Source organism: Lissotriton vulgaris, chromosome 1_1 (genome assembly GCF_964263255.1).
Source record: "Lissotriton vulgaris chromosome 1_1, aLisVul1.2, whole genome shotgun sequence".
Taxonomy (NCBI): domain Eukaryota; kingdom Metazoa; phylum Chordata; class Amphibia; order Caudata; family Salamandridae; genus Lissotriton; species Lissotriton vulgaris.
In genome coordinates this window covers 1,890,442,263-1,891,595,695 of record NC_141685.1, presented here as the reverse complement: position 1 = coordinate 1,891,595,695, position 1,153,433 = coordinate 1,890,442,263, and the positions used below count along the sequence as shown (strand labels likewise).

The following is a 1,153,433-nucleotide window of genomic DNA, read 5'->3' as shown; positions in this document are numbered from 1 at the left end:
GATATTCCCATCTCAGTGGAGGAGAAAATAGTAGAGGAAGAGATATCCTCTATGCTCCAAAAAGGAGCGATATTAGAAATTCCCATGGATTCCCTAACCTTTGTAAGTTCTTTGTTTCTTTCGAGAAAAAAGGAAAAGGTTGGAGACCGGTTATGAATTTGAAGGGCCTGAACAAATTTCTCGTTTACAGGCATTTCAAAATGGAAGGAATACATCTTCTAAGAGACCTTCTTCAAAAAGATGATTGGCTAGTCAAACTAGATTTGAAGGACGCCTACTTCACTATCCCGATGGCGGAAATACATCAACCTTAGCTACAATTTCTTTGGAAAATCATCTTTATCAGTTCAAGGCTCTCCCCTTCGGGCTTTCGTCCGCCCCTTGGTGTTTTACCAAGGTAATGAGAGCACTAGCTTCCTTCCTAAGAGAACGGGGTGTTCGTCTTATTATTTACCTCGATGACATCTTAATAATGTCCCAGGACCTTCCTCAGATTCTCATCGATCTGGAAATGGTTACGAATCTGCTGGAGAAGTCTATTCTAACCCCCTCCAAATCTCTGGAGTTTCTGGGTTTCACTCTAGACACTTCCAAGTGCCTTCTTTTACCTCCTTCAAAAATCGCGAAGATCAAGAAAGAGATTCATCATGTCGTAAGACAGGAAGACATCACTTTAAGGGAACTGGCAAGACTTCTAGGTCTTTTATCCTCTTCCATTCAGGCGATCTTCCCAGGCCCTCTGAATTACTGGGCCTTACAAAGGATAAAAGGAAGAGCGTTGAGGTCCGGTCTTTGGTATGAAGACCGAATCACCCTAGATTTGGAGGCCAAAACAGAACTGAACTGGTGGTTAAAAAACCTGGAAGCTTGGAATGGGAAAGCAATTTTCGGGTCAGAACCAGATTTTGTGCTGGAATCAGACGCTTCCCTTCATGGTTGGGGTGCTTGTTTTCTAGACCAGAATACGGGTGGTGTCTGGTCTCAGGAGGAGTCATCTCACCACATCAATTTCCTAGAACTTATTGCTGGCCTATACACCCTTATGAGTTTCAAGCACTCAATTCAAGGGAGATCGGTTGTCCTGAAAATTGACAATGTTTCAGCAGTGGCCTACATCAATCGGTAGGGAGGTACGAAGTCTGCCGACCTTTCGAACCTAGCAAGGAAACTCTGGATGTTCTATTTAGAACACAAAATTGCCCTCAAAGCGGAATACTACCCAGGGAAGTCGATTGGAATTCCAGATTCCTCTTGGACTACAGCGATTGGAAACTGAACGTCGCTGTTTTCGACTCACTAAATTCTTATTGGGGTCCATTAGAGATAGACCTATTTGCGAGCCGTCTCACCTTTCAACTAGAGCGTTACTTCAGCTGGATGCCGGATCCCGGCGCACAGGAAGTAAATGCATTTCTCCAAACCTGGTCAGGGATCAATGCTTATGCCTTTCCCCATTTGCAAAGATACAGAGAGTCCTGCAGAAAGTGCAGCAGGATCGATGTTCTCTAGTTTTAATAACTCCCTTCTGGCCATCACAAGCGTGGTTCCCCACTGTTCTGGAACTGACCTTCGAAATTCCATTTCTGATACCTTCCCTAAAAGATCTACTTACAGATGTAAACGGAGATCCTCACCTAATGACCCTATCAGGGAGTTTGAACCTTCTTGCCTGGAGAGTGTCAGGCGATCTAACGAAGTCTCAGGACTTTCGTCATCAGCTTCAACTCTCCTCAGAGAGTCATGAGCACCAGGAACTCACTACAGATACAACAATATCTGGAAATGCTGGCTTCGTTGGTGCATGGAGAGGGATTTGGATCCCACTCAAGCACCTATCGTTGATATAGTGAATTTCCTCGCTGAACTGTTCAACAAGGGATTGAGTTATAGATCAATCAACTGTTATAGATCAGCGATCTCCGCTGGTTATGTCCTCTTTAACGGCAAGTCAATCGGTAAGAATGTCATTGTTTGTAGGGTAATGAAGAGCATCCGTTTAAAGAGGCCCCCAAGGCCGAAGTATAATACTTTCTGGGATGTGAATTTGATTCTAGATCTCTTCACTTCCTGGACAGATAATTCATTCTTGAGCAGAAAGTTTCTTTCTTTTAAACTCGCAACTCTTCTTTGCCTTATCTCCTGTCATAGAGTTTCTGATGTTAAAGCTCTGGAGATATCTAATAGATCATATAATTTATTTGGAGTTAAATTTGAAGTCTATAGAAGAACCAAGACCATGTCTGATTCAATCTTCTATCCTCGTTTCGATCCTTCTCCGAAACTTTGTGTGGTTGATTGTCTGAAAGCGTATGATATGACAATGTCTAATCAGAACCAACTTCTCATTTCCTTCGTTAAGCCTCATAAGGCTATTTCCTCCACTTCCATTGCCAGATGGGTTAAGTCTGCTATGTCTCTAGCTGGTATTGATATTTCCAAATTTCAAGCTCATTCTCTTAGAGGTGCCATGGCAAGTAAATCTCTTTGGTCCGGAGGTAAGTTGGAAGATATCCTTAAAGCTGCAGACTGGTCTAATGCAAGTACCTTCGCAAGACATTATTTCAAACCAATTGAACACATGTCTAATGTAGTTTTACATGGCTACCAACATGCATAATGTAGCCTCCGCTCTTGTAATGAAATTGCGATTCTCCTATTAACATGCCTAGAGAATCTAGATTTCATTAAAGACACGGAGGCTCACATTATCCCTCCCAACCCATCCCTGTTTGGTATTGGGTTTAATTTAACATGATGTTATTCATAATCTTAATGTTATGTATTTTGAATTGTTTATAATTTATTGTTCAATTGTTCACCTGGTTTTGAAATTGCTTAGATAGCTTTTTAGGATACAATTTTCATTGTCCTCTTTCTTTCAGATAACCCTTCTGCTTAATCTACTTTTGACGTTTCATCATCAGGAGGTCGTTCATTTGTCTTCTTCTTCTTCAATTTTGCTTCTATTTACTTGGAATCTCCTGGAATCTACTGGATCTACTTTCGCCTGATTTAAAAGAGGCTGATGGTTGCTATGTGTAATGTCTTACTGTATCTCAGTGTTCTTTTTGGAACCTTTATATTGTGATGCGACTGGCTTGGATCTGCAATTAAAAGTCATTGCATAATGTGAGTCTCCGTGTATTTAATGAAATCTAGATTCTCTAGGCATGTTAATAGGAGAATCGCAATTTAAAGCTCAATTGGTTCATAAACCTCTAAAAGTGTAACGCCACGTGTTGCTGTGCAGTGGAAGGACCTTTGCAAAACTGGCGATCTTTCCTTTGCTTATTGCTATATTTGGATGTTAAATTGGTACTAACATAATGCAGCCAAGGTTCAGAGTGTTACCAAGTTTAGAAATTACGAGACAATGAAGTAATACTATTACAAAATGTGCCGCATTATGCTGTATAATTTACCTTTTCTTGCAGCATAAATTACTCAACCCATCTGCATAATTTGGCCCTCTTCTTCCACATAGTTCCAGTGACCCTGATAATAGGGCTAGGGCTACAATAGGGGAGGGTGTAGCTTTATGGCCAGATCTGACGACTTTGGAACTGGGAACCAGGTTTAAGTCCTTTACCCATGCTTAAAGAAGTAAATGTGGCTTTGTGTAATGTAACTGGTACTCATGTAAAGCACTCCAATGACCTTGGGCTGAGTTTGCGCCATAAAATGAAAAAAAATTAAATACATCATGCTAGATATTGATTAAGTTGTATTGCAAGTGTAATGCAAAGTGTTCTGTTTCTCACTCAAGAAAGAATGGGAGAGAGCGATGTACATACAGGGGGAAGAACAACGCCAAAAAGAAAGTAAGGAGAATGTGCTTTCACAACAAAGTCAGAAAAACAAAGGAATTGAAATGCAGGATGCAAGATCTTGTTGAACCATAGAAATGGTGAACCGCTGGGTCCCTTGTGCTCTTAAAAACACACCCTCTGAAGGGCCGTGTTTTTAATGATTTTCCCATATGCTATAATTATAAATCAGTTTAATATGACTGGTGGTGTGTACAACACAATACAACAACCTGCAGAAGGACTAGCTGAGCCCATGGAGTGGTTACTAACCTGTACAAGTCCCATCTGACCGTGACATACACTTTGCTCTGAAAATATGCACATAGAATGCAACACTGGTATTTGCAAACATTTATGAGAAATTATGCATCGCTGCGTGAAAGCAGCGATCAATCAATCAATCAAGGCATTTGTATAGCGCGCTACTCACCCGGAGGGTCTCAAGGTGCTTGGGAGGAGTGGGGAGGGGTGCGCTACTGCTCGAACAGCCAGGTCTTGAGTTGCTTCCTGAAGGAGAGGTGGTCTTGGGTCAGGCGGAGGTGGATGGGGAGGGAGTTCCACGTCTTGGCCACCAAGTAGGAGAAGGATCTTCCTCCCGTTTTGGCTCTTCGGATGCAGGGAACGGCGGTGAGGGTGTGGCCTGGTCGATCGTAGCTGGCGGGTTGGAGTGTAGAAGGTCAGGCGGTCGTTGAGGTATCTAGGGCCTTGGTTGTGTAGAGATTTGTGTGCGTGGGTGAGGAGTTGGAACGTGATTCTCTTGCTGACGGGGAGCCAGTGCAGGTCTCTCAGGTGTCCGGCGATGTGGCTGTGTCGGGGGATGTCCAGAATGAGTCGTACTGAGGCGTTCTGAATGCGCTGGAGTCTTTTCTGAAGTTTGGCTGTGGTTCCAGCATAGAGGGAGTTCCCGTAGTCCAGTCGGCTGGTGACGAGCGCCTGGGTGGCCGTCTTCCTGGTTTCGGTGGGGATCCACCAGAAGATCTTCCGTAGCATGCGTAGGATGTTGAAGCAAGACGAGGAGACAGCGTTGACTTGTCTGGTCATCGAGAGGGAGGAGTCCAAGATGATGCCCAGGTTGCGTGCGTGGTCCGTTGGTTTATGTGCGCTGCCCAGGGCAGGGGGCCACCAGGAGTCGTCCCAGGCAGAGGGTGATGATCCCAGTATGAGGACTTCCGTCTTATCTGAGTTCAGTTTCAGCCGGCTGTTCATCATCCACTCGGCTACGTCTTTCATCCCTTCGTGTAGGTTGGTTCTGGCGGTTGCTGGGTCGTTGGTGAGGGAGAGGATCAGCTGGGTGTCGGCGTTGTAGGAGATGATGTTGAGGTTGTGTTGGCGTGCGATGGTCGCGAGGGGGCTCATGTAGATGTTGAACAGCGTGGGGCTGAGCGATGATCCTTGTGGTACGCCGCAGAGGACTTCCGTGGCCTCTGATCTGAACGGGTGGAGGCGGACTCTCTGGGTTCTTCCGGCGAGGAAGGAGATGATGCTATCCAGTGCCTTCTCCTGGATTCCGATATTGCTGAGGCGCTGCACTAGGGTGCGGTGGCAGACCGTGTTGAACGCCGCGGAGAGGTTCAGGAGGATGAGTGCCACTGTTTCCCCATTGTCGAGCAGAGCTCAGATGTCGTCTGTGGCTGCGATGAGGGCAGTCTCGGTGCTGTGGTTGGCTCTGAAACCGGACTGCGAGTGGTTGAGGGATCCATTCGTCTCGAGGAAGGCGGCCAGCTGTCTGTTGACGGTCTTCTCAATGACTGTGGCAGGAAAAGGAAGGAGTGAGATGGAGCGGTAGTTTTTGAGGTCGGTGGGGTCCGCTGATGGTTTCTTCAGTGGGGCACTGAGTTCGGCTTGTTTCCAGCTCTCTGGGAAGGTGGCGGTGTCGAAGGAGGTGTTGATGATGTCCCGGAGATGGGGTGCGATGATGGAGTCGGCCTTGTTGAAGACGTGGTGAGGGCGGTCGTCGGTTGGTGATCCGGCGTGGATGGAGTTCATTGTGCGGATGGTGTCTTCGGTGTTGATCGGGGTCCAGGCGCGGAGGGTGGTCTTGGGGGGGTAGCGGTGGTCGTAGGGTGCATCGGCTGCGTGCTGAAACTGTTGTGTATATCTGCGATCTTGCTGTGGAAGAACGAGGCGAGCGAGTTGCAGAGGTCTTGCGATGGGGTGATGTTGTTGTTTCCGGCGATAGGGTTTGAGAGCTCTTTGACGATGTTGAAGAGTTCCTTGCTGTTGTGGGCGTTGTTGTCTAGTCGTTCCTTGAATGCGGTTTTCTTGGTGGTGTGGATCAGCTGGTGGTGTTTTCGAGTGGCGAGCTTGAGGGTGGTCATGTTGTCTGGTGTCGGGTCTCTGCGCCAGACTTTCTCGAGGGCTCGGCAGTTCTTCTTAGAGCTCTTGAGTTCGTCGGTGAACCAGGATGCTTTCTTGGTGCCGGGTCTGGCGGGGGGGGGGGGGGTCTTCAATGGAGCGAGGTCGTCTGCCCAGTTGCTGATCCACCTTGTGAGGTTGTTGGCGGCTTGGTTGGGATTCGCTGAGCTGGAGGGAGGGTTCTGGCTCAGGGATGTGGCGAGCTGGTTGGCTGTGATCTTGTTCCAGCTTCTGCGGGGAACCTGTTGCGGGTGGTGGTGGAGCGTGGTCCTTCTGAAGCTGAAGTGGACGCAGCTGTGGTCTGTCCAGTGGAGTCCGGTGGCGTGGCTGAAGGAGATGTCCTTGCTGGAGGAGAAGACGGGGTCAAGCGTGTGGCCGGTGTAGTGGGTGGGGGTGGTCACCAGTTGCTTGAGTCCGAGGTTGGCGAGGTTGTCCATCAAGGTGGTTGTGTTGCGGTCATTGTTGTTCTCCAGGTGGAAGTTGAGGTCCCGTAGGAAGATGTAGTCAGCGGAGGGGAGGGCGTGCAGGCTGATGAAGTCAGCAATGACTTCGCTGAATAGTGTGCGTGGTCCCGGGGGTCTGTAGATTAGGGTACCTCTGAGGGTGGTCTTGGGGTCGGTGTGTATCCGGAAGTGCAGGTGTTCGGCGGCAGCGAAGGTGTCGTCGGAGCTGGTCGTAATACGGATTGTGTTCTTGTGGACGATGGCGATGCCTCCTCCTGTCTGGTTGACGCGGTACCTCCGGGTGATCTTGTATCCGTCCGGGATGGCGATGGCGATGTCGGGCGCTGAGGAGGCGGTCATCCAGGTTTCCGTGAACAAGGCGACGTCAGGGGATGTGGAGTCGGGGAGGTTCCAGAGTTCGACGGCGTGTCTGTGGACGGAGCGGGTGTTGAGCAGGATGCACTTCAGGTGGTTGCTGCTGGTGCTTGGCTTGGCGGGTGCGGTGCAGGTCCGGATGCAGGAGAACTTGCAGGATTGGCAGGTAAAGGGTCCGTGGGTGCGTCCTGGGGTGGCTCGGTGGCAGCCGGGGGTCCGGCCGGTGTTGAGTGCGTTGAGGGTGACTGCGTCGTAGATCCAGCGGGTGGGCTGGCATCTGCGGGGGACAGGGGTTTAAGCGCTGGGCGCGGTCCAGGCACTGACGGGCTTACCTTTGGCGCGCCTTGGGCGCACAATCAGCACGCCCACTGCGCGTCAACGCTACGCGTACGCATGCACTCTGCCATAAGGAAAGTGGGGGGGTCGGGGTGAGGGAGGAGCAGCTGGGAGGCGGGATCGGGGTGGCGAGTGGGGGGGAGCGTGCGGAGATGCTGGAGGGAGCGGGGGTGGGGCCGCGGGGTAGCAGCGGCAGGGAGCGGGGTGGGGCAGGGAACAATGAGGACAATGGGACAAAACTTACAGGGCAACACTAGAAAAACGAGAAAATGGCAGCAAAATAGGCAGCTGACACGAGAAAACAAGCAGGCACAGGGACAGTCAGGTACAGGGGCCAAACCAAGACAGGGGCAGTCTTGACTCGGCAGCGGGAGGGGATCGGGCACACTCGGGGTGGCCACGCAGCAAGAGGAGCAACCTGACTGACCAGGTCAGGTCAGGTCACAACTCCTTGCCCCGTGAGCCACTCTTTATGTACCTTAGTGGGAGGGAGGAGCAGCTGGGAGGCGGGAGCGGGGTGGCGAGTGGGGGGGGAGCTTGCGGAGATGCTGGAGGGAGCGGGGGTGGGGCCGCGGGGGAGCAGCGGCAGGGAGCGGGGTGGGGCAGGGAACAACGAGGACAATGGGACAAAACTTACAGGGCAACACTAGAAAAACGAGAAAACTGCAGCAAAATAAGCAGCTGACATGAGAAAACAAGCAGGCACAGGGACAGTCAGGTACAGGGGCCAAACCAAGACAGGGGCAGTCTTGACTCGGCAGCGGGAGGGGATCCGGCACACTCGGGGTGGCCACGCAGCAAGAGGAGCGACCGGACTGACCAGGTCAGGTCAGGTCACAACTCCTTGCCCCCTGAGCCACTCTTTATGTACCGGAGGTAAGTTGGAAGATATCCTTAGAGCTGCAGACTGGTCTAATGCAAGTACCTTCGCAACACATTATTTCAAACCAATTGAACACATGTCTAATGTAGTTTTACAGGGCTACCAACATGCATAATGTAGCCTCCGTTCTTGTAATGAAATTGCGATTCTCCTATTAACATGCCTAGAGAATCTAGATTTCATTAAAGACACAGAGGCTCACATTATCCCTCCCAACCCATCCCTGTTTGGTATTGGGTTTAATTTAACATGATGTTATTCATAATCTTAATGTTATGTATTTTGAATTGTTTATAATTTATTGTTCAATTGTTCACCTGGTTTTGAAATTGCTTAGATAGCTTTTTAGGATACAATTTTCATTGTCCTCTTTCTTTCAGATAACCCTTCTACTTAATCTACTTTTGACGTTTCATCATCAGGAGGTCGTTCATTTGTCTTCTTCTTCTACAATTTTGCTTCTATTTACTTGGAATCTCCTGGAATCTACTGGATCTACTTTCGCCTGATTTAAAAGAGGCTGATGGTTGCTATGTGTAATGTCTTACTGTATCTCAGTGTTCTTTTTGGAACCTTTATATTGTGATGTGACTGGCTTTGATCTGCAATTAAAATTCATTGCATAATGTGAGCCTCTGTGTCTTTAATGAAATCTAGATTCTCTAGGCATGTTAATAGGAGAATCGCAATTTAAAGCTCAATTGGTTCATAAGCCTCTAAAAGTGTAACGCCACGTGTTGCTGTGCAGTGGAAGGACCTTTGCAAAAATGGCGATCTTTCCTTTGCTTATTGCTATATTTAGATGTTAAATTGGTACTAACAAAATGCAGCCAAGGTTCAGAGTGTTACCAAGTTTAGAAATTACGAGACAATGAAGTAATACTATTACAAAATGTGCCGCATTATGCTGCATAATTTACCTTTTCTTGCAGCATAAATTACTCAACCCATCTGCATAATTTGGCCCTCTTCTTCCACATAGTTCCAGTGACCCTGATAATAGGGCTAGGGCTACAATAGGGGAGGGTGTAGCGTTATGGCCAGAGCTGACGACTTTGGAACTGGGAACCAGGTTTAAGTCCTTTACCCATGCTTAAAGAAGTAAATGTGGCTTTGTGTAATGTAACTGGTACTCATGTAAAGCACTCCAATGACCTTGGGCTGAGTTTGCGCCATAAAATGAAAAAAAATTAAATACATCATGCTAGATATTGATTAAGTTGTATTGCAAGTGTAATGCAAAGTGTTCTGTTTCTCACTCAAGAAAGAATGGGAGAGAGCGATGTACATACAGAGGGAAGAAGAACGCCAAAAAGAAAGTAAGGAGAATGTGCTTTCACAACAAAGTCAGAAAAACAAATGAATTGAAATGCAGGATGCAAGATCTTGTTGAACCATAGAAATGGTGAACCGCTGGGTCCCTTGTGCTCTTAAAAACACACCCTCTGAAGGGCCGTGTTTTTAATGATTTTCCCATATGTTATAATTATAAATCAGTTTAATATGACTGGTGGTGTGTACAACACAATACAACAACCTGCAGAAGGACTAGCTGCGCCCATGGAGTGGTTACTAACCTGTACAAGTCCCATCGGACCGTGACATACACTTTGCTCTGAAAATATGCACATAGAATGCAACACTGGTATTTGCAAACATTTATGAGAAATTATGCATCGCTGCGTGAAAGCAGCGATCAATCAATCAATCAAGGCATTTGTATAGCGCGCTACTCACCTGGAGGGTCTCAAGGTGCTTGGGAGGGGTGGGGAGGGGTGCGCTACTGCTCGAACAGCCAGGTCTTGAGTTGCTTCCTGAAGGAGAGGTGGTCTTGGGTCAGGCGGAGGTGGATGGGGAGGGAGTTCCACGTCTTGGCCACCAAGTAGGATAAGGATCTTCCTCCCGTTTTGGCTCTTCGGATGCAGGGAACGGCGGTGAGGGTGTGGCCTGGTTGATCGTAGCTGGCGGGTTGGAGTGTAGAAGGTCAGGCGGTCGTTGAGGTATCTGGGGCCTTGGTTGTGTAGAGATTTGTGTGCGTGGGTGAGGAGTTGGAACGGGATTCTCTTGCTGACGGGGAGCCAGTGCAGGTCTCTCAGGTGTCCGGCGATGTGGCTGTGTCGGGGGATGTCCAGAATGAGTCGTGCTGAGGCGTTCTGAATGCGCTGGAGTCTTTTCTGAAGTTTGGCTGTGGTTCCGGCATAGAGGGAGTTCCCGTAGTCCAGTCGGCTGGTGAAGAGCGCCTGGGTGACCGTCTTCCTGGTTTCGGTGGGGATCCACCCGAAGATCTTCCGTAGCATGCGTAGGATGTTGAAGCAAGACGAGGAGACAGCGTTGACTTGTCTGGTCATTGAGAGGGAGGAGTCCAAGATGATGCCCAGGTTGCGTGCGTGGTCCGTTGGTTTATGTGCGCTGCCCAGGGCAGGGGGCCACCAGGAGTCGTCCCAGGCAGAGGGTGATGATCCCAGTATGAGGACTTCCATCTTATCTGAGTTCAGTTTCAGCCGGCTGTTCATCATCCACTCGGCTACGTCTTTCATCCCTTCGTGTAGGTTGGTTCTGGCGGTTGCTGGGTCGTTGGTGAGGGAGAGGATCAGCTGGGTGTCGGCGTTGTAGGAGATGATGTTGAGGTTGTGTTGGCGTGCGATGGTCGCGAGGGGGCTCATGTAGATGTTGAACAGCGTGGGGCTGAGCGATGATCCTTGTGGTACGCCGCAGAGGACTTCAGTGGCCTCTGATCTGAACGGGTGGAGGCGGACTCTCAGGGTTCTTCCGGCGAGGAAGGAGATGATCCTATCCAGTGCCTTCTCCTGGATTCCGATATTGCTGAGGCGCTGCATTAGGTTGTGGTGGCAGACCGTGTCGAACGCCGCGGAGAGGTTCAGGAGGATGAGTGCCGCTGTTTCCCCATTGTCGAGCAGAGCTCAGATGTCGTCTGTGGCTGCGATGAGGGCAGTCTCGGTGCTGTGGTTGGCTCTGAAACCGGACTGCGAGTGGTTGAGGGATCCATTCGTCTCGAGGAAGGCGGCCAGCTGTCTGTTGACGGTCTTCTCAATGACTTTGGCAGGAAAAGAAAGGAGTGAGATGGGGCGGTAGTTTTTGAGGTCGGTGGGGTCCGCTGATGGTTTCTTCAGTAGGGCACTGAGTTCTGCGTGTTTCCAGCTCTCTGGGAAGGTGGCGGTGTCGAAGGAGGTGTTGATGATGTCCCGGAGATGGGGTGCGATGATGGAGTCGGCCTTGTTGAAGACGTGGTGAGGGCGGTCGTCGGTTGGTGATCCGGCATGGTTGGAGTTCATTGTGCGGATGGTGTCTTCGGTGTTGATCGGGGTCCAGGCGCGGAGGGTGGTCTTGGGGGGGGTAGCGGTGGTCGTAGGGTGCATCGGCTGCGTGCTGAAACTGTTGTGTATATCTGCGATCTTGCTGTGGAAGAACGAGGCAAGCGAGTTGCAGAGGTCTTGCGATGGGGTGATGTTGTTGTTTCCGGCGATAGGGTTTGAGAGCTCTTTGATGATGTTGAAGAGTTCCTTGCTGTTGTGGGCGTTGTTGTCTAGTCGTTCCTTGAATGCGGTTTTCTTGGTGGTGTGGATCAGCTGGTGGTGTTTTCGAGTGGCGAGCTTGAGGGTGGTCATGTTGTCTGGTGTCGGGTCTCTGCGCCAGACTTTCTCGAGGGCTCGGCAGTTCTTCTTAGAGCTCTTGAGTTTGTCGGTGAACCAGGATGCTTTCTTGGTGCCGGGTCTGGCGGGGGGGGGTCTTCAATGGAGCGAGGTCGTCTGCGCAGTTGCTGATCCACCTTGTGAGGTTGTTGGCGGCTTGGTTGGGATTCGCTGAGCTGGCGGGAGGGTTCTGGCTCAGGGATGTGGCGAGCTGGTCGGCTGTGATCTTGTTCCAGCTTCTGCGGGGAACCTGTTGCGGGTGGTGGTGGAGCGTGGTCCTTCTGAAGCTGAAGTGGACGCAGCTGTGGTCTGTCCAGTGGAGTCCGGTGGCGTGGCTGAAGGAGATGTCCTTGCTGGAGGAGAAGACGGGGTCAAGCGTGTGGCCGGTGTAGTGGGTGGGGGTGGTCACCAGTTGCTTGAGTCCGAGGTTGGCGAGGTTGTCCATCAAGGTGGTTGTGTTGCGGTCATTGTTGTTGTCCAGGTGGAAGTTGAGGTCCCGTATGAAGATGTAGTCAGTGGAGGGGAGGGCGTGCAGGCTGATGAAGTCGGCGATGACATCACTGAATAGTGTGCGTGGTCCCGGGGGTCTGTAGATTAGGGTACCTCTGAGGGTGGTCTTGGGGTCGGTGTGTATCCGGAAGTGCAGGTGTTCGGCGGCAGCGAAGGTGTCGTCGGAGCTGGTCGTAATACGGATTGTGTTCTTGTGGACGATGGCGATGCCTCCTCCTGTCTGGTTGACGCGGTCCCTCCGGGTGATCTTGTATCCGTCCGGGATGGCGATGGCGATGTCGGGCGCTGAGGAGGCGGTCATCCAGGTTTCCGTGAACAAGGCGACGTCAGGGGATGTGGAGTCGGGGAGGTTCCAGAGTTCGACGGCGTGTCTGTGGACGGAGCGGGTGTTGAGCAGGATGCACTTCAGGTGGTTGCTGCTGGTGCTTGGCTTGGCGGGTGCGGTGCAGGTCCGGATGCAGGAGAACTTGCAGGATTGGCAGGTAAAGGGTCCGTGGGTGCGTCCTGGGGTGGCTCGGTGGCAGCCGGGGGTCCGGCCGGTGTTGAGTGCGTTGAGGGTGACTGCGTCGTAGATCCAGCGGGTGGGCTGGCATCTGCGGGGGACAGGGGTTTAAGCGCTGGGCGCGGTCCAGGCACGGACGGGCACAGACGGGCTTACCTTTGGCGCGCCTTGGGCGCACAATCAGCACGCCCACTGCGCGTCAACGCTACGCGTACGCATGCACTCTGCCATAAGGAGAGTGGGGGGGTCGGGGTGAGGGAGGAGCAGCTGGGAGGCGGGATCGGGGTGGCGAGTGGGGGGGAGCGTGCGGAGATGCTGGAGGGAGCGGGGGTGGGGCCGCGGGGTAGCAGCGGCAGGGAGCGGGGTGGGGCAGGGAACAATGAGGACAATGGGACAAAACTTACAGGGCAACACTAGAAAAACGAGAAAATGGCAGCAAAATAAGCAGCTGACACGAGAAAACAAGCAGGCACAGGGACAGTCAGGTACAGGGGCCAAACCAAGACAGGGGCAGTCTTGACTCGGCAGCGGGAGGGGATCGGGCACACTCGGGGTGGCCACGCAGCAAGAGGAGCAACCTGACTGACCAGGTCAGGTCAGGTCACAACTCCTTGCCCCGTGAGCCACTCTTTATGTACCTTAGTGGGAGGGAGGAGCAGCTGGGAGGCGGGAGCGGGGTGGCGAGTGGGGGGGGAGCTTGCGGAGATGCTGGAGGGAGCGGGGGTGGGGCCGCGGGGGAGCAGCGGCAGGGAGCGGGGTGGGGCAGGGAACAACGAGGACAATGGGACAAAACTTACAGGGCAACACTAGAAAAACGAGAAAACTGCAGCAAAATAAGCAGCTGACATGAGAAAACAAGCAGGCACAGGGACAGTCAGGTACAGGGGCCAAACCAAGACAGGGGCAGTCTTGACTCGGCAGCGGGAGGGGATCCGGCACACTCGGGGTGGCCACGCAGCAAGAGGAGCGACCGGACTGACCAGGTCAGGTCAGGTCACAACTCCTTGCCCCCTGAGCCACTCTTTATGTACCGGAGGTAAGTTGGAAGATATCCTTAGAGCTGCAGACTGGTCTAATGCAAGTACCTTCGCAACACATTATTTCAAACCAATTGAACACATGTCTAATGTAGTTTTACAGGGCTACCAACATGCATAATGTAGCCTCCGTTCTTGTAATGAAATTGCGATTCTCCTATTAACATGCCTAGAGAATCTAGATTTCATTAAAGACACAGAGGCTCACATTATCCCTCCCAACCCATCCCTGTTTGGTATTGGGTTTAATTTAACATGATGTTATTCATAATCTTAATGTTATGTATTTTGAATTGTTTATAATTTATTGTTCAATTGTTCACCTGGTTTTGAAATTGCTTAGATAGCTTTTTAGGATACAATTTTCATTGTCCTCTTTCTTTCAGATAACCCTTCTACTTAATCTACTTTTGACGTTTCATCATCAGGAGGTCGTTCATTTGTCTTCTTCTTCTACAATTTTGCTTCTATTTACTTGGAATCTCCTGGAATCTACTGGATCTACTTTCGCCTGATTTAAAAGAGGCTGATGGTTGCTATGTGTAATGTCTTACTGTATCTCAGTGTTCTTTTTGGAACCTTTATATTGTGATGTGACTGGCTTTGATCTGCAATTAAAAGTCATTGCATAATGTGAGCCTCTGTGTCTTTAATGAAATCTAGATTCTCTAGGCATGTTAATAGGAGAATCGCAATTTAAAGCTCAATTGGTTCATAAGCCTCTAAAAGTGTAACGCCACGTGTTGCTGTGCAGTGGAAGGACCTTTGCAAAAATGGCGATCTTTCCTTTGCTTATTGCTATATTTAGATGTTAAATTGGTACTAACAAAATGCAGCCAAGGTTCAGAGTGTTACCAAGTTTAGAAATTACGAGACAATGAAGTAATACTATTACAAAATGTGCCGCATTATGCTGCATAATTTACCTTTTCTTGCAGCATAAATTACTCAACCCATCTGCATAATTTGGCCCTCTTCTTCCACATAGTTCCAGTGACCCTGATAATAGGGCTAGGGCTACAATAGGGGAGGGTGTAGCGTTATGGCCAGAGCTGACGACTTTGGAACTGGGAACCAGGTTTAAGTCCTTTACCCATGCTTAAAGAAGTAAATGTGGCTTTGTGTAATGTAACTGGTACTCATGTAAAGCACTCCAATGACCTTGGGCTGAGTTTGCGCCATAAAATGAAAAAAAATTAAATACATCATGCTAGATATTGATTAAGTTGTATTGCAAGTGTAATGCAAAGTGTTCTGTTTCTCACTCAAGAAAGAATGGGAGAGAGCGATGTACATACAGAGGGAAGAAGAACGCCAAAAAGAAAGTAAGGAGAATGTGCTTTCACAACAAAGTCAGAAAAACAAATGAATTGAAATGCAGGATGCAAGATCTTGTTGAACCATAGAAATGGTGAACCGCTGGGTCCCTTGTGCTCTTAAAAACACACCCTCTGAAGGGCCGTGTTTTTAATGATTTTCCCATATGTTATAATTATAAATCAGTTTAATATGACTGGTGGTGTGTACAACACAATACAACAACCTGCAGAAGGACTAGCTGCGCCCATGGAGTGGTTACTAACCTGTACAAGTCCCATCGGACCGTGACATACACTTTGCTCTGAAAATATGCACATAGAATGCAACACTGGTATTTGCAAACATTTATGAGAAATTATGCATCGCTGCGTGAAAGCAGCGATCAATCAATCAATCAAGGCATTTGTATAGCGCGCTACTCACCTGGAGGGTCTCAAGGTGCTTGGGAGGGGTGGGGAGGGGTGCGCTACTGCTCGAACAGCCAGGCCTTGAGTTGCTTCCTGAAGGAGAGGTGGTCTTGGGTCAGGCGGAGGTGGATGGGGAGGGAGTTCCACGTCTTGGCCACCAAGTAGGAGAAGGATCTTCCTCCCGTTTTGGCTCTTCGGATGCAGGGAACGGCGGTGAGGGTGTGGCCTGGTTGATCGTAGCTGGCGGGTTGGAGTGTAGAAGGTCAGGCGGTCGTTGAGGTATCTGGGGCCTTGGTTGTGTAGAGATTTGTGTGCGTGGGTGAGGAGTTGGAACGGGATTCTCTTGCTGACGGGGAGCCAGTGCAGGTCTCTCAGGTGTCCAGCGATGTGGCTGTGTCGGGGGATGTCCAGAATGAGTCGTGCTGAGGCGTTCTGAATGCGCTGGAGTCTTTTCTGAAGTTTGGCTGTGGTTCCGGCATAGAGGGAGTTCCCGTAGTCCAGTCGGCTGGTGAAGAGCGCCTGGGTGACCGTCTTCCTGGTTTCGGTGGGGATCCACCCGAAGATCGTCCGTAGCATGCGTAGGATGTTGAAGCAAGACGAGGAGACAGCGTTGACTTGTCTGGTCATTGAGAGGGAGGAGTCCAAGATGATGCCCAGGTTGCGTGCGTGGTCCGTTGGTTTATGTGCGCTGCCCAGGGCAGGGGGCCACCAGGAGTCGTCCCAGGCAGAGGGTGATGATCCCAGTATGAGGACTTCCATCTTATCTGAGTTCAGTTTCAGCCGGCTGTTCATCATCCACTCGGCTACGTCTTTCATCCCTTCGTGTAGGTTGGTTCTGGCGGTTGCTGGGTCGTTGGTGAGGGAGAGGATCAGCTGGGTGTCGGCGTTGTAGGAGATGATGTTGAGGTTGTGTTGGCGTGCGATGGTCGCGAGGGGGCTCATGTAGATGTTGAACAGCGTGGGGCTGAGCGATGATCCTTGTGGTACGCCGCAGAGGACTTCAGTGGCCTCTGATCTGAACGGGTGGAGGCGGACTCTCAGGGTTCTTCCGGCGAGGAAGGAGATGATCCTATCCAGTGCCTTCTCCTGGATTCCGATATTGCTGAGGCGCTGCATTAGGTTGTGGTGGCAGACCGTGTCGAACGCCGCGGAGAGGTTCAGGAGGATGAGTGCCGCTGTTTCCCCATTGTCGAGCAGAGCTCAGATGTCGTCTGTGGCTGCGATGAGGGCAGTCTCGGTGCTGTGGTTGGCTCTGAAACCGGACTGCGAGTGGTTGAGGGATCCATTCGTCTCGAGGAAGGCGGCCAGCTGTCTGTTGACGGTCTTCTCAATGACTTTGGCAGGAAAAGAAAGGAGTGAGATGGGGCGGTAGTTTTTGAGGTCGGTGGGGTCCGCTGATGGTTTCTTCAGTAGGGCACTGAGTTCTGCGTGTTTCCAGCTCTCTGGGAAGGTGGCGGTGTCGAAGGAGGTGTTGATGATGTCCCGGAGATGGGGTGCGATGATGGAGTCGGCCTTGTTGAAGACGTGGTGAGGGCGGTCGTCGGTTGGTGATCCGGCGTGGTTGGAGTTCATTGTGCGGATGGTGTCTTCGGTGTTGATCGGGGTCCAGGCGCGGAGGGTGGTCTTGGGGGGGGTAGCGGTGGTCGTAGGGTGCATCGGCTGCGTGCTGAAACTGTTGTGTATATCTGCGATCTTGCTGTGGAAGAACGAGGCGAGCGAGTTGCAGAGGTCTTGCGATGGGGTGATGTTGTTGTTTCCGGCGATAGGGTTTGAGAGCTCTTTGACGATGTTGAAGAGTTCCTTGCTGTTGTGGGCGTTGTTGTCTAGTCGTTCCTTGAATGCGGTTTTCTTGGTGGTGTGGATCAGCTGGTGGTGTTTTCGAGTGGCGAGCTTGAGGGTGGTCATGTTGTCTGGTGTCGGGTCTCTGCGCCAGACTTTCTCGAGGGCTCGGCAGTTCTTCTTAGAGCTCTTGAGTTTGTCGGTGAACCAGGATGCTTTCTTGGTGCCGGGTCTGGCGGGGGGGGGGTCTTCAATGGAGCGAGGTCGTCTGCGCAGTTGCTGATCCACCTTGTGAGGTTGTTGGCGGCTTGGTTGGGATTCGCTGAGCTGGCGGGAGGGTTCTGGCTCAGGGATGTGGCGAGCTGGTCGGCTGTGATCTTGTTCCAGCTTCTGCGGGGAACCTGTTGCGGGTGGTGGTGGAGCGTGTTCCTTCTGAAGCTGAAGTGGACGCAGCTGTGGTCTGTCCAGTGGAGTCCGGTGGCGTGGCTGAAGGAGATGTCCTTGCTGGAGGAGAAGACGGGGTCAAGCGTGTGGCCGGTGTAGTGGGTGGGGGTGGTCACCAGTTGCTTGAGTCCGAGGTTGGCGAGGTTGTCCATCAAGGTGGTTGTGTTGCGGTCATTGTTGTTGTCCAGGTGGAAGTTGAGGTCCCGTATGAAGATGTAGTCAGTGGAGGGGAGGGCGTGCAGGCTGATGAAGTCGGCGATGACATCACTGAATAGTGTGCGTGGTCCCGGGGGTCTGTAGATTAGGGTACCTCTGAGGGTGGTCTTGGGGTCGGTGTGTATCCGGAAGTGCAGGTGTTCGGCGGCAGCGAAGGTGTCGTCGGAGCTGGTCGTGATACGGATGGTGTTCTTGTGGACGATGGCGATGCCTCCTCCTGTCTGGTTGACGCGGTCCCTCCGGGTGATCTTGTATCCGTCCGGGATGGCGATGGCGATGTCGGGCGCTGAGGAGGCGGTCATCCAGGTTTCCGTGAACAAGGCGACGTCTGGGGATGTGGAGTCGGGGAGGTTCCAGAGTTCGACGGCATGTCTGTGGACGGAGCGGGTGTTGATCAGGATGCACTTCAGGTGGTTGCTGCTGGTGCTTGGCTTGGCGGGTGCGGTGCAGGTCCGGATGCAGGAGAACTTGCAGGATTGGCAGGTAAAGGGTCCGTGGGTGCGTCCTGGGGTGGCTCGGTGGCAGCCGGGGGTCTGGCCGGTGTTGAGTGCGTTGAGGGTGGCTGCGTCGTAGATCCAGCGGGTGGGCTGGCATCTGCAGGGGACAGGGGTTTAAGCGCTTGGCGCGGTCCAGGCACGGACGGGCACAGACGGGCTTACCTTTGGCGCGCCTTGGGCGCACAATCAGCATGCCCGCTGCGTGTCAACGCTACGCGTACGCAAGCACTCTGCCATAAGGAGAGTGGGGGGGTCGGGGTGACGGAGGAGCAGCTGGGAGGCGGGAGCGGGGTGGCGAGTGGGGGGGAGCGTGCGGAGATGCTGGAGGGAGCGGGGGTGGGGCCGCGGGGGAGCAGCGGCAGGGAGCGGGGTGGGGCAGGGAACAATGAGGACAATGGGACAAAACTTACAGGGCAACACTAGAAAAACGAGAAAATGGCAGCAAAATAAGCAGCTGACACGAGAAAACAAGCAGGCACAGGGACAGTCAGGTACAGGGGCCAAACCAAGACAGGGGCAGTCTTGACTCGGCAGCGGGAGGGGATCGGGCACACTCGGGGTGGCCACGCAGCAAGAGGAGCAACCGGACTGACCAGGTCAGGTCAGGTCACAACTCCTTGCCCCGTGAGCCACTCTTTATGTACCTTAGTGGGAGGGAGGAGCAGCTGGGAGGCGGGAGCGGGGTGGCGAGTGGGGGGGGAGCGTGCGGAGATGCTGGAGGGAGCGGGGGTGGGGCCGCGGGGGAGCAGCGGCAGGGAGCGGGGTGGGGCAGGGAACAATGAGGACAATGGGACAAAACTTACAGGGCAACACTAGAAAAACGAGAAAATGGCAGCAAAATAAGCAGCTGACACGAGAAAACAAGCAGGCACAGGGACAGTCAGGGACAGGGGCCAAACCAAGACAGGGGCAGTTTGACTCGGCAGCGGCGGCGGCAGCGGGAGGGGATCGGGTACACTCGGGGTGGCCACGAGGCAAGGGGAGCGACCGGACTCACCAGGTCAGGTCAGGTCCCAGCTCCTTGCCCCGTGAGCCACTCTTTATGTACCTTAGTGGGAGAGAGGAGCAGCTGGGAGGCGGGAGCAGGGTGGCGAGTGGGGGGGAGCGTGCGGAGATGCTGGAGGGAGCGGGGGTGGGGCCGCGGGGGAGCAGCGGCAGGGAGCGGGGTGGGGCAGGGAACAACGAGGACAATGGGACAAAACTTACAGGGCAACACTAGAAAAACGAGAAAACAGCAGCAAAATAAGCAGCTGGCACGAGAAAACAAGCAGGCACAGGGACAGTCAGGGACCGGGGCCAAACCAAGACATGGGCAGTCTTGACTCGGCAGCGGCGGCGGCAGCGGGAGGGGATCGGGCACACTCGGGTTGGCCACGCGGCAAGAGGAGCGACCGGACTGACCAGCAATGTGTCACTTCTCAGTGCGCACTCCTTGCGACCTACCTGATGCGTCATATTTAATGTATGACGCATCATATCGCAAGGAGTTACAGTAACGCATTGCTGGAGTGTGTCACCAAAATGACGCAACTCCAGCAATGCGTCCTTTCACATGGGGCCTGTATTGGTCTTACGCCTGCTGTGAGGCAGGCGCGAGATTTTGACGCAATGGCGTCCTCGAAGAGATGCCGTGAAATGTCTTAGATTTCACTGCGTCACTTTACGAAGCATTTTGCCGGGGGAACGCCCCCTGCATACATTACACCTGACGCAGGTATAATGTAGCTCAGGAGTTTACAAAGTGACACATCTGCTTAGATGCGTCACTTTGTAAATAGTGCGCAACAGGAGGCATGTTTATGCCGTCTATGCGTCACAAAAAGTGAGGCATCGGAAGCGCAAAACTGACGCAAGGCCTCATAAATGAGGCCCCTGATCTTTTTCTAAAGACGGCACAAATTGGTATTGGGCTCATCAATTCAAACAAAAAAAACAGATATGGCATTCAGAAATGTACACACAGTAAACTGAGATGACATACAACTATTTTCTATCAGTAACCTCAGACTGAATGTTCAAGAATTATTATATTTAGTATTTCCTTGATGAATATCCCTGTTGAATGCACACATATTAGCATACGCACTGATTATGCATCTGTTTCTAATGTGAAACGTACATTAATCCTCACAGTTTCTTGACATAGTTGCTCATTTTTCTTCCCAGACGCATCTTTTTAAAAGTTATAGATCCCAGAAGAGAGAAATCCTCGAGAAGATGTATTAGAATCGAACATATACAGTAATTGCTCTTCTGAGTTTGCAGTAAAACAAAGGGACAGCTAACTGTTGTCATGGCGCTCTGCAAGAGGAGAACAAAGGAAGCATAAAATGCTGCCCAGCGAGCACAGCGTGTTTGTTTTGATCAAAGAAAGCACTTTTCAGTTAACTCTAACTTCCACGGTTCTGTTTATGTCCATTAGAAGTTTGATTTCAGGTTAACTGAAGGCAACTTGACGAATGCGCGGGCCGCATCCAGCTGTAATGGCGCTGGGGGTGGGACGGATTTCATTTCTGGTATTAATATAACTGGCCATGCTGCAGCCATCGGCCGCCGTGAAATGTGGCTTTTTAAAGCAGAATGGCTTGGCGATTACATTTTTTTGCATATAATGATAGTGTCTTCCGTAGCTTTGCTGCCTGGGCAGGCACTGTATTTCATGCTAATATTAGTTAATCTGTTATTCATTGCCCCGGGCTCCAGGTTCCAACAGTGAATTAGGAGGCGGCCATGAATACCTGTCACTGTTCATCAAGTGACATTGCTCGTCTCTTTCCGCTGCCCCTTCCGCGGGACGCCCCCCGCACATTCGCTTGTTTATCAGGATACAACTGACAGGCGCCATTGCTAGGTAACTAAAGCGAGCGTGTATCAGCGAAAGAAACAATAAAGATGATATGGATGCAAATTCTGCAGATTGCTAAAGTAATGCACACAGCAGGTCAGCAGCACACGAAGCTCCGCATGATTCATTGTTTTGTAGAAAAATATAGAAAAAGCGTTGACATGTGGGGCATTCTGTGGTTGATGGAATGCTGTTGCTATCTATGTAATATTCCCTATACGTCTGTAGGGACTATGCATATATCATTCTTATGGCAATACTTTCTAGTACAGCTGTATGGGAGTTGTTAAGAAATATACTAGCCTGTGATCTCACACCTTGACAGTCCCATACTTATAGAGGTTGTTATACATTTGAATGGACGGCCCACCCCGGTGGCAGAGGGCATGGGCATGGCCTCTGCACCTTGGCGCAGGGAAGAGTGCTCTGTTGAAAGCTTCCTGCCTGGCGGAGATCTCTGTGTTGCGAAACAAGCCTAGATAGCAGGGGCCACATTCACAGCATGAAAGTATTGCTGGATGTCCATCACCTTAAAGCACCCAGTCAACAAATGTTTCTGTTTTGAGAATGGAAACTTGCAAAGCAGGAAATTGCTTTGTCAATACAAAAATAAATGCCCTTGGTACCCAGAGAATGTTCTCCCCCCTCACGTGGGGCCATTTTACATGTTTCCTGCCAATGTCTGTCATTCGTCGCATGGTGAACATGGTCATGGAAATTGAGTGATGGCGCCCTGCCCTCAACAGGGCGAGATGACCCTCACTGCGACCCAACGCCCATCCAAAACATTAAAAAATCATTTTTCATGGACACTTTCTCGAATGTGTCCCATCTCCTTCTCCAATGCTGTTTCTTTTTTTGTGATCAACAAAGGTTTGTAATCGTTTCTAAAATTCTTAAAGTGGAGTGATGCTGAAGCAATTTCTAAGGTCTCTAGCATTTTTATCTTTTTCCCAGCTCATTCCAATTGTAACTCGACAAAATATCGAAAAAAATATATAGAATAGACAGAGGGGCCGACTCCGATTCGGGAAAAACTGCGCCGAATAGCCGTTCGGAGCGTTTTTCCCATACGAATCGTACCCTGCAATGTCCCCCGTACGTACGACGAAGTACGATTCGTACCAGGAGCCGTACTCCGTACGAGTTGTACAGAGACCGTACGATTCTAATCTCCGTATGATTCTCCCTCGGAACCCTCTGTACGCGACATCTGTACAAGTCGTGGCTGGTTTTTACGACCTAGCAAGTACGATACCTGTCGGGTACGCCCCGTACGACCCTTTTTCTATGGGAGCTGAAAACAGCCGTAAAAGCGGAGTTCGCGCTGAAACAAGTACGGTGCGTACCCCCATGATCGCAGGGGTATGCACCGTACCCCTGCGATCATGGGGTGTACGAGCCGTACCCCATGTATGATGGGTGTATGAGCCGTACCCCATGTACGATGGGTGTATGAGCCGTACCCCATGTACGATGGGTGTACCCATCGTACATGGGGTACAGCTCGTACACCCATCGTACATGGGGTATGCCTCGTACACCCATCGTACATGGGGTACGGCTCGAACACCCATCGTACATGGGGTACGGCTCGTACACCCATCGTACATGGGGTACGGCTCGTACACCCCATGATCGCTGGGGTACGGTGCGTACCCCTGCGATCATGGGGTGTACGGACCGTACGGTGTGCATGTGTTTGTGTGCTTTTCCGTACGACTCGCCCTTACCTGACATGGACCGTACAAATCGCATCCTCATACCCCGGTCCGGATCGTACGCATCGGGTCCTACGGCATGTGCACGAGTCATACGGTTCACGGTTTCAGCCTTGCAATACGTACGGATCACGACGATTCGGACGGATTCACGGAATACGGATCGTACTACGCGACTCGGATACAAATCATACGGATGTTTTTTTTCCCGAATCGGAATCGACCCCAGAATGTCGAAGTCAAAATATAGAATGGACATAATATCGAATGGACATAATATAGTGGTTAAAAATATCGAAATGCAGGTAAGTAATAGCGACTGTCAAAATATCGAAGTACATAATATAGGCATTAAAATATATCTAATTTTTAATAATATCGATTTTTTAAAATGTTTTGTATGTTAGTATATGTGTTAAAAGTGTATATTATATGTGTAATGTATGTTTAATTTTTTTTAATTAATGATTTTTATGTTATTTAATGTTTGCATATTTAATTCCGTAGCAGGTTGTGGGTTTATTGGGGAATAGTTTGGGAAGTAATTTAATTATATTAAATTAAATATTAATTTATTTATTTTTAATTTAATTTTGCGTTTTAGTTCTGTAGCGGGTTGTGGGATTATAGGGGGAAAGGGTGGGAAGTAATTTAAGTGTAATTAAGTAAATATTTATTTAAATTTATTTGTATTGATAATTAATGCATTGTTAAATAATTATTAATTGTTAATTCATGTTTATTAATTGGTAATTAATTTTTATTAATTGATAATTATGTAAATTGTCTTAATGTATTATTCGGAGCGGGTTGTAGGTTTATAGGAGAATAGGGTAGGAAGTAATTTAATTGTAATGAAGTAATTATTGAACATATTTTTGTATATTGATAATTAATTTATTGTTAATTCATTATTACTTGGTGACTTTTTTATGACTTGTTACATTTTTGGTAACGAAAATTAATTGGCCGTTAATTAATTATTAATAGGCAATTCATTTTTTATAAATAATATTGTTTGGTATTTATATTTAATTCATTATGAAATATTTTGTGATTGGTAAATAATTTTAATGAATTTCTGAAGGGTATTGATAATTTATTTTTATTTAATTCATTACTTTTCCTACTGTTGCACTCACTGGAGTGGGAATAGTAATTTTTACCCCATCGCTATTCAACGCTTTTCCTACTGTTGCACTCACTGGAGTGGGAATAGTAATTTTTACCCCTACGCTATCCAATACTTTCCCTGCAGTTGCACTCACTGGAGTGGGAATGGCAATTTTTACCCCTACGCTATCCAACGCTTTCCCTACTGTTGCACTCCCTGGAGTGGGAATAGTCCTTTTTTACCCATGCGGCTATCCAATGTTTTCCCTACTGTTGCACTCTCTGGAGTGCGAATAGTAATTTGTACCTCTCCGCTATCCAACGCTTTCCCTGCTGTTGCACTCTCTGGAGTGGGAATAGTAATTTTTACCCCTATGTTATCCAATGCTTTCCCTACTGTTGCACTTACTGGAGTGGGACTAGTAATTTTTACCCTCCCGCTATCCAATGCTGTCCCTAGTGTTGCACTCACTGGAGTGGGAATAGTAAATTTTTACCCTCCCGCTATCCAATGCTGTCCCTAGTGTTGCACTCACTGGAGTGCGAATAGTAATTTGTACCCCTCCGCTATCCAACGCTTTCCCTACTGTTGCACTCTCTGGAGTGGGAATAGTAATTTTTACCCCTATGTTATCCAATGCTTTCCCTACTGTTGCACTTACTGGAGTGGCACTAGTAATTTTTACCCTCCCGCAATCCAATGCTGTCCCTAGTGTTGCACTCACTATAGTGGGAATAGTAATTTTTACCCTCCCGCTTTCTAATGCTTTCCCTACTGTTGCACTCACTGGAGTGGGAATAGTCATTTTTACCCTTCCGCTATCCAACGCTTTCCCAACCGTTGCACTCTCTGGGGTGGGAAAAGTAATTTTTACCCCAACGCTATCCAACTCTTTCCCTACTGTTGCACTCACTGGAGTGGGAATAGGAATTTTTACCTCTACGCTCTCCAACGCTTTCCTTACTGTTGCACTCTCTGGAGTGGGAATAGTCATTTTTACCCTACCGCTATTCTACACTAAAAATATTGAATATTTTTTATTAATATTAAGTTAATATACATGTGTATTAAAAAAGAAAAATGTATGTTTCTTTTTTCATAACTTACATTAATTATTTATTAAGTTTAAGGTTATTTAAGTATTTTTAAATATGTTTCTGTTAATTATATTTATTAGTTCATTAGTTTTACATTACTTTTAATACATTTAAAAAATCCGATATTTTAACAAACTATATTATTTACAACAATATTGTCTTTCTATATTTTGTCCACGATATTTTGGCAGGTCGATATGTTGGCATTCTATATTCTTGGTATGGTAACAGATGACTGCTGTGTGTGCTTTGAAGGCTCCTGCCCTGGCCGCAGCCAACTTCTTCAACATCAGTTCCTGTTTGAAATAAGTGTATAATTTATGAATGTCCTTATTTGCTTCACTCTCTTTGTAATATTCTAAGTAATGAGATGTTGCTTCCTGGTGCTGTTTACTCAGCTTTGGAGTTTCAGTCACACAGTGGGCTACTTGTGTGTGAAGATTTGGAATAAAAACAAGAAAGAAAACTCCATGGCTTATTGATATCATTAATTTTATTAATATTGTTACTATATACTGTATGGTGTGCTGAACCATTGTGTTGAATTGTATAAAGTGCCTTTGGGCATTGACTTTGGAGGCCTAGGGGTATGTGGCCTCAGGTTTCTGGCACCCACAAACACAACTAGACCAAGACATAGTGAATAGAGTGCAGTCACGTGTCTTACTCTGTACCCCTGTCTTAGTATTACAAATTTTCTATGATTCATTAATTCCCATCTCACTTTTAGCAAAAAACAATTAGAATAGTGTTAGAATCCTGATAAAAATTAACATGCCATAGGCAGGTGTTGGGACGGAAAAGGCCTCTGCATGCTAAGAGATATGTACCCCTGCTCTGAGTGCCCTACTGTACTGTTGTCTGCATCCCTAATGCTGATTTTGTTATCATAAATAAGCAAACACAGATTATGCGTGTGCACCATAACATAGGTATATCTCACATATTGTGATTTTGTTGGACCAGGAGGCGCACCCAAAACATTACCCTTGTAGAAGCGGAAGATTAGTACCTTCAACAGGAGTTAAGCAGCATTATTGAGATGGTGGCAGCATTATGTGTAATGATCACTAGGAATGAAAAGGTCCTTTTTAACTTGTGTCACGGGAGTGAGGCCTATGGGTGGACAGTCAAAATATCGATTCCAAGTTATCAAACAACATTAATATCGAGTAAAAAATATCGAAGGTGAAGAATATCGAGGTCAAGAATATCGTTGGACAGAATATCGACCCTAAGGTAAGTATTATCGATTTTTTTATATCGATGTAAATAATATCGAAGTTAGTAATATCTATAGCAATTATATCGATGTTACTAATTTCAATGTTACTAATATCGATATTTGTTTGGTAGTTATGTATTTTATATGTATGTGTTATATGTTTTTTGTTAAGTTTTTTTATTTGTTTTAAATTATATGTGTACTATTTTTTATATATTAAAAATGATATATTTAATTTAATTTTATGTTTTAGTACTGGAGCGGGTTGTGGGTTTATAGGGGAATAGGGTGGGAAGTAATTTAATTATAGTAAATTAATTATTAATTTTTAGTAATTGTAAATTAATTTTAATTCATTTTTGCATTTAAGTTCTGTAGCGGGTTGTGGTTGTATAGGGGAATTGGGTGGGGAGTAATTTAATTGTAATTAAGTAATTATTTGTTTTTAATTGATATTGATAATTATTTTATTTATAATTAAATATTAATTGGTAATTATTTTTTTAATTTCTAATTAATTTTTTTAATTGGTAATTAAGGTTTGTTATTGGTAATGCCATTTTTTAATTGGCAATTAATTTTTTAATTGGTAATTAAGGTTTTTTATTGGTAATTACATTTTTTAATTGGTAAATAATATTTTTAATTGGTAATTAAGTTTTGTAATTGGTAATTACATTTTTGAATTGGTAATTATTTTTTTTAAATTGGTAATTGATATTTTTAATTGTTAGTTACTTTCTATTAATTGAAAATTCATTTTATTATTTGGTAAAAAATTTTTCATTAAAAAATATTTTTTTAATTATTTGTTTACCATTTCTCAATTGTTAATCAATTTTTAATTATTAATATGTTTTTTGTTTTGAAAAATATTTTTGGGTTCAATATTTATTATTTGGTAACAGCCGCGGCCCGTGGAGGGAGTTGTGGTGGGGTGGAAGGCGGGGCGGGGGAGGGGCAGGGTGGGGGTTGCTAAAAACCGGAGTATGGATAATTGACGTTAAATAAACAATTTCATTGATAAAACCAATTTCGTAGGGTGCCCTGTATCCCCTCTCATCTCCTGCCCTTAGCCTAAGCCTAACTGCAATGACGTTGCCAACTTCTTCCTTGAAAAGGCGAGTAAGATTGAATCAGATCTAAAGTCTGCCCTGATTGATCTCTCACCCTCTCTTGACTCATCCTTACACTCGTCCCCTCGTATTCCACCCTTTCACTCCACTAAAAACAGTGCGTCTTGGAGTCAATTCACACCCATTAACCACGCTGCCATCTTCAGCATCCTCTCAACCCTGAAACCGTCAAATCACTTCAATGATCCCCTCCCCTCCAACTTCTTTAAAGAAATGATAGGTTCACTGGTCCCACTCTGGTCCAAGATCATCAATGCATCTATCCTGCAAGGTGTGATCCCTGACTGCCCAAAGGAGGGCCTCGTTCTCCCCATTTTCCAAAAACCCACAGCAGACCCTGAAGACTTTAATAACTATCGGCCAATCACAAGCATGTCTACACTGGCAAAACTACTTGAGAAATGTGTACACAAACAACTGTGCAAACACATTGATTAATTTCAACTGCTCTACCAATTCCAATCGGGCTTCCATCCCGGCCACAGCACGGAAACGGCCATCACTCATATAGTAGACGAAGCGCTCATCCTGCTTGACAAGAATGAGTCTTGACCACTCATACTACTTGATATCTCATTAGCATTTTACACTGTCAAACATGACAATCTACTGAGCCTATTGGAATGGTGGATGGGTCTCTCAGGCACTGTTATAAAATGGTTTGCCTCTTTTCTCAACAATAGAACTCAGAGAATCATATCCAATCAAGCACTATCCAACTCCAGTCCCTGATTGCTGGGTGATCCCCCAGGGATCCTCGCTCTCCCCCACACTCTTCAACCTCTTCATGGAACCACTCACTGTAATCCTCAAAGAATCAAACATCCAATATTACAGGTACGCGGATGACACCCAACTGTACATGAAAATCGCCTCCCCAGAAGATATCAAGTCACTCACCGGAATCCTGCTCAAAACTCCTAATTGGCTAACATCCAGCCACCTCAAACTAAACACCCTTAAAACAGAATTTCTCCTTATTTCTCCTGCTAAGCAAGCCACGAATGTTGAGAAATATCTTAAAAACCTCTCAGCTCAGAACTGCACACCTCACATCATTGATTCCACTAAATCACTAGGAATTGTGCTCGATAAGAACCTAAACATGCAGTATGACATCAGAGCATCTACCAAAGGAGCTAACTACCTTCCATAAGATGACTTCAAATCTGCGGTGCAAACATTAGTCATCTCCAGACTAGAATATGGCAGTGTTACTCTATGCGGGCTTCCGAAACTCAGCTTAGCCCCCATTAGAGCACCGCTAAATGCTGTGACTACACTCATCACTGGCTCTAGGAAAACCAACCACATCTCTCGGGACCTGAAATCGCTCAACTGGCTTCCGTTTGACTCAAGGATCCAGTTAAAAATTGCATGTATGACCCATAGGGCGATACACTACAACGCTCCCCTTTACCTGACAAATAAGCTCCAACTATCGGGAGCCTCCCAGCCCTCTAGGAGCACCAGCACACTTCTGCTCAAGCCGAAGAAATTTTAAAAAATGAAAACCTACAATCGTACATTCTCTGGAATTGCCCCGAGAATATGGAACTCTGTACCTGTGGAAACAAGAATGATTCCCTCAACATTTGCCTTCAAAAGAGAAGTGAAAGCCTTACTTTTGAACTCTGCGCTGAACTAGAAGTTTTGCTCCTCTTGGCTCCCATCTTGTTTTGCTGCTTAACACGCTACGTGACATATGCTTGACCTCAGTGTGCCTGCCAATATACTATTGTTTTCATGATATATATTTTAATGCCTTTTCTCCCACAGCTATTTACCTTGTCCTCATCTCGTTTGTAAAGCGCCCTGATACCCGCTTGGGTCATGCTTGCGCTATACAAAACTTTAAAAATTAAAATAAATAAAATAAAAAAATGAGAGCTAAAAATAAAAATACTTCTTTTTGTTATAAAATTAAGTATTTGGCTGGGTATTGCTTTGCTGCTGCTGTTGCATGCTCTTTTGCTTATGAGCCGTATTTACTAATCTGATTCCATATCTCCCTCCGAAGGAACTTTATACCACTCAGTCAGGTCTTCCATTGAGAGTTAGAGCAGAAGGGGTACTTGGCCTAGTTACTAAGGATCCATGGTAGGCCAGGCCCCAGGGCATCAGAATTCTGAAAGCACCACAGTTGGGCCCAGTAGTCTCTGCATACCCCGTGGCCCTCTGAAAGGGGTTCCGACAGCAGGCCTACCTCACTTGGCTCATGATTGTTAACCTCTGTAAAATAGATATTTTTCCTTTTGTTATTTACCTTAGAGTATATTGGAATTGTATGCATTGTTATACTCTAAAAGGCTGATATTCTCCTGTGACTTCACAAGCCTTCCAGGGTCAATCTCAGTTTTCCTGGTCAGCACTCCCAGGAACGAAGGTGAGACCTCTGTCTTTGGGATTTACTCAGAAGTTACCATCACCAAAGCGGTTATTGAATTGGGACCCTTCAATTGAGAAAAGTCCCTAGTGCAGAACATTAAGACTATGGGGTTCTTTTAGACTCGTTTACAGCATGCACCAACTAAAGATTTTAGTAACTTGAATCATTTAAATCGCCTTCTTAATTTTAAGAGCATAGTTGAATTACAGTCTTTCATGTGATTTAAGAAACACTTCATGGAGCCTGCCATCACAGTTAGACATGATAAACCATTTAGAAATGAATGCTGTACTACGATGTCCTAAATTTGAGGCCAGTTCTACTCTGTGCACAGACACAATTTTTTCGTGGCTTTCACATTCAGGATCAGAAAAGAGACAGTCTTGCCATACCTTTTCTGTTTTCAATAGATTTGCCATGTGTATATGTTTGATTTGGGGGTCTCTAATTGGCACAGGTAGGTACTTGTGACAAATAGGGACCTTTGCCTCTAGTCAGGATAAGGGGATTACACTCCTAAATACCCCCTCCTCACCCCTTTGGTAGCTTGGCACGAGCAGACAGGCTTATCTCAGAGGCAGTGTGTAAAGCATTTGTGACCACATACAGTAAACCAGTGACAACACTACAAATGAACACCCCACAAGGTTTATATCAAATATAAGTATTCTGTATAGAGATTTAACACAAGACCATTAAACAACAAAAATCCACAATACTATACTTAAAAATGGTAGTTTTAGTTCAGTTCAGTTCTTAAGCTGCAACACTTTGCGTCAATGTACTTTATGATGCATTGCGCTTCCACAACAAGTAATGCTGCAGTAATGGAAATGCGGCAAAGTTCCGGTGCAAAGAAATAAAGACGTGAAGATCTTCCAGATGTGGCACGCTTCTCTGGGGATGCAAGAAGTTCTCTGTTTGAGGTGTGGACTGCAGCTGCGACACCCTTGTTCAGAAGTGTGACGGCACAGCTTCAGCTGCGACACTCTTCTCCCACGCTTGCGTGAAGCTTCAGCACAATGCGACAACTACAGCAGCGACATCCTTGTTCAGAAATGCGACTGCAGCAGCTCCGACGGCGGCGCGCTTCTCGGGGATGCGAGGCGCTTTCCTCGATGCGGTGCAATGCGATAGTTCCAGCGGCGGCATCCTTGTTCAGAAGTGCGACGGCAGCAACAGCGACAGTGACACGCTTCTTCTTTGTTGCGAGACTCTTCTCACGATGAGGTGCAGTGCAACACTTCCAGCGGCGACACCCTTGTTCAGAAGTTCGACGGCAGCAGCAGCGACGGCGACTCGCTTCTCCTGCGTTGAGTCACGCTTCCAGCTCCTTAGGACACGCATACCCTCAGAAGGCCCAAAACAGCAGCAGGAACTTCCAAAGAACTCTGGGGAGCTGGGGGTTGAAGTCTGTTGTCCCTGAGACTTCAGGAGAAGGCAAGCTCTTTTCCAAGCGTTGGAGATCCTTCACAAGTTGAAAGCAAAGTACACAAAGTTCCTTTCTCCTCTCTTTGGCAGTAAGGTAACCACTGAAAGTCAATCCCCTATGCAGCACTTCAGCTTAGGAATAGTCTCTCCTCAGTTTCTTCAGGTTCCTCTCGTCAGCAGAGGTTTCTTCTTTTTTGTCCAAAAGTGATCTAATTTCTTGGGATCAGGGTCCCAATATTTATATCCCAAAATCCTTTGCCCAGTCCAAACCAGTTTTGGAGCATTCAGGTTTACACAACTCCTTCTTTACTTTCACAGTGCAGGGCAGAAACATCAGACGCCCCACAGGAGGGGGAGCCAGCATTGTGGAGAAAAAGCACAGCCCTAGAGCACTGTGTTCACATGATTCCTTCTCTTCTTTCACAGTGCAGGGCAGAGATATCAGACGCACCACAGGGGGTGGAGCGAGCACTGTGGGGGGCAGGCACATTCCTATCCAGGTCCCAGGTGCAACTCCTCCCTCCCATCTAGATGAAGATCTCTCTATTCACCACTGGGTTGACTCATTCTGTCTCCTGGAATCCCCCAGCCCTGTCACTCAAACTCCAGACAAGGAATACACAATCTAGCAGAGTCAGACCTGGATAGTTAGACAAGAAAATACCTGCTTTCTAAAAGTAGTATTTTCAAATACAGAATGTTAAAACTAACTTCGCTGAAAGATGTATTTTATAATTCTGAGTTCAGGCACACTAAACTCGGATTTCTACCATGTTCCCTGAGTCAGTTAGGATTATAAAATAAAATATTCTAACTGCCCCTTCTGCCCTACGGAGAACAGGTAGCCTTGCAATAGTGAAAAACCAAAATGGCTGTAATTCACTATTAGGACATGCCACACACATCAGGGCTTGTCTTACCTTATCTTTACAATGCACCCTGCCCATGGGCCTACCATAGGGGTGACTAATATGCAGAAAAGGGAAGGTTTAGGGTCTGGCAAGTGGGTGCACTTGCCCAGTCATCATGGCAGCACCAGACTGCAGGCTCTGTAATGGCAGACCTTAGACACACTTTTACAGGCTCCTTCTGTGGGTGGCACAACCAGTGCTGCAAGCCCACTAGCAGCATTTGGTTTACAAGCCCTGGGCCCTTCTGGTGCACTGTACTACTCTCTGAGTCCATGGCGACTCGAGTGTTGGATGTGACGTCGACTGGCACAACTATATTGCTGCCTCATTTCTATACTTTTTGTTTTTCTTTTTGGTGTGTTTCTTCTTTTCTCCACATCGTCCCATTTGACAAAATGGCCGTTTGTTCTTGGCAAAATTGAGGAGGCCATCCCCAGCAACAGGTCTTCCCATTCAGGGATAATTAATTTACAACCTAATGAAACATGACCTCAATCCCACAATCTCTCATTGTTTCATGTCTACAGAAACAGGACTAATCGTTTTTTTTATATGTCTTATGCCCTATGGTAATAGAAAGAGGACTACATGATCAACCTTCTTCCCAATGCGATGCAAGTGAAGTAGGATCACAATCCCACAATCCCTCATTGTTTCATGCTCATAGAAACAGTACTACTATGGGGTTTTCATGGTCTATGGATATAGAAAGAGGACTGCATTAACAACCTTCTTGAAACAGGATTACTCTGTATCTCACATGTTCTATGGAAATTGTAAAAGGACTGTATATATTATGACCTCCATCCCTCATTGATCCTTGATCATAGAACCAGGACTTCTCTGTGTCTCACATGTTTTATGGAAATAATAAGAGGACTACATATAGGCCTTTGTGCATTCTTGACTTAGGAATCGGCCATATTTAACTAGGTACCATTTCTTCTTTATTTATCACTTCTCTTACCTATGACCTATAATCCAGAAAATCTGATATAGGCCTCGTCTCCTCCTTCTCCTGACCTCTGACCTATTCATTCTAACTAATCAGGTCTTTTCCCCTCAGTCCTAGGATCACTGTTCACAACATGGAACCTACAGGCACCAACACCTACAAAATCATCTACCCCTCCAAACTCACTAAAAAATCGGCCAAACGCTTTAAACACAACTTTTTTAAATCTCACCCAGAAACAGCCTTTGCTGACCCATACTTCTCACCACATAATGGAATCATGACCACTGACATCATTTTCTTTACTGGACGTAGAGCCCAATGGAGGAAATCCTTCCTAGCCTTATTTTCGATTTCCTCGACGAGGAAATCCCCACACGGTCTTATGATCTACACTGCTCCGTCACAATTCTTCCACGCCACAGGCACCATCACCATTCAATTCTCATTCAATCCACGGACCGCAGTCTACATTTATTTGAAAATATCTTCCCCATTATAAAAGAGCATTTATCTAATCTTCCTACCTCCTCCCAATTAACCCTCACACCTAGCACTCCGGATACCTCAACTCCTACCCTCCTTGCCACCCTCCTACCCCCTACCCCCCTGCCATCCAGGAGCTCTGGTCCTCACTCCTCCCTCAAACTTTCTTTCCCACCCTCCAACAACCCTCCTTTCTCTTCTCCTAACCCTCTCATTCCTCCAACCTGCTCGACCGTATCTACTAACTCACCTCTTACACAATCTCTTAGGTTCCCCACAATGCTCACAGCCCCTTACACCTCTTGTCCCTCCTCCTCCACCATCATCCCTCCCCCTACCTCCTCCCTATCCCACAACAACACCTTCTTCCTCCCTCAACCCAGTATTGAATCCCCTCACGCACCCTGTATAGAAGCCGTTCCCCACTGGAATGAATGAATGAATGAATGAATGAATGAATGAATGAATGAATGAATGAATGAATGAAAAGCAACTTATAATGTGCAACTAAAACCCGAAGGCATCAAGGCGCCTAACAAACAAAAGTCATCAAAAAAGGCAGAGACAAAAACTACAAGTAGGCTTTGACAAAAAGACGAGTCTTAAGAGCCTTTCTAAAGGCTTGCAAAGTGGGCAGAGACTTAATTTCATCCGGTAGGATGTTCCACCATTTAGGCGCAAGACTCGAAAAAGCTCTGCCCCCCCACCTTAGCTCTCCGAATGCGGGGCGCACATAGCAGAGACTTCTTGGCAGAGCGTACATTTCTGCAAGGGCTATAAGGGACCAAAAGGTCAGCAATTCCTCCCGACCTATTTCTCGCCAAGGCTCCATATGTCAGGCAGAGAATTTTGAAAAGAATCCTATCCTCCATCGGAAGCCAATGAAGGAGTTTCCTGGTAGCAGTGGCTGATGAACGTCTGGACAAGTCTAAAACAAACCTCGCTGCGGCGTTCTGAACCATCTGTAACCGCTGCAGCAGGCCCTTGTTGATCCCTGCATACAACGCATTACAATAGTCCAGTCTCGACCCTATCAGGGCTACCACGACTTGCTTTCTCGCTTGCGGGGACAGGTAGTGTTTGATCTTCCTTAGAATGTGTATAACAACCCAGCAGGTGGCAATTGTTCTGTTAACCTGCTGCGTCATACTTAGCAAGGGGTCAATCAGGACTTCCAAATTCTTAGCTAGGCCCGTGGGTGCTGGGCAGGCTCCCAACGAAGTGGGCCACCATTCCGCCGACCATATCTCCTCCTTTCCTCCGAACACCAGAATCTCCGTCTTCTCGCCGTTAAGCCTCAATGAATTGTTAATCATCCATTGGGCGACTGCCTCCATACATGATCTAAAATTGGAGGCAGTCAGAGTGACAGACTGGGCGAGAGACACCAGAATCTGCGTGTCGTCGGCATAGGAGACTACCTCCATCACAAAAGATCTAATAAGCCTGGCCAGTGGGGTTACATAGATGTTGAATGGGGTCGGACTTAATGCCGACCCCTGAGGAACCCCACAGTGCACAGGAAGGGATGGAGATAGAAACTCTCCCAGCTTAACTCTCTGTTCTCTCCGATCAAGAAAGGAGGTCAGTAGGCTCAGTGCAGACCCCTCCACCCCTATCTCCCTCATTCGAGATGTTAATACCGAGGGAGAGAGGGTGTCAAACGCAGCTGTAAGATCCAGGAGGAAGAGCAAGGTAGTCTGACCCCTGTCCACCCTAGTGCGGATGTTGTCGAGCACAATGGTGAGGGCAGACTCCGCACTGTGCCCCCTCCTGAAACCATGCTGCGAATGATCAAAAAGATCGGAGTTTTCCAGGAAGGCTGAGAGATGCTGGTTCAGATGTATTTCTAGCATCTTTGCAGGGGCTGGGAGCAGGGAAATGGGGTGGAAATTTTTTAGCACTCCAGGATCCAGCGTGGGTTTTTTCAGCAGTGGTTTCACTACTGCCCTCTTCCACTGCGATGGAAAGATACCGTCCCTCATGGCCCTATTCATGATCTCCAAAAGTGGCGGCAGCAGAGTCTCCTTACACTGTTTTAAGAGCTTAAGGGGGCAGGGGTCTAGCGGGGAGCCCGACTTAATTCTGCTGAGCAGACTCTCAAGGTCAGATAGAGAAAGGGGAGGAAAACTACACAGACTAGCCTGTGAAGAAACCTCAGCCACAATACAGGGGGAGAGATGGATAATGAGGTCTTCTGCAGCTCTAACGCAGTATGGATGTCTCCTATTTGTGATTGAAAAAATTGGGCAATGTCGTTGCAGAGCTGTTGAGACCCAATGACGGGGTCGGGCATCTGCAGGGAGGTGAGAGAATCCACGATTTTAAAAAGCTCTTTCGGGGAGGACATGGAGGTGGTACGAATTGTAAAATACTCCTGCTTAGTTCTGATAACCTCAGCCTTATACCTCCTCAATAATGTTTTATGAGCTGCTTTATCCTTAAGGTCCCAGGAAACCCGCCAGAGGCGTTCCTGTCTCCTGACTCTCTGCCTAAGAAGCCTTAACGACTCAGAAAACCAAGGGGCCGACGGCTTTTTCCTAGCGCAGTAACGCAGGGAGGCCGGGGCCAGCTCTTCTATTGCTATTATGACAGCGGTATCGAGTTGATGTACTGCCATGCCTACATCATCCTCCCGTGAAATGGCCTCACTAGGGATCCTCGGGCAAGTGAATCATTAGAAATATTTTTAAAATTTCTCCGAGGTACCATTTTACTCCCAACCTTTGCCTTACTATTCATGGGAGTAAAGGCCAGTTCTATCAGAACAGCAAAATGATCGGAACACGAGAGAGGAAACGGGTCTTTGACAGTCAGCCTCCCGTCATTCGAAAAGATCCCATCAAGCGTATGACCCGCCTGGTGAGTAGCCCCCTTTACTCGCTGTTGTAGCCCACAAGCAGATAAGGCCTCCAGGAGGGAGAGGGTTTCCGTGGACTCCAGATTCTCCAAATGGAAGTTCAGATCCCCCAGAATCGTGAGATGCTCACAGCCAAAATAGGGTTCTAAAATGCCGAGCAGATTTTGTCGAAAGTCTTTTCTGGACCCCGGAGGTCTATAGATGAGGATGCCCGTAAATGGAATCACATAGGGACCATTTAAAGAGAAATGAAGGGCATGAAAGGCATCCTGAGGGTCAGTTAGAGTGATGGTGTGACATACAAGACCCTCCTTAAACAGAATGCCTAACCCTCCCCCTATCCGTCCTACTCTATCCTGCCTAACCAGTGTGTAACCTTCTGGGACAGCTTCCACCAGATCAGGGCCCGAGGAATCTTTGGCCCAGGTTTCGGTGACAAAAACTCAAGACGGTTTTCTATCTAAGACGAAATCCTTGAAAGCAATATTATGTTTTATGATTGATCGTGCGTTTAAGAGGAACCCCTGTTCCCTCAAGGCGCAACTACCCTTGGTATCACCTTTCACGGCCAGAATAGGGCCAGAGAAAGAAACAGAGCCAACGGGGTCTGTCTGAAAGCAGACGCACAGGGGTGAACTAAGAAAATCCTCTGGCCTTAATTTATGATGGCAAGACATCCTGGTCGGATGAAGAGAAAGCAAATCATGCCAGGAGTACCTGATAGGAGGGAACTCCCCAGCAACTTCCCCAGTCGACTGCCCGACCAGCCCGTCCTCAGCGCGGACGGGCGCAGACGGGCTGGACTCTGGCATGACTCCGGCGATGCTTCGGCACACACGCAGCATGCACACGCTGCGCGCCATCATACTAGGATTTTATAGGGCTCTAGCTAGTCAGCCTGACTGCTAGAGCGCTCGTCCAATGTCTAAAGCGTCCCCTCACAACCCCCAAGATGGCACTCCTACTTGCCCTAAACGCGATGGACAGCCCGCTGAAGCCGCGGTGGAGGGCACAAATTATGGTGTGAGCAGTGCGGCAGGTGAGCTAAAAACAAGGCGTACTACAAATTAACTTCAAACTAAAAATATAAAAACAGGGACATTTTAAAATAAAGCGGCGCCTGATTTGCAAAGCGCAGCGCGCAGTAATGTATGCCTTAACAGGCAGACCCACCTTTGCTGGTGATCTAAATAGTCCACACCTGATTGCCTCTAGCCAGTCAGCCTGACTGCTAGAGTGCTCGTCCAATGTCTAAAGCGTCCCCTCACAACCCCCAAGATGATGCTCCTACTTGCCCTAAACGCGATGGACAGCCCGTTGAAGCCGCGGTGGAGGGCACAAATTATGGTGTGAGCAGAGCGGCAGGTGAGCTAAAAACAAGGCGAACTACAAATTAACTTCAAACTAAAAAGATAAAAACGGGGAGATTTTAAAATAAAGCGGCGCCTGATTTGCAAAGTGCAGCGCGTAGTAATGTATGCCTTAACAGCCAATCAGAGACCATTCCCTTCCCAATAACATTCCAACCCTCATATCTCTTCTCCCATCATTAGCCATTTGCACTTCCCTTACATCTATGCCATCGATTTGCCCTACACTCTACGCATCACCCCTCCTTCCCCTGCCTTGCCTTCACCTGATTTCACACCTAACTGAGCCAACCCCCCTAACTCATTTCTCGTTCTAACACCAACACCACTACCATTCCAATCAACACCTTGGACAAGATTATGGCAACTCTTCTTCAAATTAAAGACGAACTTCATTCTTTCAAAGAGTTGCTCTTGAAACAACCCAGGCACCCCTCACTCCCCAAAACCTTCTTACCCAACAAGCCCACCACCCACCCTCTACTTCCGTGCAAACAGAATCCTCCTGACTGGACATCCATCCCCTCCCGTAATTCTACCACCCGTCCTCTTCGAAGCTTCAACCCCCTTTCGGCGTATGACATGCGCTACCTCCTGCACTCATATGACCTTGCACACTTGACCCACACAGCCACCACACACCTTCCCATCCCTACTATTCCTCTCAATCCCCACAGGTCCTCCAAACAGAACAATAGAGGTATTGCTGCCAATAATCTAAAAAAAGGCACACTCACTCCGGACCCCTCTTCCTCCCCTATCACTCCTCGGCTTAAATGCTCACTTCTGAACTGTAGATTGGCCCCTAGACATGCTTCAGACATTGCAGACCTCATTATCGCACATGACCTAGACTTGATCATACTCACCGAAACCTGGTTAACAGACTCTTCCTCGCCACTCATTGACATTCTAGTTCCCCCTAATTACCACATCATTAGATTGGATAGGGTTGGCAAAATAGGGGGTGGAATTGCATGTATTCACCGGAGAAACCTCTCTGTAAGTAGAGCCAGTTCCCCTATATTCTCCTCCTGTGAACACCTCTGCCTTGATATCAACAGCGAAGGTAACCCTGTATGCTCCCTACATATTATCTACCACCCTCCAGGAGACAACCTCACCTTTATTGAACACCTCATGGACCTGGTCACAACGAACTCTGGGCGACAACATACACAAATTTTCCTTGGGGATTTCAACCTTCATTGGAACGATCACAATGACTCTGTGGTCAATAGTCTCAAAAACGTACTCATCGACCTAGACCTCACCCAAATTTGCAACAGCCCCACCCATGATAAAGGCTCTATCTTGGATCTTATCATCTCCAAAGCTGACTCTATCCAACTCGAGTCAATCCAACCCTGTGACTGGTCTGACCACTTCATTATTACATTCTTCATCACCGAAAAAATGAAACTTATTCTGGTTCAATTCACCAGATTTAAGGCCTGGAAGAAAGATCTGAAGAAACTCAATCCCAACTCACTACCCTCCCCCAGCCACAATCTTCTCCTACCCCCCCATTGGTGCTATAGATGTACAGGTTCTTACCGACCACTACCTCAATTCGATGACCTCAATTATCAACGTAGCTGTCCCTCTTCAGTTAAAGAATGTTTCTTCTAAAATCTCTAAACCATGGTACGACGGGATTCTTAATGAGGATAGACGAGCGATGAGATAGGCGGAACGTAACTGGAGTTCTGTTCCGTCAGCTTTGCACCTCAAAACACTTAAGAAAAAAAGAAACGCTTACTTCAGAAAAATCAAACGGTCGAAAACTGCTTTCTTTAGCCTCCAGCTTGATCAAGCAAGAAACCAACCCAAAAACTGTTCGAGTTAATCAAAACTCAATCCAGAGATAGCCCTCAAACTCTCTTAAACACCTCTAGTGCACTACCGTCCTGTGAAGAATTCTCTAATTTCTTTAACTTAAAGACAGACAACATCAGGAATGATCTCCTCACTGATCTAAGTCTTTACTCTAACCCCCACAGTAAAACGCCCATTGATTTAAAAAACAATGCTTCGTGGTCGTCCTTTGAAACGTACTCGAAGAAAATATTGCCAAGGTTCTTAGCACACTGAAGCCTTCCAATCACCTCACTGACCCTCTACACGAAAACGTCGTAAAGGACTTTATCCCATTACTTCTCCCCCTATGGACCAAAATCATTAATAGCTCACTTCAACAAGGATGCATCCCAGACTCCCTCAAAGTGGGACAGGTCTGACCCATATTAAACAAACCCACAGCGGACCGCTCCGAGCTTAACAACTATCGCCCTATCACCAATATCCCTACCCTGGCCAAACTCCTAGAAAAATGTGCACACCTTCAACTGACAAAACACATCGAGCACTTTCACCTCCTCAATGCATACCAATCAGGTTTCCAAGCAGGCCACGGCACGGAATCAGCCATGGCCCACATAATTGATGATGCGCTTCAAATTCTTAATCAGAATGGCTCTTGCCTCCTCATACTACTCAATCTCTCTTCAGCCTTTGATACGGTCAAACATGAGAACTTACTTGATCTGCTGAATCTCAGAATGGGTATTTCAGAGACAGTTCTCAAGTGGTTCCCCTCCTTTCTGCATAACAGGACCCATAAATTCAAGATTAACAAAACTATGTACACACTAGTTCCTGTAACACTTGGTGTCCCTCAAGGATCCTCCCTCTTCCTTACTCTATTCAATCTAGTCATGGAACCACTTACCGCACTACTCCAAGCATCTAATGTTCAATTTCACATGTACGCAGATGATACCCAACTCTACCTCAAAATACACACCCTTGATGACATCAAAATACTCAACACATTGCTCAGGAACACACAGACTTGGCTAGCAGAGAATCACCTCAAACTTAACCTACTAAAAATGGAATTTCTCCTAATAGCGCCTCCCACTAAAGTCCCCATCACTTAGGCCTGGCTTAATCATCTCACTGCTCTCAACGTTCACCTACTATTGTGGACTCAGCGAAATCTTTAGGCATAACCCTCAACGGCAATCTCAACATGCATCATCACAACAGCAATGCAACGAAGGGAGCTAATTTCAATATCAACACATTGCGTAAGTTGAAACCTTTCCTTCCTCCCAATGACTTCAGAACTGCACTCCAAGCCTTAGTCATCCCTCGAGTGGATTATGGAAGTGTTGCCCTCTGTGGTCTCCCCTTATCGACAATCGCACCATTAAAAGCCTCTATTAATGCTGCAGCCAGACTTATCACGGGCTCGAAAAAACACTCACGCATTTCTCCTGATCTAAAAGCTTTGAACTGGCTGCCCTACGAAGCCAGAATACACCTGAAAAACGCCTGCATGACCCACAAAGCTTTACACCACAATTCCCCCAGCTATTTCGCTCAGAAACTGACAATCTCGGGTGGCTCAAGAGCGACAAGAAGCGCAGACAATCTTCTTTTGAAACCTCAGAGATTTCTCAAGAAAAAACGTATAAACGCTCCTTCTCAGGGATGGCGCCCAAGATATGGAATGCCCTCCCCCCAGTAATCAGGCTTATCTCATCCACGGCATCCTTCAAAAAATAAGTAAAAGCTCTCCTCTGAGCTAAATGTTCCTGAACTTTGACTATTGTAATCTCGGAACTCAGTACTCTTCCTCCTATGACTATGTATATTGACCTCCTATGCACTGTTGGTACCTTACCTTTTTTTCTTTTTGTAACCATTTGCACTTCTTTGCTCAAATGTTTTGTTTAATTATTACTCATTTGCCTTTTATATCCCACTCTGTTTGTAAAGCGCTCTGATATCCGTAAGGATCCTGTTCGCGCTCTATAAAACTTTCAAAATAAATAAAATAAATAAACCAAATCAGCCAATCATGCAATCACTAATTCATACATTAATTTATAATAGGGAGAGCATATATACTTTAGCACTGATCAGCAGTAGTAAAGTGCCCAGAGTCAAACAACAAGCAGGTCAGACAAAACAAAACAGGTCAGACAAAATACAGGAGGAAGGCAAAAAGCTCAGGGATGACCCTGCAAAAAGGGCCACGTCCTACACAACCCCTTTCCAGCCAAAAAGCAGGGTAGATTCATCACTACCTTGATGGGCTTCCCTGCTTTGGGCGATAGAACATGGACCTGGCCTGCAATAGCAGAGGCATATTCCAGTTCTACACCAAACTGAACCCATTTCAATTCCTCTGTCCATACTCTCAGGGCCCACCATGCTAATCCATGGGGAACCCTTCTCTTCACCTGTAGACACCACCTGTGCAGCAGCTAACCTTAACTTGCTCACAGGTGTGCCCCAACAGACAGACAGCAAGTCACAGTGGCCACTGACAGTAGTCAGGGGTGATACCCAGGCCTTATGCCTCTCAGGGCTCTCAAACCTCGGTGGTGTCAGAGAGCAGGGGGCAGTAGCCCAAGTTGCTTGCCACCCTTTGCCCACTCTCCCTCCTGTCAGGTCCGGTATGACATCCTGACGCTTACCCACCAGCCGTAGGCCTGTACCTGGCGGCTGGACAAGAGACTGAGGTGGGCTCTCTCACATCCGGTCCTCCTCCTTGGGGCTCTGTATCCTCCCACCTGGAGCAGTACCCCCTCCCAGAATTCTCAGGGTGCCTGTAGCAGGTGTTCTACACAATTCGCCCACCAGTTCAGGGGTTCTATCCTGCAACTGGGCTTCCAGGTCAGGGGGGACACCCTGAATCTGGCTCTCCAACTCAAGGTCTAAACCCTTAAGTTGAACCGGGGTCAGAGGCGAGGACTCCTTCCCTCTAGACCCCCTTCAGAGTGCTGTACCCCCCCTGGAGCGGTACCCCTACAAGCTATGTCGGTCAGGACACTGATTACAGTTGCTCCTTCCTCCAGGTCAGACAACACCTGAACCTGGCTTCCTAACCCAGGGACCAACCCCTGCTGTTGAACACTTGCCGGCGCACCAGGACTTCCTTGGGAGCATGCATGCCCCCCCACTCATGTGTTGTGTGATAGTCTGCCTGGAGCAGATCTCGCGACCCCTGTCCATCTGACAGTGCGCGAAGATCCCCCAGGACAGAAGAGGTGTCACCATGGTCATTTACTGGTGACTCAGCCCTTCTGGCTGGCCCCTGACCCACTGGTCCTTCCACTGAAGACCTCTTCTGGTGATTTGTTGCGCTATACAAAAGCTTTTGACATTTGACTGACGACTCTTTCCCCCTCTCACCCCTCAGCCTGGACCTCTGTACCCTCCCAACCGGAGCAGCACTGCCAGACACCAAAACTGATGGAGATCTGATTACAGACACACCCAGCTCACCAGACACTAGGGGATCCCCCTCAACAGGCAGCCCATCAGAACAGCCTAGGCTCCCTACCTGGTGGTCCCTTAAAGAACCATCCAGGCTCTGAGACTGGGTTTCGGGCGGCTGGGGATATGCAGCCTCACACTCACTCCTTCCCCACTGAGACAAGACATGAGCCCCTACACCCCCCACCGACCCACTACAATGGTAACTAGCTGGGCTACTCTGCACCACTTCCACCACTTTGGGTTGGAAGATACCTGAACCACTCCCCACAGGGTCACTCCCCATGCCTCTCCAGACCCTCTGGAATCCACTACAATGTCTGCCTCCCATGTAAGCTCCCTGGGGTCAGAGAACTCACTCTCCGTCAGGTGTTGGCATTGCTCTGGAAAACAGGGACTTACAATATGCTCTCCCACAATTGGATCACACAGAACCCTACGGGGGTTAACCAAACCATTCTTCACCTCACCATCCAGTGCCTCGCACACGTACTCCACACCACTCTCCTGGGATTGGCAAGACAGTATCTGACTGTCTCTGTCATTCAAACCACACTCTTCTGGGTGGTCTTCACACTCACATACCAGGACTTCAACCTTGGGGGAACCCCTCCCCCTGCACCTCTCATCTAGAGTCAGTAGAGTGTCCCTCCCACCACTAGGATCATGAACGCCCGCGCCAGTTACCCTATTCCCCTCAGGGATGCTGCGCACTGCTGGAGCTACCCATGTCCTGGTATCTCCTGGTGTATGTTAACCCCTTCCAAGTCAGGTGCCACATCTCTGGGTGTGTGTACTACTCCCTCAGCACTACAACATTCAATTTTGCTGCCACCATCTGAGCTGGACTCCACCTCCAACTCAGCAAAGCTCAATCTCTAAGATACACACATTTCTTGTTGCTGGGCTGAGACACTCATGGCTCCAAGCCTCTCGAGCTCTATAACAAGCTTCCTCATTATCAAGTCATGCTTAAACTGCTTTTTCTTTTCTTCCAGGGCAAATTTCCTATTCTCTATATCCAGTTGCCCACTCCACTTGAGCTTGGCCAGCTCCATTTCATGTATCCTACATCTCTCTCTGTCCTCCCAATAAAAGTCAACAGATGCTATGGATGCTGCTTTACTCATGGTGGTTAAACTTGGCAGTTCTTGGCAAAAATAGAAAATCCCAAAAAGAAATCTACCAAAATGTTTGTGGTTGCGTTTTGGTCTGCACTCACTAGTAGTTTTCACCAATCGCTGTACATGAGTCACAAATGCAAGTCCAGAATCCTCACTTCTGACCACCAATGTTAGATTTGGGGGTCTCTAGTTGGCACAGGTAGGTACTTGTGACAAATAGGGACCCTTGCCTCTAGTCAGGATAAGGGGATCACACTCCTTAATAGCCCCTGCTCACCCCCTTGGTAGCTTGACACGAGCAGACAGGCTTATCTCAGAGGCAGTGTGTGAAGCGTTTATGACCACATACAGTAACCAAGTGACAACACTACAAATGGACACCACACAAGGTTTATATCAAAAATAATTATTAGTTATAGAGATTCAACACAATACCATTAAACAACAAAAATCCACAATACTATACTTAAAAATTGTAGTTTTAGCTTAGTTCAGTTCAGTTCTTAAGTTCTTAAGTAGCGACACTTTGCGTCAATGTACCTTACAATGCGTTGCGCTTCCACAACAAGTAATGTCGCAGAGATGGTAATGCAGCAAAGTTCCGGTGCAAAGAAATTAAGACGTGAAGATCTTCCAGATGCGGCACTCTTCTCCGGGGATGAGAGAAGTTCTCGGTTGAGGCGTGGACTGCAGCGGCAACACCCTTGTTCAGAAGTGCGACGGCAACAGCTTCAACTGTGACACTCTTCTCCCACGTTTGTGTGAAGCTTCGGCACAATGCGACAACTACAGCAGTGTCATCCTTGTTCATAAAAGTGATGGCAGCAGTTCCGACGGTGGCACGCTTCTCGGGGATGCGAGGCGCTTTCCTCGATGAGGTGCAATGTGACAGTTCTAGCGGCAACACCCTTGTTCAGAAGTGCAACGGCAGCAACATCGACAGTGACACGCTTCTCCTTCGTTGAGTCGCTCTTCCAGCTCCTTGTGACACGCAGACCCTCTGAAGGCCCAAAACAGCAGCAGGCACTTCCAAAGAACTCTAGGGAGCTGGGGGTTGAAGTCTGTTGTCCCTGAGACTTCAGCAGGAGGCAAGCTCTTTTTCAAGCCCTTGGAGATCCTTCACAAGTTGAAAGCAAAGTACACCACGTTCCTTTCTACTCTCTTTGGCAGTAAGGCAACCACTGCAGGCCAATCCCTTAAGCAGCACTTTAGCTTAGGAATAGTCTCTCCTTCAGGTTCCTCTCCTCAGCAGAGGTTTCTTCTTGTTTGTCTAAAAGTGATCTAATTTCTTGGGATCAGTGTCCCAATATTTATACTAAGGGTGGGCGGGCAGCTACGCTCCGTGCACGGAGTGTGCGTAGTGCCGGCTTCTACGCATTTTGCGTAGCAGGCATAGAATTCGGCACTACGCACGCTCCGCAGACGATGCATAGCTGGCCGCCACCCGCCTCCCTCCCGCCCTCCCTAAATACTTTAATTTAAATGTTAGCAAGAATTAAAAGGCACTTACCTTGCCCGCCGCTGCCCACCACATCCCCGGGGCTCCTTCTCTTCATCGCTGCCGTCTTGGGTACTAATGCGCATGCGCGGGCGGCCGCGCATGCGCATTTCTCACGAGAAATGCGCATGCGCGGCCGACCGCGCATGCGCATTAGTACCCAAGACGGCGGCGATGAAGAGAGGGAGCCCCGGAGACGCTGCGGGCAGCGGCGGGCAAGGTAAGTGCCTTTTAATTCTTCCTAACATTTAAATTAAAGTATTTAGGGAGGGCGCGAGGGAGGGAGGCCTGCGGTGCGTAGTGGGACTACACAGAGTGCGGAGGTGGGCGTAGTTTCTCGCCCACTTCACGTAGCTCCACGAAGCCCCACTACGCCCACTACGCCCAGGGTTAATTTATACCACAAATGTCCTCTGAGGGCAGAGGGGCCTTTGCCCAGTCCAAACCAGTTCTGGAGCACTCTGTTTACATGACTCCTTCTTTCCTTTCACAGTGCAGGGCAGATACATCAGACGTCTCACAGGAGGTGGAGCCAGCATTGTGGAGGGAAAGCACAGCCCTGGAGCACTTTGTTGACATATTTCCTTCCCTTCTTTCACAGTGCAGGGCAGAAACATCAGATGCACCACAGGGGGTAGAGCCAGCACTGTGGGGGGCGGGCCCAGGTCCCAGGTGCAATTCCTCCCTCCCATCTAGATGCAGATCTCTCTATTCACCACTGGGCTGACTCATTCTGTCTCCTGGAATCCCCCTACCCTGTCACTCAAACACCAAACAAGGAATACACAACCCAGCAGAGGCAGGCCTGAATAGTTAGACAAGAAAATTCCTACTTTCTAAAAGTGATATTTTCAAACACAGAATGTTAAAACCAACTTCACTAAAATATGTATTTTATCATTCTGAGTTCAGGCATACTAAACTTGGATTTCTACCATGTTCCCTGAGTTAGGATTATAAAATGTAAAAATCTAACTGCCATTCAGGCCTATGGAGAACAGGTAGCCTTGCAATAGTGAAAACTAAAATGGCTGTAATTCACTGTTAGGACATGCCACACACATCAGTGCTTGTCCTACCCTATCCTTACAATGCACCCTGCCCTTAGGCCTACCATTGGGGTGACTAATATGCAGAAAAGTGAAGGTTTAGGGACTGGCAAGTGGGTGCACTTGCCCAGTCAGCATGGCAGTACCAAACTGCACACAGGTTCTGCAATGGCAGGCCTTGAACACACTTTTACAGGCTGCTTCTGGGGTGGCACAACCAGTGCTGCAAGCTCACTAGCAGCATTTTGTTTACAAGCCCTGGGCCCTCCTGGTGCACTGTACTAGCGTCTGACAGGTAAACCAAACCAGCCATTCATACATTAATTTATAATAGGGAGAGCATATGCACTTTAGCACTGATCAGCAGTGGTAAAGTGCCCAGAGTCATAAAACCAACAAAAACAGGTCAGACAAAATACAGGAGGATGGCAAAAATTTCAGGGATCACCCTGCAGAAAGGACCAAGTCCAACAGTATATATAAGGACTTTGAGGCAGACAACCATCCCCCTGCTAAAAACATATATTTTAATAGATCCTGCATCGTTGAGCCTCCAATCACAATCAAGAAGACATATCAAAACTCATGGGTATAAAAATGTATTAGTATATTTTAGCTCTCAGCAAAACACTCAAACTAAGCCCCAAGCCCTACCTTACAATTGCAACCACAAAAAGGCGATGGGTGGAATACTTGAATTAATCTCAGCCACTGGCAATCAATCTGGGTGACATTCCAGTCCATCGTTTTTCACCCCATGCCACTATAGACAGTGGCCTGACTTATACAAATCAGTACCGGCCCTGCTCCTCATTGCAACAGTCATTCCTTAACTGCCTGACAAGGTGTACTACAGAATGGACTTCAAGCAACCTCAGACTGATTTTGACCTACCTAGGTCTCGTCAGTGAGGCATAGCTTGAGTCCAATGGCACAGTAAGCACAGGACCCACATCTGGACATACCCATCACACTTAGGGCATAAAATGTTACTACAACAAAGTGATGCCTTGAATTCATGAATTAATCTCAGCTACTGGCAATCACGTGGAGTCTTATTCCAGCCAATTGTTTTTCATCCACCATGCCATTCAAGATAATCTGTATAAAGTGGGTCTCTGTCCAGGATTTCACAGTGTGTGAGAAACGGTGATCTAGAATTCAGCCCAGAGGGATAACCAGCGCCTGAGATTATTTCAAGCATTCCTTCCACCACCTTTATGTTTTTGCAGTAGATGGCCTAAGTGTGATAGGTATGCTCTGATGTGTGTCCCGTGCTCACAGTGCCATAGGTCTCAAGCTAAACTTCGCAGATGAGACCAAAATAGGTCAAATCGATTGGGTTGAAATTCTTTCCCAATGAGCTCTTCGGCATAGTGGGTGACAAATTCAACTTTTTTTTTTTAGATATTGTGAACAATATAATTATACACATTTATAAAAATATAAAACAGATTTGAGGTTCTTCACCAAGGACTCTTTTTCAAAATGTGTGGCATATTTAAGTACATTTAATCAAAATCGTCAATGAAAAAGTAATTGGGCTGAAAGGCAGTACTAAGAACAAGGGACCACATGTAAGGGCGCTCTGCAACATGTGCACCTCTCATACCCACAGTTAGGCACGATGTAATGGCTGTACTTGACTCCTTTGGAGAGGTTCTGCTGAGACAATCTATTTCACGAGGGGCTAACCTAACTGTATATACACCATCAGCTGATCCGCGCCACCAAGAAGACGGCACTCAAAGAACGACTGAACAACAACGCCCACGACAGCAAGGAACTCTTCAGCATCGTCAAAGAGTTCTCCAACCCCAGCGCTGGAATCAACGACATCACTCCCTCGCAAGACCTCTGCGACTCACTCGCCTCGTTCTTCCACCGCAAGATCGCTGACATACACAGCAGCTTCGACGCACAGACCATGCACCCTACCACCGAACCAACGCCCGCCACCACCACCCTCTGCAACTGGACCCCGATCAGCACCAAAGACACCACCCGCACGATGAACTCCGTCCACTCAGGATCACCAACCTACCCGTGCCCACACCACGTCTTCAACAAAGCCGACGCCATCATCGCACCTCATCTCCGAGACACCATCAACTCCTCCTTCCACACCGCCACCTTCCCGGAGAGCTGGAAGCATGCCGAGCTGACCGCCCTCCTGAAGAAACCAACGGCGGACCCCACCGACCTCAAGAACTACCGTCCCATCTCGCTCCTTCCTTTTTCGGCCAAAGTCATCGAGAAGACCGTCAACAAACAGCTTGCCGCCTTCCTCGAGACAAACGGATCCCTCGACCCCTCGCAGTCCGGATTTCGGGCCAACCACAGCACCGAGACCGCCCTGATCGCTGCCACCGACGACATCAGAACCCTGATCGACAACGGGGAAACAGCGGCCCTCATCCTCCTGGACCTCTCTGCAGCGTTCGACATGGTCTGCCACCGCACCCTAGTGAAGCGCCTCAGCAACATCGGAATCCGAGAGAAAGCACTGGAATGGATCATCTCGTTCCTCACCGGAAGAACCCAGAGAGTCCGCCTCCCTCCATTCAGATCCGAGGCCACCGAAGTCATCTGTGGCGTACCACAAGGATCTTCTCTCAGCCCGACCCTCTTCAACGTCTACATGAGCCCCCTCGCAGCCATCGCACGCCAACACAACCTCAACATCATCTCCTACGCCGACGACACCCAGCTGATCCTCTCCCTCACCAACGACCCCACCACCACCAGAGCCAACCTCCATGAAGGAATGCAAGACGTCGCGAACTGGATGAGGAACAGCCGCCTTAAACTGAACTCAGACAAGACGGAAGTCCTCATCCTGGGATCATCACCCTCCGCCTGGGACGACTCCTGGTGGCCCCCGGCCCTGGGCACCGCTCCCAAACCAACGGACCACGCACGCAACCTGGGCTTCATCCTGGACTCCTCCCTGTCAATGACCAGACAAGTCAACGCCGTCTCTTCCTCGTGCTTCAACACCCTGCGCATGCTCCGCAAGATCTTTAGATGGATCCCCACTGAAACTAGGAAGACCGTCACCCAGGCACTCGTCACCAGTCGACTGGACTACGGGAACGCCCTCTACGCCGGAATCACAACCAAACTCCAGAGAATACTGCAACGCATCCAGAACGCCTCCGCACGACTCATCCTGGACATCCCCCGACACAGCCACATCACCGGACACCTGAGAGACCTACACTGGCTCCCCGTCAGCAAGAGAATCATGTTCAGACTCCTCACCCACGCACACAAGGCTCTCCACGACCTGGGCCCCAAGTACCTCAACGACCGCATGACCTTCTACACGCCCACCCTCCACCTACGATCGACCAGCCACGCACTCGCCACCGTACCACGCATCCGCAGAGCCACCGCCGGAGGAAGATCCTTCTCCTACCTGGCAGCCAAGTCTTGGAACTCCCTCCCCACCCACCTTTGGTGAACCAAAGACCATCTCTCCTTCAGGAAGCAGCTCAAGACCTGGCTGTTCGAGCAGTAACATACCCCTCTTCCCCCAGGGCCTTGAGCCCCTCCCGGGTCAGTAGCGTGCTTTATAAATGCCGTGATTGATTGATTGATTGAAGCTCTATGAGGCGTATTGGTTTGATTCACGTGAGGCATGTAGCCTTGTTGACAAAAACGGTATTCATACACCATCTGCATACTATGTCTCCGTAGAGAGATCCGGCATAGACGGACGTTTCCGGTGCTCAACACCCTCCGTAAGGTCTACCCCGAACACGCCAGTTACCATTCTACGGATGAGGCTCCTCTGCACGGGCCGCGGGGCGAATTGGACGTGAACGCCGTCTCCAGCAAGGCTGCCGACGTTTTTCTCCCTAGCGGTGCAGGTCGCAGCAAGCACCGCACTCGCCACCGTACCCCACATAAGGATGTGTGCCAGCGGGGATATTATCTATTGTCCTTCCTAAAACCCTCCGGAGATTGCATAGGGGGATTTACAAGACACCAACTCATACACAGTTCAAAGAAGGGCAATCTCCATTATGGTTCTGTATCTTTCGATGCTAAAGATACCAAAAATACATCGCTACCTCATCAAGGCTCAGCCGAAATGCGCGTAGATAGAATATCTCATTTTAGCCGTGACATTTTGTGATGATTTAAATGTTTGGTGTTAATTGATTGTATTAGTTGTATTTCATTGTCTTTTTCATAATAGAATGATGTTTTGAAATATGTAAGTGTACCATTGTACATTTGGCAATCCATGAATTTACTGAATTAAGATCCCAAATAGAAACTGACTAAAAATATATGATACTGATTGCAGTTTAATGATTGTACAGACATATCTATATTTATATGGTGCCACTGTCTCACACTTCTATATTTATAAAAATAAAAAGACAAGAAAATAATGTTTTTGTATTAATAAATTATGAATTTATTTTTTAATGTCCATTTGGGTTTGTACTTTTTTGTTTAATGTATTATTGGTCCACATGCTAAATTGTTTCCTATAGATTTATTTAAATGTACACCATCTGCAGTGACATTCAGGGAAACAGACGAGGCAAACATTATGTCTTTGACCCAGATCTAGGAACCAAGAGGCTCTTTCACAGACAGGCAGTTTGTTCTGGAGTCTGGAGAAATACTGAACTTTCTGCCTCGGTAGCTGCCTGGTGTACTCATGTGAGTGGGTGGGAACAGCAGAAAGCAAATCTAACTGCAAAGAAGGCACAACCTTCCAAGAAAAACATCAGCCCTCTTTGTTTTCAGGAAGCCCGCTGCCTGGCTTCATTCATGATGTTGCGCTCTTTATTTACTGCTGCCTGTCTTTCCCTGGCCCTCCCGATTTGAGCACACTATTCTCTGTAACAATGCAGGAATCTCAAATATATATATATATATTATTTTTTTCATTGAAAAACACAGCTAATATAGAATAATATTATGTATATGTGAGGCCCAAACATGAAAAACCACTGTAATTTGCCAGTTAAGTTTAAAAACGTACAGAGCACACGTGGACATGGTGCACTGCACTGAACAAAAGACCTAACTGGATTACAAAATGGCAGACAATAGCAAATTATATTGTGTGCTGCGTGCATCATTAAACATAGCAGGCATATTTCAATGGTCTTATTCCCTTAGCAGCCCAAAACATAACTTCTTTTTTTACTGTGTTTCTTTCAGTAAAGTTCATGTTTTTAAATGATTTGCTTAATTTTGACCCCCAGGCCTTCCTGCTGCGCTTCCCTACGGCAAAAGAAAAGGGCAGGAATGCGCCGTATCTATAAGATACGGCGCATTCCTGTCCTTTTCCCCTGCGCCGGGTTTCAGTGGGCTGCCGAGCGCCAGCGCAGGCACCTTTGCACGATGGTACAAGGGAGCCTGCGTTGCGGGGATGATTATTTTTGTAACTCTGTCTCTGTACAAAAAAAAACACCAGAGGTTTTTCCTCTTTCTACATGTGCTGCAGAATGCAGCACACATAGAAAGGAGGAAAATAAAGATATTTCTCCCCATTGCGCCTCCCTTACGCCTCATCTGGGGAGGCGTAAGCTTTTGGCACTGCCTCAGATTTACGATTTCTCATAAATCTAGAGCAGTGTCAAAAGGCCATGGATGTTGCTGAGAACACCCCCAGCAACACCCATTGCACGCCCCTTTAACGCAGAACACTGCGTTAAAGGGACTGAAATTTATCAGGCAGCATTAAACCAAAGAAAGTGGCTTAGTGCTGCTGCAGAATTCTGCCATTACGATACTGTGCATAATTATGCATCATTCACTGTAAAACTTTCCACACGCAAACAGCAAAGCATGAGCTGCTGCTCTTCATGGTGCTTTTGTTTAAATGTGTCCTTGCACCAAAAATTGACATAAGGATGCATTTCACACTAAAATATAACTCAACTGACAAGTTTAAATTTTACTTTATTACAGAAAATATGGTGTAATTTTGCTGTAATTTCCCATAATTGTGTGAAAGCAAATTATGCAAATTTGGCACAGTAGCTTATTATGGATGATCCTTGTTGATAGCCCATGGTGGATTTAGCCATGTAATCCACCTCCCATTGGATTACATGGCTAAGTCTGAAAATTAGCAGACGTAAAAAAGCAGCATTAACCGTGGTTAGCGCTGCTTTTTTGTCTCTAACAGGGTTAGCGTGAAGCTTGATAATAGGAGAGTTGTCGCTTAGCGACATTTCTCCTATTAATTTGCTCTGTAATGCCCACTTTGCATCTCATTAGAGATGCAAAGGAAAGCGTAGTGAAAAAGGGTGCTAACATGCGATTTTGCATGTTAGCACCCTGCTGTTGATGGGGCGATATGTTTATCTCCACTCCTTTGGCTTTTAAAGCCAAAAAAAGCGGAGATAAAGTCCTTGTTAATATGCCCCTATATCCCATGCCCTAAGGCAACTATAACTTGCACACCCACTATTCACAGTTTTCTCATCGATAATTTTATTGCAAATGCTACAGTGATATTATCAATAATGTTGTAGAAAATGTCATGACTGATGCAATATGTGGAGTCATTAGCAGTGCATGGCGAGGGCACAATTTATTGTTACCTTAGGGCATGAGTTACAAATTCTTGAGATAACTATAACTGTCACTGCTGAATTTCTATGTTTTTATGTGTGTAAAATCTGAACATAACTGTAATGTCCCTGTAACGTGTTTTTTTGTGAATTTATAAGGTTGTTTTGTATTCTATTTCTGAACTATAATGTCCCTGTAACCTTAATCTTTGCATTTCTGTGTGTTAATGCTATTTCCTAACTATAACCTGTGTGAGTGCCTGTATGGATCTGTGAGTGTGTATATCAATGTGTAAGTTGCTATGTGAATGGTTGTGTGAGTGGCTTTATAGGAGTCTGACTGGCTGTCTGAGTGGCTGAAAGAATATGTGAGTGGGTGCATGAGCGGCTGTGGGGTCTGTGAGTGGGTGTGTGACTGGTTTTCTGGGTCTGAGTGGGACCCATAAATGGCTGTATGGGTATGTGAGTGATTGTGTGGGTCTGTGAGTGGGTGTGTCAGTGGTTTTGTGAGTGTGTGAGTGGGGTACAAGTGGCTAGATGGGCGTGTGAGGGGGTATGTGAGAGCCTGGATGGGTGTGTGAGTGCTTGTGTGGTTGTGTAAAAGGGCATGTGAGTGAGTGTCTTGGTATGTGAATGATTGTGTGGATGGCAGGGGAGGTGGGTGACATTTGAAAGTGGTGAGGCGCAAAATTGTTAGCATACTGCACCGTAGCGAGCGAGCGCAGCGAGCGAGCCCGAACCCCAAAAGGGGGGTTTGGGTTGGATTAGCCCCCCCAAGAAAATTTTGAAAAAAAAGAAGAAAAATCGTGCATTTTCAAGCAAATTTGAGAAAGCAGGAAGGTTAATAAAGCAATTGTGAAAGTGCGGTTATTACATTAATAGCTTACTCAGTATAACCACAGAGCTTCATACATTCCGTCCTATTACGCTCAGGTGCTGAATTCAGAATATAAGACTTTCATGAAATTAGCATAAACCACATATACCTTCCCTTATACACCCATCCATTTCAGCCAGTCCTTCACACCAGCATTTTGTCCTGGGCCCTTTGAGGCCTGGAGGAAGGGCGACTCTCTTATAGTGAGTGACCTATATAGTAATGGGAAATGTCAAGATGTGTAATAATTGCAAACAGAACTTTACCTTGCAGACACAGAAAGGTTCCACTATGCACAGTTTAGGCTTGGGTATTGCCCTCAACTATCAAGGACGCGGTCTCCAGAGACCTGACATCTAGAGAAATGTATTAGGCAAGCTAAAGACATAAAGGGATTATCTCCAAACTATACCAGTTACTACTAGTGGAGACACTATCAAACTAATACCCATACACAAATAGATTGAATGCATTGTTAGCGGAGGCTCCTACAGATCAACAATAATCACACCTAAGGTGGGACCAAACAAGGCACTGCACACTTTTCAGGCAAAGAAGCACATTTTAAATGACTGTAGGACTGGTATATACATCTGGCGAAACTCCACAAATTATACCCTAGTGCTAGTGCACATCGCTGCGCTGGTGAGATTGTGATAACATAGGTGATAGCCACAATCTCACCTCTCACAGAGAGCTGCACTCACACGCACAGTGCTATCGTGCACTCATCCCACAAACAGCGTGGACTCACTTGCTCACAATATCCCTGCACTGACCTCCTGCAGGAACATGCTCCGTCCTCCTTCAGTGAGCGCGCACTCACTCACCTGCAATGTTCCTGCAGGTTCCTCTCACACTAACCAGGTTTTCATTCTCAGAGTATGCTGCTATAGTGTGACCACGCACTCACATTACACAGAGAGCGTGCACTCATTCACCGGCACTGTTAACCATGAAAGTGTTTATGTTTCCCTAAACCATTATTCATTTTCAAAGAAAAAGTAGTAACTGGGCACTTATCTTTATTGTATGTAATAACTAACCGTTAAATAAGGTATCTGACCTAACATTAACACCACCTCCCATGAACTGGGCCTCGACTAATCTACACGGAGAGTCAAGTAGGTTTTGTAAACTCAAAGTTTCCATCAAGTACCAAACACCCAGATCAGATGGGAGTACATGCAGCCTCACGTTTGACACTGGGTGATGGTCCCCAAAGTTTCAAAACATAGAAAAGAAGCAGAACGCCTCTCACCTCCAATTACAGTCTTGGACATGGTCTGTGCAAATCAGTAGTGGCAGAAAATGGCTCACAAAAAGTAGCAAATTAGTAGTTGCTACTTGCCGCTCGAGGTTCTGTTGGCATCATGTCTCCAAAGGGCAAAGAATATGTGCTGGAGATGAGGAAACCACCTCAAGTGTCGTAATTTAATACATGTACATGATCACTGGAGTGCCAATATTACAATTTTGAAAGGAACAACAAAACCTATGTGGACAGCATCAGGTGCACTACTAAAATTCTGTACTTTGGGCGGGAAAGGTTGACTCATCAATGATTTAATACAAGATGCATGGCTGCCCTCGACAAGTACCTCGCAGATAAGAAAACATGCTGTTAAACTGTTTAAACATACGGTACCGTCAACTTTTAATGACTGTGTCGAACAATAATGACATCATGCTGGGCAGCTGAGTGTGATCAACGCACTGGCAACAATAACATGGGAATGCAATAAAAGAAAGAGTAACTGGGCGCCATAAATGTACCTCTGCCTCTGTTCCTCTCTCCTCCATGTCCAATCCTTCATCCCCTGTCAGTGTGCAGCGGGGTACCTCTCTGTGTAGAGAACCGGTCTCGGGTCTTCTCGGGTGGTTACAGTATCACACCTTGGGGAGGTTGAGGTCACGCTGTGTTCTGAAAGGCACAGAGTCAGTCCTGGGGTGGACCCCGGTCGTTTCTCTACAATGTCTGTGCCTATACCTGGAGAGGGCTTCGGCCACCCAATGTTCGGATACAAACAAGGATCGGTTTCAGAACAGATCTCCCATCTTTAATGATTGGAAATCCCTCTTTGGAGCAGGCATGGGTTTCTTATGTAAGGTCACAGGAGACTATTTATATCAGGCTCTGACCACCAGAACCCACTGTTCTGAACACTATGTCTATGTGTCTCATTCAGAGCGGTTCCGGACCCAGACTCAGCCCCAGCGATTCTTGCCCTTGAGACTCGTCTTGACCTCATTCTGCTGCCACCTCCTTCCCAGCAGAGCTCTGTGTACCACGCCCTGAACTTCCGCGGGGGTTGGGACTGTGTTCCGTTCGACTCCTGGCCCACACGAGCTGGACACCAAGAACCGCCCTTCCTCTCTCCCCGTGCACCAGCAGTTGTCTGAAACGTCCGTACGGCATAGTGTGCTCCGCCTCTCTCCTGCCCCCTCATCAGGGCCTCTTCCCTTGGCAACCAGTCATCATGATCTTTGGCCTCACCTCAGTGGTGCGTCTGTCTCTCCCAAGGCTCCTAGTTTCCTTAGACTGCCTCTTACAGTCCCTGCTGGAGGTGGCTTGTCTCTGGCTGACCCGAGGCTCTCTCACTCACTCTAGCATGCTGGTCACAGACCCCTCTCTTGGGACTCCAGGACTCTACTTTCTGTGCCTCCCCTATCTGGCCATTCCTCGGGGACACAGCTCCTCTCCCCTGCAGATGAGCTGAGCTCCACATCACACCACGCATCCCGGTGAAATGGCCAATCACTGCATGGCTTCACTGTGTGAAGCCATGCAGTGATTGGTCAATAAGTTGTGCTGAGGCAGTGTGTGCCAACCCCACGCGCGGCATCCAATGATGGATGCTGCGCGGTGGACCAGCCAATCCTGGCGCTGCATGCTGCGCCAGGATTGGCTAGGGGGGCACATTTGCTGCTCGCCCTGTCGCCCCCTGGAAAACCCGGGCTGCGGCAGGCTGAGAAGTACCCCTGGGTCCCGCTGGGGAACTGTAGTGCGCATGCTTGGGAAAGTTGGAACCCAACTTGCACTTGCGCACTACAGTCTGTCTGCTGCAGCCTGAGTGTACTGTCGCTCAAGCTGCAGCAGGACACCCCCCCTCGCTCCGCCTCCGAAATCGCCCGGCGGCTGACTTGTAATACACTTGTGTACAGACTAGAGTAATTTTGGTAAAGGATGCCGTCTGATTGCGGCCGGCCGCGATGCGGGTCCATGTGGCTGGTGGGGCTACGCCCATCCGCCCCAATGGACGCACCGCACCTGGTGGATGGGTGAGTTGGTGTATGAGAGGTTGTATGGGGTTTGAGTAGTTCTGTGGAAAATATAATCATCATATGACCATGTGGTGAGTGATGTGAGGTCATAATCAGTGCATTGTGGGGGCATAAGTTACATTTAGCTGAGGTAACTATAAAAGCTGAAGTTCACTGGTTTTGTATGAGTAAAATCTGAGCCTAACTATAACGTCTCTCTAACCTTTGTTTTTTCAAAGAATTTTCAATGTTTTTAAAATTTTAGTTCCTAACTATAATGTCCCTGCAATCCTTGGTTTCTTCAGTGAATTTCAACAGTTTTAAAATTTTTATTTTCTAATGTAACCTAGGAGGGTCGTGGTTGTGTGAGTAGCTGTATCGATCTTTGAGTGGGTGTGTGAGTGGGTTTGTGCATGTGTGAGTGTATGGGTATATATATGGCTGTGTAAGTGTGTTTAGGAGTGCCTGTGTAGATCTGTGAGTGGGTGCATGAGTGTCTGATTGGGTCTGTGAGTCTCTTACTGGGTCTATGGATAGATACATGAATGTCTCTGAAAGTCAGTGAGTGGATGGATGGGCCACTGAGTGAGTGAGTGTGTGGGTGCCTGAGTGTCTGAGTAGGTCTGTGTCTGGTTGTAAGAGTCTGTGAGTGGGTCTGTGAGTGGGTGAGTGAGTGTCTGAGTGGGTCAGTCAGTGGGTGCCTGAGTATCTGGGTAGATCTGTGAGTGGATGTATGAGTCTATGAGTGGGTCTGTGACTGGGTGCATTAGTTGCTGAGTGGGTATGTGAGTGTAACAGTGGGTGTGTGAGTGGGTGCATAGGTTTCTGAGTATGTCTGTGAGTAGATATGAACGTCTCTGAATGAGACTGTGAGTGGGTTTATGAATCTCAGAGTGGGACTGTGACTGGGTGCATGAGTGTCTGCATGGGTCTATAAGTGGGAGTATGGCTCTCTGCGTACATCTGTGAGAAGGTACAGGAGTCTTTGGGTAGATCTGTGAGTGGATGTATGAGTCTATGAGTGGGTCTATGACTGGGTTCATTAGTTGCTGAGTGGGTATGTGAGTGTAACAGTGGGTGTGTGAGTGGGTGCATAGGTTTCTGAGTATGTCTGTGAGTAGATATGAGCGTCTCTGAATGGGACTGTGAGTGGGCATATGAATCTCAGAGTGGGACTGTGACTGGGTGCATGAGTGTCTGCATGGGTCTATAAGTGGGAGTATGGCTCTCTGAGTACATCTGTGAGAGGGTACAGGAGTCTCTGGGTAGGTCTGTGAGTAAATGTATGGTTCTTTGAGTTGTACTTCGAGTGGGTGCATGAGTGACTGAGTGGGTCTATGAGTGGGTGAGTGAGTCTCTAAGTGGATCACTGACTAAGTGAATGAGTCTCTAGGTCAGTCTGTGAGTGAGTGTCTGAGTGGGACTGTGAGTGAGTGCATGAGTTTCTGAGTGGGTCTGGGAGTAGGCGTGTGAGTCTGTGAGTGGATCAGTGAGTGGCTGCATAAATCTCAGAGTGGGTTTGTGAATGAGAACAAGAATGTCTGAGTGGGTCTATTAGTGGGAAGATGAGTGTCTGAGTGTGTCTGTGAGAGCATGTGAAAGTCTCTAGGTGGGTCGGTGAGTGGGTGCCAGAGTGTCAGAGTAGATCATGTGAGTGGGTGTGCGAGTGCCTGAGAGGGTCTGTGAGTTGGTATTTGAGTCTCTGAGTAGGTGCATGAGTTTTCACTGGTACATCACTATCACACCTCTATGATCCTGGGTCATGAAAAAACATTGAGGTACCCAGATTTAAGCTAGCTCACTGGCGTGGTAAAAGCTTTGTGACCTGTACTGCAAAATTGTGGAATGCTCTTCCCTTTGATATAACAAATCTCTGAACCTTCTGCGTTTCAGGAAAGCATTAAAACATGGTTCTTTAGCAAATATTAGGGTCCTACTGAACCTACCCTCCCAGTCAGATCACCCTTACTCAAGGCAGCGCCAAGACACCTTAAGGTATATGGGTGCTATACAAAAATCAATAAAACAACATAAAATGAGTGTGTAAGTCTCTGAAAGGTCTGTGAGTTTGTGAATGAGTCTTTGAGTTGGTCTGTGAGAGGATACATGAGTGGGTTAGTGAGTGGGTGAATGAATAGTTCTGCCAGTAGATGGGTGTTAAAACAAAGTTAGAGGGCAAACTGGAGTAGGTCCTCGTGTCAGCTCTCCATGTGATGTCCTCTTGTCTAACTTGCCTGCAGTCCGCTACCCTCTGCTGCCTTTGGTTCTGTGCCTTCTCTGCTAATATTCTGCTAATTTTTCTGCCTCTTCTCTGCTTGCTCATGCCCTCTATGTTGCCCCATGCTACTCATTCTTTCCGTTGCTTCTTTCTGCTTGCTCCTGACCTTTAATCTGCCTCTCACTGCTCATTTCTGACCTCTATTTTTACTCTTTCTGCCCGTTTCTCACCTCTATTTTGCCTCTTTCTACTCACTCCTGATAATTTTTTGCCTCTTTCTGCTCGATTCTCACATTTATTTTGTCTCTTTCTGCTAGTTTCTGATATTTATTCTGGCTCTTTCTGTTCATTTCAGACCTTTATTCTGCCTCTTTCGCCTCATTTCTGACCTTTATTTTGCCTCTTTCTAGTTAGTTTCTGACCTTTATTCTGCCTATTTTCTGCTCATTTCTCATCTATATTTTGCCTCTTTCTGCTCATTTTTAATCTCTATTCTGCCTTTCTGCTCATTCTGCTCATTTCTGACCTCTATTTTGCCTCTTTCTGCTCTATGCAAACCTTTAATCTGCCTTTTTCTGCTAGTTCCTGACCTTTATTCTGCTTCTTTTTACTAGTTTCACACCTTTAAAGTGCCTCTTTAAGCTTGTTTCTAACCTTTATTCTTCTCCTTGCTGCTCATATCTGACCTCTATTTAGCATCTTCCTGTCCATTTCTGACATCCATTCTGCCTCTTTCCGCTAATTTCTGACTAGTTTGCCTCTTTCTCTGTCATTTATGACCGTTATTCTGCCACTTGCCGCTCATTTTTCACCTTTATTTTGCCTCTTGCTGCTCGTCTCTCACCACTATTTGCCCCCTTTTTTGGGATCACAGGAGGTAATTGAGGTTAAAAGAAGATTTATTGGTAAGTCTCCACAACGACCCCCAGAGCCAACCTCAAAGCTCCACAGCCAAGCTTCTCTGCTGGACTCCACAAACCGGATTCCAACAGAAGAACCTTGTTGCTAGGAGCTTATTAAAAACAAACATGTAATGAAAACATAACACATCTCCCTTACTAAATAATGGAAACAATTAAGAACAAACGTAATCTTCAAATTTCTTGGGTCTCTAGGAGCTCTTATGTACTTGTCCACAGAATTTTCACTGCTTTGAGAATTTTCCTTTAACCAGAATCTTAACTCAGCATCATTACATTTGACAACTTTGTAACTATTCCACCATTTTCCATCTAGAGTTTTAATTAGATTACCCTTAACCTTTATAACTTTCCTAGGATTAGACAACTTAGAATGGCCTTTTTTTACATAAATATCTGGACACACTCTAACAAAATCTCCTTCGGTTATGACTCTCTTGAATTTACTAATTTTATCACTATGTCTTGTTTGATAATTCTTTTGATATGTGACAACTTTGTCACATATTTCCTCATCTTTTACAATCTTTCTCCCAGTCCTTTCCATCCATGCGGGTACAGCTGCAGTACAAGGGATTCTGTTCGTGAGAAGACAACATGGAGTTTCCCCAGTTACAGAATTTGGAGTTGTCCTATAATTCCACAACATTTTTTTAATTTGAGTTCTCCAACATTTGTTCATAGAAGTGGCCAATTGAATATTTTCACCTAACACACGGTTGAATTGCTCAACCAAACCATTACCCCATGGATAATATACACGTGTTTTCAAATGTTTGACACCCCACGTGTTCAAGAACTGGCTGAATTCGTAGGAAATACATTGTGGACCGTTGTCTGATAAAAATCTCCGCTGGACATCCCTCTCTACTAAAGCTTCTTCACAAAAAGTAATGATGCTACTTGTCTTATTATCTGTCACAAAAGCCACTTCAGGTCATTTAGAGTAATAGTCCAACATCACAATGGCATACTTATCCACTGAACCCAAGCCCTCAATTGGCCCACAGATATCGATGGCAAGTCTTTTCCCATGCTTTTTCAGGCAAACTCAAAGGCGTAATCGGAGAATCTCTTAAAACATGAGACTTGTCACTGCACGTGCAAGACATAAACTCCCTCACAAACCTTTCTATGTCTCTATCCATATTTGGCCACCAAAAGACCATCCTGGCCTTTCTTTTGACAGCAGACATTCCATCATAATCCTCATGTAATGAACTCATCAGCTTTTATTACCTTAACCAAAGACTTATCAGAAGCAATAGCTTCTTTCCATTCATGTTTGCTAATCGCTTGATGACATTCCTCAACACTGGCAATTAGTAAATCATCATCATCATTGTTTCCATCATCTTTACCGTTCACAGGTAAACGTGACAAACAGTCAGCATTCACGTTTCTTACCCCTGGTACATATTTCAATTCAAATGAATATTCTTGCAATCTATATAGCCATTTCGCTATACGCGGGGTAGCTCTACTTGCACCTGTGGTAGTGAATAGATCTAACAATGGTCGGTGATCTGTGCGAAGCTCAAATTTTGTACCCCATACATACACCCGAAAATGTTGCACTCCCCACCAGCAAGCTAACACTTCTTTTTCTATGGTAGAGTATGATGGCTCAGCATCTTTCAAAGTACGTGATGCAAATGCAATTACATTTTCCGTGCCGTCATGTTCTAGCATTAATACAGCCCCTAAACCATAACCACTGGCATCAGTTACAATGATGGATTTATATTATGGATTGAAAGATTTCAAGGTTGTCGGTTTGGCTACTGCTTTTTTTACCATGTTAAAAGCATTTTGGCAATCTTCCGACCATTCAAAGTTAACACCTTTCTTCATTATATAACGCAAAGGTTGAACTATATCTGAAAAATGGTGCACACATTTTGCATACTATTCAGCTAAACCCAAGAACGATCTTAACTGATCTTTATCCACTGGTGATGGGGCCTTCTCTACGTCTTCTACTAAATTTAATTTCGGTTTTATTCCTTTCTGAGATAACATGTGTCCTAGGAATTCTACTTCTTGTTGACAAAATTTGCATTTGCTCAAACTTATAGTGAGACCAGCAGTTTCAAGGTTTGTCAAAACATTTCTTAAAACCTTATCATGTTGACTTTTGTCCTTACCCCAAATTAGTACATCATCTTGGAATACTAAAGCATTTTTAACATCCTTCGAAACCTTCTGCATTATTATATGAAAAACGGCAGATGCCGTGGCCAAACCGAATGGCATTCTGATAAATTGAAATGCGTCTTCGGGTGTAATGAAGGATGTTACATATTTTGAATCTGCTTGTAAATGTGCCTGGTGATAAGCACTCGATAAATCTAAGATAGTAAAAAAATTTCCTCCTTCAACACATGATAACATTTTGTTTATACGGGGCAACAGGCATCTGTCAACCCATATACAATTGTTTAAATCTCTCAAATCCACACACATGCGGAACTTGCTGTTGGGTTTGTGTGCGATCACAATTGGACTTAACCAATCCGATGCTTCCATTGGTTCAATGATTTTCTCCTTACAAACTCTTTGCAACTTCTCTCTCAACTTTTCCCTCAACGCCATGGGCACATTGCGCACCTTGTGCACCTTAGGCTTGGGATCCTTTTTAACTATTATCTGATGTTCAAACCCTTTTAGACATCCCAATTCATCCTTGAACAAATTAGGGAATTCTTCCACCCATTTGTTCTTCTTACCAACATCCGTTAACAATACTTGTTGATGATGGTTGGGATTTAAAATTATGCCTAATACTTTCTGCTGTCTCCTACCCAATAAGCTTCTACCAGATTCTACAACATAAACCTTGGCTATGGTGGAACGATCCTTGAATTGTAATTTAGCATTAAAATACCCTAACACCTCCGAATTTAACTCCCCAATATCCAAGTGGTTGCACATCAGTGGGAATTAATAATATGGATCCTAAATTCATCACAATTATTCCTATCTATCAAGGTAAAAGGAGAGCATGAATCTGCCCACAATTGCACTTCAGAATTGTTAATGTATACTATACATTTAGGAGGTGAGTAAATATCTCTTGAATTATTTTGTAAAGAGTTTACATCTTCTACCACCATTACTTCTATATCACTGTCAATCTCATCATCCATTTCATCTCTATCATTACTTGTTTTAAAATCATCTATATTATTTACAGTTTTTCTCACAACAGACACATCTTTGGTTTTGCACACCCGAGAAAAATTACCAATTGTTTGTACTTGTAGCAGCGACTCTTTGCTGCAGGACATTGTACAGCATCTGCATTATGTCTGTTACTACCACATCTGTAACAATTTTTTTTATAATTTCCTTCTATTCTTTTCCCAACATTAATGTTTTCATCAATTTTGGTCTTAATTATTTTTTTATTTAATGCACATACTTTGTTTGGTTCTGCTTCGCCTTTTGAACTATTTTCAGCTAATTCTTTTACATATAGAGAGGTGTTTTCTGAACGTCTTGCAATTTCGATAGATTTATCAGAGGATGGATCTTTCAGATCCAACAATTTTTCTTGAATTCTCTTATTATTAGTTCTGTTAATAAGTTGATCTCTGATGATATCACCTCTCAAATCCTTGAATTTACATGTAATAGATAATTTTCTCAAAGCTGCCTCATACTGCTCAACTTTCTCTCCTTGTGTTTGAGAACGAGAAAAAAAAATGATGCCTCTCAACAACTACACTCAATTTTTTACAAAAATTATTGGCTAGTGCTGCTAAAGCCATTTCATAAACACCTTCTTCCTCTTCATCAGAAGAATTATCAGCATTCTTAATATTTGGATGGAAGTTTGGTAAAGTGTTCAAAATATTTCTACCTTCAGCACCTGAACACACTTTTAATATCGCTAATTTCCTCTTTGAAATGAACGCATCAACACCCATTGCTTCAAGATACATTGTGAAAGCTTCCTTCCAATCCTCCCAATCCATACAAGGAGAACCAGGTTCGGGAAGAAACGTTGGCAGAGTAGGAATTGAAGATTGTGTGGCCATAGTTGAATGATGTTTAAACGTTAACAATAAATATTTTATAGTATGAGTATCGTGTATACTTTAAAAATTGAATGGATGTTTACTTAAACAAAAACATAAAATGTGTCACTTTGATGTCATATTACACATGTTTGTACAAATTAGAATGAAAAATCCACTACTTATGTGTTCTTTGTTCAGATGCTTAGATAATGGTGGCTTAGAAATGCTGTTCTATTCCTCCCAGTTCACTCGTTAACAGTACTATACTTTTGGCACATCAAGGTCTCACCAGTTAATAATGATGACTTTCCTCACAAAATTCCCAGAGATCTTAATAAATCTTGTTGACTCGCTTAATCGTTATTACTTTTAAGAATTGTTATTCTTTACATGCCCTTCCCATTTCTCCATTGCGCAATGCAGAGAATTCAGGGGCATATTACCAAGCAATAGCGATAATTATCGCTATTGCTTGGTTAGAGACAAAAATTTACCGCTGAGCTGCGGCGATTTTTACCGCAAATAAACCTTGGTATTACCAAGGTTTATCGCAAATGCGATAAAAATCGCCGCAATGCATGAATATCGCTGAAAAGTCAGCGATATTCATGCATTACCGAGCTAATGCCCTTAGCCATGTTATCCACCTCCCATTGGATAACATGGCTAAGAACTGCTCAGGGCAGGTGTTAGCTTTTGGAGATATTCGCGCTTAGCGGTAATATCTTCAAAAGTTGGTAATAGGAGATAGCGATGTTAGCGACTGTTTTCAGTCGCTAATATCTTGGCACACCCACTTTGCATGTCATTAGTGATAAATATCACTGACATGCTAAGTGGGGCCCAAGATGGTCGCTATCTCCTACTAGCTGTCGCTAACTGGTGTTAGCAACAGCTAGGTAATAGGGAGATAATTATATCTCCGCTCTCTTGGCTTTTAAAGCCAAAAAAGCGGAGATAAACCCCCTTGATAATATGCCCCTCAATTAGTTGCTAGGATACTCGTGACGCTTCACTTGACTCACAAGTATGCGTGAGACGTCACATCGATTTAGGCCAATGTGATAATTTTTCCTTGAAATAGAAACGACGCCTCACTGCGTGGGGCCAATGACGTTGCTTTCTTGGATACAATTGTTTGCTTGACAGCCAATCTTATGCAGTGCGTCCTTCGTCATACACATGCGCAGTCCTCTTGTGAATCTCAGCATTTCCTAAAACAAGACCACACACGAGGACACGGAACGAATATTCCTCGAGGGAACAGGCAGACCTGGCACGCTTCCTTCAGCAGATCCAATGCGCTACCTTCACCACACGTAGGCTCAGCACACGATCAACATTACTCGCAGCGTTACCAAGGTAAAGTCTCAGCACGCAATCCACATTGCTCGCAGCGTTACCAAGGTAAAGTCAATTTCAAACAACAACACGCTATCGTTCTCTTCAGACGATTGCTATTTCACTCGATTTATTTTAAAAGAAACACTTCCTCAAATGTCAGGACATCCACGCACTGACCTTATAATTGTAGTTAGGTTAGATGGTTGTTGATTAATCTGGCTGTTGTTGATTAATCTGGGGGTCTTCATGAAATTTTCTGGTAAATCCAATAAAGTTGGAAAATTCGCTCAAAGTACTTGTCCAAATCTTCAAATGATATTCTTCTTCAATTCCTGCATCCCATCCTCGTCGCCATTTTTTGTGATCACAGGAGGCAATTGAAGTTAAAATAAGATTTATTGGTAAGTATCCACAACGACCCCCAGAGCCAACCTCTCAGCTCCACAGCCAAGCTTCTCTGCTGGACTCCACAAACCGGATTCCAACAGAAGAACCTTGTTGCTAGAGGCTCATTAAAAACAAACATGTAATGAAAACATAACACTTTCTGCTAATTTCTGACCTTTATTTTGCCTCTTTTTTCTCATTTCTCACCTTTTATATGCCTCTTTCTGCTCATTTCTGACCTTTATTCTGCCTTTGTCTATTTGTTTTTGCCCTTTATTCTGCTTCTTTCAACTTGTTACTCACCTTTATCTTGCCTATTCCTGCTTATTGCAGATCTTTATTCTGCCTATTTCTTCTTGTTTCTCATCTTTATCTTGCCTCTTTCTGCTCTTTGGTGACCTTTATTCTGCTTGTTTCTGTTAGGTTCTCACCTTTATCATGCCTCTTTCTGCTTGTTTCTGACTTTAATTCTGCATCTTTCTGCTCCCTTCTGTCTGTTCTTTGGGACTGCGGGGGAGCCTCAAGGACCTCGCAGTCCCAGATGGCTCCCTGCCTCCTGCCGGAGGCGGCATTGCTGCTGCACTCAGGGAGCTGCTTGAAATGGAGCTCTTTGCATGCAGGAGCAGTACTTTCATCTCTTTCCCTGTCCGCATGTCTGTGGTTAGGGAAATAAAAGAAACCTCCACTTCCACCTGGTGGGAGTATTTTGGCAGCTCCCACCTGCTGGGACCAATGTGCTTGCTTTTGCTTGGCGGGAGAAGCCAAAGTAAATAGCAATATAGAGGGGGTGGCAAACAAGGACATAGCAGGGACATAGCAGGAGCCTGTCCTGTGGAGAATCAGTACCCAGGGGCTTTAATATCTCTTGGTATTTGGCCCGGGGTGATGGTGGTTCCCTGGGTTGAGGGCCTGTGCCAGCCCCTTCTTTAACATTAAATGTAGTCCTGGGGAGGTGGTGTTCCCCAGGGCTCATAGGGTTTGCTAAGCCCTCCTATTCATTTTATTTAATGCCCTGGGAGGTGGTGGTCCTGAAGGCCTGAAGGAGTCTGGGCAGCCCCCGCATTAAATTAAACTTAAGCCCTGGGAAGGTGGTGGGCCTCAAACACTACTGAACAGATTTACAACAAATGACAAAAAGAGTAATCTGAGAACCAAAATCTACCTTCCTGCCAAATGTTGTGTAATTCTGCCCAACAGTTCGGGCTGTAGTCGGGCTGTAGACCCTTAGAGACGAACGGGTGAGGGTTTTCAACTATGCTGATGATTTACAGCTACTCTTCACTATCGACAATACTGAAAACCCCATCCTGCATTTCCAGTCAACCATGAGGTTCATCAAATCGTGGATGGACCAAAATCAACTGAAACTGAACCCAGGAAAAACCGAGTTGGTCCTTACTGGGGACAGCGCCAAGCACTGGGGCCCCCACTATTGACCATCGGATCTAGGTCAAGCCCCACCACCTTCACCATCCGCTAAAACACTTGGGGTCACTGTGGACTGCGATCTCTCATTAAAAGCACAAGTGTGCCAGGTGGTCTCCAAATGCTTTTTCCAGTTAAAAAAAATTCGGAAGGTCCGGCGTCTACTGACGTCGGAGGCAATCACCCAGGTCGTGATCGCCACTGTTCTGTCCCATCTGGACTACGCAAATTCCATTTATCTAGGTCTCCCCAACTACCTATCCAAACGTCTCCAGATGGTACAGAACTATGCCGCGAGGTTGATTTTGAATCAACCGAGGGGGCATGCAGCTACTCCCCTATTCAGGAAACTGCACTGGCTTCCTGTCACCCAACGCTGTGCCTTCAAAACAGGATGTATGATCTTTAAATCCTTGTACTGCAAAAGCCCTAAATTCATTGACCAACTACTCACCAGATACGTACCATCTCGCAACCTCCGCTCACTCCACCAGGGCCTCCTCCAGATGCTCCCTTTCAAACTCAAGCGCTCTGGAGGTCGTAGGTTGCAACACTTGCCCCCTGCTTGTGGAACACCATCCCTCTTGAGATCCGGAATTGCCAAGACCTCCTTTCTTTCCGGAAAGCCTTGAAGACCTGGCTCTACAGACAAGCATTTCAATAATTCTTCACCCCTCATCCACGTTCATGATACTGTTGACCTCAGCGCCAAGAAACTAATCGGTGATAGTGCGCTTAACAAATGCCTTATTAACATAACATAACATAACATAACTTACACACCCATAGAACCACTGACTGACCCACTCACACTCCCATACAGCTACTCACACACAATCTAGCCACTCACATATGCTACTCACACACCCATGCAACAACTCATTTACCCATGCAACTATTGTCACACCCAGGAGGCGCTAGGGGGCGCACAGAGGAATGGCTAGGTGAAACCGCAGCTTCGCCGGATGACTGACATCGTACTGAATGAAACCCATATAACAGCGCTCAAAACCACCAACAAATGGCGGAATCTGTTGTCGAAATGTAGCGCGCAACTTTTTGACTGTGCATTGACGGGCTGCGAGTGCACGATGCGGGGCGATGGACAAGATGGCGGCTACTGCCGTGCTCTGCGGCCTTCCGCCCCGAGACTACCAGTGAGTGGAGATCATCATTTGTCACGAACTCTGTGATGCCAGTGGGATTCGATGGCAATCGGAATGCCCTGACGATTGCAAACGGCGACCCCATGAAACTTTAAACGCCGCTATCTCACTTCGCCATCCAAAACCCGGCTGGGTCAAGATGGCGGCGCCCAGTGCCGAGAGGCTCATCCAGTGTGCACGGAGCTCATGAATTGCAGGTGGATGAAGCGCTATAGTGCGAAACAATAGCGATGTCCACAACAGTGAGACAAGATGTGCAAGGCACACTTACAGGAACGGCTGAGAGAGGTGACATGTCCGGCGCGTTCACACGTGGCGCCGCTATCGCCTGACTGCGTGACCGAGACTGAGCCCGCTGCGATTTAGATCCCTGGGAGGAAATATAACGCTACCACCGTCGTTGAGCCGATGAGACGGCGTAACGGAGACCCCTGACCGTGTATGTTTCTGCTGTTTGTGGCTCATGGTCAATGCCTCCTGTCGAGCGCGCACGGCGTGGGTGGCGCCTTAACAGCGATTTGGGCGTGAACTGAGTTCTAGGTGGTCCGGCCGATATGGGACAGAGAGTGGCTGACACCGCCTCGCTGTTGCCGCGACATACCCATCAAGCAATGGTCCAGGGCTGGGACTCGTGCTGACATTAAAACATACTTACTATCTGCGTAGTAGTGCTCCATTGACCCAGCTCGAAACCACCTCACTAGCGTTTCCAGAGCCTCACAGTAGAGAGCATCTACTACAAGCAGTCAGTGGAGGACAGCGGACGACCCGTGTGAGTGAGAGCTCACTGATAGCCGGGTGACCATAAACCAGCTCTAACCGTCCGTCGCTCTGGATATCAAAACAGCGACATCCACTAGATCAACAAAGTCCTCTCTACAGACAGCTGAAACGCAAAACACTCCGTAGAGGATGATGATAAGGCCGGACAAGCAACAACAAAAGATACATTTTGAAGCTAAGAATAACCCTTAAAAAAAACTCGAAACAAATGGCAGAGGGTGGTGGATCGCCCGAGATGGTGCCCAACAACAACATGGAGAAAATACTTCAAGCCATTCAATCCAATATACAGGACATCAATGGGAAGCTAGACCACCTAACGTGTAGAATGGATGGCATGTCGGACAAAATTGAGAAACATGGCGAAAGACTTGAAACAGATGAGACCAGAATCTCAGAAGTAGAGGACGAGGCACGAACCACCGCTACTAAGTGCAGTGGCATGGAATGGGTTATGGAAGTTATCCGTGCGAAGGAGGAAGAATTGGAAGCGCGTTCAAGACTCAATAATGTGCGCATCACGGGCGTTCCGGAATCGACAAACACGGGGCGCATGGAACTATATGTAGAACAATTGTGCACTGAACTGTTTGGTGCGGAGGCCCTGTCCTCCGTCTTTATAGTTGAGAGAGCGCACAGATCCCTGGCGCCACATCCTCCGCCTGGGGCCACGCCAAGACCCATCGTGGCGAGGATATTAAATTATCGGGACAGAGACACCATCCTCAGAGTTGCGCGGGAAAAAGGGCCCATCACTCATCAAGGTAACAAGCTGGAATTTTATCCGGACCACACAGTCGCTGTTCAACAGGCAAGGAGGGAGTTTGCGGCTGCGAAAGCCAAGCTCAGGGAGCTCCATCTGGAATATTCTATGCTGTATCCGGCTCGGCTCCGTGTGGAGTGGGAAGGTAAAGAAATCATTCTGTTGAGTCCAAAGGCAGCTATTAAAAAGATAGCGAAACAGGCTAAGTCTAAAGCACTGGAAGAACAGCACATAGATTCAGACTGAGAGTCACTGATGGTTGACGACCGAACGAACGATGATGAATAGCGGTAAGACTTTTTTTTATCACTTTGTGAGGTGCACTCTTGTTCTCAACTCGTGGCCTGGGGCGAGGGGGTATGCGGCTCTTGCCTACCAGGCGATATAATTTGCTGAGGGACAATGGCGGTTATACTGACATTCAGAGGCGGGTGCCGCTACTCATGCAGTGTATAGGATGGCACGAACAATGAGAGACACGAGGGATATGCTGAACTGGAATGAACATTCATGGTCAATGCATAACATGCTCAATTTCAGCCGAACAGGTTCCCCGATGCCGTCTTCAATAAGCAAGGGAGCTGGGGCGAGCAGTGGCATGGGGGCACCCCTAAAATGTTGGATGATACTCACAAGTTTGGGAACTGTTGCGCTGAACAATTCAGGATAGCGCCTGTTGCTTGCTTTTTACACTATGTTGGGCTCATGGGGGAGCTGCCAGACCCTACCTATGTGTACTGCACGACTGCGGGGGCCATTACAGTTGCTTAACAATCAAGGTTATGGCCTTGTCAATGGTGGGGGTCCATATTGTGCGGCTGTTTGCGCTGGCTGAAACACGGGGTTCCTACAACACGTAAGGGGGACTGACACGATGTCCCGCCTACCCTCACGTACTAATGGTCCCAATTAGAAAGTGAATGCGTTGACAGATGGGAGGGACCGGATGCACGATGCCCACAGCCACAAGTCACACCTGGATGAAATGGGACATTCAGTCACTTCACTCTTGTACACCCCTAGCGGTATTAGAGCGGTCCACATCCATTTGGTTGGATGTTGAGTTGTGCCCCAAGGGGACCTCCACAAGGGTGTTCCCCAAATCAGTTGGTACCAATGGAAGGAGCCACAGTTCTTTCTAGGTTCAAAGGGAAATGTTGCAAGGGTATATGGCTTCGGCTGGGTTGGGTTGCTGGAGTGGGTGGGGGTGGGAAGGGGCGGGGTTTTGTTACTGTTATGAGACCATCTCATCCAAAATGTGCTGAATATATGAATGCTGGGTTGCTCAGTTGAAACCGAATCTTGTAGACCATGTCATTTCTGTGTTTGTATTGCGGCAGATAATAACCTGGACACATATGAGTTACTACATTGAAATACACACCGTTCCTATACATGAATGTACGGTGTCACATGATTTGATACTCCTGCCTCACCAATGACACAGAGGGTAAATGCTACATGAAGTAATCACATGAATCTCCTCACATGGAATGTCAGGGGCCTAGCACAACCCAAGAAAATCAGACAAGTATTCGCCTACCTAACTAGATGTAACATAGACATCGCTTTATTGCAGGAGACGCACATTGCACCCAACACACATCAATCCATAGGTAAACGTTGGGCTGAACCAGTATACACTGCTACATATTCTTCCTACTCTAGAGGGGTGATGACGTTGATATGTAAGGGTCTGAATTTCACTACACAAAAGGTAACTCAAGACCCGCATGGTAGATACGCTATTGTAACGGGTCTTCTGCGTGGGCGAAAACTGACAATTCTTAATGTATATGGCCCAAATGTAGACACACCAGAATTTTTCCAGGAAATGTGGGGACACCTACAGCAGTTAACAGACACACACATCATATGTGGAGGGGACTGGAATGTGACATTGGCTGACGATATAGATCGTTCCACACAATCTATCGAGCCACACAAACAGCTAGAGCCAAACTTCTTCACATGCTACAGGACTTGTCATTACCGGACCTTTGGAGACACAAACACCCCAACTCGCCAGGTGCAACACATATATCCGCTATTCACAATAGTTGGTCACGCCTGGACTACTGGCTAGGCACGGATAACATCACACTATGGGCACAGGACCCCGTTTTATGTAAACTCGCCATACCAGATTACGCACCACACCCTTTCCAATGGCGATTTAATTCACGCGCCCTAACAGATATAATCTACGCTGACACCATCAACACGGCGATTAAAGACTACTTTCAAATAAATGAGCCAGTGGTCGAGGACCCATGTCTCCTGTGGGAAGCCTTCAAGGCGACGCTACGGGGTGTATGTATGAGCACTACGATGGGCATACTACGTAATATACGACAACAAATACATAATTGTGAAAAACGCATGAGAGAAATGGAACAGGCTTATGAGATCACACGGGATGTTAAACTTTTGGGCAGGCTGAGACAAGTACAAACGGAGCATCAAACATTGGTCGATGACGAGATAAAATACTTAGATAAGAAACACTTAGCTAGGGCCTATGGTGAGGGGGGTCGACCGGGAGGAGTACTAGCAGCTAAAATATGTGAAGGTAGAAGTCACACAGCCATTCTACCCATTAAATCGGAAGATGGGATGCTCCAAACACAAGCCACTGACATGCTGAACTGTTTTGTAGACACTTACGGGGCACTATATAGATCACATCCAATTGCGTCGACTGAGGAAATTGACAGCTATTTAGGAGATGTAGCAATAGCTTGGTTATCGGATGGTTAGAGGGAATATTTAGCTGCACCCATAACGGTAGAGGAAGTCATGGAGGTGATCAAATCAATGCCGAATGGGAAAGCACCAGGCCCAGATGGGTACACGAACGAATTTTATAAACATTACATTGACACTCTGGCCCCTTACATGGTGGAAATGTACGGGGCTGCATTCGATCAGGCAGAGCTACCTCCAACACTCAGGGAAGCAGTAATAATTGCCCTTCTGAAACCATCTAAAGACCCAGACCTCTGCGACTCCTACAGCCCACTATCGATGATCAATGTAGACTCCAAGATACTTGCCAAAATTTTGGCGGTGCGGCTCACACCTCTGATGACCAATCTGGTGTTACCCGACCAGGCGGGGTTTATTCCTACCAGATCCATGTCCCACAACACCAGGACACTATTTGCCTTGTCTCACTACCTTCAGCCCAATACGAAGGCTATAGCGGTGATGCTAGATGCCGCCAAGGCATTCGATTCTATCGAATGGAGCTACTTGATTGCTATTCTACACCGTATGGGATTCCCCGAAAGATTTGTCCAATGGATATCTTTAATTTACACCAAACCATGTGCAAGGGTCCGAGTCAACAGGTACCTGTCTGAGAGCTTTGTCACAGAGCGAGGCACTAGGCAGGGATGCCCACTATCGCCCCTCCTATTCGCCATAGCCCTTGAACCTTAAGCCTGCCTGATCCACCAAAATCACAAATCGTCCGCTCTGCAATTCCCTTCCAGACCACTACACATAACTCAGATGATATGCTGCTCTATGTGCGTGACCCTGCGGTTCATTTAAATCAGCTTCTGAGGGAATATATCAAATTCGGGGGTCACTCAGGTCTAGCCATAAACTGGTCCAAATCCTACATTATCCCTCTAACTGACACAACGTCTCCCCTGGACACCGAGTATCCATTAGAATAGCAATCCGATCCGATTCGATATTTAGGAGTGATGTATCATAGAGACCCAGAGGTAGTTATCCAAGCGAATTATGGATCCACCATATCCAAATTGGAAGACAAAGTGAAACGCTGGATACAGCTGCCGTTGTCCTTAGCTGATCGCATCGCGATAGTAAAAATGAATATACTACCCACATTTTTATACCTTTTTAATAATATTCCAATCACCCCCCCAGGCAAAGTATTCCGCCGAATAAAATCGCTCGTTCTACAACTCATTTGGGCGGGCAAACAAGCTCGGATAGATCTCCAAACGTTGACACTTCCGTGTGCCCGGGAAGGACTAGGAGTGCCGGATTTTAAACTATACTACTTATGCGCACAGGCTCAGTACGCTGCCTATTGGTTTCACGATGTACCATACGTCACACACACAGCGATTGAAGAAGGGGATGTGAGACCCATCCCGTTATCAGCCATTATATCACCCTACATGCTCAAGACATTAACACAATAGACACCACAGTAAAGGCATGGCGAGCACTTGGACAATTAGCGCATAAGACCCCCCTATATTCACCATACATGCATTTGCATGTTCATCATGCTCTGTCAGTCACGGGAGAAAAAGTGGGATTGTCACTGTTGCAACAGGTGGGCTTGATACGTATGGGAGATTTGTTTAAGGATGGCAAGTTTATAGAACTTGCCGACCTGGCATATATCCAAAATAAATCACTTCTGTTCAGTTTTACACACTATAGGCTGAAACGAGCCCTGATGGAACTGTATCCTACCTTTTCTGATGAACCAGAAAGTCTTAACACACTACAGTTGATAATCACAACTCAAGATTTGTCGCACTTTGTATCGAGGGTATACACCGCTGCACAGGCAGAAATACCTCACACCACCGAGAGGGCCAAATCCTGATGGGACTCAGTACTACTTGAGCCATTAACAGAACAAGAATGGCAACAGACCTGCGCATTGACTCAAATTCTCACTCCCAATGGTAATCTCAGGCTCATACATTACAAGTTCCTCCATCAGGCATACTACACATCTACACGAATGCATAAATATGGTATGCAGGACGACGACAGGTGTAAACGTTGTGGCATGGAAGGTGCAGACTTTGCACATTTAGCCTGGGCCTGTACTAGAGTCCATGAATACTGGATCAATGTCACTACCAAAATATCTGCCATGATTGGAGTTGATATAACCTGCACGATCAATATATGTTTATTGGGCATTGTACCACAACTTAAATCCACCAGACGTAAGTTTTGTGCGGTTTCATTATTACTTGCCAAGAGACAAATATCACAATACTGGCACAGTACCAAAGTACCTACTATAAACAAGTGGCTGCAAGACATGTCCAGCTGTAGGGATAAACTCCTGACATATGAGGAAGAGTTACCGATGAGATCCAGGCCAAAAGATTTCTGGGGATACTTTACTGAATATATGCGTAAACTAGAAGCGGCCACAAACGATTGAAATGTGATGGTGTTCCAAACTTGTTAAGGTGTGTGTCACTGTGGTTGAGTACCGATTGACTCTGTCTGCACAAACATACTGAAATGCATTCGATATTTATGGAATTGACTGATAGTAAATGATGGTCTCATACACTGGTTTGTTAATTGTTAATCTATGTTACTTTTTGTACTTCGGCAAAAACTGAAAAACAAGACCTAATTTATATGCGTAACGCCGCCGGACCTTGTGTTGTCGGCTACAAGTCTGTGTACAATCACTTCTGCATTGCAATATTTGAATCACCGCAGCCGGCCTCCGGGTTGTAGACTCTTGGCTGTGTAAACATCTTTTGTCATAATAAAGGTCTTACAAAAAAATTGACTGATAGTAAATGATGGTCTCATACACTGGTTTGTTAATTGTTAATCTATGTTACTTTTGTACTTCGACAAAAACTGAAAAACAAGACCTATTTTATATGCGTAACGCCGCCGGACCTTGTGTTGTCGGCTACAAGGCTGTGTACAATCACTTCTGCATTGCAATATTTGAATCACAGCAGCCGGCCTCCGGGTTGTAGGCTCTTGGCTGTGTAAACATCTTTTGTCATAATAAAGGTCGTACAAAAAAAAAAAAAAAAACCTATTGTCACACCCATACAGCCACTCACGTAGACACTCACACACCCAGAAAACCACTCACAAACTCATTCACAGACCCATACAGCCACTTACATACCTACATACCTACTAACAAACCTCTACAGACACCCACTGATAGTTCCAGGCTGCCACTCACATACCATACAGCCCCTCAGACACACACTGACACAATCACACATCCACTGCAGATGACATATGCTAGAAATAGTATCACTGATTAATAGTACAGACAGAATGGACATTTAAATTAGACAGTAGCTTAGTATATATCTTTAAGTCTCAGAAATATTTACAAAACACACTCGTTGAATGAAGTCACCAGTGATGTAATTTGAGATGTTATCAGTAAGGTCACTGGCCATGTTATGAATTATATAATATGTGAGTTTATAAGCAGTGCATTGCGCTGGCATAGGTTACAGTTAGCTTAGGTAACTACAAGCTGATGAATTTCCATGGCTTTGAGAGTGTGAAATCGGAGCCGAGCTATAAAGTCCTTGTAACCTTAGTTTTTTTCAGTGGATGCACACACACACACACACACACACATATATATATATATTCACTGAAAAAAACACAGGTTTCAGACATGTTATAGTTAGGAATTAGCATTTAAAAAAACCTTAGAAATTCAGTGAAAAAAACAGTCATCAGTGATGTCATCAGTGATGTCATTGACTATGTCATGAATGATGTAATATATGACATCATTAGCAGTGCATTGCGAGCGCGCAAGTTATACTTAGCAGAAGTAACTATAACAGAGGAATTTTCAATGGATTTGTATGAGTGAAATATCCAGCTAATTATAACAGCCCTGAATCCTATGGTTTTTTTCAGTGAATTTCTAAGGTTTTTTAAATGCTAATTCCTAACTATAACATGTCTGAAACCTATGGTTTTTTCAGTGAATTTCAAAGGTTTTTTGAATGATAATTTTTAAATGTAATAATAGATAGATGTCTTTTTTATATACTGATTTTCTACAGTTCTTAACTGTTTACTTTGACATATTTTATGTATTAAATAATATTGTATATTTCTAATATAAATGGAGATTTTTTTAAAATATTGAAACTCAAATATTGTTTATTGTTTTTGTTTTATTTTTTTATTTTAATATATTTATATTATTATCTTTACTTTCATTTTTGTTTCCAATTTTTTGGGGAGTTGTGCACCCAAAGCGCACCCTTCACGACCGGTGCATGGATTTTAGACGCCATTTTAGAAATGTTGTGAAGGATCCGCGTACGGTGTGTGACGGGTGCGTATTTTCAGAGATGTGTGCGATTGCTAAGTGACCAGTCCGAGACTCCAGCTCCCGCATAATCGCGGCACATGCGCATGGAAAGGGGCGACCACTCGGTCCCCCCGAACGTATGGCGGAGTACCACGATCCTCCCGGGAAGCCATCTTGGGCGGGAGGCGAGTCTCGGCTGGTATGCCCGAAGCGGCGTAGCCGGGGCGCGCCTTTTTCCCGCCCTAGAGTGGGTTGGCCTAGACACTGACGCGGCCGGCCACGCCCTTGGGGCAGGCAGGGGCGGGTTTACGCCCGCCCTGAAGACGGATAAAAGGAGCAGCAAGCCAAGAAAGCATCCTCTTGTTCCTGTGCTCTGAAGCTGCACCTCCTCGCTGCACGTGAGCTCGAGACGGAACGAAGAGCCATTTTTGAGCGTTATAATCGTTCTTGTTTGTCTTTCAGATACTCTGTTGGAGAATGCCGAAGAAGGCGGGAAAGCGCATGACTACCGACCAGATGCTGCGCGTTCTCATGAAAGAGGTGACCGACCTAAAGAGGCGAATGGATAAAGACGAGGAAGGGGGGCCGAAACGTCCTTTGGCGGGAGCAGCCCCGGGAGGGAAAAGCAAGAGGCCCAGGAGGGGAGCAGCTGGGGGAGACATCCCGGGTCCCAGTACCCCGCTCGAAGCACCCACTCCCGTGCCGGAAGAAGGGAATCCGATTCCCGTTGTGGTCACCCCCGTGTCCGGGGAAGATATGCCGCCCGAGCTGGCAGCACAATTAGCAGCGTGGTTGGGTAAAGGTAGCGAGGGCGCCACGGCTGTCGACGCGCAGGTGCTGATGAAGCAACTGCGTGAGACACGGGAAGCAGCGAAGGTGTCCACGCCGGCTGCAGCAGTAGAGAAGCCACAGGGGACGGGTTCAGTCGCAGAGACAGCGTCCGGTTCAGGTAAGCGGCCATTGCCGATTGCGAGGGATGAGTCAGCACCCTCTCGTAGGGAAAAGTTGGGTCAGCATGTCCCTTTAGCTATTAAAGAGAAGATATGGGCGGGGGAGTATGTAAACATCTTCTCGTTGCTTACTGATCATTACGAGATGGAGCATGTTAAGGGCCAGAAGGACCTAATGCATCCGAGTGTTTGGCGCGCAAAGATGGCCGCCTTTAAGGTAAATGAAAACATTGGCAATTGGGGCAAAGCGTGGGGGGTTTTTACATCGATCTTGGGGGAACGAAGGCCCGAATTGCTGCCCGAATTGCCGATTTATCAGTCACGGATCATGGGGTACTCGGTATCACACGAGGGTAATCAGTGGTTCTGCTATGATAATATTTTCAGAAAGGCTAAAGAACATGATAAAAACTTAACTTGGGATTGTTATGATTCTGTGTCATGGTCCAAAATGGAGGATACTGGTATGTTGAAATTGCCTTTAGTAGGGAGTAACGTTGGCGAATCCTCCCGCCAGTATGCGTGGACGCCCTTTCGATCAGGTACGGGTACTGACAATCACTCGAGGCCTACCGGCAATACAGGTAAAAGGGGGGTTTGTTGGAACTTCAACAGGGGTAAATGTACTAGGCCCCAGGGGTCGTGCAAATTTAGACACGAATGTAGTGGGTGTGGGCAATCATCCCATCCTGAGTCCACGTGCAGAGCCAAAACGGGTGATAACGGGGGTAGAGGAGGCGCCAAACAGGTCTAACATAGTCCGAGGGGCGCCTTTACCTACCCCGATTGATACCTTGGCAATGATTCCCTGGCTCAGCGAATACCCGGATCGTGCTTCCGCTGGGGTGTTGCGGAACGGGTTTTCATATGGTTTCCGCATCCCAGTGGGGGACTTTCAAGGTGTAGAGAAATGTAAGAATCAGATATCGGTCTTGCAGCATACGACCGTGGTACAGGAAAAGATCCGGAAGGAGGTTACTCGAGGTCGAGTCGCCGGTCCGTTTAGTGTACCCCCGGTTGCTAACTTTGTTTGTTCTCCTTTAGGGGTGGTCCCCAAGAAGGACCCGGGTGAGTTTCGGCTGATACATAATTTATCAGCCCCACGTGGTCTTTCCGTAAACGAAGCGATAGACCCAGAAGTGTGTTCGGTGCGGTACGCATCCTTCGATGAGGCCGTAGCCATTTTGAATCGCCTGGGGCCCGGTGCGCTGATGGCAAAATCTGATATCGAGTCAGCGTTCCGGTTGCTCCCGGTACATCCGGACGATCAGCGTCTCCTAGGTTTCATGTTTCAGGGCCATTATTACATGGATAGGTGTATGCCGATGGGGTGCTCTATATCTTGTGCCTATTTCGAAAAATTCAGTAGTTTCCTACAATGGGTCTTCACAAAAAAGACGGGTTTTCAACACGTGATGCATTATCTCGATGATTTTTTGTTCCTGGGGGCAGCCGGGGATCCGGAATGTGGGCAGGCTTTGGCTGCTTTTTGTGTCTTAATGAATCAGTTTGGCGTGCCATTGGCACCAGGTAAGACTGTGGGTCCTTCCACTTGCCTCGAGTTTCTGGGGATCGAGTTAGACTCCGGAGAAGGTTGTTTTCGTTTACCAGGCGACAAAGTGTCAAAGTTCAGGGCATCCCTGCAAATGTGTATAAGTGGATCTAAGGTTAAGCTGCATCAATTACAGCAGTTAGTGGGTCAGTTGAATTTTGCCCTGAGAGTTATACCAATGGCCCGCCCCTTTTCCCGTTCGATTGCTCAAGCCATGGTCGGCCTGAAGGAGGGCCATCATCGCACAAGGCTCTCGGCAGAGGTCCACCAGGACATGCGCATTTGGTTGGCATTTCTGGCGGATTTCGAGTCGTCTGGAACAAACCGGCCGTGTCCTCTGAGGAGCTGGGGCGGTGGACAGATTCGGCAGGGAGCATAGGTTTTGGTGCCATTTTCGGCACGAGATGGTCTGCACAAAAGTGGCCGGCATGGTGGCATGACAGTGGACTGACAAGTAACATTGCTTTCCTGGAACTTTTCCCCATTTTGGTGGCCCTGAGAACGTGGCCCGAAGGGTTCAGAGATCACTCTGTGGTATTCTGGTCTGACAATATGACCGTGGTCGAGTGTATCAATAGCCAGGCAGCACGATGCAAATGGATTTTGAGACTACTCAAGGAAATCGTTTTACTGTGTATGCAATTGAATGTGCTATTCAAAGCAAGACATGTCCCGGGGGTAATGAACCAGGCGGCTGATGCCCTGTCTCGTTTTCGTATGCAGGCTTTCTGGGGTTTTCTTCCCACAGCGGACCCGGAGCCGGCGCCCTTTCCCGAAGCTCTCTGGTCTCTCGGTGCCCCGAACTTCGTAACCTCGTGGGAGAGAGTTTAGCACCCAGGACAAGGAAGGCATATGAAGGGGCGTTCCGGTCCTATTTAGCCTTTTTGGGGACTGCTAGAGGGGAGCTTTGGGGTCAGGAGGAATGGGTAGTGAACTTTCTGATGTCTTTACATCTGGCAGGGAAATCGGTGGCCACAGCCCAGAGGCATCGGGCTGCCATTTCCTTTGTTGCTAGGGCTCATGGGATCCAGGACCCGACAGCGTCTTTCGTTGTACAAAAAGCGCTACGTGGGTGGCAACGCCTTGAGGGTCGCAGAGTAGACGAGAGGCGCCCGATAGGTTTGGATAGGTTGGCCCAGTTATTATCCAGACTCCCTGCAACATGTTCATCTCAGTTTGAGACGGTGTTATTCCGAGCCGCTTTTACGCTGGCATTTCATGGGGCTATGTGGGTAAGCGAACTAGTGGCAAGGAACAAGCAGGATGTGACAGGAGGACTGTGCCAGGAGCACGTTCAGATCAGAGGGGAGACAATGACTGTCTCATTTGTCAGGTCCAAGACCGACCAAAGTGGGATGGGTGACTGCATAATCATACGCAGGATTCCCGGGTCCTCCATGTGCCCGGTAAAGTGTTTAGAGGATTATTTAGCACGAAGGGTGGCATCATGGGGGGGGACCTTGTTGAGACAAGCTGACGCCACCCCACTGACAAGGTTTCAGTTTCAGCGGGTGCTTGCGATGTCGATTACCGCTGCGGGCTTGAACCCGGGCGAGTTTGGGACCCATTCCTTTCGGATAGGGGCTGCTACAGAGGCTACAGCCAGGGGTCTGAATGTGGAACAAGTTAAACGGGTGGGGCGTTGGTCCTCCAATTGTTATAAAAGGTATGTGCGGTTGCACATGTTGTGAAGCTGTAATGATGTACTCACGCTTCTTGTTTTTGTTTGGTTTTTCAGTTGCGCAAGCCTACGAGGCGGGGCGGACTATGCAGTCGACCCAACACCGGGCCAGCGGTCAGACATCACCGGCTGTGAAAAAGGAGGTGTGGGTCGTGGGCCACTCATACGTGAGGCGTGCCGCGGACGTATTCAAGGCAGGTGATATGATTCACGTGGCTGGGGAATACGGGTACAGTGTGTCCTTCTACGGAAGAGGCGGTCTCTGTATTGACCAGTTTCAATCATTTTTCGAGGGTTTGCTAGGGCGGACGAGGTCACCGCCGTCTGTAGTCATAGTACATCTTGGGGGCAATGATTTGGTCACCACTGGTAGACGACTTCTTCTTGAGGCGATGCTTTCCACTGTAAGTTGGTTAGCGAGGAGAGTTCCAGGGTGCACAATTGCGTGGTCCCATATGATCCCACGAAAAGTGTGGCGGGGGGCCGTTTCTGTTTCTGCTTTGAATCATTCTGTTAGAAAGATTATTAACAAAGTGAGTAGGTTGTTCCGTTCCAAGACACTGCATTCTATTCCGCATGGGTGTATTAATGATGACAGTATGTATTTGAGGGATGGTGTGCATTTGTCTCGGGTGGGGAATGAGTTACTCATAGGAGACTTCTTAGCATGGCTAAAGACGTTATAACATGACCTTTAGGTAGGAGTTTTGTGGGGGGTCCGGATAGCCGGTCAACTATCCGGCCTGTGGCGGTAAGGTCATGATCGGTGAGCACTAATTGGAAGATCCCTATGAGTGGGCGTCACCCAGCACGGATGGGAGCGCTCGGGGGAGGTGGCCATTGGCCCCTCAACGGGGAGGCGGTCCCTTCTAAGGATGGGTCGCCGAAAGGAAAGGAAAGGCGGTCAAGGCCCCTTCCTGGGTAGGAGGGGTTACAGCCCCCTCCTGGGGAATTTCCCGGGGCCAGGACGTCTGCGACGGCAGATGTGGTAAGTTGTGTGGGGTTTGGGGGGGGGTCTACGCTACCTTCTAGATACCTCACACGAGTCCTCGCACGACCTCTAAGTGGCGTCAAGTTTTATTGGGGCCCCCGTCAAGTCAAGGGAAATTGGTAGTTGCACTTGAGGTACGCCTCTGTGCGGTCGCCCTTCACAAGTGAGGGGATATTTCGGGGTTAGGGATCTTGACACCGGTGACGACCTTGCCGTTGGCCCTTAAACGTTAGGATGTACAATTTCAAAATTTCAAGTAATGTTTTGTAGGATGTTAGTTCGGCTAGGAGAACCTTTGTATTAGAGAATATGTTAAGGTTAGCCAAACATCGCAATGTGGTAATGAAATTGTACATATTATGAAACTGTTTATTTTATGTTTTAATTTTGTTTCATATTTTAATAAATACGGCCGGGAGGGTCACTCCCTCCCGTTTTCCAAAAACTTCATCACCGTTTCCAGTTTCCCATCCTTGGGGATTGTGTTGAGAGGGGGTGGCGGGTATCTCAGCCATATGGAAAGGGGCGACCACTCGGTCCCCCCGAACGTATGGCGGAGTACCACGATCCTCCCGGGAAGCCATCTTGGGCGGGAGGCGAGTCTCGGCTGGTATGCCCGAAGCGGCGTAGCCGGGGCGCGCCTTTTTCCCGCCCTAGAGTGGGTTGGCCTAGACACTGACGCGGCCGGCCACGCCCTTGGGGCAGGCAGGGGCGGGTTTACGCCCGCCCTGAAGACGGATAAAAGGAGCAGCAAGCCAAGAAAGCATCCTCTTGTTCCTGTGCTCTGAAGCTGCACCTCCTCGCTGCACGTGAGCTCGAGACGGAACGAAGAGCCATTTTTGACCCACCCACCAGCCCCTGAGGACAGCACGTGGTTTTGAATAAAGTCTGATGGATAACTCTGATTTTGTTTACAGGTTGTGGTTTATTATCGTGATGACTTTTGAGTATGCAATAAAGAATGGTCAATTTGTGTTATGTTTTGCATAATAAAGTAATTCTGCTTTAGTGTTATCAGTGAGCATGCTTTTAATAAAATTGTGGTGCTACTGTCTTTTCTGATTTAGTCATTTAGTAATTTAGTTAGCATTGTCGTATTTATTTTGGTCGGGCGGTAAGGTCATGATCGGTGAGCACTAATTGGAAGATCCCTATGAGTGGGCGTCACCTAGCACGGATGGGAGCGCTCGGGGGAGGTGGCCATTGGCCCCTCAACGGGGAGGCGGTCCCTTCTAAGGATGGGTCGCCGAAAGGAAAGGAAAGGCGGTCAAGGCCCCTTCCTGGGTAGGAGGGGTTACAGCCCCCTCCTGGGGAATTTCCCGGGGCCAGGACGTCTGCGACGGCAGATGTGGTAAGTTGTGTGGGGTTTGGGGGGGGGTCTACGCTACCTTCTAGATACCTCACACGAGTCCTCGCACGACCTCTAAGTGGCGTCGAGTTTTATTGGGGCCCCCGTCAAGTCAAGGGAAATTGGTAGTTGCACTTGAGGTACGCCTCTGTGCGGTCGCCCTTCACAAGTGAGGGGATATTTCGGGGTTAGGGATCTTGACACCGGTGACGACCTTGCCGTTGGCCCTTAAACGTTAGGATGTACAATTTCAAAATTTCAAGTAATGTTTTGTAGGATGTTAGTTCGGCTAGGAGAACCTTTGTATTAGAGAATATGTTAAGGTTAGCCAAACATCGCAATGTGGTAATGAAATTGTACATATTATGAAACTGTTTATTTTATGTTTTAATTTTGTTTCATATTTTAATAAATACGGCCGGGAGGGTCACTCCCTCCCGTTTTCCAAAAACTTCATCACCGTTTCCAGTTTCCCATCCTTGGGGATTGTGTTGAGAGGGGGTGGCGGGTATCTCAGCCATATTACTGTACGTGACGCTTGCGCGATGACGGGTTCCGTGTGACATCATATTACATGTTGGGCGCGGTGGGTGCGCGACTCCAGCAAATTATTTTTTATGTCTAAAATGATATTTATGTCTTTAATATACATATTAGGGCAAGACATTATATAAGGTATTCATAAAAATAATATATTTTAAATGCACTTTCACGAAGTCACGTAGGGTGCGTGCTGCGTGTGCACACGGTCTGTGGATCCCATGTGACCTGAAAAAAAAAGATTTGATTGGTTCATAACATTTCCAATTGTAACTATTGAAGGACTCCACCCATTTCAGTCATTCTTCTTTGAGCATCTTTGGATAGTCATCTCTGTGCTTTGAAGAACCCTAAAGAACGTGGCTTCAGGACAGCAGCAACAGGAGGAGGAACATTCTTCGGAAGAAGAATTTTTGCCAGAAGCTCCACGTCCTCAAAGTCCAGAGTCAGTGGTATGGAAATTCTTCACCTTTCCAGCAGGACAGAAGAAAGTAAATGCCACGAAGGTCTCCTGCTGCATTTGTGATTGAGTTTCATCTAGAGGCAGTGCTGAAAAGAAGTATTCCTGTGGTACTGCTTCGATGTATGAACAACTAAAGACCATCCATCTGGTGAATCTGGCTCGGGAGGAGTGTAGAAGAGCTGAAAGGAACCCTCCACCTGCAGTTCCTAGTACTTCTGGAACATCAACTGCTGCATCTGCACCCCTTTCCATGAGTTTGCTTTTGTTGAGCAGCCCTGCGTCAAGTGCAGGAAACGTATTTGTTTTGGGGAGCTGTCTATAGAAGGAGTTTGTGCTGCGCAACGGAACCATAGTTGCTAGTTTTTTGTTTGCCTTGTTTTTTTGGAATGCAACATAATTCCTGAGTTTCCTATTTTTTTCATTCTTTTTTTTGAAAACACCAAAAAAATACAAAATTGTTCAGAAAAATAAAAAAATATAAAAGACAAAAGGAGAAAAAAAAGTTATTCTCTGAACTAACTTCTCTGGTTAAAGACAGAACTATATTTTATGATAATGTGTGAAAGTTTGGTTGAATATATGTGTAGAGTATATTTGACTGAAAGAATGCATTAGTAGTGTATGGTGAATGTATAAGTGCAGAACTATAAGGAAGTGCTGCAGTGTGACACTGTAAGCTCTTTAGCTGCACTGTGCTGTGGCACTTCTGAAGCACAGGGATGCTTCAAATGTACATAAATATGTTGCAACTCTATGCTTCACTCTGCACTGCTGTACACACTGCAGACATACAGTGACATAGGCATCCTTGCACCATGGTGCAAGGATGTTTGTTTTGTGCAGGAAGGGAGACCTTCCTGCACAAAAACAATCAGTAATGGCATGTTCCTGTTTCAATGTATGCTGTGCAATAGCATACATTGAAAGAGGAAAAAATGAGGAGAAATGAAAACAATTCTCCTTGTTGTGCCTTGCTACATTACCTGGAGGATGGTGCAGCATTCACACATGTTTCCTGATTTCTGATAAATCTGGAGATGTGTCTTGTTCTATGAGTGTTGCGCGGGAGCACCCATAGCAACACCTATGGAACGCCCTTTCAATGCAAAGTGCTGTGTATAAAGAGGTTGTATTTACAAAGAGAAGAAAAGCTATGCAGGGTGCCTTTTCCTCTCCTTGTAAATATGAAGGAGTGTCCGGCACCATCAGTATGTTACAAAAAGTGACGTATTGTTGGCACAGGGTGCTTCTAAATCTGCCCCATAAGTGCTTAGGTATTGGCAGACTGATGAAATAAGAAGATTGCTGGTTGGTTGATTGAAGAATTGCATGAGAGTGACAAGAGGGAAGCACAGAAATATCTCTCCAAAGATGCTCCAACAAGAATGATTGAAATGGTTGCGGTCCTTCAATAGTTACAATGGGAAATGTTATGAACCAATCAAATCTTTTTTTTTTAGGTCACATGGGATCCTATAACAGAGGGATTCCAACACTACATGGGTATTAACTGGGTATTTAGAAGAGTGTAATAATACTTTGTAGCTTGTTGCTGGTCTGCATGCATAGTATATAAAGAAATTGACTTGTACTAGGGTCAGTGGCCAGGCCAATCCTTAAGTATAAAAGTAATAACTAGAGTCATTTCAGTACTGCAAAGAGAGTGCAAGATACATTTAGAAATGCTTAGGTTTTGGCAAAGTGATATGATACATACATAGTGCTAAATGGGTGAATGGACACGTGTTTGGGAGAGACAGATGGTTTCCTAGACGGCTTAGTTACTAACTGAGTATTTAAAAGAGTGTACCAATTCTATGTAGGTGATTAGAAGTCTGTATACATACTGCACAGAATATTGTAGCTGTACTAGTTTTTCTGTTTAGGCCATTCCTTTGATACTTGACTAGTTAATAAAATAATGTCACTGTTCTATAGAGAATGCATGCTTCCAGTAAGCACCACTGTGCTGCGTTGCAGAGAGGTGGTCAAGGTCGTGCCCCTTTTACATCTCTCTGCAACGCAGTTCTGTGGCACTTACTGGACATATGTAGTGGGCTAGTTGGACTCTGGGGACCCTCAGTCTTCAAGTTGACTTAATCTCCCAACATAAAAAGGCTATAGAGCGTGTTTATACAGTGGTGAAGGGAGGGGAAAGGGCCTGATGTGACATGTGAAAACACACCCTGTGGCGTGTTTTAAGTTGAGGAATTAAGCCCTTTCATCCTGGAAGTCCCTGGGTCTTACTAGCCTCCCATGCCCCTCCATTAAACACCATAGAGCTACGTTGCAGAGAGGTGGTCTGAGGCCATGCCCCATTTTACACCTCTCTGCAATGCAACTCTGTGGCATCTACTGGACATACCTGGTGGGTTATTTGGCTCCCAGGGACCCTCAGGATTCAAGGGGACTTTATCCCCTAACTTAAAACACCCACAGAGCGTGTTTGCACAAATGTCACCTCAGGCCCCCCTCTCTTCACCAGTGTGCAAACGCAGCCCATTGCACATTTTAATAGTTTTAAACCCCCTGCCCTATTATGTATTATGAGCTTACAGAGGAAGTCATGCTAATTACAGGGGTGCCCCAACACATAGTGCTCCCTAGTGTATGTAGGTGTTTTTACTGTATTGTAAGTGTCTTTTGGCGTACCACTGGCTCTAGGCCTGGTTAGTCAGAGTGGAATATAAAGAAGGGGGCATATTATCAAGGGGGTTTATCTCCGCTTTTTTGGCTTTAAAAGCCAAGAAAGCGGAGATAAAATTATCTCCCTATTACCTAGCTGCCGCTAACACCAGTTAGCGACAGCTAGTAGGAGATAGCGACCATCTTGGGCCCCACTTTGCATGTCAGTGATATTTATCACTAATGAGATGCAAAGTGGGCGTGCCAAGATGTTAGAGACTGAAAACAGTCGCTAACATTGCTATCTCCTATTACCAACATTTGGAGATATTCGCGCTAAGCGGTAATATCTCCAAAAGCTAATACCTGCCCTGAGCAGTTCTTAGCCATATTATCCAATGGGAGGTGGATAACATGGCTAAAAGCATTAGCTCGCTAATGCATGAATATCGCTGATTTTTCAGCGATATTCATGCTTTGCGGCGATTTTTACCGCATTTGCGTTAAACCTTGGTGATACCAAGGTTTATTTGCGGTAAAAATCGACGCAGTGCTGCGGTAAATTTTTGTCTCTAACCAAGCAATAGCGATAATTATCGCTATTGCTTGGTAAAATGCCCCAAGGATTTCTAGACTGTATAGGAACTGAGTATTTAAAAGACTGTTTCAATACTTTGTAGCTGAATAGAGGTCTGTATACACAGTGCAGAGAATATTGTAGCTTTACTAGTTTTTTTGATTAGATCATTCCTTAGGTACTTGACTAGTTACAACAATAATGTCACTGTTGTAAAGAGAATACAGGGTGAATGTATAATTGCTTAGGTTTTGGCAGACTGATAGGATACATAGATAGTGCTGGTTGGGTTGGGTAATTGAAGAAATGCATAGGATAGACAGGAGGATTCCTAGATTGCATAGGTACTACTTAGTAGTGAGTTAGAAGTTTATGTACATAGTGCAGAGCTGGATGTAGTAGTGCATTGATAGTGTTTGCATTACTTAATCTTACCTTGATAGTAGTACATACAAAAAAATGCTTAACAATTTTTTACTTGTTTTTTTATCATTTGCATTTCTGAAAATGTTGTACTTTACAGTTAGAATCTGTAAAAGAGATGAAAAATACATTTGTAATATATATTAATATACTTTTTATAACACAAAATAATTTTAACATTATATTAATCATTTTGTTTGCCTTTTTTGCAGTTCTGAGAATATATTGAATTTCACTACAAACAGTGATTTCAATGTTGCCCATCACATAACAGTGGGCAAAAAAACAATCAATAAGATTGTTAAAAAAAACAAATCTGTGTCAAAAATATTTTCAATATACTCAACTATTTCTTAACATTCCATAAAACAACGTCCTCAATAACATACCATATCACACATATATAAATCAATTACACATATCTAAAATGCTTCTTTCTAAGAGAGTTTTCTTACTTCAATATAAAAGAACTGAAAAAATAATTCAATGAACAATTCTTTATAACTTCCATATACTTTAAATGATGTTCTTTAAAAATATATGCTGTGAGAAAGTCCAAGAAAAAGTTCTTAATTTAAATTATAACTTTCCTCTAGGCCAAATAGTATTCCTGAAATCCTTTATACTGAAATTATCCAATAGTAATCGTATTAATACATTTTAACATATTCCTAATAGGCCGAATTTGTTCTTAAAACTTTGGTTTTAAAAATATTAGGTAGGAATTTGGTAATTTGTTAGGCAAACATTTAAAAACCAATTGAGCATCATTACAATATTTCCATCCTTTATTGCACTTTAAATAGACAGTGTAATGTCCAGATGTTGTAGAAGGACAATCATGGAAAATAATTGCCACTGCTACAAAAGTTCTTCCTGATATTGATAGTTGACTTGCTACAAAATGTTTAATTAAAGTTTCCAATATTCTTCCATCAGCTGTACAACGTTGTATCATTAAAATTATATATTGTCCAAATCTTTGTATAAATAATGTTGATACCATTTCTCATTTGCATTGGCTACACTCCATGTTTTGATTTGTTGCTTTAACTATTTTTTTGAAAGACACTGTTTTACAGTCTGGTAATGTCAAATATTTAAATCTTTAAGTATCTATGTTAGTGCTACATGTAGATATACAATTTTCACATTCATGTTCCCATTTATAATGAAGGCCAAAAAGATTTTCAATTTCTATTCCTTCATTTTCCAATACTGCAAGCATATACATTAGAAATTTCTGAGCATCTTGTTGAATATTCTGCGTACATTGTGTAGAACCAGAACATATATCCAAAAGATTACGAATATCAGAAACACTTTGTATTTTCGTATTATCAGTTCTCAATTTTTCATAAATACAATGCAACAAGGAACAAAATCTTTTTTCACGATTCTCCATAATTTGCTGTTGCAAACTTTCTAGAGAAAAACAACATTGATCACTACATTAGCATAGCAGTTGATACCTGAACTATTTTCTAACTGATACCCAACAATCTCTTCAATAGTGTCCTTTTTCTTTTCGCTTGCAATCTCAACATTATCTTGATTTTTTTTCTTCTCTATAACTTCACTACAGATATTCTCATATCTTCTTTTTCAACCTACTACACGCTTTTCAACTATAGGATATTCACCTAAATTGGGAGCATATGCTCTTCTTAAACGATTATACTCTTTTACACAGTTTGCATCTACACTAATCTTTCTCTCATCAAAATCAATCAAATACAATCCAGATAAAGTTCTGACTCGGGATAAAGCAACATATGCCATACCCTCTTTAAATACAGCATTTCTAATGTTTACCAAAGCATTATCTACACTTTAACCTTGAGATTTATGAATAGTCACTGCATATGCCATAGAAAGAGGAAACCGTTTTCTACGAACATATAAATCTTTTACAAGCAAAAAATGAACTGAACATTGACCAATTTGTTTTACTTTTTTAATCTAATCAAATTTGATTTTAGAAATTCAATTCCATCTCTATTTTGATAACTAACAAAATCAACAACTTTACCCATTTACTAAACCTTTTTCCACATCCAAATTATGCCGTAAAATTACCCAACAGTTTACACATACATTTAAATTCCTTTCTAAACCAGCAGTTTTAGATATACATTTTTCTAAAGAATCCAATTCTGTTTTTAATTTTTCTGTCAAAATAATACTGAATCCTTCATGCTCTGTTTTATCAATAGCTTCCATTTTTTTTTTTTTTTGGTGCAAGACTTTATTGAAATTTCTAACACAGTACATAAGTGCGCTTACAACCCTGGTGCCGGCTTTTACTTTTGCTTATGAACTTCGCACATGTAGGCGTCTGATCCATTTCCCGCTTCTCGGCATTTACGGATATGCTAACTTGTTGGGTGCTGAAACCATTCTATACACGGATATGATACGATCTTGCTTTTGTATTTTATGTGAACACAACTCAAATTGTGACTCAATGGTAAAACATACGACATTTCTTTAGCACACCGTTTTCAAATCTATCCTGCTAAACGTCTTACTTTCAAGCAGTATGTGGGTCCAATCCCCCTCCCGACACGGCCCACTCCAGCACTCCTCTTGTACCTTATACGGCCCTTATTCACCATAAATGTATCAGTCGGCACCCCCAAGCAATTAGTTAGCGTCCGCCTCATCCTCAGAGCTATCTACATCTTCCTCCAGTAGTGGTTCACAAATGTCCCCCCGTAAGTGTTCCATGGCTGCAATATCCCATTCCACTTGCGCGGGTTAGCTCTCACTTTATATACCGCCCGCTCTGTCACCATAAGTGTATCCATATTCCTGCACCACTGCGTCAAGGTAGGGAGCTCCGCCGCCCCCCATTTCTGTGCAATGTCACGTTTGGCTGTCATTAGTCCTATTGTAGTCCACAACCGACCATAGTACGATAAATCATTAGGTCCCCACACATTTAACAGGCACATACGGTGGTCTAGTGTTAGTGAGGTCTCTAATGTCTGTGAGATGGTGCGGAGCACCCGTTGCCCGTAACCCACAAGGCCCAGGCATCCCCAAATTGTATGTATGAACGTGCCCTCCTCTCCGCACCCCCTAAGACAGTGTGGATGATCTGCTCTCTGTAATTTGTGCAGTGTAGTTCTTGTGTAATATATCCTATGTAGGATTTTCAGTTGTACCAGACGGAACCTAGCTGATATGCCCGCCTCACGCGGAGATGCTATAGCTGCATTCCAGTCGGATTTGTCCATATCACCGACGTCCTCCACCCATCTCTCCCTTAGCTTTCCCAGTGGAATAGCTTCCATTTTTATTATTTGTTCATTTTCTAGCTTCACAAGTTGTTCATTGAATATAGAACACTCGCGCAATGTTGGCATTAAGCAGATTATAGATTTCTTTTATGCAATTTTCATATATCATTTTTCAGGAACTATATTTTCTTTGGGAAACAAGTTTGTAAGTAGTCAACTTTGCAAAGCTTATTTGCCATGTTCTGTCAGTACTCCAATTCTTATATTTTGAAGAATAGTTCCATAATCAACATAATTTGTCTGTAACATATTTGTAATGAGTTCTTTGTATTAAAAATATGACCAAATGTTAATGTTTCCAACACTTCCCAAAGACTTTTTGGTGTCTTCATGCACAAGTGTTTTAAATACTGGTTGTCCTTTTACGGGAGTAAGCAGCAGTAGAGCTCCAAAAACTATCACATGTTTTCCTCCAAATAAGACATCGTATTCTGTTTCAAGAACTTGCTGCATTCTTAAATGCACAAAAGCAAGCATTAAGTTTGAGACCATGCTTACCTCATCAATAATCAGAAGTTTCATTTTCGTTAGCGCTCTTGAAACTTCATAGCAAGCTTCTCCAGATAGTTGTTATATTCCAATGTATTGTCATGCTCTACAGGTAGCATAAGTAAACGATGTAATGTAATTCCTTTAATGTTGTGTGCTGCCAACCCAGTTGGAGCAGTTACAACACAAGACAAAAGTCAGTTGGTTTCTGTAGATAGCTGGTAAATACTTTATTAAGAAACTTGTTTTTTTCCTGTTCCAGCTTGACCACTGACATACATTCGGATAGGTTGAAATGATGTACATGTGCATTCTTTCTTTTCATCAAGAAATCCATGGTCAAGATGTTGTCTCACTTGCTGATATATTTCTTTCTGTTCAACATTTAGTTGTTCTTCCAAGTTTCCTAAGTCCATAATATCTTTTTCAGCTTGATGCATTGCTGTTTCCACTTCATTCATTGCGATTGCTGCCTCATTTTCAAGAATTGGTTGTCCTAGTGGATCTTGACTCAGTGGAGAAGAACTTTTACTGTCTTGACAACTGTCTCTAGCAATCTCAGCTGCAATAGTAGCTTCTTGATCAATTTCATCGTTCAACATTTTGAGATAATTTGGAAAAACAATACATTCTATGGTATCTTTACAAGCATTGAAGGAATCTTCATAGCTCTGAAAATCTCCAAGTAATTCCAATTCTGTACACCAGGGTTTGAAGTGTTGCAAAAGGGCTAAATAGTAAATTTCCCTTTTATCAGGATTATCACAACTCAGTTTTCTGTGATTAATCAAATTTCCTTTCCTTTGTTTCACCAAACATCCTTCAGAAGCAATCACTGCATATTTTCCTTCATTTATGTTTTCTGTAGTATTCCGTTTAAAAGTGTAACAGTGCATCACTTCATAAAGACATATGTTCTCAAGATGATGACTTCTATTTGGATAATATGTGTCCAACATATGTGTTTTGAACATATCTGTACTTTCCGGTTCTTTTCTGCCAAATATCCGATTTCTTGTACAGATTTAAGTACTTGATTTCGTGTTGCAGCAAGACTACGACTCACCCAAATGATTCTTCTAGGTTTTGAGTATAAACTTGCAGATGATAACTGATCTGAACATTCATACACTCCAATTTCTCGATGGGATAACATCTTCAAACTGAAACTGTACAATTTCTTACTAAGACTCTTCTTGTGAGAAATTTCTTCCCACATTTCTTTCTACTCCGTCTTTTCTGATTTTGCAATATAAGATGTCACATACCGGGCAACAGCAATGTAATTATACACAACATATTGGATATCCATATTAGCATTCCACATTGAGAGAATAACTGGATTATAATCATTGATATATTTTGATTCTTCACTTCTTCTCAAATTGTATGTATTTTTGGGAGATTTTCTAGTAATGGTATGCCTCACAGCTGACGTAAAACTGTTTACTCTTCCTTTAGATATTACAGGACATGGAAATCCAACACAACATTTGGTATAAAACTTTTCCTTAGACTTGTACTTTCGTTGACAGTATTTTCCACATCGATGAATTTGGAATCATAAGACTTGTTGCCTTAAGGTGTTTGCTTCTGTTCTTTTTGGTATAGCACATGTGGCACATTCTTCAATAAAAGACAAAACAGTGTCATCTGAATCAGTTCCGAATTTGGGTGCATCCTTGATCCATAACAGCATATGTATATGAGGAGCACCTCTAGCTTGATACTCCTTTCTCCCAAAAAATAAACAACTTCTCCAAGAGGAAGATTCTTTTATTGCAGATAAAAGACAACATAGCTTCAAACCCATGATCGAAATATCTGTATACATTAACAGGATCCAAAGAGCACAATTATCCAGGTGTCTTGTATTCAATATTTTTTATATTTAAATTTGCTTCTCGAAGAAATTCAAGTAAATCATCCCAAGTGTATTTAGCACAGCTTCGGGTAAGAAACCATGTAGGAGTTCCTAAGTTCCTTAGCATACATTTAAGTTTTCCATGACACCGGCACCAATACTCGTTAGTAACACGCTGACATGCCATCAAATTAATCAGCTGAAAACTGAAGATGAAATATATATGAGATACATTGTCGAAATCATGGATCTTCTGCATACAATCTTGTTGTTCGATATTCAGATGCAAGAATCTGCACTGATCGTTCATCATATTGTCCACCTTTTCCAGTTGGGAACAGCTGCGGAAAACAATGAGCTTCTAAACTTTTTTCCTTACCCTCATGGGAGTCCCCTTTGCTTTTTTCATTAGGAATAATTCTATTGTATTCCCCATCACTTCTTTCGAATGAAGTGGATGTACACTATAATGTTCATAGATTTCTTTACTTTTGGACATGAGCACTTTTTCTATTTGACCACTTGACATTTCACTGTCATCTGCTAAGAGGATTTCTTCTTCTTCCACATACACATTTTTGTAGTAATCATTGTTTTTCATCAGCTATAATGTTGCCTTTTGCACTTTCCTAACATCCACTAAGTCTTGCCAGATTTTCTTACTTTTAGTAGGAACACCATTAACTAAAATACCTAGTGGTTCACTTTCTACATTCTCAACACCAATAGTTTCAATATTTTTCTTTAAATCTAGAGATAAACATACAACTCTTCCTTTTAATCCTCTCTGTAAATCTGTAGGAGGCAATTTACCTGTTTTAGGCTCCATACAAACAATAGCCTGAAATGGGTGCACACATTTAATCAGAATTGACTCATACATATTTAAATCTATCAGTTTTTGAGGAATAGTTACCAACTCTATATTATTATGGACAGCTCGAGCGGGCATTTTATTCTCATCTAATTTGTTATAACAATATTTACAAATACGATGATTAGAACCCACATCAATTCTATTCTCTACCAACAATTAAGTTGCAAATTCCTTCCACTTATCATTATTTTCTCTTTCACTTTTTAAATACAGATCAACAGTCCTAGTCTGATTTTTATAGTGAGTTCGCCGGCAACAAATACAAGAATAATTTGGCCTTTCACCTGAAATCACCTTAAACTTTGTAATTTGTTCTTCCATATTTTTTGTAGTAGTATGTTGCACATTCTCTTCCATATTTTCTTCAATTAATATGTCAGTTTCTGCACTCTATTGTTCAGGACCAAAGCAACAAAACTCGATTTCATCACAAACCTTTCTTTACATCTGATACTGACCCATGCAAAAGAGCACTGTTCAACTCATTTAACATTAGTGCTGGACTTTTTGCGTAAGACAATCTTCTGACTAACTTCCGCAATTGAGAATGTTGTACTGATAACATTCTGAAATGATGAAAAACACTTTGACATACTTTCCTAGAAAGACAAGCCAGAGAATTACCGTACAGATCAGTATTTTTTCTCACTCTGCAAGGATCTAGTCCTTGCAAGATCTTAATCTTTTGTTTAACACTTTTTTTAGTATATTCTAGTAAGAAATTGCGTAAAATATCAATATATTCCTGTCGTATACTACAAATGCTACTGTAGTTCCAAGTATATACTGGGGCTTTAGGACGTCTCCCTAGAACTTCATCAGCTATTAGTTCTTCTACATTTCTAGAAACCATTTTTAACCTAATAAGCTCGACCACTGGTACCAACTGCATGCAATAACTTATTGGTCAGAAAATAACTCTCTTCATTAAAGAAAGGCTCTGAACCTGAACTGTGTTTCCATTCACCCCCAAACAAATCACAAACATTAGTTCTGTTAATTACGCTTTTGTTTTAACTTTTGGCCTTCATAAAATGGATTGGTTTATCTAGTGTTTGAATTATGTTTAAAACTAAAATGTATTGAGTAGAGTCCACAGTCATCTGATACATCAGACCAACTGAAAACCTCCATGTCATGTGGGAGAGTTGAGTAGCATTCGAACAAGTGAACAGTTAGCACACAAAGGAAAAGTTCCAGAACAGGCGTTGGGTTCCTGAGGGATGTGCAGGGCCATCTTTGTCTCAGTTGCCTTTCTTCGGACAACCCCTCTTCTTCCTGGGGGGACCCTCAAGTGCATGCTTCTCCGCCAGAGTCATCCTCCGTCCCTGTGGCAGTTGCAGATGTTGCAGCACCAGATGTTGAGGGCACACAGGGAGGTTTGGACATATTGGTGCTGATCTGGCGGAGGCATTTCAATATGTCTCTATGCACCCCTGTCAGTTCTTCCAATGTGTCCCACTTGGACTCCATGAGAGACATGTGTGTCTCCAAGTGGGCATGATGGGCTGCCTGCTGCTGTTGTATGTCCTTGAGGGTCCCCACAACCGGGCTGACCTCTCTGGTGGTAACCTGGAATGCATCTATGATGAGTACCAGTTGAGGGTCATCATGCAGTCCAGACCCCTCTGCAAGGCGTGACCTCTACCTACCACCCCTAGCCAAATGGTCCGGACCAGTGGAGGCATGCACAGATGACACTGGGTCCCCCTGGGAGTCGGTCTGGTTCTTGGTGTCCGTTGCCTCCCTTGTGAGCTGGGTCCCTGTGCTGGTGGAATCCTGTGTCCTTAGTCATTGTCACCGGTGGTGGTGTGACTGTTGCCAGTTCTTGGAGGACTAGGTGCAGGGGGTGGTGATGATAGTACTGCTGGTGCTGCATGACTTCTCACACCGGAGGTGCCCGGTCCTTTCATCATCCATAGAAGACATAGACTTCCACACCAGAGAGCTGATGTTGCACCGGAGCCTGGGACTGGGACTCTTCTTCGTTAGCTGATATGTCCTCAGCATCACCTGTGTGGGGAAGAGACACACAATGTATGAAATGTTTCTACAGGCATCTATGGTTCATACACATGACAGTTGTGACTGTACATCAGGGTGCATTCCTGTGCATTGCATTGTCCTATGTTGTCACAGACAGAGGTTGATGTAGTCATAGCGCATTGTCCTGCCAACATGGAACTTTTGAATTTGCATGGGGAGGTGGGTGCACGCCTAGCTCATGTATTGATTGACTGTACATGGCCATTGCTACTCAGGAGCCATCACGTGCCATCCAGAGGTGTGTCATCCCTGTCAGTGTTTGTCCTTTAACGGTGACATGCGTGCAATTCCACTTCAGATATGATCCTGTTTTGGGGCATGTGTGTTGTCAGGGGAAACAACCTTTACAACGCAACTTTTACAATGCACTACCATTACAACAAAATGTTTACAACGCAACATCTATTACATCGCATGCCATTACAACGCACCTTTACAATGCATGACACTACAACGCATACCACTACAACGCATGTCATTACCACGCATACCATTACAACGCATAACATTACAACGCATAGTACCCTTACACTATCCAACACTGTTAGAATAGTAATTTTTACCCCTACACTATCCAACACTTACCCTACTGTTGCACCCCCCTGGAGTTAGAATTGTAATTTTTACCCCTACACTATCCAACACTTACCCTACTGTTGCCGCCCCCTGGAGTTAGACTAGTAATTTTTACCCCTACACTATCCAATAATTTCCATACATGCAATGTAATGGTATGCATTGTAATGGTATGCGTTGTAAAGGTAGTATGCGTTGTAATGGAATGCGTTGTAAAGGTAGATTTTAAAAATTCGTTGCAATGGCATGCGTTGTAATGGAATGCGTTGTAATGGATGTTGCGTTGTAAAAAATGCGTTGTAAAGGTATGCATTGTAAAAGTATGCGTTGTAATGTCATACATCCGTTGTCAGCGTTAGCAAGTCCTTGTGCGTCACATAGGTGTGTGTGTACAACATGGTCAGAGTCCAGTATGCCTGAGATCTCTTTTGCAGATCTGTGTTGTGGTCTGCGTTACTAGTTCAACTCTCATTTGAAATGGGTTGTGATGTTTCTGTAGCGAATGATGTGGTTGCTGAGTTTAGTACGTGCAAGCCGGATTTATCCAGTCACTGTCCTCCATGGGGATTGAGATTGGGCACAGAAGCTCTCTGACTTTTCCATGTACATTGAAGTGTGGGCCGTAGTGTGTGTGTAGCAATTTTGCTGCTATGAGGAGCATGTCTCCTCCAATGCAGTCCAAATTGGTCCTTGTGTCTACAGTGTCTATGACAGTGAGTGGTGTGTTGAATACAGTATGTATACGGCGCAGAACAATGTAGGGGTGGAATTCTGCTCAGTACAGCACCTCGTGTGAACGATACCATGCTACAGTGTCAGCTATTTTGTTGTTCCCATTCCATTCCCTGTCAGGTGTCCCCTGCCAAAGATGTCTGTGAGTTCCAGTGTGTTTACGTTCAATGTAGTCTGTCTCATTGTCCACAGTTGTCTTGTGCATGACACACCTTCACAGGCAGGCCAGGAGGCCCCCCAGGACACTGCATCCCCAGACTGTGTTTGTTGAAATACAGTTGCACTGGCTGTGAGTGTGTACGTGTTTGGATTGGCCGTTGCATGTTGGTGATTTGCAGTCACATCTTTACTCATGGCCATGTGTCAGCAATCTTACCAGCCCATTACGTTTGTGAGTGAATGGTCCCACGTGTGCAATGGGTGTTTAGCTGAGACGTTGTGTGAAAATACAGGTTTTTTTACCTCTTCCTCCACCCAGGCCAGTTCTCACACCATGAGGTATGCCAACCTTGCAGTGTGTATGTTGACTTTCAGGATATCAGTCAGTGGTGTCCTTTAGTTTATTTGTACCCTGTTCCCAACAGTGCCTTGTGTTCCCCACAGCAGAGCATGGTGTGAGACATCATGTAAGTGGCTTTCCACTCCCTGTGAGGTGTGCATGGTTCAGGGTGGGCTTGCTGGCCCATGTGGGTGGGGGATTTTGAGTTGTGACTCCAACTTCCATCATGCTCATGGCTACACCCCCTTCCCAGCATACCCACCCTTCCTTCCTGTTGACTATGCTTCCCTGTGAGTGAGTGTGCCTGTGCAGACAAGATGGCTGACAGTGGTGTCCTGGTGTTTGTTTGGATACAAGTCACAAAAACAGTCCATGTGCTCCCCACGGCAGAGACCAGTGCAGTCGATCTTTGTGGCCTATTTCAATGGAGTGTGAGGCAATGCATTATTCCAGGTGAGTTGTGTGGAGTTTGTGTGAAGAGGGTATGTGAGTGACAAAACCTGCTGGGAAGTATGGACTGAGCTTCCAGTCCTCCTTTCCACCCAGACAGATATCTCACCATGAAAAAATGCTTCCATTGCAAGGAGGGCAAGTTGTCTATCAGGATGTCAGGCATTGGTGCAGTGCTGTTTGTTTGACCAGAACTCCCAGCAGGGGCTGGTCCTTCCCACACCAGTCCCCAGTGTCAGCCATCTTGTTAGTTCTTATCCACACCCTGTGATGTAAGCATGGTTTTGAGTGTTGATGATGGGGCAATTGGGTGGGGATGCATTTTCTGTGACTACAACTCGCATCGTGTTTTTGGCTACACTCACTTCCCCTGCATTCCCACATTTCCTTATTGGCAGTCAGCTTCCATGTGGTGTGGTGTGTTGGTGGTTGCAAATTGCCTGACAGTGTTTGCTAGTTGGATTAGTGCCACTGCCTTGCTCTATTTGTAGGTAGGTTGGTACATGTCCTGACACAGTAATATGTCACTATATGCTGGCAGGTTTTATGTTTGCCTAACTGGCATACACATCTAGGATTGATTCGCTAGTGGTTAGTGTGGGTTTGCTAATGGTACATGGTTTGGCTGTCCCCTTGTCAGTGATGTGTGTGTATTGTCCGACAAATTTGAGTATATAGGATGTGTACTCACCAGGCTCTGGGATGTCTGATAGTCCATGTACGGTCTCTGGTGGTAGGATGGCCCGCACCTTCTCCTCTCAGGACCAGAAGTATACTGGTTTGGCAGGAGGGCCACTGCCGGTGCGATTCGCCAACTCGTGGTCTTTGCGGGTGAGGTTCTTGACCCTCTTGCGCACATCATACCACCTGTTCTGGATGTCGTCCTTTGTGCGCAACATTGGTGCTTGTGCATTCACCTTGTCAACGATCCTCTCCCACATATTTTTTTTCTGGGACATGGGGGTCTGTTGTACCAATGTACCAAATAACTGTTGCGCTATACTGATGATTTCATCTACCAGAACTTCCAACTCACTGTCTGTGAACTTTGGATTCTTCCTTGTGGGTATGGTGATGGGTGGTGGTGGGGATTGATGTGTGTGTGTTTGTGCAAGTGAGGGTGAGTGTGTGTTAGTTTTTGTGTGATTGTGAGTTCTTTTGGAGAGATGCGAATGGTGTGAGGCTTGTGTGATGGATGAGTTGTGGGTGTGTCTGTGCTTGGTGTCTGCTGTTCTGTGCTGGCCAGTCTGTGTGAATTGCAGAGGCTCATGGTAGGGAATTAGTGGGCTTTATATGGGTGGAGTTGTGGGTGTGTATTTGTTCCACACTTTTTTTTTGTTGGCTTTGGAATTGCTGTTTTGGTCCTTTTTTGTTTTTTACATTTGTGTTTGGAAGTCATGAAGGAGACGTTTTTGCATCTGTGACGGATGCTTCTGTTGGCTCGTGCGGGCTTCTCCGGGTCATTCAGGCCGACTTTCCTGATACTTTTCATATGTGGCGTACATTTCCGTCGCGGGGGACTTGCTTGCTTTGGCTCCCCGTTTTTTGAGCGTGTTGGTCATACGGTTTGTACTCCGTGTGAATCGGTCACATTTCACGCGGGTTACATCATACTGCGCATCTCGTACTTCGTGTGTACATTACGGTCTTGTTTCCCCAAGGTACCTGTCGGTATGTTCGAATCTCATAATTTTTCTGCCCGGATCGCTGGTTTATGTACGGAGCGGTCGTACGGCTTACCTCGGTCCGGCTCGGTCGTAAATTTCTGACTCTGTATCGTACTACCGGTGTCGTACGGCACCGGACAGTGTCGGTCGGTCTGGATTCCCGGTCCAAATCGAAAGGAACGTTTTCGGGCCGGAATCGGAATCGCCCCCTTATTCTTTTTCCACACATGTTGTTGGTCATCCAATACTTGCTGTTGGATTTTCTTCAAATAATAGTCCTTTTTTCTGTTCTTTTCTCTTTTCTATTACTAAACAAACACATAGTATATAAAAACCATTTAAACACTTCCTTTTGTAATCACAATTAATTTACTAATTGAATAATTATTACAAAGAATTGGGGGCATATTATCAAGAACAGCGTTAAAAATTAATGCTGGTTTAGCAGCAGAACACCGCCGCAAAGTGGCGATAATGGGCTTGGTAATATGCCCTTAAGAGTTCCAATAGAAGTCCATGTTTTGGTGTGAACATGGAATTCAATTGGAATTCTCCAGGGCATATTATCAAGCCCATTATCGCCACTTTAGCAGCATTTTTCTGCCGCTAAACCGGCGATAATTTTAAAGCTGTTCTTGATAATATGCCCCTAAGTTTTTTACAAATGTATACACAGTAAATAAGTACCTAGAGTAGTACTAGTTCACAGCAAAGTATGCCATTGCTTCTGTGAATGCCTGACTCATTCTTCACGAGCATAGATATTGACTGGGTTCTCAGGCTGCTACTAATTGAGTCTTTTACGTTTATAAGTGCTTAAGTTTCAGTAGAGAAATTAGATAGTAAGAGTACACACAGACTCACAGTGTGTTTCATGAAAACCATGACTATTCCTTGTACTTTTCCAAGACTGACTCAATAGTCTGCAAGGGATTAGGTGACCGTATACATTGTGCACATCTGACTGTGCCACTGCTTGTCTAAAAGCATAAATCATTCTCCCAATACATACACAGTGACTGGGTTCTCAGACTGCTAGTAGTTGATAGCAAGATAAGTTGTCAGCAAATTAAATAGGGACATACTTCTGTCAGGATGATTCTAAGACTGGACACAGACTCACAGTGTGTTTCATGAAAGCCATGACTATTCCTTGTACTTTTCCAAGACTGACTCAATAGTCTGCAAGGGATTAGGTGACCACAAACATTGTGTTCATTTGACTGCCCCACTGCTTCTCTAAATGCTTGGCTCATTCTCGAATTGGGTTCTGATACTACTAATAGTTGACAACAGAATAGGTTTTTTAGAAGTTATGTGTAAACAAAGAGATTAAGTAACCACATGCTTCTGTCAGAATGGTTTTACAAGTAGACACAGACTCACAGTGTGATTCTAGACGAGCAAGACTACTCTCTGGACTTTAGCAGGAGAGACTCACTAGTCTGGAAGGGAACACAGACTCACAGTGTGATTCTAGACAAGCAAGACTACTCCCTGCACTTTAGCAGAAGAGATGCAGTAGTCTGGAAGGGGTTAGGTGACCGCATACATTCTACACATTTGACTACAACACTGCTTGTGTGAATGCCTGAATCATTCTGCAATTGCATAAGCAGTGACTGGGTTCTGATACTACTAATAGTTGGCAACAGGATAGGTTTTTAAGTAGTTATATGTCAGCAAAGAGATTAAATAACCACATGATTCTGTCAGAATGGTTGTACAATTGGATACAGACTCACAGTGTGATTCCAGACAAGAAAGACTATTCCCTGAACTTTAGTAGGAGAGACTCAGTAGTCTGGAAGGGGTTAGGTGACCGCATACATTCTACACATTTGACAACAGAACTGCTTGTGTGAATGCCTGAACCATTCTGCAAATGCATAAGCAGTGACCGGGTTCTGATACTACAAATAGTTGACTACAGAATAGGTTTTTAAGCAGTTATGTGTCAGCTAAGAGATTAAGTAACCACATGCTTCTGTCAGAATGGTTGTACAAGGAGACACAGACTCACAGTGTGATTCTAGACATGCAAGACTACTCCCTGGACGTTAGCAGGAGAGACTCAGTAGTCTGGAAGGGGCTAGGTGACCGCATACATTCTATACATTTGACTACAGCACTGCTTGTGTGAATGCCCAAATCAATCTGCAAATGCATAAGCAGTAACTGGGTTCTGATACTACTAATAGTTGACAACAGGATAGGTTTTTAAGCAGTTATGTGTCAGCAAAAAGATTATAATCAACCACATGCTTCTGTCATAATGGTTGTACAAGTGGACACAGACTCACAGTGTGATTCCAGACAAGCAAGACTATTCCGTGCAAAAATTGTGTCACAGTTGTAAACTATACCTCTGTAGACACTTATAAAAACTAACTATCATTAATTTATATTCTCCCTGGGGACCCATATCCCAGGACCTATACACAATGGTTGAGGCCGTGGGTGGAGCACCAATGACCCCACCTTCCCGCTGGTTCCCCGCGTTCTTCGGGAGTCGGCATTGCTTTTCCCCATGGGGAGCTTTTAACATGCAGCTCCCTGTGTGGAAAAGCAATCTGGTTTGCATTTTGGAAGAGAGAGCAGGTTTGCTATGGCAGTGCGGGAGTCACAAGGCTCCAGCCCTGCCATAGCAAAGAGCAGTGTCTAGGGGTGGGCACCCCGAGACACTGCAGGAGCCAGCCCTGTGGGGTGGTGATCCACCGTGCCATTAAGGGCTCCAGGAGGAGGGCCCTAAAGCTCCCCTTTTAACATTTAAAAAGCCCCGGGGGGGGGTATCGGTCCTGGGGGCTTGAGGTTCATTGACCCCCCCATTTGTAATAGTTAGAGCCCCAGGTAAGTGGCGGTCCCTGTGGCATGTGAGGGAGCTCCAGCCCCCCCACATAGGATTTTTTTTAAATAAAATCCCAGGGGGTGGCGATCTCCGGAGCACCAGGGGGACAGTGTGCCCCCCAAAAATATATAAATAAAAGCCCCGGGGGTGGCGGTCCCCGGGGCCCGGGAGGGGGCCCCCCTCAATGTTAAAATACAAAACCAAAGGGTGGCGGTCCCCGGGACAGTGTGGAGGGATTGGGCCCCCCCACACTTTTTCTTTTCTGCCCCCTGGACCTGGCCCACCCCGGGGCTTTATTTAAACGTAGCGCGGGAGCCCACGCTTTGTTTTTTTCATTTTCGCGGCTGGATCCGCGCACCCAGCGCACATCTCGGTGTTTTAAAAAAAATGCTTTTTTTAGCCCTGGAAGTCCTTGTAGGACCCCATAATCAGGCCTACCACTCTTCTTGTTTTCCACCTTCATTTTACTCTACCGAGGCACAAGATAGCTGCCAACAGTTCCTGGTTTACAGTTTTCACAGCCAATTAGAATGCAGCTAGTGATCGGCAGTGATCGGCAGGGTGCGCGGATCCTAATCTGCAGGGTGGGCGGATCCTAATCTCTAAAATGCATAGATCCTCTGCAGCCATAGATATCGAAACTTTTTTATTTGGATTTTCTCAGCAACTACTGAACAGATTTACACCATTTAACAAAAAGGGATCTTTGTGAACTAAGGGCTACCTTTTTACCAGTTCGGGCTCTAGCCATGTCTAAAGTTTCCAATGGAAAATTGCAGGGGGAAAACACGGTTTGGGACCCCCCTTTTTCTCAGCCCCTGCTTGCCAAATCACCCTGAAACTTTCAAGGTAGGAGCGGACCGGAGTGCCCCACGAGTTTTGAAAATTTTGCGAAAATTGGGAAAAGAATGTTGCGATTTTCCTATGGAAAGTAGGTCATAACTATTGTTGTATGGCGTTTTAGGCTCCAATTGAATTTTTCCGATGTATGCCCTTTTATAGGTACAATTCACGTTGTCCTTATATAGGCATAGAAATCAAGCCCTTATTTAGGCATAGCCCATGCTACCCAAATACAGGCATGGCTACTTCCATCCGTTCACCAAACGTCACAGTGATTTCTTGGAAAACCAGCTTAAGCCGTTGGTGACTTCCCCTAACTTGAATATTGATTTCTCCAAGAACTCAGTTAGTTTTACAATGAACAATTATTCCCCAGGGGTTCATTCATGACGTTCATATGCCCGACTTAACGTCAACTATGGCATTCCTAAACACCTTCAAGGTATAAATATACCTTCACTTGCTATAGGAAGATACGGTGGTTCGGAGCCGTTCGAAAACCTATTTGCCCGACGCAGCTCGCTACAGCAAGTGCCAAAGGAAGCCGACTCTCCAGCTGATGCACTGACCAGGAAGCTGCTCTTCTCTGCTGAGAATCCAGCTCCAGTGTTTCCGGCTCCCCTTGCGGGGTGTTAGGAAGTCGAGTCCCAAGATAGAGATACCTTACCTCCTTCATTCTAAGGTATGGAGCTGATTAGAACCTAGAGAAACCTTTGGTAGATTCTTGACAAAAACAAAACCTATGCTAAACAACACTTACTTCTTCCCTCGTACTAGACCTAAGTTAGGTACATTGGGGTAGGTGTATTTTAGAATCACCAGTTGAGTATTTTAGTCTATTTTATTTATGTATGTATTTTTATATGGCTTAGAAACCATACAATGCTCTTACAGTATTATTTCATATTACTGTTTACGCTGTACTCATTATACTTTGCATTCTGCCTAATGATTGTAGCAGTTCACCTCTCTTGCATGAGAAAGAAGACTGTTCAATAAACCTTTTATTGAAAACGCCTGTCTCACTATTTCTCTGCAACTCTGTAGAAACGAAGCATGCTCGATTGACTAAGTAAAATAGTTATCTATTGTTTCTACGACTCTGAGAGATATATTCTTATTCTTGGGAAACAAAGTTGTCATGTTTATGCGGTTGTCAGAAACTAATCCCTGCTTGTTTATTCGAGAAAGTTTCTAGTGACCTCTGAGCTAGTTGGCACTCACTATTAAGTTTAGTATATACGATAGAGAACTATTGACTTAAGTCCTACGTCAAATCTATAGGATATATTATTCCAATACACAGAGCCTATTGGGAATATAGGAACTACACTACATGGCACCCAACGTTTGGTAAGGCACTAATTTAACGCTAGATACTAAAGTAACTCAGTCGTGCTTTTCTCAGAGACCCCTTTTTCCGTAATAATCCAATAGACGTCTGGAGTGGGTAAAGGGATAATATCCGCCATAGCTGTGTAGGACGAAAATTCTATGTATTAGCTTTTGGTTTATTCAACGTTGAAGGATACAGTGTTCCAAAATATTGTGCACCTTATCTTTGTTTCCTTGAAACTTGCTTTGCAAGCTTTCAGTCAACAAAAATAGCCCTAAATGGGGATAGCAAAACCGAAACCGGTGGAGTTGCGGCTGATCCAGCCGATCCAGCTTTTAACATTTCAAGTTTCCAAGAAACCGACGAGGATGCTATAAGCACACCTCTAAATTTAAGGAAAGCCATCACTATACAACTTATAAAAAATGGCCTATCAGTAAGCGGTGGTAGGGCAGTTTTTGTGATAGAGGCACATGAATAACACCAGACAGAGGTATTCTATTCAGGGATAATCTTCCCCGAAGCAGATCCGAGAATACATGTGTTTCACTTCTATAAAAAGAAGATGAACCACTAGCGGAATACATTCCTTTCGAGGCTATTGAAATTCCACTAACTTACCAAGAGCATGCCCTCTGGTTTAAAGGCACCCTAAACATATACATCACATTACCAGGCTTGGTCCACTAAGTAGACAAGGAGCAACATGGCTGGTTTTAGCCAGGTATACTCCACATGCTGAAATTAATGAAATGACAGATGCGGAACTACGAGCTCAACTCAAAGAGCTAATCAAAATCTATAGACAATTGGTTCAATATGTCATGCGGACTTTTACAGTCCAACCATCAATACTGATTCCACAACAAACCCCCCCCAGGGGAACACATATAAAATTACACCACAGACTTTATATTCGGTTGTTGGTAAATTACCCGCAAAACAGGAACAAATTCCATTCTGGATAGCTCAAAAAATGACTCAAATTGAGGCAGTATTTCCTAATACTACTTCTCGTGAGACACACAGAATTTTAACAATCTGTTTACCAATGGGGATCGCACCACACCTGGAGGACTGCGACAGTTGGGGTACAGACTTTGCTGCAATTTACACTAAAACACATGGTGTTCCGTCTATGGCGGTAATACCAGATGTCCTGAAACAGATTCAAAATTAATACGGGGCAGAGCCTGCTTTAAATCTAGGTATGAAATTACTGAAAGATTTCAAACAGGTCTCAAGAATAATATCAGCCAATGTTAAAGGTGAAGTAGCATCCGTGGCGATCCGCCAAAAGTTAAGGGAATTTGATGTAACTGAGCAACCACAAGAACTGGGCAGAATAATTGAAAAATCCTATGAAGAATTAGGCAGAGACAGTTTGGGTGGGAAACCCGTTAACCCCTTCGCTGCGGGGGTTATTCCCCCGCTGTGCTCGGGGGCAGGGGGGTGCGCACAGCGCCCGCATGCTGAGCTATAGTGCTCCTGTGCTCATGACGAGCTCAGCTCGTCACAGGTGCATTGGCTCTGTGGAACATTCAGCACAGTGGGGGAATTCTCCCCGCACCTGAGCGTTCCACGGGCCATGACGAGCTGAGCTCGTCACGAGCACCGGAGCACCGTGGCTCATGACGAGCTCAGCTAGTCATGACCATGGAAGGAGTTAAACCCCAACTGTCTGAAAGTCCTGAAAAGGTCTTTTCTAAAAACACTCCTACTTCTATTAAAAAGAAGTGGGAGAACACTAAACAAACTTCTAAAGAGAAGTGTTCTCAATCCAGAGGTAGGTCTCCTTAAAAGGAGCCCTTTGAAAGGAGGCATAACCTCAGGAATAGGGATAATTTGAGAAATCCTGGTAGATATCAAGATACTGATACATGTTCCTCTCGTACCTTTCGGGCTTCGTCACAGAAATCCGAAAGAAGAGTATGGCCAGAACACAAGGAAGAACGCATGAAGTCCAAAGACGATCAGCACGCTCAGAAAAACAAGAAACCTCAATTCACCAAAAGGAAAGTAGCAGGTCTAAAAATCAGGCATGCCGAGGATCTTGAGGACACAACTCAAGAATGGGGAATGGGCTCAGACAATGTTGGACAGCGCAGCAGAAGTCACTATAGCTCGCAAGAACTTGAAGGATCATCTGGAGACAGTGGACTTGAATGAATTCATTAAGCATGGGCGTAAAATCCATTCCGCTCGCGGAATTTGCGGATTTTCGGCAAATTCGCAATCCGCGCAGCGGATTTTTTTGCTTGGTGATACAATATTGCGGGGCGCGGCGTTCACTTACCGTCATTCAGCGTTTGCAGAGTTGTTTTTCTCAATATTTTGCGTGTGCTGCTCCATTTTGGATCTTGCTGCGGGATCCCGCGGGAGTTTGGCGACCGCGATTATGTCATCGTGGCTTGTCACCTTGCACAGCACGCATCGCGAGAGCTCGCAATTGCGAACACGTAGATGCAGCGGGCAGCAACAATCTTGCACTCGCAAAATTGCGAAATTTGCAATTCTGTGCAAGAAATCCACCAGCAAGCAGCATAAACCGTCTGAAAATGATGATTTTCATCAGAATAACTCCTCAGGTTGACATTTGCCTGCACTTTTTTTTGCAAGGAGTCCATTTTGGGGGGGGGGGTGGGAGGAAGTGCTCCACAGTCTCCAACTTCCTGTTCCTGTCCAGCAGGCTCCTCCCAGTGCTTTCATCATGTGCTGGTCACTTTGATTTGGATCTTGACCTGGAAGGATTACTTTTTGTGGATGCTGCTGGATATTTGGATTTGAGGCCTTTTTGACTTTCTTTGGATCACTTTTGCATTAGAAATTTCACAAGTAAGTTTGTTTGGGGCATTACAGTTGCTGCAACTACAATTTTGGAATTTTAGATTTTTGGGCTGTTGTTGGGGCCTTTTGCCCAGGGGTAATCAGTGGTGGATGGACTGAGTCTTTCTGTGGGGTCTCTTTAATGTAAACCTCATGGAGGGCATGGATGGCATGGGATTTTGCTGATTTTTCTGTGTTTTTCGATTTTTGTGGCTGCTGTTGGGGCCTTTTGCCCAGGGCTAGTGAGTGCTGCATGGACTGAGTCTTTCTGTGGGGTCTCTTTAATGTAAACATCATGGAGGGCATGGATGGCATTGGATTGGGGTGATTTTTGTGTGTTTTTCGATTTTTTGGGGTGTAGATGGGGACTGGCCATGTGGATGGGGGCCATTTTGAGTGCTGGTACAGGCAGGCCCTGGCCATGTGCTCAGGGGCAAGGGGCCATTTTGAATGCAGGCAGTGTTCTCAGGCCTGCACCCATTTTGCCTAGCTTTCATCCATTATGCCCAGGGGTAATGAGTGGTGCATGGGCCTAGTCTTTCTGTGGGGTGTCTTGAATTTAAACATCATTGAGGGCATGGATGGCATGGGATTGTGCTGATTTTTGTGTGTTTTTCGATTTTTCTGGCTGCTGTTGGGGCCTTTTTCCCAGGGCTAGTGGTTGGTGCATGGACTGAGTCTTTCTGTGGGGTCTCTTTAATGTAAACATCATGGAGGCCATGGATGGCATTGGATTGTGGTGATTTTTGTGTGTTTTTCTATTTTTTGGGGTGTTGATGGGGACTGGCCATGTGGGTGGGGGCCAATGAGTGCTGGTACTGGCAGGCCCTGGCCATGTGCTGGGGGGCAAGGGGCCATTTTGAATGCAGGCAGTGTTCTCAGGCCTGCACCCATTTTGCCTCGCTTTCATCCATTATGCCCAGGGGTAGTGAGTGGTGCATGGGCCTAGTCTTTCTGTGGGGTGTCTTGAATTTAAACATCATTGAGGGCATAGATGGCATGGGATTGTGCTGGTTTTTGTGTGTTTTTTGACTTTTTGGGGTGTGTAAATGATGTTCCTCTGTCTTCCAATGCTTTTAGGTGCACAAGAGAATCACCAGTGCCAGGAAGACGTCCTGCAGTGGTGTGTGCAGCATAGCGTCACGTGACGTCACGTGTGGCCACAGGCAAGACAACTCTGCAACTCATGCAACTGCGGCCTGCTGTTCTGACATCTGAAGAAGATGGCCCCAAAAAAAGTTCCCCGTAGCTCCTCTAGCAAGAAAGTTGCCAGTAAGGAGCAGAAGAAGCAAGTGGCGCCACTTACCAAGGAGACTGGTGTGCCACCAGCCACATTTTCTGGGATTAAAAAAAAAAGTACACCTGCACCAGCAGCGGGATCTGCTGGGGACCAAGCTGGGAGCAGCAACCCCGCTCCATTGGGCTCAGTGCCACCACCACCACGCCAACTTAAGTCCAAGCCCTTGAGTGCTTTAGAGGCAGCCAGTCTAGTTGTTCAATCACCATCGACCAGTGATGTTGGCTCATCGCAAGAAAGTAGCAGCATCCCTCATTCAACACAGGTTGCTGTAACTCATCTGACGAGTGTTCAACAACCACAGCCGCAACAACAACCATATGTGCAAGTACAAGCCCAAGTACATGTGGAAGGAGAGGCAGCGCAAGGAGATGCGCAAGCAGAGGTGCATGGAGCGGCACAAGTGCCCGCAATAGTTGTTCCTCCCGAAGTATGGGCACATCAGGAAATCGACATTCAAGCCGAGGTATCATTTGAGGAAGCCACTCCTCCCGATCATTCATTGTCTTCCAGATCCCTAGCAAGTGAAAGATCAAGGATGGTGTCTACATCTTCTTCAAGCCCCCTTCCTTCTGATGATATGGATCTAAATTGGGAACCACCACAGCCGTCTGAGAGAGAGGCACACCATGATCTGACAAAGGTAGCTAAGCGTAAAAGGAAGGTCCCTGAAACTCTCGTACTTATGGGGTGTGATGATGACGCTGAAGAAGAAGTGGCGTATACTACTCCTGCTGATGAAGACTCTCACGACGACGACGCAGTCATCATAAACGCCACTACAGACTCAGCGGGCATGCAGCAAACAGACATTTTTATCCTAGCCTGAAAAGCTGCTGAGCGTGATGTTGTCGACAAGGAGGAAATGGGACCACCACCATTGAAGTCAACTAGTACACCCCCACCTACCGCTTCCATATTTTCTCGCCAGAAGGGACCTCCATCCACCTCGACCTCCATTTCCTCAATTAGTGGTGCTGCAAGTGCACAACGTAGTAAAGTTCGGCAACACGCATCCTCCACTTCATCTGGCATTAGCAGCATGACCAGTATCACCTCCTCCACCCCCACAGACATTTGAAGTCCGCAGTTTGGGACTTCTTTAGTGTTTGCACAACAAGGGAAAACATAGCCATTTGTAGCATTTGTAAGATTGCAGTTAGTCGTGGTAAGCTTGGTACCAACTATGGTACCGGAGGCCAGAGAGGTCATCTTGAGAGACAGCACACTATCCAATGGCATGCGCACCTAAAGGAGATCAAGGAAGCCCGAATTGCAAGTCAACAAACTGTATCCATTGATGTTTCTTCTGATGATGACGGGGAGGAAGAAGCGTCAAAAACTGCACTTACACCCAGTACCCCTGTCAGCAGCACACCCCCTGTGAGCCATACTAAGAGTGTGGGAGAGAGTGAGACACCAATGCGAAAAAGTTCATTATCACCGAGCGTAACTGGGTCGAAGAAGTCATCATCATCATCATCCCGTAAAATCATGGTTCAGCCCACCATTAGAAGCATCTTGTTTTCAGATGCGCCATTTGAACACAACCACCCAACGGCGCATCTGTATAACACAAAGCTGGCTAAAATGCTAACGCTGGACCTTCTCCCTTTTTCTTTTCTGGAAGGGGTTGGTTTTCTTGAATTAGTGGCAACGCTCTGCCCTAAATGGAAGGTTCCTAGCCGGTTCTATTTTCCCAGAGTTGCGGTTCCAGCACTACATGAAGATGTGCTGGAGTTGATTGGGGCAGCATTGCAGAAGAGTGCTGTTCACACTATACATCTGACAGCAGACATGTGGTCCAGTTGTGCAGCCACTGATTACATGTGCATCACTGCACACTGGGTCTCTTTTTCAGGGGTTAAAGCAAAGCTAAACGCAGGTGTTGACCCGGACAACGTTTTTAAAGCTGCTCGGAAACATGCAACACTAGCCATGTTTGGCATGGAGACAAGTCATACAGGAGAAAACATTTTGCAGGAGTTTAACACAAAGGTCTTTCAATGGCTGTCCCCAAGAAAACGCAAGATTGGTTATGTTTCCACGGATAATGGTGCCAATGTAGTTAAGGCCATGGATATGGTTAACTATTTCAGAGTGCCGTGTTTGGCGCACTGCATAAACCTGGTTGTTAAAAAATTCTTGAGTGAAGAAAGTCCAGTGTGTGAGTTACTTACTGACCACCTGCCGAAGAATGTGCACACATTTCAGCCATTCTTTTAAGGCCCGGAAGCATCTGAGGGGACTGCTACATCACCATAAACTGCCAGTGAAAGCACTCATCCAGGAGGTGGCAACACGTTGGAACTCAAACTTCTACATGCTTGAGCGTCTGTATGAGCAGTGTGTGGTAGTCGATCAGTATTTCTTTAGACAGGGTGCAGCTATGAAGGACCTGAGGATACATGCGGAGCAATGGAAGCTAGTTCAAAGCCTGACAGACATGCTTCGTCCTTTTGAGGTCTTCACGCGTGCAGTCAGCAGGGAGGACTGTAATTTGGAAAAAGCTATCCCATTGTTGCGCATGCTAGAGCACCAACTGAAGGCGGTGTCTTCTACGTTTCAAAAAGATGAAGAAAAGCAAGAAGCTTTTGATTTGGCGGAGAAATTATTAGAGCGCCTACTTTGCGATGAACGTCTTCAAAAGATCCACACAGAACAGCATTACATTTGTGCTACTATTCTGGATCCACGCTACAAAAGGCACTGGCAGGCAGAGTATTCTTTCCTTTTGGTGACGCAGAAGTTTCAAAGTACAAACGTTGGCTAGCTATGTCAGCCATGAGGTTTGAAAGAGAATGGCAGGAAATTGAAGGAAAAGGCAGTACATCAGCATCAGCAGGCCATCCGGAGTCAAAAGAATCCACTTCTGCACCTGTGGATGTGGCAGGAATGAGTGATTTCCCCTCTCAGCCGTTAAAGACACCAGCAACCGGATCATCTGCACCAGACACAACAATAACATTGTGTGAAGAAGAGGATTGGCTAACTCAGCTTGGGTTTGCTTCTCAAAAGGTCCCAGCAAAAAGTAAGCAAAGTGGAGGAACCGTGGAGAACCTTGAGTCGATTGCGCAGGACTATCTGAATGACTCAACAGAGGTCTATGTTCATGATGACCCATTGGCGTATTGGCATTGGGAAAAAGAATTGCGGCCAGAGATCTCCAACCTGGCTATAAATTACTTGTCTTGCCCACTCGCAAGCGTGTCTTCTGAACATGTTTTCAGTGCTGCTGGTGGCATTGTAACTTGCAAAAGGACCCGACTCTCGCTCAAAAATGTGGAGAGGTTAACAATGATCAAGATGAATCAGCACCTCATACCACCAGATTACAAAATATGAGAATACACGCAGGAAGAAGACGAGGAGGACACCAACTTAGATGAGGGGAGTTCTTCTCTGTTAGGTGACCTACTCCCGCCTGAATTCGCAGAGTATGAGGACGAACTCTTCTTCCCTGACACCGAGCTCTTCAAATGAGCCAATGAATCAATAACTTTCTTTTTCGTCCTTATTCACTTTTATTCCTGTGTGTCTGTCTTTCTTTGTTTTGCAAAGTCTATATAAAAAAAATGTAATCACCTAATCACAAAAACAAGCCCATCAGCAGAACTGTCTTCACTTATTTGCTTATTGATTTGAAGGTGCCGCAGTCTGCATTCCTCAGGTTCACAAGTTCACAAGAACATGCTCCTCTATCCTCCTCCTCCAGACTCCTATTTCCCTCAAAGCAGATGGCTGGATTACGCCCAATGAAGAAAGACTATTGCACTTTTGGGGGTGTTCTACTTCTTTGCGGGTGAGTTGACGGCTCTGGGGCCATTGCTGGGAAGGTCTAATACCTGATAAAAGTGGTTTGGAGAAAATCCATGAGGAAAAAGTTTTCGCCTTTTTGCTCACTATCGTGTTTTCGGGGGTCTGTTTGGGTGGGTTCCTGGTGTTTGGGGTGAGGGTATGGATACTTTGAATTGCAAGTGGTTTGAAGCAAATCCATGGTGGCAAAGGGGAGTTAGGGCCTAGCTGCAGAGCGCGCGTGGAGTGATTTTGGAAATTTGCCTGAAAATTACTAAGTCCCCATTTTTGTAGTTTTGCTTTTTGGCTATTTGGGGGTCTTCTACTAGTTTTTGCCTGTGTTGACGGCTCTGGGGCCATTGCTGGGAAGGTCTAATACCGGATAAAAGTGGTTTGGAGAAAATCGGAGCAGAAAAAGATTTTGCGATTTTGATTACTTGCCTGTCTTTGGGGTGCTGTTTGGCGGGCTTTTAGGTTGTTGTGGGTGGGGTTTGGGGTCTGGGAGCACTGCTGGCACAGTCTAATGTGGATTGCATTTGTTTTTCAGGACATCCATGGTGGAAAAGTGGAGTTATGACCTAGCTGCACAGCGCGTTTGGACATAATTGAAAGAAGGCCGAAAATATTAAAAGTATGAGATTTTCCATTTTATTCTTTTTCCCTGTATGGGGGTGTTCTGATTTTTTGTGGGTGGGTTGGCAGGTCTTGGGGCATTGCTGGGAAGGTCTAATACTGGATAAAAGTGGTTTGGAGAAAATCCATGCTGAAAAGCGTTTTGGCACATTAACTTAGGGCTCGTTAGGGTTAGCACTAGCAGCAGGATTGCATGTATTTCGGGGTGTTCTAGATTTTTGCTACTGAGTTCCGGGGTCTTAGAGCACTCGTGGGAATGTGTAATTCTGGTTGCAAGTGGTTGGAAGAAAATCCATGGTGGGAAAAGGGGGAATTTGGCCTAGTTAAAGAAAGCGTTTGCCACTATTCTTAACTTAGGGCTCGTTAGGGTTAGCAGTATTGTATTGCATGTGTTTGGGCGGGGGCTGTTTGTGGGGGGGGTTGCGAGTCTTGGAGCGATGCTGGGTATGGATACTTTTGCTTGCTTGCAAGTGGTTTGAATACAATCCGCGGTGGGTAAGGGGGGATTTGGGCTTACTTTACTTTCAAAGTACGTTTTGTCACCATTATTCTAGGCCTCGTTTTTTGAGATATGATTGGGGGTCTTCTACATTTTTGCGACTGGGTTTAGTAAGGGTCTGGGAGCACTGCTGGGAAGGTCTAATTTTGTTCTAAAACACAGTTTACGGTACACCTAGCTTGAGAGGAAAGATCCGCTAAATTAATTCGCCCATACTTATTTATCCTTCAAAAGGAGACTCAGACAGAGTACGCACTTTCAAAAATATTGTACTGTCTATTAGGAAACTCAAAGTGTGACTTTTTGCACTACACAGCATACTTACCTTATATTTATTTGTCAGTGGTGTTCTAATATCACTTCCTGTTTTTCCATCAATAATTACAGGCCGGTCTGTGCAATGGGAAAAAAGGATGAAGTCAGGCTTCACATTAGCGAGCCGCAATTCAGCATCCGCCAGGCAGGCAGTGGACAGGGTGTCTGTTGGTCACCAACATTGATGGACGGAGCGTCAGCTGGAATGGAGGAGTCCCGCTAATAAGAGGAATGGTTTGATGCATGCAACTTACCAAATTCAACCGGACAACTACAACAACATACAGATACAGTATCCGTTCTTTTCTAATTATCTTTTAAGTAATGTTATTGCTGTGAACGTCTATGAGTGTGACTCTGCATTTCTTTGGTCTCTGCTTCTAAATTCATCCCTACAGCCATTCCATAGGTTTTACTTGTGCTATTTTTTAAACCTAATTTAATGTAAGAAGTGTTTCTCTGAGTGCAGAGATAGGCAAGTGAAAATGCATAATAATTACTGCAGCCCTGTACTGTCTCATTCTTTCATTCACGGTTGTCGAAAGTACTACTTACTTTTCAGTAACCATGCATGCAATAGTGCATGCACTTCCTTTATGTCACTTAAAAGATTTATGGTTAGCTTTGTACCCAAAGATTTCTTTATCTTCAATTATTGTTTGTCCATGCTATGCTTTTTTTTTCTTCTCTCAACAAAACTTTCCCAAAATCCCCCATTCCCATCCATTTTCCAAACCCTAACCCTCTTCCCCCGGGCTGTGTGCTTTTGATTGTGTGACTAAATGACAGCAATAATTCCAAACACTTGCTGGGGAGGATAAGGTCATATCAACAGGCTGGTGAAGGAATCCGAGGATATATTCTATTCTTTCTCAGCTTGACACTCAGTCACTATTGGCAAATGAAAGCAGATTTTCATGTGCGCCATCAACTTGATTGGTCATCAAGAGCATCCTCCTCCTAGACGTGGCAAATTATTACGCTGCTGTGTCCTTCACCTTCGGTACTATTTCTTGTAGTAGTAGCCAATGTCAAAGAAATTCAACGCAAGTACTAGTTATACTTTCAATACTTTACCATTTGTTAGGCTACATTGTGGCACTGTTCTAGTGTACTGTCACCTGCTATATTCTCTATCGTACAGTTCTAATGCTACTGTAAGGACAAACAAGGTTTCATTTTCTTTTTTTTCAGATGCTGCAACTGCCACTGTGTAACACCACAAGTGCCACCGCAATGATGACATTTCATCCACCCAGGATTGCCAACCTAAATCGCCATTTCGCGTGCAGCCAGCCCTATTTCCAAACACAAATTACAGGTAAGATAAGCGTTTGGGGGGAGGTAGTATAATGGAGTATTAGGACTCGGAGAGATGAGAGACTGACGGTCCTAGGACTATTGAATTCACGTACTCTGTTAGAGGCACTTACTTTTGAAAACATTTGGGCCATTAGTACTTACACAACTTGAATCAAGATGCCACTTAAGTTTCTGGACTGTTAAACCCCCACCCACCAGCCTCAAAAGCAGTAAACAACGCGTATGCTAAGATAAAGTTTAAAGTATATTTATATATCCCTAACATAAATAATCTCCCGCAAGACCCAACCCCCCCCTCCCGAACGCCAACGGATGTCCCTGAAAACAAAGTCCAAAAAAGTAGAAAACTCAACTCCCATTTTCCCACTCCCCAGAAGTGTTTAAAAAAGGGGCAAGGGACAGTCTCCTCCTTCTGCTGGCTGCTGTTGACTTTTCGGGCCAGGTCGGCATGCTCCTTGCGGAGGGTCTCGAGCAGGGTTTTGGTGTTGAGGAGATCCTGCTCGAGGTAGGAAACCCTCAGGGAAAGGTGGTGCATCCTTTTTTTGGAACTGCTGTGGGGGGCAGCTGATTTCTTTGCTGCTCGGCGGTGGCGGGTGGCTGCGGTACCCCGGCTCCGTACCGCTGGAGACCTGCTGCGCTGACTGGCTGACCCAGGGAGCGCGGAGGAGGATGCAGGTGTCGCCGTGGATGTTGTTGACGTACTAGTCTGCGTGGCCTCCTCCTCCTGGGCCACCAGCCGCCGATATTCGGTGACAGTGGCCTCCAGCCTCCGTTGCCGGGCCCTTTTAGCCAGCTCCTTCTGGGCTGGTTTGGAAGGAGCATCTATATGTAGAAAGAAAGACATAGTCTGTAACCAATAATCTTTAAGATTAACACAAAATGATTCAGCAGAAAGTTGTGTGAGAGTAGAACTAGCAACTTGCAAGAGCAGTACATAACTTTTGTGGCCAGTATCTATCTAACCTCCCACTTCTTCATCCTTGCTCTAACATTAGTGGGAGTTTAAGGAATCAGTTCTACGAGCACTATGGACTCACTCCATTAGAGTCGTCTATGATAGTACACCACTTTTATTCTTCTTCTTCCCTCTTGTTTAGCAAAATTGGTACGTTAACTTCTGCAAGCCGGCATAATGCCAGCGCAGTCAACTTCCACCAGAGAAAAACAGACGCCCGCCATGATGAGTGAGACAGACTTGCGTTACTGTACCAGTCCAGTACATGCAGATGGTGATGCTCCTACTTTTCTATTATGGGTGGCATTGAGAATACTCTGTTACAAGGGCTACTGCATAATTAATTTAACTTTCACCCTACAGTGCCAATGAATACTAGAAAAGGAAAATGAAGAAGATAAATAATCTGATTATCTATCACTGCACATGGTATGCATTTGCTTACATATTGGATGACTTTAGGTGCTTTGGTTTTTATTGAGTGAACAGTGATACATCCACACATGAATGACCGAGTTCTACTAAACTTATCAACAGAGGTAGTGAAAGAGTGGCCATCGTAATAGCCGGATATATGCTGTGCTTGCAATACAAACTACTGCTACTATTCATGGTAGTATTCGGACAAAATTACAACTTCTTTTCCTTGCCTTTCCTACACTGAGACGGACGTGCGGGTGCGGTGTTACATGCTCTTCAAAGTAACACTTAGTTCATCCAGTGATCGTCTACTCTCTCTAGATACACATATGCTATCTAAGAGTCAGATAGTACCATGATCCAGGCATCCATCCATTCAAACTATATGTCAATCATTCTTCTTCATGTCTCTCATCTGGACAAACCTTACGTTTTCTCACGGGGAGCACACTATGCAATCTGCAATCTCAATAAGTAAGGATTATAAGAGCTCACCACTGCCCGCCACTAACGTGGCAACCCGCACAGCAGTTTGGTCCGGCACTTGCACCGCCTCCTCCCCAGAGCTTTCCTCCTCCACCTCCACACTGGGCCCAGCACCAGATGTTCCACCTACAAAGTACATTTAAGAATGTTAGATTTCATAGACATACACCACTCACTAGTATTTTGTCTAGGAATGAAGAAATGTGAATACAGAAACAAATCTAATAATTTGTGACTGTCTACTCTAAATTAAAAATGTCCCTTTTTCCAGGGAAGGGTGTTGTCTTGCTGCACTTTTTGGCACAACTGATGAATGCTTGCTTTTTAACACGCACCATTTTTCTCATAACAGACAGAAGCTTCACTTCTAAGAACAACTCATCATCATCACCACTAGGACAGAGGGACCAACGATTCAGCACCATAAAGACAAATTAAAGTTCAAACCAGGTGAGGGCTCGGCCCGCCCACAATAAATGTGTGAAGTAAATCACTATAAGCACTTTTCCATTTTCAATCAACCGTTTATGTTTTATGACAAGCTTGATTTTATTAACTATTTTTACTTTTAATAAAGCTTTAAAACTTAAATAGACTCTGTGGTTTTTGGTCAAGAGTGAATGAGCTCTTCTGGACTCTGACTCCGTACTCTTGTCCTGCCTTGGATAATCATCATTGGGGATCAATCATCGATGAATTCGGGAGCTAAATGACTCTGCCACACTATCTAGTCAGTAAGGAGATTGGGGGTTCTTCAAAGACTGATATCACTGAGGTATGTGGTAAGTCTACCTGCGCCTATTATAATTGATAAACAATGCACTATTTAGTGTCCATAGTTCTGTTTGTGCAGATTTGTCCCTGCAACAGAAGTAGTATGGATTGTCCTCCTATCCAAACCAAAAGTAAAGTAGTATCTTATTCTTTCTTGGTGGTCATTCACCTTTTTATTGTTGGTAATTGTCAAAGCATAAACATTTAGAAGACTTGAAAAGACATTATGGACAATCCCAGAGGACTGCACTCAGTGCATAGATAAGGATGTACGACGTTACGATGCATGGTTTTCCCATGCGTACCTTTACAACACATTTTTTACAACGCAAGTCATTACTACGACTTGCAATGGAGGGGTGCGGACTTAGAAATGTTTTAATTTACTATTCCAACACCAGCCTACATACAGTAGGGAAGGTGTTGGATAGTAAATTAAATGATTCCATGTCCTGTAGCACCCTCCAGCGCAAGTCGTGGTTACGACTTGAGTTGTAAAAGACGCGTTGTAAGAGTACTGCGGAGTAAAATCCGCATCGTAAAGGATGTTCCCCATAGAGAGCTATTGCTGACTAGAATGGGAGTTTCGTTTAACACCTTTTGTCAAATGTGAAATCTTAGTTAGCTACACAGACAGACTAATAAGAATAATCTAGTAATACCACAGGGAGTCATAGTTGAGGCAGGATAAGAATTTAGATACAGTCTACAAGAAGATAAAAGACGATTTAGAAAAAAAGGAATGAGGAACGCTAGGAAAAAATAGGTACTCTATATTAAAATTAAAACTTACCGGGGCCAGCAAAGGAGCGCTCGCCTGACCGATCCCGGCCTTGTTCAACAGCAGCAGCCTCCTCCAATGTCCTCTTGCCCCTGGGGGGAGCTGATGTACAACATGAAAGAAAGAAAGACCCGAAAACATGGATGATTGTGGTCAACCAAATCAAACATTACAAAAGAACAATAACAAAATATTTTGGCGAAATAGCAAATAGACAACTATTCCACGGGATATATTGACCTATCTCATGTGGTCTACTACGATATTAGTATTGCTTGAATTGCGGACCGTCAACTTGGAAAGTTATATAACTCACTAAAATAACTACTAAAAAGGTTCGCCTAGTACTGGCAGGCAGCAGTCCACAGCACGCGAAGTGACAGACAAACTCCATCGTGATTGCAGATCAGCGACAACACTAAAAAGTTTCCTACTACATTAACCAGTCATTAAAATACTCAAACAATCAATCCACCACCACTATTTCTTCTTATTGCCAGGTGTACACAGGAAGGACTGGACTTGAGTCTGTAGGGACAGATTTACAAGCCCCTTGCGGCTCTTTTGCTCTGTTGTTGCGTGACTTTTGTGACGCAGCGGCAGAACAAAAGAGGCGCCATGGCGCGGCGTATATTAACAACGTGACGCATATGGGAGATGCATCATGTTGTAAAGCGCTGCGCCATCAGGGGTCGTTCCGGCGCAAGGGAGAGCGTTCCTGCGCAGGAACGCATCCTAAAAGTGGCTGAGGGAAATCTACAAGATTTCAATCAGTCACTTTTAGTAAAATGATGCGTGACTCAAACCCTGCACCTGCTTGAAGCAGACGTACGGCTTCATGCAGCATTGGGGAGATAGGGCACCCCAGAGCATTGCTGGAGCTGCGCCATCGTTGCGACGCAACTCCAGCAATGCGCCGCCTTTACGGCACAGATGCTTAATGCTTCGGTGACGTTTTGGGCCCATGGTGCGCCGCATTGTAAATACGGCGCACCATGGGTGGTGGTGGCGTGGCGCACAATTACTGGCGCATCCCTGCTACTTTGCAGGGATGCGCCGGTAATTAAAAATCTGACCCTCAGTGTCTAGCATTATGCAGTTCTTTAAACTACACTCATACATAATTTCTCAGGCCAATGAAATGAACACAAAATCGAGACCCTTCCCCTTCTCAGGCTGCTTCCCGGCTCCCTTTACCATGGTCTGGGCAGAAAGGAAGGTAAATAATAAAGAAGAAATAGAATAGGGAAGAAGAAAAGAAAAGAGTTTAAAAAAGTAGTTTAAAATTAACCAAAAGTAGCAGAAAACACAAAAATATAGAGCTAGAAAAATAGAGGGATAGATAATAAGTAAAATAGATTAAAAAAACTTCAAACAAGCAAAGGATGACAGAGATTGACATAGGATACAGAAAGCATGCCCAGAACCAAAGCAATGAATGAAAAACAAGATGGGCGCGCCCGTTCACGACCGCGTGGGTAAGTTCGCGAAAGATTTTCCTCGCGATCACCCGCGAACTTGTACTAGCGAGCCGCACACTTTGCGAGATTACACATAGCGCCCAGAAACGGAAATACGTCATGCAAACAAAATGGCCGCGGCCGTGAACGACCGTGAGGGTAGCTTTGCGCCATTGCGCTACAAATGGCTCGCTAAAACGCAAAAAACCTTGCGAACTAACACGCCGCAAAAAAACAAAACGCATATTCGCACAAATTCGCGGCTTCTGAATTCGATCTCGCGCAAATTCGCGCCCTGCGAATCCCGCGAAATTGCAGAAAAGCGATTTTGCAAAACTATTCCACGGGACATATTGACCTATCTCATGTGGTCTACTACGATATTAGTATTGCTTGAATTGCGGACCGTCAACTTGGAAAGTTATATAACTCACTAAAATAACTACTAAAAAGGTTCGCCTAGTACTGGCAGGCAGCAGTCCACAGCACGCGAAGTGACAGACAAACTCCATCGTGATTGCAGATCAGCGACAACACTAAAAAGTTTCCTACTACATTAACCAGTCATTAAAATACTCAAACAATCAATCCACCACCACTATTTCTTCTTATTGCCAGGTGTACACAGGAAGGACTGGACTTGAGTCTGTAGGGACAGATTTACAAGCCCCTTGCGGCTCTTTTGCTCTGTTGTTGCGTGACTTTTGTGACGCAGCGGCAGAACAAAAGAGGCGCCATGGCGCGGCGTATATTAACAACGTGACGCATATGGGAGATGCATCATGTTGTAAAGCGCTGCGCCATCAGGGGTCGTTCCGGTGCAAGGGAGAGCGTTCCTGCGCAGGAACGCATCCTAAAAGTGGCTGAGGGAAATCTACAAGATTTCAATCAGTCACTTTTAGTAAAATGATGCGTGACTCAAACCCTGCGCCTGCTTGAAGCAGACGTACGGCTTCATGCAGCATTGGGGAGATAGGGCACCCCAGAGCATTGCTTGAGCTGCGCCATCGTTGCGACGCAACTCCAGCAATGCGCCGCCTTTACGGCACAGATGCTTAACGCTTCGGTGACGTTTTGGGCCCATGGTGCGCCGCATTGTAAATACGGCGCACCATGGGTGGTGGTGGCGTGGCACACAATTACTGGCGCATCCCTGCTACTTTGCAGGGATGCGCTGGTAATTAAAAATCTGACCCTCAGTGTCTAGCATTACGCAGTTCTTTAAACTACACTCATACATAATTTCTCAGGCCAATGAAATGAACACAAAATCGAGACCCTTCCCCTTCTCAGGCTGCTTCCCGGCTCCCTTTACCATGGTCTGGGCAGAAAGGAAGGTAAATAATAAAGAAGAAATAGAATAGGGAAGAAGAAAAGAAAAGAGTTTAAAAAAGTAGTTTAAAATTAACCAAAAGTAGCAGAAAACACAAAAATATAGAGCTAGAAAAATAGAGGGATAGATAATAAGTAAAATAGATCAAAAAAAACTTCAAACAAGCAAAGGATGACAAAGATTGACATAGGATACAGAAAGCATGCCCAGAACCATAGCAATGAATGAAAAACAAGATGGGCGCGCCCGTTCACGACCGCGTGGGTAAGTTCGCGAAAGATTTTCCTCGCGATCACCTGCGAACTTGTACTAGCGAGCCGCACACTTTGCGAGATTACACATAGCGCCCAGAAACGGAAATACGTCACGCAAACAAAATGGCCGCGGCCGTGAACGACCGTGAGGGTAACTTTGCGCCATTGCGCTACAAACGGCTCGCTAAAACGCAAAAAACCTTGCGAACTAACACGCCGCAAAAAAACAAAACGCATATTCGCACGAATTCGCGGCTTATGAATTCGATCTCGCGCAAATTCGCGCCCTGCGAATCCCGCGAAATTGCAGAAAAGCGATTTTTGTAAAACTGAAAGCACTCAGCAGGTGCAAAAGTTCAACCTCATCATTAGTAACCATTCCCTGTAGTGCTTCCTAAGGGCCCTATCAAGAGTTCAGTTGCTTACTTGCAACTATTCTATGACCCTGCTCTGACCCTCACAGCAGGCTCAGAGAATAGCTACAAGTAGACCACAAAGGTCCTGTGAAAAAAAATTGCACTGCAACAGAAAGCAATTACCGATAAGGAAGCAGGTGCCAGACTCAGTGACACATTAATCAACCCCAAATTAATTCATGTCAGTTGAAGAAGGGCAGGTGTGCTGCATTTCCCCCCATATTCTACAGTGATGAACCAGAGGGTGGCAGTGATGTACCAGAAGGTGGCAGTGATGTACCAGAGGGTGGCATGGGTGAACCAGAGGGTGGCAGTGTTGAAACAGAGGGTGCTGTGATGAACCAGATGTAGAAACAACATAGTCGCGACCGTTGCGACCCGACAAGTTCGCAAATTCGCAAAATTCGCCCATGCTTATAATTCATTCAAGTTGAAACTGCAGATACCAGGGTTAGTTGTCCACATAAATTATATGAAATAACACTCCGGATGGAGTGGGACAGACTGTGAAAAGTGAGAGGACTCTTTTGGGAGCGACTCTCTCAGGGTTATGACATTCTTCTAGCTGAACAAGACTGGCCACCAGAATTTGTCAGGGAGTGCCCACATGGCGAAGACATCATTATGCCTGCTTTCTCCAACCACATTCCAATTCCTTTAAAATACACTTATGCCGGGAAATGTGCAGGGGCCCAAGCTCCTGCATTATATAAACATGATGTAGGATGGGATGAGGATTCTCCTCACAATAAAAATAAGTAAGAAAATCAACCAACTGCACAAAGGCAGTACCCAGTTAAGCAAGAAGCTAAAAAACTGGGCAGGAAGATATTAGATCAACTTGCATACCAAGGGGTGATTGAAACATGCACCTTGTCAATGAACAATCCTTTGTTTCCTGTCTCCAAAACCAGACAATACATATTGTCTAGTATTGGATTATAGACATCTAAACTTTTGTTGCAATACTTTTGCAGTACAAAATGCACACAGTGTAGCACTAATGAATAACATTGTGCGTAAAAAATATAAACCCACATTAGATATTTCTAAAGTTTTTTTCTGTCAAAACATTGCACAGAAAGTACGTATTTGACCGCTTTCTCAATTATGGGGACAAAGTTTCAATTCTGTCGTCTCCCACAGGGATTCAAGAATAGTCCTGGGTTATTTTCAGCCAGAGTAACAGAGTTACTACAATCTTATGATAATGTAGCATTATCATATGTCGATGACATTGATCTGACAGATGATGACTTGGATAGGCACTTGAATAGGGTGAATACAATCACACTTGGATTTGCCTCAGAAGGGTATAAATTCAATTAAAAAAATATGCGCTGCTCCAACCTCCAAAAACGCTGAAAAACTTACAGTCGATTCTAGGTTTCCTAAATTTTGGAAGAATTTACATTCTAAATTACGCAGAAAGGGTTAAACCTCTCTACGAATTAATCAAACCAGATTTCAAAACAGCTAATTTGACACAACAAAACACAGAAATTTTGCGTTCATTGCAAACAGACATGTTAGCAACAAAATATTTGCAAACACGTGTAAACGTAGTCAACTTAGTGATTCAAATCATTCCAGGACAATGCGGATTCACGTACTTCAATTTTAACAAAGTTGAAAAAGTACCAATAGCATACAAGGCACACTTGTACACACATGCAGAAATTAAATTCACTTCAACAGAAAAAAATCTAACAGCGGTTCAAACTGCAGTAGCAAAAGATAGAGCCCTCGCACTGTGTAAACGCATTATGGTCGTTACACCTATACCTGCCTTAAAGGCAGTGACAAAAGCGAGCATTCCAAATGCTAAAGCTTTACATCCGAGATGGATACAATAAGTTAATTCTCTTGCTGCAACAGACGTTGAATACGTTTTTGACCCATATTTAAAAACACAAGCATTTCTACAATATGAACAAGAATGTCCTCTGCCTAATGAAATTCTGCCTCTAGAGCAGTATGAATGTATAATTTATACTGACGGATCAGCTCACCCCGCTACGAGGGGTAAACAAGCTTATAGTGCTGCGTGCGCGATCGTTAAAGGTCGTTGGCTCGATGGCAAGTTCAGACCAATAGTCACTAACACAATCTCTAGGAGATTGTGCAGCGCAGTGAGCTGATCTACAAATATTAAAGATGGCACTTGAGAACATGGACAGCGAGTTCCCCACACTCATAGTGTGCGATTCGTATTATTGTGTTCAATCTTACAATGAATACTTGCAAAACTGGATTCCAAACGGTTACAAAGATGAAAAAGGTGGCACAATCAAGCATAAACTGCTTTGGGAAAAAGTAGTTCAGTTACGACAAGAACTACAAAAAGCTCACGTGATACATATGCTGAGTCATCAACGTGATGGAGTTCATGTTGCAGGGAATTCATTGGTTTATGAAGCCGCGAAGGCAGCTATGCAAATGGCTTCCGTAGCTGCAATCACTCGTTCATAAACAAAAATAGATGGCAAAATAATGCTAGCGGTCAATGCCACAAGCAAAGGCAGCGGTGCAGCATTACCTAATAAGTTTCCACTCAAATACTGATATATAATTGATGCAAACTCCGTTCTTTTTGCTAGAATCCCTGGAGTGGGGAATAGGGTAATTCCACACTGGAAACGTAGAGCTTTGATACACAAATCACATTTGGGAAAGGATATGATACATCAGGGGATCTCTAAGACTATACTAGAATTAAAAGAGATGTACTGGTGGCCACGGATAAATGCTCACATTCACACATTTGCAATTATCTGCCATGACTGCAATAAAGATCGCAGCAGAGAAAGCCGCCAGATTCCTGACTACAGTATAGCCAGTCCAGTACAGACACCATTGTTAGACAGCACTAGACTTTCTACACACAGACGTCCCTATTGACGAATGCGGTCCCACAAATATTAAGACAAGATTAATTTGGATGTGACCTCAGTGCTCGGCTGATGCTCGAACTGTTATAAAAGATTTGCGAGTCTTTATCGGCACATACGCACGCTACATTCTGACCAGGGTCCTGCATTTAGCTCTTGAACTTACAAGGAGGCAATGGCCAAATTGGGCATTGTATTGCAGTACTCTAGTCCATTCCATCCAGAGGGAAATTCAGAAGTGGAGAGAAAAAAACGGGACATAAAGGAATCTATAACAGCGACGGTATTAGGCCCGGCGTACGGGTGGCTTAAAGTTAAACATCTAATAAGTGTCCAATGTAGTCGTAATAATCTGCCAAGAAGTTCTCTAGGGGGAATCACTCCATGTGAAGTCCTCTTTGGGACCAGAATGATAATATTGGACCTCAATTGTCAGACTTCAGTGGTAGACCAAAAACCTTTTGATATCAAAGATCATTTGGCTGTTTTGCAGGACTTAAACGAAATAAGAACTAATGTGTTCCTGAAGCCAACCACCACTGAAGAGAAACTGACCATCCCAGCAAGGCCTGTTTGGATTCCAAAGATTTTGGATCTAGTCAGAGAAAAGATAGCGGACAAGAAGGAATTTGGGCCTTCTTACATACAACCAGTACCTGTCCTAGCAATCCACGGATCAGGAAGAGTATTACTGCTGCCCCTTGCTGGTAAAAAGGAGAACAGGTTTGTGTTCATCGACCTGGTCAAACACATCATGTGACCGATCATAAGCAGTAGGCCAAGTGGACTCCGCGAATGTAGCAGATGCTCTAATCTGGCTGCTATCCAAGAGGTTCAAACTGAGAGACTAATCACCTTTGAAGAATCTGCAGTGCGAAATGAAGGACTAAGCAACAACGCTATGGAACTTGTACCTCTTGAAACCCAAATAACAGTGCGTCAAGAAATCCCTGTCTACAATGAAATAGCATCTGACTATGCAAATGTAACAAGTGAGCAAGTGTTTCCAGTGATTTCTTCAAATCCTGAGGCAAACCCAGCCATTGACAGAACTGCCTCTGGCTATTTCATTAACTTTGATACGTTTTTCTGAAGATCTCAGTGAGCCTGAAACGACGCCAGTAAAAAGAACTTTCAAAGAACAAGCAACAGACCTTTTCATCACCTGGAAAAGACTTATCTGGTTTTACCATGGATTGAATTTTGGATTATGTTGGGTGTACTTTTTCTCCTACTTTGTTTGACTCTGGTAAGAACTTTGAGAATGCTGATACATGGAAGATATGTTAAAAAGTACACAGCAAGTAAGAACATTAACTTACAACTCAAGCCACACAAATCATCCCATCGTGAACAAAGAGACTTGTCCTCAGTGAACATCACAGCCGTTCCTATACCTGGTGGTATAGTCTGGGACAGAACTGACGTTGACATTTTTGGCCCGGCAGAACTGTTGAAGATTCCACACCAGTTCAAGATTTCCTCGAATGACTTTGTTTCTGATGATTGGGACTTTGAGACTGTTAATAATATGATGTCAGACTTAGAAATGTCTTCAAAGTTTACTAATCATGAATACTTAGAAGGTTCATCAGATTATGAACAAACGACAGGTAGGCACTTTGCCAAAAAGGGCCAGTTTTCACTGATAAATTGAGGTGCGACCACGTTGTGTTTTTACACCGTTTCCTGTGGCAGGCACTTGGCAGACCCAGGTAAGTGAGGTACCATTTTTCTCATAAGACTTTGGGGAACTCGGTGGGTGGAAATTTGTTGATCCACACAGATTCCAGAACTTTCCACCACAGAATTGTGAGTAAAATGCATTTTTTGTCCCAGTTTTTTTAGGTTTGCAAGGGATTCTGGGTAACAGAACCTGGTGGGAGGCAGTCGAGTCACCCCATCCTGAATTTCCCTGGGTGTCTAGTTTTAAAAAATGTATAGGTTTGCTAGGTTTCCCTAGGTGCCGGCAGAGCTAGGGTTCAAAAACGACCGGTAGGCACTTTGCCAAAAAAGGGCCAGTTTTCACTGCGAAATTGAGGTGCGACCACGTTGTGTTTTGCACCGTTTCCTGTCGCAGGCACTAGGCAGACCCAGGCAAGTGAGGTACTATTTTTCTCATAAGACTTTGGGGAACACAGGGTGGGTGGAAATTTGTTGATCTACACAGATTCCAGAACTTTCAACCACAGAAATGTGAGGAAAATGCGGTTTGTTTTCTAATTTTTTGCGCTTGCAAGGGATTCTGGGTAACAGAAACTGGTGGGAGGCAGTCAAGTTATCCCATCCTGATTTTCCCTGGGTGTCTAGTTTTCAAAAATGTATAGGTTTGCCAGGTTTCCCTAGGTGCCGGCAGAGCTAGGGTTCAAAAACTACAGGTAGGCACTTTGCCAAAAAAGGGCCAGTTTTCACCGCGAAATTGAGGTGCGACCACGTTGCGTTTTGTGCCGTTTCCTGTCGCAGGCACTAGGCATACCCAGGCAAGTGAGGTAGCATTTTTCTCATAAGACTTTGGGGAATGCGGGGTGGGTGGAAACTTGTTGATCCACGCAGATTCCAGAACTTTCCACCACAGAAATATGAGGAAAATGCATTTTTTCCCAATTTATTAAGTTTGCAAGGGATTCTGGGTAACAGAACCTGGTAAGAGGTAGTCGCATCACCCCATGCTGAATTCCCCTGAGTGTCTAGTTTTCAAAAATGTATAGGTTTGCTTGGTTTCCCTAGGTGCCGGCAGAGCTAGGGTTAAAAAACGACAGGTAGGCACTTTGCCAAAAAAGGGCCAGTTTTCACTGCGAAATTGAGGTGCGACCACGTTGCGTTTTGTGCCGCTTCCTGTCGCAGGCACAAGGCAGACCCAGGCAAGTGAGGTACCATTTTTCTCATAAGACTTTGGGGAACGCGAGGTGGGTGGAAATTTGTTGATCCACACAGATTCCAGAACTATCCACCACAGAATTGTGAGGAAAATGTGTTTTTTTTCCATGTTGTTTAGGTTTGCAAGAGATTCTGGGTAACAGAACCTGGTGGGAGGCAGTCGAGTCTCCCCATCCTGATTTCCCCTGGTTGTCTAGTTTTCAAAAATGTATAGGTTTGCTAGGTTTCCCTAGATGCCAGCAGAGCTAGGGTTAAAAAACGACAGGTAGGCACTTTGCCAAAAAAGGGCCAGTTTTCACTGCTAAATTGAGGTGCGACCACGGTGCGTTTTTACACCGTTTCTTGTGGCAGGCACAAGGCAGACCCAGGCAAGAGAGGTACCATTTTTCTCATAAGACTTTGGGGAATGCGGGAGGGTGGAAATTTGTTGATCCACAAAGATTCCAGAACTTTTCACCACAGAATTGTGAGGAAAGTGTGTTTTTTGTCCCAGTTTTTTTAGGTTTGCAAGGGATTCTGGGTAACAGAACCTGGAGGGAGGCAGTTGAGTCACCCCATCCTGAATTTCCCTGGGTGTCTAGTTTTCAAAAATGTATAGGTTTGCTAGGTTTCCCTAGGTGCCGGCACAGCTAGGGTAAAAAAACTACAGATAAGCACTTTGCCAAAAAAGGGCCAGTTTTCACTGCAAAATTGAGGTGCGACCACATTGCGTTTTGCGCCGTTTCCTGTCGCAGGAACTAGGCAGACCCAGGCAAGTGAGGTACCATTTTTCTCATAAGACTTTAAAGGAATGTGGGGTGGGTGGAATTTTGTTGATCCACTCAGATTCCAGAACTTTCCACCACAGAAATGTGAGGAAAATGCATATTTTTTTCTCAAATGTTTTAGGTTTGCAATGGATTCTGGGTAACAGAACCTGGTGGGAGGCAGTTGAGTCACCCCATCCTGAATTTCCCTGGGTGTCTAGTTTTAAAAAATGTATAGGTTTGCCAGGTCTCCCTAGGTGCCGGCAGAGCTAGGGTTCAAAAACTAAAGGTAGGCACTTTGCCAAAAAAGGGCCAGTTTTCACTACGAAATTGAGGTGTGACCCTGTTGCGATTTGTGCCATTTCCTGTCGCAGGCACTAGGCAGACCCAGGCAAGTGAGGTACCATTTTTCTTATAAGACTTTGGGGAATGCGGGGTGGGTGGAAATTTGTTGATCCACGCAGATTCCAGAACTTTCCACCACAGAAATGTGAGGAAAATGCAATTTTTTCCCCCCAATTTTTTAAGTTTGCAAGGGATTCTGGGTAACAGAACCTGGTGGGAGGCAGTCACATCACCCCATCCTGAATTCCCCAGGGAGTCTAGTTTTTAAAAATGTATAGGTTTGCTAGGTTTCCCTAGGTGCCGGCAGTGCTAAGGTGCAAGAACTACAGCTAGGCACTTTGCCAAAAAAGGGTCAATTTTAACTGCAAAATTGAGGTGTGACCACTTTGCATTTTGCGCCGTTTCCTGTCGCAGGCACAAGGCCGAGCCACACAAGTGAGGTACCGTTTTTATCCGGAGACTTAGGGTAATTCAGATTTGTAAATCAACTTACCTATTGAGTTTTCATGCATTTCTGCCTTCCCAATGAAAGACATTGTGTGAAAAAAAATCATTTTGAAAAAGGACCAATAATTCTCATGCTAGTATGAGTATTCCCAATTTTGATAATATGCAAATATATACTGTTTCTACACTCTATAATTTGTACCCAATTGAGAAATACATAGGTGTCTTTCATATCGATTTTTCCATGTATACATTTTCCAAGAATAGGTGCTCTATACCCAGTACATAATAAAATACCATTGCAAGTTGCTGCTCAGTTTTTGACTCTGGGTCCCTCGAGTTCTTGGTGAAACTACAAGTCCTATATATCCCCACAACCAGGAAGGTCCGACGGATGTAACGGATGATTGCTTTCAAAGAGCTGTCAAAATTACAAGAAGTTAAAGGTGAAAACGTTGAGGCAAAAGGCTGTTTTTTTCAACTAATGTTTAATTATTTCAATATTTTAACTGTTAGTTTCTATAAAGAAATCTACATGGATTTAGACAAATGACTTCTTTCTGAATTCAGAATGTGTTCTACGTTTCGAAAATGTATAGCTTTCCAGGATCCATTATTGCTTTCAAACTCATTTCTACCATTAACTGGAAGGAGGTTGAAAGCACTAAAAATAGCAAAAATAGGCTGTCCAAAACAAATGCCAAAACTGTGTGAAAAATGTTAGTTCTCTGACAAAAGACTGTCATTCCCTACACGCTGAGAAAATGGTGATTTCAGCCCCAGAAACCCTTTTTTGATAACATTTGCAGGGAAAACCCAGAGGCATTCATTTGCAACCCGTTTTCCATATTTTTCTGAAAAAAACAAACATTTTACTGTATTTTTCTTAATTTCTGGAACCCCTCTAAGGGAATCCACAAATCCTGGGTTTCTTTAGAATCCCCATGATGTTGGAAGAAAAGGACGCAAATTTGGCGTGGATACCTTATGTGGTCCAAATGTTACAGGGGCCTAAGCGCACACTGACCCAAATCGCCAAAAAATGGCTTAGCACAGGAGGGGAAAAGGCCTAGCAGCAAAGGGGTTAATCTCCCATAAACCCAATATCCCGCTCCTCAAATTTAATTTAAAATTCAAAATTTAATAAATTAATTTCCTAATTACATTTGAAATGTTTTATTACTTTATTATACATATTTTAAAACACTCCCCACCCTTATATATAAACCCAACATCCCACTCCTAATATTTAGGGGCCCATTAGGATGATGGGCGGACTTTGTCCACCAGTCATCCTACCGGTGTAAGGGACCACCCGCCATAAGGGTGGGGGTCCCTTGTCCAGGAGCAGGATGCGCCCACCACAGTGGCGGGCGTATCCAGCATTCCTACCATTGTGGCAGGCGGTGCACTCAGCACGGTGCCTGCCTTGCTGTGCATGGAGCTGGTGGGGGGTACCATAGGCACCCCCATGTGCACCCCCCACCCCCCGGAGTTCATGGGGGCCTGCATCGGGCCCCCAAAACAGACTCTGCATGCCTTTCTGTGGCGGCATTGCCACCAGGGAAAGGCATCTGTCAAAGCCCATTGTAATATGGTTGGCGGTGTCTGATAATAAGGAGAGTATTTTTTGGTGCTGTTTGATGAATCTTCATGAAACTATCCAAAAAAGTTCATCTACCACAGCTCTTTCTTGGATAGTTTCAGGGGAATCCATCAAGCAGAAAAAAAGGGGGGCCAAGACCCAATTTCCCCATGCATTTTCTATAGACTTTTTTGGGCAGCGCTACTGCAAAATGGAATTTGGCTGGAATCTAAATCTTGATCTAGAAAGCTTGCTTTTTGTGATTTGGTGGAAATCCATTCAGTATTTTTTGAAATAATATGGTAAAAAATATTTCTATATCTGGACGGTTGGGTTAGAGGTACTTCTCCAGGGCCCAACGTTTTTAAAGGCGCGGAACATGTGCCCCCCTCCCCGAGCCACAAGTTGGCCCCTGACAGCACATCCCCTGGGGACAAATTTATAAAGAAGGAGAAGAGGATCTCCTCTCAGAGCATCTGTTAGGTCCCCTAGGGCCCAAAAAATAGGGCAGGGTGGTTTCTGACTTGGGTTCCCCAATCCTGTAACTTGATAGAACACAGTGTACCAGGTGACGTGTAAAAATGTGGACATACCCTACCCTACATGCACTCCTAGCAAAAGTTGCAAAAAGCAGGAGCCTCTCCATGTTCTCCTATGCAGATGATACCCAGTGTATATCTCTCCCTCGAAAATTTCAGATCAACACATAGCCAAGTTTCAGAACCACATGAAGGCCATTGCTGATTGGATGGCAGCTAGTTGTCTACAGTTGAATGCCTTAGATTCTTCTTATGGGAAGAGACACACATCTATGGTGGATTGACCGTTGGTGGCCTTCTGCGCTGGGGGCCCCCCTAAGGAAATCGTAAAAAAACCTGGGTGTCTGGGTTGACTGTGCTTTAACTTTTCAGGCACAGATAAAATCTGTGTCTGGCAGTTGTTTCGGTCATCTATGCGGACTTAAGCCATTATTCAGGTGTTTTAATGCTCAAACTCGTCAGACCATTATCCAGTCTACTATACTATCTAGAATGGATCACTGTAATTCTCTCTACCTTAGGGCCAACAAAAGCTGGTATTAATCATCTTCAGAGGGTACAGAATGCTGCAGCCCGGACTCGCATCTTCTTCTCAAAATGTTGCTTTACTTCTAAATCCATACGTAAGCTGCACTGACTTCCGGTTGTGCATTTTTCATAGAATTCTCTATGCCCAAGCCCCTTCTATCTTAGCCAATCTTCTTACCCCTTATGTACCAGAACGTCCTTTGCACTCATCGAACCAACACCTGGCTAGTGTTCCTGGTGTTAGAAGAGCACAGGTCAGAGGTTGTTCGCTCCGTGTTCTAGCTTCCTCTCTCTGGAAAGCTCTTCCATGTACTATCTGAAGCATACAAAATCATGGGGCATTCTGGAAGGCTGTAAGACCTGGCTCTTCCCTGCCTAGCTCTCTTCCTCATTCCTCCTCTTCTGTCTGGTTATCTGTGTAATCAACGCTGAGATGCCCCGTTGCAGAGGCAGCCATGCGCTTTACAAATCTGAAAACATAACACTCTCCCATGCAGACCATCCTTCCCTGACCTTGCTGCTGCAGGCAGTGAAGGCATGTTTACTCCCACCCAGCCGGGTGGAAGAAAACATGTTTTCCTGCCCACAATGGTGTTCCCAGGGCCTATAAAGTCTTTGTGACAGGGTTGTGCATTCACCTCCCCTTATCATAAAAAAGTCCCCCACTGATGGGGTCCTTTGAGTCACTAGTGGCTTGGGAAGGGGGGCATATGCCCCTCTCCACTTATTAAAAAGGAGATCTGGAGATGGGGTTCTGGTGGCCTTGGTGGCTCATAGAGGGGGGTCGCGTGCCCACCCCTTCTTATTTTAAAAATAAGGTCTTGGAATGGGGTCCCTGGGGCCTCTAATGGCTGCTTGCCCTCCTCACCCTTTTAAAACATTATATGGGTGGCCTGGGTGGGCACCCACAGTAATTTTTATTTATTCAAACTGAATAATAAATGAGCAGCAGGTGTCACTAATTTATTATTGTCTACCCCTTGAAGGAGTGCCTTACAATGCCCTGCAAAGGCTTTATTTTTGCATGTTATTGAGTTTGGTGATGCCCCTAGAATACAAAGGGTGTCCATCACACCTTTCTTATGTTAGTGGGGGCTGCAGCTAGTCCAGCAGCCCGAAGCGACAGTAGAAATATTAACAGTGTGTCTTCTGGGTCCTTAATTCCAGGACCCCAGAAGAACGTACAATGTTTTTAAAGCACTCCCAGCTAGAGCTGTATGCGCTTCAGCTGGAGTGCTAGGCCCTATTGTTTTTTTAATGATTACATTTGCTGGGCTTCAAAAATTGTAAAAAAAAAAATCACAGACATGTTGGTTTTATTTATGTATTGATTAAACATGCCCCAGACAATTTATTTTGGCATTTATCACCGATAAAATGTAATAGTCAGGGCTATGCAAAAGGGCTCACATAACCTTTTTGAAATTAAAAATGTATTAAACATTTTTATAATAATCAATATTAATGAACATTGGGGGGCATGACCAGTGCCGACCGCGATGGAAGCTTAGCTTTGTCCGGGCCTGTGGTGAAGCCCGCTATATCCGTCCCTTCACCAACAACTGAGGGTAGAATCTCAGCGGCGCTGATCCCTGGAGGTGCCCTGAGGCAAGAGAGCTGTAAGTGAGAATTGGCAGCGACGATAGGTAGACATTGTGAGACGGGCCTGGTTTGGTAGCTGAGCCCGCTCTCTGGAGTTCAGGGGCAGAGTCGCGGGACGTCGCCAGCCCATACAGTGATCCAGCGGCCAGGACCTTCTCTCAAGCATTACCCAAGGCACAAGGTCAATCAGTCAATCAATCAATGACACTTATAAAGCGCGCTACATACCCGTAGGGTCTCAAGGCGCTGGGGGGGGGGGGGGGGGCTGGGGGTTCCGCTACTGCTCGAACAGCCAGGTCTTCAGCTTCTTCCTGAAGGAGAGGTGGTCTTGGGTCAGGCGCAGGTCGGGAGGGAGGGAGTTCCAGGTCTTGGCGGCCAGGTAGGTCTTGATCATCGGGGCCCCTGGGGCACTAACCGGTGCGGAGTGGGTGCGCCCGCGGCCCCCTCAGGACAAGAGGTTGCTGAGGAGGACCCCCGTTTTTCCCCTTCAGCACCACAATTGTGAGTCTTACCTGTGATCACTCCGGAGGCAGAAGGGAGAAAAGTTCAGCCGCTGCAGTCGACCAGATTGCTGACTGCTGCTGTGGACGCCTGCCTGTCTCCACGAAGCAGCTGAGGCTGGAACGTGAGGAGCGGCCTCCCAAACGGAAGACTGCCAGTGGCCACTACAGCACAGCCTGGATTTGGGCCCCTGAGCTGAGGTCTCTGACGGTCGCTGTGGATGAGTGCTGTGGAGCAGCAGAGAGACATTGATCAGAGAAGACAAACCTACTGGGGAGCACCGGAGTGGAATGACTGCATCCCCTGGCCTCCCTCCCTGTGGAAAGCATGCTGCTCGCACTGACATGGCTTGTGAAGCAGCAACTCGCTTTCTGGGTGACAGCCTGCACTATATCCGTACTTAGCCTAGTCGTTCCACAGTTCCGGGAGTTTGAGGCCCATTGAACTGGAGTGGACGCTGGAGTGTGTGCGGAGGGGATTTCCAAACACCTCCCGACAACTGTACCCAGAGATGAGTCACACCATGACAAAATCGAAAGAAGCCAGAGCCTCTGTCCAGGTTAATAAAATGTATAAATATGCGGTTCCACAACAGCTGCCCTCAGAGGAGGGGGCGTGAGAAGGAGACTTGGCCAGAAAAAAACTGCCACTTAGCTCAATCATGGTCGTGATACAGGCAGTGGGGACAAATATAGAAACTAAAATCAACAAGGTTACAATTAAGATGAACCTCATGTGAGCCGACATACGGAAAACGTCACAGCGACAGAGGAATACATAGGGGAGCTGCAGTCCACGATGTGTAAATTGGAGGAGAGGGTACAAAAATTGGTCCACCAACACAAGGCAATTGTGTTGCACCTGGACGATCAGGAAGGGAGGGCATGCCCCAACAACATTTGGGTGGTGTAGGTGCCTGAAGGGGCGGGTGACTATGGACTTCTGAGTGTAGTAATAACCCTCAATGGTGAATAGGCAGAGCGGCGGGCCCGGAGGGAGGATGCTGCTGGGTGGTGGTACCGGGCAACTCTACATTTGGTATTTAGTTTTTGGAACGACAGGGGCTCTGATGTTGGGGATGTGGGTAGTTTTAGACCTACAAAGCAGGGCTGCAGGGTGGGGGAGCTGTTGTTACTGGGGTTGGAGGGTTGTTTTGTTGTGCTTTTGGGTGTTTTGGCTTTAGAGCAATTTGTTGTAGTTCGGGCTGGACTGTTCCCAATGGGCACAGGGTCAAGACTGATTTGCATTTGGCTGGGTTCAAACTGGAATGGCATGGTGAGCAAAAAATAATGGATTTAGGCCAAGATCTCTGTACTGGGGTGAATGTATGACATTGTTCTACATTCTGTCCATCAACTGTTGTTTTTGCATTTGTCACCCCGAGTGGGACGGGTATGCACAGACGTGAGTCCCGTGCTCTCCATGCCACTGGAATCAAGCGATCCAGGCTGATGCGGGCTGAAAGCCAGAACCCGGTACTTGGATGCTTGTTTCCAGTCCAGGGAGGACCTGGCTTGGCAGTTCGGACTGGACTGTTACCACTGGGCACAGGGTCAAGACTGATTTGCATTTGGCTGGGTTTAAACTGGAATGGCATGGTGAGCAGAAAAACGATGGATTTAGGCCCAGATCTCTGTACTGGGGTGAATGTATGACATTGTTCTGCATTCTGTCCATCAACTGTTGTTTTTGCATTTGTCACCCCGAGTGGGACGGGTATGTTCAGACGTGAGTCCCGTGCTCTCCATGGCACTGGAATCAAGCTAACCAGGCTGATGAGGGCTAAAAGGCCGAAACCGGTCCTTGGATGCTTGTTTCCAGTCCAGGGAGGACCTGGCTTGGCAGTTCGGGCTGGACTGTTCCCACAGGGCACAGGGTCAAGACTGATTTGCATTTGGCTGAGTTCAAACTGGAATGGCATGGTGAGCGAAAAAACAATGGATTTAGGCCCAGATCTCTGTACTGCGGTGAATGTATGACATTGTTCTAGATTCTGTCCATCAACTGTTGTTTTTGCAATTTGTTTGCCCCAACAGGGTTGGGAGATACACTTCTATGCTCACATTGCTGATTCGTGCAGACGGGGACTGGGGGTAGGATATTCTGGAAGGGATATCACACATTTGGGATATGAAGTTTCTTTTATTGTTATGATGATTGAAAATCTGCAAACACTAAGACACCGTCACGACGGGAGCATTTGTACACTTGACCTCAGATATCCGGTCTGTGACAGAGACCCACACTCTGTATGACCTCGCCTGACCCAATGACACAATGCACTTCAACACCAACGCTTTTGCTCCTCTCGTGGAATGTCAATGGTCTGCGGGACAAGATAAAGTGAAGGTTAGTGCTGCGATATCTGAAACGCAAGGCCCCAGCAGTCACACTGTAAAGCACTGGACCTATGGGGTTCCAGTTCTAGTACATTCGGAATGTACCTCTAGGTCCCGAGGGGTGGGAATCCTAGTTAGAAAGTAATTCCCTCTCATTGTACACCTCACTTTTAAAAATGATCATGGCCGATTTGCCCCAACTTCGATCCAATGGGAAGGTCGTTTACTTAATCTATGGACTGTCTTTATCCCACCCTCCCCACACTCATCGGCCTTCAGGCCTTTGGCAAGTTCCTACTCGCGCTGCTGGAGGGGGACTAAATATTAGGGGGTGACTGAAATATGACGATAAATTACGCAGTAGGTCGTACACATGCCTGACCTCAACACCATCTCCGATCACCCCTGGCTGAATTCCTTGGTTTACTGGATATTTGGCGGATTCAAAATCTACACCAGATACAATATACTTTTCACTCAGGGGCTCACAATAGCCTTTCATGCATAGACTACATTCTTATAGCAACGGACAATATGGGAAAGATTGGGGCTGTCTCACATCTGCCCAGGGGGATCTCTGATCACTCCCCGGTGCTGGCGGAGTTTCAATCACACAGCCCCACTCAGCGTTGTATATAACCCATATATCCTGGGTTCCTACGTAATCCTAAGATTAAGAAAGGTTTACTAACTACAACAATGCATTACTTCCAAGAAAATGAGATCTTGATCTCTTCGCCACTAATTTTGTGGGAGGCGTACAAACCAGTCATACGTGAGCAGGGCATCTCCCTCATTGAAGGTCATAAAAAAGATAAGAAAAAGGAGATAGAAGCCTTAGAACAGGAGGTACATCATTTGATCATTTGGAGTCTCAACATGCTAGGGATCCCTCAGACACCAACCCACATGGGTTGCGCGTGAAACAATAGGAATATAAGGAATACCTTTGGGCAGATGCCAAAACCTGCATAACAACAGCTCAGCATAGGGTATATGATTCAGGGGACAAAGCCGGCAAATTTCATGCCTGGTTAGATAGGAGGGAGCGAGCGAATAGATGGATAGCGCAGCTCAGGATGGAGAACGGTGAAATAACGTCAGACCAACAGGGGATAGTGACTGCGCTAACAGCACACTATGAATGGGTGTACACATCCACAAACACAACCACAGTCTAGGAAGCGCTTGAATTCCTTAGAGACATATGTAAGCCAGTGCTCACGCCAGTGGAGGCTGAAGGGCTTGAGGCGGATATTACAGTGGATGTGCTCAAGGTGGCCATCTACAAGATACATTCGGGTTAAGCCAGCGGCCCCTATGGCATCCCAATAGAATTATATAAACGAATGGCGGATAAGGTTGCCCCTTATATGTTAAACATGTATGAGGCAAGCAGGGCCTAAGGCGCACTCCATAGAGATCAACGGTTGTCTACCATAGTGGTAATCCATAAACCTGGCAAACCCACTGTGGAGTGGGCATCGTACCGACCGATCTAATTGATTAACGCAGAGGCCAAGATTCTGCCCAAAATGTTGGTGCTCAGATTGGCACCTCATCTCACCAAACTGGTCCACCAAGACCAATCGGGATTCATGCCTGGCAGAAATACTGCTTTGAATCTCAGGCACCTACAAAGCGTCCTGGGAAGAAAACATACAATACGGGAGGACGCATTGGTCGTATCACTTGACGCAAAAATGGCCTTTGATTCGGTGAAATGGCCGTTTCTGTTTGTGGTCCTCCAACACTTGGGGTTTACCGAAATTCAGTTCCTTGATACGCCTACTGTATGCTAACCCTGTTGGGCATGTTGTTGCCAATAGACATATATCACGGGAGATTGCTCAGAGACGAGTAACGCAGCCAGGTTGCCCGCTGTTGCCACTTCTGTTTGCACTGGTCCTGGAGCCGTTGGCTGCCTGGATTAGGTGGGACCCAGTCTAAAATGGAGAGAGGGATGGGAAAATCATATCTCCCTCTATGCCGATGACATCCTTATAAACATAACCTCGAGCACGTGGTCCCTTCACACATTACTTAACATCTGTGAGGTGTTCGGTCTGTATTGGGGTACACAATTAATTGGGACAAGTCTGTACTATATATTCTATATTAGTTGCCTCCAAGACTGCCTAGGGAACGTACGGTCCAGATAGTAACTGATATGTTATGTTATGATAACTTATATAGCGCACGATTACCTGGAGGTGTCCTGGCGCTTGTTACCTTTCCAATACACAGATCCCAACAGAAGGCGTAAGGAAAAAGAGGGTGTATGAGGGTTTACACCAAGCTATTTGTCAAACAGCCATGTTTTCAGGCTCTTCCTGAAAGATGTTAAATCAGTAGACTGTCTGAGATAAACGGGAAGGTCATTCCAAGCCTTCACTGCCCCTAGTATGAAGCTTTTACCTCCCCAAGTGGCCTTTTTGATGGTTTTAAATACCTTGGGATCCATGTAATTTCCAACCCAGACGAATTCCTAGCACTTAATTTGCAAGCACCGTTGCAAAGGCTGAAGTGAGATATTAAGCACTGGAGAGCGTTGCCGCTCACCCTACTGGGCAGAGCAGCACTTTTTAAAGTGATGGCCTTACCCAGATTCTTATATGCCCTGCACAACATGCCCTGCCGAGTTCCTGATTTGTACTTTGGAGCAATAAACTCGGAGGTTACTACTCTCCTTTGGGATAGCAAACCGGCAAGAGTGGCTGTGTGCAAATTGATTAGAAGCTGGTACAATGGGGGGATTGCTCTACCCGACGTCCGGGAATGCTACAGGGCCTCACAATTGACAGTTATCAATCAATGGATTCACACACCTGACACTGACCCTGCATACCGCCTGGACAGAGTGGCTCTGGGGGAGGGGGAGTTAATAGGGCACTCTATAACAAATGGAAAGCACCTGGCCTCATCGGACCGACGGCACACACGATTCATGTTTAGCATGTGGTAACACGCAGCTTGGATGGGCGGACAGGCTAACGCAACACACTCCACTGTAGGACACAGACAGATGGGGCACCCTGGGAAATAGCAAGGGGGTTCCAAAAATGTGACTTGTTAGGGATCCCCCGGCTGGGATATCTCTGAAAACATGGAAAAGTCGTCAGCTGTGCCAACCTGCAGGAACACTACGAAATAGCTCCTGGTGAACAGTTTCGATATGTGCAAATTAAACATGCAATCGACGCAGCCCTTCAGGCAGAGGAGATACTCCCTGAATCATCCACTTTAGAGGACAGACTGTTAACTGACTACTTAGACAAGAAAGCAACTTCTCTTACCTACAGGAAAATTATTAATAATCAAACGGACCCCCTCGTACGACTCTGGGTGGTCTGGCAGACAGAGTTTGGGGATATGGATGACACTGACTGGCAGGACGTGACTGCATCGCCTAGAGAGGTAGCAGTCTCTTCTAGACTGCAGTTAGCTAAAAATACTACATAGGACCTATTATACTCGGGCGACATTGCTTAAGATAGGAAAAATCATTGACACGCACTGTCTGCGCCAATGTGGTGAACTAGGTACATTTTATCATACTCTGTGGCAGTGCCCGCTGAATACAATATACTGGAAGGTAGTGATGAATACTATTACAGAGGTCAGCGAAAAACAAGTACCGCTTGATCCTAGGTGTTTCCTATTGAACACATGGGAGCCAACAGTTCTTAACCACGCCTATCGTCAGTGGGCAGGGACAGGCATGATGATTGCTAAGTGGAATCTAGCACAGTAATGGGGGGGCAGCACAAGCCCCAATCTTGGTCGAGTGGCGTAGGGATATGGACATGGTCATGGCGGCTGAGAAAGCTATATACATTCATAAAGGGTGCCCAAAGAAATGGGGAAGAGTGTGGGGCAAATGGAATGCTTACAGAGGGAATATATGTACCCCTCCTGTAATGGATGATGAGGTGTAACACTACTGTTGTTGATGAAATTATTCTATCACTGTGCAAAATGTTCACAGATGGACTGTGTACAACTGTCATATCATTTTTAAGGAATGTACCTGCAGATTTTATTTGCTATATAATAAAAAACTTCATTAGAAAAAAATACACACACAAAATTTTTGAACATTGCATTGTGTGAATTGTTGAAAAGTATATTTGAATAAAAACATTAGTAAAATGTATGGAGAAAGATGGTAGATATGCTGAATATATATTGTTATGCCCATCCCTTGACAAAACCAATACACTCACTCGTTATATTTTGGTGTTGCAGCAATCTGTGTGTGGCTTAGGTTTGGCCGCACACAGGCCAGGCAATGCAACCAACCCTAATTCACGCCCCAGGGTTGTGGTTCCTGCAAGGGGATTGCAAATAAATATTTATTTATTGTTTGATTAATTAAAATTATCAACAATACAGATTAGTGAGTACATATAATAAGCTAAGACACAATTCATTGATACAGTTCATGGTTGTTAAAAATTCATTGCAATGCACCATTGGAATTCACCAAAAATTGACGGAAACTTTGAAAAAAAAATGTGAACTACCAAAATCTAAGAAATGAAAGGGGAAAAAGAAATTCATCAAAAAGAAAAGAGCAATAGTATTTTTCAAAATATACCATAAGTAGAAAAAAATCATCATAAAATGATCAACAGCAATAAACATAAAATATGTCCAAATTATATCCATGACGTGTTTAAAAACAAAAATATTAAAAACAATGGGACAGAAAACACATAATACTGCACTAGCAAAGAGATAGCTAATCAAGGAGAAAGACTAGCTACAGACACATCAAATTCATGTACAAAAGTGAGCGGATTAAACTGACGGGGGGCAAGATTAACTTATGAACTCCATGTTAAAGGCCATGTGCTGGGGTTGAGTGCCCATGGAGGGTTGGCCGCAGGGTCTGGCCAAAGTTCAGGCCCTACGGCCAACCCCCCCACCGCACACGTCCAAAGACTCCGCACAGCTGGGGGTTGGATTACGCATGGTAATAAAATATTGCTTAAAGTTTTTTAAAAACTCAAAATTCACTGAAACACAATGGTTAAAGTGACGTTATAAGTAGGTGAACATTTCAGAGACAACATAAGATTTGAAACAAAAAAAGACTGAAATTCACCAGTTATAGTTATCTCCGGAAACTGTAACTTGTGCCCTAAGGTAACTATAACTTGCGCTGTCACCATGCACAGCTAAATATCCCACATATTGCATTGCTCGTGGTATTCTCTATAAAACCATTGATAACATCACTTCAAAAGTTGATATGACATTATTAATGTCAAGACTGTATAGGGGCATGAGAATACATTAAGAAAGCACTGCTTGACCACTTCACCTGGTGCCTTGACCCTATTGCCATGCCCGGCCCTTCCGTACCTCACTTTTGCCTACTACTCCGGATTGTGGTCCACAGCCTTCTCTTTCTGCTCTTGCCCTCCTGCGTCCTTTGCTCTTTTTCCTGTTTCTGACCTAGTGCTTGTTTGTGTCTATATTTCCTTCGCCTCTTTTTCTCTGCACCTTTTTGTCTCTTTCTGCTCTTGTTTTCTTTTGCCTCTTTTCTGGCACCTTTTTGCCACTTTGTGCATCTCTGTTTCTCTCACCATTTCGAAGTACTCTCACTCAGCTCACTCTTGCACTACCTCTTTTTGCCCCACTTTAAATTCTTGCACTCTGCCTCTTTATGACACTTTCTTCTCATTTTGCCTCCTTATGACTCTTGTTTCCTCTTTTCTCCTCAGCCACTTTATTGCCTTTTTCAACCATTTGCAACATTTTCGCCTATCATTTTTTTGCCTCTTTCTCATCTTTTGGCCTTCTTTCCTCCTTTGCTGCCTTTCTCTCCCAGAACTGAGCACACACATGCTCCTTCCCATCAGCTGCTTCCCACCTCTCACGCTCCACTCACAGCCAGCTCCTGGCATGCCCAGCCCCACCCGCTACCTCCGGAATCTCCTCTACTTTCCCCTCCTGGACATTTTAATGGCACGCACAGTGAGCATGATGCTGGCTATTCAAATGCAAGCCGGTCTGTATGATTTTTTTTTTTTTTCGTTTAATGAAAGCTTTATTTAAATGTAACACACATGTAGATAATTAGCTTTTAACAGGAAATAGCATTTAACTAAAGAAGAGATAAATTGTGCAGTGACCTTACTGAGATAGTATCATAATTCTGCACTTATGAAATAGCATTTTTATATTTTGCAGTGAAAGAAAAAGAAAGAAAAGGGAAGAAAAATTCAAGAAGATAGAGAAGAGAAGAAAAGGGGGGTAGAAGGGAAAGAGGGAACAATAAGATAATATGTAGTACATATCTATATATGCATCACATAATAAACTTTATATCATATAATGACCTATATCATATAGCAACTTCATGTCTTATAACAGTGTATCTCATATAAAGGGATCACTGAAATAATATCGACCTCACAAATATCGAGGTGACAAAATATCGTTGACAAAATATCGATGGACAAAATATCGACTGGCTATCTTTAAACAGGTAAGTACAAAAATATCGACTCTAAAATATCGAGTTACTAAAATATAGACTGTAAAAAATAACGTTTTTTTTAAATGTCTTTAAATTAAGTTAATACTAATGTAGTAATAAATATGTTTAGTCTGAACTTACTTTAAATTATTAAAATAATGTTATATTAATAATTATTTATTTTAAAATAAAAATAAATCTAAAAAAATAATACATATATATTTATATATATTTTTTTATATTAAATAAACATATATAATAATTTTACCGTAGCATAACAAAATAGTTAGCAATTATTGTAACAACTGTAGTGAATTCTACAATAGCTAAAGCGTAGGGGTGAAATTTACTATTCCCACTCCAGTGGGTGCAACAGTAGGGAAAGCGTTGGATAGCGTAGGGGTTAAAATTACTATTCCCACTCCAGTGGGTGCAACATTAGGGAAACCGTTGGATAGCGTAGGGGTGAAATTTACTATTCCCACTCCAGTGGGTGCAACAGTAGGGAAAGCGTTGGATAGCGTAGGGGTTAAAATTACTATTCCCACTCCAGTGGGTGCAACATTAGGGAAACCGTTGGATAGCGTAGGGGTTCAAATTACTATTCCCACTCCAGTGGGTGCAGCATTAGGGAAAGCGTTGGATAGCGTAGGGGTTAAAATTACTATTCCAACTCCATTGGATGCAACAGTAAGGAAAGTGTTGGAAAGCGTAGTTGTAAAAATTACAATTCACACTCCAGAGAATACAAAATTAGGGAAAGTAAATCTTTCATATATAAATCAAAAATCTAACAAGAAATAACTAATAATAATTATTAAAAAGCAAATTAAAATTTTATGTAATAGAATAAATAATAATTGACATTTACTAATTAACAATAATTCTTTTAATTATTCACCTATTAATACAAATTAATTAAACATAAACAATACATTTTTTAATAATTAAAAATTATTTCACTATTATTTCCAAATAAATAACATGTATTTTATTTTATTATTTTATTAATTATTAATATATTACTTTCCACCTTATGCCCCTATAAACTCACAACCCGCTACAGAAATTAAATTAGTAAAAATCACATAATAACCAATTAATCAATTAATATAAAATAATTAACAATTATTATTAAATTAATTAAAACATATAAATTAATTATCAATTAATTACTAATTACTATCATTACATATATTTACATATTTGATTATTATTATTAAATTACTTCCCACCCTATTCCCCTATAATCCCACAACCCGCTACTGCATTAAATTAGTAAAATGTACATATTTACCAATTAATCAATTATTAATAATTATTTTGCAATTACTATTAAATTAATTAGCACATATAAATTAATTAACAATTAATTACAAATTAATATCAATTATTAAATTTACATATTTAATTAATTATAATTAAATTACTTCCCACCCTATTCCCCTATAAACCCACAACCCGCTACAGAATTACATTACGCAATAATTATAAAAATAAAAATCATTTAATACAATTATTTATAACATAAATACACACTTTTCACACATATTATTACATAAAAATACACTATAAAATATTATATATTATAAAAAAATCGATATTTTTGCTATCTATATTTTATACAGTCGATATTACTTCACTTACCTTAAAAACGATATTTTTGTAGTCGATATTCTGTCCAGTCGATATTTTGTCCAGTCTATATTATTTACTCGATATTATGTCCAAACGATATTTTGGACTCGATATTATGTCTGTGCACCCATATAAAGGCAATAGTACAAACTATATATGATAATAAACAGGAAAGGGAAAAATCGTCATGGGGGCTGAAAATCAATTATAGAATCTGTGTAGGGTGTATGCTTCATGTTTAATTAACAATTGAGTGGTGACGAGAAGAGGTCCTTATTAATCATCTGTATTATAGATGTGGCTAATGCCGTATCAAGTCTATGGTGAAAACAAAGAGATTCCACCAGCTAGTAACATTTACATTTGTGGCGTTCTTCCAGTTAAATGTAATAACGTTAAACTCAATACCAAGTGATAGTTCTAAAAATGTACCTAGTTTGGAGTGAGTGGGCCAAGAGCATGAGGAAATTCCCAGAAAGAATATTGAATATCAAAAGAGAAGTTAATGGAACAATTATTAGAGATAGTTCTACATATCTGCAGCCAAAAGGTTGTAATCCGCAGACATTGAAAAAACATATATAGGTAGGTGCCAGAGAAGGTGTTACAAGACCAACACATTGTTGGAAGAGTTGTGTTGTATTTATGCAAAGAAGGTGGGGTAATATATAATCTATTATAAAAATAAAAAAGAGTTTCTGTAGTGCTGGGAATGCATGAGATATGGTGTATCTTGCTCCGAATAAAGCTCCAAACCTTTAAAAAAAGGAATGCTGAAGGTCAGTCTCCCACATTAGTTCAATTTTGGATTCAGAACAGGAAGATGCAGGTGTAAATGCTTATATATATATATATTGCTTTACGTGATGATGAAAGCATAATTGGGTCAGGAGGTGAAGAACAAGTAGGAGATTGTGACTGATTAATCATGGAAATATTATGTAGAAGAACACCTTTGAGAGACTCAGATTTGAAGGCATAAGCAGAAGAAAGACCAATTTATTTTAGATTTTCCAAAAAAGAAAGGGGAATCAAATCACTCAACAAGTGTTTGACTTGAATTATGCCGTTAAGCACCCATTGCTTCCAAAAAATAGTGCAATTTGCAATCTTGATAGATTTATTATGCCATATAGAGGATTCCAAAACCAGACCTAAGATGGGCAACAGGCCAGGATCAAACAAAATTGGACAACAATGGCCATCGAGAATATAAAAAAAAGACAGCAGTTAAATACATGATTGAAGCTGACAAGTCAATAATACAAATAAATCAACAAATAGAAATGCATAATACATAGATGTAACCCTGGGCAAAGCACTACGCTGTACATGCGTAGTTTGCAAAGTTTGAGCTAATTCACACTACACGAATTGCAAACATGCATAGCGTAGCGTTGCGTAGTGCAGCGGTCATTTTTTGCTTGCTCGCATTCCTCAACATCAAGTTGGCGATCACGAGCAAGCAAAATGACATCCCGGGAAGACTTTTTCCTCGTTCGCGATCAGCAACATCAAGTTGCCGATCCCAAGCTTGGAAAATAAACCTCCCGGCGAGCTTCTCAATGCAGGGAGGTCAGGTTCTCATTGCGATTGGTCGCGTGTGCTCGCGACCGCTCGCGATGAGAAACTATCAGTCCGCGTTGAGAAAGCTGCCGCTCAAGTAAAAATCTACTTGAGCGGCAGTAATAGACATCTCACACTGTGCCGTTTTCAATGATTGCACAGTGCGAACAAGCATCTGGCACTGTGCAATCATCGCGAACAGGGTACTACGCAGTTCGCGTAGTGCTACACCTAACTCGCATAGTGCGAAGTGCCCTTTGCATAGATTTGTGGTGCTCTACTTCGGGAACTACGCCAGGGTTACATAGATGACCAATAAACATCACTTACCAAGACATGAGGATAATATGTAAACAGTAGGTCTGGGAAGGGAGGTACTGGGGAGACAACACACCAAAGAAGGGAATCCGGATTAGATAACAAAAAGCTGCAAAGAAGAACAAATAAATAGCCAAGTTAAATAAGTAGAAAGAAACATGAACCAAAAATATCAAGAAGACCATGATCACCATTAACAATGTCCAATTGCCATTAATAATGCTAAAGCTAACTCTCTGAAAAAATAGACATAGTCATTTTAAAGAAGAGGATCCAAAGTACACGCATATGACGGATTAAGAAACACTGAATAAATAGTTTGGATCTTTCCCAGATACATTGCATCACTCTTGTGTTGAGAGATAAATTTCCTCAGGTCTTCAAGACAGTCAAATGTAAAAGTTTGATCTTTAAATGTGACTTTAAAGAAACAGGGGTGCACCTGACCATATCTTGTATTCATGGATCCAAGTGTAGGGTGGAAGGATAAGAATAAGAGCGGCAGTTGCACATGTGACATTTGGGAGATAAAGACTCTCTGACCAGACCATAGCATTTGTTTTCTTTGTATGGCCGTCGATAAAACCATAAGCAACTCAGTGTATTCCAAGAAAATAATAATTATTCCTCTGGGATGGCCAGCACTTGAGGTACTAACAGGTTTAGGGCCAATTCGGTGAGCACGTTGTAGGTTGAGATGTGTTCCTTCTTTGAGGCCTACCAAATTTGGACTGTGAACTCCAAGAAAGGCAATCATGTCTGACCCCTCTGTTCCCTCTGGAATACCATAAATTCAGAGATTGCTGCGCCTATTTTGAATTTCTAAGTCTTCTGTTTGCTGCTTCAAGAGCGATACCTCCTTGGTCATGTTGTCGATTTTGGTGGCCACATCCTGCGCTTCACTGATCCATTGCTCAACCTTAGACACTCTGGACTCCAAAGTAGACAGTTTTTGTTCAATACATTGAAGAGTGACATTAGTCTCCATTACAAAAGGTTTCAGATGCTTAATTTCTTCCATAAGGTCCTCCAAATTCAAAGGTAAAGGAGAATTTGTGGGGGATCCAGGATCTTGTTTTTGTCGCTTGGTAGAAGCATTTGAGTGCTTACATACAGAGGGCATGATTGTGGATGAGGTGACAGACTTCTCATAAGAGGATGAAGAGGACTCCATTTGCAAAAGTAGATTGCTGTAGAAGACACATTAGAAAAGTCTCAATGTTACACTGAAAGATGCCTGAAGGATATGCGTTGCTATGTGATGTCAAAAGTGGCACCATAAAGTAGGAAACTGCGCAGTACAGATTATTTTAAAAAGAGTGAAAAAATAACAAAATTGGCCCAAACTTTAAGCACACTGCTAAAAAAAGAAAGAGTTCATATAAATTGAATATCATTAGCATACTGCTATTGTGTAAATCCACAGCTTACCAGGGATGTCAGGGTAAGATTTTCAAGTCTTGTGTTTTTTTTTTACATCTTAATATTCAGTGTTCCCCGCTGCAAGCACCTTTAACTAGCATAAAAAACGAGGAAGAAAGCAATGAAAATAAGCTTTTAAGCCTCTGATCCAGCGCTCATCAATTAATATGGAATCAATACTCAATAACATCACATACAAATGGCCCATACACATTCACCCAAATCACTGATGTGCTTGGGGTCAAGTTTAAATGACGTTAGAAATTTATTTTATTCACAGGTTAATGTTTTAACACTTCTAAATACATAACTAAACCTGTGTATCAACTCTCTTTCCTTTGGTTGAGGGACCAATTGGCTGAGAAGTTGATGGTAATAATAGTCCTATCTATCTAACTACTTAGTCAGCTAAAAAATCACAGACTCTCAGTAAGATTAATAAAGTATATCTCAATTAATTGTGTATAAGAAATGCTCATTGCATAAGGTCACAAATGCAAACAATGAAATTCACAAGAGGGAGAGAAAACATTATCAATGCAAACAGTGTAGAACTCATCGGTGATATACATTATGCACATGAAGGAGTGGAAAGATTAAGAGACATCAGTTTCAGCAAAAATAATGTGAATCAATATACTTATGAGGGAGTTCATAGATAAAGAGACATAAGTTCAGAGACACAAAAAAATACATTTGCAAATTATTATATAAAGTACAAGTCAGCAGGATAATACTAACCCAAAGACCAGTTAAATACCACCCCCCTAGCCAAGGAGATGGTGACGGTCCCCCGAAATAGAGTCAGGGAACAAAGACTTCAGAACCCAGGAGCAGGACAGGAACAGGAACTGCTAGACCTATCTGCAAACCGGCGGATAGTGACGCATCACTCCTCTCTCCTCTCCATCCGGCCTAATTCTAAACCACAACCCCCCCAAAGGCACCCCAGTTATACCCTTAAACCTCCGTGACTGTCCCACATTAGTTGAAACAATTCATGGATTTCTACAGCTCATTGGTGGATTTAGGAGGTGGTCTGTCACACCACTAGGTTCTCATTCGCATTTTGTATAACCTATTGTCTATTCGCTGCTCCCATAACGTAATTTCTGACTTGTTTATTCACTTTCATTACTAGATACTTCCACATTCTTTCTCATGTATTTTTCAGCTACGTCCGCGGAAGAAGTCTTGTATCCCACGGCCAGTCCTATCTTTTGCCAGGAGAACAATGCACTTCGAGCTGAAAATCCTTGAACTTTTATTCTTCCTCTGCAGCGCTCAGCACCTCTGTCAGTTTTGTCATGTCATCCCTTCTCACTCTCAAGCCCGAAATCTTTCTGGCCAATTTAAGAAGATTGCAGACCTTTTCAGCTCACTATGACAAATAAGCATAAACATTCATTAATTACATGATAATGTACTTTTTACAGTTTACCACCCACCTTTAGCAAAGTGTTAGGTAAAAGCAGCATTATTTATTATTTTAAAGCAAGATGCAAGATGCGGCCTAGTAATGCATTATTTCTCATTTCTTTTCAAAGCACAATGTAAATGTAGTTCTTTTATCCATTTATTCACATTAGTGCACATGTGCACAAGGCAGTTTCCCTCATCTTCATGTGATTTGTAGGATAGTTTTCACTTCACACTGTTAGTATGTATTACTGGGGTGTTAATCTGAGCAGGTTTCTCTTGGCAAACACCCTACTCCATCACCTCTGTCAAGCTCGTGAGGTCATAAGCAGCTAGCACGACCGAGCGGGAAAAGCTGGCTCAGTCGCGCACATTAAAGAATACAATGGCGGCCGTAACCGGTGAGGCGCGAAATGCATGAGAGGAAAAGCAGGGTAAAATGGCTTAGATTCAGCCAAAAAGGGAAAATATGTGCTCTCTCTGTGTTCGCGACCCAGATTCCTCCCAGCATGCTTTGTTTATCGGCGAACCGCTGCCCGTAACGAGTGAAAGTCTCCGGCGGAAAACGGAGCTTCACATACCTGCAGCCATCTCAAGGGCGGCTCCACCTCTCCCTCAAGAAAAATATATATTGAACAATTTGTTAATGTATTATACCAAGATATACAAAAGTGGGTTAGCCAAGATGGTCATTTGACCAGTGGTGGTTGGTGGAAACTGGCAAATCACATTGGGTGGAAGGCACAAAAAATATGCACAGAACAAATACACATAACATATACATATACACATATATACATATACACACACAAATACAAATATCACATACACCTAATACACATATCAAATACACAATAATTTACACATAAACAGAAATATAAACATAGAAAAATCACTTACCTTACACTGCCAATCAATGTTCTGAAATACGTCCTCTTTGGTCCTCAGCACATCCTCTGAGCGCAAAGTCCACGGCCAGTTCTCTCATCCAATCAAGATGCTGTTCTAAAGTGTGTTGATTGGCTGGAATGGGCAGGCTCCATGCTCCAAAAGGCACGGTAGGTCAGTGCTTGCTCTCCCACCCAGCTGTCCAAGACAGCTGGGTTGGAGCGGTTTGAAGTGTGCATGTCGATTTGGCCGTAGCAAGGTAGCCGGCCAAACCAACATGCGCAAAGCAGATTTAAGTGGGCACTCCTTACTGCTGCCAATCATTGGCATCAGTGATGCACTGGCCCCACCCTGCCCTCACACTCTGTTTCCTGGCAGAAAGTGTCTAAAATGAACTGGTAATAAAATAATATTATTACTATTTCATTTTTTGACGCTTTCTGTCCAGCAGTGTGGAGGAACCATCACTTCATTTGACTTACATACTTGCATTGGGATGGCTAGCCTTTCTATTGTGCTAACGAGTTCCAAAACAAGGAAGCTGATTTCTGATGGAATAAGGGGATACTACCTTCTCAGCAAAATAAACCCAGTCCCAGCCTCAAAACCGATTCAACACACACTGTACCTGTCTGCACACAAAAGAAACCTCTCAGCCCTTCTCAGGTGGGACAGAAAAGTTTTGACTGTGGTAACTGGGGCCACATCACCTGTTTCTATCCACGTCAGAAAAGAACCGATGAATAGCCACTAGATGTAACCTTCGGCACTCAAAAAATGAGTTGTGCAGGCCCAACCAGCACACAATTTTACCTACCCATGGAAACTAATGGAGATTCTGTGCAAGCTGTTCTTGGTATGGGTTATCACCAATCCACAATTAATCACTTTCATTTTTCCTCAAAGCAGATCTCCTGCTAGGAAAAATAAAATGTGTAAATGGGGACATATGACAGTCACCAAAGACAACTAGCGATCTTGCCCAACCATCTGGACCCTCCAGTATTCAGACCCTAATGGGTGTAGTATTCAGGTTAAATAAAGAAATGATCATTGGAACAGACATATCACAAACCCAGATCCACTTGAGACCCAGCTTAGCACCGAAAACTCACAATGGCAACCTCCATTTGCGGAAGAAGGAAAAGTAGATACCCCTGTAAAAAAATAATTAGCAAAACCAGCTGTGAAATGAAAATGGAAAAAAAGAGAAAAGAGAGACCCCCACCTCTCATTTTTATAGGTTTAACCTCGGAACACTTGAAGGAGGAGAATAATTTCAGGGCAGGTCAGACTAATAGTCCTTTGTTGTAACTTGGGATAGTGTCAGACTGTAGAGCTAGCCCCAGAGGTACATTCTTATCTCTTTAGTAAGGAAGGGACTCCTATGCAAAAAAAGCTAACATTACTGCTGACCTACAATCACTGGAGCAGATTTTCTTTTTTACCCATTCCCTCTTAGGAGGTGGTTATTTTAGGATGGTAAAAACAGAAACAAACACATTTCAAGTATTTCTATTAGACTGGAATATTTGCAGGAATCAAAAATTGTTGTATAGAGAGCCCTCCCTAACAACAAGTGAGTCTAGGTACGGCTCCTAGAGTGCCTTTGCACAAAATGCCCATAATCGAGTTTGCATTTCAATGAATGGTAATGGATAGGGTAGGGCCTCCCTTCCTTTCCGAAAGGGTTGCAAATACATCCTGTCCCTACTGGATTATGCAACACAGTACAATGAGGCTCGCCCTTAGGCAAACAACTACAATGCACCGAACTAGGACAGATTGGCAAAAAAAATCCTTACTGAATACCGAGGCTGGAAGGAAGGCGTCAATGAGACGGTGGACAAAATGTTAGCACTAAAATTAATAGGGATCTTGGTTAGAAATTGGAACTCACCATTTGTGTTGGTTCTGAAATCTGATGATTAATCATATTTTGTCTCGATTTTAGAAAAATCAACCACATGTCCAAGTTTGATACATTTCTACTTTCATGGGTTGACAAGCTGATGGAGCTGCTGGGAAGAGCCAGATGCAATACCACCCTTGAGGTAATTAGGGTTTTTTGGCTGATCCCCGTTGAATGAGAATGATAGCAATTAAAGAGCTTTTTTCTACTCCTAGAGCCTTATATCAGTTTACTGTACTCCCCTTTGTGTTTCATGAAGCTCCCACGACATTTCAGAGGGTAATGAACATATTGTTTGCCAAGCATCAGGGGTATGCCACAGCCTATTTTGATAATATCAGTACCCATGGCAAGTAATTGGGGAGGGTTGCACGAATGTGCATGATGGGGGACATTGCTTTTTTAGAGATCACACTGTGCTCTCTCAAAAATCCTGTATGATCCTTGCGAGGCAGCCCAGTTGGTTGCCTGCCCTTGGATCGTCCATAAGATAACCCACCTATTACCTAACGGTGTATGTAATAAACCTGCAGCCACTTTACCCAAACCAAAAATGTGTTGTGTGTTTATTTATGGGAAATGTATATTATGTTGGGGGGGGGGGGGAGGATGCCAGTGGCGATACTATGCTCTCTCAAAAATCCTGCATGATCCTTGCGGCAACCCAACAAACACATGCTGAAGATATGGCCCTGTCGGCTGGTGGAGCAGGGCCCGAACTGTGAAGTGCTCAGGTGTAGGAGTTAGAGTGAAGCAGCGACCAAGGCGGGCCTGCAGGCAGAGTAAAGCCATGGAAAGGCAACCTGCCATGCACAGACACAATTGGCAACGCCGGGAAGAAACTGTCTCTGGGTGGTGCCTTTAGACTGCGCGCAGATGGTGTGCCGCGGCCTAAGTCTGAGGAGCTGATGCTGCCCTGCTGGGGCTCTGTGGAGGAGCAGTAGATCAGCGGTGACTGGCTATGCTCATGTTGCAGCCTAGGAGAAGCACTGTAGCCCGATATAGCAATTGAGACACTTAATCCTGTGATTCAGGTTCTTTCTTAGAAGGATGTTGCAGTTGGAGTTGTGCAGTGAATACGATTGGAGGCTGGTGGTGCTCCCTGTGGCTGCAAGGGAGTCCTAGTGGGGGTTGATACTGTGACTGACAGCGGGGCACGTGTAGCCAGGACTGCGTGGAGGCCTGCATTGGGGAAGCACTGTGGCTGATTGAACCAAATCTCTCTCATTCCCCCCTGTTTGTGACTGGGATTGATACTGGTGGAGGTCAGGCCGATTGCCTCTGTATCCTGGGTCCAGAACCCAGTGGCAACTCCTCGAGGGAGTGCTGTGGGGAAGTGGGGCGGGGGAGGGGCAGGGTGGGGTGGGGTGTAGTAAATTCCGGAATACGGCCGAACCGAGTTCCGTACATAAATAAATAAAACTAATTACATTGCGCGCTGCATCACCGCCGATTGGGTTACAGCGTGTGCAATGTAAGTTATTTTATTTATTTATTCAAGTACAGGGCCGGACTGGCATTTGCGGGCACCGGGCATTTCCCCGGTGGGCTGGAGGGGTGGGGGCCGCTTTTGTGGCCGCAGGGGGCCGCTTTTCTTACAGAGTGCCGGTTTTGTAGCAGCGCTGCAAAATCGGCCCTCTGTAAGAAAAGCGTTAGCAGTGCTTTTTGGGTAACAACCCCCTCCCCTCCTGTTACCAGGGCAGGTGGAGAAGCAACCTGCCAGGGCTGGTTGCTGGTCTCAGTCCGGCCCTGTTCAAGTACTTAACTCGGTTTGGCCTTATGCCGGATTTTACTAACCCACCACCCTGTCCCCCCCTCCCGCCCACAGCACTCACTAGGGAAGCCACCCTTGCCCTATCTCCATCGTCCACTGACCCCAGGGTGGTCTTATTACAGCTGAGATGATTTTGGTTTGGCCACAATAGAGACAGATAGGATCTTCCTTCACCATCAGAATGTGGTCGATCATTCAACCCAATAAAGCAAAAAGTGCATGCCTTGGGGCTTTGTTTTAATCAATTTCCAAACAAAACTGAAAGTACTTTTTGAACATAAATTTTTTTTTTTTTAAATCTCCGGAGCAGGCCTGTACTTGGATTCAGGAACAACCTATCTTTCCCTGAAGAGTGAATGCAGGAAGAGAGTCTCCCAAAAGGAATAAAGGAGAGTGATTGTGTGTGCTCTGTCAGGTCATCGATGCAGATCCAGAGTTCATAGACTGGTCCTCTGCTAGCCGTTATAAGGCTGGTGCTGGCAGTTCTTGGGTGTTGGCGGGCAGGGACTTGCTGACAGCCGCGGCCGGCCGGTAGTGGGAGTACCGGCCGGGTGGTGACGTGGGGAGGAGGGAGGGGCAGTGTGGGGGATAGTAATGTATGGATTACGGACTTTAACAGGTAAGTAAAAATAAAAATTAAAAAAACGAATTTCGCACTACATCGCGTTTGGTGATGCAGTGCAAGCAACTAAATTCGTTTTATTTATTTTTATGTTTACTTACCTGTTAAAGTCCGTAATCCATACATTACTACCCCCCACCATGACCCTCCCCACGTCACCGCCGGGCCGGTACTCCCACCACCGGCCGCGGCTGCTTGCTGACTCACTGGTGCTCAGGTGAGTGACCAGGGTAGTAGACAGTGAAGCTGGGATGAAAGGGGTCTTGAACTCCTTCCAGGATTTTTGGCATGATTAGCTGGAAGGGGTTTGTAATAATGAAGAGAGCCAGCTCACTCCTCTTAGCATCTGGATTTTGCACTCATCACATTCTATGATCTGGAAACTGACGTCAAACCTTTGAGGGAGGGGGAAGAATCGCTTGCGCCTTTCTGCCAAATATGTTAAATATGGAGCCTGAAAATATGGAAATTGCTTAAATAAGGTTCCTGAAGAATGTCTTGCACAGGTTTGGGAGAGAGATTGTTGTACTAGGTACTTCATGTTGCCTCCTTAGAGACGAGGGGGAGCTTCCTGACCGCGAGAACAGCTTGTGGTGGAACGTTTTGCTTTATTTATTTCAAACAATGATTCTAGAAAAACAAGAAATTATTTTCTTTGGAAGACGTTCCCCAGAAACCCACTTTGAAATCTTCTCTCAAGCCAATTCTCCTTTGGGGGGCCCTTGTATTTAAGAATGCAACATATCACAAATATATTGTTTTTTTTTCTAAAGGAAGTACTTTATTTCAAGTGCTTTATTTTGTTTTCAGTAAGTTACAGAAAAGTACATACAATATAGTATCAGTCTTGCTTTACCCAGCTTGTCCCTTTTCAATGAATGACAACATTTTTGTGGCAGGCTTTTTCAGATGACATGTGAATGCTACATCAAAATCAGGACTAATTATACTGCAAACATGGGCACACTAATCAGACTCAGACTCTTTAGAGGATGCATGTGAAAGCATAAGGCCCAGAAAACGAATGCTTTAAATGGTGATATAAGCTAACAGATGGTACACGATATTCCTATTATTTTATAAGCAGGCTGGCATTAATTGTTCTACAAGAAATTACAGAAATGCAGTCTAGAGCAAAACTACATTCTAATTTTCAGAGGGATACATGCAGTGGGCAATATTACAAAGTTGTCCAGCCTGGTACAGGGCTAATACGGAAGGAATAATATTTTGATATAACTGAGGTATTGCTCATGCAGTGACACAGATTCAAGAGACTGCACAGCAACACTCACTCCCTTCTCCGTAGAGAATCATTGGGAAGAAAGGTGTAAAGAGACCCAAGACTGTGGGATGGGCAGGCTCAAAGGGGCATATTCTCAAGGACACATCGCCGATTTAGCAGTACTTTTCTGCCTTGAAAGTGGCAATAGATTTATCGCCCTATTCACAAGCCTGCACTTACAGCCAACATCGTCAGTTTACCTGAGATAGCTGCTACTAAAAACATTGCCAAGGCTGACACTGGCAACTAATGCTAATCATATGCAGAGTAGACATTCTTGTCCAAAAACTCATGATAACACCACTTTGCGATATTCTCAACGACTAGCCAGATCGGCGATGCGGTCCAAAAACAGCCGATAAGGCATGTTAGTAGCAGGGACTTAGGACCTGCTTATTTCAGGTCTTAAGTAGGATGAAAACCTGCAGTATATAGGAACCCCAGATCAGAGCCACATCTGAAGACCAACAGATGCCATGGAGCCACTAATTATGCAGCTGGGAGACCCAAGAGGGCCACAACACCCACCGCCACCACCCCCAGGACCACTCCTACCCCCAGGACCACCCCCCCGGACTGCCACAGAGGCAGCACAGAACAAGACAGCGGACCTTCTGAAAGCACACCAGCCTCAGAGGCTTAACACCAAAGGATGTCATTGCCCACTATAGGCTCAAAAGGACAACCACCCTCCGCATCCTGACCCTCATTGCCCACAAGCTGACCGTAACAGCACAGTGGACAACCAACATCCCCCCACAGACAAAGCTGCTGGCTGTGCTGCACTTGTTGGCCTCTGGTACCTTCCAACCAACAACTGCCAGAGTCGGAGGAGTCTCACAGCCAGCCCTGTCAAAGTTCCTCACACTTGTCTTGTATGCCATCATCAGCTTCATACCCCAGCTGGAGACCAAGCAAAGCTTCTACACCATAGTTGGCTTCCTGCACGTGTTGGGGGCAATTGACTGCACACATGTCCTACTTGTGCCCCTTGCTGACACTGCACACAATTACCGCAACAGAACGGACAGTCCATCATCAACCAGCGCTTTCAGGATGGCGCCTATGGAAATGCACAGCTCGTTAGTAAATAGCAATGGAAAACACCACACACCTCAACTCCACAATCCTACAACTAACAACTGTGGGAATGCACATGAAACAAAATCACATACAGAATGTCAACCAACATGCCCACCTACCAGACACAACAACACAAGTAACTGTGGTAACAGGGGCCAGAAATATAGGCAAACAACCCACCAAGGCATAGCCCCTCAGCCACACAATTGCAGAATGTGGGGAGAGGTGGGTACCAAGAATGTGCGAAGGTGGCATTGGACCCTGAAAAAGAATGTACACAATGCCAAGTGTGGTGGTGATTTGCTGGACAGTTTTGAGTATGCAGAGCACAGACATGTCCATGTGGACATATACTGCTGGGGTTTGTAGTGTTGTGGACAGTGGACGCAACAATGTTACCTCAGGCAGTGGGGATGACCTTGGGCATGTAGCTATGTCGCCCCCCCTGTAAGCGTAAGCATAGTGGGCTGGGCCACTGTACGCCAGTCCAGCGTAGGAGTGTGAATAGATAGCCCGGGGCAAAGGCCATGGTTCACTGCCAGATGTCCACCAAAGTAACTACTGCGTATGTCTCTGTGTCCGCCATATCCTGACCATAGGCCTACACACATGTAGCCGATCACCTTCAATGGCCAAATTAACACCGGCGATGAGGTGGTAAAGTCATGCGCCACCCGGTGCACATCTCAACATTGCCTTCAGGGGCGTGTCTACCACGGCAGCACCCCTCACCCTGCCACAAGGCCGCCACCATGACCGGTGGTGCCTGTGAGATCCTGTGTGCCTGCTGCACCCCAGCCCGCTGGTCCCCAGACCCATCCGGCACCCAGCGGTGATTGCCTGCCCCTGCGCACCCAGGCCTCACTGCTCACCTGCCGCCACCGGCTTGTCTCCAAGAGGGTCCACCACGTGCCGGTGCAATCTTCAAGCCCGAGGCCCACAAGCTTGACAGCCTCCTCAGCCGATCACTGGCTTCTGTGCAACAGGCCCCCAGTGCACCCTGTGGCACAGCACCGGGGAGTTCTGTGTGTGCTGACTGCTCCCTCCGGCCTACACTGCGGTCCAGCAGGTCCCAGACAAATCCTTTCTAGTCCGGCCCCTAGGCCCACTGCATCATCACAGTCTGCACACTTGCTCAGTTCATTATGTGGGCCTACCTCAGTGCACCGCAAGTCATCGCCACGTGGCGGGCGGCCTGTGCAGACGCAGTCCCTCAGGTGCCACTACCACTGTGCATCACAAGTCACCATCCAGCCTCCAGACTTACTGCATCATCGCAGGCTGCAAACCCACTCAGCTCTTCAGCTGGGCCTACCTCAGTGCACCACAAGTCATCGTCCTGTGGGGCTACCCCACAAGTCTGCCTCCAGAAGCCAACAGCGTGTCCTTGGTAACGCCACAGGAACCCTTCACAGTTATGGGGCTACCCCGGACCCAGGCAGGCCACTGGAAAGCCTGGGTGGAAAGTCTGGAGACGTACTCCGAAGCGTACGACATCCCAGCACCGCGGTGGCGGCCCACGCGTAGGCATTTGAGGAGTGTGAAGAAAAGGCCCGGGGCTCTGAGTGTGGTTCAGTTCTGGTCTCTGGGCGTGGTTCAGTACTGGGCTGGCCACAAAAGTAACTATGGAATGTGTCTCTGTTGTAGTGTCGGCGCCACCCAGACCTTAATCGACAATGTTGCAATGTGGCATGCACCCGTAGGGCGGGCTCGCCCAATTGGATAAATAAAGGAGAGCAAGACCTCTTGGGGTTACATGCCAGCTTTTGTGTGTGTATCTTCATTGCCACAGCATAAACCAAAGGCCTAGCCTCAATCACATACTTTCAAGATCATAGACATGACACATCTGTGAGAATTAGAATGTTTTAATCACATACAGTGAAGTATTAAAGCTAGACCAGTACATGGCCATGCAAACCCCACTTTACATTGTTGTCCGGTGGCGGGCCAGCCAGAGTCCTTTAGGGATTGGCAAGTTCATCGGAAGAGGAAGAGTTCAGTTCGCAGTCTGATTGTTGTGTCATTGGTAACCAAACCTAATATGGCAGTCCATGTCGAGGGCCAAAGTAAGTGTAACTGAGTGTATTGGGGGACAGTGGAAGGTGTTATTCCAGGGCACGATACAGAGGGCAGAACCAAGCTGAAACAGGCCATATGGCGGGGATGAATGCTACTGCTTCCTTCTTATCACAAAGGCAGAATCATCCACATCATCCTCCTCTGATGTGTGATGTGCCTAACATGTGGGTGGAGGTGTTTTGTCTGGAGCACTGTGTGGCACTGACACATCAGGGGCCGGAGCTGGAATGTCTGCCACACTGTGTGGCACTATTAATTTTATATTACAAAGGTCCTAGGTTTATAATGATATCTAAAGGATTAGTTTTCACAGGCTAAAAATAAAGACAGTGTTTTTTCTCTTTTAGTGTCCAGCCGGACCTAGAAGTATTTATTTTCAAAATAATGAAGATAAACAGCATAAAGCGAAAACATTTCGCACATTAATAACTGGGCACAAGCCTGTACCAAGTCAAGGGGAGACAATACAGAAAGAAAAGACAAAGAATTCACAGGCAAACAAGGAGAACAGGGTGGCTTATAATACAATGCAAGAAATTCTTGAATAAGCACAAACCCACAGAAACTGCCGGGAAATTAAAAATTAAATAACGGGCAGTACTGCAAAACAGTCGACGAACGTTTTATGCTGTTTATCTTCATTATTTTGAAAATAAATACTTCTAGGTCCGGCTGGACACTAAAAGAGAAAAAACACAGTCTTTATTTTTAGCCTGTGAAAACTAATCCTTTAGATATCATTATAAACCTAGGACCTTTGTAATATAAAATTAATAGCTTAACCCATGGTCCTTGGCCATTATTTATATACCAAACCTACACTGTGTGGCACTGACACATCAGGGGGCGGATATGTGCATGGAGTAGTAGCAGCAGCATTCTTCTGCACCAGGCCTTGTGGCTGCAGTGCCATGATGAGGATCTTCAGGGCATGGAAAGTCCCAGCTACATCTCGCTGGTGAGCAGCTGGGCAGCCTTTCTTTCTGTCTGCTTACAGAGAAAGAGAAAGGGGCAAATGGCAGACCAAGGTCAAGCACATCCAGTCCACATGTACAATAAATTAGAAAGTGGTGCAAACACTTCCCGTCGTCCGGAGGTGTCAGTAGTAGCCAAGTTTTCAAGAAAAAATGGAAGGTGCACTCGTTGTGAAGTCAATACACACGAATAAGGATCTGTTCCAAAATTGCTTCTTTTTATTCAATCAATCTTTTGAAACTGGCACATAGCCAATGTGTTTCGTTCCCAATTTTTGCCAGTGGGAACTTCGTCAGGACTCCTCTATATACAGCTGGTCGGTAGCAGTAAGAAGTATTTAAGATGGAATTGGACCTCAAAGGGCAAAGTTAGCCTCAGTAGCAGTATGATTTGTGGAATCTGAGACAAAGAGAAAGGAATCACGGAGATGAGCTGGTGGTAAATCCAGAGAATTTCCTTGTGCCTTAGAGTTGTAGGCTTACAAAAATCCTGTGTAATAAAATTGAATGAAGACAAGGTCCAGTCATCACTATTCCATCAAGGGGCTTTATTGATGTATGGTCATGCTGTATATACTAATAAAACAGGGTCTTCTTATACTGCGGCATAATAACCGGCAGTTCTTTTTGCCTGCATACACTCCATGTTCTCTATGATCCTCCGCAAGTGTCCCAACTCCTGTGTGACATCGCTGGAGCCACTCTGAGTAGACAGTTGTTCTTGTCTCAGAGTCATGAGGCCAGTAATGGCAGCCATGGCTTGTTGGAGAAGATGGAGTGGACTGTGGGTATCTATTAGGGACAGTAAGTGGCCCCTGATGAGACTTAGACACCCACGTATGACATCTAGTTTGGCTGCCATAAGGTCGAACCCCACCGCACCTGATCAGCCATTTTCTGCTGGCCCTCTAACACACAGTATTGGGATGCCATGTGTTGGTCATGGGGGTCCTGGGAGACAGCCGTGGTGGTGGGTGCTTCCTGCTGTGTGATCTGTGCAGGGGTGGGGGCTCCTCGATGCAGCTGGGCTGCCCTGCTCCTGCTCCTGCTCTATGTCAATGGTGTGGAGGTCCTCTTCATCATCAGTGAAGAGATGTACGGTCTGCTCTGCAGGAGGAGTTGATTGTCACTCTGCAATATAAAGGAGAGAGCAGTTTAACAGTGTGTTCCATGTATGTTCACGCATTGGACAAGTTTACAAACAGACTGCATGACAATGTACATTGTGACTGTTTGGACGGAGATGCCTATTTGATGCAGGACAGTGGACATTTCTACACCATCAGGGATGTGAAGTTGCACTTGTACATTATCATCTCACAGTTTCCTGCTATGCCAAATGTGATTGGCCAGTTTCTACACACAAGCAGCAGCAGTTGTGTCTTCTGTTCTGTTGTGAAAGTGTTGCAGTTTGTACCACATTGTTGTCAATGTTGATGTGCTCTGATTCTTATGGTTGTGTGCTGCATTGTGGGAGAGTAGCCCCTGCAGTTCTGATTTTGCTGGCCCTTATCCCTTTCAGGTGGTGTGCCTTTCACGTCTGTTCTCATACAGTGCTGAGATGTTGCAGACTTGGGTAAATTGGGCTCTTGGTGGGAATTGGGACTATTGATCATGGTTTGTCCTCAGATGTCTTCTTGTTGATGTCAGGGGTTGTTTGGGCATGTGGATGTTTAAGGGTGTGACCTGCGCCTTTAAGGATGTGGTCCACACTCACCCACCTCAGTGTTGTGGCATTCACCATGTCATGATATTTGGACTGCAGTCATGCTAATCGTCATGCAGTGAACCTTGCATTGTCAGTGTTGCTCATGGAGCCGCAGATTTCCTGGGTTCAGCACATGTGCATGGGTTTGTTGTGAGATTAGTAATGTGTGGGGAGGGCCCCTTCTGGGCACATTGTCGACAGGGGCCTACTTGCAGTTTCTATGTGTGCTACTGTATGCCAAGGAGACCAGGGACATGATCCAGAGTCATTGTGGGTGTGCACGGTGATATACTTAATTGTGCATGTGTGCCATTGTGCCTATCTCCCCCCGTCCACCAAGTCCTTGGTCGTTACTCACCCTGTTGCTGTTGGGTCAGGTCATGTTGAGTAGTGTTCGGTCCCCCACCTCCTGCCACCATCTCCCCACTAATGACTGTGGACACCATTTCCTCCATCTCATCCATCTCCTGCTGTGGCGCTGGACTCCCACCTCCAGTCTCCATTGCGGCTTTCCGGTTGTTAGCGAGTTTCACCTTGGTTTTACACTTCACCTCATTTCAGAGCTTTTTGCAGTCGTCCACTTCCCTTTTCTTCACTCCTAATGCATTTACCTTGGCCAAGATGGACTGCCATATTGCATTTTTAGTTGCCAATGACACAGTGGAGGTGATGAACAGTTGTTGGCGGTGTTCTATCACCTCTGTAAACAGGATCTTGTATTCCTGCGGACTGAATTGCGGGTTCTTCTTCTTCTTCTCTTTGCCCTGCTCCTTCCCCAAGGTCCCTGGCTCGTCCTTCAGGGGGTTTGTGGGGTTCTGGTTGGCCTGTGTAGTTGCTCCAGCTTTCTCCATGGTGCTTCTCAGTAGGTATTTGTTTTATGCAGCCTTTATGGTGATTTTTCCCGCCTCAAGTGGGAATTGCAAGAATGACGCCGCTTATCGCTGATGTTTTTATCACTGTTAGGCCCATCGCAACTTTTTTCACGTTCAGGTGTCTTTTATCGGCATCCTGGTAATTTTAACACGGTCATTTGATGCATTTTCGGGAAACTATCGCCTGTTGCCGGCGTGTTGAGAATACACTGTTAACTCTGCATTAGTTTCCAACGATAGACGGTGTTATGAATAAATTGAGTTAACCTAGGTTGGCGATAATTAACGCCCGTTCTTGAGAATATCCCCCAAAGAGTCTGATTCGCAAAGGTAAACGTACACTCTTGTACCAGTTTCCGATTTTTTCTATTCGCAAAGATATTTTACTAGTAGTCTCTTTACAACAGCGGAGTCTCCACAAATAAAAAGATAGGGTCTGCAGATAAAAAGATAGGGTCTGCAGATAAAAAGATAGGACTGTCCTATCTTTTTTATGTCCAGAGACTTTGCTGTTGTAAAGGGACTACTAGTAAAATATATTTGTGAATATCAAACAATTGTAAGCTTAGAAAAGAGTGAAAGTTTACTTTTGTGAATCAGGCCCAAAGATTGTTTGCTTAGGGAAAATGTCAGAGAGCCGATATTTGACTGTAGTCCTAAAGGTATTCTTAAAGGTATTCGAAAATAGTATATGGGTTGGCACTAGGTCATAAGGGAAAATACTGATCATTCAGCCAATTCCATAACTACGAGGGTGATAATAATATAGACGTAGACATTAGATAGAGTTTAGACCAATTTATACAGATAGTAGAGAAGCGTGATATAAAATGCTTCGCGCTATTCTAATTTTCATCTTATTCTACATTATGGCGCAGAGATTACAATAATAGTTTTCCTCATTCTGATACAAATTGTTAGTGTGCTAATTGCACATAACAAACAATTATAATAAAACTTCGACTGCTGTGCGTGCTGCTGCTTTCCGAGAATTGACATTGCAGAGAGAAGACTATTAAAACTGTGTTGATAAAGATTAAAAAAATATTTTTAGAAGAAAATGAAAAATGGAACACGGTATGTGAAATATATGTATTTGTTGAATATAGTTGTAAAATGTTAATAGTTAAATGTGAAAGCAAGGGTAAAAAAAATAATTTTCTAAATGAATGCAATGAATGTAATTTTCAAGTTAATGTGTGACTCATTAGATAATTCAAATATCCAGTAATTAATTAATTGCTGCTTGCCTTCCTCACGTTTTATCATTAGCTTTGAGGCGGGGCTGACTGATGAAAGTCAGCAGGGGATGAACGTGTCTGCTAGAAAGTGTAAAAGATGTGAACTCGAAAACGGCAAAGATTCCTCGGGAGATTGGTACAATAACAAAAGCAACTCATTTTATTCCTACTTAAAGAATTAAGCATCTATTTGACCTCCCAATTAACAAAATAGCTCTTTTCTAAAATGCTCCCATCCGCCACTGTTGTGCTCAAGGGCATGTCTCTCCCTAGGCGCAACGAATTTCTTGTAAATTGATCATGGCATTAGCTTTCTCCTAACTACATCACTCTAGTAAGTGAACCGCCTTATTGACAGCCTCATCCTGAGCAATGGTCACAGTTTTTATGAGTTCGAGTAGGACATTGAATGTAACACACCGTTTCCAGAAAATACATTAGAAAATATTGAAAATTCCCATGTATATTTCATCGATTTCGCCACATTGTTCCGTTCAAAACACCTTAAGTCCCAATTCTATGCCCGAAGCGTAATAACTTACGAATGTACAATTGCTTATGAAATAAAAAAAAACATTTCACACTTCTTTGTGGACCGTAAAACGATTTTAATAACGTTAATCACATCATCAGCATTCAAGTGCACATAAATTTGAATTGTTTCCCCATTATAAAGTGCTTGTCTGTAAATTATTGCCGGCAAAGTCATTTTCAAGTTAATGTGCGAGTCATTAGAAAAAACAAAGGGCATTTTCATTAATTAGGTGCAGCTCGCCTTCTGCACATTTTATCATTACCTTTGTGACCAGGAATCCGTTTACTGTTGAAATTTATTGGCGAGTAGGATTCAGCAGCACTGTTTGTTCAGAGTGCGTCCCGTACCTGGTGGAATAAATTAATTAACTTCGAATGAATAGAAATGCAGCCACCGTCTAAGATTAGTCATTGTGGCTCTCTGAACTCATTATGCATAGCCCGCTTGAAAGCCCTAGTGAAGATCATAGCATATTGCCCTGCGCCCCACTGCATGCTTAGTTTAGGATTAGAGAGTTTAGCTTTAGGTCTAGTAGTCAAAAGTGAGTGAACATGGTTCCAGCAAGACACAGCCTGAATGCAGAGAACATGGGGGCATATTATCTAGCGGGTTTATCTCCGCTTTTTTGGCTTTAAAAGCCAAGCAAGCGGAGATAAAATTATCTCCCTATTACCTAGCTGTCGCTAACACCAGTTAGCGACAGCTAGTAGGAGATAGCGACCATCTTGGGCCCCACTTTGCATGTCAGTGATGTTTGGCTAAGAGCATTAGCTTGGTAATGCATGACTATCGCTGACATTTCAGCGATATTCATGCATTGCGGACGATTTTTATTGCATTTGCGATAAACCTTGGTAATACCAAGGTTTATCTGCGATAAAAATCGCCGCAGCTCAGTGGTAATTTATTGTCTCTAACCAAGCAATAGTGATAATTATCGCTATTGCTTGGTAATATGCCCCATGGTGTTTTCCAGTTTCTGTTGTTTGTAACACAGCAGGTAAGGCTTCTCATTTTTAATTATTTTTTTTAATGCACATTTATTCCAAAACTTTTTTCTTTACTATTGTATTAAATTACTATTGCAGAACAGGCCCCATTTTTATCTGGTTTGATGTAATTCTGTGGTACAAACATTTTATACATGGGAATATGAACCCCTGCCATACATCATAAGGATATTGCAATTCACTGAGGAGTTCCAAGACAATATAAAGGAATGAGGTCGAAGGCGGAGTTCCTTTTTAAGTTTATAGAACTTTAAGGTGACTTACAATATCCTTATCTTGTACAGCAGGGGGCACTTTATTCCTTACAATACTTGGTCACGCCATCACCTTTCCCACAAACCACTAAAATCCTTGGTATGTAGCTTTCTCATATGAAAGAGTGAGTATGTTTGTTAACATGAAGAATACAAATAGAATGTAGTGCAAATCATAAACATCAAAAAAGCTGTTACATATTTGTTGAAAAGCATATTAGAATCATGTAATACAAGTAAGTTTAAAAAGAATAAAAGGTGCAGTAGCTTGGAATGCCTAGAAACATAGAGAAAGCCAACCCTCTTTTTTAAAAATCAAAAATGGCCAGGCCCCGGGGGATGGGGTCCCCGGGCCCGACATCGGGTAATGGAAATAGGGGGGCATACATTATTTTTTTCTCTCATGATAGGAGTCGCCACCCCATTGCAGCTCTCAGCACAGCACCCCAGTGTACCTTTGCAGTGGATTCGTGGATCCATCTCAAATGAATAATTTTATAGTATATAATTCAGAAGGTAGTGTGGCATTTGTGAACTTTTTTATAGAGTAAGTGAGATTGAAGTTAACAATCACATTACATTTGATTGAGTTAGTAATAATATAAAAAAATGTAAATTAAAAGTTAAACTAGAAAAGTGTATTGTGTTGTGGTACATTGAATTTATGCTTTTGTTTTGTGGATTCGCAACAGGTTCACAAATCCTCAAAATGTTTAGAAAAAGTATGTATGTTAAAAAAAAGAAAGACCCCGCCCCAATCGAGTTCGTCTGGGATGCATATAAGGCCTATATCAGAGGTCAAATTCATAGCCTTACTAGTGCTAGTAATAAGAAGGAGGCTCTTAAACTCAAAAATCTGGAAAATAAAATCGCATTGTTAGAAACTAAAAGCCACGGTGTCCACCCAGACAATTTATCAGAGGTTATAGCCGACCTAGAACATCACCGGCTGGAATATCGTGGGCTGTTGGACTTAAAAGTCAAAGCACAATGGACAGCCCATGCCATGGAGAACTATGAATACGGAGAGAAGGCGGGGGCTATTCTGGCTAGTAAAATAAGAGCAGACAGGGTCAGAAATAACATAAATAGCCTAATTATTGACAACCAGGGAACCATATCATCCCAGCAGGCGGATATGGAAGAACATTTACTCTCCATGTTCTCTAAATTATATGAAGAAGAAGAAATGGCACCGGATTCAGACAGCACCCTACGGTGGCTGGAGAGTAAGGTCCTGCCAACATTAACGAACCAAGGTCGAGAACTTCTTAATAGTCCCTTTACGCTGGAGAAAATTGGAGTATTTATCAAGAAAATAAAAAAAAATAAAGCGGCTGGCCCGGATGCCCTTCCCAGTGAGTTGTATAAAGTGCTACAGGACATCTGAACGTCACAGCTGTGTGATTTATTTAACTACGTTTACAGCCCAGAGGGAAGGGCACCCCCCTCATGGAAGGAGTCTACAAGCGTGTTAATATTAAAACCTGGGAAGGATCCCCTCAGGGCTGACTCTTATAGACCTATCTCCCTGCTAAACGCGGACTCTAAGATCTTTACTAGTGTTTGGCAGGGAGATTGGCAAAGTTAATCCCACAATTTATAAATCCAGACCAAAAGGGATTTGTTCCTGGGAGATATATACACGATTTAACCCTCCAGCTGATCGGAAGTATAGACTTAGCAGAGGCACGGTCGGAACCCTTGGCAATTGCGGCCTATGACGCGGCCAAGGCTTTCGACCGAGTCAATTGGGGCTTTTTGTGGGTTGTATTAACTTCAATGGGTTTTGGGGCAACATTTATTAAGACAGAGAGGGACTGCTATGAGGGTGCATCCGTGGTAATTCTATTAAATGGTATATTAACTTCACGTTTCAGTGTAAGGAGAGGAACGAGGCAGGGTTGCCCTATCTCGCCCCTCCTATTCGATCTTTACAACGAGCCATTGGCACAAGCACTTCGATTGGACGACCGGGTCACACCCTTTAGGGCAGGAAATTTTAGCTGTAAGTTGGCATTATATGCTGACGACCTGTTAATTTTTGGGGTTCCCCCTTACCACCTGAGCATACTTATAAGATTGCATGAAGGCAATTTTGCCCTAGGTCAGGTGTGGAAAAGGAGGTGACTTGACCCCTCATTTGACAGAGGAGTAAGACGCGGGTGTGTGCTCACACCCACCCTGTTTTGCCTCTTTGTCAATGGGCTGGTGGTCCAACTCATTGAGATCCAGGATAATGACGGCCCTAAACTGGCAGGCACCAAGGTTCCAGCAATGATGTTTGCGGATGATACCCTTCTTAAGTCAAATTCTCCTATGGGTATCCAGAGGGCACTAGATGGCTTAGCCATCTTCTGTTACACTAGGGGATTGGAGGTCAATACCCAGAAGACAACGTTCATGGTCTTAAATTCACCCAAGACATCCTGCACTTTAGATGGCATCATGCTGGAAAGGGTGTCAGTTTTTGAATATTTAGGGATGACCCTGACAGAAAATATGGAGTGGGACCCACACAGTGCTAAAGCTAAGCTCAAGTATGCCCAGATCACTGGATGAATTACCATATTGCTGAGAAACTCATCCTCCAAACCTGCTTGACCTCTAGTGGAGATTTACAAGGCGCAAGCCAGGGGTGCGACAAGGTACGGGGCTAAATTATGGGAGCATTGTTCTTGTGGAGATGTGAGCAAAGTAGAAAATAGCTTTATGAGACAGATTGTGGGTCTCCTTCCAGTACCCCTCTTATTCCATTACGGCTGGATCTAGGAATTAGACCTATTGGGGAGGAGATAGGTCTTAGACCACTAACTTTCTGGTGTAGACTATGGCCTCCCGGGAGCAGGAAAAATCCCCTGGTTTACTCACATGAAAGTAGAATGTAGCAGGTTGTGAAAACCAAGCTTGTGGAATAATCCAAAGGAAGCATGTGCTGCAATCTCGCGCTCTGATATGATAAAAGCCTACTAGATGAGTAAGCTCGCTGTTGTTCAAGGGAGTTCCCCCATGGGACATTTTACGGCTCCATTTTTTTTCTTGAAAGACGAGTATAAGCTAGAGCCCTTTTTAGATGACATCCACCCATTTATGGCAAGAAAACTATATGTTTAATTTAGACTGGGCATCTTGCCGCTTAGTGTTTTTACCTGTAAATGGTCAAACTCTGCTCAGCGTGACTGCCCAGCATGTAATCAGGAGGAGGAGTGGGAGCTCCATGACTTCTTTTTTTGCCCTGGCTATAAACTAGTAAGGAAGTGTTGGCTTGTTCATTTGTGTAGAAATCTTGGGTTTACACATTGTATGGAGGCATTCAGAGTTGTGAAGTCTGATACCCGTAAGCCTATTGTTTTTGCTGTTTCTTGATTCCTGACCTCTATGTGGCATAGGCACTGTTTTTTCTAAATTTGACAGCACAGCCACCACCAGCACATTATCCCTAATATTTTAGGGCCTTTAACTTTATAATTTAAACATTTTCAGTGTTTTTAATTTCAAAATGAATTAAGCTTGTTTTATGTGTATGCCACTATTGCTGGGTCTAACCTGGTGCTTGCTTTTTCTAGCTACTATCTCCTGTAATGTTCTTACTTCACACATGCACTTTAATGAGCCTATTGGATTTGGTTATGTACCATTGATGCAATTGCATTTTTGGAAGAGGGCTGGATAATATTTTAATATTTTATACTGGATGGAATTGTAATGTATTGTGTATTCTTTCTATACTTTTATGGTATTTCGAACAAAATAACGTTTTTTGACATGAACTGATATTTCATATTCTGTAAAAAAAAATTATTCTGCAATACTATTTGAAAGGTGAGTTACAAATTTGTAAGAAGTGTTATATAATATGTAGTAGTGCTTTACTCTATGGAGTGATAGATTTGAAAAGCATTATTTTCAAAGTTTTGCAATTATTAGAGAAGTGTGATGTTTGAAATATGTTATGAAATGTACAGATCTGTATTGTAATTTGTTTTATTGTACTGAAATGATTATTGAAATAGTTTGTGCATACTAATATGTATACATTGGTAGATGAATTAGTGATTGTGGTAGTTTGTCTGAGTCTGTGGAAAGGTACAGTTAAAGTACCCCGCATCATTTTTGGTGTCTCTTTGCAATGGGAAGTTCAGTCAGTCAAATTTTAAGGTCTGCATGGTCTTGTAACTGAGGTATGTCTCTACTTGCACATGTAATCCCACATGTGTTATGGATCTGAAGATATTAAATGTATAAAACACATGTATACTTCTATTTGTATGTTTCTTTTATTATGATACCACTAGAAAAAGGTACAGACAGATCAATCAAGACATTTGCATGCATGTTTTCAGGAATATGGTGAGACTTACAACAGAGACATGTAAAGGGTTGCTGGGTATATTTGGATAGGCCCAACACCCTGAGTAGTCACAGAATAGTGAAGCTACAGTACAAAAGTGAGGTTTAAGACATGTTGGCAGAGGGATTAGTGATTAGACTACTTTGTATGAGTCTGTTGAAAGGTACATTTGAAATAGGCTGCATAATTTTAGGTGTGTGCTTGAAATGAGAAGTGCAGTCTGTGAAGCTTTAAGGTCTGCATGGTTTTGTGTAATTCCTAATTGGCCTGGGTAACACCACCTCCCCAGGGCATGAAAACACTGCAAAGGGAGTATGGCCAAATTCAAAGTGAGAGGGGGTTGGAATGCCCTCTCCACCTACCCAGGGCCAGCCCTGTGCAAACCAAAGGAGGGGGGCCATGAAGCACTCCCTTCTGGAGCCACTAATGGTCCTGAGGGCCACCACCCCCTAGGGCCGGCTCTATATCTTTCAAGGTTCCCACCCTCAGGAGATAACAGTTTGCTTTTGCTTAGCTGGAGCTTTAACAGCTCTGGCCAAACGAAAGCAAACTGTAAGTCAGTTCCCCGTGAGTAGGAGCAGGAAAACTGCCACTGCTCACTGGGAGCAGACTTTTCATCTGATTTCAGGTAAACAAATAAAAGGCTTGCTCCTACTTTCAGGGAACTGCATTTTTTGCAGCTGCCTGTGTGCGGGAGCAATGCCGGCTCAGCAGGAGGTAGGGAGCTAGCAGTGACCGCAGGGGCATTTAGCCCCCACAATTGCACTCTGGGTGCCCTGGGTGGGGACCCAGCATGAAAAGGCCGGAGATGGGGCCTTCATGGCTGAAATCGGCCTGGAGAGGGAGGGTGCATGCCCTACTTCCCCTAGTTAGATAGACATTTTCAGCAAAACTGTGGATACTGCTTGGAAAAAATTAGGTGCCATTCTAGCCCTGATGCTGATTTCACAAAAAGTAAACCTCAATGGGAAACACTTACTAATATAAACAAAGCAGGTGCCCCAGTTGAAGCTCCACTTCAGTAAAGCAAAAACAATCCTAACTTCTTGGAATTTGCGAAGGCAAAGCAAGTGTGTTTCCTCTTGTGTCCCACGTTGAAAAATGATATGAACTCCTTAATGAAGGTGAATGCATAGTTGATCTAGTTGAGCACGATCTGATCTGTAGTGACTTGATGAGTGCTTTCTTTCTTGTTGTCTCCTGGTGAGAGCTGAGCCCATGCTTCTCCCTTTTAAGTATGCAAATGCCCAAACTCCATAGTACCACTCACACATGCACTCAAAGGCACACACATGCACTCACAGACCCATTCCCAGATTACCTCAGGCACTCACAGATCCATTCACAAAGCAGCACAGTCACTCACATACACCCTTGCAGTCACTCACACACCCACAGACAAATCCACCTAACCCCTCACAGACCCACTCACAGATCCATATAGCCACTCACACACCCATTCAGTGCATCTAGAACTCTGCTCACACACCCACTTGCACACCGAAACAGCCACTCGCACACCCACTTATAGATCCGTACAGCCTCCCACACACCCATTCATGCGTCCAGAACTTTACTCACACACCAACGTGTGGACCTAATCTCCCCTTATGTTATCTCATCCAAAAAATGTCTGCTTCTCTAAATGTTCATAGTGAAAACCCTAACGATCCTGATGCCGTCCCCCTTCCACCAGAGCTATCTGCACCTGAGTTGAATAAAACCCAACAATGATCCGTCCCATATAGCAGGACACACACTAGATTTAGTCATCTCAAACTCACCCAACATTGTTTATGGAACAATCAGCCCCCTCACATGGTCAGACCACTCCAAAATTGAATTCAATATTACAAGATCTTTAGAGCACAAAGGCCCCAAAACACATACGATTAGGAGCTACAGACAATGGCACAGATTGACTCCCACTCTCTTCAACGATACATTTATACCACCACAATACTCTGACACAGTAGAAAAACGTCTAACTGCCTTCCAGACAAGCATAAAGACAACAATAGATACATTGGTACCCCTGAAAACAACCCCAGTGGTTTCCAAACATCCTCAGACCCCTTGGTACACCACTGATCTTCGGACTGAGAAAAGCCAGTGTAAGAAATTAGAGTGACAATGGTGTCGCACACATGATTTCCACGACAGAGAATGATTTAAATCTGCTAAGACCAAATAACATAGCAGCCTTAAAATCGCTCGGAAAATGTATATTATAGGTCTATTAGGCCAAGCAGATGACACTCCCAAAGCTTTATTCCAGGTCCTCAAAACATTCACTAATCCCAAAGCCTACAACACAGAAGAAGGCCATCTCAGATTTTATGTGACAATATTGCAGGATATCTTACAACCAAAATAGATCAAATCTATAAGAAGATAACTGCTAACAATGGCCCCCATTCAAATCGCTATTCAGAACCCCCCTTATATCATCAAACACAAGTAACACATACAAATTGGAGGAATTTCCTATGCTTTCCCATAAGGAGACTGAATCCTTATTAAAAATGACTCAATCCGTCTCCCCATCTGACCTGATGCCAGCCAAGGTCTCTGGTTTGCTCGCCAATCAGCTCGCTGCCCCCATTTGCTCCATCTTAAATAGCTCTCTAAAAGAAGGCAGGCTTCCCATAGAATGGAAAGCGGCTCAGATCCTGCCCATCAGGAAAAACGCCAAGCTACCCCCTGATTTTATAACCAATTACCACCCCATCTCACTACTCCCCTTGCAAAGCAAGCTAATAGAGAAGCACATTAACACCCACCTGTCAGGATTCATCGAATCCTCCAACAGCCTCGACCACTCGAAATCAGGATTCCGACCTAGACACAGTACGAAATCATCACTGGTAACAGTCACACACAACATCCGAATGCTTGCAAACAATGGTCAAGCAGTGTGTCATGATTATGTGTGAAGCCTTTATATTTGTTAGGCTTCACTTATTTCTTGGCATCACCTGCCTTATAAAAACCCGCCCCTTTCCTGTGCACCAGCACTCCTTATGTGAAGTAATGTGAGGATATGTGTTTTGTACTAATGTGACTGGTGATGTTTTCATTTAGGAGACATGAGCCTCTGATTGCCGTTTTTGTGATATTTTCATGTAGGAGACATAAGCCTCTGATTGCCGTTTTTGTGAAGCCTCTAATTCTCATGTAATGCGACAGTCTCATGCCATTATGCCTTTTTCCCTTTGAAAAATAACCTGCAGGCTTCTTTCAGGATGTTTGCATCTGTATGCATTCCTTCGCATGTGCCCAGCTTCAATCTGGCCGAGCGCACGAATACGTAAGGTGCGGCTGGGTGCGGTCGGGTATTTAAACCGCACCCAGCCTTCTGGAAGGCGCTTTGCCTTCTGCCAGCGCGAGAGAAAGGACGTGTGGACTCCCGGTGAAAGGAAATCGGCAGATTACCTGATTTACGACCTTGAGGCCTTCCGTCTTCACCGAAGCTAAAGCCTGGCATCTTCTTTCACAGAGAAGGACCTGCAAAGACAAAAGATAAGTTTAATAATTTCCTAGTTTAAGGCGCCCTTCGCAAGAAAGGATACCAGAACAATTTTTGTAACTCTTCTTTCAAGAGACAATCTACAGAACTTCAGAGACTAACAATTTTAGAAACTTGATTTGGATATTTAGTTATTTAGGGTTTGTTGAAAAAGGAATCAAAGGTCAGAAAGTGATTTGGAAAGGCAATATTTCCAAATGTTATGTCTATGGGTTTCTTGTGTTTTGTGCTTGTTTCTTCTTGCCCTAAAAGCCTGATATTTCAGATCTGGAGAATATAAAGACAAAGAACACACTTTAAGTAAGTCAAAGGAGATAGGCCTTAGTTCTTAAGGTAAAAAGGGGGTTTCTACATAAAAGAAAGGAGAACAAATGTTTTAATATTTTTATTTGTTTATTACAGAAAAATAAGGTTTGAATTCACAACAAGACAAGACAGGACAACAGAATCCCTCCAGACAAGACTGACCAACAAGACAAGAAAGACATACTGGACGGACGATTGACCACAGCTGTTCGCAGGTATGCGAGAGGTAGAACTTCAGCAAGGAAATTAGAGGACATTGATAAAGAGCTTATAAGAAGGTAGAAACAAGCAGAGTAATCAGGTTGTTCAAGTTGTTTCGCAGGTCGACAGCAAGAACAACTACGTCCAGTACCGGCCCTCCTCCCCTTAGTCTAGCTCATATCTTGTAGTGTTTTATACTTCCTCCAGGAAGGGATTAGTCTCTAGGGAGGTTGGTCCCTTGCGTCCCTGCGAATTCACAACGCGTCCCACATCAAGACAAGGTAAGGGACGACGTTATTTGACCTTGACAGAAGGCAAAGCCCAAGCAGATTAATTCGCCTGGACGCAATGGACCAAGTTACTCTTCAAGATATAGCTGCTATGCTATCTGAGTTAAAACAGGAAAACGTAGAGTTACGTAGGGACATGGCTTCTCTCCAAAACACAGTTCATCAACAAAAGCCAATTTTAAAGCCAGCCACCTTTTCGGGGGGAGCTTCTTCATCATCTGAAGCTCAAACACAAATCCAAGTAGTCACACCAGTTCCAACACCTTTAGCTCAACCTGAGAGATTTTATGGAGATCCAAATAAATTCTCCATCTTCCTTAATCAGTGTCATTTACACTTTTTGGCCAAAGTCACAGCTTTTCCCTACGATTCCTCCAAGGTGGCTTTTATGTTGTCTTATTTAGGAGGAGATGCTGCTTTATGGTCAGTCCCTCTGGTAGAAAGAAACGATCCGGTTTTGTATCATTTTAGAGCCTTTGAAAGGTTACTAAGAAAGATTTTTGCAAAACATGTCTTTGTTCAATCCGCGGATAGTGAGCTCCTGAACCTAAAACAGGGTTCGTCTGATTTACTACACTATATATCAGTATTTAACCGTTTGGTTCTAGAAGCTGATTGGCCAGATCAAAAACGGGTATCTTTATTCTATAGGGGCCTGAAGGACGAGCTCAAGGACATGGTAACTCAAATCTTAGAACCACCCGAAGAGATTAGTGAGTTCATAGATCTAGTTGTAAAACTGAATCATAGGATTTCAGAAAGGAAAGGAGAAAAAGGTAAATTGGATCGTAAAGTAATGTTTCAGAGAGATAGAGTTTTTACTCCTCGAGAAAGTACCCAAAAATCGGAATCTGTAGAACCCATGCAAATTGGCTCCATTCGTTGGCCTTTAACTAAAGAAGAGAAAGAAAAGAGACGAAAGTTAAATCAGTGTCTTTATTGTGGCAAAACAGGACATTTTGTAAAAGAATGTCATTTAAAACCAAACAAGGGAAAACCTAAGTCCATGAGTTTAGCTCTTACATCTGAGGAAACGGAAAACTAGAGCACTCGGTAAAAGGGGAGGTCAGTTTATCGAGTGTGTTCTCCAGCGTGGCCTCAACAGTCCCACCCAAGGGGTGTCGACACTTTTGTATAATTGTTGAATTGAAAAGTCTGGCCAATTCTGGGACCTCAAGGAAGGTAGAAGTAATTATAGATTCTGGAGCTACTGGGAATTTCATTGACACACAATTTTTAAAACACCTAGGATTTAGCTCTCTTCTTAAAACTCACCCAGAAACAGTCAGAGCAGTAGACGGCAAGGAATTGACTTCAGGACTTATTAAAAGACAAACTGAGATCTTAATTATGGATAGTTCCCCTATCCACAGAGAAAGGATAGTTTTTGATGTTATTGATGCCCCACAATTTAAACTGATTTTAGGACTTCCCTGGCTAGTTTTACATAACCCAATTATCGATTGGCAGGCAAGAACAGTGACTTTTAGATCTCAACATTGCTTGAATCAATGCTTTCTGTTAAACAGGACAACTGGAGAAACAATTCAAGGTTTTTAATTACACATAGAATCTTCAAGTATTCTACTCCTAGAAGGAGTGCCTACGGCATACTCAGACTTACAAGATGTATTTGATAAAAAAAGGCTAATACCCTTCCCCCCCATAGGGATTTTGATTGCGGGATTGACCTAGAGCCAGGGGCTACATTGCCATGCAGCCGAATCTATGCCCTGACAGAGAAGGAAAATGAGCACTTACGGGGATATCTGGATGAGTACCTTGCTAACGGTTTCATCAGACACTCCCAATCTCCTGTGTCATCTTCGCTTTTTTTCATTCCAAAACGTGGGGGGGAATTAAGAGCGTGCATAGATTATAGAGCCTTAAACAATGTCACAATAAAGAACAGATACCCTTTGCCTCTCATTCCAACCCTTTTAGATCAGGTAAAGAATGCAACCATTTATACAAAATTGGATTTGCGCGGAGCTTACCATCTTGTTAGAGTCCGGAAAGGTGATGAATGGAAAACAGCATTCCGTACCAAATTTGGCCTGTATGAATACCAAGTCATGCCTTTCGGACTCTGTAACGCTCCTGCAGCTTTTCAATTTTTTATAAATGAAGTTTTGCATGAGTTTATAGACATTTGTTGTGTGGTCTATATTGACGATATTTTAATTTACTCTCAATCTGAAGACGAACATGTACAACAAGTGCGCGCCATTCTTCAAAAACTGCTTTCCAATTCATTATATGTGAAGTTGGAGAAAAGTCTATTTCATGTGTCCAAAGTAGATTTTTTGGGGTACATCATTAGTCCCTCTGGCATTGAAATGGACCCTAAGAAAGTTGAAGCAGTAACTTCTTGGCCTCAACCCTCATCTGTGAAACAAATACAAAGTTTTCTAGGGTTCGCAAATTTCTATCGACAATTCATTCAAAATTTCTCACAAACTATAACTCCCATTACCAAATTGCTGCGAAAAGGAGCAAAATTTGACTGGACTGAATCAGCTGATACGGCGTTTCATGACTTAAAATAAAAGTTTACTACAGCTCCCATTTTGAGTCACCCCGATTCTAATAACCCATTCATTGTCGAGGCTGATGCTTCTCAGTTCGCTTTAGGCGGGATCCTGTCTCAACGAAACTTAGAAACTTGTCAAATGCATCCCATTGCCTATTATTCTAGGAAATTGTCCCCTGCTGAAATAAATTACGCAATAGCTGATAAGGAATTATTAGCTATAAAAGCAGTTTTCGAGGAGTGGCGACATTCTTGTTAGGGGCTCGTCACCCTATCACTATCTATACTGACCATACGAACCTGCAAGCCTTGCAAAAAGTGAAAGCTTTATCAGCTAGACAGTTAAGATGGTCTTTGTTCTTCAATGATTACAATTTTGTGATTACATATCGCCCTGGGAAAGAAAATGTAAAAGCTGACGCTTTGTCTCGTTTGAGAGAAACTAGTGTGAATCAAGAAACTGTAGTTCTTCCTGTTCTACCCACTACTTGTTTTCAAGCTTGCTTATCAATCAAGAGTGTATCAGATGAAATACAGAAAGAGTTAAAAACTAAGAGTCTTGAAGAATGGAGAAATGAGTATCCATTTCTTCAAGAAAAAGATGAGTTTCTTTATGTACATGATTTAATACTGGTTCCTACTAAAGTCCTTCAGGAATCAATTATGCAAATTTTTCATGACAAACCTCTTTCAGCTCATCCAGGAATAGCCAAAACATACGAATTAATCAAAAGACAATTTTGGTGGCCAACAATGTTCAAGGATGTCCAACTTTATGTAACCACATGTAGTGTTTGTATCCAAAATAAGCCCTCTCATCAGTCCCCTAGTGGTTTACTAACACCTCTACCTATACCTCCTCAACCATGGCATTCCATTTCTTTAGACTTCATTGTGGAACTTCCTTTGACACAAAAAGGATTTACTACTATTCTAACTGTGGTAGATCAGTTTTCGCGTATGGCACATTTCATTCCTCTGAAAAAACTTCCCACAACTATGGAACTAGCCAAAACATTGATTACACATGTCATTCGTTTACATGGAATTCCATCTGTGGTAATTTCTGACAGGGGGTCTCAATTCATATCGCATGTTTGGAAGAATTTAAGTTCTCTTCTTCAAATGGAAATTCGTTTGTCATCCAGTTATCACCCCCAAATTGATGGTTTAACTGAACGCACAAATCAAACCATAGAACAGTATTTATATTGCATGTTAACCACCATGTCTGGTGATTGGTCTGATCTCCTAAGCACTCTGGAGTTTGCATATAATAATGCTGAACATACTTCCACCAATATGTCTCCTTTTTTCTGTAATTATGGCTTCCATCCTAAAAGTTTTCCAGAAGACATTAAGATTCATAATACAGTTCCAGCAATTCATGACTATATTTCTGGGTTGTCTTCCATTCATAAGGAAGCCCGATATAATTTGGCTAAAGCAAAAGAATCTCAAAAAAGGGCAGCTGATAAACACAGAAGTGAACAACCCCAGTACAGCCCTGGAGATAAGGTTTGGTTAAGTACAAGAAATCTGACCATAAAAGGAACTAAGAAATTCAATCCCAGATTTATAGGACCTTTTCCCATTGATAAAATCATTAATCCGGTTTGTGTCAAATTGCTCCTTCCTCAGAAATATCGGATTCATCCAGTGTTTCATGTGTCCTTGATCAAACCTTTTGACCCCCAAACTAGGTTAATTCGACCTCCCACTTCTGTCTTAATTGATGGTCATTCAGAATTTGAAGTCAAGAAAGTTCTCGATTCCAAATGAATTCATGGCAAATTATTCTATTTGGTGGATTGGAAGGGGTATGGCCCTGAGGAGAGATCTTGGGAACCAATTGCTCATCTGCAAAATGCACCAAGGGTTCTGAGGAAATTCCATATGCAGAATCCCTCAAAACCAAGACCTATAGCAACAGTCTTAGGGGGGATCTTGAGGAGGGAGTACTGTCATGATTATGAGTGAAGCCTTTATATTTGTTAGGCTTCACTTATTTCTTGGCATCACCTGCATTATAAAAACCCGCCCCTTTCCCGTGCACCAGCACTCCTTATAATAATAATAATAATAATAAAAACATTTATAGAGCGCCTGGCTGCACAAAACTGTGTGTCCCCGCGCTAACTGCTTACAATTCATAAACTGAGGAGGATGAGACCTCAGGGAGTAAAAACAGCAATTATTTGGGGAATAGAAGAGTTTTCAATTTGGCCCTGAATAGTGTTTCGGAGGGTTCCATCCGAAGAGGAAGTGGAAGGGCGTTCCAATATTTAGTGGCCAAAAAACGGAAGGATTTACCTCCCATTTTGGCTCTCGTAATGCGAGGGAGTTTGAATTGCATCGTTCCTGAAGATCTTAAGTCTCTTAACGGACAATGGATGGTCAGAAGACTTCTAAGGTAGGTAGGGCCTTTATTATGAGCTATACGATGGGCATAGCAGAGGCTTTTGAATCTAATTCTTTCCTTTACAGGAAGCCAATGTAGCTTGGTTAAGGCTGCTTTGGTAGATGTTCTTCTCGAGAGGCCTAGCACCATTCGAGCCGCTGCATTTTGAATGCATTGTAGCTGGTGTAGGCCTTTTTGATTGAGACCTATCAGGAGAGCATTTCCGTAGTCCAGGTGGGGAGTTATGAGAGCATGGACTAATGCTTTTCTAGCTTTGGTGGGAATAAGGTCGATAATTTTTCGAAGAACCTTTAGTGTGCCGAAGCATATTCCTGTAGTTTTATTGACTTGGGATTTGCCAGATAGATCCGAGTCTAGCATGATCCCTAGGTTTCTTACCGATTTAACAGGACTGGGTAATTCTCCCAGTTCACTGGGCCACCATGCGTGAGACCATATGGAGGTTTCCTTCCCTACCACCAATACCTCTGTCTTGTCGCCATTTACTTATGTGAAGTAATGTGAGGATAAGTGTTTTGTACTAATGTGACTGGTGATGTTTTCATTTAGGAGACATGAGCCTCTGATTGCCGTTTTTGTGATATTTTCATGTAGGAGACATAAGCCTCTGATTGCCATTTTTGTGAAGCCTCGAATTCTCATGTAATTCGACAGTCTCATGCCATTATGCCTTTTTTCCCTTTGAAAAATAACCTGCAGGCTTCTTTCAGGATGTTTGCATCTGTATGCATTCCTTCGCGTGTGCCCAGCTTCAATCTGGCCGAGCGCACGGATACGTAAGGTGCGGCTGGGTGCGGTCGGGTATTTAAACCGCACCCAGCCTTCTGGAAGGCGCTTTGCCTTCTTCCAGCGCGAGAGAAAGGACGTGTGGACTCCCGGTGAAAGGAAATCGGCAGATTACCTGATTTACGACCTTGAGGCCTTCCGTCTTCACTGAAGCTAAAGCCTGGCATCTTCTTTCACAGAGAAGGACCTGCAAAGACAAAAGATAAGTTTAATAATTTCCTAGTTTAAGGCGCCCTTCGCAAGAAAGGATACCAGAACAATTTTTGTAACTCTTCTTTCAAGAGACGATCTACAGAACTTCAGAGACTAACAATTTTAGAAACTTGATTTGGATATTTAGTTATTTAGGGTTTGTTGAAAAAGGAATCAAAGGTCAGAAAGTGATTTGGAAAGGCGATATTTCCAAATGTTATGTCTATGGGTTTCTTGTGTTTTGTGCTTGTTTCTTCTTGCCCTAAAAGCCTGATATTTTAGATCTGGAGAATATAAAGACAAAGAACACACTTTAAGTAAGTCAAAGGAGATAGGCCTTAGTTCTTAAGGTAAAAAGGGGGTTTCTACATACAAGAAAGGAGAACAAATGTTTTAATATTTTTATTTGTTTATTACAGAAAAATAAGGTTTGAATTCACAACAAGACAAGACAAGACGACAGAATCCCTCCAGACAAGACTGACCAACAAGACAAGAAAGACATACTGGACGGACGATTGACCACAGCTGTTCGCAGGTAGGCGAGAGGTAGAACTTCAGCAAGGAAATTAGAGGACATTGATAAAGAGCTTATAAGAAGGTAGAAACAAGCAGAGTAATCAGGTTGTTCATGTTGTTTCGCAGGTCGACAGCAAGAACAACTACGTCCAGTACCGGCCCTCCTCCCCTTTGTCTAGCTCATATCTTGTAGTGTTTTATACTTCCTCTAGGAAGGGGTTAGTCTCTAGGGAGGTTGGTCCCTTGCGTCCCTGTAAATTCACAACGCGTCCCACATCAAGACAAGGTAAGGGACGACGTTATTTGACCTTGACAGAGTGCTTGTTATACTGCTGGACCTGTCTGCAGCATTCAATACCATCTCCCACCATATATTGCTGGAGAGTCTTAGAGCTATAGGCATCCAGGGTAATGCACTAAAATGGTTGATGGATTTCCTGACGGGGAGAACTAAAACCATCAACCTTGGTCCTTTCAGATCACAGACCATCAATGTCACCAAGGGAGTACCCCAGGGCTCATGTTTGAGCCCTACCTTATTTAACATTTATGTTACACCTCTCGCATCATTACTGAGAAGCTTAGGGTTCATACCTATTTCTTACGCCGACGACACACAGCTCCTTTACTTTGACAAGAATAACACAAACATTCAGGCTACCTGTTCGAAGTGCATGAAAACCATCATTGAATGGATGAGTAACAACTTCCTTCAGCTGAATGTGGATAAAACAGAGATCATGGTTTTTAATGAAACAGTAACAAGGTGGTCACCTAACTGGTGGCCAGAAGATCTGGGCCCGTCCCCGTCCCCAAAACAAGTGGTTAAGAACTTAGGGGTCCAAATTGACCAGAAGCTTGTCAGGAATACGCTCCACAGGATCCGGTTGTTGCTCATAGGGGTCCACCTCTTAATGTTACCAACACCCTGATAAGAATATACAGGGAGTTCGAACCATTAAGCGAGGGAAAAAAGGGAAGGGGAAGAAACTGCTGGGAGAAGGGTTCTGAAAGACATAAACCTAAGACACGATTATGTCAAGCCTGTAACAAACAACTACTCTCATTAATTCTCGCTAAACGAAGAGTTACTGTAGTCTCCCAAAAACATACCTTCAACATAGAACCAGTACACACTCAGAAAACTGTTAAAAACCTCACTGTTCTGATCTTCCCTTTTTGGCTGTCCAAGGCTGTCCACCACGGAGATAGCCCGGTCGGGGTGATTCACGCACTTTATAAATGATATAAATAAATAAATAAATACATTCACAGACCCATACAGCCACTCATACCTACTCATGATCTATACAGCCACTCACACACTCACTCTCAAATGGTACAGGTTACAGTTAAGAAACATAATTAAATATAACTTTAAAAACCTTAAAAATTAACTAAAAGCACCAATGGTTACAGTGACATTATAGTTAGGAAATAACATTTAAAAAAATAGCATTTTACAGAGGTGAGGGCCTGATTCCTTCTGGGTAGGTGATCATTCCATGTGGATTGTTTAGTTAGATCATCCAGTCGTCCTAATAAGTCTGAGAGGTATGTTTTTTTTGCAGCAATAATTTCAGGTTTCTCTTGAAGAAGTTAACATCTATCCAATTGTGTGATGCAATGAATAACCAGAAGTTACAAAGTATACCAGTCTTGTACTCTGATGGATATGCACCCATACATTCTTTCATTGATGCAGTGTATAGGTCCAAAGCACACTGAAGTGTGTGGCCAGTTTCTTGGGATATTCTGACTCTGTACCACAGTTGGTCTTGACCATTAAACAGAAGGGGGTTGAAGATGTTTCTCTAAGATTCATCTCAGATTTCAGGACAAGGGTCACCTCTTTTTTCAGAGTTAGGAAGGGGCTGTCCATCTGATTTGAATCATCAGCCATTTCTAAACTTCATCTTTAAAGTCATTTGTAGCAACTGTCAGAGACATACAGGTGGGACAGCATGAAGACACTTCTGATTCCTATGTTTCGTTTTGTGAGTGCACTCATGAGCATCATCAGAGGATATTTAGTGTTCATAACTACAGTTTAGATCTATGGAGTCCAATAGATATAATCCAGCTGTTAGATCCTTCAAAAATACAAAAGAGAAAGAATGTTGTTATATCATGCACCCTAGAACATATCTTCGTAAGTGCTGTTCAGAGTCATAAGGTATTGATATTTCCATTAGCCCAGTCAATTAAATAATAATAATAGTTTGTAGCCTGTGCTATGATTAGATGTATAGATATTGTGATACCAGGTACTCAAAAGAAATAGGAATCTCACGTACCTAAAACCATACATCCAATTCTTTATTTGGCAAGAAGGAAGTCTTGCCTGTCCACTTTCTTTGTTTGGCACAGTCACATGATCAACAACCTAAGGAGAAAAACAAAGAAGTAAACAGAGATAAAGGACCACAAGAGAAAAAAGAATAAAGAATCCCTTCAGGATTTAAACCTGGAAGATAAAGAAATGCAGGGAGGACTTTGAGGACATGAAAATGCACAAGAAGGCAGAGAGAGGGGGTGAGGGTCGTAGGTATCCAAATGCCAAGGAGGAGCTGGTAGGACTGGGATGAGAGGACCTCAGAAACCACTGAAGAATCCACCAATTAAGGGCGGCCCAGCTATCAGCTGCAGCACCTCCCCCAACTCCAATGACCAGAGGGGCACCAAGCTCCGGCCACATTCCTGGAGGAGATGGCTCAGCCAGGTGGGCCCAGGGACAGCCATCCAGTTACGCTTCTCACCTAAAACCCTGGGTGAGAAACTGAAACATAGGGTGTATTTATTTTATTTTGGCCTTGTATTGTTTGATCACTGGCTCCCACTTTGATGACCACATTTGGGGTGCGACTCGCGGCTTGAGGTGGGTCGGGACTTTGACCCTCTGGGAGATCCGAGGAGCCGTTCTTCTTCCCACTGGGGACTGCTTGCTGCTGTTTGCCACTGGTGTCTTTCTGACTACGGGGATTCGACGGGTGCGGCGGCCGGGGACTGCGAGTACCAGCATTCCCTGACCACCCACAGCTGGTACTCTTCCCCTGCCGGCCCCGCCTCCTGCCTGCCTGCTGTGAAATACCTCTTGCCGCCCCAGCTCCGCGGGTGCGACTCGCGGCTTGAGGTGGGTCGGGACTTTGACCCTCTGGGAGATCCGAGGAGCCGTTCTTCTTCCCACTGGGGACTGCGTGCTGCTGTTTGCCACTGGTGTCTTTCTGACTACGGGGATTCGACGGGTGCGGCGGCCGGGGACTGCGAGTACCAGCATTCCCTGACCACCCACAGCTGGTACTCTTCCCCTGCCGGCCCCGCCTCCTGCCTGCCTGCTGTGAAATACCTCTTGCCGCCCCAGCTCCGCGGGTGCGACTCGCGGCTTGAGGTGGGTCGGGACTTAGACCCTCTGGGAGATCCGAGGAGCCGTTCTTCCCCCTGGGGACTGCTTGCTGCTGTTTGCCACTGGTGTCTTTCTGACTACGGGGATTCGACGGGTGCGGCGGCCGGGGACTGCGAGTACCAGCATTCCCTGACCACCCACAGCTGGTACTCTTCCCCTGCCGGCCCCGCCTCCTGCCTGCCTGCTGTGAAATACCTCTTGCCGCCCCAGCTCCGCGGGTGCGACTCGCGGCTTGAGGTGGGTCGGGACTTTGACCCTCTGGGAGATCCGAGGAGCCGTTCTTCTTCCCCCTGGGGACTGCTTGCTGCTGTTTGCCACTGGTGTCTTTCTGACTACGGGGATTCGACGGGTGCGGCGGCCGGGGACTGCGAGTACCAGCATTCCCTGACCACCCACAGCTGGTACTCTTCCCCTGCCGGCCCCGCCTACCTGCCTAATACATTCACTCCCTGTTTCCGTCCCGCGGGACGCGCGCGGGACAAAGCGCGGGGCTAAGCCCGGGCAAAGGGCGGGCCCTCTGTGGCCCTCAGAGGCACTAGGAGGACGGGACGGGCCACTACTCTTGGCTCCAGCTTTGGAGAAGGTACTGTCAAGCTCCTTTTCTTTCATCCCTATTGCCTTGAACTGCTTTAGCTGTCACCAGGATAACTGGTCTCAGTCACCCAACTTCAATGTCCATCTGGGAAGAGCTGAATGCCCTCTGTGGCACACACTATATCCCGGATGCTCTATCCCCCCCCATAGTGTCTCGTGACACTGCTCAAGCTATCTGCTCCCCCCAGGCCTCCCCCGTTACAACCCTCCCTCCATCGAATAAATGCAGCCCCTCTGTACCCGGACCTAGTACAGCCTCATCACCAGTGGATAAGGCTGAGTCTCGATCCCCCCTACAATCGACTCTTCTGGCCCAAATCGAGCGACTGCTTGATACTGCTCTCTCTCCACTGGTTGCTAAAATAAATGATTTGGGAGATAGACTGTGCAGGATTGAAAAAACAATAGCACAGTCATACCCACCGACTAGAATCACTGTAACTCCCATATGCTCTTCCCCCACTAATACCCACAAAAGGCCTGCGGTCAATGCACCCAGGATATTGCAAACATGTGACTCCCCTGTTACACCACCTATCCAAAGTGATTATAATATCACCCGTATTCACGACCATGCCCCACAGAGAGCTCCTGTGATCGCACTAGATAGAAGACATTGCATTGATTTACCCCCCGTAGCAGCCCCATATGTCACCATTCTCTCTGGGGTCCCTGCTCTCAGACCAGGAAAACATGAACTGCATCGGGACCTACTGAACAAAGCCATTTTTTGGCTACAAAACAATAGACCATTACCTTCCTTGCTAGACGGTGGGATACAGAGCGTCAGAAGGGTGTGGTGGCTTGGTCATCTGCCCAAAAATGTTCCGGGGGACCTGATTCTGGTTAGGTTTAAGGACAGGAACACTGCCCCCTACTTGCGATCTATCCAGCCAAAACTTGGAGATGGCTCCATTCGTATTTGGGACCTCCGAATCACAATAACAGCGGGTGAAAAAGGGGGATTCTGTGTATTTTGGAGTTTTTACTTAGAACTGCTTACATGCTAAACTATTTTTAGTTGGGTCTTAACTCATTTTTCTTTTAACTAGGCAATGTTATGTTGAGTTATTTTTTACTTGTATGTATTTTATTGTGTTGCTTTTATGGCCAAACGCCGAATAAAGCTTATTTGATGATGATGATGACCACATTTGCAACCTGGGAAGACCGACCCATATCAACTTTCTAGAGATTACAAGGTACTAAGGAGACTTACCACCCTTTTTACTAAAGTACAGAGTCCCAAAAAGGTAAAGTCAACCAGAATAGGGAGAAAAGCAGGGGATGGGACGATTTCTGTGTGAAAGGAAACATAGTATAGGAAAGATTAGCAGAAGGAAAATACTTATAAACAGAATCACATACCTGTGCACACAGGGTAGTGATGAAAATGAAAAATGGACAAAAATATGCAAACAGCCTGCAGATAGATGCGAAGTCTACCTAGAAACACTACATTTCCTGGACTTTTGGAGTTTGCCGTTTTTGTTTCGATCTAACCACAAAGTTCCCCCTAACAAGATGGAGATCCGGAGGGTTTCCAATAAAAGAAATAAAATAACCAATTTGAGTTCTCCTTTATTTTGAGAAATTCATGAACCTCAATCTCAAAACCTTGTTATAAGTAGCACTTACAAGATATAAACATTTTAAAGCATTTTTTTCATCTATTAAAATACACTTTTAAAGTCCTCACTGCAGCACACAACTCTGTACAGTTGGAGAAGTAAGAAGAGATGATAAAGTGCACAAATACCTATTCATCGAAATAATATGCTGTCGTATAAGAGAACACATAGGAGAAACAATACACATATGAAATACAAGAATCAAAGATAGTTGGTTGCCTTAATAAAACGAGAATATCAAATGTTTTACATGACAACACATTAACCCCTTCACTGCGGCGGCTATTCTGCCGCAGTGCTAAAGGGGCGGGCGGAAATGCGGCGGGCACATGCTGGTGACGGAACCGCTCCATCACCAGCGTCGGTTGCGCTGTGCTTATGACGGAGCAGTTCCGTCATGGCCCCGCCCGCTCAATAGAATGCTCAGCGCAGGCGCGGAATTCGCGCCGTGCAGGAGCGTCGGGCGGGCCATGACGGAACCGCTCCGTCATCAGCAAAGCGCCACCGCAGCTGATGACGGAGCGGTTCCGTCATCAGCAGGGGAGGGGTTAAAATCTTGGTATCAGTCATAATGCTGTTGCAATATGATCTATATTGTAGCTCAGCAAGCGTGATAATGTTAATGGATTCCACCAGTTCAGTGGTCCATTTCTATATCATGAATAATTCACCTGTTTGGATGTAAAAACCTTTATGAACTCCCTCAAGAACTGCAAGTTGTTTAAGTTGTTATGTCTTCAGTTCCATCCAGCAGCAGTCCCTCCGATACAGGTGACTACAGTAATTGTTCTATGGTGTCTTCTGTTAACCAGTGTTCTAGAAAATGGTCACCCCTTTCATCTCAACTTTATCATTATCATTCTTTGCTACCTGAGAGGGTGACCGGAACCCTATGAGTGTTGCCAGACCCTTAGAAAGGGGCCACCCTCTCCAGAATCCTCAGTGCCCGGAGGCGCTGCATTGGAATTAAAGGGGGTGAACTGCCCTTCTCCAATGCATTCAAAACATGCCCCAGCCTTCCCACAGCATGCAACGCATGCAGGACATGCCTGAGGCAAGGGCAGGCCCATCTTTGCTCGTCTGTGGCAAGACGAGACTGGCCTGTACCACCCCTCTTTGCTCCTGGACAATAATAATAATAATAATACGACATTTTATATAGCGCGAACAGCTACCTCACGAGGAGGTGTCCCGGCGCTAGGAAGAACACAATTAAAGTACTGTTTTGACTTATGTGATCATACAAACAAGCCTGATTAATCAACTGCGGTTTACCCTTCTGTTGATCACTGGCTAGTGCACCTTAATGGTTGCTGGGCTGCCCTCTACTCCATTTGTAATTGTGAGGCCCAGGCAACTAGGACACCTAAATTGTAACAGTTAATTCAATGTTGTCTTGTTGATTTTCCTCTTTCAAACCACATTTACATTTTAAAATTCCTATTTATTAACCCAGTTAGTAATCCAGGTAGGCACCACAGGCAAGCAACCAGGAACTGCATTTTAAGCGAGAATGACCTCTTGATAGAAGAAGCTGAATACATCATAGGCAACAAGAATCCGCCCAAGGGCCCTCGGTGAGAATGTTAAAAAAAAACAAGTTTACTACGCACACCCTCCCTTATATGTTTATAAAGAAACCGCTGCAGCAGCACCCAACAGACAGGGAAACCCATGTGCCAAAGGCTGCACCCTTGTATTCTAATAGTCAAGCACCCAACCAACTAGCTCCATCACACACTCCCCTTCAAAGCATGCAATAATGTGAAGCATATGCTTTCAGCCCCTGGAAGCTTTCTTACCTACCCTAGGAAACTTAGATCTGCCTGGAACTCCCTCTGAATTGATCGCCCAGAGGGTGACTACAGTGCCGGTAGATTAAACTTACAACCACTTGCAAGACCCCCTCAAGGAGATGAGAGAGAAGATAGGGGGATTACAAATTATGATAGCACACCTCACTGACATCATGAATGAATGAATAAATGGATGAATGAAGGATTTATAGAGTACAGGATTCACACACAAAGGGAGATCTCAGTGCTGAGGCGGAAAGACAGAGGTGGGAGCAGGCAATTATTGTTAAAAAGTTCAATTTTCAGAAGTTTCCTGAACTTGAGAAAATGCAGGCACTTGCCTAAGTAGACAGGATGCGAGTTCCAGTATATTGGGTCCAAGAAGGAGAAGGTCTTTCCACTGGAGCATAGTTTGTTAAACCGGGGGGCCAACCAGCAGAGCCTTCTCTCCAGAGTGCAGAGATCTGCTTGGTGGGTAATGAACCAGTTTTTTCCGCCAGGTACCTAGGACCCTTAGCATTGATTGTTTTATATACCAATCAGCAGATTTTAAACTTGATTCTTTCATGGATGAGCATCCAATGAAGGCATCTCAGTAGTGATGGAGACGCAGTTCTAAAGGCATGTTGAGGGCCAGGCGTGCTGCCGTGTTCTGGACCACTTGCAACCTATTTAGCACAGTATCGTTTGTAGCTGCCGAAAGTGCTTTATAGTAGTCAAGACGACTGACTATCAGAGCTTGAATCAGGGTCTTACGTACTGATAAGGGGAGAAGATGGAACACTCTCTGTAGGAGCTTCAGCATATAAAAGCAGATGCCTGAAGTGGTCGCTACTTGATCTTTCATAGATAAGGAGTCATCTAGATAAACTCCCAGTTTTTTTACCGTAGTTGTAGGGGTGGGGGGTGCTAATTCTGATAGCCACCAATCAGGGGACCACAGAATTTGAGCTTTGCCGAATAATAGTATTTCCGTTTTATTGGAACTCACTGGAGGACATTTTTTGGCATCCAGTCAGAGATAGCTCGCATACCTTTAGCAAAGAGATGTTTTCTCGCAACCAAATTATTGTCAAACGAAAGAAGGGGTTGGGTATCGCCTGTATAGGAAAAAGGAACAAATCCATGACCTCTACTAATATTTGCAAGGGGGCACAAGCCCTGTGGTAACCCCTTCGTAAGGAATCTATCACAGAAGTGGAAGGGACCCAAATTAAACGTTCTGGGTGCACTGCTCTAAAAAGCTTGAAAGACATTGAAAGGTCGGCCCCTCCATAACTATTTCAATAAATCTTTGCAGTAGCTTATGGTAGGCTACAGTATCAAAGGCTGCAGACAAGTCCAGCAGCACTAATGATACTGCCTTGTTATTATCTAGAGAGAGTTTAATAAAGTCTGATTCAGTAGAGTATTTTGGTCTAAAACCAGACTGTGAGGGGGCCAGGCATACTTGAGCATCAGTATGTTCCATGAGCTTCGAATTGATATATCCTTCAAAGAGTTTGTTCATGAGAGGAAGCAGTGAAATGGGGGGATAGTTAGAAAGCTCTGTTGAAGGTGCATTGACATTTTTACGAATTGGAAGTACTTGAGCTGCTTTCCATACATGGGGCACTATCCCCTCTCTCAAGGAATGGAGCACATGATAGTGGTAGTTACCAAACCTAAAAAGGGTGGGACATGTAACTGTGGAACAAGAGTTCATGAGACCACCCAAAACACAACCACCTACTCAAATGAAACAAAAAGACACAATGACTTATCTCTAGGACCAGACTCCAGGCCCGCCCAGGGTCGTAGGAATACTGCAGCCAACAGGGATATGTTATCATCAGGCCAGGCTCAGACTTTTCTCGGCTTTTGGCCCCACTCTAACCCACAAGAATCTAGAGGAAACCTGTATAGAGGATCGGCTCAGTCCTCTCCAGACACTTGTCCTCTAAATAATGGTTGCAAGATCCCTGAAATTTGCCCCAACAAGCCAGAAGCCAACTTACTCTTGCCAAGTCAGATTCACTTGATCAATGTCCCTAAACTCTCTTTCACACCAGGGCCGGGTATACCAACCACTAGATCCCGGCTAAAACTAAACATTGGGGTAGGCCATATCGAAATCTTGTATAATGGCTTAGAACCTCATTAAACTGCTCGACAAATAAGCAGGCAATTGGCTCCCAGTCTAGGGAGAATAAATCAGACAACAGAACATATATTATTACATATAACAAGCCCAACCATGAGAGGTGCATTGATTATTCAATGGTTGATTTAAGACATTGGCACAAGTTGACTGACATGATAGTTATCTCAAGGCTTCAGAGGAACCATAATGCCCTCTTTCTCCAAATTTCTGGGATATTACGCCACCGCTCTCTCTGTCACATACTCCAACTTGGGACTTCCATCAAACAAACAACAGGCAAAAACTCAAACAGCACCAAGTGGCAGTCGAACACGATAACCTGTCTATTATAATCCCAGACCTTACAACTGCCACCCTAAACATCGACTCCATACTGATAGATGACACAAATTAGCATACACACATGCTTCTTCGATCGACTCACGCTTCTCTTCCTAGCTCCACCACCCCAGGCCCATAGGAATTTCAGAAAGAGCAACAAAGCCAATAGCTGGTACAACAAGGCCTGCAGGCAGACAAATAGGCAGCTCAAGTTAGCTATTAGATCTAAAACACCAGAGTTTAAAAAAGAAACTTGGAAGATCTACAAGGATACTCAGCAAAAGGCAAAAAGAAAGTGGGATAGTAACAGATGGCGGGACATAATCAAATCTTGTGCAGTCTGAGATTATTGTAAGTTTTTGGCCCTTGAGGCTTGGGGGTCTGAGGGGTCTCTTATCACCCCCCTAACCATTCCCATTTGGCTGGTTTGACCATTTCTCGGCCCTGCAAAAAGAACAATTGATAGACTTAATGCAGAACAATGTCATACATTCACCCCAGTACAGAGATCTTGGCCTAAATCCATTGTTTTTTTGCTCACCATGCCATTCTAGTATGGACCCAGCAATAAACAAATCAGTCTTGACCCTTCACCCGATGGGAACAGTCGAGCCTGAACGGCCAGGTCCTCGGTGGACTGGAAACAAGCATCATAGGACCAGTTTTGGGCTTCCAGCCCTCATCAGCCAGGATAGCTTCCCTCCAGTGGCATGGAGAGCACGGGACCCACGTCTGGGTATACCCGTCCCACTCGGGATGACAAATGGAAAAAGAACAATTGATTGACAGAATGCAGAACAATGTCAGGCGTTCACACCAGTACAGAGATCTGGGCCTAAATCCATCATTTTTTTCCCACCGTACCATTCCAGTTTGGACCCAGCCATATGCAAATCAGTCTTGACCCTGCACGCAATGGAAACAGTCCAGCCCGAACTGCCAGGCCAGGTCCTGCCTGGACTGGAAACAAGCATCCTAGGACCGGCTTACGGCTTACGGCTTTCAGCCCTCATCAGCCAGTATAGCTTGACTCCAGTGGCATGGAGAGCATACGACCCACGTCTGGGCATACCTGTCCCACTCAGGGTGACTAATGCAAAAAGAACAATTGATGGACATAATGCAGAACAATGTGCTACCTTTACCCCAGTACAGAGATCTGGTCCTAAATCCATTGTTTGTTTGCTCACCATGCCATTCCAGCTTGGACCCAGCCATATGCAACTCAGTCTTGACCCTGCACCCGATGGAAACAACAAGCCCAAACTGCAAGGCCAGGTCCTCCCTGAACTGGAAAAAAGCATCATAGGACTGGTTTTGGGCTTTCAGCCCTCATCCGCCAGGATAGCTTGACTCCAGTGGCATGGAGAAGCCATTTCCAGGGCCTATACACTGGTAGATCACAGAACCCGACTGTAGCCCAGACCTAACAGAACACAACACCCTCGCATTCAACTTAAGTTGTGTTAGATCTGCCCTTGGTGCCATCATACGTGGTAAAGCCACCGGACCAGATGGCATATAAGGCAACATTTTTATCAGCAACAGGGTCAACTGGTCTAAATTTATACTAGTGCTATCGGCTGCATTACGAGGGGTGCACCAATTCAAAACTCTTGGAAAGGAGTCGAGGTAGTGCCCATATAGTAAAAGGGAGACAGAAGCCTGCCCTCAAATTACAGGCCTATGAGCCTAATAGGCACCGCCCAAAGGGTGTTTTGCCGGGTTGTCCTGGCACCAATGCACGATTGGATTGACAAAAATAACATACTTTCCATGTTGCAGCTTGGCATTAGAATAAAAATGAGCATCATAAATCAGGTCTTCAGGTTTCTGACCATGTTCAGGAATACTGTGGAAATCTCTGTTGATCTAGTCCCTCAAAACAAGCTGCGGCTGGTGCTGAAGGGCATGCACATACCAATGAACATCCTTACCATACCTGTCTGGCTACATAAGAACAATCATCCTTGAGTACGGTGAGGGGATCAGACCCATCCCGATCAGGAAGGGTGTCGGTTTCTATCACCAATGCCATATGGAGCCTCTAGCATTGCGGCACTCAGAACACCTACACTACTCTTTGTTGACGATACCTTGTAAGTCTCTCAGTCCCCGAGTGGTCTCCAGTGTTTATTAAATCGATTTGATTAATTCTAATAATTACGGGGTCTGGCAGTAAACACCACCAAAACAAAGTTCATGACTATCAACCAACACAAGTCCTTTAGAGAGAAGATGTTTCTAGAAGTCTGTGAAATCAAGAGTAGAGGCCATTGCCTACCCGTGTGTCAGTCGGTCCCAGGACCGAGTCGTGTCGGTGGGAAGGAATTCCACCTGATACCGAAATCAGGCTCCAAGTATATTAAACAGTAATTTGAAAAAAGTAAAAAATATTTAGGGGCTGATTATCATGTCGTTCGGAAGGGCTCCGAGTGGAATTTGGTTTTGCAGAATCAGATTCGGAACCCTTGTTTATAAACAAATCTTATACATTTACACACTTCCCAACAACCGATTAAGATGCTCGGAAACCGGTCAGGCAGTCCGAATCAGTTCCGAAAAGCATTCGGACACCCCAAGTCTTTCAGAGCCGAATCGTAGAGCTCTATGGACACGGTTTCTGGACGAGCGATTATGATGACAGATTCAGCCAGCCGTTCTGATTCGGTTTGCCAACACAAAACGGTTGTCCACGGAAAGGCAGGCGGTCTTCACTTCGAGGTCCCCCTGCGGGCAACCCAGAGTGAAGGCGAGGTGAGGGGTGCACACAGTGGGTACCTGTGGTACCCCCAGCACTGGCATAGCGGCGGGCACCGCGCAGTGCCTGCTGCTTTGTGTATGCAAATGCATACATGCATTTTTAGCATTGTGGCGGGCGGTTTTGGGAGCACCGCCTGCCACAATGTTAAAAATGCTGGATGCGCCCACCACTGTGACAGGCGCATCCTTATATCCCCTAAGGGACCCCCGCCCTTATGGCAGGCGGTCCCATTGTCCAATAGGATGGCGGGCGGACTTCCTAATGACCCCCAAAGTAAATTAAGAAATAGAAATATGTTGAAAAATAAAATTTTAATATATTTAATATTCAAGAAAGTAAAAACTAGTAACATATTATAATGTTAAATACATATAAAAAATATCTACAAATATTGTTATATATAAAATACTAAAATAATTTTTGTACAAATAAATATTTTTATTTAGAAATTATTTATTAACAAAAACATATATTATTTTATACCTGCACCTACATTTTTTTTTACGAAACAATGAACATAATTAATCATCAATTAATTCATTAATATCAATTATCAATTAATTATTAATTAATTTTAAGAAAATCACGTTCCACCCTTTATCCTTATAAACCCTACAACCCGCACCTAAACAAATATGTATTACAAAAAAAACACAAATAATTATCAACAAATTGATTAATATTACATAACTAATTATTAATTAATTGAAAATAAATTTTCCACTCTTTACCGCTATAACCCCACAAGCACACCTGAAAAAATTGCACAATTATCATAATTATTTAGCAATTAGATACATTGATATTAATTAACAACAAATTATTAATTAATTACAAATAAACTGCTTCCCACTCTATACACCTATAAACCCCACAATCCACACATAAAATGTACTAAAAACAATTAAAAGCACAATTAACACAACAAACCTCAATTAAATAGTTATTATGAAATAAAAAAATAATCATTAATTTATTATAATTAAAATATTCCCACCCTATTCCCCTATAAACCCACTTGAAGCAAACCTTGGCAAAACCAACTTAACTAAAACTGCTACTTACTTACTCCCTCCCAAGTATTAGGCTTAGGTCAGGTACACTGGGGTAGGCATAGTTAGAAGCTCCAGTTGAGACGTTAGCTAAATGTATATATGAATGTGTATATGTTTTATTCATTTTAAACCATTGTATGGCTAAGAAACCATATCAATGCTTTTACAGTATTATTTCACAATCCTCATTTTACTGTACGCACTTTTTAAAATAACTAGTCTTGCAATTGTGGCAATTCATTTCTCTTGCATGAGAAGAAAGACTGTTCAATAAATAATACCTTTTTATTGAAAACGCACGTCTCTCTATTTCTCTGCATCTTGGTGAAAGTAATCTGCACAACTGATTGAGTAAAATAACTGTCTATTGTTTCACACGACTCTAGAGATTGACTCTTATTCTAAGGAGCAAAGTTGTCATGTTTATGCGGTTGTTGGAAATCTGAATCCCTTCTTGTCTGTACCAGGGAAGCTGATCACTTCCTATTCAGTCAAGAAAGTTTCCAGTGACCTCTGAGCTAGTTGCGAACAAACCCAATTAGGTTTAGCATAGTCAGTGGAGACCTGGAAGATCCGCACTTCTACGTCCATACTACTGTTTATGTTATTCCAATGCGCAGGACCTATTGGGAAAATAGGAACTACACTACATGGCGCCCAACGTTTGGTAAGGCGATAAAACTAACGCAAGACGTTAGAGTAACTCAGTCGTGCATTTTTCACACAGACCCCTTTCTACCGTAAATACTCCAATGGAAGTCTGGACTGGGTGAAAGGTTAAAATCCGCCCGCATTTAGTAGGAAGAGATTCCTATGTAAAGCTCTGGTTTATTCAACGTTGAAGGATACAGTGTTCCAAAATATTGTGCACCTAATCTTTGTCTCCTTGGAGACCTGCTCTGCAAAACCTTCCTGACAATAAAATGTCAGACGATGATGCCGCAGTAAAAGCGACTCAGCAGGGTCCCGACGGGACTACTGAACCGGGTGCAATAATCATCCCAGCAAATTTAAGAAAATCTATAACGTCAAAACTTATAGAAAATGGACTGACCACACAAGGTGGCACAGTCGTCTTCGTGATAGAGGCACACGAATATCGGCAGACAGAGGTATTCTATTCTTAGATAAAATTTCCAGCGGCAAACACTGCAACACACGAGTTCCACTATTACAAAATAGGGGATCTACCGGAAGAGTACGCTCCTTTCGAGGAGACTGAAATCCCATTAATATTCCAAGAGCACCCTAAAACACAATGATCATATTACCAGGCTCGGTCCACTAGGTAGACCAGGAGCAACGTGGCCGGTTCTAGCCAGCTACACAACACATCCGGACATTGATAAAATGTCAAGTGAAGAACTCTTAGTTAAAATAAGAGAATTAACAAAGGCATACAGAGAGTTAGTAAAATTATTTATTAAAAATATTTCAAACACTCCTAAAAAGAGCTGGGATGGAAATAAACAATCCACTCCCAAAGAAAACGTTTTCCAGTCCAGAGGAAGGTCTCCTCGACGGAGGGAAAGAACTCCAACTCGAGAACACCAGTCTCCCCAGAGAAAGCCCTCTGAGAAAAGAAATTAACCTTAGAAATAGGGATAATTTGAAGAAGCCTGATAGATATCAAAGTATTGATAAACGTCCCTCTTGATCTTTTTCGCAGAAATCGGAAAGAAGAGGACGGTCAGACCCAGGAGAGCACACCAAGTCCAAAGACAAGGAACCTGCTCAAAGTAAAAAATCTCAATTTCCAAAAAAGAAGGTAGCCTGTATTAGAGTAATCGAACATGCCGAGAATACTGAGGACACCGTTGAAAAACGGGGAGTGGGCACAGACAATGCTAGACAGTGCAGCAGAAATCAGTATAGCTCGCAAGAGCCTGATGAGTCATCTGGAGACAGTGGACACGAATAAATACATTCAGGTTGAAACTGCCGACAGCAGAGTTAGCGAGTCCCATAAGATATACGAAATAACACTGTGTATAGAGGGTAATAAGACTAGGAAAATAAGGGGTCTATTTTGGGATAAACTCTCAAAAGGCTATGATATTCTGTTAGCTGAAAAAGATTGGCCCCCAGAGTTTGTCAGGGAGTGCCCTCGTGGCGAAGAAATGATTATGCCTGCCTTCTCGTATCACATTCTGATTCACAAAAAATATACTTATGCAAGGAAATAGGCAGTGGCCCAGGCACCGGCATTATATAAAAATCATGTAGGATGGGATGAGGACTCTCCTTCTCACAAAATCCAGTTAAAAAGTCAACCGACTGAAGGACTGGGTTTTTCTAAGACCCAGCGGTGCCAGGGATAACACCTGAAACCTTCGTGGGTTACCTGTTCCGGCGTACAAATGACAGAGACACGGGACACTTCCCTCGGCGTCAAAGATTCGAGGTATATTTACTGCAGGGAACACAGAAGTCACGAGAAGTACATAGCATGTAGGTTCACGGAGCCTGCTTCTAATTGTATCTGTGGATCGCTCCTTTTATACAGTTTTTCGTCATAAGATAACATGGCAAACAAAAGATTACAACCCGGTTCCCACAGTACATTTCATAGGGGGTCGCTTTTATGTATTCAGGGCCCGGAACATAATTACAGTAGCATTTGTTGGTTCCCAACTGTAAAAGTACATCTTCCCACCATTAGTGCATTCCGTTCGGCTGTAAACGAATCAAGGAAGAGACAGAAACAGGTGCAGAGGAAGACGAGGATAGCGAACAGATCGAAGAGAGTGTAAAAGGGGTGGTATCAGGAAACACAATTGCAGGGATCAAAGGAGACGTGCCTAATGAATGCACAACTGAGACAATAGACCGGCACGGCAAGATGAGCCTCGAGCGGGGCCATCTGCCTTACAGTGTCATCCCCCTCATCATAAAGACACCCTCAAAGGAACACGTGTCTTCCGCAAGAGTTTGGGAATCCCAGGGTCACGAAGCGGACAGTGTCCGTTCGCTGGCTACTTGAGGGCAAGAAACAAAATGGATGCCGCATCTAAAATGGAACCCGTGGGTTCAGATGAAGAAACCCACGAAACAAACGAACGGTTTAGGCTAGCACAGCGAAAACGCGTACACCCACTAAACTCATCATTTGCGGTTCATAGATACCAGACTCGACCATATTCGGCCGAGTCGAAAACACCACTTACAATTGTCACGGAACCTCACGACTGCACAAAGGCAGTATCCAATTAAGCAAGAAGCTAAAAAACAAGTCAGGGAGATTTTAGATCAACTTGAATACCAGGGGGTGATTGAAACATGCACCTCCCAAATGAACAATCCTTTGTTTCCTGTCTCCAAACCAGACAATTCATATCGTCTAGTTTTGGACTACAGACACCTTAACGCATGTTGCAAAACATTTGCAGTACAAAATTTGCATAGTGCTGCACTAATGAATAACATAGTTAGGAAAAAATATAAAACGACTATTGAATAACATAGTTAGGAAAAAATATAAAACGACATTAGACATATCTAATGGTTTCTTTTGTCAAAATATTGCACCAGAAAGCAGATACTTGACCGCTTTCTCAGTAATGGGGTCACAGAAAAATTTCTGTAGGCTCCCACAGGGATTCAAGAACAGCCCAGGACTATTTTCAGCCAGAGTAACAGAGTTACTACAAATGTATGATGATGAGGCATTATCTTATGTAGATGATATCGATCTCACAGACGACGACTTGGAGACTCACTTGAAAAGAGTGAACACCATTATACGTGGGTTCGCAGCAGAGGGTTACAAACTCAACTTTAAAAAGTCCCGAATTGCCCATCTGACAGTATTATTTTTAGGATACGAATTATCAAGTGAAGGAAAAAGCCTAGCGGACAACTTCTTAGAGAAGTGCGCTGTACTCCAAGCTCCAAAAACGCGGAAAAACTTGCAATCGATTCTAGGCTTTCTGAATTTCGGTAGAACTTACATTCTAAATTACGCGGAGAGGGTTAAACCTCTCTACGAACTAATTAAACCTGATTTTAAACCAATCACTTGGACTCAAAAACACACAGAAATTTTGAGATCACTGCAAACAGACATGTTAGCAAAAACAAAATTAGATACACGTGATAGCACACGCGATCTTGTAATCAAAGTAATCCCAGGAAGATGCGGATTCACGTACCTGACCTCTAATGAGGGAGAAAAGGTACCAATTTCAATTAAATCTCACTTGTACACACAAGCGGAAAAAACATTCAGTCCCACAGAAAAAAATGTGAAAGCAGTAGAAACTGCATTAGCGAATGAACGAGAACGAGCACATGGTAGAAGGATCAACATCCTCACAGCAGAATCCGCCTTCGAGGCGCTATTCAGCCCAGTAAACCTGCCTACAGTGTCACTGGATCCGAAATGGATACAGTATGTAGATTCTCTAGGAACGGAAGATGTGAAATACTATTTCGCCCCGCAATTCGAAAAACTGAATGATTTGACTTATGAAGAAGAATATCCTCTGCCAATTGAACTTCTGCCTCTCCCACAGTACGCCTGTATAATCTATACAGATAGATTCGTACAGCATTTCAACATAGAGAACAAATCCTACGATGCAGCCTGTGCGATTGTTAAAGGTCGTTGGCTGTGCGGTAAATTCAGACTGAAAATAACAAAAACTGAATCAGTTAGATACTGTTCGGCTCAGCGAGCTGAAATCAGATGTTTAAAGATGGCGCTTGAAAATGCAGAACGTTGATTCCCGACACTAATCGTGTGCGATTCGCATTTATGCGTCAACTCTTACAATAATAAGTTGCAGAGCTGGATTGAAAATGATTACAAAGATGACACAGGTGCCACAATCAAGCATAAAATGCTTTGGAAACAAGTAGTTCTTTTACAGAAACAACTACAAAAGACTCACGTGATACACACTCTGAGTCATCAACGTGATGGCGTTCACGTTGCAGGGAATTCATTGGCTATTACAGCCACAGCGGAAGCAACTAAACCGGCTTCCATAGCCACAAAAAAGCGTTCAGAAAAATATATAGACGGGGAAACCATGCTGGCAGTAAAAACGTCCGTAAAAGGCGACTGTGCAGCACTACCCATGAACAATCCACTCAATTATGCATGCATAATTGATGCAAACTCCGTTCCTTTTGCTCGAATCCCTGGAGTGGGGGGTAGGGTAATTCCAAACATGAACAGGAGAGGTTTCCTATTACAGGAAGCACATATGGGATTGGGTCTGAGACACCAAACAATCAGGGACTCTCTGAGAGAATTGCAATCAGAGTACTGGTGGCCGGAAATGAGTGAAGGTATTCCTGAATTTGCAAAAAACTGTGAAGACTGCAATAGAGATCGCAGTGGAGAACCGGCCAGTGTAGTGTCAGAAGCCCTAATAGAAAGCATAAGGCGATCTATCCGCGCAATCAAACAAGAGAAACGCGTCCCATTGTATATCATCAAGGCTAAATCCACTTACAAAAATGTGGCCCCAGCGCTCGGCTGACGCCAGAACGGTTATAAAAGATCTGCGAGTCTTTATCGGCACATACGCAATTGCCATGTTCCATTCTGACCAGGGTCCTGCTTTCAGCTCTCGAGCTTATAAGGAGGCCATGGCCAGCATGGGCGTTGGCTTGCGGTATTCTTGTCCGTCACACCCCGAAGGGAACAGTGTGGTAGAATGAAAAAACCGGGACATAAAGCAATCTATAACAGCGAAGGTATTAGGTTCGGGTGCTGAGTGGGTCAAACATTTAATAAGTGTCCAATTAAGCCTAAACAACTTGCCAAGAAATTCTCTAAAAGGTTTCAGCCCATACGAACTATTGTTCGGAACTAGAATGCGAATTCAGGACTTAGATAGTCAGGTATCAGTGGTAGAAGATAAGAAAACAGACTTTGACATCAAATATCGTTTGGCTGGTTTACAGGACTTGAATGAAACAAGAAAATCCTTAAGCAACATAAACTTAAAGCAACAGCCAGCTACCACTGACGAGGCACCACCAGCCCCAGCAAGGCCTGTCTGGATTCCAAAGATTGGGGATCTAGTCAGAGAAAAAATAGCAGTGAAGAAGGAATTTGGGCCTTCTTACAGAAAAGCAGTACCTGTCTTAGCAATCAATGGAACAAGATCAGTAGTACTACCGCCCCTTGCTGGTAAAAAGGAGAACAGAGTTGTATCAATCGACCTTGTAAAACCACAAGCATGTGGCCTATAATCAACAGTAGGCCCAGTGGACTCCCGAGAAACAACAGAATACCCAAACTTGCAACAATCCAAGAGGTTCAAACTGAAAGACTAACCACATTCGATAAGCCTGCAGTGCACAGAGAGGGACTATGCAATAATGCCATGGAACTCGTGCCTCTTGAGACACAGATTGAAACAGTTCGTCAAGAAACACCAGTCTACAATGATGTGGCATCAGAATGTGCTACCCGAAGACAAATTAAAAGAACAATTCCAACAATTGACAGAACTGCCTCTGGCTACTTCATCAACTTCGATAACTTTTCTGAGGATCAAAGCAACCCCGAAGTGATGCCAGAAACAAAAAAGACTTTTAAAGAAAAAGCAACTGAACTCTTTCATCACCTCAAAGAAATTTACCTTATCTCTCCATGGTTAGAGTTCTGGTTTGGATTAGGTGTATTTTTCCTCATGCTTTGGCTCATCATGGTACTTTGTTTGGGAAAATTCATTGAGGGAAAATATAGTACAATGGACACAGCAAGTCAGAACATCAACTTAGTCGATTCGATTCGATTAGCTTTATTCGATTTTTAGGTATAAAATCATAAAAGCACATTTCGTTTCATATCACAGTAAGTAACAATTATAGCATAAAATCTTTAAAAGAGATCAGGTACCAAATAGATCATTGCGGAGTATATCAGGTCAGAGTCTGGATATTAATACCCCTCACCCCGGAGCCGTTTCAGCCCAACCAGAAGTTACTCTCTTCATTAATCTTGTATGGGGGTGGAGTGATTCTCTGGGATAAAAGTCAGATAGTCCCCAGGTGTGTATAGGTCCATCTCCTATCTGCGGTTTCCAGGACTGGAGGTATGGGACAACATTGCTATTTCTAAACTTTATCAACGCCAGATCACCAGATCTCTCTTTTTGAAGCGGACCTAGCCATCCCACCCTTCTAACACATTGTATTCTACCGTCGATGTCAGGGGGCAGGGGTCTATTCTTTGTTAACCAAAACAGTGCCTTATTTCTTAGCTCCTGTTGACTTTCAGTTTTTCCATTTGCAAGTTCAGGTACTCCAGAAAGGACACACACAAACGGGGCAGCCTCCGGTGGTAATTGGATGTGATTTGATTTTCGTGGCATGTTCCCTGGATTGGGAAGTGACCCTTTGGGTGGTATAGTTACTTTGTTCAGCCCAGTTTCAAGGGAACAACTATGTGCTGTTATTAGTTTGGCGGGCACTTTCTGGGTGGGTGGAGTTAGCATACCTGGGACTGCCTGTCGAGGTTGATTAATATTACTTTGGGGAGTTGTTAAAGGCACTACAGTGTTGCATAAGGGCTGTAAGTGATTGGGGCCTGCCATACTTTTTAGGAGTAGCGAGTTTGTCTTGGTCATTTCCTCTATTGCCACGATCCTATCCCCAAGATTGTTCATTCTTTCTATCAGAGGGTGTATCACAGAGTTGATCATAGTTTGTAACTGGGCCAACAAGGTTGGTGAGGTAGGGGGTGCAGGAACTAACAGTTTCACAGGATCCTTGCATGTTTCTGGTGTAAGGGTGATAAGCAGTGGAGGGCTCAAAGACAATTTTTGCTGCTTTGCTTGGCTGCCTGTGTGTTTATCCACAGGTCGTTTTCTTTTACCAGAAAGGTCCGGAAGGGAAATTATGGGGTTCGTGTTACCTGTAGCAGGTGGACAGAGGGAAGGACCCAGGAGATTTCCATATGGTGGGGATAATGTACTGGACTGAGGGCTTGTGATGACTGTAGGGCAGATAGATGCGTTAATTTGCTAAGATGTCGACTCGACAGCAACATACGTGGATTTGCATAAACTATTAAGTTCCTCCAGGAGTGATAGATTTTGTAGTGCGGCGACTGACTGTGGGGGGGTGAAATCACTGCTGGGACAGTCAGTAGACAGTCATTTTCGTTCTGTTATTACAGTTTGTTGGACAGTAGGTGGTGTTGTCTTGGTTAGGTAGTGGACCAACGTCCCCTTAGCCATGTCCCTTGTCAAAGTAGAATTTTTTCGGCCCCCCTTAGATGACATGGTGTAAGTAGCAGCAGACACCTACAGGGACAGGGAATGTCTCAAAACAAGTTCTTTTACCTCTTTTCGTTGCACGGCCAGGGGGGGGTGGCCCGTCCCAGCCTCTTCTGGCCTATGATGGCCTTAGATGGTCCCGCTCTTGTCCCGGGCTTCTCCCGGCGTCACCCGCACGCGTCCCGTGACGCAGAAGGGTTTCCGTCTTTTTCAGCGCCTTCCGGAAGCGTCAGTGACCATGAGGGGGCGGAGCAAAGAAAGCAAGGGTTTGTGGGTGTTGTGGTTCCCCCGCTCGGCGGCCGCGTGAAGTTCCGGTCGTGGCGGCGGGGGGAACCAGCTGCCTGCAGATATGGTTGCGCCGACTGCGCCCTGCACACCAAATCCCCCCGGTGAGTCCGCTTTTAGGAATGACCGCCCGCTCCCCAGATGGGTTTCCGTCTTTTTCAGCGCCTTCCGGGCGCGTCAGTGGCCGTGAGGGGGTGGAGCAAAGAAAGCAAGGGTTTGTGGGTGTTGTGGTTCCCCCACTCGGCGGCCGCATGAAGTTCCGGTCACGGCGGCGGGGGGAACCAGCTGCCTGCAGATATGGTTGTGCCGACTGCGCCCTGCACACAAAACCCCCCCGGAGAGTGCGCTTTTAGGAATGACCGCCCGCTACCCAGATGGGTTTCCGTCTTTTTCAGCGCCTTCCGGGCTCGTCAGTGGCCGTGAGGGGGTGGAGCAAAGAAAGCAAGGGTTTGTGGGTGTTGTGGTTTCCCCGCTCGGCGGCCGCGTGAAGTTCCGGTCACGGCGGCGGGGGGAACCAGCTGCCTGCAGATATGGTTGCGCCGACTGCGCCTTGCACACCAAATCCCCCCGGTGAGTCCGCTTTTAGGAATGACCGCCTGCTCCCCAGATGGGTTTCCGTCTTTTTCAGCGCCTTCCGGGCGCGTCAATGGCCGTGAGGGGGCGGAGCAAACAAAGCAAGGGTTTGTGGGTGTTGTGGTTCCCCCGCTCGGCGGCGGTGTGAAGTTCCGGTTGCGGCGGCGGGGGGAACCAGCTGCCTGCAGATATGGTTGCGCCGACTGCGCCCTGCACACCAAATCCCCCCGGTGAGTCCGCTTTTAGGAATGACCGCCCGCTCCCCAGATGGGTTTCCATCTTTATCAGCGCCTTCCGGGCGCGTCAGTGGCCGGGAGGGGGTTGAGCAAAGAAAGCAAGGGTTTGTGGGTGTTGTGGTTCCCCCGCTCGGCGGCCGCGTGAAGTTCTGGTCGCGGCGGCGGGGGTCAACCAGCTGCCTGCAGATATGGTTTGCGCCGACTGCGCCCTGCACACCAAATCCCCCCGGTGAGTCCGCTTTTAGGAATGACCGCCCGCTCCTCAGATGGGTTTCCGTCTTTTTCAGCACCTTCTGGGTGCGTCAGTGGCCGTGAGGGGGCGTAGCAAAAAAAGCAAGGGTTTGTGGGTGTTGTGGTTCCCCCGCTCGGCAGCCGCGTGAAGTTCCGGTCGCGGCGGCGGGGGGAACCAGCTGCCTGCAGATATGGTTGCGCCGACTGCGCCCTGCACACCAAATCCCCCCGGTGAGTCCGCTTTTAGGAATGACCGCCCGCTCCCAACTTAGTCCTCAAACCACACAGATCATCCCACGTGGAGAAAAGAGAACTGTCAACAGTAAATGTCACAGCCATTCCAATACCCGGCGGGGTAGTATGGGACAAAACTGACTATGAAATATTTGGCCCGGTCGAAATCCAGAAGTATCCTCATCAATTCAAGGTTTTATTAAGTGACTTTGTAAAACCTAGTACATTCTCTGATGATTGGGACTTTGAAAGTATTAATAATAAGATGTCTGATTTAGTAATGTCAGCAAGATTCACAGAACATGATTATTTGCAAGGTTCGTCTAGTTATGAACAGATGTTCTGCTACACACACTATGGTGATCATTACTTGCATAAATCTGCACAGCCTAGAAATGTTTTTAGGTATAACCAATGGGAACATTGTACTACTCCACCTAAAAGCAGTTCTAAAACATTCTATGAGAAATTTCAGTACTTCTCAGGGTTTAACACCAGTATTGCAGAAACGTTTTATTATAAACTGTTAGATAAAACAGGGTTAAAAAACTATGCTGACAAATACTAAATTGATATATTCAGAAGCATTTTATGAAAAAATGATGACATTTGGTTTTGATTATTGGAAAAATAACATTGAAACAAAAACAATCTGGGGTACAAAAGATTGGCAGCTACAAGGTCTAGAAGCACGATTTCGAGCCTGCATGATCCCAGAACAATTAATGTTTTTAAATGAAACAATTCAACAAACAACCTGTCTTGGCCTAGCTAAGATCAAAGACCTTAACAAACCATCTATTCCAAAGCCAATACCTGATAATGCAACAACAGATATTGAGATAGACGTATCCAAAATTTTACATTTAAACAGAACACATCCTGATTGGAAAAAGTGGTTAATCTGGCCTACTGACACAAACAACTGTCAAGATAGATTCCTGAATAAAACACAGGGGTTAACAATGTCCAGACCAGACCCTAGATACTCCCAGAGACAACATCCAGGGATAGTAACAACATACAGTGTAGGGAAGCTGTGCCTTGATTGGCTGGAATCATCCACACTGGCTGAAATTAAGCAACACTTATCTTTACTTAAAGATGGTGCTGATTTGCGCGATTTTATTATGGGACCACGCAAACAGTGTCAAAAACACTTCATAGCGGCCAGCATCTATGCTGCATATAACAAGGCTTGGAAAGTCACGCAAATTGAAACAGCTGAAAAAATACGAGAAATTGATCGTATTAATTTGGAAAAATCACTTTCTGTAGTGGACAATGGGTTAATGACTCTGTCCTCCAGATTATATTCACTGGACAGTATTGTATCATCTGCCATAGATATAATAGACAAAGACTTGCTAATGTTACAGCATGGCCAGTCACAATTGCGTTCTATTGTACAGTTAGGCTGGACGCTGCAAAATCTTCGTTCAGGCTATGTGCCTTGGCGTTTAATCAACACAACGTCATTGTTTTCCATCTTTAACCTTACTGATAAACAAATCAGCTTGGCACAAAAAGGAGCAGACTATACAATCCTGAGCATCGAAAAACTTGAGAGATTACCTTTGACAATGTCAGAAAGTCCTGTCATTGAATGGATAATACAAAGGATTATCACAATTCCGATAACAACTTTCCAATTTAAAAATTGCCTTGAATACATACCTACTGGCCAGTATGAACGATTGGGTAAAGGATACATTAAGTCAACATTGAAATTACCGTACACACACACATGCTATAGTGACAGCAACAAAAATGTATTTCTTAGTGGTGAAAACTGTAAACATTCACTAAGCGGTATACTTCTGTGCCAGGGTATTAATTTACACGGAGCCTGTGAAGGAAATTCTAACAACCTTTCATGCCACCAATATGTCACACCTGCAACACAGATAGAGCCTTTCTTTAAGCAGCTCTTGAATGGGAGTTACATTCTAAGAACGGATCGCAGCTGTTGTGGCCTTTTGCCAGGGAAAGCATATCTCGTACACGTAACTTCCATGGTCAAATGCTGTATGCAAGCATTGTTTCCAAATGGCCCTGGAGACACTGAGACTCCCGTATGGCCTCGTTTGAATTTCTCTTCTATACGAATTGATACTTTAAGCAGAATGAAGTCTGTGCTTTTGCAGACAACAGTGCCCATCACGTCATCAAAAGAGACGTATGAACTCCAAGTTGCAAGGACAACATCTGAGATTCATGACCTTTTATCAACAAATTGCCCTGTGCATTTCACAGAAATGCTTAGCCAACTCCTTAACATGTCTAGTGCCACAGGCATCCCAGGCATATTTAAGACGATTTTTTCAGGACTGCTAACACCATTTCAAGCAATTCTGGGAATCATTCCTAATTTTGTCCATTCAGTCTTTGGCGGCATACCCCTATTTTTGTGACTTGTAGCAGGCATTTTATTTTTGACCCTCCTGCTCCGATATGGCAAGCCAAAACTCAGACATGACTCCTACAAGGATGGAAGAAACGATCCTAGCAATACGCTACCGGGACAGAATAACTAGAGTCCTTGGATTGGCCAGGCTGAGAGATCTGAACATGACCTGGTTTCTTTCATTCAGACCGATATGGCAGACCTGCATCTTACCTGTGCTTCGATGTATGCTATGTGGAGATGAGTGTGTGTTGGACATCTGTCTTGCACTTCCATCAGCAGTACCAATGGATATCGATACTTTGCTAAGTCTGGTAATGGCTCACGCATTGTGTTGTCCCCAGCGACTACCAATCCTGATGACGGCATTCGTTGAGACTCCTGTGCTACGACTAGGTGGTAACAGTGGAGCGAAAAATAAAAGCAACATCAACCAGGTACGACCTTCTGTGAGCATTGCCGATCCAGACTTTGATGACAGCAATCATTCTCACACCTGCCAAGTTACAGCGGTATCGAACTTGGTCGAACTGTCACCTGATTTTGTAGACCAATTTTTTGAGAGCCTGTCTGATATGATGTTCTCACCCGAACAGAAACAATAATTTAGAAAAGCATTCCGACACACAGCGTTCCCATGAACTCTGAATTCGGCCTTCAGTTTTGATCAACAAAAACTGCTGAAAAGCGTTGGAATTCTATTCCCCCGTTCACAATTTTTTTTTTTTTAATTGAACACTTTTTTCAAAATATTTACCTTTTTCCGGCACAAAAATTCTTTGCTTAAAGTAGACCTATTCATAAAGAACAGAAGCTTCTATTTTTAGGTAAATCTAGAGACATAATAACTTTACATGAGCCTCTAGCACATTTTACAGCAATGCATTTATATGTGATGAAATTATCTCGCCCTTCTTTTCTGTATTAAGAGATATTTCATGTGTAATTTTTTTGCAAAATCGTTCATTGATTACATATGCTATAATTTTGAATGATTTCTATGCTTAAAGACGTACAGTACATTCCATGTATTTCAAATACGCCATTTTCAAATGCATATATGTATTTTGGGGTGGGTAATGTTACACATGCATCTTTTGCTATAGTTTTTAGTAAATTGATGGACATAAATTCGTGGAGTGGGTGTCGCGTTCTAATCTAGGACCCTGATCAATACTGTGACCTTATGCCCCTATACGGCTATAATCCATTTATTCCCCTATAATGGCATAAACGATCAAGAGTAATATTTCAGAAACTCGTCTCTGGCCTAACACGAACAGAGCCACATTTCAGAATCACTTCCTCTGCAGCTCATTAGAGCAAATGACACAGCAGAAGCCACTATCTAAGATTCCTAGATTACACTCCGAGTTCTTCAACAAGATAAAACTCAGCAACCTGGGAAAACCCCGCTTGCTATGTTTTGATTAGTAATAGAACTCTAATGAGCACTGAGAGACGATCACTTCCTAGTGACATCTTTATTGACGTCTTATGTCCAAAAACTTACGTCAAACCAGGCACCTTTCAGGTATAAATATTACCAACGTTGCCTTAAGCAAACGCTGATGTTACTACTGCCGCTACGCTGTCTCAACGACATCGATGATAGCGATGGTGTGGTGCACATAGGAGCAGAACAGCTGTCCCCTTCAGAGCCCAGCAGATGCAAGCTGCCCACGGACGCTGCCCCTCCTCTTCCTCGACGCGCTGAGAGAAACGCTGTCTTTTCTCCTGCCGAGAAATCCAGCTTCAGCGTTTCCAGCCTACTCTTGCGAGTGACTGGGATATCGAGTCCTGGAAGGAGATACCAGACCTCCAACATTCTATTCCAGAGGTATGGTGTTGACTAAACCCTTAGAGAGAATTCTTGAAGCAAACCTTGGCAAAACCAACTTAACTAAAACTGCTACTTACTTACTCCCTCCCAAGTATTAGGCTTAGGTCAGGTACACTGGGGTAGGTGCAGTTAGAAGCACCAGTTAAGTATGTTAGCTAAATGTATATATGAATGTATATATATGTTTTATTCATTTTAAACCATTGTATGGCTAAGAAACCATATCAATGCTTTTACAGTATTATTTCGCAATCCTCATTTTACTGTACGCACTTTTTATAATAACTAGTTTTGCAATTGTGGCAATTCATTTCTCTTGCATGAGAAGAAAGACTGTTCAATAAATAATACCTTTTTATTGAAAACGCCCGTCTCTCTATTTCTCTGCATCTTGGTGAAAGTAATCTGCACAACTGACTGAGTAAAATAACTGTCTATTGTTTCACACGACTCTAGAGATTGACTCTTATTCTAAGGAGCAAAGTTGTCATGTTTATGCGGTTGTTGGAAAACTGAATCCCTTCTTGTCTGTACAAGGGAAGCTGATCATTTCCTATTCAGTCAAGAAAGTTTCCAGTGACCTCTGAGCTAGTTGGTAACAAACCCAATTAAGTTTAGCATAGTCAGTGGAGACCTGGAAGACCCGCACTTCTACGTCCATACGACTGTTTATGTTATTCCAATGCGCAGGGCCTATTGGGAAAATAGGAACTACACTACAATATGATTATATCATTATATCTGAACTCCCATCCAATACTACCTACACTAGCGTGAGCACAGTGGAAGTACCCTCTGCCAGATCTCTTTGGAAAACCCAACCTCAACAAACCTTTGTATAATGTATCAGGAAACAGATCTGCTGTATAGCAGGCTATCATCCTTTGCTGGATCATGGTTAGAGTTAACAGGGCTGAGTTTCAGTAACAGTGTTCTAGGATAATCCAAGCCGAAGTGCTCCTCTGCAAAATTTGGCTTAGAGGTGGTTTAGATAATAAAAGCATGTTCCAATCGCACTGTGTCAAAGATTCAGCACTGATGAGATTGCTTGTCTTGAGATTCAACCAAATTCAAGGGCATTGCATTTAATGTTCTTAGCCTTTGACAAAGTGTATGGGCAAAATGACAAAATGCTTACCAAGAAATGTCTTGCATGCACAATAATTTCTAGGTATATTATCATGCAATTGTAAGGTATGTAAAAAGTCACCATTAGAAAAAGATGTAAATAATGCTCCCATAGCGAAATGTGGGGAGGGGGTGTAAAACCCTGCACCCTGTGTCCCCGTGGTGCCTGCCACACAGTGTAGGGTCTAACAGATGGCTAGGGGGCCCTGCTAGGGTCACCCAAAGTCACTCTATGGCAGCCTTTCCGTGTTGGAAGGCCAGCACAGAAAGGCTGTGGGACACCGACCTCATAATCCCAACGGCTATACCATTGGGGATTATGGTGTGGTTCTGACCAGCCGAAAGACTCCGAGAGCAGGTCGGAACCGTGTCGAAAAGACCAGCCAGTTTATGTTCAGAACGCCAACATGGTAATCAGCCCCACTGTCCATACATTAAGCTTGACTGCTTTGTGCCAAGCTAGCAGAGTGTTAGGCATAGGTTTAATTAGTGACTTTTGTGGTTTGCCCTACCTCTCACCCCTCTCAACTAAGATTCCAATTTCTTACAAACCTGGTTTGTAATATATATTTTAAGCATAAAAGTATTGTTTGTGATCAATAGGCAGGAGGCAGTCATGTCTCCCAAGATGGGACATGTTTGCCAAAAGACCACACAGGCTACATACTCCGTGTGGAAAACTGCAGTGCGACCACCCCTGTTTCTTTCTCTGTCCCAATAGATAATTTTATCCCCTTTTAGGAGAATTTAAATGAAACTTGTGGAAGATTTTCCAGTGACCCAGATATATATATTCCTGATCCACAAGATCAAGCACCTTCAATTAGTGTTTTTTGCTTCTGTGTTGACAAAGGTGTCCTTGGTTTGATTCAGTGTGTTCTTGAAGTTGATTTTAAGCCAAGTCTGTACCCACTACACACCAAATTCTTTGTGTACGAATCAACCTAGTATTACTTCATTTTACTCCTTCTCTCTTTTTCTTTCTCTATTTATCTTTCTTGAATTACTACAAGCCAAAAGATTGATTGTCAAATGCTTTGTACAAACAGACAGACATGGCAGGGCATTCATATGCCGGGAGTGAATCACAAGAAGTATTTGTGCAACCAACTTTGAGCATGTGCCAGCATGAATGTGCTAATTGCCTTGTAAAATGTGTACTTTTATCTCATGTTCACCCAGAACAGTATTTGGCACTGAAATAACAGTTGTGTAGTGCTACCAAACTCAATGAAACTCATTTTAAATTGTATTAACCTCTGAAGGATTAAAAGGTGAAGTGGACCCAGGAGGAATCACAAGGCAGATAAATGTTACCGCAACAGACTGGGATTTTTGAGTGTTCATGATCCATATTTAGAACAACACTAGATAAGGTTGTATTACATTGCACACTGTACAATACAATACAATGCAGCCTCAAACTGACAGTTGCATGTAAAAGTGTATTCTGGCTGTGGGTAAAGTTGTGTGGCGGTCTCACATTTAGTTTCTGATACTGAAAAAATACATTTAATGTCAATATTTATCAGGGATTAAGACATTATTTAGAGTTTGGTGGAGCAAGGGCTCCTACCCCATAAACCTTGTGGTTGTCCTGCTCTTCTTAAACCCTCCCTGGTTGCAGAGTTTCACCCAGAGGGATAACTATGGTTACGATTGTGACACCCACAATTACAAGTGTTTTTTGCAGTTTTATATGTCACAAACTGGAAATGTATTGGAGCAAAAGGGTCAGTCACGTTAATGTTTTTTAGGCATGGGGAGAGTAAGTGTTCAAAGTGGACAGCTCTGGCATAAACGACACATTCTCTCCCATCAGGGTTCCAAGCTCAGAATTATTTGGTATACAAACTCTAGGCCAGATCATTCCAGGCCCTGAGATACCGGAACTGTCTTTGCAGCTGCAGGTGCTACAAGTTAAAGCTTAACCTGAACCCCGGTCCCCACGCCACGCCTCCACCAACACGCCCTTTTCCAAACACTAGCACAAAGCTTATGGAAAATATCTGCTGTTTCCTCCGTGGAATCAGAAAAAAACATACTGAAAAAAATCTGCTATTTCCAGGTCCATCTGAACATTCTCCCATTCCAGGGTGAAATCTGTGGATTTTAGTTGGGGAAAGTGGCTGGAATCAAGCATTCCAGACCTCAGATATCTGCGCACCAAATTACAGCAAACTTGGAATGAAGGCCTTAGATATTGGGGAGGTTCAAGATTTACTCTGCGGGTCCACTGTTGGCTCTGGCAGTGTAAACCACATGACAACCCATCACCAAAAAGCTGCCACATCACAGTGATGTCAACGGTGAGATGATCACGGCTGATTTCCATGAAGGCCAGAAATTGGCCCAGAAACTGAAGTGTGGCACCCTCTTACAGATGGAAAACTCTGCCCATGTTCAAGGCAACTAGTTTTTTGTTTAAACAAAAACTCCATCTTTGTGTGTTTTTTCTTTAAAAAAAGTGTAGTGAGTGGGTGCTTTAAACATGCTGCTTGCTCTGCAAACCAGATGTGCTGTGAAGGGATCTACTGCAGTGGCAGCTCTCTTGGATGTGTTGGTAGAGATGGGACTGGTACTCAGACTGGTTTGCAAGTTTAGAGGACTCTAAAACAGACATGAATACACAGCATCTGAGAGTGCAGCAGCAATGACTGGTAGCTACAAATGAGACAAATGGGAACCAATAAGTAATGAGTAGAGGACTAGCATCATGTACGGTACAGTAGTGGTTTTGAGAATTTATAAGGACGAGGTGGTCAAAGACTAACATTGCAAAAAGGCCTGGGATTTACCGGGACACCTGTTGTAGTAAACACCAAAATCTGCATGTTATTCAACAAAAACTTGGACTGTGCAATAATGATACCATCTGATATATTTTGAGCACTGGGGAGATGGATTTTTAGTGATGCAAGGGGTATTGAATCCGAAAAGACCAACTCATAATTAGGCATCACATGTTGAATTTATGAATGAAAAGGTTTATAGGTGTGTTGGAAGGGTAAATAATAATTCATCTTTTGCACTAGTGCCGTCCCGACTTTGGAGAACCCTGTCCTAGAGGATTGGGTAAAAGGCTTGCGTGACTAGCATGTATGCATAAGAGAGCTCACACCCCTTTCAGTTGTGTGTATTTATAAAGTTTTATATAGCGCGCCCGAGCTCATGATGGCAGGTGGCCATGGCTATAAATATAATGCTCACCAAAATTCAGTGATGATTATTTTCGATGACGGACTGAAAACATCCACACAACCTCAAAGACTTTCGCCTAAAGCAACTGGAGCTCCAACATGACTAGGCTGATGTGCTGTAATTTCAATTAGACGATGCTCAGAAAGGGGCATATTTAAAACTCCCCAAAAATTGAGTGGCGGCGAGGTAGATGCCTCAAGATTTGTTTTTACTGGAGTCTGGCGATGCTCAAACACCACTGAATGAAGAACTCTATTCAGCAAATAGCAACTTCCGTGTTTGAGATGGTACAGTGCCGTGTGTGAAAACCGACAATGGGCCGGAACAAAGACGAGCACTGAGACATCCATTTTAAAATCTGCACCGAAATGATATATGGAAATGAATTCTCACACCCACAGCTGTGGTTCAGTTTGACCCCAAGAGCCAGTGGGAGTTTGTTATATAGCACCAAGGTTACCGATCGATAACAGCTATATCTACTGTAGCCTGAATAAAGGTTACGAGGAGACGATAAAGAACGCGAGCCTCCCAGTCGTATTGTTAAGCTAAAATTTCGCCAATAAAAAATGCAGCCTGTCGCTATTCTCAAGACCTCGAGGCAGTAACAGAGAACGCATTTCTATGCTGCAATATTTCATGAAAACGAATGATTACTTCAAAACCTCGCTTGCTTTCTCTCAAAGAAAATAAATTACATTTAAGTGGGTGATGCTTACTTTTGGGGCGATTTCTCAGTTGATGAAACAGCATGTCCACCTTTCTATAAAGAAGTGAAGCACTTTTGTATGCGGAATGATAGCGCACATTTTTATTTCTCTAGCGTTTCTTCAAAATAAAAAAGTGAAAAGAGCATTCTAAGAGCGAGCGATTTCCAAAATTAATATTCGTTCACCTCTTGAATTATCCCTGACACAGCAAGTACGGAAAACGTGTTGCAAAGTCTGCCTCAACATTTTCTTGCAAATGTGTACAGATATGCTTCGTTCAAATTAATCCTCCATTTCATTATAAGAAAGGAATTAGGTCGGTGGTCAAAGGGTTGGTGTACAGTTAATCTGATTTAACTCTGCATGTGAGAAATTAATTGAAAAGCAGCTCTCCATAGTGTTCCACACAAAGTAATTTCACACCAGCTCAGGATCAGCGCGGCAACAGTTGACAATACGTCATTACTATGTTAATTCAAAATACACCATGCTATTGTAAAAAAAGAAAATAGAAATAGCCACTCTAGTCCAATACTTTGAAAGTCCTGTGGCAAAAGTATATTAAAAACAGGTTTTCACGCATCGATTTGAATGTCTCTTTAAAAAACAACTGAGCTACGACTATGATTCGGCCCGAATATTGGCTCCCTCCTCTGTCCGCCTGACCCAAAAGCTTTAAGAGGCTGAAATATGTCAGAAGGTTATTAGGGGCGAAGGATGCTAAATATATGGGCCTTATTTATGAAGGCCTTGCGCCACCGGTGCGTCACTTTTTCCCATGTTAAAAGTGACGCACCGGCGGCGCAAGTCCTTCATAAATAAGGCCCATGGAACAAGCTCAGCGCGAGCCGGAGATGCTGCTCTTCAGTTTAGGAAACTGCTGCATGTCAAACTCTCCAACCTTGACCTGGAAACAATCAAAGACTGCACATCCAGGCTCTGCCTGCTCATCTGACTGGTCTCTGGCGTCCCTGTTTACAGGTGCTCTCCATCGTGTTCTTGGAAGAAGATCAGGAAAGATGGGACACGACATCTGTCATTGCAGTCTTTGATGGGAAGTTCCACAAAAGGCAGGACGATTATATATCTGTTGGCCGGGGCCACCGTCGATCTAAAACAAACCAGACTGAATCAGTTTCAGAATTTACCGTCCTTCATCCTGACCACATATACCGACTCATGCAGCATTTGCTCCTCCTACACAACACTGGACAATGTGTTAAGTAAGAGGTTTTAGATCAGCCAAAAATATGCTAAGTCATTGGGTGCTCTGGATGCAGTTTGTTCATAATAATATAACAAGCGTGGCATCTCTTTCAAGAACACGATTCACAGTGCTCACAGTACACTTTTGCTGCAGAAAGCTGCTATTTCTCTTATCACCTGTTGACTACACAGCACTCCACTGTTTTTGGTTAGGTTAACCATTTACAATACCACTTGCACACATCTTGTTAACTGGAGGGTGAGAGCTATTTGCTGCCAATCAATCATGAGGTTGTTTGTATTCAAACATGGCATCTCAGGAAATGTGGAGCATGAATAACAACAAATAACTTGTCGCTTGGGCCCTCGGCAGAGCATAAGCAGTTATTGGATCTGTTTGCCTATGGGTGCAGAAGGTGATTTGGAACCACTATCTGGCAGGAAATTTTCAGGGTGGTCTTTGCTATTAACGGGCACATGATGGTGAGCAGCAAAGTGGACATTAGTGGAATTCCACATGGCAGCATGTCCACAAAAACTTTTACCCATAATAGGGAAATCCAGGGTGGCAAATTGAAATCATGATATTAAAATGAAGAAGAGAGGATCTTTAGATAACACTACAATAATAATGCTATGGATCTGCCATATCCCTACCCATCCAGTTTTACTGGTGGGCTGGTTAATATTGGAATTAAATTCCTTCCTAGGCAGATATTTGGATCATGGTCCACTCCTCACAATAGAAACAAAAGTGTTTCCCTCTTATACACTCTCATTCTTTAAGGTAGAGCGGGCCTCTCACACTGCCTCGCTATATGGGTTCTATTTCACTATGTATGGTTTGAATATCACTTCCACGAGAGACTTCTCTCTTAACCTCATAGCTGCTATTAAACATTCCTCCCCAGTGCTGCGCTGTCCATTGGAACTGGTGCTGAATGGACGTCCAATGGTCGTGCGCAGCACTGGGGAGGTAGTGCTGCCGTCGGCCAATGCACCGAGGCAGCACTTAAGGGGTTAAAGCAAGATACTATTTATTCTCTCCCTTTTTAGCCCCAAGTCTCTGTTTTTATGATAGTGTCAGGGTAAAGTGACCTGTAATGTTCTGAGGGGAGGAACAGCTTGATTAGGAGAACTTGCCAACTACTATCATTTCATCCATTTCATAATCTTTATTTCGGTACATTAGAACCATAAAAGATACATAAAAACATAAACTGATATTATTACAGAGTCCAAGTAAAGATACAAGCGAGTTGTTTTTACAAAGAAACACCGGTAGGGGTATCTAATCATTACGTTTAAAACCTTAATTTAAATAGGTTAAAAAGGCATCAAGAATAAAAATACATATGGGATTTAAGGTTTAAATCCATAGGTAGTCAAAATGTTCCAGTATTATTAAAACATTCAACAATTAATGTATATAGACTTCATAATTCATGAGCAATACGATTAACAGTATCGGTTCATTAAGGGTTGCTCTAATATTTTAATCAGTTACATAACAATAAAAAGATTTCTCTAGAGTTTCAGGCCCACTTTTACTCGTACAAAATTTATTGCTAGTAAAAATCTACTAATACCAAAAATAATAAACTGATTAGTATCGGTTTTTAGGATCCTTTCCACCTCTTTATATGATTGCACTCCTAAATTTAAACAGAGTGGTTTGATCCATCTTTTTCTAGCTGCAACATAAGCTAGGCAAAAGAACAAGATGTGTGACGCATCTTCTCTGACTTTATCTGGGCATAGGGTGCATATATCATTTATCTTTTCAATGTGATTATTTGACCACCTAGTTGTGTTTGTATTCAGTACACCATATCTATATTTCATGTATAATGTTTTAGCCAGTGGTGGATGTACCTCGTCCAAAAACTGCTCAAAGTAAGCACTATCTTTGAACAAAAGGAACTTGCTTGTTAAAGTTCCACCCACTCGTTCATTTAACACACTGTGTTCAATATATGCCCAGAATGAAGATTTCAATACCCTCTTTGAGTTTTGGGTCAATGTTGATGGATCATCCCAAAACTGCAATAGACCAATCCTTTTCAACCATGTACAAACATGTTTTAACCATATGATACTGTTATTCTGATCCAATTCCATTATTTCTTTTAGACCATCCTCATAGTCTAGAACCTCCGGTGTCGACCAAAGTCTTAACCAAAGTGTCAATGGTCTCAGGATCGTGTAATGATCTGTACATTTCATATTCAGATAAAGCATAATTGATCTTATTGGTGTACGTATGGGCAGTCATAATTTGGCTCTGGAAAATGTATTTTCGCCAATCTCGAAGACCTTTTTGCACGAGGTTCCCCATATTTCTGCTCCGTATAACGCTGCAGATTGGGCTTTAAACTTGAATACCTCGAGTGTTGGGGAAACAGCCTTACTATGACTGTTCCCATGTCTATTCATAATTGGTAGAGTATTTTGTGTTAGAGTCATTTTGCTTTTTTCTATTTCGGTTTTCCATGATAATTTAGAATCCAGGGAAACATCCAAATAGCTAAAATTCTGTACGTGTTCCAACTTTTGGCCATTTAAAAACAAGTTTCCCCTTAAAGTTTTATGAGGATTTATGGCCATGTGTTTGGTCTTGTTGGTATTGATCTCAAGGCCCTTTTCGTTACAGTATGTTTGGAACGAATTTAATAAACATTGTAGTCCCTTGGGCGTTTGGAATATTAGTAGAGTATCATCAGCGAAAAGGAGGGCTGGTAACCTTCTCCCCTTAGTTTCGGTGCATCCTTTTCGCAGACCTCCAAGAAAGATGGAATGTCGTTGACGAATAATGAAAATAATGTGGATGCAAATACGCAGCCTAGGCGAACCCCCCTCTTTATAGGGATTGGAATTGTCAGTTCACCCCTTGGGCCCCACCTAACCTTGGCATAGTTGATTTCATGCAGTCTCATAATCTGTTTTAAAAGATTAACTGGCAGCCCTTGACAACTCACTGACTCCCATAACAAATCACGGGGAATAAGATCGAACGCGGCCCTGAGATCTACAAAGGCTATGTGCCCCTTTCTTATATTTGCATACTATCAACATAATCAACAACATCTAAAGACCTAGTCTATAGTACTTATTTTGGGTCTAAACCCTGCCTGCAACTTTGTGAGGACTGTGCTTTCCTCGATCCATATGTCCATATGTTCATACGATTTAAAATATGCCTTGCATAAATCTTTTGTAAGATATCAATTAAACTGATTGGGCGATAGTTTGCTGGATCGCTCCTATTGCACTTTTTTAAAATTGTAACGATTTCTGCCCTCCTCCATGTTTCCAGGAAATCTACGCCCGCTGCTACAGCATTGCAAAAATAGTTAATATAGGGGCGCCAGATGCTAAATGTGTGCTTATATAAATCTCCTGGAATTTTGTCCAGCCCGGGTGCTTTCCCATTTTTAACGGTATTAAAAGCCAATATTGTTTCCTCTAGGTCAAAATCTAATTTGACTTTGCTTGGGCTTAATATTAACCCATCCTTTGTTAGAACCCTGCCATTCTCTGGTGCTCCATATAACTTGGTAAAGTTCTCAACCCAAGTAATCTCATCAAGATAAACATCCTTTGTTTCTCTTCCTGTTTTATTTCCTTTGGCCACTAGTCTCCAGAAGCCCATTTGGTCCTTATTCTTAACAGCAGTGAGCAATTCTGACCAATTCTCTTTGTCCCATGATGTTTTGGCCTTCTCTTGTATTTTCCTATATTTAAGCCTAGCATCTTTTATTTTGAGCATATTATTATTTTTTATAGCTTGTAGTAGTTCGGCCTTGCCATTGCGACAGTCCTTGTTATACCAGGATTTCCCTCCCGGCATGGATTTTGCATCTCCACCAGACTTTTTTGGCATTTTGGTTACCAACTAGACTAGTGATTTAAAAAAAACCCTTATGTAAGTCTAAGAATGTATTTTCCTCAAGCGGTATAGTCAGGTATCTGTAAAAAATATTGGCAAATGTGTTATAAATACTTGTCAATACTTCGCCATGCTCCAACATATAAGCCCATTTTAGTGAGAGACGATTATTACTGACTAAAACATCACCAGAACTTACATGGGCTGCCTCATTGCTCTTAATTGCACTAGGGAGTAATCTATTGTAAAATGACAACTGAAGCAGACGGTGATCGCTCTCTATCCTGGGCATGATCCCTAAATCTACTACGTAAGGCCAAATATCAAGAGAAACCATTATATAATCAATTTTACTCTGGGAATTACGTCTGCAAAAAGTGGGGGCCTTTAGTGTGTCTGATGGTAAGCGGCCATTGCATGCTCTCAAACCATGCCAACTACTATCAAATGTCTAGGTAAAAGTGACTTGCGCTTTGTTATCTCATTTACTAACTGCTAGTGGATACTTGAAATAGGTTGTACAGCTTAAGCCATCTCATTTCCCATGTTTGATGTCTATTAGTTCATTCCAGATCGATTGTTTGAAGTATCTGCACTTGAACTTGGTGTTGAATCATACTGCAAATTGGTCAGAATCCTCTAACAAGGCACCTGACATTAAACATATGTGACAGCACAAGATAAAATTCTACGATCAAGGTTCATCTGCAGAAAATCAACTTTGGCTTTACTGGCAGCATATTACTGAGGTCATTCATATAAGAAATCTAGTACTGTACTATGAATTTTGACAATTTCTGAGGTTTTACTATTCACCTCTTTGGCAGGTATGGAGAGGGCAACTGAACACCTACTCTAGAGTACATCACACTTGAAGATAAGCTACTGGGACAAAAAGCCAGACTCTCTCTGTGGCTCCCAAGGGATTGCCTATACTGACTCTGCTAGGACTGGTGGACATGTGATCCTTGGATCCAGCGCTACCACGCAGGGTGTAAGTTGGCTCTCTATTGACGAGACACTGCAACCTCTACCTGCATGGCTTCAAAGGCCCTCTTCGTTACCTCATAGTAGGGTTTGTGAAGACTCAGCAGTCTGTCCTGTCTGAAGTGCTGAAGAGGTAAACCACCAGGAGTAGTCATGAATACTTCCATCAGGGCAGAACTATGCACTAAGGCTCAATAAATGGAGTGCAGATGGCTCACCAAAGGTAGAGAAAGAGACCTCTGCAATACCAAGGGTGCTAAAAGGAAACAAGGATGGTCACAGTAGGGGTTCCTGGGTTGTTGTATTGATGTTACCTTGTTATGCCTTTCCAGGTCTGTTTTATTCTACAGTTTATACCTGAACAAGTGTATACAGATGTTGATAATCCGTTTTTCTCTGCAAGAACTTCACCAGAACATAAATTAAAACCATGAATCAGAGATGGGGGAACTGGGGAGGGTTTGGACTCCCAGAGTGAATATAGCCAGTTAGAGGACAACTGCTTAGCACAGAAAAATTGAGACTGATCCACAACAGGTGGCTCAAGTAGAAGAGAGAGACTATAGCATTTTTTATTTAGAAAAAGAAGTTGCTGAGAGAGTGACTAGACAATAATATGACCTTTAATTAGCCCACCCATAGTGTCTCCACCTTTCTGCTTGATACCTTGGTTGCTCATTTGTTTTATGTATCATGCTTGCCTCTGAGCCAAGTTGGGTGTCCAATCTGCCAAACTTCCTGGTCATGGGTGCTTCTAATGGCTCATCTCGTGGGGGTGGGGCAGGTATGGCAGACCCTGCCTCTGACTGGCTTCCAGCAATGGCAGTGCCAGAAACAAATGAGTGTGGTGCTTAGAGACAGTCAACGTCCCTACTCCTCAAGGTGGCAACAGCATCCATCACGGCGCCCAACATACAGTGCTCTAGCACTCACCACAGCTTTGCTTTTGGCCCTTGTAGAGACTTGCTGCCTAGGAGCACTGGTGTCAGGAGGAAATAGGACCACACAATAGTGTGAAGCCATAATCTGAGGGGATTGCCCTCTTACTCTATAGAATCCCGTGAAACTGTGGGAGTCTTGTCAGGTAGGATGATGAAATGTCAATGTCACGAGTCAGTGGCCCTCTTAGATGCATGCGCATAGCCAGTGAAAGCATGCATGGATGGCAAGCGGTGAATCTGGCAGAAGCCAGACAGTTAACAAAGGATCGGATGTTGAAACAATGAGGATGTCTCGGTTGGGATCAAGACTGTGCATATCATTGCTCAGTTTGGCATCTGGCTGCTGTGAAACTTGAGTGCTTACAGGTGCTATGGATAATCTCAGACAAAAGCTAATCCCCTGATAAATGCTATTGTATGCAGTACTCCAATGGGAGGGTCAAAAACTGAAGAACACTTTAATGAAGCATTCCTTGAAGAAACTCACCATAAGCAACCAATGGCTGAAGGTGGCTAACTCAAAGCATCCCTACATGTGAATGGGTTTAATGTGTTGTCAGAAAAAGGAGAATCATTCATTCACCAGTGAAAGTCAAAACAAAATATCACAATCAAATTTGACTCCAAACAACTATTTGAAAGAGTCATGGTGCGTCATCCCTGGATAATCTGTAAATCACAGCCTGCAAGACTAAATTCAAGATAAGAAGGTGTGTCATGCACTTATCAAAGGACAGAGAGAGAGAGAGAGAGAGGGAGAAAGAGAGGGAGAGAGAGACGGTGAGAGAAATAGAGAGAGAAAGAGAGAGAGAGAGATTGTTCAAGGAGCACAAGGTCAATCGAGCTCTTGGCTCATACATGCCAATCGTTGTGTGTGTATCGCTATTGGTGCACCATATGTCTAAGGCCTGGCATCAATTGCAGTGCGAAGGCCACATCACATTTCAAAAATGCAAGCTGTAGTCAGACTTACATTAGGTATGAAAGCTCCTTTCTCTCAATACACAAGGTGGAAGGACATCTGAACCTCCGACCTTGGTCTTGAATGCGGCTGGCATCCCCTGAGAGAGATACCATACCAGATTTTGACGACTGCCACACCACGAACTCCGCTAATGAAAGTGCCCACACCTCACACACAGTTGTCCCTGCTTGAGGTACACCTGCATGGGATGCCTTCGACACATAAGTAAAAAATAACCCATACGTCCAAACGTTGCACGCACATATGACTCATTGCTCCAAACTGTGGCATATCATCCACGTAACTGCCACAAGTCAGAAAAGTGCCGGTTCTATGAGACCAACAGATGCAATGGCAGGCCATCCCGGGCACATGCACAACCCCTGTCATGTGGAACTGTACCGTGCATGTATGCTGCATCTGTTGGGATCACTGCCACTGGCAGTGTTGGGCATCAGTTACCATCTGAGCTTCCGTCTTGCGTATGTCACCTGCATCCAGCCCTGGTTCCACTGTCGATCATGCGCATTCGAGTGGCCCATGGATGTCTGCCTATCCAACACAACGGTAGCTGAACTGGATTATGACTTGTGTGTGCGCCCACTGTAGGCCCATGACCAGGAGTGCTACCGGGATACCTGTGCATGTGATGCCCTGATATTTTGCGTATGTGCTGGCAGTTGGGGATCGAAGATTGCGCACATCATCGTGTGCAGTGACCACATTGAGGCGCTCCCCTATTGAGATGTGTTGCGGATTGGTGAAACGGCGTGGATGGAGCATATCTGTCCAGACCAGTTAATGGATTGGCTCTCCCTTGTGTTTGTTGAACTCGACAACAACGTACTCTTGGAACTGATTGCCCATGAAGCTGTGGCCGCATTGATGGATGAGTAACTACGTTCCTGCAGCCACAACTGATTGTAACCCAGAGCACAGGTCCCAACACCTTGTTGTATCTCGGAGGAATGGTTACATGTCCCACCACAACAGTGGACATGTCTGCATTCGCCTGGACTCAGAATGCATGTGCGTGCACTTATGCATGTCAATACACACCTGTGCAAGGTGATGCAGTCCCCTGGGTGGAGCTGCACAGCGTTGTTTGGCCACATTCCAAAATCTGACATACTGCTGGAGGGAGAGTACACACATGGCAATGTAGTATGACATGTGACCTTGTTGGACACTTTCACCTGCCCACTGTCAGCAGAGCAGACAGTCAGCGCAGTCCGGTGGTACAGCACTATGCAGATCCCATGGGCTTTGAGTCGTGTCCCCTGACACGGGGCAATGAGAAGACACCAAACATCACATGACTCGTCCAGCAAGGCAAGGTGTGCTGAGCATGTTGCCATCCGTAATGAATTGTGTTCTATTTTGCCATCCCATTACTTGCACCTCGACATGTTCCTATGCTGCCTGTAAGTGTCTTAAGCATTGGTCTGCATGTTGAGGCCCTTGACTTGCTTGTACTGACACACACATGCTAATAAAGTCCACACAACTTCAATAGTGTTCAATAGTGTACAACTGTGATGAGTGTTGATTAGAATGACAAATGTTGTGCCTCTATGAGCATTGTCCATACACTGGGAGGGGCTAACTGATGCATTTCCATTGGGGGTGAGTCCCTATTGACAGCCCCACCTCTGTGAGGACGACATTGTGGTTGGGATAGTTGCTGGTAGACCTGTGCTCTTACGTGTCTTCAGCAATGTGAGTATGGTGTCCAACTTCTTGCCATGTGGATCAATGTGATCCATTAAAACAGGCTGTGTCCACACAGATGTGTGTGAGTAGGTATACGAAGAGAAGGGCTGCTACCAAATTCGACATTTTTAAACACAGCCCCATTTAAGACATGGACCTGGGGGTACGTTTGGGGGTTGCGTTATTGTTGTTCATGTGCAATGAGGCCACAGCTAGTTCACAACTTCACAGTCATATAATTGGCCAGGGTAAAACATGCGCATTGTTGTTATTTCACAGGGTGTACCTTTTAGTGCAATCTCTATCCCTACATCCATCTATACTTTTATACTTGATTGAACATAGACATGACACATCTATGTGATTTGGAATGTTTTATTCACATTCTGGTGAATGTCGGAGCTGGAGCAGTACATGACCATGCCAACCCCACATTACATGGTTGCCCAGTAGGAGGGCCAACTAGAGTCTATGGGGGAATGACAAGTCAATCGGAAGAGGAAGAGTTCACTCCGCAGCCAGTTTGCTGTGTCATTGATACCCAGAGCAGATATGGCAGTCCATGTCGGGGTCCAAGTGAATGTCACAGAGTGTTTTGAGGGACAGTGGGTGGTGTTGTTCCAGGGCATGATGCATAGGGCTGCACCAGGCAGGGACAGGCCATATGGTGGGGATTGATGCTACTACCTCCTTCATCACACAGTCATTACCATCCACATCTTACTACTCTGATATGTCTTCTGTGTCCGGTCTGTCAGGTGTGTGTGGTGGTGTTATGGCTGGATCACTGTTTGCCACTGACACATCAGGGGTGAAGGTGCTAGGGCTGCATCACTGTGTGCCACTGACACATCAGGGGTGAAGGTGGTAGGGCTGCATCACTGTGTGCCAATGACACATCAGGGGGACGAGATATGTGTGTCAAAGTTCCAGCAGCAGTCATCTGAGACAGGCTCTGTGACAGCAATGATTCCACAAAAGAAGACTGCCCCTAGATTGTGTTCCTAAAGCTATCTACGGAGTTAGGGGGAGATGCGTTGCCAATGGGGGCATCTCATAAATAATTACGGACTGGCCTCACACAACAACCGGTGTCATGCTTCATCATCGGCTGTCCTCGCCCTCTAAAAACTTGGTTTGATAGAGTGCGAGCATATACCTGGAGACAAGGATGTACTTCTAAATCTAAGTGATGTCCGTGGGGGGAGTAAAAAAGTGTATTAAAAACCATTACCCTTGCCCATATCCTAAGTTTATTCAGGGATCAAAGGAATGGTAGTTAAAAGAAGTGATCAGTAATATGGGACATTAATCTCCCTTCACCGTGTTATAAAGGGTCGACATGTTTCTGCTAAAGTGTCCCCGAAGGGTATGCAGCATTCTTCAGGACCAAAGGCGAGGTTATTACCTAGAGGTCCACTTCCCGGCACCGTGTGTCAGAAAAATGGACCTGCTACTAATGTGTGAAGGGGCTGTGAATTACAAGTACCCCTCTAGGTGTAGTAACCTAATGAGTGACTCTGTAGAAAAAGGAAACAAAAAAGAAAAGAAGCATACACACCAAAGTATAAGTATGAATACAAGTACACTGTACCATTCATGCAGCGCCATACCTATTGCGCATGTGGTTCAGTCTATATGAGACACGTCACGTGTATCCTTGCAAACCAAAGAAAAGACTGTTTTTTTGACCTTACCCTATATTCTAAACTACTTGCTCCATAGGAGGGCAGAGGTGGAAGGACCTTCTGAAAACAAGTAGTAAAAACACAATCATGTGTGGTAAAGGTTCCAACATCCTGATTTAAAACAGGTTGGTTTGTTAAAAAGGACTCACATAGTAGAACTACAAATATTGTGGCCTCCCAGTAGAGTGAAGCACCCATACACACATATGGCAAATACAGCATCATGCATACTCTTACTGTCTTTTTTCAGTGCTTCCAGCAGCTTTCCCTTAGGCGTTCTCTCGGTCTCCCCATCGATGGAAACTGAAGGAAGGCTGGGGTTATATGTATTGAGCTCAATTGGTTAATTGGTTCAGGTAGAGAGTGGTAATTGGAGAGCACAGGTGTGTTTCCTGTGTCCTCCTAGAAGGTACCTGGCCGCCTGGGGGAGGGCGTATCCTAATAGCTGCATTTCCATTGGTCTGTGTGCAAAAGAGGTAATGAGTGGTAATTGGAAAGCACAGGTGTGTTTCCTGTGTCCTCTTAGAAGGTGCCTGGCTGCCTGGGGGAGGGCGTATCCTCATGGCTGCGTTTTGATTGGTCCGTTTGCAAAAGAGGGGTAAAGGCTCTGTTCCGTGCATTCGCGGTCTGTTTTATGCTCGGTCGAAACTTCTCTGCCTTTTAAAAGAGATCAGAAGAGTGGGAAACACACTGACCTTATCTGCTGGTGCTGGCCAATGTACATTCAGTACAGTTATTGTGCTAGCAATTGCTCGGAAATATATGGGACATCATCTCGCGAGAAGTGTGGTAGCTTTGCACATGCGCGCTGATGTGTGCGGGTATCGGTAGCCTAACAGGATTTTAGCGCAGGCGCACTGTGTGAAAACTGGCAGACTTGGACTATCACGCTGTAAAACTGAGCGAGGATGCGCTCGGATTCAACAAATTCATTTTAATTTTTTTAGATGGAGAACAAAAACCTCTAGGTATTAGTGATGTTATGACAAAGTATCATATATGTTTGAGCACCTAAGTAATAAGCTAGGTTTGACGGATTATAATACCATGTTGTACTGTTGTATATCATTTTAGGACCCTAGTGTAATTTTCCTGATTCATGCCCTTGTATAGGTATAAATTAACTTGTCCTTATATAGGCATAGAAATCATAACCATATTTAGACATAACCGATCCAGTCCAAATACAGTTGGCTACTTCCACTAGTTCCAAAAAGCCACAATGTTTTGGAAAACTCAGCTTCAGCAGTTAGGGACTTTCCCTTGCTTGAATATTGATTTGTCCAAGAACTCATGGAGTTTTCAAAGAACTATGACTCTTTGATGACGTTATCATGTCCACCTTTACGTCAAACTCAGCACCTTCATGGTATAAATATGCCCACACTTGTCATAGCAAACACACACTGGTTTGGAGCAGTTCAACTATCTACTTTCCCGACGCATCTCGCTACAGCAAGTGCCCGAAGGAAGCTGACCCTCCAGCAGACGCACTGAGGGAGACGCTGTCTTTTCTCCTGCTGAGAAATCCAGCTCCATTGTTTCCAAGCTCCACTTGCGGGGTGTTGGGAAATCGAGTCCTGAGACAGAGTGATACCAGACCTCCTTCATTCTAAACCAAGGTATGGAGCTGATTAGACCCTAAGAGAAATCTTGGATAGATTCTTGGCAAAAGAATACTAAACTTATGCTACACCTCACTTACTTCTTCACTGGTACTAGACTTAGGTTAGGTACATCGGGGTAGGCTTTTTTTAGACGCACCAGTTGTATTCTTTTAGTCTTTATTTATTTATGTATGTATTTTATGGCTTAGAAACCATACCATGCTTTTACAGTATTATTTTATAATACTCTTCTTGCTGTAGGCATTATGCTTTACAGCCAGTATTACGATTGTAGCAGTTCAATTCTTATGCATGAGAAAGAAGACTGTTCAATAAATACTTTTATTGAAAACGCCCGTCTCTCTATTTCTCTGCACCTCTGGTGAAACGAAGCATGCACAAATGACTGAGTAAAATATCTATCTATTGTTTCCATGACTCGGAAGATACGTTTTATCTTGAGAAAAGAAAGTTGTCATGTTTATGCGGTTGTCAGAAACGAATCCCTTCTTGTTTATTCGAGAAAGATTCTAGTGACCTCTGAGTTAGCTGGCACTCACAATTAAGTTTAATATATTCAATAGAGACCTAGTAGATATCAGTCCTACGTCACATCTATAGGATATATTATTCCAATGCCCAGAGGCTATTCGGAATATAGAAACTACGCCACAGTACATTGTGGTCTTACATGATGCAGAGTTTAGTGTGGACAGTTCAAAATGTCCCATTAATTCATGGTATTCTTAGGGGCCCAGCTCGGATTTGGGAGGGGGGGGTTTGTGTAAGTATGTGTCTTCCTTCCAAAATTGGTCAGGTATAAGGGGTATATGAGCAATTTAGCGCTCCTTGGTATGATGTTATGCTGTTCAGGTAGCCATTTGCAGCCAAGGGATCTTGTCGTTCAGGCTCTTCGCCCAGCTGTGAAGTCTGTTCACCCACTGTTGTTCTCGGAGGTATAACTGACTTGCGGTGTCGGTCCTCTGTTTGTTCATAACCTTCAGTACCACCCATTTAAGGTCCATGTCATTGTGACCTTTGTCGTTAAAATGTGTTGTGAGCCTTGTGTTTGTCTTTCTGCACCTTATTGTGCTGCGGTGTTCACTCACACGCACCTTTACTTTCCTGATGGTCATGCCGGCAGCAATGGCAAGATGAGGATCTGAAGGACATGGAAGATACCAGCTACATCTTGCTGGTGTTCAGCCGTGGCACCCTGCTGGAAGTATTTCCAGCCAGCATAAGCTCCATTGTCTCCATTGTCCTCCGCATCTGTGCTGTCATCGCTGGAGCCTGTCTGACTAGACAGTTCTTGTATCCGAGTAATGGCCCCAGCGATGTCAGCCAAGGTTTGTCGGAGAGCATGGTGCGGACAGTGGGTGTCTGTTAGGGACTGTAAGTGGTCCCTGATGGGACTTAAACACCCAGGTTTGGCATCTAGTTTAGCTGCCATGAGGTCAAACCCCACCTGCAGATGATAAGCCATCTTCTCCTGGCACCCTAACCAACGGCGTTGGAATGCCATCTGTTGGTCCGGGTTCCTGTGAGCCAACCGTGGTGGTGTGTGATTCCTGCTGTGCGGTTTGTGCAGGGGGTGGGGTCACCTCGATGCAGGTGGGGTGTAGAGGCTATCTACGACCCGTTGGGGGGTATCGGAACAGATGGCCAGGAGGTACTCTTCATCATCATTGAAGGGATGTCTGGTTTGCTCTACAGGAGGTGTTGATTGTCTGTCTGCAATGTAAAGGGGAGATGCAGGTTAACAGTGTGTTCCATGTTTGTTAACTCGTTGTACATGTTTCGAGAAAAGTGGAGAGGTGCTCTCCCAGATTTATCAGTTTCAATAATAACAAAAGATCAGTTCCTTTGTGAAAAATTGATTCTTTATTTCATATTACAACAAATGGTGCAAAGAGCCTCAGGTGATACCAGCAAGGAGCTCTCAACTTTCACTGCTCCAGGTTATTTATTGGGCCCTTATCCAGGAGGCTCTCACTGTACGTGGAGTCACTGATTGACACGTGATCTTGAGCCTTACGTGGCGATTTGACCATTTCCACACCTGATTATCCAAAGACCATAATTAGCTCATCTTTCGCTGTGCCCTGACAAAGTTCAATAATTTGAACGAAACGCGTTGGCTGAGGCTCTTTTTTTTTAACAAACTTTATTGATTGCTACTTAATAACGACCATGCGTTCTGTCAAGGACATTGTGGCATTTTAATTTTTTTTTCCACTCGTGTCTAAATCTCCATTTGGTACAAAGTAAGTAGCATACAGCCTGATTCATCAAGCCGAAATCGGCTCGCAAAGGGTCAGATTCTGAGAATCTGGCCCTTTGCGAGCGCTATTTTTGCATTTGGGATTCATCATCCCAAATGCAAAAATCGGTAATTGCTAATTCGCTAAATTGCGAGGAATTACATTTAAGGAATCTCTATTTGAGATTCCTTAAATGCAATTCATCAACCATTTTTAAATTGCTAATTCACAATTTCGGGCCGCTATTTACCGAGAGGTCAGACCTCTCGGTAAATAGCAAAAACTTAGAAAAATGCTTTTAAAAGCATTTTTCTAAGTTGCATGTTGCACACACACATGTCCTTTGGACATGTGTGTGCGCAACACCTGTTTCAATTTGCATTTAAGGGGTGCTACAGGGTGTCCTTTGGACACCCCTGGCACCCTTTAAATCGCTATCTTATTTGCGGGTAGCAAATTGCTAATCGCAAATAAGGAATACTCCCCATTCATTCCTGTGGGCCTTTTGGCCCATAGGAATGAATGGGGAGTTATTCCTTATTCGCGATTAGCAATTTGCTACTCGCAAATAAGGATTGTGTAGGAATCGCTATTTATTTAGCAATTCCTACATGAATCCCGTTTTGCAAGTCCTTAATAGCGATTCCTTATGAATCGCTATTAGGGGCTCGCAAAACGGGAGATTGATGAATCAGGCTGATAGTGCATAAATCAGAACATCATACTGTAGCCAGAACAAATACCATACAATTGGTCTATACTTAGAACTATGTCATTATATCTCTAGAAAGAATTACATTTCACAATTTTTAAAACAATTCCAATACCGTGAACCCTTCCTCCCTCCCCCCACCCACCCTCCTTGTCTGTCCTTTTTTGAATGAATACCTCCCACTCTGTTACCTCTGTGAAGTGACAGAGTCTTTCCACCATTGCTGACGTGCTGTTAGAGTACTTGTGTGGTCTATGCAGCACCTGCCGCTCTTGACCCTTGCATGTGTCTAGGTACGTCATGAAGTGGTGGTGATGCGTGTAGGTAGGAGGTCCTCCTCCCTAAGTTCTTCTAACATAATGTTCCAGTCCATAGAAATGGGATGTTTCCGCAGTCCTCGTGCCTCCTCTTATCTAATTGCTGCGCTTTCAGCACTACCCCAGCTAATCATATCATCCTGCAGCACAGATAATGGGGGGCATCTGGGTGATTTCCATCTCATGGTGAGTGTCCTTATAGCCAATACAAGAGCCAGGTCTAGAAAACGTAACTGGACCTTCCAGGCGCTAGTTCATCTGCGTAGACCCAATAGGCACCCTAGTGGGTTGTCCTGAATTGTGAGGTGAGTAATCTCCCCAAGAATGGCGCAAACCATTCCCCAATAATTCCTGAGGTGAGGGCAAGCCCAGAGCATATGAAGAAAGCCAGCCTTGTCTGTTTTGCATCGTGGGCAGCAGTGTTCGGCCTCCGGAAACATGTGCTGGATTGACTGAGGTTCTTTGCACCATTTGTTGGAATATGAAATAAAGAATCAATTTTTTACAAAGGAACAGATCTTTCATTATTATTGAAACCGGTAAATCTGGGAGTGCACCTCTCCACTTTTCTCAAAGTCTTGTACATCTGCCCAGCAGTTTGCATCTCTCAACGGCAGGTGCAGGAGCTGATTGTGCACACCACCTCTTATTATACTGTTACAAACTAACAAACTAGCCAACTGGACTAGACTGATGTCTATGGGTGCTCTGATGGTATAGAGCTGACCCCGTTATAGTGCTCCACAAAAGGGCTAAGAGGAATACCTCTCATGTCAGTACTCGTTCATGCCCCTGCATTGACTCAATCCCGGGGAGCACAGTTCTTATTACAGCATGGTGGCAGTTTTCAACCGTCCATGAGGAACTTATAAAAGATCGATACTAGATGGCTATTGCCCATGACGGTATTGTAAGATTATGATTTACCGCCGCAATTGCCATCTAGCCTGGTATCAGGACCATACCATGGTCAGCTCTATACCATCAGAGCGCCCATAGACATCAGTGTAGTCCAGTTGGCTGGATCTCATGAGTAGATGACCATCATAATATCACCAACCTATGGTTATCTCTGAGTAACCAGACGTTAAATATACTTGAGGACTAGTCATTATAGGTGCACTGGCAGTAAGTGTGGATGTGTAGTCTGTGACTACTAGTGCAATTGCCTAACTCTCTCTTTTAATATATGTCTCTATTAGAGCAGTGCTCCATTTACCTGCGACATAGCCAGGTGAGGTGGAGTTGTTCTCTCCTGCCAAATAGGTAAGCGAGAGGCCATTACTTGTATGACACATTGGTGTACAATTAATTAGCACCCTGGGTGAAACAGTAATTGGGTTATAATCACCCCTATTTTGTAAAGAGCTGGCAAATAGTTGCCATTCAAACGCTAATGATTATGTGTTTGTATTCTGTCTGTCTTTTTATGTATCTGACTTCGCTCATCCTGTACATTCGGATGAAACAACATTAGGAAGGAGAATGGAAACATATGAAATACCCAGGTGATATTAATTTTAATTCCTTTTTTCACCTTTTTTGAGCAGTAGCGATCTATTTGGTACTGAAGAATGCAGCGGACACCGACTTGGGTCCTTTTAATTGCAGAAACATGTTGACCTCACATTGGACATAGTAGATATTTGTTTAAACTACTAGATTATTGCACTGGTTTTATTATCTTGGAAGCAGAGAGGTACCAATTAAACATATTTTCCTCTTTCCTCTCCAATTTTAGCTTTGTTCACAATTTCTCTGATTTTCACATTTTTTCACGCGCTGCTGTATAGTTACTTCCACTAGCCCATATACTTTAAATTCACTGGGATACCCATTATTACAACCGAAATCATTGTTTGAACGGGCACGAGCTATTACCCTTCCTGGTGGGAAGGATCCCAGATGATGATAAAGGCGGTATCGGTCGTAAACTGATGGGTATTTTTCACACATGGAAAACATCCAGTTGATCTAGTGTCATCATTCTCCATTAGTTAGTTACTTGTTTAGTCGATAGAGTGTGCTTGTTTGACCCACAGTTACTTTGTGTGTCAGAGTGTGACCTGCTACTTTGAGGATGGGATCCACACTGGGCCACCTCAGTGTCATGTCGTGCACCATGTCATGTATTTTGGCTGCAGCCATGCTATTGGTCATGCATTGTCACTTGCATTGTCTGTGTGGCTCACAGAGCCGCTGCTTTGCTGGACTCAGAACATGTGCATGGGTAGGTTATGGGATTGGTGATAGGGAGGGGGGCCCCTTTGTCTGCATAGTGGATGGGGGCCTACTTGGTGTTCCTATGTGTGCTGTAGTGTGCCAAGGGTATCAGGGACATGTTCCACAATCATTGTGGGTGTGCAATGTGCTATACATGATTGTGCATGTGCGCCATTGTGCCCATTTCCCTCCGTCCCCCCAGTCCCTGATGGTTACTCATCCTGCTGCTGTTGGGTCAGGTCATATTGAGCTGTGTCTGAGCTCCGAACTCCTTACACCATCTCCACACTGATGACTGCGGCCACCATTTCCTCCAGCTCATCCAGCTCCTCCTGTGGCGCAGGACTCCCACCTCCAGTCGCATTTGCTGCCTACCTGTTGGCAGCGAGTTTCTGTTTGTTTTGGCTTTGTACATCATGCCAGCACCTCTTGACCTCCTCCATTGACCTCCTCAACACTCCGACTGCTTTCATGTTGCTCACGATGGACTGCCATATTTCTGTTTGTGTGGCAAATAATGCAGTGGAGCTGACGAACAGTTGTTGGTAGTGTTCTGTCACCTCCTTGACGATGATCCAGTCTTCCTGCGGACTGAACCCCGTCTTCCTCTTCCTCTTCTCCTTGCCCTTCCCTGAACACTGGGTTCCTGGCTGGTCCTTCTTTGGGGCTTGTGGGGTTCGGCTTGTCCTCTGCACTCGTTCCGGGTGCATCCATGCTGCTATGCAGTTTGATTTGGCTTTGGCGTGTTTTTTTGTTGCTTTTATAGTGCATTTTCCCACACGATCTGTGGAAATTGCAGGCCTGTCGCTGGTTGTCGCTGATATTTGTATCGCGATTTGGGGCATCGCAACTTTTTTCGTGTTGGTGTTTCACATTTTTTGGACGTCAGTTTGATTTTTGCATGGTCATTTGGAGCGTTCTTCGGATACTATTGTACGTGCCGCCGGGCTGGGAATACAACGTTAACATCGTGTTATTTTGATGCGATAGATTGCAATGTGCAGAGTTGGTTAAGCTAATTTTGCGATAATTATCTCAGGTTCTTGGGAATATCCCCCAAAGCACCTACGGAATGAGCAGGTATATGTTAAAATATTACACCTGTGTTTTTTAACACAAATGAGGTCATCCGCACCTCCATAATCTCAAAAAATCGTAACTTGTCTTTAAAATCGCTATGAAATTTTACAATTGTACCACTTGAGAATTTTTCACCTATGGCAATTGCCCCAAAACTCACTTTCCATATTTTTTCACAAACTCCTGATTGCACATAAAACAGAATAGAATCAGAAGTGTTTCTGTTACACAAGAAAATAATAACTACTTGATTTCCTTCAAAACGTGGAAAGCTGAGTTGTTCATATCTTCATTAGCTTTATGCACTTGCATCTCTTTAATACACCCGTCCCTGTGTGTCAGTTTCTGTTTGCAAATTCGCTTTTCCATGTAATTTCTAACTCTGCTATTACCTTTCTGGAAAACATACAGTACTGACATCATGCACATCTGATGGGTGTTAATAACTTCAAACTTTTCTTTTTGGACTGTTCTTCGTGCTTCATAATGCTGAATATTTGAAGGAAGGTTTGTTTTTCTGTGTCTTTGCCCAAAGGTGAGATGTTAAATGATTTTTATCTGAAGATTATCTTGAGAGTATCTTCAGACGACATAACAAAGTCTTGTGAGAAACATCTTATTCCAGGAGTGCAGTGTCCTAACAGGAGTTTGCAATGTAACCAAGATTGCAAATAGTGTGTGAATTTCAGATTTATTCAACATTATAGTTAATTAACACCTGGTAGGAATTCTGTTGGGAGAAAACTCAATAACGTGAGCTTCACAGCTCAACAGCAGAAAACGTTGAGTTATTCTGTTATACTCCATTCCAAGGTGCAGCACTCAGAAAGGTTGGAGGGTATGGCCCCTGATCTATACTGTTCACTGTGGTACTAATGCTTAGTGCTGGTGGTATTGCTTTTGTGTGAAAAATTAAGTTCTTTGATGGATGGGAGGGATAATAATAATAATAATACTGGGTTTTATAGAGCGCGAACAGCTACCTCACGAGGAGGTGTCCCGGCGCTAGAAGACCACAGAAGTCCTGGGGCAGAAACAAGCTAAATGCAAAAACAACAGTTGATGGACAGAATGCAGAACAATGTCATACATTCACCCCAGTACAGAGATCTGGGCCTAAATCCATCGTTTTTTTGCACTCCATACCACCCCAGTTCAGACATGGCCATATGCAAATCAGCCTTGACCCTGCGCCTCATGGGAACAGTCCTGCCCGAACTGTCATGCAATGCCTTTCCTGGACCGCAATCAAGCATCCTAGGACCGGTTTCTGGCTATCAGCCGTCTTCAGCCGGGATAGCTTGACTCCAGTGGTGTGGAGAGCATGGGACTCACATCTGGCAATACCCATCCCACTCGGGGTGACAAATGCAAAAACAACAGTTGATGGACCGAATGCAAAACAATGTCATACATTCACCCCAGTACAGAGATCTGGGCCTAAATCCATAGTGTTTTTGCACTCCACACCACCCCAGTTCAGACACAGCCATATGCAAATCACCCTTGACCCTGTGCCTCATGGGAACAGTCCAGCCTGAACTGCCAAGCCATGTCTTTCCTAGACCGGAAAGAAGCTTCCGAGGACCGGTTTCTGGCATTTCAGCCGTCTTCAGCCCGGTTTGCTTGAATCCAGTGGCAAAGTGAGCAAGGGACTCACGTCTGAGCATACTCTGCCAACTTATGGCGAACAAAGCGGTACAAAAGGGGGGGGTGATGGACGGAGCATCTGAACCAATCAAACACTCACACCCAGTCAAGAGATCTGGGATTAATCCATCAGTTTCTTTAGCCCACTCAGTCACCCCAGTTCAGACATAGCCATATGGAAATCAGTCTGACCCGGTGCCTCATGGGAACAGCCCAGCTCAAACTGCCAAGACATGCCTTCCCTGGACCGGAAACAAGCTTCCGAGGACTGGTTTCTAGCATTTCAGCCGTCTTCAGCCCGGCTTGCTTCAATCCAGTGGCAAAGTGAGCAAGGAGCTCTCATCTGAGCATACCCTGCCAACTTATGGCGAACAAAGCGGTACAAAAGGGGGTGGTGATGGATGGAGCATCTGAACCAATCAAACACTCACACCCAGTCAAGAGATCTGGGATTAATCCATCACCGTTCTTTAGCCCACTCTGCCACCCCAGTTCAGACATGGCCATGTGCAAATCAGTCTGACCCTGTGCCTCATGGGAACAGTCAAGCCCGAACTGCTAAGCCATGCCTTCCCTGGACCGGGAAACAAGCTTTCGAGGACCGGTTTCTGGCATTTAAGCCGTCTTCAGCCCGGCTTGCTTGAATCTAGTGGCAAAGTGGGCAAGGGACTCATGTCTGAGCATACCCTGCCAACTTATGGCGAACAAAGCGGTACAAAAGGGGGTGGTGATGGACAGAGCATCGGAACCAATCAAACACTCACACCCAGTCAAAAGATCTGGGTTTAATCCATCACCGTTCTTTAGCCCACTCTGCCACCCCAGTTCCGACATTGCTATATGCAAATCAGTCTCACCCTGTGCCTCATGGGAACAGTCCAGCCCGAACCGCCAAGCCATGTCTTCCCTGGACCGGAAACAAGCTTCCGAGGACCGGTTTCTGGCATTTCAGCCGTCTTCAGCCCGGCTTGCTTGAATCCAGTGGCAAAGTGAGCAAGGGACTCACGTCTGAGCCTGCCGTGCCACACTTATGGTGGCCAAAAGCGGTACAAAAGGGGGTGGTGGTGCTCACTTTGCCACTGGATTCAAGCAAGCCGGGCTGAATACGGCTGGAATGCCAGAAACCGGTCCTCGGAAGCTTGTTTCCGGTCCAGGGAAGACGTGGCTTGGCAGTTCGGGCTGGACTGTTCCCATGAGGCACAGGGTCAGACTGATTTGCATATAGCCATGTCTGAACTGGGGTGGCAGAGTGGGCTAAAGAACGGTGATGGATTAAACCCAGATCTTTTGACTGGGTGTGAGTGTTTGATTGTTTCAGATGCTCCGTCCATCACCACCCCCCTTTTGTACCGCTTTTGGCCACCATAAGTGTGGCAGGGTATGCTCAGACGTGAGTCCCTTGCTCACTTTGCCATTGGATTCAAGCAAGCTGGGCTGAAGACGGTTGGAATGCAAGAAACTGGTCCTCAGAAGCTTGTTTCCGGTCCAGGGAAGACGTGGCTTGGCAGTTCGGGCTGGACTGCTCCCATGAGGCACAGGGTCAGACTGATTTGCATATAGCAATGTCTGAACTGGGGTGGCAGAGTGGGCTAAAGAACAGTGATGGATTAAACCCAGATCTTTTGACTGGGTGTGAGTATTTGATTGATTCAGATGCTCCGTCCATCACCAACACCGTTTTGTGCCGCTTTTGGCCGCCATAAGTCTGGCAGGGTATGATCAGACAAATTCCCTTGCTCACTTTGCCACTGGATTCAAGCAAGCCGGGCTGAAGACGGCTGGAATGCCAGAAACTGGACCTCGGAAGCTTTTTTCCGGTCCAGGGAAGACGTGGCTTGGCAGTTCGGGCTGGGCTGTTCCCATGAGGCACAGTCTGATTTGAATATATTTATTTATTTATTTTGCATCTTGTACCGCACAAACTAAAACCCGAAGGTGTCAAGGCGCCTAACAAAAAAGATCAGAAAGCAGGCACTCATGCACTTACATGTACGCTTGAACAAAGAGGCGTGTTTTAAGGGCAGCTCTGAAGGTTTGGAGGGAAGGGAGGGACCTAATTTCTAATGGAAGATCGTTCCACCATTTAGGGGCCAAGAGGGAAAATGCCTTACCACCCCATCTGGCTTTCCGAATGCGAGGGATGTGGAGGAAAGAGTGATTGGAGGAGCGGAGGCTCCTGCCAGGGTTGTAATAGGTCAAGATGGCTCTAATCCCTGTGGGGCTGCTTTTAGCCAAGGCCTTATAGACCATACACATGGATTTGAAATCAATCCGCTCCTTTATCGGAAGCCAATGCAGATGCTTCCTGGCCAGCGTGGCCGAAGAGCGACGGGGAAGATCGAGGACAAATCTAGCTGCCGCATTCTGGACTACCTGCAAGCGCTGCATCTGACTCTTATTCAGTCCAGCATACAGCGCATTACAGTAGTCCAGACGCGATCCCAAAAGGGCGACAGCAAGTTGCCTTCTTGCCGGCTGGGAAAGGTAGTTCCTAATTTTCCTAAGAACATGAATTATGCCCCAACAGGTCAATACCGTCCTATTGACTTGCTGGCGCATGTCCAGGGTAGGGTCAATCATTACCCCAAGATTTTTAGCCGAAGAAGTAGGTTTAGGGCAAAGACCGAGCGAGTCAGGCCACAACTCCATGGACCAAATATCTTCCCTTCCGCCGAACACCATCACCTCGGTCTTCTCCCCATTCAATTTGAGTGAATTGTAAATCATCCACTGGCCGACGGCCTCCATACAGGATCTAAATCTGGAGGCGGTCAGCTCAATTGACTGGGAGAGAGACACGAGGATCTGAGTGTCGTCCGCGTAGGAAACTACCTCCATCCCAAAAGATCTGATAAGTCTGGCAAGGGGGGTCACATAGATGTTAAAAAGGGTGGGACTAAGCGCCGACCCTTGAGGGACCCCACATTGCACAGACAGGGATGGAGATAGAAATTTTCCCAGCATTACCCTCTGCTCCCTATGGTCGAGAAAGGAAGAGAGGAAACCCAAGGCTGCCCCCCGGACCCCAATCTCACCCAGTCGAGATGTTAAGACCTGGGGAGATAGGGTATCGAAGGCAGCTGTGAGATCCAGAAGGATCAGGAGGGATGTCCGGCCCTCATCCACACTCATGCGGATGGAGTCGAGAACCAGGGTGAGGGCGGACTCGGTGCTATGTTCCCTCCTGAAACCATGCTGGGAAAGGTCAAGGCAGCCTGAATTCTCCACAAAGGCAGCTAGATGCTCGTTAAGATGGGACTCGAGCATCTTTGCAGGGGCCGGAAGCAGTGAGATGGGGCGAAAGTTTTTTAAAACCCCAGGATCTAGGGAGGGTTTCTTAAGAAGAGGTTTGACCACAGCATTTTTCCACTGCTGTGGGAAGACACCCTCCCTCATGGCCCCATTCATGATCTCAAGTAGGGGGGGTAGAAGAGATCCCCTACACTGCTTCAAGATCTTAAGAGGGCAAGCATCTAGTGGAGACCCTGACTTGGTTTTATCAAGCCGCGTGTCGAGATCTTGTAGGGAGAGCGGGGGGAAAGATTCCAGATAGCCGGCCAAGGGAGGCTCTGCCGAGGGAACATCCGGGACTACAGTAACTGATGGCTCAACCGTAGAAAGCCTCTGAGACTCCAGAGCAGTGTAAATGTCCGCTATTTTGGACTGAAAGAAGCGAGCAATGTCATTACAGAGCTCCTGAGATGGAACAACTGGATCAGGGACCTGAAGAGATGTGAGAGAGTCCACGATCCTGAAGAGCTCTTTGGGAGATGAAAGAGAGGAAGTCAGGGCCACAAAGTAGTCTTGTTTGGTCCTGATAATTTCCGACTTATATCTCTTGAGCAGGGTTTTATGAGCTTCCCTGTCTTTGAGATCCCAACTGGCATGCCATCGATGCTCCTGTCTCCTTACTTCCTGCCTAAGGAGTCTGAGTTGTTCGGAGAACCAAGGGGCTGATGGTCTTTTCCTTGCTGAATAGCAGGACCGAGCTGGCGCCAGTTCGTCCAGGGCCTCTTTAAGAATGTTATCATAATGCGGCACCGCTGAAGAGGGATCCATCTCCCGAATAGAAGACAGACTGGAAGTCCATGGGTCAAAAGAGTGTTCACCGATGTTTTTAAAATTCCTGCATACTTCAAAGGTACTCGGGACTTTCCTGACACTTTCCTGACTAGGGAAGGCCACTTTGAAAGGGACAGCCAAGTGGTCTGACCAGGAGAGGGAGAAAGGAACCGTAACTGAGAGTCTCTGGTCATTAGAGAAAATCCCATCGAGCGTATGACCAGCTCGGTGGGTGGGTCCTTTCACCAGTTGAGTGAATCCACATGCTGTCAGTGCTTCCAGCAACACGGAGCCATGTCTGAACTGGGGTGGCAGAGTGGGCTAAAGAACGGTGATGGATTAAACCCAGATCTTTTGACTGGGTGTGAGTGTTTGATTGATTCAGATGCTCCATCCATCACCACCCCCCTTTTGTACCACTTTTGGCCGCCATAAGTGTGGCAGGGTATGCTCAGACGTGAGTCCCTTGCTCCTTTTGCCACTGTATTCAAGCAAGCCGGGCTGAAGACAGCAGGAATGCCAGAAACAAGGTCCTCGGAAGTTTGTTTCCGGTCCAGGAAAGACGAGGCTTGGCAGTTCCAGCTGGACTGTTCCCATGAGGCACAGGGTCAGACTGATTTGCATATAGCCATGTCTGAACTGTGGTGGCAGAGTGGGCTAAAGAACGGTGATGGATTAAACCCAGATCTTTTGACTGGGTGTGAGTGTTTGATTGATTCAGATGCTCCGTCCATCACCACCCCCCTTTTGTACCACTTTTGGCTGCCATAAGTGTGGCAGGGTATGCTCAGACATGACTCCCTTGCTCACTTTGCCACTGGATTCAAGCAAGCCGGGCTGAAGACGGCTGGAATGCCAGAAACCGGTCCTCGGAAGGTTGTTTCCGGTCCAGGGAAGATGTGGCTTGGCAGTTCGGGCTAGACTGTTCCCATGAGGCACAAGGTCAGACTGATTTGCATATAGCCATGCCTGAACTGGGGTAGCAGAGTGGGCTAAAGAACGGTGATGGATTAAACCCAGATCTTTTGACTGGGTGTGAGTGTTTGATTGATTCAGATGCTCCGTCCATCACCACCCCCCTTTTGTACCGCTTTTGGCCGCCATAAGTGTGGCAGGGTATGCTCAGACGTGAGTCCCTTGCTCACTTTGCCACTGGATTCAAGCAAGCCAGGCTGAAGACGGCTGGAATGCCAGAAACCGGTCCTCGGAAGCTTGTTTCCGGTCCAGGGTAGAGGTGGCTCGGCAGTTCAGGCTGGACTGTTCCCATGAGGCACAGGGTCAGACTGATTTGCATATATCCATGTCTGAACTGGGGTGGCAGAGTGGGCTAAAGAACGGTGATGGATTAAACCCAGATCTTTTGACTGGGTGTGAGTGATTTTTTTTTTTATTCAGATGCTCCGTCCATCACCACCCCCCTTTTGTACCACACTGTGAATAGGCAGAGGGGCTGAGAAAAACAAAGTGCTCAGGAACCAGTTGCATCTGGTTCGCCCCTTGCCTGTACCTTTGGAGACAAAGGATTCCTGTGTATAAAAAGAGGCTGTGACCTCATGTTAAGTGTTCTTGTTTCCTGACTTGAATCTACCAGGGGCGTGCTGCTGCTGGGGCCCAGGGGAAGGCTTGCCTCCCTGGGCCCTGCCCAGCCCCTGGATTACTGGAGGACTTCTTCCTGTGGACCCTTCTGCCTGACCTGAGGATGGTTGGGAGATTCTTCCTTACCCCAGGAGCTTTGTCCTGTGTTACTGGGACCCTTCTTGTTGTAGGGGTCATCTCTGGGGCCTTTTTTGTGATGACTGTGCCCCCAGCGCCTTGAGAGAGCTTTATTCTGCTTTTCTGGGCAGAGCGCTGTCATTTTCCCTCCGAGGGAAGCGCTCCTGCCCTTCGTTTGCCCCAGAGTGCTCAGGTGCCCACCCTGCCTCTTTTGTTGTAATTTAAAATTCCCTACGGGTGCCACCCCATTTATGGCGCCCTTAGCGGGTGCCCACCCCGCTTCCTGGATTTATTTTTAAATTCGAGGGAGCCTACCCCTCCGTTGTCACCACAGAAATCAGAGTCCGCGGCCCGCCTGGAGGTGGGCAGGGGCCGCCGGATGGAAAAGGAAGTGACACCACTGTGTGACTTCGCAGGCCTCCCAAGCCGAAGGGAGAGCCCGCGGTGGCGGCCGGAGAGGTGAGAGTCATGGGAAATCCTGCTGTGTCCAGCGGGGCTCCCATGTGCGAGGGAGAGCCCCGCCTGTTGCCCGCAGGTACCGGAAGGCTGGCGCAACGCGAACTGGGGCTCTCGTGAGGAGAGAGAGCCCCGTGTGTAAGGCACCGCCCCAGAGCCCCTGGAGACAGAGTGCTGCCCTCGCCCCCAGCCGGTGAGTGTCCAAGGGAGCTGGGGGGGAGAGAGACGGAATCTGAGCGGCCCCCTATGCTCAGAGGGCTGCTCCAACGTGGACGTAGTTTAGAAGGTCCTCCGTGGGGGCCCCAAGGCCTCATGAGCACTTTCCTCTGGTGTTGGGGGCCCGTATTCTTCCCACACTCTTGGGGGCAAAGGATTCCTTGCAGAGCCCGTGCGGGGCTCCAAAGACTGGCCATGAAAATGTTTATGGTCCCGGGTGGTCCTACGTTTGGGGGGCATGTTTGCTTCAGGAGCCAAGATGGCTCCCCCGCGCCCCCACTAATTTATTCAGAGCCTAGAGGGCTCCAGCGATAGGGCATATTTTTACTCAGAGCCAGAGGGCTCCAAAGATGAACGTGTTTTGTCCCAGAGCCTAGAGGGCTCCCCATGTTTGGAGCAGTTTTGTCTCCAAAGGGCTAGTGAAGGCCCATGTTGCAGTTTTGTTCCCCAGCTGCCCAGCAAGTAGCGGGCAGCTGCACCGTTTATGCTTTTTCTTTCAGGGGACCTGTTCTTGGTGAACTTAGGAGTGAGTCGCACTCACTTCGCCCCTGCCTTGGCCTCCCACAGCTGCGCAGCACTTAGTGCCAGCTGCAATGTTTAGGCCCTGTTCTTGTTCCCAGCTGCCCAGCAAGTAGTGGGCAGCTGCAATGTTTAGGCTTGCGCAGATGGCGCCCCCCTGACTGGCACTGCATTGGCAACGCGCCCTGACATTCTGGACACAGGGCATTTGAGCCCCTTCTTGAGATGGCCAGTTGGCCAGGGTGGCTGGTTTGTGGATAGGGCGCAAGGCACCAAATGTGATTTATGTGCCAGAGTGATGTGGTGCTAAGTAATGTGATGCATTTAGTGGGGCAGATTTATGTTAACTGGCGCATCCCCAGGGATGCGCCAGTTAACATGCGCCACAGTGCGCCACAGCTCCGCCAGCCATGGTGCGCCGCATTTATGATGCGGCGCACCATGGGGCAAAAACGGCACAGATGCGTGACGCATCTGTGCCGGAAATGAGTCGCATTGCTGGAGTTGCGTCGCAAGCGCGACGCAGCTCCAGCAAGGCTCGGGGTGCCCCATTTTAACAATGCTGCGTCAAGACCTACGCCTGCTTCAAGCAGGCGCAGGCTTTTGACGCAGCATTGGCTTAAAAGTGACTGAGTGAAATCTCATAGATTTCACTCAGCCACTTTTGCGAGGCGCACTTGCCCCGGAACGCCCACCCTGCGCCGGAACGCCCACAAGCGGCGCAGGGCTTTACAACGTGACGCATTTGCCTAGATGCGTCACGTTGTAAATCGTTCATAGGGATGCGCCACGTTTACGCCGCCTTGCGTGACGCAACAGCGGCGTAAACGTGGCGCAAGGGCCTCATAAATCTGCCCGAGTATGTTTTGCGCACCCTGTGTTTTATACCTCTAAAACTGTGGTTTATGATTATGAGGTTGTGTAGCATATTATGGTTTATGCTAGTGAGATGATACTTCACTCTGTGCTTCACGCCCCTAAATGTGATTTATTCTTAGGAGGCAGGGTCTGATGTGTTTAGACTAGTGAGAGATTGCATAATGTGTTTATGCTGGTGAGTTTGGCGCAGAATGTAATTTGCGCCTGAGGTAACCGTACATAATGTAGTTTTTGTTTCAGGTTGAGATGGAGTACAGTGATTACCAGTAGTTACTGGTTGTAGGTTTAAGATCTATTTTTACTTGTACCAAATTCCGCTAAGTGTTGATCCTGACAGTGGCCCACGTGGCCCTGTCCTGTGTAAATAATCCCTTGTGAATATTGCCCATGCCAGTTGGCACACTGTACATTGTGTGATTACTATCTGATGTGTTTTGAGAATACAAAAGTTATTTTTATATAACCTTGTGTGGAGTTCCTTTTGTGGTGTGCCTGGGATGTTGTTGCTGTGTGCGTGTGCAAATGCTTTACACATTGCCTCCGTGATAAGCCTGACTGCTCGTGCCAAGCTACCAAGGGGGTGAGCAGGGGTTATCTTGGCGTATGACTCCCTTTCCCTGACTAGAGTGGTGGTTTCTGCCTGGCTTTGGCGCAAGCCTTAGCCAACCAGAAATCCCAGTTCCAACAGGGACCAAGGAATAAACACACTATGCTTGTGATGTTCTCTATTCAGGCAAGCCAACGGCTCCACCATAACATCACAGAGCCCGGGGCACCACGCCTGGTCCCTCTCGCTATCATGATAGGTGATGACGTGCTCCCATTCATGCCGACAATGGGCCTCTGGTATTAAATACAACAGGGATATCCACATTAATAGATCGTCACCGAGATGCAAAGTGTGGTGTCGCGGATGCGTTGCACAGTTGGGGCGATGCTTTGGTTCCTGTGGCGGCCCCTGATACGGCGATAGGCTGCAATGCTTGTCATGGCAATGGTTCCAATCCACGCAGTGGTAGCAATGTGTTAGTTCTGCTTGGGGTTGCCAGAAGTGGAGATGTGTAGGTTCTGCTGGATCAACAAAGGCTGCAAGAGCACCTTAGCTCCACTTGCAAAGGTACAGCACTTGCATGGTACCACTTGGCAGGGTAAACTTACGGGTGGTAGAGTCAAGATGCTGGCTCAAGGTTGCTAGAGTCTTCTGTTCCTAAGCGCCAAGTCAGAAGGCCAGCCAACTAGCCCTTGGATTCACTCTGGGTTCTGTATTCAAGAGATGCAGGTTCAGTCCTTCTCACCCAGCAAAAGGGCAGCAGGTCAACACAGCAAGGCAGCAGCACAGCAAGGCAATAATCCAGCAGGGCAGCAGTCGAGGAGAGTGACAGTCCATCAGCATCACTGCAGAACTTCTTCCTTTCAAAGTATTCACAGGCGTATACGTATGCTGAAGTGATGGTGTCTGAGGTCCACTATTTATAACCAGGTGTGCCTTCAAAGTGGAGGAGAAGCTTCTGGAGGTTTCCCTTTGCTGTCTTGGCTCCAGCCTCACTAATGGGGTATTTAGCCCTTTGTGTGTAGGCAGGACACAGCCTATTCAAGTGCAAGTGGAGCTAAACCCAACTCCTCCCTCCCATACTACCAGTGATCGCCCACCCAGGCACACCTAAGCCATCTATTGTGTGTGGCTGTCTAGGAGGAATACACACAGCTCAATTGTTAGCTACACCCAATCATGTGATCTAGGTACAGATTACAGGCACTAAATGGCTAAGGCAGGAAAATGCCAGCTTTCTGAAGTGACATTTTCAAAACTGTAATTTAAAATTAGATTTCACCATAAGTTAGGATCTTTCCTTACAATTCCAAAGACACCAAAATTAACTGGTAACCTGACTCATTTAGAAATTACATGCTATGAAATGTAAAAAGGTAACTCCAATGTCAGTCCATGGGAGAGGTAGGCATTGGAGGAGTGAAAAACAAATTTAGGAGTTTTTCACTACCAGTACGTATAAAAATTGAAATTACATGTTCTACATTTTAAATACACCGCACCCTGCCAGGGTCTATCCTATGGGTGACTTATACGTAATAAAATGGAAGCTTTGGGCCTAGTAAACTGAGATTTTTTCCCAGCTAAAAATGACAGTTAAACACTGAAGAGACAGGCTCCAATGTTAGGCCTGATACATGTCTAGAGGGCCAAGTACGTGGGTGGTACAATCAGCGCTGGAGGCCCACTAGTAGCATTGAATTATCAGGTCCTGAGCTCATGTAGTGCCACATTACTAGGGACTTGTAAGTAAAGTAAATATGTGAATTGGGGATGAGCCAATATTGCTATGTTTTAAGGAGTGAACACATACACTTTAGGGGTTGTTAGCAGTCTTCTGGTGGGACACGCTCTCTACCCCTCCTGATCAGCCCTGTAGGATGTTTAACCCATTACCACTGGAGAGTGGTCAAAAAGTGTTCTGGGCAATATATCCAGCTTTGATACCCAGGCACATACAGACTTGACCAGTAACCAATAGTCAAATAGCAAGTGATCATCATACACAGATGAGCAAAATGTCTTTGCTGTTTATTGAGGATCTTCATTCTCCAGATACCTATTAGACTATGTTGCTGTATTGAATTAATTTGTGCCTCGTTGTGAGAAAGTGCCTCTTTTTTGTAGTCAACTCTATGTTTTTCTAGACTGATGTGCACTGGTTCATGGCTAACCAGACCCCACAGCATTTGTTACTTAAAACTTGCTAAATGTGATAACTCCTATTTAATTTTCCTGTAAGTGCTTAGTAATTGGTTTCCAAAGTACACTTATGGCATTGAAAGTTAAATGCCATCTATAGAGTATAGCACTAATGTGTCATCTACGAGTGTGACCAGAAAACACGACTCCAGGCCTATCACAGCAGTCTGGCAGCTGTAGTTTACAATTGCAACCCAACCTCTCAGAATGAACCATTTTGGTCAGGGAAAAAAATGTATTTTAATTATGAATAGTCACCCCATGTAGGCCTTGTAGCACACAAGGGAGGGTGCATGGTATTTAAAAGTAAGATATGTAAACATTTAAAATTAGCATGTCCATACAGTAACTAGCCCCTAAAGGTTATTGTCACTGTAGCAAGGCTGGCTGTACCCATAGAGAAACATTGGGATGCACTACTTATTTATTAATGCTGTCTGTGCTTTGGAGACACCCAGAAATTGAATTGTTGAACTCTTTGTTATCTTTATTAAAAGTCCATTTCACTGGCGAAGAGTTTTAATTAATACTAGCTTACCCATCGTGCATTGCTGCGATCTCAGAAAATAGGAAATTTAAGGAAACTTGTTATGATAACATTTAATTTACATTGTGTCATTTTTATTGAAACTTATTCATTTTAATATGGAAAACATCTTAAAGTGCTGTTTTAATTCTGTTTATTTATTCGAGTGCTTGTGGATACACAGTATTTTTTGTTTTTCCGTCTGGTGCGTACACAAATAAATCAGAGGGTTGGCCACATACAGTTGACCATGTGAGAAGCACGGATTCTCCAAATCTAGTCCACACACTTGCAGTGATTGTCCTTGTGCTTTGTTGATGGTCATTGCAAAATCAAGTCGCACCGGAAACTGTAAACGTTCAGTATTGGAAAGATTATGAGGGCCTCGGTGGGCCGATATTTAACAAATTATTATAATTTGTTTGCCAGAAACTTTCGAGGGAGTGTACTCAACAACTTCCCAAAGTTTCATGCCTATCAGATGAATGGTGTAGTAATGCATAAAGAACAAACAGACAGACATACATTCGTTTTTATATATATAGATTAAGGAAATATATACTTTTCTCTGCAGAAAGCCTCTACAGCGCTCTGAGTGCTCAAGCCCCAAATGAGATGTGAAAATTGCTCCCAGGGCCTTGGTGGGGGCACATGTTTCTGTTCCTCTGGCAGGGTTGCCATTTCATTTAGGCAGTGCACAGGAACCCCCCTGCATAGGGCCCTTCTATATTCCCCCGAGTCAGACAGGTTCCAATCCCAGTAAGGACAGATCAGCCTCCAGAACTCATTCGAAATGATCACAGACAAGGGATTGCTCATTTCTTTGGCCAAACCTCTTGGGTGGGCACACAGGTCCTGCACAAGGAGTGAATGGTCTCACATCTTGGATTTATGAAGAGAGGGGCACGTTGGGATTGTTTAAACTAGGCTGCACTGGAACTGCTGCAAAAGTGGGTAGGTTTACCCCTGAAACGTATTCCCTATTGGTAAGGGAGTGGCCAGGAGTCACCTCCACCCATAAGCTAGTGGCAGGCATATTATGTGGCAACACCTGGCACCATTCTCAGAATACTCTGGACCCATGGAAGAACAGAAGAAGGACAACACCTGCTGTTTGAGACCTGTGAAGAGACATGAAGTTGCTTGACCTGCTCCCACTTAGACCCTGGATAAAGAAGTGCTATCCATTGTACAGTAGGCTGGCCTCTTATGTAAGCTAAAGGGCCTCAACAAGTTGAAAAAAACTTTTCTTAAAGAGGCCAGATGACCAGTAATGGACCTAGCCTGGACCCTGATGGTGGCCTCAGCTGGAGTTAGTCTGAAGTTTCTGAAACCTTTAGTTGTGCCAAAGTGTACTCCTACTAATATCCGTGAAAATATTTGGGGCTTAGAGACATTTTTGTGACTAAAGACTTATAGAAGACTGGGACAAAATTGCCAAGCTCATCCGATCAAGTTGCATTGCCACTGGGCTGAAGATTCAGGTTTCCCCTGCTCAGAGCTTTTTCTCATCACCAAATTAGATTCAGCAGGATCTTGCCGAGATGGTACTCAGCTTTGTGGAGCCCCCTTTCGATATAGCCTGCTGCATTGCCAGGCTGAAGGATTTTGGCATTCTGAAAAAAAGACTAAATTCCAAGGTACATCCTCAGACCCTGGCAAACCAGATTGGTTTATCTCACTTGCACTCCATCTCAGTTGGCCTGAAATCATGCCTAGATCCCAGTCTCACATGACCATTGGCTATCATTCAGATGGTGCGCAGCTTGGCACAATGTTTGTAATTTTGTTCATTTATTCCACATTTGTCTTTTATTTTTACCGTTTGGTATTTCTAAATGCTTTACACATTTTCTTGAGGTAAGCCTGTCTGCCCTGTGCTGTAGCTATGTGAGTCATTTCTTTGGACTTGCACCCATTTGCAGCTTCTCTGTTCCCTGTTTGTCTCCAAGAGGCACATATGTCACCTCTGAGTGGAAGTGGGAGCTAGTGGTGAGTTTATTGTGTTCTGAAACACTGGATTGTTGGTACGTCGCCTATTCACCAAGCACAATATCTTGCATTTTGCATTCATGCTGGGACTCTGGCCTCCAGGAAAGCAGCATCATTCTTGGAATCTGAGAAGCATTTAAATAAGTAATAAAATATAGGTTGGCAGCAAATGCCAAAGTATAGTCTATTGGAACTATATTTTAGAAGTTGAAGTAGCTAAAAATCCCAGATCAATTAGTTCTATGATAAGTAGGAAGGCATTGGTGTCATTGAAGTTACTCTGTGCTTGCCACATCTCCTGGGGTGTTTAGTGGAAGATGACATGCCATGTCAAATGGGGGTTAGGTGATTTGTCATTCAGCCTTGAAGAAGATGGTTATGAGACTGTTTGAAAGCATAAACCTTGTATTCCAGATTCAACAGGAGCAAAGTTTGTTTCCTCACCTCTCTGAAACTACTGCCATAAATACACAGAATATTATGTAGGGGCAAGCGGATTGGCGGAATGTGATTCTGTGGAGTTCCTTTAAAATTCTGCAAGATTCCCTGGAGGGAAACAACCTTTACAACGCAAATTTTACAACGCACTACCATTACCACAAAACTTTTACAACGCAACATCCATTACAACGCATGCATTTACAACGCAACCATTACAACGCACACCACTACAACGCATGTCATTACAACGCAGTCATTACAACGCATACCATTACAACGCATAGCATTACAACACATAGTACCCTTACACTATCCAACACTTACCCTACTGTTGCACCCCCTGGAGTTAGAATAGTAATTTGTACCCCTACACTATCCAACACTTATCCTACTGTTGCACCCCCTGGAGTTAGAATAGTAATTGTTACCCCTACACTATCCAATACTTACCTTACATGCAATGTAATGTTATGCGTTGTAATGGTATGTGTTGTAAATGTAGTATGCGTTGTAGTGGAATGCGTTGTAAAGGTAGTTTCAAATAATTTGTTGTAATGGCATGCGTTGTAATGGTATGCGTTGTAATGGATGTTGCGGTGTAAAAAATGCATTGGAAAGGTAGGCGTTGTAAAAGTATGCGTTGTAAATTCATACATCCTTCCCTGAAATTCCGTGGCAGAGCAAAGTGAGCATCTTGTGCTATTTTCTTATTACAAAATGCAACCTCGTGCCCTAAAATGTCAGCTTTTTGCGCTAACAAAATAGCTCAGCCAAATACCCCTATTTGTCCTTACAGTGTATGAAAGGGCACCGCTGAGTGGTATGCCCTGATATCCGAACTTTAGAAACCACTACATATCACTCTGCAGTGCATACCCCTCGATACCCTTACATAATCTGCAGTAATCACTGCATCAGTGGAGTAACAAAGGCCCCCGCTGCTTCCGCACTGTGGGAAAGGTGAGATCCAGTGGGCCCCCTTAGTGCAGGACCCCGGCCTAAGAGAGCCAGAGAAAGTCAGGAAGGAGGCCGCCCCTTAAGTTTCCATACGCCACTAGCTGCGGGCTGCCCCTGAATGTAGCTTCAGTTCGTGACTAATATTAATGGACTTTGCATAGGGCCAGAGGAATTTGGGAGTACCGCTGTCACTAATACAAATTCTACAGCTTTCAGGTAAATATATTGTAACACACAAAAGAGGAACTCATAGTAATAATGAGGAGTGTGAAAAATTGTGCAATTTCAGTGCAACATTTCATGAAATTAAATCATTACATTAGTGAAACTACACTTTAAAAAAAATTGGTTTGCAGGTATCACACAAGATTTGTGTTTCACACGAGAGTGCACTTTGCAAAAAAGTCTTAAAACGTATCGGCATGAGGTTGGTGTAATCAGAACATGTCCACTGATGAGGCAGTTCTTGCTCAAATAATCCTCCTGTGTGCAAAAAAGTACACAAAATTGTATACTGACAACCTTTGAGAAATGTTGCACAACAATCAATTTGGAAATTGTATGAATATGGCAGCCATAATTAAACTTTCACCCAGGCATAATAGTACATATACCAGACAACTCTGCTGTAACCAGAGTGAAATTAGTAAAGGGACGTGCTCCTGATGGGGACTCTCCAAGTCGATTCAAGTTTCTCCAAACAGAACAGGGTCGAGGTGGGAGAGCCACTGAATGCTTGAGCCTGGCTATGGAAAAGCTCGAGGTCCTCTTGGAACCACACGCCCAAAACAAGCCAAGCTTTCATGTGGCTTCTGCCAGCCACCCATGCTATAAACGAATCCACCAAGAATTAAGGAAAAAACATTAACATTTGAAACATGTGAGGGAAAAAATACCCATTTGGAGGTTGAATGTCACAATGTAAATCAGAAAGCTCAGGATTTTTCCCGGCTCCCTTCTTGACCAAAATGTGTGCTCTTTGGCAAATATTTTATGTAACCGCTGTGATTCCTTTTTGAGATTGAACACTTCTAAAAATGCAATTTTGAGATGTACGCTTACAACCACCTTTCTTCTGTCTGATTCAAATAGTCTATAAGGTTGCTCCGAGTGAAAATCTATGAAACATACAAGGTGCACATGACAAATGACTTGCCTTTTAATTCACTAAAGGCATTGTTGTCATGGCGAGTGGTGGGAGAAAATGAATGTTTTTAAGTTCATGTTTAAAACTGTTACTTTTTTTAATTCAGTGATATGATCTGATGTACTAAATTGAAATGCTTCTGCAATGCACGGTGTTACACGTATTTTTTGTACATTTCACATGACAAACATTTTGAGGGATGGCTCATGCATGGGCTCTTAGAGCCGAGCAAGACCCTCGGCTCGAATCTGGCTTGCCTCTCCTTGGTAATTTGTTTTCTTACCCACCTCCACCACACAGCACCCAGCAGGTCATGATGTTTTTAATTGTTTCCTAGAATTCTGCTCCTTCTGTCTTCAGTTAGTGAGTCAGAAGTCCTAAAGTGGCCACTTGGTATAAACTGGAAAAGACCTCCCCTCAGTCCCTAGGTCTCCCACTCTCGACTAGTAGGATGGATGTTTCAGAGGCGTAAGGCTGTCTGTCGGCGAGGTCCAACATAGCTCATTCGCAGGGGCAGTAGGCACGGCTCGTGGGTGGGGGGCACAGACTGCTTTTAAAAAAATACAATAAAAAAAACTTATCTTGCCGCCGCATCAGGGCCGGCTCTAGGCTCATGGTGGCCCTGGGCAGGGAGCGTAGGTGGGGGCCCGGAAGAGGGGGTCCGGGTGGGGCGGAGCGCGCAGGCCAGTAAAGAGGGGAGGGGGTCAGGGAGTTTAGAAGTGGAACAGAGCCGGAGGCCGCCAAATCCCTGCCAGGGGCCGCCATGCAAATATGTATCCATCCTCAGATGATTAATATATTAAGGATATATATTGGCGTGGTGGCCCCTGGGGTTTGGTGGCCCTGTGCAGGTGCACAGCTTGAACATGCCTAGAGCCGGCCCTGGCCGCATCCTGAGTCTTCTCTCCTGCTTTCCTTTGTCCAGCTCCAGTTCGGAATAGGAAGCAGGCAGCCATGCTCCCACCCCTAAGCCAATCACAATGCTGCAATGCAGCATTGTGATTAGTCTGAGTGCCGTGACACGTCACTCAGCCAGTGGCTGTAGAGGTGTGCTTGTTCTGATTGCAGGCTATAATACAGCCTGCCTGGAGAACAGGGGTGGGCGCATGACTGTTTTGGGCGGCCCGAGAGGGCCAACTAAAACAGTCATTTTGCACAGGATTTTTCTAACACTCTTGCCCTAAAGCTCCACCCCACGCACTGCTGAAGCAGTTGGAAAAAATGATAATAACATTCCTTTATTGTCATTTAATTATTTCGACACGTATCGAAAGACCCGATCCTGCTCCTTCGTGTGTTTTAATGAAAATCTCTCCAACCCTCTCACTGCACTGACGGTTCCCACACAAGACTAAATTGAAGTAACTACCCATACTTAATGACCATTGGTGGTTCCCAGCAGTGGCGTAACAAAAGCCCTTGCAGTCTCTGCGGTGTGGAGGGCTCCCGGGCCTCCCTCAAACAAAGTGATAGGTGGTGGGTCGGGGAGGGCCCCCTCTATGTATTTTACAGGGAGACCCCCCTCAAGTTCTGTTATGCCACTGCACTACATCATATATAAGGGTGCCGAAGGGAATGCACTGCTGTGCAGTGATTTTTAAACAGGGCTGGAAGAGGGAGCAGCCCCTATTTGTTCAGAAATCACTGCAGTTTAAAGTTTAATCTGCAGTGGTTTTTAAATATAGAGGGGCTGCTCCCTCTTCTTGCCGTGTTCAAAAATCACTGTATTGCGTAGTCCTCAGCTCCCGTACATACTCTGCAGTAATCACAGCAGTGTATGTAAGGGCACAGAGGGCTATGCAGGGCACATCCCCTCAGCACCCTTACATACTCTGCAGGAACTATTGCAGAGTGTGTAAGGGCACCGACATGTATGCACTGCAGTGGTTTCTGGATCTCAGACGCTTTAGATCTTGTTCTTCCTTTGTCCCAAAGCAGAGCCCTTAGGTCCCAGTCCTCAGCACCGTGGTAATGCCCAGAGCCAAACGACATTGTAAAAAACTCGAAAGGAGTTGGAGAATGAATTACCTCTAAAAGGACAAAGTTGTATGAAAATCTGACATGAAAGACAAGGCTTAAGTACAGAAGGCTGCACCTGAATTATTTTCCGCCAAACTCACCTTTACCCAAAAATCGAGGGAACTATTTAAAATAGTCAATTCTCATGCTCAATCTGGGTGTATATCCACTGCAATTCCACTTTCTCAGGTTCTCTGTAATGATAAATCTAATTTTTTTCATTGTAGAATTCAAACTATCTGTCAAAATGTTTCTAATGACCATTCGCATTGAGATCCCATATATCCTGCTGTTGCACCCTCTGCTCCTGTTCGATCTGAATACTTGACCTTCTCTTCTTGCCTTTCTCCATGTTTGTAAATCCACTCTTTAGGGGTCTCCTCTTGGTCCCAGCTCACAATTTCTCTTTAGCGGACACCCCAGATGAGACATCTATTTCACCTCTGCAATTCCTCGATCCTATCTGCCACAGTCCCAGATATCTGTCAACATGCGCTGGTCATTCTGCACTCGGGATCTTGAGATTTTCAACAGCCTCTGCCCCCATACGACCTCTTGCCTTGCCTATTAAAATATTAGAAAAAGTGGTGAATTTCCAACGGTCAAACTTCCTGCAGGTGCACAACTTATTGGACCCCGTTCAGTCTGATGTATGTTCACAGCACAGAAATGAATCGGTGATGGCCCCAGTTGACCTTAGCATGCTGATGGACTAGGGTAAGGTTTCTGTGATGGTTCTCCTGGACCTGTCTACTTCATTCTATTACATCTTGCACATGGTGCTCCTTGACCACTTAACTGAGACGGGTACTCAAGGTGCCGTCCTTTCATGGATCAGTAGCTACTTGGGCCACAGTGCTCAAGCAGTGTACCTTTCCCTTTTCTAATCTGAATTGAAACATTTGTGCAAGATTTTCCCCACAGATTGGCCTCAGCCCACAACATTTAATATCGATATGTGCCCTTTGCCTCAAATGATCCATTCATTAGATCTATGAGAACTGAGCTGCATCAATGATACACAAATTATTTTCACTTGTGACGGTGTGGACCAGGACTGCTTTCAAGATTGTATGTCACCGGTTGATCAGTGTGTGGGTTGGAATTCTCTGAAACTAAACAAAGACCAAATTGAGATTTTGATTTTTGCAGGGGTCATGTCCCTACAGGGGATCCCCCCTCCTGCTGGTCACCTGGATCTTGGTCCTACTCCAACCCAGACTGTTGTTGTTCAAAATCTGGTCTTCAATCCGGATAACAAGCTGTAACAGCTGCTGTCTTCCTCAGAATCTGCATGACGAGATAAAGGCCCACCTTTAGGCAGCTCCTACTCACTAAGCTAATACAGATCTGAGGTGCAGAAAGGAGATCTGCAAAGTAAGAAGTCAGTAGACAAATGTAAAGTGTAAGCAACAAGCATATATAGCCTTCAAGGTCTTGCTTCTCCACTTATGCTGTCACTGCTAAAGTACTGTCATCAGACATGATATTTCCCATATCTTTAGATACCGTTCTGCAATAACTGCTTGCAGATTCAATTGTGCATAAACATACCAGTAAACATACAACATACTAGTAGACATGCACCACAGAATATCTGCAATAGGAGCTTGCTGGTTCAGTAATAATCCTTCACTCTCACCAAACCAAAATGCAAGCCCCATGGGACTGCTTATTCAAGCAAGGTCAAGGTATTTCACATAAAAATGAACCTCAAGCATGAATACTTCAATGACCAGCTTAATGGCCAAATATGAAACGTGGCTAGCAATATAATGACAATGCACGCTGCTTGTATGGTAGTAAACAAACAATGAAGGGTGTCGCCCCTCAAGGAAAGTGATAATGAGCGCTTCCTCAAACAGGCTTACTGCACAAAGAATGGCCTGCTCTGTTTACCATTGGCCTGCCCGCTACATGGGTAGCCGGAATCAGAATATAACGGGAGCCGGCTTCAATTTCATACTGTGGAAGTGCATCAGACAAATGATGAGAGTCAGCTTCAATGTGGTCGCGCAGAGGCACGATGTCAGGAGCCAGGAGCCAGTTTCTGTGCAGGAACCCGAGCGTGCACCAAGCGTGATGGAGAACTCCCCTGAGGTTGCTCTTTAAACTGCTCTCACTCGTGGGAGAATTCGGGCCCCCGGCTCCGTCAGGAAACCAGGATTGGTGAGAGGTTCCTCCAGGGCAGTGCTGCTTATATTACTGTGGGCTACATCCAAGATGGCTGCCCTCCGGGGCAGCTGGGAAAGCTAGTACTGTATAGAAACTAATGAGGGAAACAATGAGCACAGGAGCAACACCCTTGTACAAATGTGTGACTGAACAGTATTTGAAGCCTCCCAAAATGCATGTGGCAAATGAGAATAAGACCCCTGTGTCCACAACAGGGCGGGGCATCACAAACATTAGCGTGCTGAATGGGTCAAATGCCTTTTCCCACAACATGCCAAACCTCTTCAATTACAGAAGGCAACCCATTGCACCACACACTGTTTAGTTGAAGCCGGCATAGGAGGTATAGGAGATCACTCACTGTGCTGGTATCAAGTTCTAAAGAGTAGTGTTGTGCCAGAACCTTAACCCTTTCGCTGCTAGGCCTCCCCCCACCCCTGGTGCTCAGCCTTTTTTTGGCTATTTGGGGTAGTTCCCACTTACAGCCCTGTAACATTTTGTCCACATAAGGTATCCATGCCAAATTTGCGTCTCTTTCTTCCAACACCCGGAGGATTCTAAAAGTACCCAGGGTTTGTGTATTACCCTGGAGGGGACAAGGAAATTAGCCAAAATATAGCTTAATTTTGTTTTAAAAATGGGTTAAACGTGCTGCAGAAGAAAGCTTCTGGTTTCTTCCCTGCAAATGGTATCAAAGGGATTGTAGTGCTGAAATCCCCATCTTTCCAGCTTTCAGGGACAGGCATACTTTTGTCAGAAAACCAACATTTTTTACACTGTTTTGGCCTTTTACTGGGACATAGCCTATTGTTGCTACTTTTTGTGCTTTCAACCTCCTTCCAATTAGTGGTAAAAATGGGTTTTAAAGCCATAATGGATCCCAAAAAGATACACTTTTTTGAAAAGTAGACACAATTCTGAATTCAGCAAGGGGTCATGTGTGTAGATCATGCAATTTTTTTTATAAAAACTAGCAGTTGAAAATAAGTAAAAATTGAGAATGAGTTGAAAAAAACAGCCGTTTATGCCATCGTTTTCACCTGTAACAACTTCCAAGTATGACAAATGTGTGAAAGCAATATACTGCTACATCCGCTGGATCCTTTTGGTTGTGGAAATATATAGGACTTGTAGGTTCACCAAGAATGTTTTTTCCTCGTGTACCTGGTATATAGCAATTAATTTGGTAGAATACAAAGAGTGAAAAATAGATATACAGGACACCTATGTATTTCCAAAATGGCAACAAAATATAGAGTTAGGCGCAGTAGCTATATGTGAATTATAGGACATTTTTCAAAGTGACTTCTTTTTACACATTGTCTTACATTTGGAAGGCCGAAATGCATAAAAAGACAATAGGTAATAACATCTGCTCCACAATTCTGTGTTCCCCTAAATCTCCCGAGACAAGTGGTACCTCACTTGTGTGGGTAGGCATAGTGCCCACAACAAGAAATGGCCCAAAATGCAACGTGGACACACCACATTTTTACAGCGAAAACAGACCCGTTTTTTGCAAAGTGCATAGCTGTGGATTTTGAATCCTAGGTCGGACGGCACCTAGGGAAAGCCGGCAAACCTATATTTTTCTGAAAGCTAGACACCCAGAGGAATCCAGGATGGGGTGACTTGAGTGGCTCTCACCAGGTTTTGTTGCCCAGAACCCTTGCAAACCTCAAAACTTTGTAAAACAAAACACATTTTCCTCACATTTCTGTGATGGAAAGTTCTGCAATCAGTGTGGATCCACACAATTCCACCCACCCCACATTCCCCAAAGTCTTCCAATATAAATGGTTCCTCGCTTGTGTGGATAGGCCTAGTGTCCTCAACAGGAAATGGGCCAAAATGCAACGTAGTCACACCACAGTTTTATAGTGAAAACTGACAGGTTTTTTTCAAAGTGTCTAGCTGTGGATTTTGAACCCTAGCTCTGCCGGCACCTAGGGAAACCTCGAAAACCTAGACATTGTTTAAAACTAAAACCCTGAGGAATCCAGGATGGGGTGACTTGAGTAGCTTTCACCAAGTTCTGTTACCCAGAATGCCTTGCAAACCTCAACCTTTGTAAAAAAAACACATTTCTGTGATGGAAACTTCTGGAATCTATGTGGATCCAAACAATTCTACCCACCCACATTCCCCAAAGCCTTCTGATAAAAATGGTACCTCACTTGTGAGGGTGGGCCAAGTACCTGCGACAGGTAAGCACCCAAAATGTATTGTGGAGACATCAAATTACATATCACAAAACAACCTGGTTTTCCAAAGGGGCTCACCTGGGTTTTTGGCCCTGGGCTTGGCTGCCATCTAGGGGAAGATTACCGCTTGGCTGGCGGTAAACGTGGACTGGGGCTTGGCTGGCTGTGTGCATGGATGGTGCTTGGTTGCAGGTCTGGACCTGCTGTAGGGGGCACCAGACATTTACCCGGTGGGTCAGAGAGTGGGGGCTCGTATTCTGGCCGTGGGCAGCACTTTTGTCATTGGGGTCGGTTTTGCAGCAGTGCTGCCATATCAGGCCCCAGTAACAAAAGCAGGAGCTGTGCTTTTCACTAGCACGCCCCCCTCCCAGGGCCGGTGGAGCAGCAATCTGTCAGGGCTGGTTGCTGTTCCCAGTCCGGCCCTGCTTGGCTAGCGGTGTGTGGGGCCAAATTTACTACTACCCAGGATTCCCCTTGGTCTCCTGAGAAAAATTATACCTCACTTGTGTGAATGCCCAAAGTAGCATCAGCCTAAAATCGTAAAAACAAAATGCCCTTTTGGATCCCACTTTGGGCCCACCTCAATTTCTACAATGTTTTGGCCCTTCCATGCAATAGGCACTTGCCAATCTACACAAGGAAGGTATCATTTTTATCAGGAGCTGAGTAGTAGCAATTTGTACTGTGCGGTGATCCCACAACTTTCCCACACAGATATTAGAGGAAAATGCGACTTTAAGCTAAATTTAAGGTTTGCTGCAATTTTTTGGAAGGAAAATGTTGGGGATCAACACAAGCCACATCTCCCTGGACTTCCACAGGTGTCTAGTTTTCAGAAATGTCTGGGTTTTTAGGTTTCCCCAGATGTCTGCAAACCCAGGACCAAAAACACAGGTGCCTACCTATCTATCACAAACCTACCTGGTTTTTGAAGGTGGACACCTATGTTTTTGTCCCCAGGCTTGGTAGCCATCTAGGAAAACCTACAAAACCCACACATTTCTAGACTCCCTGGGGAGCATGGTGAAGTGTGGCTTGCCTGGTTCTCCAACATTTGCCTACCCAGAATCCCCTGCAAACCTCAAATTTAGCTGAAAAAATTCACATTTTTCTCAACTTTCTGTATGGGAAAGTTGTGGGATCACCGGGCTTTCTACTACCCAGCTTTCCCCCAGGTCTCCTGATAAAGAAAGTCCCTCAAACGTGTGGGTGGGCCAAGTAGCCGCAACAGGCAACAGCCCAAATTGTATTGTAGAGACATCAAAATTACCTATCACAAAACGACCTGGCTTTGCAAGTGGGGGCACCTGGGTTTTTAGTCCTGGGCTCGGCAGCCATTTACGGAAACCTACCAAACCTATACATTTCTTGAAACTAGACTCTCTGGGGAGTCCAGGGAGGTAATACTTGCGTGGATCCTCCAACGTTTTCCCCAACAGAATCACCAGCAAACCTCAAATTTAGCTGGAAAAAAATCTAATTGTTCTCAAATTTCTGTGTGGGAAAGTTGGGGGATCACTGGACTGACACAAATGTCCTACCACCCAGCATTCCCCCAGGTCTTAGGGTAAAAATGGTACCTCACTTGTGTGGGTGGGCCGTGACAGGTAAGGGTCTAAAACATAGTGTGGAGACATCAAAATTACCTATCACAAATGACCTGGTTTTTCAAGGGGGGCACCTGGGGTTTTGGCCTCGGGCTTAGCGGCCATCTAGGGAAACCTATTAAACCCACACATTTCTGAAAACTAGGTACCCTGGGGAGTCCAGGGAGGTGTATGGCTTGCTTGGACCCCCCAACATTTTCCTAGCCAGAGGAGGCGTAAGGCGGTGGCATTTTTTTGGGGGGCGGGGAGGGGGCATTGGCATGCCCATTTTGGGCTACCCCAACCTCTACATATAAAAAAAATCCATGGTGCCTAGTGGGCTTTCTGCCTCCCACGGGGGCAGATCAGGGGCTATTGCCCACATCTGCCTCTGGGTGGCTGGGGGGCAGAAATACTGTGGGATTTATTTGGGGGTGGGGCATTGGCATGGCCAATTTGGCAGCCCCCATCCCTAATAAAAAAACAATCTTCAGTGCCTAGTGGTCTTTCTGTCCCCCGGGGGCAGATCAGGGGCTTTTTCCCCATCTGCCTCCGGGGGGGCAGAAATACTGTGGAATTTTATTTTGGGGGCATACGCATGCCCATCTCAGGCAGCCCCCACCCCTAAATAAAATATGACAAATAATCCCTGGTATCTAGTGGGTTTTCTGCCCTCCCGGGGAGACAGATATGGGGCTACTGCCCCATCTGCCTCCTGAGGGGTCAGTAAGACTGTGGAAGTTTGCGGGGATGGGGGCATTGGCATGCCCTTCTCAGGCAGCCTTCACCCCTAAATCCAATTTTTAAAATAGTTCCTGGCATCTAGTGGGCTTTCTGCCCCCCCCCCGGGGGTGGATTGGGGGCTATTGCCCCATCTTCCCCAGGGGGGCAGAAAGCAGGAATCCACTAGGGAGGAGTACCATTACAGAGGGGAGATTCTGCCCTTTCAAATGATACCTCTCCTGACTATCTATGTGCTCAGGAGGTTGAGATAGCCATCGGAGCATGTAGAAAGTGAAACTGAAATGAGCATATCGGCTCATTTCAGTTTCGGTGTCTATGAAATGACGTCAGTACGACATGCGTGCTGATCGTCATTTCACAGAAACCAAAGCTACAGTACAGGAGCTTGGGAAGCTCTTCCCCAGCTCTTGAGGCTGTTTTTGGGGGGAAAGGAATCCCTCGGCACCAGAGGGACTCTGTGCCATGGCGTCTGATGCACAGGATCCGTCTGACGCACATGACCACTTACGCGTCGGACGACTCCTGCGCATCCGATGCATTGAAGGGGTGAATTTCTTGCATTTCATCCTCCTGACGTATTGCATAGATTGCATATCAGGTGCAACTGCATTTCAGAGTAGTTAAGGCCTTCCTGCTGCCTACGCACATCACCATAATCCGTGGTACACCACTTTGGCTCTGCATTTTGTATGAGTCAGGATTCGGACGATGGTATCACCGGATTTTGTAGCTGTTGCCTGTGTGTATCTGAAGGAGTAGCACATCTTCTGAACAGTTTTGCAATGCTGGTGATGTGGGAGGCGTCTTCAGTCATGATTGTACGTACCCCAATTCTCTCATGATTTGTATTATTTTGGTTATGTGTACCAGAGAATAAAGAAATATTTGGCTCTGCCACAGTTTCTTTGTAAACCAAAATGTGTGTGCATTAATGGAGATAGGAATATAAACATTATATTTATGTGTTTTTGCAGCTCTCTGTCTATTTGTAGTTGTGCAATTCTTGGCTTGGAGTATTTTGTGCAACTTTTTTGGCTTCTTTATTGCAGTATTAATTTCCTGGCCTCAACATTGTGAAGCAAATGCAACGGTAAAAACGGAATTTGCTGTCTCGTTTATTCTGATGAAGGTGGTGTAATTGTAAGCTGCTCGGTTCCGTGATCGACATGTACTTTGCTTTCATTAGGTCGAATAATTTGTGGCTAAGTGGCATCCCCATCTCTATTATTCAACACGCCCTAAATGTATGTTATATGGCTAACAACATGCATTGAGAAATTTTACAAGGTCTTACTTCAGGAACATCATTTTCAATGAAATAGAGTATTGATCCGCTCAAGTGTCTCGGTGGAAGGTTTAGAATAATCAGTCAAATAAATATTGAAAATTCAGTCGAAGTGAAAAGTGGCGAAAAACAATGCATTGCCTCTCAGTTTTATCATCTATTTTCAAGTATTCTTCATTGATTTTAGCAGGCTTTATGAAAACAATTATAAGCCATAGCACCCTAGAGTGAATGCCAAGCTCTACAATGTTCTTTTACTTTTTAACACGCCAGTTGCACGTGATTGTTGCGACCGACAGACACCCGCTGCCTTCATGACTCAGAACACCCACAAAGCGTGCATTTACAAGCATCATATCTATTGTCTGGCAATCAAACGAATGATTATTTTTTGTGCAGGCAAATTGCCTTGCTGAAGAACCACGCAATCAATCAGTCAATTAATCAAGATTTATAAAGCGCAGATAATCACCCGATAGGTTATCCAGACGCTTCACTGTGTATCATATGTTACATACTGCCTGCCTTCTCATTCCTTTTCACACGCTGCCAGGGATGGTTCCCTAGACTGTCTCTAGTCAAAGTAATACCTGACCAGGCACCTTTATTTTCACACTCTGCAAAGCTGTGCAATTGACAACATGATATGCTTATTTATGACTAATCTCGGATTCTGACGGTACATTTCATTTAAAGAATGGTGTCATCTTAGATCTGGCACATCTCAGTTTTGCTTCTTGCTTCTCTACAGAATCAGTCCATGGCTTCTTAATAATAAAGTTGAATCTTGAGCACCTTGCTTGTGCAGAGTTACACCACTCGTGTTTTGGAAAAATAACTTATTCTAGGTGCACAACAACATTTTACACACACAAATATACACACGAACACACACACACACACGCACATCCACCCACCCACACACACATGATGATTCAACCATTTCATTATATTTCAAAACATTAAAACTGATGCTGTCAGTTTATATTTTGAGTCCGTTTAATTAATATTTGTTATTGTATTTCGGACACAAAAAGTGTTTTCATTGTCAGAAATGGTGCTCTTAAAGTAAGAGCATTTGCCCTACCAACTTAATCAACCCATTATGGTTAGTTCAAAACACAGCTCTGAAAAGATCTCATCAACCCCTGGCAGTTATTGCACAGGCAGCAGGGAATCAAAGCATAGAAGCAGGAGCTAAGTTCAAGCAGTGCCAACAAATTTAAGGTAAGGAACGCAACACAATAGAAGTCCAAACCCTATCTAGAAATTAGATAAAATAGTATTGAGCAAAAATACACCAAAACCATCAAAATATGTTAAAGAGAAACTGAAATCAGACCTTTTAAAGTTTTAGTGCAAAATGTGCCAAGGAAAAGTAAAGTATCTACCAACGGTCAATGTTCACGCTTGGCTGGGGCCTATGTGCGATTTGAGGACAACTGCGAGGGAGTGGATTTTGGATGCACCTGTCAGGTCGTTTTGGTCAAATATTTTAGCTTCTGCTAAGCCTCTATAAGGAAGTCTAAATGGTCCACTTGGGCATGGTTCAAGCTCATGGATGTAGAGGATCCCTTGGAGTTGCAGACGTCAATATTGAGCCCCTAATTTAAGATGGCAAACCCCAGTTGTCACCAGGCCAACCAATCTTCAGCTCCTAAGCCATTCCACTATGCAGGTTAGCTCCCGTCCCACCTGACATGGTCAAAACTGTTTTTCCCTCCTACCTAGAGCCTGGATGTTTTCAAGGGTCCTGGGAGTTAACAGATGACAACCTCTCTGACACATCTATGTCAACAAGGCTGGTGCTAAAGCTGTCATTTGTCCTTTCAACAGTTCCCGTCCACTCCCAGAGAGCTAATTCCGGCGAAGTGATCAGCAGTTAAGACCAATGGACCTCTGTGCCAGGATTGTTAACTATCCCAGCCAAGGATCTATATTTCCTGCTCTGTAGGAGTGATGAGTGGCAACACTAGTTTTATGACAGTTCTGTATCAGACAGGTTAAAGTACATGTTTTAAAATTGAAACATACTTTTACTGTGAGGGCACACTAATCCCATTATGTAGTGTGTCCAATTTTTATAAATGTGTCCCCTGACTGGTGAGCTTACAATGCACACCTTAGAGATGATTTATGAATACACACACACACACACACACACACACATATATATATATATATATATATATATATATATATATATATATATATATATATATATATATATATATATATATATATATATATATATATGTATGTATGTATATATATATATATATGGGCCTATGTGTGATTTGAGAACAACTGCGTGTGAGTGGATTTTGGATTCACCAGTCAGGTCATTTTGGTCAAATATTTTATATATATATATATATATATATATATACTTTTTTTTTGTGGTAATCATTAAGAAGAAAAATGTGCATGTGAAATAACCCAATGTCTGTCTTAATTGTAAATAAAATTTAAATATGTAACTGGACTACATATCCCAGAATGCCCCCTAATGGCACATGGGATATAAAGTAAACATAGATGATCACTCACTTACCGTAAACAAAGCCGAGGTTGAGGCTGAAACGCGTTGGTTTGAGTTGCTGTTGAATAAACTAAGCTGAAACATAACCAAGTCTGCAGTGCTGCATCTTCTTTGAAGTAAAATTGTTGTTTGGGTCATGATCCGACCCCTATGCAGAGCACCAGTAGCCGAGCGCAAAACAAGGTCTGACGGGTCACATTGCATGCGCGATATATATATATATATATATATATATATATATATATATATATATATATATATATATATATATATATATTACCTACTGGCGGTCGCCAGTAGGTATATATAGTTAGGATTTTTTTGAATAGGGATTTCTGAAAACTCTATGTTGAATAACTTTGGCGTTGATGGACGGAATTGGCTGAAATTTTCAGGAAAATGGCACATTTTGTTTCTGAGCGTCCCCTGAAAGTTTGCGGGGGTTTCGTCAAGCGGGGGCCGAGAAAAAAGGGGGGTCCCAAAACGTGTTTTTAACATTGAGTTTTCCATAGGGCGGTTGGACTCACTTTTAGCTCGAACGGCTGAATGGATTTCCACAAAACTTGGCAAAATTGTAGGGACTGGTAGCCCGATGTGCCTTTGCTATGTCTCAAGATATATGCTCCAGTGGTTTTTACGAAAATTAACTTTGAAAAATATATATTGGGCTACATTGGGCTATATATATGTTAGAGCCCAAATGTAGCCCAATGTAGCCCAATGTAGCCCAAAGATGGCCACCAGAGACAAAGAAAAACAAATGTAGTCCAAATATCAGCCAGATGTAGCCCAACTATAGCCCAGTGACAGAATGTCCCAGAGTGTTCTAAAGAACAACTAGAGCGCTAACAGTCTTACTTATGACAAAAGTATGGCACACCTGAAGTCATCTTGATTGGAATAAAGTGTTAACACTTAAAACATTTAATTTTAATTTGCAAAGGAACAAAATGAGGGGTTTCATTTTGCCATAGAAAAGTTTTATATATATATATATATATATATATATATATATATATATTCACTGAAAAAACCATAGGTTATAGACCATATATAGTTACGAATTTGCATTTACAAAACCTTATTTTACTCACACAAAACCATTGAAATTCCATATATAGTTAGTTGCACTAACTATATATCGCGCACCCGCAATCCACTGCTGATGATGTCACATATTACATCATTCATGACATGGTCAGTGACATCACTGATGACATCACTGATGACATCTCAAATGACATCACTGATGACATCTCAAATGACATCACTGATGACATCACTGATGACATCTCATTTGACATTACTGATCACATCACTGATGATATCATTCATGTGATAATACGATGAACCTCTTCAGACTCTAATATAACCTTAGATACAATCAGTGTAAACAGACACTCACAGACTGTCACTCATCCATGGAGTTACTCACACACCTAGTCAGTCATGCAAAGAATCAATCACACCTCCATTTCCTCAACTATACAGTTATACAAACTTTACTTATTCAAACATATACTAACACATATTTACTCTCTTATACAATCCCTGATACAAGTTCACAATGATCCATACAGCCACTCACACATTCACTGGCTCTTATGCACAGTTATTTATATATGTCAACTCTCACATGTACTGTGTTTTACATATGTACTTACTTTGACATGTAGCACTGAGATATCCATTCACTCACCAATACACTCATGCACACAGTCAACCGCCCATACAGCTGTTTCCACATGCACTTTTGAAACCATACATCTAGTGAATCAACTGCTCACACATCTATGCACAGAGTCATACACCTCCCAGCCACCCACACACACACTCAGTCTCCCATACAAATACTTGGGCAACCAATCAATAACCCACATAGTTACTCATATAGCTACTTATCAACACATGCAACAGTTTACAGAACAACAGACATAATGATGGCCAAATTAAGACAGTTTAGTCACCAACCCATGCACTCAGTGAGACACATTTAATCACTCACTCATACAGTCAGTCATGCACCTACTAAATCCTTCATCCAGGCACTTATAGATCCACTCATTCTTCAATATGTAAGACATATTTTAACTTTACAGAAACATACAGTCACTGGATGTTGTCATCAGTGATGTCATCAGTGATGTCATTTGAGATGTCATCAGTGATGTCATCAGTGATGTCACTGACCATGTCATGAATGATGTAATATGTGACATCATCAGCAGTGGATTGCGGGTGCGCGATATATAGTTAGTGCAACTAACTATATATGGAATTTCAATGGTTTTGTGTGAGTAAAATAAGGTTTTGTAAATGCGAATTCCTAACTATATATGGTCTATAACCTATGGTTTTTTCAGTGAATTTTCAAGGTTTTGTAAATGCTAATTCCTAACTATATATGGTCTATAACCTATGGTTTTTTCAGTGAATTTTCAAGGTTTTGTAAATGCTAATTCCTAACTATATATGGTCTATAACCTATGGTTTTTTCAGTGAATATATATATATATACATACATACATATATAAACATATATCATCTGTATATCTATATAAATACAAACATAAATGCATGCATACATATACTTATATGCATACAGATGCATGTTATTTACATGAAAGTTGAAAAAACACTAATAAAAGCAAAGCTAAAAAGCCACCTCATTACAAACAGAATGGCTTTAACTTAAACGAGGGCGAGATCTATTGCATTTTCAATGCTTGTTTACTTTGGTTCCATCAAGAAGGCATTCAGATGTGTCACACATTTGCCATAAATTCTGAATGTTAGCACTCTAGTTGCACATTAGATCACTGTAGTAAAGCTACTGCTCACCAGGGACGTCTGCTGCTGGTATTCAAAGTGCATGTTTCAGTCTGCATGTCAGAATTTTTTTAATGAAATAGAAGAGGATTTGAGAAGTCACTCAAAATGATCCCTAATTTTTCTTTCTGAAGCACTAATCATACTTTCTATGGCAAAATTAACCCCCTCATGTTGTTCCTTTTTAAATTGAGTGTTTTCAGACTTACCACTTCATTCCAATCAAGATGGCTTCTGGTGTGCCATACTTTTGTCATAAGTAAGACTGTTAGCGCTCTAGTTGTTCTTTAGAACACTCTGGGACATTCTGTCATTGGGCTATACTTGGGGTACATCTGGGTGATATTTGGGCTACATTTAGGCTCTTTTGTCTCTGGTGGCCATCTTGGGAGACTGTATGTCAGAATTTTTTAATGAAATAGAAGAGGATTTGAAAAGTCACTCAAAATGTGCCCTAATTTTTCTTTCTGCAGCACTAATAATACCTTCTATTGCATAATATACCCCCTCATTTTGTTCCTTTTTAAATTAAATGTTTTAAGAGTTACCACTTTATTCCCATCACGATGGCTCCAGGTGTGCTATACCTTTGTAATAAGTAGGACTGTTAGCGCTCTAGTTGTTCTTTAGAACACTCTGGGACATTCTGTCATTGGGCTATACTTGGGCTACATCTGGGTGATATTTGGGCTACATTTGGGCTCTTTTGTCTCTGGTGGCCATTTTGGGAGACTGCATGTCAGAATGTTTTAATGAAATAGAAAAGGATTTGAGAAGTCACTCAAAATGTGCCCTAATTTTTCATTCTGCAGCACTAATCATACTTTCTATGGCAAAATATACCCCCTCATGTTGTTTCTTTTTAAATTAAATGTTTTAAGAGTTACCACTTTATTCCAATCAAGATGGCTTCAGGTGTGCCATACCTTTGTAATAAGTAGGACTGTTAGCGCTCTAGTTGTTCTTTAGAACACTCTGGGACATTCTGTCATTGGGCTATACTTGGGCTACATCTGGGTGATATTTGGGCTACATTTGGGCTCTTTTGTCTCTGGTGGCCATTTTGGGAGACCGCATGTCAGAATGTTTTAATGAAATAGAAAAGGATTTGAGAAGTCACTCAAAATGTGCCCTAATTTTTCATTCTGCAGCACTAATCATACTTTCTATGGCAAAATATACCCCCTCATGTTGTTTCTTTTTAAATTAAATGTTTTAAGAGTTACCACTTTATTCCAATCAAGATGGCTTCAGGTGTGCCATACCTTTGTAATAAGTAGGACTGTTAGCGCTCTAGTTGTTCTTTAGAACACTCTAGGAGGCTGCAGTAGAACACAAAGGAATCAACTGACAGTCTCTGTCCTTGTTGGATGTACATGTTTTACTGAGAATGTCAGACTTCATTTTCACATGACTGAGAAAGATAATGTGAATTTACAGAAAATATGCTTTCAGTTTAGCTTATAGATCCCCTTCCAAACCACTGTGGGAAAATCATGAGATATTAGTTTTCTTTCAAACAATATTCATGATATCACAGCAGAAGGTTTTTTCACATGGTAAAATAACCTTAGAACCCACCACAATTCCTAAAACGAGTATGATACCATCAACAAATGATTTATAATGTAACTAAAGTCCTAAAACCCTCTATTAACTACAAGGCTTTTTAATGAGGTGCTATCATGTATATTGGTCCCAAGATGGCTGCCAACACTTCTTGGATGAAGTGCTGACAGCCAATCAGATCAGATGTGTGGTTAGGCTCCGCCCAGATATATATCTTTTTTTGAACCTAAATTACTCAAAATCCACTGGAGAACATATATTGAGACCTAGCAAAGGCACATCGGGCTAACAGTCCCTACAATTTTGCCAAGTTTCGTGCAAATCCATTCAGCCGTTCGAGCTAAAAGTGAGGCCAACCGCCCTATGGAAATGAACATGGGAAAAACGCGTTTTGGGACCCCCCTTTTTTCTCGGCCCCCCCTTGATGAAACCCCCCCAAATTGTCAGGGGCTGCTCAGAAACAAAATGTTCCATTTTCCTGAAAATTTCAGCCAATTCCGTCCACAAACGCCAAAGTTATTAGACATAGAATTTTCAAAAATCCCATAGAGAAAAAATCCTAACTATATATACCTACTGGCGACCGCCAGTAGGTAATATATATATATATATATATATATATATAAATATGTATATATTACCTACTGGCGGTCGCCAGTAGGTATATATAGTTAGGATTTTTTTGAATAGGGATTTCTGAAAATTCTATGTTGAATAACTTTGGCGTTGATGGACGGAATTGGCTGAAATGTTCAGGAAAATGGCACATTTTGTTTCTGAGCGTCCCCTGAAAGTTTGGGGGGCTTTCGTCAAGCGGGGGCCGAGAAAAAAGGGGGGTCCCAAAACGTGTTTTTAACATTGAGTTTTCCATAGGGCGGTTGGACTCACTTTTAGCTCGAACGGCTGAATGGATTTCTATGAAACTTGGCAAATTTGTAAAGACTGTTTGCCCGATGTGCCTTTCTAGGTCTCAAGATATGTGCTCCAGTGGATTTTGAGAAATTAACGTTCAAAAAAATATATATATCTGTGACAGCGTCCCGGTTAGCGCCCCGGTTCGCGTACCAGACGCGTAACGGAACTTCGCGAGGAGAAGCGGATTGGCTCTCCGGTGACTCTCAACATTCTAAACAGTCCGGAGCGGCCGCCATCTTGTCTCTCGGTAGGATCGAGAGACAAGAGGTGGAAATAAACGAAGGGGGAAATGAATGAAAGGGGCAAGGTAGACCCCTCCTGAACCCCTAGGATTAATGTGGGGGCTATTAAAGGGCCCCGCGGGGCAAAAAAATAAAATAATTTTTTTTCGATTTTTCGCGGTGGAAGCGCTACCCGGTAAGCGAACCGGGTAGCTCACCGGTAGCGTAACGGGAGTCCGCCATCTTGTGTTTCTGATGAATTTAGTCACAAGATGGAGGATAAACAATGTTGGGAATGGGTATAAGGGGGCACGGGAGACATATCCTGACCCCCTAGGTTTTCTGAGGGGGGCTGAGGAGGCCCATATATGTAAAAGAAAACAGCGCACCGGGTAGCGTTCCGGAAAGCGTAACAAGGGAAATAGTAAAATAATATTTTAGAGTGCTTTGAGGTAGGGTAGCTCTGAATAGAGCTGTTGTGTTGTGTGGGTGATGTAAGTACCAACATGAGGTACCAATGAAGAGTCTAAAATTCAATGTACACCGTCTCCTCTGTAGATATTTTGTATGTTCTAATATGGGTTATTTAAATGTAAATGTGTGGAAAAGCACTTCATGCTTTAAAGCAATTGTATGTTTGAACTGATTGTTCTTTCCTCTTAGTCCTCCTCTTTGGTTTTTTTTCCCCACACTCCAAATTATATTAAATACATATAAAATATATTTTTCCTTTAAAAAGAAGAATACATTTTACAGCTTTTGATATTTGCTATTAAAAAACCATTGAAATCCACTGAAAAAACCATAGGTTATAGACCATATATAGTTAGGAATTAGCATTTACAAAACCTTGAAAATTCACTGAAAAAAACATAGGTTATAGACCATATATAGTTAGGAATTAGCATTTACAAAACCTTATTTTACTCACACAAAACCATTGAAATTCGCATATATAGTTAGTTGCACTAACTATATATCGCTCACCCGCAATCCACTGCTGATCATGTCACATATTACATCATTCATGACATGGTCAGTGACATCACTGATGACATCACTGATGACATCTCAAAAGACATCACTGATGACATCACTGATGACATCTCAAATGACATCACTGATGATATCACTGATGACATCTCAAATGACATCACTGATGACATCACTGATGACATCTCATTTGACATTACTGATCACATCACTGATGACATCATTCATGTGATAATACGATGAACCTCTTCAGACTCTAATATAACCTTAGATACACTCAGTGTAAACAGACACTCACAGACTTTCACTCATCCATGGAGTTACTCACACACCTAGTCAGTCATGGAAAGAATCAATCACACCTCCATTTCCTCAACTATACAGTTATACACACCTTACTTATTCAAACATATACTAACACATATTTACTCTCTTATACAATCCCTGATACAAGTTCACAATGATCCATACAGCCACTCACACATTCACTGGCTCTTATGCACAGTTATTTATATATGTCAACTCTCACATGTACTGTGTTTTACATATGTACTTACTTTGACATGTAGCAATGAGATATCCATTCACTCACCAATACACTCATGCACACAGTCAACCGCCCATACAGCTGTTTCCACATGCACTTTTGAACCCATACATCTAGTGAATCAACTGCTCACACATCTATGCACAGAGTCATACACCTCCCAGCCACCCACACACACACTCAGTCTCCCATACAAATACTTGGGCAACCAATCAATAACCCATATAGTTACTCATATAGCTACTGATCAACACATGCAGCAGTTTACAGAACAACAGACATAATGATGCACAAATTAAGACAGTTTAGTCACTAACCCATGCACTCAGTAGACACATTTATCACTCACTCATACAGTCAGTCATGCACCTACTAAATCCTTCATCCAGACACGTATACATCCACTCATTCTTCAATATGTAAGACATATTTTAACTTTACAGAAACATACAGTCACTGGAATATGTTGCGATTCCTTTTGCGGTAATCTTTTTTCCCTGTGTCCACCTCTTTCATTTGACAATATGGTTTTGATCCCATAAAATTTGAGAGTTTTCCAGTTTCCGTTATGATGGGTTTCCATATGTTTGGCCACAGTATTATTTCTATATTTGTGTTTTGTTGCACAAACCTGCTCTAGTATGCGTTTTTTTAAATCACAGATGGTGCTGCCAACATATTTTAACGTATATGGGCATTCGATGACATAGACTGTGTATTGACTCTTACACGTGATTAGATCCTTTATTTGCCAAACTTTATTATTTGCCATCTTGACTTCCGTTGTAGGTTTTGCAATTTTGCACACTTTACAGTTGTGGCATTTTATAAATCCCTTTGTCTTCAGCCATGTTGTTTTTTGTGTTTTCGTCTTGAAATGGCTATGGACCAGATGGTCTTTCAAATTCTTAGCTCTCTGATATGTTATTACTGGATGGGGCACCATTTTTTCGTCTATAGTTGTATCCAACTGTAGGATTTTCCAGTTTTTCCTAATTATGTTTGCAATTTCTTTTTGATTCTTGACTAAAGTCTAGAATTAGTCTTATTGGTTCATCCTTGGTCATATCTTCACTGCTTTTTGGAGCCAAGCATTCAATTATTGTTCTTTCCTGTGCTCTGTTGTAGTTCTGAAAATTCTGGACTTGTGCAACAAACTTTGTCGTAACATGACAATTTTGGTGTCAAAAGACCAATAATGGCTAGTACACTATGCACAAGCATTTTCGCCATAATCGAGTAACGATTTCACCTCGAAATCGCCATTTTCGTTTTTTAACCCTTGGCTTCCATTTTACGCTTGGCAGCCATTTTGTGAGTTGCCCTTCACATAGGCTTGTAACTACAGCTAAATTCGATATCAAAGGACACATACACCTTAATTGACTTTTCTGTGACCTGGGCAAGCTGGAATCATTGCCCCAAGCCAAACCTGTTTGGTCAGTTCATCTCCCAGTGGCCGAACGAGATAGCATCAAAGCACAACAGGCCATAAACTGTTCCCATCGCACACAACCCGCCTAAATCTTGCTCAAACCTGTCCCTGCTCTTTTCTCTTCTTTTGCTTTATAATGAGGAGGAGCCCGGTTTTATTGAGGGTACACCGATATCTGATGGAAATGTTGGGCCTTGCCGGGTAATTGATCATGAACTGGACACACTAAATGTGTACTTGTCATCATGACTCTGCTTTTTCTTTTGTAATGAAAATATGTGAATAGCTCACTGTAAATCCAAGAATGTTTGCACTGTAAATCTAAGAATGCTTGCCTGAAGCTTAAAAATCTGTATAAAAGGAGAAGCCAGGCTTTGTAAATTTGAGCAGTCTCCTGAGAACATACATGCTGTTGTACTTCTAGGACGCTTGTTACTTGGTTGCAGCCAATAAATTCGATCTTTGACTTCACCTAGAAGACTCGTGTTTCTGTGGTCGAAACAGGAAAGTACTCGAGGTCTTTGGGTGTTGCCCTGACACCGCTGGGTTACCGGATCAGTACCGGTTCTGAAAAACCCAGTACCTCAGTTGGCGCCCAACGTGGGGCGGTATCAGCGGTACCGGTCCAAGCCAGAGGTTCGTTAGGAGCTTCGTGTGAAAATTCCGGAGGACGGCCAGCCACTTCAGTGACCTGTGTATGTTGACGTGGTTCCAAAGGTCTTTGCTGCGAGGTTCCCCGCTTCCCGACGGCTACGAAGGACTGCTGCCCTGACTATCGCCCTGATTTGGACCCTTGATGTTTGGTAGAGCAAAATGATAGACGAGTCTTCTGGTGACGTCATCAATACCTCAGTTAAGTATAAGTGGAGTGTCTCCCAGTCCTTAGTTTGTTTGGTGTCCCCTTTTGGGACCGCTTTGATTTGGAACTTGCAAGCGCCAAAGCCGAAGGACTCGTGTATTCACGAGATATATCGTAATCGATAATCCTTTGAAGTTTGAAGCTAGACTAGAGAGCGAGATGCCTGGTCTTAGCAGACTTGGAAATTTGTTTTGTCTTGGTTGTAATAATAGGGACTCCCGACTGGAGGACTCGTGTCCGGTTCCTCCGATTGGAACTCCAACCTATGAATTATATGTAAAACATGGAGTAGGCCCCATCACATACAATGAAGTGTGGATAAAATACACCAGAAAAGATGGTGTTTTAAAATGGCCCCAATATGGTAGGTTTGATACGGAAATCCTGGATAACCTCGAAGTTAAACTTTTTAGGAAGAAAGCCCAGCCGGCAATGTTTGACTCTTTCCGCTTATGGCGTAAGGAGGCCAAACAAAAGGAAATTAAATTAGAGAAGAAAAATAAGAGAGAAAAGGGTATCTCGATTATGCAAGCTGCTAGGCAGTATAAAGACAATGAAGAAGAACAGATGAGTGAGCAGTTGCACAGGCAACGTAAAATGGTAATAGATAAATGTTATCCAGTCTTGCAGCCTCTTCAGCAAGAAGCAGCAAAAGAGCTTGAAAAAGATCCCCTAATGTCGCATTTGTTAAGCTCACCATCCCCTATGCGCAAAATGCTACAGCACCTCCACAACCTTTAGTTATGCAACCCCTGGTTGTTATGCCTCCTGTATCTCCACAGCACCCACCAGCTGCTCTTCCGCTGGCTCCTGTTCCTCCGGTGCAGCCTTCCCAAGGGTCACCGGCCTTTACACCTGCTCTCCCTATATTTCCTACAACTTTACCTACTGTATCGACTACCACTCCTGGTACTCCTCCTGACACTGTCTCTGCATCTGCCTCATCTCACCCTGCCTTCCCACTTGTCTTTTCCTCGACTTCTCCATCTGTCCGCCAGAGAGTGGCAAGCACTGTTTCTAGTATTCTATATCCGTTGTTTGGAGCGGCAAGTCCGGCTCCTGCCTCTGGGCACAAACAGTTGCGCAGCCAACAGCCTGATTCTAGGGAGAAAGAAGTATTGGATCGTTTGGCACTTAGATGGGTGACTAACCCGACTATATATGATTTAGAATGTGTTATGGATGTTTTCCATCAGTGGGAAGCATCAAAGCAGAGGTACGTTTTCGAGAAAATGTGTGTTTTTCTATTCGAAGACTTAGAGGAGAATGATTTAGACTCTAGTCCGCCCGAGTTGAGCCATGTACGGTTTCAATTTTCAAAAGGTACAATTGTGGGTTAGGATGTTAGGAAAGCCGTTGTGACGTTGTTATCCCTTAGGACTGAAGGTGTTTCCAAATCGTTGTTTGATCAGGATTCCTCTGTCAAGAGAAAAGGAAGACAATATCCCATGAGAGAGGTTCCCCCAGTATGGAGAGAGGGAGACGCAGCAGCTAACCCACCTATTCTGCCTCATTTTCAGCGTGTGTGGGTACATGTCCCATGGAAAAGAGCTGAAGTATTAGCCCTTAAGCAGACATTGCCCGATCCCCGCAAAAATCCTGAAGGATATTACAAAGAATTATCACAGACTTCAGGCTCCTGTATCATGAATTTAGCTGATTTCGATATGTTATTTGGGAATGTTGTTCCACAGCCTTTATGGGGAAAAATTAGTCATACAGATCATGATCAAGAGCTAGGCGACACATGGACGAATATTACTGCTGCTGATACTAGACAAGTTGGTGGTGCTAAACCTGAGCCTTTAATAGCAGAACTCCCTGGTAGAATTATTACATATATGAAGACTTTGATGCCCTAATTACGTGTAAATTGGGATAAGTTATCTGCATGTAAGCAGAAGAAAGATGAAACGGTGTCTGATTTCTTTACCAGGTTTGAAGAAACGTTTGTCGACCACAGTGGTCAAGATATGAGCACAGAAGGTGGTCAGCGACTGTTCGTCGATAAATTCGTGCACAATCTGCTTCCAGAGTTGTGTAAAAAGTTGAAGGATTCAGAGAGTTCATGGGCAGTTTCCTCTTCAGCACAGATACTGGCTACTGCGCAATATTATGAAAATAGAGACAAAGATGAGAAAGACAGAGTAGAAAAGAAAACTAAAGAGTTGAAAACGAAGGTCCTGTTACAGCAAGCATACCCGCCACGTGGTGGTAGTGGACAGAATAGTGGCGGTCAGAATAACTATCAGAATAATTATCAGCAACCTCCACAGTTTCAAAAGCCAAGAGTAGAGTATACTCAGCCACGCGTTCCTGTGGGTCCCAATCAGTGTTCGTATTGCAAGGAAGAGGGTCATTTTAAGTATAGTTGCCCTATCCTGTTACAGCGCGCAAATGGTGTGTCAAACACAAGAGGTAGAGGTGTTCAGCAAACACCTAGAGGTAGAGGACGTGGAAACGTCCATCAGGATGCACGCTCCTTTCCGCCTCAGGATTCTATGAATAAGTTTGATCAACAGAATAACGCATCTGGTAGGACAGCTCAGTACTATGCTGATGATTACTATGCAGAAGATGAGTATATGGAAGGTAATGATTGCTAGGACAGCCATGGACAAAGAGAGGGAGTTGTTTCAGTTCCAGTAGATCAGAGTGGACCATACGTTGAGGTGATTACATCAGGTGTGTCAGAACCTTTTCTGTTGGATACTGGTGCTACAAAGAGTTCTATGATGCACTCAAAACTCCCTGGCGCACCTTTGTCTGGCGAAATGAATGTTTCTGTAGGTTTTTCTGACGCCCCGGTTAAGAACCAGATTTCATGTCCTATGTCCCTGTCTGTTGGTCCTTGTGAATTCGAAGCACCCCTTATTTTAACAACAGGTTGTGGTGAAAACTTGTTGGGATTGGACCTGTAAAAAGATTGTATGCAACTTTGTACTGTTCTCCTTCAGGAGTACAACTTACACTAGGTAAGAAAATGGTTTCTCCAATGTATTTGTCGAGAGATAAAATTCCGACAGAATTGCTGTCTCTACCTGATATTCTTTGGGCTACTGGTCCTAACGATGTGGGTCTCTTGGAAATACTACCATATGTTGTGACATTGAAAGCCAATGTTAGAATGCCGCGCATTCCCCAATACAAGATTTCTAGTGAAGGTGAAAAAGCGTTGTTAGCGATCATTTATGATTTGATTGAAAAAGATGTGATTGAAGAGACAAGAGGCAACGTTTGCAATAGTCCAGTTCTGCCTGTTTTGAAACGAACTGACCCGTCCCAGCCACCTGTGTACAGATTTGTGATTGACCTTAGAGAGGTGAATAAAATAGTAGTGCCACAATTTCCAGTTGTTCCTGACATTACTGCCCTGTTGACTATGATCCCAGCCTCTGCAACCTGGTTTTCGGTGATTGACTTGAAGAATGCTTTCTTCAGCATCCCTATTGCTGAGGAAAGCAGGGATATTTTTGGCTTCAGTTTAGGAGGACGAAGCTTCCGCTTTAAACGCGCTCCCCAGGGCTACTGTGAAAGTCCATCAATATATAGTCAAGCTCTAAAAACGCAGCTTGATACAATTGTTTTACCTGAAGGCGCTACACTCATTCAGTATGTTGATGACTTGCTTATTGCTGCAGATTCTGAGGGAATCTGTAAAGAAGCCACGTTGTCATTGTTACGTCATTTGTGTGATCTGCATCACAAAGTGTCCCTGTCTAAATTACAATATTGTCGACAAGAAGTGACCTACTTAGGTCATCTCTTATCGAAGGAGGGAAGGAAACTGACCCCAGAAAGAATCCAGGCAATAGCAAAATTGAGTGTGCCAAAAACACAGAGAGAAGTGCGTGCTTTCTTGGGTATTACATCGTACTGTAGACAGTGGATTCCAAATTTTTCTTTACTGGCCAAACCATTGGTGGCATTAACATGTAAAGATACACCCAATCCTGTGCCTTGGTCCGAAGAGTGTCAGAAAAGTTTTTCTGAATTGCGCACAGCATTATGTTCGGCTCCTGTGTTGGGTACCCCCAACTACAGTAAGCCCTTTACATTATATGTCCATGAGCAAGAGGGTTGTGCATTATCAGTATTGACACAGTTGTTTGGAGACAAGCAGCGTCCATGTGCGTATTTTTTGTCGACTTTGGATCCAGTAGCTAAAGCATTGCCAAGTTGTTTAAGAGCAACAGCAGCAGCAGCTGTTTCTATTCGACAGTCCGCTGGGTTAGTGATGAATAACACGCTAGTGGTAATGGTTCCACATGCAGTGGACACGTTATTGAACAGAACCAAGACACAGCACTTAACTAGTGCTCGATTGTCTGGTTACGAACTAAATTTGTTAGCGAGCCATGTGCACATCAAAAGATGCAGCACATTAAACCCAGCCACGTTGTTACCAATTCCAGTTGAGACAGAGAGTGCTGAAGAACAGCACGATTGTTTTCTTAGAACAGAAGAAGAAACAAAAGGGAGAATAGACCTCCAAGATACCCCCCTTTCTGAATGTGATGGTACATTATGGGTGGATGGTTCATGCTTCAAGCTTCCGAATGGTGACACGACTGCAGCATATGCTGTCACCACTTTGCATACAGTCGTTGAAACTGCACGTATTCCACATAACTCCGCTCAAGCAGCAGAATTGATTGCACTTACAAGAGCGTGTGTGTTGTCAAAAGGAATGAAAGTAAATGTGTACACTGACAGTCAGTATGCGTTTGGTGTGGCTCATAGTTTTGGACGTTTGTGGCGTGAACGTGGTTTTTTAACTTCGCATGGAGCAAAGATTCAACATGGTCAGTTGGTGAATGAGCTTCTTGAATCACTGACTTTGCCTCTACAAGTTGCGATTGTAAAATGTAGTGCCCACAAGAAGGTGACTGATGATGTTGGTCGTGGGAATGCATTTGCTGATGAAGTTGCGAAAGAAACCGCCAGGAATGTAATGAGCCGAATGTATGTTGCAGGTCCTGCGAGATGGGTTGGTGATGTTGGAATGTGTGAGGACATGATAGAGAGTGTGAAATCGATTCAATCTGAGGCTACAGAGAAAGAGATGAGCATGTGGAGAGAAGGTACGGGCAGAATGGATGCAAATGGCTGTTGGGTCGAATTGTCAGAGCATCAGAGATGGTTGCTGCCCGATGCGTACGTGCTTGCAGTGGTAACAATGGCTCATGGAATGGCTCATATCAGTGTGAAAGGGATTTGCAAGTTGTTGGCCCCAGTATGGCAAAATGCTGGAATCCCTAAGTGTGCAGAGAACGTGGTTACAAATTGCATGGTATGTCTGAAACACAATCCTGGTAAGGGAAACCCAACTCCAGCTGGTCATTTTGCACCTCCTACGTATCCGTTTGAGGTTTTGCAGCTAGATTTCATACACATAGAGAGGTGCAACAATCTAAAATACGTACTCGTTGTTGTCTGCGCCTTCTCAAGATGGGTAGAAGCATATCCCCTTAAGGACAATACTGCCTTGTCCACAGCAAAAGCCCTTGTCAAAGAATTCTTCCCCAGGTTTGGAATGCCTAGAATGGTCTCGAGTGATAATGGGAGTGAATTTGTGGGATGAGTGATGAAAGAAGTGTGTGAAGGGCTAGGCATCAAACAAAAATTCCACGCTGCAAATCACCCCCAATCAGCTGGATTAGTAGAATGCTATAATGGCACCCTAAAGTTAAAACTAGCCAAGATCCAAGCAAGCACTGGTCTTAAATGGCCTGATGCTCTGCCTTTAGCACTCCTATCCACCAGAATGACAGTGCATTCCAGAGTAAAACTTAGTCCCTATGAAATTGTTTTCGGCCGTCCGGCCAACATATGGGGGGTGCCCAGACCCTCAAAGTTTAGTGAAATAGAGCACCCTGTTTTGCTGGACTATTTGTATGATTTGACGGCTAAATTGCGTGTTTTACACCAACAGGTCCATGACTCTCTGCCTCCGGTCTCTGAAGCTCCAGGCCATCAAATCGATCCTGGATCCTGGGTATTGGTGAAAAACTTCCAGCGAACAAAGAACGAACAGCCCAGGTGGACCGGCCCACACCTCGTCCTTCTTTCCACAAGATCAGCCGTTCGTGTGGAGGGAAAGAAAAACTGGATCCACGGGATCCATTGTAAACGGATCCCCCTGCCTCTGCCCTATGACCGGTGGGTCCAGGAGGGTGTCGCCGACTCAGAGACTGAATCTGTGCCAAGGTTCATCCCTTTCAGTGATGCTCGTGTGAAAGGAACAATTACAGAACAAGAGAGTGACAATATCCTGCAACCAGCCGTACCATCATCAGCCCAATTGGACACTACAGAACCTGAAGCCTTGTTTCAAGACCATACAATACCGGGAAAACAACGGTATAATCTGAGGCAGAGAAATACAAACTAATAAAATTGGACTAATTACATTTTTTTCCCCTCAGTACTATTTTTGAAAGCGCAGCTCTCCCACCTGAGAAACTTGCTCATTTTTGTTTTTTTCGAACCGCCATCCGGGTTCCGCTGCTAGGGCCGCGGTTGCCACAGTCTTTGGAGTGCAGCTGGACACGGTTAGGTCGACAGTTCTGGTTGGTCTAAGGAAGTTACCCTGGACTGAACAGAAGCACTCCTTAGCAGAATCAATCTCCCACCGCGGGCAGCGACATAGAGAGGATGGAGTTTTTCAAAATGGAGAGACCTGCCAAAGCTGTACATTTTAAAACAAGAATATGCGGATTGATGACAAAGAAACGTTTTTTATTATTATGCATTTTCCTGTTATTAAGTGCAATGATGTTTTTAATAGGATATGTACTGTTTTCTTTACAAGTGACCTTTGCACCAACTACATCGCCCATACCTCCTCCTACTGTCTCTGCACATTCTTTTCAACCCCTTCCTGAACATGAGTCAGCTAGGAGATTAAAGTTTATTAATAACTCCTTCATCCAGCTCTTGCACCAACACCAACTAGTAATGAACACGGCTAACTGCTGGGTGTGTGGTCTTATGCCTCACACAACGGATAAAGGCATCCCTTACCTTGTCCTGCCATTCAGTCACAATGGCTCTGTGTGGGCATACAGGACAATGTTCATTTATGCACACAAAGTTTACCCCCTGCGTTCTGTAACAGACAATCCTAACAATAGTGCTCTAGTTAAGGGTATAGTGGATATGATTAAGGAAGATATTTCCTATGAGACTATCCCGAGAGATGAGACGCTAGTATACATAGGATGGAACGTGACCGGATATGGAGCTACTCTGAGTGAGAAACAGCAAGCTAAGAGATCTTCCCCGATTTGGATTGTACCCCATCAGGGTCATCTGTGTCTGCAAGGTACTGGCAAGAATCCCAGACCTCAGTTAGGGAAGAGTGTCTGCACTGGAACGTATGTTTTTGCATCTCAGACTTCCCCTTCGTTTCTAGCAGCTAAGGGTACCTATTTCATCTGTGTAGCAAAGGAGGGGTCAAGGAATTGGATCAAATGTTTATCCAAAGGCTCAATTTACCATTCCAAAGAAATAGAATGGAAGGTCCAACCTGAGTCAGAGCCCCAAATAACAATGACTAACAAAAAAGGGGACTCAGTTGTTCCTTAGTGAAGAGTAATATAGTCAAGGAGGGAAGGAGGTTGATGAGAGGGTAGTGCTCAGTGGAGGGCTACCCTGGGCATCCCATTAGTTGGAATGAATGGCCTCACACACTCTTGCAAGTGTCATGCTTCATCATTGGCCGTTGCTCCTCGTTGGACAGGCGGTGCAATGTCCAAAAGCTCACCTCTAGGAGGGGCTCTTTATCGGAGATCTTTTTTCCAACAGCCTGTGGGTGAAGTGCAAGTGAGGGGCCAGGTAAAGGGTGGATAGTGTAGGTGGGTGCGTTAAAATATAGTATGGGGTACCGGAGATCAATTTATTCTGGTGGTTCCCATACTATAAGTAAAACCAGTGAGTAGCCTATGATCGCCAGAGGTTAGGTTCCGTATCACGACCTAGGACTACAAAGCGTTCTGTGAGGTCGACATGTTTCTCGCTTATGCAAATACGCTGCGATTCTTCAGGACCTAATATAATTGTACATCTATCACAAGGAAAGACCTAATAAAGTGTCAACCTATAAACATCATATTTACTGTTGTACTACCTGGTTATGACTGCTCTTGCCTAGAGGAGACAAAAGTAGGCATGGGCGGAAAATCCGTTCCGCTCGCGGATTTTGCGGATTTTCGGGAAATCCGCAATCCGCGAGATTTGCGAATTTCCTGCAAAATCCGCAAATCCGCGAGCAGCGGATTTTGCTCGCACTGCTCGCACTGTTCGCGTGAGTTCGCGCCCCGCGAATAAGTGCGAAATTGCAGAAATACGATCTAAGCAAAACTGAAAGTAACTACTTACCAGGTTCAAAAGTTCAGGCACATCATTAGTAGCCATTTCCTGTAGTGCTTCCTGAGGGGCCCCTCCAGAGTTCAGTTGCCAGTTGAAACTATTATGTGACCCTGCTCTGAACCTCAGAATAGTTACACATATGCCACAAAGGTCATGAATTACAGCTAAGGGAGACAAGCAGGAGCCAGGCTGGAAGTTAAAATCCATTAATCAGCCCCTAATTCATTATTGTCAGTTGGGGCAGGGCAGGTGTTGTAACTAATTTTGCAACAATGAAAGCACTTAGCAAGTGCAAAAGATCACTAATCAGGGCGCACTAAGGAAGCAGGTGCCAGCTAAAAAAATATTCTGTGACACATTAATCAGCCCCAAATTAATTCAGGTCACTTGAGGCAGGGAAGGTGTGCTTTGCTTTGCCGAAAATAATGTACACTGGACAACCAGAGGGTGTGGTGATGAAACAGAGGGTGGCATGGGTGGGCCAGAGGGTGGCATGAGTAGTCAGAGAGTGGCAGTGGTGACAGAGAGTGGCAGTGATGAAGAAGAGTGTCCCAAACAGGTTGGACACGTAGAAACAACAAGTTCGCAAAACTTGCGACCCAACAGGTAAGTTCGCAAATTGCAAAATTGTAAAAACCCTCGCGAACTGGCAGAAACACGGGCGAACACAAAAAAAAAAAAATTCGCGGGAATTCGCGGATTTTGCGGATTGCGAATCCGCAAATCCGCAAAATTCGCGAACGCGAGATCCGCAAAATTCGCTCATGCTTAGACAAAAGGAAGAGTTACCAAAGTACAAAGACAACAGTTTCCCATTCTTGACCGTGAACACACTGTGGTTTTGTGAAGAGAAGTGACTCTGTGGCTGTGACATTCTGTGAGCAGTGACCATTTAGTATCAACTTAATTCACGTGTACCACAAGTCACCTCTTACCATAATTAAAATTAAAATTGAGCTAAAAATTCAAATTAAAATCAAACATGATGGCAGCAGTTTCTTTAAGGTGTCTACTTAGTCAACCTACTGGGGTTCCTTAGATACTCACCTACAGGTCAAGGAGTACAGATGTCAACAGTACCCGGTAGGTGTGACTTCAAGGGAGAGAGCCAATAGGGGTTTAATGGCTATAGGGAAGACAAAGGCACGTAATTCCAATATTATCAAGGATCCTCAAATGCCTAAGTGACTCATTGTTCTATAATTGGAAATGGTTTCTCTTTGTGCTTAATATTTCACACTAATGTTATTGGATATACCATTTTGGGGACACTCTTATACATTCATCCTGCCTTTCGTTAATATGCAGTTGTATTAGTAAATGCATATTCTAATTTATGTAGAGGCCTCAATGTTGTTTTAGCCATATTCTTATTAGTGATTAGCTATGGTTGAGGGATGTAAGTAAATGCGTCCAAAGTGCAGCGTTCACATACTTAGTTCTGCCTGCATGTGCCACCGTCGCTGGTAGTGTTAAAGACACATCCGTTTGTTAAGAGTTATGTTGCAATATTTCGGCAACGCCGGGCAGGCACACTTTGATGCAGCCCTGGTTAGTTAACTGTGGACACGCTTGAATTTCACCTTCTAAGATGGCGACTATGTTAGCACCAGTTATCACATGATACACCACACACTCTGGTGACGCCCCAAACCATCGATAAAAAACAACAGTGTACCGGGAACCCGTCACTATCCGGATCCCGGTAGCGATGGGTAGGCATACTATCTAGGACCAAGGCTATGAGAAGTAAGTGAGCGGCGCGTGTTTTTTGACCGTACGCTGGGAGCGCAGCAAGATTGTTTTAATCACCCCAACACCAGGATCTTTGTGTGCCTGCCCGGCGTTGCCGAAATTAGTGCAGGCGCAGCTTTACCGACAAACGCATGGGCACTACTGCCTCTGAATCTTTAACTTAGCTAGAGAAGGTATTGGGCAATATTGCAACATAACTCTTAACAAACGGATGTGTCTTTAACACTACCAGCGACGGTGGCACATGCAGGCAGAACTAAGTATGTGAACGCTGCACTTTGGACGCATTTACTTACATCCCTCAACCATAGCTAATCACTAATAAGAATATGGCTAAAACAACATTGAGGCCTCTACATAAATTAGAATATGCATTTACTAATACAGCTGCATATTAACGAAAGGCAGGATGAATGTATAAGAGTGTCCCCAAAATGGTATATCCAATAACATTAGTGTGAAATATTAAGCACAAAGAGAAACCATTTCCAATTATAGAACAATGAGTCACTTAGGCATTTGAGGATCCTTGATAATATTGGAATTACGTGCCTTTGTCTTCCCTATAGCCATTAAACCCCTATTGGCTCTCTCCCTTGAAGTCACACCTACCGGGTACTGTTGACATCTGTACTCCTTGACCTGTAGGTGAGTATCTAAGGAACCCCAGTAGGTTGACTAAGTAGACACCTTAAAGAAACTGCTGCCATCATGTTTGATTTTAATTTGAATTTTTAGCTCAATTTTAATTTTAATTATGGTAAGAGGTGACTTGTGGTACACGTGAATTAAGTTGATACTAAATGGTCACTGCTCACAGAATGTCACAGCCACAGAGTCACTTCTCTTCACAAAACCACAGTGTGTTCACGGTCAAAAATGGGAAACTGTTGTCTTTGTACTTTGGTAACTCTTCCTTTTGTCTCCTCTAGGCAAGAGCAGTCATAACCAGGTAGTACAACAGTAAATATGATGTTTATAGGTTGACACTTTATTAGGTCTTTCCTTGTGATAGATGTACAATTATATTAGGTCCTGAAGAATCACAGCGTATTTGCATAAGCGAGAAACATGTCGACCTCACAGAACGCTTTGTAGTCCTAGGTCGTGATACGGAACCTAACCTCTGGCGATCATAGGCTACTCACTGGTTTTACTTATAGTATGGGAACCACCAGAATAAATTGATCTCCGGTACCCCATACTATATTTTAACGCACCCACCTACACTATCCACCCTTTACCTGGCCCCTCACTTGCACTTCACCCACAGGCTGTTGGAAAAAAGATCTCCGATAAAGAGCCCCTCCTAGAGGTGAGCCCGTTGGACATTGCACCGCCTGTCCAACGAGGAGCAACGGCCAATGATGAAGCATGACACTTGCAAGAGTGTGTGAGGCAATTCATTCCAACTAATGGGATGCCCAGGGTAGCCCTCCACTGAGCACTACCCTCTCATCAACCTCCTTCCCTCCTTGACTATATTACTCTTCACTAAGGAACAACTGAGTCCCCTTTTTTGTTAGTCATACCTATTTCATCTGCCATGATAGAGCCTATACATGGTTCCCCCCTGACTTTTCGGGCACATGTTTTGTTTCGTTCCTGTTGCCTCCCACCTACACGGCCGCGGCAGATTACCATCGGACAAGGACAGTTAGGGGTGTTGTGAGTAAAGAGGACACCGCGGAACAGGAGTTTGGGGATTTCGCAAAAGGTTTTCTGCCGTTTTGGGGGCCCATGGTTAACAGCAGAAACATAAGGCAATTAACAAGGGTGGTTGAATCCACCGTAATTGAAACTGCTGGTGCCCTTAGTAACTTGACTGCTGAGCTCCAATCGGACCATCGTATGACCCTTCAGAACAGGGTCGCATTAGATGTCATACTTGCAGACCGAGGTGGGGTATGCAAACTGATCCAATCGAGTTGTTGTGTATTCATTCCAGATAACGCTCCAACAGTGTACCAGGCCATCTCCAAACTGCATAAAATTTCCGAATCTATTCATGTGGATAAAGGAGATTGGTCTTTCATGGGATGGTTCTGGGAACTGATATCCGGCTGGGGATGGAAAATTCTGATGGTCATTGGGATGGTCTTAGCCATTTTCTTCCTGTTCTGTCTGTGCGTGCAGTGTACTCCTGCAATATGTAGCCTCTGTGCTACATCATGTGTAAGGAAGCCTGTGTCACAAGACGAACTAAGTACCAGAATGATGTTACAGCAACATCTCAATGACTTTAGGAATATAGACCTGGACTCAGACTAGCATGAGATTAGGTTAAATTGCCTATGTAAGGGCAAAAGGAGGGTTTGTAGTTCTGAAAATTCTGGACTTGTGCAACAAACCTTGTCGTAACATGACGATTTTGGTGTCAAAAGACCGATAATGGCTAGTACACTATGCACAAGCATTTTCGCCATAATCGAGTAACGATTTCACCTCGAAATCGCCATTTTCGTTTTTGAACCCTTGGCTTCCATTTTACGCTTGGCAGCCATTTTGTGAGTTGCCCTTCACATAGGCTTGTAACTACAGCTAAATTCGATATCAAAGGACACATACACCTTAATTGACTTTTCTGTGACCTGGGCAAGCTGGAACCATTGCCCCAAGCCACACCTGTTTGGTCAGTTCCTCTCCCAGTGGCCGAACGAGATAGCATCAAAGCACAACAGGCCATAAACTGTTCCCATCGCACACACCCCGCCTAAATCTTGCTCACACCTGTCCCTGCTCTTTTCTCTTCTTTTGCCGGGTAATTGATCACGAACTGGACACACTAAATGTGTACTTGTCATCATGACTCTGCTTTTTCTTTTGTAATGAAAATATGTGAATAGCTCACTGTAAAGCCAAGCATGTTTGCACTGTAAATCTAAGAATGCTTGCCTGAAGCTTAAAAATCTGTATAAAAGGAGAAGCCAGGCTTTGTAAATTTGAGCAGTCTCCTGAGAACATACATGCTGTTGTACTTCTAGGACGCTTGTTACTTGGTTGCAGCCAATAAATTCGATCTTTGACTTCACCTAGAAGACTCGTGTTTCTGTGGTCTGAATCAGGAAAGTACTCGAGGTCTTTGGGTGTTGCCCTGACACCGCTGGGTTACCGGATCAGTACCGGTTCTGAAAAACCCAGTACCTCATTGTTCCAACATTTATTGATAATGCTACTGCTGTATTTTCTTCCCTTGAATCGCTTTATTGATCCTGCGCTATGTTTTCTCCATTCTTGCTCTTCATTACAGATTATTCGCAGACGCAGGAATTCCCCGTAGGGGTTGCTTGATAACAAGGATGGCTGATGAAAACTTGTTGCCTCCAAAGTTGCATTGGTAGTAGTAGCTTTTCGATGCAGAGTTGTTTCCAAACAGTTTTCTTTCACATAGATTTCTTCGTCTGGTATCCCTAAAATAGGGTTTTCCTACATGATAAAGGCATTTTTACAGCCGTGTGCCAATTCAGTACATTCAAACTGCAGCCTAGCCAGAGCAAAATAGTGCTCTTGGAAGACGTACATTTTGACACCTATATGGGTCGTATAAATACACAGTACAGCTCACAAATTACATTTACATTTCAATGCCATAGGTGCACTTTAGGTACCTTTAACAATAGACTTCTAGGGAAGTTAAATAGGTGAAATAGTGACAGGGCCAGAGTGGCCATAGCAGGCATTTACCCGGGAGGCTGGAAGGGTGGGGGCTGGTTTTGCAGTAGTGGAGGCCAGTTTTGTTACTGGGAACCAGTTTTGCAGCAGTGCTGCAATATTGGCCCCCAGCAAGAAAAGGAGCACGCCGTGCTTTAAGGACAACCGGATGCTCTTCAAAAATAAAAATGAAAAGTTTTCTTTTCATTTTTCAAGAGTAGGCAGTAGTTCACACGAGGGGTCCCTTGGAGACTTCTTCCAATTTGCAAATGGGTTAACACCAACTCGGAGTTGGTGGTAACCTGCGAATGTTTTGCGACTGCATTTTGGAAGCAAAACATTCACACATACCACAGCGAGTCGTTATTACTAGGGGACACCCTGAACACGCCCCTTCCTAATACAGAATCACAAACCCAATGTACGATTCGGTAATGGGTTACCAAATCGCAAATTGGGCCTCTGTACATTTAAAAATGTTTTTTTGCGGTCGCAAAAGGCTTAATTCTGCAAATTGGGCCGTTTGTGACCTCAAAATAGCTTTGTACGTCAGGCGTTTATTTCCGACGAGTATCGAGTTATTCCACACTAGGTACTTTTACATTGTTGCTTACAATCACATGTTCTGAATTATGTCGGTAAACACATTATTACAGTATTGCTTTTCAACGGCAGTTACCGTTAAAGGGGAGCTGCTTTTTGTCATTGCCACTAAATATGTGGCTCACTCGTCTCTCTTGAACCTTTCCATTGAGCGAAAAGGAGGGCAACATCTGATATTACAAGTAATATCTAGAATTCTCTGAAGGCCATAATCCCCCATAAAATGATCTAATCTTACTATTCAGTATTGAAAATACCCTCCAGCTTCCCCTAATTGGTCCTTCCAGGAGCCTCGAGAAGGAAGAAAGCAGCAGCGGAGATGAAAACGAGGCATTCTTTACTGCGCAGAAGGCGAGCACCCATGAGCCGAAGCCCCTCAGAGGATAATGAAATTTCATGTGTAGTATTCGGTGCTCAGGGATTCGGAAAGGTTATCAGCCAGGCATTTATAATAAAAGTTCTTCATGGCGCTTCCTAGCAAGCAATGGGAAGATGGGAGTGCTATCAGTTTGACATTTCTGTCAGAACTGGTATTTGAACCAGTGGATGATTCTGACAAATGCCACTGCTGTCATGTGTTCGGTTTTAATTATACCTGACGGAAGCTTTCAATGGGCCGAGTGGGGAACTTAATTAGCTGGCGAAAAGCCGGAAATGTTCTGAGCTCGAAGAAGGTTGAACACCCAAACAGCCACTCTACTCTAGCTGGCTTTTCTTTCATCTGTATAACGCAGCTCGTATGAAATCAATTCATAAAAATGTTTTCTCCTACTGCATTTAAAACGAGCAACTTCGGCAAAAGGCCATTGTTTGTCCTTTTTACACAAACAATCACCAAGTGCGGAACGGCGCCTGCATTCGTGTTTGTTTTTGGTTGACAGACGGTTTCTAGTCTCAGTGATGAGGCAGGCATTATTCGGGTGAGAGCTGCTGTGTACCAACGGCGTGCTGTGTTTATAATATGTGCGCAGTGTGAATTATGCAGCAATGATCATAGTATTTGCGAAGTAGGAATTATATGAACCTTTATAACAAATGCAAAGTATGAATTATTCGTTTATGGACGGTGACTGCTATTATTCACTGATTTCCTGTTTATATATTTATAGCAGCATTCTTTAAAGCATACATTCATCTTCGGAGAAAGAGGGACCAGGCTGTATGATATTACAACGGTGCAGAGGACACGGGATTTTCTCCAGTATCCCACAGAACATATCTTGCGCTACAGAAAACATGTATTTAGTAAATATGACTTGATTTGCTTAATTTTTTTCTACATTACATAATAACAATCGGACAAGATGGTGCTCCAAAACAGACACTACACGACACCGTGAAGAACAAATGGCTGCTTTAATAGCACAGGTCTGGAATAAGAAACATACAAGTCCGTAGGCAAAATGCCTATCAAAACTAAAAACTTCAGTAAATAATGTTACTTGATCAACAAACCCACCCATGATAAGTGCCCCCTCCTTCTAACCTCCTATCCTTCAGACACCCACAACCGACCTGCAACAGACCTACAACTCCTGCACCCCTTGACGTCACACTCACTCCACTATGACTTTCGTGCAATCCATCCACCTTTCTCCCTGATGATGGCCCCGTCCTCACTGGGCTGTGCTCCTCCACCATTTGATTCCCTCCCCACATAACATGTTGACATCACTAATGAGGAAAACCCAAAGGTGATCTCCTACACACCCTGCCCAAAAATCCCTGCATCCTTTCAACCGATAACCATAATATAAACATGCCCATTATGTTATAAACTCTCACTTAACAACTCTGACAAACAGAGCTCCAACAATTAATATTCATTGCCTATTAACGACAAATGGACCTCCATCTAGTCGAAAGAGAATGGTATCCTTCTGGACAATCTCAATGTGTTGCAGAATGGATATTCCCAAATATGTACAAAAACCACACATTTCTCTGTTAACCTTCCTTCTCTGCTTCTATATTGCACCGGGCTTCCATGCCTCTCTCCAAATCGGCCTTTGAACCAACTCTGTCCACACCATATTTGTCTCCACCCAGATCTTCTTGATGAGTGACACATCTGCTTACATTGCTTTCAGCAACTCTATTCCAGAAAGTTTTATTAGTACTTTTTGCCCAAATGAACAACCAATAAGTCTGGACATGGTCTACCTGAAATGTACTTGGAAAAAGTCCCCAGTAGCTCACCCCGTAGCATGCTACTCTTCCCCCACCATGAGACAACTATTTGAGCCCCATCTAGACCTAACCGCCTTCCCAAAGTCCTGTTCTCTGCCTGTTTGAACGCCCACTGAACAAATGAATGACCAACAATCCAAGCAGCAGTAGTATACCTGAATGGACTGGCCACACAACCTAAAAACGGAAAAAGAAAATATTGACCAGAAACAATAATACTAAATATTTATTCATCCTAACATATACATTTAGTAAGTAGGTGCCCAAACTTTCAACCTATATTCTGAAAACCCTGACCTCCTCACCTCAATTGCTGCCTCTATCCTGAAGGATTGAATACCATACTCGTTAATAGCCAAACTCAAATCATCTGACGCAAACCTTAGCACTCCTAAACTTGGAAAATAAGCAAGTGTGCTCCAGTTGCATGAGTAAAAACTGGTCCAGCAAGCTCACCTGGTATCAGTATCAAATCAGACCATCTTAACAAAGGGCAACAAACAAAATTGTCTGACCTTAACAACAACACCTCCTGAATTCCATCCAATCGATCAGTCTTTCTCTTTTTTAATTAAATCTGCACTTCATCCTTGGATGCCAACATCTGTTCAATCCTCAAACATTTTATGTGCCCAAAAACTCAGAAATCCAAAACGTTTCAGCATAAAGTCACACCATGTAAAGAAAAAACAGAGCAACTTCCCAGTCTAATATACAAATCTCTGTTAACTTGGTGAGGATATCCCCAGCAACTTCCACCAAACAGGGCTCATTAGGTCCACTCTTTCTCATTCAGCCAAACTCCTCCTTCACATGGGTCCTGTTAGAACTGGGATTTCTGGTTGGCTAAGGCTTGCGCCAAAGCCAGGCAGAAACCACCACTCTAGTCAGGGCAAGGAAGTCACTCACCAAGATAACCCCTGCTCACCCCCTTGGTAGCTTGGCACAAGCAGTCAGGCTTATCCTGGAGGCAATGTGTAAAGCATTTGCGCAGGCACACAGCAACAACATCCCAGGCACACCACAAAAGGAACTCCACACAAGGTTATATAAAAATAGCCTTTGTATTCTCATAACACATCAGATAGTAATCACACAATATACATTGTTCCAACTGGCACAGGCAATATTCACAAGGGATTATTTACACAGGACAGGGCCATGTGGGCCACTGTCAGGATCAACAATTAGCAAAAATTGGTTAAAGTAAAAATAGATCATAAACCTACAACCAGTAGCCACTGGTAATCACTGTACTCCACCTCAACCTGTAACATAACTTTTCATTATGCCCAGTCACATCAGGAGCGAATTACATCCTGAGCCAACCTCACCAGCATAAACACATTATGCAATCTCTCACTAGTCTAAACACATTATACCCTACCTCCTAAGAATAACTCATATTAGGGGTGTAAATCACAGAGTACAATCTCACTAACACAAACCTCCATAGGTAAAACAACCTCATAAGCCCAAACCATATCTAGAGGTATCAATCACAGGGTGCGTAAACATACTAAATGCATTACATTTCCTAGTACCACAATCACTTCAGCACATAAATCACATTAGGGCCTTGCGCCCTATACATCTACCAGCCCCCCTGGCCAACTGGTCATACAAGAAGGGGCTCAAATGTCCTGTGTCCAGAATGTCAGGGCGCGCTGCTAAGGCTACGCCAGTCAGGGGTGCGCCATCTGCGCAAACCTAAACATTGCAGCTGCCCACTACTTGCTGGGCAGCTGAGAATCATAACAGGGCCTAAACGCTGCAGCTGGCACTAAGTGCTGCGCAGCTGGGGAAGGCCAAGGTAGGGCAATGGAGTGTGCCTCACTCCTAGATTCAAGAAGACATGTCCTCTGAAAAGAAATGCCTAAACGGTGCAGCTGCCCACTACTTGATGGGCAGTGGCGATCTGTAAACTGCGGCATGGGCTCTCACTTGCACTCAGGAACAACTGCGCTGCAGGGTGGAGCCCTCTAGGCTCTAGAACAAATACTGCGCACACTGGAGCCCTCTAGGCTCTGAAATAACTTAGGCCACTGTTGGAGCCTCCCAGGCTCTGAAAGTAATGGGGCTAAACGTTGGAGCCACCTGGACTCTGAAAGACACACATGGCCCCTGGAGCACTCTGGCTCCTTAACTAGTTATGCGCCCAAACATTAGCGCTTTAAATAAATGAGGTCAGGTTTAGAGCCACACCAGCTCTTTAAACAAATCATGCCCCCTGTCGCTGGGGGAGGCCCTCTCGCCAGCGGGGCCACCCCGGGTGCTGACAATGCACCTCAATATGACCCCAGACACGGGGGGCCTCTAGACCACTATTTCACGTTAGAGCTGCCCACTGCACAAACGGGGTCGCTCTGACTGGAGGCCTCTGCTCACCTGTTAAATGTGGCAGAACAAGGACAACATGACAAGGACGGCAGCCCCCCTTCACTCACCGGGGCTCGGGGCACTCGCAAGTCTCCTTTCTGTGGCAGGGCTCCTCTCGCTGGTGTCGGGCATCTGCGGGGCTCTCTTCTCACTAGGAGAGCCCCACACACCGGCAGAGGCACTTGCGGCGTGGGGCTTCCCTTCGCTCCTGGGAGCCCCGCGCTGCCGTTGGCGGACGCAGCAGCCTTTGTTTTTCACCCGGGCCCCCACCTGGGAGCCCTGGGACTCGGCCCTTGAGGATGGGTAGGCTCCCGACCTCCTCTCTCGAAGACTTTCTCTGGCTGCCGGGGCGTGCGCGGGACTTCCTCCATGAAACCGGAAGTCACGCCCACCGCCAGGCAGATTGCTGCCTGACTTCCTGTTTTCCCCGTGGACCACGGCGGTGAACTTTCGGGGCACAACGAGGGGTAGGCTCCCTTGATCCGCAAAACAAAGTTAGGAGCGGGGTGGGCACCCGCTCTGAATTAAAATATCAGAAAGACAGGCAAAAGCAGGGTAGGCACTTGCACGCCAAAAATAAGCGGAATCAGCAAGGTGGGCACCCGCAAATGCACAAAAGGAGGGGGGATCCCCAGGCAGGGGGAATCCTTCTCAAAAGGGGCTGCAGCCTCAGCGCTGTGCAGCCCACACGCTTTCCTGGGGGAGAAGTAGAAGAAAGGCAGCCCAGCGCTTCCAGGGCGCAAAAGGGGCTGCCAAAGTCTTTCCTGAGAATAGCAAACCAGGCAACAAGGGGTCCCAGAAAAAGAAGTCCTCCAAGCATCCAGGGGCAGGGCAGGGTCCAGGGAGGCAAACCTTCCCCTGAGCCCCAGCAGCAGCATGCCCCGGGTAGATTTGAGTTGGAAACAAGAACATTTTCATGGGGTCACAGCCCCTCTTTTATACACCATTTCCTTTGTTTCCAAAGGTGCAGGCAAGGGGCGAACCAGATGCAACTGGTTCTCAAGCACTTTGTTTTGCTCATCCCCGCTTCCTATTCACAGGGTGGGTCAGGGACATCAGACACACCACAGGGGGTGGAGCCAGCATTGTGGAGGGAAGGCCCAGCCCTATTCAGGTCCCAGGTGCACTCCTCCCTCCCATCAACATGCAGATCTCTCCATACACCACTGGGGCAGACCCATCCTGACTCCTGGATCCAGGCACACCAGCCAGCTCCAGCCAATCACAAGCCAGACAGTCAATTCACATTTACTGCACAGACATGCTAACTTCTAGAAGTGGCACTTCCATACTAGACACATTAAATCTGCACACATCATCATGCAGCATTTAATGTCACGAGTTCGCACATACCAAACTCTCCCCTGCACTCCCCACACATCAGGAACTAACATGAACACACATATCCCCATGCATTTCTATGGAAGGGCAGGCCACTCTCACCACACATACACAGAGAGTGCACGCACTTTACACTGGACCATAGTGAAAAAGTGCGTAGAGGCCTAAAATCACCAACACCAGGTTACAGAAACAGGCTAGGCAAATGCAAAATGTTTCGGGGTGAACCTGCCAAAAGGGCCAAATCCAACAGGTCCATAACCCCAGAACCCTTTCCCAAAAAATAAAATGCTTGTACGTATCCCAGAAATAGTGCCCGCTGCTACACCTTTGCTGATTTAGCCCATTATGAAATTCACTGAGTTCTCCATTCTACTCCCCATTTGATCAATGCCATCAGCCAGCGTTCTGGGCCTGCCCTTTATAAATTCCTGCCACACCATCTGATGAGCTCTTCCAGAGGATGCTGCCACTGTCTTTGTCATCAGAACAAGGATTCTCATTTCCCCAGGCTTCAAAGGAACTTCTGCCTTTATGAACAAAATAATACATCAGTGATGTTATTATCCACCCCATCTATATATCTTACTCTAAAAATATTGCTAAACTTCAGACATGCCAAAAGAAAAACCTGTAACAAATGTAAAACCCACTCTTCGTTTGCCTTATGAACATTCAATGTCAGTACTATCTGACTGTCCACATTAAGCAAGACTTTCTATTAGCAAGCAGCTTTTCCCACAAACACACTACCAAAAGGAGGAAAAATACCGAAAATGCAGTGCTCCTTTAGGCTCCCAACTGTTATACCTGGCAACTTTGATTTGGTTTCACCGGAATTTTTATCTCTACCTCCTGTATTTTTGATGCTGTGCTGGATTTCTTTTTTGCTGGTTTAGATGCTTTGGGCACTTTGCCACTGCTAATCAGTGTCAAAGTGCAAGCGCTCTCTGTGTAACTTGTTATTACAATTGGTTCTCCCTGATTGTCATAATTGATTTACTAGTAAGTCCCTAGTAAAGTGCGAAAAATGTGCCAGGGCCTGTAAATCAAATGCTACTAGTTGGCCTGCAGCAATGATTGTGCCACCCACATAAGTAGCCTCTGCAGTGTCTATGAGCAGTTTAAAACTGCCATGTCAACCTGGCAAATGCACCCACTTGCTAGGCCCCAACCTTCCTTTTTCTTACATATAAGAAACTCCTCAGGTAGGCCAAAAGTACCCCCTGGGCAGGGTGCACTTTATGTGAAAGGTAGGACATGTACTGGTGTGTCTGACATGTCATGATAGTGAAATAGCATGCCATTTGGAAAGGAGGTCTGTCCCATAGGATAGCGAGGGAGATATGTTGAAACATCTTACAAGTATAACTCCCCAGTGGGACAAGTTAAAGGAATAAAGTTTAGAATCTCTGAACTCAGAATTTAATAATACATCTTTTAGTAAAGATAGATTTTATATTGTGTGGCATTTTCTTGTTTAATCATCCTGCGTGCCCCTGGCTGATTGTGGATTGACTGTCTGATTTTGGAGTAACATGGGTTAGGGATGTGCATTCACTGTCAACATCTAATGGGGGGTTAAGGTGTGCCTGGCCCATCCTGGATGACTCAGAACTGAGCTGAATAGACCTTGGCTGCATTTAGAGTAGTGGGAGGAGTTTTCCTTGCACCTGAATAGGGCCTGTCTCCTGTGCACAATGCTGTCTCCACCCCCCCGTGGTCATACTGCACCAGTGAGGAAAGAAATGGTTTGTACTTGACTCACAGACCCTTGTACGAAGAGGAAAAAAGACAAAATGAGGTATAAGTAGTGCACTTTAAACCCCAGAATTTTAGATCACTTCTGCACTCAAGAGGAACTTTTGCCATGGAGAAGAGCTGGAGAGCTGTGAGGAGGAGTACTGCCCCTTTGCTGTGTGATGTGTAGGGTTGGTCTGCAGTTGCTGCTGCTGCCAAGGAAAAGACAAAGACTGGAACTTTGCTAAGAAACCAGCTTGAAGAAGAATCTCCAAGGGCTTGTGTGTGCTGGCCTCCTGTTCTAAAGTCTCAGGGACACACAGACTTCACCCCCAACTCCCCTGAACTCTACTGCTGAGAGGTCTGAACTGCCAGGAGGTGCTTGTTCTAGTTTTGGGTGTCTGGAGGTTGTTCCTGCTGTTGGGAGCTGGAAGAAACCTGAGAGAAGCAAGAAAAGCAATCTCCGATGCTGTCAGCAATGCCGCAACCTTTACCGAGGCCCAGGGCACAGCTCGTAAAAGTGCACGATGCACCGCCCGGCCTGCACTGCAGCTCTGGCGCCCTTCATGGCCTGCAGTTTTCGGGCTTCCTGAGGCGAGTGCTCGCACTGAATCTATCATCGCCAGTGCCTGAATCCTGTTCTTACGGAGCTGATAACTGCCTATGGTGACTCAAGGAACTCGCCGACTTTGGATCACCTCACCAGATCTGACAACTCACCGCTGACGCAACTGACTTCCCCTGTCCTGGAATTGACATGCCACCACCTCGCAGACACGACACCTCGCATCCTCTCATGGCAGCCAGGAAGCCGACCTCGGCACCAATGCCTCCCATACACGATGCCGTGCATTGTCATAGAGTTTGTTTTCCAAAGGTACTGTTTGGGGGTATGTGTGACTCCGTGCCCAACACCTTGCACCTCGTGGTTGGCACCGTACTTTGGATTTATTGCTGTCACGTTGTCATAATAGTCCGAAATGGAGCTATTTGTTTTCTAGAAGCTTTATTTTGGAAATAGCTGTTTTTTAGTCCTATTTTACTACATGTATGTTGGATTTTTTGTCATTTTGGTCTTGTTTGGTTTAGAGAAAGATGTTTTATTTTTCTAAACTGGCGTTGGGTCTATTTGTGGTGTTTCACTATATTGTTGTGTGTTTTGGGTACAAATACCTTACACATTGCCTTTGGGATAGGCCTCTCTGCTTGTGCCAAGCTACCCAGGGGATGAGCAGGGTTTATCTAAAGTATGTATCCCCTTACCCTGACTAGAAGCAAGGGTCCCTACCTGGACAAAGGTTCCTACCTCTGCCAACTAGAGACACCCAGTTTTAACACAAACCAACCCTTAGTCCATGGCTCTTTCACACAAAGCCAATCCCAAAAAGGCCCAAACCATAGGACCCTGTAGCATCAGGAAAATTCTTTACCCGCTACAACCACTCATCCTGAAGTGATAACATGATCACCCAATTTAACTCCTTCAAAAATGTGAGCCAAACATAAATCATCTCTGAAACCTTCACACAACCACACATTGTGGTGCAATAAAGTAGCACCAGACACAGAAACACCTAGTGTCCTACAAAAAGCCTGTCAGGCTGTAACCACCGAGAACAAAAATTTAATAGGCCCAAAAGACAATGCACCTTCCTCAGTTCCAGCTTTCTTGAAACAATCACTTACTCCAGTAACTGTACCAGAACCTGAACTACTTCCATCAGCAAACGGATCTACATGCACCCTAACTCAAACCCTGGCACCCAAGAACATCAAAGTAGCCAAAGCTTCCTCCATTTTTACCAACTCCAATCTCGGCCATGACCACCTGAGAAGCTGCCAGAACTTCACCACAGACTTCAGTCTGCCTTACACCACAAACAAAAAAATCATCTAAGTAGTGGGTTAGTCCTGTGAAACTGCTCATAAACTGGAAAAAGCAGTCCTCAAAGATGCTAAACATTCAAATAAAGATGAAGAAACTAATCAACCTATTGGCAACATCCTGTCAAAATAGGGTAATCAAACTGCAGTCACAACATAAAAAAGGCTCTGGCTGCACCGGAAAAGCTGAAAACCTAATTTTAAGTCTGAGTAGCCGATTCTGCACCTTTTTCAAGACTTCGTACCAAAGCAATGCCATCATCAAATGAGGCATATTTCATACCAGAATCCTCACCCACTATGCAGTCATTGATAGACTCACCCTGTGGCCCAAAAAAATGATGGATTAGGCAGAACTCACCTTGCTTCTCGAGAACTATGTTCAGTGGAGAAATGGTACGATTCTCCCATAAGCCATTCAGCAAAAGGACCCAATATTCTGCCTTGCTTCACTTCTTTCATCATTTTCCATCTCCACTTTTTTTGCACCACCATAAGTTAGTCAATTTCAATATATTGACCCACCTATTCAACCTTGGCCCTTGATAACACAACTTAAAATCTTCTTTGAAACCCCAAAAATTAGAGAGAGGGCCTACATATAACCTCTGTGGGTAAAAATGTAACCAATAACTCAGGGCTTCAAAACAAATTAATTGGAGTAGGCCTGTTTTCCCCCAACGTTCTGCTGACCTCTGCCCTTATACTGCCCCATCCCCGCCAAAATGTATGAGAATTTGCTTTGCATTACCTGAAGCCATCCTCCACAGTTGGAACAGTCACACCTACATTTAAATCACACTCTTGTGCAAGTCCCTCTGTAAAACAACCAGCAGGTGCAATGAGTGGGGAACCTTGATAGGGCTAACAAGGTATTGGTAACCTATTCTCGGTATGAACCAGGGGCACAGGGCTAGCAGGCATTATCAACTACATCCCCAGCTTGTTATCCACTACTTTCCATGTCTTGTCAGGATTTACAGCTAAGTGTGCTCAAAACTTCTCCTCAAACCGAATCATACAAAAACTACAGCAATTCAATAGCGCCTTGTGCAGCAGATCCAAAGACTTAAAAAGTATGACTCATCGCTCCAGATCGAATTCTCAATAAACCCTTGCATATATGAGAAATGCAGAGGTCCATTTTTCAATTATTGTGGGGACCCGGGTCTCTGCCAATTCCAACTCTTCTTACTTGGACTCTTCCTTCACATGAATTTCCCTGTGTAACAGCTTAAATACATCAATAAATTCTCTCTTTCAAATTTTTCTCTTTGTTGCATCAAAATTTGCCTCTAACAGCATTGAAATACCCGTATATGGCAAATTCCTTTTCTTTACACTTTCCCCCACCTTCTCTTTACTCAGGAAACCCTCCATCCCCTAGCCCTTAGGGCCTACATTGTGTCCTTGCCCTCACCTAAACTTTCCAACTGCTTAACAGACTCCCTGTCAATACTCTTCTTACCTGTGCCACCATCTAGTGCCTATTCTTTTTATGTACTGTTACTAACCCCACTGTCACCACCTGTAGTACCTTCAACTCTCCCATACTCTCCTCCTCACTTGTTCACTCCTTGCATCTCTCCGTAGCTGGCTGCAAGGTCTGTCTCGCAAAACTTCAGAATTACTTGTTATCTGCAACTCTTCTGGCTCTTGAATCTGCCTCTTGAAAACTGAAAAATACCAAAGCTCCACACTTTATAACTCCATGCCACACTGTTAGCACATGATGCAGTTTCACCATCACACTTTTCACTGTTTTGCCATTCATTATTTCACCTTCTTCCAGTCACTGATCCTCAAAATTCAGCTCTTCCTCACATTTTTTGCTCCATGCCCCCATAGGAACATGCATTCATGTACTCATACTCAACACATCCCCATCATCAACTCCCCCAGCTTGTCTTCCTGCTCAGGGAGGCTGCTCTGGACCACTTACTCCCTTCAGATTAGTGCCCACACACCGCTAAAGATGTGACCAGAGACAGGGCCCGTCCGCTAACTTCCTGTGCCAGCATTAATGATGTTCTTTTATCAGCTCGACCAATCTGAGTTGCACGTGACTCCTAGGATCCCCTGAAATTGCCCAAAGCTGGCCCTGACCTCTTGTATCTTCCTTGTCTGAAACCCTCTAGCACTTGCTTGACAAACCACACTGAACTGGCCTTTTTGCCCCAAGAATATGATTCTAGCATTACAACTGCCACGTAGTCCTGTTCATGTGGTATTACACGTACCATTTTTGTTGGTGTAGCTGCTCTTTTTTCCGCCTCCCATCTCTGTATTGTACACAGCATGGGGCTAACTGATAACCCAACCAAAGGCATGTGGTTGCCAGTAATTCCTGAAGGCATTTTATGTTGCACTTCAGCCATTCCTTTATGTTCTTGTAATATCCAGCATGTGTCTGTAGCCCTTGAACCTTTATCAACGTTCTGGCTTCACTTTTTGAGTCTGATATCACCACTGGCTCAAAAGACTCTTCCCTGGGGGCCACCATGATAGACTCTGCTAACGGTCTTTCATCTAGTGCATGATGTGCAATTGTAGCTGCTTGCAGCCCACATGCCCCTTCCTGGTCATAACTTCAAACCGCACCCTCCTGGTGTATCAGCAGCCTTGCCCACTGCCCCGTCTAACAACTTTCTCTTTCAGAGAGCCTCCCCTCCCCCTCTGCACAATGTGCCATGCCAAATAGGAACAGGAACAGCAACTGCAGCCTGCACCAGTAAGTCCTCAGCTTATAATAAAAACCCCTGAACAATTGGGTGTAGCCTTATTGTATACCCTACCCACTGATTCCTTGCCGCTCTCTTGGCCTTGCATTTGCCAGACTTCCTATATCGCAGTGAAAAAGGGTTCTCCGCCCCAGCCAACCCCTCCACAGACACTCATTTTGGGCGCTGCAAGTTGACCTAAGCCTCCTCCAAGATGCCTGCTTTTAATAATTACTCCCAAACACCATCTTACAAAACGTTTAATGTTACAACTATCTTACTGACAGCTCCCATATTGACCAATAAAGTCAATAAAGTGGTTCTCACCAAAACCTGCCCACTTCGCCTTAAATTTCCCCCATGGCCTTTTCTAGGGTTAGGTGCCTGACACTAACCTGCCCATAGGTGTGATGATGGCCAAAGAGGTCTTCTCCCATCAAAACCCTACCTAAAGCTACGACTACTAATCCTCCCCTTTGTCCTCCAGTTAATTAGGGCAGAGCATTCCAGGGAAATGTCCTTGGGGGGAAGACCTGGCATGCCCAACTCCGCTCGGGCCCCCAATGGAACATATACATGTTTCTAAACATTAAGATATAACTAAATAAGTTTTAGAGTTTTAGACAATTCTTGGAACTCAAATAATAATCAATGCGGCACACCTCCAGACAGCATAAAAGAGTTTTTTATGCATATAACTACGCGTTTCGACAGAAGACTTTTTAGAGTAATCCTAAAGTGCCCAATTGCCTTTAGAAATAGTCTCAACAACTTATAGACATGAAAAACATACTGCCATACTCTTGAAATGCTCCCAAATTTGAATCATAAATTTCATATTATGCTCACATAAATATAATGATTGTTCTTCCTGCTCCAAAAAGTGCATCATAAATAACATTCAATTATACTTGGACCAAATGTCGGGTATTCATTTTCAATATCCCAATTGTGTTCAATAAAGTTGTCTGATTCAAAAAAAAATCTCAATAGTTGTAAACACAATAATGTCCTATTGTACATTTTAATCAGTGTGCCATGCGTGCATTACAATCCTCTATATCTTGGCAGAAAATGCAATCTATTAGTACTGCAAACCTTATTTTAGCGGGGAACAATAAAGTTATAGACTCAAAATGGGCAATACAAAATGAATATGTATGTATTATGTCAATGAGTATTCTCTGCACATCTACTATGGCAAAGGTATTACCCCTTAAGTGCCTATGATGTGATCTCTAACCGACGAGAGTGTGACCAAACAGTTAATAATGAAAGATAAATGAAAATAAAATAAAACGTCGGGTTTTCTCACTGTGTAGCCCCTTCCCAGAATCAGAGTAGACGGTGCAAAATCCATCCAATTAAGTTATATCCTTTTCATTATCTATTTATACATAATATACAACTCAAATCTTGCTCGCAATAGTGATCCCACTATGTTTATGGGCTAAAACTGTATGTGGGTGATTAATTCATCTATAACCACAATTATACATTAATTAGTGTAGCAAAATTGTGACCATGTTAATATATCATGGTCACCACATACCCATATATATATTTTTTTAAATGTGAAATAGAGTGCAAAATGTGAATAATAATCAACCTCAGGTGGGTTAAAAAATAACATTTTAGAAAGCCATAATTCTCCGTTAGCAGTTACACTTAGTACAGCCCCTAATTGGATGTGTCTCGGCCGTTAAAGGGCATTCCCATGATCTCATCTCTATGTGAGCCACTCTATGCCAAGCAGTAATGGGTTTAGTCAGACATACTTAAGTTATGTGGCCAATTCCTCTCCTCCGTTTACACCATAAGGGATTTTGTTGTTAAGAACAACAATGTATCTTGATTCCAAGATGCGTAGATGTTTTGCTGTGTCTCTCCCTCGGGGGTGTGTCATGACTCTGTCTATCCCAAAGAAACTCAACAGAGAGCTGTTACTGTCATGTTATTCTGAAAAATGTCTGGCCACGAGATAATTGAAATCCCTGTTGGTTATGGCATGTTGATGTAAAATTCTAAGTTTTAGTTGTAACTTGGTACTCCCTATGTACCTGAGGTCACAGGGACATTCTAGGGCATATGCGACATAATCGCTAGTGCAGATAATACACTTATTGATAGACCTCATCCTGCCCTGTTCGTCTTTGTACATGCTGTTAGTTTTGCTGTTTTTGCCGGCTTTCCAAGAATGGCACTTGATAAAACCTTTCTGAGGGCTCAGCCAAGTACCTGTACTTATGTCCTGTTGGTAGCTGTGGACCAGCCGGTCCCTTAGAGACCTGGGTTTCCTATAGGTGATGAGTGGGCTTTAACCTACATGTTTCCCTATGACTGGATCAGTTTCCAGTAAACTCCAATGTCATTTCATCAACTTATTGATCTGAGTGGATCTCCTGTTATATGTGGTGATCATTCTAGGTGCATTCGTGTCTACCTTCTTTTCCTTCTTTTTGAATAGGAGCTCATTCAGTGTACTTTTTGTTAGTTTGTTTTTAGCTGCATCCAATATCTTAATACTGTAAACACATTGTTTAAATCTAGTATCCATAATGGTTTGCTCTTTAATGAAACCCTCATCTGTATTGCAGTTACGGGGTGCTCTTATCTATTCGCCGTATGGGATGCTTTTAACTAGTGGAGCAAGATGATTGCTGTGGACATGGAGAATTGTATTTCCTGATGTGTCTTTCCTAAACAAACTGATGATATTTCTTTTCTTTTCAATTGAGATGGCCACATCTAGGAATTCACAATAATTGGTACTGATTTTATGGGTAAAACTCAGCCTTAAATAATTTCTTCTCAATTTGTTAATAAATTCAACTGCTAGACTTTGTGGTCCATCCCAAATGAGGAAGAGATCATCAATGTACCTGATCCAGATGGGAATATGATCAGTTTACACCTCATTCTCAACTGACCATACCACCTGTTGCTCCCACCAGCCTAGAAATAAGTTTGCCAGGCTGGGGGTGAAACAGTTGCCCATGGCAGGCCCTGAGACCTGTCGGAACAGTGATTTTTTGAACAAGAATATATTTTGTTCCAAACAATATAACATCATTGTCTCCAACATTGCAGTATGCTCCCATGATGAAATGTTTTTTCATAGCAAATAATGCATGCATGCCTTGATCCCCTTCAATGATCGATACACATATACAATGAGCATACATCCAATGCTATCATGGAATAATTATCCTCCCATGTGACATCGTGCACACGTTTCAGAAAGTCTGTGCTGTCTTTGCAATAGGATCTAAGATCCAGTACAAAGGGGGATCAATAGAAGTATTTTCTAATAATCCCCCATTTGAAGAAACAATAAGTCTCCCTGGTGGCCTAATGGAATCCTTATGGATTTTCGGAAGACACAGGACACATGGATTCTCTGTCTTCAACAATTTGAGTTCTTCGACGTCCATGAGTACTGAGGACCACTATTCTTGAAAAAGCCGATGGTATTTTGTAATGGAGGATTTGTACTCTTGCCATCCAATTTCCTGATAATGTGTTGTATCAGATACCTGTCTAAGGACCTCCCTCCTATACATCTCCTTATCCATTATTGCGATGTTTCCGCCCTTATCAGAGGGCTTGATACCAATGTTCTAATGACTTTCCAGATTCTTTAGAGCTCGGCGTTCTTGAATGGTTAGCTTATCCCATTGTTGTTGACTTCGCTGCTTTCTAATTTTTTTTAATTCATGTGTCATGGCGGTACTGAAAGCCTCAATATTATCATGTGGGACATTGGGATTGTATCTAGACTTCAGCCTAAAACCACTATGACTTGCGCAGTTAGATGCGAAGCCCAATTCGGCCAATATCGACCCAATGCTTAATTAATTTCCTCCTTCTTTATTGGCATCCAACTCATACATATCCATGATAAAATCAATCTTGTCCATTTGAAACCCAAGAGTGCCCTCCATTTCTGAACACAAATTTGGTATGGATTTCTGGCCGACTGTCGCTTTGTACATCTTGAGTCATTTTTTAATTTTCTTATATAGAGAAATAGATCTATTTCAAGTATCCACGTAGTTCATCTCATTCATGGGGGCAGAAAGATAATCCTAATATTAGCACAGATTTTTCTTCCTTGGTGAGTTAGCTCAATGACAGATTGACGATGGACTTGTCAGTTATATCAGTGTGATTCTCCTCCATTTAAGTTTTGTTCCGCCTCCTCTGCGGTTAGTTACTCTGAATCTTTCTTAGTTTCTATTCCTCTTCCTCTTTTTGGACCCTTGCCTCTTCCTCTGCCCCTGGTTGACAGTTTTTCGGGTCTCCTTTGCTCCCTTTTCTGCTTTAACAGTTGAAACTCGCGCAAAAAGGTCAGGGGATATGTGCCTAAAGAGACAGTGGAGATAAGTCCTTCTGTGCAAATTGGTTATCTTCAATTAAGATATAAATATGAACGTTTGAGGCAACATTCTTAATTTCTTATTAAAAAGTAAGCATACGTATTACAAAAGAAAGCTTGTCTCATTTCATTAATCTGTTCTTCATGTATCATGCTTTTTGTTAACAACTGTCTTGCACATTTAAAATGATGTATAACCATGCATTACATGTTTTTGAGAATTCTATTACAAATACGTTACAGCCCCTCTGTGGAAAACAACCCAGTTACTAGCACCTATACCTTTAGCATTTGAAATTTCTTCTTTTTTGCCATATTGGAAAAAACAGTTCAAGAACATGAGCTGGGGAACACGCTGTTCAGCTGCCCATTACAGAAAAAGCAAAATTGGGGTACAGAAGTATTTGCTCCATTTTTGCACAACATCATAATGTATGTAATCTGGCCCAGTGAAACCTGCAGACCACACCTTTCATTTAAATAGCAGAGGCCATCAAAAAGAACAACAACTTAGAGAATACGTAGCCCCAAGGGTTTTATTTTTGCATCATCCATGCAGATTTAGAATTTCGGTTTTATTTCCTTTTTTCTTTCTTTGTTTGGCATATAGTTGTGTATTGTCGATAATCATATTTGTAAGTAGTGCAGACTGTTGTTTTGCTTGTCCAACGTGCCGCAAATGTGTGACTCTATGATCATGCTTCTCTCCGCCTCCCTTCTCTCCTTGGTTTCTGACCTTCTGTCTGTCCTGTCAGGCCTCCGTGTTCACATGTAACATTGATGCCTTGGTTTGCTTCGTATTCCCTGAAAGATACCGTTCCTGGACCTGGAACAGTCAGACATCTTTGAATGGTTTCCAGTTCTCAGGGAGTGAGTGTCAGGTATGAATCTGCAAGCTATCTGGCTAGGAACATTGTTGGGGCAAAACCCAAAATTGACCACACAATAGCCATGCAAATCAGTTGTACAATTCTGAATTTCTCTAGTTTTTCTCTTTATTCTTCCTTTCATTGTTCTTTTGAATGGCATGGAAAGTTGTGAGTCACTATATATTTTGCGAGCAGTCGTGCCTGCTCTTTACTTTGCTTGCCCTATGTTTCTATTTGATCCTCTTCCCATCAGTTTTCCTCCCTGCAGGCACAAGACCCCCTTTCAAACATCTGTCTGTGGTTATTGGCAGCAAGCCCAAATGTACGCAGACATACCCACACAAACATAAATTAACACAAAGTTCCATCTCCCAAAAAGACATTTGTATGCGCTTCTGTCTTGTCAAAGCATTGATCAATGCACTTGATCAATGTTAGACTAGCATACAAAACTGGACCACGCACAGGTATGCATAAAGTTCCCTTACACCACACATGCACATTGACAAAAAGTTCTCTGACAAACAAAACAAAACATCCATACACAAATATTCATAGCCAAAGATACCCGCCCATAAATCGACACACCCACAGGCCACCTTTATGTAGAAATTTATGAATGCAATTAAACACACAGATACAGATATTCACAACGTCCTGTATTTCCTTTCTTTATTCTTTATTTCCTTCTTTCATTCTTCAATAATTTCTTTGGTTCCTTCTTTCCTTCTTTCTTACTATCTTTCCTTATTTCCTGCTTCCCTTCCTTCTTTTTGTGGAGAAGTGTGGCTCAGGGGTTAGAGGCGGCACACCCGGAAGCTGAGATCGGCCCTGGACCAGGGTTCAATTCCCCGCCTCGGCGGGTCTTGGGCTCAAAAATTCCACGAACTCGATAATTCTCGCTCCGGTGCCTTCTCGACTCACGGGTTCACACTCTGCGACTCTGGGCAATAGCTTGCTTAATCTCCACAACGGCCCCTCGCGGCGGGATGTCTGGCTTTCACCTTGTGGATACCCTGCCGGGGTTATCTCACAGGGGAATATCAGGACGGGTTCCCTAAGCAAGCGCCGGGAAACCCTTTGTGGGTAGCTGTGCGCTATATAAGCTCAAACACATTTACATTTTATCATTCTTTCATTCCTTCTTTATGTCCATCTTTCTATCCTTTCTTTCTTTCTTTTCTTCCTGCCTTCTTTCTTGCCTTCTTTCTTTCCCACTTGCCTTCTTTCTTTCCTTATTTCTGAAAGGCAAGAGGCTGGCAGCCAATGGCAGAATGATTGGCTTGTATATGTCAGTGTTAGCCAAGACCTTTTGATATTACTACAATCATGTGTATGACATACTTACTTATAGGGGTTTTCAGCCACAGGTCATACATTTGTCTGTGGTTGTCCATTCACATTCTTATCCAAGCCTCTCTAGCATGCACCAAGGGGCAAAGCATCAGCCCACTTCAGCAACTGGCTGACTTCACTATGGCTAATAGCATGCTTCTCTTTCACTTTCACAATGAGCCCATCCAAGCAGACAGAGTAGCTCCCTTCAGTGCCAGGGAGTACTATGTTAATGTGTGCATTTTGAGAACAAAAATGTATTTTGCCTTTAGTCAATGTTTTTTAGATTGACGAACACCCAGCAGCTTCCTGAACACTACGTTTTGCAAAAACCATGACAAAACAAGAAAATAATTGCCAAAAGGCTAGTGGACAACACCAGACATATTAGCTTTGCTAATGCCTGTTTTATTTTAGAGGGCTGATAACTTTCTGGGCTAGAGTAAGCTTCCTTTCTATTTGAACCTTTCAGTGTAGGAGCAATATTTAGCATAACTTAACATTTTGATGAACCAGGTTTGAAAGGGTCTATGGCTCTTTTTCGCTACCGGGGCTGACTCCCTGCTCCACTGAGAGCTGCTAATGCTCTCTAGGTATCAGAGTGATTTGGAGCGATTTATTGAGATTTTGATATAACCTGCATGCTTGCTTTTGTAACCTCTTTAGTTTCTGAATCTTTTGTGCTCCCAAGTAGATCAAATTGCAAGCATTTTATATAATATCGTACACGTGGAGACATTTGAAATTAGTTTAAAATAAATGTGCATCCTTTCCAATTTAACTGGGAGATTAATTAGGAGCTTGAAAAGAGGTATGTATTAACATTTTTTAGTTAATTTGTTGTATTTAATGCACAATAATAGAAAAAACTATTTCAACAATCTCAGCTGTATATGGAGTAACTTCATTTTTTCTCTTACGGGCAGTGAGAAATGCAGATCTAATGAAAATGGACAATGATATTAGATATACCTTCGTTCAGACCGTTGACAACAATCTTAGGTTTGCAAGTGCCGTAAAAAGTTGCGCATCACACAGGAGTAAAAATCACATGAGTGATGTACCAACTTCTTGTATGGTGTAGGCTCACAACTAATGGGCACATCTCGCTGCTTAATAGCCGACGTATCAGAAAAAATATGGAAATTTGAATCTTTTAATAAATTTCTATATGGGAGATGATGAGGCTGCCTAAATGATTAAGGGGAAGATATGTTATAATGAGCTGAAGCCACTCGAGCGTGAGGTCATTTTAATTCAAATCTCCATCTGCTTATGCATAATTAAGGCTCATTTAACAAGTTAATGTCTAACAGAGAGAACTGATAAGTTTTGTATTGCAGAAGTATATTAAACTGTCAGCCATGAGTTGTTCCTTACCTTTCGTTCCTTGGTCCAAGACCAAACCCATGAGATCTCTTCAGATCTCTTGTTTGCCCTGGTGTAGACAACGTTATTGAAAAGGAACCAAGGAATAGGAAAAAAAAGAGTCAATGAAGGAGAGTGTCAGAGAGTGACACAGAAGAAGAGATGTCAAGCTGCTGAGGGAACATGTAAATTTCAGAACAAATGGCAAGAAGAGATTGGAAAAGAGAGAAAGACCTGGAAAAGATCAAATAAATATAACAGTCAAAAGGGAAAGGGAAAAAGGAACAATACGATAATCTATTTCCATTTAAACATTTAAGCTGTCACTTACGTAATTCTGTATGTACTAAACCCCTTATTTTAATATATTTTAATATGTCTGCAGCATTGTTATTTTCACATACCTCAGGAAACTAGGGAAAGACAATGTAAAGGCTCATTTATGAGCCCTTGCATCACTTTTGCATCACTGGTGCGTCACTTTTTGTGACGCACCAGCAGTGTAAAAAATGCACCTTGTTGCGCCATATTTACAAAGTGACGCATCTAGGTAGATAAGTCACTTTGTAAACCCCTGTGCTACATTATACCTGCGCCAGGTATAATGTATGAAGGGGGGCGTGTTCCCACGCAAGAAAGTGTCATAGAAGTGACGCAGTGAAATCTACCAGATTTCACTGCGCCACTTCTAGGACTCAAATGCGTCAAAATCTTACGCCTGCCTCACAGCAGGCATAAGACTGACGCAAGCCCTGTCACATGGGGCTTGCCCCATGTGAAAGGACACATTGCTGGAGTTGCGTCATTTTTGTGACACACTCCAGCAATGCATCACGTTTGCGCAATACAGATACGTCAGAAATACTGACATATCTGTAACTCCTTGCGACATGATGCATCATACAGTAAATATGATGCATCATGTCGCAAGGAGGGCGCACTGAGAAGTGACGCATCGCTGCTTTCACGCAGCGATGCGTCACTTCTCATAAATGAGGCCCGTAGTATTTTGGTAGATGTCTTTGATCCTTATCGAAAGCATCTTGATTGAAGTATGAAAAAACGCTTATTCTTTCGAAATGCAGAAGAAAATGTGCCTGATCTTTGGCAACTGCACTCTACGTGTGCATGTTTGCAAACACTCATTTGAGAGAAGTCATGGGTGAACACAAAAGGAAAGGCCAAAACGCATTCATGAGTATGGGCAATAGTACTAGAGAATACTCTTTTAATTAATCTTACATGTGTTTGTGAATTGGCTCCCAAAAGTTCAAATTTCAATCAATAAAAGTGCGACTGTCTATTTGTAGTAATTCCATATGTACATTCAATAACTATTCCCACGTTAAATATTTCGGAGCTATCTCAGAAAGACGTGTGAGGAGGTAAAAGAACACTATTTCATGTTAGTCATATGCATTTATGACTTTTCAGTAAAGATGTCACCATGAGTACTATGTAAAGCAACATTCACTTTCCAGGCTCGTTCCAGGAAGCCAGTGTCCTGTAATTCAAACCATCCCTACTCAACAAAGCTATCAAATGTAATTCAATTAAACCCTTTCGATGCTTCTCCTGAATGAAAAGGGAAAGTAAAACATTCCCGGATGGTTCTGGGCAGTGGCTCAGCTTCAGTCACATATTACACAAGGAATATGAGTGATAGTTTGTTACTCTGGGTCATTCCAGGCCTCACCAGATATTAATCTCTCTTCTGCTAAGGCCCATTCCCTGTTTTGCTTACCCCCAGCATATCATCATTTTCCTTTTTGCTGGCATCAAACCAAATAACTCAAATATATATCCATATTTCCACATTTTCGACTTCAAAAGAAGCACACAAATCCAATTTGGCCGACTTTGGTGCTGGAAACCAGGGTTCGAGCCTTGGGGTCGCGTCCACATCCTGTGGTTCTGGGCAAATCACTTAATCTCCCTGTGCCTGAATGTGTAATGTAAATACGGTGCGCATGTAAAGCGCTCCAATACCTTCGAGTTGAGTTAGCGCTATAAAAAAAAAAAAAGAACAAGAAGCTGCTTCTACTTCCAACCACCCAGTGAGGTTTATTACAACATCTTCCCCTATTTGGCCACTGCAGCACGTCCCATTGCCATGTACAGCTAGCTCATATTGCCTAACTTCGAATAGACAGCTGGTCTTTTGAAAAATATCACATGAATATTTCTGAAGTATGATATACTTTATATTTGCTATGAGTAAGCTGAGAACGGACATTCCTGGTGCTGAGAGCAGTATAGTTTAAGACCTTACCCTACAAGTCAGGTGGCCATTTACACTTAATCTGCAAGCGTTCTAAAGGCCTATCATTGCAATGCGCATTTTATAGCGGTGAGACCAGATATCACCCATTGTCTAGGTTCAGCAATTATGACACAATTCCCAATTTCCAGTATTTGGCATACAAAGCATTCCTCTTCTCTCTAATTATTCTATTTAACCATGCTTTGAATAAGAATTAACCTGCATTTGCCCCAAATTTAATTTTACTTCATCAAACATATTGAATTGTTCCTTGTTATACTGGTCTACTAAACAAAGGCAACCACCTCTTATCCAGGCCATTTTCATCCTTTCTACTTCAAAGGGATCAGGTCCAGGAGGGCGAATAGTAGGTTATTGCAATGGAACAGAGGGGGATATGTACAATGAAGTGGCGGAGCATGTCATAAGCCTACTGGGATAACAACACACTTTGCCACTTCGGAGACGCAAGGCTGCACCATATTTACCAGCATGTAGTGCAGCCATGCGTTTCCCCTTGCAAGGCCTCAGGGTAGACTATGCGCTATATAAATATAATGTTCATTCATTTCATTTAACTACTTAGCGCCAATTCAGGGACCCTTACCAGAGTGCAAGGGTGTTTGTGTGCAGGGGGGACTGGTTATGTGCAGAAAGGTGTCCCTTCCTGCACATAAACAATCCTAAAATGCCATTTTGTAACTTTCATGTGTGCTGCTTCATGGAGCACACATGAAAATTACAAAATGGCATTTAAAAAAAAAATTGTTTATGTACAGGAAGGGCCACCTATAAGGCAAGGCCCCTATCGCCACTGGAACGTCACAAAAAGGGACATTGCTGTGGCGATTGGTGCATGTACATATGCCCCAGAGTATGTTTCAGTATTCAAGTTGTGATAAATTTTTGAAATCTGAAAAGTGTGTTTCTGTGACCACTCTTTAACAGAGGGTTTTCTTTGTTTTGCTCTACATCTAGCCTGTGTACCAGATGTTGCAGGTGTGCTGCTAGGTTATAAAATGTTACATTTCCCATAACCAACAAATCTTTTTCATAGGTCAACTACAGAGTTCGTAGGTGGACTCTGAGTCTCTTTCCCACCTATACCAGGATCTTAAGTAGTTGGTCCAATTGCTATAATATGTGTACCCTCTGAAACACATGCACACAGTAGGGAAAAAGTATAATTTTTACCAAGCTATATTTTTATAACGGAGAGAGATGGGGAAGCACAAAACTGTATACACATTTTTACTTCACCCCAAAAACTCTAATAGTATTGTGACATCAGTGGTATGAGCAGTTTCTATGATAACATAGAGGGATATTAGCAAGAACCTCGTTAAAATTATCACCGTTTTAGCAGCAGCAAACTGCCACTAAAACGGCAATTATGGACTTGCTAATATGTGTTATAGAATTTCAATAGAAGCCCAGGTTAGATGTCCTGCACATCTAACCTGGGCTTCTATTGGAATTCTATAATGCATATTAGCAAGCCCATTATCGCCGTTTTAGCAGCAGTTTCCTGCCGTTAAAACGGCTATGATTTTAACAAGGTTCTTGCTAATATGCCCTATATTTCAGAATGTTTTAATTGCCATTGCAAACTGGAACATGGGAAGCCAGAACTATGCTACCTCATCAGTGCTTCCAAAGGTAAGAATTTAGATCTAGTGTTATTTACTCACAGACCAGACATTTACCCAAAGTATTCAATAGACACTGAACCATGTCAGTTGGTTGCTTTAAAAACATTGGAATCTTATCTGCATACATGGATTCTACTTGGGTATTCTCCCCTTTTTTAAGTCAATAATCTTGCATGACTCTGTGGAGCAGAGCTCCTAGTGGCTGTGTGGGCGGAAAAAACAGAAGAGACAACTGGGCTTCCTGCCTTATGCCTATCCCCAATGGTCAGCTAACTGAAACATATGACTTTTACCCCTTGCTCTAGGCTTCCATGTACAAAGCTCAAACAATCCATATGAACTGAGCAAAAGCTAAATGACACCAGTACCTCCAATAGATACTACCAACCAACAGCATCAAACGCTTTATCTAAGGCTGCATACTGGTCACCCTCACAAAATACAGAACATGTGTCTGTTTTCACATATTTATACGTGGTTCCTATGTGAAAGAAAACTGAATTGATCCAGGTGGCTTGTTGAGAAATCATCCTAAGTAGTCGATTTGCAACAGTATCAACACCTTATTCATTGAGTATTCTTTTTGAAGCACCTCCATACATCATGTCGTTCCTCTGGTAATACTTTCAAGTCCATCCCTTACAATTTGACCAGAATTCCATCCAGTTCTTGCCTCTGGCCCATTGTCATTCACTCAAGTGTGAACGTCAACACTTCTTTCTCGAGTGAAAAATCCAATGTGTTGTTTTGTTTGTGTTGTTTTGTTCTTCTGATTATCTAGGTAGCGCTACACCATCAAAATATTCCTTAATCTGTTTTCAAGGGCCTGATTTCGATCTTGTCGGAAGGGATACTCCATCACAAATGTGACGGATATCCCGTCAGCCGGACATAAGTTCTATTATATCCGATGGAACTTGAAATATGGCGGATAGATATCCGCCACAATTGTGATGGAGAAGTATCCAAAAAGACAAGATCGTAATCAGGCCCTCAGTCAGAAGGCTCCCTGAGAATACAACCAGCAGAAATGGTCATGAAATAAGTTTTAAACTTCTGCATGCACTGCAGTTTCCCTCTATTATCAAACACTTGTTAAAATAAAAGGCCTTCTCTCTCTCTTTACTAGCCGTGACAGTAGTGTATGAAATGTATTTAACCCCTTCCAAGCTGATGACGGCCCCCAGCTGTCATGCATCACGGTGCTCGTGTGCTGATGACAGCTGGGGGCCGCCATGAACCCGCCCACTCTTACTATCGGCCTCACAGGCGCAGAATCGCGGCCGCGCCCAAGGGGTTAAAGAGTTGCATGCCTCCTTCTATTTACTTTTGATATCTGATATTATACTATACCAATCATTACAGTGACTGTACCACTGTTTTTGCCAAGTCTAAAATCTCAGGTTTCAGTTGCACACCATGCACTTTTCCTATACACACAATCCTCAGTACAATCTTCATGGGTTCCCATTCAACTGGCCTCCTGGAAGCCGTACAGCTGTTAGTCGTAAAATAACGTCTCAGGTCCTCACAAATTTCCCTTTGAAAGCCTGAGTCAGAAAGGGAATCTGATTAGAACCACTAAATGGAGACTCATCTCTAAGTACCAACCAATCAAATCAAAAACATGAACAGTAAAGGGTCTGAAACAGTTCTATCTAAAAACTCCATCTCTACACACAGCTGACCCAGGTCTCCACTAACAAATGCATAATGAATTCTGATGCATAACCCTTGAGATAGAAGGTATACAGCATCTAATGGATGCTGGACTCTCCATATATCAGTTAAGAAGATGTGGTATCCTTTAGCTGCCTCATAATTTTTGTGTCTCGGGTCTGTATTTGGGAATAGCCCTATTCAATGTTCCTGATAATACAGAATTCAAATGTCCTGCTCATACTGTTGGGACTTGTGCACAGGGATTCACTGCTTTGCTTAGGTGAGGTCAGTCAGTTACAGCTAGAGGACATATAGTCAGCATAGCTTTATTCAGCCAATACAGCAGGCCTAAAAGAAGGAAAACTCTACCTTTGTGTACATTCCTTGTAATCCACATTGCTACATCTCTGGGTTAGGATGAACAGTAGACCAAGTACAGATGACCCCTCCGTTTCTTACGAATACTGTCAATTTCCCAGTGTGCAAGTGGATCTCTCTTTTGATATAATTTATCAAAGCAATCAATTTTCCTTTGTCTATTCATTGCTAATCATTATCACATCTACCTATATAAAGCATCAATCTGCATACTAACAAAGTAACAACCCAGGTTGGATAAATATAGTGTCCCTTGTTAAGAACTATCCTATATATTGAAACACAAATCTACTGCTTGGGCGTATAAGCAGAGTCAGCCACCAAACTGCATGAGGTGCTCTCCCCCACCAACAAATACCCTCCCTTACCCACATTAGAAATGTCTGTCATCACAACTTCTAACAATAGGCAAATATAGCAATTGCAGAGAACAGTGACCAATCAGATCGCTACCTAAAGGTAGGCTTTGCATTAGGATTAGGGCTGGGGTTAGGAATAAATGTAAAAGCAAGGGGTAGGGTTAGGTGTAGTCTAGGTTTAGCATCAGGGTTAGTCATGAGGTTAGAGCAAGGGATCTGTTAGGATCTGACATGCTATCATATTTTCATCATGGAATTATGTATGCTATGTAATGTGACATGAAAAAAGTGTCATTATTATTTGTTTTCATTTTGTGTTTCTCATTTGTGTATTTTTCAATCTGATGTTGTTTATTTTAACGTCGATCCAATGGCTGATGTTACACTGCTTACTATTGAGGTCAATCAGAGTTTGGCAGATAGTATTGATCCATAAATGGAAAGGGATGCTAGCTTTAATCAGTTGAAAGAGGTGAGCATTCCACAGTTCACCCTGGAGCAAGAGGCATTAGATATTCACCTTAGTCTGTATGGATTCCTAAACTTGAGCTCAATATACAGAATTTTCTTTTGTAGGACAAACCAAAGTGTTTCTTCCGAGAGACATAATCTGATAGACAGACGAAAAGTAATGGCCATAGACAGAAATGCATGAATTAATCTTTACCTTTTAGAATTCCACTGCATATACGTTTTCCCAACATGTGCTTGTCTGTGCTATTATTGAAGGAGCAACCCACTTGTAAATTAATTTTCTTAATTCCTTAAGAAGACCAATCCAGCTGATCCCACACACCTAAGCATCACAGAAGCACATTTAGCTCTAGAAAATGTCCAGACTTGTTCGACATCATCGATGAGGTGCAGTTTGAGTCCCAATGAACAATGATCTCTTAACCTATGCCAAGCCATCACTCTTACTTTGTGAGACCAACTGAAAGCATTCCCATATGTGTTCTAAACTCGGTGTACTTTCGAAACTCATTCATAAGCAGTACTGAATACATTTCTAAGGAAATCAGACAGTACAGTACGGTGGTGCGGCCATAAAACAGGCATTCTGAAAGCAGTTGCAGTTTGAGGAGTTACATTTAGATGTTGGGGCTAAATCTTGATCCTTCAGAGAAGAGGAGGGGGAAATTTGAAGTGACTTATTTAATATTTCTTGAAGTGTCATAGGACTTGCCTGGTGCAGGGCTGGACTGGGAACCACAACCGGCCCTGGCAAAGTGCTCGGCCGACCTCCCCCCTCTCACCACTCGGGAGTTAGAGGTGCTGCTGAGCTCTTTGCTGGGGCCGGTTTTTGGCCGATTTTGGTACTGGGGCGATAAACGGCCCTGTAACAAAAACGGCCCCAAGGGGCCAAAAACCGGCCCCCACCCGGGCGGCGCACCGGGGGATTGCCCGGTGCAAGCTATGGCCAGTCCGGCCCTGACCTGGTGCCCTGCTTGGTTTTACCATGATTAACCAAATAATATATTATGGAATTCACCTCAATGAGGCAGGCCCCAAATCATTCATATTTTGCCCTTGATGTCAAATGTCCTGGCTTTCCATGTAGGGAGATTGAAGATGCCATTTCAGGAGGAGGGGAAGAGCTGTCCAATGAAAGTGTTTGTCTGTGGCACAGTAACAGAGGCATCAGTGGAGGGGCTCCTTTCAAGTTGGACAGTTGTGTCTGGTAGTCTTCTTATTCTTTCTTTGATGGGCCATATTCCAATGTCACTGTGTGCTTCTCTATAAAATATGATTTGGCAATCCTAGTGTGATTTTGATAACATATGTATCAGAATCACCCAGCGCTAAATAAAGTTTATTTTCTCCTATGATGTATAAATAGGATTAAGATGATTTTAAAACAGAAGTAGGCCTTTGAAATTAGAAGTATGCATAAGAAAGTTTAAAGAACTTTTCACCATTTGCGATTATCAAAAGAAGACAAGCATTACATTTGGTTTGGGGACCTTCTGTGTTTATCTCCTTCTTAAGCTAGTAAACAGACAGATGAGTATGAGAACGAGAGAGTTAAAAAAATATATGATGCACTGAAGTTAGTTAATGAAGTTGAGAGGCCAACAGAGGGTTATTCGTAATTAACTGGTCTGAATTAAAACAGCCTATTACGTTAATTAATTGATTACATGTGATAACATTTAGAATAGATTATACTGTATAATATAGTAGTCAATGAAAATATTAGAATTGCAGAGGAGGAAATAACAAAACTGTTGTTATGACTGATTTGAGATAATGAGACTATAGAACTAGGGACTTTTATTACAAATTATGATTTTATACAGTTTGATGCAAGTAGATTAAGGAGGGCATTATAGGTGCGTGTCAAAACGTATTGACCATTCAAATTCCAATACCATTTTGCACAACAGCACAAACAGTGAGTGGATTGATACCAAACTGGCATGTAGTCTCTGAAATGGTATGCAGACTTTGTATTCCTTACTGGAAACAGAATGAGATACCATGTTCACATCCCCCTTTAGAACATTATGCAATACAAATAACCGGATCCCTCTATGCAGCTCCAGTAGGCAGCTCAGGAGATACATAGCTATGGCCAGCTGCAAATATACTACTCACATCAGAGTAGACCATGCCCAGAATGTGTGGGAGTAATAGGTATATCATGAAGAAGTCCACTTTCTTAAATGTGGACCCTTATTTCAACATTGAACTCCAAACACTGATAAATGCCTTTGTCTACTTTAACAATTGAAAACATCATCATTTAGAAACCAGTGAATTGAGAACAAAAACTATTTCAACATTGATTGTTAAAACAGGTAAATGTGACATGCATTTCTAAGATGTAATTTACTACTTCATCCCATAAGTAGTATAGACCATGCCACAATTATGGTGAAAGCAAACATTAGTAGGGAAACAGAATTAATTATTTATAGGTATGTAGTTGTGCACATATACATTGATCATCCAATGTGTAGATTTCCCCAACCGCTATGGAACAACATTTGAAAATGTGTTTGAAATCTTAGTAGTATGTTTGTCATTAATATGAGCAACTTTGGAACAGCAATATGATCTGTGTGTCTCATGCTACTTCTAACTACATACATAAAACATTGTAGATTATTGTGTAATAGTATTCCTTAAACCAAAGGTGGAAGATCATCTACGGAAGGGAACGCCAACAGAAAAAAAGCTTGAAACAGTCTTGAGAAAATTAAGGGAAAATTAAATAATATAGGTTTGAAGGAATTTATATTGAAACAAAATACATATATGTTACTCAACATACCAGAATATGATTTATCTTCTCTTCCCTCTCTATGCAGATGAGCATGAATTGTCAACATGCATACGAATCTTCTTTTTCAGGTCGGTATTTGCATCAAATACATTTCATTCGACAATAAAGAAGTACAAATGTTCATATGCATGATAATAAACTACTTATCTTTAGAAAAAATTGATTAAACCTTTTCTTTATCCTTTCTATGATAGAGTCATTAGGGACGTTAGATTACTGAAATATTATTTTACATCTGTGAGAAAATGCCCCTTTTTGGGTGGTCATCCCTATTTTTTGCTGAATTTTATTGCTTATTTTTAGACTTTGCTCATTGGGGTTCTGCTATCCAGTGCCCAGTGTATGTGACCTGATCCCTAAAAAATCTAGAAATTGATTAATCCCTGATCTGCGTATTTAACTCTCCTATAAAGCCTTAGTATATGGTGTAGAAACTGCACTCATGGCACGGAAAGTAAAATAACACCCTTATTGTGCCAACCACAAGTGTGAAATGAAAAATATGGTTTCACCCCTACCATTGTAGACTGATCAGGTGTGACCTGATAAAATTACCCCCTTGACAGGTAAAAACCTCTTTCAAATATTAGTAAGCTACCCCTATGTAGTCCTTGTAGGACACAAGGTAGGGTGCATGTTATGCAAAAGTAGGACAAGTAGAATATTAATGTTAACATGTCACTACAGTGGCAAGGTTCTAAAAGATGTTTCTGCTGTGGAAGGCCTAACTGGCCTATGTAGAAAATATTACGATTTAAAGTCCTAATAACAGTATCTTGGGCATGGACCAGCTAGAAACATAACTAAACTATTTTTGTTTGTTATAATATATTAAATTCAATTGTAAAGCTGGACTGTTAATAAATATTAAGGAAAAATAACTTTTAGAAAGTTGCCTTTTCCCTGGCTGAAGTTCCTGGAGGCGTATTTGCATTAGTTCTCAAGTTTCACCCCACCTGTACTTGGATTGAGTAAGGTCTGAATATGCAGGGTGGGGGCTGGGGGCATTCTGTCAACACCACAATATCAAATCCTGTCAGACAGGTCTGTTGAGCTACATTTAAAACTATGGTGCACATTAAGAGGGAGAGAACAGGATTCCAGGATAATTCTTGTGTATTCCATGCCTGATTGCTGAAGGACCCTGCTTTTGTCCTACAAGACTTCTGTCTCTGGTGTGTTGCGGTAACAGCACCTGCTATAAACTAGATTTAAGTGTTAGAAGTTGGAGGACACTAGGATTACCATAGTACACTCCTTACTCACACAATGAGCCTCAGAGCCCAAGTCTAGTGTGGTCGCATGTATTTACCAGCTTGGATATGCTCTGACAATTTGTATATTGTGCCTGTTTGCAGTAAAGCAAAGAGAAACCATTGGAACAGTGGGTATGTCAGGGCCTGAGAACCTTTACTGAAATGGCCAGAGAGGAACTCAGACTTTCTATGGGCATTTCCCACCCACAGGCTGGTGAACTCTACAAAGCAGGACCCTCATTCAGTTTTTCTCAGAATACTGTTGAACATGTGAAAGGATACCATGTGGTGTGAATCTGCCTGTGTGTGGTCTCTTTGACTTGCAAGAAGGAACTGTGGAGGCTGAACCTCCTTCCACCTGAAAACCAAGGACACAAAGATCTCCAAGAATCAAAAGGCTGATCTCCTTGGTGGCTTCAGGAACATAGAAAATCTTGAGAAGGCTGTTTTAGGAGGAATCCCAAATGATCATTTGCAACTGGCACCTGGACTGGGCTTTGTTGTTGCCTTCTGTTTGGTACCCTTGGAGTCTCAAATTGATCATACTGAGATCCTGGGGGCCTTAGAAATGTGTATCACTGTGGTTGTTGGAGCACCAAAACAAGTTTGGGAACTTTTCAAAACTTTTTCTCCAGAGAGTCAAGGTGAGCGACTGTGAAAAGTACCAGACCAGCAGTCCCCAGCACAGGTTTGAATGTCATGTTGGTTTCATGTGCAGAAGAGTTTTTCCTCAGAAAAATGACAAAGTTCCTTTTCAGATTTTGAATTAGAATAGAAACGTTTTCAAACTTTCAGGCCTTTGTAGGGCCAATCTATTTGGTGTAACTGATCTGCACTTCATCACAGTTAGCCTCATATTGGGATTGGATTCCGGTCTACCGTGACCGTTGACTACCGTTAGGGCTTTGCTATTCTTGTTTTTTTTCCCACTTAACTCTTCAACAATTTTTATCTCAGATTGCCCTTATTGAATTTATATAATTTTGGTGTGATTTGAATTATGAAAATGTTAACTCTTCTAGAAATTGGAGTGTTATTTTTACTGTGTTATGTTTTCGACTTTTTAACTATTTTGGTACTTCTAAACACATCACAGATTTTCTCTCAGGTAAGCCTGTCTTCTGTATGCCACAGTTGCCACGGTTTGAGCTCAGGTTTAAGTTACTGAACCATTTGACTGAAACTAACAATCTAGTAATTTTATTAGTGTGGTGGACACCCTGTCACTCAAAATAATAAAGCCCTTTCTCACAACATCTATTTGAATGATTGTTTTAATTACTTCTGAAAGTTAACTATGAATGTGTCTATTGTATTTTGCCATGTTGAAGCTTAGTGTAATTTGTAAAAAGCATGGCTCAAGTGAACTGAGAGGTGCTGATATAATTTTAAATCTTGATGAAATAAAACTGTAGATAGTTAATCGTAAAGGTAAGCAATAATTTATTTCTCATCCATCTTCACAATTACCATACATTGCCTAACTACATGACAACTGCCACTACACAGCAGGGCATCATTGCCCACTCACGCTTTACTTGGACAAATACAATTGTAATTTACAGGTTAAATGTACAACGTCATTAAAAAACTTTTAAGCCATATGATGTTATACGGTACATGATTTATTGACAGTGCAATATAAGACACAGATGATTAATGTCTGGGTATGCCTATAAGCAAGCATATAAAAAAGTGTCCATTATTGATAATCAAGTAGAAAAAAGAAAAGTAGAGAAATAAATCCAGAGCTTAATTACAATAGATACATTAGGTCAGTAAATTAACTCTTCCCTTTTTTTTTTTTTTTTTACATTTTATAGAAATAGCTCCTATATGGACAATTTGCAGGGTAAATAAAATTGTTAGCTAAAGAAGTTACCATTGTATGAAAAACAGAATGGAAGATTATCAAGTAATTTTGCTTACAAAAAGTAAAACTGTAAAGAGTCACAAAAAATATAAAAATGCCACATTGAACGAGGCAATTGTAGTCTACCCAAACCGGTAGTATACTATATGAAAAGCCATATTCATACCGTAGTAACTGACAAAAAGGCATTGTGTACTTTTGTACCCTCCGGAGACTTGGCACCATGTGTCATGAGTTCTTGGATTGTCATCCAGTTGTCCAGAATTTTCTTGTTCCTCTTTTTCATCATTTTTTTGTGACTGAGTTCAATAATGTTAATTTCCTTTTTGCCTTCACTGCCACTCTGTGGGCTTTCCTTAAGACACTCTAACCTGCTGCGCATCATGAACTCTCGCCGCCTCCTCTGCTCCTTGGCTCGCAACAAGTGTTGCTTTCTTTCTTCTTTGCTCCAGTAGCGACCCATCTTTAGTTCACTCATTGTGTCGTCATCAGTAGTCATTCCACTTCGCTCCTCCTTGATCTTTAGAGCGCGCTCTTTAAGCAACTTGTCTCTTACTGGTCTTTTTGTAATGTAGCGTGTCCCGTCGCTCCTCATTTTCACTTTCCATTCCATCCTGGGCTCTGTTAGCTTCTGGGGGTCTTTGCACACACTTACGAGACTAAGCTGACTTTGAGCGTACTCCACTGCAGACTTCTGTTGGATTAGGTGCATATAACTTTGATACTGTCTTGCATGTATGGGTATATTTCCTTGCCTATATGCTGAACTGTGGTAAGGTGAAAGGTAGGGAATATGCTCTGCATTTAGTGTTTCATGTTCGGTTCTTTTTCTGCATTCAAAAACATTATCCCTCCTTTGTACAGCAATGCTCTGCTCTGTAATTTTGGTTTTGTTTTTGATTGGTGTGCTCTCAATGCTACAGTGCCCAGAAGACAACTGATTGGACACTATTGTGCTTCTCAGATTTTTCCTGTTGGTAATGCTGATCATTCTCTGCAAAGTGCTGTCTGGAGACCGCTCGATCGTTAGTGGTGTACTGCGGCAGCTTTCTGCTGTGTTGTAAGCACTGGAGCTATCTTTGTCTGATTTCCCTGGATGTTCCACAATGTCATCCACTGTATGTGTCTGCGGGTTGCCACTAGCGTTGCATTCATCTTCATGAACTGACCAGATATTGCTATATTGATGGCTTATTTTTTGAAGTCTATGAGCATGCATAATACTTTGGCACTCCAGTTCAATATTTCTAAGTTCCTCGTTAAGTGCCTGGAGCTCGTGTGCAACACCCTCTTTCTCACCTCTTCTACATTCTATTGTACTTCGTGAGTAATACAGGTCATACTCTCCACGGTTTCTGATTTTGCATTTGAGCTCTAAGAGCTGACGAAACCTTTCACAATCGTCATCCTGGTTTCCTGCGACATCAGAGTCAATCAACTCTCCAGAAACAAAACTTTCATTGAACTGGACTTCAGTGCTTCCTAAGGTGTCTTGGCTCTTCCCCAGATCTTGCTTGTCCGGCAAGCATGTGTTGTTAGGCTCCTCGGGCGCGTTCTCTGGTTCTGAGCTCTCCTCATTGCGCAAACTCTCGTCTGTAGGTCCCACTCCACTGTCCTTCTCATGGTTGTTGGGTGAAGGTGTGGCAGTGTCTGTCGTGCCATCTTCTTCCTCTGGTTTCTTTGGCTAAGGAACAAGAGACAAAAAACGTTATAAACAAATAGGGACAAGCTTTTCAAGGTGCAAGTTGCATGGTTGATAATGCATATATTGGAAATCCTTAAACAAATATGGTTGATTAAATGTAGTTTACACCTAAAGCATAGCTATATTTATGGTACTTCTGCATCCGGACCCGGAACCTACATTCTCGCAGTGATTTTCAATACAGAAGGGGAAAAACAAACAGCGACCTTTTTAATGAAATAATTAAATGCAAAACTTTTCACAGAAAAGAACATTCTTGCGTTCATGACTTGATACCAGGGTGCTTAGATCTGTCTCTCCAAGGTGTAAATTTTGGGGTGAAATGGAATTTCGACCTGAAAGAAAATATTCGGGCTCTTCAGAAACGTAAGTTTTATGGTACTAAGGGGCAGATGTGTCAAAATACCTATTTGCGATTCTCAAATAGCGATTTTTTGAAAATCGCTATTTGAGAATTGCAAAATGGTATGCATATAAAAATTGCTCTTCTTTAGCGATGTCTTAAAATTCCTTAATTGCAATTAGCAAATTGCTAATCGCAATTAAGGGGTCATTTCCCATTCATTTCTATGGGCCAGGAGGCCCATAGGAAGGAATGTGCAGTTATTCTTAATTTGAAATTCACAATTTGCTAATCGCAAATTGAGAATAATTTCAAGGGTGCAAGGGTGTCTTAAGGACACCCTGCTGCACCCCTGAAATTTACATGTGTGAGCATATGGCGCACATACATGCCCTAAGGGCATGTATGAGCGCCACGTGACACTTTTACAAATGCCAAAAAGTACATTTCTAAAAGAATTCGCAAATTACCACCAACTACAAGTTGGTGGTAGTTTGCGATTTCTTAGTGTAAATTTGCAAAACTTAATTGCTTCTTACATAGCACTTAAGGAATCGCATTTTCCGGGCTTTTTTGTCGCAAACGCTGCTTTTTACCGATTAGCAGCGTTTGCGACAAAAATTTTTTTGATACATCTGCCCCTAAATTCTTAAAATTTGCGCTGATAAATATTTGAAATATATCACAAAATGACAACTGTTTGATCAGGTGGGACCCTAATGTAACACAAATCCGACAGGGTAGATAAAATAAAGAAAAACTCTGCAGACATAAAGGTTTATAAATATGCAAAGACCTGACTGAAAAGTCTTTTTTATGAGATGCTAGTTTTTTCTAAGACATTACAAGTAGATGCAAAACACAGGAGATCTTTTGAAATGGTTTGTATATCATCCACATGGAGGGCACTAAATTAACATAATGCAGTCAGAAGTAAATTATTTCTCAAAGTGAAGGATGAGAAATTGGACCAAGCTTAATTATTTCAGAGGTCTTTTTCAGAGATTTGTTTGTGATTTTTTTCTTTTCAATACTTGGGTTGGTGCTTCTCATAGTCTTACATAGCAGATGGCCCATATTCTATTTCTTTCATTTTAATTTTGTTAAACTTGGTCCTTGGAAAACCAGAAGTCAGAAGTGGCTCCTCCATTAGGAGGGAAAAGCGTCGTCCCACTAATTAAAATGCCACTAGAAAATTCCCCAGAAATGAAAAATAAAAAACTTTAATTTATTACTATTTTATTTTTCACTAACCTTCATCACGAGCTGAGTGCCAGGACGGAGCTGGACCATTGCTGCTGAGTGGCAGCAACAGGGAGGAATGGTGAGCTGGGCATATAAGTTTAAAGTGTGCATGCCACTTTGGCTGGCTGGCTTGCGACAGGCAGCCAGACATGCACATGTTAAACGTCTCTAACCCAGCTGTCTGAGAAAGCTGGGTTGAGAGCAACCATAGGCCTCTATTGCCCTTGGGAGCGCTGAAAGAGCCCGCTCCATCCACTCCGGAAGCTTTGCTAATGCTGGTTAGCAGCATGAGAACAGGCCCAGGATTGGTTATAGGAGTTGACCGGGGCCCGGGCTGGAGAAGACAACACCGGGACCAGAGCAAGGACATGCAGCAACGCAAGTTACCATTCTGTTTACCTTTTTTTATGTATTTAATGACTATGTGCTAATGTGCACTAAATTGCAAAAATGCATTAAATGACCATTTTAAAGTTAAACATTTTAACTTTAGAACGATAATGTAATGCGTGTCGGCAATTTATTTAATGTAATTGCGCGTGCATACACCCGCCCATTTGCCCGCCTCACCACTCAACATAGTTGCCAGCTGCCACTGCCGGAATTGCCAGTATTTTCTGTTCTTATTTAATAGCTTTTATATACTGATATGTCGAATAATGGTGAGTTACTGCTCTACAGGAAGTGGTTGTAAAATCAGGCCAATGCGTAGTATCGACAAATATTTTAAAGGATGGCTCCAGGGATGAGGGAAGATACCATTGTTTTTGGTGCTATTTGCACTGCAGTGTTATCACCTGCTGATGCCAGCTTTTGATTGGCAGATGCACAGTGATCAGTGGATGGGATAGTGGACGTATATTTGAATATTGCATAAAGAAATATCTTCTGACATAACAATAATGCCTTAAATATTGTTTATAAAAATAGTGTCCCATTGTGCGTTGATTTTGTATTATTAACTCCAATGGGGCAATATTTTTGAAGAAAATATTCATTAAATGATATTTAAGTCAAACAATATTCTGACAACAATATTCTGGTATCCCACCAGGATAGTGAGGAATGATATTCTTGAAGTTTTTACATAGCATACATATGTAATTTCGTGGTATTGAGGATTTTTAGGCTGGAGGCTACACATGTGCTTCTGGAGCTCTTAGGCCAATGGACAAGTAAAAGTTTGGGGATGGGGTGGTGGTGTAATGGAATGGACTTCCAGAGCCGAGGATAGACTGCCATGCATGAGAATCTGTCTGTTGATGGAAGGACTTGCAGTTGATTCTGAATGAAGGCAGCAAGGTGGTTCATTATTGCACGGTGATGCCATAGTGGCTGGTGCAACAGTATTTGAATTAGTGTCAAAAGTGTCAAAAAGTTTTATTTGCATAATTAATTAAAATTGTTACAAAATTCTCCTGATAAAATAACAGTGCAAAATGTATTAAAAATACTAAAATTATTGTCTCTCAGCCTCTGTTTTGTTCGGGACAGATGCGTGAAGATCTAAAAGTTAGGGTGTCCCTAATAGTCCACCAACTGGGTGGACCTCCTGTTCAGTTAGTTCTAAGCGTTTTCTTGCTTCTGCCATGAATTTAACTCTGCGGCAAGCCAAAATTATGGAGGAGCCTCCAAGCCAGCTTTTAACTGCATGTCTGCAAGAACGGATGTTTAATGCATTAAGAATGGGTTTCAAGAGGAGACGCCTCTGAGTTATCATGGCCGGACATATGCAGAAAAGGTGGACGAGGGTTTCATTTTTGTACCCACAGAGGCGACATTCTTTCGTCTGGTGGGACTGTTTCCAGGACGGTAAGAGGTCCTTTGAGACGTGCATCCCCATCCGATAGGCTACAAAAGCCTTTTTGAGATGGCCACTGAATTAGATGTGGGATGTGCTGGGGACCATTGAAAGTATAAGAGTATGGCACCATGTGACCCCCATGGTCTGTGCCTGCTCACTGATTAGCTGTGTGTTAGATTGGCTCTAGTGGCGGAGGTCTATGTGCTCATCTACGAAATGAGATTTCATTTGGTGCTAGTACCAGGGCCAATGTGGCAATCTAAGTGTGATGGCCATAATGATGCAGTGTTCAGTTCGAGTGGTCATTTTTGCATGCCAAGTCAAGGGCAATGTTCTAATGTTGTGGTAAACAAAGGACCTTGTTGGGGATCATCAGGAGTGACAGAGGCATTCCAAGTAGGCTTGCGTCAGATGGCATATTAAAAGACAGCAGTTTGCAAAGTGAGCCTTTTCTGGAGGCAGTCTTGTTTCTAGTGGCTTGCATGTAGTTGACACTGCAAACAATTTATTGAAATGCAATTTCTGACATGTGTCGACATGTGACTGTAGTCTTTCCAACTAAAATGCCCTTCATTGGTACTGAGCGACTTCTGTCTGAATTCAGACAATAAGGGGAGCGTGCATTCAAGAAAGCCTGGAGAGGGAAGGTAGAGGACTAGAGAAAGAGGTGCCAGTGAAAAAAGAGAGCGCGAGGGGAGGATGAAAAATAGATGGAGAGATAAAAAAACCCATCATGTTCCATTGTTGAATTTGGGTGCAGAAAGTAGCTGGTTCTTCATATGTTTATGTAGGAAATATTACGTTTACTATGTTGTGTTTTCGCCAGCTCTTTCTTTCATCTGTGTTGCTCTGCCACTCTTGTTTCTCATGAGTAAATTAAGATACACATACCATATAAAAAGTGGGCTCATCTCTCTGCTCAACACCCACCAAACCACCCACGGGGATGCTCCAGTGGTAGGATATTAGTGGCCATGCACCCCTGTATGATCTGACAGCTATAGCTGATGTATTGTTCCAACAATGAAAATGTCGGTCAGATTTCTTTGTACAACATACTTGCATACATGTTGTCATTGTATATGTAATGGATGTTCTTCCCTCACACCAGGGCCGGGGACAGTCAGCGTATCTTCGACAATCACCCCTGTATTGGATGGCCCCTGTTAGTGCTTGGAGACAATAGTGATGCTCACCAAAAAAAAACATTTAAAAGTAAGGTCGTCCAAGACATACAGAGATAATAGGGTTTTGATAGTGGCCCAATCAGAAGTAGGAGGTTGACAGTTCACCACCTCACCATATCGACTGGGCACAGACCAGTTGAATAACCGAGTCAAGGGGTACACTCCAAGACGGCTGGGGACTCGGAGAAAAGAGAGGGAGACAAGGCAGAGGAGACGGCCATGAGCGTGAACAGGTCTGAGAAGGAAGTCATGGCGGGGAGCAGGGTGGTGAGGAGAAGAAAAACCACTCACCTTGATATTGTCATGCACCTATCTAGAAGTTTGGATGGGCGATTCCACCTCACTAAACTGACCCCAGGGCCAAAATGTCATCATTTCTAGTCCTGTATCTAATCAGATTGTGGAATGAGAATGTGTGCAACTCTGTCAATAAATGAAATTATCTTTCACAGGTTTCGCGTGGCAGTAATTCCACTGGTGTGTACATGATGGATCACAATTCCCACTATGCTTTTGTTGCAAATTACTTTCAGGGAAACAGAGTCATTTTCAAGCAATGCGCCTTATTAAACATACAACTCTGCCCATTACTGATATAATTACCGGTGGGATTCTGAGGTGGCGGCTTTATGGGAATCAGACGATTTACAAGGGACCTGTGATTGGATTGGTAATGGGCTGTTTTTAATTTGCTACATATAAACATTACACAGATCCTAATAACCTGAGTAATTTTACTAGATAGAGATAGCATCGCATACCTCATCACCGGGATATTTAAATCTCTAGGTGCCTTCTGCCCCATCCATGTCCCCTATCATTTATTCGATATGCTAATCAGTTAAAGCAAGGAGGGCTCAGACATCTGATTTTCTATCTGATTATAATTATGGTTACATGTTTCTCCCTCGCTCTCTTCACCCAGGCCCTGTCTCGTTTTAGAATTACCTGACAGCCTGATTATATCACTACTTAGTGTAACACATATTTTGTGAAAACAGTACCTGGGACCTGCATGCCTAAGCCCACGAGTGTGCCTATACTGCCAGGACCTCTAGTCTACTAGAGTAAAACATGGCTGACAAGGTGTCTCTCCGTGACATCTGAAGTGTGTCCCCGAACATACAGAATACATACTCCCATCTCACATCGGCTTGCACTGCCTCTGGTTCATTTAAGAGTTGATTTGCCGCTCCCAGCAGAGAAAAAAACAACTCATTAAACAGGGCTTTGATTCCAGCGCAGCTCAGTTATTAGGAAGTACAAAAGGGCGTCCTTCCTGTGCTAATTCTGTGATCCTTACCTGCGCCACCTCGCCGGCTGTGTACGGCATCACTTCGTCCTGTTGTTCCTCCAGCATTTCCATGTTCAACTCCTCCAGATATTCGCTCCTTTCATCATCCAGCCAGCCCTCGTCCAGCTGCAAGGAACACATTAGCACATTGCATTACATGACATTAGTATTAACTCATGCTAATGCGAGGGGGGCCGAGACCGGCCGTGGCTGGCAAGGCCCTTTCATCATAATGATTCTTTTTTGAAAACATGCTTTTGTATTTTGCCTTACAGGGGGAAAAGCGGGATAATAAATTGGGCCCTGGTGCCTTTTATCCTTTCATTAAACAAAACGATGGATTCTCTCGCAGCCCGCTGGAACCGGCGGCTCAGTACATCACTCCTTTTCAAAAATCCATAAAAGCGAGGCCCGATAATTCTGAAGCTGCCATGTCTATTACTCCGATACCAGGAGGGTTAAGAGAACTCGAGTGGTGGTAATGGCTCCATATAACAACCGAACACCCTCCCGCAAGAGACCCAATCAGCGCTCACTCCATTTATCGTCCTAAGTGTCCCAGGTGCTGGTACCTGAAGCCACAAAGGGGAGCGAAGGCTGATGGGAGGGGGCAGAACAGCGGGAACCGCAGAAGCCTCTATGGCTGACTTGGTTTTGTATTACACCGATGCCTGTAAAAAGCTATTCGAATAAAATAAAGGGGCATATCTTCAACGGCCGGAGTTAAAATGATCGCCCCTTTTGCATCTGTTTTCGGGCAAAAAGCGGCGATAATTTTAATGCCCTATCAGCATGGGCCTCGCCTCGCATAGCTAATGAGATGCGAGGTAGGCGTTCCCGTGTGAAATGCACACAAAATACAGTGAAATAATTTTCTGACAGAGGTTCCCCCTAAAAGCCAAGAAAGCGGAGATAAAATTATCTCCCTATTACCTAGCTGTTGCTAATACCAGTTAGCGACAGCTAGTAGGAGATAGCGACCATCTTGGGCCCCACTTTGCATGTCAGTGATATTTATCACTAATGACATGCAAAGTGGGCGTGCCAAGATGTTAGCGACTGGAAACAGTCGCTAACATCGCTATCTCCTATTACCAACTTTTGGAGATATTCGCGCTAAGCACAAATATCTCCAAAAGCTAACACCTGCCCTGAGCAGTTCTTAGCCATGTTATCCAATGGGAGGTGGATAACATGGCTAAGAGCATTAACTCGGTAATGCATGAATATCGCTGACTTTTCAGCGATCTTCATGCATTGCGGCCAATTTTTATCGCATTTGCGATATACCTTGGTAATACCAAGGTTTATTTGCGATAAAAATCGCCGCAGCTTAGCTGTAAATTTTTGTCTCTAACCAAGCAATAGCGATAATTATCTCTATTGCTTGTTAATATGCCCCAAGGTTTCCTCTGATTGTGTGTCATATCGCTGGTATTCCGGCGATTTTTTATGCTTAACACCGCTTTTGCCGGGATTTCTATCGCCTAAGCGATGCGCGTTGTAAATATTGCGCTGACCGGGCGATAGAACCCGGCGTTAGGCGACATTAGGATTTTGCACACTATAGGCGGCTAGCGATAATTATCGCTGCCGCTTGTAGATATGCCCCAAAGAGTTTAGGATGAAATCTCGTCCTAGGTATTTCTAGTTTTTAGAGTGCATACGTGGACAGACCGAATTATAATATCTACAGCGACACTAACAGGCAGATGGAGGGAAACGGCATCGGTATAAAGAGGTCTTTTGAGGTGACTGAGACCTCGGTAAAGAGCCCTGGGTATGCTCTCTGCTAGTAGAAACCATGGCAGCCAACCACGTGATATGGCGGACATGTGATTCTGCAATCCCCTCAACCTACAATACTGCATTTGCAGCCAGTGGCTAGGTCGACCTACTGCTACCTGGGGCAGTCCCTAAGTTTGCTGCCGAGTGCAGGTAAGAGCGGGTGGGGGGTGGCCTATGGACGACTTGTTCCGAGGGAAGGTTGGCTGATCGATGACTTGTTTGCAGTGGTGGTGGTAGTCAACAGTCATAAGTTGCTCACCTCAGCTGCCCGCAAAAACAGTGCCACCTTTGGGTTATCTCCCCCTGCTCCCTCCTAGCTACGTCACTGTTTGCAGTTAACAACATTGGAAACACAGACAAATGTAACGTTTTGAAGATTATTTGTGATTTACAAAATGGATGTAATCAGTGGTTGAAGTGCATTAACAACGGTATGGGAACTGTGATCCTGCAAGCAATGAGGATGCGGTGATTGAGCATTGGAGCGTAGTAAATAGCATGACTAAAAAAACAAAATATTCTGTAACTTTTCTGTCCTTCACCTCCAGGTAACTACATATAAAATAACGCACAGTTTAAATGAAAATTAAATGCAAGTAAGGTGGGAAATGCATGAAACATCTTCGTTAATTCATTGCACCAGAGAGTCACAAAATTGAATCCTGGCTGATGCAGTGGACAATAGTGACTTGTGAATCTTTAGGGCTACTAGGTCCCGGTCTGTGACAGAATCTACTGTGAACATATAGACTATTATTTTAAACTTGCATTATGCACATGATAAGCTAGGCTGCTAAAAATGTGCAAAAAGGTTTAAGATAAAAACAGTGCTTCCAAAATATAGATTTTAGTAATACCCAGACTGCACGTAGTGCATTTATTTTATATAACGGTCTTTTAAAAGCACACTCTTCACAGCTTAGCAGGTAGCTCCCTTACAATATCTCTCAAAAAGTATAAAGCTGTGTCATCAGGAATCATCAAGTGATTCCATCAATTAAAGCCACTACCGACTTCTAAGTTCCCTTTACATTTGTAGATTGACCAGTTGCGCACATTTACATTTCTTTCCGCGACGTAAGCACCCTAGTAAGGGGGCTTGCCTGCCTTATATTTCAGCAGAAGCATTTCATCTCATGACCATCCCGGGACGGTTGTCTTCTTACAACAAGTAGGGAAACTGTTTTTCTAAAATTAAAAAAGTATGGACATGTCATTGCCCCAAGCCCCCCCCCACTTCGACCACTGGATGTAATGACTGATAAATGCTCAGCATGATGGCACTCGCTCTCTGGTATTTAAACACTTAAAGTGGGGCAGCTGTCAACTCAACATTTGAATGTACATACATCCTACTCAACCTCTACCAGGCTGCCAATAGGAAAAGGCACAGAAGCTAGCAATACCTTGTTCCAAAGGCAGTGCAACAAATATGCTAATGTGACCCATAATTCAATGCAGCTATGTACAACTGTTATAACATAGACCTGTCATAACAGCAGCTCTATGTAATGGCGGGCGAAGACATGCTCTACTACGAAGATGCTGTTTTGCCCTTACTGGACAAAATATGGACCAATTTTCCTTTTTTCTAGCAAAAACACAGTAAAATATTTTCATTGTTCCAAGTGTCAGAATTTCTTTTTATTTACAAAATGAAACCTAAAACATTTAAAATCTACTTATCCTTCGATATTCTGTACTGGCTGGCTCTTTACAAAGCAACAATACCTCCAGAAGAGCTTGACAAACTCATTTAAAAACATCTATTCGTACAACCCTGGATGATTTCACCATACAGATCCAAGTGCATGATATAATTTCCAGTTTGCAAACCAGAGATTTTCAATTTGCAACTAGAATGCAAATGGACATGCAATGTGCGATGTAACCTGTAATGGTCAGCACTCCTGTGTTTCAGTAGCTCAACAGGAAACAAACCTGCATGTCATCCGCAGGCCAGGGGGGTGGCCTGTGGGGTAAAATAAAAGGAAGCACTCTCTCAGGGGCGGTACTTCAGACACTACCACTAAGTGTATCAATGGATTATTGCTGCCGGTGTCTGCGTGCCCCTCCGCAAAGACGGGCCTTGCATCGCGGGTGCACCCGACACCACACTGGCGACAAAGGTGGGATCGTGACCCTCGCTCTCCGTAGCCACCCGCTCCGCCTGCCGCGGCCGAGCGCTACGATCTTTGTCAGGAACCACGACTTTGCGAGTCGCCCGAAACCACGCTTGTGCAGGCACTCCATCACACTGGTGAGTGAGCTCCTCAGACCTGAGAATTGCTGCTTTCAGGGGAAGCATCGCGCTGCCACACGCCCACCAACCGACCTGAAGTCCTAACGAGCGTGCAGAGTGCTGAGGCCACGCCCCACCAAGGCCACACAGTGGGGGCTGTGCAGGAAGGAGGAGTACAGGCCCAGTGTCCATTGCTGAAGTATGCCCCAGGCAGCTGCTACACCACGTTCACCAACAGAGCCCTGAGGCTTAGTACCTGCACCACACCTGCCTGCAAGTGAAATGGGGGACAATGACGAAGCAACAGCACCGGCTCATTTCCCTTTCCAGCATGCGGCCTCAGGAGTGTTACCGCCATTCAGTGATCTGGAGGACCCGACGAGGGCGTCCTCCAGGTGGAAGATATGGATCGAACAATTATTTTGTCGTGACCTGAGAGACTGACAAAGCAGTAAAAAGATCCCTGCTCCTACATTATGCTCAGGATGAGATTTTCAAGCTCTTAAAGAACCTATCAAACATGGGGGCGGCAACAGACTACGGCACAGAAGTCACCACAGTGACACTCACCTCGACCCCCAACTCAACTTGGACTTTGATCGTTTCAAACTGCGCCAGGCCTGCCAGAGAGCAGGGGAGACGATGGACGCATATTACGCACATTTGGGAGAACTCACCAGCACGTGTACGGAAGCTGACCGGCCAAAAGAACCTACATACTAGTTGTTGTACTCACACTTCCTTCTTAGTGAGACACCAGGCTGGTGCTCTTTCAACCCAGATGATGAAGTTCCGCCAATGGGTGGGCTGATGGGTTCACGTCTGCTCTCTTCTCTCATTCTTACAGTCTATACCTCTACGCTCCAAGTACACGTTAGACATTTGAGGCCACCACTGACCTTAGCACCCCTTATGTGTTTTTCAATAACACAATAAAGTATGCAAAAGGTGATGGAACCAAGCTATAAATGGTTGAAAAGCCCTAGCTAGGTGGAAACTGGTACTAGGTTATTTGTGTTCTGGTTTAAGGAGGACCTGGTCTAGCAGTTCGGCCTGGAGTGTTTCCATGAGGAGCAGGGTCAAGACTGATTTGAATATGACTGGATCCAAACTGAGGTGGCATGGAGGGTGAAAACAATAGATTAGGATGTGACCCCGAGCGAATGACAGTGGCTGAGATTAATTCAAGCATTCCACCCATCACCTTGTTTTTATCCATTTGTCTATTAAAAGACTGTTGCTTTAATAAAAAAAAAGTTTCCATTTAAAAACACTTTGGGAGGAGCTAGCAGTGAACCCCTAGGCCATTGTCTACTCCATGCATGGTTCACCAGAACAGGCAGCTTCCCCTTTATGAATCATATACCACCTGAGAGTCAGTAACAGATCAAAGGTTTGTAACTGCAATTGCTGGCAGAACATATTGCTGCATTCCATCCCAAATCCCAAAAAGGAGAGGGACACGCCTTTACTGCCCCCTCCTATTTGCAATTCGTAATGGATAGCATCAGCCCTCTTAAGAATTGGAAAAACTTTTCCAACTTGTATAAAAACTATGATAAATCATAAAAACATGTTTTGTAGTAGCAAACCCTCTATTTTTGGGAATCACGTGCTGCACAACACCTTTCTACATGAGCCTATAAATTATTTCTTCAGAGTACAGTGAGGAAGGAAAACTATTTTTCAAAGTTTGTGACACAGTTGTCCTTTGTTAGTTAAAAAAACGACCTCAACCTTCAAAAAAGTCTCGTGGACCACATTACGCACCTTAAACTTCATGTATTGCTCCTGTAAGTGCAAGCGTGATCTGAGACATATGTTGGCAGATTTTATTTTCAGTATAGTCGAAATTGTAGGTCTAACGACTATGCTGCATTATAGCTACGTCCTTCAATTTTCTCCTGCACTAGGTAACAAGATAGTGTTATCCTTGGACTAATGTTTGGCATCCAGAAATCTACATACCATCAGATCAGAACCTCCATTTATTATGACTTCAGTAAGTTGTGTTGTTATCAACAGAATACCGCAGTTAGGCAGATAAAACAATTTCTGAGCACTTTTTCCTTAAATAAATAAAGAAGAGAAATGTGGGCCTTCCTGAGATCACAATCCATATAACTGAGAAATTCATCTATTGGGCTCCATTCCAGTATTGTAGACAAGCATTGGAAAAGCCAATAGCTCTCACCTTTGGGAACAATTTGCTTTGCCAATGTCTTTTGGTCACGCATTGGCAAGACGCTGAGCAGCATGTCCAAAAAGACAAACAAAATCTATGAAAAAACGGTGGGATGATTATGTATGCCTGATTACGTGTACACATGCTTGCGTCATTGCACATGCATGCCTACAAATTGTTGTGCTTTTTAAGGCTGAGAAGACATCAGCAATTTGTTGCCTGATCCTACCCAGGCACAAATAAATATACAAACAAACAAAAGATTGCTGCTGCCCGAGGCCACCCTGTGGCCATCAGGAGGGCAGGCCCTTAGCCCCAGAGGGCTTCCCCCCCCCACTCTGGTTCCACTTCTCCCCAGGCAGGAGGCGCCCGGCTGGAGGGTGGGCGGGCTAGTGACGCGCGTCCGGGGCGGCAGGCAAGGCGAGGGGGTATATAACCTCCCCTTGCTATTTTACTAGCCTCTTTGCCGCTCCGGACATCGCGCATCGGGTCTAGGAACACTCTTTTTCCCTCCCTACCTCTTACCCTGAGTGTCAGCGAAGGGGGGAGTACCTGGGGGAACTTTAATGTGTTATTTTTGGTCGCAGGCGGAGTTACAGGGCGATCCGGAAGCAGAGAGGTGCAGCACTGTACTTCAGCGGGCACATAAGGGTGCCAGAGCCTAACCTGGAACCTCACGGGAGGTCCATGAACCCGTGCCGGCGCCCCAGTAGTCCTTCGGGCGGTTGTGTGCCTGTGCAACCGGGGGTTTGCCTAGATACGCCCCGCAAGGGGCGTGAGTAGAGTAATTACCATGATGGTGCAGCAGATGGGTGGTTCGCCACTGTGCTGCTTGGCTCATCAGGCGGGCAGGTGGCGAAATTGCGGCCTGCCCTTGGATCGCCCGTAAGATAACCCACTGTGATTACATAATGTTGTATGTAATAAACAATAAACCTGCAGCAACTTTTCCCAATCTAACACTGGTGTCTGTGTGTTATTTGCGGGATGTTGGGTATGTTGGGGCGGGGGGTTCTGTTGACCTGATGGGACTATGTGGGAGTGATGGCAGAGGAAGAGCACTTGGGGGAAGAAATGTGAAGCAAGTTGGAGAAAGCAAAAGCAGCACAAGAGGGAGAGCAACACAGGGAAAACAGGAATGGATTTGGAAGGTAAGAAGCATACAAACAAGAGCTTGTAAATTTAGAGAGACAGCAACACTGGAAAACATATCCAATCAAAAGGAGGGCTTAAGCAAACAGAAAAAAGTAGTTTCCAATAAGTGAGCAGTGGAAGGATAGAAGCCAACCAATCAGAGATTTGATATAGAGGATATTGTTCCAGGGGACGAATAAAGATGACAGGAATAAGCTAGGACAAGGAAAGCTATTGAATAAGAAGCAAGCAAATGAGAGTGACAATAAACCCATGGGCTGGCTGTAAGTTCATGTAAGTCCTTGGTAAGTCCACATCTGGTCTTTTGAAAGCACACAGCTTGCGCTGCCTGGTAGGTTCGGCCTAAAAATGAAGAATTCCTTACTTGCATGGATAGGCAATTCTTTTAACTGTTAGCAGAAATGCGTTTTGTATTAATTGAGATTAACACTCCAAATTTATTTTACCTAATTATTTCATGCCACAATAAAAGGTAACATAATTTGGCTAGTTCTAAAGTTAATGCCTTGGGCACTGAGGAAAGTGAAATCAACTAGCAGATGTCATGTTAAAGCCACACCGGACTTGAGTACAGTATGCTCACAAAGGAAATAACCGGTTGACAAACACAGTAATCAGTATTGCCTTACTGATGAGGAAAATCAATTGACAAATGCTACCCTCTTATGTGCTGGTGCACTGATTTAAAAGGATTGACAACTGGTATTTAGTACAAACCAAAGGTTGTGATCATGACGCTGTTAATTACACTATTGGGCAATGCTACACTGTAATTATGTTTGCCTATTAGATTGGGAAAGGGTTGAGCCTTAAAAGAAGGGGGAAACATTGAAATCGTGATGGAAAGTGTAAATAGTTTTGAGGTGTCTTTTCAGCTCTTTGACAGACTGAATACACAACAAAGAATACTTGTCTTATCAACAACCAATCATTCTGTTACAGTAAGTCGATCTATATAGGATTAAACAGATAAGCATGTCTGCCTTACTGAATGTGAAGAGATCAGAAATAAATGATATCTAAAACATCAACCTAAAATCGACAAATGAGGAAACGTTTCATTAAAAAAAAAGTGAATGTCTCTTTTGTAGAGACTAAAATAATACGAGTGATAGTTTTGTGGATCCCGATGCATTTCATTGATAATATTGTCACCATAAACCTTAAATATTCACTTTTTGGTAATCACTTTAATTGATTCAGAAATGTCCACAAACGCTTGCCCAATAAGATGAAATGCCTAGATAAATGAATTACTATATAAATTTAATCTGGAACTGTTGACATAAAGTGAAGTTAGAGCCAAAGCCCCTCTGGCAACTTTCCAAGGGAATAGGGGCAGTTCATATATTGACCATATAATGCTTGAAATGAATGATGTAAATCTTTTGAGCTCACTCGTGGATGCCAGTGGCATAGGGAAAGTCGAGGGGGCCCCCTTGCAAAGTATATTGAGGGCCCCCTCCAAATTCACTCAGGAGCTCTCAGGCCTGGGTTCTGTGCTGAGGGGGTCCCCTGGTGCCGGGACCCCATGCACTGCGGGGGCTGTGGGGGCCTTTGTTATGCCACTGGTAGAAGCTACTAGTTGTAGTGATCATTTTTCTCTCACATTAACCTGTATTTCACAAACCAAGTCCCGCGAAGCACCCCAGATGGCTACTCATATTGATATTGCAAGGAAACTTTGAATTAGCCGAAAGTGGACGGGGATTAATGAAACAGCCCTCCTTGAAAAAGTGGCAAAAAGCATCAAGGAGGACTTTTTAGTTTGTACAGAACCAGCGGCCTCCCCAGATAAAATTGTGCTAGCTAGATTACTTCAGCTATTGAAGACAATTTTAAAAAGATTAACAAGCGGACAAAGCAAGATAATTTGGGCTGGTATGATCACCACTACACACAATTAAATTGAAAACTATAAAAGGCCCCACGGCGAATACAGAAAGATAAGAAGGAAGTTAAATCAATCGGGGACACATGCATCAACATAAGGAATTGCGATTCCTAAATAGCGATTTTCAAGGCAACGCTATTTATGTCACAATTTCTTATGCATGTAGGAGTTTAATTAAATTTTGCGATTCCTAAACATTACCAAATAGCGATTCGCAAATTGCGAATCGATATTAGGTAATGTCACTCCATTCATTACTTTGGGCCTATAGGCCCATGGGAAAATAGGAAATTAGGAAAATAATTAATTCTCCATTCCTTAAAGATAGGCCCTAGTCTCCCCATTGGACTGGACAAGCCACTTCAAAAGAATATTTAATCCACAGATTGAACAACCTGTCTTCCCTGAAGGTGACAATGTTGCGTTGACGTCATCCCCCTTGCAGTCAGTCAGCCTAGATGAGTAGGTAATTGCCATCGAAAAGTCCTCCTCCAATAAAACTCCTAGACCTGATGAGGTTCCAGTGAATGCATTTAAATATTGCATAGCTTTGTGGGCAGCAATTCTGACGCAGGAATTGAATGCAGTGGCTCAAGGGCCTATCCCATCTACTTGGACAGACTCAATAATAGTACTTATATTCAAAAGAGGGGACGGGGATTGGCAAGTGCTATCGTCCGATATCGCTTTCAGATTAATCAGTGAAAATAATGGGGAAAATCATTTTGAATAGATAAGATACCTGGGTAGCAGAAAACTATGTGCAAACAGAGTACCAGTATGGTTTTAGGAAGGATATTGACACATTAAAGTAATCCACCTACCTCCATTTTTTAATTTTCAAATACACAGTAGCCAGGCAGGGACATATCAATCTCTGCTATGCTGATCCTAGCAAGGCTTTTGATTTGGTCAACCACAGTAAATTGTGGAAGACCATCATTGTAATGGGCACCCCAGAAGTCATTGTATCATTCCTGTCCCAGATGTATACCTCATTGACTGCCAGAGTGAGATATGGTAAAGAGCAAGAATGTACCCCAAACTTTTGGGTCACCCGAGGTCTAAGACATGGTTGTGTCTAAAGAACCCTTCCAATTTCTCTCAATATAAATGGGGTTGAGAGGTGGCTGCAAGCAATAGATGCTGAGGCGCCCAGAGTAGGTTCTCGACCCACTTTCATGCTCCTACATGCTGACAATGCGGTTCTGATATCGAGAACTGCAAATGGTCTACAGCAGCTGATCAATTGATTTGCCACAGCTATGGAGCAGAAAGATTCCAAATCAAATCTGACAAAACCTTTATTATGGTGTGTGGAAGGGGAAAAGTGAAGTAAAAAGCCACTATGCGAGGGGCCACAAATTGGAAGAAGTTCATAACTTTTCCTACTTGGTCATACTCTAAATGTAAAAGAACATTTGAGGCTTTGTTTAGATTTGCTACGAAAATAGGAAACAAACCAATATAGGAGATGTTGCAGTTGTATAGAAGTAAATGCATTCTCAAGGACACCAGTGGGGTAACTCTTTGGGGCATGGCGGGGCACTCAATCCTGCAATTACAGGAACATTCCTTTTTGTGTGGACTATTGGCTGTTCCCCATACAGTACCAACCTATACTACTTATAGAGAACTAGATACAATTTATCTTGAAGATATAATTGACCAGAGTGCTATAATTGGGTGGTATATTATCTGGAGTAAAGCAGGAACAAAATTCACTAGGGAAGTAATCAATGACTGCCTTGCTCTTAGATACCTTACAAGATTCCTTAGTTGGCACACGTGGGTAGGCTACTCAAGGAGAGTGATATAAATGTTTCTTTTGAATGCCCTGCTAGTGTCTTGCATTACAGCATGAAAGAACTCAAAAAGCTGATTTTTGCCAACAAACAAGACCTAGGGAGGGAAAATAAATAAATGGAAAAACGAATATTATTCAGATACCTGAAAGGGCCCGTAGATCAAGGCTTGCAAGGTTATTTGGTAATGGTAACAGATGTACAGAAGAGATTCTACCTCACAAGACTAAAGCTGGGCATTCTTCATCATCTCATTGTAATCCCGGAGAGAGAGGTATGGAGCAAGACATTACCAAAGTGTCAGTGTGATGGGAAAGCTACTCAATCCACAATGCATTTTATTCTGTTTTGCAAATTTTATAGTGACATTAGTCAGCGCTTTTTAAGTCCCTTGTTTGTACCAGGGAGATTTTTATTACATCAGGAAGCTTGTAACCTTTTAATCTGATCTTGAGACAGACATTATTTGCCACGAAGTCAGTGCTTTCATTAGGTATGCCATCATTAAAAGGAAGTTACTTGTACTGTTTGATAGCATGGTCTATGAAAGAGATTAGTGATGTTGTAATAGACCTAGGCTTTTAAACTTTTTCTGTATAGCAATTTTGTATTAATTGTAGGACGGGTATATGATATGAATTTTACTAGTTGAAAGTAAACAGCACTGATGTAGAATTAGCTATTTGCATATTTACAACTCAATAACATTTTAGGATATCCTTTTATTTGTACCAAATTCCTCAAGATAAGTAAATGATATGATTCTATATGATCTGACTTTATCCAGAAATAAGGAAACCATTTAGTCTGTATTGGAAAGTGGGTTTTAAATAATTCGTTTAGTGTATTTTATATTCGAAGCAAGGCAACCTGTATTATGTTTAAACGACTTTCATTGATTAAAAAAAGTAATGCAACTCAAGACTTATTTTGTTGTTTGTTAAAATGCCTAGGGTACATCTGCATGTTACAGCACATGGTTGAAACCTTACTAAAATAGGTTTCTAAATCAAGCACTGTTGTTACTGTAATCTCAGTTAACAGCCTTAATACTAGTCGCAAACTAGCATTTTACTGTGGCAGGTAGGGTACTATTATTTGAAATAGATATATAAACAAACACCTGGAGGTGAACACTGTCTGCGCATGCATTGATGAAGGAGAATATTCAAGTATGGCCTTCATTGGAGAGTCTATGTGATGGCAGGGTCCATTTATGGAACATTATTTGCAACATGTGTAAAAAGGTTGGCTTTAGTGGAAGCAGATTCAAGCCTGGCTGTGCTCATGGAGGAAGTAATGTGGAAGATGCTCTCCAGGTCTTCAGATGATGAAAGTGAACAAATATTTCTCTATGCTTTTAAAATGTCCTCTTCAGAATCAATTGCTGCTCTAACAACAAACAACAATTTCCATTGTTAGCCTAGCATCAGTAGTGTATAGCTCTTAGGAAAAGGGAGGGAGTGAGATGATTCATAGTAGTAATAGAAGCAGGACTGAGGGTTGTCCAAGATGATTGTAAATTTTATTTGTAATTTATATAGCGCAAACTTTACCTGAAGATATTGAAGCACTTTACATGAGCACCAATTGGTTTACACAAGGACACATTCATTGTATGTGGACACTGGGACAATAAGAGATTTACACTGAGTCACAGGATTTTGAGCCGACATTGAGACTCGAACCTGATACCCCAGGTCCAATGTTGGCAGCTCTGGCAGTTATGCCACATTCTGTCCTGGTGCAGTCATATAACAGGAGATTAGGGTACAGAAGAAGATCCATGACATAAGAGCGATGCTGCAAGTGCTAGAAAACTATGCAGAAAAAGGGGAGAGGGAGCAATATCAGGGCATTAATTGGTTACTATGGAAAAAGGAAGTGAGAGATGTTGGAAGACAATTGTGAGAAGAAGTAGATTCGTTTTCTTATGACAATGCAAGGAATAAGGAACGGGTTCTAGATCTTAGTTTGGTCCTGGAATGCAGCAGAGAAGAACTGTGAGGTGCTTTCCTGCAGGATTATGGTGGACAGGACTCGGGTGACTGGGGCGCCAAAACTCCTAAACTAAGTAGAGGTCATGGAGTGGAACGTTCAGGGATATGTTGAAAGTGTTAATGTTTAGGGGAAACAAATCTCTAAGAAAGGGCCTGGGAACTTTCAACGCTGCACTTTTCACTTGCTGACTTCCTTTGTTTGCTGAAATGCTGTCCATCACCTTTTTTGTTCCCCCACTATTGCCTACTCTAAGGCCATGAATAATGATTGTGTTTAGGCTTTTTTTCAATTTGCCTTCTTCTCTTTATCCTCTTTAATCGCAGGGTTGCTAGAGGTGTGGGCTGCTATAATCTGTTACTTGTAATTCCTCATGCATTGTGACTTTCAAAGCATATATGCATATCCTGTGATATCTGTGCTTCATTTGCATTTTAGTGTTGCATTAGGTACCTGAGAACACCAGTTTATGAAAACTCCATTCAGACAGATCTAAAACGAGATTGAATTAAAAAAACAGACGCAAAAGAACACATCTCACATGGGCTTCGATTTGAATTCATAGAGCATATTATCAAGGCCATTATCGCTGCTTTACCTGCAGTTTCCTGTCGATAAAAGCGGCGATAATGTATCGCCTGTCCTTGATAATATGCCCCTCTATTTTTATTGACTCTAAGCCTAAAAGTATCACTTTAAAACTTCTACCAACCTGAACTTGCTCTGCCCACCTTGCTGTCCTGCTGGACAGGTCTAAAACTACCCGCTGGCCCAACTTGCAGAGAGCCTGTCACCCCATAAAACATGCTCTACGCTAGGGTAGGCCGGAGACTCTCATTGGTCCCGTTCTCAAATATCCAATCACTTCAAACTTATTAGATTTTGTTCCATTTCACTGAGTCACAATCCTTTTTTCACCTTAGCAAGCAACTCGCCCCCACCCCCAAGTCCCTCTCACCTAATCCCAATGACCTGGTTATGTAGTAGGTTACACCTGTTGCTGGTCTCAGGTCTGTGGTAGCCCACCATCACCACCTGGACCCCGGTCACCACTGAAGATACCACCACAACCATGAAGAGCACCCACTCAGGACCCCCCACCGACCCCTTCCCGCTACACAGCTTCCACAGAGCTGATGCTGCCATAGCACGCGAGCTACGCCGCACCATCAACGTTTTGTAGGGCTCTTGTATCCTCTACGCTAGCGCTCTGTTGGACATTTTAAAAAACGGTAATTTTTACTTAAAAATTGTGAATACTACTCTGTTGAGCACACGCTCGTTTAAAAAAAAAAAAATTACTCACATTTTGGTAGTTGGTCTCCCCGGTCCACTGCAGCTGTTCCATGCTGATTGTGTGGAGGGAGTACCCACGAGGCCACCGTACCCTCACTTCCTGCATCTGCACACTAGAGCGGCCATTTTGGGCAGGGTTGGCGCTCTATTCCTACCAAGGCAGTTGCATATAAAGCCCCTGGATGGCACCGACACGCAGAGGAAGCACGCAGCGGAAGTGCGCAGCGGAAGCGCGTCTGCGCCCGTCGGCGTTTGAACCGCGGCCGTGGCCAGAAATGCTGCCTGTTCCATGCCAAAAATAACCTACTCCAGAGAAGAACTATACATTCTCAACACACAGGTCAGAAGTTGCCATACTATACCTCTTACAAAATTTAACGGTAACCCCCTCACCTGTGCCACATGCAGATGTGCCATAAACCCGGAGCCTAGCCCCAAGGGGGAGTCCACTCTTCCGCACAAGATCAACACCTCTCACAAACAACTTAAGTGCGGCCTTATAAACGTCAGATCATTAGCAAAACACGCCCTACATGTGCATGATCTGCTAACTGATCACGCCTTTGACTGCCTCTTTGTCACCGAAACATGGTTGTCAGACTGCTCAAACCCAGACATAGCACAGGCACTTCCCCAGGTCTACACCATCTCCAGATTAGACAGAAGCTGGAAAAAGGGAGGAGGGATAGCCATTATTTACAGAGACCACCTGAAATGTTCCACATCGCATACCACTGAACTAAAAGACGCAGCAAACCTCTGCTTCAAATTCAAAATTGATAATTACACCATATTTGCTGGAGTACTTGTTTACAGGCCCCCCGGACCCACAGGTAACTTTCTAGATACACTTGGAGACTATCTGAGCCCCCTGGTGGTGCGATACTCCTATTTCACGATCTTGGTAGATTTCAATATGCTTGCCAATCCTGACCTACAGACCCTGGCGGAAACTACTAAACCAACCCCGACATGCGACCCTGACATCGACAACGACCTGTTCAACAAATGGATGCTCTCCATAGCAAATACCCTAGCTCCAATAAAGAAAGCCAAGACCATAAGATGGAAATCAGCCCCTTGGTTTACCCCCCAATTGAAAGCCATTAAAGTCCAGTGCAGGCAATTAGAAAAACAATGGAGGAAACACTATGAGGTAGAGGATATGAAATGCTTTAGAACAGCACTTAATGCCTATCACTTACAAATCCAAACTGAAAAGAAAAATCACTACGCAAATCTTATCAGTGGAAAAGATGACAACCAAAAAACTATCTTCAAAATAGTCAAATCCTTCACAAATCCGGCCAGCCTAGAGTGTGAAATACCTCCTTCGCAGGAATTGTGCGATGACATCGCAGTGTTCTTCGAAAACAAAATTAAAGACCTAAAAAAAGACTTTCTTGACAGCCCACCCCAGCACTCCATAGCCCAAGACACAGAAATTAAAGAAGAACTTAAGGATTTCAAAGAAATCAGTCTAGAATTATCTAGGAAAGCTATTCCATTTTGTAAATCAGGCTCCTCTTTCGACCCATGCCCGCCCAAAATTCTACATTCATTAGTGGACATAGTAAACCCTGTTATTAACCAAATTATCAGTACCACATTTAAACTCACAAAAATCCCTGACTCTGGAAAACGGCCGCTGTCAAACCCCTTCAAAAAAAGAAACTGTCGGATCCCACCACTCTTTCCAATTTGAGACCCATCTCCCTCCTCCCCTGTTTGAGTAAAATTGTCGAGAAAATAGTTAATGCATAACTGAATGAGTTTCTGGAAAATTCAAACATCCTACACCCTAAGCAATCTGGTTTCAGACCGGGACATTCAACAGAGTCAGTACTGCTCCATACCACAGACACCCTTAAGTTCGCTCTGGACCAGGGTAGGGAGGCAGTGCTGATTCTGTTGGACCTCTCCACGGCTTTCGATACTGTCTCCCATCACATCCTGTTAGATAGATTGAAGCATGTCGGAATAAACAGCAAAGCTCTTGCCTGGATAACATCATTTTTGGAAAAGAGAAACTAGATTGTCACACTCGGCAGCTACAAATCTGAAGGAAAACTGCTTTCCTCGGGGGTCCCTCAGGGATCCTCCCTGAGTCCGACCCTCTTTAATCTGTACATGTCCCCTCTGCTTTTGCTAATTGATTCCTTCAATGTTGAAGCAATTGCTTACACAGATGATACCCAATTGATCCTCACCTTAGGTAAAAACTCCACCGCAGCAGAAGAAAAATTCCACCTCTGCCTTACCACGGTAATGAAGTGGATGGAATCAAATCATCTCAGATGCAATAGCTCAAAAATGGAAATCATGTTGTTCGGAAAATCCAACGATTTCAAACCCACCCTATGGTGGCCCTCTAATTCAGACCCCCCCGCCCACCACAGTAGACACCCCAAAAAACCTAGGTATTAAATTCGAAGCCACCTTTCATAAACTGGCCCTTAGTATTGCAGGCATGTGCTTTCAAACTATAAAAACCCTAAGAAAATTTGTTGACCTACTTCCTCTGCTTGCTAGGAAGACCGTGGCAGTGGCCTTGGTCCTGTCACGCTTGGACTACTGCATCAGCTTGTATGCACGAACAAAAAAGACGGTGGTAAAAAGACTGCAAGTAGTCCAGAACTCCGCCGCAAGGCTGGTACTCGGGCTCCCAAAGCTCTCTCCCTCAGCCGAAGCACTAAAGATTCTCCACTGGCTGCCTATTCATAAAAGGATCCTGTTCAAAGTCATAACCAATACTTATAAAGCCATAAACGAAACTGGCCCAATACCTGAGAGGCAAAATTAGGCCCTACAAAACAAAACGAACCTTGTGGTCTACATCAGAAAATCTACTCACCATCCCCACCTTTAAAAAGAAAACCTGGGGAGGCAAAACCTTGGTAGCACTTGGTACAAAGGCCTGGAACCCCCTGCTTACTCAACTAAGGCACACCCATAACGAACCCACTTTCAGAAAGCTTCTAAACACTTGGATCTTTGGTACTCCAGATCATCAAATACTGTCGCTAATATGATCCTTTCCACCAACCTCTCGCTGCTCTCCCTCTCTCTCCCCCTCCCCCCTGTCAATCCTTCTTCTGATGTCCTAAAAGCGCCAAGATGCTCCCTGGAGTGAACGTTGTGCTATATAAAACCCCTATTCATTCATTCATTCATTCATTCATTCATTCATTCATTCATTCAAATCCAGCATTTTTCCCAACGATTGGAACCAGGCAGAGGTCAAGCCCCTTCTCAAGAAACCCTAGTCCAGCTGACTACCATCATCGAAGAGAACGCCATCCTTGACTCTTCCCAGTCTGGACTCCACAGTAACCACAGAACTGAGACTGCCCTCCTTGCTACCACCAAGGAAATCTGCATGCTCCTCGACCAGGGCCACACCTCAGCCCTCATCCTGCTAGACCTCTCCACAGCCCTCGACACCTTCTCCCACCGCACTCTCGCAGCCAGACTTCATGACCCTGACATATGGGGACCTGCCCAGGACTTGATCTGCTCCTTTCTCTCTGGCAGAACCCAAAGGATCAGACTGCCACCCTTCCTCTCCGAACCCACAGAGATCAACTGCGGAGTACCCCAAGGATCATCACTCAGCCCCACACTCATCAACTTCTACATGGCCCGCCTTGCAGCCATCATCAGACCACACGGACTCAGCATAGTTTCTGATGCTGATGACACACAGATCATCCTCTCCCTCATGAAGAACCCCCAAAAAAACAGACATTGCAGCCTGGATGAGCAGCAGCTGCCTAAAGCTCATCTCGGAGAAGACAAAGGTCCTTATCCTTGAACCCTCTCCCACCTCATGGGACAACACCTGGTGGCCCCCTGCCCTCGGAAAACCCACCCACCCCTACGGACCATGCCCGGAACCTCAGCATCCTCCTCAAATCCTCCATCAACATGAATCCCCAGATCAACACCGTCGCCTCCATCTGCTTCAACTTCCTCCGAATCCTTCGCAAGACCTTCAAGTGGATTTACCCAAAGCCAGAAAAATGGTCGCCCACCTACTCATAACCAGCAGATTGGACTAGGGAAATGCCCTCTATGCTGGAATCAACAAATCCCTGCTACATAAACTTCAGACCATCCAGAACACCGCAGCCAGACTCGTCTTCAGCACCTCACAACATGAGCACACGACCCATCACCTGCAAGACCTCTACTGGCTCCCTGTCGAGAAAAGAGTAACCTTCAAGCTACTCACCCATGCCTACAAATCACTCCACAACATCGGACCCAAATACCTCAATGAAAGAGTCTCTTTCCACGTACCCAAAAGAAATCTCCGCTCTGCCGAACCTGCCCTAGCAGAAACCCCACACATCCGCAGAACGAGAGCAGGGGGAAGAGCCTTCTCCTACGTCGCTGCCAAGGCCTGGAATGAGCTCCCAGTCAAAATCTGACGTACTCCTACTCTGCACACCTTCAGGAAGAGCCTCAAGACTTGGCTTTTTGGCTGACCTGGAGCTACCTCATCCAGCGCCCTCAGACCCTCAAGTGTGAATAGCGCGCTTCACAGTCCCCTGATTGATTGAACCCCTCCGGTACTTCCAACACACATAAGTTATTCCAGCAAGCTCACTCCTCCTGGTCATTGAGCTTCGCTGAAAGTAACTCTTGTTGTCGCTTAAGGTGCTGTACTTGTTCCTCTAGGTTCTGTGTGGCATTCTCCAGCTTTGTGATATTTCCTTCTGTGTTTGTGACTTTTTCTGATATTTTTCAAAAGTCTGCGCTTAAAAGATTTGCCTCCATCGTTCGAGTGATTCTTTCAAGTCGGCAAAGGTCACCATGATTGCTGTTAGTGAAGGATCTACAGTCCCCATTTCTGATGCTGAAGCTCCTGAGTTTGCTCTCTGCGGTTTTATCACTGTGTACTTGTCCATTGTATTTGTTTGTGTAACAGGTGTGCCTTTTGGTTTCACCATTTCCTTTTCACGTGCCACAATAGGGTGTCAGGGGCACTCCCACAATGTGTCGGATTATACCAACGTTGCCCCTATTACCAGTTCAGGTACTTTTCTTTCATCCTGGTAGGTTCAACGCCAACTTCCCCACTCTTCTATGCCTGGCCTCAGAGATGCAGTGTCCTGGCGTTAAATGCATATACAATAAATGTTTACTACCACCTCTGTAGATCAGACCATCTGGGCCCCCCCTGTGGTATCTGTCGGGGTTGTGTTTGCCGCTCACCTCCTAGAGTGCTTCACTCCCTGGTGGCACCCCGTCGTTAAGGTAACCCTAGTGTGTCTCCGGCCTCTACACCCCATTGGGGGGTGCCACAAATTCCAATGTCCAATTCACCTGCTGTGCTTAGGTTCTTCTTCCCACGATCTGTTGCACTCTAAATACTGCCCATTATTTAGTCACTCTGATCAGCCTCTGTCCACGAGATCCGAGGCATGTCGTCGATACTCTCCCGGGCCGTGTGCGCCCAATTTCTGCTTTTACCACCAGGGTTGTTCGGATTTAATGGCCGTGTACCACACTGTGTAGGACCAAGCCCTCTCTCAGGCATGTGACTCCGTTTAGTCCAAGAGCTCCTCAAGGCTCACTCCACAAACTCCGTTGGTAAGTCTGTTCTATTCCTGCCATTGGCTTAATATTCCAACTGCCGCAATTTAACCTTGGTTTTGCCCCTCCACTTCTCAGCACTGGTTGCTCTCGACCCCACTCCTCTGCTGCGGGTCCACAGTGGTGTCTCTGTCCCGGATCCCCTCCTATTCAAAGAGATGGGGGAGACCAGAGAGCAGTGGCCTTCAAAGCCTCCGGGAGCTCCTCGCCGGGTACTCATCTTCTGCTGCTGTTGGGCCTTTCCGTGCGATCTCGTCTTCCGTTGATTACTGTTTGTGTAACTCTCCGTGCTCACTCCTTGTGCCCCTCGGGGGTGCGGCGGTTACCTCTACATTGCTCTTTCCTGTGTCAATCCGGATTTCAGGACGGATATTGGGCTGTTTTTCGTTGTCGAGCCAGGAGCTCTGCTAATGTGTAGCCATTGCCAATGGCTCCAGGCCACGCCCCCCCTTTTAATTATGCTTTTAACCAGTGCAGGTTGCTAACTCTAAATGCTCCTGGCCTTCTGCCTTATGCATTGGGGGTTTGCAGCAGATCCTGGCCTTCAGGCAAGCTTCCACAGTGAGCCAACTGCTGCTGCGCATGACCTTCCTCTGTATACAGATTTGTTAAGCAAATAATTATGATTATGCAATCTTTAAAACATTACCTCAAACTTTTCATATTGGCGACTTACTGGGTTATAATTGCTTGAGGAGTAACTGGCCCAAAGATTGATTACTACATGTCATTTTTATAAGGCTGTGGAAAAAACTTTAATGAAACTCAAAAACCTGCAAAGATCAACGGTAAGGGCAGTATCATCAACTCCAAAGTGTGCAAAGATACCACAAACCTTGCAAAGTGGTTAAGTAAGAAATAAAATGCAGTGGGTTAATCACTGTTCACAATGCTCACTATGATTAAGCGTGAAAAGCTAACAGTCCATACCCAGACTCAAAAGTGTCAATCCATTAATCTCTTCCGACTGAGTTATATAGCTGGCAAGATGGCACCGTGAGATAAATTCTTGCCACTGACAGTCAGGTCATGAGTATTAATCCAATCAATTCCAATTAACTTGTGCATCCTTTAGAGGTAGATACATTGGTTAACATAACATGATATATGGAATAATTACAAATGGCAAAAAATTAGAATCGCCAGACAAGTCATTGTTATTAGAGATGCCTAGGCTAAACAGTTTCAGAGCAGTGGCAGGCTACTCGCCATATCTCCAGACAAATTCTAGAAAATGCATCCTGAAATATTTATTAATTGAAAACTGATCTCATTCTCACAGTCAGGAAACAGATCAAGATACTACTGGTATTAGCACTAGGGTGAACTTTTTGGTTTAGATTTGCAAAGAACCTAATGATGCTGCTCCGGATTATAACAAACCACTTTAAAAATACATCGCTTTCAGTTGAAGCATTCAAGACACCCATCTCTAATTTTCTTAACCTAGGAGAACAAAGCGATCACCTACTAATCAGAAATCTGGTAAAAACTGAAAAATCTATGGATGTCCATTACTTAATGGGATCTTGACATGCTGGACCTCAGAAAATCTGAAAAAGAGCCACATCCCTTTCAGTGTTTATCTTTCTAATCGAGGGGAATGGTGTGTGCCTTCCCAAGTCTAACAACCTCTTGTTTCCACCATTACTAGTAAATATCACCCAATCAGAATGATTTCAGCCCTCTCCTCTATCTACCACCAACACCACACAGAAGAGATTGAGGCTTTCCAGCTGGCCAGGTCAATACAAGACATTTTATCTAAACACTATCTCATCCATACTGAGCTACTAACAAATTGTAATAGGGAAGTGTAACAAACTCTGAAGCAGCAGTGAGTGAGAATGTATGGCACAGCACCTAAATTATTAAACAAATAAATATGATATGATATGAAGACTGAGCGCAGTATTATCATTACTTCAAAATATATTTCTCACTTTTACTGCCTCGTCCATGGACCAGAGAGCAGCATACTTCTGCAGAAGGACCTTACTGTGGGTTGACTGCAATATAATCAGTTATGCACAATAAACTCTCATTGGCGATGCTCAGAGTGGCCTTGATTTGAAAATGTCATCTATATTTTCACATCTTGCCCTTATTATGTAATGGACACAGTACCCCTACTTCCCAGACGCAAACAGGGACTGTACACCCTATTACAATCAATGTGCTGCCTACAGGCAGAGGAGAACTTTCAGCACATTTAGGGGGTCAGCGCATTTATTAAAATATGCAGTGGCTTCTTTCACGCCACTCCGTATTTAAAAGGGCAGGTGGAAGCTGACTGCATTTTAAAGAGGGTTATAGAAAACGAAGGCGCCTAGCTTATTCAACATAAATGCAATACAGTATAGGAACACAATGGAAAACTATACGATTTAAGGTTTCCTGACCCAGCCGGGAAAGGAATTTATTCTCAAGAAGCAATGTCCAATATACAGTACAAAAATAACATGACACAAGCCTGTGCCATACCGACAAAGGAAAGGGAAAATAGGAGTAGGGTGAAAGGGGTTTTTTTCAGGCAAAGGAAGGGAGCAAGGACAGGGCACTGTAGATAAATTCAAGATCAATAGCAGTGTCGCTTGGAGTGGAGTGTACACAATCTCATTTGACAATATTGTGAGTGTAAACCCACTCATGGGTGTCATTTTAAAGAGGGAGCAGAATCACCCTGCAGGCAGGTGCAGTGAGTGACTAAACCCACCTGCAGGGAAGTCTTATTTTGTCCTTTTCTAATTTCTTTCTGGCTCCTCCGCTAAGGCAGAGAAGCTTCTCCCCAATGTTTTCTTTTCAGCACTTTAGGTAAAAATAGGTAATAACTCAGTTATTATCATATAATTTTTTCCTTTTTAGTGCACGGCAAATAAGCAGTGCGAGGGAGGCGTGGCTGATGGAGCAGCTGAGAATTTGTTTGCCCCCACTCCTAAGTACACAATGACTGTTTGGCCGGCCCTCTTGGGCTGACCATAACAGTCATGCGCACTTTCCCTCTTCTAATTGTAACAATCGGAGAGAGTCCGTCAGTTCTGTTTGGACTATCTTTCCAACCTTTTTTAGGTCTCGCCTGTCGATGCGCATGCGCATCGAGCAAGCGAGACTATGGGGGCTTATCCACTCTTTATCCACTGCAAGGAATCGTGGCGATTCCTTGCAGTGCCCGTGACTTTTAAGCTCAATGCGCATGCGCATTGAGCTTAAAAGCGCGTGCACGTCCGTCTTGTTTTACCCGCTCCGCCCCCTCCCCTTCCCGCCGTGTCGCATTTCTCATCCCCCCTCCCCTCTCCTCCGTCCGTCTTGTTTGTTTAATATAACCCGCTCCGCCCCCTCCCCTTCCCGCCGTGTCGCATTTCTCCTCCCCCCTCCCCTCTCTTCCCTCCGTCTCGTTTGTTTATTTTACCCGCTCCGCCCCCTCCCCTGCCCGCCGTGTCGCATTTTTTTTAAAATCCCCACTTCCCTCCTACCCCCCATCAATGCCAACACTGACGCCGTGCTAAAGCCCGCTCTCCCTCCATTTACTGGCCTTTAGCAGCCTGTGGCAGCAGAGGACATGTAAAAGCAAGGGCAAGTATAATAAAGCTTAACTTAGTATTGTAATGTTGTCCGTGTGATCTCTTACCCTGCATTCCAGTCACTACATCTAGCTTACCTTTTACTGCCACTAGTTCTTCTGCATGGATTGTATAGTCATACGGCGTATTGAGCTGGCAATCAGAGAAACCATGCCATGACATAGTATCATCTGATACAAAGAGCGGGTTAGGAGGTGGAATTTTGATGACAAAATACCATCACAGCTTTACTCTCGGTCTCTCCCCTCGGCCAATGTCACCATACTTGGGAAATGTATACTCTGAAATATTGTGTACTATAATGTTACGGTCTCACCCATCCCTCAACAAATAATAATTTTACCGTCGTCAGATGTACACAACACATTAAAGAACAGGGCGGGGTCAAGGTGTTATCAGAAATAGAGCGCCCTAGGGCAGAAAAGAACATCCTTTCAACCCAATGTCCGTAACCCTGCTCCAAATAGCATAGAGTATCCCTCCCGCCGATTGGTTCAGTCACCCGCCCGTCAAGTTTAGCTCTCCTCACCCGAAAGCCCCGCGGCCCACTACCCGGATCCGCTCGTACTTCTCCATTTCTAGGAACAAACTTCCATCGTCTCCTTGGTAACGCTTCCGGGCTAGAGATTGCCGTCATAGACACAAAAGACAGACTCACATGAACCATGGAGCGAGGTGCCGTGGTCAGAGAAGAGAGACTTTCTTTAGAGTAGCGATCGAATGGCGTTTTTATTTATTTATTTAATGCGACTTTTATAGCGCGAACATTACCCTCAACCCCTCACCCTCAACCCCTCACTCACCCTCACTCTCACTCATCCTCACTCACCCTCAACCCCTCACCCTCACTCACCCTCACCCTCACTCACCCTCAAACCCTCACCCTCACTCACTCACCCTCAACCCCTCACCCTCAACCCCTCACTCACCCTCACTCTCACTCACCCTCACTCAGCCTCAACTACTCCCCCTCACCCTCACTCACCCAAAACCCCTCACCCTCACTCACCCTCACCCTCACTCACCCTCAACACCTCACTCACCCTCACTCACCCTCACCCTCACTCACCCTCAACACCTCACCCTCAACACCTCACCCTCAACCCCTCACCCTCACTCACCCTCACTCACCCTCACTCACCCTCACTCACCCTCACCCTCAACCCCTCACCCTCACTCACCCTCACCCTCACCCTCACTCACCCTCACTCACACTCACCCTCACCCTCACACAGTGCAATAGTTCTCAGACCATTTCAGTTAGAGCTTTTAGAAATGTTTATGGCTTTTTTTATTTGTAATACTTTAGCATTGGCTACAGGAAACAAAAATGCTAAACATTTACAAAAAAAAACCATAAACAATTCTAAAAGCACTAACTCTAATGGTGCGAGACCTATTGCATTTCCAATGCTTGTTTGGGATAGAAAACAGAAAGTTTTCTTTAAAAAACCCTCACCCACAATGATTGTCCTAGGTGACATGTTTCTTCATTGGGTTCTTCCCGTCTCGCTGCGAAATGGGCGTGCTGTGACCAAACTAATAAGTGGAAGCACTTATTGTCAAATACTTAAGAGTGAGAGGGTCTTATCTAAAGTTAAAAAGTAAAAAATACCTGGCTAAGTAGGAAAAAAAGTTTCATTCAGACCTCATGCTGGTATGGTTAAACAAGCACTGGCGTTGCCAATAGATTTCGCATTTGGAAAGTTGGAGCTATTGGTTTGGTAAATGACATTTTATATTTATATATTGTTATTGACAATGCCAATAACGATATATAAATATAAAATGTCATTTACAAAACCAATAGCTCCAACTTTCCAAATGCAAAACCTATTGGCAACGCCAGTGCTTGTTGATCCATTCTGTCTTGTTCTGTGTCTTTGGGTACAAGGTACCTACCCATGCACCAAGCCTTCCTGTTTGCTTTTAGGCTGCGTGGGGTCTCCAAGTACAAATGAGAACTGCGGGTTACGCCTCCCCCTGCTCCCCCTGGTGCCAATAGTTGTCGATTTCTCTACACAGCATGCGCGCGACCATAGCCTCCAGCAAACACACAGGGTGGCATGTGCGAAGTGAGGGTCGTGGCTGAGCTGTGATCAGAGCATGCACGGAGGGGGCGGAGAGTCAGTCTGGCGAGCAGGGGGAAGCCCAATGCTGCCCGCACGACAAATCACTGCAGACTTCTGTTGTCTCAGTCCTAGATGAAATTAATAGAATCGAGGGGGACGGGGCAGGCGGGAGAGGATTTCCCAACCCTACGAAACGGGAAGTTTTAGTTGAGCTCCAGAATTTTGTCAAACTTGCTGCTTTCCCCTTCCTTGTCACACGATTGTTGTGAGGGGAATGACACTTGCTCATCTAATACGTTGCAGTTTGTTTTTTGTGACGGTAGAGCGTTTTAACAGGCGGTGGGAAAGCTTGTGTCATTTGACAGCCAGTCTGTGACGTTTTTTCTTTCTCTGTGATATTGTTATTGGCCCACTCATTGCCTCCCGTCTCGACAGTGTTCAGACATCAAGTATATGTGATTACGAATAGGCCTATTGTGGAAATGACTGCATCATTTATTGTGAAACTAGCTGGGGTTTAATAGATCCTTTCTTTTAGGTATGCAGGCATTAAAAATAATATAAAAACAGACCAATTCACAGTATGTGACAAAGCATAATAAATGCAGAAATGGTTGATTCCGTCATCGGACCTCAGTCAAAAGGTAGTTCGCAGTGTGCGCATCATAAGTTATAGAAAAATTGCATTTTTCTCGGCGAAGCAGACTAAAAATTCAGTGAATGGGCAATTATGGTGTTTAGTTTTAATTGTCGCGTGCGGGAAGGACATCATTAGCGATTGTTTTAACATACCACAAGGATGCTCTTCTTCCATCAGATTTAAAGTCGTTCTTTGTAGGTTCGGGAATGCGAGCGAGGGGAGGAGAAGTGTGGCAGGCGGATTAGGGAGATGCGCGGAGGGAAGCCGGAGGGGGGCGGGAGAGCCTGGTGGGGGGGCAGGAATGCGAGCGAGGGGAGGAGAAGTGTGGCAGGCGGATTAGGGAGATGCGCGTGCTTGTGTGGTCACGTGACCCGCTTTTGTGGTCACGTGACTCACATGCACTGTGAAAAAAACGCAGTGGTTTGACGAGTCGATGGAGCACTTGAATTCTCGCCTATTACATTCGCAAGCGAATAATAATAGGCGAAACCTAAAAAGGGGTAAACTGAAAGGCATACGTTTATGTGTATGCATCTCAGGGTCTACATGTTTTAAGACATTACCCCAAGGCTTTTCGTCAGGACCACAAAATGATCCACAGTACCACTCCTATTAGTGAGAGACTCAAAGTGAGTCTCCTTAATAAATGCCAAGAAAATATATACACACTTTCCCTCTTCTCCACCATGCCACATCTCAACAAGCTCAGGGGAGCCTGGGAGCTTCCATGCTGATCCTGCCCCTGACGGTGGGAGTAGGAGAGATGCGACCAGGAGGAGCGGCAAGGAGGATGCAGCAAGCAGGTAGGTTTATTTTTATTTTTTTATTTAACAATACCCCCACCCCTCTCACCTCCCTTGGTGCTGCCACCGTCCCTCCAACCCCGCTCCGTGACGGTCGCCACTGTTTTCCTCTTTATTTCTGTTCTACAGTTTCATTCATTCATAAACGTGCCTTGTGGCCTGGTTGTTAGGCTTTATCATACAGTATTCAGATAGCACTTTTCAAGACTATTACACGGTTTCTTTTCTGCTGGCCCGGTCACTTGATGCTTCCTGATTGAAAAATAACTTAGTCCTTAAGAAACCTTCAAAACTATTTTTGATACTACCCATTCCTTCAGTTTGATCGAGTCCTTCTCCAGTAAATACACAAGCCTAAAGAAAACAAAGAATGACAAGTGTGCTGAAGCGGGATTGCCTCAAATCTGCGCGCCACATAAATTCCAGCAAAATGTCATAGCAACATAACCCTGCCAACGTGATGCCGTGCTATCCAGAGAGCGCGTGGCCTCTTCCTTTATCGTAGTGCAGGGTTGATTCAGTATGGCGCTGAATTACATTTCCGCTCTGTAATTTACAGGGAGCGCGTGCCTGCCAAATCTGTTAGATGGCGAATCAATAGTATGTATGATAAATGGCAATAAAAGCAATTTTTACGTCAGCTTCTGACAGACTGCGAGAAGTGACAATGTAATGTCCCTTTCTGCAGTTTGCCTGGTCATAAACACGGATATAAAAAGAAGTACAAATAGTGCTTGTCTTCCACTATTGCCTTTCCCTTCCTTTGATGAGCTGGATGACATCTCCCTCCGAGGAGAAATAAAAAATCTCTTTGTTCCGGAACCATTTCTGCTGAAGACAGATATTTCTGTCACACAACTTTAAAAGAAAATCTCACGTGAAATGATCTGACTAGGAAATACTACTTGACAAGACACATTGATAGTTCGTGCGCTGTGTTTAGAGCCGGCCGTGCCCAGTGTTTCAAAAAGAGAATACCTAGCACTGCCCTTCATTCTTCAAGTCGCAGTGCAATTTGAAGAGGCAAAATCTTTTTACTATTTCTATGACAGCGATTAAATCAATACACCACTGTATTTTAGCGTTGTCAGTCAGTATGTGTTCCTGTGATGTGGCCTCAGTTCAACGCTGTATTTGTATTTCTCCCTGATGGCCTCCTTTCTGTTTATTTTCCTGTCTCCTTAAAAGGTTGTCTGTCTACTCATCTATTTCTCAGTTTCTCTCTCGCTAAAGGTTATCCTTTCGATCTCGCTAACTGTTGGGGGGTCTGCTGTTTTGCTGGTTGTCTGTTTTCATCCGCCTGTACTCACTCCAGCGGTACAAAAGGGGGTGGTGATGGACGGAGCATCTGAATCAATCAAACACTCACACCCAGTCAAAAGATCTGGGTTTAATCCATCACCGTTCTTTAGCCCACTCTGCCACCCCAGTTCAGACATGGCTATATGCAAATCAGTCTGACTCGGTGCCTCATGGGAACAGTCCAGCCCAACTGCCAAGCCATGTCTTCCCTGGACCGGAAACAAGCTTCCGAGGACCGGTTTCTGGCATTCCAGCCGTCTTCAACCCGGCTTGCTTGAATCCAGTGGCAAAGTGAGAAAGAGACTCACGTCTGAGCATACCCTGCCACACCTATGGCGGCCAAAAGCAGTACAAAAGGGCGTGGTGATGGATGGAGCATCTGAATCAATCAAACACTGACACCCAGTCAAAAGATCTGGGTTTAATCCATCACCGTTCTTTAGCCCACTCTGCCACCCCAGTTCAGACATGGCTGTATGCAAATCAGTCTGACCCTGTGCCTCATGGTAACAGTCCAGCTCGAACTGCCAAGCCATATCTTCCCCTGGACCGGAAACAAGCTTCCGAGGACCGGTTTCTGGCATTCCAGCCGTCTTCAGCCCGGCTTGCTTGAATTCAGTGGCAAAGTGAGCAAGGGACTCACGTCTGAGCATACCCTGCCACACTTATGGCGGCCAAAAGCGGTACAAAACGGGGTGGTGATGGACGGAGCATCTGAATCAATCAAACACTCACACCCAGTCAAAAGATCTGGGTTTAATCCATCACCGTTCTTTAGCCCACTCTGCCACCCCAGTTCAGACATGGCTATATGCAAATCAGTCTGACCCTGTGCCTCATGGAAACAGTCCAGCCTGAACTGCCAAGCCAAGTCTTCCCTGGACCGGAAACAAGCTTCCGAGGACCGGTTTCTGGCATTCCAGCCGTCTTCAGCCCGGCATGCTTGAATCCAGTGGCAAAGTGAGCAAGGGACCCACGTCTGAGCATACCCTGCCACACTTATGGCGGCCAAAAGCGGTACAAAAGGGGGTGGTGATGGACGGAGCATCTGAATCAATCAAACACTCACACCCAGTCAAAATATCTGGGTATAATCCATCACCGTTCTTTAGCCCACTCTGCCACCCCAGTTCAGACATGGCTATATGCAAATCAGTCTGACCCTGTGCCTCATGGGAACAGTCCAGCCCGAACTGCCAAACCATGTCTGCCCTGGACCGGAAAAAAGCTTCTGAGGACCGGTTTCTGGCATTACAACCGTCTTCAGCTGGGCTTGCTTGAATCCAGTGGCAAAGTGAGCAAGGGACTCACGTCTGAGCATACCCTGCCAACTTAGGGCGAACAAATCATTTAATTTTCCTGTGCCTTAAAAAAATGACCCGACCTTGTGTGACATAATCTGGTGCTCATCTAAAGTGCTTCAATGCGACTCTTAGTATTGAGTTCCTTAATACATGATAATGACATACAGATACATTAAAAAAATACGTAAGAATCATACAGAGGAGAGGATAAAACAATACCACTGGCTCATGGACTTACTGATTATTTGCGTGTTTATCTAGTCTTAATGTCAATAAAGTGTATTATTTTATTCTCTTAATGGTGCATACATATCTTTAATAGTTGATTAGGCCGGTTACAATTTTTCAAATATGAAAACTTTTCTTGTTTTAAAGAAGGCCGTATCCATGAGGAGGGCAGGTACTGCTTTCAAATTAAATATGTTTCCCATTTGGAGACACACGAAGGGGAGCATGCAATGATCCTATACACCACTGCAAGCTCCCTGCCACTAGCCTGTCCGACATGATTTTCAGTCGGTAAGCTCAGGTGTGGCCGGTGGAGGTAAGATCAGTGGGGCGGGGGTTTGAGACGACAGAATAGGGAAGATAAAATGAAAAAATAAATGAAACCACTGACCTTGTGCGGATGTATGTCGTTACTACGCATGCTTTTACAACGCATGCCTTTACCACGCAGGTTTTACAATGCAAGTCATTACAACGACTTGCGTTGGGGGGCGCTGGATAGTGAATAGTTTAATTTACTGTTCCAACTTCAGTCCCCGTGGATAGTAGGGAAGGTTTTGGATAGTAAACTAAACTATTCCCTATCCTACAGCGCCCCACAGCGCAAGTCGTTGTAACGAATTGCGTTGTAAAAGTTGCGTGGTAAAGGTACTGCGTGGTAAAAGTTGCCTTGTAAACGCTGTTCCCCACCTTGTGCTCGCTGCATCGCCGAGTCGGCAATTCGGCGAGTGCAAGGAAAGTGGCTTTCTTTAAAAAAAAAATGTTTTCCCTATTCTGTTGTCCGTCGACTTGCCCTCCACCCCACTCCACTGTCCCACCATTCTTACCTGCACCAGCAGCGCCTGGGTACGCTATAATTTTTGTAGGATTTGCAACAGGAATTGATTGTGCAACCCATTGATGCAGAGCAATGCAAAGTGCAATTAGGAGAGAATGTCTCTTATACACCCCACCTCCTAAGAAAGATTTTGAAAGTTTTTTTTAAGTGTGTGGTAGGCTGATCTCACTTTCAAAAGTATTTATTGATTGGTTGATGCAACATGATTTGAAGTCTCAAACCTTGTAAATGTGCAAACTGAAGGGTTTGCGGACACAAAAGGTTTATTACATCGGGCCCTATATTTTCAAAGCAACACTTATACAGTCTGGTTTCAAAGGCTCCCTTTTAAGTATTTATTTATTTTATTTTATTTATAAAAGATTTGTAATGCACATGGCTGCCTCAGCAACGAGGCGTCCCAGCGCAACCAGAGAACCAAGGAAAGAGCAGGGAGAAAAAAGCGCCTAAACATCAGATAGTGGGAAACAGCCAGGTTTTTAGAGACTTACGAAATGTCAAAAGATTAGAGATGTCTCGAATGTGCGCTGGGAGAGAGTTCCAGAGTTTGGCCGCCAAGAGGCCAAACAAACGTCCCCCAGCCCTCGCTCTCCAGACTCGAGGTACACAGACAAGCCCATGATTGGCGGATCTCAGAGCACGCCTGGGCATATAGGGCTTCAATAAGCCAGATAGCCCAATAGGGGCTTGGTGCATCAGAATTTTATGAGAGATGCACAGCACCTTAAACTGAATACGTTCTTCAATGGGCAGCCAGTGCAGCTTGGGAAGCACCTGTGCCACCGACTGAGATCTAGGTAGAGCCACTAACATACGTGCTGCTGCGTTCTGAACCCTCTGCAGGCGTTTAATACTAGCTTTGTTGGCACCCAGATATAAAGAGTTACCGTAATCAAGCCTAGCAAGAATGGAGGCCTGCACAATGGTTTGGCGCACTCTGGGTGGAAAAAAACCTCTTCTTGCTCCTAAGCTCATTTGCAAGTGTTATGCCCTGGAAGGTCAAAGAACACTACAGACCCAAAGAGAATTTAGCAACAAACATGTCCACCACAACGATTTATTTTTGATGCATGTGGAAGGTGTGTTTTTTAAAAGTACTCACATGAACAGCATATACCAGTATTCTAGAGCTAAAATGTAACTTCCGTTTAAAGGCTAGGAGGTGTTAACAACTCTACTAGTAGCCATTACTTTTGATTGCCCACCACTAGCCGACTGAAACTTTCTCCCTCTTACCTTCACACTGTCTTTGGTTTTGAAGAGCAAAGAGTGGGAGCTCTTTTAATACAACACGTATCTGGACTCCTGGAGAGCACTGATATATTTCTCGATGCCTTCTGAACCAATCCTCTGCCACTCTCCCCCTTATTTCTCTCTCCTCTTCGAACACTAGCTTCTTGTGACCCAGCTTTGAAATTCCTATTATGATTCACTTGCATCACAAGTAAAGCTGCTATAGGGAATCCACCCCCTTCCACTTGCTCCTTTACAAGATTACACTCCTCATTGAATGGACTTGCCTGAACAAGAGCAATGCAGCACTGTTGAAGAAACTACAACAGATGCAAGACTACACACTCCACCTCATCTCTAGTTTGAAATTCCTGGAACAACGTTCCAGAATATTAAAATTCTTCGACTGGTGACTGATTAAGGAACACATTGAGCTTAAGACGTTTTGCCTGACTAGCAAATGTGCCTTCACCCCCTGCTTTCATATCCTACCAGCCCATTCTTTGCTGTAGGATCAGACTAATTAAACAGCTAAGGTGGACCACAGAACCTGCCAGCTATATTCTATCCAAACTACTTGAGGTAGCTTTCTATATTTCAAAGACTCCTCTGGAACTATCTTTCATTTGTTAAATGTTAAATGTTAAATGTTAAAGATTTCTAGAGCGCATGGCTGCCCGTGAGCGTCCCAGCGCTGAATAAGTACAGGTGGAGTCCGAGGGGGAAGCTTAAGGGAACAGCCAGGTTTTCAGAGATTTTCGAAATGACAGCAAATTGGGCTGTGCGCGAATGTCAGGGGGGAGGGAGTTTCACAGTTTGGAGGCGTTGTAGGAGAAACGCCGACCTCCTGAACGAGCTCTCTTGATCTTAGGTATCAGCGTTAGGTGGGCATTGGAGGATCGGAGGGGTCTGGAGGTGGTGTAAGAAGTCACCAGATCTCTGAAGATAGGAGCGGCATTCCCATTGAGGATCTAGTGCGTTAGGCAGAGCGCCTTGAACTGCACTCTTTCCATAATGGGGAGCCAGTGAAGCGCTTTAATGGCTGGCTTGGCAGAGCAACGGCTTTTGGTGTTGGTAAGAATCCGTGCTGCCGCGTTTTGTACAACCTGTAGTTTAGAGGTTACTTTCTGCGGGGCGCCCGGGTACAATGCGTTTCCGTAATCCAGCCGTGACAAAATGAGGCCCTGGATCAGGAGTTTCCTTGAAAGGAAAGGAAGCAGTGGTAGAATTTTCCGAGCGGATCGCATAAGCCCATGGCAGACTCCGGCCGTTTTCCTTGCCTGGGTGTGCATGGTAAGGTTTTGGTCCAGCCATACTCTGAGGCTTTTAATCTCGGATTTGGGGTTGGGGGGCTTACCCATGCATGCGGGCCAAAGAGAATCCGGACGAAAATGGGACTGATTCCCCATCACCAGTATCTCCGTCTTGTCGCTGTTTAGCTTCAAGTGAGATCTATCCATCCAGCTAACTATGTCTCTCAGACAGGAGTAGAGGTCGGTGTTAGGATTTTCCTGCTGAGAAAGAGAGACGACCAGCTGGGTGTCGTCCGCATAGGTTAGGAGTTTGATACCATTGGGGGCGACTATTTTTTCCAGAGGGGACATATATACGTTGAAGAGCGCAGGGCTCAAGGAGGAGCCTTGTGGTACTCTGCAACGTATAGGGGTCTCTTTAGATGTGTAGCTACCCTCTATCACCTGCAATGAACGGTCATACAGAAAAGATTTCAGCCAGGACAGGGCGACATCTGTGATCCCAAGATCTCTGAGTCGCTGGGCCAGGATTTGATGATTGACCGTATCGAAGGCCGCGCTCAGATCCAGGAGGATCACTGCCACTGATCCTCCTGCATCCATGATCTTCCTGGCCTCCTCGACCACCGTCACCATCGCTGTTTCAGTGCCCTGGCCAGGGCGAAAGCCTGTCTGTGAGGATTTGAGTAGTTCATTCGATTCGAGGTAGTTTGACAGCTGGGCATTTATAAATTTTTCTGTCATCTTACTGATGCAAGGGAGGAGAGAGATGGACCTAAAGTTGGCTAAGTTGAGGGGATCTAGGTTAGGTTTTTTAAGTAGGGCTCTAACCTTCGACTTCTTCCAACTGGGGGGCACTACTCCGTCTGCTAGGGAGGCATTGATCAAATTTACCATAGGTGCAAGGATGGTGGGTGCTACTTGCTTTAAGATTTTAACTGGGGCAGGGTCAGACGGAGAGCCACTTTTTAGAGATTGGAGAATGGGGGACAAAGTATCCTCACTTATGGGATTGAATGTCTCAAGTCTGGTATTAAGGTAGTGGGGCTGCGTTATGGGAATGGAAGGTAGGTCCATAGGGGTGATTGGTGGGAATTGCTGGAGGATATTATGAATTTTTTTATCCAAATAGGTGGCTAGCTGATCGCAGTGATTGTCCCAGAGGTCAATCGGACAAGTGGGCTCTGGAGTTTTCAAGAGTTGTTTTACTTTTCGGAAAGTCTCCCTCGACGAGCAAGATGCGGCATTAATTTTCTCCTGGAAAAAGGTAGTTTGGGCGTTTTTCAAGGCTTTTTTGTAGTTAAGTATAGCCAGCCTATAGTCCTTCTTGCTGTTAGGGTTGAAGTTTTTCCACCACGTTCTTTCAGCCCTTTTACATAGCTTCTTCAGAAGGCGTGTCTCCTGGGTAAACCATGGGGAGGAAGTTTTTTTACGGGATGTCCGATACGGTTTTTTAGGGAGGATGGTGTTAAGAGAGCTTTCAATCCAGGATGCGAACTCCGCATCCGCCGTTACGGGGTCAGTTGCAAGGCTGGGCTTGGAAAGAACCAAGGCCTGCTACCATTTTTCGGTGTCTAGTTTGGCCCAAGGACGGGCCGGTTTCCCGGGAGGTTGGTTGGGAGGGGACGTGGTCGGGATCTCCCATCTAAAGGGGATAAGCATGTGGTCTGACCAAGGCAGAGGGACCGGGTCATTTATATTCAGAGCATCGATGTTACAAAAGATGGGATCGAGTAGGTGTCCAAGACTGTGCGTGGGTTGGTGACTCTGAAGATGGAGTTGATGGGTAGCTAGGTCTAGGAGTAGCTCTGAGGAGATTTTTGTCATCCCTATTATCGAAATGGATATTGAGATCCCCTAAGATTAACAAATTTGGCAGAGTGCTCGACATGTCAGTTGAAAATTCCACAAGGGAGCTACAGAATTGACCCAGAGCGCCTGGTGGCCGGTAAATAAGGACTCCTGAAAGTGAGTTACAAGGGGATAGTTGAATGCTAAAATGTACATTTTCACAGTCCGAAAGAGGACTGTCGTGAAATCTACATGGGAGTTGGTCCTTGTGGATAATAGCTATCCCTCCTCCCTTTCCCTTCGCTCGATCAAGGTGTTGCACAAAGTAGCCTTGAGGAAGCGCTTGGACTATGTCATAGTCCGAGTCTGAAGTGAGCCATGTTTCCGTGAGGAACAGAATCTCAAATTGCTCTTCTTCGAGGAGCATATGGATTTCGTGGCTATGTTTGGGCAAAGATCTGCAGTTTAACAAGGCCATCTTGATGATTGTCCAGGGTGTTTGACTTTTCGTTGCTGGAGTGAGTTTGAATGGGCAGTGCGGACAATAGGCATGGGGACTCTCACCTTTAAGGGTGTTCGAGCAAGAGGGCTGGAGAGGCTGGTTCAGTAGTAGCAGGGAGTCTCTGGAGTATGATATCATGGTTTTGGTGGAAAGCTCCAGGGTCTCTGGCCCTAGGCCCGTCCTGGCGCGGACGGGCGCAGACGGGCTTGCCTTAGGCGTGCCCGCTGCGCTCGTCCGCTGTGCTTCCGCCAAATGTGCATATTTAGTGTTTGCGGAGGGGTCAGGGGGGCGTGGCCTCGAAGGGGGCGTGGCCTTGGTGCACGCCGGCAATGGCGTCAGCAAGTGGTTGTTGTGCGAGGTTCCCGACAGCGTTAAGTTCCGCTGCGCGGGTTACCCAGATTCAAATACTGTCCCAGGGCTTTCACCGAGGTAAGGTTGGATTAAAACACAATTTTTTATCAGCAGTGACACTCAAAAGGTTAAAACAATTACCGCTCCCGGCTTCCGCCTCAGAAGTACAAATTCTAATGCAGCGCTCGTTCTCAGTGCCTTTTAAGCTGGGCGGGGGGGGCGTGGCCTCGAAGGGGGCATGGCCTCGGTGCACGCCGGCAATGGCGTCAGCAAGTGGTTGTTGTGCGAGGTTCCCGACAGCGTTAAGATCCGCTGCGCGGGTTACCCGGATTCAAATACTGTCCCAGGGCTTTCACCGAGGTAAGGTAGGATTAAAACACAATTTTTTTATCAGCAGTGACACTCAAAAGGTTAAAACAATTACCGCTCCCGGCTTCCGCCTCAGGAGTACAAATTCTAATGCAGCGCTCGTTCTCAGCGCCTTTTAAGCTGGACGGGGGCGTGGCCTCGAAGGGGGCGTGGTCTTGGTGCACGCTGGCAATGGCGTCAGCAAGTGGTTGTTGTGCGAGGTTCCCGACAGCGTTAAGATCCGTTGCGTGGGTTACCCGGATTCAAATACTGTCCCAGGGCTTTCACCGAGGTAATGTAGGATTAAAACACAATTTTTTATCAGCAGTGACACTCAAAAGGTTAAAACAAATACCGCTCCCGGCTTCCGCCTCAGGAGTACAAATTCTAATGCAGCACTCGTTCTCAGCGCCTTTTAAGCTGGGCGGGGGTCGTGGCCTCGAAGTGGGCGTGGCCTCGGTGCACGCCGGCAATGGCGTCAGCAAGTGGTTGTTGTGCGAGGTTCCCGACAGCGTTAAGATCCGCTGAGCGGGTTACCCGGATTCAAATACTGTCCCAGGGCTTTCACCGAGGTAAGGTAGGATTAAAACACATTTTTTTATCAGCAGTGACACTCAAAAGGTTAAAACAATTACCGCTCCCGGCTTCCGCCTCAGAAGTACAAATTCTAATGCAGCGCTCGTTCTCAGCGCCTTTTAAGCTGGGCGGGGGTCGTGGCCTCGAAGTGGGCGTGGCCTCGGTGCACGCCGGCAATGGTGTCAGCAAGTGGTTGTTGTGCGAGGTTCCCGACAGCGTTAAGATCCGTTGCGCGGGTTACCCGGATTCAAATACTGTCCCAGGTAGGTAGGATTAAAACACAATTTTTTATCAGCAGTGACACTCAAAAGGTTAAAACAATTACCGCTCCCGGCTTCCGCCTCAGGAGTACAAATTCACACGCCAACCTGTTGTTTAAAGTGTAGAGAAGTCTTGAAGACACTGCATTTTCTGCCCACTTTAGTCTCTTTTCTCTGGAGAGCAGCAAAGAACCCCTCCACTTGTTAACTCCCCTTAGAGCAGCTCTGTGAAAAGCTGATTAGCTGTACCAGCACACTGCCAATAGAAATATAGAAAGATCACCGGTGAAACAGCGGGCACCGAGGGCGTGTCCTTCTATACCAACAATGGATGGGCTCCTGCCGTTTTTAATATTTTGATAATGGGGCATTGTTATTATTTCATTCCCATCAGAGTGTACATTTCCACTTCTTATCAGTGCAAAACATTGCATATTACACGAGTGTCATTCAACGCTTCAGGCCCACACCCTTTCTGTAAGTTTCTTATATAAATAGTTCACTAACCCTCTTGGCTGTGACTGTCACAATAAAAAACAAATAATGAAATAGAACAAGATGTGGCTATTTGACATGGAAATAAATGTTTGACAGACGTTCAAATGTACTACCTAAGCTCAGAGTTAAGTGACATCTGGAGCCCGTGGCACACTCGCCACTGTTGAGGTATTCCATGTCCGTTGCTCACTGGGAACACTCTATGGCACTAAAGCAACAGAAAGAAGCAGAAAATGAAAATGCGGAGTGAATAATTCCCTTAATAAAATAGCTTGCGTTTTACAAAAAGACAAAAGTAACTGAAAACTGGAAATGACTGATTCAATCAAAATCATCAGCTGCGTCGCAGGTCACCACGTAATTGCGCCCTGTAAACTAATCCAATTAAATCCACCTAATTTGCATGAGAGTCGCAGGTGATAGAGGTAAGGTCAGGAAGGAGCCACGAGCTGATTAAAGACAAGACTGCGCATTACAGGTCTTGAAAATGCTGCTCTTGGAGCTCAGCAAATCCGAAATAGATTGGAAACTGGCACAAGACACGTAGAAACAGTTTAACAACCTTGAATGGTCACCGGTTTTTGATTAGACAGTATTAGTAGCCCCCTGTGGTTTACTTATGTGAGTACGGTGAAGGCTGAGAGGTTCTAAAAGCAACAACACTGCCCACCTACACATCTTGAGTGTGAAGGCCACTTCTCTGCTTCCACCGGTCTCGTGAATGTGGGCAGCATTAGAGCACTCAATACACTTTCATGAATGCTTGAGAGTCTTGGGTTCAAGAATGCAGCGAGAACACGTACAGACAATGGAACTATCAAGTACACATGACCCCTCGTAGTCCAGCCCCTAACCTATGTACTAATTAAGCAAGCTTGGTCATTCTACTTTTGCAGACTCTGACTTCTGTCTGTGGATATATGTTGGGAATGATTATTAGCACACAGGGTGCAATAGCACCCTATGTAACTCCATTAGCTCAGTGTGTTCTTCTCTATACATTGTCAACTTCATGGCTTGAATCATTTAATGGGAGTCAGATGGTTTAAGTAGTGTACTCGTATTTTATTACAATATATTTGATACCTTTTATGCATAGTATAAAGCATTCTCGACATTGCACATCTTAACCGTTAATGATCTCCATTCAGTTTTCCACACATCACTTCTAATTTTTCTAGTCACTTTCCTCTAGGTGAATTAAAACTTGTACACTTCCATGAATCTAATTCATAGATATTATCTAAGAGTAAATTTTGCAACACTGCAGATTTGTTTCGCCAGAGAATATACACTTAATTTCGTATTGCAGAGATGAGTAGTTGAGCAGAATACTGTTATTGAAGAATACAACCAAAGATCAGAAAGGAAACTTTGACATCATCGAGGCAGGTGGCATCAACAGAAGGGAGGACTCGCTGCTGGAGATATTCAACTATGTATGGAGAGAAAGGTCTGGGAGAGGCGAGGTCTTGGTGGCCAGAAGAATGAGCCGCCTGCCAGATGGAAGTCCGAGGTTTCCTGGGTCTGGGATACTACTGTGACAATCAGCAGAAGGCATTTGAAACAAACCGAGCCCTTTGGCAGAAAGAACTGCCAAGTGTGTCGAGGTTGGATGTACTAAGTGGAAGATTTCGGAGGGTCTGGATGGTGGGTCATGTACATATAGGCCTTTAAATTACTTTACTTTTGGGGCAATGGGAGTGTGGTTTCCTTGCCAATTGTAAAATTCTTTGATATGAAACTTCTTCGCCAACAGAGAGGACAGAAAAGGACATGGCATGCATGAACAAGGGTGCGAGTGTGGAAGAGGAGCAGAGAAGTGATTACATTGAGAAGGAAGCGTAATGCTACCAGTTGTATGTACTGGAAAGATATCTTGCAAAATATTGGAAATACTGCTGCCATAAACATTCCCTAATGTAGAAGTTTTAGGACTGATTTAGATATTGGCGGACGAGTGCCTCCATCACAACGGTGACGGATATTCCGCCCACCGAAAAATAAATCCCGTAAGACTTAATGGGATTTATATTTTAGCGGACGGGATAATCCTCACCACTGTGACGGAGTAAGCTGGCTGCCAAGATATAAATCAGTCCCATAGTCAGGGCTTTAAGTGAGTCGGGTCTCACCGGTGCTGAGCACCAGCAGTTTTTTAAAGGGGACCTCGAAACGGGTCTCGTATCGGGCTCTGTTTTGTTCCCTGACATAGGCGGTTCACTTTTTCCCAGACTGCAATGACAGCAGGAACATCAATGTGTGTGCTCACACTGCTCACTTCTCACTAGTGGAGAAGTAACGGCATGACGTCATGCCAGGTGAGGGTTGAAGGGGAAGGGAAATCCTTTAAAGAGAGTCATTTTCTCTCTGGATTTTCCTTCTCTTTTTAAAACTCAGGAGCAGCAACATTGCTGGCGTGTAACCAGGGCTTTAAGTGGAAGCTTTTTCAATATTATATACAAGCCATAGTTGCTCCTTATTTACCTTACGTAACTAACACCCATCCCTTTTAAAGCCCTGCCGGTAGTTACTACCACTGTTTTACAGTTGCACAAACCAATGTCTGTCTGTCTGTCTGTCTGTGAACCTATGTTTCTATCTACCTGGCTAACTATTATAGATCGAACCGGTTTATATTCAGCATATCTCAACTCCAAAGGGAGAGGTAGATAGGAAGGCATCTTTGAAATACTGGAAATTTAGAAACTGAGCAACATAGTTTTGTGAAAAGAAATTACTTCAATATAAGCTTGTAAAGGTGATTAACGTGTCTCGATCAGTCTTTCCTCGAATGCAACTGATTTTCTATGTAAGGATTATTTTTGTCTAATGTGGGAATCTAGTCACTGAGCTAAGATATCAAAGTGTGCCATGGGGTAGCATTTGTGAAATATTTCTAGATGTTGGTGTTGTGGTGTCATCAGTATACTAATTCGAACCCACTTAGGATGCAATAGTCCTTTGTTCCCTTGTCTTGCCACAGAGTGGATTTTTAGGGAGGAGTACTAGAGACCTACCTGACAATCTTTTGTGTTGCACAGCATCTGTCCGGCAAGATAACTAAGTGGCGAGTAGAATATTGGAAATAAATAGTCACTAATGAAGGGTAGCCGCTCAATCAAAACAAACATGGCTATTCTTAGTGTTCAGCATGCTCTGACATCAAAAGAGAGGCGGTTATGAAGACAATTTCAGCTCTGGGTGGATTTATGTGCCTTTTAGGTATCAGGGACCTTTAGGTCAAAAAAAGAGTTCTCAATTTTCTGTGGCAGCTGTAGGCCAGATGCACCCCATTAAAGTGGATTTGTTTGTGATACTTCTGCAGAGGATGCCCACAGTTTTATGATTGCTTCATTGCAGGCCAGTAATGAGCGCCTCGAAGTGCCCCTGGCTCCATGCCCTCATTTCTTCATACAAACCTGCATCTCAGGCCGTGCAACCAGCAGCACAATTTTTCTGCACTCGTCACTGGTGAGCAGTGCCAACGCCTCCTCGCGATTCTGGACATCTTGGCCATTTATCTAGAAAACAAATGGAAACGGCGCGTTAGTTTCTGTTTCCGCTAAGCAATGTGCAGTAAAGGGCAAACACAAGCTCATTTGTGGCAAATGTATGGACAATGAAGCTCGCACAATGGCCTCATCTTCGGCCCCTCGGTGGTAAGTGCCTTCACTCAATTATGCGCTTACTGTAAGAGCCGCATCGATCGCTGAAGAATGGCGGACATCAGAGGAAGCAGTTATGTTCATAAATGTCCAACCTGCGACCTGGCAACATACATCTAGCAACACAATTAACCAGCCTCTGACAGGTGACGTCCATCTTTCTCCGTCCAGAGTAATGGAAGTGTCAGCCTGAGATAATAGTGCTGGTAGAAGCAAGACTGGTAGCGCCGCAGCAGAGATCAGTCAAACCCTTGCCTTGCAGGGAGCCAATTAGAGCGCTGGAACATTATCTCTCACAGGGCACTACTTACAGGCTGATTCTCGTCTATTGTATTTACTATTTATCTGTTTGTTTACATTTCAGTACTAGGAAATGCTGGCAAAAAATCCCTTTTTAGTTAATAAGATTACAGACTGAGCAAAGATCAGCACTTACTCTTACCACAGAACACATATTTTAAAGAGGCTGAAGCGTTATCACAAAACACAAACAACAATCATTTCGATAAACACCAGCGCAGTAGGTCACACTCCAAACACTCTCTGACAGGAAGTAAAAGAAAGAACGTCTTTGTGTTGGCACTGAAGTTAGTGCACTACTTCACGCTGCAGCTGCGACTCTGATATTTGTCCTTTGTGTAGCGCCCTGACGCCTGATGCGGCCTTGGCCCACGCTATATGATACCGCAAAAGAAGTAAACTAAAGTGCGAAGTTGCTGTTCTCATAGTCTACGGTGTTTAACGTCCCGTTTTTGTGCATAGCATGTGGCATAATGAATTTCACTATGTTATCAGAACATTTTCTTTTTTTCTTTAATTTTTAGGAGCTAATGGAAACTTTTGCAGTGGAATCGCTCCTATTTTAATCCGGCCGGGCAATCACATGCATATTTGGATATAACACAACTCCGGTAATAACTACTGTAACTCGATTGTTTCTGCTAGTCTTTAATAGCGCAGACTGCATAAAAACGTGTTTCCGTAGGTTTAGTTCTGACAATCAACAAATTCATCTGCACTCATGACAATCAATAAACATATCTTTAATACCTCAACAATCGCATCTGCTTTCACAAACCTCCACTCAGCTGGAATCCTGCTTGCAGAAATCCTGTGCATACGGGAAACCGGAGCCGGCGGTCGAGCCTTCTCCTACATCGCTCCTAAAGCATGGAACAACCCGCTGCGACACATAAGACCCGCCTCCTCCTCACTTCTGGAATTCAGGAAGAAGCTGAAGACCTGGATTTTCGTGTAGTCTCATGAGGTCATAGGTGTGACTAGACTCACACCTGCTCAGCACCAGGATACCCTACTGGTTGATAGTGCGCTCTACAAATGCATGACATAATTGGTATGCGTACTCATCATATCATTAGGAACTTTGTGTGGAAGGGAAGGCCATGTGCTCATCCATGTGGAATTTGGTCCATGCTAAGGAATTTGGAATCAAGTTAAAAAATGAACCTACTTACCACAGGCAAGGTATAAAACCACCAACGGTTAGAAAGTAAAAGTACATAAGGTGATATATGTCCAACTTGCTGGGCATGATTCAGTGCCTAGACACTAAGTAGTGCATCCAGTGATCAGAAAATCAGATGTGTCTTTCATTCATGAAATATCAGGCAGATAAGCAAACCTTTCATGAGAATGTATTTTTGTAATGCACAAAGCTGTAGCTATTGCAATATTGTAAATTAGTCAATTGATGACCAAAAGCTGTCCATGATTCCAGATTGACTTTGGTCTAACTTGCAAACCATTACCGCATTGAACCCTATATCGTAAAGTAATTAAGAACAATAGCAGGTAATCCTTGTTTGTGTCTGGTGCTCTCAATTAGGCATTATTGATTAATGCATCATCAATAGGCACAATTACACATGAACTGAGACAATAGGAGTAAAGAAGGACACTGCTGTCTCTTGTAGTTACAACCAGTTGAAAGACATTTATTTGTCATGTATTTGTTGCTGATTAAGCTCTGCATAGAAAAGCACTACGTTCAGGTGAACATAATGATCCACCATGCATACAATGGAAAGCAGTTTATGTCGCATTCAAAATTTATAAGCAGCAGGCCATGGATTTTGCACCTCATTATGATCTTAAAATGAAGTTTTCCTCAAACATCTCCAGGTCATATCAGTAGAAATCAAGGGGAAGTAAATACAGGAAAGGATTGGGGCCTGATGGCAAGTTAGGAAGGGTAGACTGTTAGAAAAGATGCCAGATAAAGTCAGTGAGAGCCAGGTACCAATTTCTACAAACCAACACAATTAGACCGACGCACACAGTCAACAAATATACCTGTACACATACAGACCAACAGAAAACAGCTATGGCCATACACAACACACTGATGAAAAAATCCAGGTAGAGGAGAGACAGGGTAAATTAAGGAAGGATGGATGTCTGATTGCAGTATTCATGCCTACTAAATATTTAAAGTCATTGATAACAGGATCAAATTTGAGACAGAGTGAAGATTGGAATCAATACCTAATCCTTCATTGCTCTCTTTTTAGAGCAATCACTTTTACTACCTGATGGAACACTAAAGTCTCTATGTCTTTTCAACTGAGAGTCTTCACTTGTAAATCATTAAGCAGTGCTCATTCAATGCCCTTTTAATCTGTTTGTGTTTCTTCTAAACTCTTCAAACTTTGCAGCACATATTCTCAAGGTCAGTTGTAAATTTGCACCCAGAGAATTACATCCTCAGATGGGTGCAGATTTATGAACACTAAGAAAGAAAGTTTCCCAGATGTACATCATGAAACTTGCAACTGTTGTGGGTTTCCAGACACCATCCATGAAACCATTAGTAAATACTGTTTTCTCATGTGAAAAGATACAAGTAAATCTAAATTGGAGGTGGGCCACTGTTAGAACTGGGGGTCTCTAGTTGGCAGAGGTAGGTACCACTGTCCAAATAGGGACCCTTGCTTCTAGTCAGGGCAAGGAGATAACCCTCTTAGATAACCCCTGCTCGCCCTCTAGGTAGCTTGGCCTGAGCAGTCTAGGCTAACCAGAGGCAATGCGTAAAGTATTTGTACCAACACTCACAGTAACACAGTGAAAACACCACAAACTGATTCCACAACAGTTTAGGAAAATAAAGGTATTTATTCTAAACTACACAAGACCAAAACGTCAAAAATCCAACATACACAGTTCAAGGATATGGTTTCAAAAGAGTTCTTCAGGTTGTAATCAAAGTTCTTTAAGTTGCGTTAAAATAATCCACAGATGCGTGAAAAGTTCACAGTTGCGTCATGTTTACTCACAGTACCTTTTAGATGCAACAAAGTTCCACAAGCAGGAAGCTGGTGCGGTGGAAAACAAGCGATGCATTACTCCTGAGACCCTGGGGAGGCGATGCGACAGCCCCGCTGCAGCAGCGGGCGTGTTGCGACGAATCCGGTCTGTAGGGGGAGGAAGGCCACTTGTATGTATTCCGGTGCGTAGGTTCCGTAGGAAGTCTGTTCTCGCAAAGGCACGATGCGATGATCTCGTCGGGGCTGTGACGATCTCCGGGGCAACGATGCGCGGTCCAGCGGTGATCCTCTCTCTCGCAGCTCCTCGATGCGATGGTTCTGCGACGATGCTCGCAGCGACGTGATGCGGTCCACAAGCAAGCGGTGCGGTGATCTCACCCAGCGACGACAGGCTCTGCGACGACACTCGCAGCGATGTTCGATTCTCCCGCACCGGTCTGGTGCGTCCCGCAAACGAGGGATGCGACGGCTCTGGCAGCGTCGTCAGGCACTGCGACGATCTCGACCTTCGTAGCGGCGGGAAACTTCTCGCACTGTCGGGGATGCGCTCCGCAAGCGAGCGATGCAACACTTTTCAGATTCAAAAGTCTCTCAAGCTTAGTTTCAAGCTTCCTAGCTCAGGTTCAACTTCCAGAGGCCCCACAACTGGATCAAGCACTCTAGGAAGGACAGAACTCTCAGCAGAGTTCAGGGAAACTGGGGGTGAAGTCCTTTTGTTCCTGGGACTTCAAAAACAGGGAGCCAGCTCTTCTCAGGCCCTTGGAGATTCCTTCAAGACAGGGGACACAGCTCACAGCAAAGTCCTTCTGACGTAAATAATTAATTTACTCTCTTAATTTCTATGCAGGTAAGTACTTAATCAATAATAACTCAATCAGAAGGAAAGAAAACAGAGTCCGTGGTGTTAGAGTTTCTAAGGGTTTTATTCCTCATAAAGGAATCAGGATATCATGTTCTGACCACCACAGGGGTGTCAGAAGGGATAGATGAGCGCGCTCTCGTTTATTGACATTACATAGCTTATATACTTGATTTACATCATAAGTTTCAGTGTGAGAGGCGTAACAGCTGAGAGAAGACAAGATAACAGTGTACACGTGGTACCAATACATCATCAAGAGGCGTAAACTAGGCGTGAACTAGAGGTGTGTGCTAGAAACGTCACTGATAGGTGACGAAAGTGGGTGGCACCAAGGGGTGGGGCTAACAGAATGTTGCAATGTCAGCAGAAATTGGAAGCTTGGATGCGCGCGCAGCTGCATGACGTGTGCTTGACGGGGTGCAGGGGTCTTGACATTTACACTGACGGAAAGAGACAGAAGTCTGGCATGTCAGATCAACTTGTACTTCTATCATATCTGATATCTGATGTTTAGGAACTATACTATCTGGGCGGAAAGGTCTCTAGGGTAGAGGCTATTCTATGCTAACTGTGGATGCGTGTATGAGCGCCTGAGTGTCTACATGTGGAGCGTGGGGGGGCACGGGGCCTTCCATGGTAGCATGGCAACGGAGGCTATGAATTACTTGCATTAAGACAGGTCGGCCTTTTGGCTCTGCAGCTGGAGAGGATGTTTACAGGATCTAGTAGGCAGGAATGTATTCTCGGGGAACGGAACAGATAACTCGAAGGTTATAGTCAGTCTTGGCAGAAAGCAGGCTTGAGCTGAGCGCGAGGGGCCGCGCTGAAAGTAGGACAGAGTTCACGAGTAGAGAGGTAGCCTGGGCAGAGTCAGGAGCCACAAAAGAGGTTCAGATGGCAGGAATTCAGGGCCTACTCTGGATAGAGCAGGAAAAAGTGAAAGTGTACTACAAAAAGACGTTGGCATAGCATACTTAGGAATGGACTATATAATCCATTCATGGTGGATCTGAAAGAGGACAAGTTAACGGTGGACGCAAATGTATTTGCGTCTTCATAGCTGGCACAGGAGGGAAGTTACATGCACTTTAAGCTGGTACATGGAGTCGGTGGGGTACGCGCTAGGGAACACAACATGGCCAAAATTTAATTTTCCTCATTCCCTCCTTGTTCCCTACGGACCCTTCATGAAATATCGATCCTCATGAATCGATCAGTCTGTTCTTGTAACATCATTTGTTCTTCTTTCTTTTGGTTACGTTTTGAGTGAAAACTGGAATGTTCAATACAAGAAGTGGCACACAGTCCACAGATCGCTGGCCCACACTGTAGGCATAGGCAGCAACTGAATACTAGGACTAGGCCAATGCCTAGGAAGGATAGGATCTTCCATCCCCAAGCTGTTAACGTTGTCCAGAACCAACCGGACCAAGTCCAGGTGCCTGGAGTCTGATGTATCTGATTTGCAATCTTATGGAGACGGGTGATAGCTTGATATACAGAGGGTGCATTTTGTGGAATGAAAACACAGCAGCTTGACCCGATGACCTTACAGGCTCCACCTCTATCTGCCAAGATGACGTCAATTACAAGACGATTCTGAAGGACAACAACCCGCATAGCGGACTGCTCTTCTGTTAAGTTACCTAAGGCGGAGGTAGTTTCATTTACTACAGTTTCAAGTGTTCTAGTTAATCTGCGTATTAATTTACTATTCTGAACAGGGCCTAAAAAGAAAAAGAATCCTTTATTAAAATCAGTGTACTGTTCCCATGCCGTTTCTGTGTAGTCGACAAGGGGGGCATCTCTTCTGGGTCTATTCTTTACTAGATTGCTATTTCTATGGTAATCAGAAGGAGCTAGGAAAACAGGTGGCAGAAGGAATGCAATGTAACAGGTACCATCCCAATCTGGAGGTAGACGGATGTATGCGGTATGACCACACACAAAGTAAGAATGACTGATAGCTTTGAAAGATGATTTTCCATCATCACTGAATTCGACTACAGCAGTGCATTTACTATGTCCTAAGTGTACTGAACCTTTCTTCTTGATACATAATTCACCAGTGACTGGCAGTACTGACATAATAGGTAGAACTGGTGCGGCTTTGGATTCGACAGTAAGAATCATAAGGCTAATTGTGTAATTACCTAATCCATATACTTCATTTTCTAGATCAGTTCCTATTCTAATGGGGAGTCCCTCCTTATCCGGGTAACAGACGTCTAGTAGGACCAAGTTCAGGTTTCCCCAAACCCAACCCCCATCGAAAACAGCAATGTCGGGATCTAAAGAATTAATTATCTTAAACCATGCTCCGCAGGAGCCATTGTGGGTGAACGGATACGGAAAGAGAGGCAGGGCTCCCTTGTAATTCTGGTAGGGAGGGAGTCGGCCACATATCCAGCAGTTTGTAGCATTGTTAGTTTGATGAGAATGATGTAACATACTAATGAATGTATTGTTGCGCAGCGCAAGTCTGTAGGAAAGCTCATGAGGAGGTAATTCACTAAAAGTGTGTTCAGCAGAGACATTGTAAGCAGATTGTTCACGCTTGAAGATAGGAAAGTATATCGGTAATAAGATGCTAGCAACAATTATTAATATACTTAGAATAAACATAATTATTAGTGTCACTATGCAGTGACTACGAAGTGATTTGCAATATGTTCTTTTCTTTTCCTCTCTCTCTCTAACTCGATCTAGGGGATACATGTCAGAAACTATTTAACCGATTCACCTAGGGGAGGACTTAAACAATTAAACTGTCTGACTTGCTAGATCGTAACTTCATACGATATTGTTCTTGAGGAGTTTTTTCTCGTTTGGGTTCGGAAAAGTCTTTGATATCAGAGTCTTTGGTGGGGGTGGGTGTGTCTTGTTCCGGTTTCAGTCCTGGGAATGTTTTGATATGGCTTAGGTGGACCCACCCCTTTCTTCCTTCCAACTTGACGGCGGTCCTTGTTGTTAGTAGAACGGTTTTCGGAGACTTCCAGCGGGGCTCCAACGGACTTTTCCTGTCGAAGTTACGGACTAAAACAACGTCACCGGGGCGGACATCATGCTCCTTCACATCGGTGTTGTCAGGGAAGGCTGCGGCAACCTGTGAACGACATGATTGGAGTGCAGACATCAAGGAGGCAAGGTAATCTGTCAACATATTAGAATCAACATCGGTTATCTTTTTAGGAATGGGCGTCCCCCACATATTCGGTGGTCTGCCAAAGACCACTTCGTACGGAGATAGCCCTGATCTCGAATGGGCGACCATTCTCATATAGAATAGTGCCACCGGCAGAGCGACTATCCAGTCGACCCCTTTGTCCTGACATATTTTGGCAAGGCGAATCTTTAACGTCTGATTATGCCTCTCAACAAGGCCTGCTGCTTCTGGATGTCGGACACAATGGAACTTCCACTGGTATCCCAATAACAAGGAAACTTCTTTCATTAGGGCAGATGAGAATGGCTGACCGTTATCTGAGTACACGACACGAGGCAAGCCGTACCGTGGGAAGAATTCACGAACCAACTGTTTGGCAGTGGTCGGAGCAGTGTAATCTGAGACTGGGTATGCTTCGGTCCAGCGGGACAGAGCACAGACAACTACGAGAACATATTTGAATCCTCGACAACGGTCCATCTGGATATAATCCATCTGGAGGACTTCAAAAGGGTGATCGGGAGGATGAAATCCACCTTGCTCTACAGGGACGCTTTTACCTGGATTGAACTGACAACAGATCATGCAAGTACGCACTTTCTGTTTTGCGGCTGCTCGTAAGTGTTTATTGTTCCAGAGATTTTGCAAACTGTCTAACATGGCTTTCTCTCCCAGGTGGGCAGGACTATGTGCTGTATTTATCATGACTTGAACCATAGAGTCAGGGAGAAACCATGTAGATTTTCCCTTCGTCATCCAACCTTGATCTGTCTGGATCCCTCCTAGTTCGGTCCATTTCTTTATTTCGTCTGTAGTAGCATGTGTCTGAATGTCAATAACATCTAGTGTGGGATCCCTGACTGTCATGCAGTTTGTCGGATCTGTTATCTTTGTCGTGTCAGTTGTCTGAGTGTGAGTCAGTGCTGTATGTTTTGCAGTCTGATCTGCCAGGTCGTTACCCTGGGAAACAGAATCTGTGGCTTTAGTATGTGCTTTACACTTCATGACTGAAATGGCTGAAGGCAGATGTATTGCTTCTAACAGTGCTTGAATGAGAGGACCATGCTGTATTTTGGTACCATGAGAGGTCAGGAAACCTCGTTCCTGCCAGAGCATGCCGAAGTCGTGTACGACTCCAAACGCATAACGGGAATCTGTGTATATGTTAACATTTCTGTTCTTTGCTAGAATACAGGCTTGGGTCAGAGCGATGAGCTCTGCCGCTTGAGCAGACAGTGTATCAATACGATGTGTTTCTTTAACTTCAGTTTCAGTGGTCACAGCATATGCGGCCACTAACTCTCCTGTACTTGTTCTCATGCATGAACCATCCACATAAAGTGTCAGGTCTGGATTTGTCAGTGGAACATCTGTTAAATCTCGTCTGGGCTTTGTTACTGCATTTATAATCTCTATACAATCATGTGGAGCTGGATCTGCCATAACTGTAGGTAACAATGTTGCTGGATTCAAGATACTGCAGCGTCTGATTTCTATGTGTGGCTGGAATAATGTCAATTCGTAACCTGTCAGTCGTGCTATAGTTAAGTGTTGAGTCTGGGTTCTGTTTAACAGGACCTCTACAGAATGTGGAACTTGTACTGTTAACTGATGACCTAAAACAATTGAATCGCTTTGTCTTATTGCTAACGCTGTTGCTGCTACTGACTTTAAGCATGCAGGGAGTGCCTGTGCTACTGAATCCAATGTGCTTGAAAAATAAGCGCAAGGCTTATGCGAACCTGCTTGATCTTGAGTGAGGACAGACAATGCTGTACCGTCACGTTCTGTAACAAAAAGTGTAAACGGTTTGCTGTAACATGGTGTCGCTAAAACTGGTGCTTGGCATAAAACTTTCTTTAATTCCTCAAAGGCTTGTGTGTGTTCCTGAGTCCAAGGGAGGACAGTCGAAGTTGCTGCCTCCTGTGTCGTTAACTGGATGAGTGGTTTAGCTAGAAATGCATATTGAGGAATCCATTGTCTGCAGTACGAGGTGAGGCCTATGAAGGCCCGCACTTCTTTTTGTGTCTGGGGTCGGGGCATGTTTACTATTAACTGAATGCGATCGGGAGTGAGCTGTCTCCCCACTTTGGACAGCAAGTGACCCAAGTACACAACTTGCTGAACACAGAATTGTAGCTTCGAAGGAGACACCTTGTGTCCCTTGTCGGCCAGAAAATGCAAAACTATCAGAGATGCTTGTTCACATTCGGGCTCACTTCGTGCGGTGATCAGTAGATCATCGACGTACTGTAGTAAAGCGGTATTAACTGGCATTTGAATACAATCTAGTTGTCTTTTCAGTGCTTGACTATAGATGCTGGGGCTTTCTGTAAATCCTTGAGGTGCGCGGGAAAATTTGAAACTTCGTCCATTTAAACTGAATCCGAAGAGATATTGGCTCTCCGGGTCAATGGGTACACTGAAAAAGGCGTTCTTGAGATCGATTACAGTGAAGAACGTTGCTTCTGAATCAATGGCAGTTAACAGGGAAGAGATATCGGGGACCACAGGATACTGTGGTACAATGCATTTGTTCAGTTCTCGAAGATCAATCACCAACCGGTATACTGGCGGTGCATTGCGGTCTGTACGTTTAAGAATTGGAATGATAGGCGAATTACAGATATTGGAGTCGGTCTCTACGACCACTCCTTGGGCAATAAGCTCTTCAACGATTTTCAGTAAAGCCACTACAGCATCGGGTGGTAACTTGTATTGTCTGATTCTGGGTAGAACAACTCCTGTCTTGAGTGTAACACGGTATGGTGTGATATGCATACAACCTACATCAGCTGGGCCTTTTGCCCACAAGTGATCTGGTACATTTTTCAATCTGACATCAAAGTCACGCAGAACATAATGACCTTTGAAATCTCGTAGAAAGAGTCTAACTCCCTCCGGGGAACAGCAAATTATAGCTCCTAGAGCCTTCAGTGTTTTAATTCCTAACAGATTTTCGGGACATGACTTCGTAAGTAACAAGTCTGTAACTCGAGATAATGGACCCACAGCTAGTGGTACTGGTTCTGATACTTCATTTACAATAGGCTGTCCTGAAAAACCAAGGGAAACATTCTGTGAGCCTGAGAGGGGTGCCCCTGGAACTTCATTATGACTTATAGTAGTGCGACTTGCCCCTGTGTCAATTAAAAACTTTCTGTCTTTTCCTAATACGTGACTATGTACATAAGGACCTTCTTGATCTACAGGAATTTCAATAAGAGACAAATCACTTTCCCTCCCTAGGCTGTTTCATGTATAACGCTGATAATCTGGATATGCCGACTGGGCATACTGGTACATCTGTTGTGATACTTGTCGTGTTGCGGCAGCGGGCTGTGTCTGAGCATGCTGTGGCTGCGGTACTGCTACTGTCTGTACTGTATGGGACTGATCATGCATGGGCTGTGTATTCTGCATTGGCTGTTCGTTCTGTGAGGTCTGTTGTTGACCCTGTTCATGTCTAGGCGGTCTTTCTTTAGTTTTACCTGTCTCGATGTTATGTTTCAGGACTGGACATTCATGTACGTAGTGACCTGGCTGCTTGCAATAATTACATGTCCCTTTAACGGGAGCGGCAGAATGATTTGTCTGAGCCCCACCTTTTCTATGACCCTCGGCTGGAATTGTCTGAGCCACTAACATTTTCATTTTCGTGTCTTTCATACGTTTCTGTTCCTGCTCTTGTTCTTCCCTAATTCTATTCTGGTGATATTGTAACATTTGTAACATCTGTGATGGCGTATTTGCCTGCCAAGTACTTTCAACCTTGTACACTCTATTTTTAACTAGTGGTAGGGCGTTCTCTACTAATTTTGTTACAAAAAGGTGTGGATATGACTCGCTACTTGTTTTTAAACCACTATTGATAATGAAACATTTCTCGAATCTTGAATAAAAGTCACTAGTATCTTCATCTTGTTTCTGTTTGCAGGACGAGATTGCGTCCCAATCTTCCTTTCTAGTTGTCAATAATCTTGGCAGAACCTGTACTATTAAACCTGGTAATGCTTTAGTCTTGTCCCCAAGGCCTACCCCTGGGACTCGTTTGCTTTCTTCGTCTTCTATTTCCGCCCATGCTATCTTTGATTCTCCCACTTCCCAATCCTTCTCCTTTAATTTCTCGTAAATGCCCGTGGGCAACAGTACTTTCAACATTTTCATAATATCATCATACGTGTAATCTCCCATCAGTAACATGTCTTTAAGCTCTCTGTGAAAACCCGCAGGGTCTTTATCATGGCACGGAACTAATTTCTTCATTTCTAACAGTTCTAACTTAGTCAGTGGTGTGTGAACATACACACGTTTCAGACGTTGGTCCGCACCCATAACTGGATGTACTTCTCGTAAGGGATTCTGACTTTCAATGCCACTACCGCATTGCATGTGGTACATTTTTCTTTCTGGAGGTGGGGCGGGAACATATTCAGAGCTCAGAAAAGTGTTATACTTACGTCGTTGTTCTAGAATTATTTGTATTAATTTGGTACTAAAACCTCTCCATCTATCCATAATTAGTGCTTCTAATGTTTCGTGTAAGGGACCTGGATCAGAATGATGGTTTCTGAACTTGATGAGGAGGTGCTGAATCATGTATACACCTGCTATTTTCTGCTCTTCCGGGGAAAGGTTCAAGAATGTCTGCACTAACGTGTCATCATTATATATGTCTGTGTTTTCGGCCCACAACACGGCGGACCGGGCTAGTTCCTGTTCATCCATAGAATTGAGTATATGATACCCTACTCGATCTCGAAGCCTTTTATCAGTTTCCTGGAACTGATGTTCTGAAGAATTCGGATTTGTTAAAGCGGAGAAAAGAACTCTCTTGCTCTCCGGACGGACACCTTTCCTAAGGTAATTTCCCTTACCTACATACGCTATCATATCTGTAGATTTTTCTGATGTTTCATCTTCATCTTCCTCCCCAGAGGAGGTTTTATCTGTTTCTTCCTGATGTGCAGTTAATACTGCCTTTCTAATTTTCTGGGACATAGTGGCTATACATGATAGCTTGTCATGTTTCGCGTCTGCTATATTTTGGCCCCACTTGTTTAATGCGTCTAACTCACTCCGATCTGTCCCGGGCCTGTCTCGTTCTCTTATCACACAATTAATGAAGAATCTTAAAATCTGTTTTTGAACGTCAACTTTCTGTTTATACATGGCAGCGTTAACACTGTCGGGGTCTTTCCCTGTCTGTATGAATTTGTATAGTCTGTCGAGAGCTTCCTGCATTCCTACATAACATAGCAAGCTATCGGTGGCAGATCTTAAGCGTAGTGATGCTAAGACCATTAGATCGTCTGTTCCAGGTACTGGATCATATCTGCAGAATGACATCCTATCTTTGAATGCGTCTAGCCGGGCTGAATAGGGTGACTGGGAAGGATTCTGTGTGTCCTTTAAATGTAATCTGTGTGTTATGTGTGTCGGTGGCGGGGTCTGTAGACCCGCTGTCGCACCTCCTGGGGCGGATGCTTGGGTATTATCTCTCCGCGGAGTCTGTATCTGGACTTGAGTCTGTCTTTTAGTAAGATCGGGTAGTGCTGGTTTCGGTAGATCCGTCTTGAGTGGAGGAAGTGGCGGAGGTGGCGGAACAGGGGAGGTCTGTCGTGGTACCGGCGGAACATTATCTGGGGGCGCAGTGCCACCCCCATCCCTGTCAGTAGGCAGGGCACGAACAGGCAGATTGGTATAAGCTGGCGCTACATCCTCTAGATACGAATTCAGGAATATGTCTTTAGTAGTCTTGTGCATTACTTTAGTTGGAACTAATGGTATCGGTAAGTTTTTCGGTATTTCTGATTCAATTTCGGATGGGCCATCTGCTGCGAGGTACATACCGTTTACAAGATTATTTCGGGCACGGTCTATTTGTTCTGTTTTTACTCGGATCCCTTCAGTAACTAATTCGTTTTCTCGCTCTTTATCTGATTCTTTAAGTCTGTCTTCTCTACGGAGTGCTTTGTCAGCACGCTTACGTGATTCCTTACGCCAAAATTCTATGGCGTCCTTCTGAGATTGCCTAGCTTTCTTTTTCCATAATGCTTCTTCTACCCTCATGATGCACTCGGCATCCCACGTTCCGGTAACAGGCCATCTGTGTCTCTCATCTAGGTGCTTGGTGTAATCGGCCCATAAATCTAGATATAATATGGCATCTATGCCGTGCTTCTGATACATAAAATTGCCTGGAGTGTCCCTGGGGGGGATGGGAATTTCTTCCTCTAGTAACCCTTTCCTAGTTCCTATCTGTTTTAACTTGCTGAGGAACGGCATCTTGTTTGCTTATTACTTGAACGCTAGTCTTTATTCCTTGATACGAGTTGCTAGTTGATACAAGAAATACAATGATACACAATAAAACAGTCACATTCATACCACGACATTAATCACATAAAAACATTAAAGACACAGCTAACTACCCCCTACACTGAATGTACCGCTCAACGGTACGGATACACTGGTGTAACAGTGCAAAAATTCGGAATACTTTATATACTGCTAAACAGTACAGATACACTGCCTAAAAACAGTGCAGACCGGACTTGCGTACCCAAACCCGTCTAGATACGACCCAGCAATGGTACTCACCGGGAAGCACGGAAACAGAAGGCCTCGGAAAACTCGACTGGACTCTACTCGGAACTTCGGAAAACTTCGGAAAACTTCGGGAAACTTCGGAAAACTGGTGGGCCTCTTCACACCTCGGACCTTGCTTCTTTCGGCTGGGCTCTGGTCGGGATCCTCCGCACTCCTCACCGCCTCGTCTGGGCACTGATCGCAGTCTTCGTCACCTCCGTGTGTCAGAGGGGGATGCAGGAAATCCTGCCAGTACACGTGTAGTCCGTCTAACTGATGGCAGGGGACACGGATTGCAACGCACCTTCCGGCGCGTGAGGTGGGGGAGGGGTCCCTATTCGGGCGCCAAAATGACGTAAATAATTAATTTACTCTCTTAATTTCTATGCAGGTAAGTACTTAATCAATAATAACTCAATCAGAAGGAAAGAAAACAGAGTCCGTGGTGTTAGAGTTTCTAAGGGTTTTATTCCTCATAAAGGAATCAGGATATCATGTTCTGACCACCACAGGGGTGTCAGAAGGGATAGATGAGCGCGCTCTCGTTTATTGACATTACATAGCTTATATACTTGATTTACATCATAAGTTTCAGTGTGAGAGGCGTAACAGCTGAGAGAAGACAAGATAACAGTGTACACGTGGTACCAATACATCATCAAGAGGCGTAAACTAGGCGTGAACTAGAGGTGTGTGCTAGAAACGTCACTGATAGGTGACGAAAGTGGGTGGCACCAAGGGGTGGGGCTAACAGAATGTTGCAATGTCAGCAGAAATTGGAAGCTTGGATGCGCGCGCAGCTGCATGACGTGTGCTTGACGGGGTGCAGGGGTCTTGACATTTACACTGACGGAAAGAGACAGAAGTCTGGCATGTCAGATCAACTTGTACTTCTATCATATCTGATATCTGATGTTTAGGAACTATACTATCTGGGCGGAAAGGTCTCTAGGGTAGAGGCTATTCTATGCTAACTGTGGATGCGTGTATGAGCGCCTGAGTGTCTACATGTGGAGCGTGGGGGGGCACGGGGCCTTCCATGGTAGCATGGCAACGGAGGCTATGAATTACTTGCATTAAGACAGGTCGGCCTTTTGGCTCTGCAGCTGGAGAGGATGTTTACAGGATCTAGTAGGCAGGAATGTATTCTCGGGGAACGGAACAGATAACTCGAAGGTTATAGTCAGTCTTGGCAGAAAGCAGGCTTGAGCTGAGCGCGAGGGGCCGCGCTGAAAGTAGGACAGAGTTCACGAGTAGAGAGGTAGCCTGGGCAGAGTCAGGAGCCACAAAAGAGGTTCAGATGGCAGGAATTCAGGGCCTACTCTGGATAGAGCAGGAAAAAGTGAAAGTGTACTACAAAAAGACGTTGGCATAGCATACTTAGGAATGGACTATATAATCCATTCATGGTGGATCTGAAAGAGGACAAGTTAACGGTGGACGCAAATGTATTTGCGTCTTCATAGCTGGCACAGGAGGGAAGTTACATGCACTTTAAGCTGGTACATGGAGTCGGTGGGGTACGCGCTAGGGAACACAACATGGCCAAAATTTAATTTTCCTCACTTCCCCTCTCCTTGGCAGCAAAGCAACAGCAGGTCAGTCCAGCAGAGCAACAGCAGGACAGTCTTCCTTCTTCAGAGTCAGCTTTCTCCTTGGCAGAGGTTCTTTCTTGATTCCAGGATGATCTAATTTTCTGTTGTCAGGGGTCCTGTACTTATACCCCTAAAGTCTTTGTTCTCTCTGTGCATGTGGGCCCTGAGCCCGGTCTGAACCAGTTCTGGGTGGATCCTGAGCACTTTGTTTTGCTGGCTGCATCTTTCCTTTCAGAGTGAGGGGCAGGGTCCTCAGCCACCCAGCAGGAGGTGGAGCCAGCATTGTGGCAGGCAGGCACAGCCCTATTCAGCCCAGGTGCTAACTCCTCCCACCACTCAGGGTGCAATTGCATTCATTCAGCCTAGTGCTGACTCATCCAGCCTCTGGGGGAATTCCCCAGCCCCTGTCACTCACAAACCAGACAGTCAATACACAAACAGGCCCAGGCACACAGAAGGGTCAGACAAGAGAACAGCAACTTTCTAAAAGTGCTGTTCTCAAACACAGGATTTAAAAACCACCTTTCCTAAAAGATGTGTTATTAAATTCTGAGTTCAGGGATACTAAATACTTATGTCCTATCTTGTTCCTATGGGAAGAAATGCTGTTAACCACTGTAGCCAGCATCCCCCATGTTAACCTATGGAGCAAGATAGCCTTACAATAGTGAAAAACGAAAATGGCTGTAATTCACTACCAGAGCATGTCACCTGCACTAGTACATGCTCTACCTTTCACATACACTGCACCCTGCCCAGGGGGGTACCTTGGGCCTTCCATAGGGGTGACTGATGTGCACGAAAAGGGAAGGGTTAGGCCTGGCCAGTGGGGACACTGACCAGGAGGACATGGCAGTTCTAAACTGCCCATAGGCGCTGCAGTGGCAGGCCTGAGACACCATTTTTAGAGCTACTCCTGTGGGTGGCACAATCAGTGCTGCAGGCCCACTAGTAGCATTTGTCATCACCAGCCCTGGCACACCCAGTGCACTTTACTAGGGACTTCATGGTGATACAAATATGCCAAACATGTATATCCAATCAGAATAACAATTTACATAGAGGGCATATGCACTTTAGCACTGATCAGCAGTGGTAAAGTGCGCAGAGTCCTATTGCCAACAACCACAGGTCAGGAAAAATAAGGGAGGAAGAAGCAACAAGTTTGGGGATGACCCTGCAAGAAGGGCCAGTTCCAACACAACCCCCTTCCAGCCTAATGCCAGGGTAGACCAAACGATACCTCGATGGGATTCCCTGCTTAAGGTGATAGAACACGAAACTTGGCCCAAACAGCAGGGCACATTTCCTGTTCTACGCCTTCCTGAACCTAGTTGTATCACTCTATCCATACTCTCAGGGTCCACCATGTCAATCCATATGGAACCCTTCACCTCACCTGTGGACACCACCTGTGCAGCACCTAACCTTAATTTCCTCACAGGTGTGTCCCAACAGACCGACAGCAAGCCACAGTGACCTCCAACAATGATCATGGATGAGACCCAGGCCTCATGCCTCCCATGGCTCTCAAACCCCTGTGGCATCAGAGGGTGGGGGGCAGTAGCCCCAGGTGCTTGGCACCCTTTGTCCACTCTCTCTCTTGTCAGTTCAGGTCTGACACTCTGGCACTGACCCACCAGTCCCGGACATGTATCCGTCCACCAAGACAACCAAGAACACAACTTTCCTACCAGTTTAGGACCTCCCTCCAGCAACTGGTCTCCCAACCTAGGGTTTAACCCCTCAGGTTGCACCGGGGTCAGAGGCGAGTGCTCCCTCCCTCTGCACCCCCTTCCAGAGCGCTGCACCCTCCCTACTGGAGGGGTACCCCTGGGAACCATATTGGTCAGGACACTGGTTACAGATGTCCTCCCTTCCAGGTCAGGCAGATCCTGAACCTGGTCTCTCAACCCAGGGACCACAACCTGCGGTTGTGCATTCGCCTGGCACGCCAGGACTTCTGGGGACTCACATAGTACCCCCTTGAGGGTGACACACAACTCATGTGTCCTGTGACAGTCTGCCTGGCGCAGATCTCCCGACCCCTGTCCACCTGACAGTGCGGGAAGATCCCCCAGGACAGAAGTGGTGTCACCATGGTCACTCCTGGGAGACTCAGCCCTTCTGACTGGTCCCTGACCCACTGGTTCTCCCACTGGGGACTCCTTCCCCCTCTCACCCCTCAGTCTGGACTTCTGTACCCTCCCAAATGGAGCGGCACTGACAAACACCAGAACTGATGGAGGCCTGGTTACAGGCACTCCCTGTTCAACAGACACTGGGAGATCCTCCTTAAATGGCCTACAAGTACAGGCTAGGTCCCCACCCTGGTGTTCCCTTAAGGAATCCTCCAGGCCCTGAGACTGGGTTTCGGGCACCGTGAGACACACCGTCCCACACTCATTCCTTCTCCACTGAGACCGGACATGAGCCCCTACACCCCTCCCACTACACTGGGACCTAACCGGGCTACACTGAACCTCTTCCACCTCACAGGTCTGGAAGATATCTAAGCCACTCCTTTTGGGATCACTCCCCAATGCCTCCTCAGACTCTCTGGAATCCACCAAGAGGTCTGCCTCCAACGCAAGTTCTCTGGGGTGAGAGAACTCACACTCCACCGGGTGTTGGCATAGCTCTGGAAAACAGGGACTTAAAATATGCTCTCCATCAAATGAATCACACAGCCCCCCACAGTTGTTAACCAAGCTACCCTTTGCCTCACCCTCCAGTGCCTCACACAAGTACCCCACACCACTCTCCTGAGACTGGCAAGACAGTATCTGACTGTCTCTGTCACACAACCCACACTCTTCTGGCTGGTCTTCACACACACACACCAAGGTTTCTACCATGGGAGAACCCCTCTCCCTGTACCTCTCATCTAGAGTCAGTAGAGTGTCCCTCCCACCACTAGGAATATGGTCCCCTGTGCCAGTCCCCCAATCTACTTCAGGGACACTGCACTCCACTGGAACTACATCATAAACCTGAACCCCCTGGTGTATGTTGACCCCCTCCCTCAAGTCAGGCGCCCCATCTCTGGGTGTTTGTACCTTTCTCTCAGCACTAGATATCATAACCATGCTGCCACCATCTGAGCTGGACTCCACCTCCAACTCAGCAAAGCTCCTCTCTTGAGCTACCCATGTTTCTTCTTCAGCTGAGACCCTCATGGCCTCACGCCTCTTGAGCTCCATCTCAAGCTTCCTCATTCGTAATTCATGGGCCAAGGACAATTTCAATTCCTCCAGGGCACGGGCATGTTTGCTCTCCTCCGCCGCCCTTTCTTTTTCCATTTGCTTCATCTTCATTTCAAGCCTCAACATTTCTAATTTATGATCTCTAGCCCTTTGGTTTTCTTCCAACTCCTCTGGGGAAAAACTTTCAGCTGAATGGTTGCTGCCAGCCCTTGAGGCTGCTCCGGACAAAGGCATATCCTGTGGCCTGAAACCATCCCTCTGTGCATCCTCATCCACTTCTGCATCATCTGTCTCCCCAGCCTTTTTGGTCTCTGACCAGGCCCTTAAGGCCTCCTGTAGCTCCTCCTTCTTGGAGCGGCGCTTCATGGGGCATCCAAAGTTCCTGCAGAACTGCCTGAGTTGACCTACTTTGTAATCACTTAACATTTCAATATCAAACTCCAGTTCTGCAACATCACTTGCTGGTTTACCATTCTGAGACATGATGCTTGGATTCTTTCAGGGTTACGATCAAAAATAGAACCAAAAATAAAAATTGTAGTATGCGGTGGCGTAGTGGTCTGCACTCACTAGTGATGTACACCAATTACTGTGGTTCAAGTACAAATACAAGTTCAAATCCCACCGCCTGACCACCAATGTTAGAACTGGGGGTCTCTAGTTGGCAGAGGTAGGTACCACTGTCCCAATAGGGACCCTTGCTTCTAGTCAGGGCAAGGAGATAACCCTCTTAGATAACCCCTGCTCGCCCTCTAGGTAGCTTGGCCTGAGCAGTCTAGGCTAACCAGAGGCAATGCGTAAAGTATTTGTACCAACACTCACAGTAACACAGTGAAAACACCACAAACTGATTCCACAACAGTTTAGGAAAATAAAGGTATTTATTCTAAACTACACAAGACCAAAACGTCAAAAATCCAACATACACAGTTCAAGGATATGGTTTCAAAAGAGTTCTTCAGGTTGTAATCAAAGTTCTTTAAGTTGCGTTAAAATAATCCACAGATGCGTGAAAAGTTCACAGTTGCGTCATGTTTACTCACAGTACCTTTTAGATGCAACAAAGTTCCACAAGCAGGAAGCTGGTGCGGTGGAAAACAAGCGATGCGTTACTCCTGAGACCCTGGGGAGGCGATGCGACAGCCCCGCAGCAGCAGCGGGCGTGTTGCGACGAATCCAGTCTGTAGGGGGAGGAAGGCCACTTGTATGGATTCCGGTGCGTAGGTTCCGTAGGAAGTCTGTTCTCGCAAAGGCATGATGCGATGATCTCGTCGGGGCTGTGACGATCTCCGGGGCGACGATGCGCGGTCCAGCGGTGATCCTCTCTCTCGCAGCTCCCCGATGCGATGGTTCTGCGACGATGCTCGCAGCGACGTGATGTGGTCCGCAAGCAAGCGGTGCGGTGATCTCACCCAGCGACGACAGGCTCTGCGACGACACTCGCAGCGATGTTCGATTCTCCCGCACCGGTCTGGTGCGTCCCGCAAACGAGGGATGCGACGGCTCTGGCAGCGGCGTCAGGTGCTGCGACGAGCTCGACCTTCGTAGCGGCGGGAAACTTCTCGCACTGTCGGGGATGCGCTCCGCAAGCGAGCGATGCAACACTTTTCAGATTCAAAAGTCTCTCAAGCTTAGTTTCAAGCTTCCCAGCTCAGATTCAACTTCCAGAGGCCCCACAACTGGATCAAGCACTCTAGGAAGGACAGAACTCTCTCAGCAGAGTTCAGGGAAACTGGGGGTGAAGTCCTTTTGTTCCTGGGACTTCAAAAACAGGGAGCCAGCTCTTCTCAGGCCCTTGGAGATTCCTTCAAGACAGGGGACACAGCTCACAGCAAAGTCATTCCCCTCTCCTTGGCAGCAAAGCAACAGCAGGTCAGTCCAGCAGAGCAACAGCAGGACAGTCTTCCTTCTTCAGAGTCAGCTTTTTTCCTTGGCAGAGGTTCTTTCTTGATTCCAGGATGATCTAATTTTCTGTTGTCAGGGGTCCTGTACTTATACCCCTAAAGTCTTTGTTCTCTCTGTGCATGTGGGCCCTGAGCCCGGTCTGAACCAGTTCTGGGTGGATCCTGAGCACTTTGTTTTGCTGGCTGCATCTTTCCTTTCAGAGTGAGGGGCAGGGTCCTCGGCCGCCCAGCAGGAGGTGGAGCCAGCATTGTGGCAGGCAGGCACAGCCCTATTCATCCCAGGTGCTAACTCCTCCCACCACTCAGGTTGCAATTGCATTCATTCAGCCTAGTGCTGACTCATCCAGCCTCTGGGGGAATTCCCCAGCCCCTGTCACTCACAAACCAGACAGTCAATACACAAACAGGCCCAGGCACAAGAAGGGCCAGACAAGAGAACAGCAACTTTCTAAAAGTGCTGTTCTCAAACACAGGATTTAAAAACCACCTTTCCTAAAAGATGTGTTATTAAATTCTGAGTTCAGGGATACTAAATACTTATGTCCTATCTTGTTCCTATGGGAGGAAATGCTGTTATCCACTGTAGCCAGCACCCCCATGTTAACCTATGGAGCAAGATAGCCTTACAATAGTGAAAAACGAAAATGGCTGTAATTCACTACCAGAGCATGTCACCTGCACTAGTACATGCTCTACCTTTCACATACACTGCACCCTGCCCAGGGGGGTACCTTGGGCCTTCCATAGGGGTGACTGATGTGCACGAAAAGGGAAGGGTTAGGCCTGGCCAGTGGGGACACTGACCAGGAGGACATGGCAGTTCTAAACTGCCCATAGGCGCTGCAGTGGTAGGCCTGAGACACCATTATTAGAGCTACTCCTGTGGGTGGCACAATCAGTGCTGCAGGCCCACTAGTAGCATTTGTCATCACCAGCCCTGGCACACCCAGTGCACTTTACTAGGGACTTCATGGTGATACAAATATGCCAAACATGTATATCCAATCAGAATAACAATTTACATAGAGAGCATATGCACTTTAGCACTGATCAGCAGTGGTAAAGTGCGCAGAGTCCTATTGCCAACAACCACGGGTCAGGAAAAATAAGGGAGGAAGAAGCAAAAAGTTTGGGGATGACCCTGCAAGAAGGGCCAGTTCCAACAGCCACCAAGGACCCCCTCCTTCTCTCTGTTGTGCCCTGGGGACCACCACTGCCCTGGGGCAACAAAGGGGGAGTTGAGCCGAGCGACCCCCTTCCCAGGCCATATACGGCCCAGGGGACCACCACCTCCCTTGGCCGGCATGTGCAAACTGAAAGGAGGGGGGCCATGCAGTTCCCCTGCTTGACCAGTAATGGCCCTGGGGACCATCACCTCCAGGGTGGTCTCTCTATCACCCGAGGAACCCACCCTCAGGAGATAGCAGTTTACTTTCACTAGACATGAACTTTGACAGCTCCCACCAAGCAAGAGCAAACTGTAAGTCTGCCCTCAACGGACAGGAGCAGGAAAAAGGTTTTTGCTCGCAGATGAAAAAATTGCCCCTGTACACAGGGAGCAGCATTTTGTTGCTGACTATGAGCAGGAGCAATTCTGTCTCCCACTAAAGGTGAGGAGCTGGCAGGGACTCTGAGGGCATTGTGGCCTCCCTCCTGATCCCCAGTGCCACACATTGGGTGCTCTGAGTGGGCTTCAGGGCACTCAGCTTTGAGCAGCCGGGCTCCAGTGAATGGGGTCCACAGGGCTGAAATCGCCCTGGGAGGAGGGGCAACATGTCCCCCTTTCCTTGAAATCCTTATTAGAGCTGAATGCCTCATTGGGGTTCAATCTGATCTGAAGTGACTGTGACAATTGGTTTCTTTCTTGTTCTCTCCAGGTGAGAGCAGAGGGCATGGTTCTACCTTTTAGTTACCCTGAGTATGCAAATGCCCAAAATCATCTGCAAACTCCACCCATTTGGCCCTGTCCTGTTTTCTGTGGTGGGATGAAAAGGTCTTCCTGCCTTTTACCACGTCTATGATCTTTGGAAATTCACAAAAAAAAACAATGGTTACAGGGACGTTATAGTAAGGAAATATAATTATATATATATATATATATATATATATATATATATATACACACGCACACACACAAAGTTGGTTTCCCTTTCCATAATTAGCCATAGATCTGCCTCCTCTTTTGTCTGAAGAACTGCAAATTAAGATGTTTTCATTTTCCTGTACTGCACTCCATCTCGATATGAGAATACTTGTTTTAATATTAAGCCTATAGGTGCTTAACAGTGGCAGTAGCCAAAGATGAGTATAGGCCAGGGTGTCCACTCTTAAGCACTTAGGCGCATAGTATGTGTGTCTATTTCATGCATACACTCGTCTACCCTTGTGACGGAGAAGTATTTCCAAGAGACTGCCATTTTGGCTGGGTTTTCAGGGCTTTAGAAATTCAAAGAATTTCAATAACAATTTTTCTCAGCTAATGGTGGAGGCTGAGTGCTTTTGACACTGGTTGGGTATTAACTTTGCTGGACATATTCCTTCATTTGAAAAAGAAGATGTATGTACTATTGATATTCTGCTCTGTACTAAATAGAACACGCATAAAATGGAGTTTTTACTGAAGATAGGTTTTTTTTTCCTAAAGGCAATAGACTTGCTGTTTATTTTCCCTTTTTAGTGTTCACTGATGTGGAAGAGAAATGAGGGTCTCTAGTTGGCAGAGGTAGGTACCTTTGCCCATATAGGGACCCTTGTTTCTAGTCGGGATAAGGAGAATACACACTTTAGATAACCCCTGCTCACCCTCTTAGTAGATTGGCACATGCAGACAGGCTTATCCCACAGGCAAGGTGTAAAGCATTTGAACTCAAAACACACAATAATAAATTGATAACACCACAAATGTACACCACACCAGTTTAGGAAAATAAAATATATTTATCTAAACTCAAAAATAACAAAATGACAAAAATCCAACACCAAGGTAGTAAAATAGCACTTAAAAACAGTTATTTTCAAAGTAAAGCTTGTAGGAAACGAATACCTCCAACTGGAGCTAATATGACGCCATGACAGCAATAAATCAAAAGTACTGCACCAACCGCACGATGCGGGACATCAGGCACAGAGTCACATGGACCCCCAAACAAATAGTACCTTGGAAAAGAAGTCTCTGATGATGCACTGCGTCGTGGAGGTGAGGTGTTGGTGCTGAGGTCGAGGCCAGTCTCACTGGCTGCCACAAGGGAGGCGAGGCATTGTGTCCGCGAGGAGGGGACCTGTCAAATCCAGGACAGGGAAGTCAGTTGCGTCGGGGTGAGTTGTCGGTTCCGGTAATGGTGCAAAGTCGGCAACTACATGCAGTCACCCTCAGCCGTTATCGGTGTTGTAATAACAGAATGCAGGCGCTGGCGATGATGGAGTTGGTGGTAGTGCTGGCATTGGGTAATGTTGATAACTGCAGGCACCGGCAGGCGTCGAAGGGAGTCGGAACTGCGGTGCAGGCTGGGCAGTGCGTCATGCACTTCACGAGCGGTGCCCCTGGCCTAGGTGCAGATTGCGGCATCACAGCGGCATGGCTGATGGTGTCAGAGACAGGTTTTCTTGCTTCTTTCATGTTGATTCCAGCTCCCAAACTGGCCCAACCTCCAGAGGCCCAAAACTGGAATATGCACCTTCTGGCAGGCCAAAACTCTCAGCAATAGACTACAGGGGAGCAGGGGGTGAAGTCTTTGTGTCCCTGATACTTCAGAACAGGAGGCCAGCAGAAAAAGGCACTTGGAAATTCTTCTTCAAGCAGGTTCACAGCAAAGTTCCAGTCTTTGTCCTTTCCTTGGCAGAATCAGCAACTGAGCCGGTATGTGTCAGCAGGCATTGAAGGGTGTCGGAGTTGCAGTGCAGGTGGGGCGGTGCATCGTACACTGCACGAGCAGTGCACCCGGCCTTTGTGCAAGTCGCAGCATCACTGGCGGCATTGCTGACGGGGTTGGAGTTGTTTTTCTTGCTTTGAAGCACCAAGCACACAATTCTCTGGGCCCAGAAACTGGAAACGGCACCCTTTTGAATGCAGGAGTCCACATAGGAGTCCAGGTGCTGGTCAGTGGTTTGCAGGTGAAGGCTTTGTGTCTCTGAGACTTCAGAACAGGAGGCCAGCACACACAAGCACTTGGAGAATCTTCTTCAAGCAGGTTCACTCCTTGGCAGAAGGTTCATTTTGAGTCCAACAGTAATCTAAAGTTCTTGGGTTTAAGGTCTACTACTTATACCCTATGTTGTCTTTGTTCTCTTGTGCAAGGGTCTCTGAGCCCTGTCCAAACCAGTTCTGTCCTCACTGGTGCAGTATGACCACATGGGGTGGAGACAGCATTGTGCAAGGGAGACAGGCTCTATTCAGGTGCAAGGAAACTCCTCCCACTACTCTAAATGCAGCCAAGGCCTATTCAGCTCAGCTCTGGGTCATCCAGGAAAGGCCAGGCGCACTTCAACCCCCTCTACCCATAAAAGGTTCTGTCTACAGTGAATGCCCAGCCCCTGTCACTCTAAAACCAGATAGTTAATCCACAACCAGGCAGAGTCACACAGAATTACCCACTTTCTAAAAGTGTAATTTTTTAACACAAAATTTAAAAACAATCTAAAATATGTGTTCTTAAATTCTGAGTTCAAAGAGCCTAAACTGTATTTCTCCATCTTGTTCCAATGGGAAGTTATACTTATAAGAAGTTACAAAGTATTGTAGCCCATGCAAATGGAGAAGCATGTTGCCTTTGAACCAGAACCACATCATAAATGCAAGCACAGAGGCAAAGAGACCATCTGGAGACACACTGACTGTGCACCACATAGATGTGGTGAAGTCAGTGCACCCACCCAACAGTGCCTATTTGATGGGGAAAATAAGGTTTCATTGATACCTCAGACACCTTCCTGCAGGCAGTTGCAGTCACTCACTGCCCCCATCTTAAGGGGGATCTTTGCCCCCTTTTCAGATGTAGGCAGGTTGCAGCGTGCATGGTAAAAGTTGGATCTGAATCTCTTTTTTTCAGATTTATATAGCACAAACTCAGACCAATCGCATTGAAGCACTTTACATGAGCACCAGATTATGTCACACAAGGTCGGGTAATTTTTTTAAGGCACAGGAAAATTAAATGATTTGCTCAGAAGCAGATTGTTGAGCCAGGGCTCCAAAGTTGGCAGCTCTGACCATTAGGCCACACCTCCCTTCAAAGCTCTTCCGTCTTTTTCATAACACATTTAATTGCCGTTTAATAAAATAAAGTCCGGAAATATCCAGCACAGTGGGACGGATTGTTGCAACATAATAGATTTGTTTGTCACATGATATATCTACAAACCCGGCTGTAATGCTTTGAATGCCCCATTTTAAACTTAATCCTAACATAAAACAATATGCATCCACGCACCCCGCCCCGCTCCTCAAACCCCCATCAACTTCATTGAGTAGGAGTCGTAGTTTGTCCCATATCTGCAGATACACATTCTTGTACTATAGACCTGGCATCTGATGATCAGTGGGGCTTATTCAGTGATTCTAATGGCAGACCTCTATGGTCAGCCCACCTTTGCCAAATTTGTTATGCTTCTGGGAGCATCCACATATTACAAGCACTGGGATTTCCAACTCCATATTAAAGTCCATGCCTTGTTTCCAAGCTCCAGTACTGGGAAGTGCTTCTGCCTTTCACAATCTGGCAATGTCCCATTTAGCCACTATGAGCCCCATTAACAACAGGTGTTGCTTGTAGATATTCCCCCCAATTCCATCCGTACAGTGTAATAATGTGAACTTTGGTGATCTTGGGAGGTCCCACCCCAACACCTCCCCCAGGCAGCCCAACACTCCCGACATGAAGCGTTTCAATACTGTACAAGACCATGTGGTTTGAAGGAAAGAGCCTTCCTCCTGTTCACAGTGGAGGCACTGAGGGGATGCGATTAGTCCAGCTCTCCATAAGTTGAGCCGAGTGTAGTATGTTCTGTGAAGGTATTGGAACTGTATGAGTCTAAGGCGTGTGGATATGGCTGCCCCTCTGGGTGATTGTAAGGCTCTGTCCAGCCCACTTCATCTAGGGACCATAGATCTAACTCCCACTTGCTCCATAGTACATCTAGGGTGTTGGGGTTGTTTGTGGTTAGGGTTTGATACATTTTGGTGCTCTCGCCCATGAGTAGTTTGCCTTCTAATGGATTGCATTCTGGGATCTCAGATAGGTTGTGTATATATGGGATCATGGCCTGGCGGTGCTGCAGGTATTTATAAACTGACTACGGTGTAGAGTGAATTCGCCATGTAGGTCCTGGGATGATTTAAGAACCCCCCTCATACTATATCTCCAACCGTTGAGATCCCTCACCACCGCCGAGCACCTTCACTTCCAGATTCACACCGACCCCAAGACCACCCTCAGAGGCACCCTCATCTACAGACCCCTAGGACCATGCACACAATTCAGCGAAGCCATCGCAGACTTCGTCAGCCCGCACGCCCTCACCTCCACAGACTACATCCTCCTAGGGGACCTCAACTTCCACCTGGAAAACAACAAGGACTGCAACACCGCCGCCCTGCTGGACAACCTTGCCGATCTCGGACTCAAGCAACTGGTGAACACCCCCACCCATTACGCCGACCACACACTCGAACCCATCTTCTCCTCCAGCAAGCACATCTCCTTTAGCCACTCAACCGGACTACACTGGACAGACCACAGCTGCGTCCACTTCAACTTTAGGAGAACCACGACCCACCACCACCCGCAACAGGTTCCCCACAGAAGCTATAGCAAGATCACCGCCGACCAGCTCACCACCGCCCTCAGCTAGAACCCGCCCACCAACACAACGGACCCCAACGAAGCAGCCCGCAACCTCACACAGTGGCTCACCAACTGCGCCGATGAACTCGCACCACTGAAGAATCCTCCCAGCAGACCCAGCAGCAGGAAAGCCTCGTGGTTTACCAACGACCTCAAAAACTCCAAGAAAACCTGCCGCAACCTCGAGAAAGCCTGGTGCCACGACCACACAGCAGAACACATGACCGCCCATAAGAACGCCACCCGCAAACACCACCACCTGATCCGCATCACCAAGAAGAGAACATTCAAAGAACGACTGGACAACAACACCCACAACAGCAAGGAACTCTTCAGCATCGTTAAAGAGCTCTCCAACCCCAGCGCCTGCAACAACGACATCACACCCTCGCAAGACCTCTGCGACTCACTCGCCTCTTTCTTCCACCGCAAGATCACCGACATACACAACAGCTTTGGCGCGCTGACCACGCACCCACCCACCGAACCAGCACCCCCCACCACCACCCTCTGCACCTGGACCCCTATCAGCACCGAAGACACCACCTGCCTGATGAACACTATCCACTCCGGCTCCCCTACCGACCCCTGCCCACACCACATCTTCAACAAGCCGACTCCATCATCGCACCCCAACTCCGGAACATCATCAACAGCTCCTTCGCATCCGCCACCTTCCCGGAGAGCTGGACACATGCCGAGCTGAGCGCCCTCCTGAAGAAACCCACCGCGGACCCCACGGACCTGAAGAACTTCCGCCCCATCTGGCTCCTCCCCTTTCCAGCCAAAGTTATCAAGAAGACCGTCAACAGACAACTCTCCAACTTCCTCGAGACCAACGGATCCCTCGACCCCTCACAGTCCGGTTTCCGAGCAAACCACAGCACCGAGACCGCCCTCATCTCAGCCACCGACAACATCAGGTCCCTGCTCGGCAAAGGGGAAACTGCTGCCCTAATCCTCCTGGACCTGTCACCAGCCTTCGACACCGTATGCCACCGCACCCTGATACAGCGCCTCAGCAACACCGGAATCCAAGGAGCGGCCCTAGAGTGGATCATCTCGTTCCTCGACGGAAGAACCCAGAGAGTCCGCCTCCCCCGTTCCGATCCGCGGCCACCAAAGTCATCTGCGGCGTTCCGTAAGGATCCTCGCTCAGCCCCACCCTCTTCAACGTCTACATGAGCCCTCTCGCAGCCATCGCACGCCAACACAACCTCAACATTATCTCCTATGCCGACGACACCCAGCTGATCCTCTCCCTCACCAACGACCCCGCCACCGCCAAAGCCAACCTCCAGGAAGGTATGAAAGACGTCGCGGAATGAATGGATGAAGATCAACCGTCTGAAACTGAACTCAGACAAGACGGAAGCCCTCATCCTCGGACCATCTCCCTCTGCCTGGGACGACGCCTGGTGGCCCCCGGCCCTGGGCACCGCACCCAAGCCAACGGACCACGCACGCAACCTGGGCTTCATTCTGGACTCCTCCCTCATGATGACCAAGCAAGTGAACGCCATCTCATCATCCTGCTTCAACACCCTGCGCATACTCCGAAAGATCTTCCGTTGGATCCCCACCGAAACCATGAAGACGGTCACCCAGGCCCTCGTCACCAGCCGTCTGGACTACGGGAACACCCTCTACGCTGGAACCACAGCCAAACTCCAGAAAAGACTCCAGCGCATTCAGAACGCCTCAGCATGACTCATCCTGGACATCTCTCACCACAGCCACATCTCTGCCCACCTGAAAGACCTGCACTGGCTCCCCGTCAACAAGAGGATCACGTTCAGACTCCTCACCCACGCACACAAGGCTCTCCACGACACGGGCCCGAAGTACCTCAACTGCCGCCTCACATTCTACACACCCACCCGCCAGCTCCGATCCGCCAGCCTCGCCCTCACCTCCATCCCACGAATCCGCAAATCCACCGTCGGAGGAAGATCCTTCTCCTACCTGGCAGCCAAGACATGGAACTCCCTCCCCACTCACCTACGGTTGACCCTGGACCATCTCTCCTTCAGGAATCAACTCAAGACCTGGCTGTCCGAGCAGTAGCGACCCCCCCCTCAGCGCCTTGAGACCCTTCCGGGTGAGTAACGCGCTATACAAATTCTGCTGATTGATTGATTGAACGTCATTCATGTTTTTCCTTGTTAAACGTCCGTGTGACTAATGGCTCATCACGCTTAATTAGCAAGCTGCATTGAAAGTCAGCCTGCAGGACTGAGAATAAATTGAATTAGAAGCACGTCTGTCCGGCGTAAACCCACCTGATACTTATATGAGCAAATTGTTTGGCTTTTTTCACTTCCGCCCGAATCATTACAACTTTGTATGATACTTTGCAAGACTGCTGGGCCATTACACGTTATTGGCGGATAGAAAAGCTCGGCGCGAGCCACGCTTTTATAGTGCTGCGCCACACAGACAGCGAGATAAAAAGGCCGCCTCACAAAGCTCGGCACTAAAACCTAACTTATTGCTTCTCTCAAGGTCAGGCCACGGCGGCCATCCACCTCGCAGGCCCAAGTGCACTCCAGAGATTACAGCTTGATTTCTTGATCTGATCTTGCTGAAGGAAATACAACTATTGTTTTTGGCAGTGATGTTTCCCGAGGAAATGAAAAGACTGAAGGGATAAAATTTGATTGATCCTGAAAGATTCATCTGGCTCCTGCCTCTGAATTAATAGTTGGCAGATACAAGAGTTGCTCGGTGGAAAGAAAAAGCATGCCATTACGGCGAAAACAACTGGAGGCGCAGATGAAAAATGGATAAGATATGCGGAGGGCGGAAGGTTGGAAGGGCAGGGGAAGGATTCGAAGGCCTGTGTGGAAAATGGAGCCGTTCTTTAATCGCGCTTCTAAATAACCTGCGTAGTTTCATCGAACATTCACTGCGCTGTAATGGCAAAAACGAGTCACTTTTTTTCTTTTGTTTTTACACACAAATTAGCAAAAAGTTTATTAAAAATTAGTTCTTGTTCCTAGGCAATAAATTGGCTGCAATTGTGGCATCATATTTAAGTACTTGTGGAATCCATTTGAGAGCTACGGTGATACTTTCTATCTATCTACTGGAGAACAATTACATTTTACAGGGCAGAATAATACAATTCAAACGTGCTTCCAAGCACTCAGCTGTGTTTTTTTCCAGTTTAGGGACTTCCTGCAGTGAACATGTGAGTCTATTACTCCAATTTAAACCCTCATCTGTCACTAGTCCTGCAGGCAAATTCATCATAGAACCTCTGCGTAGTCGGGGCTGGCATTACTTGCTGGTGGGTGGGTGGGATTGAAGTTTGCGCAGGAAGGGAGCAGCCACGGCCCGGAGTTGCGGTGGGGCAGGGAGGCGGGGCAGGGGAGGGGCATGGTGGTGGGTGATAAAAACCAGCATATGGATATTTGGAGGTAAGTAAACAATTTAATTAACAAAACGAATTTCTTAGCGTGCCCTGCATCGCAAAATGCCACCTCCCTTCCCCAACGCAACTCCCTCCACGGGCCGTGGCTGGAAGGGAGTCACGCGGGGCATTTAATTTTAAATACATTTTAAAAAAGTAACTTACCTTCGCTGCCCGCTGCTGTCTGGTCCTGCGTCACCCCGCATCTTCTCCTCCACACAGGAAGCAGCCAAGCAGGTAGCCTCCCTCCCCTCGTCTAAACCAATCACAATGCTGCAAACCTCTTAGAGTATCTGTCTCACTATTTTTTAGCTGATATCCCCAGCACAGAACCCTGAATAGACTGTAGATATAAGAGCTTATCAAGCTGAATTCCAATCTAATCGCTGCCGTTGGGACTAATGTGTTAAAATTACATATTTTACGCAGTATTTACGTAGTATCTGACCTTCAATCCCATCTAGAAAACCCCAGTCCTTAACAGGGATTGATTTGATCGCTTAAAGCAGGGTTGGAGGAATATTTGCCTTAAAAACCTTCAATAGGTGTAAAAAGTGTCTTCTGCCCATAGCTCTGTAAAAAAATACCCAAGCCATTGGCGTAAGATGTAGCTTTACAAGTACTATGTTCGATATGAGGTTTGTTCTTCGAACTACCTGTTAAAAGTTTCCTTAAATAAAGATAAGAGTCTACCACCTCCAGTTTTTCCGGACAAATTTGCCACTTAAAGTTACATGATTTTCTACTTTTCATAATTAAAATGTTACTCTTAGAGGCATTTATTTTCAAAAAGTGGCTCACTGTAATTTTTTTAGTGAAACCAGCTTTCTGTTCAACCCAATAGGAGTTAGGTTCATTACTACTATATCATCTGCATATAGGAGACATGTAAAAGGCTGTGCGCTTATCTTTGGTGCATCTCCATCAGTTTGGGCAAAGCAATCAGGTAAGTCTGCTATATATAGAGAAAATAGCAGCGGTGTTAACAAGCAGCCTTGTTTCAGACAATTTTTTGTGGGGATTACATCTGATACCCCTTGATTTGCACCCATGAAAATCTTGCACCAAGTTTGTGAATGTAGTGCAAAAACTAATGATAGCAGGGGTGCAGGCACGCCCATTAAAAAAAAAAAATTCTCCATAATAGAAGTCGATCTACCTTATCAAAGGCTGTTGAAAAGTCTATGAAAGCCATGTAAACATTTGGGCTACGAGTAATTGTGTATTTTTCCTCAATTCATTTCAACATGAAGATGTTATCTAGAGTGGAATGATTTTTCCTAAGACCTGTTTGTTCTATGAGGAAGACTTTCTTTTCCATCAACCATTCCGCAAGGTGATCTAGAATACCACAGGCAAATATTTTTATTCAGTAAAGCTATTTGCTGATAATTACCTCGGTGTGTTCAAGTGCCCTTTTTGTACAAAGGGATTAAACTACTTCCCGACCAAGAAGGTGGTGTCTTCCCATGAGAGTAACAAAGATAAACTAGTGAACCTAAATAGGTAGCCCACAAGAGTGGTTCCTTTCTAAATACCATCATGGGAATTTCAGCAGGGCCCATTGCTCCTGAAGATCTAATTTTTTTTATACTTCTGGCCACTTCATCAACTGTATGTACGTAATTGGATACTGAAGTTTTAAACTGATCAGAAGTCACAATATGTGTTCTGTAGGAATAAAATTTGCAGACTACAATTCTAACATATGAAGTTTCCAATACTCTTCTTTTATGGGTATAGGGAAAGATTTCAATCTAGTGCCACAGCAGTCGGCAATTATTTCCCAATACCCTATGGAATTATTTTTAGTGGCTGCCTCTTTTAACTGCATCCATGCTCCATCTTCCTTTAATTGTCTTATGGATCGTTTTTTTCTCTGTCTTTTCCTCTTTAGTAGGTTTATTAAGTTACTTCGTTCGGATGAAAAATTCAGGAACTGAGCCCTCATTAATTTATTTATTCCCTATTTATGGCTAGTAGTGGGTTAAAATATGATCTCCGTTATACAGGAGCATGTGTTGGTTTGCAAGATTTAGCCAGGAGACCTATGTTATGGGAAAAAGCTTCAAATAAAATGCACAGGCATCTATGGGGAGGCAGTTGTCTCCATGCAGGTTGCATACAGCCTACATGTAGACCATTTGGTTGACCAAACAGAGAGCGCCCACAACAGTGGCAAGCCACTCCTCCCGTGCCTGGAGCAGGACCGCCCACCCCAAACCAATCCCTTCTAGCGTGAGAAGCAGAAACTTAAAATGGTATTCATATTACCATTTCAGAAACATAAAAAGGTTTTTGATAATACCATTTTATGTTTCTGCTTCTTGCACTGCGAGAAAGCAGTGGGGCAACGCTCCTCTGCCCACATGGAGGGGCCGCCACTGCCTCTGCTTTGCCTCGTACCTAGAACACTGCATAACAACACATACCTTGTTTGCGCAAGGCCCAGTCACAATACTCTGCTTCCTATATCTGACTTGGCTTCCATCTTTCAATCATTAGTGTGCGATTGCTGATCCTACACATTGTAATTATCTATCAATGTTTGGAGTTCATTCATGTATTTAGATATCCTGCTGGATGGTACTGTTCCTCTTTGTGTTTCTCTCTTTCCAGTTGCTCTTAAATCTCTATCAAGCAAGTGTGGCTAGCAGATGGAGGTAGGCACTTTCAACGTGTACTACAACTTAGATCAGGGGTCTCCAACCTTTTCCGTAGTGAGAGCTACTTCTGAACAGTGAAAATCATTGTGAGCTACCAAAGGCAGAGCAACTCGCGAATTGTTCCCTAAGTTCCCCCACGCCCAGCTTAATTGACTAAAGGGCCTCTACAGAGAAAGAGCTACCCATTTAGTGTATGCAATGCACAACATGAAACCAGAAAACCTAGCAATAATCCAGGCTTTCCTCTTCAACAAACTGTTTGATCCTGACCTCTGCAGTCACCAGCTAAGTAGACTACAATCATAAGAAAGTATAGGACCCTCTGGAGCTGTGTAAGCTAGCAGAATACTGAAAACAATAAATTTCACGTCTGTCTCTCATGCCTTGTCATCCAACACACGGTTCCAACCCAATGCACATTGGAGGTTATCACCCATGACACAAAACACTTCCCACAAAAGAATGACAACACCATTCCAACCACACACCCTACATGACGTAGCTTTCTGCCCATGTAGGTAAGTACTTCTGAGCCCCACAAATTATTGCATTGTCTTCTTTTTCTTTATTATTACACATGACGGCACCTTGAAATGCTTGAGTTTAGGGTGTGCACTGCATAAAAATCTCCCCCGACAGACTATAAAGGTGCTTCATGCAGTAATAAGCTATGCCACATGTATGGTACACATCACTTCCCTCTCAGTTCAATAAATGCAGCTCAGTGCAGTGATATGATTTGATGGTCTGATAAAATGTTTCTCCTTGTTGGAGAAATACAAGTAGGTAATTTTTAAAAGATCATTTCTGTATGACGTTTGTGTAATTATTTACAACATTTTCAAATCTGTGCAAAGAAGGGGTCATACGCCTCAGCTTGGTTCATGTTTCAACTTTCCCTGGTCATTGGCTTCAGAAAATATAGGCACTACAGAGGGTAGGTACTTTTTGCAAATGGGATGAATTTAAAGTGATGTGTTAAGACTTAAGAGCCTTATGTTCATTATGCCATCAAATTAAGACTTAATTTCAAATGTCTCCCATTATTTCATTAAATTAAAGCAGCGTTTTACAGGGATTTTTCTTGCATAATAAGGTACGTCTTGCATGTTGTCCCTAGGCACAAAACTAAATCCAGGAAGTTCTCTTGCATTTCTCTCATAAGTTCACCAAAATGTAATGAAAAGAAATGTAAAATGATGTTTGTGGCCACAGCTGCCAAATTTCAGGTTGCTTACATGTGACATTTCTATGTTTTTAGTATGTGTATGTGTGACATTTCATTTCCAATGAGTGAGTCTGACATTTCACAGATGATTTATTTTATCTGTGTGCTAGCTGTTCCTAAGTACACAATGTTTTATAGATAAATATGCCTCTCTGTGCAACAGTAGGCAATTCTATATTTGCCCGCAGGCCAAGCGTAAATCAGAAAGAATTACTCATGTAGGCTGCACTTAATATCTAGAACGGTATTTCAAACTATCTATCTTAAGAGTTATTACCTGAACTAAATATCTCACATCCCTATTTGGTTCCCCACAAAGTGCACCCAGATGATTCTAGGCTTACCGTAACTTTGTGTTACTCTGGGTGCTTTTGTTCTGCTGGCTCAGGCGTACGGCAGGGGCAGAGGCTCTCTCTCCGAAGGGGGCATATGCAAGTCGAGTGAAATCATTCAAGGACACTGCTAACTGCAGGCATCAGTCATTACTCTGTGGCAGTAGTCCATGCTGGTACTCTGCCGATGGCTTCACGCTAGGCAGAAGCTGCAGAAACCTTTCTCTGGACTGGGTCTGGGGCTTTGGAGAGTGCGCAGACTGCATGCTGCCTGCAGTGCTGTTTTACGGTGGCTGCAGGAGTCTTTTCATGAGGGCTAAGGTCAGTGCTCCCCCCTATTTTGACCAGGCTGCAACCATTATCTGCCAGGGTGGCCTCTGGAGGACTAAATCATCTTCTGACGCCTCAACTATGCAGCACGAAAGAGCAGCTAAAAGGTGAAACTTAACCCTAGCAGCTACTGGCAAGCGGAATAACAAATTTAAGCTGCCGCCACCAGTGTCTGCGCACCGTTTGTGGTCATGATAGGCAGGCACGCCTTGCTAGAAATAAGAGCAAAGGTACTACCCCTCTGAATCACATGTGGGCCCTGCCAGGTGACTGTGTCTCAGGATTAGATCTCTTTTAGTTATTGCCGTGATGCACGCTGTCAGGCCACGTGGTACCTCTGAGGCGGCAGCAGGGCAGAGTGTCTCATCTAGATTGAATCACGCACTGCTCACGCCGGGCCGACGTCACGTACTGTGCTAGAATAAATAAGAGGCCAAAAAGGCCTGAAAAGAAACATAATGACAATGATAGAGTACAGAAGCGGGCATCGGGATGCGAGCTACTGGTAGGTTGTTGACGAGCTACCGGTAGCTCGCGATCGACCGGTTGGAGACCCCTGACTTAGATGCATCAATCATTCACCTAATAACTTACAATATGAATACAGTTAACGAGTAAACTTCACAGAAAATTAAAACTATTTCGGAAAATAAATATTTTTCTTCACAGGATTAGGACTTGCATGAATTCTTGATTGGATTAAAGACAGACTAAGCACCTGATTTGTGTGTCCTCCCTTACTTTTAGTAGCAAAACACAAAGTCCATCATCCAAAACGTGTTAGGCTACATTTGAAAATTATGTAATGTTATATAGGATTAATTATTAACTAACCTGCATTCAGAATGTTGTAAGGTACATCAGGGCCCACTCTGAGTCTCCATTTGGGTTTCATGTTTTTGCTTGACATCTTTTTCTAACAATGACTTTTTACATACTTTACACTAACACGATAATGTAATGAGAAGCTTTCCTAAATGTAGTTTATTTCTTAGTAAGTATTATTATCATGTTGTTCATACACTCTGCAAAAAGCACATAGAACATTATGCACTTGCATTTATGTTGTCCAGTTGGAGACAGCTGTAAGGCTCCAGACAAACCATCACTTCGGATCTGCACCTTTGACACAGTGAGATTGAAACAGTACTTTTATATATAAACAGCCTATACTCTACATTTGGCAGAAGAGCACTTCTGCTAGGATTGTCCTGGAATGCAGGGCACTGCAACTGAGATGCAGCACTGCTGACTGTAACCTTTATTCTGCAAAGGATGATAGCCCGCCCTAAATCAGATAGGCTTCCTGGCACATCATACCCAGATATCCAATTTCTGGCAGGGAGTACTCACACAATGCTCTCATATAGGTAGTATTTTAGATAGGAGTATAATCATATATTAATGTTATCATGGTTGACTGTTTCTCTTTTTCTCCATTTTTGTACTATTGGTTGCAATGCTTTGTTTCATCTGCCTAATAATTGCAGCTCACACTTTCTATACAAAAATACGATTGTTTAAAAAAAAATTGAAAAGCCATATTTGAATCTTTCTTGTGTTTTTCTTGGGCATGCGGAAGTACCAAAGAAAGGGTAAATCTGTTTCCACGACTTCCTTGCGGAATTAGAATAGTCATGTTCTAGATTGCTGATACCATCTGTCATGCTGATCAGGTTAGGCGTTCAGGTGGGGCACTCTGAGCGAGCTAGGAATTGGGCCAACATCGTGAGATGCTATGTGTGTACTAAGTCCCCATATTCAGAAGTGTATGTTGTCCAGGTACACAGCCCTACTTAATTTGCATGAATTTTGTAACAAGAAGGACTCTTCATTATACTGAAAGCTCACCCCATCATGACCATTCCTAGCATATACAATACCTAATTGACGCCAGTGGTAGCTAGTTCATCCTTAGTCCATAACCTGCTGTGATCAAAATTGTTTTAAAAATCCTTCTGAAAAATAAAAGATCTTCGATAACTTAGGGATTTTCAGGAATCTTATTCTATAGTGAGGTCTCAGCATTCCCAATGTATTTGTTTGCCAGCTGTAACTCTGTAGTGCTTCAGAGTTTACTAATCTCACTAGGTATGATGTTCTTAGTGTTATGGTGGGCTGAAAGCTGGTTTCAGGTACAGTACCTGTGTGTAAAGTATTTAGGCAGTACCAAAAATGTACTAATGTTAAAATTACAAGCAATAAAAATCCTAAACCACATTTGAAAAATAGAATAGAATTTAGTAAACAAAATGACATTAAAATGACAAAAATCCGATAAGAGAAACCTGATATATAAATTGTTAAAGCTTTAACTGGTATAGTGCCAAAAAGCACTTGGGACCAATGATAGTCTGTGGTCATGGAAGACACGGAGCTAGGTATGATTTCATGCCATCTGCCATGGAGTGTAGGTAATATACACAACCAGATTTGTCCCGGTCAAAAGTTTTACCTTGTGACAGTGTTTCAAGTCCTGACTTTTCTGGAGCAGCTTCATTAGGTCACTTCTAAGACTCCCAAGTCCCAAGACCAGCACACTCGAGCAAAGGCCTCCAGCAAGGTCCAGTCTCTCATGGTCAGCCAGGCTCTTCAGGGAAGAGGCTTCTTGCAGATTGTTGTGTCCTTGTTGCCACATAGGAGTTCAGCCAACTGATCATTAGAGTCCACTTCTTTGTTGTGGCTAGAAGGGGATATGGTCCATTCTTTCAGTACTCCTTCCAGGTCACAGACAGTAAATCCAGTCCTCTTCTGTTCTTCTACAGGTCCAGAAAGTGTTCTATCATGGTTCCTTGGGGTGACTCATTTATCCCAGGCACCAGCCAGTAGGTAGAGGTGACTCTTAACAACTCCCTAGCCACTGGGGCAAAAGTACCAGTGGCAAAACAACCCACAGTTTCAGTAGTTCCCGTTGCCGTACTGCAAACAGGCAAAAATGCCAAGTGTCATTGCATTTTCACAATGGCAAAGTCTTCTGCCGCACTAAACTTGAGCGCTGAGGTATGTGGGTGTATAGAGAAGTGCACTATAGTAATCAGTAGTGGCCTCCCACATCTAATACTAAAATCGAGTTTGAAGCAAGCACTGCAACCACAATAAACTCAGAGAAAGGGGTCATGCTAGCACAAAAGCAGGGTGCTTCCACATCCAGACAGGGGATATACAAAGATTTTTATGCCATCCTTTCAAGTGGACCAGAGTATTACATGTAGCTCAACAAACATGGCAGGCAGGATTTGACAATGTGTCAACTGAATGTCCGCAACCACCACCCTGCATTGTCTATTAAGCACAAATGAGTACTTTCTGTCCATTCAGGTCAGCCTATTGTGTGTTCCTGGGGGGAATTTACATCTCTACCTGGGCTGAGCACATTGTGGAAGGTGCTGGAGAGTTAATGGAAATTAGCCTCTAGGAACCTCAGGCAGGGAAAATGTAACTAATCTTAAATTTTGTATTAAAAATACAACACTTAGAACTGTTAATCTTAAGGTGGTCTTCCACCAAACTTTTTCCATTCAGCTTTTCTATTCTTTCTGCTCTCTGTTTTGCTGGCCTTAGGACTTTGTGCAATTTACCACTGATAACCAGTGCTAAAATGCTAAAATGCGTGTGCTCTATCTTTTAAACATGGTCGAATTGGCTTACACCCAATTGACACATTGAATTTCTTGTAAGTCCCTAGTAAAATGGTAATTTACACAGGGCCTGTAAATAAAATGCTACTAGTGGGTCTGCAGCACTTATTGTGCCATCAACTTAAGTAGCCTTTTTTAAACATGTTGCAGGCCTACCATTGCAGTCTGTGTGTGCAGTTGTAAACTGTCATTTGATCTGGCAAAATGAACCTTTGTGCTAGTCCCAAAGCTTCCTTTTTAATACATATAGGCCACCATTGGGGTAGACTTTGTACAGGGCAGATGGCAGAGTACAAGTACTGCAAGGCCTACCTCTCCTATAAGATAATATTGCGTTATCTTATTATAATTAACAAGTGATAACTTTCAACTGGGAGCAGGTGGAAACATCACGTTTGGTGTCTAAATAATTGTAATTTAGAGCCCTCTTTAATGGCAAATATGGATTTCAAGTCACAATTCTGAAAATGCCTCTTTTAGAAAATTGGCATTTTCACTTCCTAGCTATTTGGTGCCTGCAGCCTGTTCCTGGATCACATGACTAGGTGTAGCTGGATGTTGGTCTTTGTGTATTGCTCCCAGACAGTGAGACAAAGGGAAAATAGGTGTTAGCATGATGGGCCACTCTGAATTAACAAGCAAGAGGAACTGTCACCTACGACACATTCTCATCACAAAGGCTATGCCTGAGCACTCTCACAAAGTGGTTTGTGTCCCGATACAAGCTGGGTCCAGGACAGTGAGGAAAGGGATGTCTGACACCACAGGTAGAGGTGTGGAAATCTCTAGAACCTTATCCTCCTTCAATGTGGGCACCAAGTATAAATATTGGACCTCAGACCCTACTCTTCAGTGCACCTCTGGACCTGGGGAAAAATCAGAAGGACTGTTGCGCTGCTCTGCTGTAAGAAGAACTGCCATTCTGTTGCCCTGCTCCCCTCCTGTTTGAGTGAGAAAGACTGGACCTGCACCTTGGAGGACTGTCCCACCTATTTAGATGCCTCAGGGACAGAACAGGCTTCCTCTATCTTGAACCCAGTACCTGGACCCTGTTGGCTGTGAGTCCTGCCCACTAAGTGTTGCCACCCTTGTCCTGGACCCATGGAAGTGGACCTGGTGGTGCTTGGCCAGCCCAACTTTGGTTTCAGCAGGACTGATGCATCGGCTCCCAGAAACTCCGCATTGGAGTGGCTGCATGACGCATTGCCACCTCAAACTCTGCATCAAAACTTTGCATGGCCAACCGTGGCCTATGGGATCCATTGCTGCATGGTGCATCCTCAATGCAGGCCTTCACATGCAGCCCTCGGAACTGCCGTAAGGATGTTGCAACACCCACCGGAGTGCCTTGTAAGAACCGCCACTGCGTAAACTATCTCCAAGACAGGACCTTACATCACCTGTGCTGTGCAATGCATCCTATATTTGCATATCGCCATTGTCTAACCCAGGGTGGTGTGGAGTGCAAAAAAACGATGGATTTGGGCCCAGATCTTTTGACTGGGGTGAATGTGTGACATTGATCCACATTCGGTCCATCACCTGTTTTGTTTGCAATACGTGCAATGCATCCTCGACGCATGACTCAGTATCACTCTGCAACCAGGATTTGAGGTAATTTGTGCAGTGGGCCTAACTGGGTTACTTTAGCCGTCCCACACTCCATTGCAGTCAGCCTGAACTTGTGACTTTGTCCCGGTCTAGCGCGATCAGATAACTACTTATTGGTTTTTTGGTGTTTTTCACTTAAATCTTTAAAATTGCATATCACCAGTCCTACTGACTGGATTTTTGTTGTTTTGAGCCTAAATTATTTATTTATGTATTTGTACTCTATTTTTCTAAATTGATGTAGGATTTTTCTTGTGCTGTGTTTTCACTTTACTACTGTATGATGTGTTGTATAAATACTGTACTCTAAGTTGAACCTGACTGCTCATGCTACGCTACAAGAGGGTTAAGCACAGGTTAATTTGAGGCATACTGTGAATTCATCCTGACAAGGGTTGCGGTTGCTTGCTGCTTGAATAACGTTTCTTCCAAAAACTTCACTGATAAATTGAATTTTTAATAACTATTAAAATGCTGTTTTATTATTTTTGTAGCCAGTCCCATCCCAAGATCCAGTATTAGTATTTTGATATGTACTCTGACTTTCTACATAGAATGGCTAAGACTACCACAATGAAAGTAGCTTTTCTGGCCTAGTCACAGTAGGGACATGGTATTATCCATTTTTCACCTGCCCTACTTTTAAATAGCATGCAGTGAGCCTTGTGGGCTGCACGGCTAGAAAGGAATAATGTATTCCCATGCCTTTACATGTCAAAAAGGGTACTTTGACAGGTTACAGAGCAGGTTTTACATTGCAGCAGTCAGGCTACACAGCATAGGCTTCTAGCTATGTTTGAATTGCTACTGTAGAGGATGGCACATTAGATGTTTCGGTCTACAAATGGCATATAACGTCCAGGCTCTAGGCTTACTTTCCACACCATATACTAGGGACTTACAGGCAAGGTAAATGTACGAATGAGGAATAAGCCAATTTAACCATGTTTTAACATGGAGCACAGGCACATTACTCCTGGCTCACAGTGGTAAAGTCCAGAGTTCTAAAAACAAGCAACAATAGAGTCCAGAAAAGGTGAAAAATCTGATCTGACTGTGTAGAAAAGGCTGATTTCCTTTATGACTCTTTTCATCTGTGCATTAGGTATAACAAAGTGTTTAACTGGTAACTTCCCCGTTGCCAACAAAGACAAATAATGTGGTCTAAATATCAACACCAATATATCACAATGATTAATATACATAGGCAAATAGAGTGTTCACATACCAGGCTCCACATATATGTGCCTTGATGCCATAAAAATAATAAAGGCACCTGTATGTGCAGATAATAATCTACTTACCTATATATGCTTACCTTCACAATATTTTGGTTGATGATATTTTGGCCATAATATTCTTGTAGTAAGGAATTTCTGTCCTTGATATTAGGACATACAACCACGAACGAGATCTGATCTTATTCAGTGAACTTAAAAACGATAGTGTGGATGCCCTGTGCTTTTTGTAATGTGCCCAATTGATACATTCCGAGTCCTGCAAACAACAAACTTCCGTAGTCAGGCTAGGATTAGTTCCCTGCTCAAAGCTGCCATTTCTTGAATCACAAGAAATGGCATGATGTTTCTACCAGATTTCTTCACCACTTCACTAAAATGATTGTATATTGAGAGTTTAAAATAAGATTTGAATAAGAATTCTCACTTTTTATAATTCAGACTTCCAACCATGGCCATGAACACTGTTTATTGGTTAGCCAAGTAAATATATTTTTTTTTGCTAAGGTGGCAGTTTCGACTTAATGGAAAAATCCACTTGCAAACATGTCTTCTGTCTTTTGATGATATGCAATTCATGGCAAAATTTACATGCACATTTTTTTATTATTTTTGTATCTCATTTTCCATTTAGAAGGTGTGATAGGTTAGATCAGTTTTTCCCAAAATGTGGGTCAGGACCCACTGGTTGGCCGTGCGACGGTGTTTGGTGGGTTGCACACGTCCTGGTTTACATGTAAGTAAAAATTACAATGATTACTCGGTTTGTGCACAAGTACAAAGGTCCTGAACAATGTCTATAAGTCCAGTTATAAAACAAACCCTTGCAAGTATTCCCAAGTAAGACTTCCGGTGAAGCCTCCATTATTTGTTGCTGCTGTGTACTTCACAAAGGCAATACATCAAAGAATGTGCTCATTTTATGTGATCATTCACAGCCATCTCAGTTGTGTATGACTTTCACACATAAGTTGAGGAATGTGGATGTGGTCTATTGGTCAGAGCTGCCGACTTTGGATCTGGGGAACCAGGTTTAAGTCCCAGCACTGGCTCAACATTCTTTGATTCTAGGCAAATCACTTAAGCTACATTGATCATAATAAAAGTATTCAGACCTTGTGTAATGCAATGTGGGGCTCAAGTAAAATGCCCCAATGCCCTTGGGCTGGGTTCACGCTACATAAAACGGACATACTGTCCAACATACAGTACTGGCACTCGTTTTAACTAAAAAAATACTGTGAACCCCATACTCTGCTGCACAAGAAGTGCCTCAAATTTGCTAAAATCACTAGTGTCAACACCAAGAATTTTCCGAAGCCTTTTGATTTTAGTGAACAGATAATACAAGCAAGCAACCTGCTCTGAAAAGTGTTCCAGCTTCAGACTCTAGTGCAGTTCACCAACTGCCCTTTTATGGGCAGATCAATATATTGGCCACAGTCCAATATCAAAGTTCATAGTCAAGGTCATAATGTGTACAAAGGATTGCCATCATTGCATTAAAAAATAGCCCCCACCTCAGGTCCATTAAAGCTAGGAGAATTGCGAACGTTTGCCATTCTAAAAAGTGGGGCCTGTTCTAAAATCTTTTGGAAATACTGGGTTATATTACTGTCCCTAAAATGTGCAATATTACACTTCTGAATTTAGAGGAATGGGTGTGACCTAGAGGTGAAGTTGATGGACTTATTTTGAATCCATAATTTTTTTTATATTTGTTATTGCTCTTTCAATAGAGATCCTTACAATGCATCAAACCTCTGGCAGTACTTTTAAGTGTGGCTTTGCCTTAGGCGGGACAAGGCACTAACAATGCTATACAAGTGGGGGTAGGTGTCCTTGGTTTCTAACCAAGACTTTTACATTCTATATCCAAAATGCCATCCAGATTTCACTCTTTATGCTCAGGCCCACACCTGACCCTTTAACCCAGACCACGCAAAACGCACTATGTCGGGAACAGGATGTGCTGCAAAGACTTCTTTTGTCTTCTTGTTAGAAAAGTCAGGTGTCCTAGTGGGGAGGAAAGCTCAGTGTACTGAGCATTCCTTGAACACAACACAAATGTAGTGGTCTCAAGGACAGAGGATCAAATCCTGGTGAGACAGTCTTAGGCTCCCATTCTTTCAAGCTTCAAAAATTCAGTGGCACCAACATGTTAATGGTAGCATCTGTTACTTACAGTGTTTAAAAGTGGAAGAAGTGCTATATAAATAAGAACATTATTATTACAAAAAGTGCTGTAAATCCTTGAGGCCCTGCCACCACCCGGCTCCCTGTGATGACCCCCCATAGCATCTTCTCGTCCATATGGCAATTCGTCCCTTGGCATAAAATCATGAACAAATTAGCACGTTATAGTCTTGATCTTTTTTTCCAAGACAGGTTCAGTAGGTCTGAGTACAGATTTCCATTCACCAAACCATATGTTTCTGTGAGAAAACCCACAGAAAGAAGCTGTGCATGCTTACTTGTAGAATGCGATCTCCTTCTCGGATACGACCATCTCTGGCAGCAATGCTGTTCGGATCAACCTACAAAGAACAGTGAGTAAAACAGAATTTAGTTTTTGACTGACACTTTTTATAGGGCTTTAATAAATTGATGCTTTGCACAGGATTAGGGTGGTAATTTGATGCATATTCTGAAGACTGTTATCACAAACGCATTAAGAAACACTATGTTCTTTTCAAGAGCAATTTACATTTCAAATTGTGATATGTTTCTTTGATTTTGCATTCACTTCATCACTCCACCTGGAGTAAATTTCGTTTTTGATTTGGGTTAGCAGAAGTGATGAGTGCCTTTTGACAATGATGACATTATAGTCAGTGACATCAAATAAACGCTGACCCATATTATGTTTTATTATATTTTCTTTAAAAAAATCGTTATTACAATGTAATGAAACCGAGTTTGATAAACGTTTGTTACTCCATGCAACAAGGAGTGAATATGCATTCTTAGGCACCGGAAGTAAGGGTGCTTGGGGGCTGCAACACCCCCAAAGTAGCCATGTTGGATTTCAGAAGGTGAATGAGCAATGAGCATGCCTTTCCATTTTGTTTTTAAATCATAACATTTGTTGTGCTTCATAGACAGAGGTCAAATGTCAGGCAATAGCTTCTGGCAAATCACTGCTTATTCTTTTGAAGGTGGAGATTAGGGTTTATTTTCTCTGACTAAACACCGACAGGGTTTTGGAAAGTGAACTATCTGCTAATTTTTTGCAGGGGTTGAGGGGGTTGAAAGCAAATGCTGTAAGATGTCATTTTTTTGACACACAATAAAATGTAAAAACCTGTAAAAAAAACTGTACAAATGTATCAGAATATATCGGCAGTTAGCAATGTACAAATGAAGCACACTTTTTTTGTAACTTTGAAGTGTGATGGAAACAAAGATTTTAATAGGATCAAAACAAATCAAGACACTTTACTTATTTCCTGAAACCCAATTACCTCACATTATCGTTTGTGCAATTTTTATCAGCAGAACTGTATTACTGACCAAGATTAGTGGTCATTTCAATGGAAAACGCGCAGTCTGGAAATGACACTGCAATACTACACCATGTTTTAGTAACATATTTGTAAGTGTTCTCCAAAAGGCATCACCAGACGCATACTACACCCTTACCACTCTCCTCCTCCTACACTTTTTTTGTAAGAGGTTTGGATTTTTTCCAACCCCTACGACTTCAGTGATCTAACATTGATGGCAGCACTCTCACTCTGAACATTGTACCAGCGCCACTGCATGCACTTTTCCAAATTCACGTCATTATAGAGCAACAGCCACAACAACCCAACAACGTAAGCTAGTAAAATGATTGGCATAAATCATTGAAAAACATCTGTAGACAAATTGTGTAAACTGAAGAGCTCCATAGCCCAGAAGGGTTGAAAGTAGTTTCACAGGTTAAACATTTTCCCTCAAGCTTAACCTTTATATTCTTGGTAAAAATACTGTCCAGCCCTTTTCTATGGCCAGCCCCTTTGAGAAAGTCAACTTTTGTTAGGTTTTCTGCCTAGTACCAGGAGCCTCAATAGAGGTATGAAACGCTATTAAATTGTAATTACTATTACAATCAGTAATTAGTGAGCACAATCTCGCATTCTTTACAGTATGTATTTACTGCCATTGGCTAATATTAGACGTAATCGAGTTAAGGGGTTCCCATCTTCACACTTTGCAATACCATTACTGGCACTAATAACCAAAACCGACCTAGCCAGAAGGAATCGGTTTGCTTGCAAAAGGGCAAGCCATACTTTACAATTCTCAAAATTAAGCATGTAATTGACACTGGTTGGGTACTCTATAGTTTTAAAAGGCTTAACAATGAACATGACTGCCCGTGGCTCCTTATTCTAATGACTTATGTTTATAGATTTCACTTAGTCAGCCTTAAATTGGCTTAAGCTAAATAAATGTTTAGAGCTCTATTTACAGTTCATCAAAGCCACACTGCCTCAGCTTTGAATAATGGCCTTCCTCTCACAAGGGCACTACTATCTATCACCTTGCACGTGATGGTTATCTCACTCAATTTGTATTGCTTTGTCGCCAGATGCTATTCTTCAAGACAAATATCTGGAGTGCCACAACAGGTTCACAGGCGATATCTTGCAATGTCTAATAAAAATGTATCTCACAAAAAACAAGATACAGATGTGATTCATTAACGTTAATAAACTACGGATTTATAGGAAATTAAAAATTCCCAGCATTTAATTTTAAGGCACCAACGAAAAAACGTAACACGATATTTCAACATCGATTTTTGAAAACGGCGCTTTTGATTATTTAAGTAGCTAAGGGGAAGGTAACATGCTTTTATCTTATGTGTGAATCTGATTTTAGCTTTTTATAATATACGTTTCAAGGCTATAATCATTTGTCTACTTTGTAACATTAAATCAATTCTGGGTGCAGGGTTTCGGATTTGATAATAAAACATGAAAAAATCGATGCTTATTTTGACACATTTTCCTACTTGAACTTGCACTTTTGCTCTATTTCCTTATTTTGTTTTGATCGCATCGACATCTCCTATGAGTCCTTGGGGTAAAACATGTATACATTTTTAAAACCATTACATCCGTCTCATTATATTCACCAGTGTTGACCTGGGCCTGGGTCAACATTATCTACTGTGACTGGATGGATTGGTCTTTTCTTTCACTTATTGTTGTCAAAGGCCGAGCATGGCTTGCATCGTTTCATTTGTTTATTAATGTGCCTCTGTGGTAATGGGTTTAACTATTCAAACAAGAAATAAACCATCTAATTTCATTATCCACCGGAACTGAAGGTTTGACAGAACTGGTATGTGGTGGCAGGTGCTAAGTTTGAATATTTTTTTCCCTCTAGGCATAATGATCCCTATTCTGCGATACCTTTTCTGGGGTCACATGGTAAGCAACAAGGTTTAAAAAGTACACTGTTTTGGCCCATTTAAACACAGTGTCTACGAATATTAATGTTCGGTTTCTATCTGTCCGAAGTTGTAGGTGCTGTAATTTCCTTAGCGGTTTTCCCATTTCACTATTTTGGAATGGATCCAGTTTTGGCATCTTGGTTAATCGGCAATGGGCTTTATTAATAATAAATTATGTCTTGCAGTTGTTTGAGTTAGAGCTATTGGCCGTCGCAAATGACAATGTCTTTTACCCATGTGTTAAGGAGTGTATGTATATGGTGTGTAGTGGAATTATGTTGGTTGGATTTGAATGTTTAGTTGTGGAATTGTGTTGTGTGGAATTGTGTGGTGTGGAGTGTATTTGTGTAGTGGAATTATGTGGCATGGTGTGCAGTGGATATATGTGGTATTGAGTATACTGGAATTATGTGGAGCTGGATTGTGTGTTATGGAGGGTAATTATGTGGAATTTCATTTGTGTTGTGGAGTGGTATGAAGTGGATTTAAATTATGCATTGTGCTGCTCAATTTCGTGGCATGATGTGGAATTATGTGTTGTGGATTGGATGTATGTGGTGTGTTGTGTAATTGTGTTGTTGAGTTGAATTATGTGGTTTGTGTTGAATTATGTGGTGTGGTTTGGATATATATGGAGCTGTGAACCACCACAGGTTACCGAAAACCTACCTAGTGTATATCTATACATGCGTCTGCTACTTTAAGTTGCTTTTAGCAGAGTGCACCATGGTGGGAGCACTCTGTCGGACTTAAGCATATAACTTACACATGCACAAAGATCCAAGGACTGAGTGCCTGTAGTGCTGGACCACTCATTTATTGTAATCTTTGTTATATTTTTGACAAAGTTCCTTACATGTGCATAGTTGCATAAATATATTAATTTAAAAAGTGATGGCAAGCTTATCATAGCTAGGCCTATACGTTTTATCAATGCTTTATGTGGGTGTCAACTGGCTCTGTAAAATCTAAATCTGACCAAGGATAACCACTATAAGAATATTTTTTATGTTCCTCTGCTTCAAGTGATAGTTTAAAAGCACAATGATTTATGAAAGCCTTTCACTTTCTGTCAATTAATTATGAAACATTTGGGTGAGGGATATTTACTTTGCAGATATCTTGCACAACTCTTTCAAGCAAGGGCACAGCTTGCATAATAAACAAGCCGCTGGGACATGATGCACTCAGCAATCCAGAAAGTAGTTGTGTTTAATGTCAAACTTTGCACTGGCATTGAGGGAGTGTTTTACTCAGTATTACAAGACGGCTTCCTTCAGTTGAATTAGTCAATGACACCAAAGCCTGTGCCACACTCCTACAATCAGTTGGCAACAATACACACCCTAGTGTTAAAAATGGGGTCTCTAGTTGGCATTTGTATGCACCTTTGTCCAAGCAGGGATCCTTGCTTCTAGTCACGGTAAGGGAGTTACACACTTTAGATTACCTCTACTCAGCCCCTTGGCAGTTTGGCACGAGCAGACAGGCTTATCCCAAAGGTAATGTGTAAAGTAATTGTGTAGGATACAAAAAATGGCGGATTTGCTATCATAACCTGCACATCAACATCAGTTCTCTCAGTCACATTCAATTTCCACTCGATTTAACAAACCAGATCAATATAGAGTGCAGCTTTGGCGTTTGATGCACATCCACCTAGAGCATCTTCCAGGACCTTTCACCCAAATGTGAATCCAGGTCGTAGGTCACCACAAAGCACAAAATATACACCAGTGCACATCCAAAATAGTCACTTTTATCCTTTGTGCAGTTTTTAGCACTTTCTTGTCAGTCCATGTCCTTTGTCAGAAGCAACATCCAATAGCCATATGTTGTCGGAAATTCAAGCTTTATTTATCAATTGACAATGATCCACAGCCGACGCACGTTTCGCCCCATTCGGGCTTTCTCAGTGCTCTATACTTGCTTATTGCACACAATTTCTTTTTTTGATTTTTAAGTGTCGCTGGTATATCCTTGTTTGGCTTTTCCCACAAAACGTATCACTATCGTGTAGTTTTCAATCTTGTCAAAAGAACGTAGTGTAGTATGTCAGTCTTTCACAATATAATGCTGTTATGGAGCCATGATAAGTTCCATTTGTCCTCAAAATCAACAGAGGTCCGTTTAAGGCTCCATCCCTGTAATTCGGCAGCCTGGAGAAAGCCCGAACGGAGCAAAACGCGTGTCGGCTGTGGCTCTTTGTCAATTGAAAAATAAAGCTTGAGTTACTTCAAGAATAGCACTTGTAGAAACAAATAGCTCCACCTGGGGCTATTACGACGTGTGACAGGCAAAAATCCAACGTACAGTGCTTGTCCATGAGGTGCGCAGAGTCGGGTACGTAGTCACACGGACCCCCAAACAACTGTACCTTGAAAAATGAAGTCTATGGATGATGCATGGTGTCACAGAGGTGGTCCTGATCTCATCAGAAGCGGTCGCTCCTCACGCTGCTCCCTGCTCTGCCTGCCGCATGACATCGTAGCGCTATACTGCAAGTTTGCTCTCTGAACCATTATTGCCTGATTGCTCTGTTTAATTATATCGTAGCGCTATACTGCAAGTTTGCTCTCTCAATTATTGTTGCCTGTTTGCTCACTCTGATTGTATCGTAGCGCTGTATTGCCAAGGTGCGCTTTCGCGATCGTTTCAGTTGTGCTGTGCTGCCTGTGTAACTCATTTTCGCGTGATTGTTCCGGTGCCTCTGCCATTTTCTTCGCATTCATTTAGTTTGTGCCCCAATCCTGTTTCGCTTTTGGCTTGCTGCCATTTTGTTGTTGTTGTTGTGCCTCCCTGCCCGGCTCTCCACCCCGCTCCCGCCTCCCAGCTGCTCCTCCCTCCCACTGATAGTTAGGCTCCGCTCTCCCCGTGGTAGCGCTGTGACCGTCCTGATCTCATCAGAAGCGGTCGCTCCTCACGCTGCTCCCTGCTCTGCCTGCCGCATGACATCATAGCGCTATACTGCAAGTTTGCTCTCTGAACCATTATTGCCTGATTGCTCTGTTTAATTATATCGTAGCGCTATACTGCAAGTTTGCTCTCTCAATTATTGTTGCCTGTTTGCTCACTCTGATTGTATCGTAGCGCTGTATTGCCAAGGTGCGCTTTCGCGATCGTTTCAGTTGTGCTGTGCTGCCTGTGTAACTCATTTTCGCCTGATTGTGCCGGTGCCTCTGCCATTTTCTTCGCATTCATTTAGTTTGTGCCCCAATCCTGTTTCGCTTTTGGCTTGCTGCCATTTTGTTGTTGTTGTTGTGCCTCCCTGCCCGGCTCTCCACCCCACTCCCGCCTCCCAGCTGCTCCTCCCTCGCCCCTCCCCCTCCACAATCCACATATGACAGATGGTTTCGCGCGCAACGTTCGCGCCCAATGCGTGCCGAATGTGCGCCAAAGGTAAGCCCGTCTACGCCCGTCCGCGCCTGGACCGCGCCCAGTGCCAGACCCCCTGTTCCCCGCAAAATCCATTCCGCCCACATAACTTACGACGCCGCAACCCTCTCTGCACTCAACCCCGGCCGTCTCCAAGACTGCTACCAAGCTGCCCCAGGACACACCCATGGACCCTTCACCTGCCACTCCTGCAAGCTCAACTGCATCATGACCCACACCAAATCCACAAACTCAAAACAGAGCTCCGACACTAACCACTTTAAGTGCATCCTGCTCAACACCCGCTCAGTCCACAGACACTCCATTGAACTCTGGAACCTACTCGACACTACATCGCCGGACGTCGCCTTCCTTACAGAAACATGGATGAACGCCTCATCAGCGCCCGACATCGCCATAGCCATCCCGGACGCCTACAAGATCATCCGAAAAGATCGCACCAACCAAACAGGAGGAGGCATCGCCATCGTCCATAAAAACACCATCCGCATCACAACCAGCTCTGATGATAACCTCGCTACCGCCGAACACCTTCACTTCCAGATTCACACCGACCCCAAAACCACACTCAGAGGCACCCTCATCTATAGACCACCAGGACCCCGCACACAATTCTGCGAAGACATCACTGACTTCATCAGCCCTCACGCCCTCCCCTCCGAGAACTACATCCTATTGGGAGACCTCAACTTCCACCTGGAAAAGAATAACAACTGCAACACCACCACCCTTCTGGACAACCTGGCCAATCTCGGACTCAAACAACTTGTAGACACCCCCACCCACTACGCCGGACACACGCTCGATCCTATCTTCACCTCTAGCAAACACATCTCCTTCGATCACACCACAGCTCTCCATTGGACGGACCACAGCTGCGTTCACTCCAACTACAAAAAAATCCACGACCCACAACCCCCCACAACCTATTCTTCGAAGAAATTGGAACAAAATCACCACCGACCAGCTCTTTACATCGCTTCACCAAAACCCCACTGCCAAATCTTCGGACCCTAACCAAGCAGCCACTGACCTCACACAATGGATCACCCACAGCGCCAACGAACGAGCACCCTTGAAAAACCATCTAATCAAGCAAGGTAGCAAAAAAGCCCCCTGGTTCAACGATGACCTCAAGAAATCCAAGAAGCTCCTTCGTACTCTCGAGAAAACCTGGAAAAAAAAAACAACCACTGAGAACCTAGCCACCTTCAAGAACGCCACCCGCAAACACCACCAACTGATCCGATCCACCAAGAAATCAGCATTTAAGGATCGTCTTGACAACAATGCCCAAAACAGCAAGGAACTATTCAACATCATCAAAGAATTTACTAACCCCACCGCCGGCACCAACGACATTACCCCCTCCCAAGACCTCTGCGACTCTCTATCCTCATTCTTCCACAACAAAATTGCCGAAATACACAACAGCTTTGAAAACCAGTCCGAAGACCAGTCCACTCCACCCACCTCTGAACCAAAACCTCACTCTAACAACCTTTGCGCCTGGAACCCAATCACCACCGAAGACACCATCCGCCTGATGAACTCCATCCACTCAGGATCGCCAACCGACCCATGCCCCCACCACATTTTCAACAAAGCAGACTCCATCATCGCACCCCATCTCCGCGATGTCATCAACTGTTCCTTCAACTCGCTACCTTCCCGGAAAAATGGAAACATGCCGAACTCAGCGCCCTTCTGAAGAAACCCACAGCAGACCCCACCGAACTTAAGAACTACCGCCCCATCTCCCTCCTCCCATTCCCCGCCAAAGTCATTGAGAAAGCTGTCAACAACCAGCTCGCCGCCTTCCTCGAATCCAACAAATCCCTCGACCCTTCACAATCCGGCTTCCGAGCCAAACACAGCACCGAAACCGCCCTCATTGCAGCAACAGACGACATCCAAACACTACTGGACAACGGAGAAACAGTTGCCCTCATCTTACTTGACCTCTCCGCAGCCTTCGACACAGTCTGTCATAGCACCCTCATACAACGCCTCAGAGCGGCGGAATACAAGGAAAAGCATTGGAATGGATCATCTCGTTCCTTGCCGGAAGAACCCAGAGAGTCCGCCTCCCCCCTTTCAAATCAGAGGCCACCGAAGTCATCTGCGGCGTACCACAAGGATCATCACTAAGTCCCACTCTCTTCAATGTATACATGAGTCCTCTCGCATCCATCGCACGCCTTCACAACCTCAACATCATCTCCTACGCAGACGACACAGCTGATCCTCTCCCTCACCAAAGACCAAACACCGCCAAAACCAACTTACCCAAAGGAATGAAAGAAGTAGCCGAGTGGATGAAGAATAGCCGTTTAAAACTAAACTCGGACAAAACGGAAGTCCTCATCTTAGGGTTATCCCCCTCTGCCTGGGACAACTCATGGTGGCCACCAGCCCTGGGAACCGCTCCCATACCCACGGACCGCGCACGTAACCTGGGCTTCATCCTGGACTCCTCCCTCTCGATGACCAGACAAGTCAACGCCGTCTCATCATCATGCTTCAACATCCTACGCATGCTCAAAAAAATCTTCCGTTGAATCCCCACCGAAACAAGAAAGATGGTCACCCACGCACTGGTCACAAGCCGACTGGACTACGGAAACACCCTGTACACTGGAACCACAGCCAAACTACAGAAAAAACTCCAACGCATCCAAAACGCCTCAGCCAGACTCATATTGGACATCCCTCGGCAAGCTCACATCTCCGGCCACCTGAAAGATCTCCATTGTCTCCCTGTCAACAAGAGAATAACGTTCCGTCTCCTCACTCACGCACACAAAGCCCTCTACGACCTAGGTCCCGAATGCCTCAACACGCGACTATCCTTCTACACCCCCTCCCGCCAACTACATTCGTCCAATCAAGCCCTCGCCGCACTTCCGCGCATCCACAGATCCACCATGGGGGGAAGATCCTTCTCCTACTTAGCGGCCAAAACCTGGAACTCTCTCCCCACCCACCTCCGCCTTACACAGAACCACCTCTCCTTCAGAAAGCTACTTAAAACTTGGTTATTCGATAAGTAAAGCACCTCCCTCCCTTAAGCGCCTTGAGACCCTCTGGGTGAGTAGTGCGCTATACAAATTTTTGAACTTGAACGTGAACTTAAGTGTCAGTGCGGAGGTCAAAGGCTGGATCCCTGGTTGCTGCAGGGGAGGTGAAACATCGTATCTGTGAGGAGGCAAGGCGTTGAATCCAGGGCAGGGAAAGTTAGGCAAGGTACCAGTTCTGGTGAGGCGATGCGAAGTTGAAGAGTTTGTGAATTCACCCTTGTCGGTTATCGGATCCGTGATAATGGGATGCTGGCACAGGTGGCGTCAGTGCGATTGCTGGTGGCAGAACGTCCAATAACTGTAAGTGTCAGTAGGTGTCGGCAGGTGTTAAAGGGTGTTGGAGCTACGGTTCAGGTGGAGGGGTGCATCGTGCACTTCACAAGCGGTCCCTCTGGCTTCGATGCAGGTCGCAGCATCACAGCGTCGGAGTTATTTATCTTGCTTTGCAGCACCCAGCACACAAAACTTAGGGCCCAGGAACTGGAATTGCCACTCATTTGATTGCAGGAGTTCACACAGGAGTCCAGGTGTTGGTCAGTGAGTTGCAGGTGAAGTCTTTGTGTCCCTGCGACTTCAGAACAGGAGGCTCACACACACAAGCCCTTGTAGATTCTTGTTCAAGCAGGGTTACTGCAAAGTTCCTGTCTTTTCCCTATCCTTGGCAGAAGCAGCAACTGCAGGCCAACCCAGCAAAGCAAAGAAGCAGTACTCCTCCTTACAGCTCTCCAACTCTTGTCCTTGGTAGCAGTTCCTCTTGAGTCCAGAAGTGATCTAATCCTCCTAGTCCAATACTTATACCCCATTTCCTCTTCAGGTGCAAGTAAAACTCATCCTACAACACTAAATGCAATCTTGGTCTATTACGCCCAGCTATGAGTCACTGTTGGACTTGGCCCTTTTGGCAGGTTCACCCCTAAACTTTTTGCCTTTTCTGTGACCTGATATTAGTAGTTTTTGGCCTCTGCGCACTTTAGCACTGTGGCATGGAGTAAAGTGCATGCGCACTCTGAGGGCATGTGGCGAGATTGGCCTACTGTCTCATAGGAATGCATGGGGGATATGTGTGTCCCTGGTAATTCCTAGTATGAGAGGAGTGCAGGGGCAAGTTTAGTATGTGTTAACTTGTGAGAATAAATGCTGCGCAATGGTGTGCGCAGATTTATGGTGACTGGTGGAGAAATGCCACTTTTAGAAGTTAGCATTTCTGTGTGTGTCCTGTGTGTCTGCCTCCCTGGTGTGAATTGCATGTCTGGCTTGTGATTGACAGGTGCTGGATGATGTGGGTGGCTCCAGGAGCCAGGATGAGTCTGCCCAGTGGTGAATAGGAAGATCTGCATGTAGATGGGAGGGAGGAGTTGCACCTGGGACCTGAATAGGACTGTGCCTTCCCTCCATAATGCTGGCTCCGCCCCCTGTAGTGCGTCTGATCCCTGAGCCCCCACCTAACAAAGGAGAGAGGAGCTGAGCAAAACAAAGTGCTCCATAGCTCCCCTGTACCAGTTCTAACTGGTATCCCTAAACCCTGTGCTGTAACACAAAGGGGAAAAGTGGTATAAATATAGGGGCTGTGACCCCATAAAAATGTGCTCTGCTGTGCTGGTCCTGATGCTGGGGGCTGCTGGGATCCCGGAGGAACCGCCACAAGGGACTGCCTTCCTGCTGGAGGGCCCTGCGTGCTGGCCTGCCTGAGCCCAGCCTTGTGCCCCCTTCTGAACTTTGTCTTTTATTTGGAAGGGCGCTTTGCTCTTCATTTGCTGGGAAAAGAGCTCCATTTCTTGCCTTGGACTTTTCTCATCCCAGGAGCACGTGGGCTCCGCAGCGCTGGCACACTCAGTGCACTTTACTAGGGACTTACCAGTAAATCAAATCATCGACAAACAATCAGAATCACAATTTACCAGGGCCGGACTGGCTATGGACGTTTTGGTGTGCTGCCAAGCTGGTGGCTGATTTCACTGTGGTGGGGGCTAATTTTGTTGATGGGGACCTGCGTGTGCTTCTAAATAAACAAAGCAAAACAAATGGTTTTAAGCACATGCAGGTCCCCATCAACGAAATCAACCCCCAGCTTGGCAGCACACCACAATGCCCAGGAGCCAGTCTGGCCCTGTAATTTACACAGAGAGCATATGCACTTTAGCACCGATCAGCAGTGGCGAAGTGCCCAAGTCCTAAAGCCAATAAAATGGATCATCAGGAAAAATATGAGGAAGAAGCAAAAACAACTTGGGAATAACCCTGCAAAAGGCCATTTCCAACAACTAGAAATACATGCATTTACCCACTCCCAAAATGTCCTCTGTAGAAATTAATACACTAAAGCTAGCAGTCTAAGCAGCTGAAAACCTAAGTGCTGAAACAAACAAAATGAAAACATAAGCGCTGAACTATCTCTAACAAAATGAAAACATAAGCGATGAACTATTTCATTATTTATAGACTCTGTTGAAGACACTTGAGTAACGCCCTGAGCCGCTGATTAATCTCCCAGTTTCTACAAAAAATATGAATGTTATGAATGTGTCATTGTGTAATGTAACTGGTGCTCATGGAATGTGGTGCAATACCTTTGGGTTGAGTTTGTGCTATATAAAAAATGAAACATATAGCCTGCATAGCGAGCTGCAATGCTCCTAATGTGTTGCGGACCGGTCACCATTTTAAACAAGCAGCATTAGTCAGTGACAGTAAAGCCTGGGCCATGGCGATCAGCTGGCAACAATACACTCACTAGAAATAAATGCATTGATGCACTCACAAGAATTTCCTCTGTAGAAATTAATACACTAAAGCTAGCGGTCGCAACAAGTGCGCTGCTTTATTTCTTTCTAGACACATGCTGACGCGCAGCGGTAACGCGCAGCGGGATCGCCGGAATTCCACCAGAGTTGCGCCTGAGTTTAGCCCGTCTGCGCCCGTCCGCGTTGAGGACGGGCTGCAGGTCGGGCCGCCTACTGACATCTTGTATTCCAGCTCAGGTTGGCTATCTCACGATCTCTCTGTCAATCGTCTAACATATTCTGCTTTTACTCTAAGATCTTTGCGACCCCACATATCCGCCCCTTGTACGTCTTGTACTTTGCCTACCCATTACTTTACCTGTGCGGGCTGTGGCTTTTCCACCGGTAAGATGTTGCTTTCTAAGACACAAACTACCAAGGCGCATTACCGGGGTAAAAGGAAGCCTGCTAAGAAACTTTTGATCTCCCTTCCTCTCCAATTTTGGAGTATTAATTGTAGATCGCTCCCCCCAAAAATAAATTCAATTTATTTGATTTTTTAAATGATGAGTCGCCTGACGCATTGTTTCTGACTGAAACCTGGCTCCACAAAAGCTCTGGACCTGACATTGCCATAGCCGTTCCTAACAACTATGTGATGGTACGTCAGGACAGGGCTTCCGGGAAGGGTGGGGGGATTGCTATTATTTTTAAAACCATCTACCAATGTAAGTTGGAGCCGTTTCCCCTACCTGGATGTGAGGCTGCATTATTTAAATTAATGATTAGCCCTCAACTAACGCTTTCCGGTCTTTTGATATATCGCCCCCCGGGCAATGCTGGCCCTTGGATATCGTCGTTGGCTGATATTATATCTTCCGTGCTACTTAAAACGGCTAATTTCACCATTCTTGGTGACCTAAATATCCATCTTGAAGATGTTGAAGGTACTCTCAGTCAGTCGTTATTGTCTGACCTTGAAGTTTTTAATCTCCTACTTCGCAACTCTGGGGCTACTCACTCGGCCGGTCACTTGCTGGATCCTATCATTTCTAATCTACCTTATGATTGCTCCCAACGGGCCCGCCCACTAGAATGGTCTGACCATTTTGCGGTACACGTCATGTTACCTTTCTCTTCACCCAATTCTAAGCCCTGTGTTGGTAAGAGCAAGCCTTCCTATCGGTGGGACAAGCTCAATACGGTGGCATTCAATCAACATCTTACTGAATCTATTCCGATTCTGGAAAGCTCTGGATCAGAATGTAATGCTGCTGTTACCCAGTGGTTATTGGATGCTGTAACTGCATCCCTTCCTCCTTTATCTAATAACCACAGATCCCTTCATCCTCCTGCACCTTGGTTCTCTGAAGAATTAAAAGTACAACGAGCCAAGTGCAAGGCTTTGGAAAGAAAATGGAGGCTTTCCTATTCCACCCCTAGTAAGGTGGCTTATAAAGTAGCATTAAAGAACTACCATGCTAACTGTAAATTGGCCAAGGCCACCTTTACGGCATCCACGATCACTCAAGCACAGAACTGCCCACGGACTCTTTTTGCAGTGGTGAAGAAGCTAACGGGAGCAGACACGGTACCCTCTCCTCCGGCTTTGGATAAACCACAGTGTGATGCCATTGCAGATTTTTTTATCTCTAAGGTGGAGCGTATCCATGAATTCTAATTACTTCCTCGCCACTTGCTGACCCCACACCGGTGTCTACTTTTAGCAGTCCTCTTCCTTCCCCTTCAATGTATATTCACGACTGGCTTCTGTTTGATGACATCACCTTTTCATCGTGCCTGAACAGTATTAGGTCAGGCTCCCCTCGGGACCCTGTTCCTGTGAAAATCCTAAAACTGTTGGACCTCGAGCTACAGAGAGTCCTAATGAGACTCCTAAATACATCTCTTACAGAGTCTCTGGTGGCGCATGAGTGGAAGCATGCCATGGTCGTTCCTTTGATGAAAAAGACCGGCGCGGACACCTCAAACTTAGCCAATTTCAGGCCCATATCCCTGCTGCCTGTATGTTCTAAAATCTTGGAACGACATGTGAACACTCAGCTTAATTCGTTTGTCGATAACGTGGGATATCTTCATCCGTCCCAATCCGGGTTTCGCACTCACTACTCCACTGAATCCGCACTCCTCGGGGTGACGGAGAGGCTTCGGCACGGTATCGATCGCGGGGAGACCTATGCACTCATCCTTTTGGATTTGAGTGCAGCGTTCGATACCGTGTCTCATTCCATTCTTCTTGACTCTCTCCGCTCCCTTGGTGTTGCTGGATCTGCGCTGGACTGGATTTCCTCCTTTTTAGGTGAGCGCACCTTTCAGGTGTTTTCGACAGAAGCTGTATCTGCTGTCTATCCATCGGCACACGGCGTCCCCCAGGGGTCGATTCTCAGCCCTTTGCAGTTTAATATCTATATCAGACCCCTTGCTACCATCGTGGAGGACGCCGGGTTGACAATCTATTCGTATGCTGACGACACGCAGATCGTGTTCTCTCTTTCCAGCAGTGAGGGCCATGAGGTCTCTGCCTTGAAATCTGGCCTGTCACGCGTTGCTGCTTGGATGCACGACCATCTGTTCAAGCTCAACGGTGACAAGACCGAGGTTGTTATCCTGGGCAAGAATAAAGATCTGTGGGGCCCTCGACATTGGCCCAGTGATATGGGTCCTTTGCCGAACCCAGCCCCCGTCGCCCGCAACCTAGGTTTCCTCATAGACGATAGGCTCTCTATGAGACAGCAGGTAACAAAGGTCGCTGCAATCTGTTTTTCCACCTTAAGATGGTTGCAGAAGATCCTTTGGATGTTGCCTTGCTCTACTCGGAGAACTGTCGTCCAGGCTCTTGTGATTTCTCGCATTGACTATGGGAATGTGCTCTATCTTGGTGCCGATAAGGCCACTATAAATAAGCATCAAGTGGTGCAAAACTCGTCAGCTCGTTTATTGTGCAATGTACCCCGGAGATCCTCCACAGTTCAGGCTCTGCGTGACCTTCATTGGCTTAAAGTCCCGAATCGTGTAAAATTTAAGACCTTATGCCTCCTTTTTAAAATCAGGCAGGGTTCTGCCCCTAAATATCTGCAGAACCTTGTCCAAGTCTATAAGCCTGGTCGGACTTTAAGATCTTCCACTAGTGGCGATTTCTCTGTGCCCAGAATTAAACTGGCTAAAATGGGCGGTAGCTCGTTTTCTTATCTTGTCCCAAAGATGTGGAATGCTCTTCCGCCGGCTTTGAAAGCCGAGACTCATCTTCTCCTTTTTCATAAAAAATTGAAGACTCTTTTGTTCAATTAATTTCCCTGCACTGTTTGTTCCGTTTTTGGGCCTTATGCTTGTTTTCTTTCTTTTATCTATCCCTGGCGCCGGGAAACCCATTGAGGGTAGCTGCGGGCAATATAAGTTCAAATAAATAAATAAAATAAATAGATAGCATGTGTGCATCGAGTACACATTGGAGTAGATGAAAACCTAAGCACTGAAAACAAACACAATTAAAACATAAGCACTGAACTATTTAATCATTTATAGGCTCTGTTAAAGGCATGTAAGTAAAGTCTTGAGCTGCAGATTAATCTACCAGTTTCTACATAAAATATGAATGCATCATTGTGCAATGTAACTGGTGCTCCTGAAAAGCACTGCAATATCTTCGAGTTGAGTTTACACTATATAACAACCTCAATAAAGAAAATGAAACAAAAAGCCTGCAGAGTGAGCTGTAATGCTCCTAAGGTGTGGCATAGGAGCAGTACATTTGAGTCAAACAAAGGGAGACCCCCAACATGGATCCCCAGAGTGAGAGGTCATGGTGCAGCAGTCAGAGCTGCCAACTTGGGAGCTGGGGATCTGTGTTCGAGCCTCAGTGTCGGTTCATCATCCTGTGAATGATTGTGGGCAAATCATTTAATCTCCCTCCTGACTGCCATAAAATGCACTCATTCATTTTTTTTAAAAAAAGCATCGATAGCGGAGTGGCAGTGGGGGCTGGCAAGCACTATTGTGGGAGGGGTGAAGGTGGAGGGCACAGGAAGTGTGCAGTCAAATGAAGCTGCTCAAGGAAAGTAAATAGAACACTTGAGCAGAGGCAGGCAAACAAAAACAAGCCCATTCCCACTTAAAAGGAAGCCCAAACCAAGTGAGTATTCTACCAACAAAATCCCAACTAACAGTGGACATCGAAAAGTGTAAAAAGCCTTAACAAATGCAGGCAACGGAGTAGGAGGCGCGCGAGGGGCGGCAGCAGTAACACAACTGCGGCATTAAGAGGAAGTGGGAGGAAGAATGCTATATTTAAATGTAAGCAGCTAGGGGACTGAAGTGGAACACAGACAAACAGGAACCATGGCAGAATGAGACAGTACTAAAGCCCTGCTCCTGGGAGAAAAAGAAGAGAGAAAGGAGGGATAATGAAACAAGACTGGCCACTAGCAATCAAGGATTTAGAAAGGGCATTGACATATTCAAATGAAAACCACTGGCAAGAAGGAGGACGGACTTGAAGTCCACAGCCTAATTACAGCAGGTCTCAATGAGACAGTGCATGTGCTGTCTAGCTCGACATAAAAATGAGGGAAAGTTGTATTTAGCACTGTACTCACACAAGGTGTATTCACTTGTAAGAAAGAGGCTGTGAGAATTGTGGCAAACCTATTTGTAAATGTCTGTTTGGAGGCACATTTGTTCTTGCGAATAATGCAATTCAAAGCAAAGAATAGCTGGCAGTTTTTTCCAGGCCAGCAACATACCGCCTGATTCATCAAGCTAAATTGCACTCGCAAAGGGCAAGATTCTCAGAATCTTGCCTTTTGCGAGTGCAATTTTTGCATTTGGGATTCATCATCCCAAATGCAAATTTCGCTATTTAAGAATTTGCACATTTGCGAAGAATTGAATTTAAGGAATCTCTATTTGAGATTCCTTAAATGCAATTCATGAAGCATTTTAAAATTGCGAAATGGCAATTTTGGGCCGCTATTTACCGAGAGGTCAGACCTCTCGGTAAATAGCAAAAACTTAGAAAAATGCATTTAAATGCATTTTTATAAGTTGCATGTTACACACACACATGTCCTTTGGACATGTGTGTGCGCAACACCAATGTAGATTACATTTCAGGGGCGCTACAGGGTGTCCTTTGGACACCCCTGCACCCTTGAAATCGCATCCTTATTTGCGATTAGCTAATTGCTAATCGCAAATAAGGAATAACTCCCCATGCATTCCTATGGGCCTGTAGGCCCATAGGAATGCATGGGGAGTTATTCCTTATTAGCGATTAGCAATTAGCTAATCGCAAATAAGGAACATGTAGGAATAGCAATAATTATTGCAATTCCTACATGAATCCCGTTTTGCAAGTCCTTAATAGCGATTCGTTATGAATCGCTATTAGGGCCACGCAAAACGGGAGAATGATGAATCAGGCTGTTAGTGAATGACACAATTAAGGCCAAGCAGTAGAATGCTGAAAATATATACAAACACAAACTGAATTCCCAAGACAATATTAACAACTAACGCCAGTCTAACAATACAAATGATATCATCTAAAATTGTTGGCATAGCAGTTCAATAAATGGTCAAAACTCTAATGCAAGCAAGTTGACCTAGTGAAAACATTGTTCTAACTGTTCAGTTGAACTTTTCAGGAGGGATGTTAAGTTAAATACCTATTGCTGAGAAATGCCCTCAAACCAAATGTGAAATACCCTTAAACTTTGTGTGAAACCCTGTGCTAAGTATACAATTCAAATAGGGTGTTCTATGACAATCTCAGGGTTCAAATGAGGATATTTTGTCCCTCGATATTGAAATACTTACCCAGAAACTAGCATCAAATTAGACAAAAATTAAACTATTTTAAAGAAGCAAATAATAAATTGACAGAATAGCAAGAGCCTTGAAATGTTGCTATCCATTTCCCGATTAGGTATTGCATCATGTCTGTGTAATGATATAGCTCCAGGCAGTAGCGGTCGGTGGTGGGAGTGCTGCCGGGCGGTGACATCGGGGGCGGGGAGGGGCATGGTGGGGGGGGGGGGGGGGTAGTAAACTATGGAATACGGCCAAATACAGGTAAGTAAACATATAAATGAATAAAACGAATTTTGTTGCGGGCACTGCATCACCAAATGCGATGCAGTGCGCGAAACAAAATTTGTTTTATTTATTTATATGTTTACTTACCTGTATTTGGCTGCATTCCATAGTTTACTACCCCCCACCCTGCCCCTCCCCCGCTCCACGTCACCGCCCGGTCGCACTCCCACCACCGACTGCTACTGTCCAAATACTTTAGGGCCATTTGGAATGGAGTTTTACTTTCTGCTTTGCCAAGAGTTTGACAAATAAACAAGCCTAGGCAAAGCACTAAGCTATGCTTGCATAGTTTGTGAAGATTGCGCTACTTCGCAATACGCTAATTGCACGTAGCACAGTGCAAACACGCGTAGCATAGCGTAGTGCAGCGGTCATTTTTTGCTTGCTCGCGGTCCTCAAGGTCAAGTTGGCGACCGCGAGCAAGCAAAATGACATCCCGCCTAGACTTTTTCCTTGTTCGAGATCAGAAAAATCAAGTTGCTGATCACGAGCGTGGAAAACAAACCTCCCGGTGAGCTTCTCAACACGGGTAGGTAAAGTTTCTCATTGCAAGTGGTTGCGTATGCTCGTGACCACTCGCGATGAGAAGCTACCAGTCCGCGTTGAGAAAACTGCTGCTCGAGTAAAAATCCACTCGAGCGGCAGTAAAAGACAGCTCGCACTGTGCAAGATGCTGTTTTCAATGATTGCACAGTGCGGACAAACATCCTGCACTGTGCAATCATCACGAACAGCGCATTACGCAGTTCGCGTAGCGCTACGGGTAGCTCGCAAAGTGCGAAGTGCACTTCGCGTAGCTAATCGTAGCGCTAATCAAATAAACCCAGAATACCTCAAGTGCAGACAATAGCATTTGTAGAAACAAAATGCAGTACTTTATAAATCCGATGCCGCTAAAAACATATGAGATGAGGGATATTAACCAGCAGTTGAAAACATTAGAATCTCTCTTTCAGCCGTTTTCTATCTTTTAAGGACTACATCGCTTTACAATAGTGAAAGGATGCAAGCCTCAGAAGCCAGTCATTAACTGTTAAGAACATTTTCATGGACAATTAAACTATTGTTTTATAATCAAATGCAACAGGGAGGTGCGCCTATAAATCGAACTCACCAATGAAATCATTCTATTCATTATGCGATTGTTCTGTTAGTTCAGAAATGCTTTATACTTTATAGCTGTATTTGTATTGCTCTATTGATTTTGTTTGAGATGCACTGGTGTATCTTGCTCAAATGTGAAAAGCTAGGCCAGAAAATACTAAAGCTCAACAAGTTGTTAAGCTTAATCACAAAATGATATCTTGACAGAAAATATATACCAAACACATCCAGAGTGGCAAAGTACAAGAAGTGTCTCAAGCCATCCTAAAAGGATTGGCTAACTTGTGCAGACAACAAGTGAAGCACTCTTTCTAGACTGTGAATACCGTTAAAAAACGAATTAAAAAAATTGAGTCTGGTAGCAGTTTTGGTGGTCAATATGAAATAAAACATGTTTAAACAATAAAGCGAGTTCAATCTTGATGCCTCAAACATTTGGCTATTTTATTCTACCAATTTTGGTCTTTTTTAAATGCATAATATTGTTAGAAGGGATGAGCAAACTGAAAGAATATGCACAGGAAGACAAATGTAGTAGGTGAACTCCACGAAAAAGTGCCAAGCACCTGGACTTTTCCGAGGTGTAGCTTTATTTAACTCTGCTCTTTAACTACAGAGAGAAGACCCACCCAACATGAGCGTGCCAGCAGCACTTGGGAGTCTCAAGCAAGTGATGGAGAGATTGTGTGTGGGTATTGTAGGTAAAGAAGACTTTGACATGGTAGATGTCAAAGGAATCTGAGTATATGAAGATCCATTTAACATTGGGAGTTTTATTAGTCACAGTTGTTGGTGTTTGTAACAGAGCTCCCGTATCGATTTTAACTGTTGATAGGTAATGATCTCAACAATTTTTGTTCACCACTTTACAAATTGACAACGTCTATGGTAATGCTTACTTTAGTTTAAGTTTGTATTTTATTGCACAATAACATTGTGAAAATGTGTCTCCAACGTTCAGACACAAAAGCACACACTAATATAACACACTTCCTCCGTGCTTCATGTAGCATACCTGTGCGGGGAAAAGATGCATCAAGGGGATAGCCGTAAATATGGCAGCACTCCCAGTCAGGGCCAAACTAGTCGTAGCAGGCACCGGGCAATTTCCCAGTGGGCCAGAAGGGAGGGGGCTGCTTTTGTGGCTGGGGGCCGGTTTTGCAGTGTCCCACCAGCACCCACCCCGTCCAACACGCCCCCTCCCCCCCACCCCCCAAGGCCGCTCGGACGTAATTGCCAGAGCTAGTTTGCCATCTCAGTTTCGCCCTGCTCCCAATGCAAGAACAATAGTGACCTGTTAGCAAATGGCCACTGGCTTGATGGGCCAGTGATTCCTTTACTCTAAACAAGGCACAGAAATCAAAGGTTTAGCTAATTTTGTTAACTCTGCTGCTTCTCCTAACTTTTTACACTGTCTTTCTTTGTCTCCTTACAATGGATCTCTGCTAGTGTTGAAGCTTACTTTTTTATTGAACATTTTGCTTCCACTTACTTTTCTCCATGTTAAAACATACGTTCAGGAACCCAACATTAGAGGATGCATTCCTCACCTTCTGTATTGCTTTTTACTCCTCATATAACATCAACCTTCTGTATTGATTATTGCCTGCCTACCACTTGCCTTCCAACTCCATGCCTCACTCCCATTCTCACGCTATCTTCATTCATCTCACTCTGCTCTTTCTCTCTGCACTCAGTGCCACAGTTGTTTCTCTGCCACTGCCTCTCTGCCTTTCATAGCCTGCATGTGTCTCTATAAACAACTTTCTATGTATCTCTCCTAGGACTGTCAAGACATTTTCTTACTCCATTCAACCACATGAAGTATAAACATTTAACTAATAACAGTGAAAAGCAAAAGACTGAGATTGGAAAATAACATAATAACTAGCAGCATATTTGCAGATTAAAGAAAATAGATTAGATTTTGTGGATTAGAAGTACAACCATGTCACAGAAGCACTTCTTTTGCTAGCAGTATAAAGAAAATATGTCAAAATATCCAGTTGCTTTCAATGCTTGCCTGCGCAGCAGAAGTCTGATGTAAAAAGCATGTGAATATGGCAACATTTTCTATATTTAGTCTGTAAGAAATTGGGATGTTGGTTGATTGGAGTATGAGTCCTAATCAAGCAACAGCAACAATCCTCGTCAGGGTTAGACACAAGCAAACCCTAAAATGACCTGTGCTCAACCCACTAGCAGCTTGGCACAAAGCAGTCATGCTTTATTTAGAGGCAATGTGTAACACTTCAAACAGTATAACTGTGAAAACACCACGAAAAAAGACCCCGCACCAGGTTTAGAAAAATAGAAGTTAATTTAATAAATAAAACAAGACCAAAACGACAAACATACAATCAGTAGAACCAGAGATTTTAGATTTTTTTTAATCTTTAGTAAAAATAGCAATAAAAGTTGTGGATATCTGGTCTTGCCGGACTGGGACAAAGTCACAAGTTCAGGACAACTGCTACAGAGCCTGAGCCAGCTACAGGGACGCAGCGGGGTCCATTGAACATAATACCTTAATCCTGGTTTAGGGAGTGTTGCAAGGATCAACGTCAGCTGGAGCAATGAGTCAATTCTGAGATGTGATGAGGCTGCAGAGCGAGGGCCTGCATCATTGCCAAGGATACCATTGATGAGGCTTGTGTTGCAGAGTCAGGCATCAATGAAGCGGCACACTGTCAGGGCAATGCGATGGTTCCATGGAACTTGCGAAGCTCTGATGTGGAATCTGTCATTGTCGTCGAGGCGGTCTACGACGAGGGAGGAGAGGGTCGGCACTGAGTATGCATTGTGCAGTGGTGGTTCTGATGCGGCAATGGGCTGCAAAGCTGGTCTTTGCAACAGGTCCAATCCACACAGCAGCAGGAATGAGTTGGTTCTGTTCGGGTCTGAGCCACGCAGCAGAGGTGATGCAGCAGTTCCACTTGGTCCACAGTTTGGCAGAGCACCTCAGACCCACTTCCAAGGTTCCGGGACTGGGGTGGCACCACTAGGAGAGTAGACCTACAGATGACAGAGTTCAAGTGCAGGAGCAAGGTTGTTGGAAGCCTGTTATGTCCCTGAGGCTTCAGATCATAAGGCCATGCAACTAGCCCTTGAAGTCATTCTGGAGTCTAGGTTCAGAGATGCAAGTCCAGTTCTCTCCCAGGCCACAGGGCAGCAGGCAGCAGGTTAGTACACCGAAGCAGGAGTCCAGCAAAGTGTAATTCAGAAGAGTGGCAATACTTCAGCAGCACCGTAGGCCTTCCTGGCAGAGTATCCACCAGTTCAGAAGTGTACTGAAGTTGTTGTGTCTCTAGTCCAGTATTTATATCCAATTGTGCATTTAAGGTGGGGCATATGCTTCTAGAGGTTTCCCTTTGAAGTCCCCAGGCAACCTGACTTCCCTGCCCTAGCTCCAGACTACCTACAGGTGTAGGCAGGACACAGGCTATTCAGTTATAATTGAGGCTGGGCCCAGCTTCTCCCTCCCATCTGCCAGTTATGACCCATCCAGGCACACCTAAGTTTCCATTGTGTTTGGAAGTCTAGGAGGAATACACAAAGCCCAACTGCACCCAGTCATGTGACCAGCGACAGGCTACACGCACTAAATAGGCTAGCTAAAAAAAATTCTATATTTTAAAAGTGCCATTTTCGGAAAGGCAATTTAAAATCTAACCTTACCATACATTAGGATTTTAAATAGTGATTCTAGAGACACTACACATAAACTGGTTAACTTTTTCTAGTGGTAAATTAGACAAAAACAAGTAATAAAGTAACACCAATGTTTTCCTAAAGGAGTGATAGGCCCTGCAGTAGTGAAAAACAAATGTAACTGTTTTTCACTACCAGACCATGTAAAATGTAAAAGTACATGTTCTACTTTTCAAACACATTGCACCCTGTCCTCTTGGCTGTCCAGGACATACCCTAGGGGTGACATATATAGTAAAAAGGAAGGTTTGGACCTGACAACGGTTTATTTTGCCAGGTCGAAATGGCAGTTTAAAACTGCACACACAGGCTCTACAATGACAAGCCTGAGACATGTTGTAAAGGGCTATTTAATTGGGTGGCACCGCTAGTGCTGCAGGCCCACTAGTAGCATTTAATTTACAAGCCCTTGGTACATGTAGTACCACTTTACTAGGAACTTATAAGTAAATTAAAGAAGCCAATTGGGGGATAAGCCAATATGACCGTGTTTAGAGAGAGAGCACAAGCATGTTGGCACTGGCTAACAGTGGTAAAGTATGGAAAGTCCTAATGCCAGCAATAGCATGGTCAGAAACAATGGAGGAGGAAGGCAAAAAGTTGGGAGAAGACCACCCTTAAGCTGACAGTTCTAACACTCTCATTTTCACTCAAGGCAGCCCTCAATGCTGCAGCGAGACAGATAACTGGCACAAGATGTTTTGCCCACATTAATCTTTCTCTCAACTGGCCCCCACCTGAAGCTAGGACCCAACTGAAAAAGGTTTGACTAACTCACAAAGCCCTGCAGTACGGTGAACCTAGGTAAAAGATAGAAATAAAGGGGGGAAGCTACCCCCTGAGCAGTGCGAACTCCGCCTGGCTGTAACCTCCGAGATTTAGAAATCAGCAGACCTACACATGCTCTTTCTCAGGATCTGCCAGAAGATCTGGAACTATATCCTACCAAAAATCCTGTCAACCTCCATGTTAAAAAAAAGAGGTCAAAAGAATAAACAGTTTACTTTAATAACAATAAGAATCAGAGCTGAACTCCGGACAGCCTGACGTCCAGGGTGACCATCCCACTTAAACTCTAATCACTAGACTAACAAGGACACCCCCCCCCCACACACACACAGTGAACAACCTCAAATGGGGACCATTTGGTTGCATTAGCACCAGATCACCACTGGCCACCAGAACAACTATAGTGGAACCGCATGCTGGCTCGTGAGTTTTGACACATGGGTGTTTTGAGAATTTTTTTAATGTAAAGGGCTTTGGTTAGGTTTATTGCTTTGCTTATGTTCAGTGCTCTGTCAGCTTAGGGTTGTGTTCACGCTTTCTAAAACTCTCAATAAAATTAAATAAATAAAATGTAAATATAAAATGAAAATCTAATTGATCATCTGTATGGGAATGTATATCTGACATCCATTTTGCTCTACATTAGATCCTAGCCTCTGCAGCATTGTGGTTCAGAGTCTAATAGCCAAATGTGATGAACTGGAGGTGGATACAACTGTTTCAGAAGGTAATAGGGGAGGAACATGCCTTTCCCATTTGCTCAGTTCAGAAAATCAAAAACGAGTGAAAAGGTACTTCTCTTTGGGGGTGGTCTGCTGCAGTTTCACTCCATTCCCTAAGCGCAGAAAGGTGTTTTCCTCCTGTGGCGGACATACTTGCTCTTGTGTGTGTGCATGGTGGCAATCAGCTGGTCATTTTTTATTAGGGTCTTATAGGCCTTTCATTCCACTGGTAATTTCACCAGTGGACTGGACCCCTTTGAGAGCAATTTTGAAAGTACAGGACTACTGCTGGTGCCGCTGTTACTTCCTCCAGCTCCCCCAGGTTAATTGCACCATGTCAGGAGAAGCTTCAAGAGATAAAGAGAGGGAAGGGAAGGTAGAGAAAAGGCGATGAGAGAGGGAGGATATAGAAAGCATATATGGAAAGAGAGAGAGAATATATGGATAGAAAGAGATCTGGATACATTGGAGGTAGGAGAAGTGGTTTTAGCATTTTTGTCAGGGCTGCTTTGGGTGCCTGAGCATGGCCCTGCTGTCTTTCCACAAGCAGTGCTGCTTGTTCGCATGCACACCTTTGTAGTTTCAGAGTAGGAGGGGCGGGACATTGTTGGTCTTGGCCCTCTTTGCATGCCTACCCTCGAACATTTTGTCTTCTCCTCATTTTAGCTGGCCTTAGGTCTCTGTGCACTTTACCACTGCTAATCAGTGATAAAGTGCTTATACACACTCCCTAAACTATGGTAAATTTGGGTTACACCTGATTGGCATGTTTAATGTACATATAAGTCCCAAGTAACGTGGTATATCATATACCCAGGGCTGGTAAATTAAATGCTAGATGTGGGCCTGCAGCACTTATTGTGCCACCACCTTATGTAGCCAATTAAAACATGTATTAGACTTGCCATTGCAGCCTGCACGTATTTCTAACATGCAAACTCAACTTGGCAAAATAATATTTTTACTAAGCCTAAAACTCCCTTTTTAATACATATAAGCCACCCCTAGCATAGGTCCTAAACAGCCTATAGCTCAGGTTTCTCAAAACAGAGAGTACATAGGCCAAGAAGAAGAAGGGAAATCTCACCCCTAACCCCTTTTCAGTGCCGGGGTATAGCACCTGGTCTGAGTGGCCAGTCTCAGACTACCATCCTGAGGCTGGTGGAAAGGAGAGTGGAATAAGGATGCCTAACACTAGGGACTGTTACCCCACCTCAGAGGTCAGAGAACCCTGAATGTGCTGGGTCCTGGCTGTTGACACTGACAGCTGGCAGTGGCCTGTGTTGGTTACTGCCACTATGGGCTCTGGATGGTGGAGAGTCATGTTGGGCATGGTACTCTCGGCAGGGTCCCCCTCAAAAATGGTGCCTTTTCATCTCCAGTTTTGGTGAATTTGTCATTGTTGACCTTAGGACTGTGTGCTCTTTACCACTGCAAACCAGTGATACTCCTTAAACATTGTAGCAATGACTTACAACTGATTGAATATTTAATTTGCTTCGAGGTCCCTACCAAAGTGGTATACCATATTCCGAGGGTTGGTAAATTAAATGCTACTTGTGGGCCTGTAGCACTTATAGCGCCACCCAATTGAGCATCCCTTAAAACATACCTTGCACCCTGTTTTCAATGTTTACCTGCAAATTTGATTTAGCAAAAACATATTTTGCCAAGCCTAAAAGTCCCTTTTTAACATATAATCCACCCATGGGTAGGGCTCAAACAGCCCATTGTGCAGGGTGTATTATACTTAAAAAGTTGGACATGTACTATTAAGTTGTACATGTTTTGTGATAGTGACAAACTTGTTCCTCACTACTGTGAGGCCAACCTCTCCCGTAGGATAACATTGGGTATTGTGCTTAATCTGTAAAAGAAAATAAGTGCAGAGTCCTCACCAGGAGGCCGCTGCAGTTTTCACCACACATTGCCCTTCCCAGCGCTGCCAATGGCAGTACCAACACAACTACTAACCATGACACTCCCACAAGTGTGAAAATCCTGCCAATAGTAATTTTTAGTGTATATTGATTAAAAAAACAACTGTTCTTGTGCCACATTTAAATTAGACAGATAGTGCCACCATGTGGAGACAGTTACAAGCCCCGGTGTTGACAATTAAGTGCCAGGGCCGATCAACGGAAACCACTGGCTCAAATTAAGCACTGCCTTGTTATAGCAGGATGGCCATCCAAGGTAGGACAGGGGTTGAGCTCTGACCAGCCCCACTTGCACTTCAGATGCTGCTTCAGCTCACACACAAAGAACTTCACACTAGCCTATTGTGCCTGCCAATAGACTGGACCCAGGGCAGGAAGGCAGGAACTCCCTAACACTTCTGAAGGGGGAACACTCCAGCGGTTCCTTCCACTTCAAAGGAGGAACCAGATATACAAAGGGGCCCCTTTCCCCCCTTCTTAGTTTGCTTTTGGACCTGTGGAAGCACTCTCAGAGAAATGCCTGGCTGACTGTGGCCTGCTGTGCACTTCAGAGGACTGCCCTATTGCACCAAGAGGAATGTCCTGCTGCCTGATGCTTGCCCTGTGCCCTCGGAGGACTTCCTTGTTGCTTGAGTCCTGCATTCCTGCTTCAACCCAAGGCTTCTAGAGTGACACCAAGGACTGGTTGGACGGTCACCTAATTGAAGCCTTAGGGACAGAATAGGCTCTAGCCATCTTAAACCTGCACCATAACCCAGCCTGAGTGAGTCCTGATCCTTCATGTGGAACCCATCCAGTCCTAGACACTTGGAATTGGGGATACATTTGCCCATACAGCCCAAATCTAAAACTTGGGATTAAAAAAGTGCTCTGAGAATCAAGTGGAGTCTGAGATCTACCTACTCGTCCATCCACCCTAGGCCTTGCCTGTGTGGCACCACCCACTGCCTCCTTTTCCACAGCAGAAAATCCTGTTCAGCGGCTCCTTGCAGGAGACGTATCCGGCCTTGTGGGGCACTAGTCAGCTGCAGCCTACAGCTTCATCCCGCTGGAGATTTTCGTCTTCCAAAAAGAGACTAAGTCAGAATATAGAACTTCACTGCAACTTCCTCCAGTGGCTCTTCAATGACGCCTTTTCCTCTGACACCACCGGCTCCCTTGCCCTGCTAAACCTTGCCTCCTCAGACATTTTTCTTAAAAAAATATTTTAAGTCCGAAAGTAAGCTGAGAACAGGACCAACCTACTTTGTGAATCTCAAGTGCGGTCCATCGTGGTCGGCCATAACGTTCGACTTTCCCTGGTCCTGCACGACTAGATGTCCTCGGTTAGTACTTTCATCTTTTCCGTGCTAGATTTTACAAATAATTTACAAATTCAAGACTCTGTTTCTTTGATTGGATTTTTGTTGTTTTGGTGTCAAAAAAATGAATTCAAACTTTTTCTATTTTTCCAAATAGGAATGGGATTTTTTGTGTTGTGATTTTGGTTAATTACTGTTCTAGTGCTGCACATTGGCTTTGCCTTCAGCCTTACTGCTTTAGTGCCAAGCTACCAGAGGGTTAAGCATAGGTTAGGTTAGTGACTTTTCGTGGTTCAACCTAATGAGGACACTGACAACTACCAGCACAAAACAATGCACCACACAAATTATTTCTAGGTCCGTTCAGGAAGGAGGTTGTGCACCTTAAATTGTTCGGTCAAGCTGACTATTGAAAAAAAATTAAAAAGACGGATCAAAATAGGACAAGTTAATAAAAAATCCTATGAATGAAAGAGTTGTTACATCAGTTACCTCTGCTTTTAATTTCACTGTGGGTGCAGTAAGACTCATATCAGATAATCTGTTAATGAAGTCACAATTTCTCCTGCATGACTTACCGTCCTGGACTCAGTAGATCAAGATCCCAACTGCCTCATGAGAAAAGTCTACATTGATCAGAAGGGATTTTCCATCCATCACCAAATGTACACGGATTGTAATGTGTTGAAGAACAGAACAGTACATAAACAGGTTTTCAAGAAAGCCAAACATTTGAATGTCACAGAAAAAGCTTTCAAAGAACAAGAGCACCACCATATCAAAGATAAAGATTGTTCTAAGTTTATTCACAAGACCAAGAAATAGTTTACTGGTGAACCCAAAAGATCGATCTGTCCTGTCTCTGTCTGTCTGTCTGTCTGTCTGTCTGTCTGTCTGTCTGTCTGTCTGTCTGTCTGTCTGTCTGTCTGTCTGTCTGTCTGTCTGTCTGTCTATTTGAGGTAGTGATAGCACCTCTGCTGTTATGGTTCAGTCAGAGTTTACATTATTAAGACATTTTATCTTTTGTCACGATTTGATGAATCTCCAGAAAACGTTACCCATAACAAATTCTCAACCGTTCACGACTGCTAATTTTATGCAACACTGACAGACGGGGGACAAAAAAAGGGGATGTAAAAAATGATCCTGCCCTCTGATAGGAAATTTTGACAGCTCTACAGAAAAAGAACTGAAGAAAATGACACCAAACTTAGCATGAAAGTAGAACTCTACTCAATTATGTGCCTGTGCGAGGTTTGGTGTAAACCTGCACAGAAGATTTCAAGAAATAAGCATTGGAAAAGTGTTTTTAGTAGACCTCAAATTGAACAAACCTGTTATTCAATACAGACACATCTAGTTCATGAACCCAGGTTCAAAGATCATCTGAAGAGCTGAATTTTTGAAAAACAATCACATTTTATTGAAGGTTGGGGCAGTTTATCAAAGTAGTATGTCAGAAACCAAAGTACAAAATCTACTCTACAAGCCTATTTAATTGGTCTGGGCAAAATTTAAATTACGCTGGCGTAATATGCGTAGTTCAAGGAATTTTGTGTTATGCTAGTTATGTGAAATTCCTACAATGCCATCGCACTACTTTGAGTAATTATGAACCATTTGCACGAAAAACATACTAAAAATCCACACAAAATATTTACAGTGAAAGCACAGGAACAACAGAACTTGAGCCGCTTTTGTTCACCATACTCTTGTTTAAATGCATCCTCGTTCCAAAAAATGATGGGAGGATCCATTTTGCTCCTAATTAGGGCGTGAAATGAAAATTTTACATTTCACGTAATTATGTGTCATTTCACATAATTTTGCTGTAATTCCATGTAATTATGTGCAAATATATTACACACATTTACTTTCCCCACTAGTATTTCTGACATTTCTGTTAGGTGAGGTTAAAAGCACTGTTTTTGGTAGCTAGCTATGGGTTACCCAGTTGATGTTTGAGTTATAGTTTGTGCTGTAGCTCGAGGTCTTAACCATAACTTGCAAATATTTGTTGTCTTTTAATTTTAATTCACAACCTTAAATACACTTTAAATGCGTTTTTAAAGTGAATCTTTTAAGTTTAAAAAAAATGATAAGATATTATAACTAAAGTGAACAATAAATGTATCCTTTCTTTCAATGAAATGAATATATATTCCTGATGATTTCTGCACCACATTACGTACAATACTGATCAGGAGTGTGTCAATTATTGCAGATGTTCTGCTGGTACTTGGAAAGCCTGTATCTATCTTTTCTCTCTGGACATTAATATTAGGTATTTGGAATCAGAAGCGATTGTAATGGAGGCAGGCCTTAAACCACTGCAAATCATGAAAATGACTGCTTTTTCCACCCTTTATAAATGTGATGAATGTTTTGTAATCAATTTATAATGTATTGTGTTTTATTGTTACATGAATTTTTCTAACAATTTTGAATAATTGTACAATAAAGGATTTAGCTTCAGTAACCTAAACAAATTACTCACATGTTACATATAAATGAAATTCTAAGTGCCTATGTTACATGTAAAATGTTTGCACCTGGCATGTGCAGCTCTCCCTTTTATCCTTCTTGTAGGAAACCAGCCTTTTCAGCGTGGTCACACTGTATTTTTTGCCTTTTGCTGGACCCTATATTTTTGCTGGCTTTAGATGTCTGTACATTTTAACCTTGCTAACCAGTGGTAAAGTACCTATGCTCCCCTTCTAAACATGGTTGAATTGGTATATTCCCAACCAGGGGCGGCCGCACAGCTCACAGGTGGGGGAGTGGGCATGGTGAGGAACTTGTGGGCTGTTTAAAAAATAAATTATTAAAACGTACTTTGCCGCCGGGTCCCTCATCTTCTCTCCTGCTCACCAGTGTCCAACTCCAGGTCAGAATAGGAAGTAGGCAGCAAGGCTCCCACCCCTAAGCCAATCACAATGCTCCAATGGAGCATTGTGATTGGTCTGGGCGCTGTGACACGGGCTCAGCCAGGGGCTGTAGGGGTGGGCATGTTCTCCATGCAGGCTGTAATGCAGCCTACATGGAGGACAGGGGAGTGTGCATGACTGTTTTGGGCATCCCAAGCGGGCCGCCAAAACAGTCATTGCGCACAGGTGTGTCTACTACTCCTCCCGTGCAACTCCTCTCCACCCCGTCACGCAGTGCCGCAACAGGAGGAAAAAATTAAATGATAATAACATTCCATTATTATAATACTTTTTCCCCTTTCTTTGCTGCTCCTGGCAGTGGGACGACACCCCTCTGCCTTAGCGGAGGAGCCGCCGCTGTTCCCAACTGGCATATTTAACTTACCTACAATTCCCTGGGTACTGCACAAAATGGACCCAGGACCACTAAGTTAAATATCACTAGTGGACAGCAGCACCGATTATATCATCCACTAGAGTGACAGTATAAAACCCTGGCTTCAGATCTTTTGTATCATAAGTGTGGTAGTTTAAACACAACAATTTGACCTGTTAAATAAACCCATTTAACAGATCAAATTCTCCCTTTTAAGTGTTGATCTATCATCCCGATGTAGACCTTGTAGTCCACAAGAAATACTGTCTAATATTTAAATGTAGGCCATTTAGAAACTTAATATTAAGAATTCTTGACACTGTTGAGTACCTAAAAGCTACTTTTCACTGTGGCAGTCCTAGCTGCCCTGTGTAGAAAACCAGATTACAGAATAAACTCATAATACTGTATCTCAGGAATAGGACGGGCTAGCAAAATAAACAAAAAAAAAAATATTAGCAAACAATTCAATGGTGGTCAGATTTTTGAATAATATTAAGAAAAAGTAAATTTGAGAAAGTTACCTTTTCAGTGCTTGAAGTTCATGGAGGCGAATTTTTCATCTGCTCTCCCACTTCTGCCAGCCAGAAATAAGTATTTGAATAGTTGTGATAAAGGTGTGAAGTGCCCCTTAGCAGCAAACAATAGGTTGACCTGAATGGCCAGAGGAGAATCCTCCGAATCTCCCAAAATATGTACGGTGTGGGCTGAGAGCATCCTTTTTTGACACTATGGTGTTAAATCCTGATTCAGTATCAAAGACTTTTTGGCAGGCCTGCTGGGTTTACACATAACACTTTGGGGCACACACTTAAAATACAGAGAACAGAATGCAAAGATTATTCTAGTGTATCCAATGCCAGGTTGATGAAGAACCTGCTTTGGCTCACCAGACTTCTGCTTCTGGGTTTTACATATAAAACGAGGGCTGCACACGTAAAAAGAAGGGATACAGGATCCCAAAACAATTCTTGTATATCCAGTATCTGTTTGCTGGAAACCTCTATTTTTGTCCTACCAGACTTCTGCCTCTGGGTTTATTGGAGGTGCAGTGGCTGGCTCAAATTTGATTTTGGTCTTGGATGAGAAAGGACACTAGAATTACCATGGTACACTCCCCCCACACACACATCTTCAGTGCTCAGAGCCAAGCTTAGTGTGGCAGAAGACTTTCACCATCTTGCAAATGCCCAAAGTGGGTAGGTTTGCCAATAGAAACTTTCACACCATTGGTTAGGGAGTGCCCAGGAGTCTCCCCCCACCCCCCCAGCTTGTGACAGGAATATGTAGCATCTCCAGGCACCAACTTCAGAATACTTTCAGGGCCTGAGGAAGAACAAAAGAGGACGGGACCCACAAGACACATTCCCTGTAGCTGCTCTGCTGATCAGTACCAACAGGACCTGGACTAGACCGTGCTTTAGGCCCATATCTAACACTTTTTGAGTCTCCAACTGCCTCCCCATAGGACCTGTGGGGTTATAGAAGTGTATACCGGTTGTGGGTTGGGACTCAAAGGACTAATTTCAGAAAGTAAAATCTTTGATCAGGATGAAACAGGTTGGTGTAATCGAACCACTCTGCATCGCGGTCAGCACTAAATTGCTCTTAGGATCCGGTCCTCTGCGACCACGGACTATCATTTCTATTTGAAACTTTAAAAAAATCATATCACTGGTTCCCGTTATTGCATTTTTGTCATTGTGGTGTCATTATGTTTATTACACTTTACTGTCTTTTTCTAATTCAGTGAGGGATGTTTATTGTTATTTTTTTTTACTTTATTACTGTTTTGGTACTACATAAATACTTTGCACATTGTCCACCATTAGGCCTGTCACCTCTGCACCTTAGCTAACAGGGGATTGAGCTCAGGTCAATTCAATGACTCTAAGGGTTCATCGTGAGAAGGGTTGGGATTATTCTTTGAGGTGGGTATTTGCCCACACCCACTGATAATCTAATTACTTACAATTCAACTCTCCAGCCTCTATATGCTGTTTTAAATAACATTGTTGCAGTAAAAATTGGAGTAACTTTCAAACTTCAACAACATTAATCGATACCAAATCACTATAAGGAGAATGTAATACGTCTACTACATGCGTCAAAATATAAAATGTACCCACATGTTTATCTAGAAATCTACTTAAATAAAGAGTATTCTGCATGGCGCTGTCCGAATCACTAATGAAAGGGCTGACGCATTTCACTACATCACCTTATCCCCAATGTGTTCCTCCATTGTCCTGCCTCTGTTCAAAACCAACTGCATCAGCTAAAAGGCGCTAATCACAAATACAGCAGGCAAAACACTGTCAGACTGGAAGGTGCAGGCTACACTCCTAGGCTCTGAAACACTATCATGCATATATCAGACCCCCTTCATCTTTGCACCAGATTAGAAAGGTGCTAAATATATTTGGGGCAGATTTATGTTAACTGGCGCATCCCCAGGGATGCGCCAGTTAACGTGCGCCACAGTGCGCCACAGCTCCGCCACCCATGGTGCGCCGCATTTATAATGCGGCGCACCATGGTGCAAAAACGGCACAGATGCGTGACGCATCTGTGCCGGAAATGTGGCGCATTGCTGGAGTTGCGTCGCAAGCGCGACGCAGCTCCAGCAAGGCTCGGGGGTACACCATCTGCACAATGCTGCATCAAGACCTACGCCTGCTTCAAGCAGGCGCAGGGTTTTTACGCAGCATTGCCCTGAAAGTGACTGAGCCACTTTCAGGAGGCGTTCCTGCGCAGGAACGCCCCCCCTGCGCAGGAACGCCTCCTTATGGCGCAGTGCTTTACAACGTGACGCATCTCCTAGATGCGTCACGTTGTAAATAGGGCGCATTGTTTGCGCCGCAGTTGCGTCAAATAAAGTGACGCAATTGCGGCGCAAAGAGGCGCAACAGCCTCATAAATCTGCCCCTTAACTCCTCAAGGTGCAGTTGCTTGTCATTGTTAAGGTCCTCATAGCTCCTCCTGCCACCAGGACCAACATGCAGACAGAACTGCCCCTCCCCCGCTATCATTCACACAAATCATTGAATCGCCTCCTAACAGGCGCTGCTGACAGTGCTCTATTGCTTCTCACTTTACAAGTTCACATACACACACATCCCAGCCAACCTCTGCAGCTATGAAGGTGCAATTTTAGGAGAAACACTTTTCGTATATAAAATGTTATGCCTCAGTGGAGCATTTTCAGAAAACAAACACATAGTGGCGTAGTGTTTGGGTAACGATTCCAAGTGCTAATTGAAAGTAAGGGGAGCTGGCATACAGCCATTTCTGGAAAGCTGCCTACGCAACACATTGGCTTATATTTTTCGCATTTACAATCATATGTCATATGCTTTACCTCGCTGACATAGATGCCTGTGTCCTCCTCGTCATCGGTTCTGTAACAAACAGTCAGACCCAGTTTCTCTTGACTGCTGACCCGGCACAGCTCAACCTCCTGCAACAAAAAGAGCAAAACCAGGATGGAATGTAGTAGTCAGAGTAACATTAGTGATACAGTAAAATAATAAAAAAAACATTATTAATAATGATAATAATAGAGCTTCTTTTTAATAGGAAAGCTCAATATGGTACGTGTGCCATTTATAAGGTATGTAAATTACATGTGTTACTATTGCCCACTTTAATGGCATTAAATATACCATCTCAGAAGAACAGAAGGCTTGGTGTGCCTGGCTTGTGACACACAGATCACCAGGTATCTCAGAAGTGAGTGTTATCACACTGAAATTTTATTAGACTATTTGGAGAAGCGTTAAAAATTCCACACACATTGGCGTCTTTCACCAAAATTTTGGGAAATGCAGAAATTGACTTATAGGATCTTTTTAACACCCAATAGCACCACGGGTAGCAACAACAAACAGCCTTGTTTACCCCAATGATGGACAGGTCTCTTTTTTCAGAGTCAATCCATTATATCATATTAGAGAGCCACCAGATATGAAGAGATTGTCTGCAAATAAGAATTGATGGTTATGATATGCGTTAATTCAAAAGGGCTGCAGACCAATCCAGAGGGGCTGCACGCAGCGCCATAGGATTAGGGACAGCGACTACTAGCTGCACCTTATTGAAGCTTATCCCCATTCAATGGAGATCCAATGACTATTATTGTTGATACTTTCAGTAATACGCATTATCATGAAATAATGCATTGATTCATATTTGAATTAAGGAATCTCATAAATGATTTCATACTATAAAACATTTAAAATTCTAGTTTGAATGGTATTTAGATAATGTGCTCGAGTTGCTCCAACTCTGTTAAATGGAGAGGTTGCGCTTTGTTGTGTAAGCAGTAATTACTTCTCAGCACCTTCAGTGTATCAACCGTCTCTATTGTCTATGTGCTAGGCATTATCATAGGCATAGTGAAGCATGTGCAGATGAGAGGGCAGAGTCTTACTCAAGTAAAAATCTGCAATCTGAATTCTTTGCTAGATGTAAGCTGATACCTGCCAGTGTAACTTATTGCCTCGAGTGATGTACTGTGTGCTTTTGTCTACCCGGTACCTACAATACATTTCTCTTAGTTCATAACTAAGTGCCTCTGCATACGAGCCAAGTCTATGGTATGGTGAGGAAGGAAAGCTGCCGACTCCTGGCTGTCCTCTTGCTTGGCCAGACTCTAAGCAGGGTAAAAAATGCACCATTTTGAGTCATATTTACAAAGTGACGCATTTAGGTAGATGCATCACTTAGTAAACCCCTGCGCCACATTATACCTGCGCCAGTTATAATGTATGCAGGGGGGGTGATCTGACGCAAGTAAGCCTCATAGAAGTGATGCAGTGAAATCTACGAGATTTCACTGCACCACTTCTAGGATGCAAATGCGTCAAAATCTTACGCCTGCCTCACAGCAGGCATAAGACTGATGCAAGCACATTTGAAATGGGATTTTCCTATGTAAAATGATCCATTGATGGAGTTGCATCACTTTCGTGACACACTCCAGCAATGCGTCATTTTTGCACCTACAGATATGTCAGAAATACTTACGTATCTTTAACTCCTTGCGACATGATGCGTCATACTGTAAATATGACACATCCAGCATGTCGCAAGGAGGATGCAATGAAAAGTGACGCATCGCTGTTTCCCAGCAGTGTTGCAGCACTTTTCATAAATGAGGCAAGAGCGGGATATCTTGATAAAATGTCCTCTCCTGGAACCAGCATGACTGTATGATGTTAGAAATTGGGCTCTCTGGTTGGCTAAGCCTTGCGCCAAAGCCAGGTAGAGACCACCACTCTACTCAGAGAAAGGGAGTTACATGCCAAAGATAACCCTGCTCGCCCCCTTGGTAGCTTAGCACGAGCAGTTTGGCCTATCCTGGAGGCGATGTGTAAAGCATTTGCACAACACACACAGTAACAACACACTAGGCACACCACAAAAGGAACTCCACACAAGGTTATATATAAAAATAGCCTTTTTATTATAATAAACACATTAGATAGTAATCACACAATATTCATTGTGCCAACTGGCACGGGCAATATTTACAGGGGATTATTTACACATGACAGGGCCACATGGGCCACTGTCAGAATTAGCACTTGGTAAAGAATAGTAAAAGTAAGAATATATCAGGAACTTAGAACACAGCCAGTAATCACTGGCAGACACTATACTTGGAGAACTTAACCGAATGTACCATCGAAGTTGGAAGTAGCCTTGAGAAAGCCCTGGCGCATATCGCCATAGAGGGCGAAACACGTGTCGGCTGTCAATGCTCGAATTTGCACCAAGAAATTTTTTTGTCTTTTCTAAAACTGGAGCGACCTTATCATTTGAGTGGCATCTTGAATTCATGATTACAGGATTTAACCTTAAAATAAGATGTATATAAAAATGGAAAACATACTCTATTCCTTCTAAAAACTGTTCAATTTTAAAACTCTAAAGGTCCAGAGTTTTGAGTATGTTTCCTCCGCCTTCATAAAATCTTGTGAAAACAGATATAGCTCTGGAATCCTTGGACCTTCCTCTTTCATTTGCTATGAACTATACTCAGCGTCAACCTGTAACATAAATCATAACCCGCATAGTATCACATAAGGCGAGAACTCTATTCTGCGCCAACCTCATAAGGCTAAATATAGTAGACCATAATCTCCTAAACAAACTTGCATTAGGAAATAACCTGAATAACATAACCTGCAGTAGGGAATAAATCAAACCTAGACCACAGTAGAGAAATAAAACATAAGACAGTAGGTAAAACCTAATAATCATAAAAGCACATTTATAAGCATAAGTCAAGGTGCATAAAACATACTACAAACATTACATTTCCTAGCACCTATGAAAAGCACACTAGGGCCTGGCACCCTATAAATCTAATAGTCCCCTGGGCCAACTGGCCATCTCTAAGGGGCTCAAATGCCCTCTGTCCAAAGTCAGGGCTCGCTGCCAATGCAGCGACAGTCACGGGGGTGCACTTGGCGCAAACCTAAACACGGCAGCTGCCCACTACTTGCTGGGCAGCTGGGAGTCTCAACGAAGGCCTAAACATTGCAGCTGGCCTAAGTGCTGCGCAGCTGTGCAGGCAGAGGTAGGGGCAAAGGAGTGCATCTCACTCCTGGACTGAACAACCTGTCCCCTAAAAATGAAGAACCTAAACGGTGCAGCTGCCCACTGCTTGCTGGGCCCTTTAAGCAAACTGCACCACTTGTTGGAGCCATCTAGGCTCTAGAAATATTGGGGCCAAACTGTGGAAAAAATATGGGCCTTTAAAATAAATATAGCCCTCGTGGGAGCCATCTAGGCTCTAATAGAAATGGGGCCAAAAGCAGAACCTGCCCTCGAGCACTGTGGGCCCACTGGGCTCTGAAAATGCACATGTCCTTAGGGAGCGCACTGGTGCTTTAAACAAACATCCCCACGAGGTTGGAGCGGCCCGCTGCCATCTGGGGCCGCTCAGAACTAAGTACTGGCACTAGGCCTCGAAGGGCACCAGCAACAGGAAGCCCCCACTTACCGGACTGCTAAGGGGGGTGCTCCCTCCGTGCTGCGGGACTCTTCGGGAGTTGGCACGGTGCTCTCTCCTCACTGGGAGAGCCCCGCACACTGTCTTCTCGCTGGGGCTTCGACTTGCACTGGAGAGCCCCCGCTCCTCGGGGACTGTCTGCCTTGCACACGGTGGGGGCAGGCACCAGCAATGTGCCTCAGGCCCCCTCCACCTTCACGCTGCCCTTGTTGGCGCCTGCGGGGCTCTCCCTCTGTCATGGAAGCCCAGCGCAGGCAGGCGCCATTGTTCTCTCTCGGGGCGGCCTCTTCTCAGGTGGCGGCGCAGGAGGCATGCGCGGGACTTCCTCTGGAAAACCGGAAGTCCCGCCTGCCGTCAGGTGCAATGCTGACTGACTTCCGGTTTCGTGTTCTCGGCGGCTCAGGGCTGCAGCAGTGAAACGCAGGGTAGGCACCCGCGCAAGTCCAGATTTAAGGAAGGCACAAGAGGGGTTGGCTCCCTCCGAATTTTGGATATAAAGCAGTGTGGGCTCCTGCTGTTGAAATCTAAACAATAGGCGGCCAGGCGGGGTAGGCACCCGCCGTAACATTGGAGAAAGCGGGGGAATCCCTAGGTCACGATTCCCTCGATAATGATCGTAGCCCAGCGCTACAGGAGAAGGAAAAGTGCTCCCTAGGAGAAAATAAAGTGTCACCAGGCTGGCATTTTTAGAGTAAAATAAAACGCTTCCATGCTGCAGAAGGTCGTGGGAGCTGGGAGGAAAGGCAAAAGGGTTCCAGGAATAAGGAGCAACTGGAGCAGAAAGGGGTCCCATCAGAAATGTCCTCCAGGCATCCAGGGGGAAGGCAGTGCCCAAAGGAGGAAAGCCTTCCCCTGAGCCCTAGCAGCAGCACGTCCCTGGTAGATTCAACTAGCAAAACAAGAACATTTTACATGGGGTCACAGCCCCTCCTTATACCACAAAATCCTTTATTGTAACAATGTAGGCAAGGGGAGAACCAGATACAACTGGTTCAGGAGCACTTGGTTTTGCTCAGCTCCTCTCCCCTATTCACAAGACAGGCCAGGGATATCGGACGCACCACAGGAGGTGGAGCCAGCATTGTGGAGGTAAGGCACAGCCCTATTCAGGTCCCAGGTGCAACTCCTCCCTCCCATCTACATGCAGATCTCCCTATTCACCAACCGGCAGACTCACCCTGGATCCTGGAGCCAAGCACACCAGCCAAGCACACCAGCCAAGCCAGACAGGCAATTCACATCTCACAGCACACATAAAGGCCAACTTCTAAAAGTGGCACTTCTACACTAGACACAATAAATATGCGCACACCATTGCACAGCATTTATTCTCACGAGTTCACACATACCAAATTCAACCCTGCACTCCCCCCATATCAGGAATAACCACGGGCACACATATCCCCCATGCAGTCCCATGGGAGGGCAGGCCATCTCACCACACGCACTCAGAGTGCGCACGCACTTTACACTGGGCCACAGTGCTAAAGTGCCCAGAGGCCTAAAATCACTACCACTATGCCAGAGGCTAAAGGCAAAAAGTTTAGGGGTGAACCTGCCAAAAAGGCCCAAGTCCAACATATGAATATTGAGTACTTTAGCTCTATACAGTGTTTCTGTGACTATACAAGTAAAGAGAATTATGCACATTTTTCAGTTCTGTAAATAATGTTTCCCAATCAGACTCAAACGACCTACTTGAATAAAAGGCTGTAAGCCATCAATCACAAAGAGGTCATTTTCGGTTTGAAGGTATGTGTTTCCAATAGAGTTACTGACTAGTGTTACACTCCTACAGTTTCAATTCATTCTCAAAAAGTATCTAGTCTTGCTTGTAGAAAAGTGTCTTATTGGTCAAGAACCATACATACTTTTTGCATGACTCCCTCTTCTATGTGCCGTTTTAAGAATTAAACGTGTGGCAATTAATAATGTAAACTGTAAATGAGTTTCATGAGATCTTCTGACATAAATATTTGTGACGGTCTTGCTTTTCCTTCGCTGTGTACTATTTCTACATATTCTACGTTTATATTTTAAACTTTCTATAATTTTAGAATGCTATTTTATAGGTTCATAATACTGTAGTGTATCATACAGAAACAAAACATTTTAAAGATTTTTCAAGGACCAAAATCATGACAAACACGTTTCATAATTCTTCAATTTCTTTAGAATAATCCATAATTGCAGTGTAAAAGATCTTTTAATAATATTTGAATGTTGGCTTTTGCCTCTAAAAAGACTCATTGGGATATGGTGATCCATCATCAATGTCTTGTCAAGTACCTCAGCTGTTCTTGCTCTCTGTAAAAGGAAGAACGACCCTGGTAGATGATAACTGGCTCAATGCCCTAAAAAAAGCTTAGCAGGTCAGGATATCAAGGAGGTTACACCTTAGTGGATTTGAGTTGGTGTGAGGTACAGTGGGAATGTGCGTAAACTCTACTACTATGCTCCAGGTACACGTGCAATGTAGTGACATGGCTGCAGTATGGTGTGAAACCGCCGCACAGGTCAGTGGGCCTGAGAAATCACATTAAAATGCTCAGACTGGACATAAGAGGTTTCCCAACAGGAAAAGCAAGGACATTCGAGGTTGTATTTGGAGGAAGGGTGGTGACATGATGTCTTGTCCTGCCCGAGGTCTCTGAAGGACTTTTCTGTAGCAGCAAAGCCAGTCCTAACACTTGCCATAATGCATTACATGGGTCCCCTGCCATGACAGTCATATGAGAGGTCCCAGACTCGAGGAGTCATATGACACCTAGTCTATCCTCTGCTTGGACCCCGAGCCATGTTATTTGGGGTGACTGCCAAGCTCCTAAGAAGTGCGACAATCTCAAAGATTTCCCCGTTGCAAACAAGTGGATGGCGGCACGTAGAACTGATGAATGAGAGTTGAATGAAAATTGTGCCAGAAGGAATTCAAAGATGTCTCTATATCTTTACAGAGCAGGTCAGATATCATTTCCATATATGAAAACATGTTGACAAATTTGGATGTGAGGACTCATTTTGCACTAACAAAGGGTGAGAAACAGAAACACTTCAAACCTCAGCCACTCATCTGTTGGTCCTTGTGTAGTTCCTGTGTGCTCACACTAACTTTTTAGTACGAGCAAAGCATAATGACATGGGAACAAGCGCAATGCAAAATTACTTAAATTACATGAGATTATGCAAGTGTAACAGAAATGTCGCTTGACCTACTCAAGGGCCCCATCGACACCAGGTGGTGCTGGGGTAAAAACAGGTGGAAGCTATTTGTGAATCCTCATTTTGTCGTTCAGTGTCCATTGCAAGCTATGTACTGATAGCACTCACTCATTTGGGCTTTGCCATCCGATATATACATGCAAAAGTACTTGTCTCCATGTTTTACAGAAATTGCAAAATCAAGTGGTAATCCCAGAACCCCAGGCAAACAGTATTTGCTTTGCAGGCTTTTCCTTGTTGATTTATATCCTAAAATTAAGCACAGTCTAAATCTAATTACACAGGTGCCAATTTCACAGACGGACCTCAGTTGTGACCTTACAGAACTCCAAGTGAGCTAGAAGGCGTTTTGTATTTTTGTTTTTCTTCCATAACAGGAAAAAGAATAGGCCTAACGATCATTCATTTTGAAAAGATTTCGTATTTTAGGGGACATCCATACTAATGCTTAAAAATAGGTTGTCACCACAAGGTTTAATGGGTTTTACAAGCATTATGTATACATGTAATATTCATTAATATGTAAGTGTGCCAGCATTACCAAGAGGAACAATGACACATATCAAAATATAATAACCCAGTACAGTAACTTCCGACCTGGTCCTGTTATGTTGTGATACACTCCTCCTTGTGGGTTCAGTCCTAGCGATCAACAAGAAGTCTATAAACTAAATATGTTCTTAAGGCACAAGAGATACAGTAAGAGGAAGGGGGGTTGGGTGGGGTAGAGGGATCCAGAGGGGTTGAGAAGAGTGGGGAGAACAAACCACTTCACAGGTTCCCCAAAACGTAATCCTCCTCCTGTGATCATTGGTCCATCATCAAATAAGCAGGAGCTGCGGTGTTTAGTTTTCTGAGGGCCCCATTTCCGTAGTCCACCATACTGCTTGGCACCCATGATGCTGGTGGCATCGGTGCTGGGGTAGTGTAGAGTCCGTGCTCAGCCATTCTATCTGTACTGCGTGGTAAGATCTCTGCCTCCCAGTGTGAGATCAGGGTCAAACCATTGTCCCAGAGGGCATTGATAACGTCATCCCATGTCTCTCTGAATGTGTCCAGTTGATCATTCAAATATTGCGAAATGTGTCCAGCGCATGGCTGCCCCAGCAATGGAGTGTCCCAGTACTGATCTCAAGACCAAGAGAGGACAGCAGGCCGCAGAGTTAGGAGAAGAAGTTAATTTGGAAAGCGATAGGTCTTTATAGCCTTCCTAAAAGACCCATGATCTTGGATACTTCTGATGTTGGCAGGAAGGGCGTTCCAGAGTCTGGGAGAGAGGGCACCCAGACTCTGGAACTAGGGATAATACGTTTGTAAGACGCTACTTTGTAGATCTCCAGAAGCCAGGTTATCAAGTGCTGTGCGGAGGTCTATGTTTAGATCAAATATAAATGACCTTTTAGGTACACACTACGAGTGTCCACTTCATTCCGAGGGTGTCCGTAAGTGCATTTTCCCGGGACCATTGGAATCATGAGGTCCACAAAAACATTTGATTTCCTCCCCCGATATAAGACTCAAAATGAGGAATAACCAAGAACCCGCAAGCCCTTGCAATTTTTAAATTCTAAGTGGACCCACGGGATACAACTTGTAAATGGCAGGACTTTGCCCACCCCCAGAGTTATAAGTACCTCGGTATCAGTAACTCTTTTAGGCTGGGAAATACCGGACCATTTATAAGGCCACTTGTATTAAGAGACAAATACTTAAATAACATTATTAAAAATGTAACCTGATTATCAATAAAACCAGACTTTGAAAAAAGCGAAGGTAAACAGTGGCGGCTCGTGACATTTGAAAGAGGTGAGGCGTAAAAGTTATGGAAATGGCTGTCCCTTTTATTGTTTTTGTGGCTTGAATGCTACTGCCCAATATAATTTACTTAACACGCTCTCAAATCCTGGATCTCACTGCAGGGCTGTGAAGAGTGTAGGTGAGGTGTGTGAGATTTCCTTCGTCATAAGGGTGTGACTTCACCCCTGGATCCGTGACATCTCTACATGTTTGTGATCCACTACAATGGATTCCATGAACCAAGACCTACCTAACCGTGGTGTCAAAACTAATTTATACACCAATGTGAAATGGTCAACTCATACGTGCATATTCCCCTTCCAGCTGCTTACATTGCAAAATGTTGTTTTGCCACATGTTTGAATCGACTTCCCGCAGAGGACCGTTTACGGGGGCTGGCAGTGTTTAATAGCAAAAACTGTGAAGCCAGAGTGGCACTCAGTGCACAGATATACATCTGCTCACGTCGCTGGTGTAAATGCAGAACTTGCGGTTCGCAATGAGGCAACACGATCTGTGCTTGTCGTTTCAGGCAGTTCCTGTTAGTGCTGTCTGGTGCCTTTGGTCCTTCTTGTGGGAATTAAAACTATATGTAAGTTACAGGAGCCACCAAATAACAGCTCGGAACCTTGGGCAGTACAACTTCAAAAACTACAGTGATTCCGCGCGGAAAATATATTTACAACAGAAAGCAAGAAGTAATCGAAATTCAGTTCCATACCCAGAATCAAAATCAGTATCAAAGGCCCTGCAAATAAACGCATACGTTCAGCAGGAATTCTAATACCATATTTCATTTCATTGTACACGCAGAGAAAATAAAACAGCAGCTCTTGCGATTCACACCACCGCCTAATATTCCAAAACAGTTCAAGAGCCGTGCTGAGAAGTGCTAGCTGGCACTGTCCTTAACAAGAGCAGTAGTACATTCCTGTACTCGAAATACTGCCAGCAGAGACACTAAAACACGCACGTCCGCTCTTACGACCTCATTCAGAGTTGGCGTGAGGGATATGCTGCCCGCATTATTGAATCCCGTTGTGCCCTATGGCACTTATAAGAAGGCACAGGGACAATTAGATGTTTAAGAGTTTTCTCCGATTTACCAGAGTTGCAATGCAGTCAGTATTTCAAGAAAATTCATAATAAAAAGCAAAGCCATGTTTTCATCTGTAGGGTGGATAGCTTTTTTTGTCTGAAGGATTTGGATCAGAAACCATTCGGGCAGCATAGGCAGACAGGGCTTACTGGGCCCCAAGTGAGGTGGTTGGGCCCTTTTACCACTGATGGGCCGGTGTCAGAACTACTTACTGTGCCACTGCTAATCGGGTACACGTGACTTTAGGAGTAGCAAGGCCAAGCAGTCAAAGGATTTTGAGGAAGGTAGTGTGGCAGAGTCGAAACTTAACAGTTGCAATAGAACCATTCTGTTTATTCTAGTTATTTTGATTTTTTAAAAAGCAGTACTTTAATGACACACGGTATTGAAGTACTACAGAAAATAAGATATCAGGCACAGCTGCTGAAAATGGATACTGGAGAGTTAAAAAAGCATAAGATAATAACAATCGTGGCCGGCATTACGGGCGGGTGGGCGGGGGTTGGAAAATGGGGTTGTCGCGTCCCGGAGGAGATGAGGGGGGAGGGGTTTAAGGAGAAAAAAAATGTATAAAATAAAGTAAAGTTTAAACTTACCGTCCCGGAGACTCCCGACTCCCACCATTCTGTTTTTCAATACCTGCAGTGCACGTCATCAGGAAGGCGGCAGGCAGCATCCCTCCCCTCCACCGCAGGGTTTTTTGATGGGTCAGGCCTCTGCCCCACCCGCGTAATTTTCTCTCTGTATGCTGCAGCATACAGAGAGAACAGGGAGAGTGGGTGGCGTTGCTCGAGGGCAGGGAGGAGTGGCCAAACAGTCAGTATGAAGAACAGTGGGCAAGCCACTCCCCCTGCCCTCGAGCAACACCGACCACCCCCAACCAGGAACTTCTGCTTTTTCGCCGTGCGAGAAGGCAGAAACAAATGGTAGTTATTACGGTAATATACGGGTATAGAGGAGCCGCCACTGAAGGTAAACGTAATTGATTCTCTCTGCATTTGAAAAAAGAAAACAGGACTGCTAAATTTCCTTCTTCATTCCTTAACCGTTGCTCCAGATTCTATTGAACCCTCTAGAATGAGTGACATAGGACATAGGAAGCAAAATGCAACGGGAGGCTATTATGTCAGAGCAATAGACATTAGATGTACTAATTTGGTGTCAGTTTTGAGATACAAATATAGCTGTGAGGCTATGCTTGTGCTGCCATAATTATTTTCTTACCTTTCTAGATAAAAGTATATATGCACGCTTGTAGTATTACATATGAATAAAGAATAAAACTATGCATTTAATTCATTTAAAACGATTCTCAGGGTTTTCTCTGAAAGAGAGACATTTCATATATAACCTTAAAAAATGCTATATATTAAAAGAAAATGTATTGCACCTTATACAATCTTGAGGAGGCAAAGTAATAGCGATAGGGCAGAAAATTAAGCAAAAATCGACAAACAGTAGAGATCAATAAACAAGAGTGCAGGCAAAGAAATTAATTGAGAGGCAAGGCATGATAAAAGAGGACATGGAGGATATGGGTTCTAGAAGCGCAGCCTCTGTGTAGGAATGATAAGATTCTCAGAGAAAGTAGCAACACACAGATATTCACTTTACTTATTGAATGTAACTGTATAACACTTCCTTTACTTTGTGAAACCACGTGCGATTAGCATATTAATCAACATACTATATTGCCCACCACATTTCCATTTTGAAATTGTATCAATTAAGTTAACTCTTCAGGCAAGTGGTTCATAAGAAAACCCTGAAATGTGTTTTAGAAATACTCGTATATTTATGCTATGTATAATAACTAACTCCACATCAAACACATGAGAAATGACATATAATATCACGCATTCACTCACAGAATATCAGTGCCCTCCAGCACTCAACATATGCTTTGGTGACAATTCACAATCGCATTTTATGAGCACTCGAAGTAGTAGTGCACAAATACTACTCCGTGCACTCATAAATGCCTTTATGAACACATTCTATATTCTGTAATATGATGGCTTCCTCATTCAATATTCACACTTCTCCCATGCATGAAAACCATTGTTCGTACTCGTTTACATCTCAAACAATGGGGTGATCTCATAAATGCATTTAGGAATTCGCCGAGAAGTACTGCAGCAGTACCACTTCAGGCACTCTTAAATGCCTTCATGAACTGGCCCACTGTTATTTTTTCATTTTTATGTACCAGAATGGCCTACCTCTACGAGTTCGCTGAACTTAACAATAGCACATTGGTCACAATTCATTTATTAATAGTGAATGCTATGCCGGAGTACTATCGAGCATTAATGTGACAGGTTAGCATATACTTTGCTAGATTCTTTGGTGAATGTACTAGCTACAGAATATATTTAAACGTGTACTTGCAGGGTTGCTATCACTCGCTTTTTGCCATGTATAGCAATAAATACTTTTAGTATTACTTTGGTAGAAATTACATCCAGGTATTTGCAAGTATCCGTTTTAAAACAACTCTTTGCATTAAACTGAAAAGCAGAACATGAAAACGAAATAGGTAAAGCTGTGTAGTAATTTTGCCTCTCAGACAAGTTGCCATGAGACAGTTTTGCTACTGGTGGTAGGATCGGAATCTGACAGGATCTAAATCCAGCCTCTTTTGTGAAGGTTAAGCAGCTTTGCAGTGGCTTCAATTTATGTCTGCATGATATCAAATTATAAAGAGCTGTTAAGAACCAATATAACATACCACAATATCAAAGATAATTTAATACAAAATGATGCAAATCACCATTACAGGTACTTGAAGGACAAACACATTCAGGCTGGTATAATGTGGCACAGAAAGGTGTACAATATATCAAACCGGCCCTATATGGCACTGCAGAAAAATGCAAAGATTGGTTTCAGCAAGTTTCAGATGTGTAATGAGATTTAAATTAAAACATAGAAATCCATATATCACCAATACGATCATTTATCGCCACCGCCTTATGAATACGTTAAACAGTGACAAAAAAGATGAAAGGGAAGCTAAATAATGGAAAAGTAAAACATTATATTGCCTTAAAATGCAGCTACAGGTGGCATTCGTTAGAAATGTTAAACGATGGAAAGAGTATTACTTAAAGTAATCATTAAATGACAATACATTTTCAGAATTTTTTAAATTTCTACCAGAATGTGACAAACAAAATACACCAATCTCCAGTGATCATTATTTTTTCGGACTATTAATCAAGGAATCCGCACTGTTTCTCTTGCCTGGATAAGGAAGACCTTGAATTATGGCATTAGGGTAAATGGGAGAAACTAACAGGGAAACAAAGGGAGTTCTCCATTTCTTCATTGTCATTCTGGTTCTATTTTAGATGGAATGTTCTGACTCACCCATGATATACTATGGTTATGGAAGGCTTTCCTTGACTCCATTTTTCTCTGAACTACGAACAACGCTGACAACACCAGAAAATCCTTGATTAATAGTCTGAAAAAATGGTTGTATGTTCTTACAACGCATTCCGTTGCAACGCATGCCTTTACCACGCATGCGTTACAACGGAATGGTTTTTCTACGCATAACCTTTTCCTCGATTTCTTCCGTGGTGACGTTGGACGTCGTTAAGAGGAAGCAGAAGTTTCTTTCCGTTTCCTCTTAAACAACGTCATTTTCCTGCACATCTCGACGTTTCTTCTGGTGAGTTTTTTTTGGGGGGGTAGACCCCCCAACCCCCCTTTCTTTTTTACCCTTTACCACACATGCCTTTACTACGTACCTCGTAGTAAAGGTATGCTTGGTAAAGGCTTTCGTGGTAACCACGCATGCATTGTAATGCATGCGTGGTTAAGGTATTCGTGGAAACGGCCGTTGTAGTGGCCGTTTCCCGGATTTTTCATTCTCTCTGATCTCTCTACACGTCAATCAAAAGAGAATACTGCAGGATTATTATTTGTTATCGCTTGTTATTGGACTGAAAGAGCAACCCGCCATTGAATGTATAAGCATCTGAAAACGAATGCCTGCAGACTCCTACCTGTGCATGCTGTTGGTGCAAGAGGAGGGATACAAGATGATTGGACCGGTCTGAAGTTCCAGGAGATCAAACGTCAAGCAAAGGTATTTAGAGAGATCTACACTTTTGATGGTAACTATTATCCACACATCAGGTGGCACGTAGGGGCCATCCAGTCATAAAACATTATTCATGGGAGCCTTAATGCAGTAAAGAAGTCAGCAAACACCCCGCTCAAAAATCTTTATACTATGGAAAAGGGGGAAGTGACAAAGAAGGTCAGAGCACTATGCTAGTGAGCATGAATATGATTAAGTCAAAAAACTATCGGTGACAAAAGAAACTTATATCTTCAATACTGCTCAGAAAATATGAGTTCTGTTTAGGAGAGTAAATGCTTGCCTAGACCTGCCTGGTCCATATCACATTGCCCCCTTACCTGTTTCTTTCATTGTAGGTCAGAAACTCGGTCTTTCGACCAATGGTTACCTGGACTTTTCTTACCTTTTTTTCTTTTACTTCACCTCTAATTTCAAGTATTATTTCCTTGTATAATCATCCTCCTGCAGTAGCCTGGCCTCGTTCTTAAATTTGTTTTATCTTTTGTTATTTTAGTTTTTTCCATATCCCGCCCGCACCCTTGTTCTATTATTGGGCTAGCTCCTGGGGCCTGCTCCACCCACCTCTCTTCCTCAGAAGCGCCCCATCCCCCTCCTCAGGAGAACTTCAAATGGTGTGCACATTGCAGATGCACTCTGTTGGTTTGCCACCGGCAAGCCTGTCAGTACCTATCTGTGCCCAGATTGTACCTTGCGTCCAGAACCTTGGTTCACCTCCGCTCCACCATGAGGTAAAGCTAAGCTATTCTGCTCCACCCCTATGTAATCTCAACCCTAGTTCCCTGTCTCCCTTCTGCACTAAAGAATAACCCTTCACAGAGGATGTCACCTTCTGCAGCTGTTACCGGTTCACCTGCAACCTCTCCTCCTACAAGCAACAACTTTGCACAGTGGACCTCTTAACCACAATATCTGCCACCCTGTCTGCTGCTCATGCCCCCACCACTACCCATTCCAACAAAACTCCGACTAGAACTTTGCTTAACTTTCTCAATATGAATGCCCACTATCTGGCTACTCTAGGAATATGGAACCTTATTGATACTAGGTCCGCTGATATTATTTCCTACCATAAACTTGGCTCAACTTATCCTCCTTTCCACCTTCTTGCCAAGCTACAAACTTCTTAAGCAGGAAAGAACACACCTGGTGGCTGATTTCACTTCATTAACTGCTTTTTCCAATTGCATCATCCTTTCAACAAATGGATTGAATATATTATACTCAATCTCAGCCATCCTAGTCAGTAACATACTAGACATACTGTCACCGGGGGCAGGCCCCTAACTTTGCTGCCTGGGTGCACGTAAGAGCTGGCGGGGTTTGGTGGCCGATGGACAACCTGTTTTGGGGGGAATGGTGGCGGGGGGGCTGTTGGCAGACGATGGACGACTTGCTCTCTGGGCCTGGGGGATTGTGGAAGTCGTCAGGCATGACTCCCGCCGCCCCCAAAAACAGTGTCCCGGCCCGCCCGACCTATTTACTCCACTGATCCTAATCACCCTGCCTTTGGTAAGATTCTAGTCTAGCATTTCACCAGCTCCAGGAAAACCTTCAGTACTAATTGTATGGAGCTAATTTCCCCAACTCTGTTATCTTTTCAATATTTTATTGTCTTAAGGGACTTGAACTTTTATTTAGATGACGCCACAACACATACTTCATTCATCTCGAATAATAAGTCTCTTACAACAAGTACAGGGGCCAAGTTACCAGGCTGGGCATCTTCTTGATCCAATCTTTATGCATCACACTGACAACAAGATGGAAACCGCCCTCCATGTAACTTGGTCTGCTCACTACCCATTAATCTTTTTAGATCCTACAGTCTTTACCCATAGCTATACTATCTCATAGCACTGCTTCTGGACTCTGGAATATGGTACACAGAGACTGCTGGAACTCTGAGCTCTCAAAACATTCCAGCACCTGGACACACAGACATGACCACAGCCACGACCAATCTCAACCCTTGAATACTTATTGTGACTAATAATCTTTGGCCTCTCAAAACTCTCTTGACTCCTATGCGCACTCCACAGCCAGCTCAAATGCCAATGTAAAAATTTAGAGCTCTGTTGGAGGCTCACACACTCCCCACATGATAGGGCCACTTTCAAATAAACCCTCAGCAACTACCACTCCAACATGCAAAAAACCCAACGTTTTCCTTAGACTGTCTCATACAGGAGAGCAGCAAGTAGTCAAATACATTTTTATTTTTATAAAGGAATTCGAGTAAAATCCTGCCTCCACGCAACCCATCGCCCTTTGCTAATACTTTCACAATATTTACCATAACTTTCAACATTAGCCCTCTCCAGATTCCCTTGACCTCATCAACATAGCCTTCGGTAGCCCTTCCAGGACTTTTTTGTCTATCCTTCCTTCACTCCAGGTCAAGGATGTCTCAAGGGCCATGTTGTGAGTCAAATCAGCTCACCCAATAACCACTGACCCCACAACATTTTTGCACTAAAGCCCTCACCTATCTTTTCAATCTGTCTCTTGCCTCTGCTGCTTACTTCACAGAATGTAAACATGCTATGGTTCAGCCACTCCTTAAAATATCCTCGACAACCTCAGAGTTTTAGCCAAATTTAAAGCCATCTCTCTCCTTTCCTACCCAGCCAAAGTCTTTGAGAAACAGTTCAATCAACAATTCACCAACTACTTTGAGGACCATGACCTGCTTGATGCTGCTCAATCAGGCTTAAGAGCCAATTTCAGCACTGAAACCGCCCTGATTACAGCCACAGATAAAATCAGTTTTATCATGGATAATAGAGGTATCGCTGCCCTGATTCACTAGAACCCAGAGGCAGCGTTCAATTAAGTCTCCCATACCATTTTTCCTGGGTGCCTCCATGACATTAGTATCTGCCTTTCAGCCCTCCAATAGTTACATTCTTTGCTCCCCCACCACTCTTAGTCAGTCCTCCTCCTCTCTCTTTTATTCGGACCCAGTCAACACTATGTGAATTGTCCCACAGGGCTATTCCCTTAGCCCCACCCATTTTAACATTTACATAGTACCTCTAGAGGCAGTAGAGAGATCTTTTGGACTCTCCATAATATCATATTCTGACAACACACAGCTGACCCTCTCCCTTACAGAGGACACAGCAAGTACCCATTCCAGCTTTTCCCACTGCATGTCAATAGTAGCTGAGTGGATAGGCAATAACTGACTCAGACTCAATGGTGATAAAACTGAAGTAGTTCTGTTTGGCAGAGACACATTTCTCAGGTCCAAGGTATGATGCCCTACATACCTAAGTCCCCCCGTAGCCAATAAAATCAACCGCAAATCTGGGCATCATGTAGGATTGCCAATTCATATTGACAGATTAGGTGACAGAGCTGTCAGCCTGATGTTTTGGCATCCTAAAAATGCTTTGAAAATGATTCAGATTGCTGTACCTGGATTCTAAAACAACTATTACCTGAGTGTCAATAGCAGGCTAGATTACAGAAACACCATATACATAGGCATCCAAGCCCACCTTCTCAAGAAGCAAAAGGTGGCCCTGAACAAGGTGGTCAGGCTAGTGCTGAATGTTCTTCACCATGCCTCAGTTTCCAACCACCTGTGAAACCTACATTGGCTTCCCATTTACAAGCATTCAACCCTTGCACTTCTGCCACACTTGCAGAGCAGTTCACAACCTAGGCCCCTCTCACATTAACATTCACTTTCATTCTCCATCCAAATATCTTCGCTCAGCCTCTCTGTTGGGGGCCAGCATTCCACACATCTACTGCTCCAAATTCAGGGGTCACTCTTTTTCTATTCTTGCACACCCAACCGGGAACATGCTTCCTCTAACCATCCACTCTCTGCTGCACTACAAGAAAATGCTACAAAGTTTAAAATGTTCCTGCAAACAGGCCCCCCTAGACAGCTTTCAGCCCACTCATAGCAAGATACCCTTTAGGGTTATATGTTCACACCACAAATGCATCTAACATAACATAAAAAGGAAAAGCATTAGGGCACCATATTATGATCCGACTCACAAAGAATGGGAGGACCCCAGTAGCCTCGTGAGATGTTCTACACAAAAGACTGATTACATATTCTTCATAGGGTTAGCTTTGGAAAAAATAATCAAAGTGCCGAGCGAATGGGTCCAGGAGTGTAAATAACACTGAAAGAGACTAAGGGTATAAACAGGGACAGAAAAAGAGGAGAGCATTGGCAGCTCAATCCATAGACAAAAGCCTTCTTTATTACCACTTAAAGTGCCTTGCCACAATACTCTTGTCTTTTAACACATAAAGCAAGCATACATATAAGTGTATGGTCTTTATTGTTTTTTTTCCCTTTTTACTAGACTAGTTTTTCCTGGCATTTTGACTACTGTGCATTGTAGGCTGGTAGGCTTTCTTTTTCCTACCTTACACCTGTTTAAAAATTGTATTGATTTATTGAAATTGAACTGTGACTTTTTAAATTTTTTTTAACGAATTATTGTATAATTTTTCGTTGAGTGTGTTATACTCAGCTATTGGGGGGCAATATTTGTCTTTAGGATAACTCTTCTCTGCACTTGCACTTTTGGACCTCGGGACTCTTCCCTTGAAGGTCATCTATTTGCACAACCACTTTCGCTCTAATTAGCAGTCTAGCTCTCACGTCGCAGCTACCCGGACCACTATTTAAATGGCCCGGGAGGGGAAGCGCGCAACAGGCGCGCCAGCGGCCTGCCAAAGGCAAGCACATCTGTGCTCAGCCGGGTCCATGGGCCACAAACCCTGGGCAATTTATTATGGCGAGGTTAAGGTATTCATCCAGTCAATTGCATGCTTTAAACCAACCCTCCCTTCCTAACCGTGCCAAGATTACATTAGATACTGCCCCTTTTGAATGCCAGTACTGTAGGCTTCCCACCATGGCCACTATATATTTGTCAAGATGGAGTTTTGTCCTAAGTAGACGAACTGGGATTTTTGAATTATGCTATTTTGGTAGGTAAAACTACTTTCTTGGGTATACCCCCATCATACCAAGATTTCACTTTTTATAGCATCAATTGTGGCTCGCTTCCGAGGCATAATGCTGATGTCTTTGATCTTTTATTTAATAACCAACTGGATGCGGTTTTCTTAACAGAAACTTGGCTCAATGACAGTTCAGGGCCATATGTGGCGGCGGCACTCCCCTCTAATTACTCCATCTTCAGGAAGGATAGGAAATTAAGAATGGAGGATCGCATTGCTATTATTCACAAAAGCACTATTGATTGCAATTGTGCTGGCTTACCTGCTAATGACTGTGAAGCTTTGCTATTTAAACTCACACTCACACCTAAGTTCATATTGTTTGGTACATTAGTTTATCGCCCTCCAGGCCCAGCTGGACCTGGGTCAACATCCTTCCCGGATCTGATAACACCCCATGTTTTGAATTCTGCCAATCTTACCATTTTGGGTGACCTGAATCTTTATTCAGATGATTCTGCATGCACCAACAGCGCAGCGTTCTTTGCTGATCTTGAAGCAATGAATATCCATCTTTACAATTCCGATCCTACCCATGTTGCAGGCCACTTGCTTGATCCTATCTTTTCTACTCTGTTGGATTTGGTTTGCCCTCCTGCTCTCCCTTTGTGCTGGTCTGACCATTTTTTGGTGTCATGTCTACTTAATATCACAACCTGCACTTTAGCAGTTACGGCCGGATCTAAACTTAAAGTCAGACATTGGGCCAAACTCAATGTCGGTGCCTTAAATAATTTTTTAGATGATTCTAGACCATCAATAAAAAAAAGCCTCCTACCTCCGTCTTGGGTTCAATTAAAAAATGGATCTCTCATGCAGTAGATACCTGCTTTCCTCTTTCCCATAAATGTTTAGACAACCATCAACCTTCCCCCAGGTTCACAGAGAATCTCAAGATTGAGAAATCAAAGTGCAAAAATCTGGAAAGGGAATGGAGGAAATACTATAAGACAGATGTTAAGATAGCCTATAAAGAGGCTCCAAAGGAGTATCATATACTTTGTAAATCAGCTTGCGCTGAGTTTGTTTATCATAAAATCTCTCAAGCTCAGCATTGTCCAAAAACCCTTTTTAAAGTAGTCAAAGAACTATCTGGCTCTAATACTCTGACCACTCCTTGTGCTTTCACTGCTATGCAATGCAACAATCTCACTTGCTTTTATGTGGAGAAAATTGAGAAAATGTATTCTACTCTAACTTATGACAACCAGCTAGGTTCTCCGCAGACTTCCAATACTGCATCTACTATTGTTAGTACGGAAGATTCTTGGATCCAGGACAGTGTAAAATCCAGTATTAGAGTGGAAGCATGTTGCCTTTTAGAACCTAGTACTTTCAACAGTCTCTTGGCTAGGATTAAATCAGGCTCTCTTGGAGATCTTTCTATTTCAGTGTTAAAACCATTTGAGGCACCAATGCTCTGGTTGATCATGGATCTTCTTAATGCCTCCTTTCAGGAAGGCTTTGTTCTCCCAGGCTGAAAGCATGCCATGGTGCTCCCTCTCTTAAAGAAGACTAATGCTGATCCTTCTATGCCATCTAATTTTCATCCTATTTCTCTGCTTTCAGTTTTTTCTAAACTTCTTGAATACCATGTCAACTTTCAGCTGACTTCTTTGGTTGAGTCTTTGAGTTTCCTTCATCCTTCTCAGTCTGGTTTTAGAGCAGGTTTCTCCACTGAATCTACATTACTTGGGGTTACCGAAATGTTGAGACAGCATTTTGACTATGGTGATACAGTGGCTCTCATCCTACTTGATCTCAGTGCTGCTTTTGACACAGTGTCTCATATGGTCTTGTTGAAAGCCTTGCATTCTTTAGGCCATGGAAGCTCAGTCCTACAATGGTTTCGCTCTTTCCTGGCTGATCGAACTTTTAAAGTTTTCTCTACCTCGGCTAGTTCAAATATCCGTTGATCTCCTTACGGAGTTCCCCAGAGCTCTGTGCTGAGTCTACTGTTGTTTAATATCTATGTGCGCCCGTTGGCATATATTGCCAAAGAGGCTGGGCTGTCCCTTTTTCCTATGCAGATGACATGCAGATAATCTTTCCCTTTCTTCATCTAGGAGATCTGATTCATCTGCACTCCAGATTGGTCCGAGGAAAATTGCATCTTGGATGCAGAACAACTTGCTCAGACTAAATGGAGATAAAATTGAGGTTATGAATTTAGGAAAAGACCTGGACCTCTGGGGACCGCAACACTGGCCTACTGAAATGGACGTGTTACCCTAACCAGTATGTCAATTTTGTAACCTGGGTATTATCGTTGACGACCATCTGTCAATGAAGCAGCAAAGCACTCAGGTGGCTGCAACATGCTTTCCCATTCTGAGATGGTTGAGAAAAATTCTGTGGATGTTACTCCTCTCTGTTTAACGTACAGTGGTTCAAGCCCTGATTACGTCTAGACTTGACTACGGTAACATTCTATACTTAGGCTCTAATAAAACTATAAAACCTAGGTTGCAGGTGGGGCAAACTGCAGCTGCTAGACTGCTGTGTCAGGTACCCAGGACAGTGTCAGCCACCGATTCTCTTTGCAAATTACACTGGCTAAAAGTGGAGAACCATATTAAATTCAAGTCCTTGAGCTTTATGTTTAAAATTAAATCTGGAACAGCCCTGCAATACTTGCAATTGTTAATCCAGTTGTACACTCCTTCTCGTCTTTTCCGTTCTGCAGTCTAAAGTTGTTATCCCTAGAAACAAACTGACCAGGATGGGCAGTAGGTCCTTCTCTTTCTTGAGCCCCTCCCTGTCGAACTCTCTTCCTATCTTTGTACCGGAGGAAACAGTCTTTAGTATTTTCCATAGACAAGTGAAGACCTGGTTATTCAATCAGTAATTCATTTCTACATACTCTTTTTCACTCCTAGGGGTAGCTGTGTGCCTTTTAAATTTAAATAACATAACATAACATTGTGACACTGCGTTATAGACGCACAGTGATAGTGATATATCACTATAAAGTAGGGTAAAATTGGCTGCACCCTTGGGATTACTTAACTGTGCAGTAACACAATGGTAAGTAGTGAAGGAAATGCACAAGCAGACTGAAGTTGAATGTCACATGTGGATTGTTGTGTACATTCACACCACCTACATGTATGAATGGAAAACATGCTCCAGGTTAGCTATTGTAGCCTGTCTTGCAGTGGCTGCAAACTCTTAGAAGCACCAGGAAAACATGTCAGCGAACAATGGTCTGCTGTGCAGAAAACCCTAAATATATACATTAGATAACTCACTCATAAGAGTGCCTTATAGTTCACAGAACTGGGTGCTTAATGTATAAAAGTACTTTATAACAATGTTTCTTGGAGGTAGTAAACTGGCAAAAAGTCACAATGATCTATATAATTTACAAAGGTATTATCAATAATCCTCTAATAAAGAACACAATTAATCACTATAAGTTATTGAAGAAAATACTACTGAACAATGCTGTAATCATAATACCAATATACTGTAAATTGATAAAACAATACAATGCCAAGATTAGAAGCAGTAATTGCAAAGAAAAATAAAAAACGAACTCAGTGCAATTGGTGATAATGTGAATAAAATAACATCAAAACAAATACCTTCTGTGTGTGTATCAGAATAAACAAGCATCGGACTAAACAGGATAACATACATTTGCAAAGAACCAATCAGCAGTGACAATGATGTTCAGCATGGGTCTCAGTCATAGTAGCCGGGTTAGCCAATGGTATTTGACCTGGGCTCTATTGTAGGTTCATTATCAAGACAAGAAAGGCTGTGGGGACTTAGTGAAGCAGGACAGTGAATGATGTAATTATCAAGTTGCCGAACAGAATTTATTTAGTGGACCTCTATTGAATAGCAAGCTTATTATTGCATCATTTTATAGTTATTATGATTACATGGTGCTCAACAGTATTAACTATTAGTAGTCAGATGATTATTAATTATACCTCTGCAAGTCAAGCAAAGTGTTGTGATTTTCTGCCAAGTTCATGAAATATTGTTGCAGAGTTTTTTGGGCCTAGGTTTCACATAGGTTTATAGTGCAGCTTTTGTTCCTTTCACTTTAATGCATGCAAGTAAGATATGCTACATTTTAAAAAACAATGGTTACCTAGAATAAGCAATACACAATGTTCCCTTCACTGTATAAGTAAAAGTTGTATTTTTCAAAGGAAATGTCTGTTCATGATTAAAAGTATTTGCAGTAAATCCACCTCTTCTGTATAGTCACCCTGTATTTTTCGCCTATGTTTTTGCTGCCTTTAGAACTCTGTACACTATACCTCTACTACTTACCAGTAGTAAAGTGACTGTTCTCCCCCTTTAAACATGGCCAAATTCATTCTCATAACTGACAAATCTAACTTGCGTAGAACCCCAGGATATGGTACAAAGTGTACTCCAGTCCTGGAATTAAATGACACTAGTGGAACTACAGCACCTATTGTCCCAACCATCACAGTGACAGTGCACATGTGGCTTCCGGCCTACCATTGTAGCCTGACTGTACAAATTGCAAATTGATCTGTCAAAATGAACCCTTTTGACATGTGAAAATTTCCCTTTTAAATTAGAATAAGTCACCCCATCTGTAGGCTTGAATCACACAATGCAGGAAGCATGGTATTTAAAGTAGGCAATGTAGAAGTTTAATGTTAACATATCCTTAAAGTGGCTAGCTGCCAAAAGCTCTTTTCACAGTGGCAGGTCTGGCTATCCTATGTAGAAAACCAAAGGATATGTTAAAATATTAATAATATATTTAGGGAACAGGACCAGTTAGAAAAGTAATTACACAGCTTATTTAAAACGTTATTATTAATCCAATTCAATGGTGATGTCGGATTGTCAATAAATATTAAAGAAAAGTAACTTTTAGAAAAGTTACTTTTCTCCTCCCTGATCCTCCAGATAGCATTATCCCATGATAGCTGGTCAGCCTATACTTAGTGGGAATGAGTGATGACATTCTTCACAGGAACTATACAATTAGTCAGATTGATTGGCAGCTCGACCTGAATGGGCATGGATGACTTTTCTGAGCTCCATAGATTATTCAGAGTAGGAGCTGTGGTCATCCTGTTGGTACAACAGTGCCACATCTTGCCTGAGAGGTCTGTCTAAGGCACATGCAAACCTTTGCGCTCTTGAAAGGGATCAAACAGTACCAGATAATAATTATTGGTTATCTCCTGTCTGGTCACTGAGGGACCCTGCTTTGTTTTACTACAAGTATTTTCCTGTTTTGATTTGGACCCAGGGCCTGCTTCATATTCGATTTTAGTGTTAGACATGGGAGCAGACAAGTAATTGTCCTATGACACTCCCATACTCCCAGCCTTCCGAGCACAAATTTAGTGCAACTGAAGATTTTGGACTTCTTAGTATTGCTCTGGCGCATAGCATTTCGAGCCTTTTTGCAGTAAGTCAATCAGGAGCTACTGCAAGGGTTAGTAGAGTTGCCCATGGAATTCTTACCAATTGGTTAGGGAGTGTGCAGGAGTCACCACCACCCACTAGCTATTGCCAACAATAAACATGGGACCACAAGGCATCATCCTTAGAACATTTACTGGACATATAGAAGATCTGAAGAGGACTGGACCTGCTATCTGTGACTTGAGAGGAGACCTGAAGGACTGAACCTATTGTACACATAAGTGGACTCCAAGGGTCGGTGTGCCTACTTTGTGTATGGCAATAGTGACATAACAAGCTACAAGAGGCGTTTCCTGCAACTGCTGTTGTCCTCTGCCAGACACCCTGAGAATCCCCAAGTGCCTCACGCTGAGGTCATGGTGGGCCTTGGAAGTGCACTCTTGAGGGTGTTCAAACATCACACGAAGTTTGGAAACCGTTGAAAATATTCCCTCCAAAGTTTCAGCAAGATCCACCAGAAAAAGTATCCGGTCATCAGTTCCACTGCATCTAATTTAGTTTCAAGATAAATGCACAGCTAAAAAAGTCTGTGTTGACACTTAGGAAGTTGTCCAGTCTGAGAGCTCCTGACCAGCCCCTGCCCCCAGCCTGTCACCTGTCTTATCTTTGCAACTGTTCTTGCGACAGTGTCTCCCTTCAACCAAGATCCTTTTGAAACATATGCCTTCCACCTCCACGCTCTAACGCTCGGTCACAAATCTCAATCTTTCCAACCTAATGGTTGGCCCCCACCAATTCAAACTGTCTCATTCAGAGGCATTGGCACAAGGTAAATTGGAGTGGAAATCTGATGCCTGTACAAAATATGGTTTGTATGCATGAAACCTTAGCAGTAAACATGCTTAGTGTGGAGTGATCTGCAGCCAGGATGTGGGAAAATCACCACACACGCCACTTAAATTAGCATCCATATCAGCATAAAAAAGGTAGCGGCAACTGCTCCTGAAAACAGTACAGAAGTGGGCTGCCTTTTCATCCTTGTGCATAATGCCCCAATTTTTCAAAGCAAATGCAAGTATGGAGAAAAGTCCAAAGTCATTAGGACATTCTACCTTTTTGCCTTCAGACTTAAACAGGCCCCCACAGGAAATTGCAGCATTAGTCATTTTTGTGTTAAAACCTGCAAGCGGTGCATAAACATGCACTTTGTACTTATAGTCCTTGCTTACGAGAAGCAAGGCTGGTGTCTGAAGAGGCACTGTTACTGCCAGCCTTGCTTCTCGTAAGCAGCTACTTTATGTACAAAGTGCGTGTTTAAGCACTGCTTGCAGGTTTTCAAAACACATAAATTAAATGCATTGTCATTTACAACACCAATAGCTCAAACTCTGAGACTGAGGTGGCAGCAGCCATAGAAAGGCAGCGACTGTGACACCAGGCTGTGTGTTTCAAAAAAAGGAGGGAGGAGGAGATTGCTGCAGCTAAAACATACCTCTGTCTTTGAATGCACAGTAAATGTGGCAAGATAAGAGCAATATTAACAGCCCTGTTTACAACAGACCTCTGTAAACAATGAGCACTGGTCTCTAGTACTCCAACTTAAACAAAGAAATAGTGCTCACAAGCTCTGAGTAACAACACATGTAACAGGGGCAGTCCTTACAAAAAAGTAGAGCTTTTAAAGCCTATATCCTGAATACAGCATTATTTGCAGATACAGCGCAAGTGCTGCCTAGGCAAGACATAAAAACGCTACGCTACACTTTAATAAAGAGCTGTAGGCCTTGAATCTCTGTACCACTGTTGATATGTAGTGATTACATTTCCTCTTGTGAGCTGCACTTTGGGGTTACCAGTGTCTTGTGTATCTTCCATTTGTGATCTTCTAATACTCATCAGGTATCTTTAAGAATGTTTACTTTGTAAAGCTCTGCTTTGTTTCAAAGCCATGTTCACAATGTTAAATGTATAAATAAGCAGATAGGTAAAAGTAACTCTTTAAAGTTACTTTGACTACACTGCTGTTTGTACCACTGTTTGATTTGGCTGGTTCACTGTTTGACTGTATGGAAATATGTGCAATTAATGTATAACTATGATCGTTGTTGTATTTATAAAATTAATTATAGTAAGGAGGAATAACTCTTGCTTTTCAGCCAAAACTTAAATGTTTCTTATATTTTTTGCTTATACAGTAACGTTCCTTTGTGTAATGCAATTGTCAACTTTCTCTGTCGCCCCTGTCCTTTTTTATGCTGCAAAAAATCTTATGTGTTCTAAATGTTTGCAAGTTTATTGGACTAGCACAACAAACTGTATAACAGGTGTTCATAGGACCCCCTACAATTGAAACTCCTGGAAGCGCACAGTGCCATACACTCTGCCAGTAAACATATTTGAAAAAAATCTTGAGGGAGGTCATTAGGGACAAAGTGGGAATATGTGCCTATTGATGTGCATTTAATTTAATGAGCAGTATTTTAGTACAGAAATGTTTGTACAAATCTGATGCTTTCTTGAATAAATTAATTTTCTGTTATGACACAGTATTGCTCACATTTCAATTTCTTTTCCTCTTCCTTTTGTTGCCACATTATCCCCTCACTTTCTTTTCAGCAAGCAAAATGTAATGGGTGTGTACTAGACACCTTTCCATTTTACTTTAGTTGATGTGCTCATTAGTTATTTTTTGGGGTTATTGTGGGTAATTGTTTGCTCCTAAAAATAAAAATTATAATTTTAGCTGTAAAAAACAGATAATCTCCCTTCTAAATGGGGGAAGTTGGAATAATTGAGTTTGCTTTTCTTTTTAAACTAAAACGACCCTGTTGGATTGTTATGTCGACATCTGAGCTGTGAACTTTACAGTGTTGTTTGAAGAGGTGTTTGACTTAGTGCTAGGATGTGAACTTTCAGTTTGTTCAAAGCACTTTAAAACACTGTCAGGATACAGAATTGTCAACACGGGGAGAATGCAGGCAGCCAGAGCCTCCCAAGTTCTTCTAGTTACCCTTTCACACACCATCCAAGAGGTTGTATAAGTAGGTTACCTGCAAGGCAGCAGGACCACTCCTGTAAGGTAAACTTCGGCCTGTAGGTATGCTGAGTGCAGATGCCCTTTCCTGGTGTCACGCAAGGGCTGCTAGGCGGCGAGAGGGATAGCTGAGGCTATTGTGGCAGAAGGACCCTTGGAGGGACCGAGTGTAGCTATTATGAGAGTTATTTGAGGGAGCCAGCCTGTTCTACGCTGATGATGATGCTGTACAAGCACACATCCATAGCGCTGCGCTCTCTTTGACAGTCCAGGGCTCTGTTTGCAAGCATTTTAAGCGCTTTGATGGGGGCAATGGGAGGGTGGTTAATGCTAAAAGTTTAGCATGGCACCCAGAGGCAGGATGACAATGAGGAGCAAGATGCTGCACTGACAAATCAAAACAAAAATCAAGCCCAATCCCCCTTGAAAGGAAGCCCAAAGCTAACGGATATCCTAACAGAAAAAGCCAAAATTGATGGCGGACATTGATAAGTACAGCAAGCCTACTAAAAGAAAATACAAGCAATGGAGCTGTAGCCTTGGTGGGGGAGGCAGCAGTAGAAAATGTAGCAGTAACACAACTGTGGCATTAAGAGGATGTGAGAAGAAGAATGCTATATTTGAATGCAAGCAAGCTAGGGTGCTGAAGCTAAACACAGACAAACAGCAAAAGAGCAGGAAACCAAGAAAAAAATAGTCCCCCAAAAGAACAGATAAAGAACCCTAGCAGCATGAGACAGTACTAAGTCTCTGTTCTGTGGGAAGAACAGAAGAGAGAAAGGAGGTACAAAGAGACAGAACAGACCACTAGGAAGCAAGGATTTTAAAAGGACACTGACATAGACAAATGAAAAGCAATGGCATGAAAGGGGATGGACCTGAACCACAAAGACTGATTACAGCAGGTCTCGAAGACGCAGCAACTGCACTGTCTAGCCCGACCTAACAAAGGGCACACATGATGTGCTGGACTTGCAGCCAGTGGATTGGCCAGCAGCGGCTGGCAACCCCGAGAGTGGTGAGGCAGGCAAATGGGTGGTGGGTGAGTGCAATCACATGTGGTCAATCAATCAATGATCATTTGTAAAGCGCAGCACTGTAACCCCTATGGGGATCTGGGTGCTGTGGATGTCGAGGAGCCAGGATAGAAATGAGCAGAAAGAGGCAAAATGAAGGTCAAAAATTAGCATAAAGAGGGTAAATAATGGGCAGAAATTAGCAGAAAGAGGCAAAATAAAGGTCAGAAATTAGCAGAAAGAGGACATGTAATGGGCAGAAAGAAGAAAAATAAAGATCAGAAATGAGAACAAAGAGTCAACCTTAAGGTCCAAAATGAGCGGAAAGGACAAAATAACAGGCAAAATGAGCAGAGTGAGTACTTACCCACCCCGCTGGCTCACCTCCACTGGTCCTCTGCTTCAGTACCACGGCGCTGGAAGCTTAAAGCAGTTGAATTCTCCACATCCATTCTGACGCTGCATTCATGCTGCTGATAATATTCAGCAGCATAAGAGATTGATTGGCGCAGGCTGCCTCAACGCTCCTACAAGCACTGTGTGCCTGTTCACCACCAGAGGTTTACTCTGCGCATGTCAGGCTGGCGGTCGAAACACAGCCTTCCAAAGTGACATGCTCAATAAAAAAGTGTGGGAGTGAGCACCACTCCCCTGCTGCCAGTCAGCCGCAACGGTCCCGCTCCGAAAAAACCATCTCATGCAGAGGAAAGGGGAAAGTAAAATTGTATTAAATGTTATGTCATGTTATTAGTTTACAGCTACTCCCAAGAGTCTCCCAGCGCTAAAAGAGAAAGCGGCACCTACTGATAAGACCTATGCAGATTGTCTATGAAGCCAAGTCTTCTTTTTTTTAATTTTCATTCTATTACCGTTTTATTTTTTTAGCTTTGCAGTGCCGCCAGCAGGGGGCGATGCTCCTCTGCCCCAAAGGACTGGCAGCATTTTATCAAAGGGCAAATAATATGTGAAAATATTTTTTTTCGTGCTCTGCATTTCTGAAACCGTGAGAATACCGCTTTCTACATTATTTTGCATAAAACCTGCAAAATAGAGATATCCTGAGGGTCTTCTCAAAGACTAACAGTATATTAGAGATACAAACTAACCAACGTGTTTTAATATGTTAAATATTCTAGGCTACAGAGAGTTTACCTAACTCTCCATTCACAATCTTCTTTCTGTTTACGTTTGTCAGTAACAAAAAAAAGGCAACTGATACAGAATAACAAATGTCAACACTGAAGCAGCAATGGATAACGGAGCCTTTTGGGAGCCTGAGCGTGGAGGGGAAATTTCTGGTCTTGCTATGTTACTCTTCGGTAGCCTATAGTGTCGATGGCAGGAAGGTTTTTTAAATCTCCAAATTGCAGCTAAGTATTGGCACAAAGAAAAGATATCGCTCCTGAGCAGCATATCCAACGACATAAATGCACAATGACACCCTGCAGTTGTATTGTGCACCATATTAAGTGTAACAAATATATTCAGTTGAAAAACAGAAAAAATACCAAAGCAGAATTCTGCAGCAACAACATATAGTGTGCAGTAAAAGGAAGCACGTGCACTTGACACGGACATTAGAACAATGGAAACTGTTAATGCTTCCAGAAGGAGGACAGCTAGCATTAGTGAGAATTACATAAACGATATGCTTTCAATCACTGCAATATGGTACACATTTAGACATACAGGCTACTCTGGTTCCTAGGAGCCCTATAAGAAGCCTAAATAAACTATAAAAGGAGAGAACTGGGGCCTTTAAATCTCTTCCATTTAGATGTTTTGCATGAACCGAAATCATTGACTTTCAGTGTCCTGCCAAAAAAAAAACTCCTTGAGATAAAGATGCATAAGGGCGCTCTAAAGAGAACCCCTGCAGATTACCGTTGACATTGATTTCTTAGGTTGGCAGTAAACCCTGCTTAGAGGGAGGTTCGATACTTTAGGGATGGCTCACCTTGAATAATCTGTATTCTACGACCATCTACCAGATTTACTACAGAATGCACTGTAGACATCTGGGATAGCTTAAGCGAAATATTAAACACGACAATTAAATGTAGCTTTTTAACTAGGTAGTACGCCCTCTTTCAGTATGAAGTACACGATAAGAATACAATGTGAATTTGTTATAAAATAGGCACAAGGCAATTGTATATCACCTGACCTTGTACTCTTAAAAAGTTTGATAAATGAGCCTCATTGATGATACGAAAATGCCCCAATAGGAGCTGCGTCACAAACTGAACCAGATGTGTCACTGTGTCTGGTTCACTGGTCAATGCAGCATCAGGCTGAGGATGCTGAGCGCCAGCATTAGTTTAGACAAACTGTAATTTGCTGTCAGTATTCTCTAGCAATTAGGCAGTCGTTGCAACTTCTAGGGGCAATGAGGTAAGTCCCTGAGGATGGATTTTTGGTCGTCCCTGGCCCTATATCACGCCCTGAAGCTGTCTCGCACTAGTAATCTCTGGCTTTTTAACCACTTCTGATGTCAATCCTCCATTGGACAAGTATCTATCTCATTGCCAGTAAATTCATAAATCAGGCTCTGGTGTAGCGCCTATTTCCCATAGAGACAGACACACAGACACTCATACACATATACACTTACACGCCACAATCTGGATACATGCATGCAAATGAATAAAGACCATAGGGAAATGGCTGAGACTGCACTAGTTTGTATCGAGAAAACAAATGGCAGCGGTTTATTAAGCACTTTTGGCCAAAAATAGCATCCCACACTAAGCAGACATGAACCAATAACTAACCTGCAGGGACAATCACAGATTAGCAATGGCCTTGAATGAGGTGCGGTGCTTTGCAATGCCTCTAGACAGAGGTACGTACAGTGGGAAGTGGAACCCATTTAGTGCTAACGCGGCTTTGCTGTTGCCCACACATTCGATGCACTTTACTGTACAGCGCTTCATCCTGACCTTTAACTTTCTGCCTCTCAGAAAGGATTTTGATCAGAGAAGCAATGAGGGCGAGCGTAAACACAGTGGGGTTTGTCAACATGTGAAATGAAAAGCGCACGCTGCAACCCAGCACTAATTGGTTTAGCAAACAACAGTCCGATATCAAATAAAGCCAATTACAGCAAGCTTTTCCTTACATATAATTAATTCCCTGATTGGCTTTAAATAATTAACCTTCAGTAATCATTCTGTTTACTGTCGTTTTTCACCACCCAGATATCAAAAGAGCTTCTTTCCCCTCCCCCACCCCAGTTACGTCTTAACCGGATATTCAATATCGGTGCCATGAAATGCTGCATGCAGGCGCCTGCTTTCCCCCGCAGAGGCTGGATTTTAAGCAGGAGCATTACGTTTAGGAAGTGCAGGCTAATTGTTAGGCTTTTATTTACTTATCCTGTTTACGTTTCTAGCTTTCCTCATTCATGAGCTCATTGACGGTACATTTTTGCTGTATCAAAAGGTGATAATAACCTCTCTCGGCCATTGTCCTCTTGTGAGTCTACTGAAAATTGCGTCTAAAGTGCACCGTGAAGTTTGGTCGATTAACACTTAGGGGCAGATTTATGATAACTGGCGCATCCCCAGGGATGCGCCAGTTATCGTGCGCCGCAGCTCCGCCACCGATGGTGCGCCTCATTTACAATGCGGCGCACCATGGGGCAAAAGCGGCACAGATGCGTCACGCATCTGTGCCGTAAAAGTGACGCATTGCTGGAGTTGCGTCGCAAGCGCGACGCAGCTTCAGCAAGGCTCGGGGGTGCCCTATCTGACCAATGCTGCATCAAGCCTTACGCCTGCTTCAAGCAGGCGCAGGGTTTTGACGCAGCATTGGCCTAAAAGTGACTGAGTGAAATCTTATAGATTTCACTCAGCCACTTTTGCGAGGCGCACCTGCCCCGGAACGCCCACCCTGCGCCGGAACGCCCACAAGTGGCGCAGGGCTTTACAACGTGACGCATCTGCCTAGATGCGTCACGTTGTAAATGGGTCGTAGGGATGCGCCACGTTTACGCCACAGTTGCGTGACGCAAGCGTGGCGCATTCCCAACATAAATCTGCCCCTTAGTCGTTAAATGTCAAACAAGGGCGTAAAGTATTTATTAGGGTAAAGAACATTGTCTTACCCTTGGGTTGTATGTCTACATCTCTATCACTCTAAAACAGGATTGCTATATACTTATTCCTAAACTCTTGGGGCAGGAAATGTCTTCTTTGTTTACTCGAACCCTCACCCACATGATAAACGTGTAGTGTGCTTCATCAATGGGTCCACTCCTCACCCTATGTAACTGTATCCACCAGGTGGGCTCAACCTCACTCTTAGAAGGACCCCTACGATAGTATCAAGTGGTGTAAGAAAAATATTCATGGGGCTCCTGGGTGGATAGTTAAAACTGCCTATTTGTAATACCCAACACTCTTTTTTTCAGGGAACATTTGGCAGGTAAAAAACAAACGATGCATCAAAAGCCTAGATTGTGCTTCTTCATCAAAAAGGTTAACATGTTTCAGTCAGTTTTTAATTACGCAACTTTCCTCAGGACAAACAAGCTCCCAATAATATACCTTGTCTCCTAAGGTAAATGTCTTTGATATGTGTACATATGATTCACTCTATACAAACCCTCAATCATTACCCATCGCAAGATATGGGGAGAGCAGAGCGTTATGTGCTCTCCGAATATTGGGATTCATATGGGTGACACAACGAGTTGTGGATTGTTACTCGTAGGTAACTTTAACCATCTTCCCAGGTGAAGCATGCCATACGGTTATCATGTGGGTGAAGGTCTGAGAAAACATGGAAGAAATTTCCTGATAGCGGATGGTCAAGAAATAGGGCCTGATTCAAGGTTTAGGGGGCAGAATACTCCTGCTCAATTGTGATAGAGTACACTGCCTATCAAGCTCTCAGTCTTCATGCCTCTTTAGAAACGGGCATCCCCAGAGCTTCTCTAACTGGCTCAGTCAATGGAAAGCATCTTCCGTTGTCCCAATGGAGAAGGCTACACTAGCGGCAATAATTAAAAATTCCCAGGATGTTGAATTATTCATTCACCTGCTTTGGGAGTTTGTGTCTGAAAAACATAAATGCTTAGAAGTTTGGTGTACAGCTGTCAAAACTGAGGGTGGACTTCCATCAAAAGTTTTGTACTTTAAAGAGGACATCCATGATGGAAGTTCTGTTCAAGGTACACACAGCAAGACTGGGAACATAAACCAGCCCTGACAATTTCAATTGACTGACCGGTGGGGGGGATTGCGGGGCTTTGCCACTGAGTGAAGCTCTTGACTGCGGTGTGTGTGCTAGTATCAAGTGCTGCTGCCGCTTTTGTTATAGGGTGCAATATTGCAGCACTGCTGCAAAACCGTCCCTCTTTAACAAAACCACCCCCCACCCTTCCGGCCCACTGGGAAAATGGTGGCGCCCACTATGGCTAGTGTTGTATATATATATATAAGCAGATGCTTCTGTAGTTGTAAAAATTGCAGTTTAATGGAGCAAGGAACAGCAGTCTCCCTAACGCTTGCTGGCCAGGCACAGAACTGACTCACATGGAACTCCACGAGTCAGAGCCATCTAAAATCTAGAATGTGAAACAAGAGCATAGAGAACAAACCATAGAGAACAAGAAAGCAATATACAACAGCTAGTACGGCCCTGAAGGTACAGTGAGGAAGGCTGGGCCAGTGGACATCTCTAAATCTATCAGAAGGTACCTCAGTGTGGCAGAGGTAATGTCCTCTGCCACTCTATGAGATGAAGAACCATCCAGCAAAGCTAAATCAGAGCTTTAGTTCGGTATGGGCTATTGGGGACTTGCAAACTTGCTGGTAGGGATACATGTCCATATTTTGTGTGAGACATAAATGTTTACACACAAATTGGTATGCCAAGCCCAAATTACTCATGGTGTAGTGGGTAATGTTTTGAAACCACCCCTATATGTGCATTTCATAAGCAATCATATGCCCAAATTAATACTCACATAATATATACTACAAATATTTTCTTTATAAAACACACTCCTATTAAGTTGCTTTCCTATACAGGGAAAAACTGAGTTCAAATCGAATGGTGAGAGCATAGGAGCACCTTCAAATAAGGATTTTATACAAGAGTTTGTCAACAAATTATCCCTTTAACTTGAAAACATTACCTGAAGATTTCAATTATGTGACTTGAGGGATTTATTAGAAAAAATGAGTTCATGGAAAATGACAAAAAAAACTATGTATATATATATATATATATATATATATATATATATATATATATATATATATATATATATATATATATATTCACTGAAAAAAAATAGGTTTCAGGTACGTTATAGTTAGGAATTAGTATTTAAAAAACCTTAGAAATTTACAAAAAAAACATAGGTTTCAGGGACGTTATAGTTAGTTGAACATTTGACTCATATAAAACCAGAGAAATGCGCCTGTTATAGTTAGTTAAGCTAACTTTAACTCGAGCGCCCGCAATGCACTGCGGCTGATGTATACTGACACGCAATCAATAGATCTGAAATAATACACAAAAAGATTATATCATAAATGCTCCATCAATTCTAGTGCACTTACATAGTCACATCAAAAGCATTCAACATGTGCACAGCCACCAATAATGCGTGCTATAGACAGGCCGTACTAGGAGCAATATCTGTTGCCATCAACACTGCATCATCTGCAATAGCGACTCAATCTGAATTATGAACACTGCTGTCTGCAGTGTAGGCCACAGAGAGCGGTCAGCAAGGACCCGCAGGTACGTAAGGCGACTTCACCTGCCCAGTTTGTCGTCAGCAAAGCAACAAAAAAAACATGTGCAAAGCCTGCAATTATACATTTCCATGGTGCAGACAGTAGGCACTGGAGCAATGTCTTTTCCTACAGGACTACCTCATCTATAATAGCGACTCAATCTCACTTGTGAACACTACTGTCTTCAGTGTAGGCCAGAGTGAGCGGTCAGCAAGGGCCCACAGCCACATGACATTCACTTGAGCTCTACAGTTTGCAATACGCAAAAAAAACTAAAAACATGTGCAGAGCCTGCCATGATGCAAATAAGTGGTGCAGGCAGTACACACTGGAGCAATATCTTTTCCTACTGGACTACGTCATCTACAATAGTGACTTGATCTCAATTGTGAACACTGCTGTCTGCAGTGTAGGTCAGAGAGAGCAGTCAGCAAGAGCCCACAGCTACCTGGCATTCACTTGAGCTCTACAGTTTGCAATACACAAACCAAAAAAAACATGTGCAGTGCCTGCAATAATGCATATGAGTGGTGCAGATAGAGCGCGCTGGAGCAATGTCTTTTCCTACAGGACTGCATCATCCACAATACCGACTCAATGTCAAATGTGAACACTGAAGTCTGCAGTATAGGCCACAAAGATTGTTCAGCAAGGGCCCACAGCCATGTGGCATTGACTTAAGCTCTACAGTTTGCAATATGCAAAGCAAACAAAATGTTTGCGAAGCCTGCAAGGATACATATGAGTGGTGCAGACAGTACGCACCACAGGAATGTCTTTTCCTACAGGACTACCTCATCTACAATAGCCACTCGATCTCAATTGTGAACACTGCTGTCTGCAGTGTAGGCCAGAGAGAGTCAGCAAGACCCCACAGCCACCTGGCATTTACTTGAGCTCTACAGTTTGCAATGCGCAAAGCAACAAAAAAACATGTGCAGAGCCTGCAATGATGCATATGAGTGGTGCAGACAGAGTGCACTGGAACAATGTCTTTTCCTACAGGGCTGCATCATCTACAATACCGACTCAATGTCAAATGTGAACACTTAAGTGTGCAGTATAGGCCAGAGAGAGCGTTCAGCAAGGGCCCGCAGCCATGTGGCATTGACTTGAGCTCTACGGTTTGCAATACACAAAGCAAAAAAAACATGTGCAGAGCCTGCAATAATGCATATGAGTGGTGCAAACAGATCACACTGGAGCAATGTCTCTTCCTACAGGACTGCATCATCTACAATACATACTCAATGTCAAATGTGAACACTGAAGTCTGCATTACAGGCCAGAGAGAGCGTTCGGCAAGGGCCCACAGTCACGTGGCATTGACTTGAGGTCTACAGTTTGCAATACGCAAAGCAAAGGAAGCGTGTGCAGATCCTGCAATGATGCGTATGAGTGGTGCAGACAGAGCACACTACAGCAATCTCTTCTCTTACAGTACTGCATCATCTACAATAGCAACTCGATCTGAATTGTGAACACTACTGTCTGCATTCTGCATTGCTAATTGAAGGCAGTACTCACACACACAACCATCAATACTTTTTCTCACTCAACCTTTACAAAATAAAACAACATAAATTACAGAGAAGTCTACAATGAATAATTCAAAACAATTCGAATTGAGATTTCATCTCTCCACAGTCTACACTATTCACTGTTCCTTTGGACTTGTAAGATGAATTTGGTCATTTTATTAAACCTATAACTCATATAAAAAAACACTTCTTCAAGCAAGTATACTAAAACAATATTGTGTTTGTTTCAATAGACGTTCTAATTACTTAACTACTGGATTCTGTAATTAAATAATCACTAAGTTTGGGCAAATTTTGCGAATCTCGCGTTCGCGAATTTTGGGGATTTGCAAACTCGCAATCCGCAAAATCCGTGAATTCTCGCGAATTTGCGGATTTTTTTTTATGTTCGCACGGGTTTCTGCAAGTTCGCGAGGGTTTTGTACAATTTCGCAAATTGCGAAATTGTACAAAACGCGTGCGAACTTGCAGAAACCCGTGCGAACACAATGTGCCCAGTAGGGTATGTGCCTCTTGTGTGAATAAAAGGTCAGAGAAAGATCAGTTCAGCAGATGAAGAGAAAGAAGCTCCTGGTCACAGGAACAGCACGGGTATTGCGCTCGTGAAAGTCAAGGATGCAAAGCCTATCCAGCATCACAGCTGATTTTCCACAGTAGATTTGGGAAGAAGGCACACCTGTCCAGCCTCGACGACGCTCACGATTGTTTTTGGGCTAATGAATGAGTCACTGAATTTGAGCATCAACTAGTTCGAGCGACCATGTGTGTGTTACTATGCAATCGCCCCGAAGGGCGCAGGGGTCCCTTGAGTGAGCTGCAGACCTGTGCCCAGCCATGCAACTATTTTACAATGGCGCCAGCAAGCTGCCAGCGCCGTTGTAAAATAGTTACAAAATTAGCTTGCACAGGAAGCAATTAGATAAAATAAAGCAGCACCTGCTTCGTTTTATCTAGTGGTTCCTGTGCAAGCTAACTTTGTAACTATTTTACAACGGCGCTGGCAGCTTGCTGGCGCCATTGTAAAATAGTTGCATGAGTAGGGGTTCAACTTTTGAACCCGTTACGTTCGCGGATTTTTTTTTGCGGATTTTGCGGGAAATCCACAAAATTCGCGGATTGCGGATTTCCCAAAAATCCGCAAAATCCACGAGCGTAAAGGATTTCCCGCTCACACTTAATAATCACCACTCAATCTAAACTGTGAACCCTGCGAACCGAAATCCAGTGGTCGTTCACAACTCACAGCGACATACCGTTGGATTCGAAAGCAAGGAGTTTGTTGCACCTGACCAGAGGGGGTACACAGAAATCATCACAGACTTTAACTTATGACATCCTCAATCATAGAATCAACACCCCATTCCACTGTGCACACGTGCTGTACCACAGTATACTCCACCAACTAGTGTCAACCAAGCCTAATAATCATGTGCAGCAGTTAGCTATGGAAGCACAGATTGTGATGCACCTCAACACACAAACGTCTGAGAAAAGCAAGCAGCGAGTAATATCAGTCATCATCCATTGTGGTATCAAGACACCGTTCCACAGTTGGGACTAGTTGGTTGCACCTGATTGAAGAGAGTACCTTCATCTCCACTCTCAGATGCAGTTCTAACATTGTTCATTGTGGGATCAAGACACCATTCTACTTTTGGAACCTAGAGTTGGTTGCAGCTGGTAGAAGGGAATACCTCCATCTCCACTCTCAGATACAGTTCTAACATCGTCCATTGTGGGATCAAGACACCATTCCACTGTTGGGACCTAGAGTTGCTTCCACCTCATCAGAGGGGGTACACAGAAATCATCACAAACTTTTACTTCTAACATCCTCAATCATATAATTAAGACCCCATTTCACTGTTTGGACCTGCTGTACCACGGTGTATTCCAGCGATACTAGTCAACCAAGCCCAATAACCATGTGCAGCTCTTAACTACAGAAGCACATAATCTGATGCACCTTAACAGCGGGAGTTCTATGAAAAACCAGCAACAGGTAATATCGCACATCGTCAATTGTGTGGTCAAGACACCATTCCACTGTTGGTACCTAGAGTTGGTTGCGCCTCATCAGAAGCTATACACAAAAATCATCACACACTTTAACTTCTGACATCCTGAATCATACAATTAGGACCTTGTTTCACTGTTCAAACCTGCTGTACTACTGTTTACTCCAGCAACTGCAGTAAACCATGCCTAATAATCACGTGCAGCAGTTAACTACAGAAGCACAGAGTCTAATCCACCTCAAAGGAAGGAGTTCTGTAAAAATCAAGCAGAATGTAATATTGGATATCTTCCATTGTGGAAACAAGACACCGTTCCACTGTTGTAACCTAGAGTTTGTTCCACCTGGTCAAAGGGAGTACCTTCATCTCCACTCTCAGATGCAGTTCTAACATCATCCATTGTGGGATCAAAACACCGTTCCACTTTTGAGACCCAGAGTTCATTGCAGCTGGTCGAAAGGAGTACCTCCATCTCCTCTCTCAGATGCAGTTCTAACATAGTCCACTGTGTGATCAATACACCGTTCCACTGTTCGGACCTAGAGTTGATTGCACCTGATCGGAAGGGGTACACCAAAATTATAACAGACTTTAACTTCTGACATCCTCAATCATAGAATCAAGACCCCGTTTCATTGTTCGGACCTGCTGTACCATGCTATAGTCCAGCGACTACAGTCAACAAAGCCCAATAATCTGTACAGCAGTTAACTATGAAAGCACAGAGTGTGATGCACCTCAACTGAGGTAGTTCTATGAAAAGCAAGCAGCAGGTAATATCAGACATCGTCCATTGTGGGATTAAGACACCGTTCCACTGTTCGGACCTAGAGTTGGTTGCACTTGGTCAAAAGGAGTACCTTCATCTCCACTCTCAGATACAGTTCTTGAATCGCCCACTATGGTATCAAAAATACAGTTCCACTGTCGGTACCTGTTTTGAGTACTGTGTTAGCAGTATACAGAGCACTCTAAGCTCCTGAGCCTCAGGCTGGGCGCTGTGTGCCTGTGTCACGGTAGCCAGCATTAATCTCAGAAGCCTCCCGACCTCGGAAGCCTCGGCCCAGGAGCTTCCGCTGGCACGTGGTGGGCCCTCTTTCACATACGGCGGTGTCGAAAGGTGAACTGTGGATCATGTTTGCATCGTGGCAGCCATGACACTTTCTGGATACCAGCACGCTGAGAGCATAATTAACGCACCCTCCTTCGCTCAGGGGGTCAACCTTGTGGCGGTGTAAGCTGCGCAGACCTGGCAGACATGTTCGCCAATCCGGAATAGAACCACACCCAAAGAAATGTGCCTTGTATTCATACCCCTATGCTAGCCTTGCGTACGCCGAGCCAGCCCACTCCCCTAAACATTTTGGGGGATGAGGAGGGGCACGTACGCGCTACCATTCCGTAATCTTCCTTACAGACTGTATTATCATGGATGCGTCCACTGTCCACTTCACTCAATAGACCATCAGTGTATGTTGACATGTACATCTTTGTACTCAAGTCTGTCCAGGCACATCCCCTCAAAACTTTGCATTATATACTTTTATAATCGATAATTATTTGCCACCTTCGCACATACTTTCCTCCCTTCTCTCTCCACATTCTGCATTGTGAGGCAAAGGTGCCATGCATGTTTAGTTTGTATACATGGTTAGCCACGGTTCCCACATTATGTAGAGTCATTGTGTCGGCTACATGCACATGTTGTTTGTCATGTTGAATATCATTATATAAGGTAGCGCGTTTATTCACGAGCAGTGGTTTATTCCATTTATATATTGTTGTCTTAAAGAGCATACAGAAGATTTTCTCACAGGTGAATAGTGCGACCACAATGGCAGTCATTCATTACTATCCAAGAATGTCCAACTAAACCGCGCTTCTAACCTTACAGCCCCCAATCTTGCGTCCTTTCTTAAAAGGACACCAACTCCCACAATCACACCAACATTCACATAGCTTTCTAACGGCAGTTATCTGTTTCTCAATAACATGCACTACTGCGGAATGTGAGCTGGCATACCGCATGTCCTTACTGTTTCAAACACAGTAACTTCCTGTGGCAATATCTATTCCCACCCACCCAAACTAACTCCCAAACTTCAACTTGGACTTAATTCCTAGTTTGAAAACACATTTTAAGAAAAAAAAAAACTAAAAGCACCTTTGTTCAGAACAGAAGTCTCCCTCACTTCTGCAAAATAAATTTATCGACTGCAGATACCATGAACTTCAAATAAAATACACTCCCTTTTAAATACTAGCCTCCAATTACACTTTGTGAATTGTTACACAATTTTCAACACATGTCACACTCAAGTTCTGGCACACTTTTTAAAAATGGTCTCCTACAGCCTTCTAACATACTTTCAAACTCTTCTTCTTTTAATACCAGACTACATTCTGACATTCATTCAATCATCTCTGGAATAACAGGAGCAGTGCCCATAATTCTCGCCCTCTTTGTGGCCATCCTACTACTAATTCTACTTCTAGAAATGGCTACGCTCTCCATGGTAACAACTATGTCCGACAGAATACGCCTCTATGCCAAGCTACATCAATACTGTAAAAAAGCGAAAAAACTTTCTAGCTACCTTCCTCTATCTAATATCTGAGCTAGCTACAACACAACATTTATCTACACTTATGCAATATCCGTACAACTAATGTTTTATTGCAAAACTTGCCCATTCGACTGGCGAATGGATCTATGCTTTGCCAACATCTCAACAATCGCTCCCAATATCCAACAGGTAATGGAATATCTTGAAAACCATGAACGTGATTGTTCTGGCAGTGGAGCAACGGAGAAAACAATGCCAAAAGGAATCGCATAGGAATGGGACTTCTGCGCAGCCACAAAAGATCTCCTGCAACGTGCGACCGTTCACTACATCGCAGATTGCCTGCCCATTCAAATTACCGCTCCAACATTCAAAGAACATTACTGTCCCTTCAAGGATATGAATTGGATTGCTTCGCTTTTCTCACATGATGGCAACAATAGCCTCTTGGAACATTACGCATCTCAAGCCGCTGAAGAACTTCTGGGCTGGAATCTCCAAGACTTGTAAGAAACTCACGTTATTCTTGAATGGATTCAGTTCCATCTTTTTTACTTTTTCCTTTACATTTTTTTATAATACACTTCAATCCTACTACTTTGATATAATAACTTTCTAAGTATACTTAGATATTTGAACTCTATCTTCATTATTGCCCATTACGTCTTCACTCTAACCAGGAATCGGGGATGTATGGCCTATGCAAATATGCTATTTACTTCCTAAATTAACCTAAACCAGACACCCATTTAGAAACCACGTCTATTCTTTGTGCACATGCCTCTCTGCCTGCCTGTTATTCACAAAAACCTTTCAAACAATTTTACTCAAATTCAGCCTCTGCTCAGAACGTCGCAATAAAAATTTAAAAAGACGACTTTGTTTAGGAACTGGTTGGCACAGTGTGGTAATTGTATCCTACCTTTATTTTCATTATACAATTTATTTATCCATAGCTATTGTGTAGGTCACATAGAACTGTAACATAAAATTTGCAATTCACTGATGCAGGAGCTTCGGTTTGACTACAGCAGAAGCGTTTGGAGTTTGTCTCAGCTCGATGCCTTAGTTCTCTACACAAGAATGTTTTTTTGAAAAAGCTGAAGACAATAATGTACCGTTTGACTACAAAGGTACCGAATGTGCTTCTCAGAAGCGCAATGTTTGTGTTCATCCTCAAAGTTCCAATGTGGGTAGAACTAGTACCATATCTGACACGCACCGCATTGAATCTCCTGTACAACAGATTGCTAACTTTTCTACTGTTGATAATTTTCTGTTACAAAAAAGGACTGCCAAGGAACCTAAAAAGTTTAAGTCCTACCTTTATTTTCCTTATAGATTGTAGAGTCACTCAAGTGTAATAGCTATTGTTTATTTCACATACAACTGTAACATGTAATATACAATTCCCCGATGCAGGAGGTTACGTTTGAAAACAGCAGAAGTGAATCAGCTGGATGCCCTAGCTCTTGCACCGGTGGGTCCAAATATGGCACTTAAATAAAGACACTTTCTATATAATTTTCAAACTCCATCCCTTTATTACACACAACCACTTTCTTAGACACAACTCATTTTGCCATTTTCCTTCTCTGCATTGCAACATTCAGCATTATATTCTTCACGATTATTCCTTTATTCCTGCTTCCTAAAATACTATATTCAACTCTTCAAACCAATAGGGATGAGTACTTTGTTTCCCACTCCCTGTATAGAATAAACGCACACTAACAGTACTTACACAGGTATGCTACAGCGGTCAGCATCCTACATCACCCACAGCACATCACTTCACAGCAATAAACTCACGACTTACACTCACAGTTTCATCCCCGAGTCTTCATACCAGTACCACTGAGTACTTTGCTTCCCACTCCTGCCATACTCTAAACACATAGTAACACCACCTGCACAGATTTGCTGCAGCAGCCAGTATGCTACACCGCCCAGAGCACATCACTTTACAGCACTCAGCTCACAGTTTAGATGTACGGTTTCATCCCCGAGTTTAGTGGTACCTCACCTCTGCACCATCTCACTCTAGACAAAATAGCACTTTCACGCGGGTACGGGTAAATACTTTGGTTCTGCCAGTATGCTACAAACCACTCAGCTCACAGTTTAAGTGCACGGTTTCATCTCCGAGTGTACCAGCACCTCACCTCAGCACCATCTCACAGTGGGCAAAACAGCACTTTCACACCAGTAGGGGTAAATACTTTGCTTCACACTCCTTCTATAGCACACCCTAACTACCCTACAAACCTCACAGCGCTCCTACCCTCCTCTTTCCCACTTGTTTCCCCCTTTTTTTCCAGTACTCGCTTCAACGGAATCACAAAATAGCTGCCAACACTTCCTAGTTGCAAGCTTGTGCTCGTAACACCTCAGCCAATCAGATGTTAGAATTCCTAAATATTGATATCTGTGAATTTTGATATTTCTCAAAAACTACTGAACGGATTAAAACCAAATAAACAAAAGCGTGCTTTCTAGACCAAGACCCTTCTCCCAGCCAAATTTGGGGTAATTCCGTTCACTCTTTCGACCTGTAGCCTTGTCTATAGTTTGCTATGGAAATTAACATTAAAGAAACATGTTTTGGGACCCCCCTTATTTCTCGGCCCCACCCTTGACGAATCACTCCATAACTTTCAGAATAGGAGCTGATCTCAACAAAGAATTCGTTTTGAAAATTTCACGAAGATTCGTCAATCGGCGCCAAAGTTATTGGGAAGAGAATGTTGCCATTTTCCTATGGTAACTAGGTCCTAACTATAACTACCTCTATATATATCTATATACTTCACTGGGTTCACGGGTAAATGCTTTATTGATTTCACGCTGAAAATGGCAGTCCTGCGCATTTCGTTCAAAAGTGAACTTTTTCAAAGGTAAGCCACGCACACCTTTTCCCTGTTCAGTTTCCTACAGCGATTGCCTTCATTTGTATTATTTAACCCTCTGGTGGGCTTTAACCCTCTGGTGGGCAGGATTGTCAATTAACGGCATGCTGGGACCTGTAGTACTAGTAAACAGTGTATTTCAAAACCCTCCGGTGGGTGGTGCATTAGACATCCATTGATGTTTCTGTGTCCGTGAACCTTCATACCCCGTAGCAGCCCATGTTTAAAGCTGCACTTAAATCATACCGGAGGCAGTCTTCAGTGGCAGCCACTTTCCCTTTTTCCGCCTTCACGAGCACAAACTGAGGTTCCTATCGGGAAAGTATGGCGCTCTTGCTGATTGTACGTGACTCCCGCGGCTGAACCACACCGCTTAATATTGTAGCAAACTCTCCATCAAATGAAGAACCAGAGTCACACTTCACTAGGTTCACGGGTAAATGCTTTATTGATTTCACGCAGGAAATGGCAGTCCTGACGCGTTTCGTTCAAAAGTGAACTTTTTCAAAGGTAAGCCACACACTTTTTCCCTGTTCAGTTTCCTACAGCGATTGCCATCATTTGTATTCTTTAACCCTCTGGTGGACTTTAACCCTCTGGTGGGCAGGATTGTCAATTAACGGCATGCTGGGACCTGTAAACAGTGTATTTCAAAACCCTCCGGTGGGTGGTGCATTAGAAATCCATTGATGTTTCTGTGTCTGTGAACATATATATACACACACATATATATGGACATAATGGAAAATAACTGATGTATTTAGACATACTGGTCTTTGCCATGGCCCTTCTAGCCAGACAGTTTATACAACTTGAGGAACAACCAACCCTGCGGGTAAATGCAAGAGTGAAAAAAACGAGTGTGGTCTGTGCTGGGGTGGTTGAGTGCATGTGTCCAACCGACTGCCAGCACCCACCCTCCTCTGCACACAGCGTTTGGTAGTAGAGCCTTGACCAACACTCAAGGGCAGCCAACCCCTCTGCTAGACATGTCCCTTGACAGTATGCAGCATATATTAGCTCCAGAGTGAACCCAACACAGACACTCACAGCTCCCCTCCAGCTGAAGAGCTTGGAACTCCATCTAGGAAGGTTTTTGAAAAATATGGTAAGTTCTCCTGGGGCCATGTCTTTAATGCCCCAGGAGACTTACTGTTTTTTTTTGTTGCTTTGGGGCTGCTGCACTCCCTGTAGCCCCCCACAACTTTAATAGAGAATGCTTGGTGGTACCCCTTCTAGGGACATCACCAAACTGCAAAAAACCTAAGGTGCAAATATCCCTCGTGGGGCATTGTGGGCCAGTGAATAATAAATAAGCCACTCATTTATTATTCACTTTTTGAAAAATATGTTCATGGTGTTCCAGGGCCCATCCGCGATACCCACAGTTTAAATTTTGTGTGGGTGCCATGGCCCAATGCCCACCTGGCATACCCACAGCTCAATTATTTGGTGGGACAGGGGGTCTCCACAGCCCCAGTCAATTCTCCTGGTGGGGAATAACCCTTTATTCTGATGGGACAACCACACTGCAGGGGCCATTCAAGGCCCCAGCTATCTTCCCAGACAGCACCATACTGGGTGCTGGCTGGAGCCCGCACCTTTCCTTTGTTCCTGCCCAGGTGGGAGCAGCATTTCTTTACTGGTCTCGCTAGGAAGGGATAATAATTCTGTTTCCTGCCCAGGATAGTGTGAGAAGGGTATGCCCACAGTCTCCCAAGCAGGGAAACACATTGTTCCGGAGGTGGACTCCCTGAGACACTGTTAAGCCTAAGCCCCAGGGGATAGGGGCCATGGAGGTGATATCGGATCAGGGAGGGGGTATGTGGTATCCACCCCTTTTAAAATGAATTCAGCCCTGGGAGATGGGGTCCCAAAGGCCTAGACAGGCTTGGAGATGTAGGCTGTGCACCCCTGCCCCTTTAATAAACAATTTGACCTGGGAGATGGGGCCCCCAGGGCCTTAATAGACTGAGGTGGGGGCTGCATTCTCCCCTCCCCTTCAAGATGACATGCACCACATACCCAGGCCATGGCTCAACCAGAGGTGTTAATTTTTAAATGAACTAGCGCCTGCTTTTTTCCAGTTTTGCCTCAAAGGCACAGATTCACCATAAATGTGTGGCAAAGTTTGTAAAAAGAATTTTGGGCCCCAGTGGGGCTAGGAGGGAGGGGGACAGGGTCTCCCTAACCTGCCCCCTTATATCTGTTTTTCAGATTTTTTTCTAGGACTCATGACTGAGTCTCAGGTCCTAAGATGGCTGCCACAATATACTTATTGGTCCACCATGGCATCACATATACCGAGCCCTAACTCCTCAAAAAAACTACTGGACAGATTTACACCAAATCACAAAAATTATGCTTTCTGGGCCAATGTCTTGCTTTCTGACAAGATTGGTGTAGTTCTGTTCAGCAGTTTTTGCTGTAGAGCTATTCAGTTTTCCAAAGACAAAAAGAATGGGGAGAATGCATTTTGGGAGCCCCTAACCCTTTTTCTCAGATCCCACTTCACCCTGAAACTTTCCAGGATGTTGCGGAGGTGGAACAACCTTTTTTTGGGAAAGTTTTGTCAACCGACACCAAAGTTATTAGCAAGTCAAAAAATGCTTTTCTAAGGAAACACAATCCTAACTATGAAAGCTGTGTTAAACTGAGATCTGTCTTCTTATGAAGTATGCGTGGTGATGTAATTGATGAATTTGAAAAAGGAGCTATGAAAGATTTGAAAAGATTATGATATACAAAATTGAGAGGTTTTTACGACTTAGCTCATAACCATCAACAAACTTTAAAAGAGCCGCACAATGACAATCAAATTGTTATCAGACAATCGGAAAAATGGGACAACACAGTATTTGAAAAGGGAAGTACTTGGCAGAAGCTACAAATGACAATTTTCGTTATGAATGAATAAAACATCAGCAGCTGATCAGGCCAATAAAGAATTCTGGGGGAAGCTGGTTGATTGGTGTGAACAGGGTCTCTTAGAATGGAAAGAGTATAAATATCTTAAGTGTGACTATTCCAAAACTCCTGATCCGTATCTCTTATCTAAACTACAAATAAATCCCAGCAATCTCTCAGGGAGGCCCATAGTCTGATCAACAGGATGTTTTTAGGAAAACCCTTTCCGCTATGTAGACTTCTTCCTGCAAACTTTTTTGGAGACTTTACCATCTGATGCCAAAGACAGTGAAAACGTTCTCAAGAATATAGTTAGAATACGCTTGGAGAATGACTATCTCTTATTAGGTGTGGATGTAAACAGTCTTTTCACTTGCATCCCTCATGATTGAGGCATACAAGCCGGTCGTCATTTCCTTGGGACAAAAAATGTATCTTTTCTTCTCCACACTGAAATGCTACTTGATATGATTTGACACTGTCTTAACAACATGTTTTCATTTTTGATGGACACTGTTATGGGAAGACCCAGGGCACCGCTATGGGGACCTGTTTCACCTCAGCTATGCTAGTCTCTGCATGGGCTGGTGGGAGGAACGAGTTGCCAGTAACATCCATATTTATGATAAATATGTAGTGCTCTGTGTGCGCTATCTTGACAACTATTTCAACATTTGGAAGGGATCGTAACAACTTGCAACTGAGTTTGTAAAAGCATTACAAAATAATGTCCTTATTCTGAGTTTTACAAGTCGTGTGGATATACAGTTAATTGAATTTTAAGATTTCAAAATTGAGGTCAACAAAACCAAATTAGAGACCAAGCTGTTTAGAAAGAAAACCGCTGGCAAAAGTCTTTTGTATCCTTTTAGTAATCACATAAGGAAATTTATTAACAGTATCCTATAGAGGAAATTATTATGTGCCAGAAGTAATTGTAGCACTGAAAATGCCTTTTAAATTGAAGATCCTGTGAAAAGATTTCAGGAAAGGGGGTACGAAGCCAAGACTCTAAAAAAAAGGAGCAGAAAGAGTTGAAGAAACCAAGAGAGTAGACTTTCTTGTGAAGGACAACACAAAAAGAATGATTCTGAAACTATCAAATTTATCGCCACTTACAGCAACAGAGCTGAAAAAACACTGCTGTGTATTATGTAATAATAAAATACTATCCAAATATTTAACTGATCATTCCAAGATAACATTTAGTCAAAGTAAATCTCTGTGGGATATTTTACTTAAAAACATGATCTTAGAAGATATTAAAAGCATGAAGAAGGAATTAGTATCTGTGATTTTCAGATGTGTGAAATGCAAGGCATGCCCATTTAGGGCCTGATTACAATGTCAGTCAGAAAGGGTCCAAACGGCATTCAGATTTTCCTATACAGTGTCAAAACCTATGTTTCCGACCGAGTCAGAAACATTTCAGACCAACCGATTATGATAGAAAGGTAACCGTCCCGTCATTCCGACTCAGTTCTGACTGGCATTCGGAAACTCCGAGTCTGTCGGAGACGATTTGTACAGCTCAATGGACAGCGTTTCCGACCAACCTATTACGATGTCCAATTCTGCCAGCATGTCTGACTCTGTCTGTCCGACACAAAAAGGCTATGAAAAACCTACTTTGGGTTCCCCTAGCAGGCCCCTTCATCCAGAGGTGTCCATTTGGGGGTCGTGAGGGATTCCTCAGGGACCCCCACTGTAGTATCATGCACAGTGTGACAGGCACCATGGGGTGCCCACCACAGGGTAAAAGGTTTTCTGAAACCACTCCTATTTTTTAAAGGGGAGCCTGTGTTGTCAGTTGGAGCACAGGCTCCCAATGTAGTCAATAGGAGACTTTCCAAACGGTGTTTGGAAGCATCATAATCGGTTGGCCAAAACCTCCGACCCCAGTCAGTCGGAACCGTTTCTGACAAGGAGTCGGTCGGAAAGCTTTCCTACCGAAATAGAAATCAGGCACTTAGTGTAAATGTCAAAAAATGTATGATTCCCAATGAAAACAGGAATTTGTTCTCCAGAAAAATTTCACTTGCAATCCGGATTTTGGATTTATGTTTTAAAATACACTTGTAACAGGCATTATATAGGCAGCAACATACAAAAGGCCAAAAAATGAGTTCTGGAACACATGCAACCAATCACTCGACAGAATAAACAATATACAGTGGCAAAACATTTTAAAGCTTATTATTCTAGTGTCATCTAGAAACTGCAATTTGTAGTACTTGCGGGAATGCCATCTAACATTAGAGAAGGTAACAGAAATTTAGAACAAATAAGGTTGGAATCACATAATATCATTGATTGATCATATCATTTATTTCAATAACCAGTGCCACATCTCCTTCAATTTAGATGAGGAAATAGTAGTCCATTTAAGTTAATCCATCAAACATTAGGGTATTATTCGATGAACAACATCTTGTTCCCAGAAAAGCATTAAAGTTCAGAACATGCATTTGCTTTTTCTTATAGTATTAGAAGTGGCAGTTACTTTGGTTATAATTGATTTTACTTTTATACATTTTCACACATGCATTTTGATTGTTCCAGCACAGGCATGTGCAGAAATTAAGTTAAGGAAATGTATATATTTTTTCTGTAATTTCTTTAATTATGATGATTCTCTTTCGACCCTTCCAGGTTACATACCTGTATTGAAACCAACAGACATTTGAATAGTCATTTTGAATACTTTGGATTTTGCATAAATGATTGGATCTTTGTATGTCATTTGCCTATTTAATTGTTGTTACTGTTAAATGCTATTATTCTTGGTTATTATAAAATCAACACCCACACTTTGAACAATTATACTCAAGACAATAGGGGATATTATTCATGTTTGTATATGTTTTGGTAATGGACATTGGTACAATATTAATTAAGAACGAACAGTTCTGTATGTTTATGGATAGATTCATGAGACTTAAACGAGGATGTTCTGGAATTTTACATGTATGGGCCCACTTGGCTTCTAATGCTTGGTTTTGTTTTTGACCATCTCCGTCCGTCTGAGGGTACTTTGTGGCAACCAAAAGGCAATGCCTTTGCTTTATACATTTGAGTATCATTGTTCCCTACATTGCAAATACTGCATGAATGCCATTTCGATGATTTTGATCATGTCGCTGAGGTGAATAATCTAGACAAGATTTTGGTTAATATGTGATGTCTGTAGCTTTAGCCCACTTTGGTATTACACTATTGTATAATCCTTTAATGAAGTGATATATATTTTATTACAACATGTACTAACTGAAATACACATTTTGTATATTGCTACATTTGTAAACCACAGCATTGATTGTAAGCAATGATTTCAATATAATTATGTTTTATTTGATATGTAATGAGTTAAGAAAACCCTTTCCAAAATGGCACTTGTATATTGTATTTGTTCACCGTATACTCATTTGTCCTTCTTTCACTTCTAGCAAAGTATCACTACAGATATGATTGACTATGCTGCTACTATCTGAGGCATGACCAAGATGAGCTGTAGCCAAAATGTGTTGGATATTGATTGCTTCCAATAAATTGTATCACATCCTTCACCTATATATGCTTCTTCGGCTGGCCAAACATTCATGCTCACTTAGCTAGTGAAAACCACTCCTCCCCTCTCCTGCTCTGCCAGAAGAGTAGCCAAATCCACCCAGCAAAGCTGCCATGCCCACTACAGAAAAAATAAAATTATAATACCAGTGAGTTGTTATCACTTTATTTTTCCTTACACTGCTGAAAAGCATTGGGGCTAATGTTCCTAATTGTTTGTCTGTGATTGGTTTGTTTTTTTCTTATTTGAATGGATTACCCCAGTTTCAGCTAATACTCTACCTATGTTGATCTGTAGAAGGAGGGGATAATCTGCAATATATTGCAGAACTTGTGCATTTTCTTTGCCTTAGGCTTCACAAAATGGTGCCCATTTATCTGGACCGAGTGACCCGCACAATGAAATTTACACAAATTACAAATATGTTTTAAAGAGCACCAAGTGAGAGCAAAGACCAGGGCAAAAAAATGGTAAACAGAGTAGCCTACTGTCAAAAGGAGTATGCACAAGCAGATGCACCTAGTTCAGTAAAGCAGACTATCTTCAGTCAGTCCAACAAATAGGGAAGATCAGCCACAGGAGGGTGAGGAGGCTGGACACAGAAAGTAAAAAGGAAAGGACACAAAGGGGCAAAAAGTCCTCACTTGTTGAAAGCCACTAAAGAGGGAGGCTCTATATTCATTGTGGGGTATGGCTGAGGTACTTCATGTCCCCATCTCGCTTCGGACATTGGAACCGCACATCAAACTTGTACTTTTTCTAAGCTTACACATGGACAGTGACAAGGTCCATATTATGCACCGGTGAACTGTTCATGTTTGTGCCAGAAGCGTACCTTTTAAACAGGTGAGCTGGGCATAAACATGAGCAGTCCGCCCAGTTAACATGGCAGGATACAAGGTCCAGTACTCTCTTCCTGTCGTTGATTTCCTGTGGGTGGAAAACTCCAAAGGGGTTTGGATCTTCTGTTCCCCAGTTTAGAGTAGTTTTTTGGTATTAAACATCCTGCTCTCCAACGCAGTATGCCTTTGTGAAACATTAACATCAGAAAACATGGGCTATCCCCACTTTTTCCTTTTCTGTTTTCCCACCCCTGCTCACCATTTACGATAAGGACCTGAACCTTCCTATTCACTAGTCTAACACTTAACTTCTTGTTTTGTCAGCACCTATCATTTAGAAAAACTTCTCATCCTCCCCCATCCGGCATTTACCAAAGGCTACTGCAGTAAACCTTGGCATGCACTACTATCACATGATGCATAAACCTTGGGGCAAAATTATGCACATCAAATACAGAAAGTCCTAATCTCTTCCCAGGAGTCTTAATCTCCTCACCCCGTGGTGAGGTTTTCTTGTAATACAGATTTGTTTATTCTGACTACCACCTGTTCTTCCCTCTTGTTTCTTGCAGCATTGAGAAAGCCCCGGGCTCATAGCCACAGAACATTGAGCCATCAATCCGAAAACAAAGAAATACATGCAAAGCAATGAAAGGATGGCACCTTGATTTATTTTTATAGAGTGGACACTCTTAAATCTTTTTGATGAACAAAATGTTCGATTACAATCAATGCACTGCTCTCAGGGCAGCCCCTAACTTGGGGCTACCCTAGGGGCACTATTGAGTGAAATTCAAAGTGATTGCTTTAATCAGCTGCTCCGTGTTTCACTGTGTAGGTGCAGTGCACCTGCTTACATTTTAGAGATGGGACAGAGATCCCCTTGCAGGTGGGTGCAATAAATGTCTGTACCCACCAGCATGGTGGTATCTGGGGGTTCCATGGGACCCCTTTTTCTCCTACAGATGAGTGTCCTTGGAGGGTGTACTGACAGTTTGACAGGTATTTGGAGTGCACTGTCAGTTTGCCTCCTGACAGCTTCTTGGACTTTACACCCAAGTCCATGTCTGAGGGAGCAGTGGCAAGGAGATACTCTCATTTGCTTAGGGCCATGCCCCTTTGCAAAGGAGTGCATGCCCTCTCGAGATAATGCTGGCTCTACATGGTACAAGTGCTCTCAGTATTATAAAAGAGGCTCCCCGAGCATCTGTGGCCCGTTCTGTAATACCAAAGTGCACATGCACGTGATGCGACTTGGGCACTTTGTGTGATTTGTCCACAAGAGTTTTTTTCTACCTTCCCAGCAGTCATGTGTATAGCCAGCTATAAACGGTGCACATCTGGAATGTCTTCAATTGTGGGGAGTTTGGCAATGCAGCTAGAGGCTCCATGATACTATCAACAGTGATGGGGACAGTGGTATGAAAGGGGTGGGGAGAGGACAAAACTGTCACCTGTTCCTTTGGCTCCTGTGCTGGTGAGACTGACTTTCGTAGTAGAGGGACACTCTACTGGGATTGGCTAGACACATACAGCCCATGTGTCTTGCAAACCACGAAAGAATGTCCTGTCTGCCACAATGCTTTTAGATCAATTACGCATAATTACTGCCTACTTCAGCCTTATTTCCCAAGGCAGATGCTCTAGAGAATACACAGCAGGTTAGTTAACATCAAGTTATTTGTGTGTGTGCTCTCTAACAGAAGACCTACTGTTTTTTTAGTTGTTGCCGATGAATGTTTTAATGTAATGGTCTGTGTATGTATTTTTTCCTAAATGGGGGTGGGGCGGTATACACAGTGTAGTGGCAACATGTGGTCTTCCCAGACACCAAAGATGTCTGTAGCCAGACACAGAAATGGCTTTGTGCAGACATATTTCTGAGCTGGCTTCAGACAATAACACATTCGACATAAATCTCGATTGGACATTCAGACATTAAGCTTGATTGACACCTACTGGAAGCATATCAGGGTGTATGCATTTATTTTCTTCCATTGACTGCCTATGTTTTCACGCTGCCTCACCAAGTGCAGGGTGAGTACAGAATCTCTGGAAATTGTGTGTGTGCATAGCAATACTTTATAATAGTATTTGCCGTATGCAGACGTATAACGTATAACAGGGTGAGGTGAAACTAAAGTGTTCATGCCTGACTTTTCTCTATTCTTGAATTGCTTCGGTTTTTGAAGACTTGCACCTTGATGGAACACAAGCAGATCCTAGAGTGTCTCTATCTTCACTAAGTAGACGTGCCTTTGGTGTTTTGCTAGTTTTATAATATATTTCAACTTGCATTGTTTAACATCACTTCCATTTTTACACAGTTTTGCATCAATTATATAAAATAGAGCGTATTGATCAGTTAAGCAAATATATTGGCACTCGGTAGAAAGTTAGTCGTCATGATGTAGTAACCAATCTATCAACTTCAAAGTGAAGCATGTTTTAATTAATTAGGGAATTATTTAGTTACAAAAGTGAGGAATTCTTTTTCCATTTCTGCTATTGATATTACGCTTTTTCGGACAAGAAACAGAGATGGAAACCGAAAAACCACAGACCATTGTGCACACTTATAGGCAGACCACTAACTTATTCAATCGATCTAGACTTATATTAAGGTTTTCAAAAGAGTACAAACAAAATAGAAATATTGTGATCTTCCTAAGCAACACCGAAATGTTGTTCAATTGCATGTAGAGCAGAAAAGGAATTATGTTACTTTAAAAGGTATTTACTTGAGATAGGTCTTTTTTGCAATGCACAATGTATTAGTCGTACCACATTTAGATTATTCTTTTTAGGATAGACTAGAGAGTAGAAATGTGAAAAGTGATTTTAAATATTAGGTAAACTTTAAAAAAATGACACAAAGTAATACAAAGTGAGGGGAGAATAGAAGCTGAAGGCTGTGTGCAACGGGGCTAGCAGCATTTGGCAGGTTGGGCACAAGGCCTGGTTGATGGCCAGGCCCTTTAATCAAACTCACTGGGCACCTAGAAGGCTGTGCATAGCAGATAAACGGATACATTCCCAAAAAGTGGACGTAGTGTACAAAAAATACAAAGTCATTGCAAATATCAACCAAAAAACTTGAAATCTTGAAAAACCTGAAATCCACTACAGTTCGCCAATCCACAGTGCGCACAACAGTAATGTGCCCAATAGCTTGCTCATAAAAAAGGGTCAGCCATTTTTTGGCTGTTTGATCGGAATGGCCATCAAAGGTTAGCCAACCACAGAGGGTTAGGACTGAGCAGGAGCTGGTCTAAGGCCAGACCCAACAACCAAACCCTGCTGCACATAGCTGACTGCCTTGTGCAGAATTGATTTGTTGCCTGAGAACAGGTGTGAAGGGACTGACAATAGGTCAACCCCCAAAGCACACAACCGAATTATGCATCCTCTGCCATAGATGTTAGGTCAGTGCAGACTGGTCCTCCAATTACATGCTGAATGTATCCAAATTCTAGGGCAAAATCACCACATGCATGGACCATCAACAGATGAAAGACATTTACCCCTTCTTCAGTGGAGGTATGAAGTTGACCTTCCTTTTAGAGCAGAATCATTATCACTGCCTCCTTCAAAACTTGTCAGTGCCCTAGGCCCCACATACAAAGTAACCAATCGAGTGACCTCTTTAAAATAGATCCTTGTTCACTTCTAATTTAAGACTGTATTGAAGGATGTAAAACGTCATATTTTATTGCTTTGGAAAATCCTTCTACTCTTCCAATCTTACCACCATGTGGCGCTGACATGAACCCCAGTGAAGAGACATTTTGACCTTGCAATGCTACTTGTTGAGAGCTAACATAGAAAGCCACTGACAGGCTGCACAGGTTACAGAACCCAGCAGCCAAAATGTTTGATTCCATGAAAAGGGGACCATGTGAAACAAGCTGTGAAAATGCACAACTTGCTCCTTATAGCTGTTACCATTATGCCGAAAGCTCTGTACGTGGTGGATACGACCTAGGGGAGCCAAGGCAAGGGCACTGCAGAGATTGACAGCTCACAAACTATTATGCAAGAACTTATGCTTGGCAAGAACAAACTGGGTCAACCAAGCAGACTTCTAATGGATGAAGCACAGGGAGGTTCCTGGGACTGGGATTATGGAAGAACTCAAATCCAAGTCTCAGCTGGACCAAAATACACACACTTTGAGAACATGGTGGAAATCAAACTATTCGAGCTGACCTTCAACCGAATACCTTAAAACGCTGGGACTGCAACGGAAGAACTCGCTTCCAGGTAAACTCTATCATCCGCATAACTAAGTTTCCATTGATCATTTGAGTACATTATAAAAAACAGCAAATAAAATGTTGACTTAAACTCTCCAATGCTTAAAGTACTGCAAAGTCAATGTGCCTGAATAAAAAATGCATTCAAATGCGCCCTACCACAGACCCTTGCCTCTTTCCACCTCACAGGGACTGTGAGCTCGGACACACACCCATGTTTCTGTGCTGCTGGGACCCAAACACAACTTCCCAAAGCATCACATTCAGCATTGCCATTTTCACCAGCTTTGTCCGACTGTTTCTTTGCTCGATATCTTAAAAGCGCATTTCTTCTGATGAAATCTTCCATGCATATCTGACCTTGCTTGACGCCATACGTTTGCATGTTGCCATTCATGAGCTGATTGATAATGCATGTAACCCAAACTGTTCCCATACAAACCATCAGTACAATGCTTACGATGCATCTGGGTTGGTTTAGAGAAAGTTAACTACCGAAAAGCAACACCACCTGGTGACCAACTAGGCCTGAAATGAACTCACATTCTCTTCTCAGATCGGGTGTTCTCTCAACCAACTCCTCGGCCCACACATTATTTACTACACGTCAGTGCTTGAAACAACCAGATTTCCAGTGTTGTTCGAGGTAGTCTATTTATGTGTGCAATGTACGGAATGCAACATATTTTAAACAACCAAATGCCTAAGGCAATCTTTAAGTATACATGGCCTTAATGTAATTTATAATAACAATTTATCCTACATTTTCCATCTCTTCTGTATGGATCACATCCAGTGTTCCACCGTGTATGAATACATTTGTAACAGAATCCTAATGATTTCAAGCAACTCTGCAAAATACTTACATGCTCTGTTTAGCATTCAGAAAATACATAAGTAGGTTATATGCCATTTAGTGAGTCAAGAGGGCCTCTTGTTAGTTCTCGACTGTAGAGCATATGTTCATGTTTCATTGCTTCTGTTTGTTCAAATGATTCTTTGTTCTGTATTTGGGAAAATGCTCACATATCCGACTAGCTTATCACTTGACCAGTTGTTTTAAGGCCATCTGAGGTAAGAAGAGTCTATGACTTCAAAGGTTTATGAAACATATTATCTTAGAATTAGATTTTCTGTTAGTTCATTATAAGTATACTTGACTCCTGTTCTCATTTTTTCCTCACATAAATATATTCCAATGTTTTATTCAACCTACAATTGCTAGCTGGTTTGGAAAAGGTCAGGGGTCATAATCAACCTAACCGAAGCTTAGCATTTAGAAGATGTGTGTGAGGGAGTCCTTGAGGTGACCCCCCTGCAAAATGCCCCAGGGAGAAAGAAATGAACTTGAAGAATACCTGTTCTAGGCATGAAATATCGGTACGCTGGCAACTAAACTGCTGGCACTGATCTCAATGAAGGGATCCGCCAAGACTCCCTCAGCTTCCAAAAGAGGGAGATACCCAATTCTCTTCTATCTCCCATACTCTTTCATCTCAGTTCTTCCTCTTGAAGACCTGACAAGAACCTACACTTTAACCAAGTTACTTTGGAACCTCACTGGTAAGCATCTGGCACCTCCTCACAGCACCCATAACAGCTGTCTCTGCCAGAACAGGCACAGCTCTCTCTGACCGCTACCCACAGAGGCCAGTAACATGATAACTCATTGCTTTCCAGAACCAAGCACAGGATCAGCAGCTGGGAAAAACTGTCAGGCTTTGCACTGACAGGTCTCAATACTTTAATGGGACAAGCGAAAACACTGGCATGCAGGGAACAGCGAAACACATGGGTGTGTGGACAGGGAAAGAGTGTAGAGATGCAGCAAATCACACTGAAAAGTTTCTCAGAGGGTCCTCTGGTATAATTCATGTTATGGCTATTCACACATCGAGAAACGCAGACACACATAACATACTCGCCACCCAATTGTAAACAAACATTGGCAAAGCCAATCGGTCTGGCATTGGCCACCCATCTTTTGGGAAGTCTGGTTTTGCTTTGTCATGGTTTCCGCAAAACTCTATCATTCAGGAAAGTGCCATGCCCTCATTAAAACAAGAAATAAATATTGACTAAAGGAAAACATTTTTTTTAATCTAAAAAAAGTAATCATTACCATAGAAATCTCTTCCACTCAAGGGAACTATTTTGAGTGGAATTGCTCCTTGTGAAAGGACAGCCTGTCATAACTCAGAGTGAAGTCAGTCAATGTCAGAAGTGGACTTGCACATTGCCTCCTGATGCATACTGGAAAGGGAAGAAAATCTGAATGACACAATCACAGACTAATGGATGAAGTCTGCTGAAATCCCCCATGGGTAACTGTGTTCTACATACTAATAGTAAAATCAAAAAGTCTTGGCTAACCCAGATGAAAAAAGTTAACTGGCCTGGCATTGGCTACCAACCTCTTGGCTTCGAGAAAGAAGTCAAGAAAGAGAAAAGGGAAGAAAGAAAAAAATTAATGAAGGATGGCGGCACAACAAAAGGAATGAAGGCAAGCAAAATGGAAGGAAGAAGTGCAAAAACAGAAGGGAGAACAAAAGAGAAAGAACAAATGAAGGCAAACAAGAAGGAAATAAATAAGAATAGAAATAAGAAAAGAAAGGAAAGAAAGCAAATAAGTGAAAAAAGAGATAAAGGACAGAAAAAAGAAATGGAGGTAAAAAGAGAAAAGAAAGAATGAATTTAGGAGGGGAAGAAAGCAAAAGAAAGAAAGAAGGAACAGATGGCAAAGGAAGGGAAGAAGGGAAGAAAGACGGCACAAAAGGAAAAAGGATGGAAGTCAAGAAAACAAGGAAGAAAGAATGAAAGAAAGAAAGAAAGAAAGACAAAAAGCAAGAAGGACAGAAAGAAGGAAATAAAAAAGGGGAAAAGGGTAAGAAAGAAGGAAGCAAAGAATGAAAGAAGAAAGCAAAGAAGGCAAACAAGAGAAAGTTGAAGAACTAAGGATGTGAAGAATCAATGAAAGTAGGATAGAAGCATGAAGACAATAAAGAAAGAAAGAAGGACACAACCAATGAAGGAAAAAAATAAGGAAAAGGAAAGGAAGAAGGCAAATAGGAAAGAAGCACGTACAGAAACAAAAATGGGAAATAGGAAGAAAGAAGGAAGAAAAAAAGTAAAGAAGGCTAGAAGGGAAATAAGGAAGGGAATAAAAAGGAAAAAGGAAAAAAAGAAGAAAAATGGAAAGGAAGATAGATGGCATGAAGAAAGAATGAAAAGACAAAGAAACATGGTAAAAAAGAAACAAAGAAAGAAACAAGGCAAAATGAAAGAAAACAAAAAGAAATAAAAAAGTTAAAGAACAAAGACGAAAAGAAATAAGACCAAATGTAAAAAAAAGCAGACAAAAAGGAAATAAGGAAATGAAAAAAAAGAAGAAATGGGGGAAAGAAATAGGAAAGAAAATAGGAAAGAAGACAAAATAGAAAGCAGGGCAGCAAGAAAAAAAGAAAAAATGGCAAAAAAGAAAGAAAAAGGAAAAGAAGGAAGAAAGAAAAGGGGGAATGAAAGAAAGGAACAGGAAAGGAAAAGAAAGCAAAACAGTAAGAAAGAAAGAGGTAATAAAAGGGAAAAAAGAAAAATAAGAGAACGAAAGAAGATGAATGAAGGAAGGAAAGAGGGTTCACTGTATAAAATATTAAATACTAAAACCCAAATTACACCACAATTTTGTTTAATTAAAAGTGTTTGAAGCGCAATAAAGTTTGGTTTTCTTCCTGGGAAAAGTTTATTAAAGATTCATTGGTGAAACAGAGTTCAGAAACACAATATGGTAAGCTTTGATTAGCAGCAGACTGATTAAACAAGCATTGGGAAAGCCAACATGCTTCACCTATGTAAGAACTATTGGCGTTGTCTATGTTTTTTAAGTACTGCACAGCAGCGCAGACTGCTGTGCAACATGGCTTAAAGAAAATAAAAACAAAGAGGTATCACAGGGGAAATGCTGGCTGCACCATAGTTTTTTGTTTTTGTTTACTTTATGCAACATCTTAAAAAAAACAATGATAATGCCAAATAACTCTGCAATGTGTAACTGTAAAAAGCAGGTGAAAAGACAAGCAGCAACTATTTAAATAATATATACTTGGAAGTGGCATCTAATTACTAAATGGTTGTCAATTCTTCACAAATCTTTAGCTGCTCATGGGTCCTGAACCTGATGTGCATAGGCAAGGGGTCTGTATACTGTGTGTGGAATTAATGCTTGTATCTTTTTGTGTAGTGTGTATTGGGTACGCTTGTGTGTGGGCTTTGTGGATTAAGTATTTTGTGAATATATTTGTCTATGATATTTCCCTTTTCTACATTTGCAGTTACCTGATTGGCAATTGTGGTTATTGTGCTTCAAGAGAAACTGATGCATTATAACATAAATCTCCATCTCAACCACTGAAAATAGCTGCACACAATTCGATCTTAGACTTTTTCAGTGAGAATCACTCTGCGTTGTACAGTTTCTGCAAGAGTAATTTTGAATTGGAGCGTTTCAATGAAAACATTTTAGTTTAAAAAAATTGAAGTAAGGGGGAGAGAGGGACTAGGGCATGCTGCAGGTGCATAACAACACTCTTGACTTTAAAAAGTAATTCTATTTGTTTTCAGTCTCTTAACTATTGATGTTTTGATGTGAATAAACACAAATATTAAAAAGGTGTCTTAGCACTGGTGATGAAATCTCACAGTATTTAAGAATATATTTGCAGGTAATCACAAATTGTTGGGAGCCTCACTTTAGCAGAGTGTAGCTACATCAAACAGGTTCAGTTCAGGTTGGAATTATTACATTGAATCTAGTCCAGCGGTAAAAGAAAGAGCAGCGGGTGCAGTGGCATTGGTGCACCTTGAACTTCAACAATGCTGCAAATATTTGCCCAAACAGCGGTCAAAGTGGCCATCTTTTGGAAGCCATTTGAGGAAGTTTGATTGTAATTGTCTTTCAAAATTAAATCAATATTATTTTGTTCTGTTGTTGTGGGGCCCCTAGAAGGAGTGGGGTTCATATGACGGTACCTTTTCTGCCTATTTTTTAATCCGAACTGCAATTTGTCCTTCTTACACCAAGGCCCATGGCAGAGACTTTCACATCATAGCATATGGCAGCATAATCCTTCCTTAGACTGCCAGGGCATAGAACGTAGCGGCATAACCTGTCAGAGCATAACATGAGGCCGCATAGGCCCATTAGAGAATATCAGAGCATACAACATGGTAGCATAGGCCCTTCGCAGATGGTGAAGCGCATAAAGCGTGACAGCATAGACTCTTCAAAGACTGTCAGGGCATAGCACAAGGCAACGTAGACCCATTAGAGACTGTCAGAGAATAACTCATGGCAGCACAGGCCCTTCAGAACCTGTCATGCCATAGCTCTTCATAGTGTAGACCCTTCAGAGATGCATAGAGCACAGCACATGGCAGCTTAGGCCTTTCAGAGACTGCCAGAGCAAAGCTCTTCAAAGTATAGTCCCCTCAGAGACTTTCAGGTAACAGCTCTTTATAGCTTAGGCCCTTCAGAGACTGTCAAAGCAAAGCTCTTTATTATATAGGCCCTTTAGTGACTGCCAGAGCACAGCTCTTAATAGCATCGGCAGAGCCACTGGAATTATGTGATTGTGCAGCCACAGCATTTTTCATAAGCCACATTTGGCCATGTAATCCATGATTTTCTGCACAACCTGCAGATTTTCATCAGAAAGATTGTTTTTAGCTCAAACGGTTGAAAAGTTGCTAAACCACAGCGACCTGTTACTGTGCAGTGGAAGGCCCTTTGGAAAGGTCGACTGGTGACCTTTCTGTTGCTTATTTCAATATTTGAGAGTTAGACCAGTACTAATGAGGTGCAGTCAGCGGAAAGGTAGTGTTAACAAGTGCAGAAATATCAAAATAATGAAAAAACACCAGACTGTGCAGGTAAGAGCGGTGGGGCGGTGGGGCTGGGGAAGGGGGATTTCGATGGACCAGGACAAGGGAACATTAAATAAATTATTTATTTTCCCTTGTCATCGTCCATCGAAATCCATCTCCCCCCCCCCTTCCCCCACCCCCCCTACTGGCACCACAGGCCCACTGATCTAAACTGCACAGGCCACGGCTGAAAAAATACTATAGCAAAATGTGCTGCATTACGCCACACAATTTGTCCTAATTTACTCAACTCTGATATATAATTTGGTCCTCCTCTGCCATATAATTCCAGTGGCCCTGAGCATAGGTCCTTTCGAGATTACCAGCACAGGGAAAGCTTTCTGGAGAATTATAATGCAGCAGATGACCAGCAAGTTAAGAGGATGCATTACTGTTTAAAAAATACTTTCCTCTAAATACTCCTTTTGATAAAGTATTTATTTGAAAGACAACGTCCTTCTATTCAATGCTGCTGTTGTTTCCATGCAGTCAGTTCGGTTCATCCTCAGCTCTTGGCAAACAAAGGTATTTCGGGTTTGGAAGGTCAGCACCTCTTCCAGATCTGTGAAAGCTGTTCTTGGATGTTTTCTCTTCAGTCTTAAACATTATATATACCCAATAGAAGACTAACACGGCGTCCTTCGTGTTCCAAGAAATGCAACATCAGACAAAGAGAAGCTCAGCTAAAATATGTGTGCCTCTTGTAGGTTTTCAATACATTGTTAACTTTGATTTTATGTGGGCGCGATGTCGAGCTCTGGGTAAGTACATGTTGGTGAAACATGATTTGTTAAACTGTAGTATTAAACCCTGGGAATGAATCTGTCTGGTCAGAGACAGAGAACAATCGTGTTTCCATTAAAGAAGCACTTCTAGTCACTGTAGCTCATTCATCTGGGACTTCTTCAGTGCCCCTCCAACCCTAGTGCCAAAGGTACCAGTGCCTACAAATAGCAGCGTTACACAGCTGTAAAGTGGCCCTGGCAGTGAGCAGCGCTCACAGACAGAGGCATCTGTGCTCATCTGAGTATGGGGTGGTGCCACTAGCTGCACCACCCTCCCGCTGAATAATGAGCTGAAGAGCCCTCACTCCATCACACTCACTCCAAACCAAGAAGAGAAATGGCAAGTCCTCACTTACCCGGGCGGCAGAGGGGCATTCGCACTTCTAGACATGGTACTTCTTGGTATAGTGTTCCGTGCCGGTGCTCCCCACAGCAGTCAATGCTCCGGGTTCCATCTGTAGGAGAGGCAACACTATGCTCTCACCTCTGAATGACTGTCATAAAGATAGCCCGAGGCAGGGGACGCTGTGCAAACTGATTGCACCAGACTTACTCATTGTTGGCTTTAGCTTCATTTAAGGCCCCACGCCTAGCGGTGATTGCCTTCCAACACACGCCAAGTGCTTGAGAGGGACATCCCACTGGGTCACTATACTGCTGCTTGTGACCCTGCCGCATAACTAGACTAACTAGCTGATTATAGAAGGTAGATGTCCCTTAACTTTCAGTAGCTGTTTGGGCCTGTTGGGAACCATCGTGGAGGTCTGGGTCCCATCGGCCTCACGTAATGAAAAAAAAAAATCATTAACAAACAAGATCACAAAGTGTGGAGGAATGTGGGAAGTTGCCAATATAATTAAGGATTTCTCCCCAGCAATACTCAGGATGAAGAGATACCTCATACTACCAGCCACTGCTGTGTGACTGAGGGGGGTCCAGAAGTAGAGGACCACGTAGTCTGAGTTCAATGTAAATGACTATCGTGCATTAACAGCTGGTCCGCCGCATGACTCAGGAGGAAGAGAGAAATTAAAAAAAAAACGACATGTTAGTTACACATTTAGAGTCTGGATGGCTTTCATCGGCTGAGAGCACCATAGAAGTAGCTAGTGAATACAGTGGCAGTCTGGTCATGCTAACAGAGGCAAAGAGTAGCCTCATACAAACTGGTCATTTAACATGGCTCACTGAGGACATGTAGTTCTGTATGAGAGGGGGCTGTATTAAGACCCATTGCCCTGTGCTGTATATTGCAGTGGATAGAAGCAAAATGTGAATGACATAAAAACTGACAATGGGTGAAGAGAGGTGGTGAACACCCTTTTAAGTAAGCATGTTATATATATATATATATATATATATATATATATATATATATATATATATATATATATATATATATATATATATATATATATCCAACCAAGCGAGTCGCTGTAGAACCTTGCCACTTGCCAAAGGCGGGCCTCGAATGGGATAGCGAATCCCAATAACATCCAACCAAAAACCCTCTCCAGTAAGGAAAAAGAAATCCGGGCCACTTGAAAGTGCAAAGCGTGATTTATTCAATGGCTTTCTCGACGCGTTTCGCAGTAAGTTCTGCTTTTTCACGAGCGTCGAGAAAGCCATTGAATAAATCACGCTTTGCACTTTCAAGTGGCCCGGATTTCTTTTTCCTTACTGGAGAGGGTTTTTGGTTGGATATATATATATATATATATATATATATATATATATATATATATATATATATATATATATATAATTTTAGTAAAATTATAAGGTCTAGGATAGCGCCAGACTGAAAAAGGGAAGTATGATCTGCTTTCACATATTATATTTCCCAGACATAAATGCTAACACTCAAATCACTGCAACAAATCAAAAGCTTGCCTTTACTAGCTTGCCTTTACTAAGCAACTCAAATAAATTCATATTTGCTTTACCTATTGAGGGAAAGGAATGTCTCTGAACTTTCGAAAAGGTACCGCATATTAAAAAAGCCTGTGTAGGTATTCCTAAGGCTAAAAACTCCAACAAAAAACGTACATTTGTAGTTAAGCAAACAGATGAAGTGAAGACATAGAAAAACTCACCAAGGCTAACCTAAACAACAATGTATGATAACTAAGATTGACAAATACAAACAAAAAAAACTGCGTAGATTATTTGCTCATTGTGATGAGGCACTTGAGGCGGATGAACATATAAAATAAGAAAAAGGCTACAATTACTCTCAGACGCTCAAACGCACATAAACAATGAAGGAAGCTTCCAATTGAGCAATATTTGATACAATAAACCATTCTGAGGCTGAGGGGAATGTTTTACGAGTGCAGAGAAGAGATCAACAAAATTACAATCTAGAAATGAAAAGATAAATTGCATCTGATGTGTATAGGGAATCGCTACCCACCTTTTGATCAATTCAGTTACTAGCAGTCTCCCATAACACACTCGTTCACAGAGAGGTGTCTAACTCCGACCACTAAAAGGACAAAAGACAGAAAGCCCCGGAGGTGTTCCAAGCATCTTTACCAGGCGCCTCAGCTAATAAAAATCAGAGAGACTGATGGGGGAGGACAACGATGAAAAATGTTCAGGCATAGATGCAACAGATGGAACCTGAGTTACAAGGGAGAAGAACGTCCCCAGTGTTGATGTGAGGTTTGATAGATCTATCTCAATGCTAATGTTGAATGTAGTGCCATGGTAGCTGTGGCTGAGTTGTTGGGTTTCCCTTGGAGAAAATGCATGTGGGAAATCAAAAACAACATCAAACACAACACTAAAGTTAAGAAAAGATTATAAAAAATTTCACAAAGCTAATTAGAATTAAAACCACTATTGGTTAAAATTTGGGGCGGCATAACTCGTGTAATTCCGTGTAGCGTAATCACGAAGAATGACCCCAAAATTCACAAGTTTATGCAGGAAGTACTATTTATTTAGCAAAAAAAGTCCCCTCGCTTCCAAAATGAAATCAAAGATGCATTTTGCACTATCGATCAATCATTAGGGCAATCAATGTTGCAGTAAGATATAGTGCTGTATGCAACAGAACATGAATAGTCCCATGAGAAGTCACTCACGCTTGCTAAATATGCACTTAGGGTAGGATTTTCCGCCAACGTACTCCCGGCATTTAACAATAGTCTCCTAGCGCGAAATGCACCCTCGCATCCAAAATGGACATGAGGGTGCATTTTGTGCTAAGAAAATCATGCATAACAGCGCAAGCAGCCAATTGCCCTTCCTAAATTTGCTCTCTCTGTAGGATTTTTTACTCCATATTCCTCCTGATTATGTAAGTACGTGTAATCGCATTATTATTGGTAATTCCATGTAAAAAAGGATGCAAAATTACAAAATCTACTCTGATTCCTTGGCTTAATTTAAATCTTTTTCCACACCATGTTAAAATGGCACAACAATAAAACAGATCTTGCTTGGGAAGCCAGAGATAAGCAAAAGATCAAGATTTCTTTTAATTTAAAGCGCATCTTGGTGTATCATTTCCATTAAAACAGTGCCTTGGGAGCAGCTTTCCATAAAGAGTCACTAGAGGGCATTCGTTTGTAGGTCTCACTTACCAGATAGCATAAACTGTTTGGTTGGGAAAGACCTATTTTGGGCCTACAGCCTGCCTATTGCTTGCCATTTGTCGGCTTTAATGTCTATCTTATTTCCTTGCTTCCTATTCCATGGCCATTCTATTCCCATCTGGTGTTTCTCCTTTTAGTGGGGCATAGAATCTTTATCATCCGTTTGATTGACTCACTTGTATTCTTCCACTACTCATTTTTTAGGGAAAAACTTGTCTCTCTTTTGCTAAGCACTCCACTAGAGGGCATGTGCTTTCCAGCTCTCTCCCTCCTGTACTTCTCCCTTCCAACAAATACTCACCCTTGTCATCTATGTTGCTTTCTACTTCATATGCTTTTTGGTCTCTCTAGTGTGCTTCTCTCCCTGCGCCAGTGAAGTGTAATGTTTCCTCCTTCATGTACTTCTCCCCACCCTGTGTTGCTCTCTCCCTTGTGCTGCTTTTCCCCTCCTCCCCCACCCACTCCCTGTTGCTTCCTCCCATCCGCCCCTCTGTCTCTCATGCTGGTCCTTTTTTAATTTTAAATAAACAAATGGAGAGAGCACAGGAGCAAATTGCTGCTGGCCGATCAGCCCAACAAAAAAGCACTCCATCTTGGATCTGCAAATTGAAAAATTGACACCCATATCCTTTCATAGGTATGTGCATATGTTATCACATAAAGGTGACTACAAAATGATAACACCTTAAGTAGAAGTTGCCTCGTTGGGTCTTTCTTGTTTTTTCTTTTCTTTTGGCCAGTGCAGCACAGAACCAGCAAAAAATACTTTTTCACAATGATATACAGCATCAACAAAAGGAATTGGCAAAGCCAAATGGTCCGAGAGACGAGAAATATTGGCTTTGCCACTGCTTGTTTCAGCACTGAAACCCAACAAAGTCCTGTAGTGGGACAACTTTATGAACTGCAAAGAGGTCACATTCTAGACTCTTGAGAACAACTTTCAGAACTGGGTTCAACAGAATACAAAATTCAAGTCCTAACTCTTTTCTCAGGTAAACAGGTTTTCCAACAGCAATCTTCTCATTCTTGTCATGAATAAATTCAAGAAGTGTTCTAACTTTCAGGTGGGACAGGCTATGTTATTGTTGTAACCCAGTAGTTGGTGGTGATAGCTCTCAAGTGTATCACTATGACTTTATTATGCTGCCCATACCCCCAGGGGTGGCTCAACTGCAGTGTTAGAAGCAGAAACATAAAATGGTATTTTAAATACTATTTTAGGTTTCTGCTTCTCGCACTGCGAGAAAGCAGAAGGCAGGGTTTGGTTGGGGGCGGGCGGTCGTGCTCCAGGCAGGGTGAGAGTGGCTAGCCCACTCTTGTGGGCCCTAACTGTTTGGTCAGCCCCACATCCGACCAAACCAGCCATGCGCACTCTGCTTTTTATCTATGTAGGCTGCATGTAGCCTACATAGAGAAAATGGCATCCCCTTAGACGCCAGTGGGGTCTGCTTCGTAGCCAATCACAGTGCTGCCATTGCAGCATTGTGATTGGTTTAGGGGAGGGGAGGGTGGCCGCCTGCTTCCTGTATAAAGAGGAGAGAGGAGACACGACAAAGGACCAGAGGAGATGGTAAGTTTAACTTAAAAAAAATTAAATAAAATACCCTCCTCCCCGTGCGACCCCCTGCCCAAGCGACTCCCCAACCTGCGAGTCATGCCAACCGCGACTGCATACACCTAGTTTTGAGATTTCCAGAAATCACTTGATTTTCAAACACAGGGAAGGGGCCCACCAACTGCTCATCGTTCTGGGCTCCCCAAGCATGCCTTTGGTGTGGCCAACTGTAATTAGACATGCCTCTCTCTACTTAAAAGCAAACTCCGATTTCAGATACTCTAACCATCTGTTGTTCTTCCCATGGGTTGGCTGGGGAATGGCCTACATCCAAATTCCTTCTCCAGTGGGCCCTTCTTGGTAACGTATGGGATGATGCCAAGCATGCCGGCCTACCTTTGGCCTACCTTTGGCCAATAAATATCTTCTGGACCCATCTTTCACAACAGGATTATTTTCTTTCCACCACAACCCTTTCTCAATCATTCCCCAGTCTCTTGAAGGCTAGTGTTCTGGATTGTTAGGAACGCTTTGTACCTACACAGCAGGAAATTATAGGGCTGCATTACCTGGGATGATAACTCCTACTTTATGAAGCATGAAGAACCTTTTTCCTAGAATTCATAGTTGTGACATTGATACTACAAATATAAGTTCCCCCATGGAATGGAAGTACGCTGTGTGCTACAATTTTACAAAGATGGATTCATACCCGATCCCACACTGCAGCCCACATTAGACATTCAACATTTATGCCACTTGTGCACTTTACCTATTTTCTGTGGATTTAGTCAAATATGCCAAATGGTGTTTGTCAATTATATGCCATCTTTTAGGGGAGCAAGCGCATTAATTAGGAGGATGTTGAGCAGTGTCTCTATCCAGAGTCAACATATACCATCTATTCAGTTGAAATATTTTGAGGAACCATACACAAAGATCAAAAGGATATCAATAATAACTGTCAAAAAAATAAACCAATGAAAACTCATTGAAAGAAAAAGATTACAACAAGCCATGTGCTTGGCATACTTCCCACAAATTGAAATCCAATTATATGTGGCCTAAATTGGGATTAAGATGAAACTGACAAATACAACTCAACAGGCGCTCAAAGGAGTATCAACACTTAATCGACAGCCATAATCTAGGAGGATTTGCTTTTTCACGTGATTACCCAAGAAACATTGAAATACTATGTGCATTCCTGAAGTGTTAAGAATTCAAGAAACTTGGGAACAATGGGAAAAACAATTGTGATTTCACAAGTTTCAAACACAATCCAGACAGACGTGCCACAGACTTGCAATGAAAGATGCAACCAATGTTCATCACTGTAGAAAGCATCTGAAATATCAAATTCGGGGGGACGAAAAAATGATCAAATCATGCACCATCAATAGAATGGTTAACATATGATACAGAATTATGGACAAGGAGAAGCCCAATGAGGTACATTGCAGCTACAGTACACATCTATGTTCTGATCAAGGCTACAGAAGAATGATAGCCGATATTTATGAATCAAGCAATGCAAACTAAAGGGCACCATAAAAACAAAGCCCTGCCTTCGGTCATAGACTTCAATTACATGAAAGGCTAAACAGAAAAAACAGCATTGTCATAGAATAAGGGCAGTGAAACGTCTAACTCTATTCCTTAATCATTGCAGAGCAAGAGGAGAAATCTTTTGAGCTGAAGCAGTTTCTTGCAGCATGATGTTGATGGGAGCCACATGGTGACTCAATGTATCCCAGAACTGACCAAGAGGAACGTGTAACTAAGAGTATCATTTAGAGCCTGGTGGGAGGCTTGCCTGATCAATGATTGCCTTGGCTTCCACTCCCTTAGCGGAAAACGGCCAATCTGATTTAGAGAACCCTGACAGTCTAGCAGGTACCTTTAAAACCACATTGAGCCTCTACTTTTAGAGCTCAACTGCAGGCTCAGTAGAAAGCAGAGAAGTCATGATATCTCTGCCTCAACTATGCATTTTTGTTTTGATTTCCAGGAACTCTTAAAGCAAGTGTTTCTTTGTGTAAAACAGGAAATAAATGATATGTGTAGGAAGTTCTCTCTGAAATATTGATGTACTTCCATGCCGGAGACGGCCATACCTGGCAAGGAAATCTAGTGATGGCCATACCACCGTCAATATGGCACATCTACTGTCACTGTGACCTGGTGGCCCAGTGTTTAAAGAGCTGAAGGGAAGGAATACCACTGGCAGAGTCAGCTGAAGCTCTGCCAGTGGAAACCCTGTACTTCGTTCACTTTACTATGAGGCTCCCTCTCTGCCAAGCTCTAAATTACCCCTAAAGATTATTTAGTTAAGGACATTTCTGGTATCATCTAGAATACAAATTGTTCCTTTCATTGACCACCGGCACAACTGTAGCACAGGAAACTATCACCTGTTGAGAACAAACCCTTTTCCAGTCTATACTGCATTCTCGGATTTCCATGCCATAAAAGAGAGAAACTAAATTAGAACCAAACCTTTATTTCGTACTAGATCAGACATCCAGTTGTATTATCATTTCATTTTGGGATGAATTGGGTTTTCTCATATATCTTTGGATGCGTTTATATGTATTTATTAATCAAGTATTTAAAGAGTTGATATCAAAAAACTTTAAATTCACAGGTCTGCATAGTGGGTGCCAATTTTACAACACTGCAATGACACAGGCGAGCATAGAGGTGAGAGGAAATTCCAACAGAAGGTTAGTCTACTCTAATAAGGCAGAATGACGAGCAGAAAGTGATGATATTACAGATATAGACTAATCAGATCTGCAATGCATGGATATTTCTGCAGAGACAAGTGGACATTTTCTCTCCAAGGCGGAATGCACAACATATGAGAAGTATCATCTCTTCTCTCTTTCAACCGAGTTCCAAATGTTGTGCATGGAAAACTCAGATTTGCTGAATTTCAAGTGTGGTGTGTCAGGCAAACATATTGGTTGTTTTCAAACCAGGCACATTGGCCCCTGGTTTAAGGCAAACCTGATTTGGCAGATGACAACCAATTAAATTTGCAAATACCCACATGGTTTTTATGGCTATGCTTTGCTGGCAAGTAAGGAACCAGATAACTCTAGATGAGACATGTAACAGCTAGAGGCATGAGGCAGTGAGTCTTCACCAAAGAAAATGATGCCCTTCCTACTGATATGACTGGGCCATGAGCAAAAGATTGCAGAAATGCAGTAAGTTGTTCCTTCATCACTGTTTCTTTGCAAAAACCTGAGTCATCATTTCTTCTACCTAGTGCATAATGAAGAGAGACAAAGGGAAACATTTACTTATGAATGTTGTAGGGAACGGGGTTTTTGGTTGAGGGGGTAAAGACCCCTCTTAAGCAATAAGCACTATCCCTGTCAGGATGCTCCAAAAAAGTAACTTAATTAAGCTGTGTTTAACCCTTTGTCTGCTTAGCACAAAAGCAATCAGACTTAACGAAAATGTGTAAAGTATTTGTATGGCACATAAACAGTAATGAAGTGAAATAACAAGAAAGGTTCCTCAGCAGTTTAGAAAAACAGAATGCATTAAAAAAACATATATGTGAAACCAAAATGACAAAAATCCATTTAGTAAAACTGAATATGTGCGATTTCATGTTTTTAGGTATGCATTGAGCCTAAAAGCAGCACTCACAATCATCGGGTCATGCTAGACAAGTTCAGGTCAAGCATGATGGAGCGCGGTCAGAATACAGGGACCAGGTTAGTTTAGCTAAAAATGTTACCTCTCCGATCCCCGGTGTGAAGAGTTCTGTTTGTTGTAGATTAGGTTGAGAGGAGTGTGTTGCTGATGTTCAGCGATGTAGTGTAAAGAGCAGACCTGTTTTTGTAGACAGCCCTCATTGTAAATTGAAGTTGGGCTTCACAGGTTGCTGTTCTGGAGTTTTGCGCTGGCAGTCACTCTTTGAATGTTATCGCCATAGCATGAAATGCAGATCGCGTGTTGCCAGTCATCATTGTTGGTTGCTGTTGTATGAAGCGTCGAGTTCACCAGTGATGCTTTGCACTGGCTGCCATCATAGGTGTCAAGATCTCTGCACAATAGGGTCCATTTATCCAAATTCACCCAAAACTTTAGGATTTCTTCTGAGGAGTGCACTCAGATGTCAGGCAAGGGTCAGGACCTGGGGAGGCAACCCTTGGGAATCAGAAACTTATTGTATCAAAAGCCAGCAGCACTCAAGCAGGTCCAGCTACAGGTCCAGACAGGTCCAGTTGCAGCAGGTCCACTAAGCAATTGCAAGAAGGCCTCAGGAGCTTGGTGTGCCCCTGTAGCTCAAAACAGGGCTGCCAACTGTTACTTGAAGTCACTCAGGTTAGCCTGGGATGAAGGGAGAAGTGTCAGTCTTCCTACTCGGAGAGCAGGGCAGACCTTAGGCAGTAGGACGGGCTCTGGTAGCAGGGCAGTCTTTCTGTAATGTCCATGGGTCCAGAAGAGTACTTACGGGTGGGTCTGTGGGCCCTATTTTAATACCTTATTCGAGCTTCACACTTTTTATACATGGTGCTAGCTTTCAAGCGGATGAATCTTCTAGAGTTTTTCTCCTGCAGATAGTTCTGAAATGTCCTTCCTCCCTCCCCAGGTTTTAAGGGGCCTGGGGTGAGAAAAGACTAGTGTGAAGTTCTTTATAAGGGTGCTGAGGCAGCTCCTATGAAATGCAAGTGGGGGAGGAAACAGCTCCATCCCTCCCATCCGGAAAACACCTAGTCCCGCTTTTTCTCACGGAATGGGAGGAATACACAAAGGCCAATTGCTAACAACACTTAGTCATGTGACCCAGCAATATGGGCTGCACAGGGTTAGGATAAAAAAAATGGCAACTTTCTAAAAGTGGCATTTTCAGAATTGTGTTTTGAACTCCTATTTTACCATTAGAGATTACATTAAATTACAAATTTTTTGAGTTTAAACATGACATTTACCTGCTCCAATCAAGCATTATCACTTAATAAATGTGATAAAATAATGTAAATCCATGGGAGAGGTAGGCCTCACAGCAGTGAAATACGAATTTTGGAGTTTTCCACTGCTAGGATATGTAAACTTCAAAGTACATGCCCAACATTTTAAATGCAATGCACCGTACAATACAGGCCGCTCAGGGTCTACCAAAGATGTGGCTTATATGTATTAAATAAAAAGGAAGATTTGGACCTGGCCAAAGGTTTATTTGGCCAGGCCAAAATGTCCATTTAAAACTGCACACAAAGGGCTACTTTAGTGTTGCATGCCCACTAGTAGTATTTAATTTGCAGGCCCTGGGTACACGTTGTACCACTCTACTAGGGACCTATATGTATATTAAATGTGTCAAACAGGTGAAGGCCAGTTTAACCACATTTTAAGGAGTGAGCACAAACACTGGTTGGCAGTGGTAACGGGCACAAGGTCCAAAAGCCAACAAAAACGAATTTTAGCAAACAGGAGCATAGTAGTCAAAAGGTCGAGGGGAAGACCTCCTCAAGGCCAGATAGGTTGAACACACGTGCATTTTCAACTAAATGGACATCTTGCAAAAGGCCAAATATGAGTGTTCTTCTCTGCTAAATGCAGACTGTAATTCCGACTTCCAATGCCACATTACATACCAGTGAGACCGCAAACATCGATTTGCATCCCTGATCATTCATTAAGGCAAATATTTTTCAAGTTAAAACCATTCTTCTAAGTCCTTATAACAAGAAATAATGAGAAACAGGTAAGATGTATGCTTGCCCTATATATTTTTGCATGTATAACATCTGTTTTCTGTGTACAGGCAATCCAATTGATGATGTGCTCTTCATGTGCAATTATATTATGAATAAAGCACTCAAAGTTTAAAAAAAAAAAAAAGCTCAAAACTACCCAACAAAGAGCTTATCTCCAATGTTTATCATAGTAAAAATCAAGCAATTAAGCAGGAAAAATGCAATTAAGTTTTCACCCACTTAACTACAAAAGGTGGGATCAGTAAGTGATAAATATTTAAAGAGGTGCTAAAAAAATAAAAAAATACTTTTTCTAGAGTGGCAATTCACAAAAACATAGTTGAAGAAAAAGATTTTAATATCTTAGGGGCTCATTATGATCAAGGACGGACTTGAGTCCGTCCGCGACCATAGAGGAGGAGGGAACCTCCGCTTGGCCTGCGGAGTTCCCTCCTGTCCAATTAGGATGTGACCGCCACCCTGGCGGTCACATCCTCTATTTTTACCATTGCTGCGGGTGCGGCTTCAAGCTGCATCCGCCGCAATGGTAAAAATGCATACATTGCATTTGTATGCAGAAAGCGGCAGGCACCATGCGGTGCCTGCCGATTTCTGCATACAAATGCAGGGGGGTACCATAGGTACCCCTCCCACTCCCCCTTCACCCAGGGGGCCCGCAACGGGCCCCCGCAGTGAAGTTCCACATGCTTTTCCACGGCGAAAAAGCCGCCTGGAAAAGCATCTCTTTTGCACCATCCTAATATGGCTGGCAGTGTCTGATAGACACCGCCAGCCATGTTACAGCTTTTCCGCCGTGGTTGTAAGTCAACCGTGGCGGAAAAGCGGTGAACTGAAACCAGGACCCACCAGCCATCCTAATGTGGCGGTGGGTCTTTGGTGGGTCCGCAGAGGATGTTCCGCATCCTGTGGGCTGGCGGTGGCTTCCGTCGGCCCAAAGGATGCGGAAAATCCTCCATCATAATCAGCCCCTCAGTTTGGTTGTAGTTAAGAGAAAAGTTAACGTTGTGGGGGAACCCCAATCATTCCTGTCTCTTTTGTCATACCCTCTTTAAGAGAAGAATCATTATTAAAAAGGGAGAGGCAAAACTTAAAAATTGAAAACATAATTTGAACTGTAACTAGCACGCTATTTCTTAGCAAGAGACTCGTTCAGCACACATCCTACTTCTGTGACTTGAAAAGAAGACTATTAGATTGTGAAGATTCGGATACACAATCTACGAAACTCGTAAATGGATTTTCACATTAAGGCTTGATCTGTAGGTGGACTAGGGCTAGTTGTTTGTGACCAAGGTAGTTCTGTGCGTATTTTCTCCCTTAGAAAAGTTAAGTAAGATGCCCTTTACAACAGAAATAAACAGGATGGGGAGATGGGGGATGGGGAGAAGGTGGGATGAGGGAATGCGGGTTTTGGGATTGGAGGAAAGGGAATGTGGAGATGGTGCTGTGTAATATTTGTAGAGTGCCCAAGTCACCCCGGAGAGTATCCTGGCACAGAAAAGCAGGGGCACTGCTGGCCATGTATGTGGCCTAGTTCAAGAGCCATGTCTTCAGTTTTTTGTGGAACTCAAGTATTGAGGAGGTGGTTCTAACGAACATCTCTCTTCAACCCGCAGTCTTTCTACTCGCAGGGAATCACAACGCGGTCGTTACCACGACCGCGTTGTGATTCCGCATACCATTACTCCGCAAGTCTGAACAACAACTTGGGGAGGGGGGCGCTGGATGTTGGAATAGTATAATTTACTATTCCAACTCCAGTCAGTGCGAACACTAGGGAAGGTGTTGGATTTTAAATCCAACACCTTCCCCCCCTCCGCAAGTCGTTGTTCCGACTTGCGGAGTAATGGTATGCGCAACCACAACGCGGTTGTGGTAACGACCGCGTTGTGATTCCATGCGGGTAGATAGTTTTAGGGTAAATGTTATTTATCGGTTTTAACATGTACGGACAGGTCATTCAAGGCTTTGGGAACGAGACAGGAGAAGTCGTGATTGCCAGCTGTGGGGTGCGGGGATGTTTGCAAGCAGGAGTCCGGTCGAGCGTTGGTGTCTGATTGGTGTGGGAAAGTTGAGGCAACTGTTGAGGAAGATGCGGCCAATGTTGTGCAAGGCTTTGTTTGAATACATGTGTGTGAGAAGTTTGAAGTGTACATGTTTGTGAATGTGGCTTAAGAATACAACTTTTAACTTTTAGATGTCAGATACGCTTTTTCTACTCTTAAACAAGAATGAGAAATAAAGAATAAACACTTGTTAGATCTAATTAATTCTCAATTTCAACCAAGATAACTGGAATGGGAAAAGTGGGGTGAAAGAGAAAAAAGCAAAATGTCAATTTTATGGAAATCTACTAATGGTCCTCCCCCAAAACTAACAAAATGATTGTTTTGGTTTCCCCTGCTAACCGGGGTGATTTGATTGTCAAATGGAAAGACTGAATGAAACCGAATGAGCAAGAGATTGGCATGGCTGAGTGCAACACTGACCAAACCACTACTAGCTTGCAGAAGTACACTTTTGGAGGAAGATCTTTCAAACCTTTACTTATCGTTATTTTGCTTTGCCAGTTTTTATATAGTAGCACTTGAATCTAAGCACTGTGCACTCTTTCTGTAAGTGTCATGCAGAGTTAAGCTTAGAGGCAGCCCATTGCTTCTATTAGTAAGATTTATTGTCACTCTCATTTCCTTGGTTCTCTTTGGAGCCTGGCCAGTCCCAGGATGCTTGTTTCCGGTCCAGGGAAGACTTGGCTTGATGGATTCAACTCAGATCTGTGACTGGGGGTGAGTGTCTAAAAAGTTTCAGCGCTCCGTCCATCATCTCCTGTGTTTGCTTTGTTTGCCCTAAGTTGGCAGGGTATGCCCAGACGTGGGTCCCTTGCTCACCTTGCCACTGGATTCAAGCTAGCCTGGCTGATGATGGTTGTTACCCCAAAACTGGTCCCAGGATGCTTGTTTTTGGTCCAGGGAAGACCTGGCTTGGCAGTTCGATTTGGATTGTTCCCATGAGGCACAGGGTCAACACTGATTTGCATATTGCTGGGTATGAACTTGGGTGGTGAAGTGAGCTAAAGAACGATGAAGGATTCAACCCAGATCTGTGACTAGGGGTGAGTGTCTGAAAAGCTTCTGCACTACGTCCATCATCTCCCTGTGTTTGGCCTTTGAGAGCTGGAGGCTTTGTCAATCTTTATATTAGCCATGTTGTGCAGCAAAGCAGGTGTTGTGCATCATGGCTGAAAGTTTTTGAAAAAAAGTGTTCTATGACGCAGCACTGCTTTGCCTCATATCTCTTTTTTCAACCTTTCAGAGATGTTGTAGAGCATCTGCACTGCTGTACAACATTGCTAAAAACATTAATAACAGTAGCTATACTTAAAATCATTTCAGCCATGCTGTACAGCAGCGTTATGGTGTTTTTTTATAAAACCTGGTACCATGTTGCACAGCAACACATTGAAAAAGCCAATAGTTCTTGTAGGTAAGCCCTATTGGCTTTGCCAATGCTTGTTACTTACAGAGTGTTTCAGGAAGGGCTATTTGGAGACCATATAAAAGGCAAGTAACACTTGCAAAAGGTGCATTGCAGCAGTTTGGATTACTCTTCTCCGTCGAGCTCATTCCCCTCTGTACTTCACTCCTTGTTTCGTTGTATTATCACTGCTGTTGTTTGTAGTTGTAGGTTTAATATATATGTGCACAAGAGAGATTTTACTGTAAGCTCATCTTTTTTCTGACTTAACATGGATCCATCTTGAGTTCCAGCTCTTGGTGTCAGCTCGTTCTTCGCTCCCAATTCTGATTCATCTTCTGACACCTACTTTCATCTTCAACCTGCTCACGGTCTACTTGAGACTGGGCAAGGTGGTGAACAGGGAGGTCGATGTGCCACCGAGATAAGGGATGATTGATCTTCGGCCATCTCTTATCAGTAAGTTTATTTTAAAACTCTGTTTTTTCCACTTTTTCCATATTATTTGTATTATTACCTTCCCTCTCCTCCTATTGTTCTCCCTCATCTCTCTATACCCTGGCTCCAATCCTCCACATTATCCTTCGTATTTTATTATTTTCTCCTTTTCTCTTATTTACACTATTTTACTATTCTCTCCCAAATCTACTTTGTCTTAAAGTTTTTGCAAAGTGAGTTTTTCCCTATGATAACATATTTCTCTATGTTTATTATGATGATCTCATATAGTCACTGACTCCTATTTATATTTGATCTATTTATATTTAATCAATTACTAATATATGCTATTTCACTTTCTTATTCATGCCATTTACATATTTATTATGTATTATCCTTCTTGCATTCTCCTCCCATCCCCTTACTTTTATCTTCTTCTTCTCAGCTTTGTAACGATTTCTCTATTTATTTATGTAATTATTTATATCTATTTATAGATTCCATATTTATATGCTTTTATTTATCAACAAATGTCATGTATTTATTGTTACTTTTTATCCTTATAGAATTTCTCACCTGTTCCTTCACAATGTATTACTGCCTCCTTATCCGTATTCTCTTGATGTATTTTCATTGTAAAATTCAATGAAAATGTTCTACACAAAAACTGTTCTACATAGCATAAAGTAGAACACATTCTAGAGTGTTTTAGAAATTATTTTTTATTGAAGCAGAGCTTTATACACTTTTTCAGGTTTCTAATTATTCACAGCTGTTTTCTACAACTTACTGTTTTAGGTTTCATTTTGTTTTTTGAAAACTGTCTGGAATGCTTCCACACAGCACCATGATTGTACTCGAAAATGTTAATGTTAATGCTAATGTTAATGTTGCCTATAAAGCGCAAACAATCATCCTGAGTAGGATATCACGGTGTTATAATGTCTGTGGTGGGCAGTAGGCTAATACAGAGTGGTTTGTCTTAATCTGGTTTGGGGAAGAGAAAGGTTTTCAGTTGCTTCCTAAAACTTTTTCGATTGGCGTCAATAGCCTTCTGAAGGGAATTTATTTCATTTCCTGTTTTTCATGCGAAGCAGTGTTATTTTGCCCTTGGCATGCTCACCACGCAAGCAAAGTTTATTGTGAAAAAGATACATCATGGTTTCCCAAGACAGTGAGTATGATAATCTGGAGAACACTTATCTCCAGCAACACCTGAGTGAAAAAGAATAGATGGTAATTGGACACATGCTTTCTGAATCTCTAATGCATTCTATCTACAATAAAATACCCAGCACCGTCTTGCTGTGCGGCTTTGGTGCATCCCAGGGCATTAAAAACATTGATTTTTCTTACAGAATTTGATTAGGTGGCTCCTTTTTATACTGTCATCAAGGGATAATCCTAATTAGTATACATAATCAGGAATCACTTCAGAAGTGATGCGGGGACTCTGGCTCCGCCAGTGCACCTCGCTCGGTGCAGCAGCGCCTTCTTTCCCTAATAAAAATGAGAGTGAATTGTGATCAATCAGCCCTCTCTGGTGACTTCAGAGCTGCTGATGTTTTGTCACTTGTAAAATCGATGATCCACATCTGTCCCTTTCACGGATTTCTAGACAGACTGACGCCTGTTGTAAAACATAAACGCCGCGTAGGGTGACATCCGCCTGGAGTTGGGCGTGAAGACTCTCACATTTGCCTCCCTGTTTTCTCGTCAAACAAACAACTTCAAAGATGATATAGAGAAGCTAAGGTCAGAATTAACAGCAAAAAAACTCGCTTTTTTATGCCATTTTTATGGGTCTTTGCCCTGATACATTTGAGTACGTTTGACCTGCTGAAATGTGTTATCGGCGCTGCAACAATTAACGCAAGGCTTGTAATTCCAATCCACGTGCAAACTGCTGTTGTAATAGGGATCGGAATTCCACTCACAGCCTGTAATCAGGACATGGGGCATGGCAAGAGGACTTCACATCAGACATGTCATTGGGCATAAGGAGCGGTCAATGCAGGGTGTTTGCTGATAAACTTAAATGATGTAAAGCCTTAGTCAAACATTGGAGAGCTCATCCTGGTGGCTGGCCACACTGAAAAAGCTCACCATTGACTATGTGAGAGTCAATGGAGTTTGATTGCTGCATCTTTCGTATCACATATTTTATTTTTGTAGTACCCACAAAAATTCCCCTTGTTGGTCCACAGCCATTGGACATAGCTATAAATAGTGCACCAGGTGCAGGGGCACCAATGCACAGGACCATAAGTGGGCCACTGCATCCGAATTATGGCTGTCTTTTACAATTTAGGACCTCATTACAATTAAGTTTGGAGCACAACCAAGAGCTTGTTGGTTGCTTTCCAAACCGCATCTACAGCTGTGGTCCAACTGAAGCATTGGGATGCATGTGGTCGGATGCAGCAGTCGGAGGGACTGACTGACACAATCTGATGGGCTCCGGAAACTCCTCATGATCCCTTAAGGATGGCATTTCTGCTGTCGGAATTATGATGTCAGTTTGCGGCAGCCTTGACATGTCTGCTTTTTTGACATGAAAAGACTGTTGTATAATGACTTTGTGGGCCCCTAGCAGGTATCCTTCCCCACTCGTTCTCTGCATGTGGCCTAGGTGTCCCCTTAACATACCTGGACTGTGTCCCGGTCCAGGGATGTTTACAAACTTTCATTTTCCAATGGGAGCTTTTGCTGTGGGCGGTTTTGGCCCGCCACACAAGCTCCAATTGAAAAATGGAAGTTTGTGCGATTGCATCCTAATTGCGGAGTCAGAGCCGCTGACCTGAGGTCAGTCGGTTCCCCATCCGCAGCGATGTCAGTCGGAGGCAACTCTGACCGACATTGTAATCAGGGCCTTAGCTATTTCTTTTATTATGGCCAATGGCACTATTTCAACCACTTTGTAGAGCAGTCTTTTTAATATGTTTTTCCTTCATAGACAGAATACTTACAGTTTAAATTCAGCACCAGCTATTAATGTGCAGATCAAAATCATTCATCTCTTGATTTAGAAAGACAATTTAGAAAGAGCTTCAACACCTCATCAAGGGTTGTAAGCACCATATAACTGAAATTTCAATAAAATACAAAAATATTCATTTTTACTGGAAGAGTTGTACTTGTTTATTATTAGGATCCTGATAATAACCACATAATACAGACGAGGAGTCTGCAATCCCTGTCCAAAATGTTCTTAATTACAGTAGAGTTGTATCATCCCTAGTCACCTGTAATAGGAAAATGACAAGTTTTGACATCATAATGCCTGCTAACATGCACATTACGGGACCCCCGCCCTTAAGGCGGGCGGTCCCGTTTCCCGATAGGGTCCGCCCGCCATCCTAATGAGCCCCTTAGCATTTAAAAAGTTTGTGGAAATGGTCATGTTGTGCCCATGTAATATAAGGAATAAAATACCCACTTCTGTATATGAAAAGTATATTGCAAGTAAAATTTGAGTTGCATAACCTCAGAAAAGGAACTCAGACTTCGGAGCAAGGGCATTAGTAACGAAGTTGGAAGGGAGAGCAACAAATGCTAGTACTGGACCTACAGACTGATTCAATCTTGCTGCATCAGACCCCTCACCTACCACCTGCGGAGTCCCCCAGGGCTCCTCCCTCAGCCCGACGCTCTTCAACGTATGCATGGCTCCACTTGCCTCCATCGTCAGAACCTACGGACTCAACATCGTGTCATACGCAGACGACACCCAGCTCATCCTCTCCCTATCCAACGAGCCCAACACCGCCAGACGCAACTTTCGAGAAGGCATGGAAGCCGTCGCCAAATGGATGAAAAACAGCTGCCTACAACTAAACACCAACAAAACAGAAGTACTCATCATGGGCCCAAACCCCGATGCCTGGAGCGACACCTGGTGACCCACCGCCCTCGGAAACCCGCCAACCCCCACAGACCACGCACGCAACCTGGGAATCATCCTGGACTCCGAGCTCAAAATGGACCTCCAAATTAACTCTGTCTCATCTTCCTGCTTCCACACCCTTTGCCTCCTTCGTAAGACCTTCAAATGGATCCCCCTCGAACACCGAAAGACAGTCACTCACGCCCTGGTCCCCAGCAGACTCGACTACGGCAACGCACACTACGCCAGAATTTAACAAAAACCTCATCCGCAAGCTACAGAACATCCACAACGCCGCCGCAAGACTGGTCCTCAACCTGCCAAAACACGGCCACATCTCCCAGCACCTGCGCACACTCCACTGTCTCCCTGTTGAGGCGAGAATCACCTTTAAGATGCTCACCCACGCACACAAGGCCCTCCACAGTACCGGACCAGCATACCTGAACAGCCGGCTCAAATTCCACGCACCCCAAAGGACCCTACGATCAGCCCAGCTCTCCTACGCCGAGGTCCCCCGCACCAGAAAGACCAGATTGGGAGGCCGCTCCTTCTCCTTCCTCGCGGCCAAAGCATGGAATGCCCTTCCGCTCCACCTCAGACAGACAACATTGCTCCCCATCTTCGCAAGAAACCTCAAAACCCGGCTCTTCGACAGACCCCCTCCTTGATGGAATGGAACCTGCACCCCCCCCCACCCCTAGCGCCTTGAGACCCTTACGGGTGAGTAGTTGCGCTTTAACAAACTCCTGATTGATTGATTGAAGCTCAGATTTCACGTGGTATGAAGAAGTACCCACGCCTACCCCAGAAATAACCTAAACTGTGTTCTAGATGATGGTAGCATTCTGGTATTTATCAAAGTGTACATTTAAAAAACACTTCCCTCTGAACAAGAGCGCACTGCCCTATTCTTACATCTATGATGCTCGAGTTATTTGGAGCAAGTGACCTGATACAAGCACGTTCGGAAAGTTTTACATAATAAGACATATCTGCGCCTCAGGTAAATAGGGGGTATGATGAAAACTGCTGGTGAAGACTAGGAATTTGTTCTCAAACTAGTCTATCTTTACAGAAGGTATATGGAGTGAGTTGATTTGTCTCTTTGCAGATTTCCCTAATAGCCAGATTTTTTTTGCATTGATGCTTTTACGTGCGAGATTTGTGTAAACATTTCAGATCACAGACTTTATTAACACGAGGGCATACTCAAGTCAGTAAATTAAATAGTTGACAGTAGGGTGGTGTAGGGCTTGTTATGCATTGCAGGTTTTCAGCACCTTGAACAGTTAGAGCAATTAAAACACAGCATTGCTTTTCTATTTTGCAGGACCTACTTTAGGGCGGTGACCTGGAGGGGGAACACTGACATCAGGGGGTGGCCTCGGTGTTTATCAATAACTTACGATTCAAAAGCACCTGCTGAAAAGTCCCTTCTGCATCCAGCTTCAGGCAGCAATAAAAATGTCAAGATAACTCTTGTGATTAATGTTCCTGCTACAGGGAGGGATTGAGTTTTGACTAGTGGCAATTTTGACTTGCCATAAAGTAGCACAGATCTGTACAGATCTGTGTGTTACGTGGTAGGTGAGTGGATTAATAAAGCCAGCCTTCACCAGTGCTTTAAACCAAATGAAATGCATGTGAGAGAGGGGTTATCAAGATATAAGAGGGACTTTTAAGGGTGGTAGTGAGGGTATCTGAGGAGGAGGAGGGGTAGGAAAGGACCCCAAAAAAGATTGTCGCACCAGGCACCAACAGAGCTAAATCCAGCCCTGCTATTTTGAATACCTTAGGCAGTGCTTTAGTTTGGGACCCAAAGGTATTCGCACATTTTACATGAGCACCAGTTACATTACACAAGGACACATTTAGTTTGGGTAGGCATGGGGAGATTAAGTGAGTTACCCAGAACCACAGTATGCTGAGCCAACGACGAGACTGAAACGAGGTTCACCAGTTCCAAAGTCGGCAGCTCTGGCTGTAATGCCACATCATCTCTCATATGTTCTTTAAATGTATACGTCCACTGTTGAACTGCTGACTCTTTCCCAATTCTTACACCTACTACCTACTTAACAAAATAAATTATTAATTAACACCATTGGTCGCACATTGCTGGGAAGAAACAACACATTAATCTCCCCACTTTTGAACTCCTTCAACTCTACAAAGAGCATCGCTTATGACGTTCAGGCAAGCACTGAAGACACCCTGTTCGACTCTACCTGTGACTTTCAATAGCAATACTGCAGCCAGAAATCAGTGTGCCCAAAGCACCAGTAAGACCCGTGACATTTATTTATGTACATTGCATCTATATCAACACCTGAAACCACCCGTAACCACCGCTACCCTGCTCACAATCCCCCAATCTCAATCAAAGCTCTTGGAAAAGGACTAGCACTTCCCTTGTTTGATTCACGTGAAAGCAGCAGAGGCAGAAATTGATCAAGATGTTGGAAAGTATGTATGTCAGTGGATTTATGCCCCTTACTAATATTTCCATGGACAAAAATATAATGAGAAATAGTAAGATTCCTACTGCACCCAATAGAAAGGGACAGACGTAAGAGCAGATGAAGTGCAACTGGCATCCACAAAGCTAGGAGAAGTCAGTAAGCTGAGTCCTTTGCAATGGTGGGCATAGTGAAAACTGCCCGACTATCCTGCCACACGATGTGCCACCTGCAAAGGGTGAAATATTATAAGGCAGGAAATTGTGGGCGAGCTTTTTTATCATCAATCACTATAGGTAAATGGTTTTGGGTGGTTTTGCACAGTGGATGGTGCCAGTAGGTGAAGTTGCTGAGCAAGGGATGGTGCCAGGGTAGTACTCCAAGCAAGGGATGGTGCTAGGATATTTTCTAGTGGGTGAGGTATTTATTGTATGTGACAATTATTGCACCTTCCAAAAGTGTCCACTGGCAGATTTTGCTATCAAGAACCTGGTGAAATGTATTGCAACAAAAAATGTTTATTGACAAGCAAGTCAAGGAGATTGACACTTTCCATATACAAAAAAGAAAAATCAAATTCAAATTAATACAGGTACAGATCAATATACAAAAAAACAAAGAAGGAGAAAGGAGAGAGTTCCTGATAAATCAATAATAACATCATCAGCACAGAACATCCGTAATCTGTATCAGTGCAAACTTTACAGAAAATTGCCCCAAATCTTAACAAACTTTGCAGTTGCTTTTGTTCCTCTGATCCTGGCAAGTGCACCTTCCATAGTATAGATTTCATAAACAAGGGTCCACCACTCGATCGTATGAGGAGGATTCTGAGAGATCCAAGCCCTCGCTATCAACAATCTGGCACAAGCCAAGACAATATTTAACAAGTCTTTATTGGTGGAGCTAGTAGAGTATATAGACAATAATACAGAAGCTGCAGATATTGGAGTGTTAATCAGTTGGTTTTGAAGTAAAATATTTTCTATTTCTGACCAATACTTAGCTAATGATGGACACAAATAGATCACATGTATGAGGTCTGCTGCCACCAGACCGCATTTAGGACATTTAGGGGTCGATTAGGATCGCGGACGGACTTGAGTCTGTCCGTGACCCCAGAGTAGGAGGAAACGTCTGCATGGGCTGCGGCGTTCCCTCCGTGCAGATTAGGATGTGATCGCCAGGGTGGCGGTCACATCCTCTATCTTTAACATTGCGGCGGGTGCAGCTTCAAGCTGCACCCGCCGCAATGTTAAAAATTGCATGCACGGCATTTGCGTGTACAAAGCGGCAGGCACCGCGCAGTGCCTGCTGCTTTGTTCACGCAAATGCAGGGGGGTACCATAGGTACCCCCCATGTGTACCCCCCACCCCCCCTTCACCCAGGGGGCTCGCAACGGGCCCCCGAAGTGAAGGTCCGTATGCTTTTCCACGGCGGAAAAGCCGCCGCGGAAAAGCATACATTCTACACCATCCTAATATGTTAAAGCTTTTCAGCCGCGGTCGGAAGGCGACCGCGGTGGAAAAGCTGCGCATTGTTTGCAAGACCCACCAGCCATCCTAATTTGGCAGTGGCTCTTTCTAGGCTCCGCGGCGGTTTTCCCGCATCCCCTGGGCCGGCGGTGGCTTCCGCCGGCCCGGAGGATGCGGGAAGACCGCAATCATAATAGGCCCCTTAGTACGGTCGCTAGCTAAGTTGTTTTTTGATCATTTAGAAATTTTTAGTGGAGTATAATAGAGATGACTAATCGTCCTGTACAATTGAAGTTTCAGACTAGAAGAGTGAACTACTTTATTAATATTAACTAAGGCGGCTGAAAAATTCTGGGCTGTCACATTAAATCCTAGGCTAGTAGTCCATTTTAGCGCCAGTCTAGGGCCTTCGTCCAACCTATTTTGACTGAGACACTTGTATCCCGAACTAATTAGTGATTTTCTATTTGCAGAGTAATAACAAGTCCATATATCTGAGCTGCTAACTTCTTTCAAATTCATCTTACGTATTAGATAACCCCTAATTTGAATGTGTTTATATCGCATCGTTTCAGGCAAATTTTACAAAAGTTTCAATGTTGCGAATTGTAGAAAGCCATCTGTGCCATATAGGCCTCCTAGTGTCTCAATACCATAATTAGCCCAGTCGCGCCCAATTTTATCGTTAAAAATATCGGGAAGCCCTTGATTATCCCAAAGTGGCAGCTCGGTATGGAAGAAAGAGGTATCACAGTTAGTCAACATCAAGTTCCATATACGTACTGCACCCCTCGCGGTCTTAAATTTTACACGTTTAAAATAGTTTGGGTCTTGCACTTTTTCCAGGAATTGTTTTGAATCACTACCAAGCATAAATTGGTGAAAAAAATATTGGTTGTTTACAATGAACAGACTACGGAGCCGGCCTAAAAAAGGAGCAAAAAAAACCAAGCATTGGCAAGGCCAATGGGTCTCGCCTATACAAGAGCTATTGGCTTTGGCAATGTGTTTTTGCCATTTTGTACACCAGTGTGGCTGCTATTCAGCATGGCTAAAAGTAAAAGTGGTGTGGAGTGTCTTAAAGTGAAGTGGGGGAGTACAGTGTTGTAGTCTGGATTTGTTGGAGTAGAGTGTCGTAGAGTCGAGTAGGCGGAGTAGAGTGTCATACAGTTGAGTAGAAGGGAGTACAGCTCAGTGGTTCAGAGGTACAGAGTGTCGTAGAGTGCAGTGACACAGAATGGAGGGGTGTAGAGTGGAGTGCTGCAGATTGGAGTGTGGTGGAATAGGGTGGAGTGGGTTGGAGTGGATTGAGGTAGCGGGGAATTGTATTAGAGTAGATTGGGGTGGATTGGAATGGGGTAGAGTGGGTTGGTCCGAGTGGAGTGGGGTGGATTGGAGTAGGTGGTATAGATGGGGTGGATTGGAGTGGGATGGATTGAAATGGAGTTGGATGGATCAAAATGGGGTAGGGTGGATTATATTGGGGTGGATTGGAATGGGTGGACTAGATTGGTTTGGGGTGGGGTGGATTGGATTGGGGTGGACTGAATTAAAATAGGGTGGTTTGGAGTGGGGTGAATTAGAGTGGAGTGGAGGACGTAGGTTGAAATGGAGTGGAGGAGGTGTGTTGAATTGGAATGAAGGGGTGGATTTGATTGGAGTAGGGTGGATTGAATTTGAATGGGGTGGGTTGGACTGGATTTGGGTAGATTGGATTGGAGTGGGTTGGATTGGAGTGTGGTGGGCTGGATGGATTGGATTGAGCGTGGTGGACTGAACTGGAGTAGAGAGGATTGGATTGGGGTAGAAATGGGTGAATTTCAGTAGAGTGGGGTGGATTGGACTGTAGTGGAGTGGATGGATTGGATTAGATTGGAGTGAGGTGGATTGGAATGGGGTAGGGTGGATTAGATTGGGGTGGGGAGGAGTAGGGTGGGGTTGGATTGTAGTGGGGTGGACTGGAGTGGGGTGGAGTAGAGTGAATTGTATTGGCGTGCGGCAGAGTGGAGTAAATTGTATTTGAGAGGAGTAGATTGGAGTGCAGTGAGATGGATTGGATGTGAGTGGGGTGGATTGGATTGAGTGGGGTGACCTGGATTTTAGTGGATTGGATTGGGGTGGGGTGTATTGGACTGAGATGAGGTGGATTGGATTAGGGTGAGGCAAGCTGAGATGGATTAGATTGGAGTGGCTATATTAGAGTGGGACAGATTGGAGTATGGTGCATTGTTTTGAATTGGAGTGCAACAGATTGCGATGGGGCAGATTATTTTGGATTGGAGTGTGACAGACTGGAGGGGTGCAGATTGGAGTGGGTAGATTGTTTTGGATTAGAGTGGGCCATATTATTTGGTATTGGGGTGGGGCATATTGTTTGGGATTGGAGTGGGGCAGACTGTTTTGCATTGGAGTGGGGTGGATTGGAGTGGAGTGGATTGGAGTGGATGGATTGGAAAGAGACGGGGTGGATTGATTTGGGGTGAGGTGTATTGGATTGGGGTGAGGTAGATTGGGTTTAGAGTGGGGTAGATTGGATTAGGCAGGACTACGATGGATTGAATTGGTGTGCGGTGGATCGGATTGGAGTGGGATGGATTGTGGTCGATTAGAGTGAGGTGAATTGGGTTGAGTGGGTGGATTGGGGTGATGTGGACTGGACAGGAGTGGAGTGAGGGCAATTGTTTAAAATTGAGTGGGGCAGAAGGTTTTGGATTGGAGTGGGTCAAATTGATTTGGATTGGAGTGGGGCAGATAGGAGCGGGCACACTGTTTTGGATTGGAGTGGGGCTGGGGCAGATTGGAGTGGGGAAGGGTGGACTGGGGCAGATTGTTTTGGAGTGGGGCAGATTGTTTTGTATCAGAGTGGGGTAGGTTAGGGTGATTGGGGGTTGTGGTTTGGAGTGGATTAGTTTGGGTTGAGTATTTTAAATTGGAGTGGGATGGTTTGGTCTGAGGTGGAATGGATTGAGTGGGTGGATTAGTGTGGAGTGAGGTGGGGTGGATTGGGGTGGAGCGGAGTGGGGTGGATTGGGGTGTGGTGGATGGGGCTGTACTGCACGATTATGTGTTAAAGCATAATTCCAGAAATTACACATAAGAAAGAAACAATGTCGCTTTGCATAAAGATAATCCTCATTTTATTAGAACAACTCCCATGAGCAAAAGCAAAAGAAAACATGAGTGCAATGTGAGAAAAAAAGTCTTGGCAAAATAAAAGAAACTTAACTACAGAAAAAAAATCTTTCACATTTTGTTTGTCCTGCTGGGCCCGTTTTTGACAACTCACATGCCTTCTGTTTGCAGGGCTCCAAAAGTTAAACAGAACAAAATAATACCTCAATCACATTGGGAGCAACAGATGGGCTCTGATTAGGCTGAGTCAATCAGTACTCAGTCTCTGCTCCACAGAGACGAACGGAAATGATGTTAGGTCTGACTTGACAAATTACAAGGCTGTAAAGAAGAGTGCCACACAAGTCAACAAATGGTAACAAACAGGCAGGCTCCAACCCCTTTAATGTATACAACAGTGTCTTGTGAACATGACACATGCGCTAGCTCATGCTCTTGCAGACTCGACCCTTAAAAGGTGAAACATAGAATCCAGTACAGTTTATATACATTTTATGTTAGATCTCATTCTGACCAAGAAAACTCAAAATTGGGAAGTATATATGACATGGTGTAAATAGCTCACCCACAATAAATCTATTTACTTGGTGTGCTAAATATCAGCTTCAACTCATATTTATTCTGACTCAAAGTCAACGACTCAGACTAACCTACAAAGGCATTTTGGTTGAGCTTTCATGAAGTCATGAAAATATATCTGGGAGAATTATCTTTTTCAAAGCATTTGCTGCTGGGAATTTATCAGGTGTGGTATGTAGGTTAAGCACCTAACACTAACGGTTCCTTTCAATCTTTACCATTGTAGGATTTATGGATATCTACACTGACATTATTGTTAATTCACAACCTCTACATAACTAATCAATAACACAATGAGACTAATAGAATGTTAGGTGATTTCCAATCAAGTTTTGAGCTTCCTATAAAACCAGGATACCACTCCTAAACATCAGGGAATAATATTTTCCCTAAGACCCTGAACAAGGTAACCAATGTGACCTTTCAGAAGGATCTGATACAATATAGCACGATGATTCATTCAGTTAAATGGCAAGATATTAAGCTATATGTGAAACAGGGCTGAAATTAAAATCCAATCACCAAATTAATGAGCTTTTTCTCCTCAAAAACTCAAGCATAACCTGTAGGGTGCACCAGAAATCTCCCCTATGATGAGCCTCTTCAATGCCTACATAGCCCCACTCTCCCATGTCCTTGACACTTAGAAGACTGGTCATCATAAGTGAGTAGATGGCACTATAATGTACCTAAAAATAAACAATTTTGTGAATCGTACAAATGAGTTACACTGTAACTAAAAGTGCATCTGTGACTGAATCAAAATTGTTATTGACTGAATTCTGAAATGTTGTTTATTGCCCTTGAAACTCTATTAACTTTCCCCTTTACAAGACCCAGTTCCACAAGCCAAAGCTCTCTACACCACATTCAACAAGCACATCACTGCTTTCGAAAAATACCTTACTAGTCCAGGCAGATGCAACATCTTATTTTGATTATTATAATGGCATCTATGGGGTTTTCCCTGATGGTCACTCTCAAAACTCCAAAGTGTTAATAATCACATTGACCTTCTCTTCTTTGAGATGAAACGCTACAATTATATAATATATAATGCCAATACTGAGTTACCTTTAATGCCTTCTAATTAAAGAAATATTTAGTTAAAAGATGTTCTGTCTTGTGAACATTTATTTTATGGTATTCTAGAAGGTTTTGATCAGCAAACCTTATGCTACTAAAATACAACCATTGACATAGAACATATTTTGTAGAATATCATGTTATGCCCACTGATTATTACTCTGAAACGCCTTCCTGCTTCATCTAAGACTTGAAAAATACTTCCTCTAATGTACCACTTCATTGAGGTCTATGGTTAGATTCTTCCCCTCAATTTAAATAACCTAACATCGTCATCAGTTGCCCTGCCAGTCAGACATCTAAGTCTAGTTCCGTATAAAAATAAATTCCAGACAAGTGCTCACACCTGTGGTTCATGCACTCCAAGACATTCTATAACATTCACAATACATACTAATAGCAGATAAGAAGAAGAAACTGCAGAGAAAACAAAAAACATAGTAAGCGCTCTAACCTCCATGAAAGTGCTTCTGTTAAGCTTGTGAGAAGAGTAACAACATCAATGGTTGAGGAAAGTACACAGTAAAAAAACTGCTCGAACACCCTCACACTATTGAGGATTCTGTTGCTGGAGATAGAACGACATTTGATTCCAAGTCGAATGGCAATTGCAGAATTCTTTATTCTTTCCCTTTAATGTATAATGTATGTCTGATGTCACCATTTAACAGCTACAATGTTATCTAAAAGTGATTTCCTTAAGAGAGGACCATGATAGTTTTTTGCCTGGGATCCTGCATTTGGCACTGCAAAAAATACATTAATTCAAAATACGGTGCCAGGTGTCATCTCTTTCAACAAGGTTTATCTTACGGGAGCTGAGACAACACTGGAGTTTACAAACAACGACTAGAGCACACGCAAAGAGTTCTTTGAGAAATAATCATAGGTGTTATGAGAAATAAGATCGTTCACAAGAGTTGGGTTTTCTTTTTGCTTTATAAGTGAACACTTGCAGAGGAGATCCAGAGAACATAAAACCAGCCGACACTTGTTTCGTCAAATCGGGTAGTAACCCGTGACTCCTCAGGGCTGGGGGTGATACAAAAAAGATTTGTACAGTAATGGTTGAATTTGTGAGTATCTCAGTATTGTCACACAAATACGATATTACATCCCATAGGTAAATAGTATATTTTTGCACTTGCACTTATATCCGTTCAGGAATTTGTGGGGGGGTTTGGTTACCCCGCTCCTGTACATGGGTTTTGGGTTTCCCTTGTTCTAGCAGCACCGCTCTTCATTAGTTATTTTCTCTACGCTAACCGCTACTTGATGAGCGCCACATTTTTCGGAATACTCTAAAACCCCTCGCAGGACTTTCACAACACTGGAGTTTCTTAGTGTTAATTTCAAACCACAGACAAAAGAGACACTCTGGTAAGCAAGATACAAACTGAGCTGGGAGGAAATCTGTAATTTTTCCATCAAAAAAGGAGCAAGCATTTTTCATACAAACTCGTTAGGGTAGTACAGTGAATCGATGGTTAGTTAGTCGTTCTGTAGCACTCCTTAGTTTTATTGATAGTTTAGTTATCATGTTAGTACTTGAAAGCCAAAATAACCAAAAGCATACACATTTAGAGAACCGTAAACAAAACCAACAGTCAGTATAAAAAAATCATCATCCGATTATAAATCTACAAATCGCTTGCCTACCTTCTCATTGGACAGTACTGTAGACATATATAGGTTATGTGTGAGTTTTATGGGAAAAGTGATGTAAAAGTTCAAAGGTGATTAAGGGAACAATATAATGACAGCAGAACTGTTTTCATCAACTTAGCAACTGTCCATAGTAGGAAGTCACAGACAGTGACTAAAAGACAAAATATGGCAGGAAAGTATTTGGCCAAAAGAAAGATGCAATTGAAGAGAACATTATTTAAAGTTGGAATTCTGCTGCTTTGTCAGTGACATCTCAACAGTGTTGCAGAAGTGTAACACAGTCAGTATGCAAATATGTGGCTTGAAAATATTGAACTGCTCTGCCTCAAACAGCCAGGCCAGCAGATTAGGCAACCCAAGCATCACTATGCTAAGGAATACTTTACCAGGTCTCATATAAATTGCTTTATACATTAGGTCCTGTTGAAATAAAAAATTTCAGAAAAAAACATCTTCCTTAAAAGAGTTGTAAACAGTAATTCATTCACATAACAATGCATTATTTTTAATAAAAGATGGGAAAAAGAAACTGCAGTGTTTAAAGTAACTAACAAAAATCAATGTAAAAGTTACTGAAGATAAATGACTCAATAGATAGCAGAGACATTTTTTGAAATGCTAGACAGCGAGCACACTGGATAACATTCAGGATTTGAAAGGTGCAAACAGTCATTTGGTCGGATCAATTAAAGTGCCTACTGGGAGTGTTAATTGTATGCATGATCTACACACATATTTGGGCTGACTGATGTCTTAAATACCTGAAAAGCTGGTGCTAGAACTCAAAAGGTATGTTTTGTTTTTGGCAGGAAATGTATCAGAATTTTGTGATGACTAAATTAACTACTGAACACAACAGAACACAGTAAACTAAATACAAAGCAAAATAACAGCTGCAGGAACACATAACAGGCATAACTTGACAAAACAAAAGAAACCGAAGAAAGCAGCACAACAACCACAGTGCTACACAGCATGGATACAATAAACATAGGCAACACCAAAACAGAACATCACAAAACATCACCACAAGAGGCAACACAATAATGCTGCACAATAACACTATTGGACATGGCCCTTTTTGTAGGGTAACACCCCAAATTTTTGTCTTCACCCTCCTATTTTTTCTGAATTTGTTTTTGCTGGCCTTAGGACTATATGCACTTTACCACTGCTAACCAGTGCTAAACTGCTTGTCCTCATTTACTAAAACATGGTAAAACATGGTAAAAGTGTCTTACACTTGATTGGCATATTTAATTTACCTATAAGTCCCTATTAAAGTACTATACCATGTAAATAAAAACCTAGTAGTGTCCCTGCAGCACAAATCTTACCACCAACTTTAAGTAGTCCTTTAAAACATGCATTGGTCTTCCATTGTAGCCTGTATGAAGGTTTAAGCTGCCAACTTGCCTTGGCAAAATAGCTTCCATGCTAAACCCCAAACACCCCTTTTAGCACTTAAATTTCACGCTAAAAGTGTGCCTCGGGCATCTCATAGGGCAGTGGTGCATTGTAATTAAAAGGTTGGACATGTACTTGTAAGTTTTACATGTCCGGGTAGTGAAAAACTCCTAAATTCCTTTTTCACTGCTATGAAGCCTACCTCTCCCATATGATAACATTGGATTGCCTTATTATATTTAAAAAGTGCTAACTTGATTCGGAACAGATAGGGATTTCCTATTTAGTGTCTGGGAAATTGTAATTTAAAATTCTCTTCAATTAGAAAATCAGACTTTAGGTTATAATTTTGAAAATGTCACTCTTAGAAAGTTGGCAGTTTCAAGCCCTAACTATTTGGTGTCTGCAGCCTATTCCTGGGTCATATGAATGGGTATAGTTGGCAGTAAGACTTTATTTATTCCACCCAGACAGCCAACCAAAAGAGGGATTAGGTGTTCCTGAAAGGGCCATCTCTGGCAGGATGGGGAGGGGGTGCCGACCTGGGCACAGCCCGAACTTGCAAATCAGAAGGATGTGCCCTGGATTCCTTCACACAAAGGACTTCACACAACCTTATTGTTAAGGCAGGTAGGCAAGAGCCAGGGCAACAAATGCAGGAAACTGCAAGCACTTTAAAAGGAACTCTCTAGAAACTTCTCCTACTTTAATGAAGACACCAGGTATAAAAACAGAACCCTCTGACCCACTCTTCACTTCACATTCTGAACTGGCAGAAGGATTTTCAGAGGACTACCTGCTGCTGTGGCCTGCTGTGTACTTCAGAAGACTACATTGCTGCAATTGGAAGGACTGCTTTGCTACCTGATGCCTGCCTCGAACCCTAAGAGTCTTGTCCTGCTGCTTGAGCTGTGTTCCACCGCTTGAACCCAGTTGGCTGGCCTCCTGATCAGAACCTTGAGGACAGAAAAGGTTCCAACAATTGTGGACCCACACCTGGACTCAGCCTGAGTGAGTCCCAACCCTCCAAATGGTGCCTGCCAAGTCAGTCTGGACCCTTGGAAGTAGTGCTAAAGTTACCCAGACAACAAAAATCTAAAGCTTGGGACTTAGAAATTGTTGGCTAAAAACTGCACTTAGAACCAAGAGCAGAGTGAAATCAACCTGCTCATCTATCTGCCCAAGGTGCGTCACCGGTCAGCCTGGCTTCATAACAGTTCCAGCTACATTCTTCTCCGCAGCAGAAACTCCTGTTCAAAAGGGGTACCCAGGCCATGGAGCTCTCATCAGCGACAGCCTTGTCATGTTGTAGCTTTTCAACTTCCAAAAAAGAGACGTCTGAATATGTAAATCTTCACTGCGGCTTCATCCAGCGCCTCTCCGATGAAGATGCCTCCTTCTCGGACACCGCGTGCAGTCCAATCCCACTGAAGTTCTACCTTTCCAGACCATTTAAAAGAAAATTCTTCTAAGTCTGAAGGTAAGTGCCAACCTGGCCCAATCCACTTCTTATATCCGGCTTGCACTATATATTGCGGTTGATCATATTTAATGACTTTGACCCAGTCATGGTAACTAGATGTCTGCATTTGGCGCTTTGATCTTTTATCGACTAGAGGCTACCATAAAATTTTAAAAGCCATAACACCGATTCTACATATTGGATTTTTGTTATTTTGGGTGTCAAATCATTTATTACAATGTACTATATTTTTCTAAATTGGTTTGAGATTTTTCTTTTGTTGTGTTTTCACTTTATTCCTGCTTGTGTGCTGCATAAATACTTTACACGTTGCTTCTAAGTTTAGCCTGACTGCTTTGGGCCAAGCTACCAGAGGGTTAAACACAGGCTAATTTAGTGACTTTTGTGGTACATCTTGAGAGGGATTGTAGCCATTGCTTAATCACAGTTAAGACCTCACTGAACCAACAGCCCAATTTTTCACCTTGGTGATCAGTGGTGGTTTCAAGTACTGTTTGTGCAGTATCATACCATGATTTGTGTAACCGTAAATCTCATACACATAATTTGACACCAGAGTTGCCCTCATTTTCAATTCTTCTTAGTTTTCCATTGGCTGTTTTCTCCTTTTTTCTAAATTGAAGTGCCCTCCCTCCTATTTTTGCACCATGGATATAGAGCTGCTCAGCATTAACACTCTCACCAGGGCTGAGTTGCAGACGGTTAACAGAGGTTAACATAGTAACGTTTGTGGTACACTGTGACATGGATTGTAGGTGTTGCTTGAGCAGTGTTAACACCCCACTCAACCAACAACCCATTTTCTCACAAAACACACAGCCGACAAACACAGCACACCATGCGGCACAAAAATAATATTTTTTCAAGAGCAGAATAATGTGACACAAAGATACACAACACCAAAAAACAGACAAAAGCACAACCACAATTTAGCGCTGCAACTACCACAAAACCTGAACAAGAAAAACACCCTAACACAGCACTAAAGGTTGTGTGGTAGCATTAACCCCTTAAGTGCTGCCTCGGTGCATTGGCCGACGGCAGCACTACCTCCCCAGTGCTGCGCACGACCATTGGACGTCCATTCAGCACTAGTTCCAATGGACAGCGCAGCACTGGGGAGGAATGTTTAATAGCATCTATGAGGTTAATATTTTGGGAAGAGACACTCTAGTTCATTGCTAAATAGTGGCTGCGTGAGGGTTATTGTATTGACATACAGTAGTGGTGGTGCAGGTAGATTATGGCACATGTGTGTGTGCAATGGGCAGCGGGTATTACCACCATAGTTCTGAGTAGATAAAACCTTTAATTTCAGGGAGATCTCAAGTGGTCATTCTTCTCCCAAGTCCCTCAAAGGCATACAGCATTGATGGTGGTGTTCTGCAAAGGGCAATCGTCAATCCTTTTCATTTTAATATGTACAGGCAGCCCTTTGTCCAATTTCTCAACCAAGTCATGGTATGCTTTCATATGCATGTGGGTTATAATCAGCTTATTTTAAACATACCTTTTGTCTAGAGTTTCCCGATGAATGCTGAGTAATTTTACAGAAAGCCTCGATCAGGGAATGAATGGCCGACAATTAACGCAAGATGAAGCCACCCCAAAAAAATCTTGATTAATTCAATCTCATCAGCCACTGAATGCAACACAATTTATGTCAGATATAATGGGCGTCCCTCGGATTTTCAGCAGTGGAGTAGAATGTAGGAGATGTCTTAGACAGCACCCCTCCCTGGAAGTCTACTCCATGAAACTAGCCTGCACCTGTTTCATCCACCTTTGCCTTATAAAACATACCTTCCCTTTCATTGACCCCTGTTCACAGACGACAGCAGTCAAGCTATCATTGAATCACATTTGGTCAACATTAATTCAACCTGCCTGGAATCTCTAGACAAAACCACGCCACCTACTGCAACTTACTTAGAATGCTGCAACGAGTGCTTAAAAAACTGACCGAATATCGAACATGGTGCCACTACTGCAATCTTAACATGGGCAACCCATTCGACTCAGGCCTTAACAAAGGCCATAAAGCCCTGCACCTTAGCTCATCCTCCTGTCTGGACAATTAGTGTTTCCTTTCTCAACTATCACGATTCCCTCACATCAGCAAACCAACTTTTGCTTTCCGCCACCAAGGCCAGAACAGTCACTTATGCAGACCATGCTTCTTGGAAAACGTGGCTTTCAAATCATTAAATATCTTCCACCTTTGTGCCACAGTCAATGTTAGGTTTTAAGGCTGTGGCTTCCAAATGAGCCAAGACGCATTTGCAGACAATCGCTCTACAAATAAATAAAACAATTTAAATGAAAGTTAGCATCCCTTCTCTCCCAAGAAATTGATGATCGATGTCAAGCTGACCATCTATATGAAACTTTCCAAAGTGCTTACAAATATAAATGATTTGCTTACAAATGCCAGGTGCAAGAGAAGGACTGCTGCAATGAGCTGTTGTCATGGTGCTTATTGGATAGGGAGCAATTCAATTGTTTGTAAGCTGGGATGCAGAGTGTGTTTTAATATTGCATGATCCTAGATGGTTTTTTTTTGTTAAGACTAATTCATTTTTACTTGATTACACATACAATAATTCTACATTCTCATAAATGTTGATGTCTGGATTATTTTGTGTCCTATGTTTATTTATACAAATGGTTTGCCTAAGTTTGATGTATTTTTGTCATCCATAAGGTTTAGTTAATGTGAAGGTACGTTTGGTAATCTGTTGTGCTTTGTTTCCTCATTCTAAATGGTACACTCTTAGCTTGAGCCGCTATTTCTAGAGAAGTTCCAGAGACATGTTTTTGAACCTTAAATTGTGAATTTCTGAATGTGTAATGCGAAGGCTATTTTATTAAGTGTTGTGTGCCTTAGAAATGGCATATGTGCTGGCTTTCAAGTGTTCTCACTTAAAAAAGTGACAAGTAGAACTTTCCTTGTAGATGTCATGTTTGATTAGTCATTCCATTAAGCAGGGTCATCAACACTGCAAAAACATTTGATTATATTCTGTGTGTGTCTTTCCTGTTGAAAATAGCACACAAGACAGGTGGCTGCAGAAGATGGAAGTGGTGAGGGAAGATGAATCCAGCACTCCTGTGGCTTATGACAAAAGTTCTGGACTTGCAAAGGAAACTGTTGGTGTCACTCCATTTGGACACAGAAGTCTTCACAATCATGACTTTGGTCCCATTTCACACCATTTGGACCCTTGTCTGGTGGAATATGTCACTTGCAAAATATGTGGCGAAGTGCTAAGGCATGATACTGCCTCTAGATACCATTTAAGCACACCAACAATTTTACAACACATGCTGTCATAGCATTGATATTGGACACTGGCAGCATGCTACTCCACCTATAAAGTGGTGGAAAAAGAGGTGTCAGGTTGAGTATGACCAGCCACACCATATTATGGAGAAAGAAATGGTGCTAGAACTTCTACTTTTATTGCAACCCCCACAAGTCTAAATGCACAGAGGGTGGACACAAGTGGGGAATCTTTTTCTGAACAAACGACAGCGGTACAGTTGACTTCATTGTCACTGTTTTATTCTTGTGCAGCATCTGTCGAGTTATGTCATATTTGAGTGCAAAGGGTTTTGATGTTGTGCGGGAGAATATAATCTTGAAACATTGAGCCTGCCATGGTGGTGAAGTAAATAACTTTGTGACCATGACAGAGGTGCCGTCCACCAAATTTAGAAATGTCCACTGATGCAGCAAACATGTATGGTATTGACAGGAACTGCCATCAAGGTGGTTCCTGCCAATGCTTTTTAAGTCTGATGGATGGCTCCTTCAACACGACAGAGCCGTACAGCACATTTCAAACTTTTTTTCTTATTTGCAAAAAGAAATGCCAAGTAAAAGGGGCAGTGATCAGCTTTCAATGCCCCTTACTAGCAGGATTTTCCTGGCAGTGACGGGCGCTGAAATTATGATGTATGTCTGCCCACCTAAAATAGATGGGCTGACATACAGCCAAAACTCCCATGGCCCTATCACTGCCTTGCCGTCAGAGAGGTTTGGCCATGGCAGAGTTGGAGTAGTCTTCACCGTCATAAAACCCATGGTCCCCATAATTTTGGCTGGGAGGTTCCCTCTCCGCCAACATATAATTTGGGCCCATATTCTCTTAATTTCCAATGAGGAGTGACAGTGATAAAAGGAAATATTTTCTTGGATGATCTTCACACTATAGCTCCTACCCCATTTCATATCTTCTACCCTAACTCCCTCAAAGTCTTTCAGAATCATCGATTTGGTTAGAAAATAGATTAAACTTTATTTATGGTTTCGTGTATGGTTCAATGTTTGTGAACATTTCACTTTTTTGGCATGATATTACCTTGTGTGTGTCCCTTGCATTCTGTCCATTGTACATGAACACCAATAATGGAGCAATGTGATTTAGTGTAATGTGAGACTCCATATGCCCCAGTGAGGCCTTGTGTTTGTCAAAGGAAGAGAGCTTTTGCAATTTGTTTTGTTTATTGAATACGTAGGAAGTATGGAGGCTCTACTCTCATGATTATCTTTGTGTAAATCATGAATCTTGCTGCAATATCTGGATTTATTAGATAGTGAGATGCTTCATGAGTCTCTCCGGCTGATGAACCCCTCTATAGTGGCTCTCGGAAAACCAGAGCCAGGAAATCATCAGACTGGGGATAAAGAAGTTCACAAAAGAAATAAAAAGGCAACATGCTTTCTCCAGCTATGTACCGAGGATCTGGAATGACATTCCCTTATTCTTTAGGACTGCTCCAATCCTGCACCAATGTAGGAAAACATTGAAGGCATATCTCTTTAAGAGCCCTACATCATTTTGTAGTATCAATCCACGATGTTCCCACAACCCAAATACCATTCCAATCATATGGAAGAGTAGCTTCTTTGCGTTTGGCGTGTACAATGATCTTCTGCCTTTTGGCTAGGTTCTCATTGTACAATTATCAGATACTTTCACAAATGGCAGTTCTACAAAATGCTATACAGCTGGTCCGATTATACTTGAAGCCAAGGAACAACTGGGGCAGGATACCAACCAAAATGATTATGAACAAATACTACTTTCAAAATGACCCCCTCACCATGAAAGATAACTCACATGGCGGGGTGGGCATTACCTCATTATCCTTCTTAGGGTTTTGTTTTTAAAAAGATTTTCTTTTTACTTTTACTTATGGCTCTGTAATCTTTTAAGGAGCCATACATCAAAGTCAAAATGCATTGATAGGAAACCTGTCAATGCATTAAATGTTTGCCAACCTAATGGATAGTAATACATTTTAGTTGTACGGACCTCCGCGAGGGCGTTAGAGTAATCTACTCCGTCGCCCCGGTGGAGGAGAGCTTAAACATCAAAATATAAATCGGCCCCTTGGTTGGATGCCCAAGACAGATACAATTGTTCCCCTAATGTGACTATGTCTTCATAGCAACATTCATTGGTGCTGATAGCTGCCTTTTTTATGACCATAAAATTGGCCTTTATTGAGAAAATGATGACACTTTGTGGGTTTATTCAAGCATCTCAAAATTTCAACACACATAAGAGTGAAGAGGAATACATTAACGTTTCAAATATGTGTTTTTGGGCATTTTAATCCTCTGGGTGAAAGCATTTGTGGTTTCAAAGAAGGTGGTAAAAATGCAGCTGAAAATTGGTGAAAGTAATTTCTGCCCTTCTCTGATTTAGAAAGGAATGTGACATACTGGGCGGCAGGGCCTCCATCAACTCTGGCACTGGGTTTGCCATGAGGCAGAGGTGATGCAGCTGAACATCAAGGCTGTGCAATATATGGTGACAGGCTGGTCTCCATGTACTTTGGCATCACTTCTTTTGAAGACCAACCTGTAAGCCATGGTGTTCATGCCCAGAAAACATATGAATTGACCCTTACACATAGGAAGAAAACTCCCAGCATATCAAGGTTACTTCTAATATAGTTTCTGAAAATGTACCCCAAGTTTAAGGGTGTATTTGAATGATAAAATGGTGCGAGGGTTAGCAGCAGTAGAAGACACAGCAGCAGGGTGGAGCCATGAGGGGAAGCACAAATGTGTGTAACCACTTATGGCTTAGACAAGATAAGGTGACAAAGTATTTGGGGTAGATACATGCAGAACAAATTCAGAGGCACACAGTGTTCAGCACGCTGATGTTCAGGACATCCCCAAAGTAGTACCCAACCCTTTGTGAGGCAGCTCGCACTGTCACCATACTGGCAGGAACCACTTTGGAGGGACATGATCCCCCTCAATGGGTGAAATCTGAAAATAGCACTGAAGGTCCACCACAGATGTGGTAGAAGTATTTCCTCCATCACTCAGACGGTTTAGCCTGGCATGCACAAAACCTTATACTAGGTTTAAAATCTAGAATGACTAGCCTCAGACTGTGCAAGGCTAAGCTGCAATGGCGGTCTCACCAAGCTTTTTAACCTTTCCTTATGACATTCAACTGTTCTAACAATTTGGAAAGCGGCTATGGTTAAGCCCATATTAAAGAAGCCTATCCTGGACCCTAAGGAGCCAAACAACTATCGGCCTATTTGCCTTCTTCCTTTCTTTAGAAAGGTCCTAGACTCACTAATTAACAAACAACTTACCACCTTCATGGAGAGTACAAATCTACTGGACCCTTCTCAATCTGGGGTTCGGGCCTCACACAGCATGGAAACCGCTTGGCTAGAGGTAGTCATTAATATAAGACTCTCCCTTGATGCAAGACAATCTGCCATCTTGGTTCTTCTCGATTTGTCGACTGCCTTCTGCACTCTTGTGAATCGTCAGTGGGAGATGGGTGTCAGGGGCATTGCATCTAACTGGTTCAGGAGTTTCCTGACAGATCGAACCTCGAAAGTGCATGTGGGTTCCTTGTCTCTAGTAGCTAAAACATCGACAAGGGTGTCGTCCAGGGGTCTATTCTGAGGCCCACACTCTTCAATCTGTACGTGGCACCCCTAACAAGTGTGATTAAATCACATTGCTTTGACACAGTATCGTAAGCTGACAATACTCAGCTGCTAATCACACTAGGACCTGATCAGACCGATACCAAAGTCCGATTCAGGAAGTGTATGTCTGATATACACACCAGGATGCTAAATAATCATCTGCAATTTAAGACTAGTAAGACCAAAATCATCCTCTTCAGCAAAGCACAAACTTTGTGGTCGAGCAACTGGTGGCCTCCCAATCTCAACACATGTCCTTCACCTAAGTCAGTAGACCGCAACCTAGGAGTGCTGAATGATAATCACCTCTCCACGACTGATCATGCCAATCATGTGGCTAGCATTTGTTACGGAATAATGCGCAGCCTGTGCAAGATTTCCAAATGGGTCCCACTTGCATCTCGAATGCCACTGGTTCAAGGATTAATTATCAGTCGGCCCGACTATGGAAACACACTAATGGCCTCCATCACTGAAGAGCTTCTCACCAGACTACAGGTCTTTCAGAACACGGCTGCCATACTGGTATTAAGTCTACCGTCTCGATCCCCCTCAATACCAAGTCTGAGAACTCTCCATTGGCTTCCCATCAGAAAACGTATAACATTTAAGATTAACTGTCTGGTCCACAAAACCATTTGTGTACACGGCCACAATATCTTGAAAATAAACTGATCAGGTATAATTCCTACAGAACTCTCAGATCCGCTAACAAACATCTTCTTACCCCATTCAAGATCCACACCGCCAGAAATGGTGGTAGATCTTTTTCACATCTTGCCCCTACCCTATGAAATTCACTTCCTCTGCATCTACGTATGGAGATTGACTATAGAATATTTCATAAGTCTCTCAAAACCTTGCTGTTCTGAGTTCTTTTCTTTCTACCTGCTTTCTTCCTTCTCCTTCACTGTTACTCGGGATAGGCTAGCTCTTTGAGACCTTCAGGTGAAATGTGCGCCTAAGAAAATCTCATAACATAACAAGTAGGTATGGTTTACAACTTCTGTGTCAGCTGATTAATGGAGAGGATCACTGAAATAATATCGAGGGACAAAATATCGACTTGCCAAAATATCGTGGACAAAATATCGACAGTCAAAATATCGAGTTTGTATCTACAAACAGGTAAGTACAAAAATATCGAGTACAAAATATTGTTAACAATAATATAGATGTAAAAAATATCGACTTTATTAAAAACAGTGTTAAATTAAATTAATATTAAATTTTAATTACTAAAATATACTTAAAAATACTTAAATTAAATTATAATAATTAAATAATAAATGAAAATAATAAAAATAATTTTTTACAATCTTATTTGTTGACCCTGAACCCTAAAATATACCCCTTTACCCAAAAACCCAAAACTGACCCTGAACCCTAAAAATACCCCTTTACCCAAAAACTAAAAACTGACCCTGAACCCTAAAAATGCCCCTTTACCCAAAAACTGAAAACTGACCCTGAACCCTAAAAATACCCCTTTACCCAAAAACTAAAAACTGACCCTGAACCCTAAAAATGCCCCTTTACCCAAAAAACTGAAAACTGACCCTGAACCCTAAAAATGCCCCTTTACCCAAAAACTGAAAACTGACCCTGAACCCTAAAAATGCCCCTTTACCCAAAAACTAAAAACTGACCCTGAACCCTAAAAATGCCCCTTTACCCAAAAACTGAAAACTGACCCTGAACCCTAAAAATACTCCTTTACCCAAAATTTATCAATATTATTTAATTACCAAATAATTATTAATTAACAATAACAATAAAGTAAATATATTAGCACATTAGCTGTAATTATTTTAATAATTAATATTATTTTTTCCCAATTAATTACTTAACAATAACACAAAATTATATATTAAAATGTACTCTAATTAATGTAATTAACTAATTACAATTAATTAATTACCAATTAATTACTAATACAAAATATGTACAAAATTATATTAATTAATTAACTAATTATTATTAATTAATTATCAATTAATTATTAATTATAAATATTTACAAACATATATTAATTAATTAATTATTATTAAATTACTTCCCACCCTATTCCCCTATAAACCCACAACCCGCTACAGAATTACATTACGCAATTATTAAAAAAACAAAATTCATTTAATAAAATATTTTATAACATTAATACACACTTTTCACACATATTATTACATAAAAATACACTATAAAATATTATATATTATTAAAAATTCGATATTTTTGCTATCTATATTTTATACAGTCGATATTACTTCACTTACCTGAAAAACGATATTTTTGTAGTCGATATTATGTCCAGTCGATATTTTGTCCAGTCTATATTTAAAACTCGATATTATGTCCAGTCGATATTTTGGAGTCGATATTTTGTCTGTGCACCTAATGGAGAATATGCATTTCTGCAACCATCAGTGTGCAGGCACAAACTATATTTATGTGATGCTGAACCTCAAAATTAACATGTTAGCAGCACATTAAATGTAATACATGGATTTGGTGTGGTAAATGGAGACACTGTTGAAGTCCTCTATTAAACATTTGAACCAGGAGCGAAAGGTGTGAACATACGTTTCCCCAGTTAATGTACATGCAAATTCCAGCTGCAGTAACTAGGTACAGCATAAGTCAGTATTTTAGCCATGTGGGTACAGTTGATTCTAATAAAACATTAAATAATATGCGGTTGTCTGCCCATCAAAAGTTACATATTTAGAACAACATCAAAATACAAAGTGGGAAAGAGTAAATAATCAACTATCCCACTGATTTGGATTTTAAGGAAAATGTAAACCCTGAACAACTAGAAATCAAGGAAATTACTGCTTAATGCCATTTCAAGTCAGGAAATCAGTTTAACTGAGTGCACAAACTACATACCAGCAAACACACTGCACATAAAGAGCTTAGACGTATGCAGTATTAGGATCATGTCAGGCAAACCACGGGTTGCTTGAGTATCATTTATGTAGAGTGTTTCAATTATTGTCTATTCTAAACACGTGCACTGATAAATTAGAAATCGAGAGGGAATAGAAATGTTTATGAACAATAAAAACATCCAAACTATTACTGAATAATATGTCACTGTGTTGCCAGAAGGGCAGCAGTAATTGTCAATCCATAAAAGTAATTATCCATAATTTCAAAACATTCTTGATTTATGAAAAAGGAAGAAGCAAATTAACCTTTATGGAAACACTAAAATGGATGCCCCACTAATTTCACTAAGAGATAATCATGTTTCCCATGGCTTTCATTTCTATGATTTATGTACTACTTTTTATGACTATCATAAAATACTGCCCTTTCTGTAACATATTCTAGATGCTCATGAAGAAAATACTTATTCTATGAAGCACGCAGTGTCTTCCATTCAAATGGTGTGGACATTACAGGGATCAGCAAAACCTCAGGGATATCTTTCTGTTTTGAGGTACAGGGTCTGAGGTAAGGAAAAGAGTGGACTGAAAATGTTACTCTGTTTAAAAGCTATGGAGAGGCAACAAGTACTAAAAATGGTGTAAGCATATACATACAAACACCCGAACAGCTGCTCATGGGGTCACTCTGTTCCAAACATCCATGACTTTCTCACACAACAGTCTCTCTCCTTGGTAACCTTCTTACTATTCCATACCTTTATGCTGCAAAGCGAGTGATTATAAAACAACCTTGCTCACCCAGCAAATACGCCAAATGCATACTCACTCATCAAAGCTGGCTTATATCAAAGGGCAAACTCTTCAAATGATACTGCTAACAGCTACTCCAACCTTACTGATAAATGGCCATTTCCTTTCCACCAGGCTCATGCACACACCCCACCCCCATCTCCTTGTTTGACCATCCGACAATACTATCATGTTCCTTTTAACACTGACTGCATCCTTTGGTTCCAAACACATTGATATTCTTTTCTTCACATCCTTGAATTGAACACCAACACCCAATCAATACAACACAAATCCTTGCAAGTATAGACTGTGTGTTAAATGAATAGATGCTTTGTAAATCTTGCGCTGAACAGTTTCCTTCAAAATGCCCATAAAGGACTTTCCAACAAAATTAGCGAAGAATGCTACTGTACTTTGCGATGTGGTGAAATATTCATGCAAGCATGCATGTTTGTGCCATTTGTCTAGTGCACACCTAGCATAAAGGCAGTGGGACACTGTACCCCTGTGTTCAATTGTACATAACCTTCCATATCCATGAGTGGTATTAGTCAATGTGTTTTTATTTGTTATCACGATGATAGGTGTTCTCTGCACTTTCGTGTCATGAAAACCCATCTCAAAATCTCCGCCACAATCTTGTTTATATCTTTACCCATGCTCTCTCTTTCACTCATTTATAGTGATGACCAATCAATGACATTATATATCAATTCCTTTCCCCTACTATTTAATTAGGTACCAGACAATCCAATATTTTTCATAAGAACTATTCCCATATTTCCCTTTGGGGCTAAACAAAAATGAATTCCTATGAAGTCAATGAGAGGAAAGGGGAAAGCATTTTGACCTCCCTTGACAACTTCTCCCTCGCAATATTAAACACATTTATTACATTGTGAACTTCCTTACTCCCAACAACATTTTGTCTGCAGACTCTCAATCAAATGTGGATGTATGCATATTTTACGCCACTATTGCACTATGCTGATCTCCATGAGGAGCCACATTCCTTACAGATAGCACCTCCAATTTAGGAAAAAAGTATAAGTATATTACAGGTACTCCCTAAGTAATCCACTTTTAACTCAACTTCATATAAACCATGAATCTGCTGTGAAAAGAAACTGTGAGCTTAGTACTGCAGTGCCACAGGTGACAATGCTCTCTACACTCCCAGTCTTGAAAAGTGGAAGGCAAGCAGACCTCTGGAAATGGTAGTCTCAGAGTGTGTATATGGCCGTTGCTGAATGGATGAGGAACAGCTGACTGAAGCTGAACTCGGACAAGACGGAGGTCCTCATCCTCGGATCCAACCCTTCGGCCTAGGACGACTCCTGGTGGCCGACCGCATTGGGAACGCTCCAACACCCACCGACCACGCACGCAACCTAGGGGTCATCCTTGACTCCACCCTCTCCATGACTAAACAGGTCAACGCCATCTCCTCCTCCTGCTTCAACACCCTTGGCATGCTCCGTAGGATCTACAAGTGGATTCCCACTGAAACGAGAAGAACAGTCACCCAGGCCCTTGTCAGCAGTAGGTTGGACGGGTCCAACGCATCCAGAATGCCTCTGCACGCCTGATCCTCGACATCCCTCGCCGCAGCCACATCACACCCCACCTGAGAGACCTGCACTGGCTCCCGGTCAACAAGAGGATAACCTTCAAGCTTCTCACCCACGCACACAAGGCACTCCACAACACCGGACCAACGTACCTCAACAGACGACTCAGCTTCTACACCCACACCCGCCAGCTCCGCTCCGCCGTCCTCGCCCTCACTACAGTCGCCCGCTTCCGAAGAGCGACCTCAGGCGGCAGATCGCTCTCCCACCTCACCGCAAAGACCTGGAACACCCTCCCCATCCACCTACGGCAGACCCAAGACCTGCTGACCTTCAAAAAACTCCTCAAGACCTGGCTTTTCGAGCAGTAGCAGCATTCCCCACCCCAGCGCCTTGAGACCCTCATGGGTGAGTAGTGCGCTTTACAAATGATATGATTGATTGATTGATTGATTGATTGATTGTATACAGCACAACCTGTGAGCTGAGGTCAAAGCACCACAGTATGTGAATTCTGAGAACTCTCATTGGAGTTTGCAAGAATGGTAATGTTTAATTGAGTTTTTTTTCTAGAGATATTTTTTCTGATCAGTTTCCGCAGTGTAGACAGCCCTGAGGTAATGTCTCAATTATAATACTTAAAAAAGATATTTGTGGTTTGTGAACAAATGGACTTCGGTTTTTGACCACTATATCACTTATACAATTAAATATGCCTGACACATTAGAAGTACCTTAATTCTGGAATTCATTGAGTTCAAATATGTATCATGAATGGTCATTTTAAAATGAGTAATATTTGAAATCATAAATTGTTTGCTAATTATATTTGTTTCGCTGAACAAATGGATGAAAAGGAAAAGAGAAAACATCGTTGAAATATAAAAAATGATAAATGACAGTCAAACATCTAATTTATCTTTTTAGAAATCCTGGATTAAGATAATATTCCCAGTGATCCGGAGGGGTTAAGTATTAATTCCTCATTATCTGCTATCCTTATCGTTTCCTCAGTTGGTGTTGCAGCAGTTCAATTTCGTTATTAGGGTGACAACTCTGTAGGTCTGTCATTTAAAGTGCCTGTGCTAAGTGTGTTCTTGCAAGCATGCAGCGACGGCTCGTGGAGGGAGTTACGGTGGGGCAGGAGGGTGGGGAGGGGGAGGGGCAGGGTGGAGGCTGCTAAAAACCGGCATATGGATAATTGCAGGTAAGTAAACAATTTAATTAATAAAACGAATTTCGTAGCTCGCACTGCATTGCATTTTGCGATGCAAGGCGCACTACGAAATTCGTTTTATTAATTAAATTGTTTACTTACCTGCAATTATCCATATGCCGGTTTTTAGCAACCTCCACCCTGCCCCTCCCCCTCCCCACCCTCCTGCCCCACCGTAACTCCCTCCACGAGCCGTCGCTGCAAGCATGATATATATAATTTTAAAGCCGGGTTGACTTCCAAGTTACATCTTCTAATTGTTCTGCTGCTTTAATGTTACAGAATGAGACTATGATCTTGGCATTTGATACATAGCCCCTCTCCCCACTCCTCATTATTAGGTCAGGCGTGACAGTGCAGCGATCAACAGAAAAACTTGTAAAAAGTCCTACTGAACGGGGGTTGCTCTTCTTCCCTACATGATTTTATTAGTCGGACGTTGTGTGCTTCCACTGAAAAAGAGTGCTTATATTGCACAGATTAAGAGCAATATAGTAGGTTGCACATGACTATTGTCAAAAGCCAAGGTTCAAGCCTCTCTGGACATGATTGATTCTTTGGGAATGTTTACTACTAGTAGTAGTAAAGTTGAGAAAAATCCTAATTCTAAGACTTTCGGTATTCACAGAAGGCATTTAGGAGTCCGAAAGTTAGGAGTCCTAACTTTACTACTACTAAATTGAGAAAAATCCTAATTTTAAGACTTTCGGTATTCACAGAAGGCATATAGGAGTCCTAAAGTTAGGAGTCCTAACTTTACTACTACTAAATTGAGAAAAATCCTAACTTTAAGACTTTCGGTATTCACAGAAGGCATTTAGGAGTCCTAAAGTTAGGAGTCCTAACTTCTGTGAATACCGAAATGAGTAAGTGCCTTCTGTGAATACCAAAATGAGTAAGTGCCTTCTGTGAATACCAAAATGGTGGTAAGTTTAGAATTTTGTCTTAAGTTAGTTCTGTGAATTGGGCCCAAAGTGCCCAGAGTCCTAAAAGCACCAACAACAGGTCAGAAAAAATAACAGAGGATTCAAAAGGTTCTGGGATGATTCTGCAAAAAGGGCCAAGACCAACATGCACTATGCACAATACTATTCCAAGATGGCTGCTCATATATAGGTTTCATTGTACACATATTCCTAACACAGATTGGTTGTGGCATTTTTCTTCTATTCTTTCGATTTTTTTTTTTTTGCTTATGTTTACTGAGTTTGAGCATGTGTTTAGCTGAGGACGGGTGACTAAATGAATAAAAGAATGAAGTAATGTGTAAATAAATTGGTGTATTGGTGCAAGGATAGGTCACAGAGTGCAACTATGATGGGATGTATGTTGATACATCGCGCACCATTACATCACGCGATTTTACCACACGTTAAACACATCGCAAAGTCCATAACATTGTCGATTTTAACATCGCACGTTGTTGCAACGGCAATGCGTAGATTGCTATTGGAAGTACATAACATTGCAGACTACGAAATCACACATCATCACAACGCGTTCTTTGTGTCCTACCACAGTTTTTACATTCTTTTGGCCCAATGCGTGATCCCGCCTCTAACCCCTGGTCCCCACTGCCCCCCTCCTCCCCTGCCGACTAAATATTTGTTGTCTTGTTTTGCCAAGTTCAAATGATTTGATTGCAGGATAGAACACCAATCTAGCATCGTGGAATAACATACCAGAGAAAATATTTAGCCTAACTTGTGATCTCAGTCATTGACATCCACGGACATATATGTACAAGATTTTATGCGAGGTTGCCATGCGACGCAGACTTCTCTCCCGTTGCTTTTTTTGTTTGTGTTTTCTCAAATAATGCTGATAATAGTTATTTTGGTGTGGGAGAGGTTTGCCTTTCCATCTGTGTGTTTAGAGCCTCTCATTTGCTTCTTTTTGTATTGTGCATTGCTTGTAGGCCCTGCAAGGAACTGATTGAACTGCACTGAAAATGTAATTTTATTTATTTATTTATTTATTTTTAGAGTTTTCTATAGCGCGAACTTGAACCGATTAGGTTATCAGAGCGCTTTACATAGCACAAGTTTCGTTACATGTTAACACAGCAGTTTACATAGAATCAGTTACGTTGCACATTTCAGTAACTTGAACCGAATAGGTTATCAAAGCGCTTTAAATAAGACAGCATTCGATGTCCAGTGCCCTCCTCCGCCGTGTAGCGGGGGACCACTTCAAGCCCTCCGAAGTCGTCGAGCTGTCGGGACTAGGCTACTGGAATGTCCAGTGCCCTCCTCCACCGTCCACATGCCTTTGGGCACGTGATACGCAGTGCAAATGTTGTTCAGTGTTTGTCAGATCCTCACATCAGATCGTCATGTGAAGGATAGAAAACCGTGTGCTTCTGGGCAATCCTTACCATCAAGCGAGCAGATGGAGCCTTGCAAACCACGGCGCGCAGAGCACCAACAAACTCGTTTTAGTCGAAAAATACCTCTGGGAAGTGTTCACAATTGTGGGCTGGCCCTACCCGCTCCGTTGCGTTGAATACGGTGATCTCCTGTTTTCTATGACGGTGAATATAAAGATAAATGAACATAGTTGTACGGAATAGATTAGAACTGTAGGAATTCTTCATTTTCGTCACGTATGTTCTTGTCCTTTTTCATATTTTGAAGGATGCCGTTTTCCACATGAAGGCATGGCATTCTAGGTTTTGGGTGTACCCTCACCCGGTCTCTCATCTCTGGCCACATCTCCCCAATTCTGATTCTGCTGTCCACGTCACTTTCCCAGCACAGTGGTGACAGTTGTGCCTAATTTATTTCGAAGATGGCAGGACACAGGTTTTTCATTGAAGCCTACAACTGACACTGCAACTGCTACGAAGGAGACCTACTTTCTTACATATAGCGTCCACAGCTGAAAGAATGTTCTCCTGCTTTTTTTAATGACTTTTTTGCACAAGGTCCTGTTTGCTGTATTGCTCCCTTGGCTATTGTACATGTATTTACACTCTGGAGTGCAACCTTTACGGAAGGCGTAGCTCAACAGTGACCCACCTTTTCATCCATCCATCCACCCTTTCATCCATCCATTCATCCACCCACCTTTTCATCCATCCATCCACCCATCATTCATCAACCCACCCTTTCATCCATCCATCCATCCACCCACCCTTCATCCATCCACCCTTTCATCCATCCATTCATCCACCCACCCATCATCCATCCATCCATAATTCATTAACCCACCCTTTCATCCATCCATCCACCCATCATTCATCAACTCACCCTTTCATCCATCCATTCATCCGCCCGCCCTTTCGTCCATCCATCCACCCATCCTTCATCCACCCTTTCATACATTCAATCATCATTCATTCACCGAACTTTTCACACATCCATCCATCCACCCATCATTCATACATCCACCCTTTCATCCATCCACCCATCATTCATCCACCCACCTTTTCACACACACATCCATTCATCCACCCACCCTTCATCCATCCATCCACCCATCATTCATCCACCCACCCTTTCATCCATCCATCCACCCATCATTCACACACACATCCACCTATCTGCCGACCCTTCATCCATTGATCCACCCATCATTCATCCATCCACCCTTTCATCCATCCACCCATCATTTATCCACCCACCTTGTCACACACACATCCATCCATCCACCCACCCTTCATCCATCCGTCCACCCATCATCCATCCACCCATCATTCATCCATCCACCCTTTCATCCATCCATTCATCCACCCACCCTTTTGTCCATTCATGCACCCACCCTTTAGTCCATCCATCCACCCATCCTTCATCCATCCACCCTTCCATCCATCCATCCATCCATCCACCCATCATTCATCCACCCACCTTTTCAGACATTCATCCACCCTTTCATCCATCCATCCACCCTTTCATCCATCCATCCACCCATCATTCATACATCTATCCACCCACCCTTTCATCCATTCATCCACCCACCATTTCGTCCATCCATCCCCCCATCCCCCCATCCTTCATCCATTCACCTTTTCATCCATCCATCCACCCACCCATCATTCATCCACCCACCTTTTCACACATCCATCCACCCTTTCATCCATCCATCCACCCATCATTCATCCATCCACCCATCATTCATCCATGCACCCTTTCATCTAATCCATCCACCCATCCAATCACCCACCTTTTCACACATCCATCCACCCTTTCATCCATCCATCCATCCATCCATCCACCTTTTCATCCATCCATCCACCCATCATTCATACATCCACCCTTTCATCCATCCATCCACCAATCATTCATCCATCCATCCACGCACCCTTTCATCCATTCATCCACCCACCCTTTCGTCCATCCATCCACCCATCCGTCATCCATCCACCCTTTCATCCATCCATCCACCCATCATTCATCCACTCACCTTTTCACACTTCCATCCACCTTTTCATCCATCCATCCACCCATAGTTCATCCATCCACCCATCATTCATCCATGCACCCTTTCATCTATCCATCCATCCACCCTATTATAACATCATAATAACATTGCGTGACTGTATTAATTCACTTTTCCATCTGTGCATGCTATTATAACATATTTTGTGACTGTATTGATTTATTTTTGTACTTTAGTTTTGCATTAACGTTTACATCATCTACTTTCCCGTCTGTGCATGCTATTATAACATCATAATAACATCTGCGGGACTGTGCCAGACAGTTGTAGAGGAATAGTGCTTACAATGCAGTCAATTTGAACATCGCATTAACGTTTACATCGCACAGTTGCGTTTACATCGTAAAGGTGCGTTGTTGTGGCATACGTTGGTATGCCTTACGATGTAAATGTTTAGACGTTGCTGTACCTTACGCTGTAAAGGTTATTGCAATGTTCTAATTGCGTTGTAACGTCCTCGCGAAATTGTGATGGGTGTTCACCCTATGATGAGCTGAGTCACTAAATTCATTGTCTGAAGTGGCTTGTTCAGTTGTAACCATGCCTGTCGGCATTCATAATGGTTGTTGAATCTCTATATTGTGCTTTATATCACCTTTGTACTGCGCACATTTACAGCTGTAATAACACAGGGTGTGGATTTCAAGTGTACTATATTTTTTCTTATTTGTTCTACGAATGCTTTCCTATTTTTTCAATAACGAAATTGCGCTCATAGTGAGAATTGTGTCTCTGTTGCTTATTACGTAGAAAGTAGAGTTCCTTGTCCTCTTTAAGGATTTCGGAAATATTACTGCACACTCTAGCAAATTAACGGCAAAGGCATCCACACCCAATTAACAATGATGCAAGACCTCTTTACAGCACTTCCAGAGACAGACTACAAACCTAACAGCATAAAGACAATGGGCATATCAGCAACAACTGACGATAAATATCGCTAAGCGCACTTAGCGCTAGGATAATTATCGCCCGCTATATCTGAATTCTTTTTCGGATATAGTGTGCTATCAGCAACGCTTAGCTCCAAAGCGATAGAAATCCAAGTGTTGCTATGAAACTGTGCGATTATCGCTGGAAATCCAGCGATAATCGCACTGCGACAGGCGATACCTTGCTGATAGGGCAGGGTGGATTTAACCATATAATCCACCCCCCATTGGATTACATGGCAAAATCAGATTGAAAGGAGGCGTAGAGGAACCTTCGATAAGCGCAGTTAGCGCTTCTTTATTAATCGCTAAGCAGGTTAAGGATTTCCTTGTTAATTGGAGAAATGTCGTTTAGCGACATTCTCCATGTAAGTTTGTCAAGGTACGCCCACTTTGCATCTCATTAGAGATGCAAAGCTGGGAGTTAGGGAAAAGGGCGCTAAGACAAGGATTCACACGATAGCGTGACTTTGCTGATAATGCGATATAATTATCGCCGCTTTTCGCCCAAAAACGGTTGCTAAAGCAGAGATAATTGAAATGACTGCCACAAAACTGCTTATGGTATTTGACTCTGCATGCACACCAGCAAAATGATTAAGACAATCGAGAAATTATACTGGTTCTAAGCATATGTTCCTTGCTGGTATCCACGGGAAGTAGATGGTGCACAAAAGTGTCCATATCCCTGCTGGCAGTGGAGAGTGCATAGATGCCTCGTTTAGAGTCAGGTCTCATGGGTTGTAAAACAGACACATGGGTCGCTAGCTGAAGCACAACCCTACTGTCCCTCAACGGTATTTCTGCTCAAAGCTACAGTTTAGGTGTGGGCTCAGCATGGCTGGAGATGCATTCAGTATGCCCATGCAGGCATGGCACTCACTTTGTAAAGTGCACAATCAATTAAGAAAACACTGTTCAATCTTTGTTTTTAAAGGTTGACCCAAAAATGCAACACTGACCCTTTCAAGGCTCTCCCTCCATCGAACTTGATGATAATGGGGCCAAGCAGCAAATGATGTCACAATCCTCCAGGAGACCTTATGAAACAAAGGGGCATTTGAAAACTCATTATTTGTGATTGGCAGTGACAGGACAGTAATGAGAGGACAGGCCAACCAGGGCCCAAAAATAAAAGTGCCTTCTGAATTCTCCCTGGACAAAAATAAAAGTGCCTTCTGGAATTCTCCCTGGACACGTGTGTGGCAGAATGGCAAAAGAGGTTTATGAGTTTAATATTCGGGAGTGCACATATGCATAGGAGGGGAACTTACCCTTTGCCACAGTACATGTATTGAAGAGATATATTAATACCACTTCAGCATGTCATTCCTGTCGAACCAGGTTTGACAAACGTGGATGGGGGCAAAAAAAAATGTTTTCACTCCAAATAAACAATCAAAATATTTGTATCAAATTCTTTTTTTGGAGTCCTTCTTGTACTCAGTTTGCACGTTGGATAACTCCAGGTCTGTCCCTGCACAACTTCACTGGCATAATTTCTGTTGCTGTTTCCTATTTCACTTGACAATATTATGCAAGTCAATCCAATTGCTGTCTACATGAAATTTAATAGCATCCTTCAGGCAAGCATTATCTGGTCTACTTGCGAGGGGAGCGCACGAGAGTATTTCATGCATAATTTGTTGTGTGTCTAATCTCATCATGTAATTACCGGAGATGAAGCCCACACTACCCTCTTGAATCTCAACAGAAACACTATGTAAAAGATTGCTTTGATGAGAATGCACCACATAAATACGAAATAAGTATGGCTGAGGTCTGACTGTTTGCAACATTGTTGAAAACGGAAATCAATCTAGTCAGGCCTCCCACCAGTCTCTATATTTCCGCTAACTGTTGGCAACACAAGTTCCTGGCATGCAAGAACATGGTATGGCTAGAAACATATCACTCATGCACTGTGTGAGCAAGGCACACATTAACATTACTGAAAAAACTTCCTGAGAAAGTGAGTGAGCTCCAAAAGTATTTTCAAAAGAAAGCCAAAAAAAGAAGCGCTTCCTTTCTCTAGTTAGGGGAGTGAGTGGCAAAATGTGTATGGTCCGGGATGCCCGCCACCCCTTCCACCACCAATCCCAATGGTAGGAGACAGACACAGTTTTAACTTTTGGAAGGCAGGGTGGCCTCGCGACCCCCCCGGTCGTATTTATTAAAATATGAAACAAAATTTAAAACTTTAAATTAAAACGTTTCATTTATCATGTACAAAATTCAACTTTCATTACACTTGATGAAGACAGGTATCCAGGCTAACCTTAACAAATCTCTAATACAAAGATTCTCCTAACCGAGTCTAACATCATGGCATAAGCATTGCATATGAATTTTGTACATCCTATCGTTAAGGGCCAACGGCAAGGTCCTAACAGGTGTCAGATCCCTATCACCAAATTTCCGCCCTCTCGTGTGAGTGGCGCATGCGCAGAGGGCTTTACCCTCGTAGCCAACTGTAACTTCCCTTGTCATGGGGGCCCCCTTCCACTTGGCGCCATCTTAAGGTCGTCCGAGTTCCCGTGCGGGGTAACCGTAAGAAGGACAGTGTGGACTCCCCCACTTTCCCCGCACTCTCTTCCGCCGCAGCGGATATCCGGCCCCCGGGAAATTCGTGGGAGGGGCATATAGCCATCTCCCCCTGGGCGTGGCCTATGGCCGTCTCCCCCTGGGCGATCCCATCCGTAATGGGTGCCGCCTCCTGTGGGAGGGGCCAATGGCCGCCTCCCCCCGGGCGCTCCCATCCATAATGGGTGGCGCCCCCACTAGGGACCTTGAAATCACTGCTCACCAATTATGACCTTACCGCCCGACCGAAGTGTATGTGGTCTAGCTGTAATCATACAACATCACTTCTAACTTCAAAAGTTTGGTGATCTTACTATTATCTGCTTTAAGAGGTACTTCATGATTTTGAAGACTCCTGTCCTACTCAGTCATTTCTGGCAAAATTAATTATTCATTTTTTTTTTATTACGAATGGCATTGGGTAGGTTCAGAACATGAACCGGAAAGAATAAAATCATTTATTTAGGGGAAACGGACGGAATAACGTGGGCCGAGCCACACGTGCTGTTTCTTTGCACTAACTAGACTTGAATGAACCACGCATCTGCCTTAACCACACATATGCGTGGTTAAGGCAGATAGCCCTCAGCTCTGCACTGCAGGTGCATCCCTTCGTCAGCAGTAATAAATTAGAGCTGGATGCCTGCAACTTGGATAACTGATGTATCCACACTAAACACCCACCCACCACGAGGCGTAATTGGTCAGATGACCCTGGAAAATAAAAGGGGCTGAGCACACGTCCTCAGGGACCATTAGCTAACCCACTACAATTGTGTCCACGTCTCATTCCCATCAACACAATGAGGGACTAGCGCCTGTCATCACAGGGCTCAGGGTGGGGGGGTTGTGGTAGTTTTTATTATTGGGGGCAGGGTTTTAGGCCTCAGGGCAGTGGAAGAGGTGGGGGTAGTTTTTTGGACACCGTGGGGGTATGTATTAGGGCTCAGGGCGGGGGGATGGGGTCGGGGTAGTTTATGGTAGGGGGTACAGTTTTAGGTCTCAGGAGTAAGGAAAGGGGTCGTTTTAAGGACAGGGCATGGCAGGTTTTAGGCATCAGGGCAGGGGGCGAGGAAGGGGGATAGATTGTAAGGCTTACCACAGGGAGGGAAGTCTGGATATTGGCAATCTTAGCCATGAATACCCCATTACCACTTATGCATTTACAAAGAAATTGCTTGGTAAAGCAAATACATATTTGTGGTTTGGGCTGCGTGGTAGAGTCATGCGTGGTTTATCCATGTTTGCCTCTGTCATACAACCTCTATTTGACTTTTTTTAAGAGGTGTTGAAAGCAACGTATTGTGCACCCTTCCAATTTGTTGCACTACTCTGCCACTTTCAAATAAACCCCTTTCTGTACTGCCTTACCTTGTCACTCCTTTCTGCATTATTCATATTATTCTGTTTTGTGGAATCCAGCAAAACTTCTCACTCTTCTCTCCTTGCTCCATACCCATTCTCCTCTTCTACCTTTCCTCCTTCCTTTTGTTTCTTATCCATCAGCAAGTATCGTTCTTACTTGCTGTATTATTATTTAACCCCTTCCATGCTGGTGACGAACCCCAGCCGTCATGCACTACGGTGCTCGTGTGCTGATGACGGCTGGGGTTCGTCATGGCCCGCCCCTGTTCGTTTGTTTACCGCACGGGGCGGAATCGGGCCAGCATGGAAGGGGTTAAATTTCCTGCTACCAATGTAAATCATATCTTGCTTGTTTTCCCCTTTCGTATCAGATTCCTTTCATTTATCCTTTTTCCCTGATTTCCTCTTTTCTGAAGTCCTCTACTGCCTTGATTTTCAGTTTTCTCACTTCACTTTTTGTAACTTAAATTAATGTGGAAAGGGGTTAAGGAATTTCCATCTGTTTTTCGGCTACAGATTAATGGCTTCTTGGATTGTTTTCTTTAATTCATGGTGTTTTTAGATAGGTTGATGATTCATGTACTTAGTTATACATTGAATTAAACGATTTTCGTTCAATTTAGTATCCACCTAATAAGACAATTATTAGGGTTCCTGCCTCCTTTTTTCTACATTGTTTATAACAATAAGAAAACATTATTGATTTTTCACAATGGTTTATGAACAACATATCACAGTATTCACCTTGGTTTGAAAACAGCACACATACTGTTCATTAATGCGTTATTTTAAAGAATGTGAAGAAAAGTAAACAAGCCATCTGACATTGTCTCAGGTGACTAATACAAACAACCAGGGCAATAACTTATGAGATATTCATTTTTCTATTCTGTGTTCCGAGCACCTAACAGTGAGGAAAATGTATTCTTAACCCCTTCGATGCTCATGACGGAACGGTTCCGTCATGAGCATCGGTTGCCTGTGCTCATGACGGAACCGTTCCGTCATGAGTCCATAAGCCCAATGGAACGTTCAGCACAGCGCACAAATTTGCGCCGCGCTGATGTCGTTAAACTTTAGTGAACAACAAGGTGTGCTTGACTACTCATTTGACATGCCACTTTTTTAAACCATTTAATGGTATGTGAGTCACAAACTTTGGACATTCACGCATAACATAACACACTCATTTACATTGTAGATCTAGGTGAATGTAAATTGTACATTGATACTTGTATAGCGCACTACTCAACCGCAAGGGTCTCAAGGCGCTTGTACGAATACCGCTGTGGAACCCATCCTGGCTTTCCCTGTGAGGCGTCCACTCCTGGGCACCCCCAAGGTGGAGGCCAGGCATCCTTAGCGTTGTGGGGGCCGTTGTGGAGATTAAGCAAGCTGATGCCCAGAGTTGCAGAGTGGGACTCCATGATTTTAATAGGCACCGAGGCGAGAATTATCAGGTCCGTGGAATTTTTGAGCCCAAGACCCGCCGAGGCGGGGAATTGAACCCTGGTCCCGGGCTAGACCTCTGCATCAGGGTCTGCCACTCTAATAATTGAGCCACACATTGTGCAGGGGCACATTACAATTACAACATATTGTGTGTGTTAATCTACTTTAGTCCACAAAAGAGATCTTTTAGCAGCCCCATCCTATCTTCATCACTTAACCAGTCCATCGGACAAGAAAACTGAAACTTGAGGAATCTAGCTTAGATGTCACAGAATACTCACTGAGAGCATTTTAGTTAAATTAACTCTTTTTAATGTCTAGTGAGGGAAACTTCACAGAGCTCATTAGATCTCTAAATCTCTCAGAAAGCAAAAAGGTCTTTGAACAATTTTAGATAAGGACAAGTGCAATTCATATGATACCAGTGAGGGGGATCCTTCTACCAAACGCCTGACGGACTGCAACAGCGGGAGCCCTTCACCGCGGAGACCAGAGACAGCGCCTGCAACTTGCCGGACCCGCTTCGCGGGTCCCGCAGCGTGGCTGCCCAGGAGGGGGCCGTTGTTGTTCTTTATTTCCTTTTGCAAGGGCTGCAAGGGGCTGGTGTATTACGACCGGCAGGGCTGCGAGCACAGGCAGGGACTCCGTGGACCAGGAGTCCCTGCGCGCCCAATCTCCATCAGCTGGGCTGCTCTCCCTGCCGGCCACGCCCACACGCCCACGGATAAAGGTTTCTTTTGATTCTTACCTGGTGGGATCCTTCTACCAAACGCCTGACGGACTGCAACAGCGGGAGCCCTTCACCGCGGAGACCAGAGACAGCGCCTGCAACTTGCCGGACCCGCTTCGCGGGTCCCGCAGCGCGGCTGCCCAGGAGGGGGCCGTTGTTGTTCTTTATTTCCTTTTGCAAGGGCTGCAAGGGGCTGGTGTATTACGACCGGCAGGGCTGCGAGCACAGGCAGGGACTCCGTGGACCAGGAGTCCCTGCGCGCCCAATCTCCATCAGCTGGGCTGCTCTCCCTGCCGGCCACGCCCACCCGCCCACGGATAAAGGTTTCTCTTGATTCTTACCTGGTGGGATCCTTCTACCAAACGCCTGACGGACTGCAACAGCGGGAGCCCTTCACCGCGGAGACCAGAGACAGCGCCTGCAACTTGCCGGACCCGCTTCGCGGGTCCCGCAGCGTGGCTGCCCAGGAGGGGGCCGTTGTTGTTCTTTATTTCCTTTTGCAAGGGCTGCAAGGGGCTGGTGTATTACGACCGGCAGGGCTGCGAGCACAGGCAGGGACTCCGTGGACCAGGAGTCCCTGCGCGCCCAATCTCCATCAGCTGGGCTGCTCTCCCTGCCGGCCACGCCCACCCGCCCACGGATAAAGGTTTCTTTTGATTCTTACCTGGTGGGATCCTTCTACCAAACGCCTGACGGACTGCAACAGCGAGAGCCCTTCACCGCGGAGACCAGAGACAGCGCCTGCAACTTGCCGGACCTGCTTCGCGGGTCCCGCAGCGCGGCTGCCCAGGAGGGGGCCGTTGTTGTTCTTTATTTCCTTTTGCAAGGGCTGCAAGGGGTCGGTGTATTACGACCGGCAGGGCTGCGAGCACAGGCAGGGGCTCCGTGGACCAGGAGTCCCTGCGCGCCCAATCTCCATCAGCTGGGCTGCTCTCCCTGCCGGCCACGCCCACCCGCCAATCAAGCCACTTGTTATAAAAGCTCGCTGCACACCCGCAGCGCGGGAGCGCGCCGGGAGAAGCCAGGGACAAGGGCGGGACCGTCTAAGACCGTCCAAGGACGATCAAGGTCGGGTCGGGGCTACTTCCTTTATCAGTGATCCCAGATCTCTCACTTTAAACTGTTTGGCTGTAAGTTATAGCACTATATATTTAGTTGTTTCCTAGAACCCACATGATGTCCTTGAGATCAGGGAAGGGTAGACAGGTTACCGTAAAAACGAACAATGGGAAAGCAACTGGAACTTTAGACGATTTTATAACTCGGGCAACTGTGATCTTAGAAAAAGAAATTGCCCTCACCGAAAAGCGTTTGTCCCTAGATCTAATAACAGGCAAACGCTCATCCTTGGGAGATATTGCCTCCAAAATTACCCCCAATAAGGCACCCACTCCCGAGAAAAGTGTAGATAGCAACCTAGAGGCTAGTCCAAATCTAGTGGTACACAAAAGTGAGCAACCCAATATACCCTTGAGGGTTTGGGCAATAGATATGTTATGGTAATTGAACCTTCAAGGGTTTTAATTGTCTTATTGTTTCGAATATTATTTTAAATATCTACAATTGTACGACCTGATATATTTGATGCCGTTAATGCACAACAACTGTGACAAATGTCTTTTTAAGTTAATTTCTGTTTGTCACTGAACAGTGATCTTTTTGAGACAAAAGAGAGCAAGAGAAAGGGTGTATATGAAAGAGTATTCGGATTTAATATTTGTTACAAGGGTACATGATAGATAAACAACGTTGTAAGAGAACATACAAATAAATTGATCTATAAAAATTCTCTATACAACAATTGCAAAAGCTTTTCTACCTATTTACAATCTAATGTATTATCCGGTAGAAAAAGCAATCGTCGACCGACGATTGCTTTTTCTACCGGATAATACATTAGATTGTAAATAGGTAGAAAAGCTTTTGCAATTGTTGTATAGGGAATTTTTATAGATCAATTTATTTGTATGTTCTCTTACAACGTTGTTTATCTATCATGTACCCTTGTAACAAATATTAAATCCGAATACTCTTTCATATACACCCTTTCTCTTGCTCTCTTTTGTCTCAAAAAGATCACTGTTCAGTGACAAACAGAAATTAACTTAAAAAGACATTTGTCACAGTTGTTGTGCATTAACGGCATCAAATATATCAGGTCGTACAATTGTAGATATTTAAAATAATATTCGAAACAATAAGACAATTAAAACCCTTGAAGGTTCAATTACCATAACACAGTCCAAATCTAGTGGCACTCTCTGACTCCCAGACAATCACGATAGCAGACCCAGGGGACTCCTAAGCTGAAGCACCCACACTCACTCCTATACCTATTACATCAGGCATCACGGGGGATAATGCCTTAGACGGCAATTTGAGCAATAATGGGCCCATCCACATACAAGATCATGTAGTAGTCTGTGAGCGGGAACCTAACAACCCGAACAAACGTAAAAGAGGGGGAAACCATAGAAAAGGAACCAGATCCAAGTCAGCGAAGCCAGCACCACCCAAAGTTCTGACAATTCCAACTAAACAAAAGGGCACCTACCCAGCTGACGCGGGACAGAAAATTTTCACATTTAACACCAATAACAATGATCGACTTTTGGGGGAAATTGAGAAATCGGTTCAGATGCTCTTGCTGCCTGTTTTAGAGAAAATCCAAATTGTTAATCTAAAATTAGACCAATTGGAACACCTTATCTCTCTTAACACCAACTCCCTTGAAACTTTAGTAATTAAAAATAAATCACTCGAGGTGGGCGGTACTAACAACAACAATAAAAACAGTAACGTCAATAATAGTAATCCCAAAAAAGGGGGAGAGAATAAAAATGCCAGTAAAACACCTAAAACACCTATAACTGGTGACCCTAAGGCAGCACCGGTCCCCTTAGCACGAACAAAACCTGTTCCATTAGCTCGTACTAAACTTGCAGTGGCGGGCACTGTGGGGCCCCCTAGTCAAAATATGGGCAGTACAGTACTAACATCAGAAGTTACTACCTCTAAACAGGGAACTACCCAAGGGCCAAAACAAACATCTTCGCAGGGGCCTGCAGCAAACAATGTCAACGAGAGAACATATAAAAGGAAATCACCACCTGTAAATTTGCCCCCAGACTCAGCTCCTTTTATGGTAATACTCACAGGAGTACCCCCAGTTTTGTCTAATAAAACGGAATCAAACCAGGAGTTAAAAAATAAAGTAATATACTGGCTCAATAATAACAGACCACTCCCTCCTGATTCTAAAACAAAAATACTTAGTGTACGCAGAGTTCCCTGGGTGGGCCCAAGTGAGAAGGACCTAGAGGGGGACTGTATCCTGATCAACTTCAGCGACACCTGGGTAAAAAATATCATCTGCTGTAAACCAAGATTTGCTAGAGCTGGGGATATTCAATGAATAGGTCTAGAATATTTCTATCCAAATTTGAATCTTGTTCCCCCGACTTTGCTTTACAAAAACCCTGGGAAGACATCTAACAGTGAAATACATCCTGGGTGGGCCCGGAGAAACAGAGCCGTATGGCCAAATCAAAACAACTGGGGTCCTCTGCAACAGAGTGATGGTTTCTTTAGCGGATCAATTTATAACAATAACAACTCTTCGCAAACCTGGTACAATGAACTAAGACCAAGATTCCAGGGGGAAGACTACCTAGGATGGTTTCCAAGTAATATCCCCCTAAGAAACCGCTTTGATGCACTTGCGGACATGGAAGAGATAGATTGACCATCACTAAGTTGTCCTGGCAACACTAATACTCTGTCAACAGGAGAGCCCAGCCAGAGGGAGAAGGGAGAAAGTTGTAACGATAACTCACGGGAGAATGTTTCCGTTGGTGACGATCGTACTTCTAACCCCCAAGTCCCTGAGGCTGGCCTTACTCAAGAAAGCGAACCAATTCCAATTATCTCAAGGCACAATCTGGAAGTATTACCTGAACCAGTCAGAAAGAACCAAAGCGAAGTAAGGATGCGCCTTATTTCCTGGAACATTGCTGGGCTCGCCTCAAGATTGGAGGATGAGGCATGGTCAGACTTTGTGGGTGACTGTGACATTCTGTGCCTCCAGGAAACATGGAGCCGATCCACTCAGAACATCGAGGGCTTCCAAGCCTTTAATACCCTAGCGATACCTTCACAAGCGGGTAGGGCAAAAGGTGGCCTAATGACAGCAACCTCTTTAAAACTATGCAAACTTGTAACTTCTATGATAGCTGACTCCCCATGGTTTCAAGTGCTAATGTTGGTTAACTTGTTTCCTGAACCATTGTTGTTGATTAATTGGTATTACAACATCTTTGACAACAATGAGACAAGCGTAATGTTGAAATTGGAGGAGGCTATAGCCAGGGCACGCCACGAGCAACCCCTACTATTTGTCATCTGGGTGGGAGATTTCAACTGTTCATTATGCACCTACGGGGACTCGAAGGTGTGTGGCTTGAGAGACTCCCATGATCAACCCCTGTTACACTTCAAACATACACCCCAGGGGGACGCCTTAAACAACATCATTATTTTAAATGATCTATGCATAGCGGAGCCCTGGGTTGGTCCAAATTCTGTTCCAATACCGACGTTTCAGGGAAGTAGAGGTATGATGAGTTTTATTGACTTTGTAATTGTCTCTAGTGGGCACTTTCATCATGTTGATAAGTTGGAAGTAATTGCTAATGCTGCCAGTGACCACAACCCTCTAAATGTATCCCTGCTTTGTCCCGTTAAACCCAAACATTCTGTTTGGGAGCAACCTGTAAAGTATAGTAGGAACCAAGGTATCACACTTAAATGGGGCAAAATAGACGCGGCAGGCCTTGAAGCAGAGATCCTAAATGGATATAGCTCTGAGTACGAGGCTTGTCTAACACCTACAACTACCCCTGAAAAGGCCATAGGGAATTTTGAATCTCTATGTGGGCATGTAGCCGAACGCCTCACAAAACCAATTGGTAAAAGTAAAATGCTAGGTCCCAGATGGTTTGATGCTGCATGCTCGGCAACACACAGATCCTTGAAAGCGGCATTAAAACAAAAACCTAGGGACATAGAACTGGTTAGAGCATCTAGACTGGCCTATAAAGAAGCCATAAGAATAAGGAAGTTGGACTTAAAAAACCAAGCCTGGGAAGATCTAGAAAAGGCCTCGGAATTGAAGGACAGCAGGCTTTTCTGGGAAGTTATCAATCGCCCCCTTTTTACAAGTAATGGCAAGGACAATATTGTGATGCAGATTGCATGCGAAACATGGGAATCACATTTTGGGAATATTTTTAACCCACATGGTACTTTACCCAATGAACCATCACTAGGAGACGCTAGGGAATCGGTGGTCTCTCAATCTTCTTTGTCCTTGAGCTCATTGCTCACCTTACAAGAAGTGGAAGATGCTCTGTCGAAAGGCATACCATTAAAAGCACCCGGCCCTGATCTAGTGCCCTTGGACTTTTTTAAACACAATGTTAAGGTTTGGGCCCCCCTGTTGTTAAATGTTTTTAGAGCAGTTGTCATTAGCCGTATTCCGGCATCATGGAAGGAGGCAGTAGTGGTGCCAATTTTTAAGAAGGGCGATAGATCAGACCCCCAATGCTATCGCCCAATCTCATTAATTGATGCATCGTGTAAGATACTGGGTAGGGTAATTTTAGCCAGACTAGAAACATGGGCAGATTCGGTGGGCCTTATCGTGAATTCCCAATATGGGTTCAGAAAAGGTAAAGGTACTGTTGAACAGTGCCTGAACCTGGCCCTGATCATAGGGAATTACATGAAGGCAAGGAAATCCTCCATCCATCTTGCCTTCATGGACCTTTCAAGTGCATTCGACACTGTGTGTCGGAGCAAGCTGTGGCAAATGATGGAGGTCATGGGCTTCGAGAAACCCTTGGTCACCTTGCTCCGTAGACTCCATGAATCTACTACTGTAGCCATAAGGTTTGGGCCAGGGGGATAGGAAACTAAGTCTATCCTCTCAACTGAGGGTGTTCGACAAGGATGCATATTAGCTCCTTTTTTGTTTCTTGTGTATACCAATGGTCTGGAAAAATACCTGTTGGACCACTGTCATGATTTTCCAAAGGTCAACGGCAGTAGCATTCCAATGCTTTCTTACGCCGACGACACGGTACTTATGACACTCACAGGAAACAGCATGCAGCACTGTCTTGATGCCTTCCACAAATTTATGTTGGACCTAGACCTCAAGGTAAACTTTGCCAAATCCTTTGCTATGGTCTGTGGCCCAAAGGGTACCAAAACCAGAAAGTTTGTAGTCAATAACTCCATCATTGAAAAGGTTGAAAATTGTAATTATTTGGGAAACCTCTTCAACAACAAACTAAGCTGGGCCCCGTTAATGCAGACTCGAGTTCAAAGTGCTAGTCGCTCTATAGAGGGTCTGTTTCGTTTCTGTGGTAAACTAGGACAAAAACCTGTTATACATCTAAAAACCTTGTACAAAGCTAAATGTTTGTCGGTTGCTACTTATGGGGCAGGGGTCTGGGGGACTGAAAGCCCTGACACGATACAGATTATGGAGAATACATTTTTAAAGCGTGTATTGGCTATTCCGCCAGGCTCCTCAAACAGATTTGCCCATAACGAAATAGGTCTAAGCTACGTGAGTGACACCATTCGCCTTTCCCCTTTACTGTTATGGGGCAAAATATGGCTATCAGAGGACTTACAGCTCACTAGAGATATCCTCCGGGATTGTCTAAAATTGGCAAACATGAAACAGATCCCCTGGCTATCTTATGTAAATGAAATGCTCCATAAAATAGGCTTGGGTGACATTTTTGACAACCCCGAAAATATACAGGGAGATATCAAAGCTGTAATTAAAACAAATTATTGGAAATCACCGTTTGTGAACTCCCTGGTTAGCCCTTACGTTCCTAAGGCTACCTTGCAGCACCAGTTTTATTTAACCTTCACAAACCATGTGCAATGGCGATTCTATTTGACAAGGTTTAGGTTACAGATTTTGCACTTCCTTTTTGCGTTTCCTAAACAGGGGGGCTGGTGTGAGAGACTGCCCCCCTGTCCTTGTAATAACAAAGATAGCCAAAGCACGATGCATATTGTTCTTTTCTGTTCCCTATATAAGGACCCGAGAACCAGGTTTATTAAGCCGATCCTTAAAGAAAAGCAACCATGCCATTATAAAGAGGGTTACGATTATTTATTATCTCTGTCTTCACCTGGTGTCTGCTGTGCAATGTTAAATTTTATACGGGTGTCACTTTTGATTAGAAAACGGTATGGCTAAATTTGGCCCCAAGAAGCTGACCCTTTGATCATGTATATTGTATATTGTTGCATCGTGATTTTCTTATTTATTTTACCTGCCCTTCAATGTATGCCCCGGTACGAAGAATTTATGAAATCATCTAATTTGATTGAAAGTAAAAGCTATGGGGTCTTTATCTGTGATTATATTAACTAACGAGTTTTATTAGTCTAGTGTTATAATTGTAAGACTGTTTTTTAAAAATGAACTTGAAAAATGCTTGTAAATGAAATTGTTTGACTTTTATGATTCTTTTGTTTTGAATCGAATAAAGTTTTTGAAACGAAACGATACCAGTGAGCCATATATGAATTTATGATTGTTCTCCAGCAAGTACATATGATCTAGGAGAGGTATTACTTTTACAATGATCTCTTGAAGTTTTGAGATCACAAAACATAGGTGCAACATCATCCAAAACAACACTTTGTGGATAGAGGAAGTGCGAAATTCACGTAATTTGCTTTTGCGTAATGACACAATATTTCTGCAAAATTACGTGTAAGAACACAAAATGCAAATCTGTCATTTTGTGCTATGTTTTAGCACAAAATTCTTCCTCACATAAATGTTTTGTCCGAGGATGCATTTACTAAAGTCAGCACAAACAAAAGCCCTCAAATTCTGTTGTTCCTATTCATTTATGGTAAATTGTGACAGCGAATAGCGCGTAATTCACAAAGTGGCATAATTGCATATTTTCAGGAATTTCATGTAATGAGGGTAATGCTAAATTTCTGAAATTACGTGAACTATGCATAACTAGGGATGAACCAAGAAGCTCTTGTAAAGACAATGGAACAAGTCACTCAGGTTTCTATGATGTTAGAGGCAGGCTGTTTAAGCACATTTTGTGTCAAAATCTTCACTAGTAACTTAGACGATCCATCTCTGAAAGATCTACCTGAGAGTCTATCGTCATAAATGTCAATGGTGGTGATTTTAAGGGTTAAAATCTGCAGATACTCTGCTGTGGCATTAGCCTAATTTGTCACAATATATAATAATTGCTGAATACTAAATAAAAAACTGTGTCATATTTGTAAAATGTAGGTTACTCTAAGGTGCAATGGAAATTGGAAAATAATGCCGTCATTAAAAAAAATATTCATTAAGTGTCTAAAAGATTTATAAAATTGACAAAAGACTAGATTTAAAACTGTGCATAAATGAAACACAATATTAAAACTTTATGTGAGTTTTTTAATGAATATTTATTGAAAGTAACTTTTAGAAAGTTACCTTTTCTCTGCCAGAAGCACCTGGACGCTAAATTGCATTAGCATGTCAGGGGCTTCCCCTGACAGTGCCTGACCCTAATGGGGTATGAAATCTGTTTCCCAGAGCAGGACAATGACTTAGGCCTGGAGACAGGATGGGCTGGATGTCGGGCACATGACCCCCTTTCTGCTCAGGAAAGATTGCTGGGGAGGTTCCAGAAATTTCATTTACTTGAAAGGAGAAGGCCTGCACACTCTTAGTTTAGGGTGCGGAGAGACATGGGGGGTACTCGTTTATCCCACAACACATTGCAGTCAGCCTGACTGCACCCCAGTGGGAGGAGGGACTGATCCTAGAACTAGTTTGATGTAGCTTAGAAGGAGGGAACCTCTCATGTCCCTAAACCCACCCCTTAAAGGCACACAATCTTCCGTCTAGGGCAGAAGGCCTATCCTATCTAGGATTTCCCTAGGAATAGTGCACTCTGGGATAGTTTGCTGTAAGGACAATGCTAGGTGCTGTAAAAGTTGGTGGGGTTACCACCAGGATCTAGTTCCCCATTGGTTAGAGAGAGTTCAGGAGTCATCGTACCTACTGGCTACTGAATGTTTCAAAAATGGATGTCACCACCAGCTCCTCAAACCACTTTCTGGGTCTGCAGAAGAGCACAAGGATTATTCCCTCTGTTTGAGACCTGTGAGGACACCTGAAGGGCTGCACATGTGCCCACTTATACCCTGGTCCAAGATGTGGACTCTAAAGGACAGTTGGCTGACTTTTGGGGATACAGGCGCATCACAAGCTGAAGGAGGCCTATTTCTGCAAAGAGGAGTTGTCCAGGTGCTACTAGACCCGGTATTTAACCCCATGGCTGCTCAGCATATTCCCATGCTGTGCTGAGAAATCGTTACTCCCATTATGTATGACGAGCTGGGCTCGTCATCAGTGTTTGAGGAGGCTACTCCATGACGAGCCCAGCTCGTCATGAGCCTGGAAGGGGTTAACCTGCTGTTGGCCTCTGCTGGAGTAAGTCCAGACCCACCATTTGCTGTTCTTGATGTCCCGGGGCACTTGCCTGTGTCCAGCTGGAATCTCCAATAAACTCTGAAAAGTTGGTGGACCTCACAGCAACGGTGTCCAACTACAGCGTAACTTGTCAGATACAACATTATGCTTGCCCCGCTGGAGGATTCTAAGCTTCAGAAAAAGAGTCAGTCCAAAGGTAGAAATCTTCACTGGGCGAAGGTACGGAAATTATCTGCCAGCTACAAGAACTTAGTTGGCCACAAAATTTGAATTTCTCCCACTCAGATGCTTTCCCTCCAAATCCCATGACTTCTTTTGGATCTTACCCAGTGCTTATCTTACTTCAAGAGGACTTGGCTGGATAATGTCTACAGCTCTCCTGAATGAAATTGACTTCCATGTCAGAGACTAAGTTCAAAACAACATAATTGACCAGGAGAAACCTACTTGGCATGTCCACCCAATGCTCCATCAAGGTTGATATAAAATCATGCATTTTCCAAGTGATTTACATCAGGTTCCCCTTATTGGATATTTGCCATTTCTGTGCCATCTTAATACATTTTATCCTAGTTTCATGAATTGAAGTCAGATTTGTATTGTATTGTGCTTTTGATTTTTCAACTGTTTTGGTACTTGTAAATGCTTTACACATTTTCACTAAGGTAAGCTCTATGCTACAGCTACCAAAGGATGAGCTCAGGGTTAAATGAATGAAACCTTTGCCTGGACCTAACAGGTTAGTGAATTTATTCATTGTGGTGGACTACCATCTACCCCAATTAATAATTTATGTTCTTACAGCCTTACTCTTTTGTTATTGTGTGTTTGTATTGATGTGTCCCTTTATAAACTTCTCCTTAAATTTCCAAAACCCCTCCCAGTTAGAAGTGAGTATTCTCCTCATTTGCCCATGATAGAGCATAGACGTTATCTTTCAACTTTCTCTACAAATTTACCCTAAAAATTGATTTGTGACATTATCTTACGATAATGGCAAATGTGTGTCAGGTTATCAAAATTAAGAAAACACACAAACGAAACTCGATATTTATACTGCAGGATAAAAACATGCAGAATGTTAGACATAGCTCTTTGGTAACACTTAACAGTCAATACGCTAATGTGAATGTTAACATTACATTATCTCTTACCCAGCAGCTTCAATCTGTTCAAATCAGGTGGCTATTATGGTGGTAGGTGCTTCTAGATACTGTCCTTTATCCAATATCCATAAGGCTCTACATTGATTCCAGATTCACCAGGTTACTATCTTTAAGATCCTTTATATTGCTAATCACACTATGTGGGGTTATTCCTAGCTTTATGTCCAGAAAAAGTAATAGATACATGGAAAATATGATGCTCCAGTCATCAAAGCAACTTTATTTGTGAATTCTACACTTCAATATAGTACAGATAGATGGCAGAAGCATCTCAGTATTTGGGACGAAATTCCCAAAAATCAACTATGCCCAAACCCACATCTCTTCACAAAAAAGCAACTGAAAACTCTATAGTTCCAGGTAATGCCTATAACTTTTGTTTAGAAACAGTGTTGTTCAGCGGTGGCGCTCTTTTTGGACATTGAGAAGGCATTCGACTCCGTCGAGTGGCCATTCCTTCTTCAGGTGTTACGCCGTATGGGATTTGGCGAACCCTTCATCCAAATGATAGGCGCGCTATACGACGGCCCCTCGGCTAGGGTTCGTGTGGGTAATGCGATCTCCCTCCCTCTTTTCATAGGACGGGGCACCCGTCAGGGTTGCCCTCTATCCCCTTTACTGTATGCACTCGCTGCAGAGCCTCTCGCCTGTAGGCGAGTACCATAGCCAGGAGGGGGTTCGGTTCCCCACGTACAAAATAGTTGTATCTATGTATGCGGACGATACGTTGCTGTATGCCCATGACCCCGCTACCACGGTCCCCCACCTCCTGAGAGGAACTGGGCGAAATCGGTGGTGCTGCCACTCACTCCGGTGACCACACGGGTGGAGACAGAGTACCCTGTCCAGTGGACGGAAGACCCGATTAGATACTTGGAGATCCAGATACACACGGATCCAGACCTGCTGATCGGCCAGAACTACGGGAGGGCGGTCAGTAAGCTGGAGGACGATATCGAGATATGGTGAAAACTGCCCCTCACGCTAGCCATAATGAAAATGATAGTGCTACCGAGATTTTTGTTCCTTTTTAGCACATTGCCAATTGTGCTCTCTAAGGCCTTCTTTCACCGCTTGACCAGCCTGATGATAAAACTGGCATGGGCAGGGAAGCAGTCGAGAGTCAATTGGACAACGCTCACCCTCCCGTACAACTTAGGGGGATTAGCGGCGTCAGATCTTGAATTGTACTACAGGGCGGCCCAAGCGTCACACCTACACACTTGGGTACATGGCGACAAGCAAATCCCACATGTTCCAGACCCCCCCGAATCCCTTTTACACGAAAACCTACCAACAACCAACAAAAACCCGCAGCTAAGCAATTTTGCCCCGGTCAACATGGAGGAAACTCGCCAAGCTATCCTCTCTACCAAGTCAGGCTCCCCGTTTGATCCGTGTCCCCCTTTGCTACTCCAAACCATAGTGGACACTGTGAATCCCACTATAAACAATATTATTAATTCCTCCCTTGCTACCGCTGCCATTCCCTCTGAATGGAAACTCGCTGCCGTGAAACCCCTTCAAAAGAAAACCCTTGCCGACCCCACCACACTTTCCAACCTCCGCCCTATATCGCTGCTCCCTCTACTGTTTAAACTCACAGAGTCAGCTGTAAACAAACAGTTGACTGCATTTCTGGAGGAAAACAATTTACTACATCCTAACCAAGCAGGCTTCAGAGCAAAACACTCCACGGAGTCAGCCCTCCTACATACAGTAGAGACCCTCAAGACAGCAATGGACCAAGGCAAAAAAGCCGTCATGATCTTGCTCGACCTGTCGGCGGCCTTTGATACGGTTTCCCATCCCGTATTAATTGGCCGCCTGGCAAACCTGGGAATTGCAGGAACCGCCCTAAACTGGCTAAAAAACTTCCTTAGCCATAGAAAGCAAGTCACCCTATTGGGAAACTATCGGTCAGGCGAGAAGGCACTAAACACAGGGGTGCCACAGGGCTCTAGCCTAAGCCCAATTCTTTTTAACTTATATATGACCCCCCTGATAGAACTCATCAGCTCCTTCAACATCAGCACAATATCTTATGCTGATGATACGCAGCTCATCCTGGTCCAAGACAACACTACCTCAGCTGAAGAAAATCTGAAAGCCTGTCTTACCGCCACTTTTGAATGGATGAGAACCCACCACCTCAAGTGTAACTCAGGAAAAACGGAAATCCTCCCTTTCGGTCAAGATAATTTCTTCTGCCCGAAACAGTGGTGGCCCCAAGATGCTGAGGTCCCGCCAAACACAATCAAATCAGCCCGCAACCTCGGGATTAGGTTTGATGAAGCCCTCTCTTTCAAGCAACAAGCAGGTACCGTGGCAGGGTCCTGCTTTAACATCATCAAGGGCTTAAGAAGGTTCTTCGACCTCCTTCCCCTGGCGGCCAGGAAGACAATCGCTGTGGCCCTCATCACATCCCGCCTGGATTACTGCAATAGCATCTATGCAGGTTCCAATAAAAGCGTCCTGCACAAACTGCAGATGGTGCAGAATACCGCAGCCCGCTTAGTACTAAGGCTGCCCAGGAGGTCATCTGCCTCAGCTGCACTTAGAACCCTACACTGGCTGCCCATTCATAAGAGAGTACTATTTAAAATCCTGCTCATCACCTTCAGAGCCTACCACCAGTCGGGTCCCTCCTACCTGTCCCAAAGGTTTGGAAAATACACCCCCTCTCGTTCACTCAGGTCTTCCAACCTGAACCTACTGGTGGTCCCTAGATTCAGGCTCGCAACCAAAGGTGGCAAATCGCTAGGTTTTCTGGGAGCTAGAGCCTGGAACAAACTCCCCTCCCAGATGCGTCAGATCCCCTCTGAAATCCTATTTCGCAAGGCCCTCAAAACCTGGATTTTTAATGCGCCTGACACGTTAGTCCTAAAACTAATCTAACCTAACTCTCCTTAGTTCTTTCTGTCAGCACTTTCCCTTTTCTTTTTCCAATGACACTCTCACCACTAGCGCCAAGATGCTCCTTGGAGTGTAAGCCGCGCTTTACAAAAACTACATCATATCATATCACATGTCAGGATGGAACGATTATTCGCCCATCCACTACCGCTCCCGGCAACGATCTTCCAACCGCAGGATCGTCGGACGGGAATACTGGATTCCATCTCCTCTACCAATCACGCTTGGCACTCACTCCAGTTTCGCCAGGGAGGGGCGATGATTTATTCGCCGGAGATGCCGATAGAGTGGATGCGTTGGCTCCCGCCCATGATGGACAAAGTGGTCACACAGGAACTAACAAAACTGGGGCTGAGCAAGGTGGGCGACCTGTTCCAAGACGGCACTGCCAAAACCTGGGACCAAACTCGGGGGGATGGAGTTGAACCACCGCTACTTCAAAGATTCCACTTCCATAGAACTCGAAGCGCCCTCTCGGAACTTCTGGGTCCAGACATGGCGGAGCCTCCGGAAGTCCCAGAATTATCGTACATAATTACACACAAAGACCCCAAGAAGCTTTTGACAAATCTCTACAGCATAGCTAGATCCCATGGGGGGCACCAACTCATGAAAGCTCGGCTGGAGTGGCAGAGAGATTTAGGAACCACGCTGGACGACGCGACGTGGCGCTACTGCTGTGAAAACACAAAACGTATTTCCCTAAATGGGAAAAATCGGCTCATACATTTTAAATTCCTCCAAAGGGTGTATTACACCCCAGCGCGGCTCCACCGATATGGGCTGCGACCGGAGGCTCACTGCGAGCGCTGCCGGGCGGCGGACGCCGACTTCCTGCACCTGTCATGGGAGTGCCCGGGTATACAGAAGTTCTGGCGTGAAATATTTGCCGAGATGAGCACAATACTGGAGGTAGACTTGGACATCAATCCGGGAATAGCCTTCATAGGCAACTCAAGGGGGCTCCCGGGGGCGATACGCAGACTCACAGATATGGGGATGCTAATGGCCAGGAGAGTAGTGGCCCAGTGTTGGATGCGAGGCCCCCTGCCGACTAAGACCAGATGGGCTCGGGACATGCTGTACTGTAGCACGCAGACGGAGACGTACAGTGAACTGTTACCGCCAAAAAGCCGCCCGAAAAACTTCTGGTCCCTATACAAAACCTACTTGCAGGGACAGCAATCCTAAGATGCGAGTTCCACAGACAGCGTTCCACACGGGTTGGTGGCAGACCCCATGTACAAAGTGGCCCAGTACCCTGGCACAGACGAGGTGTGACGGGAGCGAGTCTGAGTGCGCCAGCAGGGGTGGGGACAAGGAGGGTAGAGGGGTAGGATGGAGTGAGAGGTACACCAGCCGGGGTTCACTAGGGGGACCACACACCACACGAAGGCGCCTCTGGATGCTGCACTAACGACTAGAAGAAGGGCCAGATCTCCATCAGGGCCCTTCTACCAACAGCCTTACAGATACTATCAGATATGGGGTCGGGAGTGGGTCAGGCTATTGCAGAAGTGGGTAACATGAAACGGAGCAGGGAACTTCTATGAGGCTACAGGTACGGGTAGGAGGTGGGTAGTTCAATAGGGGAGTTACAGGGTTGTTTTAGGGGGAGAAAAAGTAAAAAATGCACATGAACATTGGATGTTGCCGGCACTTAAGAACTATACTAGATAATGAGAACACAAGATCCATGTCACGCCGCCGGACCCCCGGGTTGTCGGCCACCAGGCTGTGTACTGTATAAAGTGGAGTTGACTGTAGTACCTGTGACGCGGCCGGCCCGGGGGGGTTGTAGGCCAGAAGCTGTGTAAATTGAAACTACCTTCTCTGTGCAATAAAAAAAAAAAGAAACAGTGTTGTTTCTTAGTGCCAGGATGCCCTAAGTGAATAATGTGATACCTTACCTAAAGTAACCTCATCTGACCTGAGCCGACCTAACCTAACCTAACCTTATCTAACCTAACGTTCCCTATTTTCCAGCCACTCTCTTTTGTCTGCCCCACATTTACTATAGGTTTGTGAATAACATCCTGCAGTACTGCTTTCCATATTGCAAAATGCAGTTTTGAATAGGCCCCATTGTTTCTTTACTAATATATGGCGTACATGCCATCCATGGTTGAACTAATTATGACATAACTGTCAGAACTATTGCTTTAAGTGAGGCAGGCTTCTTGATCCCATTGGCCAAGATGTCCTTCTGTGGCAGGTAAGATGCAAAGGCTTTTTAGATTGTGAAGCTCGATGTGACACCAGAGAGGCAAAGAGGGAAGTCTGATGTGCAACTGACTTCCCTCTTTTCAGGCTTCAAAGGAAGATATACAGGAGCGCATACATGTATTCAGATTTGGCAAGCTGGGGGAATAGCGAAGATGGGTGGTAATTTATAATATGAAATACTCCTCTCTGTTCACCTCCAACAGGTACTCAGGTCCATGTTTGCTCTCCTTTACATAATCCCACAGCCACCACACATTTTTCATGTATTCAGTCTCCCAATCACTTATACACTCACCCAATCACTGCACATTTGAAAATGCCACTGAATCCCCTTTAGGAGGGGCACTGGTCATACACTGCACAGCTCAACACCACAATAACTGACTCATTCACTCTCTCCTAGCATTCCAAGGCCCTGGGATCCTATAGTAACATAGCTAGGGATCTTTACTGTGCATTCTAAAGGTCCATGAAATGCAAGTCCATGCCTTTCTCGTGCCAAAGGCTCTGCCAGAAAAAGCACATGGGGATGCGCTACGAGTCACCAAGGCAATCATGCTTAAAGACCTACACTCTGATAGCCTAGCCGTGGCTACCGTAAACTAGGTGGGTAGTATAACATGGCAGCCGTCATCCTAAATACAACTCCTCTTTGAGCCTGTCCATGACCCATCTGCCCTACCAGAAGTCAGAGCATCCTTGGTAATAAAGTTGAGTGTACATAATAGTACCAGCTCTAACTCCTCCCATCACCTGCTTCAGCTTGTAGGCACTGTTGGTAAATGCATTCATCAGGGAAAGGGAGCTGGGTCTGTTTTCAGTGCAGACAATGGCATCAGCTTCTTGCCTTACTCTACAAGAATCTCCTGGTGCCAATATGCCTCTAACAGATTACTCTTAATTGTGTTACCCTTTACATGTGATATTCCTGTCAGTCTCCAAACAGATCATTGCATATAAACTCACACACATACGCTGGTTCTATGCCTCTCTTTCTCTTTCTCACCCACTTCCACTCTTTATACACTAGTAATGAATCATAAGAAAAGGGAACACAGATTAAGAATGACCTTTGGTGCCATACTGATGGTTGAAAAATCTAGCCTGTATTTTTTATATGTAATATACACAAGTGAGACAGAATGCTGGGAGCCTGGAACCATTACATATGCATGCTAATAAGCCTGGGGGGGGGGCAAGTGTGTTGGGCCCAGAATTTTCTATATGAGCACATTAACAGTTCCACGTGCTATCAAAATGTACACTTATAACACAACCCACCACAGCTCATATAGGTCTTGCAAAGCTGCCATAAACCCAACCCCAATAGCACTCAGCATGAACACAGTTTCCTATAAAACACAATAGATAGAGTTTTTGGCAGGGTCGAGTTCGCAATATGGCTCCAAGTCAAGTAGTTGTCCAAGTGTTTATCACCGCAGCAGTACATCACTTCAAATATATACCCACTTGCTCAAACATAGAACAACATCAGACCCAATCAATCTATAGCAAACTGAAGACAGGCAATGGATAACTGTACAGCTAAGCAGATATATAGCAATATACATGGAACCGTAAAATAAGTTTGCCTGTTACCTTCCAATATATTTCATACCCAAAAAATGTATTAGATTATTCCAACCTTGCTGACCGTTATTTAAAAAGACCCACTTCTAGACAAAAGGAAACACTCTTAAACAAAATATTCACAGACAACCTTATACTGGTTCATGAGAATCCTAGAACTGTTAAGAGAATCTAGATTCCAATATGCACGTTATGGCCATATAAATAGTAGTAAGTACACATAACAAGCATTTGCAATGCAATGGGTCTTGCATTTGTAAGCATTAGTGCTTTTGGCTTTGTAAATGACGTCTTTTACCTATGTGTTTTTGTTTGGAGTGTAGTGGGTGTATGTTATGTGGAGTAGAATTATGTGGGTTGCATTGGAATTGTTAGTTCTGGAATTGTGTGGAGTGTATTTGTGGAGTGGAAGTATGTGGCATGGTGAATAGATAGGGGTGATTGCTGCACAGAATACATAGAAAGGAAGCTAGAGAGGAATATGAGGTTAGTGCAGGAAGATGTGAATGAACTCCTGGCAGAGGAGCAGAAAGTGTGTAAGAAAGAGAGAAAGTAGGGGAGAGCAGGCTACAGACATATATAGAGGGAGCACCTGTGTATGTAGAAGACACCCTAAGAAGAGGAGGATAGTGTGGCTTTGAGGGACGGTATCCTTGAAAATGTACGGGAAAGAAACTGTGCTTGTAGGTGTAGAGTGTATTTATGTGGAGTGTTGCTACATTGTATAGACTGGATTTATGTGGTTTGTATTTATGTGGTATGGATTAAAGTGCAATTATTTGGAGGTGAATGGTAATATGTGGAGTGTAAGTATGCTGTGCTGTGAATTGTGTGGTGCTGAATTGTGTGCCGTTATGTAGAATTATGTGGCATGGTGTGGTGTATAATTGTACAGAGTGGACTCATGTGACATGTGTATTAAGGGATAGTTTTGTGTTTTCAATATTGTACCAGGAGCAGGTCAATAATATTACTGGAAATGATCTAGAAACCCTCCTATTTCTCATGTCAGGTCCATTTTTGATATAAAAGAAACATTTTTTATGGATGTTGCATGAAATAAACACAAAACTCCAGTTTGAAGCTAGTGATCGGTGCTTGCTTACACCCTCATCAAGTTGTCATTAGTTCTAGGCCTCAGTGTTTCCTCTTCCTTTTGAGTTGTTTACAGTCTTTTCCATTCAAAACTTTAAACACATGTATTCAAATAGTTGACCTTAAGCCTCGTTCAAAATAAAACATTGAATACTAGACCTTTAAGCATGCATGTAGAAGATTTGCTAGAAGAATCAGGAAAAAACAATGACTGGGCAGGGATGTCAATACGCTGTGGATATTATCAGGCCCAGTCACCTCACATTTACTAGCTTCTGCAATGCTCAAGTACACACACACTTTTTACAAAATGCCCCTGCAAATAAACACAGATAGTTTTAAAAATGCCCTTTACTTACAGCATGGGCATAACCAATGGCAGCTTTTTCACGCACAGAAGTGGTACATCACAGATTCAAGCAGGGCATGCCTTACTTAATACACAGTGATGAAGAGTGCACACAGTGAAGAGCTACAACAGAGGTAGCAGCAGGGCAGGCCTAATTCAATATGGAACTACAGAACCAACACAGACATCAGTATACCAGGCATGTGACAAGTGTAGAGGAGATACATCCAAGCTTAATAGCACAGCTTGCCTTACACACAAAAAGCGAACACCAGGCTGCTCTCCTAAACACTGAAAGGCCGAAGTGTAAACTTAACTCGTGCAGAGAAAAGGTTGAGGGCAATGGGTACCAGGGCCGGACTGGCCATAGCTTGCACCGGGCAATCCCCCGGTGCGCTGCCCGGGTGGGGACCGGTTTTGGGACGTTTTTGTTACAGGGCCGTTTATCGCCCCTGTTCCAAAATCGGCCAAAAACCGGCCCCAGCAAAGAGCTCAGCGGCACCTCTAACCCCCGAGTGGTGAGGGGGGGAGGTCGGCCGAGCACTTTGCCAGGGCCGGTTGTGGTTCCCAGTCCAGCCCTGATGGGTACACCAGCAGCTGGACATGCCACCTCACACAGGATTTCCGCAAAAATATACATGTGAAGTACTGCACAAATAGCAGCAGTGTAGGAATCCTCACATAAAGGCAGGTGCCGCAGAGAACCAGCAAAGCAAACCTTTGTTGCACCCGAGTGACAAGGCAGTATAGATCTCAGACTTAGGCACTCCATGGGTGGGTAGCCAACCAGTTTAGGTCTTTTTTTGTATTCTAGTACTTTAATCTATAATTGTATAGCCTACCTGTGTCAGATCTAAATGAATTTTATAACTATGCTGTGTGAGTTTTAGTGAAACAAACATAATGGACACAGGCCGAGAAAATCCTAGTACACAGAACAGCATGCGAGCTGTATACTGAACCCAGAACAGCCCAAGCCAGCACTGCCCTGTCATGGAGAAGAAAGCACGGCTCAACAAAAGCAGTGTAAATTATTGTACCACACAAAGACAAGTACAACAAAGTCGCTTTTCATTATTTAAAAACTTTTTTAAAATTCTCATCACAAATTTAAAAAGGGCACAGCAAAGACGCGAGAGTAACAAACCTAGAATATGTCCAGAGCAGGAAGCACTAATGCAATATTCCCATGTCCCCCACAATCACAGATGTTCACCCGATCCTGAGTGCTCCCTCCCTTCTTCACCTGCCCCAATACATGCCGTTTGTGTCAGAGGGCCAGTAGTTAATTTGTACAAAAAATTATAAGTGCCAAGGCCAAAGTCAGGAGTCCACTGCAGCTTGCACCACCCATTGCCTCTGCTCGCAGTACCAATACAATTACTAACCATAAATCTTTACAATTGTAACAATTTAGATTGTACAAGGCAACACAACGCTGTAAAAAGCATTGACACAGATAACAAACAACCAAAGTCATTATTTAACAACCAAGGGCATTCTAGAAGTCTGGAGATGCATCCTTGGCTCACTTAAACTTAACAGAGACATACTGGGGCTTGTAGTCCAAACGTAATATGCATATCGTATAAGCAGTCACCTTATATTATAACATGGGCGAACAGACAGCTATTGTCACACCCCTGTCCCCTAATGTCTGCGTGGGCAGCACCTCTGACAGGTGACAGCCACAGGTCACACTCACCAAACTTGTATCAGCTTTGAGGCAGCGCGGAACAGTAATAACAGGGAACCGCAGTGTGCAGGAGGGAGGAGCAGAGGCGGGCAGCAGGAGGTGACGTGTCTCTATGAATGTACAGGCCGGGTGCCTGTAGGCGGAAGACAGTTATTGAAGCTGTTATGGGGAGGATTCCAGTAGAGACAGAACCTGCCTAGCAGAACAAGAAGCGATACAAAAGGGGGTGGTGATGGACGGAGCATCTGAATCAATCAAACACTCACACCCAGTCAAAAGATCTGGGTTTAATCCATCACCGTTCTTTAGCCCACTCTGCCACCCCAGTTCAGACATGGCTATATGCAAATCAGTCTGACCCTGTGCCTCATGGGAACAGTCCAGCCCGAACTGCCAAGCCATGTCTCCCCTGGACCGGAAACAAGCTTCCAAGGACCTAGGGTGGTGTGGAGTGCAAAAAAACGATGGATTTAGGCCCAGATCTTTGTACTGGGGTGAATGTAAGACATTGTTCTACATTCTGTACATCAACTGTGGTTTTTGCAATTTTCACCCCGAGTGGGCTGGGTATGCTCAAACGTGAGTCCTTGGCTCTCCACATCACTGGAGTCAAGCTATCCAGGCTGATAGCCAGAAACCGGTCCTTGGATGCTTGATTCCGGTCTAGGAAAGACATGGTTTGGTAGTTCGGGCTGGACTGTTCCCATGAGGCACAGGGTCAAGGCTGATTTGCATATAGCCATTGTCTGACCTAGGGTGGTGTGGAGTGCAAAAAAACGATGGATTTAGGCCCAGATCTTTGTACTGGGGTGAATGTAAGACATTGTTCTACATTCTGTCCATCAACTGTGGTTTTAGCAGAACAAGAAAGCAGATCTTCGAAAACACAACTGCCGAATGTTTCTTTGAATAAACATAAAGCAGCAATTGCACTATGAACAAAGAAATAATAGGCAATACCTTCCTTTTAGTCTGCACAAACACTCTTGTAATGCTATGCTAGTATGCATAAACTGGAATAAAACACAAAAGATTGTTTAAACTGATGAGGGGGAAGTGACACAGAGTCAGGTGCAGGAGAGAACACTGGGTCGCAGGTGGGGGAAGCAGACAACAGAGCGAGAAAGCACAAAGAGGAGCAAAGAGAGGAGAGCATATAGGAAAAAGCGAAAGTAATGTGGAGCAGGTGGGAGAATGCAACAGGGGGAGCGCATGAGGCAGAGAGCAACAGGAAGAGCTACACACAGCAGAGGGGAGAGAAGTTCACAAGGCAGATATAGGTAAACTGGAGTGCTTAACCCATGCTAGTAAACCATCCTGGTGTCCACGTCTGCCAAGCTCACTTTTTTTCGCGTTCCAGTTTTAGCAAGAAAAGCACACCAGAGTGGATGCCTGTTTGTGCCGCTGGGGGCCATAGACTACATGCTTGTACAGGAGCACTCGATTTGGTCTCCGCTTCTGCCCCCCCGGGGAGCTGTAAAATGCAAGATACAACATAGCAATGCCGAAGACACGTGCTGAGCGGGGAATGGAAATGCAGCGATAGAATTGCGTGGGCTTCGCCCCTACTTCCCACTTGTATTGCGCATGTGTTATAGAGTCAGGCAAAAAAGCTGTCAGCAGCGCAACATCAAAAAAGAGTGCAATCAGCCAGCCAATCCCGCAACAATCAAGCCTTTGTTAATACAATAGGAGCCGTATTTACGCGAGTCTTATTGCATTGGAAACAGGATGTTGGCGGTCCAGGAAGGCACAAACGGGAGAGATGGGGAGGGGGGGTGAAAAGTCACAGACTGTGGGAGGGGTGTGGGGGGGAACACAGGGCAAAAAAGGTTTTGGAGTAAAGGGGCCAATAACCAGGGAAGGATCTAAATGATAAAATAATAACATGGCCGTCAGAAGGAGGGACTAAGAAGTGAAAAACAAATCAAAAGACTGCATTTATGAGTCAACCCAATCAAACATATGGCCGGAAACGGGGCGGAGTTTCCCCCCACAATAGTGTATATTGGCTGTTTCACAAAGGAAGTAGCGCGTTGCACTACAACGCTATGCGAGACCTAAAAATGAATATAACATCAAATTGACTACTGTACATTCCAGAAGTAGACAGTAAAGTTCCTAGAAAATTGCTAACTTGGGAGTAGTCAACTAAACTAATATCGGAATGTAAAACTGGCTTTAGCTGGAAATCATTTAGCATAGTCGTTTTTGCATATACGGTTATTCACAAATTGATTGATCCTCTTTAATGTATCTACATAGATTTTATCCCAATGTTTGATGGTGTTAATTAATCTATTCTTTTGGCCAAATTAGACCAATCTGGTATACCAATACCCCTTAATTTATGAGATAATTGTGCTATCATCCAATATATAGTTTTCACTGTAACAAAAAGTTTTTCCCTTTGAAATAATTATGATGCACAGAGATGCCAAGAACAAACCAAGGGAGGGAATGTGGCGGGAATAAATTATGGGACTATACCCTCCAAACAATCACTAAATTACAAGTGTAATCCTTGCTGGACATTTGATAAGCGTGAGTACTTTACTGAAAGAATAAAGGATGTATGGGTAATCCAATCTCAAAGGACAAAAATACCTCAACCGCCTTGGGTGGCATGCTTCATCATTGGACCCATCCTTGTATCAGCATGGCGAGTGCTGGCACGAGCTACTGCCCTCAAGGAGGTAAGCTCTCCAGGTGTTTGGTTGAGACAGGTCTGATAAGGAATGTATCTGACAACATGTAGAGGTGTATATGTTGGATTGTAGAAGATGATGGAGGGGGAATTAGTGTGCCCGAAACTACCTATTGATGGAACTAGGAAGCTTTATTGATGATGGAAAAGCTAGATTTAAAATTTGACCCATGGAGAGAGGGCACCAGATTTCTGCCTCTCGGACACCCTCTCATGAGATGCAAGTACACTTATCTGGACCGTATAGCCCCTCTTTGCTTATGGAACCTAAATAATGAAACTGAAAAATGTTTAAAAAATACAGCCAGTGGTCAAAAGCGGCTTTAGATACACCTATGTGGCAGTCTAACCTAATATTAGATAGGATCGCCTCCTAAATCTGTAGTCAGGCCGGATCAAGGTTCTCTGTAATCCCTGTATCCCTGCTGACCATGCTGCCTCAAAATCGAACTTTACAATCCAACGTACATTGCCACACCTACCTGACAAGCAGGATACCTACCTACCAAATCTCATAAAAACACCTCAAATGCTTACCTCTTTGCTGCTAGTAGTTTGCACCAACACTCACCATGCCAGTGCAAGGAAGATCCCAATGACGAAACATGCCACCCCAGGATAGGATTGGACAGGATTGGATAGGATTAACTATACATCCTTTATTCATTCAGTAAGGAACACCCACTTACTTAACATTCATCAAGGAGTCGTTGTGTGACATTGAGGTTCCAAACACAGAAACATCCATACCTCTGGATTGCTTTGTGGGTTTGGTGATAGGAATATCCTTAAAAGCTCTGGGAAGATATCCCTTGGCTAAAGTATGCCATACTATTAGATAAAACAGATGTTTTACAGACCTTACTAAAAAAACATAATTTGGAGCGGTTCTACGCCTACACAAATATGGAGATTGTGTCGATAGGCAAATTAAATTGCACCCAGTTGTATGATACCAACAAAATAACCGATATTACTTGCATGAATGACTTGCGTGTATATTTAATTTGCAAAAATCTCCACTTCACTCACTCTGGCTATGCCCTATTGCCTATTTCACTTTTAATACATTTTGTCCTGTTTTTTCTCTCTGCTTTCCTTTTTAGCTAACTGCATTTTCACCTTCCCAAAGTTCTCTCTTTAATGCTTCTCCTAATAATTGGCATTTATCTCTATCTTATCCACTTGCTTCTAATCTATTGATCTAGATAAAGAACTACCTCGATAATTTTCCCTATGAGTCATGTTTATGCTGGCAATCGGTTCCATGTAATTTGATTTTACTGCTGGGGCTATCCTTGCCCTGCAGACATTCTAGCTGCTTGTTTTTCTGTAACCTAACTTTGTATCTTTATAGCATTAATGTAAGGGTGTGCGTGCTTTACAATTTTATTTTTTGTACATCTGTTTTTAACTGATTTAATAGAAAGCACTGAATTTCTTCATGGCTGCTTTCGTGGTCTGTAAAATTGCACAACATAATACAATAATAAATAAAGTCCACGTCATAAGATATGTTGCTTCTCTCTGTGAGCTCCGTGTGCCAAAAAAGATGTTGAGTTAGTTTATTATACCCTAGTTTGGGCACCTATGTTGCAGGTTGTGTAGCATTAAAAGGTAAGGTACTTCATTGTGCATGGCTGTCGGCATCAAAAGAGCCACTCTTCAAATTCCTAATACACTGAACGTGAATTTGATTCGAATCTCCTAAATCTGCCAAGTTCTTTCTGACCCCTGCATTCTATTTTCTCAACTGGTAGCCGTCATTTGACAATGGTTCAGACCTTCACTCAAACCACTTCCATCAAGTAAAACGGAATATTTTCTCATAAACAAATATTAATACTAATTTGACTTGTGGTGTGCCTCAAGGATCATACATTTCACCAGACCTTTCAACACCTACATGGCTCGCCTTCTAGTAAACATCAACAGCTAAAATCTCAGCTACCATACATACACTGATGATCTTCAAGTTTACACAAGGATCCCTAGAAAACTAGACCACGGCAATGTGCCGAATTACCCAGTGGCGGTTCGTCCATTGGGGGCGTTGGGGCGTTGCCCCACTAGCCATGGACGACCGTCACTGCTGCTGTCAAGTGTCACTGACACACTGCAAAAAGTGAAAAAAGTAAAATTATGAGCGCACTTCAGAATAGCCGACAGTCATCATAATTGAGGCCGGACCGGAGTCACAAATCAGGACGTCATCGCGGAAGGTGTGGGGGCGGGCCTGCGGCAGTGAGTGGCAGGCTGGCAGCGTGTGACTCACTGTTGTTATCAGCTTGGAAGGCAGCAGTGTGTGTGTGCGCATTTAGGACAAGTCATTTTTTTGACTTGCCCACGCATGCGCACACACGCAATAGCCCCTTCCCTCCACCTCCTGCTCCTCCTCCTCCTCCCCCAGCCGTGACACAGGCAGAGACCCGGGGGAGCCGGGTCTCATTTTGGGCAGTATTAGCCCTGCTCTTTAGCCAATCCTGGCGCAGTGGTGATGTTATGCTGCGCCAGGATTGGCTGAGTTAACGCACACGAGGATGGTTTTGCTGCTGTGCGTGCATGGGTGGCTGACTGGGAGGCTGCCTGCCGCCTACCTGATGACGTTCACACTCACAGCACTGAGGAATTCAAAACAGAGGACGGCAGGAGTCCGGAGTCCAAAAGCGGTACCGTAAAACTTTTATTTTTATATATTATATATTTTACCCTTGAACCCCTCCCGCCTCCCTTCCGCGGTGCGACGAGTATTTCCACCCCCCCACCCACCCGTAATGCCGGCCACGAGTACTGTAATGAGAGCCCCTAAAATTCCTCATTCATCAGTCACAAAAGAAGAAAGGGACGGGCAACTTAAAATACAAGGAGCGTTTAGTGCCGTAGGATTGCGCTGACCTCTCACCAAAATGCCTGTCCTCCCTCCTGCTCCCCCAAACCACAGACTTCCCATCCCCCTGAGCCATATTTCATGGGGTCTGCAGGGGCATGGTTGTGGAATAATTAAAGCTTCTGGTAGGGGCCTGGATTCCTGAGAAGGCGGGAAACTCTCTCTTGGTAGAAAGCTGCGTTTGCATCGGCAGAGTGGGGAGACGCACAAGTCAGGTCACACAGGTTTGGCTTTCCTACAGTCGGAGATAAGATAATTGTTTCCTTTATTATTGCTTTGATTCTGCGGGCCTTAGCCATCCCCCTCCTCCCGCTCTTCCCTCGCAATGTCATCATTTCCATTTTTAACTGCGTACCGCTGGGTCCCTGCCAGGGCCTAAATGAGATCTCCCCCCTCCCTCCACCCCAGCCCCTGCTGCCTCCTGGCAGGGACATGCTATGCACATGCAACACACGAACATGCGTGTAACAAATATTTAATAGCCTGTGTTTATTAGAACACTGATTTTACCATTGTCAGCACTGTGAATAGAAGCGTTCATTCACTAACTCACTGATACCCGTTTATCAACCTCAGAAGGATGAGAGGCTGAGCTGTACTTGCTGGTAAAGTTGTGTCCTTCACTTTAAGGGTCACGTGCTGCAGAGAGGATTTGTGCTGCATTACGCCACTGGCCGTAGGCTGACATAGGTCTTCATGCAGTATATATCTGTTTACAGAAATCCTCTGCTTTAGTTTCTGCTTAAGCAGAGTACATTTTTATTACCGTTTGAAGAGGCTCCACATGGCCCACTGCTGTGGACACTGGCGAGGCATAAGTGGCGTAGGTAGCCGTGATGCTTTAGTGACTTACGCGATTTGCAGATATTGCTGGAACTCTCAGCAGGATGTGTGCTTGTGGGTATTTCGTTAGTGGTTGCAGAGCCACGACCCCTTCCAATCTGGCGTGTTTGTATGTGGTAGTTTAATGGAGTCTGTGAGGGAATACATCGGTGTGGCTGAAATAGCAGGCAGGATTTGGAGAGCTGCACATTCAGGTGATTTGCAGGTCCACCTGTCAGCCATCCAAGTTCACTCGAGTGGGGAAAGGAGGGAAGGATGAGATATCTGTGGTTGAGCACTGCCAGTCTAATGGTCGCATATATTTACGAATGCAGTGGTCCTTATTGGGTAATCAATTTTGTGACGGTGTGTCCACAGGCACATATATTTTTGTGTTCTCCCCCTGTGCAGTATTGGAGTGGATTTCTTCTCGAATCCTGGTATAGTGTTTTAGGGTGACATTTGTCTGCGTTTTCTGAATGCTGTGAATAACAGGCAATGCTATTGACTATTTGGACAGTGCTGCACACAAGTGGTGGGTCTGTCTTCATTTCTTTAATGAAAACCTCACATTTGTAAATGTGGCTGAAGGTGATGGACTTTGGATGGGTACTATATGTTTGCAATTGCAGAAGCTGGTAGCAATCTCTAGGTATGCAATGAGGTTCGAAGATAAACGTGTGTGCCTATGTGTGTGTCAGTATTTGATTTTCGAGTGCCCTATTTTCCTTTTTATGGAGATTGATGCTGCAGTTAAATTTTTTTGGTGCTGCAGGTGACAAGTGTTACTTTTGCCCAGTGGATTTGGAGCGCTCTACATGAGTGCTGATTTAGCCCTGCTGAGATTCAACTGTGTAACTTGTGAGCCATACGTCTTCATGCGAACAAGAATTCTGAATGGGTCATGTTTTAAGCTTCACTTGACATTTTTATATCTTCTTTCCCGAGATAGAGATGGTTGCACATTTTGGCTCAAACTGATTAAACAAGATACAATCAAAGTCAATGTAGTCTGATGGTGCCAGACTTTGCAACTTGGGCCTTGGGTTATAAACTTGGTCTCTGCCCGCAGCAATTGTGTGATTCTAATTAAATCTCCTATCCTCCAGTATACCTATAATTGTAAATCTGTTAATTATATCATAGTTCAAATGTGTAAATCCCATCTTGATGTACAGAATTGTATTACTGCTGGTATATTGTAGTGCTACAAAACAATGGTGATGAATGTTTCTAAAGTGCACATGTTGCAGAACTAGTTTGCGATGGTTCTTTTGAATGTCCATTCCTAGCTGCTCTCTAGACACAGACTTTGTTTAGTGATACCCCTTACAGGAGGCTAGTTTCAACTTGGATCACCCACAACAGGGAGGTGTGGGGTTTTGCACTGGCTGATATTGTCCCAGCTGGGAGTGTGATCTGGGAGGGCACCTCTGGAGCTCTCTTTGGGGAGGAGCTGAGCTCTCCTCGACCATCAATGTGAGAATGTACTGTTGACAAGGGGGAGCGGGGGTGGTAACTGCATCAGGGCATGTCTCCTTGTGTTTTTGGTCAATTTGTTACCGAGATTATGTTAGGAGATGCTCTATTTTCCACCAATTTTTAGGAAATTTCTCAAGGGGAGAGACCTGAGAAATGTTGGATTTGTTCATTGCACTCGCATGCATGCCTGGGCTTTGTTGGCTAGTCTTCCATCCCCCCACTTTCAAATTCCACCAGCCGCCACTGGAATTACCACAAACCCATTAACAAATGGATGACAAAAAGATGTCTAGGGATGAATGGCACTAAATCTGTCTATGTATATATTTGTACAGTATGATTGTTACCTCAAAAAGAGTCCTGGCACTTTTCTGGTATAATCAGGGTTGAAACAAAAGGTTAATAATTATAAAGCAACTATAGGCAACTTCTTTTCCAAATTCCTACTAATTGGAACTTAAAAAACAAATTAGACAAAATGCAAAACAATCCCAATACAACAAACTGAAGACCTCTTTGTCTTTGTCATTCCAGTAGCATTCACAGGCACAATGCATCGACAACTAGAGCATTTAGAAGGGTCTTCCTGCAAAATTATAAAGTAAGCTATAACACGATGTCACAAGTCTCATCTTTGCAATAAATGGCTCAGACCACAGAATAATCACTAAATTAGCAGCCTAGGAAACAAAGCATTCACTTACTTCAAAACCCTCTGCCTGGTGAACATATCACATATGTATGTATGTATGTATGTATAAACCATTTTATAGCGCGCTCTATTACTTGGGAGTATCCTGGCGCGATGGAGAAAGGCAGAGAAGACAGAGCAGAGACCAGCTTATGTCATACTGGTAAATAAATGGGTTTTCAGACATTTCTTAAACTGGCCTACGCACTGAATGGAGCGCAGGTGGAGGGGAAGGGCATTCCAGGCCCGGGCAGCAACCACGGCTATGGACTGACCCCCTAATCTGGTTCGCTTGAAGCGAGGAAGAGTCATCATAAACAGGGAGGACGATCTGAGAGCTCATGGAGGGGCATAGAAGGTAAACCGTTTCTTCAAATAGGCAGGCCCTTGATCGTGAATTGCTCTAAACGAGAGCACTAGGGATTTAAACAAGATGCGCTGAGACACTGGCAGCCAATGAAGGCTGCGCATGTGAGAGCGAACGCTCTTCCATCTTGGAACGTTGAACAAGAGGCAAACAGCGGCGTTCTGGATAACCTGCAAGCGTTTGACCAGATAAGCAGGGATACCGCTAAACAGAGTGTTCGCATACTCCAGTCTTGCTAAGATGAGAGCTCGGGCAACAGTCTCTTTGCTTCTCTGGGGAGCAATGGAAAAAACTTTGTAGTGTTCTCAGAGTAGTAAAGCATTTCCCTGATAGTTTCTTTATGTGGTTCTCGAATCTTAGGTCCTCCCCAAACCATATACCAAGATTTTTTGCGGGGCCACCTATCACATATGCACCAGCTTTGCTCCTAGATCCCACATGGAAACAGTTTGGAAGAAGATTTCTGCATTGTCAAGCCTCAACTCGCTGGGATTCTCTTCCACAACTAAAGATCCACCCCTTTCTCTAAGTGTTCCCACTTGAATGACTCATTCCTCTAGACGACCTTCTTCCCCCTTTTCCTTGATGCTCCTTGTGCTCTGTAGTGTCTTTTGACCTTATGCATGCTGTATAAAAATATTAATATTAATAATTCCTGGGGATAAATAAAAAAGCAGCTCCTGATTAATATGTACTTTGACACTTTACATACAACATTGAATATCTCATTAGACTTCATAAGACGGGGAAGGCCATTCTGGCATTTGAGTAGCTTTACAGGATAGAATGTTACATTTTGTATATGTACTTGTATGAGCTTGGGTGCTATTAAGTCAATTGTATCAATCGAATTTCAAATAACTTTTAAATTGCCAGTGGAGCAGCACTTCCTTAAGAGCTGCCCATTAAGTCAGTGTGCAGAGCATGGTTCAGAGAGCAAGAAATACATTTGTCTGATTTTTGAATTGCCCATCATCTTCCATGGGCTTCAGAAGGAGTGACGCAGCATAGGAGCATGGTGAGGACTACATACCTTGACTTTGTGGTCGAGCTATAAAAATACTTCTAAAATTTAGCTTTTTAGTGATTTGATTTGTAGACTATGTATTGCAGTTGAAAGTGGTCTTAGACTTACAGCAGGTAATTAATCAAATAAAATGTATTTACAACAGTAACAAATGAGAATATACACCAGGAGCTAAACCTGACAGAGAGCATCAAAAACTCTTCTCCAGCTGACACCTTTACCAACATCCCACCCATTAGTATTCACAGCATAATGTTCCATATTGTAACAACAAGCACATGGTTATGCACGGGTGCACACACCACTCCTCCTTAAATAACATAAAGATAAAACATAAGTGTAAAACAAGAATCATATATACACGCACAATGACTAAAAATAAAAAATAAACCTGTGGCATACAAATTGTACAGCCATTGTATAAGGCACACAATATTTACACAACACAATCTTCCAACTTTGAAGGACATTTGTGATAGGGTGCACATCTCCTACGATTCTGCACATTATCATTGAGACTTCAGCCTTTGGCCAGACAACTTGCCATAATATTCATGGCATCTATAACGAAAGCATCCATTTTAGACAAATCTAGAAACACACTACCATTGTACCCACTGATATCAAACACTCCCTTGTCACTTGATTCTTGCCTCTCTTATACATCACCATTACACAAATATATCCTACTGAAATTCTATATGGTACCATCTGGAACGCTCACATTAGTTATAAAAACATCACTGACTTGTACAAGATTAGACCATCAAGCAGTCCCTTTCCCCCTGTTTTGGGTGCATTCAATCATCTTTCTTCACACGACATTTACTGCAGTCTCTTCTTGCTGTCCAAGGAAATTTTCATTTTTCATTTGTACAATTCTACAGCTTTTCTGGCACTACAGTAATCATTCACTGACAGTCTGTCACATTTATTCTTTAACAACCTAGGAACCTGCTTCATATCTCCAAAGACATTTGAACAGAGTCAAAAGAGAATCATAATTGGGTGTAATTCTATGAGTAATGTGGCTTGTAAAGCTTTCTTCAGTAAATCCCACCCTTAGTGGCTAACTGAATGCATTTCAAATTAATAACTCTGTTGAATCTTTCACCTTGACCATTCACCTCTGGATGGAAATTAGAGATCCTTCTATGTCCCACACTTAGAAAAAATGTTCCTTAACTAAATTGCTTAACAATTGTGGATCATTATCTGATACAATGACATCAGGAATACCGTACCATCAGAACAATTCATCAAAGAATTCTATGACAATCTGTGATGTAACTTTGTCCACCATACTTATTTCTGCCAATTAAAACAATTAGCCAATTACAACTATCCCATTTGGAAATTACAGAAAATGGGCCACAATATCAATTCATATACTTTTTGTTTCATGTAATAACTCACAATTCCAGGAAAATTACATAAAATTAAGGGAAATGCATATCCATCACTTTGCACAATAGTTTATAATTAAATATATCATTGTGCCAGTTTTTAGCGCAAGGCCGCGTTTAAACAAAACCACTCTGAATACCAGTAACTCACTCTTCTTTTCTGTTGTTCATCCGCGTTCACTAAATGTTTACCACAACTGGAGCCTTTCATGCTAAGGTTTTACCATGAATGGTGCATAAGTACGTGAAGTGGCATGTTAGTGTAGTTTTGAAAGTTTTGTGTAACAAGGGTGAAGCAAAATTCCCAAATTTATGCAGGGCTAAAATTTGCTCAGGTGGGAGCAAATAACTAATTTTCTTCATGGGCCTTTCGACAATTCCACAATAGTAGACTCAACTACTTTAATTTTAGCTGATGTATTACTTTAACAAGACAATTTAAATGACCACGCCCATGTATGTATGTATGTATGTATGCATGTATATAGTATTTCTTTAGCGCAAACCTAGCCAAAAGACAGCAGAGACATTTGTCAAAGTAACATCTGAACTAGGTCACTGTGACATCTAAACTAGGACACCAATGTTGTCCATGCAGACATCTACAGATACCTGACATGCAAATGTCCATGGATATCTGAAATTCTTACGACACTCGCATGAGCACGTAATTTATGCTTCAAGCTGAATGGTGGAATTACTTTATTCTCTCTAAGAAGTACTCCAGTCTTGATACCCAATCATCACAATCCAGCATGTATCTTGTGATAACATTTAAGTTCACCCAGCAAAGTACATCCAGTTGACCAACATTATTTCAAACAGTCCTGCACTGTATTCAACAATTTACCTCTTTATACTTTTTTAAACCAGGTTTTCTCATATATCACCTCAGGTCCATCTCTAACCCTTACCCAACATGTTCGCACTAAAAAAGGTAAATGCTAACTTACACTCCTGCACTCCATATTCAGCATTTTCCTCAATACAGGTAGGTAATCTAGAAGTACAGTCAGATTGTATATTGTTTTTGGAGGAACATACCCTGTCAGATATTGGAAAGATTAAAATTTGGAAACAAGTCTCCCTTATCTGGCAATCCCGGTTCTTCCACCTCCAGGTGACAACATGTTGACTAATGGTCTGTGGTCAATTTTTCTCAATGAATCTAGTACCCCACAAAAGCATTGTATATAGTTCAGCTCCCCAAACAAGAGCTAAAAGTGTTTCTTCAGTTATGGAGTAATTCCTTCCTGATTCTCTTCATGTTCTAGATCAATAAGGTACAATCCATAAATTCTTGATTTCACACAACATTAAAAGTTCTCCTAACCCACAATTACTTGCATCAACCACTAATATACAGTCTTTTCCTACCACAAAAAAGTTTTTAAAAAAGAAGCATCAAGAATTTATTTTTTCAAAATATTGAAAAGCCTCATTTTGATAATTATTCCAATTAAATTTCAAATTTTTCCTAAGAAGATATCTCATTGGCTCTACTTTGGTGGCATCATATTGTATAAACTTAAGAACTGAATTCTGTCAAATCATGGAAAGCAACACATTTTTCCTTCATAGTGGTTGCAGATGCCTTCATTATAGTTTCCACAAGGCAGTGTTCATTTGCCCTAAATACTTAACTTTTCATTTACGAAATTTACATTGGGATAGTGTCAATCTGAGACCTCTCTCTTGTAGAGCTATCTAAACCTTACATAAATTCTTGTCATGTTCAGCAAAATCATTTTCAAAGACAACAGTGTTATCCTGGAAAGCCACTGATCCTAGAATGCCGAAAAGATTCTCTTTCATCAACCTTTGAAATACAGATGCTGCATTAGCTAAATCAAAAAGCGTTCTACAATAGTGAAATATGCCTTCTGGTGTAACAAATGTAGTCAAACGCTTGGAGCCATCCTCAAAAGCTACTTCATGGTATGCAGGTTCTTGATCAAACGTAAAAAAAAACAACTGAGAAAGTGGATAAAGTGGATATCATCTGAGGTAAATTGGGTAAAGCATGGGAGTCCACCCAGATGTCTATGAAGATCTTTGCCTACCTCAATTCTCCTGACCCCTCAATGGAAATGACAACAGGTGACAGCCATGCAGAAATTTTTACACGTTCAATTATTTTTTTTTCACTTGTCTGCTAACAGTTCTTTCAATTTGCTTCTATAAGTAAGAAATACATTCCTTACCCAATGTTTGAAAGGTACAACCTTTTGTTTTTAAATTATGGAATGTTTGAAGCCTTTAACTTGTTTCTGGACACTGAGCCAGGCTTATTCTTTAAGTTATTTACATACTCATATTTTTAGGAAGTATTATAAGTTGTCTGACTCATTCCTTTAGAGTCTGTAGTACTCACAATGTAAATGGGATGATTGCCTCAGGGATCTAGTTTAATTCCCATTCTATTTCTTATTGATGAGGCCAGCACAAAAGTGGTTGCGCATGCCCGATATGTTCCAAATCAACCAAGAAATTATCAAATACATTTATTTTGTGACCAGTAAAAACACCAGGAGAGGCATAAGGCAAATGTAATTCTTGCTTATCCAGTTTTCCTCAATTACATCATTTCGCAAAACAGTAAACCAAGCACACAGGCCCACAAAAACAGTGATTAGTTTCCCATCCACTTTTATCGCACAAGAAGGAAGACTTCTATTTTGTGAATCACTCCACTATCTTTTTAGAGTTTCCCCTAATCTCTTGAACTAAACATTCTGAATGTTCTACATCTTTGGCTATATCAAGGGCTGCTTAAGTGTTATGTACGAACTAACCCACAATCTCTCCTGTACTTTTTTGATATTGGTCTTCATTAAAATGTATTCACATATTTGTTTGTATGTGATATGTTCGAAATACATATAGATACGAATGATCCTAATACATATACATACTCCTCAATGGATTCATCTATGCCTTGTTTCCTAGTTTTGAATGTATACCTTCCTATTAATATAGTGGTTTTCTATGTATAACACACATACATCAGTTATATTGGCATATTGATAACCATCGATATTGCCAAGTTTTTCAAAACAGGGTAGATTCTTACATTTCCTTAGACTAAATCCTCTGAAACAATATTTTAAAATTGATGATTTCCTTTCTGGTGAGCAAGAATATCCTCCAAGTACTTCCAAATGTGCTATAAAAACCCTGTTCTATGTCTCAATGAATGGGAGTTCTCCTGGTGATGGTAGGAATAAATGTGGAGGAGCAATGCTGGACATTTCTAAGAAAGTGAAAATGTGCTCAATAAATTAACTCAAATAAAGTAGACACCAATGTCTCAAGGTAACTGGGAAAGTAAAAAAGGTTGTCACCATAATAGCATGGATAGGTAATAAGCCCCTCTAAATGTTCTTTAGTGAATATATTAGTGTTAAATATAATGTTATCAATGCTGGAAATTGTAACAACTTTAAATCAATAAATGTAGATTCGGAAATATAGAATAGAAGTACAAATGTGATAAAATAACTTGTCCAAAATGGCATCACTTAAGTAAGATGCTGCATCAAGTGAAGGTCAAAATGGACCTAAATAAACTGGATGCAAAATCTTTTTTTTTATTATTAGCTTCATTCATCCATGTGATTCTGTAAACATGCAGTTAAATGAGTATCAATAACCGATGCAAACTCACTCATGGACATTGGCATCTAATTATAGGGTATAAACTAATCCAAAATGGCCACGTGATGATGAGGGTATTCACATGATTATGGGAACATCACAGGATGATGTGCAAGGCACAACTGTTGTAGGGTTCAGCACAAGCCCCTCCATGTTTAAGTTTCCCAACTCACCACCCTCCCCAAATGTGACTATCTTGCTCCCCTGTATTATAATTCCTAACAGGTTTCCTGACACGCAAATCTCCAAAATCACCTTGCACACAGTGAATACAATTCTTCTGTGCCTCGACACTTCATATGCCAAGAGTGTTCCTGAACAAAAATATTCAGCACCTATGGACTATTGGTTGCACAAGACATCACAAAGCTCCTGTTGAGTATCCTCGGTCATCGTCAGTATTGCTGGTGAAAGCGATCTATCACTCCAACAAGAACTAAATCCAAATAGGTTTATTGATCATATAAAGGCATGGGTATACCACAGGAACTTACTCTCACAGAGCGCAAAAAGCCCTCTTCTCCGACAATCCTACCAACATTCCAGGCATGATTATTAACCAAAAAGATATTCCATACTGTAACAATAAGCAGCACACGCGTACACACAATGTACAATATATTTTGCAGTAGGGATGCTTTTCTAGAAAATAAAATGTGAGTCTATATTCATATCTCAGAGTGCCCACAACGTGTCTTTATACCGTGGTCTTAGTTTGTTTCCATCTTATTAGCATCCTAGAATTATTAGCAGCAAATTCAATTTCAGCAAAACCACTAGAAAGCTTCCTGCAAGTTGGAGCTTTAATTTTGTTTCCAGTTTTGCAGAATAAATACACATTTCTATCTTTGGGTTTAGTTCCTGAATACGTGAGGGGACGAGAAATTAACCAAATGTCAAAAGCAGTGCGTGCTGGGATCATGTTCTGCGTTGTTAGTATTACTGCTGTGATTATAGTGCAAACTTTGCAGCACTGCTGGCTTTGTCATGTCCGGTTATTTTTCTCTTTCTGCTGATATGTGGGAGGCAAAAGGATTTATATTGCGGAGCTTTTAAAAGCTTGGTGGTGCTGTGCCCTGCTTCTACAACCCACAGGTTTCTTTTTGGCCAATTGGGGGATACAGCAATTGAAAAATTTAGAAATAATGGAATTAATTTGGACAGCTAAGAAATAAATAGTAAATGCTCTCCACTACAGTTTAAGAAAAGAAAAGTTAATTTCAGTGGATGACTATTCTTACCTTGATCATGTTTATATTAGCTTCACTTGCGTCACTGAGAAGAAAATCACTACAGACCAGTGTCTGAAAAAAGAACTCTGGTAGATCTAGGTGAAAATAAGGAAACACTTTCACCACTACATAATTGTGACAGTGTACGTACAGAACTATTTTGTGCAGTGAATATGATTCAGGAAGAGGGACACTATGTGTGTTCACTTGCAGATGTAAATACTTATAGACAATCCTTTTCACTGTCGACTGAGGAACAAACGCACATCATGCTTTGTTGGCCTCATGGTCATCAGAAAAACCTGGGTCTTTTCAACTTTTATTAACTGGTGTGGCACACGACAATCCGCTTGTATATCAGATTTATATTGCCCTGCATTGTATGGGTGGCATCAGAGCACAGCAGAACAGAAGTGAAGTGCAGACCATTATCACTTGACTACTGGGTGAGACCAACTTAGGCATATGGAAGAGAAAATTGAGGTCAGAAAGAGGTTAGCTAGAAGTGTACATTCTTAACTACCTATGGAAAAGGAAAAAGGAGGTGAAACAAACTACATTTGTTTTAAAATATAAAGAATAAGTAAAACCCCTGGACAACTTTCATTTGGTCTTCACAAATAATGGAAGGGGAAAGGGCACATGCCTTATTACATTATTAATAGTAAACCACTTTTTATAACTTTGGTCCCTTCAAACTGTCAGGGAAGGGGTGTATCTGCTTTCCACCAGTCCGGTTATTCTGAACAACAAATATAGAGAGATACAGCTTTGTGACTACCCACATCCAACATAAGTAACGTTGTCCTATGGAACTGAGGTCTTCAATAGCAACTACTCAAGTAACACCCTACTTGGCCTTATTTTATTCAGGAAACTTTACAACGTTGCTGTCTGGGTGAACATGTGCACTTTCCCTTTTTAGGATTGCGATGAGCCTTGCAGACTGTCGCAATAAAGCTTGAATTTATCACACAATTAAGGCCTTCCTTTTTATGAAAGCTGTCCTACTCTATTTAATTTTCTTCACCAAATCAGTGAGAATTCAGAATCAATCACCATGGGCCCAGTTGTTTTGGACCCCGTACTAAAATATTGGATTTTTGACCCCTTCTGGGGTTCATCAACCACTTGATGCACAGACTACCTGTCCCTCTCTATCTTCCTTTCTATCTATTCTGTGCAGCTCTCACCCCTATCTATTTATCATGCCACATAATCCCACAACACAAATACACTACACAAAAGGCAATTGCACCCCACACAATTCCACAACTAACAATTCCAATTCAACCCACATAGTTCCACTCCACTCCACACCATGAACATCCACTGCAAATAAAAACACATGGGTGAAAGACATTGCCATTTACAGCGTCTATAGCTCTAAACTCTAACAAATGTAAGATCTATTGTATTGCAAATGCTTGTTAAATTGAGTATGGGGGTTTATCATTTGGTGTTTTGACCTTAGTGCTCTTTTGGCATGGCCTAAATAATTTACACTTTGCCATAAATTAATCCAATCTGCTGTGTGCCGTGGCTACCAGGGTGTAAGGCTCAGGTTCATTTAGAGACTTTGGGGTTAATCCTTGTAAGGTAGTGTTATTATTCTTTGAGGTGGGTGACTGCCTACTCCGAATCCTAATCCACTTTCTTACAAGCGCCTGCCACGAGACTTGTATCCTTTCATATCATGAACTCTCTAATATCTGTTTCAGGTTATATTAGTTGGTGTTAAATAAGGAGCTGTCAGTGACGACCCCTGTAAGGAGCACCAACCTAATATCGTCTGCTAACACGTCTGCATTGGATAAAGTCCAGAGGTCGCAACAAGAACAGGAGACTTGTATTTTATTTGTTTGTCACTGAAGCTCTGTTGAGGAAAAAAGTGATTTAAGATCAAACAAGGACTTCTTTAAAGATTTTAAATAAATTCCATAATGAATATCATTCATGTGGTAATATTTAATTTGTAGCAATCCTAAAATACCTTCCTCCATCTGTGGACTGTGCAGGAGAACGAGCGTTAGTTAATAAATTCGAGTTTATATAAGATTAAAGGTAGAGGAAGCAGCACTGGTAGCATCACATCGAGCCCTGCAAATGGTGCTCGAATGCTGGAAGCCGAGCTGTACATTTAGTAGCTTATATTTGTGGTATTCAGACTCCTCCCAGACAACTGAACAGCCTAAGAGAATGAAGGGGCCTATTATAATCTAGCGCCAAAGCCCCGGGATGCTAATTCTTTCTTGAAGAGGCGTTAAGCGTGGATCATGGCAGAAGAGCTGGTGCTTTTGTGATTGACAAATTAAAGGAATTGTTAAAACCTGAACTAAAAATCTAATGAAGGGCAACACGAGTAATGACATGTTATCATTCTGGGAAGCTGCAGACTGTCACATCTTCAGTGGTTTGGAAACACATTCCTTTTTACCATTACACATAGAAATGATATATGCAGACACCCTAAGTACTGAGCAGCACAATTAATTTCCAATTCAGTGACTTTTGCTTTAAGAATGATTAGCCCTCAGCTTAGGAAATGACAACTGGAACGGTTTCAAACTACTGCAGAGGGGAAGGTGGCCAAATGTAAAAGTTATTCTGTGCCTTCAAATGAATTAAAGCAACAATTTAAAACAATTGGACATCTGCTCGCATTTACAGCATATGTCCCTGCTGTGAGGCTGTTACAGGCTTTACCTGGCAGCCCATCCTTCAGAGAGGTGGCTACAGTATTTTAGGATGGTCCTTCCAAAGCATATTATTCATATTATTTGCAGGGAGCAGGTAAACCATGGACTTATAGAACATGAACAAACAATACTTCCAATTAAAGATATTTCTTATTTTTTTAGGTAAATATATGCTTAGTTAATAAAAAACATTCTATAGAATCACACTAGAATTCATCCTAGAACAATCCTAAAAGATTTTATTAAAATACACAAAGTAAAATAATTTGATCTCTAATAACATATCATGATAACTCAGTGATCGTCAGAAAAGGAGCGCAAATCTTACATTTAAAGTGCCTAATTTATCATAAGCACTTTTATATATAGGCATGGTGCCAACGGATTGTAAAATGCACGTTCTCAAAATCAGTGTGAAATCTGAGATTATGGAATACAATTCAGTTCTTCCAGTATTCTTTGGCAGTCAAGCCTCGTTTCAACCTGGTCCATGAATTTCACAAAGCAGGCAGTAAGCCTGTTATCCATGCACTGGAAGCATTTGTTCACCACTCGTTGACAAATACGCACCTGCAGTTCTCTAAATAAAGGCTTTAGCCAGCAATGTCCTTCCCATTCAAAAGGTGAGTAAGTACATAGTATATGGGCCAGAGATTCCTTCATAAAAAGACAACAATTACACACGTTGCCTCTACTTGCATGCCTCCATTTTTTAGACACTTTTTTTTACATCAAAGAGGCCCATGGACAATCTTAAGAACTAGAGCTTACAATGTCTCATCAAAGGTAGAGACAAATAAGGTTGGGGCTTTATCTCAGTGTAGGTTGTTACTGCATATTGGTTATGGGATTTTAATTGTATGGCCAGAGATCTTCCTTTATGGACAATATTTTTACTGCCTTCACCTAAAGTGATTCACAAACCCCATTGATATGCTCTGATGCCATGGTTGGCTTGTTTGCAGGTCTTCCAATAGCTTCTGCACTGAAGCCTCCCAAAGTGATGGCAGTGAGTTAAACAGATCTTTGGCCCAGGTGGAATCTAAGGCTTCCCCTACAGCTTTCTTTAGCTTAAACCAAAGTTTCGACACAGCAGCCGTCTGTGCCAATATTTGATCGTTGTGGCCGAATTCAAGGCTTCTCTGAGGCTCTCTGGTGCAATTATCCTATTTGCACATCGATGCCCTTAGTTCCCTGTGTAGGTTTGCCATTGCTTTATCCCAGGTTGTCTAACTAAAAGACTGATTTTCCATTGCTATTGTGTTTAGATAATTTGGGCAATACTCCCCAAAGTAGTTCCTCCAGATGACCAGCTGTTTCCCAATGTTGGCGGTCCTGGTGATCGGAGTTGCCCTAATGATGGCCATTTCATTTCTATTGGGGTGGTGGGATTGACCTTATAGTCTTGAATCTGGAGCACCTGCTTATGTGGAAAATGGTCACCTTCTAGGCAGTGTTCTATTAAAAACTCTCTCAGCTGTTTGAATTGGGGCACTGACAAGAACGTTTAGTCTATCACAGCAGCGCATTTGAGAGTGATGTGTGTAAGGGCTGCCAGTTAATCCATGCTATGACGGCCTTTCAGGGTGTGCAGCCATAGTGCATCAAGAGCTTTGACTAGTGTATCATCTGTTGCATCTCAGCGTTGCGGATCGAACAGGGGAGGTGGGATGTTCCATAATGAATCCGTCTGCCTCGTTGATTCTAGGATGTTGCAGAAGTTGAACAAGTTCAGGTAGAAGGGTTTCCATGATGATTTCATGTGGATCACTGATTATAAAATCCACTTTGGTTTGTAGAAATTGTCTGATTGGACTTAAATATATACAAAACAGATGTAGCTTCTGCCTGGATTTATTTGGGAATGTAATTGAAATTCCCAGAATCCATGATTTGTCTGATCTTAAACCCTCTATTTTACATTTCATGGAGCGACGGCAGAAGACTGCTAGTCATCCTGCAGTGTGGCATTTGCTGGCCCTTTTGCTAGCTGGGATACTGAACGGTTCATAGCCCATCAATGTGTTAGATTCACTTGCCCATGCTTCCTGTAGGCAAATTAGATTGAATTCCAGTAGGTATTAGTTTACCTCCTTTTGGACTATGATTTCTTCCCAGCCAGCAATAGTCCATGAGCTATATTCACTTCTAATTGTGGATTGGTACGGAGCTCTTCAAGGGTAGGGTATGACTCTGTGATATACTGATTACTTTGATTGGCTATAAGCTAATATACTGGTTATAGCTATGTACCATGGAGGCACTTCACTTCATGATTTTGGAGGCTGAATTGGCCCTTTGCAACTGAGGCACCAAATGATGGTCTTGCAAAGGATATTTTAGCTGATAGAAATCTATGGCTGTTCACGTGAATAGCTGATACTATGACTGGACAAGAGGTTGATTGCACTAAAGGTGTCCAATTTTGGGCCGGTATCAACGGCCCCTCTTCTAATAAGTCTTGCATTTGCGCACCATCTATTTGAGGTTCTGTCTGTATGCTTCCTTCTTTATTACTGAATGAAGAGGAGAGCTTTCCTTATTCCCTGGACCAGTCACTTTTTGCCTCAGTGCCAGTGTGGCTGGATGCTTGATAAACAGTGGATACTGCTTATGTTGCTCTTCTGATGCCAGTTCTGTGCTGTTTTTCCGCTTGTTTAATTTTCTCAGGCTCCTGCGGTTCATTTTTGATAGGACTGATAAAAATTATTATTTGTTATTTAGGTACTTTATAGTGTTCACTTGTTTGCAGTTCTCCGCTAATTGTGACACCACCATTTCCGCCCTGGGGGTGATGTCTTTCCCTTGGCTCAAGAATTGCACAGCATTTTTATATTCTTCCTCTGGCTGTGGTTGCTCAGCCATGATGGCCTCCATATTGCTAATTTGTATTACACTTAGGTCCATAATGACGGATTACAGACTTTCCTGTGTCATTATAAGGCCGGATTGGGGACTGTCCATTTTTCTCTGAGGTTATAACTCTTTGTTAGGTGTTTTGTACTGGAATCCGATTCTGGAAACTGCACCTCTGCAGTGGAAATCACCACGTCGGTTTGAGTTCGTATATTGGCACCTGTTTGATTTGCACTTGGCAAATGAACTGGTCGACATGGTTTTGCTGTCCTATAATCTTCTCTGATTGACTTTAATGTAGTTTGAACCTCCCCCAATGTTGATATGATAGCTTGACACAACTCAGGGCATATCAGGTGTTAATGGAGCCTTCTGAAAATGACTGATTAAGGCATTCAGTCCATATCATTTTGTGTCTTTCCACCTTTTCTATCAGTTCCAAACTATGAAGGGACACAGTTGTTTTTGCAGTTGTTAAAGATATTGGTTCTTTAATTTTGAGAAAGCTCCTGCTTTTACGGTTTGTTTATGAAAGCCAAAACAATTGCAGCCGGCCGCCATGAAGTGGTGGCCAGTTGTGATTAGCAATTTTGCCTAAAATGCTCTTGTCACGGTGGCAAAAGCACTTTCAGTATAAAAATTAGGTATTGGCAACATTTTCATTACTCTGGAAAATTTTGCTAAACTCATGAATTTCATATTACAGATCTGCAAAACTTCTCAAAAAATAAAATGAGGCAATTTTGCTTAAGTTTTTCTTGTTTAAGGCTCGTTTGCACTGGAAATGTCTCATAAAAATGTCACCTGCCAGTGTGACTTCTATGTGCAAAGTATGCCCTTGCATTAAAAAATTGATACAAGATACCGGCAAACCACATTTCAACTTAAAAGTGAAATTTACCGAAATTTCCAAGAAAAGTATACAAAAAATGTAGCTCTGTGAGAGTCATCTCTAACCATGGTGGTGGCTTACCACTGGGCCAGCAGAGACATATCTCTACAAGCCCTGTTGATAAGACATAACATCAACTAAAGTTAAAAACAAATAATCCATTTAGTCTTTTAATAGACTATTTTCCAGAAATAAGGACTTTAAACATTTTCTCAAATACTCTTTTTAATACTGCCTTAGCTTCACTGGCTGATAATGTGGCTCTGGTTAATAACTTTCAATATATCTTCGTCATCTATTATTTTTCTCACCACCTTCCTGCTTTAATTGATGCTCTAAACACATTTTATTAACTGCATCTAACACCAGCATTTTACTGCTGGTGTTCTAAACTTGAATACAATCTAGACGCTTAATAACATCCCGTTATTTATTTTCCCATTTGTAATTCTATGTGTTTTTCTATTTAAGCAATATAATTTTTATGCTATTAAAGTTGAGCAATTATGACATTTAGCCAGCAATATATAAAATGTCATCCATCATAAATTACATTAGTACTGCTTATAAACTCATTCACCCCAAACTGCATCTGTGGTGTGCACAAACAAATGCAGCAGAGATATTGAAGCGACGAACAGGGCCATCTATTTCGTAAAGTGGCACAGTCTGCAAGCATAGCCCTTGACAACGAGCAATAGGCAACAACTGTGGCAAGCTGAGGTTAAATTTACTTTAAAGATCATTTGATATAGAACTGGGTGCTAAAAAAATTGACCGCAATCTTACCTCGTACTCAAAGTCCTCCGTTCTATCGGCGTCAGTAGGCATGCTGGACAGATAGTCATTACCATCATACAATTCATGCTCCATTGGGTGGAGAGAATGACAGCTGGAGACAAAACGGAGAAAAATGAAATGTGCTTCTTTAATTAAAGAATAATACAACATGTATTGTGTCGCATTGTTCACAGTGTTTACGGCTTTACGACATATTGTAAGATCATTAAACGAGTCTACGGTCAGCTATCACATTAAACAGATTTTGTATCTTAAGATATGTGCAAACTGAGTATTTTTACTGTGGAATAAGGAAGCCCATTGGGAAAAGGAAAATAAAGAATTGCACAAATCTGATACATTGCGCTATCAAGTGGCGTAGAGGACAACATCTATGTGCTTCACTCTTTACTTTGCATAGGTATATTGCTCAACGGCGTGATTACAGATTGCATATTCTCTGTTTTAATAAGTAAAGAAATGAAATCGTAAAAAATGAAGCTAGTTGTTTCCAGAGGAGAAACCAGCTGAACCAGTCTAAAAACAAGAGTGCTTAATTATACTTACTGTCATTGGAGCGCTGCTCAAAAATCTAATATATTATCAACAGCTAATGAAAACCTCAATGCTCCAAATACAAATTGAATTAAAGATCCTTTTTATGTGCAAAACGATCAATGTCTACTGTTTAAAATTGGTGCATATTAAGGCATATGAGGATAATCTGAAGCAGGTAGCACACTTGCAAATATTGAAAGAATAATAGGAGCTTGGATGAAGAAGTTGTACGGACCATTCCGCTGCGAAAAATTGCTTTCTTTTTTCTATTTTAGCTGAAATATGACCATATTCTGGTGTGTAATTTTGGATTATAATCTGCTTTTTATTACACTTTTTCTTTACTAAAATGTAAAAGAAATACATAATCCATAGGTTTGCGATTATTAAAAGGGTCTCTGTTAACCAGAAATTTAAAGGCAATGTACAAAGTATTTGTGCAACACTTCAAACGGTAACAAAGTGAAAACACATCACAAAAAGGATCCCACACCAGATAAGACAAATAGAGTAGATTGTCATCAATAAAACAAGACAAAATGACAAAAATCCTGGACCGAAAACAAGCATCTTGAGACTGGTTTCAGGGTTCCACTCTTCATCAGCCAGACTAGCTTGAATCCAGTGGCACAGTGAGCACAAGACCCACATCTGGGCATATCCTTCCCACTTAGGGCAACAAAAGAAAAAAGGAAAAATGATGGGCGGAATACTAAACAAATCAATCATTCACCCCATCACAGATCTGGGTTTAATCCTCATATTCTTTGCTCACCACACCAACCCAGTTTGAACCTAGCCATATGCAAGTTAGTCTTGACACTGCTCCCCATGTAAACAGTCCAGCTCAAACTGCCAGGTCAGGTCCTTCCTTGAATGGAAACAAGCATTCTGGCACTGGTTTATATGCCAGGCATTTCACCCATCATTTGTTATTTTTGCTTTTGACACCCTAAGTGGAAGAGTATGCCCAGACGTGGGGCCCATGCTCACTGTGTCACCATATTCAAGCTAGCCTAGTTGATGAGAGATGATACACAAAAACAAGTCCCAGGATTCTTGTTTCCGGTCTAGGGAGGTCCTGGCCTAGCAGTTCAGACTGGCCTGTTCTCATGGGGGGAAGGGACAAAACTGATTTGCGTATGGCTGGGTCCCATCTGGGATGGCGTGGTGAGGATAAAACCGAGGGATAAACCCAGATGTGTGACTGGGGGTGAATGTTTGATTTGTTCAGCTTTCCATCCATCATTTGTTCTTTTTTTTCTTTTATTTCCTTAAGTGGGAAGGGTATGCCCAGAGGTGGGTCCCATGCTCACTGTGCCACTGGATTCAAGGTAGCCTAGCTGATGAGGGGTAACACCCTGAAACCGGTCCCAGGATACTTGTTTTCAGGCCTGGAAGGACATGGCCTGGCAGTTTGGGCTGAACTGTTCCCATGGGGAGCAGGGTCAAGACTGATTTGCATATGGTTGGGTCCAAACTGGGGTGGCTTAGTGAGCAAAACAATTACGGATTAAACACAGATCTGTTACAAGGCATGAATTTTGATTTGTTCAGCATTCTGTCCATCATTTGTTCTTTTCTGTGTAACTTCCTAGCATGGTCCGTGGGGGTAGGAGTTGGTCCGAGTTCTGAAGGCCACCAGGATACGTCACATGGGGAGATTTTGTTTCCAAAAATCAGTGCCTCAGTCTTGTCCGTGTTTAGCTTCAAGGCAGTTGTCCTTCACCCAGCTGGCAACGTCTGTCATGCAGTTGTAGAAATTGGTGGTGTATTCAGAGAGGATGAGTTGTGTGTCGTCGACGTAGCATATGTTGTTGAGTTCATGAATTTTGGCTATGCTAGTCAGAGGTGTTGTATAAATGTGGAAGAGGGTGGGCTGAGCAAGCATCCTTGGGGTTTCCCACAGATGGAATGGCAGAGCACCTTCAGACCCACTTCCAAGGGTCCAGGACTGGGGTGGCACCGATTGACAGTTGCAGAGTCCAAGTGCTGGTTACAAGAGAATAGCCCTTGAAGTTACTCTGGTGGTCCTGGGTTGCAGCTCCATTCCTTCTCACCTAGTCAAGAGGGCAGCAGGCAGAACAGCACGCAGCTATCCTTCAGGGCAGCAGTCCAGCCGAGTGGTAGTCCTTTCAGCAGCACAGCAGTCCTTTTTCCTGGCAGAGTCTTCCAAGTGTTCAGATGTGTACCAAAGAGTTGGTACCTGAGGTCCAATATTTATACCAGGGTCCTCCTTCTTAGTGGGAGAAGCCTCTAGCGGGTCCACTTTGAAGTGCAAAGGTTTCCTACTTACCCTGCCTTGGCTCCAGACTAACAACAGGGGGTATGCAATCATTTGTGTGAATGCTAGATGCAACCTATTCTGGAGTACGTGAGACTGTGTATAACTCCCCCTACCATTCTGCCAGTGATGGCCCATCCAGACACACCTAAACTTCAAGGTGGTTTGGAGCGTTCTGGCCCCAAGGCTCTAGTCAGGAGGTCAGATAATTAGCCAATAGAGTTACTCTAGGGTTACAGGTTTAACAAATGAAGGCCCAGTCCTTCTCACCCAGGCAAGAGGGTAGCAGGTCAGCAATACAATGCAGCAATCTAGCAAAGGGGCAGTCCTTTCAGCAACATAGCAGTCTTCCTGGCAGAGTATCCAAAGGTCCAGAAGTGTACTGAAGACATGGTGTTTGGGGTCCTGTATTTACACCGGGCCTTTCTTTAAAGTGGAAGAATCTTCTAGGGGCATCCTGCCTTGCCTGCCGTAGCTCCAGACTACATACATGGGGTATGAAGCTCTTTATGTGGATGCAGGACAACGCCTAAGCAAGCCAAGATCAGCAGGACAAAGCCTACTCAAGCCCAGATCAGCCCTGCCATGCCAACAGTGGTGGCCCATTCAGGCACCTATAAGTTCTCTATTGTTTGTGGCTGTCTAGTAGGAATACACAAAGACCAACTATCAACTACATACAGTCATGTGACCCAGAGGCAGGCTGTAGGTGCTAAATGGCTAAGGCAGGAAAATGCCAACTTCCTAAAAGTTGCATTTTCAAAATTGTAACTGAAAATCTGACTTTACCATAAAAAGAAGATTTTCATTCCAATTCCAAAGCCACCGAACATGAGCAACGTATTAAATGTAATAAAGTAGCTTTAAAATTTTCCTATGGGAGAGCCAGGCCTTGCAATAGTGAAAAATAAATGTAGGAGTTTTTTTACTATCAGGACAATTAAACTTACAATTGCATATTCTACTTTTTAAATACATTGCACCCTGATATGTGGGCAGTGGCGGCTCCTCAAGGGAGTGCTGCGGGGCATTGGGGAGGCGGGTGGATGAGGGATATGGTCGGGGTAGTAAACTACGGCATACGGCCGAACGGAGGTGAGCAAATAAATAAATATATAAAACGAATTATATTGCGTGCGCTGCAACGCCAAATTGCGATGCTGCGCAGCACTCCCTCGAGGAGCCACCACTGTCTGTGGGCTGTTTATGGCTCACTCTATAGGTGACTTATATGCATTGAAAAGGAAAGTGTGGGCATGGCAAAGGATTATCTTGCCAGGTCAAAATGGCGGTTTAAAACTGCCCACACAGGCTGCAATGGTAAGAGTGAGACATGCTTAAAGGGTGGCTTAAGTGAGTGGCACAAACAGTGCTGCAGGCCCACTAGTGCTCTCCATGCCGCTGGAATCAAGCTAGTCTGGCTGATGTGAGGTGAAACCCCGAAATCGGTTCTAGGATGCTTTTCTGTGCTAGGAAGAACATAGCCTGGCAGTTCGGGCTGGACTGTTCCCAGCATTCTGTCCATGAATTGTTCTATTTGGTTTTGCAGGCCCACTAGTAATATTTAATTTAGAGGCCCTGGGCACTTGTAGTACCATTGTACTAGGGACTTATAAGTAGGCATGGGTGGTAAATTCCGTTTTGCTTGCGGAATTTGGGTAATTTTGCGTTCCGCGGTGAAAGCGGAATTGCTTAAAATTCCGCGATCCGCGGCTTTGCGGAATTTTTTGCTTGTTTGTGCTTTAAAAATGCATATTTGCAAGATATTTCTCCCCGAGCACACAAACAGCGTTCGTGAACAGGAAAAAAGCATTGCGAACGGGCGGAACAAGCAATTCCGCGTGTTTGCGAAACTTCTGTGTGCTCGCGTGGATTTTTTACCGTTTCGCTGAGCTGTGTGTAGCACGACTACACAAATTACGCCTACCCCTACTTATATGTAAATTAAATTGGGTTTAAGCCAATTCTACCATCCTGAGAGGAGGGGGCACAAGCACTTTAGAACTGGTTATCAGTGGTAAAGTGCACAGAGTCCTAAGGCCGACAAAAAAATAAAATAGAAAATTATGGCTGAGTCAGACAACAGGTTTGGGAGAAGACCACCCAAAGTCTGAGAGGTCTAACATAGAGGCTTTATAACTCCAAAACAGTGTTTTGACATTCTATGTTACTGGTTGAAAAATAATGAGCAGGCCTATTATCTTGGTAGACACATGGAGGAATTTAATGAAAATGCTTTCCCAAACAAGGTTCCTATATTCTACGGAGGTGATACTCTCCATGCTCCATAATCTCATTTAAGCTCTAAATACATTGTGTCCAAAGATCCTGTAAATCAGTGATGAAAGAACTCAACCAGCACAGAGCTAAATCTAATTCTATATAAGCCAGTAAGCTTTGAGGTCTAAAGAATACATAAGGGGAGTCCCCCAGGTTCTCTCAAAATATTAAAATCATTCTCTCTCCGAGGGAGCTGTTAATTATGTGCTGATGATATGAGGCAATTTCTGCACAATGATCTATCATAATTATGTTTGGTCATGGATGCTAATGATATATTGTGGGTTTACACTTTCAATGAAACATACAGGCTTTTTCAACACGATTTCCCTAAATGGGTAAGTTAACAGAGGGCTGACTACAAGTCATATCTTAGTAAACCCATATTTACTCGGTTGGGTATAGAGATACAGACCCAGAAGAGCTCATTTTGAAATTAGCCATGTTTCGTGTTAGACCATGATTTAGGTACATTAGAAGAGCTCTCAATCTTTCACCCCTTCCTTTTAGCCATGCCACCCAACTAACAAGCACACTCGACCAAAAACAAGTCACTACTTCCCCTTTTCAAATCCACTCTTATAGTTCCTTCCATACCCCAAACTCTACTAAAAACACAATACATCAAGAGCACAATACTAACACAACGAATGCACAAGGAAAAACAAAACAAAAAATTGTACTAACGAATAATTTTGGGTTCTGAGTAGCATTCTACTCGTCGAAAAAAATGCTTCAATGCTTCATTAGTGGTAGTGAGCACTATATAAATACATTTACGTTTACAGTTACAATTACAAAGTGGGGAATGAGGGATTAGTAGTTTTGCTCTTAGTGTGCAACAGTTTTCTGAAAATATTTCAGCCACTCTAATAGAAGTAGCAAAATGGCTCCTCTGTTGATGATTGCCGTCGTATCCTTTCTTTCAACTTCTTTGGGTGTAGCTAATTTAGCCTCAGTTCAAGATTTTTTGTATTTGATCTCATTGCATGTGAGTGTTCACTGTAACAATGTACGTTCCTCTGTAAATCAGTTTTGAGATTTAGGTCATTTATTTCTAGGAGTCATTTCCAAGAGTCATGTTCAACCACAAGTGCCACAGGTGTTGAGCTATTCCATGCTAACCTGAAATTAGTGTTGCCAATTGAAGGCCTGTCCTTTTTTTCTATTGTCCGGCATCTCAATAAAACCCACAATAAATAAAAATGTAATGCAAAAATAGTGAATAAAGATGGATTTTATAATTAATGTTTAACCGACAAGTTAACAAAAACAGGAAGAGTACACGAACCAAAATGAAAGGGTGTGCTGCTGTGCTTCTAGGCAGCTCCTAAATTAGCTCAGTCACATAGCAATGATGCAATCCCAAGTCTGGTGTCGGCGCCATGGAAGTACAGGCCTGGGGATGCAGTGCACAGCAGTGAAAAAGAACAAATGGCAGCCCAGATGAGACACAACTACTGACTGTCCTCGTGCCCCTGAGGGCCCAGCCCTTGACTGTCCAGGATTCAAAAACGCACTTCCTGCTATTAGAGATCCTCTTAACCCAAGGTAAAAGCAGAATAATGTCCCCAATTTCCAATAAAACGCACAATAAGTCATTATTTAAAGAATAAACACAGAATGTAGCTGCACTTTAAAATCAACAAGTGGGGTAACAAAAGTGGACAGTAACAGAATAACGACCATCTATTTTGGAGGCTACTAACTGCCGCCACCAATGGTCTGCACACCGTCCATAGCAGTGTGTGCCTAGTACACTTAACCCAGCTTGAGGCAGCCTTTTTCCATCATATGTACGCAAAACTCTGGTTATGAGGGTAAAACTAGAACTGTTTGTAAGCAAAACTGTGAACTGTGTACCTGTCTGACAGAAGAAAGGGGCAGATATCTGGTACCGGAGGAGTAGATGGTCTCAGCTTAGCCAGCGCCATGATGTGCTCAAAGGTGATATCTGTTTGGGTGCTGACAGTGACGTGCTGCGCGTCTTGAGCGCTTCCATGAGCTCTGGGCGCGCGCCGCAGAACCTGCACCACGATTGGATCTTTGGCACTGCGGAATGCTTCCACGGCCTCCTCATGGGTGGCTTTGGTAAGATCCTTTCCGTTGACCTGAAGGATAGAAAAATAATCGTCAAAAAAGACTGGTAACTTTTACTCGTAAAATATTTCACTATTCATTCCATCAGAAATACGTCATGAATAATTCATTTAGCCGCACAGTATAATGAACTGTTAGTTGACGAACCAACCAAGCGAATGCGATTAGGATTTGGCTCAAAACCTAAAGCTTTGTTTTATGGTAAAATAAAAATAAAAAATCACTGTAAGAGACCAATTTAGGCATTTACGGCTTAGACTGGTCTTTCTGCTGTTTAGCAAAAATTGCAAATACATTAAATTAGTAGAGTCATAAATTGATTGCCAACTTTCCATTTGGCATGGAGTGTGAGCACATACTCTAAATGTTTATCCTCGAACTTCATATTTTATTCAGAAATGAAGGATTTAAACTGTTCTGCTGGAACATAATAGTTAGACTTATGGAAGGTCTCTGAGAGGAATCAGCATTTAAACAGCAAAATGGTTTTCCAAGCTTCTAATTAATTGTGCTGCCATTCAGGTGTTCTTGTTTTATTTACTCCTTGGGAAACCGAACATTGCTGGTCTTTTCTGTGACTTTTTGCATCCATAATTTGTAGGTCTCGACCTTTTACATAGCTGAGCTAATCAGATGTGATAGAACTCTAAGAAACATTTAAGACTTAAAGAAAAGTCATGTTTATTAGTTTAGGCTATGTTTTTCACAGTAAAATGACAAACTTATTTTCCAATTATGGCACTGATCTGTAGATACCAAGGTATTTGGGCTTTTGGAACACAGATTAGTTTTTGTTCGTTCATTTTGAGGGAAATTGTGCCAAAGCAATACATGTTGTATATACACTCTCACAACAGGCAAAATGCTTTTAAACCTGTACTTCCCATACTTAACCTAATGAATGGCTTTGTTTAACCTTAATTAAAAGATGAATACTAATAAGTTATATTTTGAAGAAAAAAGTTTTTGTGAATTAAATCTAGCCTATTTTTTGCAGTGCCCACACAATATTTCACGAGTTATTACATTGGATTGCAACTGTCAATAGATCACATTTTAGAACAGATTTCACACTAGTTAGGTAGCATTTCCATTCGAATTGTTTGTTTAATATTAGGCCTCAACTTCTTCCTTAATTAATTTGGGTTCATTCTGAGGGGTCGGGGCAGCAGGTGTCTGAGATGGGTAAGAACCCATTAGCTTAGGCAGGGGTTCAATACAATCTGAGGGTTGGTACATCTCCAGTTTTTGGAGGCACGGCATGGGTGTTCTTTTGAAAGACGAGTCTTGAGCTTTTTGCTGAATTTCAGTTGGAAGCGAATGAGCCCCTTTTTAGGTTTTGCAGAGCGCATCTTTTTCGCGCAGGCGAAAACCTATTGAGATATATACGGGAGACAGGAACGGCCTCCGTCTTTCATTGGCTAGCTCCATAAATGGAGGCTAGCCATTGGAAGACGGGCCTGTCCGTCAATGCCGGACCAGATTCGGGGGCGTCCCCGAGAATTTTTGGCTTTTTGCTACGTCACGCGACGTCAGCTAAAAGCCGGGAACGCCCCCGAATCTGGTCCTGCATTGAGCCGGCACCCGCCTTCCTGTGCCCCGTTCCCGCCCCCCTCCCGCTGCCTCGGCTCCCAGTTCCCACCCCCCTACCGCTGCCTCGCTGTCTGTGTCTCACCGGCCCCGTTCCCGCTCCCGTTCCCGCCCCCCTACCGCTGCCTCGGCTCCCGTTCCCGCCCCCCTACCGCTGCGCCCCAGGGAAAGAGCAAGTCTCGCCTCGGCCCCGGAACGAAGTCCAGGTGAGTGCTTCTTTCTCAGTGCTGTGTGAGATGAAATCATGTGGAGAATTGATTCGTCAAGGCAGGTCTCTTTCTATAGCGGGTTCTTCCCCTATCTCACTTGTTTAACATGTCTGTCCTATGTGCCACTTGCTGGGACTTAACCATATCTGGAGGCAGGGCACTTTTGTACTATCAGCAATGTTCCCCTTGGAGGTGGGGAAAGGGGCGAGGTGGGAGGTGGGAGGAAAGGGGGGCAGGGGTGTTGGCTAGCAGGTCCAAGATGGCGGATGCACCCTAGGCCAGGAAGCACCGCACTGCTGCCCCTTATCCGACATTAATCCTGGCAACCAATACACCTCTGAAGCACCTGTGTCCCCGGTTTTGACTTTGGAGTCACCCTGCAGCTGAAGCAGTTACTGCGATGCTGCTTAATGTTGGCAAGCGGACTATTGCAGAGACACTAATCAAGGCCTGCTGCCACAAGGTGTCTGGCTAGGGACAGCTGGCGGGACCAGGCGAACGTGGCACATCACAGGCCCTAACTTGCTCCATGCCAGACCACGGAGGAGCCTACTGACCAGAGTCTAGGTGCGGAGAGTTGTGAGCACCGTGAAATATATCCCTGCCCACTGCTGTGCCTGAGGCCCGGGACACTCACCATACACACTACTCGAATCAAATGACTATCCAACCGGTGTCCCGGCGGGGACGCAGTACCTACGGCGCTGCTACACCACCGGGCCCCTTTTCTTCTAGCATCTGTTGCGGGGCACCTCGCCCTGGGAGAGGTGGTTCAGGGAGTAGGGGCGGGCGTCCCCAGGTGCAGGTGTGGCTCCTGTAGTCTAGGGGGAGACCCCTAAAGCTCTGCTGGGGCCTACCTGCTCTGCTGGCCGTGGGCTGCGTTGCTATCTTGCTCCTAGGCGGCCTTCTCAGACAAAGCGGGCACTGGCTATTTCCGACTGCCCTTCCTGGTGCCTGCTCTGCGCCTTGTTGCCTACCTACACAGTGGAGACTGTCCAGTCGCTGGATCCCTGGGAGCTGTGCTCAATGGCCCATGACCAGAAATGTACTGCCACTGGACTCTGGCCACGCAGAAAAGCCCCTCCCCACCATCCTTACTTGCCGCACCGCCTGGCCTTCTCCAGTCATTCCTGTGTGGGGGGGGGCTCGCAGTGTGTGTGGGGGGCTCGCAGTGAGGGGGGGGCTCGCAGTGTGGGGGGGGCTCGCAGTGTGGGGGGGCTCGCAGTGTGTGGGGGGGGGCTCGCAGTGTGTGGGGGGGGCTCGCAGTGTGTGGGGGAGGCTCACAGTGTGTGGGGGAGGCTTACAGTGTGTCTGGGGGGGCTCGCAGTGTGTGGGGGGGCTCGCAGTGTGTGGGGGGCTCTGTGTGGGTGTGTGTGGGGGGGGCTCTGTGTGGCTGTGTGTGTGGGGGGCTCTGTGTGGGTGTGTGTGTGGAGGGCTCTGTGTGGGTGTTTGTGTGTGGCATTTGCGAGAGATTAAGCTATTGGCATTGTAAATGACAATGCCATTTATTTATGTTAAAAAAACATAAATAAAAATAATGTCAAGAGCAATGCCAATAGCTCTAACTTTAACAAAGGCAAAACCATTGCATTGTAAATGCTTGTTGAGGTTGGCATTCCAACGGTCTGCTGTCTAGGGCACAGGTTGTAAAAACGTGCTTTCTTTCGGGTAATTTAGTAGTTCCAGTTTTTCTGAGCTATTGGTTTCAGGTGTTGGCGTTACGTTTGGAAGCAGTGAGTTTCCTACAGCATAACTGCGTTATACGTGATGGTGTCTATAGCAGGCATGTTAGAAGCTTTTGTGTGGCTCAGACACAACTTTTGCAGGGCCCTCTGTTATTTTTCGTACCTCGTAATTAGAGCAAACCATTTTTGATGCTACCTAGCTGTGTGGCAGTGTTAGCTGCTAGACCAGGCCTGTTTAGCTACATTGTTTAACAGGGTCTGGGGCCCCAGAAAGCATGGACCTGGAGCAAAGAGCCCCATCTGCTTTTGTGACGCCCTTATGTTGCAGGATGTGGAACGGAAACCAGTGAAGTCTGACCAGCTCTGGAACTGGTAGGTTGCACTTCAGAATATCATTAGCAAGAATATTGTCTGATAGAAATACAGTATCTTAAATAAAGTTGACAGAAAATCAACCCATTCGCTGTAGCTGTAGATTTTCTATTATGAACTGTAATAGAGTGAAATTTTATAAACGATATTTAGGACACAATATTTCTGTCAAACCCATTGAGGGGACTGAATATACATTTGCAGATGTAGTATTGCTTTGATAGTAGCTGCAGATAAGTCCGGAATGCTACCAATTAAAGGAGAATGAACAGCTAAGTGGTGGAAGAATAGGGCCGTAACATTTCTTTAAAAGTTTAATCCAAGGAGGCATGGTTTTTGTAACAAGGTGGGCACCGCTTAACATCACTGATGCAATTCGGTTCACAGGGAGTAATCCTTTAAGGTTCATTACTGTGAGATGCATTTAGATGTACAGTTGGGTGATGTCATTGGGGAGTACCAGTTGTGTTTTTGTAGGATTGGGTTTCAGCCAGATATTTGAAATCCATATCTAGATAAGGGAGTGGCATGCCAGGGATACTTTGCATAGATTTGTTTATCATTCGCATACTTGCGAACATGGACTTTGTTGACACCAAGCAGGTGCCCAAATGAAAATTGCTAATGAGAGAAGGAAAGGTTGAGTGCCTCTCTATTGACAGAAATAACAAGGACATGGAATGATCCATTTGGACAATTTATGTTGGTTGCCAGAAATTAAAACAAAATAATTTTGAGGACCTATTCCACATGCAGTGAGAGTATTGCTAAGTGCTTTGTGGTCTTGGTGTTAATGACTGTGATAAAGGAATGAGCCCTGTAAAGGGAAGGGGATTGTTCCCACCTTGGACGGTAGCTGTTTCTCTGCTGCTGCAGGCCCTGAAGTCAGACGAAGAGGGCTGCAAGCGGGATTATTTGATATTACGAGTATGATCAATTGCCTATGAATCACCTCAAGGGATGTGCGATATAAGACAGTGTGATAAATATTGAGATGCTCTGATCTAAGAAACGAAAGTAATAATTTGACTAGTTCTCAGCCATGATGGGATGTTTTGAGGTTTGTCAGGGCACATGTGGCATCAACACTGAATGAAGGACACAAATCTAATATATGTGTGTGAGGTTGGTTCCACTGATGCAAGGATGTTGCGGAAGTCTGGTTACAGGCTGAAAGGTGGTCCATCATACATGTTTTAGGAGACTTATATTGGCTGTGGGTTAGTGCTTTAGGCTCCGTACTCTACACAGAGTAAAATATTGTAGGATTTTTTTAACATAAATTTGCTGCTGAACTTATTTAAATATCATTCTGCTTTCAGTTTTTGTTTAAACAATAATTGATTTTAAGGGAATGACTTTGTTGTGGGCAATTTTATTCGCCTTGAATAGCGAAGCTTCTTTTTGTATGTATCCCATTTGACTTAGCACTCTGAAAGAAATCGCAAATGAAAAAGTACATTTGATAGCAGTTGTGCAATACATTTGGTAACTAAAGCAGCAGTCCTTGCCTTGATTACCTTTTGATGGGGTTGGGGTGATCATCAAAACACATGACTGGCACTATGACCATAAACCCCACATAAAAGTCAAAACATACACCTGCACAAAGTGTGCATTATTCACAAAAGTAAATAGAACTGCAATTAAGATGTGTGCACTCTGTATGCGCTATGCCTGCAAAGCAATGGCACATTACAGGAATTTATTTATTTATAAAGCGCCTGAATCACCCACAAAGGGGTATCTCCGCGCTATGGAGGTGCTGCAGTAGACTATGAGGGGGGACATGTTAAAATAGTGCAGTTTTAAGGAGCCTTCTGAATTGGAGGTGATCAGAGCTTTGCCACAGATGGATAGGAAGCTTGTTCCAATGACTGTAGCGTCACAGACGTTACTTAGTCAGAGAGATTTTTCAGAGGGGGTGAATCTCAAATTTCCCAACTAAAAAAGTAGTGGCCTCAGGTTGGAGGGATCAGATAACCAAGGTTCAAGATGAACTGTTTTCATTAGAACTGAGCCAGTACTAATTTGCAATAGGTGGATGTTGGAAAATACCTCTTTTGATATGGTTAGCCCCTACATGTTGCCTGGTATCCTGTGCAGCTTTTACTAGTGTACTGGGTTCCTGCTAGCCAGGTCCCCAGTACCAGTGTTCTTTCTCAAAACTGTATATTTGTTCCACAAATGCTCCCATTTATGATCCCTGTAGGTCCCCAGTGTGTGGTATGGAACGCCTGGAACCTAGGGCCTTTGATCTAACGAGGGTGCCTAAGGGCTGCTGCATGAATTGTGCCACCCTAAGGGACCTCTCACCAAGTTCATGTAAACTGCCATTGGATCCTGCGTACCTTGGTGCAGAGAAAACCGAAGAGTCAACATGGCACACATCCATGCCTTCCAGCAATAATGTGGTATAGGTACTTCACCCTTACAGCTGGCCATACAGCCCTATGGCAGTGTGCATTATAGCCATATGTGGTCACATCTGCGAGAGTAGAATTGTCCCGTGATATCTAAGTTTCCTTCTGTGGTGTCAAGTTGCAGCCAAACCCACGCTCATGTTTTGCGACAGCTTAGATGATTAAAAAGAACAATAACTTAGCTAACCCTATCTAAAGAAATAACATCCACAAGTACCAGCATGCATAGAAGAATAAAGCAGTTTAATGGTCTGTACAGTTACTACCTTCTGCTCGTCTCTCATTCACTCATATGTGTGACATTCTTTTTAATCTCCTACATATTTAAAAAAAAATTACAAGCATCACAAGCATCATCTTCTCTTGGTGTCATATTTTGATGTTTATCTTGGATGGTCAGAGATATTTACTTTAAATACTACTATACCAAGTAGTTTTTGGCAGTCATGTTGTTTGTGTCAACCATTTTCATTATCAGGTTTGCCACATCATAGACCTTGAATTACCTCTACATACAGTTTGTATGGCAGAGGACTCCAAAATGATTTTGTGGCACCTGTGGCCCACCTACACTGACCATGTGGTCCTGAATAGCGACCTCAGCAAGTTTGTGCTTTTGGAAAAAAACAGCATTAAATCAATACTCAAAAATGATTGTCACCATTTATATATCATGGTCTGCACATAGGCACATTGATGTCTATTGAAATTTGATCTTCTAATTATCCTTCTGCTATGGAGTCTCCCAGCTTCTGCAAGCCTCATACTCTTTCTAATTAAGCATATGGAGAACAATTCGTATTTATTTCTCCTTAGCATCCTTATTTGGTGATATCTGCCATTTGAATTTCATAATTATCATATGAAAAGATAAGATTTTATTTCATTCAGTTGCAACATATTATGCCATGTATGAGTTTGACTTGAATGAAGATAATTAATCTTCTTGGAAATATCTTTGAGTAGTGTCTCCCTTTGGTCTTCCCACAGTGGCCAATGTTCAGAACGAACTGAAATTCTTGGTCATCTATGCTGGTATGGAGTTGCATGGCTATGCAGTGTGCTCTCTTGACTCAAGTGTCAAGCCTTGTTCTTTTACTACAAGCACTAGAAATGAGGAGCTCCTTAACCAGAGGTCGGAATAAACATACAACATATATGTTAACTTAGGGACACAGACAGACATTCAAAAGGACTGTGAAGCATGTTTCTATTAATTACAGGGAGCTTCCATCTTTTATATCAACCAAGGCAAAAAAAGGCAACAAATTCAGAAGAGTTGGAATGTAAACTGAAGGATGAAGGAAAAATGATTCAGAGTACTGAAAGGTGGGGTGAGATGAACAGAGAAAGGAACATTTCTCAAAAGGTCTTCAACAGGTGGAATTTTACAACAAAGAGCACCCACTCCTATGGGTGAGTGGTAATCCTTTGAATGCTCAAACGAAGGAAACTCCTTGTTATGAAGATACTTTTTGTTCCAGGTTTTTTCCACACCTGTTTAACTAATGGGCACATGCGCCTTGTATCGTTAATGCATTCCTGGTATAATTGGAGCATATATTGCTATATTGCAATCTCTAACCACAAGCACCATATTTGGAGGGACAACAAACATATATATTGTAAAATGGCAGAGGGATCATGGAAACGTCAAAATGTCACAGGTTGCCAATTACTAGTAGCAAACTCAATTCTAAAATAGTTGTTCCTGAAAAAAAAGGAAATCCTGCTCATGGATGTTATTAAAATGGAACCACACTTGTTTCACTAAATAGTTGTCATGGACTTTCTCACACCGACAAGTCAGATGGTAAGCATTTTGTGCTTAGTGCAGTTTCTTTTGCATTTGATTAGGGGCATCCACCCTTTCCGCCTGCTTCTCAAAAAGATTGGCTTGGGTCTTGTCATACTGTTATCCTGTCTGACCAACCACAAAAGCATCCTCAAAAGCATTCAAAGTGTTGAAAATCATTTAGTTGTGCTCATTGTGGGTCAAAAATCATCAACCCGATCACACTGCTTCTCTGATCACTCCACTGTCTTCTGATCAAAGACCGATTTCATGCAGAAACCAAATACTTTGTCAATGAGTTCGCACATGGATGTGCTTAAAGCTAGTTAACTCTGGTTTTGGCTATTCTACTTGTGTTACACACTGCAGAAATAAGCATGCCCAAAAAGCACTAGGATAGAATAAATGCTTTTTAAACAGCAGTAAATAAATAAACTACCAATACAAGTGAATTGAGTGAGAATGACTATTGAATAGTATTTCAACAATGTCCAGATGCAGCATCTTAACTATTGAATGTTAGCGAGGCATAAGACACGGCGAATCAGAACAACTCAAAAGAGTAAAATGAGAATGGGGTGGGGTGGGGCTGAGACTTGAAAAAGATTTGAATTGCCTTAATGCTTTCTGATGCAAAAGACTTATCTGTCATTATTGTGTTTTTTAAAAGAAAGTGTTTACAAAGGTTTTTTTAGCGCAAACTTGACTGAAGGTATCAATTATCAGAGCGCTTTACAAGAGCACCAGTTGCATTTCATGAGGACACATGCAGTTTGTCAGGTATGGGGAGATCAAGTGATTTGCCCAGAATCACAGAATGTTGAGCTTCATTGCCGAGGCTTGAACCTGGTTCCCCAGATTCAAGGTTGACCGCCCTAACAGTTATGCAAACTCCTCTTTTGAGAGTTATGATGAGGCATTCTTCTGATGAATTTATGTTGTATGATGTGGCATACTGCACAATCTGGAATGTGATTCCTTCATTTATTGGGAGTCGTATGCTTTTGAGGTGCTTTGCTATTAATACATTTGTTTAGGTCATATATCAGTCTTCCGGATGTTTTTTTGTATCTTTTGAATCTGTTTGATTTGGTGTACTAGTAACCCCTAGTACAAGGCATTATATCATCATAGTTTCTTCAAATTGATTTTTAAAACAAAAAATATTAAAAGAAAATCCTTCCATTGCTTTTATATTGATGGAGCAAGATTTTGTACGTAAAGAAACTTGCTTGGACTCAACCCTCTCGAAATAACATGTAATAAGTTAACCAACTTGCTTTGCGATTACTAATAATTGCACTACACAACATTTTCTTCATCTAAGGGAAGCTTATCTATGTGCTTTACTAACCAGTGACTGAGTACCTTAATAAGGCTGCCGAAAACACGGAAATCTTCTGCGCATGCGTCTACTGCATCTACAAAGTATGGCGTCCTTTGCTTTTGGCGGGAATTCTTTGCAGCTGCGCAGTATCATTTAAAATGGCCGCTTTGAACCTTACATGCTAATGCATATGGCTATGCTTAAACTAAACTGAGCATGTTTTTCTAACATGCTAATGCAATAGTTAAAATAAAATAATGGGATTAGAGTAGGAATACGTGGTATACAGTACATTCATTTATTTTCGGATTCTAACATGTTTTTCTTTGACATTATTATTAGTTTGTATTTGGGACTGGAGGGTGACTGAATTCTCCATCTTGTCTAACTTTGCACATGCGTACTGGACTCACTCTGAACACTGTGCCGCGACATTGAACCACAGCCAAGGACTTTCTAACCAGCAAGAAGTTGAGAACCTCACCTCTTGACCCAGAGAGGAGAAGAAGCAACTAGACAATTTATATACATTGTACATAAAGTAATGTGAATGTTGCTGGGAGGAATAAAGCATGGGAAAATAAAATTAAGGGTGGGAACAGAGAACAATTAAACCAAAGAAGATGACTTCATATTAGGATGGTGTGATGACCTTTTCCTATCCCACTGACCAATCGAATGAAGGGAATACACAAATATTGAAACATTGGAGGGAGGTACATACACTGAGAATAGTATAACTAAGGTAGGCTAAGTCAGTTAGATTGTCCGACTTGTCACAGACCTGCCACTGATCCAACACTGCGGAAGAAGATGGCCGGTGTCACGGAGATCAGGGGGCTGGACGAGGACTCTGAAAGAAGAATCGGGAGATTGCTGAAGGAAAAAAATCTGCCCATCTAGAAGGGGAAAGAGAGTAGCACCAGAGAGGGGTGTAACGCTGGTGTTGCACTTAGAAGAGGTTACCTTTTCTATCCTGCACCTGTCCTGATCTGCTGGCTCCTGACTATTCGGGAGCCCCCCTTTTCCAGCCCTTGGCCAGGGGTTGGTCCTCGCACAATTCTAGGTAAATATAAATCTGTGTAGTATGTCCTTGTACCGTTTCCTTATCCACCCTTCCCAGGTACCAACGTCATGAGATTTGACTACGTTTTTTTATTGTCTTTACATAAATCACAATTTCTCTTCGAAAGTTTGGTGTTTTTACATGTATTGGTATTTGACTCACAAAATTATTGCTTAGATAAAGGTTTTAAAACTCTCCCGAGTCTGTGGTCATTCAAAGAATTTAAAGTGAATTTCATTTAATGCCTATTATGCAAACAACCTGATCTATCGACCAGAGGAAATAGAGGGCTGAAGTAATAAAGGTAATGGTAAGAAACAGTGTACAGGTATAAGTCACTAAAAGGATTAAGTAAAATTCCTGATTGGCTGTGGGTGATTATCAGCTTATTGTATGAGTATTTATGGGCATAGGTGAGTATGGTGTTTAGAAATAACTCAAGGTGGTAAAACCTGCGCTATCAATATGACCTGTGGAAAATGGTAGTCCAGTCAATCTTTCTTTCTTGACTAGAATATTATAGGTTTCTTTATCTGGGTCTTCCCTGGTTCCTTCTACTATGGCTCCAGAACGTTAAAAACTCACTGCATCATTTGGCCTTAGCACTTAACAATCAATATTTTGACTCTTCTGAAGACATTTTACTGGCTTCTCCGGGAACAGAAGTTTGTTAAAAGCACTATGTATCTGAAATGTTGTCATTCGCATCAAGCTATACTAAAAGGTGCAAAGATGTTGCATTCAAAGACAGCACACTCCTCTTCGTTCCTACCATTCATCTAGCCATGTTAAGGATCTTCCTAACTGCTATAACATGTCAGTCTCTTGCTCTGTTTTTTTTCCATTCCCTTACTGTTCAGCTGCGCTTTTTCAAGCATCCGAAACATAGGTTTTCCTTGTCTTAGTTCCGTTTCACTTATGGTGTGGCCAATTCATAAGTCCCAAGACACCCTTTAACACGGTAATCAACATTTTTAGGCATCATATCTCAAATGAAATCAAATCTAGATTTAAATAAACCAGGCTCTCAACTATTAGGGGGTGGTCAGTAAATCACATATTCCAATCTTGGATAAACAATCATAATAATAATTTACACATAGAGCATATGCACTTTAGCACTGATTGTCAGTGGTAAGTGCCCAGAGTCCTAAAGCCAACAAACACAGGTCAGGAAAAATAGGAGGAAGATGCAAACGTTTTGGGGATAACCCCGCAAAAGGGCCATTTCCAACAAGTCTTGAATGAGGATGAATTAGTGTGTCTTCTTGGAAAAATTGTTTGGTTTCAATGATGTTTGTGAACTGCCTCACTTCCAAAATCAAAAAGGCCAATAAGAAAGCCCACTACAAGTCTATTAGTTATCCAAAGGAACACACTGAAAATATTTGGTTGCAGTTGTTTCCAAATTCAGGGCTCCAACATCTGCAAGACCAATTCACTCCCTTGAAAAAAGGGCATTTTTAAATTAGGAGACTGAAAAACACATCTATTCTGTTCTATGCAGAACCTACTTCTTTGGTCCAGAGGCCAAGCACATAGATATAGACTGGCACACTTTGCCTAAGCTTGCAACCACCCACACATGGTACACACACCACACACAGCAAGAACAATGCCAACATCAACCCACCAAAATGGCGAATCATTTCACACACTGCAGAAAAATGTAATGTCTAGCCACACAAGAAGGAACCACAACCTGAACATAGCAAGCAGAAAAACATGTAACATTCATCTACTCAGAACATGACAACACAGCAGCAACATTTAGCACTCAATTGAATACAGGGAATTCAAAATATTTGAGTACAACTTGCTGGCTTACAAATGACAATCTCAATAATAAAATGTTCTTGATCCTCACTATACAATACACAGAAATACTAGAACTAAATAGTGAATAGCCAGTCAAAAGCTTTATTGTCGGTTAAAAACCATAAAAGCAGAAAATACATAAATTAAAAAGTTACAATTTTGTCACAATAGGCAACATAGAAAGTGCATGATTAGACAAAAAAAACGAAAACAATATATATAAGCATAAAAAGTTAAAACTGGTGGTTGGATATAAAACAGGCCATAGATGGGTTAAATTACAGTTCTCAGGTAAATTCATGGGGGAATAAGATCAATTAAAGCAAGTTGGCTTTTAATTTTAGCTCCTAAAGTACACTACATCGACAACAGGTATCTGGAGGTCACAAACACAGTCAAAGCAGAAGAGTCATATTTCAACAATCTAAACACCTCTCTGAAATCCCTGAAGCCTCTGGACTTACATAACTGTAGGATTCATTTGGCTCTAGCCTTGGAGTACAAGGGACAAAAGAGCAGAACGTGCAGATCAGTCTCTTCAGCCTGTTCGCACCCCGGGCATAAACTTGGTACAAGTTGAGCCATTGACCACTTATTTGTTACAGCCCTCACGGGGAGAGAACCATGCCTTAATTGGACATATAGTTTCTCTGCTAATGGGGGCTGGATATTGTCTAAGAACTTCTCAAAGTAGTACTTATCCTTGACTTCAAGAAAGCTACGTGTCAGCCTACCCAGAGATGGTTTCACTGATCCAGCCGGAATTGGTTAAGCGCTTTGGCCAGTGTTCTCCTGGGGGTCAAGGAGGGAGAAGGTTCCGGGGAGAACCGCAAATCCCCCCTCCCCAAGGCCTGACATAGCTGTTTCACATGCTTAAGCCAATGGATTTTCCCCGCACCACTCAGCATCAGTAAGTAGCTAAGTTCCTCCCGGTAGTTAGAGAGCTCAGGTGTTGCCCAGAGCCTCCTCCAGTACTGAGGAGGGCGATTAGGGATGACTTCGTGAAGGGGGCCTGCCCCAGTTCGTGGCATAGAGGGATCAGGGGAGTGCTCTGTGGGAGTCTCATTAGGCACCTAATGAAGCTATTCTCCGTGGTAGAGAGCATAGATGCTTTAGCATGGCCCCATAGCTCAACTCTATAGAGCGCCCCCCCTCTTGCCTGTGCTTTATACATTTCTAATGGTGGTCCCAGGATTTCAGATGAGCACTTGTTATGGACCTTGAGGATGCCTCCAGAAGCTTCGGCCAGTTTCATGTTAGCCTTGGATATATGGGTCCCCCATTCCATCTTATCAGTCAGAGTTACCCCTAAGTACTCAAAAGTAGAAACTCTTTCGAGCGCTATGCCATCCAAGTGGAGGAGGGGGCAATTGGACAATTTGGAGTTAAAAACCATGAATTTTGTTTGGGAGAGGTTAATCTCCAGATTTCTGAGTCTACAGAAGGAGCAAAAAGCCTCCAATGTGCGCTGAATGCCCGATGAGGATTAAGATAATAAAAGGGTATCATCAGCGTACATTAGGGCTGGAATTTTACGGGATGCCAAATGAGGGGAGTATAAGTCCCTTACGCCCAAAAGGTGTTTAATCAGGCCATTAAGGAATAGGGAGAAGTGCGTAGGGGCCAACACGCACCCCTGCCTCATACCTCTTTCCACCGAGAAAGCGGCTGAAAGCTCTCCTACCCTCCCAAACCTTACTCTTGCAAACGTACCCTGATGTAACTGTTTGAAATGTTGCCATCGGTAAGCTGGGGCGCCCATTTCCAGTAAAACCGCCCATAGCTTCTCCCTTGGGCCCAGGTCAAATGCAGATTAAAGATCTACAAAAATCAAATACAAAGTTCCAGCACCCATAGTGACCGTCTTCCCGTAGACCATCTGTAGTCTAAATAATTGGTCAATAGTGGAAACTTTAGCACGAAAGCCCGCTTGGAGGGGAGTCAGGATGAGATGTTCGTCCATCCAGCACTGCAACCTCGATAATAAAATGCGGGCCATTAATTTCTGCAAGACGTCAATAAGACTGATGGGGGGCGGTAATTGGCCGGGTATAGAGTGGAAGCCTTTTTATGGATGGGGATGATCTCAGCCCCCAACCAAGTTCGAGGGATTGCCATACCACAGATGATGGCGTTGGAGTAGAGGCAGAGATAAGGTACCCAAACCTTTTACTCGCTCAGAAACAGATCTCCTGGTATGTGATCCAAACCCGGGGCCTTGTCTATGGCCAGACTTTTAAGGGCCACCTGGGTTTCCCTGGATCCAGTAATCCGGATCCAGGGTAACCTGTGGGTATGGTGTAATTATAGCTGGTTCAAATGGGAGCGGGTTATTTGAGTACGCGAAGAGGGGCTTAAAATGCGCTATCCACACCTCTTCGCTCAAGTTAGGTGTTATAGCACACGCCCCCTCTGGCGAGCCAGATCTCACCTAGTTCCAGAACGCCCTGAAATTGCTTGTGTCAAGGGCCTCTTTTATATTTTCCCATCTTCGGGGCTCCCATTCCAGCTTAGACTCCGCAATAATGCTTTTATAAAAGAGTCTAGCCCCTCTTATGCTCTCTACAGAGAGAGCCAGTGCACGTTTTGCCTCCCTACATTGTTTGTTAAACCACTTCTCCAGGATTTTAGGTCGAGTCCTCCCATTGACTTGAGTGTAGAAGTAGTCAGCTAGAGCGGTAATTAAATTGGTTTGGATGATTTCCATTGCCCTGAAATTGAAAGAATCATTAGTGGCCGGGTGCTTAAAGGCCTCACGAAAAGAGGAGGCGACATGTTGGGAAAGCTTCGCTACTTTGTCTGGTGCCAGCACGAACTTGGCCCACCTAATGCGTCTACCACCTGCCCCCCGCAATGAGATTAGAATTAGTATATACGTTGGGCTCCCTCATTCCTGATTGACTACAGAGAGCAGTAGTTAGTTCCAGAGACAGGAGATTGTGGTCACTGTCCACCCTCTCTATAACAGTAAAGGACTTGATTTTGAACCAAAATTCAATATTAACCATAATGTAGTCAATGGTTGTGGATTTCCCAGCTCTGTTATAGGTAAATTTCCCCGGCACATCGGGAGGGAATTTGCCGTTACAGGCTCTTAGGGAGTGGCAAACTAAAAGCTTGTGGATCTGCAATGCCAGTGGAGTCAGACGCTTAGCTGGATAAGAAGAACACTCCTGTATATACCAGGTAGCGTCCTCCTCCACAGTTACAGACAGTATTCCTGCCATGGGTTCGAAATGGCAATTGAAATCGCCTCCCAATATCCTGTGGGTGGGGGCAGAGTATGCTGAGAGGAGTTCATCAAGTGCCTCAATCAATGTAGACACCCTTGAAAGAGAACTGGGGCGCTGATAAATATTAAAAACCACCACAGTCGTACCATCTAAAAATTTAAGAACAATACCCAGGATGTCCGGGGAAGAAGTATCTAACACCTTCACAGAGCACCCCAAATGGGTGGCCACCCATATGCACAAGCCCCCAGAGGGTCTACCCCTGAGTCCCTGTAAGGCTAGAGTGTGATAAGATGTGAAACCCACCCTGGAGGGAGAAGTTGTCATCCAAGTGTCTTGAAAGAAACACACATTATGTAAATCCACCAACTCCCCCCATTCTGGGTCTGCTAACTTGGCACCCATCGCTGCCACATTCCAAGACCCTATGAGTGACGTACGGGGGTGTTGCCCTGTGCGATCTACTAAGGTTGGAGATGAACTACTGACACAGAGAGTACCTTCCCTAGATGCCATCCCAGTGTCTACCCCTTGTTGGCAAGACATTGGCTGTATCGGTGAATTCTCTTGTGGGGTCTCACCGATGCTTATACTTACTACCCCTGCATGCCTCACACCCTCATTTTCCACCCAGATCCCCTCTGGAGTAAGATCTATATCCAAGTGCCTAAGTGGGAGGGTTAGTCAATCTACATTGTTTAGGGCATTAAATCTATTCTCCACCGGAATGCTATATTCCATCCTTTCACCGATGTTATGTGGGGAAAAGAAACCGTGTGCACTGGGGAACCTTGCCTGCGAATAAAAATGCCCCAGGGGGAGGGGAGTAATTGAGCCCAGTTGACGGGGGCCACAACATGTTAAAATGTGATTAACCACACCCGGGTCCCTAAAGTTAATGATCACACAATCTCTTACCCGATCTTTAGGTTTATTACCGATCCAACTAACTCTTCTAACAAAATATTTTTTCCCCTGCCCGCTTTCTTTAGTGGTCTGCATTTGTTCAGCCAAAAAACGGTTTTATTATTTAGCTCGGGAAACGTTTCTCCTCGCTCTCCAGACAGTGATGGAACTCCCGATGGGACCATCACGTACGGAGAAGCTTCAGGGGGAAGCTGGATACAGGGTAAAGGTTGTTGGGTAACTTTAAGTGGCAGTGAAGAGGTGGAGTTATGGAACATTGCCCCCGGTTTAGTAGCTGCTTAGTAGGCCCTGCTTGGATTGGTGATGGAATACAGGGGGCGGTTTTCTCACTGGTCGGGAAACTGCTTGGAGGGATATGGGTAACGGGGCAGGAAAAGGTAGAGTCAGTGGAACAATTAGTCATTAACGATTGTCCCCGTCCTTGTGCCTGATTGTCTTCGCTTGATACTACAGCCTAGAATTGGCTGTTTAATACTGCCTGCAACCAACATTGAGGAAGTACTGGACTTCAGCACTGTTGGCTGTGGGCTTACGGTACTCCTGTTATTTAACATCGATACAACTTTGTCAATTCTGGGAAAAGGCTGTCCTGCGTGTGGCTGGCGTCCAATGGTTTCGACAACTCCTGCCCCGCCACCGCCCATTCAGTACTGTCACTGTGCTCTATTGAACACCAGGTCCCTGGTCCGCCATTCCACGGACATTTGGAATCTTCTTGCAGACTCCAATACATCATGTCTGTTTCTAACTGAGACTTGGTTGGGGGCAGGCTCTGAGCCGGATGTTGCCTGTGCCCTACCATCTAACTATACTATTTTAAGAAGAGACAGAATTGGGGGCAGAGGAGGAGGAGTGGCCCTGATAGTGGATAAGGCCCTTGTGTGTTCCTCTCTTCCTGTGGAGAATATCGCAGGATGTGAAGCCTTAGGCTTTACACTTAGTCTTTCTGCCTCTCAGACTTGCACGGGGATCCTCGTTTATAGACCACCTGTGCCCATTGGCTCCTTCTTCGAGGACCTGCAGGCGGCTCTTTACGTACCCTGCATGCGATCAGCGCACTGTGTGCTGTTAGGTGACTTAAATTTGCATATGGACTCGATTGCGGATTCTGATGCATCTAAGCTGCGGGATATTACTGCACTGTTGGGGCTAGTCCCTTTCATTGATAGTCCTACCCATGTTAAAGCCCACACTTTAGATCTAATCTTTTCTACGATGCTGATTGAGGTGTCCCCGCCGCTCCCTGTCTTATGGTCAGATCACTTTTTAATAAACTTTGCTATCTTACATGAGACAAGGACCAGCCAGAGAGCACAGAAGGGTGGGACTGGACAGTCTAGAGCGTTTCATCTAGTTACTGCAGATATGCTATCGGATGCCCTCTGTCAACATCCGTGTAAACTTACAGGGAATCTAGACGCTGACCTGGCTTTGGTTCAGAAATGGCTGCAAACAAGATTTGAGGAGCTAGCCCCAGTGAAGTCAGCTAGAACAGCCCCCAGCCACGACTCCGCTCCTTGGTTTACTTCCGCACTACGTAAAATGCGCCAAGACTGTAAAAAGGCGGAAAGACTGTGGCGTCGCAAATACGACCCAGTTGAGAAAATAAAGTACTGTGATGCCATAAAACAGTACCACAAACATATCTTGGAAGCCAAAAAGGAATATCTTGAGCACAGAATAGATCAGGCGGATAACATGAGTAGGGAACTTTTTAGAATTGTTAAGGAGTTTGTTGATCCTGCCGCAGGTGCCCTCTCACACTCTCATACTGAAGGGTGGATTAGGCAGCTCGCTGACTTTTTTGTCTTGAAAATTAAAACTGTTCTAGATTCCTTCCCCCCCGTGGATCTTTCCACGGACATTGACGCTTCAGCTTGTAAATGGAGGCCTGTACCATCCTTAGGGGCAGAGCCTGGGCCCACGCTATCGGTCTTTCCACAGATGTCCTGTGTAACATCGCTTGAGTTACTGTCCCGGCTTCAATCTGGCTCACCCCTGGATGTATGTCCAGCAAAGTGCTTGGGCAGAGTGGCATCGGCAGTAAACAGCTTGCTGAACCCCCTGCTCAATCTGTCCTTGAGTTCCGAAGTGGTGCCTCAGGGATGGAAACACGCATTGATTCTGCCGCTGATCAAAAAACCTCTGTTAGATCCCTTGTTGCAGGCTAACTATAGACCGATCTCCCTGCTCTGGCGAAGGTGTTTGAGAAACATGTACAGCATACACTTACCAACTTCATTGAGAGTAACAACATTCTCCATGATTCTCAATCTGGTTTCCGTGCTAATTATAGCACGGAGACAGCCCTCGTGGAGGTGACCGAAGCCATTAGGGAGACGCTCGATCATGGGGGAAAGGCTATGTTAGTCATGCTGGACCTGTCGGCGGCTTTCGACACCGTCCCACATGCAGGTCTCCTTTTAAGACTCTGGGAGATCGGACTGCGTGGGACGGTGTTGAACTGGTTTCAATCCTTCCTATCGGGCCGTCGACAAGTGATCTGGGCTCCACCGTTCTCCGCTGAAATGCCATCGTTAGAGGTAGGGGTTCCTCAAGGGTCCATTCTGAGCCCCACCCTCTTTAATATCTATATGGCCCCTCTGGCGATGGTAGCGGAGGCTTATGGGGCCCAGGTCATATCCTACACTGATGACACCCAGCTCCTGTTTACTTGCAGGAAAAGAGAGGTTTTTGATGGCGACAGGATCAAAGACTGTCTGAGTGCGGTCTTTGCGTGGTTTCAGCGGCACAGCCTGAAATGCAACTCGGATAAGTCTGAGTTGCTTTTCTTTGGCTGTGCCCCTGATCCCGGTTGAAAGTCGTGGTGGCCCCAGGACATGTTCCCTCCGGAGAAGGCGTCCTCCCAAGTGAAAAATCTTGGGGTTGTGTTTGATGACGACCTTTCTTTTTGACCCCATATTATGGGGTCATCAGGGAAATGTTTCGGCATCCTTAAGATGCTCAGAACATTTCTTCCACTGCTTTCTCTGCAGTATTGAAAGACTGTTGTCCAGGCGTTAGTAGGGTCTCGGTTAGACTATGCTAATGCGCTATATGCAGGTCTGCCCAAGTACCTACTGGCTAGACTGCAAATTGTTCAAAACTCGGCGGCCAGAGCCATATTTGGCCTGCCAAGGAGAGCCAGTGCCTCATTGCTTCTAAATGGGTTGCATTGGCTACCTATTTCTAGAAGAATTACGTTTAAAATCCTCACGCTGGCGTTCAAAGCCCTTCACTCTGTTGGTCCTAATTACATCAGAAAGCGTATCGCTTTCTATGTGCCGCGGAGGATGTTGCGGTCAGCCGATTTGGCTAAAATGGAGGTAGCGGCTGTCAAACGCGTTCGGATGGGAGGACGATCTTTCCAATATGTGGCGGCTCGCCATTGGAATGAGCTCCCTCTCTCCCTTCGCAAAGCCAACAGCCTCCTAGCTTTCAGGAAGGAGCTTAAGACCACGCTCTTCTCCGTGTAATCCTGAGACTGTAGCGGTTTTGTAGCCTTTGTGTTTCTGGGTTTTCAGGCCTCTTTATCAAAGCGCCGGGACACCCCCTGGGGTAGCCGTGCGCTCTAAAAGAATGGCGTAACATAACATAACAACAATTCTGCTCATCGCGATTTTAAAATGCGAGTTAATACGTTGTTCCATGTGAGCTTGTAAGTCAATTATTAAATGGGTGGCCCACAGCGGGGGAGCTAAGATGGGAAAGGAAGGCCCCTCGATCTCCTCAGGAATATCGGTACCGGGAATGTTTCGCCTAGCAGCTTTTTTTTTTTAGGTTTAGGCTTTCTTTTTTTAGGACAGTACTTAGGTACCTTGATAGCCCCCCGGGAACCCAAAAGGGGGGGTAGGTTAGGGCATGGGCCAGTGTCCAACTCTATCGGCGCACAAGGAAGCTCTGTAAAGGAGGACGCAATCAGCGAGTCAGGAGAATTGACTGTTGTTGAGGAATCATTCACAGGTGTCATAGGATGAGATAAAATGGGTGCCAGGCGATGAGGTATGGCTGGAGTCAAAGATAGGCGTCTTTCGGTGTTTTCTATAGCTGTAGCTACAACCCCTATTGTTGTTTGCAACATTTTATCTATAGCAGTAAGGGCCGGGAGTTGGGTAATTGAGTCGGCCTTTTGGCGAGTATTAGGGAGAGTAGTAGGGGGATTGCTCTTGCCCATTATGCTCGACAATGGGTGCTCTCCAAGTGATGCAGGGACAGAAAAGGTAATTTATAAAAATAAACGTGTTGAACTAAGGTAATAGTGAATAGCATTTTCAACGTTTAATTGCAACACACAATTATAAATTCTGCAATTTATATAACCTTGGACGAGCTGAGTGCTACAAATACATCTTCCAAACTTTGATGCAGTTACATTCTTATATAATCATTACACTCACGGGGCTAAGAGTTTAGAGAAATGTTGGAAATATATTTGTGTTCCCTTTTCTTTTCACGAAAAAAAAAATATGTATTTCTTCTATCACACCTCCTGCAGCAATTTTAATCACCTCACACTTCCTGCATCATTATGCACGCTTAACCCAAGAGTGAGTTTTGAAGCACAGGAAAGTGTCTGAACGTGAAACTAACATGTCCATATTGCATTGGAGTATGGAGAAATAGTAGTCTTCATAGGGAAATATGTTTAAGTGATGAAAAATAATTTAAAAAAAGAAACGTCTGGCATTCCTAGAATGTCGTTGCCTTGCAACAGTAGAATTTTCGCAACGTAGATATTCTACAGCGAAAGGTTTAGGTGGTTCAGGCACCTGAGAGGGAAGTAATACGTGGCATCTTTTTCTGGAGTTTATTTGAGCCTTTAGCTATCAGATTTTACAGCTAGATTCATCAAAGTAAAATTGGCTCGCAAAGGGCCAGATTCTGAGAATCTGGCCCTTTGCGAGCGCTATTTTGCATTTGGGATTCATCAGCCCAAATGCAAAAATCACAATTCTAGAAATCGCTAATTTGCGAATAATTGCATTTAAGGAATCTCAATTTGAGATTCCTTAAATGCAATTCATGAACAATTTTAAAATTGCGAATTCGCAATCTGGGGCCGCTATTTACCGCGAAGTCTAACTACGTGGTAAATAGCGAAAACTTAGAAAAATGCACTTTAGTGCATTTTTCTAAGTTGTATGTTACACACACACATGTCCTTTGGACATGGGTGTGCGCTGCACCAGTGTACATTACCATTTCAGGGGTGCTACAAGGGTCCTTTGGACACCCTGGCACCCTTGAAATCGCTTCCTTATTTGCGATTCGCTATTTGCTAATTGCAAATAAGGAATGACTCCCCATTCATTCCTATAGGCCTTTAGGCCCATAGGAATGAATGGGACAGCCATTCCTTATTTGCGATTAGCAAATAACTTATCGCAAATAAGAAAGCAGTAGAAATCGCTAAAAATATTGCGATTTCTACATGCATCCTGTTTTGCGAGTCTTTAATAGCGATTCCTTAATAATCACGATTAAGGACTCGCAAAACAGGACTTTGATGAATCTGGGGGTTCGGGTTGTGAATGGGCCGAGATTCTGCCCCTGCTTTGTTTTAGCAATAGATTCCCGGCATATAGCTCTTCGCAAACGTAAAGAAAGGACTTTTTTATGAGACAGCGTCATTCCAACATGATCATTTTAAAAGGGTTTCTTTTACATACAGTGCATGCTTTACAACGTTCGTTTTAAATTAATAAGACGTTTTTAATAAATATGCTCGTTTTTGCATCATATAAATTGCCAACGGAAAAAAGTGCCGAAAGGCAACTTTTTATAAATAATATTAAGCGAACAACATTTTCCTGAAGTTACGTTAATAACACGTCAGAGACTGTTTTATTATATACTTTAATGATATTGTACTTTTCTCCAAAGAGCACGGAGATGTGCTCAATAAACGTGCATAATTCCCTTTGTCTGCAGTTGGCAGACGGAGGACGTCTTCTTTCTCAAAATGCTTAACGTTTTCTTGAAAACCTAAAGCAAGCAATGACCTTTAAAATAACTCGCCATTTTCTGACAGTTTAATAGGATATAACAGTGTATGACACAAAACACTTTTTTCCAATCGAAGTCCATACACACACTGTTCATTAGTGTACCTAAAGGTCACCATTTTACACATTATGGCTCTCACTGTGGGGAAATAGCTTAATTGCTCTCTGCTGGCAGCTGTCTTAGATGTTTGTGTTCATTAGCCCCTGAGGGAATACAGCGCATCTTAAAACACCAATGGAAATGACAGTGATTGCATGCTCGCAGCATTTGTCTTGGGTTTACAAGGATCCTTTGTGCTTTTTTTGATAGCAGGTCTGCTTGTTTCCAGCTAATGCTTGGATAGCCCCATCCAAACAATGGATTTACGCTGCATCTTGCAGTGGTAACAAATTTGTTATTTCTGAATCTGCTCCATGGCCCTTTCTTACTACAATCTCCAGCTACCCTATTTTGCTATCCATCCCATTATAAGTTTTGAAACACAAATAGCAAGTGAAAATATTTTAAAGTCCTAAATTCCAAGAGCCGATAAAATCCCACCCTGTCTTTGGGGATTTTAAGTGTTGAACAGACATACTGCAATAGAGCATAAAGTATTCCTGGAAAATCTGTTAATATGGCCCACTTTTGAAAGGAGGAGGAATTATTCGCCCAGGGGTGACCTGAGAGTGTTTCCCGTACAAGACAACAATTTCTGGACTTGTTCTTTCAATGACACAAAAATACCTGATAGCTGCTTTTAAAAATTGACTGGGGTTCAGGAAGAAAAGTACCCCTTTGACACAGTTCCAGGTGTCTTAGAGCAGGGAGGAAGCTTAACCCCCAAAATATTTTTGGGGTTGTAATCTCTCACTTTTCTAGAGGTAAATCCATTGTGGAGAGCCCAACATTACGTTGTCTTACTTCCATGTTGTATACATAAGATTTTTTTAAAAATCTCCCCACTCACCAGGTGGATAAAATGACTACCCAATTGGAAGACAACTTGTAACGTCTCTTGCTCTCTCCTTATATTCTGCAAAGGCCAACCATATTTCCTAATGACTGAAATGTGGAAGGACAGTAAAGGAATTACATCAGTAGTTGAACCATTACATCCCCTTCCATGTCCATGTTCCAGTCATGCTCCGAGAAATACTAAAGCAACTATAGAGCAGTTGGGGCCAACTTCAAGCACTGAAACACAATAATCAAATGGAACTTTCATTGATGGAACACCTGTGAAAGTTTTATTTGTGGCCAGAGAAGTGTTGCCTATTCTACCACATAATGAGAAGAACTATGATCTATAATCACCATTTTCCCTGTCCCAACACTGGCTGCAATAACGCTTTACAAAAGTCAAAGGAAGGACCCAAGTATCATCTCAGCCCAAGATGCAGATATGCTTTTGGTGGACATTCCTTGACCTCAATCAAGACCAGTTAATGGCTTTCTTTGTAAGCTGCAGAAACAGTGGAGCAAATACAAAGGTTTAAGGGAGTAGAAGGATTCAAACCTCTGCTAAAGCAACCAAAATTCACAAACAAAGAATCCACCCTTTTGATGTAAGTGGCATGTTCTACATCGATCACGCTGCCTTTTTCGCATCCAAACTATGTAAAGCCTCGAGTTCTAGTCTAGAAGGGATAGGCATAAATTCAGATAAGATAGCTTGCTGATGCAGATGGGAGGAAGAATTAACGTTTGTTAAAAAATATCACAAATACCAACTTATCCAGAAAGAAGCTCAAAAGGGGAGGTCTACATGAAAGGGGCCCATTTTCACCCGAATGTCTAGCAGACGTTATGGCTACAACAATAGATACTTTCCATTTCAAAAACTGAAGACAAACTGAATCTAATGGTTCAAAACAATGTGATTGAAGAGCAGAAAAAAAACAACAACAAATCCCAGCTGGGGACCAATCTGTTTATTGAAGACTGAGAGAGTGAGATTAGCTCATAAGTGACCGGAAAACTAGGGTTAGTAGAACCAACACTCTGAAGGTCTTAATAATTGTCAACTTAAGGAAAACCATCCTTCAAAAATAAAGGATATTTACTTCATCACATTATAAAGGGCCCACCTAATTCCCTGAATACCATTTATGAAAAGTAGAAAAGTGATGGGAGTAAAATCACAACATTGAAGGTCTCCCAGAAGACTGTACAGCTACTAACATTTTTTTAAGAATCCCTTCCTCTAAAACTCTACCCTTTCAATTTCCAAACCATCAAGCGATAAGTTGGCAGTAGCCTGGCTGAGATTGGGGGTACGGTAAAAGAACGAGCCATTCAGAAACTGTCACCATCAGACAAAGAAGAGGAAATCTGGATGAGCAAAGCTTAAAAGTGAAAATCAGGATCATCTGTGTGTTTCTCTTTTTATTTTTGTCAGAAACTTTGGAATACGATGGAAAGGAGAAAACACATAAAGAAGGCCTCAAGGCCAAGCCATGTCAGAACTTATATCACCCAGTCAACATTTTCTCTGTCCCCAGAGCCCATATTGAAAAAATTATTTATTTTGGCCGTTCAAACTGCTTACAGATTGCTCTGAAAATCAGATGACACAGACAATACATTTAGGAAGAAGGAAATATCGTCATGAGTTTGACTGGAGCAGTTGTATTCACTCCTTTGACCTAAATTGCTAAAAAGTAAAACAAAGTCTGCCAGACCCATTGAAAGATCATAAATACGCAGGTTGGTTAGCTCCTAAACCATTTCCTCCTTGTCTATTCATGTAAGTCTTGACACTAATAATGTCAGTCCTTTTCAGAACTGCAGTCCCTTGAATGTGAGGAAAACACCCTATAACAGTTCTTCTGATGGCCTCAAAGTAGCTCCAGTTCAAACAATGTGGTTTGAACTGCTGAGACCACCTGTCCCCGAAAGACTAAGAATCTATTGGGACTCCCAAACATAGCTACTGACCACTGTTCTAATCTTTGGAGCTAACATACAGAGAGTGTTAGAAATTTAGTTTCTGGTTGGCTAGGGTATGCACCTAAGTCAGGCAGAACCCACCACTCTAGTCAGGGCAAGCCAGTAACACACCAAAGAGAACCTGTGCTCACCCTCTTGGTAGTTTGGCAGAGCTGTCAGGCTTATCCCAGAGGCAATGTGTAAAGCATTTGCGCAACACATACAAGCACCAGAGATGTATAAATACTCCAAAAAGAGAAACCACAGAGTGGTACATAAAAATACGTTCTGAATTGCATATAAACATAGACATGAACCACATAGACCAATAATCACTTTGCCAACTAGGCAATTGTCATAATGTCATAGTTAGTGCAATAAGGTAAAGACTTATATGTTGCATACGTCATAAAAACACTATCACTGTACATATTATGCAGATCCATTATCATGTCACTGCAAGGCATAGAACAACACATATAACATCAGTACATAAAATGCAGCAGTAAGGTTAGGGAGATCGCATAGAATCATATATGATGTGCATCCTCAGCAGTCCTGCATTAGTACTCATTATCCTGACTGTGCAAGGCATAAACACGACATGCTTCCTCACATCAGGGCCCAAAAATGCAACAGGTTATGAAATATATACACATCAATCACCATTTTTTTCGACAAGCAAACTGGCCACTAAATATTCCCCAAAGAGCACTAGGTGCAGCACACTGTACTCCTATTGTGTGCTGTTGGTGGTAGGATGAGCCCTTTGGAGGTAAATGCTGGCATAAACTGTAGACCGCAAAAACCCATGCATGCCTAAAACACAAAATATGGTAATTTTAGAGAAATCCCTAAACTACGAAGTGGGGGCCTCCATCGAGGTTTTACCCCATCCTTGAAAAAAGATCCAGAGCCCCACTGGTATGTGCAGAAGCGGTGGGCACACACACACACCCCAAGCTGCAGAGAGGCTCTGCTGGTTTCCCCGTAGTAATTTAGTGGTGTTAATGCCCAACTCATAGGCCCGGAAGCTCCTGTATGTCTACTCTGCAGAAAGCAGTCTTTTTCCTTGTGCAACCACAAGCGCCTGAGCGTTAGTGAATTACAGTCCCTCGGGACCGAGAAAGAAGTAAGGCAAACATGAAGTGAAAAGGTATGTCAGCCCTGGTCCCTCAGGACGGTGTCGGCAACTGCAGCACTTGCTGACACCCCGGGCAGCGCACCTCCTTCCAGTGGTGGCAATTATGCCTGTAGGGAGCGGAGCACCTAATCACACATCACGATTCCTCCCATCTCAAACTGCCTTCCCTAAACACCACCCGCTGCAGAAATCACCAGTCCTGCAGCGGGGATTGTTGAAGCAACCTGAGGCAGAGGAGAAGAACTCACTATCTCGGTATGTGCGGATCCACGTGACTCCAAATTGAAAGGGGAAGTACTCTCTACACACCTCTACCCAAAGCCCTACCCACATGCTGGTTAAAATGCAGGGAAAGGATAAAGCACACCCCCTTTGCTCAGTTGCCAGGAAAGGGACCAGAAGCCAGGAACAGACCACAGTGCTCACTACACATTGTGCTCATAGGAGAGCACTTGGGGGCACACTGGCAGGGAAATGAACAGCAAGCTAACACATCAGTCAGTGCCTAATAGTAGTCTCTCTTGCAACCTAGTAGGCAGCAGGCCGCACAACAATACAGGCAGTCCAAATGGCCATTGTTCCTGGCAGCACAACATTCCCCATGCCAAGTGCAGCATGTAGAGCCAGCAGCATCTGGTTAGAAGTCCCACGCAGTGTCTAAAATCATTGGTTCAGAACCACTGTACTCAAAATGTCTTTGATCTGGAAGTAATTTCAAATAAACTTTAGCAGTGCACAACACCCCCATTCATTCCCCAGCCCTGGCTCCAGACACAGTACAGGGGGATGAAGACAGCATTGTAAGCGGACAGGCACAGCCCTATTCAGGTGTTAGTCACAACTCCTCCCACCACTCTAGCTCAGGAAGACATATCAGAATATGCAGGGCACACCTCAGCTCCCTTTGTGACTGTCTAGAGTGAATGCACAAACAGGTCCCTGTCAGTCTAAACTAGACATTGACTGGAGTCGGGCTGCAAAGCACAAAGAGTCATGAGCACACAGAAGTGCCCACTTTCTAAAAGTGGAATTTCTAAAATAGTAATGAATAAAAAGGCTGTTTGTCACTACCAGGATATGCTACACAACAAAGGCCCATGTCATACCTTTTACCCACACAGAACCTTGCGCATAGGGCTACCTAGGGCTTACCATAGGGGGGACCTATATGTAGTAAAAGGGGAGTTCCAAACTTGGCAAGTAACTTTAAATGCCAACTTACTGTGGCAGTAAACTGCCACATAGGCCCTGCTGTGGCCAAGGCCGGAGACAAGTTTGAAAGGCTACTTCTTTGGGTGGCGCAAGCAGCGCTGCAGGCCCACTAGTAGCATTTACTTTACATGCCCTGGGTATATAGGATACCACAGTACAAGGGACTTATAGGTAAATTAAATATGCCAAACAGGTGTAGACCATTCATACCAAGTTTAGAGGGGAGAGCACATGCACTTTAGGACTGATCAGCAGTGGTAAAGTGCCCAGAGTCCTAAAGCTAACAAATACAGGTCCGAAAAAATACAGGAGGAAGGCAAAAGGTTTGGGGATAACCCAGCAAAAAGGGCCAGGTCCAACATAGAGGTGTCCCGGTTCTCAGACATACTAGATCCAGCCACCACTGAAGCACTGAAGTCCTTCCTGCTGGCCTGACTCCTACTGACCTTTGCTTCGAGGTCCATAGATGCTAGAATTCAAGATGAAGTCATTACCTGGCCTGGGGTTGATCCTCTTCTAAAAGAGCTAACACATGTCTATCAATCCTCAGTGATCTTGTCTCTGGAAGGACCACTTTGCCATTGTTAGTCTGAACTCTTGCTCATATGACTTCTGCATCCTGTACTAGATTCACTGTGAATTTTTTTAAGTTGATATGAAAGCCAGGCTGGATGAGTGAGACAAATTTCTGCAGATGGCAGAGTGAATTAGCCAATAGTCCAAATATGATTGAAGAGGAATGCTGTGGATGTATAATAGGCCCAACAGGGGACCCATCATTTTTGTAACACTGAACGGGAGAATACAAAACTAGAAAAGTTGTTGAAACTATAGACAATAGACATCATGCTTCTCAGGCTAAATGTAATTGAATTAAAATTCACTTTTGTTCATGATACAAAATGTCTGAAAACGTTTTATGACTTGTTTATGTACAAAAAGGCAATATATTGTGCTGTTACTAGTGGTATAGTGTGGGTAAGTAATAGCAAATGTTTGAAAAATGAAATAGAAGAGGAAAATAATAGAATTCATTGATGTAATAGCAATATTATGTGTTTAGAGGAGTTCTGACAACGTATGTGCCCAGTAGTCAGTGCACCTGCTACACCATTCAAATCATGATCCTATTGCCTGTAAGCTAACTGCACTTGTCACTGCCAGTTAAGTAGTAACATATTACAATATCTGGTGTTGAAAGGGGTTCCTCGAGTTTTGGGCCCAAGGGCCACTGCACCTGCGGCACCATTGAAATCAAGCCCCTTTTAACTGCAAGATAACAGCAATTGTGCCTGCTAGTTTAGTAGTAAAATATAGCAATATTAGGTGTTTAGAGGAGCTCAGATAACTTTTGGGCCCGGTGACACTGCATCTGCTGCACCATTCAAATCATGACCCTGTTGTCTGTAAGGTAACTGCACTTGTAACTGCTTGCTCGGTTTAAAATTTTAGCAATAATATGGGTTCCTAATAATATTTGTCCTCAGTGCCATTGCACCTGCTGCACCATTCAAATCAAGTCCATTTTAACTGCAAGGTAACTGCAATTGTGACAGCCTGTTTAGTAGTCAAATATAGCAATAATATGTGTTTAAAGTAGTTCTGACAACTTTTGGGTACAGCGCCACTGCACCAGCTGCACTATTCAAATCAAGTCCCTTTTAACTGCAAGGTAACTGCACTTGTGGCTGCCTATTTAGTAGTAAAATATAGGATAACTTTTGTATGTTAACTTTATTTTTAATGTGCAATGTTTATCACAGCATTTAGAATTTGATTATTATGACCAAATACATTAGGTTGAAAACAAGAAAGGTACTGAGGCCTGAATAGGAAATGTCACAAACGTTCAAAGGCTAAAGCACCTGCTTTACACAACTAAGTAATAAAAAGCAAGAATTCCAACATACTGTTAGAAGCTGTGTGCCTTTTCCATGGGAAGAGATATTATCTTGACAGTGAATGGGGCTTAAACAGTGTGAACTGCTTTATTCGAAGTATTGTAAATGCGTGCAGACAGGGGAAGTTGAAAAAAAAAGTTCCACACAATAGCGAATGAACACAGTAATTCGGTTGGGGAACTGATAAGAGCCCCCTTTTAAAATATATTAAATACAAGAGATTTTACAAGCACCATGGAAGTGAAACTTAAAAAGAGAGACCTCATAATTCTTTCCAATTCATCCAATCAACAGATAGGTAAAAACAGAAATGTGCGTCATCGCCTTACAGAATATTAATGAAATGTACCTGCTCCCTAAATCGGGTGCCGCAAAGAAAGAAATACAGCCCATCTACATTCTTTGCTAGCCACATCCTCATTCTATGTACCTCTGCTCTGTCCAGCCTGGAAAAAGAAACATGAGGATTGCCTGCCCATCTTCCTAAGCCTCACATCCCTCCTTTGATGCTAGCAGCAGCAGTTTTGGGTGTGTTCCACGGTGCCTCTAATGCTCCATTTGCACTGCCTACACTGTCAATGCTGTGCCTGGTAGCAGTTGCCAGCCTGCCTGCCGAGCCAGCAACCATGCTACCATATTTCTTTATCTCTGAATACAAACAAATCAGATCTCGGAGAAAACAAATGAATTGTTTTCTAAATAAAGTACATTCCACAGTCAATTGCCAATTCAATAGCCTGTAAAGAGGAGAAATAATAACAACAAGCAAAATCAAAAAGGAACCATAGCGGAGCTGAAAAAATAGACCTGGGATGCTTGCCCCAAGTAAGATGTCCTCTTGGTGAGAAGTCCTTTTATCCACCTTCAGGTTGGGGACAAAATGTTTAATTTTTTATGTTTATGAAAGCGAAGTAGGACAAAATGATGTCTATTTGAGAAGCTAGTTTGTCCTCAATGAGTAATGATTGGAAGGCGGAGGTAATGTTTGTTCAACAGTGAGGTAGAGTCGTTATTAATGGTGAAGCAAGGGTTCCATGGACCTCAACCCAAGCACAGACGATGCTTTCAGGTGAACCAAGGTACAGCAGTAAAACACAGTAATAATCAGAGTGCGGAGGACCAGGGCACGGTGCCACTGCATCCTCAGTACTATTGATAGGCACTCAATTGGTCTTTCAGCAACAACTCAGGGGTGTGAAAAAAAAGAAACTTCACTCACTTGCCCACTAACTCTTTTTTTGTCCTTGGAATACAAAGGTGCCTTATTCCATCACAAGGGCCTTTCTCTCCACTGTACAGAAGAGAGTGTTATCATATCCAGATGTAACTCCGTCTTCCTTTCTGGGATTCCTGTGAGAATCTTATAGCAGTGAGTACAGCTGGAACACATGAATGGACAGGAGAAGGTTCCAGGCTCTGCAGATGATTACCAGAGAAACGAAACTCTCACTGGGCTGTGAATCAGCTGTGCATCCAAGGCAGTGGCCCACCCACGCTTGAAGCCCTCCACGGCCAAGGAGCTTTCCATTATAGATGCACATGGAGGGTGTTTCATGGTGGGCGAGACAGGGATGAACCTAGAGTGCATTTCTCTGGTTGCTTTGCTCAGATTCAGAAATATACATGTTTACCAATCCGTGCAGGGTGAGATCATATGGATATATCAAGTAAGTTACTTTACTGCCTCTGGCTGCCTACATTGATTGCATGTCACTAACATGAAGGTCAAACTCCTTAAAGAGATTCAGCCTACGGTTTCTAGTATATGAAACAGATACTCTGTTACTGCATGCCTTTCACCCCCCCCCCCCTCCACCCCTCCCTTCATCAAGCGCATCGCAATGACTTCACTCGAATGACAAATAAAACTGAAAGAGATTAAGACATTCATCCTTTGAGTCGAAACTCTGGTTGTTTTATCCGGCGTCTCGCAGAGGGGAAAGGGCCAACTGTTAAATACATCACTTCCGATGTGATAATACATCAAGATGAAAGGAAGAAAAAGGACTTCCCTGACCTCTGCTCTCCAATTGCAGCCGTGTCAAGGTGCATGAATGTCGTATTTATGAGCTACAGTCCGGGGTGGCATTAGTAGTAACTAAATAGGATTAAGTTCATCTGCTTTTAATTATATGAAGCAAACTTTCTCTCCCCCCTTTCATTTTGGTTTTCTCCACAATGTCGTTTTTAGCTTGTTTTACTGCTATAGGGATTTTAAAGCTGATAATCAGACTCTGTAATGCTGGCACAGCATTTGTCCTAAAGAGATTTGCCATGGTGAATGTCACTTTGGTACCCTGGTCGACAAAAGATGAAACAAAGGTTGTTTAATCGGAGATGCTCAAAAGAGAAATTACATTTTCCCATTCTATTTGAAGATGTGTTGTTTCTTGGTGCGTTGCCGTACAACATTTTGATGAAACACGTTTTAGTTAATGTGTAACTTCCGATTTCTGCTGGGATTCAACCCGAGACCCGCCATGCCGGAAGAACCTTAGGACCAGAGGCACTTGCCTAACAAAAATTGTTTTAAACTTGAAGAATTATATTTTCGTACTTGAGATATTGTTAAATATATGGAAACAACATTTGTCTACGTGACTTAGCCAACTTAGCCTTGAGAAAGCCCCGGCGCAAATCGCCAAGAGGGGGCGAAACACGTGTCGGCTGTCCTTGTTCTATGAATGAAAATAAAAATAAAGGAACTGCACTGCAAACAAAAATGTCTCTGTCCACCATTTTATGATCTGGGAAGAATGGATATTAATCTTGGAAAACTAATGTAACTTTATGTGGAGAACACACTTACCACTTTTCAAAACTGTTTCTTCAATTGAAGCTCAAGAGGTCCAGAGCTTCGAGTGTGTCTCCACCCACCTATCAACATTACTTATTCAAGTGTTGTTCAAGCCTTAAAATCCCTGGACCTTTGCTACCCCATTCACATCTATTTGAAGATGTGTTGTTTCTTGGTGCGTTGCCTTACAACATTTTGATGAAACACGTTTTAGTTAATGTGTAACTTCCGATTTCTGCATACATCTGCGAGGACAGAGCTTATATGTTCAAGAAAGTTTCACGCATCTGAGAGGGTCTATCATGAAGTCACGATCAATATCATTTAATTTGTTGTGTTTTGCGAGGTCTTGAAGAGAAGTAAGCATTTTTATCTGAAAATCGGCCGGCCTCAGTCTGATTTGAATTCTAACATTATACTCATGGCTGAAACGCCTTTCTGTCTTTACGCAAGCACGCCACCGCAAGTCTTAGAAATGCAAAGGCATGGGGGGCGTGGCTTGGCGCCCGGCGTGGACGGCGGCTCCGATGTGAGCGCTCCGTGTTGACCGGGGGACTCACCCTTCTTCGCCTGCCGCAGCCACCTTCCTGGAGAAGATTCTTGGGTCGGAGTGTCGGGGGAATGTAGCGACACGCATCCGAGGCTTCCCATGGGCATTTCTCCCGTTTTTCAGCAAAGGTACCGAGCGGCCGCGGCTCCCTGACGGCCGCGACCGCCATTTTGATTCTGCTTCACACGTCTGACGCGCTGCCCTCTTCCAGGGATGCCGACCTCCTGAAATGCCCTAACTTCATGCAGCTGCTCATGGTGAGCTAGTTCTTCAGTATTTGGGCTGCTGGTGATCTCATTATGCCTGCCTTAGCATTTGTGAATATTAAACGCGAATTACACGATTTCGGCGGCCATTTTGTTTTCACTCAGCACTCTCCTCACCTGGCTTACTTATGACAATTGTATCAACAAGGGGGAAGTAAGGAGCTAGGACAATTTTTAACGGGGTCCAATGTATATGTCCCAGAGAGTCTAACTAACAACAGAAACCGTCTCTCTCACTCATATGTCTCTACGTGATGGGGTCTTTATATACCCATATATACCCCGTAATGTAGCACCGGCATGTAACTTTTGCAACATATGAATGCTGGGTTAAAAAGTTCTGGGGAGGGACTGGACGAAGGATTGTCCTACGACACACACCAGGTCGTATACTCGATTCCTCTGATTACTGAGGGATCCACAGCAATTATATGAGCACTGTTTTGGTCCTGACGAATTGCCTTAGTGGCAAGAAACATGTTGACCATACGTTCACTAAGGGTTGAATGAGGCTCGATTACTTTAATTGCCCCGCCTCAATACCCCTTATTATTCCTTTTAATAAAGCAGTGAGCCATACCATTAAAAATTTTGCCCCATGGACTCATCTGACTTTTTTTAGACTACACTCACGCTCACTATTGCACTTTTTTAGGCCCCTTACACCCACACACCCTTTGGCTAAGGAATAAAAGATCCCCGCCAAAGTGCAGCATCCGTTGTTGCCCGACAGGCATTGCACCGCCAGTCTGTCACAGGGGCAGGATACCGATGATGACGCTGGACGATCACCGGGTGGGATGACAATAGTCGTCCAACCGATGACCTGTGTGAGGTATCCCTAGATTCCGTTAAGGGTTCACAACATTCACTTTTTCTGTTGAACTCAATGAGAGAGAGGTTAATGTTGGTCATTTAGTAGACTTTCCCCGGGGAACTTTGTATTTTCTGTTGTTAGTTACTTATGACAATAACTTATCCCTGCTCTTTATCAAGCCCAATTTACTTCCTCTGCGTTCTTTCATTTTTGGACTTCCTCCATTTCTGCAGCTCTTCACGCTACCTGCGCATTTACTAGATTGCGCACTCGCCTCAGACTGTTTTTACTTACTGTGGTGTTGTGCATTCCCCACTGAGGTCTCCACTCTCTACAATAAATCAACTTATTGCTTGTCATCTTTGCGGATATTCTGCACTTTGCTCTCTTGCATGAGGGCTCTCTAACTTAAGTGAATGGGCATTCATATGCGACTCTCTGGCAGCTATTTACGTTCCTAAGTGGCTTTGAAGTGGTCCTTTTTTTCGTTTTTTTTTTTCTGTGCACTTCTACTGACTGAGCTGCCCCTCTGCCCATGTACTGACTCTCGTAAGCACGAGGTATTCCAGGTTCCAGATCTCCCTCTGTTTGCTTCCAGGAAGGCAACTCTCATCATATGGAAAGAGGTGTAATTGGTCGTGTTTCTAAGGCTCCACGACGTGTCTTCATCAAAAATTCAAAAGTCTTCTCTGCATTGACGCAACTGGAAGCTTCTCAGGCACTCGTTATCCAAATGTCGCAATCTAACACGGAACGCCCGGTTCAAACCTCCGGAAAGGCCACAACAAAACGTCTTAAAAAGGACCCTCCATCACCGACGGGCTCTACTTCAGCTGTATCTATGGAGCTATTGTTGGAGGAAATACGCGCTCTTCGTCCTTTCATGGAGGAAACCAACTCCAAATTGCAAGTCCTAACTGATAATTGGTCACAGATGGATACGAGAGTAATGAAGGTGGAGAGTACCATATCTTCTCTCCAGGAATCATCCTCCAAGGTGGCGCACATGCAGTCGCAGATTTCCTCTCTCCAGAAACAGGTTGAGGAGCTTGAGAACCGAAATCGACGCAATAACCTCCGAATTTACGGCCTGGCGGAGAATTGTGAGGGGAACGACCCCGTTGCTTTCTTCAAATCCTTCCTACCTAAGCTCCTTCATTTACCTGAAGGCACCATGCTCAACATCCAGCGAGCACATAGGTTAGGCCGCATTTCTTCCTCACCTTCTTCTACTTCTTCACGACCAAGAGGTGTCATCATGTATTTCCTGGAATACACTGATCTTCTTAAAGTCCTTTCAGCAGCTCGTGCTTCTCCCCGCCTTACATGGTCAGGATCAACCCTCTTCTTCGCACAGGATTACGCCAGAGCTACAGCCACTCGCCGTAAAGCTTTCTTGGATATGCGACCAGAGCTTCGTTCCATTGGTGCCAGATACGGCCTTTTCCACCCTTGTCTTTTCAGAGTCACTCACAACAACAAAACGACGACCTATGAGGATCCTGTTCGTCTTCGGAGTTTCCTGAATTCCTGCCAAACATCTGATATGGACCTCTCCAGCTCATCATCAGCTTTCCCTCCATGACTTTCATGAGTCATTGTGATTTATTAGTCTGTCTGCACATTCAGTGTAGACTATATCTTTGTTTGTGTTTGTCACACTGATTTACCCTTTTCTTATGCGATCCTTCCTTCATGGTTCTTGTTGTTGTTCATTAATTAATATGCACAGTTAGTGTTGACGTTATCTGTACTTGTACTTATCATGTTGTTTTAACCCTCTCATGGGTACTCCCTCTTGTTTTCTACCTTTCCCCTATGGCTCTATAATTCATTCACATGCTTCCTTTTTTTGTTTGGCATTTCGTCCTTATCAGTGAATCTTCTGTTGTTTCCTTCTCCTCAAGTTTTTTGTTCTCTCTTCTCTTCCACAGGTTTTGCAGTTTCCAATGTGTCTCCCCCTTGATCTGATGGTTCGTTTACGTCGGTTGTTTTGCCTCCTCCAGTTGGCGCTCCCCCCTCAGTTTTTTCTCCTCGTCTCCTCTCCCTCGTGATCGTCCTTCCCCAACTTCACCCTTCATAAGTATGTTCTCCTTCCTTCCCTTGTTATTCGCCACTCCCTTTTTGTCTTCAATCTTGTCTTTCTCTCCAATTTTTCTTTGCTCAAAGGTGTCTTTCCTTCCTCGTTCTCATTCACTTGTACTTTGTTTCCTCATTCAACTGGTTTTTCCTACCTCTTTTTTACTCCACATCATGACTCTCTATTCACTTTTCTTCTCTTCTTTATTTCTCTCTTTCTTTCTTTGGATCTTTTACTCATCATTCTTTATTCACTCTCGACCTTGCTCCTCTCTTTTCTGAATCTTCTTTCTTCATTTTTTCTCATCCCTCTAGCATTTTTCCTGCTTATTTACTTCAACTTCCTCCTTACTACCTTTCGTTCTCACATCATTTTACTTCTTTTTGACTCTCATATCCTTTTTGCTCATTTTATTATTCTGGGTATATATTATATTCCTTTTTTTATTGACATTTTCTTTCTCATTTTCATGCTATGTCGTTAAAAATAGTTACATGGAATGTTAAGGGCGTCAATTCTCCCATCAAACGACAGAGAATTTTGTCGCACCTTGCACGTTTAAATGTTGATATTGCCTTTTTGCAAGAAACTCATTTGTCTGCTGAAGAATCTGTTGAACTAAAGAGAGGTTGGGTGGGTGATGTTTACTACTCTCCAGGGGATGGCAAGCGTAATGGAGTAGCCATTTTATGCTACAAAAATCTTTCTCACTCCTTGCTTACTCAGGAATCAGACGATGGTGGTCGCTGGACATATGCTAAGCTTTCTATTAAGAATGTTCCAATTTCCCTTCTAAATGTTTATGCCCCCACTGCTGGTGATCCTGCTTTCTGGTATACATTTTCCCATCATTTCCGGTCCTGCCAAGATCTCTTACCTTTCCGGAAAGCACTGAAGACCTGGCTTTTTAGACAAGCTTTTTAATCCACTTTTCCTACCTTCGATTGTGTTACTGTCAATTTTAGCGCCAAGAAACTAATCAGTGTTAGTGCGCTCAATAAATGATTTAATAACATAACATTTAATAACATAACATCATATTACCAGATTTATTGATGAAAACTTTATTTTAGCGGGAGATTGTAACCAGCCCCTTGACCCCTTTTTGGATAGACATTCCAAGGCTCACTTTGTTCCTAATAAGTCACATAAACTCTTCTCTCAAGCTATCTCTCAACATAAGCTCACTGATGCCTGGCGTTTATGTAATCCAGAGCTGCAGGAATTCACTTTTTACTCTCCCTGTCATCATTCTCAATCCAGGATTGATTACATTTTTGTTACTCATGACATTGCCCAAACCCTTACTCATGCAGAGATTGGCCCGATTTTACTTTCAGACCATGCCCTCACTTTGGATCAACTTGACATTCTCCCTAAATCAGTTGGACCCAGGCGATGGCGCTTTAATAATTCCCTTCTCTTGGATCCCAAGTTTACTGCATCCTTCACTGAATTTTCAGATGAATTTTTTTTACTTAATGACACTTCCTCCATTCCTAAACACACCATCTGGGATGCCTTCAAGGCCGCAGCAAGGGATTTTATAATTGGCTTTGTGGCGAAAAAACGGAGGGCTGCTCGTAGATTTACAGCTGCTCTCGTTCTTGATATTAGGAAATTGGAGCATTCTTATTTTACTTCCCGATCGCAGGACAGTTTAACAGCCCTGATTATTGCCAAAATGAAATTTAACAAAAAGTACACGGATGATGCGTCTTTATATTTATTGAAATCAAGTGCAAAGTTTTATGGGGGTAAAAATAAGGCTGGGAAGATTCTAGCTAACTATCTGAAAGTAAAGCATAACAAATTAAATATTGAATCAATCTATGACACACACTCTGTTCTCAAACACAAAGATACAGACATTCTTGCTGAATTTTCTGACTTTTACAAAACCTTATACTCTTCCGAAACCCAACCCTCCTCTCAATCATTAGACCACTTTTTCTCCAACATCCAAAAGCCAGCTCACTTCCCGCTTGACCTCTATCATTTAGAGCTTAATATCTCCCAACAAGAGCTACTCACAGCACTTCAGAATCTCCAAAAAGATAAAGCTCCTGGGCCGGATGGCTTTACTGTTGAATTTTTCCTTCACTTTTCAAAACTTCTCATCCCTAAACTACACTCCCTCATTGACGCTTTCCTCACCCTTGGATCTTCCTCAGGTTCTTTCTCTGACGCACACATCTGTCTCATACCCAAGGAAGGGAAAGATGCTCAACATTGTAAGAATTATAGGCCAATCTCCTTGGTCAACATTGATTATAAAATATTTGCGAAGTCTCTTGCAGCACGCCTTGATCTTCTTCTCCCGGATCTTCTGGGTGAGGAACAGTCAGGCTTTGTCAAGGGCTGTTTTATCTCTGACAACACTAGACTGCTATTCAATGTCCTATCTAAATTCCGTCATTTACCCCATTCCCTTGCGGCCATTGCCCTTGATGCTGAAAAGGCGTTCGATAGAGTTGAATGGACTTATCTTTTTCAAACCCTTCATTGGTTTGGATTTGGTCCCAAATTTATTTCTTTGGTTTCCTTACTTTACTCCAATCCACGTGCAGCTGTTTGTGCTAATGGTCAAATATCTTCCTTTTTTGATGTGGGAAGAGGTGTCCGTCAAGGGTGTCCTTTATCTCCTTTTCTTTTTAATTTGGCCTTAGAACCCTTTTTGTCTAAACTTCGTCAAAATCCTACCATTCAGGGCTTTCAAATATCAGATTCCCAAGTTAAGCTAGCCGCATACGCGGACGACATCCTTCTTTTTATCTCTAACCCCACTGATTAGATTCCCGCTTTCCTTGCTGAAGTGAATGATTTCTCCCAAATATCTGGCTATAAACTTAATAATGATAAATGTGAGATCCTACCCTTGACGAAATTCACATTTAAACCCGATTTTACTGCCTCTAACTTTACATGGAAATCCTCCCATATTAAATACCTCGGCTTGCATATTACTCCTACCATTCCAGATACTGTTTCCCTCTGTTTATCCAAATGCATCCAAAAATTAGTGGATTTAACGTCCAAGTGGCATCCTCTTTACCTGTCCTGGTGGGGCCGCCTTGACACTACTAAAATGATGTTGTCTCCCATAGTCCTCTATACTATTTCTAACATTCCTGTATCCATTCCTTCCAAATGTTTTAAAAAAATTAACTCCATTTTGATGTCCTTTCTTTGGAATAAGAAAAGGCCTAGAATGTCTCTCGCTCGACTGATTCGTCCTAAGACGGAGGGTGGAGTTAACTTTCCAGACTTTCCTGCTTACCATAAAGCATTTTTATTACGACAAGCCTCCTTCTGGCTGCAAGATCCCTGCACCCCTTGTCCTTTATGGGCTAAATTTGAGCGCCTTCTTCTTTCTCCTTTTTCCTTCGCTGAATATCTTTCCTTCTCCCGTAAACCCTCTTCTATTTCCACTCCCCTTCATAAATTTACTACTAAACTGCTCCTATCTTCTTCCCATTCCCCTCCTACGACTATTGCTGATTTCCTTTCCTCCACCATCTGGCATAACACCGCCCTACTTATCCGTAACAAACCCTTCTTTTGGAAAGCATGGCATCATAGGGGGTTGATATGGGTCTCTCAACTCTTTTCTCAATCCTCTTTCTTATCTTTCACCACTCTTCATTCCCTTTATGACTTACCTACCTCCTTCACTCGTAACTATCATTTACTTAGGGAGGCTGCACTGACAACTTATAATCGGCTCTCTCAGATCTGTTCGTCTCCTACTTCTCCCACCCCATCTCCTTACTTCACTCATTTCTACGCAAGACCCCAAAGGCTTCCTCCATTTACAAACACCTTCACACCACTGACTTTCTTAGGCCTAAATCCAAAGTGGAGGAATGTTGGGAACATGACTTCTCCACGTCCTGGCCAATTTCACTATGGGACAAGGTTTGGATCAAGATCCGCAAATCCTCGAGAGCAGCAACCGTGACACAGTCCTTGTTCTTTATTTATAACAGAATTCTCTATACACCCTTTGACCTCCACAAACGCTTTCCAAACACTTCTCATACATGCTGGTCTTGCTCGTCCCCACAAGCAACTTTGTTTCACATGTTGTTCTTATGTACCTCTGTTCATGATTTTTGGTTACAGGTTTGGGCTCAAATTAATTTGATTTTTCACACATGTATCCCTTTTTCTAATATAAACATTTTTTTAGGCAGCCTCTCCCCTTGCTGGGATAATATTGAACTAAAGCCTCAGATTATTGATTTGCTACTGGCTGCTGCATTCCAGCAGATAACGGTTAATTGGAAGGACTTCTCTAATATCTCCTTTAAGGCGTGGTGGTTCAATGTTTGCCATAACCACAGACTTAACACTGCTTTTGTTTTTCCGGCCCACATGGCCGCAAAGCGTATGGACTTATGGCACCCTGTCATGCTATAGTTGGATACTTGTGCTAATCGTTCGTTTCGTCCACTGCCTTCGCAACAAGAAGTCCTCAAACCTCCTTAAATGCTCACTGCATTCCATTTTTCTTTTCTTCATTGTATCATTTTTATATTCCTTTCAGGTATTTTCATGCTTTTATGATTAATGTTTTATATGCCTTTTCCTTTTTTCATTCCATTGCCCAGATTTTCCTTTTGATACTATTTACACCCTTATGCTTGTTTTATTTATCATCGTTTTTCAACGTTTCACATTTCTATTGTACTTTGTATTGACACCTTGTTTTTCTCTTTTCAATATCAAATAAAATTTTCTTGAACTTAAAAAAGGAATGCAAAGGCATTTAAATGTAAACATCGGTAAAATGAAAGCAATACAGTTTATCAAAGGGACCCTAAAAAAGGCTTCAAAAATCATCCAAGCATCCACTTGAAATCAGAATCAAAATACTCTGATACAAATCTTACTTACAAGAAAACCTGAAAGTACTTAAACGTGTTCATGATTAAGTTAAAAAACATTGTTTAAAAAGACATACAGAAGTCTTAAAAAAGTACTATTGCAGCGTAAAAATACTCCATCTTATTGAAATACTCTAGAATCAAACGAAAAATGCAAATCATTTGGGGGCTACAGTAAATCTTTCCCCAAATTGATCCCTCATTCTCAGCATGGGCCCATAGCCAATGAAGATGGAAGCTAAGAGGTATCCAGGCAACAAGCTGTTCTCGTTGGCTCCATTATCTAATTTTGTTTAAACGTCTTATTTTCTGCCACAAAGACTGAAAATATTGATCTCGCGATGATGGAACCAAAGTTTAAATTGAAATCACCTGGCACGGCCCTGTCCTCTTTAGTTTTTTGTGCTATTCAACATGTAATCAGTGATCACTAAGATAAGAATGATGGAAAATGTTTCTGTTATATACACACCAGTGATGCATGGATTTCATCATAATGAATAAACCAGATTTTTTTTTTCCTCCATTAAAAATTGTAATGGAGAAAAATATCCCCTGATCAAATTGTCCTACAGCAAACATCAAACCACTACACAAATATTCACTGCCATCTATCAGCCTTAGGGTCAAATTTTGAGGCCTGACTGAAGAAGGAATACAAAACACCATCTGAAACATAGGCTTCCATATTTAATTAATTTTGGTTATTAGGTAACCCTTCTCTGCTGATGACATCTGGGGGGTGTGTCCGCCTTTCTGGTTTGTTTAATCACATTTTTTTGTATTCTTCACTACTCTATGTCCAGTTCATCATCTAGTAAATGTTATCCTCTGGCATATCGTTTTAAAATGCAGCTTGGAGCTGGAAACAGAAAATATTACATCCAAACAAAATTGTCCAATTAATAGCAACTAACGGCATTAACACACTAGTATTGAAATGTCTCTTCTAGCATAGTATTTAATGTTTGGTTTTGCAGGGAAGTCCATCATCTTTTTAGTTAACCAATGTTCGTTAAGCATAATAGTCCACCTTTGGGAGATCTTTTTTTTGTCAGAAGGGACAAGGTACAAGCAGGTCTATAAAAATACTCTCCCCTAGGGCCCCCCATCATCCCCCTTTTTTCCTGTTAGAACATAATAAACACCATATGTGCAGCTAATATGACTATCCCCAATACATCAAGCAATAAAGCTTGCTTACCAATATTGGGAAATGGTAGCGAAACATGAGACTCTTCTTGAATTCTAACAACACTTTTTATATGTGGGTAAATAAAAGATGATGCATATCCTGCTTGAAGAGGTATATTCTATTGCTAAAATAATGGTTAGATTGTCAACAACTTCAGCAGATTGATGGTCTACTATTGGTGTTTAAAGGAAATGATATAAACACAAAAGTGACATTGTGAGGTTGAGAGGAACAGCAATTAATTGGGTACTGTTCCACAGTGTACACCAAAAACACATGAATTGTGAGAAAAACAGGAATGTAGTATAAATTAGAGTGATTAAATTTGCTATTATTCCAACAATAGAGTTTCTGACACTCTGAGGTTAATTCAAATATTCGGACTGTCAGATCAAACTGCCCAACAACTGTACTGGCACTAGGTTGTGGGAAGCAGGGAGGCATTTTTCCTTCTATTTTTTATTGGAGCACAAAAAGATATTTTACAAATGTTAATGTTAACTATTTTGAGAAGGCAAATATGCAAATAGGTCAGAAGTGGTAAATGTATTCTCATAAACCAAACTGAACATTTTTCAAGGTCGGTATTGCTCTCTTCCAAGCCCTTACTTTCGATTAGCATACTAAGCTATTGAAAACAAAATAGGTGCAGTAACCCCAGCCACAAACTCACAATGTATATTACTCTTCCAACTATCCAAACAAAAGAAACAGTTGAAAATTGAAAGTTTCAGAAAAAAATCGTTAAAGGCTCACTGTTACAATGCAGTGACAAATATGGCTTAATACCTGCCCCTGTTATTCCATTAGAGCTGGCCAGGTAGCCATTGCATGGACACCATGAACATCCTCTTTTTGAGATCTCGGTCCCAGATGAGAAAAAATGGGTGGTGGAAGAAAGAATGATGTTGGCTGATTATAAGGGCAGATTGACAGACAAGCATGGTCATGGTCAAGGAAATTGTAGGATATAGGAATATCATTACAAAAGCTAAACCAACGTGGAGGTAAAATGTCCAATTATATTTTCTAAAACTCCCTGAGAGTCAGTAGTCCTAATGTACAAATAAAATGCGACCTGCACTAAAGCAAGAATAATTAATCTACTATAACTTGATATGTACTTAAATTCTACTATCTACTTAAGTGACATCAAGGCAATGGAAAGTTCTGGTCACCATATACATAGACTGTCTCCAGAATATCCTGTCTTCTGTTTGGGTGTTCACACTTCTCACTGGTCAAGATGTTATAGTAGATGTACATTATGTATTTGGATATTGTATATTGCACACCAGTGCTATGTCTAAGTGCCAGATATCTGCAATTCCATGATAGAAATTCAATGTACACATGAACATTACGTCAAACTTTGTGTAATAATAATATTCAGTCTTAGTCTGCATCAACTCAGCATATAGGTTACTGATTTAAAAATAAATCTGGAAATCATAAGTGAGTCAGAAGACTCCATGTTACTGAGGTCCTCTAAGTCAACACGCTTTTTAACTGCTTAAGTAGCAAAAAACCTACCTCAATGACCCATCAACCTGGTTCCCCTTAAGAAAACAGCAAATCTCCAGCACCTGCGAGATATACCTTGTATATAGTTTTCTCATTGCCTCAGTATTAACTGGCCACCCCAGCAAAATGCAACATTCTGGGTCACCCCTTCAAAAAAATACTATTTATGTAACCCATGTCCGCAATCCACTGTACTCCAGCTAGTACTAAATCAGGCTTTCCAACAGACCCATCCTTTTCATTTAGAGCATCAGCTAGCTATCATTTCTCACACAGTTGGTGTAGTAACACTTTCTTCCTGTAACATGTATTTTGTGACAATGCAAATACTGACACAAGAAAACAAAGCAAACCGAATTCAACAGCAAGGATTCGAACTGGAGCCATTAAAGGCCACTTTGAACCTCTATTCTGAGGTGGCTTTATTGTTCCCTGCTAGACCTGACTGCCTTAAAGTGGTCGTCCTTCAAACCTTTTGCCTGCTTGCCTCCAATTTGTCGGAATTATTTTTGTGGGTCTTGGGACTCTGAGCACTTTACCACTGCCAACAAGTGCTAAAGAGCAAGTGCTTCTCCTTTAAAACATGGTTTGACTGACTTATCCACAATTGGTATATTTAATTTACCTATAAGTCTCTAGTAGAGAGCAATACCGGTGCCCAGGGCCTGTAAATTAAGTGCTGCTATTGGAACTGCGGTACAAAAGGGGGTGGTGATGGACGGAGCATCTGAATCAATCAAACACTCACACCCAGTCAAAAGATCTGGGTTTAATCCCTCACCGTTCTTTAGCCCACTCTGCCACCCCAGTTCAGACATGGCTATATGCAAATCAGTCTGACCCTGTGCCTCATGGGAACAGTCCAGCCCGAACTGCCAAGCCATGTCTTCCCTGGACCGGAAACAAGCTTCCGAGGACCGGTTTCTGGCATTCCAGTCGTCTTCAGCCCGGCTTGCTTGAATCCAGTTGCAAAGTGAGCAAGGGACTCACGTCTGAGCATACCCTGCCACACTTATGGTGGCCAAAAGCGGTATAAAAGGGGGTGGTGATGGACGGAGCATCTGAATCAATCAAACACTCACACCCGGTCAAAAGATCTGGGTTTAATCCATCACCGTTCTTTAGCCCACTCTGCCATCCCAGTTCAGACATGGCTATATGCAAATCAGTCTGACCCTGTGCCTCATGGGAACAGTCCAGCCCGAACTGCCGAGCCATGTCTTCCCCGGACCGGAAACAAGCTTCTGAGGAACGGTTTCTGGCATTCCAGCCGTCTTCAGCCCGGCTTGCTTGAATCCAGTGGCAAAGTGAGCAAGGGACTCACGTCTGAGCATACCCTGCCACACTTATGGTGGCCAAAAGCGGTACAAAAGGGGATGGTGATGGACGGAGCATCTGAATCAATCAAACACTCACACCCAGTCAAAAGATCTGGGTTTAATCCATCACCGTTCTTTAGCCCACTCTGCCACCCCAGTTCAGACATGGCTATATGCAAATCAGTCTGACCCTTTGCCTCATGGGAACAGTCCAGCCCGAACTGCCAAGCCATGTCTTCCCTGGACCGGAAACAAGCTTCAGAGGACCGGTTTCTGGCATTCCAGCCGTCTTCAGCCCGGCTTGCTTGAATCCAGTGGCAAAGTGAGCAAGGGACTCACGTCTGAGCATACCCTGCCACACTTATGGTGGCCAAAAGCAGTACAAAAGGGGGTGGTGATGGACGGAGCATCTGAATCAATCAAACACTCACACCCAGTCAAAAGATCTGGGTTTAATCCATCACCGTTCTTTAGCCCACTCTGCCACCCCAGTTCAGACATGGCTATATGCAAATCAGTCTGACCCTGTGCCTCATGGGAACAGTCCAGCCCGAACTGCCAAGCCATGTCTTCCCTGGACCGGAAACAAGCTTCCGAGGACCGGTTTCTGGCATTCCAGCTGTCTTCAGCCCGGCTTGCTTGAATCCAGTGGCAAAGTGAGCAAGGGACTCACGTCTGAGCATACCCTGCCACACTTATGGTGGCCAAAAGCGGTACAAAAGGGGATGGTGATGGACGGAGCATCTGAATCAATCAAACACTCACACCCAGTCAAAAGATCTGGGTTTAATCCATCACCGTTCTTTAGCCCACTCTGCCACCCCAGTTCAGACATGGCTATATGCAAATCAGTCTAACCCTGTGCCTCATGGGAACAGTCCAGCCCGAACTGCCAAGCCATGTCTTCTTTGGACCGGAAACAAGCTTCTGAGGACCGGTTTCTGGCATTCCAGCCGTCTTCAGCCCGGCTTGCTTGAATCCAGTGGCAAAGTGAGCAAGGGACTCACGTCTGAGCATACCCTGCCACACTTGCGGTGGCCAAAAGCGGTACAAAAGGGGGTGGTGATGGACGGAGCATCTGAATCAATCAAACACTCACACCCAGTCAAAAGATCTGGGTTTAATCCATCACTGTTCTTTAGCCCACTCTGCCACCCCAGTTCAGACATGGCTATATGCAAATCAGTCTGACCCTGTGCCTCATGGGAACAGTCCAGCTCGAACTGCCAAGCCATGTCTTCCCTGGACCGGAAACAAGCTTCCGAGAACCAGTTTCTGGCATTCCAGCCGTCTTCAGCCCGGCTTGCTTGAATCCAGTGGCAAAGTGAGCAAGGGACTCACGTCTGAGCATACCCTGCCACACTTATGGTGGCCAAAAGCGGTACAAAAGGGGGTGGTGATGGACGGAGCATCTGAATCAATCAAACACTCACACCCAGTCAAAAGATCTGGGTTTAATCCATCACCGTTCTTTAGCCCACTCTGCCACCCCAGTTCAGACATGGCTATATGCAAATTAGTCTGACCCTGTGCCTCATGGGAACAGTCCAGCCCGAACTGCCAAGCCATTGGAACTGCAGCACTGATTGTGCCACCCGCACAGCACTGCCATGTCGACCTGCCATTTAAAACCTCTTGCCAACTCCTAAACTCCCCTTTTATTACATAAAGGTCCCTGCTAAGGTAGCCCATAGAGCAGAGTGCTTTGTAAGCAAAAGGTAAGACATGTCCTGGTAGTGAAAAGCTCCCAAATGTGGTTTTTACTACTGTGAGGCCCACCTCTCTGAGAGTTTAACATTGGGAATTCCTTATTGCACTTATGAGTTGTAATTCCTGATTGAGAATTAGTAGGTCAGTCGTGTTTTTAGAAAGGTTGGTAAATTAACAACGTATCACCTTACTGACTAAGAACAACTTATACACAATCAGGGTGTGGAGCCCACCACAGTACCTGGACCACATTTTTAGTGGCTACTTAATCTATTAATACCAGTCTGGACTCTGGCCCTAATGTGGCTCTGGTGCTGTTGGACCTGTCAGCTTCATTTGATGTGGTAGACCATACCATCATGCTGTACAGGTTAGAACATCTAGATGTGACAGGCTCTGTCCTACGTTGGCTGGGCTGCTTCCTTGAGAGACATGAGCAGGTGGTTTGGCTGAAGCTGTATGCCTCTGGAACAAAAAGGTTGAAGAGGGGAGTGCCGCAAGGCTCCTCCCTAAGTATCACACTCTTCAACATTTACATGTCATCTCTTGCATATTTAGTTGAATAATTTAACATCAAGGTCATTTCTTACACAGATGATAACCAACTCCTGCTCACGTATGATGGGGTCCATAAATGCTAAGGCTGCATTTGATCGTCGTTGTGTAGTGCTGCTTGACTGGTTGAAGGCCAATAAATTACAACCCTGACAAAACATGAATCTTGTTGTTTGAGCAGAATACCCTTCCAGGATGGGCAGGAGTGTGGCCCGGCGTGGTTCCCCCTCTGCCCCCTCCAACAGCGTTGGCTAGGAATCTGGGCGTCATGCTTGACACCCCACTTTCGTTTGGGGCACATGTATCAGCAGTAGTGGAAATGTGATTCTGGATCTTTTGCATGCTGAAGACGTTTCTTCATATGCTTCTGCATGATACCCAAGTCACAGTGGTCAGGTTGCTGATTCTTTCAAGGCTGGATTATGCCAATCTGTTATGTCTGGGCCTCCCAGAATAGCGGATCCAGCGGTTAAAAAGTTATGCAGAATATGGCTGTCCGCTTACTGTATATACGTCAATATTATTATTTCGAGAGAGTCTTAATAAGCTGCCAGTTCAAAAACGTGTAATGTACAAAGCAGTGAACCTGATGCACCAAGCTCTCTACAACAAAGGGACTTTGGGCCAGATGTATCAAGGCTTTTGCGACTCGCAAAGGCCGAAATTCGCAGAATTTCAGACTTTGCGACTCGCAAACAGCCTTTTAGCATGATTTGGAATGTAAGAAAAAATCGCAATTTATGGAATCGCAAAAAAATGTGATTCCTTATTTTGCCATAGCATTTAAGGAATCGCAATTTTAGCGATTCCTTAAATGCTATGTATGTAGCAATTTCAATTTGCGAATTTGGGTAAGAAATCGCAAATTACCACCAACTTGTAGTTGGTGGTAATTTGCGATTTCTTTTAAAAATGCCCTATTTGGCATTTGTAAGGGTGGCATTTGAGGGCATAGGGCATGTATGTGCGCCACATGCACACACATGTAAATTTCAGGGGTGCAGCAGGGTGTCTTTGAGACACCCCTGCACCCTTGAAATAATTCTCAAATTGCGATTAGCAAATTGCGAATTCGCAATTTGAGAATTATTGCACTATCATTCCTATGGACTTCCTGGCCCATAGGAATGCATTGGAAATTAATCCTTATTTGCGAATTCGCAAAATGAAAATTCGCAAATAAAGAATATTAAGGAATCGCTAAACAATAGCAATTTTGTACATACATTCCATTTTGCGAATTCTAAATAGCGATTCGCAAAAAATCGCTATTTAGAATTCGCAAATCGGAATCTTGATACATCTGCCTCCAAGTACCTTAACAAAAATAATCACCGAATGTAGCCCTAAAAGACCCCTGTGGTCCAGGAAAGTTAGATTAATTGTGATTCGCCATTTTAAAAGACAACAGAGCCGAGGCTCTTCCTTCATTGTGAAAGTGGCTGGTATGTGGATTCAACTGCCTCAACATGTGAGGTCCATTTCAGATAAAGTAAAAGTTAAAAGAGCTGAAAACTCTCCTATTGAGACTTTAGTGATGACAGGAGACCAATGGTCCTTGGCTCAGTTCCACTTTCAGCTCCCTAAACAGGACTGGGGCACTCTTCCTGAGTGGCCTTGTGCATTTATTCATTAATTCGTTCATGTTTCATATGATTGGAATGGTGTTGATAAATCTTCTTTACTGGTAAAGTTGAATTCATCACTACCCTTTTAATAAGGCTACTTTTAGAAAGATGGCATGTTTCTGCTTTTACCCCTGTGTGCCTCCCACCTGTCTCCAATAATGTTCGGGTTGGGAGACTGCTGGACTTTGTGCATTCCCTCTAGACAGCCACACACAAAGATAGCTTAGGTGTGACTGATTGACCATTCACATCCTTATGGGCCATCCTGGGCTGGATGGGAGGGACGGGCTAACACACCTGAATAGGCTTTGTCCTGTCCCCACACAAAGGACTGCATACCCCCCTGTAGTGAGTCTGGAGTCAGAGCTGGGAAGGAGGACCCCTGAGCACTTCCAAGCCCCTCTTTGAAGTCACCTTCATTTAAAAGGCACAACTGTATATAAGTACCAGGTCTCTGACTCCACCAACTCAGGCACTACTGGACCTGTGAAGAAACTGCAGGGAAAAAGGACTGCTGTGCCACTACAAGGTCTGCCACTTTACTGGACTACTGCTCTGGAAGAACTGCTTTTCTGCGGTGCTGCCCTGCTGCCTGCGACCCTCTGGAAGAACTGGACTCTTTTACCTGAACCAAGAGTGATCTCTAAGGGCATGCGGTCTTGCCTCCTGTTTTAAGTCTCAGGGAAATTAAAGTTGTACACCCTGTTCCAGTGCCTGGTCCATTGGAAGTGGATCCAGGTGTTTGCTCCAGTGGAACCAACACATACTCTGCTGTGTGAAGCTGAATCGACGCATCGCCTCTGTTGCAGGAACAGAACTGGCACAGCGCAATTGGAGCTACCGCATCACCATCAGAACTGATCCATCAGAACCACTACATCACTGCCACTGCAGTCAGAGACAATCTACACGTCCTGTGTGGAGAAACCCGGCACATCACACTTCGAACCACCACATCTCAAAACCAGCACTTCGTCTTCAGAAATGTTGCATCGCCATCGTTGTGTGGAGAAAATTGACGCATTACCTCGGCCATGGGATAGGCACTGATGCATCGCTCAGCTGCACACCACATCTTGCTTTTGCATCAAGGACTAAGGTACCTTTTTTCAGCGGGCCTTCCAATGGCTCCTGTATCCAGCCCACACTCCATCGTGGTCGGCCTGAACTCTTGACTTTTCCCCAGTCCAGCACAGCCAGATAATCCCATAGGTGCTCATTGCTTCCAATCGCTATTTTTCACTTTTAATACTTAAAAATTCATATCATGTCTTCTACTTTTTGTATTTTTGTCATTTTGGTCATGTTTAAAAAAAAAAATCTCTTTTTCTAAACTGGTGTGGGGTCATTTTGTGGTATTTTCACTGTGTTTCTATTTGAAATGTTGCATAAATACTTTACACCTTGCCTCATATGTTAAGCCTGTCCAAATTGAACAACAACATTTCAAAACAGTAGTACCTATGACCCTTCTGTTTATTTTAAGAGTGGTCCCTGACTCATTTAAACTAGAAAAGCATCCATGAGAAGCAAATGATTCACATTTTTACAATCTCCCTCTTGAATCCTTTCCGCCATGAAGAATCTGGCAAGCCCAACATCACGAAAAAATCGAAGTCAATATTTGATGACCACTATGCTCTTATACCTTCTCGTGTGTGTCCACTCTTGATCCCGGCTGCCCCCAATTACATCCCTAGGCAACAGTCAATCTGCCTAGTGCTCGTCTACCATTAGATTTAATAAGAGTAATCCACATGATCCTTTCTGATTTAAACAAATGATGAATTGTTTACTTAAATTAGGGGTGGCTTGGTATTACAGCCTTAGGGCAGTGTTGCAGACATTGCATTAACAATTTGTTTATTTCATTCCAAGCATTTTGTGAAAACCATTAGGTTACTACAAACCAATTTCCTTTAAATTCAGTAACATGTCCGATCACGTCTCTCAAGCCCTCGTGACTTTATTATGCTCCTGAATCAGGATGATATGAATTAAACAAGCTGTAACAGGCACACCATGTGGAAACTTGCCCAGGGCACACGTTTATCATGAGACTGCAGCATATTGGCTTAATTATTGTAAACTTTCAGTATTCCGAGATGTAAGCAGCTGAGTGTAGGGTTCTGAGTACATCTCTCATGGGGATTTCAGGGACACATTTCCGTGTTGTTTGCAAATCAATGATGCCCTAAAGCAGCGCGTCCTCGTCCCAATACACATTCGCCTTGTAAACTTCATCGCCAGGCCCACTCTGCAATAAAACCACACATATTGGAACATAAACTGAAGCGTTCAGTTTTCAAGAACAGGCCTCTAAATCGGTAATTGCTATTAAACTTTCATTAGATGAAATTAGAGGCATATTGTCATCATTTACAATTCATGAAGAACAAAGAGCAAAGCAGAAAGCTTGATTTCATTGCTTCCTGGATGATTTGTTTCATTTTCACTGCCTTTTGCTAGAAAAACTCCCCACACTTCACATGAATTCGCTGCCCTTTGGAGAAAAAAAATATAAGCCTGACTGCCAAGATTGCAGTTCTCGGCAGAGGAGTACACTTGTCACTGTCACAACAATTCATCCGGTGGCACAGGCCTGCTCCTCTCCAAACGGAATGCTTTAGAAAGATAGACGGCTGCCTTCTGGCTAATTGTGGAAGTTCTTTCATTACTACAAAAGACCTTTTTATATCTCAAGTGACTTAATAAGCAGTGAATAATGAGACGAGAAGTGCTCCGAACGGACTGCATGATCCAGTTGGAGGACAGCTTATGTGAACGGTGACCTTTTCCTCCGTGAGCCGCTGCTGGATGGTGGCAGCTGTTGTCACATTATTGCATTTCTCTCAGTAAGGAGTATGTTTTCTTTTCTATTACCTGTGGGACATCCGGAAAAACGCTCCCCGAGAAGGGGTGGGTGGCTGAACTGTTTAGCACATATTGAGAGATCCTCCCGCGGGCTGTCAGATCAGAGCCGCTCCAACTGGCTAGAAATAGAAGTCCTTCATCACAGGGCAGAGGGCTGGCCTCCCTTGTGAAATCCTGAGTGCCTTCAGCCTAGTTCCAACGTGGATGGCTTGTTAGTCACAACAAGGCAACATCACATAGCACAGGCAGGGATGTACGTTGTTACAACGCATGCTTTTACCACGCATGCCTTTACAAGGCAGGTTTTTCAACGAAAGTCGTTACAACGACTTGAGTTGGGGGGGGTGCTGGATAGTGAATAGTTTAATTTACTATTCCAACTCCAGTCCCCGTGGATAGTAGGGAAGGTATTGGATAGTAAATTAAACTATTACCTATCCTAGAGCGCCCCCCATCGCAAGTCGTTGTAATGACTTGCATTGAAAAACCTGCGTTGTAAAGGTACTGCGTGGTAAAAGTTGCGTTGTAAAGGATGTTTCCCCCACAGGCAGTACGTGAGGCTAATCTTAAATCGGCAAGTTTGACAATCATGATTTAAACTCTTTGTGGCATAGTGAGTGTGGGTCTTGGTTGGGTGGTGGTCTGGCTGTGGAACTCTAGAGTTGTGGCCTTAACCAAAAATAACTATTCTCCCACAGCGGTGGCCGTAGGTGGGGGGGGGGCGGGGTGGCCTGGGGGGAAGCGGGTATAAGAAAATAATAAAATTAAAATGTACCTTCTCGCCGCTTCCTTGCCGTGTCTCTTCTCCATAGTCTTCAGTGGCTCAGCCAGAAGAAGCACATCCAGGCTCCCAGTCAGCCAATCACACAGTGCCTTAGCAGCATTGTGATCAGATACTGACTGGAGGACTGGGCATGTTCTCCACGTAGACTGTAAAGCAGCCTGCATGGAGAACATACAAAGTGCGCGGCCAAGCAGTCATTGCGCACTTAGGAGGGTGCTGCTTACCACTCCTTCTTTACCCCCTCATGCAAAGCTGTGTAAGTAGGAGAAAATAAAATGGTAATAACGTGTGTTATTATTATTTTATTTTCCATTTGTTTCGTTGCAAAAAAGCAGTGGGGAGAGGCTCTTCAGTTTTAGCATAGGAGCTGCCACTGCTCTCCCAAGAGTGAGTGAGGAACCAATGAAGGTAAGTACCCTATGCCCACCCACACACTCATACTTGATCAGCTAACTTGTAGACAGCCATCCGGCCAATACATAAAATGGAGCATATGCCACCTTCTGCTGTACTCTGTGGTAAAGTAAGCAACTACATTTTTGTATCTTTGTTGGTGAGTAATTAAGCACCTAATGAGTCCCAGAAAAATGTATTTTCAGTGCTCTAATGGAAGATCTCATCAGGCAGCACTATAATTTAGGCTGCAGGTGAGTCCTCGTTGTAGGATTCCCAAATGGTGGTGACAAAGTAAGCATAATTTTGTTGTGAAAGGAAAATCTTCATTTAGCTGAATAAGCAGATTTCACACATCAATTACAGTCACACAGGTGTGCTTTCAAACTGTGCTATGCAGATATGTGCACAGTCTGTTAGAACCTGATGCAGCATTTCTTGACATAGTCTAGATTATGTATTGAGCTTTCAATAACGCGAAAGCAGACTTTGGCGTTATAGATGAGATAATCATTTCAGGGATCAGTTTGGAATACCAAAATATTCAGGTCATTTTAGGTGATAGGTTAATATTAGGTTTGGTATTTTGTAGGAAGTTAACAACAAAAGAGGGGGACAATGGGGGGACAATATTTCTAGGGGTCCAGTGTGCATGTCCCAACGAACTATTACCCAACTGATTGCACAAAGTTCCCCTGGGGGTGATATCTATGTAGAGGAGAGTGGACAAGCTTCCTCTCTCTGAAAGGGAGGTTGTATCTGGAAGTCACAGGCGATTGTCCCTTTTCAGAATTTAGGGAAACCTCACACAACAGGTTGGTTCTATGACTACTGTCGCATTCCCAACCAGTCGCTTCGTGTCATCATCGGCTTCCTGCTCCTGCGTCAAGCCGGCACTGCAATGCCTGACGGGCGGCACTTAGTGCTGCACTTTGTCGGAGATCTTTTATTCCAAAGCCGATGTTTTGAGTGGGTGTGAGGGGCCCTAATCGTGAAGTAGTGAGCGTGACGTGTGGTGATTCTAAAAAAAGTTAGTGTAGTCTACTCTGGGTATTTTATTCCTGGAGCTACCTACTTTATTAAAACTAAGAGGGGTATGGGATTTCAGCCAACCTATGTGTGGGAAGCCCATTCAACCCTCAACAAGTGATCTGGTCGACATGTTTCATGCCATCAAGGCAATTCATCAGGACCAAAGGATGTGCTCATAAACTTAAAAAGGAGCCCATTGTGGGCTGCTGGGTTAGATAGATACAACCTGTGGGGTCAGGATCTGGAACCAGGAAGAGTTCCTGTGTTGTTCTCCGCCCTGCGGGGGAATGGGAAAAAAAGTATATATAACAACAAAAATTGATAACTGCTGATCTATATTTAGAGCAACGTTGTCTATACTTTCACCAGGATGGTGAGTATCTTATTGGCAGACTGAGGTCTGAGGGGAAATTCGTTAGAAGCATAACATGCGTGTTTCCTCCCGCTCATCCTCCCGAGTACAGTGAAAGAGTCATATTCCACTCATGAACCTAGAGGAGTTGTGTGCCATGGGCAATCTCATGTGGGCCTATAAAGAATTCAAGATGGCTACAAAGGAAGATTTTTTTAAAAAAAGAAGGCTCTGGACTTACCCACAGTCGTTGTAGATAGTTGTCCCCGGGCTGCTTAGGTAGGACCTGCGTGATCAATTAGTAGCCTGCAGGGATGTGGGATAATTAAGGAAAGAAAGGATGGTGGTTGCGATCTCAATTTAAAAGCTAGCTGTGCCCATAAAGGTGCCAGAACACTGTGAACATCCAAGAGCCCCCTCCGGGATCTCACATACCAGCCAAAGAAGTCCGCGTCGGCGTGCCACTCAAAAAGTGCTGCAGCGCGGAGACGGGAGGACTGAGTTAGGGATCGCCATTGCCCACATGCTGCCACCCCCAAATCTTCCTTTGTAGCCATCTTGAATTCTTTATAGGCCCACATGAGATTGCCCATGGCACACAACTCCTCTAAGTTCATGAGTGGAATATGACTCTTTCACTGTACTCGGGAGGATGAGCGGGAGGAAACACGCATGTTATGCTTCTAACGAATTTCCCCTCAGACCTCAGTCTGCCAATAAGATACTCACCATCCTGGTGAAAGTATAGACAACGTTGCTCTAAATATAGATCAGCAGTTATCAATTTTTGTTGTTATATATACTTTTTTTCCCATTCCCCCGCAGGGCGGAGAGCAACACAGGAACTCTTCCTGGTTCCAGATCCTGACCCCACAGGTTGTATCTATCTAACCCCGCAGCCCACAATGGGCTCCTTTTTAAGTTTATGAGCACATCCTTTGGTCCTGATGAATTGCCTTGATGGCATGAAACATGTCGACCAGATCACTTGTTGAGGGTTGAATGGGCTTCCCACACATAGGTTGGCTGAAATCCCATACCCCTCTTAGTTTTAATAAAGTAGGTAGCTACAGGAATAAAATACCCAGAGTAGACTACACTAACTTTTTTTAGAATCACCACACGTCACGCTCACTACTTCACGATTAGGGCCCCTCACACCCACTCAAAACATCGGCTTTGGAATAAAAGATCTCCGACAAAGTGCAGCACTAAGTGCCGCCCGTCAGGCATTGCAGTGCCGGCTTGACGCAGGAGCAGGAAGCCGATGATGACACGAAGCGACTGGTTGGGAATGCGACAGTAGTCATAGAACCAACCTGTTGTGCGAGGTTTCCCTAAATTCCGAAAAGGGACAATCGCCCGTGACTTCCAGATACAACCTCCCTTTCAGAGAGAGGAAGCTTGTCCACTCTCCTCTACATAGATATCACTCCCAGGGGAACTTTGTGCAATCAGTTGGGTAATATTTTGTAGGAAGTGCCAATATTTTTTCATTAGTCAGTTTGGGAATCAATTGCATTAGGTAATAGCATTTCCAGTGGCCATTCAGAATTAATGCTGTTGAGCAATGTTTACTAACTCACATATTAAAATATCTTAGTGCTTGAACGTTACCTACATTTTTTGAGGTAAAAATGTAACTTTTTGTTTTCTTAATACTATAGCTGGTCATACAGCTTATTATAAAGTTTCAGCACAGTGCTAAGTATAACCAACATGTCACTAGTAATAATTCTGAAGTATACAAAATAGTGGTGGGTGGAATGTTTAAATTAATCTCAGCCACTGGCAATTACTCTGGGTGTATTCCAGTCCATCTCTATTTTGGACACTGTGCCACCTCAGTTTGGACACAGCCATATGCAAATCAGTCTTGATCATGCTCCAATGAAACAGTCCACCCCAAACTGCCAGGCCAGGTCATCCCAAACCAGATTACTAGCAACACAGGACTGGTTTTACCCTAGTTAGGGCTCATCCACCAGGTATAGCTTGATTCCAATGACACATTGTGCACCGGACCCATATCTGGGCATACTTGTCCAACTTAGATTGACACACTAAAGTATAAAAAAGTGGCAGATTAAATGCTTGAATTAATTTCAGCCACTGGCAAGCACTATGGGCCGCATCCAGTCCATTGCTATTTTGCATACCTTGCCACCTCAGTTTGAACCCAGCCATATGCAAATCAGTCTTGACCCTGCTCCAATAGAAACAGGAGATGAAAGGGGGGCATTAGTTATCACAGGGAATGGTATGGCGCTTGCCCAGTGTAGTGAAAGTAGCAAAAGGAGAGATGTCAATGTGATGCAACAGGTGAGGGAAAACACCTAAGCCCTCATTTATAGGCACAAGTCCATCTATGCAAATAACATCAAATCCTGTAAACACGCATAAAAATAGTTATAACACAAAAAGTTATCGTTGTTGGTAAATGAAGACAAAGTATTCTTTCTTTAAGTGTAGGTTTAATGGTGTGTTGCTTCACAGGCCAGCCAACACGTGTCTCATCATTGGGTGTGTAACCCTAGACTTCTTCAGGGCTGAAATTGCACTTGGTTACTCTTTGGACCTTCCAACTGGTGATAATTCCGACCCAACGGGTCCTAATATTCACTTTGGTATGCAGGTTCTCTTCTTTCAGTTTTTCTATCAATCTCTTAGTAAAAGTAATAATATTCCAATTTTGTCATTGATTCTGGCTTTGTGTGCCCCAGTACGCTAAGTTGCTTCTCATCCCAGTCCGTGTTCGGCCACGGTCTGGGACGAGAAGCAACTTAGCGTACTCGCTGAAGTTATATATGGAGGATGGCACCGCGTTACTGTTTGCTTGCCTAAAGGAGGCATACAAGCGTGTCATTTGGAGGATAATAACTGGGGCACACAAAGCCAGAATCAACGAAAAAATTGGAATATTATTACCTTTACTAAGAGATTGAATGAAAAACTGAAAGAAGAGAACCTACATATCGAAGTGAAAATTAGGACCCGTTGGGTCAGAATTATCACCAGTTGAAAGGTCCAAAGAGTAACCAAGTGCAATTTGAGCCCTGATAAAACATGTGTTGGCTGGCCTGTGAAGCAACACAACATTAAACTTACACTTGAAGAAATAATACTTTGTCTTCATTTACCAACAACAATCACTTTTTGTATTATAACTATTTTGATGTGTGTGCACAGGATTTGATGTTATTCCAATAGAAACAGTCCAGTCTGAACTTCCAGGCCAGGTCCTCCCTTAGCCAGAACCCAATCAGCCCAAGACCAGTTTCGCCCTGAAGTCGAGTATAGATCGGTTTCAGTGGCACAGTGAGCAGGGGACCAACATCTGGGTTTACAACTGTAATTTCTGTTATGCGTGCTATGAGACTGAGGTTGCTATTACAAAAACAATCATTCATTTAGGAAAAAGATTTGCTGGGTCATGGCACCAGTGTATTGCCACTCTATGCTTTGCTGGTAGCGTGGATAGTGCTATTAGTTTACATTCAGGGGGATAGGAGCAAGTCGTTCACACAACCCACCAATGCAATGTGCATTGACTTGGGATTATCTGGGCTACAATATCTGACAATGTTGTTAACACCTATATCCAGAAGCTGTACACTGGGATGCACTGCCACGCCAGATGAAAGAAGTCTGCATCAGCCAAGCTGCATCTGGATCAACACGAGTCAAACCACAAGCCCATAAAAAGTAAGGAAGCAAGTGCATAATAAATGTAGTGGAGGAATTTTAGGTGTATTAAGTGCAGCTTGTAGTTGGCTGAGAGAGCCCCAGTTAGCTTAAGGCAAAATTTCCATTATGTGTCTGTCAGGGGAGTTGTAATGTCCATTGATATTTGGGTCTAATTTTAGCCAGGCACCTCAAGTGCTATCTTGCATCTCCCTATAGAGTCTGGATATCAACCTCTTTTGTGCTTGTGTGGTCAGCAGCTGTTCTAATGGGGCTAGAGTCAGTCTTGGGGCTGGAAATTGCTCAAGAGTAGCTTTAAAAGCCACTCAGAACCTAAAGTATAGATGTCTAGAGGAGTGTGTTCTCTTTGTGACTTTATTGACTCTAGTGATATGAAAGCGTTGCAATTGAAAGGAATTTTTTTAATTGCAAGCCTGGGATATTTTTCCAAGAAATCTAGATGAATTCCAGTAACAGCCATAAGGTGCACTGCTGACAGTTTTAGAAGGATCAACGTTTTTGGACTTTCATTGGCCTAGTGAAGTGAGGGTGGGGTTTGTAAGCCCAGCTAGAATATAGTCTGTCGCCATGGGTGGCCTAAATTCTTATTGCTGGTCCAGGAGCATGGCTTTCACTTGCACATGGACTTTTTAAGCTGATGTATGCCACCCATGATAGTGAGGATGGATATGGGAATATTAGTTTGACCTCAAATTGGTCCTTACATCCCTAGCAGCACCATGTTATGTTTAAGGTTCAAAAGGAATGGGTCCAGTTGAAAAGATGTATTCATTATTGTAAAAAATTGGATTAATGGTTTGGGGGATGAAGGGATGAAACTCTACTCAAGCAGGAACCACAATGGTTGTCAGGGTGAGGCATAAGAAAACTCCAAATTAACCTGTGCTCAACCCTCTGGTGGCTTACCAGAGAGCAGTCAAGCTTAACTTATAGGCAATGTGTAAAGTACCTATGCAGCACTTCAACAGTAATAAAGTGAAAAAATAACACAAGAAAAATCCCACCCCAAATTTAGGAAAATATAGTGAATGTTAATAAAGAATTCAAGATGAAATTGACAAAAATTCAATCAGTAGATCCAGAGACATGCAATTTCAATGGTTTCAGAGAAAATATTATCAAAAAGCAAAAAAGCACCAGCTGTGGATATCTGGTCATGCTGGACGGAGATAAAGTCACAAGTTCAGGCCGGCCATGGTGGAGTACAGGCCAGCTACAGGAACGCAATTAGGCTCACTGAATAAGAGTTCCTTAATTCCTGGTTGCAGAGCATTGCGAGGTTCTGCATCAGCAATGTGTTGCGCAGCTGAGGTGATGCGTCGGTTCCAAGGAGCTGCAGAACTAAGATGTGAAGTACTGCATTGTCGTCCAGGATCTCGTCAATAAGGGCTTGTGATCCGAAGGACAGCGTGGAGGATGCGTTGTGTAGTCAAGACAATGTGGCGGTTCCGAAGAGCCGTGAGGCTGGGATGCAAGAACCTGTGTTGTCATCTAGGCTGCTGTCGGCAAGAGATTTGCAGTGTAAGGGTCCAGTATTTATACCTTGACCTTCCTTTAAAGTAGGAGAAAATACTAGAGGTGTTTCCTTTGAAGTCCACAGGCATCCTTCCTTCCATGCCCTGGCTCCTCACTAACAACAAGGGGTGGCAGCCCTTTGTGCAGATGCAGGAAACAGCCTATTCAAATATAGGCAGGGTGTTGTCAAGCTCAGCCATCCCACCCTGCCAGTGGTGGCCCATCCAATCACACCTAAGTCCTCTATTGTGTGTGGCTGTCTAGGAGGAATGCCCAAAGCCCAACTCCCAGCTACACCCACTCATGTGACCCATAGACATGCTTCTAACACCAATTGGCTAAGGCAAAAAATGTAAACGTTCTAAAAGTGCAAAAACAGCACTTGATGGATAGAATGCTGAACAATGTCAAACATTCACCCCAGTATAGTAATCTGGGCCTAATCCATCGTTTTTTTCTCCCCATGCCATTCAGTTTAAACCCAGCCATAAGCAAACCAGCTTTGACCCTGCTCCCAATGGGAACAGTCCACCCCGAACTGCCAGGCCAGGTCATCCCTGGATCGAAAACAAGCAACCTGGGATGGGTTTTGGAGGCATCACCCCTCATCAGCCAGGCTAGCTTGACTCCAGTGGCATGGAGAGCACGTCCATCATTTGTGTGTATTTAACTTTCTAAAAGTGACATTGTCAAAATTGTATTTTGAAATCTGACTTCACCATGAGAGAGGATTTTTCATTAACATTCCAAAAACACAAAACATGAAAGTATTACCTGCTCCTGTTTGGAAATTGTCACTTAATACATGTAATAAGGTAACTCCAATGTTGTCCTATGGGAGAGACATGCCCTGCAGTAGTGAAAACCATATTTAAGAGTGTTTCACTATCAGTACATGTAGAACTAAAAATCTTTTTAAATACACTGCACCCTGCCCTCTGAGCTGTCCAGGGCCTACCCAAGAGGTGAAGTATGTATTTAAAGGAAGGTTTGGGCATGTCAAAAGGTTTATTTTCACAGGTCGAAATGTCAGTTTAAAACTGCCTGCACAAGCTGCAGTGGCAGACCTGAGACATGTTTTATGTGGGATGCATAGTAAGTGCTGCAGGCCCACAAGTAGCATTTAATTTACAGGCCCTGAGCACAGGTAATGCCACTTTACTAAGGATTTACAAGTAAATAAAGATGCCAATTGGGCACAAGTCAATTCTACCATGTTTTAAGAAGAAAAGCACTTTAGCACTGGTTAGCAATGGTAAAGTCCTAAAGCCAGCAAAAACAGGAGGGTTGAAGGCAAGAGGTTAGGGGGAAAACTATGCAAAGGATGCTAGGTCTAACAATAATCTCCACAATATATGCAGCTACGGTATCAAGTTGGTCATTCAAAGCCACAGCCAAAGAGGGTTTCATTGGGTGGCAGAGTGTTTGTCGTTCCTCTGGCATGGAGCCACAGGTCCTTAAAGATGTCTAGTTTTTTTTTGTTGTGATGAGGTAATCTAGAGGCTTTATTAGGTTTTCCAAAGATGGCACACCATATTATTCTAGCCTTTTGCTTACAATTGATATGACATAACAGCAGTGATTGGTAAAGCATAAGCAGTGTTCCTGGCAGATGACAATTCCCTAACCTCTCAAAGGAATCTGAAATGTCACTGTTTGGTTGGATGTGTCATCAATTTGTTTGGCATGGTGGAGCTTTGCTATATGGATAGTTATGTTCTATTACTTCATGTAGATTTTGCAGCTGGCTTTACCAAATGTGTCTACTTTAATTTTTCTAGCATTGCTTCATGTTATTTCCCAGTCTATTTAACTTGATAACCTATGGGCTGACCCACTTGTTAGATACCCTGTCAATTGCTTTATATTTCTGCACAGACTTTGCATTTTTCCATCAGTATCATTTAGTTGCTGAAAGCATACGTTCTTTTGGAGGCAGAAACTGGTTTCTTCCAAAAGACTATGAATATGGTGCTATGAATTTTGCTTGCGATAAAGTATATTGGATTTTGTTTGCTTTTTGTAAAAGAGTAACCTGCTGGCTGAGATGATTTGTTTACAGAAATGTAGTATACATATCTCTTCATTAATTATTCATTATCTAAGAACATGCACATTACTACTTTTCTGCTTAATGCATATTTAAAAGGGTTGCAAAACCATGCGTGGAGGACTGTTTTATCAGAGAGCACTACAATGTATAGCCCTTTGATACCAAGTAGGTGAACACTTATTTTCCAAACTCTCAATCAGACAAATTCCACAAAAGGCTCTGTTTATATAACAAATGTTAGACCTGGAATCCTTGGCATGGTTTTCCCCGGTCTTTTTTGCCTCCAACTCTTGTAGTTTTTGACTGTGTGCTGGATTTCGTTGGTGCTGGTTTAGGCTTGCTGGGCACTTTGCCGCTGCTGATGAGTGCCAAAGTGCAAGTGCTCCCTGGGTAAATGTCATTTTGATTGGTTAACCATGATTGACATATTTGATTTACTGGTAAGCCCCGAATAAAGTGCACTGTGCGTGCCCAGGGCCTGTAAATCAAATGTTATTAGTGGGCCTGCAGCACTGATTGTGCCAACCACACCAGTGGCCTATCAAATGGGTCTCAGACCTGCCACTGCAGTATCTGTGTGCAGTTTTTAACTGCCATGTCGGTCTGGCAAGTGTACCCATTTGCCAGCCCCTATCCTTCCCTTTTCTTACATGCAAGGCACCCCTAGGGTAGGCCCAAGGTACCCCCATGGGCAGGGTACAGAGTAGGTGAAAGGTAGGACAGGTACTGTTGTGTTTTACATGTCCTGATAGTGAAATACTGTCAATTTCCTTTTTCACTATTGAAAGGCTGTCTGTCCTATAGGCTAACATGGGAGCTGCCTTATAACAGCTTACAAGTGTGAATTTCTATTGGGACAAGATAGAGATATGGAGTTTAGGCTCTTAGATCTCAGAATTTAACAACGCACCGTTTGGTGTAGGTGATTTTTGAGTTCTGTGTTAGAAAATGCCACTTTTAGAAAGTAAAAAACAACAGTTGATGGACAGAATGCAGAACAATGTCATACATTCACCCCTGTACAGAGATCTGGGCCTAAATCCATCGTTGTTTTGCACTCCACACCACCCCAATTCAGACACGGCTATATGCAAATCAGCCTTGACCCTGTGCCTCATGGGAACAGTCCAGCCCGAACTGCCAAGCCATGTCTTTCCTGGACCGGAATCAAGCACCCTAGGACCGGTTTCTGGCTATCAGCCGTCTTCAGCCAGGATAGCTTGACTCCAGTGGTGTGGAGAGCATGGGACTCACGTCTGAGCATACCCATCCCACTCGGGGTGACAAATGCAAAAAACAACAGTTGATGGACAGAATGCAAAACAATGTCATACATTCACCCCAGTACAGAGATCTGGGCCTAAATCCATGTTTTTTTTCACTCCACACCACCCCAGTTCAGACATGGCCATATGCAAATCAGCCTTGACCCTGTGCCTCATGGGAACAGTCCAGCCCGAACTGCCAAGCCATGTCTTTCCTTGACCGGAATCAAGCATCCTGGGACCAGTTTCTGGCTATCAGCCATCTTCAACCAGGATAGCTTGACTCCAGTGGTGTGGAGAGCATGGGACTCACGTCTGAGCATACCCATACTACTCGGAGTGACAAATGCAAAAAAGAACAGTTGATGGACAGAATGCAGAACAATGTCATACATTCACCCCAGTACAGAGATCTGGGCCTAAATCCATCATTTTTTTGCACTCCACACCACCCCAGTTCAGACATGGCCATATGCAAATCAGCCTTGACCCTTTTAGAAAGTAGGCATTTTCTTGTTCAACCATACTGTGCCTATGCCTGTTTGTGTATTCACTGACTGGTTTTGAAACAACAGGATATGAGGATATGCATTGACCCCAGACTGTCACAAGGAGGGTTGAGGTGTGTCCTAACTTTCCTGGTTGACTCATAGCCAGCCTGAATAGACCTAGTTTGCTTTTAGAGTGGTGGGAGGAGTTTTCTCTAGACTCGTATAGGCTGTGTCTGCTCTGCACAATGCTTTCTCAACCTCCTGTATTGAAGCTGGACCAGGTAGCACATAATTTATTTTACTGAGCTCAGAGACTCTTGCAACAAATACTACAAAGAGAAAATGGAGTGTATATATATTAGACCTAAAACCCCGAACATTAGATTACTTCTGGAAACAAGAGGAACCTCTGCCAAGGAAGAAGAGCTAAAGACCTACGAGGAGGAGACTGCCACTTTGCTGTGTGTTGCTTTGCTGCATTGGCCTGCAGTTGCTTGCTTCTGCCAAGGAGAGGACAAAGACTGGAACTTTGCTGTGATCATGCTTGTAAAGAATCTCCAAAGGCTTGACTGTGCTTGCCTCCTCTTCTGAAGTCTCAGGAACACAAAGACTTTACCACCAGCTTCCTTGAATTCCACTGCTGGGGATTCTGGCCTGCCAATAGGTGCCTGTCCTAGTTATGGGCCTCTGGAGGTTGTTCTTGCTACTGGGAGCTGAAAAAGCTTGAAGAATCCAAGAAAATTGACTAATAGCTCTTTCAGCTCCTGTTTTTCCGATGTAGTACTGCTGAGCGGGAGAGATTTCCATGCTCTTCTGCCGTGCGGCCGAAGAATTGATGCAGTGCCTGCCACTGGCTAAAAAATCTACCAAAGACCAGAACCGTCTTGCAATCTACGCATCACTTGCCCCTACAGCCCGGATTCAACACATCACTTCTCCTGAATGCAGCAGAACTGTTATGTTATGTTATATATGGATTTGTATCGCGCACTGCTACTCAAGAGTGTCCTGGCGCGTTGGGAGAACAGTGACATCGCAGACGGGGCGGCTACGCAGCGGCGGCTGTCGCATCGCCTGTCGCATCGCCTCCCTAAGGAATCAGGAACTGACATGTCACTGTGTTTTCCAATGCTTCCATTCTCTCCAGCTGTTTGCCTTGTGGATTTTGACACATTTGATGTGCTTTGTGTGATAGTCATGCATCCATAGTTTTTTATGGACAGAATTGCTTGAAACCTTTTAAAAGTCATATTTTGAATTGTGTATGTTGGATCTTTGTCGTTTTGGTTTTGTTTGATTTAGATAAATATACTTTATTTTTCTAAACTGGTATGGTATTCATTTGTAGTGTTCTCACTGTGTTACCTTGTGTCTGGGTGCAAATACTTCACATATTTCCTTTGGGATAAGCTCTTGCCAACCTTCCAAGGGGTGAGCAGGGGTTATCTAAAGTGTGTATCGTCCTTATCCTGACCAGAAGGAAGGGTCCCTACTCGGACAAAGGTGCACACCTCTGCCAACTAGAGACACCCATTTCTAACAACAAACACAGAAAGTGGCACCTAAAATAAGACATTCCTCCCTTTGTCTTCCCATCAGACTATGTTATTGAAACAGAGCATGACATTTTCTCCCATTAAATTCGATCAGGCAAGCTGATGCTTTTCTCTTCAAAAAGCCACTTTGTCAGCATCCCCTGAAGGTGAGTCCAAGAAGGATACAAACACGATGAGGACATAATGAAAGACTCTCACATTTGGGCAGCGTGATAGGTCTGATACAACCTAAAGGCCACATTTTGGCTTATTTATTTCTCTTTACAACAGTGGCATAGAAATATGATGTCTAATCAAATGAGAAGGATCACTTGTCCTGCATAACTAGAGTATGCGGGGTTCGTTCTTCTAGTCCCAGTTAAAAAACCCTTATGCATGTGTAGTTGATGGTAATTCAAGCAGTATATCTTGATTCTCCGCTAGCCCTCACACGTGTCTGCATAATCATTGGGTTTAGTTGTTATCAACCAGTTTATTAGTCTTGTGTAAACCCAACCCCCCTATCCCTATGTCTAGTTTGTCATTTTCTTTTCACAGGTACCAAGCGACCTCTAAGGAACAGTACAAAGTTACGTTTCCTTTCACATTGGCGCATTAGGAAATACCTACATGTACTTTTCATATATAGAGACGCCAGAGGTCTCTATACACTCTACACCCTGGTCCAGAAGAAAGCCCAATTGACCGACTGGCGACAAAGGGCTGAAACATGTCGACCTAGATCACACCCTTTAGTGTGAGAGAGTCATAATCACTCTCAGACACCTACATTGTTTTTACTGCCTCCAAAACCAGAACTATTAAAATACAAATCTGGGATTGAGAGATTTTTAACTACTTTCACCACACTCTATCACTGTCACTATCACTGATCACTACTGCTCTTAACAAAGGGTATTACCTCCTGGTGAGGGTTGCATAACAACTAAACCCAATGATTATGCAGACACGTGTGAGGGCTAGCGGAGAATCAAGATGTACTGCTTGAATTACCATCAAGTACATATGCATGAGGGTCTTTTAACTGGGACTAGAAAGAACGAACCCCGCATACCCTGGTTATGCAGGACAAGTGATCCTTCTCATTTGATTAGATGATATATGACCCAAGGAAACTGAATGAATCACGTATTCCTTTCCTCCCCCCACATTGATCTCAGATAGAAATATGATGGCTAGCCCTGAATAACATGGTGAGCCGTCCCTGAGACTTGCATACCCCATAAAACCTCCAGGCCTCTGGCTGAAAGGGCCCCCCAAAAGGTGGGGTCTTCAATCAGCATAGATACCTCCCGTAATCCCCTGATTAAATACCACCCTTTGTGCCAAGTTACCATTCTCCTTCATTACAACAATGAACAATTATTGAGAGCTGACTCGCCTCCTTTCTGGATTTTAAAACAACATCTTTCTATAGAAGGTTATTTGTTGTTCACTTTCAATGTAACATCTCAATGGTGTTAAGTAAGCATCTAAACATTGTGTGCATTTTCAGAGTTTGGCTGGGTAAATCTTTTCGCACAAAATCTCCAAAGTCTAGAAAAGCACAGTCAATGGAATGTGAACCATGCACACTGCATAGTTCACATAATTTTAAACTGAGGGTTACAAGTCTAGCAAACAAAAAAATATAAGCCTGTTCTTGGCGTCCAAAGACATGCTGGCTCCAAATGTTGTGCTGCGGGAGGAGAGCTTGTCTTCACCACCATCCGTTTAGAGAGCCAGAGAATAGGGTTTACTCGCCTTACAAGGTGTGACGTTTACATGCATAAACAGCGAGTACAGTGACTGAAAGCCGCATACTGCTGACAGTACTGTTAAGAACAAGCAACGTGAATGGCGCCCGCGACCTTGAACTGTCGCGCCGTGTACTTCTCAATTCCTGGTTGCTTGTAAACTATAAATATACACAGGCATAGCCTGGAGTTTCTCTCACTCTACAAGCCTGAATTACGTCGCAGCGCTTATGCAGTGTTCTGAAATCGTACAAGTATGGAAGTAGAACCAGAGTAAAATGCCATTATGGGAGAGCGGGGGACGCCTCGAGGCAGGTCTAAATGACAGAAGAGAATCCGAACATACATTCCTTACCCGAGGAAAGTCTGAAGTATATAAATCATTCTTGACAATCAATTTCGATCTTTGGATTTACACTGACACCTGTTGGGCACGTTCACTGACATGGAACTGTGGTAAAAGGCCATGCCACCGGGGAAATTTGGCATGTGCTCCGCGCGCTGCACAGTCTGCGAAGCCGCCTGCAAAGATGGAAAGCTTCACAAAAGGCACTGAAGAGGCGCGCGAAAACACGTGCATCCTGCCCTTGTCAAGACACATGGGAGGAGCCCGCTCTTATCTGTAAGGCCTAGCTATTAATTCACTCGTCCTTAAAATAATGATACAAAAGAAAATATTTTGACAAGTCTGAAAATGGCACTGCGCATTTTGGCACAGGATTTCTCTGCCCTTTAAATTGTATAATGATCTCAGTTTGAACATCACCCCATTATTGCGAGGTACCTAGCCAGTGACAGCCGAAATCAACCTTCTTCAGGAATCCTTCGTTCTCAGTTCCCTAACCCAGGAACGAGAGTGCCAAAGTCGAAGGACTTGATTTAAAAATAAAAATAACATCAAAAGTGGAATGGTCGGAGGTTGGTGGACCGTCTCTGTGCAGAGCCTTCATCATTGCTACAGACATTTTCATGGATCAATTTAGGTTTCATTTTACTTGTACTGCACTGTTTACTTCTATTGGCTTTCGTATGTTCTTTATCGTTGGGTCCTGACTTAGAGCTTGGCAGACAGGTTACTGCGTCACAAACGTGATGAATACCCCTCCCGCCTTATTAAAAGTGTCTCAGGATATAATGCACTTTTAATAAGGTGGACAAGATATCTGTCCTGTTTGTGGTGGGGCCACGCATCTGCCAAAATTGAAATCAGGCTCTTAATGTTCAGCCATAGTTAGGGCAACTCATTGTGGACCATTTGCAGTAAGTGGTTGAATTTGCGGGCAGGTCAGCCGCGGCCTGTGGAGGGAGCTCGGTGGGGCAGAGATGCGGGTGAGGGAGGGGCAGGGTGGGGGTTCTAAACACCAAAATATGGATAATTGCAGGTAAGTAAACAATTTAATAAATAAAAGAATTTCGTAGCGTGCCCTGCATTGCAAAATGTGATGCAGCGCGCACTACGAAATTCGTTTTATTTATTAAATTATTTACTTACCTGCAATCATCCATATTCCGGTGTTTAGAACCCCCCACCCTGCCCTTCCCCCGCCCCGCCTCTCTGCCCCACGGAACTCCCTCCACGGGCCGCGGCTGGGGCAGGTCTCTATACACTGCTTTGCCTTGACCACATACTTGTATTTTTATTCAACGTTCAGATCACCACAGTGGATATAAATATCAACTTCGCTCGCATAATATAGATGATGATCCTTCAGCTTCTCCAACAGCCGCGGCCGGCAGTAGGAGTACATGCAGGGCGGTGATGTGGGGAGGGGGCGGGGCAGGGTGGGGGGTAGTAATGCATGGATTACGGAGCTTCCCAGGAAAGTAAACATTTAAATAAATAAAACGAATTTCGTTGAGTGCACTTCATCACCAAATGCGATGCAGTGCGCGCAACAAAATTAGTTTTATATATATAAATGTTTACTTACCTGTTAAACTCTGTAATCCATACATTACTACCCCCACCCTACCCCTCCCCCTCACCACGTCACCGCCCTGCAGGTACTCCTACTGCCAGCCGTGGCTGTTCTCCAATTACCACATCACAGTGAACTAACAGGGCCATTGATGTTATTGAGATTTGATGAGAACATCATTGTCTATTCTGGAGCGTTGAAGAAAGGGATCTACAAAATCAAGCAGCCAGGCTTTGCTTAAAAAAAAATCAATCATATCTCTCTGGCCTGCAAAAAAAGTGCAATGGTATCTAAGGAAACAGAGGGCAAAATAGTAATCTCCCTGTATTGCTTTCAAAGTTTAGTAGGGCCTTGGCATGAAATATTTAAAGCTTTTTTTTCTACTTGAACATACAACCATTGCCAGAGACAAAGCAAGGCAAACCAAATCAAACATGCAAGTTTCCACTATAAGAAGCATGGAGGCAGGGGTATCAAGGAGCTGAGTAACACATTCTGGAATGTTTTGTCATGGAGACCTCTGGGTTTGTCTTAATCTGACTTAATTTGAGGAAAGAAAATAGAAACAAGTCCATTCAAAGAAGTTTTCCCTGATTACATTAAGATCACAGTAACCCCATCCCTTTAATGATCAGGACAGGAAGAGAGCAACACAAACTTTGATGAGAACCATATTTGAGAAATATTCACATGATCACACCAACTAGATATTGATCCTTCTTTGCTGGTTATAGGAATAGAGGTAATCAAAAACTTCATTTCTAGTTTTCTAATAGTACTAGGAATTGATTCTGTCATAAAATATTTATGTGAAAACAAATATTATGCACATGGTGATTCACTCATACAGGTTGTCAATTTCCATCTGTTTGAGGTCGTTCCATGCTTTTTGAAGGAATCGTTTTAACCTTTCCTTACATATTTAAATCCAATTGAGCATGTGCCCTACTACTTTGTTCAGAGATACATAGGATAAAGATGTACTATTGTCTTGGTCACAAAAAGAGGTCACAATTTGCAAAAAGTCCTTTTGCCACTAGAAATTTCAATCTGACCTACCCAATTAATATTCGCTTGGGTAGGTTGCAAATTTCCCCATGCTTGTAAGAAATTGGGTTACGGATTGACGGATTGACTTGCATGTGAACCCTGGTCAAGCAGCAATCACAAACCTTCTCAGGGTAAGGCACAAGCAAACCCCAAATTAACCTGTGCACAACCCCCTAACGGCTTATCACAGAGTAGTCGGGCTTAATTTAGAGGCAATGTGTAAAGTATACATGCAAAACTTCAAACAGTAACACATTTAAAACACACCACAAAAGGAGCCCACAACAGAGTTAGAACAATAAAGTAGGGTTTAATAAATAAAACAAGAGCAAAGCAACTAAAATCAAATTAGCTGAAAATATTAACAAAAGGCACAGAGCACCAACTGTGGATATCTGGTTGTGCTCGGTCGGGGCAATGTAACAAGTTGAGGCTGACTGCAATGGAGTGCAGGCTGGCGGCAGGGACCCAGCTAGTCACACTGAATAGTGTACCTTAAATTCTGATTTGCAGAGCATTGCGTGAACCTGTGTCAAAGATGCACCGTGAGGCCGAAGTGATGCACCGTTCCGACTTGCAGTGAGCTGCGATGTGAGGTCCTGTTAGGTCGAAGTCTAGGATCCTGTTGATGAAGTCTTGCAATCCGAAGTCCAGAGTCACGGATGTGTCATGCAGTTGTAGTGATTTGTCGGTTCCAAGGAGCTGCAAGGCCTTAATGCTGAATCCGGCGTCATCATTGAGGCTGCTGTAGATGAAAGATAATAGTTGCTTCTGAAAGCAATGTGGGCTGCAGCAGTGATGCAAGTCTTTGCGACAGGTCCAATCTACAGAGATGCATCGGTTCTGCTTGGGGTTGGTCAGCGCAGCAGAGGAGATGCGTCGTTCTGGTGGATCCATAGAGGCTGGAAAAGCATTTTAAAGCCACTTCCAAGGGTCCAGAACAGAGGTGGCACCACTCGGCAGGGTAGACTCACGAAGAGTTGGTGTCTGAGGTCCTTCTTTTATACACAGTTAGGTCTTTGAGAAGCTTCTAGAAGCATGCCTTTACAGTGAACAGATGCCCTGCCTTCCCTGCTATGACTTCAGACTAACTACAGGGGTGTGCAGCCCTTTGTGTAGAGAAAGTCCACAGCCTTTTTAGGTATAATTGAAACTCTGCCAAGCTCCTCCCCCCCATTCTGCCAGTGATAGCCCATCCAGTCTCAGCTAAGCTCCCATTGTGTGTAGCTGTCTAGAAGCAATACAAAAATCACAACTTCTAACTGCTCACAGTCATGTGACCAGAGACAGACTGAAGCCACAAAATGGCTGAGGCAAAAAAATGCCAACTTCCTAAAAGTTGCATTTTCTTAATTGTAATTTAAAATGCGACTTCACCATAAATTGGATTTTGAATGAGGATTCCAGAGAAACCAAGCATGAACAAATTATCTCTTCCCATTTGTAAATTAGACCTATAAAAAAGACAACTCCAATGTTATCCTAGGGGAAAGATAGGCCTTGCAATATTGAAAAACAATTTAAGAAGTCTCAGGACCAGCAAAGATTTCATCTTCAGCATCCCTGAACTCCACTGCTGGAAGTTTTGACCTGCCTTGTGGTGCCAATTCCAGTTCTGGACCCTTGGAGGTTGTTTTGCTGCTTAGAACCATCAAAATCGGCACATGGCCCTTCCAGCACCTGTTTTTCTGACGCAGCACCGCCATGCGGGAAATGTTTCCCTGCACCACCACAGTGCGGCCAATGAAAAAATTGACATAGTGCGAACCACAGCCAAAGAATACACAGCAGGTCAAGTTCAGTGCATTCAGTCTCTGAAGTCCAAGACCGCTGCACTGACTCAGACGCAGGCCCTTCTGTGTGGTGGAAAGAATCAATGCATTGTTGGACTGCAGCTGAAGAAATCGACACAGCGCGTTTGCTGCCACTGCATTGACCTTCAGCCCATCCGGATTTCCACGTATCGCACCTGCGTCCCAAGTTTTCCACTGCATCACCCGCAGACCTGAACCGTCTTGGATTTCACAACTCACTTCCCCTACAGTCCAGATTCGACACAACACTGCTACTGCGTGCAGCAGAACTCACACATCGCCTCACGAGGGACAAAGGAATCAATACATCACTTTATTTCCTACGCTTCACTTCTCTGCTGCAGTTTTTCCTTGTGGATTTTGTTTCATCTAAGGTACTTTGTGTAAAATCAGCACATCCATGGAGTTCTATGGAAAGAATTGCTAAAATCTTCTAAAAGTGATATTTGGAGTTGTGCATGTTGGGTTTTTGTAATTTGGTCCTGTTTGGTTGAGAAAAATTATGTCATTTTTTTAAACTGGTGTGGTGTCCATTTGTAGTTTTTCACTGTGTTACTGTGTGTGTTATGTACAAATACTTTGCACATTGCCTCTGAGATATGCCTGACTGCTCGTGCTGAGCTGCCAAGGGTGTGAGCAGGGTTTATCTTGGGTGTGTAATCACTTAACCCTGACTAGAAGAAGGATGAGTCCCCACTTCGATAGGGTGCATACCACTTCCAACTAGAGACCCCCTTTTCTAACATGCAATATGAAAAACCATTGAACTAAAATAAATAATAACTAATCCCTATTTGACCTGATATCAGCAAACAATGACAACCAATGGACAGGCCACCGACAAGAAAGGCCTTGAACAATTATATTTTGGAAGGAAACTTCCTCCAGAGTTCTTTGAAAGCAGTGTATCGAAAGAGAATTTGATTAGTGCACAATTAGCTTTGTGAACACAAAAACATGGATATATGGGTTTATGTGAAACATCCTTTAGCATGCAGTCTTCACCCCCATACATGTCTTTACCACACATGGTAAGTATATTATAGCTGAGGTTTAAAAAAAAAATATTTGCAATGGGGTCCTTTTAGAGTTCAGGAGAGGGTAGTTGTAAAAGGAAGTGGGGTAATTTTTTTGTGTTTGAGGTGGGAAGTGGTAAAGGAATGTAATGGTAACTTTAGGGTTTTTGGGGTGGGTAGTGGGTAACGGGTAAGGGCAATTTTTAGGTTTAGGAGTGGGCAGTAGTAAAGTGAGAAATGTTTAATTTTAGGGTACAGCATTGGGTAGAAACAAAGGGAGGAAAGGATAATTTTAGCGTTTTAGGGGTTAGTAGAAAAAGGAGGTTAGAAGTAAATTAAAAATAAGGGGGATTGCGCCGTAAGGTATTTATAACTCACACCCTCACAGTGCACTGCTAATTACTCAACATATTACAGCATCACTCATAACATCTTTTATGACATCATTTATAATATCACTGCAATATTTGCAATACAATTATTGATTAGAAAAATGTGCATGGAAGTCGCACGAGCAACACTTACCTTATGGCTGAATTATAGGTTCTAGTTTAAGTGGGCACTCGCACAGCGTGGGTAAACTTGAGTTGATACGGTTGTAATGGATTGTAGCGTGCAATCGGATAAACACTGTCTCACCAAACAGTGAAAGCACAAGAGCTAAGAAGTCTGAAGGTTCCCCTACTCGGAGGGGAACAAACCGATGCACAGCATGTAGACCTTGGTCTTATTCACTAAACATTTTTGATGAAAAACAGTCTGATTGTTGAATTATCAAGTGTTTTATTCTTCACGTAGTATGTTTGTATTCATCTGTGTATTATACATCAAAGGCATGTTACTGGGTGATCCATAATTCAATCATTATAATCCAAAACACAAATTCCCGATGCATTTCGGGCAGACGCCCTTTCTCAAGGGAAATGCTCTACAAAAAAGAAACAAATTGAACCAAAATCAATAATATGCAGGCGATTAAATATTCGACCGAATAGCAGCATGTTGAAGCGGATTTAAGGTGACTAGACAGCAAGTGACGAAGGTTAAAAATGAAATGTGACTAGAAAATACACAGCCAAGTAAAATATGGTAACCAGAAAGGTGCATGCCAACAAGAAACAAAAAGTGATAGCAGAAAGTTACACAAAAATAAACAGAGTTGCTAGACCCTAAAACGGTTAAGAACAAACATCAACCTGCTTGGTAGCGCTCAAGTGAACTTACTTGAAGTTGTTAGTAAAGTGCCTCGCGGCGTAACAGCGGTGTGATGATACCAATGTAAGAGGTTCAAACGTGTGTTTAAATAGTGTGTAAAACATAAAGGTAGGACCCAAGATGTGCAATTAGTGAACAGTGAAGAAGGACATCGAACAGAGGAAATCGGTCGCCATGTTGGAACGGGTGTAAGAACAAAAAATCAGTGCCATGAGGTACATTATATAAACAATAGTGATAGACATGAAGTTCTTAATGAATCATAAGTAGCACAAAAATTCAATTCGGTCGTTCAGCCCATTTGGTACCATCGTGGAAAGGAAACGGATCCAAAAGTTCTCACGTTTTAGTAAAGTGTTCTTGTTGTTGTAAGTGACTGGTACTTGTTCCAAGATCAAAAATTTCAGTTGTGCAACTGTATGTCTGGATTCAGCAAAGTGAGAAGCAACTGTGGATTTCAGATTGTTGGTACGTATATTGCTTTTGTGTTCTAAAATCCTTGTGCGGATTTTTCGTTCTGTATGACCCACATAGCATTTTCCGCATGGACACTTCAATAGGTATATGACATTGTTTGAGTTGCAAGTGGCGTTTACTTTCAATTTGATTTGATGCCCTTTCATGGGGTGACAGATAACATTACCAGAGATGCAATTGTTGCAATTCGAGCAGTTGTAGCAAGGTCTCAGTCCTTTGTAGATCCTGGGTGTGTCATCAAGATTAGGTTTGGATATAATTTCCTTCAAATTTCTACCTCTTGTGAATGCGAAAATGGGTGGTTGGTTGAACAAACCCTTAAAATCAGGTTCAAGGGTGAGAATAGACCAGTGTTTACGAATGATGGCTTGAAAACGGTTGGATGTTTTTGAATATTTGGATACAACCACGATGCGTTCTGATTGTTCTTTGTGCTTGGGTTGCAACAAGGCGAGCCTACTTTTCTTGTCAGTTCTTGCCATGGCAAGATCCAGTATGGGTGTGGGATATCCTCGTGCTTTGAGTCTATCCAATGTGTGTTTCATCTGTGTTTTGCATTCATTCTCATCAGAAACTATTCGTTTGATCCGTAACAGTTGTGCGTAGGGTAGATTATTCTTGAGACCAGAACGGTGAAAACTGCTGTAGTGGAGGGTTGAGTTTCTGTCTGTAGGCTTACGGTATACCGTGGTGAACCAGTTGCCTTGACTCCTGTGAATTTCCACGTCTAGATAATGTATGAGACTATCACTGTGTTCCCATGTAAATTGGATTCTTTGATTAAACTGATTCCATGTTTCCAAAAAAGCATTCAAAGTATCTGTGTTGCCCTCCCATAGGAGAAAAATGTCATCAATGAAGCGTAGGTAAAGACGTCCATGTTTTTGCCAACTGCTCTGAGTCATGATGTGAGATTCCTCGAAATGCTTCATATAAATGTTAGCATAGCAGGGAGCTGCCGAATTTCCCATGGCAGTGCCATTGAGTTGGAGCATCCACTTGTCTTTAATAGAAAAATAACTGTGATACAGTGTAAAGATAGTCAGTTGCATGAGGAATAGTTTGAAATCTGCATCAAGATCGGACGAGGATAAAACCTGTTCCACAGCTTCAATACCTCCATCATGTGGAATGGAGGTATACAGTGAAGAGACGTCCACCGTACACATGATGAGTTGAGTATTCTTGTGCTGGTTCATGATGGATTCAATCTTGAGCAGGAAGTCAGTTGTGTCTTTGACATGTGATCTGGTGGCTAAGATAAATGGTTGCAAATATTTATCCAAGAATTTGCCGGTGTTTTCATGCAAGCTTCCTCTTGTCGACACGATAGGCCGAAAAGGGGGATGAGTGGGGTGCTTGTGCGTCTTAGGCAACATGTAGAGAACCGGTGGTCTGGGGTTGGATGGTGTTAAAAATCTGCGGGTCTTGTCATCGATTGTACCTTGATCAAATGCAGCCTTAACAATGAGTGTAAGTTCTTGTGCGTACTCCTTGGTTGGATCTCCTGGTAGAGAATCATAGGTGTTTCTGTCATTGATATGTATTTCCACTTGTTGGTCATAAAAGGTAGTGTCCATAACGACTAGGGCACCACCTTTGTCTGCGTTCTAGCAGGTAATGGACGGGTCATCAGCCAATCTCTAGTCGTTATGGACACTACCTTTTATGACCAACAAGTGGAAATACATATCAATGACAGAAACACCTATGATTCTCTACCAGGAGATCCAACCAAGGAGTACGCACAAGAACTTACACTCATTGTTAAGGCTGCATTTGATCAAGGTACAATCGATGACAAGACCCGCAGATTTTTAACACCATCCAACCCCAGACCACCGGTTCTCTACATGTTGCCTAAGACGCACAAGCACCCCACTCATCCCCCTTTTCGGCCTATCGTGTCGACAAGAGGAAGCTTGCATGAAAACACCGGCAAATTCTTGGATAAATATTTGCAACCATTTATCTTAGCCACCAGATCACATGTCAAAGACACAACTGACTTCCTACTCAAGATTGAATCCATCATGAACCAGCACAAGAATACTCAACTCATCATGTGTACGGTGGACGTCTCTTCACTGTATACCTCCATTCCACATGATGGAGGTATTGAAGCTGTGGAACAGGTTTTATCCTCGTCCGATCTTGATGCAGATTTCAAACTATTCCTCATGCAACTGACTATCTTTACACTGTATCACAGTTATTTTTCTATTAAAGACAAGTGGATGCTCCAACTCAATGGCACTGCCATGGGAAATTCGGCAGCTCCCTGCTATGCTAACATTTATATGAAGCAATTCGAGGAATCTCACATCATGACTCAGAGCAGTTGGCAAAAACATGGACGTCTTTACCTACGCTTCATGGATGACATTTTTCTCCTATGGGAGGGCAACACAGATACTTTGAATGCTTTTTTGGAAACATGGAATCAGTTTAATCAAAGAATCCAATTTACATGGGAACACAGTGATAGTGTCATACATTATCTAGACGTGGAAATTCACAGGAGTCAAGGCAACTGGTTCACCACGGTATACCGTAAGCCTACAGACAGAAACTCAACCCTCCACTACAGCAGTTTTCACCGTTCTGGTCTCAAGAATAATCTACCCTACGCACAACTGTTACGGATCAAACGAATAGTTTCTGATGAGAATGAATGCAAAACACAGATGAAACACACATTGGATAGACTCAAAGCACGAGGATATCCCACACCCATACTGGATCTTGCCATGGCAAGAACTGACAAGAAAAGTAGGCTCGCCTTGTTGCAACCCAAGCACAAAGAACAATCAGAACGCATCGTGGTTGTATCCAAATATTCAAAAACATCCAACCGTTTTCAAGCCATCATTCGTAAACACTGGTCTATTCTCACCCTTGAACCTGATTTTAAGGGTTTGTTCAACCAACCACCCATTTTCGCATTCACAAGAGGTAGAAATTTGAAGGAAATTATATCCAAACCTAATCTTGATGACACACCCAGGATCTACAAAGGACTGAGACCTTGCTACAACTGCTCGAATTGCAACAATTGCATCTCTGGTAATGTTATCTGTCACCCCATGAAAGGGCATCAAATCAAATTGAAAGTAAACGCCACTTGCAACTCAAACAATGTCATATACCTATTGAAGTGTCCATGCGGAAAATGCTATGTGGGTCATACAGAACGAAAAATCCGCACAAGGATTTTAGAACACAAAAGCAATATACGTACCAACAATCTGAAATCCACAGTTGCTTCTCACTTTGCTGAATCCAGACATACAGTTGCACAACTGAAATTTTTGATCTTGGAACAAGTACCAGTCACTTACAACAACAAGAACACTTTACTAAAACGTGAGAACTTTTGGATCCGTTTCCTTTCCACGATGGTACCAAATGGGCTGAACGACCGAATTGAATTTTTGTGCTACTTATGATTCATTAAGAACTTCATGTCTATCACTATTGTTTATATAATGTACCTCATGGCACTGATTTTTTGTTCTTACACCCGTTCCAACATGGCGACCGATTTCCTCTGTTCGATGTCCTTCTTCACTGTTCACTAATTGCACATCTTGGGTCCTACCTTTATGTTTTACACACTATTTAAACACACGTTTGAACCTCTTACATTGGTATCATCACACCGCTGTTACGCCGCGAGGCACTTTACTAACAACTTCAAGTAAGTTCACTTGAGCGCTACCAAGCAGGTTGATGTTTGTTCTTAACCGTTTTAGGGTCTAGCAACTCTGTTTATTTTTGTGTAACTTTCTGCTATCACTTTTTGTTTCTTGTTGGCATGCACCTTTCTGGTTACCATATTTTACTTGGCTGTGTATTTTCTAGTCACATTTCATTTTTAACCTTCGTCACTTGCTGTCTAGTCACCTTAAATCCGCTTCAACATGCTGCTATTCGGTCGAATATTTAATCGCCTGCATATTATTGATTTTGGTTCAATTTGTTTCTTTTTTGTAGAGCATTTCCCTTGAGAAAGGGCGTCTGCCCGAAATGCATCGGGAATTTGTGTTTTGGATTATAATGATTGAATTATGGATCACCCAGTAACATGCCTTTGATGTATAATACACAGATGAATACAAACATACTACGTGAAGAATAAAACACTTGATAATTCAACAATCAGACTGTTTTTCATCAAAAATGTTTAGTGAATAAGACCAAGGTCTACATGCTGTGCATCGGTTTGTTCCCCTCCGAGTAGGGGAACCTTCAGACTTCTGAATTATAGGTTCTTCAGCTAACTATAAGTATAATTGCTAAATTTATATGGTTTTATGTGTGTAAAATCTGAACATAACTATAAATTCCGTGTAACCTTTGTTTTTGTAGTGAATTTCTAATATTTTCTAAATGCTATTTCCTAATAATGTGTGTGTGACCTTTATTTTTTTCTGTGAATATATCACTGGCGGTCGCCAGTAGGTAGTTCTAGTTAGGATGTAGTTTCCATAGGAAGAGTGTTTTTGTTTTGCCAATACCCTAGTGTCGGTTGACAAATCCTTGTGAAATTTTCAAAACTAATTTGACTCTCAATTCAGCTGCTGTTTTGAAAGTTTTGGGGTGATCCATCAAGTAGAAACCGAGAAAAACGGGGTTCCAAAAATGATTTTTCCCATTTTAATTTCCATAAGAACATTAGACATGGCTACAGCCTGAACTGCTGAATGTAATTACACCAAATATGACAGCAAGGTAGACTTTGGTTAAGGGAAGTTCCTTTTTGTTTAATGGTGTAAATCCATTCAGTAGCTGCAGAGTTATGTACAGTTTTTTTTTATATACAACTGGGGACCCAGAGGATCCGCAACCCCTCCTGGAATCTCATGCTGAGATCTGATTGGCAGCCATCTTTTGACTCAGTTGAACCAAGTCACAGAAAAAAAAGAAAAGGGGGCTGGGTAGAAACACCATGATCCCCTAGGCTTCTTGGGGGGGTCCCACAGGGATGTGATATGAGATGTCATCAGTGATGTCACTGACCATGTCAGGAGTTATGTAATATGTGAGGTCATAAGCAGTGCATTGCGGGGGGATAAGTTATAGTTAGCTTAGCTAACTATAACTGATGAATTTCACTGTTTTTGTATGAGGGAAATCTGACCTAAATATAACATCCCTGTAACCTTAGTTTTTTCAGTGAATACATTTATCTATCTATCTATCTAGATAGACAGATATAGATAGATAGATAGATAGATAGATAGATAGATAGATAGATAGATAGATAGATAGATAGATAGATAGATAGATAGATAGATAGATGATTTAATTTTTTTACTTACCTTACATATATTTACCATGCATGATAAATGCATCTGAGTGGTAAAGGGTTCATGGATAAGGCATGAGTTGTAATGTCATATATTTGGCTTAGTTTGCGCCTTGTTTGGCCATGACCAAGAAGTATGGTTCTATAGAGTGCAGTGAAAATAATCTAGGACAAAATGTTCATTCTTTGCTAATCAAAATATCTCCCACAATACAATAGGGTTTCATTCAAGATGATAGCCATGGTATGGTTTTATAACAGCCCAGCGCATAGACCACTAGATGCAGTCCAACTGTATCAGCCTCAGTGACTCCAAGATTAGATTGTGCTGTGATTAACTGAAAAATAAATCCATCTATCTGTAAATTTGTAATGCCAGGATTGTTACTTTAATGCCAAGACACTGCGAGTCATTTCCGACTATGCTTAACACATAATTCTGCTTTTATGCTAGACCCAAAGTGCACACAAACCCTGATTTCTTTACTGTTTTATGTGATATAATGAGGCAGCATATTACATCATTTGAAGGTTATTCAAATGCTGCATCAGTAAAATCTACTCATAAATACACATTTTATATGTCTCCTATGATGTCTCAGCTTCATTGGCTTACAATGAAACTGATTATTTCATTTATTAGACTTGCTCTCACACAAAGGTTGAGTATGATATAGCCCCTTATATCTAACAGACCACCCTAGGCCCCATCATCTTCCCACAGAGCTCAGATCTACGACACATTGTATGTGGTTTTTACTTAAGGGAGACAATCTCAAAGTAGAGGTAAACCATTTAGTTTTATTTGCACAAGATGCTGGAACCAATTGACATTGTACATACAGAACGTAGACAGTCTTCTGTATTTTCAAAACCTATTTAAAACCTATCTTTACACAATTTTCATTTTTGTATTTTCTGTGCAATAGTCACCTGCCACTTGAGAGTTTAATTGCTTAACTCGCGCATTGAAAAGAGAATTTACACATCATAAGAATAATAGGCTGCTTAAACGTCTTTACTGTTTTTACCTTGAGGTAGGAATACGTTTATCAAATATCACCCCTAGTTTCTTTACATTTGGGCAGGACTAATGAGTCCCAGAAATGGGGCACATTTGCTGTATTGCCATGTCCCAGCTTTAGTTTTCCAGGAAGGGTCCAATCTGAAAATTATATTTGCACAGATTTTCCAGTAAATGGAAAATTGGCATGAGAAACACATGCAAACTTGTGCATTCATACAATTAAAAGTTTGTTCTTATCCACGAGGAAAACATTTTAATCGTGGAAAAAACACTTGATCCCATGTCGCTATTAACCAAGGGGGTTTCCTCCCCATCCTGGAATCATTTTTATTCCTACTTTTCACAGGAGTATATATATTTTCCTGCACTGCCAAGGTGAAAGTTACCGGCATACCAATATGTGAGTTTATTTTCTTTAATTTCTTCATCATGGCTGTCCACCGTAAAGGCTTTATAAACCATTCCAAAATAATTTTAATGTGTACAAAATGCAAAACTGCTGAATTCTGCATTCTTAATTCAGAATAATGGAAGAGAATCAGCATTCTGGAATTATGCTTAAAACGTTTTCTGACACACATAAGTGTAATATAAATGCACAAAAAAAAACGATGTTAATTGAGTTGTATAGGTGCAGTTGAGCAAAGAGACATGTAGAGATTTGAAGAAATTTTTTTATTATATTTATAAATGCCAATGATGAAACGTTATTTTTTAGTATGACGGGGATAAGCTTCAGCCACACTAAACTGCTAATGTTGCAGACACAGAATTAACCTGTTAACCTTCTAATTATGTTGTGTTAGTTCTGTATACCTTTGCCTAATGTTACCCTATCCTCTCCTAAAAATCTAGAGTGTCTAGAAAATTGTTTAATGCCATATACCTTTATGTTTCAAGTGTAATTTGATTCAACATATTCTCTTAAAACCATGAACAGAACATATGCATGGCATTACATTACCAAATAGAGTATGTCCTGATTATATTCAATCAGTTTTGTGATTTAAAATGTTATTTTTGAGCTCTTGCCTTTACTGTAGTATTGTAAAAAAGCAACATTAATTCAATAACTTTCATGTTCAGAACTACTCAAAGCTAGGAAGATTGGTTCAAATTACCAACAATATGATATAAGGCTGTGTGAAACCATAGGGAACTTAAGGCAAAGAGGATGTTTTCCTGGCACTACAAGGGAAGTTTCCAGATACCCAATTCAAAATGTAAAACAGTAATTTGAAGACAAAGAGAAACGTCTGAAGAGACAGACATTACATACCTTTGTGTGTCAATGAGTGTGCATAAGACACATCCTCCCTTCGGTTCAATTCGCACATGTGTTCAAAGATTCTCCATAATTCTTATGTCATTGATTTTCCATTCGTAGTTGTATCAATTAAAACATTTGAGCCAAAATCACAGTGGGGCGGGAATCACGTTTTGGGAAGAAACTCCTCTGAATGGACAATAACGTGAGCTATTAGCACATTATTCCCAATTCTGAGGCACTCAGGTTGTAGTGAGGTGGAAATTGAACAGCTGCTAATATTACACTTATTTTTTGCAGTCTTATTATGATTGGATAGGGATTCTTAAAAGTCTACAAGTATGGTAGTCAATAACTCAAAAACATGTATCTGTGCAGATGAATGAAAATGTGGAAACCCCTTAGCTTCGGAGGAGCACTTCAGAACAGCTTAATGACTCAGCTAAGCTTGCACACTATGTAGAACCAGGGCCAGACTGGGAACCAAAACCGGCCCTGGCAAAGTGCTCGGCCGCCATACCCTATACCCCCCCCCCCCCACCCTGCCGCGGGGTTTGGGGGTGCCGCCAGCTCTTTGCCAGGGCCGGTTCTCTGCCGATTTTGTTAAAGGGACGATTTTGCAGCTATGCTGCAAAAACGGCCCTGTAACAAAAACAGCAACCAGGGGCCCAAAACCGACCCCCACCCGTGCGGCGCACCGGGGATTGCCCGGTGCCCGCTACAGCCAGTCCGGCGGCCCTGTGTACAATTGCAACTCTCTCACAGTAATAAAACACACAGAAAACTAAACATGATAAAAAGCTCCCTTTGGTCAATGTATTTACAAATGAAAGATCAAAATTACATTACATAAAGAAATTTTTGAAATATGTTTGTTTTGATTTCATCAAAAATGTATTACAGTGACAACCATACAGTATACATAAAAGCTAGTGGCAATACTGAACATATAAGTATGATGCAGTGTCAATTGTCTTGCACTGGGAAGTTGTGAGTAAAAATACATATATTCTGAACACAGACATGTTCGAGTTCTTCTTTTATCATACATATGTTCAATAAAAATCACCCTGAACTACTAACAGTGCTACAACAGTGACACGATGCCGTGAGTGGCGATTGGATTCAGCATTACCAGCAATAACCACCTAGTGCATCAGGTGAGGTCACCAGCAATACTGTAAAAAAAACGTTCTCAATTTTTATTTTGAACACCTTCCTATGTCATAGCTCTCATACATGCAATACCCCCTAGCATCTAAGAAAGAACATCAGTAATAAGGCACCCCAACACAGCAGGAATTAACATGTAAGTATCAGTCTTAAATGCACCTGCTTATCAGTTCTGAAAATAGAAACCTTTTACTTTCAAATACATCCTTTTACATTTTGGAAACATATCCAAGTAAACCACTAGGATGGGCTACATATAAGTTCCCAGTATCTGCCAAGCCGGCCGAGGTGCTACAGAATTCTACAGAAGATGTATCAGTCAAATTCCACACAACACTTGAACTTTTTACTGTGGTAGGACTTCTCTTCAATTCAATTTCCCATTCATAAAGAACAGGGCTTGCAGATCGTTTTGACTCTACCACTACCTAGGATTTAAGTAGAACACGCTGTACGTTTTCACTCAACATTTACTAGATTGCAGTTTGTCAATGTTCACCCTAGCCATGCTGTCCACTGACCACATTGTCTATGCCATTGCAAAGAAATTGTGTCATTGAGGGGAAACTTCATGCCGGTCTGATGCTGTTGTGGGTGTGCATGCATCTTTGCACTGCTGTTTGCCAAAAATATCTGACATAAAACGAGCCTAGCTCCAAGGAACCGCAGAGCATGTTACAAAGAATATTTTGTAGCAGCAGTATCCTCTCAAGCTTGCGGTTTGGCACATAGAATATTACTATGTACATGTTGAAACAGAAATCAATGAACTAGAATGTAACAAAGGTGGATGTATATGTAATTGAGACAGTACGCAAAAGTACATTTACTTTTTCCACCAAACGTATTTCATTTTACTTTGCAGATATTTACATTTATAGGCACAGTCTGATGAAGTGATGTGCTGAGAATCACTATAATTGACAAGTTCCACCCCCCCTATGGAACATATACAGCTAAGTAGTAGACTAAAGCTCTATTATTAACCCTGCTTTAAGAGAATTCCAGAATCCATCTCTACTGCTGTCCTTAATGGTCGTGTTCCCTATAATAAATCATTAGGCTGCTCTCCACACCAACATATACTATGTTTTAACTTATGGATGGACTAAGAGTAGGTTTAAATGTGGTGTCGGTCGTATAAAAGAGGGTAAATATAATGATGTATCTTAGGTAAAATGCCACCAAAAAAGTGCAAGAACCTAATCCCAATTGCTGCTAGAAGTGCGGAAAGTACAGAAATTCATAAACCTTCTTATGTCCAATACCAAGTTACTGGAACTTTCTTTCAGAGGAGCGTAGGCTTAATCCTAACCTGCCCTCATTCTGGAGTAATCTGAAAACCAATCTATTTATCCTATCTTAAAGACTCATTTTACTACTGTGACCCTCACAAATTGTATTCATCTCAAGCACGTCAGAAATTACATCCACTTCCATTGTCATCCTAAATTTGTGTCTAAGAATTTTGTCCTACAATGCTTTTCCAGAAATTAAAACTGTTCATCTTGAAGCAATCAAAATTAACTGTTCAAACCAATGTATTCCACTTCTTCTACTGAAATTCGATCTATAAAAGCATTCATGACACTGAGTATTCAGTCATAAAAGTTGCAAAGAATTCAATGGAAAGGAGCAAAGGCCATATTTTGAGGTGGAGATCATACTTTCTCAGCAATGAATAAACTACACTGGCTCTTGTTAACAATCATGGCTGAACGGTCCATTCTGACATTGGGCAAACCACTAAGAGGCTGGTGGTCATAGAGGTTGATTTCAGTCCCAATGGGCCACTGGTCACACAAGAGCTAAGCAATCACTACAACAGTTCAGAGATCCACGGTGTTTTATAAGTAGCTCCTTTTATTCCCCAATTGCCTACACATTTGTGCAAGGTAAAAGTGATCACGTTGTTGCCTCATGCCTGTCCAAGGAACCTATCAGAAGGTTCTGAAACTTAATGCAGATTTAGCAGTTAAACAAGATCACTGTGAGTCCCAACGGATGGGAGTTCTAAAGAGCTGGGTTGGGTGCCTGGTACTCCTTGAGCCGGTGCGCGCCTGAGACTGGGAGTGAAAGGTCATCTGCTGATTTACAGGGAGTTAAGTGAGAGACGATGAGGCAGAACAGCACAAAGGAAGAGAACCGAAGAGGTGCTGAGGTGTGTGTGGTTCCTCTGCTCTGACCATGGTTCTCCCTCCTACATCCAAAACAAATATGAGATGCTCGGTATGCCTGTAAATACCAGATACTTAATTTGGAAAATGATCCATGAAATAGGGCTAGTGTAGACATAGATGATTTTTCACAACATAGAAAATCAGCAGAAACTTCATTGAAATGCATAGTCTTGGCTCAGAATTCAAAGGGATAAGATATGCTTTGTATGTTGTCCATGTGCGGCACAAATAGAGAACTCTGCAAACTCTGCTAGGGAGCTGTTCTCTGTTGTTACGACTCTGTCCACTCCCTCCACTGGACCCGGGGTCGAACCTTCACAGATCTTCTGTAATCAACTGTCTACTTTCTTCACCACAAAGGTGGCAGATATATATGCATCGTTTGAAGGGGAAATCAGAACTAAACATAGAGTCTGTACAGGAGAAGAAATAATCTCTGATCACAATTATGATCATTTTCCCTGTTTCACACCCGCCACACAGGATAACATTATCAGACTTGTCTCCACCATCAAGTCGGGTTCACCTCTGGACCCCTGTCCTCCTTCTGTGATGGCAAAACTCACAGAAGTGATCTCGCGTCCACTCATGGAAATTTGCAACACTGCATTCCAGACAGGTCAATACCCCAGCTTGTGGAAGAAGGCTGTCATAAAACCCCTTTTAAAAAAACCTTCCCTAGACCCCACAGCTGTGGCCAGTTACAGGCCCATCGCGTGTCTGCCCTTTCCTGCCAAAGTATGCGAATTCCTGATGAACAGACAACTCTCAGAGTTTGTCGAGGCTCACCAACTTCTCGACGAAACGCAGTTTGGGTTCAGGAAAGGGCATGGAACCGAGACCGCCTTGATAAAGGCCTCTGACGAGATCAGGGCGATCATGGACCAGGGAGGGGCGGCTGTCCTGATCCTTCTGGATCTATTGGCAGCCTTTGACACGGTCGACCACAATATTCTGGTCGACCGTGTCACTGCCCTGGGGATAAACGGGTTAGCCAGGGATCTTATTTCATCTTTCCTGGAAAACCGTACCCAGACAGTGAGGCTGGGAGATTTTTACTCTCCTATCTCTGCACTCCCCTGTGGAGTCCCACAGGGCTCCTCGCTAAGTCCCTTGCTATTTAACATCTACGTAGCGGACTTGGCGAGGGTAATTAAGGCCCATGGGGTACGACTCACATCTTACGCAGATGATACTCAGCTGGTTCTGGCTATCCACAGAGATGGCCCTACTGTGGCAGCTAATTTCCAAAGAGCCATGCTTGAGGTCAGCTCCTGGATGGCCTCGAATTGTCTGAGGCTCAACTCGGATAAGACCGAGATCATGACCTTCGGCAGGCTCTCCCCTGAATGGTCCTCCACCTGGTGGCCTGAAAAGCTGGGCCCCCCACCTGTCCCAGTGGAAAAAGCCAGAAACCTGGGAGTGATCTTTGACAGCAAACTGTCCTTTGACCTCCATACCAATAAGGTTGTCTCCTCATCTTTCTTTATTTTGAAAAAAATTAAGAAATTACTGCCTTACCTCCCTACCTCAGCCGGGAAAACTCTGGTCTCCACCTTAGTTTTCTCAAAAATTGACTATGGGAACGCTCTCTTTCTACATACTCAGAAGCGTGTCCTAACAAAGTTGCAGTCTATGCAGAACGCGGCTGCAAGGATCCTCCTAAATATCCCCCGCCGCAAGCCCACCACCCTGGCCATTCGCCACCTCCACTGGCTGAGAGTCGAGAGCCGCATTAAATTTAAGGCCCTCTGCATTGCCTATAAAGCAGTGCATGGCATAGGACCCAGGTTCCTCACCGAAGCTTTTCAGCCCCACACTCCCAAGAGGCAATTAAGATCGGCAAACACCAGCCTCCTCCCTGTACCGCGTACTAGAACTGTCACATGGGGAGACAGGCGATTTCTGGTGGCCACTCCAAAACTCTGGAATCTCTTGCCACTGGCCATTAAGACCGCCCCTAACCTGATGAGCTTCCGCAGGCTCTTAAAAACTTGGTTGTTTAACCAGTAAGACGATGGTTGATTCCAGTGGCTCCACAGCGCCGAGACACCCCAGGGTATTTGTTGCGCTATAAAAATCTCGAAAATAAATAAATAAATAAAGAGTGATGCTAATTTTAGTCTGATACATGACTCAGCAGGTTAATGTGCCTCCTAGAGTCTTTGACAAGCCTTTATATAAAGTCAATAAAATGAGTAATACTCGGTTGGGAAATGGTGATACCAGCAATGCCATTTACTTATATAGGGCACACCACAAACTATTAGTTGCCTTCCTTTTTACCAAACTCCTGTTGTAATGTGATCTCTTTCCTGCAGGCTGCACATTATAAATGCATAAATACAAAGGCATGCAACACAGAGAACTATGACAGTGTCTGCGATTTGCCCTCCTATTACCTAACCATGCAAAGGTTGCAGTACATGGATGCAACCACCATCTTATTTCATCTCTGTAGTTATTCGGCTTTGGCTCTGGGGTACTGTTTTGATTTATGTAGGTAGGGATGCAGTATTTGTATAGTGTGAATGTAACCCAACAGGCAGCAGTGTACTATTAACAGTCAAAGTCAAGGATACAGTTAACAGTGATATGAGCGGTAACTGGTTAGTGGCCTGTTACTACATCATGATGCAATGTTCATTAAAAGGGTGAGCCAGATTTGGATGTATGGAGCAGAGGAGAGTTGTAAGTATAGTTTATCAGCCGCATAATTGCGAATTTTTATATTATGATTGGTGACTAGAGCCCCAATGCATTCCATGTAGAGTATGAAGATTACTTGGGGACTGTATGGAACCAGGGGAAATCTGCAGGTGACACCGATCTTCTAGGACCAGAGATCCACTTGAGAACAAAATGATGTTGGTTGGAAAGGCTGAAGGAGAATCATTGAATGATGTTGCAGTAAAACCTACTTAATTAATACTTCAGGATGTGAATTAGCATGGTTAGTCAGTGGTGTGAAAAGAAGCTGAAAGTTCAAAGTCTACCAGGATGCTTAGGATCATTTTCCTCTGAGGCAAAGAAGGGGCCATTTATGATGTGCATGATAGCTCTATCTGTACTGCAATGACTCATAAATATCAATTCAACAAAATGTCAGGATTAGAGGAAATGCCATCATATGCCCTTTGACCCAATGATGACATCAGGGGAAATGACATTGCATGGTCTATGACCCTGTTGACATCATAGGTGAACTCACAAGACCTCCAAGTCTGGTCCAAATTAAAATAAAACACACACACAACAAGTGCACAGTAGAAAACACAAATATATATTTTAAAGCAAATACTATGCTTAGTTATGTAGAAAAAATGAAGAAGGCAGAAATAATTGTATGCCAGTAGGGCAGACATTGCACATTTAGGTTCGGCCATCATAAACCACTTACAGTCCTAAAATGCCAAAATAGAGCCCAAATTCTCACTCAAAGTTTAGGCCCAGGCACAACTAGCATTGCCATTTCAGGTATCCTTCAGCTACACACACCAGTAATAACAATGAGCAACAACAGCACAGCTTCACTCACTCACACACACACAAATTGGATACAGGGTGCACAGCATTGGTTCCAGTACCCATATTGGTGTCTAAGGCTAGCAGATTGTGTGGGACTGACCTGGTTTTCACATATAGAATAAATTACTTCATGCCCCAAATTTCAATAGGACCAACAATTATAACAGCACACTGCCCCGGAACATCAAAGTAAATCATTTGGAGAACGGCTACCCCTTATTCACTCCCAATGTCAAAATCTGATTAGAGGAAAAATCCTTCTTTTATTCTAAAATGTACAATTTCTGCATACCTATTGATCAATCCACAAAAGGACACCAGTATCTCACACATACAACATCACAGATCAATATACCCCCCAACTCTCTTTCTAGACCAACGCATTCCTCCCTGGACAGAGAAGATCTCTGGTAGCCTCCCATCATACTTTCAAGGAAATACTCCCTCCATAATTTCTCCAAGTGAGACATTGTACCAGGTTTCCAAATTCTCCACTCTAGCATTCTCAATTTGAATTTGTAAAATCTTTGTGCTTTAACCTGTATGGTGCACCATAGCATGACTCTTCCTATCATATATAGTTACCCATTGGGCATGCAACAAACATTAGACAAGGAGTTGCGCAAGTGTACTAAATATAATTTGCTGATCCTCAAAAAATGTTGTGAAATCATTTGCCTTCCTCTTCTGCTGCCATCTTCCCTGCGACAAGCACAGGCAAGCCCCCTTCTGGGGTCATCCGTGCACTTTAGAAATCTTTTTAGCAGAACATAACATAACATAACATAATATATATACATTAATACGTTATGCCACCAAGAAATATGCAACTGTACTTCCTCAGCTACGTGCAATTAAGGACTATCCATCCTTAGTTTGATGTGTGGCTGAAATTGTAGTTGTGTCCAATAATGGGAACTTACATTCTAGGTATAGGTCCCCATGTAGAGAATGTTTAGAAAGGAGGAGAAAGGAAAGAGGAGGAGGAGGAGGAGAAAGGAGAATGGAAAAGGGGACAAGGTGTGGACAAAGGTCCCACCTTGGAACTGGGGTACCAGGCTTAAGTCCTGGTCTCTGCTCAACATCATGTGATTGTTGAAAATCAATTAATATCCCTGTGACTAAAAATGTGTCATATAATCTGCTGCTCGTGTAAAACAGTCCAATGCCCTTGGGCCACATTTGTGCTAATAAAACTGTAAACAAAAAATATATCTAAATAAAAATGAAAAAGTAAAAGTTGACACTTATAAGAAGATATATTGTGTTTTTATACCACTACAAAGTTGCAAGACTGTATTAGAAACAGCCTGGAAATATCATATTTGTTGACTAGTGACATAACCTTTATAATGTTGAGCTGCATGCTATGTTGTTGATAAGGCAATTATATTGTCTCAAAAGGTGGAAAAGGCATTGACAAAACCATTTATACAGTGGTCCAAACCTTCAAAACAGTGGTAGCAAACTCCAAAAAGAGTATTATTGTGGGAGACTAATGTAAGGGCTGTCTCCGCTGCATATTGTGTTGTAGCTCTGAAGCATCGCTTACTTTCAAAAGTGGATTAACTTTTCTTAGATACTCTGTCATGTCCTTTAGGATAGTCCTGCCATTTATGCCCCCTTTTTACATACATTGTCCCATCCACGCGACAATCACCGGTTTTAAACAGGTGACCTTTTACCTAGTAGCTTGCTCCTGTCTTTCGTCACCAGGCTCTTAGTATTCTATCATAATCCCTGTACCTGGCGTTCATAAACATGTCCTCAGGCAGTGCATATTTATTCTTTATAAGGGTCAACTGTTTTTTTCATCCTTGGCCAACAGCCCGCTGTGCATGATCACATTTGTTTGGAAAAACATTTATGATTGTTCTCAAAACATTTATGATTGTTTTCAAAACACATCAATTCTAGAAGAAACCCTGGAGTGACCACTCTAATATATAAGACCCGTATTCCCTTATACAAACTAGAGGAGAATTTCTTCAAAGTTGACACGGGTCCTGCATGCTGAATCTTCAACATTATGATAAATAAACACTTGTAATAGGGAATAGACATACAAATAAAATAAGCATTCCAGTCGACAATTTAAAAGAAAGCCAGGAAGACCAAAGTAACGAGTACAAAAACAGCATGGCACACTCTCATGGGTACAGAACGTCCTGGTAGTTTGAGCTTGCCACAGAGGCAGCATAGACCATCACAAGTATAGGTCCAAACCAACAATGAAGCCATGACACTAGACTCATTTCAGCACAGCCTAAGGTACGCACAGTCAAGAATAATATTAGACATTAGGTTGCATTCAGACACACATAAGAGGTCAATGAGAAACTGAGAGGGCTTTCAAACATTACAGCACAATATGACATTCCCAGAATTAAAGTAGAATGTTGTAATCTACTTGCTTGGATTATGGATTCTCCTCATTGTTGTTCTCTGCCTTGCTGCTCAGCCAGTGGTGAGGTCACCAGACTGTTGGAGTGCTGGTGCTTGAAGTGGAAGACTCAGTTGGAGTGCATGAAATGAGCAGCAATGAGACTGCTCGTGGTGGGGAATTACATGGATCCTACCATCTTCCGGTAACCTGAAACTGAAGCTGTACTCTGATGAATATCTATGACCTTTATCTACAAGACCTGCCTACTTGGCTTACTTTGTTTTAACATAGAACTAGAGGCCAGAGGCCTGGAACTACAGCAAGCAGACTATAATGCTCTCAATGAGGCAATAAAGAGATAACCACAAACAACTCCAGTCCAGCGGGAGACATATATCTGAAATATTAACACCTGCAAAAAAAAAGGTCTATTAAATGGTAGGTAAAAAAGTACCAAACTGCCTGGATCCAGGAAAACCATTGCCTACTGTCGTGGGGGACTCCAAACCAGACCAATGGGGAGAGATATATGGTAGTGGGGCCAAGGTCCCCAGGATCTTGAAAGTAGATATGTGGACAATGCAGACAGGGACTTGGCTGAGCTCAAGACCTGTGACGGCCACCACATGCACTCCCACATCAATCAGATCAGCTGGGCTTGACACTACTTTCCTTCATCTGTAATTCAACAGTATTGTCAAGAAAGGTTATCGAATTCTTCAGGTTCCAAAAAGATATGCCATCATCCTTTGAAAACAATCCTGAAATTGGAAGGGCCCACAAAGGAGTTCCGGATAACCAGGAAGTCCTTCCTCCTCATGACAGTATCCCTTCTTAGTCCTTAGTTCTTAGAGAGATGGGATTGACTTGACTTTCCTCATGTGTGCCATGTGAGGGAGAGGTGTGGCACAGTGGCCAGAACGGGTGACTCCGGAGCGCGGGCCTCACAGTCTGGAATTATTAGAAAAAACTTGGTGTGTTGGTAACAAAGGGGTGATCAGAACTCAAGAGGCCGTAGCAGTTTTGATTTTGTTAGAGGGTATCAGGTGAACGCCTTCGATTTGAAAGTCTCTGCCAAATGAAAGGCCCAGACTGTCAGAAGCCACTTTTTCAGAAAAACAACCACAGGGGGGCACTTCAGATTCTGCATCTTCAGGGAGACCGAAAATTTGAAGATTACTAAGTCTGTTGTGATCCTCCAAATCAGTAATTTCTGGTTTAAGCAAGGTTATCATCATATCAGATCTCACCAAGATCTTATGTAGAGCTGAAATACTGTCTTCCACCATCCCAAATCTAGATTCTGCCTAAGATCTTTGCAGATCCCAGAGACCTCTGCTTATACGAGATCGGTATTTGTTTTGGTGCTTAGGGCTATGTCATGCACCTCGTTGAGTTTCCTCATGATTGCCTCTAGAGTTGTTGAGTTTCCTGTTTTTCTTTTATGGGAGATTCTAGGTGAGGGGATACTTGTTTTGACCTTTTAAGGTTGCCCCTTCCTTCTTTCTCTTCATTCTCCTTGTGTTCTTTCAAATCCACCATGTTCAGCCCCTAAAGATTTGAGACCCCAAATACACACTCAGCTTTAATAGGGACCAAGATCATACAGGAGTGTCCTGGTCCTCCTTCCAAATGGGTGTAGTGGGGCCAAGCCACACAATGGTAGTCAGGGCACGTAGTGCGATGGACAGTGTTGGTAGGTCCAATGTTTGACTCAAAATATACTCAAAATATAAACAAATATAAACAAACGTGGTGCTGCTATTTAGGTGCTGTGCATATGTCAGCGCAGCAGGACCGTTAAAAAGTCCCCACAGTAGTCTCGCTGGAGTCCTGCCACTATCTATCCTGGTGCTGCAGATCTAGTAGGGTGTCAGCCAGGTTGCAGATCAGGGTAAGCTGGGAATTCATGCCTCTGGTACGCATGACGCCATAACTAACCTCGGGGCCAGGCTTGTGCATGTGGTGTCAATCCAAACAATGCTACAGCCAGCGCAGCTGATGTGGAGGCTGTATTTGATGGGATGTGGTGCTACTTGGCACAGTGCATAAGATATTATTGCAGATGGGTGAGGGGAGACTGTGCCGCAGCTTGCTGTGGCTGGGTCTATTGTAGCACCACCATCTACTATGATGCAGCATAAGAACGAGTGATGTAGACCGAGTAATGGACCCACGTGTGCTGCTGTACTGAGCTTAGCTTGCTGAGTTAGATGGCAGTGGTGGGATCAGTGCTCGCCCCAACATCAATTCTGACTCCAAATAGCCTCCATAGTTGTCAAAAAATGGTGCAGCAGGGAGAGCTCTTTGGAGTTCACAGAAGAGCCGCTCCATCTCGTGTGGTCCAAACCAAGACTGAGCCACGTGTATTTTAAAAAACTTGTCAAGCTTTGAGAAGTGCTAAGCTCATGAGAGCCATCTTCCGCAACCCTTTCCGGCAGTAGAAAACACTTCCCTCTTCCATGGGTGCCAGCAGGTGCACTGCTGCCACTTAGAGGCTAACCCCTTACAGAGCCACGAAACAACACCATACACCACTCAATTCATCACCTTCTATCATGGTTCTTTAGCAATGTCACAGAAAATGTGGTGGTAACACACTCAAATACAAGTCCACTGAGGAAAAGGCGATAGGTATTCAAGTGGTTTTAGTTGGCCGGGGATGGCACTATGTTGATTTAGTTAAGTTTCCCCACAGCTTACTTTTGTATTTTTTCCTGAAGTTTAATAACATTGACAACCCTCAGTGTCATTCTGCTCAGCCGCACAGCTTTTCTGCTATTTACGAGGTCTGAAGCTTTCAATGCTTTTTTACCCTTCCAGTTTCTGTTTCTTTTGGGTCACTGGAGTAGTTTTAGAGGACTGCTTAATCCACCGACAGCATGTTTGGGATTCACTCACACTTAAGGTATTTCTTTCCTGTTGATCTCATGTGATGCATGCTGGGTTTCATAGTTTCAAGTGGGAGTAGTTTCACCTGCATTCAGTAGTGGTTAGCAACATCAGCTTCACTATACATAAGATGTTCTTAACATGTCTTCCATTAAATTGGGTGGCATTTGAAAACCTTTTCATCTGTTGTAAGTGGGCTGCACCTTGAGCTTTTAACTGTGGACTCATTTGAAATATAAAAAAAGGGGTTTTCTTTACTTGTAGTTACCCCTGATGAAGGGTCCTATAGCCGAAATGCATTGGACCTGGTGAAAGTCTACTGTGGATACACAGTTTGAAAAAAGTCATGTCTTCACGGCCAGAGACCTGCTCTCTCCCTCTGCAGCTCCACTGCTGTGCTGTGCCGCTGCCCTGTGCAGTGCTCGGTGCAGGTAGAGGTTCGAGCTACTGTCTGGATTGTATTGTGCCTGTTTTTGGTCCCTTTGCAATTGTGCCTTATACTTTAGTTAATATTTGTTGCCTTACATTTACTGTGCCCTTTACTTTTTTACTGTATTGTTACCGTGCCTTATTGTGTCATTCTCTGTTTTGCCTTATTGTGCCATTCTCTGTTTTGCCTTATTGTGCACTTCTCTGTTTGTTGCGCTCTATGCCAATTTCCTGCTTCTCTTTCCCGCTGCTGCTGCCCCCATAGCCCCTCCCCCTGTTGATTCCCCCTGCCGCTTCCCAGCAGCGCCTCCCTCTCCCTCCCCCTTCCCTATTTGCCTATGCGTAGCAGGCGAACCACTGGCGCGCAAAATGAGCGTCAAAGGCAAACCTGTCTGCGCCTGTCCGTGACCCAGCTACAACCATGGCCAGGGACCCTGGCTCTCAACCATCCACTGCTACGACCCAGCTTCCCTCCTTGCACTCAACCCCGGAAGGAACAACAACAGCAAGCTGTTGACACTGAGCACCACCCACGGCCAGTTCTCCTGCCGACACTGCCAACACTCCTTCACCATCCAATGCACCCCCACGACCTCTGCACCCACACCAAATGCCCGCACCACCAAAGCCCTTAAGTGCATCCCCCTCAACATACGCTATCTGCACAGGCATGACATAGAGATCTGGGACCTTCTCGACACCCTCTCACCAGTTGTTGCATTCTTCACGGAAGCCTGACAAACGGCGCCTCTGCCACCTCCATTCCTGATGGCTAAAAGATCCAGAAGAAGGACCGTCCCTACCGCCCAGGAGGAGGGCTTGCCATCACACACACAAACTTCCTCCGTCTGTCCACCTCCAGCATTAGCGACTCCCTCTCCAACACCGAACACCTCCACTGCCAGATCCAGACCAGCCCCATTGCCACACTTCGCTGCACCCTCACCTACAGACCCCCAGGGCCTCGTGCTTCTTTCATCACCCACATTGCTGACCTCATCGCACCCCATGCCATCACCTCCATGGACTACATACTCATCTGAGACCTGAGCTTCTCCCTCGACAACCACAGCAACCCCGACTCCACTGCCCTCCTAGATAACCTTGGCAACCTCGGACTGAAGCAGCTCGTCGCTACCCCCAACCACAAGGCCGGACACATCCTCAACCCCATCTTCGCAGGAGGGACCAACATCCACTTCAGCCACACCTAGCAGCCCCTCTGGACAGGCCACCACTGTTCACACTTCTCTTTCAGCACCACCACTGCACAGAAGCCAGTCCCGCACCCGCCAAAGAGGAATTGGAGGAAGGTCGCAGAGGAGAACCTCAACACCACCCTCATCCTTGACCCCGCCTCTGCCATGACCGACGCCAACTCTGCAGCTACGGAACTAAACCGCTGGATCGCCAGCTGCGCAGACAAGCTCGCACCCCTCCACCACCATGACAGACAACACCCCCTAAAGGTGCCTGGTTCACCACTGTACTCCAAGAATCCATACACTAATTCAGACGACTTGAGAAACGATGGAGAAACAGCAAAACCACCGAAAACCAGACCACCTACAAGCACGCCATGACAGAATACTGCCAATTAATTCGAGCCCACGAGAGGATATTCATTCGAACCAAAATCATCACCAACACCAGCAACTCAAAGGAGCTCTTCAACATCATCCAGCAGTTCACCAAACCCCCCAGCAAAGCCACGGACATCACACCTTCCCAGGACCTCCACAATTGTCCCAGGACCTACTTCCACCTGAAAATCAAGGCCCTCTACAACAACTTTAGCAAACAGACTCCAGAAACCACCATCCCCTTCTGCAATTACAGCCAGCCCACCATTACCACCTGGACACCAGTCACCACCGAAGACACCAGCACCCTCTCTGAGTTTGCTAGCCCCAGGATGCCTGCTAGGTGACAGAGCGCTTTACAAATGAAGCAAATAAATAAATAAATAAATAAATAAAATAAGAGCCCCCACAGACCCCTGCCTGCCACACATCTTCCACAGAGCCGTCACCGCCATTGCATCTGAACTATGCCGCACCATCAATGCCAGCTTCGAATCCAGCATCTTGCGATGACCGGAAGTAGGCAGAGGTCAAGCCCCTCCTCAAGAACCCCTAGGCTGACCGAATAAACCTGAAAAACTACTGGCCCATCTCCCTCCTTCCCTTCACAGCCAAAGTCATTGAGAAATTTGTCAACACCCAGCAGAATGCCTTCATCGAAGTGAACGCCATCCTTAACTCCTCCAAGTCCAGATTCTGCAGCAGCCACAGCACCGAGACCGCCCTCCTGGCCGCCACCGATGACATCTGGGTAATACTCAACCAGGGCCACACCGATGCCCTCACCCTGCTAAACCTCTCTGCAGCCTTCAATACCATCTCCCACCGCACTCTTGTAGTCAGACTTCATAACGCTGGCATACAGGGAACCGCCCTCAACTGGATCCGCTTCTTTCTTGCCAGCAGAACCCAAAGGATCAGACTCCCACGCTTCTTTTCCAAACCCAGAGATCAACTGCGGAGTACCCCAAGGATCATCACTCAGCCCCACTCTTCAACATCTACATGGCCCCCCTCACCTCCATCGTCAGACAAAATGGGCTCAGCATATTATCCTATGCCAACGACGCCCAGCTCATCCTCTCCCTCATGAAAAACCCTGAAGGCACCAGACTCAGCATCCAGCAAGGAATGAAACTAAAATCGCAGCCTGGATGAGCAAAAGCTGCCTAAAACTCAACTCTGAGAAGACAGAGGTCCTCATCCTTGTACCCTACCTCCACTGCTTGGGACAACACCAGGTGGTCATCTGTCCTCGGAAACCCACCCACCCAGACGGACCACACCCGGAACCTCAGCATCATCCTAGACTCCTCCCTCACCATGACTCGCCAGATCAATGCCGTCACCTCCACCTGTTTCAACTCCCTCCGCATCCTTCCCAAGGCCTTCAAGTGGATCTTCCCAAAGCCAGGAAGACCATCACACACGCACTCATAACTTACAGACTGGACTAATCCCTGCTACACAAACTCATAACCATCCAGAACACCGCAGCCAGACTCGCCCTCTGCAACACACGCCATGAGCACATGACCCAACACCTGTGAGACCTCCACTGGCATCCCGTCGAGAAGAGAGTATCCTTCAAGCTACTCACCCATGCCTACAAATCCCTCCATAACATCGGACCCAAATACCTCAACGAAAGAATCTCTTTCCAAGTACCCAAAAGAAACCTCTGCTCTGCAGACTTTGCCCTAGCAGAGACACTGCGCATCCCCAGAACTAGAGCAGGTATATGAGCCTTCTCCTACGTCACAGCCAAGGCCTGGAACGAGCTCCCAGTCAACATCAGATCCTCCCCTACCCTGCCCACCTTCAGGAAGAATGAAAAGGCCTGTCTTTTTGACTGACCTGGAGTTCCATACCTCCCAGCGCCTTGAGACCCTTACGTGTGAGTAGTGTGCATTCAAAGGTCCTGATTGATTGATTGATTCTTGATAAGATTTACAAGTGTGCAGTTTACATTTGTGACTTGCATTGATTTCTGCAATCAACTGAATTAAACGTTTCGTGATTGAAACATCAGCGATTTACTACAGTTTGGACTTTGAATTATGTTTCATCATTTTTTTTAGTACTTGAAAGCCTTAGGGTTTTGCTGTGCCTGCTGTCGATAGAACATCTGTCCTAGTCTTTGCACATTAGTCTTTAGCAAGGTCCCAATATCCACTGACTGGCTCGTGCTCCAACCCCCTCACAAACCAACCTCTTATGGAGAGTTTTCCCAGTCGCCGTATGCCTTGCCTTCAAAGGCAGGACATCCTGTGGGAGGAGCAAATAGCCTAGTGGTACAGGTCTGTGGGTGATGAAGCCTTCCATCAATGAAGTCAGGGAAAACCAGAAACAATTCAGATAGAAAGCTTCCAAATTCGCATCACTAAACCCATAATCTTGAACCAGAGCAATCTTGGAGAGATTTTCTTATTCTGCAAGATTTAAAGGGCAATCACAAAACATTTGAAAATATCAAAATCTCTCGAGGATACAGCGATAATTAGACATATAGTCGGAAATACCGACATATTTAGAATAACTGCAATCATTTCCAAAAATCTCTGGAAAAACTTTGAAAAAACACAAATCGTGAAAATAACAAAATTCTCTACCATAGAAGAATTCATTTTTCCGTCATCAGGCCGTACATCTGGAATTAAACTTTTGTTTCCTAAGAGGTGCCTGCCTTAATTTGACGACATTGACTAAACAATAAACAAGCCTATCTTTAGCACTGATTTGTTCATTTCTGTTCGCACTACCTATTAATTTCTCCTTTTGCAACGAATTTTAATTCTCTGGATCCGTCACAAGTCAGTACTCTACATCAACAAACGTATCCTTATTTTATGGACAATATGCGCAGGTCAATTACATCCTATTTGGAAAATTGGCCTTTTCCGAATATTACTATTAGGAGGCACTTGCTGTAATCAGGCCAGCTTCATATCTGGGTAGGCAAATGAATTTAAGAAAATATGACAAGCTGCCCCCTACACCTGCCAGCGTGACATATTTTCGTGACCTCGTGGTGGATTGGAAAGTGTAAACAAGTCTTAAAATAAACGATAATTTCGTGTGTAAAAGGATGAAGCCATGCAACATTTGATGCTTCACTTAAAAGTAAAAACATATTTTTTTATTTTTTATTTCTGTAATTTTTTATTGTAAAAAAATTATATATTTACATGGAGCATAACATATACATGGGAGGAGGAAGAGAATTCTCATGGGCAAACACAACTCTAAGTCTCCTTCCTACATTAGAAAACAAGCATTTGCAATGCAATGGTCTCGGCATCATTAAAGGTAGAGCTATTGGCATTGCTCATGACATTTTTTTTTCTTTAAATCAAAAATAAATGGCATTGTCATTAACATTGCCAATACACAGCACTCTGCACTCAACAGCACACAATGCTCTGCATACTCACTCTGCATTCACTGCTCTGCACACTCACTCTGCACTCACTGCTCTGCACACTCACTCTGCACTCACTGCTCTGCACACTCACTCTGCACTCACTGCTCTGCACACTCACTCTGCACTCACTACTCTGCACACTCACTCTGCACTCACTACTCTGCACACTCACTACTCACTACTCTGCACTCACTACTCACTACTCTGCACTCACTACTCACTACTCTACACTCACTACTCACTACTCTGCACTCACTACTCACTACTCTGCACTCACTACTCACTACTCACTACTCTGCACTCACTACTCTGCACACTCTCTCTGCACTCACTACTCTGCACACTCACTACTCACTACTCTGCACTCACTACTCACTACTCTGCACACTCACTACTCACTACTCTGCACTCACTACTCACTACTCTGCATTACCACTCTGCACTCACTACTCTGCATTACCACTCTGCACTCACTATGCACTCACTACTCTGCACTCACTACTCTGCACTCACTACTCACTACTCTGCACTCACTACTCACTACTCTGCACTCACTACTCACTACTCTGCACTCACTACTCACTACTCACTACTCACTACTCTGCACTCACTACTCTGCACACTCTCTCTGCACTCACTACTCTGCACACTCACTACTCACTACTCACTACTCTGCACTCACTACTCACTACTCTGCACTCACTACTCACTACTCTGCACTCACTACTCACTACTCTGCACTCACTACTCACTACTCACTACTCACTACTCTGCACTCACTACTCTGCACTCACTACTCTGCACACTCTCTCTGCACTCACTACTCTGCACACTCACTACTCTGCACACTCACTACTCTGCACTCACTACTCTGCACACTCTCTCTGCACTCACTACTCTGCACACTCTCTCTGCACTCACTACTCTGCACACTCACTACTCACTACTCTAAACTCACTACTCACTACTCTGCATTACCACTCTGCACTCACTACTCACTACTCTGCATTACCACTCTGCACTCAATATGCACTCACTACTCTGCACTCACTACTCTGCACACTCTCTCTGCACTCACTACTCTGCACACTCACTACTCACTACTCTGCACTCACTACTCACTACTCTGCACTCACTACTCACTACTCTGCACTCACTACTCACTACTCTGCACTCACTACTCACTACTCACTACTCTGCACTCACTACTCTGCACACTCTCTCTGCACTCACTACTCTGCACACTCACTACTCACTACTCTGCACTCACTACTCACTACTCTGCACACTCACTACTCACTACTCTGCACTCACTACTCACTACTCTGCATTACCACTCTGCACTCACTACTCTGCATTACCACTCTGCACTCACTACTCTGCACTCACTACTCTGCACACTCTCTCTGCACTCACTACTCTGCACACTCACTACTCACTACTCTGCACTCACTACTCTGCACTCACTACTCACTACTCTGCACTCACTACTCACTACTCTGCACTCACTACTCACTACTCTGCACTCACTACTCACTACTCTGCACTCACTACTCACTACTCACTACTCACTACTCTGCACTCACTACTCTGCACACTCTCTCTGCACTCACTACTCTGCACACTCACTACTCACTACTCACTACTCTGCACTCACTACTCACTACTCTGCACTCACTACTCACTACTCTGCACTCACTACTCACTACTCTGCACTCACTACTCTGCACACTCTCTCTGCACTCACTACTCTGCACACTCACTACTCTGCACACTCACTCTGCACTCACTACTCTGCACACTCTCTCTGCACTCACTACTCTGCACACTCTCTCTGCACTCACTACTCTGCACACTCACTACTCACTACTCTAAACTCACTACTCACTACTCTGCATTACCACTCTGCACTCACTACTCACTACTCTGCATTACCACTCTGCACTCACTATGCACTCACTACTCTGCACTCACTACTCTGCACACTCTCTCTGCACTCACTACTCTGCACACTCACTACTCACTACTCTGCACTCACTACTCTGCACTCACTACTCACTACTCTGCACTCACTACTCACTACTCTGCACTCACTACTCACTACTCTGCACTCACTACTCACTACTCACTACTCACTACTCTGCACTCACTACTCACTACTCACTACTCTGCACTCACAACTCTGCACTCACTACTCTGCACTCACTACTCTGCACTCACTACTCTGCACTCAGCACTCACTACTCACTACTCTGCACTCAGCACTCACTACTCACTACTCTGCACTCAGCACTCACTACTCACTACTCTGCACTCAGCACTCTGCACTCACTACTCTGCACTCAGCACTCTGCACTCTGCACTCTGCACTCACTACTCTGCACTCACTACTCTGCACTCACTACTCTGCACTCACTACTCTGCACTCACTACTCTGCACTCAGCACTTACTACTCTGCACTCACTACTCTGCACTCTGCACTCTGCACTCAGCACTCTGCACTCACTACTCTGCAATCACTACTCTGCACTCACTACTCTGCACTCACTACTCTGCACTCACTACTCTGCACTCACTACTCTGCACTCACTACTCTGCACTCAGCACTCTGCACTCTGCACTCTGCACTCACTACTCTGCACTCACTACTCTGCACTCACTACTCTGCACTCACTACTCTGCACTCACTACTCTGCACTCAGCACTTACTACTCTGCACTCACTACTCTGCACTCAGCACTTACTACTCTGCACTCACTACTCTGCACTCACTACTCTGCACTCACTACTCTGCACTCAGCACTTACTACTCTGCACTCACTACTCTGCACTCAGCACTTACTACTCTGCACTCACTACTCTGCACTCAGCACTTACTACTCTGCACTTACTACTCTGCACTCACTACTCTGCACTCACTACTCTGCACTCACTACTCTGCACTCACTACTCTGCACTCACTACTCTGCACTCAGCACTCTGCACTCTGCACTCACTACTCTGCACTCACTACTCTGCACTCACTACTCTGCACTCACTACTCACTACTCTGCATTACTACTCTGCACTCACTACTCTGCACTCACTACTCTGCACTCACTACTCTGCACTCACTACTCTGCACTCACTACTCTGCACTCACTACTCTGCACTCAGCACTCTGCACTCAGCACTCACTACTCAGCACTCACTACTCAGCACTCACTACTCTGCATTACCACTCTGCACTCACTACTCACTACTCTGCATTACCACTCTGCACTCACTCTGCACTCACTAGTCTGCACTCACTACTCTGCACTCACTACTCTGCACTCACTACTCTGCACTCTGCACTCTGCACTCAGCACTCTGCACTCAGCACTCTGCACTCAGCACTCTGCACTCACTACTCTGCATTACTACTCTGCACTCACTTTACAATGATTCTTTAGTATCGCGCCTTCCGCCATATTTTATGGTTATTACTAAGTATGATTCATGCTGCTATGCTCATTCACAAGTTGCAAATACCTTCCTGCAACTGATTACTACTGCAGTGAGCCTGAGAGCTACATTTAATAGGTCTCACCGTTTTCTGCATACTTTTGTGAGAGACTGTTCTATTTCCTTGTCACTATTTCGTTCCATACTTCGTCTTTTGTTTGTAAAATTCTGGTACATTTCCTGTTTGTCTCCAATGCCGTCGTTTTGTTTAGTCTGCAAATTCTTCTTTCAAAGAGATCTTTTAAAAGTTTACATCATAAAAACGTCTTGCAAAACATAATTTCAGGCCGCCTGTCACATTGCACAGTAGGGGGCACTTTAAATATAGAATTGAGTATGCCCCCGGAATGCCGCCGCGGCCGCCCCGGAAGTCAGGCACGGTCGCCTGTGACGGGGGCGGGGCCACGTCCAGACCGGAAGAGGAGGCAGGCGGAGTGAAATGCGTCTCGCGCCCGGGGCTCCTGTGAGCGGTGTGGAGCCCCGGGGCCGCGCCAGCAGGAGGTTGGGCGCCGCGTGCTGAGCAGAGTCCCCGACATTGGCCAGGTAAGTTCCAAAAGGCTGGGGGGGCTTGGTGCACTTGTGTGTGTGTGTGCGTGTATGCTCGTGTGTGTATGTATGTATGTGTGCGACGGTGACGGCGGGGGAGGCGGGGGAGGGAGGGAGGGAGGCGGGGGAGGGAGGGGGGGCCTCGGTGCACGTGTGTGTGTGCGCGCGTGTGTGTATGTGTCAGTAGGGGTGTCTCTGTATGTATGTATGTGCGTGCGTGCATGGGCGCTTGTGTGTGTGTATGCGCATGCGTGTGTGGTGCTTGCGCTTCCCAGGAGACAGCGCCTGGCCACAGCGCGCGTTCCAGTTACAAATCGCCTCGAAGGATGCGCGTGGCCGACACTGTCTCCTGGGAAGCACAGTCGCTGACAAAAGATCTCGGCGGAGACGCGCTTCCGCGCGTTGAGCCGAGACCTAATGAAGCGCATGCACCATTTAAATCTGGCAGCTTGTAATGATGCGCGGGAAGAACTCAGCTAGAAGAAAGCAGACATTAATGCCAGGTTTGTACCGCTAACTGCGAGAAGCAGCTGCAGACATGAGCTCATTCTCTCACCTGTCACCCTCCAGGTAATGATGAAGATACTGACAAATTGCAGGCCTGCAATGGTCCTAAGTATATTCTGTCTGCGTGCCCCCTCCCCTGGCCATTGCATTCTTCTGCCGTGAATTCCCCTCACTCTGAACAGCGAGAGCAAACAATGGCTTCGTTTGCTAGATTTGCAGAATTCCGGCTGTACCTGAGGGTGCCTTGTTTAATACCTTTACTTCGTCAAATCAATTAACATCTGTGCCCTCATGAAATTACCTCCACTAATGTAATAATCATATCAGAGATTGGAAAAAGCTTGCCAGTGTTCCATGTCGGCGCAAATTACTAAGTATTTCAGGGAGTTTTATGTACATTTAATCAGGAAAGATTAATTAGATGACATATGGAAACCGATAGCACACTGAAGAGCTATCTTCAGCTGAAGTGCACATTCTGCAGAGTGTGGGCTTTTTAACAGATTAATTAAAATTAAAAGAGAACCACCCAACTGTAAATATTGGGGGTTGTGGTGTTATTGGGAGAGGGGCTTAGTACAGCAAAGTAATTGAATACTTCATCGATGCAGGCTTCGGCCACACTAACTACTAATCTATGTTTTGAAAGAAACGACTAAAACAGTTTTATGGAAAAAAAGTGTTTCACTTAGAAAGAGCGAATGTCAAAAATGATAGAGAAAAGCAATTCGTTTCAGTCCCAAGTGGTAGAGCATGGGACTGCTTTTCATTTGTGTGTTTTATTTATATACAATGTCCAGAATCAAGAGTTATCTGCACGTATGGCAAAGAGGCATGGAGAATTCGGAGGTGCATACACAAGTCCACTACCAATCAAATGTGCACATAGAAGCTGCAATTGAGGGTGAGACTCCCAAAAAGCTGCACGTTGTTGAAACATCTTCCTCCTTTTTTTAAAAACTATTTTTTCCCTCTCAACCAATATCTTATTACCTCTTCTCTACTTACCCATTGTCACCTCGCAAGTCACTGTGCACTCTGAAAATTGTCTTCATTCATTGTTTCATCAATTCACACGAGAAAGTAGATCATTTACACAAAAAGTAAGGTTGCCTATCATGAAGCATGCCACAATAGAGTATGGGTGAGGTTTCCTTATCCAGAATATCTGCATTCTCTGGGACTATGACAGTCCCCATTGGACGCAGGTAAATGCACCCATTGTGACATAGTGTTTAGATGGAGAGACCGTGTGGTGAGTTACCAGATTTCCTCTTTCTCCCCCTTCTGTGTAATATACACAAACGTAGCAGCAGAGAATTGTTTTTCTTTGTAAATAAGCATCTGCAGATAATTATATAAGTACATGGACATGAATCACAATATAAACAAAAGTATGCTTTGGCCACTGCAGTACATAGACATCAAGACTACAGAGTTTTTAGTAGGTATTTAACAAAATGTCATACATTATAGGCCACTTCTACTGTAACTTCCCCTCTACCATTTTGTGGCTATCTGAGACCTCGATTAGTCAAAACGGCAGGGGCATGTGCAGCTCGTAACACATACTACAACACAATCGCTTGACCACCCACCCGGGGCAAGCCCTCCATTGTGGTTGATTTAGCTACTAAAAATAAGTATTTAATGACCATTCCTGCCTTTTACCCAATGCCTCCCCCAAAACATACTGTGATCTTTGAGCTTGTTCCCTTTGAGGCACAGATGAAGGTACAAAACTCCTTCCTGCATTATTCAGAAGTTTGTTTAAAAATCGTGTTGCAATCTTAAACTCAATCGGCGCTCACTGATTATTATGATAGACTTCAACTTAGTCTTGTAAAATCACCAACACATCGTTTTTAATCAGCTTGATGTGATCATTCTCTTACACCAACTACATCTACACCAATGTCCATCTTAAAACATTTCCTCTTCTTTCCCAAGACACTGGTCTCATCTAACGCTTCCTAACTGACCACACCTTCATTCACATGGTTATTACGTATCCCTACTCCTCTTGCACTGTAACCAAGCAAAGTTAGACTGCACCATGATACCTTGCATAGTTACAGCACAAGGGTGAATGACTCCTCAACCTTAACTCTGACCATAACTACTACAAAAACTCTTCAAAACACTACAGAAAAGCACTACAATCCTGATAATCCATTTGACATGTATTAACAGGTGTTTTGTAACACTGTAGATACAACTTGAGAGTGGGAAAGAGAGCACTGCATTCAGCGCAAGTGTACACACTTGGAGTGGCAGGTTACATAGAGTATGTTATAATTACTGGAGGATTTCCTACACATCTCATATAAAAAATAGAGTACAATGGAGGTGCAGGGTAGCAAATCAATACTAATGGTGGAATGTTTATATTGATGTGCTCAGGCGCTGCAGTAAACAATGGAGTTTCGGTTGCACTCTCAAACGCCATCTGACCATAATAAGAATTGTGGTTCTAAAGCACCAACATTGAATAGCACAGAATGTACTGTTATACAGTGTGAGGACATCAAGGTTTGCATCAATTCACACTAGGGCACATTTAGACGATATAGATGGTTGTAGAGAGTGAGAGGTAGATTTGCAAGTCTTTGACAACTCCTGGCTGAGTATCCAAAACCCAATATCAAATCCCCTTTGTTCAATTTGCACTCTACTCATGAATCAAAGAGAGACCTAACATTTCTAAGCGAAATATGTTCATTGTTTGCTGAACCTGTCAAAGAGATGGTAACTGGATATCTCTGAGTATCTTAAAGACAGGTGCCCTATAGCGTGGTCAAAGGAAAATGCTACGTCTGGCCAAAAACCTAGATATGTTTCCTTATACCTCAGTACCCACAGGGAAAGTGATGGGAGATTTGAAAGAAGATGTTAAATGCTTTGGAGATAAATGTGTTCGCCAATGGGAGCATACTAAGCAACAGTAGACAATGCAAGGTCAAGGGCAAAGCAAGGTGCACTAACCATAAATATTCTAGCAAGCATTCGTTTAATTTAAAAAGATGTTACAAGTACAGTCGAAAGAACAATTGTATGTTGACCCTTAAAGTATTACCTAAAATGCTGCACAGGAAATTTTTTTATTTATGTTTCGGATATAATGTCAGAATACATGCCTAGCTTAGAAGTATTTTTTTTTACTGTAGGGTAATCTCAACCGCACAGTAGATGGAGGATCCAAAAATAGGTAGTGAATAAAATTAAGGGTCTGATATATTTTCAAAACTCCTGGCTTCCAAAATCATTCAGGCTATGGGATGAAGACAGCCCTTGGGCAAGAGGAGAACAATCTTAGGTAACTCAACAATGTCTAAGAACAAAAGCCTACGACGATTGTATCAATGCCTCTGTAATTTCTCAACAGGTTAAGCTGAACTGTATTTTTTTGTTCACTTGGGTGAAACATTGAGAGGTAGCGGTGATACCAAAGCCCGGGGAAGAAGTGACAATAGCCTATCGTCCATAGTCTTTGGTACTATGCTTGCTCTCTCCTGACTGTCTATGCTTAGTCTCTTGTGTCATGTTTCTTCTTTAGAATAAGTAAATAAATGAAATACTTGCTGCAACAGCCTTTTTCCATCTTATATTCTCTGCATGTGATAAGCAAAATCAGGCAATCCTTGTGGGTGCTGGGGATTTCCACTGAAGCATGTCTAATTAAATACAAGTGGCTAGGTGCTGGGACTTTCTCTTTAGTGCACATAAGTATACGCCATGTCTCACACAGTGCATGCCTATTTATTCCCATCAGAAGTAGACCAAGTGACAGGACTCCAAAAGCAATATCAAATGGTATCAGACATCTATAAATGAGCAATCCCTAAGCAAGACTAGCTATGGCTACAAACGGCCGCACAGATGTGGGTCTTGTAAGGTAATAATTGTAGGCACTCATCCTATAATGGTCAAATAATTCAACAACCATAAATACAAGTAGACAGAAAAAAACACACAAACAGGAGTGCTTCAAGAGTGCAACAATTGTATTGTAGAGCTTGTTCTCTTTTTTTCTCTTTCTTTCACAAAGAACAAATCATTCATTGGTGTTGATCCCAATATAATCTTCCCCAAGACCAAAATAACATGGGAGCTGTAGTATGAAGTCTCAAAACAATTCTCTCTATTATTCTTCAAAACATCAATAAAACAGCCTGGCCAACATGTTTCATCCTCTAAAAGAACTTCATCAGTGTTTATGTATTTCTTTGCAGGAATATCACATCTAAGTATAAGTGTGAGGGAATACATTTTCCCAGAAATTCTTGGAACACTTTTATTGCTCCTGTATTATTGTTGGAAAATAACTGAAGGCCATATATCAATTATGCAGCTTAATATCCACACCCCATTAGGTTCTGTAAGCTCAGACTGTACAGCGTCACTATTACGAGGCTTTTTGCAGGGGAACGCCCCCTCTGCATACATTTTACCTGACGCTGGTATAATGTGGCGCAGGGGTTTAAAAAGTGACGCATCTACCTAGATGCGTCACTTTTTAAATATGGCACAACAAGGCGTATATTTTACGCCGCTGGTGCGTCACAAAAAATGACGCACCGGCGGCGCAAAACTGATGCAAGGCCTCATAAATAAGGGCAAGGATGTTTTTCATATGCTTGAAGGCCTCTGAAGGGGAGAAAGGTGTAGGCCCGCCTCCGAAGGCTAACCCTCAGATTGAGGACGCATAGATTTGTCTCCAACTACTGATGCAAATTTCTTGCATTCCTATCTCTAATACAACTTATCGTTTTTGTTTATAACTTAGCTTTTCTGTTATCTCAGCTGCATCAAAGAAGGACAGTGCCAGTAACGTCAAACACCTTCTTTGGAGATGAAGGCCCTAAGGCATAAAATGATCCTAAATAGTGCAGCATAAAACAAAGCAAGTCAACATCTGTCTAGTGATGATTGTATTGGAGTGACACCTTTGTTTTTACTCCTTTGAAAAACAATGGACACAGCCCTTTTCAGTTTAGATAAAGCTCATAAGATTCACTCACTGATTGACAACCTCTCCCCTCATCAGATGATCCTTCCTGGGTAAACACTAATTTGGTCTTAAGGAACAGGGGGCCTCATTTATGAAAAGTGACGCATCGCTGCATGAAAACAGCGATGTGTCACTTTTCACTGCGCACTCCTTGCGACACCAATGATGCGTCATATTTAATGTATGACGCATCATGTCGCAAGGACTTAGATACGTCAGTATTTCTGACGTATCTGTAAGCGCAAAAGTGACGCATTGCTGGAGTGTGTCACAAAAGTGACGCAACTCCAGTAATGCGTCCTTTCACATGGGGAGAGCCCCGTGTGAAAGGGCTTGCGTCAGTCTTACGCCTGCTGTGAGGCAGGCGCAAGATTTTGACGCAACAGCATCCTAAAAGTGACGCAGTGAAATCTCATAGATTTCACTGCGTCACTATTACAAGGCTTTTTGCAGGGGAACGCCCCCTCTGCATACATTTTACCTGACGCTGGTATAATGTGGCGCAGGGGTTTAAAAAGTGACGCATCTACCTAGATGCGTCACTTTTTAAATATGGCACAACAAGGCGTATATTTTACGCCGCTGGTGCGTCACAAAAAATGACGCACCGGCGGCGCAAAACTGATGCAAGGCCTCATAAATAAGGGCAAGGATGTTTTTCATATGCTTGAAGGCCTCTGAAGGGGAGAAAGGTGTAGGCCCGCCTCCGAAGGCTAACCCTCAGATTGAGGACGCATAGATTTGTCTCCAACTACTGATGCAAATTTCTTGCATTCCTATCTCTAATACAACTTATCGTTTTTGTTTATAACTTAGCTTTTCTGTTATCTCAGCTGCATCAAAGAAGGACAGTCCTAATGGAATGAGGAGAAGTGACTGCAATAACAGAACAAGAGTTACGGTTCCATATTAACAACCAAAGCAAATTCAATAGGATCAGGTCTCTAGAAAAACACAGCAGTGCTAGAATATCTGAAGGACACTTTACCACTGGGAAGCTGGCATGGTGACTGAACATGTCAGCCATGACAGCTAAAACTGACCTGGAAGAACCCGGAAGAATATGCATTACAAGTGACTCAAAAGTTACGAAAAAGTTTGTTGTGATAATGCACTGTAATGAAGAAATGTAAGTACTGATCATTTAACGGAGTGTTTCTTAGTTAACTTATAATGTACTGCAACCGGCTGCCCACGTTTTCCATGGTTATTGGTTTTCTGTCACCTTCTTAGCGGGAGTATGATAATAAAGCTGTTTTTTCACTACTACCTTTTTTGCCCTTTACCATATTATGAACGAATTTCATATCTGTCCACTGGATTGGCATTAGCTATTTTCCATAAGAAGGGCAGTCTTGTCTCTTCCTGTCTAGAAAGAGAGTAGGATTTATGTTTACAACCGATGGAAAGGAGGGCCATTACATCTGCTGGTGTTGCCAATGCCAGCAGATTCAAATCTGTTTATATTTGATTAAAAAGTAAACATGATGTAGGCCATTAAAGCTTTCAACACACCACAGGAAAAAAAGTAGAAGCTGACCACACTTTTGTCCTATGTAAGCCAGATCAGAGGCAGTGTGTGACCTCATTATTTAATGAACTTTGCTTCTTCGTGCTTCCATTTTGACCCAATACAAAGAATCACTTTCTAAAACCTACACAATCCTATTGAGACAAACACAGGATTAAAAAGGCTTTTATTTACAATTCCAAAATGTAATACAGAGTTGTATCTATCAACTCCATTTCCAGCTATACGACAAACGACATCTTTTAGGAAGGGGTTCAACAACCGAGAGAACACAAGGATTACACAATGTCGCAATTGCTCCAACAGTCGAGAAGGAACACAGAAATCAAAAACATTCTGACTCACTAGAAGTGGAACAAAATGCACCTGAAGTAAGCTATGCCAGCTACACTTTGTTGTGATTAAAACTAGTTTAAACAGGAATAGGCAAATGTTCTCAAGGAAATCTTCAAGTTATAGGTGAACTTCATCAGACTTCAGTAAATCAGTTTAAGGTATGCAGGCATTATGTGCAATATCTAAAACCAAGGAGACCAGAGCCAGCTATTTATTTGTCCTAATATTGACTTTTTTGGTCAATGGAGGGAAAAATGATTCCCAAGCACCTTCTATTTAGTCAGTGTTGGCGCATTGCACAAAAAGAGCTGATTCACAATGTCTAAACCATTTGAGTTCCTACCAATGCGGGCCCAAAAAAACTAAAGTAAACCCATGCAGGACAACATTCAAAGGCCAAACTATCTAGGTTTATTCAAAATTAAGAATTATTAAAGAAAGCCACAAGATAGTTAATTCAAATTGGCACCCTAGGTCAAGAGAAAATGTCTTATTACGGAATCAGTAAGAGAACCAACAAAGTCTATCTCTGGAGAAAACAAGCAAGAGTCAAATATTGAGTCAAATAACAAACTGTAATAGAGTTGCCTTCATTAAAGCAAGCAGAAAATCTGGCAATCAAATATATTCTATGCTCAGAATTAAACATCAAACTGACATTTGGACTGCACAGTTAAAGGCAAGAAAAGCGTAAAACACATCCCACAAAGGAGCCCATTTTATAGGTCCAGAAGTGTCAAAAAACTACACTCTTTGCATGATGTTAAGTGGCACTACGGGCCGTACTTTAAAAGTTAGATGACAAAAACCAACCAACATTTCAGAAATTGTGTTGCATAAAAAGGTCTCACTCTAGGAACCCGCCTAAAATTAATAGTCAAGTATCCCCTTCAACCTACATAGAAGGGGAATGACATCACAGTGCTATACAAGAAACATTTAAATGAATGAAAAAACAGTTGTAGCTGGCGAACAACTAGAAGGGGATTAGAATAAGACCCCAACCTTGACGTCCAAGATACTCGCTCGGTGGCTGGGGAAGAAAAACTCAATGTGAGGTCCTCCATAGCGTGGGACCTACCCAAGTCTAGACACCAACAGGGGTTCGCCAGAAGGTAGACTATTTTTTTCACACACTTCCACTTTCACTTATGATTACGACATGAATCCAGAACATAGGAGATGGAAATTCTTATTTCACCTTTTGACCGTCCCCACTAGAGTAGATGAGGATCCCCCGGTCCTGATGATATGCCATAGATCCTACTGTATGTCTCAGGCATGAAACATGTCGACCATTTATACCCTTCACACATCATTTTGATCTGCAGCAGGTATAATTTTCCTCGCCAGCCACAACATTTACAGTCGGATGTTTTTATCCATAGCAGTGGTATCCAGCGAAAAAAATTGTTTGGGGAATTCCCTAGCTATTTTTAAGACACACATTTTTCCTCCCACTTCTACTTACCATACACATGACCCCACACCACTCTTTAGCTTCACGTCGGCAACCAGAGAATTCCTCCAGCAAAGAGCCCCCCTGATGGGCCCGTTGAGGAGCTGCCCTATGATGAAGCATGACACCCCTTTGGGGTGTGTGAGGGCCCTTGCTTCTTATTGGAGCTATCCCACTCCCAGTCCCCTTTCTACACCTGGAACGCCCAGCTTTTTCTCCCCCATTCCCCTTCCTGTCCCTGCCCTCCCTAGGAACTGCATACCTCGGTTCTAGCCATATTTACTAGGGGTCTGCATGGTGGACCTATCAAGCCCCTGTACTTCCTTTTGAGAATAATACATTACAATACACTTAACCATTACAAATTTAAAAAGGAATAGAAATACTCCTGGGGAGGCTATTCAAAAATATAAAACAATGGGATAGAGTAGATGACAGAATATTAGAGATCGAATGCCCAATTTGGAGTAAATTTCCAGCTTTTTCAGAATTCACAGAAACGTCCGCCACTGCTAATAAGTTGGTACAGTAACACATTTCCAAGAACATTTCTAGGAAGTTGATGTATTCCAAGTCAATTAAATGTAAAAGAATGTCTATATGTGTAAATTGAGTGAGGGCACATTTGCTCAGCCAAAATCTTGTAGGCCAGTGCAATTGTACTTTTTTGTTTTCCATGGGGAAATCTTATATTCCTGTGATGAAATACTTTGCCCACGTCAATTGATTACATTACGTCACCATTCTCTTTGTGTATATAAATTTACTCCTCACTCTGACAGAACTATATAGTCCAAAGGTATGGACAGTGGGCATGTAACTGAAGAGGTCTTTGAATACCCACAAAGTGACAGGCTTGTGGGTGTTGCCCTGCTTAGGAAGGGTTTCTGACCTGGAACATACACAATACATCCATTTGGGCATGTAAGGTCAAACATAGTATTACATCATAATGGTGTAAATTCACATTTTGTGAATATAAAATACAAGTTTACCCTTGGTGTATTTGTGCATTGTTCTAATACCTGAAACTTTCATGACCAGGACTAGCCAAGTCATTCAAACTCTGTTACAACATAGGTCGAAAATGAAATTATAGATAGCTTTTCAACTCATCCAGTGAATCTGAAAAAATATATATTGAAACTGCATTCCACAGAAAAGTAAGAGGAGCCCAAACAACCGTCTCTGTCAAACAGTTTGCTATTACAAAATATTTATAAATGGCTTGACAAAGAAGGGACAGGGACAGAGTCCAGAAAGTGGAAAAGGAGATACTAGAGCCAAGGATGGGAAATAAATAAATACTATGTAGACAGATTAGGTCTGCCTGTATTATTTCTACCTACATTTGATGGAGATGTTTACGGCTTGCTGCATTGTTTTGTGAGTTTAATTGTTATTTATAGTTGGATGTGTCATATTGTGTCATTGGTAACAATGTTTAATAATTATTATACCGGTCTAAGAAGTTTACAGAGAATGTTGTCAGGAGGCTGGTGGCTGACCCAACAGGACACTATTCATCATATAAACACACTAAATCAATTAATATAGCAGAGCCCTATTCGCAGTCAGTTAGGATATATTTAATTTTTTATGTTACCATTTCAAGATATTTTTTTACGTATTTATAAGTTTTCTGAATTTCGGATGTGAGCCTGGATCAAATCTTAATGATGGTGCCTACATTTTAAGCTCGGCCTTCTGAGCTGCCTCCAGTAGTATCATCAGAATGTACCCATGCCGCCATAGTTTGAACCTAAAGCTTGAAGTCCTTTGAACCAGGACGTCTTTAACAGGGGGGGAAACTCTCTGGATCAGGCATGGAGGTGCAGCCATGGATCCATTGCGGTCTATGGAGGTCAGGCCAAGGCCACTCACAAACCTATTTTGAGTCACACCACTCCTACAGATTTGGGTAGCATTGACAGCCTTCTATTGCTCAGCAGTCTCCCAAGCCTCTCACATTGTTAGCAGTAAACATTCAAATATTCATAAAAGGTAAAAATTCAATTTCCTCTAACAGGTAGGCAGGCCACTTCCTCCATGGTCTTTATCAATTATAAAGAATCCATAATCTCTCTTTAGAACCTGTGCTTAGCCATATTCACCCCTCACAGGTGAGGGAAAGAAGCCCCAGACGGTCCGAAGCAGAACTGCAACCAAACAACACGGTTTTGGAGACCAAAGAGAGAGGTACTGCACATCCCGGGGTTACTGTAGGAGGAATTAAAGAAGAGCGCATGGGGGAAAGCCTCAAATAACTAAAGGCCATGCTCTCCACAGAAAGCTAGGTGGTAATCCTAATAGTGGCCAGATTAAAAGGAAGTTTTCACATACATTCGTTGGCTTGGCTGTGTTTAGAAACCACGCAAATAGCATCTCTTGTGATGCTTTGAAGAAGAAATAAAATACTGAAGGCATGTGGAGCCCCTCTTGAAGTATGCCCTGTCAAGACTGTGATATTCCCAGCCCTCTCACTACCTGTCTTGCCCAGAGGTGTAGTCAGTGAATGAGTTTGCTAACTGCTAAATCTATTCATGTGCCAGATATTCCAGCACAATCGATTGCAACTCATAACAATCTGTAAGAGGCAGGATCAATAGAGAGAGGTCATTTTTTTGCACCTGCACCTTACCTTTAATTATAGGTTTAGGGGGATGTGCCAGTATTAAAAAAGTCATTATTTATGGATGAGTTTTGTAAATTGCTACAAGTTACCTTTTGGTTTCTTCAGCACTCTATAGTGCTAAATAGGTGCAGTTAGCATCCAATCGGATGGGAAGTGTCCATATCCTTAGAACCAGTGGTGAGTTCAATTAAAAAACAAAGCTTATTTATTTTTGGCAATTATATAGGACAGAACATTTCATGGTGGCAAGGGATTGATTAACTTAACAGCAGAATAGTGGCACACTATTGAAGAGATGAGGGATGGAGAACAGCTCGAGCAACAAACCAGAATCAAAATAAATTGTAAAAGGTTAATAAATCTGACCAATGCAGCAAGATATCACCTTGACTGAGGAAAAAGAGTAAAAGCAGGAGTGCAGGGTTGCCATGTAGGTTGTTTTAGGAACAAATGTGTTTTTAAGTTCTTTCGAATACACAGTAAAATGGATTTGAATCTGAGCTCAAAGTGTAGGCTGGTCAAACTCTCTCTACATGAGCATCACCGCACAACTACTGATAAGATTGCAAACCATTTAAAACGCTAAAGCCAGGCTCATCCTTGACCTTCAGAGAACAGCCCACATCAACCCCATGCTCAGAGCGCTCGACCGGCTCTCCATCCCAAAAAAAGTGCCAGTTCAAATTGCTTACACACTCCTACAAGACCCTATACAACAAAGGACCAGCCTACTTCAACCCATGCTTGAACTTCCACTAACCCGGCCGAGAACTATGCTCTGCTGCCGCGCCCCCTCACCCTGCTTCCACAAAAGCAGAAGTAGGGGCTGCACCTTTTTATACCTGGCTGCCAGGACCTGGAATGGCCTCCCACTCCACCTCCTCCGGACTGCACCCAGCCTACAAAAGTTCAGAGATGGCTTAAAGGCCAGAACAGACCTTTAGGAGGGCACTAACAGGGCACTAAAAACTTGGCTTTTTAAAATTCTGTATATCCGTCCTGTTTTTCCTCACTGTGAATCTGCAACCGCATGGACCATAATGCTTAGGGGCAAACCCGCTGGTGAGTGGAGCAGTGTGCGACCCCATGGATTGCTGTTTATTAAGGCTCCCTTGAGCTGGTTGAGCTGACGAGCTCGGGATCACGCACCTGCGCGCCGTGGAGAGGTACCAGACCTGAGAACACTTTTGGCAGCCTTTACAGCAACCCCATACGTACGCCTATTCCCTGCTGATGAAGGGTAATGACCCAGAAACACGTGTCCAGGGATGGCCAGCACAACGGTAAACACACTTGGGACTTTACAAGAAGCGCACACGCTGAATCGAACCGCATTGACCATAATGCTTAGGGGCGAACCCGCAGGTGGGTGGAGCAGTGCGACCCCATGGATTACTGTTTATTAAGGCTCCCTTGAGCTGGTTGAGCTGACGAGCTCGGGTTCACGCACCTGCGCGCCGTGGAGAGGTACCAGACCTGAGAACACTTTTGGCAGCCTACACAGCAACCCCATACGTACGCCTATTCCCTGCTGATGAAGGGTAACGACCCAGAAATATGTGTCGAGGGATGGCCAGCACAACGGTGAACACACTCGGGACTTTACAAGAAGCGCACAAGCTGAATCGAACCGCATTGACCATAATGCTTAGGGGCGAACCCGCTGGTGGGTGGAGCAGTGTGCGACCCCATGGATTACGGCTGGTCCAACTAGTAGGGTTAATTTCAAGAACAAAAGAGAATATGTGGTTGGGGATTAGTTAGAGGAAACAATAAGTGGAGTTACATGAATTTTCATGGTTTAAATATTTTTATAGTTCTGAGAGTTACAGAGACCATCACCCACAAACAAATGGCCAATGAGGCGCTTTGCTTGATTATGTTGGTACTTATGAAACTTAAAATGCCAAACAACAAAATTGAGACCTTGACCATCCACGCCGCCCACACTACATTCCCAGAGCCAATAAATTCTCAAACAAGGCAAATTCAGTCACTCAGTAGCAGAACTGATAGCCAATGGACTTCGGAGATTCATCATCATGAGATCTTTACTAGCGTATATACCTGTAATAAATCTAAGTGTTTTAGAATATTTATGGCATTATTGTCTCTTGATAAGAATGTTGTGAATGGGCCTAGTCTTCGTCATATGACTTGAGTCTATGTTCAGTAGTGAGAAGTATATTCGCCATGGCTAATATATCCCAGAAGGTCGTTAACCAGTTTCTTAGTGATGGTGTGAGGCCATGCCCCAGTGGGATATGATTGCTTGTAATGTCACATTGATAGCTATGGTGATGTGCTTGCCTTTACGAAATCTCATTTCAGCATATGGGTACCCTTGAAGAATCACTTTGGGGTCTCTCAGAATCTGGGTCTCAAATACTAATTAAAGTTATTAAAAATCTTGCTCCAGAACCTATTTAGTTTTATCCACCTCCATAATAGATGTGTGAGGTTTCCTTATTTTATTGCAACTTGTCTATCAAGCATTAGTTTTAGTTGCATCCTATCTATTGATTTTCAGAGTCAACTTCCATGAGTTCCGCTCCCCTCGAGTTTTGAATACAGTGGAGAAGTTGTTCATTTTTATTATGGCTATGTTCCCCATCCACAAGAAATGTTTATTTGGCTAGTTTCAGAAGTCTTACCCAACGTCTTTTAGAATGCAGCCATAGTTAATAGTGACTGTCTGAAAGGTGAATTGACTCATTGTGATGCCTAAATATGTAATAGCTTCCTTTTTCCAACCCAGCATGACAAGCAATCTCAATGCGTTCAGTTGTTGAGGCATAGGGTTAAGCAACAGGGCCTTTGATTGGATGAAATTAAATTTAAAACAGATGGACCTATTATTTCAACTTCTTCTAGAAGGGGAGTAACAGAATTCAGAGGATCCAATAGGGTGACCATGATATCATTTGCGAACTGTGTAAGCTTAAATTATCTTCACCCCATTCTATCCCTCTAATGTCCTTTCTACGTCTGATTGCATTTGCTAAAGGTTCCATTATTAAATGAAAAGGAGGGCCCTGTCTGGTACCCCTCTCCACTGCTGATAGGGAAAGAATATGTTACACCATTGACCCTTACCAGAGCCTGAAGAGAACTGCAGCTCGCCATTACCCGTTTGAGAAAGTGTTGCCCAAATCCCATCTTATGTAACACCATACAGGCCCAGTCAACTCTATTAAATGCCTTCCCAGAGTTGAAAGATAATAGGAAGGCATCTCTCTTGCTTTTCTGGGTGTGATCTATGATGTGAATATTTTTCTTTGTGTTAGCTTCGCCTTGGAAGCCTAGGATAAAGCCAGATTGTCTGGTGCTGTTAACTAGGGCAGCAATACGTCAAGTTTTGATGCAAGTAAAAAGTTTAAGGTCCAGTTTCAGGAGGAAGATTGTTTTTTAAGACAAGCCAGTAGTGGGTAAGCGCAGTGGGGCGGGGCGGGGGGGTTGTTGACAGACGAAAGAAAGGGTCCTCGTCAACTCTCCTGAAACACATGACATTGGTGGGCATTCATCTTAGTATATGGCTTGGTTCCACCCCCCCCCCCACCCCCCCCCCCCCGGGTCGACTGTGTATTCTGTGCTATATACTGCATTTGTTTGCATTGTGTTTATCTCCAAGGTAGGAGATATCTAAACGTGTTTGAGAGTATTATATAATAAATACATATTTTTATAAATACCTTGTGTGGTTCTTTTTCACTTAATCTATACTATGTTTGCATTCTGGTAAAACAAGCTGCTTTACATTCCTTCTGGACTAAGTCTGTAGGTTGCTCTTCACAGCTACCACGTAGAGAGATTTCTAAGGGTGTCTAAGACCTCTTAAATCACCATAAGGGTTGTCTGGACTGGTGCAGGGTGCCCACTTATATCAGTGGACATCATATACCAGGCCAGCCTCTCACTAATCCTATCAGTGTAACCTCTGAAATGTTGGTATAACTGGCTTAAACCATTCCCTCATTTACCTAGGACTCTCAGACTGGGCTGACTATAATGGGTATTGTGCTGCTGCATAAGTCCACCCTCAGGCCCATCAATTGAGGGCTCCTAACCTCTTTATTAGAACATGCATAGCATGTGCCTACATAAATGTTGACTCCATATCTCTCACTTCCAAGTCCCAAATAACTAGCTTGCAAATACCTCCACTCCCTCCCCAGAAAATACTCATACTTATAGTAATCCTTCCCACAGAAGATAAAAGTCCTCTCCCTGATACTCTTGTGATGATTTGGAAATCAAATTTTTGACTAAGAGCCTTTTCTTTTCCCATTTGTAATAAATGTTAGCCAATCATCCTTCTGGGATGGTTCATGATCATGCCAAACTCATGGTGTGTCTCCTAGGACTGGTAATGCTATCACTTTGGACCTCTCATTTGGATGCTGGGTATGTTTTCTGGACTGAAACCTTTCCACGTCCTTCAGTTCTGCATGCTTGGTTTTGCCAATTTCCATTTTGAAGAAAAAGGGCTGTTTCTACCTCACCAAACTGCACAATTGTCTTCTACTCTCTTTTAGTGTTCGATCTGGTTGTCTCTCTTCAGCAGAATTATTGTTATTGCCCAGAATCTCCTAGGCCTCTTCCAAAGTTTTCCTTACATTTTTGGTTCCCTTCCAAGTGGAAAAAGTGTGTTTTCCTTTCTACAATGTGTCCTATTTGTGCTGCAGTAAAATTTAAATGCTATTGAAAACACTTCTATTAATAATGTGCACAATATTTCGTTTAAATAAAACGTGCTAAATGCAAGAGTTGTATGTGGTAATCATAATTGACTATGATAGGCCTGTTCGTACTTCTAATGCTGAATTAAGTTAGCGTCACTGTTGATGTCATATTAAAAGAAAAATAATGTCTTAACTTGAATAGTTGTTTGAGCAAGAAGTTTTTATTTTTTTTGCTGCAGATGCTGCAATTTCTGAAGCCCACGGCTAGTTAGTGAAAAGACACTTGTTGTGTATTAGACGACTGACAGTGAGGTTCTCATCAGAAATAGACAGTAATGGCGTTGATGGTCTAGCAGGTGTGATTGACAGCGACTTGGCCCTCGATGTAAGGTGGTAGGTTAGGTTGATAAATATTTTAGTATGTGGAGATAGCATGTGGAGATTGCGATAATGATGAAGGGGCAATACACCTGCTTTAAGAGAGGCTGGTGCATTTGAGGGGAAAAATGCTTAGGGCTCCATTATGATGTCGGGCGGATCGCCACCGCCATGGTGGCGGTGGCGATCCGCCCGACAGAAATGCCCGCCGCCACCCTTTCCCCCCCCGCTACATTACAATGGCGGAGGGGACCGCAGCGGAGCTAAATACCGCCCGCCACTTTTCCGCCCCGGTCGCCTTGCGGCCGGGGCGGAAAACGAGTAACATGCAGGCGGTGTCTATCAGACACCGCCCGCAATATTACAATGGGCATTTTTCTATGTCTTTCCGTGGCGGCAATGCCGCCACGGAAAGGCATGCGGTGTTCACTCTGGGGGCCCCCTGTGGGCCCCCAGAGTGAAGGCCAAAGGGGGGTGGCACACGGGGGGGGTACCTGTGGTACCCCCCTGCATTTACATAATCAAAGCGGTAGGCACCGCGCGGTGCCTGCCGCTTTGAGTATGTAAATGCTGCAAAGCATTTTTAGTATTGTGGCGGGCGGAGCACAGAGCTCCACCCGCCACAATACTAAAAATACAGGATGTGCCCGCCACAGTCCTAATGGTGCGTGCGGGACCCCCGCCCTTAGGGCGGGCGGTCCCGATTTCCGATAGGATGGCGGGCGGGCAAAGCCCGCCCGCCATCCTAATGGGGCCCTTAGTGTTAGTGAAACATGGTAGGGAATTAATTTTGTTCATGTTAATCGAACAACTCTGCAGCGAAGTGGCGATCAGAGCCACGACGAAGAGTCTGGGATGTGATGAGGCCCTTGCATTGGCTCAAGGGTAAACAGAGTGAAGGAATAGCAGAGGGACGTCCTGCCAATATTGGCGAGCTTAACGCGAGATTTCAGATTTAAAGACTTGGAGATTTCTGAGAGGAAAATGAGAGTGGGTGGGTGAGTTTGTTAGGACGTTAGCATTAGTAAATGCGTTGTCAAAAGAGCGACTGTGAGGTAAAAGTGTCAATTATTGCTGTCAGAATTATATCTTCAGACGAAGGTGGAACTGGGTTTGCGAGGCATTAACCTGACTAGGGAGACGCCATGCAGGAAAAAGCCAGGAGCAAAGGCGATCTCACAATGTGGACGGACGTATGCAGTGGAGACAGAAAGGAACAGGAGACTGGGTGGGGTATTTTGAAAGGGGATATACGTTGGATAGCGTGTGGCCAAGGAATGAGGCTGTGGCGCGGAATATGTTAACCACAATTAAATGCCAATAAAACTAGCAGTGTAATGTTTAATATATATCATTAAGGGCTCAGTTTCAGCCTCGATCTTGTGGGTCCAATGGTGATGTTGTGGCCAGAAGACCATATGTCCTAGAGCACTTGGACACACTTCTGTATGCCCGTAGACAGCTCAAAATAAAGCTGCCACGTGTGATGCCCGGCGTTGATCATTCGCTCCTCCCATGAACAGAGCGAATGGTCTTTGCTGCTCTCTAGTGGCGGTCAGAAGATGTGCGTTGCATACTCGATAGCAAAGTTCCACAGTGTCTCTACGGATCTCTGATGTTAATATTATCAACCCTAGTATTATTAGTGTATGTGTTGGACACCAATGACACCCATGGCTTCTTGTTTCATTTTCCATCCAGATCATGCAGCTCTATCACATAAAGAAAGTATTAAATTATTAGGATATTCAATGCACTCCAACCACCTGTATCGCCTGTTTTCCTTACCAAAAGCCTACATAATAACAGATTGTTTTTGTGTTTAAATTGGGGCAAGCTTTTCTACTAATTGTTTACATCTTGTGGCATAACAACGCATATAGCACAGTCACGAAGTGTTTTTCTGCCTTGAGTCCAAAACTGAAAATCCTAAATGTAAGTAAGTTGTCTGAAGCTGGCAGATGAGTGTGCTAAGTTGTGAAACGTATGCTTATGTGTGGACACAGTAGGTCATATTCACAGAGCCATTTTCAGATTTTGAAGCTATTTTATGGTCGAAAATGGCTGGAATTACTACTCCTAAGTATTCACAAAATGAGACCAAGCTGTGGTAAATGAATTTACTTCAGCATAATATTACATCACAACCATAGGCGCTGGAAGTAGGGGCACAGAGTGTGCTGTAGAACGCCCCAAACAACCTTGCTGATTTTTAAAAGGAAATCAGCAATAAACAGGACTTTAAAAAGCGTTTTTATCTTGTCACATTTGTTATCGGATTGAGATCAAATGTCAGTCTATGCCTTCTGACAAATTGCTTCTTAATGTTTTAACACAGAGAGTGGTGCTTACTTTTCTTTTCTTTCTCTGACTGAAAAGTGAGAGGATTTTATAAAGTAAACTATGGGAGAACCTTATCATGGCAAAGACAGTGTGAAAGGAAAGTGTGTAAGGTGTCAATTGTATTCTAACACACAACATTTAAATACCTGTAAATGAACTGTACAGTTGCTGCGCAGAAAGTGTGAAAAAAATGTCCTATTACTTACCGGTAATCTTCATTACTCCGGGTCCCGTAGTCCTCGACACCTTCATACTAACAAGTGGAGATAACCATCTCCTGACAGAAAAAAACAAGAGGAATGCTGGGACACTAATACTGCCCCTCCCCCCGGGAGTACATAAGCAGTACTTACCCAGCAGACCTCCTGTACTAACAAGCCCAGACAGGAAGGCCGGCCGTCCGGGAGGGAGGGAGGGGCGCATGAAGGTGTCGAGGACTACGGGACCCGGAGTAATGAAGATTACCGGTAAGTAATAGGACATTACCCCCAGGTCCCTCCGTCCTCGACACCTTCATACTAACAAGTGGAGAATACCAAAGCAGAAAACCCGGCCTTCCGCACGCACAAGCACACCCAGGAAACCACAACAAAAGCAGCCACCCAAGGGAACACCGAGAAGGAGGAAAGGAAGACCGCAGGAACAGGCCGGCCCGCAACCCAGAACAGGACAGCAAGGACAAGGCCCGGAGAAAAAGAAAAAAGGCCAGGGCTCCAAAGAAAGGAGGCCGCCAACCCGAGAAACCGGCAACCGGGACCGGGACCAGGACCAGGACACCAAGACCAGCCAAAACAACCCACCGGAGAAGACCGCCCAGGCCAGAACCAGCAGGAAGGCACACAGGGCCAGGCAGACCCACCAGGAAGACGAGATAACCCGGAAGAAAGCCAAAGAAGGAACGGTCAACAGAGCGTAGGCACAAGTACCCAGCCCAAAAAGGAAGGAGAAGCACAGGCCAGAAACACGGCCAAACTCGCAAAAGAAAGGACTCGAGCCCAAGAGAACCGAGGAGGAAATCCCACCGAGGAGGCCCAGGAGGCAACAAGCACCCAGGAGCCGAACAGGACCGAGAACCCGACCCAAAAGACAGGGACAGGAAGGAACCCCAGAACCCAGCCGAAAGCCCACCAAACAAGGAGAGGCCAACAAGACCGGAAACCAGCAACAAAGAAAACACAACCAGGTCGGGAACAGAGAAACCGACCTCAAGCCCAGAAAACCCCAACCCCAAAGGGAAGGAACACAAGGCAGGAGGGGAGCACAGAGCAACCGGGAAACCCCAGCAGCCGGCCAACGAGGCACAGAGGGCAGCACAAAGAAGGCGCCCAAAAGACACAGGAACCCCACACCCAGGCCAGGCAAGCAGCAAGGGCAGGAGCAGCGGGAAAAAGAAAGCCCAGGGAGCACAGCACCCAGACCACAAACACAAGGCCCCAACCCAGCAACGCCGGAGAGGAGCCAAGCAAACCGCAAAAAAGAGGCCAACAAACCCCAACAGAACCGGGAAGCCAGGACCAGAGCCAAGCAACCCGACCACGCAGGAGAAACAGCAGGCCAAGCAAACCCCGAAGGAGAGCAGAGGACCAAGCAGCAGGAAACCACAGACAACCCGCAGCCCGGAGGGAGGAACCCGCAGAGGCACGAGCACCACAGAACAGCACCCCAACCAGAGTGGGAGGGGCAGCCAAACAGACCCACACAGGGAACAAAGCCCGGGAAAGCAAGGGAGGAAGGAGCGAGCCAGGACCACAGAACCAGGAAGAACCCGGAAAAGGCCGGCAACAACCCCCAGAGCAGGCCAAAAAGGGTCAGCACAGCCCGAAAACCCAGAAGGCACAGCCCGAAGCCGGCAGAACCGAAGCCACACAACCCCACACAGGCCCACAACACCGGTAAACAAGCCCGGGAAGAGAACCAACAGCAGGAGAAGGCCCAGAAGGAACCACCAGGAAGCGGCCCCAACACAGAACACCCCGCCAGGGCCCAAAGGAACACCAGCAGGGAAGCAGAGCCCAAAAAGGAGCACCACAAGCAGGAGCGGGTAGCAGCAGCAGAAACCACAGCCAGGCACCCACCAAGGGAACCAGACGAGACCAGAACAACCCAGGGAGCAAACACCCCCAAACAGGAGACGGACCCGGAAGTCAACAGCCCCCAGCAGCCCCAGAAGGCCAGGCAGGGACCAACCCGGCCCGACCAAGCCCAACACAGAGCAGACAGCGGAGCACGGGACAGCACACCAACCCGGTGAACAGGAGGCAAGACAGGAACCGGCAGCAGCCCGGAGGCCCCAGCCAGGAACAAACCAGGCAGGCACCCCGACAGAAAACGGAGGGGCAGACAGCCAAAGGCCAGCCCCGGGGGAGCCAACGCCGAAGCAGCCAAGCCAGGCACAAAGAAAAGCCCCCGGACAACACCAGAAGCCCCAAGCGGGAGCAAGGGAAGCCCACACCAACAGGAAGCCCCAGGCAGCCGCCACAAACAGGCACCAAGCAGGGAACAGACGATTACAGGAGCAGGCAGGGCTGAAACAGAACAGCCGCACCCAAGGCAGCACAAGCCACCCAAGCGCAGGCAGAGGGGACAAAGCACCGAGAGACCCCCTGGCACGACACCGGCAAGCAACCAAGGACAGGAACCAGGCGCAGCCGACCAAGCTGAAAGAAGCCAGGAAGCGGAGGTGAAGAGCCAGGGCACACCACCGGAGCAAGGCCACCACAGCCAGCCCTCCGAGGAGAGAAGGCCACCCACAGAGAAGGACTCTGAAGAAGCCACCCCCAAACAGACGAGCAGCAGAGGGCAAGGCCAACCAGCACCCACCAGACCACCGCGCGGGGGGCAACAGAGTACACAGAACAACTCCCACCGAGCACCCACAGGAAGCAAGCAGCGTGGGCACTAGAAGCAGCAGGAAGATCAGCCAAAAAAGAAGAGGGGACGAAGCACAGCGCCGAACGCATGCACCCCAAGGAGGAGGTCCCCGCACAAACCACTGCACCCCCAGGCGATCAAGAGGCCGGAACACGGCAAAGCCAGGGCAGCCAGCTCCCACAACCAGGACCAGCCCACGAAGAGAAAAATGGGGTGAAACAGCCAGAGCGGGGACCAACAGCAAAACAAGGCCCGCACAGGCACATGGAAAAAGCAGCACAGACCAGGGAAGGGCGCAGGTGCACGAGCAGCCAAAGCCAACCCAGAACACCTACAGACAGGCGAGGGACAGGGAAAGGAACACGGCACCCCAGTGCCCGAGACCAACAGCCACAAAACCCACCAGCAGCCCGTCAAAAAGAACGGCATCCTAGGGACGCCAACCCCCAAAACCCAACAGGCCGAGCGTGGAAAGGCCAGGGCAAAAAGGGACGAAAAGAGACAGAGAGGGCTCCAGACACGTGCGAGAGGGAATGCGACCAGCAGAACCAACCCAGAAGCATCCACCAACAGCACAACCATGCATGTTTCAGGAAGGAGCAGGGGGCCCGCCCGGACAAGACGGCACAACATGAGCATAAGACAATAGGCACATGGAGGGTCGGACACGCAAATACAGAAAGAAGTAAAGACACACCAGCAAGGGCAGTCTGAACACCGAGATCACCAGGACAGCAGAGCGACCAAAGGCACACAGAAGCACCCCCCACCAAGCCCCCACAGGAAGGAAGCAGCGCGGGGCACCCAAAGGCAGCAGCAGACATCCCAAAGGAAGAAGGGAAGAAGGGCCGCCCGCCACCACAGCAGGCCAGACACCATCAGGGCAACAGGACCCCCTAGCAGAAAAAAAGGGGAAGAAAACAGCCAGAGCGGGGGCCAACCAGCTCAACAAGGCCCCCACCGCAACCCTGTGGAAAAAAACTGCACAAACACCACCGTCCTCCCGTGACAAAGCAGGAAAGAAAAACGGTACCCCAGCGCACGAGACCACAGCAGTGCAAGGGCAAAAAACAATCGCAAGCGGCAAGCGTATGGCCACATCAGCAGCGGGGCATCAGGGCGCAGAAATAACAGATGCATATTGATAGCCAACACAAAGGTACACACGTCAACCTATGTGGCCCCATGTCACAAACCCAAAGAATATCTGGCTCTCCCATTCCTACAATCCTGGCGCGTCACCGTGTATGTCCAGCAACCGGCAACAAGACGACAGAGTTACACCAATAGCTGAACTCTGTCCTGCAGCAGCTCCTCGAACCGCCGGGAAGATCTGTGGTGCCGCCGCTCCATAGTCAGGGGAGCAAGGAACCTGCAAAGGAGAGAAAACACGGACACAGCAGGCAAAAGCGAGGCCAAACAATGCACACACTATACCGGCAAGGAAACCAGAACCGGGAGCGCGGCAGACGCCCGGACCCGGGCGGCGCTCGTGGCCTGTGCAAGTCCCAAACCCCAACAGTCAGTGGGGAACCAGCAAAGCTATCCGTGGCCAGACCCTGCCCCGCAGCGAGAACGGAGTGCAAAAGCGGCCGGAGCCGCCGTCCCCGGGACCGGGCAGCACCAGCAAACATGGAAACACGGCACCAATAAGCAGCGCAAGTTAAAAGAAACACAAAACCCCGCAAGCGGGACTCACCCGGAGTGGGGGCCAACCCCAGGAACAAGGCCCCCACTCCAACAGCAAGCAATCCAGGTAACCGGCAGGAGCACATCCAGCGAGGCACGCCTCCCCGGCCAGGCTCGGGGAGCCGAGCCCGCGACCCGGAAGCAACCGGGAACTCCAGCACCAGCCACAAAGGGCCGGTAGGTGCAGGCAGCACACAGCAAAGCCGGGAGCCCTGCAAACCAAACACCGGCACCAGAAAAAGACTGACTCCAAGCAAGCCCGGCAGGCCAGGAGGCAGTCCAGGGAACCCCACGCCCACACAGCCAGGCAGCAGGGGGGGGGGGAGAAGAGAAGCACCGCCACTCAAGCCCAGCAGGAGCAGCACCAGCACACCATCAATTCTGTCGAAAGACAGAAAAAAAGAACAGGAGGTCTGCTGGGTAAGTACTGCTTATGTACTCCCGGGGGGAGGGGCAGTATTAGTGTCCCAGCATTCCTCTTGTTTTTTTCTGTCAGGAGATGGTTATCTCCACTTGTTAGTATGAAGGTGTCGAGGACGGAGGGACCTGGGGGTAATATAGCGCCTCACCATTTTTGTTTGTCACCAACCACCACCGCTCCACAAGTATCTTTCATGCGCTATATAGTTTTATCAACAAAACTACATGTCTGTGGCAATTTTGTGTCCATTTCAATGGAAAATGTGCTGTCTGTAAACAATAATGTGCTACCACATCATGCTTTAGTAATTGCAACAGTGCTCTCCAAAATGCACTATGAGCTAAATGCTACACAAGTACCTCTCTCTTGCTGAATGAACGTGACTCATGTCCTACACTTTTTCCTAGTGTGACACTTGAATATTTCACAATCCTTATGACTTCAGTGATGTAACATTAATGGCAGCACCCCGCTCTGAAAATTGTACCAGCACCACTGATTACATCAACACAATAGTATGCAGGAGAGAATCCCTCACAAGCAGTGGGGTGTATGCAGAATGACTGTGAATGCTCACAACCCCTTACTTTTGCGACCATTCACCAGTTCCTGTCTGATCCATCCTTGTCCTGCAAATGGTCTGAGATTAATATAAGCCAATAGCTGAAATAAATTCCTTTCTGATGTGGACAGGAGGAGGGCTTGCACACCCAAACTTCAGTTTTGTGTTTGGATAGGGGATTTTTTATTTGGTGTTTGGGGGATATTTTCCCTGTAAAGAAAGAAAAGTAAAAACACACAATGAACAAAGGTGCTGGCTCTCCCCAGTAAGGATTTGTGAAAGGCATACAATTCCCTATTTAGAAAATGCCAGTGTCAATAAAGATCGATTAGGGAATTAGTGATTCTCATGATTTTTTCAGGAATGCACCTGGAAAGCTGTGATGGGCACATTTGGGAGACATATTACCTGTACATCTTGCAAGTAGCCAAAAGTCATACACCTACACCTCTGCTTAGGAGTGGTGCATTCATGTAGGTGCATTATTTGTGTTCGTGGCACAGACCTAAAGTCTATTTCCATGTCAAAAAGCACAACTAGCACATGTAACATGAAGGCAGCCATTTTGAGAAAAGTAACACTACTTACATATCTTTCAACCATGTATAACTATGAAACAAGCAATCCTTTTAAAATAGTGCAACAGATTCCAAAAGAACAGTGCTAAGAGTTTCATTTGGCATTGATCTTTTGGAACCTGTTCATTTTAGAATGTCACATTACTTTATCTTTGATGGCTAGAATATACTTTTTAAAACCTACTGAAGATCTATTATGGCAACAACGACTTTCTGACAAGACTTTATGTTTTTCCAGACATACAACTGCCTGAAGCATCAGAAACATATATTCTTCAAATGTTTAGGATTTCAGCTACCCCTTTCGTTGCTCTCTCACCAACAATTTGAAAATGTTCAAGTGCTCCAGAAATTCAATGTCTGGATAGAAAAATGAACCTTGACGAGTTTGAACACTAACTTTCAATCAATGCCAAGTCACTCAGATTCAGCCTGCACATCGACTGCACCTTCAAGGAACACATCACTAAGTAAACCAAGATGCTCTGGTGCCAGCTCTCTTCGCTGAAGAAAGTGGCACCATTCCTTCAAGAAAGTCACTTCAGAACTGCTGCTCAAGCCCTTGTACTCTCACAACTAGATATTGACGATTCCCTTCCCTTTAAACTCCACTTTGACACCCTCTAAGTGGCTTTCTACACGTTGCAGCTGTCTTATCAAGGACCTGAAAAAAAGACATACCCACTGTGATAGAACTCCAGTGGTTCTCCTTGACGGCCCACGCCATCTTCAAAATCAGCTACATTACCCACAAGGTAATTCTGAGCAGTGACCCTGATCACTGACAACTCACCATCTTAAATTGGTCTCAGCACACCTTCAGCCAGAACACCATCAGACTAGAGTAAAAGAAGGGGAAAATGTAAAAACAAAGCGACAGGCCTTTTCCAAATATGTACCAAGGACCCAGAACAGAATCCCAATAAAATCCTATTAGGTGTGCCCCACCCCTACTGTAGTTTAGGAAGATGGACATGAGTAGAATACAGTACAGAAAGGGAGTGATCCAAGTCTTATAAATAAAAAAACACATAATTAAATGCCAGCCGGCATTAATTCAAATTACACAACATAATTAAGCGATCAATATTATTTAATCATATTGAGCATCAGAATAAATCTGGGTCAGCGATTTATATCATTTAATTAAGTGGTTTTTTTTATTGTAAGACTGGGACAACTCCCTTTCTGTACTGTCGTTTAGGAAATAGCTGAAGACACTACATTGTGATACAATAACAGTCCACTCTTAGAACTCTGTGGGCCCTCCAGACACACTTTGACTTTACCTTTGCCTCTGTACAGTGCACGCTGCCTTTGACTAAGTTTGTACTATACAAATACCATCCTCCATTCTTTTGAGTCACTAAGAAGACTTTGATGCTGATTTAAATGTTAAAGGTTTGAGAATTAAATCTCCAACCCAAGTATTCACATGCAATTTAATAGCAGTCCAGTGAAGACAACCAAATGCAAAGCTTTGGAAAGATATTGGAGGAAAGATTACGCTCCTGAATCCAAGCAGAGCTATAAACTTGCTAAAAGAGAATATAACGCTCTGTGCAAAGCTGCTCGTGCTGAGCACGTGAGCAATACTAATGTATCTGCACATATTAATCTAAAGTATTGTTTAAAATCGTGAAGGAGCTCTCGGGTGGATCTTGTCAACCGACACACCCGGTATTAGATGAAACACACTGTGAAAATGTGGCAAAGTTCTTTATTGAGAAAGTTGAGAAGATTTATGCTGATCTAAGTACAATGTCGAACAACCATTAACCAACTCCCTGCCTTCGCTAGGCTATATCACGCCACACGGGATGCCTGATTCTGTGCTTAGTCACAGTATTACTAATTGGCAGGCATTAGACCTTTTGTCTTTTAATTCCATTCTAAATCATCTTAAATCAGGCTCCCCAAATGACCCGCTCCCTGTCCACATTTTTCAAAAATTAGAACCCACCTCTTTGATACTTATTAGGGATCTACTTAATGCGCCACTGAGAGAAGCCACCTTACCACCTGAATGGAAACACGCAATGGTTCTCCCACTTTAAAAAAAAAACAAATGCCGACCCAGCTGAACCGTCAAACTTTTGCTCTATCTCTTTGCTACCCGTTTAAAAAAAATTTTGGGAAAAACTTGTGAATCAACAAATTTCGCAGTATGTGGAGACCCATAAAATATTGCACGTGTCTCAATCAGGCTTCAGAGCTGGGTACTCCACAGAGTCCATACTCCTAGGAGTTACAGAAACACTTCAGTAGCATTTGGACAAAGGGGAAACAATGGCACTCATTTTATTGGATTTGAGCGCCGCTTTCGATACGGTGTCCCACTTAGTTCTTTTAAAGGTACTCCAGTCTATTGGGATAATTGGTCCAGCTCTAGAATGGATAAAAAATATTCTCACTGGAAGAACCTTTCAGGTTTTTTCGCCAACTGCCAGCTCCAAGACCTATACTTCTCCGTATGGAGTACCACAGGGCTCAATTCTTAGCCCGTTGCTATTCAATCCTATGGCAGTCCTCTAGCTGTTATTGCGGAAGAAGCTGGGTTATCTATCTTTTCCTGTGCAGATGACACCCAGCTTCTTTTCTCTATCTCCTCCAACGAACCCTCCACTGTGTCATCTTTACAGGTAGGGCTGCAGAAAATAGCTAGCTGTATGCATACAAACTGGCTTAAGTTGAATGCTGGAAAGACTGAGGTTCTGATCCTGGGGAAAAATAAAGACCTCTGGGGTCGACTTCATTGGCCGCCTGAAATGGGCAAACTACCCCTACCAGTGCAAACTGTGCGCAATTTAGGCTTGATGCTCGACGATCAGCTGTCTATGAGACAGCAAGTAATCAAGACTGCATCAACTTGCTTTACCGTCTTAAAATGGCTCCGTAAAATACTCTGGATGTTGCCTGGTCCCAACCAAAAAAAACGTGATTCAAGCCTTGATCATGTCTAGGCTAGACTATGGTAACGTCCTGTATTTAGGAGCCAACAAGGAGACAGTTTGCAAATTACAAGTGGTTCAGAACTTGGTAGCTAGAATGCTTTCTCATGTGCCTAAATCAGCGTCCATTTCAGGTACTCTCCGGGATTTTCACTGGCTTAGGATAGAGAACTGGACCAAATGTAAGGCCTTATGCTATATGCAAATTTCGAGGTCCAAGGTTCAAACTGTCTCGTATGGGTGGACGTTCTTTCTCCTTTCTGGCCCCCGTCTTGTGGAACTAGCTACCTTCATCTCTTCGGCATTAAATCAGCCATAAGATCTTTCACAAAGGGCTTAAAACTTGGTTATTCAACTAGTAGACGTGATTCTCTATGTTGTGTGTGGTCCTGTGGGTCCGGTAAACCTCCAGATAGCTGAGCGCCTTATAAATTTAACTTAACGATAATAATATTAATAATAAAGAAAAGGTTTTTAAGGGGAAGAGGTAAGATGATACCCGCGAGGGTGGAAGTGTGAGCTGGCCGCTCCTGCCAGACCTGAATCTAGTTCTGTGAAGGGGCGAAGGAGTTGTGCGCTGTAACTTGCTGTCACCTGCTGTAATCGTGCTGAATCTACTGCGGTGCCGGTACGGACTAATTAGAGGTTAACGAGCATTAAAACGTACATTAAAGCGGTCATACCTGTTTAAAGTTGGTCCCTCCGGTGGGGTTGAAGCCTGAAGATAGGATGCTCTTTACTTTAGCTGCGTTTGCGGCGGGGTTGGGCACGAAGCCGCTGGGCATCCGCTCCACGAGAACTCCGCTGCAGGGGGATTGATTGCACCTGGAGGCAGCTTGGGGATTTTCTCAGAAGGCGGGGAAGGCCGTTAGTAATGCCGCCAAAAGGAGCACAGGGGAGTATTGACTGAAGGAGGTACCGGCCCAGGGGACAAGGCACCAGGTAATGCTGCAAGTGGGGCAAAAGCTCATTCAAGTATGACGAAGGCAAGAATGGACGCTGGGGGAGTTAAAACTATACCAGCAATTTTCTCTATCAGTAAATATAAGAAAAAAAAGGACAAAAACTTGATAAAACGATTGCTCATATCCAGGCAGAGGGATTGGAAGGTATGGATGGTGGTGGCATGAATAGCGAGCCTTTGCCAAATACGGTATCTATAGCAGCAGCCCCATTATTGACTCTTGATATATCTGCAGCACAGAAAGATAAGGAGCAGCAGGTGGTACAAACCCCAGTGAATTCTTCGGATGGAGAGCTGACAGCTGGAGTCTCTGACTTGTTTTTTGTTGGTAATGTGCATGCTGTAAATGCTGAAGGAGAGATACAATCACAGGGGCAAGATACGGAATCTGGGTATTTGTTTTCTTTTTCGGAACAATCTACATCATCATGTGAGGACCTAGTGATTAATTATTTATTGCAGATTGATGGGGTTGGTGGCAGCAACCATTGCAGCATCTGCTTGGAGGACTCTAGAGATTTTTTAGATAATAGTCCTCATACTGTTCGTAAGAGATTAGAGCATATGGCGGACAGTTGTGATATTGGGAAACTCCAACAGAATATTGGGCAGTCGCAACTGGCTCAGCCTGTGGAAGACATTTCTCTGTCTTTAATCTATCAATCTATTATGTCCCATCTTGAGGAGACAAGAGAGGAAAGCCAGAGAGTCCAGAACTTGAGCCGCAAATTGCAAAACTCGGTGCGGCGCCTCGCCAAATCTTGCAATGATTTCACTTCTAGATTTAACGAAGAAGAAGCTTGCATCTCTAATTTGGAAGACGAACTGGTCGCTCGGAAGGTACTAACTGAATCATTACGCTCTATTAAAGAAGACACGCACTGGAAGCTGACCGATATGGAAAACCGTGCAAGAAGAAAAAATTTAGAGTCTTGCGAATTCCGACGGGAAGGACAAGATCATCGGAAATTTATAGTGGATTTGTTTACATGTGCCTTCAATGAGCTAACTAGAAGGGATTGGGATAGGGAGATTAAATGTGTACATAGGTTTCCATTTAATATTCGCTTAAAACCAGGGCAAACAGATGTGAAACCAAGAGCTATTTTAGTATCATTTAACAGCTTTTTGGCACGGGAGGAGGCTTTCTATCTTGCACGGCCAGATAAGAAAAGATCTGGTCAAGATTTTGAGTATTTTGTAATCCTGGATTTTTGTCGCTACACGGTAGAGACTCGTTGGCAATTACGCCAGTTAATTGCGCAGTTTCAAGGTAAAGGGGCTCGAGCATTTTTGATGAACCCGGCAAAGCTCAAAGTGATCTTTCAGGAGCGCACCAGGGTCTTTACCAATGAAGGCTCTGGGAAGGAGTATTTAAATTATATTTAGAGACCCAGGTTATGGGATAGGGCTATAAGGAGTAAGATCTCGACATATGATATAAGCAGGCTAGACCTGCTTATGTGATTTCTATTAAAAAAAAATTATTTCTCCTTCCTTATCCCGTTGGTTGCTCTCTATGCAGTGTATGCTCCTCTTTTATTCTCAGCCAAGTGTTAGGATTATTGGTTGTTAGGCTCAGCCAGAGGGAGGCGGAATCCCTCTTCTTTGACTGGGAGGTTTAGTCAGCAATTGTAGGAGGTGTACGGGAAACTTGGCATCTACAGGAATATGGGTCCTAAAGCATCGTTAATGGGGGGTTCTAGGGCAGTGTTGGGGATGTGGGTGTGGGGTTTGGGACATGGGTGGTGTAGGGGTGGGGCAGAGGGCACTTTGGTGGGGTAAAAGGTGAAAAAGCCACGGTATCAAAAAAGGAAGTAAAATAATAATACAGCTCCGAAGATATTGTAAGATGTGTATAATTGTAGTAAGATCCAGACTTGGCATTGTTTTTATTGGATGTTATCATGACTCACAGGGGGATTAAAATCTTTTCTCTAAATGTGTATGGCCTAAACAATTATAATAAGAGAAAAAGGGTGGCGGCGGAGCTCCGTATAATACAACCAGATTTGGTATGCATTCAAAAGACGCATATACCCTGGGGGAAGCTTAATATGTTGGCGGATTTAGGGCTTTCGCTATTAGTCGCCTCACAGCAAACGGTAATTACACGTGGGGTGGCAATATTAGCTAAACCTACTGTACGGACAACAGGACGTTGCTTAGTGGATAAAATGGGTCAGTAGGCTATCATTGAATGGGGAAACATCCTTTACCACACGGATTTTACTCCGCGTGGCCTTTACAACGCATCCCTTACAACGCAAGTCGTTACCACGACTTGCGCTGGAGGGCGCTAAAGGATTAAAAATAGTAAATTTACTATCCCAACACCTTCCCTAGTGTCCACGGGGACTGGTGTTAGAATAGTAAATTATACTATTCGAAATCCGCGCCCCCAACGCAAGTCGTTGTAACGACTTGCGTTGTAAGGGACGCAGTGTAAAGGGATGCGTTGTGACGGTGCGCGACGTACCATCATACATCCCATTGAATGTATGATTGGTAGTAGTAAATTCACAATATGTACTATTTATGAGTCTAATTTAGATGAGTCGGCAGTGTTGCATGCGCTGAACTTGGAGCTGGCATCTTGACCGACCCCTCTAGTGGTTTGTGGTCATCTTAATATTAATCTGGTAAAGAAGGAATTGTACCGTGGGCCACAACGGTATAAGGGACGCAAACCAAGAGTCCTTAAAGCTTATATAATTTCATTAACGATCATGATATATGGGATAATTGTTATCCAACTGATCCGGGGTATATGTTTTATTCTTATCCTCATAAGAAACTGGTACAGCTTGATTATTTTTTTCTATCTACAGCATATATATCAGGGGCATAAAATGACAATCCCGTGCACACACACAGTTGTTACAACAGACAATGCAAATGTAAATAGTAAGCAAATTAGTGCAAAATCCAACGTAAATATCTTGTTTTTCTTTTTAATTGGTAGTTACACAAAGCAGTCAGCCGACACATGTTTCATCAGAGAAACAGTGGTCTCTGATTCTTCAGGGCTGGGAATGAAACAAAACATGACTTGAGAACAATGTAACACGTAACATATAACAGGGAGAACACATGTTCTCACATACGAGGATATTCACATCACCCGGCACACGTGGAAACCATATTTGGGGAAAACCTGCAACATTAGGTGTGGGGTGTACCCCTATGGTTACAACTGCATCTAATTATACCAACATAAGTGAACTGTTCACGGCAAAAGCCTAAGCTATACAACGCACAGTTGAGCAACATTGTAATTGTAGAGTGCATAACGGCCAGAGTGGAAAGCCAGAAAACTAGATTTGATAGAATTTTTTTTTTTAAATGTATATGAATCTATTTAGTATAGAGGGCAAGAGAAAGTGTAAAAGCGGAAGTTACATCTCACAGTACCTGTGTGGAGAGTTCACAACTCAGTGTAGTCTAAAATAAAATGAAAATAGGAAGAAAAATAATGACGGGAGTCACTAAACCGAGTATATGGGCCATCAATAACCATGGTGGTACTCTGGATTATGTCAAGAGCGTAACAGTAAAATTCTTACCCCTCAGCCGGTGATAATTCCAACCCGGTGGGGTGCAAATCCATCACAATGGAAAGTAATTGCGCACTAGAATGCAGGCGACTGAAGAAAAATATGTACGCCCCAGATGGCGATAACTGTTAGGAAATTAGTGAGAGAAGAGAAAATGGGATGAGGAATGAGCCACAGAAAATACCAGTGCAAGTACTATGACAGTAAGTGCGTGCAAATAATGCCATAACTTCGCACCGTGGAATCGGTGATAATTCCAAACCAACCACCACGTTGTTCTATTGGTTCAAGTATTCCAAAAACAATGGAGGTCTAAGGGGAATTAAGGCAAAGTATAGTCTCAGTGCTAAGGCTATAATTGGAAGCACGAGTTAAAAGGAATCAATGCCACAATAGTCGAAAAAATAAGTACACAAAACCCTCACCTTCACAGCGATGTCGCAAAAAAAAGAGATAGATCACGCGACACAATCCTCCCATGTTATGTAAGTCCTAATCTACAGTGCGGAAGAGGAGACAAGAGAGGGGGGCCGTAAGCAACAGGGCCAGTTGCAGCAGCGTGATTTAAACGTAGAGTGAATGCTAGAATCAAAAATGAACTTACAAGAGAAATCGCTGTAAACACACTGCCAGTCAGGGAAAACACGAATATTGTATCAGCCTAACTGTGGATCAAAATGGAAACAGACAAATTGGGGCATGAGAGGCGTACACACCAAGATAAGGTGCGTGACGACAAGGGGAAAGAAAGTACGTCTAAACCGCTGCTGGCCAGAAAACTTACTTGAGTGGTGCACGATGCTCATGTCCTGGTGGCTCGAGGTCAATCCTGGAGTGAAGCTGGAGCCCACCGGAAGTGACTATATGCGGAAGCATTGAGGAACAACTAGAGCGCAACTGGAACAGACTTGCAGCGTCCATAGTAAGAGGAAGTGAAGCCACGTAGTAGAAACGTCATTATCTTTTTTTTTTTTTTTTTAAACCTCATTGTGCAACATTATTAGTAAGGAGCTTTCGAGGTCCCTTTTCTCTCCATCCTTTACCTTCACTGCCAAAGTGCTGGGTCTAGGCAGTACCCCTTAAGCTTTAAAGAAAAAAGGATCCCCTTACTTCCATTTACTGTGAAGAAGGTTTTTCCGAGGGGGTTGAGCTAGCCATTTTGGCTACTCTTACAGGCCTTCACCTGATTTTGCATTGCTAACACATAATCATTGAACTTAAGAAAGAGAAAAGACCAGTCCATGCTACTACGACCTTACCAAGAAAAATCTCTATATTTATCCCATATGATATTTTTCCCATATCTCCCAAAATGTATACTTTTTAGAGGGTAATTTCTTTTTTTTATCCCAATTATAGATTTTTAAAACTGAAGTCAGCCATTCCCTATGTAGCGTAGGGGTTGGACTTATCCATTTCACACACACCTCTCTCCTGGCCAATAGTATCTATAGGAATACCAGATTTTCCTGAGATTTGGTTAGTTTTTCTAACACATTTGATCCCATCACCCCAAAGATAACTAAATCAATACGTACAATTAGATGTCTTCCCAATACCTCCTCTGGTGTCTTACCCACATCATTCCAGAAACCATTGAGATGGGGGCACTGCCGGAACATGTGAAGGTCGTCAGCCTTTTGTAGTCCGCATTTCGGGCAGCTCTTCACTGTGGACCCGTTTAAATGTGGACAGCTTTTTCGGCGCCCAGTATACTCTATGAGTGGTAAATAAATGGTTTCTCTTTAAAGCGGCAGATGTTACAATTGTCCAGCATTTGCTCATTGATACTTGCCATAGATTGTTTATATCCATCGTCGGCAGTTCATTCCCCCATGTTCTCTCTGGAATCCGGAATTCTTCCTCCTCTGCTGAGATTAAGGCTCAATACCAATAGGAGATTTCTTTCTGGAAGGGGTCCTTATCCAGCATCTTTAGTTCTAGAGAGTGGCTTCCTTTTCTGACTTCTTTTAATGATTTCGCCCAACTTGAAAGTTGATAATATTTAAACTTTGATAGTGAAGCATTTGTTGTTTGGGATAAAATCTCCCAATCCAATATTTTGTTCTGTGACAAAAGTTGCCCCCACTCTGCTATTCCTGCTGTTTTTAAAGGGAGCTCAAGTTTGTCTCTGAGGCACTCCGGGTTACCCGGAGAATCCCATATCGGGGCCAAGTCACTAAAATAGGGGATATCCAAAGTAGATCTTATAAAATACCACGATTTAGCGGCTGACTTTAATATCTTCAGTTTCACCTTTTTGAAGTATTTCGGGTGATCAAATTTATATAAAAAATGGCTAGTTCTTTTGATCATTATCTGGAGATCTACCATTGTATCTCCAGAAACGTCATTATTGTTGGGCGGGTCAGTGCCGCATTATATTACTGGCTTGAGTATCTTGAGGACAAGGAACAATAGTCATAATAAAACCGTGCAAGTATAGATTACAGGACCACTCAATAGGTCTCCAGGATTGTCACGCGAGGAAGAGTGATTAGTAGTCAGCGGCTGCTCCCTGACAGACAAAGGAGATTACGTCTTGATTTTATTATTTACACAATAAGAAAAGGGGACCTGCATAGAACCCATGCTTAGCGCAATTAGGCAGCACAAACACAAAGTGAAATAATGACCTGAAATAAAAAACTATGAGATACTCGTGGACTTGCCGCGCATGCCAGAAACCGGTATTCAAAGTTAAAGCAACAAAAATGAACTGTTATCAAGAGCAACCGGAGGGAGGGGTGTTTTTAGGGATGGGGTAGGGGTTTGGGGGGAGGCAAACAACAGACCCGTTGGTACGGGTGAATGTTGGCGAAGAATAAGAGGGAGACTGGATTTTTCCTAATATATCGTAGTATAATGAGTAATAGTGAACGATACGCGCATTAGTCGCAACAAAAACACTTGTGATAAAATCACATACCATCACGTAGCGGGTGAACTAGAAGGTTCCCAAAGTTAAGAAACAAGTGTACAGTAAGGATGGGGTGTAATATGTAGTCTAGTAGCTCATGTGCTCAAAGACCAACGTATAGGCTGCCAGTACTGTGTGCAGAAAGGTGATGTGTGGCAAGTACCTTCAGTCAAACGTGCACAAGCCCTAAGATATTCATTGTGTGCCTGTATTCCACTATATTAACATGTTCATACCCACAACTAGAAGGCATTGCAGTACAGTTGATTGATTAGGGAGTTTACAACATATACTCCATCTGAGGATGCAAGAGTTAAAACAATGGCATACATTTCAGGACAAAATCGTGTCAGCATGTATTCCCAAATTATAGTCAAATGATTACTCACTCAGTCCCCCCAAAAATATTGCATCTCAGAATCGCAGTTGAGCCCATGCTCTACTGTGTGTAACCTCATAATCCACATGGCTTCTGTTCGTCTCAAGTGTCACTCCCGGTTACCACCCCGTGGGCTGAGGCTGATGGATTCAATTCCAAAGAAAGTGAAAGTCTTACTTGGGCCTTGTGCATTACATAATGCAGCTTGTGTTGCTACAGCATATCTCACATCCTGCTGACGTAAAGCCCTCATGTGTTCACCGATTCTCTCTTTCAATGGCCTGAAAGTGCTGCCCACATACTGTCTACCGCATGCACATTCAATTATGCAGATAACAAATCTGGTGGTGCAATTGATGTTAGATTTTATCACATATGATTTGTTGTTGTAGCAGTTGAAAGTCTTGACACTGTGTTTGGCCCACTTGCAAAGCCCACATCATCTACATTTGTGGAAATCCAAGGTGTGGGGTATAAGCCAAGTCTGTGTAGTGCAAGTTTTAGGAACTGTAGGGCTGAGTCTGGTTCGAAGGGTCCTGCCATGTCTAAAGGTAATCTGGGGGTGATTGGTGATGAAACCCAACAGAGAGCTTTCTGCCAGTAGAGTACCCCGGTGTTTATTGAGACTATTTCTGAGGGTGTTGCTAAGGTCATTGAAGTCCGTGATCATACGAACTCTCTGGTCATTGATGTTCGGTTTTCACTTGTTCTGTAAGGTGTCCCCTCTTTTGACATTGCCGATACGACTTTCAGCTCATTTGAGATAGTCAGCAGAATAACCTCTCTTCACAAATCTAGTGCTCATGTCCTTAATGCAATTCTGGAACTTGATTTCTTCGCTGCAGTTACGCCTGACTCTGATGAATTCCCCATACGGAATGGATATGATTTGGTACGTGGGGTGATGGCTGTCTGCATGCAAGATAGAGTTACATGAGGTACTTTTGCGGAATAGTGGGCTGTGGAGTTTATCTTCCTTGATATATAGTTCAATGTATAGAAAGCTAATGGCGGTCATACTGAATTCATGCCATAGTAATTGGTATTCAGGTAGGTGCTGAAATGGTCTAGTTCCGCTTAGGTGCCTGACCATAATAGTAAACAATCGTCAATATACCTGCCCCACAAAATGACATGATTAATCCATGCTGCCCCTCTGATACCCCAGATCAAATCTTTTTCCAGACAGCCCATGAACAAGTTAGCAAATGAAGGTGAAAATTTTGACCCCATCACTTCACCCCTTGTTTCTTTGTGCCAACTGTTTTCAAATAGAAAAAAAATGTTATGGAGGATGATGTGCATCATGGTGATCAGCATTTCATTGTGTAACCACTGGGCATGTTGTCTATTGTTCAGAAATTGTGTCACAGCATGTAGCCCTAGCACCGGTTGTATATTGGTATAAAGGGATACCACATCAAGGGTTGCTAGGATCATTCCTGGCTGCCACAGTACATCCGCAAGGACACTCAGTATATGTTTGGAGTCCTGAATATAGGAAGCCAAATTGCGTACCAAGGGCCCTAGAAAGAGGTCCACATATTCGGACAGTTTCTCTGTGGGGCCACCAATGCCCAACACTATTGGTCTACCTGGTGGGAAAGTCTGATGTTTGTGAATTTTGGGCAGAGTGTAAAGAACTGGGTAAGGGGGTCTGTATACTTTTAAGTAGGCATATTCACCACCATCCAGAAGGCATTTGGAGTGCCATTCAGTGAGGTGTTTATTGATCAGGGTGCACAGGGGTCCCATAGAATTGTGATTAATTGGTTCATAGTCATTAAGTTGGGACATAATCTCTCTGTTGTAGTCTTCCTTATTCATGATAACTACATTCCCTCCTTTATCAGCTTCTCTGATTAGTTTATCATTGTTTTCGCTTAGATTTCTTAGAGCCTGATGTTCCCCTGGTTCTAGGTTATCTTGATAGAATCTCTTTTTGGGGGTTTTCTTACACTCCTGGTCATTAAGATCTTCTGATACACATTTGTAAAAGGAATCTATAGCATTACCACCCGGGAGAGTGAGTGTCCACCTGGATTTATTTTTAAGACCACCGGACATAGAGATATCCATGTGTATATATAGTTCCTCAAGAAGACATACCATGGAATAAGGAGATTCTTCAACATCAGTAAGATAAAGTAAAAGTTTTGTTCCGTGTATGTTCTGTATACTTGGAACACCATGCATATTACCCATCAAAGTATTGCTGACTTTTTTATTAGCAGACATATTACATGCAAAAAATGATTTCAATTTCAGTCCTCTAATGAATTAAGGAGAAACAGCCTTTACAACGTGGGATAAGCCAAGCGTGCTGTTTCGTCACAAGCGGACTCACGCTTGCCTTAACCAAACATTTGCATGGGGTCTAGATGCTGGAATGGGTGGGCCCAGGAAAAGGAAGGAAAAGGAAGGTTCAGGAGAGGATGCGGTGAGGTAAGTGGGGCTGGGGCCGGGTAGTAGGGGGTGGGGGTAGTTTTTAGGGCAGTAGGGGGGCGGGTTTGTTTTCAGGACTAGGGTGGAGGGGGTCAGTGAAGTTTTTAGTGCTCGGGGGTAAGGGTGGTTTTTAGGATGGGGGTCGGAACGTTTTTAAGTGGGGGGTTGGGGTACTTTTTAGGGCCTGGAGAGGTTGGGGTATGTTAGACCTGGCATCCTTAGCATGGTTTCCCCTGACTTTTTGCCTCTACCGCTTGTATTTTTGATGCTGTGCTGGATTTCGTTTTTGCTGGCTTAGATGCTTTAGGCACTTTGCAACTGCTGATCAGTGTCAAAATGCAAGTGCTCAGTATGAAAACTGTTATTATGATTGGTTCCCCCTGATAAGGATATTTGGTTTACTGGTAAGCCCCTAGTAATGTGCAGTATGTGTGCCAGGCCTGTAAGTCAAATGCTACCAGTGGGCCTTCAGCACTGATTGTGCCACCCACATGAGTAGACCTGAAAAGGTTTCTCAGACCTGCCACTGCAGTGTCTGCATGTAGTTTTAAACTGCTGTGTCGACCTGGCAAGTGCACCCACTTGTTTTTAGGACTTGGGGGGCAGTGGGGGGGCTCTTGGGTCTGAACTTTATCACACATATCCCTTTACCAGTCATGCCTATACCACAAAGTTGTTCAGACGAATTTGTAGTTAGGGCAGCATAGCAGTGGCTTGAGTAGTTTAGCAATGAGTGCCTCTATCATGCATCGTTTTTAAGAGCACAGCTGAATCACCTGTGCACAAAACTGGTATCTAAGTGTATAGCAAGCCCTCAAATGGTTGATATGCACCAAAAGAGGTAGCAGTTGTTTAATGCAGGATCTGAGAGTCGCCTCATTAGTTAGCTGACCTTTAAATGCATCCATTGCATGGGACGTGGGCTAATATTCCGGTCTTCACTAGCTACCCTTCTCTGTCCCACCCCATGAGATCCGACTTTGGACCCTCTGAAATCATAATCAAAAGACTGGTGAATGAGCACCCTATTGCCCAACCTCCAATAGCACACATGTTCCCTCTCCCATAAGTTCTCATTGACAAATGTATTACCAGCACTTTTACGTTTTCCCCATTCAATACGTAATTAGTTAATTCTGCCCATGGTTCTTGATGTCCTCAGTTTATTACTGGGGTTAGCAAGTATAAAAGTCACTGAATGCAGATACAAAAACCTGGTCTGGACGAGCTACTGATGCCCAGACCTAGGAAACTTTGCTCTATCCAGTAGGGGTAAATGCAACAAATCACTCAAAAAATGACAATAGGCATTTTGCTTAGCACCAAGTCAAGCACATGGAATAAATATTTATATTAAAGTTGAAAGGAAATGGCCTTGAGTGCGAGTAAAAGGCCGAAGACCTGTCCAGGTCTATGCAATCTCACATTAAATTAAAAATTAATACAGTGGTGATCAGAAAGGCTAAGGATATAATTTGATAGGGTACAACATTTTGAGGTGCAGATAGCAACCAAAAACCTTGATAGGCAAAGAATGATGTAACTGTAGTATAGTTAATTTATGCTGCCAATCTCAAGCTAATAAAACTCGAAAACCAGATGGGTCTATGGAACATTAAAGATGCAGTTTGATGTAAAATGCCTTTTAACAAAATGCTATGGCTGCTGTGAAATAAATAAATGTACGTGAGCTTTATGCTAGCATTTTTATAGTGCAAACCTAGCTACCAAGCAACGCAGCGCTGATAAACAAATACATTTTACACATATTTCCCATTTTAGGCAGAGGAGATTGAGTGTTTTGGCCAGAATCAAACAGCGCCGAGGCTGTGATTCAAACCCGGGTCCCCCACATCTTCTGCTATTGGCATTCAATGAAAAGACCGCTAGTGTAATGCTATTTTGATATCGATTAGTTGTTTTCATGTCATGGTTCTTTAATCTCAAAAATATACTGGAAAGAAGAGTAACTTGCAGAGAATACACCATGAGCTTGCCGAGTCAGGAAAGCAATCTGAAAGTCATCGGTCTTTAACCAAAACAAATTTAATGGCTTCTGAAAAAAAGTTTCAACATTGAAAGAAGATATCCAGATCGTCAGTTTTGTGGTTATTAAGGACGTCGTCGAAGCATAGTATTTAAATGTTGCTCATTAACTGAGAAGCAGGCCAGTGACCACCATAGCAAGTTGATTCACATGTCCTGTCATGTATATTAAGGTTTGTAAGCTATTTCCTGCAACAAAAGCACTGATCTGCCAGCTGGTAATTGAAGGCTGAGATACCGGTGATGGAGATAACTAGTCTAACCAGTATCTGCACCCAGTTACAGGGCTAGTTTGAGGTTCCAGGCCTGAAAGTGGGGAAACATGCAAACCTGGAATTGCCAGACAAATTCCAAACATTTCTTCTGGTTCTGGGCCAGTTTTTGGGCGTTCCCACACTTGTAAAACTTGTGACTGGTCTAGGTGCCATATTTCCAGGGTTACCGCCCCGTCTGACTCGATGTGGATCTGTGACAGCTATTCCTTGATATTCTGGTTAAACTTTGCTGATTTAAGATTAATTTCCTGTAGTGGTCCATTTTACACATATTTGCGTATAAAACTACTGCATATCCACCAAGGAAAAGCTCTGTTCGTTTTTTAGGGTGTTTCATGAAATTTAACCTCTGCAAATAAATCAATAACATTATTTGAAGAATTGCATAGGATTCTGAGCTGGTTCTCCTTATTTCTCATCAAACGACCATACCGTGGAGATTATGACGAGATTTAGCTCAGGTCATATCACAATGCCTCATTATGTCCCCCAGTGTGCAACCCTCGCACAGGCAGCGTACAACCAGTAATAAAGCCACAGAACCTGATCTTCAAGAACTCCAGTGTCTCCATCCACTTGAAAAGAATTCCTCTCTCCTAGCTTGTCTAAAAAAAACTACACATATGGGTATCTATCTTAAACACAACCCACGCAAAACTTAATTCCTACTCATCTCATGGAAACACAAGAAAACATTTTGCCCTTCTCAATTGAATTCCTAGCAAAAGAACAATGTTCACCATCTATTTATCTAGCCATACAATTGCTAGATTTTACTTTAGACTCTCCTTCATTTCACATGTTGAACTGGTAGCTAGATCGGTTCACTTCTTCCTCCACTGACTCAAATAAATTAAACATGCAATCTCACAGGATAGCTGAAAAGTGTTGTGCATGTTTTTGTGATCTCAAGGCTTGACTGCGGTAATGCTGTCTCAGCAGGTGCCTGACAATCCTTCGATTCCCACGCAGGACGATACTTTCCTCTTCCACCCTTCTGGTCACAGATTTAAACAAGTTCCATCACATGACATTGATTCTCATGATCTCTATTGACTACAAGGGATTCTACCTCTGACTGGAACTCTTCATCTTGATCACACCCAAACCATCACTGAACTCCTTTTGAAAACACCATAAAGCACACTTTTTCTGCAGATACCTAAATTAACCTATTTTCGCTAGCCTAGAATTTGCGAGTGATCTACGTTCCGATCTTCTGTGACTGTTGTATAACCTGCACGAGGACTACTCCTAACATTGCTGTATCCCTCTTCTAGAGTCATGCTTTTGGTGTGATGTACTATAATTACTTTTTTGGAAAAGCACCCTAGTGCTACTTGTGGTGCGGGTGCACTATACTAAACGGTTAAATAAAATAATGTGTATGTTTGCATGGCCTGATTTTATTGCAAAGACTCTAACTGCACTCTTTTCAAAATGTACGAGTTGTGCAATCCTTTGTTGAGCATACATGTTGCAACATTGGAAACAGTTTTGGGTATCAAGACCAGTTTATTAACATGCAAGTACATTTTTTATTCTGATGTACTAAAATTCATATTTACCTTGCACGTCTATTTAAATATTTGTTCTGGGGTTTGGTTCGAATTTGTAATCTTTTAATAGTACTATTTATTATGATCTCACCATCTTTAGGTCAGCACATTTACAACTGGTAAGTACATCTATTCTAAGTAGTGTCATGCCTAAAGCTTTCACTCTTTCCATTGATTATTAGTTGATAAACAAACAAGCGTCTCGATTTTTGTATAATAATATGTTCTGTACAATTGGTATGTTGCCAAAAAAAACATAACGAGAATATTGTTTTCTTCGCTTGCATAATCCTGTCTTTAAGACAAATCCCAGTTGCTGTATCTCCAATGCCAAAGGAAAGGTTTCATGACATATTTTTAATTCTAATTGCCTAGGAGCATTCTGATTTAATAAAGGCCCACCTTTTTGCAGGTAACCCATTTTGTAAATATCCTACCTCAGTCGAAAGTGTATACATGATTGTTTAATGAATCCGAAGGCGATGTGTGTGACGGGAGCCTGGGTGTTGGAGCATGCAAGCGGATTCCAAATTTTCAATTGAGACATTACGCAAGGATGACGGTTTACAACAGAGGATTTACATCTAGAAAATGTGTTAAATATAGCTTATAGGAAGTCTCTTTTTCCTCCAGCTCTCCCCCTCCTGTGATATATTTACTCCCCTCCTTCAAAATCCAGTTGCCTAATTACAAAATACCTTTATTACAAGCACGCTAGGATAGAGGGTAATGACTGTGCTCCTTAGAAAACCTTATCGTATAGGAATAGATGTGCAGCTTTTGTGGGCCTCCCACAGGCGATCCTGTACCACATTATTTTATTTAATTACAAATTTGACATGATTCAGGCTAAGCAAAGCAATGCATGAGATGGCGGACATATATGTGAAACAAATAGATTCCCAGGGCTGGTGGATTAGAAGGTGTTTGGTCTGATAAAAGTAACCCATGTAGAATGTATTATCAGGGTCTTTATCACAATCACATTACAGGATGACTTTTAATTATTGTTGGAACTGGCCCTTCTTGCAGGGTCATCCCCAAACTTTTTGCTTCTTCCTCCCTTATTTTTCCTGACCCGTGGCTGTTGGCAATAGGACTCTGAGCATTTTACCACTGCTGACCAGTGCTAAAGTGCATATGCTCTCTGTTTAAATTGTTATCATGATTGGATATACATGTTTGGCATATTTGTATCACCATGAAGTCCCTAGTAAAATGCACTGGGTGTGCCAGGGCTGGTGATGGCAAATGCTACTAGTGGGCCTGCAGCACTGATTGTGCCACCCACAGGAGTAGCTCTAAAAATGGTGTCTCAGGCCTGCCACTGCAGTGCCTATGGGCAGTTTAGAACTGCCATGTCCTCCTGGTCAGCGTCCCCGCTGACCAGGCCTAACCCTTCCCTTTTCGTGCACATCAGTCACCCCTATGGAAGGCCCAAGGTACCCCCCTGGGCAGGGTGCGGTGTATGTGAAAGGTAGAGCATGTACTAGTGCAGGTAACATGCTCTGGTAGTGAATTACAGCCATTTTCGTTATTCACTATTGTAAGGCTATCTTGCTCCATAGGTTAACATGGGGGATGCTGGCTACAGTGGTTAACAGCATTTCTTCCCATTGGAACAAGATAGGACATAAGTATCTAGTATCCCTGAACTCAGAATTTAATAATACATCTTTTAGGAAAGGTGGTTTTTAAATCCTGTGTTTGAGAACAGCACTTTTAGAAAGTTGCTGTTCTCTTGTCGGACCCTTCTGTGTGCCTGGGCCTGTTTGTGTATTGACTGTCTGGTTTGTGAGTGACAGGGGCTGGGGAATTCCCCCAGAGGCTGGATGAGTCAGCACTAGGCTGAATGAAGCAATTGCAACCTGAGTGGTGGGAGGAGTTAGCACCTGGGCTGAATAGGGCTGTGCCTGCCTGCCACAATGCTGGCTCCACCTCCTGCTGGGCGGCTGAGGACCCTGCCCCTCACTCTGAAAGGAAAGATGCAGCCAGCAAAACAAAGTGCTCAGGATCCACCCAGAACTGGTTCAGACCGGGCTCAGGGCCCACATGCACAGAGAGAACAAAGACTTTAGGGGTGTAAGTACAGGACCCCTGACAACAGAAAATTAGATCATCCTGGAAATCAAGAAGGAACCTCTGCCAAGGAGAAAGCTGACTCTGAAGAAGGAAGACTGTCCTGCTGTTGCTCTGCTGGACTGACCTGCTGTTGCTTTGCTGCCAAGGAGAGGGGAAGGACTTTGCTGTGAGCTGTGTCCCCTGTCTTGAAGGAATCTCCAAGGGCCTGAGAAGAGCTGGCTCCCTGTTTTTGAAGTCCCAGGAACAAAAGGACTTCACCCCCAGTCTCCCTGAACTCTGCTGAGAGAGTTCTGTCCTTCCTAGAGTGCTTGATCCAGTTGTGGGGCCTCTGGAAGTTGAACCTGAGCTGGGAAGCTTGAAACTAAGCTGAGAGACTTTTGAATCTGAAAAGTGTCGCATCGCTCGCTTGCGGAGCGCATCCCCGACAGTGCGAGAAGTTTCCCGCCGCTACGAAGGTCGAGATCGGCGCAGCGCCTGACGCCGCTGCCGGAGCCGTCGCATCCTTCGTTTGCGGGACGCACCAGACCGGTGCGGGAGAATCGAACATCGCTGCGAGTGTCGTCGCAGAGCCTGTCGTCGCTGGGTGAGATCGCCGCACCGCTCGCTTGCGGACCGCATCACGTCGCTGCGAACATCGTCGCAGAACCATCGCATCGAGGAGCTGCGAGAGAGAGGATCACCGCTGGACCGCGCATCGTCGCCCCGGAGATCGTCGCAGCCCCTACGAGATCATCGCATCGTGCCTTTGCGAGAACAGACTTCCTACGGAACCTACGCACCGGAATCCACGCAAGCGGCCTTCCTCCCCATACAGACCGGATTCGTCGCAACACGCCCGCTGCTGCAGCGGGGCTGTCGCATCGCCTCCCCAGGGTCTCAGGAGTGACGCATCGCTTGTTTTCCACCGCACCAGCTTCCTGCTTGTGGAACTTTGTTGCATCTAAAAGGTACTGTGAGTAAACGTGACGCATCTGTGAACTTTTCACGCATCTGTGGATTATTTTAACGCAACTTAAAGAACTTTGATTACAACCTGAAGAACTCTTTTGAAACCATATCCTTGAACTGTGTATGTTGGATTTTTGCCGTTTTGGTCTTGTGTAGTTTAGAATAAATATCTTTATTTTCCTAAACTGTTGTGGAATCAGTTTGTGGTGTTTTCACTGTGTTACTGTGAGTGTTGGTACAAATACTTAACGCATTGCCTCTGGTTAGCCTAGACTGCTCAGGCCAAGCTACCTTGAGGGCGAGCAGGGGTTATCTGAGAGGGTTATCTCCTTGTCCTGACTAGAAGCAAGGGTCCCTATTTGGACAGTGGTACCTACCTCTGCCAACTAGAGACCCCCAGTTCTAACAATTATGTATCAGCTGTTTTATATAGTGTGAATCAGACCCATTAGGGCAGTGAAGAGCTTTACAAATGCAGAGGTGAAAATAGAATGATTAAGGCATTATTTAAATAAACCGTACTAGGGTATAGAATTTAATGACAAGGAGAACTAAATCCATTCGGTATATTAGAGACTGCAGTTAATGGGAGAAGCTGAAGGTGGAGATATGTACATGGGATCAGTACTCCCCCCATAATGTGGCCTCAGTAATGACTCGAGAGGTAAGTCTTGGAGTTGATCCAATGTTAAAGTCTCTATCACAGCGAGAATTCTTTTTTTGGCTGAATGGTCATTATTTTTGTATGTGGAATTGTTTTAGGGAAAACAGGACATTATTCCAGGTGATGCAGAAGGGGTTGGTTCATAGAGCAGTTGCAATAGAGTTGATAATTTGGGAGCACTTAAGAGAGATTGTTTCAGAATGTGCTTTTCTAATGATAAAGTTGTAATATGGTAATCAGTGCTTCGAAGTTTCTCAGATACACTCAGAGATGACAAGTGTAGGAGTGAAATAGTTTGTTGTCTCGCTATGTAAGACCTTGTGTGCTACTAGGGCAACTTGAATAAACATCTAGCCTCTATGGGGAGCTAGTTTAGAGTGATCAGAATCGGTGTGATCAAATCCATGTAACTAGAACTTGTGTCCTCGTCTTGCACTGGTTGTACTCTTACACACTGCATCGCTCATGAGATGTTCAACAGCTGTATTGATAATATCCCAAATGATATCTGAAATGAATCATTGATAAAAACTCTCTTATTGGCCAGGAAGTGTGCTATAGGTCACAAGTTATAGTTACTTCAGATAACTATAACATCTGTATTTTAGTGGTTTGGTTATTTTAAACCATTACGTAGTAACAGACATTTTCACCTAACCATAGCATCCCTTTAACCTTTGTTTTTTTCAGTGAATATATATATACACATACACACACACACAGTGAACTCATTGTACTCTAAGACAATGCAGCACAGCACTGGGGATCATATATAGAAAATAACATAATGCAAATTATAAAAAAATAATGTATAGACCAATCTAAAATTACACCGGCTTGAAAAAAAGGCATTACCTTCCCAACAAATCCAGTAATTTAAAATGTAGAAACTGTGTGTCTTACTTAAACCTTGGGTACAGTGGTCAGCCAGTCGCAGGTGTCATGCATTTCAAGACAAATAAAAGATCCTTACCTAAAATAAACAAAAAAAGTATATTAATTATATATATTTTTTTACACAGAGTTACACAGGCATTGGATGTAGGAACAGAGATAAGCCTCAATAACATATACATGTCTGCAAGACTAGCAAAGTAGCAAGTATTTTTAAAATTTTCTGGTGGGTGAAATTTGCGTAATTGCGGTACGCAAATCTTCGCGAAATGGTAAAAAATCTTTGTGAGCACGCAGAAATTCAGCGAACATGAGGAATTGCTTGTTCGCAATGCTTTTTTCCTGTTCGCAATCGCTGTTTGCGTGCTCAGTGGGAAATATCTTGCGAGCACGCATTTTGAGAATGCGAACAAGCAAAAAATTTCGCATAGTCGCGGAATGCAGAATTTTGGCCAATTTCGCATTCTCCGCGGAACGCGAACATACCTGAAATTTCTGCGAGAGGAACGGAATTTACCACCCAGTCCTAGTCATCTGTCATGACACAACAAGAAATAGAGCAGAAAATGCAGACTAGCTTTTCTAAAAGACCAGAAAAATAAAAATGTAATAATCATTCACAATTAAGTTAGAAGAATAAGAAAGGCCTACCTCTGTGACCCGTAGGAAAGATATGTGAACATTATTTGAGGTAAAACAGAGGGTTTTGCCTTGTTCATTCTCGATGAGTTTTTCAAGTGCCATGTGCCAATATTCCTGGCAATACACCCCACTCCCTCTGCTCCTGAAGATGTGCCCACTAATGACCATAATGAAGCATTCTCCGAGTGAGAGCCTGTTCATTTATTTTCATTCCCGTGAGTGCCCTCAGAGACCTGTACTGCAATCACGGCTACTTACTATTTAATTCCTACCCAAATTTATGGTCAAATTGAAAAATGGATGCAGGCAGCTTGATGCGGAAGGCGTTCGTATGGCCTGTGCGCCTGGAATCATTATACTTACATTAAGTTTTATTCTACAATTTAAAAAAAGCTGTTCTGGGTAAAAGATAGCAGAAAACAGATATAGAGAAAAAGCACAGCTCGACACATCTTCATGGAGCTGGGAGGAGCAGCAATTAAGGGGAAATTCATCACTGGGCCCTGGTTCAATAAAAGCGTATTTCATGTACTAGAGCTGTGCCAAAGACAGCGTTTAAGCGCCTGTATTACAGCTGTACGTTTTAAGGAGCTGTGCAAGGTGAAACGTTAAGAACAGGGGATCTGCGAGTCAGATTAAAACCAGGTACAATGCCGTTGAAATGCATGGAATGAAAATGAAGCAGACCACGCCCCCTCTAGGAGGCAGCTGCTGTCCAGCTGCAGGCCTGCACCCTTCTCCAGCAAATGCTTCACTGGAAACCGCAGCTGCCAGGCAGGGGCTTGAGCCTCAGTCATTAACAGGTAGCTCGAGGCCATTAATGTGAAAAGGCTTGTCAATTACCCTCTCCTGAAATATAATCATGGATTACTTCCTGACGCTGTCACCGGGATCGTATGTTAGCCCAAAAAATACTTTAAAGACCGGAGTCCAAACCCTCTCAAATGTGATATTTCGCAGTATGCAATATTCGCTGGTGGGGTCTAATTCAATAAGTCGTTGAATGACGCGTGTTCCTGGCGTAACTGCTATATTAAAAGATCGAGAGGGGGTACAAATAATGCTCGGCAGATGGACGTCTGTTTTAGATTGAAGGATAATTCAAAAATTAGATCTTGTTATCAGATAAAGGTTGAGACAGCTGTGCACGTGTTTGATTAACTCCTGTTGGCCTATTCCACCAAGGTAGGTGCGTGTTCTGGAACTGAGAAAACATTAAAGAATGTTCTTATAATAACGTATCGTTCATTATTGGTTTATTGCCCACTGGTCCCAACAGTGGTCAAGGCTTATATGCATTTAGAAAAACAAAAAAGAGAAAATAATTAATATCACCTTGCTCATATTTGAACAAAGAGCAACTGAAAAGAGTCACGCATTATTTGCTAACATGGTTTTCGATGGAATTATGACCACTGTCAATAGCATGGCATGATGTGTTCTGGTACAGAAGTAAACCACTGTTCATCCTTTTAAAGCAACATTCCTCCCGATTTAACACAGGAAAATGACATACCTATACTTTAGGCACCCATCACTGTGTAGTTATGGTTAGGGCAGAGTTTCCATCGGAAAAAAGCTTTTTGTTTTGCTAATAACTTTGGCACTGTTTAACGAAACTTTTAAATGAACACGCTATCTTTAGCACAGGAGTGCTTACCTGACAGGGGAACACGCTATCTTTAGCACAGGAGTGCTTACCTGACGACTATTGTCCTGTCCTGCGTTGCTGGAGCACTGAGCCTGTCCTCCCTGCTATGGACGTTGCTCCTTTCCCCCCCCCCCCTGCGCAGGTGCCGCTGCGTGGCTCTCTCTTCGGGAGAGCGTGCCTGGTGGACTTTGCGGGCTGTGAGGCGGTGAGACATCGACAGGGGTGAAGCGCGGCAGGGACTCGCTCTTCCAGGAGTCCCTGCGTGGCCTACCAACATCCGGCCAGCGCCCCCTGCTAGCCCCGTCCCCCGCCCTGCAGTGAGAGTGTTTAAAGAGCCTCCATCCCGGGGAACAAGCGGGAACACGCTATCTTTAGCACAGGAGTGCTTACCTGACGACTATTGTCCTGTCCTGCGTTGCTGGAGCCCTGAGCCTGTCCTCCCTGCTATGGACGTTACTCCTTGCCGCACCCGCTGCGCGGGTGCCGCTGCGTGGCTCTCTCTTCGGGAGAGTGTGCCTGGTGGACTTTGCGGGCTGTGAGGCGGTGAGACATCGACAGGGGTGAAGCGCGGCAGGGACTCGCTCTTCCAGGAGTCCCTGCGTGGCCTACCAACATCCGGCCAGCGCCCCCTGCTAGCCCCGCCCCCCGCCCTCCTTAATGGCTACATAAGGTAGAGCGGAGACCGCTCTGCGGGACGCCCGGAGCTAAGCCCGGGCAAAGGGCGGGCCCTCTGTGGCCCTAAGAGGCCTGAGGAGCCTGGCCTGGGCCAGGAACTCAGCATCATCTACACGCCATAACGGGGATCGATTAAAAGAACGGTAAGCATTTGCCTTTAGACTTATACCATAACTCTGCAATAAGAGGTTTGTGGACTTTGTTCTCTATTGACTATAACTTATCCCCTGGATATGTAATGCCGAGAGACTCGTAGCATGACTGCAGGGGTTAAGAAATTAACTGGTACTCTTGATGATTTTATAATTTGTACACACTGTCTGATTGATCAGGGGATAGTTTTGATGAATAGAAGGGTGTCACAGGATTTGGCCTTGGCGAAAAGGTCATCCTTAGGCCATATTGCCCAGGCACGTACACCCGACACCTTAGAACGTGGTAACACCTCAGAGAGACTAAGTACTCTCTCAAATCCGGGGGGACTCCCTACATCTAATCCCATATCAGACACCATTGTGCCCAGTGACCGCATTTCAAATGTGGATGTACAACCCATATGTATTGATACAAATGCAAGAGGTCAGAAAGAGGGGGCAATACCAAAAAATAGTGCTAAGTTGCTTCCTGTCAATCACACTAAGGTATTAGTACATGCACCTAGCAAACCGATTATCGGTAATAACACAGATGCTGTGAGTGGGGACCCATCAACAAGAGCTAACGACCTAGAGGCCGTACATTCAGTGGCAGGGCGCCTGTCCCTGAGCATGTTGGAGGACTCGTTAGTGGATGACAGCCTGGCCGACATCCTGGGAGTAAGCGGGGAGAACCTGGAGATTGCGGGGGAGTTAAATCAGGAGAACCCAGCCGCAGCTCTGACGTCCGTGAATGTCATTGAGGCCATAAAGGCCTTACTGGCACCCCTGGAGGCAAGGCTGCGGCGCATTGAACTTGTGTTAAAAGATGTCCACGTCAACACAAGTATTTCAGGTCCAACTAGCAATATGGCTCCTACTGTGAAAAATAGCAATCACATCTCTTCTGTGGCAGGGACGAATGTTAACACAGGGAAAAAAACATCGTTAAAAAAACCAAATAGTGGTTCCACCTTGGCAGGACCAAACTCCAACACACCTGTCATCATACCTGGCCCTACAAACATTCCCATCCCTGCCAAACCCAGGATGACATCCCAGGTTACATTTAGGGATCAGACTCCACAGACCCCACAGACCACCCCAATCCCCAAACAGGTTTCTTCGAACCCAGAAGAGTCTGAACCTTGCAAAAATATTCATCTCCCCTTAGAGGCCGCCCCTTATGTAGTGGTCCTTACCGGGATAACTGAATTAAACCCTCCTCATGTGGAACCCTTCCAAGCCTTGAAGAACAAAGTGTGCCACTGGTTATCAAATAACTTTCCATTACCAATGAACATGCCTAGTAATATCTTAATGGTGGAAAGAGCCCCCTGGGTGGGTGGAAATAGAAAGAGACTACCAGGGGACTGTATCGTGGTTACCTTTGAAAATCGACAGGTAGTGGATTACATCTGTAGTAGGCCACCTTCCCATCAAGCTGGCACAGTCACCGCCAGACCTCTCTCTTATTTTTATCAGTCAAATGAGCGGGTTGATAAAAGATGGAGCTGGTTGAAAGGCCAGAACGATCACAGAGGAAGGAGCAGGATTACCCCACCCTGGGAAATGAATAATCACTGTTGGGGCGGAGAAGGTGACGGGGGGTGGAACATGGTACAGGGCAGAGGTGGTAGACCAACACAAGTGGGTTTCGGGGGTGCACAATTTAATGGTTACCTCAATAACTATCTGCAGCCGGTTAACTGTCAAGATCAAATGTTTTATACCCCTACGGCCAACCGTTATGCATGCTTAGCCAATTTAGGATGGCCAGATTGACATGGAGAGGGACCCATGGCAAAGGACCCCGTAACCCCACCCCGGGTTACATTACCAGAGGCCAACATCATCACCAACACACAAGGCTTGATTAATTCTTCTAGCACATTGCCTGTAGTGAATGACCCTGGTATTAATGTTGGAAATATTGTTTCTATACCCGTAGACATTAATGCAAGAAGGGTGGGGGAGTGTCTACTTGCCACATGGAATATTGCTGGGTTAAAAAATAAAATTGATGACCCTATTTGGCGAAATCTTGTAGGTAGTATGGATATCATCGCAATACAGGAAACTTGGGACACATGTAATGCTTTGACATTAGACGGTTTTACGACCTTTCATTGTCCGGCAGTTCCCTCTACCCGGGGACGGGCGCGGGGTGGACTGATCACGTTGATCTCTGCTAGAATACCAGGAACATATAAAGAAATAGCTACGGGTAGCCCGTACTGTTTGGCAGTACATATAATATGTAAAGGCAAGCATAATGTTCTGGTGGTAAACTTCTATAACTCTTATGACAGAATAGAACCAACCAGTAACTTAAAAATGCTCAACCTCTTTCTTTTAAACTTTAAAGAGTCATTTGAGGCAGAGTGCATTATTTTCCTACTGGGAGACTTTAACCTCCACGAGTGCCCGGATAAATGTACTTCTAATGTGTTTTTGGGCCCCCCAGACCAGGAAGAAACCCACTTTGAACATTCAGACCAGGGTGCCCTTTTGGAAACCCTGTTGGCAGAAAATGGGATTACTTCGCCCAGTAGGGATGGTGAGGAGATCCCCACTTTTGAGGGACATGGTAGCGGGTCAATTATTGATTTTATTTTTATTAGTAGTAGTATCCATAGCCACACTATTAGTTATTCAGTTTTAAGGTCACATTTTAGCGACCACAATCCAGTTCTGCTAATGGTAAAAAACGTCATTAAAATGACGGTGACCAAGGCAAATCTGGTGGATAAAAATGACATCCGGCCCACAGATCAAGCACGCAGAATTAGATGGAGAAAGATAGTGCCCAGTGAGTTTCTGCTTAACCTTTGCAATAGTAGTGGGGTGGAGCTGGATTTATGTATGAATCCCGATGCCGGAGACAGGGAAGTATTGGAGGCATACCAAAAAGTGTGCCATGAGATTGCTACTAACATGACCAACATTGGCAAAAGCACACACGGTGCGAGGGTAGGCTGGTTCGATAATAATTGCTCATCAGTTAACAAAAACTTGAAACTGGCCCTTAAAACCAGCCCAGTGGATAAGCAGCTTGTTGCCACGCTCAGGAAAAAGTATAAGGAGGCTGTGGCCAAGAGGTGCAGAGAGATCAGAGAGGACGCATGGGCAGAGTTAACATCTACTGACGTTCTAAAAAATAGTGCAAAGTTTTGGGCTGTGGTGAATCAGTCCTACTTCTCCGATTCTGATAATAACGAACTGGATTGTGGTATTCAGGAGGACAAGTGGCTACATCATTTTAAGTCAGTCTATGAGAGTGAGATTTCCGGGGATGAGGCATCGACCACCTTTAGGAGGCTCCCCTATACGCTGATAGTTCAGGAATGTGAGGTGGCCGATGCAATTGGGAAAATGACCAGTAACAAGGCCCCCGGACCGGATGGTGTTCCTTCCGATCTTTTTAAATCAAACATAGCATTCTGGTCCAAGATCTTAACCAATGTTTTTAACAGAATTTCGAGTATTGGCATTCCGGAGACATGGTCTCAGTCAGTGATCGTGCCGATCTAGAAGAAGGGCGACAGAGGTGACCCGGGAAATTATCGCCCCATTTCCCTCATTGATTCCGCCGTAAAGGTTCTTGGGAGAGTAGTACTGTGCAAGCTGACTGATTGGTTGGAAGAAACTAACACTCCTTCTTCCCTTCAGTATGGCTTTAGAGAAGGGCGAGGTACCATAGATCAGAGCCTGAACCTGCAACTACTTATAGGGAAGTACACACAAGCCAAGAAAGGCAACCTATATATAGCGTTTATGGACCTATCCTCGGCGCTTGACCGAGTCAATAGGTCCAAGCTCTGGGGTCAACTTTTAAGAATTGGTATAGACGCTAATATTGTATACTTCCTGGCTGACCTCCACAGGGATCTCACAGCCTCTGTGAGGTATGACCGCAAAGGCAACAGCACTGGTAAGATCAATATTTCTAACGGCGTTAGACAAGGGTGCATCTTAGCGCCTTTATTATTTACTCTGTACATCAATGACTTGGGGATGACCTTAAATACATCGAGTAAAGACATCCCCATGGTTGGGGATCTTCACTTACCAGCATTATTATATGCAGATGATGCTGCTTTGCTGGCTCGTACTGCAGTGGGTCTCCAACGCCTATTAAATTCTTTTTATACTTTTATGTTTTCCTTAGATCTTAGCGTGAACTATGGTAAATCACACGTAATGGTTGTGAGCCACAAAAGCAGGCCAGAGAGAAACATGAAGGCTCTACATTGCAATGGGCATAGATTGTCAAGGGTGTCCAGATTTCCCTACTTGGGGGTTGTTTTCGATCAATGTTCAACTTGGGTCCCCCAGTTGCAGGAGAAGAAAAAAGTCTTTTTACGTTCAATTTTTGCGGTTTTGGGGTTTTCCCGTAAACTAGGGGTTAAACCCTTGGAGGCGGTACTGCAGGTGTATAACGCTAAATGTATTTCCATTGTAATGTACAGGGCATATCTGTGGGGATATAAACCAGCCAAGACCCTCCAGGTAGTAGAGGACAATTTCCTTAAATCAATCTTGTCCTTACCGAGATCCACGGCTGGTTATATTGTGCACCAGGAATGTGGTATAGATTACTTGGAGGACCGCATTGCTATGGCCACTTTATTGAAGTGGATTTCTGTATGGTTGAATCCAGAATTGACAGTAAACCATAAAATCCTTACCAATTGCTTAGCACTGGACCATTGGGACTATATCCCTTGGTTGAAATATGTCCACCTTTTATCAATCAAGTTGGGACGGCCTGAGATGTTCACTAATCCATCCCATCTGGTTAAGGGTGATGTCAATTGGGTAAGAAATGCCTTCTTGGAAATCAGAAGGATGGACAGAGAATGTTTGGAACTGGTAAAGCCCACAGTAAGAACGCACCAGTTGATTGTGACGTCAGGGTGTCAGCTGGAATTCTACTTAAAAGTGGTAAACATCTCAAACCACAGATTTCTTCTAACTAAATGCCGGCTGAATAAAATCCACCTACTGATCAGTGGCCGCCCTGGCTGGACAAACTCAAATGATCTGGGGCTATGTAATTGTGACGGGCTTTCCCTCATGGACACTGCCCATTTTATGTTCTTCTGTAAACACTTCACCGCCCTTAGGAAAAAGTTTATTGTACCTTTATTAAAGGGAAAGGGGTTCTACCAAGTGAAACCTGCGTTGTTATTTCTCCAGTTATTACCAAGTGTTTGGGAAATTTACAACATTGCTAAATTTTTGACAATTGTAACAAGATTAAGTAAAAAAATTAATTGGGCAAAGTAATAACATAATGCACGCAACTCTTTTTTAACTGGTTGTATAGATATGATTGTTATTAAATTTTAATTCTGAAATGTTTTTTAACGTAAAAACATACTTATATCACTTTTAACTTGACCTTTTGTATTGTTTATTGCCAATCCTTGGTCCTTTTTAATTGTATAATCTGTTGCTTTTTGGACCAATTTGCATGTTTTTTGTATACTTTTGTGGTTTATGTTTGAAACCGAATAAAGTATTTTTGACTGACTGAAAAGATCGAGAGGGGGTACAAATAATGCTCGGCAGATGGACGTCTGTTTTAGATTGAAGGATAATTCTAAAATTAGATCTTGTTATCAGATAAAGGTTGAGACAGCTGTGCACATGTTTGATTAACTCCTGTTGGCCTATTGCACCAAGGTAGGTGCGTGTTCTGGAACGGAGAAAATATTAAAGAATGGTCTTATAATAACGTATAGTTAATTATTGGTTTATTGCACCCTGGTCCCAACAGTGGTCAAGGATTATATGCATTTAGAAAAACAAAAAAGAGAAAATAATTAATATCATCTTGCTCATATTTGAACAAAGAGTAACTGAAAAGAGTCACGCATTATTTGCTAACATGGTTTTTGATGGAATTATGACCACTGTCAATAGCATGGCATGATGTGTTCTGGTACAGAAGTAAACCACTGTTCATCCTTTTAAAGCAACATTCCTCCCGATTTAACACAGGAAAATGACATACCTATACTTTAGGCACCCATCACTGTGTAGTTATGGTTAGGGCAGAGTTTCCATCGGAAAAAAGGTTTTTGTTTTGCTAATAACTTTGGCACTGTTTAACGAAACTTTTAAATGAAAAACAAAGACTCACCACAGTTTCTTTGTGGAAAGTGTTGGAGTGATCCATCAAGCAAAGGCCAAAAAAAGGGGTGAGGAGCTCAAAACATTGCTAATTCCCATAGGAACCTTTGGGAAGCGATACCGAAAAAACTGCTGAATGGAACTACACCAAATTTGGCATAAAGTTAGAACTTTAACACTAAAAACATGCTTTTCATTATTTGATTAATTCCTTCCAGCCAATTGCAAGAAATGTGTGTTTAAAGAGATAATTGGGGTGGTCACAAAGGGGTTAAAATTGTAGCGATATCTGGACAGTTGGTCTCGCGGTAGTCTCATTGTGGTAAATTTAAATTACCTATACTTAATTTATGCGGTAAAGTTCAATAAGAATAACTCAGTCAAAAATAAGAGGCAGAATCCGGGGCATTTGAGTTTTGAAAGGGTTTTATTCCTTAAAAAGGAATTGGTTCGAACCAGGTATCATGTTCCATCACCACAAGGGTTCAGGAAGGGAATGGACATGGACATGTACAATGTTTTATTAACAGAACATCGTCAATACGCATAATAGTAATGAATGCAGAAGGCGTAACAGCTGAGAGAAACGAGATAAGAACACATGTACGTAACAGAGCATGAGGGCGTACAGGGAGGTGTGTGCTAGACAACGTCATATGAAACGTATCACAGGTGGGTGGATCCATAGGAGAATCCTGCAGTGTCAGCAGAAATACATGGCAGAGATGCGCGCGCAGCAGCATGACGTGTAATTGACGTGGAACTGGAGGGTGAAGGGGACTTGACATTTAGCCCTACATGAGGAGACAGAAGTCTGGGGTGTCAGAACAACCTAATCCCAAATCATATCTAATATCTTGTGTTTGAGGAACTGTATTATCTAGAAGGAATGGTCTCTCGTGCAGAGTAAGCATGGGCGAATTTTGCGGATCTCGCGTTCGCGAATTTTGCGGATTTGCGAACTCGCAATCCGCAAAATCCGCGAATTCCCGCGAATTTGCGGATTTTTTTTTTTTTGTGTTCGCCCGTGTTTCTGCCAGTTCGCGAGGGTTTTTACAATTTCGCAATTTGCGAACTTACCTGTCGGGTCGCAAGTTTTGCGAACTTGTTGTTTCTACGTGTCCAGCCTGTTTGGGACACTCTTCTTCATCACTGCCACTCTCTGTCACCACTGCCACTCTCTGACTACTCATGCCACCCTCTGGCCCACCCATGCCACCCTCTGTTTCATCACCACACCCTCTGGTTGTCCAGTGTACATTATTTTCGGCAAAGCAAAGCACACCTTCCCTGCCTCAAGTGACCTGAATTAATTTGGGGCTGATTAATGTGTCACAGAATATTTTTTTAGCTGGCACCTGCTTCCTTAGTGCGCCCTGATTAGTGATCTTTTGCACTTGCTAAGTGCTTTCATTGTTGCAAAATTAGTTACAACACCTGCCCTGCCCCAACTGACAATAATGAATTAGGGGCTGATTAATGGATTTTAACTTCCAGCCTGGCTCCTGCTTGTCTCCCTTAGCTGTAATTCAGGACCTTTGTGGCATATGTGTAACTATTCTGAGGTTCAGAGCAGGGTCACATAATAGTTGCAACTGGCAACTGAACTCTGGAGGGGCCCCTCAGGAAGCACTACAGGAAATGGCTACTAATGATGAGCCTGAACTTTTGAACCTGGCAAGTAGTTTCAGTTTTGCTAAGATCGTATTTCTGCAATTTAGCACTTATTCGCGGGGCGCAAAGTTGTACTGGGAAGCCACGAACTCACGCGAACAGTGCGAGCAGTGCGAGCAAAATCCGCTGCTCGCGGATTTGCGGATTTTGCGGGAGATTCGCGAATCTCGCGGATTGCGGATTTCCCGAAAATCCGCAAAATCCGCGAGCGAAACGGATTTTCCGCCCATACCTAGTGCAGAGGCTATTCTATACTGACTGCTAGTGCGTGCATATGCGACTACGTGTCTACATGAGATGCGAGGGGCCATGGGCCTACCATGGTAACGGGAGCTATGAATTACTTGCATGGAGACAGTGAGGCCGGGCCCTTTGCTCTGCAGCTGGGAAGGATGTTTTCCTAAACTACTAGACAGGAATGTATTTTCGAGGAGCGGAGCAGATAACTTGAAGGCTGAATACAGTCTTGGCAGGCAAGCAGGCCGAGCCAGGCACCGCTCGCCACACAGAGAGTAAGGCAGAGGTCAGGAAGCAGCAGACTGTAGGTTTCAGAAACAGAAGGCAGAAAGGGCTCGATGGCGGGAATCAGGGCCTAACTCGCCAGAGCTAGAAAACATGAAAGTGCACCATGTAAAGACGTTGGCAAGGCACACTTAGGAACCGAATATCCGACCCATTCATGGTGGATCTGAAAGAGGACATGTTAACGTTGGACGCAAATGTATGTGCGTCTTCATAGCTGGAAGTGGAGGGAACATACATGTACTTAAAGCACGTACATGGAGCCGGTGGGGTCTACGATAGGGGACACAATTGACCATGAAAATTCATATTACCTCATTCCCTCCTTGTCCCCTACGGACCCTTCATGATATATCAATCCTCATTAATCTATCAATCTGTTCATGTAACATCATTTGCTCTTCTTTCTTCTTACGGTGTCTTGAATGAGGACTTGAATGAGGAATACATGATGTGGCGCACAAGCCGCAAATCGCTGGCCCACATTGCAGACATACGCAGCAACTGAATACTATGAGAAGGGCAATACCTAGGAAGGATAGGACCTTCCATCCCCAGGCTGACAACACGCTCCAGAACCAACCGGACCAAGTCCAGGTGCCTGGATTCTGGTGTATCTGACTTGCAATCTTGTGAAGACGGGTTATGGCTCTGTATACTGATGGCGCGTTTTCTGGAATGAAAACACAGCAGCTCGATCCGATGACTCTACAGGCTCCGCCCCTATCGGCTAGGATGACGTCAAGGACGAGACGATTTTGAAGAACAACAATCTGCATAGCAGACTGCTCCTCTGTTAAGTTACCTAGGGCGGAAGTAGTTTCATTCACTACTGCTTCGAGGGTGCTGGTTAATTTTCGTATCAGTTTACTATTAAAGACAGCACCTAAGTAGGGAAAGAAACCTTTATTGAAGTCTGTATATTGTTCCCATGCCGTTTCAGTGTAGTCGACAATCGGGAGATCTCTCTGTGGTCTATTGTGTACTAGATGGGTGTCCCTATGATAATCAGGAGGGGCTAGGAAAACAGGTGGCAGAAGGAATGCAATGTAACAGGTGCCATCCCAATCTAGAGGTAAGCGTATATATGCGGTATGACCACAAATGAAGTAGGAATGACGAGAAGCTTTAAATGTAGACTTGCCCTTATCACTGAATTCGATCACAGTAGTACATTTACTATGACCCAGGTGTACTGAACCATTCTTTCTGACACATAATTCCCCTTTGACTGGTAGTACGGACATAGCGGGCAGGACTGGTTCGGCTTCGGATTCAACATTCAGAATCATGAGGTTAAGTGTAAAGTTACCTAATCCATATACTTCATTTTCTAGATCAGTCCCTGTCCTTTTTGGAAGACCCTCCTTGTCAGGGAAACATACTTTATGTAGAACTGTGTTCAGATTTCCCCATACCCAGTTGCCCTGGTAAACTACGGAATTGGAATCTAGAGAGTTCATTAAACTAAACCATGCACCACAGGAACCATTGTGTGTGAACGGGTACGGGAAGAGGGGCAGAACTCCCTTATATTTCTGATATGGAGGGAGTCGGCCACATATCCAACAATTGGTAGCATTGCTGGTCTGATGGGAATGATGTAACATACTAATGAATGTGTTGTTGCGCAGCGCAAGTCGGTAAGACAATTCATGCGGGGGCAGTTCACTGAAAGAGTGCTCGGCAGTGACATTGAAGGGAGACTGTGCACGCTTGAAAATAGGGTAATATACATGTAACAGTACACTTGCAGCAATAATCAAAAGACTTAGAAAAAACATAATCAATAGTGTCACAATGCAGTGGCTGCGAAGTGATTTACAATATTCACGTTTCTTGAGCTGTTTCTGTCTATCTCTCTCTCTGTTGGGGTCTAGGGGATACATGTCAGAAACTCGTCTAACCTATTCACCTAGGGGAGGACTTAAACAATTAAACTGTCTGACTTGCTAGACCTTAATTTCAATTTATATTCTTGAGGAGAAGTTTTCTCGACCAGGGGGAGTTTTGAGTCAGTCTGTGGAGGAGGGCCGGGCTGGGAGGCTAGATCTGGCGTTAGTCCATGACATTTTTTTATATGACTCGAATGAAGCCAGCCCTTGCGGCCCTCGACTTTTATCGCTGTCCTTGTGGTCAAAAGTACTAATCTCGGTGCTTGCCAGCGGGGCTCTAGCGGACTTCTCCTGTCGAAGTTCCTGATAAAAACGAGGTCTCCCGGAACCACTTCATGCGGCTTCACCTCGGTGTTGTCGGGAAAGGCTGCAGCAACCTGTGAACGACATGATTGTAGTGCAGACATCAAAGAAGCAAGGTAATCTATCAGAATATTACAGTCAACATCAGTGATTTTGCGAGGCAGAGGCGTCCCCCACATATTCGGTGGCCTACCAAAGACCACCTCGTACGGGGATAGCCCTGTTCTGGAGTGTGCGACCATTCTCATATAAAAGAGTGCGACTGGCAAAGCTACTATCCAGTCGACACCTTTCTCTCTACAGATCTTGGCAAGACGAATTTTCAGAGTCTGATTGTGACGTTCCACGAGGCCTGCTGCCTCGGGATGTCGGACACAGTGGAACTTCCATTGGTAGCCGAGCAGGAGAGATACCTGCTTCATTAGCTCGGACGAGAATGGCTGACCGTTATCGGAGTATACGATGCGGGGCAAACCATATCTGGGGAAGAATTCACGAACCAGCTGCTTGGCAGTGGTCGGAGCAGTGTAATCTGGGACTGGATATGCTTCTGTCCAACGGGAGAGTGCACATACAACTACGAGGACATATTTGAATCCTCGGCAACGTTCCATCTGGATATAATCCATCTGGAGGACTTCAAAAGGGTGATCGGGAGGATGAAATCCACCTTGCTCTACGGGAATGCTTTTACCTGGGTTGAACTGACAACAAATCATGCAAGTACGCACTTTCTGTTTGGCGGCTGCTCGTAAATGTTTATTGAACCAGAGGTGTTGAATACTGTCTAACATGGCTTTTTCTCCTAAATGTGCAGGACTGTGTACTGTGTTAATGATTACTTGGACCATAGAGTCAGGGAGAAACCATGTAGATTTTCCCTTCGTCATCCATCCCTGTTCTGTCTGGACCCCTCCTAGTTCAATCCATTTCTTGATTTCGTCTGGTGTAGCATGTGTCTGTATATCAATTACATCTAGGGCGGGATCCTTAACTGTCATACAATGTGTCGGTGTCTGGACTATTGTCTTTGTCAGATCAGTTGCGTGAGTCTGAGTCTGAGCTGTATGCTTGGCTGTTCGGTCTGCCAGGTCGTTACCCTGGGAAATTATATCTGTGACTTTTGTATGTGCTTTGCACTTCATGATGGATATCGCTGTAGGCAGATGTATTGCATCTAACAGAGTTTGAATGAGGGGACCGTGTTGAATTTTGGCTCCGTGAGAGGTCAAGAAACCTCTCTCTCGCCACAATACACCGAAGTCGTGTACGACTCCGAATGCATAACGTGAATCTGTGTATATGTTAACTCTCTTGTTCTTGGCTTGAATACAGGCTTGAGTCAGAGCGATGAGCCCTGCTGCTTGAGCTGACAAGGTGTCAATACAATTAGTTTCTATGACTTCAGTTTCTGTCGTGACTGCGTAGGCGGCCACTAATTCTCCTGTACTTGTTCTCATGCATGAACCATCCACATAAAGTGTCAGGTCTGGATCTGGTAATGCGGTGTCTGTCAAGTCTTGTCTGGGTTTCGTCGTAATGGTAATGACTTCAATACAATCATGTGCCAATGGATCTGTCTCACTTAATGGCAAAAGTGTAGCAGGGTTCAATGTGTTGCAACGTCTGATTTCTATGTGTGGCTGAAACAATGTTAATTCATAACCTGTCAGTCGCGCTATGGTCAAGTGCTGGGTCTGTGTTCGGTTTAAAAGAACTTCCACGGAGTGTGGAACTTGTACTGTCAATTGGTGTCCTAACACTATGGAATCACTTTGTCTGATTGCTAGAGCTGTTGATGCTACTGATTTCAAGCACGCAGGCAGAGCCTGGGCTACTGGATCCAATGTACTAGAAAAGTAAGCACACGGTTTGTGTGAACCTGCTTGATCCTGAGTGAGTACTGACAATGCGGTACCTTCACGTTCTGTGACGAAAAGTGTAAAAGGCTTGCTGTAACATGGTGTCGCTAAAACTGGTGCTTGACATAAGGCTTTCTTTAAGTCGTCAAAAGCTTGTGTGTGTTCCTGAGTCCAAGGAAGGGCAGTCGATGTCGCTGCCTCCTGGGTTGTCAACTGTATGAGTGGTTTCGCTAGAAATGCATACTGAGGAATCCATTGTCTACAGTAAGAAGTGAGGCCTATAAAGGCTCGTACCTCCTTTTGTGTCTTGGGCTGTGACATGTTTACAATTAGGATGTTTTCCTAAACTACTAGACAGGAATGTATTTTCGAGGAGCGGAGCAGATAACTTGAAGGCTGAATACAGTCTTGGCAGGCAAGCAGGCCGAGCCAGGCACCGCTCGCCACACAGGGAGTAAGGCAGAGGTCAGGAAGCAGCAGACTGTAGGTTTCAGAAACAGAAGGCAGAAAGGGCTCGATGGCGGGAATCAGGGCCTAACTCGCCAGAGCTAGAAAACATGAAAGTGCACCATGTAAAGACGTTGGCAAGGCACACTTAGGAACCGAATATCCGACCCATTCATGGTGGATCTGAAAGAGGACATGTTAACGTTGGACGCAAATGTATTTGCGTCTTCATAGCTGGAAGTGGAGGGAACATACATGTACTTAAAGCACGTACATGGAGCCGGTGGGGTCTACGATAGGGGACACAATTGACCATGAAAATTCATATTACCTCATCATGGTACTCAATTGGTAATGTAACTTAAAAAAAAAATAAGGGCCTCTGATTGGCTGAGAGAGCTTTTTCTCCAGTTGGCCTTTTTGTTGTTCTGATTAACTAGCATCAAATTGAAGCAAATGCTGTAGGCGCCATTACAGGATACAGGGACTCCATCCACGTGTCCTGAACTTGTAAAAACACAAATGCATAAGAAGGCGGGGAAGGGACACCCTGATCCCCTTGCACTCATAGGGGGTATCCAGAGGGATGCCCCCCAAGCCCAAAAATAAATGTGTGCAGCATGTACTGCTGTACTCCCTCAGGACACAGCATGAAGCTTCTGTGAGGTACCACTGTGTTCCAGAAGAATCATGAAAGCTTCACTGCGTGATGCTTGCGTGGTCTCATCGTACCATAGAGGGGATCCTTGGCTGGTGGTACCATGGGATTACAATGGTACAGTCAAAAAAATAAAAAAAGATACTTGTGGGGTGGAGGGGGTCAATGGGGAAATTTATGCCCACTGGTAATGGGCATAGGACTTGCCCTGAGGCAACATCCTATGCCCAACCCCCTGCTGTGAACGAGTGAAGACATGCCCAGCAGGACTAGAATGCGCCTGGAGTATGGCAGCAGGGCCTTCAATTAGGCCAGGCCCTGTGGCCAACTGTGCCGGACCAACTGTGCAGGACCAAAGGCCAAGTGCCACCACTCCTCAGCCCAGGGTCCCTCCGCATCAGGCACCTATCACCGAGCCTTTTACAGTCACAGGATTTCCTGATATTAGCATGAGGGTATGTTATGGAGGCAGCAGGTGACTTTGTGCAAGAAAGTATGACTTCGCTCTAAAAAGTATGCCCTTTACCTACCCATAATTGAGAAAGCTAAAAAGGAAGTGTAAAGTCATTCCGCTACATACAAGTTTAGGTTTTCTTGACGACACATAAGTGTTTTTGGAGTCAATGTTGGTACAGCCAGTCCCATTTGCATTCCTGGACACACTTCTGCGTTGTTGCTAGTCCTTAACAGTAAGTAATAGCCATGTTGGGGTGCTTGAAGTGCTGATTTAGCTTGTCATATGCAGTACCGTACCACTCACAAGTAAGCAGGTGCATGCCATTGAGGCTTTTCGACCCTAAGACTCATAAGGAGCCCACCAGCAAGCTGGGCAGGTCGCATGACAGAAAGTGACTCAAATCACTGTGAACCGCATACAGCGAATCTGGGACAAAAGGGTGCTGTTATGCCAGCAGCGTGCTTCCCAATCACATTCATATGAAAAGGTGAGAAATGCTTTGGGCAGAGAGGTACGAGGCAACAATAAAGGTGAAACAGAGGAGGGGCGGGATATGTTGTATGGCTGCCATAACTGCTGTACATCATTTCCCGCGTGAAGTGATCTGGAAAACAATATTTTATTTACTTTGAACTTTGGAAAACAGTGTATCACAATGTGTCAATGTGCATGAAATGTGTGAAATATGTTTTTTGTATAAACTTGTGTTGTACCAGCTAACCAATCCTCGGATGCAGCATCACCAATTGCCACAACTTTGCACACCCAATCAAGGTTATGCAGTGGCCTATTGATTCTTTTCATAAGCCTTAAACAAAGACAGAGATCTTGACGGAATCAATCAATCAGAGTTCTTGTAAAGTGCGACTACTCACCAGTGAGGGTCTCAAGGCGCTGGAATCAAGGTATTTGGCGTAGTATAGAGTTATGAACTTTTTCTGGCCATCTTCTGGATCAGAGATTGCTTGAAGAAGCATTTTGACTGAAGCAGTAATAGCATGTGTGCATTAATATCACCTCTTACTATGTCTGAGACACCCTTGGGATGACAAGCATTGACAAAGCAAATAGGTTTAGCTTTTTAGACCTAATTGAAGTGACAATGCTGTTTCCAGAAGCTGTGCAGAATCAGTCAAAATAAAAAACGAAAAGTGCGATGAAGCAACTGCTGGTCATGTCATTTCATGCAGGGCCACGTGTCATCTTGTAAGCACACGCATGCATCAACTTGCTTGAGCAAGAATATGAAAAGACATGGGTGACATTTTATTTCTCAATCCAAGATGGGCCAGTAAATAAAAAAAGACAGAAATTTCCCAAGCGCAAAATCACTTTTAAAAAGTAAAAGGACTTGCAGCAATTTTCTGACAGGCTCTCAAAAAAACAAAAGGAACGCAGAGGTGGTGGGGAGCAATAGAGGTGTCTGAGAGGTAAGAGTAAAAGCAAAACATGGGAGCGAAAAATGCAGGGGACGGGGAGAAGCACACGAGAGAGAGAGTAACACCAAGCATGGGATGGAGGTGTTTGGCAGGAGCAAAGCACACAAGAAGGAGCAAAATGGTGGCAGTGGTAGAATCACACAAATCAGAGAGTAAAATAGAGTACAGAGAAAGTTTATTGGGAAGGAGCCCACAAAAGAGAGAGAGCAAGCAACACACAAGGAAGAGAACACCATTAAACTTGGGGTGAGTAAGTAACTCATAGGTGGGAACTAAAGGGAGAGCACTGGATAACATGTGCTCTCATGAAGTGCTTAAACAAAAAGAAAAAAGTAGTTCTTTAAAAGTGAGCAATTGAAAGATACAAGTCAGCCAATTGAAAGTATGGTGAAGAGTCTAATTTCTAATTTCTAATTTAAAACATTTATAAAGCGCAGCGTGCACCGAACGGTTTCTTGGCGCTAGTAAGAGGGATTGGCTACAGAGATGAAAGTGGAGTCCGGAGTTGAGGCCGGGGGAGGAGGATTACACTGGGAATGCCTGTTTAAAAAGATACGTTTTTAGATCCTTACGAAAGGATACATAGTGGGTAGATGCGCGTAGGTGGTCTGGAAGAGAGTTCCAGAAAGTGGGGGCTAAGGTGGAAAAGTTGGACCCACCCCACTTTTTGCGTCTGAAGCGTGGGATCTGGAGGAGGGACTTGGAGGAGGAACGGAGTTGTCTAGAGGGAACGTATTCTTTTATTAGTGAGGAGATGAAGGCGGGCGCGGTGCCTTGACGAGCCTGGAAAACCATGCAGGCGGTTTTGAACAGAGAACGTTCCTTAATCGGGAGCCAATGAAGCTCCCTAAGGAGGGGTGTGGAGTGGGGGTAACGTGGTAACGTCTATGCTCCAGGGAAGGGACAAACCCAAGTAGAGAAAGGCAAGCCGTCTAATATGAGGCATGTAAATAAGAATTAGAATAAAGCCAACCAATGGTAAGCAATGGTTGGAATGTAAGCCCGCTGTTTTGTTAACTTCTCAAAAGATCTTTCTCAACAATAGAGCTTGCACTACGTGGTAACAGAGACCTAACAACTAAGCTAGAAATGCATTCCGTTCCTCCTGGAGAGTGTTGAAGGACTTGCATTCTGTGTTAGTGTTTTTATCTTAAATAAATAAACAACCAGTACACTTCCTTGTTACAACCATTTTTGCAATGGAGGAGACTATTGGATTCATGCAAGTGGGAATATATTATAGGAAGATATCAAGATACTTTAAATTACCTTGTTGCATTGAAAGAGAAGGGGCCTCAGTGGTCCTTTAAAATAAGTCACATGGAAAGAAATCCGATACACAAGTAGTTTTAGACAGTACTCGTTCATAATCCCCTTTGTTTGTGAATAATTATTGTTAGAGCATTAGTGATGAATTATCTGTCCATCATGCTCAAACAGAGAGGTTTAATAAAGTCCCTTTAGAGAAAGAAAGAAGTAAAACCCAGACAACTATCAAATAAGTCAAACAATACCATGCCAAGTTTAGTCTTAGGACTTTGAAAGTATGTGGCCACTACTCAAACTTAATAATCATCTTTAGTCCAGGGGACTGGCTGAGGGATTACTAGAAGGATCAACTGGCATATGTAAAATATATATATAAATATATTGAAGGGCTGGCATTTTGATTATCCCAATACAGCCCATGAGCTACGTAGGGAGGATCTGCCAGATAATATTTGTTTCAGTAGTTTATCAGGGACCTCAGATGTTGAGACCAAATTCTATCATTCTACATACTCCCAATACCCACACTCGATTCATAGATAAGTTTCATATTGATTCCTCCATTGCTTTGGTAAGCGTGAATAGCTCAAGCATAGTCCAGTTTATTGTAAAGACGTCCTGCCTGTCACATTCCTCAGTAGTAAGTAAGATACAATTGCTGGGTCAGTGACAGAGTTATTCATTCTAAGCCTTGAATGGAATATAGTCATAAACTGGTCTACTCTGTTTACTGTCCAAGTTGTACTTACGCAAAAGCATAACAGTAACTATAGCAAAAAGAACAGACGGTGGAGAGCATTCTACCTGGTAGCTCTTTGGGGTTAACAGACACTGCTGCATATTACAAACAGGGCATAGCAATGTAGAAAAACCGGAAGCCAATGGCATAGAAGTCGAACACTTTATCACCATCTAAATGGCAACAGCTGTGGATTTAGGATGAGTTCTAATATTGTGCAGATCATAATAGATAGACCAGTTTGGGAGGAAATCAAACTGGTCTGTAGAAAATTGTTATGCCATGATGTAACCCATGTGTCTGAAACGCTACAGATAGTTTAACATGCATACGGATATTAAAAATGTGTAAACATGATTTGCATTAGCTAATGGGGTTTTATCTAGTTTCAATATGATAATTACCAGGGATTGGAGGATGGCATGATGAAACATGTCATAGTTATTTATTTTTATTATAGTGGGTCAGCAGGTTTCAAAAAGCAGTACACTAGATCCCTGCTGTCTGCATCTAGGGATTTAATTGCCCACAACATAACTCATGAATTTCAAATTCCACTTCAGGTGCTATTGTATCGTACCTCTTGTATGTCCTTTTAATCCTTCGAAAGTCCCGTTGTGCATAGCAACTTGCAGCAGAAAATGTAGGGGCCGTTAATTTAAATGTGTACTGAGGCATAGAGTTCCTGTAGTGTACATACACCGAGAATGGAAGTGATTCAATGTTCTGTGTCAAGGAGCCAGGCTACCACTTTCATAACTCTCCCCATCAGCAACGTGATGAATCTTGAAGTAACAGTGGCTCAGGTTACTTTCACTAAGTATGATGAGGTCAGTCAGATGTTATTCCAGCTGCCTGGAGATCGGAAGCATTAGTGAGTATTTCCAACAAAACCTCTAGAATTTATTGACAATTGCACTTTATACACCATATTCACAAGTGAAACAAAGTGCTGGAGTGTAACCCATTAAAAGTCTACCATTCATTGATCAACTGCATGCTAACAAGATTGTCTGATATAAAATACTTCTCAATGGGTTTGTGCAATGGCTCCTAATATGCCAAGACTGGCATTGTGGGTGCTTGGTTCCTCCGTTTGAGACCCCTGAGTTCCCAAGAGGGTCACTACAGCTTGAAGTGTATGGGTGAATGGACTGACCCTTTAATGCCATGCACTTAGGGAAGGGAGGGGGGGGTGAGTTTCTTTTAAGAAGGTCAGAAACTACTTTGCATTGATGGAGAAGGATATAAAAATATTCTCTTGACTGAGGAATTAGACACAAATGTGTTCACACTTAATTTGAAGCACCCAATCATGTACCAAGCATTACAATGTAAACAAAACAATCCAAGGTTATTTCTTTATAGCTATGAATGGCCTGACACAAACCTGAAACGTATGGCTACTCTACGTTCGCTAGTGAATATATTTGTCACTGGTCATGTAGTGACTTCTAGTGGTTTCTAACGCATTTTTTAACTCTCCCTGTGCACTTCCCTTTGTTTGGGTGATACCAGGAGAAGTCATATAAAAACAATCCCTGTGGCCCTTCACCAGCTTCCTGTGAGAACTCCCCTTTAATTTCAAGTATGTACACAGGTGAACGCATGCTGTGGAGTATCTAAGAGTGGGGATTCAAGAAGCTTGGTGAACACGTCAGTGCGCTTCAGAGGCCAGTTTATTTGTAGAGAAAGGTGTGACCATTCACTGGTCTGTTTCCTGCTTCAGTTGGTAGCCACAAAGGGAAAGATGCTTTAACATTTGGATTGTCCTCCACCGATTCTGTCCTTTAGGTTTCACATCCTTGTGTAGGAAGCAACACGCTACTGACTTGAAGGTACTACAGTTTGCATGGTGTATGGATTCTGAACTAGGACAGGTTCAAATTTGCAAATAAGGAGGTAGTCTAATGGCAAAACAGCTTGGTTATTGCAAGGTTAAGGTTAGGCAAAGGGCGTATAAACAATAAATCAAATGAAAAAATCATAGTTTGCGGTAACATTAAGGTTAGAAGTATATATACAAAACATTAAAATGAACTGAACAAATTGTACAATTTTGGTTTCAGACTAATGTCACAAATTTCAATAATTGCAGCAGTTAAGATAGCTGTGTGGCCTTATCCTACCATCACAACGCATTGCTGATAACAACACCCATTTTGCATCATATGATGATACAATGATATAACCAATGAAGTCACTAATGACTCACAATTGCAAGGGGAGCATGACTAACCAGAGGTGCGTTCTGAAGATTTACGAACCATCCTATCCATTGTAAAATATAAGAAGATACCACATATATGGAGGACACATATATTCCACACAGGTATGTGATCTTCGGTGTGAGCCATAAACTAACACATTAGGTTATCCACATGGTTAAGCATGTATGAATCAGCAGCTTTCCACTTTATTAATTGCTCCTAGTAACAGATGAATACTTTACTGTTTCGGTTTCACAAATATTTTATAAAATGTAACTTGTCTTGGCATGCCATTTAGACCGTGAACAATAAAATACCAATTAAGATCATATTAAATAAAGTGTCCACTGGCCCAGCCAGGCTCCCCATCACTTGGAGTGCTCTCGCGCAGCGAAAGTCCACCTCCTTCCTCTTCTAAAGGCATCTGCTTGGTAGCCGCTTGCTACTTGGGTGGGTTCACTGCCACACTCGGCCAGTGACATTGCAGCTTCTCCACACTTTCTAGAGGTGCTTAAGGCTTCACAGTACGGAAAGACAGTTCTAGCGTTCAGACCAGTCCCACGCTTACGAAGGGGCGCAGACACCCATCACAGCATGAAGGCAGATGTGCAAGCACGCAGGCATGGAGCAGCAGCTCTTCTCAGCTCCAAGAATGTGAGCCGGGGCCCCGGGCTGTCCTTTGGCAGGGGGTTTGATGCTCCCACCGGTGGGGCTCCACTCAATACCTGAATTACCATTGGAAGGGCCAGGAGTGCTCCTCCCGGTCCCTTGTCAAAGTTTCTTCCTTGGGGTATGCATATGAAAACCATCCCTCAAATAGAATACCATCTGCACTCCCTGAGGGAGAGAACAGTCATGGGTACAGCATATGCAAATCTGAAGATGGGATGGGCTGTTTATTCATTCGTATGGAGCCAGCACGCGCCACATAATGAGCTCTTCCTTCAGGGATGAGCTGGAACACCATCTACATCACTGCATCCAGGGTAAGAGCGCTAGAATATCCCAACCTCAAGATAACCCATGTGATGTGTAAAACACCACGCCTACAAAGAGCCACAACTGCCACATCTGTGCCCAGAAGACTTCCATGAAATGACTAAAAGAGTTCAGTAATACCAACAAGCGATGTTTGAAGTTGTACACAAAATACTTTTAAACAAAACAAATCACGCTCTGTAAGCGTTGAAAGTAGACAAACTATGATTCTACAAAACAAATGTGCAGGTGTAGTATTGAATTGTTAGGATTTAGACTCGTGAAAATCTATGCAATACTAACCGATTGGAAGACTATTACAAACGTCTAAACAGAAAAAAAATTAACACCTGCTAATAATATATATATATATATATATATATATCCATATACTTGAAATAATTCACCTGCGTCTTCCAAACTTTAAGATCGAGATAATCTCTTAATTTAATATTTAAGAAGGCATACCCATTGGAATATGAACTGTCTGATTTAAACCGAATTGAGCACGTTTTTTAACTTTGAACAAAAACAAATCCAATATTAGGCTCTTGTGACTACTTCTAATACAACATTGGCTAGTTCCAAACTTCAAAGAGTCAAAGGTAATACTAATTAATGTATTAATTTACCAGTTGTAGATGATCACTTCATATCACTGCCTTCGTAGGGAGACTACTTTTAAGTTTCTGATGAATGTTTGTAACTGACCAGGATCCCCAGCATAAAGAAAAAAATACATTGATGAGCTAGAGAGCACTATATGTGTTAATGTATATCTAGTATATGAACACATGTTAACTTATTTTCCATGAGAGCTGGCTGAAAGTAAATAACAAATGGCTGTAGGCCTCAAGATGTCGTGCTACAATGTTTCCAGCATTGAAACTCGTGGGGGGAGTCTTCCTTTCCTTAGTGTGTGCTGCTTTGATGAAGCAAGGCCCTTGTTTATCACACAGGATGGAGCTTTGCATCCTGTGCTCTCCTCCTTGGGAATGCACGTGAACGCCTGCCACAAACAACATCCCTCACATCTTAGTGTTGCCCTGAACATCTTTGCAACGATCCCAGAGTGGCTGCTCGTAAGGCACGCTGGGCTGCCTGTGGCTGCAGAGTTATTTTGTAGACTGCAATGCAAATGGCCGCATTCATTAAATGAGCTTTGTTAGTTATTCATTGTGTTCCTTATCGTTGCTTGCCAAAGCCCTGGTGCCTGTGCAGGGAGCGCAGAGGTGTGTCAGCGGCGGCATCAGCCACTGTCACGCGCGCCCTTATCAGACGGACCAGGGTGCACCGGGAATGACCTGCCAAGTCTCAGCCTTCCCTCGTGGCTTCTAATGCCTTTGTGCGAAGTGCAGCTCTTTGTCCTCATTATAGGATCTGTCTTCCAATCCTGTGAGGAGTGCAGGGCCCTTTCCCCACATCTGGAAGAGTCATTTGAAATGGGAAGATCCTCCAGGGTCTTGCAATATCCCCACTCCATTGCAATCCTGTAAAAAGAGAATGTCTGTCCACAATGAAATGTTTGTTTTTTAAAACGTGCTGGACCAGGGCTGGGTGCATTTTGAGCAGCCCGCGTGATGCGTGAGGAAAGGGTCGATTTGTAAAATGGAACTGACAAGTTTAGAAATGCTGCGAGCCAAGCTTCGCGGGTCTGCTTCCTTTGCATCACTCATTGTTCATGCAGCCGGTATATCATCCCTCCCTCTGGAGGGAAGCGGCTTTTCAACCTGGTGGTAGATGTTGATTCCTCTCCAAGTCATTCTCCTGTTTGGTTCTATTGACTGCAGTGACTGCAAAATGTACTTCAATGAAATGTAGATCATCAGCCCTGGTACTCTAGTAATTGCCGTACACCAGATGCTATTAGCATAAAACCAAATGAAGAAGGGCCCACGCCATGAAGACATGAATTCAGTGGTGCACAGGCCCAGAGACCCGATCAGTTTTAACCTCTGGCCCAGAGTTAGTTCCAGACTCAATTAAGAACCTGCCTTACACTTCTTTAGTGTAAAGTGCATCAAAGTAATGCATTTTTAGGAAGTTCGTTTTGTGGATTCCATCAGAAGCCTGTTTGTTTCCATGCTAGCTTTCTTGCTACAGCTTGGTTTTCACAGTTAAACCAGAGTTGTATGTTCGACTGAGAAATAGCAGCAAGTAACGCAACGAATGCCTGATTTAATCCGAGCCATTGCGATCTCTCAGAGCTAGAATCCAGTCCGGTCTTTTTTTCACCGACTATGACACTCTAGACAAAGACCAGCAATATGTAAATCGGTCTTGTCCCTGCTCCACTAGGAATAGTCAAGCGAGAACTATCAGGCCCTGCCACTCCCGACAAGAACACAGGCAGCTCAGACGAGTTTAGGTCTAGTCAGTAAGGTATAGCTCGAGGTCTGTGGCACAGTGAGCATGGTACCCACTTCTTGCCTTACCTGCTGCACAGACGACATCTGCTGCAACAATTTCAAAGCAAAAAAAAGGAATGCTTCAATTAATCTCAACTACTTGTGATCACTCAGGGCCACATTATACACCATGTTGTTTACACACTATGCTACTCCAGACAGAGAAAACTCAGATGCAAATAAGTCTTGTCCCTGCTTCAATAGGAATAGTCAGGCGCAAACTACCGGGCCAGACACTCCCCACAAGAACACAAGCAGCTCATAAGATTTAAGGCCTACTTAGGCCTAGTCAGTGAGGTATATCCAAGGTCTGTGGCACTGTTAGCAAGAGGCCCACTTCTTGCCTTACCTGCTGCACAGAGGACATCTGCTGCAACAATAACAAAGCAAGAAAGCAATGCTTGAATTAATCTCAGCAACTGTCAATCACTCAGGGCACATTATACACCATAGTTTTCACACACTATGCTACTCCAGGCAGAAAAGCTGGATGCAAACCAATCTTGGTCCTGCTCCAACAGTAACAGCACAGCCCAGTCAGTGAGGAATAGTTTGAGTCTTTGCTGGTGCAATTTAGGATTGAAAAGGGGAAATGACTGTGCTGCTAATGCATGTCAATGTTGCTCCCTGAATTAAAATGGTCCTTTGATTTTAAGAGAATGACAGAACCACCACACCACCCAGCAGGAGACTTTCATCTATTTCAGTGCTACCCTGCATGGTCTTGAGCCAGTCTCTTGCAAGCACTCATGTGAACTCATGCTTTTTGTCTACAGTAGTGTCCACCCCTACATTGCTCCATCAGTTTAGACAAGGTTTCCACACAGAGCCTGTCATGCATTTACTCTGTGGGTTCTGTGACTACATTACTTTTGCCTCCTTGTCTCATTTCCAATATACAGAGTCTGAAGACTGCAGGATTCCCTGTGTATCCCTTCAGTCCTTGAGATGGGAACTCACTGCTGCAAATAAAAGGCTGCACTCGGCAGAGAAGGCAACGTGATGCTAATTGCCTGGGGATTGTGCCACCGTAACCAGGGGATTAGCAGTGTTGCTTAGAGACTAATGTTGAAACCAGGTTGTTTTTATTAAGTTAGTAAATGTTTTGTCTTCCCAAATGAATAACCCACTTTTTGATGAACAGTTTTCAAGGAGGATGATAGCATCATTTGAAGCACATATATTCATCTCTGAAAATGTATAGCCCATAAAAACATTCTGATATGAGACAGATGCAGGGAGGAAGAACAGGTTTAGTCTCCAACCCCCAATGATCAGGTCCTGGCAGCAAGCGCCTTATCAGGAACCTTCCCCGGTAACATTCTCTTGAAAGTAGGCAACATCAACATTCCATAATACCCAAAACACACCCTTCTCTTCACAAACAAATATAGCTTAAAAGGACCAAGCATTGACATAGCCAATAGGTCTCGCTTTTGGGACCTTCCTATGTATTTAGTGATGCAGCACAATATCCTTGGTTCAACAACAACTGTTGCATGGCTAAACACTGATAAGGTCCCAAAGGCGAGACCTATTGGCTATGCCAATGCTTGTTTATTCTGCAGTTTATCCTTACAACCTAAGACTAGGACACATGTAAAAGCGAAGTAAACCAATAATTTGCCTTCATCGGGACTCCGGATCCATGGGACTAATGCGGACATGTATGATACAGTGGTCTATGACTGAGCCTGCCTCTTCTTGGAAAGTCATGAGCCTTTCATGAACCAAGTATGGACTGAAGAAAATCATAGAAGTACACCACTGCCTGAGGGAGGGCAAGCGCTTCAGTTCACTTGGGTTCCCTGAGAAGTCTCTGTGTCACGAAGGATTCGGTTTCAAACAACTGCATGGATTGGACGATACCCCTGTTAAAGATTAGAGGGATTTGTTAGCATGAGCTGAAAGCCATTATGTATTTCTGGTAGCCATCTTGTTTGCCATGTGCTGCCACGTGCTCCCCATGTGCTCTGTCCTCCCTCAGTGTTGACTGCTCTTGTAATCTGCCTAGAAACAAACTATATTTAGCATCTTCCACCTTCGCACATTCTCAGTTGAGCTTGCAGCTGTCCTTGCAGCTGTTCCTAGTCTGTAAATGTCAGGATGTGTTCACCAGAATTAGCAACTGTTAGCTCCTCCCACTTTGTTGAGCAAGTAGATCTTGTATGTCCATATTAGTCATTTTGCATGCTTACATGAGCCAGGGCTGCCCCGTGGTCTTGTGCTGACTATGTAACCCTAAGCATATATAAGGCCTCTGTTTTCTGTACTCATTAGACTGCCTCATTCATTTGCTAAGGCTTCTGTGTGACATAGTCTCCCTCATCTGAGGTGAATAAATGCATTCTTTTTATATTTCAGCTTCTGTGCCAATTTCTTCAATGTTGGTTTAAAAGGACCAGGTATCAATGAGACCCCTGAGAAGGTTTCTAAATTCTTCAAATGGCGCTCCAACGTGGACCTCATCAGAGAAGTGGCTATCTAAGGGAGTGATCATGTCAGGAGACAGAAATCTACTGAGGAGGACAGGACAGGACTCTTCTAAGGAGGTACTATGTGCACAGTGATTCTGGGGATTCTCTGTCTCTGCAGCCCAGTATATTTCTGATCTTCCTGATTTTGATCCTCCACATGATGTCACTCCTGACTGAGAACCTTTTTGGCGTGAGTAATCTAAAAAAAAAAACGACTGTTAGGTCATTCAGAACTTGGCAGTTAGAATTTGGACACCAAGTGATTGCTAAGGGTTGTTTTGATGCAACACTTGCGTTTGGTTTGATGTATTGGATTGGTAAGGCAATTTAGTAACACTTACTGTGGCTTTTGATTTGTATGATTGGCCAATATTTGTATTTGTATGTATGTAATATATAAATTGCAATTTATGTCGGCAGGTAATGAGATTTTTCTCTGTTTGAATTTGTTTGAACGGCGCAACATACGAAGAGTACCTTAAGCGCTACTTTGGTTACAATATTTGCATATTCTGCAATATTTTTGGCATGCCTGTTTCAAGCACACATCGAAGAATGTGTTGCTTTTTGGAGGTACCATAGTGAGATGTGAAGTGAATTAGTCGGCTCCCCTAGAGGGAATACCTACATAGGTGTAGGTATAAAAACATATTTCTTCCTTGGTGACTCTGTACCCCAATGGAATTAAAATATGACACTAATACAAACAAGCATCCTTTTCTGCGCACTTTTATAAATGGAGATATGCAGAGTGATTTTTTTGTGTTTTGCCAGCCAAAGCTAGTGAATTGAGTGTATTTTGGCTTCTTGAAAATAAAGTCTGTTGGGCTGTTTTTTTGCAGTCTTTTGGAATACTATTGAGAAGCTCTTGTAAATATGACTTACAACTAGTATTTACAAATGGTTTGGTTTAAGCACAGTCTGTGGGCTGTCCTTTGTTTCTGTCCTAAGTGTTGATCTGTGGGTTAATCGTGCAACCAATGCAACGTGTGCACGTTTTGCCCCCAAAGCAGTGCCAATGGCTAAAGGTCTCTCTCCTATACAGCGCATGGGCGCTGCATAGGCAAGACCTAAAAAGGGACAAAAGTAATGAATGATTGTCATTGTCAATATGCATATACAAAACCTGTAAAATACTCAAACAAACCTATACATGTACAATCATATGACAATATTGACTGAATACAACAACATAACTGTTTGCTCAAAATGTTACAGCTATTGCATAACGTAATCCTTAAACTTTACAGGACATCTTATTATTCCACAAAATTACCTATGATGACTCTGGTCACATACCTTTGTTTCATGCTCCCTTGAATTTAACACCCCCCTTTTCAAACACATACAAGGACATGGAGTCAGGCACAATTGACACCAAGCTTTTATTCCAAGCTTTTCCATTCTGGAAACCAACAACATGTTCCTTAATTTCTCTCACTTGAACTTAGTTAGCATACCAAGAGAATCCTTTTTTAGTATGATCCGGTTTCTTAATTCCCGCCCAGTCACCTGCCTTGACTGGCAATTTGTTGTGACCTTCACCAACAGTCAGATACTTCATTTGTACATCATATCTCACATCCACAACACACCCCACCTTTACAGCATGTACAACCTTCTTGTTCATTGATTCTTTGTTCAGTTAAAAACCTGTAACTCTACCATTTAACAACACAAACATTGACATTTCTGTGTTGATGTGAGGTGTAGTACTCATGGCCAACATCACGTCCCTAACTACAGACTTCCATTCCAACCCTTTTACCAATGCTAACTGCAGTCAATCTGTAATGATACAATTCATCCTCTCCACCAACCTATTCATGCAGGAATGATATAAAGATGTTCCCATGCGCTCAAAGCCAGTGAAGTCCAAACATTCTCTCCTCTCCCTAGATATCAACTGGGTACCATTGTCAGTCACTAATGCTTCAGGATGTCTTTCAGCCAGAAACACATTCTTGAAGAAATTAATGACCGCATTGCAGTTCCTACTGAGCAAGTTTACATTCAGGCCATATGGTAAAAAAACATTGTCACACTGCCCAATCCACCATCTTGCCCTGATACATCGAAATCTAACTTACTCCATGGTGAGTAAGCCGTAACAATGGTAGTGACAGGACTGGAGCTAGTTATTTGTGCTTTGCCACTGAAAACACATGCACAACAATTAACGACAAAACATTCCACGTCCATGAATAATCCAGGCCACCAAATATCTTCTGTAACTCTGTGCTTCATGGCACAAATCTTAATATGACAATCATGGTCTAGAACTAACCGAAAGCCTGGGCAGAACTTATGGAATTCGACTCCATGGAATCATGAGGAGTTACACAAAAACTCCATGAGATTTTGCGGCGTTCTGACAAACGGCAGAAAATGCACATCATGCTGCTTGCTCTCTGATTTTAGTCACAGTAGCATGTTGTACACTGAAAAATCTGTGCAAGTGACACCTCTCTTTTTTGTAGTTGATTTTTCTGTTGCTTGAGTAGAAAATCTATTTTGGAAGCAGCCCTTTGACCACAACAGCTTGCAAACGCCTACATTTGTAAAATGTCATTTGAAGTCCTGCTATCAAACGGAAATCATGCTAGAGGATGCCAAATCTTGCTGTCGCTCACCAGCTCCCTTTCTGAATGTTTGTGTTCCCGTTGTTTTAGCAATGCCCGAAATGAAAATTAAATCCACCATTCGGTGATTGGTAGAATTTGTCAGGAACGATGTGTTACAAGAGTAACGCAAAGTCACCAAATTCTTCTCTTCTGGTCGCTGAATTAAAATTCCAGCTGGGCTGAGTTGATACGTTGCCACGTAGGTTTGAAGGAACAACCAAAAGTCCACATCTGCATAAAACACCATTTACAACTAATACTTCTTCTGAAACTTGTTAAGGAACAAGATTTTCTCGAATTTCTGTGTTAGTAGGTCAAGGGCTGGTGACGTATTTCGTAACACTTTGTAACTCATTGTCACATACTAATGCTTCCATCCACTCCTCTTTAGAGAGTGCACCATTCAGAGCTACCTTGGCAGAACACACCACACTCACAATTTACAGCTCATCGTTCATCTCAAACTGAGGGTGTCAACCTCACACAACTGCAATCTTAACAAATATTCTGCTGCAAACTTCTTTGCACCAACTAAAAACTTCAGCTTGTAATGAAACTCTTGAAGTCTGTACTGCCCTAAGCAACATGAGGAGTGACTCTTACTCCACCACTCAAGGTGAAAGTTGACCAATTTATTGTGGTCCGTTCTTAAAATAAACTTTTTGCTCCAGAAAAATATTTTGAAATACTGCACAACCCACCATAAACTAAGAATCTCTTTTTTGTTATGGAGGAAAAAGTGGCCTCAGCACCCCTCAAAGCCCTTGAAGCAAATGCAATGATCTCACAATCATTGTTGCATGAGAACAGCACCAAGGTCCAAATTGATGGCATCAGTGGGTATGATACAAACATTTTGATATCTAAAGGTTTGAGAGGGTGAGCAGAAACAATTTCCTGTTTAATTGACTCAAAAACTTTATCACACTCACTATCCCACACATATTTAAAACTTTTCCTGAGCCGCTCTCGTAAACACACTGTTTTACTTGCAAAGTTTCCAAAACATTTGGTATTATATTCTATTAACCCCCAAAAAGATTGAATCTAGTTTTTGGGGTGGGCGAATGTGCCATTTCAATTGCTTCCAAAATTTTGACCTTGTGTTCCAACCCTTCTTGGACAAATGATAGCTTAAATAATCTACCCATTCTTGAAAACAACTTACACATATCCTCCCTAAGAGTCAAACCAGTGGATCTCAATATCTCAATGACACACTGTAACCTCTTATAATGCTCACACTTGTTTTTCCCATATACTAAGATACTGTCTTGAAAATAGGTGACACCTGATATGCCCTTGAATAAATTACTTGTGAGTCCCTGGAAAACGGATGAGGCGGATTCTAACCCAAATGGCATTCGTATATAATGATCCAGCCCTTCTGGTGTCACAAATGATGTAGTGTGTCTAGAATCCTGACACAACTCAACCTAGTGGTAAGCAGCTGACATATCAAAGGATGTAAAAAAAAGTGCACCTATAAGGGTAGCTAACATTTTGTTGATGTTGGGCAAAGGTTGGTGATCAACCCATATATTAGCATTCAAATCCCTTAAATCAACACAAAATATCAAAGATGTGTCTGCCTGATGCTCTAACACCACAGAAGCAAGCACTCTTAACACTCTGTTGTTTTAATAATTCCCAACTTGCATAACGTCTCAAGTCCTGCTCTCAGTTCACCTTGTACACCCAAGGGTACCTTGTGTGCCTCACGAACAACTGCTTGGGCATTGTCTTTTAAGTGACTGCAAACCATAGAAATGAAAGTTGGTTGGAAATCCTTCAAGTTCCCCAACTCTTCCTCAAACACATCTGGATACTCACTTACCCACTCATTCTCGCTCACTAAGCACAATAAAAAAAAGTACGATCATACAGTCTTTTCCATGAAATTACCATATCAGAATGGTTTGAGTCTAATATTATGTCCAGATCTTCTTGTTTATTCCATTCTAACAGTTTGGAGCCATCATTTACAACATATACCAGCCCCATTCTCAAATTGTCCTCAAATTTTAAAGTAGTGTCAAATTTACCCTCCACGTCTACTCTTTTCCCTCCATACACAAATATTTGAATGCACAATTCATGTAATTGCATTCCTTCAAACTCAAAAAATAATTTGTAATAATAATAAGTATAAAAGGGGAACCTGAACTGCCATGAATTTGACCATTTTAATGTAGACAGCTATTTCACACATAGGAGGCTTCCTTTCATGAAAAACACACATAGAAGATATTTCTACAATTTCGTCCTGCCCTGATCTGCTGAAAAGAAAACAACATCAATATGCAACTATCAACGTCAGAAGAAACATCTTCAAGTGACTTTACCATCATAGAAGTGCGAGGTAAGCTGAAAACAATTGTTTTTCCTACTGAAAAACCATCACGATAAGGTTAGGCAATAACATGTTTCCCAAACCACTAAAACGGCTGTCAAAAACATTGTGGGCGTGAATTCCATCCCAGACTTTCAAATTGGCCGCTAAAAGTGTGATGCAATCAGGAAAACACCTGTTTCTACAGAGATTCGTCCAGCACCTGGCCTGCAGAGACTTCCCAGTGATAAGCACTCAGATTCCGTAATCCACACAGTTGCAGGCAGTCACGATGTAGAAACCCTCGCAGCTCAAGATGGCAAACAGAGCCAATTATGAGGTACTGCCTACACAACTTCGGGAGTGAGTTGTATGAAACTTAATCTGTGGAAGTCTGAGAACTTGGACAGACTGTAGAAGCTTATCAATAATATTATACAGAGCGGAGTTCTTGCCAGTGGCAAATCATCACCACTGAAGAAAAGACACATGCAAGTAAGAAGAACAGGTTTATTCTCCAACCACCAATGACATGTTCCTGGCAGCGACTGCTTTACCGGGAGCCGTTATCCCATAACAATCGCCGGAAACTAGGTAACATCAACATTCCATAATACCCAACAAATTATAATGGGTGTATTCCATTCCTCTCAAAGTTAATAAAGCATAGAATTGCCTGTAAGTTGACTGTGAGTGAAATTGTCCAAGTTTGCCTATGCTCACTTTGTGTTGTTTTTTTCAAAGTAGTTCCAAATTTGGGTATTTAACAAACCTGCTAAAGTATGGAAATAAGGGCATGTAAAGAAACCTCAAAAGTAGTCTACATTTGTAGTAGAATTCCCCAACATAAAAGGCTTTTGTGGGGAAATGTATCTGCAGGAGAGACAAGGACATGCAAAGTACAAAAATCCTGGCAGCTTCACAATATTAAATGTTCCTGAACTTGGTTAACTCCTTGGTAGAATCAAAGTACCTGCACAGCTCTATTCCCATGATGGTAACTGTGAAGGGGGCAAAAAAAGGCCATGAAGTGTATCTATTTTGAATATATGACGTTACAATGCATGCAATTGCAATGCTTGATTTTACAATGCAGTCTGTACATCGCAATTATCATTTCATTGCATTTTTTTACAACGCATGCCATTCCAATGCTTTTTTTTCAAATTACCAGTACAACGCATTCCATTACAACGCTTACCATTACAATGCATAATACTTTTAGGGCAACAGTATGGTAAGTGTTGGATAGTGTAGAGGAAAAATTATTATTCCCACTCCGTGAGTGCAACAGAAGAGTAAGTGTTGGATAGTGTAGGGGTAAAAATTACTATTCCTACTCCAGTGAGTGCAATAGTAGGGAAAGTGTTGGATAGTGTGGGGGTAACAATTACTATACCCATACCCACCCTAATACTAAAACAATCTCCATTACTAACCGTATAATGCGTTGTAATGGTATGCATTGTAATGGTATGAGTTGTAGAGACATGCTATGTAATGGCATGCATTGAAATGGCATGCGATGTAAAGGCAGTTGCGTTGTAACAGTTGCGTTGTAAAGGTAGGTTGTTGTAATGACTGCGTTGTATTTGATATAAAGTAGTTAGGCAATGGAGCATTTCTAGGCATTTGAACACCTTAGGCAAAACTACACTAGAGCTTAATATGGAAGAAGACTGGCAATTGGAGCCTACCAGCTCAGTGATGGTAGCTTAATGTTGCCCCTCTCTCCACCAACCTTAAGTGGGTTGTAAAGCTAAAGCAGACTGAAGTTTGTGGCAGGTCACTGAAGATAGCAGTAAGGCAGCTAACACCTCCAACGCAGAGGGGGTAGGGAGATTTATATATCATTACCTGTTATATCAAAACACAAATAACCCTAATAGGATAGAAGTGCATCCGATCCGGAGACACTGATTGGCTACCAGGTCTGGAGAAAAGGATGCATCACACACCTAGTAATTCTCAACATTACAGTGACCTGGTTAATATTTGAATACCAGATATAAAACCATATATTCTACCACAAAATACACATATTCACTGCAGTGACTGCATACGTTTCACTAGACTGACTACCACTCTGTTACAGTAAAATAATCAATCGCTCCTTTTACTACTTCCTGCTTTATTTAAGATGGGGCCTAATTAGTCTTAGTGTGTCTGATATTATTATTATCAGCCCAACAAGACTTGAAAAGATATACAACGATGGGCGGTGCTTCGTCTTTGGCAACGCTGTAGAAAGAGACAATATCTTAGGATCTGTTTGTATACCTCTCATTATTCCAAATACTAAAGTACTTCAATGATATACCTCCATCCAGACGTGCTCAAAAGCCACGTTTGTGAGCGCCATCTTTATCACATGATGGACTCAAGGTGTTGCTGTACTCAAACACAAGTCATGCACACATCCAACTGCTCATCACTTTAACGAGGGAGGATATGCTGGCCCCAGACTACAGCTGGGAATGACTGACTGACTAACAGCTGGCCGTTAGTCAGAAAAAACGGCTTGACTGCATGACTAGACACAAATAGGAACAATTAGGGCAAATAATGAATGCGGTGGTTATGCGGCTGAGAGGCCAGCAAGGATCCAAGCAAAAACAAGAAAGAGGTCAGAGCATGCCATGGCAGGCAGAAAACTGCAAAATAAAGAAGAAATGATGAGGCTATCAATGAAAAACGAGAAATAAAGTGAAATAATATACAATTATGAGGTGGGGCTAAAAAGAATACACTATAAAGTGGAAGGTCATATACTAAAGGTGCTTTGTCACTTCCTGGATTAGAAAGGGTTTTATTTATGGCGAAACAGTGCTAAATGATGGAGCAAAATGGACGAGGCCCAATGGCCCATTACATAATATTTGTTAACGTCCAACACTGCACTGTGCAAGCACTTTATTATTTGATCATGGAGTCAGTGGGCTCGCGTTGTATTCAATCACCATACCAAGTAAACCAATATCAATCTGGTGAAAATATTAGTGCAGCGACAATTCACTGGTTTCACAGCAGCACGTTCCAAGATGTAGTCACTAAAAACCATACTCAGGCATCATTTTTCGAGGATGGAAATCCTTGACCGATTGATTAGCACAAGGACTGATAAAATAAATGTTAGTCTTTCTCGGATTTTCCTCTTCCTTAAAAACAAATTGCACTTTTGACGAGTATGCATAACGATTTGAATGGTCTTTTAGTCAGGGAGGGGCAATGTCTTAGGCCAGGAGCGATAGGAGACTTTTGAATTAAGCAACTTCATTCTAAATGTTATTATTTTATTATTTGTATGCATTATTTTATTTCAGGAAGCAAATAACATTGACCAATCATGCACATGATCCAAGTTAATGGGTTATGGATCTGCCACTGGGCATTACTGCATGTCTTCTCCTAAAGCATCTGTTCATGAGTTACACCACACTCCACATTAGGTAATCCAATAACCGTCTGCGGGCTCAGTTTAGATTCTCTTGGTGTAGTGGTGGAGCGGAAAGAGTTTATGGTAACTAGGTTACCATACATTTTCCACTCCCAAGGCAGCAAAAGTATGACTGTAGTATGGACTGTATCCCAGTCATTTTTACAAATGTCTAAAGAAGATTGTTTCTGTGAAACTTTGGAACCGGTGGTAAAAATGTTTCTGCTGGTGATTCCCCAGCTTGGATAGACAGCTTCTTATATGTCTATAATAGCAGCCAATGGTGCTAATGGGCCTGCAGCCATTACCACTGTGTTTACCAGAAAGGTCTAAGCAGAGGCGAGGAGTACTGGTGGCATTCGGTGCTACAGTGATAGGCACATCACTTCCAAACTTAAGTAAAAGGTTCTTTTCTGAAAGCTAAATGGAAGTCACAAGCGCATTCACCCTGATGCACATCAAAGATGTAAAAATCAGTGTTTTACAAAACTACTGTAACTAAACATACAGTTTGTAAAACAGGAGTTAATAAACTCCTTTGGTAATCACATGTGAAGCCAATAATGTCATTTAAAATTGTTTGGAACGAGTGAACTACATAAATTGGAAGTCCGCCCACCATGCCAATCTTGTGTTTCTCTCACCTCATTTTAGGGTGGAGGAACTTCAGAGTTTCCATCAGCAGATCCCCAGCTGGCTCTGCTAGTGGAAGCACACAAAGGTGATGAGAGAAATGCTTGCAATTTGTTAACCAGTTGGCTATCCCTACTGGTAGCATCGATTCATGATGGAGACCATCTTGGGTTTCTTAAGAGTGCTTTGCCTTGTTTTTATGCACTAAGGGACACGTCCATCTAGGAGAAATGTATTATCCATCAAGAGCCAGTGTAGAGTAAAATAGGTCTTAGCAGAGAGCAAAGGAAAACTGTTGTCAGCAAACAAGAAGAATGGTGATTTTTTATGAATAAGTCTTTTAAGATGAAAGGTAAGTCCTTCCAGGCAGTAGCATTTTTTAAGAATTATTGTAGCTAGTGAATTCATCTTTCTTTCGATCTTGTTAAATAAAAAGGATGCAAAACTGCTGCATTTAGATAGATCAGGGCCCTGGCATTTGTTGGTTAATATTTTCGAATAGATTTTGGATCTATTTTTGGCACCATTTAATTCGATGTTTAGACAGGAGACTTGGGTAGCATGGTCAATCTTTTGTATATTTTCTCCTTTGCAATCTGTTTAGGGAGATAATACAATGGGGTTGTTTTCAGGTTTTTTCAACGTTTCTCAAATTTCATCTATTGTGACTGAGATTTGAAAAGACCATTTTCAGAATTCATTTTTGTGGAGGTGGACAAGATCAGTGGGAATACCTTTAAGATTAGTGTTACAAGCCTGCAAGAGGGCTTTGATTATTAGGCGTTATTTGTGAGTGAGAAGTGTAAGAAGGAGGAAATCCTGGAGATAGACAGCTCTTTAACTGCATTTCTGAAATTTCTCTAACATGTGTAAAAGGCCAGTGATGCTGACTAATGTCTGACCATTGTACAGCATTTTCTTTAGCAATTATGAAGTTGAATACAGCTCCTTTGGTGTTTGGGAAACGTGTGCAATGTTGCCTCAAAGAGTTCACTAGGAGAAAAGGGTGAGCTCAGAGACAATGGCATCTGAGAGGTTGTTCCATCTGATATTGAAGTCACCTATGAAAACTGTGTGTGCAGCGATGAGAAGATGAGAGGGAAATGGTTCAGAACTCTCATTTATGAGAAGACGCTGGCAGACGTGTTATTACTAAAGAGTGATATAAGGCGGGGAATCGTAGGGTCTGATTTCTAACTTGGCAGATGAAACACAGTCACAATTGTGGTAGATGCCACGTCCTTCACATTCCAAGTGCATCATAGCGTATGGCCCTTGTAAAATGGTGGGTATGATACCTGCCATGTTTTGACAGTGCAGTCCATCCTCGAAACTCTAAGGATCTAAGTTCTAAAACAGAGAAAGTTGTGCCCTGATCTTCACGACTATAAAAAATTGAAAACCTCAGCAAGAATGATGAGATATGAGAAGCTGTGTGTTTAGAATGTCTAGATGGCCACCACACTTGTGCTTGCAGTCTTTCCTTCGGATCAGGTTGATTGGTGGTAGAATGTCAAAGATAGGTTGAGAGCTCTGATTCAGCCAAGCGTCAGTGACACAGAGGAAGTCTATTATAGGGCCTACAGCAATGCCTGCGATATTGTTACAATTGCAGCTGCAGCGCTACAGTTTGGGAGTTTACAGTGAGCACTTAGTGACGAAGTTTTGTGTTCTGTTCTGTGGGTGGAGTTGTGGTTGATATACCTAATATAAAAAGGTAAGTGTGTCAAGGTCGTCTATGCATTCCTTTGGTCTGTCAAAGGGAACGGATGACGGAAATGTGTGCTATGTCACTGGGTGGTGATGGTTAGTCACGTGGTTAGTCTTCTGCGTGGGCCTTCAGAGTTGATTCATGGAGGCTGCATGATGGCTATTTCCACAGAGATAGAGTTCCGTTTGACTGCTAAGGGTTTCTTGGTTTTGATAGAGTGTTCGTGTCTGCCGTAGGTCGGTCTGTTGTAGATCGGTCTGTTGTAGTTCGTTAAAGCTGTGGGCCCTGCAGCGGACTCTCAGCGCTCTTTTATTCCTGGTGAGATTGGGATAGTTCGTCGAAGGCTTTGCTATAAAATCTACCTTCTCACTAGCTCTCTACAGCGCTGCATCTTTTGGCTGTCCACTCCGGCTGTGGTTTAGCACTCAAAAGTGTCAACATGCTAGCACTCACTAAAATAAATACACAAATATCACCACAACAGGAATGCAAAAAAGTATGAGAACGCGAATTTGCTACTCCAGGTAACAGGAATACTCAAACTCCTTCACGAAGTGACAATAATATTTTAGAACAGTACATCATACTTCTTTTAGAAATGTATTTGCATATTCGCATTCCGCAGATCTCCAGAGGGAACCCTACTTTTTATCTATGTGGAGCCGTGACTCATGGTAACTTTTTGGCGCAGGGCTCAGTTCTGCTGCTTATTAATGTTGCAGTGGCGAGGCTGTAACATCTTTCGAAATTAAAGCAGCTATTTCTCCTCAGGATTGAATGAGCAGAAAAACTAAAAGATGAAAGAAGCCTGTTTTGACGTGTGTACTCGAATTCGGCATTGAATATTAACAGACCTTTGACGGAGTACTCGCTTAAAACATGTTTTACTTTGCAGCAGCCTCAAAGAAGAGATGGCAAACATCAAGTTTTCTGACGCGTGTTCCTTAGAGTGAATCTGCAGCTGTCACACTATGAGGAGTTCTAGAGTGGATCAGAACCTTTAAGACAATCTGTAAATGTGGGTGGATGCAAAATGCGTCCAGAAAGCGCATCAACTATTCCTCAAAGACCCAGCAAATACGAGAGAACAGCGCTCCACTTGACTTGGACGTATGATCACGCGACGATGTGTAGAGAGAAACATGGCACGCCCATTACACTGGACCTATGGGATCCAACAGGATCACATGCATCCAGGGCGTGCGGTCACTCGAGGGCATTCTGCTCCGACCTCATTCATTCCTATGGAAGGGATTGTGTTCAATCGTGAGCACAGTGCCAGGCGCCATTAGGGGTTTTACAGTGAAACGCAATTATTATGGAACATTCATTCATTTTTTCTTAAGCTAATGCTAATATAATGCACACTGCATTCACAGTCTAGAATGCAGGTCACAAGGGCACTGCTGCCGAAATCCTGGAATCCATCACCCATGTGGTGCAGTTCGAACACATGTTCATTGTTCCAAAATACACTTAATGTTTCTGATGAATATTACAAGCACATGCCCTGGAGGAGGGGGGTTCTTGCTTCCTGATTGGTTTTTAGGCCCGGGTATACTCTGCATTTCCTTTTCAATGGTACCCTTATGCAGCAAAAGAACGACGCATATTTAAACCTAAATGCATGCAAAATAAATATTTGGCTCCTATCTGATTCTTCATAAAACTAAGCAAAATCCTGTATTCCTCTACACCCCTCTCTAATGCATTCTGGCTCGAAAATCAGTAAGGTTTGTGACATTTCCCTTCACCACTACTAAACATACCAAATACTCTTCAACGTATTTCTATCCTTTGAATTGCAATAAAAGGGTAGTTCACAAGCAAAATTGAACTGCTAAATTACAGTAGTGTCTTAGAAGAGATTCATTATTGCATCACAAGCACTACTGAAAAGTATCCATGGGCTACACATGACAAATGTCCAAATGGAGTTGTACATAGTACCTCCATGCCCCATTAAATACAGGTATGTCACTGTGAGAACCTGGTGAGGAGACTTTGGCAGGATAAGACTGTATTAGATTACATCTGCCCCAGTGCTCTACAAGTTTTGCATATTAGAATGTTGGTTTTAGTTCCTGGCCGTAACTTGAGTCCTGCTAAACAAGCCTTTTCCACTGTAAGTTTTGAACAAAATAATGTGGCCACTTCCCTTCATTGCAGTCCTTACCACTATGCTAACAACATGACAGCTCCATTCCAAGGAGATAGGGTCCAAACTAGGCTAATATATAGAAACTATTGCAAGGAAATGTTCTGGTTTGAAAAGCTCCTTTGTGGTCAAGTCACAGGAGAGATTTTAGAAGACAAGACTGGCAATAGTTAACAGCACTGGATCTATAAAGTAACCTAGGCCACTGTGAATGATATATAATCTGCCAGGCAAGGAGTGACCTCTACACAGAACTCTGTGGACATGCGTCTTCTTTTCTACTTGGTTTCTTCCAGTTCAATCATTCCTCTTGCCCCAATCACGCTTGAGGAAGCGAAGAAAGCCAAGAGACTGGTCAGGCTGCAGGCCCTGATCGGTTTCCCACTGATTATTTGTACATATGAAACTGGTATTTGGGTTCCTCTCACAAATGCTCTATTTAATAAAATGCTGAAAACTGACACAACTCTCCCTTTTGTCGACAATCTATCATCTTCCCATCTACTTAAACTGCGATAATATGTGGCCATGCAATTAGTAATTAATCTCTTTGATGTGTGGGGTGGTTGCAATATTTCTAAAGTCTTTGCCACTAAACTCCAATTACATCAGAAAGAGAGCAACATAATTAATGACTGTTGAATGGATTTCAGAAGTTCTGTGGATAGCGAGGGACAGGAGTAGCACCTCTCTGCAATGTCATGAAGGATATTGTTCTAAGAAAGACTAAGAGAAACACAAGGGCTGATTTTCTTTCCAGGTCTCCTTTACCGTTGGGAAAACAGGAACTTTGTGATGATGATGTTGATGAAGAATGTCTGATTGCTGCAGTGGCTGCTTGTAGTGTTGGTTATTTTACTGAATGTGAGTGGTTCTGTGCAACAGAGTCGGACTCTGTACTCAAGAGAGTAAAGGGGTTCAATGTGTCCGGGTGGCCAAAGGAAAAATATTTGGATGGTGATCTTCATCCTTTTGCTAAGATTGCAGATGAACTTACTTTGGAGGGTGGTGAAATGATTATGCGGAGGGTAAATGTATTCTTCCTGAGTCGTTGAGAGCTCGCATCATCTACTATGGGCATGAAGGACATCTTGGACAGACGAGTGCCAAAAGGAGGATCCGGTGTGTTTACTGGTGGCCTTCTATGGACCGCCAAGTAAATGATGTGGAAGGATGTGTGACGTGTTGCACTAGTGACACAGTTATCAAAGTTGCTGCTCCTCCTATACAAGAGGTGGAGGTTCCCAATGGCCCTTGGTTGAAGTTAGCTAGAGATGTTTTGGGTCCTTTTAATGTTTTCCCTAACAAATACAAGTTTGCCTTGGTTGTAGCTGTTTATTTCAGTAAGTGGTGGGGGGTTCAGTTTATGACTGATCCGAATAGTCAAGAGGTCATAAAGTTTTTTTCAATGTCTTTTTGCCAGAGAGGGGTTTCCAAAAGAGATTGTATCTGACAACCAGCTACAATTTACGTCCAAGGAGATGTCTGATTTTTAAGTCAATCTGGTATTTCACACTGTTGTGTGGCTTTATATCACCGCAGGCCAATGGTTTCATTGAGTGCACTAACCTTATTCTTGATGAGTGGGGTGTTTTATCAAGGATTGAGGTCAAGGAAGCGGTTCAGAGTATGTTGTGGGCACATCGCACAACTCCCAGTCCCATTACGGGTTCCGGCCCTTTTGTACTGCTTCGTGGTAGGGTGGCTTCTTTTCACATGTGCCCTGTTTGGATAAAGAAATTAGGTTTACTGTCAAAGGGTGGGGATACTCAGGCTGATGTGGGGACGGATACTCCATCTGTGGTCCCAGATGTGGTTGGTTTTAAGACTAGTGGTGTGTGTGTGACTGGGTGAGAATTAAGTCTCCACTCAATGTTGCAAAGGGTATGTCAAAATTCGGCCTTCCGGTCAAAGTGGATGCCACTTCACATTTTGCTGTGAGGATCAATAGGAAGAATTGGTGGAACTTGTCCAGGATTTACAAGATTCCCAGGAAGGTGGCGTTGCAGTTGAGGCTTGAGTCCGGGAGTGATGCTGCTCATACCCAGCAAGTTCAGAAGGAGTGTCTTCTGCAACCTTCTCAACCCCTAAGTCATCACTAAAATACGTCACTCCACACAAAAGCGGTAGGAGAAGTGTTCCGCCAAACCATTTGGATTTATAGTCCTTTGTTATTTATGGCTTTATCTGTAGATTTATTGTCCATTGTTCTTTATGGCTGTTTCCGTTATGTTCTTTGCTAGTTGCTTGATTTTTCTATTTAATATTGCATTTTTTAATACTTCGTTTTTTTTAAATTCCTATTTCCTGTTGTTTTGATTGTGAATAATGTTTTCGACAGGTTGTAATGAATGTGTACAGTTTTTATTCTTAAGAAAATGTTAAACTTTTGAAGAATGTGCATCCCTTTTGTATTGATGAGTGTGAAAAGGACAAAATAACAAGATAATACCGCGACATAGGGTGGCACATGATGCAATACATTTTGGCTTTTCTAAAAGCATGAATGTTGTGTAATTGTGGTAGCCCTGCTCATAGTTTTCGGGACCCAACCACATCTACTGTAAATCTTATTCCATACGTAGCTGCATAATTCCAACAGTTTGTAATTAAAAAAATAATGAGCTCATTTATTATCAGCCCTCTACACAGTCTGATTCTGAGCACAAAGGAAATTCTTTAAGGGCAATCCAAAAGATATCACATTAGTACTTTTCACTGTGCTATCGTGCATATTCCTAATCACTGATGCCGATTGGCGGCTTTAATAAAGGAAACTGATGGAGGACTTTCCAGCAGTGTCACTGACATCATCGGTAGGAGCCTATGATAAATTAGGCACTACATAAATGTACTTTTCTGTGAGGTGAGTGAGTGACAAGTAGATAATAATGAAATAGTAAAGATTACTTCATTAGGATAACGGTGGTGGAGTTCCACCAAGGGCTATGAAAGACCTGCAGAACTATGGTGTTTATTTATTTATTTTATTTCATTGCAAAGTTTTATATAGCGCTGGCTAGACCCGGAGGTATCAGAGCGCTTTACATGAGGATCAGCGAGTTACAGGATACATAGTTATATCAGTTGAATCAGCGAGTTACAGGTTACATAGTTACATCAATTTGAATCAAAGAATCACAGGGGGAGTAGGAGGGGGAGGGGGAGGGAAGGAGTCACAAACGGGGAGATGAGGAAAAACAATGTCAGATGACCGGCTGGGTAGGTGACGGCCAAAGGGCCAGAATTCCTCTATAGCTGTATAGGACAGATCCACCGGGCATCGGCCAAGGTTGCTCGGGCTCTGGGGTAGGTAAAAACAGTTTTGGGGTCCTCGAAGGGTATAGTATGGTATAGTAGTTAATGTGATAATGGAACTAAAGCACATTTACTGAATTCTTTTTCTGCCATCGTGGAATTGGAATTAAATGAATAGACTGTGATGTCTGTAATGGTGAGCAAATTTCCACTCCCTTGTACTGTTTCAGAGGTATTCATGCCTCTCGAAAAAACCCTTACATTGATTATTCTCACCTCTTATAAAAAAAAGAACACATACCATTATTATACAACCGCGCTTAAAAATGCAGAGTACTGGCCTTCATGGCCACAGAAAAACTAAGGGAAACTGTTTTGAATGGCGCAGGTACCTGCACCATTTCCCACCTTTGATAAAGTACTAGAAATATTTCCAGTAATAAACATGGTTATCAAAATTAATAGAGACAGCTTGCTTATTTAACTTATTTTCTTCTTTTTTTATTGAACTACATGCTTGTGTTGTAAAAGATTTCATATTATCCTCTCTATAAATATAGGCAGTTTGTGGCTGCTCTTTTCTCGCAGCTAGTGCTACAGATTTCTTGGAGTTTATCTGCCGCTATTGGGGAAGTGGTAGGCAGATTAAGCCTGTTAGAAAGTGAACCAACACTAAAGAGCCGGCTTTAGTGTTAGCGGCGCCCAATGGCACAATATTTGTAAGTTCTCCCACCATAATCCCCTTATCCACATATTCCCTTCCTCCCACGCTACAATGGTGCTCCTCGTCTCTCTGTAGTCCCTCTGACATCTATTAAATTTCCTATGTAACACTATTCATTCCAATGTAGGTTGTCAGAGAGCTCTACCGTTCACACCCATTATACAGAAACAGGGAAGCATACAAGTGTAGGAATTCCAACAAAAGCAACAGGTCCAGAGGTCCTGGGTCTAGATAATGATTCCTAAAGACAACTGGACTTTTGCAAATACTGCAAGGACTCTTTTCTCTTAAAAAAATTGGATGTTCATCTTTTGTATTGAAATGTGTATCACAGCAACTTGAGTAAAAGATTGATGAATTTGTTTAGCCTTGAGAAAGCCCTGGTGTTATTCGCCATATAGGGCGAAACATCTGTCGTCTGTCTTTTCTCTGTTCAATGAAAACTTACAATCAAAAACAAGAGTGAAATGGAATAATTAAGTGGAGAACGGACATAATATGGAATAACAATTTCTGCCAGCAAAATATTCAGATAATAAGGATTCATCCTTGCTGATCAACTATCTATCTGAAAGGAAGGATCATATGCTCTTATATAACCTCACAAGTATACAAGTGTGTAAAAATAAATGTACAGGAAATGTTACAAAAGACAGTGAGCCGGGTCTGGTGGCTTAGTGGACTAATGTATCCACTGTAGAGGCATGTGTATGACCCCATGGTCACAGCTTCAAATCCAAGCGGTTCCACTCAACCTTTCATCCTTCTGAGGTCGATAAAATGAGTACTATTGAGTTGGGTAACAATAAACATCTGTTATTCAGTGCCAAGATACCTGTGTGTGAGCATGTGCTTTACAACTACAGTGTTATGTATGAGAGCAACAAAGTGTAAGAGATGTCATACATTCTGGTAGGAATCACGTGTCAAGAGTGCTTGGTCTGGACTCTGGACAAACACAAACTCTGGATTTAAAACATAACACAGTGACTGGGGTTGTCTATATTAAAAAGAATTTGTTACAACACAAAATAATCCTTTTATTTCAACCATAGCACAATAAAAGAGTAAACCTGTACCTTATGCTTTGCTTATGAGACTTTGTTGCTGGTTCACTGCTCACTGTGTTATATTAGAAGGATTACAACTAATGAACTGCAAGTAACAAATGGATCTCTGTGATAAAAGCAGTGATCCATTACACTATCTATTTAAAATACAAATCTGTGATCTGCATGTTGATCCTCTACTTCAGGAGTCAAAACTGTGACTAAATAAGACACAAGTACTTTAACCACCAGAGTTACCGTGCTATTATTTATATCCCCTTAAAAGTGTTGGGCATACACACATCTCTGCAGTAGGTATTTAACTGCTGTTTTAACATGCATCCTGTTTTGACACAATTAAGCACGCCAGAAACAGACTGGTAAAGAACACTTCTGCTTAACCTTCTAGGGGCTCACTCAGGACAGGGTGGCACGGCCTGCAGGGCAGAGGTAGAAGGGCTTCATATACTTGCTCGCCAGTATACAGCTGACATGATCAGTGAGGTAGAGTTTTCTTCTGAGCAGTAGCCTAGCCAGTGTGGCATTGGCCATTATGCAAAGAAGGAAATAGACACCCTGGCTGCTGTTTGAATAATAAAATGCAGCAATAACTGATGCCAACTGATGAGCCATGGTGCCACTGCACCTGCTGCACCAACTGAATTCTTACGTTCCTGCTTCTGTGTATGCTGCTCACACTGATGAAGGGAACACTTCTGGCCAGGTTTGCAGATGTAGTTTGCATCAATACCTGGACTACAGTTTTGGTCAGCGAAGCAGCTGCTGCGCCCTTGAGTTCTACAGAAATGTTTCAAGAGGAGCATTCGTTACCAGCCGTTTGACGTGGAAGATGGGTAGACAGCCTCCAAACGTGGGCGATTTGCAGCTAGGCAGTGGCCGTCCTGCAAGCACGAGTCATAACTTACATTTCTGAGGAGGCGTTCCAAGAAATTTGCCTTTGGTACTGTCTGCCGCTCCCTTTTCTAGTACCAGCGTGGTATGCATAATCCTGCTGTGCCCACTCGATCCTGTTACTAGTCCCAGAGAGGTGGCAGCTGACCCCTGTTTGTGCAAGGTATAATTGTGAAAAAGGCATAGTCTTGTTTTCATCACTTCATCTTGTTGCTAGCCTTTTAAACATGGAATGGGACTTGATTTTGTGTCAGCTAGATCCGTGGTAGCAGCCATGCCTGCCCCACTCCAGTCCCTAGAGTGTCTCTGAAATGCCTCCATTTCTTTTCCAGACTGCAGTGAGAGGCTGGGTCTATCAGATGTTTCATGCTTCATGAAGTGATGGAGAGGGTCTCAGCATCTGCACTGGAATTACCTCCTGCAGCTGTGGTATTGTGAGCAGCGCTGCAGCAGGGCCCCAGGAGTGCTGCTCAGATGCGGACAGAGGGGAGCTTGTTTTTAGGTCTCGCCTGAGCCAGCGCAGGAGCTGCTCTGGCGCAACATTTAGTGTGTGGGCTTTTAAAAGTCCGACCCCATGCTTTTGGCTGGCATAAAGCGTGCGGTTATGCGCACAATGACGAGCAGAGGAGCCATCTGTCTTTCCTCTCTCGTCATGGTGCCAGCACATCGCACACCACTCGCCTCCTTTTTTTTTCTCGCTTGCTCTCCCAAGTACCTCGCTCCACCCCTCGCCCACCACAGAGCGCGTATCGCCACCGCACGTCTTGTTTAAATTACTAACAGCCAACCCACCCCATAATGCCTACCTAGTCAGGTGACCCAGTGGTTCACTTTTTTGTCAATGGCTAAACATAGGTGTCAGTTTTGATCGGTAAGGTCAATGCACCAACATTTTACCAAGTATACTAATTGTTACAACATATACAAAAAAAAAGAATAATTAAATTGTAGCAAAACTAAAAATTAGCGTGCTCTGCCGCTTGTGCTTGTCATACATGTTTTTGTCAAAAATGTTACTAGTTAGAACTATCCTTCCGATTTTATTTTATTAAAATAAATATTCATATGGCAATGGCGCCCTCATACATTGACTTGTAATGACAACCTTAGTCACAGCAACAATGACCGTGAGTGAATGAAAACAACTTTCGCCTTGAGTGACGCTGATGGAGCCCGGGCCAAGATTTATTTGTGCCTATTTTTGTTCAATTAAATATCAGGTTGATCAAAATACAATAAAAATTTAATAAGAGCTGACTTGATAATAATATAGTTGAATGGCTAAAAATGACAAACAACAGGGATCCTATTGAGATGCTTTGTGGATGTCCAGTGTGTCATTGTGGTCTCTCCATTTTCCTGCGTGCCAAATTTGACTTATTCACAAATCTCATGCTCCCTGATATGTAGAGATGTGTTCGATGCATCTCCTAAATAACTGACACAAATAATGTAATGCGTCATTTAATCTCTTATGTGATGCTTTATCATTAGCATGCATGAACTATTTTTCAAAAGTCCAAAATTTTAAAAAACAGCACGGGCAAAACTAAAAGATTTGGGACTGGGAAAACCAGCAATGGTTGTTATTTATTTGTTTTAAAAGCATAGAAGTGACATCAAGTAAAAATGCCAATGCTTCAAGGTGCCGTGTGTATGCTGGCAAAATAAATCAGTAAAAAATTATCAATCACAAATATTAAAATAAACATTAGCAAAGTCAATCCATGTGGTCTTGACAAGCTGTTGCACATCTTAATGGAGGCGGGACTGGGGCGGTCGTGATGAAAATGGGTATCGTTCCAGATCCTTTATGCACAGATGGAAAAGTACTGTTACCGTTTGGCTTTACAGTTCTTAGTTCACAGTCTGATGGTATCTACCCCTATCTCTCTACCCCTCCCTCTACCCCTCTCTATACCCACCTCTCTACACACCTCTCTCTCTATCTGCACACCTCTCTCTCTCTCTCTACACACATATCTCTCTCTACACACCTCTTTCTCCCCACCTCTGAATGGCAGCAAGAGCCTGATAGCACTGCTTGTCCTTTTGAAGAAAAAAACAAGCATTGGCATAGCCAATAGGTCTCGCCTTTGGGGCCTTATAAGTGTTTAACCATGCAACAGTTAATGTTGTTGCACCAAGGATAATGTGCTGCATAACTAAATACTTATAATGTCCCAAAAGCGCGACCTATTGGCTATGCCAATGCTTGTTTTTGTGCTGTTGCTTTTCTCATATCTATATCTATATATAGATATAAAAACAAAAGTATGTCTGTTTGTCCTTTATGCATTAATACACTATTCATCCGATTGGCATGAAACTTTGGGAAATCGTTGAGTACACTACTGCGAAGGTTTCTGGCAAAAAAAACACATTTTTTTAAAAATAACTAAAATAATTGTTCAAAGTTGTTGAGTACAGTCCCGCGAAGGTTTCGGGCAAAAAAAGAAAAAATAGAAAGAAAAGAAAAATGTGTTAAATATCGACCCCAGGGCCCTCATAATCTTTCCAATACTGAATGTTTACAGTTTCCGGTGCGACTCGCTTTTGCAATGACAATCAACAAAGCACAAGGACAATCGCTGCAAGTGTGTGGACTACATTTGGAGAATCCGTGCTTTTCACATGGACAACTGTATGTGGCCAGCTCACGCATCGGAAAACCTTCTGATTTATCCGTGTGCGCACCAGACGGAAAAACTAAAAATACTGTGTATCCACAAGCCCTCGAATAAATAAACAGAATTAAAACAACACTTGAAAATGTTTTCCATATTAAAATGAATACGTTTCAATAAAAATGACACAATGTAAATTAAATGTTATCATAACAAGTTTCCTTAAATTTCCTTTCTTCTGAGATCGCAGCAACGCGTAAGCTAGTTATATATAAAACTCTTAAAACAAAATAAATAAAAAAATAAAAATAACATCCTCATAGCTCAGCTGTGCCACTGCCAGCATAGACATTCCCAGGACAAGAGCTTTTGAACGCCTCGTACCCTAGTCCTGGAAAGCAGCCAGTGTAGTATGGGACGCTCAATACTCACGGGTGGACACAGGACTGATCCTCCATCAACAACCACATAAGTGCAGTTGTCTGTCTTTTATTTCCATGATACGAAATTAAAATACAGACAATCCCCTCACTGAGGCTTTAGGGCGATGTGACCGCTGTAACCTGAGTAGGGCCACAGGGTAAATAGTTCCCCCTGCATCAGTCACACACCCCTTAATCAGTCGGTTGGTCCACACCAATACCCTGTGCAAGTCAAGCAGAGAATTATCAAAAACTCTCTGAAAGCTGGACAGAATTGTCAAATTCATGCATCAGAGTACCTACTGGTGTTACTGACAACAATGCACTGCAGAAGATGTGTTAGTGCGGTGCAGGCTGCTCTCAGTGCTCAAAGGTCATTTGTTTATTTCTCATGATGCCATCTGGGACAAAGTCTCACACTCATGTTCTCTATTCTGAGTCTAATATCCATAATCGACTCAAAAGTCATGTAGTGTTATTTTGAGTGATTTTGTAGTTCTAATTAATGATTTTGAAACATAAAACTCACTGCCATACATGCCAACATTTTAGAAGAGGTAAGTGGGAGTTTCTATAAAAATAACCATGAGAATGTATTTCTCCATTGACTTATATTGAAGCAGAGGAAATTGCAATTGGGAAACAGCCAAAATAAACCCATTTCTTGCTTTAAAAATCAGGAGTCTCTGGACTGAATCTGGTCTACTGGCATTTCTTTACTGCTTTTTGGTCACAGACAGTGTGGGGGAGTATGAGAATCACTTTAAATGACAGAGCTACCTGGAAGCTTAATTTAGCTCACAAAGAATAAGAAATTGTACAGTAACCAGCAGTGGCTCCTCTGCAATGGTGGAGGAGGGTGACCCTAGTGGCACAGAGTCGGCAGCTGAAAAAAATAAGACAATACTTAATTATTGGTTTTTTTTTTCAGCTGCTGGCTTAGCCCGCGTGTTTAGGGACAGGTGGGGCCAGGCCTTGGCAGATGCGGCGGAGTGATGTGCACAGTTAAGTGCACATATCAGTTTGGCCAGCCGTCTTAGGCTAGCCGAACAGACATGCGCTGTTAGGTTTCTCCAACCCAGCTATATTGCACAGCTGGGTTGGAGAAACAGCACAGACTCCCTGTGTCTGAGCAAGTGTTAAACCAGCCCACTCAGGCCAATGCCTGAGCTGCTCTTATGCTTTGTAATACCATGAGAGCCGTACAGGGATTCGATGGGGAGACTCTAATGCTGTATCAGGGACTGCGGAAAGCAGGAAGCAGAGGAGTACCGAGGCACAAGGTGGCTAGCAGCATCAGGTAAGTTGTATTATTTATTATTAACCCGCTGTGCTCCATACTTCGCACTTCCCCCACTATCCCCCTGCGCTCCCCCCACAACATTTCCACACACCCCTCCACTTTTTATTTGTGTCATCCACCACTGACAGTAACTATTGTCTCACCATAAACACTGATGATGTAATTTTTGGTCATTTATGGCATCTTGTGGAAAAGAATGAACAGTGCATAGAAGGCATTATAGTAATGGAGAGCGTGCTATAACTTGGCAAAGCAATGTAAGTACAAACAAGTCAAGGCATGTGGAAACGTCTGCTAGAAACTAGTTACATGTTATGTCATTTGCCCATGTACTGTGCTCCCTACACATAAACTATTAACTAAGCATGGGTGAATTTTGAGAATTCGCAATCCGCGAATTTGCGGATTTGCGAATTCACAATCCGCAAAATTCGCGAATTCGTGCGAATTTGCGGATTTTTTATTTTTCCGTGTTCGCGGGGCACTTTGCGTGTTCACGGGTGTTCGCGGGGCGCTTTGCGTGTTCGCAGGTTTTTTTTTTGCCTGGTTAATCACTGCCACCCTCCAGTTTTTTATGCCCTTCTGCCCTCTGTACCACTCGTTTCTGTGCCCTTCTGCCCTCTGCCCCACTCATTTTTTACCCTCTTCTGCCCTCTGTCCCACTTTTGTGCCCTTCTGCCCTCAGCCCCACTTAGAATGGCGCCGGCAAGCTGCCAGAGCCATTCTAAAAGAGTTACAAAAGTCAGCTTGAACTTTTGACCCAATCCGTTCCGCTCGCGGATTTTGCGGGAAATTCGCGAATCTCGCGGATTGCGAATTTACCGAAAACCCGCAAAATCCGTGAGTGGAACGGATTTTCCGCCCATGCTTACGATTAACAAGGTACGGCTTAGCTGGGCACAGGACATAACCTGCAGTAGTGCAAAGTGGTCCCAGGGTGTTCCCTTCAGCTAAAACATATGAGTATTACTTCTGCCACCAGCACCTGCAAGGTGCATGTGGGCAGTCCCTTCCCACACTATTTCTAGGAAGTGAACTGGGCCATGCATGGCAGGTGCTATGGCAAAGTGCATGGCATTCAGCTTTGCAGCAGTAGACGCAGGACATGAACAGCAGACATACTCCATGGCCATTTTGCGAGTTTGAGTTCATGGTCATCATAAGTGGCCAAAATCTGTAGTGGGCAAAATCTGTAAATGTGGTCTTCCCAGATCATGAATCCTGTGGCCAAAAATTGCATTTTGTCTTTTTTAAACTGGACCCTTTCCTTCTACCTGCCATTCCATGCCATGGTCTTCCCTGTGGTGCTGTGGGGACGTCATACCGCCACATGAACCCACAAAAACATTTTTTAAAGACTTCTTCATTCATTTGGACTATGGCCAAAATTTTATTTTGTGAAATCATGAGTTAACATACAACAGACTTTTAAAAGTTCTTATTTTTTCGCACGCTAGACAGATTTACACAAAAAACAAAATGGCAGTGCTTTGGTTTAAGTTACCTCTTCATTCAATAAATTACAATATGTTCCCTATCTTTTGACAATTCTTCTAGAAGTTGTTTTGAAGGGGAGTTTCAACTTTTGAGACCTGACCGATAAACATGAAACTCTGAAAGATCAAATATAGGTGGCTTGTATTTTTTTGTATTAATTTAATGTGACCAAAAATAGAAGCAATAAAAAGCATATTTAGGTATTAATAATTGAATCATGAATACAGTGTGGCTATGACCAACACTGTAATGGACACTGCTGAACTTTGCATTTCTTGCAGGGTTATTTCCCAACTTTTTGCCTTCACCGTCCTGGTTTCTCAACCCGTTTTTGTTGGGTTTTAGGACTCTGTGCACTTTACCAGTGCTAACAAGTGCTAAAATGATTGTGATCTCTCCCAAAAACATAGTAGAATTGGCTTTTTCAAAATTTGGTATTTAATTTACTTGTACGTCCCTAGTACAGTGGTTCTGCAGGTAACTTGGGTCTGTAAATTAAATGCTACTAGAAGCCTCAATCAAAAAACGAGGGAGGAGGATAGTCGGTCCATTCAGTTCCCCTGATCAGATCCACAATTAATCAAAAAAAGATTTGGAATGGACACTAGTATCTATAGAACCATTGGTTCGAAATTGACAACCCTCATAGGCAGCCTGATTTTACGATGCGGTATATCTGTTTTTCCGCCCCATCAGGTGTCATGGCATATTCATAGGGTAGTCAAAAAGTGTGGTATGCCTGCCTCACCCGAGGCCACCTCTGGTCCAAATAGAAGTATCCAGAAATAATGAGGAGGGTGTAGAAAGTATAAAAGCAGTGTTTCTCCAAAAATATTTTAATGGAAAGGGAGATAGCACTGTTGATTAAAACGACGCATCCATATATATATATAGATATATGGTAATCTAGTTACTCGATTGGACGACGCATCCATATATATATAGATATATGGTAATCTAGTTACTCGATTACATCTATATCGCCCTATTTTTAATCAACAGTGCTATCTCCCTTTCCATTAAAATATTTTTGGAGAAACACTGCTTTTATACTTTCTACACCCTCCTCATTATTTCTGGATAAACCTTTTGTCATGCCCAAACCTTCATTTTTAATACATATTAGTCACCCCTACAGTAAGACCTCGACCACCCAGAGGGCAGGGCGCAGTGCATTTAGAACATTGGACATGTACTTTTAAGTTTCAAATGTACTGTTAGTGAAAAGCTCTTAAATGTATTTGTCACTACTGCAAGGCCTACCCCTCCTATAGGATAACTTTGGAATTACCTTATTATATCTATTAAACTGTAACTTCCACATGGAAACAGGTAACCAGTGCATGCTTTGTGTCTTTGTGATTAAAAATCGGCTCTTTTGGTAAAGTTGGACTTTAATTTATAATTTGAAAATGCCATATTTAGAAAGCTGACATTTTCCTGCCTTAGCCATTTAGTGCATGCAGCCAGTCTCTGGGACACATTACTGAATGTAGCTGGCAGTTGGATTTTGCGTATTCCTCCTGTACACCCACACACAATAGAAAGCTTAGGTGTGCCTGGATTAGCCATCAACCGCAGGATGGGAGGGTGGAGCTGGGCACAGCCCTACTTACACTTGAATAGGATGTGTCCTGCCTCCACACAAAGGGCTGCATACCCATGTAGTTAGTGTGGAGCCTGGGCAGGGAGGCAGGGAGGCAGGAAACCTGTTCAGTTCATATGGATACTGCCTGGTGTAAATATTGGACCTCAGACACCAAATCTTCAGTAAACTTCCAGACCTGTGGAAAGTCTGCCAAGAAGAAGGACTGCTGTGCTGCTAAAACGACTGCCACTCTACTGGACTGCAGCCCTGCTGGACTGCTGTCTTGCTCTACTGTTGCCTTGCTGGATTGTGGCCTTGCGGCCCTACGCCCCTGCTATCCTCTTGCCAGAATCAGAGGGGTTGAACTTGCACCTGCAGCGGGAACTCCCCGACTGACTCCAAGGGCTAGCCTGATAGCCTCCTATCCAGAGCCACAAGAAAATACCAGGCTCCCAACCACCTGAACCAGCACCCAGATTTAGCTGGAGCAGGGCCCTGACCCTCAAATGATGCTCCTCAGGTACTAATATCTTGGTGTGGCCTCGGGGAAGCTGAATTAAAGTTTTAAGGCTTTTCACGCTCACAAACAGACCCACGATGCCACAACTTTGTCCCTCGCACAGTCCGCCTGTGCAAAGTTCCGTCAACCCGACTCTTCACATAACAGCCTCGACCACTCTCTGGGAGCGCCAATGCAAAGCTCTTTTCTGCCCGCTCACAACGTCAACAGGACCTTCGTGCAACAGGGATGACTGTCTGCGACGCCATTCTTTCTCTGCGCACTAAATCGAAGACTGTCCATGATGCTTCTCTTGCCCTCACGGCCCCCTCCACAATGAACGAGACTCTTCATGCTGGAGTGAGAAGGTAACTAATCTGTGTGTCTAATATGGTCCCTGTGTTCGGCCCACACTTCATCGTGTTGGCCTGAACTTGTGACTTTCTCCTGATCTTGCATGACTAGATAGCCGTATGTTGCGCTCTCTTTGCTTAAATCTCTAAAATTGCATATTTCTACTTCTTTTGATTGGATTATTGTCATTTTGGTCTTTATTCATTTATTACATTTTGCTCGATTTTTCTAAATTAGTGTGGATTTTTCTTGTGTTATGTTTTTACTTTATTCCTGTTTGAAAAGCTGCATAAATACTTTACACACTGACTTGAAGTTAAGCCTAACTTCTCTGAGCCAAGCTACTAGAGGGCTGGGCACAGGTTAATATGGGGTTTGCGTGTTCCTCACTCTGACAAGGATTGTGGTTGTTGCTTGAGTAGAATGTTACCCCCCTCTACCAGTAACCCAGCTTAAGGCAAAAGGAAAAATACATTTTGCTGACTGTGTTGCAATGATAAATGTAATATCTAGCAAAAGGGACATTGTTTATCCACCTGGATATGCCAGTTCCACAGATACGTCTCTAGCCTGTTCATAGTAATTAAGGTAGAAGGATGGGTCTGTAACTGGTGATCCATCTACAGTTTTGAAGGCATGCCTTTGCAAACATGTCTACAAATGTACGTTTTTCAAATGTGTGAGTGTAGAATCGATGCAGTGAATCTCAGATATCACACGCCCATATATATATATTAGGAAAGTAAACACTACCTATGATTTCAGAAGCTCACAGGAGCTTGCCTATAAGCCCTCAGAGATCTTTTCACCGAGCTTTGCATACAAACCATTCTCAGAAAAGTGCCTTTCCCCAGACCCAGATGTTAAGCAACTAGCATGTTTACAGCACACGTCCATGCTGCAAATGCCTTGAAAGCGGGCCTCCGCCATGTGTAGGTCCAAAAGTCCTTCTGGGGCATTTTCAAGTGTGAAATAACATGGTAAACATACCCGAATGAGCCAATAAAAAGGGCGCCCATAAATAAATGCAGGGAGATGGGCTTGCTTGACATTTTCAGGTGATCATTTCCGTGATATGTGTATCTGCCAGGAGTGCCATAAAAGTGAGGTCAGTAAGACAACAAAGAAAAATCCAATAGGTGTAGTCATCAGACAAATATGTGAATTCAATTTAGGGGAAAGGGAAGCCAGAATGGAAATGCTGGCAGATGCAATGCCACCGGCGAGCGCATTACCGAGATGGAAATATACATCACTCGGTAATACGAGGAGCAGACAACATGAGAGATAAACACGGAATACAAAGCAGCGCTGCGAGAGGGTCGCAAACAGGAGGGACGGCGAGTAGTAGGGATTAATAAAGCAAGCTAATTAATGAAGTTAATAAATAAATATCAGGTCCCCATCTCCTGCGGATCCCGGTGGAGTCCCGCGTGCTCTTGTGGAGACACAATCAATTGAAGGGCGCATTTTTCTTCTCTTTGTTCTTTTCCATCAATGTTAATGGGCGCAGAGCATCATTCACGCAAAATGTAATGGGACAAGAAGATGGATGAGGAACCTCGGAGCCGCTCGTCAGGAGACGGAGCGCATCCCGGCGAGGTGACACACATTTCCCTGAGAGTTACATTCATGGACAGTGACTGTGTGTGTGTGTGTGTGTGTACAATCAGCACCCAGCTTTCCTTCACTCTTCCTACGGCGCAGGTGAGACTTTCAGAGGCATTTCTCCATTTAACATGACCACATGCCAGTTTTAATTCAGGAAAATTAGTCGAGTGGGTAGCAGCAAGGTCAGCTGGAGAAAAATGATGTCAGCTACCAAGGGAGCACATATGCAAAACCGAAGAGAAAGTTCACTGTTCTAGTTAATCCATCAAAGGGGACGCCGGGAAGCGGGTGTGTTAAGCCGGGGCGAGAGAGCGAGGACCGCACTTTGCACACAGGGGCACTTGCTGTGATGAAAAAAACAATAACATGCAAAGTAGCATCCTCAACTGTTCTCAGCAACACAAGCACATCAACACAGGCTACATCATTTTCATTGATCTTCATAATTGGAGAGCCCGTGGCGCCTGGTTTCAAAGGTGCGCGAATCATTGCGTACACAACATCTGTGCAGCTGCTCACAAATAGTGGAATATTCATCAGACAGATGAGAATAAAATGCCATCATAACCCTGGTCTTCGGTGCTGCCAGCCACGCTATCAGCTTTCATGTGAATAAACAGGATAGGTACTAGAACATTTCAAATATGGATTTATAATAACAATACTTAATAATTTTTTCCTATGGTGTGCTGTAGTTTAAGGAGACATTTTCAAACAATATTTTCCTGTCAATGATGAACACATATGTCGTTCAGATTTGCCCTCCACTGTATGTGGCTCCATTCATTTCAGTCGAACGTCAGAAATTGTACAAAATATACGCCCAGAGACCAAAATGTTATTCCTTTCGATGTCAGCTGTTGTATGTCAATGAGCCACTTGCCAACATAGCTTTCTTCATGCCATGAATATTTGTGTTTTTTATTCCATGTGGGTGAGACATTGGTAACGCAGGGATCGCCGTGTGTCCACACGATTGGGCTTCTGTGCACTACCACAAACCAAACTCCTGGCGGCAGCAGTGAGCCGAGGGGAAGAGAGGCTGAATCTGGAACCTTAGGCACGAGGTCCTGTTCTTAAAATCACAATATGTGACACCAATGTGTGAAGCTGGCCAATAAACTAATTGGAATTACTCCAGGACTATTTAATTCATTTGAACTGAGCAGGATGCCCAGGAGATTAACTCGCCTGATGTTAGGATGCTTTTCGGCAGGAGCGGCCCATGCAGGTAGGAGCATTGGGGTGGTGGGGCCCGATTGAGGAGGGATTCGACGGACGACCACGTGTGAAAATGAAATAATTAATATCCCCTCATTTTCGTGTGTCAAAATCCCGCTCACCGGCCCCACCGCTCTTACCTGCACAGGCCGCGGCTGCTATTAGGACATTTTTAGAGGTTGGTCAATTGCACCACATCATAAACATAGAGCAACATCTTCCTGATTTACTGAGAGTGGACAGGTAACACTGCTATTAGTGAGAGGACGATTTTCCTCACGCAGTCAGCTAAACATTTCTGATCATTATTCTGATGCTCCGAATATTTCACTCAGAAAAGTGGACCACAAAAGTACAGTTGTATATTCATGAAATTTGGCTTCACTTTTCATAAGGTGACAGTACTTAGGAGACCTGAATTCTTGAATCAGATCTATGGCCTAAATCAGGTTGTGGTACATTAGAAAAAGGCTGAAGAGAAATTTCTTTACAATTTGTGGCAACAGGCAGAGCCAGGCATTTCACGTTATAAGTGCTTGGGAATCACAAAAAGAACATGAAGCCCCTTCAAAGAGGTTCTGACCAAATATTACACAGGTGTGAATATGCTAATAACCTAACCTTGCTGAAAAATGGCAGTGTGGCACTTAGAGAACAAAGAACAGTGACCTTACCCCAGTCCTGTAGACTGGTGTGTGAGCAATGATAACAGTGTTGCCAGAGTACAACGGGCGAGGAGAGGCAGAGCCAGGACCAGTCAAAGATGTTGTGGTGGACCTCAGTGCTCATCTGATTTTGAGGTTTGGGTTCTTCCTGGGCCGAGGCACAAAACCCACCAAGCAAACAAGATAGGTGCCGACCATGTTTCAACGGTGAGTACTTCGTACAAGCCTCTTACCATTGTGGTTCTCCACTGACACCCTTGGTTTCTCTTTCAGTGAGATCGCAGACTACAGTCCAGTCTCTCAACGTTGCACAGCTTCTTAGCTCTCGGTATTGCAATGGAACTGAACTGTACACAAGCTCCTCATTATCCTCCATGCTAGGGGCACACAATCCCACTCCTACTGCTGGGTCGCTTTGTGATTGCTAGGTCTCCCTCTCACAGAGTGTAGCAATGTATGTCTCTGGCTCACTCTACCTTGGCTCTCTCATGCCCCCCTCTCTATCTACGCAACATCATTTTTTCGTAGCAATTATGGAACATCTTTCCTTTTCACTTTGAAATCAATCCTCTCTTCTTTGGTTTACAAAAGCATTACAAAATATTCCTATTTAATCAATAATGGACATGCTGTTTTCATAACTTTTTGCATTTGTCAGGTTAGCACTGTTAGAAATGGGGGTCTCTAGTGGCAGTGGTATGTGCCCTATCTAAGTAGGGACTCTTTGTTCTAGTCAGGGTAAGGAAGTTACACACCCAAGGTAACCCCTGCTCACCCCCTTTACAACTTGGAATGAGAAATCAGGCGTATATCAGAGGCAATAGTAAAGCATTTGTACATAAAACACACAGTAACACAAAGAAAACACTACAAACGGATACCACACCAGTGTGGAAAAATAAACACTCTATCTAAACCAAGCAAGATCAAAATGAAAAAAATCTATCAGACAGAACTCAAGATATCACTTTTTAAAGGTTTATGCATTTCTGTCCATAGATGCGGGGATTTTAGTGCAAAGCGCCAAAATGAAAAACAGCCGCAAAGGAGAGAAGCATCAAACAACACAGCGATACAGCAATTCTATAGTACTAGGAGAATGGGGACATCAATTCTGCTGCACGTAGGAGAAGTGCTGTGTGTATTCCCTTACTGCAAGGAGAAGCAATATGTTGAAATCCAAAAGTGGGTCCTTTCTGCAGGACGATGCGCTGTGTGGAAAGTTCAGATGCACTGGGGTCAATGCTCCCAACCGCGAACACTCACTGCATTGATCCTTCGGCTGCAGCAGGGTGATGCAATGGTTTTTCAGCCATACAGCAGGGCCTGCGTCGGAGTCGGAGAGGGTGTCTCAGATATTGGAGACATGGTGCTCGGGACTTCGGCTGTGACGAACATGGAGCCATGCGAACCAGTTGGTTCAGGCAGCCACGAACAGGGGCTGTGTCGATCCTTTAGCCGCAGCACGGCGATGCGTTGGTTTTTCAACTGCATGGCAAGCTTGCAGCAGGAAAAACAGGCACGGAAGGTCGCAGTGTTGATTTTCTTCTTTCTATAGCAAAGCCACCTCCAGTGTCCCAGAACTGGAAATGCCACCTCTTGGCAGGTCAGAACTCCCAGCAGAGGAGGCCAGAGGCTGCAGTTGAAGTCTTAGATGGCCCTAAGACTTCATAACAGGAGGCAAGCACAAGCAGGCCCTTGGAGAATATTCTCAAGCAGGATACAAAGCAAAGACCAGTCCTTTTCCTCTCCAAGACAGAAGCAGCAACTGCCGGCCAACCCAGCAAAGCAACACAGCAAAGGAGCAGTACTCCTCCTGACAGTTCTCCAGCTCTTCCTCATGGCAGAGCCTCCTCTTGATTCAGAAGTGTTCCAAAAATGTTGGGTCATAGGTCCCATACTTATAACCCTTTCCGACATTGAAGTAGGCAATCTTTAAAGGGCAGTTTTTGTAGTGCACAGATCCTGCCTTGCCATGACTGGGCTCCAGACACACTACAGTGGGGTGGAAACAGCATTGTGAGAGGATAGGCACAGCTCTATTCAGGTATCTTTGACAAATCCCCCCACCACTCTAGCTCAGGAAGGCCCATCAGCCTGGTGATGGGAAATCCGTCTATGAAGGGCACGCTTCAGCTCCCTTTGTGTGACTGACTAGAGTAAATGCACAAACAACCCAACTGTCAGTCTAAACCAGACATGAATTCCACAGGCAGATAGAGGCACATGATGGTAAAGCAAGAAAATGTATGCCCCTTAGTCATATGGCCAGTGGGAGCGCCATACCTGTTCTGTCTTTGACAATTTAGCCTGTCTCACTTTTGACCCTCTGATACTCTCTTGTGATTACTGTTAGGTGGGCATGTATTCAGAGCTGGTCATTAAACTGCCCATGGGTCCCCTTTACTGTATGTGTTTTGAAAGCAAGAAAATGCCCACTTTCTAAAAGTTGCATTTTCAAACACACACTTTAAAAACACCTTCACAGAAAGGTGTGTTTTAAATCTTGAGTTCAGGGAACCCAAACTTCAAATTCTTATCTCTTTAAATTTGAAAAGTGTTACTAGGCAGCTCCAATGATAACCTATGAGAGAGATAGTCCTTGCAATACTGAAAATCGAAATTAGCAGTATTTCACTATCAGGACATGGACAACACACCAGTACATGTCCTACCATTCACATACACTGCACCCTGCCCATGAAGCTACCTTGGGTCCACCTACGTGTTGCATACATGTAGTAAAAGGGAACGTTTGGGCCTGATAAGTTGGTGCACTTGCCAGGTCAACATGGCAGTTTAAGACTACACTTCCATACACTAAAAAAAATGTCACTCCAGTACTTGAATAGCGCACGAATCACCCCCGAAATGGTATCTCAGCTCTGGGGGCCATTGGGAAGATTAAGCAAGCTATTGCCCAGAGTCGCAGGGTGCTGGGCAGACCCCTGCAGCCGAAGCCGGGGATTGAACCGTGATCCCCAGCGTCCAGCGTCAGTCACCCTGGCCGCGGTGCCACACCTCTCCCCCTACAGTGGCATGTTTGCAGGGCTACTCATGTGGGTGGCACAATCAGTGCTGTAGGCCCCTTATTAGTATGTGATATACATGCCCTAGGCATACACAGTGCACTTTACTAGGGACTTATCAGTAAATAAAATATGCCATTTATAAATAACCAATCACCATTACAATTTACATAGAGAGCATATGCACTTTAGCACTGATTAGAGGGGGTAAAGTGTCCGGAGTCCTAAACCCAACAAAAACATGTCAGAAAAAACAGGAGGAAGAAGACAAAAAGTTGTTGGGGATAACCCTGCAAAAAAAGCCAGGTCCACAAGCACCAAGAAATCTCATGGTGTAGATTGCACTCAATAAATATCCTAATGCACACATGTTCATCATGTGGGTTAAGGAGGAGGTAAAAAACGTAGCTTGCTATTTGAGTTCAGAAAGGCTCGCTCGGTCGGAACTAAAATTTCAAACCATCCCCTCTCCCCCCATTCCTTCCACTGAATTCCTTACAGTCCGCTCCCTCGCCTTCTCCCCCCCATCACCTGTCTCCTAATGTACCGTCCTCCCCAATCTCTGCCTCTGTTCTTGCCGGCTTTTCAAGACCTACTGGCCAACATGGTGGTCAACTATGCATCGGTCTTGGTACTAGGGGATTTCAATTACTGGCCCTCGGACCCTTCTGAGTGCACAGCCTCGAAAGAATTCACAGAGTCTCTCTCATCTTTGAACTTTGAGTCGCACATCTCTGTCCCCACTCACTCTCATGGTCACATACTTGACCAGGTCTGGTCCCTTAACCTTCCAGTCTCCCCGGTGACGGTTTCCCTCTGTCCCTGGTCTGATCATGCCCTTATTTCTTTCTCCATCTCTCTCAACCCAGTATCCAAAGTCCCCCACGCCAAAAATACCTGGGCGCGGAATTGGAACAGAGTTGATTTTTCCACACTGACTTCTCACCTCCGAAATTCTACCCCGACCCTCTCTGGTCTTCCGGCCGACTCTCAAGCCAACACTATCAATACCTGGTTGGCTATTGGTTGTGACTCAGTGGCTCCCCTGCGTCGCATTTCCATCCGGCGACCCAAGGAGTCTAATAGGTGGTTTAATGACCACCTAAAAGAACTAAAACTGTCCGTTCGACAGGCAGAAAGGCACTGGAGAAAAAATTATTGTCCCTCACTTAAAACTCTTTATCTTACATCACTCGCCAACTACAAGACCGCAATCCTTGCCGCCAAAACCTCTTATTTCTCAACAAAGATAATGTCTGCTGAAAATAAACCCAGGGAGATCTTCGGCATAGTGCAGGACCTGGCTTACTCCGATAGGGCTTCACCACAAATCCCCCCATCCCAGTCTCTATGCAATCAACTAAATACTTACTTTCTTGACAAGATTGCTACCATTAAGGCCAACATCCCCCCCCCCTCATCTGCCTTTGTTGATCCCTCTCCTCCTATTATCCAAAACCTTCTCACCTCCATCCCTCCCCTCACGGAAGAGGTATTCCTGGAGATTCTCCCCAAAGTAAAGTCAGGCTCTCCTGCTGATATCTGTCCGGCGCGAATCCTCCAACAAATGTACTCCTCTTGCCCTGAACCCCCCATTACCTTCCTTAGCAGCTCCCTAGCGCAGGGAGTAGTGACCCCTACACTCAAATCAGCCACCATGGTGCCCATTCTAAAGAAGCCTGGCGCTGACCCATCCATCTCAGCCAACTACCGCCCCATTTCCCTGCTGCCCTACCTGGGCAAGGTGCTGGAGCGCTATGTCACCGCGGTATTCAGCACCCATGTAGAGGCCAATGGGGGACTGGCTTCCCGCCAGGCTGGCTTTCGACCTAGGCACTCGACTGAATCAGTCGTGGTATCAGTCCTGGACAACCTCTGGAAGGGTATGGATCACAACAAACACCAGGCGCTGGTACTCCTCGATCTCTCCGCCGCATTTGACACGGTAGACCATACCATCTTACTGTCCCGTGTCAGGGTGGCTGGAATCGAGGGATCAGCCCTGGTGTGGCTTTCCTCCTTCCTGAGGGACCGCACCCAGGCGGTACGGCTTGGAGACTTCGCAACCACCCCACTCCCCGTCACGTGTGGTGTCCCCCAGGGCTCTTCTTTGTCCCCCCTACTATTCAATGTTTTCATCTTTCCCCTCATTTTCGCTCTTCAGCGGCTGGAGGTCACCGTGTATAATTACGCGGATGACCTCCAGCTCATCTTTGACTTATCCTCCTCTCCCCTCCCTGTCTCCAGCTTCCAGCACACCATGACATTCATCAGGGACTGGATGAACCACAACCATCTCAAGTTGAACCCGGACAAAACCGAGTTGGTTCTTACCGGGGGTTCTTCCAGTCCCTGGAACTCTCTCTTCTGGCCCCCAACCCTTGGTCCCGCCCCCACTCCTTCTACCACGGTCAAAACACTGGGGGTTAAAATGAATAATCAGCTCACCCTTCACTCTCAAATCAGCTCAGTAGTTTCCTCCTGCTTCCTCACCCTCCGAACTATCCGCACTGTTGCTCGTTTCTTCTCCCCCCAGGCACTCAAAATGATCATGGCCGCTCTAGTGATATCACGACTGGACTATGCCAACGCCCTCTACAATGGCATACCAGCATACAGTCTAAGGAGGCTACAGTTGGTCCAAAACCAAGCTGCCCGGTTGGTTTTTGGTCTCCCACGCTATCACCACTCCACACCCCTCCTCAGGGAGCTCCATTGGCTCCCTGTTAAGGAACGTTCTCTGTTTAAAACCGCCTGCATGGTTTTCCAGGCCCGCCAAGGCACTGCCCCTGCCTTAATTTCCTCTTTAATAAAAGAATACGTTCCCCCCAGAGAACTTCGTTCCTCCACCAAGTCCCTCCTTCAAATCCCACGCTTCAGACGCAAAAAGTGGGGTGGGTCCAACTTCTCCACTTTGGCCTCCACTTTCTGGAACTCCCTCCCAGACCACCTTCGTGCGGCTACCCACTATGTATCCTTCCGCAAGGAACTAAAAACGTTTCTTTTTAAACAGGCTTTCCCTGTGTAATCCTCCCTTCCCGGCTCTACCACTGGTTCTTTTCTGTCTCTGTAGCCAATACCCTCCACTAGCGCCAAGAAACCGTTCGGTGCACGCTGCGCTTTATAAATGTTTTAAATTAGAAATTAGAAAGGCATTCATGCTCTGCAGAGCCATGTAAGGAACTTTTTTTTGTCCTAACAGACTACTTCACAGTAGCCCTTTGAGAAAATAACTTGAATATATTGCTCCTACTGACCCACCGATTTTAGTGAGAAATTGGCCTTTTTTGCAAATCTAAAGTATCAATGAACTAAAAATAAAAAATAAACACTATTTGGAAGACCTTCTTATGAGATAACAAGAAATTGCCAATGCCACTGAAATTATGCAATCATGGCATTTTCTGAATAATTATGAATTTGCAGTATTTGCTCATACCTCGTTTGCTGAAGCATAATTTGCAAAACAAAAATGTTTCTAGCTCAAACAGAATAAAAGTCAATAAAATACAGCAACACGTTTTGCTGCATAGTGGAAGCCCCTGCACAAAGATTTACTGGTCACCTTTCAGTTGCATATTGCCTTATTTGAGTCTAAAACTGTTACTAATGAGATGCAAGCTTTGCCCAGACTGCGCTTACATGTGTAAAAATGTCAAAATAATGAAGTAATATTATGAAAAAATGTGGGGAATTACACTTTTACCTTGTCTTGCCACATCATTTAGTCAACTACGTTGCATAATTTGGTTCTACCTGTCGCATAAGCCGAATGGCTCGGGTATAGCGAAAAGAGTGGCTAGTGGTGTTCCATCACAGTGATGAACTGGATTACAATCCAAGATATTACGCTTCTCTTTTAAGTAACAGAGCGGCAAGACAATCCAGCCACTCTTCTTATCATATTGAATGAATGCAACCTTTGCAGGGGCTTGGGGACTGAAGTTGACCTTTAGTTTTAAAATGCATCTAGAAGATTTAATCTAAAAAAGACATTTGGCTACCAACTATTTTCTGCGCTTTGAAAAGTGAAAGAACCATCTTGCCTGTTTTGTAAAATGGTTTGTCAGCAAATTTTTTCTATAGGTGACTCGTCAACCATACCGCCCAGCATATCAACTTGCCTATAAATATCCAATAGCAGCCGACAGACATTTTTATGAGTAAAACTGTGTATAGGTAATAGTCTGTTTGACTACCTCTCAACGGTACTGCTGACGAGAAGTCAGCGGAATGGCACTGTAGGGGCAGCAACCTAGGCGAACCATGCAGCCAGCATCCCCTCCCAGAAATATTTTGTAATGGACTCTTTTTTTGGGGTGCCCACTGGGCTTTGCGTTTCAGTCAATCACCTACATTTTCTATATGGACAAAAACACACAAAAAAGGATTTGTTAGCGTTCTAGGTCTTTTTAACCTTTTCCCTCTTCTATCCCTCCACTATCCTTCTCAATCCAAATAACTGACTAACATATTCACCACTCCAATTACTTTCATGCTTTCACAATACTAATTCACCACTAATCTTTTATGGGTTTCGGAATAGCCTGCTACTCGCCGAAAAAGAGTTTTGACGCCTCATCAGGGGTAGTAAGAGCTATATAAATGTAATTCCAATACAGTACAATACAGTGAGTATGGGAAGCGCTGATCATAGACAAGATTTTGCCATGGTTTTAGACTGTTTTGTTTCACATACCGCCGGTACAGCACTGTATGTTACCATCTTTGGCAATCGTAAATGAACACTGCACGTGTGCAGTAAGCTGAACCCCCGACTGCACCTGCCGCAGAAAGTTCAGCGCAGACCTCTTGAACCAAGGTTACAGAGTAATTTGAGATTACGCAATAAAAGAAGGATCAAATTAATTTTTTGAAGAACAAAGGCCACATGGATAGTAAACATTTCTCTTTTTGGATTTACATGCCTTCATGCAAGTCTGGAAAAGTTGGTAACTCCATCCTAAGTTTGTCTCTAGTCTCCTATTTACATTTCTAGCTAAGCCCCTGCAAAAAGAACAATGAAGAGAACTTCAACATTAACAGTCAAGGAATGGATTTTGGAGGGTCTTAACGCAGGGTCCTGTGGCACAAGGGGCCCTCAATTTTTCAATGGATCCCCATTCAGCCCAAGCCAAAGAACATCTGTGAGATATGCGAGACTCAGGGGCACTTCAGCATGTTCATTTTTTGGGAGGGGTGAAGCATCATTTTGCTTTACGCCAGTGAGACTTTACCTGATACATTGTCATACAGTGTGTAAGTCAATCTCTGCACCATGTACCATCCAAGGCATGCAATACCGCTCACTATAAAAAGTCTTTTGAGTTGGTCCCTAGAGTTTGCAGTACAGGTGGCAACATGACAGAGTTCAGAGGTTCATAAACTTTCAAATGTCACTTGTTATGCATTTTAAGGAGTGAGAGACCACTATGGAGGTTGGCGTAATCCATAGGCTTCTGGTTTTGATCTATCCTTTTCTGATAATAAGCTGTGTCGCAATGGTAGGCTTCAATAACGTCCTCTTTGTTATTACAATTTTGCTGTTTTCTTAAAATACAGGCAGAACTAGGAGGTGGCTCTGAAGATCACTCCTTAGATTGACCACTGCCCTATAGGGCAGAAACAACAAAATGTGCGTTGGTGGGGTTCGAATGATCTTTGAGTGCTCGGAGGTAGGGGTCGGGCCAGATTCCTACATGCGAGTAAGAATCACTATCCAAATGTAGATGTCCCATTATGTAAATATGATAACTGTGCTACGCAAACCTCTCCATAAAAGTTAAATCTGGCCATAAGAGCAAATATTCTTTTCAAATCAAAGGGTAAAGTAGGTGTGTGAGCATTTATAATTTGTGCAAATGTATTGCAAATATGTGCTTAGAATACGTGTGTATATACGTGGGTACTCTTTTGAGCCTGTCATTTCAGGTGTAGTGACCTCAACTTTAAAAACTAGGAAATGCTGTTATCCAATTACAAATATAGGCACAGTTATTGAATCATCAACATAAAACCACAGTGATGATAACAATACAACTGTTGCGTCTTAGTATCTGTTTGCATTGGCATGTGAAAAAATTTCAATGGCTAAGTGAAGACCAATAAAAAAAATGACAATATACAAGTCACCTTGCTGATATCATCAATACTGAATACTAGTCCACATAAGAAACATTACCATAAGAATTAGGAACGGTAACTAAACTAAAGTTACCCTCAATCTTATAGGTGAAGTACACGAGCTGCACTAGGCTAGTCCATATTCGCAACAATTTATGGATAAAATGGAGTGAGTGAATCTTTGTGATCAGACCTTTCCTGAACTTCGGATCACTTGAAAAAGGGGGTGAAACAAATTCCAAGAACAGACTGCCCCCAGACGCTCTAGGAAAAAATGGGAGGGCAGAAGGTCCATATCAGACAATTGTAGGCCATGGGAAGGTACAATACACATAGCTTTAAAGAAGGCTTTCTGGCCAGTTGGTCGCAATGAAGAAGCTGCAGAGTAGGGAAGGCAGATCTATTGAGCCTTCAAAAAAACAAAAATAACTGCCTCCTGTGCAAACCACAGACGGGAAAGAAAATCTTTCAGGGGTAAATGTAGAGGTCGTTTCTCTAAAGATGCTGAACTCCGCATGTGCTGTGACTGAAGGATATTTCTAGTCTCATGCTGCAAAACAATTGCTGCAACTGCTTTAAATGGAAGAAGCGAGTTTTCAGTCCTTTGGACATTTAAATGTGTAGATTAAAGTGCAGGTTCAAAACCACTTGTGGGCTCCAAAGGCCTTGGAGCTGAAGGCAGGCCCTCATTGCTGCTGAACACCATCACTCTAATGTTTTCTAAATATAAAGCTGAGCACTTTACTATGTTTACTATATTATCACAATGCCGTCTAGTTCAGGTACTTTACTATTCTTGTCTCAAAGATTCTGTCGCATGTTTTCTGTTTCACTAGGATCACAAGATGTGCAAGAGTGGTTAATATTTTGTAGATAAGTTTGGTTGCACGTTGTACCGGTTTATGTTGTTTTGTGTGTGTGTGTGGGAGGAGATCTTTACTAGACCAGGTACGTACAATCTGATGTGCTAGCCTGTTCATTGCGCAACTTTAGGTATGTTTTAAGAGGTGCCTATAACTATGTTATTTTGTTAGGGTCCATTGTATCCCTTTCAATCAATCTAAGTCTGTGGCGTCAAGTGGATGTTGGTTTAGTCTGCTAAATGTAATAAACTGCCAACACTTGCCTATCAATAAGCCAACCTCAGAGCATACGATCACACCCAAAAATGAACTCTATAGAAAAATAAATGTGTAAAATGTGTTTTGGGATCCACCCCCTTTTTTTCACCCTGAAACTTTTCCTGGAAGACGCTGAGGTGGATGAGACTTTTTTGGGAAAGTTTTGTGAAGATTTGTTAAACGGTGCAAAAGCTATAAGAAAACTAATCAATAGCTATTCTTATAGAAATGTGGTCTTAACAGGGATTCATGGGTTTTATAACACAAAGCAACATAGGACTATTTAATGATGTCAGGGAGGAATTGAGGTGGTCATTTACAGTGTGGCAGACACGGTTCTTCCACCTCATTTAGAGCTGGGGAAACTGTCTTGACCTGACGAGAGAGCTTCTGCTGGCTCCACCTTAGGAATGCCTTATGAAGGACCATTAGTCTCCAGGCTGCTGGCTTTATAACATCGGCCTTACAGCAACGTCATTTTTTTTTCTTTTTTGTAACCTCGATGTAAACCATAGGTACTCAAAGTACTGCCTGTGGGCCATCTGCTGCCCGGCAGACCTTTAGATGCGGCCTGCGTGTGGAAAACAACTGGCAGACGCACGTAGTCAGCAGCCTTTGTTCTGCCTGTTGTTCATTCCTCGGGACCGCATTCATAGTAAAAAGAACAAAAAGGCAATCAAAGAAGCATACTCAAGAAATTAGTGATTCGCCTCCTCACATGTGCCCCCTCCCCTTCTTGCTCAGTGACGTGAGATGCAGGGGCTCTAAGAAGGAGTGAAATTGCGATAAAGCCTCTTTAACAAGTGAATGGTTTTTTAGCAACGTGTGAGGTACTTGGGTGTGGCTTGCAGCTCAAAAATTGTCTGTGTGTTTGCCCCGGGAAGCTGTCTCAGCCCGGGCTGGCACACATGGGGGGGAGGGCGGGGGTGTAGCGAAGCCCTTTGAGCCATTTGGGCGTTGCGCGTCTGGCATGCCTTTCCAGTCCAGCATAGACATCAGCACCAGCCACTGGGAGGGGGGAGTGGACTACTGCTGTGGTGCAGATCTTAAACCCCACTAACCAAACAGCTATAGTCACAGCCACGAAGGCGGTCCGTCATAAACATAAGTCAGTCATATCCGTGCCACTGGCCTTTTCAGCAGCATCAATCTGTGAAAGTTTTGAACCTTCCCAAGGTAAAGGCGTGCTTTTTATCCATGTTACCACAAAATGCCTGTCCAATAGTTCTCCCTCCTTCACCTCCCAATGAGGACATGTAATTATAGTGCCTTCTGAATAAGACTCTTTTAGTTTAGGCTACGAGCCTTCCTGGTACCAAACTGGTTCCCCTCCTTAGAGCTGGCAGGCCTCTGTAAACATTCCTAAATTACTGTTTGAAGCATGCTGTGATTCTGGCTTTTTCTTCAAGCAGGTCTCTGAGAGATGTGATGTGGGTGCGAAGCATGGTGTTCATGGATGCTCAGTGACATTCAGTGTGATTATAGGTACTGTGTCTGTAGCGCCACGCTAGCCACTGAGTTACCGCTTTACACAATGAGTAGCAATGCATCCAAGTGTGATCCAGTGACGTGTGCCTTAGTGAGGGCGAAATTGACTCATAATTGATTCCCGGCCCAGCTGTAGATTGGGGGCGACCATGAATTAATTAATGAAATTAATGGACCTACATTTATACAACTCGACCAGCAACTCAAAGGGCAACTCCGAACTTGCAAGAGTACATATGAGATTAACCCCTTTAGTGCTGCGAACGTCCAACGGTTGTCGCGTGCACTACCTCGCTAGTGCTGCGCACGACCGTTGGACGTCCGAATCCCGTTAGCGCGATCGAACGTCCGCACTGGGGCGAAATTTGCGACGCGCTTAACGGGTTAACTGACCTAGATTAATCTTGCTATAAATAAACACGTTTTAATTGTTTTTCTCAAAGGTACAGATCCAGTGTTTTTAAATCCCTGCCACATGCAGTGCTGCTTCCGATCTATACCTAGTTAAATGTGCAGCCCCTGAACTCATCTGTGCCATATCACATGCACGGTATAGTGCCCTCACACCCCTGTTCGTACACTCCAGCTCTGTGATGCATCAGTGCCTCATACAGCACACTGTCCCTGCGCCCCTGCCCCATACACTACATCTCATTGACCATCGGTGCCTCATGAACCTTACAGCACAGGGCATTGACATCCCTACCCTATACACTACAGCCAAACCCGCCTCATGCACCATACAGTCAGGGCCCTTGCATTCCTGCCCTGTACACTGAAGATTTGTTTTTACTTTAGTAGCCCCGCCCCCGCCCCGCCTCTCCCCTCCTCATCCGCAGGCTCATCAGTGCGGCCCTCGGCCACAAGCCAAACTGTAATTTTGGCCCCCGAAAAAAAGTTTGTGAGTACCCATGATGTAAACCATCTTTCTTGTAACAGGGAAACAAACAATGAAATCCCCGACCCGATGCATGGCAGAGCCTTCCCTTTTGGGTTGCAGAAAAAATATGAGTTGAACTAGTGGTGTCTGAAAAACTAACACATGTTAGCCTGTCTCGCTATGATACAGTGGTTGGCTAGTACTACTTGGAGTGCTCCTACTGTGCCAGTCTACCAAAGCCCCAACCTACCAACTGTGCTGTACCCCGCTGCCACAGTCTGAATTCCTGGTGTCCTATCTCTCTCTCTCTCCTCTTTGCACCTTGCACCTACACCGGATGGATTGCAGCCCACCTTGATTTCCTACCACGGAATATATCACCCACTAGACATGCAGAGGCAGGAAATAAACACAAGGAGAGTTCCAGGTGGGTTAAACTCCACCCCACCCGAAGTTGGGTTTTGTTACCCGCTTTCACCAAGGGTGAAGTTTTCAAATTTTTCCTGACTTTACAGGTGTTGTATATAATTTTGCCTGCCCCCGTTTCACCCATTAATCCGGACAGCGATCATTTCAGAGGGCAGCTTCCCAGACCATAGTCTACATTCACATATTTCAAGGCAGAATGATAAGAGGACAATCAGTGCAGAATATCTATTTCCGTGAAACGAACAGAAATTACAGCCACCACTCACAAAGTGTCATATGGATACTTCGTTACATATATTGCGTTAAGTTAGCATGAGTGCATTACATGTTTAAACAGCCTTTTTTCCTTCGGCTTCAGTTTTGCACATGACACATACTTGTTGTTGTCGCCTTCACCCTAGAAGCGGTGAGGTGGTTTATTTGAGAATAATATGTTATTTCTATGCTATCAGCTTTGCCTGGTACACTTGGTACAACTGTCTGCACACTGAGAGCTGCACACTCTAAAATTAACCTAACACAAGGTTGCTGGGAGGCTTGATCATCGCACCACATTAGACATAACACAAATAATGTTGATGCCAACATTTTGGGCTCTACGCGGGTTTAAGATAGAGTTACACGGAATGAACGTAGACACTTGGTGCTGCGCATGAAGAGAGCTGGTAGCTGTTGATGTGAACTGCTCCTACTGACATTGAGAGGTATGGGGCCGCCCTGCTAAAGCCCAAATGAGACCTTCTTAGATATAATATAATATGCTAGATAGGGTGCGCGAAATATAGGTGATATAGATTTCTATAGAAATTGCATTATAACATGCTAGCACCTTTTGCTTACTATGGATTAGTGACTATGCTGCTGACTCTGATTTTTATAATCTGCATTTTGGTATTATACAAGATACTGCGTTTGAGAACTTTGCATTGAATAATAAATATTTCAAACTTGCACTTGTGTTCTTTGACTCTCAGTTTTGGTTTGGAATGATTATATAACGAAAGAGTGTTCATGTGTTCCACGACTCCTGAGGTATTCTAAAGATCATGTTCTGGTTTGTCTAAGACATGGATCATTCCATAATGATCCATGAGACACTGTAGCTAGCTAGGTAAGGAGATTTCTGACACTGAGATGAGTTTTTGGATCATCCTAACTCACTGAGGTTCTAGATCTCTATGCACAGTTCTGTGGGAGAACGGAAACCCTGCTACAAAAGGGTTGTACGATGGTACTACGCTTGCAATTACATTGCATGCCTTTGACATATATTTTTTAGCACGCATGTTTTTACCACGAAAATGCATTTCAAGCGCATGCCAATACCACGCACTGTTTGTATATTTAAAAACAATGTATTTGTGGGGGCAGACCCCCCCCCCCACCACCCAATTTACCTAAAATGCGTGGTATTGGCATGCGCTTAGAATGCATATGTGGTGTAAAAATATGCGTGCTAAAAAAATTGTGATAAAGGCTTAACAAGGTAAAAACCTCGTTATAAAGTCTGTTTCCCCTCACAAAGGACAGTGACAACAGACCTTGCGGCATCCAGCCAGAAGAGAAAGACCGTTCACGTTTAAAGAGAAACAGAGAAAATATTACCGGCCAAAGCCTACCAAGGACAGTGAAAACCCAATAAACAGCAACTGAGAGGACTTGGCTGCCTGTACTAAAACAGAACACACATATATTTATATTAATTTAATTTGAATTTAGAATTTAAAGATTTATAAGCAATGGACATGCCTACATAGACAACCATCTCAGTATATCTAAAAGACGTGTGAATTGGATGGGGATGCAACTGATAGTGTGTCTCTTGTTGAATTCAAATTATATGTTGATACACATTAATACGCCATATTGATTTCTATTCATCAACTTATAGTCCCCCGTGCCGTGATAAAAAAAAACAAGTTTTAATGAAGTGTCATGCATCACTGGACACCCTAAAACATCTGGGAGAGTCAGTAGTGTAGCCAGTGCGTAGTGGGCCCAGTGGAAGGAAGGAAATGGGCAGCCTGGCTGATGTTCGAATTATAAAATGCAGCAATAATGCGGGTTCAGGGGGACCGCAGGTCTCTGCCCTGGTGCCACTCAAATTGTTGCACCGTTGAAATCTACATCCCTGAGGAGAGACTTAGTTTGGGATCCCGCTGATGGGACACTATGCTCATTTATGTTCACATTATTCAGGAGAAGGAAATGCATGAGGCCACATAAACTGACATCTGTCGGCTGCGTAGGGGAGAGGAGTCAAGGCCAAGGTCTAAAGTCTACGCCAGAGTTATAAAAAGAGAGGGTTCTAGCTGCAGCAAGACACAGGCAAGATGGCCCATATAACCTCCCTGAATTGTTTGAATGAGAAGTACTGCTCCATAGTGAGGAAAATCCGTAAATCGCCCGGATAAAGAAAGCGTAAAAGCCATAGAGATAAGTGCCGTGGCAGAGTCTAGCAGTGTTGGAAGATTAATGGGTACGCATGTATCCTGCTGGTACAGTCTCATAAGGTGTACACGGTATTCTGCAATGCTTCTGATAGGAGAAATGTGCCTGCAACAGAGACAGCAAAGAGTTTGTGGAAAATATAAACCGGAAACAGTGTTCAATAATAGGTCCAGAATAAAACAAAACAAAGAAAAACATTTTAAATAAATGTATTCTTTCAATTCCAAACATTTTAGGGATTGGGAGAATGTATATGTTTAATAAAAAAGAATGAAAGAGAAGTAGAGTCGTGATGTTTTGTTTTTTATGTGTACCTGGGCCCCAAGTGGAAGACAAAAAAAAGCCAAAAGAAGACAAAGAGCCAAAACAAATTAATGTAATTTAAACAAAAGATATGGTAAGAAAAAGGGGGAGGGTGCAGGGTGGATGAAACTCAAACTATAAAAAAAATTGACATTGTGTGCAGGTGGAAGCTTGGGAGGAAGTCTGGAAGGAGCATGTTGTATCTACTTCAGGTTAGAAAGGGGAGGGAAGTGTGAAAAAGGAAGACATATTAGGTCACGGATTAAAAAATGAAGAACAAAATAATTAAAAAATACTTTTTAACAAGCGAATCATTCACAAGGTTGGTTCTGTCAACCTGGTGAATACCATTCATGGTGGAAATTTTATGTGACCCAGTTTGATGAAAGTGAGTCGTCAAAACAGACTTCCACAACTTTGCTTTTCACAAAAAATGCTTAGAAGCATACTAGCCTCCATCTATGTAGGCAATAGTCAATGCTTTTTCCTCTCATTCGCAATGCAATCTAGGCTCCAAGTGAGCTGGCTTGGTAATGCTTTAGCATCCAGCAGCAGTAGTCAGAATGGTGGTGGAGGGAACCCGCTTTTCTTTGTGATTTTGTAAATATTCTGAGGATAATGTGCACACATCACCAATCTGCATCAAAGAACTATAATTTCCTGAAAGGGAGTATCCCCTACTTTGGTCATTCGCACATAGAGGATGACAATCATGTGGTACCTGCATAACATCCCTCTGGCCTAAGTATTGGTGGTTGTTGGTCTGTCTTAGGCTGTGCATGGTAATAATAGACAGAGTGCTATGTTTACTTTCTTATTATGCAACATAAGCCAGACCTTTAGCAGATCTCCTGCACTCAGCAGATACACTGGACTCCAGCAGATTGACAGAAACATGAATCATTGTTTGAAAACCAAAATGGCTCATCAAATAGAGTACCTTATTTAGATGTATACCCTGTTTAGGTCCCGCATAGCCAGGCTTACACTGTCTCTTCGAGATATGCTGTATCTAGGATATGGGCTTTCAAAAACACCCATCTTTTTTCATTGGTTCCTGTTGTTGTCCTTTAGAAATGCTGAATTTTCATTTTTGAATACACTTAGTAGTTCCTCCTTTTGGAATGTTGTATACTTCCATAAGGAAAACCTCTCTTACATGTGTTCTTACTGTTCAGGCTATTTATAATTAGAGAGAACTCTTTTTTTAGTTGGCCTACCTGCCTCTTTGCTCGTTAACTTCTCTGTTTACTTGTGCAATGAAACTTCGCTGGCATAATCTGCTTTCCGTCGCTTTATTTCCCATGCCTTTTCCTCACTCACCCCACAACACTGCTTTGGTGGCTTCATATCCCTTAACCTCCCTGTGACTCCCCCTCAATCCTCTCACAACACTACTTGCAGGCCCCCACCATCCCTCCGAAGCCACTGCTGTTTTGCTAGTTTTTTTTTACTTTGCAAATGTTTTGATTTATATAGTGCACCTAGCCATGGGCTCGGGTAAATTAAACAATCAGCCCATTGTCACATCATGTTGGCCTGACAGCAGACGCGATCATGGATCCCCAGCTCACCAGTCAGCAACTCTCACCACTGCACCATATCCCTTGTTTAGCCATGTTGCAGAGTGCCATATCATAAGTAGCCAAAAGAGGTCCCAACAAACACCTAGTGACAGTCTGTGGTACTGCACCCTTACAACACTGCTTGTTTTAACGTGGAGTCAGAACTTCCATTTTCACTCCCAATGCTTTGGCCCCATTACAGGTGTACTACATAAAAAATAAAAAATAAACAGAGTTCTTTATTTTATTAAGGTGGGGAGGGCATATCTATTGGATAGGTAAACAGCATTGGCATTTATAATGCCAATAGCTCCAACTCCAACAAATGTGAGACCTATTGCCTTTCCAATGCTTGTTTCTTTGGCAGCCTGGGTTGTGATGAAGCATCATCAGGCTCATCTTTAATAGATACTTGCTAAACCATGTTGAAGGCAGCCTCTGTGGTTGCGGATCTGTCTGCATGGAATATTTTGTCCACATATGAAAATGAATCCAATTTCTGTATCTGTGTCGTTACATGTGTTCGATTTGGAACACTACTGACATGCACAACTGACTGTATGAGTATTCGACATAATGGTTATGCATTAAAAGTATGCTCTAAAATTAGGGCGGGCATTAGCAACTTCATGATGTGATGTGTGTGCATCCTTTGTGTTTGTGGTAAGAGGGGCATCTGTGTGCCTCTTGGGTAACAGGTTATGTGCAGTCAAAATTCCCATGATGAGGGGCAAGTTGGTATTTCATATAAGGCTCCGTTGGCTTGTCAAGTAAGGGGTAGGGAAACATGGCTAAAAGTGCCAAAAGAGGTGTGCATGAATGTAGCTATGATATGTGAACCAACAAAGCAATCCTTGGGTCTAAGATGCCTGTGACGGCAGGGCAAGAAAAAGTAGAGGAAGTCTCTAGTGGCTTGTGGGGAGATCCCTTTTCAAGGTCTTGCATAATGGCTTCAGGCATAGAAATCTACTGATGGTGATTCTATTCTAAATAGAACAAGGTGACCGTCACTGTGACCTGCTGACCCCTGTAGTGAATGATCCATCAGGTCGAAGATTTCTGACAGCAGAGCAAACTAATGCTCTGTCCTACAAATCCCTGCAATTTTTCAGCCTCTAAATAGGGAATGGGAATAATGAGTTTGGCAAGGCGGGGAGCGTCATGATTTACAGTGGTATTCACACTCAGTTAAAATCTAAATAACCCCCTTAGTCTGATTTTTGATTGGTGAACACCATGTAAACAATACCCTGAAAATACACATCAATGTCGCAAATCTATACTGTGGTAAAAGCATGCCTACTGAACTCATCCAGACAGAAACAAGCACCAAAACGTGATTAAGAATAAATAGATACAGTGAAAGAATTCATATGTACAAAGAAACAGGAAAATGAATACCAAAAGGTCACAGTACCGTAATTGAAACATCTACAACATTGCAATCAAGGTATAATATAGAGGTACACTACTGAGGAAACATAATTATAAAATTTCTGCACAGGAGATGTCTATCTATCTATATGTATATACATATATTCCCTACTGGCAGTCGCATGCTTAGCAGCTCCCTTTGCGTCAAAGTAATGCTGGCTCCGCAGAAGAAGGGAAGCCAGCAAGGACCGCGGGCCTTGAGGCTACCCAAGTGGTCCCTAATGGAGGTAATTGGGTGTCCTGGGTGGGGCCAGGACACACAGAATAAAGAGGCCAAGCCCCGGTGGATGGGGTCCCTATGGCCAAAATCGGCCCTGGGAGGGGGGCCGTGTGGTCCTCTCCTCATTTGTATATGGCCAGGTCCTGAGGGATGAGATCCCCGGGGCTGAAATCGACCAAGGAATGGGGCTGCACGGCCCACTTCATGTATTACAAGTAGGCTGGACCCCGAGGGATGGGGTCCCCAGGGCCGAAATTTTCCTTCTTACAGCAAGCATGTGGCCATCTTTAAATATGTTGCTTCAGTAAAGGTTAATGTCAATAGTGATGTCTTATGACAAATTGCAGCTTAAGAAGCTCCTATTCCCTGAAAGAACACCGCTGCACTGCACAATCTCCTCATTACATGCTGGCTGTGTGTTGTCCTTCAATCAATTAACAGGTAGGAGCAATGTTTGTTTACAGTGCATTGCCTGGTACATGTTCTCCTCGTTACTGCAAATGCCTTCTTTAGACATTCCACAAAATGCCACTCTAGACCTGTCGAACACCATAGAATGGGAGCGCATCTCCAGAGTCAATGGTTTGCGATCCAATGGGAGTGGCTGTAGGTATATTTTAAAGAACGATCATGTGACCCAACATGGGTACCAGTATTGATGAAGGCAGTTTGCCATACATGTTTACTGGTGAAATTTGAAATAAAATGGTATTTTCAATAGCCCGCAGAGTGCTGCGTCGTGATGTTGGAATTTTGGTGGTAAATTAATTAACATGAATCTGCTCTCACGATACGGAGACACCAGTTCTACAGTGTTTGACAGGTTTAGAGTGGCATTTAGTGGAATGTCTAAAGGGGAACTTCCAGAATCACTGCAGCCACAGAAGTATGCCAGCCAGGAGAAGGGACATTACTAAATGTAAAGACACTGGCTACTAGCTCCGGCGCATTCGGGCAAACTCTCTGAAAATTGGCATTTGCGGTAACAAGGGTAACAGGTTCCAGGAAATGCTCTGTAAACAAACATCGCTCTACCTGTTAAATGAATAAGACAACACACAGCCAGTGTGTTTTGATAAGATTGTGCCGTGTGGCGGAGTTAAACTGGAAAAAAGAGCTACTTAAACTGCAATACGTCAAAAGACACTACTACTGACATTAATCTGTACAGAAACAACATATTTAAAGATGGCCACACGCTGGCTGTAAGAAGGAAATGGATAGGCAGCGCATCTCCAGAGTCAATGATTTGTGATCCAATGGGAGCGGGTGTAGGTATATTTTAAAGAACGATCATGTGACCCTACATGGTAACCAGTATTGAGAAAGGCAGTTTGCCGAAACGTGTCTACTGGTGAAATCGAAAATAAAAGGGCACTCTCAATAACCCACAGAGTGCTCCGTGCTCGTGTTGGAATTTTGTTGGTAAAAAATATATATATGCATACAAACTTTAAGGAAAACCAAAAGATATTGGCTAACGCAAGATCTAAAAATCAGAGAAGAGGGAGATGTCGATCATTAGAGTTTGCTCACACGTCTACATGACACCTACATCCAGCAGAGCCTTCACATCGCTCATGTCTACCACCAAGCTCTATTTTGTTATTTTTCCTATGAATAAGATAATAACGTGGTCTTCAGCAACGTTAGCATCGTTTATCTCAAGCTGATTGGAAACCTTAGCCTAAAGTTCATCAGCATTTAATTGCGTGGTGGTTTATTAGGCCATTTATTACTCTCTAGCATGTAAATGGCCTGTTGGAATGATCCTCCCAAGCACCATCTTTATGTGGCTGTCAACTGTTGTCTTCTCTCCTTTCTTGCTTGCTCTAAATCTACTGCTTCCACTCTCTTCTGTAGAATTTGAATAATTTCTCATACTGTCGACCCTGTTCATCATAAATTTAAAACCAATGACCGAGTTTGTGTATTTTTAGGCTCTTCTTTCTTTTAATTCATTTGGCCTTGCTACTTCACAAGATTTGAACTGTACAATCAGGGCTATGAGCCCCATTCTCTCATTTTCCCATTCACCCAGTGGGAAAGTAATCTGTATTATTTCCTTTTCAAGGGTAGCCGCGCAGGAAGGGTTTATTTTACCAGCTTATGGCTGACCTGATAACCTGGAAGACAAAGGTATCCGATTTACTTGATTTATGCCTGAATAGGTCACAATTATCATAAGACAGGAGCCCGGAGACAAAGCGGAATAATTACCAATACAAGCCCATAATCGGCTAAAAACACCTTTGCCTCGCCAGACCCATGCCCTGTGCTAAAAGAGTACGAAAGTAATGCCCTCTGTGATGTTTATGACTGAACTGTGAATGGGAAGAGATGTGTCCCAGTGAAAGGAACCAGATCAGCTGTAGGGAGGTGATTGATCTTCAACTGAGCCATTTATAGGGCAGAAATTATGAGCAGTTAGTCAGAAATTAAAGTTTACAGTTGGCACCACAAAAGTGCATCTGAAGAGTGAGGGGATGATTCACAAAACTCAGTGGAAGTGGTTTTATCCTAGTCAAAGAGCAAATAACACTTGTGCATTCTTGAGTTATGATTTTACTAATTCTGATAGATGTAAGTGCAATATATATATATATATGTATATATATATATATATATATATATATATATATATATATATATATATATATATATATATATATATATATATATATATATACGTAGTGCACAACTTGTATACATTGTGTGCAAATGCGGGGCAAAGGAAATCCATTAATTACTAAATTGTTTTACTTTCATCATTAATTATTATTTTCCCATACATAGCAGACATCTTGTAACTGTTCTATCTTCACTGCGCTTTCTGTACAACTTACACAATGCTCATTAATGTTCCATTTGGCGGCTCAATGATATTAGTAAAGTACATTTTCAATCATTTGTAAATGCACAGAAAGTCCCTCTTTGTGTAACTAAAATATATATATATGCATTGTATTTCCTTGGCCACTCTACTGACATTGCCCTAGGAGAGCTCACTGGTGCAAGTTGATTTGCAGGTATGTGTGTCTAGTATACATAGCCATAGAGTACATTAGGCACACATAAAACCAACATGCAAATGTAATGTTTCTTTAGTTTGAAATGGAGAGAAGCAAGGAAGTCAATTCACCAAAATACCAGGCATAGTGAAGCTGACTCAATGCATGCTTCAACTGCGATGACATCACAACGTTGATCTCTTATACCTTACTTGGTCCAACAAAGGCATTCGATTTGCATTTGAGGTGATTTGGGAAGTACAACAAATGGGTTTATTTCTGTTCCCGACACTGCTTTCTTCACCCTTTACGCCAAGAGTAGCAGGAGTAATGCGAGGGGTGCCTAAAGGCAAGTCAGGCTCAGTAACTGCTACCCTTGACTACCAATGAGGTCTATTGTGTGAAGTGTACAACTTATTACACTGCAACATTTTCCAGGAGTGGGTTCATCTTGTGTCCGGATACAACTATATGAAGAGGCTCTTGAAGGTGTAGATTACATTTCACAGTACGTGCATACAAAGTGTTTCTGCTAAAAGTGTCAAGACAAAATTCTGTCTATGCACAATCTGCATCTGCGGAAAACCTCACAGCCCACAATGCGCACAATATCAAACTACACCCTATATCACCTACCAATATAAGCCACAATTCACTACCACAGCATGCCACCCTGTGCCTTTTTCACTATATTCAATACTCCATACATCATGACCCTCAACACACAACAGAAGAACATATACAAAACACATCATCACTAATGACACCATACATCACTTCCCGCTCACTATTACCAAAAGACGTTACACAGACGCATGCACTGTGTGGCACCACACAACCCTGTATCTGCAATTTTGAGCATTTGGGTGGTTAATCTACATATGCTGTCATCTACAAATAGTGAATATTAGTAAAGCACCACCAATGACAGACACCTTTCCAAGCTAAGCACTGCCTAATAAACTTTACTGACTAGACACCAATTCTTGCCATTGAGGCAGATCACCCCTGACCCGGAACCACAACCCTAGCCCCCCACACAAGACTTTACTCACACATACACTTCTATAGCATAACACAAAATGATGTTTCCCGCATAATGTAATGAGGGCCCCTGTGTATCTCATAACACACAGATATTGATTGACCATGTCATGAATGGGGGTCCCATGAAAGTTTGGGGTACCCACCCTCCTGCACCTTTGGGCCTGTTTTTTCAGGAAGATTGAATGTCCCAGCACCCTCCTCTTTAGAGATCCTCAACAGTTCTTCTGATAATACACAATCCAGCAAATCTCACAGATGAAGGCCTGGCAGCACCACACATACCACCCGCCCACCGTCAGGCATACATGTGTGTGTTGTTTGGTGGATGGTCTCTAGACTGACGGTCTTCTACAACACTCTATTGTGTGTCTAGCCACAACAGCACACAGACCAATTTGCCTTCACACCATGGCTTGATTACTACATATATTCTGAGCCTGGTTGCAAACTATAATTACTGACTACACTACAGACGAAAATCTCCAACATCACAATAGCAGCAGCAGGTCAAGCAACTGGCGAACAATGTGATATGAAAAACATAGCATAGTAGAGGCCATGCTGCGATTGTTAAATTGCTAACTCCAGACTCTGCTAGTTGTCTGAACAGAGGGGTAAAGCAGGCCCAGGAGTCCTGGCAGAGCAAGTGGGTCAACATTTAGGTCTCTGATCCAGCTCCCCCTTGCTGCCCATTAGTTCAGCAGGTCTCCCGACTTTGCCGCTCATGTCCCTCTGCTGCCCCTGCCTGTTTAGCCCGTTGTATTGTATTGTTTGATTGAATTGTATCGCGTAATTTTATTCCTTATTTCCTGTTAATTATTTTTCTTATTCATATTCATCTCTTGTAATGTTATTCCTTCTTTCCTGATGTTTCATTATCTTTAATATCTCCAGCTGTTCTTTTTTATTTTATTTCTGCTGTACTGTGATGTTTTTTGATCTGGCTCACATCACTGCTCGCTCTTTTTTCACCCGTTTCGCTGCTACAGCTTCTCTCCTCTACTCAGCACCCTTCTCTCCTCCCAGGACCTACTGAATGGAGGTTTCAGTGTGACTCCATTGAGCAGGTCCGTGATCCAGCTCCCCCCTCGCTACCTGTTCATTCAGCAGGTCTTCCGACTCTGACACATGTGTCCCTCTGCTGCCCCTGCCTGTTTAGCCCATTGTATTTTATTGTTTAATTGAATTGTATTGTGCAATTATATTTCATACTTCCTGTTGTTAAATATTTTTCATATTCATAATGTGTAATTGTATTCCTTATTTCACCAAAGGTGCACCAAAGGCAAGCAAGTCTACTCCTGGACCGCACCCAGTCCCAGGAACCCTGGCCCTCCCACTACACACAGATAGACCACTGCCGAGTTCAAGCCCTGGACCCTAGACTCCTTGGCAACAAGTGCTGCCGCACTTCTCCACGATCAACAGTAGGACCTTTTACCTGCGGCATTACCTCTTGTCTTGCACGACCAAAGCACCTTCATGCACAACGAACACCACCATGCTGACCACAACTGTCTCAGAACTACTCCACTGCCTCCTTCTCAATGCACAATCACTCTGTAAGTACGCCACTGAGGTCTGTGACACAATCACCTCCCTCACCTAAGATCATCTTCGTCACCAAGACCTGGCTCAACCCCGCTTCCACTCCCGACATTGCTGCAGCTACTCCTGATGCCTACAAGATAACATACCAGGACCGCACCAACAAACACGCAGGCGGGATCGCCATCATCCACAAAGAAACCATCTGCTGCAACACCACTGCAGACGTCACCACCTTGATAATGGAACACCTCGATTTCCAACTCCAAACTGATGGCAGAACCACTGTTAGACCTGACATCATTGGCTTGAGTCTCTCCTCCATTTTTTCTGTTGCCTCTACTGTTTTACGATGTTTTGCTGGTATATGCTTTGGGCGCCGTGTCACTGCTGATCAGTGCCATAGCGCAAGTGCTCCCGATGTTAAATTGATGTATCTATTGTATCCATGTTTGGCCTATTTTGATTTACTGTCAGTCCCTAGTCTAGTGCACCAGGCGTGCCGGGGCTTGTAAATACAAATGCCGCTCGTGGGCTTGCAGCACGTGTTGTGCCACCCACAGGAGCGGCCTCGTAAAAGAATGTCTACGGGTCGGTCATTGCGAGACCCACGTGCAGTCTTGTACTGTCACGTCGGCTGCGCAAGTATACCTACTTGCCAGCCCCTCCAACCTTCCCTTGACTTCATGTTAGTCACCCCTATGGTAGGCCCACGGGCCGGGTGCATTGTACGTCTAAGGTAGGACACGCCTGACCAAGTTGGCATGTCCTGATAGTGAAGGACCGCCATCTTCGTGCTTCACTATTGCGATGTAGCCTGCTCTCCGGTGGATAGAATGGGCCGCCGGGATTGTTAACGCTATGATCCTAGCCGGCTCGGGGAGCATGGTGCAATGTCGAGTTTGGTATCCCTGAACTCGGGGTTTAATTACGCATCCGTTGGTGTGGATGGTTTTTGGACCCTGGGTTCGAAAATAGTACTTTTAGAAAGTGTCTATTTTCTTGTCTAATCATATCTGGTTTCTGCTGGTCTTGCGTGTGTGTGACAGGAGCTGGGTGGCTCCCCCGGTCTGGATGAGTCAGTGTGGGATGAGTGGGACATTTACGTTGAGAGTAGGGGGAGAGTAGTTGTTGATAGCCTGCCTTGCCTGATACAATGCTGGCTCCACCTCCTGCCAAGCGACTGATGGCTCTGTGCCTGCCATGGACGATCCTAGCCCCACCTCCTGCCAGGAGGGCGATAGCTCTGCTCCTGCCAGTATCAATGCTGGCTCCACCTCCTGCTGGGCGTCTGAGGACCCAGCCCTGCTCAGTGAATACGCCAGGTGCTACTGCCTAGCTCCACCCACCACAGACCAAGGATGTTGGGACATCCCCGGCATAGACAAAGGGATCAAAGACGAAAAGGGGTATAAGAGAAGGACCCCTGAACCAAGAATTTAGATCACTTCTGACAAGGAACCCTGTACCCAAGGACAAGAGGCCTGCTGATCTAAGGACTGCCTACCCCTTCTGCCAGTGTGCTGTTGTTGGGGGAATCCTGCAGTGCTTCTTTATTTTTGCCAAGGAACCAGGAGAGAGGAACTGTGTGTGTACTCTCACGCTTGCTAAGAAAATCTCCAAGGACTGGAAGAGTGCCAGTCTCCTGCTGAAGTCACAGGGCTAAAGGACTTCATCTGCTAAGGTGCTATTTGCTGGAAGTGCGAATCCAGCGCCTCTGAAAGAACCAGCAATCACGACGACCGGACGCCGGGCCCGACCGACGCCAGCAGCAACGCCAGTGAGTGGGAGTACGGCTCTAGCTCCAGAGGACCTCGTGTCTGCACCGCTGCTGATCGCATCAACCGTGTGCCCACCAACGCCGTGAGCGCTGCTCACTCTGTGCAACCGCATCATCGACGACGCCTGCTGAGGCCTGCTTGACACCGAAGGTGCGACGCCGGATGGTTCGACGCCGCTGATCATCGTGTGCTTCATTTTCCAAGGTACTGTGTTGTTGGGGGTCCGTGTGACTCCGGGCTAGACGTAGCGCTCCTCGCGGTCGACGCCGAACCCTTGGATTAACTTTGCCTCCACGTCGTGTAGCCCCCGTGTGGGTTACCCTGTTGCTAAGAACTGTGCTTCCAAGAAGAAGATTTGCTTGATACTAAAGACTTTTTGCTAAAGAAGAAACTACCTTTGAACTATCCTTTTTCCTTCCCAACGTATTTATTCCGATTGTGTACAGTTTTCCGTTATTTGGTCTTGTGCTAAGCCTTATATAAAAATACTTATTTTTATAATACTACTGTGTCGTGTCCATTCATAGTGTATTCACTGTATTACTGTATGTGGTCATAATTGCTTAACACACAGCCTCTGAGATAAGCCTGTTCTGCTCTGCCAAGCTACCAAGGGGGTGAGCAGGGGTTATCGAAGTGTGTGATCCCCTTGCCCTGACTAGAAAAGGAGTGTCCCTATTTGTCAGAAGTGTATACCTCTGCCAACTAGAGACAGCCGGTTCTAACATTGGTGGCAGCGGTGGGATTTTGGACCTTGCACTTATGACCCATGTACAGTGATTAGTGTGCGCTACGTAGTGAAAGCAGACCATAACGCAGTCACAATCTAATTCGGAGGGATCCTATTTTTGTTCTCCGCTTTCCTGAAACTTGATTTTTTGAACACTGCCAGTTTTAACCATGAGTGACAACGGAGTCACTGCCCCTGCTATCGTTGTTGTGGAGGAGTTCGAGAGGAGCAAGCTTAAGAAATACAAGAAAGATGAGCTGAAACACTTTTGCGACCAGTTTAAAGTTCCTACCACAGGCCTCTCGAGAAAAGATGATTTTTATAAAGCATTACAGGCCTGGTGGGAGTCCAGAAATCCCTCTGATGTGGTGGTGGTACCCACAGAGGAAGGGGATGAGGAGGTGCCAGTGAATAGACCTGTGCCCTCTCCCGGAAGCAGTGTTTCCTCCAAAGGTCTTTCCCCTGAAGAAAGGGCGAAAGAGCGAGCTTACAACATGGAGATGGCAAGGCTAAAGATAAATGGGCAGTTGGAGTTAGAAAATGCAAGAGGTAGAAGGGAAGCTGATTTAGAGATCAAAAAGTTGGAGTTTGAACGAGAGAAGTTAGCTTTGGAGCGTGAAGCCAGGTTGAGGGAACTGGATATCCAAGCTAAAAAGTTAGAGTTGAACCCCTCTGGTGGCAGCATTCCATCCGAGCCTGCAGAAAGTAAGTTTTACTTCCCGAAAGATGTGATCAAAGATTACAATAGGAATGAAGATATCGGTCAATGGTTTAAAGCATATGAGTTAGCATTGTTGGCCCACCAGGTCCCTGAGAAGAATTGGGGAGCGGGGTTGTGGGGTCGCTTTGTGAATGAGGGGAGAGATACCCTGTTAGACATGCCTGTTGCGGATAGGATGTCGTATGCTCATATGAAGGATGCTTTAATGTTGCGGTATGGCCTAACCCCCGAGAAGTACAGACAAGCTTTTAGAGAATGTAAGAAGTTGCCTGGTACGACGTGGGTTGAATATGTGTCTTATTTTTGCAGAGCCATGGATGGTTGGGTAAAGGGCAGCAAAGTGGAAAGTTATGAAGCTCTTTATGATTTGTTTGCTTGGGAGCACTTGTCTAATAACTGTTTTCCTGAGCTGCGCTAGCACCTGATTAATAGCAAGATATCTAACCCTAGAAAACTTGCTGAGGAGGCGGACCGCTGGGTCAGTACCAGGGTCCACAAGGGTCCAGTGGGAGACTCAGCCAAAGGTGGGCAGGGTCCCCAGCAGAAGAGTGGGGGTGACAAGGGTTAACAGAAGGAGTCTCAGAAAGGGCCCCAAAGTAATCCCCAAGGGAACCAAGGGAAAGGTTCCCAGCCTCCCCCTGAGAAGAAGCCAGGGGCCCCGACGGGTAAACCTGTTCATAGGGGCCCCCTAACCTGCTACGGTTGTGGGCAGGTGGGACACCGGTTTTATGACCCCCAGTGTCCCAAAAAGGATTCGAATGCACCGCCGCGTGCACCCCCTCGTCAGTTGGCGAGTGTAGCCTTGGGAGGGGAGGAGATGGTTGTCCATGGTGGGAGGGGTCCCGCAGAAATGTCCCTGGTCTCGCTAGGAGACATGCAAATGGTCCCTCCACCCCCTCTGCCTAGTAACACTAGTAAATATAGGCAGTGGGTGACCATTAATGGCCATAGAGTGGAAGCTCTCAGAGACACCAGAGCGAGTGTGACAGCTGTCAAGTGTCACTTAGTGTCCAGAAAGCAGGTGGTTCCCCACGCATTCTACCCCGTGATAGCTGCCGACAACTCCCAGAAAGAGTGTGAGGTAGCTCAGGTTTCCTTTGAATGGGGGGGAGTTTCAGGTACTCTTCAGGTTGCTGTGAGGCCCGCCATGCCTGTTGATTGTCTCCTGGGCAATGATTTAGAAGACTCCCCTTGGGCTAAGGTGGAGAGAGAGGCGCACTTGAAAATGTTGGGTGTGCCAGAGTGGGTGTGTGCAACCTCTCAATCCATGACAGCGAGTAAGGGTGTTGATGGGGTCCCGGAGCCTGAAAGTACGGCCCAGGACCCAGCTGTGAAGAGAAGAGGCAGGAGGCGCGGGAAACCGGCCCCCATAGTTCCCGTGGTCCAGGAGGAGGTAGACCCCGAGGGGGATGCCCTGGAGCCCACAGGGGAACAAATTGCCGAACTGGGAGACCTGCCCGAGCTGACCCATTGGCAGCAGGATGGTGGTCCCTCCAGGGAAGAATTCTGTGCGGAACAGAAAGTGTGCCCTTCTCTTGTGGGCATGAGGCACCAGGCCTCAGCCCAATCCTCAGGTGATCAGTCAGGGTCACATTTTGTGTACTGGGAGAACGACCTCCTGTATAGCGAGCCTAAGGCTGCTGAGCCTGGGTCAGCCCGTGTGCTGGTGGTACCCCAGCGCTTCAGAGCCTTCCTACTGGGTTTGGCTCATGACTTTCCGTTAGCTGGACATCTGGGGCAGGACAAGACCTATGACAGGCTTGTCACCCATTTTTATTGGCCCCAGATGCGAAGGGATGTAGACATCCACTGCAAGACTTGTCACACTTGCCAGGCAAGTGGGAAAAGCGGAAGGAAGCAGAAGGCTCCCCTCCAACCTTTTCCAGTGGTCAGTACCCCCTTTGACCGGGTGGGTATTGACATTGTTGGGCCCCTGGACCCCAAGACAGCCCTGGGCAACAGGTTCATCCTGGTCTTGGTGGACCATGCCACAAGGTACCCGGAAGCCATCCCTCTCAGAACAGTGACGGCCCCCATGGTGGGACGGGCACTGATGGGTGTTTTCTCCCGGATGGGGTTCCCCAGAGAGGTGGTGTCGGACCGAGGCACCAACTTCATTTCGAACTATATGAAGTCTCTGTGGAAGGAGTGTGGGGTAACCTACAAGTTCACCACTCCTTACCACCCTCAAGGAAATGGGCTGGTTGAGAGATTCAACCGGACCCTGAAAGGCATGATTATGGGTCTTGAAGAACCAATGAGGCGGAAATGGGACGTCCTCTTGCCATGCCTGTTGTTTGCTTACCGTGAGGTGCCGCAGAAGTCTCTAGGGTTCAGCCCCTTTGAGCTCTTATACGGTCACCCGGTAAGAGGGCCTTTGAGTCTGGTCAAGGAAGGCTGGGAGCAATCTCCCAGGAAACCTCCCCAGGATGTATACAGCTACATGCTGGCCTTTCGGAACCAGACTCGGCGCTTCAGAGAACTTGCTCAGGCAAATCTGGAGGCCAGCCAGGAGGAGATGAAGCGTTGGTACGACCGGAATGCCACTCTGGTAGAGCTTCAGCCTGGTCAGGAAGTGTGGGTCATGTCCCCTGTGGAACCTTGTGCGCTCAAGGACAGGTGGACTGGACCGTTTAAGGTTGTGGAGAAGAAGAGCGATGTCACCTACCTGGTGGACTTGAAATCTCCCAGGAACCCCTTGCGGGTCCTGCATGTCAACCGTTTGAAGCCCCACTTAGCAAGGTCCGAAGTGGGCATGCTCCTAGCCACAGATGATGGAATGGAGGAGGAGAGTGAGCCTCTTCCTGACCTCCTGTGTGCTAAAGAGCAAGACGGGTCAGTGGATGGTGTAGTCCTCTCTGACACACTGACTCTTGAACAGAAACAGGATTGTCGCCACCTGTTGGGACAATTCCCGGATCTGTTTTCCTTGGTTCCGGGTGTCACTCATTGGTGTGTCCATGACGTTGACACCGGAGACAGCCCTCCTGTGAAGCACAAGGCTTACAGGGTGACTGACAAGGTCAGAGCGTACATTAAGGAGGAGGTCTCCAAAATGTTTGCGTTAGGGGTGATTGAGTCCTCTAGCAGTCCTTGGGCCAGCCCAGTGGTCTTGGTCCCGAAGGCTGCAGCGCCTGGTGCTTCACCAGAACTCCGGTTCTGCGTGGATTACCGAGGACTCAATTCGGTCACGAAGACTGACGCGCACCCCATCCCCAGAGCTGATGAGCTCATCGATCGGTTGGGGGCTGCCCGGTACCTTAGTACGTTCGATTTAACGTCTGGGTACTGGCAGATCGCCTTGACTGATGGGGCAAAGGAGAGGTCAGCATTCGCCACACCAGATGGGCTATACCAGTTCCGGGTGATGCCCTTTGGGATAAAGAATGCCCCTGCCACCTTCCAGAGGTTGGTCAACCAGGTCTTGGCTGGACTGGAGGATTTCAGTGCCGCCTACCTGGACGACATCGCAGTGTTCAGCGCCAGCTGGGAGGAACACTTGCGCCACCTCCAGGAAGTGTTGTTGGCCCTGCGCGGAGCAGGCCTCACAATCAAAGCCAGTAAGTGCCAGATTGGGCAGGGTTCTGTGGTGTACTTGGGGCACCAAGTAGGGAGCGGCAAGGTTGCCCCCCTGCAACCCAAGATTGATACCATCCTGGCTTGGGCGCCGCCCAAAACCCAAACTCAGGTGAGAGCCTTCCTAGGACTCACAGGTTATTACAGGAGGTTTGTCAAGGATTATGGTATCATTGTGCACCCCTTGACTTCGCTGACTTCCAGGAAGCAGCCGCGAAATGTGATCTGGACTGATGCCTGTCAAACGGCCTTTTGACACCCTGAAAACTGCAATGTGTACAGCACCCATTCTCCAGGCACCCGACTTTTCGAAAGAATTCATTGTTCAGACAGACGCTTCAGAGCATGGCGTGGGGGCTGTTCTAGCTCAGGTGAATGAAGAGGGCCGAGACTTACCTGTAGCCTTCATCAGTCGGAGGTTACTTCCCAGGGAAACGAGGTGGAGTGCGATAGAGAGAGAAGCATTTGCTGTGGTCTGGGCGCTGAAGAAGCTAAGACCCTACCTGTTTGGGACTCACTTCCGGGTTCAGACAGACCACAGGCCCCTCAGATGGTTGATGCAGATGAGGGGTGAGAATCCAAAACTGTTGAGGTGGTCCATTTCCCTACAGGGGATGGACTTTACGGTGGAACACCGCCCTGGTACGGATCACGCCAATGCTGATGGTCTGTCCAGATTTTTCCGCCTTAGTGCTGAGGACTCCCTAGGTCAAGGGTAGTTCTCCCCACATTTCAGCTGGAGGGGACACGTGTTAGACCTGACATCATTGGCTTGAGTCTCTCCTCCATTTTTTCTGTTGCCTCTACTGTTTTACGATGTTTTGCTGGTATATGCTTTGGGCGCCGTGTCACTGCTGATCAGTGCCATAGCGCAAGTGCTCCCGATGTTAAATTGATGTATCTATTGTATCCATGTTTGGCCTATTTTGATTTACTGTCAGTCCCTAGTCTAGTGCACCAGGCGTGCCGGGGCTTGTAAATACAAATGCCGCTCGTGGGCTTGCAGCACGTGTTGTGCCACCCACAGGAGCGGCCTCGTAAAAGAATGTCTACGGGTCGGTCATTGCGAGACCCACGTGCAGTCTTGTACTGTCACGTCGGCTGCGCAAGTATACCTACTTGCCAGCCCCTCCAACCTTCCCTTGACTTCATGTTAGTCACCCCTATGGTAGGCCCACGGGCCGGGTGCATTGTACGTCTAAGGTAGGACACGCCTGACCAAGTTGGCATGTCCTGATAGTGAAGGACCGCCATCTTCGTGCTTCACTATTGCGAGGTAGCCTGCTCTCCGGTGGATAGAATGGGCCGCCGGGATTGTTAACGCTATGATCCTAGCCGGCTCGGGGAGCATGGTGCAATGTCGAGTTTGGTATCCCTGAACTCGGGGTTTAATTACGCATCCGTTGGTGTGGATGGTTTTTGGACCCTGGGTTCGAAAATAGTACTTTTAGAAAGTGTCTATTTTCTTGTCTAATCATATCTGGTTTCTGCTGGTCTTGCGTGTGTGTGACAGGAGCTGGGTGGCTCCCCAGGTCTGGATGAGTCAGTGTGGGATGAGTGGGACATTTACGTTGAGAGTAGGGGGAGAGTAGTTGTTGATAGCCTGCCTTGCCTGATACAATGCTGGCTCCACCTCCTGCCAAGCGACTGATGGCTCTGTGCCTGCCATGGACGATCCTAGCCCCACCTCCTGCCAGGAGGGCGATAGCTCTGCTCCTGCCAGTATCAATGCTGGCTCCACCTCCTGCTGGGCGTCTGAGGACCCAGCCCTGCTCAGTGAATACGCCAGGTGCTACTGCCTAGCTCCACCCACCACAGACCCAGGATGTTGGGACATCCCCGGCATAGACAAAGGGATCAAAGACGAAAAGGGGTATAAGAGAAGGACCCCTGAACCAAGAATTTAGATCACTTCTGACAAGGAACCCTGTAACCAAGGACAAGAGGCCTGCTGATCTAAGGACTGCCTACCCCTTCTGCCAGTGTGCTGTTGTTGGGGGAATCCTGCAGTGCTTCTTTATTTTTGCCAAGGAACCAGGAGAGAGGAACTGTGTGTGTACTCTCACGCTTGCTAAGAAAATCTCCAAGGACTGGAAGAGTGCCAGTCTCCTGCTGAAGTCACAGGGCTAAAGGACTTCATCTGCTAAGGTGCTATTTGCTGGAAGTGCGAATCCAGCGCCTCTGAAAGAACCAGCAATCACGACGACCGGACGCCGGGCCCGACCGACGCCAGCAGCAACGCCAGTGAGTGGGAGTACGGCTCTAGCTCCAGAGGACCTCGTGTCTGCACCGCTGCTGATCGCATCAACCGTGTGCCCACCGACGCCGTGAGCGCTGCTCACTCTGTGCAACCGCATCATCGACGACGCTTGCTGAGGCCTGCTTGACACCGAAGGCGCGACGCCGGATGGTTCGACGCCGCTGATCATCGTATGCTTCATTTTCCAAGGTACTGTGTTGTTGGGGGTCCGTGTGACTCCGGGCTAGACGTAGCGCTCCTCGCGGTCGACGCCGAACCCTTGGATTAACTTTGCCTCCACGTCGTGTAGCCCCCGTGTGGGTTACCCTGTTGCTAAGAACTGTGTTTCCAAGAAGAAGATTTGCTTGATACTAAAGACTTTTTGCTAAAGAAGAAACTACCTTTGAACTATCCTTTTTCCTTCCCAATGTATTTATTCCGATTGTGTACAGTTTTCCGTTATTTGGTCTTGTGCTAAGCCTTATATAAAAATACTTATTTTTATAATACTACTGTGTCGTGTCCATTCGTAGTGTATTCACTGTATTACTGTATGTGGTCATAATTGCTTAACACACAGCCTCTGAGATAAGCCTGTTCTGCTCTGCCAAGCTACCAAGGGGGTGAGCAGGGGTTATCGAAGGGTGTGATCCCCTTGCCCTGACTAGAAAAGGAGTGTCCCTATTTGTCAGAAGTGTATACCTCTGCCAACTAGAGACAGCCGGTTCTAACAACCACCATCAGAGGCACCCTCACCTATAGACTTCCAAGACCACGCCCCAGTTTGTGCAACGCTATCCCCAACTTTAACACCTCACTTGTCATTGTCTCCAAACAGAACATCCTTCACGGAGACCTCCAATTTCCACCTCGATTATTTACCTCAACGACCCCAACACCACCATTCTCCTCGAAAGCAAGAACAACATCGGCCTCACCCAACTGATCACCAACCCCACCCAGAGCACAGGACACATACTTGACCCTATCTTCACGGCCAATGACAGAGTCAAGTGCAGTAATGTCACAAGCTCACTTGATTAGACCACTTCACTATCAAGGATCTCCCGGCACTGCCACCAAGCTGCCCGGCACCTCATACCACAGCTGGAACAAAGTGTCAGAAAGCCAGTGTACCAACACACACTACACCTCCCACTCTGACAATGCAACCAACCTAGAACAGGCTGTCAAGAACTTCTCCACCTGGATCACCAACTGTGTCAACAGAGTCCCTACGTCAAGCCCTCCAAACCTAAGAGTTCTACCAAGCAGGCCAGTTGGTACCCAACAGAACAGAAAACCACAAAATGCAACTGCAATCAAGAAGATAGGAAATGGTGGACCAGCAAGGATCCCACAGACCAAGCCACCTTCAAGACAACTCTCAACCAATACGACCAACGGCTGAAAGACACGAAAAGGAGCACCCTGGCTGACCACACCAAAGCCAGTTCTAAACACAGCAAAGAAATCTTCAACATTGTCAGAGAGTTCTGCAACCCCTCAGCCACTGAAAACATCATCACCCTTCCCAGGAACTTTGTGACACTCTGGAGGACTTCTTCCCTGACAAGATCTCCACCCTCTACAAAAACGTTGAGTCCCAACCCACCACATCTAACCTCTACAGCCTGCTTGCAAAACCAGACCACCTACTCACCGCCTCGGACAAGCTAACCACACAGAATACCACAGCCATCATGAACTCTGCCTCAGGACCTGGAAACTCAGCAGGGAGCTTATCTTTATTTTTAATGCATTCATCACCAAGGCCCCTCCCCAAGAAACCATCCACAGTGAATTCATGAATTACAGCCCTTTCTCTCTGCTCCTATTTCCCACTAAATTCCTCGAAAAAGCCATCAACCGCTAACTCACTGAATACCTGGAGAACAACAATCTGTTAGACACCTTCCAATCCAGATTTCGCACCAACCACAGAACCAAAACCGCCCAGATCGCTGCCACATATGGCATCAGAACCCTCCTGGACCAGGAAGAAACCGCAGCCCTGACCCTCCTCGACCTCTCAACAGCATTCAACACCATATCCCACCACTTCCTAATGAAGATGCTTCATCACATAAGAATCCAAGAAGAAGCCCTCAAATGGATCACCTCCTTTGTCACCTGAGGAACCCAGAAAATCCACCTACCACTATTCACCTCAAAATCAAAGTGTATCATCTGCGGCATGCATCAAGGCCACTGTTCAACACCTATATGACTCTTTTGGCCAACATTGTCAAAAACCCAAGGAATAAACTTCATGTCCTATGCAGGAAACAACGAGCTCACACTCTCGCTATCAGAAGGCACCTCCACCACAAGGGCCAACTTCCACTGGTGCATTACGAGCATTACTGACTGGATGAAAAACAACTGCCTAAAAGTCAACACAGATAACTATGCAATGACTCCTGGTGGCCCTCCAAACTAGGACCCTCACCCATTCTGACAGACCATGCACACAACTTTGGCATTATCCTGGACAGCAAGCTCATCATAAAATGACAGATCAATGTAGCCTCTTCCACTTGCTTCCTCACGCTCTGCATGTCCCAGAAATCTTCAAATGGCTCTCCGTCAACACCAGACAAACATTCACTCTCACCCTAGTCAACAGCCCGCTTGATTACACACACTCTACATGAGAATTACCACTCACCTCCCGAAGAGACTGCAGACCATACAGAAATCAGTGGACAGACTCGTCCTCAGCCTCTCTAAATGGATCCACAACACCACCCATCTCAAAAAGCTCCACTGGCTCCCTAATCAGAAGAGTTGACAATTTAAGATGCTGATCCACACCTACAAAGCCCTTCACAATCAAGGAGCAGCATACATCAACATGAACATCCACCAACCCTCTAGACTATTGCGCTCTACCTCCCTCTCCCTCGCTCACACCACCTGCAGCAGCCAAGGCGGAGGGTGCTAGTTCCTACCTCACTGCTAAGTCCTTGAATGGCCTTCTCTTTCACCTCCGGCCCTCATCAACTCTTCTCAAATTCAGGAAGGGACTCAAGACCTGGCTGTCCAACTGAACCCACCGGAAGCAGCAGGGCTCACTGCCTGTATACCCTCGTGGCTGATTACCAGCACTTTACAATCCTGATTTATTTAGGCCAAGACCAATAATTTTTTTCCGATATGGGAGACTCAGGAGTCCCTCATCACATTTTGTAAAGGGCCCAATCATTTTGAGTTATACCACTGTGTTTGAAACTCATTTGTATGGCGAGTAATATTTTATTCATCTTATCCCTTCTTGTGACTTTATGTCATCGGGTACCTTCTTCAACTTTAAATTCTCTCCAGCTCTCTCCATTGGGGTATAAATGGAAGGGGCATATGTAACAATACTTCACAACATCCTTTATTGACAAATACAAATGAGTTAAATATCCCTTTTCTTTAACCTGCCTTCAATTGTCTCAACGCTTGCAAATTGCTTATGGCCAAGCCCTCCAAAACAGAATTGTACTTTGATGAACGAAACAGTGACTGGTAGAAGAACAACAGAACGGCTTGGGGCACTTAAAAAACATTATTTTGAAAGCTGAATAGGGATGGGTGGAGAAAGCAACAGATGAGCTGTGGGTGATGCAGCAAGCTATACTGAAAGTGTGGGGCGTGGATTTGAAGGGGGTGAAGCACATAAAGGAGACACCAGGAAAATGTGTGCTTTCTCAAAGACAGCAGAAATATAAAGACAAATGTAGTTTCCTGATGAAGCATACTAGTCATCCAGGTAAAAGGATCGTAAACAAGTTATGCTCCAGAGAAGAAACTGGGGTGGCATGGTGAGCAAAAGAACGATGGATTTAACCCAGATATGTTGACTGGGGGTGAATGTTTGATTTGCTTTGCATTACATCCATCGTTTGTGTGTCTTTTGCTTTCTCGCCCTAAGTGCACCGGGTATGCCCAGACATGGGTCCCGGGCTCACTTTGCCACTAGGGTCAAGCTAGGCTAGCTGATGAGGGTGATGAGGGGTAGTACCCCGAAACTCGTCCTAGGAGGCTTGTTTCTGGTCCAGGGAGGACCTGGCTCGGCCGTTCGGGCTGGACTGTTCCCATGACGATCAGGTTCAAGACTAATTTGCATATGGCTGGGTCTAAATTGGGGGGCATGGTAAGCAAAAGAACAATGAATTTAACCCAGATCTGTTGACTGAGGGTAAATGTTTGATTTGCTCTGCATTACGTCCATCATGTGTGTGTCTTCTGCCAGAGAAGGCACAAACACAAGAAGTGGAAATAAAGCTATTGAAAAACAAGAAAACAAATGAAAGCCCATGAAATCAATGGTAATCAATGGCGGACTCAAAGCTCAATTTAATAATTGGTGTTGTTCAAAATATATCTTCAACAGCAGCCAAACGCTGACTAAGGGGGACACCTAAAAAGCACCAAGCGAAAGTTGTTGTTTCATAGTACCATTCCCACATGCCTCTCTGTTTTTTTTAAGTTAAATTAATCTTGATTAGGTACCATGCAACAGCTTTCCGGAAGGTGCTCTGCCTAAACCTTCTCTCAGCATATGCTGAAGATACACCCAGACAGTAACCCTCATTAGTGTTTAATACTCTTTCCACTGGAAAAACTCTACTTCAAGTGACAAAAAGTTATCGCACGATGTAACTTGGTCTACCTCCCAACAGCCACTACTAAGAGTACAGTAGAGTTATAGAATATGCTTGATGACATCAGCCAGGAGAAAAAACATGAAGCACTGGCCCTTGATTGTAGACTAACTAATTTCCTCTTTGGTTCAAGTACTAGAATCTTACAGCAAGTGGGATCAAATAACCTCCTGGTCATTAGCATACATACATCTCTTTTCTCCAGCTGTACTTCCAAAAGCATAAACTCTCTTCACATAGTTGTAACACTACTCCCAGAACACCATCCTATTTTACTACATCTTGCTAATCAGACCCACATATTTATATCCATCCACTACGTGACTTCTGCAGTGTTTGGGTTGTGTCTTGGAATGATGAAAAGAAATAGAATTGAAGTGGGTGGGTCTAATGAAAATGCTATTTATGACTGTTTTCTTTTGTTGCTTATAATCAACCCAAGGACTGTTATTTACACTGGTTCTATCTCTATTTGTACCAATTTAATCATGTCATGATGCATGTAGTGATACTATCTTGTTGTTGCTACTTGCTGCAATTTATAGGCTGTTACATGCACCTGGCACTTTAATTTGGAGGAAAACTGCTGTTTGTTCTTGCTTAGTTGTTGGGCATTTTCTGATGCCAAAGGTCGTTCTCTGAATGGATGGGGAGGGCTCATTAGATTTTTGTTGGGCAGAATACGTTAGAGCTCAGAGCCTTTTTCGTGCACAGGACAGTGCAGTTGCTCCGTGGTATGCCAAATGTGCAGCATAGGCAAGCCAGTCTGCCGCCATCCGCACCCAGACCAGGACCAGCGCCAGCCCCCCTGTCAGTGGAACTCCAGGTATTGTCCCTTCATTATCCTCATTCCACCTGAAATCTCTCAGGCATTCTATCTCAAACTGTGGTCACTTTTTTAGACCCAGCCTGTATTGAGGACCCATTATATTGCATCGTTTATTTAATTTATTTATAGATTAATAAAGCGTGCAGCTACCCAACAGTGTTTCCCCATGCAAAGGCACATTTAAGATGTTTGTTGAGCAGCTTCCTGACACCATGCTTGTTCATAACCACAGCACTACATCCTTATCTGGTGGACCTATCAAGGCTCGCTCACTGTGCAAACATACACAGGAGGTGCACGATCTGATTGAATACCTGGTTTTAGAATTTCTTTTTATTACTGAAACATGGTTAGGGATTGGTGCAGTCAGGCTATTGCTGAATCTCTTCCCCCAGGATATACTATCCTTTGGTGGGATAGAGAGGAGCATTGTGGTGGGGGTCTGGCTATCATCTTTCCAGAGTCACTCCAATGCTGTACGTTCAAGAAAAACTCCTTAAAAGGAGCAGAAAGTCTAAGCTTCTGTTTTTAAAAAATCAACCCCAATCAATCATTTGCAGGTGCCCTAATTTATTGGCCCCAACCCCAGGATCCACCTTCTTAGCTTCCTTGGGAGAAACATTGGTACCTTTGTTACTCCAATATTGCAGCTTTACCATCCTGGGTGACTTCAATTCTCATTTGGAGATTAGTAAGATCCCAGATGTATCAAACGTTCATGATACTTTAAGTATCATTGGCATTAACCAGCTTGGAACATCCCCTATACACACAGCATGTCATACTCTGGATGAAGTTTGTTCCAAGAACCTTAATTTAGTAATAGATGATCCTGTTCAGCAGGCTTGGTCAGATCATAACTTAATTCCCTTTACAATTTCAATTAACTTATATGGTTTGCCACAGCCCACTACAACTAAGGGCATCCATAATTTATGCAAGTGGAGTAAACCGATGACTGCCGCAAATGTAATCCCCTATCTTCCTCCACGTCGACTCTCACAGGAATCCTAGCAGAAAATCTAAGTTTATTTAATAACTGGATCGCAGATACAGGTAACAAGCTGGCCCCCACAACATCCTCCAAAAATCACAGATCGAACCCTTCAGCCCTGTGGTTCTCTTTCACCATAGCAGAGCAGCGTCTGCGATGCAAACAACTGGAACGTAAGTAGCGACATGCTTACAATTCCAAGGACTTGCAGCAATTCTAAAAGGTGCAGAAAGTCTATCAGGCCCAGATCAAAGCACCAAAAAAAAATTCTTATACTGCTCCGATCGAGGATGCCCAGCATGACCTTAACATTATTGTCAACATCTCTAAATCCTTTCTAAAGCCTAGGGCACTGATTAAAGAAACCCCCCTCTTAAACCCTCAGCAATCAGATCACCTCTTACTTTGAGGATAAAATACTTGCCATTCAACAAGACATACCTAAGACTTCTCTCTTTACCAATGACAATCTACTGGATGTTACCTCAAAAGAAGGGACTACGACTTTGACAGAATTTCATGAAATTACACTTTTACAATCAAAGCAAGCTATTATTTCTTGCTAGTCAGGTTCCCCCAATGATGCTTGTCCCCCTGCTATTCTTCACAAGGTCGTTGATGCAGTAAACCCAGTAATCAATATTATTCTTAAATCCTCATTATTTACAGCCGAATGGAAATTGATGGTGGTAAAACCCCGAGGGAAAAAAAATCCCTGGTAGATCCAGCTACTTTATGTAATCTGCGTCCGATTTCATTGCTTCCGATTCTTATCAAGATACTTGAAAAAGTGGTCAATGACCTATTAACCTCTTTTCTTGAAAATTCAGATGTACTCCATCCTCAGTAACCAGGTTTCCTTGTGAAACATTCTACAGAATCAGTATTGTTGGAAGTTTCTGGAACCAGGAGATTTACTTTGAACACAGTAAATAACGCAGTATTGATCCTATTGGATCTCTCCGCTGAGTTCAATACTATCTCCCACCAGATACTTCTCCAATGTCTTGAGGGCTGCGGTATTTCCTACAAAGCATTCACGTGGATTAAACCCTTTTTAACTGGGAGGAGACAAGTTGTCTCTCTAGGATCATTCTCATTGGTAGAAAGATCAGTAGTAACATTAGGAGTTCCAGAGGACTCGCCTCTTAGCCCTGCGCTATTCATCATATATATGGCTACTCTTATTTCTTCGACAGAGTCCTTTTAAATCTCCACATCTTCATATGCTAATGACATGCAGTTGATCCTTATATTGGATAAAGAGTCCTCACAATCGGAACTTAACTTCCAAAATTGTTTAACTTAAGTTGTCTTGTGGATGCAAAAAATTAATTGAAATGCAACACAGACAAAACAGAGATCCTGCTATTTGGCATAATCAACTGCTTTTCACCATTGCAATGGTGGCCAATCTCAGTGCCTCCTCCTGCCACAGTCAAAGTGGTCAGAAATCTTGGCGTAAAATTTGACATCTCACTCTCCTTCCGTCCGCAATCCCTCGCTGTGGCAGCGACATGCTTTCATTTAATGAAATACTTAAGGAAGTTTTCTGACTTCTTCCCATTAGCCGCCAGGAAGACAGTTGCTTTTGCCCTCATCACTTCAAGACTAGACTATTGTAATAGCCTTTTTGCAGGCTCCTCAAAATGCATGCTTCATAAACTTCAGATGTTGCAACACACTGCAGCCAGGCTGGGGTTGAAGCTCCTCAGATGTGGTTCAGCCTCCACAGCCCTAAAAGCCTTACATTAGCTCCCTGTACACAAACAAATCCTCTTTAAGGTTCTTGTACTGGTTTTCAGGGCTTTCAATGCCATTGGTCCAAGATATCTGATGGCCATATTTTCACATTATACAACCTTCAGAACCCTCAGATCCTCCTGCATGAACCTTTTTAAGTCCTGTTCATTCAGACTTAAAACACGAGGTGGCAAATCTTTCTCAGTACTAGGAGCTGATGCATGGAACCAACTTCAAAGTCCCCTTCAATTCATAGAATTAGAAGTTCTCTTAAAAACTCAGTTTACGGCTTGGCTTTTTGTGGCTCTGATGTACTTTGCCACTCTCATCTAGTTAGCTTGGCTGGGTTATCAGTTCATAACTTGCAGTGCTAGGATGCTTCTAGTGAGTAGCAGTGTGCTCTATACATGTTTAATGCATTCATTCTTTATCTTTTGATACTCCTGCTTTTTTATCAGCCTGTATCTGTATTGCTTTCTTTAGCCTCTGCCCTACACTGTATAAAAACGCATCCATTTTAAAAAATGTACAGTCGATGATATCAGTGACTATCATGTAATAAATGGTGATGGCCACTGCAGCCAATATACTATGTGATAACGTGCATACTTCTGTAGATAAAAGTTTCAGATCTCTATAGAAGTTACAGCACTTAAGAATGGCTCACCCAGTTGAAAGCTGGCCACTGAAACATGCAGGCAGCGTCAGGTTACGATTTCACAGCCCAACAAGGCAGACTCAACCACAGAATACATCAGCTTCCACCAACCCTCCAGACACCTGCGCTCCCCCTACCTCGCTAACACCCTCCCCTCCCCCCCCCCCTCCCAATCTGCCGAAGCAACAGTGGAGGACGCTCCTTCTCCTACCTCACCGCAAAGACCTGGAACAGCCTCCCCGCTATCTCGGGATCTCACCTTCTCTTCAAGTATTCAGAGGGAAACGAAAGACCTGGTTGTTCAACCGACCCCACCCCAGCAGCTTAGACCTCAGCGCCTGGGTACCCTCGCGGTGAATAGCTGCGCTTTATGATTTCTGTTTGATTGATTGATTGATTGAATGGGAAGCGTGTGTTTTTATAGTGCTTACAAACAGCAGAAGTGCAGTGTGTAGTGCTTCGTTTTAAAAAACAACTTTTTGTCATTCTGGTTTGCTAAGAGAAAGCTATGGAAGCATGCAGGCAAACAAGGAGGAGTGAAAAAGGAAGGCAGCGCATGAAGGAAAACCAATGCGAACCCCATAGTTGCTTAATGAATTGCGCGCCTGTCTCATGCCTCTGTGGGTTTGAAATGGATGTCAAGGAGGCAGATCAAGCATTGAGACAGAGGGTGAGGCGGGGTGGATGGCGCGTCGCGAGGGGCTGGCTGGAGATGAATGGCAGACAAGAGCTGACAATAGGGTGCAAGGCGAGGAGGGCTTGACAGGGATGCATTCAGCGACAGGCACAAAGAGGGCGGGCACGTGTGGGACAGTGCTAGGACAAAGATGGCGAGGGGGAGAGGCGCACTGAGAGAAAGGGTCTGGGGTCTGGAGAGGGGAGTAGTGAAGCCAGGTCGTGAGAGAGAAATGGGGAAGAGTAATTAAGGAAGAGGCGCACATTAGTAGACTCCAGGGATAGAATTAAATGTAGGGCTGAGAACTAACCGTTTGGTGATTCTGGGAGCAGGGGACATGAACTGTCATCCGGGCACTCCCCCGACTCAATGACGTCACCCCAGGTGATGCACTCTATCAGCCTGTGACTCTGTTTCTGTACGTGCCAACATTGGCAGCTTCTTTAACAGGTGAATCTCTGCTATTAAGAGCAATATCTAGGCATTCCAATAAACAAAAGGAAACAGGAAATACTAAGGAAATGATCTTTCGCATATTATTGACGCGTAATAGTCATCGTAACGAGAATCACAGGCAATTGAAGTCTTTGTTGAGCTGGCCTCCTTTTTTATTGCCTTTCCGTTCGTGGGTTTGAACTATGGTGGCAAACTTGACTCGTCAAATGAAGGCACAAAATACGAACAGCAAGGACCAGCTGATAGTTGAAACATTCCAGCACTGTACTGCCCCATCCTAGAAACGCAAAGGTTTTGTGGTGTGAAGCACGAAGGTCCGTTACAAGTAGGTTAAAGGTCAGGTCACAGCAGTCTCCACAGATTTCAAACGTGGCTCAGCAAAGGGGAAAGGCCAGTGCCGGCGACCTCCTGCATAATGACTTCTGTCAGTGAAAGCAGACAAAAGAGTCCGTACCCACACTGAATGGACATTAACTGAAGGTTCTGTGCCAAAATAAAAACGTAATTCAAGCACAGTATATGACCGCCTGCACTTTTAATAATCCTGGGCGTTTATGCAGTGCAGTGCCCACCACAGCTGAATTGTGTGTATTTGCTTATTAAAAACAGCTGTTATTGCTCAACGCTACTTTCTCTGTAGGCCTCAAAATGACGAATTAAATGTAGTTATGTTAAGTTTCCCAACTAATGAGCTGCAGGGTCTGCAACGCCCTCTGCAGTAATCATCCTGCCCACCGAGTTATCCCGAGAGTTACCAATAAACTTGCACCAAGTATTCAAAATCAGGGGCGTAAGGCGGGCCCCTGCGGCGCGTGGGAGGGGCATTCAGCCCAAGTTCCAGTATCTGTCTGTGAGATGTGCAAGACGTGGGGCCCCTCCGCTTATACGGGGCCCCGATCAAAATGTGTCACGCCACTGTTTAGAATCGGTGGGACGTCACCCAGCTACGAAACCTCGAATAGAAAGTGCGCTTTGTAAATAGCTGAAACGAATTGGATGGAAAACAGATTGTGACCAATTCAGCTTCTCTTGTACCACGAGTGATGAACACTTTATCCGCCCTGGGCCAGAGGACCACCAGCACTGAGAGGGGCTCCCCGCCACGCGCCTGTCACCGGCAGTGCCTCCGGACGCCGGCGCGCTCAGCCTCTGTCAACATGTATATGTCACCCCTCTGACAGAAGCATGCAGAAGAGACGCCCCTCAAGGCATGTCCCCCTCATTCAGAGCAGCGGCGCTTCCTACTGCACACACGCCACCGGAGCAAGGCGGGAAGGCGCCGTGAGCACACTGTACATGAGCACACGGCTCAGGATCACATGAAACAGAAGCACGCGTGTTCTCCACGGTTCGGCGCCGAACACACTGTACATACCATTCTGTATTTCCAAAACACTTCCCCGCTGACATTCCGTCCATGGACCAAGTGCCCAAACTAGCACCGAGCAGAGTTCAACAGGACATCATTATTTGGTTACAACGCGCAGCCATCACTATAATGCACTTTACACAAACTCACACAATGAACTATAAGAACGAGCGGTGACACAATGTCGACTATCGCTAGAGCATCCTTCATCTACCAGGATTCGGAAACAAAGTTGCCACATATTAGACTATCTAAATGTAAACCGTAAATAATATCCGCCTTTGCATGAGCATCCCGGACTAGACTCCAGAGCATCATCACACCCGACCCTTCTCTTAACCCACACACTGCGCTACAGATCTAATGTGACAACTTGCAGGCGCCTTTAGTGTTTCCACGGAGATCACAGCGTGGTCCCCACACAGGGAGAGGACACAACTCAAAACGCTTGGCATAGAACTTTGCAAGCCCCTTCGCTGCTGAGCTCACGCCTGCTCCCAGGGCACCGCTCTCTCACCTGTGCGACCTCGTAGAGCAGCTTGTAGTGTTCCTCCCTCTTCTGAAAAGTACACAGGTTGCAGCCCATTCTAGCTCGCTGCGGGAGATCTGGGCTCCCCTCTCCCCCAGCACAGGATGGCAGGCGCACTGACAGGGAATCACCCTCCGGACGCGACTACAGTTTGTCATCAGTCACTCCCGCGTGGAGACCCGGCAGCCACTGTGAGATGCAGGCATGCACCGAGGCGATGTGCGGCGCGGGGGAGCAGCGGAGGCGGCAGCAGCATGCCCGTCCACCCTTCCTTAAGTATCTCGCATCCTCGCATCCACACACGCCGAGTTACGACTCAGTTCATGACAACACTCCCCCGTCTCAGCACCAGCGCACATGACTACACAGTTTCAGCTCATGAATATTAATGCCGCCTCATTGATTATTTATGACACAACATGTTAGCGGGAGGGGTGTCATAGCTGCTGCCGATGACAGGTGAATATTTACTAACTAAGAAACAATTGGAGCACCAACTTGCACCAAGTATTCAAAATCAGGGGCGTAAGGCGGGCCCCTGCGGCGCGTGGGAGGGGCATTCAGCCCAAGTTCTAGTTTGTGTCTGTGAGATATGCAAGACTTGGGGCCCCTCCACATTCTGCGGGGCCCCGATCATCTTGTGTTACGTCACTGTTTGGGATCGATGGCACGTCGCCCATCTACGAAATCTCGAATAGGTAGTGTGTTTTGTAAATAGCTGATGCGAATTGGATGGAAAACCGGTTTTGACCAATTCATGTTTCTCTTGCACCACGAGGGATGAACAGTAGCTCTGCTGTAGTTAGGACTGGCACGAGGTAGGCATGTGAGCCCTTGGTAAGTAGGACTCAAAAGTCATGCTTTTAGCCCGAAGACATTTAAAGTGTTTACTAATTCTGTGTGGGTGACGGTACAATATCCTCTCTGTTTAGTATAGGCACAGCGATGGGGGGGGGGAGCAGTTTAAGGATGCTGATGAACTCTACCAGCCACAACGTGACTGCCGCACATCCCTGTTCCCGTTTCCTAGTTGTCTTGGTGTCAAGAGGCGCAGACATGTTTCCTTGAGCGCGGTGGCTGGGTGCCACCTCTCTCCCTCTGTCTGCTAATCTGACAGCGCGCTCGGTGGCGGCTTCTGTGCTATCTGGTACCCAGGCCCCAGAACTGTGCACGCAGCTCCTGGATTGCTTTCTTACATGAATATAAACGAGCCCCTTAGAGGCAGATATGTTTGCAAAGGACTGCTAATCTTCAGTTGTCTTGTCGCCCAGACAGACCCACTCCTTGCCGCCAGTTCTCCAGACACAGCACTGCCAGGACTGTGATCGCGATAGCACCAGGGCATAACATTAAAAGGGGATTTGGCCGAGTCAAGTGTTAATGTTTGAACACGCTAATTCGGATTATTGTATCCGAGTCAATGACTGGAGGCAGGCTTCCGGGTCTGCTGACACGGCAGCCACCCGGGAGGCAGCTGCTGTTTCCTGGTGCAACACCTGGTTGGCTCCTGTCACATGCGCAGCGTCCTCAGCGCGAGCGTGAGCGGAGCCAGGAACAGGCGGACGCGACGCAGCGCGCCGCGGGCGAGGACGGCGGCACGCGCAGGGGCTCTTTCACACGTTATCTGCGATATAAACTGAACACGGCAGGCTCCGAGGCCGAGGGGGCACAAACCACATATAATCCGGAAAGAATCACGCTCGGCGTCTTCCAGGAATTAAGGCAGGCTCTATGGTTATGTCCTCTTTACGCGATTATTTACTGTTAGGGAGGTATCTATCCGAGAACCGTGGTACTTTAAATTAAATGATGGGTTTTTGTATTTCAAATGGAATGCATCGGCACTGATGCAAACTAGGCAGTAAAAGCCATAATTGGAGTGACACTCTCCGGCTATCGGTGCCAATACACCTGCTGCACTGAAGCTCGCCGCCCATTTCCTTCAAGCGCCGATGTTAAGAATGTGTTGAAACGCGCAGGTGCCCTCGTTATCAGTGAGAGGCTTTTTTTCGGATTTTGTAACATCCCTTGTGGTCGTGGTGCTGGGATGTGCTGGTTTGGATCACAAGATGCCACTCGGTTTAGCAGGGCAGCGTGGAATGGGCAGATTTCCAAAGAGTAAACAAACACCGCGTTGTCCTCACCTGCTCCACGCAAGAGCAGCAACAGCAGAAACTAACGGGAGCCGAAGGAGGTGTGCCCTCCACAGACCATGGCGTAGATCAAAGTCAGCGTATGTGTACAATGGAGCATCTACAACGAAGAGAACATATATAACAGAATTCCGTTGTCCCCACAAATAAAGCTGTGACACTGTCCCAGAGTTTAAGAACATGAACATGTATTTCCGTCTGCGCAGAGATGCGAGGCACAGCTTCGCTTTTAACACGCAAGAGACTAGTTTGGTGCCTAGCCCAAGGCTCGGTTCGCATTAGCACGGACATGGGTTGCAGTCCCGCACACACGCCCCTCCGTGCTAGCACTCTGGGAAGGGATGCTCGTCTGCCCGCGTAGGCAGGGACTGCTGAGAAGCGAGCACTTTATCCGCCCTGGGCCAGAGGACCACCAGCACTGAGAGGGCTCCCCGCCACGCGCCTGTCACCGGCAGTGCCTCCGGATGCCGGGCGCGCTCAGCTTCTGTCAACATGTATCTGTCACCCCCCTCTGACAGATGCATGCAGAAGAGACGCCCCTCAAGGCATGTCCCCCGCATTCTGAGCGGCGGCGGTTCCTACTGCACACACGCCACCGGAGCAAGGCGGGAAGGCGCCGTGAGCACACTGCACGGGAGCACACGGCTCAGGAGCACATGAAACAGAAGCACACGGCCCCGGAGCACATGGCACAGAAGCACACGTGTTCTCTATGGTTCGGCGCCCACACACTATACAAGCACCATTCTGTATTTCCAAAACACTACCCCGCATAAATTCCGTCCATGGACCAAGTGCCCAAACTAGCCCCGAGCAGAGTTCAACATGATAACATTATTTGGTCACAACGCGCAGCATCACCTGGCTATCGATGTACTATAATGCACTTTAGACAAACTCGTAATTAATATCCTCCTTTGCACGAGCATCCCGGACTAGACTCCAGAGCATCATCACACCCTGACCCTTCTCTTAACCCACACACTGCGCTACAGATCTAATGTGACAACTTGCAGGCGCCCTCAGTGTTTGCACGGAGATCACAGCGTGGTCCCCACACAGGGAGAGGACACAACTCAGAACTCTTGGTATAGAACTTTGCAAGCCCCTACGCTGCTGAACTCACGCCTGCTCCCAGGGCACCACTCTCTCACCTGTGCGACCTCGTAGAGCAGCTTGTAGTGTTCCTCCCTCTTCTGAAAAGTACACAGGTTGCAGCCCATTCTAGCACGCGGCGGGAGATCTGGGCTCCCCTCTCCCCCAGCACAGGATGGCAGTCGCACTGACAGGGAATCACCCTCCGGACGCGACTACAGTTTGTCATCAGTCACTCCCGCGTGGAGACCCGGCAGCCACTGTGAGATGCAGGCATGCACCGAGGCGATGTGCGGCGCGGGGGAGCGGCGGAGGCGGCAGCAGCATGCCCGTCCACCCTTCCTTAAGTATCTCGCATCCTCGCATCCACACACGCCGCCGAGTTACGACTCAGTTCATGACAACACTCCCCCGTCTCAGCACCAGCGCACATGACTACACAGTTTCAGCTCATGAATATTAATGCCGCCTCATTGATTATTTATGACACAAAGTGTTAGCGGGAGGGGTGTCATAGCTGCTGCCGATGACAGATGAATATTTACTAATTAAGAAACAATTGGAGTGTGGTTAAACAAAACTCACCGGGGGCAGTGCGATCTCCTTTTTATGCAGGATGGGCGGATCGCCCGACAAGCCCTGCAAAGAGAAGCACACGCTGGTCCCTTTATTTCACCCACACTCGTCTGCCTCCAGCTGATATTAGAGCATTTCTGGTGCACTGAAGCATCGAGGGAGGGAAAGTGCTTCGGTTCATTTTCTCTTCCTACAAGTACACCACATGAGATGAGCATGGGTCATTCATTGTAGCATCACCCAAACATGGATAGTACATACTGCTTCTGCAACGAACGGCATGACTGAGTTAACCTGCTCCTGACTTTAGTGGTAAGAATTACACGTGTTTTACTGATTTCGAAATATTTGAAACCAATGCCCAAACCCCCCAGGTTGTATTCTGCATATGTAAGGGCAAGTTATTGAACTACATTCCAGTCCCACTCCACAAGTGAAAACTAAACGCATGCATAAGGAAATTAATTGACATAAAGAAATTACATTTTGTCCAACAAACCTCCTTTAAAATCTGTGTATATATTAATTCAATAAGCAACACTTCCTGAAGCACTTATGCCTTACCCACTCAGATATCAGTCAGATATACAGATAATTCATTGATAATGTTTGTGAATACACACATAGGTAAGTCTGAAGGTCTCCATCTTTTGGGATTTGAGTAAGCAGGTGCCGCTCGCTCTTGGGATCTTCAGGGACTGGCTGCTTGGACAGGGGCTCCAAGGACCAGGAGCCCTGCAGCGTTGTCCACCTGTGCTGCCTGTTTCCCTGCCCACAAGCCCTACATTACATCTCGTGGTACCCGATGCGTGGGACGTGCGCGGGCGTGCGATGGGGGAAGCCCGGGCCAAGGGCGGGCCCATCTGAGACTGTGAGAGGCTGGGCTGGGCCAATCCCTTTGGATTTATAACCGGAGACTGATAAAGAACTTGTGAGTAACCGGTTATGCTAGTGTCTTGTCAAAGCTTATGCAACCGGTTCTTTTGGACATGCTTAACCGACCTGTAGTTTTAATATTAGTAGATGTAAATTCTCTTTGAAATTTAGTTGATCAATAAGGTTTTTATTTTATAATTTTAAGGGCGTTTATGTAATTATATATTGGACCTGACATCTTTTCTCGTTCCGTACTATCTTTCCCAAGTGTTGATTACACTAGAGTACTAGATTCTGGCCTTTGGAATAAGTGCTACATCTATAACACCCAGTATATAGGGGTAGCTGTGTTCCTGCTATTATTAAATAAAAAATCTTATTAAGTGGGGGTTTTTACTGCCTGTAATTTCCGGCTTTTACTTAATACGTCATTAACGACATGTCAAAACGTAAAATCCAAAAAGGAAATAACAATGTTAATGAGACCCCAGGCTCTACTATTGAATGCTACCTTGTGAAGGCGGTTAGCGCCATTAGCATTCAGATAGATAAGGCTGAGCTGCGTCTCTCGTTAGGGCCAGGAACTGTACCCGTTCCTGCAAAAGCGATTGACTCACTACTGGAGTCTAATACTGAGCCTAATACTAATAAAGAATTTCACATTACCCCCCATTTGAATGTTATGTGCCAAGATCCTGCCACAGATTCTTCTGAATCTAGAGAAGTACACAGTGTACAGGAATGTAAAGAATCACCAACCCCTAAAAAGAAAAGGAGTTGTAGGAAAAAACATCAAAAACAGGGGACAGCCAATAAAGGCAATAAGGTTTTATCATGTAATACTATAGTGGAAGATCTATCTAATATGGGGATTATGTGTGATGCGCAGGTTAATAAGATCATAACAGCCTTAACCCGTACATAAGAAAAATATCTTGAACCATTGGAAGATAGAATAAACAAACTTAATGGTGAGGTTGTTAGACTTAACAGGATGTTTAACAATTTAGAAAAGTTGCTCAAAGATAATGCTAATAGTCAGCATAAAGATCTACAGGATACGGGAACAACAACCGCCCCAGGGGCCGTATCTGATACCCCATGGCATGGAAGGGCTGGGCCATCGACAAGCTCTTATCTCGGAGTATCTAGTACAGTAGATAACTTAGTCCCTGTAGGACAAAGAAAGGAACTACTAAGGGATAGTTACTCCCGTGAGGCAGAAAGCCAAGGCATTAGGAATAAGGAGGCTATTAAGGTACCCATAAATCCGGCAGATAAAGACCCAGAGGCAGGAATAAGGATTAGATCCATTAATTTGCCCCCAGATTGTTGTCCGTATGTGGCAGTATTAGTGAACGTCCCTTAGCCCATGTCCAATAGAAACACACGCATGCCTAAAAAATAAAGTGGTAGACTGGTTAAACCGTAATTGCGGTTTTCCTATTAGTCATGCAGACCAGATCCTTACATTCAGAAAAGTAAACTGGCTCGGTCCTACAAGGAAAACAAAGAAGGGGGACTGTGTCATTGTGAATTTTAAGAACCCATATTACGCCAGGATTACATTGGTGAGAGCCTCTGTCTTGACAGATAATGATGGTAGTATTCTTGCCCTGCCACTTGTTTTTTTCTATAGACATTTAAAACAAGATATACCTATGGCATCAGATCGGGCCTATCCAAGAGCTAATTGGTCATTGCCATCTTTGCAACACTTTGCCCTCCCTATCCATAATAGATTCCTACCACTTAGTTCCCTCGAAGATAACGATTGACACAGCCCCGCCCGCCACAATAAAAGAATGGCAGATTTTAGGAGTTTTAGGCAACAAGGGGCCGAGAAGTCAGTAGGGCAATTGTCATCTAGTTAGGTCCCAAGTCTACAGGCAGATATAAGCATTTTGGAAGGCAGGAATCTGAGTGGAGAACAGGGAAAGACTTTAGATGTTAATGGGAATGAACCTGTAGAGGCAGATCTTTTGATCCACGCTGTAACCAATATGGTCAATGCAACCGGAGATGATCAGCGGCCAATGACCCAGATAGCAGAAACCATAGAGAGACCCAAAACTAGAGGGTTTAGTATAGCTTCATGGAACATAGCCGGACTGACTAAGAAAAAAATATGTTAGGATGGATGGACTTTGTTAACAAACATGACACTATTTGTCTCCAGGAAACCTGGTGTTTAGAACATGTCAATTTTGATGGGGTTGTCTCCTATAATTTACCTGCTTTGCGTTCTATAGCAGGTAGAGCAAAGGGGGTTTGTTAATACTCATGCCCATTGACCTGCTGATAGAAGTTAACATATCTATTAATGTTGGCTGTCACGCACAGGTACTTTGTCTACATCAGAAAAATGGAAGGGAAATTCTGTTAATCAACTTCTATAATAATTTGTTTGATTATACACGCCACAAGATAGTTACAGAATTGGAGAATGCAATCAATAAATTGTGTTGTGATGAAGTTGTTATTTTTGATATAATTTGGGTAGGTGATTTTAATACGCAATTATGTCCCCTGTCCGCAACCAAGATATGTGGGTTTAGGAATGACTCAGGAGATAACTGTGTGCGCTTCCCACAAAATCATTATGATTACATTTTAAACACATTTATGGCTAAATTCGACTTGGACATAATGCAGTGTGCAAAAGACGGCAATGGAACGTTGATTCTTACTTTTACAGGCAGAAATGCTAACACCATTATAGATCATGTACTGGCCTCAACAAACATTGTCTCCTTATGTTCCACACCCGGGGTAGAAGATTTATTATTAAGTGACCACAATTGTATTACAATGACTTTAGCAGTATGGAGCTATAGATGCCCAGAAATACAAACAAGGACTGGCAATATAACCGCATGTAGATCCAATGGTACCTGGATAAAATGGAAAGGGGTCAACCCGGATAAGGTATTAAAAAATATTATTACAGTTGGTTATACTGAGAATATGGAGGGTCTGGAAGTTAACGTCGAATCAGCCCAGATTTTAATGAATTTTTGCAAAATCAATGGATCTATTGATATTATGACTAGGACTTCTAACAAGAAATCGACTCAGAATAGAGGATGGTTTAACCATGCATGTACTCACTCCCTGATTCAGTTAAAACATGCACTGTCTAGTAGGAGTAGGGATACGGTGCTTGTTTAGAACTTAAGACTGACCAATAAATTGCAACTTAATCAGAGAAAGAAAGAGCTCCAAAAGGAGGCCTGGGACAAATTAACACTGGCTGTGGAAACATCTAACAGCCAGTTGTTCTGGGAAACAGTTAACTCACCTTTCTTAAAAAATGAGGAGGTCCCTGAAATGACATCACCACTACACTTTTTAAGAAAGAAGTAAAAGCCATCCTCATGGCTAAATATACTTGAACTATTACTGTGGATTTTTTAAAGACTCTGCATCGATCTGTATTATCTGTTCGATCCCTTTGATTATTTGTATTACTTGTATTATTGACTTACCTGACTGTCTATGCTCCCATTTATTTGTACTATTATCATTATTGATGTACCTGTTTTACTATGCTCCCTCATGTACCTACCCCACCCCACTTATTACCTACAACTACGCTATGCCTAATGGCCTGTTATTCACTCCCCTGTTTGTATCCCTGCTTTGTAAAGCGCTCTGATATCTGCAAAGATCTTGTTCGCGCTATATAAAACTTTCAAAATAAATAAATAAATAAATAAATGTCAGCAGTGAGGCATGGGTTGCACATTTCTCTTACATTTTTAACCCTGGAAATGTAATTACAACAGACTCTGGGGATTCAGGCATCTGGCCAATTTTACCACTAAATATCACATTAAAGGAGGTAGAGCACGGTATTAATAGCAGCAAGGGAGGGAACGTACCTGGCCCGGATGGTGTTCCAATAGATGTCTATAAAGCCAAACCTGCTCTCTGGGGCCCCATATTAAATAGAGTTTTTAATGTCGCTGTAATGGAAGGATCCCCTTCTACATGGGGTGAATCAATAATTATTCCCATTTTTAAGAAAGGGGATAGATCCAAAGCAAACATTTACTGGCCGATTTCTCTCTTAGACTCATCAATCAAAGTTAGGAGCAGGGTCCTACTAGTTAGGTTAGAGGAGTGGGCCGAGGAAAATGGGACATTAACACAGTCCCAATACGATTTTAGGAAAGGGCAAGGAACCCTTGCGCAGTGCATTAATCTGGATTTAATATTAGGAAAATATACATCTGCAAAGCAAGGGTTCCTTTTCCTATGCTTCGCTGATCTAAGCAGCGCATTTGATTTAGTGGATCATGCCCTGTTATGGCCGATCTTACTAGGTCTTGGTGCCCCAGAGCCCATTATCTTTTTTTTGGCTAGGCTCTATGAAAAATGATTGACATCCGTGTGGTATGGCCAAAGGGGCGAGTGTACCACCAAATTGGAAGTTAAATTGGGCATCCGGCAAGGCTGTGTCCTTGCTCCATTGCTTTTTACACTCTTTATTAATGCAGCGGACGCAGAGCTTAAACTTGTAAAGTCGGATGCACCCCAGGTGGAGGGTCAAGAAGTGCCGGTTCTGCTTTATGCGGATGATGCCGTACTTTTATCGAGAACTCCTATAGGATTACAGAGATTAATAGATACATTTGTTGATTTTATTAAGGGTAGAAAATTGCAAATTAATAAGACCAAAACTTATTCTATGATTTGTGGCTCGAGGCCCGGGAAAACCAAATCTCTTTTTTGTAGAGGGGCAGAAAATACAAACAGTAGACAAGTTCTGTTACTTAGGGATAACTTTTTCCTGTAACGGTAAATGGTCACAGGAATTGATGAATGTTAGGTCCAAATTGGTAAAAAGTGTGCACGGGGTCTTTAGGTTTGCTGCCAAAATTGGGGACCATAGAATTAAAGAATTGGTGCATATTTACAGGTCCAGATGTACCTCAATTGCACTTTACGGTGCGGGGGTATGGGGCCATTACCATCATGATGACTTGCAAACAGAGGAAAATAAGTTTCTCAAAAAGTTGCTCTGTTTTCCCACTTCTGCATCTTCTGATCTTATACATAGCAAAGTGGGGATTAATTACCTGACAGATTTAATTGGGTTAAGACCATTGTTGTTATGGAGATCTATATGGTTGAAAGAAGAGACTACATTTAACAGAAACATCATTAAAAATTGTCTCCAATTAGATAATTGTTTAAAGATTCCTTGGCTCAACTATATAGTACAAACTTTCAAAGACCTATTAATATAAACATCTTGGAAAACCCCAATGGAGTAATAGAAATTCCCAAGATTGAACTGAAAAATACGTTTTTGCAGGAGAAAAATTGTGACCGTAAAAAAAGGAGCGAGCTTTTGACAACTTGCCAGTTCTATTACTCTTATTTAGAAACTAAGGGGTTCCAGGCTATCTGTGCCAGGTAACCAGGTCATCACATCGATTTGTTCTTACAAGAATGAGATTAGGCCTCGTCCACCATTTGGTAGCATTTCCTTGTGTTAAAAAGTATCCCGCTACCCCGTGCCCATGTGAGGGACATACTAAACAGAGCACTTTGCACTTTCTCCCTATTTGTGACTTGTATTTGAACCTCCGTATTGCTTTCCTTAAACCTTTCTTTAAAAAATACTGCACTTTAACCACGAATGCTGCTATGAGTCTGCTGTTTACCATGCAAGAGCCTGGTATCTGTTTTTATACGGCAACTTATATTTTAAAATCAATTATTTTAAAGAAAAGTATGATTTTTTAAATAGTTTACTAAGAGTCAAGAATGTATTCCATTAATATAATGATTTGTATAGGTTTAATCAGATTTTAATATGTGCTTTTATGCCGTTTTTATCTCAACCGAATAAAGCTTATTGAATTGAATTGAAATTGAGTAAGCAGGGATTTAAGTGGGCCAGGTCTCACTGGTGCTTAGCACCTGCAGTTTTTTAAAGGGGGCCTCGAAACGGGTCTCTATCGGGCTCTTTGTTGTGCCCTGGCAGTCCGTTTGTTTCTGGACTGTAGTGACATTGACAGCAGGCACATCGATGTGCGTGTGCTCACACTGCTCACTTCTCACTAGTGGGGAAGTTACTGCATCACGTCATGCCAGGTGAGCGTTTTAGGGGAAGGGAAATCCATTAAAGAGAGTAATTTTCTCTCTGGATTTCCCTTCTCTTTTTGAAACTCAGGAGCAGCAACATTGTTGTGTTGTCACCAGGGCTTTAAGTGGAAGCTTTTTTAATATTATATACAAGCCATAGTTGCTGCTTGTTTATCTAATGCAAATAGCAACCATTGACAAAGCCAATAGACCTGACTTGTTGTAGGTATGATGTTACTTGTTGTATTATATATCTGGATGCAATGACAAAAAGGACAAACGGAAGTTTCCGCTAGGGATCATCTGCTGGCGTTATGTCCTCGGTCCTGCCCCCACTTAGGTAACTGGGATGTAGCAGTCTGTAGCGACAGTATATGCTCAACCTGCTGCTTCAAACTCGGTATGGGTTTAACCCAACCCTCTTCCCCGTTACGCAGTGTCCCATCTATCTGCGCTGCACTACTTAATGTTCGCTCACTTGGTAAACATCAGGTAGATGTCTTTGAGCTCCTTGTCGACCGTCCTGTAGATCTACTGTTTATTACAGAGACTCGGCTTCACTCTACATCTAATTCCATTGTTACCCTGGATACACCCGAGGGCTATAAGTTCTCTAGAGTGGATCGTCCAGAGGGCAGAGGGGACGGAGGGGCAATTATTTATAAGAGTAAGTGGGACCTCCCCAGTGGCAATGCTACATCCTGGGTTGATTGTGAGGTCCTCGATTTCAGTATTCATTTCTCAGCTCACTTCACTCTGGGAGGCTCCTTGATCTACAGGCCCTGATTCTGTTATGTCTCGAGCCTTGCAATTTTCCCATTATATGGTGCTGGGAGATCTCAATATCCATTTTGACCAAACAGATCACAAGGGTTTGCTTGACTGTCTTGACACCCTACACTTGGCGCAACTGTCCCACCCACCAGGCAGGCCATATATTAGACCCTATTTGCACCAACTTTCCTATTTTATTGTAGGATCCATATCCGGTCTCATGAACCAATCATTTTTTTAACATATTTCTCTTGGGAAATTATCAATGGCGAGATTTCAGTGCGTTCGTATGGCAAACCAGCCTTCAGCAAAATTAACCATGTTGTGCTCAGCCATGCCTTGGAAGCTTCCAGACCCACCCTATCGGGGGATCTTGAGGGCCGGCTTGCTAAGTTTACTAACTGGGCTTCCAGTGCAGTGGATTCATTGGCCTCGTCATCCTGTCCAAGGCTGACTAAGGATTCTCCATCTAAACCCTGGTTTAACCCAGATCTCAAAGCAATTAAACATGAATGCAAGATTCTCGAGCTAGCCTGGCGTCGCAGTGAATATTGTCCTGCGGCCAAGCAGAAGCTCCATCTCAAACAAAAGATCTAATATAGGGCAGTTACCAAGGTCAAATGGCATTTTTTTGAAACTCGCATTGACTTGGCAATAAACAACGCCAAAGAAATCTTCTCTTTTATACAGAGTTTCACATCCCCTGCGACTCTATCTAGGGAGTCTCCATACACTGACACTTGGTGCAAGAGCCTCTCCAATTTCTTTAAGGATACATTTCTTTCCATTCAGGTGGCATTCTCTTCCTGCGACAAGGGTATTGGGGCAGTTGTGGTGGCTTTACCCGCTGATCCAGATCACTCTTTGCATGCTTTTAAGCCTGCGGAGCTCTCTGAATCTCTTAAAATTCTCACAGGCCTGAAGTCTGGCTTCCCATTGGACCCCTGTCCGGCCAGAAAGCTGGCAGCAGTTGCGGAGACCATTAAAAATGAGGTGAATGGTATCATCAATTTGTGTCTTCAGGCGGCCTGCGGCCCAGAAATCTAGAAGCAGGCCAAAATCTTGCCTCTCTTTAAAAAAACGACACACGGCCCTCTTAGCACAGTGAACTACTATCCCATATCCCTTCTACCTGGCCTGGGCAAGGTGCGTGAGAAGGTGGTGAACTGACAACTTACAGAGTTTGTTGAGAAAGAGGGCCTGTTGCACCCAGCTCAGTGAGGGTTTAGAGCCTCGCACAGCACCGAGTCGGCCCTGGTGGAGGTTTCAGAGGCAATTAGGGAGTGTCTGAATGCCAGCGGGAAGGCAGCACTGATTCTGCTAGACCTGTCGGCGGCATTTGACACTGTCCCCCACTCCCTTCTCCTCATGAGGTTAACCAAGATCGGGGTGTTGGGTGCTGTTTGGGGCTGGCTCAGATCCTTTTTGGAAGGACAGGCTCAGCAGATATGGCTTCCACCGTCCTCCTCTTGTCCCCAGAGTGACCACAGGGTCCCACACGGGTCCTCCCTTAGCCCCCTTCTTTTTAACATTTCTGTTACAACTTTGGTGTATCTGGCAGAAGAACTTGGGGCTAAGGCCATGGCATACACGACAATACCCATCTTCTTTTCACCTGGGATAAAAAGAAGACTCTGTTTCTTCTGCTCAACACTGCCTGTCCTCCATATTTCCTTGGCTAGCGGCTGCACAACTCAAGTGCAATGAAGACAAATCAGAGATTCTCCTCTATCGAAAGTTTCCATTTAATTTCAGAGAAACTCTATGGCCCCCTAGCTACCTATCCCCACCTTTACAGGGAAGCCCGCTAAAAACTTGGGGATGTGGTTTGTAGAGAATCTTTCCTCCTCCACACAGATTACGAAACTTGCTGGGACCTGCTTTGGCCTTTTGAAATCTCTGAGGAATTTTCTCCCTCTCCTGCCCAGATCGGCGAAAGAGACTTATCTGTGCCCTTATTTTGTCCCGGCTGGACTTTGCCAATGGCCTTTACATGGGCATCGCAGGCTATCTGTTAAAAAGACTTCAGGCCGTTCAATATGCGGCAACCAGACTTCTGGAAATTCCTGCTAGGACTAGCATTAGACCCCACCTGCGCTCTCTGCACTGGCTTCCTTTGGCCGATCTGGTCAAATTTAAATCCTTGGTCATCGCGCTTTTCATAGGCTTGGCCCCACCTATCTGCAAAAACGGTTCACCTCTTACACTCCAGCATGACCGCTGCGTTTCCTGTCTCAGCGCATCGCCCAGGTCCCTCGCTTTAAATGTCTGAGCCTAGGAGGCAGCTCTTTAGCTCGGAAATCTGCTGCGGCTTGGAATACCCTCACTTATTCCCTCTGGAATACTCAGGACCCGATGATCTTCAAGAAGAACTTGAAAACATATCTCTTTCCATACATTTCTGATGGTTACCCCTCGCTGCTCTGCGCCAGGACACTTTCGAGTATCTGTGCGCACTACAAATTAAATTAACATAACATAACATAACATAAAAGAAAGACCAAAATACAAGTAACACAGATTTTTAGCTTACATGTTTTTAAGCAACGCCCTTAATTACACTGGCCCGCCCCTTTGAGAGACCCCCCAGCTTTTTTTCATCCCACTTAAAGCCCTGTGAGTAAGTCTAACTACTCACTAATATGTGAGTGTAGTACACACTTGGGCAGCATCAGAGCTGCCTTTGCATCGAGAGCACCCTGGGCGAAACTAAATTTGGTGTCACCCCCCCTCCCCCACACACACCTTTTTTGGACCTATGTTGAAGGGAGACTGCAGTATGGAGCTTCAGCGCCCTCTCTGGAGGGAGGCGCTGTGGGTCTAGTTTGCACATGCTAAAGGCTGGCCCTTGATAGCATACAGGATGACCACATGCGCAATAGATCTGCACATAACTACAGTGAATTGACTTCAAGCTACCTGTGCTGATAAACTTGACTGGACAGATGTGATTTCATCCAGTAAATGAAGGCAACAGTTAAACCTAGTGCGTCAGAGTTATATTTTTATTTCAAGTTTTTTGTATTTTGCAGCTTTAATAGTATGTCATCTACAATTTTTTTTAAATTCATGTTCTTTCTTAAGAACACATCAGTTAGGGTTGTGCAAAATTCTGATAGTTTTCTTCTGTGTAATTAAGGGAAATTCCACAAACATTGCACAAAAGTATGTGAAAGAGGAAACAGCATTTAGCCTTGTATTTTAGCAAGCAATGCATACTTTCCATTTTAGACATGAAGACACATTTCATGTAAATAAAAAGTGCAACAAAACACACTTGCAGTAAACAATAGCCTCTCACGTTCTGGTCGTTCACTTCCGTATTATGTTATCATTTTGCCACAAGAGAGGCATAATTACACCACATAGTATAATGGTGACATTTGTGGAATAGCACGAAACAAGCATAACATGAAACTATTTGAGATTATGCAAAAATAATGAAGTTTTTCCCATGGGTATATATTTATATATATTCACTGAAAAAAACAAAGGTTACAGGGCCATTATAGTTACACTTATATTATACATGCACAAAACCATAGAAATGCAGCAGTTATAGGGCCATATGTATCAACACATTTCCCCATAGACACAGAATGGGCAAAACCTTTTGATACATCTGGCCCATAGTTACCTGACATCATGATAACTTAGGCCCCATGAAATGCAATGCTTATTACCTCACATGTTATATCACTCAGGACATGGTAAGTGATATCATTAATTACATCACTGATGACATCTCAAATGACATCACTGATGACATCATCTAGTACGTGTGTTTCCTAACGTTTGTGAGACTTAAAGCTACTGCATAATTTAAATTACTCTTCTTTCTGTACTACTGCGTGATACTCTTTCTATCATATGTCATCTGAGTGGATGTGAGATCATCTGTATCTGTGTGTGAGTTGTTTTGGTGTGTGAGTGGGTATGGGAGTGGCTGTATGGGTGAAAAAGTGGGTGTGTGAGTAGCTGGATGAGTGAGTGTCTGTAAGTGGCCATATTTGTGAGTGAGTGGCTGTAAGGGTGAGTGAGTGGCTGTGTGAGTGGCTATAAGGGTGACCAAGTGGCTGTGTGAGTGGCTCTATGGATGAGTGACTGGGTGTGTAAGTGGCTGTATGGGTAGGTGATAGGTTAACTGAGTTGGTGTATGGGTGGCTGTGTTGGAGAATGCAAAAACAACAGTTGATGAACAGAATGCCGAACAATGTCATACATTCACCCCAGTACAGAGATCTGGGCCTAAATCCATCGCTTTTTGCTCACCAAGCCACCCCAGTTCAGACATGGCCATATGCAAATCAGCCTTGACCCTGTGCCTCATGGGAACAGTCCAGCCCGAACTGCCAAGCCATGTCTTCCCTGGACCGGAATCAAGCATCCTAGGACCGGTTTCTGGCTATCAGCCGTCATCAGCCAGGATAGCTTGACTCCAGTGGCGTGGAGAGCACGGGACTCACGTCTGAGCATACCCGTCCCACTTGGGGTGACAAATGCAAAAACAACAGTTGATGGACAGAATGCAGAACAATGTCATACATTCAACCCAGTACAGAGATCTGGGCCTAAATCCATCGTTTTTTTGCTCACCAAGCTACCCCAGTTCAGATATGGCCATATGCAAATCAGCCTTGACCCTGTGCCTCATGGGAACAGTCCAGTCCGAACTGCCAAGCCATGTCTTCCCTGGACCGGAATCAAGCATCCTAGGACCGGTTTCTGGTTATCAGCCGTCATCAGCCAGGATAGCTTGAATCCACTGGTGTGGAGAGCACAGGACTCACGTCTGAGCATACCCGTCCCACTCTGGGTGACAAATGCAAAAACAACAGTCGATGGACAGAATGCAGAACAATGTCATACATTCATCCCAGTACAGAGATCTGGCCCTAAATCCATCGTTATTTTGTTCACCAAGCCACCCCAGTTCAGACATGGCCATATGCAAATCAGCCTTGACCCTGTGCCTCAGGGGAGCAGTCCAGCCCGAACTGCCAAGCCATGTCTTCCCTGGACCTGAATCAAGCATCCTAGGACCGGTTTCTGGCTAACAGCCGTCATCAGCCAGGATAGCTTGACTCCAGTGGCGTGGAGAGCACAGGACTCACGTCTAAGCATACACGTCCCACACGGGGTGACGAATGCAAAAACAACAGTTGATGGACAGAATGCTGAACAATGTCATACAATCACCCCAGTACAGAGATCTGGGACTAAATCCATCGTTTTTTTGCTCACCAAGACACCCAGTTCAGACATGGCCATATGCAAATCAGCCTTGACCCTGTGCCTCATGGGAACAGTCCAGCCCGAACTGCCAAGCCATGTCTTCCTTGGACCGGAATCAAGCATCCTAGGACCGGTTTCTGGCTATCAGCCGTCATCAGCCAGGATAGCTTGACTCCAGTGGGTTAGTGAGTGGTTTTATGGGTGAGTGAGTAATTATGTGAGTTGTTCTATGGATATGTGAATAGGTATATTAGTGTTTGTATGGGTGTGTGAGTGGGTGCATGGTGGATGTGTGGGAGATTATATGGTTCTGTTGAGAGGCTGTATGGGTGAAATGAAAAAATGAAATACCAGTATTTGTAAAGCGCACAGCTACATCCGAAGTAGTGGGCCGTCGGGAAGATTAAGCGAGCTATTGCCCAGAGTCACATTGTGCTGGGCTAACCCGCCGCCGGCACCGGGGATTGAACCATGAACCCTGCAGTCTGAAGTCAGGCACCCTGGCCGCTGCGCCACACCTCTCATGAGTGAGTGGGGGGTGAGTGACTGTGTGGGTGAAGTTGTGGATGTGTGCATAACTGTATTGGTGAGTGAGTGGGTGTGTGAGTGGCTGTATGGGTGAGTGGGTGGCTGTGTGAGTGGCTGTATGGGTGAGTGTGTGGGTGTGTGAGTACCTGAATTGGTGAGTGAGTGGCTGTGTGAGGTTCTGTATGGTTGATTTGGTGGGTGTGTGCGTGGCTCTGTGGATGAGCAAGTGGGCACGTGAATGGGTATGTGTGAGTTTGTGTGAGTTGGTATATGAGTGGTTCTGTATACAATGTAATCAGTGATGTCATCAGTGCTGTTATCAGTGATGCCACTGACCATGTCATTAGTGATGTAATATATGAGGTCATGAGTCCTGCATTGCAGAGGGTAAGTTATAGTTAACTCAGGTAACTATAACTGCATTATCTCATTTATTTTGTGCATGTAAAATCTAAGCCTAACTATAACGTCTCTGTAACCTTTTGTTTTTTTAGTGAAATTTTAAGTTATTTTTTTTTCCTCCTAAATATAACATCCCTATAACCTTTGTTTTTATAAGTGAATGTGAAAGGTTTTTTAAATCTCATTCTATAATGTCCTTGTAACCTTTGGTTGTTTCAGTTATTTTTTTAAATGTTATTTTCTTACTATTACATCCCTATAACCTTTGGATTTTTTAGTGAAATTAAATGCTGTTTTACCATTATTCCCTAACAATAACATCCCTGTAACCTTTGAATTTTTTAATGAATTTGTAAGTTTTTTTCAACTTTTAATTCCTGACTGTACCCTGTAACCTTTGAGAGTGGGTGTGCAAGTGGCTGTATAGATTGGTGAGTGGTTTGTAGGTGTGTGAGTGGCTGTATGGTTCTGTGAGTGGGTGTGTTAGTAGCTGTGTTGGTGTGTGACTGGTTTTGTGAGTGACTATGGTTCAGTGAGTGTGTGTTTGTGTTTGTCTGTATGGGTCTGTGAATCAGGGCCATAGCCTGGAGCATAGATTTCGGGGCCCTTGATCCATATGATGAAAACTGCAGTAAAGGAGTGAACAAAGGGTTCATAAGCAAACTTTATTGGTGTCATAGGTACCGGGTCTTCAACTTGCAGGGATATTTTTGAGATATACTGTCAAGCATGCCATATTCTATTGTATAGTACAATTGTGGTATTCTCCTGAGGACATTGTTTAAAAAGATGTGGAAATTGTAGCTAAGTTTGAACACACTAGTTATTTTCGATTGTATTTATAGATTTAGATATTTTTCTCCCCTGCAGTTATTCAGGTAGATGACAATGTATGCAAATTGTTGCATTTTAAGATTATTTGTCAAATATGAATGTAATGCATCTTTAAAATAAAGGATAGTTGCAGTGGCTTTGGCTTCTTGATTCTCTACTTGAACAATATGCGGTTTGTTTTTGGGAGAATCCCTTTTTCGTCCAGTGACTTACACTGTTAATATATGTAAATGGATAATAGCAAATGTGAAAATAAAAGTTGAACATGTTACTGTCAAAATCACAGTGCCCTTCTTCCTCTCCCATTCCCAACATTCTAGTCTCTGTAATCTGGTCTTCTCTTAACCCATATCACAATATTTATCTAAGTACAGAACCTCATTTTTCAGATACACCACATATATAAAGGCATATTAATTTGAATGCCCTCTACTGCTTCCTTCAGCAATGTCAGCACTTCATTAAATACTTAACAAAAATGACATTTTAGTTTCTCTTTCTTAACTTCTACATGACCTCAGTGGAATTTAATGACCAAATACAGTTCTCTATCCTTGCACACTGAAAAATACACACGTAATATTCCCAAAATGATATATATTTTGCCTGCTAAATGTTTGGTCATTGATGACTTCAGAAAGCCCTAGGCCATTCTGGGCATTTTAGTGACAGCATTGCCGTAATTGGATAAGCATTAAGCTGTAATTGCATCATTCTGCGCAAAATGTGCAGACTACCCTACAGGTAACCCAGTCAGATATGCACAGTGTGCAATAAGGACTCAATTGAATGAACAGTATGCATGCTGCAGATGGATTCAAGTGCGTGCAGTCCATGGCAAGAAATATATATATGTTCCATACAAGAACATGCTGACATACTGTCCTCATCTCCAAATCAGGACTCTGGTATGTGCATATTACATTCTTACATACAACTATAGGGAATAAGTATTAGAAATAGCAGCACAAAAATGTTCTTCCCTAAATGTAGGGAGCAAGACCTTCAGAAAGACATATTGGAACAAATACTACATACATTCACTGTCTAGAAAAGCATATTGTATGAGAGTCTGCAGAACATTGTGTCACATTCTAATGCAGGCAGCATCAGCAGACCCCTAACCCAGTGACTTCATGGCCACGAACAAGTAGCCGACCACAAACAAATAAAACTTCAATCCAGCAGATGCTGCTAACTAGCAACCATTCTGTAAGCGGCTATTCTTGACAAACTCATTAACACAGAAGGCTTGTACAATAACCTACCCTCTACCACTAAGAGCTTTCTGGAGTGGCCAGAAGACCAGAGTCGACAAAAATGGAAGGGCTGTCTTATCATTATTAAACCCACCCACTGCCTTTGACTTAGTGCATCACTCCACATGGGTATGAAGATCTTAGTCTATAAGGAACCTTTCTGGACTGTTTCTCCTCTCATCTCTAAAACAGATGAAGCATCATCTTGTGCCCATTGTTTAGTTTAGTTTAGTTTATGGCATTTATTAAGCGCTTGGTTGCACAGAGAACAGTGCGTCCCCGCGCTGACAACCCTACCTACAACTCTTCGGCCGGGCTCAAGAGGCTGGACACAGGGGCAAGAGTACGCTATGCTGAGTTTAACCTGGGAAGAGATGGGTTTTCAACCTCTGTCTGAACCTGGTTTCAGAGGGCTCCATCCTCAGTTCGATAGGAAGGTTGTTCCAGTTGTTGCTGGCGTGGAGTCTGAAAGAGCGTCCTCCCATCCTTGCTCTGTGTATCCGAGGTACCACTAATTGCATGCTACCCATCGACCTCAGGGGGCGTGTAGGGTGATATACTGGAAGCAAGTCCTGGAGATATGGAGGTGCTTTTTTGTGGGCTATACGGTGGGTGATGCACATGGTTTTGAAAATGATTCTTTCCTTTATTGGGAGCCAATGAAGGGTGCGTAATGCATGTTTCCCCGAGGCTCTCCTAGGGAGGTTGAGGACCAGCCTCGCTGCAGCGTTCTGGACGCGTTGAAGCTGTGTTAAGCCCTTTTTACTAAGTCCACATAGTAGGGAGTTCCCATAATCTAACTGGGAAGTGACCAAGGCGTGTACCATGGTTTTTCTGGAGCTAGGGGGCAATAGGTCCAGGATTTTCCTTAGGACCTTCAAAAGTCCGTAGCATTTTCCCGCAACCTTACCCACATGATTGGTGTAGGCCAGGTTAGAGTCCAGATGAAAGCCAAGGTTCTTAACTGTGTCCACTGGGACCGGGACAGAGCCCAGTTCGATGGGCCACCAGGCAGAGGTCCAGATGGAAGGACGTGGACCTACAATAAGAACTTCCGTCTTGTTACCATTAAGGCGGAGACAGTTTTGTTTCATCCAGCCGTCTAGAGCCACAAGGCAAGCCGAGAAATTCTCAGCATCCACAACTGGATCACGGGACAAATTGATCACCAGTTGTGTGTCATCTGCATAGGAGACTATTGCCACACCATAAGACTCTACCAGTTTGGCAAGGGGTTCCATGTACAGGTTGAATAATGTAGGGCTCAAAATAGAGCCCTGAGGAACCCCTTGCCTGAGACATCTTACACTGGATTTGCATGGTGGGCAATGCACTTGAAATCTTCTGTTTTTCAGAAAGGATACCAGCCACTCATGAGCGGGACCGGTTATTCCCTTTTCCCTCAGCCCCCATTGTCCTATTCAACTCCTTTCTGCAATGACTAGAATGTAACCAATGTTTCGGGATCTCTCCACACCTCAGCCAACTATGGAACTCATCTGATCCTTTAATCTGCCCTGTTATATCCATGCAGAGGACACCCATGGCATCCGCTCAAAATCCTGACCTATTCTCCTCAGTCCTAGACCACTTTCTCCAAGCCATGCTCAAAAAATACTGATCAACAGCCTGAAATGTAACGCATCAAAAACTGTTAGAAGTTGTAAAGCTTCCACCCTACGATTATCTGGCCTTTTGAACAGGATAATTTCCAATGACAATCAGGAAACCTGGGAGTTTTCATAGACACTGGCTTGTCACTAGTGCCACAATTGGCAAAAGTTACAGAAACTGCCTTCACAATCATTTTTTTCTCATACGTTTCCATCAGAATGTCTGCCACCATCATCTGGATACTGTTCCACCTGGACTAAGCAAACTTACTGTCTGTTCAATCCTTCAAGAAAATGCACATTGCTGGCGCACAACTGTCTCTTCCAAAAGCTAATCTCAAGAATTTAACGCCAGCAAAGTTACCAAATATTCACCATCACCTGGCATTCAAAGAGAAAGCTTTACATAAAGATGTCCCCCATATTGTAAACACCACCAAACCAGGTCCAGACCTTAACCAAAGGAAGAAAAGGTTGAAACAGCAATGCACACATAACTATTTATAACTCACCCGTCACTTCATTCAATGATAAAGCATAGTTACAAGTTCACTATGATGTGAAAAGTGCGCCTCTCTGGTTCACATGTATAATACAAAAAGTCTTCCCACATAGGCAACACTGGAAAACCAAACTCTACGAACTTAGAACAACAAATGGAGTAGCAGCAAAAGGTTCAAATCCAAGGAAGGGGGACTCAGTCTTTCATCATTCAGAGGTTATAAGCTGAGTAATTGCAACAACTTCTATTTACATTTACTATTTCTTATTTCTTATTTATCAATCTTTATTTCGGCCGTATGGCCATCAAAGATATACAATAAAACATATTTACAATTTCTAGAAACAGTGCTTTAAACAAACAAGTTTCTAATATTTCTCATTAAGGGAAAATGTATGTCTAACACTGGGTCAAAAACATAACACATCCCTTTCCCTTTTGTGTGGGTTAAATATTTCCCCTTTTTGAAAAGACTATATAGATGCACCAACCATTCTACGGATCTGGCACCTGATCTATAGCGCACATATTGGGTTTGTTTGCTGCTGCCAAGGAGATGGGCTTCATTTGTCTTCATGAGGAGTGGTTCTCTGAACCACTCAGCATACTAATCCCATTCCAAAAAGTTTTTTTTAGGTGCAAACCTAATAATTGTGGTTATAAATGTGTTTGCAGCGAAGGCAGCAACGTAATGCAGAATTCACAATAGTCACCTATAAAATGACTATTCCTATAAAGGCCTGTAAGTTACATTGGGTCCCTATTTTATACTCAAACAACTTTCTTATTTTGGGTAAATACTGAAGTCTTACAACATATTGCAGTCACCTTCGCTAACTCTGTTTGATACTAATAGTTTATTGAACAGAGACAGTCCACCTAACTCAAGGTGTTCCATGAACAATGAAAAAATGATCAGGACTGTGATAATGAGCATTATCTTCCCCCAGGAGCCCAAGGATCAACTGGGGTGGTGACCCTTCAGTTTTGCAATTGTGGCACCCATGGTTGGGTGCTGACCCTAGCAAAAAACACAGTTGATGGACAGAATGTAGAACAATGTCATACATTCACCCCAGTACAAGGATCTGGGCCTAAATCCATCGTTTTTTTGCACTCCACAATACCCTGGGTTAGACACTGGCTATATGCAAATCAGCTCTGACCCTGTGCCTCATGGGAACAGTCCAGTCCGAACTACCAAGCCATGTCTTTCCCAGACCGGAATCAAGCATCCAAGGACCGGTTTCTGGCTATCAGCCTTCATTCAGCCTGGATAGCTTGACTCCAGTGGTGTGGAGAGCCTGGGACTCACGTCTGAGCATACCCAGCCCACTCGGGGTGAAAATTGCAAAAAACACAGTTGATGGACAGAATGTAGAACAATGTCATACATTCACCCCAGTACAAGGATCTGGGCCTAAATCCATCGTTTTTTTGCACTCCACACCACCCTGTGTTAGACACTGGCTATATGCAAATCAGCTCTGACCCTGTGCCTCATGGGAACAGTCCAGTCCGAACTACCAAGTCATGTCTTTCCCAGACCAGAATCAAGCATCCAAGGACCGGTTTCTGGTTATCAGCCTTCATTCAGCCTGGATAGCTTGACTCCAGTGGTGTGGAGAGCCTGGGACTCACGTCTGAGCATACCCAGCCCACTCGGGGTGAAAATTGCAAAAAACACAGTTGATGGACAGAATGTAGAACAATGTCATACATTCACCCCAGTACAAGGATCTGGGCCTAAATCCATCGTTTTTTTGCACTCCACACCACCCTGGGTTAGACACTGGCTATATGCAAATCAGCTTTGACCCTGTGCCTCATGGGAACAGTCCAGTCCGAACAACCAAGCCATGTCTTTCCCAGACCGGAATCAAGCATCCAAGGACCGGTTTCTGGCTATCAGCCTTCATTCAGCCTGGACAGCTTGACTACAGTGGTGTGGAGAGCCTGGGACTCACGTCTGAGCATACCCAGCCCACTCGGGGTGAAAATTGCAAAAAACACAGTTGATGGACAGAATGTAGAACAATGTCATACATTCACCCCAGTACAAGGATCTGGGCCTAAATCCATCATTTATTTGCACTCCACACCACCCTGGGTTAGACTCTGACTATATGCAAATCAGCTCTGACCCTGTGCCTCATGGGAACAGTCCAGTCCGAACTACCAAGCCATGTCTTTCCCAGACCGTAATCAAGCATCCAAGGACCGGTTTCTGGCTATCAGCCTTCATTCAGCCTGGATAGCTTGACTCCAGTGGCGTGGAGAGCCTGGGACTCATGTCTGAGCATACCCAGCCCACTCGGGGTGAAAATTGCAAAAAACACAGACTGTGCCTCATGGGAACAGTCCAGTCTGAACTACCAAGCCATGTCTTTCCCAGACCGGAATCAAGCTGACCCTAACCAAACACAAACCAAAGTCCTATCAATGTGGAGTCAAAAGCAAACCCTAAATTAACTTGTGCTCATCTTGACAAAGAGCAGTCAGGTTAACTTAGAGGCAATGTGTGAAGTATTAATGCAGCACTTCAAACTGTAAATAAGTGAAAACATATCACAGGAAAAATCCCACGCCAATGTAGAAAAATATAGAGCAAATTTTAACAAATAACTCAAGACCAAAACAACAAAAATCCAATCAGTGGAAATGGAGCTATGCAAGTTTAAAGATTTTAGTGAAAATAGCACCAAAAAGCACAGAGTCAACTGTAGTTATCTGGAGGTGCTGGGCTGGGACTAAGGCCCAAGTTCAGTCCAACTGTGATGGAGTACGGGCCAACTACAGTGACCCAGTTAGGCCCGCTGAATAATAGTACCCTAAATCCTGGTCGCAAAGAGATGCTGAGTCCCATGTTGAGGATGCACCACGCATCAGCAATGTGAAGCGGTTCTGATGGGCTGCGTTGGGTCAGGTGATGTCCTTGCTTCAGGGAATTCCATGCAGGACATGTGTCGGCCCAGAGGAGAAGCGCAAGTTCTGTAGTAGATGTGCCTTGGAGGTGATGTGTTGGTTCTGCTGAAGGTTCTTGAAACAAGATGAACCAGGAGTATTTTGGACAGGTCCAGCACACGTACTCCCTAATAATAATAGTTTAAATGTAAGTATGTGCAATTCCTAATGAAAGTAGTGGTGGACAGGTCTCTGGAATAACCTCCAAATGGAGGAAGTGCCCTCACACACCCAAGTGGTGTCATGCTTCATCATTTGGGCGTGCTCCTCGTCAGGCCGGTGCTGCAATGCCCGACGGGCACCCGCGAAGGGGCTCTTTGGCGGAGTTCTTTTGATAAAGACGTTTGGTGAGTGAGGGTGTGTGGACTGAAGTGAGTAGTGTAGTGAGTGTGATTTTAAAATATGTTTAGGGAGACTCTTATTATGTAAATTTTATTAATGCGGCTCGCTAACCTAAATAAAAACAGCATAGCTCGTATCGGAGATAATGGTCCTATAGAGCATGCTTGCAGTTAGACTTGCTCAACATGTATCTTGCCTCATCAGCCCCTAAGGGGTCTATTGGCAATTCATCAGGACCGAGTAAGGATAACTTTCTAATAGTCTTATACTACTGTAAGACTGGTGCATTCAATTTTGCAGACTGATCAAGTTACCAGCTGTACTATGTGGCACAACATGTTTTTCTTAATAGTTCATGTCCACATTTTTAAATTCACTGCACCTTGCTCTTTGGGCTGTTAAGGGCTGCCCCTGGGGGTGACATATATATATATAAAAAAGGAAGGTTTAGTATTGTTGAAATGGCAGTTTAGAACTGCACACACAGGCTGCAATGGCAGACCTCCGACATGTTTAAAGGGCTACTTAAGTGGGCAGCATAAGCAGTGCTGCAAAGACACTACTAGCAATTAATTTAAAGGTCTTGGGCACATGTACTACCATTTTACCAGAGATGTGCAATCAATTTAAATAGGCCAATTGGGTGCAAGCCAATTATAACATGTTTTAAGGAGAGAGCACCCGCACTTAAGCACTGGTTAGCACTGATAAAGTGCGCAGAGTCTAAAAGCCAACAACAGGTTCAGAAAACAGGAGGGTGAGGTCAAAAAGTTTGTAGATTACCCTGCAGACAGTCCAACAATTACGAAAATTAGTCTGCTGTTTCCTGACATGCTCAACAACACTGCGCTATGCAGAGATGGCAGAAACGGTGGTATGTATATGCCAAATGAACCTTGGACTGGGGCAAGGGGTTGCTTGCATGGTTGTTGTAATGGTGCACATTTGGTTTTTCAAACGCTTCAACTCAGTCAGGATTTTATTGGGACTGCCATGGTCCGTAATGGTACAGATGCTCTGATCTTCTTCTCCTTTTTGTGGATAGAACTGGGGGATGCCACATGACCATGGAAGTTTTTGTCTTCTTCCAAATGATACTGTTCAGCAAGACAGGTTTTTCTAGCAGCATTGGTAGTAATAATATGCCTTTAGTTGTCAATGCAGCAAAAAGTGACCTTGTGGTCTCTCGCTTAATTTCCTGCTGTTCTTGGTTTGTCTATTTCTGAACACTGCAGTCACTGGAAAAAGTTGTATAACCACACAGTTTGTGGTTATGCACCGCAACTATATTTTTGCTCACGTGCTAAAAGCATGCAGCTTTACCGCATGAACAAACATTGATATTGTGGTGGTTGTAAAAGGCCCTTAATCAGCTTTACCGCATGAACAAACATTGATATTGTGGTGGTTGTAAAATGCCCTTAATCAGTCCATGTCAGGGAATAGCTGCAAAAATAATGAGGTCATTTTGCATGAACATAGGCTCACATTTTGAAGCTCTAAATGAGGTCCAAGTCATAAGGTAATATTGTCCAGAAGTTCCAACCTCTGCCACACATTAGCAAGGTGGCTAAATGCCCTTTAGACAGTGATGGAAACGAACTGTGAAGTTCCTTGTACAAAGATGGGAGAAAGCCTTGGTATATTCCAGTGATATTGGAATAGACCCATGATGTACACTGCATGGTGACTGAATAGGATGGTAGACCTTTTGGGTACCCGGTATTGAGAAAGCATCTTGCCATTGGATACTCTGGTGAATAGCCAGAACTGTATGTTAATCCACATGGTGATGGATTAGTACTTTGGGCAACCTAGTGTGGTGGCAGGCTACAGCTACTGGGTAATCCATATGGTGCTAGCATAAGGTAGGCACTATACAATCTCTTTTGACATACAAAAATCATTGGGGTTCTCGAACTGCAAATATGAAAATAACCTGGACAAAGTCTCTGAGCATTTTTGTAAAAACCCTTAAGGTAATCGATGAAGTCCCTTTTACTTTTGACATGTTTTACTATAGCCTTATAGCCTGCCGTTGCGGGCTATACCGGCTATTAAAGGCCCGCTGAATCGTTAAAGGCCCGAGCCGAAGGCGAGGGACTTTAACGAGACAGCGGGACTTTATTTGCCGGTATAGCCCTGCTATGAGGCTATTAGAAAATTCTGCCACTAGAGGGCAGAATGTTCTAACAAATTAAACAAAGAGTTCTCGAAGCTCGAGGGGATATAAATCCCCTCGAGCTTCGAGAAGCCTTTGTAGAACATTGGAATGTTGCTCTGCGGGCCTTTACCGGCCCGTAGAAGCAGGGAGCACTCCATTGTCTGCAATGGAGTTCCCAAAATTCCAATGTTCTAATTCATGTTAAACTCCCTGAGAATACTTCAGTTTTTGCTGATGTTGTCTTTCACATGTAGTTATTTATCATGCAACATATAACTTTTGTATAATTCATACAGCGAACGGAGTTAGCGTCTAGGGGTTCTGCGGAATTCAGGTTGTGGGTGATTGTTTATGTTGAAGGCAGCGGGAATTACTTGCAGAGGCTGTGAGCACATCATAAAACTGTGCAGACTACATGCACATTCAATCTTTGGCCTCTCTGCAAAGCGCGCAGAGCGACACTCACATATGTACCAACCATATTTGTTATTCTAGGGTAATGTGTGTGAAGTGGTGATCCTTTGTGTAAATATTGCCAGCACAAAAAGAAAAGATAATGCATGCTTACAGGTGAGGGGGTGGGTTACACGTATGGGAGGGATGGTGAAGTGGGGGAGATAAAGGACTTACGTGCAGGAGCGAGTGAAAATGGTGCTGAAGAGGAAAGAGATTTTTTTTTAGATATGTAGATAGAGGATTTCAGTGAGATGGAGGGGAGAAAACGTCTGTTCGTGTATTGTTGCACGATAGACTACAGAGGAAAGTAAGGAGGAGAAAGGAGGGACTTATATGAACTGAAGACCACTAGACCTTAGTAATCATTAATTCAAACTCTCCTATTTTCAATTCTACTTATTCACACCAAAATTATTATTGTGCCAATTGATTTGATACTGCTAATAACCACCGGGAAAGCTAATAGGTCTGGATTTTTTTGATTTATTTGTCCTATGACATGATCTATATGTCTGGGTTTAAAAACAGGAAGCTCACAAAGAAATGCCTATACATTTGTTAGGTGGCATGCTGTGTAAAGCACAGGCTTTTGGGTTACACAATTTCATCCACGACATTAATGACAGGCCACTCATCTTGGAAAGGAATCTTAGTTACATTTCTTTGGCCATGTCTATGTTGGAGACTCCGACCTCTTTTCATCCAACTTAAAGCACTAATCAACATAATTAAAGTGCCGTAGTAGGTTGTGTACCAATGAAAGCACATTATTTCATCAAAGCCATTTGGTCTAATTTTTAAAAAAATTATTGTTATTTTTGTCTCTGCTGCTGCAAAGCCTTCAAACATGTATGTGGAGAGATGTTAGGTCAGTCTGCTCTAGTTAAGTTTTATATTGCCAAGTTTGCAGATTCTAAAAAACTACATAATTCGATCCTCTCACCTGCCTGCTCCATACTTTCTCTTTTTTCTTTCTGGTCTGGGATTGCTGTAAGGACTCATGTCAGAAAAGTCTGAATCACTGCTGACATGGTGGAGGAAGAGAGAGGGTGCGCTATAATAAATCAGCACTTCTATGCCAGCCCATACTTTATCTGACGATCCATTTAGCAATTTTGCTGTGGTTCTATCTGCACTGAGTTGGGCACAACCAAGAGTAAGCAAAATGGAACTGAAAACCAGCTGTGCACTACACCCTGCCTGAGGGTGTGAAACCACAGTATTTATATAGGTCGAGCCAAAGGCTCCGTAGTACGTTTGTTTGAAGATCATAAAAAAAGGATAGCTGAAAAAAGGGAAAACTAGATTACGAAGCAAAGTTTAAAAGTACCAGTAAATACAAAGGCCTAAGATTTTGAGGCGCCAGACAGAAATAGGGAATGGCCTGGCCTCACTCGGCCCCCCTGGTGGATATGGCCCTGTTGTGAATGGCTGTGTGACTGGCTGTATGGATCTGAGTGGGTGTGTAAGCAGCTGCATGGATCTAAAGTAGGTGTGTGAGTGCCTGTATGGGTGTGTGACTGGCTGTATGGATGTGGGAGCGGGTGTTTGAATAGCTTTTTGGGTGTGTAAGTGGCTATGTGAGAGGCTGTATGGGTCTGTGAATGGACGAGTTAGGTGTTTTGTGAGTGTGTAAGTGGGTGTCTGACTGTCTGTGTGGGTGTGTCAGTAGCTGTGTGAGTGACTGGGCCAGAACAGTTTTGTACACAATATCTATCCAACTGGAGTACTTTCTACTCCCTAGCTACTAAGTTCTACCTCCTTGGGTAAATGTCCAATGCATATTCTACACAACATCTGTGTAATGGACCACAAGGAAATGTCTCCATTGACCCTGTGTACATTTCAGCAATGTGATAGTTCCTTGTAAGTCTTTACCAAGAAATGTATGATAACATGAATCTGCCTACAAAGAAGACAACAAGACTACAAAAAGGTAAATCTGTAGCAAACAAGGGTACTTCCTCTTAACTATATGAAGCAAGTGCCTCTTTGTTGGGTAGAAATGTCCTCGTATTCCTCAGCACCAAGAAGGCATCACCAATATTGGTGGGAAATGTGCTGCAGGCCTTTTTGTTAGACTGTCCATCATCCTGGTAAAAGGCCGGAAGACTTTTGCATACTAATAATGTGGAACAGAAGGGGCCAAGCAGAGGGAGCTTCCAGGTGGTTCGCACATTTGCATACTTGTAGTGGTTTAAAGGGAGAACCATGGGCTCCGCTCCTTCCATAAGAGGCCCAGCACAGGATCCTTTCTAGAAGGGGACCAGGCTGCATCGCCCCCCTCCCAAGGCTGATTTTGGCCCAGGGATCCCATCATCCAGTGCCCAGCCTCTTCATTCTGGGTGCCCTGGACCCCATAGAGGACACCCAGTCTCCAGCGTTTGGATTTGTTGCAGCATGTTTAGTTTATAAATTCCTATTATCTAACTCTACTCGTTAGGCCCATTTCAACCCAAACTCCGTTACCATTTCCGTGTTACCGCAGTTACCAAATACCATACGTTCTTAGGTCCTCTGATAGATCTTACTATGTGCTGCAAGGGACTAGAATACTCAGGGGATCAATAATTATCCTATGAGGACCTGGAATAGATAATTGTGAGCACATGTCTTACAAATTTAAATCTCCCAACATTTCCCAACTAATGATTTCTTGTTCAAGACAGAATAAATCAAAGAAATAATAAGACAGAATCTGCAGAGTGAATGTATCAGATACCATTTATCTATGTCTCAAGAGTGCTGAAATGCAGAACATGAAACAGATCAGATTTAATAGCGATTTAAGTAATATATTAAGTCAAGGCAATGCAAGGGCTATATTCCTCAGCAGAGGGTGATTTAGACTAGAGAAACAAATCTACAAACAGGGATCAGTCGATTCTCATACAAACCAAATCAGTGACGCTTCAGATGTTTTTGGAGGTTTTTAGTTCCAGTCGTAGGACAAATCGTTATCCTTCCTGCACTGCAGCACCAATATAACAGCAGGTTCCAGAAAACCCTTCAGTGAAAAGTTGTTCTTTGCTCATGCTTCTAGCCAGTAGCAATGCAGTTCAGTGTCACAGTTCGCTTAGTGTCTATGTCCAGTTCATCAGTCTCATTCCCACCCAAATGAACAGCAGCAAGACAGGGACGAGACAAGGGTGAAAGTCAGTCAGCCAAAGCCAACAGCCAGAAATCAGCCAGCAATAGACCATAGCCATAGCCACATGAACCCGCTACGGATTAGACTATTATACTTCAACGATTCCAGGTTTACTCCTCTTACGTATCAACTTTGTCGGATCATTCCATTTCATTGGCTGTTCATGATAGGATGTGATGAAGTAATCAGTAAAAGTATTCAATACAGAAGAATGAGTAAATCAATTTCTTGCAATTTTTCTTATGATCACTGTATTTCAATTGTTTAATGAATTATAACATCCTCGGAAATGTGCGGATGAATGGCCCATCCCTTGTCAGTCCATTCCCAGGCATACTATTTAGGTTGTAACAGATTTTGTTGCTAGTTCATTTGAATGAGTTACAAGTAAGAAAAGAGTTTATTGATTTCTAGAGCACAAAAATGAAACTTTATGAAAGATTCCCATTGGCTTCTGAGAGAACATTTCACAAGTTAACACCAGATGAAAAAGCAAACCTTTGAGGCCTAAACAGGAAAAACATCTTATGCACGAAGACTATTACTAAAATATCAATATATGTACATTAATTCTTCAAATTAAATGAAATAACAATGCCTACATATGTCAGTATTAGGTACTGCTAACATTTTCAGTGTACATATATAATTTTCATGTAAATTTCTTTTGTTGGTTACAGTTTTAATTCATGCTTTGAAATCATCATGTATTACTTCAGAGCAGAATATTTTATGTCATCTCTCAGCAATATTCATCTTCCAAATATTTAATTAATATTAATGCACATGTTACTCTTCTAAAGTTAGATTATATTTTCCTAGTGCACACAGTTAAAATACATGTGTCTTTATAGCACTCTCTCTATGTTTACTTTGAGTTTTCAACATTTTCTAAGCAAACAGTAGCATTTAACATTTAAAATATGCACTTTCATGATATTGTTATTTGTCATTCAGATAAATCTGGTTTTCTAACTTTCTGCCTGCTTTTACAATGCAGACTTTGCACCTGACGTTTTTCTCATATATGTCACAATCTTTTTTTCTAAGGAAAGATTTAGTAAAGTTATATGAAAGATAAAATCTATACTCTATAAGGATTGCAGGGAATCCTCAATACCCCGCGTTCCCTGCCAGCTCCCTGCCTCCAGCCGGAGCTGGCATCGCTCCCACATGCAGGGACCAGCCAAAAAATCTGCCCCCTTCATGTGGGTGCAATTCTTTTTTTTTTCACAACAAATTTTATAGGAATAGGAAATGTCGGAGTTCAACTGGAGAAACATGGCTGCCGCGAGGTAAACGGTCGTGGACCACCGGGAGGTGCGCGTAATTGGGTTTTGGAGCGTCCCCCACCTTCCTCACCCATCGCAAGCATAACGTCCTGTGCAGGTTAAGCTACCGTGCATGAACAAACATTTTTTTTGCTTATGTTTTTTATTTGCTTACCAAAATTGAATGACTCCAAGCCTGGAAATTTACGAGTGTAGTGCCAGCTCCAGTGATGCGGGGGGAAATCCATCATGGCTGAGGGCAGCAGGTCTGCTGCGGCGTCTTCGGGCAGCGCGTGTGCTGAGGGGCAGAGTCAGCACAAGCCTTTTTGAGGGACAGATAGCATCACTGGTCTGTTGGAGAGGGGGCTCCTCTCGATTACATTGCCTCGTGAGCACCCAGCAGGCCCCAGTGTACAAAAAGAAAATGCGTTAACCCCGTTGAGTCTGTTGGTACAACCTGAGCCTTCAGCGGTGCTCCGGTCCTCCCCAGAAATCCCAGATGTCCCACTGGCCTCTATTCTTCTTGACCTTAAGGAAGAACTTAGAAGCTGGTTTAAAAAATTCAGAGGCGCATCAAGCAGAAACTCAAGCTTCTTGCACGGTACTTGCACAAAAACTAGTTGATGTTGTTGCTTGGACAGGAGAGCTAGAGGAGGAAGTACGTTTAATGTGGAAGGACATCTCCAAAAATACCAAAGGCATAGAGGCATTGGTTAAAGAAAACTTTAGCCTCAGGGAGGATCTGGAAAGAATAGAAAATCATTCTCGGAGAAACAATCTCCAGATTCTAAATATCCCAGAAGCATGAGGAGGGTACGAACCTTGAAGCCTTAATGATTAAACTGCTAATGGAGATGGTCCTGAAGGACAGACCGGATATCAACCTAGATCAGTAGATACAGAGGGTACATAGGGATCCATTCAAGAGGTATCCACAGCAGCAGAAGCCAAGAAAAATTCTGATAAATTTTCTTTCATATACAGTTAAAGAAATGATCTTGCTGCCTGCACTCAGAAATGGTCCTTACACAACCCAAAACCTCACGTTTACCTTTAGATTGGATGTATGTCACGCAAAGGACCCGAAACAATGGAAACTGGGCAAAAGAATCGGGGAGCTAAACAATCTTGGTGCTAAGGCCCAACTAACATTCCCAGCTATGCTAGGTGTTATGTGGAACAACCTACGGTCCATAGAAGAAGCAGACAGTCTGATAGACAGCATACGGAAAGGTGGGGGTTCCTGAGAAATGAGTCTTCAATTCGATACAAGGAGGAATCAAAGAGCGAAATAAAATGTTAAAAAAATATATACATATATACATACAAAAAATTTAAATATAAACAAATAAGTAAAACACAGATATTAAGTCACACACACAAGGTGGGGATGGAGGGGTGGGATGAGGGGGAGGTTCAGTTTAATTATCGGGTTTCTGCAAGATAATCCCCCTTCCTCCTTCCTCCTTCCTGTCAGGCTTTTATGCCTGACAGTTTAGGGGGGGTTCCTATGGAGGGGGTAAAGGGTAAAAGGGTGCAGTGTAAGGCACAGAGTAGGGAGTAGCGGGAGAAAATTAAAAACTCATTAGACATGTTATTAGGGTTTATTTTTAAAACAGAGAATCAGAGATCCTATGGTCCAAGAAAGCTGGAGCACTTTAAAGTAAATGGCCGGGATGGATAATAATTTACAAATCGTAACTTGTAACGTAAATGATTTAAGATAAAAAAATAGACAGAGACTGGTAATGAGGTACTTAGAAAAATCCAAAGCCCACATAATTATTATAAATGAGACCCACCTAACGTTGAGTGAGAGTAGGGGCCTATATCTAAAACAAAGATGGGTCGGGAGTTATGTTGCTTCAGACCAATTAGAAATCTCTAAGGGAGTTGCAATACATTATCAGGAATGGGTCAGGAGTATGTTATGTTAATATGTTATGTTAATATTTATTTATTAAGCGCTCGTACGCCCAAGGGCTTCAAGGCGCTATCGAAAGGAACATAACACAAAGTAAAACTCAGCAGTAAGCTTGATTAAACAGCCATGTTTTGAGAGCGTGTCTAAAACTAAGAAGGTCTGCGCTCATTTTTAAGGAAAACGGGAGCGAATTCCAAAAGGTGGCTGCAAGATGGTCAAAGCAGCAGCCACCAAGGCGTTTTTTTTTTAAGGACGGAACCGCCAGTAAAGCTTTATGAGCAGAACGAAGATTTAGTGAAGGGTTATATCTAGAAACAAGGTTTTTTATAAACTTCGGGCCTGTATCCTGTAAAGTTTTAAAAATAATACACCCAGTTTTAAACGTGATTCGCTGTGCCACAGGCAGCCAGTGCAGTTGTTTCAAACCAGGTCTGATAGACTGCCACTTTGTTTGTCCAAGGATGAGCCTGGCAGCTTGATTCTGAACAAATTGGAGTCTTTTATGCAAGCCCGCTGGAAGTCCCAAGTAAAGACTATTTGAGAAGTCCAGTCGGGATAAGACAAGGGCAATGGTAACTTGGATAAGAGCGGCCCGCGTAAGGAACTGGGCTATTTTTCTTATTTTCTTAAGTTGAAAGAAGCTGGCAGAAACTACAGTGCCAACTTGTCCTTTCAAGGAAAGATCCACACTAAGTATAACTCCCAGGCTTTTAACCGAGGACGATCTCATAGGTGGAGCCCCCATGCTAAGTGGCCAAAAGCATGAACTCCAACTTAATTCACTTTTCCCAGGCAAGATTAATTCTGTCTTGCCTGGGTTAAGCTTCAGATGATTAAGGCTCATCCATCTCTGTATGTGTGTCATGGTGTTTTGAAATTCCACCACGGAATATTTGGTGTTAAGAGGGAAATCGAGTTGGAGATCATCCGCATAGGTATAGATGGTAACTTTAGCATTCCTTAGAGAGTATAGTAGTGGGCGAAGATACAGATTAAATAATAAGGGTGACAGTGATGATCCTTGCAGCACTCCGCATGTGGTGGGGATAGTGGGGGCTGTGAAAGGGCCTAATCTTACTGATTGCGTGCGTCCTGTAATAAAGGAGGTGATCCAACTTAAAGCAAGGCAAGGCCCCTGAGGCCGGCTTGTTCGACACGTTTGATAAGAATGGTATAATCAACCGTGTCGAACGCTGCCGACAGATCAAGAAGTACAAGGGCCTGGTGGATGCCTTTATCAGCATTCCGCCTTAGAGATGATCTCATCTAAATCTGACATTTCAGGTAGATGCGTTATGGCTACTCTTAAATTTTTGGGTTCCGAATTTGTTTGTGCTGATTTTTATGGCCCAAATGTGGACGACCCCAGTACATAGAAGGTTTGCAATTCACGTTAGCTGGGGCAACAGCCCTAATAATAATAGGGGGCAACTTCAATACCCTTCTAGATCCAACATTACGAGCAAGAGAGGGGTCCAAGTTCAAGTGCCAAGGATGAGACAGGCCCTTAAACATATGCTATATGAATTCTGTCTGGTTGACTCCTGGAGATATCTAATGCAGGGTAAGAGAGGCTACACCTTCCATAACAAAAATTATCATCATTTTTCACGACTGGATTTCCTGCTAGTAGATAGAGAGTGGGACAGGAAACTAAAAGAGGCTCTTATACTCCCAGGACATATCTCCCCGTTCATGCCATGGTCAATATCACATTGAAGGGAGTTAATATGAGGAACAATGCTAGATGGACACTGAAAAGATCGATTTTATTAGTTTCAGATGTGTCTGTCCTCTTGAAAAAAACAACTCTACAGTTTTTTCAGATTAATGGCCACTCGGCTCCTATTGGCGTCATTTAGGACACTTTTAAAGTTTATTTTCGGGGAGTTTTACAAAGTTAGGTCACGTTTAAGAATAAGGTGGATCGGGCTGAGTTAGGGCAGTTGGAGGAGGAGATCGGGACATTAGAAGGAAGGATGCAGCAGGAGGTACAAAATATACAGTACAGGGAGGAGATCTTGAAAAAGCTGGAGGAAGCCAGACTGAATTATAAGATTAACTTAGACACAAAATGTAGGGAAAGGTGGGCTATGGGACGTATGCAACACTTTGAGTATGGCGAAAAAGCTGGAGCACTACTAGCCTAGAAGTCGCGAGCTGAGAAGGCGAGAAATCATATTGGGGAGCTGGTTATTAATCCTGAGGGGTATATTACGAACAAGGAGGAGGAAATAAAGGAAAGTTTGGTTTCATTTTTTTCGGAATTATATGCAGAACCAGAAAGCCCAGACGAAGAGGCCTTAAAGTGTTGGCTGAACAACGTAGGTCTCCCAGCCCTTACGATAGAGGGTAAGAATAGGGTTGATACCCCTATTACAAAGGGGGACGTAAGAGAGCAGCTTCAACATACGAAGAACGGAAAAGCGGCTGGCCCCGACTCTGTACCAGCCGAGGTCTATTAGTTGATAGCTGAGGAGATAGTGCCGGAAATGAAGGCCCCCTTTAATTCAGTTGATAAGGAGGAAAGGCTGATCCCAAATTCCTGGAGAGAGGGTATAACTACCTTGATTTTAAAGCCGGTTAAGGACCTGAGGAGGGCTGATTCATATCGGCCAATCTCCCTATTGAATGTAGGTCATAAAATCTATGCGGGTATTTTGGCCTGGAGATTGGCCAAGGTGGCCCCAGAGCTGGTACATATTAACCAGAAAGGTTTTGTCCCGAAGAGACAAATACAAAAACGTACGCTGTCATTAATAGTGACTATAGACCTAGCAGTTGCTCGATCGATCCCGTTGGTGGTGCTCACTATAGACACCGCCAAGGCTTTTGATTGTGTCAGCTTGGCATTCCTCTGGGACTTCTTAGCCACAATGGGTTTCAGTACTTATTTTAACAGGGCAATGCAAAAACTATATGAGCAACCTACGACCAAAGCCCTCCTAAATGGCTCCCTGACAAGGAGCTTAAAAATTCATAGAAGGACGAGACAGGGTTGCCCCCTGTCTCCCCTCCTTTTTGATATATACATTGAACCTCTGGCGCACATTCTAAGAACAGATGATCAGATTATTCCCATTAACCAGCTTCCTTCACACAGTAAAATTGCTCTATATGCAGACGATCTGATAATTTACACTTCTGACCCAGCTCAAACACTAATTAGGATGGAACAACTGAGAACTGAATACGGGATGCTCTCTGGGTATATAGTATATTTATGAAAGACAGAAGTAATGTGTTGGAATATGGAAGAGTGGGGTGGTAGAGTGTGCACAGAGATGCAATATTTGGGGATAGTTATTGCAGATAAGATTGATGAGATTCCTTTTGTAACTTGTAGAGAGTGAGGAAGGAGGTAGATAGGCAACTAGCTAGTTGGAAGAATATACCCCTGTCCATCTATGGGAGGGTTAACTTGGTAAAAATGTCTGTTCTCCCGAAACTAACATAACTCTTTAACTGCATACCACTTAGCTTCCCTAAGGATGAAATTAACAAAATACAGGGGAAAATATTGAGTTTCATCTGGGCATCCCGGGGGTTCCTCTCTCATGGAAAAAACTTGGAAGCAGCCTTAATAAGGGCGGGTTAGCATTGACAGATCTCCGAGTCTAATGCATGGCCTTCTAATTCCAAAATATTTGAATGTTGGCAGGCGAGCCCATTAGTACTACCTGGGGCCTAATGCTGGATGAAATGACCAAAGAAGTGGGCTCAGAAGCTTTGTTATATAAATTTGGAGCTAAAAAATACTTTAAAAAGGTTAGGCTAAAGGTTTTAAAATCTGCACTTAGACTGTGGCTTGCAGTGAGACGGTTACTAAAGATCGGTTATTTTTCAGAATTTGCCCCAATCTGGGATTCCCTGGGGACCGGAAGTGCCTGAAAGATGCTTTAAGTCTGCCTTTAAAGCAGGTAGGGATAACAAAATGGGGAGATTTGATAACAAAAGGGGGAATGATTCCCTGAGAGGCATTAAACATCAGGACAGGTAACAAGCTCTCCAGGTTTAAGTGCTTGCAGCTTACTTCATAGTCTTCGGCTGCTGTAGAGGAAGGTGAGGGTACATGGGATTCGAGGCCTCACTCGAGGATACCAGTCCAAGAGCCAAAGAAGTGTCAAAATGGTATGGACAATTCTTGGAGGCAGAGGAAGAGAAACTGAAGGCCCCTTCTGAGACCTGGACAGGCATACTGCAAGAAGGCAGCATACAATCGCTGTGGATAGACTCTTTGAAACTACTTTATGCTACAGTAACACCAGCTAACTTTAAACATCACCATTGTTCTATTATCCACAGGTTGTACTGGACCCCGCAAAGATAAACATTTTTATTTTATTTAATGCGATTTTATATAGCGCAAACTTTACCCAAAGGTGTCAGAGTGCTTTACATAAGAAGCAGTTGCAAAACATAAGGATTTAGGATTACATGTGTTACATAAAAGATACACACAGAAAAAAAATTGAAAATGTACAAGATGTAAAGTCACACAAAGGAGAGACTGGTGATTATAGTTATCTCTATATACATAGGGAAGGGATAAGAATGGATATACTCCAAGAGTCACATAGGAATGGTAGAAAGTACAATGGTCTACTGCATATACTAGTGATTAGAGTTATCTCTATATACATAGGGAAGGGATACAAATGGATATACTCTAAGAGTCACATAGGAATGGTAGAAAGTACAAAGGTCTACTGCATATACTAGTGATTAGAGTTATCTTTATATACATAGGGAAGGGATACGAATGGATATACTCTAAGAGTCACATAGGAATGGTAGATAGTACAAAGGTCTACTGCATATACTAGTGATTAGAGTCATCTCTATATACATAGGGAAGGGATATGAATGGATATACTCTAAGAGTCACATAGGAATGGTAGAGAGTACAAAGGTCTACTGCATATACTAGTTCGTGCTACAGCCGGTCCCGAGTTGTAAGAGGTGCAATCATTTAAGGGCTAATGATGTTCATCTTTTGGAGGGGGCGTGGCTAGCAGCCGATGTAGACGGTCGCAGCCTAGCGAGGCTCCCGACCCACTGCCCATAATCCGCTGTAATTATCCTGTTTCGGACCCGGGATCCCCGCTGAAACCGGGTTGATCCCGCAGACGACACCCAGGTCTGTCCCGGCTGGAGTGGCGAGCCGCGGAAATACCCACGAAGGGCACCGCAAAACGAGGAGCTCCCGGACCCTCGGAGCGCAAGATGGCGGCTGCCTGACCGGCGAGGACGAAAGGACGGCCGAGAGCCCACCTAGGGGGTCTTGCTGCCCGGGAAAGGAGTACTGAGCAACATCACACACCGAGGGGAGACTGCAACTCCCCGGTATACCGGCGGACCCTGAAGGCGGTGTGCGGCTCGGCCGCGAGACGAGGCTCCGGAGTGGCTCCGCCCCTTCTGCGAGGCCGAAAATCCAGACCCCGGCTTTGCGGCCTGTGACTCCAATGTTGCTGCCTGAACCCTGGCCCTGACGGATCACTGGGAAGAGATTGCCCACGGTGAGTCTGGTCCTCCGGGGACGCGTTAGAGACTTGGAGCGGGCTCTGACCCCCGGTGCAGCCAAGCCCGGCTCGGGAGGCCCGCTCTGCGGCCGAGTCTCGGAACTGAAGATCGAGGTCCCTGGCCCCGTCTGCGCCGAGGCGCTACCTTTGGTGGAGAGCCCAGGAGGAGCTCGGACCGGGCCGCCGCATCAACGCGTTAGACCCAGGCGGTGCCGAATCAGTGTCCACCCGGGCGCTGGGGTCTGCAATCTCTCCCTTGGGGGAGCCCGGCGGGGCCCACTGGGGGCCGCCTGAGCCCCGACCTGGAGCTACGAGAGTGTCCGGTGCCCCTACTTTGAGTGTTGGGAGAGGCCAGCGGGGACCCCCCTGAGACCATTGCAGCCCAGCCCGGTGCTCTGGGCGAGACTCACCTGGGAGTACCGGCGCACCAACCCTGTGAGCTAGGACAGACTGCCTGAAACTGCCTGCCCCCCCCGATACTTGGAGGGGCTCGCTTTTCTGGATGACGACGTCTCCGACCCGCTACTGCTGCACAGTGCGGACGCCCTGAAGACGGGCTGAGTGGGGAGAGGGGACTGGAGTTTGCCGCGCAAACCCTGAAGCAGATCCCTGGCTCTCCGGGCAGTGGAGGCGCGCTGTGTGATCCCGGGGTGATACTCCCACAACTGGCGCCCGACCTGATCCCCACAGATCTCCCCTGAAGAACCACCACACACCTGGACGCTGAGCCGGTGGCGGAACCACCCAGGGGCCGCCGACCCGCCTGTTTCCGGGGCCGCCGCCTTTACCCGACCGACTTTGAAGGCTCGGGCCAGCTTGGAGGGTGAACGATGGGGAAGCCTAAAGGACCCAAGGGAGAGGGGGGCCCATCCACAGAAGCGCCAGACGACTCCTTATGACCCCCCACGGAGTTACAGCAGATGCAAGACTGGATACTGGACGCCATTGCGGCCACGAAGGAAGCTCTGCACCAGGATATTGGTCAGGTGGCGACGGGGCTGGGGCTTCTGCGAGCAGATCATGCGAAGCTGGTGGACAGGGTCAAGGAAACAGAAGATACCCTGAAAGATGTCGTACCGGCTCAAAAGTCGATAGAGGGACGGCTCACGGACGCGATGGAGCGGGTACACGCCCTGGAAAGGAGGGCAGAGGACGCAGAAAACCGCAATCGGCGGAATAATGTGCGTTTGGTGGGCCTTCCGGAAGAAAAGGAGGGCACGGACATGGTGGGATACCTGACCGACTGGCTACAAACAGTGGTTGCCCCGGAGGGCCTATCTCCCTTCTTCACCTTGGAACGGGCGCACCATGTGCCTTCCCGACCCCCGCGTGAGGGCCTGCCGCCCCGCCCAGTGGTCATCAAACTACTCCACTATAAAGACAGAGACTGGCTCCTACAGCGGGCCAGGGATGCAGGCCCATTTCAAGTGGACAACAGTAGGGTCACACTATTCCCGGACTACACGTTTGAGACCCAGAGACAGCGTGCCACCTTCCTCTCCATCAAAAAGGAACTACGCACAGAGGGGCTGAAGTATTCGCTGCTATTCCCAGCCAAACTCCGGGTGATTGTGGATGAGAAAGCGTTGTTTTTCTAAACTTCAGCAGAAGCGTGGACTTGGTGGGACTCCTACAAGGCGGGAACGGATGGGGCCCGGTTTTGGGCAGAGGAAGAGTACCAGAACCATTCAATCAGGCGATCACGTCGGCTTCGTAACCATGGCAAAGGGCCCAGGAGGCCAACGACCTCGCAGACAGAAGAAGAACGGAAGGCGGCACTACTGGCGGTGAAAGAGGTGTCGGGAACGGCGCCAGCCCTCTCGACAAGGGACTCGGCCTCGGAGGCCCTTGCTACGGGCTCAGACACTGAATTGTCGGGGTTGGAGGGCGTCAGTGGCCCGAAGGTCACGCCCCAAACTTCGGGAGAGATCATCGGACCCTGATAGCTGTCCACGAAAGTGGTGAGGTATGACTTTGAAGGCGATGCCTCCACGAACACTGGGACAGACCACTGTAAGACTTTTCTTTTATGAGTCACATTGAGTACTATTGGGCAAGGGGTTTGGGGACGGGTTAGGTAAGGGTCAGTAGCCAGTTCACGTGCCGCAGGGCCCATAAGGCCTCCGTGGTGTTTACTACGGACTAAACAGTTTCGTGGGCACGTTTGCTCACAGGTTTGGATGGGAGTGACTAATTTGCAGTTGGGTCCTATTCTGGGGGTGGGAGGGCCTGGGGTAGTTGGGGAGACCCGAGGTGGGGTTCGGGGTGGGGGAAGGGGGGGGGCGTTGGGGATGGGGAGGGGCGGGATGGTGTCAGGTGTCCGGATGCGAACTGTTGTTGGACTGCAGCGAATACGTTGGGGCGATGGCTAGTATGGGTTCACTGAAATGTGTGTCCTGGAATGTGCGGGGACTGAATTCAATGACGAGGAGGCATAAGATACATTCCCACCTAGTTCGTAGAGGGGTACACATTGCCTTTTTGCAGGAGACCCATTTAACCAAAAAGGAGGGGGCTGCTCTGCAGCGGAGATGGAGAGGTCACCTGTTTCACACCACATACTCGGCGTTTGCTAGAGGGACACTAATCTGGATCCGGGCGGGGGTTCCCTTCCAGGTCACTAGGCACACTGTAGACCCAGATGGGAGATATGTGGCAGTTGAGGGGTTACTCAGGGGTCGCCAGATAGTTCTTTGTAGCGCCTATGCACCGAACGTAGAGCAGGCTTCATACTTTACCAGGTTATCCAGGGTGTTGGCCTCTTATTTAACTGGGCCGGTACTGATGGGGGGGGACTTCAACTCTATCGAGGACACCACCTTGGACAGATCACATCTACCACTGCAGGCAGCTCCGGTACACAGACTAGCGAAGCACAGATCTACTTGGCAGGGACGGTGGGACCTGACAGACGCTTGGCGTGCACAACACCCGACTGAGAGGGATTACTCCTTCCACTCGGGTATACACGACCTTCATGTCCGCATAGATGCGTTCCTGTGCTCCCGCTCGGTATTACCGTCGGTGGCCCGAACGGAATACCTGGCATGAATGATATCGGACCACAACCCCTTGCTCCTCACGCTGGCCTGGATGGACGAGGTCTCACCAATCCCGACATGGCGGCTTCGTCCAGACACGCTAGATGACCCACCGTTCAGCGGAGCGTTGGAGGAGAGGATCTCCCAATACTTTACGGAGAACGAGGGAACTGCCTCTTCCAGGGCCGTGGAATGGGACGCGCTGAAGGTAGTGGTGAGGGGGCACTGTATAGGGAAATTTGCGGGTGCGCGGCGGACGCTAGTAGATGACCTGAACAAGGCTGAGCGAACTCTGCGAGTGGTAGAGAAACTGAGACCCAACCGCCCTGATTTGCAGGACAGGGTATGCGCTGCGCGAGAGGCGGTGGCTGCAGAAGTGGAGCGCCTCCGTAGTTTTGATTACAAAACGTACCTAACTAAGGCGCTTGCAGAGGGGGACAAAACGGGGACACTCCTGGCCTGGCTGGCTAACCCCAGTAGGGGCGCCGCTCCGATACTATCCATGGTGAATGCGGATGGCACTTCATCCACCTCCCAACCGGACATATTGCGTTGTTTCACAACATATTATGAAAGGTTATATGGGAGAGAGCTAGTGGACCGAGCCGAGATGACTGACGCCTTGCTGTCGGAGACCCAACTGCCACACCTCGAGCAAGAACAGGCAGAGGCCCTCGGGGGCCCGATTGAACTAGCGGAGATTAGAGGGGCCATAAAAAGAATGGCGCGCAACAAGACACCGGGTGTAGATGGACTACCAGTGGAATTTTATGGAAAATATATAGATATCCTAGCACCACGCCTTCAGCTCGTATACCACGAGGCGAATGAGAGGGGGGAGTTGCCCCGCTCGATGCGCGAGGCGATTATGGTCCCCTTATTGAAACCGCGTAGGGACGGCACTGATCCGGCGTCGTACCGACCTTTGTCGATGCTGACGACAGATTATAAAATACTGAGTACTATACTAGCCGCCAGATTAGTGTCCCACATGCAGGACTTGATTCATAAGGACCAGTCGGGCTTCATACCCAACAGAAACACGTCACACAATATCCGCAGGTTGCTGAGGCTTGTGGCGGACCCCCCACCGCTTGCCAGAGTCCCTATGGTCATGGCGATTGACATAGAGAAGGCCTTTGATAGCCTGGATTGGTGCTACCTGTACAAGGTGCTGCACAGTTTTGGTATAGGTGAGGGATATGTGCGATGGACGAAAGTGCTCTATGCGTCGGTTGGAGCTAGGGTGCGGGTAGGGGCGCTGATATCGGATCACTATGCAGTGCATAAGGGTACTAGGCAGGGGTGTGCACTCTCCCCCCTCTTATTTGCCCTCGCGATGGAACCGTTGGCAGCGCTGGCCCGGAGAGGAGAGTATTACCAGGGGCTGGAGGTTGGCGGGACCCACCACTACATATCGTTGTATGCAGACGACCTCCTGCTGTTCTTGGACAATGCAGAGGAAGCGGTGGAGGGGGCCGAGCGCCTTTTGGCGCGATTCGGGGAGGTCTCAGGCCTGAAAGTGAATTGGGCAAAGACATGCCTCTTCCCACTCCGGAAAGTGGAGCGTTGTCCCTGGGCCCACCCCAAGCTCCGTTGGGAGCCGGACTGCCTCCCTTATTTAGGGGTACACGTCTACCATGAACTCGCTGACCTGCTGGAAGGCAACGTCGGCCGTTGTATCCGTACGTTACAAGGAAATATGACCTTTTGGGCCACTCTTCCGCTGTCCGTGACAGGTCGGGTATCCCTGCTTAAAATGATAGCCCTACCGCGGTTGTTATATTTCTTTAGGACTCTCCCAGTGTGGATACCGGGAAGCGTCTTTCGTCGCCTGAAATCACAGATGGTGTCCTTTCTGTGGGGTACTGGTCGGAGGAGGATAGCTTTGGCGACCCTGACCCGCCCGAAGAACGAGGGCGGCCTCGCGGTTCCGGATTTTGAACTCTATTATTTAGCTGCCCAGCTGCAGTTTTTCACACAGGAGGTAGCAAGGGTATACCAGGGCCCAGAACAGGAGAGGGACACTGGCACTCCCCGCCATGTACTGGCGTGTATTACCCTACAACAGAAACTCATACTTCGGGGATTATCCCAGGAGGAACGGACGCTGAGGCTCTGTTGGAATCGCATGCAGAGGCGAGCGGGTCCGGGTAATCCATATGCGCCCGAGATCCCACTAGGTATGTTGACAGCGTTTCCGCACGGCGGTGACTGGTCGAACCTCCAGAACTGGGAGGAGGCTGGCCTGCAAGTGGTGGGGGACCTATACTCTGATGGGGTGCCCATGCCTTACCAGGCCTTGCAGGAACAGTACGACCTTCCAAGGGGTGATTATCTTTTGCATGCGGCCGTGGTGCGCGTGATCCAGGCGCACTGGGGGGAAGGGCTGATTGAACCTCCAACATCACCTACATGCCAATACACGATGATGGCTGCGGGAACGATAAAGGCAGTCACATGTCTGCACTCTAGACTACTCGAGGCTAATTTACAACCCCTGACGCGACTTAAAACCCAATGGGAGACGGACCTGCAGAAGGAAATCCCGGACACGACGTGGGCTCAACTGGTTCAGAGGGCCAGGAAAAGCACCAGAAACGCCCGCTTCCAATTAATACATCTCTACATACTCCATAGGGCCTACCTTACCCCACAGAAAATATCACAATATTTTGGCGCAGAGGATGCAGCGTGCCCCAGATGTGCGCTATTAGGCGCGGACTTACTGCACATGCTGAGGGGCTGTCCGTACCTACAGGACTTCTGGAGGGAAGTGGGCGACACCCTGAACGAAGCCACGGACAGGGACCTGCAATATGACAGTGCGACTACAATCTTACATTGGTTCCCACACACACGCAATACTAAACTGATGAGCAAATTCATAGACATGGGCCTACTTATCGCAAAGAGGGAACTTACCAGGGGATGGAAATCAATGACGGCGCCGACACACCGGAAATGGCTGACCGAATTCCAGAAATGGGCGGCAGCGGAAAGCACAATTAGATACCAGCTGGCACGTCGAGGGTCAGACGAGAAAGCTCAGGAAACGGCGCTAGCATGGGAAATCTTGGTCCAAGCACTCAGGGACAATGCAGTGGAGAGTGAGGAAGAAGAGGACATAGACGACCCCGGGGTCCAGGGGGAGGCGATGCCGATCCCGGCACCTGCCACGGACACACACACTCCATGATTTACTCTAAACTCCGTAGCTAGCCCACATACTTCAATGCACTACTACCGAACGCAGGCACTGGACACCGCAGAACACCGAAGGGGAGGGGGGCGGGGAGTGAGGGGGGAGGGGAGGGAGATACAACACCCCAACGGAACCAAGAATCGCAGTACACACTGTTGAGATACTAGAGGGGAGGGTTTGGTTAAAAAAAAAGTTAAAAGCAGATGGCGGTTGACCACTGGATAAGCCACCACTGAGTAATGTGGAAATGTGCTGATTGCAATCGACGCCACCCGGCCTCAGGGATGCGGGTTATAAGGCTGTGTACATACTACTTGGTAACACTGTGAACACTAAGGTCCCGCGCAAACAAAATTGTGTATACACTGTAATGTGAATATTGGAATCTGCAATAAAAATTGTTTAAAAAAAAAAAAATGATGTTCATCTTTTGTTTACATGTCCAGTGACAAAGAATTTTTGAAGACTGTAGAAGCAACAATAAGGGCCATTTTAGCAGGGAATACAGCTTTGACTGAAACATTGGTGCTTCTCGGGGTGGATAGCGTCTCTCAAAACGCCTTAAATCGTAAGCAAAGGGGTTCAGTATTTTACCTGCTGCTCTTGGCCAGCCAAGAGATTTGCAAACATTAGTTGGACTCCCTCCCTCCACACTCTACAGCCTGGTTAAGTGTAGTAAAATGGACATGTAATATAGATATCAAGTGCAACCCAAGATGGTCAGAAGAAAATGGGGGGACTTTTTGAAGTGGTCAGGTTAGGGTTCTAAGACAAGGATTCAGGATGGTCATAAACATCGTTATTTGGTTGTTAAAAACCACCTTGGCACTCTAACATTTAACCAAACGCAATTTTTATAAATGATAATTTACTTTAAACAAATGGCCTCTTTGAAAGCCACTACATCAGTAATTCTTTTTTGATGTGTTGTCTCACAGGTAAGAGAACATAAAAAATGCATACATCATTTATAGAGAAGAGAACAGCAGAATGATATATTTTCTGTATGATTTAATATTCATTGACCCAAGATTCTTTTTTTTTCAAAATACTGTATACAAATCAAAACACAGTACATATAAATTTAGATTCAGTGCACGGTTTGAATAAATAGTACTGCATTAGAATGTTCTTCGCTTTGAGCACCATGAACGAATATGTAAACGAGAATCAAGGTCCTAATCCTTGAGCCTTCCAAGTGATGGCAGTTGAAAAGCAGCCAGAGACAGCCGACACGTGTTTCGTTAATATGCGTAACTTTCTCAAGGCTCATTTCTTGTGCTGATTGTCTATCACAGTGAAGCAGTTTGATTCAATTGCTGAAGAAGTCCATGAATGTGATTTTGTTGGTCCTTATTTTCCACGTTGAATTTCCAATCCTTTGGGAAATGAATCTTAGGTGTCGGATCATATAACAAGTCTATTATTAACGGGCCTGAAAAAAGTAAGGTGATTCTATTCACCCCTCCAAAATTCCAGGACCAATAAAATACATTTGTGGACCTCTTCAGCAATTGAATCAAATTGCTTCACTGTGAACGTGGTGGTCCCTGGGGCCCCCCATTGGCCATTGGGAGGGGGCTGCGTGTGGCTCCCTCATTCTTTATACATAAAGAAGCCCCGTTGACTAGGCCCACCCGAAGGATAATTATTAAACAATCGCAAAAGCCTGCTCTTATTTTATTTTTTTATTTTTGCCACCAATCCACAAAAAATAATTTAAAAGATGCTTTTTAGCCCTTGCGGGGTCCCTATGAGGACCCCAGCACCAAGGGTAGGGGGGTCAGGGTATTCCTACTGTGTCCCCATTTCTTTATTTTCCACTTTACCTTTGGGACTCGGCAGAGTCCGAGTCCCAAAATCGCTGCTAACACTTCCTGGTTGAAGTGTTGGCAGACAATCAGATCTATTCAAGATAGGTAGGATTCGCAAAGGGTACGCACCTCTAGATATACAATCTTGGTTTTCTCTTAATATCTCAAAAACTACAGAACTGATTTACACCAAATAACAAAAAGGTTGCTTTTTGGCCCAAGAGCAAACTTTCCTCCGATCTTGGTGTAATTCAGTCCAGGGTTTCGGGCTGAAGTCATGTTAAAAATTCCTATGGGACAGGGCATGAGGAAAAGTGTTTTGAGACCTCCCTTTTTCTCTACCCCTGCTTGATGAATCACAGTGAAACATTCAGGACAGCAGATGAAGTGAGTGACAAACTAGTATTGAAAATTTTGTAACGATTCATCAAACTGCCAAAGATATTGGCAAAAAAACCGCTTTTCCTATTGAAACTAGGTCTTAACTATAACTACCCACTGGCAAAAAGATTTATCTAGGGACCGTGAGGGTCTGGGGATCTGACAGATCTCATGCTGAGATCTTAGTGGCTGCCACCTCTTCAACCAGAAAGTGTTGGCAACCATCTTGGGACTCAGGACTCAGCCTGATTCCCAAGTAAAACATACAAAAACAGAAGAGGGCAGGGTAGGAATACCCTGACCTCCTAGGCTTGGTGGTGGCATCCTACAGGGACCCTGCCAAGGGGTCCAGTTTTTTAAAAAATGTTGCAAAAAATTCACGCAAGATTTGTCAAACAAAAGAACAAAACAAAAACATGGTTTCCCATGCTTGTTTTTTTTTGCCCCCTGAATGGTCCCAGGGTGAATTATGTATATTAATATGGAAGAGAGGGGAAAACACTAGGCTCCCATCCACCCTGGACCTCTTTCTCCAAGGCCTCGACTTATTAAAACTGGGAGGGGGCATGCAGCTCCCCTCCGGGCAGATTTCAGCCCTAGGGACCCCGTGCCCTGGGGCCCGGCCATGAAAGCAAAGGGGAGGGACCCTATCCCCTAGGCCAACCCCTGCTATGTCCCAGGGCGTCTACCCCAGGGACCTAGCAATTTCACTGCCTGCACTGGCAAGGGCAGGGAAGCCTGTGTTTGCTCTCGCTTGAAAGGAGCAATTTCAGAGTGCTCGCCAAGTAAGAGCAAACATGAAGTCCAATCCGAGCTGGTGGGAGCTTGCAAAATGCTCACGCAAGCTTTGAGCAGACTTTCAGATCCGTTTTGATGGCTGCAGTGATGAGGGCAGAGAAACAGATCTGAATATTGCTATCGCCCACATGAAGCAGAATTTTAGTTGCTCCCTTCAGGAGGGAGCAATGCCGGCTCCTGGTGGATGCAGGGAGCTGACTGGGGCAGTGGGGGCCTTAAAGCTCTCCTCTGGTCCTCCCAATAAGGATATGGTGGGTACCTAGGATGGGCAGCAGGTCACCCACCCTTTGTTGGCCGCACCCCTGGGGATGGGGTCATTAGGGCTAAAACCAGCTTGGGGATGGGGGCTTCATCCCCATTTAGAAAGGTGATGTGCCCCGGGAGATGGGATACAGTGGGCCAAAATCAGACCGGGGAGGAAGGCCATATGCCTCGTCACCGTTTATAATTTGCCGGACCTCAGGAGATGGGTTTCTGCAGCTGAAATCAGTCCAGGGAGGAGGGCTGCATGTTCTCCTCCCCCATAAACACACCGGGTGGTTCAGGTCCCGGCGGGGAACTATTTTCATTAATATGGGGGAGAAGGGCACATGAGGCCCCTTCCCCAGGTTGATTTTGGTGCCAGGGACCTAATCCCCAGGGCCAAGCCTTATTAAAACTGGGAGCAGGCATGCAGCTCCCCTCCCGGGTAGATTTTTGCTCGCGTGGCCATGGAAACCTGTGTTTACTCTCGCTTGGTGGAAGCAATTTTTCAGCTCCCACCAAGCGAGAGCAAAAACAAAGTCTGGTCTCAGCTGGCCGGAGCTTTAACAAACTTCCCACCAGCTGGGAGCGAGCTTCATTTCTGTTTTGCTGGCTGCAGTGGTAAGGGCAGGGAAATAGATCTGAATATTACTCCCACCAGCAGGGAGCAGCATTTTAGCTGCTCTCCGTGATAGAAAGCATTGCAGGCTCCCACTGGATAAGGGAAGTCGATTGGGGATGTGGGGGCCCTTGGGGCCCCAAATCAGCATCAGTAGGAGGCCTACGTGGCTCCTCTCCATTTACAATGGTGATGGGTCTCCGGGGATGGGATCCCCAGGGTCAAAATCAGCCCGGGGAGAGGGCTAAGTGTCTCCCTCCCCATTTATAATACAGCGGGCCTTGGGAGATGGGGTTGGAGGGCTGAATTTTGCCCTTCCCCAACAGATTACATCTCTGTGCATGGTGAGGGAGCGAGATACAGTTACCTTAGGGCATGAGTAATAGTTACTTGAGATAACTCTAACTATAACTGCTGAATTACTATGGTTTTGTGTATAAAATCTGAAACTAACAATAGCATCCCTGTAACATTTGTTTTTTTACTGAAATTCTATATATCTAAATTATATATAACCCTAAAGAAATATATAGAATGTAAAAGCATTCCCAGGGGTTTGAACATTCTCATCCAGCCTACACTGAGTTATTTAGACTCAGATTTGCTTTTACAATGGCAAACGGATAAATCTGAATGCTCCATGAAATTAATTAACACCCTCGTCACACATGCAGAGAGAAGCTATCATCAGCAAAGGAGAAAATTGCTGCAGTTGAGAAATCCCTAGAAACATTCTTTGAGACGTCAGAAGGGAAGAAATTATCTGTGGACTTGGAGAAGAGGTTTGAAAAACATGAAAATGAAGAAATGAACTATGAATCAAATTCAAGAAGGTGAGCAAACGAAATTCTCAAGAGCAGAAAGTTCAGAGGGCAGTTCAGGGTATGAAGGTACCCTGAGTGGCAAACAGAGAATGGATTTTTCTGGGAAGATGCATCTGTTACGAATGACCACACTAGTGAAAGGGAAGGGCGCAACACTCGCCGCTGTGGGAGAAGAACAAAAAGAACAAGACGTAGCCGGAATAGGGAGTGGGAAAGGACCCAGAGGTGGAAGAAGATAAAAGGTAATAACGCTATACTGAATAAGAACTCTGGGGCCTCACTTTTTGCCTGGATACAGTCATGAATTTGACTTCAACTAGAGTGGACCTCTACAAGTTCTGCAGACATTTAAGACTGAGTTTGCCACAAAATCTTTGACAAAGATTATGTCTGGAACATCACAACGATTATCAAATCTAACATCGGAAGAGATTGATCCTCTGAGAGCCCTGTATAGTCTGGAAACAGAGGTGGGTTATCAGGACACAGAGCTGGACAGAGCATCTTATTAGAATGTTTTTAAACCGATAAGTCTGTGAGCAGCAAGTGCAAAGTGAAATCTAATTTTTTCCCTCAACTTCCACCAGGGAATAGAGTAGATATATTTCAGGAACTTGTGGCAGAGGGCCTGAGAAACATCTATATGAAGGAGGAGAAATACATGGATCGAAAGCACTCCAATATGAGAGCAGATGACTGGTGGGCACTGACAGATCTACGAATGGATGAGAATATCATTATTAAACGAACTGATAAAGGTGGGGAAATGATTGGAATGGATTGTCGTAAATACCATCAAGAGGTCAGGAGACAACTGGGTGACTCTACCAACTATGAGAGGCTAAAGAACAATACCACCAACCAACTTATGTTGATATCCCACACCAAATTATATAAAATGTATGATCAAGGTTTACATGATGTGGAAGAACTTAAAAATATGAAGGTAACTCATCCAATTGTTCCAACACTTTATATACTTCCGAAAGTGCACAAAAATCTGGAAAATACCCCGGGACGCCCTATCGTGAGTTTGTGGATATATTCATGTTCCCATATGGAGAGAATTTACTATCCTGCATATTATTAATTGATATTTGTATAGCGCTGAATAGCATATATGACTCAATGGACTTTCTCAACCACATCAATTGAATTCCTGGAAATCAGGATATGTTATGGCCACGGTGGACATAGTTTCACTTTACACCTCGACTGTCCACAGTGATGGTGTTATGGCATGTGAACAATTCATGAGGTCCCTTTGAGTTTACTTAGCCATACAGAAATGCTTTTGGAGATGATGTCCTTCTGTCTCACAAATAATGTTTTTATCTTCAATGGCAATTTTTACAAACAAAAACAAGGAACAGTTATGGGCACCTCCTTTGCCCCTATGTATGCAAATCTAACAATGGGATTTTGAGAAACAGAATGTCTGTGGTCAGAAGACAACATAACCAATTTGGAAAAAGAGATTTTATGGTTTTGTTATATCGATGACCTCTTTCTGATATGGGAGGGAGAGGAAAATTAATTGAAAGAATTCATATTATCTTTGAATAACAACTCTTTGAATCTACAATTTACCCATACAAGTCGTAAGAGTTCAATCGACTATCAAGATATACAAATCTACATTGAGAATGGAAAGATATGGACCACCTTATTTCGCAAACTCACTGCATTTAATAGCATTCTGACTGCAAACAGGGCCCATGCCAAAGCTCTCAAGTGGAGTATACCATACAAGGAGTTTTTGAGAGCCCATAGAAACTGTTCTGAAGACATGGACTATGAAGAACAGGTAATTGAATTGCATAATAGGTTTAGACGATGAGGTTATCCAAAAACTGTATTGGAAGATGCACTGAGGATAGCAACTAAACAAAAGAGAGAAAACCTGTTGCTGCCCAAAAAAATCTTTGAAAATGACATAATCAAATAGGAAAGTAACTAGATTAATTACTGACTTTAATGTGTCAAGTAGAGCCATCAAAAAAGCAATGGGTAATCATTGGAAGACACTTAGGAAAGATGAAGAACTCAAGCATTTAACATCGGAACATATTAGCAACACATATAGAAAGGTACCAGCGTGAAAGATCTACTAACTCAAAGCAAGTTCACAAAAAAACATGCACAGAAAGGAAATCGGTTAATGAATAGTGGTTTCTTCAAATGCCAGAGATGTAAGGCATGCGGCTATGGGCAGAACCGGGGGGACATCAGAACCCTACAAAGCACAAAAATGAGAAAGGATCTTATGTGAAACCACACACATAGTGTACGTTCTAGAATGTAATGTGGTAAACCATACATCAGCAGCACAGTTATACCCAAGGTTGTTTTTTTCTTTATAGCGAGTAGAGCAAACGTCATAAACATGTGGAAAAACATACATCCTAGTATAATGTAATATGGTTTGTACTTATATTATGTGCTCTCTAAAGGAAACCAACCAGCAATGTCATAAGTACTTAAAAAAATATATAATAATACTGTTGGTCTTATTATATAAACACAGTGTAATTTACCACAATTGCATATTACAAGTTTAGTGCTGGCACAGTGCCTGTAATATCAGTAATATAAGTATAAACCATATTACATTATACTATGATGTATGGTTTCTCGCATGTATATGACGTTTTCTCTACTGGCTGTACGCTAAAAAATGGCCGCCACTGAAATGCAAATGGCTCATGCATTTCCTTTTCTGTTTCCCATACTCTCTATGTATTGCAAGTCATTACCCTTGCTTTGCAAGCAAAACAAGTTACTGGATTAAAACCAACCTCTGGTGAAAAGCAAAATACTCTGAGTGATTGCCTTATTTGGATTTATTTGGGGAAATTATGTCCGGCGCACTACGATGGCTCTGAGCGATCCTCTGCACAGGGTGAAGGGAGACGGAAGGAGCAACTGCTGAGAGAATTCAACATTGAGTCTTCAGGGGCCCGGCAATAGCTGTCTACGCAAACACAGAGTCTTTACCACTAAGGAGTCGATCGGAGAAGCACTTCTTGAGTACAAATCAAGATTCAAACAATAACGTGCATTGGATCATTGGATTTGCTGTCCCGATGTGGAAGAAAAACTGAGGGATCTCGAGGGGCGTACACGTCCAGCTCAATTGGAAGAAAGGAAAGTGAAGAGACAAAGGAGACTACAAGAAGCACATGACCATAAGGTAGGCACTCCTGCAAGGGCTGCATGGGAGTACTGGGAGAGGGAGGGAGACGGGTCGAAGGACTCATGCCCTTCTCAACTTCCCGCCCCTCAGCAGCATCAAAAAGGAGGCTACACACGGGTACGGCGGTCAGGGGTCTGTGCGTGCACAGCTACAATTAAAGGGATCACCAATATACCTGCATTTAACCTGATTCACCTGCTGTTTCCTAAATATACTCACGCTTCCAATCTTCTCTTAAATTCTCCACCCTGGCAAAGAGCAAATAGCAGCTATGAAATGCTCTTTTGCAGGGTACCCTCTTTTGAACAACAGTTAACGGGATCTCCTGAGTAACTGCACCGAACCTCACTTTATTTTCCTCTTGACTCCCGAGCATACCCACGCTTCCTCTTGTTGTCTGAATCCTCCAGATGCATGGACTAAGAACAACTCACCACGCCTAGAAAAGCTCCACTAGCGACTTTGATTTCTATTTACAATCTAGAACATTACTGATATGAGTGTCCTATATTCATTTACATTTAAGATCCTATGTTATTACACACAACACCAAGAATGAGAACAGGCTGTTGACTGTAGCACGCAAGTAATAACAAGACAATACTGCAGCAGGAACCTCCACATTGTAGGGGGGAGGTGCAATCACCAGACACTATTCAGTTATTTCACGCAGTCCACAATTTGTTTGATGTACTTAGCGGTACAGCCAGAAATCGAGCTCAGGTATGAAGAATCTGAAAGAAGGGTGTCAGCCCTAAGCCTCTTTGCCAGGGCACCCAACAAAGGTCAGCAAATATAGAAACGAAAGCAAAAGACACAATCGTACAAGACAAACTGAGAAGACTAGAAAAAAAAATTGGAAACATCAAAATGGTGGGAAGCCATTTCTTTACAGGACTTCGAAAAGGATATGGTGACTAGAGGTTTGCGCATCTATACTACTCCTTCGTACAAGTCGCCCAACCCCAGGATGTTGGAGGAATGGGCGGACAACTCTGCAAAAAGTTCAAAACAAATGCTCACCATCCTCGTTAATTACGCCTGGGAGGACAGAGAGGCACTACTACAGGAACTTAAATCACTGGCAGAAGAACTTAAAAGCTATAAAGTGCATGACATAATCAAAAAGTAAAGTGACAATCTCAAAATGAGATTAAAGACCTATGAAGAATATATAAAGGCTTTCAAGCCACGCAAATTACATCGCAACTGCGTAGACTCTGAGAGTGACAGAATACTGACGTACAGCCATAAATATGACCACCTGTACGAAAAACTGTCTCTAGGAGAACCTCTAAAGAGTACAACTGAAAATGTTAGTGGTACAGACTCCATAACTAGTAGGGAAACAGAAGGAGAACAGCTTCAAACACAAAAAAGATTGTCAGCAAATAAACTAGGCGCCAAAATACAGCTGACATTTTTAGATGAATATCGCCTCCTACGGACAGGGAGGCAGATTCCACAGATTGTACAACCAGCAAAGACTTGAGGAAGAGGTCGAGGACAATGGGTTCAGGGAAGAGGAGGAAACCAGGAAGAAACTGGAGAAGAAGGAAGCAACAGTGACAGAGGAAGCAAAAGAAGCAGGGGACGAGGAAAGAGGCTTACGGGAACCAAACAAGTGGGCCAGAAGAAACAAAACTACTGGATGATAACATGGTAAACAAAACAATCATCAACCTATCATTTTTTTTGTTTGAATATATTTTATAGATCTTTTAGATATTTACTCACAGCGATCCACATTAATTGAAAGAGGGTAATACAACATGAATTCTTACAATCATTCCAGGTGATTCAGAAAATATAAGAAAAGAGTCCATGAACTGCTACATTGCATTTAGCTTACGTTACTGTACATAGTATAATAAGAGGAGATTGGAGAATCGTCAAACAATATTATTTGCACTCACAAGGACCCTGTCGTGATAAGAAGAAATCGCGTGTCTCAAAGGAGATAGTTCTACAGCAAATAGAAAGGGTGTTTTGTGAATCAGTTTAACGAGGTGTAATCTCTAGTATAGTCTGAGCAAGCGAAAAGAAAGTGTGTGTATCGCAATTGGCTTTAGAGAGTGTGCAGCCTACCAGGCATTCAATTTGCAGTCCTCAGGTCTGGTATGCGTTTGTCAGTGAAGTGTGACAGCCTTTCTGTGTATCTTCTCTCTGCCCGCTCTGGGAAGCGTGGGCGTGGTTCAGCCTCACGGATGTCACCATTGGTGAGTGTTGTTGTTTAAGGGAGCAAGATTCTGATAACTATCCATAACATTTTAACAAATAAACAAAAACCTTGTAACAAACAATACACCATTAGATCTCAACCGTGTAAAGAAAAAGGTGGAAAAATGAAGAAGAAAGTAGAAAAAAAGGGGGGGAGGAAGGATCGCAATGTGGGTGCGCATGTGTCATACTTGTGCTATTTGATGTAAACGTGTGTCCTCTGTCCCTGGGGGAAGGGGCGGCCAGTGCGGGGGGCGCAGAGGTTTGGGAGCCGGCTGTTATCTCACGTCCACCAAGGGGGGATGAGACTGCCGACAGCGTCCTGAGTGTGTCAGTACTACAATCTCGTAAAGTCAGGGTATTCAGTGGGTGGATCTGTCATACGTTGTGAAGGGTAGTGTGTGGGCGTCAGGTGCTAGCCAGTCGTGGAAACTCATGAAGCTCTTCAGTCTCCCTGTCTACCTGGCGAGGCCGGAAGTGGTTGTGTCTGGTCAATGCCTTTGCTGAGGCATTCTCTGTGGAAGGATTTCAGGGTGTCGTTCCAGAGCTGTTCGATGGGTATTTTCGTAGTCCCACGGTTTCTTCTCTATGGAGGATTACGCTTTCCGCCATGGCCCAGTTGTCAAAGAAAGTGCACCAGTATTTTACCTGTGGGTGCTTGTTGGGTTTCCAATGTATGGTGATCAGCCGCTTTGCCGTGATCAGCCCAAGCTCCCAAAATCTAGACGGGACTTTGTTTAGTTTCGTCCTCCTATACAGGCCTAGTATGCATGTCTCCCACGTGTCTTGCAATTCCCCTCCCACGCTCCCCGATAGTACGTCCGTCACGGTTCACCAGTATGTCTGCAGTGTGGGACAGGACCACAACATGTGTAGTAAGTTTGCGCCCACAAGGGAGCACCTCGGGCACGCTGATGTTGTGACCTTGAAGTATCTATTAATCTTGTCAGGTGACTGGTAGGCTCGGTGGATAATATAACGTTGAATACGTTTGAAGTGGGAGTTGCGGTGAACGTTGGTGGCTCCAGACAGGACCGCCGCCCACTCCTTATCTGTCCATGCGTGAGCCTCGGCCCATGACGTGTAGATATTGCATTAGCATGTGAGTCGGTGGCTCCTCAGATAAATCTCCCCAGCTCTGTGATAAAGTATGCAGAATCGCTGCATGAAGGAGGAACTGTCCAGCCGGGAGGCCCGTGTCTGCTGCTAGTGTCTCAAAAGGGATCAGTGCACCTTCTGCATAGAGGTCCCTCACCGTGTCCACCTCCGCTTGTGTCCAGCGCGTCAGCGCCACTTCCGTTACCCCTCCCCTGTCTCTGGGTGTGCCCAGCAGCGGGAGCACCGAAGCGTATGGTGTCGTTGTGCGGGTTAGTCTTAAGCATCTCAAAAAGCATTTGCAAGCCACTGCTGGGTGTAGTTGTTTTGGGCAGGTGGTCTTGGTCAGTGGATGAAATAGTGTATGAACTTGTGTGGAGGTCCATATTGCGTCATCTGTGGCAGTGTCGCATAGGTTCTTCCCGTTCAGCCATCCGGCCACCCACTGCAGCTGCGCTGCCAAGTAGTACAACTCCTAGTTAGGGACCGCCAGGCCTCCAGCATCTGGAGGTGCATATAAATTCTGTAGCGCTACACATGGTCTCCCGGCATTCCATATCAGCCCTCTGACTGTGGTTTCCAGATCTCGGAAAATGCGAGTCTGGCCATATACCGGTACGTTCCCATAATAATATAGTAGCCTAGGCAGGGCTTTCATCTTTGTTATTGTGATTCGAGCAGGGACATTCAGGCGCAGAGTTTTCCAGAAGGACATCTGTGCCTTTAGGGAGGATATGGCTCTCACTATATTGCCATCCAGTACATCTGGTAATGTTCGATAGATATGTATTCCAAGATAATGGAACGTGGTGGGGTACCAGGAGAGCCTCTCATTGCTAATACTAATGTTGCATTCCAGTGTGTCTGCGCTAAAGGAGTACACCCCAGACTTGGCCCAGTTGACTTTCAGCCCGACATGGTTTCAAATACGTCAAAAGTATCAGACAGGGTCTGTGGGAAACGGGTCAGGTCCCTGACATACAATAATAAATCGTCAGCATATAAAGATACTGCGTGTAGGCCGTCTGCTGGAGGAATCCCCCATTCTCCACCCTGGGCTCTACATAGTGCCGCTAGTGGTACCATTATGAGCAAGAAGAGCTGGGGACTTCCATTAGAAAGGGAGAAAATGGCTGTGCGTAGTTCCTCTTGTGTGAGTATAGTCTCTAACTCGTCGCGTTGCGCGTCGTCCAGTCTTGGTAGCTCTATATCGGAAAGGTATGCAGTTATGTCGGTATGAGGGAGTCTCAGTCTAGAGAGGTATAGGTCCGTGTAGTGTTGAACAAAAGCTGTGTATATGGCGTGCTGCGTGTACACTACTTTTCCCTGGCCATTACTAATGGCTGCCACTGTTGCTGTTCATGTGTCTTGCTGAATCAACCAAGTTAGTAATTTCCCTGGCTTGTCCCCAAGGTGGTGTGTGCGCACTGAATGAACCGCATAGTTTAGGTGGTGTAGCCTCTCTAACAGTCGAGCATGGTCTGCGCGTGTCTCTCGTAACAATTCTCCGTCACCTTCCACTGCTGTGCATTCTTTGTCTAGTAGTTCAGCCTCTATGCGCTTCAGATCGTTATCTAGTTGTTTCTGCCTGTCTGCTTGAGTGCCCAGGCAGTGACCTCGGATAACAACCTTGAATGCGTCCCATTCAATTTGAGGGGTAGACGCAGTGTTGTCATTTTCCTCAAAGTATTGGGCCAAGCGTGTATGTAATGTGTTGCGGAAGGGTGCGTCTAGTAATAAATTAGGTTGGAGCCTCCATGTGGGTATCGGTGGGTGCCGCCGCTCCCATGTCAATTCTAAGACGTGTGGGTTGTGGTCTGAGTGGGTGCGCCCCATGTAGTACGTGTCTGCGACATGTTGGAACATCTTGCCCAATAGCATGTACCTGTCTAATTGGACATGTAAGGTGTGCGCGCCCGAGGAATATGAGTACACTTTGGTGTTTGCATTACGGTTCTGACAGACGTCCTGTAGGTCCCACTGTGAGGCCCAATTTATCAGTGATTGCATGGCGCCGTGCACAGGAGTGCCGGGTAGTGGTGGGAAATAGCGATCCAAGGCTATGTTCAGTATGCAGTTATAATCTCCCCCCAGCACCCAGGGGACCCAGTGCCAGGGCACCAACGCTGCTGCCAGCCGGTCAAGGAAGCTCACCTGCTCTGTGTTCAGGGCATATATCGAGGCCAGGACCACTGGTTGGCCATCTAGCTTGCCGTTCACTATGACAAACCTGCCCTCAGGATTCAAATGGGAGATCGCAAAAGGTGTCCCAGGCCTTACCCATAGCAGCGTCCCCCGAGCGTAGGACGAGTACTCGGTGGCGCAGAGTTGTCCGCGCCATCTGCGGCGCACGTTCCGCACCTCTACACTGTTCAGGTGTGTTTCCTGCAATAGAGCTATGTGTACATTATGACGTTTAAGGTAGGATTGGATCTGGTATCTGCGAGAAGGTGTGTGCATACCGCGCACATTCCACATGCATATTTTAGTCACTGACATTTATGAACTCGAGTAACCCCCCCTTTCCCAGTAGCCACAGTACCACAATGAGTAACATCACCGGCCCCCGCCCCCCGCTCACGGTTTCCAGAAGTCACACCAGTGAATGTTCGTGTATGCTGCGCCAAATAAAAACATACATGCGATCCCAACAGTGCATACAACCTAAGGGTACATAACAAATCTAAAATACCAAAAGGTCGGCAACCAAACATATCGCCGTCCAAACTCTCTAATGAGGTAACAAATTCCTAAGTCTAGGGCAGTCGCTGCGTGCTTGGCACAGCTGTGGTGTTACAACTGCTGGTCAGTTGGGTTGAAAGTCTCCATCCCCAAGCGTCCCATATCAGTAAGGCCAAAAAATAATTGTACCAGATAGCGCCTCTGTAGGTGCTCTAAAGTTTCTGGGAAGGAACAAAGGGCTCCCACCTTGGAGCTCAGCAGCTATCACAGTTCCTTGCCGTTGCAGTGGGGCCCCAGGTCTCACCTGTCCACTCCAATCACTTGGGGGTTCCCACCTGCACGCCCCCCTCCCCCAGTACAGCTGTACCCACGTCATTACTCACTGCATCCCGGGCCAGCAGTAAGGGGCACAGCAGTTGTCTAGTTCCAGATGCCCCCTGGTCCGGGGGTCCAGACAGGCCTCGATCCGGTTGCAGCCCAGGGTTGCTTCGCGTTGAGTGTTCGAGTGTACATTGGGATAGTTAGCCAGTTAATGAATCAAGTCTGCAGTTTGTGGGGTCACGTCCGGCTGCTCTGTTGACTTCTGAGAGTCAGGTAGGCCATAAATGTTCTCATCATCACTAGGTAGGCCTCTCGGGCTGGCGTCCAGTGCCATATCCATGCTCGGGGAGCCGCTGAGTTCCGCCACTATTCTGAGTGCATCTTGCTGCTCACTGTGTATGAGTTCCTTCGGTGGGCTGATTCGGGGTTCCGCTCGCACCACATCATCAACCTGTCATATAGACCACTTTCCATGATTGAGAAACACACTCTATGCTTAGGTCTTCCCTCTTGCTCTACTAATTTCTTCAGCTATCCTGAAATTAGAATTTAAAATTTTAAATTTGTGAGAAAAGGTAAATTGATAAAATAGCACAACATGAAGGGGGGTTTAAGTACACTATAGAAAGCACGAGCATCCACACCGAAGAAACCAACACAACTGAATAAAATACTTACCTTAGCATAAGAGACAGGGATGCTCTTCTGGCCATGCAGGACCTATACCTTGAAATAGGCTTAGACCCCAATGAAGAACAAACTATACCTAGAACTGATCAACCGGCCAATACTAACTTTAGACCTAAATTTATTTTTCTTCAAGTTATGCAACATGATAACATCAAAGCATTTCACCAGACAGTCACAAATGATCTTATAAAGTTTCATAAACAAAAACTACAAAAAAACAACACTCCAACTAACTTTACGAAAGAACAATGGCAAATAATTAAATCATTATATGATGACAAAAACATTGTCATCCGCCCAGCAGACAATGGGGGAAATATTGTGCTATGGGATAGATCTGCCGACATTACCGAAGCACAAAAACAACTAGAAGACACAAAGTTCTATGTCAAAACTAATATCCAGGAGTATAATGCCAGTATAGTAAATATCTGGAACATGCTTACAGAATGGAAAGACGAGGGCATCCTCCAACTGAAAGAGTACTGTTACTTAAAATGTGATTACCCGAGAACACCAATTTCTACCTTTTCTCGAAGGTCCACAAAAACCCTAATACACCACCTGGGAGAGCAATTGTCTCCTCAATAGGATGTGTTTCTGAACACATCTCCAAATACATAGACCATTTTCTTCAGGACTATGTGGAGATGTTACCCTCATATGTAAGAGACACTAAAGACTTCCTGGGTAAAATCAGTAACATCACCTGGGAAGAAGACAAGCTCATGATCAAAATGGATGTAAATTCTCTTTACTCTATCATTGATCACTCACTTGGTATACAATGCTGCGAGCACTTTCTCAGCAACCACAGAATCTGTTACCTCCAACACAAAGAAATGTTGTTGAAACTTATCAAATGTTATCTCCTTCACAATATGTCTTTGTTCAATGGTGGAGGTCCTTACAAAACTTGTATCATATCCCGATGAGAAGAGGGTGATTAGATGGTATAGATACATAGACGATCTGTTTGTGATATGGAAAGGAAGTGAGGAGAGTGCCATAAACATCATTACTCAACTCAATGACAATACCTTCAATCTTCACCTCACATACAACATGAGCAGAAAACAGATTGAATTTCTTGATGTAGTAGTAGAAATTGAGAACAATCAAATGAACATCAAACTACATAGAAAAACTACAGCAGGGAATATTCTTCTCCATGCTTTCAGTAGCCACCTTGAAACTCTCAAATGGAGTATTCCATTTGGGAAGCTGCTGAGAACAAGAAGAAACTGTAGCACATAGGAACATTTCCTAGCAGAACAGGAGAACATGATTACAAGATTCAGAGAAAGAGGGTACCCCAACTGGGTATTAGCTAAGGCTAAAGAGAAAGATAGCAAAATCAAAAGACAGGAAACATTGGAAGATAAACCTATCCCTGAGGAAGACACCACTACCAGAGTGATATTCACCTACAATAGAGAATCCAAAAAGATTCCCTGCAGCCACTGCAAAGCTTGCAGGAACAATTAAATGAGGAAAACTTATCATACCCCGACAGGAGAAAGAATCATTAAACAATTCATATCCTGTGGAACCATATTTGCCATCTACATTCTTGAGTGTTCCTTTAAAAAGAGATACATAGGTAGCACCACACTAGCTACCAAGAAAAGAGTTTTTGAACACACGAGGGTCATCAGTAATAAAGACCCCCACTACCCGGTAGCTAGACACTTTGCAGACTACCACCTCTCTAACAATTCCCTCCTCACTTTCTTTGCCATAGAACAGATTGAGCAGAATCACAGGGGAGGTAACAGAGAATTACAGCTATGGAAGAAAGAGTCCTGGCATATAATTAACTTACAAACCGAAAGCCCGGATGGGCTTAACCAGGACGAGGAAATGAACACCCACCCCATGAATAATGTTTACAACTGTCAGATATGCTTCTTGCTCTTGTCTCTAAGCTATGTAATTGTCTAGAAATATGTATGTTTTATACTACAGTAAATTCTGTGCTTAATGTTAAAAGGATCTTAACCCACGCTGTGAGACAACTCATGGTGTTATTTATTTTTTATCTCCAGGAGAAAAGGAAGGGGCCGGCTTAGAGGATCTGCTCCAGTGTACCCCCTAACCTTTTCTTCATTCATCACGGTGGAGGGCAACACCCTTCAGATAAGAGATTTGTTTTCATTATTTAACTATACCTCTACATAACTTGGGTTCAGAACTAGAATGTAGATCACCTCACTTTTCTCATTGTTTATTGAGTTTCCTTTTGTGAACTACTGGGTTTTTGGTACAAGTTTTGACCAATACATAGCAGTGTGGACCCACCTGTTCAGATATTCAGGCACTATGCCGATTTCATTATCTGCCAACAGACATTCCTACATGTCATATACAGCAACCAGTTGCCTCTCACACCTGGTTCCTAAGTTGTGGAATTAGCTGCCTCTAGACGTTAGAGGGCTAAACTTGCTTTCAGAAAAAGACTGAAGACCTGGTTATTTCCTGGAAACCATTAATGGGTTCCCCTTCTTATCACGGGTCTTATCATCAGCGAGTGGAAGCCTCTGGGTAGCGATGCGCTATATAAACTCACTAATCAAATCAAATCTCAGCGTCCCCCCTCTTTAACAGTAAAGCGTATCTTCTCTACAGTGCAAAGGTTATGTACTGACACTAGGTCAGCATTCCTATCTGCTTTCAGTTTTAAGCAATAACCCTCCTTGGGGTGGACAGCATTAAACCTTGGTTATTGGGCATTTGCCAATGACTACACATAGTGTCATACCCACACTAGCATCTGATTTTCCAATGGTTTACAGGGAGGAGAAGGGGAGACCTCTATGACGCTACAATACCGATCTACCACAATAAAGTGAAAACCATTGAAGTAAAAGTGGTAGACGCTGTTCGTGCAACACCACACAAAGAGGGAGAGGTGTGGCGTCGCGGCCAGGGTGACTGACTCCGGAATCTGGGGATCATGGTTTGATCCCCGGAGCCGGTGGCAGATTAGCCCAGCACCATATGACTTTGGGCAATAGCTTGCTTAATCTTCATGACGGCCCCCAGCGCCTAGAGACCCTAACGGGTGATGGTTCGCGCTTTACAAATGTGGATTATTATTATTAAGGGTGATGAATACAGTGAATATGGTTAGAGGCACTCTGCCAGCACTAAACTTGTAACCATGTAATCATGCTAAATTACACTGTTTTACATAGTAAGACCAACAGTATTGTTATATATATTTTTTTAAGTACTTATGACATTGCTGGTTGGCTACCTTTACAGAGCAGGTAATATAAGTATAAACCATATTACAATATACTATGATGTATGTTTTTCTGCATGTATATGACATTTGCTCTACTGGCTATACAGGAAAAAATGACCTGGGGTATATATGTATGATTAAATAATACAAATTTTAACCTGTTTTGCATGTTAAAAAATGGACACCACTGAAATGGAAGTGGCTCATGCATTTCCTTGTCCTTTTTCAGGTTCCCATAATCTCTATGTATTGCAAGTCATTACCCACAATACAGTGTGTGATCAAGCTTGCTGTGCAAGCAAATCGCGTTACTGGATTAAAACCAACCTCTGGTGAAAAGCAAAATACTCTGAGTGATCAATTTATTTGGATTTATTTTTGGAAATAATGTCCGGCGCAATCTGACGGCTCTGAGCGATCCTCTGCACAGGGTGAGAGGACGAGGGGAGATGGAAGGAGCAACAACAGAGAGTATATTTACATATATATATATACATATATATGTATATATATATATATATATATATATATATATATATATATATATATATATATATATATATATATATATATATATCAATAAATTCTGCACAGCCGCTGCGTCTTCGATCACGCAGTAACCAGCAAAACAGGACACGGACCCAATTGTCGTGCTATTCAAATTGTATTCGCCCAAGTTGTCCGAGACGCGTTTCGCAGCGCGAACGCCGCTTGTTAACTCGACAGTTTGTTTTACACTTGGAGGCTTATTTAAAGTGACAGTGCATTAGTTAGTGAGATCACGTGAGTTAGTTGCGTTATAAACATGGAAGAAATACTTTCGGCATTTCACATTTTTTCCCCAGTTTCTCAACAGATAAAAACTGAAATATATTTTGTTTAACTCAGCTTCGAACACAGCATTCAATACATGTAAAATACATTGGTGCATGTTCCAAACTTGATACTATTTTCTGCCCTCACCACGTCTTCAACAAGGCGGACGCTGTCATCGCACCCCACCTACGGGACATTATCAACACCTCCTTCGACACTGCCACCTTCCCCGAGAGCTGGAAGCACGCCGAACTCAGCGCTCTACTCAAGAAACCCACAGCGGACCCCACCGAACTCAAGAATTACCGCCCCATCTCGCTCCTCCCGTTTCCAGCCAAAGTCATCGAGAAGACCGTCAACAAACAGATGGCCGCCTTCCTCGAGACGAATGGATCCCTCGACCCTTCACAGTCTGGTTTTCGAGCCAACCATAGCACCGAGACCGCCCTTATCGCCGCCACCGACGACATCCGAGCCTTGATGGACAACGGAGATACAGCGGCCCTCATCCTCCTAGACCTCTCCGCGGCATTCGACACTGTCTGCCACCGCACCCTAGTGCAGCGCCTCAGCAACGTCGGAATCCAGGAGAAGGCACTGGAATGGATCACCTCCTTCCTCGACGGAAGAACACAGAGAGTCCGCCTACCACCGTTCAAGTCAGAGGCCACCGAAGTCATCTGCGGCGTCCCTCAAGGATCCTCGCTGAGCCCCACCCTCTTCAACGTCTACATGAGCCCCCTTGCGGCCATCGCACGCCAACACAACCTCAACATAATCTCCTACGCCGACGACACCCAGCTGATCCTCTCCCTGACCAACGACCCCGCCGCCGCCAGAGCCAATCTGCACGAAGGGATGAAAGATGTAGCCGAGTGGATGACGACCAGCCGCCTGAAACTGAACTCAGACAAGACGGAGGTCCTCATCCTGGGCTCCTCGCCCTCCGCCTGGGACGACTCCTGGTGGTCCCCCGCCCTGGGCACCACACCCAAACCGACGGACCGCGCACGCAACCTGGGCTTCATCCTGGACTCCTCCCTCTCCATGACCAGGCAAGTCAACGCCGTCTCCTCGTCGTGCTTCAATATCCTACGCATGCTACGTAAGATCTTCTGGTGGATCCCCACCGAGACCAGGAAGACCGTCACCCAGGCCCTCGTCACCAGCCGACTGGACTACGGCAACGCCCTCTACGCCGGTACCACCGCCAAGCTCCAGAAGAGACTCCAGCGGATCCAGAACGCCTCAGCCAGACTCATCCTCGACATCCCACGAACCAGCCACATCTCCGGACATCTGAGAGACCTGCACTGGCTCCCCGTCAACAAAAGAATCACCTTCCGTCTCCTCACCCACGCACACAAAGCCCTACACGATCAAGGCCCGAGCTACCTCAACAACCGAATCAACTTCTACGCTCCCAAACGCCACCTCCGTTCAGCCAACCACGCCCTCGCCGCCGTCCCCCGCATCCGAAGAGCGACAACAGGAGGAAGGTCCTTCTCCTACCTGGCCGCCAAGACCTGGAACTCCCTCCCGACCGACCTGCGCCTGACCCAAGACCCCCTCTCCTTCAGGAAGAAGCTCAAGACCTGGCTGTTCGAGCAGTAACGCCCCCCCCCCCCAAGCGCCTTGAGACCCTACGGGTAAGTAGTGCGCTCTATAAATGTCTTTGATTGATTGATTGATTGGCATATTGTCATTCAAAGTAGTTAATTGTAAAATGCAATGTCAAAATTTCAGTTTCTCTGTGTTGTTCAAAGAGAACTGTGTCATTGAATATAACGAATTCTTCTACGTTTTGCTTATAAAGTGCAAGTGATTTAAAAACATGTTGTTAGGTTATTATGTATTTGATATTTTCCATAAAATCCACAGAGTTATATTTTTCTAATTTAGTCATAGTGTCTCTATCCCTAGCTATATCTTTTCACATTTCATCACTATTCACTCTGTGTTTTGAGTTATATTTTTTGTCAAGCATTCTTTCATCACCTATTATTGCAAATGTTATCCTCAAGTATCGTTCTCCATTCTCATTGCCAATTTTTATACCCATCCTTCAACATCTGTTAACATTTAACTTAGATACAACACAGCTATTGATCCGAATATCTCTTCCCACTTATTCCTGTTTGTAAATCATCATATTGTTAGTCAAACTGATTTATGTACAATTTGTTCTTATAAAAATATTTTCTTAAAAAATATCTAAAAACATCCTAAGATATTTACACACGTATAAAACCGTATATATAACTTCATCATGTTCTTTTTGTGTATATATATATAGGTTATGGTAATTAAATAGATCTAAAAAATTCATCTATATGTACATAATATTCTATTTGACATTTCATGATTATGGGAATTGTTTTATAGGATAACTACAGTTTTATCGTTTTTTTAAAAGGATTACACAGGATTGTAGTTCTCATTATTCTAGACAAGTATACAGATCTTCCATTAGATTCAATCCATTTGGATGTTTTGAATCTAATAATAAGATGTATCTTGTTTCCAACTTTCTTAGTCTGTTTTCTCGATCTCCACCTCTCCTATTAGGAGGGACTGCGTCTATTAGAAAATAGGACAAGCCTTTGTTATTAGAACCATGAAATATTTTAAAGTGGTGTGCCACCGGATAGGTATTGTCCATATTAGTAATAGCGCGGAGATGTTGGAGTATTCTAACATGGGCCTGTCATTTTGTACTGCCCACGTAGTGCAAACCACATGGGCATGTTAGAACATATACTGAGTATTCACTTTTACAGTTTAACATCTCATTGATAATGTAGGGTTTAGACTTGAACGGACTTGTGTATGTTTTTGTATTGGTCCCGTGTGTGCATGCTTTGCATGTTGGACATTTTCTAAATCCTCTGAGGTTTTGGTACCAGGTTGGTTTACTTATTATTTCTGGATCCGGTACTACCAGGCAGTCTCTCATTGAGGGAGCTCTACTATATGTAATGGACGCCCTCTGCGGTAGCAGGGGTCCTAATACGGGGTCACTGAGTAATATAGACCATTGTCCCTGAATGATTTTTTAAATCGCCTGATGTTATTTACTGTATCCTATTATTAAGCGGAAACTTTTATCCTCATCTATAGCTTGGTTGGGATACTGATTTGGAGCTTTTTTACTAACCAGTAAATCATCTCTGGCTAATATCTCTGTTTTGGCAATGGCATTTTCTATGGTTTGTCTGGAATAGCCTCTATTCATGAATCTTTCCTTACTTAGTTGTTGGGCTTTGTGTAATTCCTCCTGTGTGCAGCACACCCTCTTAATTCTGAGCATTTCACCATAAGGAATGCTGTTCACTAAATGGCGAGGGTGAGAGCTGGTGGCATGTAATACCGAATTTCCAGCTGTTTTCTTACGAAATAAGGTTGTTTCAAGGTAATTGTTGTTGATATAAACCTTAGTATGTAGGAAATTCACATTGGTATCACTTATTTCAGCAGTAAATCTTATGTTCAGATCATTGTTATTAATTTTGACCACAAATGACTCTGCTTCCTCTTTGGTTCCGTGCCACACCACAAACAGGTTGTCTATAAACCTGAGCCACAACTTAACTTTAGTAATATTATATTACCATATGTTCCCATGAGGACCAGCTTCTCCCATTTGCCCATATGAAGGCAGGCATAGCTTGGTGAGAAGCTGGCCCCCATTGCCACTCCTTGGACCTGACAATACAACAAATGATTAAACATGAAAAAAATTGTTGTTTAAACAAAATTCTACCATTGCTGTTAGCATTTCATTGTGATGTTTATAAATGGGTTCTCTGCTTTTCAAAAAGTATTCCACAGCTTGTATACCATCCTTGTGTATAATACTTGTATATAATGAAGACACATCAAGTGCCATCATTACATACTCAGGGTTTCATTCAAAGTTTTTTATTTTGTTGATGAAATCGATCGTGTCTCTGACATATGATTTTTTTTTGTGAAATATATTTTTATTGCAGGAATCAGCAAACTGTTACATATATGACCAGCATCAGAAATCCACTGAAATCAATTAACTGCATCCCGCCCACCCCCCGCAGCACGTTTTCATACATAATCATTCAGCCCACAGTCCAAAGGTCGGGCGACAAAATCCAGTGGGGGCTCAGCAGGAGAGCAAGGCTGGTCCGGATGATCCACTGTCCGTTATCTGCTTTTCTAAACAAGCCCCAAAACCCAAAAGAAAGTCCCACCCACAAAACACTAAATTACAAAGAAATCCCTCCCCAACCCAACCCCGCCATCAGTGTATGGTAGCAGCCGCAATAGGATTCGTGAGAGGACCCAAGATGAGCGTATGAGAAACAGAAAACGCAATCGCCTATCGGGACTCAGGGCGCGCTGCAATCTCACTATCAGAGTCGCTGGGGGCGCAATAGTCTCTGAGGGCCTGCACTAGTGTCTCCCATTCTAGCGCTGCCTCCTGTGCTTTTTCGTTACGCTGTCTCCCAGCCAGTTGGTATCTCAGCGTGCTTTCTCCCGCCGCCCACTTCAAGAGTTCGCTATGCCACCTGCTCCTAGTCGGACCAGCTCGTGCCTTCCAGTTCCTGGTCACCTCTCGTTTGGCCAAGAGAAGCCCTAAATCAATAAATTTACTGGAAATTTTGTTTTTGGGGGTATGTGGAAACCAATGCAAAAGACCCACCGCCGCATCGACCGATAGGGGTCTCCCCGTCACCTCCGTCAGGGTCTTCTCCACTTCCACCCAGTAGGAGGACAAACCCGGGCAGGCCCACAACATATGGAGGAGGTCCGCCTCCTGCGCCGGGCATCTGGGGCAGGTTGCCGAGCCCGTGGCGAAGTACTGTTGGATTTTCGCCGGGGTCAGGTATGCCCGATGGAGTATGTAATAGTGGACCAACTGAAAACGGGCGTGGCGCGTCCCCTTCCAAGCTCGCCGCACGAGCTGAGACCAGGTCGCTTCCGGGATTTCCTTGCCTATGTCTGCCTCCCAACGGGCCTTCAGGGTCGTAAGGGGGGTCAGCCCTTCATTGATCAACCTACCGTAGAGGCAGGTGACCGCCTTCACCGTGCCCGCAGACATCATGACGTATTGGCACACCGGAGACGTAGGAGGTTCCTCCTGTCCGCCTTTCCAATGCGCCTGGATCGCACGGACCAGGGCCGAGTGCAACAGGAAGTCTCCGCGGGGAATCTCGAAGCGGTCAATGAGCTCCTGAAAGGGCAAGAGTACCCCAGCCTCATAAAGATCCCCCACCAACTGCAACCCCGCGTCCTCCCAGTCCGCCAATCGTGACCAATCACCGCCATGGGGCAAGGCCGTCAACATCCCCAATGGTATTTCAGGCGCATATGGTATCCGCAATTGTCCCCGGGCGTGAGCCCGGTTCCAACACAGGCGAATGGTCTTTTCCTCCAGCGTCAGGTCCTGCAAGGTCAAACGTTGGCGTAGAGCTATGAAGGATAGGACATGCCTGGCCATCCCTATACCTCTCCTGTCCTCCGGGCCTCGGAATTCCCTGGCAATCTCCTGGGTGAGGGTCTGGAGCTGCGCTGCCAGATAGTATTTCTCAAAATCCGGCACAGCGAGTCCACCCTCGGCTTTCGGCCTCATCAGGGTCTTAAGGGCCACTCTACGGCGGCCCGAGCCCCAGAGGAATCCGACCATCATCGACCGTAGGAGCCTAAATGTGGCTGGCGGGATCCAAACTGGTAGCGCCCGGAAATAGTACAGCAGCCGGGGAAGAGCCACCATTTTGAGGAGAGCGCCCCGCCAACGAAAGCGGTAGCGTAGCCCAGAAGTCCATATTCCCCCGTAGAGCTCGACTGCATCTGGTAATGTTTCCGTCCAGGAGGTCAGATGGATCATGATAGATGTACACTCCCAGGTACCTGAAGCAGTCAGGTTCCCATCTAAGCTCTCTATTGAGGACTGGACTAGGGGTGCCTCTGCGAACCGGGAAAAGGCATGTCTTGGCCCAATTCACTCGTAGGCCCGAGACCTCCCCAAACGCCGTGAGCGCCGTCTCAGCTCCATGTAGGGCCTCGACTGGGTCCTCAAGGAAGAGCAACAGGTCGTCGGCATATAACGAAACGTGGTGCGGGCCTGAAGGTGTCCAGAAACCATTGTAATGCGCCCCCGATCGGAGTAGCATTGCGAGGGGCTCCACCGCCAGCGCGAAGAGAAGTGGGGATAACGAACAGCCCTGTCTCGTGCCTCTTTCTACCGGGTACTGCGAGGAAATTAACGGACCCGCCCGAACCCTGGCCGATACGGAGGTATATAAGACCGCGGTCCACCTGATGAAGCCCTCGCCGAGGCCGAACCGCCGCAACACAGTGTGTAGGTAGTCCCATTCCAGGCTATCAAACGCCTTCTCTAAGTCCACCGATAGGACCACCGGGCACGGAGCATCCACTAGCGGTTCACCCAGCAAGCGGGACAACCTACGGATGTTCATTGTCGTGTTGCGCTTGGGGATGAACCCAGCCTGATCCTCATGCACCAGGGAGGTCATGTGGCCCAGCAGTCTCGAGGCCAAGATGCTGCTCAGAATCCTAAAATCGACCGTCAGCATCGATAAGGGACGGTAGGACGCCGGATCGGTTGAGTCCCGCCCCGGCTTGAGGAGGGGAACCACCAGGGCCTCGCGCATCGAGCCAGGCAGTCGGCCAAGCCTCTTCGCCTCTCTATAAACAATCACCAGTCTCGGATCCAGGAGGTCGGCATAGGCCGCGTAAAATTCCACAGGAAGACCGTCTAGACCTGGGGTCTTATTCCGCGCCATCTTTTTAATGGCGCTGCGGATCTCCCCCAGTGCAATATCGGACCCCAGGGCTTTCGCCACGTTCAGCTCCACCACTGGGAGCTCTAGGGGCCTCAGATAGTCCTCGAGAAGGTCAGGGTCTTTGGCAGCACGACTGCGATATAACTGGTCATAGTAGTGCCGGTAGCAGCCTAAAATCTCCGGTTGAGTGTGCACCATGGACCCGTTCGCCATGCGCATGGACGTCGTCAGTGAGGTCTGGCGCGTAGGGTTAGCCAGCCATGCCAGCAATGCGCTCGATCTATCCCCTTCTGCAAGGGACCGAACCGTATAGGCCTTGTAGTCGAAGCAGCGCAGCCGCTCGACCTCAGCCGCCACCGCCTCCTTCGCCTCCGCCGTGCGTCCCTGGAGTTCAGGGTGCCCGGGGCGGCGGAGTTCCAACTCACGAAGCCTCCGATCAGCCACGTCCAAGTCATCGAGGATAACCCGCCTCATACCTACCTTCTTGGTGATGCAATAACCCCTCACCACCACCTTGAAAGCGTCCCATTCCAGTGCTCTCGAGCTCGCAGAGCCCCCGTTGGACGCGAAATACTCCTCGATCTTATCACCTAAGTCCGCTCTGAATACAGTGTCCTCGAGGATCTCAGGGCGTAACTTCCAGGTGGGCACCGCCGGCGTCCCCGGAAACCAGCGAAGGGCCAGCAGGAGGGGGTTATGGTCCGAAATGGTCCTAGTCAAGTATTCGGAACGGATGGCCGCTGAAACCAGTTCAGTCGAGCCAAGAAACCCGTCCAGCCGAATGTGCAACTCGTGAAGGCCCGAAAAGTAGGAGTAATCTCTAGCGTCGGGGTGTTGCGCTCTCCAAATATCCGTCAGACCCCACCGTGTCTGCCAGTCCCTACGGCCCTTGGCCACACGGCGGACCGGAGAATCAGGGAGGGGCGGGTGCGAGCGATCGGTCTCCACATCCACTACTGAATTGAAGTCCCCACCGAGCAGGAGGGGCCCCGTGAAAAAGTGGGCCAGCGAGCCCGATAACCTAGAAAGGAAGGCAATCTGGTCCATGTTAGGTGCGTAAACACAGCAAACGTTCAGGTCCCTCCCCCCCAGAGTGCCCGAGATGGCCACGTAGCGCCCCTCTGGATCTACCACTGAGTTTGTGACCTGGAAGGGAACCCCAGCCCTAATCCAGATTAGCGCCCCCCTGGCATACGCTGAGTACGACGTGTAGAAGACCTGCCCCCTCCATCTACGCTGTAGCGCCGCCCCCTCCGCCTTGTTCAGATGGGTCTCCTGCAGCAGCGCCATTTGTATTCCTCTACGCACTAAATAAGCGTGGACTTTGTGCCGCCTAGACATGGTATGAAGCCCCCGCACGTTCCAAGTAATACACTTCACATTAGCAACGTCAGCCATTGTCCCATACTGTCCGTGCAAAGTCTCCCCATCTGGGTCTCAACAAAAAGCGAACAACAATCCCCCCAGCACTGATGGCGGCCATTTCCCCCAACCAAAACTCAACAACTCTTACGTTAACCAAACCCCTGCCCACCCTCCCCAGAACAGGACCCAAATAACTCCATCTAGTTCCCATCCAAACCATGCCCTCAGAAAAACCCTTCGTCCCAAACTAATCCTACGGTCGCCACCGTAGGAAGGCCTTAAGGGCCAGGTGCGGGCTGGGTGGTGGCAGTGGGCCCTCGATGCCCTGGCTACCAGGACTAAAGCAAGCCCCAAACAGTAACGGAAACCCTCGGGGCAAAGGCAAGGCACCCCACCCCCCGCTTCTCCGGAGATCATGCTGAACCATTGGCTCCCGCCACCCCCGCTACGGGCCCCCACCCAAAAGGATGCAGCTCACCCCGTCAACCCTGTCCATCAAGAAGGTCCTCAACCGATTTTGGCGTGATCACCGGTGTGCCGGTGCTATCTGTCACCGAGTTCTCCGAGTCCGTCGATGCCCCCTCGTCACCAGGGTTCTCTTCTTCCGCGATTGTATCATCTCGTGAACCAGACAGTGCAGACAACACCTCCAGTACTCCTTTCCGCTCCGTCGATGTCTCCGCAGTAGAAGGGCCGCCCGACCGGCCCCGGCGACTCCGCACCCTCGTGGATCGCCGTCGCTGTCCCGGCTCCGCCGTTGGCTGAGATGCGGAGGCGAAGCCATCTTTCCCAGCTCTATAAAGTTCAAGCCAGTTACAGGCATCCTCCGGGGTATCAAAAAATTGAGTCTTGTCATCGACAATGACGCGGAGCCTTGCAGGAAATAGGAGCGAGTATTGGATGCCCTCGCTCCGGAGCTCGCGCTTGACCGCCAAGAATGAAAACCGCCTGCGTTGGGTTTCATAAGTGTAGTCCGGGAAGATGTTCACCTGGCTGTTCTCCACCTTGAAGGGGCCATTATGTCTAGCGGCATTGAGGATGAGGTCCCTGTCGCGAAAATGTAGGAGGCGCGCCACCACCGGACGCGGCGCACGGCCCTGTTGCGGTGGCCTTGCTGGGACTCTATGAGCTCGTTCAAGGGTGTAGAAAGAGGATAGGCCCTCCGGGGCCACCGTGTCTCGGAGCCAGGCCTCCAAGTAGGCCACCATGTCGCCATCTTCGATCTTCTCCGGCAGGCCTACCACTCGGATGTTGTTGCGCCTGTTACGGCCTTCCGCATCCTCCGCTCGCTGCTCCAGGGCAGAAATCCGGGTTAGGGCATCTTTCATTGCCGCGGCCAAGGTTCGCTGCGCCGGCTCCAAGGTTTTCACCGAGCCTTCCACTTCTTTGACCCTGTCCGACAGCTTGCCATGATCCGCCCTGAGGAGGCCCAGGCTCGTCGCCACCTGGGCAATGTCCTGCTGAAGGGCCGAGCGTGTGGTCGCAATCGCCTCCAGGACGCGATCAAACTGTTGCTGCAGCGGTGCGCCACCAGCACTCCCCGGGTTTCCATGGCCTTCCTTGTCCGGGGTCTCCGAGTCAGAGGCGGCCGGGGTAGTCCCCTTGGCCCCTCTCGGCTTCCCCATGTCGCGGGAAGCGCACAGTGTGGACTCAGATGAAGGCGCCACCGAGTGCGGGCGCCGACTATAACTCTCCCGAATGCAGGCCCTCGGGGTGAGGGCCGGTGATCCTCTTCTCCAGGGCCAGGTGGATCTCCACAGTTTCGGCTCGCGCCACCACCGTGTCGTCTGAGAGCGCTGAGGAGGAGGCGGAGACACTCGGCGCCAGGCCGGGCAGGCCCGTCTGGTTGACGAGGATCCGGAGCGAGGGCCACCCACACCACCAGAGACTTTGTGGCGCCAGGGGGTTGTGCTTCCCATGGGATCAGGTCGATCGGGGGATGCAGCCAAGCGCCGCGTCGGGGGTCGGCACCACCGTCAGGACCTCCAGGCGTCCGTGTGCCGGGGTTCACTATGGTAGGGGCTTCCGACCGTCCGGGCGCAGTCACCAATATCAGAGTCTCAGCAGGGCAAAGTCCAGCTCCTCACTCTCCAGGAAAACACAAGAGCGGAGGGCACGCTATGACCAGCGACGTTCTTCCAGGCTAATGGTCCCGTCCAAGGGGACAAAGGGGTCCGGGCGCCATATTGGGTCGCTCTCCTCGGGACCACAAACTTCGAGTTTCGGGCGGATCACCACCCGTCCAGGCTGTGCCAGGCGTCTCAGTAGGGTCCAGTTGGGCCGAACGACGATTTGCGGGGGCTAGGGTGCCCCGCGGCCTCCGATTAACAGGATAATCCCGGGCTCAGTCCCGGAGCCGAGCTCTCAGGCGACCATCGCCATCGGCGCCCAAGCCACGCCCGTGTCTCTGACATATGATGGTAAGGATTTTACATAGTCCTGAAGGAAATATTGAACATAAACTGATGTTTTTTCTAAAATACTGTTCCTTGCACTGATAATAGGACGTCCAGGCGGTGTTGTGTTGTTCTTGTGTATTTTAGGTATGAAATATATCGTTGGTACAGTCGGTGTGTCATTTTTTAAATATCTGTACTTGTTCAGCCAACTTGATAATTTCTTATAGTAAGTTCGATACATCTCCTTCAGTTTTGTTATGTCAGTACGTGTGTAACATTGTCTATTGTTTAGTTGGCTCATGGCCTCCTTCATATAATCATCATGTGCCCACAGAACTATGTTTCCTCCTTTGTTGCTATTGCGTACCACGACTTCTTTGTTGTTTTTTAGTTTTTTCACTAGCTGGAAATACTGATGATCTTGGTTACGGTGCTTTTGAATGCTTGTGCCTCTTTTTTTTAATTCAATTTTTTGATTTTTTTAGTGATGACCTCGTGAAAAGTGTCAATGGCATCATGTAACATGATCGGGCAGTATTTGGATTTCGGTTTGAAATGTGTTAGCCCTGCCCCTTTACTTGAAATGTTGCATGCTGATACATTTTCTCTTGCAGCTGGAATGTCATCCTGATTCCACAACTCCTCTAGTTCTGCCCCCGTGTTTGATCCTGGCATGGTAGCGTCTAACTGAGGATTATCTGATTCGTCACATATAGTTTGTTTATGTTTCATTGCGTACATTTTTTTCAATTTTAGTTTTCTTACTCCTTTGTATATATCCATCCGGATATTTGGATAATCAAAATTGTTTGGAGGACAGTAAGATAGGCCAAGACTTAGTGTGTTCTTTTCTTTGTCAGTTAGTTTGATTTTGGACAAGTTTACCACTGTTTGAGTTACTTCTTTCTCCAGTAGTTGCGTCTCCGTCTTGGTGGATTTTGATTTTGATTTGCGTTTTGCTGCAAACCTTCTCTGCTTCCGCTTGAGGTTGGCCCGCTTCCTTGGGTTTGCGAGCAAGTTGTTGGCCTCAAAGTTGCCAATCTTTGGGCGGCTAAAATTTTCATCTCTTCCCCCGGAGATGGTCTGGTTCCTGTTGCTCCACAGGGGTTATTTCTAAGTTCAGAATCGTCTTCACTATTGGATGTAAGTTGGTCACTAGAGGTCGTGGCTGTTTCCTCATCCATTCTCCTCAGACGATTAACAAACTTGTTGGCCGCTCCTTGGCCTTGTTTCTGATGTGTTTTACGTGCCACATCGTACTTACGAGCAAAGGTAAAAATTTGCCCTATCTCATAGTTAACTTTATCGCGTTGAAACTTATGTGTTTTTCGGTCTTTGATTTTTTCCTCTTCTTTTTTTAAACGCGTTGTCATCTCCTTGCGCAGTTTGGCTATTTCCTCCTCCTGGCCCATGGCAGCCAATTCTTCATTTAGGGAGTCTATTTCGGTTAGCAGACGTGCCCTGTCAATATCTGCATATTTGATTAATAGTAGGGTGAGTCTGCGTGAGGAATCCAAATTTACTTCAGCCCATTCGCGCATAAGTTCAGGGTATGGTTCTTCATAAGTGGGAGCCGTTAGTATTCGGAGCCCTCTTGGGATTCTTCCCACTTCGATATAGCTCTGTAGGGATCTTGATTCCCACCACTTAGACATTTCCATTTTCATTTTCTTTTCAAGTAATTTCATTTTAAATGCCACTGAGTCTGGTTTGGGTGCTTTTGCAACTTCATGTGGTTTCAGTGTTGAGCTCACTTGAGGGGTATCATTAAACATCCCTGTTGCTGCTGCCTCCCTCTCTTTAACAATGTCGCTCGACATCTTGGGGCATATGAATTTTATTTGTTTTAGCTAAATCCTGAGGAACGGGTCTTTAAATCAAATGTCCCACCACGATTACTTCATTTAGCTTGCACACTCCTCCACCCTGCAATTCCGATATGACGGTACCTGAGAAGCCTTGAGTACTCGAACTCCTTGCCGTTTGTGCAGGTGGGAAGCCCGCACCAAGCCGGTGTCCTCGCACTGTAGCTTGTCCGGTGTTTATTTGGTAACCTTCGGAGCAGGGTGGCCACTATAATTCCTTTCACGGACTTAGACAGCGTTTTCCGGGTTGCCCAGGATAACAGTTCTGTTTTTCGCCACAAGCCCAAGTTTTGAGGAGGGGTCCTGTGTAAGACTGGTTTCGGAACGCCAGTCAATATATCAATAAATCCTGCACAGCCGCTGCGTCTTCGATCACGCGGTAACCAGAAAAACAGGACACAGACCCATTTGTCGTGCTATTCAAATTTTATTCGCCCAAGTTGTCCGAGACGCGTTTCGCAGCGCGAACGCCGCTTGTTCACTCGACAGTTTGTTTTACACTTGTAGGCTTATTTAAAGTGACAGTGCATTAGTTAGTGAGATCACGTGAGTTAGTTGCGTTATAAACATGGAAGAAATACTCCGCATTTCACATTTTTACCCCAGTTTCTCAACAGATAAAAACTGAAATATATTTTGTTTAACTCAGCTTCGAACACAGCATTAAATACATGTAAAATACATTGGTGCATGTTCCAAACTTGATACTATTTTCTGACATATTGTCATTCAAAGTATATATATATATATATATATAGATATATATTGCCTACTGGCGAAGTGTGGCTCAGGGGTTAGAGGCGGCAGACCCGGAAGCTGAGATCGGCCCTGGACCAGGGTTCAATTCCCCGCCTCGGCGGGTCTTGGGCTAAAAAATTCCACGGTCTCGATAATTCTCGCTCCGGTGCCTTCTCGACTCACGGGTTCACGCTCTGCGACTCTGGGCAATAGCTTGCTTAATTTCCACAACGGCCCCTCGCGGCGGGATGCCTGGCTTTCACCTTGTGGATACCCTGCCGGGGCCTCTCACAGGGGAATACCAGGACGGGTTCCCTAGGCAAGCGCCAGGATGCCCTTTGTGGTGACAGGCCGCGCTATATAAGTATACTTACATTTACATTTACATTTTTTTTTACTGGCGGTTGTAGTTATTTGTAGCGGTTGTAGGACCTATTTTTCATAGGAAGTCCCCAACATTCTATTTGGAATAACTTTGGTGCCGGTTGACAAATCTTCGAGAAATTGTCAAAACTAATGGGCAGCTCCGGTCCGCTCCTATCCTGAAAGTCTCGGAATTATTCGTGTAGTGTGGGTCGAGAAAAAAGGGGGTCCCAAAATGTGTTTTACCCATGCAATGCAATTGTTCATAGGGACCTTTAGCCACAGCTACAGCCCGAACTGCTGAAAGGAATTATAACAAATTTGGCAACGATGAAGTCCTCAGTTCAGACTCGTGCCTTTTGCTTAAATGGTGTACATCTGTTCAGTAGTTTCTGAGAAAATTGCAATTAAAAGTACATATATATCTATGGCCAAGCAGGATCCACGCACCAGGAGCGCACCCTGAGCGCACCGTTCCGATCACACGCTGAATGCTAATTGGCTGTCAATCAGTTGTCAACATTCGAAACCAGAAACTGTTGGCAGCCATTTTGTGCCTCAGTAGAAGCGAAGCTGAGGAAGTTAGTGGAACTAGTGCGCAAAACGTATAAAGTGGGCAGGGTAGAAATATCCTGATCCTCTAGACCTGCTTAGGGGGTACCCCAGGGCCCAAAATGTAATTTTTTTTTATACCGGCAAGTGCATGCAGGGTGCGTGGATCCTGCCGTAAAAAAAATATATATATATATAACGGGGCTCCTTTTATAATTAGCCCCCGGGGGCCCCCCTCCTGGAGCCTTTGAGGGCCCTGGGGTCCCCCACCCTCCAGGGTCGGCTCATGCAGTGTCTTGGGGTGCCCACCCCCGGCACACTGCTGTTTGCTATGAGAGGGTGGGAGTCTCGTGGCTCCCACCCTCCCATAGCAAACTTGGTTTGGATTTTGAAAGAGAGAGCAGGGAAACATGCTCTCTCTTTCAAAATCCAAACCAGATTGCTTTTCCACACGGGGAGCTGCAAGTTAGCAGCACCCCATGTGGAAAAGCAATGACAAAGGACACGGGGAGCCGGCGGGACCATGGGGGCATTGGGGCTCCCTACTCAGTCCCCAAATTTTTGTATAAGCCCCGGGGGATTGGGTTCCTCGGGGATATTAGAAATTAGGAATTAGTGATAGGGGCTATTTTTTTCTACAGTAAAATTAGGAGTCGTGCACCCAGCGCGGTGCTCAGTGCGGCCCCCTGGTGTGCAGGCGTTGGATGCACAACTCATAAGCTGTAGGGTGCGCAACTCCAATGCGTTTGATGCACGACTTCTATGCGTTCAGTGCACAATTCTGACGCGCTGGGTGCGCGACTCCAAGCAAAAAATCTAATACTTTTTTTAGATATACATAAAGCTTTTGTGTTTAGTTCTCAGGTGGCTCTAAAAAGAGCCCTTGTGTTTATTGAGATATTTTGGTACCCACAAGTAAGTACCTATGCAGAGTCTAAAGTTCAAGAGGAAGACTCTGTTACCCTCATCTGTAAAATGTACACCATCTCTCCTATAGATGCCATCCATATTGAAACGCAGATTGCTGTGGTAAATGAATCCCATCCTATAATCTCGGACAAAAGCAGAAACAGCTATATTTACATGTTTCCTAGGTTTCTCAATCTGTGGTCAAAATTGATTGGATCAGTTCCATTATTGCCTTTTGCATATGTTAGAATAGACAAAGGCAGTTTGGGAGAAAAGTGACATCAATTCTGTAAAGGTTTCCTTTATAAGCATTTCCCAGTGAAAGCGCCTAGGTCATTGCCACCACAGTGCACAATTATGAGGTCAGGGTGTTGGAGATTCAAAAAGGATGTAACCAATGGCATCAATTGGAGCCACTTTAACGCTCTCTGTCCAATCCATTTAATGTCTACATTTGATAAAGCTAGGTCTTTGACCTTGTTTCTGTTTTCTGCATACCTTTGGCTCCAGAAAATATAGCTGTGTCCCACAATCCACACTCTAAGCAGCTTGAAGGGAGGTCTGGATGCACTCAGATGGTCTCTGTATGTGAAATGGCAGTTTGAGAAGCGAGATTTTTCTAAAATGGTGGATAAGATTCAGTTTTGAGAAAAAGAAGGGTGCATGTTTCGGTTTTTTGAAAGCATGTCTTTTATTGGTTTAGAAAAAGCATTTCAAAGGAACATTACATAGGATACACTGATATTTTGAATAGTCAAATACACTTGCTGTTTGGAGTAGCAATATTGTGTGTTGAACTTCTGACCTATGAGTTCAGTTAAGTGTTCCATAAACTATTTCTATGGTAACAGGCAGTGAGCAGATTGGGGGTAGGGTTCAAATTCATGTCACTTGGAAAGGGCGGAAATGTGTAACCAATAGAAATGTGTGTTAGCTTTTGAATTATGGTGGGAAGCAATGTGATTTAATATTTACATATATATGTTTGGAGAATGAGAGGGAAATCTTGCCATTATTTTGAATTTGCTAACATATGCACAGAGCAGAGATTCTGTAAAAGGAAATCTGGTGTATAACTGATACAGTTCTTAATCTACAAATCAATTTCAAAGGTAACTTATTCTTTTGTGAGAGGTTGTATTTGGTATATTTGTTTTATAATAAGATTAATATGTTTCTCTTGGTAAACTGCAGGGAGTAGTGTTGCATGTCTACATTCAGTTTGCGAGAGTGTGTATTAAAATATGTGGAATGTGTGTAGTCATGTTTCCTGTTCCAGACTTCTAAATGTTTTTTGGTAAAGTGAAAGGGGTACTGTTATTTGCCTAGAATCACACTGTGAAACAGTGTGCATTTGGGAAAATTGCGAGAGAAGCATTTGGTTGCTTCATGTGTTTGCAGACACATAAGTGCTTAAGAACTTTTTTTGATGTTAAGTTTTGATAGAATTACAAAGTAGACATTGCTTATGTATTTGGAAAATGAGTTAGACTTTAACATTGAAATGCAGTACTGAAATATGTGCAATGTGTGTTGACACTTTTGTTTTTGTACATCAGTAAATGTGTTTTGATAAAGTCCAAGAGATAGTCTTGGTTGTCTTGAGCCACACTGTTACTCTGTGTACATTTAGGAATTGTTGTGAGAGAAGTGCGTATTTCATGTGCTTGCAGGCCTAGTACTGGTTAAAAACTTATGCTGTTGCCAAGTTGTGGTGCAATTTCAAAAGCAGTCATTGCTTATGTATTTTAAAATGTGTCAAACTTGTACTCACAAATGTAGTAACGAAATATTTGAAATATGTGCAGTCATATTACCTCTTGTAGGCTAGTGAATAGGTTTGTTTCTGTAGAATCACACTGTGAGTGTGTGTTCATTTGTAATGCATTGTGAGAGAAGCATTTAGTATGTGTGGTTGAAGTAATGCTTTCAGTAAAGTACAAGGGATACTGTTATTTGTATAGAATCACAATTTGAGTCAATGTGCATTTGGGAAAATTGAGAGAGAATCATTTGGTTTCTTGATGTGTTTGCAGACACATAAGTACATGTACTTATGCAGTGAGCCACGCTTTAGGGCACACAGTGCTTCAAACTCCTATGGACAATGCATGTAGTGATCTAACCACCTTCACACTTGTATTTCAGGCCTACAATTCCACACTTTGGGGCCCATTAGGATCGCAGACGGACTTGCGTCCGTACGCGACCCCAGAGTAGGAGGGAACCTCTGCATGGCCTGCGGAGTTCTCTCCTGTGAAATTAGGATGTGACCGCCACCCTGGCGGTCACATCCACTATTTTTACCATTGCGGCGGGTGCGGCTTCAAGCTGCTCCCGCCGCAATGGTAAAAATGCATACATTGCATTTGCATGCAGAAAGCGGCAGGCACCGTGTGGTGCCTGCCGATTTCTGCATACAAATGCAGGGGGGCACCATAGGAACCCCCCATGTGCACCCCACCCCCTTCACCCAGGGGGCCAGCAACGGGCCCCTGCAGTGAAGTTCCACATGCTTTTCCACGGCGGAAAACCCACAGTGGAAAAGCATTTTTTAAAACCCATCCTAATATGGCTGGCGGTGTCTGAGAGACACCGCCACCATATTAGAGCTTTTCCGCCGCAGTTGTAAAGCAACCGCGGCGGAAAAGCATCAGACTGAAACAAGGACCCACCAGCCAGCCTAATGTGGCGGTGGGTCTTTGGTGGGTCCGCAGCGGATTTTCCGCATCCTCCGGGCCGGCGGTGGCTTCCGCCGGCCCAGAGGATGCGGAAAATCCGCTATCCTAATAAGCCCCCTGGTATCCATACACTCCAGGAAACACCCTGTGACTGCTCTTGCAAACCCATAGTGACTCCTTTAGTAGCATGTAGTAATCCTTTCAGTAATGTGCAAGGGATACTGTTATTTGTCTAGAATCACTCTGTGAGTCATTGTGCATTTGGGAAAATTGAGAAAGAATTATTTGCTTGCTTGATGTGTTTGGAGACACATAAGTAAATGTACTCATGCAGTGAGCCAGGCTTTAGGGCATGAAGTGTTTCAAACTCCTAAGGACTATGCATGTAGTGATCAAAGCCACTTCACACTTGTATTTCAGGCCTACGATTCCCCAGTTAGTACCCATACATTCCAGGAAACACCCTGTGACTGCTCTTGAAAACCCATAGTGACTCTTTCAGTAGCATGTAGTAATCCTTGCAGTAAAGTGCAAGGGATACTGTTATTTGTCCAGAATCACACTGTGAGTCAGTGTGCATTTGGGAACATTGAGAGAGAATCATTTGCTTGCTTGATGTGTTTGGAGACATATAAGTACATATTCTCATGCAGTGAGTCAGGCTTTAGGGTACGCAGTGCTTCAAATTGCAATGCACTATGCTTGTACTGGTCTAAGCACCTTCACACTTTCGTTTGAGGCCTACAATTCCCCAGTTAGTATCCATACACTCCAGAAAACACCCTGTCACTGCTCTTGCAAACCCATAGTGACTCTTTCAGTACCATGTACTAATCCTTTCACTCAAGCAAAACGCAATGAATTATGAATTCACCCACTGACTCTCCTTATAGTAGTGTAATCATTTAGTCAGTATGCATGTACTCATGAAGTGAGCCAGGATTTAGCACACAGAGTGGTTTAAACTCCTATGCACTATGTATGTCGTAGTCTAACCACCTTCACACTTGTGTTTCAGGCCTACAATTCCCCCACTTGGTATTCATACACTCCAGCAAACACCCTGACACAGACGTACATGTACTCATGCAGTGAGCAAGGGTTTAGGGCATACAGAGTTTTAAATTCCTATGTACTATGCATGTAGTGACCTAACTACCTTCACACTTGTATTTCACGTCTACAATTCCCCAGTTAGTATCCATACACTCCAGGAAACACCCTGTGACTGCTGTTGCAAACCCATAGTGACTCTTTCAGTAGTATGTAGTAATACCTTCAGCAAAGTGCAAGGGATACTGTTATTTTTCTAGAATCACACTGTGAGTCAGTGTGCATTTGTGAAAATGGAGAGAATCATTTGCTTGCTTGATGTGTTTGCAGACACATACGTACATATGCTCATGCAGTGAGCCAGGTTTTAGGGAACCCAGTCCTTCAACTTGCTATCTACTATGCATGTACTGGTCTAAGCACCTTCTCACTTTTGTTTCAGGCCTACAATTCCCCAGTTAGCATCCATACACTCCAGAAAACACCCTGTCACTGCTCTTGCAAACCCATAGTGACTCTTTCAGTACCATGTACTAATCCTTTCACTAAAGTAATACTCAATGAAATATGAATTCACCAACTGACTCTCCCTATAGTAGTGTAATCATTTAGTCAGTATGCATGTACTCATGCAGATGCACTATGGATGTAGTAGTCTAACCACCTTCACACTTGTGTTTCAGGCCTACAATTCCCCACTTGGTAGTCATACACTCCAGCAAACACCCTGACACATAAGTACATGTGCTCATGCAGTGAGCCAGGCTTTAGGGCATACAGTGCTTCAAATTCGTATGAACTATGCATGTATTGGTCTAGCCACCTTCGCAGTTGTATTTCAGGCCTACAATCCCCCAGCTAGTATCAATGCACTCCAGGAAACACCCTGTGGCTGCTGTTGCAAACCCATAGCGATTATTTCAGCAGCATGTAATAATCATTTCAGTAAAGTGCATGGGATTCTGTTATTTGTCTAGAATCACACTGTGAGTCAGTGTGCATTTGGGAAAATTGAGTGAGAATCATTTGCTTGCTTGATGTGTTTGTAGACACATAAGTACTTGTGCTCATGCAGTGAGCCAAGCTTTAGGGCACGCAGTGCTTCAAACTCCCAAGGACTATGCATGTATTAGTCTAATCATCTTCACACTTGTGTTTCAGGCCTACAATTCCCCAGTTAGTATCCATACACTCCAGGAAACACACTATGACTGCACTTGCAAACCCTTGATTCTTTCAGTCGCATGTAGTAATCGTGTCAGTAGAGTGCAAGGGATACTATTATTTGTCTATAATCACACTGCGAGTCAGTGTGCATTTGGGAAAATTGAGTGAGAATCATTTGCTTGCTTGATGTATTTGTAGACACTCATGTACTCATGCAGTGAGACAAGCTTTGGGGCATGCAGTGCTTCAAACTCCTAAGGACTATGCATGTAGTGATCTAAGCACCTTCACACTTGTATTTCAGGCCTACAATTCCCCAGTTAGTATACATACATTCCAGAAAACACACTGTTACTGTTCTTGCAAACCCATAGTGACTCTTTTAGTAGCATGTAGTAATCCTTTCAGTAAAGTGCAAGAGATACTGTTATTTGTCTAGAATCACACTGTGAGTCAGTGTGCATTTGGGAAAATTGGGATAGAATCATTTGCTTGCTTGATGTGTTTGGAGACACATACGTACATGTACTCATGCAGTGATCCAGGCTTTAGAGCACGCAGTGCTTCAAACTCCTATGGACTATGCATGTAGTGATCTAACCACCTTCACACTTGTATTTCAGGCCTACAATTCCCCAGTTAGTATCCCTACACTCCAGGAAATACCCTGTGACTGCTTTTGCAAACCCATAGTGACTCTTCCAGTAGCATGTAGTAATCTTTTCAGTAAAGTGCAAGTGATACTGTTATTTGTCTAGAATCGCACTGTGAGTCAGTGTGCATTTGGGAAAATTGATAGAGAACCAGTTGCTTGCCTGATGTGTATGGAGACATATGGAAAGGGGAGACCACTCAGTCCCCCCGAACGTATGGATGGGTGCCCCGATCCCCCGGGAAACCATTGTGGGCGGGGGGCGTGTCCCGGCTGGTATGCCCGAAGCGGCGTGGCTGGAACACGCTCCTCCCGCCCAAAAAGAGGTTGTCCTAAACGGTACACAGACAAAATATCGATTTTTAAATATCGATATACAAAAATATCGAAGTTTAAATATCGATGGGACAAAATATCGAAGGTAAGTAATATCAACAGTCTTAATATCGATATTGGTATGATATTAGTAATATCAAAGTTGTAAATATCGATGTCAATAATATCGAAATTAATAACTTTGATGTTACTAATATCAATTTTTAAATAAATTTAGTGTATATTATATTGTATTTATTATGTTTTATTATTTATTTTTAATGTAATTTAATTAAATATTGTCTTTTACTACTGTAGCGGGTTTATAGGGGAATAGGGTGGGAAGTAATTTAATTATGTAAAATTAATTATTAATTAGTAGGAATTAATAATTAATTAATTGAGAAATAATTTCAAATTATTTTTAATTAATTGATTAATTGATAAATATGTTCTGTAGCGGGTTATGGGTTTATAGGGGAATAGGGTGGGAAGTAATTTAATAATAATTAAATAATTGATATATGTTTGTACATATTGTAATTAATAATTAATTGGTAATTAATTTCTAATAATTAGTTAATAATTATATAATTTTTGACATATTTATAATTATTAATTAGTTGGTATTTAATATTAATTATTTAATTACATTAATTATAGTAATTTTTTTATATATAATTTATTGTTATTCTTAATTAATTAATTGGGAAAAATAATATTAATTATTAAATTAAATTAATTACAGCAAATGTGCTAATATATTTACTTTATTGTTATTGTTAATTAATAATTAATTGGTAATTAAATAATATTAATTAATTTTGGGTAAAGGAGTATTTTTAGGGTTCAGGGTCAGTTTTCAGTTTTTGGGTAAAGGGTTTTTTTAGGGTTCTGGGTCAGTTTTCAGTTTTTGGGTAAAGGGTTTTTTTTAGGGTTCAGGGCCAGTTTTCAGTTTATGGATAAAGGGGTCTTTTTAGGGTTCAGGGTCAGTTTTCAGTTTTTGGGTAAAGGGGTATTTTTAGGGTTCAGGGTCAGTTTTCAGTTTTTGTGTAAAGGGGTATTTTTAGGGTTCAGGGTCAGTTTTCAGTTTTTGGGTAAAGGGTTATTTTTAGGGTTCTGGGTCAGTTTTCAGTTCATGGGTAAAGGGGTATTTTTAGGGTTCAGGGTCAGTTTTCAGTTTTTGGGTAAAGGGGTATTTTTAGTGTTTAGGGTCAGTTTTCAATTTTTGGGTAAAGGGGTATTTTTAGGGATAAGGGTCAGTTTTCAGTTTTTGGGTAAAGGGGTATTTTTAGGGTTCAGGGTCAGTTTTGGGTTTTTGGGGTACAGGGATATTTTTAGGGTTCAGGGTCAGTTTTGGGTTTTTGGAGTACAGGTGTACAGGGTAAAAACAAAAAAAATTACATTAAATCAAATAAATTACATGAAAAAAAATTAAAATTAATTTAAATTATTAAGTGTTTTATTTATTTTAAATTTATATGTATTAGTTTTAATTTTGTTTTAATATTTTTATTTAATAGTTGTAAAATTATAGGTATTTTTAATTTATTTTTACATTATTATTAATACATTTAAAAAAACAATATTTTTGATTCCGATATTTTTGTACATCGATATTATTTTTTCGATATTTTTGTACTTACCTTAATGAAGATAGGATTCCGATATTTTTGCTGTCGATATTTTTGCTCCGATATTTTTGCATGTCGATATTCTGTCTGTCGATATTATGTCAGACATTCGTCCTAAACACCCGCCCGGAAACACCCGCCCGGAAGTCCGTGCACTGATGGGCGTGCTTGAGTCGGGTCCCCGCCCTCCCACAGCTGGATAAATAGTGCGAGAATCCAACAAAGCTTCCTCTTGTAACTGTGCTCTGAAGGCTGCACCACTTGTCGCTCGTGAGCCCTCAAGGGAACAAGCTGCACTTTTTGAGAACTTCTAATATTTGTCTTTCTCTTTCAGTTATCAAGGCGTAGTTGGAGATCGAGTCGCCTCCGTAGGACAGGTCGTGCGGATCGATCACAGACATGCCTGGCAAGAAGCCCGGAAAGAGCTCCGAGATGGAAAGGATGCTGCGCACGTTGGTGAACCAAGTGGCGGTGATGGACCGAAAATTCGGTAAAGTTGACCGGCTAGATCGCGGCTTGGCGGCCCTCAGGAAGCAGGTGGAGGCCCAGAATGCCCCCTCGGGGCGACCCAAGAGGGTCATAGGACCGGCCTTGCCGAACATCACCCCCGGGGATAAGGGTAAAAAGAGGAAGGGGAAGGCGGGTCCCAGCGAGGCCCCAGTTCCGATAGAAACCCCACCAATTCCAGTAGTGCCAGCGACCAGCCTGGTACCGGGACCGGATGGGGGGTTGCCTATCCCCGTGGTTATCACGCCGCTGGTGGATGACCAGATGCCCCCCGGAATTAGCGCTTCAGTTAGCGGCAGTGTTACCATGGCTAAAGAAGGGAGCGGGGGGATCTGCGGCTGCGGGAGACCCGGCCGAAGAGGCCAGAATAATTATCGAGCAGTTACGGCAGGCAAGGGATGGCGGGACAGCGGGACAGCGAATGTGCCTTCTGTTTCCCCGCAGGTGGCAAAGGTGGTCATGGCTGACAACCAGGAGAAAACAACGGACGCGGCTGGAAGCGTGGCGGAAGCCGGTAAGAGATCGTTACCGATGGTGGGGGAGGGCGCGGTACCCTCAAGGCGGGAAAGTTTAGCTCAACATGTTCCCATGGTTACGAAAGAAATGGTGTGGGCAAACAAGTACATTAACATGTTTTCACTGTTGACTGATCATCGTGAGTTAGAGTATGCAAAGACCCAGAAAGATTTGTGGCACCCCAGTGTATGGCGGGCCAAGATGGCAGAATTCAGGGTCGATGAGACGATGATGAACTGAATCAGGGCCTTTTCTATATTTGTGGCGATTATCGGAGAACGTACACCAGAGGTGTTGAGTGACTTGGCATGTTACCAGAGTAGAATCACGTATTTCCATGCGAAGAAAGGTGATGAATGGAAAGGCTATGATATGGCCTTTAGAAAAGCGAAGGAATTTAATGCGGCCTTGACATGGGATTGTTTGGATACAGTGTCCTGGCGTGCGCAGCTCTTGCCAGGACCAGCGAGTGCTTCAGGGTCGAGCACGAACGGCTCCGGGGTATTCCCTCAGAGGCAGTCACAGCCCTTTCAGGCAAGCTCTGGGGGGGGAGTCCTATCCTAGGTCGGGCGGGAACGGAAGCAAGCGAGGGGTGTGTTGGGGCTTTAACAAAGGTACTTGTAACAGGCCGCAAGGAACGTGTAGGTTCCGGCACGCATGCTCGGGCTGTGGAAATTCCTCACACCCGGAAACCAGTTGCCGATCAAAGGCCAATGGCGCAGGAGGAAAAGGGGGCCCCAAGCAGGATTGATGCGGTGCCTCGGAAGCAAACATCTTCGCCCGTAGATATCTTGGCTTTGACCCCTTGGCTAAACGGATACCCTGATCATGCGTCCGCCGGGACTCTGAGGGATGGCTTCTCATATGGCTTCAGGATCCCGGCGGGCAATTTTCGTGGGAACTCTTCCTGTAAAAATCAGTTGTCTATTTAGCACAACCCAACAGTTGCCGCAAAAAAGATAGCAAAAGAGGTTAGCTTGGGGCGAGTGGCAGGATAATTTGGCGACCCGCCAGTAGTGGATTTTGTGTGTTCCTCATTAGGAGTGGTTCCGAAGAAAGACCCGGGGGAGTATAGACTCATTCACAATCTATCGGCCCGGAGGGGGGCCTCAGTAAATGAAGCGATTGACCCCGAGGTATGTTCAGTGAAGTATGCATCGTTCGATGATGCAGTAGTACTGTTGAATCACCTGGGCCCTGGTGCATTGTTAGCTAAATCAGACATTGAATCTGCATTCAGGTTGCTCCCAGTACACCCCCACGACCAGCGTCTGCTGGGATTCACGTTTCAGGGAAATACTACATGGATATGTGCATGCCAATGGGTTGTTCAATTTCGTGTGCCTATTTTGAAATGTTTAGCTCGTTTTTAGAATGGGTGTTCACGAAGGCCACAGGGCACAAACATGTGATGCACTATCTGGATGATTTCCTCTTTCTTGGCCCAGCGGGCACTCTGGACTGCGCGCGGGCATTGCAGGACTTCTGCGTGCTAATGCGGGGTTTTGGGGTTCCATTGGCGCCAGGTAAGACGGTTGGGCCGACTACCTCCCTCGAGTTTCTGGGTATAGAACTAGACTCGGAGGAGGGGTGTTTCCGTTTGCCGACGGAGAAGGTTGCCAAGTTTAGGGCATCCCTGGTACAGTGTCTACGGACATAGAAGGTTACCCTGCACCAGTTGCAACAGACAGTGGGTCAGCTTAACTTTGCATTGAGAGTGATACCGATGGCTCGCCCTTTCTCTCGATCCATTGCGCAATCCATGGTGGGCCTTAGGGAAGGGCACCACCGCACAAGACTGTCGGCAGAGGTTCACCAGGACATGCTCATTTGGCTGGCATTCTTGGCAGACTTCAATGGGCGAGTGGTATGGAGCAAACCCCCAGCCTCGTCGGTGGAACTCGGCTTATGGACCGACTCGGCGGGCAACGTGGGGTTTGGTGCAATCTTCGAAAATCGGTGGTCGGCATAAACATGGCCGGCGTGGTGGCGAACAAGCGGCCTGACGAATAACATAGGTTTCCTGGAACTATTCCCTATCTGGGTGGCTCTGGTGGCATGGCCGGAAGGCTTTAGGGACCGCTCGGTGGTATTTTGGTCAGATAACATGACAGTGGTTGAGTGCATTAACTAGCAGGCAGCACGCTGCAAATGGATCTTAAGACTGTTGAAAGAGATTGTGTTGCGATGCATGAGATTGAACGTACAGTTCAGGGCAAAACATGTGCCGGGTGTACTAAATAATGCAGCTGACGCACTCTCTCGTTCCAAAATGCAGGCTTTCAGGGATTGTCTACCCTCAGCGGAGCTAGTGGCGGCACCTTTCCCCAAAGCACTGTGGCAGATCGGTGCCCCGGACTAAAAAACCTCGTGGCAGCCAGTTTAGCGCCCAGGACGAGGAGAGCCTATGAAGGGGAGTTCCGTTCATACTGCACCTTTCGGGAGGGGCGGGAGGAGTCCTTGCTCCACTTTTTGGTAGCACTTCATAAAGAAGGCCGGTCGGCGGCAACCGCCAATAGGTATAAGGCCGCCATATCATTTATGGCACAGCTCCACGGGATAAGGGACCCGACAAACTCCTTCTTAGTCAAGTCAAGTCAAGTCAAGTCAATAAATTTATATAGCGCGCTACATACCCAGAGGGTCTCAAGGCGCTTGAAGAAGGGAGGGGAATTACTTGTCAAATATCCATGTTTTAAGTTGCTTTCTGAATGCTAGGTGGTTCTGAGTAAGGCGAAGGTGAGTGGGAAGTGAGTTCCAGGTTGTAGCTGCCAGGTAGGAGAAGGATCTACCTCCCATGGTGGTTTTGTTGATGCGAGGTACAGTGGCAAGGGCTTGGTTGGAGGATCGTAGCTGGGGGGAGGGGGTGTAGAAAGACAGTCGTGGCTCTCCGCGGCTGGCGGCGCCTGGAGGGTCGCAGACAGGATAACAGGCACCCGATTGGGTTTGATAAATTGACCACCTTACTGGCAAAACTGGACGAGACATGCTCCTCGCCCAGCGAGGTAATACTATTCCGAACAGCTTTCACATTGGCATTCTATGGGGCCCTGTGGGTGAGTGAACTTGTGGCAGGGAATAAGAAAGATGTGGAAGGAGGTCTACGCAGGGATCACATCCAAGTAAGAGGGGATTCTCTGCTGATCTCGATAGCCAGGTCGAAAACGGACCAGGAGGCCCTGGGGAATAGTGTGGTGTTGCAGCACGCTCAGGGGAATCCCGGTTGTCCAGTGAGGCATGTGGAGGCCTACCTGAAACAAAGGTCGACAACATGGGGGGGGCCCTGCTTAGACATATGGATGGCACCCCATTGACAAGATTTCAATTTCAGAGGGTGCTGGCAATTACGATTGCAGCGGCGGGCTTGAAACTGTGCGATTTTGGGACCCATTCGTTTAGAATAGGGGCCGCTACAGAAGCTACGGCTTAGGGTCTGCAGGCAGACGAGGTGAAACAATTAGGCCGTTGGTCCTCGAATTGCTTCAAGAGATATGTGCGACTGCACATGTTGTAAAAGACTGATAAAATGCACTCACGCTTGTTGTCTTTTGTTTGGATTACAGTTTCGCGAGCCTGTGACGCGGGGCGGAAATTGGGATCGGCCCAGCATCAGCTGACCAGCGGGAAAGGATCCCGGAATGGAGATCAAGTGGTCTGGGTCATGGGCCACTCATACGCGAGGCGTGCCGGGGACATTCAAGGCAGGTGATGCGATTCACACATCTGAGGAATATGGGTTCAGAGTGACCTTCCATGGGAAGGGCGGCCTCTGTATTGACCGATTGCAAAGCTTTGTGGAGGAACTATTAGGGCGGCACAGGTCACCGCCATCTGTAGTCTTAGTGCACGTAGGGGGCAATGACTTGGTGAGACTGGGAAGACGGGTGTTAGTTGAGCACATACTGTCTGTAGTTAGCTGGTTAGCCAAAAGGCTCCCGGGATGTACGATTGCCTGGTCCCACATGATTCCCAGGAAGATATGGCGGGGAGGTTTGTCTATGACAGTGTTGAACCACTCGGTAAAGAGGGTCAACAATAAAATTGAGAAACTGTTTCACTCTGCTCATCTCCAAAGCATTTCTCATGGGTGTATCAGGGGCGATCACTGTTCTTCGAATGATGGGGTGCACCTGTACAGGACAGGTAATGACTTACTGATAGGAGACATCGTAGCTTGGCTAGTGGGCTTAAGGAGACATGACCTATAGGTGGTGTGGGGGGCCAGATAGTCGGTCAACTATCTGGCCTGTGGTGGTAAGGTCATGATCGGTGAGCAGCGATTTCAAGGTCCCTAGGGGGGGTGCCACCCATTATGGATGGGAGCGCCCGGGGGGAGGCGGCCATTGGCCCCTCCCACGGGGGGTTGGCACCCACTACGGATGGGTCGCCCAGGGGGAGATGGCCATAGGCCCCTCCCAGGGGGAGACGGCTATATGCCCCTCCTAGAATTTCCCGGGGGCCGGATATCCGCTCCGGAGTGTGGGGAAGGGGGGGAGTCCACGCTGTCCTTCTTACGGATACCTCCCACACGAACTCAGACGACCTTAAGATGGCGTCGAGTGAAAGGGGGCCCCCACGACAAGGGAAGTTACAATTGGCGGCGAGGGTAAAGTCCTCTGCGCATGCGCCACTCACACCGTGAGGGCGGGAAGTTGGTGATAGGGATCTGACACCGGTTAAGACCTTGCCCGTGGCCCTTAATGTTAGGTTGTACAAATTCAAATGTAATGCATTTATCAGGATGCTAGACTCGGCTAGGAAACCTTTGTATTAGAGATTTGTTAAGGTTAGCCTGAAACACCTGTCTTCATCAAGATGTAATTGAAGTTGAATTTGTACATGATTCAGTTAATTTAAAATTTTAAATTTTGTTTCATATTTTAATAAATACGGCCGGGGGGGTCGTGAGGCCCCCCCGCCTTCCAAAAGTTCAAATTTGCGTCTGTCTCCTCCCATGGGGAATTGGCGTTGGGAGGGGTGGCGGGCATCCCGGCCCATATAAGTACATTTACTCATGCAGTGAGCCTGGCTTTAGGGCACGCAGTGCTTCAAATTGCTATGTACTATGCATGTACTGGTCTAAGCACCTTCACACTTTTGTTTCAGGCCTACAATTCCCCAGTTATTATCCATACACTCCAGAAAACACCCTGTCACTGCTCTTGCAAACCCATAGTGACTCTTTTAGTACCATGTACTAATCCTTTCACTGAAGTAAATGAATTATAAATTCACCCACTGACTCTCCTTATAGTAGTAAAACCATTTAGTCAGTGTGTACTCACACAGGGCTTCAAGCTCCTAATTACTATGCATTTACAGGTCTAACCAGCTTCACACTTGTGTTTCAGGCCTACAATTCCCCAGTCAGTATTCATACACTCCAACAAACATCCTATGAGTGGTCTTACAATGTTATAGTGGCACTTTCAGTAGCATGTAGTAATCATTTTAGTAAAGTAAAACTGAATCAAGCGAGGCTTTAGGGTATACAATGCTTCAATCTCCTATGCAATATACATGTAGTGCTGTAACCACCTTTACACTTGTATTTAAGATCTACAATTTCTTAGTCAGTATTTGTATAAAATGTGTTTGTATAGTAATCAAAAGTATAATTTACAAAGGTATTAATATACATTTATTTATGATTACTTTTTACAGATACTGTTTATCATCATTAAAATATTGTTATCATGCTGGACAAAGTAAGAAAAAGAAAAGGACAGAAAAAGGATACTTACTTGAAGAAAGCTCAACCACAAGTATTGGATGACTAACATAATGTGTCTAAAAAGAGAAAATGTTCTGGTAAGACCACAAAGGACTTTATTAAAAATAGAATACTGAAAATGTTGAAAGCCCTGAAAATGTTCCCAGCACAAAAAAGTGCACAGAATAGGAAAGGAAAAAAAGCAATGTACATACAAAGGATACAACTTATAGCAAAAGAAGAGGAAATCAATATAAAGAAATCCGTAAAAAATATTTTATGATAGAGTAGTACATAATTTGCTGAAAGATATGAAGAAATATAAAAAGAGAGCACTGTTTTATAAAAAGAAGAAGCATATTGAATCTATTGTTGAAAAGGCTTTCAAAGTAAAGAGGAAATTATTTATTTTAGTTTTAAACAGAATTCGCTCACTATATAAACCGATCCATTTAATGAAGGCCAAAGGGAAGGGGAAAAGAGTACTTAACAGGACTAAATTTTGTGATTTTTTTAGGGGAATGAAACACAGGTAAAGTTCTGAGCCTTTCTTTATTGAAGAGAGTTATTTTCAGACCAATGATTTGTTGCATGCAGTTGACTCCAGTGGTCGAGCTTATGAGGTTAGAAATGGTTGTCCAATTGAGAAAGAAAAAATGGTTCCTAGAAGTGCAGAAGAAGTGATAGCTGATTAAGTTCTAGGCAGATGTCCTAAAGCTCCAGTGTTTACCTTAGATTGCGGTAGTATTTTTAGTGTACAACAAGAATCTCTTGATCTTTTAGGCAATTTTTTACGAACATATACTAAAAAAAGTATTAAACAAAAGATTAAGATGTTGCAAGGCCTAGACTCTTGAAGAGAAAGAAAAAATACTGGTTTGCAAGGTCATTCTCTGGCTTGTCTTTCTAGGAAAGTTTGTCAAAGTGGTTTTCACCATTTCAGGATGTTGGCAGTACATCATACTCAAATGCGGATGTTAGTCAGAAGATTGTATTATGCAAAAAGTCCAGCAGTAAATTTAAATGACAGTGCTCTTTTGCGTGGGTCAGTTTCAGATGTGAAGAAGATTTGTGATGACATTGAGTTTTATTACTTTGGTTCTGAACAAGAGAGTTAAGAAACTCAGACATTAATAGAAGAAAACGTTATAGAGAATGTTGAACATAGTTGGACAAAACATTTTGAAGGTGAAATGACAAAGTTTAATGTGATTTCAGGTGAAAGGCCACATTTTTCTTGTATTTGTTGCCGGTGAACTCACTATAAAAATCCGATTAGAAGTGTCGATCTGTATTTAAAAAGTGAAAAAGAAAATAATGATAAGTGGAAAGAACTTGCAAGGTATTTGTTGGTAGAGAATTGTTTTGATTTGGGTTCTGATCAGAGTATTTTTAAATATTGTTATAACAAATTAGATGAGAATAAAATGCTCGCTAGAGCTTTGCACAATAATTCAGAGTTACTTGCTATTCCTCCAGAATTGATAGATTTAAACACCTATGGGTCTATTCTCATTCAATGTGTGCACCCCTTTCAGACTATTGTTCGTATGGAGCCTAAAACAGGTAAATTGCCTCCTTCAGATTTACAAAGAGGATTAAAAGGAAGTGTTATGTATATACCGTTAGTTTTAAAGAAATTTTTTGAAACTATTGGTGTAGAGAGTGTAGAAAGTAAACCACTAGTTATTCTTGTTAATGGTGTGCCGACAAAGAATAAGAAAATCTGTCAGGAGCTAGTGGATGTTAGGAAGGTACAGAAGGCAACTTTGTATTTGATAAAACACAATACAAACTGTAAAAATGTTTACATGGGAGAAGAAGAAATACTTTTAGCGGAAGACATTGAAACGTCAAGTGGACAAATTGAAAATGTGGACATGGTAAGATCTGAACAAATCTATGAACATTACAGTGTGCATCCACTTCATTCAAAAGAAGTAATGGGGAACACTATTGAGTTGTTCCAAATGAAAAAAGCAAAAGGAAATCCCATGAGTGTATGGGAAGAGAGCTTGGAAGCTCGTTGTTTTCCACAGTTGTTCCCAACAGGAAAAGGAGGACGATATGATGAACGTCCTGTGCAGATTCCTACATCTGAATATCTGACAACAAGATTATATGCAGAAGATCCAAGATTTCGACAATGTATCCCTTATATATTTCATCTTTTGTTTGAAAGTGACTTGTCTGGACTTTCATATGCAGTCAATCACATTTTAAAAACTGGAATACAGCTGCAAAATGTATCTGCAAAGGATTTTATGGATAAAGTGCACCAGAGAGATGATCATTCAGAATCTCAGCTGATTAATCTGATGGCATGTCAGCGTAGGTCTAATGAATATTGGTAACGTCGTCATGGAGAACTGAAATGTATGCTACAAAACTTAGGAACTCTTACATGGTTCCTTAACCTAAGCTGTTCTGAGTACATTTGGGATGATTTACTTGAATTTCTTCGAGAGGCAAATTCCAATATAAAAAATATTGAATACAAGACACCTGGGGAATTGTGCTCTTTGTATCCTGTTAATGTATGCAGGTATTTCAATCATAAATTTCAAGCTGTAATGTCTTTTATCTGCAATAAAAAAATCCTCCTCTTGGAGAAGTTGTGGATTTCTTTTGGAGAAAGGAGTATTAAGCAAGAGGTGTTCTTCATATACATATGCTGTTATGGATCAAGGACCCCCCCCAAATTTGGAACAGATGTGGCTAATACTGTTTTGTTTTTTATTGAACAATATGCCACATGTGCTGTACCCAAAAGCAGAGAAGAAAACAACTTGAGAGAACAAATCTTACGATTCCAAAGCAACCGATGTGGAAAATACTGTCGACGAAAGTACAAGTCTAAAGATAAGTTCTACACCAAATGTCGTTTTGCATTTCCAGGTCCTGTAATATCCAAAGGAAGATTTTTATGACATCTTTGCGGCATACCACCACAAGAAAGTCTCCAAAAAATACCTGCAACTTAAGAAGAAGCAAAGAATTAAAAAATACATAAATGACTACAATCCAGTTATTCTGTCCATGTGGAATGCTAACATGGATATTCAATACGTTGCGGACAATTCCATTGCTGTTGCTCGATATGTAACGTCCTACATTACAAAATCAGAAAAGATGGAATTGAAAGAAATGTGGGAAGAAATTTCTCACAAGAAGACTCTAAGTAAGAAATTATACAGTTCAGTTTGAAGATGTTATTGCATCAAGAAATTGGAGCATATGAAGGCTCAGATTGGTTATCAACTGCAAGTCTTTTACTCCAAATCTCGAAGAATAATTTGGGTGAGTCCAGGTCTTGCAGCAATGCAAAATCGGGTACTAAAAACTGTGAAGAAATTGAATAGTTAGCAGAAAAAGATCCAGAAAGTACAGATATTTTAAAAACTAATATGTCGGACACATATTACCCAAACAGAAGTCATCATCTTGAGAACATGTTTCTCTATAAAGTGCTGCAAAACTACACTTTTAAACAGAATATTATAGAGAACATCAATGATGGAAAATATGGAGTCATTGGTTCCGAAGGATGTCTAGTAAAACAAATGAAAGGAAATTTGATTAATCACAGGAAGCTAAGTTGCGACACTGCTGATAAAAGGGAATTTTACTATTTAGCACTTTTGCAACTGTTCAAAAAGTAGTGTTCAGAACTGAAATTACTTGGAGATTTCCAGAAGTACGAAGATTCCTTCAATGCTTGTAAAGATAGCATAGAATGCAGTGCTTTTGCAAATTTTGTGAAAATGTTGAACAATGAAATTGATCAAGAAGCTACAATTACAGCTGAGATTGCTAGAGACAGTTCTCAAGACAGTCAAAGTTCTGCTGCGCAGAGTCAGGATCCACTAGGACAACCAATTGTTGAAAATGAAGCAGCCATCACCATGAATGAGGTGGAAACAGCAATGCATCAAGCTCAAGAAGATGTAACAGACTTAGCAAACTAGGAAGAACAATTAAACATTGAACAGAAAGAAATATATCAGCAAGTGAGACAACAGATTGACCATGGATTTCTTCATGAAAAGAAAGAATGCAAATGTACATCATTTCGACCTATCCAAATCTATGTGAGTGGACAAGCTGGAACAGGAAAAAGTTTCTTAATTAAAGTAATCACCAGTTATCTACAGAAAACAATGGAGTCACATTTGTCTTTTGTTGTAACTGCTCCAACTGGGTTGGCAGCTCACAACATCAAAGGAATTACATTACATCGTTTACTATTGCTACCTGTGGAGCAGGAAAACAAATTGGAATGTCACAAGCTATCTGGAGAAGATTGTTGTGAAGTTTCAAGAGTGCTGAAGAAAATGAAACTACTGATTATTGACGAGGTAAGCATGGTTTCAAACTTAATGCTTGCTATTGTGCATGTAAGCATGCAGCAAATTCTTAAAACAGAGTATGACATGTTCTTTGGAGGAAAACATGTCATAGTTTTCGGAGATCTTCAGCAACTTACTCCCATAAAAGGATAACCAGTATTTGAAACACTTGCACATGAAGACACCAGAAAGTCTCTGAGTAGTGTTGGAAGCGTGAACATCTTGTCATATTTTGAATACAAAGAACTCATTACAAATATGCAACAGGCAAATGATGTTGATTATGGAACTATTCTTCAAGATATAAGAATTGGACTACTGACAGAACATGGGAAAGAGGCTTTGAAGAGTCGATTGCTTTCCAATTTGTTTCCAAATGAAGATATAGTTCCTGAGAAAATATACATGAAAATTGAGGAGAAAACGAATCTGTAATCTGCTTAATGCCAACACTGCGTGAGTGTTGTATATTCAACAAACAACTTTTAAAACTGGAAAATGAAAAAATAATAATAATGGAAGCCATCGATAAAATAGAGCATGAAAGAATCACTATTATTTTGACAGAAAAATTTAAGACAAAATTGGATTCTTTAGAAAAATTGATATCGAAAACTGCTGGTTTAGAAAAGAATCTATATGCACGTACAAACTGTTGAGTCCTTTTAAGGCGTAATTTGGACGTAGAAAAAGGTTTAGTTAATGGAGCAATGGGTAAAGTTGTGGATTTAGTTAATTATCTGAATAAAGATGGTATCGAATTCTTAAAAATTAAATTTGATCATATTGAAGAAGTTAAACAAATTATTCATTGTTCAGTTTGTTTTTTGTTTGTTAAAGTTTTATATGTCCAAAGAAAACAGTTTCCACTTTCTCTGGCATGTGCAGTGACTATTCATAAATCTCAAGGATTAAGTGTTGACAGTGCTTTGGTGAACATTGGTAATAGTGTGTTTAAAGAGGGTATGGCATATGTTGCTTTGTCGCGATTCAGAACATTATCTGGTTTGTTTTTGATTGATTTTGATGACATAAAGGTTACTGCAGATGCAAACTGTGTAAAAGAGTATAATAGGTTAAGAAGAAGATATGCTCCTAATTTAGGTCAATATCCTGTATTTGAAAAGCATGTAGTAGCTCGAAAAAGAAGGTATGAGAATATCTGTAATGGAGGTATGGAGAAGGAAAAAAAAACAAGATAATGTCACTGCAAGCAAAAAGAAAAAGGACACTAATGAAGAGATTGTTGATTATCAGTTTAAAAATAGTTCAGGTGTCAACTGCTATGCTAATGTAGTGGTCAATGTTGTTTTCTTTCTTGAAGGTATGCAACAGCAAATTATGGAGAATCGGGTAAAAATATTTCGTTCCTTGTTGCATTCCATTTATGAAAAATTGAGAACTGACACAAGTGAAATGCAAAGTCTTTGTGATGTTCGTAATCTTTTGGATGTATGTTCTGGTTCTACACAATTTAGGCAAAATATCCAACAAGATCCTCAGGAATTTCTAATGTATATGCTTACTGTATTGGAAAATGAAGGTGTAGATATAGAGAATATTTTTGGCCTTTGTTATAAATGGGAACATCATTGTGAAAATTGTATGTATACATGTACCACTAATGTAGACACTGAAAGATTTCTATATTTGACATTGCTGGACTGTAAATCAGTGTCTTTCAATAAATTAGTTGAAGCAGCAAATCAAAACATGGAGTGGAGTCAATGCAAATCAGAAATGTTATCAACATTATTTACACAAAGATAAGGACAATGTAGAATTTTAATGATGCAACGTTGTACAACTGATGGGAGAAAAATGGACACTTTAATAAAACATTTTGCAGCAACTCAACTAACAGTAGCAATAATTTTCCATGTTGGTCCTTCCACAACATCTGGACATTACACTGCCTATCTAAAATGTGGAAAAGGTTGGACACATTGTAATGATGCTCAGTTGGTTTTCAAACAATGTTTGCCTAGCGAATTACCAAATTCCTACCAAATATTTTTAAAAACCAAAGTTTTAGGAAGATAATTCAGCCTCTGAGGAATTTATCATTATATTTTAATAGGATTACCATTGGACAATTTACATAAAAAGGTGGTGCAAAAATACCATTTGGCCTCATGGAAAGGCATTTGTTTGAACTATGGACTTGTTCTTGCACATTGTCTCGGTGTATACTTTTAAAGCAACAACATTTACAATGTTTATAAATTTAAGTTATACAATTTTCTTAGCAGTAAGAATGTTTTATAAGTGTGATTTGTATTATACAGTATTTTTTTGAGGATGGATTCTTGTTTTTTTTAAACAATCTTATTGATTGTTTTTTTCTGCCTGCTGTTATGTGATGAGTACGATTGAAATCACTGTTTCTAGTTAAATTCAATATATTCTGTGAACAGCAAAAAAGGCAAATAATGTACTTTGTAAAATATTTAAATTATGCTGTGTTGTTAAAAATATAGTATTACATGTTATAACTATTTTTTCTATTCTTTCACAGACCCTAATTCTAAAATAGGCTGTTCACCACAATTTACATGATGAAAAACAACTGAATAAAATGTGTAGGGTTTTTTAGATGTATTACTGCTGAGGTAAGTTTAAGTAAGTCTTAAAATGCACAATGGCATGCACACAGTTGAAAAAAGGGAAGATGGATGGAGTCGATTTCTGCCAGAGAATTCCTTTGTGGACAGGAAACAAATAGGACACAACTTAAGAGCACCTGTTTGCAAGAGACATGGCATAGTATACAATAGAGAGATAGGGTGGACTTGTTGGGCCTGGTAATTTCAGAATCAAAAGAAATAACACTCTTTAACTTAAATCACATCACTGAGGATTTTCGCACATGTCACGTTAGGCCCCATCTCTTCCCTTAAGTAATATATAAACATGTCCTATAAGTGTCCTAAAAAGTAATTACTTATAAATGTATGTTGTTCTCTGTTAGCAGTATAGAAATGTACTCCTATAATAAGAATTGGCCTAGCCATTAACTCTCTTTCATATTTACAAGGAGGGGAAAAGGTACTCTGTATACCTTTTGTTTTCAATGTAAATACAATCTCATCATACACACCACTTTGCGTTGAAAAGGCATTCTATTGGTGTTGCTGTGCGTGTTTGCACAGAACACTCCAAGACACATCTCCAATGTTATCAAAAATCATAAATCTGAACATGTGTGTGAATACTACACTATCCTCCAACTGGTGTAGCAAGGCACAACAAAGAGAATTGTTTTCACTTCTCCTCATTTTTTTCACTTTCAATATATGCTACAATGCACAGCATATATTGCAGGAGAAACATGCCTTTACTTATTGTTTTTGAGTAGAAAGGTGTGCCTTCCTGCACAAAGACAATTTCCACACAACACAGACATCCTTGCACCATGGTGAAAGTGTGCCTGTGTCACCACATGGCTGCAGTTTAAGCAGCTCTGCAGAGGGATGCACAGACTTGCACCATATTTATGTACATATGTTACATCCATGTACTTCGGCTTTTGATGGTTGTAGGATCAAAGACTGCCTGGGTGCGGTTTTTGACTGGTTTCAGCGGCACAGTCTGAAATGCAACTACGATAAGTCGGTGCTGCTTTTTTTCGGTTGTCCGCCTGATCCCAGCTGGAAAACATGGTGGCCCCAGGACATGTTTCCTCCTGATGTGGCCTCCGCAAAAGCAAAAAACCTTGGTGTGTTGTGTGATGACGGCCTTTCTTTCAGACCCCAGATCATGCTTTGGCATTTTGAAAATGCTTCGGAAGTTTCTTCTGCTGCTGTCTCTGCAACACAAAAAAAATCATTGTTCAGGCTCTAATAGGATCGCGATTGGACTACGCGAATGCCCTCTATCTAGGGCTGCCTAAATATCTGCTTGCCCGTCTGCAAATTGTGCAGAATTCGGCGGCAAGAGCCATTTTTGGTCTTCCGCGTAGGGCAAAACCCTCCGAATTGCTCAAGAGACTGCCTTGGTTGCCTATCTCTAAAAGAATTACCTTCAAGATTTTGAGCCTTGCTTTTAAGGCCCTTCATTCAATTGGCCCTAAATATATCGGGAAGCACATGGCCTTTTATGCGCCGAGGAGGACTCTACGGTCGGCCTTGTCGGCCAAAGCCGTTGTTCCTCCTATCAGACTCGCCCGGATCGGAGGTCGCTCCTTCCGATATTTGGCTTCTCATTGCTGGAACAAGCTTCCTGTTTCCCTAAGGAAAGCCAACAGTCTCCTTTCTTTTAGAAAGGAGTTGAAGACCTGGCTTTTTTCTGTATGATTCCTAGCGGCCTCTGTGAGTAGCTGTGTTGTGTTTTCTTCCTCAGTTCTCTTTGCCAAAGCGCCGGGACACCCCTTGGGGTAGCCATGCGCTATAAAAGAGACATTACATAACATAACATAACATAACATAACATAACATAACATAACATAACAAGTACCACAGCATGCTGTAGTTAAACACTTTACTGCGTCATGCTGCAGCACTTCCTTATAGTTCTGCACTTATGCATTCACATACACCACAAATTCTTTCTTTCAGTCAATTATATACTAGACATACATTCATGTAAACTTTCCCACACTAGCATACGAGTTTATCTCTTTCTTTAACCAGAGTAGTTAGTTCTGAAAATAACTTTTTTTTTCTTTTTGTTGTTTTTTATTTATTTTTAAACAATTTTTTTTAAAAGAGAGAAAAATTGTCAACAGGACAAACAGAACTAAAAACTAGGAGGAGAAAAAAAAGGGAACTAACATCGGTGGTTGTCGATGGCACGACAAACAAGGTCCACCGACTGCTCCCCATGTGAAATAAGACAATTGCATTGAACACAATGCATCCTGACTCTCGCAAATTGTGGACAAATATCAGGAGGAGATGATGAAGTCGATGGTGTTGCCCCAGATGTACTAGCAACAGCCGGAGGTTGAGGAGCATTTTCTCTCAGTCTTCTCATTTCTTCCCTTGAGAAGTTGACTGGATGTTGTGTCTGAAGATGTTTTTTCATACTCGCCATTCCACACAAGCATTTTTCTGTAGGGTCTCCCCTGTAGAGGACTGCCTTGCAGATTTTGCAAGTGACTTTGGTTGCATTAAACTTTTTCTGCCCTGGTGGAAAAGTAAAAAACTTCCACACAATTGATGTGTACTTCTCTAGAGGGGGAGGTTCAGGCACAAATTCTTCATTTTCAGAGTGTTCTGATTCAGATGATGGTTGATTAGCTGCCATTTCCCCAAGTTTGAGCACAAACAGGTGACAATAATCAAAAAGAGCAGTTCTTGCAAGTAGATGTCTTCTCCTCAGGAAGGTCTAACAAGAGTAATTGAAAAGGGTGGGGTCCTTCAATTCCTACAATAGGAAGTGTAATGAACCAATCAAATCTCTTTTTTTCTGGTCACATGGGGTACGCGTAGGTTGCGCATAGGCAGCTCGCACCCAACTGGCACTCAGCGAGACTTCGCGAAATTGCATTTATAAGTAATGTAAATTTATTGAAAGTTAAAGAATGTTATTTTTATGATTAGCTCATATAATGTCTTGTTTTAATATTTATATTAAATATATAAATACGTTTTGAACATTAAAATATTTTGTGGAGGTCTCACACCCATCAAGTCCGATACTCGTATGATGTCACGCGCAACCGCACGACCATTGCGTCCTATAATACGTACCTGTCGCATATGAGCTACAAGTCGTGTACAAGTCGCATAACGTCCTCGTTGGGAAAGTCGTACTCGTCGCACACCATACGCGGAACCTACACAACAATCGTAAAATGGCGGACACGTTCTGTGCAGTGAATGAGATGGGTATGCTTTGGGTGCGCGACTCCAAAAAAAAATGAAAAAAATAGTAATAAAGAAAATAATAGCAATATATTTAAAAGAACATAAAAAAAATTAAAAAATATATATTTTTTTAATTTTTTTATTAAATATGTCTAATGTAATTTGAGAAATAAGATATCTAAACAAATTGATTACAAAAATTAGTAAAACAATCTGAAAAAATATATAAAAATTAATATATTTAAAAATTCATATTTACAAAACCTTTGAAATTCACTGAAAAAAAACATAGGTTTTAGACATGTTATAGTTAGGAATTAGCATTTAAAAAACCTTTGAAATTCACTGAAAAAACCATAGGTTTTAGACATGTAATAGTTAGGAATTAGCATTTAAAAAATTGAAATTCACTGAAAAAACCATAGGTTTTAGGGGTGTTATAGTTAGCTGGACATTTCACTCGTACAAAACCATTGAAATTCCTCTGTTATAGTTAGTTGTACTAACTATAACTTGGGCGCTCGCAATCCACTGCTGATGATGTCACATAGTACATCATTAATGACATGGCCAGTGACATCACTGATGACATCACTGATGACATCTCAAATGACATCACTGATGACATCTTTGATGACATCATCCACGTGCCAATCAGATACATCTCATCATACACTATTATAACCTTTAATTTAAGAAAATGAAAGAATACAAATAAAGTGAAGACATTTCAAAATATCCTTCTGCGTAATTGACTTCATTGGAGTTCACCTTCCATTTTCCAAGTACATTTTGTTATCTATACATCCTTTTGCAGCGGATGTTGGAAGTGGTTGCACCAACTGATACTTGAAACAGACGGAACTAATGTGCTTGACCTTGGTCTGCTGCTGTGTGCTTTTGGTACCTTTCTAGAAATTTGACTGTCTTGCACTTGTTCCATTCATCACGGTATTATAAAAGAATATGGCTAGATTTGAGGATGGGAGGGAGGAGATGGCTCTCAACCTATTCGGTACTGACCCAAAGAACCCCCATTACAGGGAGAATCCAATAAGACAAGTCTGAAGACCCTTTTCCTTAAGCTAGAACGTTTGAAAAAATTTGAATTATCTCGCTGGTGGGATGGGATCACGCTCCAGCAATATCTAACAAATAAGAAAATACCGAGGGGATTTAGAATCCTAATCTTCCAGAGTTTTGAGGACCTTCAAAACGAGTGGGAAGGCAATTTAGAACATGCATCACAGATCATGATGCAAATATTAATACGACACGCTCGGGAGAAAGGAGAAAAATTACAGGGTGAAATTGAGGCCCTTATAACAGAAATTAATGCCATGGAACCTAAAGATCATATTGAAAAAAAAACTGGTATTCTGAAAAAAGTAATGGAAGAACATCAGATATACCTAAAAGATGAAAAACTCAAGAAGATCAGGAGGAACAATAGAGATTATCGCGATGGATGAGTCTACACGTTCGCCCAAAAATTTGATAATGTACAAGGGGGAGAGGAAAGGAAAAGGCAGCGGGAGGAAAGGGAAGAAAGTGACGATGCCCAGTCAGGGAGCAGTATCTCTTCCGCCTCCTCAAGTAGTGTAATGTCAAACATTACTAATGATGTCCCTTTAGGGGAGGGAGCTTCTTCTTTTTAGAAGGACCTGGCCAAATTGCGAATAAGCAGCAGACTACAGCAAAAAAGGGAACAACCCAAACCCCAAAGGGAACAATCAAAACAAGGAGGGGCGGAAGGTGGTTGAAGGGCAGGTACAGTGAACAAACCGAACACAGGAACAAAACTGAAACAATAAATGTTAATCCTCTTAATACTGAAATTGATGACTCTGATTGTGATTCTGATCTGAAAATTGTAAACCTTTCAAATAAAATCCTTGACAAAGAAGAATTGGCTGTTTTGAGTAAGGGTCTGAATTTCTGTCCGACTCAGGGTGGGGACATGACAGAAGTCCACATTGATCTTTACAAATGTGTAGGGTTATTAAAATTGAAGGACTTTTTCTCATGCCAAATACCGAAAAAAACAGGACAATCTACTATACAGGGAGACATAACACATACAGTGGCTGATATTCGAAATGTACAGCTTCTACTTAATCTTGATGAAGATGAGGAATATGACATGACCACTCTATTGGATGATTTTGGTATTAATCAGGACTACAGTATGTAAAGCCATTTTAAACCTAGGTCCAAATTTGTCCCGACGGCTGTGCCCCTTTTTAAAAAAAATTAAAGAATACAAATAAAGTGAAGATATTTCAAAATATCCTTCTGCGTAATTCACTTCATTGGAGTGCACCTTCCATTTTCCAAGTACACTAGTATAACCTGTCAACACTCATTATAAAATATGGAGTACCATATTTGAAACCATTGACGAACCAATACAAGTTTCTAAAAACCCACTCAGTGATTCCTACATCTACACACACATCTACACACTTACCTGTAGATTCACCCATACATGCTAACAAAGGTCGATATAAAACTTTTAAATATACTTATACACCTACATCAATATTGCACACCAGCACACATCCTATTCACTTATGCAGTCATCCTACTCACTTATGCAAACAATTGATCATACTTACATTTACTAAGCTACACACTTATACAAACACCACTTTATTTAATGATATACATAGTAACTCATACTTAGTGTGTTATAAAATCATTATTACAATGATACAGTTTTCAATACAGTTACTCATACAATCACTGAGTCTTATGTATACTTATTTATGAACAACTGTCACATACAGTGCCTTTTATATTTCTACTTTGTTGGACATGTATCATTGAGAAATATATTTACTCATCACCACACCCATAAAGAGATTCAGTCACCCAAATAATTCTTAACCTCATATACCTACTAAATCAAATATTTACACATCTTTGGACAGTCACACACCTCCCGCCCAACCACAAACACATTCACTATCCCATACAAATACTCACTTAACTAATTAATACTAATATAAACTTTCACACACCTAGCAACCAATTTATGTAGTAGTTTACACAACAAGAGATTAAGTGAAACAGATATCCACACAATTTAATCACTATCCCATATATTTAGTGAGACACTTTAAATTAGTCACTTAGACAGTCAATCTCAGTGCTACTAAATCCTCCATCCAGAAACATATACATCGACTCAGTCTTCAATGCAGATTGCTATATATAGTACTTATTTAAATATCGAACCAAACCACATTCACTGGATGATGTCATCAGTGATGTCATTTGAGATGTCATCAGTGATAACATCAGTGATGTCACTGACCATGTCATGAATGATGTAGTATGTGACGTCATCAGCAGTGGATTGCGGGCGCGCAAGTTATAGTTAGTACAACTAACTATAACAGAGGAATCTCAATGGTTTTGTACGAGTGAAATGTCCAGCTAACTATAACACCCCTAAAACCTATTGTTTTTCAGTGAGTTTTGAAGGTTTTTTAAATGCTAATCCCTAACCATAGGTTTCACACATGTTATAGTTAGCTGGACATTTCACTCATACAAAACCATTGAAATTCCCCCGTTATAGTTAGTTCAGCTAACTATATCTCACGCGCCCGCAATGTACTGCTGATGACACCACATACTACATCACTCATGACATGGTCAGTGACATCACTCATGACATCACTGATGACATCTCAAATGACATCACTGATTACATCATCCAGTGAATGTGTGTCTTTCTGAAAAATAAATATTTTTTATATATGTATATCTAAAGGTTGATGGAAGAATAAATGGGTAAATAAGTGTCTAAATGTTTTTTTTGTAAAATTGATTGTATAACTGACTTATGAAGTATATCTTAGTGAATACATGTATTAGCTAGTAATGTTTAACTATGTAAATATCTGTATCAGTGTCTCACTTTGTGTATAAGTGGCTGCATGGGTTAGTGAGTAGCTACATGAGTATCTATATGGGTTATTAGTTGGTTTTTTGAGTATCAGAATGAGTGTCAGTATGGTTTGGTGGGGGGTATTACTTAGCGCACAGATGCATGAATGACTGACTCACTGTTTGTATGTGGTGTGCAGGACTGTATGGGTAGAGAATTGAGTGTATGAGTGCGTTAGTGAGTGAATGACTGCCTCAATAGTGTCTTTATGAGTAAGTACATATGTTTTAAACTAGTATATGTGAGTATTGATGTATATAAGTAAGGATATATGACAGTGACAGATTGGAAGAGTTCCTATATAAATAAGTATATATTTCTATAACTGATTGTTTAAGAGAGGAAGTATGTGTACGTTTCTGTAGAAATAAGTGTAGTGGTGTGTGTAGCGCTATATATGGCAGTAAATTGATGTTTGATAGTTTATTTGCATGTTTGAGTATATGTGTGAATAACTATATGTATAAGTGTAGGTGTGTAACAGGATGTTTAGGTGTATGAGTACCTATGATGAGTGAGTACATGCATGAGTGACTATATAAAACTATTTGTGAATGAGTGGATGTGTATGTAGATATTGGAATTACTGAATAGGTTGTTCTAACTAGTATTGGTATCTCCATTGTTTTGAAAAATTTTGTTTCTATTTTTAACCCTTTCCATGCTCATGACGAGCTCAGCTCGTCATGAGGCACAGTGGAGCTGTGCTGATGACGAGCTGAGCTCGTCATGAAATCATGTAAATCTGAATTCTTCAGCACCGGAGGGGAAAATGGGCAGCAGCGATGTGGTTAAATGTGTGTATCAAAGGTTATATTAGGGTAAGAGGAGGTGTGCCACTCTTTCACAAGGATGATGTCATCAGTGATGTCATTAGTGATGTCATTTGAGATATCATCAGTGATGTCATGAGTGATGTCACTGACCATGTCATGAGTGATGTAGTATGTGATGTCATCAGCAGTGCATTACGGGCGCGCGAGTTATAGTTAGCTGAACTAACTATAACGGGGGAATTTCAATGGTTTTGTGTGAAATGTCCAGCAAACTATAACATGTGTGAAACCTATGGTTTTTTCAGTGAATTTCCAAGGTTTTTTAAATGCTAATACCCAACTATAATGTGTGTGAAACCTATGGTTTTTTCAGTGAATTTGCAAGGTTTTTTAAATGGAAATTCCTAACTATAACGTGGCTGAAACCTATGGTTTTTTTCACTGAATATATTTATGCACTGAAAAACTAAACACCCACCTCCTTTACAAAGAAATGGAAAGTTTGCATCTCTGCAACCTCTGTAATTTTTCACCTTAGTCATCTTCCGCTCAATCAACACAACAACCACAAATACACACACCTACTTGCTACCATTCTTGGCTGAGCTTATCAATTATTCTTCTTTAATTCAAATTCAAAGTGCAGGCCCTTTATTCAGCCTTCTTGGTAACTACTACCCGTGAATAGCAGTGGGTAATTTGCACACTTCCGTCCTTTCTTGCGTCTTTTCTACCACACACTACCACACACTGGGGCAGCTTTACAAGCCCCTTGCGCCACCTTTGCATAATTTTTCCCACGACCTTGTAAATCTGCCCAACTGTGTGTACTTTATGGACTAGCTTTCTTCCTTAGATGTGGTACTAGTTTCTCTTGCTCCCACTGCGGAATCCAACACCCTATCTGTGTAATGACCTGGAAATCCAAAGATCTACTTCACAGACAATGCAGTGGGTAGTTTGCGTCTCTCCAGCCTTTCTTATTTTTCACGTTTTTCATCTTCCACTCAATCTACACATCATCCACACATACACACATCTAATTGCTGCATTCCTTGGCTGTGATTATCAACTATTCTTCTATTTTATATTCATATTCAAAGTGCAATCCCTTTATCGAGCCTTTTTGTTGTAACTACTGTTCCAGGAATTCTGCTCATACACAGAACTGTGCATACAGACTTAGTACCTCAGTGAATTACGTGTACCAAAACCCACCTTACTACACAAACCCCCTACCAGACTAGCAATCAGTGACTCATTGGTTCTTCGCCCTAGAGCAAAAACACCAATGACTAGTCAACCCAGGACATGCGACTTAGATTACATGAAGCAAAGTGGATAACAAGAGCACTCTTTCATTATAGTCTTACACCAGTCCAAAACAAGATGTAAATAAAGACACGTGCAACTTTGAAATGTTTATTTCTAACGCCATAATCTCATGCACAGTACCTTAGATATAGCTACAGAAAGTCTCATAGGATTACATGAACAGACCCATACCTCTGGTACTCAGCAGTAGTGGATCACATTCAGTGCTCCACAAACTGTCAAGATACAAATGTTCTCCAACTATGTGTAACTTTGCCTCCACAATGCATTATGAAACGTGCCAGTATCAGAGGTGCCACAGCTGCATATGTGTTATGGCTCGAATGTGCAAGGATCATTCTGAATAACAGACACAGTATTCAAGATAACCTTGATGTTCCATGCTCTCACTATACACACAAAACTAGTGAGGCAGTTTACAAAAGTAGCATACCAAATTATTCTCATATAAAGGAAAATACTCAGCCTTCTCTAAACAATATCACAAGTACGAGTCGTTTGCAAAGCAGAGCAGGAAAGCAAAAATAGTGTGTAAGCTTCTAATAAACCCAAGCTGACTTAACAGGGTGTGAGTGCAAGACTCAGCCCCACGGCACCCTTCCTTTATCGAGGCACGTGATATAAATGTGGGCGAATTAGGAACGCAGATTCCAAGCCTAAAAAGCAGAGTCAAGTTCACATTTCCAAAAAAAAGTTATTTGCTATTGATAGAAATCAGTAGCTAAATAATAAAGTATACGCAGAAAAATCAAAGAGTCTTAATCCAACAGCGTGTAAGCACAGTATGTAGCAACAGCCTCCAACAGGAAGTCATTGTTCTCATCTGAAAACATTCCAGCCATCCAATTCAATAGTGGGAATTAACATACATGTTCCTCAACGACCGGAGCCTCTATCACCATTGGAGGAAAACTCGGGTCATCTTCAATGTAACTGCGTGCCAAGAACTCAAGCGCCACTGCAAAAATATTCCAACGTCCCATTATTCCATGTATCGCTGCTAAGGCCATAATCCCACCGCCAGAACAGAGCACGTCATGAACCACTATGGGGCTCATCAGCTGGTCATAATCCACGTTGGGAGACACCGTACTGCAAATCCAGGGCCCAGTCGAAATCGCAGCTCAGCCAATGGAACACAGGTTGAATTAATGTGAAAAAGGAAAATCAAAACTATAATCCATAAGCTGCACTCAATGTAGCCAGAGGCAGCGCTCTGTAATAACTAAGCATTCGATTGTGGAGCAGCAACAGCCGAGAAATATTGTCATGTGCTGGAGGATGTGCATCCATATCTATGTAAACAAATTAATAAAAGCACACCGGCAACTAATGCGAGTATTAAGCGCAATCCACCAAAGATGCTGGAATTTTTTTTTTTTTTTTAAATGTTTTTATTCAGTTCTTGACAGTTCATTCATAACAATCATTACAGAAAATCCCAAAAACAGAATGATAAGCTGAAGAACAAATTAAAAAAAAATACAACAATATAGCATCATCTCAAGAAAGAATAAAGCCTGAAAGAAGAAATTTCATATCAAAAACATACATAGAGATTTAATCAAAATACGTCCCCCATATTTTTTCAAATTTACGGAGTCCCCCAATCCTTTGTGCATATTTAAGTTCACTTTTCCTTACTCTCTTCATTTTCTCATACCATTCATCCAAAGAGGGTACTACATCTGTTTTCCAATACTTAAGAATCAGTGATCTGGCCACCGCTACAATAATATATACCAGTTTTGCTAGTGACTCAACCAGATTAAGTTCTGGATCAATACCAAATATAATCAGTCTTTCATAATTAATAATCGTACATTGCATATGAAGTGAAAGCAAAGAAAAAATGCCCTCCCAGAAGGCCCCAATTCGGGGGCATAAGGCTACTATGTGAGACCAATTAGCCAAATCTGGTCGAGAACATCTAAAACAGATGGGAGATGAATTACTAAACATTCTGGCAATGACTGCAGGTGTATAATAGAGCAGCCATTTACTAAAAAACAGCATTCGCCTCCAGTTAGCGCCTCTCAATACCGAGAAATTAAACTTATTAAATGTTTTCCACATATTGACTGTTAAGTAGAGACTTTCATGTTTCTGCCATTTTTTAGTTGCTTTAGTACTCAGATCCTCCTCTCTACTCTGTGCTAGGACTCTTCTCCATTTTCCTGGTTTCATGAATAGTGAAGACCAAAAGAGATCATTGGATAAATCTGAGGCTTGACTGATCTGTACTAAGTCAATTTGAACAAAAACTTTATATAGTAGATTATAAGAACCCATAAGAAGAAAATTTCCCCCAGTTAGAAAATGCATCTCGGTAGGAGTTAGCCAAGCTTCATTTTCCACGAAATTCAGTAGTGATGTAAACCCCAGTCTGACCCACTTTTTGTATAATTTCTGGCCCCATTTTAATACCAAAACCTAAAATAGCATCACTAAATGGAGTTTTTAAGCTAAAGAGAGAAAGTGAGTATCTCTTCAACATGGCATCTCGTTTTTTAAAAAAACAATTTAAAACCTTGTATCGGACTAGTTTAGGAGATTTAGGTATGGGTAATGGAGAAGAGATTTTGGCTTCTTTGCATATTGTTTCAAAAAAGAAATTTATAAACAGTACTCGACTTGACATTGGATGTTTGAATCTTGAGAAATACTGTGCAAAATAAGCAAAGTAGTAATCTCTAAGGTTTGGGAGACCGAGACCTCCTTGTTCTTTTTCTTCGTGTAGAGTATTTATGGCAATTCGAGGTGTCTTTTTAGCCCAGACAAAAGCTGAGAACATCGATTCAATTTTCGAAAAGAAAAAGCCCGGTAATGAACATGGGATAGTAGAAAACATAAAATTAAATAGGGGGAGAACCGACATCTTAATTAATGCCACCCGGCCTAGAATGGACAAAGGTAGGGTATTCCATCGTGAAAACAGATCGCAAACTTTTTTTATGCTGGAAAAAATTGAATGAAAAAATCCCGAAAATACACCAAATATAGTTTCTACTGAAGTCACAAAGCCACTGCTTCTAACTTTAAAAAAGTAAGGTAACCCTGTAGTCAAGGACACATTAAAGATACTCAAAATTCAAGAGCACGTCTGTATTTAATAAAGCATGCACTTCTGTGCGGGTGTTTGCTACATGAAGGACAAATGTTTCTGTAGCAGATATAAGAGCGACCTCTTTTTGAGACAATATCGCTCTTATACGACTCGTTTGGTTGACTCTGTTTTCAAGATCGAAATCGACAGCCAGATGGAAACATCCAGCTTCCCATGCAGAGGAGTTAACACAACTTTTTTTTGATCAAACCACACGCTCAGTTACTGTGATCATGTAAGCGATGCCTGCTAACATTGCACAACAATCTCCATTATTTCAAAGTAAATAACTCCCGTTTCCAGTAAACTGCACGTTGTTATGATTGCAGATGTTGGACTACCTTTCAAAACTCAGTCCAAATTAGGCGCATCTTGTTGACAAGAGCCATGCAATTGTATGTGTCTACAAATTAAGGAGTGATCTGGTGCTATTGTGCAATCCTCGCCATTCACATAGACCTCTTTTCCCTCCCTCAGGCACCTATATGTAAATGGTAATAACCAAGCTTCATGGAGATACGCGCTGCCTAAACATCCATATCTGCCTATAGCATATTATTTCATGCAAATCTCAAACTTAAACAGGGTAAAAAATAACGTTATGATACTGTGGATTAGCCACACACCTGAATTGGATCTCCAATGAGTGACCACTTCTAACCATTCTCATAGCCCGCCCTGTGCTCTGATTTGACAGTGAGAGAGTGATCGCACCATAGTTTGTACTGCTAATCATTCTCAGCATACGCTACGAATACGCTTTGGCGTTACGTGTCGCATCAAAGCTTCCGTGTGACGTCATGTATGGCGCCCCATACAAAAAAGACGCAAATGTTTTTAATTGTTTAAAAACATAAATTCATGTATTTAATGAACATACTAACAGAAGACTTAATCTAGGATAATTATGAAATAATTTTTTTTAAGTTTTAAAAATCCTATATTACTTCTATATTGTATGAGTGGAGCTGTGTGGCCCTCCGCCTGGTGCCCTAGACTCCACCATGCCCAAACCCAATTCATAAGCATGCGTGATCGTCACCACAAAACCATTAGCACGCATATCGCTTTACCACACAAGCTTTTACAACTAGTATGCATTTACCACACATGATAAACGCATAATCTTAATAATGTTTTTTTGTTGACGAACACGCGTTGTAATGGCTGCGACTTATGTCCTTCAAATTAGTTTCTAGGTATACGTGTGACCAAGTCTGATAAGATCAGAGGCCAAGGACAAACACCGTGGTGTCTGTGGGAGGAAATCTCATCGATCACACAGAAAATATGCGCAGTGTAAATTGAAAGTAACAGGCATAATAAAAATAACTGAGGAAAACTACTAAAATGGCGCTTGGACAGAGTATGTAATCAACGTTTGACGCCTCAACACTACATTTAAAATAAATATACATACAATATATTTATTAATATATTACAAAAGTATAAAACCGGATGAAATACACAACCAGGGAAAAGAAAGCGGCAAATTTATTACCTAAAATCAGGAGAGGTTTGCTAGGCGAACATGAAGAAAAAGAAAAAAAGTGCACTTGCAAACAAGGCTGCGCATGCGTAGAGAGTACAACTGATGCAGGAGAAAAAAACTGAAAGTTTTACATACTGTCATAGAAATATAGCTCTAAAAATTGCCCCCGGAATTTGCCCCCCGAGACCTAATGAACAAAACGGACTTCTAGTTTTTTTTTTCCTTTTCCACCTCATACCACTACCATACGCATACGCCGTGATTTTTTATTTAAAAAAAAAATAAATTGACCCTAAAAATCCTTGTACGACCCCCTGAGCAAGTCTAGAGAGTCAGGATATTTCTACCCTGCCCCCTTTCCTTATTTCTCAACTTTGTTTTACTGTTTTCTTGTGACTCGCTTCTAGCGATGAACAAAATGGCTGCCAACACTTCCTGGTTTGCAGTGTTCACAGACAGTTGACATCCAATCAGCATGCAGCTCGTGCTCGTAATTTTACGAATTTTGGTACGCGTGTCGGACTCCGTCTCTAGATATCGCTATGATTTTACTTGTAATTTTCTCAGAAACTACTGAAAGGATTTACACCATTTAACAAAAAGCACAATCTGCGAACTGAACTCTACTTCTGTGCCAAATTTGCTATAATTCCATTCAATTTATACAAACGTGGAAACCCAATGTACCCTTGTAGGCTTGGGCGGTCGGTAAACAGGGTAAGAGTAGCTACAAGGGATTTTGTTTTGAATCTTACTCAATTGATTTTTAGATTCCTGGTTCTTACAATAGAACCAAATGTATCCTCAGGATAACTCTACAAATTTTTAAACACTTCGATGAAAAAGTGAAACATTCATTATTGAAAACTTTTCCTTGAGTTGGGCTCTCACGCGAGTAATTCGAGTTTGTCTAAACAAACGAACTATGCGACCTGGATAAATTGCGGCAAATGCACACACTTTCGAGGGGTCCGCGATTGGTCAAAGTAAGTAGATCTCGTGAACAACCGTGATTTAGATCGCCAAAAATATTTTCGAGGTAGCAATCGGAGGTTCATCAATCACTCCTGGACTAGCATCGAGGGAACACGAGAGTCGTCGACTAAACAAACTCGAATTACTCGCATGAGAGCCCAACTCAAGGAAAAGCTTCCTAGACTAGACAAAGTTTTCCACTGAGTGTTCATTCAGAAGCACTCCAGTGTGAAACACCATTTAATTTCCTAAGAACCATCATATTTTCTGGTCCATCCAAGGGTTTTTTTTCAAAATAAACTAGTCCTGATGATGGTCTTGTTGACGACAGCCCAAAAGACCGAAACGTCGACACCAACATCATCTCCCCAGGCATTGTTACCATAGGACATCAAGATACATCTATGAATTTGGTTTCCTTTTTTATCTATTGGAGTTGATGTTAAGGTTATGAATTGTCATTTCAATTTTTGTTTACTGCCATTAATAATAGTTTCTGTATAGTTTTGCTCAATCTGCATCCCCATCAAAATTTACTTCTGTGATTTTTTATGATTTATATCTATATAAACAATTCTTTTTAATATAATACCCTCCCTGCTGTGTGCCTTTTTACTTATCAAAGTTTCAATAATGAATGTTTCACTTTTTCATCGAAGTGTTTAAAAATTTGTAGAGTTATCCTGAGGATACATTTTGGTTCTATTGTAAGAACCAGGAATCTAAAAATCAATTGAGTAAGATTCAAAACAAAATCCCTTGTAGCTACTCTTACCCTGTTTATAATTCCATTCAGCCATTCGGGCTGTAGCCATGGCAAAAGGTCCCTATCGAAAATTGCACGGGGAAAACACGTTCTGGGAAACCCCTTTTTTCTTGGAACCCGCTTGACGAATCACCCCCAAACTTTCAGGGAAGGAGCGAAACCAAGCAGGCCATTTTCTTGGAGAAATTCACGAAGATTTGTCCACTGACCCCACAGTTATTCCAAATAGAATGCTGTGGATTTCCTATGGAAAGTAGGTTCTAACTATAACTACCTACTGGCGACCGTCAGTAGGTAATATATATATATATATATATATATATATATATATATATATATATATATTCCTCTCCTTCCTGCTTCTCCAGGCACGGCACGCAGGACACAAAGACCACCACACAGCTCGTCCAGTAAAACAGGTCAGTTTATTATCGCCTTGATTCTCTCTCTGGCATGACGCGTTTCGGGTATAATACCCTTGATCACATAATGGTACACTGGTTTAGGAGACCTTTAAATACTCATTTTTCTCCCTCTTTGCTGAGCACACCACGTGATTCATAAAACGTGAAGACATACTTTCAAAAAATGGTTAGAGTGGCTCTTTCATTCTGTGAAAACAGCACTTATGGACAATTCGATTTTTTGATAAATACATACTGGTTATTCGCATAAAGTTATTTCTGCATGAATGCATATGTGGTAAACAAGGACTGGATTTGTGCAAATTCACATATATAAATTATTATGGCATATGTCCTTTCATCGTAAACAATTTGAATAATTTAAATAATTTAAATAAATGATGCATTTATCTACTATCTACACATAAAACCATTGTACAAAAAACATCTATGTACATATATATATGTTTATACAAATCTATCACACATTTTTTGTAAAATGAATCTACAAATTAATAAAAACACGTTTTCTTGCAGCTTAAATGCTAACAATATGTGTGCAAAAATATGCCATTATGTAAACTTGAATACTCTCTCTTCACCAGCCACCATGTTGCTAAGTACTTAGTTAAAGCTTTTGTGCAAATTATCTATATATATTCACTGAAAAAACCATAGGTTTCACTCATGTTATAATTAGCTGGACATTTCACGCATACAAACCATTGAAATTCCCCTGTTATAGTTAAGTGATGTCATCAGTGATGTCATTTGAGATGTCATCAGTGATGTCATGAGTGATGTCACTGACCATGTCATGGGTGATGTAATATGTGACGTCATCAGCAGTGCATTGTGGGCGCGCAAGTTATAGTTAACTGAACTAACTATAATGGGGGAATTTCAATGGTTTTGTATGAGTGAAATGTCCAGCTAACTATAACATGTGTGAAACCTATGGTTTTTTCAGTGAATTTCTAAGGTTTTTTAAATGCTAATTCCTAACTATAACGTGGCTGAAACCTATGGTTTTTTTCAGGGAATTTCTAAGGTTTTTTAAATGCTAATTCCTAACTATAACCTGGCTGAAACCTATGGTTTTTTCAGTGAATTTCAAAGGTTTTGTAAATGAAAATGTTTAAATGTATTAATTGTTATATTTTTTTATACTGATTTACTACATTGTTTTAAAGAATTTGTTTTAGATATTTAATTTTTTTAATTACATTACATATTTTTTATATAAATTGAAAAAAAAAGTTTTAAAAAATATTGAAATTGTGATATATATATTTTTTTTATTTATATATATTTTATATAGCAGGCAATGATATCCTATGGAAGGAAATTCAAGTTACTGGAAAGTATGGTTAAAATTACTTTCCAGAAACAGTAGTGAGCTCAAAGATGCAGCACTGAGGTCTCTCCTGACAACAGGTGAGTAAATCCGAATTCATAGCTCGGATGATTTTAGAGGAATTTTTTAAAGTTCCAATACTACACACTTAGAAGAATTTCCAAGTTAAACCAGTCAATGTTATCCTATGGAAGGAAATTCAAGTTATTGTAAGTATGGTTAGAATTACTTTTCAGGATCAGTAGTGGACTGAAAGATGCAGCACTGCGGTCTCTCCTGATAACAGGTGAGTAAATCGGAATTCGTAGTTCGGCTGAGTTTAGAGGAATTTTTTAGAGTTCCAAAATCCACACTTAAAAGAATTTCCAAGTGAAACCAGTCAATGTTAGCCTATGGAAGGAAATTCAAGTTACTGTAAGTATGGTTAGATTTACTTTTCAGGATCAGTAGTGAGCTGAAAGATGCAGCACTGAGGTATCTCCTGATAACAGGTGAGTAAATCAGAATTCGTAGTTTGGCTGATTTAAGAGGAATATTTGTATGTTTTAAAAATTAACCACACAATAGATTCCTATGGAAGGAAATACAATTTACTGATAAAAACGCTTAGATTTACTTTTCAGGGTCCGTACAGGGCTCAAAGATGCAGCACTGACGTCTCTCGTGATAACAGGTGAGTAAATCAGAATTCGTAGTTCTGCTGATTTTAGAGGAAAATTGTGCTTAATAGTGAAGGAAGGGGTCGGGCCTGGGGCGACATGTGTGCAAACACGCCCTGTGGCGCGTTGTAGGTTGGGGAATTAATTCCTCTTCAATCCTGAAGTCCCTTGTGAGCCAACTAGCCCACCAGGTACCTCCAGTATGCGCCAGGGAGCTGCGTTGCAGAGAGGTGTTCAGAGGGCATGCCCCCTTTTTACAACACTCTGCAACGCAGCTCTGTGGCGCTTACTGGAGGTACCTGTTGGACTAGTTGGCCCCTAGGAGACCTCAGGATTGAAGAGGAATTAATTCCCCAACTTAAAACGCACCACAGGGCATGTTTGCACACATATCACCTCAAGCCCCGCCCCCTACCTACACCACTTCGCAAATGCGCCCCGTAGCGCTTTCTAACTTGGGGGATTAAGTCCCCTAGCATACTGGGGGTCGCTGGGGGACAACTAGCCCACCAGGAACCTCCAGTATGCGCCAGGGGGCTGCGTTGCAGAGAGGTGTAAAAACGGACGTGACCTCGTTACACCTCTCTGCAACGCAGCCCCCTGGTGCGTTTGCAGAGGGGGAACTAATTCCCCTTGCATACTGGAGTTACCTGTAATCCAACTAGCGCACCAGGAACCTCCAGTATGGACCAGGGGGCTGCGTTGCAGAGAGGTGTAATGAGGTCATGCCCCTTTTTACACCTCTCTGCAACACAGCCCCCTGGCGCGTTTGCAGAGGGGGAACTAATTCCCCTTGCATACTGGGGGTCCCTTGGGACCAACGAGCCCACCAGGAGCCTCCAGTATGCGCCAGGGGGCTGCGTTGCTGAGAGGTGTAATGAGGCCACGCCTCTTTTTACACCTCACTGCAACACACCCCCTGACATGTTTGCAGACGGGGAACTAATTCCCCTTGCATACTGGGGGTCCCTGGGGGCCAACTAGCCCACCAGGAACCTCCAGTATGCACCAGGGGGCTGTGTTGCAGAGAGGTGTAAAAAGGGGCATGGCCTCATTACACCTATCTGCAACACAGCCCCCTGGCGCGTTTGCAGAGGGGGAACTAATTCCCCTTGCATACTGGGGGTCCCTGGGGGCCAACTAGCCCACCAGGAACCTCTAGTATGCGCCAGGGGGACTCCAAGTTACTGGTAAGTACGCTTAGATTTACTTTTCATGGTCCGTACAGGTCTCAAAGATGCAGCACTGATGTCTCTTGTGATAACAGGTGAGTAAATTAAAATTTGTAGTTCCGTTGATTTTGGAGGAATATTGTGCTTAATAGTGAAGGAAGGGGCGGTGCCTGAGGTGACATGTGTGCAAACACGCCCTCTGGCGCATTTTAGGTTGGGGAATTAATTACTCTTCAATCCTGAGGTCCCCTGTGGTCCAACTAGCCCACCAGGAACCTCCAGTATTCGCAAGGGGGCTGCGTTGCAGAGAGATGTAAAAAGGGGCGTGGCCTCATTACGCCTCTCTGTAACAGAGCCCCCTGGCACATACTGGAGGTTCCTGGTGGGCTAGGTGGCCCCCAGGGACCCCCAGTATTCAAGGGGAATTAGTTCCCCCTCTGCAAACACGCCAGGGGGCGCGTTTGCAGAGTGGTACAATCCATAATTTTTTTTATTCGCAGGGTACACGTACCCTACGCGTATCCCGTGATTTAAAAAAAATAATATTCATTTTTGGGGGCCAGGGGGGTCTTTGTGGGACCCCCTAAGCAGGCCTATTGGGTCAGGGTGTTTCTGCCCTGCCCCCTTTTCGCGTTTTTCGCATTTTATGTTACTGTTTTCATTTGCCTCGGTTCTACCGAGGCACAAGATGGCTGCCACCACTTCCTGATTTTGAGTGTTGACAGACAGTTTACAACCAATTAGCATGCAGCTCGTGCTCCTAATGGTACGCAAAAAGGCCTCGGACAGTACGCGTATGGTACAACTTCGCATATATATCTATGATTTTACTTTTGATTTTCTCAGGAACTACTCAACGGATTTGCACCATTTAACATAAAGCACAATCTACGGACCAAACTCTACCTTTTTTCCAAATTTGGTGTAATTCCGTTCAGCAGTTCGGGCTGTAGCCATGTCTAACGGTCCCTACGGAAAATTGCATGGTGAAAACACGTTTTGGGACCCCCTTTTTTCTCAGCCCTGCTTCAGGAATCACCCCAAAACTTTCAGGGAAGGAGCGGAGCGGGCCATCTTCTTGTAGAATTTCGCGAAGATTTGTCAACCGGCGCCAAAGTTATTCCAAATAGAATGTTGCGGATTACCTATGGAAACTAGGTTATAACTATAACTACCTACTGGCGACCGCCAGTAGGTAATATATATATATATATATATATATATATATAAATATATATATATATATATATATATATATATATATATATATATGCTACAACTGCAAAGTATGCGAAATAGCAAAACCAACTAAAGAAATAACTATGGCAAACCAAAAGGTCTGGAAAATAAGGGAACTGATAACCTGCAAAAGACAATATACCATCTATATGATTGAATGTCCCTGTCAACTTCGTTATATAGGAAGTACAATCTGTGAACTGAAAAAGCGAATCCTGGAGCATGTGCGGGCCACCATAAACAAGGATAGAGGAAATGCAGTGGCCAAGCTTATGGAAACAAATCACAACGGGAACTGGAAATTGTTAAAATTCCTAGGATTGGAAACCATGTCGCTTTCAGAAAGAGGGGGACACCGTGAAAAACTATTACGCCAAAAGGAGTCACGGCATATTTTGAACTTTCGGATGATGACCCCTTTCGGACTCAACCAGTCGGAAGAACTGTATGTACACATATAAAAGACAAAATAATTTGAAGTTCTTGAGAAAATCTCCGAAAAACTCTTTTTCCCTATACCCACACAACATAAGGTTTATCTGTGGATAAACACTAAAATAAATCTGGGATATAACATAAAGGAAACCCACCGATGGACTTAAAGAAATAGACATAATAACGTGAATAAATAGGATCATGCACTTATCCATGAAATGTAAAAAATAAGAAGTTTGAAGTCGTGAATAATTAATGTCAGCCCACTTGAGGGCTCCAAAAGGGAAGTAGAGATAGTAACTGGTAAAAATTACCTTGCTCTTTCTTTCTTTCCCCCTACCACTCCTTTCTTTCATCCTATACCTAAATCATTAGATCACTTGAACAGCAAAGTATTGTAAGGGAGATAAGCATTTAATAACTGCACAGCATATGAATTCAGAAAAGTATTTCCAGCTTGCTATAAATGCCTAGAACGAAAAATGTGGTTACATCATGTTTCAAAGGAGAAAGAGAGTATAAGTGTAAAATTGTAGACACTCATATAAAAGAAATGGATTATATGTGTATGAAATGTACCAGAACTACATATCCCAGAATTCTTAAAGTATAGCACATATGGATGTTATCATGTGACGAATGTGGGCGGGAACCCTGATTTTAAATCACAACCAGCAAACAGTGTTTGAGCAACCGTGATCAAGGTAGTGGGGAGCTACCAAAACGCGTTGGTTTATGCTGTGAATAAGCTGTTAATGGATTCAAGAATAAATTAAGTGGGCCTTACCAAAAAACTCGAGTGGCTGGAGTGGCAGCTTTTTTTGGCTTCTATGGAATACTTGGTCTTCTATGGGATACAATGTTGTTATATATATATATATATATATATATATATATATATATATATATATATATATATATATATATATATATATATATATATATATATATATATATATATATATATATATATATATATATTCACTGAAAAAACCATAGGTTAGAGACCATATATAGTTAGGAATTAGCATTTACAAAACCTTGAAAATTCACTGAAAAAACCATAGGTTATAGACCATATATAGTTAGGGATTAGCATTTACAAAACCTTATTTTACTCACACAAAACCATAGAAATTTGCATATATAGTTAGTTGCAATAACTATATATCGCGCACCCGCAATCCACTGCTGATTATGTCACATATTACATCATTCATGACATGGTCTTGACTCCGGCCCCCTCCCCAAATCGTGTTACCCTGGTGTGGCCTGAGATCGCCCGCGACATAGGCGGCCGGCTCCCAGGGTCAAGCGGAACTTTTTGCCTTTTGGTGACTCTTCTATTCTGGATCTTGTCCCACAATCCGTTTGGCCTGAAGACACGCTGTAGTGGGGCGCCTCTTTACCGTTTCAGTTGCCATTCCGCCCGCTTTTGCTACACTGCGCCTCTTCCGCCTTTCAGCTGTTTACCGCCCACTCTTGCGACTACAGCGTCTCGCTCACCATGTAGTTGAATTGCTCCCGCTCTTGCGGTGCAGCGATATGCGGCTGCCACAGGACTCTCAAAATGGTGGCCGGCTCTTCAGATTTGGGCATGGTCCACTAAAATGGCCCGGGACACCTTGGAACTCGGACGCTTGTCTGCTAGGGCTTGGGCTATTCTTGTATGTTATTTATACATTTTGAAATTATAATATAAATTACAAATATGTTAACATGAATTAAAAAAAATATATATTTGATATATAGTTTAAAAAATATAACAATAAACTTAATTTAATTTTATATATATTTAAAGAACAATATTTAATACAACAATAATAATGACCTCTATTTTATTTTCAATATTTTCGTACTTCCTGTTATAAGTATAGGATGACAATATTTTTTACATTGATATTTTGGTCCCGATATTTTGGTAAGGGAATATTTGGTTTGGTGATATTTTGTCAGTGAACCCACATGTGGGATACAGTTTTAGAAATGTTTAAAAAAATATATTTTGTTTTGAATAAAGTGTTCTTTTTGCAGATGACTTAGAATAAGAAACACGGTGAGAACCATGCAAATGGCACCATACTGATCTCTCTCTGTTCTCTTGTTTTCAGACGGGTCAGGGTATGGTAGGTTTCACAGGATGCTGGCTGACAATTGACCCAAATATGGTAGCAACCCACATAATAATATAACATTGCATATATTTGTAAAGCGCACGTTCAACCAAAGGTATCTTGTCGCTGAATAATAGATCTTTATTTTTACCCATCTCAATGGCATTCATTTTGCCAACCTCATCAGGATGAAAGGCTGAGTAGACCTGCCAGGATTAGAACCTGTGACCAAGAGGTTAAACACATGCCCCTACAGTGGATGCATTAGTCCACTAAGCCACCAAACCAAGCATCCCAAAACTCATACTTTGGATTAATTTGGATGTCCTTTATATTTTCTCATGTTCTTCCTTGGACCATCTGCCACACAGTGAGGCACTGTTTACATCAAGAGAAGTGGCAATGCTTAGCAGTACAACGTCTGCTGTTCCTCAAAAACTCCAGTGAGTTGCATCACAGAAAAATATCATATTAACCAATATTTTATATTTGCCTTAGATTCTGGGAAAATAAAACTGTGGGATCCACACAAGATGCAACACCCTAGGCTACGCCCAATCTCTAGGTTTTAGAAAAGTCTAGGGTGGGTTTCTTTCCATAGTGCCTGAATGACCACATGGTCAAATATGGCAGCTATTTATATCCCAGCAATTCTTTTTTTTATCAAAACAACTTGACTGACATTTACATGGTAACTGTTTTGAAGGATTGGTCCACCAACACATTTGGTGGACTAAGTTGTTTTAACTTATTGACACTTAAAAGAGAATAGAAGTGCAAAATTGCATCTTGCTTGGTTCACACAAGCATGCAGGATCATTAGATCCCAGCTGACCTTTAAGGCCAAAAAGGTTTGGGAAGTGGTGCGAGGATGTTAATGCTATGTCTATAGCCTCTAGCTTTGCTTCATCCAGAGCTACTTTACACCACTTAAGGCGCCTCCCACAGTTTGATGGGAAGACTTTAGGGGCAAGCTCCAGTTTACTTGATGTTACTACATTTGATATTCAGGGCCACAAGCTCTTAAGGGTTAGCGAAAGTGAGTTGTGGTCGCTATCTACAGTGGGTAAGACAACCATATCCTGAACAAACTTCCAAAGCGTAAAATCAAGGAGGATATAATCAATCCTTGTCATGTGGTTCACACTATTATATGTGACAGCACCCATGGAGTCCGAAATCGTTCGACCATTAGCAGCTCTTAACCCAAACTCCATGGTCAATGCATTCAACTGAATCGCCCTTTGAGACCATCTTTTTATTGGCTGAATAGTTAACATAGGTAGGCCTCTCCTTGCATCATCCACACCTAGGTCCGAAAAGTCCTCTGTCGCAAGAGGCTCAAATGTACAATTAAGATCTCCTGCAACCAGAACTTGCATACCATCATTGCAGTCTCTAAGCTCATTTTCAAGGATGGTAACTATTGGGGACAGAGAGCCATTTTTTGTGCCACTAGCGTAGATGTTAAATAGCTCAAGGGTTCGCCCCCTATTGGGACCCCTCAGCGAAATTCTACGAATATCTGGGGAGTTGCACTGCTTTTGTGTAATATAGCAACCCAAAGAAATGCTTATCCAGATACGAAGCCCCCCTGAAGGGCGGCCCTTCCCAGTAATTGGGGATACTGCGGGTATAAAATAGGTAACATAACCAACTTTATGGATGGGTTTCAGGCTCCACGTCTCCTGGAAGATGCAAATCTTTTGCGCCTCCACCAAGGTATTCCAATCTGGTGAGCCTAATTTCCTATGGATGCCTGCTATATTCCAGTTGATGACCTTAAATAGTTCAGTAGCATCTAAGGCTTGATTCATTTGGGAGTCCAGTCGTACTCTAGGGGAGTTAAATTCAGTTCTAGCTGGCTCTATAACCAGGGTAAGCCGAGGGGATAAGCCTAAGTGCGGGGCATCTCCCAGATCAATTGGGTGCACTACTAGGTACAGAGGGTCACTTATGGGGCTATCTACTAGATTAGGAAAGGAGGAATCATTATATCAATACCCTAAGGCTGGGGCATAATATTCACGCCTGTTGCCAAGGTTTGAAGTAGGATGGATACTGTAGTTACTAGGAAACCCTCCCCAGGATTGGTAACCATGGTTCTGCCATTCGGTCTGAGACACTTGTTGCGGGTAGAAATAGCCCAAGCAAAATGCTCTTATTCCAATCTTACCTGACTCATTATGATAGTTGATAGTTGCAAATGAAATTTACGGCGCGCATATCCCGAAAATTAACTAGGATACAATCGCCTGGGTCATACTTTACTCTACTGCCCACCCAACCAACTCTTCTAGTGAACAGAACCTTTCCGTCTATTTATTGTTGAGCCAATATGTAGTTTTGTTTTTGAGTTCAGAGTATGATTCTGCTTTACCAGGCGGTAGCCGAGGAACTCCTGTTAAAACAACTACATAGGGCATACTTTCAGGAGGCAAGTCGATATAGGGAGACCTAGGCCGATCGCTGTCTATTTCGCCCGATCTGTGGGCCAGATTTGTCCTCTCATTTGCTGCGTTACTAGGGATATTTTTATCTTTCAGAGTCTGCATTGGTACAGCAGTACTGCCTCCCTTAGATTCTATAGTTGGTGCATTACTAGATACATTTTTATCTGCTTGGGGTTGGGGGGGTTCTCTACCTCTACACCCGTTATCCCTTTTTGCTGTCGGATGTTTGCTTAATTTACTCCCCTTTGTTGTAGTTGGTGCTGGGGGATTATTGCTGCCCATAATCCCAGGGAGACCTTTTTGATTTGGAGAAGCAATAATGCATGACTGCGGCGAATCTTGCAACTTCTGCTCGTCTATAGCAAAGCTATTTTTTTAGTGTAGCTTGATTAGTGCCTTTAGCGAGAAGAAGTTGTCAAGAGTCCCTTGCTCAAAGCTATTGAGCCTTTTTGAGAGAACCTTTACCCTCTCAAGTTCCGGCAGTATAAGGGACTTCATAATCTGTTCCATATGGGCAATGAGAGGGATATCTTTAGGAGAACTTGATGAGCTTTCTAAGTTTAGACTTTCACCAGAGAACGGAACGGTATTAATATTAGAAGTTCCACTACTGGTTTGGGCAGAAGGTTTCCCCAACAGGGCCTCCAGTCCTTGCAAAAAGAGATCGCCAGTTATTGGACTTCATTCCGATAGAGATAGAGAGGGATAGCATAGAGAAAACCAAGATACTACACAGTTTCAGCTATTGTGATTACAGGGTCAGATACATAGCTACTATTATTCTTTTCCTGTGGAGCTTTATGCTTTTCAGCCCCTTTCTGTTTCCTTTTCCTAATGTCTCCTTCGCTCCCCTTAGTCTTTTGTGAAGAAAAGTTTTCCCTGGAAGCAAGTTCAGACCTAAGCCTGGCCAGCTGTCCTCTGGTAGTTACACGCAGACTATTTGCGCTTTGGTCTCCCTGAGAAATCGAGGTTAGGCTTAGAGATTTTTCGCAGTTCGAGCTATTTTTAGAGTCATCTGGCTGGGATAAAGGGGTGGTCGGGGTCTGGGACAATCTATCTTGTGGGGATAAAGGTAGTGTCACATAGGGCACGTTACTTTTCACAGGAGATAGAACTGGAGCCGGCGTGACCTGGCGAATACCTGGGAGAGAGACAAAAGAAGGTGCCAATATTTAGTCTTGGGAGTTAGTAGTAAACATTGATATATTAGAGGGGGCAAGGGAGGGAGAAAGCCCACAGGCAGTTACAGACGGCGTTCTGTCCTTTCTATTGCGTTTGCCACCACGCCAATTGTCTTTTGCAGCATGCGATCTATCGCCGTCAAGCTAGGAAGCTGAGGATTTGCTGCATTTAGCTTGGGTGCAAGGACAGATCTCGGGGTGTTACGTCTTCCCATTCTTAAGCAAGCTGGATACAAAGTGCAAATTTAAGTACTGAATGTAAGAATAGCACTTGCCGAAACCTCCCTAAATATAACAAGATGTAGTACCCTAAGGGAGTACGAGTCTTCTAGCAGATATTTTTAAATGGCTTCAGCCCTTAACTAGTAACAGCTCTCAGTCATACAAATGGCAGATAACAAGCTCATAAAGCAAGCTGTACAGGAGCTGGGGCACAGGACCATAGGACCAAGAGGGGAGGCCCAGCACAGCCTCTCCCGGCCACTAACGGCCACAAACTGTCCCAACCTTGTCCCGGGCTTCTCCCGGGACGCTCCCGTGCAGCGGTAGTCTATGGCCAATTTATAGAGCCTTCGAAGGCAAGTGGGCGGGGCTCACAGGAAACTCAGGACCAGGTGTAGTTGATCAGGTGGGGACTCTTGGGAGATTGAGTCCCTGCTGCGTTGCTCGCCGCCCTTCAAGAGTCCCACAGGCGTTGTTGCTGGCACCACAAACCAACTGGTGCCTCCAGCCCAGGTAAGGCAAAAAGTCGAATGGGTGAAAGACGCAGCGGCACCCGCGGAGCGGGTGCGGCAAGTTGAAGCTCGGATGCGCTAGTCCACTCCTCACGGGCAAGGGCTCCTCCAAACAAGATAGTTTTCACAGAGTATCCTGCTGGCTGATGGAAGGCAGGGGGATTTAATCCGCTGCGCGGGCCAGTGGGCGGGGCTCACAGTTAACGCAGGACCAGGTGTAGTTGATCAAGCAGGGACTCTTGGGAGATTGAGTCCCTGCTGCGTTGCTCACTGCCCTGCAAGAGTCCCACAGGCGTTGTTGCTGGCACCACGAACCACCCGGGGCCTCCAGCCCAGGTAAGGCGAAAAGTGGAATGGGTGAAAGATGCAGTGGCACCCGCGAAGCGGGTGCGGCAAGTTGTAGCGCGGATGCGCTAGTCCACTCCTCACAGGCAAGGGCTCCTTCAAACAAGATAGTTTTCACAGAGTATCCCGCTAGCTGATGGAAGGCAGGGGGATTTAATCCGCTGCGCGGGCCAGTGGGCGGGGCTCATAGGAAACGCAGGACCAGGTGTAGTTGATCAGGCAGGGACTCTTGGGAGATTGAGTCCCTGCAGCGTTGCTCACCGCCCTTCAAGAGTCCCGCAGGCGTTGTTGCTGACACCACGAACCACCCGGTGCCTCCAGCCCAGGTAAGGCGAAAAGTCGAATGGGTGAAAGACACAGCGGCACCCGAGTGCAGCAAGTTGTAGCGCGGATGCGCTAGTCCACTCCTCACGGGCAAGGGCTCCTCCAAACAAGATAGTTTTCACAGAGTATCCCCTACTCTGACCAACGCTCAGGCAGATCATTTGGAGAGGGATATATGAATGGAAGAGGTTATAGCGGCAATCTTGTGTCTTAAACAAGCTAATGCCCCAGGGCCTGGTGGCTACACTGCTGCTTTTTATAAAATATTTTGTGCGCTAGTGGCCCCCACCCTGACTAGTCTCTTTAACTCCTTTGGCAAGATAGGGGCAAACCCGGAAGAAATGCTCGAAGCCTCCATAGTGATCATCCTGAACCGGGACGAGACAGCACCGCTTGCAGAGCTTACCGTCCTATATCTCTCCTTAATATTGATATTAAGCTATATACTGGAATCTTTGCTGCTCGCCTAGCACCCTACATGTCAGGGCATTTCGACCTGGATCAGGCTGGCTTCATCCCCCAGCGACAAACGAGCGACGACACCAAACGGGCCCTCCACCTCATCAAGACGGCCTCCCGGGCTCAGGGGGAAAACGTGGTGCTTACCATTGACGCGGAGAAGGCCTTTGATAGGGTCCATTGGCCATACTTGGAACAGGTGCTCACACATGTGGGGATGGGGGATAAACTCAGAACGCACATCCTAAACTGTTATCGCTTCCTCACAGCCAGGTCCGGGTGAATGGCCACATATCGTCCCCCTTCGCTATAGGTAGAGGTACCAGGCAAGGGTGCCCCCTCTCGCCCCTCCTTTTTGCACTCTGTAAGGAGTTCCTGGCCCACTGTTTCCGGCATAACCCTGCAATAACAGGGATCAAATTTGGGAGGAAACCCATACAATTAGTCCATATGCCGATGACGTCCTGATTTCACTATCAAATCCGATTCCTGCCTGTTTTCTGGAACTAGCCACCTTTGCGCAAGCAGCAAGTTTCAAGGTTAATATGGACAAGTCCGTAGCACTTGATATTTCCCTGTCACCTTCCACCCGGGCATATTTGCAAGAGCAATACCCTATCCAGTGTGCGTCAGACACAGTTCCCTATTTGGGCATCCAGCTAGCTCCCTCTATCTGGGCCATAGCCACCGTTAATTATAATCAGCTGTGATTGAGAATTAAAAAGGAGCTGGGTCAATGGAAACGCTACCCACTCTCCTGGCTTGGCAGTGTGGCAGCCAATAAAATGTCTATACTGCCCCAGATCTTATATCTGTTCCAGACTCTGCCCCTTCGTCCTCCCCCTGGTTGGATCCAACAAACACAATCTGACCTTGCGCAGCTCATTTGGAATGGCTGCAGACCGTGGATAAAGCATGCTGTAGCGGTCCTCCCACCGTAGGAAGGCGGCATTGGTTTCTCCAACCTCCAACTATATTTCCAAGCGACACAACTACGCCACTTGGTTGAAGGGAATTGACTGGAATCAGAAAAACATTGGCTTTTTCAAGATCGAGCAGTTGCAGCTACACCCCTTCAGAGGGTTCCCTTCCTTCGGAAGGCGCACAGACCACCCAATCTCTATGCGTCCCACATTACTTGTGTCACCTTAGAAGCCTGGGATCGCACTAACATTAAACATAACCCTACCACCTTCCTCTCCCCGCTCACCCCACTGTTCGATAACCCTGAATTTCATCCTGGCATGGATGAAGAAGCCTTTGTATGGTGGCGATCCTCGGAGTGCCGTTCCCTGAGCCATCTTTTTGATGTTGACGGGATAATTCGGTTCCAGAGGGTCAAATCGGAAAATGGGACCCCTGAAACTGAACGACTGCGACACCTCCAGATTAGACACTCCCTCAAATTAGGTCACATGCTCACAGATACCTCTCCGCATAGGAGAAATGGCTTCTTACTAGCACATCAGATAATAAACATATCTCTGATCTGTATAAAATGCTGCTAGCCAGGTACACACATATTTACAGCGCCAGCCGTGCACGATTGGAACGGGACCTGGGCAGGTCACTTAGCAACAAGAAATGGGAGGGGGTGTATTACAGGGCCTGCCATTCAGCCTACCACACGGGATTGACCAAAACACTAACCAAACTGGCTACCTATTGGTACTACACACCGGAGCGTCTGCACTTTGCGGACTCTAGACAGAGCGGTGACTGCTGGCGGGGTTGTGGGAAAGTGGACTCCTTGGTACACCTCCTCTGAAACTGCAAATACATACAAGCATACTGGACTCAAGTCCTTGACGAGGTGGACAAACACCTAAACACACAACTGCCATGGTTTCCTGCATACATCCTGCTGGGTCTGACGAACCCCCTGACATATCCTCTTAAGTCCTGCAAGGGCCGCTTGATTGCAATGGCCTTAGGCTCAGCGGTTCAAAACATATTAACACATTGGCGCACCTCTCAGACCCCGTCGTTCATGGCCTGGTTATATTGACTGTGGCACATTCTAGGGATGGAGAAGTTGACCCTCACGCTGGCCGGGAAAGGCTCCACATTTGGAGAGCTCTGGCAACCATTTGTGTCTCTTCTTGCCTCCGAATCTCAAGAAGTTACCTCCCCCAGATATTTGCGCCTCCTACGACTCTCCCGAGCTGCAACCGAAAGTGATCTAAGGGCCTTACCCACGCACCACAACCTGGTCAGCTCCCACACTTTGTTTTATCCCGGTGGACGAGGGAAGGGGGGAGGATAGGAGGGGGTTTAGAGTAAGTTTCATTTCATGTTAAGGCATTTCTTTGCTGTAGTACTTCAGCCTCTTTGGGCCTATATTGCCGTTGTTATGTCATATATCTTGAGATGCCAGACATGCTGTTTGTTGATAAATTTCAATAAAAAGATTTAAACCATAAAACTGCACTTAAAGGGTCTGTAATGGCCAGCCTGAGAGATCTTTAAAGGGCTACTTTAGTGGGAGGCACAATCAGGCAGACCCATTAGTAGCATTTAATTTACAGGCCCTACCCACATATATTGCACTTCAATAGGGACTGATAATTACATTAAATATGCCAATTTGGAATAAGCCAATGTTACCATGTTTTAAGGAGTGAGAACATGCACGTTGGCACTGGTTAGCAGTGGTAAATTGTTCCGAGTCCTAAGTCCAACAAAAATAGGTCCAGCAAAAGTGGATGGAGGAGAGGCAAAAGATTGTGGGAAGGCCATGCTTTAGTCAACATGGCTATCCGATACGAGGAAGGTCTACAGAAAATGGGCTAAATAACAAAACTAACTTTGGTTTGCCAATTCTTAATCTAAGAGTGACTACAATAAACCAATTTTGATTCAAACTGATGTAGAACAAGAGTAGTAGTGACATTAAATTCTAAAAACTCCCTCATGAAATTATGGCACAGGATTGAGATCTTATCAAAGCTACCAGCTTATCTAATGTATCAGAAATGGGGCGGTCTGAAGTTAGAAAGAAGTGTTTTTTGTTTTCAGGAGAGCCTTCTTCTTCAGATGGAGTTTTCCCTGGTTCAGAAATGTTCTGAGGTGGTGGTATAGGTGCCAGATTTATCCTGTGCACTAGCCAGTCATTTGAAGAATTCTACCCCAAACCTTAATTTTCTTGCATTCCCCATCTTCCTTTTCCAGCACTTCCTCTTTGTCTTCTTGTAAAATTACCCAGTAGCCCCTGTTTCAAGATGGTGGGACCCAGCTGCCACTAAACAGGCCGGTCTAAAGCATATTGGCCACTCCCATACCTGACAGAGCCAAAGCTAGTTTCACTCCTACAATAGCTGGAGCTTAGCTGTCTAGGAGGGACCTGGGGAGAATAGAAAAAGCCCTCATTACCATCTGTAAGTTAAAAGAGGTGGTGCTGAAGTTTCCCTTTGCTTTGACAACTGTTACTGTGCACTACCAGATAGCTTATCCCTTCTAAGTGGTCAGCATTTAACATACATTGGCCTTTCTTGGGTCTGGAAGCAAGGCATTGTCCTCTGGGCCAGGGGTAAGTCTCGGAGCCAAAGATGGATTTTTCAGCCCTGGAGGGGTGATCATTGGCAGCACTGGATTTAAGCCAATTCTGGCTCAGGCAGCCTTAAGTGCATTTATAAAAAGTGACTTTTTTTCATGTTATCAAAAATCGGTTTTCATCATTAAGTTAGATTTTAAAAACTAATCAGGCAATAACTCTGAAATATTTGTTTTTCCCTTTCCTATGCAGAGGTGGAAAATAAAGATGTTTGCCCCGCCGATCCCTATTAGGAATGATCAGGCCAGACCTTCAGAGTGAAATAGCTTTTGGGTTTTATTTCACTGTGAGGTCAGACTAACCCCAATAAGTAGTGTATATTCTTCTTTATGTTAGGGATGACTTACGAATACTTAAAGGTAGTGTGGAAAATTAGAAAAATTGATGTACATAAACAGCGTTCATTTCCCTTTTCCCACTCCTCTCCCTGTAAGCACCATGAATACCATAAAATATTGACCGCATCACTCCGCCAGTAAAAGCCCGTACCCATATGTACGTGACAGCCATTCTAGGCACCATGGCCTTTTGCCCATTGGAATCCCCGGCTTCCCTCCTGCGCGTATCTTAAACCCCCTCTCACATGCATAGACCATGACACCCTCTCCCTCTGCACGACCCTGCTATGAAAGGCAACCCTCCTGCTTGACCCACGCAAACCCCCCCATTTCCTCTTGAAGAGGCATCCTGCGTCTCAGCTGACATAACCCCCCAGCTGTATCTGACTGCCCCTGTTCTCTCATGTACAGGTCACAAGACCTTTCTCTCTGTGCGACTCTGTCCCTGTGCGCACCCTGGCTCCCCCCTCCTCCCTCACATGGACAAGTCATAAACCTTCCTCTTCTGCAAGACCCTGTCCTTGGGAGTCCCGGCCGCGCCTGACCAACACCTCCTTTCCTTTTATGAATAACCCCTCTGTTAGTAAACCCTCCCTCCGCGATGGACTGTCCACACATGTCCGAGGCCATCGCCTAAGCCGGAAGATACTGTTTATTGCCCCTTATGGTATGGAGTCACTCCTCTTCAAAGAACCCACTATTGATCCTGGCTTCCCCACCCCTTGGGATACAATCAGGCGCACATCTCCTAATAATCAGCGGAACACTCAGCTGCGTCATTGCCCCCTCCCTTATCTACAGTTCAAGGGTCTCTATTGATAGCATATGTGGGGTAGGATTGACACGAGGATTATAGGGATGTCTTTTCTTTGTGTCACAATGTCCTGATTGTAATGCCAAGTGTTTTGTAAGGTATAAAAGAAGATGTCTCAGCTCACTTGTTAGAGCACCTCCCGACAGACACTGTGTTTCGTGTCCGAAATGACAGGCTCTCCTCATGAGTAATAAATCCTGTTCTTGTGATTCCTGCTTCCAGCGCCCGTCTCTTTATTTGGTAACTATTCAGAATGGGAACTAAGAGGCGGCCTGCGCCAGCAGCCCGGGCATCGATAGTAATGTGGCCTAACCTTTTACAATTGGCGTCCCAACGCGGGGTCCATCAGTGACATAAGGTCCGGTAAGAGAGATCCAGACGAAGAAGTGAACATCTAAATGATCGGAATATACCTGCCTTGAGAGGGCCCTCGTCCGGCTGCCGATCGAAAGAACTTCACCGATTCTGAACGGACCTCTCTCGAGTGACCTATTGTCCTGACTGGAATCCCACAGGAATGCTGCATGGAGTAAGAGAACGATCGGGCGCTGGAGGAGGAAGATGAAGAACTGTCCGTATGGTCCGGTCCGGGTAAGATTAAGTAGGGCGTTTTACGCCTGATTGGTAGGATGGTTTCATCCATCTGATTGTTTGATTGATTGTATTGGAATCGGTATTTGAATACTGATATTGTTGTTATTGGTTCATTTAGCTTTGGTTGCTACTTGAAATATTGGTTCTCTTCTTGAGAACGAGACATTCTCTGTTTGCAAACAGCGGCGAATAGGAACGTTCGTCTCTCTTTGCAGATAGAGAAGGGTAGGTAATGCAGACTTTTGTCCCCGTTGTAATCCGTCATGCCGACCTTTCTCCCCACTGATTGTTTGAAATCGATTAATAATCGATTGTTGCTCTTTAAGATCTTCCCTGTCCACAAACAGAGACGAATAGAAATATTCTGTCTCCCTTTGCAGATGGCGAAGGGCAGGTAATGCAGACGTTTGTCCCCGTTGTAATCCGTCATGCCTGTTTTTCTCCCCACTGATTGATTGATTGACTGGACATTGTTGTCCAAGGAATGTTTGTTTGAGGTATTTTCTGTTTGCATACAACGTGGAATAGAAATATTCTGTCTAGTCTTTGCAGGTAGAAAAGGGTAGGTGATGCAGACTTTTGTCCCCGTTGTAATCCGTCAGTCCTACCCACTCCCCACTGATTGACTATTATTTGGGGGGTAGCTCACCTGGTCCGTCCAGGAGACTACCCTAATGGAGGACACATGCCCCCACTTGTTGGCCATTAATTGGAAGTAACCCATCTGGTCCGTCCAGGAGGCTACCCTAGTAAGTGGAGGTACATCATTTGGTCCGTCCAGGATGATACCCTAACGAAGGATATGTGTTCCCCTCTGATTGATAATCTAGTTCCAACCCGGACCATTTATTGGAGGTAACTCACCTGGTCCGTCCAAGAGTACCCCTAGTGAAAGGACATATAAAAATGAAGTGATCACCGTACCCTACTAACAGAAAACTTTAGCTCGAAACACGCTAAGGAAAAGAAGGAAAAATAAAAAGAATTCGGGCTAAGTCAGTAACCCCCTGATGAGCTTTTGACTTCACTAAAAATAAGAAACATTAGAAACAGTTCGTAATAAGAAATATAAAATGGCGAAAAATCGACAGCAAGACATACACTAGGTAGCTAGGCTCCACTGCCTATTCCTGCTCCCAACATGTCTGCCTCATTGCCCACCACGCCCAAATAACGGTCACATGAAATAGAAACAATTCAATAGGTACCTACCCCCATTCCAGAAGCTCCCGAAGTGCAACAGGTCCGCGGTTACGCCCATCCGGAAGGCGAGGCCTCGATGCGTGCAGGGCTCGGCTGGCCGCAGTCGAAGGGGGAGGCTGTAGGGCGGACGGCCGGAGGAATCATGGAGGTCTCCCCTTTCCCTCTTCTGCTGCCCCGCAGGCCACGGGGGGGGGCTGTCTTGCCTCGGCCACCGACCACCCCCCACACCCTCTCTCTTGCCTGATCTGGCCATCGACGAGGACCGGAGCCAAGGCGAGGTTGGACAACCCTGAGAGTTGCAGGTAGTCCCGCCACATGACCACGCCTGAAGATTACAGGTAGTCCCGCCACATGTCAACGCCTGAGAGTGACAGGTAGTCCAGCCACACGGCAACGCCTGGACAGTTGCAGGTAGTCCCGCCACATGTCAAAGGGGGGGGGATGTCTTGCCTCAGCCACCGACCCCCCCCCATCTTCAATGGCTGGCACGGCCAATACCGAAGCGCTGGAGCCGAAGAACGACGCGGGGTCGCTGGAAGGGGGAGGCGGCGCGAACGACCCTCCCCCACCTCCCTCCAGGTGGAGGCTTCCAGCGACACCCCAATGCTCTTGCTTAAAGAGGGTCAACATCGAAAAGCGGTCTTTTGCCCAGGACGGGCACACGACCCATGCCTTCTCTCCTCAACTTTGAAGATTCTATGAGAGCCGGGGGGCACCCCAATCCCTCCGCATGGGCGCCCCCGTCCCCCTCACTGGGAACAGCGACATCGGCGCACTCCTGCCAGCGCCAGCCTCAGTTTGGAAATGGCTAAAATACAGCCAAGGCGCAGACTTGTTCAGTTCCGGAGGAACACCAGAATGACCCGGTAGGAAAAATTGTTACCGCCCTCCCCACTCTTTGACTGATGGTCCATATTGCTAAACTGTTAACCCATTGCGAAAAACTTTTGAAACCACCAACGGAAGGTTCTGGTCCTACTACGAGTCAGTGGAGGCAATCTGACTATGCAGGGACTTGCCTGACCTCGCCCAAAATGGCGCCGACACAAAATGAGACTTTTTAAATAAACCTTGTTGCACCCTGATTGCGCAGCTTTGATGCCCCGAGATATGTATGCAGTTTTTGGGCAATGAAAGTAGATAAGAAGGATATTGAGTATGTGCTTGGAAAAGAAAGCGATATAAGATGGATATGGATTATGTGCTGGGACAATGAGCTGATTTAGAGTGGGTACTAATTATGTGTTGGAAGCAATGAATTGGTATGAAACAGGAACTGATTGAGCATTTGGACAATGAATTGGTAAATATTAGATCTTGAGTAATAGTTGGACAGCGAGATAAAATTATTGAAAAATTGAATTATTGGCATGCATTATACTTGCAGTGTAGGAAAGTTCGATATGATTTTATTTCACTGCTGCACTTTACGAAATGAAAGACCACCGACTTTATTCTCCGTAGCCGGCCCACTGGTTTGTAGGCCCGTATTTGTGCGCCAACCTTTTTCATTAAAATCTTTGAACACGCAAATATTATCGTAGCGTTTATATTTATGAATGTTGTTGAAATGTATGGCTACTGTCATCGACATAGGCAAAATACATGCAGTATGATTAAGGTTGAAGGTTAAAAAGGCCCGGTATTTAGCAGCTACACTATGTATCGCAGGCAGCCGAAAAGGTGTTTTTAGACGCCCTTGAGCGATACCACAGAAATACCACCTGACCGCCACCCTTGCACACGACCTATAAGGCCACGATCGTGTGATGCATGTAGATCCGCAGACCATCGATGATTATCTATCTGACACTGCTGGTCCCTCTGGGCTTAAACGCCGAGATGGTAGAGAATGCACCCCGGGGAGATAGGTCGAGTATGTGGTAGGTAAAAACATTTTCGGATTTATGCGCGCTGATGTGTTTTGAATGCTGCCCCCACCCCCCTTCTTCTCCTCCCTTCTGCAGGTCCCGTCGGCTGAAGTATGGAAAAGCGACGATCGAGCGACCGACAAGAGGAGAAAAAGGGGATCTGAGCATAGTACTTATGCTAACAAGCTTTGACAGACGTAGACGTAGATATGACTGTTCCTCCCTAGAACGTAACGACTGGGAGGATGGACTGACATAGAAACTTGACGGGTACTGTATGACGGAAATTGACTCGACATTAGCACGCTAGATAACGCGATTATGACGTTTAATTAGATAGGGAAAGGACTAGGAAAAGTCCTGAGGTAAGGGTACCCAGGCACCACCCGTCTGGGAAGTTAGAAATATTGTTGATGTTCGAAATGTACCACCTCCTTCTCACCCTCTTATAGATATAACGAAACTGCCCGACTGTTCTCCTGATCAATACCCTCTGTTGCCTCAGCCTGGAGAACATCCAACCAAAGGAAGAAAATCAAAAGTGGTTTAAGATCCACCTATGGGCAATAGCCCGACCAGGTTAATTTCTGACCGGCTGACCGAGGTGTAAGTATTGGCAATTGGGAGCGCTCGCAAAAATAGCCAACGAGAAGAGAAGGAGGAAAGGTAAAAAGAACTCAGTCCATGGATAAATAGGATATTAAAAATGCGCAGCATGCGCAAGGAGATTTTCGTTTGGCCAACAACTGTTTTGTGTTTTGTCGTGAACGCTTTTGTATGTAACACATGTACTGTCTTCCCTTGTCTGAGTTTGTGTGTATGTAATGTACGGATTTATGTCTTCCCTCTGTCTGTGTTCGCGTGTTACCTGACCCCTGTCGTTCTGTGTTGTGAGCGCACTAAATGACCTATTACCGTACACGTCTTTCTCTCTCTCTCCCCTCGATCTCTCTCTCTCCCTCTATCTGTCTCTCTCTCTCTCTCTCTCTCTCTCTCTCTCTACATGTCATATGTGTACTGAATAGCTCGTTTAGGTTGCGGACGACTCTCACTCTCTACGAGAGTCCCCCTGTTCCATCTTCCTTTGTGTATATATTTTGTGCCCCGCTGGCACTAGTCTGATTGGATACTCTGTGAACACAAAGGTGTTCAGTGAAATTGACAGAAAATAAAATGATTGTGATTTGCCATATTACTACCTCTCCTTTCTACAAAATGAATGAACTCGAATTGGCTAAGAAAGAAAGGACAGGTGAGACGATTAAGGTCCCCTAATCTGGCCCTCTTAAAAAGGGAACTATATGTCAATGGCACCCTATTTTTTTGTTGTTGTTAGAGACAAACGCCAACGTCTAGGTTGACCTCCAATGCCCAGATTGCCCCACCCCTTTGCACCCAAGCGCTAATGCCCGAAGCATCCCCGCCCCACTTGATTGACCCCAGCTGCTGTCCCGGATATAAACATGATGACCATGAGTAACTGTCGTCCCTCGAGAAAAACCTGTTTTACCCTGACTCTCGATGATAGCGCCCCCGCCCAGTTTGAAAAGGTTAGCCAGCCTTGAAGGGAAATGTTAGACTGTTAAGGCTCAGGTTAGAAAGACGAGTCTCCCTGGAGGTTCCGAAATGTTGAGTTTGATGAAATGCACAGTTGATAAGAGTCTGACTTTCCTCCATATGTGACATGTGTAGACGATGAATAAAACTTGGCATAAACTCAGTAGGAATGCTGACATATGCACTGCTTGGTAATGAACCTCTGACTGTGACCGATGAGCGTATCTCCCAAGTACGTAGGATTGAGGGAAGAATTCACGTGCATAAATGTCTTCCCCTGACCAGTTCTCTAAAGCTTGTTTTGTACCTATTTCAAAGATATACGATCACCGGAGGAGAAGGGTCGGACGTGACACACAGCCTGGCCGCAGATCATGGGACACCTGCGACATCGACCAAAGGTGGAGCCCCAGCACGACAGGAATACGGGATGAGACAGCACTCTCCAATGTGGTAAAACGAAAGGATGAAGGGCTGTCCTGAAGCCTTTTGTCCGCCTACCCACACGTGCCTGAAGCTTCCGTCCCCCTCTTCAAGCCCGGTTGATGGGCTTGCTTGCTTGTTATCATTTGCTCCCTTGGTCCCTTTGGTGTGTCCCAGGAAAATCTGCCCCCACTCCGCCCTCTCACTCCCATCGACTATCGAAACCACACACCCTCTTTTCCACATGACTTCTTGTCGAAAGGAAGGACAGCATCCAGGTGGAAATGGGGTACGCCGCAGGAATATGGGTGCCGAGCATAAGGCGCCACTAAAAGGATTGGTTAGGGAACAGGACTGTGGTCTAACAGCAGAGGACTGACCGCACCCTGCAACGCGTAAGGATGGACCCGAGCTGGACCTATAGCTCCACCGCCGGTGCTCAACAGCGCCAACGAAAGGACACGGACTAGAGCCTACCAGTGATGGCTCACTGCTAAAAAGACTAGAGCCTACCAGTGATGGCTCACTGCTAAAAAGACACTGTGACGAAGAGATCTTGTGTATTGAACTGAATTCCGCCCTCAACTACTTGGTCAAGATGTTCATTGGTCACATTTTTTAAGTCAGAAACATTTCTGCTATGTAGTGCTTTTGAAATGATAGGAACTCGACAAATGCAATTTCCTATGTGCTGCATTCTGCCCATCACATCAACTGTCCATGATTATATGCCAAATGTTAGTATTGACAAATGCTAATTCTTCAACTACGCCTGTTTATTTGTACCCCTATCAAGTACAAAAATGAACTCTGTAATGTAAAAAGGGGCGACTGTGGAAAATTAGAAAAATTGATGTACATAAACAGCGTTCATTTCCCTTTTCCCACTCCTCTCCCTGTAAGCACCATGAATACCATAAAATATTGACCGCATCACTCCGCCAGTAAAAGCCCGTACCCATATGTACGTGACAGCCATTCTAGGCACCATGGCCTTTTGCCCATTGGAATCCCCGGCTTCCCTCCTGCGCGTATCTTAAACCCCCTCTCACATGCATAGACCATGACACCCTCTCCCTCTGCACGACCCTGCTATGAAAGGCAACCCTCCTGCTTGACCCACGCAAACCCCCCATTTCCTCTTGAAGAGGCATCCTTCGTCTCAGCTGACATAACCCCCCAGCTGTATCTGACTGCCCCTGTTCTCTCATGTACAGGTCACAAGACCTTTCTCTCTGTGCGACTCTGTCCCTGTGCGCACCCTGGCTCCCCCCTCCTCCCTCACATGGACAAGTCATAAACCTTCCTCTTCTGCAAGACCCTGTCCTTGGGAGTCCCGGCCGCGCCTGACCAACACCTCCTTTCCTTTTATGAATAACCCCTCTGTTAGTAAACCCTCCCTCCGCGATGGACTGTCCACACATGTCCGAGGCCATCGCCTAAGCCGGAAGATACTGTTTATTGCCCCTTATGGTATGGAGTCACTCCTCTTCAAAGAACCCACTATTGATCCTGGCTTCCCCACCCCTTGGGATACGATCAGGCGCACATCTCCTAATAATCAGCGGAACACTCAGCTGCGTCATTGCCCCCTCCCTTATCTACAGTTCAAGGGTCTCTATTGATAACATATGTGGGGTAGGATTGACACGAGGATTATAGGGATGTCTTTTCTTTGTGTCACAATGTCCTGATTGTAATGCCAAGTGTTTTGTAAGGTATAAAAGAAGATGTCTCAGCTCACTTGTTAGAGCACCTCCCGACAGACACTGTGTTTCGTGTCCGAAATGACAGGCTCTCCTCATGAGTAATAAATCCTGTTCTTGTGATTCCTGCTTCCAGCGCCCGTCTCTTTATTTGGTAACTATTCAGAATGGGAACTAAGAGGCGGCCTGCGCCAGCAGCCCGGGCATCGATAGTAATGTGGCCTAACCTTTTACAATTGGCTTTTCCTACAAAGTCATTTTCCATGCCATGAGTCATTTGAGTGCCTTTAAACTGCAGTGGTGCTTCTGACAGACATAGATTTTTGTCATGTATGTAGGTGGTGTAAAAATACACTGTCGCTCACATATAACATTTAACTTTCCATGCCTTATATGCACTTAAGGCACTACCATTTACAATGGACTTATAAGGAAGATAAATAGGCCAAATAGGGATATCCAACGTACAACACATGATTAAGAAGTAACGATGCTGAGGCACTTTGCACAGAGTTCTCTAACCAGAAAAATAGGGCCGAGAAAGAGGCAATCTGGGATGACCATGTAGACAAGGTGAATTTGCCACATAATCCATATGACCCATGGTCAAAGAAAAGGGATGGGGACACAGACAAAAGAGTTGCAGGCTTGACCAGGACCATATCTCCAGCGACCACCTGACAAAAATATACACCAGAGTATTTCACTGTTGGCAGTGAAAGCCATGAGCACTGCTTAAGCATCAACCATAAATTGTTGGATGAGCAAAATCCAATCTAGGGTAATACTCTTAATGAAGAAATCCAATGATATTAAAAGATGGCACGATGGTCATAAGTTTGATTCCCAGTGTGACAAAAATGTTACTATTTTAGGTCTTCAAACATCGCACGAGGAAACTGACAGGCAGCCACACCCTTATTTTGCATCTTGCAGGATAGTATATTAGAATGACTACGTGTTTAATCAAAAACAAACAACTATTTTAATTTATGAATACCAAATATTGAGATAGAGCCATAATGCAGTTGATATTCTAACTCATTCTATTTGAAGCTCACACAAAGCTAGGGAATACTGATTTAACTGAATTAATATTCTAACGTATGAAACTAAGCACGCTATGAAAAACAATACACTGAAATAATCATGTAATATAGTAAAGCAGATTAGGGTGGAGTGGGGGCCCTAAGGAGCTGCTCCCACCCCCATGAAACATTTCAGCTCAAACCAGCTCTTCCATGAGAGAAAGCTACGCTGTGTGTATCAACTTAAGGAAGCGTGAATTTATGTGAGCTACAAGCAGGACCTTCTTCTTCAGATGGAGTCTTCCCAGGTTTAGGAATGTTCTGAGGTGGTACTATGCAAGATATGCTGGTGTAATAAAATTACGCACAGCCCGAGTACTAAACAGTAACTGCAGCATCAAGAATATAGGACTTGTCTTAGACCGAAGAAGGTTATGTAGCATCTGGTGTGTTAGGATTGGAGGACTAGAGCATGATTCCTGCATCCTAGGGCTTCTGAATTTGCATTTTATTATGTTCCATTGCATATTTTGCCTTCTGTAAGGAGAAGCAGTGCATAGTACAAGCCCTATGAAATTAACTTTGATATCTCGCTCCAATATCCACAACATTGTTCAAACGTAGCTATTGTGTAGTGTTGACAGCATTCGTTTGACAATGTTGAAAAAAACATGCCAAACTTAACTCCATGCATATGAGTTACTACTCGGGAACATAGAGTAAACTGATGTGACAATTATTTATACAATTGTGAGTCTAAGCTGACTAACCCTAAAAAATAATACTGCGGCCTTGCCTGTCATGGTGCCTTGCTTCTCTTTGGCAGTAAATATGCGTGTAATCCATGTCATGTGTATTTGGGTATACACAACTTTCCTATGGATTTCCACATAGATGAAATAGATACAGTAAAAAATAAATGTTGATTTATAATCCATCACCTATTGGAAAAGTAACAGTCTATTTTAGATTTGAAAAAAGCAGCATATCTAATCTGATGAAGAAAAGACGTGTATTTTTCTTAATTTGTTTTGTCAGTCTGTCTACCTTCTCTGCGAATTGAACATGTCTCCTAGTGAGAGACTTTCTCTACTGCATATTCAAACTGGATACATTGGCAGGGGGGTCTCCAAAGCAAAACGAATTATTCTGAGATATTAAACGATGTTGGGACAGACAATGGGGTTTGAGTATTTTTAACTGCCTTCATACAAACAAAAACGTTTCTTTTTCATACACAACATTAGTGCCCTGGGCGGTGTTGCACGTCGATGACAGGAACTGATGCTAATAAGAACTAATTGTTAACAAATTGCCTTTACACGTATAGCAGCGCTTTAACAACAACAAGGCAGACAATCAAGCAGATACAGTCACCTGCTGCTCATCGGGCCCCATGGGATGTGCTAATCCAATTTAGGGGGCCTGCATTTTACTTAACTGTCTGGAAAACAGCCAAACAGCCACCTGGTGAAACACAGCGTCGTTATAGCAAGCATCGCGCATTAGTTCACAAAGACCACTTTCCAAATTAAAATCTGGTATGCAACATGCCAATACCTTTATAAAATACATGACGCTTTATGGAGTGAACCCCTTTTCACCCCAACCACCTTTACTACTATTCTGAACAACTGCTACGCCTGTTTTGAAATGTCTCAAGTTCTAGAATCGTCTTGCTGCTTGACTTCGATGGAAAGGCCCCTTTGTGGAAGTTGGAAGGCAAGGAGACAGGCCCCTCTCTGCCTTTGAACTGTCTGCACAGAAGGGCTGAGAGGGGATCCTCAGATGTGTAAATTCGGAACTTGAACATCAGATCAAGGAATTAGACAGCAGTCGCTGGGACCGACAGCGCCATCTTTCACCGAACGCATCTCTTCCTCCGCCACTAAAGGGATTGCTTGCTTCTTTAGGTGACAAGCCAAGTCTGCCGAGTGGCGAGCACAAAATGTACTAATGAAGGAGCCGTTACAAACCAAGCTCGCTTACTATGACTGGCAATTATTTTTTAAGTCGGCATTAGAACAAGGCTTTTTTCCAAAGTACAAGATAAATGAAAAATCCGTGAAAAGAAAATCTTGAATCCTGAGTTTTATTTCCGAGCATTTTTCCTGCTGCGATTTTTTTTTCAGTGCCACCGCGGCTGCTGTTCTTTTGTTTCGTTAACAGGCATCGGTGTGGCCTTCGCGGCTCATTTATCAAGTGTCTGTCCTGTGGCCATACGATCTGGAACGGTTTACTTACCGCCTGTTCTTTAGTCGCCTAGTCTGTACCGCATGCGCTGATTCCGCTGTCCAAGCATTCCCAAATGCTATTAATAGGAGTCATATTAATCTTAATCAACCAATAATGAAATAATAAAATAGGAATTTTAATAATTGTTCCACTTTCACTGATATTTCTTTAAGTACCAAGAAAAAAGCACATTTCAATCAAATGTCTGCACATATGCCCACACAAAGGAAAATAAATCTGGCAGCGGTCAGAAAGTACATGTGCGGGCATGGCTTGGCATCATCAAGTGAGGATAAGAGGGCTGTTGTTTCTCCTCAGGTATGTATATTCATGCTGCAAAATCAGCCTCTTTTCTTGAACATCTGAGCCTGCCTGACCGCCACCTCGTGTGTTCAGGGGAGGGTGTCTATAATGCCAAAAGCTGGTTCTGGAATCCGGTTCAATATAAAGACAAGGAGCAGTGGTGCAAGGATACCTTAGGGGGCGTCCTGCATGGAATGGCGGGTTGGGTAGGGGCACTCAACACCCATACCCCTCGAGCTAACAATACATAGCTTTATGTATGGAAGACTTGGCCCCCTACAACGCAGGGGCTTCAGGGGTGTACGTCACACACCTGACAAAGAGGAGGTGTGAAGGGGCCTCCACTACTACTCAGCTGACCTTTTAGCAAGGTCTACAAAATAGTGTTGATGACAGCAAGGGCAAGCTGATTTATTGCATATAGCCTGGGAACCCTGACAAGGATGAGCAGAGGCAGTATGTTACCTCAGTGGCTGGCCTGTGCTCTCCTAACATTGCAAGGAAGAGGTGGTTAGAGGAGCAGAAGTGTAAGAGTGGATTTTTGAGCTTTACCTTCCAAGGACAGAGAAATGATGTGCAGTGCCCGGCCATCCCAGAGTCAAAACCAGTAGAGAGGGCCGCACTTGCATTCAGGGCTTAGCCTTGGAAAGCAATCCAGCAGCTACACAGGTAGTCTTATTTTGGCTAATCTGTAACTCCACTAGCCCTCTGACCTCAGTGGCTGCTGATTATGAGGTATGGATAGCCAGAAATGGGGTAAGATGATGTAGGGTACTGCCTAATGAGGCTTGCCCAGGGAGGTGTAAATTGATACTTGTAAATTGATACTTGTATTGTGCACTACTCCCCCTGCAAGGGTCTCAAGGCGCTTGTACGAATACCGCTGTGGAACCCGTCCTGGCTTTCCCTGTAAGGCGTCCACTCCTGGGCACCCCCAGGGTGGAGGCCAGGCATCCTTAGCATTGTGGGGGCCGTTGTGGAGATTAAGCAAGCTATTGCCCAGAGTTGCAGAGTGGGACTCTATGATTAGAATAGGCACCGAGGCGAGAATGATCAGGTCCGTGGAATTTTGAGCCCAAGACCCGCCGCGGCGGGGAATTGAACCCTGGTCCCGGGCTAGACCTCTGCATCAGGGTCTGCCGCTCTAACCATTGAGCCACACTTCTTCTAGGTGGTGCCTGATATTCTGCTCTGTACATAAGGATCTGCTGATGCAAGTTTTTGGTAGAGTCCATGGTCTTTGCTGCCACATATGATCACTAGCCACCATTTGGATTCAACAATGTTTGTACTGTTATTGATATCAGTGGTGTGAGCACAAACACTAGAGTGGATTGGTGCACTTTGCCTGGCTTGCCTATAACTTGCTCATACATTATTAACAGTAACGTTGTTAATGCCCAGAAGCCTGTAGTACCTCAACACAAGCATGGTTGACCCATTCTTGGACATAAAAAGTATTATCTCGTGAGTGTACTGTTGGGTTAGTTTAGGGGTGTTTTAGCTCCTCTAGTTGGCACTGTGCTGCGCTTTTTAAGGTAGAGACTGGCACAGTGGATGCTTCAGCAGAGATCAATGTTGTTAAATTAGAAGCAATTAAGTAGCTTTGTGATAAATATAACTGAACATAGTTTACGAGGAAGTGACTAAGATTAAGGAGAGTCCAACAGAGTTGAGGATGAGAGTACTTGGGTTGAGAGGTGTTTTACAGATTACCTGGCAAAAACAAATTCAAAAAGATGCTGAGATTAAATCATAAAAACGTGTTGAATGACATGGGAGAATGAATGATTGCAATAATCTTCACCTCCTTGGTTTGCTGGAAAGGTCTTAGAGCTTGCTTATATATAGCCATTTATAGATAACAGATAAAATAATAACTTCCTGTAAATGCTCGTCTAGAAACCTATATGGTCGAAATAGATTATTGATTACTGGACAGACTAGATATCCTGGTGGACACACGGGCATTTTGCATGCCGAGTTCCAGAAATAGGATTAGATTACTGGTGGGAGCTAAGCAGGGAAAAAAGAGATGCATCTTGGTGACGGGCTGCCTTTTCACCCTAACATCTCTCCAGAAAAAAAGGAAAGTGACAGTGGGCGGGGTCCAGCTGTTGACTCCTTCCAAGAAAGGAATTAAATATATTTTTGACACCAAGAAAGCCATCAAGTTTTTGAACAAAGAACCCCTTGAGCGCCAACAGGCTTTTTATGACAAGAATCATTGTGTAGGTGGCATCAGTGAAAAATATTGTGATTTGAATTTGGAGGGTTAGTCAAATGCTATAATATGGTCTGAGCTGGTATTCTATGTGACACTTTGTAAGGCGGCAGGATAGGTATTTATGGACCTAATATTACTAATGGGAGGGAAAGAATATGGCTCAATGGCTGCCCATAGAGGCGAATCTGCTGTATTAATTTGACTGGATATTAATATTTTACATCTCTCGTGTCTTAGTGACCATATGTGCTCCGTGAGATATCAATAGCATCAAAATTTCAAGAATGGGCATTGAGTTTTGAATCCTTTTCAGCTGGACGCTGATGAAAGGAAATATGCGATAGAGTTATGAAAAACTAAGGTGACTGATAAGGATGTTGTAGCTTGTAGTTGTGGATGTAGATTGCATTTTTCAGTATGCACCTGATGACTGGAAACTCTAACACAGTATTTGATGTGGTCTATAAAGGAAGTGTGTGGTGCAATCAAGTACAACTGTATACAATTGTATAGTGTTTTCATACTACTGGTGTGTCCCCGAAGCACATTCAGACCCTGTCTGTTTACTCAAGCTCTTTGTAATCTGCTTTAAAGGAGGGCTGTATTAAGTGTGGCCACGATGGCATATGTTTGGTGTAATGCAGGAGGCCAGAAGAGGTGCTCTGGGCTGTTCCTAGCAGACTAGTGATCCAAGTAGGTAAAGTACGATGGGTAGCATATGTAGGTATATAGTGTCTCCAGCTGGGCACTTGATCGGTACATCAGTTGTTGGCTTACTTGGTGAAGCCCATGTTGTGGAGTAATTGATGAGTGGCACTGCACTGTCAGAATGTGGAGTGAAACCAGGTATTTTATGATGTTTAGTATTACACGTGTTTAGGAGAGCATCTGATTCTTGCTGGAAGAAAATTACAGAACTTGTCTGTCTGTACAGTCTAGGATGTTGTATTGGTGTGGGGCATACTGAACCTGATGGTTGTCGAATTTGGTCAAATGGAGTCTGAGTTGGTTGGTGTAGATTAGAACCCTAATATTTCTAAGTCTCAGTTCTTGCAGATATTAAACACTGGGTTAGGTGATTTTTAAAATCAGGTTTAGACAATTACATGACGTGTATTGGTCCATTTCTATTGAAAGTGCTGGTGTTTTGATCTGGAGGTTTTGCCAGTTTGAAGAATATTTAGGTTTTATCAGCTTAGTTGTAACTGGAGAGGTTGAAGATGTTTGGGAGAGGGAGGGGGCTATGGTAGGCATTGAAGAGATGTAGTGCGATGGATCAGCATTGGGATCAACATTGGGAGTGCCTGTGTCAGCGAAGAACGGAGTGGTCACGAGGGGATTAATGGATAGTATATGAGCTCTCATTGTGAGATTTAGTGTCATCTGTTACAGTGTAGTCCCTTGCACTCTGGTATTGCCTGAGTTCTATGGTAAGACACAGTATATGTTTGCACCAAAGACTACAGGAGAGCAGCAAGGTGAGTTAGCACATCTATTCAAATCAACGGATATTTTGAGGTCATCATGGTCGGAGTTGAGGATGTTTATATGCTGCAGAAGGTGGAGAATATTGTTTTGGTAATCTGTTAATAAGTGGCTTCTTTGAAATAGAATGTCACATGAAGTAACCTGTCTTGATGAGTTTACCTAAGAAGGATCCTTCTGCATTTGGTCTGAAATGTCTTGCTTCTAATGTGTCAAAGCGTTGTTTCCAGAGTATATGTTTGATGTAGGACATCCTAAGACCACTGGTAAAGGACTGTGTTTGAAAATGTCTTTAACTAGGCATAGTGAGGATATGGATAGGAACATTTTGATGTGTGGGGGGGAGGCAAAGGTCCACAAGAGAGCTAGCAGTGCAATTGGCTTGCTAACAGTTATGAATTTAGACAGAGTAGACTGCAATAAAGAAAACTGGGCAGATGGGAAAAGGTGCAGATGGGCATAGGGTTAGCATTGTATTCTGATTTCCAAAAATTGTTGATGATTTTTTGGAGCTCTTTGAATTGGGAGGTAACTTTGGTCATATGTGCTGTGCTATCCCATATGTCCAGATGATGGCTGTGCATAATCTCATATTGAGTTGAAGGAAAGTCAAACATGTGTTTGCCTTGATCACCCACATGTTTTGACTGATGCGTGTGGTTACTGACTCTGAAAGTGCCCTGGGCTCTGCTAACCAGGCCCAGGGCCAATGCACTGTCCTCCAAAGGTATTTGGTAATTGGTATAATTTTAATTGGCAAAGACAACCTACCTGTAAGTCCCTAGTATATGGAAGGGCAGGTAGGTTTAGAGACCCCAGTTGACTTAAATGTGCACCACTTTGGTGTCTTTTTTTTTTTAAACAAGTCTTTATTGATATATTTTTTCAACCCTCAATTTTACATAAAATCCCCCCCCCCCCCAAAAAAAAAGCACATATAAACTTCCCTCCCCCCCAGGCATGAGTGCATACAGGTTTAAACACGGTTAATGATATGACATTTTGTAACAATATTTTGACAATCATAATACACATTTCCTACATAAATTCACAAGATTTGACAAAGGTAAATTATTAAACCAGATTCTGTATCCAGCGTGTCAGTGGATCCCAGATTTCCAGCCCCATCCTTTGTCTCCTTCTACCCTTCCTCCGATATATAGCCGTTTCTATATTATATGTGGCCAATAGTTTCGCCCGCAATTGTTGAAAAGCAGGAGGGTTGGGGTCTAGCCAAGCTGTGGCCAGGCATATTCTAAAGACTGCCATGGCAATAAATATAAGCCCTTGCATTTCTCTTGGACGGGTATCTCCCTCCATTCCAAGTATTAATTCTTCCGTCATGATTTCAATTCTTGAATTAAGGATTTCAGACAGAAAGGTGGAAATTTCCCTACGAACTGTACCCAATGCAGCACATGTAGCAAATTTGTGTACAATGTCTGCCTCATACTGCATACAACGTGGGCATTCCGTACCTCTACCCGTCCCCCACTTGGCAATCTTATTTGGGGTATAGTATAGCTGGAAATATGTTTTATAATATTGGGCTGGCAGGTTAGCCGACATTAACCATAATTGGGATGCCTAGAATGATTTCTCACAAGTCCCTTCCGCCAGATCCAATTTATCATGCCATTTTGCTATAAATTTTTCCATGCCGTCTGATAGTGCGGACATTAAATTATTGTAAATTACTCCAATCTTAACAGTTGCTTTTAAGCTTATTACTTCAATTATCTGATTTTTTCTAAACTTGGATGAGCCTCCCCCTTTTTCATTAGGAAGTCTCTAATTTGTAGGAACTTCAAGAAATCTCTTTGGTTGAGCCCAAATTCCATTTTTAGTTACTCGAATGACTTAAATCCTGTATTGGAGTAAAAATTGCCACACCGGATAATCCCTGCCCTTTGCCACCTTTTCATGCAAGCGTCCCTGAATGTTTCTGGGAGGTTGATATTCCCCACTAAAGTTGTATAATAGGAGAATCTCCCGATGCCCAAGAGTTTTCGAACATTGTTCCACGCCGAATATACACCCCTAAGGGTTTTAAATCACACTTTTTTAAATTAGCAATTATACGTTAGTCGCCAAAGATGTTCATTAGCTTCGTTGCTAAAATTAGTTCCTGTGTGTTGGGATCGCCCCCTCATGCTCTGTGGTCTTTTTTGGGGTAAGCAAAGTATTGGGGTACTTTATTATCGTGGCCCACAATACATTTTGAAGTTGGGTAATGCAAGGCCGCCTCTATTTTTTGCAAGTGTAATGTATTTAAGTGCTCTGCATGGTCTTTTATAATTCCATATAAACCGAGAGAATATGTCCTCTATGTCCTTAAATATTTGTGGGGTGAAATCTAAACATATGGCCCTAAAAAAGTATAAGAATTTAGGAAAGTATAGCATTTTTATGGCATTGCATCGTCGCACTAGGGACAGATGAAGATTGTCAATTCTACGAAGGTTTTTTCCCGTTTGCTTTATAAGAGGTTCCAAGTTAATTTTAAACAGATTATCTAGGTCCGATGTTATATTCACTCCTAGGTACGTGGCGTTTGCAACTATCCGGTTTTCCTGATATGTGATCTTGCTGTTGACAACTATCTGGGTTTTGCCCTGGTTAAGCTTCTATCCTGATACCTCCCCAAATTGTCTGGCTTCTTCTTCCATAACTTTCACCACTTCCCTGGGATCTCCTGTGACTATATCTATGTCGTCCACATAGGCTAAGGTCTTGGTATTACCGTTTATTGTTTTGATTGGTGGTATTGCCGGATTGGATTCTAGTTTAGGAATAAAGGGGTTAATAAATATTGCAAATAATAAGGGGGAGCAAGGACACCCCTGTCTCATCCCTCTGGTTACTCTTATGTTCCCAGACATCTCCCAATTTATCATAACTACCGCTTCCGGGTTTGTATATAACATACGGGTAGCTTTAATGAATCGGTCACCAATACCACTCTTCGACATAGCTTTCCAGAGATACTGCCAGGAGACCCTATAGAAGGCCTTATCGGCGTCTAAAAGTATCAAGGCCTTATGGTCTCAAGCCACTTATGATATATCGAAGAGTGTGATGACCCACTGGGCATTTTTTGGGGAATATTAATATTTTTGCCCTGGCCCATGAGCCTGGTGGCTGTCCCCCCAAGCAAATATGTGTAATTAATCCTGTTATAATTCCCTTCAGTGGTTTATGGAATTTAGCATAAAATTCGACTGGTATCCCATCCAGCCCGGCTGCTTTCCCGGTGGCTAAGCTATTCATTGATAACAAGATTTCCCCCCATTCCGGACTTATAGCTAAGCTTTCTTGGTCTTCCTCCGATAGTCGAGGTATATTAGAATGCTCTATATACGCTTCGATTTTTCTATGATTTTTGTCAGTTTCCTTGTATGGATCTTGATAGTAATCTTGGAACGCCCCTCTTATCCCTATTGGGTTTTGTATGAGTCCGTTTTTGGGGTTGTTAATTTCTTTAATTGTGTTTGTCATATTTTCTTGTTTTGCTCGTACCGCCAAGTGATGCCCTACTTGTTCGCTAAGTTCATATATTCTTTCTTTATTAACTATAGCTTTATCGACTGCCTTTTTAGTAAATATATCTGCCACATTGTTTATTGCGATGGCCACAATGCCCAATGCATCTTCTTCGATGTTCTGCCCCTCTCGTACTGCCCTCATAAGGTCTTCCTCTGCACTTACTAGTCTTCCCTGTAGTGTTTTCATTTTCAGTTTTGCCTCCCGGTTAAGATTAAGGAAGAATCTTAGGGTCTCTCCCCTAATTCCTGCCTTTAAGGTATCCCAGATTATTTCGATTGGTGCGCACCCCATGTTATCCTCTAGGAACTCTGGTATCCATTTGTTAAAGCATTGACAGTGCTTTTCATTTAGAAGTTAGGCCCTCTCAAAGGTCCACAGATTATGGCTACATTGCGGCCCTTCGATATCCATGATGAGCATCAGTGGATTGTGGTCAGATAAGACCCGGGGAAGTTTTTTGATAGGATTGTATGGGAGATGAATTTATAATCTAGTCTGGCCAATTTAAGTGTGTGGGTGGGAAAAAATGTATAACCTGGATCGCTGGGGTGTTTTGCTTGCCAACAGTCCCCTAGCCCATGTGTGGTGCATCATTCTTGGAGTATTCTAAATACTCTGGGTTTCCTTCCTTTATATGTGAACTCTGGCCCTAATTGCCAGTCCGAGGGTAGGTTCGAGTTAAAATCGCCACACATGATAAAGGGGGTTGACCAGTGAGCCAATTCATTTAAAATAAATACCAATAAGTCTGGGTCATCTGTTATTGTCCCATATATGGAACATATCGTGGCTTTCTTTCCCTGGCCATATTGACATTCTGTTATTGCCCAGCGCCCTAATTTATCAGCTGCAGACCTGATGAACTGAAGCCCCTCTCCAATTGCCAATATGGCTACACCCCTTGTCTTTGTCGCTTGCGTTGTCGATATGATCAGTCTATATCCCATGTTTTTTAACAGTTGTTGCTGCGACCCTTCCACATGTGTCTCCTGCTTACATATAATATTAGGACCCATTGCCTTGAGGCCAATTGCCACCCTTTGACTTTTTTTCAAGTAATTAAGGCCTTAAATATTGATTGTTAAAATCCTTAGTTTAGCTGTTTATTGCATAGTTCTGGTTCATCCTTAAGCCATATTTTGTCCTATGTTCTTGATTCCTATTTGTAAGACAATACCATGATTGTGTCATTTTCTTCAGTTTTAATCCTGATCTATCTATAATTACCTGTGTTGTGTTGTTCTTGTGTACTCTTCCCTCCCCCCATCCTTTCCCTCCCCCCTTCCCACCCCTTGAGGCGTCCTGAATCCATGGGAATCCAGGTGTGGGCGTCAGTCTAATCAGTGTGCCTCAGCCAACCCCGCATCCCGCACCCTGTGTGTCAATCATATAGTACGAGGAAGAGGGTGATCTATATAAAGTTTCTCTATTCATTTGCACATAAACATACATTACGTCATATTTTTGATTACCAGTCTTTTCTTTTCACCCCCCCCTCTCTTCAGAGTTGAGCCCCATCCTTTACTTGCTTTGTGCTTCTAATCTTGTCGCAGGTGTTTTTTTTTCTTTTTTTTACCATCGTTGTAGTGCATTTTGCTATTTTTGTTGTTTTTCTGTTTTACGGTTCCCTGAGTCTGAGATTTCTTTTCCTGAGCCTCAATTTCACTTGTGAAGCTTCGTGTTGTTCCATTGATGATTATTTTTAGTCGAGCTGGATTTTGCAGAAAGACAGTTGTGCCGATTTGCTCAAAGGGTGTTATTAGTTGTCTCAGCCTCCACCTCCGTTCCACCGTGGCATGGACATAGTCTGGTCAAGCAACGAACATGAAGCCTTTGTGTTCCCTCTTGCTGTTAGGCCGAGCAATATCGTAGATAGCTTCACGTAAGAGAAAGTTCCCAAAGTGTACTAGTATTGCTCTTGGATATTGTGGTGGATTGTGGGTTCACTTTGGGAGGGTTAGGGGGAAGCAGTGAGCGCGCTGTACCTCCCTCTCCATTTCCCAAGGATTGTAATTCAGGGAAGGCTGTTTTAAGGAGGGTGATCATAAAGCCCATTGGGTCGTTTCCTTCTGCGCCTTCGGGGATTCCGAGGAAGCGCAGATTATTTCGTCTGGCTCTGTTTTCTTGGTCTTCGACCTTTAGCATCAGATCTTTTATAATTCCCGCCTGTTCTTTTTCTTGCGTTTGGAGGTTAGCAATGTCTTTCTCCAGATTTTCAGTGCGTGATTCTACTGAGGCCATTCTGTCTGAGATTTCTGAGCAGGTTTGACCCACTTTTTTGATAGCTCCTTGTAGCCTTTGGATGGCAGCGTGATTCCTCCTATTGTTAATTTTAACCTCTTCGTGGAAGTTCTTAAAAGAATTTAGTGCTTCGCTCAGGGAAGGCTCTGCATGTTTTCCAGTGCAGCTGGTACTTTTGTGTTGTTTATGGCAGATCCCTTTGGTCTCATTCAAGGTGTATTGCTTATGGTCTGAATCTGTTTTTTGGTTTTGGAGTTGAGCTTTTTCGAGTATAGTTGGTTTGTTCTGTATTGCTCCCTTGATCTGTAGTTTCTTCATATGCTATTTTATTGTGTCTTTTTGTCTTGTTCTCTTTTTTTCTACTTTTAATCCCAGTATTCCAATTAAAATTGATACCATTAAGCTTCAGAGGCAAGATGGCGTCGGTGTGAGCAGTTGCTACGCATCGCTCCGTGAGCCCCGACCAGTGTGCCAAGCATACACCCTGCATACACCCTGCCCTATCCCGATGGAAATGGAAAAATGAAGGTGGAATGAAGGTGGAATAGAAGGAGGAATGGAAAGATAGAAAGATCGAATAAGCGGCAGTCAGCGACCAGCAGCCGGGTGAGCAGCAGCGACGGCAGCGGCAGAAGAAAGGGTGAGACGCACGATTAAGTGCATGGAGCAAGGTACAAAAAACTCTTGAGGAAAGCCGTCTTCTAACACCGCTCAGGGTCGCTAATGCTATCCAAGGCTATTTCAAGACTATTTAAAAAGCTGCCTTAGTGATCTGTGGTGGCACGGTGGTTAAAGGTGGATAAAGGTGGCTGTATACAATCGGTACACTAGCTTCTGTGAAAAGGGCCAGGAGCTGATGCCGATGCCGGTTCATGTACAGGGCCATCTAACCATCAAGCTGTAGTGAGTACTTGATCACTTGTGCTAGGATCACAAATATCACAATTCAAGTGGATGATGCCGTAACCGTCGTTTATCTTTGTCTATCTGCCTGTCTACACCTGTCTACACCCACTTATGCTGCAATGACTATAATGCCAGTAATGTGTAGCTGGTGATGTGTATCTAATGTGTTGTAGTGAGTAACTGCAGATATCAGCAGCGGCAGCGGCTAACCTTGTGCTGTACCTTTAACAACTAGTGCTACAACCTAACTCAAACCCGCTAGAGACCGCTACAGACTGCCTGCACTGACTGTGTTCTCTCGGTCTTTGCCTTTCGCCTTTGTCATCTCTGACTTGAGCTGCCTGGCCTCATCCTTGTATCAAGTAGGCTCAGTATCTACGGAGTCCAGCAGTCAGCGTGAGGTCTGGTCGGGTCTGGTGGTGAGGGAAAGGACAGAATTGTGTCCCGCGACTCCAGGACGCTCTCATCTCACCTCACGCACTCCCAAAAAACGATATCATAAACTCACGGCCTCAGTAGTACTAACTGCCGTAACAACATCGCGGGCAGGCCGGGTGGGCCGAATCAGCGATCAGAGAAACATCGAAACAATTCTTTGCATCAGCACCCTGTATCAGCCCCGCATTCACTAACCTGCCTCGCGGCTTGCCGCTCGTAGTCTCTGTCACCGATCTCCCGACCTGCTACTCAGCCACTTTCCATCGTCCTCCGCAGTCCCATTGACGGCCGGCTCACGCTCACGCTACTCTGTTGTCAGGTGACACAAAGGTGAACCAGGAATCAGAAAGGGGAGCAGAGCGGAGTTCGAAGCTAGGGGCTTGAAGAGGCTCTAAGCCTGCAAGCAGGGGAAGTTGGAACCCGGAAGCTGGGAGCAATGGCAGGGAATCTGCTAGGAGCAGCAGCTACAGTGAAAATGTATGTGAGCCTCCAGGCTCCAATAGCCTGGGGAGGTGGTAAAAAAGTGCTTAAAAAATACAGAATAAAACTACATGTGTGTAATCTTCAGGGCTATCAGTACTTTCAGGATCAGGCAGGAAAACCCCGAAAAACCCTAGCGGCAATAAAAGCGATAAATCAACATCAACACCAACACGTGACAATAAGACATAGAATGGCGGGGTATACGGGACCAGGGGTGGCTGAGCCAAGTGAACAAAACCTACAACAGCCCCCACAAGAAGTACCTAAATTACAAGACACACACGAAATACTGAGTACTCCGAGAGGGAGCTTAGAGAGCCAACATAGCACACAGAGCACTCAGAAAATCAAGGGTGCACAAAGACGACCCGAGACTTGGGAGACCAAAGCTAAAGAAAATAAAGACCAAGAAAAAGAAAGGGAAAAGGAAAAAAAAGACAAAGCCAAAGACAAAGATAAAGATAAAGATAAAAATAAAAATAAAGACAAGAAAGACAAAAACAACGAGAAAAACACTAAGAAGGAGAAAATGAAGAAAAAGGGGAAGGATATTGGTGTTGGATTTTTATTGTGTTGCGTCTTTTACTTAGTTACTGATTCGTGGTATTACATGCTTTACACATACCTGTCTTCTAAGTCAAGCTTGATTGCTTATTTGATAAGCTAACAAGGGTTGAACAAGGATTAATTTACAGAGACTTGACTGGAGCTATTAGTGAACATGGTATTATTACTAGCTGAGGGTGCTTACCCCCACCTACTAATAACCCACTTTCCTACAGAGTTGGAGTTGGAAACAAAGTTTGCTATTCTTTTTTGTACCTTTTGTTTCCCCAGAAAAATTTGAGGGCTCTATTTTTTTGCATTCAGTTCTTTGATAATTAGCCAGCTTTATTCACTTCTAAAGAAATTTTTTGTGGGATATGAGTGTCAACAGTGATTTTAGCCAGCGTTCAAAATTCTTTTGTCATGTCCAAAGTTTACTAGCCATTTTAAACGCTTTAAAAGTTGACTTTGTCATAAGGTTTATTATCTAATTGATATACAGGATAGGTTGTAAGAGTTGTCAGCACAGAAGGTTAGTTAAGATGAAAGGTGATGATGTGATAGTTACAGATCTTGATGGTTCAAATATTGCATCCAGAGAGTGATCAGCAGACAAGTCAGTACTGGATACTAGCTGAGTCAGTTTTACACGTCTAGATTTAATAAAATTGGCATTGGGTAAAGTTATAGTCCAGAAGAATCAAAGGACAATGGTTTGAGCTCCCCTGGCTAGGGAAAGACAAGAAAGAGTGACCATGAGCTACAAAGTTCATATTTAAGCGTGCAGACTACCTGCGGCGAATTCCATTGATTGGATATGCTGGCGTAAGCAGCTGGCAAGAAGTCAACATTCAGGACAGCCATCAGGTACATTCAACCTACCATTAGAGGGGGCACATGTAGGGGGTGCTTTTTGTAACTGTGTCAACCCACTCTGAGAAGCTCAGTGAGGTTTTGGAGTGTGGAGGTCTGTCAGCAAGCTCCCCAGTGACTCTGTATTTTTGTGTATGTGGATATTTGGCTGAGGATCATGTTTAGTTAAGCCTGTTGGTGCAGTTCGGTGTTTAGTAGGAGGAGTTGATTATTTTGATATAGATTCTGCCTAGGATCTAACAGGGATGGCCTTAAAACAGTTTTGATAAAATCTGAACAATCTAACTTATTTGACAAAGTTCAATCTACTTTACACTTATTACCACATTTTGATGACAAATATCTGATATGGTGATTTTGTTGTGGTGGCAGCTATAATAACACCTATTACAAAGGGTAAAGGAGTAAAGAGTCAAGATATTAGGAGATAGAGATTGTAACGGAGTACTAAAGGAATGTTCTTTTTACCTTGCGTACACATTCGTTGCGGGTAGAATGCCATTGAGCAATAATGGCAAGTGCGCTGGTGGCCTGGAGGGCAAGAAAAATTAAAGATCTGCAAAACATAGCAGACAAAGCTCAGTCTGAAAGTTCAGGAGTAGGACTAGAAAAAACAATCATAGAGGAGTCTAGGGATTCAAATAGAGTAATAAATACAGGGATGGGAACTTCTAAAGCACCCTTCCTCATAAATTCAATAAAAGACTGTGGGAAGGCAGTTTAGGATCAGGAAGGCAAGGAAGAAAAATATGAGGCATCCCTTATCTTCCAAAAACCTATCAACGTATCCCTTTCTTCCCTGGACATGGCAGAGATTCTTGAAACAATGGAGCTGGATATACACATTTTGGAGCCCAGACTATTGTATTCACCTTGTCTGTCAAGAGGGTTAATGGGAGGCTCCTCAGAAGGCGCTGTGTCGGACATATAGATCAATGGTGTTAATATTGTAAATGGTCTGAATGCCTTACATAAGATGCAGGAGGTTCCAGGGGATATTGGTATCTCAATTAACCTTGGGCGTAGTTCGCGTACTAGCACTCCGTATAGCTACGGGAAGGGCACTTTGCACTGAGCAAGACACGCATAGCTACACAAACTGGGTAGTGCACTGTGCAAAATGCTATTCACACTGATTGCACAGTGCTGGATGCTTGTGTGCACTGTGCAATCATTGCAACCTGCATCTTGCACAGTGCAAGCCGTCGTTTTCTGCCACTCGAGCAGCAGCTTTCTCAACGCGGACTGGTAGTTTCTCATCGCGAGCGGTCGCGAGCATACGCGACCACTTGCAATGAGAAACCTGACCTACCCGCGTTGAGAATTTCGCTGGGAGGTGTATTTTCCCCGCTCGTGATCGGCAACTTGATGTTGCTGATCGTGAATGAGGAAAAAGTCTCGCCGGGATGTTATTTTGCTCACTCGCCAACTTGACGTTGAGGACCAAGAACCTGCAAAAATTCACGCTACGCTACACTACGCGTTTTTTGCACTGTGCTACATGCAATTAGCGTAGCGCTTAGTTAAACAAAGTACACAAGCGTAGTCCTACGCCCAGGGTTAATCTCAATGAAGGCACTGTCTATTTCAGTAGACTACGTGTGTGAAATCATTGGGCCCCCATCAAGTATAATGAATAACCCCAACCAATTCTCACCCCCCAATATGGATATCGACCTGGACATAACACTCAGCTCATCCTCCACTAAAGTGAATATACTTTTTTTGGGATGCAGACAACATTGCAAGGTGTTTTTGAAGCTAAAGTATTGAATGCAGACACCTTAAAATCACATAAATCTTATTTAGAGGCTATAGCTACAGAATTACGACAAATAAATAGCTACATGCCGAGGGTGGTAAGGGCAGCAGTAAGCATGAAGGACATGGTTGGGCTTGGGGAGGGGGGTAGAGAGGGTGAAGTAGAACCCGCCATTGACCCACCAGTTACGGTGGCTGCACCAGCCTCAACACCTATGGTATATATATCAAAATGTTAATAAGATGGTGGGGTTGCCACGCCACTGCTTTTCTTTTACTTTAGTGCGATAAAGACAGATTCAAAGAAGAAGGAAGGGTCATTTAGATTAAGAAAGGAATAGGAGAAGCTTAGAAGGGTAAAGAACAGAGCATGATAACAATTGGTGATGAGCGAAAGCCATGAAAAATTCAAATAACAACAAGAATTCCTCATTAGGCAGTAGTATTTTATTCAATCATCACATGATCATTTAAGTACAAATATAAAATACATTAAAACATTAAATACAAACAATCTAGATAGGCCAATTGTAATATTATTTAAAACAATTTAAATCAGTAGTACAGTGTGAATCAGTATACACAATGAGATTATAGTGAGCATTTGAAGATGCTATTGTAGCATTTGTAACTAGTATTTTCCAAGAAGAAGGGAAATTGTGACCAGGACAATTGTCATCCTTAGTGAAAGAGTTACCGTCATAAATATGTATCAAGTACAGCATGTAGCTAATAAATGCCCATTACTATAACAATGAAAAAACAATTTCATAAATTAGAATGCCACATGGGATATCATTTAAATACAAAATACATAAAATCACAATCTCATTTCATAATATTGAGATCTGATGATGGCATAAGCCTAAAACCCAGATATTGGTTGTCAGTTATCAAACACATTGTATTACATTGGATACTCCATGCATATTTTAAGTATCTAGAGACTCAAAACACAAGCCATTCTGTATTTTCTGATCTAAGGATACCTATGGCATCAGTATATCGATTTATGGATAAAAGCCTGAAATTGGCTTTATCCACCTGCTCCTGGTTTTCATGTAAGCAGAACAAAAAAAATATAAAATGCTCAATAGACTCCAAGGTATGATTACAAACCAGGGAACGTGGTAGAGTGGAACTATATTTCCATTTTGCTTTTACTGAGTTTACTGGTAAAATTCCATATCTGAATTTCAAAAACCATATACGAGCTACTGTGGGTTCTATACAATCCATAAACATGTCATGAGTTAAAACACATTTAAAATCTATAAAATAATTTATTAAAGTGCCATGTGTCATAGTCAATAACCAATTTTGCAAAGTAAAGGCCCAGTATATTGACTTAAATGTTGCCTTCATGCCCTCATCAAAGTTTACTGGGTCAGCTCAGGCTTCTTCTAAGTCCAATTTAAGCAACCATGTCATATCGTGTCTGAGTCATGGGCTTGATGTCCTTTTGTCCATTGATTTGACCTCTAGAACAGCTTATTTGATAAGGATCTGTGATTCCCCCATCCAGATCTTAACCCAGTAGACTAATGGCTTTGAAGCAGCAATGTGAGTTATATTTTTCATATCTAGGTCAATACGCATTGGTACAAGTTGAGCATTCTTTGGTATTGCAAGTATTGCCCTAATAAACTTGATTTCTGTTATTTCCAGATAACTGGTTTGGTCTGTCCCTCAGGATTCTGTCCCATATAGGGCAGCATCAAAGTCTCTGACACAGTATATATGTAGCATAGGGGATGTTTGCTGATAAGTAGATCTTTTAATTTTCTTTATAATTACCGACTCTACGTGTTGGATTGTCATTTGGCTCTTCATGATCTGGGCTGTCCATGATAGATTACTTGCCAACCCTACTCCTAAGTTATCAAAATTCCTTGACCTGTTTTAGGTTCACCGAGCCAACCTTATTTTTTCCTTTAAAGGACTTATGTGGGAAAAAGTCATTAGTTTGAGTTTAGACCCATTTATTTCTAATCCATATGATGCACACCCCTCTGCAAACTGGTTCACGGCATTTTGTAGGCCCAAGGGAGTTTATGAAATTAGCAGCGTATCGCCAATAAATTAAAGTGCTGGTAATTGTTGTCCTGCCAATTTCAGGGGATCACCATTGCACTTGTAAAGTATATTGATTACCCCATTCAAGTACAGTGTGAATAGTGTAGGGGCTAAAATACATTTCTGGTGAGCCCCTCAGGAAACATCAATGCATTCTGATAATTTGCCTTCCCTGCCCCACCTTGCTTGTGCAAAGGTCCACTCATGCAAAGAGATTATCAAGTTTTACAATTCCATCTGCATTCCCATTTCATTCAAAACTTCCCACAATTTCACCCGGGGTATCAAATCAAATGCAGATTTGAAATCCACAAATACCACGTATAAGTGACCTTTACCAATTAAAACCCATTTCCATAAAATCAATGAAAACCGGAGCACCTAGTCTAGGGTACTTGTATGGGCCCTAAAACCTGCTTGCAGATGAGATAAGAACTGTTCTTCCTCCATCCATGCCTCAATTTTCATTAGGACCTGCTTTCAAAAGATTTTGTGTGCTGTGTCTGTTAGACCAAGTGGTCTATAGTTGGTTGGATCTCCTTTGACCCCTTTCATCACTTCTGCCCCTTTCCATGTACCCCGATTGCAATGTATCCAAATGTTAGGGCTCAGACATATGTACAAGAATAGATGTAGAGAGTACCTTGATAGAAATGTAATTACTAATTCCAGGAAGAAATTGCATGATAGTGGGAGGGATAGGGTAAGAGTAGGAATCAACACTTTAAGAAGAGATCAGTGGATAAACAGAAAAAAGAAAGGCAAGGAGCAAAGTCGTGGAGGAGGTCTTGGGAGAAAGGAAAATGAACTAGATATCCTTAAACTCCCAGAACCAAAGGCACAGGCTGTCTCCAAAATGGCTAGGGGCGGTAAAACGGGTGATAATGGGATGCCGGGAAATAAAATACAAAAAAAGATAGAAACTCAAGGTAAAGATTTTAAGAGCCTTTGGGTGTTTATGGAACATGGACTGGAAAATAAGAGTGGCAAAAGGCGTAAAAAGCTAAACCCCTCTAAATAGGTCTAGGTTACTTCAGATGTTTTCAAAATGTCAAGTATGCACACAATATCATCGAAATATTTAAAGCAGGTGGTTTTTGGAAAGTAAAGCAGGTACAGAGGTGAAAAAGATATTGTTATATTCGGTATTAGTTAGATATGTCCTACAAAATGCAGAAGAACTGAAAACAGGGCGTAAAAATCTCAATGGATGTTGAGATTAAATTTAAGAAGGTAGCCAGGGTGGGCTTTCTACAATTCCATGGGTGTCTACAAACGAATCACGTTAGACTGGATACATTTGTTGCCCAGACGATGACTCTCCGTATAATTAACAAGAGAGAGGAAACCCTGAAAATCACTTTGCCCTAAGGAGGGCATAATAATGAGAGTCAGTACCAAACAGACCTTAATAAACACACTCCTCTGAGATGGGAAGAGGAAGATAAGGAAGAATGTGGTGTATTAAGTGTTATCGACTATGGATGGTTTTCAATGCACAAAATCACATTGTTGTCCTGGAAGACACATGGACTCTATTATGTATTGAACCAGCAAGTTTTAAACAAAAAATAGATCGGTACGAAATTGTGTGTTTCCAGGAAACATGGCTGTTAACAGAGCACCTGCAAAAAGATAGAGTCCTGGCAGTTTCACAGGGAGCATAAAATAATCCCTCAGGACGCCCCTCTGGGAGCATGTTAACGTTAATATCAACAAAGATTGCCTCTAAAATATGGAAAATTAAACACCAGAACTAATGAATTTGTCCAATGTTAGGTCGGATTGTATTGTATTATTGTACTCAATGTTTACCTGCAAGTGACAAATCCGTCTGTTTATGAGGGGAATATGGTCATGTTTAAGGAAGATCTGGGTAAATTATGATCATTGTACCCGCAACATTTGTTTGTATTGTTAGGTGATTTTAATGATAAATTAATTCCTGGGATAACTGATCAAATGTATGAAGCTTTACTATCTACATTCAATATAAATTTAACAAGGCTTATGGTAAATGCTGTAACAGAGAGAGATACATCTTTGTTAAATTCCCTCGCCTCAAATAGTTTCGTCAGTCTTAAAAGTCGAATGCCAACAGATTCGCTGGCAAGGAAAACATTTCTTTATGGTGACCAGAACTGCCCAATTGATTACGTGTTTGTTCAAGACTGCGTTTACGGTCATACATAGAAATGTGAGGTACTACAGATTAAAAGGAGTGATCATTATCCCCTGACTACAATGCTAAACATAGGTACCATCCACAAAAGAAATCAGGAGCTCTCTTTAAAAATCGGCTTTCCAAGATGTTTAAGTATGAAACTATCAGAGAAGTACTTAAATCGGTTAAAGGCTTTCCAATATAAGTATTAGTAGCTTAAAGTAGAAGAGATATCCTCAGTTTTGAATTCTGGGAGTGAATAAATAATAAACCAAATTGTAGCATGTTCAAAAGCTGAGCTCAAAGTATTTAATTATCAAATAATTAGAAAGAAGTCAGAGAAACTAACAAAGAACATTTGGTTTGATGAAGAATGCAGACATTTTAAAAGGCGGATGGTATACAAAGCACACGTAGACTAAAGAGGGTAAAACCTGACTCATTGACTCAAGGAAACAGCTTATAAGTTTGATAGCTAATAAGAAACAGGTGCACCAGGAAAAAAGCTGGAAAATCAGGTTAGAAATAATAGAGACGAAAAACAATTAAAAAAATCGGAACTGGTACAACATGGTCTAGAAAAAAGTGTGGGAAAGCTGAGATGCCAGGTGGGAGAGGAATCATAGGACGCATACCTGGAGGAAATGTAAAATAAAGGCGTATTGACCATTCCGCAACCAGCTAATTTTAATATAAATGATTAAATGAAAGAATCGTTTTCATTAGAAACTATCAAACAGACTATTGAATCGTTCAAGTTTACAAGAGCAGCCAGTCCAGATAATCTGCCAGTGGTAATAATAAAAACAAATACTGATTGGTGGTCTAGTCTGCTTCATCCATTATTCCGGAATATTCTTCCTCAAGAACTTTCCCAAATAGTTGAAAGTGGGTGGTGATCAAACCCATGTACAAAAATGGTGAGGTATTCTCCCCAAGAAGTCATAAGCAAATAAACTTGATGGATGTGGGTGTGTTTTCAAAAATCCTCCTGGGGTTATTGAAAGAATGGACAGAAATACATTTGATAATCCCCATAGAGGAGCAAGGTGGTTTTAAGGCAAGACATTTGAAAGCATATCACTGTTTTAGCTTATGGGCTATAGCTAAATAATCACTAGAGCAATGTGACGAGTTATATTGCTGTTTTGTGGATATCCATTTGGCATTTGATACCATTGATCCGGCCCTGTTGTGGGAGGCACTAAGAAACTATGACAGCCCACATGGCTTATATTTGACCGCGCATGAATTGCATAGAGATATTTGGGCCCAGGAGGAACTGGATGTCGATGAGAATCTCTCTCAAAGAATAGATATTAGGAATGGCCTTAGGCATGGTTGTGTTTTGGCACCCATATTGTTTTCTATATTTTGGGGGAATTTACCAAATGTATTAGACCTGCCTAATGGTCTTGGCACCAAAATGAATGGTACACATATAAGTTGTGTTCTCTATTCAGACGATCTAATGATTATGGATTTAACAGAAATTGGTCTATAGAGATATCTAGATGTCTTTGTTGGTTACTGTAATAAGAAAAAAACTAATTATTAACCTGGAGAAAACAAAAGTGCTTCCTTCCATTAACAAGAAAGTAATGTTGAAATGGTTTCTCAATAATGTTAAAATTGAGACTGTTAATAGTTACAAATACTTGAGGATGTAGTTTGTGAGGTACCTGTCATTGAAAAAGCACATTTATTCCCTGCATGCAAAAGCCCTTTCTTCAGTAGGAGTATTCAAGAATTTTGATAAACTGTATGATGGTCCCTCTCTAAGACCACTATTAGTGGCGTATCAGGGGATGGTTCCACCACAGTTCCAATATGGTGTGGGGGTCCTCTGTATAAATGGGAAAACAAATTGAGATCTTGAAGAGGGTAGATTTTTAAAAAGATTACTCCCCCTTCCACCCTTTACTATGATCCATGCTGTTAGGATAGAAACAGGGCTAACTGCATGTAGCTATTTAGCTTCGGCAGAAACGCTAAAATTCTGGTCCAGTATAGATAGGGATGAGCTCCCAAAATATAGACACTTTGTAAAAATGAAATTAGTGAAAGTCAATTTTATTGGGCAAGACCTGCCGGGGCAAGGATCAATGATACATGCAAGAAACTGACAATAAATAGTGGTATGACAGACCTATCAAAATTTAGTAAAGCTGAGATTCGAGAGCCGATAAAAGCCAAGGCCATGGATGATGACCTGAGATATTTACGGAACAAGAAATATGTATACCCTATGACGACCTTGTGGCTGGAGGAGGAAATATTCCCTTATTTAGCCTACCAAATGTACATCTAAGATTTAGCCTCCTGAAATTTAGACGCATCATTAATCAGGTTTTAATTTCTCAAGCGCAGGGCTCTCTTTTTAGACGAGAACAAAATGTGTAAATGTGGTCTTAGCATGAAAGGGGATTTAATGCACATTTTACTGTAATCATTGTGGTTTGTAGCACAATGAAAAAGACTGATGAGACCTATTTACAAAAATATGGGATTAGAGAAAGGGGGTAAATAGCCAATTTACTATTGAACGTGAGGTTTTTAGACATATCCCGTGCCTTGGGGAGATTTTTTATAGTTGAAGAATTAATTTTTTGCAAAAATCTGAGCATTTTACTGATGTACATATTTGATGGAATTTTAAGCTACCGGTTGTGATTTTAGCTTTGAATGGTTTTACAATTTTTATGTAATCATTAAATTTCTTACAAAAGCTTTGTATTGTGTAAATGTTTTAAAGACTAACCCCTGGATTCATCAAAGTCCCATTTTGCGAGTCTGTAATAGCGATTATTAAGGAATCGCTATTACAGACTCGCAAAACGGGATCCATGTACAAATCGCAATCTATTTTGCGATTCCTACAGCTTCCTTATTTGCTATTAGCTAATTGCTAATCGCAAATAAGGAATATCTCCCCATTATTTCGCATGGGCCTAAAGGCCCATAGGAATGAATGGGAAGACATATCAATGTGCGAATCGCTATTAGCGATTCGCATTTTGAAATTGCGATTTCAAGGGTGCAGGGGTGTCCTAAGGACACCGTGTTGCATCCCTGAAATGACATTCAACGCTGGTGTTACGCACACACATGTCCCAAGGACATGTGTGTGTGTAACATACAAGTTAGAAAAATGCACTTAAGTGTATTTTTCTAAGTTTCCGCGATTTACCACGAGGTTTGACTTCGCGGTAAATAGCGGCCCAAAATTGCGAATTCGCATTTTTTAAATGTATCATGAATTGCATTTAAGGAATCTCAAATAGAGACTCCTTAAATGCAATTGCTCGCAAATTTGCGAATTCTATAATAGCGATTTTTGCATTTGGGATGATGAATCCCAAATGCAAAAATTGCGCTCGCAAAGGGCCAGATTCTCAGAATCTGGCCCTTTGTGAGACGATTTCAGCTTGATGAATCTGGCTGTAAGGTCTAAATAAACACATGTTCTGACTGACTAATAAAACTGTAGGTTTGTGAAGGTCCTGTTTATCAAACCAGATGTTGAGGTCAACAATTATGCCAAAGGTAATGTGGTGGAGGGCAATGGTGGTAATAGAGCCCAGAAAGGCTTCTGGTAAAAGTAACTTAGAATTTATAGGAGAGAAGAGAAGTAGGAGTAAAGTGGAAGGGTACAGGAAAGGCAGGCAGAAGAGTGGATGGGCAGGTGATTTTAAAAGGTTAAGGTGGAGAAATTGTGGGGAAGAGAATGGGAGGTAGGACAAAGATGAATGAACAGAGTGAATTCGGGAATGAGTGGGAAGAGGTATTTTTCTTATGTTCAAGGATCTAGGGAAGGTGGATGTTTATGGGTAGAAAGAAGGGGTGGTATGGAATTGAGCAGGACAAAATTGTAGGCAGAGGCAGAGAAAAGTCAGTTTTTGGATTGGAAGCATGGGGTGACAGCTACATGAGAACAGACTGGGTGAGGAGAGGGGTAGAGCAGGTGAGACATTTGGTGTTGTGAGGGGTGGAATATTGAATAGGAACGGGTAGAAGACAGCAGAGGAGCAGAAAGGGGAAAGTGGATCAGTGTTGTAGTGCAAATGTATTTGTGTATTTGTTAAGCGCGGGCGAATCATCCCCAAGAGGATCTCTTGGCGCTACGAGAGAAAGCACAGAGCGGCAGGAACACCTAGAACAACCAAGTTTTCAAAAGTTTCTTAAAGGTAGGTAGATCGCTGCAGGCCCAGATATTTACTGGCAGCTTTTTCCAGTATCTCGGTGCTAGATGGCAGTAAGCTCTGCCACCCTTTCTTACTCTGTGTATTATCTGAGTACACAGAAGGTTGGCATTGCTGGATCTTAGCTGTCGTACTGGCTGATACCACCTGAGTTTGTTACTGAGATACACAGGTACCTTCCCCTGAAGAGATTTGAAAGCTACACATAGCATCTTAAAGATGGCTCGTTTCCTTACTGGGAGCCAGTGCAATTGATTCAGCAAAGGGGCCGATGGGGTTAGAGGTGGCTTATTTAAGGCAAGGTGGGCCTCGGTGTTCTGTTCCACCTATAAACGTGTCAGTAAGTCCTCACGGGCACCCGTCAGAAGCGCATTGCCGTAATCCAGTCGACTCACCAAGAGTGACTGGATTAGGGTCTTCCTTGCTGCTAAAGGAATCCAGGGAAAGATTTTCCTAAGCATCCTCATTTTGCCAAAGCACGTACCGGACACTCTCTTGACCTGTTCTTCCATGGATAATTCATCATCAATCCTCACGCCCAGATTCTTCGCCCACTTCCTGGGTGGTGGAGATTCACTCAACTCTGGTGGCCAACGCTCAGGGGAACAGATTGTGTCGGCCTTTCCGAAAAGCAGAATTTCGGTTTTTGAGGAGTTAAGTTGTAAGAAATGTCTCCTCATTTAGATGGCAATACTAGACAGACAGCTTCTGAATTTCTGTTGAGTTGATGTAATATCATCCTCAATGGGGACGATTAGCTGTGTGACGTCCGCATAGGAGATGGTCTCAAACCCGTGGCTTCTGATAATATCCGCCAGGGGTGTTACATAAACGTTGAACAGCGTGGGGCTCAATACTGAGCTCTGCGGAACACCTCTACCCATCCCGCTAGTCTGTGATACGAATGGTCCCAGCTGGATACTCTGTGTACGTCTCAATTAAAAACTCTGAATCCACTCCAGAGCTTTACCCCTCACCCTAATCCCCCTCAATCCGTCTAGCAGCAGTTGGTGAGAGATGGTATCAAATGGCGCTGACAGATCAAGGAGGACGAGGATCACCGGGCTCCCTCCGTCTAGTGTCATCCTGATGGTATCTATTACTTCGAGCAATGCAGCCTCAGTACTGTGAGATGCACTAAATCCCGACTGGGAGGGATCTAGGAGGTGGTTTTGCTCCAAGTATTGGGACAGTTGTTTGTTCACTAGAGTTTCCAAGACCTTCGCACAACAGGGGAGGAGTGATATTGGTCTATAATTCTGCAGTTCGGATGGGTCCGCCAACGCCTTCTTTAGGAGTGGCTTGACCCGCGCTACTTTCCATTCAGTTGGAAATATGGCTGTTTCCAACGAGATGTTATATAATTTAGAAAGTGTGTCTGCTAGAATTGGGCTTGGAATTGCCATTACTGCTGGTGGCACCGGGTCAGATGGTGAACCCGACTTTACACGGCTTGATAGGCCTCCCGCTTGCATAGTAGTCAGAGCAGTAAAGGAGTCTAGCCTGTGGGGGAGGCCCTCTTCCACCCGAGGTTCTTTGGGAGCGTCTCCCTCTCCATGTTCTGCCATATTCGTCTCAAAGGACTTATAAATCAGGTCGATCTTGTTGGTGAAATGCCTGGCTAAGTCCTCACATAGTTCTTGTGTGGGGGGAAGTGCCACATTGTTCACTTTAGGATTTGTAAATTCCTTCAATATCCTATAAAGTTCCCTAGATGAATTTTTGGCCTCACTAATACGTACACCCAGATGTGACCTTCTTGCTGCTTTGCAGCTATTCAGGTAATCTCGGTGTGATTTCCGGTATGCCAATACATCTTGCTCCCTCTTTGACTTCCTCCAACTCCTCTCCAGAACTCTGCTCTTAGACTTTTCATTTCTGAAAGTATCTGAGTACCAGGGGGCCGGGGGTGCCCTTTTCTGGGTACTGACTCTTTTCAGAGGTGCTATGATATCTAAGGCTACCTGAATTGCCACCTTCAGTTTTTCCCAGGCCACATTCGGGTCTACTTCCAGATTGAGTGGGGGGGGGCACATATGCTTGTCCAAAAGCAGGGGCGGTTACCCTCGACCAGGGTCTCCGGTGGCTTGTCTGACCCTGTATCTTCTGTACTAAGTGGGCAGACATCACTGAGTAACTCATTGCCATATGGTCAGACCAACAAAGTTCCTGCGGAGGATCAGTGGCCAAAACCGATATGTTGGAGAATATAGCATCCAGTGTGTGTCCTGCACTGTGCGTAGGACCACTGGTTCTCAAGGATAGCCCCAGAGATTCCATTGTGGTAATCAGACTGGCTGAATCCGAGTTACTAGGCATCTCTAAATGATGATTAAAATCCCCTAGCAGTAGGAACTTTTTCGCATTAATAACATGGGGTACACGACTCTCTAGTAGTATGGCGCCAAACTCCTTATTGCTGCTCCCTGGTGGATGGTATACCAGTGCTCCTGTCCATTCTATAACCAGATTAGACTCAACTCTAAAGATAAGGAGCTCCATGCTGGCCAAAGAGATTCTATCAATCGTCCTAATGTAATAGGGGAGCAGCGTGGCAATGGCTAATCCTCCTCCTCGTTTCCCCAGCCTATCAAGTCTAGTGACTGCATAGTCATCCGGAAAAGCCACTGCTAAGACGGGTGTAACATCACTATTTAACCATGTTTCTGTAAAAAAACATATATCGGGCTTCCGGTCTTCTAGTAGGTCCTAGGTCTCCATTGCATGCTTGAGAATAGACCTGGCATTTAGGTATAGTCCCCGGATGCAAGATCTCTGGTTATCCTGGCCGGTCCCACTCCTCCCTCCCCTCCTGGCCCTCCCAGTAATTCTCCTGTCTCCCAGACTGGGTGTTAGAGGAGGAAGCTAGCTGTTTAACCGGTAGCCACTCACAAGTCGTACACCCATCAGTCTCAGTCCTCTTACCCTCATCTATCTACCGCTCAGTGTCACTAAGGTAGTGTGACGGGGGATTATGAGCCAAAAGAGTCTCCCTCGTATAAATCAGTCTCCTCTCCTCAATATCCTGCTGAGGAGGTGGCGGCATTTCCTGGTCGCAGGCGGCGTTCTGGCGCGGACGGGCGCGGATGAGCTTGCCTTCGGCGCGCATGCAGCGCGCGTCCGCCAGGAAGCCGATATGTATGTGAGTGGCGTGTTGGCGGGATAACAGCTAAAGCGCCAACCGCCTGCACAGTTTCCCCGAGAAATGAATGAAAGACTACTCTCTCCACTCAAATAATCACCGAAGTGATTGCGGTGGACCGGAGAGTGTCTAAAAATAGCCCCGCAAAGTTAAACACAGAATCGCAATGCAATATAAAGGAAACTGAATTTTAAAAGTCACAATAAAACACTTTATGCTTGGGTGCCTATGAGCTGCCCTCCCTACCTTCCTCCAATGAGCGCGCCCGCCCGGGAAGCCGGAATTAATGTGGGCGGCGTGAGTTGTGTTGGCGAGATAACAGCTAGAGCGCCAAATGAGGGAAGGTAGCCAATTGTTGGGTTTGGGCTTCTGGGGAGACTTTAAAAGAGGAGGAATAGGTAGTGGCTTGGGAATGGAGAGAAGGAGAATGGAGGAGAAAAGAAAGAATGGTAAAGAAGAAGTTGTTATAAGAGAAGTAGCACAGGAAGTCAAGAGACAAAGAGTAAGATGAGGGTGGGAGTGAGGAGAATGTGGAGTAGACACAGGTTTAGAAGTGGTGGATCATTAATGCACAGCTTGGATGGTGTGATAAGGGGTTGGAATAGAATTGAGGTTGCATCATTTCTGAGCGAAGAAAGACCTAATTCAAGATTATTATAACTTGGCACTATGTCTCAATGAGTTGAATAACATCCTGTGAGGGGAAGGTAATAGACTTGTTTCCTGCCATGAAAGTAATAAATAAATGTGTGGTCCACCTCAGAGTGAGGGTTGTGCAGTCTGATAGAGGCACATCTTCCCAAACCACTAGGGCTTAAAATACGATGCCATCCACACAGGAATGACAATGGTGGAAAACCACAGCTTTACTGGGATCCACCAATAATATCATAGGCTAGACAGTCATCCTAGAAATGATTAAGGTGCAAATAGTGGAAGCCATGGACTCTTAGAAATTACAAAGCTTGTTAGATGTTATTTAGCCTACCCAGAAGTGGAGGAGGTAACAAGTATTATATAATATTTGTAAAAATGACCAAGCTTATCAGAGTCTAGGTGGTACCCCAGGAGCAATGTTGGTGAAGCCAATGAAAGAAAGAGATTCCTAAAAAACACCAAGCATAATAGAGGCTATGTGCTTTTCCCAGTAGTAGCAAAGGTAAGAGCAGGCAATAGAGAACATTGTTGAGGCTAAGTGGTCCACCTTGGAGCAAGGGAGGTTCCACCAGTGGTTGACTCCAAAAACATCGAACTTATCAGATGGTCTGTGATTATTCAGTGGGGACGATATGAAAGGACCAAATGCATCAAAGGATATGTGATTCACACAGGAGCAGCAGAGATTAAACTAATGGATAAAGCATCATTCCAAAACCAGCTAGCTTATTACAGAGTATGTGAGCTACCCACGTGTAACAGATGTACAATGAGGAGATGATGAAGCTTTCCAAAACTCCCTAAACTTGCCAGAAGTTATGGGGCCCACCAAGTAGCAATGGATCTACAACCCAGAGAAGGCACAGTATACTTAAAAGATTATTAGAGGCCTTATTATAGTGGTGTATCCTGCATTTTGTTCAGAGCTCCGCACCTGCCAACAATATTACAAGCATTGTTCTTTAAACTATCTTCAAAGTTGCCACGCCACTTTTCCCCAATTACCCGTACGAACTGAGAATGGTTTGGAACAGACAGACAAGGGAGAAGTGGAGTTATAAAACTGCTTGTTCAAAAATGGTGCCAGAGCTATGAAGTGACTAGACTTCAAGAGTGCCCTTGAGTTCTGGCTGCTTATTAAGCAGGGAAATTGGCTACTCATGGAGATGACAATTGCAGAGTCTTTGGGGGAATGAGATTTGGGAACAGTGAGTCAGATAACCGTACTGTCCGAGCCGTCATCACTTGGAGGCACTGACTGACCAGGGTGGGACGTGGACAAGAGGCTGGATGTTGAGCACCAAAGACTGGGCATACAGTACAGGCCTGGAAGCAGCACCCCATTGCATGGGGCAGATGGCTAGGTGAGGACTGCTGATATGTGATGCGAGTGAGTGAGGGGTCTGAGTGTCCAACACCATAATGTGAACTGCTGGGGCCACCTAAGCAGTCAACAAAGAAGCATGAAGGACAGAGTCTTGTTTAAAATGTGACAATAAGGTTCTGCTGGAGAAATCGCTGCTACCACCGTTTTTGGGCTTGCTGGGCCCAATTCTGGCAGGTCTGAGCAATTGAGGGGGGAGTCCTGAGATAGCCGAATACCGAGGAGGCTGGAGCAGCGAGTTGGGGGTCTGTCAGGACTTCCGTTCCTGGACACATTGTATGTTCACCCTCATAGCCACGGTCAAAGATTGACAGGTACTGGTGGCAGGGAGGTCATAGGACTGACCACGATGGTAAAGTGTGAGACTGCTTAGCAACTGGAATCACAGTTTGCTGTGTGTGGAATCACCCAAATGGGCAGGGCTAAGAGTACAAAGACACCCTGCAGGTGATTCCCAATAGTTCCCTACGGGGCAGTACTCTACCCAGACCCCTCAGGATTCAATTAATGGCAATAAGCTCACCAACAAGGTCAGTCACAAGATAGACTAAATGAGATCCTAGCAGTAATTACATCTATGAGAGACAAACTGGAGCATAAGATCAGGTGGTGGACCTCAGCCTTTTGTGTGATGGTCACTGTAAATTAGTGGATTGAATTAACCAAATTGAAGGTCTGTTTGGGGAAGAGTGGCCAGAGTGCAAGAAGCTACTGAAGTAGGTTAAGGTGTTGGTAGACCATATCTGATTCTTGGAAGGCAGAGAAGAGGATCTGGTGATATCTTATGTAAATAAAAAATACACGTAATAATCAACTAAACTGATCAAAACAACTTTATATTTTGATACACATTAAAAAGGTACAATTGAAGCCAGATAGCAACAGCCTGTCCCAAAACAGAGGTTCAGTATACTTTCGGTAGTTATTATGAACCGAAATATGATAACATTACTTTGACTGCACCATTAAAAAACTACATTTTTCTTCAGCTATAGAACACCATTGTCCTGTCCTGTCCTGAGGAGACAACCCATGATAAGAGGCGTATAAACACATCGACATCGCCTCAGGGACACAGACAACCAGTAATGATTATCCCTGTGCTCCTACATGCCGAGAATCAAACTAGCCTCACTTTTGGAAATCAACGACGAACATGGGAACACCATTAAAATACATCTGAAAGATTAAAAAAAATATGTATATATGTGAACAAGGCCGAGGCAGGCCGAAACGCGTCATGGCGGTCATGGAGGAAGAAACACAATAAACAGAAAAATTTGAGCACTTACCTGGTGGTTCGTCTCCGTTTGTTTCCAGCAGGAGCGGCGCTTCCAGCAACAGATTTTTGTGGATATATATATGTATAAATGTTCGCAAAGTTTAAAGATAGAGGGACATATTTACAAGGAGCTATCGCCGAATTAACGGCACTTTATCGCAGCCAAAGTCATGCTAAATTTACCCCCCCATTCACAAGCTGGTGCTAACAGCCCACAGCACCAGTTTTACCGCAATAGCAGTTGCAAATAACATCACCACTGAGGACCCCCGCAGCTATCGCTAATGAGATGCAGAGTAGGCGTTCCCAGGCAAAAAGCTGTGACAACACAACACCTCAACATTCACAACAACCAGCCAGATCGGCGATAAGAACACAAAACACGCGATAAGGTGTGTTAGCAGCTCAGACCTGGTGTACAGTCAGACCACAGCCTCCACCACAAAAGGGAGCCCAACCCACAGCCACACCTGAAGACAAACAGATGCCATGGAGCAACTGACATGCAGCACGGACACCCAAGAGGGCCACAACACCCACCAACACCACACCTAGGACCACCCCTCCCTGGCACCCCCGACCAAAGACATGCCACATCAGCTGTACCTAAAAATGTATGAAATAATCAGCCTGATGTCACACAATCACTACTGCTGTCGTCACAGAAATGAGCATCACACATTCACTTTCGAAGCAACCAATGAAACTTTATTGAAGTTATCACAGAAATGAAATGAAGACACATGGCGGCCCCCCTCTGAACAATCCATAGGTCACAGACTTCAAGACAAAAACCATGATGAGAAGGTGTGTCCTGCGCACAACTAAGGACAGAGAGAGAGCGAAGGAGAGAGAGTGAAGAGAGGGGGAGAGAGAGAGAGAGTGAGAAGAAGAGAGGGGAGGGAGAGAGAGAGAGAGAGAGAAGAAGAAAGGGGAGAGAGAGAGAAGAAGAGAAGGGGAAAGAGAGTCAGTGCCACCCCTGCGCATCCAGGCCACACTGCTCACCTGCTGCCACCGATATGTCTCCAACCACTTGCCGGTATGTATAGCAGTACACCGGGTCACACATCAGAGTCAAAGCCGTCATCTAAAACCGAGTCCAGATACATGACTGGCACAGTACACACACTTGCACAAGACAATGTCACCCACCTGCCCATGCACACCCAGGCAGAGGCATCCCAGCCCCACCCATAGGAGCATGCCCACCCATTCACACCCTGGCTTCACTGCTCACCTTTGCCACCGGCGTGTAGACACCAGGTCCCACCACGGGTAGCTGCAAGCCAGAAGCCCGGGGCCAATGAACATGGCACCCTCCACATCATGCAGCCATGCTGCCCAGGCCATTAGGTCTCACGTCTGGTCCTGGGTCTTGATTACACCATGGCATAGGACATACCAGGGCACCCAGCAACATCGCAGCCTGCACAGCCGCTCAGCCCACTGGGTGCCGCTAACTCTGTTATCCCGGAAGTGAGGCCACGTGGCGGTATGCCTGCGCAGCCCTCTGGCTTGGCCTACACTGCGGTCTAGCACGGCACACAAATCCTGAGCAGTCTGGACCCCCGGGACGGGGCATCATCGCAGGCTGCACACCCGCTCAGCAACTTAAGGTGCCAAAGACTCAGTGCACCCAAAGTCACCGTCCTGTGGGGGGATGCCTGTGCTGTCGACAATGCAGCGTGTGCCACAAACCCTGTTCAACCCCAGTCAGCTATAATTTAGAAGTGTGACCAATGGACCATTGGTTACATCCCCACCGCGCACTCTTTGTTGGTTCCTATTTGTAAATAAGGACTCCTGTGTTTCTTACTTTGACAATATTTTTATTGTTTCAAATGTCGTTTTCAAACTGATCAAATTTAGGTGCGCTGCTGGGTGACACTTTCCGTCTTTAGTGTCCTTTTGCAATAATTTAGAAGTGTGACCAATGGACCATTTGGTGTGTTGGTTATTTGGTTATTGATCTCTTCCAGTGTTTTAGACCATTCCTCTGTTGTCATCATACCGGTCAATTCAGTTGTTACCTCAGCTATTTCTTTCGTAAGTTCTTTCAAGATCCCAGATAGTTCCTCAATAATTAGTAGGATTAGGTCCAGGGAACACTTGTTTAAAATTGCAAACCACCTGTCTTGAAAGTTTTTGGAGTTTTTGCATAGCGAGGGTTTCAAAGCTATGCGGAGGCCGCGTGGGATTCGTTGTGATCGATGGTATCGTATTAGTGTGCTGGCATGGAGTTTTTGATTCACCGCTCTTTTAGATAGGTAAATTAGTTGTCTCAATTGCTGTTCCTTGGTCTTATTGGTGGTTGATTGTGTGAATTCCTCCTGTATGAGAGCATATATTTTGGATGCTTCATCCTCCTTGAAAGCAAATGTGCTTGCGCTTGCGTCTGTGCTTTTTTCTATTTCCTCATAGGACATGTTTGAATCTCGTAGATTGGGTGGCGTGCTATCGATTGCCTGTGGCGGAGTGTTAGTGTAGAAGACTTTAGGTTGTAGGGTCAATGCACTGCCTTATGTTTTCTGTTATTTTTAGTTCAAACTGATCAAATTTAGGTGCCGCTGCTGGGTGACACTTTCCGTCTTTAGTGTCCTTTTGCAATAATTTAGAAGTGTGACCAATGGACCATTGGTTACATCCCCACCGCGCACTCTTTGTTGGTTCCTATTTGTGAATAAGGACTCCTGTCTTTCTTACTTTGACAATATTTTTATTGTTTCAAATGTCATTTTTTTATGATTATATTCATCATAAGTGATTTTCAAATTTTTTTTCCATGAGGTTGTTTTTTTTCTCTTGTCATACGCATTTGTTTTCAAACATATGTATATTTATGTGCTCCGATGCATTTCGGGCAACACCTGCCCTTCCTCAGGGAGCAGTAGCTGTTAAAAATACAAATTGATACAGAGTTGCAACATAAGACGCAGACAGACTCTCACGTGAGTGCGTTTGTTTTAGTTTTCATTCAGCATACCCATCACGGCACAGGGTGTACTTTGGTCACATTAATCCCCAACACACTAGAATGTTTTATTAAGTTCCCTGCATGGCGGAATTTGATATTGTGTACAGTTACGATATCATGGAAATATGCATATAGAGACGAGGATTGTGATTGTGATTACATTTGTATTTTTAACAGCTACTGCTCCCTGAGGAAGGGCAGGTGTTGCCCGAAATGCATCGGAGCACATAAATATACATATGTTTGAAAACAAATGCGTATGACAAGAGAAAAAAAACAACCTCATGGAAAAAAAAATTGAAAATCACTTATGATGAATATAATCATAAAAAAACGACATTTGAAACAATAAAAATATTGTCAAAGTAAGAAACACAGGAGTCCTTATTTACAAATAGGAACCAACAAAGAGTGCGCGGTGGGGATGTAACCATGGTCCATTGGTCACACTTCTAAATTATTGCAAAAGGACACTAAAGACGGAAAGTGTCACCCAGCAGCGGCACCTAAATTTGATCAGTTTGAACTAAAAATAACAGAAAACATAAGGCAGTGCATTGACCCTACAACCTAAAGTCTTCTACACTAAACCCCAGTCAGCGCCACATGGCGGTAGGCCCATGCCGGCCTCAAGGCCTCAAGTCCATCATACAGGCACCACTGGCAGAGGGGTATGTGATGTCATCTGCCCCTTATATTTACGGGGTCACATGGCCGGTGATGCCTGTGCCGGATGGGTGTGGTGTGTGTGAAAACCTGCCCACAGGGACTGGCTGTGATATGCTGACAACTAGACCAGTGACCTGCACACCACCAGCGAGTACGCCTGTGACGGGCAGCAATGAGGCCTCCCCTCGGAACGTAAGTGGAGTGGTCTAGCCTGGCGTACGCCGTACCACCACAGGGCCTGCAACAATGACTCAGGGACTCTGGGCGTGGTTCAGTCCATGTCCGGACAACAAAGTGGCTGATGCATGTGCCTATGTTGTTGTGTCCACTGGACCCGTAACACAAATTGCTTTGTAGCACCCTCTGACTGGCATCCCACAGGCTGAGCATCATTGACGCAAGGGAAATCACTGACCCTACATTCATCCACACATACATACATGAATGATGAAAGACATGACACAGCAGTGAGTCACTGGATGTTTATTGCACATCCAGTGCAGTTCTGCAGCTGGAGCAGTACAGGGCAATGCCGAAAACACTACACAAAATGGGCCCATGGAGGGCCATCCAGAGTCCATCTGGGGATGACAAGTACTGCGGAAGAGGAGGGGTGCAATCCGCAGTCTGGTCGCCGTATCATGGGTCATCAAACAGGATGTGGCAGTCCATGTCATAGTCCAAGGTGAGTGCATCTGTGTAAATCAAAGGTCAGTGGAAGGTCATGAGGCCATGTGCGGGACCAAGCAGAAACAGGCCTGGTGGCGGAAATTGATGCTACTGAGTCCTTCTGATCACAGGCACATTCACGTCCTCGTCCCCGGATATGTGCTCTGCCCACCTGTGGGTGTTTCTGTACCGGCTGTGGCACTGTGTGCCACTGACACATCAGGAGCCGGAGGTGGATTGTCGGACGCACTTTGTCCCACTAACACATCAGGTGCCGGAGCGGTTAGGCCTGCCGCACTGGCAGGCAGAGACACACCAGGGGGCGGAGATGTGGATGGTGTGTAAGCAGCAGCATTCATCATCGCCATGCCTTGTGGCAGCAATGCCATAATGAGGATCTGCAGGGCATGGTAGATCCCAGCTACATTCTGCTGATGTGCAGCGGTGGCTGCCATCCTTTCCACCTCCATCCGCACCATGTCCTCCATGAGCCTCCGCATGTGTGCCAGTTCACGGCTGGTATCGCTGGAGACACTATAAGCGGACAGGTGTTCTTCTCTCCACGTAATGACTACAGCGACGTCAATCAGGGCTCATTGGAGACCATGGAGCGGGCCTAAACACCCAAGGATGGCATCAAGTTTATTTGCCGGGATGCCCAAGCCCAACCACGCCTGCTCTGAGGTCTCCCTCTGTCACTCCAGCACATGGCATTGGAAGGCCATGTGTTGTTTCTGGGGGTCTTTGGGGAGTGCTGGGCTGCGGGTGCCTCTTGCTGGGTGCTTTGGGTAGTGGGTGAAATCTCCTTGATGTAGCTGGGCTGCCCTGATCATGGAGGTGAGTGGTGGATAAGGTCAATGATGTCTTGGATGGTTTGAGTGTCGATGTTGGTGCTGTCCTTCTCGTCATGGGTGAAGATTGGGTGGGATTGCTCTGCCGAAGGTGTTGACGGTACCCCTGCGATGTGAAGGGGAGATGGTGTATTACAATGTATCCACATGTATGTAGCCGTATGGCACATGTTGACATTCAGACAGCATGACATTGTACATTGTGACAGTGTGTAGATCTGGGCAAGGACCCAGAGTCATTGTGGGTGTGCACTGTTCTCCGCTTGATTGTGCATGTGTGCCAATGTGCCCATTTCCACCCGTCCCCCAGTACCTGGTGGTCACTCACCCTGTTGCAGTTGTGTTGTGTCCTGTCGAGCATTGTCCGATCCCCCGACTCCGGTCACAGTCTCCACACTGATGACTGTCGACACTAGCTCCTCCATGTCATCCAGCTCGAGCTGTGGCGCTGGGACCCCACCTCGAGTCTGCATTGCTGCCTTCTGGTTGGCAGAGAGTTTCTCCTTGGTCCTCTGCTTCATATCATTCCATCGCCTCTTGACCTCGTCCATTGTCCTCTTGTGCTCCCCGACGGCATTCACCTTGTCCACAATGTACCGCCATATTGGTGTTGACGAACAGTTGTTGATGGTGTTCCATCACCTCCGTGACTAGGATCCTGTTCGCATGCGGACTGAACTTCATCTTCCTCTTCTTGTACTTGCCCTTCCCTGTCACCGAGATCCCATGCTGGTCATCCGGGGTGGTTGTGGGGTTGCGCTCGTCCTCTGCGCCTGCTCAGGCTGCCTCCATGGTGCTTGGGTGTTGGTAAGTTTGTGTTTGGGTGTTTTTCCTACTTTTATGGTAATTTTTCCTGCCTGCCAGGTATGTGTTGCAGGCCTGGCGCTGCTTATCGCCCTTTAGCCCATTGCAGGTTTTTGGGTGTTGTGTTTTTGTCTCCATTGAGGTGGTTGTATAGCGGACATTGTCCACGCTTTCGGCAGACTATCGCGTGCTACCGCCGCGTTGTGAATTCCTCATTGCCACTGGGTTATTTTCAGCCACGGTCGGTAGGGGTGTACCTGCCGGGGCGGTGACGTGGGGAGGGGCAGGGTGGGGGGTAGTAATCTATGGATAAAGGACATTTACAGGTAAGTAAACATATAAATAAATCAAACGAATTTCGTTGCGTGCACTGCATTGTATTAGGGATGCAGTGCATACATCGAAATTCGTTTGATTTATTTATATGTTTACTTACCTGTAAACGTCCATTATCCATAGATTACTACCCTCACCCTGCCCCTCCCCCTCCCCACGTCACCGCCCCAGCAGGTACTCCCCTACCGACCGCGGCTGGTTATTTTCCCGCGATAGGCTGCGATGTTGAAAGTTGCGTTATGCTACTCTTGCGGTAGTTATCACACGTTCTTGTGAATATACCCCAGGGACTTTTCGAGAAATTGGAATTTTATGAAAACTATGGTACAGGATTACAGCAGAGAAAAATATGAATGAAAACTTGATTCAAGTTAATAATTGACAGAAATGTGGATAAATCAAATGTATTTTACACACGCTTTTAGCATATTGATAAGGGTTATTTTCACCTCTTTTATAATTCTAAGAAATAAATCATGTTTATAAAAATAACCTGAAAAACAAATAACATCGATGATGTAATTTTTCAAATATTAATGTTAAAAAATGCACGTTGATATTCAAAAAGCTGCTTATGTCCCCATCTCTAATAAACGTTGTGTAGCTTCCAGTAGCTATAAGAAAATAGACCTAGTTGCAAGCCATGAGTCTATGCAACTTTCCACACTCTCCTCATAGAAACCAGCCAGGCATGTAAATTGCAGTTTTCTTTTTTTTCTGAACCATGTGTAGTTTGTGTAAATTTGTGTTTTTAATGGCATAAGTCCTTTTTGTCTCAGAAAAGTGACTTGTGAATCGCCCCCCAATGTCGTATAATCATGTTACGATGAATAGATGAATATCATAGCATGCCATGCCTGGAGGGTTCTTCATTACATAAATCCATAAAAATCTGCTTCAGACGAGAAAGTGGAACCTGCTGTGAATTCAGCAATCTCTCTAAAATCTACAATAGATGTCTTGTCATTGTTGTTTTAGTAGTGATTATTAAGCACATGCTGATTTTATTAGCTCACAAATCAGAAACTTCCTCGCCTACTTGTCAGTTTTTCATTGGATTGCTCGGTGTTACATCTGCCCAGGGTCCGGGATGTTAGGGGAATTATTTTCGTTTTCTAGTTTTATAGATCTATAACTATGTCCCTTCGTCACCGTAAAAAGGAAATGAAGGAAAGCGCACTACTGTTTTAGGCAACGGGCTTCCCAGCTATTACAGACGGCGATCTAAGGGCAGAGAGGATTTCAAACAGAGAAGAAACCGAGGCAGTTTCTACAATTTTACTGCCTGCAAGCTGGCTTTCGGATTTAAAATTACAGTTTGAGCAGAAATGCACTCGTTTGGTGAGTCATTACCAAGAATCGTAAAATAGCATTAATTCTCCTGTAGTCAGCAAAATGTTTTGCAGTGACCTTGTACTGATGCGCCCCCGCCCTGCCGTGTTTACTTTGCGCGAGAAGCTAACATGGCGCCAGCGCACCTGCCTGCCGGAACATCATTAGGTACAGCTCCCAGCCTGCTGCAATCAGCCTGACGCGTAGCGCCTCACCTTCTGCTCTGGAAGAGGGCAGTGCAATTAAATGCAGCTTTTCCACGGCAGTGGCCAGAGTTTAGTGACTGCGCCAGCTGCCAGAGAGGTGCTTAGGCCCGTCCTGTGCTGACCCAGCTTTTTGCCCGGGTGCGGCCCAGGCCTCAACATTCTATACTTACACCATAGCGCGAGCCGCTGCCAGCTGTTGCACCATTCTAAGGGGCGCACTGAGGCATGACAGCACACCTGTCGCTGAACCGGGCCCTTTGGAACAGGTGCCCTGGGAATTAAAGTCAAGAACAAGCATGCATGGGACGCGGCTCTGGAAGCACTGATCTCGCAATCCGCTTTTCTTCCCTGCCAGCTTCCTGCTGGGCATCACATGCATTAGCAGAGCAAATCCTTCGTTGTCTTGAACCTGGATTAGAAACCAGCTAATCAGAGGTCGCCTCTGCCATCAAACAAAGGCCGGATCGGAGCATGTCCGTGTGTATGGGAGATCAGTCACACCTCGGTGGTTTCTGGGTGGAGTTCTATCGCCGTAGATGGTGGTAGCGCAGCTGACAGCTGCCTCGAGAGGCCGCCTGTGATTGTTCTCAACTCCTGGTGACTTACGACATACTTATGCCCACTACCCCTCTGGGACGGCTGCATATGCACGAGACTGCAAACACACCAAGGGACATTCCTGCAAGAAGAAGCCGCCATAAATGAAAACCTGACAAACAGAAATCTACAACGGTTTAAATTCTGCAGGGTTGGGATATAAAGCATTGGACCAACAGCATACTTAAAACAAGCATTGGCATAGCCAAAAGGTCTCGCTTTTGGGACCTTATAAGTATTTAGTTATGCAGCACAATAGCCTTGGTGCAACAACACCAACTGTTGCATGGCTAAACGCTTATAGGGTCCCAAAGGCGAGACCTATTGGCCATGCCAATGCTTGTTGATTCATGCCCCTGTCACACAACCCAGGTGACAGGGAAGAAACAGGAGTTAGAGCCAGCTTTGTGGGAATTTCAAATGGCTGTGCCATTTCTGCATTCCATACACCCTGTGAGTATGCCACCGAATACAATTCTGCAACTTTTTACCTATGTGCTGAGTTCTCAGAACCTAAAGAGCTGCATTGTGTTTTGAAAAAATGCCATGAGTACATGAGTACATTCCAAAGTTCGTCCCTAATGACAGCAGCCTCACTGCTGCGGTTTTTTAGGTCTCGCCTGTCGATGCGCATGCGCATCGAGCAAGCGAGACTATAGGGGCTCATCCACTCTTTATCTAACTGCAAGGAATCGTGGCGATTCCTTGCAGTGCCCGTGACTTTTAAGGTCAATGCGCTTGCGCATTAAGCTTATGCGCATGCGCATTGACCTTAAAAGTCACGGGCGCGTGCACGTCCGTGTTTGTTTACCCTTGCCTACTCTCTCTCTCCCCTCTCCGCCCCCGTTCCGCCCCCTCCCCTTCCCGCCGTGTCGCATTTCTCCTCCCCCCTCCCCTCTCTTCCCTCCGGCTTTTTTTTTTGTTTTGTTTATTTTACCCGCCGTGTCTCCGATCCTTTCGCTCTCCTCCCCCCTCCTCCTCCCCTCCCATGCCTGCCTCCGATCGTCCCCTGATTTCCTCTTGTTGGCTCCAGAGCTGCATCCATTCCGGAGACGAAGTGAAATATATAGCACATCACTAGAGTCAGTGGGAGCTGTAATGTGTCCGTTAGACCCCTCGGAGTCCTGCATTGATCTACATGCCGCTTTGCACATCCATGAGAAATGTGGTATTTTTTTTCTTCTGAGATGTTTTCTTGTGTTTTTCTCACGTGTGGAGCTTTCAAATGGGGAAATGTATTGCAGTAGTAGTGGAAATGTGATCGAAGGGCTTTCTTTGGTTCAACTTAGCTGTTGTGTGGCAGCCTGCCTTCAGCATAACTATTTGCTGTTTAGTCGAACTGCCTGGACACGTGGCTTTCTTCCATAAGCATTGTTCATAGCGTCTCTCGTTTTGTTGTTCAGTTTTGCATCTAGGGACTTTCATGTTTTGTTCGTGTATGCTGATGTACTAATTAATGGCTGTGGTCCTCAAAGTGCCTACATGCGCATCCCCTCCGCTCCCCCATGTTGTCGTCACTTACTTTGTAGTGTTCTAACTTTCTGAATCCTTCTTCTTTCTACCTTGATCGTTTCTCCTCCGCGATCTGTTGTCCGCCTGCTTCATTCTGCCTCTCCCCACCTCACCCCCCACCCCACCCCAATCCCCCGCCCGCCTTCCCAGCCCATGCCGTCTTCTTCCAGCCCACAGTCGCCCCTTCAAGGCCGTGTTTCGAAGCTGTGGCCGCCTCTCTCCCGGTGAACGCACTTGGATGTTACGGTCGCATTTCTCCTCCCCCCTCCCCTCTCTTCCCTCCGGCTTTTTTTTTGTTTTGTTTATTTTACCCGCCGTGTCTCCGATCCTTTCGCTCTCCTCCCCCCTCCTCCTCCCCTCCCATGCCTGCCTGCCTGCCTCAACTCTCCGCCTCCCGATCTTTTCCTAGCTCCTGATCTTCTCCTGCCGGGGTTCCGATTTCCCTTGCACCCCCGATCGTCCCCTGATCCCTCCGGCTTTTTTTTTTGTTTTGTTTATTTTACCCGCCGTGTCTCCGATCCTTTCGCTCTCCTCCCCCCTCCTCCTCCCCTCCCATGCCTGCCTGCCTGCCTCCGATCGTCCCCTGATTTCCTCTTGTTGGCTCCAGAGCTGCATCCATTCCGGAGACGAAGTGAAATATATAGCACATCACTAGAGTCAGTGGGAGCTGTAATGTGTCCGTTAGACCCCTAGGAGTCCTGCATTGATCTACATGCCGCTTTGCACATCCATGAGAAATGTGGTATTTTTTTTCTTCTGAGATGTTTTCTTGTGTTTTTCTCACGTGTGGAGCTTTCAAATGGGGAAATGTATTGCAGTAGTAGTGGAAATGTGATCGAAGGGCTTTCTTTGGTTCAACTTAGCTGTTGTGTGGCAGCCTGCCTTCAGCATAACTATTTGCTGTTTAGTCGAACTGCCTGGACACGTGGCTTTCTTCCATAAGCATTGTTCATAGCGTCTCTCGTTTTGTTGTTCAGTTTTGCATCTAGGGACTTTCATGTTTTGTTCGTGTATGCTGATGTACTAATTAATGGCTGTGGTCCTCAAAGTGCCTACATGCGCATCCCCTCCGCTCCCCCATGTTGTCGTCACTTACTTTGTAGTGTTCTAACTTTCTGAATCCTTCTTCTTTCTACCTTGATCGTTTCTCCTCCGCGATCTGTTGTCCGCCTGCTTCATTCTGCCTCTCCCCACCTCACCCCCCACCCCACCCCACCCCAATCCCCCGCCCGCCTTCCCAGCCCATGCCGTCTTCTTCCAGCCCACAGTCGCCCCTTCAAGGCCGTGTTTCGAAGCTGTGGCCGCCTCTCTCCCGGTGAACGCACTTGGATGTTACGGTCGCATTTCTCCTCCCCCCTCCCCTCTCTTCCCTCCGGCTTTTTTTTTGTTTTGTTTATTTTACCCGCCGTGTCTCCGATCCTTTCGCTCTCCTCCCCCCTCCTCCTCCCCTCCCATGCCTGCCTGCCTGCCTCAACTCTCCGCCTCCCGATCTTTTCCTAGCTCCTGATCTTCTCCTGCCGGGGTTCCGATTTCCCTTGCACCCCCGATCGTCCCCTGATTTCCTCTTGTTGGCTCCAGAGCTGCATCCATTCCGGAGACGAAGTGAAATATATAGCACATCACTAGAGTCAGTGGGAGCTGTAATGTGTCCGTTAGACCCCTAGGAGTCCTGCATTGATCTACATGCCGCTTTGCACATCCATGAGAAATGTGGTATTTTTTTTGTTCTGAGATGTTTTCTTGTGTTTTTCTCACGTGTGGAGCTTTCAAATGGGGAAATGTATTGCAGTAGTAGTGGAAATGTGATCGAAGGGCTTTCTTTTCCTCACCCTCACTCACCCTCAACCCCTCACCCTCACTCGCCCTCACTCACCCTCAACCCCTCACCCTCACTCACCCTCACCATCACTCACCCTCAACGCCTCACCCTCACTCACTCACCCTCACTCACCCTCAACGCCTCACCCTCAACGCCTCACCCTCAACGCCTCACCCTCACTCACCCTCAACACCTCACCCTCACTCACCCTCAACACCTCACCCTCACTCACCCTCACCATCACTCACCCTCAACCCCTCACCCTCACTCACCCTCACTCACCCTCACTCACCCTCAACCCCTCACCCCCTCACCCCCTCACCCTCACTCACCCTCAACCCCTCACCCCCTCAACCCCTCACCCTCACTCACCCTCAACCCCTCACCCTCACCCACCTTCACTCACCCTCACCCACCCTCAACCCCTCACCCTCACTCACCCTCAACCCCTCACCCTCACTCACCCTCAACCCCTCACCCTCACCCCCTCACCCTCACTCACCCTCAACCCCTCACCCCCTCAACCCCTCACCCCCACTCACCCTCAACCCCTCACCCTCACTCACCCTCAACCCCTCACCCTCACTCACCCTCAACCCCTCACCCTCAACCCCTCACCCTCACACTCACCCACACTCACCCACACTCACCCACACTCACCCTCACTCACCCTCACTCACCCTCACTCACCCTCACTCACCCTCACTCACCCTCACTCACCCTCACTCACCCTCACTCACCCTCACTCACCCTCACTCACCCTCACCCACCCTCACTCACCCTCACCCACCCTCACCCTCACTCAGCGCAACCACAGCATCTTCACTAAATATATGTAATAAACTTTAAGCTATTGGCAATATAAAATAAAATCCATTTTATTTACTTATTAATTATTGATTGTTTTTTAAAGCCATTGATTTTTTTAATATCAATACATATAAGTCACAGATAAGTCCCGTTAATACAAAACATGTTGCTTTACAAATGCTAGAGGTGTCACATTTACAAAAATTATAACTATTGGCTTTGTAAAGAAGAAAGCTATTAATTTAGCTATTTAGAAAAAACAACACATGAATAAAAAAAAAAAAAAAAAATAACACCTATAGCTCAAACTTTCCTACTGCGAGACCTATTGCATTTCCAATGCAATAGGTCTCGGAGCATTTGAGTTAGAGCTTTTAGAAATGTTTATGGCTTTTTTTTTTTAATTCTTTAGCATTGGCTACAGGAAACAAAAATGCTAAAGATTTACAAAAAAACCCATAAACAATTCTAAAAGCACTAACTCTAATGCTGCGAGACCTATTGCATTTCTAATGCTTGTCTGTTTTAATCATGTTCAGAATGATCTTTCCAGGTGGAAATTGGAATTGCATAAAATAAGTGACCCTGCCGGTACATGCAGGAAGCAGAGCAGTCGCCCTAACTTGCTCAGCAGGATGGGATTAAAGAGGCTGCTTACAGAGGTGGGCAGTGTGAACACAGGGTAGTGCACGGGGTAAGGTCCACTGTGGCAAGTCTGGCCAATCAAAATCCAGGTCATTAGGACAGTCTCCAGTCCTGAACTTTTCACAAAGAAAGCACGTTTTCAAGGCTCAAGACCAGGAAGATAGGCAAAGATTGCCTGGTTGTGGGCAAGGCATAGAGGCCTGAAAGTGATAGGAGACCACGGTCCTCATCAGGATGTGCCGGACCAGAAGTCAGTCAGGAGAGCCTGACCGTGGGCGGTGCTGTACGGAGAAAAGAAACGCCACAGATGCAGCATTCGGGCGGAAGCATACCCCACGTATCTGCCCCAGTGGAAAAAAGCACCGGAGAGCCATGCGGAGTTGGCCAAGTGGAGACAAAGCCTCGTAGGCTCGCCTGACCCCAAGGGAGAGGACTGGAGCCTCGAGGGCTCTCTGCTAGAGTCCTGCACTGTCCCCGGTGTCCAGAAACCAGAAGAAGCCCACCAGAGAGCCCAGGTGAGAGGGGCTTCCCAAGGCACACTGTTAGTTCTGATTTTGAGGAATGGGGGCCTATGGGGACCTATCGGTGCCAAGTGTTTGCCCCAGGAGGAGCCCGGTGAATGGGGCTCCCCAGGCACGGTTGGTGCCAGTTCTCTATATTCCCAGCTGCACAGATGATTACGGCCAGCTGCAACGTGGGGGCAATTGTTGTGGTAGTAGTCCCAGAGTGTGGCTCCACAGGCACAGTGGTGCTCAAGCCAATTTCCTCAGCTGCACGGCAGTGGCAGGCAGCTGCAACAATGGGGGCGTAAGCGTTTTTTGTGCTAAGGAAGGGGTGAGAAGCACCCCACGCCCCCAGTGCATTGCGCACAGAGTGTAGCTGAATTGGCAGCCAGAGGGCTATTTGAGAGGCCCTACATTTACGCCCTGACATTTTGGGACAGAGGGCATTTGAGCTCCACAGAAGGCCAGTTGACCAGGGGTCAGTGTGAGGAGAGTGCAAGGCTCTACAAAGCGACATAATGTGTTTATGCTGGTAATTTATGCATAATGTGTTTGTGCTTGTGACTTATGCACAATGTGTTCTATGCCTGTTGTGTAATGTGTTTATGCCTATAAGGTTTACACATAGTGTGTTTATGCCTAATGTTATGCAGACATAATGCAGTTATGTTGCTAATACTAATGCTAAGTACAGTATGTTACCAGTAGTCACTGGTTGTGGTTTATATGTGCTACTAGTGCTTTCTAAAGGTTCTGACAGTGGCCCGATTGACCCTAACCTGTATATAATCCCCTGTGAATATTGCTTCGTGCCAGTTGGCACAGTGTATAGGTGTGATTATGATTCTAATGTGTTTATGATAATACCAAGGCTATTTTTTATATAACCATGTGTGGAGTCTCTTTTGGGGTGTGCCTAGTCTGTTTCTGCCTTTGAGTGTGTGTTGCGCAAATGCTTTACACATTGCCTCTGGGATAAGCCTGACTGCTCGTGCCAAGCTACCAAGGGGGTGAACAGGGGTTATCTTCAGCGTGTAGCTGCCTTGCCCTGACTAGAGTGGTGGTTTCTGCTTGGCTTATTCGCATGCCCTAGGCAACCAGAAATCCCATTTCTAACAGTCTTGAATTCAGACTATACCAAGGCTGACTCAGCGTTTTCTTGTTTTGAGGTCAATGAACTGGGGTTATCTTCAGCGTGTAGCTGCCTTGCCCTGACTAGAGTGGTGGTTTCTGCTTGGCTTATTCGCATGCCCTAGGCAACCAGAAATCCCACAGTCAATGAACTGAATGTCACTGATGTGGCTATTAAAAATAACCATCAGTGTATTAACAAGGAACAGTTCAGTTTGTGGTCTAAGCTCTGCTTTCAGCACCCTCTTCTTCTTATCATTATCAATAGTTGTATTATCTTTCAGTATAATTATAATATAATTATATTAATGCAGTGATAAATTCTGCAGAATATCTCTCATTGCATGCAATGATCGTGGACCAGCTTCCATCTTCTCATGTCTTAGAAGCGGTGGTCGAAGTACATAAAAAATAGTATTGGAACTGTGACGCTGCATGCAATGAGGGTGGGGGGTCAGTGAGCATGGGGCCGGGGTCAAAGGTGTGGCAAAAAAATATGTTCTGTAATTTTTTTTTTTTTACCGTCAGGTAGCAGCATATAAAATAACACACAGCTTAAGTGAAAAAGAAAAAAATATATAGCGCCACAAATCTCCCATACACCCAACGTTTAAGACTAAAAAAAGATATATGTTAGTGGAAAATGCACCACAGTACATTATGAAACCTCTATTAGTTAATGCGTAGCAAGGGTCAGTGTGTAGCCAGAGAGCCACAGAATTCAATGTTGGATTAGTGACTTGTGTATTTTTAGTTCTATGGTGTCGCAGCATGTGGCAGAAAGCACAGTATAGGATAGACTGCTACAAAATGTGCAAAAAGGTTTAAGATAAAACGGTGCTTCCCTAATAGAGATTTTAGCAGCGACGGCTCGTGGAGGGAGTTACGGTGGGGCAGGAGGGCGGGGAGGGGGAGGGGCAGGGTGGAGGTTGCTAAAAACCGGCATATGGATAATTGCAGGTAAGTAAACAATTTAATTAATAAAACGAATTTCGTAGTGCGCCTTGCATCGCAAAATGCAATGCAGTGCGAGCTACGAAATTCGTTTTATTAATTAAATTGTTTACTTACCTGCAATTATCCATATGCCGGTTTTTAGCTACCTCCGCCCTGCCCCTCCCCCTCCCCGCCTTCCTGCCCCACCGTAACTCCCTCCACGAGCCGTCGCTGGATTTTAGTAATACCCAGACTGTACATAATGCAATTTTTTACGTAACTGTCCCTTCAACACCTGGTCAGGAGTAGTAAGCGCTGTATAAATATAATTCCAGTTAAAAGCACGCACTTCACAGCTCTCTTGTTAGCTTTTTGCTCCACCACTCAAAACAAAAAAATCTTTGTTATCGCAAAGCTTTGGAGGAAATTAGTTTGAAAATAAAATTTCGACTTACAGACTGTGTTAAAATTGCACTTTAGAATACGTTTAATCTGCTGCACTAATGTTTTCACATAGAAAATGACACATAGGAAAAATTTGCCTAATGCATAGAATGAGCAGAATTCTTATTAATACTGCAAAAAAAATATTAATCATTCATATGTAGAACAAAGCGTGTTTAGAAAATGCCTATGAAATAATGAAGTTAAATGTCTTTCTGTACTTGGCAATTATTCCTGAATGTGCCTCTTTAGTTAGGCCTAAAAGCCTTATCTCTTGACTCTTCTCATGGCTTGATAGACGTTACTTAGAACATTTGCCTAGCACCAGCAACTTGCTTAAGAATGTGCTGACTTTAAATTCATGCTTCATTTAGTTTGCTCACCCCATGTTAGGTAATTTACCTTAATACAATGAGACTTGCTGTGACTGTTATAATAAATAATGATTTAGACATTTTATGTATGCTTCATCAGAATATTATTGCTAGTTTGCCTCCTCATCTCTGACTAGCGTTTGTCTTCACACTGAACTCATAGGGCATCTTTTAGCTTAGGTAAGAAGGTTCTCATGAGAACTATGGTCCATGTAACAAAAACCTGAAACATTGTTAAAGCTATATCGACATGAATGTTTACTTTAGGAATCAGGAGAAGAAGCATAAGAAGTTGACAACACCATCGGATGAGTAGTTTCCATTTGTCCAGGAGGAGTAATGCCTCATGTGTTTGATACATTATTGTTTCACTTTATTAACGAGTATTCCTAGCTAGAAAGGGAGATGAACACCTTGCCCTTTTTCCTTGTTCTTCAGCATTTTCTTTACAGAGAGATCCATCACCCTGTCCTGCAACTCTTCTCCTGGAGAGTTGATTCTTTTCTTTGTTACCGACAGCTACTGCTAAAGGTGACATCAGTTTCTTCTATCTAATGATCAGTCCTACTGCACAGATCACCCCATTACTGATGGTTGCTACTGCAGCTGTAGGGAACTCGGCTGAGTTTCCAGAAGGACTCTATATGGGAAGTTCTTTCTTAGCCAGACTCTTGCCCTTTTCAGCAGAGGACCCGTTATGGGTCCTATTTAGAGTAGGTTAGGTTCCTTAGTTAGCTCAGTGATGCTTTTTCTTTATGTAACACTGGGTATTGATTTAAGCTGTCACTAACCAACCTTTTAAAAAATATATTTCTGTAACTGACTAATCTGAATAAAGATTGCAATGACCATACTAATCCTTTAAATTAATTAAAGGTGTTGAAACGTTTCCAAACTCTCATCATTGACTGAACATTTAAAATCCTAAAAGTCAATCATATATATATATAGTGGCATATTTGTTACAGCTTCAATTCACCTTATGGTGGAAAAGGTGTGTGGACTTTACAAGAGCTACCAGGATTACCTAAGGACAAGTCTGTAAATTGGGTGTTAAAATCCTAACACCATACTTGGTTAATCCTTACGCTCCTGAACCTTCGAGTTATTCAATCAATTAAAGCCAGTACCAGCTCCCAAGCATCCTCCACATTTTCAGATTACCCTTTACCTTAGCAGAATTAACTTGTTGCTCCCATTTGCATTTCTTTTCGAGCAAGCAGGCAACCTTGCAGGAAGTTCTGTTTAGCTGTCTTCCCAGCTTCGGGTTTACAGCAGAGGAGACTCACTGAATGACACTTCATCTGAACCAACTAAACTATTGAAATTAATTGCCCCAGGACACTTGTCTTTCAACAAAAATTAGGGGAACGTTTTTTCGTAAATCAAGCCAATATAGGCACATTGTGCCCCTCTGATCGCACTCACTACCACCACTGCTTAGAAGACATTCTTATTCTTTTTAACAACCAGCAAAACAAGGCATCCCTTAGTTTTATATATGTATATTTTAAAAATCATTGTGGGACATTTGTACCTCATAGCAAGAGGTTAAATCTGCTACAAAGACAAATGAACTGATGCTGCTGTTCTTAGACGGAGTGTCATTTGCAGAAAGCTCGACATAAACAGAGCAGTTGCCACAGGCCCCCGCTTATGGGCTGTCTGCATAGTTGCCAGGAAAGGACCATTTTCTGAGTGCCAACTATCACTTGTACATGGCAATAAATGTACTCATCCTGCAAATGTTCATGGCATTTTCAGAGTCTGACCTATCCGTCTACAAGGCTGAATCAATATGTGTAGCCATACAACTGTTTTAGCACGACTGGACGTGTTTAAGAGGGGTAATAGAGTATGTGTGGAGCTCCCTAGAATCGAATTTCCATGACTTCTTTTGTCCGGGGACATACCATCCCAGACCACAAATTGCCCTTTTGAATTGTCATGGCAACTACCTGCTGTGCGGCTGTGATTAAATGAGCAGTTTAGCTACGGGATTGCAGGATTGCCAGTGGAACCCCAGTGGGTGCAGCAGGCCAGGATGGAGGGAGCAGTTGAACTGTGGCTTGGACTGGTCACAAGGTTTGTGGACTTTGCCTTCGGATCTGCTCCACAGCGTGGTGGTGCCACACAATAGAGCATGGGTACTCGCAAACATTTCTCCAGGGGCCATAAAGTATGGTCTATGAATTGACTGAGGGCTGCACTGATGTCAGCAAGGTGTAGGTCGGGCGAGGAATGTGTGTACGGTGGGTGTTAGGAAAGCAAAGCATGTACATCCTGTAGCTAAATTGCACAACGTTCAATCAGAAAACCTGGAATGAATCCTGGCTCCCCCACTTGACCAACCTGTATAATCCTCGGCAATTATATTTTTCACTTTGCCTCCTTTTTCTTCATTATCACATAGAAGAGAACCTCATAATACATGAGTTCAGGATGTATGCAGTACAAAACCTTCTCTTGAGTTTGATTTTATTACATCATAATGTCCATGTTTAATAGCAACATAGGCCACCAATAGGATGCATGTGACAACTTATTTGCCTCTTAGTTCATAATGGGCATTGGTGTCTGGGTGGAAACAAGAATGTTTCTAAATACATTTGAAAACAATAATTAAAAAACCTCTCAATGAAGCAATTTGATCTGATTTACTAAGGTGACATGCTTCAACAAATCAACGAAATATACTTTTTGAAAAATTTGAAGAAACTTTATCTTTTTTTGACACGCTTGTTCTAAGATGTCTCTAAAAATGAAGTAGTTCCTATAGTAAAGCGGTTACTCTCCTTTCTTTAACTGCAGGTAACATGTAAATGAATGCTTGCCAACTTATTTAACATCATTCTGAATGTTAGTACTCAGTAAATTAAACACCAGCCAGTGCTGCTTTTGACCAGGGGGCATCGTGTAAAGGGCAGAAAAGCCGTAAGTCACCCCTGGGCACTACTTCGAGTATCACTGCACTAAAACATGCAGAACTAAAATGACTGAGTGGGGAGGGGGGTCTTATCTGGCACACTACTCCTCTGAATGGATGACTGGGACTTTTCTTAGGAGTTGAGGGAGTTGGCCACTGCTGGCATCGTGATGTGGCCAGGTACTGTGGACAGCCTTCTGGGTAGGAAGGCACATAGATGGAATAATAGACAAGTGGAAGGCTCTGTTACTGACAGAGAGTAACACCATCCTATCTCCTGCCTTGCCAGTTCACTTGGAGGCCACCATATTACATCTGAGATAACTCCAACTGCTGGCAAAGCTCTGTGGAGAACTGAGAAATTAGCAGAGGAATGAAACACAGAATTACAGATTCTCCCAGTAATTGCTTATTTCTTAGAGAGCCATCAGGGTGCAAAATGCAAAACTATGATAACCTCCTCTGCCCCCAGGTTATCAGTAACCCCAAATTACCAAGCCACTCTCAAAGAGGACCACCGTATTTAGAAAACTGAGACTGTTTACAGATAGCAGAAACCTGAGTAAATCTATTTTTCTGATGAATAAAATCTATATTTAAAAGATAGATACTGTAAACTAAAGTGAAACATTGAGCTGGCTTTCCACTGGGTGTGCTGATTTGAGCACAGAGAATCATTTGGAGTGAGAACATGTTGTTCTCTGTGAAGGTACATACTGTGCCAAGTTGAACTCATGGTTTGGGAATCAACGTGCTTTAAAAAGCCCACCTGCATCCTATTAACCCCCAAAAAATATTAAGGAGGAGATGAAAAATGAGTCGTCTCTCTTTCAGAACGCTTTCTGCAGTTATTTGCTTCATAACATCATGAATGATCAAAATCCCTATGACTTTAGTACAGTGTCACAACTGACCAAGCGCCCCCACTCTGATAATTTTTCCAGCTCCACTGAGCCGTAGAAAAGATGCTGAAGAGAAATACTGAGCAACAACAGATATCATTTGTTAATGCACTGGACCTGCTGCGATATCACGAAATGTGATTTGTTGACCTGTAATTGTGCAAGTTTGTACTGAAAAAGTAAATGCCTAAGAAACAGCAATATAAAAACGAACGGTTTTAACTGGGGGTGTACAAGTACATCATTTTCTCGCAATATTGATGACAATTTTATGAAATACATTTTCAGAGCTCAATGTGTTTATTTTTGGAATCGTGTAGGGTTTTTTGACGCAAGCATGTACCTTGCATTAGAAAGTCTTATGAGATATCCGCTGGAGACTTAGCAGAAATCGTCTTTCAGCAAGATGTTTCTGCACAAGTCAGTCTGCTGCAGGCAGCATTTACCCAAAATTGCATAATACAAACTTTCCGCAAAAATCGCCATCGTCGTTAGAATGTTGTCCTGGCGTAGTTTTCACCTGCTGCGCAGCACAGAAACAACCCCTGTGTACCATCATTTGCTTTGATCTTTCATAAGAAATCTTTGCTTCTGCCATGTCCTAACATCAAGGAGTAGCACATGTCGTTTTCCTTCCTATGAGGGTTATACATATGTATAATTTAAGAAACCTTTGAAATTACTTTCCACTTTCACCCTCTCAGTAACTGTTCTTAGCGTTATTAGTTTCAAGTTACAAAATGCTCGTATTTTGCTCTCATACACACATCCAAAATCTGCAAATACCAGTAGTTTGCTAGAAAGAAAATCTATGTTTTAAGTTTACTTATGCCTCACAACAGATTTTTGAGATATGTTTTGGAAAAAAGATGCTGTAAAATGTAGCTTTGTGTCTTGTTTTCCTGAAAAATCATTCATAGTAGGAGGGTGTGTATCTCTCGAGTTCCAGCGCAACTAGCGGTATCCAGCAGGCCAAGCACGACAACACTTTAATAACTTAGGGCACTATTACAATGGCTGGCGGACAAACCGTAACGGAAACGGGACCGACCGCCAGAGGTGCGGCAGGCCCGCTAGGCCCATTAGAATGCGACCGCCACCCTGTCGGTCGATTCACGCATATTTTACATTACGGTGGACGGTGCTGTAAGCAGCACCCGCCGCAATGTCAAATATGCATGTTGTTCATTGGCATGCACAAGGTGACAGGCATCGCCACCATGGAAAGGCCATTCACATTGCACATGATAATATGGACGGCGGTGCCTGCAAGGCACCGCCACCATTTTCGTCTGCCTTTTCCACCCGGCCGGCAATCCAACCGGCGGAAAACCGGCGGACGGACTTTTTGTCCACGGCGGTACCCCCGCCATATTAATATGGCGGGGGTAAATTGTGCCGTGATGTCATGCGGATCACCACTGCCGGCCGGGCGGTGGCGATTCACACGACATCCAAATAGAACCCTTGATTCTTATATAGCACTTCATACCACCCTTGTGACATTTCTAAGCACTGTAATTATCACATCTCATCATTACCTATTTTTATAGTACTTAATTTACTGGCTTTAGTAGGATTCAACGGCGAGGCGTCATTGCTGAGATTGGAACTCATGACATTAAGAGGTCGATTGCATTGTATGACTCTGTCATTTTGACAGCTTTTGCCCTCTTAGCTTGGCCTCCATTGAACCTCATTATGGTGTGTGTTTCTGGAGCAGGGGTACCAAAAGTATGTTCAAGAGAGCTGGACCCCAGTCAGACCTTCAGGATGATCACCATTTATATGCAGATTTCTTTTATATGGATATACTGAAACACAGACATGGATTTGGCCTTCAGGACCTATGGCGAATACTCCCTTGTGCCTCAGTATTGAATAATACAAAATTTTCAGGCTATTTTTTATCAGCCCTCTCTTTGTTCGTTTGCCTTTATATTATTATCAAATAAGTGTCAATCCATCTCCCTAAATAATATTTAGTGGTCTTCTTCCAGCATCTTCATTACCAGTATTACATGGGTTTTATTTGTGAAATTGCAAGCAATATAGTTCACTTTTTAGGTCTCGCGTCTTGGCAGCGCATGCGCTGCATGCGCAGTCTCAGCAAGACCAAAAGTAATCTGAATGTTGGCTGAAACTTAGTGTAGTTTGTCATGCCTCTTACCATTGGTTTAACTCTGGCGTTGATGTTGTAATCTTGCTTTCTGCTGGCTGTTAATACCATACCTAACTTCCGTGTAGTCCGGAAGCAGCAGTGCCTAACTACAGTTTTCCTCCGCAGTAACGCTCTGCAAGGCACGCAGGGAATTTTCTTTTTCCTCTTCAGCAGCGTCGGCCTTACAAGCCACATGGTGCACGGGTGCGCGCTCCAGCAGTGCGTGGAGATCAATCTTCTGCCCTTTTCCTTGGCCTCCCCTACCCCCTACTTAGCGCCAGGAGAATCTCGCGCCACAGCTTGTTCTTTGTATTTCAACCGAACTATCGATATGTACTGCTAACGATAGCCGCAGCTCCCCGCCCTCCCCCATGGAGGCTGGCACCGTGCGGTGATGTCGCATTGATTGGCAGCTCTGCCCATGCTGGTTCCGAGGAGGGAGCGGGACCGGTCCTTCGCCACAGCTCGTTTCCTCCTTGTGTGTGTGTTTTACTTAATATTTTCTGCCTCTCTTCTTATTTGTTCGATCCCGAAAATGTAGTTACGGCGCCCCGCGATTTGCAGAATATGTCCTTACCATGTGTAGAACAAGGGCCTTTTCTGCCTGCTTAATGAAATTCGGGGGCACGGAGGGTGGGTGGGGGGCACTGCTCGTTTGATTAATTAGAATAAAAATGTACGCCTACGCTTTTCCATCTCCTGTTCATTTGTATCCAGCTCGGCTGGACAATCGAATACATGAATTGGCTTTGATTCTGTTTTGTGTAGCGGGGAAAATTTGGGCGCTTCGGTGTCCCACAACATTGCTTGTACAACTTTCCCTACATGTGCGTTGAACCAACGATGATCATCTCTGAGAAAACATAGAAGCCGATTTACACACATTTTTCAGCACTGCTGCCTGCCTTCTTAGTGTGCGTAATCAGACATCCATGTGGAAGCTGGAGGTGGGGGAAACCGTGGAGAGCCTTTAACACCGCGCAATGGGTTGTCCCTAGAGAAGTAGTCTATCATGACGTTTACACACAACAACACACCTAACTAACTAGTGGAATGAAGTGCAAGGCAAATTCCTTATTTCTGAAGGGCGCTGTGTGCATTAAAGTTATGCCAACCGCAGCGGCCATCCCATCTTGCTCCAGGCTCGTCATAGTCCCTGCCTGTCCGTTCAGTCTGGTTGCCAGTTTAAAATGTTTTTAATCCCTCATTACCATAGGACGGGCAATGTTTTTAACATTACTTTAGCCCACTTCCTTGCCCTCCCTTTGCCCTCTGACCCCTGCTGGCACACATCAACAAAACCATCATCTGAATGGAGGCTATCAGTGGGGGTGCTGAGGGAGGTCCGGGGATATTTGTGTTCCGGGATTAGTCCTTTCTCATGCAGATACTGACCAGTGAACACAAAAGGACCCCTTGCTGCCCGATATAATTCACTACCGTCTGCAAGGGTGGCAGATTTCTCTTCGCCCTCGGCCAGGACGCTATCTTAGCAAAACTGGCTCTGCTGATAGGGCATGCCATGGATGTGGCAGGAGCCGGTCCAAGCACACGGTGCACCCCACCTATTCACAAAGAGGTGTACAGGAGTGTGTGCTTAGCGCACCTATTTTCATCCTTACACGAGTCGATCCTGTCCTGGGCCAGACTGCCCCAAGTGGAGGCGCTCTGCACGCCCAGCCTGCACCACAAACCCGTGCTCCGCCTATTAAGTCCTACAGGAGCACGGGAGGACGGATTTCGATTGCAACTGCTAACGCAAAAGTGTAAATGTAAATGTGTGCATTGACCAGAGCGGTCCCTTAAAGCCCTTGTCTGTCTACTCTGCTCACATGGAGTGGAGTAGGAGCCTGCAGATGCCAGTGTGCCTACGAGACTCATGGCCAGCCAATGCATAAAAGCGGAGCCAGCGTGCCTCTGACTTCTGTTACTGCGGACAGCTAGGTCAGGTGGGAAAAGCATCATACCCACTGCTTCCCTGCATTCAGTCACCGGGAGTCATTGATGACAGAGTTCAGATCGTGAATTGGAATTTCAAGTCAAAGGATTCCAACTCAATTTTTGAAAAAACACAATTCTTCCTGCATTCAACTCCTTAGTACTGAATTCTGCTACAACATTCTTCGTCTAACAAGCACTGGCAAAGCCAATAGGTCTTGGCTACCTAGTTGCATGGATTGCGGTGTGACGGAAGTCTGATAATTGAGACCGGCCCGACATAGCAGCCTTAGTGAGTAGCGTTGACTTAAGGCAATGCTACACAATCACTGTGTTTATTGAGACCAGCCAAACACTTTGCTTCCTCGTAAACCCCGCCAGCACTTTCGACAGGTTTAAAAAATAACTGAATGAATAGCTAACTAGAGAAGTGGCCATTCAGGGAAGTTGCTCTTGTCCATTCATACCAGCACATCTACAACAATTAACCAAAAAAAAAACGACAGTACAGAGAGAGAGAGCTCAGCACTGTTTTTAAGGTGCATGCCAAGAAGTATGACAAGGGGTTTGCCTAAGCTTTTGACCCAGCAATCTGGGCTCTCTTTACAGCAAATTTATATTTGTTTAAATTGTGTTTATTTTGATTTTATCTCTAACGTTGCCACCCTGCTGTAAATTTCTACATTAATGCTAGGGAAAACGATGCTCCAACGGCTGCGTTTGTTCAGCAAAAGAAGGGTAGGAGCCCCTAGCACTGTTGATCAAGTGCTCATCACCGTCCCCTCGCCCTCACAAACACACTACAGACCTCATAGTTGACAGCCAGTACTGTGAAATTTACACAGAGCGACAGTTTGTCTCTTCTAACACATGCTTGTCATCAGCATACACATTGAACTTTAAGTGGCTGTGGGCAGCTTTCCAAACATCATATCTTTTCTCTATAAGCTTGGGTGATATAAATTAATCAAAGGTAACAAACAAACATTATTAAAAACAAACATAGCAAGATCACCTTTTCTATAAGTCATTATTTCTCCTGTCAGATAAGTAGGATCAATGAAATGAAATGCTTTCATATGCACCAAGTTTAAATGAAGGCGGTGCTTTGTGATGCATTTCGCCTTGTGGAACATATGCAATCCTCATCCATGCTACATATACAGTGTCACTGTGAGTGAGCGGAAATTAAAGGCCTCTGTTCTGGCACGGCTGCATTTCTTTTGTCTATGTTTTTGCATTTTCAGCTTTACCTATTGAGATGATGAAATAGATGTGATTAATATATGCTGAAGGATTATATAGCTTGGACTTCACTACGTATGTTCGATCTTCATAGGATCACACTGTGTAACATGGTCCAGCAAGACTCCCTAGGTGCTTTTTATCAGTTCAGGAAATACATAGGAAAATAACGACCAAAATGCCAGCTTAAGAAAGAGATGGTGAAAATACCTTATGATGAGTCGGACACTCAGACTCAGATCAGATCACAAAACGTTATTTGGGAAAATAAAGGTGGCTATAAAAGTACATAAAACATATCATCAATAAATATAAAACATAATCAACATCAATAGGAAATAAAAACAATATTTAAAGCACCGGAGCCTCCCCTAAAATTGTTCACTTTAATATAATACTTTTCCTAAAATGTATTGTCCCATTAAAAAAAAGTAGAGTTGAAACAAGTGCAAATAAATAGTGTAAAGTATGTTTATAATCTCTTACATTCTGTGTAAGAAAAATCGGTTTGAGATATTATCTCCCTAAGTGCCCTTAAAAACCACACATAGCACAAAGTGCTTTGTACTTTGCTTCTATAGACTGTCACAAGGGCAATGGAGCGTGTCTGGTGGCAGATTTTCCTTTCGGTAAGGCAGCTAAGTGGTGTAGTGTGTCCAACCGTAATCTGGTTAAGACAAAATGATGCTGGATATTTGTCACCCTGGACAAATACAGTCCACGTCCCTCCTGTAAACCATTCAGCATATATCAAACGACCGTAGGCTTCCCTGATTCTACACACTTTCAACATTCCTGTCTACAATTAATTTGAGCTATTGGTATTGCAAATGACAATGCCTTTTATTTATCTGTTTTGATAATCTGCCAATGGTGCTTAAACTTGCACCTTGTACTCATAGTTCTTGCTTACGAAAAGCAGGGCAGGCAGTAACTTGCGCCTTGATTTTTGTAAGCAAGAACTATGAGTACAAGGTGCGTGTTTACGCACCACTTGCAGGTTTTCAAAACACAAAAATAAAAGGAATTGTCATTTGCAATGCCAATGGCTCAAACTCTCGCAAATGCGAGACCTATTGCATTGCAAATGATTGTTTTAGAAGCAATGAATTTGAAAATGTATGCTCTGTAAAACTGCTTGCCAGCTCAGACTATTTCAATTAGGCTACAGACACCTACAGCTATCTGGAAAACCTTTTGTTATCACTTCTTGAAAAGTGTACAATGAAAGAAGTACAGTGAGGGAGTGGTTTTGGGTTGACTTAATTGAACCACTGTCTTACATTTTTTTCTTAGTATGATATTCTTTACCTGGCTGCTTGTCATGGAATTTCTCGAATGATTCCTTTGTCCTACATATGTTAGAATTGGGTTTTGCTTGTGTGGCATCTAGCAGTCCTCTTGTTAGACTACTGATAACACATGACTTAAAGCTTTGTATTGAGGCTAATACGTGTTCTTTGATATGATTACTTTGCTGAAACAACATTTTTTGTTGCTGATTTATGTTTTTTTGTTTTGAAATGTCATGTTTTGTGATGCCTTAGGCTGTGATAAAATCCGCGGCCTTGTCTGAGACGTGAGACGCGAGACTCCTATTGAATCCCTGACATGCTGCACAAGTTAGCGGTCCGTATATATTCTAACTTCTTTGCGCATTATAATTACCAGATATATAGGCTTCTAAATGAAATAATGCTATGGATGAATTGATTTATGGCCAGGTCTCATAACATGGATGATTGCTGATCCTTTTCTGTAAAATTAAAAAAACAGTGTTCCTTTTTTATGTCACGAATCTTTGCTATTCTTTTCTTCTCTTTATCACTGATCACTATCTGATTCACATCTTTCTATTTTGCACGCTCCCCTCGGGGCAACCAATATGACCCATATGTACTGTCAGTCTTTTACAATTTTCAATAGTGGCAAAAAATGAATAAATCGCCACTGATTATATGTTTTGTGATATTGTTGCATTTATTGATTAAGAGTAGATTATAATACTCAAAAAACTGAACTATGAAGTGTTGACTAATTGTGACATTGTGAAGTAATAGTCTTTGGACCATTGTTTTGTAATACTGTTTGACACACAGGTCCTAGACCGTTTTGGGTTACCCCAATTGATTAATGGCTGTTTTAATTTGAACGCCTATGTGGAGCAGACTGGCAACTGAGATCTAGGACAATTAGAATTTCTTCTGACAGTGTGTGGACCAAGTATTGTGTTACATAATGTGGAATACAATGCATATTAATGACTTTAGATTAGTGCATACATTGAATGCCCAGTAAATACATTTTAACTTCACTCCCTTTTCTAAATGAGAGCCAAACCAATTGGCAAGTGCACATTGCAGTGTATTATGCATTTTTCTCAAATTTTGCAATTTAAATTATTGTATTATAATAAATATTAAAAGGTAAAAGAAGGCAAAACATAATTTAACTGGAAAGATTCAACCTTTAAAACAAAGTTTAACATAGGTGTAGGTAATTTAAAATAATATTTATTCAAAATTTTGTAAATACCAATACAGCAGGTCCTAGAATCATATTTGGGTTTTAAGCTGGGCAAATATTAAACCAAATATTAAACCAAATATTAAACCAAATATTAAACCAAATATTTCAATGTCTAACCCTCTATCAGAAAAGACAATGATATGATATTGGAGAATTTCATCTATTATTCTGTTGGAAGCTCACAGGTAGATTAGCAGCCATGGTTGCCTTGTTACTATATTAAAGATCTAAGAAAAATCAACAAGCCCCAAGTACACAGAAAAAATGTCCTGCAAACTTAGACAAGAGAATCTCTCCTGTGGAGAGCTCGCTTGTAGACCTCTTTTTGAGCGAATACACTTGACTGCTTCTTTCTTTGGATCTGCAAGAGACTTTCCTGTCTACTAACACATCCCCTGACCTCCTCGCTGGCAAAGGAGTCCTTCACTTCTTGCAAGCAAGCAGTGAAGCAAGTACACATTCCATCACCTTTTGAGTGTTTTGTTTGCCAGTTTTATACCTAGAAACTTAAGACTGATGCAGCTTTCCAAGTCTACCACTGCCAATGTTTGTGAATTCCAAGAAGGTGTAAACTTGCACAAATTCAAGGAGTATCTCTAAGTCTGCAAATATGCAAATTGTTTTCGGTCACTATATATATTAAAGATCCATATCGAGAGAAATAACGAGATAACATCTCTAAGTGAAATAAGAACAACAATGAAAAAACAGCACAGATATAGCAGACCCTACTCAGGGCCCCAGACCAAACTACCAAACCAAAAATGCATCTGAGGCGTGTCACACCCCAAACACCGATAGTGAAAATAAGCCTCTGCCCATCATACCTGGGTCAGGCATATTCTCCCTGGGAACAGATGATTAAGTTCATATACAAAACATCAGATTAGAGCTTCTGCTGAGTGATCAAGTATTTTAAATGTTTTTCACTTAAAAGACTCTTCTTCATCTCTGCTACAAGAAGTCTTGATGGTAGAGTCGTCTATGGATGTATGTGGGCAGGGATCCAGGATTCTAGTACCCGCCTTTTAAAAAATCATTTGCTCAAATGACTGATAGCTCAATGTACTAAGCCTAAGTTGCAAATATAGGAGGATGTGAAGGCACATTTATAGGGCGAACCAAGAGAGAACCGAGACATGGGTCTTGCTTGGCTCTAAGAGTAGGTGCATGAGTCAAACCATGAAAACATTTGGTGTGCACATCATGCTACAAGCATAATGTCAAAATAGGATTCACTATCTTCAAAATTCAAAAAAGTATTTTTTTTACAATGCAAAAGCGTTTCACCTTAGTACATTACATTATATCATTGCATAAACAAACATTTATTAAAAGTGACAGTTTAAAAAAACCATTCATGGCTCGCCCTCAACAACAGTGCTATTAGTGAACTAAGAGGTAAGTCAGCACTCATGTAAACCCTAAGCATGGCCTAGATTATGTTATCATAGATGGAGCAACATTATAGTCTATTAAATCAAACATAAGCGGTGCTTGTACAGTGCACATCCTGAACTCCAGTATTTAAAAGTGCACACATGATAATAAAGAAAAAGAAGGCTTTGTGAGATTAAATATTTGTCTAGCATCACATAACTGGTTCAATCAGGATAGTCAGTATTGATTCCAGCCGCCAGATATGTACCTTTCATCCATCCCGTTTACATAAAAGGTCACTGTTTCACCCTTAATTCTTGGCTCACACTAGAAAACTTGACAAGATAGCAGACCTGACTCAGGGCCCCCAGAACTAACTACAAAGCCAAGAATGCACTTATTTGCGGAGTAATATGTCATATTCCATATAGGTACCCCAATATAGGCCCAGGTATCTTTGTAACCCTTCATCTATATTCTTCCCTACATTACACTTATAACAGTTAACAGGGACTGACCTTTTACCTAGATACGACATTGCATTCAGAACGCAGGTTTGAAATCTCATACATTATGCTTGAGGATTCTTGGAAGCACAGCAGGACTACTTTCTCCTGTATAATATCTATGTATAAAGTTCATGCCCAATGTCATCCTTAGGCCGACACAGTAATACAGCAAAGTAGGACCCCTGGGGAGACCTATGAGTATAAATACATCACATCTTGCTAAGATAGAACAGAGGAGACAAAGACTTCCTGGCCGACACACTGACTACAGACGCTGAGATTCCTGCATGCAGACACAATAGCTTGCAGTGGTCTAAACATCTCTCGCGGGGTTTCCAACTCGAGACTAGGACGGGTCCCACAGTCTTTCTGTGGGACCCCGTAATGGGGTCCCACTTCAGGTATTGGGGTAGATTTTATCCTAGATGGATTCTTGGCTTAACACCTACACACATGCTAGGTACACTTAGGTACATCTAGTTATAGAACCATTGTGGGAGTACACATCTTTTTATTCTCATGTGTTTTATATACTCATATGTATTCATGATTATTGTGAGATGGTAGAGCTATGCCATCCATTTACCTTTATAGTACTGCTAATCATTTATATCTTATACTGTCTAACAGTTGTTGCAGCTCATCTATTCTACACCAGAATACCTAATGTTCAATAAATACTTATTGAAAACGCCCAGCCTGTTTATTCTGTGTATCTCTCTGAGACAGACTAAGTTAGCACGAGTGACTGAGTAAAAGGTAGCATATTGTTTCCACATTTGATGGTTGCCAAGAACTATTCTCTCCTTGGTAAGCGAAGATTCTAGTGGCACTGGTAGCTCACTGATACAGACTGCCAACATACCCGGTGGGGGTGTTCAGAGTCAGTCTGACACCAATCCTACACTGCATGCTGTCCAAACATGCAGATCCTGTATAGTTTTTATAGGAACTACAAAAACAATCACACCTTAAAGTTACGCCCCTATCAAGGATCAAGCTTCACATTAGTTGCCATTCTGATCTGAGATAGTAATTTATTACCAAACAATTTTTAGTGTTGCACAACATCCATAGGTAGTCTTCTGCAGATTCAAAACATAGAATGTAGTCTCACAGGTTCCATTGTATAACAATTTTGCAGTCATTTTATGTTGGGAGCATATTTATGCGGAGACTGCCCTCCAACCAATTGTTCAACTAGGAGTCATCATTGATTTCTATGCCCAATTTCTGTCTTCCAGTCATACATGTATAAAGGCTTTAGGGATATTCCTGAGTTGCCCAGGATTCTAGACATGTAGGATATACATATCTAGTATATTGACTCCTTAGCTGAAATTTAATAAAAATTACATCTCTGATCACCACAGTTTTTCTCCCTTTCTTCAAATTGGAATGGAACTCTATGTTGGAGGTGCTAGATTTCTTAGAATGAGTTAAGTGACCCAGCGTGCCCTTTTTCGAATACATTTCATAGTACTGCATATGGGCAGTCCAATCAATTTCTAAATCCCTTGTCTTGTTGGCACAGTGAAATTTCAGGATTATATTGAATATGGCTTAGGGAGATTGGAAGATGGTGACCCCTCCTCTCCTGTCAACAATATTCCAGGATTGTAACATGACAGGGGACTTCCTCTCTCCTGGTGTGTGGAGGTAGCTATGTTAACATATGGCATGGCTTATTAGACTAGTCTTTTATAGGCCTGACCCAAAAGCTCAAAGGGCAGAGACAAAAAGGCTGTAAGCGTAGCAACATCTATGAAAGTTGCGTTGCTTGTTTATAGCTTTCTACTTATGGAAAAGCCAGGCCTCCCTCATCAGTGCATTTGAATAGTGGTGCTTTAGATAACTTGGGCCTTATTGCCCGACGTAAAGGAGATACATTTAGAATGGGTCCCCTTCAGTATGATTACTGGGAATGCTAGATGCAGTGCTTGGAGAAGATATAACAAAAGTTCATTTTTATACATACTAGGTGATTGAAATAAGAAATTATTAGTTTCACACAGTTTTCAATTGAAATCTTTGAATAGCGTATCTAGCTATGGAGGGCATGTTGTATTCATTGAGGTTTTCAAGTTAACAGTTATTTGCACTCCTAGGTACTCAAGGGCTTGAGTCAGTAGATATGAAATCTATGGGCATGCAAAATTTCTGAGTTTAGTATTGACAGTAAGAGGTCAGTTCTAAAACATAGCGAATGATCTTCAAAAAGTGACAATCAAAAGAAGATGACCTAAACTTCACTCATCAAGTCTCAGGTTACACTAATCTTCTGTTCTTGAGGTTCTGTTGCTAGACTGAAAAGGATAGAGCAAGGGTACTCACAAACATTTTCCTAGTGGCCAAAATGTGTGGTCTTTGATGTGACCGAGGGCTGCTTTGATGCGAGTCGAGTGCGGTTGGGCCATGAGTGGGGATGTTTGGGGACATTGGTGGTAAGGTGGGTGTAAGGGAAGCAAAGTATATACATCTAGTTGCTGAATTGCACAATGTGAAAACAGAAAACCTCAGATTAATCCCAGCTTCTCCCACTTAACCAAATTCTATGATCCTAGACAATAGTTTTATTTCACTTTCCCTCCTTTTTCTTCTTTATCACATATACAAGGACCACAAAATACATGACTTTAAGATGCGTGCTGTACAAAATCCTCTTCTTTCTTTCAATTAATGAATTATGTTTTACTAGTATAATAGGAACCCAGGTCATCCAAAGCGTGTCCATAACAACTAAATTGTCCCTTTCTTGAGTTCACTATTGGCATTGTACTGGGAGGGGATTAATCTTTCTAAATTCAAAACTATCACTTTTAAAGTAATACTTCTCAATGCATGATAACTAAATCACGTCATCAAGTACTTACACTTTTGCTGCAAGATGGCTTTAAAAATAACGTTAAGTGATGCAGGACTCAATAGTCACTTCCTTTCTTTAACACCAATTAACCTTTAAATAAGTGCTTGCCTGTTTAGCAACATCTTTTTTATTGTTATCATCTCTCTAATAAACAGAAGCAAAATGCTGCTGTATAGCAGGTGCCTGGATGTAAAGGTCAAGAGTGCCGCATGCGCCCTCCCGAGCCATACTTAGAGCATCAATGGGATAAGGATAGCGAGCACCCCTGTCTTATGCCCACCGTAAGGGTTATATACAGAGCTTTAACGCTGAGTACCCTCATTGTGGAGGAGGTGCATGCAAAATTCAACAGGATATATAATATAATATTGGGCCCTAAGGCTGTCTATTCAAGTGTCATCCAAGGAACGAACAATCATCTTTATGAAATGTCTTCTCCTCATTTAGCGAGAAAAGTAGCATGTTTGTGTATTTGCATGCAAAGTCTGATGGATGCTATCTATTATCTGATTGTTCTATATAAAACAGAATTGGACAGGATGTATTAATATTGGCCATATACTTTCAACAAGTTTGGTTACTATTCTTGTGTTTATTTTAGCGTAATATTTTAGGAGTGCAATTGACTCATATGACCCACAGGACTCGGTGCCCTCTTTGGTTTGAGAAGAAAATTTAGATTGGATATCATTGTCTATGATACTGCATGTGATTGTAATATCATCACATGTGGTGTGTTAGAAATTGTGTTTCTGGTTGGCAGAGGTATGCACCCTGTCCCAGCATGAACCACAATCCTAGTCAGGGTAAGTCAGATACACATCCTAAATTAACCTATGCTCACCCACTGGTAGCTTGGCACAGAGCACTCATGCTTAACTTAAGAGGCAATGTGTAAAATATTAGTGCAACACTTAATACAGTAAAACAATGAAAACAACACACAAAAATATACCACACCTGGTTAGTAAAATAGAGCCTAATTTATTGAACAAAATAATACCAAAATGACAAATATCCAATAAGTAGAACCAGAGTTATGAATTTTTAGAGAATGTCTTGAAATATAGTGCGTAAATGCTGAAAGCGCCAACCGGGGGTATTTGGGTGTGCTTGACCAAGATATTCAAAAAGTTCAGGCAGACTGTGATTTAGCACAGGTCAGATACAGGGACCAGCCTTGTCCCACTGAAACAGTATTGTGGTTTGGGGTTGCTTTTACGTAGAGGGCGAGATTTGATGAACAAGGTAGGCGATGTGTTAGCATCAATCCAGGAGACTAAAAAACTTACCTGCATCACGCCACAGCTTGCCAGCCCTCATAGCCCACGCCGCCACCGCCGAGAGTCACCTTACCTGCAGTTTGGACGCGCCGCCGCTCCGGGACTACGAATCCCGACAGCCTACGCGGCGGCGCGTATTGTGACACCACGAGGGCGCCAGGGGAGGCGCACAAAAGCGCCGCAGGACCTGCGGAGCTCTGGGAGACTAAAAAACTTACCTGCATCACGCCACAGCTTGCCAGCCCTCATAGCCCACGCCGCCACCGCCGAGAGTCACCTTACCTGCAGTTTGGACGCGCCGCCGCTCCGGGACTACGAATCCCGGCAGCCTACGCGGCGGCGCGCGTTGTGACACCGCGAGGGCGCCAGGGGAGGCGCACAAAAGCTCCGCAGGACCGGCGGAGCTCTGGGAGACTAAAAAACTTACCTGCATCACGCCACAGCTTGCCAGCCCTCATAGCCCACGCCGCCACCGCCGAGAGTCACCTTACCGGCAGTTTGGACGCGCCGCCGCTACGGGACTACGAATCCCGGCAGCCTACGCGGCGGCGCGCGTTGTGACACCGCGAGGGCGCCAGGGGAGGCGAACAAAAGCGCCGCAGGACCGGCGGAGCTCTGGGAGACTAAAAAACTTACCTGCATCACGCCACAGCTTGCCAGCCCTCATAGCCCACGCCGCCACCGCCGAGAGTCACCTTACCTGCAGTTTGGACGCGCCGCCGCTCCGGGACTACGAATCCCGGCAGCCTACGCGGCGGCGCGCGTTGTGACACCGCGAGGGCGCCAGGGGAGGCGCACAAAAGCGCCGCAGGACCGGCGGAGCTCTGGGAGACTAAAAAACTTACCTGCATCACGCCACAGCTTGCCAGCCCTCATAGCCCACGCCGCCACCGCCGAGAGCCACCTTACCTGCAGTTTGGACGCGCCGCCGCTCCGGGACTACGAATCCCAGCAGCCTACGCGGCGGCGCGCGTTGTGACACCGCGAGGGCGCCAGGGGAGGCGCACAAAAGCGCCGCAGGACCAGCTTTGCGGGACGCGAGCGGGACACCCGGAGCGAAGCCCGGGCAAAGGGCGGGCCCTCTACGGCCCTCAACGGCACGAGGAGGCAGGGCACGGCCAGGAACCCTACAGGACTATACTCAAGTAAGCCATACCGTTGCGTCTACCTAATGTTTTAAAACGTTGGCTGTGAGTACATTGAAAAGTATGCCTGCGAAAACGAAGGAAGCCCCACAGAAGACACTTGATAATTTTCTTGTCCAGACAGTCAGGAAAATCAATATGCAAAGGAGAGACTCTCTTGGTCTAAGTCAATCCCCAGACCTTCGCTGTTTGTCACCTACTGCTTCCACTATGATTGATGACACTATTCTGCAAGAAACTACCCAGGAGAATGTAATTAGCGGCCCCATTCTCCTGGATGTAAGCAGTGCACCAGATAATGCAGTTACGGCTATTGAGACCTCTAACATACAGGCTGAGGGTGGTATTGATATTGACACTGACTCTGACCAAGAGATACATGCACAAGCTGCACCCAAGGAGATGACACCAAAAGGGCGTGCAACAAGACCAAGACGCTTATGCACTAAGACTCTCCCAAAGCTGAGTGGCCCGTGTATAGGGGCAAGAAAGAAAAGGGTCACTACTCCAAAGACTAAACAAGCAAACGTCATGGAGGATAACCAGAGTCATTTCTTCGAGGATGCTTTTTTCGAAAGGATTTCTGACTTTCTTGAACAAAAAATCAACGCCATTGTTAAACCCTTAATATCTAAATTAGACAAATTGCGTGCAGAGGTCAAGAGGCTGGGTGGCTTAAGCACTAAGGTAGTAGATGGGGTGGAAAATATCACCAAGATAGTCACTATCCTGCCCAACAACATAGGGGGAGATGTGATTAACGAAGTCTTTCATGATAATGAAGGGATTCAGTTACCTGTTGACAATCCATTGCCCCAGCCATTAATACCTTTGTCTACCATCTCTGAGGGCCCTCTCTTGGTTACCATCCCAACAGATGTTCTCCCTTCTGCTGGACCACCCCCAGCAACTACCCAAACTACGGTCCCCCACCAATTTTTAGTTGAGGCCACCCCAGTGGTTCTGGTGCTTGCAAATGTACCCCCTCTGGAAGGGGGAACAGTCGAAAGCCCTACCTCCCTTACTAGCAAGGCTCTGCACTGGCTAACCAACAATATGCGGTTAGCCCCAGGGGGGAAACATCATCTGGCAAATGTCATTAAGTCTGCGACCAGGGTCCCTTGGCTGGGAAACCGCCCGAAAAAGTTTAAGGGGGACTGTGTGGCAGTGACCCTCTTGAACCAAGACGTTCTCCCTAATATCCTGGCCAATCTATTCCCCCCCCAATGCAGAAAAGGCACTGTTGTTCCTCTAACTTTGAAGTTTTTTTATGGGGAGCAACAAAATGTCACATACCCAAGGACTCCAGCGTTGGGGTGGGATAGACCCTGGGATTCCAACTCCAGACAAGGGCAGGATACAAGGCATAATTCTGTAGCCCAATATCCCTTTTTACAACGGCAAAACTCTTCTGTTGAACCTCTCCAGTTATTTAACCGCTTTGCCCCATTGTCCTTCATGGACCAGAATGATTGACTCGCTCCTATAGAAGATACTAACAATGAGGATTTTTTATCTGTTTCTTTTCCTGCCCCTGTACATTTAGATCCAAAAAATAAAAACAACAGGGTGTGTAGTATCCTGAGCTGGAACATCGCTGGTATTAGTTCGAAAATTGGTAATAAGAACTGGCTGGAAATGGTTAGATCTCACGACATTCTTGTATTCCAGGAGACTTGGGAGACGTCTGACGGATTTGCTCTAGACGGCTTTTCCCAGTTCTCTGTACCGGCTGTTTCTAGCACATCTGGAAGGGCTAAGGGAGGCTTGGCTATATATATTTCCTTAAATGTTCAGGGAAAGCCAAGACGAATTAACTCCAATTCAACAAATATACTAGCAGTTGAATTAACTACTTTTAACTCACAGCCTATCCTATTAGTTAATTTTTATAATTCTCCTGTCAGTCAACTGCTCAACGAGCATTTGGTAACCTTAGAGGATTTCTTGTCTACCCACAGCGAAAATAGTGCCCACGGCTTTGACGTGATTCTCATGGGAGACTACAATATCCACCCATGCGACAGGGATTGCCGTGAGGAATATGAAGACTTTCCCCCTTATCTCTGTATTCCGCACTTTGAACACTCACCGCGTGGGGAGGCACTGGAATCACTTTTAGCAACTTTTAATCTTTATGAATTTTCTAGTAGTAACAGAGACTTGAGGTTACTGACATTTGTGGGTAACAATTCTGGCACAATAGTAGATTATATCTTTTTGTCGTCTAGTGTTTTGTCTCAGGTCTCAACCTATAAGGTAGACACCTCAGTCTTTAGTGATCATAACCCAGTAACTTTAGAGATTTTATCCCAGGGAGTTTTTGGAAAGAGAGAAGCTGCAGCCTTATGTGCGACTAACTTAGTCCTGGGAGATCAGAACCGTAGGCTGAAGTGGGATCAAGTTACCCCGATCACTTTTATACAGGATACCCTGCTTAAAGTTGAGGGTGAGGTTGCAATCTGCCTACACAATAATAACCCGTCTCCTATCTTGATAGAGGCTTTCAACATTATCTGCAATCAGATTGATCTGGATCTGACTGAAAGGAATAAGGGTCGGACATGTAGAGGTAAAAAATGGTTTAACATAGATTGTTCAAAGGCCCACTCAATTCTGCTAAAGGCTTTAAAAGCTGAGCCAAGAGATAAAGCACAGATAGCGCTGTTAAGGAAAAACTACAACGACGCTATCAGAAAGAGAAAATCAGAGATCAAAACTGAGGCCTGGAACGATTTGCTGTCGCCCGACATACAGAGAGACAGCTCAAAATTTTGGGCGATAATAAATCATCCCTTTTTTGTCGATCCAGATAAGCAGAGAGCAGATTGCACCATACCGGATGATCAATGGGTCACACACTTCAGTAATATTTACAGTTGTCCTGATAATACCTCAGGCTGTGGATTACAATCCACACAAGCAGTCCCTCCCATTTCTCCTTTTAGCATAGAAGAGGTAAAAAAATCTATCAGCGACACACATTCTAAAAAGGCTCCAGGCCCCGACGGGGTTCCCGCTGACTTTTTTAAGAGTGCCCCTGAATTAAGCGCCAAAATTCTTACCAACATTTTTAATGCCACAAGAGACTTAGTTTTTCCTATTAGCTGGTCGAAGTCTACCATTATACCTATTTTTAAAAAGGGACAAAGAACAGACCCAGCCTGTTATAGGCCAATCTCCCTAATTGACTCAAGTGTCAAAATTTTGGGAAGAGTTCTCTTAGGTAGATTGACCCAGCTTCTAGAAGAAAAGGGCATTTTATCGAATGCACAATACGGCTTCAGAGCCAAAAGGGGAACCTTGGACCAGTGTCTGAATTTAGAACTGATCATAAGTAAGTATGTAGCAGCCAAGGGGGTCTCTCTGTACATGGCCTTTATGGACCACTCCTCAGCTTTTGACCTGGTCAACAGGGCTAAGCTGTGGGGGGTCCTTTTGGCCATGGGCTTTGATGCCCCACTAGTAGGATACTTGGCAGAGTTACATAGAGACCTCAAGACGTCGGTCAGAGTGACCAGAGAAGGGAGATGTACCTGTCACTTTGAATCAGGGAGAGGGGTTAGGCAGGGATGTATCCTTGCACCCCTTCTCTTCACACTTTATATAAATGGTCTAGAGGCAGTTTTGGCTGCGTCCCACATGGATATTCCGCGCGCAGGAGAAATAAAGATTCCTGTCCTCCTGTACGCGGATGACGCCGTCCTTTTAGCACGCTCTGGAGTGGCACTGAGCAAACTACTGTCAGCTTTTGGGGATTTCATGTCCTCTCTGGACATGAAAACTAACGTAGAAAAATCCCACGTAATGATAGCAGGAGCCGCAGGCAGGAAAAGAAAGACTAAAACTTTCTTTTGCTCAGGGAAGGAGGTCAGGAGAGTTCCATCTTTTCCCTACCTGGGCGTGATCTTTGACGAAAAAGGCAAGTGGGGCCCCCAGCTTTTGGCCAAAAGCAACGCAGTAGCAAGAGCGGCTGCTGGGCTGCTTGGCTTTGCTAAAAAGCTTGGCGCTCGCCCCATGGAGAGTATTATAAAGGTCTACAAATCTAAATGTTTATCGGTTGCCCAATACGGCTCTGTTATCTGGGGGTACACTAATCATGAGTATGACAAAATTCAAAAAGTTGAAAATAAATTCTTGAGAACTCTGCTTTCTGTCCCCCAGTCAATTTCTACATACATAATACATACAGAGCTCGGCCTGGGCTACATTACCGACATCCTGAAGGCAGCCCCAGTTATTGGTTGGTTGAAAGTGTGGCTCAATCAGGAGCTCACTCTAAACCATCATATTTTTAAAGATTGCTTAGCCTTGGACAATGTTTATAACATTCCTTGGTTAAAATACGTCAAGACGCAGTTAACCCTAGTTGGCTGATCTGAACTTTTTTCCTCCCCACATTTGATAAATCTAGAAGACGTAAAGACAGTCAAAAATCTTTTGACTGAGCGTTATGCCCTGGAGAGGGAAGCCACAGAGTTGAACAAACACACGGTTAGGAAACATTGTACGATAATAACTGTCCCAGGTATGGAACCATATCTCTTTTCGGTACACAAACCATACCATCGTTTCCTCCTAACAAGATTCCGCCTTGATTTAATTCCTTTTATACTGGGCAATTTTAAAAAGTGGTCTAGACCTGAAAATGCTGATCCTTGTGATTGCGACCATTTTTCTATTCAAAACACAACCCACTTTATCCTGTTCTGTGGTCATTACAAAGAGAGCAGAAAAAAATTCCTGCTGCCTATACTGTGCAATATGGGTTTTACTCAAGTCAAACCAGCTATGCTATTTCTGCAACTTTTACCCAATTTAAAAGTGGCATTTCATGTTGCTAGTTTTTTGGTTGCTGGTGCACGTATAAATAAGCAGCGCTTTAGCACCAGGCACTCTGTCCCTGATTACTGATTACCTTTTATATTCAAATGAATTTTTTAGACTATGGTACAATTTTATTCTTGTATAATGTGTTTTTAAGGTTTCTTATACATTTTATAAATTTTGTAAAAATTTTATAAATCTATAAATTCTTCTGTATGTATTACTATGTGGCATGATGAAATGTTACCGTGTATTGCTCGTTCTTCTTTTATGATTTTAATTAATCGAATAAAGAAATATTGACTGACTGACTGACAATCCAGGAGATGTAGGCGATCTGTTGGTTCTGAGCCATGGAAATCAGGAATGCATTGTCGCTGAACCCCTCTGATGTAGGCGATGCATCATTCTCGAGCTGCGCAGCCGGCATTGCGATGTGCTCGATACTGGCAGCAGTGCTGATGCTTTGGCGTTGATCAAAATGCACCGGTTCTGAGCTGCACAACAACAGTGATGTGTGGGTTTTGTAGCACTTTAAACCCACTTCCAAAGGCCCAGAGCTGGATTGGCACCACTTGGCAAGGTAAGTCTCTCAGATGGAAGAATCCAGGTGCTGATATATGGGTGTAGTGAAGTCTTTGATGTCCCTGAGACGTCCAACAGGAGACAAGCAAATACGCCCTCGGAGCAACTCTAGGTTCAAGTGGTGGAGAGATTCAGGTCAAGTCCTTCCCTTTCACTCCCAAGGCAAGAAGGCAGCAGGTCAGCAGAGCAGAAATCCAACAGAGTTCAGCAAACTGGCAGTCCTTTGAGCAGCACAGCAGTCCTTTTCCATGGCTTAGTATCCACAGGTTCAGTAGTGTGCTGAGTTAGTGGTGTCAGGGGTCCAGTACTTATCCCCAGTTGTGCCGTTAAAGTGGGGGAGACTTCAAAGAGAGGCCTTTGAAATACACAGATTCTCTGCCATTCCTGAAATGTCTCTAGACGTGTTTCTGTGGTATGCATCACTTTACGTGGGGACAGAACACAGCTCTTTCAGGTGTGAGTGTCAGCTCCTTCCTCCCATTCTGCCGAGGATGGGCCATCAAGAAATAGACTGCCCATCAGTCACACCTAAGCTCCCTTTGTGTGTGGCCGTCTGGAAGAAATGCACAAAGCCCAGGTGCCACTCACCCCAGATGTGTATTCAGAGACAGGCAGAAGGCACCAAATGGTTAAAGTAAGAAAACACAAACTTTCTAAAATTGGCATTTTCAGAAATACAATTTAAAATCTAATTTCACCATGAATTAGGATTTTAAATTGTGAATCCAAAGACACCAAACTTGGGGGTCCCATCTCTTCCCAATTGGATATTACACGTATAAGATGAAGATAACATCTCCTGAGGCGGAAGCCAGGAGCCTAACTAAGCGAGCACTTTTACTTTAAACATTTGAGAGTCACGATTGAAGTGTGTTGATTTTAAAAACTGAGAGTCACGATTGAAGTGTGTTGATTTTAAAAAACTCACCGTACTGAAACTCAGTCTCCTGACTACACCCACGCAGCGGGTCATAGCGCTACCGAGGGAACTCCTACAAATAACTCTGGCCGCCATTACCGGTGCACCATAGGGACACGCCCCTTTTCAGAGACCACGCCCTTCACCCTGACTACAAAAGACGCTAAAGCCCAGCGTCATTCAGAAGATAACATCTCCTGAGGCGGAAGCCGGGAGCCTAACTAAGCGAGCACTTTTCCTTTAAACATTTGAGAGTCACGATTGAAGTGTGTTGATTTTAAAAACTGAGAGTCACGATTGAAGTTTGTTGATTTTAAAAACTCACCGTACTGAAACTCAGTCTCCTGACTACACCCACGCAGCGGATCATAGCGCTGCCGAGGGAACTCCTACAAACAACTCTGTCCGCCATTACCGGCGCACCCTTGGGACACGCCCCTTTTCAGAGGCCATGCCCTTTGCCCTGACTACAAAAGACGCTACAGCCCAGCGTCATTCAGAAGATAACATCTCCTGAGGCGGAAGCCAGGAGCCTAACTAAGCGAGCACTTTTACTTTAAACATTTGAGAGTCACGATTGAAATGTGTTGATTTTAAAAACTGAGAGTCACGATTGAAGTGTGTTGATTTTAAAAACTCACCGTACTGAAACTCAGTCTCTTGACTACACCCACGCAGCGGATCATAGCGCTGCCGAGGGAACTCCTACAAACAACTCTAACTGCCATTACCGGCGCACCCTAGGGACATGCCCCTTTTCAGAGGCCACGCCCCTCCTTCCCTGCGCCTACTCCCTATAAATCATGTGCATATTTCGAACGCGCAGCGGGCGTGACGTTTGCGAGCCGAAGGCGCGCCTAAGGCAAGCCCGTCTGCGCCCGTCCGCGCCAGCTCCGTGCCTAGGGCCAGCCATGCTGTTAATCCTCAACCCGTGCAGTGACTAACATGGACCAGGTCACAGCTTCTAGACCTTAGTAAGAGATCTTGCACTCCCACTACTAAATGCAACCTCCCTCTACCTAGCCCAACCCTGTACAAATGTCATAACTGCCAGTTCACTCTGTGCCCCTACTGGACTTGCCCCCAGGGCTCCACAACTAGCCGACCCTCTCCCATCAAAATTCACTCTATGGGATTGGTGAACTGTCGCTCCTTACCTTGTCACGCCAGTGATATTTGGTTACTACTATCCTCCACCTCCTGGGACGCCTTATTTCTAACTGAGACTTGGATTAAAGACTCCTCCAACCCACACATCTCTCTCGCCGTACCCATCGACTACCACTTCACTCGATTATGCCGTGAAGGCTCCAAAACAGGAGGAGGAATCGCAGTAATTTTAAAGAACCACCTGAAAATCACTTCTAGGAAAATCACGAATATAAAGCCCATTGAAGCATTATACTTCTCGGTCACGGACTCTACGACAGCCATTTCCTCAGGGATCTTGGAATAAAACCCCCCGAACACCCCCCAATCTGCCATCTCTGAACTATTGGCAATCACCGCAGATCTCTCTATCAAACATCCCCACTTCATGGTACTGGGAGACTTCCACCTCCACGTCGATATAAGCAGCTGCAACCGCGCCTCCTATTTCCTAGAATCCATGGAAAACCTAAATCTGACACAAAGAGTTAAGGGCCCCACTCATACTGCAGGACACACCCTTGACCTTATCTTTTCAAACCACGAAAAACTAAAAACCCTCCAAACCCTACCTCTGACATGGTCTGACCATTTTCTAATCCCATTTGAGGTATCCTCAACTCAAATGGTCAAAAAGGAGTCTGCCATCAGAACACAAGGCAGAAAATGGCACAAGATATCAAGTTCTACCCTAGAACAACAATATCATAACAGCCCAAACCCTCTCCCTGACGATCTCAGCGCCAGGATACCTGCTAGGTGACAGATGCACTATACAAATATTTTAAATAAATAAAATAAATAAATAAATAAATATTTAGCAATGATCTCACGACTGCTATTGAGAAACTAGCCCCGTTACAAACCCTCACCTCCCGCAGACAAAAACCGTCAGCCCCCTGGTTCACTCTGAAACTAAGGGAACACAGAAGTAAGTGTAAAAAGATAGAACGACAGTGGCGGCAGGCCTATGACCCAGAAGCAAAAGCTCACTACAGACAAGTCCTCAAGGAGTTTCGCAAACTTAAACGCAATTCCATGAGCACCTATTACGCTGATACCATTGCAAAGGCAAAAAACTCTTCCAAAACCCTCTTTAATATTGTTAAAGATGTTACCAATCCCAGTGCTATGACCACCTCTGTCCCCCCCTCCCAAGCACTGAGTGAAAATTTATCAGACTTCTTCGAAAAAAAAATATCCAACATTGCGGAAACTATTCTTCAGAACGCTACCAATACCACCAAGGACCCTGTCATTATCAGCAAGCATGCATTTACCGCTTTCCATCCTCTTACTAAGGAGCATGCCCTGAACCTATTCGTGAAATGTAAATCAGGCTCTCCATTGGATCCAGCCCCGGCCTTAATTATGAACAAAATTGCCCCTCTAGTTATTGACCCCCGCCTCGAAATATGGAACTCTTCCCCACTCTCAGGGACGGTCCCTTTCCGCTTGGAAACACGCTATGCTTATCCCAATCCAAAAAAAAGCAGGCATCGACCCCTCCTGCTTAAGCAATTACCGGCCAATCTCACTCCTGCCCAAGCCCGCCAAAGTGCTTGAGAAAGCAGTCCAAGAGCAACTATCCTACTACCTTGAATCCAACTCTTTGTTCCATGATTGCCAATCTGGATTCAGACCGGACTTTAGTACAGAGTCAGCTCTTCTTGAGGTATCCGAGTTGATTCGAGAATGCACGGACAGGGGAGAGGAGGCCATGTTGGTTCTCCTCGACCTATCCGCAGCATTCGATACCATCTCCCATGACACACTACTCGCTCGAATGCAAGAAGTAGGTGTCAGTGAAACTCCCCTCACCTGGATCAAATCTTTCCTCACGAACAGATTCCAACAGGTGATGCTGGGCTCCTTCCTTTCTTCCAAGAAACCATTGATCTGGGGCGTTCCGCAAGGTTCTGCTCTCAGTCCGCTATTATTCAATGTGATTTTAAAACCACTAGCAAAAGTGATTGAATCATGGGGCGTCAAAGTAACCTTTTACGCCGATAACTTAAAGCTTAATACGGACAAGACTGAGGTCCTATTTTTTAATCAGAAATCCCCCACACCCTCCACCCTCTGGTGGCCGACTGAGCTCAACCCTCCCCTGGACCCAGCTCAAGCTGCCCGTAATCTAGGCTTCCAATTTGACACTGCCCTCTCCTGCAAGACGCAAATTAATAAAGTCACCTCATCTTGCTTTGTAAAGCTTCGAATGATAAAAAAATATCATCCCATACCTGCCAATAGACTCTCGAAAAACAGTTGTCCATTCTCTCATCACAGCTCACTTGGACTGCGCAAATAGTCTGTACGTAGGTGCCCCAGCGTACCTCATAAACCAACTACAGACAGTCCAGAACGCAGCGGCCAGGCTGATCTGCAACATCCCTTACCGCCACTCTATTTCACCCCATCTGATCAAACTTCATTGGCTCCCAGTGAGACTCCACATTCAATTTAAAGCCTTAATCCTGGCTTTTAGAGCTATTAATGTCGAGGTCCTTTTTACCTGCGCCATAGAATTAAACTCTCACAAGCCTCCCGAAACCTTAGATCCAACCATCCCCGCCTTATGATTTGCCCCCGTTTCCGCCTGGCTCGCACAGGAGGAAGAGGCTTTGCAGTGGTCACCTCCAAACTGTGGAACCAGCTTCCTACAGAGCTAAGATTTTTGACGTCAAAACCCCTATTCTGAAAAAACTCAAGACCTGGCTCTTTTCCCTCATCTAATTTATCTACTCCCTACATCATCCCACTGACCCTTTGTGAGGTAAATCTTCAGCGCCGGGACACCTCCGTTGGAGGTAACTGAGCGCTCTACAAACTACTAAATAAAATAAATAAAAATAAATAAATATTCACTACCTGGATATGTTAAACTTCAAAGTACAAAGCCAACTTTTTAAATACACTGCACCCTGCCCATGGGGCGGTCCAGGACCCCTCTTAAGGGTGACATATGTATTGAAAAGGAAGGATTTTAACCTGGCCAAAGGGTTAGCTTGCCAGGTCAACATGGCAGTTTAAAATTGCAATCCTCATACAGGAGCTCAAGGGGTTTAACAGGACCCAGGTCTGCCCCCACTCAAAATATCAGCCACAATATGACCTAGTCCTTTGCTGAACAGCCTGACCTGGATTTCAGCTTGTCCTACGCCTGCACTTCTATGTGCTACGCTGACAGTTTATATGTATTCTTAACTGTAACAATGAATCCCTGTTCTATTTTTTTTTTAAACGTGTGTTCCCCCACTGTACCACCAACTAAATTGCTATAACCCAGTGTTTCTAGCAATTATAGTGATTTAGAAGCTATCAAAGACAATACAAAATGTGATGTGGGGTATGAAATGCCTCATGGAAGTAACACCATGGGAGCTCACTGGTTGGTTCTCACCTGTGAGCTCAGGTTCTCATCATCAGCACACCCACACCATAACAATAGATGTGATAATGATAACAAAAAAGTGGAAATACTAGTGATGTGAGCACTAGGATGTATCTCCCTAGTGCTCCGTCTGCCTGACCCCTAAACCAATGAAGTGGAATCTAATACTATTGGAGCCACCCCATTAGATTTAAAACTGAGCTACACAACCAGTAGCTTTCTAACTTTATTTATGCTGTGTGTTTGCTCATATTAAAAGACACTATGTCGCCTTCCATCTCCATAGATGGCCAACATGTTTCATTGCCTACTAAATTTCAGGCAATTTCTTCGGGGTGAGGGTCAGTTGTCACCACACTGCAATTACTTCATGTGAAGTTTGATACCACTTCACTGCCCCTTGTGGGCATACCGGTGACCCCCTTTCAATTCTGGCCACTGTTAGATTTGGCGGTCTCTAGTTGGCACAGTTAGGTACTTGTGACAAATAGGGACCCTCGCCTCTAGTCAGGAAAAAGGGATTACACTGCTAAAATAACCCTTGCTCACCCCCTTGGTAGCTTGGCACGAGCAGACAGGCTTTACTTCAGAGGCGTTGTAAGTTAAGCATTTGTGACCACATACAGCAACCCAGTGACAACACTACAGATGAACACCACACAGGGGATGCAAGGTGCTTTCCTCGATGCGGTGTAATGCGACAGGTCCAGCGGTGATACCCTTGTTCAGAAGTGTGACGGCAGGCACAGCAGCGGCAACATGCTTCTACCTCGTTGCGAGACTCTTTTCTTGATGCGGTGCAGTGTGACAACTCCAGCGGTGACACCCTTGTTCAGAAGTGCGACGGCAGGCAGCAGCAATGGCGACACGCTTCCTCTTCGTTGCGACATGCGTCTCTCGATGCGGTGCAGTGCGACAACTCCAGCGGCGACACCCTTGATCAGAAGAAAGATCGGTAGTTTTGTATGGGCCAACAAAAGCACCAGACGGTCCTGGAAAAAGCTGAAGAGAAGACTACTCAAGGGGGGATCGCACTACCGGATATTTTCTGCTACTACCTCTCTTTTCAGTTTAAAAACATCCAAAGTCTTCTGACAAGTCCTTGCAACAACAACTGGGGGATGATTTTAAAAACAATGACAATACAGGAGGGAGGCGGAGACGGTTTTTTGTACAAATTTGGAGCCATAAGGTTCTTCAAGAAAGTCCGACTGAAGGTCATCCGGGCAGCACTTAATGTATGGCAAAATTTGAAAACTAGGTGGGGTATAAAATACTATTCAGACCTCACCCCAATCGGGGATTCTTTTTCACGGTTTAAATATCTACAATTACGCTCATGGTTTACAGCAGAAAATAATAATATTGGCGGAAACTGGGAAATAGAGTTCAAACTGCAAAATCCCACCCCTCTTGAAAAGGAAGTCGGGATATGGTATAGGTACCTATTAGATAGTGAAGATATAGAACTACCTTCACCCTACATGGTATGGAGAATATCAATATTAGAAAATAGTGCTGCAGAATACTTTCTTCCTTCTATTACAAACCTCTATAAGTTCGTAGAATCTGCCTCTTTGAAGAAAAAACATTTTTTTACTCTGAATAGGATTTATTACACCCCATATAGAGTTGCTAAATTTGTTGACAACCCTACCCCCAGATGCCCTAAATGTGGTATGCTTAAAGCAGACGATCTGCATATGTTTTATGAATGTCCCCAACTCAAAGGTTACTGGCACAACGTAGAACAGGCACTAACATGTATATTTGGAAAAAAGATTAATTTAGACCCAGAATTAGTTATTTTTGGCTTAAATTCTTCACTTGTAAATTCCATGTCTAGAGCACAGATTGGCCTATTTTTAAATGTAATCCTGTTGGCCCGCAGGGAACTATGCATATTATGGAAAGATCCAGCTGCTCCCCTTTATGAGAAGTGGCTCCGGGCTGCACTTGCAACCGCAAGGCTTGACCCTACGGAAGGTAACGTTTGAGCACCCTTGGTGTGCTGGGGAAGGGCACTAAGGTTGGTTTAAGATCGTCCAAGGATTACACCAAGCCTCGTACAAAGAAGCAGGCCTGGCAGCCCGTAGTGTATGCAGGAACATGGACCATGGGCGTTCAGGATCAAAGGGGTCTAATGTTACGATTGCAGACGCTTACGGTGGCATGAGGACAATCAAAAAAAAAAAAAGAAGTGCGACGGCAGCGACAGCGACACACTTCATTTTTGTTGAGTCGAACCTCCAGCTCCTTGCGACACGCAGTCCCTCAGAAGGCCCAAAACAGCAGCAGGCACTACCAAAAAAACTCTGGGGAGCTGGGGGTTGAAGTCTGTTGTCCCTGAGGCTTCTGCAAGAGGCAAGCTCTTTTCCAAGCCCTTAGAGATCCTTCACAAGTTGAAAGCAAAGTACGCAAAGGTACTTTCTCCTTCCTTTGGCAGTAAGGAAACCACTGCAAGCCAATCCCCCAACCACCACTTTAGCTTGGGAATAGTCTCTCCTCAGTTTCTTCAGGTTCCTCTCCTCAGTAAAGTTTTATTCCTGTAGCCCAAAGTGATCTAATTTCTTGTGATCAGGGTCCCAATATTTATACCCCAAAATCCTTTGTTCTCTGATGGCAGAGGGGCCTTTTCCCAGTCCAAACCAGTTCTGGAGGACTCTGTTTACATGACTCCTCCTTTTCTTTCACAGTGCAGGGCAGAAACATCAGACGCCCAACAGGAGGTGGAACCAGCATTGTGGAGAGGAAGCACAGCACTGGAGCACTTTGTTGACATGATTCCTTCTCTCCATTCACAGTGCAGGACAGAGACATCAGATGCACCACAGGGGGTGGAGCCAGCACAGTGGGAGGCAGGCACAGTCTTATTCAGGTCCAAGGTACAACTTCTCCCTCCCATCTAGATGCAGATCTCTCTATTCACCACTGGGATGACTCATTCTGTCTCCTGGAATCCCCCTGCCCTGTCACTCAAACTCCAGACAAGGAATACACAACCTAGCAGAGGCAGGCTTTGGGTAGTTAGACAAGAAAATACCTACTTTCTAAAAGTGGTATTTTCAAACACAGAATGTTAAAACCAACTTCACTAAAATATGTATTTTATCATTCTGATTTCAGGCATACTAAACTCGAATTTCTACCATGTTCCCTGAGTCAGTTAGGATTATAAAATGTAATAATCTAACTGCCCATTCTGGCCTGTGGAGAACAGGTAGCCTTGCAATAGTGAAAAACGAAAATGGCTGAAATTCTTTATTAGGAAATGCCACACACACAAGGGCATGTCCTACCTTATACTTACAAGTCACCCTGCCCTTGGGCCTACCATAGGGGTGTCTGGTTTGAAGAAAAGGGAAGGTGTAGGGACTGGCAAATGGGTGCACTTGCCCAGTCAGCATGACAGTACCAGACTGCACACAGGCTCTGCAATTGCAGACCTTAGACCCATTTTACAGGCTGCTTCAGTGGGTGGCACAACCAGTGCTGCAAGCCCACTACCAGCATTTTGGATTTACAGGCTCTGGGCACACTCAGTGCACTGTACTAGGGCCTGACAAGTAAATCAAATCATCCATTCATGGAGTCACTAATCCATACATCAATTTACCATAGGGAGAGCATATGCTCTTTATCACTGATCAGCAGTGGTAAAGTGCCCAGAGTCATAAAACAGCTAAAAACAGGTCAGAAAAAATAGAGGAGGAAGGCCAAAAGTTCAGGGATGACCCTCCAAAAAGGGCCAAGTCAACAGCCACACTGCATCAATGTGTATCCTGGTCTGCCTGCCGTCAGCTGGGATTCTGAGTATGCTGTGCTTGAAATCATCCGCAGTTTAAAATTTCACACAGAGGCTCTGCATTGGCAGGCCTGGGGCATGTTCAAAGAGGCTACTGAAATGGGTGGGACATTCAGTGCTGCAGGCCTACTACCAGCATTTAAATGACAGGCCCTGGGCACATGTAGGTCACTTTACTAGGGACCTGTAAGTAAATGAAATATGACAATTGTGGAGGAGCCAATGTTACCATGTTAAAGAAGAGAGCACATGCACTTGAGCACTGGTAGGCAGAAGAACAGTCAGCAAAACTTGAGGTCAGAAGGCAAAATAGTCATGGTAAACCACGCCAAAGACGCCAGGTTGAACAGGGTGCCAATAAAAGGTCCTTGAATGCTTTATAAAATGACGTTATGAAGCAATGAGGACCTGAGGGTTTGTTTGGGGAGGGGTATACATTTCTTGTTGGCTTCCAGAACTTTAGCCGGGGTGATGGTTTCCTCCAGACGTTTTAACATATGGAGACATATAAATGGAAATGTCACCTCTGATAAATGTTCTCTGTGTTAAGTACGGCTGAACTGTAGAAATCAGAATAATAAATAAAATACCTCCCATATATCTTCTCAAGCTGCTATGGCCCTACCTTCCTCTGCGACCAGACATTTAATTCAATTGACAGTTTGTAGCATTTTTAGTCTCTAGGCCAGCAGTCTGTTAGATCCACCTCCCAGTTGGTTGCACTGCTCAAGTCAGAATTCTTTGTCCTACACAATCTAAAGAAGGTGGTGTAGTGAAGGATGAACACCATCCTAACAACTATTTTTGCAGCATCCAAAATAGTAGACCAGGATAATTCATCAGCTATATTTCCTGAAAAGTAGTGCTCCAAGGCCTCTCTAATGGAATACCGCAATACTGGATCTCTAAATGCAATGCCATCCATCCATTACTTGTGGGAGCCTGAGCCCTTGCTGCAGCCCAGTCATAAGACATTATACATGGATCGAGTATAGAGGATGGTGTATGTGCAGTGGAATTTAAAGTAAAGTCTCCGAGATCAGACGGTGGAGTCTCCACACATTGATCAAGTCTAGGTCTTCTAGAACCCTTGTAAAGAGGGGGAAGGTTTAATTGAGTCACAAACAAGGTAAAACCGGGCAACAGTAGAATCCAATGCTATGCTGAAATCTCCACCTTTCAATTAATTTCCCTTCAAAAAGTTCATTCTGAAAGTAACTATTTCAGTGAAAATGTAATCTTTATTTTTCTTTGGGGCATAAATTTAAAACAGGGTCAGGAGCTTATCCTCAAGCCAATCCCTAATGAACTGGTTATTATGACATGAGCGGTTCTCATCCAGCTGGGGAGCAGCCTTAGAAGGACATGGAAAATGTAGATAAAAATGGGATTCAAATAACCCCATGCTGTTTTAGTCTCGGGTTCCTCTTGACAAAGGAAAGAAGAGCTCAGCAGAATATTCAAATAACTCTGTGTATTAAACCGTATCTTTGGACAGTGTATCCATTAATTTCACAATGAAACAATGTTGAATAGTGTCACTTGAGGTATAACTTCTGTTTGTTTGCTTTTGGCTTCAATTCATATTTAAACATGTCAAAAATACAAGATGAAATGTACTTTATGACATTATGTAGAAATGCCCAGTTATAAACAATCTTCATTGTTCTCTTAAAATATTTATTGAAACTTAGAAATGAATTTATAAGCAATCTAAATGATTTCCAGATTGTTTAGCTGTATTGTTGAGCATGATTATATCCTGTTAGAAAACATGGATTATGTCTATTGGTTATGGTTTCTAAGAACAAACAGAAGATGTTTCTCCCGGTCTACTTGATACACTGTAGCATTAGCCCACGGTCATTGGTTGGCCATCTTGAAGGAGGAAAATACTTTGATCTCCTTCCGCTAGAGTACATGGGGCCTTATTTATGAATGCCTTGCGACAGTTTTGCGCCGCCGGTGCGTCACTTTTTTTGACGCACCAGCGGCGTACAATATGCGCCTTGTTGCGCCATATTTAAAAAGTGACGCATCTAGGTAGATGCGTCACTTTTCACCCCCTGCGCCACATTATACCTGCGTCAGGTATAATGTATGCAGAGGGGGCGTTCCACCGCAAAAAGCCTCGTAATAGTGACGCAGTGAAATCTATGAGATTTCGCTGCATCACTTTTAATACGCTGTTGCGTCTAAATCTTGCGCCTGCCTCACAGCAGGCGTAAGACTGACGCAAGCCCTTTCACATGGGGCTTTCCCCATGTGAAAGGACGCACTGCTGGAGTTGCGTCACTTTTGTGACACACTCCAGCAATGCGTCACTTTTGCGCTTACAGATACGTCAGAAATACTGACGTATCTGTAACTCCTTGCGACATGATGCGTCATATATTAAATATGACGCATCAGGAATGTCGTAAGGAGTGCGCAGTGAAAAGTGACGCATCGCTGTTTTCAAGCAGCGATGCGTCACTTTTCATAAATGAGGCCCATGTTTATTTGTGGTGCAGCGTTTTTATTTATTTGAAGGTTTTGTTTGGCGCACAGTATAATTTACTCGAGCCGATATACACACCTTGGGTGAAGCAGTCGGAGATTACTTTCCCTAATTCCCTGGACTATTCCTTGTTATTCATTTCTTCGCCGTTGTGAATGCGACGCGTGATTCATTGTAGTGGGACGCACACATTATTATTTATATTAGTAGAGTTATTATATTTCATTTAATCTGGTATTATTCTTCCCTTTTAGGGGCAGCACTGTTAGTGGTGGCCTCTCATATGTGTCTGCAGTTTGATTCCCCGAGGGCCCATTGTGTGACCATTTCATTCTTTGAAACAGCATGCTCAAAGGATTAAACGAGCTCAAATGATACATCCACTTTATCCTGCATTATTATCTTTTGAGCAAGTATTTCATAATTTGTTTACAGCGAATTGAGCAAGAGACTTTTACTATGCAACCTAGTTGGGCACGTATTTATCAGGAAGTCTTGGTGAGTCACAGCCAATCATAATCTAAATAAGAGACTGTTCTATTTTACACAATAGCTCATGTTGATATTTGCTTTATTTATACGATGCAGGGCAGACTTATGCTTTGTGTTTGGTCCTGAGGAAGAACTCATTAGATGTTTTCAGTTACACATCTGACTGCAGGTGTCAAAACGTCAACGCCGTACAAGATTTAGCTTGTATTAATCATACCGAGCTGGGAATAAGTGGAGGACATTCACTCGACATATATAGGGTGCAACTAAGTGAGACATAGCCAGGCTTTGAAAATATTTGATAATTGGCTGATCAAGTATCATAATAGGTTGAAGCACGTTTTTGCAATGCACATGCAGTTTGTCACTTATAGACAAGAACATCCTGTCCGAACTTTGTTTAATGTTGTAGTTAAAGTATGTAAATTTGACAGATAATATACATTGTATACTCTTTGAAAAACAGTTTGAGCGTGTGTCTATATTTAATGATTAGCAACATTTGTGGCAGGGGACCTATACATGGCCTTGTTTGAAATGTATGAAAGATGTAAATTAATTCTGACAGAACCACGTGTGACTATATTGATTGTTAGACCTGTCAGCCTTAGGATGGTCTTCACCCACACGTTCTGCCTCTCCTCCTCCATTTTGCTGAACTTATGTTTGCTGGCCTTAGGTCTCTGTGCAATTTACTCCTGCAAACCAGTGCTAAAGTGTGTGTGCTCACTCCCCTAACACATGGTTAAATTGGATTACACCCAATTGGTATATTTCCCCTATTTATGAGTACTTTGTAGAGTGGTATACCATATACACAGGGCCTGTAAATTTAATTCTACCAATGGGCCTGCAGCACTTATTGTGCCACTGACTTAAGTAGCACTTTAAAACAAGTCCCAGGCTTCCACTTAAGTTTGAAAGCAGTTTCAAACTGGCATGTCGACTTGGTAATAAAACCCTCTTGCCAAGCCTTAAACTGCCCTTTTATTACATATGTCGCGTCTAAGGTAGACTCTAGGTAGCTGATGGGGCAGGGTGTCATGTAATTGAATGGTTAAGCATGAAAATATTAGTTTTAAATGTCCTGGTACTGAAATTCATTTTTCACTACTGTGAGGCCTACCCCCCACAGTGGATTCCTTATTACATCTAATACGCTGGAATTACCAATTGGGAGCAGGTTGCTATGAAATGTTTGGTTTCATTGAAATTGTATTGGAAAACACTATTTAATGATAAACCTGGGTTTTTATAACAATTTTGAAAATGCCACTTTTAGGAGGTTGAACAAACAGTAAACATTCTGCAGGTCTAATGCACTTTAAGATTCTGGTTTAAACATGTAAATCACTTGTACAACCTTAAATGAAAATCATGTGTGCACCAGGTGAGGGGATCTGTGGGCCACCGGTTTCAAAATGAAAAGAAATAAACCCAGAAAGGTCTCCAGGAATGCCTAGTGCACTACAAACAAGTCACTGTCCAGTGTACACAAAGTTATTACAACAATTCTTAGTATTGCTCAATGTCATCAATTGTAAGAACAAAAATTGACCAATTTTCAATGAACCCAGGATTACAAATAAAATCTTCCAAACATGACATCAATTGTGATCTGCTTTCAATCAGAACCTGACTTTAAAGGATTTTTTTCAAATGCCCCGTTATTTGCATACGAGAGGTCACGTAATTTGAAAGAAATGTTAAGCAAACTTGCAGCTAATGTTCAAGTCCCTATAACGGGATGTCATGTCTAAATGCATGAACTGCTCGCACTGTAGTCATGTAATTATAGGTAGAAGTCTGTCACACCCTCGTTCAGACAAAAAGATTTTTCTTAATTTCAAAACAAATTACAACAGTCATCATGTCATCTACGTGATTAAATGTCCGTGTGACTTGCAGTATGTGGGGAAAACGGAGAGGGTTCTCCACACCCGAATTACAGAACATAAGAGCAGAATCAGGACTAAAACTATCAGTTCTCCGCTTGCACAACATTGGTTAGCTGAAAAACATACGATTGCACAGTTAAGATTTTGTGTTCTTGAGATGGTTGAGACTCGACCCGATAGAGACATGTCCAGGGTATTATCCCAACGTGAGTCTCATTGGATTAGGTTCATGGAAACAATGTCACCAAAAGAGTTGAATAACAAATTTAAGTTGTCCTGTTTCCTACAAGTCTGTAGCTTGATTGACTGCATCTTATGTTACTACTTCTCTGTGCTTGTCAATTTCTTTGTTGCATTTTTTCACTCTATGATGGATAGGCGCTTTATGTATATACCAGATCAGGTTATCCATACATTCATTATTTTTGATGTTTCACTTATTGGCAGACATTTGTTTTATGTATATATTAGATTAGGTTATCCACTCATTTATCACCATTGATGTTTGCCTATCATTTTATTATGTCAAAATGGGTCTTTCATCTAGGCTTGAGATTATTATTTTTTTTCTACCAATCATGTTTTCTGTCGCTATTTGACTTCACAAGTGACTGTTTTTGCCACTCTCTATGCTTACTTACCTACTTTTTCCACACTTTCACTTAATCGTTATTTTCACTTGATTTATTTTTTTCACTGTAACTCTCACATTGTTCATTTGCTCACTTTTTTATTCGTTTTTTGTGGATTGCATGCTGCTGCTTTTATTGAGACATTTATATTGGTCTCATTTTTCCCACCATCACTTCACTCTGAGACAGAGAGGACGCACGACCGCTTTTGTTGAGACATGCATACTAGTCCCATTTCTATTTTCATGATCTTTGTTTAACACTGAGATGAAGATGCCGCATGGGCTCACTTGTTGGAGACGGCATCTTCCGTTTGGTAGCATTCGCGTCTCCACTGCTTTTGGTGAGTTTTTGCTGTTTGTAGTTATACCTTCGTGTTTTCACGATATTTTAAGCCACTATATTGATATCAGTTCTCGTTTTTTTCAGGTGCGTGAATTTTCACTTTTTGAGCGCGTCGCGATTACTATTGCTTGAGGTAAGCCTGGAAGCTTGGTCACTGCGCACCTATATTTCAATTTCACATACACCCGCTCTTCAACAATTGTGGTTCTCTTACAGCGATTTCTTGTCCCTTGTCGGCTTCTGTTTTTGCTCTGAGTGCACACACTCGAGCGGTAGAGGTATGCCATGGATTTTTCACCTCATGATTTATTTTTCACTTCATGATTTCTTTTACACTTTATGATTCACTCAGTGTTTTTTCACAAGTGACGGTCACCTGTGCTATATGGTGGTGATATTGTTCAATCCTCACTGCACTATTTATTCATTGTTTTTTCCACACGTGGTAACTCGTGATTCCTCGTGGTCACGTGTTTTTCTACACTTCAGTACTATTCCATTTAATGTGTGGACTACATAGGTCAGTTGTCGGTTTCATGGCACTGCATGGTGGATAACTATCGTTTTCATTCTCCTGCCCTTCTGTGAGCCCTAATGTTTCATGATTAATGTTCTCATTGAAAAGTTTATGTCATTTTAAACCATCTATTGAAATATGATCATTGATACATTGCAGAATACCCTGACGAAGGGCGGATTTGAAAACCCGAAATGCATTGGGTTATGTGAAGTTTGGTTGCTTACACTCATTACAAGCTGCTTTGTTTGTCACTTGGAATTACACTTTCATCTGCATCTATCAAGAATAAAGCAGATCACAATTGATGTCATGTTTGGAAGATTTTATTTGTAATCCTGGATTCATTGAAAATTGTTTGGTATATTTTTGTGATTACATTGAGCAATACTAAGAATTGTTGTGATACATTTGTGTACACTAGACAGTGACTTGTTTGTTGTGCTCTGGGCATTCCTGGAAACATTTCTGGGTTTATTATTTTTCACTTTTAGAAAGTTGGCATTTTTCTTCCCTTAGCCCTTTTGTGTCTGTAGCCCGGCCTGGCTCACATGACTGGGTATAACTGACAGACTTTGTGAATATCTCCTAGATATCACACAACAGAGGGATTGGGTGTGCCTGAAAGTCCCATCTACTGGCAGAATCGGGGGGCAGAGTTGAACACAGTTCCATTTGCAACTGAATAGGGAGTGCTCTGCCTTCACACAAAGGACCTATCGCCTCCACATTGTCACTGCAGCCAGCTTGGAGCCAGGGTGGGGGAGTCAGAAACTTCCATGCACTTCAAAGTCACTGTATTGAAGCTACTCCCACCTTGCACAAGGAGGGCACCGGGGGATTAAAATAGGACCTACAACACCAACTCTTGACTTCACTCCTGGACTCACAGGAGTACTCTCAGAGGACTACCTGCTGGTATGACCTGCTGTGCACTCTGCAAAACTGCCTTGATATACCAGAAAGGACTGCCTTGCTACCTGGAGACAGCCTTAAACTCTTAAAACCCAGCCTTGCCATTGAGCCCTGCATCTGCACCTGAACCCAGGACTACAAGAGTGAATCTAAGGGCTAAATTGCTGGGGTCCTGTTCAGAGCCACACAAACACAAAAGTGACCCACCAACTTGAACCCACACCAGGACCCAGACAGCGTGAGTCCTGAATCCTCAAGTGGTGTGTCATCAGTCCTGGACCCTTGGTTGTCATGCTAAAGGGGCCCAGATGGCCAAATCCCAAAACTGAGGACTTTGAAAATGTTTTGCCAAAAACTGCTCTGAGTACCAGGAGGAGGCCAATACCAAACTGCTTGCCTATCTGTCTAAGGTGCATCACTGGTCAGAATGAATTTGCGGCTTCTCCCACAATCTTTTCTGAAGCCGCAAATCCTGTTCAGCAGTCTTCTGCCAAATGGGGTGTCTGGCCTCGTGAAACTGTGTTAGGGTATAACCCTCTGTCTCAACTTGCCAGAGATTTTCGACTCCCACAAAAGAGACTAAGTACAAACATAGAAATCTTCATCATGGCTTTGACCCAAGGCTCTCCGAAGACAACGCTCCCTTCTAGGACACCACCTGCTCCGCTGAACTTTACATTCTCAGAAAAATTTTCTGAAAATGTCTTCTAAGTCCGAAGGTAAGGGCTGCCCAAGCCCAATCCACTGCTTGTATCCGACCCGTGCTCCAGTGCGGTTGTCTAAATTTTTTTACTTTAACCCACTTTCGCTTGACTAGATGTCCAAAGATGGCTCTTTGATCTTTTAGGTGCTAGTTTTTACAAAAACCTTCAAAAATTAAAAGCTCCAGTTCTACTGATTGGATTTCTTTTTTTGTCGTCAAATAATTAATGTCCTATATTTGTGTAAAATAGGTGTGAGATTTTTCTTGTATTGTGTTTTCACTTTAGTACTGTGTGTGATGCATAAATATATTACACATTGCCTCTAAGTTAAGCCTGATTGCCTTTTGTGCCATGCAACCCATGGTTAAGCACAAGTTAATTTAGTGAGTTTTGTGGTTCCCCCTACAAGAGATGGTGGCTGTTGCTTGACCAGGGCTCGCACCCCAGTCAACCAACAACCCTATTTCTCACACTGATTACCTACCCAGGTTCTGAAGAACACAAAGTATGCCCATTAGATATTACATATTTACAAGAAGGAAAGCACTGGGATGGATATTAAGTTATGTTTGTTGTTTGACTGTTAGATTTTGAACTTTTTGCTCCCTACACTACCTTCCTGAAAGCCTGTGACTGCTCACACCCGCTATCCTGAGAGTCGTTTGCGGAATGGGTTGTACAAGGACCATTTTGCAGAATCAGATTCCAATGACACAGGTGGCAAACAACTTTAAACAACCACAGCTGGGACTCAGTAGCCACTGTCTTATTGGTGCCTCTCAAATTGGGGTCTGACAAATATTATGGGGAGCAACGTCTGAAGTCTTCTTCCCTGACAATGGAACAGACATGGAGAAGAATTCAAAGGTCAACACTGACCTCTCACCAGGTGAAGAGCAATGACGTGGGAATGCAATATCAAAGGTGTTTGAAGTCTCACGTAGAAATACTTCAGTTTCGGGGTCCCATACTTGGTAATATTTGGACTATAGATAGAACAGATCACTAGCAAAGTCTGAGCGTCCAATTCTGTACCAGGCCTGCTGTCCTAAATTTCTCACCCACCTCTGGCTGCCAGTATTCAGACTCTAGCCCCGTTAAGAGTAATGACTTCTCCTGGTTGTCAGCTATATCTCTCAGTGTTCTTTGCAAAGGGTTAATCAGCATGATCTCACACTGCTCTGGTTCGAAGTCACTGCATCAGGTACTGCTGTCTCTTGCCACCTATTCACTCTCTTCCCCTCCTCATGCAGGTGCAGCCCCCCACCTCGTTGAATGCATCGTGTAACTCAAATGTTTGGAAACAATGCATGAGCACTGTGTGTGGTCTCCCAGCAGGAAGGAGCTCCATTCAACTCCTTTGCCAGCTACCCAAGGACTCACTCTGAGTCCCAAGCCAGCATAGGTAGAAGGCTTCCTTACCATACTTGAGGCCAAGAGCACATCTCCTTCAGACTTCACTGTAAATGTGTACTATCTGTACAAAATTAAATATATTGATTTTTGTGAAGTTAGTGCAAAATCAAAGTTATACTGTATGGGCTTCCAAGTAGCTTATTGTGCATGGGTTAGCTTCTCAAATTCACTAAATTAAATTAGTACTAGTGAGCAGGCTGCCCTCAAGTTTGGATGACTTTTCTTGCACTTACTTCCTAAGGGGCCAGGTGCGAACATACTGAACCACATGCCTGTTTGGTGTGGTCCCACGACACCTCCCTTGTGAATGACATTTTTTTAAAAATGTGAATTTTACGGTGGGTTTTGTGGCTTCTGATGCTGGGTTCGTGCACTCCAGTTCAGCCCCAGAGATCCACGAATCCAGGTTAGAGGCGGTGAATACAATGCAAGCTTTTTGAGGAAGATAGTGCAAACTGATAGTATGCTTCATGGATCCATGTTGGCCCACTTGCAGGTTTCGTAAATCTGAAACAAGATTTGTGGAGTCAGCGAGAGGTCCAACATTGTAATGAGGTGAACATTCTTAAATCCTGTGAAGGGATCAGATCTTGCAGGTGCTGCCCGCTGCAGGTGTTGGGCTCCTTCGGCAGGTTCTCGGGTGTAGTGCTGGACTGAAGTCCAGGTATTACTCAACTTCTTCTGCAAACAAGGCACTGCACCTGCTGCACACATCTGATGGCCTTCATTTGAAAGGTCATCAATTATATCATCAAGGATGTCGTTTAACATGTCATGAGTGATGTCACATGTACGGTCATAAGCACTATAGATATAGTTCACTGTGAAATATGGATTTGATCCTCATGATGACAGACCCCAAACCTCATTTGCAGAGTCTTACCATTGTCAGAGCTTCTACGAGTATGCAGCATGAAGGACCACATTATGTGGTACAAAAATGCAATTTATGCAGTACATTCTCTAGCAGTATTGTTTTTATTCAGTTGAACATGAAACATTTTTCTACAACTACGCAAATTATGTGGCATATGTGGTAAATCCATAATTATGGGGCAAACACACTGCTGCCACAGAATCACATAAATGTCCTGGACCCCACCATTGTTCATTGCTTTATCAACAATTCATTCAAGAAAGGTGAACAAATTCTAACCATTCGAATTCCAATCACTACCCATTGCTAACTGCACTTTAAAAAAATATATTTTAAAATGAACTACCCCAAGATAAACAAAAATAAGTAATGGGTATCAAGGGTAATATTGTTCTATATTGCCATTAGCCTTGTGGTTTATGACCTCACCAAAATCCTTCAATGGCAGTATTGGAATATATTAGACAATTAGTCATTAAGGGCCTTATTAAGATGTCAGGTGAACGTGACATCGTTGTGGAATCGGGACAGACCGATCTCCAGTCAGTGGACCTGACCACAATATTACAATTTGACTGTACCAAGCGACCGCACATGGTGCGGTCGCATTCTTCCATTTCTCTATGGGAGCTTGTGCTGCGGCCGCACACTGGCTGTAGAACAAACTCCCATAGAGAAATGGGAGAATCTATTAATCACTGCAGCACTTGGTAGGCACCTCAAGGCGATGACTGGATTACCAGAAACCGGTCCCCGGGAGCTTGTTTCCTTCCCAGTGTAAGAATTGGCTTTTGTAGTTTGGTTTGCCCTGTTCCCATCATGCACTGGGACAGGAACAGACTAATTTGCATACAGCCAGGTTCTGGAACTGGGATGGTGCAGTGAGCTAAAAAATGGTGTTGGATCTAGCCCTGATCTCTTGACTGGGTGAGAGCTTTCTGCTTAATTCAGAGACTCTGTCCCTCACCACCCCTTGTTGTAAATATTTTTGTCCACCCTAAGCGTGGAAGGGTATTCTCAGATGTGAGACCCTTGCTCATTGCACCATCAGGATTCAAGCAAACCGGGCCGAAGGCGGCTGTAATGCCAGAAACCGGTCCCCGGGAGCTTGTTTCCTTCCCAGTGTAAGAATTGGCTTTTGTAGTTTGGTTTGCCCTGTTCCCATCATGCACTGGGACAGGAACAGACTAATTTGCATACAGCCAGGTTCTGAAACTGGGATGGTGCAGTGAGCTAAAAAACGGTGTTGGATCTAGCTCTGATCTCTTGACTGGGTGAGAGCTTTCTGCTTAATTCAGAGACTCTGTCCCTCACCACCCCTTGTTGTAAATATTTTTGTCCACCCTAAGCGTGGAAGGGTATTCTCAGATGTGAGACCCTTGCTCATTGCACCATCAGGATTCAAGCAAACCGGGCCGAAGACGGCTGTAATGCCAGAAACCGGTCCCCGGGAGCTTGTTTCCTTCCCAGTGTAAGAATTGGCTTTTGTAGTTTGGTTTGCCCTGTTCCCATCATGCACTGGGACAGGAACAGACTAATTTGCATACAGCCAGGTTCTGGAACTGGGATGGTGCAGTGAGCTAAAAAACGGTGTTGGATCTAGCCCTGATCTCTTGACTGGGTGGGAGCTTTCTGCTTAATTCAGAGACTCTGTCCCTCACCACCCCTTGTTGTAAATATTTTTGTCCACCCTAAGCGTGGAAGGGTATTCTCAGATGTGAGACCCTTGCTCATTGCACCATCAGGATTCAAGCAAACCGGGCCGAAGACGGCTGTAATGCCAGAAACCGGTCCCCGGGAGCTTGTTTCCTTCCCAGTGTAAGAATTGGCTTTTGTAGTTTGGTTTGCCCTGTTCCCATCATGCACTGGGACAGGAACAGACTAATTTGCATACAGCCAGGTTCTGGAACTGGGATGGTGCAGTGAGCTAAAAAACGGTGTTGGATCTAGCCCTGAACTCTTGACTGGGTGAGAGCTTTCTGCTTAATTCAGAGACTCTGTCCCTCACCACCCCTTGTTGTAAATATTTTTGTCCACCCTAAGCGTGGAAGGGTATTCTCAGATGTGAGACCCTTGCTCATTGCACCATCAGGATTCAAGCAAACCGGGCCGAAGACGGCTGTAATGCCAGAAACCGGTCCCCGGGAGCTTGTTTCCTTCGCAGTGTAAGAATTGGCTTTTGTAGTTTGGTTTGCCCTGTTCCCATCATGCACTGGGACAGGAACAGACTAATTTGCATACAGCCAGGTTCTGGAACTGGGATGGTGCAGTGAGCTAAAAAACGGTGTTGGATCTAGCCCTGATCTCTTGACTGGGTGAGAGCTTTCTGCTTAATTCAGAGACTCTGTCCCTCACCACCCCTTGTTGTAAATATTTTTGTCCACCCTAAGCGTGGAAGGGTATTCTCAGATGTGAGACCCTTGCTCATTGCACCATCAGGATTCAAGCAAACCGGGCCGAAGACGGCTGTAATGCCAGAAACCGGTCCCCGGGAGCTTGTTTCCTTCGCAGTGTAAGAATTGGCTTTTGTAGTTTGGTTTGCCCTGTTCCCATCATGCACTGGGACAGGAACAGACTAATTTGCATACAGCCAGGTTCTGGAACTGGGATGGTGCAGTGAGCTAAAAAACGGTGTTGGATCTAGCCCTGATCTCTTGACTGGGTGAGAGCTTTCTGCTTAATTCAGAGACTCTGTCCCTCACCACCCCTTGTTGTAAATATTTTTGTCCACCCTAAGCGTGGAAGGGTATTCTCAGATGTGAGACCCTTGCTCATTGCACCATCAGGATTCAAGCAAACCGGGCCGAAGACGGCAGTAATGCCAGAAACCGGTCCCCGGGAGCTTGTTTCCTTCCCAGTGTAAGAATTGGCTTTTGTAGTTTGGTTTGCCCTGTTCCCATCATGCACTGGGACAGGAACAGACTAATTTGCATACAGCCAGGTTCTGGAACTGGGATGGTGCAGTGAGCTAAAAAACGGTGTTGGATCTAGCCCTGATCTCTTGACTGGGTGAGAGCTTTCTGCTTAATTCAGAGACTCTGTCCCTCACCACGTCTTGTTGTAAATATGGATTAACAGAGGGGCGCCATAGGGGCCCGCTCGGCCCCCAACTGGATGCCCCAGGGAGGCAGGGGCCATGCTAGGTACCCCCAAAGTCACTTTCTGAATGCTTTCCATGTTGGAAAGCCCAACTTGGAAAGCCTGTCGGAAACTGACATCGTAAACCCGACGGTAGAAACGCCGTCCATAGGGATTACGGGAGGCCTCGACTGGCCGACAGGCTCCTTGAGCCCTAAGGAATGCAGCCAGAATGACTAGCCGGTTTCACATTCGACTGCCTGTACTGTAATGCAGAGGTTAAAAGTGAAACCGACGATGTGCATCTGAAAGCCTCCGACCTACTGTCTGAGATTTTCCTAGTCACATCGTAATGAGGCCCTGTGCGTTCTGTCTAGCTATCGCTAGAAAGACCGATATTTAATCTTGTGAGAGGTCCAGCATACATAACGACATCAAAGGGTTCTAGTGATAATATGTCATAAGGCCAATCTCTTAGCAATTTGTAAATGTCAACAATACCCTGAGATGGCTTTACAGTGTCAACTTACCCCCCGTTATGTATCTTTTTTATTACACAATTTTTCTTTCACTGGAAACAAGTGGAAAAACTCTACAGTTTGGTTTGTAAGAGTAAGTTATATTAAAGAATAAAGAATTTTTGAAAAAAATGCAAAAAAAGCACCCACATGTGTAATATATATTAAGTATGTATGCAAACAAACAGTGTAATATGATGCTTTTTTCTACTGTTGAGTGTTAGGATGGACCATGACTCGGGAAAGGCGAAGCTTCAATGGGTCATGATTGCCCCTTGCTTATACGGTTATTGCCATGATATTTTGTTCATATGTATTTGCTTTAAATAGAGGAATTTAGCTAAAACAGGATATAAGGGGTTAAATTCGTATAGTGGTAAAAGCACATTGAAGAGGCCTGGTGACTAGTGTAGAGCTGTTCCTTCTACAAAGTGATTGCGACATGCAATTGACATCAATATGTATGTTGTTGATTAGTTGATGACAAAGATACACAATTCTGTCAAGATTATGATGTTCTGACAGCAAAATATACCTTGAGTGACACAGGCTTACATGTTCTTGGAGCAGCTGATGTGTAGACGAATAGACAGACACATTGTATAGGTTGCTTTGGCAATCACTGCTTTCATATACATATTTTATCAAAAATAAAAAAAAAACGACACTGCATTTCTCATTGTTAAAAGATTGACTGTCAGACAGTCACATTTCCCCGCTCTGAAATAATTTGCTCAAAACATGCTCGGTGACAAGATAATTCATTATTTATATTTTAGCAGCTGACGTTACAACACCGGCAGTGAGGCCTTCGGTGTTCAAGCACACATGTAGTCACATGTGGGCTGATCTCTCCCCAATGAAATGAAAAGCTCTGTGTCACAGATTACATTGATTTTCACCCTTTAACCTGCTGCAGAAATCAAGCTGATCAATATTGTGTCACTCGGCTTGGCAAAGCATTTACTGATGTAAACCAAAAGCAAAAAATATGGCCTCTTCGACAGATAAAAACCAAAAGAGTTAACTACCCAAACATTCTGCCCAGGCTGTTTTCCATGTACCTTATCGGTGTGGACGATTTTTCACATTTTTTACGTGAAATGTTACACAATTATGAGTTCAGTGTAAAATATGGTTCGCCAATATTTCATGCCACCTTTTCACGTGCTGCTCCATCCCGTGTATAAAAAGACATTACAGGTATACTATTTTGAAACTGGACTAGCCTGAAAATGTTTCTCATGCAGAAATGTTCTGCATTAAGTAGTCTTCCCCAGGCAAAATCTGCAAAATTACATAACGTTAAAAAAAAAAGTTCAATACATGTGACTGCATGATTTCAATTTCACTCGGGTTACCGATTATGTTTGTGGGCAAAAATCAGTTTCAGTGACTTTCCATGCATTTCAGTAAATCTCTTCAACTCAGAAACACCGGAGCCCTATCAACTGGCTTGGTGCAGTGAAGGAAGAGACAGGGAAACAGTGTGCACGCTCCTATCACCGCTCTGGCAAGCTCCAATCCTTTCCATCTTCAAGTGGTGACAGGAAAAGGACCTAACTGGCAAGCGATGGTGGAGAAAGTACAAGATTCAGTCAATAAATAAAACTTGCATCTATGATCTCGATAACGGATTCCTCGAAGTTCAGACAAGGTAAATGTCAGAATCCCCATAAGAAATAATAGAAACTGCTGATCTTGGGCTATGGAGGGCGATCAAAACAAATGATTACGGTGCCTCGCAATACTGCCCAGATAGATTGAATGCATTTAATTGAGTACTACCGCAGAAAGGAAATACTCATTTGTACACACAAACCATAAATTACTCCTGCCACTCTCACAGTTTGCTGATCTAAAAAAAACAGCTGCGGGGCCCTTTCATTTCACTTTTGTTGCTTTCGGTAATAACATTGTACATTTGCAATTTTATTCTGTGTGCATCTCTTATGTAACGCATGTAATCCTAAATCCTTATGTTTTGCCACTGGTTCTTATGTAAAGCGCTCTGACACCTTCGAGTAAAGTTCGCGCTATATGAAATCGCATTAAATAAAAATAAAATAAAACCAGTAATGCTTTCTAAACCGGCAAAGACCACTCCAGCTTACTACTCTTTCTATTTGCGTCGTCAAAATAGTTAAGAATTGCAAAGTGATACAAAAAACGACCAGCTAGATTCGAGAAAGTGGGACTACTCATTTTACGTGAAGCAGATGAACTTTGGTGACCAGTCTGGCCTTCCTGCAGGGTACCTCACGGGGGTCATCGTTATGAAAACATGAAAAAATGAAATCCAAGAATAGCCCAAAGAAGCTATTATCACAGAAAAACACACGGATTGAGATTTGAAAAAAAAAACACACCATTGGGGTTGTGAGTTTTGTCAAGTTAATATTTGCAAAGCCAGAAATTCGTTGAACTGCCCGGTGACAATTGGTTCACGAACCCCCAGGATGCTTGCGCCAGATGCCCAGGCACAGATCTCCAGTCGGAATGGGTTAAGGTGAATAACAAAACCCAGCCTGTCGCTGAATAGGAAATGAAGACAGAGAAAGAGCTGCTACACTCTGCAATTTAGAGAATCAGAAAAATGATTCAAAATGGCTGCATTCTTCAAACTGCCCAAAAGTATGCCCTGTAGGCTAGCATGGTGTAATACGATTGACCCCTTTTTTATTCTGACATGGTGTGATAAAACGAAAGCTCATTTTATGAAAAGGCAAACTCTGCTGTTTGAGATCCTGGCATTCAGGCCATGTACCACTCTATGAGGTGCTACAACAATACCGCTGCTCGAGCTCTTCAACTATTTTACACCAGTCAGCCCAAAACTGTGCAGAGACCATGACTTCGAGGGCACATTTGTAGTCATCTAGACCCCGAAGTGCAGATCAGTAAGTAGGTTTTTCTCCTTCTTCATTAACTATTGAGCCATTAGGGTTTTTTTTTTTTATACCAGGCTGTTACCCCTAAGTACACCGATATAACATGTTGAGCTTCCCTTTTACTTCTCTGGGCAAAGAGCGTGACACAATCCTCCACGAGCAGACACTGTGAATCCAGCACAAAGGTCAAGCACTCTTTCTTGGCAACTTTCCACTCTGCACTGACTCTGCACAGGAACAAATACCCACAGGCAGGGAACATGTTTGCAATGTGCACGAGGACTCCTCAAATTTAGTCTTTACAACGCGCCCAAGGTAAAACTATGTTGTTTGAGATTCGTCTCAGCTTACATTGAACTCGAAACACATACACCTCTATCCTTTGCAAACTGTGTGTTTGTAGCCACCAAAACAATTCCTCAAAAAACCATTGCTCATTGACTGAAAAAATATATAAATATATGTCTGTGGTACCCCCACAATGCACGGCAGCAGTATGAAGCTATAGCGGCCCTTAGACTCTAGGGGAGCACTCCAGAGAACAACCACACAGATACTCGGTTCGTGTCATCAGCCACGTGCGCTGACGTCACCATTTATTAAATACTCCCTGGTCCACGCCCGGCTCAAGGAGGTGCCTGCAAACAATGTATTGTAGCGGCCGGGTTGCTCACCACAATGTCCACCAGCACCCTTATGCACACACCAGAGAAATACGGTTCCCATCCAATGCCCGCAACCACTCAGTCCAACACAACCCACTATGAAAGGAGGACCCTTGCAGATATCAAGGACTGGGCACCGGTGAGAAAGGCTAATGTCACCCCGACTTCTTGGCCAAAGGAAAGGATATCTCTTCCTGGAGCCACTGTACCACCGAGCACAGAACACTGCACATGAACAGTGTCAAGTGTCTCCTTAAGAGAGTCCCAGTGAAGAGGAGAAAAGCACAAAGGATAAAAACCTTCCTGGAAATGTTGTAGCTCTTGATTGGAGATGAAGATAAATACTTATGTGAACAAGTCACCAAACTCCCCCTGCCATCAGGGAAGTGAACAGAGCGAGGTACAACTTCTGTAGGTGGAATCCAGCAGAGGTTCCAACCAGATGAAAAATATCAGGGCCAAAACAGTAGCAAAATGTGCAAAGAATGCAACGAACGATCTGAGAAATAATGAATTATGACACATCCTCATGTGGCAATAGCCTCCCTTGGATTTGTTTTAAACAGGAACTAACACTACAGGAAAAAACTATAATGCGTTTTAGATTGGGAACCTCTGATAACATCCTCTGGACAGACCACTTGCTTGGAAAGGGCTCTTTGAAAGGGGTTTCTATGCCACCGTTTTGCAACTTATACCTTTCATTTAAAAATGTATTAGCCCAAGTTTTAAATGTTTCAGCTGTGCTTAATTCTGCAGTTCTGGTGCCATGTTTTACATTTCATGCTCCAAGCAGCCTGCAGAACAACCTTCTAGGCAACAACCAGTGTGGATATGCCAGGACAACGCAGCTGGCAAGGATGCTGTGCCCCAGTCTCTGACAACACGCTGTCGAGCACAGTCCGAAGTGGTCCTTCCTCCTGTGAATGGGTAAAATAATCAGTATTCTTTTCATACACCCTCTGCAAACAGACTTCACTAAGCACTACATTCAACAACCTATTATTACAGAGATGAATAAGGCAATAGCCGACTACTTTCACTTTGGTTAATGGAGAACCATGCAGAAAGTCAGCCAAGGTTTGACACTAGGACCAACATACCATGGAAATGATATAAATGTGCTAAGCATACGGTGATCTAGCAGAGAGGATTAGATCCATATTACTTAGGTTTCCTTGAAGTTCTCCTGAGGATCGTCAAAGACTTGGCTGTTGCAAAATGTTGCTAATTGTTCAATACCCTAGTAATAAATGTTTATTCAAGTTTTCTTCTATTGGTTATTGCTGGCTTAGGTTTATTGTTCAATATCGGTGAAATTTATTTTTTTTAAAGATTTGTAGAGCGCAACAAATACCACAAGTGGTGTCTCGGCGCTGAGTTAGCAGAAAAAAAGGCGGCACTCCCTGTAAGTTATTGAGTAAATAGCCATGTCTTCAGTTTCTTTCTGAAAATCATCAAAGATGGGCTGCTTTTTATGTGGGTAGGCAAAGAGTTCCAGAGTTTAGATGCGGCCACAAGGAAGCGTCTGTCTCCCCATGTGACCATTCTCACCCGTTGAATACATAGAGCCGCAGAAGAGGCTGATCTTAAGACTCTGTTAGGGACATATCTACACAGAGATTCCCTGAAAAACTCAGGTCCCAGGCTGTTTAATGCTTTGTAGGTTATGCATAAAGCTTTAAATTTAGTTCTCTTTCTGACCGGGAGCCAATGAAGTTGGTGTATAATAGGGGAAATGGAAGCAAACCTTGGGGTTTTGGTCAGAATTCGTGCGGCTGCGTTCTGTACCATTTGTAGTTTGTTAAAAACCTGCTCCTGGGCATTCAACAGAAGCCCATTACAGTAGTCAGCCTTGGACAACACCAAGGAGGACATGAGGGTTTTTCCAGCCGACAGAGGAAGGAATGGTAACAACTTTTTTACCTTACGAAGCGTAAAAAAGGATGAAGATACCACCGCGTTGGCGTGGCTGGTAAAGTTTAACTTGTTATCAAACAACACTCCCAGATTTCTGACCTTCGGAACCGGGATAGGTGGATTACCCATCTCCGAAGGCCACAAAGTTGGAGACCAAGATGGCTGTAGATCTCCAAACACCATTACCTCAGTCTTATCAGTGTTTAGTTTTAAGCAGTTCCTATCCATCCATTGACTAATTGCTCTCATGCCTGACTGGAAGTTAGCTGCGACCTCACTCCCGTTTTTTTTCACTGCCAGCACCAGTTGAGTGTCGTCTGCATACGAAGTCACTCCTATCCCAAAGGTTTTGATGACCCTCGCCAAGTCCGACACATAGATGTTAAAGAGTGTCGGACTTAGCGAGGATCCCTGGGGGACTCCGCAGGGCAACATAAAGGTCGGAGAATAGAAACTTCCCATCTTTACCGAATGCTCCCTGTTCGACAGAAAAGAAGCCAGGAGTTCGACAGCTTTGCCCTGTATGCCCATGGCGGTAACACGGTCGATCAGAGTGTTATGATCGACCGTGTCAAAGGCCGCTGAGAGATCCAGCAGAATCAGGACTGCTGTGACACCCTGGTCCATGATCTGTCTGATCTCCTCAGAGGCCTTTATAAGCGCTGTCACCGTGCCATGGCCTCCTCTGAACCCAAACTGGGTGTTGTCAAGCATGTTGTTCTGGTCAATGTAGCTCGCTAGCTGTTTATTTATTACCTTTTCAAGTATTTTGGCAGGGAAAGGCAACGCTGCTATCGGACGATAGCTTTTTAGTTCAGAGGTATCAAGAGTAGGTGTCTTCAAAAGTGGCTTTATTATAGCTGATTTCCAGTTTTGAGGGTAGTTCCCTGATTTACAGGTAGTATTGAAAATATTTTCCAATATTGGGGCCACCACGTCGATGGATGTTTTTTTAATGGCCGGTGGACAGGGGTCCAGAGGAGAACCCGACATGGTGGCTTTAATGAGATCCTTTATTTCTAGCAGGGATGGAGGGTTAAATTCAACCAAAGAGGGAGTAGTGGGTGATATGTTGTTCAGTGAGCTCAAGGGTTCCACTTCTGTAATGTTATTAAATTTGTCAAAGATTTCTGTGACCTTAGTCCTAAAAAAATTCGCCATTTTGTTACAGAATTCTTGATTCGTATCTATGGTTGTGGGAGTTGGAGTGTTTGATAGTATTGCCACTACCTGGTATAGTTGTTTGCTGGAGTTCTGGGCCAACTCTATTTGTTCGCAGAAGTATCTGATTTTTTCCGTTCTTACTGTCTTTCGATATCCTGACCATGCTCGTTTATATCTTTCTTTATCATTGTTGTCATAGCTGACTCGCCAGCGTCTTTCAAGATTGCGGCATTTCTGCCTCTCCAGTCTTAAAGATTCTGAGAACCAAGGGGCCGATGGTGTTACGCGATTCGGGAGCAATTTCTTTAAGGGCGCTACTTGGTTAATAGTGTCTGTGAGCCATTGATTGTAATCATTGACTGCTAGATGAGAATCTGACACTATAGGTGGTTTGTTGTTTTCAAGCTTCTCAACTAAAGCTTTGGTATTTATGTTTTTCCAATCCCTACATAGCCTATGATTACTTTTAGCCGTCTGTAAATTTTTGTGTTGTTTAACGGGGATGTAGAAGACCACTACTGCATGGTCTGACCACACAACTGGGACAACCGTGGGGGGGGGGTGATAGCTGGATTGCTCGTAAATAGGCCATCAAGAATATGGCCTGCTGTATGCGTGGCTGAGGTGACTAGCTGATTTAGCCCAGCTGCCTTAAATTCATCAATGAGATTTGATGTATCTTTATCTGCTGTGTTTTCCAAATGAAAATTAAAATCTCCGAGTACTGTAAAATCTGGGGCTACTGATGCCAGTTCCTGTAGCGTGCTTATCGATTGGAGAAAAGGCATTCTGGCTGCCGGGGGGCGGTATAGCAGAATACCATTAAATGTTTGAACAGGGGATAGAGTGATAGCAAAGCCTAATACTTCTGCAGAAATGTTATCTGGTATTACTGTTTTCAATGCTAGCTCTAGCCGTAGGATTATAGCGAGGCCACCCCCCTTTTTTCCCTGCGGTCTATCCTGTCTTACAATATAGTAGCCCTCTGGAATGGCTGCTACCAGGTCTGGGCCAGATGCCAGATCGGCCCATGTCTCTGTAACAAAGAGGATGTCAAGTTTGTGAGCCGAAATGAATTCGGACACGTCCTCTCTGTGTTTGCACAATGATCTCGCATTCACGAGTGCACATTTGATAGTTTTTGCCTCTTTAGCAGGCCTTTCAGGGGCAGATGGGTTTTGTATGTTTGTACGCATAAATTTATACTTGCAGCAGGAGCAGATAGCATGGGATAAGTTGGAACGTGCATCTAAACTAAGATGTGGGCAATTTTTCAGTCCCAGTGTATTTTTTATATCTAACAGATCCGATTTGGTATATTTTAAAAACTTACTGGTTAGGAATGATGTCGGGCCAGTATTCAGGGTACTTGGCACGCCCTGGGCGCGGACTGGCGCAGACTGGCACCCCTTTGGCGCGGCTTCGGCGCGCTGGAGGCGCGCCCGCTGCGCTCGACCGCTGCGCTTGGTGAAGCGCATTATATTGACGGAGCAAAGCCCCGCCTCCAACTCGAACGCTAACTCGTTCGGTTGAAGCGGGAGCCTGCAAGCTGAGTATCCGCCCTTGCCCGCCACTCAAACGGCACACGCCGCGGTGGTTCGGTGCAAGGTAACACAGAGAAAATTACACAGTGATAAAAACGATGCTTCGTAAATTTTTAAAATATTTCTAAAAAGATCTCTCTGTTAGGTACAATTCTCAGTAAAGTCAGGCAAATAGTATTTGTATGCTGAATATCCAAGGCAGAGGAGGAGCCCCTCGCAATCTGCCGTTCACCAAGCGTTTACAATGGAGCTGCCACCACCCTGCTAACGCCCAGCGCTGGATTATGCGGCTGTTTAAATAATCCAGGCCCCGCCTCCAACTCGAACGCTAACTCGTTCGGTTGAAGCGGGAGCCTGCAAGCTGAGTATCCGCCCTTGCCCACCACTCAAACGGCACACGCCGCGGTGGTTCGGTGCAAGGTAACACAGAGAAAATTACACAGTGATAAAAACAATGCTTCGTGAATTTTTAAAATATTTCTAAAAAGATCTCTCTGTTAGGTACAATTCTCAGTAAAGTCAGGCAAATAGTATTTGTATGCTGAATATCCAAGGCAGAGGAGGAGCCCCTCGCAATCTGCCGTTCACCAAGGGTTTACAATGGAGCTGCCACCACCCTGCTAACGCCCAGCGCTGGATTATGCGGCTGTTTAAATAATCCAGGCCCCGCCTCCAACTCGAACGCTAACTCGTTCGGTTGAAGCAGGAGCCTGCAAGCTGAGTATCCGCCCTTGCCCGCCACTCAAACGGCACACGCCGCGGTGGTTCGGTGCAAGGTAACACAGAGAAAATTACTCAGTGATAAAAACGATGCTTCGTGAATTTTTAAAATATTTCTAAAAAGATCTCTCTGTTAGGTACAATTCTCAGTAAAGTCAGGCAAATAGTATTTATATGCTGAATATCCAAGGCAGAGGAGGAGCCCCTCGCAATCTGCCATTCACCAAGCGTTTACAATGGAGCTGCCACCACCCTGCTAACGCCCAGCGCTGGATCATGCGGCTGTTTAAATAATCCAGGCCCCGCCTCCAACTCGAACGCTAACTCTTTCGGTTGAAGCGGGAGCCTGCAAGCTGAGTATCCGCCCTTTCCCGCCACTCAAACGGCACACGCCGCGGTGGTTCGGTGCAAGGTAACACAGAGAAAATTACACAGTGATAAAAACGATGCTTCGTGGCGAAAAGGCGGAACTTCTCTGTGAGGTCCACCAGTACCACATGCAGTGCTTTCTCTGTGATATAATACAGATGGTTGGTCTCTAACAATGTCATCACTCAGCAATGGATATTTCTTCAGGGTTGCAGCACAAGACATGTAAATGAGAAATGCTTTTAAGGGACGATGCCCCTGTAGTTGTTGGAGTTGTCTAGCATGAGTTTGAAACAGCTGTCTGACAAGTTTCTACATTACATGGTGCTGGTCATATTTAAAAAAACAAATATTTATCAATGAATCTACAGATTGTGCTGAGCCAGGCTGACGAGCTTGCTCCAAACTCAAGAACTTAATTGATTTGATTTTGATTTGAATTTTTTATTTGTAAAGTGCTCAAATGCCCGAATGTGTCTTGGCAGTGCTTCAGTCCAAGGATAAGGATAAATTAATTACTGAAAAGCCAGGTTTTAAGGAATTTCTTGAAGGAAAGGAGGTCGGGTTTCAGCTGCAGCGAGAGTTTCAGAATTTAGCGGTTCCAGTAATGAAGCATTTACCTCCCCAAGAGGCTCATTTGAACTTGGGAACAACTTGGCTGTGAAGGATCTGAGCTTTCTGAGTGGAGAGTACCAGGTGAATTTGCCACTCAAATATTCAGGACCAGAGATGTATATGCCCTTGAAGGCAGTGCAAAGGGCCTTGAATTCTATCCTGTTTCTTTAATGGGAAGCCAGTGGAGCTTAACCAAGTCCTGCGATGCAGACTGGTGTTTAGGAATTCCTAGTAGAAGACGTGCTGATGCATTTTGCAGTATCTGTAGTTTGTGAAGAAGTTTGTGTTGAACATTCAGAAAAAGAGCATTACCGTAGTCGAGTTTGGATATGGAAAGTGCCATTACTATGGTTTTTTAAGGTCCGTAGGAATGAAAGGATATACCTTCCTGATGATTTTCAAAATGAAAAAAAATGAGGAGGCTTGAGCGTTGACCGTATCGCTGAAGGACAGTCTGTTGCCAAATACAATCCCCAAATTTCTAACTTTCTTCACGGGTGTGGGCAGTGAGCACAGTTCTTGTGTCCATCAGATGGGTGTCCAGGAAGAGGTGTCATTACCTAACAGAAAGACCTCAGTTTTTCCGGAGTTTAATTTATGACAGTTGATTTTCATCCAATTGTCTATCCGTCTCATGCAGTTGTTAAATCTACTCGCTGTAGCACCAGTATCACTATTTGTGTATCGTCAGACAGAAAATCTGAAACATTTGATGAGCTTGGCCAGTGGGGTGATATAAAGATTGAGAAGAGTGAGCCCAGGGAGGAGTCCTGGGGCACCCCATATGGCAGATGAAACAAGTCAGAAGCAAATTCCCATGGCTTCAGGATTCACCTTAGGTAATGTGGCACGAGCAGCAATGTTACAGTCTAGAGGAAAGTGCCCTTGGTGCACCCGTCACAATTTCCACATTAGTTCAGTCAAAATATATAAGTACCTACAAAAGTCTAAATAATTTAACTAGGATAAAGAGCTGTTTTTCATGAAATGGTAAAATAATAAAAGGATGAAGATGAATAAAAATCAACAGAATTGATTTTGTAAAAAACTAAGTCGAGTTTTTAATTTCTTTTTGCTGTAGTATCAGCAACTTCCTGATGCCCAGGGTGAGAGGATTATGGAGTAATAGTCCTGCAACAAGTTGAAAATAATAAAAGGCACATCTAGTGAAATCCCATATGAATAAATGAAAGAGAGTACCTGGATAGAAAATAAAAGTCACAACATCAGACAGATGCTAGCATTAGTAGCTGTACTCAGCATGTCAGTGATAAATATTGTGAGACATTTATGCAAGGTATTGGGTTTCATCACTTGTATAATCCATGTTGAAGTGGATCAAAATGTAGATATTCTTTTTCCCCAGTTGTTGTAAATCTCTCGATGAATCACTATAGATTTTGGTCACTTGATCACAGTTGCAGTGATCCCGCTAGGACATGCAAGCCGATAGGCATTCTCCAATGCCCAGATGTCAGCGGGATAGGAGCCATAAAGAATGGGCATGGTGAAGTAAGTATCTGACATGGTAAACGGCAGTGAAAACTTATTTATTGATGAGCCGATCACATACTAAAGCCCAAGACTGCTTCAGGCAAAGTTGAGCGCAACACTTGCCAAGCGTCACGTAAAGAACCCTGTAGAATGCACATTCCACCATGGAATGGACGGACCTTCAGAGTGCCATCCCTCAAAATACATTACACACAACAGAACACTACATTGAGTTTTCCCTTTCACATCCTCACCTAACCAATCACACCAAGAGAGGATGTAGCCTTACAGCTAGACTGTGCGACCTCGAAGCTGGGGAACCGGATTCGAGTCTCAGCAACAAAGCTCAACAACCTGTGATTCTGGGCAAATCACTTAATCTTGTTGTGCCTAACAAAAACGAATTTGTCCATTTGTTATGAAACTGGTGCTCATGTAAACATATAAAACGCTCCATGGGTCTAGTTCGCGCTATATGTAAAACTCTAAAAAAAAAAAAAGGAGGAAGAAAATACACCTTCCACCCCAAAAAACAAAGAAGCACAAAAAAACAGAACAAACTCCAAAAAAAAACTACAAAACCAGCATTAGCAAAATAAGTTACTAAGCAGAAACATAATCACTAAAGTGACACTTCACCCAGCCCAAGGCAAATATTAACGGAATCTCCATGGTACACTACAAGTCCTAACACTGCTCCGCACAGCACCTTCTAGGGAAAATGCATCTTGTGAGTTTTTGGTTAACCCACTCTGAGAGCCTGTGGACACCTGTTGCACTTTTGATAAGTTGCCATTGCAATACTGACCACTGATTCCTCCCAGTTCACTCACAGGAGAGCTTGCTCTATGTCCTTCTGGGACTCTGACCATCTTTCCAGTATTCCACCAATTGCATCCGATCACTCTCGCAGCATTACCGCATACCTTATCTACAAGCACAGGCTCAGAAAACTTAGTGTCACCTTTTTTACAAACACAGGTAACTTAATGCGGACCCAATCACCAACCTTGAATGGACTCTCCTTCATGCACTTTCTTGCATCATAGTATTCTTTTTGGTTAGATTGAGCCCTCATGTTGGATAATCACATCACAACACTCTTAAGGTAATTATCCTTTTAAAAATGTACACATGCATGCTCGCCTACACTGAGTGGATGGTTTCCTACCCTTCAAAGTTTCAAATGGAGACACTCCCGTAGTGGAATGTGGAGTGGTTCTGTACAACCACAACATTGATTGGACAGGACCAAATAAGTCACACTCATTAGCAAATGCCCTCCCCACACACTCCACCAGAACCCTGTGAAAGCGTTCCACCAAACCATTCGTCTGAGGCTGATAGAGGGAGCTCTTAAGATTTTTAATGGAACTTTAAGACAAGAATCTCTCCACTTCCCCAGACACAAACTGTAGCCCATTGTCCGAGATAAGTTCTTCAGGAAAGCCTTCATTCATGAAAATGTCTTTTAGGAAAAGCGTCACCTTCTTAGTGTTAAGTTGGAGCAACCTCTAGGTGCACTGCTGGGATCAAGTGAATGCCATACCTCACTACGTAATCTGGACAAACAGCGCTTAGAGACCCCGGTGGTTATAACGCGCTATATAAGTTAAATAAATAAATAAATAAATAAGTTCACTTATGAACCTGACATATGTCCATTTTGAGTAATAACTGTGGCGTCTCCTTAAAAGATCTCAGATAAAGAACCCTCTTATTGGGCCAGTGGAGGGCAGCAGCACCACCCCCACGAGTAACAACGCCCGATGATGAAGCATGACTCTCGTAAGGGTGTGTGAGGGCACTACATCCAAAAGGAAGGATTCCCCCATCATTCTAGACAACCCAACTCTATGGAGATAGCCTACTGTTACACTTCATCTCCAAGCAGAATAGGTTGCGACTCTCTCTAACTTTAGGAACAGCTACCCCTCAATGAATACTAGGTATTAACTTGTGCCTCTCATGAGCAAACCATCCTCAATGGTCAATTCATCAGAGACCTTACAGAATGGTTGAAAATTTAAACTTGAGGATCTCTCACATGGCCACCCTATTCTGACAAACTCCACTACTTCTTCAAGACACCTTCATTAGCCATCTCACGCTTCCATTGATTATCAGTAAGTTGACTAACACTCACAACTTCCATTGCTGAAATCAAGCAACATTACTCATCAGATTCACCAGTCATCTCCTCTTTATCCATAATAGGGTTCCTTGACACGTAATTAGCGCCCACATTTCTACCTCCAGAGATGTGAACCACCTAAAAATCACATTGAAGCAGCCTGACTGCTAACGTAACAACCCTAGGAGTGCTGATCTTACAATTGGTCCCATTAAGAACCAAAACCAATGGTTTGTGATCAGTTTGTAAAATACAATGTCGGCCCAAGAGATAGCTTTTGAATTTCTCAATGGCCCACCAGCAGACTAACAGCTCCCCTTCTCTATAACATAATAATGGGTCTCTGTTACATTAAGGACCTTTGAAGCAAACCCAATAGTATGTTCAAGATCGCCGGACTTCTGCATTAAAACAGTGTCAACACCCAACTTGCTCGCATCCACTGTCAACACACATTTCAGGTTATGGTCATACGGTTTGAGAGCACTTACGGTGGTCATTTGCTGTTTGACATCTGCAAAAGCAGCCGCACACTCAGCACCCAACTGAAATTCTGTTCTTTCTTCCAACAAGTTTGAAATGGCTCTAACCCTGGAGGCAAAGTCAGGTATAAATCATGAGTAAACTCACAGGGCCCCAGGAATTACTTCACACCAGCTTTGTCTACATGGGGAGGTGCTTCCAAAATGGCATCAACCAATCCAGGATTGGGGCACACACCCTCCGACATTATGTTTCCAAGATACTCCACAGAAGACTTTAAAAACTGACAATTCTCTCTTTTAAGAACAACACCCTCTTTGACAAAAGCCATGAGCATCTGTCTAAGAGTGTGGCCATGTTCACTGCGGCAGCTTGCATGAATCTAAACATCACCCTGAAACACAGAAACATTACATATCCCCTTAAATAACACGGTCATCAGCCTCTGGAAGACTGACACAGCTGAGGCCAAGCCAAAGGGCATATGGCAGAACTGAAATGTACCCAATGGAGACCCAAACACTGTCAGATGATGTGATTCAGGTGCTAATTAAACCTGGTGGTAAGCTGCGGCCAAGTCGAGTTTAGTGAAGAATTTCACATCAGAAATGGTCTACAACATTTCACAGATTTTTGGGAGAGAATATGAATCTTCCCAGATCTCACTATTGAGAGCCCCAAGATCCACACAGACCCTCAAATCGCCATTTTTATTCTTTGCGACCACATGGGGTGAAAGCCACAGTGAGGATTCAACTGGCTCAATGACTCCATTAAAACGTAATCCCTCCAATTCTTTCTCTAACTCATCACAAACTCTGAAAGGAACACCTCTCAACAAATGCTTTATAGGTATAGCATTTTCTTTCATCTTAATTTTGTGTTTAAATCTTGTGACCTTCTTAAGCTCACCAGTAAAGACATTTGGGAACTCACTGAACAATGATGCAATGCCTTAAAATTCTCTAAATACTGTAACCTGTTCTTTAAGTCCTCGGTAAGGAACCATACCAAACAGCCCTTGATGGAACCACCCTAGTATGTTCAATCCCTTTACAGCAACATAGAGTTTACCATATATGTGTCTTCCTTTAAACACCATGCTATCCTCAAAGAAACCCTGGACATCTTTTTTCCTCCCTTCATAAGGGAAAGGAGACCTATCAGGTGGCAACAATGAGTACCCTGGCCTTTTCTGTCAGAACAACTCAATGTGAGTCTAGCTCCTGAATCAACCAATAGATGGAGTTGTTCATCCCCAACCTGAACATACACATTTGGGTCTACACATTATTCTTGCTCAGGCCTTTCCATTTCATCATGACCTACAACTAAAACCATATCTTACACTTCACACATTAGATCTTCAACATTGGTCTCATTGGACATTTCTTGTCGGACACATTCTTCCTACTTTATGATGCACAGGGTTCCAGTACCTGAAACACACACTACGTTGTTTAAAAAATGAATTCTGCTGCACAGGATTGCCAGACATCAACGCTGATGAAGAAGCCTTATTCATCCTCCCCTTGTTGTCCGTCGTAAGCACGCCATTAACCTGCACTTTTGTCTTTCAATTCCTTAGATGACTTAATTGATGTTTCAATGCTCTTTGCAATCCTGATGGTATCTGATAAAAAAGGATTATCCATTGACAACAGTTTCTGTTTAATGAACTTACCCATGCAGTGGCAAATTAATTGGTCTCTGATAAGTTGCTCTCCAAAATTTTCAAACTGATACTCCCCTCTGATTTGTGCAAAACAGAAATATATATGTCAACGTCTTCTCCAGACCTTTGCTCTCTCTTGAAAATCTTGTGCCTTGACACCACCAGGTCGGGTGCAACATCAAACCTTTGGGCACTTTTTTATCACTTCCTCATAGACATGTAGTTCCTCTCCCTCATCAACATGAGCATCAGGGAAATGTTTAAAAGTTGACCTGACTTCAAATCCTAGTGAATGCAACAATACATTATTTTTCCTTTCTGGTCTGAACCTGGAAACACCAATTGTTCCCAAGTAGGTCTCAAAGGCATCATCCCACTGCTTCCATGATATCAGTGGATCCCTGGCGTTTCTAAAAAAGGCGGTGGTGGACCGACTGACTGCATGACAGCTGCAACACACTTCCAAGTCCAAAACGAAATAATAGACACTGTAACCACTTGAAGCAACAATGAACGAGGCACTGCAATTGAATATGAACCGACTGCTGTATTTTACATTGACACACTAGGAATATGGAACAGAATATAGGACAATATAGGACTGGTTAGAATATTGTGTGATAAAACATGAGCGAACCAACTTCATTTGTGAGAATTATCCCTTGAGCATTAAATATTGAAAAAAATATCACACGTTATACGTCTGCAACCAGACCCATCCCAACAACATAAGATGGCCGCTAGACTTTCTTCCATTTTCGAAGGGAGATTGCGCAAAAAACACAGTGAAAAATATCAGCTGGAATGAGAGCTTTAAGATGGCCATCAGTTTTATCTTTATATCCTAAGGAATTGGAGTTCCTTGCATAGAATCAGGCATACATGTGACGTCACAGTCCTGTGTCACAATCTGACACACCACTCTCCATGTTGTGCACTAACCCGATGTTGTAAGATGGCTGCCGCTCTTCCCCTCTTTCTAGACAAATATAGATGTCAGCTGCCACCGGTGGATCAGATTCTTCCAGCTCAGTCCGAACCCTTCTCTTACTCCAAGCGGACACTACATACGTGGACCACCTGTGAAGGGGCCCGGTTTGGGCGTGGTCCAATGACCATAGGTATGAGTTAAAAAAAAATCACTGACTGGAAATGAACTCCACTGCAGCCAGGCAATCCTATTGTATGCCTCTGTGGGTTCTGTAAGTCTAGGGCAGTCAAAGTCAGTTTGTCACCATACGAAGTAAGTGGCTGATATGGTAAATGGCAGTGAAAACATTTATAGTTGGGCAGATCACATAAAAAGCCCTAGACCGCTCCAGACAGAGTTAAGCTCAACACTTGCCAACGGTCACATAAAGAACCCTGTAGAACGCTCATTCCACCACGGAATGGACGGACCACAGAGTGCCATCCCTCTAAATACATTACACAAGACAGAACACTAAACATGGCCTTGAGGGCAGTCCAGTGCAGGGATTTTGAAGAATGTATGCACCTTAGGCAGGTCACATCACCTTCAGAAGTATGCAAACACCATTGTAACTTAATGTAGGTTATTGTCTGGTATAGGTAAAAAAAAACAGCTCTTGCGGATAGACCATTTTGTTTCCTGTTGAAAGTTCCATGATGGTTCTGATGAGCAGTGGTAATGCCAGTGTATTTAAGGCATGTAAGCATATATGTTTGATGGAATGCTACTGTCAAAACCTCCTACCCCTGTAGATATGCATGCAACACAATCTGTTTTACTATTAAATTATGTACTTCCTGCACATGCAGATTGCCTCATAGTTTGAAAAATGCCCATTGATCTTTGCCTAGGGAAAATCCACCATGGTCAGGTACAGTTCCCTATATTAGACTTTCTGTCATGTATTAAATTCTGTCCCCATTTGCTAATCCCAGCGCCCCGGAGAACAATGAGTCTTCATACTTGTTAACAACAGCCACTATGCTGTGTTCGTGGAGACTTTTTTTTGTCTGAGATAAATAAGCCTTGAGTCTGAATTAAACTGGCATAGAAGGTAGCTGATGGTTAGTAAAGAAAATAAAACACTTATTAGGTTCAGCCTTTCTTGTTCGTAAAGATTGTTAACTCTATGGGTCTTCCTTGAAGAGGCCAAATTGTTCTCTTGGATCACTTAGATTTTTTAATTAAAGTCACAAGTTCAAGCAAACCATGGTGGAGTGCAGGTAGCTATAGTCCTTGATCAGTCCAGCTGAAGGTTTACCTTCTCAAGCTTTGTACCAAGAGTCTGGATCACTTTGGAGAGAGCCACAAGGAGCAAGGAGAGCATTTCAGGAATTTATCGGTGTGACACAAAGAGCAGGCCAGTCATCGCTGTCAGATGGGCTGGAGATTCCCATTGGCAGTCCCCCCTGCCCAAGTGGTCTATGCTTCAATACAAAGAGACAAGCTGGAGTCCCTTTGCACTCATGTTCAGTGCAAGCAGCCCTGTCTCTGTGCAAAGGGGCTGTTTGTGTTCACAATAAGCCCAAAAGATTGATTTCAGTGCACATGAGCTACACCAGGTGTCCCGTTCCTGAAAAATATCACTTGGGAGTCAGGAGGTAATTGCAGCTAAGTCCAGGGGCTGGTGGAGGAAGTTGGGGTGGCAATTATGCCCCTGAGGCTCAGATCAGAAGGTCAACAGCACTATCTCTTGGAGTCACTCTGGGGTCATGGGTTCAAGATGACTCTAAAGGTCCAGTTCTCCTTCACCAGCAAGGGAGGAGCAGGCAGCAGGTCAGCACAGCAAGTCAGCAATTCCTTTAGAGCAGCAGTCCAGCAGAATGGCAGCCCTTTCAGCAGCACAGCAGATCTTCTTCCTGGCAGAGTATCCACAAGTCCAGAAGTGTACTGAACATTTGGTGCCTACGAACATAATTTTATACACTGGTATCCTGGTTCTAGAAGGTGGGAGAAGCTTCTAGATAGTGGCTCTGAAGTACACAGAATTTCCTGCCTCTCCTGTCTTGGCTCCAAGCTGGCTGAAGTCACAATGCAGGGTTGTTAGGCTCTTTGTGTGAAGGTAGAGCACAGGCTCCTCAGTTGTTAGTGGAGCTGTGCTCAGCTCCACCCAGCATTGTGCTAACAGATGACCCATTCAGGCACACCTAATTTCTCCATTGTCTGACTGGCAGGGATGAACTCACAAAGTCTGTCTCTTACATTCAGTCATGTGGCCCAGGCCATGCTCTCGGCACAAAAGGGGTGCAATACAAAAGGTGGTCTAGTAGCACAATTAGCATAAAACATAAACCACTTTACTAGCATTCACCAATAAGAATTCTAGAAGTCACAGTTGCAATTTCATGCAGTTTATTTGCATTAGAATAGATTCACAGTTGCTCTATCAATTCAAAGATATTGTAAACATTTACAAAAAAGCGAAAGGTGCTCAGGATTGGGGGATGAAGGACAGGATAGTGATAGTGGTTAATGAGTGGTGGTTGTGGACAAGGACAGGGAGGTGTGACATATATACATCAATATCACATATTAATACCGGTCCAGCCTTGGTGCAAGGTCATTTGTTCCAAAGGTAAGACAAAGCAACAGATGGACACTAGCATGTTAGTGCAAAGTCACCCTAGTTTGTGTGTAGGATGTAAGTCGACGTTTCAACCGCTATAATGTACACTAGGTGAGTCCAAACTTAGGGTGGGGTCTTCCTCAGGACTAGCAGTATGAAGAGCACCTAGGAAATCAAGTGAATGGACGGCGTTACAAAAACTGCAAATAGTTACAGGAATGGTGAATGAATGTAACAGAAGGGTAATTAAAGTTACCAAAATGTGAATCAACCAGTGTGTTTCCTGTAGCTGGGAGTATTTGTCAAGACTGGGCTCAGCCGAGCGCCTAAAGAACAGAGAAGACACTGATATATGCAAATGCGTATAAAACTGGCTTAAAACATGGAGAACGCCTTACACAAGAATGGCACTTACTCAGTGGGCGGGTAGGTCCTGAGGAAGACCCCACCCTAAGGTTGGGCTCATCTAGTGTACCTCATAGGGGTCAAAACGTCGACTTACATCCTACACACAAGCTAGGATGACTTTGCACTGATGTGATAGTGTCCATCTGTCTCTGATTTACAGCACTGTTAAATAAGAAATTTAGCGATCAGAGATGCTGTAAATAGAGGCTCATCATATGGAGTGGGGCTCGGAGAGCAACCTAAAACTGAAGTTAATTTGTCAAATACAATATTGGCTTTGGTCGTGATACTGAGGTATTTTTCTATTTCCTTCCAGAATTCCTGTATTTTGGGGCACTCACAGACAATGTGTTTCCAGGTGCCCTTTTCTTCACAGCGGAAGCACTTATCCTCAACCTGGGGATATATACTGTGGAGGAATGAGGGAGTTCTATAAATTAGCCATTTGCTATAAAATTGCATACGTTTAAAATTAGCACCACGGAAGATAGTTTTGTTAAATGTATTAATTTTGTCCCATGTTAATTTGCTAATTTCAATGTCTTCCCTCTTTTTCCACCTTTCTCTGACCTTATTGATAGATTTGATTGCCTTGTCTTATTTTAGTGTTTTAATCCAACTGCTGATCTTCTTTTGTGTTGGGTTATTTAATGCTAATGATATGACACTTTTATGAAATAGATTACCTATAACTAGCACCCTGAGCTCCGCGTGGAGCATAAAAAAAGACCATTTCAATATTATGCTCGAGTGGTGGATCTGTCTAGAAATTTCCTCCCAGGATTTCCATCTATTCCCTAGAAGGAAGTCCTCAATCCTCTCAAAGCCATTCTCCTTCCATAGTCTCGCTATATTGTTATCCAAGCAACCCCCCTCTCCGAAACTAAAATTAATTAAATCAGTTGAACTGCTTATTCTAAAGATATCATAACATTTCAGGAGCTGGGTTTTCTGCTTGAATAGCCACTGTAAGGACTTATAGCGGACCTTCCTTGGATATTTCGTAATTCTAGCGGGATCGATAACTTTAGATTCCAACAACATCTTCCTCATAAAAAAATTGTCTGCCTCATGATCGTCTAAGAAAAAAAACCTAAAACTATTATGTGCAAAAGTAGCAAAATAATATTCTCTAATATTTGGGAGGGACAGCCCTCCTTGTGCGGATGGGAGTTATAAAGTGCTAAGTGCAAGTCTTGGAATTTTTTTTGCCTAAAGGAAGGAGGAAATCATAGCAACCACTTTTTTACAAAAAAGAGACCTGGATTGCGCAAGGGGCTGCACTGAAAAGGAAGGTAAAAAGAGGTAAAATAGACATACACATTAGAGCAGCCCGTCTCATTATAGACAGCGGCAAGAGGTTCCAGCGATCTAATTGAGAACCAACCTTTTGTAACAGAGGTATATAATTTAACGAGTAAAGATCTTCCAAATTCTCAGAGATAAATATTCCCAGATATCTCTTTGGGCATGTGTTGTAAATCTACCTAAATTCCGGCAATAAAGTTTCTACAGTGCAGTTAGCTAAAAATATTTCCGTCTTATTAACATTTATCTTATAGCCCCCTAACTTTTGAAAATCAGAGAAAATTTTCAAATTTTTTACTTGACTTGTGGGCTTTGAATCTAAAAAAAGGGCAATGTCATCAGCGTATAGTTTAATATTTGTAATTCCAGCTACAGGTACTGTATCGGTCGTTGTACCCCTGAATGCAATTGCCAAAGGTTCAATAAATAAGGCGAATAAAATTGTCAACAGAGGGCAGCCTTGTCGCGTGCCTCTGCTGACCTGACATGTCCCAATGTTAATATTATAATCTGTGCCCTGGAGTCCATATGGAGTTGTTTCAAAAGGGAGATAAAAACAATCGGAAAATCGAAACTGTGCAAAATAGCAAAAAGGCAGTCCCATGAAACCAAATCGAAAGCTTTTTCGGCATCTAAGAGCCAAATTTGTGCTTTCACCTTATTAATCTTAATAATCAAGTGCCTCCAGTAAGAAGTTTGTGTTCGTATGGAGGTGCCTTCCTGCTATAAAACCACACTGATCGTGCCCTATAAGAGACCCTACTGTTTTATTCAGCCGATTAGCTAAAAGTTTCGTAAAAATGTTATAGTCTGTAATTAAAAGACTTATGGGCCTGTACGAATCCGTATTTTCCTTATCCTTTCCTTTTTTTAAAATGCTAACCACCACTGCCGAATGGAAAGAGTCCGGGGGTGATCCTCCTTGTAATAAATAATTAGCTAGAAGTAAGAATTCCTTATGCAGAGTACCTTCACATTTTTTAAAGAATTCCACAGGGAGCACACCATCGCCATTAGCCTTTCCGTTAGGGAGAGAGCGAATTGCCTCGTCGAGTTCTGACTTTGTAAAGTCCTCGATCAGCAATTTCTTCTCCTCATGTCTAATTTAGGTATTTCGAGTGTCTCTAGAAACTTCCCGATAGTTTCTGGTGGAACCCCTTCAATAGCTTGGTAAACTCCCTCGCAATGTTTTAAAAACATCTCACCAATAGCGCTGTAGTCTTTACCTGAACTTTGGTAACGGGGTCAATGTGTTGATCTATCCTATTTCGGGCTTGATTTTCTTTGACTTGCCACGCCAAGAGTTTCCTGTATATTCACTCTCCTCATAAAGCTTCTGGGCATAGAGATTACTATTAGTGTGGCCTAAGTCATAGTAGAAATCCTTCATTCTTCTCTTTGCTCCGGATACCCTTTGTCCAGAGACTGAGGATCTCACCCTATAGTGTTCTTGGGTTGCCTGCGCAAGATTTGTTTGTAATTTAATTTTCACCTCCCTTCTTGCCTTCTACTTTGGTATTTCTTTGGAGGTAATTATTCCCCTCAGAGTGGCCTTAAATGCGTCCCATCGTATTTAGTGGAGCCGAACCTCTGTTCCGTGCAAAGAATTCATCGATCTCTTCCTCGATGTCAGTGCACCATTGTATAGCCAGGCGGTTCAATTTATTAAAGTACCATCTCCTAGGTGACTCTGTTTCTTGTCTCCCTATTCTTGACTCCATGTAAAGTACTGCATGATCTGAAAATGCGTTCGGTAGATGGGCATATTAAAGTACCTCTAACCCGTATGATGTTAGGAAGAAGTCTAACCTAGATGCTGAATTATATTTTGCAGAATGGCAAAAGTATTCACGTTTAAGGGGGTTACAGGATCGCCAGTAATCAGTGACATCTAGGTCTAGTTTACAGCTTTGTATGGCGATAGCGACCTGGGGTTTATTCTGGCGGCGATCTTTTTTAGATGAATCGACTAGAGGATTTTGTAAAAAATTAAAATCCCCCCTCCCATATTATCTACCCGGGTAGACCCGTTAACGCTTGTTTCAATTGTAGAATTGGGAAAGGGTCATCTATTACTGGTGCATAAATTGTGGCCAAAATTATATTTACGTGATTTAATTTACCATGCACAAGTGCCCATCTACCACTGGGGTCTGTAAGTGACCCTTCCAGGGAAAGGCCTACATGTCTTCCTATTAAAATACATACACCCCTCTGTGCCAGCCCAGCTACTGACGAAATTTTATGACCCGCCCACCCCTTTAAAAGTTTTGTCAGATTCAGCCTGGGCTCTGTGATGGGTTTCTTGTAAATAAATAACATCCGGACTGAGGCTTTTTAACCAACACTCAATAGCATTTTTTTTGCGAACGTTATTGAGACCGTTTGCATTAAGGGAGACAAACTTCAACATATTGCTCATTGGTTAAGGTGCTTAAAAGGTGAGTATATATAAAATAAGTTCAGGAAGGATTTAAACATCCCCTTGTGCAAAATACGCAAACAGTACACAGAATAGGAGTAGGTAATTGAAGATTAATAAAGGAGGAGCAGCGTTTAAAATGCTAAATACAATTTTGTAATTCAGAGGACACAGCACCATTTTGTGCAAAATACGCAATTCTCATATTCCAAATGCAAAACACGGATATAAGACTCCGATGCTTAAAGTGCGATTGAGTGCAAATCATACAAATCCTGAGTTAGAAGATCAGAAACGAGCAAAGGTATGGAGATAATGCTAATAAAGGGAAAGAATCTATAACCTCCTATACCTGACCCATGTGCAAAAAAAGCAGTTAAGGTGCAAATAACAGAAAACTCAGACCTAACAGTCTTTTCCACTTTAGGGCAAAGTGCCATAATTTAAGCAGTATTGCGATCTATACTTATTATAAGGCACCTCAGCTTAGAACTTATATACCTTCCCATACTATAAGAAAAAGAAAAAAAAGAAAAAAATTAACATAATGCAACATAATGCAAACTACTACTGCTACTACTACTGCTAATTTAATACTAAATTTGTCCATGCTGTAGTTGTGTCGATAGTTGGCCGTAAAATTTCCTTAGTGTATGAACTCTATTTTTACCCCACAACACCCCCTTCACCTCCCCCCTTCCCACCTCCCCCTAGAGTGGACAGCTCCCCCCCCGTGCCCCACATCCGTCCCTCTCTGTGTCCTTCTCTTCTTTGTGGATGCCATGTTGTTGCATCCTTGTGTGCTTCCTGTCCCCCCTTGACAGCCGCCCCTTTCTTACTCAAAACAGAAAAAATATTTAAATATCCAGCGTATAGTTATATGCAGAGCCCTTCAAGAAATGAATGTGCTTCTTGTAAATCTGTAAAGATAAAGAATCTCCCTTTTGCTAGCACCTTCAATTTAGACTGCTGCACAATCATGGCTTGGGCACCCTTAGCCTTAAAGGAGTCAATCATCTTCACAAAGTCCCTGCGTCTGTGGGCAGATGCCGAGGAGATGTCCGAGAAAATCCGAAAGTTATTCACTCCGTCGACGTTGAATAATCTCTTCGAGAAGGCAGTGTTTAGGATTCTCTCTTTTACCCTATAGTCCAAGAAATTAAGCAGTATTGTATGAGGGTATTTCAAGTTATTTTGCATGTGCGCAGGGTCTGTGTGCCCTTGTGATCGTTAAATCGCCTGCAGGTCAGGAATCGCTTTTTTTAGAAGGGACTCTGAACATTTTACCACATCCTTATCTTCCAGGCCCTCGGAAATGCCCACTAACCGTAGATTGGACCGCCTGTTGTAATTTTCCAAGTCCTGCATTTTTTCTGCTAATTGAGATTTCACTCTGTTTGCTGCATGAAAATCTTTCTGCATCGTCGTTAAAGTGTCTTCTAAGGTCGAGATCCGGGGCTTCAGCCTCTGAGACCCTTATGGGGAGGTTTCCAAAACACTCCTCCATTTTTATCAGCCTATCATGCAACTGTGATATTTTGTGGGCTTGAGAGATTTTAAAGTCCCTTAGTTCGCGAAGTATAATGGCGAGCATGTCCACCACAGAGTTCGCTTTTGAAATTTTGGAGGGTGTGGACAGTTCGTCTTCTTGGATCGCGTGAGGATATAAACCTTGGCCTGGGTCAGGCATAGCTATAGAAGATGGTGAAGAGTCAATATTAACAGCCTGTGCTTTTGCTGCAGAGTTGATCGTCTTTTTAATTTTAGCAGGACTGAGATGTGGTTGGGAATGTGGTTTAGAGCTTAGGAGCATCTGGGGTGAGGTCTGAGACAGGGTGGTGCAGGGGGCTGGAGAGGCCCGATTTTGAATAGGTTGTGATATAATAATAGGGGGCAATGGGGTGTCGTTTGGCACAGCCACTGGCATTTCTTCTGAGCCTGCCTCTGCCTCCTCTGCTGGCATTGTTGGATTCATCATATCCCTTTATTCATTAGAGGCCTCTTGCTCCGGTGTATCCCTTGCCCCCCTTTAGCTGATCTCTTCCCGCGTGGGTGTACTTATGAGCTGCCCCTGGAGCTGGAGCAGTGGTTTTGAGAAGAGAGGGTATTGCTTCGGGCTTGATTGACTCTCAACCCTCTTAGATACATTTTTAACAATGTTAACAGCGTTGGCCATACTGACCATCTTTTCCACCTTATCTACTTTGACCTCCTCATCTCTCTCACCTTTTTCTCCAACCACCAAGAGACTCAATTCAGCTGAAAGGTCAGATAGTGTTTCTTCATCTTCATCCCCCTCCTCATCCTCCAAATCTTCTTCATCGGCTTGCTTGTTTAAGACATTATATCTATTTTTTCTATATTTTTCCGCTGCTTCCAATGCTTTGAGCTTTAAAGCACTCCTTTGTTGCGTCTTTCTTCTGCCTTTTTTCTCCCCACCCTTGACCACAGGTAGAAGTATGGTCGCCGGTGGTGATTTTAAGAGCTCCCTGCTAGGTCAGTTTTGCCCTGCTTCCCCTAGCTCTTGCCGCCATAGTTGCAACCAGGGTAACCAGGCTGAGTGGGGGTCCCACAGGGTCACTCAGTTTTCGACCAGGCAGGGAGTAGCCCTTATTGGAGGGTAAATAAGACTCCTTGTGAGAGAAGACAGAGTGTTCTACAAGTATCTGCAAGTATCTGGGAGGTATGTACTCCAAGGATTTTGGTGTTAACCTCTATGTATTCCGACTGTAGCGCCCAATCAAACCATGATACAAACAGGTGGAATTGGAAAGCCAAGAGGTAGATTATTATAGCAGAAAAAGTCTCTTACTTTGGGCGCTCGCCTCAGCTCCTCAGGCTCCTCGGCACTGCAGCTCCACAACTCCACCGCGTGACAACCCCTGTCAGGTCGTAGTCCTAGAGCAGCCCTAGAGCTACTGCCAGCGCAGCCTCAGCAACGCGACCCCCAGCGAGCGATGTTGCAGCCCACCGATTCCTGTGGCCTAAGAAAAGCGAGGCCACAACAGTCCCAGGAGTGGTGCGTGCAGCAGAGTAGGCAAGAGGGTCAGCGTCAGCCTCGGCGCTCATACGCTCCTACGGACTACACGAACTCCGCCAAATCAGCCGTCTTTTCCGTCTCTCCCGTATTGGGTACCACGGAAAGTGCTGCCCTATGTCTGATGCTCTGTGTGGAAGAGCAGAGCCGAGCGGCGGGAGAGTCAGCATCAGCAGCGTCGGACATCGCAGGGGCGGGGCTTAGCGGGACAGGAAGCAAAACGGCGACGTGCGTGGGTTCACATCAGCCGCATCGTGGTCCAAGCTGATCTGTGACAAATCTTCGCCTGCGGAGGAACTTAAAATGCATGAGTTTGTGCCTACTATTTAGGGAAACATCCTTGGTAGCTCTACAGCATTGCTCCCATTGGTAGTCTGTGATAGGTTTGCCCAGATCCTCTTCTCATGCAGTGCGCACCCCGGGGTCAGAAATGGGAATTGAATCACTGCACAGTTTGTATAATTTGGAAACCATATGTGCCTCTGTGGGGTGTTGGATACGGAGCGTCAGTGGGGGAGTTTGGTCCGGAGCCAGTGGGAAGGTAGCAAACGAGGCCCGGAGCATTGATCATAATCGAGTCAAGATAAAGGTGTCCATGAAGGAGCGCTCAGAAAATCGGGAGTCTTCTGAAATGGAAAAGGCGTGGCCCTCAGGGAAGAGGTCGCCAATAGTGTGAATGTGAACTTTTTCCAATGTACCCTTGACCACTGTTTCCCCGGTGATCGGGAACCAAGAGGGATTGGGCAACGGCAAGGACGGCGAATATAGCTGGGTGAGATCCAGTAGTCTGCGCAATCTATCCCAGGCCCAACAGGTGTTCGAGACAGTCTGTATGTCTCCAGGGTCACGCAGGAAACCAGTAGGGAGGACAGTGGAAAGGAGTCTAGGGAGCACCAAATCAGCCTCTGGTTTCAAATATAGGATACGCGCATCTGGATGGAACCAGGGATGTGCGTAGGAACATTGTGCAATTAGGAAATATAGATAAAAATCAGGGACCCCGAAGCCTCCTCTTTCATAAGGAAGAGTCAGCACCCGCCAGTTGACCAGCGGAGTCTTATCTCCCCATACCAGGCGCAATATTAAAGAACGTAACTGTGAGAAAAAGGTTTTGGTGTGCGGGACCGGAGTATTGGTAAAAAGGTATAAAAACCAAGGGAGGACAATCGTTTTAATTATGGCTATTCGCCCCGCCATGGATAATGGAAGACGTATCCATCTCTCTATCTGGGTCTCCAGTTAACTGATTGCACTGCCATAGTTCAATCTGATCATGGTGGTGGTGTTGAGATGGATATGAACACCCAAGTACTTGACCGCATCATGGCACCACTCTAGGGGGAAGGAGCAATCCCAAGCGGACGTGCTGTAGGTAAGCGGAAAGATAACTGACTTATGCCAGTTGATGTTGAGACCAGAAAATTTGCCAAAAGGAATTATTTCTGAGATAAGAGGCTCAAGGTTGAGTTGGGGCATCCTGACATATAAAATCGTATAGTCGGCATACAGTGAAATTGAGAGAGGGCCGGTGCAGAATTGCAACCCACGGTGTAGGTGTTTTTCTTGAAAATTACGGACCAGAGGATCCATCACCAGAATAAAAAGCAATGGGGACAGGGGGCATCCCTGCTGCGTGCCTCGAGACAAGGAAAAAGGATTGGTGATAGTGCCATTCAGGCGCAGTCTAGCTGTAGGTTCAGTATACAGTAGAGCCACTGTAGAGACTAAGCATTCCGGCATACCCATGCGTCTCATGATGGACAAGAAGAAGGTCACTCAAGGGAATCAAATGCATTCTCCGCGTCGAGAAGGACAGAGGCGGCTGGGGTGGAAGGATCAATTCTGTGTAAAACCGTGAACAGAGTCCCCAAATTTAAAGAGGTTGAGCGATGCGGCACAAAGCCAGACTGTGCCGGGGAGATGACAGCCTCCATCAATAGTGACAGGCAGATAGCAATGACCTTAGCCAGAATCTTATAGAGGTTCAACAAAGATAAAGGGCTGTAAGAGCTGCATAATTTGGAGTCTCTGCCTGGCTTAGGAAGCAGAATAATGACAGTTTCTCGAAATGTAGGAGGCAAGCGGCCCTCCTCCAGCTCCTCAGCATAAACCTCCACTAACCGTGGGACCAAGACCTCCTTGTAAGCCTTATAGAACTCGGCGGAAAACCGTCTAGTCCGGGTGCCGACGAACCCCGCAGCGCATCAATAGCCTCAACTATGCTGTCTTGAGTAATGGGGATCGCCAAAAAATCCTGCATGTGCTTTTCTAAATAAACCATAGCAATCTCTGGGAGATAATCACCTTGACCTTTCAAGTCTCCTGACAATTTGGACGTATACAGAGTTTTGTAATAAGAAAAGAAGGTGTCACAAATTTCCAGAGTAGTATGCAGCAAGTCTCCCTGCGGGCCGACGATTTCTGTAATACACAATGCGCTACAAGGGGGGCAGAGAGTTTGAGCCAATAACCTACCGGGTCTTTCACCTTCGCCGTATCGACGGGCGACGGATTGCCTGTTGAGGAACAATAACTCTTGGTCCGTCGCATCTCTGAAGTCCCTCATCAGTGGCAGACGCCTAGCTTCATTCGCTCTGGAGGGAGTGAGCATCAATTCCCTATCTACATCAGCAATGTCCTTCTCGACACGGGACAAGGCGGACTGTATATCCTTCAACACCCCTGCGTGTTTGGCAATGCAGACACCGCAGATGTAGGCCTTGAACCCTTCCCACAGAACCGCCAAAGTATCCACCGACCCTGTGTTAAGTTCAAAGTAGTCATCAATCGCTTGCCGAACTTCCTCTGTGAAAACTTGATCTAATAACGCCTTCCCGGGAAACCGCCATTGTCTCTCATAGCCACCTGGTCTGGGGATTTTGAGTTTAAGGGCAATGGGAGAGTGTTCAGAAAGTGTACGAGGGAGTGTGAGTAGCCCGTCCACCCACCCGACGACCCCAGGAGAAAGGAGTCAGTAATCTATTCTGGCCCAGGCGTTGTGAAACCCTGAATAGTGGGTAAAGTCCGGGAGGTGTGGGTGTAGTTTATTCTCAATGTCTATTAATGAAAAATTAGTACATAAATCAAGAAGAACTGCACAGGATCGGGGTTTGGCGTCAGGAGTAGAGGAAGTACTGTCTCTAGTAGGATTTAATAGCAAATTAAAGTTGCCTCCAATAATCAACAGCCCTGGGTCGAATGTGAGGAGGCGCACCTGTAAGTCATTGAAAAAAGCAGGGGAGTCCACATTAGGACCATAGACCCTGACTAGCGTGGTTTTGTGTCCCATAAGGGTTCCTGTGATAATCAGAGTTCAACCCTCCACGTCAGTTATGGTCCCGAACAGTGCGAATGGGACGCGTTTATGTATGAATATAGCCACCCCCTGGAATACCTGCTGTAATTAGAGGGAAAAAGCGATGGGAGCCCCAACTTCTAGCAATGTGCGAGGGGTCGGGGGAGGACAAGTGAGTCTCCTGCAGAAATACTATGTCAATGTTGTGTCTAATGATGTAATTAAGCACCTGTCTACATTTTTTGGAGTTATTCAACCCTCTAACGTTCCAGGACATCAAAGAAAGCCCGGCAGGACTGGGCTGGAATCCTAGCTTAACCATCGGAGGATCAAGATCAAAACTAAGCCACAATGCACGCATCTCCAACGTATCCAAAAAGCATAATAAACAGTGATACAATCAGAAACAATAGAAAAGAACCAAAGTCCCACCCAACCTCTTACAGAACTCCAAGAGGCAAACCTAAATGATTATGGTGAGGCACGAGTGCAATATACATGTTACTAAAACAGTAGGAGAAAAACAAGCATTTCCTAAACGAACCATTGCGATCAAAGAACATGTGGCATTCGCCATGGGGCGCAACATCGCCAAGACGGTCAGGATTCCAATCAAACATGTTATTGGTGAATAGGAGAAAACATGATGATTTGCAACACAGCAGAACTAAGAGACATGCAGCAATTAATAATCAACCAGACACTGGATCCGAGAAGAGGTCGACACTGTTCTGCGAGCCCCCCTGGGATGGAGAGTTCGATCTCGGACCAGCAGCCGCTCCAGAACCGTTCTTTTTATACTCCTGGCAGAATTCCTGCACCTCCACGGGGGAATCAAAGATACAAAATCAACCCGCAACATCCACTTTCAACCTAGCAGGATAGAGCATTCCATATTTGAGGCCAAGATTCCGCAAGGTTCCTCCACGCGTTCCAGACGTTTTAACAAGGCCGAAGCGCTGTCTTCTATATCTGAGACCCTAGCCTCCACCACATCCAAGCGCTGGTTGTGGACCTGCACCTTAGACCCCATCTCCGCCAATTTTTTGTTGAGGCTGTCAAAGCAGATGTTGAGCAACTTAAAGCCGGCCCTCATCTCACTCATCATAGCCGTGACTAGAGAAGCCACGCCCTCATGGTCGCTGGAAGCCACAGTGCCAGTGGATGCACCGGGGGGTGCCTCTGAGGTGGGACTGGGAGTTTTGTCAAAGCTCATTTTAAGTTGGTTAGGGTCCCTTTTTCCCATGGTGCTGAGCAAGAGAGTAAAAGTGATGGCTGAGTGACAAGGTCGCAGACAAGAATCGCACCCGTGAGTCAGGGGACTAGGCCACCCGGAGGAGCACACGAGGAAACAGAAGGAGGACAGACACGCGTGTGATCAGCCAACTCAAGCACCGGGGCAGGCTCAATGACAGCACTCGCAGTACAGCAGGCAGGCACCAATATCAAAGATACAGCAGAAGAGACAGCTCTGAGAAAATTGCGGGGTCCCAGAAGAGCGCAGTTAAAAGCAGAGGCGTCTTGGTGGAATGATCCCCAAAGCTGAAGGCCAAGGATATTAACCCCTTCCTGTTGACAGGGTAAGTGGTTGTGGAGCATGTCAGAACCCAATCCAGGCATCCAGCGGAGCCCACCCGCATGTGTGGTGTTCACCTAGCCGGAAATGTCGAAGCGGGGGAGAAGACAGGAAATCCGGGTGACAGGTCAGGGTGGTAGCAGTCCGCCCGGGATCAGGGTGGAGGCCGCTGTTGTCCTCCTCACAGGCACAGTTCACAAGAAGGCAGTGAAGGCTGTAATGGGGTGGTGAGTGCCCCAGGGAGCCGCCGGGTGTCAGAAGTGCGTGTGCGCACGGTAGGGCCCACCGCCACTGTTGCGCCCAATCAGGTAGCGCGGGGTCCCCGCCCCAACCCTCTCCGCCAAACGCTGCAGCCCAAAATCTAGGCCCAGGCACAGGAGCGCACAGAAGGCCAAATAGCCGAGAGCATGTCCCAACAACCGGGACCTAGCCGGGAGCCGCCGCGAGAAGGACAGGGGGAGGGGGGAAAAGCCCAGCAAGCTGCAGGAAAGCGCACCGGGCAACGCGGGTCCCCACCAAGGCCGCTCTCACCGCGGAGCCAGATTCAGCAGAGATCTTCTCGGGAGATCGCAAGCAGGCCGCACCGTCAAGGATCGCTCATCCCTCGGTCCTCTTGTCACCGCCATAATCTTGCAGGGCTCCGGTCTGCTGCGCCGAGTGTCCACGGCGAATAGAGGGAGTCTGCTGTGGGCAGGATGTCCTTATCGCATGGCTAGATGGAGATTAGGAAGCCCGACCGACAGAGCTTCAAGCTGAGGCAGCCATCTTGGTCGCTTCCATGGCCACGCCCCACAGCACTAGTATCTTTAATAAACATGTCCTACGAAAATGACAAAATTGGGCAGACACTCTAAGCAGGGGAGAGTCCTCACAGTAATCTTTTGTAGGGCTAATAATAATAACAAACTTGGCAAGTTGCATGCATAATCTTAGCACAATACATGAAACTAGTAACCCTTGAACATTTCAAGGATCTGCTGGAGGTACATTTAAGACCAGAACATATTAACTACAGCCTACAAGTAAAAGTGAGTTCAGTGTATTTGTATTTGTATTTGTATTTTAGACTTGTAGAGCGCCTTATCACCCCGGGGTCTCTAAGCGCTTAGCAGACGAGTGAGTACTGGCAGGAAGAAAAACCGACTAGATGTTACCCCATGCCTCTTGAAAGAGCACAGTTTTTAGCTCTTTCCTAAAAGGCAGGAGTCTGGTTTCTTTGCGCAGATTTTCAGGCAGTTGGTTCCAAGCTTTGGGCATTGTGTGGGAAAATGTCCGACCCCCGATGGTGGATCGGTTGATCCTAGGGCAGATCAATAGGGCGGCGTTGGCTGAGCGTAGGTTCCTGTTAGGGGCATATGGGACAAGGCGTTTTTTGATGTATTTCGGGGCTTGCCCATATAAGGCTTTCTGCGTAATGCATAGGCCCTTGAACTTGGCTCGTTGATTCACTGGCAACCAGTGTAGCTCCCGGAGGAGGGGGGTGGCCGGTGTCCTTCTTGGTTTATTATATATAAGTCTGGCCGCGTCATTCATGACGATCTGGAGTCTCTTGGTGAGTTTTTTCGGAATGCCGAAGTACATGGCATTGCCATAATCCAGTCGGGCCAGAATTAAGGCTGACACTGCTCGTCTGAGAGTGTCTGCCTTTAGGATGGGAGCTAGCTTGCGCAGTTGTCTCAGGAGGCCTACACAAGTGCCCACCACCGCCGAGACCTGGGCTGACATAGTGAGATTTGTGTCGATGATTATGCCCAGGCTTTTTACTGCTGTTGCCGGTATTGGGGCGTTACCTAATTCGGATGGCCAAAGGAGGTCGCACCAGGGGCTAGATGACGTTGTGATAGGTAGAACCTCCGTCTTGTCCGGGTTGATCTTCAAAAAATTTGCCGTCATCCAGTTGACTGTAAATTTTAGAATATTCTTCAATTTTTGATCAGCCATAGGGGAATCGCCTATCTGAATGATGATCTGGGTGTCGTCGGCATAATTATATATGTTGCAGTCCATCTGATTCAGAGATGAAATGAGGGGCTGCAGATATGTGTTAAACATCAAGGGGGACAAGGCAGAGCCCTGCGGGACGCCGCATGTGATTTTAGCAGCCTCTGACACCATGTCATCCAGTTGTACTTTCTGAACCCGTCCACCAAGGAACGAGGTCAGCCAGGCGTGGGCCGTGCCCTTGATGCCAAACTCCCCCAACCGCGACAAAAGAAGGTCATGATTGACCGTATCGAATGCCGCGGAGAGGTCGAGTAGCACCAGGGCACAGGGATCTTTATTATCTGTTTTAAGACGTAGGTCATCTAGTACTGATAACATGACTAGTTCCGTGCTGTTGTGGGCTCTAAACCCTGCTTGGTTGGGTTCGAGTAGTGCGTTACTCTCCAGGTGGTGCGAGAGGGCGGACAGCACATGATGTTCTAGTATTTTTGCTAAAAAAGGCAATTGAGATATGGGCCTGTAATTCTTTAGAATCTTGGAATCGGCACCAGCCTTTTTTTAGCAGGGGGATCAGTCTCGCTTCTTTAAGAGTAGATGGGACTAGTCCCGAGGTAAGGGAACTATTTAGGAGCGATAAAATGTCCTCCTCAAGGCCTGGCCATGCTTGTTTAAATATCTGCGGGGGGCAAGGGTCCGCTGGGGAGCCTGATTTAACTTGGTTCATCACTTTTGTCAGGGAGTCCTTGGTAATAGGGGTAGGGAGGTTAAAGGCTCTGTGATTGCGGGCGGGAGAGTTAGCGGAGTTTCCGGGCAGTCGAATCTAGGGGTGCTTTCGATCTCTATCAGAAGGTCAGATATCTTTGAGGTAAAGAAGGATTGAAATTTATGGCAGTCCTCCTGCGTAAAAGAAGGCGGTTGTTCCTTCTTTTTCCTCAGTTCAGTAAGTACTTGGAAGATTTCCTTCTGAGGGTTAGGTGCTGTGGCAATTCTGCTCTCGTAGAACTCACTTTTTCTAGTTCTGATGGCTTGTTTATACAAGGCGAGCTTTTCCTTGTATAGAGTCTGGCAGTTGAGATCATACCCCTTCCGCCAGGCTCTCTCGCACTGACGCAGGGCCCGTTTTAGGAGTCTCAAATCGTCATTGAACCAAGGGGCGCCTTTGCCTTTTTCCCTGATTTTTATCTTACGAGCTGGGGCTACCACCTCAATTGCAGATTCTAGTTTTTGCGATAGCTTTTGACTGGCCTTCTCTAGGTCATCTTCAGGTAGTCTGTTTAGGTGGGAGGGTTGCAGTAAAGTAGATAGCAAAGTATCCGGATTAATGGAGTTCCATCTTCTCACTACCCGCCATTTGTCGGCTAAGATGCTTTCTTGTTTCGGGAAAGCTAAGCTACCCTGTAAGAGGTAATGGTCTGACCAAATGCAGGGCAATGAAGCTCCTTTTTTCCCCAACTTACAGTAAGTAATTTTTTTCTTGGATAAGTGTTAAAAAATAACTACCATACTCAATTTTGGACATCAGCAGTGGAATAATTGGTGCCAAAAATGACGCTGAGGTAGGCCAGAGACGAACGGTACTGTCCAGGAGAACCACATTACTGCAATGGGACCTGCTGCACAGTGCTATTCTTGTGGAGACACGAAAATAATAAGGGTTGGTGATGTGCCTGCAGGACTATTTTGGTTTGAGGCCTCTGTGTGAACTAAAACATTTGCAGTGGTGTGTTGCCATTTGGCATAAACTAGAAAAAGTTGGTGGATTCTACTGTTGCTCTCAGGCTGTGGGGATGGAAGTAGCCAGAGTCCTGATGTGGGAGCCTAGCCACATTGAAGGAACATACACAAGTAGCTTTAGAATTCTGAGGCATGGCAGAGCTGCTATGACAAAGGAGAGAAGTGGGGCATGCTGGGCAGTGAGGAAGCAGTGCAAATGATTAAACTAAAGCAGGGGTCTCCAATCTTTTCAGTAATAAGAGCTACTTATATTAAAAGAAAGCATACCGAGCTACTATTATTATTAGGGCTGGAATAGTTACCACATCAAACAAGATTACATCAGTGGCCACAATTTGAACGATTGTCAGCATTGATCACCTCAGTGCATTAGGCACGGTTGCCAACATTAAATTAAATAATGCTTTGTCAATATGAAATGTCGAATACCTCTACATAGGTAAAATATAACAACCATAGCTATAATGTCCATGAAACCAAGTTAATAATAATAGTAATGTCTGCCCAGCTAAAACCATTTTTCCCCAAACATAATCTATGTGTGTCCTGAATAGACACTTTCCAATTTTGATATACACATACTAATGCAACAATAAAGAGGTTTCTAGTTTACTACTTTGGGCTGCACTTAGTAGGTCTACTTACTTGTAGTTGGAGAGCTACCAGTAGCTCACGACCTACTCATTGGCAAAGCCTGCACGAATGAGACTTACAGCTCTGGTGGGGAGATTAATCAGGTCCTGATTGGCTCTCCTGGATCAGTGATGATCTGTAAGATTCGAACTTGTGGCCATATTGAGAGGAGCCCACTCTAATACTGAGCAGCATGGTTTATCACGTTAGACTGCAAGGCATCATTTGCGCTTCATGACTGGACCACTGCCTTCAACTTCTTAGTTTTCACATCTCATTACATAGTAACCGATTTGCAGTCATGTTTAAATGAAGCTGATATCTGTAATAAGTAGACATTCCCGCTGCTTTGCAACACCTCATTGGTTCCACAGGATAGAGGATGTACATATTGTCTGCCAGACGCCTTATTTCTCTTTACGTAGTACATTGATATTATCTCTATGTTGCATGGGGTAGAAAACCTGATCAAATTATGTGATTCAGTTAACCGGTCCACCGCTTCTTTCAGAAGGCTCAAATCCTCATTTCATTTTGACAAGCACAATTTTCACTATCTCTTCCCTACTATGCAAGGATCTGTTGTCTTTCATCAAAGCAATTTATTTTGCTAGCCTAGAGACTTTTGACCATTGCATGCCTGCTATATTATCAACTTTTCAAAACTCTTTCCGACATTGCCTGTTTTCCTGCATGGTTAAAAATTATATTATCAAATTTAGCTTCTGGACATGCGCGTTCAGTTTCAATTGACCCCAGGGCAGCAAGTACTGGGTCTCACTTAGATTAAGTTATACCTGTTATACCTCTCATGCTTTTTGATTTTGGCATCTATTTGGCAAAATAAAAATATCACCTGATATTATTTTGGGTGCCCTTTCCTTTGTATGATATGTCGCATTGATTAAGCCCTGTTCTGTTCTACAATTGTGGGATAATTCTGTCTGCAGAAAGGCAGCCTGCAACGTCTACTCAAGCAAGCTGACTATTAATGCCTGACATTTAAACTGCTGTTCACTGTTTATTAATAACTGTAACTGCCAATATATTCCCCTCTCTCAGCCGATAAGCTCTTTGGGTCCATAGCTTTTATTGTCCACAATCCCTCTTTTACAGCTCAGGATCCTTTGATCACCAGGTGAGTTTTTCAACCTCTGATGTGTCATTGCATTCCCATATAATACTAATGGATGCCCCTGCCGTTAACAGTCCACTTCTACTTTACCACATTTCATTTGTGACAATGGCTACCTAGAACAAATTTGTATTTAAAACCCTAATGTTTCACTAAGCGCATAAAAAGCATCCTCAATGCCAAGTGGTGGTCCTGCACTGTTCAGGTGAAGCCAGTATAGGTAAGATCTGTGGGGCAGTGGTGGGGGTGGGGGTGAGTCAACATATGACAGGATAGGGATAATAAAATAAATAATTAAATAAAACCAATTATCCTGCGCTCACCGCATCACTGAGTCGCCGATGTGGTGAGCGCAATGTAAGCGGTTTTATTTATTTATTTGATTTTATTTTCCCTATCCCGTCGTATATCAACGTACCCCACCCACCCCCGCCTCACCACCTTTTGCCTCAGTGGGAACTGTTGATATTGAAGAATGATTGTTTCTGGTCCAGGAAGGATCTGACCTGGCAGTTCGGGCTGGGCTGTTCCCATGAGGAGCAGGGTCAAGACTGATTTGTATATGGCTGGGCCAAACTGGGATGGCATGGTGAGCAAAAGAACAGTGGGTTGAACCCAGATGTTTTGACTTGGAGTGAGTGGTTAAAAAGTTTCAACACTCCGTCCATCATTTTGTTCTGTTTACTTTTAGAAAGTTGGCATTTTCTTGTCTTATCCATTTGGTGCCTGCTGTCTGTGTCTTGGGTCTCATGACTAAGAAAAACTTGGCAGTTGGTCTTTGTGTATTCCTCCCGGACAGTGAGAAAAAAGAGGGAATAAGTGTTGGCAAGATAGACCATTCTGGCAGGATAGGTGGGGTGGAGCTGTTCCCTGCCCCTCTTCCTTACATTTTAATGGGCTGCCTCCAACACACACACACTAAGGGGCCTGACACTAGCCTTTTGTCACCACAGACTATTTGGACCCCTTGGCAGGGGAAGGGAATATCCTTCCTAAACTATCTGGTATAAACATTGGACCTCTTGAAACACTCTTCAGCAAACAGTTGGACCCATGAACTACAGAAGGACTGACTTGTTCCACAGAGGACTGCCCTGCTGCCACGAGAGAAGTGTGCTGCTGCTTGAGGCCTGCCCTGCTCTCAGAAGAGACTGGACCTGCTCCCTTCATCCCAGACTAACCTGAGCAACTCCAAAGGTCAGTTGGCCGACCTCCTGTTTTCAGATAAGGGGACACGACACGCTCTATTGGCCTCCCTGCAACTGCCCAGCTGACCTGCTTCTTCTGGACCTGCCAGTACCTGCAAGTAGACCTGCCTGAGTCCTGCTGGCCTCTGCCAGAGGAAGTCCCTGTTTCCTAAAAGGTGCCTTCTGAGGTTCTGAACTCTTGGCTGGCATTAGAGTGTACTCCTCTGTAAAGAAAAGAGAAAACCTGAAATTTTGGCTCTTCGTGCCAGTGAAAAGGCCTATTAGTGCCAAGACTCTGCCACCTGTGATGACCGCCCACGTGAAGCTTCAGTGAAACTGAATCTCTGCTCTACAGTGACTACCAGAGATGACCAGCAATGCAAGGCCTGCACTTCATGCTACAGCAACCACAGCCCACGACGACCTACAACACGAAGCTCCATCAACAATGGTTTGCAATGCCCAACCGGATTTCTGTGCTACCATGACAACCGTATCTGCTGCCAGGCCTACTCTTCACATTCTAGTGAAAACCATGCACCACACTCCCCCTCATCCACCACCATGAGGAGCGAAATAGACACTGTGCAGCATACTTTGAGAAGATAACTTTTTCAGCGGACTAATCTGTTCCCTGCATCTGGCTCGCGCGCCGTCAGGTCAGCCTGAACTTGTGACTTTCTACCAATCTAGCATGACCAGATGATCATGAGTGGAGCTTTGTGCTTTTCAGTGCTATAATTACCATTATCATTTTGTTTGTTTTAATCGGTCCTCCATAAATGAAGGCCGTGGAATGGACGCGCCTTTAAAACATCACGTTCTGACACCGAGTTTCTGCTACTAGATTTGTTATAGTTGTTAAAGTTTATGGGGGCATTTTTTTTTTTTTTTTTAGTTATATGGGCATTTTAAGGTTTTTAACAAAGGGGAGTCTGGGGCGTGGCTTGAGCGCCGGCCAAGATGGCGGCGTAGTCCCGGAGCTCCGCATCGAGCCTCGGCGCTTTGTTCGTCGCTGCGGCAAAGAAGGGCTTCTCCGCACACTGTGAGCCGATACTGCGGGCCGGAATGTGAGGCGCGTTATCCGCCGTCTCCATTTCCCGGCTCCGCATATATTTCAGCTCCTTTTTCGTGGAGGAACGGAGGTTGAAAATCACGGCCGGCATTTTGTATGCCGGCCGCTTTTCCACATAGCGGCCGGCGGGAAGGTTCCTGACGGACTCCAAGTATGCCGCTTTTGATACTTGCTACCAATTACCCTCCACTACTGCGAATGCAGCGTTTTCAGAGGTGAGACTTCATGCTACATTCTTATGTGCCTCATAGCGCCCTTTCTACTCAAGCTTGGAGTGTCCTGCCTTTATCCGCACGCCATTTTGTGCCTTTCCACATTTTCTCACAAGGTTTTTTACAACTTTCACTCAGCGCTCAGCGGAAGGGATATTTATGAACCTCGTCTATTGTATCCCTATGTCAGCGGGGATCCTTCGGTAACCGCCTGCTGGGATTCCTGATATTTCCTGCATTTGTTCTTGCTGCCATTTGCTTTTTCTGGATTTATCCATCAGTTTGTGGAACCTTTCTTCTCTACGCAAGGCATACCTGAGTATTGCAACATGTTGTTTTTGCCAATCTCGCAATCTCTCATTGTTCCACTACCTGCATGACACTCCTTTTATTACATGCGAAGCACTTGCGTGACCGTCTCTTCTTTGATGTGCTCCACTCAGCTCTGTCCTCCTGACTGTGACAAACCCACTTAAAGACTGCCGCATAACACTGCGACCTCTGTTTTTCTCTGGACATTCAGGGCTTTTTGCTGAACTTTTCTTTTATGCTACTAACCTGACTGCAATTTGTGCTCTTCTTCTGCTGTGCCTAGACACCTGCGTCCTTTCACTGGGCTCTTTGATCCTTTCAATTGTTTT

General features: G+C 44.0%; 1 protein-coding gene across 1 annotated transcript; it reads right to left on the bottom strand.

Annotated features, from left to right (window-relative positions):
• Positions 1-321,242: 321,242 nt before the first annotated feature.
• On the bottom strand, positions 321,243-875,222 carry PDZRN4 (PDZ domain containing ring finger 4). The gene is made up of 8 exons (XM_086919475.1): positions 874,908-875,222; positions 619,758-620,005; positions 612,782-612,884; positions 449,343-449,441; positions 414,830-414,892; positions 370,205-370,306; positions 329,248-329,364; positions 321,243-323,344 (listed from the first exon to the last, which is right to left on the bottom strand). Exons 1-8 carry the CDS (start codon positions 874,974-874,976, stop codon positions 321,821-321,823), a joined length of 2,325 nt encoding a protein of 774 aa, XP_086775601.1. The 5' UTR covers positions 874,977-875,222; the 3' UTR covers positions 321,243-321,820.
• Positions 875,223-1,153,433: the final 278,211 nt, after the last annotated feature.

What these genes read in the sequence shown, in the direction of transcription:
- PDZRN4 (XM_086919475.1), bottom strand. Translation starts at nt 874,976, where the DNA reads ATGGGCTGCAACCTGTGTACTTTTCAGAAGAGGGAGGAACACTACAAG. An exon ending in AAGGAGATCGCATTCTACAA is followed by an intron (nt 370,307 to 414,829) that starts GTAAGCATGCAC and finishes TTTGTTTTCTAG; the next exon opens with ATAAATGGCCAAGATGTCCA. An exon ending in TTGCACGGCCTGAGATGCAG is followed by an intron (nt 329,365 to 370,204) that starts GTTTGTATGAAG and finishes TGTTCCTTGCAG; the next exon opens with CTGGACGAGGGCTGGCTGGA.